The sequence below is a fragment of the Balaenoptera physalus genome (assembly GCF_965194825.1).
Source record: "Balaenoptera physalus genome assembly, chromosome: 19".
Taxonomy (NCBI): Eukaryota; Metazoa; Chordata; class Mammalia; order Artiodactyla; family Balaenopteridae; genus Balaenoptera; species Balaenoptera physalus.
Window position 1 is genome coordinate 39,219,484 of NC_138900.1, and position 1,005,813 is coordinate 40,225,296.

The 1,005,813-nt window shown below is 45.7% G+C and overlaps 13 protein-coding genes, 1 long non-coding RNA gene and 2 pseudogenes across 44 annotated transcripts; 13 read left to right on the plus strand and 3 right to left on the minus strand.

Annotated features, from left to right (window-relative positions):
- Window positions 1–4,405: 4,405 nt before the first annotated feature.
- OGFOD1 (2-oxoglutarate and iron dependent oxygenase domain containing 1) lies at window positions 4,406–24,970 on the minus strand. Its single transcript, XM_082437001.1, has 13 exons — window positions 24,758–24,970; window positions 23,080–23,225; window positions 18,289–18,335; window positions 15,213–15,313; window positions 11,529–11,645; window positions 10,851–10,942; window positions 10,517–10,645; window positions 10,105–10,218; window positions 8,024–8,103; window positions 7,437–7,744; window positions 5,796–5,918; window positions 5,297–5,355; window positions 4,406–4,806 (listed from the first exon to the last, which is right to left on the minus strand). The coding sequence occupies exons 1-13, from the start codon at window positions 24,909–24,911 to the stop codon at window positions 4,645–4,647; spliced, it is 1,632 nt and encodes a 543-aa protein (XP_082293127.1). The 5' UTR covers window positions 24,912–24,970; the 3' UTR covers window positions 4,406–4,644.
- Window positions 24,971–25,160: 190 nt separating this feature from the next.
- Window positions 25,161–43,262, plus strand: NUDT21 (nudix hydrolase 21). 3 transcript variants are annotated; one of them, XM_082437012.1, is made up of 7 exons: window positions 25,161–25,436; window positions 28,420–28,620; window positions 29,484–29,547; window positions 31,896–31,985; window positions 36,372–36,447; window positions 37,110–37,224; window positions 38,522–42,217. In XM_082437012.1, exons 1-7 carry the CDS (start codon window positions 25,321–25,323, stop codon window positions 38,541–38,543), a joined length of 684 nt encoding a protein of 227 aa, XP_082293138.1. In that variant the 5' UTR covers window positions 25,161–25,320; the 3' UTR covers window positions 38,544–42,217. The 3 variants fall into 3 exon arrangements, with proteins under 3 accessions (XP_082293138.1, XP_082293136.1, XP_082293137.1); XM_082437010.1 differs by lacking the exon at window positions 38,522–42,217 and adding an exon at window positions 38,104–38,491 and having other exon boundaries at window positions 25,182–25,436; XM_082437011.1 differs by lacking the exon at window positions 38,522–42,217 and adding an exon at window positions 43,009–43,262 and having other exon boundaries at window positions 25,183–25,436.
- Window positions 43,263–46,294: 3,032 nt separating this feature from the next.
- Window positions 46,295–86,594, plus strand: AMFR (autocrine motility factor receptor). Its single transcript, XM_082437002.1, has 14 exons — window positions 46,295–46,772; window positions 53,911–54,003; window positions 57,079–57,243; window positions 58,615–58,767; window positions 61,157–61,197; window positions 61,363–61,495; window positions 63,105–63,238; window positions 64,084–64,194; window positions 71,257–71,447; window positions 73,265–73,368; window positions 79,014–79,148; window positions 80,841–80,924; window positions 83,985–84,169; window positions 84,981–86,594. Exons 1-14 carry the CDS (start codon window positions 46,506–46,508, stop codon window positions 85,126–85,128), a joined length of 1,944 nt encoding a protein of 647 aa, XP_082293128.1. The 5' UTR covers window positions 46,295–46,505; the 3' UTR covers window positions 85,129–86,594.
- Window positions 86,595–88,990: 2,396 nt separating this feature from the next.
- GNAO1 (G protein subunit alpha o1) lies at window positions 88,991–258,492 on the minus strand. 3 transcript variants are annotated; one of them, XM_082437006.1, is made up of 9 exons: window positions 257,534–258,483; window positions 257,269–257,311; window positions 174,824–174,965; window positions 115,568–115,728; window positions 110,653–110,781; window positions 108,650–108,779; window positions 94,628–94,781; window positions 91,291–91,506; window positions 88,991–90,253 (listed from the first exon to the last, which is right to left on the minus strand). In XM_082437006.1, exons 1-8 carry the CDS (start codon window positions 257,649–257,651, stop codon window positions 91,319–91,321), a joined length of 1,065 nt encoding a protein of 354 aa, XP_082293132.1. In that variant the 5' UTR covers window positions 257,652–258,483; the 3' UTR covers window positions 88,991–90,253; window positions 91,291–91,318. The 3 variants fall into 3 exon arrangements, with proteins under 3 accessions (XP_082293132.1, XP_082293131.1, XP_082293133.1); XM_082437005.1 differs by having other exon boundaries at window positions 88,991–91,506; XM_082437007.1 differs by lacking the exons at window positions 88,991–90,253; window positions 91,291–91,506; window positions 94,628–94,781 and adding exons at window positions 97,866–102,387; window positions 104,622–104,775 and having other exon boundaries at window positions 257,534–258,492.
- A 23-nt stretch (window positions 258,493–258,515) lies between these two features.
- On the plus strand, window positions 258,516–549,952 carry CES5A (carboxylesterase 5A). Of its 2 annotated transcripts, XM_082437045.1 has the most exons (17): window positions 258,516–258,828; window positions 260,245–260,348; window positions 428,611–428,741; window positions 485,836–485,957; window positions 501,835–507,413; window positions 508,538–508,742; window positions 510,126–510,264; window positions 511,716–511,849; window positions 515,273–515,426; window positions 515,883–515,987; window positions 517,645–517,749; window positions 519,086–519,223; window positions 522,257–522,367; window positions 531,115–531,262; window positions 544,038–544,187; window positions 546,584–546,656; window positions 546,748–549,952. In XM_082437045.1, the coding sequence occupies exons 5-17, from the start codon at window positions 507,311–507,313 to the stop codon at window positions 546,977–546,979; spliced, it is 1,797 nt and encodes a 598-aa protein (XP_082293171.1). In that variant the 5' UTR covers window positions 258,516–258,828; window positions 260,245–260,348; window positions 428,611–428,741; window positions 485,836–485,957; window positions 501,835–507,310; the 3' UTR covers window positions 546,980–549,952. The 2 variants fall into 2 exon arrangements, 1 of the variants encoding a protein (XP_082293171.1); XR_014256664.1 differs by lacking the exons at window positions 428,611–428,741; window positions 485,836–485,957; window positions 501,835–507,413; ... (10 more) ...; window positions 546,584–546,656; window positions 546,748–549,952 and adding an exon at window positions 338,808–339,924.
- Window positions 274,581–284,272, plus strand: LOC309648432 (peroxisomal membrane protein 11A pseudogene; annotated as a pseudogene). Its single transcript has one exon. The product of its transcript is annotated as a peroxisomal membrane protein 11A pseudogene (transcript).
- A 3,195-nt stretch (window positions 549,953–553,147) lies between the features above and the next one.
- On the minus strand, window positions 553,148–553,676 carry LOC309648435 (large ribosomal subunit protein eL21 pseudogene; annotated as a pseudogene). The gene has a single exon. The product of its transcript is annotated as a large ribosomal subunit protein eL21 pseudogene (transcript).
- On the plus strand, window positions 553,507–588,128 carry LOC309648436 (liver carboxylesterase-like). The gene is made up of 8 exons (XM_082437024.1): window positions 553,507–553,715; window positions 570,361–570,465; window positions 573,321–573,359; window positions 577,787–577,927; window positions 579,524–579,604; window positions 579,876–580,023; window positions 587,394–587,466; window positions 587,745–588,128. The coding sequence occupies exons 2-8, from the start codon at window positions 570,463–570,465 to the stop codon at window positions 587,926–587,928; spliced, it is 669 nt and encodes a 222-aa protein (XP_082293150.1). The 5' UTR covers window positions 553,507–553,715; window positions 570,361–570,462; the 3' UTR covers window positions 587,929–588,128.
- Window positions 588,129–588,165: 37 nt separating this feature from the next.
- Window positions 588,166–603,598, plus strand: LOC309648456. The gene is made up of 5 exons (XR_014256666.1): window positions 588,166–591,873; window positions 592,745–592,839; window positions 593,166–598,941; window positions 600,348–602,411; window positions 603,284–603,598. It is a non-coding gene; the product is annotated as an uncharacterized lncRNA (long non-coding RNA).
- A 22,685-nt stretch (window positions 603,599–626,283) lies between these two features.
- NUP93 (nucleoporin 93) lies at window positions 626,284–731,043 on the plus strand. Of its 5 annotated transcripts, none has more exons than XR_014256662.1 (22): window positions 626,284–626,437; window positions 642,335–642,527; window positions 654,316–654,433; window positions 691,581–691,643; window positions 697,629–697,757; window positions 708,422–708,496; window positions 711,157–711,246; window positions 712,749–712,888; window positions 716,979–717,111; window positions 718,539–718,696; window positions 719,778–719,943; window positions 720,214–720,307; window positions 721,129–721,320; window positions 722,043–722,169; window positions 722,286–722,358; window positions 722,652–722,696; window positions 724,283–724,399; window positions 725,157–725,275; window positions 726,002–726,119; window positions 726,569–726,652; window positions 728,108–728,454; window positions 730,767–730,881. XR_014256662.1 is itself a non-coding variant. In XM_082436982.1 (22 exons), the coding sequence occupies exons 2-22, from the start codon at window positions 642,349–642,351 to the stop codon at window positions 730,875–730,877; spliced, it is 2,460 nt and encodes an 819-aa protein (XP_082293108.1). In that variant the 5' UTR covers window positions 626,284–626,437; window positions 642,335–642,348; the 3' UTR covers window positions 730,878–731,043. The 5 variants fall into 5 exon arrangements, 4 of the variants coding, with proteins under 4 accessions (XP_082293108.1, XP_082293109.1, XP_082293110.1 ...); XM_082436982.1 differs by having other exon boundaries at window positions 728,108–728,236; window positions 730,767–731,043; XM_082436983.1 differs by lacking the exon at window positions 728,108–728,454 and having other exon boundaries at window positions 730,767–731,043.
- A 16,250-nt stretch (window positions 731,044–747,293) lies between these two features.
- Window positions 747,294–790,985, plus strand: SLC12A3 (solute carrier family 12 member 3). 10 transcript variants are annotated; one of them, XM_082436981.1, is made up of 27 exons: window positions 747,294–747,617; window positions 748,054–748,200; window positions 749,683–749,758; window positions 750,813–750,908; window positions 751,226–751,365; window positions 751,754–751,864; window positions 752,856–752,967; window positions 753,786–753,916; window positions 758,456–758,540; window positions 759,483–759,637; window positions 759,920–760,027; window positions 760,502–760,625; window positions 762,258–762,359; window positions 763,276–763,431; window positions 764,104–764,203; window positions 765,409–765,520; window positions 765,861–766,001; window positions 767,045–767,151; window positions 768,615–768,697; window positions 769,830–769,907; window positions 770,595–770,696; window positions 771,609–771,720; window positions 774,094–774,180; window positions 776,969–777,104; window positions 778,591–778,658; window positions 779,355–779,444; window positions 781,425–781,592. In XM_082436981.1, the coding sequence occupies exons 1-27, from the start codon at window positions 747,336–747,338 to the stop codon at window positions 781,570–781,572; spliced, it is 3,189 nt and encodes a 1,062-aa protein (XP_082293107.1). In that variant the 5' UTR covers window positions 747,294–747,335; the 3' UTR covers window positions 781,573–781,592. The 10 variants fall into 10 exon arrangements, with proteins under 10 accessions (XP_082293107.1, XP_082293099.1, XP_082293098.1 ...); XM_082436972.1 differs by having other exon boundaries at window positions 747,300–747,617; window positions 748,057–748,200; XM_082436974.1 differs by having other exon boundaries at window positions 747,300–747,617; window positions 748,057–748,200; window positions 781,479–781,592.
- Window positions 790,986–801,308: 10,323 nt separating this feature from the next.
- HERPUD1 (homocysteine inducible ER protein with ubiquitin like domain 1) lies at window positions 801,309–812,928 on the plus strand. Of its 2 annotated transcripts, XM_082437003.1 has the most exons (8): window positions 801,314–801,571; window positions 804,593–804,670; window positions 804,758–804,832; window positions 806,444–806,574; window positions 808,686–808,808; window positions 809,340–809,690; window positions 811,033–811,138; window positions 812,164–812,928. In XM_082437003.1, the coding sequence occupies exons 1-8, from the start codon at window positions 801,437–801,439 to the stop codon at window positions 812,326–812,328; spliced, it is 1,164 nt and encodes a 387-aa protein (XP_082293129.1). In that variant the 5' UTR covers window positions 801,314–801,436; the 3' UTR covers window positions 812,329–812,928. The 2 variants fall into 2 exon arrangements, with proteins under 2 accessions (XP_082293130.1, XP_082293129.1); XM_082437004.1 differs by lacking the exon at window positions 811,033–811,138 and having other exon boundaries at window positions 801,309–801,571.
- Window positions 812,929–826,231: 13,303 nt separating this feature from the next.
- On the plus strand, window positions 826,232–834,223 carry CETP (cholesteryl ester transfer protein; the record flags this gene model as incomplete). The annotated part of the gene is given in 9 exon segments (XM_082437098.1): window positions 826,232–826,245; window positions 826,404–826,540; window positions 826,681–826,839; window positions 827,596–827,681; window positions 829,883–830,232; window positions 830,234–830,301; window positions 830,536–830,623; window positions 831,523–831,592; window positions 831,827–834,223. Coding segments are annotated over 9 exon segments (1,233 nt in total). The 3' UTR covers window positions 832,088–834,223.
- Window positions 834,224–847,108: 12,885 nt separating this feature from the next.
- On the plus strand, window positions 847,109–937,113 carry NLRC5 (NLR family CARD domain containing 5). Of its 4 annotated transcripts, XM_082436969.1 has the most exons (50): window positions 847,109–847,210; window positions 875,279–875,390; window positions 876,195–876,535; window positions 878,126–878,433; window positions 879,269–879,328; window positions 884,654–884,722; window positions 885,912–887,586; window positions 888,735–888,818; window positions 888,952–889,035; window positions 890,787–890,870; window positions 890,993–891,082; window positions 891,708–891,767; window positions 893,223–893,288; window positions 893,786–893,869; window positions 895,775–895,858; window positions 896,823–896,912; window positions 899,161–899,229; window positions 900,019–900,087; window positions 900,809–900,892; window positions 901,409–901,492; window positions 903,013–903,102; window positions 904,988–905,032; window positions 905,979–906,068; window positions 906,968–907,051; window positions 909,308–909,391; window positions 912,575–912,664; window positions 912,853–912,915; window positions 915,020–915,106; window positions 917,015–917,098; window positions 917,893–917,982; window positions 918,384–918,449; window positions 920,130–920,213; window positions 920,301–920,384; window positions 922,737–922,823; window positions 923,338–923,415; window positions 924,216–924,299; window positions 924,624–924,707; window positions 926,288–926,371; window positions 927,016–927,099; window positions 929,544–929,627; window positions 930,833–930,916; window positions 931,313–931,396; window positions 931,685–931,768; window positions 931,903–931,980; window positions 932,719–932,802; window positions 932,899–932,970; window positions 933,255–933,338; window positions 934,529–934,612; window positions 934,978–935,061; window positions 936,030–937,113. In XM_082436969.1, exons 4-50 carry the CDS (start codon window positions 878,139–878,141, stop codon window positions 936,139–936,141), a joined length of 5,607 nt encoding a protein of 1,868 aa, XP_082293095.1. In that variant the 5' UTR covers window positions 847,109–847,210; window positions 875,279–875,390; window positions 876,195–876,535; window positions 878,126–878,138; the 3' UTR covers window positions 936,142–937,113. The 4 variants fall into 4 exon arrangements, with proteins under 4 accessions (XP_082293095.1, XP_082293094.1, XP_082293097.1 ...); XM_082436968.1 differs by lacking the exon at window positions 876,195–876,535; XM_082436971.1 differs by lacking the exons at window positions 876,195–876,535; window positions 888,735–888,818.
- Window positions 937,114–937,218: 105 nt separating this feature from the next.
- On the plus strand, window positions 937,219–944,118 carry LOC309648437 (uncharacterized protein). Its single transcript, XM_082437025.1, has 5 exons — window positions 937,219–938,613; window positions 938,704–938,800; window positions 939,662–939,729; window positions 940,057–940,175; window positions 940,681–944,118. The coding sequence occupies exons 1-4, from the start codon at window positions 938,527–938,529 to the stop codon at window positions 940,144–940,146; spliced, it is 342 nt and encodes a 113-aa protein (XP_082293151.1). The 5' UTR covers window positions 937,219–938,526; the 3' UTR covers window positions 940,147–940,175; window positions 940,681–944,118.
- Window positions 944,119–944,287: 169 nt separating this feature from the next.
- CPNE2 (copine 2) lies at window positions 944,288–999,746 on the plus strand. Of its 7 annotated transcripts, none has more exons than XM_082436988.1 (17): window positions 944,289–944,488; window positions 968,409–968,623; window positions 970,762–970,941; window positions 972,778–972,852; window positions 974,738–974,809; window positions 975,925–976,008; window positions 976,302–976,391; window positions 977,384–977,482; window positions 978,011–978,097; window positions 979,920–979,979; window positions 981,820–981,953; window positions 984,095–984,149; window positions 988,939–988,990; window positions 990,435–990,568; window positions 997,727–997,963; window positions 999,050–999,105; window positions 999,314–999,746. In XM_082436988.1, exons 2-17 carry the CDS (start codon window positions 968,444–968,446, stop codon window positions 999,528–999,530), a joined length of 1,812 nt encoding a protein of 603 aa, XP_082293114.1. In that variant the 5' UTR covers window positions 944,289–944,488; window positions 968,409–968,443; the 3' UTR covers window positions 999,531–999,746. The 7 variants fall into 7 exon arrangements, with proteins under 7 accessions (XP_082293120.1, XP_082293114.1, XP_082293115.1 ...); XM_082436989.1 differs by having other exon boundaries at window positions 944,289–944,467; XM_082436992.1 differs by lacking the exon at window positions 977,384–977,482.
- Window positions 999,747–1,005,813: the final 6,067 nt, after the last annotated feature.

Sequence of the window (1,005,813 nt, forward strand, 5' to 3'; positions counted from 1 at the left end):
CTTGGTATTAGTATCTCTGAGCTCAGACAGGCAGAATGTTTTCTACAGGGTCCTACAGCTTGGTTAAGTCGCAGTGTACAAGTTGGAAACCAAGTAGTCATGGCCCTTTCTGCTATCTCAGACTGCTCCCAAGTGAGTGAAGACTAGATGAGATGAAAATGTTCATAGTATTCACCCTTTTTATCCTCTTAGGAGTCATGTTCAGCTTAGGGAAGAGAAAAACTGTTTGGTTATCAGCTACTTCTCTATTTTGTTGCCATATTTTTCTATCCTGATAGAATCTGAGTGCCTTCTACAAGCTACAGCTTAAGCTCTATTTTGTTGCTGAATTTTGTTGAAGCTTTAAGTGAACACTCTGCCTTCATTTAAAAGCTGATCTTGAGGATTCTGGTATCTGGGAGAAAGCTTTTTAGTCATTTTTAAAGCATCCCTTTTAAAGTCACCCCCCTTATCCCTAGATTCAGGTATTCAATATTTTAGAGAGGGTATGGTCTTTATTCTTTCCCACCATGTCTGCCTGTTCAACTACTACATCAAGGCTCAGTTCAAATGCTCTCAGGAGACCTTTCCTCTCCCATGTCTATTCTTTAACCCTTATTACATTCTGTGTTTATATAAATCTTAATCCCCGATTAAGTGAGAGCAGGGGCTGCATCTTCATCAGCTTAGTCCTCTGCATGGTGCTGAGCCAGTGCCTTGAGCACAGAAAAGCACCTGCTGCTCCCCATGGAAGTGTCTGTCCTCAGTAAGCCCGTCCGTGGCTTCAGAAATCAAAGAACTAGGAACTTTACAACTATTATGCAACCCTAGAAGTACTTTACAAGAATGATTTTCAACATTATTAATATTTCAAATTTTATAATTAGCAGTTACAAATCTGCCAGTGCAGAGTCCTGTGATCACAAAACTAAATTATCTCGTTTCACTTTGACACTAACGTACAGTAAGACACCCATTGCAGCCTGGTGTTTTGCATTTTTGCCTCTTCCCCATCTGGCCCCTGCCCACACTATATGCTCTAGCTCATGAGTCATCTTTTTATTTGTGTGGTACAGAAATGTGCTATTCCTGACATGAAGCCACATGGGCAATTTCCAAGTAGTTTTCAAAATTGTCTATGTGGACTGATTTTTTGTCAGTCAGAGGAATTATCTGTTTCTGTAGGAATGTCCAGTTCACGCAGGCTGGAGGGCCTGCCACTGATATCATTCTATCAGGGACTCATTTAACAGGGTTTGATTTTCTCATTCAGTTGTAGTAGTGGCCAGTATGTAATGGTACTGAAGAGGTACCGCAGCCGAAACTTACTTGCTGAGGAAATGCTGGTCTGGGAGAGGCAGCCCAAGCATTGATTTTTTTTCAGTATTCTATGGGAAAGAAACACCACATTCAGAGGAGTCTGAGGCAGTCAATGAGCTGTAGAAAAGCCAGGTTCAAAACGTAACAGCCTCTTTCTCTCCTAGGTTTCATTTTTCTACATCTTTAAGTGAGGGACTGAAATTAGATTTATAGGGTTCTTCCTTAAATATTTTATTTTTCCTTCGCTTAACAGAAAAACTAATATGCTTTCAAAGTAACTTTCTGAAAATGTTCTTACTTACATATGGTTAAAATGATAAGGGGAATGTGTCATGGGGACTTGACCTTACACAATTGTAGGAAGTGGCAAAGTGTAGTCTGTCAGTTTTCTAGTCTGATGCTGGAACTTGAAGCCCACAGGACAGGCAGTCAGAAAGGATGTAGAGTTGGGAAGAACAGGAACAAGCTGGAACCCAGAGGCATGAGCTGGAGCCCAGGAGGACACATTAAAGTCTCAGTTCTTGCCTCTGACCTTGATGGTGTGGGGAGACCCTTCATCAGAGAAGCTGAAGGAAGAGCCGGGGACAGTGGAGCAGTTGCAGGCGCAGACGTGGAATCACACTGAGAAGGTGAGCCAGCAGGTAAGCTGCAGTGTGTGCGCTACAAAATGGCTACTGCTTCATTCTGGCCCTCCATGTCTTGCACAGGAGTGTGTGGCTCATCCTAACTGGAAACAGAGGGAAGGGAGTCCTGGGAAATGTAGTTCAGTCTAGCCAAGTTGATATATCACATAGCACACAGTGGCTATCACAGTATGGTGGGATTCCAGGTGACCTTTACTTCATATTTTTACATGTTGTGTTCTTCATAATGAACATGTATTATATAGATAATCTAAAAAAATATATAAAGCTATTCTCTTTGGGAAAAAACTGTCTTCCTTTATTACAAGCAATTATAAGAATTAAGAGATGACATATTTTACAGGTGAATATCATAGCTTTTCTCTGCAAGAAGTATAAAAAAGATGCCCATGTTTTAATTCCTCTGTTGCTACTTAACAGTTGTCAACATCAGCTCTAGGCCCTAAAAGTCAAGATGAAGAATGAAATGCTGAGGAAAAGCAACTTCTTCATCACTGGATACCTTCAGTGGAGAAAACTGACCTGCGAGTTACACCATCCTTCACAGTCTAAGAGGTACTACTGTAAATGATGTAACTGACAGCAACATCACAGTCTGGCTCTCAGGGATTCTTTCCCCTTGGACACCAGAATCCTTTTTCGTAGTGTGTAGACGATTCTGCTGTGTTGACAGACCATAAACACACTGAGATTAAGGAGAATGTAATAAACACATTTTAATGCTTGTGTAGGATGCTACGACTTAGACTCCGTGCTCCAGAACTCTTAGATGTTACCTACAACCATGAGTCTCAAACTGTTTTCTAAGCTTGGCACACATGGTGGTTTCACCTGCTCAGCCCTATTCCCTGGGGCTTCCTGGGGTTATGCCACTAAGAAGGTGTTAACTAGAACTTCACCCCTCTTGCTGGCACTTACAAAAACACATCAGAAAGCAAGTGAGTGAAAGTAATATAGGGATGACTTTCAGTCTGCAGGAACTTAAAAGAAAAGGCAAGCTTTGAAATTTAAACCATTAGTAACAGAGTAGTACTTGTAATCCCACTTCAGTGTCACTACACTATGGTTAAAAAATTGTGCTCCCCAAAACAGTATGCATGTAAATGGTCCCCCCCATGTTGGTGGGGAAAGACAATATGAGAACTAGTGCTAGGTATTTCTTTTTAGCTCAATTTTTAAAAATTAGTGTTTGTTTTATAACAACTAATACTGAATATTAGTACATGTGTAGAATTTATAGATAAATATCCATATAATGAGCATACATGCTAAAACTTTTTTTTACTGATTGGGGTACAAGATCAAAATTTTGAAACCATCAACCTAAAAGAAAGTGCAACTCATTTTCTTCATTTAAATTCAAATTTTAGTACTCAAAGTTTTAGGAGATAAAAAAAGATAAAGCCAAATGCTTTTCCTATTAATGAGTAAAATCCAAAATAAAAGCTACTGCAATAGCTAGTAATACACGTAAAAAAAGAGGAAGTTAACAGGGAGATAGCACTGGAATGGAATGAGAATAGCATCTTTCAACTAAAGATGCAGTGACACCTTACACCCATCCATGCACGCCCATGCACATGGGTAGCAGTTATTATATAATCCCCTTGAACACTTCAGGGGAAAAAGAATGTAACAAAATGGACAGCTTCTTGGCATTCTGCCATGGTCTTTAGTATTTGGTCTCTTCAAGAAAGGCAACTAGTTTGATAGTTGACCCTACACTATTTAGGAAATGAAAGCCATATGTGAGATTAGAAAATCATTTAGTTATAGTGGAGGCACAACTCCAGGATGGAAGAGCAGTGGGCACCTGAAAACTACTGCACATCTTCTTTACCGACCACAAGTTTCTTGTGGCCACGTGGTTTCAGGCCAGGCTTTTCCCAAGGGAACAGACTACACGTCACCTAGTCTATACAGTCCACAGAGAGTCACAGTGGAACAAAGCCATAGGCAGTGGGAGGAAGTGCAATGGGCCCAGAATGAACAGGGTGTAAGGTTCTGTAATCTTCTAAACCAGTGAACTTAGGAAGGACAGAATCTGCAGTCATAAATTTATGAGTCTATATTTTAAAAAAAAAAGTCAATTACTGGAAACATGGATGAACCTTGAAGATTTTATGCGGAGTGAAATAAGCCAGTCACAAAAGGACAGACAGACATTCTATTATTTGTCTTATGAGGAATATGAGTTGTCAGATTCATAGAGACAGAAAGTAGAATGGTGGTTGCCAGAGGCTGTGGGGAAGGGAAAGTACAGAGTTACTATTTAATGGGGACAGAGGTACAGTTGGGAAAGATGGAAGAGTTCTGGAGATGGATGGTGGTGAAGGCTGCACAACAATGTGAATGTACTTAATGCCACTGAACTGTACGCTTGAAAAAGATACATTTTATGTCACGTATATTTTACCACATATTGTTTTTTAATCACTAAGAAGCCAATATGGAAAATGAACTGAATGTTAAAGAAAAAGACAAAACCCCTTTTTATTTTACATGAAGAGATAAGTACCTATCTCCAAGCTCAAGGTCTAGATTGAGGATAATCATTATGAGCCCTACTAAAGGACAACCACACACAGTTTTAAGAACGCTGTCACACAGGTCACCTTGTAGCTTTCCTTCACTCGATGCCTAACTCTTCCAGACGTCCCAGTACTGAGGAAGGGTCTCCTCTTTCCAGCTTTGCCCAACCTTATTCATAATAGACAAATGAAAAGTCCCAGAAACCTGTTCTGTTTGGGAACGTTTTCTTTTGTTCTAGGCTTCGGTGGTTAATATGCTTGACGAATTTCAGAGTCTCTCTATCTCTGTAGACCAATGCCAAAGAATTGTTTTCTGGATTCACTGTTAGCAGCTGAAATAGGCAAACACAGTGATACATCAGAACACAGAGATTCTTCTCACCGCTTTTCTCAAACAGATGGTTCCATATCAAATACTCAGGCTCTGGCGATAGAGGATCCTTTAAAGTATCCTTTACTAGGAGGAGCTACTGATCTTGCTGTCCAGACATTTTCCAGTAGGCCCCATTCCAGTACATACCCAGAAAAGTTCTACCTAATGCATTGATTTCTTACTACATTGAAAGATTCATGGGAATGCACCATCTGACTCTTAATTTATTTGGAATTTCTTTTACCTGGGTAGAATGCTTAGTGATTATCCTTTAGCCTCTTTATTCCATGCTGAGTACTTTCTACTAGAAATCAGAACCACTGCCAGACAGACCAATGTGGATTTATCAGCTAAAGACACTGGCAGAAGGTCATAAAAGTTGGGTCTCTGAAGAATGAAAGCATCTTTAAGAACTAAAGAAGGATGGTTTGCTGTCAGAAGCAACTTACCTCTTCATCTTCTCCTTTGGCAATGTAGGAGGTGAAGCCACCATACTCTGGCTCCCAGCCTTACGAAGGGAAAACAAAGAGCATTCAGCAAGCTCTCACTGCAAGAGTTACATCATCTGTTTGAATCACTGATCCCATGCTGCTTAAAACGGGGATCTGGGAGTTCAGTAGAACCAACTCTGACTTATAAGCCTGAATTTATCATTCAACCAACACTGAATAAGAACTGAAAACTAAGAACTAAATATAAAATACACCTAGAAGGACAATTACATAAAAGCTCTGGGGGGTTCCTTAGATGGAAATTATGATTTATTTCATCTCCTCTACCTTGGTCACAGATACAAATAGTACTCTGAGTTGGGAGATGACTGAAATTCATGACCCCTAAGATCCCTTCCAACATAGAGCTCCTGTGATCTGAGATCCTGGCCAAGGCAAATTACTTGTGAACTGGTTCAGTGAGAGAGGGTCACTCAGGAGAGACTGTCCCTCTTACCTTCACAGCCACAGTAGAGAAGTAAGTCCAGGGCAAATTCAGTCTTGCTGTTGTCATGGATTAAAGTGTAGTGACCAGTCTTCCAATGCCTCAGTTCCCCCTGGCATGTGGGAACACTTGATTCTAAGAAAAAAACAACAGAAGGCCAGAAAAAAATAACCTTGATACCACTGTAGATTGCAAAAGAATGATAATTAGGAATAGTTATAGCACTAAAGAGAAACCATTTCCATAAACCTTCAGCTGACCTATTGCTCCATTATATTATTAAATATATAAGCCTTATAGGGGCTTCCCTGGTGGTGCAGTGGTTGAGAATCTGCCTGCCAATGCAGGGGACACGGGTTCGAGCCCTGGTCTGGGAAGATCCCACATGCCGCGGAGCAACTAGGCCCGTGAGCCACAATTACTGAGCCTGCGCATCTGGAGCCTGTGCTCTGCAAGAAGAGAGGCCGCGATAGTGAGAGGCCCGCGCACCGCGATGAAGAGTGGCCCCCGCTCGCCGCAACTAGAGAAAGCCCTCGCACAGAAACGAAGACCCAACACAGCCAAACATAAATAAATAAATAAAAATTAAAAAAAAAAAGTTAACTGGAAAACACCTTTCTAAGTCATCCATAGCTTGCTATATCATATTCAGTTTAAAAAATATATATATATATATAAGCCTTATAATGAAAAAAAGTTGACTTTCTATTTCTCTTTACCATGATTTTCAGATGGAGTATATATTTAGCTGCCAGAAATTTTTTTTAAAATAACATGATTATTGTTAAACTTTATTTTTTAGAGCAGTTTACAGAAAAATTAAATTTCCCAGAAAGTACAGTTCCTCTACTCCTGCCACACACAACCCCTGCCCCTCCCCATCAGTTTCCTCTATTATTAACATCTTGCCTTAGTGTGATTTATTTTTTACTACTGACCAATATTGATGCATTATTAACTGAAGTCCACAGTTTACATTAGGGTTCGCTCTTGGTGTTGTACATTCTACTAGTTTAATGTCATGTGTCCATTCCATCTTGTTTGTAAACGATTAAACGTCCTCTGCTTTTAATAATTTCCTTCTACCTATTTGTCCAAATTCAAGCAAGTTTTTCTTAGGCTGATATTGGTTTTTAGCAGAAAGAAGCCACTCACCTTCCTCTTCTTTATGTTCTTGTGTTTTAGAGTAGGTTTAGGTAAAGCCAGTCATTTCTCTCCACCATTTGTACTACTGTTAGCCTAATAAAATGTACTAGCTGTTCTTCCTACCTGGAATGCTGTTCTAGCAGGTCCTTCTCGTCATTCAGATCTGAGCTTGGATGACAGCTCCTCAGACAGGCTGGTCCAGATTGCCCGTTCACCTAAGAGGCCACCCAGTCGTTCCTCAGCACGGAACCCTATTCAGATTTCCTGCAGCGCACCTATCCTTATTTGATGTTTTCTTGTTGTTCGTGTATCATTTCATCTCTGTCCTCTCCTACTATCAATAGACTATAAGCCAGGGAGAGCAGAGACCTTGTCTGTCTTCTTCTCCAGCTCCAGAAATAGGGCCTAGCATATAGCAGGTGCTTAAGAAATGTTTGTTGAGTGAATAAATGACTGAATCGTGAATACCTAATAGTAAAAGAAGGACAGAACGTAACAGCAGCTTACCTTTCTTTGCATCGTTTTCCTCTGGCTCTGGGTCCGTCTGTTCGTTGCTCTGCTGACTGCTGCTGCTGATGGCCGCCCGCCTGCTCTCTGGCTCAGAACTGCGGCTAGGCCCTTCTTCAGTGTCATCAGCAGCAGAGGCTGCTTCTCCCTCTTTTTTGTCCTCAAGCTCACCTTCTGAATGGGCCAAGAAGTGAAGTTTCAGGCCTGTGAAGTTGGAGAGCAGCAAGAACATTGCCTCGGAGCGAAATAATGCCATGCAGTCCTTCAAGATGTCGGGAAGTTTGCTCTCCTCAGCCTTCTCGTAAAACCTGGAAAGCAGCGATGCCAAGGTGTTCATCAAAGCCACAGATGTAGTATTACTCATGGGATGAAAGCTGATCATTAGCTTTGTATCTCTCTCCCTAAACCTTGCATAGCTTACTAATGTCCAAGTTGTTACAATAATGAGGTTTTGTTAGGGCCTGCTACTGGATGTCCCTGGGAACAAAACATCATCAGGGCAAATGCCCTATTATTGGAGGTGAGCCTTGCAGACAAACAGGCAGGTGTTGAATGCAGAAGCAAACGTCTTGGATGATGGGTTCTACCTTTTGTTAGGGGGACCTCTGCTGCTCCATTCCACATCTCCTTTCTCCAAAGCCTCACACACCTCTGCAAATTTCTCAGGCTGGAAAAGGAGCAAATGAAGCAGCAGTTAGCAGATCTCCCTATGATCCCACACTGGTCTTGCAGGTACAGCAGCTCTGCGGAATCATGCTGGCTGATTCCTAAAAGGGCCAGGTGATTCTCACCCCTTTCACACAACCTCCCCCAGTCCTGATACGCTGAAGCCAGAGCAAAGACTGGATAAATCGTCAGCATGCTTTAGCCAAGTCACCTGAGTGTCAATTTGGGCCATTTCCTTAAGTAGTTGTATGTCTTATGTCTAATTGCTAAACCTCTCAAATTCCTGCATTTATTATAATGAAAATGTCTATATAATAATACAGATTCATTAGGCCTCAGCTCATTCCCTTGATTTAATCAGCATTCTAAACTTAAAAAGTCCAGTGTAGTACAAGAAGCTGATTAATCTATTAAAATATTCTCCATAAGAGCCTTTATAAGTACTTGTTTAATGCAGTTTCCCAAGGAGTATTCTACAAACAGTTATCCTATTAGTTGTAAAACAGGAAAGAGGATCCCAAAGGATGGTTTAGGTGAGCTGAGTTAAATAGGGTTAAACGAGTTTATTTACTAGTAATACTTCTCGAATTCCTTAATATGCTATTGTCAGCTATATAATTCAGAGAGAGAGGCAGTATGTAGTGTCTCTCAACCTTTTTTTCAAGGAGGCACCAACTCTTGGGACTGTGATTCCATGGGACCCAGGGTCAACTGGGGAAAACCACACTCGCATACGTGATCTCATTTGGCCCTCACAACAACTCTTCAAGACGGGCAGGGCAAGTATTATCCCAGTTTAACTGACGATGAAATAAAAGTGAGACCTTAGTAATTTGCTCAGGTCAGTAAAACCATGGAGCCAAGACGTGAATATAAAGTCTTCTAGGGCTTCCCTGGTGGCGCAGTGGTTGGGAATCTGCCTGCCAATGCAGGGGACACGGGTTCGATCCCTGGTCTGGGAAGATCCCACATGCTGCAGAGCAACTGAGCCCGTGCACCACAGCTACTGAGCCTGCACTCTACAGCCCACAAGCCACAACTACTGAGCCCACATGCCACAACTACTGAGCCCGCGCGCCTAGAGCCCGTGCTCTGCAACAAGAGAGGCCACCGCGGTGAGAGGCCCGCGCACCACGGGGAAGAGTGGCCCTCGCTCTCTGCAACTAGAGAAAAGCCCATGCACAGCAACGAAGACCCAACACAGCCAAAAATAAAATAAATTTATTAAAAAAATAAATAAAAATAAAAATAAAGTCTTCTAACTTCTAACCGAGTTCTCTCTCCACTATAATGTGCTACCTCATCATTCTCAAACATTTGCTACTAATTTGTTAATCAGTAATCTTTCTATTATTTAAAAGTAATTGGTAAGTACCATAGTCATCAAATGACTAGGATGGGAACTACACACCACTCATCCCCAATATAGAAGTGTGTGTGGGGGGCTTCCCTGGTGGTGCAGTGGTTAAGAATCCGCCTGTCAATGCAGGGGACACAGGTTCAAGCCCTGGTCCGGGAAGATCCCACATGCTGCAGAGTAACTAAGCCCGTGCACCACAACTACTGAAGCCTGCGTGCCCCAACTACTGAGCCTGCGCTCTAGAGCCCGTGCTCCGCAACAAGAGAAGCCACCGCAATGAGAAGCCCGCGCACCGCAACGAAGAGTAGCCCCCGCTCACCGCAACTAGAGAAAGCCCGCATGCAGCAGTGAAGACCCAGTGCAGCCAAAAATAAATAAAATAAATTAAAAAAAAAAAAGCATGTGTGATTAAGATTCTAGACAACTGGGGAATACCCAAGGGACTCAACCCACTAACATACGACTGATACCAACGTTAGCTATTATCATCATTTCTATACTTTATTTGAAGAGGATGACGTAAACATGCTAACCAGGAACAAAACAAAAAGCAACAAAAACTCTTAGTGATGCCTCTTCACCCACCCAGGAAGCAAGGCTGCATGCCAAATGTGCTATATTGGACAGGATTTGCTGGCCTACCTTAAGGAACTCTTTTAGGAGAATTTCAGAGCTTTCTTCAAATTCTTCCTGAATTTGAACTTGGTACTCCATGTCGAGATAAGTAGGGTTGATCCAGTCATACAAAATTTCATGCTACAAAGCAGCAGATGCAAAGGGTGGGTTAATAATTCCTACTGCTTTTGTTCTGACATCATTTTACACTAGTAAAATGTATGCAAATCTTCATTTTATAATTTTCTCCTTGTTAAATAAAGTTCTGGAAAGCTCTGCCTTAGAAAGACACTATCAAAAGTGTATCTAAGAAGGGTGGAAAGGCAAGCTCAAAGCCTAGTTCTGTTATCAGGATGAGCCACTTTTAAAACCAGAAAAGCAAATGATATGCCACAGCTTTTCTAAGACAAGAATCCCAGCAACAGGAATTTATCCTTACATCTTGTGGGATGTGAGGGCTCCGAGGTATGAGAGGTTCAAAGTAGGTGGGAGGCCTGGTCAGTGAAGGACCGTGAAACCAGCCGCTGATGGACAAACGCGACTTTTCTTCAGACAGGACTTCGGAAACCTGAAAGGACAAGACCAGCAGCACATCAATGCAAAGACCAGAGGGGAAGATTACCACCCAAGGCTCACTAATTTCAGGATCCTTCACACTAGGTGTGAAAACAACCTGGCCGGACTGTCCAACCGGAGGCCGTCACATTCAGAAAACGGGCGACTGAAAAGCATGCTCTTTGGCCCTCTACGCATTTGTGGCTCACAGTCTTTACCTGGTGAAAGGATACTGGAGACACTTCGAAGAAAACCAGTGTGTTCCACGAAGGGATAAGAGACTTGACAATCTGCTTCGGCTGAAAGTGTTCTGCGTGGGGAGAGAACACATCCGTAAATGTGCTTCATCATCGTTAACCACTTCCAGGCTGCCTCGTTTCACCTTGACAATTCGCCAATTTCTAAGGGTAGCTAAATGTCCCCTCCAGATCCCCATATGCCACCCCCTTCCATCTGTTCCTCTTATATAGTTCTGCTAGGTGATATCTGTTCTTACTCCACCATCCTCTATTACTGATGAAGGCTGGAAAAGGTTCTGAACGTTTTCTGGAGTCGAGCTCTGGTGTCAGTCATTAAAAAATAAAAAAGACCCTGACCTCCCGTCAGAGGCACTGGTCCTGGCAGATTCATAGCCACGGGTGGCTGCACATGCTCTCTACCCTCCCACGGCCAGCATTCAGAAGGTCTGACTATTCCTCATCTTAACTCGGGTCTAACTTATCTCTGGAGTAATGATAATTTCAGGCACAACTCAGGAGAGGTGGCTGTCGGGGCTGGCAATTATCCCCCTGCGGTCGCCACTGTAATGAAGAGCTTCCATCTCCCGAGGAGCACAGACAGAGCACGTAAGGACCCAGAAGAGGCTGCTGGTGTTGAAGAGCATGCCTTTGTCTTACCGTCAACGTTGTACAGGTCCAGGGTGCCCCCCAAGCTCCTGTCCCAGGGAGGAACTAGGTAAAGAATGAAGGCAATCCGGCGTCCTTCCAGCTCGTCGTCATGGCAGAGCAGGGCATCTGCAATAGTTCAGCGCACACCGTAATGTCCCTGTGCGGCAATGAGCAGCGGACATCTGACTCTGCGCTCACTATCAGTCCACCTGCTATTCCTCCGTAACGTCAGCTCCTCCAGCTTTAAAATGACACTTATTTCTCCTCTTTTATAATTACAGAAATAAAACTGTCAATATAGAAAACTCTAAAAACACTGAAGAACACAAATATAGACTCAGAGACAATCACTACTAATATTTTTACATATATTCTTCCAGTATTTTTCAACATACATGTATTTGCTTTTTAAAAAATAGCATCCTACAGTGGTTGTTTTGTGACCTTTTTTTTTTCTTTTATTACATGGCAAATGTCTTTTCTGTCATCTCTTTTAATGGCTGCATAGTTATTCTAGGACTGAGCAAGACAGGCATCCGGGCAAGGTGGGAGAGGGGAGGGGATGCTATGGGTGAAGTGAGATCATTCCACACGGAGGGATTATTTTAATAAACAAACATATTGAAAATAACAGAAGGCAGATTTCTCAAGGTTGAAGAATGGAATTGCAAATATGGAAAAGGAGAAATCTAGAATGAACCCTGTGGTGTGGAAATGAAACCAGAGGAATCAATGTGACTTGTCTAGAGCACAGGAAATATAAGATAACCCTGGAAAAGCTTGTTTTGCTAGGAAGTAAGATATAATAAGAAGGATGAGTGAAAGTGAGTGAAACCCACGTAGGGGCCTTCTCGGCAAAAGACCTCTTGCTGTCCCCTGCTTATTGCTGATTGGAAAAAGAGGCTATGGAAATAAGCTGTGACCTCCTAGGCCCTCCATGTGAAGCAAAGAGCAGGCCCCAGCAGCTAATGACTGAGGAATAAAGAATGCAGAAACAAAGATAGGGCAGGCAGACGAGAGTAGCCATAACTTAACAGGTCAGTCACAAGGACTCCCAGTTCTGCTTCAATGGTAAAGGTAAGTCTGACACACATTCCTAAGCTGTTTTATAGAAACCAGACCCCCCGCACCAGATGAGAAAAGCTGACCACGAGCATGTAGCCCCCAGACCGGCTGGAACCTGAAGATTGAGGATGCTGACCCCTGTGACCTCACCTTGTTACCTCACCATGCACCAATCAGAGAACTGTGCACGAGCTGATCACGCACCCTGTGACCCTCTCCCTCACCTTGCCTTTAAAAACCCTTCCCTAAAACCCATTGGGGAGCTTGGGTCTTTTGGGCACGAGCGGCCCGTTCTCCTTGTCTGGTGCCCTGGAATAAACTGTACTTTCCCTCACCATGACCTGGTTTCAGGAGATTGGCTTTGCCTTGCATTGTGAGCAACCCGAGTTTGTTTCAGTAACATGAGGACATACTAAAAGGACACAGAAGTCAGCTTAAAGGGGCTCCTCTTGATCAAATCAGGGACAATATGAGCATCAACACAATGACAGTAACCATTACATAAATAGTAACCCTTAAATTCACACTGACATAAATAAACAAATGAGTAACTGGGGAGAGGGAAAGGTTTTCTTTACAGTAGAATGACAACTAATAAAGAAATGATTTTATTAGGAAAGAAATCACCATTTGACAACCTGCATAGTAATAACTGTAGTAAGAAATATCAGTGGATGCTAAAACAAGTGAATCAAAGTTTGATGAGAAATGGAATATTTACATAATCTTAAAGTGTCTCCCCACAAAATACTTATTAACTTAAAGAGAGGAAAAGAACAAGTTTACAGTGGAAAAAACTTGATGTCAGCCACCAGCTTAATTAAGTGATCAAAGTTAATATCACTGGTAATATGACACACCATCTACCTCTTGATAAGATGCAGTAAAAAGAACACATATCTAATCATGAGAAAGCAGCAGACAAACCCAAACTGAGGGGAGTTCTACAACATAACTCATCTGTAAATCTTCAGAAGCATCAAGATCATGAAGGTCAAAGAAAGACTGAGGAACTGTTCTAGACTGAAGACACATGACAACTAAATGCTATGCACAACCCTGGACCAGATCCCTTTGCTATAAAGGACCAAATCATAGAACCTGAATGGAGCCTGCAGATTAGATGGGAATAATGTATCAATCGTAGTTCCTGATTCTGATGGCTTCCTACTGTCACATAGCAGAAGTGTCCTTGTTGTAGGAGTTACTGAAGTACTCAGGGGTCACGGAGCATCCTAAGGGCAACCTACTCTCAGGTAAAATGGAAAAAACTTATTTGTACTATGCTTGCCACTTGTCTGTCAGTTTGAAATTACTTCAATTTTAAAAAAAAGTTAAAAAAAGGGCATATGACTCTTCATGTGTCTAAGTTATCCTCAAAATGCTGTTACCAATTTGTACTTCCCTAGGACAACGTGGGAGAGTAAACCCAAAGCAGAATTTTATTTAGTAAAACAAAACAACACAAAACACTTTTCCTTCCAGATGAAAACCAAACATGTTATCAAAAGGACATTTATATGCTCAGAAAGGTAACAAGAAGGAGGCACCCCGAACTGGTGACGGTGGACACATCTGAAGAGGAAGAGGGACAAGGAGAAGGTGAAGGGGACTGTTGTGGATTACACTGTATGCTATATTGTTTGACATTTTTTCCTTAAGAATATATTCACTCATTACCTTCAAAAGAAAAAAAAGACATTGAGGGAGTTATGTGTTTCCTGGGAAGTTTAAGAGTAACTTACACCATCATCTCTGAATTTCCTGATACTGTATGCAAAGTTGGTGTGTATGTGCATTATTGGCCTTTTTCTGAAATACTGAAACCAAGCAGGACCCTGCAAAGCCTTCCTGGGCACAAAAGCCCCTCTGTGTCCCTTGTTTCTTGTTTATAGAAAAAAAGGCTTCAGTCTCCTAGGCCCCCCCCAGGTTACAAAGAGCAGGCTCAAGCAGTTAATGATTAGGAGACGAGAGTCACAGGACTCCTAGTTCCTCCTGAAGGGATAGAGATAAGAATCTGATGCATATTTTTGAGTTGTTCTGCAGAAACTAAGAAACCCCCTCACCACCCAGGTGGAGGATGGCGATTATATGCTGACCACAAGCACACAGACCCCAGACTTCTGGTTGGAACCAGAAGGTCAGTGATTGAGATTCCTGAAACATCATTCTGTTCCCTCACCACCAACCAATCAGAAGAAAGTCCACGAGCTGATCACGCATCCAATAACCCTCTCCCCTGTCTTTAAAAACCCTTCCCTGAAAGCCACTGGGGAGTTCACATTTTTTGAGCGTGAGCTGCCCATTCTCCTTGTTTGGCGTCCTTATTTTGCTACAAACACCGCTGTCAAGAGTTTGGCTTTGTGTGCCTCGGGCACACAAGCCCTTGCTTGGTTACAATATGTTCATAGCTTTCATCATACTCCCAAAGAGAACCACTGCCTTATACCTTCCAATAAGATGGGCATTTCTATACATGAGCTGGGTCAGACTGTACTCATTAAGAAGATCCTTATGCTATGCAGGGACACGAAGTCTAGGATTTTGGAACACTGACAACTGTCTTCCCATGATCATTTAGTTAAAGCCTTTAAATCTTAGCGACAGCAAGGTTTTAATCTTTCTTACCTGAGAATTCATATTTAGCACAGGACACATCAATGGTTGATTCCAGGTCAATCTTCGAAATGTCTGAAAGCCAAGCCCGGAAATGTTCAAACAGAATTTTCCTAGAAATGTAAACAAAAGATAACTTGTTACACCATAATGTGGGCTCCATTTGGATCTATGCCCCAACTATTTTTTCCTGGAGGTTTTGGTTTATTTAAGATCCAATCTTGAGAATGTTCCTCACTTTAAACTTGCAAAGTTTAGGAGTAACAGTCCCAGAGAAATAAATGTAAATCTCTCTATTGCAATATATTTTTGCTCTACTGTTTTCTTTTCTTTTCTTTTTTTGGCTATGCCATGTGGCATGCGGGATCTTGGTTCCCCAACCAGGGATTGAACCAGTGCCCCCTGCAGCAGAAGCGCAGAGTCCTAACCGCTGGACTGCTAGGGAAGTCCCTCATCTTATTTTTCTTACTCTTAAATTTATAGTATTGCCCTATCACGACAGTGGTCTGGCCTTTGTCATAGGAACACCAATGTTCCAGTCGGAAGTCATTGATTTTTAGAGCTGTTTTTCAGCACTGTTGTTTAATGAACACTTGGGTGGGTGACACTGTTGTAGGTTAAAATAATGGTGACTATTATGCTAATTGCGTAATAATAAACTCTTTCACAGAAGTTCTGATATTAACAGGATACCAAAAAAACAAAGATGGTTGAACATTTCCATTTACCAGCTAAAGTGGCTCTGTATAGAACTCTAACACAAATTAAAACTTACTCAGTTGGCAGTCAACTTTGAAATTATGTTAACTTTGATGAATTAACATTTTTTATGTCAATTATATCTCAATAAAACTGGAAAAACATTTTAAAAAACATTTTTAATTTTAATTTAATTAAATTTTAATTTAATTTAATTTAATTTAATTAATAATTTAATTTCAAATTTTGCACATGAAGAGACAGTATTTTTTGGATCATTCTAGTCCAAATGTACATCACTGAAATCCCCATAAAATGCAATTGTGCTGTTAATAACTAGATACCAAATCTCCAGGTTGATGCCCTGAAATTTTATTACCAAATATCTTTTTACACTGTATGCTACCCAATCCAAAAAATTCCATAAAATATTGTGCTTGGTTAGTCCAAACAAAAGTGCCATGTAACTTTTATAGGCAGAGTTGCACATTAGACATAATAGGTCAGCATAGCAAACTGCTAAACCAGGCTTCAGGTAATGTAGGTGGTCAACATTTTTGCAAAATCTTGAATCTTGATGCTTTACGTAACTAGTATTATCAAAGCCTTCATTCCCTCTGTTACTGGTAACATCAGCTTCCACAAATTTATTCCATAGAAAGCTCTTTCTCTAGTTACCCTATGAAAGTGTCACGACAGGGTTATTTTCTCCCGTCATTCTCATTTGTTAATTGTATTCATGAGAGAAATCACAGAACCCAACTGGGAAATAAAAAGATCACCTTTCGGTAAAGACCAAGGAATTCCATCTCTCCTACCATCTGGCTGTTACGCGTTGGATACAGAATGTAACTCAGTCCCATAGGAAAGAAATGCTTACCAGAGGTGTGGTATGAACTAATGAGATAGTGCTTTAAAGCATGGTCTTGGGGGAAAAAAGGTCTAAAATAAATATGAAATATTATGAGTTACAGTTAACACGTGAGCAATACTTCAGGATTTAGAAGAAATAAACTGCAGACTGCTACCATTTATGGAAATATTGCAGAGAAAAAAAGAATGAGAAAATATAACTTGTATAGATGAAAAACAGACAGCTATTACAAAGTAACATGGGCTTACTGTAGCAAAACTAGGAAAAAACCCTATTATAAGTAAAAAGAAACTTTAAAAAACCTGTAGTCCTACTAGCCAGATTTAAACATTCCATCCTTCCAAGTCTTTTCCTTTGTACACACGTAGGTATCCAAATATATGTCTCTTTTTTCATATGGGATCCACCATGTATGCTATTTTAACTTCTTTTCTCTTGATAAGTTTATTTCATCTAGCCTAATATGCCTTTGCCTGCAAGAAGTATCATCATTTTATACATCACTTCAAAAAATAGGATACAACAATAATTGTGTGAGACACTGAGTCTCAGAGAGGTTAAAATACACACACACAAGAAGTATCTTAGAATGATGAAATAACTTTACCATACTCATGTGTTAAAAGTCACACACATTGGGACTTCCCTGGTGGCACAGTGGTTAAGAATCCACCTGCCAACACAGGAGACACAGGTTCGATCCCTGGTCCGGGAAGATCCCACATGCCGCTGAGCAACAAAGCCTGTGCGCCACAACTACTGAGCCTGCACTCTAGAGCCTGCAAGCCACAACTACTGAAGCCCGTGTGCCTAGAGCCCGTGCTCCGCAACAAGAGAAGCCACCGCAATGAGAAGCCTGTGCACTGCAACAAAGACCCAACGCAGCCAAATAAATAAATAAATAAAGTCACATCATATTCAACGATTGTATAGTTTTTCACTTTGTTTTGTACCATTAGCTATATAAATCTTGATGGGTGGGCATTTGTGATTTTTCACTGTTAGAAACACCATCACAATAAACAATCTTGTATAGAATTTTTGAGCACACCCTTAATTATTTCCTCAGGATAAATTCTTATAAGTGGAATTATACTACAAAAAGACAAGCATCATTTTAAGGGTTTTGATACACCTTTCAAAACCATCTTCAAGATAGCGGCACTGTATAAAGGTATCTACCCCTCTGTCAACACTGGAGTTTTTGTTTTAAATACTTGCAAACTAACATGTGAAAGATGGTATCTCCAGCGTTGTTTCCTTGATTACTAACGGTTGAACACTTTATCATTGAGAACTTGGGCCCTGGAATCAGACAGACTTAGGTTTATATCTTAGTTCCCTCAATTTTTAACTAGTTAACTTTGAAGAAGTTACTTAATTTCTCAGAGTCTGTTTCCTCCTCTACAAAAGGGGACAATAGCACCAACAAAGGTTGTATGACCTAACATTTAAAGCACTTACTCCTCTGTCTGGCACGTATTATGCACCCAACAAATATGAGCGCTTGTTTACCTTAAAGCACAGATGTGAGGCTCTCTTCTCTTCTTCAGATCATCAGACTTGATCATGAAAAAAAGAAAAAAAAGGATTTCCTTCATAAATCAGACACACAGAGGAGACTAGTTTAGGGAACACTCTGGCAGTAGAGCACTGTCATTAAGAGCCTGGACTCTGAAGCCAAACTGCCTGGGTTTGAGGTACGGCCCCTCCATTTGGCAGCTCTGTGACTCGGGCAAGTTACCTAGCCTCTCTGTGCCTTCTTCATTCAACAAGTACTTACATAGTTATTACAGTGGAGCTTATATTCTTGACGGAGAGGGACAACAAACATAAAAAGTCGAATATCAGTATAAAAAAAGGTGACAAATGTCGAGGGAAAATAAAGCAGCGTACGAGGGACCAGAAGTGCTGAGAGTGGGGAAGGGTTTGCAATTTTAAATTTGGTGGCCAGGTTAGACTTCACTGAGGTGAAGCAAAGGCTTGAAGGAGGTTGGGAGGTGTACCAAGGGAATATCTCAGCAAAGCAGATTCAAGGTCCTGAGTGTGAAGAATGCCTGGCCTGTTCAAGAAACTGCAGGAGACTGTGCAGCTGCAACAGCAATTTGGGGGAGAGCAGCAGGAGAAGGGGCCAAAGATGCAATGGGAGCCTTAGAACCACTTTGGCTTTTACTCAGAGAAATGAGAACCTTTGGAGATTTTGGGCAAAGGAATAATATGATCCCATTTAATTTTTAAAAACTGAAGATAAAATTCACATAACATAAAATTTACCATTTTAACCACCTGAAAGTGTGTATTCAGTGGATTTTTAGCATATTCACCTGTTGTGCAACTATCACCACTAATTCCAGAATATTTTCATCACACTAAAAAGAAACCCTGTACCTATCAGGCAGTCACTCCCCATCCCCCCTCTCCCCAGCTCCTGGCAACCACTAATCTACTCTCTGTCTCTACATATGTTTTGCTGGTCATTACATATAAATGGAATCACACTATATGTGGCCTTCTGTGTCTAGCTTCTTTCACTGAGTATGTTTTCAAGGTTCATCCATGTTGCAGCAGTACTTAGTACTTCATTCCTTTTTCTGGCTGAATAATATTCCATTGTATAGACACACCACATTTGGTCTATCCATTCATTAGTTGACAGACGTTGGGTGTTTCTACTTTTTGGCTAGTATAGATAATGCTGCTACAAACATCTATGTACAAGCTTTTATATGAACAAATGTTTTCAATTCTCTTGGGTCCATTAACTTTTTTTTTTTACTTTATTAATTTTTATTTTTGGCTGCATTGGGTCTTCATTGCTGCGCACGGGCTTTCTCTAGCTGTGGCGAGTGGGGGCTACTCTTCATTGTGGTGCGTGGGCTTCTCATTGCGGTGGCTTCTCTTGTTGCGGAGCACAGGCTCTAGGAGCATGGGCTTCAGTCGCGGCATGCTGCTCAGCAGTTGTGGCTTGTGGGCTCTAGAGCTCAGGCTCAGTATTCGTGGTGCATGGGCTTAGTTGCTCCACAGCATGTGAGATCTTCCTGGACCAGGGATTGAACCCGTGTCCTCTGCATTGACAGGTGGATTCTTAACCACTGTGCCACCAGGGAAGTCCCTCCATTAACATTTTAAAAGAACACAATGGCTGTAGGTGGGCAAGGGTGGAAGCAAGGAGACTGGTTAATACGCTAAGAGAATAATCCTGGTGAGAGAAAAAGATGGCTTGGATCAGGTGTTGGCAATGGAAGTGGAAACAAGTGGGCTTTTCTGAATATATTCTGAAGGTAGAGCCCACAGAATTTCCCAATGGACTGGAGATGAGGTGTGAGAGAGGAATCAAGGATAACCTCAAGGTTTTTGGCCTCAGCCGCTGGAAAGATTGTTGTGAACTGAGATGGGGAAAATCGCAGGTGGAGCAGATTTAGGGGGAGAAGATCAGGAGTTTAGTTTTGGAAAGTATGAGACACTTCATAGGTATCCTAGAGTAGAGGCAAAGCCATGAGACTCTCTGCAATCTGTTTGGAAGTGATCCAAAGGCTAAGCCCTAGAGTACTCTGTCATTAAGAAGCCAGGTACAAAAGGAAGACCTACTGAAGGGAACTAAGAAGGACTCACCGGTGAGGTAGAAGGAAAATGAAGAGAGGATGGTTTCCTGAAAGTAAGGGGGGGTCGGGGGAGAGTCTCCAGGAAGGAGGAGTAACAAAGTAGGTCAAATGTTGCCGAGAGTCAAGTAAAACCAGGCCTGAAGACTGATGACTGGATTTACTAATGCGCAAGTTGTGAGTGACCTTGACAAGTAGTTTCAGTGGTGTGTAACAGGTGAAAGCCTAATAAAGTGGGCTTAACAGAGAACAGAACAGGAATTTGAGACACTACAGATGACTCAGAAGGAATGCTACTGTCGAGGGGAGCAGAGGAATGGGGTGATAGCTGAAGGGGAAAGTTAGGTCAACAGCATTTTTTTCCTTAAGAGAAGAACTAACAGCTTTCTTTCTTTCTTTTTTTTTTGGTATGTTGAAGGGAATGATCCAGAAGAGAAGGAAAACCTGATGTAGTTTCTTTATCTGTGAAACAGGAACAGTAATGTATCATTATAAGGATTTAATGAATTAATAAATACAAAGCACTTAGCATGGCATAAAGCATGCACTCAGTAATGCTTGCTTTAAAATACAGAGTATCAGGCTACTCCTAATGACAAACTTGGTTAGGAGGACTAGAAGTTGTTATAGACCCAATTATCAAGTCAATTCACAGCACAAGCAAAGAAAAAGGGATATAAGTGAAGTTTTATGGGACAGGAGACTGAAAGCAGGTTTTATATTTACTGTCTTAGGATGAAGAAGTTCAGTCCCAAAGTGAGCATAGTAAAAATTATTCACAGCAGAGTTTCATCAAGCACCCATGGGGATCTAAAGTAATGGCTGCTTCTTTTTCCTCTCATTACCCAGGGCCCTTTCTATTATTTTGCCTCTCACTGACTTCACAATTAGAAGTATTTTCATCTACCAAATTGCATTAAGTAAAAACCACTTTCTCGGGCTTCCCTGGTGGCGCAGTGGTTGAGAGTTTGCCTGCCAACGCGGGGGACGCAGGTTTGAGCCCTGGTCTGGGAAGATCACACGTGCCGCAGAGCAACTCGGCCCGTGAGCCACAATTACTGAGCCTGCGCATCTGGAGCCTGGGCTCGGCAACGAGAGGCCGCGATAGTGAGAGGCCTGCGCACCGCGATGAAGAGTGGTCCCCGCTTGCCACAACTAGAGAAAGCCCTCGCACAGAAACGAAGACCCAACACAGCCATACATACATACATACATACATACATAAATATAAAGAATGTAAGCAGACAAGAATAGCATTAAAAAAAATAAAAAAATAAAAAAATAAAATAAAATAAAATAAAAAAATTAAAAAAAACCACTTTCTCAATTTCAGTGATCAGAGATGCATATAGCCCCAAATCAACCAAAGAGGCCTAGGGTTATCAAAGCTGATATAATTACAAAGGCAGACAACTATGGTTTTTAATTAACCTATACAACTTTACTATGGATAAAAGTTATTTTTCATTAGATTTTCTGAATTATTAAGAGTAACATCGGGCTTCCCTGGTGGCGCAGTGGTTGGGAGTCTGCCTGCCAATGCAGGGGACACGGGTTCGAGCCCTGGTCTGGGAAGATCCCACATGCCGCGGAGCAACTAAGCCCGTGAGCCACAACTACTGAGCTTGCGCGTCTGGAGCTTGTGCTCCGTAACAGGAGAGGCCGCGACAGTGAGAGGCCCGCGCACCGCGATGAAGAGAGGCCCCCGCTCTCCGCAACTGGAGAAAGCCCTCGCACAGAAACTAAGACCCAACACAGCCAAATATAAATAAATAAATAAATAAATAAATAAATAAATAAATAAATTTATTAAAAAAAAAAAAAAAAAGAGTAACATCATTTGTGTGTTTAACCTAACTTGGTTAATTCAATCATATGTGTAAGGCCCAAAGACAGACAGACTGGGGGACACAACCAGCTCTAGTGTAAAAGAATAAATGCAAGACAGAAAAATTTGTTACTCTTTTATCACTGATAAAAAGAAATCAGCGGGAAATGGAAAGAAAACAAAATAGTTCTTAATCTTCACTTTTATTTTTTGTGATTTTAAAGGCTGATGTCCTTGAGGTTCTATAACGATTTCTAAGAGTGATGTATGCCATGTACTAAAAGATATCCCCCCAAACTGGGGAAACCAATGACCTATATGTTTTTATACCTAGACTGGGCCTGTCTTCTAAGAGTAGGAAAACCAGCCTTGATTTTGAAACAGTCTTTTCTGCCAAATTCAACTGTCCACCGATTTAAAAAGAACAGATCTAACTCTCTGCAGGACATACTGCAATACAGCAAGCCACCTAAAACAAAGACATGACCTCAAAAATTTAAATGGTTATTACGTTCCAATGTACTACTCTCTTCATTATACCACTCCCCAAAATGTACTTATCCTTTTTGTTTATAATGTATTTACTTACCGGCTTACTGTATTTTCTGACTATCTTTCACCATCACTATCACCTCTATTATTTCAGATTTTAAAGGCTTTCAGGGCAGGAACTGGCAAAGACTTCCATATAATAATTAAAGCACCAAACACATAGTTAACACTCAGCTTATGTTAAATAAATTAATGCTTTTAACAACGTCAAGGCAAGGACCCTCAATGGCAAACCCAAACTAAAACCTCAAGTCTAAAGGTATTCAATGATTTTATAGAAAATGAATTTCTGAAGTGGAAAAGCTAATGTGAAAGGGCCATAAATACCTGCTGGAACTTATATAAATCATTATACTTTTCATGGAAGTCCAAGTTCAAAAGTTCCTTCTGAAGTCCTTCCAAGAAGTTTTCGCTTTCGATGAAGTTTGGGATCACACAGTGAAGAAAGGGGTCCATGTCCATGACAATGGCTTCTGTGGGGAGGAAAGCATTATCTATCACTTTTCCCTTTTGTATTTTTGACCTGTGAGCAGCACAGTAGAGAGAATACAAAAGGGATGGTCGTGAATTTTCAGAAATCTAGTACCTAAAATTTAAGATTTGGGGGAAGAATTATAAGCTCTTCCTTTTTTTTTTTCCCCCACTTACTACTACTTTTTAAAGGTACTGTGCTTAAAAATATTAGTCCTTAAGATGAGTATAAACGATGTCACTAAATTAAGATTTCTGCTCTTTTGGGGGTTTTTTAGTTCAACAATTACTTATTCAGCTGAATGTATTTTAGAGTCTTAATTCATTTCCTCCAAAACTTCAAATGAGAGTAGCAAATTAAAAACGAGAATAACAATACTGGCAGCCAATTTTTCTTCAACCCTTTTTCTTTGCCTAAGTTACTGCTAGAGGAAGTTATAAAATACATACTTCCTAAAAAAAAAAAAATCAGGTCAGGCATAACCTCCTCTAACTCTTTGAGTTTTACCTCAACGTTTTACCCACTGCCTCTGGTGGGACAGATTATGTACCCCTCTAATACAAACCACCACCACCTCCCACCAGCTGCCAGGCACAGTGGTGCTTTAACATGCATTATCTCATTTAATCTTCTCAACAATTCTAAGGTAGACGTCATCACTATCTCCATCCCACACATAAGGAAACCGAAAAGTCCCTGAGTGTCCAGAGCTTACACTCCAAACACGAAGCTACCACTTTCTATGTGCATCCGGGACACCAAGGACTCATCTCTTAAAGCACTCAACCACTGAAACAAAAATCATGGCAAACTTTAGAAGGGAAAGCATGATGCATTAAGCAGAGTTCTTATCCTATAAGGTGATATCTGAAGCTGAGGCTGGAATCATTTGATGAAGGTTCCTTCCTTTGGTCAAAACCATGTTTACCTTCATGGGTCACGTTGTTGAACTACAGGCCGGCAAAACTGAGTAAGCTCAGGTGCCTGCTATCTGGCAGCTCCCAGCAAATTCTCTGGCTACGCTATCATGGGACAAACGAGCGTCACCTTCGGAGGAAAACCGCAAAAGCCACTCGACTATGTGTCCAAATGTTTACTGGTCCTTACTCAGAAAAATATGTATTGATGCATACATACATTAGATTATTAATGACAGTCAACATCTTTCCGAGGGAAATACTATTAGTTATCCTACTTTATATAGTAAGGAGCTGAACCCATTGCCCAACGACGCACAATCAGTTAAGAAGATTCTACCTCACCTCTAATTCCAGAATTTCCATGAACTTGCATGCCCTTTACTTCCCGAAACTCCCTGGCCTTCATTTCTTCCTCTTCTAGGTTTCTAAATCCAAACTGAACTTGGAAAAGGGACAGCAGGCCAGGCAGGAGAGTCGGAGGTGGCAAAGTCACGCTCTCTCCAAGAGCCTCTTCCCCTGTGGCCTCGCTGCTCAGGAATCGGCTAGAGTGCCAGGACTTTTTCAGAGGCCCCCGACCCGGCGCTGCGCCTCCCCCTTCACAGCACCAGCTTACCGTGGCGGAACGGCGTCCTGCGACTCCAGGCCTCAGCCACCTGCTTTTTCAAGGTTTCCTCCGTGACAGCATCCGAAAACTTCGCCATCACCTCCTTCTTTCCCTTTTTCCCAGCCCGGCCCGGGACGGGCTCAGCAGGCCGCTTACCACTCATCTCCTCACAAGCTGCAAGACCCACGTCACACTAATCTAGCGGCTCTTTTCCTACGGAGACTGCAATTCCCAGAATGCCTCATTTCCCGTGTTTCTCCACCGCTATCTAATAGGAAGTACCAAAGTAAAGGGAGGCGGAACCCATACCCGACTTACCAATGGGAGCTCCAGATATTGTGGCCATCCCAGCAGCGATTGGGTCAATGTTGCTCGGTCGGGTAGGCCACCGCCTCTCTACTTCCTGCCGCCAGAGACTCCGGCTGCACTTCCGGCGTGCGTACGCCTCCTCGGGCGCTTTCTTGTTAATGGCGGGCGGCGGCTGCTGAGTGGGACGCAGATAACGGCTGCCCGCCCAGGGAACGTCTCCCTGCCTCCTTTTCCGCTCGCCGCTAGTGCTCGAGCTCGCCAGCATGTCCGTGGTGCCGCCCAATCGCTCGCAGACCGGCTGGCCCCGCGGGGTCAACCAGTTCGGCAACAAGTACATCCAGCAGACCAAGCCCCTCACCCTGGAGCGCACTATCAACCTGTAAGTGCGGCCTGGCCCTCGCGCGCTGTCCTGTCGGCATCCCCTTCGTCGTGAGCGCCCCTAAAGACTCCAGTCCTCTCCTTCTGGCGCGCCCTCGGGGGACTCCGCTTCTTCTACCTCCAGCACCACGGGGCTAGAGTCCTAGTTGAGAGGGTTTTCCCTTTTCTGGAAAGATGGCTTGTTCCCATGCCCCTACATTCAATCATTGTAGGAAAACCCCATTTGCTGTGAACTCATTCTTTCCTCACCTCTCCGGAGATAAGCGGCCGCAAACCGTGGTGTTTATCCTTCAACATTGCGTGTATGGCATCGTTTTGTGTGTTTTTATTTGGCATGAGTGGTATAACGTAGCATCGCTTTTGCAGTTTTTGCTTTGCTCTAATAGTAAGCTTTCTAGATCTAGCTATAACGCGCAGGTTTCGTTTTTTTTCTCTGTTGCTTTATTGCGTTTCAGCTCCTGAATACACATTTTATTCGTCTGCTCAGGGCTATCTGGCTTCCCCCTATGCATTCACGTGTCTTCCCTGCCGCAGCGACAGCATCCAAGCGCCCAGGAGGGCCCAGCTTGGGAGGGGGCCGGGGCTTTCATTGTGGTTGGGCTTTCAGACCGTGGCGAGGACCAAAATATAGCTCCAGAGATCCCATTAAGGGCTGCGTTTATTTTCAGCATCATTCTGTTTAAGCTTTTCAAGCCATTGCATTTCGAAGCCACTCTCAAAAGTAACCTCGCTGTGACAGGGAATTGACATTCGGGCTGTGTCTTGCTCAAGAAATTATCAGTGTGCTTTTTTTTCTTTTCTTTTTTTTTTTTTTTAATCACTTCTGATAGTTTGTGAGGCACTGTGGTGCTGACCCTAATGGAAGAAAACGGCCAGTTTATGCTGGTCAGTATTTAAAGGGTGCAAGGATTTACTGATATTGGTGTTTGGGTAGGACACTTTAGGTGTTTCTCTATTTTATATTCAAATAAATGAACTTTCTTTTCTCAAAAGTGATTTGAAATTGAAAAGCTGGTTATTGTAGTTTTATTTGACAAAACAGGTACTGGAAATTTAGGTAATAAAAATGTTGGGTTTATGAAATCTGGAACTAGTAGATAGTATACAAGTTAATACCTTTAGCTATTACACTAACATAATAGCATTTTAATTTCCTATGATGTCTTTAGAAAAATCCTGATAATATTCCCATGAAATGGGAAAGGCTAAATGTTCTTTTAAAAAATGTGAAAGCACAGCTTCTGGATTACTTTCACTGGTAATTAGAACTAGGACTCACAGTTTTCCCTTGATTTACCTTGATTATTGAATCAATTTGCATCAAGCCATTATATGGAACTAACAGTGAAAATGTTTTAATTTTTGCTCCATTAAAGTTATGGGTTAATGGATTTGCAGTACTTTTCCTCTCCTACATAAACACAGTATTCAGAAATGATTGTGTTGTGAACTCAGTTCACGTGGGTGAGTTATGGTCTGAATTGAAAACAAGTTCTCTCTCCTCCAATATATTTTATTAAGAAGTATTGTATGAGATATTGCGTGAATGCTTACTTTGTAGCTGGCACCGGGAATAATGCTGGATATACAGTGGTGAGGAAGTAAGGTGTAGTCCCTGCTTTACAAAGCTCACAGTATGATGGGAATACTACAGATGTGTCTGGGCTGGCACTCTAATTTCACAGCTGAAAATTCTTACATTTCATCTTGATGGCATCTCTTGATGGGAGAGCTGGCTTTTACAGTAGAGATGTGTTATAGCTGTCTTTAATTCTTTCTAACTCAGGTTGTGAGAACTAAATGTTAATACATATAAAGCATTTTCTTTTTAATTGCAGGGCACACAGTGCTGTGTGGGATTGCTGCTGCTAGTGATGAATATGTTAGATTTAGCATTGAGTCTACTGGGGAAATTCTTAAAATCTTTAAAGCATCTTGGAAATAGTTCATTTTAGTTATTTTAGAGCTGCTTCACTTATGCCTAGAATTTGGCCTCTGGGATTAACTAAAGTAATTTTTAAAGTTTTGGCAACCTTGATTTGTTCCCCTTTCAAGAATAACTAAGTGGATTAGTTATGTGGTTGTTGATTTCTAATGCAAGGTGTTTTGGTAGACTAAATGCACTGGGGACAGACAGGTGTGGCCAAAGCATTCTTACTCAAAGGCTTATAACCAAAGGCTTCTTATTTTAAGTCTTATGATCGAGGGGTTACAAGGTAGTACCTGTGATGAAATATAAATATGAGTTTTTAAACTATCTTTAAGGAAAAAATCTTACTAGGTAAGAAGAAAACTGTCTTCAATATAAGTCGTATTTTGAATTCTTGATAAAGGAGGAGAGAATATTCAGATTACATCTAGTGGGCGAAAGATTCAAATGAGGGGAAAGGAAGAATAAGGATACTGAATAGAATAAATGCAGAAGGCTAAAAGACTTAGAAGGGGAAGAAAAGTTCATCTGAAGAAGAAAGGTACAAGAAAAGTCTGAAGATAGTTGACTGGGAGAAATAGAAAATAACTGGGGAGATGATGGAAAGTGGTGGCTCAGCTTGTAGAAAAAAGAGAGATTAGCCATTAGCACCCATAATTAATAGAATTTATGATTAGATTAGTAGAGGAACCCAAGGGCGCATTAGCCAGGTTGGCAGTGTTAGTGTAGCATCCATGATCTAAAACCAGAGGATTACCAGTTACTCAGATAGCCACTCCTCTAAGCATTTAAGGGCTTTAAGGATACTGGCATCTGTGCTTGAAAGTTCAAGTATGAAGTAGCAGCTTGACCTAATGAAAACTCTGGCCTTAGAGTCCAAAGAGCTGTATTCTAGTCTCCGCTGTCTTATTAACTAGTTGTTTAGCTTTGGACATATCCTCTTGTCTCTGAGTGTAATATATAAACTTTTTACCATGGTTTCCTTATATGTGATTGGTATCTGTCCTGGTAAATTATGTTCTACAGTTCTCTGATGTTTGTCTTTGGATCACAGGTACCCTCTTACCAATTACACTTTTGGTACAAAAGAGCCCCTCTATGAGAAGGACAGCTCCGTTGCAGCCAGATTTCAGCGGATGAGGGAGGAATTTGATAAAATTGGCATGAGGAGGACTGTAGAAGGGGTTTTGATTGTCCATGAGCACCGGCTACCCCATGTGTTACTGCTACAGCTGGGAACAACTTTCTTTAAACTGTAAGTGTCATTGGAAATTAACAACTTTTAATAGGATTGCTGTTCTCTGCAGCTTTGGAATACAGTTTTAGCTTTTAGTCATTTATCTCAACAAACACTGCTGTTAACGGAGTCTTTAGAAAGAGAAACTCAAAAGCATTTTTTTCTCCAGTGCAGTGCTCATTTATTGCCTAAGTACAAATCTGCATGTTTCTGTGTATTGTTGATGTTAATGACTGAGCTTGATAGGAGCCCCATGAAACAAATGAGTCTAAGTTCAATTTCTAGGTGTCTTTGTAGCATTACTAAGAACAATTGATATTATTTCCTGCTTAGGTTGAATAGTGTTTCCTATTCTTAAAATGGGTTACATTTTTATAGATAATTGTTTAGTTTTCTCATTTAAGCTCATAAATCACTCAATACATGTTTAGTCCACAACTATTTGACCAGATTGTACCAAAAAGAGAGTTCTCAAATACTTAGTTTGGAAATCTTGAAAAATACCGCATTCTTCAGATCTAGAGAATGTGGGTCCATTGCTCTCTGGGCGTTTCTCGACTCCATTATCACCAGATAACTTCCAGAGAGTAAAGATTGGGATGGACTGGTTTCCAGCAATTATGTGATGTTTATGTTGTGGTACCTATTTTGTTTATTTGAAACTAGGGTTTGTGTACTGTTAGTCTGGCAACTTAACATTATGAAATCAGTTTTCTAGCACATTCTCCCCCTCCATTTGACATTTGTTTGCTTTGATTGCCTTATCGTGTGATACTGAAATGTGTTATGCAGTTACTTGATAGAAATAATTATTATTGTGTTCTTCCTGTTGTCCCAAAATTGTATTAAGTTGAAAGCTGAAATTCTTAACCTTTATACAGACCTGGTGGTGAGCTTAACCCAGGAGAAGATGAAGTTGAAGGACTAAAACGCTTAATGACAGAGGTATTTTTCTATTTAACCACTTTAACGGTTTCATTAATGCTCATTTAAATATCGTCAACTTAATGCATAATCAGGTTTTTTTATGTCTTGAAAAGGATGAATTTATTTTAACTATTTAGTTTCAATAAATAAAACTTAAACCTGAGAGTGTTAGTACAATGTTTATTTTCTGCAAGTTGAATTTATACTTACTTTATCTTAACATTATTTTACATTGATATTGTACATACAGCAATAATGGTTAATAAAACAACATTTACTGAGTACTGACTGCTAAGCACTTTAAGTGCTTTACATGTGATAATTCCTTTACTCATCATAACAGCACTAGGAAGTGGGTACTATTATTAATCCTGTTTTACCGATAAGGAAATTAGAGCACAGAGAGTTCAAGTAACTTGCTTGATGTTATACAACTAGTGTGTCGTGAAGCTGGAGATTTGAATGCAGGTAGTTTTATTCCAGAGTAGGTGTCAATAGAATTTTGACAAGGGAGTGATTCCTGTTACATACCTGTTTTCATTTTTGCCCATATCTTTTAGGCTTTGCCCAAGTTGTGCTACTTCTTAGAAGTTGTTCTAATGTCTGCCTCTAAAGACTTGGGGCCAAATGCGTATAGATGCTGGAGGTTTTTGAGATTGTAAGCTGTTTTCATTATTAAATATTTTTCTTTTTTAGCATGCAGTCCCCCCACCCCCTTAGTTACAAAACTAATACATATTCTGTACAACAGCCTTGGCAAATACAGAAAGTAGGAGAGACAAAACTAAAATCTGTAATTCTACCACTTTGACCTATTGGTTTGTCTTTTTCGTATTTTTTAAATGCATTACAACTCTTAAATATTGTGCTGCGTTTGGACTTTCATTTAGATATGGTAGATTGAACCTACCTGCTTACCTCAGCTTTTTCTCAGAACTCTACCGACAAGTAGTAAAGGGGTTTTAGAAAGATAAAAATCCAGTAGGATTGAGGGAGTGCAAAATGAGATAGCAGCAAGAAAAAACTGTTAGAAGCTAGAAGGCAGATGAGGAAATCATAACTGACTTAGCCAAAACCTCAGCCCAGCAGAAGGGCAAGCCCAGGACCCAGCACTGTAGAACACCAGGAAGGCCAAGGAATTGGGGGTGCCTAGTGCCAGTGAAAGAGGGGGCATGCATGGACTGAAAACTGAATTGACTGGCAGTCTGTATAGGATTATTTATATACCTAGATCATCTTCCCCACTCTGTACATTTAGGCAAAGACTGGCTGCTGATTAATTCTCTGTAGAGATTGAATCAGAAAACACTAAACAATGAAAAAGTTGAGGAGGTAGGGAGAATACATGAAAGTTTACATCCTGAATAGTGAGACTTATAGACTTCTACCAGTTTAATGGAGGGACATTCTACAAAATACCTAACTAGTACTCCTCACAACTGTCAAGGTTATAAAAAATAAGGAAAGTTTGAGAAACTGCCACAGTCTAGAGGAGCCTGAGGAGAAATGCAAATATAATGTGATATCCTAGATGGGATTCTGGAACTGAAAAAAGGACATTAGGTAAAAACTAAGGTCATCTGATTAAAATACAGACTTCAGTTAATAAGGAGGTATCAGTATTGGTTCATCAGTTGTGGCAAATGTGCTATCCTCATGTAAGATGTTAAAAGTAGGGAAAACTGGGTATGGGATATATGGGAAGTCTCTGTACCATCTTTTCAACTTTTCTGTAAATGTAAAACTGAGATAAACTGTATATTTAAAAACAAGAAGAATGCTTTTAAAAATAGAGGCAAATATTGGGGGAAAACAGCTAAGAGTTGAAAGTTATAGCCAGTGGGAATGGTGAAGTGGGACAGGGAACTGTTCTTTCTCATTACGAATTTTTGACCAATTAAAATATATAGAATATAGCTTTGATTAAAATAACCTTAATCTTATGTTATACATATTTATAGAAATGAAAATTGTGAATTTTGCACCCTTATTTCTATAGATTGGTTAGATGGGTGATTTACAAAAGCTACAGTTGATTCTAGAAAAAATTATTGTATGCCATTGGCTGGTGTAGGTAATTGATCACCTTTGGTTTTCCATGCATAGCAAGGGCATAGAACAGATGTGTTGGTCCTCCATGGTTATGTTGATGCTAGATTGCTAATTTTGAACAAATAGTGTGTCTTGGGCAGAGTGACACAGATAATAAATAATAAACAAATTATAGAAAGGAAATCCATGTGGGAGGCATATTAGCCATTAGTCTCCATTAGGAGTGCTGCCAAAGATATTTTCTTCACTGAAGAAGGATATTCATGGCTATGTATATTTAGTTGTTTACTGGCTCTATCATTTCTTTTTGACAGATATTGGGTCGTCAAGATGGAGTCCTGCAAGACTGGGTTATTGATGACTGCATTGGTAACTGGTGGAGACCAAATTTTGAACCTCCTCAGGTTAGTGTTCAGTTACATTTGCTGGGCATTTGGGGAAGTAGGAAGCTGATTTAATTCCAGCCATTTAAAAAGATCATAGTAGAATTTGACTTGAAATTTCCTTTCTTCCCTCCTTAATTTAAATTTAAAAAGCCAAGCATTTTTTCTTTTAGAGGAAAATTTCAAATATATACAAAAGTAGAATAGTAAAAGTAAACAAACCTCATTACCTATCATCCAGCCCAGCAGTTAGCAACTCATGGTCAGACTTCACCAACCCTGTCCCTCCCCTGACTGCTCCATTCCTGCTGCCCTCATCTTGGGTTATTTTGAAGCAAATCCTAGATATAATTTCAGTTGTAAATATTTTAATGTGCATCTCTAAAAAGTAAGGATCTTTTTAAAAACATAACCACAGTACTACCATTATCATACTAAAAATAAATAATTTCATAATATCATTAAATGTGTAGTCACTGTTCACATATCCCTGATAGTTTCAAATTTTATTTGTATAATTTGTTTGAATTAGGATAGTCTCTTTTTTTTTTTAATTTTATTTTTTATTTATTTATTTTTGGCTGCGTTGGGTCTTCATTGTGGTGCGTGGGCTTCTCATTGCGGTGGCTTCTCTTGTTGCGGAGCCTGGGCTCTAGGCGCGTGGGCTTCAGTAGTTGCAGCACACGGTAGTTGTGGCTCACGGGCTCTAGGGTGCACCTGCCTCAGTAGTTGTGGCACACAGGGTTAGTTGCTCTGCAGCATGTGGAATCTTCCTGGACCAGGGTTCGAACTCGTGTTCCCTGCATTGTCAGGTGGATTGTTAACCGCTGCACCACCAGGGAAGTCCCTAGGATAGTCTCTTAAGTCTCTTTTTCTTCTGTAGGTTGGCTCCCTGTCTTTCCTTTTTTCCTTGTAATTTATTTGTTAATGGAGACAGGCCATTTAAAGTCCTTAGTGTTTCCATTGCTGATTGCATTCCCCTGTTATTATTGAACACATAGCTTTCTCCTCCATGTCCTATATAAATTGGTTAGTTAGATCACGAGACTGGATTTGGGTTCAGTTTTTTTGCGAAGGGGGTACAAGGCTTGTCATAGGTGGTATATTATTTATCTATTGCTGCATATGTATTTTCCCAAAACTTAGCAGCCTAAAACAACAGACGTTTATTATCTTAGTTTCTCAGGGTAAGGCATCTGGGAGCTGCTTAGCTGGGTGGTTCTGTCACCCAGCTAAGTTATGGTCAAGTTCTTCGCCGGGATTGCATTATCTCAAGGCTGGACTGAGGCTGAATTATCTGATCCCAAGCTCACACATGTATTTGTCAGCATACCTCTCAGTTCCTCCTGGGCTGTTGGACTGAAGGCTTCAGTTCCTTGTTGGCTGCTGACCGAAGGCCTCCCTCAGTTGTTGTGAGAGCATCTCCATAGGGCAACTCCTAGTAAGACAGCTGGCGTCTCAGTCTGTTATAACCTAATCTTCGCAGTGACATATCATCACTTCTGCTGTATGCTATTGGTCACACAGACCAACATAGTACATTGTGGGAGGAGATACCATGAGACAGGGATCATTGAGGGTGATCTTGGAGCCTGGCTACCACGGGTGGTATTGTTTACTTCCATCAGGAATTTTCTAATGTCTGGTTGTCTCTTCATAATGTTAGTAGCTCATGGGTAATAGTGTCCTAGATCTATTAATTCATCAGGATTGTGTTCCTTATGTAAAGAAAAACTTACCAATTATTTGTTACCCTGAGGTATAGTTTGTGTAGGAAAAAATAGATGCTTCTTTTCCTCTACTTACCGGTGTTCAGAAGAATGAGTTAATTTCTTAGCATCCTCCAAAGTCATGACTTTATTCAAAAAAGAGAGTAAGACAAAGACTTGGGTGCAGGTAATTTGTTTGGGATGTGATCCCAGGAAGCAGCAGAGTGCAGGGAAAGGGAGACCAGAAGCAGCAGCAGTTTTTTTTTTTTTTTTTTTTTAAAAGGGTACATAATTGATCTTATTACAGCTATGGGAAACTGGATTGATCCTGCTAAGGACCATGGGGAACCACGTGGGATGCACCTCAGAATTGTCTGTTGGAAGGATGGAAGGCCAGGGACTTCCATCCCCCATTGGATGAGGGTTGTAATAACTCCCTTGCACTTTCATGTTGAGACCTATCACTCGTTGAGAGAATTTCCAGGGCTTTGGAAATGCTTTGAGGCTGAAAAGCAAGAGTGGGATGTTGGAGGCAAGCAAGGGAGCTTTTTGACACTTTAAAGCACAGCCTCCCTGAAATTTGAGGTGGGATGAGAAACTGATGAGAAGCACAAAAAGCATCTCTTTCGGTGACCTTTTAAAGTGTCGTTTGACCTAATGGGTTTCAATATATTTGATGTGTTTTAATCCATTGTAATGATTGATAATGTTACTAATGCTCAAATTTTCCTATCTTTGACTAATGGGAGCCTTTGTAAGTTGGATCCTGAATTCTTCTGACAAGGCTCTATGCCTTTGGTAACTTCTTTGCATGATAAGATGTTCCAGGTCAAGAATTGCACAAAATATTAGCCAAGCAGAAGACTGTTCTGTTTGTCGTCTTCTGACTCTGGTGTAGCTGCAGGAGAGGAAGAGAAGGTGCTGTGGAAGCTGGTGCTCACGCTCACTACCCGAGAATTGTCTTGGCGTTAGGAAAGTATAATTTCATCTGGAAATAGTGAAGTTCCTGGTCTAATGATAAATAGAACAATTATTATAAACCTTTTTTGGTTTCTTGAACATTCCTTGATCTAACTGGAAAATGCTCAGTAATAATACCAACATTTTCCAGGCTACTTTTCTGAATACCCTCATTCACCTCCCCTACCACGGTTTTAGGACAGTTCTCTTAATTCACTGAACCCTAAGCTTGACTCTGTTAGTATAAGATATGACATAAGGATTGTGTGTGTATTAGTAAATTTAGGGTATTGGTTAGATGTCAGTGGGAAGAGAGCATCACACCATGTCCCTGGTCTTTTTGTATAAAGTGCCGTTGGCTTAAACACCAAGATGAGGAATGGAAAAGAAAGGCTTAAACGAAAAGGAACATATAGCCTCAAGCAGAAGAAAACTGGGGTAATGCTGGTCACTGGTTTGGCCATGGTTTGGGAACTTTTGTTGTATGTGAACCACAGGTCTCACTGAGCTGTTCAGGCTCTTCTCACTTCTTTGTCTCTCTGTTGCTGCCAATGTGCCTGGTTTTCATGATAGTGTAGGGTACCTCCAAAGTCTAGGATAACTGTCTTGCTTCATTATACCCTAGGGATAGCTCTGGTACATAATTATTCTAGCCAGAGTACTGGTTGGGTGCCATTGGGACAGCATAGTGGGAAATAACATAGGCTTTTGTAGTTAGATGAGAGTTGGATAGATTCAATTGAATCCTGGCATTACTGCTTAGCTGTATCATCGTGGGAAAGATACTTAGCCTCTCTGCACAAGTTTCTTACATAAAATGGGGGTGATAATACCTCCTTTTGGCAGCCACTGTTTTTATCCTCCTTTCCCATTATGCTTATTTTCAGCACTTTTTAATTCCCCTGCCCTCAAATACTCCAAAAGAAAAGTAGATTTTTCTGAATGTATTATGGGGAGATGTAGGAGAGGTTTTCATTATATGCACACAGTAGAACAAAAAGAAGTCTCTATCTTAGACTTTTAAAATTCTGTGTTAAAATTCTTCTTTCTCAGGTAGCAGCCTTCTCTCTCTGATTCTTTTCATCCCTTTAAATTCTTCAAAATATTTTCTCATTTTTCACAAGCAATTTGACTTTGTCTGGCTGACAAAGATGGCTCATCTGGTGTTCCTGCAGCATGTGTCCCATGTGCGTGTGTGGTTGTTGTGGGGAGGAATGTCCTGTTAAATACCTCACGGGCTGTATTTAAACTTTTAATATAGTAAACATGTCCACATCAGGATTCTAGAAAATTTAACTTAGTAATGATATATTTTTAAAAGACAACTTTTATTAAAAACATCAATATCAGACTTCATTGTGTTTAAACTTCTCAAGCAATAAATCCTATGTGTACACATTTAATTGTCTTGAACAGTTGAATGGTTTACTACTTGATATTTTATATTTATTAAAGCATTTATTTATTAGTACATCTGTTAGGTACCAGATCCTAGTAAAGGGAAGACTAGAAAGGATTCTTCTTCTCCAAGCAGTTTACAGTGTATTGGGGAGTAGACATGTAAGAAATAAATGAAGCCATGGTATACATGTTAATATTGTGTTGGGGTTATGAGGAACTTGGTCTCAGAGGGCTGATATTTGAGCTTAATGTCTGAAACGGGAGAAGTTGGTCAGTGGAGGCATGGGAGGTATCAGGGATGTCTTGGCAACTACAAATTATTTTCTTGTTATTTTAGTATCCATATATTCCTGCACATATTACAAAACCTAAGGAACATAAGAAGTTGTTTTTGGTTCAGCTTCAAGAGAAGGGTAAGTTATTTTGTTTTTGAAGGCAGCCATCTAAAAACTTCTGCAGTGTAATTTCAAGGATACTTCCATTTGTGTTTTTCCCAAGTTCCTTGAATTTGGGGATTTATCGTTAAACTAAAAGCACATACCATTTTTATACAGAATTACCTAGTTTTTCTTGGATCTACCAGTCATGTTACAGGGAAAAGTAAGTAACTAGAGTCTATAATACCAGATTATAGTATTTTTAATAACTGTTTAGCTGCTTGTATTGATTTTCACATTGTGATAAACTGAAAATTTTAGGAGACAGTTGAATTGATTTTTTTAATATAGTCTTTAGCTCTGTTGTGCATATTAACAAATAATTACTCCATTTTTTGATACTTTTAAAATGGAATTCAAAATAAATTAGAAGCTGAGGGGTCTTCTCCCCCTTCTCCCAGGGCCAGCACTCATAAGGTGCTCTTGGTTGTTAACAGCATAGATCTCTTTAGAGACTCAGTTTCAAAGCTGTGACTATGAACTTTGCTTAAAAGACACAACCAAAGTGTGTTAATGAGAGTTATCTTTTTCCTCAAAAGTTTCTCAAATGTAAAATTGGTTATTACTTTACTAGTGAAGTAGAAGCAGTGATTATATAAGAAAATATAGAAAATGAATACTGTTTTATCTTATTTTAGCCTTGTTTGCAGTCCCTAAAAATTACAAGCTGGTAGCTGCACCACTGTTTGAACTGTATGACAATGCACCTGGATATGGACCCATCATTTCTAGTCTCCCCCAGCTTTTGAGCAGGTATGGAAAGTTGGATGTTTTGTGGTTGATGAGTCTAAACTGCCAGATTTAAAATAATCCAAGCCACTTGAGGAGGGACAGTTCATAAATTTTGGTCTTCAAGGAAACTAAGACAGTAGATGGATCCTTAGGTCTTGTGCAGATTAAGCCAAAGATTAAATATGACTGTGTCCTCAGACCCGAAGTTGCAGCATGACATTCTGGTATTTGTGCATCTATTCTTCCCCAAATCTGATATTCTCTACAGTTAAGTTTGAAGTCTTCATTCAAAGAAGAGATGGTAAAATAGTAGTCAGCAATGTATAATAAATATGAGGATAATAAATATGATGGGAGTTACATATATAAAAATGTGGAGAATTGAATCTCTAGGTGTAATACATATTCTCTTTCCATTTGGAAATCTATTCAGGCCCAAGTTGGGGCATGTGGGATTAAGTCCTGAATTTTTACATGGAATTCGATTTTTTTTTTTTTTTTTTTTTTTTAAGGCAGATGGAGTGATGAGAAGTGTGTGTTGTTTTGTTTTTTAAATTGACTTGTACTGGTTGAGGTTCTTGAGTCAATCAGAATAACATAGTGGTTAATAATATGGATTCTACAGTCAGGGTTTGGATTTGAATTCCATCTTCATTGCCTCCTGGCAATGTGACCTTTGACAAATTATTATACCTGTTTCTTTATCTGTAAATGGGGATGGTAGTCCCAGCTTCATAGAATTGTGAGGATTAATGAAATAACAAATATAAAGTGCTTAGAATAATGCCAGGCACCTGGTAAGTGCTTAATAAATGTTAGTTTAAAAACAATTTCAGTAGTGATTTTGGCCTTCTATGAAAGCTTGTTTAGTATGAAATTGGTCTTTCTATCTTGGCACAGAAATCAGACTTCATCTTTTGCTCCTCTGCTTTGGTCTGCTGATGGGTTACACGTTAAAGTATGGGATATGAAAAAAGAGTCATATTATTCATTTATTTAAACACTACCTATCAGGTAACAGGAATTGTGCTGAGTGGTCAGAATACAATGAGGTATAAAAACTTTTCCTTCCCTCAAGGAAAGTGGATAATTAATCAAATTTACACTCTTAAAAGTTTTTTAAATTGTAAGTATTCAGTGATACTGTTATTTAATGTGTAAGATGTGACAGGTGGAAGAAAAGGGTGTCTCTCTGTAGAAAATGCCCAAAATGTCAAGGGAGGGTTGAAATGTCCAAATAAATTTCTTTATCAACTAAGGTAGAAACTATGTTAATAATACTGTTTTTAATAAAGATATTGTTCTTTTTGAAATTCAGGTTCAATTTTATATACAACTGAATTCCTGCGCAGCAGAGAAGTAAGGGAAGCCGTCTCTGTGAGCACAGCTATACACAGTGTAGAATAAACATGCTAGAAAAGTTTTTTTGGTTTTATCTCTTCCCCAGTCCCTAAATTACCACCTACTTTCTGTTGTTTGAATAGTAAAGTTAATATGAAAAACTCGATTGTGGTGTAAACAAATGTGATAATGTTTAATTTACTTTTGGTTCTACTCATACTTTTTTTGTACAACATTAAAGAAAGTGGACTTCTTTCTATTTGTTTTTTGTTGTTGTTTTGTTTTTTAATTTCACATTAAACTTGTAAAATTCTTACAGGCAAGGACTGCTTTTCCCCCACTAAGCAGGTGAATGTTAAGAGACAATGGCAGGTTTAGGTCAATAAAGTTTGTGGGACCCTTGCTCCGATACCATTCTTGGGGGTATACTCCAAGACCGTGTTATAGATCTTTGTGATGAGGATCTTCTGTTACTTTTGGGAGCTAGATTTGCTTGAGTGAGTCCAAGGTGCAACTCCTGTACCAGTTTTACACTCTTAATGAGTTGTATTACAGCAGAACTCCCAGTGTATTACTGACTAGTACATTTTATACCGGTATCACCAGATCTTACTTCACAAATAACAGATCCTAATTAAACAGACGGGAAACTATTAAAATTGACTGGGCTGGGGAAAGTTTTGGGCATTGGTATAAAAAGAGAGAGATCCAGCGCTCATTAGAGCCCTCCCCCATAATGCACAAATTCCAACATTTGTGCTGTTGGAATTTATGTATCTTAGTTATTCTTACAACCGTGGTAAAATGGTGATCTGTGAACGTGAAAGAAGTTTTAAAAGTGGGTCTGTTACGTTTTGAACTCTTGGATTGTAAAGTTAGTTATTTCAATTGACGTGAAGTTACAGTGAAAGAGATGAAAATTTGGTTTTAACAAGTGACACAAAGCCTTTTCAAAAATATTTTGGAATGATCTGAATCAGAATTAGATTTTGTCAGCCTAAGAGAAAAATACCAAATTTAAAAATCTTTTAAAAACACTGCTAAATTAGGATCAAATTTGAGGGAATTAAAAAATAAATCTTAAGGCAAAAGAGTTTGCTGGTCGTGTTATTGCTTAATGGTATATTGTGTATGCCTTATTACAAATGATTGACTGTAGGTTTAATGTAGAGGAAATCTTATGAGATGCCCCTACTTAAAGAAAAGAGATTGACACAGTTAATGTTTTTAATAGATAGAAATGACCTTTTGGTTAGTTGTACGTCTTTATGGTACTGACCACAGGGCTGTTCTGAATATTGGGTGATGTGAAAGATACATCATACATTCTTCCCTATTTAGACTTGAGAAAATCAGACCAAGAGCAGTTGAGCAATTATATTTATAAACATTCAAGTTTATTTAGTTGAGGTCCTGTCAAATCTTCACACAATTACGTATCTAATAGTGACTATAGCTGTGCCCGTGCTTAGTAGTAGGTGAGCACCGGTCTCCAGGACCAAAAATGACCAGGGATCTCCTTTGAAAAAGCCCCTAGTTTTGTGGATAGTCGTCCTCCTTCAAGTGTAACAGTCCTGCCCTTCTGGTTTACAGTCACTTGTTTCTAACTTAACTGTAATTTTACTGGTGAGCTCACTGATGAATCCTACAAGATTGGGGAAGGCAGAGATGGAGATGGCTCGATCGAGCCCACCTTCCATGATTGTTGCTGGAATCCAAGTGAAAAGCTGCAGTGATGACTTGCAGGTGTGTTAGCTCCTGCCATTTGGGGAGAGTGAGGAGAGGCGGACTTTTTCTTGGTGTGATTTATAAAGTGCTGTCAGTAAGGAGTGTTTGAGTTGAAGAGTCATCTGATTCGAGGCCACTCGTGTCCTTTTGTAACTTAAGCTTTGACCTAGAAATTCTTTCTTGAGCATTACTTCCCAGTTGTATAAGTGCTTGAGTCAGTCATCCATACCCTGGGACTTAAGTGAGAAAAACAGTAAGTTGGCTGAGTTAGTAACTTTGGAATATAATAGATCTGGTTTTGAGTGTAAAATTCATAACACAAACACAAATTTTTAAAACTTGTATTTGAACTGGTTAGTTATAGTTGTATCCCAATGCTCTCTTGTTAAGTTACCTGATGAAAATAGTAGAACTAGGGAAGTTCAAATTTGATGTATTCCATTAGAAAGAGGGTACAAGGGTACTGTTTAACACTTTCGTTAGGTAAGTTCTTATCACACTTCTTCAAGAACCAACAGTCTTAAAATGTGCATTCCAATTCTCTACATAATAAATACTGACTAGTTTTTAAATGAGCTCTTGATTAACTTATATTTTTGAATGCCTTCTATGTTCCTTCCAGGTTTGTTTGTAAATGAGAGCCCACTTTTGCATTGTATAATTACAATATATGCCGTGTTCTTTTCCCTGAGTAATCTAAGTAGTGAATATTCTATATAAGACTACTGAATGGCATTGGAAAATATTCAGTAGGTTGAGGGAAAAACTAAAAGTTTTACGCAAATGTTTTAAATCATATTTAGGATTGACATCCCTTTGAAGAAAAGTGAAATCTATTTTTTTCTATGTGATGAAGACTTGTGATTTTTTAAAAGTAGATAATACTTAAAATAGCATTATGATAATTCTGTGTATGAATTTGTACTTTTAACAGTAGTTAAGACTTTTTACTTTTTATCATTGTCTTCCTTTGTAATTAGCATTGTATGGTTCAGTTATTTTTTATATTTAAGGGTTCTGTTAAGTTAGCATTTTATTTGGATAAAACATACCCAAACTAGCCAGTCTGTTTTCTTACATGGTTAATTAGAAGTGAGAGGTAGAGGTCCTCCAAATTCAGCAGGCCAGCAGGCAATCAGTTTAAAATTCCCTTTCTTAAATGGTGCGACTCTTACACTCTCAGGTTTTTAATGACTTCATTTTTTGAGATGAAATTCTTGGAGTACCTTTTCCATGTTGGAGTTCCTCAAACTTGATGTTTTCACTAGTTCATAGTGTTTGGAACAGTATGTGCCCATCACTAAGACTGCTTCAGAGAGTGCAAAATTTTGTATGTCCCATTGTCAGAGAAGGCTTAGTGGGTTTTGCTGTAATACAAATCAGCTTATATAAGCATGAGGTTTGATTTCCTATAATTATTCCACATGTTTTACATTACTCATTATTTGGGTTAAACTGGACTCATTTGAAGCAGTTTGCCTTTGCTAAATACGTAATGAGAAGCATAATACTGTAATTTGACTTGAGCCATAAAACACATTTTAATATTAGCTTATATTTATCTAGCTTGTTTTTGTGAAAAAACTGACTAAAACCTAAGTAAATCTAGATTAAGCCAGTTTAGATGTAATTTGTATTTTAGTGATGGATTGTATTGTAAGACTAGAGCTAAATTGAGAAAATGTATTATGTTCTGTTAAGGGAAAGAGCGGCGCATTTAAAAACTTAAACTGTGGTTGCTGTTTTCACATTATAATGTACAAGCATCATTTATAGTTTGGCTTTGAGAATTTCTCTGGCATTAAGTTTATAGAAAAATGTATAAAAGAAACTGAAGTTTTGGTTATATTTTTATATTTGTAAAGTAAAAGTTTGATTAAAATGGTCACTGTTCTTTTTTTATTTTATTGTCATTTCAATAAAAAAAATTAGAATGACTCTGTGATTTTGTGTGTGGCTACTAATCTTAGCGTGCCATTAGAAATCCTGCACGGTTCTTTTTCAGTGTCACTGGCCAGAGGCCATTACATTAGGTAAGAGACAACTTGCATAACAGCAAGGGCTTGAAGACCTGTGACATCCATGTTGCCCTCCCCTTGCATTCCTCCATTGTGTGTTGGCAGTTGTCTTAGGCAGATTCAGTTTCCTGCAATGTGAAAGGGTCATTGGATTTGGAACCTGAAGACTGGCATTTAGAAGTTGCCATGCAATTTTGTTAACTGTGTTATATCATTGGGGACTCAGTTTCCAAAGAGAGTATTGACTTTAGTTTTTTTTTTTTTTTAATCAAACTTGCTTGGAGGTCATGATGTGCTTTGACACCATGCTTGCTACTTTTGTAATATTGGGTTGGCCAAAAAGTTCACTTGGTTTTAAGTAAAAATAAAAAACATTTTTCATTTTCACCAAGAACTTTATTGAACGATGGATTCGTTAACCGAATGAACTTTTTGGCCAACCCAATATTTTGCAATTTAATTTCATTATTGTAATAGAAACGGTTTGTGAGAATATATGTGTAATAAAACCATAGCCTTGAGACTTTATATCTGAACAAAAGTTGAACAAAACTTGATACAGTTATTGCAGAGTTTTTCCGAAAATTTTACTACTTGTTTATAGCAGGCACCAAAGAGCTATGAAAAATTGTGAAAGAAACGCTAAAAACTGAAATGTTCCCATTAACTTACTTTTTTCCCTATGAACTTGAGTTTATTATTTTTTCCCCTCTGCTAGATTTAATAATGGAACACACTGGTCCAGCTAATGAAAACACAAGCAGAATTCCATGGGAGCACAATGAAGGCTACTGGATTAGATGATGAAGTTCAGTTCCTAGGCTGCTGAGAACCTTAAACAACACCCAGACTACTCAGCGTTTCTCACGGGATGGTGAAAATCAAATGAGGTCATGAATATAGAAGGCTTTTGGATATTTTTAAAAATGAAAAGAGCAATAATGTATCTAGATATGAATCTTCACAACTCTGGTTTGTCTGAAATGTTATATTTATTTCCTTTAAATCAAACCAAATCAGAGCCCCCATCTCACAAAATGGCAGGGAATTCAGTCTCAGTCATTATTGGGAATAGGGGACCTACCCAAAGTCATACGAATCCAGAAAGCATAAATGGTACTCTGAAATGGAAGGTGGGGGTGGGGAGACCTCTAGCTTCCATCATGGACTCCATGGATATTTGTCCAAGCTGAATTAGCTTCTTAAGTCTGGTTCCATTGCCTCCCTGCCACACTTGGGCCTTAGGATGCAAATGATGCAGGTGGCCCCTATGCCTATGGTCCAGCCTTCCTGGCCACACTAGTATTCATCCCCCTGAGTCTGGTCTCCTTTCCCACTCCTATCATGATGTAGGATGCAGTACAAAGAACCAGGAGCATTGGTTGACTTTAGAAGGTGGGTTCTGTCCTTGAAAAAAAAAAATCCTTGAGGGAAGGATGTGCAAAAGCCTGGCTACCTTCTTGGAATGGGTGAGGACAAAATGTTGGCAGAACAAATACTAATTATCCCAGTAAGATGTCCAGATGCAAACCTTTAAGATCTTTTAAAATGCAAATAAAAAATAACCTTATATAGTTAGGTTAATGTCACCTATTCTCATATTGAATCTTCAGAAATTACAAGCTTCTAAAAGTATAATATTTAGACTGTAGTTTTTATGTAGTCAGAATCAAATGTTAAAAGTTGCTATTAAACACAAAGTCATTCCAGGAAACAGGCTGCCTAAAGTTTGAACACTTAGAAAGTAGTGGTTCTCTCAAAATATAACTCAGAGTATAACACTTTGAATTCAAGATGGTGGAATATTGTACCTTAATAAGGACAGATTTATTAACAGTAGCCCCTTTCTTATGGTGACAGGACAAGTTTGGTATATGATATTTTATAACTATTGTGGCTTGGATTGAATTTGGATAGTTGGATAGTGTGGTTTAAAATTTATGGGGGGGCTTCCCTGGTGGCGCAGTGGTTGAGAATCTGCCTGCCAATGCAGGGGACACAGGTTCAAGCCCTGGTGTGGGACGATCCCACATGCCACGGAGCAGCTAGGCCCGTGAGCCACAACTACTGAGCCTGCGTGTCTGGAGCCTGTGTTCCGCAACAAGAGAGGCCGCGATAATGAGAGGCCCACGCACTGCGATGAAGAGCGGCCCCCACTTGCCGCAACTGGAAAGAGCCCTCGCACAGAAACGAAGACCCAACACAGCCATAAATAAATAAATAAATAAGATAAAATTAAAAAAAAAAAAAAAAGAATTTACCAAGTTTAAATTAAAAAAAAAAATTTATGGGGGCTCATAAAGTAGAACAGTTACTTCTGTGGAAAATCACTATCCTTTTTTCCATATAAAACTTTAGTTATCAATAAAGTTGAAAGTTTAGCATTTTAATCAAATGGCTGCAGGTAGAGAACCAAAGGGAACTGAAAGTTTAATCATATAGATCTCATAAAAAAGCGTGTGTGTGTGTGCACGCTCGTCCTCCCCAGTAAAAGCCAAACTGTTGTGTTCATCACAGGCCCTTTAATAGGATGTTTCTAAAAATTACAAATTGGATAGTAATAACGTTGAGCTGAGCGATCTTTTGTTTTCTAACTAATAAACTTTTAGAATTAGAATATTAGGTATGAAAGAGACCTTGAATATATTTTAGTCCTTTTCTTTTGAAAGTTTGTAAGATTCAACAAATATTTGCTGAATACCTACTCTGCATCAGGCACTAGTACAGGCCCTTGGGGATACAATGAGGAATAAGACCCCCAAGGTAGCACTTTTCTTTGGTAGTGCTTTTCTTTCTTTTTTTTTAAACAGCCTTATTGAGCTATACTTTACATATTTCACCATATAAATATACAATTAATTAAAGATTTTTAGTATATTCAGAGTTGTGCCACAGTCACCACAATTTTAGAACACTTTCGTCACCTCAAAAGGAAATCCATGTTTAGCTTTTATTATACTTCAGTTCCCTCATCTCCCTAAGGAACCATTAATCTACTTTCTCTGTCTACCTATGTTTTTGCTTGCGCTGGACATTTCGAATAAATGGAATCACAGTATGCGGCCATTTGTGTGGCTGCTGTCACTTAGCATGTTGTCAAGGTTTGTCCATGTTGCAGCATGTATCAGTACTTAATTCATTTTCATGGCTGAATACTATTCCATTGTAGGGGGTATCACTTAGGTATCCATTCATCGCTTGAGGGACATTAGGGTTGTTTCTACCTTTGGCTATTAAGCATAACGTTGCTATTGACATTTCTGTGCACATTTTGTGCGGTGGTGTGTTTTCATTTCTCTTGGTTATTTACCTAGGAGTGGAATTGCAAGGTCAAATGGTCACTCTTAGGTTTAAACTTTTTGAGGAGCTGACAGACCACTTTCCAAAATAGTTGCACCATTTTACATTCCTACCTGGTGTATGAGGGAACACATTTTTATTTCCTGCTAAATCAGATTCGTTTTAGACTCTGCTGGAGGTTACGAGTAAACAGCAGAAACTTTATTTGCGAGGAATTTAAGACCGTTGGTTAATTTTCCTTCTGTGGGGTCAGGGCCTCTATTATTCCCTAAGCACCATCTCCTCTTTCAGCCACCTAGGAAGCTCCTAGGCCCGCAGGGGGTGCTCCGGGGTAACCTGCTTAAGGGGGAGTTCAAGGAAACAAGGGAAGGGACAAGTGGCCGGACGCCCGGTGGTGGGGGTACCCACGTCCCGCGGATCGGCCACGCGGCCAGGGCTCGACCGCTCGTCAGCGCCGTCGGGCCTGAGTGACGCTTGGGCTCGGCCCCGGTCGGGTGCCCTGTGCGTCCGCGGGCCAGGCCGAGCTGGGGTGTCGGCGGAGGATAATGCTGGGTTCTGGGCCCCAGGGCCTGCGGCCTGGGCCTTCGCCAGCCAGGCGGCGGCGCGACCGATAGGGGCGGGGGACGGAGGCCGCGCCCCCGCGCCCGTCCCGCCCGCTCCCTGCTGGGGGCGGCGGTCCGCCCCTAGCCAGCCGAGGCTCTTCCGCGCCGGCAGGGGCAGCAGCGGGAGCGGCGCGGGGCGGAGCGGCGCGAGCGGCCAGGAGCGGCCCGGCCCGGCCAGGCGGCGGCGGCAGCGGCGACGGCGGCAGCAGCGACGGCAACGGCGACGCCAGAGCCCGTGGGCGCCGTTCGCGAGGCCGCCGCGGCCCGGCCGCAGCGCGGGGAGGCCTGGGGGCTGGAAGCCGCCGCTGCCGCCATGCCGCTGCTCTTCCTCGAGCGCTTCCCCTGGCCCAGCCTCCGCACCTACACGGGCCTCAGCGGCCTGGCTCTGCTCGGCACCATCGTCAGCGCCTACCGCGCTCTCAGCCAGCCCGAGGCCAGGCCCGGGCCTGGGCCCGCCGAGGCGGAGCCGGTAACGGCCCCGGTGCAGCCAGACCCGGCCGCGCTTGTCCGGCCGAGCACCGGAGGACCCCGGGCCCGCGACGTGGCCCAGTACCTGCTCTCGGACAGCCTATTCGTGTGGGTGAGCGAGGCTGCCGGGCCCGCCGAGGAGGAGCGGAGAGGAGCCGGGCGGGGGACTGTGGGGACCGCCATGTCATCCATTATCTGTGGGGGGCGTGGCTGGGGCCGGGGTCCCCTCCCCCCGGGACCCCCGAGAGCGAGGCCCGGGGGGCGGGGCCCCGCCCGCGTGCGCGCCACCGAAAGACCCGGTGAGGGGTTGGGGGGGTGGCTTTGGGGTCGTGAGGAGGGGCGGGTCCCGAGGGCAGGGTCGCCTTTGAGGGCCTGAGGAAGGGACTCTGGGACGCGGTTGGGGAGGCGCAGGGGGCGGGGCGCAAGGGGACGCGGCCGGCCGGGGAGGGTCAGGGCTGGGGGGGGAGGGGGGAGGTGCTGGGGTGGGTTGTGGGGAGAAGTAAACGATGGCGGAGCAGAGTTGGGGTTCTCAGGGACCACCGGGAAGGAAACAAGGAGCCCTCAAAGAGCGGGTTGACCTGGGAGGCTGGGACCGGCCAGTCAGTTACCCCGGCTATTTTATTAAACTGTGGAGGGAAGTTGGAAGGCTTTTCGGACTCTGTCAGATCCGGAAATGTTAACAGGTTTCCCATGAAGAGAGGGAAGAGACAATTCGGATGTTGAGCATAGGAGAGTTTTAGGCATCTGGGTGTGTTCGGACATTCCTGTTTGGAGAGAGGCCTTTTTTTTTTTTTTTTTCTGTTTATTATGTGATTGTCCTCTTTGGGTAGAACAAACACACAAACTGTGCTTCCTTTCCTGCTGCTTTTACCTGGTGATTCATGAAAGTTTCCTTTGATGTCTGAAGGCAGCCAAAACATTCGGAGTCAAGAGGTGTCTCTCCATTTGAACTCAGGATTTCTCCTTTTAGTGATCCATTTTAAAACACGGTTTCCAGTTTGTCTGCCAGTGTAAGATAAGCAGCATTTACAAGGCATAAATGCTGGTTTCACTTACTAGAACAGATAATTTCAGGCGGGTAGATCAACAGTATTTTGGCTTAAGAGCTTGGCTTCTACCTTGGCCTTTGAATGCCTCACGGAAACCCCACGGCGATCAGAAAAGTTGTTCCAGGACTGAAGTCTGTCCCTTGGATTTGCTGTTGTGTCTTGGGTCCAGAGTCTTGTCTCCTCCTGTAAATTCCCGTTTCGGGGTGAGAGCCGGCTGTAACTGACTGGGATTAATATTCCAAGTATACAGAATGATACACAACTCATTTGCTATAATTAACCCGGCTGTGCTTCATCAGGAAGCAGTGGGATTTATGAACTCTGTGGGTGTGGATCAAGTCTCTTGGTCCTTCTGATGAAGAGATGAGTAGAAGGCAGTGAAGTGTGAAGTTCCATTCCTCCACTGCTGTGTAAAGCTGAACCTTACAGTACAGAAGAAGGGAGAAGAGAAAGAATTCAGCCGCACGTCTCTTGTTTAATTTCTATTAAACATAGATTTAAAATATCTATTTTTGCATTTCAGTTGGCAGGTAAACTGTGATGTGAAGAGTGATTTTGCCAGATGTTGAGATTATAATGTAGTCTTTTATATATATATATAAGTATAAGGTACAAATAAGCCTTTGAAATGGAACTGCTATAGTATTTAACAACTACTAGTATTGTTTAATGATCTCCCTGCCCCCTCCCCAGAGTTTCTTTTTACAAAACTCATGTTCAAATTCCAAGGTTAACACCTCTTCATAAAACATTACATAAAGCCTGTTGATTTTCTGTGAAAATTATTACTTTTAAGAAAATTTCCTTTTCTTCCCAGCTTTTTCAACAGAGGTCTTGCCTCATGCGAGTTTGTAATTTCTTCCTATCTGCTGATGATTTTTTTCCTTTCTCAGTTGATCTTGCTGTTTTTCTTCCATCTTTCCTCTGTGGTTTTCACACTTATCTTGGTCTTCCTTGGTTCCTCAGACCCTCCATGTATGCATTGTCAGTTTTCCTCATCACTCATTACTTAAGTTTCTGCTTTAGTAGACGAGTGGGATTCAGAATCTCAAATGCCTTCCTCCGAGGCCTGACAGATCGCATTATTAGGTGAATATATGGCGGGGCCTTTGTCAGAATGGATCCTTTCTTGCCCTGCCCAAGGACACTCAGATTAAATTTTTTAAAAACCAAGCAAGGGACTTCCCTAGTGGCGCAGTGGATAAGACTCCACGCTCCCAGTGCAGGGGGTTCGATCCCTGGTCGGAGAACTAGATCCCACATGTGTGCCGCAACTAAGAGTTCACCTGCCACAACTAAGGAGCCCAACTAAGGAGCCCGCCTGCTGCAGCTAGGACCCGGTGCAACCAAATAAATAAATATTTTTAAAAAAAGGGCAAGACAAAACAATCAATTGATCTTTCTGCCAATTTGCAAATCCTGCTAGATATTATTTTGCATATTGGAATCTCTAAAACTTATCTTTGTAGGGCACAGTTTAGATGAATATAGATACTCATATAATGTCTTCATTTTGATTAATGTCCTAGGTGATTTTAGGCGTGTTAAATGGTTGAGAAACTGATGAGGGAGAGGATAGGGTATGGGGTGAAGGTCAGATGATGTAAACCTTGCATGCTCTGTTAAGGAGTGTGAACATTATTTCATGGGCCAGAGGGTTTAAGTGGAAGAGGAGGGGAGGAGGGGCTGTCATGATGAGATGATCTTTTCAGGGGCAGACCTATAGCCGCAGTGGGGAAGATGGATTTATGTAGACTGGGAAGAGGCCAGATGTAGTGACCTAGGACTCCAGTCCCCAAGGAAAGTTCTCCAGGTGGCCCTCTGGCACTGACATTGAGAACAGGTGTGAGGGGAGGTTCCCAGGGTTGTTGCACTAACAGATATCCAGGTTTGACATGATTATTTGTTTCTTCATGTCTTTCTAGAACTTTCATTCCAGATTAGGTTTTATTTTGTTACTCATATCTAGGGTAATTTTACATTGTTCAGATGTCACTTCCATTAAAGTACCTCCTGATCAGTTTCCATCGTTTTGAATTGTTCAGGTGTTTTTGGCTTTTCAACTTCATTAATCTTACTCATTAGTTTCATTACTTTCTCCTGGTTTTTTTTCAGTTCTGTTCTGGTTTTTTCTTTTTCTTTTTTATGTATTTGCTTTTAAAACTGTAAGAGGTGGACATGGTAAAATGGAGAAATAGACATGTGAAACAAGTTATGAGGTTCTGATGACTTAATTATATGCAAATGAAGTAGTTTAAATAGAAGTGTCAAGGGAAAAAGTCACCAAAAACGAAAATGGATAAAAGCGAACTGACCATTGAGAGCAGGGTTTGGCAAACCGTGTTGGCCTGTTTGGCCTATTAGCTAATAATGTTTTTTTACATTTTTAAAGTTTTTTTTTTTTTTCCGAAAGGAAGACTATGTGATTGAGAGCGTGTGGCCTACAGAGTCTAAAAATATTTACTGTCTGATAGCCCATTAGAGAAAAAGTTTCTGACTACTGCTTCAAAGAGCCCATCTTCACAAATTATACAACTTGAGAACTGAAAGTAATTTACTAGGTTTGAGTCTTTATGAGATGAATATTCCAAAGAAGATTAGAGAAAAATGTTAGCTCCAGAAATGTTGGGGCAGCTGAAGAAAAAGACTAAACTTGTAAATAATAGGATATAAGCCTAGATAAACAACTTAAAAATATAGGAAAAATCTTTATAGTTGGGGGGAAGGAGATTGCTATTTGATTGCTTGCTAGATGTATGCTGCATGCTTTGTATACGTAGTCTCATTTATTTCCCTAATGTTGTGCAAAGAGGAACACGAGCATCAGTATAATAAGGGGAGTTTGCATTACTGGCATTTTATACTTGTCACTGGGCGCCTACAGAAAAGTAACATTCCAGTTGTCCTTAAAGGAGGAGACTGATAAAAGGTGTGTTTTTTGTGGGGGGAGGAGGTAGTTAGTGCTGGTGTTAAGTAGAAGACTAAGAAATACCCAGATTGATCAAGTCGACGCAGTTCACATCTACATATTATACAAATATATATGGTATGTATACATATTCTTTCTTTTTCATACATAGAAGGTAGCGTAGTAATCACATTTCTACACTTTGCTTTTTTTTCAGTGAGCAAGTTATCTTGAAGGTTCTGTGTAATGCTAGTAAATGCAGAACTGCTGACTTAGTTTTCCTGGCTTCATTGTATTCTGTTGAATGGCTGTTTTACGGCTTATTGAACTAACCTCCCTGATGGACATTTAATTGGTTTTCATTTTTCTGCTATTATAAACAGTGCTCCAGTGAACCCATTGTACTTAGATTTACTTACATTTAAGTTTGGATTCTGCCCACAAAGAAAGATTAGTTAGCTGTGTATAGCAGAATGAGGTTAGTACTTTTACTGTGGTCTGCAAGGATAAAGTGAGGTGAGAAAGTTTGTCCCAATTCCGTTGGTTTAAATATGGGCTGAAGTGTTGTTTCTGTAAGGATATCACTGGTGACCTAGTGGGATCTGATTTGGAATTTTATATTATTTTAATTTTTATTTTATAATGGAGTATAATTGATTTACAGTGTTGTGTTAGTTTCACGTGTACGGCTAAGTGATTCAGTTATACAAATACATATAGCCATTCTTTTTCAGATTCTTTTCCCATATAGGTTATTACAGAATATTGAGTAGAGTTCCCTGTGTTATACAATAGGTCCTTGTTGATTATCTATTTTATATGTAGTAACATGTATATGGTAATCCTGGGATTTGCTTTTAAATGAGGAATGGTACAATTATGTTTCTGTATCTGCAATTTTTCAAGCCTTTGTCAATTTTAAAATTGAGAATTTATTATATCTTTATTGGAATGATGATATTTGTGAAATTAAGACATTTTTCTGTAAGTAGAATAGAATAAATAGTTAATAATTATTGAGGTGTTTTTAAAAACACTTCATTCATGATCTTAAAATAACTTAGTTGCTTCCAATCCTGTATAGCTTTCACTTTCATAAAGTTCACAAAAGATTATCTCTTTCCTTTTACATAAAATCCCTTTCTCATATCAGTTTACTTTGTCAAGCCCTTTTTCCCTTCTTAGCTGTGCTAATTTTTAAATCTTCCATTTATATTACAATAAGAAATGTTTATCTACTGGTGATGGAATTATGAGGGAATTCCACTTTTTTTTTTTTGGTAAATCAAAGATACAAAATTTTTATACCTCATTTTTGAACTTAGAAAAACTTAAGAAAAGTTTTACTTGAGAAGTAATACTTTATTTCTTACTTTGTAACCCAAGGTGTATGAGAATGCTGTTTAGGGTAGAGAAATGATTAAGCGACCCTAAATTTGATTTCTCCTCTGTTGTTCTCAAAGCAGCTGGCTTGGTCTGTTAGATGCTTACCAAGTTCTGTGTCTTGCAGATCCTAAAAGCTCTTTGAGCGCAGGGTTCAGATCACCCTCATTTCTCTTAATGTCCCACATGCCTTGAGCAAGTAGGTGCTAAATGTGTTGAATTTATTTCTTTACTTTGTAAGCCTACCTGCAAAAACAGGAAGAATTTTAAAAAATTGTTTTGTAATTAGGCTGGGGATGTTTGGCTGATTTTAAAAATCCTCTTCAGCTGGAGGATATGGCATGAAGGATTGGGGTTGTAGTTTTGTCTTATGACATTTTTTCTTAATTAACATGATTGGGGTTCCCATGAACTGGTTTAGAGCACAATGAAGATGAGCCTTTTAAACCTCTATTTCATCTCCTTAAAATTTAGTATTCTACACTATTTGTTGGGATGTTTTGAATAGGGCTGCTCCACAGGGAGTCATGTTAGGGAGGTGGGATGTTTTGGATAACTAATTTGGGTTTTTTCCTGGCTATTTGAAGGATTTAATTACCAGAAGAGTTTCATTTTTCAGCACTATTTTTGTTTCAGTTCTTTGAAAGTACATCACATACTTCCTTGCCCCATTAGACAGGCAGAATGTAACTAAACATAATTTAATCTTTTGTAATGAATCAGGGCTACCATTCATTGTATGTAATGCGTCAGGGCTACCAAAGGGCTGGATGGTGTGAAGCACTAAGGGGAACCTGAAGAGATCTTAGGGAGTTTGCTTTCTTATCTTACTGTCTTCCGTCACCTTCCTTTTATTTACTTATTCTTAAAATATCATTTGCTTCTTTTAAAAGTAGAGGGAAGAATGACCTGGAAAGAGGAATATGGCCACCTTCCTGTAAACTTAGTGAATCAATGATTGAAGCAGCCTTTACATTGTTGGTGTTTGTTTTCATTTGCTCTTAATAAAAGTCCTCTTTACCATCTTCATCAAGGTCTTTTTGGCTTTTTCAGGTTCTGTGGTTTTAGAAATCATTTGGGCATCAGTAATGTGATGTGGCACACTAACCTCTGTGTCAGGGGCAGCCCACGTTTTCATTTTGTAAGCATTACATTTGTTGTTTAGGTGTAAGGAGATCCCTCTCTTAATTACTAAGAAAGTTTTCCACTTGCTGGTGAAGAAGGCTTTGGATTGTCATTGGTGTCTCATGGTTGCCTTTCGGTTCTCAGCTCTTCCTGCTTTCTTGATTCCACTCCCCTCGAATGCCCCAGAACCTTTACTTTAAGGCCAACACCAACCACAGATATCTTTTGTCCCATTGCAATACATTTGAAAATGTGTATGTTTTTGATTCTCAGTTCTTCATGATCTTGTGACTTTTTTGTGACCATCCACACTCTTCTCCACATGTCCTGTTTTTCTGACAGGGCAGGGCAGGGTGTTTGGGTGCTGGACTTCACTGTTCATGAGAACTGCATTTTCTGGAAAAGTTTTCTTCTAGGCTGTCAAAATCTTAATGTAGGAAGTGATGTACCTAGGAGATACTTATGGTTTTTTAAGGTGCATCCAGTACAAAGTTTACACAAAATTCAGTTAAGACTGAAGGGGAAGGTGGCCTTCTGGAGGGTACATGTTGGGACAGGGCTCTGTGAATTAACTGCTGAGCTGGTGCCTCTCCTCCCCACTCCTCATCTGTACCCTGCCACCCATAAAAATGTGCCCCTTCAAATATTACTTATCTTGTACTGGTAGAAAACTGGAAAGGCTCAGTCATTAGAAATGTTGGCTGAATTCCTAATATAAAATTTTTAGAGCTGCTTTTATTTTTCAACAGAAGGAAATAAACTTCCTTTCTTTGGTTTGTGTACAGGTTCTAGTAAATACTGCTTGCTGTGTTTTGATGTTGGTGGCTAAGCTAATCCAGTGTATCGTGTTTGGCCCTCTTCGAGTGAGCGAAAGACAGGTAAGTCCAGATAGCAAGGATGCATTCTTGTGACCAGATTAAAGAAAAAATTTTTTGGTATAATTTCAAACTTACAGAAAAGTTGTACAAATAATATGAAGAACTGCTATATAGGCTTCATCCAGATTCAGAGTTATTAACATTTTTCCCCATTTGCTCTAACAGTTGCCTTTTATTTATATATACATATTTTTTGTGATCCTTTTGAGAGTAAACTGGGGACATCATACCCCTTTAACCTCAAGTACTTTAGTCTGTTTCCTAAGAGCAAGGACATTTTCTTATGTAACCATAGCACAGTGATCAAAATCAGGGAATTCAGCATTGATGAAATACTTCATGTAATCCACAATCCGTATTTAATGTATCCAAGTTGTCCCAATATTGTTCTTTGTAGCTATTTCCCCATGACTTTTATGAGGTAATTTTAAAAGAAGCTCAGACTTGTTTTAGTTTGAGTAATCGTATATATCATTCTTTAGAATATGGGTTCTTTTCCAAAGGAATTTACTGAGAGATTTTTGTTTTTCCCTTTGGAAAAGTGTATTAAGATTCATCATTCTACAAGCAGCGTTCAGGTGAGATAGTCTGACATTTGAACATTACTCTCAGAATGCATGTATGAGCAGGAGGTGCTTTCATTAAAGAATTAGTGCCACAAGCATACTGTACAGATTGGCAGTTCCCCAAGGATTTTAGTGGATGGAGTGTAGAATAGTGTGTTTTAAAGTAAGAATTTAGAACTGGCCTTTAAAACAATAACATACGAACAGAACTATATTGTACTTTATCTTCTCCCAGTGGTACAACACAGGAACCTACTACATTAAAAGTACAACAGTGGCCTCACCCCTTACGTGTCCTTTTCAACCCAAATCTCTTGTTATTAAATCAGCTGAGGTCCTAGTTTAGAGTTGAAATGCATTTACTGTGTGATTGAGCCCTTGGATGCTGTTAAGAGCAGGACTGTTTGTTTTCCCAGAAATTTTTCATTAGTGAGTATTCAGTACTTTCTCCAAAATTATCGACTCCAGAGGTCTCCCAGATGGGATCAGTAGAACATAGAGGGTTTTTTGGTAGGATACAGAAGCTTTTCTTTGATGCTTCTTTTGTTTTCAAGAAAAACTTTTGACTTGTGGGCCAGAAATTGGTCAGGCCAGGAAAGCAACCTAATTGCTGGTGGATTGATCTGGCACCAGTGGGCCTTACATACTGCTTTCTTTTCCCTAAAATGTTAAATATCAGTTCAAAATTTACAGAAAACATAACCTTGGAGTATTACAGAGATTTTTCAAATACCTGGAGGTAATCGTAATGGACACATTTGTCACTCAACTCTACTTTCAGTTTTTTCAGTATAGATCACGTCTTTCATGTTGTTCAGTGATGACAGTTTTTGACCAGTGTCATCCAGTAGCATTTATTAAGCGCCGTTTTGAGTTAGAATGCTACAGAATTGACATGGGTTTACTCTCTGGGTGCTTAAACTTCAAGAAATAGAGTAATGCTAGAGGCAAAGACATTGACTACCTAAAATTGGACAAATATTCAACCGTTAAGTGGCGGTGTAGAACAAGGAATTTTTTAAGTGCACTTAATGCCTACTATGGCACTTGTCTAAGCACCGTACATATATTAACTTACTGAGTTACCCCAACGATTTTATGAGATACATGCTGTTGTTATAAGACCCGTCTTATAGATGGGGAAACCAAAGCCTGGGGATTGTAAGTAACTTGCCCAAAGCCACACAGCAAATAGATGGTGGAGTGAAGGTTCAGAACCAGGACACAAAATGTTCTAGGTTCACTTCATGCTTTCCTGCCCCAGATCTGGAAACAGACATTCACCAAGGATTCCTAGTTTGTTTTATTCTATGAACAAAGAGTGTACAGTCAGAGTACAGTGTTTTAAAGTTCTCAAAATAACTCTTATCTTTAGATAGTCACATTATCAATTTGTTCCACACATAGGTTCAATTATTTCTGTTTTTATTTAGTTTTGCTTTTCTTTCTAAGTTTTTGAATTTGTGAAACATTTACATGGTTCAAAACTATACATAAAAGTATACTTAGGAGCCATATTTTCATCCTTATCCTCTGCACTCAGTTGCCACCACTCCCACAGGTGGCTTGAGGTATCTTTTAATATCTGTTGGCTAGACGCCCCTCATTGCCCTTTTTTTCAGGATAGTAAAGATTTTTAAAACTGGACATCCTCAGTGTAAGAAAGGGTACAGTGAAGCAGGTATACTTCTGTGGGACTGTACATTTATATAAACTTCTTTGGAAATCAGAGGGATGTTACTTATTAGAAACCATAACAATATCCGTAAGCTTTGATTCTATAATGCTGAAAAATAGAAACTTGTACAAAGATATTCGTTGCAACATTTTCTGAATGGTGAAAAAAACGTTTCGGTGTCCATGTGTAACCACTAAAGTGGTCTATTCAGACAGTATTCATTGGCATTGGTAAGGTTCTCACAATATAAGTGAAATAAAAGTATACAAAAATCAATGTTTTACATTTAGGAAGAAAAATGCATAAAAATGTTAAGGCATCATTTTTGTTTTACTTTTCTTTGTACTTTTTCATAAATTATTGATTATGGCTGGCAAATGAGCATATGTTATTTTTGAATCTGAAGGATGTTTAAAAAAAAAAGGAAGAAGAATGTCCAGTCTTTTTCTTTTGTTTGTTTTAAAAATCTAGAGAGTAGAAGTATTAAAAATGATACTTGTAGCTCTCACCATTCTTTTTGATTTTGTGTTAGAAGTATATGTATTATTAATACATAAGGTACTAAACTAATATCACTCCCCTTTTAATGGCTAAAATTTCATAACTAAGGAATTCAATCCAAAATCTACAGATTACTTTCTAGGTGTCTTCCCTTTATTCTTCAGAGGGCTCTTTTTTTCTTTGCCTTCTATTGATATTTTCTTGTGGACAAGTGTTAGAAAGCTGAGAATAGACTATTTTCTCCTTAGAAGCCAGCTTTTGTTATGTTACTTTCTCCTTGAATGGGTTAGGTATAATGGTAATCACCTTTATAAATATTTTTCTTTTTAGCACCTCAAAGACAAGTTTTGGAATTTCATTTTCTACAAGTTCATTTTCATTTTTGGTGTGCTGAATGTCCAGACAGTGGAAGAAGTGGTCATGTGGTGCCTCTGGTTTGCTGGACTGGTATTTCTGCATCTGATGGTTCAGCTCTGCAAGGACCGGTTTGAATATGTGAGTTTTTAGCCAAGCTCTTTTCCTGCTTAGGCACACATTTGCCAGGTCTGAATTGTGTAATATGAATGAGCCATGACACGCATGTGCAGGATAGCTCTCCCAGGGAAGGCTCCTGGATCAGGTACCTCCTACCTGTTTCTTGAGGAACTTTCTGCAGCAGCCAAGGAATGCAGGAGCAGTGTCCCCTAGGGAGGTTTCCTTCCCCTCCCCAGTAATGTTGCATTACAGCCCACGTGAGGTCAAATCACCTACACAAACTGTTTTTGATCACAGCGCAAGGAAACCTTAATATATAAACTGAAAAAAAGCTGGTCTCTTCCAGATGTTTTCTGTTCTAATCTCCTTCCATTTTCCCCCTTCTTACTCTGGTTCTTGGAGCCCTTCTTTCTGACTAGCTTACGTTGTTTCCACCCTGGGCCAGGACTGAATTAGCTGTCTTGGCTTCCCTGGTCCCTGGAGAAGTGAACCTTTTCTGTCTGGGTACAAGATCTGCCTCTTGGCTTCAGAGTTGTGTGGGTGAATCTTCATTTGTTAGTAGTCCCGAACTAATCTCGTGGATCCCCAGTAAATGGACGCCTACAATCCTGCCCCTCCGTTAAACCCACTCCACAGCCCTGCTTGCCCCTTTCTTTACCCAGTCCTCACGGACCATGGTGGTCCTTGCATGTCTGTGTGAGTTAATCTCAGTTCCAAAGCCTTTAGCTGTTTCATAATTCAACCCCCATCCCAGGACATGGACAGGCGCTTCTAACCTCCCCGACTGGTTTGGTATCTACACCTTCCTGCTCAGGAGTCACAGCTTCAGGCCTTCCTTTCCAAGCTGTATACTGTTACCATAGCATTATGATAGTAGTCAGTCTGCACCTGGATTACACTTCAGTTGTCCTAGCCGTGAACGGGCTAGGAATGTCCTCTCAAGTGAATTTGAGGGATTAGGGCTAGAACAAGATTGTGAAAGAACACAACAGAATGTGGTGCTGCCCTATTGAAGTTGAGTCCTGTTGAAGCTAGAAGAGAGAATTACATTCCTTTGGCAAATTGTTTCTAGAGGCTTATAATCCCACTGGTAGGAGGATCCTTGAGAATTTGAGATGCAAATATAATGTATATTGTTATATTCCGTAAATTAAATGATAAAGATCTCAAAATATCAGCTCATACTCATATTTAGGTTGGTTGGAGAATTTTGACCGTCTGGTAATGGGATACTTTTCTGTGCTTCCATTTGGCCGTGCGGCTACGCACAGACCTCCAAGCAAAGACACCAAGGTTAATCTTGAGTTTAATTAACACTGCCATGCTTAGTCAGGTTTAATTAACACTGCCATGCTGAAGAATGAGCTTCCTTCTCCTGTTTTGCATTTTTAGCTTTCCTTTTCTCCCACCACACCGATGAGTAGCCATGGTCGAGTTCTGTCTCTACTGATTGCTATGCTGCTTTCCTGCTGTGGATTAGCAGTTGTCTGTTGTGTCACAGGCTACACCCATGGGATGCACACATTGGCTTTCATGGCTGCAGAGGTAAGATGCAGAGACGGGCTTTTGCTCTGATTATGTTCCTATGTGTTTTCAAGGAAGCTAGAGGATTACTGACAGATTATTTTCACCCATGATGGATATCTGGTCTTCATTTTAACAAGCATTTTTTGAGTTCCTTTGTTTGAGGTTGGGTATTGGTACTGATTGCTTTTACATATGTTATTTCACGTAATCCTTGCTACAACATAATAAAAAGTACAGTTGACCCTTGAACAACGTGAGTTTGAACTGTGTGGGTCCACTTATACATGGATATTTTTCAGTAGTAAATTCTACAGTACTACATGGTCCCTGGTTGGTTGAATCCACAGATGCAAAGGAACTGGATACGGAGGCCCGACTATAAATTATATGGGGATGAACTCCCATATGGCCCAAGGGTCAACTGTAATTATTTTTGCCGACATTTATATAGTGCTTACTATATGCTGGGGATTGTTCTAAATACCTTACATATATTGACTAATTTTATTACTCCTGTATATTAATGGGGAAATGGACATGGAGGGTGAAGTGAATTGCTTAAAGTTCCAAAGTGGCAAAAGTAGCACAATCCAAGTTCTGTGACTTCCAAGTGGGAAGGGTTTTCTCCTTAAAATATTGTAAACAATGATTGGTAACAATTAGTAGGGAAATATCCTGTAATTGGTTATTTTAGATAGACCATAAATTAAGATTTTATAGAATAATACAATATATATGCAAACAGTTCATTGTTTTGAAAGAATAATCTGAGATATTCATGTATATTTTAAAATTTACTTTTAAACCCTTTCTGAAAATACTAATTTCTGTTCAATAGAAATCAAATTTTTTGTATGTTCTTTATATTCAGTGGCTATATTTGCTTTTTTCCTCAGGCCAAAGGCAAAATACTTTTATCTTGTTCATAATTGCTATTATTAATGGAAAAAATGAAATAATAGATATCTAATATCAATATCAGTAGATAGCTAATATCAAAACACTAAGTTTGAACTACTAATTGGGAATTGTTAGAATAGGGTTAAAATTTATTTTGCTTAATAGCATTCATTTCAGAGTATAATATAGTAGTGTAACAAAAATAAGGAAAGAACATTTAAGTACTTAATAAAAACATTTGCAATCCTAGTTGAATACTTTCTGTATGTGAAAGGTATACAAATGTAAAAAAAATGTTTAAAATTTTATTTACTCTGACATTAATTAGTTTGCTTTAGATATATTTTACTGTAAATCACCATTTGAATGATACTGGGTTTTCCTTTTTTGTTTCTCTAACTTTTAATTAGTATTAGGCCAAAGTTTGAAAAAAGGTATACCTAAAATTAAAGACATTTAAAATAGGTCTGTTGGGTCATAGGGCATATTTTTATTTTAGCTCATTAATTTTTTTAAGATAATTTATGTTACAGATTTGATATTTTTAACTAAATCATATTTTTATGTATATAGTGTTTCTCTTCTATGTAAAATATTTTCCGTTTGTAAACGGGAGTTTCCTGATCTCAAACGTAAAGAATGTTAACAGTTTTATTCTGCTAGATTAAGAAGAAATTTTTCTTAGTATCAGTTTCTTTAATACAGAATACTATGAGGGTCTTATTTTGTTATTGATTTCCTTCATCTGTTTTCTTCTGTGTGGGTGAAGGGGGAGCAGAAAGCATTATATAGAGAGCAGGGATTCATATCTAGGATAGTAGTACCTAAGCTGTACCTTGGGTATAGGGTCACCAAGTATTCAGACACCCTCTTAGGATAATCAATAATGGTGACTTAATGCAGTATAAAATATAAGTGATTGTCAAACTCAATGACCTCAAGATTGTAGAAGGCATGCCCAGGAGATGGACAGGTGTAATTGGTTGCCACCTATTACCAGGAAAAGGCTCAATAAAAGTTGTTTCTAGGTCGTGAAAATATTCCATGGAAATTTGAAGCACATGAAATAAAATGGTTGGTAACTTGCTTTTTTTTTCTTTCAGTTTTAATGAGATATAATTGACATACAGCACTGTATAAGTTTAAGGTGTACAGCATAATGACTTGACTTACATTTGTTGTGAAATGATTACCACGATAAGTATCATCGCATATTCATACCCCCAAACATGTTTTTTACCCTGTGATGGAAACTCTTAGGATTTACTCTCTTCACATTTGGAATATACCATACAGCACGGTTAACTCTAGTCATCATGTTGTACATTACATCCCCAGGACTTATTTATCTTATAACTGGTACCTTGTGACTACCCTCCTCCAAGTCCCCCACCTCCAACCTGATTTTTAATTGAACTGAGAACTTTTATCACTTTGTAAAAGTAAGTTTGGTCTGAGCAATCCTAAATTTTACTAAAAAGAAAAAAATCTCTCTTTTTTTAAATAGTCTCTTCTTGTGACAGTGAGGACTGCTCATGTGATTTTACGGTGAGTAGAAATTTGGGAGGGTGGTGATGGAGGTCTACTCATACAGTTGATTTTAAGATACAACATGTAAAAAATTTATAAAAATGTGACTGTAGTATATCATGTTTAAAACAAATTCAATTGTAACAGTAAATCATTAACATGATTCTTCTCTATTCACTGCAGATATGTAATTCACCTCTGGGACCTCAACCACGAAGGAACGTGGGAAGGAAAGGGAACGTATGTCTATTACACAGATTTTGTCATGGAGCTCACTCTGTTGTCCCTGGACCTCATGCATCACATTCACATGTTGGTAAGTTTCCCAGAAGGAGCTCTAACAGACAGCTAAGTTTTTTAGAATCAGGAACCCTGTTTAGTACAGGGTTTAACAGGTGAAACATTTGTGGCTGACCCACTTAAAGACTGTAAAAACGATGCAGCTGTTCCCCTCCCTTTTTTTTTTTTTTTTTTTTTTTGGCCAACGGGTATAAAGCAGTGTGGAATGAGTTTGGTGCCCAGCTCAGGAGGTGTTTGCTGTCTAGGAGACGTAGGTGACTCTGCTGACCAAGTCAGTAGATAATTGTTTTAGCATGAAATTAAGGGAATTCCTCTCCTCATAGTTTCTGTGGCTTCTAATATTTAACAGTTACTTTGTAGGTGGTAAAGGGAATTCCCACAGTGTTAGCTACTTCATGGATTCATAAATTTTCTATCTTTATAATTAAAAACAAAGTCTTTATTCTTAATTCCTCCTACTTCATTGTTTACATTTTACTTTGGTGTGCAAGAAATCACCATGCTGAAAACCTGCTTCATTGGTTTAGCACTTCAGTGATCTGTGAATGCCGAGAATCAACATATTTGGTGGGCAATTTATTTAAATTGTAAGTCTATCAGAGTAGCATTTAAAAATTTTTGGGTTAAACACAGCGCATTTCTGTAAGTCTACTTTTTAAAAGTAACTTTCAAAACATGCTTTAAAAAAAAAAGCCCCCCCCAAACAAATATCCAGAGATAACTGTTGACATTTTGCTGTGTTTACTGCTTGTTTATATATTCAGATCCATACATTCATCAATGGAGATTGTGTATTGGGCATATAGTTTAGGCTTTTTGTAGCTAGTATATTATGTACATCTTCCTATGCTAGCAACAATTCTTCTAAATCATTTTAATACCTTTAAGATAAAACTTCCACGACATAGAGGTGCGATGATTTAATTGAAATATACCATACAGCACTGTTAAAACTATAGTCATCATGTTGTACGTTCTGTCCCCACTACGTATTTATCTTATAACTGGAAGTTTGTACCTTTTGACCACCTTCCTCCTATTCCCCCACCCCCAGCCATTGAACAACCTGCTCCCATAATAGAATATTTAGATTGTATTCAGTTGTTTGCTACTTCACATCTTTGCGTACCTTTTTTTGGTCACATATTAGTTTTTTTAAAGTACTTTTATCCTTTTTTCACTTAAATATTATTTTTCCATGTAATTAATCTTCAAAATGTTATATATAAAATATAATAATAGGATGTAATTATATTTTATAATAAATATAATGAGTATATAATGTTACATTATATGAGTTTACAGTATAATTATTCCCCTACTGGGCATTGTGTCCATTTCCTGATTTTCTGTTTTATAATTGCATAGAGGGGCATCATTTTGCATAAAGCTTTAAAATTTCTGATTAGTTCCTCAGGAAAGATTGCTGGTGATGGAATGACTAGGCCAAAGAGCATGTACATTGTTCAGGGTAGTGAGAGAGATATGTGCATTTGCTTTCTGAATGACTGCTCCAATTCACCTTCGCCCACAATTCAGAGCTTCTGTTGCATACCTCACTCTCAGCAGTAGCAAGTTCACATTCACTTTTATTGTATATTTTATTCTCTTTCCCTCTTGTTAAGTTATTTGGCAACATCTGGTTATCCATGGCCAGCTTGGTCATCTTTATGCAGCTGCGTTACCTGTTTCATGAGGTACAACGTCGAATCCGCCGGCACAAGAACTATTTGCGAGTGGTTGGAAACATGGAAGCCAGGTAAGTAAGCACAAGTTGACGTTGCTCATGTTGACTCATTTGAGATCTTTAATAATAACAGATCCCAGATTACACGAGAACCTGCTTTTGTAAACTGTTAGCGGAATGGTGAAGAGTATAGTCTCTGGAGTCAGACTGCCTGGGTTTGAATCCCCCCTTAGTTGCCGTGTGATTTTGGGCAATTTACTTACCTCTGTGTGCCTCAGTTGCTTAAGTCTAGGGATGATAGCAGAACCTTCTTCCTGGAACTGTTGGGAGGATTCAATGGGATAATGAATGTAATATTACTTAGAACAGTACTGGGTACATAGTACGTGCTCAGTAAAGATTAGGTTCTTTTATTAGGTCATTATTTTTATCATCATTATTATTAAATGGATGTTTCCTTGGACTTCTGCCCTTTTTCTTCCTTACGCATGCGTGCTCACACACACATACTCTCTCTTATACTCTTAACCTCAGTGGAGGAGGTACTCACTTGCCATCCTGAGGCTAAACCAAGCCTGAAAGTGTGAGATCAATGGGTATCCTTTTTGTGTCCAAGGGAACAGTTTGGCTCTCTGAGGGGTCTTAACTCCTCTGATTTACCCAGAAATGTTCGCTTAAGTCATCACTAACAGGAGCCATTGTTAAGACAGAGTCAGTTTCTGTGTATAGATTTCTTGCTCTTTGGTGGGCTATGAAGAGAATGCAGGTGTAATGTTTCTCGTGGGTGGAGATTTTTTACTGAACACGATTCCTCTGTAACTGTGCTGTTAAAGGTGAAGTCTCTGAAGTAAGCGGTGCTCAGTATTTGTGTGTGGAATTGACGGAGATACCTGCCAGGTGCACTTTGTTTTTTACAGGTTTGCGGTTGCAACCCCAGAGGAGCTGGCTGTCAACAACGATGACTGTGCCATCTGCTGGGACTCCATGCAGGCCGCGAGGAAACTGCCCTGTGGACATCTTTTCCACAAGTAGGAGCTTTGCAAAGGGCCGCATGGGACTGGTGTTCTGTCCAGGGGCATGTGGGTGCTTTTTGTGCCGGGGCTTAAGACCAGCCTTAGCCAAGGAGTGGGGACGTTCCCTCAGACTGGCCGTGGTGCTGGTACTGAGTGGGATGGGGAGCCTGGGTGTGTCTTCCTTAGTCCTCAGCCTCTTCCCTACACGGCAGGACTGTTCCCCACTCACAGGTTGCCATCTTAGTTTCTGGGTGTGTTAGCTCTCTTCATATTCCTTGTCCATTTAAGTTCTGAGATATAGCAGATACACCTGTAAGACTTAAAGGGGTGGGGGGATCCTTGCTTTCTAACAGCTTATTCCCTATTCTTACCTTGGTGAGAATATATATCTTGGCATTTTGCACATGCCCTAAGGCAACATAAAAAAACAAGCCAGGGAAGTGTGCTGAGATGGGGATCAGACGAGAAGCACTAAGCAGTCCAGAACTGTGGCTGTGTTATCAGGAATTAGAAGATGGGATCTTCTGCAAACCTTCACGACTGGACTAGATCTGTGTGTGGTGCAGGCTGTTCCGTTCCCAGGGAGTCCTGTTGTCTCTGTGTTGCAGTCCTCACTGCCTTACATTATTCATTTTTAGAGATCTCACAGGAACTGTGTCTGTTTAACCTAAATCATTCTGTTTATAGATTGGATGTTTTTGGTATTGATGGACCTTGAGGTATCTTTTGGCCTTTTGTATCTGTGGTCAATTTTGCATATTGAGAAAGTTATAATCTTTACATCTTTAATCTTCCTTTCCTTATTTTATATTCCCAAATAGTTTTTCTTCTCCTTTTTAATATTACAAGGGCTTTGGAGCTGGAGTGTCAGTAACTCAACACATTTATTGATTTTTTTTTTTTTTTTTTAATGTGCTGGGTGCTGTGTTGGGTTCTGGGGAATAAAATTAAAATGACAGATGTGGTCTTTGCTTTCACGAAGCTTTCAGCCTAATGGAGGAGACCGACATGAATTAACCACGCGCGTTTATGAGCATGTAATGATGAATTGAGATAAGTGCTCTAAAGAAAAGGAACGCGGTCCTTGAGAGCTTGTAACAAAGGAACCTGACTCCCACCTGGAGAAAGTGACTCCTGTTGATGAGTAGGAGTTAAGTCAGCAGAAGATGGGATCAGGTGGAAGAGCATTTGAGACAGAGGGAACATTTCTGTAGCAGGAGGGAGTGTGGCGTATCCAAGGAATTAAAGAGAACCCCTGTGGCTGGAGCTCAGGATGTCAGAGGAGGAGTGGTGTTTGCTGAGGCAGGAGAAGCAGGCATGAGCGGCCCTGCAGGGGCTTGAGGGCCACTGACGGGGTTAAAGTGGGGGCTCGGGGTCAGGGATGCAGTTGGAAAAGATCGGGACTAGTTAGTAAGGGCTGCAGTGGTTCGGGTGTGTGCTGAGAGGAGTGTGGATTGGTGTGGTGGAAGTGGAGCTGGAGGAGGGTGGACAGACGTGAGAAGGGTGAGGAAGCATGTGGTGCTAGATTGGCTGTGGGAAAACGAGGAATATGAGGCGTTGGGGATTCTCCTAGTTTTGCAGGTGTGCTACTGGATCGATAGTGGTGCTGATTGATGAGGTTGGAAGACCAGAGAATTCACACACATTTCTGAAAAAACTTTCAGGTAGTTCCTAAGGAGCTTGGAGACAGTTTGGAAGACTAACTCAAAAGAGAGTGTATTTCACCCCAGAAGAAATGGTTTCAATCACATGATTAGATTAATTTTAGGATTTAATGTTTTTGGTTGAGGCAAAATTCACATGACATACAATTAACCATCTTAAAGTATACAATTCAGTGGCATTTAGTGCAGTCACAGTGTGGTGCAGGCCACTGCTCTTCTCTAGTTTTGAAACTTTTTCATCACTCCAGAGTAGTGCCTCATACTCATTAAAATAAATCACTACCCATTCCTCCCTCCCCATGTTACCTGGCAGTCACTAATCTGCTTTCTGTCTCTATGGATTTGCCTGTGCTGGACAGTTCATGTGAAGGAAACCATATAATATGTGACTTTTTTGTGACTGGCTTCTTTTACTGAGCATAAAGTTTTCAAAGTCATCCAAGTTGTAGCATGTATCAGTACGTCATTTCTTTTTGTGGCTGAATTTAAATTTTTTTAAATAATAAACAATTTGTTTATCCATTCTTCCATTGATGGACATTTGGGTTATTTCCACTTTTTAGCTATTGCAAATAATGCTGCTATAAACATTTGTGAACGGGTATCCATTTGAGTACCTGATTTTCTTTTAGGTATATACTTAGGAGTGGAATTGCTGAGTCACAGGGTAATTCTATGTTTAACTTCTTGAAGAACCACCAGACTTAGCCACAGCAGCTGCACCATTTTATATCCCATCAGCAACGTACGAGGGTTCCAATTTCTTCACATCCTCACCAATACTTATTACTTTCTGTTTTTCTTATTATAGCCATCCTAGTTGGTGGGAAGTGGTGTTTCATTATGGTGGGTTTTTTATTTTTATTTTTTTAAAATTATTTATTTTTGGCTGCATTGGGTCTTCATTGCTGCGCGTGGGCTTTCTCTAGTTGCGGCGAGTGGGGGCTTCTCTTCGTTGTGGTGCGTGGGCTTCTCATTGCGGTGGCTTCTCTTGTTGTGGAGCACGGGCTCTAGACGCGCAGGCTTCAGTAGTTGTGGCGCATGGGCTTTGTTGCGCCGCGGCATGTGGGATCTTCCCGGACCAGGGCTCGAACCCGTGTCCCTTGCACTGGCAGGTGGATTCTTAACCACTGTGCCACCAGGGAAGCCCTATGGTGGGTTTTTTAAAATGATAATTCTCAAATGTTATGCTTTTATTGTGGTAAAAAAATACATACATAACATAAAATTTAGCTTTTAACCATTTTTAAGTGTGCAGTTCAGTGGCATTAAGTACATTCACATTATTGTGCAACCTTCACCACCATCCATTTCCAGAACTTTTTCATCTTCTGAAACTGAAACTCTGTACCCATATAACACTAACTCCTCAATCTCCCCTTTTCCCCAGCCCTTGGCAGCTACATTCTATTTTCTGACTCTATGAATTTGACTGCTCTCACACAGTAGCACATCATACAATATTTGTCCTTTTATGTCTGGCTATTTCACTTAGTATAATGTCTTCAACGTCCAGCCATGTTGTAGCATGTGTCAGAATTTCATTCCTTTCTAAAGCTGAAAAATATTCCATTGTGTGTATATATCACGTTTTGTTTATCCATTCCTCTGTTGATGGACACTTGGGTGGTTTCTACCTTATGGCTATCGTGAATAATACTGCTGCGAACGTGGGTGTACAAATTTCTTTTCAAGACCCTGCTTTCAATTCTTTTGGGTATATACCCAGAGGTGGAATTGCTGGATCATATGGTAATTCTATGTTTAATTTTTTGAGGAACCATCATATGGTTTTCCATAGCGAGTACACCATTTTACATTTTACACTAGATAATAGCCATCCTGAGGTGTAAAATGGTTTCTCATTGTGGTTTTGATTTGCATTTCTTTAATGACCAGTAATGCTGATCATTTTTTCACATGCTTGTTGGCCATTTGTGTATCATCTTTGGAGAATATCTGTTCAAGCCAAATTATCCTATTTTAATTGGGTTGTCTTTCTGTTGATGAGTTGTAAGAGTTCTTTATGTATTCTGGATACTAAACCCTTATCAGATGTATGATTTGCAAATATTTTCTCCCATTCTGTAATGTCCTTTCACTTTTTTCTTGGTAATGTCTTCTGATGCACACATGTTTTAAATTTTTAATGAAATCCAGTTTACCTATTCTTTCTTTGGTAGCTCATACTTTCAGTGTCAAATCTAAATCCATTGCCAAATCTGGGGTCATGATAGTTTTTTTCTAATAGGTTTATGGTGTTAGCTCTTACATTTAGGTCATTGATCCATTTTGAGTTAAATTTTGTACATGAAGTGAGGGTAAGGGTCCAACTTCATTATTTTGCTTGTGGCTGTCCAGTTGTCCCAGCACCATCTGTTGAAGAATCTATTTTTTTCCCCATTGAATGGTCTTGGCATCCTTGGCAAAATCATTTGGCCATAGACGTTTGAGTTTATTTCTGGACTCTCAATTCTGTTCCATTGGTCTATATATCTATCTTTATTCCAGTACGATGCTGTTTTGATTACTGTAGCTTCATAGTAAGTTGAAATTGGGAAATGGTGCATCTTCCAACTTTTTCTTTTTTTATATTGTTTTGGTTATTTGGGGCTCTTTGCAATTCTATATGAATTTGAGGAGCCGCTTTTCCATTTCTGCAAAAAAGGCCATTGAAATTGAATAGGGATCACATTGAATCTGCAGATTACTTTGGGGGAAGATTGCTGTCTTAACAATATTGTTTTCCAGTTCATGAACATGGGATTCCTTTCCTTTTATGCAGGTCTTCTTTAATTTCTTTCAGCAATCTTTTATAGTTTTTAGTGTCAAATCTTTCATCTCCTTGGTTACATTTATTCCTAGGCATTTTATTCTTTTGGATACTATTGTACATGGAATTGTTTGCTTAATTTCTATTTTGGATTGTTCATTGCTGGTGTATAGAAACATAACTGATTTTTCATGTTGCTCTTTTACTGTGCTGCTTTACTGAATTTGTTTATTAGTTTTATGGTAGTTTTTTTTGTGTGTGTGTATTGTTTAGGGTTTGTGTTGCTTAGGAATTTGTCCATTTTATCTGTATTATCTAATTTGTTGGAGTACAATTATTTCTAGTATTCTGTTATAATCCTTTAAATTTCTGTAAGGTTGGTAGTATTAGTCACACTTTCATTTCTGATTTTAGTTATTTATATCTTCTCTCTTTTCTTAGTCTAGCTAAAATTTGTCAGTTTAGCTTTGATGTTTTCAAAGAACCAACTTTTGGTTTCATTGATTTGCTCTATTGTTTTTCTATTCTCTATTTCATTTATTGCTGCTTGAATCTTTATTATTTGCTTCCTCCTGCTGGCTTTGGGTTTCATTTGCTCTTTTTCTAGTTCCATAAGTTATAAAGTTAGGTTGTCGTTTTGAAATCTTTTTTCTTTTTAGGCGTTTTTGGCTATAAATTTGCCTCTGAGCATTGCTTTTGCTGTATCTCATTAAGTTTTGGTATGTTGTGCTTTTGCTTCTGTTTTCTTTTGTCTCAAAATATTTTCTAACTGCCCAAGTGATTTTCTCTTGACCTAGTGGTTGTTTAAGAGTTAGGATTTAATTTTTAAAACACCTGTCTGCCTGGGGTTGAATGAGCAAACAGTTGTTAGGATCTCTTCTTGATTTGCTTTACTTTATAGCTTTGGTTAATAGATTGGGGCAGGATTGTATGATGATAATCTATGACAGATTCATTTGCCGTAAAGCTAAATGTCTAGATTTCAACAGATTATAGCTAGATAATTTGTTGCTGTAGAAGATGTCTTTGCAAGATTTCAGAGTCCAGTAAATATTTACTTACATTGAAGTGTCATACTTAGACGGAGAAGAAAGAATCCTTCAATAGAACATTATTATAGTTATATAGAAATACAGCTGTTTTCTCTGAAGTTTGGTTTCTTTAGCTGTTGAAGTTTGACATTTTTTTTTTTTTTTCTTTCAAGGAAGGCAACTATATCTGACCAGTTGTACTTACTTGGAGTTTTTAGGCTATTGTACATAATGTGGGAAGTTTTTGCAGAATATGAAGTAAAATTAGATTTGCTTATGAAAAGTGTGTCACAGGTAGCATTATTGGAAGGCAAGGATTTTACACATTTTGGTAGTCTCCCACAAGGCTGATTTTACTAGAGGTGTGATTTAAGGGTGTTCATTAAGGAGAAATGAACTTTAAAAAATATAATCATTTATTTGGCTAATAGTTACATGATCACAAACAGGAATTATAGGTACTTTATTGTTTCAAAATGTGATAGAGTTGAATGTACACATTCATTATTTTGGAACATTACTGTCATACATTCTTCCAGCAGAGAGATAGTAAGAAGTAGCTTCATCTTGGCCTCTGGGAAAGTTTTGGTACTTAAGTACCATTTGGTTGCTAGAGACTCTGAGGATCATCACATTTTGGTGAGGTTCTCCTGTGTAACCTTATATGTGCACATGTTCCCGGATATTAAAAAAGAAAAGACACAGAGGAAGTGAGCATTTTTATTCAGTGCCTCGTTGAACTCTTAGAAGAAAGCTAATATATTATTATGGAACGGAAGGCCTCTTGAAATCTTAGGAGAAAGATAAGTATTATTATAAATTGGGAAGGTACCTTGGAGATCACTTCATCCAACCTTCTCATTTTTTTTTTTTTTTAGTATACTTACTTTAATGGGCAGCACAAGTATTTATTGAGAGACTACCTTAAATAGGGCATTATCATCACCTGAAAAAGGGCACAAGAAGCTTTTCAGCCTGGTTGGGAAAGCAGAATACAAATATAAGAGGGTTGAAGAAGTTGGGATTATGGATGTAAGGTTGTAGGTACTCTGGGTGAAGACAGAAGTAAGGCTCTGGGGGGATGTGATGCTTGGTGAAAAAGTGGATGGGAGGTCTTAGCAAATAAGAGGCGAGCTGGAAGGAGAGGAGCTTTAGTTGGAGAGTGAGATCTTTGAAGTCGTGATTTTGAAGAGAAGGCCAAGGTTAGTGGAGGCTAAAGTAGAGTGAGAGAACAGATCATTGGAATAGAGGATTCAAAGACATGAGAGGCAAGGGTGTTGGATGGTTCAGCCGCATGGATTTGAAGTTAATCAAATAGAGCTGGAGAGGAGGATGGTGAGCCAGGTGATGAAGTCTTGCTGAAGGGTCATGCCCAGGAGCTTGGTGGATGACCACGTATGTTAACAAATTAACGTTCAGAGCAGGATACACCAGAACTACATTAGAGTGAAGCAGGGCAAAGGGGTAATGTCAGCAAGTGTTTCTCAACGTTTAAATCTTGCTAATGGTAAATAGAAAGTAAAATTGCAACTCACTGATACATTCAGAGTACTTCTGGTGAATTCTCACAAAATGTGCTAAGGATATCTTATTTTGGACTTTTTGGTAGCTCCTGTCTTCGTTCCTGGCTAGAACAAGACACCTCCTGCCCAACATGCAGAATGTCTCTTAATATTGCCGACAATAATCGTGTCAGGGAAGAGCATCAAGGAGAGAACTTGGATGAGAATTTGGTTCCTGTAGCAGCAGCTGAAGGCAGACCTCGCTTAAACCAACACAATCACTTCTTCCACTTCGATGGTTAGTTGGTTTCAACCTCTAAAACCATCCGCCAAGGGTTTTCTCCCCTTAGGGGATGATGTTTTAATTATAACTTGCCCTGTATGGGCGAGTTTAATGTTATATTTCAGTTTTAATTGGAAATGTTCGGTAAGTATAGACAGCACCGAGGGGTTATTCTGTGCCAGGCATTTTGCTAGATTCTGTGTGAATTGGGGGGACGGGGGGTGCGAGGAGGTGAAAGTAGTTACAGTTGAATCAACCGTGACTGCAAGGAGCATGCTGAATCAGCTTCATAGTTAACCACTGCTAATAATTTATTGCATCGGTGTAATACTTAAGCATATAATGAAGGGTCATTGAGTAGCCTTTCCAGTGGGTACCAGAAGGAGAATCAGAACTAGAACCCTGTTTCTTTGCCCATAAAATATGAATATTCCATCTTCCAGAATATTGAAAGGAGTTGTAATAAAACCACACTTAAAATTCTAAGGTCATGGGCACCATGTCAGGGACTGGTTGATCATCCTTTAATTCACATTACATCAGGCTGTTGTTGATTTTCATCAATTCCAATACCATTAAATTCTGTGGGTTCATATTTCCTACTCTAAAGTAGGTATCCCTGGCCTATTTGTTTAGGAGGAGTGCTCTTCAGGTCTCTGATTTGAGTTTCTAAGGGTAGAGCACGGTGGGAGTGGCAACACATTGAAATCCCTGATAGGAAGGAGCGAAGGAGTAGAGTGGAGTCTCTGAGAGGAGGGGATGATGGCTGCTTGGCTGGCTGGGCAGGGTTGCTGGGCAGGTGTAGAGGGACTGCTTTGTGGCTGCTAATTATGGCCTCTACCACGTAAGACTTCTGAAATAGACTAGCAGATCTTGGACATGGGTCCTGGCTATGTAAGCTATTATTTTATGAATTATTACTGAAAACTTAGGCAAAATAGATAAAGGTAACTTTATTTCTCTCTAGTAAGTACATGAAATAAGTATCCAGCTTTTTATTGGGTACCATCTGTACAGGCAAGATCTTTGAGATGGCCATTGAACTTGTTTTACATTCCAGGCCTCAGTGCTTCTATGTGAAGGAAAGGGAAATCCTCCTTAAATGTGTGGCTTGATAATGGAGTTGTTTTACTGCTGACACCTGGTGGTGGTATATCTTAGGATCCCCTTTCCTTAGTGAAATGGCAGAAGCAACAGACTTCTTGGCACCATTAGTCCGCAAACCTGTGTTATAGAGCTCTTCGAAAAGAATTTCGAATCAGAAAACTAAAGTCTTTAAACCAGATTATTAAGTAAAAAATACTTCCTGAAAATGATGTCTCCGAACGAGTAGTATTTGTGTGTAGCGTGAAAGAGAGGGGCAAATTCTCATCTACTGTAGCAGCTTTAGAGCCCAGAAAACCTTCCTTATAGTGTAGCCTGAGAGAGGGATTGAGTTTGTGTGGATCCAGGGCCACTGGAAAGCAGGAACGCCCAGTGGTGAAGTGTTCTGGAACCTGACTGTCTGGCTTCAAGTCCTGGCCACCATAATTAAATGCTGTGGTCTTGGGCAAGTTACCTCAGTTCCGAGTGCCTTGGGGAACCAACAAGAGCACTAGAGTTAAATCTCTGAGAAGAGTAAAATGGGAATAATAATAATAATAATAATAAACCCATGTAGGGTTTTAGTGGGGATTGAATGAGCTAATCCACATGGGACACTTGGTCAAAAGGCCTGATGTAAAGTAAGCCCTCAGTGAGTACCAGCTGGTACCATAGAGTGGCCGACTGCAGAGTAACTGACAGGGGAAAGAGGTCTCTTAAGACTTGTGCTGGCTTCTTGTTTGTTTTAGGGTCCCGGATTGCGAGTTGGCTGCCAAGTTTTTCAGTCGAAGTGATGCACACCACCAACATTCTAGGCATTACACAGGCAAGCAACTCCCAGCTTAATGCAATGGTAAGGACCGCTCACTGCTTTTGAAAGGTGATTAATAATCGGGAGGGAAGGAAAAGCTGGAGAACGGTTGCAGTGTGCATGACTCAGTTGGTCTCACTCTGCTCTGGCAGAACGGCGGGATTAAAAAAAAAAAAGAACATCAGGATTTTCAGGAGCATCTTATTCACTGGGATGACTTCAATTCCTGCGCTTTAAAATTTGAAATTGATTTGGAAACCAGCTTTCATTATACTTGTGTGGCAGATAATCTAACCTTTTCTGAGCACTACTAAGTTCACTCTCATGATCTAGGCTAGTGTTGGGACACCTCTTGATTTTCACCAAAAATATTTGGGGAGTTATTGGCTGGAGTGAATGATGTGACTTTTATTAAAAATTGTCGTAGGCCTACTGAATGTGTTATTTTAACCCCCTCTCCTCCCTTCCCAAAGTAAATAAATGAGTATACCTTCACATACACACTTATACATACATACATGCCTGTGGATATACATATATAAATATAAATATATACACACACACGCCTTGAGATATTCAGGCATGCTGTTGGTTCAAGGATATTGTCCACATACTTCAAGATTCTTTGTATTTTTCTTAAAGCTTTGTCATATGGTGTATATTTTTATTCTGCAGTGTTGGAGAAACATGGTTCACCGTTTGTAAAATGTAGTGTTCATTGTGATGATAAATGCAGGAGTCTTAAAAATGCAACCTGTGTTAGTCCAACAAACGTGTACTGAAGCCTGTTCCCGAGACGGGCACTATGCAGTGTCAACAAATTGCGTAGCCCCTGTAGTGTCAACAAGGGGGACAGGAGCCCTACTCTCAAGAAGTGTGAGTTCTCCGTGGGGTGGGGGGAGGAAACTGATCATAAACACCAGCAGATAAGATCGTTGCCAATGGGGACGTGGACTGCAGGCAGCAGGGCAGGTGATATGGTGGAGCGGTGGGTAAAGGCTGTTCTAGAGGAGACATTCAGGGAAGTCTCAAGAGGTGATATTTAAGCTGAGACATGAAGGCTGAGAAGAGAAGGAGGCAGATCGGGGGAAAGAGGCAGTGGAAACAGTAGGTACATAGGCCATGAGGTGAGAATGTTCAGAAAACAGAGAGGTGATTGTGGTTGGAGCCTGCGAGTCGGAACCAAGATTGTGACATAAATTGAGGTTGCAGAGCCCGGTCAAGCAGGGATTTGTAGGCTACAATCCAGTTTAGATACTATAATGAAAGTATGAGAAGGCCATTCAGGGCTTTTTTTCCTCCCCCAGGGGACTGACAGGACAGTTAACAGAGAATAATTTACTTCTGAGAGAATGAATTTTAGAGGGGCAAAAATGGGACCAGTGAGACCAGTTAGGAGACTGTTGCAGTAGTTCAGGCAAAAAAAGATGGTGGCTTGGACCAGGGCATTGGAAATAAAGATGAAAAGAAGTGGCGGATTTCAGATGCTTTTCGAAGATGAACTGATGGACTTGACAGTGCTTTGATTTGGATGTGGGGTAGTGGGGTGAGGGGAGTGCTGGTTTTCGGTCAAGCAGCTGAGCAGCGGTGTCATGTGTGAGATGGGCAGGACGGGAGGAGGAACAGATGGAGGACAGGGACTCGGCCTTCTGTTTGGCTGGGAAGTTGGGGTGTCTGTGAGACATCCAAGTAGAGATGTCATGTAGACAGTTCTGGACCTCAGGAAGGAGATCCAGCTGGAGACAGACATTTGGGAGCTTCAGTCTGTAGGGGACTGGATCTCTTCGAGGGAAAGAAGGTAGCTCAGAAGGAGAAGAGGGCTCAGGACTGAGGTCTGGCTGAATGGGAGGAGCCATGGCAGCGACTGAGAAGGAAGGAAACCAGGAGAAGCGTCAAGTCAACCATGTGGGAATTCTTAGAAGATGAGGTCAGAGAAGTGCATGTTGGGTTTGGCAGAGTGGAGGTGGTTAATCAGCTGGAGAGGAGCAAGCAGCTTCCATGGCTCGAGGGCCTGAGTAGTAGGTTGTTGGATTGGAAAATGAGTGGGAGCTGAAGACACCCAGTAGCTGGCAGTGTGTTATAAGAGGGAGTGGAGAAGTAATGTGGTGGCTTGATAGGGGTGTGCCGTCAGAGGAGTTTTTGTTAATATTTTTTTTTTTAAGATTTTGGAGCAGGCCATTTATCCACAAATTTCAAAACCTATAGAGAGTATCCAGTGAAGTCTTTTCCTCCATCCGCCCAGACACCCTCTTCTCTTGCAATAACAACTTCAATTAGTTTCTTCTGTGTTGTGTTTTTCCAGAATGTTTACATACACATATAAGCAAATAAGTATGTATTCTTTTTCTTTTCCCCACGGGTCTTCTTTTTTTCTATTTTTAAAATTGTGATAAAATACACGTACCACAAAATTTATGATCTTAACCGTTTTTAAGTGTTGTACAGTTCAGTGGTATTAATAAGTATATTCATATTCTTGTGCAACTATCAGCCACAATCCATCTCCAGAACTCTTTTCATCTTGCAAAACTGAAGCTGTATACCCAGTAAACAATAACTCCCCATTCCCTCCTCCCTAGCCCCTGGCAGCCACCATTCTCCTTTCTTTCTCTGTGGATTTGACTACTTTAGGTACCTCATATAAGCAGAATCATACGGTATTTATCTTTTTGTGACTGGCTTATTTTACTGAGCTTAATGTCCTCAGGGTTCAACTATGTTGTAGCATGTGTCAGAATTTCCTTCCTTCTTAAGGCTGGATAATATCCCATTGTATGAATAAACCACATTTTGCTTATCCGTTTATCTGTCGGTGGACACTTGGGTTGCTTCCATGTTTTAGCTATCGTGAGTAATGGGACTATGAACATGGGTGTACAAATATCTCTTGGAGACCCTGCTTTCAGTTCTTTTGAGTACCCAAGAGTCTTCTTAAAAAGATTCTAAAACATGCTTGGTGTACGAATAGGAATGATCACTGAAGGGGGAGAGATTGATGGTACAGAACAAACAGAAAAGTTAACTGAAGGCAAAGACCTGAGGTGGAGGGTGGGTTTGGGAGCCGGAGCCAGGAGAGGGGCATTCTCACCTTTGTTGGGAGGCGGGATGGACGTAGCTACAGGCGTGTTGTTTTGAGATACGGTTTAAAAAGAAGGCATGGCTCATAATAACCATTTAGGTAGAAGCAACCTAAGTGTCCATCAGAGATGAATAGATTATGAAAATGCTCTGTCCACACAGTGGAATATTATTCAGCCTGAAAAAGAAGAACTTTGAGGATACTATGCTAAGTGAAATAAGGTAGTCACAAAAAGACAAATACTGCGTGATTCCACTTACATGAGCCATCTAAATTACTCAGACTCTTAGAAAGTAGAATGGTGGTCGCCAGGGGGAGGGGGAGTGGGGGTCGCTGTTCAGTGGGTGTAGAGTTTCGGTTTTGCAAGATGAAAGTGTTCTGGAGACCTGTTGCACAGCAGTGTGTGTATAGTTAACATTGCTGTATACTTAAAAATGGTTAAGATGGGCAATTTTATGGTATATGATTTTGACCATTAAAAAAAAAAAAAAAGAGTTGGCTTCCCGCGGTCTTCTGCTTTCTCAGTGAAGCGCCCAGCCAGGTCATCAGCAGAGAGTGAGAGCGGCGTTGCGAGGGCAGATGGACTGGGAGTGCGCAGCCCCGCGTGGCCGATGACTGGCTCGGGCCAGGCTCTGTGTGGGCACCTCAGGGTCGGGCAGCTGTTGAAGCTCTTCAGGTGGGTCACCTCACCTGCCCCCTTAAAAAAATCTGAATTCACGGACGTGTAACCCTCCCAGGAATGAGAATTACCTTCTTGGAGTTGGTGTGTTTAGAATGCTCAGGCAGGCCCTGGTGTTCTTCCTCCCGTTGCATGGTGGATTGGAATAGCCTATTTTTAGCACAACTAATTTACTGTCACAGTACATTTTTTATAAAAGTCTAATATATAACTTGCTGGATTTTCTGGAAGAGAAGCTTTGGCCCAGTGAACTGAATCTTGGACTTATTTTATTTGGGAAATGAGAGGGGACCTTTTTAAGAATAGAGGAGCATATTATCTGATTATTGAGGTTGTTTTGGACTCTTGCCCAGTTAGCTTTGACTTGACCTGGGTTGTGAAAAATGATCAACTACATTCATAGAAACAATGAGGGGATCCCAGGCCCGTGGAGCTCCGGGTCCTTCTGTCCTACACACTTGTCTTGCCCTCCCTGCCCCAACGATGACCCAAAGCAAAGCTTTGCACAGGTTTCACCCTGGTCTTTTCTCTCTAGGCCTGACACTGGGACATGTTCCTCTCTTTCTACATGACAACATGTTTCTTGGGAGCCACTATCCCAACAGTAGAATTTATTGTGCCCCCAAAGCAATTATATATTTCCTTGTCGTTTTTTCTTTTGCTCATTGGGACTTCTCTACAAATAAAACCTTGAATGTAAGCATTTGTAAAATAAATATACACATATGAGAAAAAAGTCTGGAGCTGCTTGGATGAAAGTACCGGTGGTGGTGCGCCGAGATCTCTGCCTGCTCCCCTCTGTATGCGCGCCCACCCTAGAGCCCTCATGGCCTCCGAGACGTTTCTAGAGTACAATTTGAAAACTGCAGCTCCAGAGCAACATTAGCAATTACATTTTTTTTTATTTTTTACTTTTATTTATTTATTTTATTTATTTGGCTGCGTTGGGTCTTAGTTGCAGCATGCAGGATCTTTGCTGTGGCGCATGGCCTTCTCTAGTTGTGGCGTGTGGGCTGCAGAGCACACCGGCTCAGTAGCTGCAGCGCGCAGGCTCTCTGGTTGTGGCACGTGCGCACAGAGGTTGCGGTGTGTGGGCTTAGTTGCCCTGCGGCATTTGGGATCTTAGTTCCCGGACTAGGGATCGAACCTGCGTCCCCTGCATTGGAAGGCGGATTCTTAACCACTGGATCACCAGGGAAGTCCCAGCAATTATATTTTTTATAGTCTTTTTTTTTTTTTTTTAAGTTGAAGTAAAATTTATATACAATAAATTCACCTTTTTTAGTATCCATCTCTGAGTTTTGTCAAACTCAGTCATGTGACCACCACAATAATCAAAATATAGAACAGTTCCTTTCCGCCTCCCCCCAGATTCCATTATGCCCCTTTGTAATCACTTCCTCTCCCACCCCCAGCCTGTAGCAACCACTTATCAGTTTTCTGTCTCTGTAATTTTGCTTATTCTAGAATGTCATATAAATGGAATCATAGGGTACATAGCCTTTTGAGTTGAGCTTCTTTCACTTAATGCATTTGAATTTCACCCATGTAGTGTGTATCAGAAGTTTGTTCCTTTTAGGAATTAAATCTTTAAGCAGAACATGTTTATATACCTGAATTTTACTGAGCTTTACAATGAATGCTTTTTAAAACTAGAATATTCTAGTTCAGCCTGTCTCGGGCTCCAGTTGGATTTCTGGGCTTTTTTATTTAAAGTTGATGTTGTCCCCAAGTTTTCTGTTTGGCATTCTGGAAAAATACTAAGAAATACTGCAGTTTGACGGTGATTTGTGGCATAGAGGTGGCCCCTTACTTGTGTTTTCAAGGCAGGTCACCAAGTTCAGTGCCCAGAGGCTGCCTTACCCATGAGCTCAGTGAGCAACTGTTGAGAGTGAACATTTCATGGCTTCTTTGTTTGTATTCCTATAGGCTCATCAGATTCAAGAGATGTTTCCCCAGGTTCCATACCACCTAGTACTGCAGGACCTCCAGCTGACACGCTCAGTCGAAATAACAACAGACAACATTTTAGAAGGACGGATTCAAGTACCTTTTCCCACACAGGTAAACTGAGGTTTCAGACATGACAAATGAATTCTTTCCTCACAAAGGTTTAATCTTCTAGATTAACTTTCTAGTTACTTAACAGCTGAATATCATTTATGATTTGATGAAGGGTTTCTGTGAATTCCCTAACTTCCCAGATTATGACTGAGAACAGACCCATCCAAGAGGCTTGGATTAAGACAAGGACAAAACTCTTTGGCTAATTTTTTGTGCAGATGTACACCCCAAACCAGCCTGCCCTTGCCAGTCCAGGAGGTCCTAGCATCGGTTCCTTTCGGACAAGGATTGGCAGTCTTTCCCTATAAAGGACAGATAGAAGTATTTCAGGCCTTGCAAGCCATGCATTATCTGTTGTAACTTCTCAATTCCTGCTGTAGCACTGAAGGAGCCATGGACAATATGTAAATGAATGTGCATGACTGTGTTCCAGTAAAACTTTGTTTACAAAAACTGTTGGAGTGCTTGGCCCACAGGCTATAGTTTGCTAACCCCAGCTATAGGAGGTATCGCCCTCTGTCCCTGGCTTTGCACATTGGTATGGCTTTCCACTGGGTATAATTCCTATCTGTGTGTGAGGCTTATTATATTTTTGACTTTTTTTTTTTTTTTAAAAGATCCTGTTTCCTGGCCCATCATGTAACCTCTTTGATAGGTACAAAAGTATTGACATTTTAAAGAAAGCTTTCTGGCAGGACCAAAGAATATATGTGATTAGGGAATCATATACCAAGAACTTACTCAATTTAGGTATGCAGAAACATGGAAATCTGTTAGTAAAATCTTCAAGCGTGAGAATCTTGGAAGAGGGAATGAGCCTCAACTTGGGAGTCAAAGGGGCTGAGGTATCAGAGGTGGCTCAATGGTCCTTACCTGTTTGACCTGGCTGTGACTTTGGGTTTCCCCAGGAACAGACCCTGAGACAGGGATTCAGTTGCCAGTAGTTAATTTGGGAGGTGTTCCAGGAAACATGGGAAGTATTCCAGGAAACACAGGCAGCAGGTGGGGCTGTGAAGTGGATAAAGGGTTTGTTATCCAGCAGTTACCATCGTGGGCAGCTAGAGCTTGAACCCACTGGAGGCCTCTGGGGTCCAGTGTAGAATGCATTGTTCCTCCTGAGGGGGGAGGAGCCGGGGTGCTTATACACCAGTTTCCATCAGTTGTTGGTTGAGGGCTGCCTCCAGCGGGGGCCAGGTTCCTTCACACAGCCAGAGTGTGTCCTCGGGCGATGAAATACAGAAACTGGGCAGCCGGCACGCAGCGGGCAGACCTTCAGGGACATGCGCAGGGCCCCGAGGTGTCTGCAGCGTGGGCTGGGATCTCGGCCTGGATGAAAGTGAGAACAGCAGTACCTAGTTCACAGGATGTTAAGGAGATGAATGCGATGATGGTGTCAGTGCTTTTCCAAAGTGTCCTGTCGGTGTTAACTGCTGTTGTCGTTTTGTTATTGTTGTGCAGTTACTGTTACTGAAAGGGAAATTAAACGTGGGCCCACTGATGACTCTCAGATTTAGGCCTCAGGCTCCTTTGCTGTGTCTTGAAGCTCAGTAGCGCTCTCATGTCTTCGATGCCGTGGGATTTGCTAAACTCAGACTGTTGGGGTTGTAGCTCCCCCATGCTCCAGGTCCCCCCGTACCCGCCCGCCGAACTCAGAACGGCTCTGCACTGTCGGTGCTGCTTTCTCTCTTTCAGCGGTCAGAGAGCATTAGGCCTGCATTGAACGGTCCTGCAGAGAGGCCAAACGGTGAGCAGGAGGACGGAGAAGCTTCCGCTCAGGTAAGGCCTGCGTACTAGAGAGAGCGCGTATGGGATGGGGAGCAGCGGGGTACCTGGCGGTGGTCTGCACCCCACCTCTGACGTTTGTACGGCTGAGGGCGAGAGTAGGGAGGAGGCTGTATGCCAGCGTCGTCTCAGTGTCCAAGGGTAACAGACCTTGCTGTGCCTGGCATGGCCTGCAGCCCCCTCCCTGGGGACTGGCCTCAGGACCGGAGGAGAAGAGTCATGCTCTGCCGGGCCGGCCCTGCTGCTGTGAACTTGAGTGGCGGCACTAGGCAGGGCGGCGTGAGGCTGAGCCCAGGACCCTGGGTGACTGAGCCGGGCTCCGCTCTCTAGGGCCGAAATCCTCAGCTAATTCTCCCCCCACACCTCGCTTGTCCAGCTCAGCATTTGCAGAGACTTCATGCATTTCACAAAAATGAGACCCCTGGGGTGGGGGGAAGTGTGGTTCTCCTGGGAACCAGGTTTGCCTAGATAGCCACGCTGGGTGACCCGGGGTAGCTGCGTGCACCCGGGAGGAGCTCCCGGGTCTGGCTTCCAGGGCAGAGGTGCCTCAGCCCCACCCCATGCTCTGCCCCACACAGCCTGGGGTTCCGGTTCGTGTCCCTTTTCTGGAATTCCCATTTGCGTATTCAATTACCGTGCTTTCCAGAAGTTTTCTTAAGAGACTGAAGAAGCCCCAGACAGCCCTATCTTTGTGTTTCCTTGTTGGTGTGATGTGTGGGGCTTCCCACACAGGGGCTGGGGCCTGAGGATGGCGCCGCCTTCTCTGCCAGCGTCGGTCAGGGCTCTGCTGGAAGCAGCTGCTTTCACTGACGAGTGACATGCAGGCTGCTTTCACCTCACGTGCCTTTCCCTGCAAATAGGAAACAGTAAAAACTCCTAAGAATTCTTCAGATCTGTTGCTGAGTTAAAATTTTCGTATCCAAATCTGTAATTGGGTCGTGCAGCATTTGTAAAATGGCGTCTGGCTTCTGAAGAAGGGGCTCATTGTGTTTCCAGTTTTCATAGCTGGCTTAGCTCAGATTTGGATACTAGGCTTGCTTGGGGGCCTTGTGGGTACAGCACGTTCGATTTCTGTCTTGATTCCCCATCTCTATTTTTAGAGTGAGCATGAAGGCTTTCTGAATTTTTTTTAACATAGTGGAAGGAAAGCACTTGTTTCACAAAGAAGCTTGCTATATAACACTTTTGGCCATTCTCAGGAAATAAAAAGTTCTTGGGTAACAGTTAATGAACACCTCAGTTTATCCCAGTCATCAGATCAGATCTGCCCGTTGCTTAAATTGGGGTCTCCCCTCTGCCCAAGCTCAGGCCTACGTGGATCAGGCTTAGAGGCCGGCAGGGACCTGAGGGTGGCCTTCCATTCCCTTCCTTCCACCTCCACCTCCACCTCCACTCACCAGCTCTTCTTTCTAACTTCCTCTAGGGTCGGACTCAGGAGGAGAGAGGGTTAAGATGGGCCATGTGACCCCAGTGTGTGTGTGTGTGTGTGTGTGTACGCATGTGCACATCTGTATATATATGTGTTACAGCTGTTATTGTAGAGCTCTCCCTGTCCTGTCCAGCACCAGAAACCTCGACTATACTTAGTGTGAACTTGGGCTGGCTATTTATGACCACCCCTTCCTTCATGGGGCTCCCTTCACCCCTCCCAGTGGTCCTCTTGGGCAAAGTCAGTTTCAACAGCCTCAGGCTGGTTCTCCCGCAGGACCCACGTCCCCTCCCCCAGGATAGACACAGCAGTGCCTTACAGTCAGTGGAAGTTGAACTGGCTCCCATCGAAGCATTTTTAAAATCTGCTACAAGCCAGTTTCTTCCTCTTAGATTTTTCAGGTGTGTGTTAGTCACCACCAGTCTCTGTGTCCCCCAAACTCTCTAGGGCACATGAGTCAGGCCACATGGTTCTCTTTTTTAAAATTATTATTATTTTTTTAAATTTTTTAATTTTTTATTTTTTGGCTATTGGGTCTTCGCTGCTGAGCGCGGGCTTTCTCTAGTTGCGGCGAGTGGGGGCTACTCTTCATTGCGGTGCGTGGGCTTCTCATTGCGGTGGCTTCTCTTGTTGCGGAGCACGGGCTCTAGGCACATGGGCTTCAGTAGTTGTGGCGTGTGGGCTTCCGTAGTTGCAGCTTGCGGGCTCTAGAGCGCAGGCTCAGTAGTTGTGGCGCACGGGCTTAGTTGCTCTGCAGCATGTGGGATCTTAGTTCCCAGACCAGGGCTTGAATCCGTGTCCCCTGCATTGGCAGGCGGATTCTTAACCACTGAGCCCCCAGGGAAGTCCTCACATGGTTCTCTTGAAGTCCCTCACTCGCTTGGCTGAGGGCAAGGAGAGGTGGCAAGGGTGGGTGAGAGAAAAGCATGCACTCCAGGAACTCTTAAAAATAGCCTCTCAGCCTCTTCCTCCTCAACTCTGCTGTCGCCTGGAGGTGGGTGCTGGCCTGACGCTGGCCAGCCTGGGTCTGGGCCTGAGTCTGGGAGCATGAGTAGTAGATGGCCGGGCAGCTGCCTGAGCCTTTTGGGGCTCCTGGGCATTGTGTTGGCCTTCACAGCTGCAGCCAGAACAGAGAGAGTCCCATTCTTATATCCTGTTACGTGAGGAACCACGTGATATTATATCAGTTTTAACAAAGATACTTAGAATTTACCATTTTTTATCTGCCTTACTGTTCTCAGAGTCAAGTGAGGGTATAAAATTTGTGCAGTATATGTGATAAGACTTTTTAAACTTTTAGAGCAATAAGTAGCATTGAACAGAAAATTCCCAGAATGCAAATAAGCAGTTAACTTTGTTGTCTTCTGAGAGTACAGTTTCGAGGTGCTCCTGTTTTCATACTGGTAATCATTCACTTATTCCATAACGTTGAACATGCCATGTGAGTCAGGTCCTGCCCTTCAGGAGCCCATGTCTGCCGTTACACATGTGCCCGCGGTTCCCTGCCGGGCAGCCCGCCTCCTTTTAGGTCCAGAAGAGCATTATTTGGGGCACCGGTCAGATGGGGAATCTGCCTGGCAGGGCAGCCCATGCTCACAGTGGTCCCTTGCTTCCTGCGTGTCCAGACCGAGCGGGTGCCGCTGGACCTCAGTCCTCGGCTGGAGGAGGCACTGGACTTCGGTGAGCTGGAAGCGGAGCCCAGTGAAGGGGAGGACTTTGAGGCCCGGGGGAGCCGCTTCTCCAAGTCTGCTGACGAGAGACAGCGCATGCTGGTGCAGCGCAAGGACGACCTCCTGCAGCAGGCGCGGAGGTGAGCGGGTTCCGCAGCCCCCGCCGGGCCTGAAGGCCCTTGTCATGGATGCCAACGCTGAAAACCTATCACCTGTCAGCTAAAACTTCAGGTTTCAAATCTCTGTTGAAAAACCTGAGGATCTGGTAATACTGGGCCCAGGTAGTAACCTCCGGCTGGTGCTGCTGGCGTCTCCTTGTGGACGCTCTCTGCCACACTTAAACGGTTAGCACTTCTGTGCCAGTGTGTTCTAGGCCCTTTATGTTAATTACTCTAATTCCCTTAACTCTAAGAGGGAGCATGGTAATTATACCTATTAGACAGACTTAAAGCTGAAGACACTGAGGCCTAGAGAGGCTAACACTGGCCTGGTGTCCAGCTCCTGAGTCCTCCGTCTTGGCCACTCTGCGTGCAGCCGGCCTCGAAGCGCCGACCCCCACCCCCCAGCCCCAGGCGGGAGCCGCCGGAGCGGGCATGTTCTGTCGCCTCGCAGGCGCTTGTTACTTAAATTCTCGGGGCCGGGGCCGGTGTTCTGTTCCTGTGGGTGGGTTCCGTGCCCAACGCAGGCCTTGTGAGTGGGGACTTCGCGCTGTGCGTGTAAGTGGGGAGGGGGTGGCCGGTGGAGAGCGAGGAGCTGAGCGGCCGCCTGATGCGGAGAACTTCTGCCCCTCTGTTCAGGGACAGGTGTCTTTTTCACGGGGTGGTGCTGAGTGACAGCTTCGTGACGGTGCTGGGAAAGTGGGGGAATTAAAGAAGCACATTGTATGTTTCTGTGTGTGTGCATGTTCCAGAGCTTCCCTGATCCCAAACTCAAGTCCTTTGTTTTTTGTAGGCGCTTCTTGAACAGAAGTTCTGAAGATGACTCAGCCTCGGACAGCTGCCTCCCCTCGGAAGGCACGACCTCTGACCCCATGACCCTGCGTCGAAGGATGCTGGCTGCTGCCGCGGAGCGGAGACTTCAGAAGCAGCAGAGCTCCTAGCGCCTCCTCCTGAGCTGAAGAGGCCTGTCCCCAGCTCTGCCTGCTGAGTGAAGGAGTGGGCTCAACTGCATTGCGCTGTGTAAAGCACGTGGTCTTAATAGTGTGGACAGCTGGCAGATTTAATCCTTTTTTGTAATACTTTCTATGTGACATTTCTCTTCCCTTTAGAAACACTGCACATTTTAACTCTAAGCATGATCTCTTCTGCGTTGACTGGACTTCGTAGGGGTGGGGGAGGATCAAGAGGAAGTGGGCAGCCAGAGACCCTGAAGGGGGCCGCTTCCATGACGGCTTTATGCAGAAGTCATAACAAATAAATGCTGGTGTCTTTAGCTCCAGATGTGGCAGGAAGTGGGCGTGGGGGGGCCGGGGGGGAATCGGGAGGTGCAGGGGGCGGGATCCATACAGAGCGGTGTGGGGGTGTAGAGCCTGAGCCCGACTCCACGCCACCGGGTAATTTATGTTGTCACACTGCTGTTCTTGGTGCGGAGGCGTTCAGAATGTCACAGAGGCCAGACCTACGGGCTCCTGGACCCCTGGGCCGGCAGGGCATCTTGGAAGAACACTGCTTGGTTTGATACCTGCAGCAGAGGAGAGGGAAGCCCAGGGGCGTAGTGTGAGGAGGTGACCCATCGTGTCCCAGTACATCCGGGACTAGCTTTCTGAGCCCCCTATCCAAAGCTGGCTTTATTTCCGTTAACGCTGGTGCTCCCGCATCTCATGAGTACACGCTGTGTGTCTGTCCTCTCTCTGCATTTCATCGTCCCCCCCTACCCCCCTGGACACGGGGAAAGGGTTAAGTGGCAAGCCTTGGTTCATGGTTTTAATTCCTTGTTAAAGTAAATTAGGCAATGCCAAAGGCTGTGGGTTTGGTCCTTGGAGAAAATGTGGGCCTTACAAGATGGGAGAGTAAATTTTGGAGGGCTTTATTGAAGAAATAAAAGACATCTTTTGTATCTTTCTTCCCCGGAGCCCTTCATTTTCATAACTGTGTTCCTGTTGGTTTAATTAAACGTAGAAAGGTAAGATGTTGAGTCCACCTGCCTTGGAGCAGACCCAGGTCTGAACTTTTTCACATCCTTGACACATTTAACTTAAAGGATTTGAAACACACAATGATAGGTCACCTAGTTCAGTTTTATGTCCTACTGGATTAAGTTTTTAATGTTTGAAAGCATAGTTTTATGGTAGTCCTTCTGGGAAGAATCCAGTATTATCTAAAATTATTGGCAAAGTTAAATGTATTTTACATAACAAAGTTTTTAGAATGTTGAGAAGTAACTGAAAATAGAGTGATGTTTAGGCTGAGATAATTTATTTCAATACATCTTTCAAAAGCCTTATCTTGAAATGCTGTTAGTAAATTTCTGTGATTTTTATTTTTCTTTTTAAATTGGTTTTGCTGAGAGCATAGCTATTTGTTTTTATTGTAAAACAATAATAATGATAATAAAAAGCAAACTCTCCTAGTGTGTTGTGTGTGGCTGGGAGCTAAGGCAGTTTTTTTCAGAGGTGGGGAAATTAGAACGCGTTTTGATTTTGTGTGTTCCGTTTTGGTTGGAGGGTTTTTTCATCCTTGTATATGTGTGCATGTTGTGCACATTTAAAGATGATACCAATTCCATGTGTTCTTATGTTTCAGATGTGTGAAAAGAGAAAATGTTTTGGAGTCAATTTTAGAGGGTCCTGAGACATTGGAATACAGCAATATGACAGTGATCAAAGTGGAGCCATGCCTTTAAAATGACCCCAAAAGAGAAGTCCTAAATTCACCCTTAGATTTTACACCTGGATAGTAAAGGGTTCTGGGCACTAATTGTATTGTCTCTTGGCTTTTGTCACTTCTTGAGGGCATCTGGGACAGATGCCAAGGGCAAGGGCAGGAGGCTAGACCAGTGTCCCGTTCCATCAGGTGGTCCCCATCCCATGGCCCCTTCACTGTGCTGGCTGTCTCCAGGAAGGGAGCCTGTCCTCGTGCTCCGCCACGTAGCCCAAAGCAGAGGCCAGGCTGCTGGTTCACGTTTGTAAACTGAGTGGGCGCTCTGTGAATGGTGGTGGAGGTGCCCTTGCCCTCTCTGGGCTCTTTTGGAAGTGCTCTCCCTTACTCCCTCCAGTTTCTTTTGGCTCTGCTGACATCTTGGGTTCTCGCTGTTTTGTTTTCTCCCCCTAATTTTGAGGCTTTTATGTACTGTAGAGATCGATGGTCCTTGTGGATGTTTTTCTTGTGTTGATATAAATCCTGGGTGCCCAGGTGGCCACTTGGACCTGGTTTCCCACTTGAGCTGTGCAGACAGTATGCTTTTTTATCTTTAGCCAGCAGACGTGGTCCTCTCTGGGCGTGACTTTCCCCACTACGGGGAGGAAGCGGAGAGCTCTGTGGAGCAGGGCCTCGCATGCAGGAGGAGCCATGGCCCTGCCGCCGAGCTGGTCAGGGAACAACGCCTGCCTGCCCTGAAGGCCCTCCATCATCTGAACGCCTCCATCTCTCGGCGCCCCTGACTGCACCTTAGAGTCGCTTGTGGAGTGTCTGGAGACCATTGATGCGTAGGCTCTGCCCCCACGTGTCTCATCTAATTGAATTGGTCTTTCCCTGCACCCTTTCCCAAGAAAATGCTTCTGGATCCCATTTTAAGGAAGATAAGGCAAAGAAACTTCTGTTGTTTTTATCTACAAAATTCATATGCAAGAACTGTTATCCTATGGCTCATTTTTTTTAGAGAAGTTCAGGTATGCCATATGTAGAAGTCACGGCGTCCTGCAGCCTTTCATCTGCATCCCCCCAGACCAGTGTCCTGAAGTCAAGCTGTGGCCAGGAGCGCAGCCTTCCCATCAACAGAGATGGCTGTGAGCCTCCCTCTACAGATAAGTTGGGGCGAGGGGAGCTGGTGGGAGCAGTGCTGGGGGAGGGATGGGCCTGGCTGGCTCACCAGCAGGCTTTTCCTGGCTGAGGAGCTCCCGGATCCGTTCTTTGTTAACAGGAGGGGACTAGCCTCTTGTTACGCCATGGTCTCTGCAGCAGTATCAACCCCCACTTTCCATCCTCACTAGATTCAAAAGGCCACTGGAATTGCCAAGGAGAGGCCTTCCTGGGCTGCAGGTGTGCGGAGGATTCCAATTAACTGCCCTTGCCCAGCCCCTGCCATCTCCTAGGTGGAGCACTTGACTGCTTGGCTAGTAAGTGATCCATGGACATGATGCAAGGATTTTGATGAGCTCTGTTACCTCCAGGTCTCAGTCTCAACTGATCTGCAACTAACTGCAGTAGAAACCTGGCAACCCAGTGGAGAGGTAGTGAGACCTGCCACTTGGAGGAACTGAGAACCAGATTCCGTACACCAGGCTGTGCTCAGCTGCTCCGTGTGTGTTCGGCCTGCCGGGGACTTCTGGCATTCAGGTGCAACAGGAGAGGCTTTTAAAGATGTCCAAGTGAGTGCATGTGACCCCTTGGGTACAGAGGGCTGGGGCAATTTGGCCTCATTCTTGGGACCACCCATCCTGCTGCAGTGGAGCGACTGGGTACAGGATCCCGTATTAGCAGGAGATTTGGGATTACCTGCCCTCCCCCCACCCCTTTCCAACGCTCCATTCCATCCTACCCTCGAAAACCAAACCAGCTGAACATGAGGAGATGCCAGAGCTGGGAGGGAGAGGGCACCTGCAGGCCCGAGTGACCCATTCCTCTGCCGGCCCTGTCCCCAGGTAGCTGCGCGCAGCTGGCTCCCCTTGATGGCGGGGGCAGGGGAGGGGGGGATCCTTATCCAGCACCTACAGCCCTACCCACCAGCCTCCCAGCGTCTGTGGCCCAGTCAAATCCCTCCTTCCCTTTCCTGTCAGAATGAAGCCCAAGGGTGAGACTCAGGAATACAGACAAACATTCTCTTTATTGAGCTACACATGAATTTTCCATTAGTCAGAGAAGTAGACTGGCAGTGTGTAAGATATCACAGAAACCTCACCGATTGGGAATAGAAAGGCTTAGAAAGACCCGTGGGCTTTTTTTTTTCCAAGTTTTTTTTTTTCTGCATTTTAAATTTTTTGTGTTTTGTCTTTTTGCCTCTTTATCTGAAATGGCTGTGACTGGTCTTCAGCAAATATTAAGTCTTAAAAGTGAAACCGTGAAGGAGTTTGGATACTAGTCAAAGTAGAAATGACATTGGACTGATCATGAGAACTGTGGCTTTCTTGTAAACATTGCATTCCATCTTTTCTTTTAAATTTTTTTTGTTTTTTTTCCATCTTGTGGTATTTAAAAATTTTTGTTTTTATCTGCAGCACAAACATCCCCACATGAGAAAGAGTGAACACAGGTCACTGAAACAAAGGAAAAGGTGGAGGGGCGCACACACACAAAGGGAGCGTCCATCTGAGAGACGGAGAAGCAAAATGTCAGCGGGAAAAACCACAACCCGGTTCCCAAAGACTATGAAAGCTGATCTGGTATGTAATACATAGTGCTCGTCAGGACAAAAATAAAAACAAAATCTAAAACTAAAAAAAAAAATGATAAAGGTACTCTGTAGAAAGGGAGCTGGGGGGAAATTGTTTCCTATAGGGCTCTATTTATATATATATGTTCCATATTCTTCTGGGGCAGCTACTGGCCCGTGAGAGCTGTGCTTTTTCTATGCAAACCTGGAGTGAGCGTGTGGGTGGAGTGGCTCGGGCCTGGGCGGCGGGGGGGGGCGGAGGGCTGTGGACGGTGAGGTCGCGTCTGGAAAGCGTGGCCTGAGCACACTCCCGGGAACCAGCGCCCAGGGTGTGGACAGGCGGCACCTCTGCAGGTGGGATGGGGTGGGCACGGGTGCAGCTGTGGATGTTCATTTCAAAAAGAAAAAAAGATGGATGAGATGCTGAGTTTTCCTTTATCCTTTTTTTTTCTTTTTCTTTTTTTTTTTTTTAAGCTACAAAGCACATGGGAAATGTTCTTCTTTTCCTTTCAAATTCTAGATGTAAAGACTCAACTAAAACCGGATTCTACAGCATTCTACAGAAATACACAGCCGTCAGTCACTCTGGGTTGTAGGTTAGACAGGGGCTTGATACAGAAAGGCTGTGTGTCTTACAAAGGCCAAAAGGTCATGCTACCAGGAGATCAACGTCAACAGCAAAGAGTCCGTGAAGCAGTCTGTAGAGAGAGAGATAAGGGGTCCAGTCTGACCATTTTCCTTGATTTAAAACACCAACCAACCAACCAACCAACCCTCCAACATGTTTAATAATGTTGAGGTGGGGCAAGATGGGGCAGCATCACAGGGGGATCAGGAATCCAGGGGAAGCCTAGCCCAGGCCTCCTGGGAGGCCTCACCCCTCGGAACCCTGACCCAGCCAGGTCTGCAGATCTGCCCTCCCCTCCGCCACTCCCACCCCTTCTCCACATCACTCCCCTTCTTTTTCCCGCCCTCTTGGAGGGGGAGCCCTTCTGGAGGGGAGGAGCAGCTTCAGCTCTGCACTGTGACCTTGTGCTTTGCACGGCCCCTCCCCTCAGCTGCTTGCAGAAAGCAGCTGGAGTCTCCCTTTTCTCTGACTCTTGCCTTGTTAACATGAATAAAGAAAACTCAGGAGACAGACAGTGGATTGGTCGGAGCAATGATTCTTCTAAATTCTTGAAATTAACCACCTCTACCACCCAAAAGAGAAGCATCCTTAATTTTTCTGTTGGGAGTATAGGGCAGGGAGACATTTGGGGTGTTGGCCATTTTTTAAAGGGTTTTGGAATTTGCACAAGAGCAGGACAGAACTGACAGCACACAGCCTCAGCGGGTGGAAGCAGAGGAAAAGGCTGCACTAAAGCTAGGCCTTTCCTTGCCCTCTCCCTGCTCACAGAAATGGGTCTCAGCGAGTGTAAAATCACGTGGCTGTTCTTAAAAGGATGGACTCCCAAATCAGGACTGCCACCGTGACGTGTGTGTGTGCGTGCATGCACATGAGTGCATGCTCAGGTGCTGTCCCAGGAAAACCTTGATGATCAATGGAATGTCGGTCAGTTCTGTCTGAAGCTCCTTCTAGTACAAACTAAAAAAACCTTTATATTTGTCTGTCTATATATAAGGTTTGTTATGCCTTTTTAAAGTTTATTTACCAACTTGCATTTGTTTGTTTGTTAGTGGGGTGTGTGTGTGTATGTGTGCAAGCTTTTCTGTGAATGCTGGAATCAATCATTACCAAATAGGTTGCTATACAGGACAAGAGGTCAGTACAAGCCGCAGCCCCGGAGGTTGTTGGCAATGATGATGTCAGTGACGGCGTCGAATACCACCTGGATATTATTCGTGTCTGTGGCACAAGTCATGTGACAATAAATTTCTTTGTTGGGTGAGCGGTTTTTGCTTTCAAATTGTGCTTGGATGTAGGCGGCGGCATCTTCATAGGTGTTGGGGCCTGTAACGAAACAGAGCAGAACGGGGGTGGGGTGGGGTGGGGAGGAGGCCCTGGTGAGAGGGGGGTGAGTGGGCTGAAGATGTGGGCCGTGAGCTTCTCCAGGAGGCTGCCTGGGGCCCTTCTCCAAGGTGGAGTCGCATCTTTCTTACACTGAAAACCACATGCGGCTGAGCACTGGCCTGGCTTCTGACTTTCCCAGGTCTTTCCTTCTGTGTTCACACAGGGTCCCCCCGGGAGCCCTGGGTGGACAGCGGCCACAGGCTGTCCCTTTTGCTTTCTAGATGAGCACAGTGACTGAGGCTGGCCAGTCCGCCATTCACAACAACACTCACCCCTGGTCTAAACCGGTCCTACTGCTTCTGATGCACGAGTTCCCGGCGGGGTGGTGGCCCTGGGCGTGCAGGGGGCGCTGTGCCTACACTCCTTCCTGGATGCTTCCTCTTAATGAGAAGGGCTGGGGCTGTCTCTAAGCCGTCCCTGTTCTTGGGTGAGTGGCCAGGACAGGGGGCACTGGGAACCGCCAGGAGGGCCGTTTAAGGGGCTGGCAGTGTTGTAATGCCAACTGAAGCCCCGCTGCCCACCGCAATTCCTTGAGTGTTCCCTCGATCCTGGCCGGGGTCTGGTGGGGGTATCTGTGCATGATGTAAGGACAGTTTGCCCACCAGCTGCAACCCAAACCCTGTGGCTCTATCCTGTAGTTTTCAATTATCATAAAACGTGGACCAACACAGAATTGCCTAAAAGCCCATCCAAGTTAGGCGCCCCATTTTCTGCAGTGCCCCTGGGATCTGGCCGGCATGGAAATGACACGGTCTTATGCTGAGGGTGTGGGCCATGCTCCCTCCCCCCCCGCCCCCACCCGCCTGCCTGCGCCATCCTCCAAAGGCTGGGTGTGAGCCACAGGGGGGCTGGGGCTTGGGTGCTGGAAGGCGTCTGCAGCCAGATAAGCAAGTGTGAGGGGTCAGGGCTACGGGGTGGGTGGGGACAGGGCGGAGAGCAGCTGTGACAGCCCACGGGGCAGAGCCTCCTCCATGCCACCGTTGGCTGGCCACCAACAGAGTGAAGCCATCAAGTTAGTGGCAGCTCGCAGACTAGACACAACCCCACAGTGGACTCCATCAAGGAGCTTCTTGCCCAGAGGATGCCACGACGGCACCCACGGAGGTGAAAAGTGCCCAGGAGTAACTCTGGGGACGTCCAGTTCCCGCCTTCTCAGTGTCTGCTCAGTCCGCGCCCTTACACAGCCTGGCGGTCCCGCAGAGCTCCCCGTGTACGTCCAGACAGCCACCTGCACGCCCCAGCCCCTCCAGCCTGTTTTGTCCCCACAGGCCTAGGTACCCCCAGGGGCCACCTCACTGGTGACCATTTGTCATCCATCGTGTTCTCTGAACTCAAACTGGATCCCTCTGGAGGCCCTGAAGAACTCAAATGTTTCCCAAATTCAGACTGACTTTCCCTGGGTGCATCCAGCGCGCCATACAACACGACAGTGAGACTGACCGCTCCTTGGGCCACGTCCCAAATCGGGCTCCAGTGGGGCCAGGTCCCTGGGGACAAGGAAGAGCCCTAGGCTCAGGCTGGCCCCCTGAGGTGGCACTGGCCTGAGAGGGCCTGCTGGAGCTTGCAGACTTCGCGCCCCATCCGGTCACCGCAACTTTATCTAAAGACCCGAATTGGTCCTGAAGGGCCTCTGCTGAGGCTGGGAGGGGTGGCTGCCAAGAGGGGCTACAGCCCGGCTCCACCCACAGGCAGGACCCTCCCCGGCCTGTCCCGTGCCCACCTGGACTTGCTCCGCCCCACCCTGCAGAGGGCGCCTCCTCCACGGCCAATCCCCCTTGCTTGGTTTCCATCCTCTGGATGGTACTAGGGCAGTGATGGCAGCTATGGTGCAGACCTGGCACCAGGCACAGTTCTCTCCGTTCATTCCCCCACCCCCAGCCCCGCAAGCGGTGGGCATCATTATCTGCTGCGGTGCCCGGATGACAAACAAGGCACAGGCGATTAACTTGTCCAAAGTTGCAGAGTCTGGGTCCAGAAGCTGCTTTAGCCTGCCTGCCTGCACCATGCTCCTGACGCCTGTCAGCCCCGAGAACCTGCCCTGTCTCCCTCTCTGCACCCTGGGGAGGACAGGAAGCTGGCAGGTTCACACCGTGGAGACAGGCTGCGCTCAGAACAAGCCAATGCGCCCTCCACACCCAAGTGTGAGGGCAGACTCCCCCCCCCACCACCCAGGAGTGGAGGAGGGCAGAGGGGCCAGCATCCATCTCTTCTGGAATCTGGCTGGGTTTGGGGACCCATGTCGCCCTGGGAGCTAAGCCTAAGCCCTGATCTTTCGCTGGGGCTGTCAGGGAGTGGGTTCCTGACTGAGCCCACCTGTGATACATTCTCTACTGCCATGCCCCAGGGGCCTCTAGAAGCTTCCCAGTCCCCAGAGCGACAAAGGCTGGGCTCCGGCCGCCCGTCAGCGCTGCCCTAGCCTTCAGCAGCAGCCCAGAGCCGGGCCACCCTACACAGCCAGCCTCCGTTAGCTGCCAGAGACAGCTTCCTCTGGGGGGGGGTGGGACACACTCCCCTGGAGCCAGAAGGAGAGGAAAAGCCCCGGAGAAGGCGGAAGAGAGGCAAGTGGAGATGGAGAAGGCCTGCAGGAAGTAGGGGTGGTTTGACTGGGGGAAAAGCGCAGGGGCAGAGAAGAGCGGGAAAGAGCAGGCGGGATGGGGGTGGAGGTGGGGAGAGCAGGCCCAACGGCGTGGGGCAGGGGAACTGCTCTGCTGGCAGGGGCAGGGCTACCGAAGCAGGAGCACGGAAAGCAGGCGGGGCTGAGGCGGCCCGGGCAGGGGTTGAAGGGGGAGAGACCGGGGAGGCAGGGGACCAGGACGGAAGGAGAGGGGGAAGCTGTGGGCCTGTCCTGCCTTCTGATCCTGCCACGTCTCTCCGGAGTCGCCTGCTCACAACACACACACGTCACGAGGGTCCATTTCCCACCACGCCCAGGGCAGCGCCCTGGGAGGGGCCAGACCTGGTCACCCCCTCGCCTCTTCCTCTACCCTCTGCCAGATGCCTGCAGGGCTGCCCGTGCCCACAGGGGAGACACAGGTCCCTGGCAGGTCCGCACGACACCTACCTGTGTACTCAGGAAAGCAGATGGTCAGAGGTGACTTCTTGATCTTCTCACCAAAGAGATCTTTCTTGTTGAGGAAGAGAATGATGGAGGTATCGATGAAGAACTTGTTGTTACAGATGGAGTCGAAGAGCATGAGAGACTCGTGCATGCGGTTCTGCAGCCCCAGGCGGGGAGGGAGAGAGCCAGACAGACAGCGAGAGGGACAGACACGGAGACAGGGAAAGAGAAGACGGAAGTTAGGCTTGAGAGGGAAGAACTGGGCTACTCGGCAGCTCAGGCAGGGCTCCTGGGCCCCCACGGCTCCTCAGCTCCTCGGAAGGCTGACAGAACGTTCTCGCACAGCATGGAGCTTCGCATTTCCAGTGTTCAGAGCAACCTACACCCCCGTCTCAGGGCCGGTAGCAGAGACTGGACTGGGAACCAACCCGTGCTCCCTGGGTGAGGCTGAGGACGGGGTGACTGAGCTCTCCCCTCTGCAGTCTCCAGCCACGGGAAGCTCTCCGTGTGCGTGCGTGCGCGCGCGTGCGTGTGCGTTGGGGGAGGTGGAGGTTGCTGGACGGGAGCCTGAGAGCCGGGCTTTGGCCCTTCCTGTCCAGACCTGTCCTGTTGGGCCTAACCTGTGGGTCAGGGTGTCCTCTGGGAGTGGTGAGGGCCTGTAGGCCCTTCCTGAGGGGAAGTCACGCCAGGCTCCTGCAGGCATCCTCAGGGGCTGCCACCTGGGGAGACGCTCCTGCCCAGGCTGCCTGCAGGAGTGCCTGGGGCTCTGGCCGTACCCCCTTGGGCTGGGTCAAACTCAACTACGTCTGGTCACGCGAGGAGCTTTAAGCACCGCAGACGTGGAGAACTGCTTTGCGCACAGGAGTTCATTTAGCAAATGAGTGACCACAATGGGCACTCCAAATCAAGCAGGATCCCAGGGGACAGCCCTCTGTCCGGGGCAAGGACGGACTTATCCTACTGTGGGATGCCAGGCACATGAACTTGGGCAGTCTGTTTCTTGGCAGTTTGTTCTCTGTGTACAAACCCATTTCTGCACAGGAAGGTGGCTCCCCCGTGATATAGCTCTCTGGGGGAAGGGAGAGCCGTTCATTTCCCCCAAGAACCCCGTCCTAGCCCTGGAAACTTGTCTGCCCCAAACCTAGCTCCATGGGTCTGCAGCTCAAGTTCAGGAGTAATTCCAGGCTACACCCTCCCTCTGAAGTAAGAAGACTGAAGCAAATCATAGGAGAGAACAGAGCACTGGTGTGGGCAGCACTGGGCGTTAATCACTGAGACGGACGAGCAAGCAGTGGCGCAGAGTAAACTGGTTTCCGACATCTCCCTCCAGCTGAGTGGGAGCGGGAAGAAGATGAAGTGACCATCACCCATCACCAAGCCCCACTCTGCCAGCTCTTCCCCTGCCTTGTCATTTAACCTTATTGATCCTTAGCGGACAATGAGAGGTGACATGGCTGGGATGGGGAAGAGCAGAGACCTGCACCCGGCTCTGGGCCAGACCAGAGCTTCTGCAATGCAATTGGTTTCTCCAGCCAGAGTGAGGAGCCTGTGGGCTTTAGAATAAATGATCAGAGAGTCATGGCCAGCTCCGCGCGCCTTCTGTCATCTCTTCCATGACTGTGTAGTCATACTGGTGACCTGGAAAGGGTATTGGTGCCAAACCCTTGTCCTTATGGTCAAGGCCAGTTGGTGGAGGGGGCAGTCTAGGTTCTCAGCTGCCCCTCAGGAGCCCCTAGACAACCGCACGGATTTACGACACCCTCTGGGATCTGTAGTAAATGGCATCGTCCTCTCACTCTGCCGCACATGTTCAGCAAACTCCTATGATCTTATTATCCTCCTAGCCTCAACCAGTCAATTTCATTCTCAGTCCCTGCAATTTCTGCCGGTCAGTCACTGCATAGTCACACTCAGGGAGGCATGAGACACTTCTGCCCGGTGCCGTCTCAATGGAGGCTGTTCAGAAAAAGGCAGGCGGAGGTTTCCTGGGAGGCCAGGTGGATCCACACGCAGGGGGGTGGGGGCTGGGAACGCCCAGGGTCCCCGAGCCACCAGGGAGCAGAGGAGAGCCAAGGATTCAATAGGAAAAGCCCCACCACCACACGACACCACCTCGTCCTATCGCTGCTCAACCAACAGCTGAAAGGCCTCAGCCAGAGGCAAGATCCCAACTCACTGCCCAACTATCTCGACTTGATCTAGACGTTGGGGGACACGGTGGGGACATATGCCCAGGGCACTCCCAGGAAAAGAAGGGGCCACCAGGGAGATCCGAGCTTAGAGTGCGGACTGTGCCCATTTGGCATGTTCGCTGAGCTGAAGGTCTGGAGGCCGCCAAGCTTAGGTCCGAAGGAAAAATCCAGGCCAGCTGCCTGGGCTCCAGAGTTCCACTCGGCTACGGCTCGGCCCCTCCGCGCCCCAGGGCTGCAGAGTGGGCACTCTTCCCACCAACACCAGCTGGATCTGTGTGCAAGGCCCTCCGTGGGGCAGCTACGGGGCTGTAGGAACGACCGGCACAGTCTCCTGCTCTCCGAGAGCTCACAGTCTAGTTGGGGAGAGAAAATGCACACACGTGAAAAAGTCCCGGTTCCGAGCAAGCGAGCGAGCGGCACAGAGCAGGGGAGGGGCCGGGGAGGCAGCGACGCTCCCCAGTCAGACCTGGTCCCATGGGGAGGGCATCGGAGTGAGCCTGGAAGGAGGGGCCGAGCCTGGAGATGCAGGGAGGGCAGTGGGGAGGGGAGCCACTGCAGGGAGGGGAGGCGCCGGCACCGAGAACCCCTCCACACCCCACAGGCCTCACTGCCATCCCTCCAAACACACTGGAACCCATCACCAAGGAGCCAAGAGCCCAGAGTGTCCTTCCAAGCTTCCCCGGAGAACACGCATGCGAGAACACATTCACAAGAGGAGATGTCAGCATGTGAGAAAAGAGAAGGGAGCCAGGGAACACAGCCAGGCGACAGCACCCACCCCTGGGGTCGTCACCTCCCTGTCTCTCCCAGTCTCCAGTAGAGCGTGGCCAGTGGCCTCGCTGCCGCCACCGGAGCAGGGGCATGGCCGGCACCAAGCACGCGGGACGGGACAGACCAGCCTCTGCCCTCACGACAATCCCGGTCACCTGGAATCCTGCCCCAGCACGCTGTGCCCCTCTGCCAGGCGGCCCGCGGTCTGGCCCCAGGACACGTCGTGCAGGGGGCGCCGGTGGAAGCAACTTGGGCACTGACGCAACACACCACACTCATGCTAGAAAAAGCTGGCACTTTTTATTAATGGTGGGTGACTAATAAATACATTACGGCAGCCAATAAATTACAATGACTAGAGATTTATTAAACCAACGAGTCACTCTTCTTACAAAATTACAGTTAATATGGGGTGGGTGGCGCTAGGGCTGGGAAGTGGGACCACGGCACCTAAAACGGGTTTGCTAAGGAAGGAGAGGGGCGCCCAAGCCCACCTCTGCCGGGGACGGGGAGGGGAGGAGGCACGGGCACAGAGGACGCAGGGACTAAGACAGAGAGGACCAGGAGGTGAAGGGCCCGGCTGCTTAGGGAGGCCGCAGGGATGTGGATGGGGCCGGGGGGGCGGGGGAGGAAAGGATGGGCCACAGGAGGGGTGGTGCCTCCGAGCGGCTGGCTCTGCCGGGGACGGGCTGTGGGTTCACGCTGGTGCTCTGGGCGCCCTGGGCCTGGATGGGCCTTCTTTCTGTTTCTGCCCTGAGCAGGCCCTCCCTTGATGGGGGCCTTCATCTGGTTGGGGGTGCAGCCTGTCTGGAGCCCGCAAAGGAAGGCCCCACTTGGCTCCTGGGAAAGAGGGCTGAGGACTCACCTCGCTGGGGGCGGGCGGTGGCGGGCAGCAGCTCACACCCGGGCCCTGATCCTGGTCTGGATGCTGTGTCCTGTCTCACTGCTCTGGGCCGCTGCACCCTCCGCTCTGTAGGCTTGTGGGTTGACAAGGGGGCGCTGTCTGGAGGGTGCTGGCTTTTGGCACCCAAGACTGAATCTCTGATGGCCACGGAGCTGGAGCCTCAAGCCTCAGTTCCTGAAAACTGCCAGGTTGTGCCCAAAGGCTTCCGGAAGGCTCAGGGAAGGACAGAGGCCGCCCAAAGAGGCCTTGTGTACCAGACTTCTCAAAAAGGGGGCTGGGCAGGACACTACCTGGTCTGGAGGGAAGAGGCTGAGGCCCGGACTGTGGTGGATTTACTCACCAAGAGGACTGAAGAGTGTACTAGGTCAAGCCAAGGTAAGAGGGGAAGGAGCCAGGAATGATGCAGGCCAGAGAGGAGAACCTGCAGAGTCAACCAGGGGGCAGAGACTGTCACAGGGTTAGGTGGAAGCAGTGGGATATTCTCTCCCCTTGCAGGACTCACCCTGGCAGAGGTGAGCTAGGTGAGCCGACTCCTGGGTGTTCTGTGTTGGGGGTTTAAGGACCCTGGTCATGGGGGCTCTGGGTAGGGAGGGCAGTTGTGGAGGGCAGGGGTGCCTCCAGCTCCCATCAGTGGGGCGGAGCTGGACTTGGGGGAGAGACTGGGAGGAGAGCTGCCTCCTGACACCAGATCGGGTGCTGGCCTTCTGCCTGGGCTGCGCCCACCGCCCCATGGTAGGAGCATGTGGCCATGGGTCCTCAGGTTCTGCTGGGACCAGAGAGGAGAGAAAGGGCCAGGGCACCAGGCATCTAGGGCTCCATGCAAGGGGGCCACAGAACCAGAATGTCAGAACTGTTGATGCGCTGTCTGCTCAGGGCTGGAGCAGACCCTGCACCCTCCTCAGGCCAGAGTCCACAGGCTCCACAGAGCCCTTCCTTGGGCCTCGGGCACTGCCCCCTCCAGGCAGGCCGGAGAGCCTTGGTGGCCTCTCTCAGTTCTTGGTGGGAAGGCCAAAACCTGGCTCTTGTGAGGGCAACTGGTGCAGGGCACAGAACCTGCCCACAGGAATCTAGATGGCAGGCATAAGTTTCACGGGTCTGGTAAAGGCGCCCCTCCTAGACATCAGTTTCCCTTTGCCCTGATAAACTAGAGGCATGCAGAGTTGAAGCATGGCCTCTTTGGGGCACACATGGGGCCACTGTGGATAAGAGAATCACCCACGTCCGGTCACTCATAACATCTCCCCCACACCCACACCCACACCCACGACGGAGCCAAAACTCATCTGTCCCCTCAGTCATTCCTCCCCATGGTGGAGCCACCTGTGACGAAGTGGATGGGAGACGCAGGGGACAGGGAAGGAATTTCACCCTGGATACCTGCTCCTTGGAGGCTTCGACTAGACAGCCAAGGACCCCCTGGGCAGGCCGGGGTCAGAGGGCAAGAGTAGCATAAGCAGCTGAGCAGGGCAGAGCATCTGAGAGAGAAAAGGCAGCCCGGGGCACGGAGGGGCAGGAAGGCCCCAAGCACCCTGCTCCCCAGCCTCCTAACACGGCAGACAGGATGGGCTACGGCCCGGGGCCCTCAGCCTGGCTGCTGCCCTGGGCCCGGAGAGCAGGTGACCCCCACCTCCAGGACAATGGCCTTAGAGGTGGGGCTTGGCCAGTATACCCTTCTGAGCAGCTGCTTTTGAGTCTGGGGTCACAGGGCAGAGTTAGGGGCACAGCTGCCCACACCCAGGGTGGTGCTGCCAGGAAATAACTGCTACGCCTTCAGTGTCGGGCAACATGGCCTGACTGGCCCTGGCTGCCCGTGCAGGACACTGAGGCTGTCGGCTCCAGGGGCCTGTCCTCTGCCACGACCCAGCACCCGGTACGAGGCGCAGCACACACGAGGCAAGCAAAACCGAAATGGAGCTGGGCTGCCGGGGTGGCTCCTACAGCCTGGCTGCCCGGTGATTTCCCATGAGGCCAGCGGCAACAGCAAGACAGCCAGGTGGGGATGGGGCTCACCCCAGCGGCACCCACCCCTGCAGGCATTTGGCACTAGGGAAGGTGCCCTGGGTCTCCCATGCACTACCCAGAGCTCTGGGTCTGTTGGAAACAAGAAGCCCAGAGCTCCTGGCTGCGGGGCAGTCAGGGGCTGCGCTGGGAGGGCAGGGGTCCTGCCTGGCCCGGGACTGAGCAGAGCCCAGAGCGGGTGCTGGAGGAGCAGAGGGCTTGAGGAGGGAGCCAGAGGCCCCTGAGGGGCGGCCCCTCTCCTCCTGTGGGCACATCTGGCTCCCCAGGCAAAGCTGCCATCCAAGCACACAGGGTCTGCCTGGGGTGTTGGCTGGTGGCATCCGCCAACGGGACGTGCCCAGGAGAGAAAGAGGTGTGTTCGTTGTCCAAGGTCAGCCAGGGCCTGGGTCACCAGGAGGAGTCACCCCACCCTTTTCTCCTCAGGGATCTCTACAGCAAAGCCCCTCCAAGGGGTCTCGGGACTCTCTGTCCGGGGAGGGGGCTGGGGGGTGTGTGTGTGTGAGCCAGGCTGCGCCCCTCACAGCACACACACTATGATGGGCCCGTCCGTCTGCCCTCCTCTGCCCCTGGGGGCTGGCGGGACCCCAAGGGCTGTGGACAAACTCTCCGATTTCTTCACCAAGACAGAAGGAAGCTGGGACACTGGCTACAGGGGCCGTGCCCACACCTCCCCTGGGTCTCCTCAACTACAGAACCTCCAATCCCCTGGCCCCCTGCTGCCCCAGCTGGTTTGCGTTGGATTCGCCATGAATTTGGGAAGAAAAAGCATGTCTGCTCACACTCCAGAGCGGCCGCCCAAGCCCCGGGTGATGGGAGAAGTAGATAAGCCACCCTGGGGCCTGCAAAGACCGGGTGGGAGGCCCCCATCCCAGTCAACGCAAGAGCCACTTCCCCTGGCCTCCCCTCCCCCACCGCCTCTTCCCCACCTCCGTCCAGGCACCACGGGACTCAACCCCGCCGACCATCTACCACGTGCCTTTGCAAGAAGTTGGTCTCAGAAGCATTTCCAGACCTGTGAGGAGTCGGGGTTGGGGTTCCCCAGGAGGGCACTGGGGAGCCTCAGAGGTGTGAAGGGAGGGAGGCCCAGAGAAGGAAGGACTGGCGTCCGGGGCTGAGGTCCAGGGGGCGGAGGAGGGAGACACCTGCCGAGGCCTGAGCCCCCGGACCCACACGCGGTTGGTGGCCTGGTCCCACCCTGGCCTTTGGAGACGGAGCTGCCCTCGACCAGAGAGACCCCAAGAAAAGCTGAGCAGCGGCTCCCACTGCCCCCACTCCGGCCAGCACGCCGCCCCACCACCTGCACAACTTCAGAAGACAGGAGGGGACCCTGGGACCTCAAGCGTGAACCACCGCGTGCAGAGCGCGCCCATTCTGGGCCGGACGGCGGCTTGGCCCCCGTACACCTCTCCCCCGGGGAGACACCCAGCGATGGCGCGGAGGCCAGCGAGCCGTCTGTCTCGGCAGGTGTGGGCACTCGGCACCCCCGCCAGCCCCGTTACCACGTGTTCTGGTGTCTGGGGTTGGGGAGGCCGTGGAGGGCGCCTCCTCTTCCCCGCTCAGTGCCAGCTGCTGGTGCTCCCTTGTCCAGGGCAGGGAGTGGTCCGGGAGGTGGCGGAGCTCTGGTTCCAGGGCAGGGGTGGGGTGGCAGGCTGGGCAGGGTGGTGGGCAGCTGGGTGGCAAGGCCAGGGCTCAGTAGAGGCCACAGCCCCGAAGGTTTTTGGCGATGATGACGTCCGTCACGGCGTCAAAGACAAACTGGATGTTGTTGGTGTCAGTGGCACAGGTGATGTGGGTGTAGATCTCCTTGTGGGCCGACTTGTTCTTGCTCTCATACTGCGCCTGGATATGAGCCACGGCTTCCGTGAAGGTGTTGGGGCCTGCGGGAGAGACCAGGTCAGGAGCTGGTGAGGCGAGGCCCCCACCTGGGTGCTGGTCAGGCCACGGGCTGGGGAGCGGACACCGAGGGCCTCTCAGTGACAACCCTGCAGGAGAAAGCTGACGACAGCTCAGCTCGATCAACAGTGGGTCATGAAACCAAGTCCGTGGTCCACATCCAGTTTAAAACCAATGAAGGAAACGAGAGAGCAAACCTCACCGGGCCTCACCTGTGCTAAGGGTGAACACTGTTTCATGGAACTCCTGTTTCTTTTTATAGATGCATGTACGGGCTCCTGATGCAAACATTCTCTCTTCCTGTGGGTCCTGCCCAAAGAAATCTGAACCAGCCCTCACACAGGTGCAGAAGTCTGTGCCAGCCCCTACAGGCTGTCCTCTCCTGGCTGTGACTCCTCGGAGTGGGCAGGGACGCCACCTCCCTTGGCTGTTGCTGGGCAAGGTGGGTGGAAACTGTGCTGCACCTGGGAGCCTCCTGGGCCTCCTTCCTCTCATCGCCCCACCCTCCTTCCTTCCCCCTTCCTCCTTCTCGTGTTCACCATCCAGGGATTCAGAACTGTCTGGCTTGCTGCCTTCCTTGCCGCCACATCACTCTGTCCCTGGTGAGCCCAGGGAGAGGCGTTTCCAGGAGAGCAGCTGCTGTTTAGGGAGGAACAGAACAGGACTCCTGGCTTTGCCCTGAAGCCTCCACAGGCTCTAGGAACCCCGGCCCAGGCCCAGGCAGGGCTGTCACAACCCACTGAGGGAGGGAGGGGGGCTGGACTTCAGAGCCACAGCGCCGCACTGGGGTGGCTGCTTTGCAGGCTGGAAGCCCAGGGGTGGCACGCCTGCGGGGGCAGGACGGACCCAGCCCCTCGGCACATGGGCACAGGCCACCAGGCCTGGCCTTGAGGGTCCACCTAAATCTGGGCCGGAGGTGAGGGAGAGGGTCCCTGGGACCTCGTCAGCACCAAACGGCCTTGGTGACTGACTCACCTTGCTTCTTTCTGCTGCACCATGGGCCACAGCCCAGGTCACCTAGGGCGGGATCCACAGACCCCCAATTTAGATACAGCTAAAAGGAGGCTGACTGGCGGGCGTGAGGGGTGCTGAGTCCGGCCCACCTCTGGCTGCCTGCTGCTGGGGCCTGACCCACGGGCTAGGCAGCCTGCTCTCGAGGAAGGGGAGACAGAGTGAGCCGTGCTGCTTGTCTGGCTCCAAGCCATGGCCCCCACGTCCACTCTCGGGGAACTGGGGTTCAGCCCGGAGGCTTACCTAGCAGGCCCACCTTGTTGGGACTCTGTCTACCCTTGTGCTCTCCAGGCTGGGGGGCTGATCAGGCTGGGGATGCCCACTTTTGCTTCCACTCGCCTCTCTGACCAGGCCCTGGCCATCCTGAAGAGCCAGTGAGCCCGTGGGCTATTCCAGGCACCCTGCTGCTCCATGGGGGCCCTGGCCAGGCTGCCCACCCACCCACAGTCAGGTAAACCCACGGCAACATTAACAGAGGTGGCCTCCGTCATCCTCAGCAACCTCCGCAGGGAGGCCCTGGTCTCTGCTGCTCGTGAAGCTCTCTCACGTTCAATAGGCCATTTGAATCGTATAACTACCCGTATGGGGGTGCTGTCACGATACTTTTTACAATCACAGTCATAAGAGCAATAGCAAATGTTTAGTGAGCAGTTACTATGCACCACCTGCCATGCTAAGCCCTCCATGCTTCTTAGCTCACTTTGTCCTCTGGCAACTCTGGGAGGGAGGGTGGATAATCACAGTGATTGTTCCCATCTCACAGACGTGGAAACGGAGGCTCCGAGAGGTTATGTAACCTGCTGTGAGTGGCAGAGTGGGGGCACGAACCTTGGGCTGTCTGACTCGAAGTCCCGATCTTCAACCCCATCATCATCTTGGTATTGCCATTTTACTGATAAGCTCTACTTACAGATGGCCAAGCTGAGGTCCAGAGGTTGCTGAGATCACACAGCTCTTAAGTGGCAGAGCCGGGATTCCAGCCCTGCTTCCCCTGACCAGGATGCCCCAGCTGGCTGCCCCACCCCCTCGCAACAGCACATTGTGGGGAAGGGAGGGGACCCGCCTTCGGTTTTGTGTTGGATTCTCCAGGGCAGAATCTGGTGTGTCCGCAGAGCATGGTGAAGGGGGACTGAGCTCCCTCAGGAGCTGGTGTGGCCCGAGCGGCTGCGTGGCCCCTGCGGTCCCCGTGGGGAGTGGCAGTCTCTACCTGTGTACTCAGGAAAGCAGATGGTTAGTGGGGACTTCTTGATCTTCTCTTCGAATATGTCCTTCTTGTTAAGAAACAGGATGATGGACGTGTCCGTGAACCACTTGTTGTTGCAGATGCTGTCGAAGAGCTTCAGCGATTCGTGCATGCGGTTCTGCAACAGAGTGGAGAGGCAAGTGAGGGCTGGCGGTGCCCGGGGCCCTGACCCACCGCGGCCAGTGACAAAGCGGGACAAGCTAAGGGAAGGTCCACCAACACGGCTGAAGGCACCATCAGGGACAGAGACAGGAGGATCCACAGGACAAGGACATGGTCCCTGCTGCATTCCACACGCAGGTGGGGGGTGGAGCAGGGCACAGGCTGGGGAACGCTGCCCGCCCACTGAAGAGGGCTGACCCGGGCCGGGGCAGCGAGGTCACCGGAGGGACTCTAGCCCGTGGAGAGGACATGCACCATGCACGCGGGGGCAGGGGCCGCACCACCATCCACACGTCCACACGGGACCTCGGGCATGCAGATTTCTCTACCGGGGTCTCATTTGGTTTCGCCAGCAGGGGTGGGAAGGTGCACGCATTCAGTTGGGAAACATTAACCGAGGACCAAGAGATCCTCGAATTAATCCAGAGTTGGAAGCAGACACCAGGGGGACAGCGTCGGGGGAGTGATCTTGCTGTGGCCTTGGTGTGGTTGGAGGCTGGGTGGGTTGGCTAGGCCGTGGGGCGGCTCTGGGTGAGCTGCTTATCAAGGCTGGTTTCCCGGCAGAGGGGCCAGAAGAACCCCAAGATGAAAGCCAGCAAAACAGATGAAAACAGAAAGGAAGATAAAAACCCAGCAAAAAACATGAGAGAAAGAAAGAGAAAAAAAAAAGCAAAAAACAAAATTGGTTCAACCGGTCTCGGGCCAGGAAGTCAAAGTCGGTCCCTCCGGAGGCCCCTGTGCAGGCTCCGGAGGCCACGGCCACCCTGGGGCTGTGGACTGCGTGGCTGGAGATGGAAGGCGAGGGTGGGGAGGACCAGCCTAAGCCGAGTGGTTGGTGAGGAGTGTGGAACGCGGGAGTGGGGGGCAGGCTTCACAGCAAAGTCACCCGGCGGTGCCCTGGGAACCTGCTGCTTTCAACTCTTAGCTGATGGTATCAACTGGAAGGAGGCGCTTCATACCTGCCCGACTTGGAGGGTCTCTCAGAATCTGCTCATGGTTTTGGCCTTGGTTTGGCAAGTTAAGGCCCTGCAGGTGGCGGTGACGGCACTGGCGCTGAGAGGTTGTGGCAGGTGAGGCCCGGGGCCGCTGGGGTCCGGGCCGCAGTGGGCAGGGTGGCCGGCCGGTGGGCGGGCAGCCACTAGCCCCAGGGGTCCTGGCTGAGCTCCAGGAGCCTCCAGACACCTTTCTCTCAGGCAGCCCCAATTTTCGCCCCAGGCTTGGGAGGGAGGGGCAGGGCTGACCGGAGAGGAAGGTGGAGGACCAGGGACTGGTCAGCAGGGTGGAGGTCTTGCCTCGCGGGGGCAGGGCGTCCTCGTCCCATAGCTTGTCCTTGAGCCGTGTGCCTGGACAGAGCCGTCCCACAGCTGCCGTCTGCTGAGCGGAGAGTCCTGAGGGCAGGCACTCTTGCAGCTCCGAGCCTGCTGGTCCTCACAGCCGCCCAGAGGCTGCTCTGCCCGGAGCTTCATTTTACAGAGGAGCAGGCGGAGCGGCTGCCACGCTCACCGGCGGCAGGGGGTGGGGCTAGACCCCGGGCCACATCCGCCTGGACCCCCAGCTGCCCAACGCTGCCGCCTGGCCCTGGACACACAGGCGTTTTGCTCAGCTCTGCGGCGCTGTTCTTGCTGTCACCGTGGCAATGAGCCGCCTTTGTGGGCTCTTGTTAAGTGGTAAAGCCAACTGCCGTGCCCTGGAGGGGCTGCTGCTCTTTCCTGGGTGGACGGAGCCCCAGGAACAGCCTGCTCCTGGCTGTGGCCCCATGTGCTGTTGCTTCCCCAAGGTCCTCTGCTCCAGCCCTTGTGAAGAAGGGCGGGGAAATGGGGGAGAAGGAGGGAGGTGGGAGAGAGACAGTAAAGGCAGGAAGGCGAGAAGGAAGGTGCCCCAGGACGGGCCCTGCTCTGGAGCGAGGGCTGCCTAGGCAAGCAGACCAGAGAGGCCATCCGAGCGTGAGGCTTGGCACCTGTCCGTGTTTACTGGAGACCCGAGGGCCGTGGAGCTTGGGACCCCGTGGCTGCCAGACCCGCCCAGACGTCCCTCTGCTCTGCCTTGTGCTCCAGAGGTGAGTGCGAGCCTCTGCCCAGGGCTGATGGGCCTGGGACTCGGGATTGAGCTGAGCGGGTCCCCGGAGAGAGGCCTGGGGCCCTTGACACCCCAGTGTTTCAGTTTATTTGAAACCCACAGCAGGATCAGCTTTTTGCTCACTGCACCAGCCCTGCTTCCCACTCCCAGGCGCTGCAGGAAGAAAAGATGAGCCACCTGGATCTCAGACCACGTGAGTGGCCAAGTGGACCGTGAACAGTGGGTCCAAAAGGAGAGTCAACAACGGACCAGTGAGAGACGTGCCGGGGCAGTCCCTGCATGCGGGTGCCTTGTGGGGGCAGCAGGAGCCAACCTTTGGGGCTTTGGGGTGGTCAGTGGGTCCAGGTCTGGTGATCTTAGACGCCACAGCCAGCTGAGGCCACTGAGAATGATTATGGCGTTACCAGAAAGAGCTGCACAGCTGGGGCCCCAGAGACTCGCCCTGGAAGAAGGCAGGGCTTGGGGGGCTGATGCCTAACTCAGGAGTGTACCTGGGACTGAAGGAGAAAGGGCAAGGGGGACAAGCCAGCACGTGGCGCGAGTCCAGATCACCCACCCGGCCAGCGGCCCTGGCCCCAATCTTCCCACAGCCTCATCGCTGCACAAGTCCCGCAGGACGGCGGCTCCTCCTCCCCACAGCACTGCACCCCAAAGCTCAGCAGATGTTCGCAGCAGTCCCGAGGGACCAGCAGGCAGGACTGACGAGGAGACAGGCCCAGAGAGAAGACAGGCCTTGCTCAAGGCCCACCGTGACGAGTCTAGCCCCAAACCCTCAGTGCCAGGGCTCTGTGCCTGCTTCACACAGCAGGAGCTAATGATCGCCAAAGGTGTGACCCCACAGCCCAGGAGCCCTACCGCAGCAGGTGTTTGTCTCCGGAGAACCCGTGGTGCGCCGGGCCACTGCTCTGAGGCTCTGCAGCAGGCCCACCTCTCCACGGGCAGCTCAGTGGGCCCCCAACTCAGCACAATCCCTGGTGACAATACAACCACCAGCTCGGCGCAGCTGTGCCAGAAACGGTTCCAAGTACTTCTCGCGGATTCTCACTCCATTGCCAAGGCCCCACCAGGCAGGTACTATGGTTACACCCCTTTGACAGCAGACAGTAACCGAGGCAAAGAGGGTGCTGCCTGGATTCAGCAGCAAACCAGGCCCGGGCGAGCCCAGGCCCAGAGAAAGGCCGCGCCCTCTCCAGGTGAGGGCCCCCCTCTGAAGCCAGCCTGGCAGTTCTCTGAGGCCCCAGACTGAAGACGCATTGACGGGAGGTGGGAACCTGGGCTGGCATCCTCCAGGGGAGGGGCCCGCGCCCTTGCTGTCACGCACCCACATGCCATGTCCCGTTGCCCTTCCGGCTGCCAGCCCCGTCCACTGCTCAGGGAGGGCTGTGAGGGCTAAGAACCGCTATTTCTGTCTTACGTACATTCTTGCTCGACTGCACCCTGATTTTGTTTAGGATTTGCTTAATTTGGTTCTGGCCTGACGGCCTCTGTGACTGCTGAATTTATTAAAGAGGCACGTACTGCCCGAGAACCAGAGTCTGCAGAGATGTTTATCACCAGTCTGCATGCAGCCTCTGAGCAGGGCGGCCTGTGGCTGCCTTTGCTGCATCGGCATCACGAGGCGTCTGCCCGGCAACGAAGTCAGAAGAGAGAGCCCGGGCACGGCCTGGCCGACAACGGAATCCCCGGCCACCGCAGCCAGCCCCACCCGAGAGCTGCCTTGGGCCACTGAGGCCAGGCGGCCCAGGGCCACTCACCGTGGTCTCGTCTTCGTGGAGCACCTGGTCATAGCCGCTGAGCGCGACGCAGAAGATGATGGCCGTGACGTCCTCGAAGCAGTGAATCCACTTCTTGCGTTCAGATCGTTGGCCCCCGACGTCGAACAGCCTGCAGGGGAGACAGGGAAGCTGCACGTGGTGGGCGGTGGGGCCCCGGCCGGTGTGCGGATGCTGGTCAAGCAGGTGGCATGGGGGAGGGGGCTGTACCCGCAACGAGCCTCCCAAGGAGCCTCGCTCCGGGCGCTGAGGGCCGACCGCCGCGTCCCCGGGGCAGGGTGTCTATCACTGCTTCTGCCCCACGACTGGGCTGTGCTCCCACACCGAGACTCGAAGACCTGCCCTTGCATCTCAGGACTTTTACTAACGCCTCTGCGAAGTCCTCCTCTCAGGGTAACACGCACATCCTGTCCCTGGCTTTCTGAGCGTGTCTGTTCACGTCTGTGGGCTGTGAAAACTCCAGAGCAGCCCAGGAGGGAGGGAGGGCGGGCAGGGGTCGTCACCTGCTACGTGGAGGGACAGTGAGGCCCCAAGGGGTTAAGTGCCCAGGGTCCTGGCAGGAGTTGGTGTGGTAGAGATGGGGTGGGACCCAGGTCTGTCTGCAGACAAAGCCTCTGCTCTGTGCCTCCCCTCCCTCTCCCCCTCTCAGACACCATCCCCCAGGGGGCAGGAGGGCCGTGGGGGGAGACTGTGGCGGGTGCGGCTTGGTTCCTGGAAGGAAGAGGTCAACCTCACACCTAACGCCCTGAATGAAGGTCCACTGCCTCCTAGGCCCGGGAGGTCTGCTGGCACACAGCTACCGGGGTGGGCTGGGCCCTGACCTCCTGACAGAGGAGAGTAACCGCAGGCAGAGCCCAGAGTGGGCCTGGAACAAGGAAACAGGCCTTGTACTCGTCCCATCACTGCCTCCCTTGGATCCTGCTTCCCCATCTGAAATGCTGGGCATAGGCTGATGGTCTCTGCGGCCCCTCCACAGCACTTATGCTCTGACTCTGCAGGCCGGGCAGCCCCGAGCCCAGCCCCGCACCCTCTGCCCCTGAGGGCTGAGGCGGGAGAGACTGGAGAGAGTAGGGGGCAAGAGGCACCTTGTGGGGCCTCAGTGCCCATCACTATGCTCCCCAGTTTCAGGGGAGGCCTTGAGGCCCGTGTGCCCAGTGAGGCTCTTGCGGCCCTGCGGAGATAGAGACAGAACTTCAGCGCCCTCTGTCTCAGTGGGAGTGGGCAGGGGCTGGGCCGTGGGCTGGCCAGGGGTCCTGGAGTCCAGCCCTCCCAGGGTGGGCAGGGGGCCAAGAAGAGGCCTTACACAGGCCACTCCTCCTGTTCCACCTGACACCTGGAAACCACGCATGGGAGGCAGGTAGGGGCAGGACAGCGGCTCCCAGGCCTCAGTGCATGGAGGCTGCCCCAGGTGGCGCCACAACCCTCCAGCAGGGCCTGTTCTGAGGCGCTCAGACCCCTGGACTTGAGCTGTGTTCTGTGCTTGGGGGACAGCCTTACTCCTCCCAGGCCTCGGTTTCCCCAAGTGTACCTGGAGAGAGTGGGTCAGCTGATCTCCAAACCCTCTCCAGCTCTGAGATGACATGGGTCCTGGGGTTGCACCCATGTCGCTTGGGTTCACCCACCTTACTCCCCACCCCTCTCACAAGGTGGCCTCCAAGGGGCCACCTAGGTGATCCCCCCTCCTCCTCCTCAGAAATCACCCAAGGACAGGACTCCCCTCCTTTGTCCGCTTAAATCTTCCCTGTTCCTCAGAGCCCCACTCCAGGACCCCTCTTCCAGGAAGCCTCCCCACTCCCCAGCCCCCGAACTTGGTGCAAGAGAGGCACACACATAGGCCCCTTCTCGTTTCTAACTGCCTGTCCCAACTTGAACGCTCCCTGAGGCAGGGCGACATCTGGGTGCTCCAGACGAGGGGAGGCCGAGAGGCAGGCTTTGCCCATCTCTTGGCACCCTCGCCAGGGCTCGGGAGCCTCCCTGGGCCTCACCTGAAGTGGAGGTTCTTGAATGTGAAGTGGGTTTCTACGATGCCAGTGGTTTTGACCCTGGTTCGGAGGATGTCCTGCTCGGTGGGCTGGTAGTCGGCAGCCCCGATCCGATCCAGGCTGTCCAGGTAGCTGGGGATGGCAACACACAGGGGACCATAGACCAGGTGCTGGGCACCGCCTTCCCCGAGAGCCAGTCCTGACCTGTGGAATGATGGCACCACCCCGTCCAGGGCCAGGTGTGGGGAAGCAGCTGAGGAAGAGAAGCTCACGTCCCGGCCGCATGCGCTCAGAGCCTCTGGCTCAGACCCAGGGCTACGCGCACGGTTCCAGGCACACTGACAAGGCTGAATATTTAAATGAGACTAACATGTTTATAATAGTGTTTGTCGTTTCTTCATCTTAAAATAATAATGGGCAACAGTTAGGTTCTAGTCTTTATATGCATCATCATGTTTCATCCTTAATTTCCTGAGTTAAATGTACTATTTCATAGATTAGAAAACTTAGGTTTTCTAATGAAGGTGAGTGCCTCGCCCAGCTGTGAGCCAGGGATTGGGATTCCACCTCTTAACAGTTCCCTATGGGGCTTCCCAGAGGCCCTCGGAACCTCCGCCTGCCTCTTGCATGCTCCTTAGGGTTTATCAAGGGGGCCATCACATCGCCCCATATGGTGCTCCTGGAAGGGAGGCTCAGAGGTCACACAGCCAGGCAGGGGCGGGGCCTTGCTGGGACCCAGGTCTTTGGCCTCAGAGCCCCTCCCACACCACCCCTTGCTCTGTAGACAGACCAGGCCTCTGCACTTCGCCCGCCTGGGCCACGCACTGGGAAGGGCTTTAGGGGTCGGTATGGGTTAGGTTTGAACCCTAAGCCAGCTTGGGATCCAGGAAACCAGGAAGGAGGGAGCTCGGTCAGGCTGGCAGGAAGATTCAATGACCCACAGAGCCAGCCGGGCTACCCATCCCTGTGCGGGGAGAGCCCCACACACAGCCCACAGGAAGCAGCCCTGAGGGCCTGAGTCATGGCACGATGTGGGGTCTCAGGCTGCGCGTGGAGGGGCTGTGCTTTATTGGCACCTGCCCTGGGACCCGCTGGGGGACTGGCTCCCCAGCTTGTGGACATCCACAGGGCTGGGAAGGGTAGATGCCTTCACCGAGGAGGGTGTCCCTTGGTAAACCAATAACCCAGGCTGCCTCAAATCCTTGTGAGAATTCTCCCTAAGGAAATAAAGCCGACGGTGTGTTCCCAGGCTCAGGGAAGGCAAGCTTGGAGCCACACTCTTAGAAAGAGGACACTGCTGGGACTCGAGCCCGGGTCTGCCTGACTCCAAAGCCCGTGCTCTTAAACTGGCCTCCAGGCCTCCTCTCCCCTGTGGAAGGAGAGAGGCTGAGGCAGCAGAGCAGACCTGAAAGCTCTGGCTGCTGCAGCCTCCTCTCCAGGCCCGTGGGCGTCTGGGCAGTCTCTGACTTCAGCCTGGAGGGCCCCTCCCAGCCCTTCCCAATCCTCCCAAACCCTCTGTGCATGCCCCTCCCCACGCTCCCACTGCCTCAGCTTAGAAGCTGTGTTGGTTTCAAATTGAGCCTCCTCCTGTCGTCTCCAGCTGGAGACCAGGGCTGGGAGCCTCTGGTCTTGGCCTCCATCCCAGCTGGGGAACCCTCCTTTAGACAGACAACCTGGCCCTCTGTCCCTCGGTGCTGGCTGAGCCTCACGCAGGGAGGTGGCCACGGGGGGGTAGGGTGAGCACAGTGGACTGTGCACCTGCTGTGTGTCCTGTCTGCCGACTGTCCTGGCTGCTGGGGGGGCATAGGCCCCACCTCCCCGGAGCCTGTGTTCCTGTGTGTGTGTGTGTCTGTGTATGAGGTAAATAACAGATGAGTAAGCTGTACAACATGTCAGGAGGTGATAAGTGTCAGGAGGAAAGAATCAGGCTATCAGTAAGTGGGGAGGCTGGCAGGGGGGCAGCTATTTGATATCAGGTGGCTGGGGAAGCCTTGTCGAGCAGGATGACATTCGAGTGGAGACTGAGGAGGTGAGGGGATGAGCCTCACGCCCCAGCAGCAGGACCAGGGGGCACAGAGGCTACGCCCTCAGTGGAGGAGGAGCCCAGGCTGCAGGTGCTGGATGGGAGGTGGTGCGGAGGGAGGTGGTGGGGAGGCTGAACACTGGGCAGGAGCAGGTAGCAGTGAGACTGGAGGGGGTGACGGAGGTGAGGGGGACACAGCACGTAGGCCCCTGAGGTCACTGTAAGGACTTGGAATTTCACTCTGGAAGGCTCTGACCAGAAGAGCGTTGGAATAATGGCTCTGCGGCTTAAGGAGAGCAGAGGGGGAGGGGGGGCAGGGAGACCCGAGAGGAGGGAAGGAGAGGACGCTTTGCCAGCCAGCGCTGACCTTTAGTGGGGACCTCGCTCTGGGAAAAAATAATCCTACCAAACCACAGAACTACCTTTTACAGCCCCTGCTGGGATGTGCTCAGGTTTCTGGGTTTCCAGGACCTGTCTCAGAGCCATCATTCAGAAGGGAAAGGGGAGGGCCAGCCGTGTTCACCCGCCCCCGGCGCATGACACAGAGAGACCTGGGTGCCCTTCTCCCCGAGAGCCCTGGAGCCTCGCCGGTAACATGAGAGGACGGGCCAGCTTGGGGCTGGAAGGGGACATGTGGTGACTGAGGCTCTGGGCCTTGGAGAGACACTCACACAGTCTAGGATGTGAGTGGTGCCCCCCGGAGCTGTGCCAGGCGACAGCCTTATTAGGCCTCTCCTTTCTGTCACAACAAATCTACGTTGAACTGTTTCACATTTCGGGCCTCAGCTCTTGTCAGAAGATGAGATTTAGCAGCTGAAACTACAACAGCAAAGCAACCCTGGACCAGAAAGTGTTTAAGGTCCTTCTGAACCTGACTGCCTGTGGGTCCCGCCCTTGCCCTCCTCGGAGCCCCGTCCCAGAGATGACAGAGAGAGGAGGGCGGGTCTCCTCAGCTCAGCTGGGGGGAGTTGACAAGTACTGACTCAAGTCGTTCATTTCAAGTTATAAAGGTAACCACCAGAAGAACTAAAAATAATCCTGTAAAACTAACAAAAAACTGGTGGTGGAAGTGGGGAAGAGCAAAGGAAGGAAGGAAGGTCTGACTCCCTCAGCTTTCACAGCTGGAGGTCGTTAAATACTATTTATAGCTGGAGGGTCAAGTTTTTCTGGACATCACTGGGACAAGTAAATGGAGATAGTTAACAGTGGGAGGGGAACAGGTCTGGGAGGAGGATTCACTATCAATTTTATACCTTTCTGTATTGTTTAAAAATTTTTTTGCCATGGGTTCATATTATAATCAGTTAAGTGGTAACAATTTAAGTGAGGGTCACAATTTGATGCCCTGAGGAGCCCCTGAGGGTGGCGGGGGGATGGGAAGGGCCTGGACTTGGGCCGAGCAGTGGGCAGGGAGGGGGAGAGGAAGGGGGGGACTCTCTCCAGGCCTGAATGGCTGTGTGTTAAGGGGGAGACCTGGGTTGAGGTCTGTGACTTGAGTGTACAGAGAGATGTGGACTTGAACCTTTGGGCTTGCACCCCTGGCCCACCAAGGTGTCCTGGGGGCTCATCAGTGGCTGGGGCCTGGGTCGCTACCACCTGGTACTCACGGGACCCAGGCACCTGCCCCGTGAACAATCTAGGTGTGCAGAGATGGGAAGACAAGTCCCTGGTTTGTTAGCTGTCGTCACAGCCAATGACAATGTCCCAGCATCCATTAGTGAGCACTGTTTTCTCGGCGTTAGCCTCTGCTACATCAGCACCGTGGAGACCAGCGTTTCTTAATCTTGGCGATACTGACATTTTGGGTCAGGTAATTCTTTGCTATGGAGGACTGTACAATGTGTCTGTAGGAAGTCAGCAGCATCCCTGGCCTCTACCCCACTAGACGTCTGTAGCACCACCCTAGTCAGGACCATCGAAAATGCCTCCAAACATTGCCAGTGTCTCCTGGGGGCAAAGTGGCCCCAGATGAGAAGCGCTGGTGAGGAAGCTGAGCAGATCAGTGTCGGAGCACACGCCTCCTAAGATAGTGGGGTTTAAGCCCAGAGGCTCCCACTGAAAACCTGGACACAAGACTGTAAGAGTGGGTGCGTTTCCTGAAAGCTGGAGTGCAATCCCAATGTCTTCAAAACAGAAGGCATGTCCCCGACCACCACAGACCATTCCCAGAGGCCTGGAGCCCCCGATCTAGGGGCCAAGGGCATGTAAACTTACAGATGCCTGGAGTGACAAGGCTGCAGTGGGCAGTCCTGTGATCCCCTGTCACTCCCTCTGCCTTCCCCTCTCCTACCCCTCCAGCCCTCTCTGGCTTTCAGCTGCTTCACCCCCTCTCCTCGCCTGCCCCACCGGGCCCCTCTCTCTCCCCTGTCCTTTTCTTCCCCTTATTAGTTACAACACAGTATTAAAGTGTATGTTTGATTATTTATTTTACTCAGCTGATGGGTTATATATTCCTTATTTTTAATTTTAAAGATAGAGGAATGGAAAGGGTATTATTTTCTCAAAAAGAAGACAAAAGGGCACCATGTAAGTTATTTTCTGTCTACGTTGCCCTTGATTTGTACTTATGGGGTCAAGGGTTCTCCAGGGGGCACAAACGCTGCTACACTGACAATCTTCCTTCTGGAGGGCCAGGCCCCCTCCAGAGCAAGCAGGCGACGGCCCCCGGGCCTCTGGGAGCCCTGTTGTCGGCTTGTGCCCCCCACCTCCCTGGCCTCCTTCTCATCCCGGGGGCAGGAGGAGAAGCCCCTTCTCCTTCCTTCCTGACACCGAGGCAGAACACCTCACAGCGGTTCCCACCTCAGCAAGGACACCTCCTTGCCCCACCGGCCCCAGCCCCTTCCACGCCCGCACTGCTGCCCTGCTCTCGGCCTCCCGCCTGCCTGGGACACTCACTATTTGGCAGAGTCGTTGAGCTGATACTCGCGGGACCTGTTGAAGCACTCCTGGATCCCTGAGTCGCCCCAGAGTCGCATCATGGCGGAGAGCAGCTCTGGAGAGAAGGGCTCCGTGTCTTCCATCCGACTCACCACGTCACACACCATCTTGGCATCGGCCTGTGAGGAGACATGGACGGCGGCTTTGAGGCCTCGGTGGGGACAGAAGCCCCGGCCGGGCACCTGCCAGGGCACCGGGACAAGGGCTCAGCCCTAGGCCTGGTCAGGGAGAGGGGAAGTGACAGAGGGTCCTTTACTCAAGGGCACGGTAATCGTTACTAGACGGTTGCTCCGCTCTCGAGCCCTTTCAACCCTGCCGCCCTCCAAGTGAGCCAGAGACCCAGGCTCCCCAGCCCGCGGCACGCGGCTCAGGAAGCGAGCGGAGGTGCTGGAAATCTGCAGGTGTCCTTCGCGGTGGGAGACACGAAGGAGACAAGGTCCACTCCTGGAAGACTTGTGGTCAATGCCTGGAAGACTTGTAGCCAACAAAACATTCTGCACCAAGGTACCTGGGGCCAAAGCCTTCTGTGGAGACTTCCGGAATCAAGCTGTCCAGCTAAGTAGCTACTTATGTCTCAGAGCCTGTCTACTGCAGAAGGTCAATGGGAAAATGCTGGCACTGTGTCCCCTTCTGCCTGCCTGCCCTGGGAAGGAAGCCACAACTGGCCTGGATGCCAGCAGGCCATGCCCATGATGCTGGCCCGGATCTAGCTCCCTAGGGACAGTGTCCCAAAGACCTCAGCCCTCGGATTCACCAAAGTCACCCTCAGCTGACAGGGAGGGCTGCCCACCAGGAGAGCGTGGGTCCCCGCCCAACTAGGAGATGAGTTTCTTCAGCACCAGAGCCTCCCCTGGGGGCAGCCACCTGCAAAGCTGGCCCTGGGACCCAGGCGTTGGGTGCCTTAGGCAGGCGGTGACTCAGGGATGCAGGAGTGGGTGAGCAGGGTTGGTGCCTCCATCTGGGGCTAAAAACAGGCCTGTGAGTCAGGGCCTATGTGCTGATGCTGCTCCTGTGTGCCTGCGTGACCTCGGGAAATCTCAGCCTGCTTTCCCACCTGTGGGGTGACTGTGATAAACCTGGCCAGTTTCCCAGACTTCCTCCTTTGGACCCCTCCTTCAAGGTTCCTGCCTGATCTGTGAGAAGGGAGTCGGGACCTGAGGGGTGGGTAGGGCAAGACTTCCTGCTGGGGGAGAGACACCCTCCCACCTAGAGCCGCACTATGCCTCAGCCAGGCCACTCAAGGGTGTGGTTTAGAAACCACGGGCCTCCACAAAGCCACTTCATACTCCTCTGTGTGTGGTCTGGAATCTTGGGAATCCCACTCCAGTGGGATGCAGTGCATGGTTTGGGGAAGGCTGGCCTGGCGCTGTCCTCCCAGCTCCATCTCATCACCGAGGTGTGGCGGAGGTGGGGGTGGGGCAAGGCCCTGTGCTGGCGACACCTCTCTGTCTGCCCTTCTGTTTCCCTCCCGTCTTCCCCAGCTCAGTGCACGCCACAACCATCGGCCCAACTGCTCAAAGACTAGGAGTCATCCTTGATTTTACCACCTTCCTCCCAATGTCCACTTCTCCCCATCTCCTCCTGCACAGCCCTGAGTCCGAGCCACCACCGTCTTTCCCTGGCTGCCCCTAGCCCCCTCCCAAGGGTTCCTTGCCTCCCTCTTGCTTCTCTTCAGTCTGTCTGCCACACAACAGCCAGCAGGAGACCGCAGAGAAAGAACCCACAATTTTTTAACTGGGCACACTGATATCCGACTTAAAGACTACATTTCCTGATTTTGCTTGTGGCAAAGATGTGACTATGTGACCCGTTCTACCCATGGAGAGGTAAGCCAAAGTGTAGTGAGGTCTTTGGAGAAGTCTTTGTAAAGGGAAGATGCACCCTTTTTCTCTCACTTCCTCCTTCCTGAAGCCTGTGATGGCTGGAACTCTAGCAGCCAACTTGGATCATGAAGACAAGGTCTACACCCTAGGGATAGTGGACGGGTGATCTAAAGACAGTCAGGTCCTTGACGACTTTTTTATTTTTTTACATTGAAATTCAACTTCTACCTCATTTAAATCACTATTTTCTAGGTCTCAGATTTTCACAGTCAAACCTAATCCTAATGGATACAGTAACTCTCCCTGTTTAAACTCTTTCAATAGTTTCCCATTATCCCTAAGTTCCAAACTCCTTACTTTGGCCTCCAAAGCCCCTGCCTACCTCTCGGTCCTAATCTCCTCCCACCTTTCCCCCTTCCTGGGCCTTTAAGCATGCAGCCTTTCCTTCTGTTCCCCAGGCAGCCAGGGTCACCTCACCTCAGGGTGCTCCACCCGTCCAGAGCATCCTTCCCCCGGCTCTTCCCCATCTCAGGTGTCACTGCCTCAGGGAAGCCCTCCTCCACGCCCCAGGCAGAGTCTGCCCCACGGTGCACCAACCACTCCACGTCACAGCTGGTGTTGTATGTGCCTGTTCCGCAGGGCAGGGATAATCTCCTGGCTTTTCACGGCACCCCCGTCTCACAACGCTCTGTACCTAGTTGTTGGTGCTCAGCAGCATTTGTGAGACAAATGGCATTTTACTGTCAGGCACGGCCTCGATTTCTCACTCCACCCTCTCTGTCTCCCAACTCCTCTCATCTTGTCCATTTCAACAACACTGTGTCTCGTTCAACCATGACAGCAGCTCTGCCCGGTAGCCATCCTGTTTAACAGATGGGGAGACTGAGGCTCAGAGGTGAGGTAACTTGCTCAAGGTCACACAGCTAGTAAGTGGGAGAGCCTGGACCCAACGTTAACCTCTACTGTGCTCCAGCCAACAGCCCTGGACTTGCATCTCAGACAATGGTGTCCAGCCCAGCCCCCTGAGCAAAGGTAGGGGAGATGGGTAAGGAGGAAGGTAGGAAGGGTCAGGCGTGGCGGGAGGGAGGGGCCTTGCCAATGCGCCCTGGAGGACAGTGGCAGCTGTCTGGCTGGGCCAGCCTTGTGGGGGTCAAGCTTAACAAGCAATTAATAGAGCCAGAGGGGGGGCCTTGTCCCTTTGTCTTCCTGCCTTTGGGGCTCCAGGGGATGGGGCTCACACTGGGCCTGACCTTCCTGTCCAGGTCCCCTCCTGGGCCAGTGGCGGGGTTGGGGGAGGCATTTTCCAGCACCTTTCCCTCTGCTACAGCCCCCATGGCGCTGCCACCTCTTGCTGGTCAGAGCATGCCCAGCTGTCCCGGCAGCATGAGGTGTGACAAAGCACACGCATGTACGGAGGCAGAGCCACTAGTGGAGGCTCAGTGGAGGATGCTGGGGCAGTGACCAGCTTCGAGGTGGCAGCGAAGGGCCCGTCCCCTCTGATCTGCTCCATCCTTTGCTGCTGGATGGCTGCCCCCTCCACCTATGTGGCTTCCACTCCCTCCTTTTGGGGCACCAGAACCTCTGCTCGCCTGAAGGAAAGCACTCTTTTCCCCAACTCCGTCCTATAGTTCCAGCGTGGACACAGGGTCTGGCCCTGGCCAGTCCATCCTGCTGGCCTTAGTGAACAGTTTGGGGTGGACAAAGAATCCAAATTTGTCAAATGAGACTAACCTACCAGCTCCAGGACACCTGTATAAACTATTAGGAGAGAGAGACCCTCAAAGGAAGGGCCCACCTGAATGTGCAGCCATCACTGAGGGAAAAGCAGAGCTGAGAGAGGGAGGCACGCCGGGTCCCCATAACATGTCAAAACACCTGGGTCCAGCTGTGCCTGCGGCCACAAATACCTCTGGCTTTCCAGCTACCTCAATCAATCCTCTGACTTTTTCTTAACCTAGTTAAAGACATATTTTTGTTTACTTGGTTTATTTTTGCACGTGCACCCCAAAGAGTCCTGACAATACACTGCCTGGTGTGCCGAGGCCAGTACCAGGCTTACCTCCTCCAGGCAGACCCATCCCATTACTGCGGCCCACACAGCTCCTCTGGCATCGGACTCCCCTCCCGTCTTCCTGTCATGCCCGGGCACATGTCCATGCCCTGGGCACACGTCCATGTCCATGTGCTGCACTATGTTTCCTGTGGGGGGGGCACTAAGATGCCTTGTGGGCACTGGCCACGTATTGGACACTAGAGGCCATCTGGTGGGCTTCTGGAGACAGTCCTGCAAGGAGCTGAGGGAGGCTGTTCACTGACACCGTGCCTGGCAGGGCCCTGCACGGTCGGGCTGAGTGGGTGCAGGACATTTGTCACTGTGTGCTGCTGTCACACACCAGCGTGCCTGGCCCCCAGCCACTAAGTGCCTGTTGTGCCCCAATTACTGCCACTGCCACAGACACCTCACAAATGTCTAACATGTCCCTGCGGGGCACTGTTTCCACTGAGGGTCAGTTAGGGAGACATCTGCCAGCCCAGGGCTAGGGAAGTGGGCCTCTCTCCCCCCGACTGCCCCCAGCGGCCGAGAGCAAGGGAGGGGCGCTCCCTGCATGAGAGAGAGAACGTGACCGCTGCCCCTCCTCAGACGCACGGGCCTCGGTGGCTTGGGTCTGGCACTTACCAAGTACCCAGTATGCCCACCACTCCCCGGCCACCATTCTCTACGGGCTGGGGCTGCCCGTGCTGTAACGTCCAGTTCCCATGCCACTCCCCCACAGGACTCACTCCTTTCTGACAGCACCCTTTGGTCACCCCTGCCTTGGGGCTCCAGTCCTGCTCCGTGCAGCTTTCTAGGGGCTCCGGCCACAGGCTCAAGGCACCACCCAGAACTGGGCTCCTGGCTTGAGCAGGGCCTTAACGTCTGTGGGCTCAGCATCCTACCCTGAAAAATGAGGTGACAGTATCATCATTCTCTTCACAGAGCTGCCGTGTGAGCAGACAGAGAGCACGAGCACAGGGAGGACCCGAGGGGCGGGCCGTGCTGCCGCCCCACCTCCCCAGCTCCCGGGACCAGAGAGGGATGAGGAGGCCAACCTGCCTGCCCTCGGGATGCCTCGGGGTGGGGGCATGGGAAGGGGTGAGACATTTAAGGACATGCTGGGACCCTGCATTTCTGAACCACAGGCAAGATGCCATTCTTTCTTTTTTTTTGGGGGGTTTTATTTATTTTTTATACAGCAGGTTCTTATTAGTTATCTATTTTATACATATTAGTGTATACATGTCAATCCCAATCTCCCAGTTCATCCCACCACCACCACGACTCGGCTTTCCCCCCGGGTGTCCATACGTTTGCCTCTATTTCTGTGTCTGTGTCTCTATTTCTGCCTTGCAAACCGGTTCATCTGTACCATTTTTCTAGGCTCCACACATATGCGTTAATATATGATATTTTTCTCTTTCTGACTTACTTCACTCTGTAAGACGTGGATGGACCTACAGCCTGTCATAAAAGATGCCATTCTTATGGGTTTTGGATCAGGAGGCTCCGGAGAGATTATGACTCTCAGGGACACCTGCAGGATTCTTCTCACCATATCAATGATTTAAAATCAGCATTAACATTTCTTTTCATCGGAGCCAGTGTAACCTTTCTGGTTAAATGACATCTTAACGTTGACATGTAGATGTCCTGAAGCTGCTCTAGGCAGAGGTGAGATACTTTTGGAAAGCCCCACAACACTAGAGAACCCCACAGAAACCCTAACCATGAGCATCTGGAGAAAGGGGCGGGCAGGGAGAGGAAGCGGCTCATGGAGATGGGGGCATCTCCAGCATTTGGTGGGGCGGGGAGCTCAGCACAGGGTGCCTCCCAGAAGTGGGCTGCCCTGGGCCAACGCTGGGGAGCAGGGTGGGTGCCCAGGGTGGTGATGGGGGCAGCTGCCCCTGTGAACTGACAGTACACAGGGGTCCCTCACTGTGACATGCAGCCCAGGGCCCCCTGCCACGGGGACGTGGACTACTGGGGACTGGCCATGAGTGTGCTCGGGAAGCAGCGCCCGCCATCCAGGGGCCTGTCAGTGGGGCTGCCTGCTGGTGTCCAGGGGTGAGGGGTTCTATTTCCAGAAAGCTATCTCTAGTCAGCCAGCTGGTCCTGAGAGCTGAAACCCGTACTATGAGGAGGGGTGTGGGCTCCCATGGCCCACAGGACCCTTCCCGCCTGCCCACTCTGGGCCACAGAGAGCGCCCCTGCACCAGCTTCTCTTGCCCAGTGTCTCCTGGTCACCCTTCTCAGAGACGCAGCAGGTGCCTGCCTGTGCTGTGCCACACCAGGGATGATGGTGGGATGAGTGGTGACCCAGGGAAGAAGCTGGCATTGGCCTGGCTGAGCCACTGGCAATGAACACCACACATCTCTGCTCATATGCCAGGCACTGCAGGGCCTTGCAAGTGCCCCGGTGTATTCATTATCTGGAACTGGGACTGCCAAGTGCATGTTAAACACTTGGGTCTGCAAAACTCCTCCCCTCTCTTCTGAGCAAAGGGGCTTGGAACTAAAACATGAGAGAGAGTCTTTTCCCTCTCAAGAGAGGAAACGCAAAGGATATGGTGGGGAAGCGAATAAGAATTTTCAGTCAGGTGACCCAGGTTCAAATCCTGGCTCTGCAGCTTTTTAGCTTTGTGACCTTGGACAGACCACTTAACCTCTCTGAGCCTCTGCTCTCTTATTAGTTCCCACCTCACAGGGTTGTTTGTGCAGATGAAAGAGGCTAAATCGACGTGACACAGCTTTGCAACATAAAGAGCCCCGCAAATGCTAGTTATTATAAGCAAAGGTGAGGTCTCTGAGACACAAATAACAAGCTGACATAAAATAAGCCTGCTTTGTACAAGATTTCTCAGGTAAGCATGATAATCTTGATAACAATAATCATAGTAATTATAATAATAACCTTTTCCGTTTGAAGAGCTGCTTTGGATCTTTCAGAGTTTTCCTCCTTCTCTCATCTTTTAGACCAAGTAAAGTGTGACTGTGTGCGTGTACACACACACACACACACACACACACACACACACACACACACACACACAAACCCGGTCCTCTAGCTGCAGGGAAGTCTCCATTCTGCCCAGCCCTGCCCTGTGCACTGCAGTAGCCCCAGCTCCACCAGGGGGCAGGAGTGCACAGGCCAACAGGAGAAGGAGGGCGAGCTGGACAAGCCCAGCCCAACAGACCAGGCAGGGCCAGGCCCAGTGGGCACAGCTGCCTTTCATGGGCTGCTGACTCTGTTCTTCAAGGGAAAGAGACAGAGAGACTCCCAACGCTGGAGGCCCAGCCTGAGTACTGCAAGGTCAGCAGATGGAGAATGGCTGCACGCACATTCTGGGCACTTTGTACATGCTACCCAGGCCCCTGCATCTGAGGAAATGCGGCAGTCACATTCTCTCTTGCACGTGCAGGGGAGTGCCCCTCCCTTCCTGTCTGCCGCTGGGGGCAGTGGGGGAGAGAGGGGTCCCCTCCCTCACCCCTGCTTCCCTGGCCCTGGGCTGGCAGATGCCTTCCTAACTGTGACTCTCAGTGGAAGTGGTGGCCCCCAGGGGTATTTTAGACATCTATGAGGTGTTTTTTGTTAGTGGCAAAACCTGAGGCACTAGAGGCACTTAGCAGTTCAGGGCTGGGCATGCTTGGGGCTCTTTCTTCACTTGGACTTAGGAGTACTTCGCAAGGCCTGTGCCTAGAGCACGCTGTCAGGCACAGGGTCTCTGGGGGGAGCGGGGGCACCTCCCAGGCCTACCACTTGCCTTAGCAAAGAGAACCTTCCTGGCTCCCCAGAAAGATCCTACAGCAGAACCAAGGGTTGGGTGCTGTTTCTAATCTTGCCTCCTTTCAGCTGTGCCATCCCTTCTCCAGCCATCCATCCACACGTCCCTCACCCCCTATCTAGGGTACCTACCCATCCAACATCAGGCGTCCACCCACCCATTACATCATCACCCATCAGCCACCCCTGTTCATCCATCAACCAACTCACTCCCACAACCACCCGCCCATCCCTTCACCTCCCTACTATCCTTCCACAGCGTCTGTCCATCCCTTCATTCTTCATTTGTGCACCCTCTTCATTCCTTTCACTCCTCTTTGATCTATGCAGCCACCCACCCATTCACTCACTTATCCATAGTACACCCACTACCGAGTGGGGTCCCCGCCTTAGGAGCTTTCACGTTTGCCAGAAAGAGAAATATTTAGGCATAAGGAAAGACTGTCTGCATCTCCCCAGCCCTGAACACATCAAGGGACAACTGCCCCCTTGACGTCCCCTCCCTCTGTCCCATGGTCCCATCTTTGTCAGGAGCCTGGGGTCTTGTAAAAGGAAGACTCTTCCAAGACCTCCAGCTGGGTTCAGAGGATTCCTCAGGGATTTATTTGTCCTAAGCCCTTCTGAAAACCTTCCCTGTTTTGAGCCCAGGCTGCCTCCTGAGGAGGGGGAAAAGACTTGGGTTTTCTAAAGAACCTCATTTTCTGAAGGATCACACCCTTTTCCGTCTCAAAACCATTGGATCTTCCAATTGTTTAGAAGCAGCTTTTCCTTCTGGCTTGCTATGTATCTTCAAGAACCAGGGGGTTGTGGGGATGACTTTGGCCCGGGTTCCAGCGCTCACTGGTTCTAGTGCTCGACACCTAAAAGTTTCCACTCAGAAACCATCTGCCAGCCCCTGTAATTGGTGTGGTTTCCCACCCCTGGCCCTGGCCCAAGTTAAGCAGAAGGAGCCAGTGCTAGACCAGTGAATGTTTGCTCACCACAGGCTGGCTGAGCCCAGGGCTGGGTGCCGGGGATACGGCAGCCAGCAGGATCTGGAAACTGCCCACCCAAGCCTGCTGTCCAGTGGGGGCGTCAGACACATCAACCAAGCTGTGGAGTCCGGGAAGGCTCCTCCAAGGAGGCAGCCACTAAGTAAGGGCCACAGCTCAAGGAGAAACTGTTGCGGATGGGGGATGCGAGAGGGTATGACTGGGAGCAGGCAGTCGTGGGTCAGCTGTGCCCACAAGGCAGGCACAGTCCAGAGACTGGGCTTCCCTCACGAGGGAATTAAAGGGGAAGCCGAGGGCCTTGCCAGGAAGCAGTGGACCCTGGAGGGCATCAGACACCCCTCCAGCCATCAGCAGGGCCTTTGGACAATGGTGGGCTCAGAGGTCCACGCAGCCCATGGACATTAAATGAAGAACAGCACCCAGCCCGCACAGATGGTCCAGGAGCTCTCATACAGAGTTCAGTGTGAACTGTGTACCCCTAACCTGGGGGAGAGGGCTGGGGGCAGCCTGGGCCCCACTGTGGGCAGCTCCGGGACGGAGCCTTACCGAGCAGATGCTAACGCTCCCTGAGTGTGGGTCTGGGGACATTCTCAGGCCCCCGGCCCTTCTCAGGAGGCATGGCTTTCGGCCTTCTCCCCAGCTGTGCTGTTCTTAGGTGAAGCCGCTGCGTGTGTCTCCTAAAACCACCCTGGCAGGGGTTTCAGGGCCAGAGGTGAGTAGGGAGACTGGCGGGTATGGGGTGGGAAACGCTGAGGCCAGTGTAGAAGGGGGCGAGCAGGGCCTGCAGAGGAGGCCAGTGCCCCAGCCAGTGATAGCCGGCCAGAGTGCAGAGGGGTGTCCTAGGTGGGTGACTGGCAGAGATGGGGGGTGCAGGACAGCGGCTGTCCTGGGCCCTCTGGGGCAGTGGTCTGTTTATGTCGCCATGGCTTCCGATTGCTCCAGATCCCAAGGATGGAGTGGGGAAGCATGCTTGCCTAAAACCCCAATCAGCAACCCCTCTGGAACAGCCTTGGGAGGTGCCACTTTCTCTTGTTGCCCTTCTCCCCTTGGTGGGTCCAGACCTACCAGTCTATACCTCCTGGGAGGCTCTCCTGACGGGGGCGGGGAGGACAGCTGAACCACCAGGCAGGCACTATTCAGTCCAAAATAAACTTTAAGGTGAAAGGGACAGAAATTTCCAAATCCTCATCCTCTGCCTCCTTTCTCCTGAGCTCAATGTCCTGAGATGGGAGAAAAGAACTAAAATTGGATAGGCTAAATTTCTAAGAAACGAACAAGGGCAGAATGAAATTACCCACACAGAGCTCAGTCAAAGGGAAAGAAAAGTGATAATGGACAACCTCCTCTCTTCAGAACACAAAGTGACGATGGTGAATAGTTTAATTGGAGCCGCCTCGGCTGGGAGATATTAGCGACACAATTATGGAAGAGAAAAGATGGAAGCTGAAGCAGCACGTACATGATGGGAGGCCGGCGGGTCCTGGAGACGACAGGTTTAGCTGATGGTGCCTCTCCTTGGGCTTATTCGCTGACACCCCTTCCCTCCTCGTCTCCTCACTGGAGACGTCAGTTCCCGCACCATCCATTAAAGTGATCGGATGATGTTTTTGTTTGAAAAGGAGCGAGTCACTTGTTTCTTGGACCTCAGGGACACAGCCTGGGGCAGTGCACCAGGTGTCCATGTTCTGCCTGACTGACCCTGCGACCCTGGGCAAGTCTCATCTGTTTTCGGAGTCTCTGTCCTCAAAGGCAAAAGGAAGAGGTTGGCTGGATCAGTGATTCTCAAAGGGTGGCCCACACACCCCTGGGGGTCTCTGAGGGGTCCACAAGATCAAAACTGTTTTCCTAACTCTATGACGACGTTATTGGCTTCTCTGCCTGCACTGATGGTACAAAAGCAACGGGAGACAAAACTGCAGCCCCTTCGCAGGAAGCAGTGGCACCGAACTGTACCAGCTGCCATTCTGTTCTTTGCCACCGTGCAGTCACAATAAAACCAATGCCAGTTCTACTTAAGAATGTCCTTGAGGAAGTGGCCAAAATTATGAATTAAAAGAATCTCTAGGGACCTCCCTGGTGGCGCAGTGGTTAAGAATCCGCCTGCCGATGCAGGGGACATGGGTTCAAGCCCTGGTCTGGGAAGATCCCACATGCTGCGGAGCAAGTAAGCCCGTGTGCCACAACTACTGACCTGCTCTCTAGAGGCCACGAGCCACAACTACTGAGCCCTCGTGCCACAACTACTGAAGCCCACGCGCCTACAGCCCACGCTCCGCAACGAGAAGACCTCACACTGCAACGAAGAGTAGCCCCCGCTCGCTGCAACTAGAGAAAGCCCACGCGCAGCAATGAAGACCCAACGCCAAAAATAAATTAAAAAATAAATTTATTAAAAAAAAAAAAAAAAAAGAATCTCTACCCTGCACGCACGTCTTTTTCATATTCTGTGTGATAAAACAGGAAGTGTGCTGCAAACTGCAGATGATGGTTGTCTGGAGGCAAGGCACTTGTAAGACTGCCCTGCCAGCCCAAATGGTCCCTTGTTTTCATACGACACCACTTTTACTTGAAAGAATGCCTGACAGACAAACAATGGTAATTCAGACTTGGTCTTTGGAAGACATTTTCTAAAAAACCAAGTGAGCCTATCACTTCAAGGAAAGCAACTAACAAATTTGTTACCAAAATGGAAACATTCCAACTTTCAAGCGAAAAATCAGAATTCTGGAAATTTGTATTTAACATCATAACTTGACAGCTTCCCAATACCTGAAGACTTTTCTGATAAGATAGATGCTGTTGTTAACAAATGAGTTCTTCACATTCTCCACTGAAATACGGCAACATTTGGAAGATGTGCATAACTCTGAACCAGTATTTTCCAAATGATCAAAATGATGTTAAAAATCATGCACGGTTGACCCATTCAAAGTGCAAAGTAGACCAACGGATTTTTAAAAAAAGACTTAACTGAGAGGAAGGTACAGGGGTTTCCCATAAAGCCCCTGACCCATGCATGCAGAGCCTCCCCCATTTATTGACATCACTCACCAGAATGGTACACTTTTTTTTTTTTTTAACCAAAGATGAACCTACATTGACACATTATAATCACCTAAAGTCTGTAGCTAACCTTTGGGTTCACTCTTGGTGTTGTACATTCCATGGGTTTAGACAAATGCATAATGACATGCATCCATAACTGTGGTATCATACAGAGGATTTTCACTGTCCTAAAAAATCCTCTGTGCTCTGCCTATTCATCCCTCCCCCCACCAGCCCCTGGCAACCACTGATCTTTTCACTGTCTCCATAGCTTTGCCTTTCCCAGAAGGTCATATAGTTGGAATCATACAGTATGTAGCCTTTTAAGATTGGGTTCTTTCACTTAGTGATATGCATTTAAGGTTCCTCCTTGTCTTTTCATGGCTTGATCACTCCTTTTTTTTAAATGCTGAATAATATTTCACTGTCTGGGTGTTGCCCAGTTTACTCATCCATTAGCCTACCGAAGGACCTTTTGGTTGCTTCTAAGTTTTGACAATTATGAATAAAGCCGCTATAAACATCTGTGTGCAGGTTTTTTGTGCATACGTAAGTTTTCACATCTTTCGGGTAAATATGAAGGAGCATGATTGCTGTATTGTATGGTAGGAGTATGTTTAGTTTTGTAAGAAACCACCAAACTCTTCCAAAGTGGCTGGACCATCTGGCACCCCCTCAGCAATGCCTGAGAGCTGCTGTTGCTCCACATCCTCACCAACATCTGGTGTTGTCAGTGTTCCAGGTTTTGGCCATTCTCAAAGGTGTGTAGTGGTGTCTCCTTGTTGTTTTAATTTGCATTTCCCTGATGACTTATGATGCGGAGCATCTTTTTTTTTTATTTTTAATTTATTTATTTAGGGCTGTGTTGGGTCTTTGTTTCTGTGCGAGGGCTTTCTCTAGTTGCGGCAAGCGGGGGCCGCCCTTCATCGCGGTGTGCGGGCCTCTCACTATCGCGGCCTCTCTTGTTGCAGAGCACAGGCTCCAGATGCGCAGGCTCAGTAATTGTGGCTCATGGGCCCAGATGCTCCGCGGCATGTGGGATCTTCCCAGACCAGGGCTCGAACCCGTGTCCCCTGCATTGGCAGGCAGACTCTCAACCACTGCACCACCAGGGAAGCCCCTGGAGCGTCTTTTAATATGCTTATTGGCTATCCATATATCTTCTTTGATGAGGTGTCTGTTAAGGTTTTCGGCCCATCTTAAAATCAGATTGTTTGCTTTTTTATTGTTGAATTTTAAGTGTTCTTTGTATATTTTGGATAACAGCTCTTTACTGAACATTTCTTTTGCAAATATTGTGTCTGAGTCCAAGGTTGGTCTTCTTATTCTCTTGAGAGTGTCTTTCACATAACAGTTTTTAATTTTTATGAAGCCCAGTTTATCAATTCTTTCTTTCATGGACTGTGCCTTTGGTGTTGTATCTAAAGAGTCATGGTCACAACCAAAGCCATCTAGACTGCCTCCTAAATTATCTTCTAGGAGTTTTATATGTTCACACTTCACATTAGGTCTATGATCCATTTTGAGTTAACTTTTGTGAAAAGTATAAGGTCTGTGTCCAGATTCACGTTTTTCCATGTGGATGTCCAGTTGTTCCCGTACTGTTTGTTGAAGAGACCAATGGATTTTAATGTAACAGAGTAGGAAATGGTCACTGATATAGTTTCAGATTCTACCCTTTAAGAAACTACTGCTTGGAACTTCCCTGGTGGCGAAGTGGTTAAGAATCCACCTGCCAATACAGGGGACATGGGTTTGAGCCCTGGTCCGGGAAGATCCCACATGCCGCAGAGCAACTAAGCCCGTGCGTCACAACTACTGAGCCCATGTACCACAACTACTGAAGCCCTAGAGCCCGTGCTCCACAACAAGAGAAGCCACTGCAATGAGAAGCCTGTGCACCGCAACGAAGAGTAGCCCCCGCTCGCCGCAACTAGAGAAAAGCCCGCGCGCAGCAACGAAGACCTAACGCAGCCAAAACTAAATAAATAAAATAAATAATAATAAAAAAAGAAATTACCGACTGTTCAGTTTTAGTGAATTTCAAAGAAGGACTATTTGAAAAGGCTGGTAAAATACTCCCTTCTTTTCTAACCATGTGTTTGTGTGGGGCCAAATGTCATTCAGATTCTTCGACCGAACGACACATCACAACGAACTAAACACAGATGCACGTATGAGAAACGCAGGTTCCATTAAGCCCGACATTAAAGAGATGTGTAAAAATGTGAGACAGCGATATTCTGCTTTCTGAAGTATTTTTAGACAATATATTGATAGTAATTTTCATAAAAATGTTATTTGTATTAATATATAATGGGTTTATTATAGTTATTTTTAAATGAATAAATACTAAAAATTTGTCTTTTCATTTTTTTTGTTTTTGTTTGTTTTTTTATACTGCAGGTTCTTATTAGTCATCAATTTTACACACATGAGTGTATACATGTCAATCCCAATCGCCCAATTCAGCACACCACCATCCCCACCCCACCGTGGTTTTCCCCCCTTGGTGTCCACACGTTTGTTCTCTACATCTGTGTCTCAACTTCTGCCCTGCAAACCGGCTCATCTGTACCATTTTTCTAGGTTCCACATACATGCGTTAATATACGATATTTGTTTTTCTCTTTCTGACTTACTTCACTCTGTATGACAGTCTCTAGATCCATCCACGTTGTTTTTAATTTCTAATGCAATAAAGACTGATAGCTACAACCTACATAAACGAAATGTTTACTGGGGTCCTCAATAATTTTTTAAAAATTATAAAGTGTAGTGTAAAGGTGTTCTCAAGCCAAAAAGTTTGAAAACCACTAGACCAGATCATTCTTTCCCAAACATTATCCCTTGAACACCTTCTGACTTCTGCCCAAGTTCTGTTCCACCTGATGCCCATCCCTTTTCTCAGACACATCTTTGTACTTACGAACTTCATATCCTTATGGTAAACGGAAACCCTGCATGAAGTGATTTAAATAGAAGACACCCAGCAGAATAACTACAAGGAAAGCCCAACACTAATGTGAAATTCTAGCAGGACCCTGCTCCCTATCTCCCTTTGTTAGCAAGGGGGACCATGCAGACAGAGGCCCCCAGCTGCACACGTTGAGGGCCAGCTGATGAGGTCTCCACCTGCTGAGGTGGAACTGACTCACACCAGACCTTCTCATGGGCTGAGAGGCGGGGCTTTGAGCTACAGACAAGACGTCTCAGGTAGAAAATCAGGAATTATGAGTTTTTGCCAAAGGCTAGTAGTGGTGGAAGACTGCCAGGGTTGGGGTTGAGGAGGGAACTCTAGGGTGAGGGGCCAGGGTAGGCCGAGCCAACCAGCCCAGAGGACCAGCAAGCCTAGGGCTGCGGCCTCCCTGGGGTCTCCTGTGAGCCTAGGAGCTGATGACTTAGTCACAAAGACACACAGAGACACACAGACACACAGACACACACACACACACAGACACACCTGCTCAGAACTCTGGTGGTCAAGGAGGAGCCCTAAGAGATAATAGCAGTAGCTTGTATTTAGTGAGAGCTTCCCAAGGGCTTTATTTCATTTAATGTTTACCAGTATTATCGTTTTCCCCCCTTCTATAATTGGAGAAACCACAGCTCAGACGGGTTACGAGACCAGCCCGAGCTCACTCAGCTGGCGGGGGGCAGACTGGGATGTGCGCCCCAGCTGCCTGCCTCCAGGGCGCACACTCTGTGAGCACCACGCAGCATGGCTTCCCCTGGTTGCTGGATGACCACCCCCGGGCAGCGCCGGGCCCGGAGCCCTGGTCTTTTGACGTCTCTGTGAGGGTAGGGTCTGGAAGAGCTGGCCCGTGCACACTCTCTTGCTGCCATCGCCTGCTCTGCTTGGTCCCGCTGCTAAGGGGCTGGAGCTCCCCAGGGGCCCGCTGGTGCCCATCCTGGGGACAAGTGTCAGCATGTTGATGCTGTAGTATTTACAGTGAGGCAGGTGGGATGGCGACAGGTGTAAAAAACAAGAGTGACGAATACGCGGGTTAACCAAAACACAGGTGAGGCAGAGTGGCACCCGCGGCTATGCACCAGCTGGGCCAGGCAGAGGTCCCAGCGGGCCGCCCTGGCAGGCAGGAGGGGGAAGGCACAGTGGGGCCAGGCTGGCTGCCAGCTCCCTGGACTCCCAGCACCTGGCCACAAGAGGAGTGCGGGGCTGGGGGAGGCTTGAGGCTGAGCGAAGCCTCCAGGGGCCTGTCTCTCATGGGATGTTGGCAGGGACGGGGCTGCAGCAGCCTGGGGGCTGCCACCTGAGCAGCTTTCTCTGAGGCCTGGCATCAGGGCGCATGGCCTCCCCCTCCACTTAGCCCCAGCCATTTTCACCTCCCCGACATTGACACTGGGTAATCTTGGGTACCATGGACACGGGGCGGAACAAGTCTGTACAGACCTGGGCGTGGGACGGTGGTCAACTGCCCCACCGGGCAGCGTCCCAGGCCTCAGCTCGGCCCTAGGCTGAGGAAGAGCTGCACAGGGCTCACTGAGCGAGGGGCAGCCCAGGTCACCTCCGCTCAGGGGCTGGCCTCACTCTCTGAAACAGCGGGGCTACGAAGCGGGCCACATGGTGCCACCTGGGCTCAGGTTCCTCTCTCTCTCTCTCCCCTCTCACCCCTTTCCATGCCCTGCTCCCCCAGCCCTGGCCAGGGTAGAGGCCAGTCCACACAGCACCTTCACTGGGGTTAGAAAAAGGGAGTTTTTCCTCGGGCCACATGGCTCGGTGAGGGGAAGGTGGGCTGCGTTTCAGCCCTCTCGTGGCCCCTGGGTTCGGGATTCTCCTGCAGGCTACAACCTGCCACGTAACTGAGCTGCAGTCCGTGGAGTGTGAATGTGCAGTGCGCTGCTCTTGGACCAAGGCTCTTCAGGTGTAAGTGTGCTCCCCGCCCCCTGAACGTAGAGGATGACAAAGTCTGTAAGATAGAAGATCCAGTGTCGTGAATCACCATGTGGAGGAGAGCCACCCACCCACCCAGAGCACCTGCCCAGACTATTAGCTGAGCAAGAAATAACCTGTTACATTTGAACCATGAAACCCTTGGGGTATATTTTTTGTAGCAGCTAGTGGTACCCTGATCGATACAACTTTTTAGTGTTCTTCCTCTTCTGGTTTTTGTGCCCTATGTGACATCTGGCCTCTGTTTAGCCCTGGGTTATGGATTATCTGGGACTGTTCCTCTTCTATTGCTTCAATGAGCAAGACACTGCTCTCTCCAGAAGACTGTAAGCTGGTGAAGTTTTCTGGAGTATCAAAGAATCTGGGTCCCCCCCTCTGCTCCCGTCTACTCTCCTGGAAAAAGGAGAAAGTTGTGCCCTGAAGCAGTGTTTCTCAAGCCTCAGTCACTTACACACCGACCACTGGCATAATTTTTGTTCCGCAGAACAACGCATGGCACATAATAGAAGCTTGATAAATGATGGTAAATTTTTGTTGTGTTTCTATACCATCTACTGTAATTTACTTAATATCTTTCTTTAGACTTTTATCCACTTAAACTTATTTTACAAGAAAGTAAATTTAGTATCACTAACAATAATATCTGCAAAAGGATATTTGATGCTAGTTTTAATTTTTTTCTAAAATGCATTAAAATGAGTTAGTAGCTACTGAGATAAACATCAACATGTTTGTCCATCATGCTAGCTCAAACCTGCCCACTCCCTCAACTGGGAAGCGCCGTCCCACGGTGAGCAGCATAAGACAGGTACGTCCTCGGGACGCGGAACACAAGGAGTACTCCCGGGAGTGGTGAGGCTGGTTCTGGGCCCTGGGCGCAGGGAGGCTGGAAACAACCTGCTTCACTTACAGTTCTGCATGGCCCTGACCCTCCTCTCACCATCAGGGCCTCTGCTGCAGTTTCTGTGCAGCCTGGAGGACCACCCTGATTTGCCGGGCATGTACACTGCTTGCTGGCGGGCAGCACAGGACAGGGGGCAGGCCATGGGCTCCAGCTTTCACCAGCTGCAGACCTCCTATTTCCTTCTCTGTCCTTGCCTCCCTCCTTGGTTCTCTGGTTTTGGCTTCCAGAGGGAATGAGCTCACTGTCGTGCTCCCAAGGAGCACGTGGCATTCTCATGGGAAAGGAGGGGCATCTGTGCCTTCCTTGCCTTGGGTAGGGGGATGGCAATGGTGAGTCTGCCCAACTAGCCCCATCTCTCCACCGTCAACAGCCAACTCGAGGGCTCACCTTTGTTAAGAGACAATTGCCACAAGTTGCCTGGATGCAGATGCAGGAGATCCAGGGACTCTGGCCTGTTAAGGAGATTTGTTGTCATGGCGACTTCTGGTCTCCTAGCTGCCAACGTCCTCTTGGAAGGGAGCGGGAAGGTAAGTGCCCAACCCCCAGCCCAGCAGGGAGGACAGAAGGAAGGAGGGAGGGACCCGCCCTGCCCACCTGTCCCCAGCAGCCCTGCAGCTGAGCGGCCACTTGCCCTCCAGTGAGGTAGGTGGTCCTCTCGACCTGCCTGTGGGGAGGCCAGAAAAACCTAGTCCTGGGGGCCACTGAATCCAAACCTAGGACTGCCCCCTCTCAGGCCTCTTGGACCAACTCCCCAGCCACCAGATGAACTTCAGCCAAACCCTGAAAGGAAAGTCACTGTGCCCTGCATCCCACGTCAGGCTTGACTTGCTGAAAAGGTGGGGATGGAGGTCTGGTCCCACTCCATTTCTGTTGACTCTTCATCCTCGCCCCGCCCGCACCCTCATCCACTCCTTCTCTCCTCACCTTCTGTCTGCACTCATGCTCTGGCCTCCCCAAACTAAGCCCCTCTTCTGTCCCTGTTCCCCCTCAAGCCGCTGTCCTCCTCTTCTTCCTTTCGTCCTGTTACCTCCGTCCCCACTCCTGCCAGGGGTCTCAGTGCCCTCTCCATCTCCGGCCTGCCCTCTGCTCACTTGTCTTCTCTCCGGGCTCTGGGCCCCGTGGATGCTGCTTCCTGGGCAGTGAGCTCCTCTGTCTCCCTTGTGGGCCCCATTCCTCCACCAGACATTTAAGTTCCTCAGTCCTCAAAACCCTTCTTGCTTTCTCAAGCCACCTTCTTGGTGGGTGGGATGTCACCAGACCCTCCTCTGTTCAGGCTCTCTGGGCAGTGACCCCGGGTTCCCTGGCTCTTCCACTCAACTCGGCACGTTCCCGGTCATTCCCACCCTCCCCCCGCCCCTGGTTTCCCATCCCACAGTCTCCGTCACTGCCTTCCTTCCCATCTAAGGCTCACAATTTCTGCCGTACCAGCAAACGACTGCTGCTATTTTCTTAATTTTTAAAAATGACATTAAATAAACTCAGTTTAAAAAATCAGCTTATCCAGGACTTCCCTGGTGGCGCAGTGGTTAAGAATCCGCCTGCTAATGCAGGGGGCATGGGTTCGAGCCCTGGTCCAGGTAGATCCCACATGCCGCAGAGCAACTAAGCTCATGCGCCACAACTACTGAGCCTGTGCTCTAGAGCCCACAAGCCTCAACTGCTGAGCCCGCATGCCCTAGGGCCCGCGCTCCCCAACAAGAGAAGCCACCGCAATGAGAAGCCCGTGCACCGCAATGAAGAGTATCCCCCGTTCACTGCAACTAGAGAAAGGCCGCATGCAGCAACAGAGAGCCAATGCACTCAAAAAAAAAAAAAATCAGCTTACCCTATAAAAGAGATGTAGTACATATATACAATGGAATATTACTCAGCCACAAAAAAGAACGAAATAATGCCATTTGCAGCAATGGATGGACCTAGAGATTATCATACTAAGTGAAGTAAGTCAGACAGAGAAAAACAAATACCATATGATATCATTTATATGTGGAATCTAAAATATGACACAAATGAACTTATTTACGAAACAGAAACAGACTCACAGACGTAGAAAACAAACTTATGGTTACCAAAGGGGGATGGTGGGGGAGGGAAAAATTAGGAGTTTGGGATGAAAATATCACACTACTATATGTAAAATAGATAACCAACAAGGACCTACTGTATAGTACATGGAACTATACTCAATATCTTGTTAATAACCTATAATGGAAGAGAATGTAAAAAAAGAATATATATATTTATATGTATATATACACACGTATAACTGAGTCACTTTGCTGTACACCTGAAACTAACACAACACTGTAAATCAACTATATGTCAATAAAATTAAAGGGGCTTCCCTGGTGGTGCAGTGGTTGAGAATCTGCCTGCCAATGCAGGGGACACGGGTTCGATCCCTGGTCCGGGAAGATCCCACATGCCGCGGAGCAACTATGCCCGTGTGCCACAACTACTGAGCCTGTGCTCTACAGCCCACGAGCCACAACTACTGAGCCCACGCGCCTAGAGCCCATGCTCCACAACGAGAGAAGCCACCACAATGAGAAGCCTGCGCACTGCAACAAGAGTAATCCCCGCTCGCCACAACTAGAGAAAGCCCATGCACGGCAACAAAGACCCAACACAGCCAAAAATAAATTTAAAAAAAAAAAATCATCTTATCCTAAACAATAATATCAGTGAAATCAGAGGTCGGTGTGCTAATTTTTCTAATATACACTAAAATACACAAAACTACTCAAACAGAAGATACTGGTCCATGTGAACTGCCAGGTCAACTTGTGTGACCCGAGGAGCGCCTGAAACACTCTGGGGACATGCTACCTTTCCAAAGGCAACTCTGTGTTTCCCATCACACAAACTAGAGACCCCAAGGCCAACTCCATTCTCTTCTTCTGTCCCTGCAGTCAACTGATTCCCGAGAACTGACATTTGCCCCCAGAAAGGTCTGACTCCCCTGCAAGGCCACCCCTGCCTCTCCTGCATGGATGACAGCAGGGGCCCCGCCAGTCTCCCCGCCTCCAGGCTCTTTCCCTTTAAGTAGGCTACTGCCGAGAGAGCATTTAATCACCCCCGCGAAACCCCACTGCGCTGGTCGTCACCTGCACGCTACCTACTAGAACTTCTTCCAGGCCCTCGCTAGTCAGCCACCCCGCCATGCAGCCTGCCTCCCTGAGAAGGCCCTGGAGAAAGACCTTCGCTGAGAGAGTGGGATGGAGGCCAGAGGGAGGGAGGGAGACAGAGACCTCGGTGGCTGATCAGGAGCCAGGTGGGTCGGGGAGAGTCCAGTGGAGCAAGAGACAGAGTCCACGTAAGATTTATGGAAAACGCAAGGATCTGGCTTCCAAAGATATGGGCATGTCATTTCAGCGGTTTGTGGCTTAGTTTCCTCAGCTCTAAGCGGTGGTGCTCTTCGTGCCATGTTCTCCTCCCAGGGTTTCTGTGAGAACCTGGGGTCTGGGGGAGTTCACAGCTCTCTGAACTGTGAAACGCTTCAATCATGGCGTGCATGCGTGTGCATGAGTGTGCCTGAGCGTGGGTGCATATGTGCAGATCAGTGTTAGTAGTCTGAGTTGTCCTAACAATAATAGTAAGTCTGCCTAGCTGAGCCATCCTTGTGAGATAACTTGGGGTGGACAAAAGCAGGGAGGATACGCAGGAGCCCCTGAGGGCAGCTGGCTCTGCACACACCTGAGGCCGCTTCGTCCAGAGAGCCAGAGAGCAGTATCCTGCGCCCTGGGGGGATGGGCCAGTACTCCAACTACCTCCAACTCAGAGACCCATCCACCCGCCTTCCAAGTTGAAAGGGACTGGGCCTGCCTCTCCCAGGATTCTGGGAGGGAGGCACCAGGCCTTCTCCACCTGGTGGGCCTTAGAGGCTGGCAGGAAGAAGTCCCCTGGAGGGAGTAGCCCCTCCCCAAGAGGGTGCTAGGGCTGTTGCTTGAGAACCAGGCCTGTTTCTATGGCACCAGGGAGAGACCCGGGTAGGGGGGCGGCCTGCAGCCAGCCCAGGCCAGAGCTCTGCCTGGTGAGTGCTCCCACAATGGCCCAGGCTGGACAAAAGCTCACTCTCCAAGGACAAGGCCACTGCCTCAATTAGCTCTCCTCCCAGGAGCGGCTCCACTGATCCCCTAAAAGGCACAGCAGGCTCTCGAGGGCTTCGTGCACCTCCCCGCCGCCCGCCCCCCCCAGGCCTGCCAGCCTTTGCAGAGTCCTGGCCACATTGTGCCCAGAGTCCCCCCGCTGCTCTTTTCACTCTCTTTCCCCAACCGGCGCTGCCTTTGAAGTCAGGTCCTCTGTTCCAATTGCAAACTTTGCTCAGAACCAAAATTAGAGGCTGCACAATCAGCTTGCAATTTAAAATGCCACCCAGGTGTCCCCCTACCCCCCTACCCCCTTTTAAAATGTCATCTTAATTAGACGAAGCCTGGCTTCATGTTTTCTGAAGTTCAAGGTAATTTCTCTAGGACATTTCCCTCCTTTTAGTTATTTTTATCTTTGGCATAAGGGCGGGGGGGAGCCACCCAAGGCTAATCTGTGGGTCTGCAGACACCTTGATCCTCCAGCAGCTGGGGGTCGGCTGCCCCCTGGCTCTGGAAGCTGAGAACACACTGACCTGAAGGGTTTGGGGAAGGCAGGTGCTGAGGTCGGACGGGGTTTCTTCCCTCCAGTTAATTCAGCACAAGGCTGTCTGGGCCGCTCTCTTGGGCAAGGGGCTATGCTAGGGGTTGGGAGAAAACATGAAGGAGCCTGGGTGGGCTTGGCCAGCCCCAGCCCCCCCCCTTCCTTACCCAGCTTGTCACCCACTTCCCTGCCTAGACTCTGCCCTCCCTGGCAATGTTGAAGGAGGGTGTCCCAAAGTGTAGGCCACTGGGGACCTGCAGTAAAAACCAATGAATCACTACGGGAGGTTTCCAACTCTCAAGGATTCTGATTAATCGTGAGTAAGAAAGTCTCAGTTTGGTGCCGTTAAGTCTTTGACACTCTTAAACATTTGTTAATTAGCTCTTTCAACAAAGAGGGAGCGGGGCTGCTTAGGACTGTCTCCCCTGGCCTCCCAGGGTATTTGAATATGCTGATCCAAAACCACAACCCTGTCCTCTAAGAGGATGCCAGGGAAGACCCTGGTTACGGGCTGCACTGTGTCCCCCTCAGATTCATACGCTGAAGTCCTAACCACCCAGTCCCTCAGAACGTGACTATATGTGGAGACAGGTCTCTAAAGAGGTGACTAAGTTAAAATGAGGCCATCAGAGTGGGCCCTAATCCATTATGACTGGTGTCCTTATAAGGAGACTGGGACACACAAACAGAGGGAAGACCATGTGAAGACACAGGGAGAAGACAGACTTCTACAAAGCCGAGGAGAGAGGCCACAGAAGAAACCAACTCTGCTGGTATCTTGATCTCAGACTTCCAGCCTACAGAGCAGTAAGAAAATTTCCTGTTGCTTAAGCCACCGAGTTTGCGGTACTTTGTTGTGACAGCCCTAGCAAACAAATACAGCCCAAGATGGGGCTCTCCTGGGGCTGGGAGTGGGGGTTCTCCCTCCACCTTCCCAGATTCTACCTACAAGGCCACGCAGGGTCTGGGTCCTGCTTCGCCTTGAACCTCATCCTGAGGGCTCCCTTGCCCTCATTTACCTGAATCTGCCGGCCACCCTACCCCCTCTCTAGGCTTGGCAACACACCTGCCAAGCTCATTTCCACCTCAGGGCCTTTGCACGTCTCCTCCTGCTACCTCAAGAATTTGAGAGATTGGCTCTTCTTAGCTTCCAGTCTCAGTTTAAATGTAACACCCCCCCTCCCCTCAAAGCTTTCCCTGATGCTCCCCCCCATCTAAAGCAGGTGCTTCCTGTTGTTCCTGCCAGCATTCTTTTCTTTAACAGAACTTATCACAGTGTGTAATTAGATACATTTGTTTCCTCACTGTTTATCTTCCTAGGGACACCATGAGCTCCACACCTGCAGGGCCTGCATCTGCTTTGTTGACTAATTTGTTCACTTATGGAATGAAGGAATGAAGGAATGAATGAAATCTGGGACATAAACTGAGCTGGGTACCAGGTGCCATCTCCTTGTCTTTGGAAGGCCTGGCAGCATCAGGGTGAGCCGAAGACAGGGTCAGGAAGCAGAGAAGGGAGTACCCAGTCCCAAGGTCTCTCCTCACCTCAACAGGAAATGCAGGAGAGCCAGGTTATGGGGCCGACGAGTCTTGAGAGGAGCTGAAATGTCACAGGTGTGAACACAAACCCCCCTGTCCTGGATGCCTCCAGAGCAACTGGAGGGGAGCGTGCTGGCTCTGCTCTAGGAGAGGTGGACCGTGTCCCTCCTGGGTGCCCACCTATGCCAGCCGAACACTGACACAACCACACATGTGTGGGACACACATGCAGGGATGGGCCAGCTCACTGACTCTTGGCCAGGCCGAGACAGGTGGCCAGTGGAATTCTGGAACTGAACTGTGCATGGGATAGGGCTGTTTTCAGGGGTGAAGCGATTTGTTTTATTGTCTAAATTTCAAATCCTCTAATATTCCTCCCAAGAAGTTGTCTGGTTGGAAGTACGGCAAATGAAAACCGAAGAAAGAACACGAACTGCAGAAAAGTGGAGAATGTTTGCCAACATTTAAAAAAGAGAGAAAAACAAAATGGAACTTGTAAACTGACTTTTGAGCCTAACTGTGTAATTACATCCACATGGGCCCCTTCTCCCCTCAGGCACTGTGAGGAACCAGTGTTCTCTTCTTACAGATGATGGACATGGAAGCCAGCTCCCCAAAGTTAAAACGCGAGGTTATGTTCGGTGTATCTAACATATCTCTGATTTTGAACAATACAGGAAAAATGCCCATTAATAGAAAACCAGGGTTTCCGTGGACCCACTGAATAAATGATAAAAGACACCCCAAAAATACTGGCTTGAAGAGGGACCCGGGATCTGCCTGCCTGGGATGCCATGGGTCTTAGTCAGCCCTGGAGACAAGACTGGAATTTGGGGCAAGGATCTCAGCAAGCAGTGGCAGAACACAGGCGTCCAGCATGGTGGGCAAAGCCCCTGAGTGGGGCAGAGACAAGGGGCCCACTGAAGCCTGGGGTTGCAGGGTCTTGTTCCCCCGATGAGGGTGGCACCGAGTGTGGCTCTCACCATGGTCTAGGGTATGTGTTTCCAGGCCTCCTCCCCTTGGACCCTGAGCTCCTAAGTCAGGCTCCCTCTTGCATTCAGGACCTACCACTGAGCGGGGCACACAGCAGGTGCTCAGTAAACACTGGATGAACAAATGAACTTGCTAGGGAAGGAACCAACGAGAGCTGCACCAGGGGGTTACCCATCTTGGGGTGCAAGGTGGGTGTTCTCCCATGTGGCCTTCCAGCTCATTCTCCCCTGCCGGCCTCTAAAAACAGGGAGCTGAACTGGGCAGACCAGAGGCAGGAAGCTGGCTTCAACTTGAAGGCCAACTCTGACCAACTCAGTGGCCGCCTGGGGCACAGCCACCATGACAGGACTCAGAGGCCAGGCTCAGTGCTGTGACTGATGGGCAGTGACTGCCGGGCATGAGGGCTGGGGGTCAATGGCAGCACACGAGCCGCCTCTGTGCGTCTCCTTGGATGTGATCATCTCTGAGGCGGCCGATACCATCACATTGTGTGACGCTGCACAAGCGTGCGAGTATTTAAGTAGGGGCTCTCCTCCCCCAGAAGGTGAAATCTCTACCCAAGGCCTTGCCACCTAAGATACCCACTCAAGCTTGGCCTCCTGTAGGCTGATGCCCCCAACCTTTCCCAAGTCAGGGCCCAGCAGAGAATGATGGCATCTGTACAGTACCTTCCGTACACGTAGGAGGGGATCCCTTGGGCACATCTGTAACCCACCCTGTGCTCCAGGACACACTGCAGGAGAGCCTCTGCTCTGGGAAGGCTCTGCACCAGCTCCCATGCCTACCTCTCCTCTGACTGCCTACACTTTGCTCTGAATCGCACCAGTTACTTGCCAAATGGGCTTCTGTGTGCCGGTCTTGAAAAACAAGACTTTGATCTCTCTGGGGGCAGTTTCAATGTCTGGAAGTGGCAGGATTAGCAGTTGAAGGCTGCTTACGATTCCTGTGCCCCTTCTCCACCAACCCCCCACCTTGCCTGACCCTGGAGGTCCTGTTTCAGGCCAGGGGGAGTTCCAGTGACATCTGGACATTCATGAGCTGAGGCTGGCAGCACGATGGCACTCATCTGGTATGTGCTGGGGGCTTGTCACAGCACTTCATCCTCCCAGAAAAATTTTAGGGGGAATTATTTATAGACAGGAAAAAATGTTCTTCCCATGATTCATTCAATTAACCATAAAGCAACTGTTTTTAATAATTTGGGACATGTAAGAAAAGGAAAATGTCAGGGCAAGCCATAAATATAAAACTGAGGACATGGGCTGGGTGAGAAATCAAGACACACAGTGCTGATACCAGTAATGTGGGTAACGGGGCCTAACAGCAGGCAGGCTGGCGTGCTGGCTGTGCTCGAGGCGCCTTCTGAGCGCAGCCGGTGTGTGAGCCCCCGGCCCCCATCGGGGCACTGCCGACCACGGAAAGGGGTTTGACTTTTATTCCAGGTGTGGTGGGAAACCACTGGAGGGCTTAATGGAGGGCTGAGAAATGCTATTCTGGTTCTGAAAGCTCACTCTGGCTGCTGTGGGCAGCCAGACTGGGTGTGGGAGGGCTGGGATGGTGGCCACAGAGAGAACATCAAGGAGGCCACTGCAGTCAGCAGACGAGGGATGGCGGAGGTTTGCAACGTCGGAGCTGGACGGGCCCTTAGAAATGATGCTGTCTACACTCCCTCATCATACAAGTTGGCAAACTGAGGCACAGAGAGGAGGGATTACAGGGTCCCTGAAGGTTCAGCTGGCGGCTCCCAGCAAGGAGATAGGACTAAGCTCAGGCCGGCTGGGAAGTGGGGCACGTTGGGGGGAAGGGGCGGATGCTGGTGGAAACCCTTTAGGGAGAGGCCACAGTTTGAACTGCCAAGTAGCTGGGGGCCGGGGAACTTCAGTCTGCTTGGGCTGGCACTGGGGTCCCTGAGAATTGAACGTTGCAGGTGGGAAAGAGCTGTCCGTGGGGCCAGAAGGGGCAGATTCTGAGCTGCATGTTGAAAAGACTGCTCACATCAAAGTGAGATGGGACACAGGTGCCACTGTCTGGATAAGACAGGGGAGGACCCTCGGGTCGGGGCACTCAGGGCCCCAGGCCTTTCGGCTACACCCACGTTTCCAGACAGCAACACGGCGAGAGTAACTGGACCCTGGAACCACGCCTACTTAGCCTCTCTGAGTCTCAGTATCCACCTCTGTAACATGGAGGTGATAACAGCATAGGATGCTGGGTGCTTTCAATGTTAGCGCAGTCAGGGGCTCAGCGTGACAGAGTAAAAACGTAATGTAACGGCCACTGTGGTCTATGAGTCACATAGGACTGCTGTGACTGAACCCCTCAATCAAGCAGAACGGTGGAGCTGTGTCCCACTTGGAAGAAATGCACAGTAAAATAAGTACAAGTCAGGGGGTTGGTTAAAAATAACTCACCAAAACAAAACAAAAAACCCACAAACAAATATATAAAAAACCCCGATCTCCCTGTGCACATAAGCACACACATAGCAATAACGAACAAAATTAGCTACTTCTGTGATAAGTGCTTAGAGGGTTAAGCGAAGAACAGCCCTACCTCCTACAGCCCTGGATAAATGAGAACAAGGCAGAAGAAAATGAAGTCAAGAGGCAAATGAATGATGCAAGGTCCCAGAGCTGGAAGCTAGAGCTGGGGTGTCTCGAGATCTTTCTCACCCCCAAAACCTGTGCTCTTGGCTCTACCACACCCCTTCTGTAAGAGCCTTGATCTTTAAAAGCACATCCAAGGCACCCCAAGGTACTTAATGAAGTGTGTTACCCCTTCCATTAATACTCTCAGAGGGGTGACATCAAAAACCCTCCATCAACGGTAAGGGCTAAAGTGGCCCAGGCTCTGTTTTCTAGACCACTGCAGCTATCTGATGCTGTCAGCCTAAGTTTAAGCATCAACCACTGTCAGCATCAGTCAGCCTGTGTTCACACTGGCCACACAGGCTAATGTCGGAGCTCCCAAAGGTCTGAGGAACGAGGCCTGGCACTGGCTGAGAGATGTGAGCCTGTGGCCACTTGGCAACCAGTAGATGGTGAGAACCACCACCTCAGGGACCAGTGGTCGCGAGTGTCAGGCTTCTGGAACTAAAGCTGTTGTTCCCTGGAATTCTGACAGGAGAGTGGGAGACAAGGCAAACTCTCTAGTTAGTAAAATGAGGTTTAGGTAAAATTCCTCACATTGGTGGTTCCCCTGAAGCTCTGAAGGGGTCTGAGAAAACTCGGAAACCTCCGTGGGACCACAGACACACCATCAGCTCCACCTGGGGCTGCTTCAGGCCTATTTGTATAAAAGTTTATATTTTAAAAACTATTCTCTTTGCTTCTCAGGGATAAGCTGCTGAGTACAGAAGCATCCCATTTTTACAGATGAGAAAAATGAGGTCTGGAGAGGGAAGCGTTTTATCCAGTGAGGCATTTGGACGTGGGCAACCCTAGATTTCGGTCTGGCTCTCTCACTAGCCGTCTGTGTGACCTCGCCAAGCCTTACCACCTGAATCTGTGAAACAGTCCCAACTTCTCAGGGTGTTGGGATGCTTAAAGGAAAGAATATAAGCCCTTTAGGACAGAGCCTGGCACATGGTGAGCTGTCAGCAGATGTCAGCTGTGGCTATGTCACACGGTCGGCCACAGCGTGAGCTGCGGCAGGAAGCTGGCTGGTTACCACCTTGACTTCAAGCAGCCACCCATTCGTGGAATCTGCTTATTTAAATCCTCTGCACTGCTTGACCACTATCTGGCTTTTCTTGTTTATTTGTTCTTTCTCACCTCTAAACTCTAAGCTCAGTGAGAATTACTCTCCTCAGAGGCCTCAGCTAGCAGCTTATATGCCTAGCACATAGCAGGTCTTTAGTGTAACCTTTTTAGGATTGTAGGAGGCCCCTTTGAGAGCTGACAAAAGCTACAGGCTCTTTCCTTAGAGAAGGCACATGGTCAAACACACACAAACTACACAGCCAAATACACAAGTGTGTACATGCGCGCACGCACCAACTGCCTTTTATTTCTGGGGTTGCAGCCCCAGAATCCGTGGTTAGGTATCCGGCCAACTATAAAACACAGGGACCCAAATGGTTTCTAAGCCACAAGATTTGCTCTGATTGTCCAACTGCTGCTCCCCCATGCCTAGGTAAACTGGGCTGATTTCTCCCAGTAGAGTAATAGGCCTGGAAAAGTTGCTTGTTTGACTATTTCTATCCTGCTGAAGATGCTGTTTCCTCACCGTCTATACTGTATGGAAGAGGTTACTCTGTCAGCTCCCCATGCAAATTTAATACTGCTCTGAAATCTTGGCCCCCCATAAATATAAATGTGTTTCCAACTCCGAGGTTTCAGGCCCCAGAAGGAGTCTTTCAGAAATCATTCAGGGAGTTACTTGATATACTGAGTTCACAGCTTATTGGAAAAAGTGATTCAGAGACAAGAAAGAAAGAAGAAAAGGAAGGGCTGGGAGAGGCCAGGGAAGAAAGGAAGGGAGACCAGGAGGGCCCTGGGGGTGGGTGGAGCTGGGCCGGGGCCTCCGCACAGAGAATCCTGGGCATCGAAGCTCTGCCAGGCGCTTTCTGAAAAGGCTTTTATTTGAGGGAATTAGACGCGGCTGATTAGAGAAAGCAAGCCCAGAGTCCCCCTCCCTAGAGTGGGATTCACCTCCATCAACCCTTCAGTGAGGAGCTGGAAAAGCCTTCTTTCCCCAGCGGACAGCCCCACGAAGGCTGGCCGGCAGGCCAGCATTGGGCGCTTCACCTGGAGCATGATGACGAGAATGTTCACCTGGGCTCTGGGCTCTGAGCCTTGCTGGGGCTGCTGATCTGCCTTTGGAGTCAGGCAGGCCTGGGTCTTGGTCCTGGCTCTACCAGCTATCAGCTGTGTGACTGTGGGCAAGTCACTCAACCTTTCTGAGCCTCAGTTTCCTGTCTGTAAAGTGAGCATAACCGTATTACTTACCTAGCTCATAAGGCTAAGGCAAGCTTTCCCAAACTTCAGTCCTTTCTGTCCTGCTTTCGTAATTTCTGCCCGTTCTGTGTAATACCCCTGGCCTTATGTGTATAATATGTTTCTTTTACTTGACTCACTTTTTTAAAAAGTTAAGCCCCTACACTGGCCTTACTCTAATATCTGGGCAATCATGAGCTAGATGGGCTACATACTTTTTGGATTCATATTAAAATAAACATGTCACTATTAAAATGAAGAATGAAAATGAAGAACATCATAAGCAACAGTGTCTGGCACAGGGCCTGCCTGAGTGTGCTCCTTACACGGGGTAGTTGTTACTGCCCTGTTGTCATCACGGTCACTCAGAAGTACAAGTGGAGTGGGGGTGATTGTGGGGCCTATCCAGGCACCTGTTCAAGAACCCTTCCCCCATCTGGGGTGCCAATCCCTTCCTGTCAAAGCCTAGACCCCAACCTGGGTTCCTCCCTCACCTGCTCCCCCTGCCCTTCCCATACTACCTCACGCCTGCACATATTAAAAAAAATCATGCTACACAAAGATAACTAATTTTGTTGTTGTTGTCTAGTTCCACATAAAGGAGGGAGTCCATCCTCTCTGGCCCAGCCCAGCTGCACAAAATTTTCCCATCTTCACAACTTCCTGAATTTCAAAGGAGGGGAAAGAGTACTCTATCCAGCACTGCCTGGTTATTTGTCAATTCTGCCTAGCTGACTAATCCAGAATTTCCTAATTACAACTCCACCAGGAAGCTGTAACAGTTTCATTTAAAAAAAAAAAAAAAAAGGAAGGAAGGACAGAGAGAGAGAAAGGGACCCAAATTCAAGCCTTACAAAAAATTCTCACCTTATAAAAACATACACACAAAACAAGCCAATCGAACAAAGCAGGTGCACTGTGTCCGTGGCCTCAGTGCAGTTGGAAGCTGTGTGTGCAGAGGAAACAGGCTTGGGTTGGACTCAGAAGTCCCAGGGCCAAGTCCAGAATCTGCATTCACCGGCAGTGTGGTGCTGGACCAGGCACTTGACCCCTCTGAGCCCCGGCTGCCTCGTCCGACTGGGAGTAGCGGTAGTTGGCCTGTGAGGCTGCTGTGTGGCCGAGGGTGGGGTGTGAGTGCTTTGTGAGGTGTGGAGCACCACGTAGACGTCAGAGGTGCAAGTATTTTCTAGCCTGAGGGGTCACTTTTGGGTCTAGCCTTGACTGAGCTGAGAGGCAGGTGGAGTTCATCTGACCTTACTCTGGGCACACGGAATCCCACATCCTACTCCCAGAGGGCCATTTTCTCAGTTAGCTGATGGTTAGTCCCCACTGGTAGACGCTTTTCCCTCCAGGGGTATTAGTACTTTACCAGGACTCCTAGAGACTTAAAGGCCTTTAAAATCCAGAAGGCTCCATCTCTAATTGGGGCACTTTAGGCACGGGGGAGATGCTTTTTAGTGGGGCCTCATCCCCACTTTTGGATAATATGCCTCCCGTAGGAAGAGTTCTGGGATGGCTACAGCTTCCAAACAACTGGAATCCTCTCATTTTATTCCTAGGGAAGGAACCTGGGTTCCGGAACCAACTCAGACTCTGACCTAGAGCCCCGGTCAGCTCCCGTCACAGGCTTTGTTCAGTTTCCCAGAAGTACCTGAGAAAGCAAGGCGCTCTGGCCAGAGACAAAGGTCTGCTCTCCAATCCCCTCCTGCCCGAGGCCCTGGCTGTCGGGGCCCAGCAGCTTGCCATTGCCGGCCAGCGCCGCAGGTTCTGGGGAGAGAGGACCACCTGGGCAGAAGCACCTCAGGCGCTCCAGTCTTTTGACCCCTTGACCCTTGGCCTCAGCATCTGTGTGTTCCCTGGGCTGGAAGCAGTCAGAGCCCAGCCACACTGCTGAAGCTACTCCAAAGTGACCAGTGAGAGAGCCCCTTCTGTGTCCCTGTTCATTCAGGTGACCCTGAACGCAGCCTTGTGGAGGGCCACTATAACCCGACTCTGCATGGGAAACAAATGCTTCAACCTTCAAAGCTGAAGGACGTTGTTTAGTTGAGCTCAATTCCAGAGCCTGTCACCCTGGCAACGGGTCTTTGGGGGGATTTACATCTCATGCATCACAACGGGGGAAAAGCCATTCAGCAAGTTGGAGGGGTGGTAAAAAACCCCACAACACAAAACCAGTGTGCCCCCTCTTCCCAAGAGTGCAGCCACAAAGCAAAACAGAATCAACAAGAAAACTTCCCACAAGCCCATTTGGCCTTGGCTGGCAATCAGCCAAACAGGAATTCAAACTTAATCAAACTTTCATGTCTTCCTTGTAAAGCTCAGGAAATCAGTAACTGGTTTTATAATTGAATTTTCTGATCACGTATCAAAGGAATGGGTCCTGCCAAAGGCCAAGGAATGGCCTGTCTCCAGTAAGGACAGCTAAGATCCTTGATGGAGGCTCTGCACGGTAGGGGGCGAGAACTAACTACCGGTGGCCTAAGAATAGAGCCTGTTATTTATAACCAGAGAAGAAGCTAGTGACAGCCGAGCCCTGCCCTTATGAAGTGGTCTCCGCCAAACATCCACCCCAGGGCTGCAGGGTTCTGATTCAGAAAGGAAGCCTTTGGCAACGCAGGATGGAAGATGGGGGAGGCCGAAGGCAGGCAGACTGTCTCGCTAAGGAGCTTTTCCAAAAGCACTGCAGAGGGAAGGAGGCCTGACCCGGGGCAGAGGCCTGGGCAGAGAGAGGAAGGGGCTGGTGCAAGAGCCATTCTGGAAAAGGAAGTGGGACACAGGAGGGGAGCGAGGAGCCCAAGGTTTTCGGCCTGAGTAACTGGGAGGAGGGTGGAGCTTTCAACATACAGAAGGAAGGTAGTGTATACATGTCCATGCCACTCTCTCACTTTGTCCCAGCTTACCCTTCCCCCTCCCCGTATCCTCCAGTCCATTCTCTAGTAGGTCTGCGTCTTTATTCCCGTCTTGCCCCTAGGTTCTTCATGACCATTTATTTATTTATTTAAGATTCCATATATATATATGTGTTAGCATACGGTATTTGTTTTTCTCTTTCTGACTTACTTCACTCTGTATGACAGACTCACCAAATGTAAAACCGATAGCTAGTGGGAAGCAACTGCATAGCACAGGGAGATCAGCTCGGTGCTTTGTGACCACCTAGAGGGGTGGAATAGTGAGGGTGGGAGGGAGGGAGACGCAAGAGGGAAGAGATATGGGGATATATGTATAGCTGATTCACTTTGTTATAAAGCAGAAACTAACACACCATTGTAAAGCAATTATACTTCAATAAAGATGTTAAAAAAAAAAAAAAAAAAAAAAGAAGGAAGGTAGAAGCATCCGGCTCTGTGCTCTGTGTGGCCTGGTCTGGCCTGGGCCGGGGTGCTGAGGGGCCATGGCAACGGGAGTGCTAACAGGTACAGCTCAGCTTTTCTGGGCCCTCGCTGGCTGCTTTACAATCATCCTCTCATTTAATCTTCACGACAGCCCAAGAAGATGATCATTTATTGTTCCCATTTTACAAACCAGGAAAGCAAGGCTCAGAGAGCAGAGGTGAAGATCTGCCTGCTCGTGAGTCCTGGAGCTGGGACTTGGACCCAGGACGGTCTGATCCCAGAGTCCACAGTTCAAGCCCTAATGCCACACCGCCTCTTTACCTGCAGATAAAGGTATCTCACAGCTGAAGAGAAAAAATTAGAAAAGGGTTCTGAACACTCAAAAGAGAGGTATGATCTAGAGATGGAAGCTTGAGAGTCAACAAAGCAACGTTCATTCATTAATCCACTTAAAAATGTTCATGGTAAAGGCAAGCCACAGACTGGAGAAAATATTCACAACACATATCCAGGATATATTTTTTTAAAACTCCTACAACTCATTAATAAGAAGAACTTGTATCCAGGACATATTTGAAAAAAACTCTTACAACTCATTAATAAGAAGACTAACAACCCACTAAAAGGGAAGAATAAAAAGGTGTTAACAGATACTTTACAAAAGAAGATACACAAATGACCAAAATGGTGCCAAATATCATTAGTCATCAGGGAAATGCAAATTAAAAAGCACAGTGAAACACTACTACATACGAACTAGAATAGCTAAAATATAAAGGACTGAAAATTCCAAGTGTCGCTGACAGTGCAGGACGACAGGAACTCTTTCATACACTGCTGGTGCAGTTTTAAATAGTACAACCACTTTGGAAAGCAGTTTGGAAGTTTCTTATAAAGTTAACATACCCTTACCATATGACCTAGCAGTTCCACTCCTAGGTATATACCCAGAGGAGTAAAATATATGTCTACACAAAAACCTGTACATCAGTGTTCTAGCAGTATTATATATATTAGCCCTAGAAGGGAAATAACAAATATCCATCAACAGATAATTAGGCAGACAAATGATGGTCTATACTTGGGTTAAGTTTGAAGTTAAGGTGGTCACAATAAAGCACCCAGGTGTTATGGAGAGAGACGGCAGCAAGAATCCACAGCCAGGCAAGGGGTTGGGGAGGGGCAAAGTTTGTAGGCATCTAGAACACATCCGGTCCAGTTCTGTTTTTATTTTTGTTTTAAGCAAAGGCGTCTGCTGTGGTTGAAGTGAGAATACCAGCCCCTACGCTCTGCAAACCTGGTCCTACACAAACCACTAAGCTGACCCCCTGCGCCATGCATGTAGGAGGCTCGGAGAAGGATGGGGCCTGCCTAACTTGGCCTCCTAAGTTAGTGCCAGAGCCAGGACTGCAACAGGACTCCCCCGGCAGAGCCCAGCCTGGAAGTCAGGCACACCAGGGGCCTGGCCCTGCTACTAGTTGGGCAGGTGACTTAACCTTTCTTTGCTCATCTGTAAAATGGCAGTAATAACACCTACCACAGAACTGTTGGCACAGTTAAATGACAGGATGCCGTGTTTCCTAATAACTAACATGTACCGAGCACATACCATGTGCCAGATACTGCTGTACATCATCTGACACCCTAACCACCCTACGCTCTATCTACATTATGGGAACAGGCTACTGAGGAGGAAAGTCGGTGCAGAGTGGTCACACAGCTGGCAAGCACTGGAACCACGGTTCCTTAAGGCAGTCTAGCATCTGAGCCTTTTCACCCGATGCCATGTTCCCAAGCTCAGTCATTCAGGTGTCACGTCTTCTTCCATATCAACAGAGCCCTGAAATTAGCCTCACCATAAATGGTAATTTAGGTGAAATTATGAGGTTGATGTATTAAGTGGTTTTTTTTCTAATATGCATTACAATAGACATTTAACAAAATTTTTTTTTTTTAAAAAAAGGTTTAGGGCTTCCCTGGTGGCACAGTGGTTAAGAATCCACCTGCCAATGGGTCCACGGTTTCAAGCCCTGGTCCAGGAGGATCCCACATGCCGCGGAGCAACTAAGCCCATGCGCCACAACTACTGAGCCTGCGCTCTAGAGCCCGCGAGCCACAACTACTGAAGCCTGCACACCTAGAGCCTGTGCTCCGCAACAAGAGAAGCCACCACGATGAGAAGCCCGCGCACTGCAACGAAGAGTAGCGCCCGTGAGCAGCAACTAGAGAAAGCCCGCGTGCAACGAAGACCCAACGCAGCCAAAAATAAATACATTAAAAAATAAATAAATAAATAAATAAATTTATAAAACAAAAACTACCAGATGGTTAGTTTGTTTTTTAAAAACAAAGGGTTTACATGTATCTCACATCCACCAAAGTATGTGCACCAGGCTAGAGAAACAATGACATAACACAGAAGCTCCTAGAACACAGCACCTGGAATCAAAGTTCCAGGGCCATCACTCAGGTCAGCAACAGAAGGCGGCCCAGCTTCACAGAGCTGGGACAGAGGAGATGGGGGGCGGGGAGGCTCTGCCACAGCTGCCACCAACAACTGACCCCAGGTTTGCTCCACCATGTCACAGAGCAGCGATGCTCTTTCACTGCTCAGCCCCCACAACTTCGCTGGGTCCCCATGAGGAGCAGGGGACAAACAGGCCCGGAGGAGCCATGAACATCGACCTCTCGCCGCACTCGAGGTGGGGCTTCAAGGAGCAGGAGGCGATTTGGCTAAAATTCCCATCTGTGCCCTGTGCCAGACACTGCCTTCCTGCGACGACAGCATTTTGACTGTTCTTCCTGAGGTCACAGCTAGACATTTTCCAGACCCCCTTGCAGTTGGGTGTGACCAAGTGACCAAGTTCTGGCCAATGGAATGTGGCCTGGCCCTCCCCAAACTTTCCTTACAACCTTCCATGCGTTTCCTTTCCCTGTCTGCTGGCCTGATGTCAGGAGTCCAGCAGAAGACCCTGAGGCTGAGGGGCTGGCAAAGCCACAGAGCACAGGGGAGCTGCCTCCTGGCTGCATGGGCCAGAGCACCCCTCACCTTTCACATCAGACTGTGATGTGAGCAAGAAACACTCCTTTACTGTGTTGAACCGCTGAGATCTGGGGGTTGTCTGTTACACCAGGTGAAGTCAGGCGTTTTCTGGAATGTCAAGGGAATTCCATTGCTACTATCCTGGAACTTAGTCTTAGGGAGGTACCAATACAGTCTCTAGAATTTTTGAGCAACCCTGGGCTCCTCCCAGAATAGACATTTACCAAATAAGATAGCAGAAGCAAACTTGTTGCCTGTGAGCCATATACATGCTGTGCAACTCCAACACCCCGGACAGCAAATCCTGGCTCCATTTTATACCCAGGAAAGACAAAATACTAGCATCTTTCGAGACTGTTCTGGGAATGTGATGGGAGAGCCTGTGCAGAGCGTCGAGGGCTGAGTGGATGCTCTGCGTACGGTGGTCACCTCTCCACTCTGCCATGCTCGTCCTGTGGGGCTGCGGGCACAGCTCGTCACACACACTCAGAGCCCCCAAACCAGGGCAACTGCAGTCTCGGTGCAGTTCAGGCTGCTGGCTGGGCAAGAACCTGCTGGGAACGTGTCCACGAAGCAAGAAAGAGCCAGTTCCTATAGCTCCAGGAGGGTGCAAGTCCCCAAGGGAGAGCTGGTAAGAAAGATGAGGAGGACCAGAAAAGAAGGAGGCCCAAGTAAGGCGGCAGGGGAAGAAGTGGGTGAGACTTCAAGGGACACTATCCAGGAAGGGGAAAGATAACCCACAGAAGGAGAGAAAAATATTTTCAAATCATATGTCTATACAGGACTGGTGTCCAGAATGTATAAAGAACTCTTAAGACTCAACAGTAAGACAAATAACCCAATTAAAAAGTGGGCAAAGGTTCTGAACAGACAATTCTCCAAAGAAGATATACAGATAGCTAATACCATATGAAAAGATGTTCAACATCCTTAGTGATTAGGGAAACACAAATTAAAACCACGCTGAGATACCACTTCACACCCACTAGGACGGCTATAATAAGAAAGCTGGACAATAACAAATGTAGGCGAGAATGTGGAGAAACTGGACGCTCCTGTGCTGCTCATGGTAATGTGAAACGGTACAGCCGCTTTGCAAAACAGGTGGATTCTTCCTCAGAAAGTTGAAACAGACTTAGAATATGACCCACGAGTTCCACTCCTAGGTATACACCCAAGAGAAACAAAAACATGAGTCCACACAAAAACCTATGCATGAACGTTCATGGCAGCATTATTACTAGGGTAGCCAAAAAGTGGGAACAACCCAAATGTCCATCAACTGATGAATGCATGAACAAAGTCTGGTGTTTACAAATTCCAATACAATGGAATACTATTCGGCTACAACCTGGATGAGACTTGCAAACATTATGCCGGATGAAAGAAGCCGGACACAAAAGAGTACATATTGTATGATTTCATTCATATTAAATGCCCAGAACAGGCAAATCCACAAGGACAGAAAGTAGATTGGGGTTGCCAGGGGCTGAGGGTGGGGGGGAATGGGGAGTGACTGCTAGTGCGTATGGGGTTTCTTTTTGGGGTGCCTGCCCTCTGTGTCCTGCCTGAAGAGGGGCCGTGTTCCAGGGGAAGATGCACAGAGCCAGCTTCCAGTAGGTATCACCTCTCGCATGTGTGACCCTGCTCCCCTTCCTACACAGTACTAGGGCAAGGGGTGGGGTTTCCATTCAGTAGCTGAGAAAACTCAGGCCTAGGAGATGGCCTATGAACAAGATGGCTCTACAATACAGGATCCAAACTCATTCTGGTTCTCCACAATCTGATTTTTGACTCTGATCTCACAGGGGGTCATACCAGTGGTAGAAAGGGCAATGGGCCAGGTTCTGAGATATCTGGGCCCAAGAACAGCCCTGCCACTGACTAGCTGCTCGACTGTGGGACAGTCATTTGAATTCTCTGAGCCTCAGTTTCCTCATGTGTAGACACCAGTTATGCCTGCCCCACAGGTGGGAGGTCCAGAGCTCAAAAAAAGATGGCAGAAGTAAAAGGGATTTACTTTTGTGCCAAACCCAGGGCTCAGAGCTGGAAAACAAAGGGTGCCTGCCCTCACAGGGGCTCATCACAGAGCTGTGTAATTGGTAGAGGCCTCATACATGCCAGGCAAGTTCACTACCAAGGGCCAAATCAGGGTAGTAGATCATAAAGGCTAAATCCTCTCAGTAAGAGTGTTCTAGAGGGAACGTACGTGTCAGCCAAAAATTCGCAGGTTGAAGCCCCAACCCCAGGGTGGCTGCATTTGAAGTAAGGAGGTAATTAAGGTTAAGTGAGATTATACGGGTGGGGCCCTGATCTGACAGCATTAGCATCCTTATTAGAGACCTCACAGGGCTCTCCCTCCCCCTCTCTGCAGGCACGTGCCTAGGGAAGGCCAGGTGGGGATGCAGTAAGAAGGTGGCCATCGGCAAGCCAGGAGGAGAGCTCTCACCAGAAACTATTTGAGCCAGAATCTCGAGAGTGGGCTTCCTGCCTCCAGAACTGTGAGAAAATAAATTTCTGTTGTTTAATCTATCCAGTCTATGTTTAGTTACGGCAGCCCAAGCCGACTAACACAAAGAGCTCACGCATACTCGTGTGTTAGGCACTGTTCAAGCCCTTTACATTGTCCCAAGCATGAGATAAGAACCGTTATTATCCCCATTTTACAGATTAAAAAAAAGAAGCACAGAGCAGATCCGTAACTTCCCCCAGGTCACACCTCTGACAGAAAGCAGCATCGGGCTCAGCTGGGGGCAGGCTGGCTGCAGAGGGTGAGCCTGAGCACCGCTCAGTGCAGGACCGGGAGACAAGTCTGTGAGCTCCTCACGCGCATGGGTTGTGAGGGCTTGTCCGCTGCCTGCCTGGCACTTACCAGGTGCCCCGTAAACGTTGGAGAGAACGTCCAGGCCCAGGACAACGATGGGCATGGAGTCTGAGGGCCACCAGGGCCTTCTGGCTCCCACAGAGGAAGCACAGTCTCCATCCTCTCACCTCATCTTCTGCGGGGTGGGGTGGGTGTTGAAATCCCAACTCAGGGCCTGTGAGTGCTGTAGGGAGTCCAGGTCAGTGGGCTGCGCTTCTCAAAGTTATTCTGGCTGGTTCTTTTGGTGACTCTCTCTGCTACACCCACGGGAAGCCATCTCCCTGCATATCTGAGGATGCTGTGGTCCCCTGGACCTCAGCATCTACACAGTCAGCTGGCCAAGAGATCCAGTACGAGCATGTATTCTGGGGTTTTCAAAGGATCACACAGCTAGCTACAAACAAAGCTGGGCCTGAAACCCAGAATTCATACTGTCACCAGATTGTTCTCAGGCCAAGGCCTGGGGAAAAGGAAAGAGCCTGGCGAGATGTCTGAGCCCCTGTCTCTGCCAGGCCCACAGGCCTCATGGTGCAGAGGCGTCCACAGCGCTGCTGGGCTCCATGGTGGCTGCTTCTCGAGGCTAGAGCACCAGAGAGGTAGCCAGACCTGTGGGCTGAGAGGCTAGGCAGGGCAGAGCCTGCCGGTGGCTGTTTCCTGAACAGCGACAGTAGCAGGAGGGAGCTCTCAGTTTTGGATGGTTGGGCCAGAGATATGTACATTCTGACCCCAGCAGACAACTCGGCACACTGTGGCCATGGAGCAGAGTTTAACTGAGCATCCCCTTCCCTCTGGGTCAGGCACTGTGCTGGGCGCTCAGCACTGATTCCAGTTGGAGTCAGACAGGCCCTGCCCCTTCCCCTTATGGTCTAGCAGGGGTACAGACATTGAGGGAATATTCATACACACATACAGTTACAAACATGACAAGGCCCTGAAGTAAGCTCCCAGGGATCTGAGAGTGACAGGACAAAAGGCCTGGCCTGGTCTGGGGGGCGGGAGAGGCTTCGCAGAGGAGGTGACAATAGAGCCCAGTTCTGTGGGGGGAACAGGGGTGGAGAATGCCTCCTGCAGAGGCCGTGGCTCACACAAAAGCCCTGAATCAGAAGCAGATGCTGTGGCAGGAGCAGAGACCTGCGGCGGGTAGGGCTCTACCTGAGGGCCAAGGGTACTGCTGAGGGGTCTAAGCAGGGGGTTAGACATGCACTTGTAAGAGCTCATGCGGGGTGCTGCGGGGAGCAGACTATGGGGGGACGGGCAGGAGAGGCGACCATTGCAACTGCCTGGGGCTTACCCACTCAGGAGCAGCAGTTCCCACTGCTCGGCACTCCAGGTGCCCTGACGCTGCTGTGGGATGCTGGTCCACATGCTCTGGGCTTAGGGCACGGGTCAGTCAATGAAAATGTGTGCACGACGTTTGTGATGATGCCCAAAGGCATCCCTGGCCTCATGCCCCCACCCTGAACCTGCTCCGTCTGCTCTGCCATCTCATTCGCGTCAAGTAAACGGCTCCTGAAATCCACCTTCCCCTGCCCTGCCACCCAGGGAGCCTTCCAGAGTGATCAGAGGGAAGCTGACAGCTTCACATGGCCATTCAGGTTCATCTCCCCCTGCAGCCCTGCGACACGGTTACCCTTGACACAGATGCAGTGACGGTAACACCAGACAGTGTCTCTCTGCCTTCGTGGCTTTATCCCCGTGGCTTGGCAGCCTGCACGTGCCAGTCCACACCAGAGCACCCCTAAGGCTGGGCTGGTGTCCCTATCTACAGCCCCAGGCTCCAACCCCAAGCTGCGTGCCCTGGCTGCCCATGAGGGACTGTGTCCCCTGCTGACAACGGTCTGCCGGCCACCTTACACCAACTCCCTCCCTGAGAGAAGTCATCTTTAACTTGCGCTGACTTTGAAACATGGGAGATTCTTTCTCTTTTGGATTCAAGGGAAGAGCCTTGTGCTTGGCAATCACCCGAGCTTAGCATTTAAGTTTTGCCAGGAGAATTTATAGAACTTTTTAGAAGTTACAGAACTGAGATAGGGGTGGGGTGGAAGGGAGATCTAGAGGCCAGCCGGTTCTTCTGTAGGACCCTGTAGGACAAGAGACTTGTCTGAGGTCGCAGAGTAAGCTGGGGCAGGGCCTGGAGCCCAGCTTTTCTGTGAAGAATCAGTGTTCTTCTGTGGTGAGCTGAGGCCTGGCACGCCTCCAGTTCAACATGGACCCTCATCTAACAAAGACCCCAGCCCCTCCCTGCTGAGTTCCTGGGGGCCCCAGGCACACTGGGCTCCCGCCCCTCCAGGTGCCAGAGAGTCACAGTGAGGGAAGACTGGTCCCCACGCTGGCTGTTCTCCCCATCTGGCTGGGTGGCTGGTAAGAGAAGGGCTGGGGGGGCTGCATCTTCCCACCTCCCCAAGTTCTCCCAGGAGGAAACTGCCTCCTCACAGAGGCTAGACCTGACTCTCCTCTCCCTGCCCAGCTTTGAAATGTCTAGGACTTGGAGCCCAAGGCTGTGCTCGGGGCTTGCTTCCTGGCACGCTCCGTATGGTGACACCTGGAGCAGTCTTTCCACTCCCTCACCCCTGTGGCTGGCAAGCCCCCAGGAGCCGGCCAAGGGGGCAGAATCAGCCTCGCCAGAGCAGACGAGGCCTTTATTGGCCTCATCTGCCAGCAGGCTAGCGATCCCGGCCTGGCCTAAGAGTCGAGGTACCTGGTTTCCTGGTACTCACCTACCCGGCACACAGCTCAGGGCCTGGTCCCAGGCTGTGGCTCCCAGTGATTTTCCAGGCGGGAAAGTCAAGGTGGAGGTCATGGGCCAGCACCCTCATTAGATTGGTTAAAAGTCTGGAGTCAGACTGCCTAGGTTTGCACCCAGTCCCAGTGGTGTGATCTTGGGCTTATTACTTCCTCTCTCTCTCTGAACTTCGGTTTTGTCATCTGTAGTATGAGGGCAATAAAGGAGTCTATGTATCAATCATGGTCCTGTCAAGAAACAGGGTGCCCTGAAAGGGACAAGAGAAGAGAGCAAACGAGCTAACGTGTGGACAGCGCTCAGAACAGTGCAGGGCACGGGGTGTGATCAGATCACATGGAAGCGCCCAGGGCTGCCCTTGTCTGCACTCCTGGAGGCGTACAGAGTGCAAGTCAGGGCGAAAGTCTCAGAGGGATAACCCAGAATCCACGCTAACTCATGTGTGGCAAAAAATAAAAAAAGAGGTCACTGACCCAATCTCTGTACTTTACCCTTAGTCCCAAGCTGATCCCCCCACCTGTAAAAGCAAGAGAAGCAGAAGGCAGTGGCCCTGCCTCCCGACTGCTCGGGGAGACCAGATGCTTAGGGGGGGCATGGGACAGGGACTGTGGAGCAGGGAAGGCACACCTCCAACGGTTACTGGAATGTGGGAGTGTGATTCTTGCCTCCTGAGGGGCCAGGAGAGAGGAAGCCAAGAGGAAAAAGTCCTCCATCTAGAAAACAGGAGACCTGGTTCTCGTGCCAGCTCTGCTGGGCCTGCGGCATGATCTTGTGCAAGCCTCTCCTTGCCCTGTGCCTCAGCATTCACTTCTGTAAAAGGAAGGACCTGGTCGAGAGCGGCAGGTCCCAGATAACGGTTATACAACTTAATAGGATTACTCCAAAAAAAAAAAAAAAAAAAGTTTGGGAAACTCTGGATGAGACACACGTCAACAAGCTTCCTTTCTGTAGGGCTCTGAGTGCGTTGGATACGGTAATGCACACTGTGGTTCCCCAAGAGGACATACAGTCTGTGTGCCCAGACGTACTCAACAAGAAAAAAGGGTGCTGCTCCATCCATCGAGGGACTAATGTCTGAGGAATCCCGGCCTAGAAGAGTGTCAACGATTCCTCTGGCACAAAATTGTACGTTCACAGCAAAGTGCTCACTAAGAAAGCTGTGATTAAACTCCAATAGGGCTGCTGCAGACTGCAAGGGATGTGGACGCACAAAGAAGGGAAGCGTCGTCGGAAGAGGAGGGGGCAGGGCCTGGGCCTCCAGGGACGAGGATAGCACTGGGCAAGGTGGGACTCTCATCCTGCAGGGAGGCTTGCCCCTGAGTGGCTGGTGGGAGGGGGTCTGAGATTCTGATGCCCTGGGCCAGGGGAGACCCACTGGGCCTTGGATAAGAAGTAAATCTGAAGCACACTGACATGACGCACCAAGTTCCAGGGAGGGGACCGCGACTCTCCTGCCCACCACGCAGTCTCTGTGGAGCTCTGCTGGTCAGGGGTTCTTCCCCCAACTTAGACATCCCCAGTCCAGGCCATGAGCATCTATACTTGACCTGACACTCAAGGCCTTCTACAAGCCAATCCCCTTCCCTTTCTCCCGTGCTGCTGGCTAGAAGGGGTAGCAAGGGCAGCATCCTGGGCCTGGAACGGAAGCAGAGACCCTGAGTGTGACAGAGCAACAGGACAGAAGGGGCTGACTGGTGTCATATCTGGGTTGCTCAGGCAGGAGAGAAATGCATATCTATCTTATTTATGCCACTATTATTTAGGGGGTCTTTGTTACAGCAGGGAAGCCTGCATCCTGACTGATATACACTGGTATTATTTCCATTTTACAGAGGAGGAAACCGAGCTTCAGGGTACTTAAGGAACCTGCCTGAGGTCATAAAGTTAAAAAAGGAGGATCCAGTTTTGACCTTGTACCTGCCTGACTCCTGAACATGTGCTCTTTGCCCCACCACACACAGAGCTTCACTTCAAGGATGTGCACTGTGGTTCCATATAGGAAGATACAAGAGGCTGAGACCTTATCATCATGCTCCTTGCTGCAGAGGGGAACTCTTGGACGTGATCCCGGGGACGGTGGTATCCTGGAATCAAGGTACTGCACCGCTCAGGTGCACAACTGCAGACCCTGAGAACAGCAGTGGAGCCCCCAGCCCAGCCCAGGCCCCCAGCAGGCAACCTGGCCTGCAAAAGCTTGGCCCACAGGGCTGCCCTGGGCCGGGAGAGCTGCCTTCCTCTCCTTGGCCAGTTGTCATCAGGGGAACCAGCTGGTCTTGGCACCAGGCAGGGAAGTGCGGCAGGAAGGAGAAAGGAAGGAAGACAGAGGGCTGGGCAAGAAGGGGGCGGGCGCCCACAGAGCTGGAAAAGCGGGACCTAATTTGGCAGTGAGCTATTTCAGGACTGTGCCCTTGGGACCTCAGACCAGAAATATTGGGGGAGGGGAGTCTGGCTGTGCAAATGCTCCTAATCCACGGCTCCTTGAGGGCAGTCAACTGCTCCTGGGCTCACTTGGGAGAGAGGAAGGAGAGAAGCCGACTGTCAGCACTTGTGCTGGGCGATGCGAGCTTGCTGTCTGAGCCATAAGGGGCTGTCTGTGCACGTCAGAGCTAGTAACACGTTCATGCTGCGTCCGGAGGAGCACGCTGCCTTGCAAGGACTCCCCGTCTGTGGCGTTTGTTGTCATAAGTATAGAATCATCCCTATTTTACAGATGAGGAGACTGAGGCCGGGGTGGGGGTTGAGGGAGAAGAGGTCAGAATATCCAGAAGGGGCTGAGGTCAGGGGCTGGAGGGGAGGTCGAGGAGGCTGGAGGAGGTTCCCGCTGAGGACTCCCAGAGCAGGGAGGCCAGGGCTGCTATGGTACTGAGGGCCTGGGGTACCCTGTCTGCGTCGGTTGAGTCGGGGGGGACCTCCGTGGGCCCACCCGCAGAACTCTGCAGGGTTTGGCAGGCCCTGTGCGGGCAGTACACCCAGAGGAGCTCGTGGTCCCGTGGGGGACGTGGCAGCTGCACCGGGTTCCACGTCAGGTGGGCGGTGGGCAGGCCCAGAAAGAGGCCCGCTCCCTCTCGGGGCAGACTACCTCTCCACCCCCGGGGCCTGCAGTAGCCTCTCAGCTCTTCTCTGGCCGCCCATCTATCCATTCACCACAAGGCAGCCACAGCAAGCCTCTCAGAGGCCAGCCGAGTCTTGGCCTTGCTTAAAACCTTCAATGCCTTACTGCTGAGCCAGGAACAAAGCCAAAATTCCTTCCATGGCCTGGAAGCTCTCCTCACCTGGCTGGCCCCTGCCTCCCTCTTCAGCCTCATCTCTTGCCACTCTCCCCACTTGACCTTTCAGCTCCGGTCACACTGGCCTTCTTTCAGACCCTGACTCCCCACTTCAGAGCCTTTGCACATGCTCTTCCACAGGCTGTTCCACCCACCTTCTGTCCCCCTCCCACCAGCCCCACCATGCCAGCTCCTCCTGCTCTCTGTCAGACACCTTGTCATCAGCATAGCCCAGGCCAGGCCTGCTGCGGGGATGCTCACAGCTCTCTGGAGCTACTGAGGGGTGCCCATCTTCCCCCAGACTGAGCTCTGTGGAGGCGGCACTGCTGCTCGTCTCTGCTCACCCCTGTGCGCCCAGTGCCTGGCACACCGCTAGTGCACAGAAGGCCACTACACGTTTCTCAAATGAACGAGTGAGTGAACAAATGAAAGAAAGAGAGATGCTGTAGGTGCCCAGGAGAGGGAAAAGACACTTTCAGCCACAGGGACTCGGGAGGGGTTTATAGCGGGAATGACATTGATGGAGCCAGGGACAGCCTTAACACAAAGGAACAAAGTAGCTGCCTTTTAAGGAACACTTGCTCTGTGCCAGGCACCCCACTGACACTGGGACATATGGTTGCCCTTCCTACTCATGAAGAAACCATCTCAAGTGTTACCGGGGGACTGTCACCCAGCACTGTCTGCCTCTCTCCTTTTCTCTGGGATCCTGCTTTCGCTCTCCTTAGCTCTACTTCTTTTGGCCTCTGTCTCAGGCCTTGCCAGACCCTGGTTCAGGAGTAGCCTTCCTCAGCTCCACTCCTGCAAAGCCAGGAAGAGGGACAGAGGCCGGGACACACACTCTGCTTCCCAGCCTGGAACCAGAACCAATAGGGGATTTTTGGGAGGGGCTGAGGCCACCTCTTTGACTTGTGGTAGTTCAGAGGCCTTGGCACTAGCTCTTCACCCTGTTTTGAAACAACTGTCACAGCCAGGCTTCTAGTCCTGGCACTCTCTCCACCAGACAGGCAGTGAAGTGTGGGTGAGAGGAAGATGCAAACAAGAGCTGTTTACTGAGCACTTACTAGGTGCCAGGCCCCATGCTTAGCCCTCAACACACATTAATTCTTCAACCATAACAACCCTGTGAGTAGGTCATATTATTATCATCTTCAGTTTTCAGATGAGGAATCTGAGGTTGAGTGAACCAAATGACCACCCTGAAGTCCAGTGCTGGTGACAGGCAGGGTGAGGATTCAAGGTTGTGTCTCGGACGCCAAAGCCTGGCTCTAACCCCTGTTGAGCTGCCTCTCTTGGGCACAGCCCTTTGCAGCTGCACTTGCCCAGCTCTAAAATGAAATCTTGACTGGCACATGGCTAAGGTCCCTGCTGGCTCAGGTAGGCTGGCAAAGACCCAAGTCTTCCCAGGAGACATCCCCAAACACGGGTCCGTATCCCCCGCCTAGCATCATCTCCAATTCTGCCATCACCCCTGCCAGAGCCCCAGTGGAAAGGCGAGATGGGAAAGGGGAGGGGTGGGCTGGGGGCTGTGTGTCCACGTGCCCTACACCTGGGATCCTGGGGGAGAGGCCACCATGGGAACAGCAGCTCTGGCTCCAGCCAAACTGGGTTATCTCATAATCCTGCTGTGCTAGCTTGAGCCTGGCTGGTCATCTGCTGATACAATATGAATCAGGCACAGTTGGCAGTGCTGAACTCAAGAAGAGATTTAGGATGGCTATGGTGGCCTCCCCAGCATTTGCTTCTTTTGCTTCCATTTCCTTTTTATGAGCTCCTGGTTTTCCTCTGGGGAATTCACTCTGGTCCCAGGAAACCCTCAGGCAATCAGAGTACTGCATCCCCTTGGTCACAGTGACTGTTTCAGGGATGGGCGTGTGATCTAATTGGGGCCAAGGAGAAAGAGGGATTCCCAGGACCTAAGTGGCTTCTCAGGGAAGGGACTGCAGGGGCACATCTTGTGTTCTGTACATCCCGGGATGCTCACAGGTCAGGTGGGGTGGGAGGATGTGGTGACGTAACTGCTGTAGCCATTTTCTTGCAAGGCGAGAAGCGATTTTGTGGAGTGTCAAGGGAAGGCTGCAAGGGGGACAGAGTGGAGAGATGAAGAGGAGCCAGGGCCATCATCAGAGCTGCTGAGTTGAGCCTCACCTGCAGCAGGACCTCTGGATTTTTTTTTTTTTTTTAAATTTTGGCCATGCCACGTGGCTTTGTGGGGTTTCAGTTCTCCAACCAGGGATTAAACCCAGGCCACGGCAGTGAGAGCGCAAGATCCTAACCACTAGACCACCAGGGAACTCCCCACTCTGGACTTCTTAATCCCTGGGTCAGGTGATTTTTTTTCTCACAAGCCAGTCTGATTGTATCTCTTATCTTTTGTAACCAAAAGTGTCCTAACATCCAGAGAGGGTCTTCAGCAGTGATGCGAGACCACTGTAGGTTGCAGCAGAGCAAATAAATAAGATGGGGAGAGGGAGCTGAGTAAAGCAGAAGATGGATGTTTGTGGCTATGGGAAGGGCAGATGGGCTCTGGTTTTCCTAGGGAAGCCATCCCCCAACCCACGTGTGTGGTACTATACCCCCCACCCCACAAGCATGCAGAGCAGGGCCTCCGAGCTAGGGAGGGGCCCAGATACCACACCTTGGCCACCATCCCAGCCTGTGACTCACGGTCTCACCCACACAGTGCCACTGCCTTGGCACACCTAACCCCTTTCCCAACCCTGACACCCCTCAATGGGCCAAAGTCCACCTCTTGGCCCCTAAGCTTCTCTGCAGTACACTGGGTCCCCGGGAAAGGATCTGACATTCACAAAGGGCTCAAGTGTGGGGTTCGGACCAAATAAGGTAATAGATACAGTCAGGGAGAGACCTCTGGGGTGAATGGTGACTGTGCTCACCAGAAAGCTTTAATCTGTGTCCCCCTACAGGACTGCACAGCCAACACGTGCTGTGTACTAACATTTTTATAAATCCGGTAACTATGTTCTGGGTAGCACAATTATATTGCATTGCATTCATGGTGGGTCCAAAGTATTAATTTGTTAAGCACACACATTTAAAATATACCACAATTTAGTGACCTTGTTTTAAGAATTCTTCATTTTTCAAATGCCAGGAGCCTCAAAAAATGGGTGTTGGGACTTCCCTGATGGTGCAGTGGTTAAGAATCCACCTGCCAATGCAGGCGACACAGGTTCGAGCCCTGGTCTGGGAAGATCCCCCATGCCGCAGAGCAGCTAAGCCCGTGCGCCACAACTACTGAGCCTGCACTCTAGAGCCTGCGAGCCACAGCTACTGAAGCCCTCGCACCTACAGCCTGTGCTCCGCAACAAGAGAAGCCACCGCAATGAGAAGCCCATGCACCTCAACGAAGAGTAGCCCCTGCTCACCGCAACTAGAGAAAGCCCACGCGCAGCAACGAAGACCCAACGTAGCAAAAAAAAAAAAAAAAGAATCTGCCAATGCAGGGGACAGGAGTTTGATCCCTGGTCCAGGAAGATCCCAGATGCGGTGGAGCAACTAAGCCCACGAGCCACAACTACTGAGCCCCCGTGCCACAAGTACTGAAGCCCATGTGCATAGAGCCCGTGCTCTGCAACAAGAGAAGCCCACGTACTGCAGTGAACAGTAGCCCCTGCTCGCCGCAACTAGAGAAAGCCCGTGAGCAGCAACGAAGACCCAATGCAGCCAAAAATATAAATAAATTAATTAATTTAAAAAACAAATGAGCGTTGGCCAGGCAGGCCTCTCTTAGCTGTTCTCTACATCTTCTAAGGCTGGGAGGTCTCCTTGGCGGCTCGTTTGCCACCTTAAAGAAACCTTTGAGCCCAAAGGATGTACCCACAATGTTCCCTCTCCAAAGGAGGCTGTGGGTTCCCCCTGTGGAGTAGCCAGGCAGAGATTCGGGGAGGCGGGGGTGGAGAATGAGGGCTGTAATGTGGGGCCCCCCATATACCCAAGGGAAAGGCAACTAGTGGGCCCCCCCCATCCTGATGCTCGGGAATACTTGCACAGTTGTAACATTTTCTCACCATTAGAGCTGGGCGATGGAGGGTTTACAGGGAGAGACAGAGATGACGGGTGTGTAAGCTACTGTGAAGGGGTAGCGGGGGAGAGAGGGAGGGAGAGAGGGAGAGAGAGCCGGAGGGGACACAAGTGCAAGGCATCATTGCCTGTGGTTTTCATTTACTGTTCGTTGGAGTCTTTAGGTTTCCTTTTCTTTCTTTTTAAATATTCCACACCTCTTTCTACAGGCAGTGAATGTGCAGAGGCTGGCAGAGGCCCAGGCTCGAACACCCACTCCACTCGGCTCGCAGGGGAAGGGCGGGCAGGAGGGGCTAGACGGAGGCCAGGTGCGGCAGTCACCAACGAACCCAGAGAAGCTGGGGTGCTGGAGCTGCTGCGGGTGCCAGGGCGGGCGGGTGGTGGTCTGCCTGTGCTCTCCTCGGGGAGCCCTGTCCCAGGCTCATCTGCACGGACGTTCTTCCCAGAGACTCTGCCATAGCTTTGTGCTGCCAGGAGACTTACCTGCCACCAACCATTTTCTTGTCTCCGGTGCCCCTCGGGACAACATTCTAGCTTCTGAGCCTACGTGGGTGCTGTAGACTGAACGTCTATGTCCTCTCAAACATCATATATAGAAACCTAATCCCCAACGTCATGATATTGGGATAGGGATTAGGGGATTAGTGCTTTTATAAGAGACTCCAGAGATCAACCCCATTCCTTCCGTCGTGAGAGGACACAGTGAGAAGACGGCTGTCCATGAACTAGGAAGTGGCCCTCACCAGACATCTAATCTGCTGGCACCTTGATCTTGGACTTCCCAGCGTCCAGAACTGTGAGAAATAAGTTTCTGTTGTTTAATCCACTCAGTCTATGGTATTTCTGTTGTATTGGCCAGAAAAGACTAAGACAGTGGGAAAACGAAGGCAAAAACCGGAGAAGAAACGAGGCCCCATCTCTGCCCCAGCCTGGAGGGGCACCCATCCACCAGAGTACCTCCCCCACTCCTGGCTGCGGGACTGGGCTTCCCATTGGCTCAGTACATCTGCTTTCACGTTCTTACTAATTCCCATGACAGTCCACAGGCAGGGTGGCAGGTGGTGACTGGTGCTGTCCCCCAGCCCCTTGTCTCTTGCCTCTGTGTCCTACTAGAGTGGCCAAAAACCCCACATTTTTGCTTGCCTCGGATCTCTTGCTGCTAGGCCGATGTGGGGTAAGAAGTCAGGCTGCCCTGCTTCTTCCTCCTGCCTCTGGAGTCCTTGTGAGAGGGTGTCACCTGCCATCCTGGAGCCATGAGCACCCAGAGAGCCACCGAGGTGCTGACCCAGGCCCTGATGCTGCACAGCTGCAGAGCAGCCCCCGGGCTGCCGACTCTCAGGAGTCCCTGTCCAGGAAACAAAGGCTATCCCTACTGTCGAGGACACTGTTGGTCATGTGGTTTTTACGTGCAGCCAAATATATCCTAACTTGCACAGGGAGACTCAGAGGAGCTTTGTGACTTGCCCAAGTGAAAGTGCTTACCATTTAAAGCTAAGGCTGTGACTACCCCAAACCCAACACAGGGAATACCTCCATAATCCTTCCGTAACTGTAATGGCAGCCCACACCCTGCTTCTCGAGGAACAAGGCCATGGAGCGTGTCCATGCTTGGCCTGGTGCCTGTGGATCAGAGGCCTCAAGGCAGGAAGGAACGTGGGCTTTCTCCTAGGTGAACTGTTTTTCCAACAATTTAGTCCCAAAGGTAACTTCTTCAGAATGTCCTGGGGAAGCATACTAGGCCCAGCCTCCTACTTGAACGTCCTTCATCTTTGGGCCTGGACCACAACCCCTGAAGTCCACGGAGAGGACCTTGAGGCCCAGTGTGACCCTCCGTCAACAAGGAAACACTCTCGTGCGTTCTCAACACTTGACTTACTAAGGCAGGGAATGGCTCAGCATTTTATCAAGATTCAGAAAAATGGTTTTCTATTTAGCCCTCAGTAAACTCCAAAACTCAGTGGAGGAGAACGCTCCATCTTCCCCTCATCAGCACCTCTTCATTAAATGCCAATCATGCAAGAAGTCCAAGCCTGCTGCGGCTTTCCGGATTCTCTAGGGTGGGCAGTTGACAGAAGGACGGAACCCAAGCAAAGGCAGGGCTCCTCCCACGAGCGCTCAGACCCCGGCACTCACCTTTACTCAGCTCAGGCTGCCCTCAGCCAGGGGGGCCTGCTTCCCTCCTACCAGTGTTCATCTGTAACGCCTAATCAACCTTTGAAAACTAGAGTAGTTGTCACTCTGCTTCAAGGCACATGATGCTAATAACGGCTAAGCTTTCCTGAGTACCTACTATGTGCCGGGCCCTGCTCTAAGAGCTTGTACCTATTAGTCATTTAATCCTCAAGACAACCCAGTGAGGTATGTCATTATCAATGCACTTTCACGAGAATAAAAAACACTGTCTACTGAAGCATCTGCCCTCCTTGCCTGCGCCCTGGGGGCAGGAACTGGGTCTTGCCCACCACTGCAGGAACACCAACGTGAACGAATGGACGGGTAAACGCTCAGGTGGACAAGACCGTCCTGGCCCTCCAGACTCACTGTCTAGCTGCAGAGGGGAGGCATCCTGAGGCAGAGGGCCGGGGAGAGCTGGGGCTGGAGCTCCAAAATGACAAGCGTTCAGAGGAGGGGGCAACCATTTGCAGCTGAGGAAACCCAAGAATACTCTAAGGAGGAGAGGAACTGGAGGGACATCTCAAAAACCTGAAATTTTGGGCTTCCCTGGTGGCGCAGTGGTTGAGAATCTGCCTGCCAATGCAGGGGACACGGGTTCGAGCCCTGGTCTGGGAAGATCCCACATGCCGCGGAGCAACTGGGCCCGTTGAGCCACAACTGCTGAGCCTGCGCGTCTGGAGCCTGAGCTCCGCAAGAAGAGAGGCCGCGACAGTGAGAGGCCCGCGCACCGCGATGAAGAGTGGCCCCCGCTTGCTGCAACTAGAGAAAGCCCTCGCACAGAAACGAAGACCCAACACAACCATAAATAAATAAAAATTAAAAAAAAAAAAAAAAACCCTGAAATTTTAATCCCTCCTCTTCCTTTCCCACCTTGAAACCTGCTGTTCCTTTGAGTTGGTTCTTCCTTTTGGAGTAAGGCCAGGAAGAGCCACTTGTGCCGCCAACCTGGGCCAAGGTACTAGCAGCCAGGTCTGGAACTCCTTATGGCCGGGCTTAAAATAAAGATACCTGCCCCAAACCCAGAGCCTGGGGCCCGATCCAGCCTTAGACCACAGGGAGCAAGCCGACCTGGCTGCACTGAGCCCTGCGGAGCTGGGGAGGCCTTGGAAATCAAAGGATGGGATCCCTCATCTTTTCATTTTTGCATGTAAACCCACCTCCCTGTGCACTGTCTGCCAGGGATGTGACTGCTCACGAAGTATCTACGGGATGAGTGACTAACCAACCAAACGAAAGAAAACGAGGCCCCAAGCTGGCTGAGTGATTTGGGGCAGACTGCTGAGATGGAAAGAGAAGTGAACAGTGATTCAGAAAACCTGAAGTTCTAGTCCTGGGCCTGCCACGTCATCCCTTGAGTAAGTCTCTTTCCTGTTGGGCCCAGGTGGGGTCTATTTTTTGCCACCATCTGCAAAGTGGAGCAGCAGACTTAGATGGCCTTGAATGGATGAGTTTCAAGCTCTATTAACCTGGGCGGGCAGGGGATCAGAGCCAGGCCAGGCCTGGTCCGATACAGCTGAGGAGTGGCGCGGTACCTAGCGTGCGGCAGTGTACGTGCTGCTGCCCAGAGGAAGCCTCTTCCTGGCCTCAGGTTTGGGCCTTCATCTGTCACCTCGCCAGCCCCCATCAGATCTGACAACCACCACTGAGGACTGCTGCGGTTTCTCCAGACCCCAGGAACTCAGGCAGACACAGAAGAGAGAGCATCCTTGCTTTTGTCTGTTTCAGAATTCGTGTAAACCACAGGGTGAACGGCACTGCGCCGTGGAGATGGCACCACCATGTTCCCCTGATTAAAAAGAAGTTAGTGTTCAGCGCTCCTCTGTGTGACTTAAATGTCAAGATTTCTTTTACCAGAGGAGATCCAGTGACATTCTGGAATCTAAGTATGAAATTTGATTCTGCCTCCCCAAATAGTGCCATTATCTCTAAGGAGGGGGTGTTCTAATGACACCTCTTGGTGGAACATTAGAGGCTGGGCAGCAATTCCAGCACCAGCACTGATCTTTAGTCCCGCTTGGGTCACTGACCCCGGGCCGCCCAGTAAGTGCTGTACGTGTCAGGCACTGTCCTAAGCACTTCACATGCATTACCTCATTTAATCTCACAACAGATGAAAGGGGACGGTATTAGAATTATGCCTGTTTTACATACAGAAACACTGAGGGTTAAGGAAGTTAAATAATTTATGCAGGGCCATATAGCTGGTGATTGATTGAGCTGGGATTTGAATGTAGTATCCAATACTTCTTGTGTCAGGCATTGTACTAGATGGATAAGATCTATATTCTGTCCTCAGGGAGTTTATAATTTAGTGGGAGAAATAGGCATATGCACAAACAATGAAAAAAATGAAAATGAGAGTATTTTCAACTGAATAAAGCCTCATACAAGTTCAAAGCATTATCTCTTCGCTATTGTCCCATTATAATGTACTTTACATATGCAAGTATACATGTACATGCACATAAATTTTATGTATATTTTTATATACACGTGGGTGTGATAAAATTTATAACATGGGATTGTTCACAGACTTTCCCAATCTCCCACCGTGGTCCAAGTGAACCTCCTAAGCCTGTAATTGTCCAGTTTCTCCCAGACTTCCTTCCAGTGTCTGAGTTTAGGTCAGTTCTGCCACACAAGTTTCTCTGCTTTTGTGATGCAGATGCAGGCCCTGGGCTGAGGACGGAGGACGGAGGACGGAGGAAGGAGGAGGGGGAGGGACTCCACTCAAAAAGTTAAGAGAATTTACATGATAATGAACTGGGGGTGAGTAGGGAGGGAAGGAAGGAGGGAGACGGAGATGGAGAGAGACAGGGAGAAGAAAGAGAGAAACTGAGGAACAGTTGGAGAAAGGGAAAGAGGGAGAGGAGGAGAGGGAACCCCTTCTAGGCACAGAGCAGGAGAGGGAGGAAGAAAACAGGAGGGAAAAGGCGGAATAGCAAGAAGGAGAAAGAGGACAGGAGGGAAAAAGCCTGGCAGGCTGGCGGTAGAGAGATGGTCTCTGGGGAACTTAGGGAGAAAGCAGCTAAAGAGAGTGGGGTTGGGACAGACATGAGGACGACAGAAAACGACTTGTGAGAAAAGCAGTGGGAGTTGCCCTTTGAGTCCCTTTTCATATTTTTGGAGAGACTCAGAAGAAAGAATGGGATTCTGAAGATTTGTTTTGCCTGGTTGTACTGTGCCTATTTAAATGGGACTCTGCTCTGGACCTGAGCCACATGAATTATAGCTTCCTTGGGGTTACAAATCCGTATTATATACGTATATATTTTGTGCTGAATGTCCTTGGGTAAGTCACTTTGCCTCTCTGTGCCTCATTTTTTTTTTTTTTACTTGTAAAATGGGGATAACAATAGCACCCACTGCACAGATAGCTGTTAGGATTAAAATTTTTAATTAATATAAATAGTTTAATGCGAGCCCTAGAACATAAAAATTGAAAGCAACTATTATCATCACCTTCAATTCTTGGAGCTGCAGTTCTCTGAGTCCATCTACTTGCTGATTCCACCTGGAGCCCATGAGGTTGAGACCATACTTGGCCCAGCCCAGCCTGTCTCCTGACCTTCTGCCAGAGGTGTCACCTTGTTCCCCAGTCATCCAGGCCGGTAACACTGGAGTCCCAGTTTCCCGATCCTTACACTTTTGCCCCAGTAGCCAAGTAACTACCAGGTCCCTTTCTTTCATCACCACACATCACTTTGCTGCCCTTACTTTCCAGCTCCCATCGAGACCCTTACTGTAGCTCCCAACTTGCCTCCCCACCTTCAGTCTCTCCCACCACTAGCCCACCATGCACATGCCATCATGATAATCTCCTAAAACTCGCTTTCATCCCATCCTTCCCCAGCTCAAACTTTATCAATGGCTGCCTACTGCCAACAGGATAAAACCCAAACCCCTTGGCATACTTTCCAAGGCCTATCCAATCTGGACCTAACTGTATCTTCTAACTTTCCCACACCTTCCCATACCCTAATCCTCTGTCCTGGCCACTGGCCTCCTCCATCAGTCAAATCTCCTCTGGTCACCACCAACCCATGGCCTTTATTCATGCTCTTCTCTGCTTAAAGTCCCTTTCCTCACCTACATCTGTGCCTGTGAAGCCGTACCTCTGCTTCAAGGACAGTTCCAGCCTCACTTCCTCTAAGGAGCTTTCCCTGACCACTTCACGGAATGAGCCTATGAGCCCTGTCCTCCCAAGAAGATGACCAGCCCCTTCAAGGCCCCATCCCACATTCCTCTGAATCTTTCTCCAGAGCTTAGCACAAACTAAATATATAGTAGGTACTCAGTCAACATCTGTTCAGTACTGATAACATTACAGGTTCTTTTCCTTTTTTCTCTGAGTACCGAGAAAGTTAGAAATGTCATTCTACTCAAGAGATTTTTTTGGGTGGGCCTACTATGTGCTGAGCACTGTGCTGGTTGTTGGGGTGGGGAGGTGACCCAAAGATGAATGACACAGGCCTCGAGCAGAAAGACCTTAGACATAATGAAGTTCTTATTCCAGGCGCCACTGGTGGCTTTATGAGTTCCAGAGCCCCCTGAAATCGTATGAAAAATTTCCTGGACATTTGAGTGAGTGCATGGTTCTGGAGAGAAGGCTCATGGCTTTCATTAGCTGCTCAAACGGGTTTTGATCACCCTAAAGCGCAAGGGTCACTGCTCTAAGGAAAGAGCGACACACTGCACGAGATACATGCTCAACAGAGAAAGCGCTGAGCTGAGGTGAGCTGAGCTGTCAGGGGAAGGAGAGGAAGCCTTCATGCAAAGACGGGAGCTCAGCTGGTCCTTGCTGAGCAGGAAGAGCTCCAGGGGGAAGAGAGGGGAGAAGGCACAAGAGGCAGAGGCTGTGGTCTGAGCCGAGGCCTGGAGGTGTGGGAGTGCGTGGTATCTTTGGGGAGCAATGTGTGGTCTGGGGGGGCTGAGGCATGGGGTGTGTAAGGAGATCCCTGCTGTTTACCCAACAAAGAGGCTCTTTCAGGCTTGGGCTCATGCACTGTCATATGGCCTCAGGTGAGTCCACACCCCAGAGAGGCTGCAGGAGAAACGAGTCAGTCCTCCCTCCACTGGGGGCCAGGGCAGGGGGCAAGCCAGCTGCCAGGAGAAGTCAAGGACGTTGTTCTAATGAGGTATGGCAAGGAAGCTCCTAGATGCTTCTCTGTATGGAGAGTATAAAGCTGGTTGGCCCAAGCAGGTGCTGGGTGTGGGGCTGTTTTCCTCCAGATACGCCATCATGGGTGGGGGGAGGATGGCGGACGTGTGGAAGTCAAGAGAGGGAAGGAGGTCTTTTCTTTACACACCAAAACACCAATCTGGGTCGGCTCTGCATGGGACGGTTCTCCCAGCATCCAAAGAGCAGATCCCCCAGGTGGGCAGCCCCTGGGAACCCGAGAGAGGAAAGAGTTTGGAGACCCAGCCTTGGGGTCGGGGCATCTGGGCACCAACAACCGGCCAGCTACAGGCAGACCTGACTAGAAGGCGTCCAACACCCCAGGGCCCACTTCTGCCCCCGGGCGCAGTTCAGGCTGAACAGAGCTTCTCGTTCCCACCTTGCCAGGCTCACTTCTCACTCAGGGCCTTGGCAGTATCTGCTTAGAGCCTCTGTCCCTCCTCCTTCTCCCATGGCTGGCGCCTTCTTACAGTCGAGTTTCATCACAAATATCCCTTCCAGGTTCAGGGGAACCTTCCCTGGCCACCCAGTCTGAAGTGGCTGCCCCCTTCCACCTCAACCCCCTGACAACTGATATACAGACAGGCGGGGGATCCTTGCACCCCGCTACCCAGACAGCAAATCCAGAGCAGCCCACTCCCAGGAAACACCTTCTCCAGCTTCCTGGCTCACTTTAGCCTAAGGTGAAATAACACAGGAGGAGGTGCCCCAGGGCCTGGAGGCCTTTGCCAGCCAGAAGCCTGACAAACCCGTGCTGCCCCGCAGACCGGTCAGGCGTCTGCCATGGTGCCACCTGCCGGAAGAGGACTGGGCTCCAGCTCCTCTCTGTGTCCAGTGGACTCTCCAGGGAGTCCCCACTCTGCTCTTGGTCTCCCTTCCCAGAGGAGCCTTTCCTGACCTCCTACTTGAGGGCTGTCTAGACCAGGAATCCCGCAGAAGAGAAACAGCCACAGAAGCCAAGGGGTCCCGCAGTATAGTCCTTAATATATCACCTTCCTAGCAATTCCCAAGCAATCATCTCTCTATTCAGGATAATAAAATGGAAAAAAAAAAATCCCCCCAGGAACAACAAACGTTTTCCAAAACTGAAGAAAAGCATTCTGAAGTCACACTGACTGTCTGGGTTATAATCAGGGCAGGAGGTTTTGGGGAAAGAAGACTGGTTGGGAGGTGGGCGTGGCGGTGAACACACATACTCCTGGAAGATCTCGCAGGCTGTGGTTGTGTGTGCCTGCGTGCGTGTGTGTTTGTGTAAGGTGTGTGCTGTGGACACATGAGCTTTTGCACTGGGCCTGTCGTCTGGTTAATTGAGATTCAGGCTCCATGCTCTCTCTTTGGCCAAAAGGCAGACAGAAAGACCAAAGGCCTGTGGCCTGCCCTATGTCTGAAGATCATACCAGGCATTTCCTGCTCCGGGCTTTAATGCCTGAGTTGACTAAAGTGAGTTAATACTTGTAAGGTGCTTAGCACAGTGCCTGGCAGCTAGTAGGTGTTCAATACAAGAGAGCTATTTGTATAACCACTGTGGCCATTATCATTACAAATGAATGAAGCCCTGTAACTTGTTTGGCTACTAGTAACCTGTCTTGGCTACTTCTGATGATCTGAGTTGCTCTCTGCTCACTGGTTTCTCCAGCTCCACTCCTACTGTGCTCGTTCCTGTATCCCCAGCAAGGCCTGGTATATTGTACTCTCAGTGAATACTTAGTGGAAACAAGATTGAAGAACTCAGTGCCCCTGGTTCCGCAGGCCCTGGCTCTATGACCAAAACCAAAGCTGGTCCCTGGGGAGAAGTACTTCCTCTGCAGAGCCAGCTTCCAGACTCAGCCTTGCAGACGGGCAGCGCCCGGCTTCCCCACCCCAGGCTGGTCTTGGACACACTCTCAGTCACCCAGTTCCCATCTTCCGGGAGGAGGCAATGCCTGAGTTGGGATGACTCTGTTGCATGGAATTAGGATTTTGTGCATAAAATATTGAATTTTACATTTAAAGCTGTCTGTCACAGATGATTTATCAGACCCAGAGAAGGTGAGGATAGTTTTCCTCTGTGAGGGAGGTGATTTTTTAGCCAAGACAGGATATATATGTGATGTATAACCAAACCACGCAGTAATCGGAGATTAATGCTCTCCGTCCAGAGGCTCCAAGGAGGGGCCCAGGCGCTCGGAGGCCTCCACCTGCTCCCCTCCTCATGCTCCAGGTCACAGGAAGAGGATCGCTGGGTTTCAGGGTCCCACCAGGAGATGAAGAGTCTCTTTTAGATAGACTTATCTGAGGCTGTTTTCCCTCCCTCCCTTCCTCCCTCCTCCCTGCTTTTATTTGGCTTTGCCAGTATAGCTGTGTAAGGTTAAGTCTTACAGTTAACGCAAATGTTTGCAAAGAGGCTTTTACAACTTATTCCATTCACCACTTATCAGATGCCTGGAAACTCAACTGAAAAACCGTCCCTGTTCTAGGATGTCGACCTCCTACAGGAAGGAGAGCCTCTTCGGTCCTCAGACTCACCTCGGAGGGGCAGAAAACACAACCCATGGGGCAAAGGAGGGAAGAGAGTGAATTCAAGTGGTTGCCCCACCCCCAACAAGGTAAGGAAAGCTCTCCTAAGGAGGGAAGACGGTGGCCAGGTGGGGCTTGTTTTGTATAAGAAATATTTTTTCTGTTCAAGTTAATTGCCCAAGGGCATGTACTTGGACAATGTTGTGAGAGTCCCAGTTTAGGGCAGTCACCAACCCTTTCTCATCTGCAAAATAAACCCTGGAATTCTGTGGCTGTTGTCTCCTTGGCAATTGTGCTGTGGCGGTTTGCTCGTCACCAGAGCCCCTGTTTGACTGTATTGGCCAGGTCGACTGGTACACTGGCCGGTGACACAGCACGGTCTCGTCCTGACCCTGCACGGCAGCCTGGCCTTATAAAGAGGACGCAGCGGGTACCGGAGACGGCCCTCTCCTCCCCGTGTGCATGCGCGCAGCAGCCTACCTTTCTCTCCTTGTCACCGTATTCGATGCCCAAAGTGTCCATGGCCCGGACGATGGCTGCCAGGGACTGGATGGTGTTGCTGTAGACAACGGGCTTGTACTGCTTCACGTCTTCTCCAGAGAAGCCATCTTCGTGGATGATCCTAGAGCAAAACCACACAGAGCAAGCCTGATGAGTGCGCTGTCCACACGTGGCACCGAGCGTGCCGGGCATGTGAAGCCCCACCCCAGCCAACCTCCAGGCTTAGCTGGCTGAGGGCTGGGCCCAGCTCGGATGCTGAATTACTGAGCTGCTGTGATAAAACCACAAAATCTGAAGGAAAAATCGACCTAAATTACTGAAAATTAATCTGAAAAACAGAACAGTGGAAAAAAGAAATGCAGTCTTTTTTACATTCCCTATGTACAGTGAAAGAAAGATCAGTCAAGGGGTTGATAATACTTGAAAGCACTTAGAACACACACTAAGCACTCGATAAATGTTCGCCATTAGTATTTTCAAGCAAAGCTCAGGGTTTTAACTTAAATATCCACTTAGGAGTATACTGCTGAAGACCCCTGCGGGAAGCCTGCAAACGAAGAATACATTTTTTCTTTCACAGAAAACTTACACTGCTTTTAATGAAGGTAAGAGCACTCACTTAAAACCTTCCTCTCTGACAAGAGAAAAGCCAACAGAAGGAGTTGCCTATTCCCCATCCTCAGCTGGGATGTGACCACTGTGTCACCCTTATTCTGATGGCTCTGAACATGACATGGAGGACACGAAGGCGACACTGCAGTTCTCAGAGGCCATGCGACACTCCCTGCCCTCCTGTTCTCAGGTTCCTCTGGGGTCAGGGCTGAGGCTGGACATGCCCTGAGGTCCCTGTTCCCTGCAGATGGCGGCCACTCAGTGAACGCCCGCTGCCGACAAGGGTCTGGGGAGGAGAGAGAACTAGAGAGGGGGGGAAGCCAAGACTCTGCAAGAATCCTCTCATGGTTGAGGTAATTAAGAGAGGACAAATGGGTTTCAAGACTAACATCCAACATTAGTCATCCCCCGTGCAAACTCTCCTGTGGTCATGTTTTTCAGTCCAAGACTGAACACGACCTGTAACACGTACATCCACCTGTATAGTAGCTCAGACCTCCATTTCCACCTCCACAGCCCCTCTCCAGCCCTTCACGTCCTTCAGTACAGGAAAAAACTGCTAACAAGTTTTCTTTCTTTGTATAAACAGTTTTACTGATATATAGTTCACAGACCATACAATCCACCCATGGAAAGCGTGTGATTCAGTACTTCTTAGTATACTCACAAGGTTGGGCAGTGACCAGCACAGGCTAATTTTAGACCATTTCTGTCCTCTCCAAAAGAAATCCTGTACCCATTAGCAGTCCCTCCCCATCCCCTGCCCCAGCAGTAAGCAACCACTCATCTGATCTGCCTTCTGTTTCTATAAATTTGCCTATTCTGGACATTTCACATAAATGCAATTACACAAGGTGTCATCTTTTGTGACTAGTTTCTTTCACTTGGCATGTTCATCCACGTTGTAGCATGCATCAGTACTCCCTTTCTTTTTATTGCCAAACTAGATTCCATGTACAGATATACCACGTTTTACTTATCCATTCGTCAGTTGATGGACACTAATGATTCCTGTTATAAAATGTGACTTGGTGCTGGGTTGTGAGTCTTTATCCTGAGTTTCTCTAAGAAGCAGATCAAAATGACCCTATTGTCTTTTCACTGACTTTTATTAGCCCTAAATCCGTTTTTGTACAAGTTTCTTGAGTGTACACCCAGTCTGAGGCATTGGTGCACAACCCCAGGGGGATCTCAAAGGGAATTGTTAGTGTCCACCGTAAACAGCCAGAAAACTGGACAAAATACATTAAACAAGTGGTTTCAGACACTGGAGAACAGGCAGCACAGGACTGTGATCCGGAACAGAAAGGAAGCAAAGCGTGGTGAGTCCTATGATTGCCTTGGGTTTCTGCCTGGAGGCGTCTACCAGACCTCAGTGCAGGGAGGGAGGACCCAAGCAGAGCACAGGGGTCTACTGAGCTGATGGGATAAAGATAAAAGTTCAGGAAAGCTGTGGGGACTGGGAATTGAGGGGCAGAGTACCAGAGAGAAAAGTGCAGAGAGAGAGAGAGCTCCAGATATCTGAACAGGGGTCTCCTTGAGTCTTTGGCTGAATAGAGTGAGACTCTACGAGCTCAAGAAACAAGTGTCAGGGAGCTTATAAGGTGAACACCTCCCAGAGCTGGCCCAAGGCTGGGAGATGCTCAAGTTCCGACTAACCAGAGTGGAGAGCTGACACCTAGGGCATTTGGCAGAAACCCCAGAAGGCTCACGCCATGGTAGTAGGGCTAAACTAGCCCTAGAGTAAAGGCTACATTAGACCTGCCCTGACAAAACTGAAAAATGGACCTCAAAAAACCAAACTGACCCACAAGTAACTTAACTGCCTGACAGAATAAAATCTAACACTCTTTAAATGAGGACAACAAAATCCAGACACTTAATAATATCCATAATATCCAGCATCCAATAAAAAATTTCTGGATATGCAAAGGAGGAGGAAAGCGTGACCCATAACCAGGAGAAAAATCAGTCAACAGAAGCAGACCCAGAAGTGACAGAGATGATGGGATTAACAAAGAAGACCTCAAAAACACCTATTCAAAATATTTTCAAGAAATTAAAGGAAAACATGAGTATAATGAGTAAAGAAATGGAAGATAAAAAAGAACAAAATGAAGTATCTAGAGAGGAAAATACAATATCCGAGATAAAAATTTCACTGTAGGGGATTAACAGCAGATTTAGACACACAGAAGATTAGTGAACTTGAAGACACAGATATAGAAACCATCCAAACTGAAGCAAAGAGAGGAAAAAGGCTGAAAATTTATTACATAGAAGTAAAATTTATATAATAGCACAAAGGATGGGAGGGGTAAAATGGAAATATACTGTTGAAAAATTCTTGTATTATACATGAAGTAGCATAATATTACTTGAAAGTAAAGCATGATAAGTTAAGATACATATTGTAAACTCTAGGACCATCACTAAAAAAGTCTCCAAGACCAGACTCCCCTCAGAGGGTGACCTCTGGGTGACCTGAGAGGTGCAGCCTGGATTTACTGGTCCCCATGACACACTCTCCCAAGAAGCCAGTGCAATGAGTTTCTCATGCTTCGCTCTGGACCAGCAGGGCCTTGCCACTCTCCTGGGAATACTCTCTAGACCCTCAGCTGCCTACAGGATTTCCTTCCACTAGGGGATGGGACTATCATTTTTCACACCTGTTAGTATTAATTCTTTACACCACCTAACAAGGTAGGGAGGGTAGGATGTTATTATACCCATCTGTAGAAAAGGAGATTGAGCGAGATTGAGTAACTGGCCTAATGGCTGTCAGCAGGCAGTGTGAGAGCCAGATGCAGGAGCAGCACCCGGGTCTCTGAGTACACAGTCCTTTCTGCCACCCCTCAGGCCTCAGACTGGACTAGGCAGAATACTGCCTGGAAGGTCTCACTGGTGCCTGGGGTGGCCCAAGATAGAGAAGCTTCATTTGGGGTTTACAAAAATGATGCAGTTTGGCCAAAAATTGCTCAAATCATGATTATTGGTTGCATAACTTGTTCAAACTGGCTTATATTGGCTTAAAATTGGGCTTCCCACTTCTGGGTAGAATTTTACATCTTCCCTTCCCTCTGACTACAAAGTAGTAAGTACTCAACCATAGAAAAGTTGCACCATACAGAACACCACCAAAAATAAATAAATATTCATAATTCTACCGTTCAGAGAAAAAGGCTGGATTTTTTTAGTGTAAGCCCTTCTGTATTTCTTTCATGCCCCATTCTTCTCTGCTCCCCACCCCCTCGCCCCAGCACTGATTTCAGTCATATATCCTTAAAAGTATCACTTACGGCCCCTTTATTTTCTATTTCCCATCTCATTCCAGAGAGTGGTCAGAGCTTAGGAGTCAGAAAGACGGGGTCGCCAGCTCCATCACTGGTGAGCTGTGTGTTCCTGGCAAAGGATTTAACCCCTCAGGCCTTGGTTTCCTCAGCCGCAAGGAACTGCTGTGAGGAATAAATGTAAAGTGCCTATTGTATAGTAAGTATATAATATATAGTAGCTGCTAGTGATAATATCTTCATTCTAAAGTCAAAATCCCCAAAAAGAATTTCCTTCGCTGGTGGTACAAAAGAAGCAGAATCATAACAGTCGCTAATGTTTGAGGGTTTAGTCTTTGTGTTAAGTGCTTTACATGCACCATCTCGTCTAATCTTCAAAACAAACCTAGGAGATAATTTTATCTTCTCTTGACAGATAGAGGAAACTGAGGCTCAAAGAGGTTAACCCAGTTACCCGAGGTCACGCAGCTGGTAAGTGTGACAGTGGCATTCAACGCCGTGCTTGTGCCCACCAGGGGGATGCTGACAGGCAGGACTGCTTCTTCTGCTGGGATCCCTATATCTAGGTTCCCAGAGAACCCAGAGATTTCCCACACAAAGTGAGCATCAAAACATCTCCTATAATATCAGCCCAAGGAGTATGGGGCAAGGAAAGGAGGTGTTTGGTTAGGGGTTGGAGAGGCAGCCCAGGGGAGTCTGGTTTCTGGTTTCTTGTGACAGCCCAGGTTTGAGCCCTGGAGGAAGCCAGGCCAGGATTTGGAAAGCAGGAGTGAGGCTGCATGTGGCACCTCTGACATCTCACACTGCAGCAGCCCCAGACAAACCAAGCTTCATCTACATAGCTGAGTGACAGAGTGCAGAATCAAGTCCCAGAGACATCATCTGAGCCACTGGATCCAGCTATTCCTGAAGCTAACCCTATCCCTACACTTCTGAGTGATGTGAGTCAAACAACTCCCTCTTATTTTTGCATAAGCTAATCTGATTTGGGTTTCTGTCACTTACAACCAATACAGTCATGACTAAAACATGTTTCGTACTTTGGGAGACCATTTCCTAGTGCACTTGTTTATTAACTTTCTGTCTTTACCACCAGCCTGTCAGTCCCTGGAGGTCAGGTACCACATCTCATCCATCTCAGTTCCTGCTCTCCATAACAACTGGCACAGGGCTAGGCTCTGAACAGTACTCAGGGGAAGTGGGACATAACTACATGAACCAGGATTACACTGATGCACAAGACCCACCCCTCCCCAAGGAGCTCACTAAAGGAGGCAGACGTACGTGTGTGTGTGTGTGTGTGTGTGTGTGTGTGTGTGTGTGTGTGTGTGTGTGTGTGTGTGTGTGTTGGGGTGGGAACTCACCAGATTTCCTATGTCTTCAGAGCCAGGGTAGCAAAGGAGGGTCAAGCTAGATGCTGTGTTGGTGCCCACCCCAAACTCAGGGACTCTGGAGGGGTGTGGGGTTTTCCAAGCTACCAAACCAGAAGAAACCTGGGGAGCAAGCAAGGGCTGATTCTGAAGCCTTGAGTGTTTGATTTTGGACAGGAGCCACCAGCTGGACTCTGGAAACCTGGCAACACAATTGAGGGAGAAGATCCCAAGTGGAAATGGGGAGAGAGAGGGAGGGTAGCAGCCAAGCCCGCCGGAGCAGGTCTGAGCTTTCTGGGAAGAGGCAATCAAGGAGGGACCCCACTCCCACCTCCCCCCCCACCTCCCCTATCCCAGCTCCTCTCTCTGCTGCCTTAGAGACCCTGCAGGGGGCCTGGGCTGGGGCTCCCTTTGCTCTCTGCTTCCCCCTTTCAGTGCAGGACTGCACTCAGCTGCAGTGAGACTCCCCAGGCACAGTGGCCTTATATGGTCACAGAACCACAGGCTTAGGAGCTGGAAGGGACCCTGGAGGATCATCTGGCCCCACAGCCATTCTCCCTCTCTGAATCACAGATGCTTCTGACACTGTGACAAACGCACCAACACACACACAGTTTTACCCCCCATTTCTGGAGGTTCACAAACGCACAGACTCTAAGCTGCTGGAACACATGATTTTTCACTCCATCTCCACAGTGGATTAAATGCCCCTCCTCTGCTTCCTTTTATCAGCACCCTTTCCCCGGCACCGGGACCATCTCTCCATCCTCCACAATAATCCCTTTAAGAGTTCAGATTAAGGGGGTGCTTTTGGAGCCAGACTTGAGACGTGTGACTGGGCAATTTCCTTAACTGCTTGGTGCTTCAGTTTCCTCAACTTTCCATGGAGATGGGCCTAGTAATTAACAGTGGCTACCCTCACTGGGCCACAGTATGTAAAGAAGAGGGCCTGGCACAGGAAGCACTCAATCAGCTCAGTTGTTATGATGACTGTTATTGATATTATTGCATTTGCTAAGTGGAGCCGGGGGAGAAAGTACAGGGTGCTGGGTGCCCGGTGTCTGTCCTCTTTAGGCCAGGAAGTGACCCGGGGTCATGGGGCAACAGGGAGGCCGGACACCATGGGAAGACCCCCTTCCCCCACAGGAGGAGGAGAAGCAGGGCTCACAGCCACAGGAAGGAAGATGGGGCAGGGAGAACGGGCACTGTCCAGAGTGGAGCAGAGAATCTGCTCATTTATCTAATGAACATCACAGGAGCAGCAGTGGGCCAAAAAGCTAAATTTCCTGATTTGGGGGCCGATTAATAAGGTTATAAAATGTGTTTCTCATCACATGTGGGCTGCCTGGGTTAGGGTCAGTGGTCAGGGCTTCACTCATGGGACCACTGACAACAGTTTCCAGTCGTCGGGGAGACCGGATCAGCAATGTGGCTCTGGCTCTAGAGCCACAGCCCTCCCCAGTGGGGGAAAAAGACCACCCTGGCTTCAGAGAACACAGTTTTAATCAAACAGGCAACAGTGAGATACCAGTGAGTTAATGAGCCACATACCAGCAATTAGGGGCTCCACAGAACCTACCGGAGCAACGGACCCGGACAGGATTGTAAAATGAAAACACCGGTTAGAGTACAACGTGTGCCCCATGCAGCCATTTGTATAAAACTAGATTTGTGTGTGATGGTGTTGGTAAGAGGTGGGGGTGTGGAGGGAGAAGGCGGGAGAGAGAAAAGATGACGTGGGAGGATGCTTAACAAAATATCATCAAGGTCACTTTTGGATGGTAGCATTCAGTGATTTTTTTTTACTCTCTTCTTATCATGTTTGTTTTGTTTCATTTAAAAAAACGTGCATCTGTTATTTGAAAGGACAACAAATCATGTTCAATGGGAGACAGACACGGGTGTTTATTAACGGGGACCATTTTGGCCGTGAGAGAAGAATCGAGTAACAAGGGGTAAAGTCGTCAATCAATAGGAATTTCCTGACATGTTTCACTTGGGTTCAGCCTGGTCCCTGCCTTCCCAGGGCTCTTGTTCCAGGTGAGAAAGCTAGTGCTGAGAATATGAGTTAACAGTATAAAGTGGCATCTGCCAAGGGCCAACTGAAGGGTATGTGCGTCAGACATGCTGGCTGCCACCCAACAGCCATTCCCTTCTCACCATGGTGCGTTCCCTTCCCTGTCTCCCTTGCAGCTAAGAGTGACCATGTGATCCAGCTCAAGCGAGTAAGACTGAAGGGGAGTTGGCTAGACATGCCTCTGAGAAAGACTTTCTCTTCTTGTTCCAGTGACAGACCTTTGAGAACAGCTTTCCGGTCCCCTCATTTCTCCACTGTCCCCGTGTCCCTGGCTGTCCCTCCGCCAGCCGTTCCCTGGCTTCTTGCCTTAACATGTGGTTGCATGATGAAGTAAATACTGGAGCCATGGCAGCCATATTGTGACCAAGAGTTTAAAGGCCACCACCCTAAGGATGGCAGGTCAAAAGGGTATAGGGCATTCCTAGTGACACTGTGCAACTGCCAAATCAGCCGTGATACTATCTGATGACAAAGGTCACGCTCCTACCATGATGCCCCCTGCCTGGGTAGGTAACTGTGACTCAGAGAGGACAGACTTGCCTACAGTCACATGGTTAGCTTGTGGCAGAGCAGGGACAAAATTTCCAGATGTCCTTCCACTGTGTCATAGGCCTCTCATCTACCTTAGTGCACCCCTGAGATGGGGGGGTGATGGGTGATACCAGCTAAGAAAAACATCTAACAATTGCAAAACAGAAAGATTTTTTTCCACTTCTGTCTTAAAAGCTCTAGTTCCCAATAACTTGGGGGCTTCTCTGAGGGTATTCTGTAAGCTTCTTCATTCAGCCCCTAATTCAGCCTTCATATATTTTTCAGGTACCGACCACGTACCAGTTAAGTGCTGGGGATATAAGAGTGAACCGACAGATACGAGCCCTGCCCTCATGGAGCTTGAATATGAAGATAGATATCAAAGAAGTACTTTCACAAATGGTTAAATTATAAGTGGAGTAGGTGCTACCCAAGAAGAAAAACCCAACCAGAAAGAGCTACAAGAGAAGGACCTACAGCAGGGGCGCAGGGTGGGTGCAGGGCCCACCTCTCAGGAAGCAGCATTCCAAGTGGAGTGGGAGCAGGCCAGAGAGACAGGGAGGGAGACGGGACTCCAGACTTGGGGGTGGGGCACAGCACAGGCAGAAGAGGCACTGTGGAGAGCCTGTGTGGTCTCTGCGTGTCTTCCAGAGCCCCCAGCTGGCACACGGGGTGCCGGGAAATGTGTGCTAAATGAACAGAAGGCACTTCATAGGCTGGCAGGTGGCAATGGAAGCCAGAGAGCCCAGTCAGGAAGGCTGCTCTGGATCTGGTGCTGGTGCAGGTCTGATGTTCCCTCCGGAGGGAGGATTCCACTGAGTCTCATGGAGAAGTACAAATAGCGAGTTAATTCAATGGGGGAAGCATCACAAACACCAGCCAGGCTACAGGCACTGGCAGGAACAGCAGACCAGCTGGAGGCAGGCACAGCAGAGGGGAGGCACCCGAGGATAATGTGTGCGTGGCGGTGGGGACTGGCCCTGCTGAAACCCCCCCTCCTCTCCCTCTTGGAGCCCCGCTGACTCTGTTCTTGTACATATTCTCACTTGATGAAGTTTTGTGCACAGTGGGGTTTGACCTGCAGGAGAGACCCTGGTCCCTGGTTTGCTGGATGCCACCAAGGGTGAAGACAAAGCAGGGCAGTCAACAGTGGTCCAGAGGGCACTGTGTGGGCAGGGACAGGGGGTTGGTGAGAGGTGGGCATTTCCAGGACCCGCAGAGCCCAAATCCCCTAGGGGACACTATTCATCCATTTAGTTCATTCTACAAACGGACACTGAGTACCTATTAGGAGCTGGATACACCCTGACTCTCCTACTCACTAAACGTGTGGACCACGGCCAAGTTAACCTTCCTGGGCCCAGGTCTCTCCTCTAGAAAACAGGGATAATGACTGTCCCTCACAGGGCTGTCTGCAGTATTAAAGAATGTGTGGGGAGGGCCTGGCACACAGTTGGGCCCAATAACTGTCAGTCCCTAGTATTAAAGTCACAGACTTATCACAGACTAATCAGTGCCAAAGCAGGGCTAGACCACTCGCCTTGTCTCACAGGCCACGGGTCCCCCATACACCCAGTGCAGCAGTGCCTTGACCTAAATGAGTGAGAGGCTGGGGGCCAGAGGGTACCTATGTTTTGAATGACTGGCTCAGAGACCACCAGCTGCAGGTGTCTTACTAAGTAATTATGCTGGGCCCTTGTTTCTGATTTCCCAGAGTCCCAAGGGAGCAGAGGGACTGAGACCTGGAGGCCCCTGCTGAGAGTCAGAAGCTTTGCTCTTTTCTAGGCATAAAGGCTGTTTCCCTGACTGGCAGAGCTGGAGCCATCCTCAAGATTACTGCCTCCAATCTCCCACCGATGGCTTCCTCCTCCTCTCACTCACAAAGCTGACCACTACATGCCAGGTGCCATTCATATAGCACCCAGGAGGCAGTGGGGAACAGAACAGACATAGCCCTGATTTCAAGGGATGCACAGTCTAGTAAACAAACAAGCAAATAATCATACAGTGATAAACACAAAAAGGGGGTGTAGAGTTAGGAGCCTGAAAAGGAGGTGACATGTGAAGCTGAGACCTGAACGATGAGATGGAGTGGATCTTGGATATATGTGAGGAAGAGCATTTTCAGGCACAAAGAACAGCTCGTGCAAAGGTCCTGGGGCACCTTGTGTGTGAGAAGGATGGTGAGGAGCCAGCTGGGCTGGAATGGAGTAAATAACCAGGAGAGTGGAGGTGATGAGGTCAGAGAGAGCAGTGGGGATTTGATCACACAGGACTAATGCACTACTTATTTTTTCTTAATACACATTATACAGTCACCTATTAAAATAAAAAAAATGTTCATCTGTGTACCACCCTGAACCATCTTGACTTCCAACAGTTCTGCTCTAAGCACGGATCACTTTAAAATAGCAGCTTTCCCTCCTCTTTCCCTGACTTCTCCAGCCCTGCCTGAAAGGGCTATTCTTGGAACACTCATAGATTCCAACTCACACAGCTAAGGAAAAAAGAAGAAGAAAAAGAGAAAAAAAAAAAATCAGCCATCATCCCGTCACCTGGAGGGAAGCACCATCCTCATGTTAGTGTAAATTTCAGTTCTTTCACCTGGGAGTCCATATTGTTTCCCCAGAGACGGAATCACACCGTGTGGCTCTCTGTGTCACCAGCTGTTTGGGGTCCCATCATCTGAATGGGCCCTGAGTCATGCAGCCAAACCCCTACCAGTGGACGTTCGGGTTGCTTGTGGATGGGAGCTCTTCCCAGCTTCAACTACGAGCCTACTCCTCCCAGTGAAGGCAGAAAGCTACGAAAACTGCACAGAACAAGCCAGAGGCTGGACGACTCCGGCCTCACAGGCTGGGCTAGAGTGAAGCACGTGGGCACAAATGGGATCTTTCGGCTATTTGAAAAGAAGACATGAAAGACTCGATTTGAAACCCAGCTGTTTAATTGTGGGGTGAAGTTGTATGGTACGAGAAAAGTTATTTAAGAAATAAGTAAGATCCCTTAGTGATTCATACCATATTTAGAACCTGATATTCTAATGTAGAATAATATAGAATAGGAGGGTATTTAAAAAGAATAGTGTCAGGCAGACCAATCCCCCAGGGGAATGACTGGTACAAAACAAGGGGTATGTCCTATTGACAGTGACTTGCAGAAATCTGTTATAAAGATGCCATTTTTAATGAGGGGAAACTCAGGCCAGAAGCAAAGATGTCAGCTGCCAATTGTCACCAGATGGAGCCAGGGGCAAGGCCAGGACTTGTTGTGATTCCAGTACACAGCCTCTGCTGCCATTATCTGGAAAACAATGTGGACCTTGCCCTTTCTCAAGACTCCCAGTGCTGGGGGGTGGGCGCACGCCGGCTCTCATTCCACGGGGGGCATGATGCTCTGAGCACTGCCTTCTCGGGCTCTGTTCCTTTTTCTCTTCTCAGTAGGGTGGGTGGTCTGATTCCTGGGACCCCAGCCTTGGATTAGAGACATCATGCCTTGGACTTCGAGGCAGAAGACCTAGGTTCTTATGCAGTTTGGCCACTGACAAGCATTGGAACCCCAAGTGAAGTGGGCAGGAAAAGGCCCCCGAGAGCCGGGGCCTCTGGCCAGCCCTTCTCAGGTCAGCAGCACTGGCCTTGGCCTGGGGCTCCACCTTGGGGTTAGAGGAAATCCTTCGAGGCAGCTCTGCCAGCCTCCTGTGAGGATACCCTCGGCCTCCTAATCCACCCTCAGATTTCAGCCACTGGCTCTTCCCATGCTAGTGTTTTGAGAAGAATACTGGCATTTCCTGTGGCAGCTTCTACCCCAGTTTTGTCACTCAGGAGACCTGGGGTCTGGTCTTGTCTCTGCCACCGAGCAGCTGGAGTGAGTCACTGGGACTTTGGATTCATTTCTTGTGTGTTTTGCCCCTGCCTCTCGGACAGGTCAGGTGCCACCTTCGGGCCTGGGTTGTGTCAGCTCCCTGTGGTCACCCTGCTTCACTCAGCGTAACCAAGCTCTGTGGTCATCTTTATGTCTTTTTGGGGTATAACAGATCACAAAACATGGGGGTAAGCAATCAAAGGGGCTCTTGGTGGACAAAGGGTTGAGGAGATCTGAAATAGAGGCCTCTATCCCTCACTGAATTCAAGGTCTGCTCAGATGTCACCTCCTCAGACCACTCTGGCTAAAAGAGGCCCTCCATCATCCCCTGTCCTTATCTTGCCTTACTTTCCTTCAAAACAGTTATCACCGCCTGACATAAATATATGTATTTACTTGTATACTGTTTCTCCTTCAAAACAGTTACCACCACCTGATATAAATATAGATTTACGTGTATCTTATCTGTTTTCCCACATACCAAAGAGCTCCATGAGGGCAGGGACCCTGTCTGTCTCACTGACCACAGCACCGGAAGTAGTGCCGGGCACACAGTGAAGGATCAATAAACGCTGGTTGAACAGCTGAACAAAACAGGTGATCGCTCAGGACCTCATCAGCTCTAAAATGGTGGTTCCTCACATGACTCGCTTCTGCAAAGGTAGGAAGCTTTTAAATTGTGAGCCTGGAAACATGGGTCCCTCCCTGGCCCAACACCACCTCATACCCCTGGCTGCTGATCCCATGTCCACCTAGGGCGCTGAACAGCCTTCTCCCTGAAGGCCCAGGATCTGAGGCCTTTTCCTTAGTGGTTTACCAGGATCTCCCCCACCTTACCAGCGCTGGTCCACCCGCAAACCCCCTCCCCCTTAACCCTAACATCCTGCTTCTCGTAGGTTTTCTAAGAGTGAGGACACGCAGACACCTTACATTGCCCACTCCACGTCGCTTCTGGGAAAATCCAAAGCTGTTTTTTGTAATCCAACTGTTAAATTCATTGGTTGTGTTGCAAAGACACGACAGAGAGCTTTATGGCTCCCGAGCCTGTTTTACGATGCCTTATGTAAAGACGTGAGCTTTCGTTAAACACAGTAAAAGCCTGTGAGTGAGGCAAATTGGCTCAATGTCGATTTTCCTGACTGAATCTAAGTAACATTTCTGGTTTCCCATCTGCCTGATTAGGGCAGCTGCTAGATTGCCCTTTCTTCCTCCACTGACATAATGAAATGAAGTATTCTTATTAGTGCATTATGTTTAATATATGGATAATATTATACACCAGGGGGCAGTTTGCACAGCTTTCTGATTATATTTTGTGGAGAAAGCATGAGTGAGCCCGCAGCGCTTTGCTCCTCTTGTTCAATGCTTGGGAAAACAACCCTTCCTGCCTCCAGTATGTTTGTTCATTATTTATGACCCCGTTCATTAGTCCCTGGATGTGTTCTCATGAACCCCAGGAAACAGAGCAAAGACCACTAGAGTCTGCTATTGCTGGCAGACAGCTCACAGAACAGAAAGTCACCAACTTGAGCCACCTAAAACATCTCCCTTTCTGACTCCAGACTGACAAGTTCAAAAGGCTCTGTCACCTGAGCAGACCAAGTGGGACTCTGACAGTCTGTGGGCGGGCTCTCTCTGGGTTCTTCCTGGCCCCCTCACCACTCGCTGCGGGATGCAGTGGTGACTCACTGCGGAATACGCCTATGAGGGATGATGAGCTTTGTAAACAGCAAATGAGGGCTGGAGTAGTATCTGCTGTTTTTGCTTGCCCAGTTCCTATTCTCCCTTCCTTTGGAGAACCATCCTTCCTCCCACTTTGGGGAATCTCCCTATCCCTAGCCTAAGTTCCAGAGGTGAGCCCCTGATCCACACCTGGCCAGTCAGTGTAGCGCACACCTGGATCCAGCTATGCCTGATGCTAGTATATTCCTAGGCTACTCAGTTACATGAGCCAACGTGTTTCCTTCTGTGCTTCAGTCACTCTGAGGCAGGTTTCTGTTCTCAGCAACCAGGAATTTTGATGACTACAGATACACTGCACAGCCCTTGGGATTTTGTTTGGAAGGATGGCAGCAGGACACTGGACTAGCCACAAAGACTTGCTGATGTGAAAGACGGTGCAGTTACTACACACAACTGGTTACTGCGTAACTCATGAGGGCTCTGAGGGCTACAGTACTTCAGGAAAGCCTCTGCTCCAACCCTACTTCACAGTGGCCAAGTCAAGCTGGAGATCACTTTCTCTTACACGCGTTCCAGGGACCAGCGACTCCCAAAGCACTCTCTGCTGCCCCTCAACGCCCCCCCCGCCCCCAAAATCGGGAACTTCATTCTCCTTGCTTCCCTTCTCAATTACAGATGCGGGCAGCCTGGAAAACACTTATCACAGGCTCTTGGTTTTTCTCTTCCTGTTCTTTTAAAATGAGGACTTGTTTTGCTTTCCCTTCTTACCACTGATTGAGCAGGAATGACACCAAAACACCACCAACAACCGGCAGAGACAAAGGGGCATGAAAAGAATCCCCTGTTCCCTGGTTTAGGCTGCTGGGCACGCACCCAGGGGGCAGCTTCGGGATTTCCCACAGAGCCTCCCAAGCACTGCCCCAGATGGTGGACCGTTCTAGGTGAACATTTGTTCTCAAACAGAGAGACAACAAAACGCTCTTCTCAGCTTCCTGCCGAGGAGAGTGCAAGGCAAAAGGTACAGGTCACTGAGACAGGGCAGCATTCCTTGGGGAAATCGCATTTCTCATGCCCTCCGGGGAAATGCTTGTGATGAAGTCTGCCAAAAGCAAGTCTGAATGCACATTCCTCTCCGGAGTAATGCACGTCTCCCCCAAACTTAATGGCAGTGGTCAGTTGCCACGCCAGCTTTGCCAGACAAAGGGGCCACGTCTGCACTCAGGCCCCTGAACCTCTCCGACGGTACCATGTAAGCCGCATTCTTCTGGTTCCCCGTGTCACCCGTTTGTTGAGTATTTGAACGAAAGTGAGGGAGAATTCCAGGTGAGGGCATGTCTTGCCAGACTGAGAGAAATACAGTCACAGAAACATGCAGCAGAGTCCAGCCCAGCCAGCCTTCCTTCCCCGGCAGTGCATGTGGCCCAGAAAAGATGCCAGTCTCCGTGTGGTGGATTTAAATAGCCCCGCCGTGGCCTCCCGGGTTTCCCATCCCAGACTTTCTCAGGCAGATGCAAGCTCCTCATTCGTAACCACTATAAGTATGATCACAACCCAAAACAGAGAGTCCACAAAAATCACTTTGTGGGCTTCCACATCCACTCTCCTCTCCAGGGATGTTGGAGTTGGGGCAGCGTGTTCTGCTCTTGAGGCCAAAAGCATCCACTAGGGCTGCAGGTGGTGCGGAGGTCTCTGACAGCCCAGCTGCGGCCTCTCGGCCTGTTTTTGTGGTGGCCGGGGCTGGCAGGTCATGGAATCGGGGCTCAGTTGGTGGTTCTGCTGCTCGTCTGTGAGGCCAGCAGGAGGCTAAGTAGAGTCTGGTCCCTCATCATGAACTCCGAGCCGCTGCTGAGGAGCAGACCTGCTCCTGGTCCAGTGGCTGGCAGCTGAGGGATTTCAAATATGAATCAAGTCTGAAATTGGCTCACATGGAAATCAAGCAATTCACGGAGGCGCCTCTCCAGCTGCCATCCTGAGAATCTGTCCACTTGGTCAGGCTCTCCTCATTGGGATTTCAGGTAAAGACAAAAGAAAAACACACAATGCCTATCATCCAAGTCTGCTCGAATGCATACCGCTCAGCTACACGGGGAGCAGGGAGAGCTGGGTCCTAGGGAAGAGTAAGGATGGCCGGCACCTGTTGACCCCACAGTTGCCAGCGCTGTGTCCAGGGCTGGACATTCATGCATTCAATCCTCCCAATGCCCCTGGGACCTCAGCTCCTGGCATCCAGCTCAGCACAGCTATATGAGTGTGAGTGCCAGCTCCATCTTAAAGATGAGGAAACTGGCTCACAAAGAGGTTAATGCACTTTCTCAAGGTCGGGCAGCAAATAAACACGGGTATTCCCAAGAGCCCAAGCTCCTAACTACTGTACGGACAGCCCGCAGACCACAATTTCCAAGGAATACTGATGATATCAAGCGCATTTGGAGGAAGGAGACCAGGCTGGTGAGGGGCAAGACTCTGACCAACTGGAAAGGAGGGGAAAGGCATTAGGAAGCGGTCCCTACAATCAGGAGGTTGCTATTACCACGCCGGCCCCTTAATCGGTAAGTCTTTAACACCTTTCCAGTGTCACAGCTTAATCCTCATCAAATGAATGCCCTGCTCTGCCCCTTCTGCTGACCCTTCACAGCACTGCCTCTGCTCCACTCACCGCTCTCTACCTGATATTTCTATTCCTTACGATGCGTCTCAGCCCTCTCGCTGGATGGAAAGCCCCTTGAAGGCAGAATCCAGCTCAGATTCCTCCTCCTGCCCCAGAGCCAAACCCATGGTTGCTGAAGGAGTGAACAGTGAATGAATGAATGGGGCCTGTCCTGGAAGACCCCTGACACTGTGTGTCCCCACCAAATTCACTTTTGCTTATTAGCACCCTTGCTAACTGCTGAGACAGCTGTTCTAAGACACTTCCGCATCAAATGCGCTTTAAGCTCCAACATGCAGGATGATCAGCATGGTCTGGGTGCAGGGATGGGTAGAGCCTGGGAAGGATGGTGGGAAGGGGAAGAGAACATACACGGTTTTCCAGCATCGAATGTGGACACAAACAGGGGCTCCCAAGAATGGACTTCAGTTCAATGAACACTTCGCCAACATCTACTCAGTGCAAGGCACAGCCTTTGCCTCTTTGAAGCAGATCACGCCCCGCTACAAGGACGCAGCATTCCCACCATGTGTGAGGCTGACGGCGTACCAGGTCCTATTTTGGTGCGATGGCTGCAGTGCCCGAGGGTGGTGCTGCCCGTGCCCTCGGAAGCCAGGCTGCTCCTCTCGCGCCGGCTCCAGCATCCCCAGCTCCAACACGGACTGGCCGGCTCACGCCGATCACAAAACGTCCCTGGGGCTCTTCGGCTGATCATGCAAGAATATGTAAGCAAATATCCTGCTTCCCAGTGCGGGGTCTGTTGTTTCAAGCCCATCACCGTGCTCTGAGGCTCAGATCATGGACCATCTGAAGCCAGGCATGTGTGCCTGGTGGCACTCTCCACAAAGAACAAAGTGCCCTGTGCAGGAGCGGCCTGGACTGCGATGTCCACACCCAAAGGAGAAGCGCCAACAGAGCTGTGGAGGCCGGGGCTGCACAGGGCCCCCCTGTGCAACTTCAGACTAAACCTTCACCACATCCTGCCCCAATCCCTCATTTCTCCCAAAAGAGATGACAGAAATTCTCCCTCTGTCTCCTCAGCACCCCCTGATCCTATGGCAGGAGGGGCCACTCAGAGGCTACGAGTGTGTCAGGGCCAGAGTGTGGAGGGCAGCGAGCCTCTGATACCAGTTCCAGGGAAGCCGTGGGGACGTGGAGCTGGGCCTTCCTAGACAGCAAGTCTCAGGACTTCAGGAATATTATCATTACCATCATGTCCCTGAGCAAAATAAAGGGGAGAGGGCTGGACGAGGCCGTTCTCAGGCCGGCTCTGCTGCCTCCCTCTGCTGTAGAGACACAGCAAGGGGCTTTCTGAGCCGGCTAGTGTGCCACTACCCAGAACAGTGACAAGTACCCAACACTCCCTTTTGGGTTTTCCAAGCATTTTCACAGATATTACTTGAACAACAATAACAGTTCCTACTGATTAAACACTAACTTTGTGCTAGGCATCTGTGTATATTATCTCATTTAATCCTCACAACAAGATATCAGGAATAAGGAACACAGTTATCCCCATTTTACAGATAAGGAAACTGAGGCTTAGGGAGGTTAACACACTGCTTGGCTAAAGTCTCAGAGCCGGTTAGCAGCAGAACTGCAGGTGGAAGCAGGGTCCCCTTCATAACCTCCATCCCAACAGCCCTGGTAGTGGCCCCGTTTCACAGTAATGGGGGAGGTATGAGAATCAAAGCGACTGTCTGGCCCACCGTCCCAGAGCGCAGGCCTCATACTAGCCATCTGCAGCCTGGAGTTGGGCCAGAGAGAGATGTGTTTTGTTTGGCCTGCAGTGGTTTCGTTTTTTGTTTAGTTTAGTTTTTTTCATTGGAGCAAACATTTATAAATTAGGAGAATTCTCACAAAGAGATACTAATTTCTGGCTTCTCCTGAAAATACTGGACATGCTGATCTGCCTTCTCAGGTGGCACCTGAGTTTGGCTGCCTGCTATGGGCAGGCCAGTGCTCTCCAGTGATCCACTGGCCCCACTGATCTGCAGCCCTCAGTCTACTGCCTGCTAGCCCTGTTGGCACTGTGACCCCTTCAAAGAGCCAGTTAGTGGCATCAGCCATATCCCGTGAGACTGAATGTTTCCAGCATGTTGGTAGGAAGGAAAAGTGCTAAACTAATGGCAGATTTTTGTTCTTGTTTGTTGTTATCCTAATAAATATGGGTGGGAATAATACTAATAAATATGGCCAGGAATTTGACAGGTCCAATGAAACTGGAGTATTTAGTGGGAACCATGTTCAAACTTGTGAAACAGATCCAGTTTGCTTCCATCTTTTAATGCAGCCTCATTGGAGGATGTGACACACCCCATGGATCTGACAAGAAGCACAGCCAACCAGAAGTCTCTGCACAGCTGGAAGTTTGGCCACAGGCCATGTCTGCACTTAAGTGCTGCTTAGTCAGACACAGGGAACACTAATGACAATCACGTGGCCTCGGCTGCCGAGAAGTGGCCCAGAAGTGATGGGAAGCAAGCCTCTTGAGCTAGCCAATGCAAAGGCACTTAGCCAACCAGCAGGAAAGGTACCTATGCATGGGTTGGCAAGGAGGAAGGAATCCAATCTCTAAACACTGGAGTACCCCAGGGCTCAGACCTTGGATTGCCTACTCAACATCTCCACTTAGATATGCTCTAGGCATTACAGACTAAATGGGTTGGTCACTGAACTACTGATTTTCCCACCAAACCTCCTCCTCTGTCAGCCTTCCTGTCCCGGCTAAAGGCAAATACTGTTGCCTACCAAAGACTCTGAGCATGATACCTGCTCTCTTTTTTGCTAAAAGGGAGATTCCTAAGTGTTAAAGAGGTGTCAAAGACATAGTAACACCAAACGCAAGAGGAACTGAAAGATAATTGAAAAAAGAACTTTCCCATCATGGGATTCAATGTTATAGAACTCCTGGTCCTTGTTACCATCACAAATCATCTTGGGGGTCATCAGCAGTGCCCAGCCCACACAGCAAGGGACCCTGGAGCACACGATTCTGGAATCCAGTCCAGTGTCTAATCTGATTCAAGCAGATGAAAGAGCGGAGGGGGCTTTAGGGCATGGGGTTATGTTAGGGTCCCGGGTGCCAGTCACGACAATAGCCTGCCCAGAGGAAGGGAAGGGTAGGGGGTTATCCAGTCTCAGCAGATCCACTGGAAACTGAGAGAGGATGACAGGAATTCTGGGAACACAGCAACCTGAAAGAGATTAGCATCTCTAATCCATCTGCCCATCCTGAATCAGAGAGTCGCTGAGGCCTTTGGGTAGACGGGGGTACATATGGGAGATAAAAGTGAAACACTGGTGTAAGGATTTCTCCCTTTTACTTGAAGAGCAGCTTCAGAGAGCTTTGGAGCAAGAATCAAAATCTGCGGATACCCGGAAGAGACTGGCCAAGAGAGACCTGTGGACCCCAGTGTGTGTGTGGGAATCTGGGGAGGAGGGATTGAAATTGGCTTTGCCTGGTTGGCCCAGGTCTCCCTGGACCTCAGGAGGCCACGAAGGAGCTGAACAAGTGGGCTGCATTTCCCCTGCCCCTGGGACTGAAGGAGAAAGGGGAAGCCAGGGAGAAAAAACTCCTCCTAGACATCCCAGGAGCAAACCAGTAGCTCACCTACCTTGACACCACTGGCCCAGAGGGCGAGGGCAGCTCCACTCCACAGTGGAGACCTGCCACTCTGGACTCCACAACCAGAAGCAATGAAAAACTCACAACATGCTTCAAGGTCCCAGCAGAAGAAGATCAGTCAGAATAAACAGTGTACATGTTCCAGGAGACAAATGACAAGTCAAACAGAAAATCACATGTGCCCTAAAGCAAGTCAGGAAAGACATAAAAGACTTTCTGCATATTAAAAAAAAGTCTTCCCAACTATAGTAGGTGAGTCCCTGTTGAAATGTGAATTAGTGGTCTGGAAGACCAAAAGGAAAAATCATCTTCAAGTATAGAGCAAAAGTATAGAGAGATAGAATTCATGAGGGAAAAGACAAAAGACCTGGAGAAAAGACCTAGGGGGATCTAACTTGAGAATATTGGTTGTTCTAGAAGAAGGAAAGGGAACTGATGGAGGAGAGCCAGTAATTAAGTAACAAATAGGATAATTCCAAGTAGCTAATAGAAGATAATTCCAAAAAAAGACCCAAGTCTGCAGATTGAAAGGGCTCACAAAGTTCCAGGAAGGGTGGCAAGAAGGACATACACACAGGTTATCCTGGTAAAATTCCTCAACTTTGAGGATGAACACAAAACCCTAAAAGCTTCTAAACAGAAAGAACATATTACCTATAAAGAAAAAAAAAAAAAAAAAAGACTGACACCGGACTTCTCATCTGAAATACTACAGGCTAAAAGAGAGTAGAATACCATCTACAGACCACTCATAAAAGAGAACCGAAATCCCTCAAATACTGATACTTTGTATTTTGCCCATTTTTTTTTTTGCCCTTCAGGGCAAAAGATATTTGCCCATATGCAAGGATCCACAGTTTTACCACCCACACATCCCATCTATGGAAAATACTTAAAGCAACAAATGACAAATGCACCAGAACAGAGACTTCAACATGGGCGGCGGGGGGGAGAGGGGGGTGGGCAGGGCACAGGGAACGAACAGGTCAGGAAAGCATGATAAATACGGATGTCTGCTTGCACACTTGCTCCCTCCCCTTTCTCCTAAATCTAAACAGAGAAAGGTAGACTCTCTGGGAACAGAACTGATAAATAAGGACTCTGAAAATAGAAGGGACATACTATCAGGGAAATTCCAACCACAGCCCAAAGCTAAAAATATTAAATTATCCTAACAAAATCAAGGAGTTGAAAAGGAAGGGAGTAAAAGTCTTCCAAGGTCTCATCTTAAATAGGGGACAGGGAAATAATTCTAAAGGTCTCATCCCACTGAAGGAAAGAAAAGTAGAGAGGAAACAGAGCAACTTGGAGGGAGAAACAGTTATTTTGTGTTATCTTGCTTTCAAATAATCAGAGAGCAATATGTATTTGATTATGAATTAAGGGGGAAAGAATGTAACCTTTAATAAGACGGAAAAGTAGAGAACTTCCAAATTGACAAGGGAAATGCAAAGCAACTACATCAAACCAGCACAAACAAGAGGAAAGAAAAACATGGAAATAGTGATGGAAGGAAATTAAAAACATACCAAAATATGGAAGGAATAAAGTCAAGTACATCAGTTAATGAAGAAGATGTCAGATTGGGATTAACAATTAGAACAAAAAACAAAACCCATGAATACAATGTTTTTTAGAATCTAACTAAAATAAAGGTATGTAGAAATGTTGAAAATAAATGCATAGACAAATAGATAACAGGCAAATGCAAACAGAAGGAAAGCATGAGTGCCAAAATTAATTAGATAAAGGGGAGTTTCAGTTGAAAAATACTGCAGAGGATGAAGATGTTTGTAAAGATAAGAGGAACACTTTATGAAAAAGTTACAACCATCAGAAACTTGTATGCATTAGACACCAGAGAAGCTAAATATACAAAGCAAGTATTAGAAATGGAATAAATAAAATATTGATGTGAAATTTCAAGGATGGTTATTTCAGAAATTGACAAATCTTATAGGCAAGTATTAATTAAGATAACAGAGAAAATGAATAATATAATTTGAATTTCTAGAAATATGCAGGACCTTACATTCCTTGAACACAAAATAAACTATTTTTAGGGACTGGATCATTTACAAAAACTGATTACATGTTGGGTTGCAGAGATAAAACCTTAACAAATTTTACAAAGGAGAGCTTTTATATACCACAATATCTAATCACAATCAATAAAATTAGAAATTAAAAAAAGTGAGAAGAAAAATATTGACTTAGAAATTAAGAAGCCCACTCCTAGATAAACCTAGGATTGAAGAGGAAATCAAAAGGGAAATGACAAACTAGCTAGAAAGCAGTTAAAGAGACTACTTCATACCAATTCCCATGGGGCAGAGCAAAAGTCACGCTCAGAGGAAATTCAAAGGCTCTATGATTAAAGGAATATGAAAAATAAAGAAACTTAGCCCTCTTCTTAAGAGATTACCAAAAGATTACAAAAAGAACAAACCAAAACGAAAGGAACATGACTGTAAATTGATAAAGTTAAAAGCTGGAATTAATAAGATTAAAAAATAGTAGAAAAGTGGAGAGTACAAATAAATACAAAAACTGAAAATAAGTAAAATAAGACTTTAATGAGACTAAGAGGAAAAGAGCAAATTTACAAAGATCAGAAATGAGAAAGAAGACCCAGCCACAGCTGCAGAAGAAAAAAGCAAAATCAAAAGAACACCACATGCAGCCCTATGGCCACAAACCTGAAAACCTGATAATTCCATAGACAAACATAAATTACTAAAATTGATCCAAGAGGTAGAGGAACATTTGAAAAAACAAATTACCATAGAAAAACTGGAAAGATGATCAAAGATCTACTATTGAAAATGGCGCTAGGTGTTTAGTGCCAATAGATTCAATGAATTTTATCCAACCTTTAAATGACAGATAATTCCAACATCATTTCAAGGATTCTAGATCATACTAAAAGATGGAGAGTTCCCCAATTAATGCTATGAAGCCACTATAACTTTAATTATTAAAACATGAAGAAGATAGCACAAGAAAACTATAAACCATTCTCATTTATTAAAATTGATGCAAAAATTATTTGCATAACTGAATCTAGCTAAGTATCAAAAGAAAAAAACATGTTACAACTAAACCTGTTCATCCTAGAAATGTGAAGTAGTTCAACATCATTATCCATAACAACTACAAAGATGGGAAAGTCATATGCTCACATTAACAGATGCCGGAAAGGTACCTGGTAAAATTTAGATCATTTCTCATTAAAAACCAGGAATAGAAGCTAATTGCTTACACCAAATAGAAACTATTTACCAAAACTCAATAGCAAATATAATTTTAAACAGGGACATTCTAAAATCATTTTAACTAAAATGTAGAACTAGATAAGGATGAGCATAGTAATCACCATTATTATTTATCATGACCTACTACTACTATCTAATGTAGTAAAGCAAGAAAACGGTATCAATGTTGTAAAATAAGAGCTAAAATAACCTTTTTGATGATATTTGGATATCCAGAAAACCTAAGAAACTACTTTAAAAAAGAAAAAAAGTCTACTATAATTAATAAGAGAATTGGTAAGGTGGCTGGATCTAAGATAAATATTCAAAAATTAATATTTTTTCTAGTAATAAACACCTAAAAGAGAAAATTAAAAAACAACCTATCCACAACAAAATTATAAATATCTAGGGATAAATTATATAAGAAACTTACAGAACCTATATGAAGAAAACTATAAAAATCTTACTGCCCACCAGTTCTATTCCTAGGTACATACCCAAGAGAAATGCGTGCATAAGTTCACCAAAAGCTATGAACACAACTGATCCTAGCAGCACTACTGGTGATAGCTCAAAGCCAGAAGTCACCCCCATCACTTGGAGAAGAAATGAATAGAAATGAATAGAACTGAGGTTAGTCACACAATGTAATACTATACGGCAGTGAGAAGAAACAACGACATCTATACCCAACGGTGTGGATAAACCTGAATGTCAGGTAAAAGACAAAAACAAGAGTACATACTAAATGATTCCATTTGTAGAAAATACAAAAATGGGCAAAAATGATCTATGCTGTTGGAAGTCAGAAGAGTAGGGGTGATGACAAAAAGAGATCAGTGCAGGCCATGTTGAGTATCCAGGTGTGTTCATGTTGTGAAAATCCATTGAGCTGTACATTAGGATTTGTGTATTTTTACTAGGTATGTTATACTTCAAAAAAAAAATTTTACTGAAGGATATAAAACCAGATTTGAAGAAAAGATACATGTTCTCGAATAAGAACACAGTATTATTTTTAAAATCTCCCCCTTTGTATAATGGAATTTAATACAAATTTTAGTTAGAATTTCAACAAGGTTGTTTTGTTTTGTGTTTTTAATTGGAAGCTCAATCCCAGGAAGACTTGACATCTCCCTCCCACCCCCAGGCTGGGGAGGAGGTAGAAGCTCAATGCTGGATCCCCCATCACACTCAGCCACGCATGCATGCCTCAGCTCTGCTGCCACAAGAGAACAGAAGCATGTAGCCCACGAAGTCAGAGCCAGGCCTCCGAGACCTTCCATGTCTGTGCAGACCTCCTGCTGGGGGTCGAACCTGAGCGGGACCCAACAATTGTAGTTTCAGCCTTGAAACTAGCAGGGTGGGCCAGTGAGAGTGCCTGCTTTCACTCCAAATAGATGAAAAGAGTGGCCAATATCTGCTCCACTGGGCTGGAAAGAATCTTTTCATTTCTCAAATTCACCTCTGACTGTCTTTAAAATCTTCTCAAACAGCTAAGCATTGCCTTATGGTTAGCTTAGGTGACATTCACGCATCCCCTATTAAGGAGAAAGGAGCTGTTCTCTTCTCCCCCTCTTCTTCCAGGCAACAAAGCAATTTTGGAAAGGAAATGTGACTTGCTCAAGGTTACCAGTGGGCAAGCGGCCAGTGCTGGGGCTCACCTTCGGCCTTCGGCCTCCACTTGCAGGCTTCCTCCCCGCTAATCTCTGTGATAAGATGAGTCACACACTGCTGCGGGTGAGATGGAGGGAGGGTGGGGGTGATGGGTCCTGGCACCAGACCCAGGGTCCTCGAGGGAGTCTTTTCGGGAGAGCGGGCCAAAATCTGGGCCACGCTAGAGGGGCCCCAAGGGGAGTGATGCTGTTCCCTGCTCCAACAGTTGGCTCCAGACCCAGCTGCTGCTGCTGCTATCTCGTCGGACACTCAGAGGTCAGGCAAGAGCAACTCCCCCGCTGAACTCCTGGAATGAGGCAAGCGAGGGAAGCAGGTGAGCCCATCACTAGAAGCCCCACTGCAGCCTCAGAACCCGGCTCTGGCACAGCACCTCTTCGGGGGCCACAGGGGCTCCACCCACCAGACGGGCCCTGTGAGCTGCGGGAGGGCAGCTCAGCAGAGCCGCGGGGTGGCTCCCCCCTGTGAACACAGGGCCTACCCAGCTGCCCCTGAGAAGGTACAGCACGATGGGGCCAGGAGAAAAGCAGGGAGGGCGTCTGGGAGTCCGCCTGAGTATCCCTGATGAGGGCACGGGCATGAGCTGCTCCCGGTCTGATGGCTCAGTGAGGCCACGGGTCCTCAGAATGGGCTGGTGCCGAGACACACTCCCGAGACCCAGGGCAGGACTCAGACCTCAGACATGGGTTGGAAGAGGTCAACGGCCTCACTACCTGAACACACTGAGGAATTACTCCGCGCCAACATCGTGCTCAGGGGTTTACACATACCATCTCATTTCATCCTCACAACAACTCTCTGAGGAAGGTACTATTATTATCTCCATGTCACAGAGGAGGAAGTAGAGGCTAAGAGGGATGAACTCGCTAGCTCAGGGTTACACAGGTAGTAGGTGGCAGGTGCGGGCTTCTGTTTAACTCCACAGCTTGTGCTCTTAGCAAGGCGCTCCGAGACCCAGCTCACCCTGACTCCCTCCTGGGCTGGCCCTGCTCTCCCTGTGCCTAGCGGCCTGCTGAGGCTGCCAGTACAGCCCAGGACTCACTGCTTCCCCTGAACCTCAATATGAGGGGGTCCTTCCAGCAGCCTGGTGTCTGGGGGCCAACCTGGGGGACGTGGAGTCAGAAGACCTGGGTTCACAGAGGCTGTACCCAACCAGCCCTGCTACTGCTCTGTCATCCAGAGACTAATAACCAATGGGGAGATGGCAGAGTGCCTATAATTACCTTGTACCTTCACTTATGTTCTCAATGAATCATAAACACATTTCTGGCCTGATCAGCTCATTTGAGGTGAGAATTCCCTCTATGCTTCTCAGCGTGGCCCTACTTTGCTGGTGGGAAGACGATTTCTTGCCCTCCCTGTAATTTATCTGCCCACTGCTCCTTCTGTAGGGAACAAGTCTAACTTGTCTGTACAACAGGGCCTCAGAGAATTGGAGACTGTAGCTGATGCCTTACGGCCTGAAGCCTTCTGGTTCCATCTAAGACCCCAGAAAAAGTACTTCCAAACACCCCGAGATCTAACAAGATGCTTCAGAATCCACCCTGGAGCCACCTGTTCATCAGAGAAAAAGGCAGCCTGGCTGCCAGACTGGAGTTGGAGCTCAGGGAGAGATGAGGGTGGGCAGATAATCCCACTAGGTACAGAAACGACTCCTGCAGGGGAAAGCTTGGTGTGCCAACCTTGGGGGCAGACCGAATTCTGCCACATGATCTGCAGGACCCTCAGCTGACAACGGTTTGCGTGTTGGTCAGGGGAGGGCGAGGCTGGGGAGGGTGAGGAGACTTATCCAAAGCAAGCTCTTCTGTACGAAAGAGGCTGTGAGGAAAATCCTACTGGTACTTGACCACCTAGGGATATTACAATCCTTCTTCCTAGGACCCATCTCAGCAGAAGGGGAAAATATTTGCTATTCTGTAAAAGTAAAAGTTAATTAACTATTATTAAAACATGCCCTGGAACTTAATGACAGTCTTTATCTTTTCATTTACATATCGCAAGCCTTCAACTGATGGTAACTCCTCGAGCTGACTCTTCAACTTGATTTCATTTGTGCAGTTTTAAGATCTTCTTTCGTCAAATACGCAGGCAGATTCACAGCGAGTCTTAAATGTAATAGGCAATTTTGCTGGCTGAGTAGGCTAGAACATTGGACTTGGGGTCAGAAGACCTGGTTTCAAAGGCCAGACCTGCTATCTACTACCTGGAGGATCCAGAATAAGTCATTTAATTTCTCTGACTCTCGTCTGTAAAGTGGAATAATCCCCACCCAGCCACCTCTACAGAGTTATTGTGAGGATTTAGTGAGATGTCTGTGATAGCCTGTTGTAGACTGTAAAACACATAAGGGGATGTTGAAACAAAAACAAAATATGTTGGATAGTTCTTGGACTTGGAGTTAGAATCTTGGGTTGGATATCTGTGGCTTGGGACTACCAACTGTTCTTTCACCTCTTTGCCAGCATCAGCAGTTTGGCGTGCCACCTCACCCCGACTCTTGTTCAGTGTCATTAAGGTGGGGTCTGGGCACACTGGACTCCCCAGAGCCACAATGATTGTTTCAGGGATGGGAATGCAAGCCGGTCAGAAGCAATGAGAAGCAGTAAGCCTTCTCCTGGGATATCCAGTAAGGAAACACACTTTCCACGGGGATTCGAAGCTGAGGCATGTATGGCCTGAGGCTGAGGCCACAACTCGTGGGCCTGACAAGCGAGCCCATCTGAGAGCAAAGTTAAGAGAGAGGAAGGCAGAGAAGAGAGATGCAAGTGCTGAGGATATCTTTGGAGCCTCTGGATCCACACTTTTCAGTGCCGGGTACTGCCAAGTTTCTTTTTTATTAAAGCTGATATGGGCAAGATTTCTATCATTTGCAGCTGAAAGGGTCTAATACACAACCTGAATGAAGGTGGGAATGACGAAGAATCAGTATCAGTTTCCGGTTTTGTTTCCCAAGGGAAGACACTGTCCTCTGTGCTCTGCTTTCTACCCAAGAGCCATCAGCTACACCTGGCCTCCGCACAGGGCTTATGCTGAGGGCGGTCCAACTTCTGCACAAGTGCAACTGCTCAGGGGAACATTAGCAGTGGCCTTTCCTATTCTAACTGCCCAGGCCTCTGAGTTCTTCAAGAATTCCTTCCTTGGGATGCCCTTGGATCTAGGTGTGTGAAGCCAGGATGCCTGGAGCTGCGACGGTGAGGAGCCAGCTAAGTGCTGAGGCAGGTGGAATAAAAAGACAGAAAGACCTGGGTCCCTGACAGCTGTACTGGGCAACCTCGGGACTGCTTAATCTCCTTGATATCTTCTTGATACGTGAGCTGCTAATTTCCTGTATGGTGTAAGCCATTTTGACTTGGGTTTTCTGGCACCTGCAATCAAGAGCCCCCTAACTGATAGGAAGCTCACTTCAAGCTTCTTTCCTCCTTGCAACTTTCCCAGATCATGCCACCTCCCCAGCACTGCCCTCCCCAGTACACACTCACTGGATTCTCTGTCAACAGCAGGAAAGTGAAAGTTTTCTTCCCAAGTGTGGGTTTCTGAAGCACAGTGTTGAGGAGATATTGAGGCCACACTTGGGTTGAGCAGGGAACACGTCATGGCGGTGTCTGCCACGAACTTAGGAGGAGGCTTATCCAGCTTCATGCGACCAAACAAAACTCCTGATTTTCCTGCCCAAACCTGTTCCTCCTGTGTTCTTCTAGGGCTCAGCAGCATCTCCAACTTATCAGTTACTCAGGCCAAAAACCTGGAATTCACCCTCAACTCCTCTTTCTCTCACACTCACATTCAGTGTGAAAGGAAATGCAGAAAAAGATGTTGTTTCTCCCAAAAAACTCTTTCCTCATTCCCAGACTTCTTTCAAACCTCTGCTTCAGAGTTACCTTGGAGGAGATGTCTCTGACCACCCACCTAGAGTAGCAGCTCCTTCTATCCCTCTTACTCGGCTTTATCTTTCTTCATAGCCCATCTGCCCTGACACATTTTTTAAAAAATCTCTTTAGGTGTCTGCTTTCCCATCCCTGAGAGCTGGGGCTCTGCCTTATTTGCTAATGCACCTCGAGACCCAGAGCAGCTCCAGGCACAGAACAGGCACCTAGTAAGCACCTGTTCAGTGGACAAACTCTTTTTTGCATCCTCTACCGCTCTCGGCACAGGATTTTGTACATACTAGGTGCTCACAAAGTTTGTCTATAATATGATCACGTCAGCACTTCAATTTCGTTTCTGGCAGAAATGAAAGTTTCCTTGCTACATATGGACAAGGACTGGAAAGTAGCACAGAAAAACAGGTAGCAGTTAAGGGTGGAACTTTTGTATGCTATATTCTCTAACCACTATAATTTCAAAGAATTGTACATGTTCTTCTTAGCAGTGTCGGTTAAAGCAAAGCAGTCTGTGTTTTGTTAAAGGCACTGAAAAGTGAGACATGCAGACAAAATCTCCCTCAGAACCCCTTATCCCCAGAGACATCTATAGAGAGACTTCAAACCTTTATGAACGGGAACCCTCCTACACTGTTGGTGGGAATGTAAGTTGGTGCAGCCACTAAGGAAAACGGTATGGAGGTTCCTCAGAAAACTAAAAATAGAATTACCATATGATCCAGCAATCCCATTCCTGGGCATATATCCAGACAAAACTATAATTCAAAAATGCACATGCACCCCTGTATTCATAGCAGTGCTATTCACAATAGCCAAGACATGGAAACAACCTAAATGTCCATCGACAGATGAATGGATAAAGAAGATGTGGTATATATATACAATGGAATACTACTCAGCCATAAAAATAGTGAAATAATGCCATATGCAGAAACATGGATGCAACTAGAGATTGTCATACTAAATGAAGTCAGAAAGAGAAAGACAAATACCATATGATATCACTTATATGTGGAACCTAAAATATGACACAAATGATCCTATCTATGAAACGGAAACACGGACATAGAGAACAGGCTGGTGGTTGCCAAGGGGGAAGGGCTTGAGGGAGGGATGGAGTGGGATGCTGGGGTTAGCAGATGTAAGCTTTTATACATAGACTGGATAAACAACAAGGTTCTACCGTACAGCACAGAGAACTATATTCAATATCTTATGATAAACCATAATGGAAAAAAATATTTTAAAAATGTATATATAACTGAATCACTTTTCTGTACAGCAGTAGTTAACACAACATTGTAAATCAACTATACTTCAATTAAAAAAAGAAAAAGAAAAAAAAAAACCTTTATGAATGACTTTCTGAGAGCCCCAATCTTCAAATGGTGTTTGTGAAAATGCACAGTCGATATCACAATTGCTTTGTCTTTACATGATATTTAATTTTCAATTTCAAATATCATTTCATGGGGGTTAATTATCAAGAAGCAATACAGGTTAAATAATTTTTGCCTTAGAAAGCATTGAGTCTAATCCTCTATCTTAGGCAGAATGCTTGCAAATATTCATACATCCAGCCAGTATTTTTCAAGAACTAACCACATTCCTGCTCAAGGAGCCCCTATTTCCCTAGGGAGACAAAGGGGTACCTATTTTTATAGGATTTCAGGGAAAAGGATGTGAGTTGTGCTTTGGAGGAGCACTGTTCAAGCCACTATTGTCCAGTTATGCACTGAGTACCTATTATGTGCAAGGTGTTCTACCAGGCCCTGCAAATTCAGACACGGGGCTGTCCACAAGAAGCTTATAATCCACTATGTGAGATAAGATCTGGAAGAAACTAACCTTAATAAAAAGCAGCAAAATGTCAGATGCCTGAAGAGAAAAGAAAAACCACCCATGTTCTAAAGGGGTTCAGAGGAGGAGGAAGCACAGCTGACTGGAGAAATCAGGTGCGGCTTCGGGAAAACCATGACACTCTGTGGCCTAGAAGGAGAGGTGGGCGTGATAGGCAGAGATGTGGGACGTGTGGGTGGGGGTTATTGCAGGTAAGGGAAACCATGCACCCAAGGCAGGGAGGCAGCAGGGTGCAGGGCGCAGGTGGTTCCGATCGGCTCAGGACGGCCAGTCCCAGCCTGTGTGCTCTGGGCAGCGCAGTCAGGGGTAGGTAGGTAGGTAGGTAGGTAGGTAGGTAGGGGTGTGTGTGTGTGTGTGTGTGTGTGAGAGAGAGAGAGAGGGAGGGAGGGAGGGAGGGAGAGGGAGGGAGAGATGGTGACTGCAGGGAGCTGAGCTGGGCAAAGATTGCTTCAGCAGGCACGTGGACATTGGATTAGACTGGGGAGAAAACAGGAAAAACGGCCAGTTAGAGGCTGTTACTCTAGGGGTGGGGCGCAAGGAGATTTAACTCAGCAAAATGGGCATTTTATTAATACCTCATATTGATGTCATATATTCTTTTTATGGACAGAATATTACATAATAAAAAGGCTTATTTGATTAATTCATTTAGTTAACAAACATAAATTACAGTTTTGCTCTTTAAAAAATCTTTTTGAAGAGGCTGATGTCCAGGGAAGAGAGATGAGAGGGCTGTAACTAGGTGAAAGGGCCGTGGGCCAGGAAAGGAGGGCAAGCAGGGGACAAAGGACAGCCTACTGGCCACAGAAGTACTGTCGTGTGGGGAGGGCACATGAGGGAGAACACGGAAGCACAGAGAACAAGGTCCGTGGCAGGATGCTGGGGGGCTGTGGTGCCGTGAGCTCTTTCCTGAGGACAATCCTGGCAGAGAAAAAGGACCTTTGGTTCATGAACACATCGGCTCCCTGTCCTTCTCGGCCCCTAGCTGGGAAGAGTCCTAAAGCTGCTATTGGCCAGAGACACTGAACTTGAACATCCAGCATCCTCTAGTGCAGGGCCCCGGGACGCCTGCAACAAGATCCTTGCTTCTGTGTACAGGGCTCCAATGTCACACTGTGACCTCGGCACGTTACCATGAACACAGACACTCTACGGAAGAGGTTTTCTCACTGATGCCCTTTGTGATTGCAGCTGGCAGATTTAAGCAGGGGTTTTCCATAACATGACCTTTGAGGAAAGCTTACCAACTGTTTTAGGAGGACCTGAGACTCGTGAGCCCCGAGAAGGTGGATGGAAAGGAGAGTTTGGGTGTTAGGGCTGACCCTGACCTCCCCTCAAAGAGGGCACTGCAGGAGTCAGCCGTGTTTTCCCATCAGCCGTGCAGACAGGCACATGCCCTGAGGTAGTAACCTGAGTGGAAGGTAGCCTGTGAGGAAAGAAGGCGGACCCAGGGGGTTGGGAGACCTAACTCCTGCCCCTGACTACCCAGGGGCCCTGCAGAGATCTCAGCTGGGAAGAGGCTGGGCAGTCCTTATGGAAAGGGCTCTGAACATGGTACGATCTGGGTTTGAATCCTGCTGCCCCTTACCAGAACATGCCAAATCTAAATTACATACCTCCCGTTGGTCTCTCTCCTAAGATGCCTGCATTTTCCGCAGTTTATAATAAGATTCACTACATGTGGGTTTAGTGTCCCTCTCCTCCATAAAACTTTATAAGCCCCACGAGGGCACAGGCTGTGTTTGCACTGCTCATCATTTTATGCCCAGGGCAGTATCTGGCACACAGACGTATCCACTATTTGCTAAGTGAATGGATGAACCTGGTGAGCAAGTGGCTTGACCTCTAAGCCTCACTGGGTGTTTCTGGTGCAAACAAAGCACTCAGCACAGTGCGTGGTCATGCTCAGCACCTAATGGATATAGCTGCACATTAGTACTTCTAAAAAACGACGAGCTTGGACTAGATTTTCAGAAGTCAGAGCAGAAAGCAGCTGATCATCTATCTTACCAACCCCACCATTTCGAGGATGGGAAGCCCAGCACGGAGAGGGGAAGTGATTACCCTGGTGATTTTCAAGGACCCCCCTCCTCCCCGCCACCGCCCAGCTCCAGCCTCCAGACTGGAGGATGTCTGAACTGCTGGGAATGTCTCAACTGCTTTGTTTTTTGTTCCCAGTGGGCCATGTTTTGACGGAGAAAGTACATCATATCAGTTCCCAAATCTTACTTATTCCTCAGGGGCAGCTCAAATGCTATCTCCTCCAGAAAACCTCCTGTGGGCCTCTACTATTCAAGTGCCCCAGCCCTCCAACTGGTCCAAATATTTTCTGCCCTGATTAGCACACAGATTTATCTTCCTCCGTACACCCGTCAGCTCCTTCTGGGTCAGGAACATATCCGCATCAAATGCTTTCATACTTCCCCAATTCCTGGGGCAATGCCTGCTATGTTCGTGAGTTAACGAATGAGTCAGTGAGCAAGATTTTCTGGCCGCTCTAGGGCAGGCCACCCTATAACTGGCCAGGGCCATGGACTCTTCTTCAAAAGACCTGAGCACTGCCCCAGCCAAGCTGAATCAAGTGGAACACTGAGGCTGTGATCCCAAGGCAAATCCACACAAACTGAATTTAGCATAGAACAGAAGCAGCCGTCACGGACTTCTGCGAATGGATAAACGATCCTGATGATCAGATCAGCAGCCACAGCTGACTGCAGACCACCTCTCTCTGGACCAACAGCGGTAGCCGAGACAGCTCCTTAGACAAACCAACAGGGTTTTCTCACCTATAAAATAAATGTTGTTTGACGGCTTCTTCCCGGCTCAGTTGTCCTAAGACTCTAGCACAGGCTGATCCTAGAGGCACTATTTTGCTCAATGGAAAACATTTTAGTAGAACGTGCTTTGAAAATTAGTGCCAGAGAATACTAGTGCTGGAGTAGACCCGAGGGGCCATTATTCCTAATCTGCCTTGTTTTCAGAGCTCTCCAGGCACAACTGAGGACGGTGCTGATGAGCGGGACCCAGGCCTTGCCTTCTGCCTACAGAAAGAGAAAAACTGATGGCTCAGAGCACAGAGGGCCCTACCCTTTTTCCTGACAGTACACAGTGCTTGCCCAGCCTGGCTGTGGTGGCCACCGTCCACCCACTGCCCGCCTGGGCTCCAGCCTTCGACAGGGAACCCCTGGGTAGTAAGAGAAAGCTTCCTTAGCTGGGATCTGATTGACCAGAAAGCCGGGGTTCCAGGGTAGGGTAAGTCCTGTGGGGGTCAAATGACCTCAGAGAATCACAGTCTGACAGAGGGGTGGAAGCCTCCAGACTTGCAGTTGGCCTTCCCTACCCAGTGGCCCAAAAACAGGCTATGAAGGTTTATACTACCACACAGCACTTCTCAAGCAATGAAGGATTCAATTTCTTATTCTTGCTAAGCAGAGTCAGATACGTAACTGCTAATCAGAGCTTCTCATCAGCCTGAGGTAACCAGGGTTACTGCCCTGGTTGGATGTAATTCCAGCCAAGAACAAAGACGCTCTGCGGTCTCGTTAGCCTGCAAGGCCTGATAACAGATAGGATCCTGCTAGAATTTTTTCTTTTTAATGCTAAAGGTCATCCACAGACCCACATTACTACCTTCAAGAACCCCAGAATGGGGCCCTCTTGCATCTAGCCTAAGACATGGTTGAAAGCATGAGGGAACGGAGGCCTAATGCTGTCCTTAACTAAAGTCCCAGAGTGAATTAGTGTGGATGGTCATTCAGACAGTGTTTCTGGGACTTCTTTCTCTCTTATGAACACGTGTTCAAGTAGATGGTAACTCCACCGGGACAGGGACCCCTCCTTTACCTCTAGTACAGCGCGGTGAGTGGCTGAGAGCAGGGGTCTGGTACCAGACTGCGATTCTGCCTCCATTGTGTACTCGCTGCATCACTGGAGATGCAGCACTTAAACTCTGTGCCCCGGCTTCCTCATGTGCTAAGGTGAGAAGAGTACCTTGGGCAACTCCGCCTCAGTTTCCTCAGTTGCAAAATGGGGGATAAATACATATAATAGGGCCTACCTCAATGGGTAACTGTGAAAATAAACTGAGTTAATATAGGTAAAAATGCTCAGAACTCTGCTTGGCACTTAGTAAGTACTTAATATTTTTAACAGCTGTATTGAGATGTAATTAACGTACCATACAATTCACCTATTTAAAGTGCAATTCAAGGATTCTTGATACGTTCACAGATATGTGCAACCATCACCACAGTCAATTTTGGAACATTTTTATTACTTCAAAAAGAAACCCTGGGGACTTCCCTGGTGGCACAGTGGTTAAGAATCCGCCTGCCAATGCAGGGGACATGGGTTCGAGCCCTGGTCCGGGCAGATCCCCCATGCCGCGGAGCAACTAAGCCCGTGCGCCACAACTACTGAGCCTGCGCTCTAGAGCCCGCGAGCCACAACTACTGAGCCCACGTGCCACCACTACTGAAGCCTGTGCACCTAGAGCCCGTGCTCCGCAACAAGAGAAGCCACCGCAATGAGAAGCCCACGCACCGCAACAGAGTAGCCCCTGCTCTCCGCAACTAGAGAAAGCCCACGCGCAGCAATGAAGACCCAAGCCCCCAAAATAAATAAATAAATAAATAAATAAAGAGAAACCCTGAAGCCTTTAGTTATCATCTCTCTTCCCCTCTCCCCCGCACCTGTTCCCACACCTAAGCAACCAGTAATCTACCTTCTATCTCTATCAATTTCTCTATTCTGGACTTTCATATGAATGGAATCATACAGTACATGGTCTTTTATGACTGGCTTTTTCACTTAGCATAATGCTTTCAAGGTTCATCCACATCATACCATGTTTAAGTACCTCATTCCTTTTTATAGTCGAATAATAGTCCATTGTATGGATATACCATATTTTGCTTATCCAGTTGTCTACTGGGTTGTTTTCCAACCATGAAGTCATAAAGTCAGACCACAGAGCCATGAGGTAACTCTATGTTGAATCGTTGCAGGCACTGCCAGATTGTTTTCCAAAGTAGCTGCATCACTTTACATTCCCACCAGTAGTGTAGGAGGGTTCCGATTTCTCCACAACCTTGACTAAAACTAGTTGTTATCTGACTTCTTGATTCTAGCCATTGTACTGCATGTTAAGGTTTCCATTTCCCTGATGGCTAATGATGTTAAGCATCTTTTCATGTGCTTATTGGCCACTTGTATATCACCTTTGGAGAAGTGTCTACTCAGATCCTTTGCCCATTTTTTAAAATTGGGGTATCTGTCTTTTCATGACTGACTGTTAAGAGTTCTTTATATATTCTGGATACAAATCCCTTATTGGATTCATGAGTTGCAAATATGCCCTCCCACTCTTTGGGTTGTCTTTGCACTTTCTTGTTGATGTCCTTTGAAGCACAAAAGTTTAAAATTTTATGAAGTCCAATCTATTTTTTTCTTTTATTGCTCGTGTTTTGGTGTCCTTTCTAAGAACCCTTTACCGAACTCATGAAGATTTATCCCTATGTTTTATAGTTTTTGCTTTTGCATTTAGGTCTTTGATTCATTTTGAGAAAATTTTTATATATGGTGTGAGATAAGGGTCCAACTTCATTCTTTTCCATGTGGCTATCAAGTTGTCCCAACACCATTTGCTGAAAAGACTATTCTTTCCTCATTGAATGGTTTTGGCACCCTTGTAAAAATCAGCTGACCACATATGCATTGTGTTTATTTCTGGACTCTCGATTCTATTCCATTGATCTATATGTCTGTCCTGTGCCAGTACCATGCTGTCTTGATTACTGCTGCTTTGCAGTAAGTTTTGAAATTGGGAGGTATAGGCCATACTCTATTTTTCTTTTTTCCAGATTGTTTTGGCTATCCTGGGTCCCTTGACATTCTACATGAATTTTAGAATCAGCTTGTCCATTTCTACAAAGAAGGCATCTGAGATTCTGAAAGGCCTGCACTCAATGTGCTGATCATTTTGGGAAGAGTTCTCAATAAATATTAGCCTTTTTTCCATCTTTTTCTTCCTCCTCCTCTTCTTATTACTACCACTATAACTATTACCTTTTAAGCATTATGAGAAGTAAATAAGATAACCCATGTGAAGTGCCAGCATGTAGTAAGAGTTCAATACACATTTGCTATTAGTGTTTTTGGCTGGGCTCCAGAGGCTGTCCTAGACTGGCAGAAGAGTGGGCTGAGTGACCTTCACAGTACCCCCTAACTCTGGTGGTGACCACACTGGAATGCAGGCTGTTGTCAGGTATGCTACAGGAACTCCCAAGTCAAGGACTTTTCTTTATCCCAAGCATGGTTTCCTACCGAGGGTCAAGGTCAAAGTCTCTGCCAGTGGACAGCACAACCTCTACTCATGTTCACTCCCACAGGCCTGTAATCAGGAGCTCCCGTGAGTGACATAAACCACACACACTCAAATCAAAACACCTTCTCAGCTGCCTTGGCAAGAAGGGACATTGGATGGCGTGGTAAGGAAAAGGGCAAGTCTGATTTAGCACTTCTCAAACCTTAGTCACTCAAGGACCACCCTCATAATTTTTGGCCATAATACGTACCATGCTTCTTGATTAGTTTAGTAGTTTAATTCCACATGCTAGGAACAAATGTATCTTATTATTTAAAAAAGAAATTTTATATTACTGCCTTAAATGAAAAACCCTTATCACATGCTTTAAGTAGGAGATAACTATGAAAGCAAATACAATAGAAACAAAACCATACAGTAAGACCATATAATAAAATGCTCTTTGTTAAAAAAGGAAGATTAGCAAGGCTTAGAGGGATTTAAAGACATCCTAGTGCCCAAGTGAAACTCTCTCCTTGACTTGATCAGAAGGACTGAAAGAGAACAGAAAAGGGACTCACTTCCCTCCACTTAGTGATGGAGAGGTGTGCTACGTATAGTTACCCTTGCACCCCAATGCTGCACACTAGGCTGAGGAAGGGGCTTGAGAAATGATGCTTCAACCCCCAGCTCTACTTCTCAACCACACTGGCATTCTCTGATGGTGGGAATCACATCACAGGCTCTGGGCAATGTCACCCACCCAAAGTGCTTTGAACTCACCATGAAAAATTCCATAGGAGCAGCATCAGAGCACTGTAGGGTCAGAGGAGAGTCCTGCACGGCTCGTCGGGATGTAGCCACGGGACTGCTTGGTGCTCAAGGTCTGCCCCTGCTCCACGAAGCCACCAAGCACACAGAGCACGAAGAGCATGGAACCCTAGAGAGAGCTGGATGACACCAATGCCACCTCCTGGAAGGAGCACTCAGGCCCTGGAGGCACCACGGCCTTGGCTGTCACCTACCTTCTTCCTCTGCACAAGGGTGACCTTCCTGAGCTGAGATGAATCAAACCAGAGACCACAGAGAACTTCTCCTATTACAGTTTCCAAATACCTCTCTTAACACCTGGGTTGTGAAGGATGACCCCACTTCAGTAGAACACCCTGGCTTGCTTCACAGCTCACAACTGTGTCAACCTTAGCACCTGGCCATGAGTAGCCCTGAGCCTGGAGAGAGAGGAAATCACAATCTAAGACCAACCAATTAAACCAAGATCAAGTCATGGAGCTCCATTTAGGACCCTGCATAGGGATTCCATGGAGGAAATGGGAATTCTACAGAAATGGGAAAAATTAGATTCTGATATGAGATTCTGATAAAAGTTCAGGACAACAGAAAAAATGCCACCAAACTGACATGCTCAAATGTATACACATATGGGACCCACCACCCAATAAATGCATTATACAGAGCCATGATAGATTGATGGGACATTTTAAGGAAGTGGTTGAAAACTGATACCGCCCGGGGAGTGAAGTTAACAGGTGTTCACATCTGTAGACACCTGGAGACGAGGCCACAGAGGGGGCTCCCAAAGACGATTTGCTAAACCGAATTTGGATATGGGGGGCAGCACAACGCCTTCCATAACTCGACGGACAAACAGGGTCCAAGGAATGGTGTCCACAAGAGGAAGCGTCTCCAACCTTGCCTCTTGCTACTCTTGAGGCCTGCAGAGACTGAGCTGAAACCAATGAGAGGACACTTCCCCAGGGGCTACTGAGGTGGCTTTCAGATGCACTTGAAGAAGAGTCCCCATCTCTTCCTCAGACATCAGGGGCTGGCCCAGCCCCTGCCCTGAATCCATGCTGTGTTATATGAAGCCTCCTGCTCCGCTTTCTAGAACCACCCACCTATTCACCTTCTGCGGTCCCAGGGGACAATGACAAGTTGTTCTTCTGATTTAAAAGCTTGAACTGTGAGCACCTTTGTGGAGACAGGACTCCTTTTTTGAATGGCTCAAGGACAGTTACTGAGACCCCCTCACCCCTCAACGGTATTACCATATCCTCTGCTGAGTCGTCTACCCTAAGATGCTGTATGCTGTTTCTATCCTTCAGTGAATAAATGGCAATCTTATTCATCCACTTTGGGAAAGAGAACCAGAGCTGAAGGCTCCAGTGATAATTAACAATGACATTTACAAGGGTCCCCCACCTGGATTATTTGTAGTTGTTCCCACATTAGCCAATCTGCTCTAAATACAGAAATTCTTAACTTTTTTTCCCCCAGAGTAACAAACCCTGAGCAATCATCTGTAGAACTCATCACTGAAACAATTCTTCATTAAAACCTGAAGGATGTGATGCCTCAGCACCTCTGGATTTAGGCTCCAAAAGGAGACAGATATTCTTATCTGGTGGTGCCTTACCAGTCCCTGTGGGCTCAGCAGCTAAGGATGGCCTGTCCAGTATGTCCCTAGGACCCACTCTGTCCATGGAAGGTGTTTTCAGCTGCAGGAAGCCTAAGCTGGGGAGGGGAATGCTGACTTGGCTCCTTTTTATAAGTATCTAATCACCAAAGAGAGTTCTATTAAAATTTAGTCCCAGACTTCCCTGGTGGCGCAGTGATTAAGAATCCGCCTGCCAATGCAGGGGACACGGGTTCGATCCCCGGTCGTGGGCTTTCTCTAGTTGCAGCGAGCGGGGGCTACTCTTCCTTGCAGTGCACGGGCTTCTCATTGCGGTGGCTTCTCTTGTTGCGGTGCACGGGCTCTAGGAGCGCAGGCTCAGTAGTTGTGGCACATGAGCTTAGTTGCTCCGTGGCATGTGGGATCTTCCCGGACCAGGGCTCGAACCCGTGTCCCCTGCATGGGCAGGCAGATTCTTAACCACTGCGCCACCGGGGAAGCCCTGACACTAATTTTTGTTTAAAAACATGTACCCGTACATTGAAAGAAGTCTGGAAATACATACACCAAAATGCCAACTGTGGCTTCCTTGAGTAGTGAGAATACAGGTTATATTTATTTTCTTCCATTTTAAAGTCTGTATACTTGGGACTTCCCTGGTGGTCCAGTGGTTAAGAATCTGCCTTTCAATGCAGGGGACATGGGTTCGATCCCTGGTTGCAGAACTAAGATCCCACATGACGCGGGGCGACTAAGCCCGCGTGCCGCAACTACTGAGCCCATGTGCTCTAGAGCCCGCAAACCACAACTAGAGAGCTTGCGCGCCACAACTAGTTAGAGAAGCCCACGCGCCACAGTGAAAGATCCCACATGCCACAACTAAGACCCGATGCAGCCAAATAAATAAATAAATAGTTAAAAATAAATAAAGTCTGTATACTTTATCTATGATAAACAAGTATTAATTGTGTAACAAAAATGTTATTAAGAATAAATGTGTGTGTGTTAGGGCATGCTATGCCAATGGGTCTGAGTCTACTGCTGTCTGTTTTGTACCCTCCAGGGTGGAAACAGACCAGGAATGGAAGCGGAATTGGCTTCCCTGAGCCTGTTTTCCAAAAGAAGTACCTTTTCAACAAATTTTTATAGCACGTAACATTACTAACTTAAAAAAGAATGTCAGTACAATGGGAGGCAAGATTCAGATACTGTGACACATCATGTTTTTGTCCCCACTCTCCATCTGGTCTCAGCTCTGAGATATTAGAACCCAGCTGTGCCTCTGAATGTATGCATGGGCAAAGGCATCCGGGTGTCTATGGCCAAAATGCATCTTTTTTTTAAGAAAGGATGCACCTTTCTCGATTAAGAGGGAAGAGAAGGAGCTGTCAGCCTGTATCTCAAATACCAGGCCCTGTTGGCACCTCATAGGCTATCACACATTGGGAAAGCCTGACCCTCATAATCCCACCTTTAGAAAACTTCATCTTGTGGCCAGGTATCAGGAGGCTCCAACAAGTGTGCTGGAAAAAAGTGGTCCCACCTAAGGGTGTATGTGCATATGGGTATCTGTGATGGGGATCCATGATGGAGATTGTCTGTCACATAAGCCTCAGCCCATGTATCTCCTTTTACCCTCACTTCCTTAGAACGTGGTAAAATGTATGAAATAATGCTTCTGGCTCAAAGCTTTGAGAAAGATGGAGAAAGGAAGTTATGGAGAGCCAGTTACAGATTACACAGATGAGACTGTTCAAAGGGTACCCCAGGTACCTAGACACTAAGCTGACCTTTTTATCCATTGCCAGCTCACTTTGCAATGTGCAGCTGTTAAATAAACAAACAAAAAAGAATTCACGTTTTAATTAGACGAATTTGTGCTCCATAACTTGTCCATTTTTTTTCTAGAGCCGGAGTGTTTGTTATTTCTTTGCAATTTCAGAAGTTATGAAATGATTCATGGTTTTGTTGGAGCTGAAGTCAACCAATACCATTCATAATTGTGAACAATCTCTGTTATTGTTAGAGGGAAATGCCAAGGCATCTGTGCTTCCCAAAAACACATGGGGGAGAATTCCACTTTGGAAATGGAACGGCTGTGTTTTTCCCCCTAGAGTTAAATTTACACAGATGGATTTCCAGGGAGATCTTGGCATTCTTCTGGTTGGAAGAGTGGGGTGGCCACCAGGATGTATGATTTCTCCTCTCTCCCTCCTCTGTCAGACAGAGGGCATCCATGTTGTAACACTCTGCACACTGGTAAGTAACCGTTAAATGCCTGTCTCCCCTCCAAGAGGATAGGATTCATGAAAGTAGGACCACATCTGTCTTATTCACCCCAATGCGCAGCTCTATGTCTTGCATACAGTAAGTGCTTAATAAATGTCTGTTGAAAGGCTGCACAAATCCCACTAGCCTAACGTCACTACTCTTTAGTTCTTTGATTCTTTATATTTATCTGCACTGGGTGATAATATCTATAGCTATAAGAGAGACCAATCTAAACACAAAAGAGAGAGAAGAATAAAATGATGATGATGATAGCAAATATTCTGTGAGTGCTTGTTATGTGCCAGCAATAAGCTAATAAGCACTTTATGTACAGCATGCCACTTAATCCTCACAACAGCTTTATAAATTAGGTCTTATTATTACTCCCATCTTTTAGATGAAGTAACTGAGGCCCAGATAAATTACATAAACTTACCCAAGATCACCCAGCAGTAAGTGGTGGAACTAGACACAGACACCCAAATGCACAAACCCACACACTTCACCAACACTGCCACTGGCTAAAGCACTTCTCACTGCCTTTTCCAGAATGTATTCAGAATCTGAAAATATTTAATGGTGGTAAAACTTGATTCTCTATTGATAATGCTGACTTTGTGAAATAAAAGTCATTCAAAGCCATAAGATGTGTGATGATCACAGAGGATCACTGAGTTTGGGAACAAAGCTGCTGGTGTGACTACAATGCCATGAGACCAGTTTGCTCTGGTGAATCACGGACCAGCTTGGAAAGGTCACTCCAGGAGAAAAGTAGCACACTATAGTGAAACACAGCCCTCGACTGGAAGTTAAGAGGTTTGTTTGCAGTATAACCAAAGACTGGTACTTCATTTCTCTGACCTTGGCCAATTAAAGTGACTGGGCTGGCCTGAACCAATGCAGTTCAGACTTATTTGGAAGTCATCACTGGGACTCTCTAAAGTCCCTGAGAGGGGCACCTCTACTTGCCCTTCCTTTCTTCCAATTTACCTCAGACAGTAAATTCCGAGTGTGTGTGTGTGTGTGTGTGTGTGTGTGTGTGTGTGTGTGTGTGTGTGTGTGTATGTATGTGTGTGTGTGTGTGGTGGGGGAACAGAAATGATACAATTTACCAAAGGCTCCCTTTTCTCCAACATGATCTATTTTGCAAGTCTTACCTAAGGTTAGATTCTTTGAATTAAACTACAGTTTGAGTATTGCCCATACCATTAATTTCTTCTCCTTAAAGTAGATCAATGTTGATTTGCCAGCAAAGGTCAACCAGTTCGGCAGCTTCAGGAAAGATCTAGGAAGCAATGATGGGAGAACACTGTTTTCGCTTTAACTAAGAAGTAGAATCAAGAATCATGCCTGAACTCAAAGGGAGACCTGGGCTGACAAAGTCTTTATCTTAAGACTGATGCTGGGACTTCCCTGGTGGTGCACTGGTTAAGAATCCGCCTGCCAATGCAGGGGACACGGGTTCGATCCCTGGTCCAGGAAGATCTTACGTGCCGCAGAGCAACTAAGCTCGTGTGCCACTACTACTGAAGCCCGCACACCCTAGAGCCTGCACACCGCAACTACTGAGCCCGCGTGCTGCAACTACTGGAGCCCGCGCACCTAGAGCCTGTGCTCTGAAACAAGAGAAGCCACTGCAATGAGAAGCCAGCACACCGCAACAAAGAGTAGCCTCCGCTCACCGCAACTAGAGGAAGCCTGCACGCAGCAACAAAGACCCAACACAGCCAAAAATAAGTAAAATTTTCTTAAAAAATTAAAAAAAAAAAACAAAACTGATGCTTAGCTTCCTTGTGTCAAAATGCACTGACTCAAAAGAGTCACCATCTCAGGTAAAAACAGGGCAGTCTTGATCCCCCTTTGTGATGATTTCCAATGACAGAGACTCACCCAAGTCATGTACATAAAGTGCCACTCCATTTCTCCTCCTATTTTACACATGGCCATGAGATCCACACAGGTCAAATGATGAAGGTAAATATCTTACCTCCCGCCAGAATCAATGTACATTCATCTTACTCCAACAGGCAAGTGGCTAGCTATAAGGTGGGGTTACTCTTTCTAAGCCCCAGCAGAGAGCTGGGTGATGGGGGCAGACGGTGAAGGACACAGAGACTGCAGTCTACACAGCAGGACAGTCAGGGAGGCCAGAGGAAGGCTGGGCATACTCCACAAATCCATCAAAATCCCATGGAAAATGGAAGGTTCTCTCTTAGCAAGCATTCCACCATAAGCACCACCTTTGGAAACAAGTTTTAGATTGGTGTGTGCTCTAAAGGAGCCAAGGGGAAACGGTGGACGGGCAGAGGCTGCGAGAGTGGAGGATGCTCACCTGGGCTGCCCTCCAGGTGCGCTAGCACTCTCTACGTCCTTGTGGTCTCTGCAGGCATCAGCTTCCTCATCTGTAAATGCGCCGGGCTGCATGCTCTTCTAAGCTCCCGTCTTCCCTAAGAGCCTAAATCTCTATCAAGTCGCCGGATGATCTGTATGGACTGAGCCTTTTATTAATATCCTAAAGCCCCCTGCAATGAGAGGGAAGTACTGAATTTCTTTGAGGGAGCCAAATGCTAGAAGAAATACTGCACCTCAGTCATCAACCCTCAAGAGAGCATGACTTTAACACCCTTTCCCCCACCTCCAACGGCACCCTGAGAGCTGTAAGCTGTGGCTAAGTATGTCTGCCTGGTCAGAGAACAGGTGTCATTTCTAGAACTCAAGCACTGGATCTACATTTAAACTCTCTGATGAGTCGGTGGGGAGAGAGACATGGATAACATTTTCCGGGCAAGCAGGTGGCTGAACATTAACTAGCCAGGTGCAGGGCAGCTGCACATGGCCGTGTGCTCGCCACTCCAAGGCAAACAGGTTTCTGACACAGACGGATGACCATGGGGAGAGAGGCAGACTGGTTTCCTCAATTCCTAGGGCTAGAATGTGCTCTCCTGGAGAATCTTTGAGTTGGAAAGGGCCCCCTGCACACCCACTGTGGTCATTAGACCAGGAGCATTGCGGGGAGGGTAGAGGGGAGTGCTGGTCCTATTTGGACCTCAAGAACTCCTATCGCCTCATGGAACAACCTCTGGGTATAGCAAACAAGCCCGGGAGTGGGGAAAATGGGAGCTGCAGAACTGAGAAGCTACTTCAGCTTTGAAACAGCTCACAGGCTCATCCAGGCTTTTGCCTTTGGTGAGATCTCCCCAAACTGGCTATCAGAACCCCATGGGAGAGCCTGAGGAACTTCAGGCCTGGCTGAATCACAGTAACCTCTCTTTCCAGCTATACTTCCTGAAAGACAGCATTCAGCTGCAGGCCACCCCCTCCCCAGAGATCTGCACCTCTCCCCGGCCATAAGTATCCCCAGCCTAAGGACATTCTGGGCCAGGGGGCCAAGGTCATGAACCTGGTTGGTCACACAAGTTTTGCTCAGGCCTTTGCTGCTCCCTAGACTGGTTGCTATTGAGTCCTCCAGCCAGAGAGGGTAGGACAGGGGTGTGACCGCTCACCTCCAGCCAGAGACCAGGTGGGCTGGGCCACTCACAGTCCTTAAAAGTCCCTAACTCTAGGTAAACCCGGACTCCTTCAAGAATAAAAACAATGCAGGTGTGGGTGTCTGGAGGGAATGCAGTGGAGTCAACCTCCCAGCTTGGGCGACAGGCAGACCTCAGGTTACTGAAGGCAAAGAGAGGCCAGGGGCAAATCAATATCAGGCTTCCCGGCAGAGCCGGGTTAGCACAGTGTCTGGGCTGCTTATTTTGGTCCAGTGCCTTGGTTTTGTTTTCTCAAGAGAGGGTAAGTCAACATCAGCAGGCCAAGGGTTCGCATGCCATTTTGTGGTGCCAACTCGCAGAGGAGGGAATGTGGAGCGTTTGCGGGGCAAGGGTGTCAAGGTGGCCAAGGGACTCTTGGTTGCCCTTGGACAGCCGGGGGCACTTCCCCTTCCAAAGCAGCTCCCCAGGCAGCAAATTTCCTGTGGCACTCCCAAGGTAAGCGGTTCTGCTGGCAACTCTCTGGCTGGGACAAACACAGACCTTGCGTAGTAACCAGGAATAGAAATCCACAAGGCTTGGAACCTCAAGGCCCGAAATGTTCAGATGACACTGTCACCTTCCAGGAAATCACCTCACGCTCTACTTCTGAGTTCCACGCCGAGACTTGCATCCTCTCGGGTGCTGGCTCCTCATTCATGTGCAGGGAGGACAAGGCAGAGGAAACAACAGCCTCGCCCTGCGGAAAGCCGCTCACTTTTACCCTGGCACGTACTCTGCTGGAATCTGACTCTCAGAAATGTGCTTTGCTCTCCATACAGGGAAGGCCATCCATTCATTTACTCAGTCATTCAACCAGTCTTTACTAAGCATCAACTATGCGCCAGCCCCTGTTCTAGACACCGGGGGTACAGGAGAGAACAAAACAAAGTTGCTGCCTACACACAGCTCTCACTGCGGTGATAGTGATATTAATACGTGAGCTCTCAGTAAGCACTGGCTTTGCACCGGACACCATCCTAAATGCTAAACACGGATCTTGTGTAATCCTCAAGACAACCTTAGGCTCACAGGCCCTACTATGAGCATCCCACTTAAGAGGGGAGGAAACAGAAAGAGGAAGTAACGTCTCGTGGTGATGGCAGGATTCAAACCCACTTAAACACTCTGATGCTCTGCCTCCCGAGCTATGTGACCGTCACTGATGCCATTTCCTGATGGGGAATTCTTTTTGGCCTGTCTTGAAAGCCATTTGTGTAGAGGACGTGTTTTACTCACAAAATGGAAAGTGCCTGTAGGCTTTCTTAGGACAATAAAAACAGAATCACGAGGATATAAAGAAGAGGAGATAATCTTTGTGAAGCTGTCTTTCTTCTGTCCTTCTAGTTAGAAGAAGCTGGTTGGAGGGCACTCCACCCTCACCCCTTTTGTAAAGTCCTTTATGACCTATTTTTTAAAATATATTTTATGATTAAAGTTTAAAAAAAACAGGAGTGTATCAAATAAAGAGTAAAAGTTGGGTATTACCTTGTGTGAGTGATCTAGTTGGTCTGTGGCTGGGGGAAGACCAGCTCTGTGAGAGGCCAACAGTTTTTCATGCGTTCTGAGGTCAGACAAGTGTGGGAAACTCTGAGTTATACAAAAAGAACTGCTGGGTTTGTTGTTGTTGTTGTTGTTTTTAACTACAGAACTTCTCAGAGCATTTAATACGCTAAAGACCATTGTGTCTCCCCAAGATGGGGATACAGGAGATAGCATTTTCTTATTTGACCGTACAACTATTTTAGGGGGAGGTGTAGAACAAATATTAAAAGCTCATGAAACCAGAAATCCAAGGAATATGAACCTGGGAAACGCTTGACTCACTGGAACCACTTTCTCTGCCAGAAGCACCGTATTTCTTACTGGGCACATTTTTGAAGATGCGTGAATTTCTCCAGCAACTACCTCAGAGTTATGAGGCTTCAGAGGGTCAATCATGTTAGAGTAGGCATCAGGAGGTCCTTGCGTCAGGGTTTCGGGGATTTTTTTTTTTTTGTAGGGGAGGCTGTAGGAAGGAGGACCATCAAAAGATATGCAATAGTAAAGTAAGAACTAAAAAAAAAAAAAAAAAGAAGGTTCTAGACTGGGTTCTGCCACTGTCTTGCTGTGTGCCCTTAGGTAGGTCCTCTACCCTCTCTGGGCATCAGTCCGGTCCACACTCACCCTTCTGCAATAGATGGGAATGGACCAAATGGTCTGGGGGCCCCTCCAGCTACCACATTGTATTTCTCACTCTGACCTGCCACCTAAACGGGGGAAGTGCTGGTGGGCAGCCCTGGGGACGACACTGTAACTGAGACACACCTATCTCCTGAGACCAGATGCCACCTTGCCAGGGGCCCTGCCCTGCAGAACGGGAAGGGTATCAAGCCTCAAAGGAGCAGAGGCCCCTGCGGAAATATAGGTTGGGCCACCAAGGAATCAAAAACACTTGACCTCAGATGCCAGTACCTAATATCAAGCCTGGTGACTTTGGAAAGAATCACAGATGAGCCCCTTGAAGCAGCTCTGAGCACAGTCTGTGTTCAGGTTTGTTTAGGCGGTTCAGAGGGTAGGGTGTGTCCACTCTCTTCCCTGATCCAGTCCCAATCCCCACTCCTGTCACTGCCTCTCCTTCCCAGCTCCTCCCCGCTCCCTACCAGCACATAAGCACCTCCAGGTGCTCCACGTCCTGCAAAGCCCCTAGGCCCATACACTTCCTTCTCGGCCATTCCACGTCTTCCCAGTATCCTCACATTGTACCCAGTTCTTCCTATTCCCCATGATCCCCCAGTCCTCCTTTTATTCAGTCAACAAATATTTATTAAGCACACAAAACATGTCAGGTGCTCTTCTATGTTCTGGGGATACGGCAGTGAACAAAACAGACCTGCACTGGGCTCTCAGGGGACGTATATTCTAGAAAAGGAAAACAGAAAATGAACAAAAAAGCACACGAGAGGTGGTCATAAGTGAAGAATTAAAGCAGAGTATGGGAACAGCGAGTGATGAGGAATGCTATTTTAAAAGGCAGGGAATTGTGGAAGGCCTCTTGGAGGAGGTGACACTTGCGCAGAGACCTGAACGAAGGGAGTCCCTTCCCTGGGTAAGAGTGAGTCTGCTCTGAGCCCACCTCCAAATGGCTCTCAAAGCCAGCCACCCTGGGTTTCAGAGTGTCAGGACCTGAACATGGAGCTGGGTCTGAACAGGAACCAGCCAAGCCCTTCACAGGGAGAGTAAGCCAAACTGCCCAGGCCACGGCAGCATCCTCTCTGTGGACCTGAACACCCTCATTCTTCTCACCTCTTGCTGTCTTTGGGACCTGGCTTTGCGATGTATCCGTGGGGTGGAGGTTAACAAGACAAGGAAAGTGAACAAAGCGTCAGCTGTTTCCCTAGAGAGACAGACATCCAGGGACCCAACTCCACAGCCCTGGACTGTGAGGGTGCAGACTGGCAGATTACGGTGGGGCTGGGCCTCCCTTTCTATCTCTGGGCCTCAGTTTCCCATCTGTGAAATGCGAGGGCTGGATGGTCTCTAAGAGCCCTTCCAGTTCTAAACCACTGCATGACTCTGGACTGGCACAAACTGGGTTTCCGGGAAGAGGCAAACAAAGACACAGAGAGTGAAGAAACCTTATGGTTTCTGAGGGAGTGAAGTGGAACACCTTCACTCCCACACTGGAGAGAATAACTGGAAACGCAGTCGTTGAAGCATTAGCCCAAAAAGAGGTCCTTCTGGGAGGCCCTTAGCTCTCTGACATCAAAGTCTTGTGGGCCAAGTCTCAGTGGTCCATTTCACACACCACACTGGACCTCTGGTTTATATAAAACAGACCATAAAGATTATTCCGACAGTTCCAGGGATATTTTATACTCTCCCCGCCCGCTCTCTGACTGGGGATGAAGGGCAGAGCTATAAAATCTGCTTGGGAGGCAACCCCTTATCAGGGGCCGGCAAGGAACTGTTTGCTGAAGGCCCCGTTTGCCCAGGTGCAGCCACCATCCAGGTCTGAAACAACAGATGGCCCGGGCTTGGAAGCGAACATCCCGTTTCCTCTGGACAAGCCATGTTTACACAGGGACAAGCAGCATGAGATCCTGCTGAGGGCCGTGGAAGAGACCAGGCCCCACACCAGGCTCCACTGGGGCCCCTGCACACTGGGCGGAACGACTCCTGGGTGTATAAAACTCACACCAGGAGCATACCACCCACGAGCTAAACGCAGAGCAGCAGTTTTAATTGGAGTGTTTGAAGAAATTATGTAAGTTGCTAAATAATAAAAAGCATCGTTTTTATAGTATAAAGAGGGGTTTGTTTTATAATATAAAGGAAATGCAAAAATTCGCATTTATTTTTAAAATAAAAAGCCAGATATCAAAGAATCTCTGAGCTTGAGGTGGGCTGCTTCAGGTGATGCCCTTTGACCTTCCTGGGCACACACTCACCAGCCTCTTCCACAAGGGCTACTTATTACAAAAGCTTGAGAAGCTTTAGGGGTATATATACTTGGGCTTTCTTTCATTCCACACACACTCCCTGGGTGTCTGACCTGTGCCAGCCATGGTTTTAGGCACTTTGGAGTTAGATGCACTTGAGTTTCTGGGCCTCAAGTTTGTTTTTTGTTTGTTTGTTTGTTTTGTTTAAATCTGTAAAATGGAGATAATGAATTTACCTCACTGGGTTATTGTGAAGATTAAATTCCTTCTTTTTATCTACCTACCTACCTACCTAGCTATCATCTCCTAGAACAGCGCCTGGTAGTCAGCAGAGATCCAATTACTTGTAGCTCCTGTCCCCCAACCATGGGTAAAGGCAACAGTGATGTCTTCCAACAAAGCAGACATCCCTTAAAACAATTCCACTTCTACCCTCTAAATCCTCCTTTCAACCACTAAAGTCATTTGTCATTTCTCCTCCAGCACAAAAGTTCACTGAGCAGCATTACCTTATACAGAGAAGGTTAATTCTAATTCGTTCAACCAATATTTATTGAGTTCCTACTCTGTGCCAGGCATACCACAGAGAACAAGAGAAAACCCCTGCTCCCCTGGAGCATACAGGGGGGAAGATAGACAACAAACAAACAAAAATATATAAACACACCAGGTAGCAGTAAGTACTTTTAGGAAACACAAAGCAGGGCAAGGGAGTGGGCTGGGATGCTAATTTACATAGGGTGGGGTGGTCTGAAAAGACCCAAGAAAGTGACATTTACACAGACCTGAAGGAAGCGAGGCGGTGAGACGAGGAGACAGCGTGCAGCAGATTAATAAGCAGACCTGGGACTCGGCACCCAGGTTTCTGAGCCCCTGGTGCTCTTCCCACTGCACTAGCTCTAGGCCAGCAGAAGGGAGGGAGGACACTGCCGTGACCCATGGGCGCATGGGAGAAAGTGTTATTTCCAGCTCTAATTTTTAGTTAACTTTTCTATTTTTCTTTTTCTCTTTCTGCATTTTAATATACATAATATAAAAATACATGTACTGGGGATACAGACTTAAACATCTTTTACTAAAGACGCGCAAAGTCCGAAATGCCTGCAAAGCCCTGCTGCTCCCTAGGTGAGTCTCTACCTACCGTATTCCAGCCTGGCAGGGGCCCTGACCAAGCCCGGGGGAACTCTCCTCGCCAGTTGCACTTGGAATGCAAGAACCTGCCCAGATGCAGGCAGGCTGGCCTCCCTCCCTGGCTCGGGAAAGTGCCATCAGCTCCAGAGCAGCGCTCAGGGCCGACTGGTCGTGCCAACTCTGGGTGACACCTTCCAGTCAATCCTGCTATGCTGCTTCGGGTAACACAGCCCAGCACGGCCCTCTCGGTCCAGGGGAGCCAGGCAGATGCAGCCACCACAGCGGGCTGTGCACTCCCCTCAGCCTCCCTGACCGCAGATTTCACTCAGCTCCAGCCACGCCTGGCGATGCTGAAGTATACCATTTCACTGATTATATCACCAGCGAGAAAGGTCAAAAGCCTGCTGATGGAGACAAACAATGCCCCCATGTCTCATTTTGTTAGCAAATTAATATTAATACAGCCAGGGAAAGAGGTGGGATAGGTTCAGTATTTACTGAGTCAGAACAATCACAGTTCTCGCCGCTCAAGTACAGGGGTGCCTCCGGTGGATGGTGCTGGTCAGGAAGGGAGCAGCTGAGGGTGCAGATCAAACACTCCTCAAGCCCCAGGCCAGCCTCAGGCCTGGGAGTCGGGACAGGAGCCTCACAGCTCACTCCCTGATGTGCGAGAACCAAGCCAAGAGCTAGCCTGCGGAGGCCACCACAGCTGCGTTCCTCCCGAGCAAGGGACACCTCAATGCTTCCTGGGTCGAGCAAGTCACACGCGTGTAAAGCAGGAAGGTGGTGAGACAGGAGGGAATGGAGGAGCCTGAGGGTGGCAGCCAGAGAACACACTCTCGTCTAAGGCGAGATTAATTACACGTCTGTCTTTCTTCTCCTTCTATTTTTTTTAACACTGTACAGGCCAATAAAACAAAATGATTCCAACAAGAAAAGGTCCCCCTCATCGAAAAAGCCCACCCCATACAACACAGCTGAGGGTGGGTGAGGTCTGTGGGTAACCATACCGTAATCTCTGGTCTGAAGACTGTTCCAAAACTTTCTAAAGACCCACTTTTAACATCCTAAGAAAAGTAGTGTGGCGCTGAGGATGGGGTGTTTTCTGGAGGGCAGTGTGTGCAGTGGTTAGACTCTTGGAGTGACATCAAACCAACTAAGTTCAAACTCAGCTCTGCCATTCACTGGCTGTACAACCTCAGTTCAATTTCTTGGCCCCTTTTATTGTTCTGTAAATGGAGAAACCACCAAACTCACAGATAGGTATCGGAGGGACTAGCATTAAAATGAGGTAAAGCATGCAATTGCCCAGAACTTACAAAACAGGCTGTTTAATATATGCATCTAAAATTTAACATGGCCAGAACAGAACTGTTTTCCCCAGCCCCAGCCTCTTTCTCTCGACCTCTGATCTTTCCCACCTCAGTGGACAGCATCACTACCACCCAGATGCGCAGACCAAAGACCCTGGGATCCCACAGCCGAACCGGGGAGTGCACTGGAGCTGGCTCAGTCGCGCTCACAAGAGCTAACTGCATCGTCCACTGTGAGGTTGGTAGCCTGGCATCAGCCATGGTGGGGATATTACACCACAGAAACTGGCACACTACACCCTGGCTAGCTTACCAGCATTCCACTGTCCTAATTATACGTAAGCCCTATTGACTCTACCTCCAAAATAGCCTGATTCCAGTAATTTCTCACAGTCCACTACCAGGTCCCAGTTGCCACTACCTGTCACCCACCTGGAAGATCACGATCGCCTTCTTCCTGTCACCCTGCTTCCTTTCTTGCCCCTCCACTGCCATCCTCCCCAGAGCAGCCAGAGTGAACTCTCCAAGTATAAATCAGAGCATAGCTGTCTTCTAATTAACTCCCGCCAACTGCTTCTCACCATGCTCAGAAAAACTTCCTGAGGGCCCTGCCGGCCCCTCCCAGAGCTCCCTTCCCTCTACCTTCTCCCTCACTCGCCTGGCTTCAGCCACCCTGGAAGCCTTCCCGTCTCCAGGTCATCACATGCTCACCACTATCCTGTTCCTTCTGTTTGGAAAGTTCTTTCCCCAGGTCTCTGCATGGCTGCCCCTTTCTCACCACTGGAGTCTAAGCTCAGATTTCATTCCTTAAGGAAGACCTCCCCTGACCACCTTAGCTACAGCCGTCCCCCAGCTAGCCTCCATCACACTTCCCTCTTTTACTCTCTGGATGGCCTTCAGTACCTGCAATTTATTATTTGTGTGTTTGTAGGTCTTCCTGAAACTAGAATGGCAGCTCCCTGAGGGCAAGGACTCTGACTCTTCCTTTCACAGCCACATTACCAGGGCTAGAACAGTACACACAGCAGACATGTCATTACTGATAAATGGGGCTATGATTATTAGGCCACTGATTAATTAACCCATTCCCTCTCTGCTAGAGTGGACTCCATCCTCCCATTAGAAGGCAGGGAAGATGCTCCGGCCCCACCAGAAAGCACATACCTCGGTGCTAACCTGACAACCAAGTAAAGCTCAGATTCAACTAGTTACAGGCCAAATAATTCCTGTTAGTACCCTCCGGGTGACCAGGGAGTCAGCACTTCCAAACCTTCATTTCCTCATCTGTAAAGCTAGCAAAATCATACCTGCCTCAAGGGATTACTGTAAATCAAAGTAAGTGCCGAGCCCAGCCCTGGCATACAGTAGGAACACATTAGTGTCCTTTTCATGGTACCACCCACCATACCTTCCATTCCTCCATGAGTTACCTGGTACCCCTGACATTGTAACACTTGACATTTCTTGCTCAGAAAAGAACAATTCTGACTTTGCTCAACTCTCCTCAAACAACCAGACACAACGACAAAGCCCTCATTCCAAAGAGACAGCATAAATGCCACATTCTGCTCTACAGTGATATAACGCTTTCCCTGTGGCTGCCTCGTGTCAGGGGCAGCCTGGCACAGCTGAGGGCCCAGAGATATGGGGCACCACCCCACCCCATCCCGCTTTAGCTGGCTCTCGTGAAGAGAGGGGACACTACCAGCTGCCCAGAAAGATCTCATTGGCTGCCGAGCTGCACTCAGCCTAAGCAGAGCCAGAGAGCCCTGGGGACGACAGTGCATCTCTGTCCCGGAGTGTGATGTGAATGTTTTCCAGCCATCTCTCTGAAAGGGTCTTGAAATGCAGGGTTCACTTGGGACCCTGGAGGTGTCCAGATGGGTTAGAGATGGGGCAACCGAGTCCCAAGGAGCCAAATGGTCCCTGGTTCCATCACACTGTAAGTGTAAGTGAGCAGACTACCCCCAGGTCCCCTGACTATGCCATGCAGCCTTATGTCAAAGCAGAGGGGCACTGATGTGGGCAAGAGTGAGTCAGGCATCTGCTTGCTGTCCTACCGGGTCGCTGCCGCCGGAAATCTACAGAAGCCTGAGGAACAAACTACAGAAAGGCCTTGCCAAAGGCCACCTCCAGGAAGAAAGAAAGGGAGCTCTCACTTGTCTGTTAGTTCCTCTCTCCAAGGCTGGGCCAGGGTCAGGTTCAACACCTCTATCCCATGGGACTGGCCTCCAGCTTAGCTGAGACCACAGGGTCTAGAAAGCCCGACAGAAGTGAATACAGCTTGGTGCAGAGGAAGACGTACTAGTCAGGGAGTCACAGGCTACATTTTGGGCTCTACCATTACCTGAGGCATCACCGGAGGCAGCGTCCTTCCCCACTGAGCCTCGGATTCTCAGCTGTGAAACGAGGGGCTCGGACTGGTGACCTCTCAGAGTCCCTCCATCTCTAATGGTGCTCATACAATTCATTCATTCTTTCTGGTCCTCGGTCATTCATCCAACATACATTCCCTGAGCATCTTTTCTGGGCCAGGCACTGTGTTAGGTACTACAGGGGATGAAAGAGATGGATAAAATGCAGTCCTTTCCCTCAAGGAGTTTTGAATCTTATCCCTTGTCAAGTTACTTAACATCTCCAAGTCTCAGTTTCCTCAAAATAAAACAGGTTTGGTAACAATTCCCACAGCTAACACCAAATAAGCATTTACCAATATGCCAGGACTGATCCTCATAACCCAAAGGCGGGTACCATCATCTTCCTCACTTAACAAAACCAAGAAGTCAAGCACTTTTCCCTAGGTCACTGCGATAAGCAGAATAATGACCTTCCCAAAGATGGCCACACCCTAATCCCTGGAACCTTGCAAAAGGGGCTTTGCAGATGTCATCAAGGTTATGGACACTGAGAAGAGGAGATTATCCTGGATTATCCAGATAGGCCCAATCTAATCACACGAGTCCTTAAAAGCAGAGGACCTCTCCCAATTGGGTCAGAGAGAGATGCAAAGCTAGAAGAGGGATCAGAGAGGCGTGATGAAGCAGGACTCACCACTTCTGGCACTGAAGACGGAGGAAAGGGGCCACAAGCCAAGGAATGTGGCGGCCTCTAGAAGTTGGGGACAGCCCTCGGTTTACAACCAAGAAGAAGAGGGGGACTCCTACAACTGCAAGGAACTGAATTCCACCAACAATCCAAAAGATTAAGAAACAAATTCCCCCTATGGACTCCAGAAAGGAGCACAGACTGCCAATACCTTGATTTTAGTCTGATGAGACCTGTACCAGACTTCTGACCTAAACCACGCTAAGAGAATAAATGTGTATTGTTTTAAGCCATGAAACTTGTGGTAATATGGAACAGCAGCAAGAGAAAACTAATATAGTTGCTACACACCCAGAAGGTGTTGGAGCTGGGTGCTGGGGCTCCAGGGCCCGCATTCTACGTAGGACCTTTGTGCATAACATGGACACTCAACCATGCTGTGACGCTCATCTCATGGAGAGTGCCTGAGATAACCCTCACCACGCCTGGTGCACAGCAAGTGCTCAAAATATGGTACTACTATTGTCACCCTCCTCATCAGCTGTAACAATCTAGCAGCAAAGCTATGTTGCACTGTTTCCCCGTGTATCAAATGAAGGGACTGGACTACACGCTCTCTTGCTCTCCCCGGACCTGGCTCTTCTGGGTTTATCCTCTGCTCACTCCATTTCTGCATTTCCACCTAAGATGGAAGCACAGGCTGCCAGGCTCCAGGGTGAGACTCAAGCCTTCAGTGGGGCTGACAGAATTCCCTGCACCTGGTGAGCACACATGAAGGGGATAAGATCTCACAGGGGCAATGGCTTTCATGCTCTTTTGGAGGCCACCAATCCAGGGAATTCCAGGGCTCCAGAGCTTGGCGGGGGGTGGCAGGGGGGTGCATTCTAATCTAGATTGTCACATCACCCTGGCTGTAGAGGGGCAAACCCCAGGCCCAATTAAGGGCTTATTTTATTTTATTATTTTTTAAGGGTTTATTTTAAGGATACCTTTAGACGGGCAGCCTACTACGTCCTGTGCTAACAACCCTAGTGTTCTACAATTTCTAGGGAGCAAGGGGGTCCTCTACCAACCCCATGGTCTGTTGCAGAAATAATGGAAAAGGACTGCAAAGCTTGTTGCAAATAGAGGAGGCTGCCTCACTTGCCCTCCAGAGCTGTGAACACGTTGCTGCTCCCTCCCACTGACATGCTCTGTTCTTAATAAGGCTCCCATAAAGATCTCTCCTTCGAGATAATCATAGACTCTCAGGGGCATGCCACTCTTAGCTGTCAGCATCACTTAGGAAGACCTTATAAAGGCTTTCTAAACCTCCTGTTCATCTCAAAGTTGAGCTCTTTTTAAAACCCTGTTAAATCCCACTGCAAAACTTCTGTGCTTGACTCCTGGCTTTTTTCCTAAGTTTCTCCCACACCCCACCTGGCCTCCTTCTCCCCACCCCCAGAAGCAGAGGCTTGGGTCCAATGGCTACATTCTCTCTGAGCACCATCGCTGGCTCTGGTGCTGGTCACCGTTCCCTCTGCCTTGGTTTCCTCTCACACCCTGGGTGGGATGAAAAATTAAAGACCACAGGATACTGGCGCATGTACAACTTTGTCAAAATAGTAACGATGACCACAAAGTCACACCCGTGCTTCCATCCTCTGTTCACTGTGACAAGCTGCCTTTGGAGAATTAACAACTGTTCTCAAACAACAAGGCTATAATCTCATTATCTGGTCCGGACCTTCTTAATCTGCCATCAAGGCCAGGTGCGGTGGATCCACAGACTGCCTTTGGGAGACTATTAACCCCCATATACAAATATTGTTTTTACAAATGCAAAAAAATGCAGGAGCATTTTTCTGAGGAGACTCTTCATAGCTTCCATCAGTTTCTCAAAGGAGTCTGTGACCCAAAAGACATTAAGAATGCCGGTTTTAGGAACTGAACTCCTCCAGGAGGCTCTGATGAACACTTACAGGAGAAAGTTCAAGTATCATTCTGTTCTGGTAGCCTGGAACTGTCATGGAACCTGGCCACAGTAGGCTCTTAGTAAATGATTTTTTTTTAATAAATTTATTTATTTATTTTTGGCTGCGTTGGGTCTTTGTTGCTGCACGCAAGCTTTCTCTAGTTGCGGCGAGCGGGGGCTACGCTTCGTTGCGGTGTGCAGGCTTCTCATTGCAGTGGCTTCTCTTGTTGCGGAGCATGGGCTCTAGGTGCGCAGGCTTCAGCAGTTGTGGCACGAGGGCTCAGTAGTTGTGGCGCACGGGCTTAGTTCCTCCGTGGCATGTGGGATCTTCCCGGACCAGGGACCAAACCTGTGTCCCCTGCATTGGCAGGCAGATTCTTAACCACTGCGCCACCAGGGAAGTCCCAGTAAATGATTTTTAAAAGAATGATTTTGAAAGCACTCTCCGAGGTGATTTCTTCATAGGGGGAGGAAAGGGTGCATGGGGGAGGTGGGGGTGAATTTTTGCAGGCAGGTGGATATGACGGCAGACCCCCAGGCTAGGAGGCCTAGAGTTCTGGTCCCAGGTCTGCCTCCAACTTCAGTTTACCGGCAAAAAGAGGCCAGAGCCATTTGTCCTGCATGGCTGTCCAAGGAGCTATGGGGAGCTTTGTCATCTTCTGCCTTTCCTGTTGTGTTTCTGTGGCTACCATTCCAGTCCTATTGTTTCTCAGCATCAGGATGACATAAACGTTTCCTCCATTCTATTGGATATTTGGACTGACCAGGGCCTCCTCTAGTTCCAGAAACTCAAATTCTCAGGCCTTGGAGGGCCCAAGGCACCAAGGCCTGCCCTACTGACGGGAGCCATGTGGTAGATTTTCCTGCTGCTCTGGGGCCTTTAGTACACACCTCCAGATGCTTCTCTCTCAGGGGCTATTTCACAGGTTGGGGGCTTCAGGATTCTTCCAGAGAACAGAGGAAGTCAGAGCCATGACAGAGCCACACAAAAAGCAGAACGTGGCAATGGACAAGGGCCTGCATCAATGGTCAAGAGATGTTGGTTCAAGTCTTAACTTGTGGTATGTTCCTTGACCTAGGAAAAGTTAAGTTTCCTCTGTATTAGTATCTTTATCTGGGGGATGGGGCATAGGGTGGGAGAAGGAAAGATCTCTTATTATCTGACACAAAAGAAAAGTCTTTAAAGACCTCTGGTTTTCTGGAAGGCAACTGCAGTCATGATGCTCTGACCAACTCAAGGGCCCCTCAGGGCGCCTTTTGCTGTGAGAAAGTGGAAGCAAGAACAGAGATGCGATGGGGCACCTTAGCTTTCCAAGACTGGCCGGCTTCTGAACCACACGAGAGCCTCCTCCCTAAGGTGGGGTCTTGCCAGAGAGGGCAAGGTTAGGTGAGAACTCACTGCCAGAAGGTCTCTGGAGCTCCAGGAAGGCAGGGGAATAGGAAGGGTAAATCATAGCAGATTTTAACCCAATGTGGTGGTTTCAACTCAAGATCCCGTGGGATGGCAACGCTGTGGTGATCGGGCACCAGTACTCTCCCCGAGTCCACCATATCTCCAACAGCAACTGAGGCCTTGACATTAGGTGGTCATGGCCCACAGTGACCTGAGGGTCGAGTGACTGCTCTCAGGAGTGGGTCAACTCAGAGGTGTGGCTGGGGGTGGAGGCAAGGAATGGCTCCAACTCTGCACATTCCCTCAAAGCGGTGTCTTTCACATTTTAAAAATGGTGTGGGTGCACACCAACCATGGAAAGATAACAGAAGGAGCAGTGGGTCGGTCTGTTCAATGTGCGATGGAAATGCCAGTGGCCTAGGGTTCAGAGAAGGCTTCTGTGAAGTGACATCTCTGCTGAGGCCTGGATGGTGAGTAGGATTTGGGCAGGCAAAGAGTGGGGTAAAAAGGGCTCCAGGAATAGGGCCCAGCATGGACAAAGGCCTGGAGATAAAAGAGAGCACACAGAGTCTGTTTCAGAAACTGAAGAAAGATCAGTGTGGTTCAAGCACAGAAGGAGGCAAGGCGACCAGCAAGGGAAGAGGCTGGAGGGGTACGCAGGGGCCAGATCATGCAGAACTTGGAGGCTGTCCTAGGGAATCAGGCCACAGGGAGTCGGCAAGTCGCTGCTGAGCTGTCTTGGGAGCAAAGCAAATGCCCTTCTTAAGCTGGCTCGTGGATCCAGTTATCATGGTGGATAGCATGGCTGGGCCCCTAGTTCACCATCAGGTCTCATCATCTCTCATTTTGTGCAGTTTTTTTTTTTTTTAATAAATTTATTTATTTATTTTTGGCTGTGTTGGGTCTTTGTTGCTGCTTGCGGGCTTTCTCTAGTTGCGGTGAGCGGGGGCTACTCTTTGTTGTGGTGTGCGGGCTTCTCACTGCAGTGGCTTCTCTTGTTGCAGAGCACGAGCTCTAGGCTTGTGGGCTTCAGTAGTTGTGGCACACGGGCTCAGTAGTTGTGGCTCACGAGCTAGAGTGCAGGCTCAGTAGTAGGGGCGCACGGGCTTAGTTGCTCCGCGGCATGTGGGATCTTCCCGGACCAGGGCTCGAACCCGTGTCCCCTGCATTGGCAGGCGGATTCTTAACCACTGTGCCACTAGGGAAGCCCCATTTTGTACAGTTTTATGCTGGGACCTTTCTTGCCAAACTTAACTGCCGTAGAACATTAATGCTCTGCTTTTGATTTCTCCACTGACGTTGGTACCTCATTTCCTACCCTTCCCTAACACTCACACCCCTGGAAGAACCCAAAGGGTGGGTGATGGTCCATCCCCACCAACCAGGAAAGACATTTGAGGCCCACAGACAAATCACCTCCTTGCTCAAGAAAGTGTGTGCCAGTAGGGCATCCAGTTTCAGGGGAGAGCGGCTCTACTCAGTACAGCGGGGCATCTTCCAACTCCGGCAAAGGGCAGGGAGGAAATGAAGGGGTGGAACATTTGAGAGGACTTCCTAGCCCACCTGGGGCCAGCCACAGCTTGATAATTGTTTTTGGCAATTCCGAAAATATCAGAAATACACACCTGAACAAAATGCAAAGCACAACAGAACTGATTTCAGATTACGAGTTGTTTGGCACCCACCCTGCCTCCACCTCACTAAGGGCCTCTTCCCTCCACGGAACATACAGAGCTCGTTCTCTGCTCCTTATCGAACTTCATCATGTGTTGTTAACTTCCTTGTATGTTGTATCTCTACTTGATTTTTAAGCTACTCAGGAATAAGATCCCAGGGTGTCATTCATACATAACACAATGGGAATGGCACCCCTAGAACAGTGCAACCAAGGGTCCTAGGAAAGCTCTTGAGATCACCTCCTGGCTACACCCCAAGACAGTGACCCTGGACAGCTGGACAGCTGACTTAACCTTGCTTTAGTTGTTTTATCTGTAAAAAGGGAGTCATAATGCCTAACTCCCAGTGTAATGTCTGATGACTAAATAATCTTAATGCATATAAAACACCTGGCACTTGGCAGACCTTCAATGAATCGGCCTTCTTACTCCTTCTCTGCATTTTCCTACAGTTTCCAGCCCGGGGCTTTACAGATACTCACTTAAAAACTGGGTGAAGGAAGAGTCAATGCTTGACTCTAACGACAGGGGTCTCTTGCCCCTTAGGCAACACAGAAGCCATTATGTCAGCTGTGTATGAGCTTTTAGAATTCGGGCTCACGACAGAAAGCCACAGAGCCTCAAGCCTGTATAGGCAGCATCCTGAACTGAATATTCATACTACCTTACTGCAAGTGTTTAGCTAAATCTGGTGTCCTGTTAAAAATGACTATGCAGCAATCACCTTGAACTGAACAAGAATATCCAGTCTGTCACTTTTTCGCTGAATCGTAAATCAGAGAGCTCACAATTGATGCTGCAGAAAAACTCCTAAAGGCAAGGTACATGTCACAGGGGACCTTTATGTATTAGGTAAACTCGAAAGATTAAAGGTTTCAGGATGGAAAACTTCCCAAATACAGCAAATAATCAATCTCAAGCCCCCAGTCATGGAATATACAGCTAGTTCATGAAGCAGTTATATTCAAATAAGACCTGTTCTGTTTTTGTTTTTTCCGGTTGCTGTCCAATAAAGATGTCCTCTCAAGGTTTAGCAGAGAGCCTTGCCCATGGTAACACAAGCTGCATAACTGAGCCCTGAGCCAAGTGCTTTTACCTGGACTTTCTCATCCAATCCCTAGTTCAAAGCTGTGGGGCAAGTGCTGTCATCATTCCCATTTCGCAACTGAGGAAACTGAGGCACCAGGAGGGTAAACAGCTTGCCAAGGTCATGCAGCTAGTAAGTGGCACGGCCAGGCAGGCCAGTCTGCCTCTAGCGCCTGCACACTGAACCACTGGGCTTTACTGCCCTCAAAACCCGGGGGAAGAAGCTGGGCTTGGGAGTCCACTTTGTTGATAGTTTACATGAGACTTTCACATCCATGATCTCATCTGCTACTCCTGGCAACCATATGAGACTGATAACACAGGTCTTATCACCATTTTACAGGGGATAACCCGCCATCCCCCGTGAGGCTCAGAGAAGGTTAGGACTTGCCGATTCCTCACCCGGCAAGTAGCAGAGACAGGACTTGAGCGCCTGCACTTCACAATGGCAGGCAGGTTTGTGCAGGAGAGTGGACTGTGGCCATGAACTCACATGCTGGCAGTTCAGGGCATCTAAAGTGGGTGCTGGGGCATCTCCTGCCAGTCCTGTACCCCCAGCTGCAAATGTGGGGGATGAGGGAGGTTCACAGATGGCTGATGCTAGCAGCTGAGTAGGGAAAACTAGGCTGTGTGGGGCATGCCTTTCTCTTCTGAGGACTCGAACATCTCCCCAAGGAGCACCGCTCCCTGCTCCCCACAGAATCAGACTCTCCTGAGGCTCACAGACTCAGAGGAGCGTTGCTTAATTTTCTGGACCTTCCTTTGCTTAACAAAACACACTATTATTACCTTTTAAGAAACTGAGACATAATTTACATATAGTAAGATATATAAATCTTAGGTGTACAGCTCAATAGATTTTTATAAATGTACAACCTGTGTAACCGCCGCTGCCTAGATCAAGGTGTTATTTCTCTCAGATTTTTTGCACCTAGTGTAGGAAGGAAGGGCTTAGCACTGCAGCCCTGCCGCGAACTCCTCTACTGCTTGGACCTGGCCCTAGCACCTGTGGGAAGGAACTGAAAATTCCAAGATCTGTAGGAAAAGGGAGCAGAGGGACAGGCCTAGGCTATGGAGAGAGGAGGTGGGGCAACCAGAGATGGAAGTCTCCTGCACAGGAGCACGGGCAGCAAAGCCCTTCCCTCTCAATAGCGCTCAATAAAAAGCTGTGGTTTCATACGCTCAGCCATTCTTAATCCACTGGGGACCCACATACACAAATAATACATATCAAATACGTATAGTGGAGTTTCACATAAGCCCTGCGAAAACTTCTTCCCCACCCAACAGTCAATTTATGAGAAAACCCACGACAGTGTAAATGGTTTGCTCTACTTATGTTGTAAGTTTGCCCCGCATAGCACTGTGCACCATGGACCTATTTGGCTTGTGGGGTAGAACAGAATAGGAATTGGGATTCCCGCCACAGGAGGGTTACAGCCTAGATGAGGAAACAAGTCCTACACATATCAAATGTTTGCCAACTAGTAAAGAATAACAACCATAATTATTATTATGTGCCTAGTGCTGGGCTAACTATTTTCTACTCTGCTTCATACATTCCTCAAACCTACTCGCTGGAAGGTGGCACAGCCAGGATTCCAACCAGGCAGGGCTGACACCAAGGCGGGCATGGCACCCTCCAGCCCAAGCTGCTTCTCTGTGAACAGCCCATGCGCAGCATGCTCTGCTAGGCTCACGGGAGCAGGACTTAGCGCCTTCATGCTTTCTGTTCCCTCTGCCTACAAGACTCGTTCCCCATTGTACACAGCTGGCTCCTTCACCTCCATCAAGTCTTTGCTCCAATTTCATCTTCTTGGTGTGGCCTTCCCTGACCACTCTGAAAAACTGTAGCATCCCCTCCGCATTCTTTAATCCCCCTTTCCTACACGGTAGGACCTCACTAAATACCTGAAGAGTGAAAAAATGAATGAACAATAATGTTGGTGGAAAGCTTTTTAACCAAAGGGTTTCAAACACTTCAGTGCAAAGACTATAAACATCTGAAAATAGCCAAATTCACATTCCCTCTTCCCTGGAAGAATTGCTAGTGCAGGTCTTGACCAAAAAGTAGCAAGTGCATCCAGCCTGGCTTAGCTGAGTGACCTTAAGTTCTCGTGCAGGTGAGCAGACATCCTTGGTGCCCACCATTGGGGAGGGCTCCCCAGGAACCCTCTCATGCAGCCTGACCATGTGTGACACCCATGCCATTTTACAGAAAGGGCCAAGCAGAACACTTTTGCTACAGAGATTCTTCATACCAGCCTCCTTGCTGCTAAAGTCAGGCCAACAACATTTGTAACAAATGACAGTACATCACTCTTATCTGGAAGCCACTTGTCCAGCAATTTCTGTGAATCGAAACCTTGCCAGGAGTCATGAAGGACAACGAAGAACTCTGAGCAGCAGATTGCACAAGAGCAACCTTGTCACCATCACTTACATTTGTAGAGCATTTCACGGTTGCCAATTCATTTTTACATACTTAATCCCATGTCATACGTAAGCAGAAACGCAGAAAGTCCAGGTACAGGCACCAAAGCACAAGCACTCTACTTTACAAGAGTTCCTCAGGTCCTCGCCTGTATCCTATTGATTCTTGCCCTACACACCATTGTGACAAAGCCAGTCATTTCGTTTTCCAGGCCACTGCAGATTCAGAGTAGAAGAAGAGAAGGGGAATAACGTATGAGGTAGGAACAGTGAAAGAGCAAGACGTGACAGATGACAGCAAGTGAAGAGACCGGAAAGTTACATAAAGCATATCAAAGCAGAATGAATTGCATTCCAGGACCACTGGGGGGCGGGGCGGGGGGCTAGGGCGGAAAAAGTCTGCACATCAATTGCCCTTTGGGGCACTGCTGATTTTTAGCATCAAAGCAATAACAAAAAATGATGACTTGGGGCCACCAGGACAAAGGTTAAATACTGTGTTCAGCACTCAATTACTTTTGGTAACACCATATGACTACTTTCTTTTGTAAACGTCCCTCCTAGTTTCTAAAAGTCTCCTTGAATTGATAAACAGAGTTTGAAAAGAACATTTACATTTTTTAAAAAGTAAAACCCACTTTCACAAGTAGCACTGTGACAGGACTTCCTGGCTTTTCTCAATTGCTAAAGACCTTCCTCCCATCAATCGCCAAGTAGCCCAAGTCCGCACACTCACATTTCAGATCCAGGCTAAAATCCAGCTTGTCCCTTCCTTTTCCCCCCTACTCCTCATTGTTTAGCTCTGGGGTTGCATAATTTACAGTCACCCTGCGAAGGGCCGTGTGTTCCAGAGTAGGAAGCTGTCACATTGAATAGAGCACTGCTGGGCTGCATTCACATACAGAGCGTTGCACAATTCCTCTGCACAGCCAGCAACAGCAAACCTCCTCCTTGAGTGCAGGCAGCTCCTGACAATCAGCGAGATCAGGGGAAAGGGGTGCCGGGAAGGCCTGCAACCATAAATTCGCTCTAATTCACTGTATAACAAAGCAGGGTGGTAAAACCGCAACCATATTTTCAAGTCAGGACTGAAACAAGAGGCCCAGGGCAACACCTAATTTGGTTCCTAGAACCCAACACGTTGTGAACTCATTTTTTCGGTTGAGAGGGAACTATGTAGGGGGGCAGGGGTGGAAACTGATCTTGGGACTTTGGGTGAACGTAACCCAAGAGCTGACAATAAGCAGGCCTTCCTGAGTCCAAAGATGCTAGGACAGCTTTATTAGAGGCAGCCCAGATCTGCAAGGGCTGGGGCCCTGGGGGACAGCATGGCGGGGACAGGAGTTCCCAGAGAGTTCAAAACCTGAGTGCAGAAGGTGTGCTGACTGGTATATGTATGACAGAGCAACAGGACTCCTCCAACTCTGGAATGTCCACTCAGCAATGAACCAAGGTGTGACCCTGAACAAGTCTTTCAGATAACCTGAGTCTCACTTTCTTCATCTCTAAAATGGGGATAACCAGTAACCTGCCACCAGTAAGAGTTAAGCTGATCATGTATATTAAACATCTTAAATAATATGTGTTCAATAAATGTTATTGCCTTTTCCCCAGCTGGCTTCCCCCAGCCCTTCCTGAACAGTCTCCCTTGAGAAGTCACGGGAGAAAAAGGAGCACATTCATTCTTGCTCTGGTACTAGCTAGCCATGGGAACCTGGACAGTTCACTCCCTTCTCTAGGCATCACAATCTACAATTAACCATTAGAATTTATATAAAAATTAAATAAGGTTGATGAATACAAAATCAATACACAAAATCAACTGTATTTCTGTATAGCAGCAACAGATAAAAAATGCAATTCAAATGCTTATACCATCACCTTAGGGAAGCCTTTCCAGTCAAAAGACCTGAATTGCTATAGTTGCTGCTAAAAGCATGTCAGTTGAGCTGTATTCCTGTCTGGAGTTGGGTAGAGTACGGGGAGTTTGGGATTCAGGAAAGGGGAGAGGATAAAGAGAATAGTTCTATGTCAAAGGAAGGGAGGGAGGGAGGAGGCAAACAAGCTAGATATTCTGTACACTGTACAGATTCTGGGTGCTGGCAATATTTAATGAGAACACTCTTCAGAGCGTTCTATGTTTTTAGCACAAGTCAATTTAGATGATAACCCTAAAATTGAGTATCTGTCTAAATTAGAAGAGTAATCTAATGTCAAGACCAAGAAATACCAACAACGTTGGAACAGTTAAATTAGTATCTAAAATGTTGTGACAAATACCATACAACCTCACTTACACATGGACTCTCTAAAAACAAAACCCCAACCTAGCTCACAGACACAGAAAACAGACTGGTGGCCACCAGGGGCAGGGGGTGTCAGGTGGGCAAAATGGGTGAAGAGGGTCAAAAGGTACAAACTTCCAATCATAAAATAAATAAGTCATGGGGACTTATTTATTTTATAGGGACATATAGTACAGAATGGTGGCTATAGTTAGTAATACTTCATTATTGCATATTTGAAAGTTACTGAGAGTAGATCTTAAAAGATCTCATCACAAGAAAAAAAATTTTTTGCAACTATGTATGGTGACGAATGTTAACTAGACTTATTGTGGTGATCATTTCACAATGTATACAAAGATCAAATTACTATGTTGTACACCTGAAACTAATATAATATTATAAGTCAACTGTCCCACAATTAAAAAAATAAACTATTAGTGTCAACAAAAAATAAAAATTTAAAAAATGCAATTCATAAAAAGAAGCAATTATAAGACCATTGTAAATATCAAGTATCCAGCTATAAATTTAACAAAAAGTATATAAGCCCTCTATGGGAAACATTATAAATATTTTTAGGAGAAATTATGATAACCTAAATAGGTGGTGAAACATAACATGCTCATAGATCAGGAGGACTCAAGATGTAAAGATATCAATTCTACCCAAACAGATTAGAAAGAAAGAAAGAAATACTACTCAAAATCCCAGTAGCAGTGGGTGTGTGTGTGTGTGTGTGTGTGTGTGTGTGTGTGTGTGTGTAAAACATAAACTGATTTTTACATTTACATGCAAACACAAAGGACTGAGAACAGCCAAAACACTCATGAATATGCCCAAGGTGGGGGGGATTTACTAAACCAAATATCCAGACCTGTTATAAAGCTACAATAATCAAGACAGCGTGGCAATGAGCTAGGAGTCGAGAGTCCGATGGAATGGAACACAGAGCCAAAAAACAGATCTCTGTGTATATAAACATTTGATTTATGACAGAAGTGGTTCTACAGAACAGTGACCGAAAAAAAATCTCTTTTTCAACAAGTGGTGCTGGGACAAATGGGTATCCATTTAGGGGAAAAAATGAAACTGGAACCCTATCTTACACCATATACAAGAATCAATTGCAGGTGAATCAAGCACCTAAATATGAAAGGGAAAAGCTTCAAAGCTTTTTGAAGAGGGAAAAAAAGGATAACTTTTGCCATCTCAAAGTAAAACACAGATCTCTTAAACAGGACACAAAAACACTAACCAAGAAGGGGAAGATTGAAAAATCTAACATAAAAATAAGAACTTTTTAAAATCACAGTGTATCATTAATAAAGTGAAAGGACAAAGGGCGGTAATATTTATAATGAATAAAACTGGAAAAGGACTCTTGTCCAGAACATATAAAGAACTGCTACAAATTAATGAGGAAAAAAACCCTAATTTTAAAAAAGTAACAAAAGAACAGGTGCCTCACAGAAAAGGAAATCCAAAATGTCCAATCAATATATGAAAAGCTGTTCAGCCTCATTAGCAGAGCATGTAAAGTAAAACCACAATGAGATACACTATCAATTTGGCAAAAATTTAAAAGTTTCACAACACCAAATATCGGCAAGGATTTAGAACAACCCAGGAATTCTCTCTGCTAGTGCAGAGAGTGTAATATGGAAAAACCACTGTGGAAAACAATGTGGCATTATCTAATATAATTGAAGATTCCCAGCAATTCTACTCCAAAGAACCATTTACAAACATATGTGCCTCAGGATATAAATCTACATGGGTACTCATAGCAGCATCCTTCATAATTGCCCCAAACTCAAAATAACCCAAAGGCACATCAACAGTAGAATGGATAAATAAATTGCAGGGTAGTCAGAGCTGGTATATAATGCTGTATAGCTATATAGCAGTGAACTGAATAATGTATGGCAAATTCATGAGCATACACAAATATTTGTGAATGCTCCATAGAAAAATTGTAAATATTCAGAAGAGAATGCTATAAAATACTATATAGCAATAAAAATGAATGAACTACAGCTATGTACAACAACCTGAATAAATATCACAAATTCAATGTTGAAGGAAAGATGCAACTTAATACATAACAGTATGATTCCAATTAGGTCAAAACCAGGTAAGAAAAAACTGTTCGATAAGAAGATGCATGTATAGGTGACAAACTCTAAAGAAAAGCAAGGAAACACCATGAAAATCAAGGTAGTGGGGAGTGAGGGAGACAGCTACGATCAAGAAGGGATATTTAGGGACCTTCTTTACATGAGTGCATGCTTTTTAAACACGTGTTAAACATGTAAGATTAATGCACATTTTGCATATGTACTGATCTATGTCACAAAAATACTTTTTTGCTACAAAAAAAAAAAAATTTCAATGTTACCTCCTCCAGAAGTCTTTCCATACCACAAACCTAGGTAGGTGCTCCCTCGGCATCCTCCACCTCTCAGCTGGCTGTAATGCCTATTAACTTAAGGGCATCTCTGCCCTCAAGGGCAACCATGGAGCCTGTCTTGGCTCACCATTGTATCCTGTGTCTATACAGTGTTGAGCACATGGTGAGTGCTCAACAAATATAAATTAATCGACGACTGCACTGAAGGATCTGAGTTGGTAAAAAAGTAATTAGCTCCAGACCAATCAACTGACAACCAGCAGAACGTACTGAGTGACGTTATGGAAGGAGAGGCCCACCTGGAGTCAGAAAAACTAGGCTCTGGTTCCATCATGTACTGGCCATATCGCCTTAAATACATCACTTTTTTCACTGATAGTAAAAATACTACTAATAGCTACCATTTAGGGAACTTCAACATTATGCTAAGTGCTTTTAGCTGTGTTACCGCATTTAATCCTCACAGTGTATCTGCAATGAGTTTAATTTTTTTTCAATCTCTTTTTAATGATTAGGAAACCGAGGTTCTGAGAGATGAAATGATTTTCCCCAAAGCACATGACAGCCAACAAATGGCAAAGCCAAGATCTCCAAAATTCATGCTTTCCTGATAGTGCTACACTGATTTTCACCTCAGTTTTTCATCTATAAAATGGGGATACAGGAATGTCTGTGTGGCCTGACAAGGCTGTTGTAAGTAAAGCTCCAAGGCAATTAACAAATGTAGAAGCAGCCTGTAAACTCTAGAGCGCCATTCAAAGGTAAGGAAAATAATATGTAATAAGCATCTACCATGGGCCCACACAAAACAAGCAGATGGTTTCTACCCACATTGAGCTTTCAAGCCAATTGTAAAGGAAAGCTATGTGAACAGGAAAACTAGGAACACACATCAATAAACTGATTTAAGGAAGCCTTTAGGAAGAGCATCCAATATAGGCTCAACTGTCAGACCAGCAGTGGGTGTACTGCTTGGGCTGTGCAAGGCTGGCTCTCTCGTCCACCAGCCACGCAGCAGCACAGCCAGAGGTATTCTGTTAAGGCATACTACAATTTTTTTTTCTTAATTAAAAAATGTACTTTTTTTTTTTTTGGCCGTGCTGCGTGGCATGCAGGATCTTAGTTCCCTGACCACAGATCGAACCCGTGCCTCTTGCAGTGGAAGTGCAGAGTCCTAACCACTTGACAACCAGGGAACTCCTAAAAAATGGACATTTTACAAGTCAGATTTACTGAAGTATAATTTACTTACAGTAAATTCACTCTTTTTGGGTATACAGCTTGATGAGTTTTGATAAACATATACAGTTGTGTAACCACCAATTAAGAGACAGAATATTTTCTATCACCTCCAAAAGTTCCCTTGTTACCCCCTTGTAGTCAATCTCTCTCTCCTACCATCCCTAGAAACCAGTGATGTGATTTCTGTCCCTATCGTTTTGCTTTTTCCAGAATGCAGAGGAATCTTTTTAATACGTAAGTCAGGTCAAGTCGTCATATGTTTTAAGCCCCCATGGCATTCAGAATGAAACCCAAATGCCTCTCCGTGGGTTGCACGGTGGCTCCTCTCTGCCTCTTTAATCCCATTTCGCATTACTTTTCCTTCCCTGTGGTCCAGCCTCCCTGGCTGCCTTTTTGCTCATTTCTGCCTTAGGGCCTTTGCATCTGCTCTTCCCTCTTCCTCAGCTCTTTCCTGACCAGCTTTCTTTCCCTCATCTCCTCTCACCACTCCCCACTGTTTGAGCCCAATTTCTTCCTTTAGAACAAACACATCACTACATGAAATGACCTTGCTCATTCATTTACTTGTTTACTGTCTATCCCCCTTCTCTAAAGCTGTAAGGTCCTTAAAGGCAGGGAGCTTGTAAGTCTTATTAAGAGCTCCGTTCCTAGAAACTTAGAAAACGCGAACCCATGGTTGGGCTTCCATTGGGATTCACAGAATGAACACACGTGTGCCAAAGAAGTAGGGACTAGTGAGGTCCACGTGGTTGAAACTCTAAGAAGATTCAAAGAAGAAACAGGCCTTATATTGCATGCACATGGGGGGAAAAAAAAAGGTAGGAGGACTGGTCACAACTCCGAACCAGGGTCTCCCTACTGCCATTCTACCATCCCTTCCCCAAAGTCCCCAATGATGGGGCCACAGAGTGCCTGCGGCAGAGAGCCGGGGCCTCTCCCATCCTGGCCCTCTGGAGCCGTCAGGCTTGTTTCTCTCCTGAGGCCTGGGTCCCTTCAACTCTTCTTTGCCCACCTGGCTGGAGCTCCCACACACAGCCAGCTCAGGCTCATGGGCCTTCTTTCTCCTATCCATGTGAATTCAGAGAGGTAGGGGGAGCCCAGGGGTTATTCTGTCTTGCACTCTTCCCCGGGGAAGAGCCACACAGGACCCTGGTCTTGTAAACCCTGAGAGATTATGAGACAAATTCCTGCCTCGCAGGGTCCCACGCGCTCAGCGAAGGGTACACGTGGACACGACATGCACTAGTGTCCACAGTTCCCTGAACTGATGTCCCAGTTTTCTCTCTCAATTAGCACTAGAGTTCTGAAAGCTTAATTTTGTTATAATTTATTATCTCAGTTGGGGGTGGCCAAGGGAGAAGGCGGGGAATTCCTTTGCCACGAGAACATCTGTTTTGCTGGATAGCAAAACTTAAATTATGACCTCAAGACTTGAGCAGAAGCTTATAGCTCGTTCGGTCTAGTCTCCTAATTTTATATGTAAAGATACTAAATCCTAGAGAAGTTAAGGAACTTGCCTGGGGCCAACAAGCTAAATAGGGACAGAGCTGGGGTAGAACTCAAATTTCCTTAATCCCAGTTCAGCCTTATCTCCACCTTACAATGTTCTTGAATTTGGCTTTTATACCTTCCCCTCCACTGAAACTGCTCTTTGAAGGCCACTAATAGCCTCAATCACCAAATGGCCTTTTCTTAGTCCTCATCTAACTGGACAATGCCACGGAACAGAACTGTGCTCACCACACAAAACTTCCTGAAGCACACGCAGCAGGGCCTCCTCTTGTGCCTCTGACCTCCAGCCCCTTTTCCCAGTTGGAGCTACCTCTGGGTCTATCGAAGGCAGGCTCCCCTGCCTCACTCACCTCCACAATGTGGGGGGTGGAATCCTTCCCTGAGACCCCTTCTCCTCTTCATCTGCATTCCCACCCCAGGGGCACTGCATCCACTTACTCTCATGGTCTTACCACACAGGGCAGCCAAGAGTCCCCTACTCTCCTTCCAGCCCCGACTTCTCTTCCCCAAGAAAACCACTGAACATTGCGAACATGGAAGTTATCCCGCAAGGACCAGAAATTCGTGCTTGCGGTCTGACTCGCCATCTTCCCTCTGCTACTTCCCTTCCTGCTCTTATGCTTCCAAACTTGACAGCATAACTAAACTCCAAAACCCAGGTTCAAAACTGGGAGGACTATTCTGATCTACTCCTTTCTCCCCATGTTCAACTAGACACCAGGTCTCACTTATTCTGCCTCCAAAATCTCTCCCCCATCCAATTCCTCATTGCCTTTCATAGCAATCCTCTAGTGCAGACTACAGAAATCTCTCTCTGCTGTTGAGCCTTTTCTCTGGTCTCCCTCTTCAAGCTCTCCTGACTTGGCACTCTACTACCCTACCATGTAGGGAGGAGGTTAGTGCACCCTACCATGTATTCACAGTGTGTACCCCGTAGCGAAATGCTCAGGGAAGCCTACAGTTCAGCTCCACTCTTCCTTTCCACACTTCTCATATTCTCACAAACCCCAACTCTTCAGTTACATAAGACTGTCCACTACCCCATGATGGTGCCCTGCATGTTTGAGTCTTGCTTTTGTGCTTCAGCTCATACTGTTTCATCTTCCTGGAAGGCCTTACCCATTTTTAAGATGACTTTGGTTGTAAAGGAGAGAATTCCAGCTCAAATTAGTTTATGTGAAAGGAGGGATTTATTGGTTCACATAACTATCCAGTGCATAGAGCCAGCTTCAGAGAATACAATAATTATCATCAAAGGTCTTTCTGGCAACCCCCCTCTCTCCTTCTCTCTTTCCCCCATTCCCCCATCCCCCGAAGTCTCTCCCACAATAGGTAAACTTCCTTCCTGCACAGAGTAATGGAGATGTGGAAACATGGCCACAGACAGCTCCGGGCTTTCATCAATCTAACCCAGTGAGGACCTTGCTGGGATCCCAGATGAAGAGCTCCTTTCTCATAGTAACTATAAAATCCCAGAGAAGGACTCTGCTTGACCTGGACTGAGTCACACCACATCCCCTGGAAAGATCACTATGGCCAGGGGAATGGGAATTTGTGAATGGCAAGGCCTGGGTCACATGCCCATTTCTATCTTCAAGCAGCAGGGGTAGTCATGGCAGCCCCACGGGGACAGCCTGGAATGAGGGAATCTGGGCAGAGTAGAACAACCCAGTTCCACTGAACTCTCATTTCTCCACCTACTGCCTCCAGGCTTAATCCTGAGCCCTAGTCCAAATCAAATTCCAGTTTTGCCTCTTCTGTGCACTGATTGTCTCCCCCAACTGATCCAACTCTCTGAGGGCAGGAACTGGATTCCTACGTGATCAGTATAAGGCTTCACGCAAAGGTGTGTCTCCAGAAAAATTTTCACAGTCTGCAATTACTATGTCCAATTATTTCTTTGTGAAGTCATTGCCTGATTCCCCTGGGACTGACTTCCCCACCACCGAATCTCCAAGCACCTAGAACAGTGCCTAACACATAACAGGTGCTAGATAAATATTGAGTAAATGAATAAATGAGTGGTTTGAATAGAATAAAGGTTACCAGCCTTTGGTGTTTGGTAAACGAGCACAGATGCTTTTTAATTCTTCCCACTTCACAGAGAAAAATAAATGATAAGGCAAGAACTCCAACTTCTTGTCCCCACCATCCCACCCCCAAATTTCTGTACACACACCCCATGCTTATGGCCTTCCTGTCAGTCTCAGGGGAGGAGATGCACATTCATGTCCAGATCAAGCTGCCCATCCACACTCTGCACCCCCTCCTCCCTGCCCATCCTCTTGGGGCTCTGCTCTTTCTACCACTTCCTCTTTCCTATACCTTCTACATCTCCCTCGGTCTGGACTCTTTCTTTACAGCTTCTCAGTGGATCCAAGTCCCCCCCATGGGAGCCAAATGAGGTCAAATAAACCCTCCCTGAGCCCTCCCCGCTTCTCCCCCCTTCCTTCTACAGTTCCGGTTTCTTTTCCAGGAGACTCCATTTGTGGCCTCAACCTCCTCAATCCCACATGCTTAACCCCACTGCAATTTGGCTTTTCTCCCGTCACTCTATTGAAACTGCTCTTGCCAAGGTCGCCAACAAGTTTCCAGACCCAATGGTCACCTGCCAGTCTTCATCTTATTTGACTCTTGCAGTTATCTGACTCAACTAACTACTTCCTTGCCTTCTTGAAATTCTTTCCTTCCTTGGCTCCCATGATGCTGCTCTGCCTTGGATTTTCTTTGCCGCCTCTTAGCTCACTCCTTCTTGGTTTCCATCACAGGCTCCTCTCCCTAGATGTTTCTCAGCTCCTGGAGCTGTGTGTGGGGGGAGATGCATCCTCTGCCTTCTCTCCCCTTCTAACTTAGCCTGGTGAGATTCCCAGCTTTCAAGGCTCTCACTGCCCATGAGCACCACAGAATTCCAAGTTGACCCTTCTCCCCAAGTGCATCCTATCTCCTCATCCACATATCCAACTGCCTGCCAGGGATCTCCACTTGGATGATCCACAAGAATCATGATCAAACATGACCAAAATAAGTCAGCATTCTTTTCCTCAAGCCTTCCCTCTTCCTCCTGCATTTCTCCATCTCAGGGAATGGCACTACCATCCCACCAGTGGCCCAAACCAGGAATCCTGGACTCATTTTTGTCTACATCCTTTAAAATGCAGTTCCTCCTCAATGCCATTCCAGTTGATCATCAAAAAAATTCAATTATTGCACCGTCCAAATAGCTCTTAAATCTATCTCCTTTTCCCACCTCCCACTACCACCACTTTAGTTTAGTTCTTAATCTTTTCCCACCTGGATCACAGAGATAACTTTCCATCTGGTCTCCCAACCTGAGGACCTGCCTCCTTCCAGTCCACGCAGGTGATCTGTCTCACGCACAAAGGGATCCTGCCGACCCATTTCCTTAAAATTCTCTGGTTCTTGAAAGTTCTCATCACAAGGTAAAAAATGTTAACTATGTATGGCGATGGATGCTAACTAGACTTCCTGTGCTGATCATTTTGCAATACATACAAACACCAAATCACCTCACTGCACACCTGAAAGTAATAGAACGTTATGTCAGTTATACTTGAATTTAAAAAAACCGTTCGGCGGCATCTCATTATACTCAGAATAAAATCCAAAGTCCTTGGCACAATAACAAGGCCCTTCATGACCGGATCTCTGTCTCATCTTTTATCCTCCATCTCTTGACACTCCTTTTATATATTGTGTTCTAATCAAACCAAATTATTTCACATTCCCAGCACGTTCCATGTGGTGACATATCTCAGTGCCTTCTTACATGTTGGTCCCTCTGCCTGGCATTCCTTTTCTCCACCTGCTAACTACCACTCATTTTTAAGACTCAGCCCATGTGTCATTTCTCTTGGCCAATGTTCCTGCCTAGAGAAGGTGCCCTCTGTTCTCCCACAGCCCCGTGGCACTTCCTGCTCTGAGGTGTAAGTGTCTTTTACACATATCTCCCATTAGGCTGAGTTCCTCAAGAGCAGGGACTAAGACCTTCCTCCCTACATCCATGGCATCATGTATATGTCTAGCTCACACTAGGTGCTCAGTAAATGCTTATGGGTGAGCAGATGGATTAATGGATGGATGGATGGATGGATGGATGGATGGATGGATGGATGGATGGATGGTTGGATATCCTACTATCCTGTCTTTCCCAAGTCTTCTCCGACCACTTCCTTCCACCAAAGCCTGAACCTTCAGTGGCAGCTCCTCTCTGTTGCCACCTACTAATGGCCCACACTTCTGAGGCAGGAATGGAAAATGATTCCAGGAGCTGTCCAGATGGTGATTAGGGACCACTCTGGCGTCAGAATCAATGTGATACACGATGGTGACTACCACCTCCACCTCCAGAAGGAACCCGGCCCCAACCAACCACTTGCTATTCTTGGTTGAGAAATCAAGTGAGCAGGGGGACAAATACAAGGCACCGACTATTGGCCTTGCAGGATTTTATTTTACTTTAATTTTTTGGTGCTATGAAAAGCACAATGTTTTTCCTCTTTTCTGTAAAGAAAATTAGAACTAAAGATGGCTCAGCAGATAAAAGCTGTGGGCGGTAAATACTCCCACTATTCCCCCCTGCATTTCAGGCTTCTAGGTTTCTCTTTGCATTTACTGAGCTAGAATCCTGAAAGAGGCCTGAGGAATACTAGCTCATATCCTAAGTAAGAGATGAAAAGACTGAGGCTCAGAGGGGCTAAACGACTTGCCCAAAGTCAAGTTAGAGAAGGAGCCAAAATTAAAACACAGCTCTCCTGATCCTCCCCTTTAAGTATTATGCAAATCTCCCAACTCCCTGGATCTTAGGCACCTGAACCTGGGCAAGTTCCTTCCTGTCTATGCAGCCCTCCCATCCAGGGTGGAAGTCAGGGCTGTCTCCATTTCTAAGCAACCTGGAAGCCACAGACAAACCACTTCTTCCATTAACATGTCACTGGGTCCCTCCTCCCAGAAACATCCTGTTTCTCAATCACAGGATACTTTCAGATCCTCCTCTTTGGCTTGAGAAGCACATCTGCATGAAAAGTTTGGTTAGAGGTGGTTTTCTCTAAATGCCTCTCAGGACTATGACTTTCCTGGCTGAGAAAGCTTTGTGGTTGAGGTTGCTATTCTGCAATTATCTTGGCCTTAAAAGAGCTTTCATGGGTACCCCCTACCCCCTCAGGAGGGAGCCAGAATTGATTCTTCTATGTTTAGAACCTCGCATCAAAGACCTCAAGAATCTGAACATGAAGGTAATTCCCAATTTCATAGCTCACTTAGAACAGGAAAGGAGCTTGGGGGTAGCCCTACTTCTCCAGTAGCCAACTACTCCAGGAAACAGAGCCCCCAGAGCGGCAGGGGCAGAGCCACCTATCTTGACTCCTGGTCCAGTGCTCTCTCCCACTCTCTGTAATATCACTCCAGCCTCCTGGGCTGAAGCAGCTGCGCCATCAAAAATGTCACATCACTTATGACAACACAATTAGTTATATAACTGATGCTGCAGAGCAGGCAAGGGGAAGAAGCCCTGAGCATGAACCACAGCGCCCCGCTTCTGGCTCTCAGGGAAGCTAAGGCCCACATACTTGAGAACTCCATATGGGAAGGGAACACGCACTAATCAATCAAAGGAATCAAAACTGTAGCTGACATATGTAAAATGACTTCTATAAAACTGTTAAAAGGGCATTTCATATATTACATCACTTAATGCTCACAACCCTGTTAGGTATTTTTATTATCAGCCCCATTTTACAGGCAAGGAAACTGGGGCACAAAAAAGTAACTTGTTTAAGGGCACACTTCTAGTTAGTGGTAGAGTCAAGATTTAAAGCCAAGCAGCCTGGTTACAGAGCCCAAGCTGCTAACTGCCTCTCAGTTTTAAAAGCACGCTGAACGGCTTCTCTCAATAGGAATCCACCTATCTCTTTGAACCAGTAACAGGTCACTGCTCCTTTCTCTACTTCCTCCGCTATGCTAATGACTGATTTCTCAGGAGGTTTCTTTCCTAACCAGTAATGTGCATAAATGAGAGACATAGAATAAAATAAGAATGTGATACCGGTTTGAACAAATTCTTAGAATGCAGTTTGAGCACCTTCAAGCTTTTTATGATGATGCAGTCAATAAAGTGAGGTGAAGTGCTCTTCTTACAGCATCTGCTAACCATTTTAAAATCCATGTAGTATGTATGTAAACACACACATACGTGCACATTTTTAAAAATTTTTTCAAAATCAAAAGTTGTTCTTTGCTAGTGTCATATTTTGCGGTAATTCTTTCCAAAATGTTTTATTCAGTTTGAAATCACCTCATCACCAGCTTGTCTACTATCTTTCAGATCAAAATGTGCTCTTGCGATAATGGTCTGTCTAGTTTTGTAAGAAATGAGAGACTTAGAACACCCCAGGAGAGAGGGAACCAAGTCCCTGCATCCAGATTGACTGAGCACATGTCAGAAAAATGTGACCTTATTCTACTCATATTAAATCTCCAGTGTTAACAGTGAGAAGCTGAAAAACATGTGATCCTGTCCTATCTTTAGCAGGTGTGGCTAAGATGCATGATATAATCTGGGGAGTTCCAAGTGCTAAAAAAACAAGACAGTCCTCTGACTCTGGGCACTATAAATCTAATCTAGCCCCACACAGAGACTAGAAATTCTGGATTCCTCTGGAGTCTTGTCAATCCTGAATGAAGCTTCATCCATTTAATCTCATCAGCAACAACCCTTGCAATAAGCACACGGGTTCGATTTCAGAATCCAACAGGTGACTGAGGTTCAAGAATTCCACAGCTGATTCCTGAGGAGATCAGGTGGACTGTTTGCTAATCTTCTGGCAGGAAGGTCTGCTGGTATTTACAGCTCAGTGAACAGTAAGGAGGGAGAGAGCACCATCCATCAGCAAAGGAGAACTCATCTGCTACTTGATCTGACATTCTGTTTGTGCTCACACTGTCTCCAGAGAGCAAGGTGCATCCATTTGAATAAACATGGAGACAGGAAGAAGGGGAGGAGGAGCAAAGCAGTCAAAGAGATGATTGCAGAAACAAGAAGTCCACAGATCGAGGAGCTCTTAGTGGAGCGCTGCCCCAACATGGGACCCTTTGGGGATGTGCAGGAAACGCCCTTTCAGACGACTGTACTTTTACTGAATAATGGCTACAAGTTGCTATTCCCCTCCTCTCATGCCTGCCACTTAGCAGGTACCAAACAGCGGTGTGCTGAATGAACACAGGCTTGCCCTGAACCCAAGCCAAAGACTAAACACCCTAATTACAAAGTCAGGGTCAGCTGGTAGGAGGAAACCACCAGCTTTTGGCAATCTTAAGATTGTCTTCCCTGTCTGGAAGGGTCTGTCCTCGGACTCCAATCCTACTGGAAGGGCTGGGATATTTGTATGAGCAATGGTGTCTTCACCAGGCAAATCCTTAAATTTTGTTTTACCAGTGGCACTGAGCAAGCACCTTGGAAAGAAACACACATCCAAAGTGCTCCACTTTACTGTGTTCACTTATATAAAGCCTACCAGCTAGCAACCATGCCTCAATTGCCACCTTCGGACTCTCTAGCTCCCTAAAAATTCACTTAATGCTCCAGAGACAACAGAGAGCCTGAATATGACATCACAGAAAACTCAACATCTCAAATGAGGACAGACTGTGGTGCACATAGCAACTCCACAGTTCATTCTACATTTTCATCAGGTAGATGGTCCAAGTAGTTGTCACTATTTGCTCAGAATGGGAAGTCACTTAAAGTGATTCTGTTGATTCCATACATAATGCCTTAAGAGATTTCTTTGATAGGGTTTTGGTGATTAAATAAAATTAATACTTGCTGTTAAAATTTTGATTAATTGGAATAAAAGAGTCCCCTGATTGACTGCAAAAATGATGAGGCTGTATCACAGGTGAGGTCAGGACCTCCTAACAAGCAAAATTATTTAAAATGTCACACATAAAAGTCACTGATTACTCATGGTATGTGTAAAATTATATTTTGCCGTCTCAATGATCATTGTTTATTTCTCAGTATGGAAATGTTCTGGATTGTCTGACACAGAGCTCCCAAACACTAGTTCACAATCACATACACAAAGAAAAAAAAACCTAGCAAGCTATTTTCAAATGAAAATTTTAATAAAGTATTAAGAATCAGGCTTTTCAAATGACAGTCTAACATGTGGCCTCTCTTAATGGATGCAAGTTTCCCACTGCAACATGTATCAAGCAAAAGAATGTCAAAGGTCAGTTTCCCTGCAATGTTCCTAGCCTGCTACGGGTGTTAACACTTTGTTCTAAGCAGCATCTGCCAGCCAGGCCTTTGTAATATAATTTCAGTTACTACAGGCATATATGGAAGCCCCATCCGTCTTCTAATCAGCACGCCATAACGTGGATAAGAATGTACACTGAATGGAGTGGCTCTTTGCTCTTCTGGAAATGCTGATTAAAAAGGATCTGGAGATGTCTCAATATCAATATTCTTCCTCTCAATGCAACAGGCTGAGCTGTTAAACCCCAGTCCCCATTAGGAAGTCATCAAGTTCTCACAGGGCATCACTCACAGAGAACGCTCTAATTTCATCTGCCTGGGTGAAATAAAAGAGCATCCTGATTAACTCATAAGTATGGTCTGATAGGTTGTTAACCAATCGTACTGGCCAGGCATGTCCAAAATTGCGTTCTGTAAATGCCACCTACATTTTCAGGGCCAGCCCCACCCATAGTACAGTTCTCCTGATTCAAGTGACTCTCACCCAAGTGGCAATCTGGAAAATCACCTCTGCAAGGGAAGGCTCAAAAGAATTTGTCACTAGGATACAGTGACACCAATCCCACATTTTGTGGTTAATAAAACAAGTCCTGCATCCAGTTTGGCACAAGGCCCTGATCTGATTTATTTCAAGCCAAGCTGGAGGGCTCACAGGAAAAGCTGCCATTCATGAATGCTTCAGGAGGACAGGACACTAGGGTCCCTGTGGCAAAATTTACATGGGCCAGAAATCTTTCTGACTCACCTTTTGAGCAAACTTAGCTCATTTCCTAAAGAGAACTGGTGTATTTTAAAAAATATACTAACAGTTTTACCAACAAAATCTCAACTTTGCCTGTTATTTTTCTCCAAAAAGGCGTCCTGTCGGGTGATAAAGGGGGGAGTGCAGGGAAAAGAGAGAAAGTGCCAGGACGTCTGATTTAACCATCTGAAATATCTAACGCTTGATTTTTTTTCCCCTCTGTGAAATTTCCTCTGTGTAACCAAATATGAGACGCAGAAGACTTTCCCGGAGAAGTCTAAATACAGCCTTCATTTAAGATTTTCTGCCCCAGTACATAATTAGGAAATTTCATTCTAAAATGACACGCCTATCTCCTTGGAGAGCGTGCCTCTGTTTGAATAAAAAAGGCGAGGTATCCTTCAGGGTACACAGTATATATTTTTAAACTTCTTATTAAATCAACCTAATTTATGGGGCTTATTCAGGAAAAGCCGGTAAGGAGTTGCTTCGGCAGATGCAAAGTTAATTTCCAGACTCCAGCATACACCCCGCTTCCATCCCCGCTTCCCTCAACCGAGCGTTTCCGAATGCCTTCGGCCTCCTTCGAAGAGGCTCGGCTCTCTCCGCCGAGGCCCCGGCTCGGCTCCGAACACTGCCGAGTCCCTCCGAGCCTCGCGCCCAGCCTGCGCCGAGCCGAGCCGAGCGCCACCAAGCCTGAGCCTCCTCGACTTCTCCAGCCTCGGCTGGGCGCTGTCCACCACTCGCAGCGCCTGAAACCTCACCCAGCTCCGGTGGCTGGGGCTTCTACTGGGCTGCAAGCCTGCCACTGCAGATTACACAGTTCTGAAGTTTTGAAACGTCCCCTTTAGGGAGAAAGGGGTGGTGCTGCTTGCATTTACCGACCTGCAAGGGCTCCAGGCAGATGCAACATGCACCTTGTTGCAACGAGCAATTCCCCAGGCCCCGCCTTCGCATCCATTTGGGTTGCACAAGCTTCAAAGAAGCCCCAGGCCAAATTACCCGTGGATAATTTGGGTGCGGCAAGCCGAGGGGCCTCTGCACAGCAAGCTCCAGGGAGCTCTCGAACAAAAATAAGACTACGTCAAGCAGACGGGAGAAATTGTCTCCGAGTCGCTACTCCCTACCATCATGGCGCCGCCTAGAACCCGCTTGTCATGCCTGTTACACATGCAAGATTTCTTGCATCTTGGTTCTGAAACCGCAAGCATGCTTCGTCTCCCATCCACCTTTCTGCGAAAGGGGTTTTTACTTTCCATTGTTTTCCTATGGGATGCAATTACTTCGGCTATTCTGTCAAGCTGAAAAATAATCATTTTTGTTTACTGCACAGCAACCCCTAATTAGGAGCTGTGTGTGCACGAAGGTGTCACAGCAAAGCGACGTGGAATCCTCGCTAAACTGTCTTAACGAACTCCTCCGTCCCGAACTGACAGGCCAACGGAAGCAGCGGGGCTAGGAGGCCCAAGGGCGCGCACCCCTTTCCTAAGGTCACCCCCTCCCCAAGCAAAGCTGCCTGTGGGCTCACCAGGAACTGCTAACCAGGAGTGGATGGGGCAAGAAGCAAGCCTGGGAGTAGGAAGGAGGGGCAAGGCTCCTTACTGAGAAAGTGTGGAAGGGAAGGAATATCCCATTTTGTTTTAATTTTCAACCATCACTCAAATCCACCCCCAGTTAATTAGGAAGGGAAACTGATATCTAAGGCAGAAGGGGGTGGTGCGGCAAGTGGGGCCTGAAATCCGCATTGTGGGTTGATTACATGGAACACAGCCTATGCAGAGTGTAAATAAATACATTGATAAAGGCCATAGAGTGAACGATAACTGCCAGTGTCAGGAGAGCAAAGGCTGGGAGGGTGGGGGAGAAAGGCGGGGGAGCAGCAAGGGGCGGGCATTCAGCCTCACAGCCAGCGTCCTCCTTCCACCTCTGCCTTGGATACACCTGTGCCAGCCCCATTCGTTTGGACACCCACCCCCTCCCCTACCACACGCCCCTTCCCCTAACCTCCGTCCTTTGGGGGTGGGGAGGAGGGGCAGAAACCACAGCCTCTAATTCAGCACCAAATCCATGAACAGCAGACACTTGATACTCCACCCCAGCCTAGGGCTGGGTCCCCTCCATGTTTTAGCCAAGTTCAAAAATCACTGCCCCAGGAGAAGAGTAGGGGGAAGTGGGATTATGGATGTGGAGAAGGGGGTGGAGGAAGGAGGAAAGAGAAATAGAGACAGAATGATACAGAGACACAGAGAAATGGAGGCAGCGATACACAGGAAACACCACACAATCAAGAGTAATGATCATAATCATGCCAATAGTGTGATGTTCTGATCAATATGGCGGACACTGTCATTCATACCACTACAGGCGCTCCCCTTCCCTCCACCCCACCCCCGGAGAAAAAAACACCCACCCTGGGAGTTGGGGTGGAAGACCCAGAACCAACGTAGGGCCTGGGGGAGGGGAGTCAAATTCAGGTGTGTGTATGCGTGTGCGTGTGCGTGTGTGTGCACGAATTAAAAACCGGGCCTGGAGAGTAATGTGAAGTGAGCAAGGTAATAAAAATTATTAAAAAATTATGCTTTATAAAAGTACAAATCCCAGTGCCACAGGGACTTACTTCATCTGCTTCACAATGGTGCTTTTTCCAGATTCTCCAGCCCCTGTTGGGACAGACAGGGGGGAAAATTTGGTGAGTGTCAGCTTAGGGGACCGGGGTGGGGGTTGGGGGGTGGGAGGTAAGGCATGCGAGGGAGTGGGCGATCCTGGGCACATGGTGGTGCCAACTCGGGGACCAGGTCTCCCCAGGAGCGAGTGGGGGGGGACTGGTGGGGGGTGCAGAGTGGCCGGGGTCGGGGGATGGGGGTGGCAGTCCCGGTCCTTACCCAGCAGGAGTAATTTCACGTCTTTGGCAGCGCTGATGCCATCCTCTTTGAGGTTTTTCTCAATCGCCTTGCTCCGCTCGAGGGCGGCTCGCTCCTCTGCGCTCAGAGTACATCCCATGGTGGCCCCTTCCCTGCCACAGCCCGCACGACTCGGCTGGCACGGCTCCCCGGCTCGGCGCGCCCCCCACCCCCCCAGAAAGCAGAGCCTGGGCTCAAAGGGGAAAAAATAACGATAGCCTCTCCTTGGCTGAAAACAAAAATGTCGGGAAACCAGAACCCCCCAAAAAGACAGCCTCTAACAAGATTCCAGCCACGGAGACTCGCGGCAGCTGGCGGGGCACTGGGGGTGTCGAGGCGAGGGTGGCCGGGGTCTGGGGTTCCGGAGCCGAGGGAGGAGGCGCCCGCGGTCCGAGGAGGCGCGGGCTGCAGGCACTGAGGCTTGTGCACGACCCAAAATAAATAAAATAATAGTCGAGGCAGGAGTCGCAGCCGGAGCCGGCGGAGGGTGGGGTGGGGGGCAGGGTGGGTCCTTCTGCCGCTGCTGCCGGAGGAGGAGGAGGCGCGGGGTGTGGAGGGAGTGAGTTAGGGGATGCTGCTAGTGTATTTGCATCGCTGTTCCTCAGCCGTCGGTGCGTCCGCGGCGCCTTCGCCGACCCCCGCGCGCTGGGCAGGGCTGGGCAAGGGGCCGGGCCGGGGGGCAGGTCTCTAGCGGGAGACGGCGTCGCTGTTTCCCAGAGCTCGCATCGCTCGGTGGAGCCTACCGAAGAGAAAGGGAGAGCGCGACGGAGCCGCGGGCAGCCGGGAGCTCGAGGGGGAGCGAGAGGAGAGAGGCTGCGAGGGAGGGGAGAAAAAAAAATGAAGGGAGAGCGAGCGAGCGAGCGCGCGCGCGCCACAGACCGGGCGGGGGAGGGGGCGAGCGCAGCGCGCGAGTGCGCCAGCTGCTCTGCGCACCCCGCACAGCCAGCCGCCCGCTGACGTAAGCAGGGCCGCGCGCCGGGCCCCCGGGACGGGGAGGGGCGGGGGGCGGAGGAGGCGCGCGCGCCGGGGTCCGCGTAACTAGCGGGGGCGCGCGCGCGGCGCGGCCTCCCCTCCCCCACCCTCTCCCCACTCCCCTCAGGGCCCGCGGCTCCCCGAGGTGGGCTTGTGCGAGGCCTAGCGGGGGCGGGGCCTGGGGCCGGGCTCGAGCCCGGGCGCCCCTCCCCGCCTCCGCCTCCGCCTCCGCCCTCGCCCAGTGCTCTGGCGGCTCGGGCCTGGTCAACGCGAGCTCGGGGCTGGGTCGCCCGCGCCGCCGTCAGGTGGGTCCACTGGGTCGTGGCCGGCGCCGCCTCCCTCGCTCTCCTGCCTCCTCTCCATCTTGGCTCCAGCAGCGCGCCTTCTTGGTTGCTCTCCGGCTGCTGGGGCCGTAGCAGCCGAGGTCAGGTGGCCTCGGTTAACTCGAGGAGACAGTGGTTCTGAGGGGAACCTGCGTTCCCAATCATTCGCCCTTGGGGCGTAGGGGCAGATTCGGATTTTTCGCTTCCTGCGTCCCACAGACATTTATTGAGCACCTAGTATGTGAGAGAGGAGGCTGTGAGAAGAGGAACACAGCAGGATGAGACAAAGCCAGGGCCTGTTCTCAAGGAGCCTCTAAGCCTCCCTTTGCCATCGCGGACCCTGCTCCAAGATTGCCGGCCAAAATGGCAGCGCAGGAGACAGTTCCCACACTGGGCAGCTTTTGGATGGGAGGGACAGGTTTTAATGTGTTACTTCCTCAACACAGAGCTTAAATGCTTTTGCTCATTTTGAAAGGTTTAGTTTGGTTGAGATTTTTGCACTGAGTCCTCTTGTCCTGCCTCTTCCCCAAACACAAATACGTTAAATGAATAGATTTTGAGAGAAGAGACCTTCTTCCTCTATATCTTTTAAAACACTCCCCCGCCCCATCTCTTTTTAAAGTAAAGACCCAGCAACCTGGGTCAGTTATTCAGCGTACAGCTCATCAAATACTGAGGAAACACATACACTTCTGCCAAAGATCGGGCATGTTCTAGGTGGTCTCTGAGATTTTGAAGAAATTAGTTCTCACTGCACAAAATGGTTTTACAATCAGTTCCATCAGACAGCCTCAGGGGCCCTCCTAGAAAAAGGGGCCAATAGGAAAGATTGCATGGGGATAGGAGAGGCAACTGGCCAGTGGAAAACGTTTTTTCTAATAGTTGAGCATTTTTGTGGCTCTGAAAGCAAACTTGTTTGTTTCATTTCAACAATAGAAAAAACACCCCTGTTTTTGGAAATGTTACCCAGCATAAAAATACATTTGCAATGGGGCGGTGGGGGGGAGGCAATTAAGGCCCACAAGGAAGAAAACATTTTTTCCCCCGAATTTTTCAATTTGTTGTTTCCCAGTTTGGGTTTGCCTCATTCCACAAATAGCTGTCTATGTCAAAAGTTGTATGTAATGTAATTTGAATATTTAAACTTAGATCACATTTAAATATTGTAGAAAACTGACAAAGGACTCTTATAAAGAATTGTTTTATAAAGTAAATAACTTCTTCCCTACTTACCCTTACACCCCTACCCAGTCTCCTTTTGTGTGTGTATTGAGGAGAGGAGCTTAGGGTATGAATCTGGTTTGCTTAAAATCTGGCTGTCACTAAAAATCAGCCTCCCAGATCCAAAACAGAGCTTAGGTAACCAATATTCTATAGAATTTGTTATTTCTTTTAAAGGTTGCTAGGATGATTATGCAGATCTCTCAGATATAGGGAAAAAATTCAGCCACCTCACCCAGATTCTGCAATCCCTACGAGGCTGCATCTGAAATACTGAAGAGGTAAGACCATAACCATTTCTTTGTAAATGGTGGGTCATATTTTACATTTTAATGCTCTTTCATATGAAGTAATTTTTAATTGAAGATCTTAGACTCTCGGGGCATTGTGGTTTACATGGTTGAATCAAACTATCTTTGATTTTGGGTATATTTATTCCTTCTTGGTATCATACCTAGTATGCTGGAGGCACAAACCTATGTTTTGTAGTTTTCTTTACTCAGTACTTACTAAGCACCTACCTGCCATGAACAGGGTAATGTTCTAGGCACTATAGGTGTTGTATTTCAGGTTTGTCTACCCTGTTTTCTTTTTCTGGGTCACTTTGCATCTTTATAGCTCAGCTTCATAAAAGACTAATAATAATCCGCTTCACCTGTAGAGTGCTTTACAGCTTACAGAGCACTTTTATGAAAATTATCTCTAGTGATCCACATAAACCTCAGTTAGGGATTGTGGTGTGGGAAGCATCATGGCTGAGTGAAAAGAGCCTGGGCCCATATCAACCTGGGTACCCATTTTACAGCTGAGAAAACTGAGCCTCTGAGGGGCTGAATAAATTGTTCAAGGTCATGCAGTCATTTAGTACTACTAATCCAGGGCTCCTTTTACAGGTTTGTGGACTATTTGAGAGATAACATGTTATACGTATTTATTATATATTTAAATATATATATATATATTTATGTCTGCATATATATATATATATATATATATATATATATATATATATATATATATATCATACTTCCTAGACTCACAGAAAGCTTACAATTCCAGAAACCAATCATATTCTGGTCCCCACCACCAAAAGAAGTAAGGATGACAACATCTCAGTTCTCTGTGAGTTATTAGTAATTAGATAATACCACAAGTGTTTAATTAGTTAATTACTGTTTAAATAGTTAATTCCTGTGGGAATGAGGAAATTATAGTCCTAACATCAGGAGTAATCAGGGACAGATTCAATTTGGTTTTATTTTATATGATCCTCAGAATTATATTTCTCTGATTGTTCCTGTTGACCAAAAGAATAATTCTCCTTTACCCCACGTTAGGTCAACTATAGCCCTTACCACACATGGTTCAGCATACTTTTAATTTTAAAAGTAGGTGATCAGAATATTTTATATACTCTCTAAAAGGAACAACAAAAGCCTACAATGAGTTGCTTTTGTACCACATGTGGCTCCTATTCTGGAGGACAGTAATTTACGATATAAGCAAGATCCTCCAGGTCTAACTTACAGAATGTGGGCTCTGATTTGATGAACTGAATTTCCGTATTTGTTCCTTTTTGAGGTTACTTTAATTAAATATGCATGTATTGACCATCTACTGTGTTTAATGTATTGACTTAGACTCAAAGGGAGGTTTAGACATGAGCTTGGCTTCCTGAAATCTTGAAATCCCTGGAATGTTTCAAAACAATTCACATCAGAATCAGCTGGGGTGCTTGTTAAAAATTCAGTTACCCATCTTCTACCAAGTCAGACTATTCTAAAATCTGCATTGGTATCCACTCCCTAGGTGATTTTTCTGTACAAAGTGCTAGGTCTTATAGAGAATCTGTGCCAATTAATTCTACTAGTAGCTTACATTCTTAAAGTCCAAATATCTCTCCTGTTTCTGAATTCAAATTTTCTTTATGTTTAGTAGTTTTTGTATTTCTGTCAAAGGAAAAACTTATGAGAATTACTATTCCTTATGGACATTACTCTCCTCGTGGGAAGAAAATAGGCTAAAATGTGTGGTTCATGAGTTAAATGAAATCAAACTAAATGTCAAATGTATTAGGCATTTTGGGGAGAATGGTAGATCACTAGAGATTTTTAAGTTTCTGCACTAAGGGTTTTTATTATAAAATTGATAGCTCACACTCTAACTTAGTGGTGAATATAATTTAGAAGAATGTCTGGGTAAGGCTAAGAAATGACTTAGAGTTTTCTGATAAATATCTGGCATTAATGAGGGAAGATGCTGATCCAATTTTTTTTATGTCCCTAGAGGGTATTATTATCCTTATCCTATTGTCCTTGTTAGCTGTTATTCAGTGCTTCTCTGACTGGTATTAATATTATTTTGTGCACATCTCTCATACCTACCAGAACAGTGGTTATCAAATGTTATTGTGCATAAGAATTACGTGGGATGCTTTTTAAAATGCAGATTCCTGGGTGAATATCTAGAATTTCTGAATCAGTGAGTCTGAGGTGGAGCCTGATACTGTTCATTTTTACAATCATACGTTCTCCCCCAAGTGATGTGCTCAGGAAACATATCACTGGACTATAAACTCCTTTGAGGTGAGGGAGTTACCACTTTGTATATATCCCAAAAGGTCAAGCATGGCCCATTGTCCACAGGTCATCAATTTTAATGCTATTAACCAAATTCACCTGTCTATAGACAAGGGCTAAATCAGATCATATATCAAAGTTCTTTGCAGTTCTGAGACTTTTTGATTTTTCTAATAGAAATTTTGTGACTTGATTCTGGAAAACCTTTTTTTTTTTTTAAACATGTTTAAAGATTTATTGATTGATTGATTGATTGCTATGTTGGGTCTTCGTTTCTGTGCTAGGGCTTTCTCTAGTTGCGGCAAGCGGGGGCCACTCTTCATCGCGGTGCGCGTGCCTCTCACTATCGTGGCCCCTCTTGTTGCAGAGCACAGGCTCCAGACGCGCAGGCTCAGTAGTTGTGGCTCACGGGCCTAGTTGCTCTGCGGCAGGTGGGATCTTCCCAGACCAGGGCTCGAACCCATGTCCCCTGCATTAGCAGGCAGATTCTCAACCACTGTGCCACCAGGGAAGCCCTGGAAAACTTTTAAGATTGGGTGAGTTCGAAGAGGTAATGACTTATTTTCAAGTAAGATTCTGAAAAATGAAATGATACTGATTTTAAACAAACAAATGGGAGATTTGTTGGTATTTAGGAACTTGTGAGAATAGCATATGCCAAATGTTTTTGAAGTTTCCATCAGAATATGCTTTGTTAAATTTCGTCTCTCATTTGTTATTTTGTGGACTTCATGAAAAAGATCAGTTTATCATTGTTAGGAATAAAAGATGACATGGGAAGAAATAAAGGTTTTGTGTACTTTTAAACGAAGGGACTTGCTTGAAGGCTTGTAGATAATTGAGTTGAGCTCTTAGGTTATTGAAGTCCATTATGTGGTCACTGTTGAGAACATTATTTGCTGAGTGTATTTTGATGGTTCAAGAACCCCAAAGAGAGTGTGCTTTGTGATTTTTCTCAATTTAGGATAGCAAGAGAATCCCACAGGGATGCATTTGGCTTGAACTGAGTGGAAAGTTGGAGGGGACTAGGACTGGTGCTTTCACATTGATAAGACTGACCAAGAGCTGAAATTGAAGTTGGAAGCTTGACTTAAAATGAAAGCATTTCCTAACAGCCGTGATTCCTGTTGGCATTTTCTTGGAAAATCTTTCATCGGAAACCAAGATTCTTATTTGTTATAATAGGAATAATAGGACTGTTAAACCTACCTGGGCTAGAGTTGACAGATGTGATTAGCTGGTACATGTTTGTAAGGTATTATTTAATACTCTTGTCCTCCAGAAGATGAGATTCCCTGACACAAAGATTTCTTGCATTATTTATCATATTCTCTATCTCCATAGAGGCTTTCACACATGCAGCTCAAACACATTTAGACATTATCTCATTAGTCTTCTGTAAGCTTCAAGGTCCAAAGTCTTATTACAGCATTGCTCCTTAAAGATAGAAATGTTGTTGTTTGTTCCTGTCAGTTGTATTTGTGAAGGCAAAAAGTCAGTGAATTTATCTGAATTCAGTTAAAACCAGTTTGGATTGTCTGTAACAAGTGTGACTGGGGGAGGGGGAGGCTATCAATTAATTCAAACTTATTAGAAGTAGGTTGGGGGTGTTTGGCCAGACTAGAATGATTTAATTTTGTGACCTGTCTGCATCCTCTAAAGTACATGTGGTTTGGGGTGTTCCCAAAGTCTGCCAAGTACCAAGAGCATAGTGTTCCAGTGGGGAAACATGGTTCTTCACTTGAGCTAACATTTGGGTGTACTATCTGTTCCCCAAAGGCCTGTAAAACCCTGACCTCTGTGGCAGAAAAAAAACATTTTTATAAAATTCCTGTGTGTGTGTGATGGAGCACATCTATAAAATTGAAGAAGGGTAATTCAGAGAGAGATGTATTTTCAACCAGACACCTATCCCATAGGACTTTAACTAGGATCATTCAGAGCTTGAAGTAGAAAGAAAAGAACTGAACTGATTTTCCTCTCAAGGAACACCTGCAGTTGGCTGTCTTTCCCCTTGGCCACTGTAACCTTTGGAGAGGGCTAAGAGAAGAGGAAAGAAAAAGGAGGAGGAAGGACTCTGAATTAGTTACATCCAATATAAATTTAAAACAGCACTGTTCCTAATGACCAAAGAGAGGACATATACAGATTTCAATAAAAACATTGAATGTAATGGCTTAAAATGACCAAAATTAAAGAGGTGGATGCCCAAAGGCAATCTTAAAAAAATTAATATTGGGATTAATTTTCATGGATTGAGAGGTAGGATGAATGGGGCAGGGAAAGAAAAAGGGTAAATTTTGGGATTGTTCAATTTGATCATCCTTTCTTTGATGCTACCACCTCTGCTTCTGTTTTAGGAAAGATGTGACACCAATCCTTCTTTCCTTCTTTTTTGCTTCTCCCACCTCTGTTCTACTCCGATACTTGGCTTTATCCTACCATAAACATTTCTTCAGGAAGAAAATAGTGATAAGAATGAAATTTTTCCTATCATTGCCTTCATTTATTTAATACATACTTATTGTGTTTACTGTGTTTACTATGTCAGACTCTGTTCTAGGAACACACTGGGAATACACTGTTGAATACAACACACTAGGTCCCCTGCCATCATGATGCATATAGTCTCTGATCTTTGAATTATAGCGCTCTCTCATACATTATTTAATTTGATCCTTTTAAGAACCCTTTGAAATAGCCCAGATTTCTATTTACATTTTATGCATAATAAAATTAAGCTTAGGGAAGTTCAACTGATTTACCTAAGATCATGCAGCTGGTAAATTGTGTAATCAGATGGTCACCCAAATTTTCTGAATTCCAGGACAGTGTTCTTTCTGCCACATTATGCCACTTTGCTAAGATCCAAGGTTCAAAGATTATATCTAAGTTGCTGTTTTTTTAAATTGAAGTATAGTTGATATACAGTGTTGTGTTAGGTTCTGGTGTACAGCAAAGTGTTTCAATTATACATATGTGGGTATATATATATATATATGCACATATATATATGCATATATACACATATATATATTCTTTTTCAGATTCTTTTTAAGTTTCTCTTTTAAACAGTACCTAGACCAATTATATTATTTATATTTTAGCGAGTTATTACTTTACTCAATACTCCTTCCCCCCTTTGTCAGATATTATTGATCATCATAAATGAACTTTATCTAAACAATTCATGATCCCATGATATTTATTCCAATAAATTATTCCTAGTTCTTAGTACAAAATATTATTATCTTTGTAGTGCATAATTATCAGAATATTCTGCATGTTTTGCAACACCCTTTCCCTCATAAAGGTAACAACCAGAAATGGGGAGTAGATGATATACAACTATTAAAGGAAAATATTGAAAAGCTTTAGTCCCAGTAGGTTGGGAAAGTAATTTTCAAAACTAAAAAAAAAGTAACATCAAGAAGGGCAACAGAGTGAAAAGAGCACTGGACTAGGAATCAAGAGACAAAACTTTTAGTCTTGGTTTGAGAAATTCTGTTCTCTTTCCAGACCTCAATTTCCTCAATTAAGGAATGGAATTTTAGGCATCTTCTGTATTCTACATCCATAATTCTAAATCTGAGTTAAGTGAACAGAGACCTTGGAGAGTGACATTTAGGAAACTATTGAAGGCAAAGCAATAGACCTCTCCACAGGGCAAAGCAAGAAAATGTTACATATCCATTCAGTTCTTGAATCCAAGTCCATTTGTTCCACTATTGAAACGGTTCCTGTTTCTTTTTTCCTCCCTTCAGATCGAGTAAACCTTTCATACTTCTTATGACATTTGCTTTAGAAATATAACACCTTTGTAAACAAAACAAGCCAATATTATGAAAGGACTGTAGCTTGACTGATTTTTCAACTTAGAAGTGACACCACTCCTAGATATACTGGAATTTTTTTTTAAAGCCTGTCTTGAAAGGTTTTCTCCAAATTGCCTTATATCCGTTTTAGCACAGCAGGCACATGATGGCTCATAATCACCACCCAATTGATTTTGAGAGTATTTCTTTGTGGGTGAATAGGATGAGTGGGGAACATCCCACAGGGCTGGGGAAGGAGTGTCAAGGGAGTCGCATAGATCCAGGAGTGAGACAGCCAGTGGTAAGTAACCAAAGGGGCAGATGAGCTTGACAAGGGGTTGGCCTTCTCTCAACAGCCTCTACTAGATCTATTCAGTCCTGCCCTTCTTGTGATTTTCTCTGGCATTTGTTCTGACAGTTATCTCAATTCTTCACTCACTTCCCACACCCCTAGAGTGTATCTGCCAGATTAGTAATCACTTGGTTAGTGATTACTAGTTGCTCCCTGCCTACTTGCTGAAAAGGTTTCATCGAGGGAGTGGAGGAATTCAGCATATGCTTCTACCACCTTACAGATATCAGTTTCTAAGCATGAAGGAACTTAAGCATGAAAGAAAGGATTTATGGGTTCATCCAATAGTGAGCTAAAAATTAGTTTTTCTTTCACTGAAAAAGTGATCTGTTATTTTAAAGAAAAGTAGAATTGAACACAGGACACCTGGGTTCTCAACCCTAGGCTGTGACATTTCAGAATTTCTTGGGGGTGAAGACAACCTGCTCTTGGCTCCAGAATCCAGTTGCCCCTTGCTCACCTCAGGGAGCTATTCTATTTAGGAATCAGCCTCTTTCACAGCTGGCTGCCATCATTATAACTACTGAGAAAAACCACTATTACCTCTGTGACAACATCCTGAGGCTATGTCTGAAAGAGAATTCAAGTAGGGGATGAGAAGTTGGATCAGATAGGTCTTTTCCAGTCCTTTCAGCAGGGCCACTTAGTTCCCTGGGGCAAGCTAACCCTTGTATCAGGTCCTGGACTGATACAGGCCATGAGCAAATAAATCCAAGAGCCCCTAGTTGTGCTGCTTGGTGGCTGAGCATCAAATTAGTCTCTGTGCTGGTCCTTCTTTGAGCTAACCTTGTCCCTAAGGAGTAGGCTCTCACCTTGGTCCTTGTGACTGGTTCCAGTAACAGGCATTTTTTAGGTTCTTGTATCTAACTCTGACCCTGCTTTGGGATTGGAGTTCTACTTTGATCTCCTCAACTTCATGGCAATTAGAAGCCAATCCTTAAACCCAAGTCTGCACAACTGGATCCTTACTACAAACTGCTACATCTCTGATGCCCATCATCAGTTTATTTGAAACTTTACCTATTGCCAATGCCTGACTCCTAACAAATCACTCCGCTTTTGGATTTCCATGTGTTGACATTGTAGAACCTTCCTTCCACTCCTATAATTGTCTACATGAACCCTCTACTTACTGTCAGATTCCCTTGATAGCATGTCTTGCCTGCATTTTGGATTTTTTCTTTTTGGTGCCTATTGAGTGGACCTGATGTCCTGCCTTGTTCCAATGGGATTACTTATAGTCATTCTCAAACTTTAATGTTCATGAAAATCACCAAGAGTACTTAGTAAAAGTGCAGGTTCTGGGGTTCCACCCTTAGAGATTGTGATTCAGTAATTCTGTGAAACAGGGCTTAGACATCTGCATTTAAACGTATACCCCTAAATAATTTTGAGGTAGATAGTACAAAAACCACAGTTTAAAACCCCTATTCTAGTCTCTGGGACTTGATCCTTCCTTAGGCTCATCCCATTACTAACCAAACTTGATTTTGACAGTCAGAAAGATTTTGACTTTTCCATAAGGAATTTCTGAATATCATAATCATTGTTACATTTTAGAATATTATTTTTGTTTCTGTTTTTCTGCTCATTAGAAACTTTACAGAGGTTCTAATACCTAGTTAGTAAGTCATTCAAGCATACCACAATTTAAAGAGTCCAGATTTTGCTCATGCTTTCGGCTCTAATCTCTTGTGGTAAAGATAACAGGGTGTTTTAGAAATGCATGAATCAGTGTCTCCGTCAGCACCCTGCATTTATTTTAGGGCAATAGAGGAAAGTGTCTTCTTCCTCTTGGGTTTGAATTCATGCTTAAATATTGCCTCATCAATGTGCCTATGTATGCCATTATAGGAGTAACATAAATTCATGTATAGATGGCATAAAGAGAATGGAGCTGGGCACAAGAATTCTGGAGACAGGAGGAATCCAGGTGCAGAAGAACTGCTCTCTATTGTAAGGTATTGGCTTGTATGAGGCCCACCCTGGCTCAGATGCAGTATTCGTCAGATTCAGATTAAACACTTTTGGAAAGAATACTTCATAGGGCATGTTGTGTACCTCCTATTCCATTGTATCAAGTGTGTGATAAGGCATATTCCCAGTGCCCAGAATTTGAAAAAATTCTGAGCAATTTTTTAACCCCTGGGTGTCATCAAGAAACTCAGGAAAAGATTTATGTTTCTGGCCAAGATGGAGTCACAGGTACTGCCTGTTTACCCTCTCACCTGAAACAACTGGAAAATAAAACGAAGCAAAATACACAAGATAATTTTTTTTAGACCTTGGACATCAGGCAGTAAAGGACATTGATTCTTGAGAGACAAGAAACAAATGAGGTAACCCTACGATTGCCAAAGCTTACTGCTTTGAGGGAGTTTCCAGGTTGTGGAGCAGGAAGGGGAAATCTAGGTGGAGCTCAGCAGAATCCCTGGGTTGAGGAGTTGGAGCTGAGAATCGAGGGGACCCAAGGAAGCTGGAGTTCTCATGACAGAGTATTGAAGAGGAGAGAGCTGCACAGAGAGAGAACTCCGGATATTTCCAGAGGTCCTCTTGAGTATTCAGATTACTGATTGGTACGTGCATGTGAGGAAACTGCCCAAGACTGGGGAAAAAGCCATCAGAGAGGATTAGAGGGAGCAGTGGCAGCACTCACAGAGGTCCAATAATAGTGCCTGTTCTTGTTAGCCAGACTAGAACATCTCATAATTCATAGAGTATTGGAGAGAGTACTTAGGATCTTGTTCAGTAGTGGGGAGTAATCAGTAGTCAGGGACTAATCATTGATCCTGCCTAACAAGCAAGATCTAAAATGATCGAATGGTTTCTGAGGAACTTAACTATGTCATGGAATAAAGCTCAAGAATATTTAAAGAAATACAAAAATACTCATCTCCCAGCAAGGGAACAGTCACAATGTCTAACATGCAAATGAATATTCCCATGCATTCAAATAAGCAAGGAAATCTTACCCATAATGTGGAGAGCAGTCCATCAATAAAAACCAAGTTAGAACTGACACAGATAATAGAATTAGTAAAGAAGGACATTAAAAATTATTGTAATTACATCCTATCTGTAGGTAGATACTTAGAATATGTTTTTTAAAAGGCACAAATTAAATGTCTAGAGGTGAAAATTATGTCTTAAATAAAAAATACACTAACAGCATATTAAATGTTAAGAAAAGATTCATGAACTTGACTGCACAAAATACAAACTATCAAAAATGAAACACAGAGAAAAAAGAATTTATAAAAATGAGGCAGACATAAATCTGCCTCAGACAGAAATGCAAATCAAAACTACAATGAGATATCATCTCACACCGGTCAGAATGGCCATCATCAAAAAATCTACAAACAATAAATGCTGGAGAGGGTGTGGAGAAAAGGGAACCCTCTTGCACTGTTGGTGGGAATGTAAATTGATACAGCCACTATGGAGAACAGTATGGAGGTTCCTTAAAAAACTAAAAATAGAACTACCATACGACCCAGCAATCCCACTACTGGGCATATACCCTGAGAAAACCATAATTCAAAAAGAGTCATGTACCAAAATGTTCATTGCAGCTCTATTTACAATAGCCAGGACATGGAAGCAACCTAAATGTCCATCATCGGATGAATGGATAAAGAAGATGTGGCACATATATACAATGGAATATTACTCAGCCATAAAAAGAAACGAAATGGAGTTATTTGTAGTGAGGTGGATGGAGTTAGAATCTGTCATACAGAGTGAAGTAAGTCAGAAAGAGAAAAACAAATACAGTATGCTAACACACATATATGGAATCTAAGGGAAAAAAAAAAAAAAGGTCATGAAGAACCTAGTGGCAAGACGGGAATAAAGACACAGACCTACTATAGAATGGACTTGAGGATATGGGGAGGGGGAAGGGTAAGATGTGACAAAGAGAGTGGCATGGACACATATACACTACCAAACGTAAAATAGATAGCTAGGGGGAAGCAACTGCATAGCGCAGGGAGATCAGCTCTGTGCTTTGTGACCACCTGGAGGGGTGGGCTAGGGAGGGTGGGAGGGAGGGAGATGCAAGAGGGAAGAGATATGGGAACATATGTATATGTATAACTGATTCACTTTGTTATAAAGCAGAAACTAACACACCATTGTAAAGCAATTATACTCCAATAAAGATGTTAAAAAAAAAAATCTGCCTCAGACATAAATACCTTACAGCAATTACATTAAATGTAAATGGATTAAATGCTCTGATTCAATTATATGCTGTTTACAAGAGACACACTTTAGATTCAAAGACACAAATACATTGAAAGTAAGAGGATGGATAAAAGATACACCATGAAAATAGTAACCAAAAAATAGACTTTAAGACAAAAGTGTTACTAGAGACAAAGAGGAATATTTTATGATGATAAAAGGAAGATATCAGGAAGATATAATATTTATAACATTTAGATATATAACAATTATAAACATATATGCACCTAACAACAGAGCCTCAAAATACATGAAACAAAACAGACAAACAAAACAGAATTGAATGGAGAAATAGATGATTCAGCAGTAACAACTGGAGACTTCAATATCCTGTTCTCAATAATGAATGAATAACTAGGCAGAAGATAAACAAGGAAATAGAAGACTTGAACAACATATGAATCAGTCAGGCCTAACAGGCATCTATAGAATACTCCACCCCAAAAACAGCAGAATACACGTTCTTCTCAAGCCGACATTGAATATTCTCCAGGCTAGACCAATGATAGGCCACAAAACAAGCCTCAATAAACTTAAAAGGGTTGAAATCAACAGAGAGCATTTCCAACCACAATGGAATTAAATTAGAAATTAATACCAGGAGGAAATTTGGGAAATTCACAAATGTGTGGAAAATAAATAACACATTCCTAAATAATGAATGGGCCAAAGAAGAAATGACAAGGGAAATTAGAAAATATTATGAAATAAATGAATGTGAAAGCACAGCATGCCAACACTTAAGGGTCAGCTAAAGTCGTGCTTAGAGGGAAAGTTATGGCTGTAAGTGCCTATATTAAAAAAGTGGAAAATCTAAAATCAATATTATCATTTTCCGTCATAAGAGAAGAGCAAACTAAACTCAAAGCCAGCAGAGGAACAGATAATAAGATAAAAGTGGAAATAAATGAAATAGAGAATAGAAAAACAATAGAGAAAAATCAGTGAAACCAAGATTTTGTTCTTTGAAAAGATCAATAAAATGCAAACCTTTAGTAGACTGATAAAGAAAAAAAGATAGAAGCCTCAAATTACTAAAATCAGAAATTAAAGAGGGAATATTACCATTAACCTTAGAGAAAAAAAAAGATTACAGAGGAGTACTATGAATAATTGTATGTCAGCTAATTAGATAACTTAAATGAAATGGACAAACTGAAAGTGACTCAGGAAGAAGTAAAAAATCTGAATAGACCTATAACAAGTAAAGAGATTGGATTAGTAATTTAAAATTTGCCACAGATCCCAGGCCCAAACAGCTTCACTGGTGAATTCTACCAAACATTTAAAGAATCAATTCCAATCTTTTACAAACGATTTCAAAAAATAGAAGAACTTAATCTGTAACACTAGTATTATTCTGATACCAAAACCAAAGATATCGTAAGAAAGTAAATTTTCAAATCAATATCTCCTGTGAATATAGACATAAAAATCCTTTTAAAATACTACCAAACTGAATCCAGTCATGGACTAAAGGGGTACACCACGAGAAAGCGGTGTTTATCCCGGGAATATATCCAAATTTGGTTTAATATCTGAAAATCAATGTAATACACCATCTTAATAGAATGAAGCACAAAAACACATGATCATCTCAGTTGATGCAGAAAAGGCATTTGACAAAATCCAGCACTCTTTCATGATAAAAGCTGTGAACAAAGTAGGAATAGGAGAGAACTTCCTCAGTCTGATAAGTAAAGGGCATCTATGAAAATCCCACAGATAAATAGTGCCATATTTAATGGTGAAAGACTGAATGCTTTCTTCCTAAGATCAAAAATCAGATAAGGATGTCAGCTGTCACTACTGCTATTTATCATTTTACTGGAGATACTGGCCAGGGAAATTAGGCAAGAAAAAGAAATAAAAGGCATCCAGATTGGAAAGAAAGAAAGAAAGAAAATTTTTTCTATTTGTAGTTGACAAGACCTAGCAAGGTTGCAGGATATAAATGAAATCCTGCAATTTTTTTTTTTTTTTTTTGGGCTGTGTTCGGTCTTCGTTGCTGTGCGTGGGCTTTCTCTAGTTGTGGTGAGCAGGCTTCTTATTGTCGTGGCTTCTCTTGTTGCGGCGCACAGGCTCTAGGCACGCAGGCTTCAGTAGTTGTGGCACACAGGCTCAGTAGTTGTGGCTTGTGGGCTCTAGAGCTCAGGCTCAGTAGTTGTGGTGCACGGGCTTAGTTTCTTCGCGGCATGTGGGATCTTCCCGGGCCAGGGCTCAAACCCGTGTCCCCTGCATTGGCAGGCAGATTCCTAACCACTGCAAGTGACAATATGCAAGTCAGTTGTACTTCAATGCACAAGCAATAAACAATCTGAAAATGAAATTAAGAAAACAGATTTACAGTAACATCAAAACAGTTAAGAATGAATTTTTTAAAAAGAAGTGCAAGACTTTTTCATTGAAAACTACAAAGTTTTGTTGAAAAAAATTGAAGATCCAAATAAATGAGAAGACATCCCATGTTCCTGGGTTGGAATACAATATTATTAAGATGGAAATACTTCCCAAATTGATCTACAAGTTCAATATAATGCCTATCAAAGTCTCAGTTGGCTTCTTTTGAAGAAATTGTCAGGCTGATCCTAAAATTCATATGGAAATGCAAGGGACCCAGAATAGCTAAAATAATTCTGAACAAGAAGAAGAAAGTTAGAGGACTACACATCTTGACTTTAAAACTTACTAGAAAGCTACAGTAATGAAGACAGTGTAATATTGGTACAAGGACAGACATATAGATTAATGGAATAGGATTAAGAGTCCAGAAGTAAACCCTTACATTTATGGTCAACTGATTTTTGAAAAGGATGCCAAGATAATCTAATAGAGAAAGAACACTCTAGATACTCACACTCGAAAGAATAAAATTGGATCTCTACCCCACACCCACACAGAAATTATCTCAAAATTGGTCATAGACCTAAATGTCAGAGCTAAAATGATAAAACTCTTAAAAGAAACCATAGGAGTAAATCTTTGTGATACTGAGGCAATGGTTTCTTAGATACAACACCAGAAGTACAAGCAACAAAAGGAAACTAGGTAAGTTGAATCTTTCATGCTTCAAAGGACACCATCAAGGAAGTGCAAGACAGAATTCTCTGGCTGTCCAGTGGTTAGGACTCCATGCTTTCACTGCCGAGGGCCTGGGTTCAGTCCCTCGTCGGGGAACTAAAATCCCGCAAGCCGTGTGGTGCGGCCTAAAAAAGTAAGGATGAGGGTGATAAGATAGTGGAGCAATATCCTTAAAGTACTAAAATAAAAATACTGCCAACATAGAATTTGCTACCCAGAAAAAAATCTCTTTAAAAAACAGAGGCAAAATACTAACTTTTTCAGAAATACAAAAGCTGGAAGTATTTATCACCAGTAAACCTACACTAGTAGAAAGAAAGGCTAAAGGAAGTCATTCAAGCAGAAGGAAAATGGCACCAAGTGGAAATATGGATCTACACAAAGAAGTAAAGAACACCAGAAATAGTAACTACATGGGTAAATATATAAGATTTATTTTTATTATGTAAATCTCTAAAAGAACTAACTGTGTAACAATGTGTTGTGGGGTTTATAGCATAGTTATAAGTAAAATACTTGACAAAAAAAGGTAGGAGCAAAGAAATGGAAGTGTACAATTTAAGGCTCTTTTATGTAAACTGATACAATATCACTGGAAAGTACACTGTAATTAAAGATGTATACTATAAATGCTAAAGCAACTACTACTAAAACAAGAGTTATAGCTAGTAAGCCAACAAAGGAGATAAAATGGAGTAATAAAAAATATTCAATACAAAAATAGGCTGAAAAATAGGAAAAGGGAAAAAAGAATAATTGGGACAAATAGAAAATAAATAGCATTCATTAATTACTGTGGTGGTTTTAATGTATGTCCAAAAATTTTTCAGTATTCCTTTCTCCAAAAAGTGGAGCTCAATTCTCCTCCCCTTAAGCATGAGCTAGACTTTGTGACTCACTTCTACCCAAGAGGGTATGAAAAGGGAAAAAAAATAGTAACTTTGCAGTGGAGAAACATGGCAGACACCACCTCAACCAAATGATCAAGGTTTACATCGCCAGCACTAAGTCATGATGACACAATGCACCCCTAACATGATGTGATGGGAAGAGTACTTCACTTTTGTGGTAGACTTCCTCAAGATACATAATCCCAATCTAATCATGAAAAACATCAACCAAACCCCAATTGAGGGACATTCTACAAAACACCTGACCAGTGATCTTCAAAAGTGTCAAAGCCATGGGAAATAAGGAAAGACTGTGAAACACAGAAAGACAGATTGGAGGAGACTAAGGGGTCATGACAACTAAATGCAAGGTGATAGTGGACTGGATCTTGGAAAAAAGGATATTCGTGGAAAAACTGGTGAAACCCAAATAAAGTCTGTTGTTTAACTTAAAAAAAAAAAAAAAAAGAAATAGCAAGATGATAGACTTAAACTTAACCACATCAGTAATTATATAAAATGTAAATAGTCTAAACACCCCAATTAAAAGGCAGTGATGGTCAGATCAGATTAAAAGACCATGACCAAAGTATATATGCTGTTTACAAGAAATACAAATGAAATATAAAAACACAAATAGGTTTAAAAGTAAAAGGATGGGCACCCGCCCCCACAGGGGCGGGGAGACTCGGCCCCTCAGGTGGGCAGAGACCAACCCTCCTGCGGGGACCCGTCGGCCGCCCCTGAGGACTTGCAACAGAGCACAGTGCAACTCTTGTCCTTGGGCTGGGTGCCATGGATGCCTTCATCAGCTTCACCAACCAGACCCAGGGCCGGGACCAACTCTTCAGAGCCACTAAGTACACAGGCATGTTGCTTAGATATTTGTTAGAGCCTAAAGCTGACAAAGAGGAGGTTGTTATGAAGCTCAAGAAACTGGAGTCCAGTGTGAGCACTGGCTGTAAATGGTTCAGACTAGGCAATGTGGTACATGCTGTACAGGCGACCCAGCAGAGCATTCATGTCACTGACCTGGTGCCCCGCGTGTACCTAACATTAGCCAGCCTGAACCTTGTGATTTATTTCATCTGTGACCCCATCATCTTCGTGAAGAGTTCAGGGCTTGCCTCTGGCATTAACAAAGAGAAATGGCGAATGTGGGCTGCACGCCATTACTACTATTCTCTTCTGCTGAGCCTGGTCAGGGATCTGTATGAAATCTCCCTGCAGATGGAACAGGTTGCACACGGCAGGGCAAAGAGGGAGAAATCACCATCCCAGGATCCTCTTGGGTATAGCGTAGCTAATGAGGAAACAGAATGGCTCCAGTTCTTTCTTCTTCTCTTATTCCGATCTCTGAAAAAACATCTTCCCTTGCTCCTGGACACAGTGAAGAACTTCTGTGATATCCTGAACCCTTTGGACCAGCTGGGGATCTATAAGTCCAATCCTGGCATCATAGGCCTTGGAGGTCTCATGTCCTCTATAGCAGGCATAATCACTGTGGCGTATCCTCAGATGAAACTGAAGACCCACTGAGGTGGTTTCGGGCTGAAGACTAGTACCTGCTTTCAAGACAACCTGTTAGTGAAATGGACATTTGCATTAAGCACAGCCATGTCATGCTGTGCTTACGGACTTATTCACATGAGCACTGAGTGACCTGTGAGGTGAACAGAGGTGGGGCCAAGAATGGTGGAGGGGAGAACGTGAAGTTTTATGTGTTTTCTAGAGCGCTGGAGTGACTTCTGAATTTCTGAGTATTTTTCCTTCATCTAACATTTATTGAGCATCTCTTTTGTGCATATTAGGAACTTAGTGGTTGCTGAACGAATAAAAATTGAAAGAGAAAAATTGAAAAAGATCCAAACTAACAAGTGGACTCTAATATAAGTGACTTTTGGGCCATGTGCCTCACTACTTTTGCCCAACTACAGTAGGACTGATACACGCCCTCTCTCAGATCTAGTAGAGGCCCCTTATTCTCTGATCAGTTACCCCACTTCCTCCATAGCTGCCAGTGCCAGCATAGAGGAGAGCTGGGCTTATAGCCTCTTAACTTGACTTTTACATCACTGCGCTCCTGTTCTTCCTCTGTCCAGTAGTAAAATCAGAAGTGCATCAGGCACCTTCATAGTATAAATTGTGTCTTTAGGTAACACAGTGAGGAAACAAAAAATCCGAAGCAGATAGAAAGGACTTGAGGTAAAAATAATGTGGTAAGTCACAATTGGTGCCTGCGGGTTTTCCTGTGACAGATGAGGAGACTGAGGTTAAAACTGAGGATAGAACTGACTCCCAATCCAGTGCTCTTTCCATATTTCACTGCCTTCCTGATTGAGTGGAAGTGCAAGACTCTCCAGAATCCTGTGAGAAAATCCTTTTTTAGAACCTTTCTTGGCCAGTGGTTTATATTCTATTCTACAAAAATTAAAACTATATCTAGATCCACCAGTAGGATTGTTTATTTAAAACCATATAACAGTTTGGGCACTTACGCATTAATTTTCATCAAAATTTGTACAGTTGAGAAATTTCATGAATACGATGAAATTCTACTATATTCTACAATAAATCAGAGTTCATATTTGTAGGGTGGTTGGGGGAGGTGGAGAAGAGCAGTAAGGGGCTAGGGAAGAGGGCAGTAGAACGATGAGTCAGTGCCACTTACTCGTGTTTCTACTTCTCATCTTGGATGTTGGGTTCTTATTTGTGATTACAGATCCTCTTAATATGAGGCAAGTGAGGTAGAGAAATAGGGTACCAGCAGGTAAGAGGTCAGTGTCAGTCCTGCCAGTAAAGCCATCACATTTATCCAAATGGAAATGAGAAAAGAAATGTGCACTAAGTAAATTTCCCATAAATGTGATTGAGATTCTTAAAAAGTAGACTCAGGTCCTTGGCTCTCTATTTTTAAAGTGACCAATCAAGATACGGGATTTGAGAAAGAACATTTTGGGAATTTTAAGATAAATAAAAGCTGCTAGATCAGGGCAAATAAAAAATTTAACTATTTTTACTTCATCCAGATCTTCTACTGTAATAAATTATGCCTAATAAATTTATAGACAAAAAAAGAGTAAAAGGATGGAAAAAGATATACTGTGCTAACAATAATCAAAAGTAAACTAGAGGGACTAACTAATATCAAAGTAGATTTCAGAGCAAAGAATATTACCAGGGAGAAAAAAATATCATTTCATAATGATGAAGGGATAATTCATCAAGAAAAAGAATTCAAAAATGTTATGCACATCATAATACAACCTTAAAAATATATGAAAAAAACTGACATAAATTAAAGGAGAAATCCAGAACTATAGTTGGAATTTTCAACACTGCTTTCTCAGTGACTCATAAGTAGGTAGAAAATCAATAAAAGTAAAAATGACTTGAAAACCACTGTCAACCAGCCTGACCTAAATGACATTTATAGAACACTTTACGCCCCAAGTGCAGAATGAAAATTCTTTTCAAGCACATATTCTAGGCCAAAAAACATTTTTTCATTCATTTAAAAAGATTCAGACCATGTAAAGTATGTTCTTTATCCACAGTGATATCAAATTAGAAATCAGTAATAGAAAGATGTCTAGAAAAATCCTCAAATATATGGAAGCTAAATAACACACTTCTAACTCACTATGGGTCAGAAGAAATCAGAAGGGAATTTAGGAAATATTTTGAACTGAATTAAAATGAAAATGTAACACATAGGATGCTGCTAGGGCAGTACTTACAGGGAAATTTATAGTGCTAAATACCTAAGTGAGAAAAGAAGGAAAGTTTCAAATCAGTAACCTAACCTTCCACCTTAAGAAACTAGAAGAGCAAATTAAACCCAAAGTATACAGAAGAAAGGAAATAGTAAAGATTAGAACAAAGATCAATGAAATATAGAGCAGAAAAATAGAGAAAAATAAATGAAACCAAAAGTTGGTTATTTGAGAAGATCAATAAAATTGATAAACCTCTAGCCAGACTGATAAGGAAAAAGAGATTTAGGACACAAATTACTAATACCAAGAATGAGAGAAGTGGCATCACTACAGATTATGCTGGTATTAATAAGGATAATGAGGGACTATTATGAACAACTTAGATACTAATAAATTCAACAACTTAGATGAAATAAGCAAATTCATTTTGAAAGACACAAACTATCAAAGCTTACTGAAGAAGAAATAGATAACCTGAATAATCCTATCTGTTAAAGAAATTAAATTTGTATTTAAAAATATTCCCATGAAAAAATGACAGGCCCAAATAGCTTCACTTGGGAATTCTGCTAAACTTTTAAGAAGAAAAAAATACCAATTCTCACAAACACTTCTAGAAAATTGAAGAGAAGGGAACACTTCCCAACTCATTCTATAAGGCCAGCATCACCCTGATACCAGAACCAGACAGACATTACAATAAAAGAAAATTACAGACCAGTATTCCTCATGAACATAGATGCAAACATTCTAAAGAAAAAAGAACTCATAATTTACGAAAAGCAAAACCCCAGTGCTTCTCTTAATTCAGTTGAGGTTTTTGGTAGAAAGCCACATGCATTTATATTTCTAATAAGTATATACTATAGATGTACACTTTGGCATTTGGTGTTCCTAAAATACTGATTCTAGTGAGGAAGCACTAGAACATGAAAAAGCCACAAACAGAAATGGCTTTGCCCTCTGGGGGACTTTATAGCTGCCTTCACTATATAAAGGTAGTAGATGGCCACCTCTGGTTATACATCATTTAATTTATTTGACACTCTGGATAGGATTTAACTTTAAGGTGAGCTTATTCTTTGTTTCCTTTGGCAATCACTTTAACATTTTAAAAAATCAGCAGCAATTACCACTTGTAATTTCAGGGTTTTAAAACTCCTTCTATGACTTCTTCTAGAATATTTAAACTTTGTAGTATTTAGATAATATTTCACCCACCGTTGTCTCATCTCTTCTGAAATTTGTCAAGATTTGAAGTAATGAATGTAAAAGAAATTTACTGTATCTATATTTTAAAAGTTCAGTTTTTCAATGCTTCATTTCCTTCAGTGCTTTATATTTATTATGTGTATTTTTTCATGATAATCTTAACAGATAATAATCTTTACTCATAAAATTATGAACCAAATATGTTTTACTCATATATTGTTTTACTAGAAATATTTTGGTTAACTTTTGCATTCATGTCTGTCTATCATAAATCCTCAATTAATTGGGTTACTTAAAGGGTGTATACAGTGCTGTACTTGGGCCACAGAGGGCTAACCAGCTTTGTTATTTTTTTAGTCTTTACGTTTGTTTTAACTCTTGTTCCTAACCACATAATGTGCTTTTTAACAAGTAAAGATTCTAGCAACATTAGTAAGTTCTTGCTGATATGTTTTATTATTATAATCACTACTTTTAATTTTGAAACTCTAAACAGTAAATTAACCCACAAGATCATATGGGTTCTATGAAAAATACATTGCAATTTATTGTAAATATAGCATTACTATAAATACTAACACTATTGTTGCATAATTATTTAGATTAAATTATGTTATGATAAAACTGTGTCACTTAAGAATGAATCAAAAACCTATTTGGTGAGACACTGAAAATTTTCTTGTGGTAATTGAGTGCCTGGATTATGCATGGATGATAAACAAATTAAAGATATAATCGAAGGAATTGCTACCTTGGCTTAATGACTCTCCAAAGGTTATATTCAAATAATTATCCTTCATTTCTAGGTTGATAAAATAATTAAGTTAAAAATGTGACCCTAAAACTGTTTTAGAAAACTACTGCTATAACGACAACAACAACAACCATCATGTTAACAAATAATAATAGCAATTATTACTACCACTAGTAGAGTACCCCCATTTGGTGAGCACTTGCTTTGAGCCATTCACTGGGTCAGTCAGGCAAAATATATTATTTAATCCTCACCACAATCCTCTAATGTAAGACTTACTATCCTCATTATACATACAAGGAACACTCCCTCAGTTTTCTTTTGTGGAACCACATCTCTTCCATTGTTAATTCATACAGTTTAGGTAGATTTGCTCCAGCCCCAGGTTCCAGAGGGGGCAACAAAGCTTAGGCCCGGCCAATTTGAGATTCTCATCCCAGTGGCCCCAGTGTTCGCTTTAAAGAGGCAAGTGATGCAAGCTGAGTCAGTGAAGACTTCCCCAAGACCATTTCTGGAGCTACTGTTTTCAGTAATAGTATGGCCTATCTCAGATAAGATTGCTGCAATACATGTGGACATTCAGGATGCAAAATTCAATTCACTTGTACTTCTTCCGGTGTCTCTAAAGTTATGATGGAAGATTGGAAACATTCATGGGCCCACCTGAGCCCTGCTCCTATAATTCATGGGGGCTCTTAACCTCATATTAAGCCCAAATATCAGTGAAATCATGGTTTTGATGTGCTATGTCTTTTCTGATATAAATTAAAGTAGACACATAATCATTAAGAAAATTTTATCTGTGTACTACCTAAAATGATTTCATGTCTTGCAGTGGTCTACATACCACATTTTGGGAAATTCTGTACTAGAAAAGAAGTCACACTGTCCTGTGTTGTTTAGAATGCTATTTTTGTTTATGCATTTGTATTTAAAGTTATAACACCTACCTTCCAAAAAAAAAAAAAAAAGCCACTATGAGCAATTATGGGGGAAAAAAACACACCTAAAAGAAGAAACATTTTGGATTGTATTTTAACTCATATTTTGTGCCAATATAGAAATGAAGCAGTTATGAGATGGTCGCTTTTTGCATATTTGATAAAGTTTTTCTCTTGTAATCCATGCCATTTCTCTGGAGCCTCACCTGTAGCTCTGGGCAAAAAGAGGCTAGAGTCTAATGGCTCCAAAGTTAGGATATCTTTCTCTCACTTTCGTGTTCAAATAAGACCTTTCACTTTAGTTTCCTTCTGTGAATAGTTATAGATTAAGCTCGTGAGGCTGGGCCATGTCTGTTTGGTTTACTACCATATCTGTAGCACCATGCCAGTGCTCAGCAAAGAGAAGGGGCTCAATGAATATCTGTTGAATGAATGAATGAATGAGCGGATGAGCATTTTCATACACAGGCTTGTCAAGTGAGCAAGTCCGGTATTATTATTATTGGTGGTGGAACTGAGGCTAGGAGAAGTTATGAGAGGTCTTTAATGGCATATAATCAGTGACAGAATTGGGATTTGTATCTTTTACCCTTTGTGTAGATCACTGAACTACGTTTGTTGAATAAATAAGTTAATGAAACAATAATATGTATTGTTTTCTTAAAACATATTCTTAACATATTTCTTAAAGTATATTCATACTTTATTGGTTATAAAAGGAACATTTTAAAGAGAGACAAACTACTTTTGTGGCTTAGTGTTGTTAGGAACCAAGGGAGGGTGGGGTAGGAATGAGGGGATAGAATGGGCAGATTTAAAATAACTTGAATATCTTAAAAGTAACTGAACATATTGTCTATTAATAAGAGTAATTTAATGATGAAATGACAGTGAATGCCTTAAAGTAGCTCATACCAGTTTTTGTCTTTGTCATAAAGATATGATTAATAAGAAAATTGTTTCATGCTGGAAAATGCTTTTTGTGAGATCTGTATTTTGGTACACAATGCACCAAAACATTTGTTTCTATTTACCTTGAAAAAAAAATCCCCTTCAAAGATAGCATGTGGAGAGCAGTCATCTGTTCAGGATTACACTTCTGAATTGCTGTTTCTCTGAACTCACTGGACTCTGTATATATTAATTTTAAAAATAAGGACCGTTTTCCCCCTTTATCAAGTTTGTTTATCAACACTATCATAAAGATGTACTTATATTCTAGTGTGTATTAGTAACTGTCAATTGACTACTGAATAACAAATTAAATTGGGAATCCTGGAGTCTCTGAATTCAGTTGCTGACTGTTTTTACTCTGCTATCAGACTTTGGAACAAGTCATTATATACGTCTTATCTTTCCCCCAAATAAATAGCTTTGAATGTTCATGAAATTAGGGGCAACTCAGATGCTTTTTAGCTGGTTAGCACTCTGGTAGAGATGAGCCGAGGTGCAGGAGAAGGTAAAAGGGAAGTATGCGTGGCAGTGATCTTAATTCTTACACCCACTACTACAATCTGACCCCTAAAACTCCGATAGTGCGCAAGTGACCCAACTATCACCAGGTAGCATCTCTTCTGGATGAAACTATATTGTCTTAACACTGATACAGACTTTTAAAAGGCTCTTTTCATGTGCATAATCTCATGTAAACCTCATTTCAACCATGGAGGGTAATAGGGCAGGTTTTATTACCCCGGTTTTACTGGTGACAAAATAGAGGTTCAGATTGGCTAGGTGATTTGATCAAAGGCACACAATTATTGGATGGTAGAGCCAGGACTTGAATTCATACTTTCAAATCTCTCTTTGCATTATGCAAAATCTTTGATTTTTCTGGGGAAAGACATTGTAAGGGGGAATATTCCATTTATAGTTGGCAGAGTGTTAACTGCTTTGACCCCTTGCAAGATTTTATTTGTCTTTCTGTAATATCTTTTTACTTAAGCAAAAACTACACCAAACAAAACAATCCTTACAATATATAACATACATATAAAGAGCAACAATCCCAGCTGAAAGAAAACATTTTGTGTTTCATTACAGAGCAGTGTTAACAGCACAAATAGAAGTGATTATGAACCGGCTAAAAGGTTTTTCCTGTTACCTTATTTGATGAAGTTTCTTTACTGAACCTCCAAGGTCACCCTCACATAAAGAAAGCAGACTAACATCTGGATTTCAAAGAAAATTAATCACTTCCTCTTAAAGCTGTCCAAATACTTTGTTAGAAGGTATCATTATTAAGAAATTAAAATGGAGGTACCAGTGCCTCCTTCCTAAGATTTGATTGGGTTCTAATCTGTAGTTTGGCTTTTGTGACCTTGGATACATCTTTTTAACCTTTATTAACTCATCTAAAACATGTCTCATAGAGGTTTGTTTTGGGTTTAGAAATGCTTTGACATTTTTGGATTAAGTGGTGAAGTGGATGGAAATGCTATTCCTAAAAAAGCTTGGAGGCGAATAAAATATTTTTATTGTTCTGTTCAACTTGCTCCTCGGAAGATCAAGGAGCATTTTATTCTTGGATCATTTACTTATTCACCAAACATTTATTGAGTGCCATGTACCAGACCATGACCAGCACTCTCCTCTTTTCTCCTGTTGTTGTGCCATCAGGTGATGCTTCTGAGAACACAGCAGAAGGCTTTTATTTCCCTTATAAAATGTGAGTGCATAGTGGCCACTTGCAAGGCCTTCCAGCCTGCTATATAAGCAAGAGTGGAATTTTCTGTCCCTCTATGTATGATGAGTACTTTACCATATATTGCCTCATTGCTATGAAATGTTTCACAAGCATTTGCTATTAAAAAGTAAGCTCCTTGAAGGAGGAAACCATGGCTTATTTCTCCTCTATGTCTCTACTCAGGACAAAACAGTAGTGAGGAATTCTTTGCCAGGGAGCCCATGGATGGATGGGCTTCACAGAACTTGTGAGCTCCCTGAAATTTTAAGAAAAATTATTTTTGCATGTGCAATTTTTGAAGCGGGTCCAACATTTTCATTAGATTCTCAAGGGGGTCAGTGGCTCAATGGCTAACCACTATAGGTTAACCACTCTAATGGGCTTTTGATGAATACTTGAATGGGAGAAACAACAGGAAGACAGATGTGACCTTGATGTACAAGAGAGTGTTGTCATGATCGGAAAGCATGTTTGGGGATGGCTCTCAGTTCCCCAACACTGGAGATGTTAATAGCTGGATGACCCATCAGTGATAATGTTGTTGGGATGTTGATCTATTCTTTCTGCCTTATGATTCTATGATAATATCAATCTTCACTAAAGAATACTTCTCATTCTTCACACCTTCCCCTGACACCCATACCATTTTTGTGTGACTCACTCTTTGGACTATTTATACACCTAAAGAATCTTTTTGACAGATAACCAGAGGCATACAAATCAAGCTTTGAGAACTATGACCCTAAGAGTGTGTGTGAAATACCAAATAACAGGTAGGGTACTTGGCATGAACTCTAGAAAATGAAGAGAAGGTAGAATGATTTTTGAGTTAAGGATAGAAGATGAGAAGATAGTAGTTGACAAGCAGGTCGACACAGTTGCTAATAGATTAAACAGAATAGGATGTAATTGAGTACTAAATTGGGCTAGTTACCTGTAAATTGAGGCCTCTGAGCAATTTTAGTTTGGGCTGCAATTTTGCTACTTTCATTCAAAGAAATTAGGACAATGCAACTCAAGATGAGTTTTAGAAGTGCAAAGTGGTAAAAACACATTCATTTTCAAGTACATACATATACAAATTGGTGCATGCATATATGCATGTATAAAACAACATGTTCATGCCTTGATACCCATGGAGATAAGAATTGATCCACATGAATATATTCATTCACACATATGCCAGATATAAGGAGGATTAAATATGGTATCTAATAGAAAATTTTCACATGCAGGGAAATAAGAGTATTTCCAAGCAAATATCCAATGGATGAGAAGAATATTTTAGGTAATATACTGATGCTTCTTTCAGGGTTAATGTCACAAAACTTCACAGGGTGTCTAAGGAACTGAGTACAGGCAGAACCCAAGCTGACAGTATCATACCAGGAGCTAGTCTAGGTGAGAGAAGTCCTAAAGATATCCATTATAGTCTACAGGAAACAGGCCACGTTACATGCTCCAGTTTTCTTTGGAGAAGTGTGTTTGTTAAATTGTGATCATAAACAGCTCCAGTCCCAGTTTGCTGGATTGGGCGGAGGGCCCTTTAATCAAATGTTTCCTCATCATGCTTTCTGATGATCTTCTGAGCTGGCTGTTTTAGTTACTCTTTAGCATTCTGCAAAGTCTCACTTAGCATCCTTTAGCTTGTGCATTTTTGATGAGTATGGTATTGCTATTTTTATATGTTTTGTAAACTCCTTTGAGGAATGCAGGGGTACATGGAGAGAAAGAGATGGTGGTGAGCTTCTTCCTTTATTTAATCCATCCATGCCCCGATCTCTCAGACACCAGTATAAAGCTGTACCCATTAAAGCTAGCTGATTTGCCAAGTGTTTTTGCTCAGAAGGGACATCACCTATTTTGGGCAACAAAGAAGTGTTAGGAAGGGGAGGAAGACATACCTCAGAAGGACAGATCTGAAATGAAGTCCAGAATACTGAAGAGAGTGGAGTGGAAAAGCAAAAGAGTGCCTAGTGAAAGGTCACTGAAGCAGTGAGTGCAGAGCTAATGTTCTGGATGGTTGTAGGAAAGCCTCAATTAAGAGTTCTGTTAATAGAGAAATTAGGAAATGTTATTAAAAAGTTCTCTAAGCCAATCTAATAAAGGAAATCAGGACATGGCAAACTAGGCTGGTTGTTTAATTTATTCAGTAATCTGTATCTTTTTAGATTGATGCAAATTATTAACACATTTATTGAGCAACTATATGTATACAAAGCATTCTGTTAGGAAATGTGTGTGAAGGGTGGAAGGATGGTATTTAAAAAATACAGGATGAGTACATGTTCTCCAAAAGTATATGGGAGGCTATGTGTTAAGAACTGCGCTGGGTGCTTTCTGTATATTATCCCATTTAATCTTTAAAACAACTATTAGGAATGAAAATTATCCCTATTTTACAGATGAACAGCCTGGAACTCAGAGAATTTAAGTTGTTTCCTCCCTCCCTCTCTCTCTTCCTTCCTCTTTCCTTCTCTCTTTCTTTCAACAAGCTTGAACTCAAAAGCCTTATAGAACATGGTGCCTTTTTCCAAGGTTTCACTTTTTCTGAGGGTAGCAGAATTATACTTATGTATTAAGTGCTATAGTAGAGGTATGAACCCAGTAATATGGGAGCTCAGAGGATGAAGCAGTCCATTTTGCTTGGTGATATCAGAGAAGGCTTCCTGGAAGAGGTACTATTTGAGGTGAGTCTTAAAAAATGAGAAGGAGTCCATCTAGTAGACAAGAAAGATAAGAAAACAATAATAGTGTGGCGGCCACTACTGGCTGCCCACTCAGCGCTCATTACCTTCTTTCTTTCTGGAAGTGCCGAGATTTTGCTCAGGTGTCCCCTCCTCTACTTGACCCAAGGGAGAGTGACCTTATTGCTGCCTTCAGGAGGAAGTGCTGATTGTTTTAAACCAATTATGGTAAGTCCACTCTTGCTGGATTATCCTAGGTCTGGGCATATGAACCAGTTCTGGCCAATGAGATATAAAAGGAAATCTGCTAGGAGGGCTTTAGGAAATGCTTCTTTCCCTTAAGAGGGAAACACTGGAAGAGATACGCTCCCATTTTTTTTCTCTAGATATTGCTGTGCTTGGAAGGGATACTTAGAACTACCACAACCATGTTGTGACTGTGAGGGGAGCCAATCTGAGGGCAAATCAAAATTTCTGAGGATGGCAAAGCAAAGAGATAATAAAAAGAACCAGCATCTGTAATGACATTGTTGAGTTCTGAACAATCGTCCCTCCTTTTCAACTTCTTGTTACATGATGTTATAATTGTTTTTGTTCTATCAGCCAGTTTGAAGAGTCTTCTGCAGTGGCATCCTCACTGATAACAGAGCAGATGCAAAGGCATAAGGCTCAGAAAGGTCACAGGCCACCTAGAAATTGCCAGTAGTTCTTCATGACTGAAGTGCAGGATACCGTGGAGTTGAGAGTGGGGTGATGGCTAGAGACAAGGTGAAATAGTAGCCAAGGGTCAGATCATGAAGGGCCTCATATGTTAGAATCAGATATTTGGACTTTATTTTGTAAATAGTGGGGAGGCATTGAAGAGTTTTAAGCAAGGTAATGGTATAATTAGATTTGCAGTTTAGAAGCATTCCTCTGACTACAGTGTGGAAGATTGAAGAGGGTAAGATAGCAGTTGGTGAGATACCAAGGTCATTCAGCTCAGGAGGACATAGAGTCACATGTAGGTTGGTCTCTCTCCATTAACATTCCATTTTAGCTTGGAAAGACAGAGGTTAAGAAAATATATGCAAAGTGGAAGATTAGAGGGGCAGACAGTAAGCACTTCAAGATTTTATCGAAGAAGAATATGTTGGGGATCATGGAGAGTTTCAAAGAGCAGATTAGATATGAGCTGAACACTGAAGGACTTGGAAAACTTGGGAGTTGAGTGGAGTATAAAATAACGTAAGGGAAGGACAAGTCAAGCTGAAATGGAGAGTTTTATGTGGGGACGATAAAGCTGGAATGGTCACTTGCAACCAAAATGGCAGAGAAAAGAAATGAAACTTTACCCTAATTCCATCACTTAGCAGTTGTGGAACACTGGGCTTGATAAAATTTTGTTTCCTAATCGGTTGAGTTGGGGTTACAAACATATACTTTATTAACATCACCAAGTGATGTCACATGGATACCATATACCCCGTGTTACGTGATGAGAAATACACTTGCCCTTGGTGGTATTCTTTCAAAAAACCCATAACCCTAGTCTCATCGTGAGAGAAACATCAGACACACCCAATTTGAGGAACACTCTACAAAATACCTGACCAGTACTTCTTAAAACTATCAAGGTCATGAAAAACAAACTGTCACAGACCAGAGGAGACACAACAACTGAATGCAATGTAGTATCCTAGACTAGATCCTAGAAAAGAAAAAGACATTAATGAAAGAACTGGTGAAATCTGAATAAAATTTAGAGTTTAGTTGATACTAATTTACAGTGTTGGTTTCTTAATTTTTACAAACTAACCACAGTAATATAAATAATAACAATAGGAGCCACTGAAACTGGGGGAGGTGAATACTATCACCGCTGTCTTTGCAACTTTTCCATAGATATAAAATTATTCCAAAATAAAAAGTTTATTTAAAAACAATATATCCTTCACTGAGTTGTTATGAGGACTGAATGAAAGAATATATGCAAAGCAGCTAGTATAGTGCCTGACATGTAATAGGGCCTCAAATGTTTTTCTGTAAACTAGTGATTCTTAAATTCAGGGTGTATAAAAATCACCTAGAGGTATTATGTCAGAAAAGTGAACAAATCCCAGGGCCTCAATCTCAGAGATTCTGATTTAGTAGCTCTAGAGTAGGGCCCAGGAATAAGAATTTGTGATAGGTACCCTGTGGAGAATTGCTGCTATAGACTGTGGCAACTATGGAGATAGAATGTCTGCCCCACTTACCACAAATGGGTTGAAGGGAGAGAAAGGGGGAAAAGTAGAAGCAAACACTTCAAAACCTGTAAGTTACAATTTAAATCATTACAGATTAATTTGGGATGAAAGAGAGGTCTGATTAGGTAGCCATTTAATAATAACAGCAGTGTGGTTGAAATCTTATTTTTATTCATTTGAGCCACCTAAAAATGTTCAGCTGTTTTTTCTGCTGAAGCACACAGACGACCCATAGGACAAAGGCACAGTTCAACCCCTTCAATTACAAATGAGCTAACTGAAGAGAGAGAAGAGATGTGACGGTTTAAGGTCACAGAGCTAGTTGCTGAGAAAATAGATTAGAACCCACTCTTTTTTCAGCTTTATTGGGGTATAATTGACAAATAGAAATGTATCAGGTGGAGAACATGATGTTTTGATATACAAATACATTATGAAATGATCACTACAATCAAGCTAATTAACATATCCATCACCCCACATAGTTACCATCTTTTTTGTGTATGATGAGAACACTTAAGGTTTACTTTTAGTAAATTTCAAGTATACAATACAGTACTGTTAACTGTAGTCACCATGCTGTACATTAGATCTCCAGAACTTATTATATTGCATAATTGAAACTTAGTACCCTTTGCCCAGTATCTCCCCATTTCTCCCTCTCCTCAGCCCCTGGCAACCCCCATTCTATTCTCTGCTTCTATGAGTACGACTATTTTAGGTTCCACATATAAGTGAGATCGTGTGGTATTTGTCTTTCTGTGTCTTGCTTATTTCACTTAGCATAATGCCCTCTAGGTTCATCCGTGTTGTCACAAATGCCAGGATTTCCTTCTTTTTTAAAAAAAGACTGAATAATATTCTATTATTATTATATATAGCTTTCACATTTTCTTTATCCATTCATCAGTTGATGAATACTTAAGTTGTTTTCACATCTTGGCTATTGTGAATAATGCTGCAATGAACACGGGAGTTCAGATATCTCTTTGAGATAGTGATTTCTTTTCCTTTGAATATATACCCAGAAATGGGATTGCTGGATCAGATGATAGTATTATTTTTAGTTTTTTTGCGGAACTTCCATATTGTTTTCCATCATGGCTATACCAGTTTACCTTCCCACCAATACAGTACATAAGGGTAGAAGCCACTCTTGCAAGCTCCAGTCTAGGTGTTCCTTCTGCTACCAGACAATCATTGCATGCCTCGCTCAGAGTCTCACATGGGCTTTCATACGGGCTCTGGAAAAAAACGATAGGGTGTCTGACTTACTGAGGGGAATGCCAAAAGTTTGTTTACTTAAGTCTCACTGACAAGTTTGTTCTTGGTCTACTGTATTCTCGAATAACTCAGTTTTCCCTTCAGCTAGATGGAGTAAAAAGGGATCATCTGAATAGGAAAATGGCCCTTTGTGAACAGTCTTCAGTCATGCTCAGCTTCCACATCCTCAGCCATGTCAGCAATGTGTCATCAACCTGAAAAATCTAACCAGGGTTTCAGATCGTTGACTGACAAAGCAGGCACCCCTCCCTGCCCTGGCTCAAACCTAACCACGCTACCATAAGATACATTGATTATAACTATACTATTCCAAGGTGGTATGGAACCCAAGCCTCCTTCTAGGAGGAATAGAAGCTAAGGCATATCACTCTCTATTTTCCCCATCACTCTAGCTTGGTATAAGTGAAATCAGATTTAAATTAAGGGCATCTTCTCAGTACATTTGGCCTCGCCCCTCTGCTCATATTGCAGCTTCCTAGGCTATGCTCTGCCCAACCGCATTTCCTAAGGCCTGAGAGTCTCCATCATCCCTTGGGGTTTTGATTCTAAGCTGCCAAGGCAGAAAGTAGGCTTTTTCTGAATCTCTACTTTCTTGCTTTTTTCCCCTTAGATACCTACCCCACCTCCACCCCCACCCCCAGCCCAGGAAGGCCTTTTCCTTCTACCCCATGTACCCCATGTACTGGGAAATGCCCTTACATCATAAATTATATCCTTCCTGCTCTGTGACTTAAAGATGCTTTATTCCAAATACTCCAAGCTTTTGACCTATAAATCCTTTTTTTTTTCCCTGCCACAAACCCTGGCTCTTACAAATGAAATAAAGGTTTAGCTTTAACAGTTGCTTTCTCTGAAATACTTTTTATTTAAGAACCTATTATGAAAGTCAGAAGTTAAAAACTGAGGAAGAGGGGCGGGGAGTGAAGTCCTAGACTGAAAACAGGGAGATTAGGTTAAAATGTACACAAGAATAGTGAGATCCCTCAGCTTCCTTCCTTATCTGTTTATCTTTTCTCAGGAAGCTGCAGGAAGATGTACTCCATCACAATGAGGGATTAAACCAAGAAAGAGAAGGTATGGGATTCAGGAAGCAGAAAGAATGTGTAGGGAATTCTCAGGGTGGTCCTGAAGGAAAATCCCAGGAAGACAGCTGTGCATTAGTCCTAGAGAGCAACCAGTCCAGACTGGCAGGGAGTATGGAGGACTCCAGGAGAAAATGATCATCTGCTTGCTTTCACCATATGGAAAGTTGAATTATTGCTGTTAAAGGGCATGGGAAGATCTAGCCACTAGAAAAATACAACAACAAAAAAGGTCAACAAATTCTAAGGAGCAACAATTACTGACTCCAGAAAAAAAAAATTGCCAGAAAAAGGAGAGGTAATCATAGTAAACTGCTTAACTCATCAGTGAACAGTATTTAAATGTCCAATTAATGTAAACTCTATTGCTTTGATTTAAAAAGAAAATGTGGGATATATCAATATTTATGATGGGAAAACAGGGAGAAGAATATGGATGGAAGTAAGCTACATTCTCACCAAAATAGTATGGTAAGTCAGTGTCCAAAACTGATGAATTAAGATGTAGCTGATTAAGCACATTATTTAGAAATATGAAGATAACCACAGAGAGAAACAGCTAAAATATTTTAAAATATTTGCTCCTGGGGAGTGGAATATAACCCCCAATTTTTTGGTGGTTCTTTTGAATAACACTCTCTCCAACACCAACAAAAACTAAACTCCACCTAACAAATCAATTTGTTTAGAAACAAATTGTATATTTAAAGGCTTAAACCAGAAAAAACAAAAACAAACAAACCGAGACATTTCAAACTGTACCTGCACCAACCAATATTCTCCTTGGTTTAAGGCCCCTCACATTTGCTTCCCCTCTAATCTTGGAAGAACCTCAGGGAGTTTTTTTTTTTTTTTTTTTTTTTTAATGTGCCACAGGCAACACCCTCAGTTAAGAGGGCATATCAATCTTTTTAGGGCCGAAAATCAACTACTGATAGATGTTGATTGTAAGCTTGTGATGATACCATCTTCTTTGTACTTTAAAATTTGGGGAAGTTTTTCTGTTTTGATCTTAAGTTTTCCTGTTTCAAACCTGTGATTCTTTGTGGAAGTTTACATTATGATTCTTGTTATTTCAAAAGATTCATGACATAAACTACTGAACATATGTAGTTCTGGAAGCTCTTAATTATAATTGATAAAATAGCAACACATTTTATTTATTCTTATTTACTTATATTGTCTGATAAACACAATTAACTATCTTAAATACAATACTTAATTGGTATAATTGTTACAGTGATTCCATCTCGATGCCCTCTTGTATATACGTTGTCCAAATTTTTTTTGCTTCTCATGTGTGCAACGAAAACAGCTCTCATGGCCGAGTAGATATTGCAGTGAAATATTCCATCATGACCACATTTAATGAATTTATTTGATGCACTTAACTTTCATCCTGGTATCATGAAATGCAGTCTGCAGAGTAGTACTTCTCATTTTTTATATTACCCTTGTACTTGTTTACAGCTAGTTAAAGATTTGAATCTGGAACTTCTCTTTAATGATTCCTACTACAGTGCTTCACTCTTGTCATTTTCAGAAGTTGCCTTTCTTCAACTTTCTGTGCCTTCTTTTTTTCCTAGCGCTTTGTTTCAATCTCCTAGCCTTTGTGAGTTCTTCTCTCATGTCTCATGAGCATTTTTCCTACCATTTTTCAGAGTTCTTCACACTTTAGCAGTTTTCTTCAAAGACTATAAATATTTGATTAGGTAGCTAAATGTCAACAATACATAAATATTTCATACAATAAGATTAGTTAAAAACAATTTTGTGTATTCTATTAAGTTCACATGGGTGATACATTTTAATGTTACCTAGTAGAAATTCTAAGCTGATTTTGTAAGATTAAGTAAATAAAACCCTAGAAACATATACAATTCTTATAAATAGTTACTCATTACCCATCAATGTAGTATTTATAAACTAACAGTCATGGATTTTTCATGAATACTAAATGCTGGCACAGTCTGGAATGAGTGTGTGATAGCCATGTCAGATGAGTACCTGAGCATATGATGGATGGATGGATGGATGGATGGATGGATGGATGGATGGGGGAAAAAACATAGATGGATAAGTAGATAGATAGATAGTAGATAGATAGATAGATAGATAGATAGATAGATAGATAGGTTAGTCTCATGCTTTGACTTTCTTCCCTCAAGGTGTTCTTGAATTACCCCTTCAGTGATATAGGAGTTTAACAATGCTAGAAAGCTGAGTTTTCTAGTTTATACGTTTTTATAGGTGTGTAATATTTCAGGAAAATAAAACATTTGAAAATGGGAACTTACAAATGGATTCAAGAATAATTATTTATTTTACAAAATGATTTACCCAGACTCCTTATTTAAGAAACATTAGATCTCATGTAATATGTAAGGCAAGCCAGTCCCATATATGTGTTACTCCTGTAGTTTTCATATGGGATTGGTATATTTGTCCTCCCTAAATTGTTGGCTGCCAGCAGTTCCAGCAATCAAGTTGAATACAAACTGAACTTAAAATACATGTTTACTGAGGTGCTTGTTATAACATTTTACTTTTGATTGTGGACTGAGCTTCTCTCTGACAATAGGTCCCTGGAAGTGAAACACAGCAGCATTACTGGATGTTTTATAAAACCATTTTATCAAGTGAAAGTTAACTTAAAAAATAAACAAACATGTATTTTAACTCTGATTTTTCTAAATATGAAGAAAAGTATAGGAAGCATAACAAAAATCAATGAACCCATCACCCAGTTTTAATAAATACTAAAATGCTGTCATATTTTCCTATAAAACATTAAAGGATGCCCTTAAACCATATTCTTCTTTTCCTCCTTAGAAGTAACCACTGTTCTGAAATTGGTGTGTGAGATTCACTTAATGGTTTTCTGTTTTTAAAATATTATGTAAATATCATAAAATATTCCATGGTTTTGTGTGTTTCAAAATTTTAAACAAATGACATCATGCCATATAAATCCTTTTGCAACTTGGTTTTTCCATTCAGCATTAGATTTTTGAGATTTATCCATAGTTCATTCATAAATAAAGCCAGTTATTTATCCCTTCTCTTACTGAAGATGCTAAGGTTGTTTCCACTTCTTTTAATATTACAAATAATGCTATAGTAAACATCCTATGTATTTCTCCTTGTGCAAATGGACAAGAATTCATTGAGAGCAGTGGCTCTCAAACTTGGGCATGTATCAGAATCACCTCGAATGCATATTAAAACGCCAATTGCTTGGCTCTGGAACTGTATACTCTCCACCATAATACAAAAGCTGCTAAATCCAGGCTTCCATAGCTAAGGGCTCTAGATCCATGTCATGATTTGTACTAGCCAAACAGATCTCTACATGTTGCTTTTTTGCCCATGTAATTGAGATAAATGTGCAATTTATCATCCAAATCAGAACTCTTTTGAGTGTGAAAGGAAGCATTATTAATAATTATAACATGACACCCTACTCATCACCCAGTTCTATACCTAACAGCAAAAGAGTCTGGGACATGTAGTTGGGGATTCTAGTTTAGAAAGATTTACTCTGTACGGAAATATCAAAATCAGCCCAAGGCCTTCAAAAAATTTTGGACAGGCCTACATAACAATGATTACTTTGTAATTATTTGAAGTTTTACTTTACTTATTTTTCCATCTTATTCCACTGGCTAGGACTACCAGAACAGTGTTGAATAATTCTGGTGACAACAATCATTGTTCTCTTCCTCCTTGTCTCAAAGGAAATGCTTCTAAAGTTTCATTATTAATTGTGATGTTTTCTGTAGAGTATTAAAATATGCTTTTGTCAGGTTTAGGAAATTTGCTTGTATTCCTGATTTTCTGAGGATTTTTCTTTTTATTATGATGATGTGCTAAACTTAATAATGCTTTTTTCTACATATAGTAAGATAATTAATGTTTTTTCTCCTTTAGTCTATAAATGTGTTAAAATACATTAAAAGATTTTCTAGTATTAAACCATCCTTGAATTCTTAGGATAAATTTTACTTGGTAATATTACATATATATATATATGTTTACGGTATAAATTATTGGCTTTTGTATGTTAATATCTTATTTAGGATTTTTGCAAATATGTTCAGAAATGAGCTGAGTTACAAATTTCCTTTCTAATGTCGTACTTTTTCAGTCTTGGTGTCAAGTTATGTCATCCTCATTAAAACGGGATAGGAAGTTTTCCATGTTTTTGTATTCTCTTGAAAAACATTAAGATAATGATCATTGGAGGTTTGTCTGTGTTTTCCTAAAAAACCATCTGGCTTGGTGTGATTTTTATTTTGTACCCGTAGACTACATTATTTCACAAACTGCTATCTTTGCTATTTCTTTTTTTTTTTTTAATTATTATTTATTAATTTATTTATTTTGTCTGTGTTGTGTCTTCGTTTCTGTGCGAGGGCTTCCTCTAGTTGCGGCAAGCGGGGGCCACTCTTCATCGCGATGCGCGGACCTCTCACTATCGCGGACTCTCTTGTTGCGGAGCACAGGCTCCAGACGTGCAGGCTCAGTAGCTGTGGCACACAGGCCCAGTTGCTCTGCGGCATGTGGGATCTTCCCAGACCAGGGCTCGAACCCGTGTCCCCTGCATTGGCAGGCAGATTCTCAACCACTGCGCCACCAGGGAAGCCCTTTGCTATTTCTATTTAAACATATCTGCATCCTCTAAGAACTCAGTGTCAAATCTCATGGACTTTGATGTGAATAAAAACTAAAAATTGGGGAGGGATCAAGATAGCAACATAGGACTTCTCTCCTCCCGTGGGTACACCTAATGAATAGCTACACATGGAGCAATTCCCTCTGAAAGAAACCTAGAAACTAGCTGAGTAACTTCTACACATCAGGCAACTGAGAAAATACCCACATCGAAATGAGTAAGAAAGGCGAAAACACACTCTCACTTTATGGCCAGGCCCCACCCTGGCACAGCACCATACAATTGGGAGGGAACCTGAAACTCCCAACTTCTCCATGAGGTGCAAAGGGTTTGGACTGCACATATAGGGCCCCAACTTTTTAACATTCCCATTCAAGAGATGGGCCCCTAAAACATCTATCTCTGAAAGCCAATAGGGCTTTTATCCACAAGACCCACAGGACTATGGGAAACAAAGAAGTAGTTTTTAATGGGTGATTGAGCACTCACTGTGGCTATCCTTCCAGGGCTCAGTGCATATGGAGCAGGCAAAGATGCCCATCTTCCAGTCTTTCCTTGGAAGTGGATGGACTGCATACTTTACAACCTGCTGCCTGAGGGTCTGGCTTCTATTTTGCATACATCCAGGGGCTAGCTGAAATCCTCCACAAAGCCTGGGAGAGCTGGTGGGTATTTCTATCACCTTCTTCTGGCTCAGTCCAATGATAAAACCAGGTTGCCAACATCTCTTTGGAAGGAGCTTGTGCCATGCCTGGCACCTCAGCTTTTGCAGCTGCAAACTGAGGGATGGGGCTCTGGATCACCTGGCTCTGATAGCCAGTGGGTCCCGTAGGACTGTAGCAAGCAAACGGTTTTTAAACAGGTGCGGGAACCCTCCTCTATGATTGTACAGTCAGGTTCAGTCCAGAGGGAGCAGGCAAAAATGCTCATCTCCCATATTCTCCCTGGAGGGGCCTAACTACATATTTTCCCAGCTGCTATCTGAGGGTCTAGCTTCTAATCAGCTGGCATCTATGTGATGACCACAATCCTCCCCTTTGGGACACTGACGAGTCTTGGCGTATCCTCTAATGGAGCCACATAAGAACAAAGACAGTGGTTTGGACAATGACAAAAATTTGAGAGACAATCAGAAGGTCACCAGGCTGATTGATGATGTTCATCTTATACATACAACCAATCTGTTCTGACTCAGAGAGATGGCTGTTTTATCTAATCTGCAGAAGACAACACAGAGAGTCAAGGAAAACGAAGAATCGGGAATATGTTAAACAAACAAACAAACAAAAACCAAGATAAATCTCCAGAAACCAATCTTAATGAAATGGAGATGAATGATTTACCTGATAGGAAGTTAAAATAACAATCATAAAGATGCTCACCAAGGTCAGGAGAGCAATGCATTTAAAAAGTGAGAATATCAACAAAGAGAAGATATTAAAAACTGCCAAACAGAAATCATATTGCTGAAGAGTACAATGACTAAACTGAAAAATTCAATAGAGGAGTTCAATAGCAGACAAACCAACTGGAAGGAAGGATCAATGTACTCAAAGGCAGTGCAGTCAAATTCATCCCTTAAGAGGAGCAAAAAGAAAAAAGAATGAAAAAGAGTGAAGACAGCTTAAGGGACTTATGGAACACCAATAAGTGGACCAATATACTCATTATAAGGGTCTGAGAAGGAGAAGAGAGAGAAAGGAGCAGAAAGCTTATTCAAAGAAATAATGGATGAAAACTTCCCTAACCTGGGGAAGGAAACAGACATCCAGATCTAGGAAGCCCAATGAATACCAAATAAGATGAAGCTAAAGAGATCCACATCAAGACATATTATAATTAAATTGCCAAAAGCTAAATACAAAGAATTTTAAAAGCAGCAAGAGAAAAGCAACTTGTTATGTACAAGGGAACCCGGTAAAACTATCAGTGGATTTTTCTTTTTTTTTAAATTAATTAATTTAAATTTATTTATTTTTCGCTGTGTTGGGTCTTCGTTGCTGTGCACAGGCTTTCTCTAGTTGTGGTGAGTGGGGACTACTCCGTTGCGGTGCGCGGGCTTCTCATTGTAGTGGCTTCTCTTGTTGTGGAGCATGGGCTCTAGGTGCACGGGCTTTGGTAGTTGTGCTGCATGGGCTCAGTAGTTGTGGCTCATGGGCTCTAGAGCTCAGGCTCAGTAGTTGTGGCGCACGGGCTTAGTTGCTCCACGGCATGTGGGATCTTTTCAGACCAGGGCTTGAACCCGTGTCCCCTGCATTGGCAGGCAGATTCTTAACCACTGCGCCACCAGGGAAGCCTTATCAGCGGATTTTTCAGCAGAGACTTTGCAGGCCAGAATGGAGTGGGATGATATATCCAAAGTACTGAAGGAAAAGAAACTGTCAAACAAGAATACCCTATCCAGCAAAACTGTCCTTCAGAATTGAAGGAGAGAAAGAATTTTCCAGACAAAGAAAAGCTGAAAGAGTTCAGTACCACTAGGCCAGCCTTACAAGAAATGTTAAAGGGAGTTCTTCAAGCTGAAATGAAAGGATGCTAATTAGTAACACAAAAGCATATGAAAGTATAAAACTCACTGGTAATGGTAAATATGCAGTTAAATTCAATATACTCTAATGTTGTAATGGTGATGGGTAAATCACTTATAACTCTATTATAAAGGTTAAAAGATGAAAGTATTAAAAAGTTATAACTACATTAATTTGATAATGGAGAGACAATATAAAAAGATGTAAATTGTGATATCAAAAACAAAATGTAGGGGGAGTATAAAAAGGTAGAGCTTTGGTATGCATTTGAAGTTAAGTTTTCATCAGCTTAAAATAGACTGTTAAAACTATAAGATATTTTATATAACCTCATGGTAACCACAAAGCAAAAGCCTATAGTAAATACAAAATATAAAGAGAAAAGACTCAAAACATACCAGTACAGAAAGTCATTAAATAACAATGGAAGAGAGCAAGAGAGGAAGAAAGGAACAAAGGAACTACAAAACAGCCAGAACATAATTAACTAAATGGCCAAACCTATCAATAATCACTTTAAATATAAGTAGACTAAATCCTCCAGTCAAAAAGCATAGAGTCGTTGAATGGATAAAAAAGAAAACCCAAGTATATGCCACCTACAAGAGACTCACTTCAGCTTTAAAGAAACACATAGACTGAAAGTGAAGGGATGAAAAAATATTCCATGCAAATGGAAACCAAAAGAAAGCAGGGGTAGCGATACATATATCAGAGAAGATAGACTTTACGCCAAAAACTATAGCAAAAGACAAAAATGGTCATTATATAATGGTAAAGGAATCATTTCAATAAGAGGATGTAACAGTTGTAAATATTTATGCACCCAACATCAGAACACCTAAATATATGAAGTAAACAGATCTGAAGGGAGAAATAGACAGCAATACCATAATAGTAGAGGACTTCAGTACTCCTTTCAACCATGAATAGATCATCCAGAAAGAAAACCAATAAGGAAACATTGGACTTAAACTATAAATTAAACCAGATGGATGTAACAGAAAAATATAGAACATTTCATCCAACAGAAGCATTCTTTTCAAGCATACATGGAACATTCTCCAGGAGAGATTATATATTAGGCCACAAAACAAGTCTTAATGAATTTAAGAAGATGGAAATCATATCAAGCATCTTTTCCGACCATAATGGTATGGAACTAGAAATCAATTACAAGAAGAAAATTGGAAAATATACAAATATCTGGAGATTAAACAACATGCTCCTAGACAATCAGTGGGTCAAAGAAGAAATCAAAGCAGAAATTCTAAAAACCTGAGACAAATTAAAATGGAAGCACAATATACCAAAGCTTATGGGATGCTGTAAAAGCAGTTCTAAGAGGGAGGTTTATAGCAATAAATGCCTACATTAATAAACAAGAAAGATTTCCAATAAACAACCTAACTGTACACCTTAATGAACTAGTTATAAGTCACTATAAGTTATACAGTGATTCAGTTATATATATAACTGTATATATACAAAATATTGGTTATTAGAAAATATTGAGTAGAGTTCCCTGTGCTATACAGTAGGTCCTTGTTGATTATCTATTTTATGTATAGAAGTGTGTATATGTTAATCCCAACCTCCTAATTTATCCTTCCCCCCACCCCCCTTTCCCCTTTGCTAACAATAACTTTGTTTTCTATGTCTGTGAGTCTCTTTCTGTTTGGTCAATAAGTTCATTTGTATCATTTTTTTAAAGATTCCACATATAAGCTATATCATATGATATTTGTCTTTGTCTGGCCTACTTCACTTAGTATGATAATCTCTAGGTCCATCCATGTTGCTGCAAATGGCATTATTTCATTCTTTTTTATGGCTGAGTAATATTCCATTGCATATATATATACCACATCTTTTTAATCCATTCACCTCTAGATGGACATGTAGATTGCTTCCATGTCTTGGCTATTGTGAATAGTGCCGCAGTGAACACTGAAGTGCATGTTTCTTTTTGAATTATGGTTTTCTCTGGATATATGCCAAGCAGAGGGATTGCAGAATTATATGGTAGCTCTATTTTTAGTTTTTTAAGGAATCTCCATAATGTTCTCTGTAGTGGCTGTACCAATTTACATTCCCACCAACAGTGTAGGAGGGTTCCTTTTTCTCCACACCCTCTCCAGAATTTATTATTTATAGACTTTTTGATGATGGCCATTCTGACTGGTGTGAGGTGATACCTCATTGTAGTTTTGATTTGCATTTCTCTAATAATTAGCGATGTTGAGCATCTTTTCATGGGCCCTTTGACCATCTCTATGTCTTCTTTGGAGAAGAGTATATTTAGATCTTTTGCCCATTTTTTGATTGGGTTGTTTGGTTTTTTGATATTGTGCTATAAGAGCTATTTGTATATTTTGGAGATTAATCTCTTGTTGGTTGCATCATTTCCAAATATTTTCTCCCATTCTGTAGGTTGTCTTTTGGTTTTGTTTATGGTTTCTTTTGCTCTGCAAAAGCTTTTAAGTTTAATTAGGTCCCATTTGTTTATTTTTGTTCTTATTTCCATTACTCTAGGAGACAGATCCAAAAAGATTGCTGCAATTTATGTCAAAGAGTGTCCTGCCTATGTTTCCTTCTAGGAGTTTTATAGTATCTGGTCTTATATTTAGGTCTTTAATCAATTTTGAGTTTGTTTTTGTGCATGGTGTTAGAGAATGTTCTAATTTCATTCTTTTATTTGTAGCTGTCCAGTTTTCCCAGCACCACTTATTGAAGAGACTGTCTTTCCTCCATTGTATATTCTTGCTTCCTTTGTCATCGGTTAATTGACCATAGGTGCATGGGAGAGACATTAGAACTTATAGCACAGAAATATTAAAGATCATAAGAAACCACTTTGAACAATTATATGCCAACAAATTAGATAACCTAGAAGAAAATGATAAATTTCTGGAAACATACAACTTACAAAGACTGAATCATGATGAAACAGAAAATCTGAACAGACCAATTAGTAGTAAGGAGACTTAATCAGTAATCAAAACTTCCCAACAAAGAAAAGTCCAGGACAAAATGGCTTCACTGGTGAATTCTACCAAATATTTAAAGAAGGATTAATACCAATCCTTTTCAATATTTCTCAAACTCTTCCAAAAAATAGATGGGAAGGGAACACTTTCAGACTCATTTCATGAGGCCAGCATTACCCTCGTACCAAAGTTGGATAAGGACACTATAAGAAAACTACAGACTAATATATCTGATGAGCATAAATGCAAAAATCCTCAACAAAATATTAGCCAACCAAATTCAACAGTACATTAAAAAGATCATACACCAAGATCAAGTGGTATTTATCCCAGGAATGCAAGGATGGTTCAACGTTTGTAACTCAATAGATTAGATACATCACATTAAAAAAATGAAGGATAAAAATCATGATTATTTCAATAGATGCAGAAAAAAACATTTGCCAAAATTCAACATCATTTTTATGATAAAAACTCACTCAATAAATTTAGTATAGAAGGAACACACTTTAACATAATCAAGGAGTTATATTACATGCTCACAGCTAACATCATACTCAATGTTGAAAAGCTGAAAGCTTTTCCTCTAAGATCAGGAACAAGACTAAGCATGCCCACTCTCACCACTTTTATTCAATATAGTACTGGAAATCCTAACCAGACCAATTAGGCAAGAAAAATAAATAAAAAGCATCCAAACTGGAAAGGAAGAAGTAAAATTGTCTTTGTTTGCTGATGGCATGGTAATACATTAGAAAATCCTAAAGACTCCACCAAAAAACTATTAGAACTAACAAATGAATTCAGTAAAGCTGTAGGGTATAAAATCAATATACAAAAATCAGTTGTGTTTCTAAATACTTAACAATGGATTACTGGAAAGAAAAATGAGTTAGACAATGACAAATACTGTGTGGTATCACTTATATGTGGAATATTAAAAAATGTCAAAGTCATAGGAACAGATGGTGGTTGCCAGGGCTGGGAGTTGGGGTAATTGCGGGAGACTCGTAAAAGGGTACAATCTTTCAGTTATAAGATGAATAGGGGGGCTTCCCTGGTGGTGCAGTGGTTAAGACTCTGCACTCCCATTGCAGGGGGCCTGGGTTTGATCCCTGGTCAGGGAACTAGATCCCACATGCATGCCACAACTAAGAGTTCACATGCCACAACTAAGGAGCCTACGTGCCTCAACTAAGGAACTGGCAAGCTGCAACTAAGGAGCCATCAAGCCACAACTAGGGAGCCCACCTGCCGCAACTGAGGAGCCCATGTGCTGCAACTAAGGAGCCAGCAAGCCGCAACTAAGGAGCCCACCTGCCACAACTAAGACCCAGTGCAATCAAATAAATAAATAAATATTTAAAAAGAAAAGATGAATAGGGTCTTAGGATCTAATGTATAGCATGCTGACTATATCTGATAACACTGTTAGTCTGTAAATGAAATTTACTAAGAGTAGAACTTGTGTTATCATCAAAAAAGAAAAAAAAGGTAAATACGTAAGGTGATGGATATGTTAACTCAATGGTGGAAACCTTTCACAATGTATACATATATCAAATAATCACATTGTACACTTTAAATATATTACAGTTTTACTTGTCAGTTATACTTCAGTAAAGCTGAAATCAAATCACGTCAGGAACTATTACCTGGAAAAAAAAGAAGGTGTGGGAGAAATAACACCCTCAGGAAAAATATGAACCAATGGGGACCGAGCCCTGTATTAATGCCCTTAGGAGGGACAATTCTCAGAGGACCCAGTGGAGTCGAGCCCTTTTGCCTAAAACAATGACTTCAGTAACATTTCCTTTCCTGGCTTTCTCCTCCTCTATCTCACTCTCCCTCCTCCTTCACTTCTACTCCCTGGGATCACCCCTCAGTAAACACCCTGCACCCAATCCTGGTCTAAGGCTTTGCTGAGGGGAACCGAATCGAAGGCACAGATCTCCTCCAATTTTATACTGTTTATAGGTAGGTATGGTTTTATCATTGATTTGTATGCTTGCACCCAGAGACAATGTATAGTGCTCTTTTGCATGTTTTTAAACTCTATTTAACCAGTATCATACTATTAAGAAAAACTCAAAAGGGAAATAATCATCCTCCTAAAAGGAAAATTTCTCTCTTCTTCTACTCTTTTCCTCCATTATTTCTCAAAACAAAACAAACTTTAAAAAACCAAAACAATAAAACAATCCTCTCATAATCAAAACAACCTATTTCCACAAAAATGTTTTAAACATATAATTCATGACATAGCATCACAAAATGGTGAAAATTGTAGTCTAGATGTAGAATAATACCTGGGCCAGCTTTCATCATAGCACTAATATGAAGCCTAGTTCAAGGATGATGAAAAAGGAAGTAGCATTAAAAATTTTTTTTAAATTAATTAATTAATTAATTTATGGCTGCGTTGGGTGTTCATTGCTGCGTGTGGGCTTTCATTGTAGTGGCTTCTCTTTTTGCGGGGCACGGGCTCTAGGCGCGCAGGCTTCAGTAGTTGTGGCTTGCGGGCTCTAGAGCGCAGGCTCAGTAGCTGTGGCGCACATGCTTAGTTGCTCTGCGGCATGTGGGATCTTCCCGGACCAGGGCTTGAACCCGTGTCATCTGCATTGGCAGGTGGCTTCCTAACCACTGCACCACCAGGGAAGCCCGGAAGTAGCATTTTAGTATATGAAAGTCTAGGTAAAATTACATGGGCTGAGTCATAGTATTTGTGTGTCTAAATTTAAGAGAAATTAAGTAACTCTGAAGCTGTGCACTGTCATCTCCAGGGGTTCATCACATGAAAGAGCGAAGCTGTTCAAAGGAAAACCTTCAGGCTCATGCCAGAAGATGTTTCCAGCTGCATAAATGCCTAACTCAGCTACTAGTCCTTACAAATTAAGGAGCTCATTGAAAATTCAAGCTCTAGCCAGAAGCTACATCTGGACTCAGATGTTGAAATCAGTATCTCCTGCTGATCACACTGTGACACAGTCAAAGTAATAGGCCTGGCTTCTCACTTAATCCTCAATGAGCCCTTCCTTTCCCTCTGCAGTGATGTGGCATTTAAAATCTAAGTCCTTCATATACACTGCAAACCATTCCTTCTCAGGGCAGATGGGAGTAAGAAATCTATCTATTTCAGTCTATACCATTATATTTAGAGCCTTAGGTAATGAGTGGCCTTGTAAAGTCAGCAGAGGACAACCAGATTACTTGGAATAATAATTGATAGGTAAGGGACAGGTAAGGAATGACAGACAGGTAGTGGATGTTGTGCAGTGATAAGTTGCACAACATTTTGGAGAGAAAGACTTTATTTTCAGATGCCTCTAGTAACACTGCTGATGATAGTAAAGCAGTAAGGAGTTGATATTAATAAATGGCTAAAAAATCATTTTAAAGTAGCACATTTGTCATTTAGAAGCAATGTTTGTATAACAATGGTTCAGTTCCATTCCCTAGAGAAGAAACTACTGTTAACAGTTAATTATGCATCTTTTCAGAAACTTTTAATGACTATGTAAACACATATATACCTTGTATTTTTTACACAAAGAAGTCATGCAACTTGCATTATAAACATCTTTCCATATCAGGTCATATGGATATTTTAAATTCTTTTTAACTATTGCAGAATATCGTGGGAAATACTTTATTCAACCAGTCTCCTAATGATGGACATTTAGGGTGTTTACAATCTTCAATCTTTCACTAAACCTGCTGAAACAAATAATATTATTCATGTGGCATTTTATTCAAGTATGAGTATATTTTTTTTTTCTAGGATAAATTCCTAATAAGTAGAATAGCTGGATTAAAAGTTATGTATATTTTAAACTTTGATAGATATTGCCAAATTTCTATCCAAAGAATAAATTCCTTGAAGTAGAATTGCTGGGTCAAATTGTATATACCTCTCAGCTTTCAGAAATGTTATACCAATTTATATTCCTGGACAATATGGCAAACTAGATAATCTGAAAACCTTCTCAAAAAGACACCTGGGATATTGATATATAACAAATATCTCATCTGTAGAGCTAGGCTTGCAAAAAAGTAAGGTAAATCTCCAGGGACCAAAAATGAAGAAGCTGAAAACCAAGGGAGGAAGCAGTCATTGAAGTCACAGATGTCCAGGGGCATTTGCTGTTCCAGGTAACCAGGATGCTGAGTGTTTAACAGCCACATGAAGATAAAACCTTGGTCATAGCAAAGTGGAGAACCAAGGTGAAACCAAGACCCTCACATGAAACTGGAATCCTCAAGCACTACATCTGCCATGAAAAGATGGACTAGAAAAAAATAACCTGCAAAAAGAAATAATAAAACAAATTCTCTGGCTTGGCCTGGTGATACAGTTGGAAAAAAAGTTTCTGCTGAGGATTTATAACCACAGGCCTTCCCTCAAGTGGATTAAGGGTTCTAATATATACTACTTTGGGCACCTTGGGTGCCTAACAGAAGCAAATGTAAATCCTCTCCAAAGATTTGTGTCTTCAACCCAGGCTTCATAAGATTCCTGTAGATAAAAGGTTTGATTGAATATAAACTCACAATCCAAAGTTGAATCATATAGGAAGAAACAAATTTTTATGCATGAATGTAAGCAGAGAAAATAGCAGTATTAGCAGGATTTTCAGATAACTGAGTAATCAGATCGTGAATATTAAATGAGTTTTATATTTTTAAAAGGTTTATGGAAATAATATCAGAAGTAAAATATAACTCAGAATACACACAAGACCTTGCAGATTTTTTTTTTTAATTTTTTAAAATTTTATTTATTTTATTTTTGGCTGCATTGGGTCTTCATTGCTGCGCGCGGGCTTCCTCTAGTTGCGGTGAGCGGGGGCTACTCTTCATTGCGGTGCGTGAGCTTCTCATTGTGGTGGCTTCTCTTGTTGTGGAGCACGGCCTTTAGGCACGTGGGCTTCAGTAGTTGTGGCACGCGGGCTCAGTATTTGTGGCTCGCGGGCTCTAGAACACAGGCTCAGTAGTTGTGGCGCACAGGCTTATTTGCTCTGCGGCATGTGGGATCTTCCCGGACCAGGGCTCGAACCCGTGTCCCCTGCATTGGCAGGTGGATTCTTAAACACTGTGCCACCAGGGAAGCCCGACCTGACAGATTTTAAAAAGAAACAAAGTAGAACTTCTAAAAAATATATGACAATTAAATTTTGGAATGCAATAGAAGGGCTAATTAAGAAGATTAGGCTCAGTTGTGAAAAGAATTAGCAAACTGGGGAGATCTGAGGGAAGTTTCCAAAGTGCAGAACAAAGTTGCAAGGATGGAAAATATGAAAGATGTTGAACATATGAGCATGAAAAGGACAAACATACATTGTATTGGTATTCTAGATGGAGAAGAGAATGGAGGGAAATAGGAAATGTTTGATGAGGTGAGAATTTTACGGAATAGATAAAAGACATGACTCATCAGATTCAGGAAGCACAATAAATTCTAAATTCTCCCATTGCATTTTAACATAAATAACATGTTTTTATGAAATGTAACTATATTTTCCCAAAATTAGATTGTTTTACATTTTGCAAATATCTTTTATGTTTGGCTCAAGAGGACAACTGGATTCTCATATCTGCTTCCACATTCAGTTTGTTCCCATATCACATATCATGTAGGCTCCGGAAAACTCCAAGTTTTGAGTGTATGAAAAGGAAAAAGACAAATCATGTCTTATTATTATTACAAATGTAGTTTTGACCTTGCGGAGCTTTTGAAAGTTTCTCCAGTTTCCTCAAAGGTCTCTAGAGCACACTTTAAGAACCCCTAATTTATAGTAAGTTTCCTATATGGGTCATGGTTGGTGGACTGGGTGTTACAAACAAATATTCTACACATACATACACACTTCATGTATGCTTTATGAGAACCGTGATTTTTCAGGAAATTAGAATACAGTAATGTACACTTGAATTTGTAAGAAAACTTAAGGGATTAATTTCATTTCTCTTCCTTGATTCAAAGGGTACTTCTGGGTCCTGCAGTGCCACTTTTGTGAACATCGAGTATGTTATGTTCGTATGTACAGAAGTCTTGGATTATACCAGATAGTTTTTGGTTAATAAGATGGTAGGTGAACTACTTGTTACTGTAGTATGATTGAGTGATATATGTCAAAGATAAATATGATTCTCTACTACACAATTTAAAAACTGCCCCAGAAGTGAAAGACACAAATCATCTACCAATACAGTGGAGAAAAGACAACCTCTTCAGTAAGTGGTGCTGGGAAAACTGGACAGCTACATGTAAAAGAATGAAATTAGAACACTCCCTAACACCATACACAAAAATAAACTCAAAATGGATTAAAGACCTAAATGTAAGGCCAGACACTATAAAACTCTTAGAGGAAAACATAGGAAGGACACTCTATGACATAAATCACAGCAAGATCCTTTTTGACCCACCTGCTAGAGAAATGGAAATAAAAACAAAAATAAACAAATGGGACCTAATGAAACTTAAAAGCTTTTGCACAGCAAAGGAAACCATAAACAAGACGAAAAGACAACCCTCAGAATGAGAGAAAGTATTTGCAAATGAAGCAACTGACAAAGGATTAATCTCCAAAATTTATAAGCAGCTCGTGCAGCTCAATATGAAAAAAACAAACAACCCAATCCAAAAATGGGCAGAAGACCTAAACAGACATTTCTCCAAAGAAGATATACAGATTGCCAACAAACACATGAAAGAATGCTCAACATTATTAATCATTAGAGAAATGCAAATCAAAACTACAATGAGATATCATCTCACACTGGTCAGAGTGGCCATCATCAAAAAATCTACAAACAGTAAATGCTGGAGAGGGTGTGGAGAAAAGGGAACCCTCTTGCACTGTTGGTGGGAATGGAAACTGATCCAGCCACTAGGGAGAACAGTATGGAGGTTCCTTAAAAATCTAAAAATAGAACTACCATATGACCTAGCAATCCCACTACTGGGCATATACCCTGAGAAAACCATAATTCCCAAAGAGTCATGTACCACAATGTTCATTGCAACTCTATTTACAATAGCCAGGACATGGAAACAACCTAAGTGTCCATCAACAGATGAATGGATAAAGAAGATGTGGCACATATACAATGGGATATTACTCAGCCATAAAAAGAAACGAAATTGAGTTACTTGTAGTGAGGTGGATGGACCTAGATTCTGTCATACAGAGTGAAGTAAGTCAGAAAGAGAAACACAAATGCCATATGCTAACACATAAATATGGAATCTAAAAAACAACAAAAAATGGTCATGAAGAACCTAGGGGCAAGACGGGAATAAAGACACAGACCTACTAGAGAATGGACTTGAGGATATGGAGAGGGGGGAAGGGTAAGCTGGGACAAAGTGAAAAAGTGGCGTGGACATATATACACTACCAAATGTAAAATGGATAGCTGGTAGGAGGTGGCCTCATGGTGCAGGGAGATCGGCTCGGTGTTTTGTGGCCACCTAGACGGGTGGGATATGGAGGGTGGGAGGGAGGGAGACGCAAGAGGGAGGAGATGTGGGGATGTATGTGTATGTATGGCTGATTCACTTTGTTGTAGAGCAGAGGCTAACACACCATTGTGGAGCAATTATACTCCAATAAAGATGTTAAAAAAAAAAAAGAAAAAGAATCCAATTTAAGGAAACAACCTAAATGTCAAAAAAAAAAAATCATCTACCAGGAGACCAACACATTGATATTTCAGAATCATGAGGAAACTAATACAAGAATTGATGCAGAAACACTGACTCTGGAGACCAGTGGAGGAGAATTAGATATTTTTTAATTGCTTGGGAAAAGACTCATTTACATAGCTTGAGTTAAATTTTGCTATCAAATTTTCTTAATTTGCATCTGATACTTCTCATTTCCTATTTTATATCATTAAAGAGATGGTCCTCATCTGAATCTGTTAAGGGATCAGATTCTTTTGCTCTGTTGATCTCATCCACATTGAACAAATATGATCCACATGTTTTTCCTGTCTTGTTTATTTCATTGTCTAAAATCTAAGATGCAAGACATTATTTCAATAGTGCCCAAGCGAAAGACAGTTATAATAACCCATTAGATCTCAGACATCTCATTTTCAATTAAAAAGACTAATATTCTCTCTAAATATTTAGGTGAGTCCATAAGGCTTAATCACAACTCATTTCTGTTGAAACGTAGAAGAAGATTAGCTACCCAGTTTTTTGTTTTTAATTTTATTTATTTATTTATTTATTTTTGGCTGTGTTGGGTCTTCGTTTCTGTGCGAGGGCTTTCTCTAGTTGCGGTGAGCGGGGGCCACTCTTCATTGCGGTGCGCGGGCCTCTCGCTATTGCGGCCTCTCCTGTTGCGGAGCACAGGCTCCAGACGTGCAGGCTCAGCAGTTGTGGCCCACGGGCCCAGTCACTCCGCAGCATGTGGGATCTTCCCAGACCAGGGCTCGAACCCGTGTTCCCCGCACTGGCAGGCAGATTCTCAACCACTGCGCCACCAGGGAAGCCCAGCTACCCAGTTTTTAACATGGTACAAAATGATGTGACTTGCAAAATGATAGAAAGGATTAAAAACTGTTTATTCTCCACCTCATTACAAAAAGGATATGAACTGAAAGAATGATTTGTTCCGGTAGCATTTTGTTTATTAATGCAAACATGTATTGAGTAACTGCTGGGTACTGGACACCTTGCTCGGCCCTGGGTTATAAAGATAAATCAGAAACAATTCTTGCCTTCATAGCTAAGTAGAGGAGATATGTCTATAAATAAAAATTGATTTATTTAGAGTGTGATAGGTTTATAATAAAGATAGGTAGGTATGAGATATATTTATGGCACAAAGGGAGTGATACATTCTGCTTATGGAATCAGAAAAGGCTTTATCTTTGAGCTGGTCTTGAGGAATAAGTTGGAGTTTTCAAGGATGTCAAGGAGGGTAAGAGTATGGTAGGCAGAAAGAACTATACGTGCAAAGCCCTTGCACGTCCAGGCATGGCTGGAGTAAAGGGTGAAGATGGAGAGCAGTTGGAAATGATGTTAGAGAGTGGGTAGAAATCAGTTTGTCCAGGGTCTGTAGCCAAGCTAGGAAGCTTGGGTCTCTGGTTTTCCAGGTATGCCCTAGCATGCCAGAGGATTCACAGAGGCACCCAGAGGTGTTGGTGGGAATGTGATCCGGCCTAACAGGTAGGGAGTTGCTCCTACTCCTGCTTCAGCAGGAACCACTCAGATTTCACATGTGTGCATGTTTTAAGTTGGACTTTATTTTACTCAACCAATGTTTATTGAGCACATACTGGGTGCAAGGCATTTTGCTAACATACACAATTCTTAGTCACCCAGTGCGTAAAATATTCCCTTAAAAAAGTTAGAAATCCACAGCTATAATTGATGGGGAACCTGATACTGTAGAGTGTCAGGGAAGAGAGTGATATGATCAGATTTGCTTCTTGGAAATCTCACTCTGGTTGCAGTTTGGACAGAAGGTGAGAGCAGAGAGGCTGGGCAGAAGATGAAGGTATGAAATCAGTAGGACTTGAGGTACATTGAATGTGGAGAAGAGGACGATGGCATAGTAGTGTAAGTCCCAGGCTTCTGGCTTAGATGAATATATCTACCATAAGGAATCTAGAAGAAAGAGAAGGGGACTGAAGTAGAACCCCAGGTCTCTCAACTTTTAGGGAGATGTTGGAAGAGGAAGAGCCAGTGAAATAGACTAAGGGAGAGAAAGAGAGAGAGAGAGAGAGAATGAGAGAGAGAAAACAGGATAAAGTGTTACCAGGGAAGCCTTGGTTACAGAATTTCAAGAAGGGAGAGATCAGTATTGTCCAGCGCTGTCAGGAAGACGTTGTAAGATAGACCAAGAAGTCTTCACTTGATTTGGCAAATGCAGAGGCTTGGGTGACTTTCGCAGAATCATTTTCAGTGGAAGCCAGATTGCAGTGGGCTGAGAAGTGAGGAAGTGGTGAGGAAGTGGAGACAGTAAGACTAGATATCTTCATGAGAATGGCTGTGAAGGCAGAAGGGGAGAGAGCATGATTGCTAGAGAAAATGCTGGAGTGGGAGGCATGAGTTTATCAATATGCACAGTAGAGAAATCCAGAAGGATGGAAAATTGAAGATAATGCTGTGTGTGTGTGTGTGTGTGTGTGTGTGTGTGTGTGTGTGTGTGTGTGTGTGTAACTGCTGAGGGAGGTCCCTGAGCAGGTGGGCAGGTGGGAGGAAACTAGTCTCCAGCACGGGTCTTTATTGAGAAGCCCTAAATATACGAGAATTTAATTGGAATGTATTCAGCACATATGTGTACATGTATCTGCGTATCCACATATTTAGGATATTTTAGGAGGCAAGTTTATTGAGGAATGTTTGAAAATAAATTTGTTTTTTCAGGGTACTGGAGGATTTGGGGTATCAAGGAATTGTGGAATTCAAATCATACCTTTTTAGTTATTAAATTTCTCTATTTAGGACATTCACATTTCTGAATGACAGAGCCACCTTTGTTTAAGCCTGACTGATAATCTGTTCTGGAGTGCTCAGGAACTGCATAGGTTTTTTTTAATCATTGGAGATTCCTTAAGAAACTCTTCTCTTTTTTACCTTTTTCATTCCTTTATTCTTGTTGGCTCTGAGTTTTCCATGAGTCACTCAAAGCTGTTTCCCCCTCCCTTTAAATGTACCTTACAGCATTCAACAGTGGTTTTTCATTTGCCACCTATGGATCATCCACTTCTTAGATGAAATATTATTTTCTATTCCACAGCTGGATTCTTTCAGAGATGCTGGTGATCCTCTGAGACAAACCAGGTGTGTGAAGTTATTAGCCTTTGGGGATGACTTTAAAATGAGAAATGGCATCATATTCTGTAAATAGTCGCTGTTTTGTGCTTTTAAAACGTCATAGATGTCACTTGCTATCCTCCTGCCTGTAGGGCTGATGGCGAGAGTAATGAATGGGAAGATCTGGTTGACACCTATCTCTTCATGGGGCTAAAAGCCTATATTTGTTCTTGAATTTGCTACTAATGTCCAGTGTGGCATGGGAGAAGTATGTTAAATCCCACTATGTGTCAGGTTCTCACTCTAGAGAAAGGAGAGTAATACAGCATCCACAGGTGGTTCATAGGGGAACACAACACCTGTTTAGCAATTAAGAGGAAGTTCAACCTAATATCATAAAATGTTCCTGACAGTTGGGCTTGTTAAAAATGTGCAGTGGCCCTCGGGGAGAGCTGCACTTGGCACAGGCTTCACCGGGCCACGGTATTTACTAGTGAGTATGAGAGTCAGGCTGGGTCTCCCAGACAGGGACAAGCCTGGTTCCTGTGGTGTTGTATAGGTTTTGACATTGACTTTGGGGAAAAGACATATAAATATCTGACTGTCATCATCTTTTCAGCTTAATTTACCAAGAGAGACATGTTCCTGGTTTATTCAGCACACCAACTCTCTCCACCCCTGGGAACAACTACTGAACATGTGCTATTACAATTTCTAGTCTGTATTCACTGATTTTATGGTGCCAGCAGTTGCTGATTTATCTTCCACTGCTAGGCCACCTTTATTGTCACCTGTCTTGATTTTTATTTTCCCCCAAACATATAGAATATATTTTCTCTAAACAGTACCCAAATGCTAGGTTGTCAAAAGGAAGTTGACAAAAGTATGCTGTGCTACACACTGTGAAAGGAGCTAATCAAAGCAGCTTTTTAATTGCTATAGTAATGATTTAGATGTGCAAAATATACTAAATTTAAATTTGCATGACTAATTAATTAAGCAAAGCTCACAGTTGACAGACGTAATTGGCACATCCAAAATTGAAACCACATCCTGGTCCTCTTAACTTGGAGCCAAAAAAGACAACGTGAAGCACTCAAAACCCCCTTCTTTCCACTATCTGCTGGTCTGGTTGCCAATTCGCATATTTAGGTTTGTTATGCATGGAGCATAGTTAATTGCAAAACATTCCTGAGGATCTTACTTTTTTTTTTTAACAGAGAAATCTCATGAGTTTTGGTATATTTGCTCAATCTTTTGGCAGCTACATTTTATCTAAGAGTGGAAATCTTCTCAAATAGAGGGAAAGGTACCTCTATATCTATTATCTCAATCTGTTTATCACTATCTTTCATCTATTTATTTGTCTTTCTGTAAATTGTTGTTTGATCAGCTTTTATGCTACATAAATATTTTATATGGGGAAGAGACACTGAAAACTATGTAATGTCAGGTCAAGTTACCATGAAGCTCTATCAGTAGAGATACATGCAGCTTTCTGTGGCAAATTCTTGAAGGACCAAAGTAGTTAAGAGTCTCCTGGAGTCCTTTCTGAGTCAATACCATGCTGGTTCTGAGAAGGTAGGGAAAATATCCTTTCTGCAACTCACTCATGCTCATCCAGTGGGTGACACACTTTGTCACTTGGCTACCAAAGGAGAATTGCTGTGTTCAGAGTAACACGGGGAAAAGTCACTTCCCCTATAGACTTCCCCTATAGTCACTTCCTCTTTCCAAAAAGCAATGACCTCAGTTGGACTAGAGACCAATATCTGGGTCAGGCACCATATTCTGTTCCCCATGGTGAACCCTCAAATGTACCTGCAAAAGCAAATTCTCATTCTTAAGCAATCACAGCACAACAGTGGCAAACCTCTCTTCATGCAAGTCGACTCTTGAAGGTCCCACCCACAAGCACAACACACTTCGTGCATTCACTGAACCTGTGCTAATGGAGCGTCTGTTATGTGCCAGACACAATTCTGGACACAGGCCATGGCATGTCTGATACCAGACTGGACTTCTGCCACTTACATGTGTGCGTCCGTATGCAGGTGTACATGCAGATCTTCATGTGTAGAATTTCATTTCCTTTAAGTTTCCTTTTAATAGCAGATGTCCTGATTCTACGTAGTTGGTACGAAATATTCATCCTTAATACACAGATGGCAAGGACTGTATGATTACTATTATGAAAACTTTCAAAAATACAGAAAAGTGCTGAGGACAATACTGTGAAATACCAATGTAGCCATCAAGCAGAATTTCCAAGTGACATTTGTTATGTTTGCTTCAGTTTTAATCGAAGAAGTAATGCTTTACTGATAAATCTTTGATATCTTCATTTTTCATACTCATTTCTCTCTCTCTGTTTCTTCCTAGAGGCACCACTATTATGATTCTGCTGGGTAACCATCCCTATATTGTTTATATTTTTACTAGGTATAGAATCTGCCTAAAATATACATAGTATTATTTTTATACATTTGGTAAATTCTACATAAATACTATCATGCTGTACACATTGTTCTATTATTGTTTTGGAGCTTGACCCATTTTAGTGCATATACATCTAGTTTGTTTTAACTGCTATATATTATTCCATTGTGTGAGCATACCTCAATTTGTCTCTTTTTCTACCTATGATTATTTAGAGCATTTCCATTTTTTTTTCCTATTAGAAATAATACTGAAGAGAACATCCTTGAAAAATATTCATTTACACACTTAGGGGAGAATTTTCCTAAAGTATGTATCTAGAAGTGGACTCACTGGGATGAGTATTATTCACATTTTCAAATATTAGATATTGTTCTCCAAATGGTAGAACATTTTACCAGCAATGTATGAGTCCTCCATATCCTTGCCAATACTTGTCATTGTCAGACCTTTAAATTTTGTCAATCTGGTGAGTTTCCCTGATTACATGTGTGGTTTAGCACCTTTTCCCTTGTGCCTATTGAGCATTTGAAATGTGGCTAGTCTGCGTTGCGCTGAAAGAGTAAAATACACACCAGATTTTGAAGATTTAATATGAGAAAAGAATGTAAAATGTCTCATTAATAATTATTATATTGATTACATGTTGAAATGATAATAATTTGGATGTACTAGGTTAAATAAAATATATTATTAAAGTTAATTTCTCCTGTTTCTTTTTACTTTTTGAAATGTGCCTACTAGAAAATTTTAAAATGCATATGTAGATTTCAGTACATTTCTATTGGACAGCAGAGGTCTAGAAACTCCGGTATAATATTAAATAATCATGGTGAAAGTAGACTTCTTTGTTTGATTTGTAACTTCAGTGGAAACCCTTCTTTCTGATGTTTGCTTTTGGTATTTGGTAGCTATCTATTGAATTAAGGAAATTCTCTTCTATTCCTACTTTGTTGAGAGTAATTATAATGAATGAAGATTAAATTCTATTGTTTTCACTGCATCTGTTAGGATAGGCATGTAGATTCTTCCTTTAATCTTTTAGTATGGTCAACTATATTGGTTAATCTCTTTTTTTTAATGTAAAGCCACCAGAGATAAACCTACCTGGCTATTTTGTACTCTTTTATACCCTGTTGGATTTAATTTGCTTAACTTTTGTTTTTACTTGGGAATTTTCCATGTAAAAATTTTTTTTCATAGGTGAGATTGCTCTATGATATTGATTTTTTTTTTTTTTTTTTGGTACTCTCCTTATTGGTACCAAGTTCACACTACAATTGCTGCTGGTAATAGTCAGCAATTTTTGAGCACTTACTAGTGCCAGAGGCTTTCCATGCATTCCTTATTGACTCTCCACAACAAATTTATAAGATATATTATAGTATTAGCCCCATTTAATAGAAGAGGAAGCTAAGACGCAGAGGGGGTTGGTAACTTTACTAATGGCACTCCATTTTGGGCAAAATGGTAGACTGGCTATCCCAAGAAGCCCTTCTAATACTACAAACATCTAAAATGCTGAATAAAACATTTTTGAAAATCTTAAGATGAATTGTGGAAAGAAAGTAAGAAAAACCTTAGATTTGTTTTTATCCTTTGTGCTTCCATTTTAATAGACCCTTAATGGGGATCAGGAGAGAAAGCTAAGGTTTCAAGCAAGATGAGGAGTTGGATTAAAGACCTCCAGAGTGAGTCCAGGACCTGAAAAGTGACCCATTCCATGATTAAATTGTAAAAAAATACACTCCTCTCACATTCTCAAGGTAGTCAGAAAGGAAATTTGCCTGTTTCAGCCTTGGATCTAGGTGAATGGGCTGGGGATGTAGAGGTGAGAAGGTTCAGGGCTGGTGTTGCTCGCCCATCCTATGAGTTTTGAAAGAGCACTTTCAGAGAGCAAGTATTTTCACTGTCATTCAGTGTAAGTCTTTTATAATTCCCATTGTAATTTCCTCCTTAACCTTTGATTATTTAAAAGTGCAATTTCATTTCTAAATATAGGGTGTTTCTTTTTTACTTTCTTTTCTGCTTGATCCTAATTTCATTGCATTGTGGTCAGAGTATGCAAAAATGTGCTATTGATTTTTTGAATTTTGTTGAAACTTTATTTGTGACTTAGTTATTTTTTTGGTAAATATGCCACATATACATCAAAAAATGTATAATCTCTATTTTGGGGGGTGTAGTTTTCTTTTAATGTAGCTGTCAAACATATCATTGTTTGTTAATGGTATTGTCTGATTCTTTGATTTATCTGTCAGTGTCTGAGAGAGTTGTGTTAAAATCTCTCCCACTGTAAATGTGGATTTATCCAATTTACTTTGTAATTCTATCAGTTTTTCATTTATGTATGCCTGAACTGTATTAGTAGATGCATACAAGTTCATGATAGTTATATTTTCTTGTAGACTTTAAAAAAACTCATTTTAAAGTGAAGATCTTTATCTCTGTTAATGCTTTTAGCCTTAATTTCCATTTTATCTGCTATCAGTATTGCTCACTAGAATTCTTTTGGTAAGTATTTGCCTTTTCTCATCTCTTTTTTTTTTTAACCTTTCTGGATTTGCTTTAGGTCTGTCTCTTGGAAGTAGCCAATTGCTAATTTTGCTTCTTTATCCCCAGCTATGGCGACTTTCTTGATTAGCTGAGTTTAATCTGTTTCCATTGATTGTGATTATGGCACAGTTGGACCTATTTCTACCATCTTATGTTATTTTCTATTTAATAAGCTTTTTACCTACTTCTTTTTTTATCCTTTCTTGTTCTATTTAAGATTTATACATTTTTATTATTCGTTCCTCCACCTCATCCCCAGCAGTTGGAAAATTTTAGATTCTGTGTTCTTAAAAATAATTTCTTCACATTTTTAACATACACATTAAGCTTTCTATCACTCTTTAGTTTCTCTGTTCTCCTTCTGAGCAAGACAAGGAATTTAGCAGACTTTAATTACCCACAGAATTCTTCCTTCAATCTGCCATTTTATTGTCACATAGAATTTTAGTTTTACCAGTATTTAAAGGTAAAAAATTAGTTGTTGTTGTCATTATGATTATTATCATTAGCAACCAATACCTAAATAGATTTAACAATTCATTTTGTTACTTTCTTTGCTAACTTTGCTCCTTATATCTCACTTCCCCCTTCTGGGTTCATTTTTCTTTTTGCTGAAGTATATCCTTTCGTGACCTACTTCAGTTGGAGCAGCACTGGTTTTGCTCCATATACAATTCTCATTATTTTCCCTCATCGTTTAGAAGCTATTTCCCCACCGTCTGCTGGCGTCAATTCACCGATGAGAAGCCTGCTTTCAGTTTAATGACTGCTTCTTTGTAGGTAATCTGTCTTCTCTCCTGGTAGCATTTAGGATTTTCTCTATCCCTGCTGTTCTGAATTTTCACTATGGTATGCTTAGATGTGGATTTATTTTTGTTTTTCTGTCTCAGCAGTTGATGTAAACATTCACTCTAGGGATTCACGTCTTTCTTTACTCTTCAGCCTGAAAAATTCCTAGCCATTCTCAGCTGTTAGTTTCTTCCAATCATGACTGTCTGCCACTTCCTTTATTCTCTGCTTGTGGAATTACATGAGATATACATTGGAACTTCTCCCACTCTTTCATGTTTTCCAGCCCTTTATCTCTTTATAATAGTTATTATCTTGAGAAGATCACAAATTTATATGTGCAAATTAAGTACAACTAACTTCCTTTTCACCAAACAAGTTGAAAATGTGTTGCTGACCTGATGTCCTGTTACTCCTGCGTACTTTAGTGTATATTTCCTACACATAAGGACTTTTTCCTGTATGAGTGTAATGCAACCATCAAAATCAGGAAATTAACACTGACGTATTAACCACCATCTAATTGTTAGACCTCATTCCGTTTTCTTTGAATGTCCCAATAATATCCTTTATAGGAAATGATTCCAGTTCAGAAACGTGTTGCGTTTAGTTGTCATGTCTCTTTAGGTCTCCATCATTCTCAGACTGTTCCTGTCTTTCCTTGACTTTAATGATCTTGATTCTTTGAATATTTAGAGACCAGTTATTTTGTAGAATGTCCCTCATTTGGGTTTGTCTGATGTTTCCTCCTGATTGGGTTTAGGGTATGCATTTTGGCAGGAATATCACAGAATCGTTGCTATGTTCCTCATGTCAATATGTCTTATTAGTGATGGTGTTAACTTTGATCACATAGCCAAGATGGTGTCTGCCAAGTTTCTACACTTTAAAGTTACTGTTTTTCCCTTTGTAATTAATAAGTATCTTTGGGGAAGATACTCTGACTATGCAGATATTCTGTTTCTCATCATGCGTTTGCCCAATAATTTTAACATTTATCCATAATTCTTGCTGCAGCAATTAGTATGCTAATGTTTGTCTGCTGGAGATTTTCTTATTTTCCCTTATTTCTTCTGCATTTATTAATTAGATTTCTACTGTAAGAAAGAGCTGGACTGGGACTTCCCTGGCAGTCCAGTGGTTAAGACTCCACACTCCCAATGCATGGGGCACTGGTTTGATCCCTGGTTGGGGAACTAAGAATCCCGCGTGCCACACAGCATGGCCTAAAAAAAAAAAAAGAGCTGGACCTTTCCCCCTGTTTATTATTTATTTTTATTTTTACTTTTTAAATGCATTTACAATTTTTTATTATGGTAAAATATATATTACACAAAATTTACCATTTTAACCATATTTAGGTGTACAATTCTGTGGCATAAAGTACATTCGCATTGTTGTGCAAGCATCACCACCATCCATCTTCAGAAATTTTTTTATCTTCCCCAACTGAAACTCTGTACCCATTGAACGCTAATTTCCCACTCCTGCCTCCACCATTCTACTTTCTGTCCCTATCAATTTGATTACTCCAGAAATGTCATATAAAAGGAATATTACAATGTTTGTCTTTCTGTGACCGGCTTATCCCCTGTTTAGTTTTGCTCAATTATTTATTTAGATTAATATTGAATCATGGATATTCTATGGATTATAATCTAATATTATTATTATTATTATTATTATTATTATTATTATTATTATTATTATCTTTTTGTTGCTCCCATTGTCCCAGCTTTGGCCATTGGGAGCTCCTTCAAGCTGGCTTCTGTGTCACTTTTTTGAGCACTTCTCTACTCCCTCTCACCACAAGGTGTTCCAGGCTTGTACTGTATTTTTCCCGTCCCAGCTCTGGGACCAGCCACTTCTCCAGGGAGCCCTGGTCCCTTCAAAATATTATTTAGAAACCTGGATCTGGGCGCTAGGTGTTCTTATTGCTACTGGGTATAATTTTTTTCCAGGCTCTCTCAAGTGGACAGAACTAGGAAATGTATGTATGTAGACAAACACACTTATACACACATATTTATTTATTTCTATATGTACCCATCTGTATATGTATTATAATCCACAAATTTATACCTCCAACTCCAATTTAACACCACAGGGTTTGTTCTAGCCTTTTTCTTTTCCTGAGTTGTAGCTTCTTTCTCTGACAGTAGGAAAGCTGGCTCTCATTATCCACACAATATATAGTACTGTGAAACTGTACCATGGTTTTAAGAGTCAGTTATACAAAAAGGTGTATTCAGAGAAATGTTGCTCCTTCCAGCCTTACTACCCTTTCCCTGCCCTCTTTTTTCCTCCCTATTCCCACCAACAACCAGAAAGTAACCACGCTCATTAGTTACTGGTTAATCTTTCCTGTATTATTCCTTTTGCACAAATGAGCAGATATGTTTTCTTTCATTCCCTTTTTTCTTACTTGAAGTGTAGCATATTATAGATACTCTTTTTGTACTTTGCTTTTTTTTTTTTTGTGCTTAACAATATATCCTGGAAATCCCTCCATATCAATTTGTAGATATTTTCCTTATTCTTGTTTGCAGCTACACATAATGCAGTACTCCACTGTGTGGATGTACTGTAGTTTTTTCAACTACTGTCCTATGTATGGGCAATTAGATTGTCTCCAATATTCTGCAATTACAATGTTGCAATGAATAATCTTGTGAATCTGTATTTTCATATTGTTGGAGATATATCATCAGGCTAGATTCCCAGAAATGGAATTGCTGGGTCAAAAGGTACATGCATATGTGGTTTTGTTAAATATGGCCAAATTCTTCTCAAGAAAGGTTATATCAGTTTGCCTTCCCATCAGCAATATATGAGAGTGCTTGTTTCCCCACAGCCTTGCCAAGAGAATATGTTGTCATACTTTAAAATTTTCACCAATCTAATAAATGAGAAACAGTATCTCAGTGTTTTAATCTGCATTTCTCTAATTATGAGTGAGTTTGATCATTTTTTATATGTTTAAGGGTCACGTTAGATCGTGTGCGTGTGTATGTGTTCAGTTTTAGAACATTATGTCTCAATTTTTAAGAATTCTTTATATATTAAAAATATTAGCCCATTGTATGTGGCATATGTTGCAAATACTTTCTCCTAGTTTGTCAAAGTCTTTTGACTTTGTTTATGGTGTTTTTCTTTTGCCATATAAAATTTTTTTATGTAGTCAGTTTTATTAATCTTTTCTCTTATCACCTCTGGGTCTTGGACCATGGTTAAAAGCCTTTAGCTAACCTAAATAGACTAAATAGGAGCTTGCAGTCTTTCTAGTATGTGTTAATGTCTGGTAGGGTTATTTCCCCCTGCCACCATGGCCTCATGGGTATTTTTTTTTTAAGACATTCTCTATTTATTTATTTAAAAAAAAATTTAATTTTATTTATTTATTTATTATACAGCAGGTTCTTATTAGTTATCTCTTTTATACATATTAGTGTATATATGTCAATCCCAATCTCCCAATTCATCCCACCACCACCACCACTGCCCCGCTTTCCCCCCTTTGTGTCCATACGTTTGTTCTCTACATCCGTGTCTCTATTTTATTTTACTTATTTTTATTTTTTTATTTTTTTGGCTGCGTTGGGTCTTAGTTGCAGCACGTGTGATCTTCGTTGAGGCATGCGGGGTCTTTCGTTGGGGCACACGGGCTCTTTGTTGTGGCACACGGGTTTCTCTCTAGTTGTGGGGCACGGGATTCTCTTTAGTTGTGGTGCACAGGCTTCTCTCTAGTTGTGGTGTGCAGGTTTTCTCTTCTCTGGTTGTGGCGCACAGGCTCCAGGGCACGTGGGCTCTGTAGTTGTGGTGCGCGGGCTCTCTAGTTGAGGCACATGAGCTCAGTAGTTGTGGCACACGGGCTTAGCTGCCCCACCAGGAATAGAGCTTGTGTCCCCTGCATTGGAAGGCAGATTCTTTACCACTGGACCACCAGGGAAGTCCCGGCCTCATGGTTTTTGTTTTACATTATTATTTTGGCTATTTTTGCATGCTTGTTTTTCCATATGAACTTTAGTTTCAGGTTGTCAAACTCCATAGAAAATCTTGGTATTTTTATTGGAATTGAGTTACATTTATAAATAAACTTAGGAAGAGACAACATATTTATGATGTTGCATCATCCTATGTGAGAATAGAAGAAATCTTTCCATGTGTTCAAGTCTACCTGATGTCTTTCAGAAATGTATATAATATTTTATTTTACTTATTTTGATTGCTGTATCAATTGCTGCTATATTTTATTACTCACTGGCATCTTGCTGTTGGTGTCAACTTTCTGGATGTTTTAAACCTTATTTCTATTTCTTTGTCATCTATGCTTCCATATGCCATTTACATTTCTGTAGTTAATACCATTTTATATTCTTGCGCCTTGCTCTTCATGGTAGACTTTGTAAAAAGACCACCTGGAAAAGAGTCTTATTAACGGGAACCCAGGTCTGGGTTGGAGAATCCTGGGAAGAGCTATAACTTATGTGGCGGAGCCTGGGTGGAGTTAGAGTGGTCTTAAGTGGTCTTAAGTGATCAGTTACACAGAAATGAGGGCTTATTTATAGACTGACTCCAATAAGATTTGGCTGGTGGCAGCTTGAGCTATGGAAAAATGGGAGAGTAAGACTAGATAAGTGGGCAAAAAGTCCAGGGTTGGGCTATGGAATAATAATGTAATAGAATGAGCATGGGCTTTGGAGTCAGATGATCTGGGTTTGAAGCCAGTTCTGTTATTTCCTGGTTAAGCTGAGCTTCAGTTTCTCATGTGTGATAGATATAATTTTTAAATTTTTTATTTATTTATTTTTGGCTGCATTGGGTCTTGTTGCTGCGTGTGGGCTTTCTCTAGTTGGGGCGAGCAGGGGCTACTTTTCGCTGCGGTGCGCGGACTTCTCATTGCGGTGGCTTCTCTTTGTTGTGGAGCATGGGCTCTAGGCGCGCAGGCTTCAGTAGTTGTGGCGCATGGGCTTAGCTGCTTCACAGCATGTGGGATCTTCCCGGACCAGGGATCGAACCAGGGATCAAACCTGTGTCCCCTGCATTGACAGGCAGATTCTTAACCATTGCGCCACCAGGGAAGTCCCTGTGATAGATATTAATAGTACCTATCTCAGAGTTGCTGTGATGATTAGAGATGATGCACATAAACCACTTAGTATCTGTTAGATATAGATATAGATATATAGCTATGTGAGTCATCACATCACATCACATAGACCAGACTAAACTATGATAAGAATATGAGCCTGTTACCTGTAACCTGAATTCTTCTGCTCTTCCCTCATTATCCTGGAACTATGATATACCTTTTAGGATTTAGAGGTGTGGAGAACGGTAAGTCATTACCCTTCAGGTTTTGGGCTGTGTTTAGCAGACTGTGGTTTCTAATGTTGGACATAAAATTACAGGCTTCATAAGAGTTTTGGTGCCCATATAGAGCTAATGGAAGATGAATCCGATGAGTTTGGGGGATCTTATTCATAGGCATATTCTTCTCTGGGGATCCATCATCCCTGTGGTATGAGCTTTTGATGAATCCTTGACAATTTGAGCCTCACGAAACTACTGTGGCTTTGGCTGGTGAACAGTCAATGGTGGGGAGGCAGGAATGAAAGAATTAATGCTTTGTTTTATGTTCAGTTGACTAAGGATTTTGCCATTTGCAGAGGTACATAGTGGGAATGGGGGTTAGGGGAGAGTTGGATAGTGGGTCATCTTAAATATCTATATGAATAGCTAAAGTGACAAGACTTCAGATAGGGGATTGAAAACATGATAAAACTTGCAGCTGAGGGAGGGGTTAAAGGGCTGCACCCCATTCTCTGCTAGGGGTAGCATATAAGCATAAAGAGTTGAGGGTCTAGCTTAGCAAAGCTAGTAGCGTTAAAAGTGTGTTGGGAAAGGCCTGGAAATCCTAGGGATTCCCCTTCAAAGTCAGAAGTAAGAGGACTGTCATTTAGTAAATGAATGTAACTCCTGCTGACAGTGAGAAAGGAAAGGGAGAAGGAAGGACAAGGGGAGGAAGAACTGGCATCTGAGGGACAAAATTAATCAATAAAGAGAAACAATAGGAAGGTCAAAGAGTCAAAATCAAGTGTCATTTTGCTTAATTCAAGATAACTGGTCAGTTTATCATTGGAGAAAGAGAACACTATGAATAAATCAAATACATGGAGAATTTTAATTGTCATGTTAACTGTCCCTCCTCTATCCCATCATTTTTAGTAGATCATGTGAAAAGTTAAAATTTGCTGATTTGAGTTTCACTTTCTTTTATTTCATCTGCCCATGTGAAGAGGCCAGTGAACCTTAAAATAACCAAATGGCAGAAAACCAAGGGAATAGGGACAAGCTTAAGTGCCTGACCTAGATAATTAGTCTGTGAATAATCAAGAATGGGGTGCATTATAATCTTAATACTGGCACGGTAATTAGACTTAGAAGCTTTGAACTATGATGTTATAATTTGTGTGTGTGAATGTGGAATTGGATAGTTTGGGGACACTTTAGTTTTTAATTTAGCAACAAAATAATTGATCCTGCATTTTCTAAACACATGAACATCTTGGTTCATATTTCTGGGAACTCTAGAAAGATAAAACAAAAACTTACAAACACCAATGCAGTGACCACAGGTGCTCTGTTGTTTTACTAAGGAGGTCCTTCTCCCATATTATTTTAAATGCATACAGTGTGTCATTCCCAGAGCAGCTTTCAGACTCACTGTGTTTTGAGACACAGCTGACTCCCAATTATAAAAGTAAAAGCAATTATCTGTATTCTCACCATGCATTTAAGATTATAGTTTTATGTTTATTTATAAAAAATAACACAAACCAGGCAAATGACTTAATTAAAATGCAGCATGTGCTAGAACTGATTTAGAGCAAAAACAACAGTCATATCCCTCACAATTCTCTAAAATGTTCCTTTTCCTCTGCAATTTGAATGCAAATGTTCAGCTTTGATTTTTGAGGTCTCATCTAAGTTTTGCACCTTTCTGGGCTCTTTGAATGTTAGAGATGAAGGGAGAGAGAGAGAGAACTAAGAATCCCAAACTATGACATTTTAAAACTCAAGTTTAAGAGTTATTTTGGTTAACAGTTAAGATTTCTGTTTTGTTTGAACTGAAGTTACAAGCTCAGTTGTTAACTAAATCACCCACAAAATGGAATTGCTACTTTTCCAAAACAGCATCCTTATCCTATTAAGCACTGAATGGGTTTGTGATTGTGTAGCTCCTACTACTTTAGAGAACCCAGAGAAGGTAATACTCCCTTCAAGAATCCTTAAAATAAAAGAAACCAGATGAAATATGATTTGAACATATGAGTATTCTCTAATTAATTGACACTGTTTAAAAATAATCATCTTTAGGGTTGGGATGGCAAAGAATATTTACAATAAAAAAAAAAGAATATTTACAATATTAAAAAATGTCATGCTGTATTTAGCATAAACCATAAAATTAAAAATACCAAAAACAGAGCTGAATACCAAAAACTGAAACTCTTGGCAAATGATTTACCCTGTCTCACAAAGTGAGTCTAACTGAAAAGTAGAAATTCCTAAAGCCTTGGTGATTTTCCACCAACTCCAAGCTCTTTTGAAATGAAGTTTAACATTTACACTCATTTTTTTCCATCCCTTAAACTTTCAGGACTTAGACGTCTTGGTACTTTTAAAATATTTAATTCTTATATTTAATTTGTATATATTTTTAAACTTGTCTTCCTAACTAGATTATGTTTCTTGAAAAAGAGGTCATATATTCAACTTTAAAAAAAATCTTATATGTCTTCTAGTAACATACCTTGATAGATTAGAAATCCAAGAGATAGATACTTCTTCACTGATTTCATTGCTGATATTTTTAATACTGTCATATGCTTGAAAATCTTCATTTTTTAAAATATGTGATCTTAAGAGGTTTGCTCCATTCTGAAATGTGATTTTATTACACATAGCAACTCGATTCCCAGTTAAATGCATTCTATTAATTGAGAGACATGTATAAATATGCCCCTCCCTCCACTAAACACCCAGAGAAAAAGTAAATGTAATGGTGGAAATGATGGAGAACAGAGTAAGTCTATCTATTTGCATTAATTAAAGAGGTTAATTAATTAAAGACATTGATAACTGCAAAGGTAGCCTGTTTCCTATGTCAGAGCACGGAGAGAGAGAGAAGTAAGAAGGCTTTGTATCTAAGTAGCAAACGAAAAATCCTTTTTCTATACCTGGTTTCCTTGGAGTATCTTACTTTGAGGGTATGGAAATTTCATATTCCCTAAGACATTGATCTGTCAAGCCCTATTACAGTATCAGTGCTTTCCCCCTTGAACTCTGGTTATGAGGGTTGGAGAGAGCTGGCAGCTCTGCAAGCAGAATTAATCTGCTAAATCCAGTGTGTACCTTTGGTGTGGGATAGGGCAACGGAGGACAGAGTTTTTGGTATTAATATAGTAAATGGCTTCTCTAAGCTGACTTAGTTTGAAACAGGATGTTAGCTACTTCATCCTGACAATGAGCCTGATTTTTATTCCCCTCCATTAAAGAGTATTTTAGAGCATGGCTCTTTTACTTTGTAGCAGTTGTTAAGAGAAACCAAGTGCCTTGAAGGCAAAGACAGCTGAAACAATGGCTGGTCTCACTCAAAAGCTCACTCTCCCTTCTACTTTCTGCCATCATAAAAAAAAAAATCCATCTTCTTAATATTCGCTATTGGTAATAGGTCCAGAGTTCAGCCCCATGCAGAAACTTCCCAGCTTCTTGTTGCCACTACAAACTGCTGATCAATATCAACCACTGGCTCTGGGCATGAATGGAATTGTTGGTTAGTAAAATCACAATGACCATCACTGTCCAGGTTAAGCCTTAAAATGAATGAGGTTAATAAAAATAGATCTTATTATATGATTTTTTGACATAATATCCTCTAAATATGTGTAGGGTATTTCTATAACACTTTATCTACTCCTTTATTGCGGTTTTTATTACTTTGTGTCCTGTGCTATAGATAATGTCCATATCTCATTTCACCTACCAGGCAGTAAGTCACTTGAGGTCAGTGTACATATCTCATCTTTGATATTGCTCCCAGTTGCTAGCATGGTGCCTTGCATTTAGCTGGTTTGCAGCAAATACTCACTAAATGAGTGAACAAAATGGTATTTGTTACTAGTATTTAAGTCTCATTACTGTGTGCAAAATACTATATGCGATTTCGCTGAGTCTGGTGGACAAACAGGAGATGTGTAAATATGCCAGCAGGTTCTGTTTTCTATTTCTTGGTGCATAGCCATAAAGCCACACAGCATTTCCAGAGCAGATGTGCCTCCATTTTGGTTGAGAGGGCTGAAGAATGGTGGTTTTCTTTCTCTTCTGCTTTCAGTCCTCTCCTTGATGATACCTCACATTTTCTGGCTTCAGTAGTCTAACAGGGGCCAGACCGTAATTCCAAGTGTCATTTTTGGGTTCTAACTGGTAGTTATCCTTTTACAAGGAGGATTTAGATATACACTTGCATCACATCTGCCACTCTCTTGCCCGCTCCCCCTACAAATGGTCCATTGCACCTTGGCATTAAACTACCCAGAAGCACTTAAGGTTGTCTGAATTAGAGATTTATTGCTTACTTCTTCTTCCAGATCATTTATCAGTATTGAGTGATGTCAGTCCTTACATCCATCCCTTTTGGACTTCAGTCTAATGCTTATTCATCCCGAGAAGCTGTGGTTTGTTCTTATTAGTTTTCCTTAGAGGTCAGGTTTAAAGCGATGGGAAGTGCAGGAGAAGTGTGTATCTTGCATCCCATGTTACACAAGGCTTTGCAGCTGTGGTCTACGCTTGCTTTTCCTCTGCTAGGAAAAAAGAGATCTGCATTTTACAAAACTCCAGCCAGAGCAGGGCTAGTTGTCTGGGATTTTCTGTAATCTAATAGAGCAAGTTTAATAACTCAAGAGAAGCCTGCTGTATTTGCAGCTCATGGCTCATGAGAAGATATACTATGGTAATTTTCTGAACTCGGTCTCTTAGGCTGAATTACATTATTTTGGTAATGCCTCTCCTGAATTAACTGCAGTTATTTGAGAATCCAGCATCTCCAACTTACCAAGGGAAGGGAATCCTTGGATGTTAGTGAGCTATTGAATTCCAACCGGACCTCATCCTCTGTAGAGGAAAATGGCTAGTGGATGCAGACTTTTCAATGCTTTGGGGTAAAATAAATATTTTTTATGTGGGCAGCACACTTCTCCTCTACTGATAAATGTGGGTAGTGAATATCATGAGCCTCTCTTCTTAGAACACTTCAGTGCTCCTCATTCCTCCAGGATGAACTCCAGGCTCCTTAACACAACCCACAGGGCCTTTTGCCCGCTGGTACCTGCTTTCCTCATCTCATTGCCTCCTCCCTCTCTTCTTTCCAGCTGGACTGGACTAATCTCGGGACACCACGTGGCCAAATTCTTTGTCCCCTCTGGGCCAATCTATGCACAGGCATTCTGCTGTCCCTTCCCTACATATGTCTCACTATTAATTATGACGGTAGTAGTAGTTAGGCTCTGTCTTAGTCGGGCTTACATGGATTCTCTCACTTAATCCTTACAACAACCCATGAGTGCTATTATTATTCTCATTTTGCAGATAAGGAAAATGAGGCTTAGTGTGTATGTCAGAGACCTACCCAGGCTCACACAGCTCGATGCATCGATGTAACCAGCACCCAGATCAAGAAATAGGACATTAACAATGGAAGATTTTTTACTATAAATAACATATGATTACTTGAATATTATCACCTACATATGTTCTATAAAATATATTACAGGCTTATCATAACAGGAGATTTTTATGGGAGGTGGGTAGAGAGGGGAAGGAACTTTAAGACAACTTATCCTCATGTGCAACTCTCACAATTCCGTAATGCAGTATTTAAAAAATATATCCCTTTGCTTTTGTAATGAAGATGCATTTACTTATTTGCCTATTCGTTTGCAGAATTAACGTGCGTTCGGGCTGATTGTAAAGTCATAAAGAGCAATCTGTGTGAATCCGACTCATATTCTATAGTGCTTAAATATCTACTTAGACCACTTTGGGGGGATCACTTGTTACATGGGATTTGTAAGCATTGGTGTGTGTGTGCTTCATTCTTTTTAAAAGAAGGTGAAATCTTGAATCTATCATTAGCAGTAAACACACGTACTCCGAGCCCTGATGGGTTTGCATGGAGCTCATTACATGTTTTTACTTATGCTTTTTGGCAAACTTGGATGTATTTCTGAGTGGTCTGACTGGCATTAGGGTGTCGGATTGAAGAGCTGACCTGTGGCCCAGTTCATTAGTATCAGGCTTTAAATATCCAATTCAATACTACCTGACAAAGAACTTTATTCCCCACGTAGGCATTGCCCAGAACTTTAGACAAATTATTTAACCTGAAATAGTCTCGTCACTCCAACTCTTGGAGTAACCAATTCTGTCACATAATTATAATAAACATTTTGGGGAATAAAACTTCTGCCTAATATTGGATCAGAATGTTACACTTATCTGCAAGGCCAGTATATTACATGAACGTTATCATTGTACAGTTCACTTAATAGAACAGTGACTGGGCAATTTCTGGAAAATCTTTCATGATCTAAAAGTTGCTTAGCCCAGTGGATTTTTAATAACATCTAACATCCTAAGAAAGTTTTTTTTTTTTTCTTTTCCCCATTCCCTATCTCCATGCAAGGATAAAATTCATCCAGTTATTCAGAGCAATGGCTCAACTAACCTTAGTCCAGAAAAAAAAAGGTCTTACCTGTTTTAAACTTACTTCCTGCTGTCTAGAATAGCCCCTTCAGCAAGCAACGTATTAATCTACTTAATTAACATGTATTGTGCCTTCTTCAAGGCCAAGCAGGGTCCAATTATGTGCTATAGCTAATTTTACCTTCTTCCTTTTGTATCTCATTCTGCTTCCCCTCAGCTACCCCCTTAGCCTTATCGGCTTACAACAAAAGCTCAACAGGAGCTAGCAGTAGCGTGATAAAATTAAATAGAATGTCACAAAAAGGCCTGGGAGTTTGAAAGATGCCTTTTAACTTTAGCAGGGAGACAGAATAACATGGCCCTTGTCCTTGGCTTGGAGAAGTTTATGTGGCAATTACATGACGGTTATTCTGTTTATTTGCCCTTTTTGGACACTGTTTTTCTTTACGTGAGAAAAATATGTCAGCGGAATTGCTACTGAGACTACACATCCCCTAGTAAAGGCAAGTGTTGTTATCCTGTTGACGCCACCAAAGCCTGTTAGGACTATTAATTTTGTTGTTCATTTAGGCATGCATGGTTGCCACAGCAACAACAATCTCATAGTTCCTTCAAGCCCTCTGTGCAGTGAGCATCTGTTGAGAGTCCTATGAAGGTTCCATAGTTTCTGTCCTTCTGGTCACAGATTGAACCCCTTGCTTGCTCTCCTTATGAGCTACATATTTATCAAGAATCCCTAGAGAGAGAAGAGTCTCTTTGCTGGAGCCAGTCAAAGGAGAAATCGAAATGAAAATGAAGGCTTTTGTTTCCCATGGGCTGTTGCAGAAGACCTCAGAATAGGTGGTTTGGAAGTCAGACAATTATTAAAAATCTTGGTCAGCTGAAATGTGAATAAGTCCTTGGCAAAATTCACAGCCAGTCTTTTATAGAGGGTCGGCAGGACACTTAGTGTCCTGCTTAAAGCCAAAATTGTAAATTCTAGCCTAAACTCCCAGTGGTATGCAGTAATAGGGTGCAATCTCTTGCCAACAATTTTTCATAGTCCAAGACATTCTCCTAAAGAACTATATAGTTTTCAGAAAATATGTGTCTTGAAAGGGCGCATTTCCTCTTTTAATTTCCTCCTAACCACGGGCTGGTAGCTTACATGTTTTCAAAAGCCATCTTCTAAGACAGCCATCTTCTAAGACACTATTTAACATGAGTCCTTATCTTTGATGCTGTCCTAATTCATCTCATCTGCAATTTATACAGTCATAACTGGAGGAGAGTAACAATTTATAGATAAATTACATGCTACCAAGTGAAAGGAGCTGAGACAGGGGCAGTCTGTCTTTTTACAGCTGTTAAGTCCTTGCAGAATCCTTAGTTGAAACTTACATGTAAATATTAGGGCACCTGACTGAGTAAGTTTATCAAAACATCTTTATAGGTTTCCTACTCCTTCTGTCATTACTCTGATCAAGATGATCAAGAACAGATTTCTGTATTCATTTCTGCAGAGAAGCTTACTCATCCCTCTTCAAAATTCTCTTACCTAATGATACCTATTGTTCAATCATAAGTAATATTTAGCAATAAAAATCTTTTACTTTGAGGAAATTATCTTTGATAAGAATTCAACTTGGAATTCTCTACTGATCAAGTAATTGTCATTTCCACCTTTCAGTTTAGAGAAGAAACTTCTAGGCTGAATACCATTCGTAGGTAAGAAGGTTGGGTCTGGGTTACTCTGGCTTCCACAAGACAGTGAGTGTGTTCTGAGGGCTTCTTTTTTGCAGACCTTTGTGGGGACCCCTGGGACCAATTTCTGTAGGACTCTACCATTCTAAGCACACTTTCTGGACCATTTTTACTTTTTATTCCCATTTTATCAGCAAAGAAGTCTTCTCTTCATTTTATATTTTACTTCTACAGGATCATAAGATCGTAGTATTTTTGAGCTGGAAAACAACCCCCCACCCCCGCCTCCACTGATCCTCTCTTATGCATTTCTGTCCTCAAAACTTACAAGGCCTAACTATGCTCATGTTGATCACTTTTAAAAACTTATATACATGGATTCATTGGCAGCTGAGCACAAACCAAACATTTTGTTATATACAATTTATTATACAAGTGTGGGTTTAAGGGAAATAGCCCTAAATTACAAATGAGATTTTTTTTCTAGTTCCAGCTCTGATTTTATTCATGGAATGACCCTGGACAAGTCTCTCAATTTTGCTAGGTGTCAGTTTCTTTATCTGTAAAATGAGAATAGCATTCTTTCATAACTTACTATAAAGATAAATGAGATAATATATTTAAAGACTCTGTGGAAAGTGTGAGGTACTATATATAAGTATCAGGTATGTGGATACCCATCCGTAATGCCTGTCTCTGGAGTCCACATCAGCCTAGTGACTTTAACTGTGCCCTTAGCCAAGGTCACAAAACCCGATTATAAAGCCACTTACAAAAATGTGGTTTACCTTGACCAAACAATTTCACCAATAGCAATCTGTATTGCAGAAATTTTCATTCCTGTGTGATTATTGGCAAATGACAACTTTTCTGTACTTCATTTTCTCACCTCTAAAATGAATTTGACAATTTACCAGACACAAATCATTTAAAATGTATAGAATAAATCTAGATGAACACATTTGATTACCCTGAGACACAGGATAGTGTCAAATGCTTTTGTGAAGTTAGAATATATTGCAGTCTAGTTGTTTTCCCACTTCAACTGTAATTCCCGACTGTGGGGTCTCTATTAATAGTTTCCCTTTAGCCCCTACAATGGCCAGCATAGAGCTAGGAACATGGCAGACACTGAAGATATGTGTTTTCAAAGAATAATGACATCTTGTGTATATTAAAAAACAGGGTTTTAACTTGAAATTTTCTATTAAGTTATTCATTCGTTTATTAATATATTATTCATTAATTCAAGAAGCAGTTGTTGAACATCCATTAGAGGCCAAGCATAATAGGTGTTGGTATACAGTGATGATGAAAGGCTTATGTAAATATCTAATTAGACTGAGTTCTCTCTACCAGTAGGTCTGAACTGTACAAGGTTTGGTACCTGATCTTGAATAAATTTTATGCTCTTGCTTGCAATCCTTCTACTTTAAGGCATACTCTTCAGTGACTCAGATGAAAACTCAGAGGAAGCTAGTAGAGCCTTGGAGAGCCTGATGGAGCATGAAGTGCTCTAGAGGATTCTGAAGGCCTACAGACCTTGAGCATCCTCTCCTTTGGTTGAGAGATCTGTAATGAATTCTCCAGTTATGAGCAGGGCTGAAGCTGACACAGCAAGCCTGGGGGTTGAGGGCATGGAGCCACTGCCTGAGTTTGAAGCTGAGCCCTACCACTTACCAAGTGGGTAGTCTTGGGCAAACCATATACCCTCCCTGCCTCAGTTTCCTCATCTGTTGAATGGAAGTAATAATATGACCTCCTTGGGTTGTTTTGTAGATGAAAAGAGATGATACACTTAAAGTACCTAGCATAGTGATTAATATATTTAAGCATCCAACAGATGATAGCTATTGTTATTATTTTAAAATTAATCTTATCAAGAAATAAAGCAGGGACTTCCCTGGTGGCACAGTGGTTAAGAGTCCGCCTGCCAGTGCAGGGACACGGGTTCGAGCCCTGGTCCGGGAAGATCCCACATGCCACGGAGCAGCTAAGCCCGTGCGCCACAACTACTGAGCCTGCACTCTAGAGCCCATGAGCCACAACTACTGAGCCCACACCCCACAACTACTGAAGCCCGCATGCCCTAGAGCCCACATGCCACAACTACTGAGCCCATGCACCACAACCACTGAAGCCTGTGCACTCTAGGGCCTGCGTGCCGCAACTACTGAGCCTGCGTGCTGCAACTCCCGAAGCCCATGTGCCTGGAGCCTGTGCTCCACAAACAAGAGAAGCCACCGCAATGAGAAGCCCACGCACTGTGACGAAGAGTAGCCCCTGCTCACCACAACTACAGAAAGACCGCGTGCAGCAACGGAGACCCAACGCAGCCAAAAAAAAAAAGAAAGAAAGAAAGAAAGAAAGCAGCCAGTCCATCGGTATTGCGGGGGGGGGTGCCCTGGGACCAGACGAATGTGGAGATGAGATGAGCACAAGAGATTAGGAGATGGTAAATAAATAATGAGAATCAGCGACAGGGTGAGAGTACAATTGATACAGGCCAAAGAATCAGAGAATCCTAGGATTTTAGAGTCAGAATTCATTTATTCATTCATTCATTCATCCACTCATCCATTCCGTAAATATATACTGAGCACCTACTATGTGCCAGAAGCTGTTCTAGTTGCTGGGTCTATGCATTGACTAAAATATTGTTGCCCTCATGGGCTTTATATGTTAGTGACAGAAACTGGACCATTTGGTCCCCTTCTTATCACGTGCAAAAACCCTGCTACAGTGCACCGAATGCTGATCCTCTATCCTCTGGGTTTTTAAAAAATAATATATGTATTTTAAAATATTTATTTCACTGCGTGGGGTCTTTAGTTGCGGCACGTGGGATCTTTTCACTGCGGCTCTAAGGCTCTTCGTTGCGGTGTGTGGGCTTCTCTCTAGTTATGGCACGTGGGCTCCAGAGCACACGGGCTTAGTTGCCCCATGGCATGTGAGACCTTAGTTCCCCGACCAGGGCTTGAACCCACATCCCTTGCATTACAAGGCAGATTCTTAAACTCTGGACCACCAGGGAAGTCCCTATCCTCTGTTTTTATATGTCTAGGAAAGTACATTAATGAACAGGAACAGCACCTTCCATTCTTGGCCAGCTGGAAGTGTGAGGTTCTTTTTAAAATGCCTAAGTATAACTCTATGCTTATTGTATTGTATTGAAAATAGTACTGAACCTAGGAATAAACCTAACCTGCTTCTATAGGACAGCATTTGAAAAATCCGAGAGGTTCTGAGGAATACAAATTTTGGTAAACACAATCCAGAATTGGAAGGGTAGGGGAAAATGGCCAGAAATCATTCAAGTGTGTGGCCATCAAGAATGCAGCAGAGGGTTTTTCTGGCAGAACTATGGGAAAACCTATAGTCTGATGAGGCAGATTCATGAAGCGTGGTGAGGGGGCTCCTGTTCCCACCCCAGAAAGGTTCACTGGTCTCATATCTGGCTTCCCTCTCAGCCATGTTCTACCCAGCTCATTACCTCAGGTACTCTGTATGTACTGCTGAAGTCTCCCTGAGAAGGAGGCAAAACCTTCCCTCCAGGGAGGTCACCTAGGATTGCAGTGCTTTGCTTCAGGCAAACATCCCTCCAGGGAAGGAGCCTTCACTCTCCCTGCTGTGTGCATAGATTGAGGAGCCCCTAAGGCTTGACAACAGGTCAGTGGCAAGCCAAGCTTCTAGACCCAGACAGAGGCGCAGATTTTTATCTGAACTTAATTCCTTTTTCAGAAGAGCGTTCATGGCCTTTCGTCTCTTATTTGAATTTAATCCCCATGGATCACAATTTTGTTCTGTGGATCCATCTAGCAAAACACGATTCAAGGGTTCTTGGTCCTTGGCTGGCTCACAGAACTACAGAACTCTGAAGAGATCAGCCCTCTTACTACAGGTGAGGAACCAGGGCTCAAGAAAGTCAAGTGAGCAGCCACGGTCAAGTGGCAAGTTGGTAAAAGCACTGGACTACAAGTAAGGTTACAAGTCTTCATCCAGGGTTCTTGCAATTTTTATTAGCAATAGGAAAATCTGCTCAAAAACAACTCATAAACCTCCTAGAATAGAGATCTTAGATGTCATAGGTAAAAGAGAGTATAGAGATTGTGTAGCATAGTCCTCTGAAAGAAATTTTGGAGTTTTTAAGTACCTTCTCCCTTTATTTTATTTAAAGCAATGTCTGGCTTGCCACAGCCAGGAGTTTGAGATGTGTTCTACTGCGTGTGCACCTGTGCACCTAGGGGTGATATCAGTGTGTCTCCCTGAAGATTTCAAGAGGATACCTCCTCTCAGGTTTTATTTTTTAGTAAAAATAATTTGTGGTGGTTTTGGTTTTCCTTGTCTTATGAGCTGGGGGTGACAGCCAGAAGGCCACTGTCTCCTAATTTTCTATGTGGTCATTATCCGTACTCCATTCAGACCACAGTGAAGACCACTGGATCATAAATGATACCCCAGGGACTGTTCATGTGGTCATCTGTGGGAAGGAAAAGGAGAGGTATGTAGGCAAGCAACGCTGACCAAAATATTTCTCCTGAAAGCTCTTGTACTTGCAGTGTGAATTCACCACTGGAAGACTGCCGTGTTTTCTATTTTAAGGTCCCATGTCCTCCATGTCGCTCTGCTGCTCCTTCTGGTTCTACCCTGTAGTGTGGAGCGTAGAGATGAAGATAATGGGTCCTGGAATTGGACTGCCTGACTTCAAATCTTGGCTTTGCACTGACTAATTCTGTGATTATAGGCAAATGTCTTAATCTTTCTGGGTTTGTTTCCTATCTGTAAAGTGATTTGACAACTTTGTCTAACTCAAATGATGGATGTGAGGACTAACTGGATAGAGTATTGACACACTGGCCTGCAGTGGCCACTTAGTGAATGCTGGCTGTTACCATTAACATCTCCTGCTTGTGCAGCCCAGCACTGTGGAGAGAACACTGGATCAATGGGACAGTAGACACAGGATTTGGTCCAGGCTCTCACTTTTACTTAGCTGTGTGAACTTGGGACAGTCACTTGATCCCAGGTCACAGAATGCAAGACATGGAAGCAAGCATTTGGTCCAACCTCCTCATCTAATGAATGAAACTGGGCCTCGCAAGAGGAAGAGGCTCACCCAGAGTCCACAGGGAGTTAATGCCGAGGCAAGGATCAGCCAGTACCTGCTCTCTTGACTTCTAGCCCAGAGCTCTTTCCATCATTACTTTGGGGACCAAAATCCTGCCAAGTGTTCCCAACTTTGCTGAAGACCTGAGGACTTTGGGGTTGGCAGGCAAATGGTTCCTAACACTCTGTCTTGGGGTTGTGGCCATCCCAGAAGCAGCAGCCAATGCATTCTAATATGTCATGGTTGGTATAAGTGTTGGAAGCATAGTGATGCCTTTAAGAAGCTACTGGTGAATGCCGCTGCACTTTTGGGGGGCCCAGAAAAACTCATTCCAGACCAACAGGACAAACTTGGGCAGGTTCTTATGGCCCAGTGGCTTAGTGATCAACCACATTTCTTCTTTCCCTTTCTTGGCTCCTGCCTGAGAAGCTCACAGTGACTGTGTCTCTATCTTAAGCTGTGGATGTCTCCTTCAGAGCTCTTACTAGAGGCTCTTGCCACCCATTTCCTTCTCTCCTTTCTCACTCAGATCCTAGGAGTATAGGTTTACCATATTATCCACTCTTGCATATATGGCTTGATCTGCAAGGTCCTCTTTCTGTTCTGCACCCTGCCCACAATGGACACTCAACAAAGCCAGTCCTCTGCTCGTTGTTCTAAATACATCCCAGGCTTCTGGCTCTGGTTCACTGCATATATTATGTCTCTCGATTGATTCTTGCTGAGTCCTCTCAGATTAACTATTACATTTCTATGAAGCCCACAATGGTCCCCCTACTCAGAAGTGGTCTCCTGTTCCTTAGAACTTTCAAAGGACATATTGACTGTAACTGATTGTTTCCACATGTCAGTAGAGGTCCTATCTCTCTTAAGAAGCTCCTTAAGAACCATGTACTGACATCTTTTTATCCTCCAAAGCATTTAGCAGAGTTCCTTGCCCATTGTAGGAGCTCATTTAGACCTGCTTGAACAAGTGTTGACTGGTTAGCAGGGTTGCTAACCACGGGCTCCAGCCTTAATAAAAAGATTATTCCTTCACAATGAAAAGTGCTTTCTCCTTGGGTGCCATTGTGAGTCTGTGATAAGTCAGTCATAGCCATTTAAAATTTCCTTGAAGCTTTGGCAATGCCCATTCGTGTTGAGAATTCTACTTTTTAGAAATCTGGAGTGACACATTTTTGAAATTAATGCCAATTAAAATAAATTTTGCTCTTCTTTTCCTGTTGGCAGAACCTGACCACCCAAGATGGACAAGCAAAACAAACATACTTTAAAAATGCAAATAGAAGTTTAAGGACATCAAAGGCGTGATGAGTGATGGAGTTCTGAAGCTTTCATTTACTCACCCACTCATTCACTCAATCAGCAAACAGATTCATGCAGTTTGATTTCCTGCATTTCAGAAGGAAACAATTGTGTTATTCTATTTATGCAGAGTTCTACGCAGAGTTCTGTATAGCCCTCTGCTAGAGCCCTGTGCTTCTGAAATTGTTTGCTAAAATAATGGTCAGAAGTAGTTTGTGTTCACAAAGTAGAACTCAGTGTTTCCCTAAGATCAAATACTCCACAACAAATTTTATCCCCAAATTCAGGAAAAAAATGAGAAGAATGCAAAGATTAATCCTTGAAAGCCCTTGAATAAGCCTCTCCTCCTTCAATTTGTTTGCTTTTTAAATATTGTATTCAGAGAATAATAGGTGAGTCCTTCCGTGGATAATTAAAACACATGTAAATTGAAATTCTCAGGCCAGTAATTAAATTGAGGAGTTCACTGGGTAATGTTTACTTTTTAGCTCCCAGATTGTGTGTTCAGTTCCTCTTTAAGCTGTACTTTTTCTTTCTTTCTTTTTTTGTTTTTTTCTTCAGTCACGGAGATCAAAGCAACCTGAATTTTACAATAGCATCTTGTGAAAGAAGAGGCAGAGGGAAAGCCACAGTAGTTTCAGTAAATAATGCGCTTTGATGTCTCCAACTTGAAATCCATATTTTGAGAGCTCTGATGTATCTAATAGTATTTGGAATAAAATTTTAAGTCCCAGCCCTGGGGCCTTTTGCAGAGAAACACGCGTGTGAAAAGTGGATGTTAACATTCATCTCACGTCTTACCCCTGCCTTACAACAAAATGCTTCCATTCGTCTCTGTGAAGCTTGCGTGGTGTCCATGTCACATGCGAGTAGTTTGTCCACTTCTTTTTGGCTGCTGTTCACAAAATTAAGAGCTGTTAACCTTGGCTTGAGGCTTTGGGCAATTCATTGGGGGGCGGGGGCGGGGAGGTAGTTAAGAAAAAGTAGAAGGAAAAAAACGCTTTCCAGGAATACATCGTTTTCTCTAAAACCAGAGAATCATTCCAAGAGCCCCTCTTTGACCGTGAGAAATACCTGTGAGACCTAACCATTGTTAGGGATTTATGTCTTTAGGCTAAAATCTGTTGGTCCCATTAGTTTGTTTTTGGGTGCAGGTGCTGTGGTGCCATTTTAAAATGTCATGGCCCTTTGACCATGTTCACAGGCTCCTGGGCAGCAGGAAGCTTTGAAGTCCAATAGATATCAAAATACAAGAATAGATTTCAAGAATGACTTTTCTGTTAAAATCTCAAGACAAAATTCCCTTTGCTCTTGCCTTGGAGTCCCTTAGATCATACAGGCCATATGCCTCCAGCAGGGTCTCAGTAGTTCTTGTTTCTCCTGCGGTCACATTGTGTCCATGATGTCATGAGTGGCTACCATAGAGGTAATTGTCATGGTGTGGGAGATGTGTGAATTCAGGTGTGGAGAAACTCAGCAGTGAGAGATGGGTCTCTGAGAAAAAGAGACAAATCCCCTTTCATTCCAGCTTCCTTAGTAACAAAAGGATGAAGCAGGAAGAAAAGGGGGAGATGTAAATATAATAACTGAAAATTATCATATTTTGCACAGCATGCTTTTTATGCTTTGCATGACATACTGAAAAATCTTCCATTTATTTATTTATTTATATTTTGCTCACATAGAGTATGGCGTTAAAAACAACTTTCATGTTCTTTCTTGGAGAAAAAACAAATATGGCTTGTGATGCCTAAGAGAATAACATACTATGAAGTCCAAGTTCAACAGAGAAATCTTTTGAAAGATACACTAGGAAGCTCAAAGGTGATATGTTTTTGCCCAGTTGGGGAAAAAAAAAGACTGCTGCAATCTGCAAAACATTATAGAATGAGAGAGAGCCAAGTTAACAATGCAGCCAGACTGGCTTGCTGCTGGCATTTGACAAGCTAGGAAAATGAGACTGCAAAAATCCACAGGGAATTATTTTCCCTTCATGTTAATGAAGTACCATACATTTCTTTCTTGGGATGAGGGGTGGTGGGGGTGAGGGCAGGGGTGCTGCTGAGCAGGTATTTTAAGGAAATGATCCAGAATCCCTGCCTCTGGCTTGGCATAATCAATGTCATTACTGCTTGTTTGGAAGCTTTGTCTTTTCTTGGAAGGGACCCAGGGCTGGCAGACTCAAGTAGTCAGTGTGGTGGCTGGTGAAGAGGGACCCTGCCGAGGCAAGTGCAGGAAGGCTGAGCGCCCTTGAGCTTTGGATTCTGAGTAAGAGACTTGAGTTCCAGTCCCAGCTTTGCCTCTGTGGATTTTCTCTGACCTTCGCCAAAGCCCTTAACTGCTCTGTTTTCTCATTCTATTAATTACATGAGGCTGTTGTGAAAATAAATATATTGGTATAAAATATATATATTGGTATAAAATATATATTTTCAGGCATTCTACAAATGCAAGGGATGAGACCTTATTATTTGGGGTTCCATGTCAGCACAAAGATATTTAGCTGTTTTCTTGTCCAGTGGCATCTTTCATAGACCTACAGATGCCAGTGGGTGCTTTGGTGAGTACTAATGCTGGAACCCTACTCTCCATGGCGTTCCTTTGGGGAAAAGAGGGTGTATTAGGATTCTCCACAGAAACAGAACCAATAGGATCTCTCTCTCTCTCTCTCTTTCTCTCTTCAATCTTTCTGTGTATTATCTATCTGTCTATTTTTCTTTCTGTCTAAAATGAGATTTATTATGAGGAATTGGCTCATGTGGTTATGGAGGCTGAGACGTCTCATGATCTGCTGTCTGCAAGCTGGAGACCCAGAAAAGCCAATGGTATAATTCAGTCTGATTCTGAAGGCCTGAGAACCAGGGAAGCTGATGATATAAGTCTCAGTCTGAAAGCAGGAGAAGATGAGATGAGATGTACTAGTTTAAGTAGTGAGGCAAGAAAAAAGGGGCAAATTCCTCCTTCCTCCACCTTTTGTTCTATTCATGTGCTCGATGGATTGGATGACGCCTACCTGCATTGGGGAGGGCAGCCTACTTTACTGAGTTCACTGATTCTAGTGCTAATTTCATCTGGAGACACCCTCACAGACACCCATAAATAATGTTTAATCTGGGTGCCCTGAGGACCACTCAAGTTGACATATAAACTTAACCATCACAGAAGGTGATGTCCCTAGGCAGTGCTCAGCTACTACAGGGTCAAGTATAAACTCCTTAGCCTGGTGTTTGGGTCCTTCCATAATCATTCCCCAACCAAACCTCCCAATTTCATTTCCTGACTCCTCGGGTGCACCCTTTGCTTTGGTCAAGCCTGATTTGTTACTGTAAATGCCTCTGGCCTTCTTTGCAGGTATTTCTTCTTTCCTTACCCAGCCAATTCTACCTATTCCCTGGCTTGCCCATCCTATATTGATCCCTCCCTGTGAACAGCACCTGTTAACTGGTGACACACATACATTGTGCAGGGTGAGCACTACACAAGGACATCTGGCCAGGGCATGGGGACATGGGCTTAAACCCAGCCAAGTCATACAACCCACTAAGGGGCTGTGTCTACTTGGAAGAAGGGTACCTTTTCCTAATTTGAAAAAAGGCACTGGAGAGCCACTGCAGGGTGGCTCTGTGTGTATTGATGAAGTTAACTTTTCATCTGTGTTAGTCATATCTACTTGAGATTATAAGCACCTTGAGGACTCAAGCTTTGATTTTCTTATAGATACTCACATGAAATAATGCAAAAGTTTTTTCTTTTTTTTTTGTTGCCATCCTAAATTTTATTTTTTTCTTCCAGTTTTATTGAGATATAATTGACATATAGCATTGTATAAGTTTAAGGTGTACGGCATAATGATTAGACTTACATACATCATGAAATAATTATCACAGTAAGTTTAGTGAATATCCATCATCTCATACAGATACAAAATTAAATAAATAGGAAAAAATTTTTTGTGATAACTCTTAGGATTTACTCTCTTTAATAATTTTGTTTTGAATTATAATCAGAGCACTAGGTTCTGAGTAAGGGATTGTGCTAAATGCTCTTTGAATACAGAGCTTACTCACTTCTTTACTTGTCAGTGTCTTCTATATAAGAAGAGAAAATACATCCCCAATAAATATCTGATTGCTTGCTTATCTATAGTAACAGTAGGAAAACATCAATACCGTTCTCTTTTAAAAATTCTTCAGTACCTATCTTGGTCTCTTGGAAGCAGAGGTAAGGAGTGGGACCATTTCTACTCTGAGGACTCTGAGACTGGTTTTTAGATGAAGCTCTTGGGTGTGGCCTGTGCTCCCTCCCACTTCCAGAGCGACACTGCACTGGGGCTTCGTGGTGGGCAAGAAAAGCGGGCCTGTGGCCTACTGCTCACTCAAGGGCCAGGATCTGCTCCATGTACTGAGGACAGCAGGAAGAGAGCCATGTGTCTCTGTCCCCAAGGTGTTGCTGGACCATTAGTGGTGAAGACATGTAAGGGAGTGGCCACAATGTGATACAAGGAACCCTATAGCAGCCAGGAGCAGGTACAGAGGCCTGAGGGGTCACTATGAACCAGCAGAGACCTGCTCTCCTTGCGTGGGGACAGGCACAGCTGGAGCGACTAGAGGGAGAAGATGACCATGAGTGGTTGACGTAAAGCAATCTCATTCATGTCCACATCTTCCATTACAATCTGGGTGCAGATGGCTCTGGAAATGTACGTCTGCATCCCAGACCCATCTGTCACTCATCTTTCCACTTGGAGGCCTCAAAGGCTCCCTAAACACATTATGTCCCAAACTGACCTCAGGATCTTTTTACCCAAATCTGGTCACCTTCCGATGTTCAGTTTTTCCAGATAGTACTGCCTATCCATATGGCTGGGTAAACTCGGGTTTGGTAAATTCATTTGCTCAGCTCACTCACCACTCCCAGCTCCCAGTCCAAGTTTACATCTGTATCTCTTGCTGGAGATGGACGCAATTCCTCCTCACTGGGCCCCCGCATCCACTCTGGGCCCCCATCCCCTCCTCCTCACAGCAGCTGGAGTGAGCATTTCAAAATGCAAATCTGATTATGCCCCATGCTCCCCTAGCTCCCCTCCTCCCCTCCTCCCCTCCTTAAAACCTCTTAACGCCTTCTCATTTCCCTTAGGACAAAGACCCATATCCTCAGCAGAGCCTCTAAGACTCTTCATAAACTGACCCCTGGCGACTTCCCCGGCCGCATCTTGGACCAGCGCCCCCGCCTCTGTCCTCAGCGTCACTGGTCTTCTTTCCGTTCCTCACAGACCCCAGGCCTGGGCAGCTCTCTCTGTCGGGAGTCCTCTCTTCTGTTGCTGCTGTCACTCCCACCCCGTTAGCCTAAGTCATCCCTTCTCACTTTTCAGATATCCACTCAAGTATCACTTCCTCAGGGAAACCTTCTCTGATCCCCCAGACTACTTCAGTCCTTCCACCTTGTACATCTATGAGCACATCTCCTTATCAAATATCATTTTGTAATCATACATGTATTTTTGTGGTTATTTGATTGATGTCTATTTTCCCTGGAAGGTTGTAAGCTCTGGGATGCCTGGCTGGGTTTGCCCTCTACTACATTGCTAGTACCCAGCACACTGCCCGATACACCTTACACTCTCCATTAATCGTGCATTGGACGAATGAACGCACCAAGGTTGTTCAGGAATGGAGGGCCACCCCTGGGACTGCAGTATAGGCTACGTGGGAGGAAGTAGCCAAAGGTGAGGTTGGGCCAGGATCTTGTCCCCTAGGCACAGGGGTGCTGAGCAGCCTGGGAAACAAGGATGTGACCAGCCAAGAGCTGTGTTTTAGAGTAGTAGCTCTGAGAGGGGTGTAGCATGGAGGGCAGAACATCTTAGAACCAGGGCGACATATTAGGAAGTATCTGATTAAGATGACCTGCATTGGAGCTGTGAAAGGAAAAATGGAGAGGTGGGAACAAATGTTTTTAGTATTTCCCATTTCCATTTTCCCCCCATAGGGAAGGGAGTAGTGGATTAAGGGGCTTTACATGGTTTAACATTTTTAACCTGCCTGACCCGAAGGTCACCAATGTATGGGGAAGAGTGGGGGGGTTTGGAATGGATGGGGTAGTGGGCAATGTAGTGGAGTCATAAATCTGTCTTTCTCCTTTCCCAGGCAATTGTGGCCCGTGGAAGGTTGAGAGGAGCGGGTCCTCTTAGACCTGCTGCCCTGAGCTGATGGTGAATTGGTGTGTGAGGAGGTGTGAAATCTAGGGAACCTCCTTTTGGGCTAGACATATCTGATCCCCACCTTCCTGTCCTGATCTGAGGAGTCTATCAATGGAGACCTGTCTTAACTGAGACCCCGAGTGTCTTACAATGAAGGGTATTTTGAGACAGGCATAGTGTGGAGGGCAGAGTGGTCTTGGGACCCCCAGACCTGGGCTTGGGGCCATACCTCTTATTTTGCTTATTCTTTCCTTTCTTTCTTTTTTTTTTTTTCTTTCTTTCTTTTTTTTTGGCCGTGCCGTGCAGCTTGCAGGATCTTAGTTCCCTGACCAGGAATCGAACCTGGGCCCCAGCATTGGAAGTGCGGAGTCCTAACCACAGAACCGCCAGGGAGTTCCCTGCTTATTCTTTTCTGTGGTTCCTGTAGGCCTGAATCACAGTGACAGCACTAGGATCATATCATGGGTTGCTCCACTGTTCCACCATTGTTGAATTGGATAGGATGCAAAGCTTGATGCCACTAAATTTTAACTTTATGTGAGTGTCTTTTATGGATCTAGCATCCCCTTCTAGAATGTGACCAATATAATAACACTGTTGTCTTAATAGTGTTCATGGCTAATGTATCATTTGTCATTTGATATTTTTTAACTACAAGCAGGGCTGCAATATTTGGTTGTGCCAGTTGTGCATTGCCCAGTTCTGGCTGGTGCCGCTCATGTAGACTCCCACGGGATGGCACGCCCTGGAGGTGTGCACGGTAGCAACGCTGACCATGAAGCGTGCAAGGCAGGCACTTGCCTTATTTTGCTGGCTCAGAATGGTGACATGCCTTGTTTAGTGTCACGTGACAAGTAAATGCTGGCACTGCAGCTAGGGCCCAGCTTCTGTATCTAAATCCACTCTTAATTTTGCTGTACCTTGTGGCCTCCTGACTGAGCAGTGCTTGAGTAAATGAGTGAATGGGGAAAGATAAAGACTCCACTCAGGAGCCAAATGGGCACACAAGGTCTGTGACTTGCTCTGAAGGTCCCTGAGACCTGCCATCAGTGGAACCAGCTGCCCTAACCTCAGTCCATCTGCCTGGACCTCATCCATTCTCGTGTGGACTTTGCCCACACAGTGGGCCCCAGATGACATGGCCTTGGGTATTTTTCTGACTCCTTTCCTGAACCCCTTGCATCTTCCAGGAACACAAGGCCACACCTCCCCTGCCCTTCCTATTTCCTCAGGGCCTCACTTCCAGCTTCTGCTAGGTTATCTTCTCCCGTAAGGCATTCATTAATAACATGGAAGATTATAATTTCAAGGGAGGTGTAAAAGATAAAACAGCCTTTAAAACACAAAGGAATTACTCTATAAGGGTGGAATTCCTGGCTGGTTGGGAGAGTCATGAATCTGGGGGTCTTTTGCGTGGCAGAAGCAGGAAAGGACAATCGAGTAATGCCGATGATGAAACTGAGAAATCACATAATGCAGTTGAGGAAACCGAGGACTCAAGAGTTAGGGGATTGGCTGAGGCTAGAACCCAGAGGTTTTTCCATTATACCATGTTTCCTCGAGCCATTTTAAGTTGGGGTCTTTCCTGATACCTTTTTCACCTTACGTGACTGAGGGCAGCCCCACTTTCGGACCATCTGTGCCCCTTCAGTGGTTGGGGGAGCAGGAGGGCAGAGCCAAGGGGATGTGGAGCTTGGTCAGCGGTGTCCTGGACCCTGGTGTGACCCCAGGATCTGTGCTTTTAAATGCCGTTATGAAATGCAGTCCGTCTAGAGCTCAGTGCCTCTTCCCATCAGACTAATGCAGCTGTGGTGGAGGGCGGGTGGCGACTGGCTGCCTGGCAATCTCACCCGGAGCCCGGGAGAGGGATTACCCTCGCTCAGGCAGCCTCATCACCGTAATAAAAATGGGAGTTATGTTTATCAACTCACCAGGACTGCCCATTTAGACGATTACCCCATTTCCAATCCCATTTCTAGAGAAAAGAGGATTGCTGGGCACTTCCTCCCACCCCCACCCCTAGCAGGGCCCTGTTTGTGGGTGGTTTCATGGGGGGATGTGTTGGAGGCAGGCACGCTGCAGGCTGAGAGCTTTGCCCTCTTTGTCTTTCCGAGCTGGCAAGCCACAGCGGGATGGCCATCCCCTGAGAGATAGGAGAGGAGGAGAAACAGCCCAGCAGGGGCCTGGAGACGCTGGCTGGCGTCAGTCATTTCCTGCAGGAGATTTTGCCGGCCGAGTGCATGCCACCCTTCTCTTCACCCTTTGTCTTCTCCCATGTGCTGCTAAAATACACTAAAGCAACCCTTGGGCTTTGCTCATCCAAATGAAGTTATTTAACTTCATCTCTGTGGAACCCAGGTATGAAGCAGGATCATCTATTTGGAACAGGAAGGGGAGGAGATGAGATAGAAAGATCCCTGAGCAGCTGGATTACACGTTAGAAAGTTTCTCTTCCCCCACAGAGGAGCCTTTTGGGCCCTTGCTCAGAGACCATTGACTCTTACTTAACACATAGCTCTAATTAGCTTGGTAAAGTGCTTTCTGACACCTGAGCAAGTTGGTAGTGGAAGTTAAAGTCACAGGCTGGAGCCAACTGTTAAGAGCTGGACAGAGGAGGTGGCGTCTGTGTGGACGACTGTGGCTGGGTTTCCTGCTCAAAGGGGGATGCTGGGCAAATGGCTCCGAAGGTCCCTTCCAACTTTCAGTTCGTGGCTCTGAATGTATCTGGCTTGACTATGACAGTGAGGGGCAGAGAGGAGGGGAAAGGGGACGTCAGTGGGGAGCTGGTATCCAGTAGGAAACGTGGCCTTGTGTTTTGGGGAGGTCCTGAGTTTTGGTGCATGAAATTAGTCGCCCGCTTTTGCTAGAGTCCTCCAGACACAATGTCTGCTCTTGATTGTCCTTTATTCTTTGCCAGCAACAGTGGATTCTCGCGGTTGTTTATAGATAGAGTTCTGTGGGGCGTCGGAGTGTAATGGATAGACTTGGGCTTGGGGTAAAACAGACCCGTGTTAAGATCCTGCTCTGTACAAAGCTAGCTGGGCGACTCTGCTAAAATCATCCAGCCTCAGTTGCCTCACCTGTGTATCTACTATATAAAGTATGGATCATGTGCCTTCCTGTCTATGGTCTTTCACTAGCTCCTGCTTTCCAGGCAGCCCAGTACAATTTGAGTTTCAGACAAACAACGAATTATCATTTAGTGTTAATTATGCTCCAAATCCTGAAAACAAAAACTGATTGTTTATCTGAAATTCAGATTTAACTGGGCATCCTGTATTTTCACATAAACTTTTTATTTTAGAATCATTTTAGATTTATAGAAAAATTATAAAGGCAGTACAGAGAGTTACCATATACATTAACATCTTACGTCAGTATGATAATTTGTCACAATTAATGAACACAATATCACAAATAATGTTAATATATTATAATTAACTAAAGTCCATACTTTTATTAGATTTCCTCAGTTACCGCCTAATGTCCTTTTCTGTTCCAGGATCCCATCCAGGATAGCACATCCCATTTAGTTGTCATGCTTCCTTAGGCTCCTCTTGTCTGTGACAGTCTGTCAGACATTCCTTGTTTTTGACAGGACAAAGATTCCTTTGATCTTGACAGTTTTGAGGAGTACTGGTCAGGTGTTTTATAGCATGTCCCTCAGTTTGGGTCTGTCTGATGTTTTTCTTATGATTAGACTGGGCTAATATGTTTTTGGAAGGAGGACCACAGAGGTCAAGTGCCATTCGTGTTCCATCATGTTAAGGGTACATACTATCCACATGACTTATCGCTGTTGATGTTGACCTTGATCGCCTGGCTGAGGTCATGTTCATCAGGTTTAGCATCCTGCATTTTTATTTGCTATACCTGGTAGCTCTATTCCAGGCATATGAGTTCTTCATTACTAGGCTGGTGGCTTACTGCTGCTGACTTTTTCTGCTTCAACCTTGGGAACTGCTGACAGTTCCCCTAATGAACGACTTCTCTCCGTCTCTCTCCCTGCCAGGCCTTAGAGCTTACCCTTTCCTCTGCCTGGAGTGTTCTACTCACACACATAGCCCCCTTCCCAGCTAGGACTAGGTTAGGTGCTGGCCCTCTGCTCTGGACCCACTCTCAGGTGGTTCTTGTCCCTCAGTGGTTATGATCTGTTTACTTATCTGTCTCCCTGATCCCAGAGCATCCCTAGCCTCCCGCACAGTGTCTGCTGGAAGTTAATAAATAATTATTGAATGAGTGAATGGTTATTCTAGAAAATCCAGATAAAGCCTCTTAGCACAGTGCTTGCCTTATAAACACTAGATATCAGTAAATGCCTGTCTCTGTCTCTTTCAACATAGAGAAAATAATCTTCCCTAGATCTGAGCAACTACATTAAGTTTGTGCTTGCCTGACATCCCCAACACATGCCTCTCCCTGGAGATGAGATTCTGGAGCAGTGGTCTCCTAGGATTCCCTGAGAGCCAGGTGCCTGCGTCAAAGCATCAAGGGGGCCACTTAATGACAGAGATGTTGGGCTAAGTAGGCTATTCTCGGTCAATTTGCAAATTAAAAAGTCATTCTTCTCCCAACAGAGGAACTTCAAATTATGAACCCCTTGGCCCAAATTTCCATAGTCAGACCCCCGGCCCTTTGTTAGTGGAAGGGACCTTGCTCTCTTTTTGTGGCCCCCACACAGCACATATGTGAATAATGTTTACACCTAGTGTTGTTTGTCCTTGGTGACTAGTATACTGGTATGTTTCTGTGTATGTTAATTTTTTTCTTTTCACTCATCCAGTGTAGTTGTGGCCCCACCCCTGAGACCTGCACGAAGGAGACACCTTGTGTGGTGGTCCCAGGAATCTCTGATCAACCAGAGGGCTCATCATAATGTCTATCATTTATTATCTCCTTTGCACCAGGTGCTCCACCTACCTTACCTCTAATCCTCTTAATAACCCCACAAGTTAAGAATTATTATTCCTATATTACACATAAGGGAACTTTGGGGTTTGGGGTGCTTTAAAAATTTCCCCAAGTTTGGCTGTAATAGAGCCAGTCTTGGAGCTAAGTGTGTGGGCTTCAGAGTCTGAGCTCCATCCGCTGAGGTTGGCTGCCCCTCCATGGTTTAGAAAGTTCTGTAAGACAGAGTCAGCACCTCCCAAAGGCTTGTGCTCATCAGGATGGTTCTCGGGTCTACTCCTCCCTTTGTTTCCTCAGGTCCACGCTCTAGAGCATGCCCCCATTGATCCATGTCTACACACCTGCAAGAGCCTCCTTCATGGATTCCCAGTCTCAGATATCCCACCCACAGCCAGATCACTCCCATCTGGCATTGTCCTGCTCGGAACTAACAAGAATGCCCATTTTCAGCCTTATGTATTTTTTGCCCTGCTTCCAAGACTTTATATGCTATTCCTTTCCCATATCTAACTTCATCTGAATTAGCTACAGTCTTCTGCATGACCACAATGGAGGCCATCCACATTTCCACTTCAGTGTGAGGAATCTATCCTTGTAGACCCCAAGCCTTCTCCCCGTGCCTCAGAGTCTCCCTTTCCTTTCAGATCCTCGGATACGTTCTCCCTGAAAGGTATACTGACTCACCACCTACCTCCCCTCAGATCTCCATAGCATCTGGGTATGCAAGGTATAAATTAGTACTGAATGCACTTCTGGCTTGTGAGGGATTGTAGGGGTTTCTCTGTATTTCTAATCCAGTTCCCCCATCTGAATTGCAGTCTTCTGAGGGACAAAAACCTCTTTATTAAAATTTACTGAAGTGTAATACATACATAATAAAATACACCTGCTTAAAATTTTCTCTTTATTAAGTTTTGACAAATGTACATACCCATGTAACCACCACCAAAACCAAGATATAGAACATTTCCATCACCCCAGAAGTCCTTCTGTGCCACTATGCGGTCAGTCTCTCCACCCCCCGACTCATTATTACAGATGGGTTTTGCGTGTTTTTGAACTCTGCATAAACGTAGTCACAAAGAGTGTACTCTTGTGTCTGGCTCCTTTTTGCTCAGCAAATGTTTTAGAGATTCTTCCATGTTGTGTGTGTCAATAGTTCATGATTTTTTGTTGCTGAGTAATATTCCATTGTATATCTGTACCACAGCTTGTTTATAATTTCACCTGTTGATGGATATTAGGGTTGTTTCCAATGTTTGGCTGTTGTGAATATAGTAGCTATAAGTGTTCATTCACAAGTCTTTGTGTGGACATGTTTTTATTCTCTTGGGTGTATACCTGGAAGTGAAATTTCTAGGTCATATAGTAAGTGCATGTTTAATTTTATTTTGAAACTGACAAATTGTTTCCCAAAGTGATTACTCTATTTTACACCCCCACCAGTAGTATGAAAGTTCCATTTGCTCCATGTCCTCACTAATACTTGGCATTGTCAGTCTTTTAAATTTTAGTGAGTATGTAGTCACATCTCATTATAGTTATAATTTGAATTTTCCTGATGATTTAAGATATTGAACACATTTTAATCTGCTTATTGATCATTCATATATTTTCTTTTGTGAAGTGTCTGTTGAAAATTTTACCTTTAAAAAATGTTTGATTGTCTTTTTAATTGTTAAGTTATAAGAGTTCTTTCTATATTTTTATGTAAGTCCTATCATATGTATTGTACAATATTTTGTACAATACAGTATATGTATTGTAAATATTTTCTCACAGACTGTGGCCTGCCTTTCCACTTTCTTAATGTTGTCTTTTAAAGACCAGAAGTTTTAAATTTTGATAAAATTAAAATTTATCAATTTAAATCATTTCCCTCTTATATGGTTAATGTGTTTTCTATCCTATGAAACCTTTATCTGCCACAGGGTTGTGAAGATTTTCTCCTACGTTTTCCTTTAGAAGTTTTATACTTCTGTTTTTTACATTTAGTCTAGCATCTGGTCTATCTTGTTGAATGTTCCAGGTGCATTTGAAAAGAATGTGTATTTTGTGCTTGGTGAGTGAATGTCATTTAGGTCAGGTTGGTTGATAGTGATGTTCAAGTCATCTATATTTTTTCTGTCTCCTTATCCTATGAATTATTGAAAGAATAGTTGAGAACTATAATTTAAATTTAAATTTGTCTGTTTCTCCCTTCATTTCTGTCAAATTTTTGTTTCATGTATGTTAAAGCTCTATTATTAGGTGACTGCCCATTCAGCTTGGTTATATCTTCTGGACTTATTGAATTGACCCCTTTATCATTATACAGTGTCTCTCCTTATCTCTGGTAATATTCCTTGCCCTGAAGTCTACTTTGCTGATATGAATGTAGCTTCGCCATCTATTGTGTTTGCATGGTATATCATTTTCCCATACTTTTAAATTGTGTGTGTTTTTATATATAGGGTGAATTTCTTGAAGAATATAGCTGAGTCTTACTTTTTGTCCAATCTGACAATTTCTGCATTATAATTGCTATGTTTAGTCTATTTACATTTAATGCAACTATTCAAATGGCTGGTTCAAGTCTACCATCTAGCTATTTGTCTTGTTTTTTGTTCTTTTTTTCCTGTCTTCTCTTGGATTAATTGAATATTTTTGTATCCCACTTTATTTTATTATTTCTTCACTTTGTCCATTGTATTTTGTTATTATTCCATTTTATTTCTTCTTTTTCTATGTGGGTGGATATTCCAAGAATTACAACATGAGTCTTTAACTACCAAAGTCTACCTTCAAAAAATATACTGCTTCACATACAACGTAGGACCCTTAAAACAGTAGACTTCCATTGCTCTTCCAATGCTCTATGCTATGATTGTCATATATTTCATTTCTACATATGTTATGAACCTACAATACATTGTTATTATTTTTGCTTTGGATAATTATCTTTTAGAGGAATATTTTAAATGAGAAAAACATTTATTTTTGCTGACATATTTGTCATTTTCTCTGTGCTTCATTGTTTTGCACAGACCTGAGTTTTCGTTTGGAATCATTTTCTTTCATCCAGGAAATATTCATTTAACATTTGTTAAATGTAGTGCTGGTTTGCTGGCAATGCATTTTCTCAGCATTTGATCTCAATTTTTGAAGAATATTTTCATTGGCCATTGAAACCTATGTTGTCACCTCCTTCCCCAACATTCAAAAAATATCATTCCATTATCTTATTACTTGCATTATCTATGATAAGAAGTCAGAGATATTTCTCATCTTTCCCCCTCTAAGTACTGTATCTTCTTTTCTCTGGCTGCTTTGAAGATTCTCCCTTTATGATTCGTTCTTAGCAGCACAGTTATGATGTGTATTGGTGTAGTCTTCTTGATATTTTTCCTGCTTGATGTTAATTGAGCTTCTAGGATCTGTGGGTATATAGTTTTCATCAAATTTGTAAAATTTGTATCCATTTTTTCTTCAAATATTTGTCTGCCTCCCCCTTATCTACTTCAAAGATGCCAATTATACATATGTTAGACTGGTATTCTCTCACAAATTACTTAGGCTCTCTTCATTTTTCCAGTCTTCCCTCCTCCACTCCCCACCCCCAGGTGTCAGCTTAAATATCAATAGTTTTCATTGTCCTGTCTTCAAGTTCACGATCATTTCTTCTGTAGTGTATAATCTGATCTTAATCCCATCCAGTTTTTTTTTTTTTTTTTTTTTTTTTTTTTGCAGATACTGTATTTTGAGCTCTAGAAATTATTTTTGGATTTTAAAAAATAGTTTCCATTTCTCTTCTCATTTGCTACATGTTTTCATCTAACTCCTTGAAAATATAGCTGTCTTAAATTGCTTGTCTACTAAGTCCATTTCTGGTCTGTTTCCATAGTCAGATTTTTCTCAGTTATGATTCACATTTTCCTGGTTCTTTTCATGTCTAATAATTTTTAGTGGACGCAGAACACTGTGAATTTTATTTATTTTTATTATTTTTATTTTTTATTGAAGTATAGTTGATTTACAATATTGTGTTAGTGTCAGATGTACAGCAACATTGTGAATTTTAAATTGTTGATTGAATTTTGTTGTGGTCTTCTAAAGAGTGTTGAGTTTTGCTCTGGCAGGCAGTTGATTTACTATCACTAGTTGAATACCCATTTAGTTTGTTAATAGTGCTAATTTAGCACTACTTCTAAGACTTGGCTTTTTTAGGGTCTCTGCTGAATTCCCTGGGTGTTCAACAAGTTTCCTTCATTCTGCTTGGTTGGAACTTGAATGCTTCCCAATCACATGTAAGTTCTGGTAGTTGTTCAGCTTAAAGCTCTCCAGTAGTTGTTCTTTCTCTGGTAGTTGTTCTCTGTGTGGCCTTAGAGTCATACCCTACATAAGCAATTTATTATTTAGACAAACAAGGGCACTCAATGAAAATGTCTGGAGCTCTTTCTTCTTGTAGCTCCTTCTTCTCTGGCACCCTGCCCCTCAAATTCCAACCACCTCAACCTCCCTTAACTTTAATCCCAGTCCCTAGGCTCAGGAAGGCTCCCATCCTCTGACTGGCTTCCTCCTCCCTGTCCAAGAGTTTGGTAAATGCGTTTAGGCAGAAAGCCAGGATGATCTAGGACTCATCTTAATTATTTCCTTTTTCTCAGGCATCACAGTCCTATGCCCTTGTTATTCAATATCTGAGGAGTTGTATTCATACATTTTGTTCAGTATTATAAAGGTGTATAGTGGCAGGGCTAGTTAGCAGCAGTTATTCCATCATGGCCAAAAGCAGAGTTCTAGGAGCCACTTTATAAGCTTCTTCTTTAGTTATCACAGAGTGACCTAAGTGCTGAGCACAGGACAGGATTAGAGAAATCCCATGGGTCTGCCCACCTGGGATGTTTTGCTGGTTTTCTGGGATAGAAAATGACATTGGGACAGGGGTTCCTTGAAGGATCAAAGCCCCTGGTGAGGTCCAAAGCCTTGGACTTCCTTCTTTGGGAATAGGATGTAATAACTATAAGGTGTTGGAGATCATTCTTCCTTTCCTCTGTGAGCTCCATGGCCACACAGACTCATTTGTCATGTCTAGGAACCATCATAAAGATTCACACAAGGCCAAGTTAGTGAGGAACCCAGTCACTGTCATGTGGCTGACTCTCTCCAGGAGTAAGCAGTGATTGTGCAGCCTCTGAATTTATTCTATCTACAGGTCACAAATGACTCAGCAGTCCAGCAGAAAGGTTGGCCAAGGGAGCTTTATAGCTGAGCCATTATAGTCACAGGAATAAATAAAATATTTTGGACTTGGAAAGATAAGGGAAAAGGAGGCCCAAGAGGTGGGAGATGACTGCCAAACCCAGGAAGACTTCACAGCTGAAGAGTCAAAGATAAGAAAAGGGGACAAGGCAGTACCATCATGATTTCCCTCATGTGCAGGAAAATGGGGAAATCTCTCAGGTTTAGACAACATAAGAGGGAGAAAGAAAGGGAGGATGAGCATATTGATCCATTAATTAAATACTGTAAGTGCCTATAGTGTATCAGATGTTGAAAATTTAGTGTCTTCACTGAAATATCTGTTGAGACACATACATTGTAATTAGCAAGGAACGAAACAATCCATACCTCCCTTCGTAGTTTCCATGGCTGCATCCTATTCTCTCTCTGCATCTGGGTGAGTTTCGTTTTCCTATCCCCATCCTGCTTTCACCTTCCTGTGGTCTGAATGATGTGAACATCTGGGATTTCCAGGTGCCTCTCGAGAAATAGTAAAAGTGTGTTTAGGATTAGGGTGGGAGAAGTTGGGTTGAATCAAGGAAGGAGTTACAGGAGCTAGGTTAAATTATTTCTTTTTAACTGGTAGAGAAAAATTATATATTCTTATACTGGTTGTTGCCTTTTGGGAGGGGATCTCTGGGGCCCAGTAACATTTTATGACATCACCAGGGAGGATTTTCTAGACCCAAGCAGGGATGAGTATGATATAGTGGAAAGCCCATGGGCTTATGTGATGGTTAATTTTATGTGTCAGCTTGACTGGGTCATGGGGTGCCAAGATACTTGGTTAACTGTTATTCTGGGTGTTTCTGTGAGGATGTTTTTGGATGAGTTTAACATTTAGATCAATAGTCTGAGTAAAGCAGATTGCCCTCCCTAATGTGGGTGGGCCTCATTCAGTCAATAGGAGGCTTGAATTGAGCAAAAAGGCTGACCTTCTCTTGAATAAGAGGGAATTCCTCCTGCCTTTCTTCAAGCTGGAACATCCTTTTTTTTCCCCGCCTTTGAACTAAAACATTGGTTGTTCCTGGATCCCAAATCTGTTCTTCTTTGGACTGGAGCTACTCTATGAGCTCTTCTGGGTCTCCAACTTGACCACTCACCCCGCAGATCTTAGGACTTGTCAGCCTCCAAAATTGTGTACACACACATACACACACCCTATTGGTTCTGTTTCTCCAGAGAATTCTGACTAAGGCAGCATAGGAACCACATAGACGTTCCTAATTTTGAATCCCACTCTGCTACTTATTAGCTGTATGACCTTGGACAAGGTACTTCATCTCTCCAGACCCCAGAGTCCTCGCCTGTAAAGTGAGGGTATTTCACTTGACTTACAGTTGTTAGGAAAGTCAAAAGTGGAATTTTAAAAGGCCCAATTGCTAGATATGTCGATATCTAGAGGCTTCTTCCTGCTGTGTTTTTGTTTCTCTAGCTCCTAACCCACACAAGAGAGAAGATTCTTGGGGGCGGGGGGGCGGGGTGGGTAGCTGTGATACCGTGCAGTCTCCACTTTCCCAGTGCTTCCCAGGTGAGGCAGATGAAATGGGGAAAGTGGCATTCACTAGAAACTTGAATTCACCTACTAGCAGACTTTTCAAGAAATTGTACCCAAGGATACTGTATTAGAGTTCTCCAGAACCAATAGGATAAATATAGATATACAGAAAGAGATTTATTATGAGGGATTGGCTCACACAATTATGAAGGCTGAGAAGTCCCATGATCTGCCATCTGCATCTTTACATAGGCCAGAACTACAGCCTAGCAGTCTTATGTTTCTCCCGCAGCTGTTTCTCCCAGCTGTTGCAAGCCTTCAGACTCTTCCAATCCCTCACCCTACCCACCATCTCTGCTGAGCCCCGCATCTACCTGTCCGCCTTGCATTGTCACTTGGTTGTCCCCAGGCACCTCAGACATGGCAAGTCCCCCACACCTACTCCACTTCCTGTGTTTCCTGTCTCCAGAAATGATATCATCATCCACCCAGTTGCCCTAAAATTCAAATTTTAACTTTGTTTTTTCCCACTCCTTTACCATACTTCCCTTATCCAAATAGTTACTAACAACGATATATTTACTGAGCACTGAGCATGTCATAGGCACTGCTCCAAGCACCTTGTATCCTACTATTTTATCTTATTTAATCCTTGGAACCCTGCATGGTAGAGTCTCACTGTCCCCATTTTACTGATGAGGAAACTAAAGCCAGGAGAGTGTAAATGAGCCACAGATACCCCGCCAGTAAATGGTAGAGCCAGGATTGAACCAAGCGGCCTGTCTCCAGAATCTGTTCTCTTAGTCATTACACCAAAGTGGTTCCCAGTCTAGAGGGAGAGACAGGCAGTAAACCAAGAATTCTACAAATAATTATTTCACTACCACGGCGATAAATGCTATAATGGAGAAGTGCAAGGAGCTTTGTTTAAGCTGGCTGGGAGACTCAGTTGGGGAAGGGAAGGAAAATGTTTCCCTGAAGAAGTGTCCTTTATGCTGAGCTCTGTGGGGGCCTGTTCATGACATCAGCAAGTTGGGGGGGGGCCTGGTGGGGGGGGACAAATGTCCTTCATAGACCCAGAGATATCAGACTGCTGCCATCCCCTCCACACCCCACAAATGGCCAGCCACCTGTTTCCCTTAATGCACAGTGTGATCTGGTCCCCTTTAGCTTGATATTTTTCCATAAGGTTGGCTGTCAAGAAATTGCTTTGATTGCTCTCCTATGGCTTTGGCTAAGGATTGTCCAGAGAGTCAATGTTTTAGGCTGTGAGGGCCAATCAGCCTCTGCAACTATTTAACTCTATGGCAGTGGCACAAAAGCAGCCTTAGATGATATGTATATGAATGAGTGGGGCTCTAAGCTAATTCCAATAAAACTTCTTTTACAGACACTGAAATTTGAACTTCATGTACGTTTTACATGTCATGAAATATTATTCTCGGGACTTCCCTGGCAGTCCAGTGGTTAAGACTCTGCGCTCCCAGTGCAGGGGGCACAGGTTCGATCCCTGGTTGGGGAACTAAGTCCTGCATGCTGCATGGCATGGCCAAAAAAAAGAAAAAGAAATATTATTCTCCTTTTGATTTTTCAACTGCTTAAAAATGTAAAAACCATTCTTGGCTCATGGGCTGGCCATATTAAAAACAAGTGAGGAACTAGATTTGGTGGCTGCAGTGTGCCAGCACTGACCCAAACTGTATTTCCAGCTACCCTACAGACATCGCTCTCCCCTGCCTGCTCCATAAGCCCCCCAAAATTAACATCTCCAAAACTCAAGCTCATCACCCCAGTGAAATCAACTCCTTCTCCTGATATTCCGATTTTTCTGTTAATAACCCGGAGTGTCTGTTCCTCTGGGGATGTTAGGACAGAAAAAAAGGTACAGGGACTACTGTTCGAGAGCCACGCTACGCTGTTGTAACTTCTCAGACCCACTGGGCACATTCCTGCGTTTTCTCAGCTTCCGCCCCGCCTTTTTCCTCCTCTTCACCACCAAACTTCTAAGACTTGTGTCTACTCCCTGTCGCTGTTTCATCACCTCCCACTCCTCACCCCCTCCAATCTGGCTTCCACCTCTTCGCTCCACAAAAACAGATCCCACAAAGGTCACCGATGACCTCAGTGCTGCTAAATCCAAAGGACATTCTTCAGTTCTCATCTTACTTGCAACTGACACCGTGGACCACTCTCTCCTTCTGGAAATACTCCTTCCGAGTCTGACTGCCCGTTCTCTTTCTCCTTTGTACACCTTCCCTCTGCTACCTAGCCCTGACCTGTTGGAATTTCTGAAGGCTGAATCCAGGGCCTGTTCATCTTCTCCCTTGAGCTACCCTCCTTGGACGATCATGAATCTATAGCTCCCATCCCCACCTCTCTCCTGAGCTGCAGACCAACCATCTAGCTTTCTACCCAACATCCCCTCTCAGATGTCTTAAAGCACCTCGAAAAATCATCCACTCATCCAACTACCCCCACTCAATTAATAAGAGACTACTGAGCACTTGATGTCTGTCAGACACCATACTGGTTGCCAAAGACACAATGTTGAGTAAAAAGAGACAGAGTCCTGCCCTTGGGGGGCTTACAGTCTACTGGGGGAGATACATATTGACTACACCTTCACACCTCAGGTTCCCCACAGCTAGTCTCTCTACCACACTGGCCCTTTCCCATTGCCCTTTCCTAGGATCAGCGCTTCCATCTGTCTAGTTTTGAAAGCCAGAGGTAACCTTGGCACCTCCCTCTCCCTTGCCAAAGCCCCACAGCCTACCTTCCAGTCTTGACTTACCCCTGCATATCTCCTGACATCATTTCTCCCCATCCCCGCTGCTGCTCTCCTAGTCCTGGCCACCACCGTACCTCTTGCTGAACCACTGGTTCATCCACTGTGGCCCTAATCCAGTCTCCACATTTCAGCCAAATGATCTGTCCAAAATAAAACTCAACCATGCCACCTCTTACCTCCCCTTCCTGTAATGGCGCCAATTAAAATATTTCTAAGCCTGTCTAGTTAAAGTATTCTAAGAATATTTCTTAGAGTAAAGGTTGAGAGCTGCTCACCAAGACCCCACATGCCCCTGCTCACCCCTCTGGCCTCATCTCCACACACGATTCATCCCACACCACACTCCAGCCTCCCTGGACTGTTTCAGCCCCTTGTTGTCATCATGCTTCTTTCCCACCTTGAAATGCACTCCCTCAGTTGGGAATGCTGCTATCCCCTCTCTCTGCCTGGGTGTCTCTGGCCCCCCACTCCCTTCAGATCTCAATTCCACCAATCGCTTCACAGCAAAGCCTTCCCTAATTTCTCTGCCTTGATCGAATGTTCCTGTTAGAGCCTCAGGCAGAACCTTGGACCACCCCTCATGGCATTGTCACACTGCAATTTACATCTGAAGGTTTAATACTTTCATTAATATTTGCCTCCCCAGGAGCTCCCAAGGGTAGGGATTCTGTCTCTTTTTACTCAAAATTCTGTTGTCAACAACTAGCACGGTGCCTGACAGAAAGTAAGTGTCCAGTAATTATTCGTTAATTGGATGCATAGTTGGATGGATGGATGGATGGACAGGTGGACGGCTGGTTGAATGAATGCCATTACACCGCCTGAAGCATTTTTCCTATCCACCCTTCAAGGTCAGGTCAAATGCCCCCTCCTGCAGGAAGCCTTCCCTGATATTCTTGGTGGAAATTCACCTCCCTCCTGTTTATATGTATGTGCTGTGTGTTAACTCTGCTACAGTATCGATTGCCTTTTACCTTGTGTTCCTGTGTTCACAGCTATTGTCCCTGTGGTCTGGGTGTTTCTGGAGATCCAGGACCAGGCTTGTTCATCTTTGCATCTCTCACTTGGCATGGTGCCTCGGACATGAGAGGCGCTCAATAAATACTCGGGGAATTGATTTCTTTATACAGTCCAGGTTATTCTAACTCTGACAGTGATCCATCCTTGAAACATGGTGTTGTAACCGCAGAGGGAGGCTGAGCAAGGGAAACTCCCTGCCACTTCCACCCTTGTCATTTCACGGCTCCTCTCTCCCTGGAAGTTACTAGCCACCCAAAAGGCTTCTCTTTCCCAAGCCACTTCAAGACTTAATGCAAAATTTCCGTCCTTGCTCACTATTACTTTTGTGAGTTGTTAGTGGTTCAGCAAGTTTATTAACAAGTTTCTTCACTGTCTAGGGATCCATTTTATTCTGCCTGCTGATTTATTACATCTAATTTTTCTAAGAATTCCCTTACCTGTGTTTTTTATCAACAGCTGTGTTTACATGGTCTTAATTACTTCCTAACTGTATATATCCATCTCTCCCTTAATTTTTCTTGCTAAAGTCTGACGACTAAAATAGAAAGACAGTAACTCAGTCAGCTTCCTTTCTTCCCTATTGTGATGAAAAGGGTTTTTAAAAGATGGAATAGCTCATATGTTATACCTATCCCTGAAGTTATAACTTCATTTAAAAAATTTAAAACATGATATTTAGCACCTTTGGTATTTTGTGATCCCAATTAAATTCACTTATTACCTATCCCTACTTGGTTTCTATTCCCTTCAGCACTTTCATATGTACCATGAGCTCCAATCTGTCTGGCATATTGGGAGAGTAGGGTGTTCTGTTTAATTGAATATTCTGGAGAGTTGAGCTACCATAATTGGTATGTATGGACCCCCAATTTTTATAAAGTTAAAAGCACGGTAAAATTCCCTTCACTGTATTGCTGGGGTAATTATTTGAAACACAAGTGATGCTTTCTACATGCCAGATACTGTCTCAAGGGCTTAACACTTGTTTCCTCATTTAATCCTCTGAACTGATTTGGATGAGGAAACCACTGCACAGAGATGCTGAGTAACCTGCCTAAGGCCACAAGGCTAGGAGTGATAGAATCAGGATTCCTGACTCTAAAGCTCTCAGCTATTATGATGGAGTTCTTGGTTTACTTTTCTCTGATGATCCAGAGGGCGCCTCTCTGAGGTCCTCCAGGCTGTCACGAGGACACCACTTATCACTGTGCCGTGGCCCAGATGGTGTAGGGGCTTTTACTAGATTGTCCTGTGTTCCTTCTTGCCCTCTGGTCCCCACAGGGGCTTTGAAACTCATGCGTCATAAATAGGTTCTAAGATCCTGGGCCCAAAGGACTGTGGGAATGGAGAGGTTGGTGCATTAAGACTTGGTTTTAAATCTTAGTTCAAATCCCTTTAAAAAAAATCTAAGAAACTCAGACTACACCTGATATGGGAGACCCAGATCAATCAGTCCATCAGCAAATCTTTATTAAATGCCAGGCCCCATGCTCAGTGCTGTGGGCAGCTATCCGAGCAGCTCTGGTTTTTACAGTAGAATTGTGATTTGCAGCTTCTGATGAAAAGAACTATTTATGGCATGCCAGAGCTTATAGGGCTTATGGCTGTTAAGTTTGTTTAAGCCTGCAACTGAGATTGAGGCTTTTTCTTGAGGAAAGACGAAAACAAAACCGAGGACCCATCCCTCTGTTTGGAAGTATGTAAGTTGAGCTCTCGTGTTATGAAACAGTGGGAACTGAACTGAAACTGGCTTCCCTGGGAAAAACAATAAACAGGAGGCTACTTGAGCTCACTGTTTCTTCAGGGAGAGTAAGGACAAGATTTTTTTTTTTAAGCCCAGCATTTTCATGGTATGCCTATTTTTCCTTTAAATGACTCTGAACTTATCTTGCCATTTGGAAATGTTAACTTTGGAAAGGACAATTAACATAGGGACATGTGGACTGATTGGGCATGTGAGGATTGTGGGGTGGGGAGGAGAAGGAGGTAATGGATTATCAAAACTCACAGGGCTGCCTGGAAACACGGTGTTGGATGTACAGACCACGTTTCAAAGATGAATAGGTGAGAGTGAAGTTCTGGGGGGCGTTGTACCCGCAGGGGGAACTGGGGCAGGCCAGAGGGACATTTCACTAGAGAGCCACTTGAAGGTTTGCAGAGCTGCTGGCCTGGCTAGCAGCAGAGTGGCACCACGGGGGAAGGACCCAGTGAGATGCAGGACTTCTTTTTCTTTGAGACACCACATCTCTAAAGAGGGATCTGTAGATAAACATGAGGAGCTGTGCATTGCTTTGCCTCCTGCTTAGCTGAGCAATGGCTGTTCATACAGGTTCCTGGTGTTGTTGGAGTTTAGCCTGTGTGCTGTGGAGCTAGACTGCTTAGGTCCAAATCCTTACCAGCCGTGTGACCTGGGCGAAATGACTCAATCTCTGGTGCTTCAGTTTCTTCATCTGTAAAATGGGGATATTTATGATATCTACTGCAGAGGGATTTCAGGAGGATTAAATGAGAAAGGAGGTGCAATCTGTTTAGAACAGTGCTTGGCACATATCAAGAGCTTAAACAAGTGAGCGGTTGTTGTTATTATTATTATTGTTACAAAGTACTCCACAGTGTGGCTGTGAGGGACAGATTTAGGGGGCGAGAGCTAGGCAGGTTTCAGGACTTTTACTTATCTGAGAGAAGTTATCAGACACTGGAGAGGACTGGCCAAAAATGTTGCAAAGGCTCACTGCAAAGGGATCATTGTAGATGATGATGATGATGATGATGATGATGATGATGATGATGATGATTTTCATTTTCACTTGTCTTTGGGGGAAGTATCACCATGATCTTTGATCATGAAAGACAACTATATCTAACACTGTATTTATACACAGAGAAATCAAGAAGAAAAACAAAGAGATTTCAACTTCCAACAGAGTGGTCTAAATGTAGGTAATTTCAACTACTCATTTCAAACTGCTTTTATCTTCATAAAAACAAAGATGGGGGAAAGAAAATGGAATACCACAGGTAACATTGCTGGAGAGTGATTATGAGCAAGAAGAATAGAGGTTGGAATCTGAAAGACTTTTATTCAAATACTTCAAACTCACATGTCTTGGTGCCCAAGGCTTGGATAAATAAAGTGATGTGCTGTCAATGTAAATATATATTTTAATGCTCATCATTGACCTCTACATGAAGTGTGCTGGGTTTGTGAGTGCTCAGTGTCCATAAAGCCCCTCAGTGCTTAAGGGAGAGGTTTGAGAAGCAGCTACATTGGTCTGTTATTGCATGGAGAATGGGGTGTACTTCTCTGAGGACTTGGCTGACAGGTCAGGATGAATACCAGGCAGGACAAGGTTAGTCTGTGTATTTAATTCTTGGAACCAGAAGTACTGGCTGACTTCAGCTGAGGGGTAGAGAAAAGATACAAGGAGACTCCAGGCTCTTCTTCCATGGTCCTTAGAGCCCAGGTGTGGTTGACTATACCCTTGCAGAGGCAGAGAGCCCTGGGAAGCCAGAGAGCTGTGTTGCACTCGGAAGAGAAATTTGTAGCCTCCTTGGGGGCTTAGAACATATGCTAGCCAGATCAGAAAGGAAGCATCCAGATTCTGACCAGGCTGTCCCCATAGAGGCTAGGGGGAGCTGCAGCCTCAGGAAGAAGTGGAGGCTAATATGGAAACAGGCCTGCCAGGAGATGACCCTGCAACATCCACAGCACCCACATCCCTACTTCTGGCACTAGAACCTGGTCTAGAATGATGGTTATTCGGAGACCCTGAGAGTGGAGCCTCAGATCGTAGTTAGTCCTGACAGTAATTGGTGCAATCTGTTTGTTCACTGTGTAACTTTTATGTGGTGCTTTGTGACCACGGCATCTGGAAATGGGAAGCATCTTTGATCATGCTTCACGTCTAGCCACTACCTATGATGTGAGGTTGCCCTGGAGTTGTTCAGTGCACAACCTGCACATCCTTCCATGGTGGTGGCCCAGGTCCTATATTTTGGGTGGAAGTTTAATAAATTAAACCTAAATATAGAAAAGAGAAATATAACACCCATTATTTTCTCTCCTTCTTCAGAAAGATTCTGAAATTTACCAAAAGCAACCAGTTCTGCTTTCTATTCACATCAATGAGTAAAAGCCCACTATTTGTGTAGTCTACGTTTAGAGTAAATTTCTTGGGTGGGGGAATTTTGTAATCATCTAGCCTGTAATCGATATCTCAAGGGAGATACTTTACCCCTGTGGAAATTTCCACCTCTGACTGCTGCTCTGTCCACAGTGCTCACTGACTCTTCCCACAGATTGGCAGGGTTCTGGGGGCCTCTCCATTTGGACCTGTCTACTGTGGGGGCACAGCAGCCTCAGAATGGCCCTGATGCGGCAGCTTGTGGTCAGGTAGTTCACTGTGGCCTTTCTCTATTGGCAGTGTTGCCAGTTCTACTTATTTTTACTCCACTAAAATGTGTAGTAAGCCTATGGCTCAGATGAAATTTGGCCAGCACTGGACTTTCTCATCAGTACAGTAGGAGGCTGTGGCCAGGACATTTTCTTTTTTTAATCTTAGACTTTAAGCTATTAGGCTATTATTTATAAAAATGTCCTCAAATCAAAAACTCACCTCTGATTTTTCATCAGATCCCGGAAAGTAGCCCCCATTACTACAATGCCTATTATAGAAAATCCATCCAATTAGAGTTCTGGAAAATTCAAAATACTCTGTTTTCTTCTGTCATAATGGGAACCACAGCTGGGCTCAGTCCCTCTCACCTTGTTTTACTTGGTCCATCTTTCATCTCTTAAACCCCAGCATCAGGTGGAGGCTGAGGAGGCTTGTGGCAGCACCCGTGGGGCCAGTGTTTCCAAGCTTCTCAGCAGTTCATGGGGGGGCCACAGGGCTTTGGAAGGAATCATCAGTCCCCTCCTAGCCCCAGCTTTTGAAGTGAACTCAGCTCCAGTCTGTCCAGGGATCTGCATTTTCATGTCTTTAAATAATAACATGGGCTTGCTGCACAGACACTGAAACATTCATATCTGGTGCCTTTGCTTTCTTTTGTATAATTTTAAAGAGCTTTGATGCCCTCTGAAGAAAAGTGCTATAGAAATCCAAGTCTTTCCTCTTACTTTCAGGAAATATGTACAAGATTCTAGACACAATATTTCAGATGCTTGCATTCTTCTTCTTCTTCTTCTTCTTCTTCTTCTTCTCCTTCTTCTCCTCCTCCCCCTCCCCCTCCTCCCCTCCCCCTCCTCCCCTCCCCTCCCCCTCCCCTCCTCCCCCTCCCCTCCCCCTCCCCTCCTCCCCCTCCCCCTCCTCCCCTCCCCCTCCTTCTCGTCCTTCTTCTTCTTCTTCTTTTTTTATAAACAAGGACAGCCGTCAGATATCTTTCCTGTCCTGCTCTCCTCATCAAAAAATTTTTATTTTGAAAATTAAAAAAAAAAAAAAGGCATTGAGGGCAAGATCACTTGGGAGCCTAGTGGGCAAGGCTGAGTTTATACTTACATCCTTATGCAGTGGGGAGCCAGCAAAGGTCTTTGAGCAAGGGCACAGATCGGGATCTCTCCAGGAAAAAAAGCATAATAGCTACAGAGGAGGGGAGTGAACAGGGCAAACAGGAGAGAAGTTTTGGGCAGCTGAGAAGGTGCTGGGGAAAGAGAACACATGAAGGACATGGGGTGCTGATGGTGGAACTACCAAGAGTGCTGACGAGCCAGGGCCACCAGGAGAGATAAGGACTTCAGCTTGGGTTGCTCTCTGTGAAGATGTCCTTCATGCAACTAGAAATAAAAAATTAATAAAAGTGGAAGCAGTAACAATCACTCACGTGTGTACAGACTACATAGTAAAGAAAACACTTTAACTAAAAAAAAAAATTATTACTTTAAATCTGGTGCCACAGGAGTTTGTGCTTGAATTGAGACAACTTGGGTAGCCATTCAGTAAACACACAAACTGCCCCAGGAGGATACGTTGTCAACAGAATAGCAACCATAGAACCAATGTATAAACAGAAAAGTGAAAACCTTGTTGTCATATTTAAGTACAGGGCAGTACTTTTGGGAAGCAATCATGAGGTGGATATTAGGTGGGCTGTCAGGTGTGTATAGTGTTTGTGGCAGAGAGGGGAATTTCTACCTCTGTTTCCTCAGCTTGGGCAGTCTGCCTGGAAGAGGTGGACATTCCCCACTCGATCTGAAGATTGCCATTTTGGACGTTGGGTTTCTCTCCTTCCTTTACAATTTTGTAGTTCAGTTCTTATAGTTTCAGGTTAATCATTGTTGAGTTGGGAGCTGGCATTCTGGTTACTGGGTGCCAGCCAAAGCTCAAGACAGCTGTTTCTTCACTGTCAGGTCCTGTTGCACCCACACCGAGTTGGATATCAGAGTCCCAACAAGTATCAATATAAGGCTGATGGTGTCTTTTTTTTTTTTTTTCTTTTGGGCTAAAGTGAGAAATGGGCAGGCCGAAGACATGTGGATAAATGTGGCAGATTATGCCCTATAATCTCTGCTCCCTCCCCAAGCCCCACTAAAATGAAGGCAAAGAAAAGGTATAAACCTACAAAGAAATAATGGAGAAAAAGTGACACCAGGCAAGAAATATCAATACATGAAGAGTGGGGGGATTGAGTGCTGTCTTGGCAGAGTGGATAATGCCCACAGAGGGGAAAGCTAAGAAGAAGCAGGCTAGCTTGCACCCAAAAATAGTTGGACGGCTCAGGAATTGGAGGCAGCAATCAACTCTCAAAGCTGGGAGCAGGTGGGAAGGAACATAGGAAAAGCTGAAGATTTATCTCAGGAGGTCTCTTTTCCCAGTCCAAACATCCAGACAGCTGTTCCTCTTCTGCTCCAGCAGGAAACAGGAGACTTAGTACCCGGGTAATTGAACCAGAGAGAATTCAGATTGAGGGAATAGCAGGAAACAGCAGAGAACAGCCCTGAGCTGGATGGAAAATGGGGGATAAGGTCTAAGTGTCCTTACTGGGTGGCTCCAAGGATATTGACCCATAAATTCCCACTCCCTCCAAGCATGGGATTATAGCATTCCTCTAGATATACAGACTTCCCCAAGAGGAAAGTCACAGATTCTGACATATGGGGAATCCCATGATGAAATGGTTGGTTCCTGCTTACAAACCCCACAGTGAAGCCACCATCCAATAAGCCCTTCACTTGGGTTCAGAAATCCCAATCACTTTGTAGTGCATTTTCCATATGTGAACGGACAGCTAAAGATCAGCAGGAATAAATTACACCCTAGAATTGATAGCCTAAGAGATGAGAAGATAGAACAGCTATGGAATAAGACCAGGATGTTATCAAGGGGAACGCAGCAGAAATAAAGCAGTCAGAGAATGGGATCAGAAGATAAAATTGGGGAAATTTTGCAGAAAATAGAACAAAAAGACAAAAATCCAGAAAACAGAGAAAATGCTGCAAAAATTAGAGGATTAAACCAGGCAGTCCAGCATCTGACAGTCAACTAAAACAGGGGTTCATAGCCTTTTTTTTCCACAGACCCCTCTGGCAATCTGGTGAAGCTTACAGACCCCTTCTCAGAATAATGTTTTGAAGTGCATAGAATACATAGAAGTAGAAAGGAAGCCAATTACATTGAAATACAGTTGTTAAATTGTTAGAAAGTGACATAGTGATATAGTAATATATGCTTTTTATGAACACACTAAAAACAAGACCTAGAGGCGGATGTATTGTAATTTTGAGTTAGTGATGAGCATAAAAGATACTTCGCAATACCTGTGTTGACATGATGTGAGTTACTGGGTTGAGATCATTTTAGACAGGGCATCCCTAGGAGACAAGAGTCCAGAAAGTTTTGGTGGGCCTCTGTTTTGCTTCCTGGTTATCCCTAGTCTTGATATCACCCTTGCCTGAAGTTGTTTACAAGTCCTCTCCTTCATCCCTTCCAAGAGCTCTTTACCAGCCCCTTGCTTTTGCTAGCAAAGCGAGCTGCCGATGATCTTGTTTCCCCTCTATGTGGTCCTGGTGCCGCCGTCAGTCATGCTGCCTGGACTCTCTCATCACACCACTGAGCCAAGAATGGTGTCACATCCCTGGACACAGAGACTCATCCAAAGGGTGGACACATAGAATCCAGGCTAATTGGGGACCTGCCATGGAATCTTCTGAGTGGAGGTGGAAGGCTAGTTTTCCTTAATTTTAATTCATTAAGGGTTTATGTCTAGTGTTGCTAAGAACAATTTTCTCTGATATGTGGAGAGAGATTCTCTGATATAAAAGAGAAAGGGATTATAATAGAGGCACAATGAGATTGAGATGGAGAGAGAGAAAGAGAAGGAAGAGAGAGAGTAAAAAGAAAGAGGTGTCAAGTGAGATGAACACATCTGAGATTCAGATATAGGGAGGAGAGGGAAGAGAGAAGAGAGGAAAAGAGAAAGGCATTTTCTAGGTCTTTAGTGGGTTTGCACTTTCTGTCCTAGAGTTTTGGTTCCTGGAACTCTTCTTTCCATTCTGTGAGTCACTCCAGTATCCTTCTCATCCATGAAAGCCAATAATTCCCTTCTTGCTTAAGTCAATTTGAGTTGACTTTCTGTGACTTGCAAACCAAAGGGTCCTGACTACGCATCAGGTGTCTGCAGGCATTGTCAGGTGTCAGGATTTGCTTTCAGAACCCCTCTTTCTCCCTGTTGAGGCCTCTGCTGCCCTAGAGCACACAGCGCCCTCCTCAGGCACAGCATCCTTCCTGGGGCCCTCCTCAGGCACACTCTCCACAGAGCTATGCCTGGACCATCTACTCTGATTCCAAATTGTCATTTGTTCATTTATTTAGCAAGTGTTTATTGAGCATAAACATTGGTGGAAACATGGCAACCAGTAGAGGGGAAATAAGACATATCTAAGAATCAATGTAAAAAGTAATTCATTTCTTAAAATAAATTAAAAGCTATGAGAGGTCAGAGGAAGGAGTGACCATTGGAAAGGCTCTGTGGGTTTGTGGATGGGCTGAGAGGTGGGATTGGGACAATGGAATTGAAGGAAAACGTGTGAGCTCAGTGGAGAGCGTGAAGCTCTGGGAGGAAGAGGCCCAAGCAATCACAGTGGAAGCTGGACTTGCACAGAGCTGTGGGGAGGCTCAAACAAGGTACTGAAGATGCCCATCCTCTCCAGTTAGGTCATCAGATAGTCCACTTTCAGCCTGAATGTTAATGCCTGGAGGAGAGCTTTACATATCAGTATCTTAACAGTATGAGGAGTCTTCAACCCTCTACCCTGGGGATTAGCTAAGGGAGTAGTTTCAGGCCTGGGAAGATGGGGGAGCTTATTGCTCTGGGAACCTGGGAACCTTGTCGCCACCCTGCACAGTGCTCCTTCCACACAGGGCTGGCATCACCTCTGCAGTGGTGCTTGGCCAGGTCTGGGTGAGGGCAGAGAGGCTGCTGAAGGAGGTGGTTGGCAGTGTGCCTGCCTTCCTGGGCAAAACCCTGCCTCTTGCCCCTCCCCTTCCTCCAACTGGAATTTTCCACGGGAAGGTGGAAGCATGGCTTTCCTCTCTTTTTTTTTTTTTTATAAATTTATTTATTTATTTATGGCTGTGTTGGGTCCTCGTTTCTGTGCGAGGGCTTTCTCTAGTTGCGGTGAGCGGGGGCCACTCTTCATCGCGGTGCGCGGGCCTGTCACTATGGTGGCCTCTCTTGTTGCGGAGCACAGGCTCCAGACGCACAGGCTCAGTCGTTGTGGCTCACGGGCCCAGTTGCTCCGCGGCATGTGGGATCTTCCCAGACCAGGGCTCGAACCCGTGTCCCCTGCAATGGCAGGCGGATTCTCAACCGCCACACCACCAGGGAAGCTCCGACTATCCCCTCTTTGATACCACTTCTTGGTACCAATAAAATGGGCTAAGATGCGTTGACGTCCCATGAGATAAGGAAGATAACTTTGTTTTTATCTGGTTCTGGGGAGGAAAGATTCAACCTATTTCTCTGTGTGTATATCTCCCCAGAAAGCTTTTCTCTGTAGGGTAACTTGATGCAAGTAGATCAGATCACTTTTCCAACTTCTCTTGAAACTAAATCATCCTGGAAAAAGAGTATTGAGGTTCTTTGTTGTTGTTGTTACTCTTTTTTTTAAACCTCTGTTACTCTTAGGGTTTCAACAACATAATTAAAGCAGTTTTAAAATAACTTGAATAATCAAACCCTCTTCCTTCCGTCCAGACTGAAACTGTAGCAAATATGAACCTGTCAAATATCCTTTGCCCCCATCTGGATTTTCAGGTTCTGGAAATTGGTTATTATATTTCTTTGCCTGAAAAGACTAAACGCTTGTAGGTGTTAAAAGTAAAAGGAGTGCCTTTAAGACCCAGCAGAAGGCCCTTCTCCTCCAGAAAGCTTCCTGACCATGCCAGTCTTTCTTCACACCTTCTTGAAAATCAAGTACAGTGGTGATGATGATGATGATGACAGTGACTGTAATAAATACAATCATTTGACAGCCTGTTATTGTCCAGGAGCTCTGTGTGTATTATCTCACTGAAATCCCCACAAGGGCCCCATGACGCTTTCCAAATACAAGGGTTCCTGCACACAGAGCATAAATTTAAAGGAAAACAGTAGAATGATTTATCAAAAAATCTTCTCCTCCATTACCAATCACTGAAAATTCTTATATTAGAAGGTTTCTTGGTTTTCAGAGTAAACTCTCTTAAAACATGAATGCCTTTGAGAGGGGTCTACCTGTGTTATTAAATGAAATAGTTTTCTCCAAGATTTTCCAAGATGTCTTTCAGCTAAATGGTCTTCTTCCCCTAGTTCAGAGACAAGATGAAGTTGACAGAAATTTTAGCTTTTCCCTGATAAATTTTTCTTACAAGTTTAGCAGTGGCAAATGCTCAAACATTAAGGGAGAAAATAGGAACTGGGAATTTCTACCTGTTTTCCCCCATTGCCTCACTGTGACCCTCTACCCAGCTGGAATCACAGTCCAGTTCTCTAGAAAATATGAGAAAGGTGAGATTTCTCCCCAGTCCCATCTTCCCCTACTCCTAGGTCTGTGCCACCAGTGAATAAATGACCCTTTTCATATTTTAATGACTAAAGGTATGAATGACTGACTGTATGTGGTCAGGCTGAAACATCTAGAATAAGCACACATCAAATAAATATCCAGAACCCCCTGAATGGGCAAATTTCAGATGGACAGACCACCACAACTTAAAGTTTTCATAATTGACTGGGTCTGCTGAGGTGAAGGGCATGTGAAACAGGAATGCCATGTGCATGAAGAAGCCCTTTTCCTCTCTACAGAGAGGAACTCATAAAGAGGTATCATAAAGTGGTTGAGAGCATGTACTCCTAACCAGATAATCAGTCATTTAACTGATTAGTGTTTGTCTTAAGAAAATTGCCTTTCTGTGACTCAGTTTTCTTATCCCTGTAATGGGTATAGTAAAACTGCTAGTTTGTTCTCAGATGCATCCCTGCACTTCCTCTGCTCTCTTCTGTATCATAGGAGAACTTGTTTCCCAGATCTTTTGCCCTCTGGCTTCTGTGAAGTTTCAGTCAATAGGAGGCCTTGAAAGAAGATTGCTTGAAATGGGGGCAGGAAGAAGAGAGAAGCCAGGGTGTTCTCCCTCTTTCCATCTCTGCTTCTTGTGGAGTGCTGGTAGTAAGTAGTTGTGTCTCCTCTGTAGTTCCATTGCCCACCAGTCAGCGCCTCCCTCCATGGTCTCAACTTCTACATGCAGTCATCATGATATTTCTCATTCCTGACAGTTGGTCCCAACTTTCAGGCACTGGAAACACTATGTTCTCCTATTGTCTCTCCAGCATCAGAATTGGTGCTGCTTCCTATTTTTGCTACTCTCTGAGCTGCCTCACAGCCCCCGGTTTGGCCTCTCAGCAATTCTGTCACATGCATAACTAACTCCTTGTATTCAATTCCTTCCATTTGAGATACTTAGAGTGGTTTGCATTTTCCTGGATGGACGAACAGTTAACAGATACCAAACCCACAAGGCTATTGGGAGGATTAAGTGAGTTAAGGTCTATAACTGTTTAGTGTATGCCCTGGAACATAGCAAGTGCTCAATAGTGGTAGCTATCAACATTGACCTTCTCAGCAGTGATTCTGAGAGTACAGTGTATGGATTATTATTATTATTATTTTACTCTTAGTAGTTACAGCAGGATGTCACTTAAAGCAGAGAACTCTGAAATGGACATGCCTGCCAGGGAAGACTATTGAGTGTCTCTGGCTCATGTGTAGTTTCCAGTTTCCATAGAAACCAAGCAAAGAAGATTTGCTAAAGGAAGCCTAGAAAATAAGTACATTCAGGTCTGTATGATTATGTCTCAAACCCTTTAACACACAAACTGACTCTTATTACTATTATCTTATTGTCTCTTGATAGCTTTTTTTTCTTATAAGATGCAATAGACAGATTCTTTCTCTATGTAGAGGATGGCACAAAGTATAGGGTTTCTTTGCCACAGCACAGTCTCTATCACATCCCCAATAGTAGTGCTTCCGAGGCCACTATTATTGTGTTTATCTGCCAAATTGCCAGCTAAACCCAGCTCTTGCCATTCTGTGACTATTTAGAGGTTGTTTGTTGTCTGCTGTCAAGATACAGGAGAAAAGAACCAAAAATACTAGTTTAAGCAAAATCCCAGAATGGAGAGAGACAAACTGAAATTCCAGTTAACATCCTGGCAATGAGACCTCAGGTAGAATGGAAGTATTAAATTAAATTCCCCTACACAGAGAGGAGATAGGGATTCTTGGGTCATTTGATTACAGCCCAAATCCTTGGAATCCCTCTTTAGCCATCAGAATCGGTGGCAGGAATGAGAGAGACAGCTCTGAGTCAGACCTGCCAGAATTTGAATCAATAACCAGGTAATCTTGCTTCAATTTCTAAGCAATTTAAAATCTTTTCTTTAAAATGCCTTTGAGGAGAGAGGAATTGAAGTGTTGGGAGGGAGATGCAAGCAACTAGAATATCAAAGTGAGCTTCACCACTTTTCTGTGCAAAAGCAGGCGCGCAGTTGTCCACCAGAGGACTCTTTGGCGTGCTGGGGAGACTGGGCTCAGTTACGGCTGCTCCTAGCATGCTGGCCTCCCTGGAGTGGCTCACCATTGGTAAGTGCATACTTAGCTCAGCTGGTTAGTGCACAGAGAAAATAAAAACAAGCACAGGGGGCTTCCCTGGTGGCACAGTGGTTGAGAATCCGCCTGCCAATGCAGGGGACACGGGTTCATGCCCCGTTCCGGGAGGATCCCACATGCCACGGAGCAACTAGGCCCGTGAGCCACAATTACTGAGCCTGTGCGTCTGGAGCCTGTGCTCCGCAACGGTAGAGGCCGCGACAGTGAGAGGCCAGCGCACCGCGATGAAGAGTGGCCCCCGCTCGTCGCAACTGGAGAAAGCCCTCGCACAGAAGTGAAGACCCAACACAAACAAAAATAAATAAATAAATAAATTTATTTAAAAAAAAAAAAAAAAAAAACAAGCACAGGGAACAACAAGTCCCTGTGAAATAATAAGAAATATATATATTGGTCTTTGTCCCCAGTTCTTGACACAGAGCCCCTAAAACCCTTCTAAATAGAGGTGCTAGGAGAATCTTTTGTTCTCACATTTAGTCTCTGACCCCAGTTCCTGACATAGAGCTCCTAAAACCCTTGTAATTTCCTGAGCGATAGGAGTGTCTAAAACTGAGCTCTTAAATCCCTTGGAATTTCCTGGTTGGTAAGAATGTCTTTCTTTTCTTTTTTTTTTTTTTTTCGGCTGCGTGTGGGCTTTCTCTAGTTGCGGTGAGCGCGGTCTACTCTTGGTTGTGGTGCATGGGCTTCTCATTGCGGTGGCTTCTCTTGTTGCGGAGCACGGGCTTTAGGCGTGCGGGTTCAGTAGTTGTGGCGCACGGGCTTAGTTGCTCCGTGGCATGTGGGATCTTCCCAGACCAGACCAGGAGTCGAACCAGTGTCCCCTGTATCGGCAGGCGAATTCTTTTTTTTTTTTTTTTTTAAATAGCTACTTTATTTATTTATGTATTTATGTATTTATTTATTTATTTATAGCTGTGTTGTGTCTTCATTTCGTGCGAGGGCTTTCTCTAGTTGCGGCAAGCGGGGGCCACTCTTCATCGTGGTGCGGGGGCCACTCTTCATCGCGGTGCGCGGGCCTCTCACTATCGCGGCCCCTCCCGTTGCAGGGCACAGGCTCCAGATGCGCAGACTCAGCAGTTGTGGCTCATGGGCCCAGTTGCTCCGCGGCATGTGGGATCTTCCCAGACCAGGGCTCGAACCCGTGTTCCCTGCATTAGCAGGCAGATTCACAACCACTGCGCCACCAGGGAAGTCCCAAGAATGTCTTTTGTTTTAAAGTGGTGACTCCTGGTGGGCTCCTGCAGGGGGCCTGGTCACCAGAAAGACCAAGCTATGATTAGAAGCTTGGAACTTTTAGCCCTACTCCTCCCACCTCCCCGTTCTCTTGAGAAGGGAAAAGGAGAGGGGATAGAAATGGAGTTAATAATTGATCGTGCTTATGTGATGAAGCCTATAGAAAAATTGCAACAGTATGGGGTTCATAGAGCTTCCGGATTGGTACACATCAGTGTTCTGGGAGGGTGATGCATCCCAACTGCAGAGGGACAGAAGCTCTTGCACTCAGGACCCTCCCAGACCATGCCCTATGTATCTCTTCAACTGGTTATTCACCTGTATCCTTTGTCACATCCTTTATTATATAATAAGCTGGTACACATAAGTAACTATTTCCCTGAGTTCTGTGAGCTGTTCTAGCAAGTAATCGAATCCTAGGAGGGGGGGTCATGGGAAACTCTGATTTGTAGCCAAGTCAAACAGAAGTTGTGGGTAACCTGGGGACCTACCTCTTGTAATTGTAATTGGTGTCTGAAGTAGGGACAGTCTTGTGGGTCTGCACTAACTCCAGTTAGTATCAGAACTGAATTGAATTGTAGGCTACCCCATTTAGTGTCACAGAGAATTGCTTGGTGTGGGGAAAAAAAACCCCACACATCTGGTGTCAGGAGTGTTGGGACCGTGGTCGTAGTGTGAGAGTGAAGAAGAAACCCAGGAGTGTGGTTTTTCCATTACAGCCCTCTGGGAGGCATGTGAATGGATTGCAGCCTGGCTATGGATGACTGGGCGGCAGAGTGGAAGGAGCTCTAGGCTTGGTGTTGGAAACTCTGGGGCCATCTTGGTTCAGCCATTTTTGAGCCATGTGACCCTGAGCTAATCACCTCATTCATTCATGTATTTTTCACAAGGGGCTTGGGACAGAGAGTATATGGCTCAGTGCAAAGCATTTGCCAAAATAGGAAGAACTTGCTTGTGAGGAAGCACATGATATATGTAAAAACACCAGAACATCCATCCATCAGCATTTATTGAACACCTACTCTGAAACCAGTAGAACTATAATGACATTGTAAAAACAACCCGGAGTAGCTTTTCCACACGGGCTAGCTATGGAAGTGGGTGAGAGAGAGCTAATGTTTGCCTGATGGCAGAAAAGAGGAACTCCACATCAAAACCACAAACTCAAAGCCTCCTATCAACCTCTCTGGAGCCCCCACTTGGCAGAGCCCCTCCCAGCCATCTCTGATGGCTCTTCTAAGGGTCACTCTTCCAGCCATGGCTTTTGTGACCACAGACAAGAGTGTTGTCTCTAGTTAGAGTTCTTAAAAGCATCCAGCATTCCCCCTATGCCTCTGCTTCTCACCAGGAGCCTAAAAGTCAAATGCTTTCTTGCTGCACTTCGTTTTTAAAGAAGGGCAAGTCCTCTCCTTATGGTTGAGGTAAGGAATATGGAATTGCAGGGGAATATAGGGATGAAAGTTTCCATCAGACAGGCCTTGGTTGCCATGGCATCCCACGACCACTTAAATCACTAAGGGGGAGTCATCCCAAAAGGGACAAGGAGACTCTCAAACGTACCATCATTTATGTTCCTTCATTGCAAAGTTCTTCCCAATTGCCAGTGAGCTAATCCTCCCAACAGGCCTGATGAGGCAGATCAATATTATTATCCCTTGTAGAGCTCAATATTATTATCCACTTTAGGGCTCATTATCTTATCAGCCCAATTACTCTATCTTTAAAGTCTCATCAGTGTCCTCTTAAAGCAATACCCCATTTTGTGATTGTGAGTCTGTGTTACCTGTGAAACACTGGATCTGCTCCTCCAAGAGAGGCCAGAGCCAGGGTAGGTGGTACAAAAGACACCATGGGGCTGCATGGCATCAGCATTTAGTGTTACTCAAATGTGAGGACTCTAAGTTGCTGGGCAACAACTCAGAGGCCAGGACCACCTGCCCACTCACTTGGTGACCTCAAGAAAGTCACTTCTTTCTGGGATTCTGTTTGTGCATCTCTTGAATGGGGATCAGGATAATTCCCATCTCTCTTTGACCTACCTTTTCTCTTTCACAGAGTTGTTAAGATAAAATGAGACCATAGGTGTGAATATCCTTTGGAAGGAAATGCTGTATAGAAATACAAGAAGTAATAATGATGGCACGTATCAAAGCAATGATATAATCAACTGTTTCTTGTAAATATTTGGGCTCCAGAGTACAAAGAAATGGGCCCAATAGCATGTCTAGCTGGCTGGTTTCAACAGGATGAGAAAGTCTGCCCATGTGGTACATGATGAAATTAGGACTTGCTTGAAGTCACCCAGTAGGGCAAATGACAAGGTCTAGAAGGCAGAATCTCATAAGGTAACCAACTTGTCCCAGTTGGGTTCACCCAAAAGTGGGGCAGAGACTTTTGGTCAATGTCTGGTGGATGATGCCTGAACATCAGAGTCCCTGGTGGTCACCGAGCCCATCTTCCCATCACCAAGACCATTCTGGGAGCTTTTCCTTTTCATACAGACCCTGAGGAAAATAATTTCATAGCCTCTGTGAGATGTCCCGAGGAATGAAGGGATCATGGAGTTCACCTTTATTAATGACCTGCTTTCCTCAGTTTGTCAGTCTCTGCCTTCAAATACCTGCTTCAGGGCCCTGGCCCCACCCAGCTGCCTTGTCACATCTACACTAGCTCTGAAAATCTACCTGGACCACACACACATAATTATATGATCATGTTCTCTCACTAGGAAAGTTCAGTTACCTTATCAGAAGAAAAATAAGTATTTAGTATCTTAACCACTTTGCCAATTTGAGCACAGTATGCAATTATTGATGTCCTCCATATTTCTTCTAGAGGTTTTCATATGTATACGGTTTAGTCCAAAGTCATGTGACCTTTTCAGGGTTGTATCTTGACATCTATAGTCTCAAGTGGGAATTTGAAGTCCAATACCTGCATCACAGATGGAGGGACTTTAGGGGCAGTAAAAGTAGCCCTCATATGAAGTCTCTGTGGCACTTCCTATGTAAAGTAAAACAAGCTCCCCATCTTTCTCAGGTGTGCAGGGAAAATGAATTTCCTCTTATGGGAAACAGCTTTGAGAAAGAGCCAAGGGGTCCTGTTGCTTTATCAGTCCCTGGGCCTTGGCATTGTCATCCATGCCTGACCTCCATCCTGGGAGAGAGCTTGTAGGGTTCCTAGTACAAAGTCCTTGGGCCTCAATGTTAAAGCCCTCTGGAAGCCAGCTTAGAAGTTCAAGATGTAGGGTCCTAAAGGAATGACAAAGACAGCTGGTACTGAGAATGGAATGACACATACAGTATAAAGTTTTGCTCTTAGAAGAAGCATAACCTGAAATCATTTTTTCCTTGCTGTAAAAAGAAAAAGAAATACAAGTAAGCTGAAGTGAGACTAGATTGGATTAGCTATATTGAGAAGACCTCTTTGATAAGAATTATTATGATTGGGATTTAAGAGGCAAAGAATTGAGATATGGGAAAAGACTAAGGTTTACTGGAAAACCTTTTATTAATGTGCTTGCGCATGATACATTCTTATTTATACAACATTTTCATCTCCTTGATCTTATTTGACCCTAACAACAACTGTGTAATGCAAAGGTTACTGGTATCTCCGTTTTACACACAAGACAATTTGGCTCAATGATATTAAGTGACTTCAATATCTCATTGCTGGTAAGTGATGTGGCGAGGATTTGAACCTATCTCCAAAAGTTCTTCTCTTTCTGTGATGCCAAATTTATCTCAGTACACTTAGAAAAGTATAACAACAGTTACAGGGAGTGTATCTATTAATTTCAGGTCTCTCCCCAGTCACCCAACTGAAGAGTAGTTAATGAATTAAACACCTGGGCTCAGAAGCACCAAGGCAGCCTGACATGGTGTTCCCGAGAGAATGACATCATCCTATTGTTGTTTCCCCAAGACACTGCACCCTGGCTACTGAATCTAATTCCTAACAGGTGCCCCATAGGCAGGAGAGATTAGTAAATAACATTTGACCTCATGATAGAGGCAGGGTAACTGAAACAAAAGACTATCAAGGCAAAATATCTTCATTGTACTTATACTATATATCCAACATAGAGACTCAGGTTCCTCCACAGTGAATGGTGAAGAAACAATACAGCAGAATATAATGTGTCATAAAGTGTGGCTGAGACTGTAGTTGCTATAGGGGCTGTGATACCTGTGTGCCCTAGCTATCAAGGAAGGAATAAAAGAATTGATTAGGTCTTTTGACCTCAGTAGTAATACTATGGTGGTTCTTGCTGTGTGGCAACCTGCAGACCCTCATTTATCTTTAGACTTTTGTTTTCTAGCAAAGAATCATCCTACCTGGATCAAAGACTGAAGATAAATAGCCATGTCTTGTGACCCAAGGAAGAAATGTTAGGAATTGATAGCCCAACATGGCTCAATCAATACCACCAAGCAATGTCCATTGATGGATTTTCATCTACTTATTTCTCAGAGTCAAAGCTCTCCCAGTAGAGAAGCAGTTAATACATCCTCAGTCTGTTCTCTCCTCCATTGCAACTTCTGCTGCTTTAGTTCATGCTCTTGTCATTTCGTGAATGAATTATAACCGTAATCTAAAACTAGTTTCATACCTTCTCTTTCTTCCTTCCATCCACTCTTTATATTGTTGACAGAGTTGTCTTTTTAAGACCCATCTTAGTGTGGAAGATTGCATTCATCTCCTCAACTTCTCACTCCTCCCTGCACCTGCACCCTTTACTTCAGACTTTGTATTTCCTCCCACAAAGTGTGAGGAGAATATTTCCCCCCACCCCTTGATTTGGGGTTTGACCATGTGGCTTGTTTCAGCCAATGGAATGGGGTGAAAGGGATGGAATGAGGTGAAAGGGATGATGTGCTAGTTCCCAGCCCAGGCTTTAAGAAGACTGGGGCATTTCCTCTTACTTATTTGTGCTTCTGCCATTACTATGAGAGGGACATTCCCACTGGGTCCAGGAAAAAGATGAGAGACACATGGAACAGAACTTCCCTAATTTACCTTAACTAAGCCTGGCCTGGAACAGATTTCCAGCCAAACTGCAGACACGTGAATGAACCCAGCCAAGATCAGATTGGCCAGTGTAGCCTAGGGCAGAGCCCTAGCTGATTTTCAGACTCAAGTATATTACATTTTTGCTTTAAGCTACTGAGATTTTGGGATGGTTTGTTATTCAGCAATAGCTAACTGATACATTTATCGTCTCATCACCTTCCTTAAAAAACATTCTAGGCCTCCTTATTGTATGCAGGATAAAGGTAAAAAACACTCAGCATGGCAAATTCCTCTCCATTCTTATCTGCCACAGCCTCTATCCCCTCTTATCATCCTATATTTGCCATTCACCAAATCTGCCAAGCATTTCCCCACCTTCAGTGCTCATCCTGGTTCCAAATCCCTGGATCATCCTCTTCTCTACCTGATAAAAGCCTGGTCATTTTTAAAGCCCAACTCTATTGTCATTTCTGCTGTAAAAAAAAATTCTGTCAACTATAATAGGTGCCCATTTCCACCCCCATATAATAATTAATCCTTCCTTTCTTTATGCTTCTACATCACTTGATTTCTATTCTTGGTATAGCCCCCAAATACTGTATTAGAGTTGGTTGTTTTGTCAGACTACCTAGTTGCCCATCTAAATCTGTATACCCCCAATCTTCTTTAATGCTACAAATCCTGATTTTGTTCAGGATGGCCATGTTCCCAACTAGCCCTGAATGTCTCTCCCTATTTTTCAGGGCTCTGTTGCATGAAGATGAATGCAATTGTGATGGATGCAGTTATTTTCATTTCTGCCTCATCCAAAAAGCATGGCCTCCATAAAGGGCAGGAACTAAATCTTAACCATTTCTGTTTCTTGAACACTAAGCAGAGTGGTGGGCACAGTAGATCCTGATAAATGCTTGTTGAATTGAGTTGAAATATTCACGACCTGAGAGCTAAAACTTTGAGGGTTCTAGGTCTGAGTTTCATCATGTTAGTGGATGGTAGCAACACCTACCCACTTGACTGCCCCCAACCTGACTCCCTTTTTTCTTCCTTTTCTCTGCCTCTGAGACCAGACCCTCATCGCACCCTAGAAAGAATTGAAAACATTGAACATTGCTAACAAATGAGCAAGAACCATTAAGAACAATATTTTACTATCTAGAAATACTGGAGTTGTGTTCTCAGCCACCTTCCTAGTCTGGAGGACAGGGTTCCAAACCAAAGATGTTTTTACAAGTTGCAGTTCATGAGCATCATCTGTTCTCCAGCTTTTCTAATGTTGCCCTTTCCTCTGATGTTTTTTTCCCTCTTTCATTTATGATCAGGTTTCTCTTCTCTTAAAACAAAACAACCCCCTACTTCTTTTTCTGACCTGTCACTCTTCCTGATGGTGATCCCTTTTTATTTTTTTTCCCTTCTCTTTTTCTATGCCTCCAATTCTTGCCCATCCATTACCTTCTCAGCTTGCTGAAACCTGGCTTCTGTCTCATTGCTCTGTAACTGTTCTGGGTAAGGTTTCCAGTGAGCTCCGTCCTATCAAGCCTGTTGGCCCTTTCTTACTCTTCATCCTCAGCCCCACCCACACCTGGCTGTTTGAAATAGTGGATGATGGCCCACTCATAGCTCACCTCTTCTAGTATGACTGCCCTGACTATAGCTCTTGCTGAGCTCTCCTTTCCCTGTGGAAAGCATTGGGCAGTATTCACCATCTTATGGACTTATGTTTCTTCTTCTAATTCATCATAAGCTTCTTCAGATAGAGACCAAGTGTTGGGGTCTCCCTACAGATGGAAGAACCTAACACAAATATGAGCTCATAAGTTACACTTAATACAAGACTGCTTGATTATTTTCACTCTTATTATTAATCAATTTATTACTCTTCCTTCTTTCTTGATCAGATTCCATCCAAGTTTAAATTTATCTTAGATAGTCTGTTTTCGTCAAGTCATTTCTCCTGGCCAAAGTTAATTTATCCACCTCCAGACCACTGATGCTATTGAGGACTGTGGTAACTTAAATAATGGTCCCCCTAAATATCTATGGCCTAATCCCTCAAACCTGTGAGTGTTACCTTACATGGCAAAAGAGACTGCAAATGTGATTAAGTTAAGGATCTTGAGATGGTGAGATTATTCTGGATAATTTGGGTGGGCTCTAAATGTTATCACAAATGTCCTTATAAGAGAGAGGTGGAGGGAGATTTGACTACAAAAGAGGAGAAGACAATGTGACCAGGGAAGCAGAAATTGGAGTCATGTGGCCACAAGCCGAGGAATGCTGGCAGACACTAGAAGCTGAAAGAGGCAAGGAATAGATTCTCTTATGAAGCCTACAGAAGAAACTAGCCCTGCCAACAACTTGACTTTAATCTAGTGAAACATATTTTAGATTTCTGGCATCTGAAACTGTAAGAGAATAAGTTTGTGTTTTAAGCCACCAGGCTTGTGGCAATTTGTTACAACAGCCCTAGAAAATGAATATAAGGACTCTTACATACCTTCTGGTGTTTGGCTTAAATACTGCCTTTTTTATTTATTTTCTGATTGACTCAAATACGAGAATTTTACTTCTCCAACCATACTGAAAACTCCAAGACAGCAGGGCTTTCTCTCATAATTTCTAGCCCAAATCTGGGCACAAAAGACTTGTTGGATTGAATTTAGTTGAATCTCTTTGATGGGTAAATCAAGTTGAAAAATGGTGCTTCAGTTGATCAGAACACAAAACCGATGGATCTGACTCAGTTATTTGTCAGGATAGTTGTGGAGAAGATTCAGATATCAGTAAGGTCTTCTACTAACTAGATGCTTTCTAAGTTCCTGTTGATTTCAAAATCCTTTGATTCCAAGAGGCTATGGTTTTTCTGAACACCAATGGGTCTTCCCCATGTTGCAGTGACGTGGCCTCCATAATATCACAGATATTCTCAGGCCTGAAAGTTAATGCCCTCCAGCCGGTGCTACCATTGTTTCAAGGTGGAGATTAGTTGCAACAGATCTTCTCATGTGAAAGGTATTTTATAGCTTTCAAAGTAAATATTTCCCATCCACCATCTCACTTGATTCGCAGAATAAGCCTCCGAGGAAGCATGGTGGGAACTATTTTCCTGCTGAGCAGTTGAGCTCAACCAAAGTCAAGCCAGCTGCCCAAGGGCTTGCAGGCACAGTTCTATAGCACCAATGGCACCAAATAGCAATGGCAATCTGAAAGCAATCCTGCCAAGGAATCAGGGAGCCACAGTGAAGACAGAACCTTTGCTCTGAGAGGCAAATTGAACACTTTGTCCCTGACTCAGGGAAGTGCAAAGAGAAAAATCCTGAAGTTCTAGGGCACTCACTTTGCCTCCTGGCAGACAAGCATCTAACAATCCAGGATAGAATATTGTCTCCTGTCTTCTGCTGTTCTTTGGGGTGAAACTTCTATAGCCGATTTAAATTTCTGTTTTCTCATATCACATTAAAAATAAAGAAATCCTTCAATATATCCAATTTCCATCATTCTTGGTTTTGGCTAGAGCAATATCCTTTTCTTGGGGCCTCTATCATAAAAGTATCTGATTTACATCTGTTTGAGATTGAAATTTGAGGTGAAAGGCGTTAGGCAATTATTTCCCACTTTTGTGAGAACATCTCTCTGCAGTGAGAAAAGGAAGAAAGAGGTAATAGAAAATTTCGCTTCCATTTTCTCTAAGGCTGTGCAAAAATGTAATCCACTCAGATATCCTGTAAGATTTATTATATTGCATTACAAGGTATATTTAAGTAGTGTATTCATTTTAAGACAGATTTATTGAGCTATGATTCATATACCATATAATTCACCCGTTTAAAGTGTATGGCTCCTTTTTTCAGTGTTTCACAGGGTTGTGCAACAATCACCACAATCTAACTTTAGCACAGTTTTGTCTCCTTTAAAAGAAACCCCGTACTCATTAGCAGTCACCCCACCCCTAAGCAACCACTAATCTATTTCTGCCTCTGTAGATTTCCCTCTTCTGGACATTTCATACAAATGGAATTGTACAATTTGTGGTCTTTTGTAACTGGCTTCTTTCTTTTAGCATAATGTTTTTGAGGTTTAGCCACGTTGTAGCATATAAGTATCATTCCTTTTTATGGCCAAATAATACACTATTGTATGGATTTACCACATTTTGTTTATTCATTCATCCATAGAACATTTGGGTTGTTTCCACTTTTTGGCTTTTGTGAATAATACTGCTGTGGACATTCATGTACAGGTATTTGTGTGGCCACGTGTTTTCAATTCTCTTGGGAAGACACCTAGGAGAAGAATTGCTGCTGGGTCATAGGGTAACACTATATTTACCTTTTTGAGGAACTTCCAAACTGTTTTCACTATATTCATTTTGAAGGAGTTCATGATAGCTTTATGAGAGACAGACAGAGAGATAGAGAAGAGAAGAGAAGAGGAAAGGAGAAGCAAGAGGAGAGGAAGAGGGGGATGTTGGATATTCATGGTGGTGGTGCCTCTGGGACCTGAGGATTATGCTCAGCCAAGAGCATCAAGTCCCAGGCTGATTGCCGTCATGGGAACTGACCCAAGTTAATCTACAGAAGTGCAGCACATCTCGAAGGGTGTTGGTTGTGCTTTGCCAAGCCAAAATAGTGGCCTAGAATTAGATCTTTCAATTGGAATAAAGATGGAACAGAAGGTTCATTTTTGACCTTGGAGCAGGATAGAGAGACCAACACATTTTGTTTGTTAGCTGAGGAGACTGCTGTAAACAAGGGACTCGTTGCCAAGGCTCTTCTCATACCAGCCCGCCCCACTCGATGGCAGGCCTGGCTGGGGTGATGTTTTCTGGCCACCTTTGTCCTTTCATCTGCTTAAGCTAGTTACACTGTCACTTTGAGCTCTGGCTCTGCTTTCTCTGGCTCTGATTCCTCTGGAAAGGCTGCTGTCCAGATGTTTAGGTATTTAGCAAATGCACTTTTCTGATGCCTTGGCAGGGTTACTTTCAGATGGGGATGAATATTTGATGCTGTTGGCTGTTGGGAACATGTACACTAAAATGACCAGCAAAGTTCTTGCCTTAAGCTCCCTGCATCTCTAATTCCTTTTATAGTGACAGTTGATACATCATTTAAAGGAAACTCACCAGAGAGCGGAGGGAAAGCCGCTCCTATTTTTTTCCCTTTGCCCTCTCTCATGGGTGCTTCATGAACCTCCCAGATTTTAAAGAAGGGTATTAGATGTGGGTTCCCTCAGATTATAAAGAAGGACAGAGTGCCTATTTACATCTTTTTCTGGGGTTGCATCCCCACTTTATACCACTCCTTCTCCATACATATAAAAAGTCCTGCCCACTGTGTTCTACTGCCTAGCCCACTACTTTATGTTTTTTTATCTTTATTGAGCTAAGAAGATCTTAGAGAATATTTAGACCACCCTCACATTTTACAGGTAGATAAACTGAGGCTAGAGAGAGGAAGAAACTTTCTCAAGGCCAACAGTGTATCAAGGACGGTTCTACCTCCCATAAGCCTTCCCACTGCCTCTCTGGCCTCAAACTTAACCCTTCACCATCCTGGGACTCCGTGGTGTTGTCCACCATTATATTCCCAACTGTCTAGCTCAGTGTCTGGCACATGTTTCAGGAGCCAGGCTTCCTGGGTTTGAATCCTAGCTCCACCACATGTGTTCTTATGGAACTGATTTAGCCGTCTGTGTTTCAGTTTCCTTCTCTGTGAAATGTAGCTAATGATGATACTTATCTTAAAGGATACTTGTGAAAGGTAAATTAATTAGTACATTTAAAGTGATTAGAACAGTGCCTTTTACAGAGTAGGGGCTCAATAAGTGTTGCCTCTTACCATTATTGTTGAATGAATGAATGAATGAGTCTATGCTCATCCCCTCAGGGGTCAGTTCAATATCCTCCATTATGTCATTCCTTTTTCTAAACAGCCGTCTCCTAACCCTGGGCTGGGAGGCTGGGCTAAGAAGGACAGATTTATGGGGCTCACGTTTTTGATTGGAGGCCTTTTGAGTGTAGCAACTCTTCTTGGATGTTGGTTCAACCCTGGGTACTCTCATGAGAATTTCACGGGGATTTGGAGGCAAAGGCACAGTCTTTGAGCTCTGGATACAATTCCTTGCTTTCATTTATCACTGGTCTGTTTTATAGTAAGTCTTGTCTCAACCACTTCATTCATGCAAAAGCCTTTTGGACCCTTAATATAATTTTGTGAAGGTTTCCAACTCTTTTGGGCTTTGCTTAGGAACATAGCAAACAAAGTTCTCAGCATCTCAAGGGGAGGCTTAAGCTGATAAAAATATGAACTGTAGACAACCAGAGCTTTGCTGAACCTTTCACTTCTGGGTATGCAGAACAAGTAGTCTAACATGCTGTCATTGGGAAGTTATCTTGACCCATCATGGCCAGTGGCCTGGTTGCATCATACATGGGATTTAAGGAGTCTGTGTAGTAGAGTATGTGGATAGTCTGCATCATAGCCACAACTCCTGAAAAGCAGTTCAAATATATGACACATCCAGGGCCAGGCAGGGCAAAGGAGTGGGCAGAGAAATCTTTTCTGGCACTTTCTCATCTCTTTCTGCATCACCTGCCCATTCCTCCTCCAATTCCACGAATTCAGAGATGTCTGGAATGAAAGGGATTGGATGAAGCCATTGACCTCCTGGACAGAGGCATTCCTAAGGCAGGTGCTATGGGCAATGAATGGATCCTAAGTGTTGACATTTCAAATGTTACCTTTATGTCAGATATATGCATAGAGGAGCAGTGAGCCTTCCAGAGACTCCTCAGCTTTTAACATGTAACAGGTACCTGTAATTAATATCAGTCTGGGGTCTGGCTACAATGGTCTTACTTGGAAAGCTTTTGAAAACAAAGATTCTTTGAGCTCCAGAGTTTCTTCTGATTTAGTAAATCCGGAGTAGAGGCTAGGAATCTGAATTTTTTATTTTATTTTATTTTTTAATTTAATTTAATTTAATTAATTTATTTTTTTAACATCTTTATTGGAGTATAATTGCTTTACAATGGTGTGTTAGTTTCTGCTTTATAACAAAGTGAATCAGTTATACATATACATATGTTCCCATATCTCTTCCCTCTTGCATCTCCCTCCCTCCCACCCTCCCTATCCCACCCCTCTAGGTGGTCACAAAGCACCGAGCTGATCTCCCTGTGCTATGCGGCTGCTTCCCACTAGCTATCTATTTTACGTTTGATAGAGTATATATGTCCATTCCACTCTCTCACTTTGTCACAGCTTACCCTTCCCCCTCCCCATATCCTCAAGTCCATTCTCTGGTAGGTCTGTGTCTTTATTCCCGTCTTGCCCCAGGTTCTTCATGACCTTTTTTTTTTTTTTCCCGTAGATTCCATATATATGTGTTAGCATATGGTATTTGTTTTTCTCTTTCTGACTTACTTCACTCTGTATGACAGACTCTAGGTCCATCCACCTCACTACAATCTGAATTTTTACGAACGTGCTCCCAAGTAATTCTATTGTACAGTCAGGTCTGCAAATGCCTCTGTCCGTGGTTCTCATTCCTGGCTTCACATCAGCGGTACTGCCTGGGGAGCTTTTAACAAAGTCTCCTTGCCTTGGCCTCACTCCCAGGGACTCTGATTTAATTGATTTGGGGGAGAGGGAGCCCTGGGGATTCAATGTTTTTTAAAGGCTGCTTTGTGAATCTAAGTGCAGCCACAGTTGAGGACCATAAAAAAATAGACAAACAACTACTCCTTTTCTTAGTAAGGGCAGTGCTGAGTTTACCACCAGCTGGTGTGGCAATCAGCCACAAGTGAGCTTAGAGACCATCCAATCTAGAGGTCTCTGTCCTCTCAATTTGGGGGTCCAGTACAGCTCAGAAGATATTTTGAGGACTGACAAAAAGTTGCAGTTTTTTTTTTCATTTTACTGACTTAAGACAGTAAAAACAAAACAAAGCAAAACAAAACTCAACTGTTGTTCATTTGTACCATAATCTAATTTTTTTAAATGAAGTTTTAACATTATATGTAGGAAAGACCCAGGGTCAAGATTGAGGACAGTCTTTTAGACTAAATACATCTAGCTTTAAGAGGAACTCACTGCATAGTCCTCATCTTGCCTCACTTCAGCAAAAACTTTGTTATGAACCAGGACTGGTTCAAGAGAAACCCGTTTCCAAGCTAAAGCCATAATTTTACAGATGAGGAAATTGAGACCTGGAGAAGGGAAGGTACCTGGCTCAGGTCTTTGCCAAGGTAGCAGCAGGACTGGGGCCAGAACCCACTCTCCTTGTTCCTCACTGCATCCCTTCTATGGGGTTCTGATGAAAAGCCTGGCATTTCAAGCACTTCCCACTTGCCATCCATGGAGCAGAGCTGCTGGGCATGACTGCCTAGTCCTCCCAGCCATACCCAGCATACTAAGAGCAATACCATGCTAATGCTCAAAGACATGAGCTCCGTTAGGAGGGCTCCATCCTCAAACCTCCAGAAATGATGGAGAATGATTATCCAGGTCTTCCAACTGACAGAAGGGAAACTTCAGTTGCCTAAGTTGCAAAAATGGGGGAGCATATTATTGCTCCATTACACTGATACTGTGCTTTGAAAGTTAAAAATCTGTGAATTAATTTTCTAATTGTCTCCTGCAGAGCCCAAGCCATCTCTTCCTCTATTATGCTGTTATTTTGCTGACACTTTCCCTAACTAAGGCCCTGACACTACTCCTAACTCAGGCCCTCACACAATTCCTAACAAAGGCTCTGATGCTAGTCCTAACTAAGGCCCTGACACTGGCACTAAGTAAGGCCTTGACACTACTCCTAACTCAGGCCTTGACACAGACCCTAACTAAGGCCTTGACGCTACTACTAACTCAACAAATTGGGTAATTCTCTTGGAAATGCTTTGATCTGAAGAAATGGACATTTTACACAATTCACATGGAGAAGGAAGAAAACAGGTCCAAATGCGTTATCAATAAGCAGGACATTTGGACCCTGTGATCGGAAATGGAGAAGACACAGTGAGCTCTTGGGTTCAGATGTTCAGTTCAATATGTGAAGGAGATGATGAACGGGCCCTGGCAGAACGCTCGCTCCTTCTAGATGACTGTAGGACTGTAGAAGGGCAGGCTTAGAGCCAAGTTGGATCTCAAGTCCACCTGAAGTGGCCAAGTTCACTGCCTATGATTGTCAGGGAACAGAGGTAGAAAGGAACATTCTCAAGTGTCACCCTTGGAGCTGCCCCTTGTGGAAAGAGCCATGTCCTATTTTTGTCTTCTAGCACAGGTCTGGCCCCTCGTAGATAGGAACACCTATTCGTTGAAATGAAGTGGCTTTTAGGGACCCAAAGGCATTTTCCTACATTGAAATCAGGTGACACCTAGAGAACTAGACTTAACCAGGGCAGTTTTGCGGGGATGGGAAGAGAGTGCCTGGGAGCAGTCAGGAGGGAGTTGTGTCTGTCACAAAGCCATTGGATGGCTGTCCCGAAAATGGGTCATGAAGGTGCATTCAGTGGGAGGGAGGAACACGGGACAGAAATGTCACCGACCTCATAATTTTGTTGAAATCTGGCCCTGCTTTCCTCAGCCCATCCTTCTAAAGCCTATTTCCTAGAGCAAAAACTGCAGGTTTAATACCCCAACTCCAAATCCCTCGATTAACTCAGGCTCCTATGGGATCCCACCTATCAGAGGTAAAAGACAGAATGAATTCAGTCTTCTTTAAAATCATCATCTGACTTCCTTTTGACCTGTTTCCTGATTTCTAATTTAGTCAAATAAACCCACATACCTTAAAACCATGCCCTGCATCCCACAGGTGCCTAAACTCATTTTAAGTACCTTTGGAAGGGGGAAAGGAGCTCCCCCGGCCGGGCTGGCTTCCTGCACATGAGCACCTTTTTTTCTTTGGACTGGAGAGGGGGCATCTCTCCTGTCTGCCATTAGGAAGATGAAGGAAGCAAGGGGAACATAGAGCCAAGGAAGTTGACCGACAGCCTCATTTCAGGTAGAGGCACCTGTAGCACAGGGAGAGAAGGGCCTCAGATCACATCAAACAGTGGCAATGTTGGGGTTAGACAGGGTTCTTTGACCCCTGGACAGCAGCACACTGGTTGCATCAGCTCCTGGCTGCCTGGTAGAATGGGCTTATATCTTTTCTTGGTTAAAGAAAAACTCCAGGTTTCCCAACCTTAAGCAGTAATCTTATTTTTTTTTTGGGAGGGGGGTTCAATATAGATGTTAAATGGTTTAAGTTACAGTAGTTTGTAGGGATTAATTTGGAAGATCCCCTCTGTGTGTGTGTTTGTGTGTATATGTATGTGTATGCATGTCTGTCTGCCTCTATGCCTGCGTGCATGTGTGCCTGTGTGTGTGTGTGTGTGTGTGTGTGTGTGTGTGTGTGTGTGTATTTTGGCCAGGGTTGGGAGGTCACTGGGGTTGGGGAGGAAGGAGGATCGGCAGGGCTAATCTCTAGTATCAGAGGGCCAGGCCCATCCTCCTGAGCAGCTGCCCTGCCCACACACCCAGGAGGACCCGCCCAGCCCCTCCAGACTGGCTGGGGTGTGGACTGCAGTGAGATCACCACTGCCCTCTGCTGTACTGAGAGGTGAATGCTGCTGACGTGCCCGCCTCACCTTGTCCCCGAGGGGGATAGGGACGTGGAGATAAAATAAAAGGCCCCACCACTCGTTGTGAGGCTCAGCTGATCCATCCATCTTGGGGTCATGCCACCTTTGCAGTTCTTAGCTGCAGGAGGTGAAGCAAAAGCACCTGGTGCTTGGATGTAGGTGCCTGATTGTGGGTCAGAGGTAGTCATTGTCCCAAGGCTTTCCCAGGCAGGGTCTGCAGATGCGGGGATTGTTCTAGCAAAGCTTGCACTGCATTTGTTATCATCCTGGCTCCACTGGGGTCAACATTCAGAATTCTTCCAGTGCTACTCAGGTTGGATACTCTTGGGTCAATCCTTTCACCTCTGCAAACACAGTGCCCTGGGGAAGAAGCTCAAGTACTGCTTCCAGATAAGAATACCCCACAGTTGCATAGCGCATTATAGTTTGTCAACTGTGTTCCCATTAGCTGTCTCAGTTGCTCTCCACAAACCTGAGAGTTAAATAGAGCAGCAATTATTATTCTTATTTAACAGATGGGGAAACTGAGGTACAGAAGGTTTGTCACTCTCTGACTGACTTGGAGGTGATTAGCTAAGACATAAGATGTATCTCCAGATGGAATGAAGTCTATCAGGCTTTAGATTAAAACAAATTGAGCTACAAGATAGTTAATGCCAAGTAAAACATGCAGTAATCAATCAGCTATTACAAGGGGAAAATTCATAGCAGTGCTGTCTAGCCACTTTCTAACAGCTCTGGAACCTCAGTTTACAGCTTAGCCCCTGAGTTCCGGAGCATATCCATTTTTAGCAGGATCACCACAGTCTCATGGGTTGGTAACTAACAGCTAACAGCTTTCCTTTCAATAATTAAACTGATTATAGCTTTTCGGTCTTAAGTTTTAAAAGTAAGTTCTCTACCTTGTTTTTTCCTCCTAATATGTTTGTAATGCAGGGGCAGTAGTTGCTATTGCTTGCATTTTGCTGATGCAGAAACTAAGGTCTGAAGAACTTTCATACCTTTATGCAATCAATGTTTGCTCAGGTGTTTACTCTGTGCCAGTCACTCTGCGTCAGTCACTCTATTAGTTCAGCGATTACAGTAAACAAAATGGCTATGGTCCTGGGTTTCATGAAACTCACAGCCAAGTTGAGGGGGAGACAAATAGATAAATATCTCCTGTAATAGATGATGCTGTACATGGGATGAGTGCCATGAAATTGAACCCGACACTCTGAGCACAAATGGCTGGGAACCTCACCTAGCTGAGGTTTAGGGGAAGCTTTCCTGAGGTCGGCTGGTTAAGTGGAGTTGGCCCAGCATGTGAGAGTGAAACCTGGGGCGCAGAGTGGTCCAGGCAGTGTGAAGAAGGAAGTTGCTTGGGACATCCATGGACCTGAGAGAAAGCCAACCTAGCTAGACCTCAGAGAGCAAAGGGTAGAATGGTCCAAGGTGAGGTTTGGTGAGGTCTGTAGAGCAGAGGTTAATCTCTGAGCCCAGTCCCACAGCTAGTTAGAGGCAAAGTGAGCACTAGAATTGTGTGTCCTTTCTGCCAAGGCTTTAATCTCTACCTTGCTTTTCTTCCCCGATTCTTCTCCCACTGTCTATGCAAACCTAATTGCCTTGATTTTCCAGGACCCCAGCTCCTCCTCCTCTGTGTCATTGCTCCTGCTGTGCTCTCCATCTGGTTTGCCTGTATCTGTATCTCCACATGTCAAAAATTCTACTGATCCTTTAAGCCAAGGATTATAAACACAAATTTGTCAGCAGGTGAGCTCTAATGGCCTAATATATTATCAAGTGGTGGGGAGTTGGCAAACCGGAGAAGGCATGCCCCCGTCATGTGTGAGCCCAGTGCTATACAGTAGAACTTTTTATAATGATGGAAATGTTCTATATCTGCACTGTCCAATATGGTAGCCATTAGTCATATGTGGATAGTGTGACTGAGCAATTTTTAATTTATTAAATTTTAGTTAATTTAAATTTAAACTTAAATAATAGCCACATGTGCCTAGTGGGCTATCATATTGGACAATGCACCTCTAGCCACTTGTTTCCATTCTGGAGTGAGGGCCCAATATTGCCAGATTATTCTAATTATTCCAGTTTTTTAAGAGAAGCCAGATCTCTGGATTGTTATTTGAAATCTTCTGGTTTTTAAATGTTGGCAATAAATTTAAATTTTAAAGATACTCTGTGGTGACTCCCACCTCGAGGAAGATGGAATAGAGAGACTCTTCACTATTGCTCCTGCAAAGTACAGCTAAAAACCTGGACACTATATATAACACAAGCATAAGAAGGTTCTGAACAGTGGAAGAAGACAGATTGGCTAGGGATGTTGGGACCCAAGGAGAGACACAGTGGTGAGGTTTTTGGTTTTCTTTATATGTCGTATGTCCCAGGTTTGAAACTGAAGAATTCAGCAACCCAGAAACACCAGTGAGCACAAACAAAGCCCCAACAAAAGCTTGCTCTCTGTGGCTAACATACAGGGAAAAAGACAGCCTAACAAAAAGAAATATTTTTAGACAATAACCAACCTACACTTCAGCCAAACACCATGGAAAAAACTATGGGCCCAACCCCAACACATGCCAACACAGGCCAAGTGAGGAGCCTTGACTATCACCCTCCTCAGGTGGTAATGAGGCACCCAGCGTCCCTGCTGGGGCGGTGTCAGAGAGAGCTGAGTAGAGGACTGAAATGTGCATCGCTGTGATCTGGTAACCAGCTGTTACCCCTCTTCCCTTCTGCAACCATGGTGTCAGTGGAGACCACTTAGGAAGTGTGGGAGCTTGGACTTCCAGTTATACCTGGCAGTAATGAGGCTTCCCTTCCCTCCCCGCTGGAGTGGTACCAGAGGAGTTTTAGTGGAGATTCAGGACTTCCACCATCACCCAACAGTAATGAGGCCATGCCACCTCATTGGTGACCTCATTGGTCCCCTCAGTGGGGACCATCTGGGGAGCCAGAGCTCTTGCCACTGCCCAGTTGTCACCATAGCTCCCTCATCACCAACATCACTTTGGCTGTCAACAAGGGCTGAGTGGGAAACCTGGCTTTTTACCTCTGTCTGGCAGTAACAAACAGGCACCATCCCTTTTCCTGCTGGGGTGGTGTCAGAGAAAGCCAGATAAAACATAAGGTTTTAATAAGATCCAGACTCTCATAACTTACTACAAAATTGTTCAGGTTTCAATACAAAATCACTTGTCACACCAAGAGCCAGGAAGATCTCAAACTGAGCGAAAATCTTGAAAGGAGCTAGAGAATGTTACCTTACTTAGGGGAAAACAAATGAAATGATGGCAGATTTCTCATTTAAACCATGGAGGCCAGAAGAAAGTGGCACAGTATTTTTTTTCCCCAAATACTGAAAGAAAAGAACTCTCAACCTAGAATCTGATACCCAGTGAAAATATCTTTCAGGACTGAAGGGGGAAAGCAAGACATTCTCAAATGAAGGAAATTTAAGAGAATTTGTTGCCAGTGAATTGAAGAGGAAATCACAAGTGGCATTAAGTGCTCTGGGAGGGTGTTCAGAGCAAAAATACCCAGGAATACTTTAAGCAGCCAAGACTGCTTCCCTTAGAAATGATACTTAAAAAGAAGTTGAGAAATAATTTCATCTGGGTGAGGAGCAAGGAAAATTCTAGAAAGCTGAAAACACAGCTTATGAGGAAACTCTGTAAAGTAAGGTTAGACATGTTAAATAGATGGCTGGGTGGGAGGAAGTATTTAATGGTCATCTTCAAGGATATCTGAGATATTTTATTTTATTTTACGATATATGATGTAATCATGAAAAAATTATCCCTGGTATAAGTGTGATTTTTTTTCTAGTCCAATTAAAAAGTAGTAATATTCTTCTGGTGAAATACCCAAAGTCTAAGAGAAGCATAGAATGATTAAATGATTTGCCTCAGGTACCACTGACAGCAGAAGAGTGAAGACTAGAATACATCTTTTCATCCTTAATCCACTGTGCTTTTCATTAGCAGTGGAGTCACCATGTTTCAGCTCCTTGGACAAGCTTAACATGCAGCAAGATGGGCTTAAATTAGATGAGAAGATTTTTTCCTATAAGTGACAGTTGTGAGAGAATGAATCTAGCTGGACAACTTCTCTAAATATTTAAGATTGGGGTTCTGGGCTTTCAGGATTGTATGTTATATTTTACTTGGAGGCAGGAAGAGGAGCTGGTCTTTAGAAGAATCTTTAACTTTGGATATGATTGCAAGACAGTTTTAGAGATAGAATGTTGGAGTAAATTGTACTGAAAATCTTCCCTTTACCTCTTCAGGTGCATTAGCCATCATTCTCTGACTCAGGAGAGTGATCTGCTTGGACTAACTCTCAGAGCTTCCTTGTCCCCTGGCCAATGGGGAACCTTGGTGGGAAATGTTGAAGGAGGGAGAAAAGCAAAGTCAGGGTATCTATTCCTGCATTTCTCTCTCTCTGGTTTCACCGTAGATTGGCTGCTACCTTCCACTGAAAACCACAGCTCCTGTCATGTGGTCCTTTCTGCACAGTGGTTCTCTGCTTCTCTGACCCATGACTGGACCCCCTTCCCACACCTGAAGGCCTGGGGGTGACAATTGCCCTGCTACTACTGGCTCTGGGGTACTGCACTATTTCTTACAGTTTCTCTACACCTTGGTTGCAACTGTGTAAATAGTTCCTTTATGAAACTATCTCCAACTTATCATGACATGTGTGGGTATGCCATCTATTTCCCTTCAGTACTCTGACTGATACACTTGTCGAAATAGGTGAAAGTGCCCAGTGACCGTACTGGAAAGGCTAGAACTTTTAGCGAGGGTATCACCAACTGCAAAGTAAGTTTAATGCTCTTCCCTTTGTGAAGCTGAGAACTTCTGGAGAAGACACTTCAAGAAGGCAGAGTATAATGTTCTAAAACAAAAATTGGCCAACTTTTGGGCAGAAAATTTCTCCATTAAAAAAAACTCTCAAAACAAATCTCAGCCATCTGAACTCCATTGTCAAGGTTTACCAATCAGACTATAAATCAACAACCAATAACTGTCCTTATCACTCCTAAACACTTAGCAATAGTCATCAGTAAGGAGAATGATAAGAACCTTCTCCATATTTGGGGGGAATTTGGAAGACTAGAACTACTCTAGAATCAGGATCCTGAGCTCTGCCTGGACATATGCGGTCCCAGCAAGTAGGCTTCTTAATTTCTCTGAACCTTCATTCACGCATTTGTGAAACATGGGGATTGGGCAAATGATTCTTAAACTCTCTTTTAGCTCTTACACTCTATGTGATTATGAGGAGGTGGAAGGTAGGATAGAGTGTGGTGTGTGGATGGGGAGGAAGGAGGAGTATAGTGTGTGGGCAGGGAGGACTGGAGAGTGTGGTGGATAAGGACTTTGTCTTTAGGTCCAGACACTGAGGTAAAGAATGGTGCTGAAAAGTCAGTGTTAAAAAGGATACATTTGGGATGCAACTTGGGATAGTCCTTGATGAGGCAGAGCCAAGAATTGATGACATCTCAAAGGGGAAAATGGTGCCACTTTCATTTCAACTAATACTGGGACCAGAACTAAGTAATAATTATTTACTAATCCATGTGGGAGATATAAGGAAGAGTTTAGTGACTCAAGGATTGGGGACCGGGCTCCTGCCAGTATAGTTATGTAAACTTGGCAAGTCTTTTTCCTCTTTAAGTTCTTGGGTTGGACTAAATAATACTAAATAACCTGTAAGGCCACTTTCAGTTCTAAAATCCTAAAAGCCCATAATACAAAGTATATGTTCCCAAGTAGTTTGTGACCTAACAGAGTGGTAAGACTCAGATTCATGTAACGCAAGAGGTGGCAAGAGGGATTGGGACCAAGGGAAGAATATGGGTAGTGGTACAACAGTCTCCATCATTCTATCCCTCAGCCTTATTTTTAGGGTCAGATGCTATCCTCCTCCAGTTCTCCATCACTTTGGGAGAACAGAGTTGCATACTTGAAAAACGCATTTTACTTTGGTCATCCTAGTTATTCACTGCAGCTATTCACAAATATTCCAGTACTCTTTCCTGTCCAGGGCAGATTCAGGTTTTGTGGGGCCTAAAGCTTATACAAGATACAAAAATATATCTTTACAAATTGTACAAAGCACATGACCATGTAAACATATTACTCTGGCCTCTCCTGGGGACTTGAGAGGGCCCTGTGCAAATGAGGGGACTGAAACTAAGCTTCACTAGTTTCATGAACAAAGGTACATCCATCTTTGATCCAGGCTCATGGAAGAACTGCACTTCTTCTATCTTTTGAAGTTAGGTGTGGCATATGACTTGATTAGAGAATGAAATGTGAGCAGAAGTGAAGTGTGTCACTTCCAAGTGGAAGATTTAAGAGCCTGTGCACGCTTCACCACATCCCTTTCCCACTGGCCCGGGGACTATGGAAGCAGCTGTCAGCACAGAGCCCCCCGTCACCTGGGTCTCTAGGACTATGAGGAGTGGAGCCCCACTGCCATGGAGAATGCCCTATAAATTAAATAGACTTTTTGGCATTAAACTGAGATTTTGGGGGATTGTTTGTTACTACAGCATACCTTAGTGAAGCTTGACAGAAACAATGCTTTATGAAGTGCTTTCACAGGCAAAGCCTCAATTCTTTCTGGGAGGAACATGGACACTTCTCGTCCCCATTTTTCAGGTGAAAGTCTGAGGCTCAGAAAGGTTAGGTACCTTCAAGGAAGGTCAGTAAGTAAGTAGGTGGCAGACCTGAACTGGAGCTCAGACATTTATTTTTTTAACATCTTTATTGGAGTATAGAACCCAGACATGTTGACTCTCAGGCTTTATTCTGTCCACGATGGGACATTGTCTCCGCAGTGGTTGATGCAGTTCATTTCTGTGGCATCTACATTCTTCATTTTCTCCATTCCTCCTCCTGTGAACCCTGCAGAAGCCAAGGCTTCCACTGGAGGCAAATGCCTCAGATCCTTCTTGTCCTGGTCTCTATAGGGCTCCATTCTCATCAAGGTCAGATGAAAATTCCTAGAGAAGGGTCACAAGAGAAGAGAACCCTTTCTAGAGTGCAGATAGATTAGAAATGTGAGCATTTTGAATATAGAAAAATCTTGATAGTCACAAAGACATTTCTCTTATCTATTTACAGAGTGTAACTTATACTTGCATATAGTACTGTATCAAGCCTTTCCTAAAACACACACACACACACACACATGCATGCACACACAGACTTACATGGGAAATTGGATTTAGGTAAACTGTAATAATTTAACTGGGTTTAAGGGAACACGCCTTGGTTTGAACTCTTAGTGGTCACTAAAACATCTGTTAAGTGAGTGAATGGGATGGTTTTGACTTGGGGAGAAGAGGTATGTCTTAGTCCATTCAGGCTGCTATAACAAGATACCACAGACTGGGAGGGTTATAAACAACAGAAAATTATTTATCACAGTTGTAGAGGCTGGATGTCCAAGATCAGGGTACCAGCATGGTTGTGTCCTAGTGAAGCCCCTTCCCCGGGTTGCAGATTGCCTGCTTCTGGCTGTGTCCTCACATGGTGGAAAGGACAAGGGAGCCTTCTTGGGCAGCTTTCATAAGGGCAAAAATCCCATTCATGGCCTCTCCCCTCATGACCTAATCATCTGCCAAAGGCCTTGTCTCATAATACCATGACCTTGGGAATTGGGTTTCAACATATCAGTTTTGGGGGGACACAAACATTCAGACCATTGCAACGTAATTTAGGACAAGAGTCACTTCCCTGGAAGTGTAATACAAGCCTTCAGGTGTACATCCTGTTCTAATGACAAGGTAGGGGGGAACCAGAGAGGGGAGAAGGAACAGGACCCCCATTTGTCTGAAGGGTGGTTAATACAGGGCACCGATCGAAACACCTCAGTAAACAGCACACATAGCTGCCCGGATCATTTGGGAGGAGATCAATAGGCTTGAGCTGAAATGAGGACCATGTGAAAAGCCAAGAAATATTGCCTGGAGAATTGCATTAGACAGCATTACACTCGATAAAGTTTAGTCTTGTCAGCTACTTGCCCTGCCTTTGCTTCAGGAAGATTCTTTCTTAGATTGGAATTGGTGTGGCTGGGGAAGGCTATTAGCTGTATGTAGACTTCTGCTTTGTGAACATTGGATGGAACCTTGTAAACTCTCAGGGGGGTCTTAGAAATCCCTTCGCTCACAGGTGGGAACTTGATGGTCCAGGACTTACTAGAAGAGGTATTACTGTTGGCTCAGTTTCCCTCTCTCTTCCCCTTCCTCTCTCTCTCCATTCTCTCTGTCCCTGTATCTGTCTGTCACACACATGTGTGCATGCGTGCATGCACACACACACACACACACACACAAACAATTTTTTTTCCTTTTTCCTGTTTTTCTCTTTTATCCCTGGAGCCCTATCATTAGGTGAGACTTGCCACACCCAGTCTTGTTAAAGCATTGTCCATGCCTACCTATGTAATATGAAACACAAAACTAGACCAAAAGTTAAAACTCAAGGAAAATTGAATTTTTCTCCCCACTACACTACCCTGCTCAAAAAACTCAACAACAAATCCAAATAACTTTTCAGTAATAGAATAACATCCCCATCATCCAGAATAATTAGAAAAAATATAATATCCTGTTAAAAGAGGACTGTCATATATACTGTACACAGATTGCCAATGTCCAGATAATTATACTACAGTGAAATCTGCTGTATAAAAATCCTAGGACTGCTTCTCATGATTCAGAAGGCCCGTCACATAGGGCCTTGTTACATTATTATGAGTAATTCTCATTATTTAGGACTCCAACTGGGCAAATACAGGGGGCTGAGCTGAACCTTTGCTGACACTGGGCTCCCGGGGAAAATTTATGTATAATCTGTCTGATGTAAGCTTGATTTCTTTGACATTTATCTCTTTCATGAAAGTAAAAGGCTGAGAAAAAATGTCTGTTTATTTTAGCTTTATTTTTGCTTGGGTTCTGAGAAGCAGGAGACTTATAATCCTTTGAGCTTCCTACCATCTTCCCAATGATTTTCTCATCCATGATTTCACTCTATTGTTCTAGTCTGTCTGTGTGCCTGGAAAGAGGCAATTAGCATCATCCCTACACTACGAATTGGAAAGCAGAGCTCCTGTCATAAGGGAAAAGTGTTTCCCAGGTCCCCCCTCCCCACTTCCCCCTCCCCCTTCCCTCCATGCTCTCCTTGGTCCTCTAAGCTGGGACTCCTCTGTATCCTCACCCATTGCTTTGCCATCAAGAGCACAGTGGTACAGAGACATCCTTCCTTCTTCCAGGTTCTGTATCATGTGTCCCAACCCTCTGCCACTTGGGCAAATGGTTTGCAACCTTGGGAGCTCTTTCTAAAGAGGAAACACAGTGTAAGCGGAAGAAGCACTAAGCCAGGAGTTGGGAAATCAAGACTCAAATCCTGGCTTCACCTGGAACTTCTCAGCCTTTACCAAGGACAATTTATCTAAATCCCCTGAGCTTTAGTTTCCTCATCTGTAAAATGGGCTTAGTAATCCTTCCCACTATTCTCACCAAGTTCGTTTTTTTTTTTTTTTTTTTTTCCTCACCAAGTTCTGATGCAGAATGAATGAGCTACTTGGCAGGGAAGCCTGTGCAGGGCCATCTGGATGAAAGACCTTGGTCTTCATCTGTCCCTGGGATCCCCTTTATGGAGTTTCAGTGAGTGTCAGGCCCTGGTGAAGAGGTGTTGAGAGCTTAGTCTAAAGTTGGGCATTTTGCAGGCACTCAGCTGCCTGAGTAATGAAGGGTTTGTGAAGAACTCCCTCTCAGTTGAGGTTCAAGTTCATCTCTCGTTGGGGGGCTGGTGAGGCATGGAGGTCAGTCAGTATCCCTGAGAAACTGACCTGAACCTCTTGCCACTCACTCCCGTCACTCACTCTGACTCTGCAAGTGTCCAGGCCTCGCTTATAGATGCAGCATCTGGAAACACAAGAGGTGTGATTTCAGAGCCTTCAAAGAGTGCTTCTGTTTATGTTTATCTCTCTGTCTTATCTGAATTCTATTATCAACCTCACCACTGTCCTAAAGAACTTTCTGAGATGCTGGAAATGTTCTCCAGTTGAGCTGTCCAATACAGCAACCACTAGCTGCATGTAGCTACCGAATACTTGAAATGTGGCTAGTATGACTGAAGAACTGAATTTTTAACTTTATTTAATTTTAATTAATTTAAATAGCCACATGTGGACATGCAGATTAAAGTGTTTCTCCTTTTCATTAAGGCACTGTGTCCAGAAGACCCCTGTTAAATTGCTTATGTATTATTATTATTTTTAAGTGAGGCCATATGGCCAAAGATGAGGTTCTGGCATGTGTATGGGGACAGAGGAAGGGAGAGGAGAGGAAACTTGCCAGGAAGGCCAGCTTGCTGGGCTCCCAAGAGGCCTCCAGAGGAACATCTGGCTCTCCGTCTTGCAGGCTCAGAAACTAGATTTTTCAGGGCACGGAGAATCAGACTGATCTTCAGAGGTGTGAGCCCTTTAATCAATCTCCCAAAACTGATGCAATCAATCAGAAAACAAGCATGTGGAAGTGCAAGGAAACCAGTACCCACCCATCCCTGGGGGCATTAAGAGGGGCTAGTAGTTTTCTACATGGAAACAGGAGTCTAAAGAGGAGGTGGTTTGGTGAGCATGAACCCAGAGCAGGTAGCATAAGGTGATTCAAATGGTTGATGGGCTATTTCCTCATTGCATGGTGGATCTTATCTGTCCGGGGAATGTTTCTGACTATAGTTCTCCCTTCCTGCATGGTGCTTGGTGATTATCGGCAGTTTTTGCTTCTGACTCTATTTTCTAAGCTTTTATGATTGACCAGCCCCACACCTATTTACACCTTCTTTCTTCAGTTGTGTCACACATACAGTCAGGTTCCTGTCCTGTATGGCACACCTGAGGGACATTTATCTCTTTCAGACAACTTAGCCTAACTCTGCTCTGCACAACTGTGGGCTGACTTCCGAGTTTAACTCTTAGAGGACAGTCTTATTTCCCTTATTTCCAAATTCTCAACTGACTGTATGTATTTCCTGTGAGGTGCAGCATACTGATTAGTTATTGATATCCATGTGTGTTCCTTTTGAAAAATAGCTTGATGTGGTCAGAGGCTGATAACAGAATTTGCTTATTGGGCCCAGACAGAAACTAAATGAGGGAAGCAGGCGTGATGGTGGGCTGATTGGTCTGGATGCCTTAGAAGTAGAGTGATGTAGCTTAGTTCAGGCTCTTTATAGCCATGCTAGAATGTGGGCCCAGAGTTGCTGGATCTTCTGATGTTTAAAGAGAGGTTGAATATCTGGATACTAATGTGAAATCGCCTGATTTTTCAAAGTTGGAAACTAATTCAGTTAAAACCCAACACTGGATATAAGCCTAACAAAATACATAATCAAATTGGATTTCACTCATGATCCCTATCTTGGAGTTTCTGGGTGTTGTGGGAAGTCCTGGCCTAGGAGTCCCCCCAGTTGGGTTCTAGTCTAAACCCTGCCTCTAAGTGACCATGAGGTTTTAGGGAAGGCACATCTTCTTGTTGCTCAGACTCCTCCTCTGTGATGTAAGAGTGTCAGGTGGGACGATATTTAAGGTTCCCTCTTGCTCTGTCTTAGTCGGCTAGAGCTGCCATAACAAAATACGACAGGCTAGGTGGCTTAAACAGCAGAAATTAATTTTCTTGCAGTTCTGGAGGCCAGAAGTCCAAGATCAAGGTGTTGGAAGGTTGGTTTCTCCTGAGACCTTTCTTCTTGGCTTGCATATGGCAGCCTTTACATGTGTTCTGTTCTCACATGGCCTTTCCTCTGTGCATGTTCATCACTGGTGTCTCTTCTTCTTCTTATGAGGTCACCAGTCCTATTGGTTTAAGGCCCCACCCTTATGACCTCATTTAGCCTTAATTACCTCTCTACAGGCTCTATTTCCAAATACAGTCACCCTGAGGGTTGAGGCTTCATCATATGAATTTAGCGGTAGGGAGGCACAATTCAATCCATAACATGCTCTGAGAGTCTGTACTTTGTTGACAAGGTCACTGAGGCTAGGCCATGACTCTGACTCACCTGTCTTTCTTTTGCCCCTCCAGATCCACCCTCCAGCCCTGTACCTGGGGAGGCTGACCTCTGTGGATGACATCAGTGGGCTTCCTTGCTCTCTGACTATGGTTAGGCTCAACCGATGGGGAGGTTAAGAAGTAGATTAGAGGGAGAGAGAAGAATGAAGTTGAGGTATTTCCCCCCCAGCAACCTTACACTGAGGTTGCCATGGGCTGGCTGTGTCCCTTGACTGAAGGTCACTGCTCTTATCAGCCAGCTTCTCTGTCTCCAGGATCCCCACTCCTTCCCTGGCCCTCAGACCTAAGGGTGGTAATACCCCTACTGTTACACACTCCAGGACATAACACCACCCCTATGGCTTCCCTACAGCTTACCATACTCTTGAGAATAGTCCCTTCTTCACACTTTTCTCAAATCACCCAATTTGTGGTTGCTGGGACTCTGATACAACCAGAGTATGAAAGAAGTTCATCAGTGGATCATCTGTCCACCCCCTCCTTTTGCATCCTTACTCTCCTTGCTTCAGTTTCTGGACAGCTCAGCCTCAGCCAGAGGCTTGGCTGGCTTCCCAGGCCACACATTTATTCTCTAAGGTGAACCACATCATGACCCTTGCTCTCTGAGTGGGTTTGCTATTATCCCATCACAGTCCTTTTGGACAAGGAAAGAAAGGAAGGGTGGAAAATGCAGCCCCCTGCAGCTGGGCTCTGGGCTCTGCCTGGCTGAAGTGACATTAGCTCCTTGACCACTTGCCCCAAGCAGGTAGGCATTTCTTCAAGGGTTGTAGAATGTGTTTAGGATGAAATTTACCCTGTTTCCTCTCATGATCACAGACCTCTGGGAATAGATTAGGTTCTCTCTTTCATCTAAAATGCCCACATTGACAACCTCCTCCCTGGTTTCAAAGTTCTTTCCACTAAAGTTTCAGGCATTGTGCTGGTTAGAGATATAGATGAATAGGACCAAGTTGGTAATACGTTCGCTATCCAGAGTGAAGGAAAGGAAGACAAATACACAGATGATAATTTAATACAAGATAGAGGTGGAGTACAGTAAGCAGTATAAGAATTAGTCAAGGGACTTCCCTGGTGTCACAGTGGTTAAGAACCTGCCTGCCAATGCAGGGGACACGGGTTCAAGCCCTGGTCCAGGAAGATCCCACATGCCACGGAGCAACTAAGCCCGTGCGCCACAGCTACTGAGCCTGCGAGCCTAGAGCCCGTGCTCTGCATCAAGAGAAGCCACTGCAATGAGAAGACCACGCACCGCATCGAAGAGTAGCCCCCTCTCACGGCAACTAGAGAAAGCCCATGCACAGCAATGAAGACCCAACACAGCCAAAAAATAAATAAATAAATTTATTTAAAAAAAAAAAAAAAGAATAAGTCAAGTGCTAGAGGTTGGGTGTACAAGGACAGGAGAGTCGTTTAAAGCTGAGGGCCCCAGACTCAGGCTACCTGGGTTCAAAGCCTGCTTCACTACTCAATAGTTCTAACACACTGAGCAAGAAGCCCAACTTCTTAAACTTTGGTTTCCTAATATGCAAAATATGGGTTGTAAGAGATTGATTTTGCTGGGAATAAATGATGTATAATGCCTATAATGTGCTCAGCCCAGTGCCTGGCATGTCCTAAGTGCTTGCTAAATGTTAGCTTTTACTGTTACTTAGCAAAGATTGTACAAAGGAATGGGGTATGTGGTGACCTTGAAGAATGGGAGAATTTTATAAGAAGGGGGAGATCTTTCCAGAAGGACAAGGAACATGGATAAAGTTACAAGGATATCCTTGTTTAGAAATTATTAATGAATCCAGATGGCATATGGCAGGGGTAATTGTTAGGAAAAAGAGCAGGAAAAGCTTGCTGAAGCCATATCAAGAAGAATAACAGGATGAGGAGTTTGTATGTAACTTTGTAGCCAGTGAAGAGCCATTAAAAACAAGTATTTTAAGCAGGGCTCTGTTATGCTTAGGTAAACTTTAAGAAAGTTAATCTGGCAGCTTTGTATAATCTGGGTTGGAAGTGGAGAAAAAAGGTGGAAAAGTAGGCACGAGGCTATTACTATTGTCCAGGGAAATAGTAATAATACATGTCTTAGGGAAAGTTGATAAATGATGGTCAAACTCCTAACAACTAACAGAACTAGTTTTGCAGGAGACAGAGTGGCTGGAATCTGAAGTGCCTAGAGACACTCACAGTCAGGGGACAACTGGAAATTAAAAGGAGGCACTGAACAATCTTAATGTCAATCAATGGTAAAGTGACACTCACTACAAAATTCTGATTTTAACACATATTTTTTTCAGGAGCAAAACTACAGAACCCACATGTATTGCCAACAAGTAGCACCGGCACTGAGGAGTCAAGAACTCTTAGAGAATGGGGTGAGGGAATGGGGAGTAGATGCACATGCTCTTGCGTGGGCAACCACATGGAGCAGCACGTGGCAGGAACCCAGGCAGCTGATGACTGTCAGCAAAGAGCACATCCACATGTTTGTTCAGTCCCCCCTCACAGCTCCTGCCCTGTTCTGACGAAGAAGCCTGCTAACATTTAGTCAGCGTTTTATTTAGAAAGATAGTGCCTTGGCTGGTATTTTCACTTGTAGGAGCTGACTGTCCTAATGTAGTAGGAAATTGCCCTTGAAACCCACACACCAGGCCAAGGAACGTATAGGGTAGGGCCAGACTGTTTTTCCTGAGAAATGGATGGTTAGTCAAGAAATACAGTCTTTAGAGTGGAGTCAGAACAAAGAGCCCTAAGCCCCCTGTACTCACGGAGGGAAGAAGGATCTATGAAGACTAATCAGCTGGGGACTTAACCATGTGACACCAAAAGGAAACCCAAGTCTCTAATCCAGCAAAACCTCTGAACACTTACATCCCTTTGATGAGCCTCCCGTCTGGTGGGGTGCACCTTCACGTAGAGTTGGAGAGGAGGATGATTTCCTTGTCATAGAAAGCCAGAGGTTGTCTAAGTGGCCAAGGTCCTTTTAAGAACTGTAGAGCCTTGCTCCATAGAGCAGGGCCACCTGGTGAGGCAGCTGTCAGCTAGGCTGGGAAGACCTTCTCCAAAATGGCCGACCACGGGAGCTGTCCATGGTGCTGTAGTTTCCCTTGCTAGAGCCCATTGGACAGTTTCTATTAGCTGCTGTATAATAGGGGTTGTGCCAGGTACTTTACAAACATTGTGTCCTTTAATCCTCCTGGCAACCCTACAGGGTTAGTATTGTAATCAGCAGCCTTGTTTCTATAGACGAGGAAACTAATGCTCTGAGCTTCACTTTCTGCCTTGTCTAATTTGAATGGCCCGAATAACCATTTCAGACATCAGATTTGAGGACTTCTAGCCTAACAAAGAGAGCATATCTCTTTAGCACCCTGTCTCTGGTCTGTGTCAAGATGGTGGTGGAGGAGCTCTACAACAAAGGCAACAGAGTTTATGTCACAGGGGATTCTTTAACGAGAAAGATTAAGAATCATAACCATATTTTAGACTATTGATTAGAAAAGAGTACAGGAACTTGAAAAGTGTTTGTCAAAAGAGAGGAAAAAACTAACCTACTAATCAGAGGAAAGCCAAACATGGGTTTTGTGAAGATTAGCAAGTCCTTGTTACTCTTCAACAATTTTCTGTTTTCTTTTCTTGGCTATAGGGTGAAAAAAAAAAAAAAATAGGTTCCAAGACAGACAAGTTAGAGGGAAAATAAAGGCACACCCTTTATTATTGAAAGAAATCTTTGCTAGGGCAATTGAAACCATAATAAGGAAAATGCACATGACCTTTTTATGCCAAACATCTCTAAATCTCAGGACCTGATACAGTATTTGGGTTAGAGAAGGGGTTTTGCTCAAACTCTTAGTGCCATAAAAACTCAAGGGGAGAGAAGCACAGCATTTGAGCTAGGACTAGGACTGAAAACCAAGTCAGAGGTTCTTGACCTGAGTCCATAGACCCTGGGAGTTGGGGGAAAGAGGAAGGTTTATAAATGGGCTCCAGGGAATCTATGCATACCTTCAAAATGTAGGCAAAATGTTGTAATGGATGCATTTTACACGGAGGGGTTGATAACTTCCAAGAGATTCTCAAAATGTCCAGGAATATCCATAAGGTAAAGAGCCACCAGTTTAGTCACTCCAGAAAGTTAAGCCTCAGTGAGCAAAGCATCTAATTATACCTACATATTTATGTATCTGGGTTTGAAATAAGCAGCACATTTAAGTATGGCATTTATGCTAATTCGAATTAATGCCTATGCTTGTATATTTTGGTAAAGACTTTTAGTTTTCTGGGAAACATGTCTAATTAAGTACAAATGGTGTGTCGTTCTTTTCAATTGGATTTATTCCTTAAGGGAGCCTATAAAGTGAGAGAAAATATCAGTCAGGATACATTTGACGAGAGCTTATGATGTGGGAAGGCTATCACTCACCTGCCTAAAATTCAATAAAGCTCCCTACACAAGACATTCACATTCTAGTACAATGCTGGAGGTCACTCTATGTCTCCATTTGTCACCAAGTGACCCATTAACGTTGCCGAGACAAGAAAGCAGGGCAAGCACCAAGTGTGGCTCGCTCTCCTTTTTTGCCCACTCAGCTAAGTTGCTTCTTAAACTCTGATTGCCATGTATTTTACTTAGCTTGAGTCAGGTAAGAATCAGGACTCAGCTGGATTTTTAAAGCCCACAGATTCAACCTGGAGGAAGAATGCTTGAGTGCATATAAAATTCTCCTCTTCCTGCACTCCAGTCCTCCATCTTTTCTTGACTCTTACTATATGGGGATTTAAAAAGCACAGTGTGTGTGTGTTATGTGTGAGGTGTGTGGCAACACCGTCCACGAAGAACATTTGATTTCTGTCAAGTGTCTTTGACAGCTCAGTGAGCTGACATAACCCAGAAAACATATGCAGTTATTTTGGGCAGGGCTGCAAAGCAAGTCTAGTTTAGTTATCTCAGAGTTTCTCCTGAAAAGAGCTAACCTTAGTGAAGACGAAAAGGATGTCATTAATGTCCTGTGGTCCATGGGGTCCCAGAAGATTTGGATACCTAGAAAGGTGACAGGTGTAAAGGACCCAAACGCTCCAGCAACATCATTTCATGTTAGGACAGAGGAAGGTATGAACTGGAGGCAGCTAGGACCTGAAATGAGCCCAGTCCTATGGGATGAAGCAGGCCTGAGGGCTGCAGATCAGGATTTTCAAAAGGCATGGGAGCCATGGTGGCCCACATCTCAATGGGCCCCAGGGTGTCAGAGTCTTAGCACTGGGAGGGACCATGGAGGCCGTCCAGGTCAGCCACCACAGGGATCATGTGTATAATCCAAGTCCGAACCGGCACTGGAACCAAATGTCTTGACTGTCTAGTCATTGCTTTTGTCAGTGCGCTGCACATATCAGGTCCTACTCCCAACTCTCCCACTTTTTACTCCCCTTCCTCAACCCAGGGCGATGAGGCCAGGAGCTGTTCATGACTTGTGTAGTTCCACAGTGGGAAGGACCTGGAAAGGTTATTCTTTTTGGCTGGCCACAGGCTACTAGGAGGCCAGCAGGTGTGAAACCAGCTCAATTTTATGGTTATCCTGGTGCCCACAGAAACTCCGACAGCAATAAAATAGCAAACATGGAGCATATGCCAGGAACTGCTCTAATGCTTCATATGTGTGATATCATTTAATCATCCCAACATCCCCATGTGGTGAGAACTGTTACTCTGCCTGTTTTACAGATGAGGAAACCTGTGAACAGAGAGGTTAAGTAATGTGCCTCTCGTTAAGTAATAGCAAGAGGCAGAGGGGGGATTTGAACCCAGACAGTCAGGCTTCAGTGTCTTGGCCATTATTTCTTGGCTCTCAGCCACTACTTCTTTCTTTTTTTTTTTTTTTTAACATCTTTATTGGAGTATAATTGCTTTACAATGGTGTGTTAGTTTCTGCTTTATAACAAAATGAATCAGCTATACATATACATATATCCCCATATCTTTTCCCTCTTGTGTCTCCCTCCCTCCCACCCTCCCTATCCCATCCCTCTAGGTGGTCACAAAGCACCGAGCTGATCCCCCTGTGCTATGCAGCTGCTTCCCACTAGCTATCGATTTTACATTTGGTAGTGTATATATGTCCATGCCACTCTCTCACCCTGTCCCAGCTTACCCTTCCCCCTCCCCGTGTCCTCAAGTCCATTCTCTAGTAGGTCTGCGACTTTGTTCCCATCCTGCCCCTAGGTTCTTCATGAACGTTTTTTTTTTTTTTAGATTCCATATATATGTGTTAGCATATGGTATTTGTTTTTCTCTTTCTGACTTACTTCACTCTGTATGACAGACTCTGGGTCCATCCACCTCACTACAAATAACTCAATTTCATTTCTTTTTATGGCTGAGTAATATTCCATTGTATATATGTGCCACATCTTCTTTATCCATTCATCTGTCGATGGACATGTAGGTTGCTTCCATTTCCTGGCTATTGTACATAGAGCTGCAATGAACATTGTGGTATATGACTCTTTTTGAATTATGGTTTCTCAGGGTATATGCCCAGTAGTGGGATTGCTGGGTTGTATGGTAGTTCTATTTTTAGTTTTTTTTTTTTTTTTTTTTAATTTATTTATTTTTGGCTGTGTTGGGTCTTCGTTTCTGTGCGAGGGCTTTCTCTAGTTGCGGCAAGCAGGGGCCACTCTTCATCGCGGTGCGCGGGCCTCACTATCGCGGCTTCTCTTGTTGCAGAGCACAGGCTCCAGACGCGCAGGCTCAGTAGTTGTGGCTCATGGGCCCAGTTGCTCCGCGGCATGTGGGATCTTCCCAGACCAGGGCTCGAACCCGTGTCCCCTGCATTGGCAAGCAGACCCTCAACCACTGCGCCACCAGGGAAGCCCTATTTTTAGTTTTTTAAGGAACCTCCATACTGTTCTCCATAGTGGCTGTATCAATTTACATTCCCACCAACAGTGCAAGAGGGTTGCATTTTCTCCACACCCTTTCCAGCATTTATTGTTTGTAGATTTTTTTGATGATGGCCATTCTGACTGGTGTGAGGTGATACCTCACTGTAGTTTTGATTTACATTTCTCTAATGATTAATGATGTTGAGCATTCTTTCATGTGTTTGTTGGCAATCTGTATATCTTCTTTGGAGAAGTGTCTATTTAGGTATTCTGCCCATTTTTTGATTGGGTTGTCTGTTTTTTTGACATTGAGCTGTATGAGCTGCTTGTAAATTTTGGAGATTAATCCTTTGTCAGTTGCTTCATTTGCAAATATTTTCTCCCATTCTGAGGGTTGTCTTTTCATCTTATTTATGGTTTCCTTTGCTGTGCAAAAGCTTTGAAGTTTCATTAGGTCCCATTTGTTTATTTTTGTTTTTATTTCCATTTCTCTAGCAGGTGGGTCAAAAAGGGTCTTGCTGTGATTTATGTCAAAGAGTGTTCTGCCTATGTTTTCCTCTAAGAGTTTTATAGTGTCTGACCTTACATTTAGATCTTTAATCCATTTTGAGTTTATTTTTGTGTATGGTGTCAGGGAGTGTTCTAATTTCATTCTTTTACATGTAGCTGTCCAGTTTTCCCAGCACCACTTATTGAAGAGGCTGTCTTTTCTCCATTGTATATTCTTGCCTCCTTTATCAAAGATAAGGTGACCATATGTGTGTGGGTTTATCTCTGAGCTTTCTATCCTGTTCCATTGATCTATATTTCTGTTTTTGTGCCTGTACCATACTGTCTTGATGACTGTAGCTTTGTAGTATAGTCTGAAGTCTGGGAGCCTGATTCCTCCAACTCCATTTTTCTTTCTCAAGATTGCTTTGGCTGTTCGGGGTCTTTTGTGTTTCCATGCAAATTGTGAAATTTTTTGTTCTAGTTCTGTGAAAAATGCCACTGGTAGTTTGATAGGGATTGCGTTGAATCTTTAGAGTGCTTTGGGTAGTATAGTCATTTGCAGAATGTTGATTCTTCCAATCCAAGAACATGGTATATCTCTCCATCTGTTTGTATCATCTTTAATTTCTTTCATCAGTGTCTTACAGTTTTCTGCATACAGGTCTTTTGTCTCCTTAGGTAGGTTTATTCCTAGCTATTTTATTCTTTTTGTTGCAGTGGTAAATGGGAGTGTTTCCTTAATTTCTCTTTCAGAGTTTTCATCATTAGTGTATAGGAATGCAAGAGATTTCTATGCATTAATTTTGTATCCTGCTACTTTACCAAATTCATTGATTAGCTCTAGTAGTTTTCTGGTAGCATCTTTAGGATTCTCTATGTATAGTATCATGTCATCTGCAAACAGTGACAGCTTTACTCCTTCTTTTTGATTTGGATTCCTTTTATTTCTTTTTCTTCTCTGATTGCTGTGGCTAAACCTTCCAAAACTTGTTGAATAACAGTGGTGAGAGTGGGCAACGTTGTCTTGTTCCTGATCTTAGTGGAAATGGTTTCAGTTTTTCACCATTGAGGATGATGTTGGCTGTGGGTTTGTCATATATGGCCTTTATTATGTTGAGGTAAGTTCCCTCTATGCCTACTTTCTGGAGGGATTTTATCATAAATGGGTGTTGAATTTTGTCGAAAGCTTTTTCTGCATCTATTGAGGTGATCATATGGTTTTTATTCTTCCAATCTGTTAATATTGTGTATCACATTGATTGATTTTCATATATTGAAGAATCCTTGCATTCCTGGGATAAACCCCACTTGATCATGATGTGTGATCCTTTTAATGTGCTGTTGGATTCTGTTTGCTAGTATTTTGTTGAGGATTTTTGCATCTGTGTTCATCAGTGATATTGGCCTGTAGTTTTCTTTCTTTGTGACATCTTTGCCTGGTTTTGGTATCAGGGTGATGGTGGCCTCGTAGAATGAGTTTGGGAGTGTTCCTCCCTCTGCAATATTTTGGAAGAGTTTGAGAAGGATAGGTGTTAGCTCTTCTCTAAATGTTTGATAGAATTCGCCTGTGAAGCCATGTGGTCCTGGGCTTTTGTTTGTTGGAAGATTTTTAATCACAGTTTAAATTTCAGTGCTTGTGATTGGTCTGTTTATATTTCCTATTTCTTCCTGGTTCAGTCTCGGAAGGTTGTGCTTTTCTAAGAATTTGTCCATTTCTTCCAGGTTGTCCATTTTATTGGCATAGAGTTGCTTGTAGTAGTCTCTCATGATCCTTTGTATTTCTGCAGTGTCAGTTGTTACTTCTCCTTTTTCATTTCTAACTCTACTGATTTGAGTCTTCTCCCTTTTTTTCTTGATGAGTCTGGCTAATGGTTTATCAATTTTGTTTATCTTCTCAAAGAACCAGCTTTTAGTTTTATTGATCTTTGCTATTGTTTCCTTCATTTCTTTTTCATTTATTTCTGATCTGATCTTTATGATTTCTTTCCTTCTGCTAACTTGGGGTTTTTTTTGTTCTTTCTCTAATTGCTTTAGGTGTAAGGTTAGGTTGTCTATTTGAGATGTTTCTTGTTCCTTAAGGTAGGATTGTATTGCTATAAACTTCCCTGTTAGAACTGCTTTTGCTGCATCCCATAGGTTTTGGGTCATCGTGTTTTCATTGTCATTTGTTTCTAGGTATTTTTTGATTTCCTCTTTGATTTCTTCAGTGATCTCTTACTTATAAAGTAATGTATTGTTTAGCCTCCATGTGTTTGTATTTTTTACAGATTTTTTCCTGTAATTTATATCTAGTCTCATAGCATTGTGATCAGAAAAGATACTTGATACGGTTTCAATTTTCTTAAATTTACCAAGGCTTGATTTGTGACCCAAGATATGATCTATCTTGGAGAATGTTCCATGAGCACTTGAGAAGAAAGTGTATTCTGTTGTTTTGGGGTGTAATGTCCTATAAATATCAATTAAGTCCATCTTGTTTAATGTATCATTTAAAGCTTGTGTTTCCTTATTTATTTTCTTTTTGGATGATCTGTCCATTGGTGAAAGTGGGGTGTTAAAGTCCCCTACTATTATTGTGTTACTGTCAATTTCCCCTGTTATAGCTGTTAGCATTTACCTTATGTATTGAGGTGCTCCTATGTTGGGTGCATAAATATTTACAATTGTTATATCTTCTTCTTGGGTTGATCCCTTGATCATTATGTAGTGTCCTTCTTTGTCTCCTGTAATAGTCTTTATTTTAAAGTCTATTTTGTCTGATATGAGAATTGCTACTCCAGCTTTCTTTTGATTTCCATTTGCATGGGATATCTTTTTCCATCCCCTCACTTTCAGTCTGTATGTGTCCCTACGTCTGAAGTGGGCCTCTTGTAGGCAGCATATACACGGGTCTTGTTTTTGTATCCATTCAGCCAGTCTGTGTCTTTTGGTTGGAGCATTTAATCCATTTACATTTAAGGTAATTATTGATATGTATGTTCCTATTACCATTTTCTTAATTGTTTTGGGTTTGTTATTGTAGGTCTTTTCCTTCTCTTGTGTCTCCTGCCTAGAGAAGTTCCTTTAGCATTTGTTGTAAAGCTGGTTTGGTGGTGCTGAATTCTCTTAGCTTTTGCTTGTCTGTAAAGCTTTTAATTTCTCCATCAAATCTGAATGAGATCCTTGCTGGGTAAAGTAATCTTGATTGTAGCTTTTTCCCTTTCATCACTTTAAATGTGTCCTGCCACTCCCTTCTGGCTTGCAGAGTTTCTGCTGAAAGATCAGCTGTTAACCTTATGGGGATTCCCTTGTATGTTATTTATTGTTTTTCCCTTGCTGCTTTTAATATTTTTTCTTTGTATTTAATTTTTGATAGTTTGATTAATATGTGTCTTGGCATATTTCTCCTTGGATTTATCCTGTATGGGACTCTCTGTGCTTCCTGGACTTGATTAACTATTTCCTTTCCCATATTAGGGAAGTTTTCAACTATAATCTCTTCAAATATTTTCTCAGTCCCTTTCTTTTTCTCTTCTTCTTCTGGAACCCCTATAATTCGAATGTTGGTACATTTAATGTTGTCCCAGAGGTCTCTGAGACTGTCCTCAATTCTTTTCATTCTTTTTTTCTTTATTCTGCTCTGCAGTAGTTATTTCCACTATTTTATCTTCCAGGTCACTTATCCATTCTTCTGCCTCAGTTGTTCTGCTATTGATTCCTTCTAGAGAATTTTTAATTTCATTTATTGTGTTCTTCATCACTGTTCATTTGCTTTTTATTTCTTCTAGGTCCTTGTTAAACGTTTCTTGTATTTTCTCCATTCTATTTCCAAGATTTTGGATCATCTTTACTATCGTTACTCTGAATTCTTTTTCAGGTAGACTGCCTATTTCCTCTTCATTTGTTTTGTCTGGTGAGTTTTTACCTTGCTCCTTCATCTGCTGTGTGTTTCCCTGTCTTATCATTTGGCTTAACTTACTGTGTTTGGGGTCTCCTTTTCACAGGCTGCAGGTTCGTAGTTCCCATTGTTTTTGGTGTCTGTCCCCAGTGGCTAAGGTTGGTTCAGTGGGTTGTGTAGGCTTCCTGGTAGAGGGGACTAGTGCCTGTGTTCTGGTGGATGAGGCTGGATCTTGTCTTTCTGGTGGGCAGGCCCATGTCCGGTGGTGTGTTTTGGGGTGTCTGTGACCTTATTATGATTTTAGGCAGCCTTTCTGGTAATGGGTGGGGTTGTGTTCCTGTCTTGCTAGCTGTTTGGCCTAGGATGTCCAGCACTGTAGCTTGCTGGTCGTTGAGTGGAGCTGGGTCTTGGCGTTGAGATGGAGATCTCTGGGAGACTTTTGTCATTTGGTATTATGTGGAGCTGGGAGGTCTCTGATGGACCAATGTCCTGAACTCGGCTCTCCCACCTCAGAGGCCCAGGCCTGACACCTGGCCAGAGCACCAAGACCCTGTCATCCACACGGCCAGGTATGTGGGGAGTTTCTTGCCTTTTGGGAGGTCTGAGGTCTTCTGCCAGCATTCAGTAGGTGTTCTGTAGGACTTGTTCCACATGTAGATGTATTTCTGATGTATTTGTGGGGAGGAAGGTCATCTCCATGTCTTAATCTTCCGCCATCTTGAAGGTTTCCCTTAGCCACTATTTCTTGATTCTTGGAACTCTCTCTTGATTTTTGGGACAAGGCATTAGGCTGTCCTTCTTCTACATAGTTGTCTTTCCTCCAAACAAAGCCCTACCCTTGCTTACCCAAGCTCTCACCCATTCAAAGGAGAAAGGAAGAGACGGCTTTTGGACATACATCAGGGAATACATCAAAGTGAGGAATCCAAAGTGAACTTTGCTTGGATGACCCATTTCACCACTATTTCCCAAATGTCAGAATTGGTGAGGAGTGGGGGTCCTAGTTACACCCTTCATTTTTTCCTCTGAATCCTACCCGGTTACTTGGAAAGAGAAGAAGGTGGTACGTGGTGCTAACTCGGCTGACACAGGTGAGGATGGCAACCCACAAAGACGGTGAAGGGAGCATCACTTCTGAAGCAGCATGGGCAGACCATATCCTACTGCTAACAAATGGTGCCCCTCTATCTTCACCTCAGCCCCTGAGGATTCCTTGTTGGTGTATAGGAAAGTGCATCTCAGTTTTGAAACCTGGGGATATTGGGACCTGTGTTGTCGTGAAGTTTCATGTGATCTTAAATAAAACTGCTACTGTTTCCTCAAATTAAAGAACTGAGAGTGCTCATTTTGTAAGTCAGTGAACTAGTAATTCATTTTATCAAGAACTTCATGACTTCTTGCTTATACAGATGTTACTGGACTTAATATGGGGTTACATCCTGATAAATCCATTGTAAGTTAAATATATCTTAAGTCAAAAATGCATTTATTACACCTCGGCTACCCTAAACGTGTTCAGAATGCTTACGTTAGCCTACAGTTGGGCAAAATCATCTAACACAAGCCTATTTCAAAATAAAGTGTTGACTAGCTCATGTAATTTATTGAACAGTGTACTGAAAGTGGAAAGCAGAATGGCTGTCTGGGTGCAGAATGGTTGTAAGCAGGTGGATCGTTTACCTTCATGATTGCGTGGCTGACTGGGAGCTGTGGTTTGCTGCCTCTGCCCAGCATTACAAGAAAGCATCCTACAGCATACCACTAGCCTGGGAAAAGATCAGAATTCGACATCTGGTTTCTACTGAATGTGTATTGCTTTTGCAACCATTGTAAAGTCAAAAAAATCACAGGTTGGACCATCATAAATTGGGGATTGTCTGTAGTAAAACATAAGCTCTTAGTGAGCCACTTAAATATTGACAAGAAGCTGCTTTTTCAACTCACTGAAGTAAATTTATGGTGCAGTGAAAAGAAGTTACATTACATTCCTGAGAAGGCAGAGAAGAAAATCTGATAAGAATGTCCCCTCTACTAGTGAATTATGACAGTGTTTTATTCATGAGGCTAAATCTAAATGCATTACATTTAAGCATGCAATAATGGAGCTTGACCTCCAGAATGAGATGTACAGGGAGAAGCTTGGGATCATGGTCTCCACATGCCCTGGGGAAAAGTCAACTGTCTGGGAATCTGAGGTTTAATCTTACTCTCAGCCAAGCACTAAGTCATGCACTGCACCAGCCAAACACTAAGTCATGCACTGCACCAGCCAAACACTGATGCCATTAGGACTTGGTCAGAATTCCATGGATGTGTTTAGAGTTGATGGCAGAAGTGTGAGTGTCAGATCCTACTTCACCCCTTTTCTCCTGTTCATGTAACATATCTCTCTCCCTTAGAATCAAGAAATATCATGATTAAAGCAACCTCAGAGATACTCTGCATTGTGCAGGTGGGGAAACTGAGGTTCAGTGAGGAATAGTGACTTACCTGAGATCGCATTGCAAGTTACCAGCAGAGTTAGGAATCCAGGTCAGCTAATACTTTGGGGGCAATGACTGTAATCCTTGTCTAGCTCCAACTTCAGCCCTTCCCTAGAGGCTGAAATGGGATTGATTCTTTCAGTCATTAACTCTGAGCTATTATCATGTTCTCCCACCTAATAGCATCTTCATGGGCCCATCATCAATATTAATGGATGGTGAATGTGTGGACTTTGCCACAGCTCATAAATGCAATGGGGGCCACACTTTATACATAGAAAGATGGGCAGTTTGAATTCTTTGGGGATTTGTTTAGACTTGATTCTTGCATTCTTAGGCTCTAGTCTCTCAGCAAAGCAATCAGTGACTGATCTGTGGCAGAGAACATAGATCACATTGACCTTGGCCTTCAGGAACATATTGATAGTGTGGCTCAGAGGGCAGCCACCCTGGGAGACCTGCTCAAGGTCCAGCTCCCAAACTTCCCAACCAGCCCTATTGACCACCATCCTCATTAGGGCTCCTTACCTTGTAATTAAACTGGAGGGCTTTCTTTTGCATCCCTTGCTTACTCCCTGCTGTCTTGATTCAGTGGCCTTGATCATATTATTCTCATTTTCTTCAATGCCCTTGCACCCAGATATGCAAATATTCAAATCTTACCCACCTGGCCCATCTAAATTCAAGTAACTGTACCACTTTTACATAACATGTCAATGCCTTTGATGAAATACAGTTTTTGCATGGCTGTTTCTGATGCCTTTGCTGTGCTCCTTGGCACCTGGCACAGTGCTGTATACAGACATGTTCTTCATTATGTGTAAGTTGGGTGAATGAATGAATGAATGATTAAAGAAATGATTGAGCAGAAAAGCAATCCTTCTGAGACTCTTTCACCAAATCGAGGACCACAGAAACTGAAGTTTTGTCATCCCACCAAAAAAAAAAACTATTTAAAAATGTGCTCCTTATCTATTGCTACATTAAAAAACCACCGTCAAAATTGGTGTCTTAAAGCATCAAGTTATTATCTCTATTGGTTATGTGGACTGAATGATCTCAGCTGGGTGTTTTTTACTTGAGGTCTCACACAGTTTTAGTCCTATGCAGGCTGAGGTTGCAGTCATCTGCAGTCATCTGAAGGCTTGACTGGGCTGGATGTCCAAAATGGTGCACTCATGGCTGGCAGGTAATGCTAGGTGTTAGACCATCTATACTTGTTGAGTAGACTGGACCATCTACACTTAGCCTCTCCATGTGGCTTGGACTTCTTACAACATGGCAGCTGATTGCCAGAAGACAGCATCCTAAGACTGAGTATTCCAAGAGAGCCAGGAGGAAGCTGCAAGGTTTCTTATGACCTGGTCTCAGAAACCCAGAATGTTATTTCCACTTCATTTTATTGGTCAAGCAAGTCAGTAAGGCCAGCCCAATTATAAGGAGTGGGAGTAGTGTATGTGTGCAGAGAGGGAAAGCATTGACAGTGTCTGTCTTTGGAGATTATCCAGCTATTAAGCAAATATATTATCCCAGAGAGCAACCTACCTCTATGAGCACTTTCCTTCATCAGGTTAACTACCGCACTGCTGAACTCTGGGGACAGCTTCAATACTAGGAAATATTTTGGAAAGGTAGGTGGCAGGAAGAATGAGAGGGAGAAGTCAGGGATTTGTGATAATGGTTAAGGAATCAGGCCTGGGAGAGATAATACAGGGTATAAAATGAGGATATTAGGGAGAGGGTATTGGGGGAGGGTGGGGTGAGTGCTGAAGAAAAATGTTACCTACTTCCTTTACTGGCTCCATGTATGCTGGGGGTGGGTTGGAGAGAAATGCAAGCACAGTTGATAAAAGTATTGTAAAATGTATTTATTTATTATTTAAATCACATGTAATTATAATGAAGATTATTTTAAAAGATTTATAAAAGCACCCGTAATCCCACCAACTGGACACAACGGTGTTCGTTTTTCTTTCCAGTCTTAATTCCTCCTTATGTATATTTTACATCTCTGTTGTCATCCTGCTTTGGGAATGGGTTCTATACTTTTCATCCAGAGTCATTGTATAAATGCTTCTCCACGTTAGCTGCTGTCTTTGCCTGCATTGTTTTTGGTTTTTTTTTTTTTTTTTAATTTTTATTGGAGTATAGTTGATTTACAATGTTGTGTTAGTTTCAGGTGTACAGCAAAGTGAATCAGTTACACATATACATATATCCACTTTTTTTTAGATTCTTTTACCATATAAGCTATTACAGAGTATTGAGTAGAGTTCCCTGTGCTATTGTTTTAGAGACTGCATCCCATTCCAGCTGAGGGAGATTTGTTATGGGCCAATGAACTGAACATGATTAGCAAGGGTGACTCAGGTCTCTTGTGGTCCTGTCACCCATTGGTGAATGGGTAAGGCTCCAGGGAAGCTGAACCTGGCCCCTCCAGGCTCTGGGGGGCTTTCTGTGACCTGGCTGCCCTACTTGGGATGAAGCCCTAGGGGTGCTTCATAAATGTTTGTAGCTGCCAGTAGGAAATACCCTTCCTTTAAGTGGGGACACAAGCCAAGTATTTTCCTCCTTCTCTCTTCAACCTTGCAAGGAGCTGCTGGTTTCTTAAATCAGTTAAGCTAGAGCACAAAGGTTTAGATTTCTCATCTCTTATAAAGGTTTCCATTTCTTCCAGAAAGGGGATTTAATTTTACTGCTGTAGCAATTTTTCGCCGCAAGAATCTGCTTACTTCTTTTCCTGATACTGAGATGCCAGGCTTGGCACATTCTGGGCAGGTAGAGGGCATCCCCCTCCAGCTACAATGCCCTCTGCTCTCCACCCATTTAAATCCCATTTCACATCATTTCATGTCCTCCTTGAAGCCATCCTTGGCCTTTCACACCCACACCCAGGTTTCTGACATCTTAAAACATTTACTATTTGCTCATAGTCATATTCTCCTAGAGGGCAGCATGATGTCGTAAACAGACCCTGGACTGGAAAGCAAGATACTTCAAATCTTGTCCCATTGCTAACCATCTGTGTGACCTCAGCTAAGTCTTTGCACCCCCCTGGGCTTTAGCTGCTCCAATTTTCAAATGAGGGGCTGATCCTCATTCTTCCTTCCAGCTATGATTCTAATCTGAGTCTTTTGACCTTTGAGGTCGCTCTTGTGTGGAAATTTGGTCAATTCATGCTCATTCTTCCCAATGACCCTGAGTCTTCCTGATCATCAGACATCATCTGAACAGTGCTGAAATGGGTATTGTTATTGATAATATGAGTCTCTTCCACAATTTGCCTCTTGCCCTTCCCCTTGCTTATCTCCTTTTCATCCAGTAAGTAGAATTCAGGCCCTGTTCTTTCTTTCGTTTGAAGCTATCAGTCTCTGATTATGATAAAGTACAACAAATGGAAACATACTTTTTGAAGGCCGTACTTGAAACACTAATGCAACATGCCACAGACCAATCCCAACAGAATGCCCACAAACCAATTCCATTCTCCTTTGATGAGGCAGAGATGCAAGGCAAGAACTACTTCTCTAAGAGGGAGAAGTGATTAGCTGGAGGGCAGCCAAGTCCCAGCTATCTCTGTCACCAGAGCATGAAGGCCCATTGCAAGGACAAGTGATCCATCCTGGAAGCCCATGTTTGCTTCGCCCAAAATTGCTGAAGATTTAGTTATGATAAAGACGGTTATACACAATGCTGAAGGAGATGGACATGATTTGGCTTAAAATCAGAAAAAGTCAGAGCTTTCTGAGGCTGTTTTTATGTCCTAAAATATGAAGTCCAGTGGAGAAACCACCATTCTGGTTAGCCAGAAGCCACCAAGTGATAGAACCTTCATAATATCCGGTCAAGACCACAACCTGCCTTTATGATTTACATCCACTGTATTCCCTCATCCTTCCACCCGAGGCACATACCCTACAGTCCTCTGCCTCTGGGCTCTCCCTCATATTCTTCTCTCTGCTTGGGATGCACTGGCCCATATCATCCTTATTAACATTCTATTCACTGTTTGGGGCAAAAAGGCGCTTAAACAGTGCCTCTGCTATGGGCTTTGGAGTCTGAATGACTTGGGTTTAAATCCCAGCTCTTCTACTTCTAGGGTAGGCTACTTCTCTTAGCCTCAATTTTCTCAGTTGTAAAATGTGGCTAATAATATACCAGCCTTGCAGGGCTATTGTGAAGATTTTTTGAGATGTCAGAAGGCTTGCAGCACTGAACATAGTTCCTGACATACAGCAGGGGCCCAATGAGTGGCATTAACTATTATTTCCCTTATGTATACCTTTTGGGGGGCAGTAATGTAGTACTATATTTATGTAGCTATATAACTCATCCCACTGCTCGATAGAAACTTCTTGAAGGTGGGAATTATTTGGCACTCCTGTCTATCACATTCTGTGCCAAGCCCAAAGCTTTGGACAGAGTAGATTCTTAATATGTTTTGTTCAGATGAATTAAATATGCCACTTTACCTGCCTTTTCCTCTTGGCAATACCCAACAAAGACAGTTGAAAGTCAAAATTTAAAAACAGGGCAAGAAATAATTCCTTTCTACATTTTTAGGCCACATCCTCTGAGGTTCAGCTTTGGGGTCTTGCCTCTTAAACTGTAAATTCCTGGGAGTGGGGAGGGGATTGAGACCATGACCTTTTATGTGTGCTTTTGGTATTTAGTGCTCTGCAGGGCACTTGCTGAATATTTAAGTGTTGCTATTCATGATAAAAGCTTGAAGAGTGACAGATTGAGGAGCAGAAAGACAACTTGGTAATGGATTTTATCTCAGATAAATGCAGGAGAAAGTCTGCTTAAAGGTTGTAATTGTCCTAACAATTCTAGCCACATTCTGAAATCCTGTTCTCTCACAAATGAAGCTCTGGGGTTTCTGGGTTTAATTTTTGTCATGAGCCCCTGGGCACCATTCCTGACAGTGGAGGGAGAGGCCTGGTGTTTGGGCAGCCCTTCTCCTGGAGTACCAATGTAAGATCCTTTGGGCAAGAATTATCTACATTTTTCTTAGGAATCATTCAGGCTGTAAGGAAGCTGTCACCCAGACTGACTTCGGGTTCCATGTTGGTGACCCTGGCAAGATAAATAAAGCTTTGGGCTCAGCAGAGGCAGTGTAACACAGTGGTTAAGAGCATGGACACTGCAGCCAGACTTTCTGGGTTTACATCCCCGCTCCTACCCTTGCTTGCTTGTGACCTTACACAAGTTATTCAATTTCATCAAGCCTCAGTGTCCCCATCTGTCAAATGGGTATGTGATAGTAAGAGTGTCTACCTCATAGGGTTGTTATGTGGATCAAAGGTGCTGGAGTACATAAATTACCTAGAACGGCACCTAAAATGTAGTAAGTGCTCTGTAAGTGTTGGCTATTATTATTTTTGAACCATAAGGGTTGTTCTCCCAAATCATATGAAAAGCTGTGTATCATATGCTTCTTTTGTACCTCAGCTTGGCTGATCCTCATCCCTGTGTTGTGAGGTGAGCCCAGGGGTGGGCAGGGGAAACTTCTGCTCTAGGCAGGAGACAAAGGGAGCTGTGGCAGCAAGGATGACATAAGGGGGACAGATATGGCGATATATAGGAGGAGTCATGGTGGTTACATGTGAAGCTAAGGGACAGGGAAGATCCAGGAGTGGCTCCCAGGTGACTGAGACACAGGATCTGTTGGTGGTGACACCATAGGAAGAGAGGTTCACATGGGGAGGCTGGGCTTGAGAAACCAGTAGAATATTGGGATAGCAGGTGGCGATGTCTAAAAAGTGTTGCAAATGTGACTGTGGGAGTTGGGAGAGAGGTCCAAATAGAGCTATAGATTTAGGAGTCACCAGTGTTTGCAGTGAATGCCACGAGAACCAGTAAGATCCTTCAGACAGCTTGCAGCCAACTGTCCAGTGTCTAGACCAGGGCTGGATAATAAATATTTTAGGCTTTGCAGGCTATATGATCTTTATTGCAAGTACTCAACTCTGGCATTTTGGCTTGAAAGCCACCATGGACGATACATAAGTGAATGGATGTGGCTGTGTTCCAACACAACTTTATTTACAAAAACACATGGGCCATAATTTGCCCCCCACCTGCTCCAGACCATCATCTTACACATAGTAAGTATAAACAAATATTTGTTGGCTTAATCTACCTGTTCCAGAAATTGTCTGAAGTCAAGATTTTTTAAAATAATTAAATTTCTAAGAATTTAAACTCTTGTTAGTAATACATCAAGACACTCACAAAATCAAGTAGAAGAGAGGATGTTTGGATTTCTGCTGCCATCCATAAAATAAGAAGCCCTGAATCAGAGATGTGCCATTGAATTTCAAAGTATACAGCCGGAAACCTGCTCTGAACCTAGGTCCTAGGCCCTCAGCCAAGTATGATAACTCAGACTGGTGAATTATAGGGCCAGGTGATGAGAGAACCATTGGATGTTAAACCCCTGAGGACCAGGGCTGGTGGGGAAGGTGAGAGGCCTGGCTTCCCGGAGAGCTCTCAGGTGTCCTGGGTGGCACGCTCATCAGGTCCGGGAAGTTGATTGCAAATGTGTTAAATAATTAAGAAACTGCCCACAAGTATTTGTAGCTAAATTACAAAGAAGCAGATGTAGGAGGAAATGGGAGGAAATCAAAAAGAAGATGAAGAATTGAAGCCATGTAAGGGAGTAGGCATTTTGCACTCAGGGAAATAGTCATAGAAAACTTGCGGAGGAGAGAGAGAGAGAGAGATTGAGACCCCAACCCTTCCCTCCAAACAATAGGGAGATATAGCAGATTATAAGTAGTAGTCAAAACACACAATGCAAGGGCTGAGGGGTTCAGCTACTAAATCATGGCTGAAGCATACAGAAGATGTTCCCCCTCCTTCGTGTCTTATACTTTTGGCTGTTGGATCAAACCCCCAAAGTCCGTCTCTTGCTTTTGAAGACTGAAGCTGTGCAACTCAATTCCCTGGCCACCTTCCTGGGGACGATTCTGAGGTCTTGGATATCAAGTAAAGGGAGAAAGCCTAGAGAAGAGGCTAGTATTTGACCACAGGTTGTGAATGACTCCTTTATCTGTCTCCAAAAAAGAGTGAGAGTGTGAAGAAACCCACAGCTCCTGGGCAGTCGGTGTGGCTCTGAGCTAGAGTGTGGTCTGTGGCTGCAGTGATGGAAGCAGCTGTGTGCCAATTTTGATGCATATGTGCATATATGCACACATGCATTTACAGACACACATTCACATGTGTACATGTATGTGTGTATATACACATGTATATATGTATATTGCGTGTGTGTGTATACATGGACAGGTATTTTTTAAATGCGTAAATTGGTTGCTAACACAAATGTCCTGCACTGTCTGAATCTATCCATCTCTGATTTCAGGCAATGAGAGTTCAAGTACAGTGAGTGCAGGGGAGCCAGAGATTCTGCATTTGGTTCCTGAGTGTGAATAGTTAGTGCTTGTATAGCAAGGGGTCAAAAGGAATACCAGATTTTAAAAATCAAGATATTTATTTTTTTAATTTAGAGATTAAAAACATCTGTATTTCTGAACCCACTCTCCCACATGGCAGCACCTGCTGGAGCCGAGCAGGGGTAGCTAGCTCCGCTTCAGCCTCAGCCTGCACTCCAGTCTCCATGGGCCTGTCTGGCCTGCTTCTCAGGGTGGCGGTATCTGCTTGCCCTGAAGGCTTTGTGATTAGTCCCTTGGCTTCCATGCTCAAGCCTATCTTCTCCACTTTGCCGTCAAACTGTTCTTTCTGGAACTCAATTTCAATCAGACCACATCTTGCCCAAGGCTCCCCAGTCCCTAAGGCAAAGCCAGAGCTCCTGCCTGGTATACAGAGCTCTCCTCTCCATCACCCACCACAGCCTCCTCCTTCCCTTTCATTTCTCACACTTCCGACCACCATCTCTACACTCCAACAACACACAGCCCTCAACTCTTCTAGAAAGTGCCCTGCTCTTTCATCAGACCATTGCACATGCTTTCCACCAACCCAAACTCCTGGTGGATTTCTGCTTAAGCTTCAAGATCCAGCTCATTTGCTACCTTCTGTGTGAAAGCTCACCTGATCTCTGCCCCCTCCCCCTTGCTCCCACAGTCCTCTGCTGATGCTTCTTTAGTATGCTACTTATTACGACATTGTAATTGTCTGGGCATGGATTTGGGGGTTATATCTAGATTTGAATCCTAGCTCTTCGGCTTTCTACTGTGTGGCTTTTAACAAGTTATATTAACTTCTTTGGGCCTCGGTCTTATGATCTGCAAAATATGGCTATTAAGACCTATCACAGGATTGTTGGGAGGTCTGTGTGTAATTTAAGTGTGTCAAAGGGCTTACTTAGCACAGTGCCTAGGACACAGTAAGTACTGAATAAATTTTAGCTTTTCTTTTTTTTCTTCTCCACTTGACCTTGAGCTCACAGGGATCAGGAACATGACTTGAATATCTTGGTAACCCAAGTGCCTAACTTGTGTTTATAGTGTTGTTCCAATATTTTATGTTGTTGATGAAAACACAACCCAGTGGATAGTAGGAGATCAGTGCCTGTTTGGTTGAATGGTGTGGTGGTTTGAATTATTGGTCCCAAATTTTTACACCCCTGTAGTCATGGCTTCATGATGGACAGAGTGAAATTCTCCATTTCTTGAGTCTGGGATTGTCCACCTAACTTTTTGGCCATTGGGAAGTTAGAGGATGTGATTCAAGAAGAGGCTTGAAATGTCTTGGGTGACTGGGTTTACCCTCCTTTGTGCTTCTTCCATTGCCATAAGGAAGACATGCCCCAGAGGCTGGTCGCAGAAGAGTGAGAACTATGTGAAACAGACCTGAATCTAATTCATGGCCTGGAGTCAAACCTAGTTGAACCTCGTCTAGAACAGCCGAACTCTAGCCAGTCTCTTACCTACTAAGTTATGTGGTGGTCTTTTACATAGGAAAAGCTGGAGTTACACATGCTCAGAAAGAGGAAAAGAACTGATTACTACCGTCTAGTTTTTGTGGTCTGGTTTTAAGGACTAGCCATACAAACATGAAACAATACATCATGGGGAAAATTTAGGGAGCAGCATTGCTGAAATATGGGAGTGAGGTTGATGATGAAAAAAATACGTTGAAACTCAAGTCATATGAAGGGTTATGGCTGAGCTCTTCTGCTTGAATTTTATATCCAGACCTGAATGAAGAAAAGTCCTCTAACAGCCGGAGTAAGGAGGGGCCCTCGTCTGATTGCCCATTTCATGGGCATGGACTCTTAGAATCCTCTCACTGGGAGAGATTTCCAGAGTTCATCTGGCCCAGCTTCTTGTTCCCTGCACAAATGTATTCTGTGACATCCTGATGGAAGCTGATCCAAATTTAGTCCCTTACGTGCTGTGTGATCTTAGATAACTACAAAAAAATGTTGGAGTCAGACAGACTTGGTTTTAAATCCCAGCATTGTGACCTTAAGAATTTACTCATCTTTGGATCTTTCATCTCCACTTGAAAATAGAAATAATGAGAATGCCTACCTCACAGAGCTACTGGGAGAGTTAACTAGACAAAAAATGGCACATTCATCACAGCACCTGGCATCAAATGCAATGGCTCCCTTCCTGCTTTGGACCAGAACAGAATACACCAACTCGCTGCTATACGAAAGCCTTCTGACATCTCTATAAAGAGGGGGAGGGGGAGAACCAAGCTGAGCTCCAACTGGGCCCTACCATGGTCCAATCCAGATGCTGAGCCTGCTGGCCTGAATCAGGTGTCTCCTTCCCAACTCACTTGATGGGGCATTTCAATTTTAAATTGTCAATTGTCAGCACATTTGAATGTCCTTGGGACTAGCAAAACATCAGAGCCAATTATTGACTGTTTCATTGACTTAATCAGATAGTTTTGCACAAATTGTAATCCATAAAATTCCGGGCTTCTTGTAGTCATCCATAAGCAGAGTTTCATTGTAACTTAAAATGGAAATTACCCATCATCCCTATAAGGTGGGATCTAGAAAAGCAGAGATGGATCAGTGTGAGCTACGATGCATGTAGAAAATGGGGGAGGGGATGGTTCAGAGACCAGAGAGCAAGTTCTAAATGAGCTGGACTGTGCATCTGAATGAGAAGAGAAGACAGAAAAGGAGGTTGGGGGCAGGTCAGGAACACCTTGACTAACATGAGGAGTTTGACCTTTGTAGGCATTAGGAAACCATTGAAAGTTTTTGAGCAAGAAAATGACATGGCAGAGCTTTGCTTCAGGGAGATAACTCTGGCAAGAAGGAGGGAATGGATTGGTTTGGTAGGGGGCGGTAAAACTAGAGACGGAAGAATATTTAGGAGTCTATTGCAAGAGTCAACTGGACAAGAGGTGATAAAAGTTGTGCTTGGGTCCTGGAAAATAGAGAACAAATATGGGACATATTGCAGTGAACAATCTACAGGGCTTATTGACTGACCAGGAAAGGCAAAGAGAGAGGGAAAGATGACTCAGGTTTTAAGCCCAGGGAAAGTGACTGAGTTATCTAATTTAACATGCAGGATGTGGAGCATACCTAGCGTCACCAGGTTTTTCTCATTTATGCTTAATGCGTATATATGTGTATATATAGCTCCATGTATATATAGAACAGTATAAAATAAATCAATAGCCCGTTACACACACACACACACACACACACACACACACACACACACACGCTCTCTATTCCAATTCAATATTCGTTTGCTTTAAGTGTATGTAATTATGGATATTGTGAAATGAGGGTATAAGGCTTTCTAACTTCATCTGAGAAATTACAGTTTTCATACTGACAGTGTAGGGATTATATTTTAGGATTTTGAAACTATTGTTAGTCCTACTGATAATAGTAGCTGCAGTTGACTGAGTACTTATGTGCCAATGCTTTTCACACATCACTTCACTTGTCCAGTCTTTGAAATGGACTCTGTTAAGGGTCTCCCCAAGCCACTCCCAACTCCATCTCTCCTTGCTTCCCACAGTAAAGGCTGGCCTCCTTTGCAATAGGCGTAGCCACATAACCCAGGTCTACACAAGGAAAACGTAAATGACATCTGCTTGGAATGTTCTAGGTAAGACAGTGACCTCCTGATAGCAGTATAAAAGGAGACTGAGCTGGCACTTCCTCTGTCCCCATATTACCAGCTTGAACATGGCATATATGCTTAAAACAGCCATTTGTGACCATAGGTGACACACATGTAGATGAAAAGCCAGTGGCTCAGGATATCAGAAGACAAACTGTGTGACCTCAGTGACACTGTTGAGCCACCGAACCAGCCTTGGAACCACTATATCTAGGCTTCTTGATAAGTGAGACAATAGATATCTGCAATGTTCAAGCCACCATTGGTTGTTTTTCTATTATTTACAGACATATGCACCCTGATGTTCAGAACTTGTCTGGGCCCAAGCCAGGAAATGGTGGAGCTGGAAATCAAACCCAGGTCTTTCTGACTCCAAAGCAATACTATTAGCTGTCACACATCCTCCCTTCCAATACCCATACGGAACAATGTGAAGGCTTATTTTGTTGTATGTGATGGATACATCTGCCGTCTTTTCCATGGTCTCCATTGCTTACTTCTTCCTCCACAGTTGTCGCTGTCTCTTAAGTGTCAGACGCTGAGTGAAACCATAGGAGTTAGTAAGATGATTATGATTGAATCCCTGTCCTCAAGTTCATGATACAGAGGAGGGGTTGGCAAGCTATGGCCCACAGGCCCAGTTTGGCCCACTCCCTGTTTTTGTACAACCTGCAAACTAAGAATGGTTTTTATATTGTCAAATGGTTGAAAGAAAATCAAAAGAAGAATATTTCATGACCTGTAAAAATTACATGAAACTCAAATTCAAGTTTAGTGTTCATAAATACAATTATATTAAAATACAGCCAGGCCCATTTGTTTAGGTATTACCTATGGCTTCAACTGCAGAGTTGAATAGTTGCAACAGAGATCATATGGGCTGCGAAACCTATAATATTTAGTACCTGGCCCTTTACAGAAAAAGTTTGCTGATCCTTGGTCTGGAGGAGTGGGGGCATCTAGAGAGGGATTAGGCAAATGAACAACTCATTCCAGGTAAGGGAAAGGGAAGAGATGTATACTTGAAGTACTTAGAAAAATATCCCAAAGTAACAGAAGAATCCAAAGCTCTGAGTCTTATTGCTAGACTTTTCCCATTTAAAGATAGATTCTAAAAGAGGTTGGAGGTGGGAGTGGACCAGGAGGTCTGTCAGGTTGACTTACCTTTGTCTAATGTCTTTTGTTACTTGTCATTCCTTAGACACAGGACCCTGTGCTCCAGCAGGTTTGAACTCCACCCAAATGGAGAGAACAATGATGAATTCTTTTAATACACACTATAAAATTACCTTGGAAAAAATTAATTGACCTTTTAATTAAGGCCCTCAGAGCCTCCACATATTGGCTTTTGCCTGAAACTCTTATGCTGGAGATTTTGGTGAGCACGTGAGCCATTCCTCTCGAATCCTAGTTCCTGTCAAGCAGGTCCTGCTATCCTCAGGGGCACCACGTACCTTGGACACATCCCTGTGTTGGTGGAAAAAGACCTTTCCATGAGCCTAACTCTAAAAATCAATAGAACTGTTTAATTTTCTTTCTTTTTTTTCCTCAAAGAAAGTGGCAGGGCGTCTCTTGCAATAATAATTGTGCTTGTTGTTGGCACATAATCACACAACTGATCACTTTTCTGTCCATATTGATTCTGACTCTTAAAATAGCCGTGACCCAAATAATTTGATCATAATGAAAACTGGTGAAACTATGTAAAAGTACACTTCTGATGTACTAACAAAAGAGACTTTTGAGCTCAATGAACTTATACCCTTTTTGTCTTTATCTTACAGATGAAGACACTGAACTTAGTGAGAAAGGCAGCTAATCAATGGCAGATCATGTATGTTTTCCAATTATCATGAAAATGAAGACCAAGGCTACCTGGCACCTTTGTCAATCACATGTGTGGTTTAGAGGCAGGGTGAGTCTATAATTTGTTATCAAAACTGAAATACTTTGGCTCAACAGGCATAAAGCAAAACTGTTCACCAAGACCAACAGTCACCCTATATGTAGGTAAGGCAGGTGCAGTAGGTCATGTAGACCTTTGGACTCATTCTTTTTTTTTTAATTTTTATTTTATATTGGAGTATAGTTGATTTACAATGTTGTGTTCATTGCAGGTGTATAGCAAAGTGATTCAATTATGTATATACATATATCCATTCTTTTTCAGATTCTTTTCCCGTATAGGTTATTACAGAATATTGAGTAGAGTTCCCTGTGCTATACAGTAGGTCCTTGTTGATTATCTGTTTTATGTATAGTAGTGTGTATGTGTTAATCCCAAACTCCTAATTTATCCCTCCCCTCACCTTTCCCCTTTGGTAACCATAAGTTTGTTTTCAAAGTCTGTAAGTCTGTTTTTGTTTTATAAATTAGTTCATTTGTATCATATTTTTTAGATTCTACATATAAGTGATATATTAGTCTTTCTCTCTCTTACTTAGTATGATAATCTTTAGGTCCATCCATGTTGCTGCAAATGGCATTATTTCATTCTTTTTTATGGCTGAGTGATATTCCATTGTATATATGTACCACATTTTCTTTATCCATTCCTCTGTTGATGGACATTTAGGTTGCTTCCATGTCTTGGCTATTGTAAATAGTGCTGCCATGAATGCTGGGGTGCATGTATCTTTTCAAATTATGGTTTTCTCCAGATATATGCCCAGGAGTAGGATTGCTGGATCGTATGGCAACTCTATTTTTAGTTTTTTTTTTTTTTTTCATATTAGATCTGTTTCTTTTACTTTTTTTTTTAAATTAATTAATTTATTTATTTATTTTTGACTGTGTTGGGTCTTCGTTTCTGTGCGTGGGCTTCCTCTAGTTGCGGCAAGCGGGGGCCACTCTTCATCGCGGTGCGCGGGCCTCCCACTATCACGACCTCTCTTGTTGCGGAGCACAGGCTCCAGACGCACAGGCTCAGTAGTTGTGGCTCACGGGCCCAGTTGCTCCGCGGCATGTGGGATCTTCCCAGACCAGGGCTCGAACCCGTGTCCCCTGCATTGGCAGGCGGACTCTCAACCACTGCGCCACCAGGGAGCCCTATTTTTAGTTTTTTAAGGAACCTCCATACTGTTCTCCATAGTGGCTGTATCAATTTACATTCCCACCAACAGTGCAAGAGGGTTCCCTTTTCTCCACTCCCTCTCCAGCATTTATTGTTTGTAGATTTTTTGATGATGCCCATTCTCACTGGTGTGAGGTGATATCTCATTGTAGTTTTGATTTGCATTTCTCTAATGATTAATGATGTTGAGCATCCTTTCATGTGTTTGTTGGCAATCTGTATATCTTCTTTGGAGAAATGTCTATTTAGGTCTTCGGCCCATTTTTGGATTGGGTTGTTTGTGTTTTTGATATTGAGCTGCTTGTAAATTTTGGAGATTAATCCTTTGTCAGTTGGCAGGCAGATTCTTCACCGCTGCACCACCAGGGAAGTACCTAGAGTAAATTTTTGAGATAAATGATTTTCAGAATGGATCACAAAGCGAACCCAACTCTATGTTATATGTAAGAGATACATCTAAAACAAAGACACAGAAAAACAAATATATACCAGGGAAATATAAACACAAAGAAAAGCACAGGTTGCTATCTTAATATCAGATAAGGTGGAGTTCAGGACAGATAAGGTGGCATTCAGGACAAAGATCATTAAATGAAAAAGAAGGGTATACTGTAATCTAAAGGGTATAATTCAGTAAAGACAATTTTTTTTTGCCAGCTTTACTGAGATATAATTGACAAATAACATTGTGTAAGTGTAAGGTATATGGCATGACGATTGATATGCATATATAATGTGAAATGATTATTGCAGTGAGGTTAATTAACACATCTATCACTTCACATAGTTACTTTTTTGTGCTGATAACATTTAATACCTACTCTCTTAGCAAATTTCAAGTATGCAATATAGTATTGTTAACTATAGTCACCATGCTGTTCATTAGAACTGCAGAACTTATCGTATTATACCAAAAAATTCCTACCTTTGATCTCCCCATTCCCCCCCCACCCAGCGCCTGGTAATCACCAGTCTACTCTGTTTTTATGAATTTGACTAAGACAACATTTGTAAATATTGATACACCAAATAATATGGTATCCACATTTATAAAGCAGAAGTTACAAGAGATGCAAGAAATAGGCAGTCATACATAAGTAGAAGCGGAATATAATTTACTTCTGTAAGAATAGACCAAGAGGACACAAATAAATAAAGATATAGAATACTTAAATAACTAACTAATGAGGTAGACCTGATTAAACCATGTAACGAAAGAATAAACTTTTTGTTTCCCCCAAAATCTGTGAGAATTTTCATAGAAACTGACCATATATTAACCCATAAATAAATCTTCAATAAATTCTAAAAGTTAGATGTAGTTTGGATAACACTTTGTAACTATTTTATTACATATTATATAATTCATTAAACACCGATAACAAAATAGAAAGTAGAAAAGCTCCTTCAGTGTGGAAATTTTTAAAGGCTCTCTTAAACTCTCAAAGAAGAAATAAAAACTGAAATGGAAGACTCTCTTAGGAAACAACAATAATGAAAGTACTGTTTATCAGAATTCGTGGGATATAGTTTGTGATGGGTTAAATCGTGTCCCACCCTCCAATCATATGTTGAAGTCCTAACTCCCAGTACCTCAGAATGTGACCTTATTTGGAGATGGGGTCTTTACAAAGGTAATCAAGTTAAAATGAGTTCATTAAGGTGGGCCCTAAATCAATATGACTAGTGTCCTTATAAAAAGGGGAACTTTGGTCACAAAGACATGCACAGGGAGGAAGTTATGTGAAAATAAAGGCAGAGATTGGGGTGATGCTCCCACAAGCCAAGGAACACCAAAGATTGCCAGCAAACTACCAGAAGCTAGGGCAGAAGCATAGAACTATTCTCTCTCACAGCTTCAGAAGGAACTAATCCTATCAACACCTTGATCTTCAACTTCTTGCCTGCAGAGCTGTGAGACAATATACTTCTGTTGTTTAAGCCACCCAGTTTATGGTATTCTGTTACGGCAGCCCTAGGAAACTAATACACAGCTAAATCAATGTACAGAGGAAAATCATAGCCTTAAATAACAAAAGAAAGAACAAAAAACAAGTGAGTTAAGCATCATGCTCAAAAAGTTATAAAAAGTATACCAAAATAAATTGAAGGATACCAGAAATAAGTCATGAGTAATGATAAAAGTAGAAATTAATGAATTAGAAAACAGATAAATAGTACTAATAAATTAATCCCAAATCTAGTTTTTTGAACCAATAAAATAGATAAATCATTAGATAACATAATCAGAAAAGAAGAATCAATATACAAACACAAAATAAGAACCTGAAAGGGATAGGAAAACTTACAAATAAAATGTCAATTCTCAAAAAAAAGTCAATTCTCCCTAATTTCATTTATACATTTAATATGATCATAATAAGATATACAGGGTTTTGTTGTTAATCAAATGAGCTTATTCCAAAGTTCACTTGAAAAAATAAACAAACTAGAATAGTAAGAAAAATATTCACAAATAAGAGAAATGACTAACCTTACCACTTATAAAAACATATAAAGCCTCAATAAGTAAAGCAAGGTAGTTGCAGTGAATGAAACGTGCCCATGAAATAAAACTGAAAATCTGGAAATAAATACAAATACTGTGGCAATTCAGAATATGATAAAGAAGATATCCCAAAGTATAGGGTGAAGGATGGACAATTCAGGAAATGATGTTGGAATAACTGGATAGCCATTTAGAAAAACTTCAAAGGTATCACAGGCTTTATGAAACTATAAAAGTACACAAAGAAAACATAGAAGAATTCCCTATAGCATGGGAGAGGGAGAGGCCTTTCAAACTCCAGCTCAAAATCTAGAAGCCATACAAGAAAAGATTGATAAATTAAATTTCATTAAAAACTCAAAAACTCTGAATGGGGGAAAGTAAGGAAACAAAAAACTGGGAAAAAGTACTTGCAACTCTTAACAAAGATATAGTGGTAATTTCTGTTATTTTAAAAATCCTTCCCTCTCTTACGACTCAATAATAAAAAGACAAAATATGGGCAAAGGACCTGAACAGATATTTCTCCAAGGAAGATATATGAATGGTCAATATGTACATGAAAAGCTGTTCAATGTCATTGGCCGTAAGGGAAATGCAAATGAAAACCACAATGAAATGCTACCTTATACTAACCAGGATGACTATAATAAAAAAGACAGCTAATAAGTGTTGGTGAGGATGTGGAGAAATTGGATCTCTCATACAGTGCTGATGGGAATGTAAAATGGTTTGGCCACTTTGGAAAACAGTCTGGTGGTTCCTCTAAAGATTAAACTTAGAGTTACTGTATGACCCAGCAAATCTATTCTAGGTATATATCCAAGAAAAATGAAAACATGTTCATGCAAAAACTTGTACACACATGTTCATAGCAGCATTATTCATAATAGCCAAAAAGTGACAACAACCCAAATGTCCATCAACTATAATGGATAGATAAAATGTGGACATCTATACAATACAATATTACTCAACAATAAAGGGAAATAAAGTACTGACACGTGGTACAACATGCATGAACCTTGAGAACATTATGCTAAGTGAAAGAAGTCAGTCACAAAAGACCACGTATGGTATGGTCCATTTATATTAAAATATCCTGAATAGGCAAATGCATATCCAAATGGCCAATAAACACATGACAAGGTGCTCACTTTCATTAGTCATCTGGAAAGGACAATTAAAAATACAATGAGATACTGTTTTACACCCTTCAACATGGCTGAAATAATAAGACTTATAACTACCATATGATCCAGCTATTCCACTTCTGGATATTTACCTGTAGAATATGAAAACACTAATTGGAAAAGATATATGCGCCCCCATATTCCTTGCAGCATTATTTATAATAGCCAAGATGTGGAAACAACCTAAGTGCTCATTGATTGATGAATGGATAAAGATGTGGTACACACACACACACACACACGCACACACACACACACACACACACACACACACACAATAGAATACTACCCAACCATAAAAAAGATGAAATCTTGCCATTTATGACAACGTGGATGGACCTCTCCCAGACAGAGAAAGAGAAATACCATATGATTTCACTATGTAGAATATTAAAAAAAAAAAACCTAAATAAATGGACAAACACAACAAAACAAAAGCAAACACATAGATACAGAGAACAGAGTAGGGGTTACCAGAGTGGAAGTGGGGGTGGGGAGAGGACAAAATGGGTAAAGGGGGTCAACTGTACAGCGATGGATGGAAACTAAACTTTTGGTGGTACGTAATAGTGTATACAGAAGTTGAAATATAATGTTACATAACGTTATAAACCAATGTTACCTCAATTTAAAAAAATCAAGTGCTGGTAAGGTTGCAGAGCAACTGAAACTCTCATATGCTTCTGGTCTGAGTACAGATTAGAACAATTACTTTAGAAAATGGTTGCCAATATATGATCAAGTTGAACACTCACTACTCTCTGACGCAGCATTCCTCTCCCAGTTATATCTACAACAAAAATCTATATACCTGTGAACCATCATTTCTATTAACCCCAAACTGAGAACAGTGCACATGTCCATCAACAGTAGAATGGATAAATAAAGGTCTTTTCACATAATGGAATACTATACAACAATGAAAATGAATAAGCTACTGCTGTGCAAAACAGTGTGATGAATTCCACCAACAAAATGTTGAAAGAAGCCAGATCCCAAGGTAAATAATATGTGATCAAAGTTCAAACACTGTCAAATTTAGTCCATAATATTAGAAGTCAGAGTAATGGCAACTTTGGGGGAAGAAGAGGCGGTAGTGAGTGAGAGGGAGTATAAGGGGGGCTTCTGAGGGGCTGATAATATTCTAATTGTTGATCTGGGTGCTGATGGTGAGTATGTTCACTTTGGAAAATTAATCAAGTACTTTCTATATGATATGTTATACTTCAATGAAACTTTATTAAAACAAAACAAAAAAATGGAGGTTTAAAGATTCCTTCCCTTCTATTGGATCTCACAGGATTAGTTACATCAGGGATGTGAAAAGGCAATATATTTTATTTTGAATTTCACACTTCTAACATGCATCCAAATTACTTAGGTACATAATTATTTTGAGTGTACACGATGCGTAATGCATAATTAATAATGTGTGGAACAGTTGCAATTTCCTATTCATTTCCTTATTTAATTCTCACACAAAAATCTGTAGTGTAGCAAGGAGGTCAGATATTGTCTCAGTTTTACAGATAAGAAAATTGAGGCCCAAAGAGGTTGAGGGACATACCCAAAGTTACCCAACTAGAATTTGTATGTAATTAAAAAAATATAAAGGCAACTAGCTGTAGGTGTGTAATGCACCATATGCATTTTTATCTTGCTTCACAATTCAGAAATCCCAGGCAGCAGGGATTTAAGAGCTGAAATCCTTGGGTGCAGCTCTTCCCCTTTCCTTACCCAGCCAGATTGCACAATCTTTCCGTGTTGCAGTTGATACCCACTAATAGACTGGCTGGAACATGACATTTATCTCCTCATTTGTACCACACAAATGAAGTTAAAGTAATGGCACTTTGTTGGCACAGAGGAAAGCCAGTTCCGAAGTGTCCCACTTTTTCTCTTCTATTGAGTGTTCAGAGTTGATGTGAAATAACAAATGTTCTGGCCCAGTTTGAGAACATAGCCTGGTTGTGTTGTAAAAATCAGGACTTACCATTCCAGCGAGTGCTTAGTCACGGGACCTCCGATCCTGCATGGACCCACCAAGTCCCAGCTCCTGTGAGACAGTCCTGGAGTGACCAACTATGAGGGTGAAGCAAAAGGGGGAGACTGAGTTGGTGACTGGGTGAAAGTTCTCACTGAGGACCCACGGGAGGCAGTGGGAAGGAGACTGGACCAGAAGTTGGAAGACCTAGTTGAAGTCTTCACTCCAATACCCACTAACTGTGGGAACCTGAGCAAACCACAGACCAAATCATCACATAGTTGTCATGTAAAGAGCACTGGACTTGGAGCCAGACAAATTTAGGTTTGAATTCCAGCTGGGCATCTTACTAGCTGTGTGACCTTGGTTCAATGTGTCACCGTTTCTGGATCATATTTTCCTCATCTGTAAACCAGAGAGGCTGTTTGGATGCTCTTAAGAAGCCATGTCCTGGTAGTTCATATTACGATCTCCAAGGATCCACATCTCCATCTGAAGTGGGGAGACTGATTCCTGCCAGTTTATTGGGTTGTTGAGAGAGGCAACAGGAGCAGGAACTAATAGGTGCCTGGGAGGTTTTCTTAGTGTTAAATTGGGAGCTGCTCCCTAGCAGCACAACCATTAACCATTAACCCCACTTTCATTTATGGTCCCTTTGATAGGCTGCATTTTCTTGAAACCATTATCTTACGTTAGCTGCCTTTTCAAGGTCTATTCATCCCTCAGTGAAAAGGCAATTCAGTCATCACACGGAACCAGCAGAACAGCATTCCACTGGCTACCAGGGGGAGGGAGAAGTCCTTTTGTGTTCCAATTCCACCCACTCTCTCCTCTTCCATTTCAGGCCTAAGCGGCAGGGGGGTAGCCCTGCTCCATGACACCCAGACACTGAGGTTTACTGGATTGTCCGTGGAGACAGGCAAGAACAAAACCATGCCCACCGTGGCGAGGGGCCAGGACTCCACAGTAGGAACGGCTAGAACACTCAGGAAGGTGGGAAGAAAGGATGTGGTCCTCAGTGGTCTCCCTCTCTTAGGTTCATATGACTTCAGGCGTTTTCATGCCCTTGTGATCACTCTGGGTGGTGGGAGTCTTATAGGATCTCCGCCCTGTGGCAATGGCCAGGAGCAAGGCAGACCCTCCCTATGAACTTGAGGGAACCATCTGTAACTCTGGGGGGGAGGAGGGGAGGATTAAAGTAGGCACAGCGCCCCCCAGAGGCCAGCATGTTAGTTGCAGAAGAGGTCAGAGAGAGCCGCAGGAGGGCAGACACTGCAGCGGAGAGGCTAGGCTATGAGGTCCATGCTCCATGCATGGACAGTGTCCCATTGGAGTCCTCAGAGGCTGTGTTGAGTCGATTAGTGTCCCCTCAAACTTCATGTCCCCCTGGATCCTCAGAATGCAACCTTATTTGGAAATGGGGTCTTTGCAAATATAATTTGTTAAGATAAGGTCATACTGGATTAGGGTGAGTCCTAATCCCATGACTGGTGTCCTTTTAACAAGAGGGAAATTTGGACAGAGAAACACAAGAGACACAGAGAAAAAGGCCACGTGAAGTCAGAGGCAGGGATTGGAGTGTTACAGCTGCAAGTAATGCCAAGGATTGTTGGCAACCACCAAAAGCTGGGAAGAGGCAAGAAGGATTCTTCCCTGGATCCTTCAGAGGGAGCATAGCCCTGCTAACACCTTGATTTTAGACTTTTAGCCTCTTATAAATGTGAGAGAACAAATTTCTGTTGTTTTAAGCCACCCAGTTGTGGTGCTTTGTTATGGCAGTCCTGGGAAACTAATATAGGGTCCAAGCTTTTATTCTTCTTGTGACCCTGCCTATAGCGTCTCCCACCCTATGCTGAATTCTGTGATTCATTTCACCAGCAGCTCAGACAGATGCAAATTTGTCTCCCAAAGTCCCTCTTCCAGAGGAGAAAGGCACCCAGCCAGATGTGAACCAGCCAACACCATAATCATGTCTCTTTGAACCTATATGAAAAGAGGGGCTGTCTTGTCTCCCATCTGCTGTCCATTTTGCACACATCCCTGCAGGTCTAGGTAGAATCTCAGGGTTCATATAGACCTTAAAGATCCCCGGTACCCACTGAATGCATGACTCCTCTGGGCAATATCCCCTGCTTGGGTCCTCCTGGAATCTTCTTAAAGTCTTATTGCTCCTTACTTCTTCCATTCCACAAATATCACTGATGACCTGTGTGCCCAGCTCTAGGCAGTGAGCAAACAGACTCAGTCCCTGCCCCCATGAAGCTCACATTCCAGTGGAGATTTGACCCTGGAAAACTCTTCCTTTGTTGGCCCCAGATCTGCCATCAAAGCAAGCCTGTTCTTGGTCTAGCTCCGTGCGGGTCGTGGTGGTGAACCCGCAACACTCCCTTTGAGACTGGGCGCATGCTGCTCTCACAGCTAGACTGATGCGGGCATCAGGAAAGGGAAATATTGTTGAAATGGCATCTTCTTCCCCTCTGGTTGGCCTGGATTGCTGTAATAGTCCCCAAATCCATTTTACAAGGCAATTGGTATTTAAAACACTGTAACCTCGAGAGATTGGCAAGTTCCATGCTTTATTTATCTCCAAATCAAATTAAGTCTCTGAGGTGTGTACTGAAGAGAATCATTGCCTCATTATGTGGGGCATGCATTATAATTTTGAGGTGTATTAGTACACTTGTATTTGACAAAATGCAGTATATATATATATATATATATATATATATATATATATATATATAGTAATTATACAATATGGTCTACTAATTAAAATGATGCTTCTAATATGCTGTATATTTTATTGTATAAGAAAATCTTTGGTAGGTTTATCAAATTAATTGAACAATCTGATGACATTTCATGGATGTTTAGAGCTGACAACCTTAATAATTAACTAACATTCTCATTTTTATAACAGAGGAAATTAAAGTAGAAAGAGCTACTTGTTACAGAAATAGAGATTGACTAAAGGCTCAAACTCAGATCTCTGGGCAACTTCCCAGCAGCCTGGTGAGACTGATTCCCATTTTGTAGATGAAGCTCTTAAGAAGTGAAGGCTTAGCTGGTTGGCCAAGTCACATGGCTGGTGTTTCTCTATGTGTGAAGTGGACTATTCTCATAGCATGAGAGGTACACCTTGACAGCTGGAGAGAGATAGAGACCATGTAACATGTGTTTCTTTTCTACTTTAAAATTCTGTGTTGGGAGTTGGTCTTCTGTTGATGAATAATGGCATAATAGACCTTAATGGAGAGAGGACCAAGGATGGCTCTGGGGGACCTTCTCCCCACTGCCTGGGTTGGTCAAGATGGGTCTTCATCTGCTCTCAATAAGATGGGCCTGGGACAATGCAAAGCCATGTATTTCTGTTCTCAGGGAAACTCTCGGGGTTAACAGGGTCCCTTAGCAAGAGACTGTAGGGGACCCACACCAAGTAGGACACTGGTTCAAGGAAGCCATCCCCATGAAGGAGGCCCCAGAGCATCATGAGGAATCCAGTCTGTTTCATGCTCCTGGACTAGATGCCAGTTTTCAGGGCTTTGTCCCAAGACCTCTGCTCCAGGAACACAAGATGGCGCCTCCTCCTGATCCCCGGTTTGGCACCGTCAAGCCTCTGTTCCAGGCTTGTGATCATACAGGGTTGTCAGAGCAGCCACTGAGAGGGTCTGAAATGGGGCCAGGCCATTGTTGATGGTGTCTTGGGGCTCAGCTCTTCTTGAAGGATGCATGAGCCCATGAACAGTTCTAGGAAAGTTTCGTACCTCCCATAGGTGAGGTGGTGAAGTGGGTTGTAGCTGGAGGAGAAAGAGCTAACCAGTTCATTCATTTATTTGATTCATCCGTTCAACAAATATTTACTGAACATTTGCCATGTACCATTCATGCTTCAGGGAGCTGCTAGATAAGGCAGTGAACAGACAAGTTCCCTGCTCTCGTGGAGCTTCTGTTCCAGGAGAGACAGACAGTAAGGAAGCAAACGTCTTTCATGTACAATATATTATCACAAAGTGATAGATGCAATGAAGAAAAGCAAAATACAGTGAAAATATAGAGAGTGATGAGATGTGGAATTTTAGGTGGGGTGTTCAGACACCTCCAAAGAGGGCCCAATCAGGCGGAGAACTGGATCAGGTGAGAAGGTGAACCATAGGTATATTGGGGGCATGGCATTCTAAGTAGAGGGAATTGAAAGTGCAAAGACCCTGAGAGAGAAGGATGCTTGCTGTGCTCAAGGAGAAGCACAGAGGTGGGTGAGGCTGGAGAGGAGAGAGAGGCAGTAGGAGGGGGGACAGAGAGAAAGCATATGGCTAGACCAGAGAGCCTTATTGTGAGCAAGTTGGGGGGCCATTGGAGGGTTTTGTGCAGACTCTCTGGCTATTGCATGGAGAAGAGACCTCTGGGGGCAAGACGGGAAATGGAGCATCAGCCTAGGAGGCTGCTTAAGGCATTCTGGGGGCTAGTGGCTATATGAGTAGAGGTAGTTGTAAGGTTTTTGGATGGTCTTGTTTTGTGTGAAGGTATAAAAACATTTCCCCTGTGCCATTCTGGCAGCTTCCTTCCAATAGCTTTTGACACCTACCTCTTCCCTGAGGTCTCCCTGGATTGGCCAGGAGAGAATCAATGGCTTCCCACTCTCAGTGCTTCCTTTGTTCTTCCTCAGAGGGGAGGGGAGGGAGTACTGGGCAAGGAGTTAGAAAATCTTAAGCCTGTTCCAGCTCTTTAATCCTTGGCCTTTGAACTTGGGCACATCACTCACCATTTCTGAGCCTTCATATCAGCACTTTTAAAGTAGGTCTTGTCTTCTCTGTGTTCTCACTTCACAGGATGGTTGATTGTGTCAAAGGAGCTAATGTGAGTATAAACATTTTGTAAACAGTCAAGAAGTAAGCACATGAACAGGACTATAGCTTTTTGTTTATTTTATCATTATCCTGGCTATTCAGAAGTAACACCACTTGCTAAGTGGGTGGTAAAAACACTTACAAGATATAATCTCTGGGGACTTCCCTGGTGGTCCAGTGGTAAAGAATCCGCCTTACAATGCAGGGGACCCAGGTTTGATCCCTGGTCAGGGAACTAAGATCCCACATGCCGTGGGGCAACTAAGCCTGCATGCCACAATTACTGAGCTCGCACGCCTAACTAGAGCCCACGTGCCACAAACTACAGAGCCCACGTGCCCCAGAGCCTGTGCGCCACAACTAGAGAAGAGAAAACCCGCATGCCACAACTAGAGAGAAGCCTGCGCACCACAACAAAGGGCCCGCGCGCTGCAACGAAAGATCCTGCGTGCCTCAATGAAAATCTTGCGTGCCGAAACCAAGACCTGACGCAGCCAAAAATAAATAAAATAAATAAATAATAAATAAATATGTTAAAAAAAGATATAATCTCGGTAAACTGGGAGCCAACTAACCAGAGTTCACCAGTTAAACAGAATCCTGCAAGAAGGTGGAGATAAGAGAAAATGTATTCATGTGGGCTTGATGGTTTTTCTTTAAGTTTTAGAGGACTCAGGTTCACCTTCCATAAACCTCCCTATCTCCAGGGGTAGATGGGACCAGTGGTACTCAGACAATGGTCCACACCACCCATGTCCTCCATCATCAAACCAAGATTCCTTCACAGTCCTCGAGGTCTAAGTGAGAAAGAAAATGGATCTTGACTTTCTCATAGTTTCAGCAAAGCTCAGGAAGTAAAGGCACTTCAGGTCACCCCCTGTGTTAGATTGTGTTATTTGTCCATAATTCTTCCTTCCCTTTATGCGCTGGCCATGGCTTCTCCATGGCTCTGATATACCTCCACGTCCCATTGATTCTGGGCTTGGTCATATGACTTGCTTTGACCAACGAGATGTGGGAGGAGGTATTGTGCAAGTTCCAAGCTGAGACTTAAAGAGGCTTAGTGAGTTTCTGCAGCCCTCTTGGAGCTTCTGTCCTGCATTATGAGAATAACATGCCCCAGCCCTGATGGAAGATGCAGAGAGTAGATCTGAAACATCCCAAAGCATGAGTCCAATCTAGTTTATTGGACCCCACTAAGCCTAGCTGAGAATGGCCAACTACAGTTGACCCATGATTAGGAAATGAATGCTTATTGTTGTAAGGCACTAAGATTTTGGGATTGTTTGTTACATGGCATTATTACAGTAAAACCTGACTCATACCTTCTGAGATGACAGAAAATTTTGTTAATCACATCAACCTCTTCTCTAGCTATTTTGATTCCCTGAGGTTATTCTAAGCCTGCTGGGGCTTCTGTTTGCTCCTTCTGTGGCTTTACTTTATTTGTTCACCTGAAAGAACCTTTCCTAGGTAGAATAGTTTTAAAGAGCAGACTCGGTGCCTGTGCCCAGGACAGAGCCTCAATCAGAAGCAGGACCATGTTTATACCAAAACGAGAGCTTTCAAGTTAAGATGGCTAGTAGGACCTTTTAAGATGCAAGGTCAGACTGCAGGTATATCAGGCCCTTATGACTTCAGATGAGAAATAGATCAATGTCGTTCCATAGAAAAAGGCCGCAGAAGATCATATATAACTGCAACATCACTTTTTGTTGGAAGAGTGACTCATAACAAAAGCTTTGAGACTTGGTGAATCAGAAATAACTTTTCTTGTCAGTAATTGCCGTCAGCTATTGGTTTAAAGAATAAAATTTGAATCTCCAGCCTCATGTGTATCTAGCTAAGCTTACTTGATGGATAGATGCATTCATCAGTGGGTTCTCTAGCTTATTGGCACCAGAAAAGCTTCCCACAGAACTGGTGGTGCAGAGAGAATGTAATGTGAGAGCCTGAAGGCATCAGAGACCCCCAGTCCAGAGTCACCTTGGAATTCTCTGGCCTTGAGGGCATCTCAGGGGTAGAAGGGGCTTAAAGATCATCTGCTAACTCCCTGTCCTAATGCTTGAAATCCCTAAAAATATCTCAGAAGTAAGTATCCATCGGAGTGAGAACAAATGTCCCTTTTCAAGGCCACATATATCCTCTTTGGATAACTCTGTGCAATAGACTGAATGTTTGTGTTCCCCCCAAATTTATATCGAAGCCCTAATCCCCAGTGTGATGGTATTTGGAAATGGGACCTTTGAGGGGTAACTAGGTTTACATGAGGTCCTGAGAGTGGGGCCTTCATGATGGGATTAGTGCCCCAATAAGAAGAGACAGGAGAGAGCTGGTTCTCCCTCTCTGCTCTCTGCCATGTGGGGATACAGCAGGAAGATGGCCATCTGCAAACCACACACCAGATCTGTCAACACCTTGATATTGGACTTTTCAGCCTCCAGAACTGTGAGAAATAAATGTTTTTGTTTAAACCACCCAGTCTATGGCAGTTAGTTATAGCTGCCCAAATGGACTAAGACACACTCAGGTGAGTAGTAGTTTTCTCTTCTACCAAGCTAATCTCTTTTTCTCTCTCCCTCCTTCTCTTTCTCTTTCTCTCACTCCCTCTCAGCTCTTTACATATTTTAAAGGTTTAGAACAGGAGCTAGCAAACATTTTCTGTAAAGGGCCTAATAATAAATATTTTAGGCTTTGTGGGCCATATGGTCTCTGTCACTACTACTCAACTCTTCCACTGGGACATGCAAAAGCAGCTATCAACAATACATAAATGAATGGATGTAGCTGTGTTCCAAGAACACTTTATTTATGGATACAGAAATTTGAATTTCATCTGATTTTTTACTTTGCACAAAATATTATTCTTTTGATTTTTCCCCAACTATTTAAAAGTGTAAAAATCATTTTTACCTTGTGGGCTGTGCAGAAACAGATGGGGACTGATTTGGCCTACAGTTTGTAGTTTGCCTGTCCCTGGCAAAGTGTCTACCTCTTCTTCAAGACACTCTTTCAATTATGAGTCATTTCTAGGCCATCCTGTATCCTGGTCTACAAGTCTTTGGCTTTTATGGATCTATATGACCTTCTGTTCTTCTAAAGGAGGAGATAAGGAGGTAGACAAAATAATCTTTTACTAAGAAAGGAGACCTGTTCATTCAAGAGTCACGAGTTTCTGTTCATTTGCAACCTAGTGTACTCAGAAATCACGCCAAAGCATTGCATTCCAACCCATCCATCCTCCTGGTGTTAGGCTTCTCTTGGTTGCTTTCTTGATCTGTGGAGTGCTGGGGCCACCTGAAGTGGTAGGAGAGACCTTATGGTGCCCACTTGGGAAATAGGTGGATTGGAACTCAGCACCACTGCTATGGTGGAGGAGCTACCACATTAAGATATTAAATTGCAGTTTAGTGGAAATTCAAGATTTCATATGACAGGAAATGACCAACAAAGTAAAATGGCAGCATTCATTCTGCCTCTTAAGCTCTAACCAGGTGCTCTGGGGCCTGGAGGCTCCCCGTTCAGGCAATCAGTCTGGGAAGAGTCAACCTTCCTAAGCCCTCCCCTGACTTTCCTTCCAGGAACCCTTCTCCACAGTTTACATACCCTGTTCTAAGAGCCCTGGAGAAAGTTCCTTGGTCCAGACATAGAGTTAGAGAATTTTGTCAGCAGAATCCTCTATCATGTGGGCTCCTTCCTTTCCCAAATTGCCCCTGTCCCAGACAGGGCTGGCCGTCCTGAGATGAGTGGGTCCCTGCCCTTTGTTAGCGGGATTCCTGTCCTTGTGTTCCCGAGAACCTCATGGCTCAACCCAACATCCCTAGGACTACTAAGTTCAACAGATTTTTCTAGCATGAATTCATTTATTCATCCATTCATTTACCTGGTGAACATTATTGAGAGCCTACCGTATCCCAGGATTCAAAAGGAACACACGTAAGAAAAAGGCCTGGCCTCTGGGGTTTTGGTCAGAGGATAAGACAATGATTGACTTGAATGTCATGAGCATCCTGCTAGAGGCATGGACAGGCTCCACGGGGTACCAGAGGAGGATGCCCCCCTGTTATGGGAAGGGCGCTGTGTCCCAGCTGCCCTGAGGACTTGGGCCACCTGCTAGGGTTGCTGTAAATCCAGCGGGCTTCTCTCTCGCTCACGGCCACACTTTGTAATCCTCACCCAGCCAAATGAGTGTGTGCCTCTTTCCTAAGGTGGAGAGTTCCATGTAAGGTCCTCCACCACTGGGGATAGGACTCCCAGCATTTGCTGTGCTGACTGTGAAGGAGGCTGGGGTCAGCAGTAATAATAATAGCTAATGCTTATTGAGTGCTTAGCATGTGCTAAGTGCTCTAAATGTACTTTCTAATTTAACCTTCACAACAATCCTTTGTGGCACTTGCTGTTATCATACAGAAGAGGAAGTCAAGGTCAGAAAGGTTAAGGTCTAAGAAGTGGTACAGACTGAATTGGAACCCAGGCTATCCAAGTTCAGCATCTCCCTTGATGTGCCATCTCTGTATAGAAATTGAGATAGTCAACTACATTTTATACATCCCTTCTGGGCTTGGCACTTTACTTCTGGTGTTTCACTGAATCTAAATGATGTCCTAGGAAGTGAGTATTAGCATTCAGATTTTACAGATGAGACTCCTGCGAGGAAGTGACTTGCCCAAGGCCACGTGGAGCCTTTTCTATCGGGCTGTCCTTAGCCCCAAACTAAGAAATACAGGAGAAGGGAGCCCAGAGCTGCCCTCAAAGCACTCACAGTCTGGGCAGGAAACAGATTTGTTGAATCTACCATTTACTTACGATGCTTAGGACCCCTCGCTAAGGTGCAGAAGACAGTGTGCTCATTTCCATGGCTTCATTCTGTGCAGAGACTGGCAAGAGCTAGGGGTTGATGTCTGATGGGTGAGTGCTGAGATTCAAAAGGAAGGAGGAGGCATTATAAAAGGGGTCTGGGCTTCCCTGGTGGCACAGTGGTTGAGAATCTGCCTGCCAATGCAGGGGACACGGGTTCGAGCCCTGGTCTGGGAAGATCCCACATGCCGCGGAGCAACTGGGCCCGTGAGCCACAATTACTGAGCCTGCGCGTCTGGAGCCTGTGCTCCACAGCAAGAGAGGCCACGATAGTGAGAGGCCCGTGCACCGCGATGAAGAGTGGCCCCCACTTGCCGCAACAAGAGAAAGCCCTCGCACAGAAACGAAGACCCAATGCAGCCATAAATAAATAAATAAATAAATTTTTTTTAAAAAAAGGGTCTGGACTCAAAAAGTGTGGTTTCCAGATCAGCAGCACTGGCACCATTTAGGTACATGATCTTCTGAAGGATCATCTCCTGCAGGGTGGCTGTCATTTCAGGGCATCGAGCTTTCCTGGGTGACACTGGCCATGTTCCTTACCCTCACATATCACAGGATGCACAGAGAGCTCACGATAGACTGGCAAACGCCTGGATTCTATACAGCTCTCTCTCTTACTTGCTGTGGGATGTGGGGCAAGTTTTAACCACTCTCTGGGCCATAGTATCTTTTCTGTAAGATGCCCAGATCAGTCGTTTTCAATCCTGATGGCCCATTATAATCACCTGGGGAGCTTTTCAATAATTCTGATATCCCGGGCCCATAGCCAGAAGTTCTGATTTAACTGGTATGGGGTGAGGCCCAGGAATTGGTACTTTTAAAACTTCCCAGGTCATTATATTGTATAGACAGTGTTGAGAACCAGTAAACCAGATCACCTCTGGTTGCATTAACATTACCTGGGCATTCCTTGAAGATTCAGATATCTCTCAAGGTGATGCCGACACACAGCAGAGCTTGAGAACTCCTGGAATCAATGACCTCTGAGGTCTCTTTCAGCTCTGACTCCAAGGTTCCCCAATCAATGATTGTCTTCTTTCTCCCCATGCTGGAGCCTCCCTTTGGTAATGAGCAGAGGTGCCATCAGCTTGTAAGCTAAGCTTCAATGCCCCCTGAGAATGCAGCCAGCTGGCAACGGTGGAGGAAAGTGGTAAACACATTTGACTTTTCTTTATCAGCTGTGCCGTGTGCACGATGTGCAGGAGGACTGGGGCTCTGTGTCAAGGCCAGCTGGGTGGCTGAGGCCTTGTATAAAGCCCAAGGGCAGTCCTGGCCACTGCTCTGTTTGCCTGCTCCCTTCCTTGGCCCCAGGGTGGGCACTAGCCACAGGCTCCTACTGCCTGGACCCCAGCCACAAACCTTCTGGAATGACAAAGATGAGCCTTAGAGCAGATGTGTGTACCCATCCTACTTTGTCTTTCTGGGTCAGCCTCCAGGTTCGCTAGATCAATACCTTGACTCCCAGGAGAATCCAGAGATGGAATAAGGAACCCAGAGGCAGGCTTGGAGCAGGCTCTGGGGCTGAGCTCCAACGCTGCCCTGGCTCGGCAAGGACATCCAAGTGTCTCCTTTCCTCCATGTGGTATGTGGCTATTTAATGGCAGTGAAATTTATTGTGGGTAATGGAGTGTCAGGCTCCTTATTACTAATGGATGAGTTCAAATGTGAAGGATTTATTAAATAAGTCAAGCATACGCCTCCGAGAGACGATTACTGTGAGTGAAAACAATTATATAGTTAAACAAGGAGGAAAGACATTTTAAATGCATCTTTGAAGTTCTCTAAATCAGTTTAAATGTGTAATTTCAAAAGGTTTGGGGTGGAGCAGAGATTAGTTTCAGCAAATTACTCATCAAGTTTTTTTTTTTTTCTTCCTTTATTTTGATTCAGCAAGAAACCAACTGCCCTATTTGGCTGTCATTTAAAGAGGTTACTGATGGGTATTTGGAGATGGAAAAAAATGCTAAAGCAACAGAACCTAGTTTGGTAGCTTCCTACAGTTCCCAGGTTCTGATTTCCTTGGTGTGTAAGTGGGCTCTCTGGAGCGGAAGGAAGGAGTCAGAGAGGCAGCAGGAGCTGTCATTCAGAGAGAAGGATCAGTGCTTCTTCCTGATACTAAGCGGTGGTCTAGAGCCATAGAGTTGGAAGGACTTTGGAGGACCTTTGGTCGATTCCATTTTGCAGTGGGGAAGCTGAGACCCAGAGAGGGAAAGGGCGTTTTCTAAGGTCACACAGCTTGAAAGCCTGGAAGCCAGGCTTCCCCATTGCTCTCCCTTTGAAATGGAAATAATACTGACCTCACAGGGGTGTCTGGAAGGAGACAAGGAAATAGAGGGAAAGTGCTTTGGGAAGTACGTATGTTTCTACCTGGAAAGGGCTACTGTGGGGGAAGGATTGGCTATGGACCTCCTTGGTGGGTTCATTTTGGTGAGGGGCCCACCCCTCAGCCGCTTCACAAGTTCTGCAGCCAGGACCACAGCGAGCTGAGGTCCCTGGGACCCTCTCCCCTACTGAGCTGAGGAGAGGCACAGGCAGCGACAAACCCCTGACATTTTCTTTGAGACAGTGACAGCTGGTGGAACTTTTGACTAGAGGAATAAAGAGCAAGCAGGCAAAAAAAGTGACTGTGTTAAAAAGTGGTTTAAAAATGTGCTGTGCCATCTGTTTGGCCACCACGGCTTTGTGGGGTATATGTGGGGACAGAGACCTCCCCCTCTCCCGCTCCTGGGTCTCACCTTGGTCAGGGCCCACAATGATGAACTTTATTAATTCTGCAAGTTTTATTTTCCATGTCCCCCAGTCTTTCTTTCTGCTCCCCTCTGTTCCCAGTGCACACCCTCATTTTGCTTCCTGAAAAGACATTTTCTTAATTTCCCCAATTGCTAACAAAGTCTTTAATCTACAAAGCCCTGCACGCTTGACTTAAAAGGCAAGTTTTTGGTTTTGGCCTTTGCTGTATGAGTCTGGTCCTAGTGTTAGAGAAATGGGGCTTTAAAAGACAGGTGTTTAAGCTTTACTCTACCTAGCAATATTGCAGGCTTCATATTTATTCAGGTTTTCCTTCATGTCCTAAAGCTTTATACCTTTCTTCTGCTGATATTTTTAATTAAGTTTGTCTGAGATATTTTTCAGGTTCTTTTTTTCCCTTTTGTGAATAGGGTTATAAAGTGCATATTCTAATTAGTTATTGCTATGGAATATGAAAGTTATTAATTTTTTGTGTTTATATCTGTCACCTTGATGAATTCATATTCGATTATAAACAGGCTTTTGGTTCTTGTGGATTTCCCAGGTAGATGGTTATATTGACTGAAAATACTAACCATTTTGTCTCTTTCTGTTCAGCAGTATATTTATTTCCTTTTCTTCTTGTCTTTCTCCACGAGCAAGCCCTCATTACAGTACTGAAAAGTAGCAGAGATTATGGGCATCCTTGCCTTGATCCTGACTGTAATGGGATTGTTTCTGGTAATTTATCATTAACTTTGATGTGTGCTGTGGGTCTATAGTAGAAAACATTATTAACTTAGGTTTTGGGGGTTTTTTTATTAATCAGAAATGGATTTTATTAAATTTTATTAAATTTCAGCATCAATTGAAATGATCTGTTGAGATGATTTCAGTCTAGTCAGAAACATGGATGATGTTCTAGTGTTTCATTCTTATATACCTGCTCACAATGCAATTCTGGTTTTGATATTCTAATATTTTGTTTAGGATTTTTGCATCTTCACTCATAAATGATATCGGCTTCTGGTTTTTCCCCTTCTGTATTTGTTTTCCCTGTCCAGTTTTGGAATTGGGTTATAGAATAGAATTGCATGGAATTCTGGATTTCTTGAATGTTTTGTAGGACATTCAAAACTGTAAACTTTCTCACTTTGGTGCACTTTAAAAGGGTAGAGTTATAATGACTATTTCGATTTCTTCTATGATTATTGGTCTTTCATGATTTTTTTTTCTTTTTGAGCCAATTTTTGTGATTTATTGTTTTCCAGAAAATTATCCTATTCATCTCGATTTTCAAATGCTTTGGTGTAAATTAGCATATACTTTCTCTTTAATTTAAAATATGCTTTGTCTAGTATGTTTCTTTTCTCACTCTTGATGTTGTACTTTTCTGTCATTCTTCCCTACCCTACCCACAAGTCTCAGTCTTGCCATAGATTATTCTAGTTCATTGGTCTTTTCAAAGAGCCAGCTTTTAGTTTTATTAATCTATACTGTTGATTTGTTTTCTAGTTTATTAATTTTTGCATTTTGTCTCTATTAATATCTTCCTCAGATGTCATTGCATTTATTTTGTTTTTCTTTTTCTAACTCCTTGATTTGAAAAGCTTAGTTATTTTGTTTTCCTTTTATTTTTCCTTTTTTTCTCTTTTCTGAGAACTTCATTTTAAGACTATAAATTTTCCAGAGTTAGGTATATACCTCAGGTTTTGATATATGGCCTCTCCTTGTCATTCATTTCTAAATAATAATATTAACTTTTCTTTGTTAACCTAAGAATTATTTAAAAGATATTTAACATTTTTCAGATACATAGAACTTTTTGGCCATTTCTTTGTTATTAATTTTTAATTTTATTGCATTTTAACTAGAAGGTAGCCTGTCTGACTTCCTTCTTGTAGGATTTGTTGAGATTTCCTTTGTGACCTAATACATGAATTCCTTTTCTTGAATGTTCCCTGCATAACTGATATAATGAGCAGTCTCTTTTTATTAACATCTTATCTGTTAAACCACACTTCAAATTATAATATATATGTTATTCAGATCCTCTCTATCTGTACTTGATCTACAGCTACTTGATCTGGTGATTTCTGAGAGGTGAGTAACAAAGCCTCTTACCATGATAGTTGATTATTACTTTTTCCTTGTATAACTTTTATTTTTGCTTTATGTATTGAAACTATGTTATTGGGTGCATAAAGTTCATGGCTGATATATCAATCTACAAATATATTTTTGTAGATATATCATATATTTTTTGATATATCTTTTCTGTAAATGTTATATTTTATCAATATGAATTATCTCTTCCCCCTAGTTCCTTTTCTTATTTTTTTCCCTTGAGCTCTATTTTGTTTGATATTATTACAACTCTGCCTACTTTGTTTTTATTGGTATTTGCATGCCATAGCTATTTTCATCCTTTAACTTTTAATCTCCCCCTGTCATTTTGCTTTAGGTGTATTTTACAAGCAGCATATAGGCTTTTATTTTTTAAATCTAATTTAACAGTCTCTGTCATCCAGTAGGCATTTAAACCACTCATACTTATTGATATTACTGATATATTTGGGCTTATTCCTGACTTTTTTTTGTGCTTTTTATTTATCATAAATTCTTGGTTTTTTTATCCCTATCTCTCCTGTGCTTTTTAAAAAAATTATTGAATACATTTTAATTTTATTTTTTCTTCTGTAATGTTTGGAAGTTATTCATCCCATTTGTATACTTTCAATCAGTTGTAATAGATTGGGTGCATTTTTGAGAGGCCTAATGACATCTGGAATTACTACGTACATCCTTTCAGTGAAAAATACTAAAACCTTTTACTACTTCCCTTCTCCTACTATTCTTTCTTTTCTCTTCCCCAACACTACCATGTTGATATAGTTTGGGATTTTAGTTACAAAATGTTAATCATTTTGTTTTAATATCATCATGTATTTCAATTAGTAAAATTTGTTAATTTCTTTGGGTTCCTTTTTTTAACATGACTTGAATCCCATATTTGGATGCAATATATGGTAATCCCTCTTTGATTCCTTTTTTTTATTTTATATGGTTCCATCTTGTCTAAGAATTCTTTTGGGCATGTTTGACAATATCTCTATTTTCCCCTTTTACTTCAAAGATAGTTCTCCTGGACATCAAATTCTAGGTTAAAAATAAATTCCTTTAGATCTCTGGGACTACTGTTCTATTGCCTGTTGCATTCAGTGGTGCCAGTAAGAATTTTGATGCCACTTGATTCTCATTCCTTTGCAAGGAATCAGTTTTGTCTGTATGGAGAATTTTTCTCGTCTTGTAAAAATGTCCATAGGATACCTAAATGTAGATCTTTTTCAAATTTAACTTGCTCAGCACTTGATGGCCCTGTCAATCTGGAGACTTCCTTTTTTTTTTTTTTTTTTTCAGGATTTCCCCCTCACTTCTTATTTGAATACGTATTCATTCTAACTATTCCCTCTTTCTAGAACTCTTATTAGATGGATTTTGTCACTATTGGATTCATTCTCCATTTCTCTACTTTTTTCTTACTTTCCATCTATGTTGCTTTCCATGCTTTGTTCTGGGAGAAGTCCTTGCTTCCATATCCTAGTTTAGTAATTTGCTCTTTACTTTTATCTATTCTGATATTCAGCCCATATGTTGAGTTTTTTATTTCAATACTCAAATTTGTTATTTCCAAGACTTCTAGTTGATTACTTTGTATATATGCAATATCCCCTCACATGAGAATACCAATTAGACTTTTCTAAAATCTTTTTTCGTTCATTTTATTGATTCCTTCCATGGGTTTTTAGTTCTTCAGTTTGTTGAATTTAGTTCTTCATGTTAAATTTAGCTCTTCAGATTGTTAAATTTAGTATTTTTCTTTTATGGTACTGATTTGCTTCTGTAACAGTCACCCCATTGATCATCCTTGGGTCCTCCTGCTGCCTCTGACTTTGGTGCCTCTAGGGCTGCTTCCCCCACTTCTTGCAGAAGATTTCTCCTTTGTACAACTGAGGTAGGGTTTCCTGTTTCAGTCCTCCCTATCTTACTTTGTCCTTTCAGGGATTCCTAACACTTTTGGGTCCATTGGAGGCACCCCTTCTTTTTTCAATACTGTTATGGATTTTTATTATATGTGAATATATTTTAAAACATGTATGTAGTCTATTTATATTGTATTTTATTTGTTTATATAATCATCAATGTTTATGATTCTTTTAATTTTTTTTTTCTAAGCGTTTAGGATAAGGACAATATGGAGATTGTGCTTGGTTCACAATTTTTACCTAACTTGCTGAGTTTTTCACATACTGAAAACTGATGTCTTAAATCAAGACTCCAAAAGATGTGACTAGATGTTACCAGGGGTCTGGGTTGACAGCTGCATGATAGCCCATGGCTCCATGGTGGCATCCTTCCACCAGGAATTCCCTCTGAGTTCATTTCCATTGTTAAGATACTCTTCTGTTTCACCACCAGTTGGAAAGTCTGTGAACTCAGATGCGTTTGCCACTTGCTCACCAGCCAGGAGTTAGTACCGAAGGACTGGACGTAAAGAAACTAGCTTACCTCCTTGTGTTTGACTTGAGGAAACATTTTGAGGCAACAGCCAGATCCTCCTTCCAGAATAAAGAATGTATTTCCCCAGCTGCTGGCAGTGTCTTGGGAATACAGATGTCAGCAACAGCCCTTTTAGGATTGCCTCGATGAAGAGAGTGACTTTTTCTCAGAGTGGGCTTCTCACCCCAGCTCTGGCACTTCTGAAGGATTTTCTCATTTTCAGAACTCCCCACACTTCCATTGACACTGCATCTCAGCTCAACATCTTTCTCCGCCCAATCTGCTTCCTTTCCTTCATTCCACAGGTATTGATCCCAAGAGTACTTTCTTAAAAAAACCTCTGCCTGCTAAACTTCATCTCAGAGTCTGCTTCCTGGAGATCCCAACCTGGGACCAAGAATTTACTGGAAATCACTACATCTATCAGAGGAAAGTGCCACCGTGGGTGTATTTGGCTACAGAAACCCTTTAAACTGCCCTGGGTGTGGGTAGCTGAGTTGTGTAAGGCCAAACACAGGCAATCAGAAAGCAAAGGAAGTAACTGCCTTTTCTACATGCATTCGGATTTGTCTACTCAAGTCTGCTTCTCCTGCAACTTTACCCAACTCAGAAAATGGTGACTACCATTTCCAGTTGCTCACGGAGTCTTTTCTGTCCTTGATCTCTAATACCACACTTCTGATCTATCAGGAAATCCTCTCAGCTTTACCACCACAATAATCCCAAATATGACCCTTTCTCATCGCCAAGAATGCCAACCCCTGGTCCCAGCCACTACTACCACTGCTGGCTTGGATTACTGAAATTGCCACCCAGTCAGACTCTTCGCCTCCACCCTTACAATCTGTTCTTGACACAGCAGCCAAAGTGATCTTTTTTTTTTTTTTTTTTTTAATTTATTTATTTATTTATTTTTGGCTGTGTTGGGTCTTCGTTTCTGTGCGAGGGCTTTCTCTAGTTGCAGCGAGTGGGGGCCACTCTTAATCGCGGTGCGCGGGCCTCTCACTGTCGCGGCCTCCCTTGTTGCGGAGCACAGGCTCCAGACACGCAGGCTCAGTCGTTGTGGCTCACGGGCCTAGTTGCTCCGCGACATGTGGGATCTTCCCAGACCAGGGCTCGAACCCGTGTCCCCTGCATTGGCAGGCAGATTCTCAACCACTGCGCCACCAGGGAAGCCCCAAAGTGATCTTTTAAAACCAAAGTCCAATCATGTGTCTCCTTGGCTCAAAACCCTCCAGTGCTTTCTATCCTGTTTAGAACAAAGTCTTCAGTCCTTTTATGGCTCCTGTCAGGGTTCTCCAGAGAACCAGAACCAATAGGATGCAAGTGGATATAGAGATAGAGATAGAGATAGAGATAGAGATAGAGATAGCTAGAGACAGAGATATGGATATAAAGAGGAGATTTATTATAGGAATTGGCTTATGTGATTATGGAGGCTGAGAAGTCCACAGTCTGATTTCTGCAAGCTAGAGAACCAGAAAAGCAGCAGTATGATTTAGTCCAAGGCTGAAGGTCACAGGGTTGGGGGGCCACTGGTGTAAGTCCCGAAGGCCTGAGAACAGGAGCACCGGCGTCTGAGGGTAAGAGAAGGTGGAGGTCTCAGTTCAAGAAAAGAGAGAGGGAATTCGCCTTTCTTTTGCCTTTTTATTCTATTTGGTCCCTTAAGAGATTGGCTGATGCTTGTCCCCATTGGTGACTGCGAATCTTCCTTACTTAGTCTACTGAATCAAATGCTAATTTTTTCCAGAAATACCCTCACAGATGCACCAGAAATAATGTTTTACCTGCTATCTGGGCATCCCGTAGTCCAGTCAAGTTGACACATAAATTAACCATCACAGCCCCCAAGGCCCTCTATGACCTGGTCCTACCCCCATGCTGTCTTGCTGACCTTTTTGACCACTACTTCCCCTTGCTCACCTCACTCCATGCCAAGCTCTTCCTGACTCTTTGCACTTGTGGATCCCTCTGCTGAAAAGGCCCAGATATTTTCTCAACTGCCTACTTGGTTCTTTCAACTCCCTGATTGTCTTAGTCTGTTCAGGCTGCTATAACAAAACACCACAGACTGGGTGTCTTATAAACAGCAAAAATTTATTTTTCACAGTTCTGGAGGCTGGAAGTCCAAGATCAGGGTGCTGGCATGGTCAGGTGAGGGCCCTCTTCCAGGTTGCAGACTTCTCATTGTATCCTCACATGGCAGAAGGGGTGAGGAAACTCTGTGGGGTCTCTTTTTAAGGGCACCAATCCCAATCTTGAGGGCTCCACCGCATGACCTAATCACCTCCAAAGGCCACACCTCTTAATACTATTACCTTAAAGATTAGGATTTCAGCATATAAATTTTGGGGGGACACATTCAGACCATAGCACTGATCAAATGTCATCTCACGTATGAGAACTTCCTTAACCACCAGTATAAGACACCAACCTCCTCTCACTACAACCCCAGTGTTGACACTTAAATCCCCTTACTCTGCTTATTTTTATCATCACACTTATCACCACACAGTGGATTTACTTTTTACCTATTTATTGTCTGTGCCCCCTCCCTCAGTAGAATGGAAGCCTCAGGAGAGGTGTTTTGTTCACTTCTTTATCCCTAACATCTAGAACAGTGCTTGGCACAGAGTAGGTGCTAAGTAAGTGTTCGTTGAATTCATGAAATCTTAATTACCTGGCTGTTTGGAGGTGTATCGAGTGGGAAAATTGCTCAAGCACAGGCAGTATTCCTCATTCTGCTTCTTACTTGCCTAATGACCTTCCACAGGGCCCTTTTCCTCTCTGGAAGCTGAGGGGGTGGGATAAGATGGTTATCCATAGTACCTTCCCAGTCTGATCTTTTATAAAGCTGTGATTTATCTAAAGCAAACAACCAATTGTGACAAAGAAGAGGCCAGGTACCTCTCATGTGGGTTTCTGCCCTGGGGGATGGGGAGAAAAGGCACTGAGAAAGTCGGAGTCCAGGCAGCGGTGTGTTGCATACTTGGAGAGTGTTGTTTTATTTTTTGGGGTTTTTTTGCTTTACATTTTCTCCTTCCTTACCACCCCTCTCCCCATGGAGACATTACTGCAGCCATGCCATTATTGCTTGAGTGAATTCCACATAAAGACTGGTTCCAGCTTCTCCAGGATCCCTCTCCTGTGTCATTTCACCTGCAGGGAGTAACCCCTGTGTACTCAACATTTTTCTTCCATTTTTACCTTCCGACACCCTGCCTGTGTTCTGACTCGCTGTGGCCTCATGTTGAGCAGACTGTATGTCCTTACCTTTTGCTCTACTCAATGGGATGTGAGCCAGTGTGATGCCAGCAGTGGCTTGAGATTAGCTTGAGCTGTGGACTTGCCTTCTTGGGCTTCTGCCATCACCATAAGAGAAACATGCCCCAGTTAGCCTTCTGGTCCTAGAAGAATTGAGGGATACCTGGAGCAGACCTGGACCAAACCCAAGGCCAGAGCCAAACTCCACTGAGCTGAGATCAACTGAATGAGATCAGCAGTGCTGTCCAGCCAACACACACATGTGTGAGTGAGAATAAGTGATTGTTTTAAACCACTGAGTGTTGGGGTGGCTTGTTACATGGCACTATCATGGCCACAGCTGACTGATACACCAGTCTTCTGAAACCCAGCCCAGGGTACTCACTCTCCCAGAGAACATTTCCTTAACTCAAAGACTTGGCCTAACAGTAAGAATTTCGGGTATGTTTTAAGTCAGTGGTATCAGTGTTTTGTGGAGACTGAGATAGGGACTGTAGCAGAAAGAAGGAAAAACGAGAAGCCAGTATTGCTCAACTGTACCATTTGAAGACTCTGCAAACAGGAAGAGCAAGGACTGAAGGGATTTACAGCAGAATCTGGTTTTATGAGGCTGGGGTTGGCTTTATGCATCTTTCTCAGTCTTTCCACAAGGCCTTCGACCAGGACATGGGGCTAGTAACCCTGTCCTTGGCCTAAAATGTTGTCTGGCCTAGGGTTCCCAGGTATATCAGACTGGGGCAGCAGGGTATTGCTGTTCTGGCAGTGGAAATGACACCTTCCAAGGGACATTGTGGACATTTAGAATCAAGTCTTGTCAAAATATCCTGATTTGCATGTTAGGGAAGTCAAGAGAGAAGCTATCTTTATTCCTTCTTACCCAATGAAAAGATTTTTGAGGAGACGTCACTGCAACTGTGTTTCTAGTGCTTAAGTGAATTCCAAATGCTACTGTAAATTCCATTTATTATTTATACAGCTTCAGCTCCCTTGAGAAGCTGAGTGCCTTACAGGAAGGAAGGAGTGATCAAATCCATGCAGGGTGAGATGCTCAGGGAACTGGATAGTAGCGCAAAGGGAGAGGGTCTGTGGTGTTCGTGGTGACAGATCAGGAGCCCAACTGAGTAGTAGTGAAGCAATATGGACAGAGCTGGGAGAACTTCTAAGATCATCTGGACCTAGGATTTTTTTTCTAACTTCCCTGGTCCTGAGAATCATGAGTCACTTGTTAAAAATACAGAAGTTCAGATCCCTCCCCTGGAGATTCTATTTCAGCATCTCTGAAGTGGGGTCCAAAAATCCATACTTTTAAGAAGGACCCCAGGTGATTTTGACAACTAGGCATGTGCAGAAAAGTGATCTATCAAACTTTCTTGTTTTATAGATGAAAAACTTTGCAGCCCAAAGAGGGGTCTTGCCCCAGTTCTCAAAGCCCCAGGGAGTGCTAGGGATGATCCAGACAAGATCTCTGAGACCTGAATGGCACAGTTCAGGATGGCTGATTTGCGGGTACCCTGGAACTGACAGTGTAGTTTGCTGATTCACTCATCTCTCCATTTCCTACGTTTGGCTGCTTGTTTTCTCCCTTTAAGAGCAGCAGAAGGCAGGGCTCCTGGAGTCAGATAGAACCTGGTTCAAATCCTGTCTTTACTTCTGAGTTGCTGTGCAACCTTAGGCAAATTGTTTAACTTCTCTGAGCCATTGATATGGGCATTAAATCAGATAATGTACCCAGTAGGTGCTCAATGAATCATTATTATTGCCTACAGCGTGCCAAATCCTATTCCAAGAGCTGTAAAAACCAGGATTAGTGATTTTAAAAAGACTATTATTAATCCCATTTTAAAATTAAGGAAAGCAAAGAACAGAATTAGAATGACTTGTTCAAAATCATGCATTTAGCAAGTGAGGGGCAGAGGTGGATTTGAACTCAAGCTGTCTGTAGCTCTCCTTTTTTCCTTTGAGGGCAGGGCCTGGGTCGCACTTACTCTGTGTGGCCCCGGCTATAAGTAGACATGAGTGCTCCAAGAACTAAATTGAGATTTAAAGGCAGGACAGAAATGCACTTCAAGCATGGGGCTGAGAGTGGGGCATGGGGCAGATGGAGAGGGGGACAAGAGACCTTGGAGGAGAAAGGCCTGTACCCAGGGAAGGTGGGGCAGAGACTTGGACCTATCCCTGGGAGATAAAGAGTGATTTCAGCCCAAATAATTAGCATTGAAATGCTCAGGAACCAGGAAGTTTCTCTGCACTGTTGCCTGCAATAAAGAAAGATCCAGACTGAACTGGCTGCTTCCATTAGAAGTGATGTAACGAGCCTGCTTTGGCCTAGTTTTCTTAAAGCAGGCGGTCCCCTGGCTCTCCCACACCCTTCCTTCTGAATCTGCAAGTGATAGCTACCGCCATCTAGTGGTCTGAGTGGCACTACACAGGCACGGGGGAAAAAAGGATTGGTTCTGGACTACATGGATTTAGAAGGTAAAATGGCTCTAGCTTTCCTCCCCCAAAGATAAGAGCCCCTTGTCTTGGTAGGGAGTTTTATTCTGCTCAAAGTATGCCTGTCTATTTTACTTCCTTAGGTCCTTTCAATTATCCAGGGAGGTAGGCTGGGGCCATAAACTCCATTTTATTGGTGAGGCAACAAGTCCATACAGGGGAGGGGTCTTGCTTAAGAGTTGCATTGTCAGCTATTAATGGAACTAGGACTGCGACCCAAGTGCTCATAATACCAATTTCTTGGCCCAGAAATGGCACATAGAAGGTGTCAGGTCCTTTGAAATTTCCTTGGACTAGGGAATGGGAGATGATTTATCCTGCATGTCCCATACTGCTGTACATGGAGGAGGGTCCCTCTCAGCTTAATGACTTGTGAGATTTTTCTCTGGAATGAAAATCCTCAGGTGGGGTGTCTGGGCTGATAGGGTTCATATGGGAGGTTTTGGAGTAAGATGAATACTACCCTTCCAGCTCTAGACCCTAGGATAGGATACTTACTTAGAACTTACCTAGTCCAGGTCTCTTGTATTAAAGATTGGGAAACCAAGACTTGGGAGTGGGTGACTGGGCTGACAGCACACAGTGGCAGAACCATGGTTAAAGACTTTCTTCTCCAGCTGGTCTTTCTGTTTTATACACTCTGATGTAATAGCTGGTGCCTGGAGGCTGCACTATTTCAGGCAGATATCACTGTTTTAGCCCAGAGTGAAAATCAGATTCTAGTGTCTTGCAAGTCATACCACAGAGGCTGCCAAAGAAGTGGGGAGCCCCTGGACATTTACGGTTGTTTTAGCATCTATAATATCAGCAATTCTCAAACTTTTCAGATGAAATCTAAAGCAAAAGAAGGGGTGAAAGTGGTGAGAGTTGTGGAGGCTGACAGTCACCTGCCCATGGTCATCTCTGCAATGCTTGAGAGCAAGGGAGAAGAGAGATTGAAAACCAAGGCATTGCATAAGGAGCACTGGACATGGAGTCCTAACACCTGAGCTCTGGTCTTTGCTCTGGCACATGCTATATGCTCCTGGGACACACTTCCTCACTCTGATCCTCTCCTAGTTTCCTCATCCATAAAATAAGCCAATCTTCCTACTTCCTAAGGTTGTTGGGAAGCTCAAATGGAGGGTGAAAGTGTTTCATAGACAGTTAAGTGCTATATTCGTAAAGGGTTTCTTTTCTTCTTACTAAATTGAGGTAATTTATATACAGTAGAAATGCACGACTTTTAAATGTTCGGTTCTATAAGTTTGGACAATTGTAATCAGCTGTGAAATCATGACCCCAAACAAAATATAAAGCATTTCCATCACTCCAGAAAGTTCCCTTGGGCCCATTTCTAGTCAACCTTCTCACCCCCCAGGCAACTGCTGTTCTGAATTCTATCATCTTAGTTTAGTTTTGCCTGTTCTAGAACTTTGCATGGATGAAATCACACAGTGTGTACTATTTTGTGCCAGGCTTCTTTGGCCTACCATAATGTTACTGAAATTCATCTAGGTTGTTCTTTCCTTTACTGCCAACTAGTATCCCATTGTATGAACATATCATTGTTTGTTTATCTGTTTTCCTGTTGAAAACATTTGAGTTATTTTTGGGTTTTGGTTATTATGATTAAGGTTTCAGTGAGTAATCTTGTACATATTTTAGGTGCACATATGTATGCATTTCTGTTGAATTGGAAGTGGCATGTTGGAGCACATGAAAGACGTATGTTTAACTTTATTAGAAATTGCCAAACAGATATCCAAAATGGTTGTACCGTTTTATATTCCCAACAGCAACGCATGAGAGTTCCAGGTGGTCCATAGACTCAACATTCTGTATTGTCCGTCTCTTTTGATTATAACCATTTGTGGGGCATCCATGCCTTGTTCCTGATCTGAGGGAAATGTACTTAGACCTTCACCATTAAATGTAATGTTAGCTGTAGGGTTTTTTGATTTTTTTTTTAATACATGTCATTTATCAGATTGAGAAAATTCCCTTCTATTTCAGTCTTACTGAGAGTTTTTATCATGAATTGGAGTTGAATTTTGTTAAATCCTTTTTTTGAATCAATTACATGATCGTGCGTTTTTTTTCCCTTTAAAGTTTTTATATGGTGATAACATTGATTGATTTTCTAATATTGAACCAGGTTTATATTTCTGCTCTAAATCTCACTTGGTTATGTGTTTTATTCTTTTTAATATATTGCTAGATTTGCTTGCTATTATTTTGTTGAGAAATTTTGCTTCTATATTCATGAAGGAGATTATCTGTAGTTTTCTTTTTGCCACCATCTTTGTATGCTTTTGATATCAGGGTGATGCTGGCCTCATAAAATGAATGGGGATATGTTCCCTTCAGTCCAATTTTCTGGAAGAGATTGTGTAGAACTAGTGTTATTTCTTCTTTAAATATTTTTTAGAATCTGCCAGTGAAACCACTGGGCCTGGAAATTTCTTTTTTGGAAGGTTTTTAACTACAGATTCAATTTCTTTAATATTTATAAGACTATTTAGGTTGTCTGTTTTATCTTGAGTGATTTTTGGTTGTTTGTGGTTTTCCAGGAATTGTTTAATTTCATCTAAATTGTTGAATTTACATGAATTGACGTGTTTATAGTATTTCCTTATTACTCTTTTAATGTACTGTAGTGATATCCCCTCTTTCATTCCTGATACTAATATTTGTGTCTCCTCTCTTTTTTCTTTGTGAATCTTCCTAGACACATTTCAATTTTATCAGTCATCTAAGAAAAGAGCAACTTTGGGCTTGATTCGTTTTTTTCTATTATTTTTCTCTTTTCAATTTTCTTCACTCTGCATTACCTTTATTGTTTTCTTTCTTCTGGTTGCTTTGGTTTTATTTTGCTCTTCCTTCTCTAGTTTCTTGTGGAAGTTTAGACTGCTGATTTGAGACTTTTCTTGTTTACTAATGTAAGCACTTAATATAAATTTCTCTCTAAGCCCTGCTTTACATGCATCCCACAGATTATGATATGTTGTATTTTCATTTTCATTCAGTTTAAATATTTTCTAATTTCTCTTGAGACTTCTTCTTTGACCCATGTATTATTTAAAAGTGTATTGTTTCATATGCTAGTGCTTGGAGATTTTCCTCTTATCTTTATCTTATTGTTTTCCAGTTTAATTCCATTATAGCTTGAGAACATACTTCGTATGATTTCAATTACTTTAAATTTGTTAAAGTTTGTTTTATGTCCAGGATATGGTCTGTCTTGGTAAATATTTAATGTTCCCTTGAAAAGAATGTGTATGCTGCTTCTGATTGGGAAAAACAAGGAATCGATAAATGTCAATAGGATGTAATTTGGTTTTGGTGGTGTTCAGTTCATCTGTATCTGAGAATTCGGAGTTTTCCTTTCTATTCCTTGAGCCAGAATTATAGAGTTCTCCTGGAGCTCTCTGTTCATGGTGCCCACTTGGGTTTCAGGCTGAACTGTGTTCAGGTGCAGGAATACCAGAGGGGAAAAAAGGTAATTCACAACTGGTTCAGTAGTACTGAGAATTCTGGTATTATTCTCCTATCCACCTGTTATTATTTATTTTACAGAGTCCTCTGAATGCTCCATGCATTCTGTCCAGGTCTTAAAGTTGTCTTTTCTTTGGGAAACTATACCTTTGTACTCAGTTTGTGAAATGTGAATGGGGTGGCTACAGTGACTGGTTGAGAAAAGGGCGTGTGATTCAAATTACGCAACGAGTCATTTCTGAGACTTGTGTTGGAACCAGTGGCAACCAGAATCTCTTTCCACTGAGGTTGTTTAACTGAAGTGCTAGGATAGAATCTTGTCAAGCTTGGAAAGAGTTTGCCTGAGAGTGAAAGGGTGCATTGAGGAAAGTAGGTTAGAGAGGGAGAGAGAGAAACTCCAAATGAGCTTGCTCAAGCACCTAGATCCAGTCATTCCCGAAGCTAGTAGGCACCCCCCCCCCCACACACACACATTCTGGACTGTTTAGGTACACGAGCAAAAAAAAAAAGTTACCTTTTCTGCCTTAGTCAGTATCAGCTGGTGTTTCTGTCACTTAATACTAAAAGAATCTTAGTACATACCTTAAGTTTCCTTTCAAATCTCTTAAGTTCCTTAGTCAAGATTTTAGGGACCCATTGCCCCCTTAAACCCTAGGGTAGCAACATTTCCTTGAGAGGGCAAATGGATGATTTCATAGTTGCCCAAACAGAAATGGCTGTCCTTAGAGAATCTCAGCATGAGAACTGGCCAGAGAAGCTGGGGCTCAGCACAGAGCCAGAGACTGTGTGTGCAAGTCTGCATCTGTTGGTAAGATTAATGTGCAAGGTAGGCTGTGGGCCAGAGCTTATTGTTAATAATCAGAAGCCAGTCTTACTTTTGAAATGTGCTGCAGTTTCCTGTGATGACAAGGAAGAGATAGTTCATCCCTCCTTTCCCTCACACCATGAAATCTAAATTTCTCTGAATTTGGAGATGACAAAACTTATTCACCCCTGGGACTCAGTCTTCAAGAAGGAAACAAAATAGGTGAGGGTCGGAAAAAAGACAACCTTTTTAAATATGGGAAAGAAATATCTGTTTTTCTGCAGTGTTTTGCTGCATTTGCTAAAATCCATCAGGCTCCCAAACTATGGGATAGATAATATTTTGGGCATGTCGATGAGGCATTTTCCTTGGTTGTCAGGATCATGTAACCTTATAACCATGGAGACCATGAACTTGTAGCCCAAGATTATACTGATGGAGAGGAAGAGGACCCTTGAGGGAAAGGGCTGTGCCCAAGGTCATACAGAGAATTAACAGCAGGATAGGAATATGCCCTTGTGTAGGCTCCTCCATCTGTGTCCAGAATCCTTCCCTTCATACCAACCTCATTTGCAACTTTCCCACATTTCCAGAAGTGCCCCTTTTGTGAAGGGGGTTCCCAAGGTGTGCATATGTTGACTTGGTTTGGCCACTCTCCACCTGTCTGTCACTGATCCATTTGGCAGTCCCTGTGGAGGTCTGTTTGGCATAGCTGAATTTGGCCAGGCAAGGTCTGAGGTGTGGAAAGTGCAGCTAGAAGCATGTAACTTGCTTTGGGCCATGGAATGTGAGTGGAAGTGACATGGGTCACTTCAGGATGGAGGCCTTTAAGTAAGCCTGACTCACTGCTGTATCATTCAACAGAATTTATTCTGTGCCATGCTTTGTGCTGGGGAGGCCCTGGGAGCGCAGTCTGCCCCTGCCCTCCAGGAGCTCACAGCCACGGAGTGGGGAAGATATGGAAGCAGTCGTCACGTGGGGTGATCAGGCTGGGCAATGCTGTGACCCAGGCAGGATGCATCAGCCAAGGGAGTGTTCCTCTCTTCTGGTGGTAGGGGTTAGAGAAGGCTTTACCAAAAAGTGCAGACTAGGGCTGAATCTTGAAGAATATGTCAAGTTCTCCAGGAAGGAAAGGCACAAGAGGGGATTCTAGCAAGGGAACTGCCCTCTCCGTTTTCCTCTCTTGTGGCGTTTATCTTACTCTGCCCTTCTTGATACCACTCGTGTCTGCTTGGACTCCTGCAGCCCATTTGCTGCCATACTTAACATCTCTGTGCCTCAGTTTCCTCATCTGTAAAGTGAGTGTAATAACACTGCTCCCTTAAATTGAGGATTAAATTGTTTAACAGGTATGCATATGTATGAAGCATATGGAGAGTACTCTGTGCATGGTAAGTACTCAGTAAAAGTTAAAGTACAATACTTTATATATAATACATGCTCAAAAATATTTTCTACATTAAAGTGCTGTTTAACTTCGAGTAACCCCTTATCTAAAATAAAAACTATATTCTAAGTGTTGGGAGCCTCTCATAGCCTCATGCCTTTTCTCAAAAGGCATCTCTTCCTTGAATTTGCTAATTCTCTGATCCATATTGGTGTCACTCTGTGATCAGCCAGGATTGAAGGAACACCTACCACTAAAAGTCAAACAGACACAAAAGAAGATCTCCCAGGCCTGCCTGGCTCTCTGACTTAGGGACCAGATGGAGAAACACAACATATGTTTGGATGCAACTGTAAAGAGACACCATGGGACAGCCCTGCTTTCCGGCTTGCAGGTGCTTTCACATAGCATCACTGCCAGGAAGGTGGGTGTGGGGGAGTTATCTGATTTGGCAGAGAGACCCCAGCAGATTCTCAAATGGATTCTCAGCAAGTACTGCAAACAAACCCACTAAGAAAGGGAAGACGTTGGCCTGCAGAGCTGCAAAGATGGCATTGTGAAAGCAAACGCCAGGTCTCTCCTTTCCTATTCTCTTCTATTGGTTCTTTGAGGCACAGGATGTAGATTTCCAAATATCGCGGGAAGTTAGGCATGCTACAGCGCCTGGTCCATAAGTAACAGCCCAGGTACCAGAGGTTCTGGAAGACTGGAGATGACAGAGGCCCCAAGGAGGCATGAGAGTTGAAGTGCCACATCAGAGAATGCCGACTGAAGTCAGGAGTAAAGAAGACCCGAGAACGTGGGCTCTTCTCATCGGCAACCATGAAGGACCCATCTACAGGCTGGAATTTTGGCAGCAAAGGCAGTTTCAGCATTTGTGTGTCATTTCTCTGACTCAGTGTTTTTATATGTTGCTTCCTGTTTATTAAGTTCTATTCCTGATAACTTTGTGGTGAGAGCATTGGCAGGCATGCCTGTCTCATATTTCACATGGTCACAGGAGGACTAGGTGGAGTGTGTGTGGAAGGGAGGATATACCAAGAAAAGGCATTAATCGTTGAAACAGATTACTACAGAGTACATGGGAAGATGCACTGACACAGCAGCTACACACAGACATCTACTCAGAGAGAACTTGAGGCTGCCTGATTTTTTAAAAAAATACCGGTGTAGAATTCAGAGCTGGGAGACAGTGAACTGGAAGACTTCTAGGAAGAGGTGATTCTTGACTGAGCCTTGAAGGATGGATGGATTTTCTTTGGATATATGGAAAGAGAAGGGATGGTATTCCCAGATGAAGCAAAATTGTAGTAAATGAATACTTATTGAGACTCTACTATGGCTCAAGCACAGTGCTGGTCAGTTTCTACTTGATCTCATTTAAGTGCTAAGCTTACACTCTGGGACACATTTCTAAGTCTGGCCTGTGGATCAATATTGTACCAATATTTAATTCACAAATATTTATTGAGCACCTACTATGGGGCGAGAGTTTTCTCCATACCATGTAATAGTGACACATTTTGCATATTCACTTATTTAATCAACAAATATTTACTTAGTGTCCACTAAATGCTTGGAACACATCAGAGAACAAAATAATGATTCACATCCTCTTGAAATTTACTTTTAGTAGGGGGTGAGGCAGAGCAATAAACAATAGATATAGCAAATAAGTGAATAATATAGTATATTAGAAAATGATAAATGCTATAAAATGTTGAATATTGAAAAAAGGATTAAACATACTGGGGTTGGTCTGCAATTTTACATAGGATAGTCAGTGACGCCTGGTGAAGGAGTGAGCCGTGCAGATATCTGAGGGATTACAAACCAGGCAGGAGGAGCAGCTAGTGCAAAGGCCCTGAGGTGAGAACATGTCTGGTACATGTGAAGAATGGTAAGGAGGCTGGCATGTCTGGCTACGAGTGAGTGAGGAGGAGGGTAGAGGTGGTGAGGCCAAGGGTAAAGAAGGAGAGGTCAGAGTGTGTAGGGCTTTGTAGCCATTGTAAAGAATGTAGCTTTACAAATCAAAAACTTACAATAGATTCACAAAACCCAAAAAGAAAGGCACTCAAGCATACTACAAAAGAAAATCATCAAACCACAAAAGGAAAAATCAAAAGAAGAAGATAGGAACAAAGAAGAGCTAGAAAAACAACTGGAAAATGAGGATTAAAATCGCAATAAGTACATACCTATAAGTAATTACTTTAACTGTCAATGGACTAAATGCTCTGATTAAAAGAATGTGGTTTGGGGCATCCCTGGTGCTCAGTGGTTAAGAATCCGCCTGCCAACGCGGAGGACACGAGTTCGAGCCCTGGTCTGGGAAGATCCCACAAGCCGCGGAGCAACTAAGCCAGTGCACCACAACTACTGAGCCTGCGCTCTAGAGCCCGTGAGCCACAACTACTGAAGCCCATGTGCCTAGAGCCCGTGCTCTGCAGCAAGAGAAGCCACCACAATGAGAAGCCCACGCACCGCAACGAAGAGTAGCCTCTGCTCGCCGCAGCTAGAGGAAGCGCGCACGCAGCAACGAAAACCCAATGCAGACAAAAATAAAGAAAGAAAGAATGTGGTTTTAATGAGGAGATAGGAGCCCTTGCAGGGCTTTGAGCAGAAGAATCACCTAATCTGCTTGACATTGTAACAGAATCCCTCTGGCCGCTGTGTTGCAGTGGTTCAGGTGAGAGATGGTGGTGGCTTGGACCAGGGTAGTAGCAGTGGAGGTGAAGGAAATGATCAGATTCTTGATATATATCTATATCCCATAAGTGTATAGGTAATATATGTATATAAACAGCTTTATTGAGATATCAATATAATTCATATACCATTTAATTTACCCATTTAAAGTGTACAGTTCAAGAAAGACAAGGTTTTTGAACTGGGCAACCGGAAACATGGAATTGGCACCTATTACAGTGGAGGGAGAGCAGGTTCATGAAGTGGGGAAGCAGTAGTTTAGTTTGGGATATGTTAAATCTACACCCAGTTGCCAATGCCAGAAACCCGAGAATTATCCCTGACTCTTCCCATTCCCTTACCACCCCCAAACCCTACATCTGATCCATCAACAAGTCGGATCACTTCACTCTCCAAAATATATCTTGAATAAGTCCATGGAAGTAACACACAGCATGAAGAGAGTCTGTTGTAGGGGGTCAGAAAGGTCTGGGACAGCTTCCCTGCAGAAGTGACACTTGGGGTGAGGCCTGAAGGATGTTTCAGAGAGAAATGGGCAAAGATGGGAGGTTAGCAGGTGCCAGGCAGAGGGAACACACGTGCAGAGAGACAAGGAGAAGACAGTATTTCTGGAGCCGAGCACAGGAGAGCTTGGCATAGGATGAGGCTGGAGAGGCGACTGTTGAAAACATTGCTTGGGCAGGATCTGGGGGTCCCCAGTTGGTCAGACATTGGTCCTTTGGTTGCTGGATTGTGGGGAATTCTGATACGGTCCTGGGGGAGGAGCCAGGATGGCAGGGGACGCTTGGGGTGCGGGTGCTGGTGCTCGGGATGAGGAAGTATTCCGATATGTAAACAACCTTTATGGCCATGCAGGTATGTTCCAGCTGACTACCAGGGTTAGGGTGGAGATGGGTGGGGGCCCAACCAGGAGGACTTAGAGGGCACACGGAGAGTTTTGCTTGCATCCTGACAATATTGGGGAGCCACTGCTGGGGCTGAGGAGGGTGAGGGACAGGACACAAGTGGGTTTTACCAGGACCTGGGTGAGGGTAGTGAGGCATTGCCATGGGCACAGAATTTAGGTGGAGGCCAAAAATCAGTAACTAAGATAACTAATAATGCAATATTTTAAAATTTAAAGGTAATACAAAATATCTACCGTACATGAAATACCAAAATTTGTACCAAAATTTTTAATAAAGACATCTAACCCTGTATTTATACAACGTGACTTCCTTCACCTCAGTCCAAACCTCGCCCTGTCAGAGACTGTCTTATGTAAATTTTTGATATTTTGCTCATTGTGGACTTTTTTTGCATTAATTTTGATTTTTAAAAATATCACACAAAAGTATTATTTATCTTGATCGCTGAGTAATTTTGATGCCGCCATAAATATTGTTCCTCACCCGCCTCACCCTAGTCCCAGCCCTGACTTTGAAGTGATAACTTGGGCTTGTGGGGAGTGGAGGCCTGTAGGGCTAGGGTGGGTGGGGGAGATGGGTTGAGGTGGGGTTCGCGTGAGAGATGCAGCCAGATTGTGTGAATGCGGGCAGAAGGAGACGTGAGGGCAGGCCTGCTGCTCGCTCCCCCTTCGGAGTATTCTGAGGAGGGGGCAAGAGGGGGGTGCCGTCAGCAGCCCACCTGTCCTACATTACATGCCTGCTTGAGGGCTAGGCACCCACTTCCCTCAGTGAGTCTGCTGGAAAACCATTTTCCCAGGAGGTGGGAAGTAACTTATGGTTGAACTAGGCCTTGCCTTGGGGCTGATCCAAGATGGTCTCCAGGAGTTGATGGACCCCTACCTGCTCCCTTCCGGTGCCCACTCTGAGCCACTCCCCTCCTCAATTACAGCCTCCGTGAGCCCCGGTCCCGGCTGTGATTTCTCTCGTGTGGTCTGTACAGAGACCACCAGCCACATGCCCTGAGACCGACCCCATGAGCATGTGGACCTGCCTGTGTCACTTATGTCTCAGATTGTGCCCAGACCTTGATCATAACCTACCTCTGTGCTCCTGCAGGCTGTGGCTGGGAAGTAGATCCTGGATATCCATTAAGGGCCTCGAGCTCTAAGGCCATTCCGTGATGTAAAGTTGTAGTCAAGTGGGACCTCTGAGTCTTGAGACATGATTGTCAAGACATTGTCAGGTCAGGACCATGTTGTCTCAGGCTCTGAATAAAGAAATAAGAGGGACAGAGGGGATGAGGGAAAGGCACTGGCTCAGAAGTCAGCAGACCTGGGTTCTAGTACTGGCTGCTGGGCTACCTACTTAGTGTGACCTTAAACTAATCCTTTTGTCTCTTTGAGCCTCAGCTTCCTGGTCTGACAGATTAGGAAATTAGACTAGAAGGGCCCCGGTGTTTCTGTTACCTGAGCATGTACTAGGTACTGTGGGGGAGCTCAAGAGGAATTTATGGTCCTGTTCTTGAGGGTAAATCATTAAGCTGGTATATCAGCTATCACCACAATGATGCTGTGTGACAAGTCCACCCCACGCTCAGCCTCAGTGCCTTAACACAACAGTTATTTATCCTCATGCTGTCAGTTCTGCAGGTCAGCTGCCACTCAGCTGGGCTAGCTGGACCCTGGACTCCAGGCTGCAGGTTGGGTACGGGTTCATTCCACATATCTCTCCTCCTCCATGGGCCAGCAGCTACTCCATGGTCACCATGACACAAGACAGTAAGCCAAACTGGGCAACAGGTGTCCAGCCTCTGCTCAATTCACATCTTCTAATGTCCATTGACCAAAGCAAGTCACGTGGCCAATCCCCAAATCAAGAGGTGGGGAAGTTTACTCACCCACCCAGCTATGGCAAAGGTGTGGATGTATAATACTACCACAGGAGAGTGAAGGATTGCGACCAATAATCCACCTGGCACAGTTGGGGAAGACAAGAGTAACCCAGGGAATATGAAAAGGTGCTACACATCAGGGTGTGGCCAGTCCACCTCTACCTGCTGCTTAGCTGTGAGTCTCAAATCTGCCCAGTGGCACTGGCATCACTAGCCAGCTCAGACTTCAAGGACACCCAGGTCAGGTGTGGGGTGATGGGGTACTTGGAGCTTCCCATATTGGCGACAGCACTAAGAGGGACTCAGCAGCTGCCTTTAACTGGCTCTTTTGTTTATTCCAGCCGGGATGTTAGCTCACCAGCCTGAGCTTCAGCTTGCCACTGTGCCAAGACCATGCCACTGTGCCTTCATTCCCCTGGCAGTCTTTGTATCACAATGTGGAGCTTGGGAATGAAGCCAACAGGAAGTACAAAACTGAGAAGCTTTAAGGGACCAGGTCCTGAAACATCATCAGAACCCCTAGATGCAGCCATACTCGAAGCCATGCCTTCTCAGTTACATGAATCAATAAATTCCTTTTTTGTTTTAAACCAGCATTCAAATTGGGTTTTCTGCCACTTGCAACAGCATGAGTGGGCTGGGCTTAATATAAGAGCTTGCCTACCCAAGAGGATCTCACGTGGGAGGGAGGGTGGCAGGTACTTCCCGGGCACAGTGTGATGTGGAGCCTTGCTGCTCAAAGTGTGGTCTTTGGATCAGCAGTATTAGCATCACTTAGAGGCTTATTAGAGATGCAGAATCTTGGCGCCCCCCCCTCCCAGATCTTCAGAATCAAACTATTCATTTTAATACATTTTAACTAGAGCTCTATTCATTTGTACATTAAAATTTGAGAAGCATTTGTGTTGGGGATCAGGACAAGCCTCTCCCACCCCCTTCCTTTGTGACTGGGTACAGTTTAGCAGTTGACTGGAGTTGGGACCAGGGTTCAAATTCTGGCTTCATTACTTACGAGTGGAAGGGCAATGACAGTTGTGTTTTTAAATATCTCTGAGCCTCAGTTTCTCTTCTGGAGAACGGGGGTAATAACAGTAACTACCTCCCACTGCTTTTGAAAGGAAATCAGTGTATTTAACTCATGGAAAGTGCTTGGCAAAGAGGAAGGGCTCAAAATGCGCCAGCTATGATTATTTCCGCAATTCTACAGTGGGGCTGCTTTATGTTAAACCCACCTAATAACTTCTGATAGACAGAATGAGACAACAGATGAGAAAACATTTTGGGAATGTTTAAATTAATGAAAAAGTAATGATTTTTCCAAATCTTAAATAAAACCATTCACAGGGGTTGTTTCAGCTGCATGTGGTTAGTAGTTGGTTGGTTTTGACCTGTACACCAGGTGAAGAGGCAAAGTGAGGTCACCAAGAGGGGGCAGTGCTCTGAGCTGAGAGTCAAAGGGTCAAAAGGACCTTGTCTTACAGGGAGAGGGAGGATCAGAGCAGTTGGGCAGGGAGTCCTGGCTGAAGACAGACCCCAGAGAGCCCCAGATAAAACCACTCTGAGCTTTGTCCATGATGAAACAAATCATAGTGACACTGGCTTCTCTGTAGCCCTTTGACCTGCTGGAGTACGAGACTGTTTCTCCAACTCTGTGGCTTCACTTGTTGAACAAACCTCAGAAGAACTCCAAGTGGACCTTGAAAGCCTGACACAGCCCAGCTCTTCTGCAGGGGAACACAGGGTGGAATTGCCTGGAAGCTGGCAAAGGCCATGAAGGAGGGGAGCCCTGCCACCTGGGAGTCACTCAGCCTCTGCAGATAAACACAGCCCAGCGAGACATTTGGTTCGAGGCCTGGGGACTTCTGTTATTGATTCTGTGTGTGGCTGAGAGTTGAGCTAGCAGCCCAACAGAGACCATTAGCTGAGGTAAGAGTTGGGTAGGAAGGGGCTCCGGCAGGGCACTGCCAAGGCTCCAGAATGAAGTCTTCCACCTTGTCTTGGAATCCTGGGCATCCTTGATTCTACTCTGGGGGAGAGACTGACCTTGGCTTTTGAGATCTGTAGCAGGGGAAGTGGGAAGGGATAAAAGTTTCCTAGATATCTTTCGTGCTCACAATCAGTCTCTGAAGTATGATCTGTGGATTATAAACGAAGATACTGAGATTGAGAGATGGAGAAACTCCCAACTCCGGCTTCAGTTAAGGAGAGGTGAAGGAGAGAACAGACTGAAAGTCAAGCAGAACTGGGTTCTGATTCCCCTCGTACTATGTTTTGTTAGTTCTGTATGAGATCATGGACAAATCACCTCTTTGTGCATTCATTTCCTTATCAAAAGGTAGGGATAAATACACCTTTTTTTGCAGGACTGATGTTAAAGTGATCCATGGTAGCACAATTAAAGTATTGATACATAGAGCAGTACATGGGACATAGGAAGGAAGTAAAGATTTGTTGATTATTAGTTCAATTAGAACCTAAAGGTCTAGGGGGATTAACATGGACAGGGTGGTGAATTCAGGAAGGTCCCCTCTGAGGAGCTGATACTTCAACTGAGATAAAAGGGAGGCAGCATTATGAGCATTAAGGGATAAGGGATTCATTACAGGAATTCATTGTAGTCTTATAGTGGGAGGAACCAGGGAAGTGAAGTCTGGAAGGGGAAGGGGAGTTGGAGGATCAGAGAAAGAGCCAGTAACAGTCCTGCAGGCCTGGTGTAGGTGGATAAGTTGAAGCACACCCAAGAAATCAAGCACATCCAACAAGCAAGGTGAGGCCATGAGGGGAGTTCATGGAGAGGGCTTTGAGGTACTGTTGTCTCTGTTCCTCTTCTGCCTCTCTGGGCTTGCAGCCACACATCTGGAGGTGGGCCTTGGGTAGCTGTTGGTCAGCAAGGCCAGCAGTTGGGAAGATAATCTGGACAGAGAGCAGAGTGAGGGCAACCTGGGATGCTCCAGCTACCTCTGTGTCTGCCCGTCAGCGTAGCTGACTGCCATGATCTTTTGAAAATAATGGCTGATGCTTCATTTCCTCCTTCCACGTCTGGTTCAACCTCCCAGTCTGGCCAACTCTTTCCCAGAACCATGCAATAGGGAGATTCTGGGAGATGTAGTTCCAGCTTATCCAGTTGATAATACATTCCATTCCAATGCTGCTGCACTCATTACAAAGATAGAGAAAACTTGGAGATGAGAAAGTTTGGGATGGGAAAAATCAGGAGTTCTCTCATGGACATGTTTAATTTGAGATGCCTGTTTAAAATGACCCCCGATATTCCTGTGTCCTGCTGTTCATGCCCTGAATAATTCTTTCCCCTTGAGTGTGGTCTGAATTCAGTGACTCACTTCCAGCAAACAGAATTGGGGAGAGGTGGTGGAAGGTCACTTCTGTGATTGATTACAAAAAGACCATGGCTTCTGTGTTGGGTACTCTTTCTTATTCTCCTGCTCACTTTCTGTGAAGCAAGGCAGCCGCCATGCTGTGGGCAGTCTACAGAGAGGCTCTCATGGCAAGGAACTGAGGGAGACACCTGGTCAACAGCCAGTGAGAGACAGGGACTCTCAGTCCAGTGACCTGCAAGGAACTGAATCCTGCCCACAGCCACAAGAGTGAGCTTGGAAGAAGATCCTCTCTTAGTCACACCTTCAGATGAGACCACAGCCCCAGCCGACAGCCTGACTACAACCTCATGAGAGAACCTGAGCCAGAGGCACCCAGATAAGTGGCACCCGGATTCCTCACTCACAAAAACTATGAGGCAATACATCTTTATTGTTTTATGCTGCTAAATTTGGGGGTAGGTTTGTTACTTGGCAATAGAGAACTAATACACTCAAGTGGATACTTGTGCTTAGAGCTTAAGGGAGAGGTCAAGGGTGGACATATATATTTAGGAACCATTAGCGTTTGATGGCATTTGAAGCCATGGAACTGAATAATATTATTTAAGTAGAAACAGTAGCCCGAGAAGAGCAAAGTTCTGAAGAGTGAACCTTGGGGCTTCCCAACATTCAGAGGTTGAGTAAATGAGAGAGATTCAGCAAAGCAAGTGGGCACGAAGTGGCTAAGGAGAAAAGAGGAAAGGCAGAAGTGTGTGGTGTTGAGAGTCAAGATAAGGTCATGTGTCAAGAGGGTGGTTGGGGTCAGGCTGCTGATAGGTCAGTCACCGTGAAGACAGGAGTGCCCTTTGGCTTTGACCACATGGAGTTGGTTGGTGACCTGGACAAGAGCAGTTTGAGCCAAGTGGAAGCCCACCTGGAGAGGGCTGAGGAAAGTGTGGAGGGGAGGTGATTTGTGCGCTTGACTGTGTAGCGTGAGGCATGCCCAGAGAAATACAGACTTTCCCTTTCAGTTCCAGTATAACAGTGTTTGCTTTTCTATGTGGTCCCTGTTCTTGGGAGATGGCTGGCAGGAGAAGGAGGCCGGACAGAATGAAGGGTGGCTTTGGAGAACAGGACACGGCTGGGGCAAGTTTGGTGGCAGAGCCAAGGAGCTCAAGTTAAGACAGTTTCTTTGTACGTCCTGAGCTAGAATCTACCTTTCAGTCATTCAACAAACACTCACTATGTGCCAGGACTCTGCCAGACGGGGGTGACCTGTCATCAGGTCAGATATCACCCCGAAGGGAGAGGATTCAAGGTCTAGGGGAGGCAGACTTTTAAGTAAACACCATAGGACCTTCCGATTAGTCAAGTGTAACAGAGGTGTGTCCTGTGCTATGGGCAACCAAGAGAAGGAGGGCCTGAGTCTTGCAAATGAAGACCTCCTGGAGGAGGTGGCCCTGAAGCAGAGCCTGAAAGACTGAGTGGCTAGTACTGTGCCAGGTCCCTTCTCTCTCCTCCCCTCCACCCCTACTTGCTCTCTTTCCTTTTCTAACTCCTCCCCCTTCCCCTCTTTCTCTCCTTCTCCCCCCTCCTTCTCTCCCTCCTCCTTCCCTGGCCCATGATGAAAGACCTTCCTGGCCTCCCAGCTGATGAATTATGCATGCCCTTCAGCAGTGTGCCTGGCATCCAGTTAGGACCTGGCCAGGTTGATAACAGAGACAGATTAAAATGTAATTCATTGAGGTTGACATTTAAGCCCCAGTGTGAATGGCAGGGAGGAAAAGCAGTGCTCTCCCAGAACCTTGGGGTAGGGGCTCTCAGCTACCTGCACTTGCTTAACTCAAGCCGGTTTAGCATGCGGGCTGGGCCTTCTGACGCACCACTGGTCTGGGGAAGAGCCCACAGCAGGCTTTAAGCTAAAGCAGTTTTTTTTTAACCTTTTATTTGGAAATAATTTGAGATTTACACAAGATTTGTGACGATAGTACAGAGAGTTCCCATATACCCTTCACTGAGATTTCCCTAATGTTAACATCTTATGTAACTATGGTATAATGATCAAAACTAAGAAATTAACATGGGTACAATACCATTAACTAAACTACTGATGTTTTTCGGATTTCAGCCAATTTCCTACTAATGTCCTTTTTCTGTTCTAGGATCCAATCAAGGATCCCAATCGCAAAACAGGCTGCTGTGGCCTTGCCTCTACAGGGACAGCATCTGTCCCCACACCCCAGACCAGTGGTTCTCAAACTTTAGAGTCCAGAGAGTTACCAGGGATTTTGCTTAAAAGGCACGTTCTTCCCTAGACATCTTGATTCAGTAAAACTTGGGTAGAACCCTGGCGTCTGTATTTTTAACAAGCACCCCAGAAAATGGAGAGTTGCTGGCCCTGACCAGCACTCCAAGCAAAGCCGGGTTGGTTCCTAGTTCTTTGGCAAGTCATTCTCCACCAGCAGATTTCCCTCATCCCAGCTCAGCCTTAGGACAAAGCAGGGTTACCCCTACCCATCACTTATTGCCAGATCCTGAGGGGGAGGAGAGCTGGGCTAATAAGCTGGCCAGGGCAAAACCCCAGGGAAGCCCTGCTTGGAGAGGAGCGGAAATGACTTTTATCTGTCAGTCACAGATGTATATATGTTTTCTCATTTAATCTGCAAAATAACCCCTATAAGTAGATACTGTTTTTCCCATTGTATAGATGAGAAAAGTTAACAATAGTGATATTCAGTGTAGGGTTGCCAGATATAGCACATAAAATTACAGGAGGCCCAGTTAAAGTTGAACCTCAGATAATACAATACTGGCGACACACTAATCTTAAAAAATAATTATTGTTCATCTGAAATTCATATTTAACTGGGTCCCCTGTATTTTATCTTGCAACCCTAGGTGATATGCTTTGGTTGCAGAGCTGGTAAGTAGGCCTCGACCCAAATCTGCCTCGGTGTCTGTAGCATGGCATACCCTGTGCTTACCTGCTCGGTGCCAGCCTCACCTGCTGGACCACAAGCAACAGGAGGTGGGGACCATGCGTATGGGTCCCCTGCTGTATCTACAGGGCTTGGCACCATATGGCAGGAGGTGCTTAATAAATATTTGTTGAATTAATGAATGCACAAATGGACTTACTACTCTCTTTGTACAAAAGAAAGCTGCAAATGATGATGATTAAATGGAAAGGCTAAGCTGGTGAGGGGTGGTGTGACAAACTTGCCAATAGGAATGCAAGAGGAGTTCGAGGGTCCGCGGTCTCATGCCCACACCTGGGAACCCCAGCCCTTGCACCCCGAACAAGGGCAAAGAGCCAACTATTCTCATTTCAATCTCTCAGGGCCTCTGCCTTCCCAACTGGGAAATGGGATTGGGTCCCTTGCAGCGCTAGGCTTCTGTGATTCTATGGTTTTTCTTCCTAACTCCACCCTCCTGAGTAGGGAAAGAATATGACCAAATTACAGGGTTTGCTCTCAACTATGGTATCTACTTCCCACACCACTATTTCCTAGTGCTCCTCTTCTTCCTCTCCCTCATCCTCCTCCATGACAATTTTCTAAGCACCCCAGTGGTGCCTGGCCTTGAGTTCCTTTCCTGGAATACTCCCTTCCACACCGTCAGACCAAATCAGAAGCCCAGAGAGACCCAGCACAGCACAGTTCTTTGCAGACAAGGGAAGATGTTGGGAGCACATTGTATCTTTTAAAATAGACCCGTTGTCGTCGGAATGTATTTTTAGCTGTGGGAGAGATTGGCATGCTCTCAGTGCCACCATCTGCCAAAGGCAGTTGCTAGGCAACTGACACTGACGACAGCAAGGGGATGACTTCATGGAGGATCTGGGGACCCTTATGGCCCAATCCCTCTCCACTGTCTAATTCCTGCATGCCGACAGCGAGGCCCAAGGGAACCAGCATCCCTCTCCTTCTGGGAGAGGGCAGGGAGCTGGTTTAAAGCCTGTGAGCTGAGCACAGAGGATGCTGTTCATGTAACAAGGGATACTGGGCCATCACTGCCACCTTGATTGGTAGATTTTCTATTTAGAAACTTTAGATGCTACTGTGGTTTAAGGCTGGGCTCTGGACTCAGTGAGTCCAAAGGATACACATCCCTCTCCACAGCAGCCCCATAGGCACTGGTCTGAATCAGAGCAGGAGCTGTTTGGAAGTTGCCAGCCCAGAGCAGGCTCTATGGATAAGGCAGCCAGCTGGTAGCCAGGACCCCTTGGTTCTGGCTCAATTCTGCTTTTTGCTCTCTAGGTGATTTGTGGTGAGTCTCTGCCTTTTTCTGGCCCCCAATTTTATCACCTTCAAAGTAAGGATATGGAACCAAATAAAATGCATTTATAGGGATAAAAAGCAGAATAACCACAGAGGAGAAAAAAGCCAGTCAGACCTGGGTTCAGCTCCTGACTTTGCCCCTTACTGCTCCTGTGTGACTTCAGGTAAGATACTGAACTCCTCAGTTTCTCAATCTGTAAATGACAGCAGTGACACTCATTGTATTGTGCAGATTCAACAAATCAGCACATGGAAGATAAGCAGAGCACCTTTATTTTGGAGTCCAGTAAATGGTTAGGTATTTTTTCATTTCTGTAGCAGAGACTATATGCAACTATATGCACCCACTGCAACCATTTCTCCTATCCAGATTAATATTTTAAGCTGGGCACATTTCCAGCCTCCCTTGCAGCTAAGTTGTCACTAAGGACACATGAAAGGAAGGGATGGGTACAACTTCTACCTCACTCACTTGTAGCAAATTGGTTGTCCTCTCTTTTCCTTCCTACAAGCCAGGGCGTGGATATGCCCGTGACACCTCTTTGACTATGCAGAGCAGGACAACATGCTGGGGTGGGGGAGGCGTGGCAGAACAACAAATTGGAAGGAACCTGGGTCCCTCTATTAAGAAAAGGACTGAGTGCATGTGGTTTGCTTGGGAGGGCTCAGAGCACTGCAGGTGAGTGGGGAGGTGACAAAGGGAAGAGAAGGCAGCCAATAAAGGCCAGCTACCACAGTGGATGACCAGGGCTTAATTCCATGGGGAAGTTCTGAAAAACAGTGTAAAACTCAGCCTTCAGAGCTAACCAAGCGTAAGGGAACTGGGCCATGTTTATCCCCACACCCATCAGTCCCAGGGTGGTGGAGAGGGGGGGATTAGTTCCCAGGCACTTCCCAGTCTTCTCTGTGTTGGTGGGTAGAGTGAATGTCAGCAGCCCGAAAGCAGCCCTCTGTCAAAGATGCAGGTGCTGGCATTGGAAGCCAAGCTGGTGGGCATGGGCCCGGTAAGGGGACCCGAGGGAATGTGAGCCCAGCACCAGCAGCATCAGCTATGGTTCTTCAGAAAGAGAAATAAACTCCTGTGTTCTTCAAGTCACTATATATTGAGGATTCTTTTGCAGCATAACTTTTACCCTAATTTAATTTCCGAATGTTATATATATGGGAAGTTTTGGTTTTATGTAATCTCTCCAAGCTCCTGGACTCCACGTGATACTCATGGAGGTTATGTCATGGTTGAGGAAAAAAGGTTCATGCTAAGGAGCAGACGTGTCTTGACAGAGCATACATCACTTGGTATTTTTGGGGCTCAGACACTGCATGGTGTCGGCCCTCCGAGAAGGGACAGATGATTGTGGACAGGCATAGTCAGAGAAGCTGAAACTTTACCTGCCAGAGACGACTTGGAGAGATGAGGTGGAGGGCCTCCTCACTGAGGCATGGGGTAGCTCCTCTGGCAGGTGTGGGGTAAGCAGGTACCTTGGCTCACGTGACTGTAGTGTGTGGTCTTGGGCTGGTAGATGTTGGATTTAGTTGCATTGTGCATTTAGAGGAGTGGGCTGCAGGGTGCCTTTTAGCTGAGAGTGACTTGGTAGAGGGGGCCCAGCTGCAGGGCACATGGCTTTTGCTCCCTGTATTCTGAGGTGGGGAAGCTGGTGGCAGGTGCCCCCCATCCCACGCCTGATGCCACTGCTGTCCAGCTGGCGTATCAGAGCTCACTGAGGCTGTGGCCTGCCCACAGTGAGGGAGCAGAGGTGAGGGTCCTGTAGTGCACTGGGTGACCAGCGGAGGCTGGGCACTCGTGTGGGCAGCGTGTCCCACCATCTCAGCACACAGCAAGCCCTCAAACTGTCTTGGAAGGCAGAGCTGGGGGCCCCTTAGAGATCATCTGTTCTAGCCTCTCATTTTGAGGATGATGGCGCTGAGCCCAGAGAAGGGAATGAACTTCCAAGGCCAGCAGAGGAACCTGAATCCAGATTTCTTGACTTCCCAGGATGGGGGAATGCAGCTGACATAAAGATAGGGGGTGCATGCCTCAAATCTGCTGCCAGCCACCTCTGAGCCATTTGCTCCACCTGTAAGACCCTTTTACTTATTCGTGAATCTCAGAACTAGAAGAGAACTCAAGAGATGATCAGATCAGATCCCTCAGTCTCCAGGCATGTGTGCCTCCTCAGCTGTGGCAGCTGGCTTGAGGTCACCTTTCTCTGCCCTTCAGACCAGAGCTCCTCTTTGCCACCTCTGTGTGTTCCACCACAATGGTCTACCAGTTCTCCTTGGTGTCTTACTGCAGTCATTACTGTTTCACATTTGGTTTGATTTATTTTAACCTCTAGATACAGGTTGACTTTGCTGCATTATGCATTATGACAGTGAGGAGTGGGTTGGAATCAGTGAATTCGCCCTCATTCTCTGTCCTATTTCTATGGGAAAGGGGGTGGAGGGAAGGCTCCAGCCCTCCACCCCCAGCCCCCATGGATTGAGGACAAGTACATGAGAATGAGGCTGTCCACCCAGGCTCCCCAAGTCCTAGTCAACCCCAAGGCTCTGGAGGGAAGAGTGAATGCAGTGTCCTTCAGAGGGCAGTGGGCTATACAGCCTTGACCCAAACCCAGGCAAATGAAAGTCGCCCTTTGCTGCTTTGTTACATCCCATCACCTCTCCTCCCTCCTCATATCTATAAATGTGGAACATTTTTTTCCCTGTTCTAGATTCTCTTTGCATTTTATCCTCTTTGGGAGAATATGAGCATCTTTCTTTGTTCTCTTTGAGCAGTTTGTGTCTGGAATGGAGAGAAAGAGAAGAACGGGTGTAGCCTTCGTCCCTCAAGGGAGAAGGGGAATCTCTCTGTAGCCAGTGCTAAGTGCCTGTGTCCCATGCGGTTGTGGAGGTGGAGAGGCCTCTGTGGGGCACCCTGTCTATTTGGGGAAATCAGACTACAAGTCAAGGTGCTTATGGCCAATACAAGGTATAAGATGAACTAAACTGTGTGTGTGTATGGTGGGGGGGGCATCCTGAATATACACATAGCAAGAAGGGAGAGATCAGTGTGGACTCTAGTAGTTAGAGAGGGCATTATTGGAACAAGAAGTCTCCAGTGGGAGGCTGACGGATAGGATTTGGGCAAGATGAGAAGAGAAGCAGGAACGGGAAGCGCCAGTGTTCAGGGGGAAAGGGGAAGAAAGCAGGGGCCCCGTACTTGAAGGAGTAGGAACAAGGCTGGAGAGTTAGGGTAATTTCAGGGGTAGATGGAAAAGGGCTGTGGGAGGGGGCAAACTGGCAAAGAACCAGGCAGGGCAGGGTGAAGGAGGGGCATTTAACCAAAGTCAAGTCCAGACAGGAGGCCAGCTAGTCAGCACCAGACCTCTGATGGCCTGGGAAGGTTTCATGGGACAGTGGAACATCCGTGTCCATTTTCCAAGAGCTGTTCGGGGATGGGGGTGGGGATGCTCAGTGAGTGGAGCAGAAAGAGGGCGGACGGGCAGTTTCCTGCGGAGTGTGATGTACCTCAAACCCCAGGAAGCCAGGAGATGTCCTCACAAATCCCGCAGACCTTCTACACAGCACATCCGTGAAGAACAGGGCTAGATGGCAGGGGCAGGGAGGGAGGCTTGTCGTGTCATCTCTCCGCCTGCCCCCACCCCAGGAATCCCTGGGATGAGCGAGCCGGCCTTGCCACACCCCGGGGGAGTGTCCTTGTCAAAGCGATGGCGGCCTCACCTGAAAGTAACAGTTGTGGAAGCACTTTGTGCAGAAATCTTCTGTCTCCTGCAGTTTCATTCTGAAACAGGAGAAATACCTGTTGCCCACAGGGTGAAATTCTCCATTCCTTCCCACAGCATTTGAAGCTCTCAATAACTTGGTCCTGACCTAATATCCTATTCTCATTTCTCATCATTGTTCTTTATCATCGTTGTCATCATCACATGAGTAATTAAAATTAACTAGCTTTTATTAAGCATCTATATGTGCCAGGAATTCTTCTATTAAAAATATAACAATGTAATAACATTTCATCTTTTCCACAACCGTCTGGGTAGAAACTATTATTCTGTCCATCTCATGGAAGAGGCAAATGAGGCACAAAGAAATGACTTGGCCTAAGGTCTGTCCACCAGCACATGGCTGGACAGTGGAGGCATCAGACACTGAACTTCTTGTGTTGCATGCTTGCCCATGCCCGGCAGCCTTTCCCCAGGCTGTCCCCCCGGCCTGGACTGCCTCCCCACCTCTCAGCTTCTCTCCACCTGATGGACAACCACACAAGACCTGCCTGCAAGACCTAGCTTAAAAGTCACCTCTGTGGAAACCCTTCTCCAGCTCCCTGGGGAGCAACTTTCTCTAGGCCTCCCCAGCACACCCTGATTATGATGTCAATCACATCATGCTTCTGGTTTTTGTTCATGTGCCTGTTATTTCCCTCAAAGGAAGAGACTACTCTTTTTAAAAATGTTTGCATTTTTAAGGAAGCATTTAATTGACATACAAAGGAACTAAAGGAACTACATTTTGTTCAACTTCGTGCCTTTCCTCTTCCCCCCCTCCCACCTCCCCAGGTCTGGTATGGAGCAGAGGTGCAATAAATATTCATTAAATGGAGATGTCTTTCTGGCCCCACTCAGCCTTTTTCCTGACCACCCCATTCCCGACTGTTTGCTGTGTGGGAGAATCCAGACATCTTGTACAGCTGCAGCTCAGTGTGTCCCATTTTGGCTGGAATTCAAGGAGCAATTACAGACAAATAAGTATTATTACAACCGCATCAATCAACATCTCTCTCCTTAAATGCTCTCACCAGGAAACAAGAATGATCTCAGTAAGACGCTGTCTTGTTTAAGCCCAAGTGTCTTTTTTGGTGCCTAGGGAGTGTGTGATCCTTGGAGGGACCCCACCATTGACCCTCTGTAACAGAGTCTGTATAGTCTGTGCACGCCCCTAGAGGCAGACAGTCCTGAATTCAAATCCAGGCTGTCACTTTTTCTCTCTGTGAACTTGGACAAGGGTCTTAACGTCACTGAATTTCAATGTTCTCATAGGTCACATGGAATCAATAATACTTCCCGGGGGTGTTGTTGCAATGATTAAATGAAATAGCACATTTAAAGTGTCAAAAGATTTCCCAGGCAATTAATAAATAAAAACTTCCCTTTCCTCTTACTTCTCAATTAATTATTGCATTCTCTCCTCTGTATTGAGGGTATGGTTTGTAATCACAAAGCTTTGTATCAGCAGCTAGATGGTAAATCCCAACCTTACCTACAGTTTGAAGCTTCTTGCAGAGCACAGAGGAACCAGTATAGAGAAGCTTTCCTGGAGAATCGAGGCGTGGTCTGGGCACAGGAGGAAGAATCGTGTTTAACATCAGATTTTCAGATCTTTTGTGGGGCACTAAGGTATCCTGGAGAAAAGGAAAACTGGGAATTAGAAGACCCCAACCACGAAACTCCCCTTGTTTTATGATACCACCTTGGGAACCATCCACGATTTGTCTGCAGGGGAAGTTGCCTGTGTGATGGAGGCCTGGATGCGGGGCTTGGGGACTGCCGTGTGTGGCCAGGGCAGAACTTTGCTGCTGTAGTAACAAGAACTTCTTGTCCAGGGCAACTGGCTCATTTGGCAAACTGTTTGGAAAGAAAGCTTATGAAACTTCAAACTCAGGTGCCTCCATTTGCGTGGAGCTTAGGTATGATAGAATTTGGCTTTTTTGGCCAGTCCATTCAATTCAGTTTAATAAAATATCCTGATACCCTCTTTAGGTCAGACATAGTGGTAGCAGTGGGGATCCAGGGAAGAACAAGATAAATTGCCACTCTTGCAGTGCTCACTGTTTCTAGAATGATGTATGGGGAGGTATGAACTAGAAACATGGGGTGCTGACTTCTGCTTAGGACCAAAGGGAGGCCTGACTTGAGACTTGAAGGATGAGGGATTTGTTGCTATTATGTTGTGTCAGGTGAGTATTTTCACTTTAACAGCCAAGAAAGTGTCATGTAATGGTTAAGGACAGTCAGACATACCTGGGTTCAATCCCAGCTCTGTCACTTATTAGCTGTGTTACTGTAGGAAAGTCACTGAATTTTTCTGAGCCTCAGTTTCCTTTTCTGTATAATAGGAATAGTGATAAAAACTTCTACTTGAAATTTTTTTTGTGAAGATTAAGAGAGACAATGCATATAGCACACTTACACAGTGCCTGTGTAATCATCTAGTAGCTGTTGGTGGTGATAGTGTAATTAATTTACTCTAAGAGGCCCGGGAATGGAGGAGTTATAATCTTAGAGTGAATATACACTTGGTGCTTTATGCTCCTCGTCTCTTGGCCTTCTCATATTTTCTACAAAGCTCATAAATTCTCTCCCCACTCTGCCATCAGGAAAGACTGGTTCTACCAGACTTCAGTTCTTCACTCATCCTGGTGCCCTTCCTCTTCCAGGACTGGTAGGAAATAGGCTAACAGAGAGAAAACACAAGCACAGCCACATTTCATTGCTAGCTTGGACTTTGGCTTCAAATTCCAATGAAACCACAGTGAGTTGGATTGGACCCTTCTCATGATCAAGTCAATCCTTCATCTCCATAGAGAAATTAAAGACCGAAACCTCCTATTCTTCAGGGTTTTTTTTGTTTTGTTTTGTTTTTTTAATTCTCCTCAGTCTCAGCCCTGAGAGGCCTCACTCTGGGGTGAGTGAGTCTGGGTTCCTTATTTAGCAGGTGCTGTGTTCAAATCATCTCACTATGAGTATAGATTTTTCAATTTCCCCATAGTTTTCTGTCAGAAAACTTGTTTCCCCCTGATTTTTCTGTCAGGTTGTACTTTATATATTTTGAAGCTATGTTATTGGGTGTGTACAAGTTCATGGTTACATTAACTTCTTGCTGGATTTTTTTAATCATAGAGTGTCCATCCTTATCCCTTTCATGTTTTTCAGCATAAATGCCATATTTCTCTACACTTTCATTTTCAATTCTTTTAAAATTTTGTTTCAGGTATGTCTTTTATAAATTACATGTAGCTAGATTTAAGTCCAATCTGATAACCCCCAACTTTTAATAAGTGAGTTTAAGCCATTTCCATTTATTAAGATTACTGTTAAATTGGTTTTATTTCTGCAGTCTTATTTTATATTTCCTACTTTACATGCTTTTCCTTTTTCCCCCTCTTTTACTGCCTTTGGTTTGATTGTCAGTGTTTTCTTTGTTCTCCCCTTCTTCCTTCTTCTGTTAATATGTATTCTCAGTTTTGTTGAGGTTGTTGGCTACCTTTCTGTGATGCTGTTTGTGTGTGTGTGAGTTTTTGGTTTTTTTCTCTCTGTGCTCATCACTCTCTAGTTGGTGTGTGTCTGTGTATGTGTGTATGTGTGTATGTGCTGCTCTTATTCAGCTCCCTGGGCCCCCAGTTCAGATCCAGACCTTATGTTTGTCTGTGTCTGTGTGAAGTCTCATTCTGTATGGATATTGCAAATTTAAGTGACTGAGTTAGCAGATCACAAGTCCTGGTTGCCAGAGTGTCCTGTGCCTGTCCAGACCCATCTCAGATAAGCAGTTTAGGATGGGCCACAGCCCCAGACAGGAGAATAGCTTTCCTTAGCTCAGATTCAGGTCTGGGAGCCTGACTTTGGTCTCCTACCTGCATGAGGAGTTCACTGCCCCTCCTAGGCTTCAGAAGTTGAACTTGGTTCTTGCTTCAGGTCTGAAAGTACAGTAGGTCTGCAACTTCTCTGTGTACCTTTAAAACAGGTCCTGGTCTAGGGCTCTGTGTCCTAAGGGGTCTTAGTTCAGACTGATGACTAGATAGATATAAAATGACCCTTCCCCAGGCTGACCCTGTCATAATTGTGAAAGAGGCAGAGTTAGTCTTTGTTGCCTTCTCTTCCTTATCTTTCTTTCATCGCTCCTCTCCCATCTTTCCCTCTCCTCCCACTACTTCCATCTTGACCTGGATTCTTCTGGTCTGAAAAACCTATCTCCTCATCTGAGGGTCTTGAGCTTTACCACCCCTTACCCTCTCTGGCACATTTGTGTTGTAAAGAAGGAATCACCAACGGTGGCATTTCAGGAACAGGTAAAGATGGAGTTTTGGATGATGCCCTCTATGTTTTCCTGTAAATCAGAGGGTGTGAGGTTGTATCTGGCAAGGACCACATTTTTTCTCCTGAGTCCCCTTCAAGCCCCACTGAGTCCAGGCCTCTGACATCTGTGGATGGTGCCTCTGATAACCCCACTCCATTGTGAATATCTTCTCAGGAAGGTTTAAATAAACAATGATTTCATAGGATGTTAGTCAGAACTAAGAAGTAAGACCAAAATGATCTCTTCTTTCATTTGCCTTCATGTGTCCTATGGAAAGGTCCTCAGAAGGTCAGTTCTGATGGCCAGTGAAGTTGTGCCATCACTTCCCACCTGAGGGTGGAAGACAGCCCTCCTGGGGACTTGGCCAAACTGGACAGAAGGCAACATGTAAGAAAATTTCTACTGCCCATTCCATGTCCCGTTGACCCTTGCCTCCCGAAGTGTCCAGTCACCATTATAGAGCTCACACTTCTCATTCCCTGCCACTGGTGCCCTGGCCTGCCAGGTGATGGAGCTTCTGTTTCATTCTAAATAGAGCAGAGGATGTTGAAAATCTTCCATGGCTTCTGGCAGGTGAAGGATCAAAGTGGTGCTTGGCAGCCACAGGCACAATCAAAAAGGTTAAGATCAAAGGGGATGGGCTCCGTTTGAAAGTGAACTCTCCTGTTCCTCATTACAGTCCTCACCAAGGCTTCTATCATCCTCTGCTGCAAGGAACAAGGATGAGGAATTTGGGCTGCGGCTGGCTGCTGAAGCCACGTGCTGACAGACAGACAATCCCGGAACAGCTGCAATGTCATTGTAAGCCTTGAAATTAAAATAAAATCCATTGATTTATAAGAGGAAAACAGGGTCAACACTAGTGGGGTCAGAAAAACCAATTCCAAGAGCCCTTGGGTTGGCCTAAATCCTACATATAAATTGGGTGATGGAAGTGTTTGCCATGGAAACCATCAGAGGGAAGCTGAGGGAATCCAGGTCTTGGCAGGTGATTGCAGCCGTTGTTGCTGGCACACAGCACACCAGGGGAAATAACTGAGGCCTCAATAAATAGGACATCTGGAGAGGCCAGAGCCTAGGCTCAATGTATTTTGTAAGGGGAAGGCTTCCTCACTGAGGATGGGGAATCTGCTTTGCAAACTGTATGGTCAGCAGCTTTGTGTATTTTGTGTCTGTAGGAGTTTATTTTAGCTCTGTGGTGAAGCTTTTTTTTTTTAACAAAACGTTGAATAGGGTGCCCACAAGGTATTTGCTTGCTGGCTTTATTTCCCTCCCTGCCTGGGTATGGAGAGGTGAGCAGCACTTCCCCTGACTCAAGCAAACCCCTTCCTCTCTTTGTGCCTCAATTTCCCCATCACACAATGAGGATACGAGATTAAATGAGCACTTCCCAGATGCACTTTTTAGAGAAGTGTTTGAACAAAACTTGGCTGAGGTATTGGGTGGATGGGACTTAAGTGTCCTAGTACTAAGATGAGTGTGTGCAGGTTAAATTCAAGTTGGCATGCAAACTGCCTCGGCTTTTGGCTGCAGAGTGAGGGCAAGCTTGACTCCTGCTCCTCACCCCAAATCTGGACAACTTGGCTTGCTTCTTCCCCCCTGGATGCTCTCCAAGGTTCTTCCCGGCTCTGACAAGGAGAGTGCTGCTGTAGGCTATGTGTCCTCAGCCCTCAGAGGTAGCTGTGGCATTGCAATTTCATTTTTCCTGGAGGACAAGTTCCCCTGGACTATTGCAGACCCCTGCACAGACTTTGTTATGGAATGGTACTGGGCTCCTTCTTTCAGAGTGAAAGCCTCCTTGTCCATCTGAGGCAAAGTTATTATTCCTTAGGAGCAAAGCCTTGTCCCTCCCAATGTGCTTCTTATCCGCCTTTTCTCTCTTGATCAACGTGAGTGAGTATTAATCTCTCTTAATTCCCTGCAGCTGGCCTTACTTTGCATGGCTGTTTGGGAATAAGGCTTTTTTTTTTTTTTCAATAGATCTTTATTGGAGTATAATTGCTTCACGATACTGTGTTTCTGTTGTACACCAAAGTGAATCAGCCATATGCATACACATGTCCCCATATCCCCTCCCTCTTGCGCCTCCCTCCCATCCTCCCTATCCCGCCCCTCTAGGTCATCACAAACCACCGAGCTGATCTCCCTGTGCTATGCTGCTGCTTCCCACTAGCTATTTTACATTCGGTAGTGTACGTATGTTGATGCTATTCTCACTTCGCCCCAGCTTCCCCCTCCCACCCTGTGTCCTCAAGTCCATTCTCTATGTCTACATCTTTATTCCTGCCCTGCAACTAGGTTCATCAGTACCATTTTTTTTTTTTTTTTAGATTCCATATATATGCGTTAGCATACGGTATTTGTTTTTCTCTTTCTGACTTACTTCACTCTGTATGACAGACTCTAGGTCCATCCACCTCACTACAAATAACTCAATATCGTTTCTTTTAATGGCCGAGTAGTATTCCATTGTATATATGTGCCACATCTTCTTTATCCATTCATCTGTCAATGGACATTTAGGTTGGTAATAAGGTTCTTTTTAGCCGCCTTTTCTTTCTTTTTAAGCAAACAGATTTTCTTTTGAGTTCTGGATGAATGTCATTCCAAGTTTTCGGTGGGAAGCAGCTCTCTCTAAAACATTCTCCTGAGGCAGGGCATTAGAGCAGTAAATAGGAAAGAAGCCATTTCCTGTGGTTGGAGAAATGAGTCTGGTTGGAGGCTTCTGTGTTGACAGGAAGGGTTATAGGGACGCAGGGGGTCTGTGTTTCAGGTCTGGATCCATGCTTACTTGCTGTGTGACCTTGGAAAATCCCGTTATCCTCTCTGGGCCACATTCTTGCCATCTGTGCAATCAGGAGTTTGGATTTGATTAATGATTTGCAAGACTTAAGAATACTTTGGAATCCTCTCTTAAATTTAAATCTATAGAAACCCAATATGAATCATGTGAAATCGCTATAGGCTATATCATGTGGTTTGGTTCAGGCTTTCTCAACCTCCACACTATTGACCTTGGGGGAGGATAATTGTGGGAGGCTGTCTTGCAGGATGGATAGCAGCATCCCTGGTCTCTACTCACCGGATGCCAGTAGCACTCCTCAAGTTGTGACAACCAAAAACGTCTTCAGATATTTCCACATGTCCCCTGGGGAGAGGGGCAGAATTGCCCCTGGTTGAGACCCACTGCTTTAATCTAATAAAACAATTAAAAGGTGAGAGTCTCCGTTGAAGGGGGATGGGAGGGAGTGTGACATAGATCCATTCTCTGTGGCCCCAGAGGCTCTTCTGACACACCAGTGTTTCAGGAGACACAGTTTAAAAACTTACAGACTCAGTCCTGATTGTCTCTTAGCTCAAAACTGCTATGTGAGTCCAGGGTCCCCTTTCCAAGTCAGATTTTTAATTGGAAAGGCAGAGGAGGGGGCTAGTCAGCAACTTTCTCAGTGCTCCCAGCTCCCATTTCATAAGGATGTGTAGCAGTGCAAGCTGCTTGTTCTAGGCATCCTCATTTGGACACCTTCTCCAGGAAACCTTCCATCATAATGCCAATGAAAGAACATACTCTCAACTCCTGTATCTATTCTGAAAAAGACCTGTCTATTCTGTTCCACCTAACTGAGCTGTCCTTTCCCTGCCACAGGCTCAGGCACTCAGGCTCTTTGAGATGCTGGCGTCTGGACCTAGGGCGGGTACTTGAGTATGAGGATCTTCAGAAAAGCAGGCCAAGCCTGTTCTGTGCTTGACCAGGCTTGGGGCTTGGCAGGAAACAAATCTGGTGTATTTAGATCCACACTGAGTCATATGAGGTGCCTCCAAGTCCCTCACCACAGAACCTCCGTCTCAGCCTCCATCTGGTTCTGTCACACCGGTTATGGGACCTTGGTCAAACCTCTACTTCCTCATTTACAAAATGCAGCCATTAAGATGTCCTTATAGGACGGCTGAGAAGAGGAAATTAGATTACCTACTTAAGTACCTACACAGTGCCAGGTACACAGTGTTCTCTTGGAACGTGGTTATGAGTGTGACGATTTCAGTGTTGGCACCCCGCCCCCAGTCTCCTTGCTCAGACTCTCTTCCCAGGAAGCCCCCAGCCTCTCCCATGGTAGTGGAGACCGGCTAGACTGGGGCAGGGGCTCCTGGACCCTGGGTACCCACCAAGGACATATCTCATTATGAGGGTAAAACCTTTCCTCCATAATTAGAGATGAGGCTTTAGAGAACTTCTCACTGAATTTTAATTTGCTAGTCTATTGAAACAACCTCCTGGGGTTATACATTCATTCCACTGATTTTTTTTTTTGAGCGTTTACCATGAGCCATTATACTTTACTTGGAGGCTTCTTCCTTTATTCTCAAGTGTTATTTGCCTTTATTTTGCTTCAGTTATGTCTTTCCCCAAATAAAAATAACCATTTTTTTCTGATTATAAAAATACTACCTGCTCATTACAAATAAAATTTCAAACAATACAGAAAAGTATGAATAAAAACGACTCCAATTCCTATTTTGAAGATCTACCCACTTTCAACATCTCGTGGCCCACCTTTCAGAGTTCCTGGATGCACCTACATGTGATTTTACATGCATGCACTCAGGAAATGTCCACTATTTGCTTTTACCTTTTTATTGAAGTATAACCTATAACATGTATGTGGAAAAGTGCACAAATCCTAAGTATACAAATCAAACTTTGACCAATTTTTGCTCATGCAACCACATCACACAGATCAAAATATAGAGCATCCCTAGCACCCCAGAAGCCTTGCAGTCATTACCCATCTCACCAAGGCAACCACTATTCTGACTTCTGCCACCATAGATTGATTAGCTTGACTGTATTTGAACTTCACATCATGGGACTAATGCAGTGTGTAATCTTTTGTGTCTGACTTTTTAAGTTTGACATTGGGAGAGATTTATTTCATGACATATAGTAGCAGTTCATTCTTTTTATTGCTGTATGGTATTCCATTGTATGGCTAGACCACATTTATTTATCCTACTAATACATTTATTTATTCTACTGATGTCAGAATTTTGAGTTGATTTCAGCTTTTTACTTTTACAAATAATGCTGCTATGCACAGTAAATTAACTTTCTAAAGCCTAATGGTAAAGACACATTATCATCTGAAATTACCTCTTAAACCAAAAGGAAACATGGAGATAGCTACCCCATGCTGGGTCTTGATTCCCCTGTTGTACATTGAGAGGCTCAGAGGAAATGCTCTCTTAGGATCCTTCCATCAGGGAAATGAGGGGATTCTGGGAGCGCATCGCTGCATCCAAGCACCTGCCTGGTCCCTCTTCAGTTTAAGGCAGATGTATTAGTCAGGTTTCTCCAAAAAAACAGAAACAATAGGATAGATATAAAGAGATATATAAGAGGAGAGTAATTGTAAGAATTGGTTCACATGGTTATGGAGGACAAAAAGTCCCACGATCTGCTGTCTGCTGGTGGTGTAATTCAGTCTGGGTCTGAAGGTCTGAGAACCAGGGGAGCTGATGGCATAAGTCCCAGTTCAAGTCCAAAGGCCAGAAGCTCAGATGTCTGAGGGCAAGAGAAAATGGATGTCTTAGCTCATACAAAAAGTAAATTTGACCTTTCTCCACTTCTAAGATGCCCCCCCACACTGGTGAGGGTGATCATCTTTACTTAGTCTACCGATTCATATGCTAGTCTCTTCCAGAAACACCCTCACAGACACACCCAGAAATAATGTCTTACCAGCTATCCAGGTATCCTTTAGCCCAGTCAAGCTGACACGTAAAATTAATCATCACAGCTGGCTTCCATAGGACACATCCCTTCAGTTTGAGTGTTGATGGATATCTCCTAAGAAAGACAAAGCAAACCTTCATCTTGGACCCCCTCTAAGACCCTGAGTCACTTAAAGGGTCCCAGGACCATTTCTTCCCCTTCCCTGAAAACTCCTGCCCCACCCCCAGCCTTGGAGGTGTCTTGGCCTTTGGTCAGAATAAAGAACAGATCACTTCCCCCGTGTCCCACTTCCTGCTGGTTCTCCCCTCCCCTGCTTCCAAGCAAAGTGCTTTGTTTCCCACAGAGGACAGCAGGGAGTAGTCTGTGGTAGTTAGATGCTCTCGGCATGGGCCTCAGGCAAGCAGAACACTTAGCAGTCCCCTGGAGACACAAGCTGGAGAAGAGCAGAATGGGAGCTCTTTGCACATGAGTGAGCAGGCCGGGCCTTACACAGGGATGTGGGAATGCTCCCGTGACCCCAGCCAACAGAAAATCCACCTCTGTGAATTCATCCCTTGGGATGAGTACCACCCACCCTGGGCAGGCAGATTAGGAATTGAAACACAAGCTTTCTAATAGAGATTTACTTTCAAACGCTGACTCTGCCATTCACCATCCAGGACCTTGGGCAAGATAATAACTTTTTTTTTTTTTTTAAATGGTGGTTAGGACTCTGCGCTTTTTTTTTTTAATTAATTAATTAATTAATTAATTTATGGCTGTGTTGGGTCTTCGTTTCTGTGCGAGGGCTTTCTCTAGTTGGGGCAAGCGGGGGCCACTCTTCATCGCGGTGCGTGGGCCTCTCACTATCGCGGCCTCTCTTGTTGCAGAGCACAGGCTCCAGAAGCGCAGGCTCAGTAATTGTGGCTCACGGGCCTAGTTGCTCCGTGGCATGTGGGATCTTCCCAGACCAGGGCTCGAACCCGTGTCCCCTGCGTTGGCAGGCAGACTCTCAACCACTGTGCCACCAGGGAAGCCCAAGATAATAACTTTTTGAAACCACAGTTTTGTCATATTTAAAATGAAGATAAGCCCTATCTCCCAGGGTTGTGAGGATTAAATGAGACAATGCATGCCACCCTTTTGGTCCACAGTGCTTGCATATTGTAAGGTTGGCACCCTGGATCTGCGTGGAGAAGAACAGTGGTCAGGAGTCAGAAACCTGGGTTCCGGTCTCAGCCTACCCCCTATAATCCTGGGTGGCCCCATTGCTCTGATGAGAAGGTTGGCTTTGGTCATCTCTAGATCCCTTCTAGTTGTAGTTCTCTTGGAATCTGTGCAGCCATAGTCATTGCCTCCAAAACCAAATTGCAACGTAGAATAGGGGGTGAAACTCAGGCTTAGAAGTCAGGGAACTAAATACTTAGCTCCCCTAAGCTCTTAATTCTCTCCTGTATAAAATGGAAGTAATAATACCCATTTCATATAATTGCAGGAAGATTAAATAAAGCAATGTATGTAAAGCACTTTACACAGTGGAAGCCATGATAATAACAAAACCAGTAAATATTACATAATGATTGTATAATATTAATAGGATCACTGATAAATAATTTAAATAATTAATTTCCTCCAGTGGCAAGAAGCTGAACTTCTAAAGCTTGACTTCCACAGCAGTCATTGAGAGTAAAAGAAAATGTTGCTATGTAACTACCCCAAACTTAGTACAAAAATATAATGTTCTTTATTGTTTATAATGCTAAGTTAGCATGCAGAGACCTCACTCTACACAAATGGTGAGAGAATTTAGCCTGAACTCTTTCTCGGTTCCCTAACTCCCTACCCAGTTCTGGAGATTGGGTGATAATCCCTGGAATTCAGTGCCAAGGAAAGGGTTGCGGTAAGAGGCTTGCAGGGCCATCTACTTCTCAATCATTGGTTCACATGGGGTTCAACATCCATCATCCAGTGGCCCTACAGGCCCAGAAGATCCATGCCCTCTGTGGGTTATATTTGGGGCAGGGGATTCGGTTTGTGGGGTCTTGTGCCTGGGTGCATATTACCATTCCACCTTGGGGCCCAGGTCGCTGCCCTCCAGCTGGGAAGCACGATGCAGACCCCCTCTGTTTAGGACTCATAGATTTCTCCTCTCCACTCTTCTCTGCTCCCTCTGGGGCCTGGCCTTCTGGAAACAATAGTCTGGAACTGAAATGCTTGGCAGGAATCGATTCTTTTTCTGCCTTGCCACACACTTTCTTTATCTTATCATAAGCAATAAGAGCATGCTAATGACACAACATTCTGTCTCATGAATTTTAGGTTTTGGTTATGGTAGCCTCCAACTTCTACATAACAACTTATGTCTTCAGTTATATATTGTGTGACAAACCATCCTGGAACATAGTGGCTTAAAAAAATAACCATTTTTTCAGCTCGTGTTTCTGTGGGTCAGCAATTTGGGCTGGGCTTACTGAGGCAGTTCTGCTGGTTTTAGCTAGACTTAACTCATGCATCTGTGGTCAACTGCCAGTCATCTAGGAGACTCTGACTGTGTGGGTTGGGTGGCTGTCAGTTGGAGCAATGGGGACTCTGGGCCTGTGACTTTTATTGTCCAGCAGGCTAGCCCGACTGTTTCACACATGGGGATGGCAGGGTCTCAAAGGGCAGCAAGAAAAGGAAAATCCCAATACATAAACACTTTTCAAATCTCTGCTTGTGTTATATTTGCCGTTGTTTCATTGCCCAAAGCAAATCACATGGCCAAGCTCCGAGCCACTGTAGAAGAAGAGTTACCCCTCCTTCTGATAGGGGCTGAAACACTTATTCTCCCTTGACATGGCCCTGCAACTTCCTGGGGTTAGATGTCATGGTTTGAAGCTCAAAGTGGGAGCATAGGATGGAAAGTACCCACACTCAAGGCTAGGGGAAAATCAGACTAGGGGCTGCGAGCTCCCTGCTCCCTTCCCTGTTGAAGCCATTTGTCCAACAACTATGAGTACAATCGTTTAACTTTATTAGAAACTGCCATGCAGTTTTACAAAGTGGTTTTTACCATTTTAACTCCTCCCAGCAATGTATACTTGGCATCCTTGCCAATACTTGGTATAGTTAGATTTTTTATTTTTAACCTTTTTGGTGGTAAGTAATGATACTGGGGTTTTCATCACATTACTCTGATGGCTAATGATATTGAGTGCCCTTTCATGTGCTTATTAACTATTTGGATAGATTCTTTCATGAAATGCCTGTTCAAGTCTTTGAATCTTTCATGAAAGAATTAATTAGGTGATCTGTCTTTTTATCATTGAGGTGTGGGAATTTTTATACATTCCAGATATTATTTCTTTGTCAGATATATATATTGTGAATGTTTTCTCCCAGTCTGTGGGTTGTCTTCTCACTTTCTTAATGGTATCTCTTGATGAGCAGAAGTTTTAAGTTTTGATGAAGTCCAATTTGTCCACTTTTTTCATTTCTGATTTGCACCTTTTTGTATCCTCTCTCAGGAACGTTTTGCCTATTCTAAGACCATGAGACTATTCTACATTTTCTTCTAGAAGCTTTATAGTTTAGTTTTCACATTTAGGTTTTGATCTGTCCTAAATTAATTTTTGTGTGTGATGAGGTAGGGACCAAGTTAACTTTATAGTAAGTCTTGATTTCTAGTAGTGTAAATCCGCCAACATTTTTAAAGGTCCTTTGGTTTTACATATAAGTTTTAGAATTAGCTTTTCAATTTACACCAAAAAAAAAAAAGACGGCTGGAGTTTTCACTTAGATTGAATTCACTCTATAGATCAGTTTGGGGAGAAATGACGTCTTAATAATATTGAATCCTTGAATTCATGAATATGATTTACCTCTCCATTTCTTTAGATCTTTAATTCCTCTTAGCAATGTTTTGTAGTTTTAAGTCAGATGTCTTTCAAATCTTCCATTAAATATATTCTTGAGTCTTTGATTTTTTTGATGCTATTATAATTAGCACTTAAAATTTTCATTTTCTGATTTTCATTGGTAGAAAAATATTGATTTCTCATATTGAAAATGAACATGTTCTAACAGACTAACAGACTGATTTTTGTGTAGCCATGGTAACAAGTCACCACCAGAACTGGTTTTAAACTTGTTCAATTGATCAATGACAACTTGCTTAGGGAATGTGCTTTTGCAAATCAACAAATTGTTGTTAGCTCCTAGCTTCTGAAAATCAGTCCATCAGGGGCAAACTCACTTCAATAAACACACTTCTGAGTGCCAACCAATCAACAACAGTCTCACCCAAGTAAGCATGCTCCTATAGATGATGTCAATACACTTATGTTATCTAAAATCCACCAACCCCTGAACTCCATTGTCTAATTGGTCCTTGTGATTTTTTCCTTTGACCCATGGGTAATTTGGAAGTGTATTCCTTGATTTCCAAGTGTTTGGGAATTTTCTAATTATATTTTTGTTATTGATTTCTGCATTATGGTCAGGGAATATATTCTGTATTATTTTAATACTTTGCAATTTATTAAGACTTGCTTTAGGGCCCAGCATGTGGTCTATGTTGGTAAATGTTCCATGTGCACCTGAAAATAATCTGTGGTTGTCCATCTCATATATGGCAATTAGGTCAAATTGCTTAATACTGTTGTTCAAATCTATATCTTTACTGATTTTTTCTGATTATTTTATTAATTATATAGATAGAGCTGTGTTAAAACTTCTAATTATGATTGTAACATTTTCCATTTCTTCCTTTAGTTCAATTTTTTCTTTATGTATCTTGAGCCTCTGTTGTTAGGTACATACACAATTAAGATTTTTATATCTTTCTGATCACTGTATTTTCTTTTCATCTACTGAAAAAAATGATATTCTTTATCTCTGGTGATATTTCTCATCTTGAAATCTACTGTACTGAATGTACTGAAAATCTGTCTTAAATTGCAGTGCTTAGTCTGTTTTCATTAAACGTGTTTACTAATATGGGTAGACTAAAGTCTATCATCTGACTATTGGTTTTGTATTTTTTTTTCCCATCAGTTCTTTTGCTGTTTTTGTGGTTTCCCCTTTCCTATTTTCTTTTAGATTAATTGAGTATTTTCTATGATTCTTTTTTTTTTTTTTTTTTAGTCTCTGCTATTGAGTTTTTTAACTACACTGTATAAGAAACTTAATATAACATAATTATCTTTACCTCTCCCATTTGTGCTATTTTGTCACACATTTTACTTCTGTGCATCTTAGAACTCCATAATACATTTGCATTATATTTGATTTATCATTTTCTTTCAGCCTGAATAATATCCTGTAAGGTTGGTAGTAATGTTTCCACTTTCATTACCAATTTTAGTATTTTGAGTCTTTTCTCTTTTTGTCTTGATTAATCTAAGAAAAGGTTTTTCTTGTTTTGTTTTGTTTATTTTTTTTCAATTTGCTTGGTCTTTTCAAACAACTAGCTTTTGGTTTCATTGATTCTCTTTATTGTTTTTCTGTTCTCTATTTTGTTTATCTCCACTCTAATATTTGTTACTTTCTTCCTTCTGCTTGCTTTAGATTTAGTTTGCTCTTCTTTTTCTAGTCCCTTAAAGTGGAATATTAAATGATCTATTTTGGATCTTTCTTCTTTTTCAATGTAGGCATTTATAGCTATAAATTTCCCTCTGAGAACTGCTTTCACTGCACCCCATAAGTTGTGGTATGTTGTACTTTGGTTTCATTCATCTCAAAGTATTTTTTAATTCCCTTGTGATTTCTTCTTTGACCTATTGGTTGTTTAAGAGTGTCTTGTTTAGATTTCACATATTTGTGAATTTTCTGAATTTCCTTTTGTTATTGATTTCTACGTTCATTCCGTTGTGGTAGGAGAAGATACTTTGTATGACTTCAGACCTTTTTATTTTATTCAGACTTGTTTTGTGACCTAACAAATGGTATACATTGGAGAATGTGCCATGTGCACTTGAGAAGAATGTGCATTCTGCTGTGTTACATAGAATGTGCTATATATGTTTTTTGTTGAGGGATGGGCCCTTGGAATTCCCTAGTCCGTTTTCTCTGATGTCACTCCATATCTCCTGAAGAACATCCTTTAGTCCTTCTTGCAGTGTGGGTCTGCCAGTAGCATATTCTCTCCTGAATATGTTCTTATTTCTTCTTCATTCTTGAAGGATATTTTCCCTATGTAAATAATTTTACAGTGACAATGCTATTTTTTTCATCATTTTGTTATCTTTTGCCTTCCATTCTTTCTAATGAAACTAGCCATCATTCTTATTGTTCTCCTCTGGAATCCAATATGTATTTTATTCTTTGGCTGCTGGCAAGATTTTTTTAAGCTTTGGTTTTTAGCAATTGATTGTGATGTGCTAAGGTGTAATTTTTGTGCATGTGTTTATCCTGTTTTGGATACGTTGGGATTCTTAGATATGTGGGTTGATGTTTTTCATCAGTTTTTCAACGAATATCACTTCAAATATTTCTTCTGGGTTTGGATTATTTCAGGACACATTTGAGTAAAACTCCCCTTTAACTATCAAATTGGATAGAAAAGCACATTCATAACTTTAAACTTAACATTTATTAAAGACTTGCTCTGTCAGGCTCTAAGCTGGTCATTGATGGTAAAAGGTAAATCTGATGTGTCCCTGCCCTCATGCAGTCCATACCCTGGTAGGAGAGGTAGATCTGAGGCAATATTAAGATCTGGAAGTCATTCATTGAATGAAAAGGTGACTGAGTCCCTAGGAAAAAGGGCTCTGCAAAATTATGGCAAGTATATACTGTGATAATTTCCTAGTTCTTCTCCAAAAGGACTTATGGCTATTTACTTGGGTGACTATGTCAGCAAACATTTCCAAGATTATTGGACACAGAGTTTGAACTGACATTAATATATGGAGACCCAAAGTGTCATCATGATGCCCTTATCAGAGTGGGGGCCTATAGAGGGACAGGTAATAAATGGAGTTCCAGCTAAATTCCAGCTCATAGTGGGCCCACTGGGTCAATGGACCCCACTCAGTAGTCATTTCTCCAAGTGCCCAAGTACATAAATTGGGATTTATATACTTGGCAATTGGAGTAATCCCCCATATTGGGTTCCTGGTTTATGGAGTTAGAGTTATCACAAAGGGAAGGAGGGAAGGCCAAATGGAAACCTCTGACCTGCAAGAATCCAGGAGGCCCCCACTCCATGGCCAAAATAGGAAATAAAAAACAATATTGTATCCTGCAGGAAGGATATGGCATAGATTAGTGCCACCATTAAGGGCCTAAAAGATACAGGGGTGGTAGTTCCTCTCATATATCCATTTAATTCAACTGTCTAGCATATGTAGAAACTGAATGGGACCTGGAGAATGACTGAAGACTACAGTAGAGTAAACCAAGCAGTAACCCTGATCATAGCTGCTGTGCTAAATGTGGTGTCCTTGCTTGAGCAGACTAATAAAGCCTCAGCTACAAGGTATGTAGCCATTGATTTAGAAAATGCAGTCTTTTCCATTCCAATTTAGAAAGAAGATCAGAAAAAGTTCACATTTTCATAGGATGACTAATATTCACTTATAAGGCTAAGTCTCCACTGTCTGTCATAATATAGTCCAAAGACATCTAGACTGCCAGGTATCCCACAGAACATCATACTCGCCCATTAAATTTACAACTTCATGCTGATTGGACAGGATAAGCAAGGGGTGGCTAGCATTCTGTAGGCCTTGTGCTCCAGAGGGTAGGAGATAAATCCTGTGGAAATTCAGGGAGTGGACACTTCACTGAAGGTTTTAGGAATCCAGTGATTAGGAGCATATGAGGGTCTTCTCTCAAAAGTAAAAGACAAATTTATTCAAATTGAAATTCCTAACAAAAAGAAGGAAGCTAGGCCTCCTTGGGTTCTGTAGGTATGACATTTTATACTGAGGCATGTGGCTTCACTGCAAATACCAGGCGACATGAAAAGCTGCCTGCTGTTTGAGTGATAGGATCTGCCAAGCCCTATGATGTTGGAGATGTCAGAGACAGGAAAAGATGCACTCTATAGAGTCTATGTCAAGCTCCGGTGGGAGAATCATGATACAGGTCCCTGGAATTCTGGAGTAAGGCCAGGCCAACTGCAGCAGAGAATTATATGCCCTTCGAGAAGCATCTCCTGGTATGTTACTGGTCCTGGTAGAGAAGAAATGCTAGCCCATGGGCACCGAGTGACCGAATCTAAAACTTCCCATTATGAGCTAGATCCTGGCTACAAATTTCTTTAGGGAAGGATTGGGGAATTGCTTATTGGTAGTAGCATTGCATAGTTCTTCCTTAAGAGGACCCACATCCTTTATTCAGTGGGCTCAATAGGTTTTGAAAAATGGTTTAGATCTGGAAAGATCTGGTAAGGTATTATGATTTTTCATTGTTATGGCTGACATAAAACGTCTGCTCACCAGCTCTTGACTTTTTCTGGTTTTACAAGTTAAATAATGTTCAAATTGGCTGCCCATCTATCTTACTTCTAGGAATACCATTGTCTGTTATCCACTGTCATAAATCTCTATGGGATAAGGCACCCTGGTTGCCGCTCTGTCTTTGCTGCCCATTAAAGTAATTATTTCTTCCTTATCTGTAGTGGTTAAGTAGCACTAGCTGGCCTCTGTTATTTCAGATTCATTCACACTGAATCTGGATAAAGCCTATTTTCATGGTAGAATTGATTACGGTCAACACTGACCTAACAAGGACTGTCACCATCAGGCTTCTCAAAGATGCTGGTGACCTTTACACTAGTGCATTCCTTGTTGCCCTTGTGAAGATAGCTCCTGGGTGCTCTTGGTAAACATCATCAGGTGGTGGGTTCCCTCATTTTAGGAAATAAAGGTATTCTAATTGACCCACAGTCCCTAGCTTTCTGATCTCTTCATCAGGACTCTGCCATGGCAAGTCTAGCATTCCCATCTCATTTACTATAGGCTGTCATCATGTCCAAGCTTCAAGGAGCCATTCCTGCAGCATGTTAGACCAGCCTGAGGCATTCTTTCCGGACAATACATCCTGAGTCATGAGAATGTGCTTTTGTATTAATCAATTCTCTCCCACACAGTCTTATGTTCTGCCCCATGCCTCAGGTCCACCACCCACAAGAGTCACTCCCACAAATGTTTTTTCAGTTCCTACCAGGACATATTAGCCATGTCATGCAGTTAATTCAGTGAGAAGGCCATTTCCTCCCAGAGAAGGAGCTATTTTCCTTGTTTAGGCTGAAACCTGCCCCTAGTTATTAGCTTGGGGAAATGCATGGAGCAGGGTGATCTTGACGAGGAAAAGCATTTTCATAGGAGACACATGTCATAGATCATGTATACCCTCTTCTAGTGAGAAGGAGAGAGCTGCTCCTGCTAGTCTGGAGAGTTTAAGAGAATCTGGATGGTCATTTCTGAAATGTATACATCCAAACATCTCCAACCCATGTCTCGGCATCTTAATCATTTCTTATCTGGGACCTGACTTTAACATAGTGGATCTTTCACGGCTGCACATTCAACCTCCTTTGTAGCTCTCTCACTCTTATGGTTGAATTTTGGGTCTAACTTTCAGAATGATCTAACTATGGTTCCAGGAGGTAAGGTATCTTTCAGAACTGACAGAAGGCCTTCCAATTTTCATGGCATACTCTGTGTTAATAGCTGAGTCTGTCATTTTCTTTTAGGTTTCCAAGGAACTTAAAAGCTAGCCCAAACCACAATCCTTATAATTACCATTGCCTCTATACCTTAGAGTTAATCCATACCTTAGTGCTGCCCCTCCAGCTGGAGAGAGTCTTAGTGACATGATGCCGTCTGACTGGTGATCGATCCAGTTACAGAATCCCACTGAGGGTCTCCTTCCTAGGTCTCCTCCTAGTACTAATTGACTTAGTTTGGTTCCCTGAGAGTAGAGCCTGAGGCAGAGAGGTGAGGAAACCACAAGATCAGTGTGTATTACTGAGACTGCTGCCGTGAGCAAGGAGAGACCAATTTCTCTAGGACTTCCTGCCACCTGAGCAGTGTACAGAATGTCTCCAGATGCTGGAGCACAGGGTTACTCCTGGGGGCTTTAACCGTCCTGTAATTCCAGTCTCACTTGAACAAAGACAAAGGGGAGAAAGTCCTGGAGCAGAGAATAGAAAGTCACGTGGCCCACCCATGCTTCAAGTGGCATGCTGTCCATGCAAGATGAGGCTGAGCCTGCACAGAACTGTCCACTGCAGCTATGACTTAAATCAGAAGTGGGCTGAGGTTATGTGACCAAGTGCGAGTAATGTCGTCGTCGTCGTCGTCGTCATCATCATCATTATTTGTGGCTAAACCAGCTATAGAACAAGGACAGAGTATTATAAATAATATAATAGAAACATCAACAAAATATATAGGAGGAAAGGGAAAAATGAATCTCACATTTGAGAATAAAGAGGTCTATATGGAGGAGATGGTATTTCCGTGAGATCTTAAAAGAGAAGTAGGATTTCATCAGGTGAAGTCAAGGCAAAACATCCAGGAGAGGAAAATGTAATTAACAAGACTGTATGCAGTCATGGTGTACAGTGATGGGGATGCAGTGATGGGTGTAGTTATGGGGTTATAAGGATGGGGTGTAATGAGGCATCTATCTGGAATGGCAGTGTTTGGGTTTAACGTGAATGTGAAGTGAGTTTGAAGGAAGATTATAAGAAGGAAACTCTAAAGGTCCAGCTCTGGGCCCATGTGGGATGAGAGGGGCATTGCCTGGTGACCTGATTCCATCCCCAGACGATCCTCCCTTTGTTTTGTCAAACTGTAGGCCAGTCTCCACTTTGAGGCCACAGGGTTGCTCTGATGCCTTCAGGGTTCCTTCAGCCTCCCCTTGTGAGAATCAGAAAGTGGGCTTTGATCTCCACTACCTATCAGCAGGGGTAGATTAGCGCATGTTTTAAGCCATGCCTCAGACTGAGGTCCTCTCTCGTTTTGGTCTCTCCCTCAGGGTTTCAACAGAGCAATCTGGAGGACAGAGAGAACCCATCAAAGGTCTATGTCTCTCTGGGGCCATCCAGGCCACTGGTCTGTGCTACTGATGGGGACATCACAGTCCTAGGAGGTGATGTCAAGTGGTTACTCAGCTTCCTAGATGATTAAGTGATTTTTCATAGTCCAAGAACTGCAGAAGTCAGCCAACCTTCCCGATCTTATTGTTGTTCCTCATTTCTTACTTCATCCTCTCTAAATGGCAAAGCCTGCAGCTTGGTGGCAGGAAATCTGGGCTCAAGTCCCAGCTGTGCTGCTTTTCAGCATTGTGATATTTGATAATTCATCCTACCTTGCAAAGCCTCAGTTTCCTCATCTGCAAAATGGGAATCATTGCATTAAATTAGGGAATGGCTGCAAAGCATTTAGCCCTGGGTCTGGCACCTACAAGGCATTCCATACATGAAAGCTAGTACCATTGTTTCCTGACACACATTAGTGTCTCCCAAAGTGGAGGTCCTGTACATTAGGGGACACCTGAGATAATCAAAGGTGACCTAGACAGAACAACAAATAGAAGATATGCAATTAGGAATCCATATTCTCCACAGTTCTCTTTCAATACTGATTTTGCAGAGAAGATAGACTCAGTTTGGTGGTAGCATATTTCATATATACATATATACATATATATTAGTAAGACATATGTATATATATCTTATATATACACATATATATGATACATACTTATATATCTTATATATTAATAAGATATATGTGTATAATTATCTTATCTTAATAAGGTATATATGTATATATATCTTGTTAATTTCCCTTTATAACAAAGAGAGAACACCTTTGTCTCGCCAGTTAATGGGAGAAAATTACATTGCGTTTCATCTAGTAAACTCAGTCCTATTCAATACTTTAAACAGTCTGTTTAAGTAACATAAGCTTTTTCAAATAAATGCATGGCCTCTCAGATTTGCTTCCCATCCTCCCTCCTCCTCTCCAAGATGCAGTCTGGCTGTATGAGTTAGGGGAAACATATATGACCATATGAGTAGAAGTGCAGAGGGAGCCTGGACCCACTTATGAAAGTCCTCTTGTTGTGGTGGTCTCCACAGCAACTTTCCTCTGCACCAGGTTCCTGGGAGGATGATGAATTCTAACATGGTGAGTTCGTGGTCTGTCCTCTTGTCTTGATCAAAGTCCATGGGTCCTCCCCTGCTAACTCAGTCCCCCACTTTGGCTCTGACCAGCACTCAGCACTGTGCTCCACCCAGGTCAAATTGTGGTTCCACTTTGTTTTCAAGCCTGGGAAGCACCTCTATAGGCCCCCTGCCCTCTTCCCCCTCCAGCTCCCAGCCAGGTTCTCAGTCACCTCTGAGTTCCCTTCAAGGCCGTATCTGGGGTCCTTCCAAGGAATAGCAGATTTGAGGGAAGTGGACGCATCACCTGAGATTTTTCTGTCTAACCTCTTTTATTTTGCTGTGGCTGCTGCAGGATGACTCACAGGTGTGGGCACACAGGTGGCAGCCTCCTCCTGGAGATCCAAGGTTGCTTTGAAACTCTCCCACCTTTCATACCTCCCACTTCGGGACTTAAGTCTAAGAGGGGGAATCAAGGCAACTTGTGTCATCCTCTGCTTTCCCTACCTCTGTTTCCTTCTCCTTCCCAAGGTCCACAATGCAGGAGGGGCAGACTATCCTCTTTGTCCTATTTTGAGACCCTCTGCACCACACCCTCCTGCTTCACCATAATGGTTGTCGGGGGAAATGGGAATGATTTTGCAGTATGACAATGCAAAACGTACTGGTTTACTCTTTTTAAAGTACTATCCCATTGCATTAGATATTAAAGATTTCTTTGATAATGAGAAGGTCAACAAAAACTAGAATAAGCCACAAGCAGTTATCCTTCAGAAGGGTAAACACACATGAAATCTGATTAGTTCTTTTTTGCACATGGAATAAATTATGAATGGCACTGTAATTAATTCCCATATAGCTCACATACCCATCCCTTTTAATATCCCTTTTAATATATGTAACATGCAAATTGCCAATGTTTTATGTAAAGGCAACCTTTCTGAATACTGATGCTGTTATTAGGAAAGGCTTTCCATGAATGCTGGCAAAAACTCCAGGCGTTTTGTTCCCCACACTGGGCTTCCTTATTCCAGGGCAATGTCAGAACCTGTTGTTCAGGGTTCAAGGCTGGCTTCTCCCAGTGCCAACCCTGGGATTGTGCACTTCCATGTTCACCACAGGTCAATTTAAATAAAATTTTAAAGGCCAAGGTCAATTTAAAGAAAGGTCAATTTTTTTAAGGTCAATTTAAAGAAAAATATCAAGTGAATTGATAGTCAAGTTAGTAGTGGGAATGATACAAATTGTAAAGTTAGGAGGTCAATGGCTGAGTTTGGGGAAACACCAGGGTACACGGAAAAAGCTGTGATGGATACATGAATGGAAAAGACCTTCTCAAGGAGAAAGGCAGTCATGTACACAACTCATTAGGAAACAGGAGGGGTGGAAAAAGCAAAGCATTGAGTTGTTCAGGAAAACCTAGGACAGCTTCTTGGAAGAGGTGGCAGTTGAACTGGGTTTTAAAGGATGAGAAGCTGGAGAAGAAAGACTTCCAAAATGTGTGGGGAGAGATGTGACAATAAGACAGTACATGTGAAGACACTTTCAAAACTGTTGAATGAGTAGTGGTATAAAGAATTAATATTATTTCTGATTGGATGCAGGGACAGAATTATAGAGCAGGGAGAATCCTTTTGGTGGCACTGAGGGAGGTCCAGAGTGGGGAGTTAGTCTAAGAAGGCTCAAGATTGTAGACAAGGTGGACATTGAAGATCCTGGTTGGCAGGGCCAGGGGAGATGCCACTCTGAGCTGGCAAAGTTTGTGCCTAAGAGCCAATCACTTATCCTGTCAGCAGCCTTCTTCCTCTCCTTGGAAACTTCTCTGCCTCTCCACCCTGCTCTGGGTTCTTCTGGAATCACAGGCAGGAATGGAAACCTCATTCATACTTGGGCCTCTAGAATTTATAATCCTAACACGTCTGCTCAGTTTTCATAAGATGGGAGACTGAGGCCCAGAGAAAAGAAAGGTTTAGATTCTGACTTAGCAAACACTACTGACCACCTGCTACTATACGGCCCAGACATGAGCTAAGTGCTTTGATGTCTAAACAGCTATAATTCTTTTGAACCTGTTACAACAAACATGTCTATAAATATTAAATGAATTAAAATATTTGTATGCTCAATTTTTTTAGTGGCAAATAGTTTTTTTTAGTAGTTCATTTTGCAATTTCAGGATGTTCTTTTTTAAAATTTATTTTTTCTTGAAGTAAAGTTGAATTAAAATGTTGTGTTAACTACTTCTGTATAGAAAAGTGACTCAGTTATACATATATACATTCTTTTTCATATTCTTTTCCATTATGGTTTATCACAGAATATTGAATATAGTTCCCTGTGCTATACAGTAGGACTTTGTTGTCTATCCATTCTATATATACCAGTTTGCATCTGCTAATCCCAAACTCCCACTCCTACCCTCTCGCCCCACCCTTGGAAACCACTGGTCTACTCTCTATGTCCCTGATTTTGTTTTTGTTTCATAGATAGGTTCATTTGTGTCATATTTTAGATTCTGTATATAAGTGAGATCATATGTTATTTGTCTTTCTCCCTTACTTCACCTAGTATGATAATCTCTAGTTGCATCCATGTTGCTGCAAATGGCATTATTTTGTTCTTTTTTATGGCTGAGTAGTATTTATTCCATTGTATATATGTACCACATCTTCTTTATACATTCATCTGTCGATGGACATTTAGGTTGTTTCCATGTCTTGGCTAGTGTGAATAGTGCTGCTATGAACATAAGGGTGCATGTATCTTTTTGAATTGTAGTCTTGTCTGGATATATGCCCAGGAGTGGGATTGCTGGATCTTGTATGCTTAATGTTAAACCAAAATGAGTAAACCCTGCAGACAAGCTGGAAACATTTTAGATATTCCCACCCCACCCCCCATTCACCTCCTGGGATTTACGGTCACCTCAAAGGTGGGCAGTTTGAACATCCAGACGTCTGAAATGGGCAGTTCCTTTCTTCCTTACCCCCCGTCTGTGGTTCTCATCATGCATAGGGACTGCTCTCCAGGTGTCCGCTGGATTTCAGAGGCAATTTGAGGGATTTTCAACGTTTATTTGAACCATATGTGATTTTTTTGCTGAATTAAGAATCAAACCCTCACATAAGACTCCACTGAAGTCCCCTTTCCATAATTCTTAGTGCTGTCAGTGGCATATCAGAAATGGAGTTGCAGTTGGGAAGAAAGGTGTTATTTACTGGAGGACTTCAAATCTGCAAAAGTTTATGGAGCACCTGACTTGAGCAAAATGCATGAGGCAGCCCCTTGCTCTGACCTTGAGGAAGGCCTTTCCTGCTTGTGCAGAGTTCTGTGCCCTGCTTGTCACTCCTCTGCCTCTTTTAGGAGGTGACTATTCTGGGAAACCTCCCATGCATTAGACTGATGCTTCCCAAATCCACTGTTGCTGTTGTTAAATTCCTTCCCCACATCTCCAAGGGGTGGGGCCAAAGAACGCACTTTTCAACAAGTGCCCCTGATAATTCTGACTCCATCTGCCCAGCCCCAAGTATTTGGGAAGCTCTATCCTGGGCCCTTAACCCTAAGTGAGGCATGGAGCCTGCGAGGGGCAGGATGGTAATGCTCCTGGGTCCTGAGGCGGATCTTCCATGACCCACCAGTACTGCAATGAGATCCTGGAATGCTGAGGACAGGCCCCAACAGAACTGCTTATATTAATAACTTTGCTCCCTAGGCTTGTCTCCTTATATTTACCGTGGGGGGCCTGGGTCTAGATCAGAATTGCAGAGTCTTCATCCGCGACACAACTCAAGCCAGTAGAAATTCTGTGTTGGGCTCACATGGTGATTTTTTGTTAATTGAGACCACATTTAAGAATTGAAAGATATCATAGACTTCTGGTTTGCCCCACCTACATTGTCACAAGGCAAATGTTTACTGGAGTTGAGAAGTCATTGCCCCTTTAAACAGAGCATGTGCTGTCTAGTTTTCCACAGTCCCCATGATTCCCTATTGTCTCTCCTGGCCAGCTTCATTCACTGCTTGTTTGCTGCCTTCCTGGCCTCTGTAGACATCTGAGTTGATGTCTCTGGCTTACCTGAACTCAAATGTACTTTCTGCTTCTACCATCCTGTGAGCCAAAAGCCTATCAAATTATCTTTCCCCCGCTCAAGAGTTAATCATCAGCTTCTTGTGTAAATCAGAACAGGAAAGTCTTGCTTGGCCAATTCCTCCAAAAATCTTAGTCTGATGCTATTATTGTTCACCGAGCCTGTGTCCTGTGTCTGCCTGCTCAACACTTGTCTCCTAACCGGAAGCCCTTTCTTGTCCCTGACCGAAGATCCCTGAGGCCAGCCGTGGCCGCGGATGTCCAGGGAGTTCAGGCGGGCCAACCAGATGAGTGGGGAGTGGGTGCACCCAGGCCAGACCCTGTTCTGGGCTGTTTGGGTCCTTGCAGCTGCCACTGAGGGTGAGACACCCAGTGGGAGAGGAGGGCTCCTCAGAAGATGGGATAGGGGATTTCCCTACCTTGGAGGATTTTCCCTGGTGGAAATGAATTTACTTCTCAGGAGTCTCTAGGGGCCCATGGAGGGCTGTGTAGTAACCTCAGGGCACCTGACCAATGTCCTGGTATTACTGAGAGCCCTAGGCCAGGGTCTTCTCAGGTGTGGGTAGAGCACAGAAGACCCTGTCTTGTCCTTGGGTTGTTCGCACCTTTGGGAGCTTGGAGAGCCCTCTGTCCTAGGCACTGGAGAGGGGCGTGGGATGGAGCCTGTGCTTCTGTAATGCCAACTGCCCAGGGAGGACTGTCACTATTGAAATGACATTAGAATAGATAATGCCAAGAAATCTGGGTCCTGCTAAGTAAATAGTTGAGCAGCTAACTTTTCAAGGCTCCATATTCGATGTAGAAACTGAGAAGCTTGCATTGCCATTCTCCGTAAGAATTATCCTCATACCCCTGGAGGTGGATGAGCTGATTTCAGGTGGCATCTGCAAGAGAATTTTTTATTTTCGTTGCTGTATATGTATTTTCATGTGTACTCAAAAGCATATACCTAAGTCATCAAAACCACAATTCCATAGACGTTACTGTTTAGAATTCCTCTAAGTAAACTTTTAAAAGTTTATTTCAATTTAATTTTAAGAAAAGATAAAAGCCAGTAGTCACATGGGTGATACACAGACATGCCAGCAATTGTGCTGGTGGGTATAAAAATGACTGAAATGTGGGAAACTTTGAGCCAGAAGATTTTTGTGGGGTCCTAGGATCTCTAAAGGCTGGTGTGTATCAGTTCCATAGTAAGGGAAAGTTTGTGTGCAGCAGAAGGGAGATGGATTCCTGAATTAAATTTTGGAAGATGGTGTGGCTTGGTGCTGTGCTCCTAGGAGAAATTAAGTGGGTACTCTGATGCAGATGACTTCTAAGGGAATGTCGAAGGAGCAGTAGACATGGGTTCATTGAGAAGGAATCCAGATACTTGCGCAGCCTCTGGGTTGAGAAAGAGCGTCCCACTATGGGGAGCTCTGAGTCTGGCTTATTCCCAGCCTCTTCCCTGCCAGCTCTTGATTCCTCCCTGTGTGTTTCCCTAGGGCCAGCTGCAGATGCACCAGTGAGGAACACCAGGCTGGAATGGTCCCGGGGGAAGCAAGCTACTGTGCTGGGAAACGACATGCCTGTGAACGTGTTCCTTGGAATCCCTTATGCTGCACCCCCTGTAGGACTCCTGCGATTTGCAAAACCAGAGCCTGCATTGCTCTGGAATGATTTCCAAAACGCTACGTCCTACCCTAAATTGTAAGAGCTGGCTCGGTCCTATGGGTGGCCTGTGACCTGGGCATAGGGGCAGAGCACATGATAAAGATCATGCAGCCCAGTGGGAGGATGTGGAGGGTCAGATGTGGGTGAGGCTTCTGTGATGGCATGGCTCCCCGTCTGGTTTAGAACAAGCAGATTCCCTGGGCTCCCTTCCAGACTTCCTGAATCTGAATCCCCAAAGCTGGGCCTGGATAACTGGATTGTAAAGAAACTCTCTAGGAAGTCTGAGGACCAGTCAGGTTTGGGAACCACTGTGACGGGCTTACTGAGTCTTTTGGTTAGAAGGGGTTGTTGAAGCGTTTCCATGTGACCTCTCCCCAGGCTTAGTCTCCACACTCAGACTAGGTAAGAGCTTTAGAGTGGAATGGATACATGAGTGTGTCTCCGTGCCCCAGGGTAGCTGGGAGAGCAGGAACTCCCAGACACTGCAAATTTTCAAGCTTAGATGGGCAAGAAGTTCACAGGTAAATTTTGGAGGTGTCTCGTGCATTGGATGGGAGGTGAGACTTGGAAATCACCAAGAATCTTTTGACTCTCAGATTCTGTGAAGCCCTCAGGTTGGGCCATGTTAGTTCTTGGCATTGGGGTCCCAGGCAGAGGGAGTACCCTGGTGCCAGAAAACTCACTAAGCCACAGAAGACCCCATGTGGTCCAGAGACCAAGGACAATAAGCTGAATCTCATCTGCTTGTTCATTCATTCATTCATTCATTCAACTGATATCCACTGAGAACCAACAATTAAAATATAGGGTCTAACTGGAGAAATTTCAGAAGGCTTCTTGGAGGAGGTAGCGTTTTGACAGAATCTGGAAGAAAGGGAAGAACATGAGCAAGAAGATCTGGGGAGAGAGCAGTCCAGGCAGAGGTACCAGCTTAAGTGAAGGCCTGAATGCAGGAATATCCCTGCTTGTCTATCTCAGTTGGTTCCTGGTAGAAGGCCTGGAAATGTCCTTTTGTTCCTGTAGGGGCAGATGGGGGAGCCGCCAGAGTAAAACCCTTGATACGCAACCCAGTGTCCTACCTTTTACAGCTTGGGGAATTGTTGAGCCACCTTGAGTCTTTATGTGTGTGTCTGGATTATGGTGATGGGGGTAGGCATGGGTGGGTGCTGGGGGTTAATGGTATAATTATTCTGCATAATGTGCTTTCTTACCCAGGAACCAGATCAAAGAGAATTATAGCTTGTTTGTTTGGGCCACCATAGGGGTTGGGGTATTATTAGACTTTGTACCAAGAGTGCTGTATGCCTCTTCTGCTCAGGCACTGGAGACCATTAGGCCTCCCTGCTGTCATAAGAACTGGTCCCTCCCAGGCAAGTTTGCTGACAGCAACTCTGAAGGTTTCTCCTTCCCTTTTTCAAGGTGCCTCCAGAACTCAGAGTGGCTGTTCTCAGATCAACACATTCTCAAGGTGCATTATCCCAAACTCAGCGTGTCGGAAGACTGCCTGTACCTTAACATCTATGCACCGCCCCATGCGGACACTGGCTCCAAGCTCCCCGTAAGGAGGCCTGCCTTGCTGAGGGCTCCAGTTGGCAGGTTCTGGGCCTGGGACCCAGGCGGAGTGGCAGGATGTCTGGAATCAGATCTAGGCCCCCACTGGGTAAAAGGGAAATGCAATCACTTGACATGTCAATAACTTTCTTAAAAAATCATTCTAATGACAGATTCACTTTATCTCCTTTTCTGATTGCTTCCTTATTGGCAGTGACTTGATCTTTGATTTTTATTTTGTTTTGTTTTTCCCCTCTGTTGGGTATTTAATGGTCTGTAAGCATTTAGAAAAGACTCTGCTTCAGAGGACTCTGATTTTTCAGTTTGGGAAATCCTGTTTTAAAGAGGAAAAATGCCTTTTTCAAATTTTCTGTTTTCAATGAAGACAGTCAGGTAATAATGTGAAATGTTTCACTTAAGAATGTGAAAGATCACTGTACAAGTGAGTGGAGAAGGTAATTCTACCATCTAATTTTGAACCACAACCTCTATCACCCTCTCTCCCCTTGCCACTGCAATGGAGACTCGCTCTGTTGTATCGTAACAGCAACACCTATTGAGGGCTGACTATGTGCCAGGCACAGTTCATTATCTCATCTAACCCCCACAATAACCCAGTGGGTGAGGATTATTGGACCTATTCTACAGCTGAAGAAGCTGAGGCACAGGGAGGGCATAAGTGACTTGGTTCATGTTATACACACAGTAAGTGGCAGATCCGGGTGTCAAAGCCAATGCTTTGTCCAGTTCTCCTTTTTCCTCTGTGGCTTTCTTCTCTTTTCTTGCCCCAAGAGTTGTAGTCACTAATATGACCTTAAAAAAGAGATGGGGAGGGATTTATTATTAAGTATATAAATTGTGGTAATACCATTTGAATGTTTGATGTTTCCTGGTCCCAGTTTTTCTAATCAGTATAGTAAAGCTTCCGTACTTCTCTTCCCTTTTTTCCCTCCTCTCTTCTCTTTTCTCTGTAAGTAGGGAAAAGTCTTAGAAAAGCAGCTTTTCCTCTCATATATGGCTTACAGTGATTTCCATCCTCCTGTGGGTCACAAGTTCAAAGACATTTAGTTAACATTTTCTGAGCACTTGAAATATACAACATTGTTCTATAGACTTCGGATGAAGAATTTTATTTAAACCTAATGATAACCTCATAAACGAGATACTTTCATTCTTCACATCTTACAGATGAGAAAAACAAACCTCAGAGAGGTTGTGGAAGCTGCTCAAAGTCACACAGCTAGTCAGTGGCAGAGCTGGGAATCAAACCCAGGCACTCATATGCCAGAAGCCACATGCTTAATCCTGGGCCTTCTTCAAAAGACAAAAACCTCTGATGCTGTTTGGAAAGGAAAGTGAGACATTCATATTTCCCTAAAGAAAGAATGTCCCAACATGCATGCGGAGGGGATATGGGTGCCTGGTGGGCTGACTGGAGAGTTCCTCTCCCCTCCTTAGGTCATGGTGTGGCTCCCTGGGGGTGACTTCGAGACTGGCTCAGCATCCATCTTCCATGGGTCTGCCCTGGCTTCCTATGAGGACGTGCTTGTTGTGACTATCCAGTACTGGCTAGGAATATTCGGCTTCTTCAAGTGAGTCTCCCCAAGTGATTGACACCCCTGATCCCTAAGGGGCAGCTGGACAGCAACCACAGGGGGTTCAGTGCCCAGCAACCTAAGGAGAAATGAGCCTTTAGTGACATTGAACAAATCTGGCCCCAATTAGTTAGGTAATTTTAGCGGCTATAACATGTAAACCCCCAAGTCTTAGTGGCTTAAAACAATAAAAATCTCCTTCTCATTCAACTAGAATCCAATCAAATGTTTCTGACTGACAGATGTTCTTCTGTGTGGTCAATCAGGGACCCAGGCTCCTTCCATATTGTGGCTCTGCCCTCCTCAAGGGCCCCAGATCCTCTTGGATCTGCTGTACTTGGACAGCAGATGAAGAAAGAGCATGAAGAAAGTGGTCTTTCTGGGTCAGCCTGGAGGTGGCGATTATCACTGTGTTCACATACAACTGGTAGAACTCAGTTACAATAACCACACCCAACTGCAAGGGGGATGTGTGCCCTAGAAAGTGAGGAAACAGGGTGTGTGAGCAGTTCGTAGTCTCTGCCATAGGGCCCACATCAAGGCTCCTCAGGCGCTCACCTGAAAATAATCACTCCATTGCATGGCTTCCCTTCCCCCAGTAACATCGAACATGTTTCAGATGCTCACTATGAGCCAGGCATGGTGTTGTGCACTTGCTATGCATCCATTATAGCTCATCCTCAGAATAATTCTATGAGAAACATACTGTTGTTATTCCCATTTTACAGTTGAAAAATAGAGGCACAGAGAGGTGAAGCAGCTTCCCAGAGGTCACAGAATAGAGCTGGGGCTCTTGGCCACTTCCATTATCCTACTTAGAACATGGCAGAACCTAAGCCCTGACCAGGATGCAGTGTGAGCCAAAGGAGTAGTGAGAGGCCACGGTCAGAAACTACGGGGAAGGTGGCAAGGAGTCCAGCGTGAATCCTACCCTCGAGAGGCTCTCAGTGTCATGGGGGAGATAACACAGGGACACAAATGCCCTACCAGGCAGGACATGAGTAATGGTCTGAGGGTGAGAGGCGACGGAGCTGTAGAAACAGTGGGAGCTGCCAGAAACCAGCGAGGCTTCCTGAGAGAGGTGGAATTTGATTTGCACCTTAAAGATGAGGTTGGGTTTGGGGAGGAGGGGTTGGGAGAAAGCACACTTGGCAAAAGGAGCTGTCTGAGCAAAGGCTGGGAAGTTGGAAAGAAATGTAGCAGCACCTGGGCCTGGAGCAATATTTGCAAACTGGGCTTTGAGCACATAGCACGGGGAGGTGGCTATGGGGCTGTGGTGGAGGCAAGAAGGCCTGAGAGGGGTGCCCTGATTACACTTTTAGCAGATCTGTACATTGGGATTCTGCCTAAGATTCCTTCGACAGAAAGGTCTCCAAAAATTGCTTATAACGTCTGGTTCTAGTAGACAGGTAGATGAGGATATAACAGGAGATGGATGTGAAAAGGTAGGGACAGGCCTGATTGGGAAAGACCTTGAATGCTAGGCTGTGCACGGTGACTGGTTTTTATTGGATAGAGAAGGAGGGACAAGAGACTTCCCTGGTGGCACAGTGGTTAAGAATCCGCCTGCCAGTGCAAGGGAGATGGGTCTGAGCCCTGGTCTGGGAAGATCCCACATGCCGCGGAGCAACTAAGCCCGTGCGCCACAACTGCTGAGCCCACATGCCACAACTACTGAAGCCTACATGCCTAGAGCCCGTGCTCTGCAACAAGAGAAGCCACCGAAATGAGAAGCCTGCGCACCACAACGAAGAGTAGCCCCCGCTTGCTGCAACTAGAGAAAGCCCACGCGCAGCAATGAAGACCCAATGCAGCCAAAAATAAAAAAATTAATTAATTAAAAAAAATTTTTTTTTAAAGAAGGAGGGACCCAGGAGTGCCCTGCACAGCAGTATAGTAGGGAGGTCACTCAAAGCAGAGTGCAGGCTGGGCTAGGGGCGCCTGGCCTTCAGATGGGGAGTCCGGTAGGGAGGCTACTGTACAACATAGGTGCAGGTCATGGGGTGAAACAGGCTGGAGGGATTGCTAACATGTACATGGCACTTGCTGTGTGCCTGCACCGTCAATCTTCACAACAACCATGTGAAGCAGGCACCGTTATTAACCCCATTCAGACATGAGAACATTGAGGCAAAGCAAGTTAAGTGACTTGCTCAAGGTCACCCAGATCATAAGTGACCAGATTATGAATCAGGATAAACAGAAATGGAGGAATGGGGACCAATGTGGGGCCTATGATGGAATGGAGGTAAAATTGGCAGGGCATACGTGGCTCCTGACCAGATGCGGAGGCTGTGGGAGAGAGAGGGCGGAGTTAGGGCCAGCCCAGGGGTCATGGACGGAGAAAGGGAACCAAGGGGAGGAGCGGTGTGGGGGACTGGGGGACAGGAGGAGTAGACTATGATCCCGGGGTTACTCTCATACATGGTGGGTACCACACGAATGTTTTGGTCTAGGCGTTTCTTTGATTCTGTGTTTCTCCCCTTGTTTCCCCGTTAATTGTCCACTCATCCTGGGAAACAGGCTATTCTGCAGGGGCAGCAGCATGGAACATGGTTAGGAGCATGGATCCAAATCTGCAACTTTCTAGCTCCTGGGCAAGGGATTTAACCTCTCTGTGCCTCCATTTACTGTCTGTGAGAAGGAAACGATGAATCCATCAGTATCCTTAGAACATGCTTGCGGATATCACTGATGGGCGTGGGGGTGATGTGAGCTGTGGCTGCAGAGAAATGCAGCCACTGCCTAAACCACTTCCCAGCAGAGGGTGGTGGGGCATGGGGTGGCAGAATAAACTTCCCAGTCCCTCAGTATCCCACCCTGAAGCCCCCAGCTGGTGTCTCCCACTGGCCACAGTTCATAAAGGTCAGTCTTTTGAGAACAAGGTGGAGAAGGGTGAAGAGGAGACCCAGAGGGATAAAGGAGAAAGACCAGCACCACCTACCTCACAGGGTGGGAGGATCATAGGAGCATCAGCTGTAAAGCCCTTGGGACAGCGTTGTGCACGATGCTGCAGCAGCTGCTATTATTATCATTATTATTCATTTAGTCATTCATTGGAACCCCTGTGCCCAGGGTGGTCTTGCTTCCTGGTGCAGACCAACTCTCAGGGGCAGGACTTTTCTGGAATCCATGGATGCAGGGGAGCCTATGATTACCCTGGATTGCACATATAAGATTGTCTGTGCATTTTTCTGGGGTGTGGAGCTATCATCAGATTCTCAAAGAAACCCAAATCCCAGCAGAGGGTGAGAATTAAGCCTGGTTTTCCCAGCTGCCCCAGGCCTCTGACTCTCAGCTCCTTTCCAGCTGAGGTGGCGATGCCCTGACACCAGCCCACGGCCTCTGCAACCCACTCCCTGGGCTGTGAGAAGCAGACAGCGGCCACCTGAGCATTCTCACCCTGCCTCTTGTCCACAGCACAAGGGACAAGCACGCACTGGGGAACTGGGCCTTCATGGACCAGGTGGCTGCCCTGACCTGGGTCCAGGAGAACATCGAGTTCTTTGATGGGGACCCACACTGCGTGACCATCTTTGGCGAGTCAGCAGGAGCTATAAGTGTTTCCAGCCTTGTGAGTTCTTCTCTTTGGGACTTGAAGGAACCTCGGTGTCACCTCATTTTTGAGGTGACAAAAATGAGGACAATGAGTCATTCACATCTAATTGCTGCTTTCATGTTGAACAAACACTTATAAACACATTGTCTCCCTCGAGCCTCACAAATACATCGTGAGTTAAGGGCTCAGTCTCATTTCAAGGACGGGGGGTGAAGGAGCTAGCACTCCCACGGCAGAATGCTTGACCTCCAAGTTCATGAGGAACCTGGGGCTCGGCGAGGTTAGAAAACTTGCCCAAACCTTCGCAGCTAGTCCTTGAAACCTCCAAACCAGGATTTTTTCCCCTCTGAGTTTAGAGCTCTTAAGAAGGCTTCCTGGGAAGTTTTCTTTAAAGAAGGGCTGGGTTTTGTGTGTGATAGGTGGGGAGCCCCCTGGATAACTTTTCCTGGGTCTCCTGTGTTCTCTCTCCAGATTCTGTCCCCCATGGCCAAAGGCTTATTCCACAGAGCCATCATGGAGAGTGGGGTGGCCATCATCCCTTACCTGAAGGCCCCTGATTACGAGAGGAATGATGATGTAGGTATATTGTTAACTCTTCTCCAGCTTCCTCTCCTTGGTCAGGAGAGAATGTGGTCAGGTGTCCATAGACCACGTACTTGGCTATCCTTGCTGACCATGACCAAAGGATCTGATGTTGGCCCAAGGTGACCCTTGTTGCTCCATGGAAGGGCTGGTTCAATAGCAAATCGGTCCAGGTACACAATGCACTACTGCTGGTGTGCATGAGTATGTGTGTGTGTGTGTGTGTGTGTGTGTGTGTGTATGTGTATAAGCATATGTATAATCGTTCTTACATCTTATCCATTACTCTTTGCTTGTGATATATAATTCAGTCCTCTGTATTATGTATGGCTTTTCTCCTGTACTAAATCTACTCCACCTAGAGTACTATGTTAAGAAAGATTCTGAGGTTGTTTCCAGCTCAGTGTGAAATAATGCTGTGACTGATAAATGCTGTCTGGCATGAGATTGTGAGGGGGAAGTGAGGCATATGCCCTAGGTATGTGTCATCTATCATCTTGTCTTAGCGCTCTACCAGATAAGAGGACCTAGAGGCCAAGGTCTCTATATCTTTCATGTCCCAGCATAATGTCTGGTGTATATTAGGTGATTATAAATGTTTGCTGAATGAATGAGTTAACGAATGAGCTGATTCATTCAATGAATACTAATTAAGCCCTGGACTGTGGAGCCACCTCCTGGGTATTATTCGCTTTAGTGGTGCATTTTCTTAAACACCTTGTAGAAAATAACAACTTACACCAAGAGTGGGAACATAGAGTTATAATATCGTAAAACAAAATACCCTCAATACACAGGGAATATTGATTTTGGTAACATGATATATCAAGCTTTTTTTAGTTTGTGCATTCACCACACACATATTGAGTGCTCATTGTTTTCCCTGCTCTGTTTTAAGACCCATGGGTTTATAAGTGGAGAAGACATATACTAACTTGAGAAGACTATAATCTTTTTATGGCAAGGATTTTTAACCTGGAATCCATGGAGAGTTTGATAGGTGGTCCTAGAACTCCTACAGTTGTATGGAGACTCTATGTTTGTGCATTTTCCAGAGAGAAGGTCTGTAGCTTCCATTGGATTCTCAGAGCATCTATGACTCCCAGAAGAGTAAGGACCACCACTCTCAAGGGACAAGTTCTACACATGTGGGAAGTCCAATGACAGGGCAAGAAGGTGTTTAGCAAAGAGCTAGGTAGAGGAGGTGAGGACACTTGGAGTAACAGGAGATTAGAAGAGGAAGGGGCTCATGGGGGCTGCAATGGTCTAAAAGAATATCCTGGAAAAGATGGGACTTGGGCCTCAAAGAATGAATGGAATTGGTGTAGAGATAGAAAAAGGATGCTCAGGGCATGTTCAGATGTTCCAGGCTGGGGTGGGGCTGGAGCAGAGCTGATAAGCTGAGATGGATCCAGCTCTGGTGATTGCTAAAGATGACAAAGAGGGTCAGGCAAGAGAGCAAGGATGATGCAGTGCCAACCTGTCCTTAATGTGTGCATTCCATTATGGGCACATGGGGGTGGAGAGAGGCAGCAGGCCGGACTTCATATATAAAGCACCAACCTGGGGCTGGACTGAGGACATTTTCCAACTTTCATTTTCCTGGAGGCTTTCAGTCCTGTGCGCTGACCTGTTCCTTCTCCGGAAATAGTCGCAGATGGTTGCAGATATTTGTGCCTGCAACGTGTCAGACTCCGTGGCCCTGCTACAGTTCCTGCGGGCAAAATCCTCCAAGGAGTTGCTGAGCATCAACCAGGTGAAGAGGGAGGGGAGAGTTTGGGGACAGTGTTGCCCTTTGAATGGAGTGGTAGACAAATCCTGCCACTCTCTTATTTATTTTGATTTGGGACTTGGACAGATGGCGGTTGGGGATTCATAATAACGGCTGTAAAAAAACAATGTGGCATATAGAACCCTTATAGGTAATTTAAGGACATTGACAAGCCAGGGTGCTGCTTAGCTTGGATAAGACCCAACAAAATACAAAGGTTGTCTCTACATCATTGAAGGCATCTCACTGGGAAGAGGGACCACATTTGCTCCACAGGCCACTAGAAACTAAAGTCAAGATCAAGAGCTGGAAGTTGGGAAGCCATTTTGGCTTAAGATGACCAAGAACTTTCTAAAAACTCAGCTGTCTGAAAAAGGACCGGCTCCTTTAGAAGGCAGTGAGATACCCACCTCTGTAGGTATGCAAGCAGGGTCTACATGACTGCTGACGAATTTCAATCACTGGATGATTCATTGGACTGGATGATCTTTTATGTCTAATCTTCCAATCTTGAGACCCTCTGGTAGTCCTTGAGAGAATTAGGTCCTTACCTGTTCGATTCTAACATTTGTTAAATAGTTATTTGGCATGGACTGAGAATCTGCTGTGAGTTTTACTAGGGTCCAGGAAATGGGTAATAAGTTCTTGACCCAGTGTAGTGTGAAAGCTCTTTTGTGTGCTCCCTTCTACCCCCACTCCCAGAACAGAGACCTAAAAAAAATCATGAATAGAGCCAGGTGTTACTTCCTAAGACCCAAGAAATATCCATCCAGATCCAAGGCCCAGTGTTGAGGAAGATGCCTCAGGAAGACGCTCATACGAAGCCACACTACCCTGGCCATCCCCTCCCCTCACCACTCTGCCCATTGCGTTTGGCCAGTGGTTCCACACTTGAGCATGCATCAGACTCACCTGGTGGGCTTTTTGCTGGGCTGCACCCCCCAGAGTTTTGTATTCAGCAGGTGTGGGATGGGGCATGAGAATTTGCATTTCTAACAAGTTCCCAGGCGTTGACGCTGCTGGTCCAGGAGCCATGCTCTGAGAACCGTTGTGCAGGGGTATTATATTTCTTAGGTTATTACTATTATTATCCCTATTTAGCAGATGAGGAAATTAAGGCCCAGAAAAGTTGAGCCCCTTTGCCTAAGTGAATGGCAGAGCTGGCCAGGCAGCACTGATGTGTTGGGATGGGCCAAGAGTGGCTTATTTTTCCCTTCCTAATGCCCTTTGCTATAGTGGGTTGGCTCAGCTAGGCTAGGGTTTGGGGACAGCAGATTTCGTGAAGAGAAACAGCTGCCGATTTTTCTCTTCCTTATTTCAGAAAACCAAGTCTTTCACTCGAGTGGTTGATGGCTTTTTCTCTCCTCATGACCCTTTAGACCTATTGGCTCAAAAATCATTTAAGCCAGTTCCTTCTGTCATCGGAGTCAATAACCACGAGTGTGGCTTCCCGCTGCCCGTGGTAAGAACTCCTGCTGTGCCTCCTTCTGCTCCCTCAGCAGCGAGGCAGCTGTTTGCTTCACACTGGGCACGCCCACAGATTTCACCCAGCGTTATGAGGGCTGGAGCCCGTCACCCAAGTACACAGCTTGGGTGTACTTCTCATCTTTCCTCTCTCTGAAGGAGGAGAACTGCGGATTGGGGGCAGCCGTAGCAAGTGTCCACCCTGCTCCTCGTATAGGTTTAAAGAAACAACTCTACAAAAAGTAAGAGAGGATTGGACCCATTTGAACTTTGTTCAAAACATTACAAACGATTGTTTCAAATAAGCACTGCTACTACCTCAAAGGTGAAATTCATACAGGTTTAGAAAACTTCAGTCCTTTACACTCTCATGTCCAGCCTTGGTTCTGGTATTTGATTTCCAAGAACGCTCTCTAAGGCAGTGCAAGTTGCAAAATTATTGAATTGTTTCATTCATTCAACAAGTATGAACCAAGCATTTACTATGTGCCCTGCACTCATAAAAAAACAGCATTCGGCAGTGAGCAAGTCACATGGTTCCTGCTTTTTGCCTGCTTACATTCTCAAGGGGAGAGACGGGTGACATGCAAGATTGAAAGGATGGTTTCAGAGAGTCTAAGTGCTATGAAGGACATCAACTGGGAAGAGGAGCCTTCTTTAGGGAGGGAAGCAGGAGTCAGGAAAGGCTTCTCTGAGGAGGGATCATTTGAGCTGAGGCCTGAATGCTGAGTAGGAGCCATGATTTCGTGACCCTGTAGTTTGAGAAGACCCTCCCCATTCAAAATAAGCTTTTCGTCTGTCCTCAGAAGAGCAGAGTGCTCAATTCTTTTTTTTTTTTTTTTTAATTTTTTTTAAATTTTATTTATTTTTATTTATTTATGGCTGTGTTGGGTCCTCGTTTCTCTGCGAGGGCTTTCTCCAGTCGCGGCAAGTGGGGGCCACTCTTCATCGCAGTGTGCGGGCCTCTCACCATCGCGGCCTCTCTTGTCTGGAGCACAGGCTCCAGACGCGCAGGCCCAGCAATCGTGGCCCACGGGCCCAGCCGCTCCGCGGCACGTGGAATCCTCCGGGACCAGGGCTCGAACCCGTGTCCCCTGCATTGGCAGGCGGATTCCCAACCACTGCGCCACCAGGGAAGCCCCTCAATTCTTAATATATCAAAGCTCACTTCTGCAGACCAACCTCTACCTTTCAAGCTGGGGGAAGTGAGGTTATGAAATACAGAAGTGTGTCAAGTTACAAGGCTAGTTGGTGACACTCTAGAATCAGAATCAGAACCCTGAGTTCACTGAGCTGTTAAAGGCATGTTCTGGTAATTATTAATTTGACACATAGACCAAAGTTTAGGGGTAAGTAGGGTTGGGGATTTTTTCCCTCGTTGTAAATGAGGCAACTGAGTCACAGGCTGTGGCTTAAGTTAGGTCTTCTAATGCTTTCTGGATCTGTGCTAGAAAAAGGAAGGCAGCTGCTACTGATAATAGCCACGCCACCATAACCACTGTGACTGAGTGCCTTCCATAAGCCAAGTGCATGCTGTCGGTACAACTTGCAAACAGGCATCATTATCCCCATTTTGCAGCTAAAGAAACTGAGACTCAAAGTGACTAATGTGACTTTCCTAAGTCTCCTAGCTAGAGAGGAGACAGCACTGTATAAATTTTGTGTATTTAGGCTCTGCCTGTAAATGCTGAGTTCTCTATTTACCTGCTGCGTGACCTTTAGGGAGCTCCGTAACCTCTCTGAACCTCTGTTCCCTCATCTATGAAATAGGGCTAATGTTATTACCCACCTCACAGGTACACATCAGGTAGCTTGGCATATAGTCTAAGTGCTCAGTAAATGTTAGATATTGGAATTATTCAAATGGGAGAACAGAACTTGGTGCCCAGGTCTGCATGCACAAGAGGCTGCATGGGTGCTGTCATTCTGTGTGACCATTGCTGGTTGTTTGAGACCATAGGAAATCTCCAGAAACCAATCCTAGCTCCTGAACGTACAGAGAGGGTTCTTGTAGTTAAAATGTACTTGTGGATTATTTCAGTGACTCTGGGAGAAGACAGATATGTTTAAATATCTGTCATGACTCGTTACCCCAAGATTTTCAGCAGAAAATGTACCAGAGAAATTCATTTGACAAGTGAATACTACTTCTACCCCCTCATGTTTTTAAGCTGTGATATTGGCTAGGGAAGGGTCATTTTAAAAATAATTGCTCGTAGCTCTTACTCTGTACCAAGCAGCCCCTGTGTTTTTAACCATCTTCTCTGCAACCTCACTAAGCTGCCTGCCCCTGCCAACTGCTGGCTTCTGAGACCCTAATGACAAAGGTCTTTAGAAAGAGAGCAGTAAATAAACCACTAGTTTTGAGATTTTCAACCTCTCTTTTAACTTGCTGTTGAAGCCAAGTGGTGGCCTGTGTTAGTTTCCTAGGGCTGCCATAACAAAATAACACAGACTAGTGGCTTAAACGACAAAAATTTATTTTCTCAATGTTCTAGAGGCTAGAAGTCCAAGATCAAGGTGCCAGCAGGTTTGGTTTCCTCTGAGGCCGCCCTCCGTGGCTTGTGGGTGGCCGCCTTCTTGCTGTGTCCTCACAAGGTCTTTCCTATGCGTGCGCACCCCTGGAGTCTCTGCACTTCCAAATTTCCTCTTCTTATAAGGACATCAATCAGACCAGATTAGGGCCTACCCTACCATCCTCATTTTAGCTTAAAGACCTCTTTAAAGACCCTCTCTCCATATACAGTCACATTCTGGGTGTTCAACATAGGAATTTGGTAGGGGACGCACTCAGTCCATAACATGGCCTTTCCACAGGGCAGCCACTCAGCTCCCACAAGACTGCAGGTATGACAGGGAATGGCTGCCTCTTATCAAATGTGAGGAGAAGAAACTTCGTTGCTCAACCAACCCACTGAGGCTGCTCCTTACACGTGGACCCCTGGGGGCTGAAAGGGTTCCTGCTCTTGCCAGCCTCCCCTCTGAAAGGCGGGTGCCTGGGCCCTCGGGGAGACCAGTTTCCCTTCAGATGACCTGCTGTGCTCACAGAGGGGGCACCTGCTTCTTTCCAAAGGAGTTTCCTGAGATCCTCGGGGGCTCCAACAAGTCCCTCGCCCTGCAGTTGATACACTCAACCCTGGTAAGTGAGCCTGACTCTCCAAGATCCATTCATTTCACAAACCTCCTTGGGTCACACACAGGGGTAGCACTGGGGGTACAGATCTTCCTCATTCATTCATTTAGTAGATCTTTACTAAGCAGAGTTCTGCAATCCCTTATCCACAATCTCAACATCCAAATCGCGCTGACAACCCAAAGGCTTCTTGTGACCTACATGGCAGCCAAAATTGACCTAGACTGATACGTAGCCATTGGTCTTTATTGTTGCTATACGTTCATTCACTTTATCCCACCATATGTTTCTCTGTGGGCATATTAATATGGGGGCTGGGGTGCTGCCCCGTCCCCCCACCCCTGAACATATCACATAATATGTAGCATATGTACTGAATTATCTGTCTACGAACGGAAAAGTTCTGAATTCTGAAAACCACTTGGGACTAGGGACCCATATTCACTACATACCTACATACCAGCCAGGCACTGTACTAGGTTCTAGCAATACCGAGGACCATTACTCACTCACTCCCTGCACTAGGGATTTAGAGATATAGTTATCCTAGACACTAGGATATAGAGATGGATTTCTTTCCTTCCTTCCTTTCTTCTTTCCATAAACATTTATTCAGTGTGTATTTTGTGGCAGATTCATTTCATTCATTTTTTATTGAACAAATGTTTCTTATGCGTCCACATGCCCCAGAACTTCCCGAGGCACTGGGTGCAGTGATAAGCAGGCACTCCCCCTGCACTTGAGGGACTTAGAGACTGTTGCGGTGGACGGACATGACCGGGCACTTTGGTACGGTGCTGTACACACCAGAGCAGAGATGTGTTCGAGGCCCTGTGGTGCCCACAGGAGGGAGCAGGTGGCTTCCTCGGGGAGGAAGGCTTTGGAGGATGAATTAAGTTTGTCTGGTTAATGGAGGAGCAGGACTGAGGGGAGCCGGAGGGGCTGAGAGGACCAGTTAGGAGCAGAGAAGCGTAAGGAGATCAGTGGAAGAGGTTGGCTGCAGCAGGGGAGGATGCTGGCAGCTGTTTCATGCTATGGAAGGAATATAAAGTTTATTCTGGGAGCTGGGAACAGAAAAAGAGAAGCATGCTTTGACTTCCACTTTAGAAATAGCCCTATGGCTGCAGAGTGGCCCAGACTGAAGGCAAGGGATCCATCAGGTCCTAAGGCTTAGAGGGGATGTTTGGTGAGTCTTGGTTGTCTGGTGATGAGAGTTGGGATGAAGGTTTCAGATATTTAAAATACGTTGGACAGAGGAATTTCTCAGGCTGGATTGGAGATGGCCTCATGGAGGAGGAGGCCATTGATCTGGGCCTTAGCGAAGCGGAACATTTGAGCAGGAGGGTATTTCAAGAGGAGAAGGTATCTTGAGCTAGGTCCCAGCGGGTGGGAAGTAGGTGTGTGGGAAGCTGCAGGAGGACCAGAAGGGCACGCAGTCTCTCTTCCTCCCAGTAGCAAGGCAGGAAGTACTTTCCAAATGGTAAGTAGTTTTCTCATGCAGAAGCCATAATTTTGCTCCAGAACCCTAGGGATCTGCACTGTGACTGCCCAGCTGGGGCTTGCCAGAGGCTCCACATGGCATATGTACCCCCCTTGGATACCTCAAGCACCGAGGTGTCTGCTGGTACTATGGGCCACGCAGGGGAACTTGCACCAGAACCTGGACCTGCTGCAGAGCCCTCACTTGCTCTGGGCCTGATTAAAGCAGTTGGCCTTCAGAGGACCCAGTGAATGTGTCCAAGCAGCATTCCCTGGCGTGGTATACGCTGCCTCCAAATCCCAAAGAAACCTATGAAGGGCTGTGCCTCTGTCTTAGTGTTAGGGGGTTGAGGTGCAGTAACTTCTCCCAGTGTTCCCCAGAGCACCAGACTCCCACGAACATCAACAATGTGGCAGACCTTGAACCTTTATGATGTTTCCTTTCCATCCTCTGGCATTTGTGCTGGGGCCACACTGAAGAACTGAAGACTGGGAGGCAGCCTGGTGTCAGGTCAAAAAAGCATGGGATGCTCTGTTAAAGGACTTGGCAATGGGTTTCAGAGGGAACTGACAGAACTGAAGGCCTGCTCTGTGCCAGGCAGCATGCTTTTCTTTTTGTATCTTGTGTGATCCTCTGAACAACAATTGTTGTTGAACAACAACAACAATAAATAAACAACAATTTTTTTTTTCCATACACACACACTGTATTTTATTTTTACAAGAGATAAATAGACTGACACCAAGCATTGTACATGGATGACCACAACAAAAGCAACAATGATTGCAATTACCAAACATGAAACACACTCATACTGTGTCATAATATTGACATTCAGTCCAGTAATCCTCCACTGTAACAGCTCCTTTACTTTGCAGTGAAAATTGATTTGTATATTCTTTGCCTCTGAGTCCTTGTGGGATTTTTTTTTTTTAATTCAGACAGAAAGTCACAAAAATTATACTCATCCTCATCAGTTCACTCAGTCCCATGTAATTAATTTTTTTTTCATCTTGATCTTTTGTTAGCACTTTTATGAGTTCATCAGTTTTTCATTAGAGTTCTGAAAATGCTTATTCATTCAGTTCAGCAGTACAGTCAGTTACCAGAAACCTGTACTTGTCAGAGTCTTTTCCATGAATTTCTTGAAGAGGAAAGCCTTTTATAGGAACATATTTGCAAAAGCATCAGAGTACACCGAGAACTGTCTGTAAATGACAAAAGACTTAAAAATGACCACTGTTAAAGATTTGATGAAAGTTCATAATAATGCAGTTGACAAGAAAATTAGTTATTTCTGAGATATACATTTTAAAGTAATAACTAGGATTATTACTTATAACATTATAGCAGAACATATAAGATTTTTAGAAATTTCATATAATGTCTGAAACATTTATATTAACATATTTCCATACAAATACAAATATAAGATTTTTAGAAATTTCATACAATGTCTGAAACATTTATATTAACATATTTCCATACAAATACAAATATAAGATTTTTAGAAATTTCATGTAATGTCTGAAACATTTATATTAACATATTTCCATACAAATAACCCAATGAAAGTTTAGTATTAGTTGTTTTGTTTGTTTGTTTTTTTATACTGCAGGTTCTTATTAGGCATCAATTTTATACACATCAGTGTATACATGTCAATCCCAATCACCCAATTCAGCACACCACCATCCCCACCCCACCGCAGTTTTCCCCCCTTGGTGTCCATATGTCCATTCTCTATATCTGTGTCTCAACTTCTGCCCTGCAAACCGGCTCATCTGTACCATTTTTCTAGGTTCCACATACATGCATTAATATACGATATTTGTTTTTCTCTTTCTGACTTACTTCACTCTGTATGACAGTCTCTAGATCCATCCACTTCTCCACAAATGACTCAATTTCGTTCCTTTTTATGGCTGAGTAATATTCCATTGTATATATGTACCACAACTTCTTTATCCATTCCTCTGTTGATGGGCATTTAGGTTGCTTCCATGACCTGGCTATTGTAAATAGTGCTGCAATGAACATTCGGGTGCATGTGTCTTTTTGAATTACGGTTTTCTCTGGGTATATGCCCAGTAGTGGGATTGCTGGGTCATATGGTAATTCTATTTTCAGTTTTTTAAGGAACCTCCATATTGTTCTCCATAGTGGCTGTATCAATTTACATTCCCACCAACAGTGCAAGAGGGTTCCCTTTTCTCCACACCCTCTCCAACATTTGTTGTTTGTAGATTTTCTGATGATGCCCATTCTAACAGGAGTGAGGTGATACCTCATTGTAGTTTTGATTTGCATTTCTCTAATAATTAGTGATGTTGAGCATCTTTTCATGTGCTTCGTGGCCGTCTGTATGTCTTCTTTGGAGAAATGTCTATTTATGTCTTCTGCCCATTTTTGGATTGGGGTGTTTGTTTCTTTAATATTGAGCTGAATGAGCTGTTTATATATTTTGGAGATTAATCCTTTGTCCGTTGATTCGTTTGCAAATATTTTCTCCCATTCTGAGGGTTGTCTTTTTGTCTTGTTTATGGTTTCCTTTGCTGTGCAAAAGCTTTGAAGTTTCATTAGGTCCCATTTGTTTATTTTTGTTTTTATTTCCATTACTCTAGGAGGTGGATCAAAAAAGATCTTGCTGTGATTTATGTCAACGAGTGTTCTTCCTATGTTTTCCTCTAAGAGTTTTATAGTGTCCAGTCTTACATTTAGGTCTCTAATCCATTTTGAGTTTATTTTTGTGTATGGTGTTAGGGAGTATTCTAATTTCATTCTTTTACATGTAGCTGTCCAGTTTTCCCAGCACCACTTATTGAAGAGACTGTCTTTTCTCCATTGTATATCTTTGCCTCCTTTGTCATAGATTAGCTGACCATAGGTGCGTGGGTTAATCTCTGGGCTTTCTATCTTGTTCCATTGATCTATGTTTCTGTTTTTGTGCCAGTACCATATTGTCTTGATTACTGTAGCTTTGTAGTATAGTCTGAAGTCAGGGAGTCTGATTCCTCCAGCTCCATTTTTTTGCCTCAAGACTGCTTTGGCTATTCGGGGTCTTTTGTGTCTCCATACAAATTTTAAGATGATTTGTTCTAGCTCCGTAAAAAATGCCATTGGTAATTTGATAGGGATTGCATTGAATCTGTAGATTGCTTTGGGTAGTATACTCATTTTCACAATGTTGATTCTTCCAATCCAAGAACATGGTATATCTCTCCATCTGTTGGTATCATCTTTAATTTCTTTCATCAGTGTCTTATAGTTTTCTGCATACAGGTCTTTTGTCTCCCCAGGTAGGTTTATTCCTAGGTATTTTATTCTTTTTGTTGCAATGGTAAATGGGAGTGTTTCCATAATTTCTCTTTCAGATTTTTCATCATTAGTGTATAGGAATGCAAGAGATTTCTGTGCATTAATTTTGTATCCTGCAACTTTACCATATTCATTAATTAGCTCTAGCAGTTTTCTGGTGGCAGTTTTAGGATTCTCTATGTATAGTATCATGTCATCCGCAAACAGTGACAGTTTTACTTCTTCTTTTCCAATTTGTATTCCTTTTATTTCTTTTTCTTCTCTGATTGCCGTGGCTAGGACTTCCAGAACTATGTTGAATAATAGTGGTGAGAGTGGACATCCTTGTCTCGTTCCTGATCTTAGAGGAAATGCTTTCAGTTTTTCACCATTGAGAATGATGTTTGCTGTGGGTTTGTCATATATGGCCTTTATTATGTTGAGGTAGGTTCCCTCTACGCCCACTTTCTGGAGAGTTTTTATCATAAATGGGTGTTGAATTTTGTCAAAAGCTTTTTCTGCATCTATTGAGATGATCATATGGTTTTTATTCTTCAATTTGTTAATATGGTGTATGACATTGATTGATTTGCGTATATTGAAGAATCCTTGCATCCCTGGGATAAATCCCACTTGATCGTGGTGTATGATCCTTTTAATGTGTTGTTGGATTCTGTTTGCTAGTATTTTGTTGAGGATTTTTGCATCTATATTCATCAGTGATATTGGTCTGTAATTTTCTTTTTTTGTAGTGTCTTTGTCTGGTTTTGGTATCAGGGTGATAGTGGCCTCATAGAATGAGTTTGGGAGTGTTCCTTCCTCTGCAATTTTTTGGAACAGTTTGAGAAGGATAGGTGTTAGCTCTTCTCTAAATGTTTGATAGAATTCACCTGTGAAGCCATCTGGTCCTGGACTTTTGTTTGTTGGAAGATTTTTAATCACAGTTTCAATTTCATGACTTGTGATTGGTCTGTTCATATTTTCTGTTTCTTCCTGGTTCAGTCTTGGAAGGTTATACCTTTCTAAGAATTTGTCCATTTCTTCCAGGTTGTCCATTTTATTGGCATAAAGTTGCTTGTAGTAGTCTCTTAGGATGCTTTGTATTTCTGCGGTGTCTGTTGTAACTTCTTCTTTTTCATTTCTCATTTTATTGATTTGAGTCCTCTCCCTCTTTTTCTTGATGAGTCTGGCTAATGGCTTATCAATTTTGTTTATCTTCTCAAAGAACCAACTTTTAGTTTTATTGATCTTTGCTATTGTTTTCTTTGTTTCTATTTCATTTATTTCTGCTCTGATCTTTATGATTTCTTTCCTTCTGCTAACTTTGGGTTTTGTTTGTTCTTCTTTCTCTAGTTTCTTTAGGTGTAAGGTTAGATTGTTTACTTGAGATTTTTCTTATTTCTTTAGGTAGGCTTGTATAGCTATAAACTTCCCTCTTAGAACTGCTTTCGTTGCATCCCATAGGTTTTGGGTTGTCGTGTTTTCATTGTCATTTGTCTCTAGGTATTTTTTTATTTCCTCTTTGATTTCTTCAGTGATCTCTTGGTTATTTAGTAACGTATTGTTAAGCCTCCATGTGTTTGTCTTTTTTACGTTTTTTGCCCTGTAATTCATTTCTAATCTCATAGCGTTGTGGTCAGAAAAGATGCTTGATATGATTTCAATTTTCTTAAATTTACTGAGGCTTGATTTGTGACCCAAGATGTGATCTATCCTGGAGAATGTTCTGTGCGCACTTGAGAAGAACGTGTAATCTGCTGTTTTTGGATGGAATGTCCTATATATATCAATTAAATCTATCTGGTCTATTGTGTCATTTAAAGCTTCTGTTTCCTTATTTATTTTCATTTTGGATGATCTGTCCATTGGTGTAAGTGAGGTGTTAAAGTCCCCCACTATGATTGTGTTACTGTCAATTTCCTCTTTTATAGCTGTTAGCAGTTGCCTTATGTATTGAGGTGCTCCTATGTTGGGTGCATATATATTTATAATTGTTATATCTTCTTCTTGGATTGATCCCTTGATCATTATGTAGTGTCCTTCCTTGTCTCTTGTAACATTCTTTATTTTAAAGTCTATTTTATCTGATATGAGTATAGCTACTCCAGCTTTCTTTTGATTTCCATTTGCATGGAATATCTTTTTCCATCCCCTCACTTTCAGTCTGTATGTGTCCCTAGGTGTAAAGTGGGTCTCTTGTAGACAGCATATATATGGGTCTTGTTTTTGTATCCATTCAGCCAGTCTATGTCTTTTGGTTGGGGCATTTAATCCATTCACGTTTAAGGTAATTATTGATATGTATGTTCCTATGACCATTTTCTTAATTGTTTTGGGTTTGTTTTTGTAGGTCCTTTTCTTCTCTTGTGTTTCCCACTTAGAGAAGTTCCTTTAGCATTTGTTGTAGAGCTGGTTTGGTGGTGCTGAATTCTCTTAGCTTTTGCTTGTCTGTAAAGCTTTTGATTTCTCCATCAAATCTAAATGAGATCCTTGCCGGGTAGAGTAATCTTGGTTGTAGGTTCTTCCCTTTCATCACTTTAAGTATATCATGCCACTCCCTTCTGGCTTGCAGAGTTTCTGCTGAGAAATCAGCTGTTAACCTTATGGGAGTTCCCTTGTATGTTATTTGTCGTTTTTCCCTTGCTGCTTTCAATAATTTTTCTTTGTCTTTAATTTTTGCCAGTTTGATTACTATGTGTCTCGGCGTGTTTCTCCTTGGGTTTATCCTGTATGGGACTCTCTGTGCTTCCTGGACTTGGGTGGCTATTTCCTTTCCCATGTTAGGGAAGTTTTCAACTATAATCTCTTCAAATATTTTCTCTGGTCCTTTCTCTCTCTCTTCACCTTCTGGGACCCCTATAATGCGAATGTTGTTGTGCTTAATGTTGTCCCAGAGGTCTCTTAGGCTGTCTTCATTTCTTTTCATTCTTTTTTCTTTATTCTGTTCCGCAGCAGTGAATTCCACCATTCTGTCTTCCAGGTCACTTATCCGTTCTTCTGCCTCAGTTATTCTGCTATTGATTCCTTCTAGTGTAGTTTTCATTTCAGTTATTGTATTGGTCATCTCTGTTTGTTTGTTCTTTAATTCTTCTAGGTCTTTGTTAATCATTTCTTGCATCTTCTCAATCTTTGCCTCCATTCTTATTCCGAGGTCCTGGATCATCTTCACTATCATTATTCTGAATTCTTTTTCTGGAAGGTTGCCTATCTCCACTTCATTTAGTTGTTTTTCTGGGGTTTTTTCTTGTTCCTTCATCTGGTACATAGCCCTCTGCCTTTTCATCTTGTCTATCTTTCTGTAACTGTGGTTTTTGGTCCACAGGCTGCAGGATTGTAGTTTTTCTTGCCTCTGCTGTCTGCCCTCTGGTGGTTGAGGCTATCTCCAATTTTTTTTTTTTTAATAGAAGAGGTAACTCCAAGAGACCAACTCGCTTAGATCAAAGAGCAAAGGTCTGGAGACAGTGCTGGTACCAGGAGCAAGGCCAGCCTCAGGAGTGTGCAACCTGTGTAGTTCAAAGGGCCTCATGCTTAGAAGAGTCCTATACTTGGTTGAATGTTCTGTTGTCACTATCTTAAAATTCTTAGAGTTTTTGAACGAGGACCTCACATTTTTCACTTTGCACTGGGCCGCACGAACAACGTAGCCAGATCTGCCCAGGGGTGGCTGTTTCTGAAATATTTCAGAGAGGCGTGCATACTGTGATTAGAGCATGGGATTTGGATGCAGATAGACTTGTGAAGGAATCATGGTTCCACCACTTTGGACAAACCATTTAACCTCTCTAAACCTCAGTTCCCTCACCTGTCAAATGGGGCTGATTTTGATACTTGCATCGTAGGGTCACTGCGTGGATTAAATGAGACAATGCATGTAAAGCACTCAGAATTTTGCCTGCACAGGCAATGTTTGACTGTTGTTGCTGTGTGTTGGCTATTGCTGTTGACCTAGATCTCTTGCAGCCATGATGTTTTACAGCACATCCCTGTCCAGTATTTATACCTTGTGGCTAATGAATATTTCTACAACAAGCACTCTCTGATTGATACACGAAATCGCTTCCTGGATTTGCTTGGAGATGTGTTCTTTGTGATCCCTGGGCTGGTCACAGCTCAATATCACAGAGGTGAGTCTCCTAGCACCGCTCCTCCTGCAAGGCTGGTGGCTGCAGGGATCCCTGTCGCCTGCTGACTGTCCACCTGCTCTGCCCTTCTTTTGTTTTGTTTATGGTTTGCTGAGAGGGGGTTCCCAAGGCTGTCTGGGATATAGCCCTGCATGCTGACCTTAGCAGTTCCCCTGCCTTTCAGAGTTCAGGAATGTTGATCAGTCCTTGTTGTTTATATTCCTTCCCCTTCTTCAGGACCATGTAGAAAAGTTCTACCCCTCCATATTTTCTGGGGCCTGGCCCCCACTTTCCTTCCTCTTCGGAAGTGTCTTCCCAAAGATCTTAACTAGAAGGAGTAGTGGAGCAATCAGAAAGAGAAGATTACTCGTGGGGAAGCAAACCTGCCCTTCTTTCTTTTTAAAAAATTTTTATTTTTATTTATTTTTTAAATTGAAGTATAGTTGATTTACAAAGTTGTGCGAATTTCTGCAGTACAGCAAAGTGATTCAGATATATATATATGTGTATATATATATTCTTTTTAATATTCTCTTCCATTATGGTTTATCACAGGATATTGAATATACTTCCCTGTGCTATACAGTAGGACCTTGTTGTTTATCCATTCTGTATATAATAGTTTGCATCTGCTAACCCCAAATTCCCACTCCATCCCTCCCCACCCACCTCCCGCTTGGCAACCACATGTCTATTCTCTATGTCTGAGTCTGTTTGTTTCATAGATAAGTTCATTTGTTGTCATATTTTAGACACCACATATAAGCGGAATCTCATACGGTATTTGTCTTTCTCTTTCTGACTTTCTTCACTTAGTATGATAATTTCTAGTTCCATTCATGTTGCTGCAAATGGCATTATTTCATTCTTTTTATGGCTGAGTAGTATTTATTTATATATATATATATATATATATATATAACACACACACACACACACACACACACACACACACACACACACACACACCCCACATCTTGTTTATCCATTCGTCTGTCAATGGACATTTAGCTTGTTTCTATGTTTTGGCTATTGTGAATAGTGCTGCTATGAACATAGGGGTGCATGTATCTTTTTGAATTATAGCTTTGTCCAGATATATGCCCAGGTGTGGGATTGCTGGATCATATGCCAACTTTATTTTTAGTTTTTTGAGGAAATTCCATACTGTTTTCCATAGTGGCTGCACCAATTTATATTCTCACCAGCAGTGTAGGAGGGTTCCCTTTTCTCCACACCCTTTCCAGCATTTGTTATTTGTAGACTTTTTAATGATGGCCATTCTGACCGATGTGAAATGGTATCCCATTGTAGTTTTGATTTGCATTTCTCTAATAATTAGTGATGCTGAGCATCTTTTCATGTGCTTGTTGGCCATGCGTATGTCTTCTTTGGAGAAATGTCTATTTAGGTCTTCTGCCCATTTTTTGGTTGGGTTGTTTGTTTTGTTGTTGTTGTTGTTGTTGAGTTATATGAACTGTTTGTTTATTTTGGAAATTAAGCCCTTGTCAGTTGCATCATTTGCAAACATTTTCTCCAAGTCCGTAGGTTGTCTTTTTGTTTTGTTTATGGTTTCCTTTGCTGTACAAAAGCTTGTAAGTTTGATTAGGTCCCATTCGTTTATTTTTGCTTTTATTTCCATTCCCTTGGGAGACTGACCTAAGAAAACATTGTTTCGATTTATGTCAGAGAATGTTTTGCCTATGTTGTCTTCTAGAAGTTTTATGGTGTCATGTCTTATATTTAAATCTTTAAGCCATTTTGAGTTTATTTTTGTGTATGGTGTGAGGGTGTGTTCTAACTTCTTTGATTTACGTGTGGCTGTCCAGCTTTCTCAATGCCACTTGCTGATGAGACTGTCTTCTTCATTGTATATTCTTCCCTCCTTTGTCAAAGAGTAATTGACCATAGGTGTGTGAGTGTATTTCTGAAACCTGCCCTTCTTTCCTTTCTCCCTTCCTTCCTTCCTTCCTCCCTCCCTTCCTCCCTCCCTCCCTCCCTTCCTTCCTTCTTTCCCTCCCTCCTTCCTTCTTGCTTTCTCTCTCTTTCCTTCTTTCTCTCTTTCCTTCTTTCTTTCTCCCTTTCTCTTTCTTTCTTCCTTCCTCCCTCCCTCCCTCCCTCCCTCCTTTCTTTCTTTCTTTCTTTCTTTCTTTCTTTCTTTCTTTCTTTCTTTCTTTCTTTCTTTCTTTCTTTCTTTCTTTCTTTCTTTCTTTCTTTCTTTCTTTCTCTCTCTCTCTTTCCTCTTCCCTTTATTCCATCCCCCTTTCCTTTCCTTTTCACAGATATTTTTTATCAAGGGCCTGCCATATGCCTGATACTATTCTAGGCCCTGGAGACATAGCAGTGAACAAAACAAAGACCCTGCAACCATGAAACTCACATTCTAATCAGGAAGACTGAAAACAAATAAACTAGTAAATATAGAGTACCTACTTGTAAGATGGCAATAAGTGCTATACAGTAAAATAAAGCAGGGTAGTGGATAGTAGTGACAGGGTGCTGTGGGAGGATACTGTATTATAAGGTCTATTAAACTGACATATAACAACCAACTCTTAAATTTGGCAGCTTGGAGGTCACTGGTAACCTTGAGAGGAAACATTTTGATGGAATGATGTAGGTAAAAGTCTGATTAAAATGGATTCAAGATAAAATGGGCAAACTGATCTCTATACTCAATACAATCCCAATCTCAATGAAAATCTCAGCAGTGGTTTTGGAAAAATGAACAAGCAGATTCTAAAACTTTATCTGGAAACGTAGGGGTAGAGAAAACAATCTTGAAAAAGAATTACAGAGTGGAGGACTTACAAGTAACCTGATTTCAAGACTTATCTTTGAGCTATAATAATTAAGAAGGCCTGCTATTGGCTGAAGGATAGACAAATAGAACAGAGTGGACAGTCCATAAGATGGACAGTTAATCAATTTTCAACAAGGCACTTAGATAATTCAGTGGGCAAAGGAAATTCTGTTCAACAAATGGAGCTGAAATAAATGGATATCTTAACATAAAAAGTGAACCTCAACTCCCTAACTCACATCATACACAAAAATTAGTTTGAGACAAATTGTAGATCCAAGTGTAAAAGGTTTCATTGTATTTTAGCAAAATTTTTGCTTATCAAAATACACTGTTAACAACATCAGCAGGAATGGTGGAGTAGGGAACTTGCAAAGGCTGTCCCACCACAAAAGCAGTGGATAAACTGGCAAGGACCATCAGAATCAACTTTATCAGAACTCTGGAAACAAATTGAGAATTTACAGCAAGCAAGGGAACATTTCATCAAGACATAACCTTGAGTTTCAGTTAAAGAACTTTGTGGCATTTTAACTTACTCTGCACCATCCCCTGCTACCCAGCTAGGTGGTGGTCTTGAAGACAACAGCCCACACTTATAGTATAGGTTCCTAGTACTAGAGGGAGAAGAATGGGCCTTATTCTCAATGAATTGTGGTTGCTTGTTTTGACCTGTGTGGTGGCTCCCTAAACAGCTAAGCTCAAAAGGCTTGGTTTTTGTTTTGCCAAACTCAGAACTCTCTCAGGGGCTGAAGCAGCTACCTGATGGGCATTTTTCATAAACATCTGCAGGTGCCACTAGGTTCCAGGGATAACAAGTCGGAACAAATAATAGACAAGAAGAAAGACTGGGCAATGAGATACTTTGGAGAATAAAGGCTTGAAAAGCCCCCTCATGTTCCTGAGAATCTAGAAAGCCATGTATATGTCCATAGTGGAGAGCATGCTCAGAAAAGGCCTGAGAAGGCCTTAAGCTCTCACATCTGGCTGACCCTCAGGCTCTGCTCAAAGAGAACATGAATGCTAAAGGAACCTAATAGAACTTCCGGCATTGAAAATACAATAACTAAAAATTCACTAGAGGGGAACAGTGGTAGATTTGAGCATAGAGAAGAAAGAATCAGAGAAGTTAAAGATAAATCGATTGGGATTACCCGGTGTGAGTATCAGAAAGAAAAAGGAATAAAACAATAATAATAGAGAACCTAACGACCTGTGGGATGCCACCAAGCATGCCAACATATGCATAATAGGAGTTCCAGAAGGAGAGGAGAGAGAAAACAGACAAAAATAATATTTGAAGAAATAATGATCAAAATGCCCCATATTTGATAAGAGACATGAATATACCCTGCCAAGAAGTTCAGTGAATCCTAAGTAGGAGAAACTCAAAGAGAACCCACACAGAGACATGTTATAATCAAACAATAAAAAGCCAGGATTTTTTTTTTTTTTTTAAATTTTTGGCTGCGTTGGTCTTTTTTGCTGCACACAGGCTTTCTCTAGTTGTGGCGAACGGGGGCTACTCTTCATTGCGGTGCACGGGCTTCTCATTGTGGTGGCTTCTCTCGTTGTGGAGCACAGGCTGTATGCATGTGGGCTTCAATAATTGTGGCATGCAGGCTCAATAGTTGTGGCTCACAGGCTCTACAGCTCAGGCTCAGTAGTTGTGGCACACAGGCTTAGTTGCTCCACTGAATGTGGGATCTTCCCAGACCAGGGCTCGAACCCGTGTCCCCTGCATTGGCAGGCAGATTCTTAACCACTGCACCACCAGGGAAGTCCCAAAGAGAAATTCTTGAAAGCAGTAAGAGAGAGGAGACTAATAATGTACAAAGTCTCTTCAATAAGACTAACAAGTGATTTCTCATCAGAAACCATGGAAGCCAGAAGGCATTAGAATGACATATTTAAGGTGCTTAAAGGAAAAAAACCCTGTCAAAAAAGAATTCTACATCCATCAAAACTATAATTCAAAAATGAAGGGGAAATCAAGATATTCCCAGAGAAACAAAAAATAAGGGAGTTTGCTACTAGTAAACCTGCCTAAGAAGAAATGCTAAAGGGTGTCCTTAAGGCTAAAACAAAAGGACACTAGACATTATCTCAAATCCACAATAAGAAAAAAGAACATCATTAAAGGTAACCACTTTACTTATGCTATGTTTACTTATAATATAAAAGAAAGTATTAATGTATTTATTATTTCTAACTTCTCTTTTTTCCCATATGATTTAAAAGACAACTGCATAAAACAGTAATTATAAATCTGTTACTGACCCACAATGTACAAAGATGAAATTTGTAAAAATAACAACATAAAGGGTGCAAAGCTATATAGGGGGAAGTTTTTGTATCCTACTGAAACTAAGTTAGCATTAATTTGAAATAGATTATTAATTGTTAACTGTAATACCCAGGATAACCACTTAAAATAACTTAAAAATATGTAGTAAAAAAAAACAGTAAGGAAATCAAAATGGTACACCAGAAAATATTTATCTAACATAAAAGAAGGCAGTAATAAAGGAATTGAAAAACAAAAAGTATATAAGACAAACAAAGATAGGAAACAATTAGCAAATGGCAGAAATAAGTCCTTCCTTATTTGTTATTACATCAAATGTAAATGGTTAAGATCTCAGAAGGCAGAGATTACAGAACGAATGGATTTAAAAAAGTAATCCAACTATATGCTTTCTACAAGACACTCACTTTTGAATCAAAGATACAAATAGGTTGGAAGTGAAAGGATGGCAAAAGATACATTCCATGCAAACAGTAAACAAAAGAGAGTTGTAGTGGCAATACTTAAATCAGACAAAATAGACTTTAAGACTAAATAGTTACAGAGAAATTGTTACAGGCTAAAAGAGACAGAGAAGCACATTATATAAGGATAAAATAGTGAATCCATCAAGAAGATATAGCAATTAAAAACCCAGATGTACCTTACAACAGAGCCCCAAAATATATGAAGCAAAAAATGACAGAATCAAAGGGAGAAACAGACACTTTTACATTAATAGTTGGAGACTTCAACCCCACTTTCAATACTAGAACAACTATACAAAAGATAGACAAGGAAATAGAAAACTTGAACAATACTATAAACCAACTACATCAAACAGAAACATAAAGAACACTTCACCTAACAACAGCAGATTGCATATTCTTCTCAAGTACACATGGAACATCCTCAACTATAGACCATATACTGGACCACAAAACAAGTCTCAGTAACTTTTAAAAAGATGTAAATCATACAGAGTATCTTTTCCAACCACAGTGGAATGAAGTTAGAAATCAATAATGAACGGAAATCCAGAAAATTCACAAATATTTATAAATTAAATGGCACTTTTTTATAGTTTAGAAAATTGTGGCAAAATATGCATAACAAAAATTTTACCATTTTAATAATTTTTAAGTGTACAGTTCAGTGGAATTAAAGTTCATTCACATTATTGTGCAACCATACCACTGTCCATCTCCAGAACATTTTCATCATCCCAAATTGAAACTCTGTACCCATTAAAAAATAACTCCCCACTCCTTCTGTCTCTATGAATTTGACTGTTCTAGGCACTTCATATAAGTTGAATCATATAATATTTGTCCTTCTGTATCTGGCTTAATCCACTTAGAGTAATGCCTTTAAAGTTCATCCATGTCATATCACGTATCAATTTCATTCTTTTCTAAGACTGAATAATATTCTGTTGTATGTATATAACACATTTTGTTTATCCATTCGGCCATCAATGGACATTTGGGTTGTTTCCACCTTTGGTTGTTGTGAATAATGCTTCCATGAACATTGGTATACAAATATCTGTTCAAGTTGCTGCTTTCAGTTCTTGGGGTGCATACCCAGAGGTGTAATTGCTGGATCATATGGTTATTCTATGTTTAATTTTTTGAGGAACTGTCCTATTGTTTTCCACAGTGGCTGCACCATTTTACATTGTGCATTTATAATGCACAGGGTTCCAAATTTTCCACATTTTTAGCAACACTTGTTATTATCATTTTTAAGTAATAGCCATTCTAATAGGTGTGAAATGGTATCTTATTGTGGTTATGATTTGCATTTCCCTAATAATTAGTGATGTTGTTGATATCGAATATCTTTTCATGTGCTTATTACCCATTTGTATATATTCTTTGGAGAAATGTTTATTAAGTTCTTTGCCTATTTTTGAATTTAGCTGGTTTTTGTTGTTGTTGCTGAGTTTTAGGAGTTCTTTACATATTCTAGATACATTAATCTTTTATCAGATAAATGATTTGCAAACATTTTCTCCCATTCTGTGGATTGCCTTATTATTTTGTTGATAGTGTGCTTTGCTACAAAATAGTTTTTAAACAACAAACTCTTAAATAATCAATAGGTCAAAGAAGAAATCACAGGGAAAATCAGAACATACTTTGAGATGAATGAAAACAAAACCACAAGATACTGAAACTTATGGGGCATGGTGAAAACAGTGCTTAGAGAGAAATTTATAGCTGTAAGTGCATACATTAAAAAGAAAAAAAGATCTCAAATCAATAACCCAACCTTCCACCTTAAGGAACTAGAAAAATAAGAGCAAAGTAAATCCAAAGCAACCAGAAGGAAGAATATAATAAAGATTAGAGCAGAGATAAATGAAATAGAGTATAAAATCAATAGAGAGAATGGATGAATATAAAATTTGGTTCTTTGAAAAACAACAGAGACTTCCCTGGTGGCGCAGTGTTTAAGAATCCGCCTGCCAATGCAGGGGACACAGGTTTGATCCCTGGTCCAGAAAGATCCCATGTGCCGTGGAGCAGCTAAGCCCGTGTGCCACAACTGCTGAGCCTGCTCTCTAGAGCCTGTGAGCCACAACTACTGAAGCCTGCACACCTAGAGCCCATGCTCTGCAATGAGAAGCCACTGCAATGAGAAGCCCACACACCTCAACGAAGACTAGCCCTCGCTCGCTGCCACAGCTAGAGAAAGCCTGAGCACAGCAACGAAGACCCAATGCAGCCAAAGATAAAAGTAAATTAATTAATTAAAAAAATAAAAATAAAAGAGTGTTTATTGAAAAAAAAATAAAAGAAAAACAACAAAATTGACAAACTTTTAATCAGACTGACCAAGAAAGAAAGAAGACTCAAATTAGAAATGAAAGTGGGTGCATTACTACAGACATTACAGAAATAAAAAGGATTATTATGAACAGGTGTATGGCAACAAATTAGGTAGATGAAATTGAGAAATTCCTAGAAACACAAAAACTACAAAAACCAATTCAAGAAGAAATAGAATATCTGAATATCCCTATGACAAAAGAAATTATTGAATCAGTAAGCAAAAACCTACCAACAAAGGAAATCCCAGGACCAGTTGTCTTCACTGGTGAATTCTAGCAAACATTTAAAGAAGAATTAAAACCAGTCCTTCTCAACCCTTTCAAAAAAGTGAAAGAGGAAGGACTACTTCGTAACTCGTCCTATGAGACCAGTAGTACCCTGATAGTAAAGCCAGACAAAGACATCACAAGAAGAGAAAACTATAGACCAATATCCCATATGAGCCTAGTTGCAAAAATCCTCAACAAAATCCTAGCAACTGAATCTAGCATATTAAAAGGATTGTATACCATAATCAATTGGGATTTATCCCAGGAATATAAGCATGGTTCAATATATGAAAACCAATCAATATAGTATACCTTATTAATAGAATACAGGAAAAAACACACAATTATCTTATTAGATGCAGAAAAAGCATTTGACAAAATTCAACACACATTCATGATGAAGACACGCAACAAACTAAGAATACACAGGACCTTGTTCAAACTGATAAAGGACTTATGTGAAAAACCCACAGCTGATATCTTACTTAATGGTGAAAGACTGAAATCTTTCCCTAAGATCAGGAACAAGATAAAGATGTTTCCTCCCACCATTTCTATTCAAGTTCTAGCGAGGACAAATTAAAAGGAATCTAAATTGGAAAGAAAGAAACAAAACTGTCTCTATTCACAGATGGCATGATATTATGTGTAGAAAATTCTAAAGAATCCACAAAAAACCATGAGAGTTAATAAATTCAACAAAGTTTCAGGATACAAGATCAGCATACAAAAGTCGGTTTTATTTCTACACACTAGCAGTGAACAATCAAAAAATGAAATTAAGAAAACAACTTCATTTAGAATAGCAACAAAAAGAATAAATTACTTAGAAATTAATATAACCAAGGAGGTACAAGATATGTGCACTGAAAACTATAAAACATTGCTGAAAGAAATGAAAGAATAAATGGTTTGGAAGATTCAGATTTAAGATGGCAATACTCCCAAATTTAATGCAACTCCTATCAAAATTCTGACTTCCTTTTTTGCAGAAATGAACAAGCTGATCCTAAAATTCATATGGAATTTCAGGGGACCCAGAATAGCCAAAATAATCTTGAAAAAGACCAAACCTGGAAGACTCATATTTACTGATTTTAAAACTCACTTACTACAAGCCAATGGTAATCAAGGTGGTGTGCTACTGGCATAAGAATAGACAAACAGATCAATGTCCAGAAATAAACCTATACATATCTATGGTCAATTGATTTACACAAGGCTGCCAAGACTATTCAATGGGGAAAAAATAGTCTTTTCAACAAATTGTGCTGGGACAACTGAATAACACATGCAAAAGAATGAAATTGAACCCTACCCTCACACCATAATCAAAAATTAACTCAAAATGGTTATTTGTAGTGAGGTGGATGGACCTAGAGACTGTCATACAGAGTGAAGTTAAGTCAGAAAGAGAAAAACAAATACCGTATGCTAACACATATATATGGAATCTAAAAAAAAATGGTCTGAAGAACCTAGGGGCAGGACAGGAGTAAGGACACAGACATAGAGAATGGACTTGAGGACATGGGGAGGGGGGAGGGTAAGCTGGGACGAAGTGAGAGTGTGGCATGGACTTATATATACTACCAAATGTAAAATAGATAGCTAGTGGGAAGCAGCCGCATAGCACAGGGAGATCAGCTCGGTGCTTTGTGACCACCTAGAGAGGTGGGATAGGGAAGTTGGGAGGGAGACGCAAGAGGAAGGAGATATGGGGATATATGTATATGTTAGCTGATTCACTTTGTTATAAAGCAGAAATTAACGCACCATTGTAAAGCAATTATACTCCAATAAAGATGTTAAAAAAAAAATTAACTCAAAATGGATCAGAGACCTAAATGTAAGAGCTGAAACTGTAAACTTCTTAGAAGAAAACAGGGTACATTTCCATAACCTCAGATTTGGCAATGGATTCTTAGATATAACACCAAAAATATAAACAAAAAAGAAAAAAATTGGACTTCATCAAAATTAAAAATTACTGTGCATTAAAGGACAATATAAAGAAAGTGAAAAGAAAACCCATAGAATGGGAGAAAATATTTGCAAATCATATATCTGATAAGGGTCTATTATTCAGAATATATAAAGAACTCTTACAAGTAAAAAAACAAACAAACAAACAAAAAGCCCAAACAACTCAAATAAAAATTGGGCAAAGGATTGAATGGACATTTTTCCAAAGAAGATATACAAATGGCTAATAAGCACATGAAAAGATGATCAACATCATTTGTTATTAAAGAAATGAAAATCATAACTACGAGATACCACTTCACATCCACTAGAGTAGCTACAATAAGCAAACAAACAAAAAACAACAACAAATCCAGAAAATAACGTGTTGTTGAGAATGTGGAGAAATTGGAACACTCATACTGCTGATGGGAATGTAAAATGGTGTACCCATTGTAGAAAACAGTTCAGCTGTTCCTCAAAAAATTAAACGTAGAAGTATCAACAACCCAGCAAATACACTCCTAAGCAGCTATACTCCAATAAAAACTTTTTAAAAATAGGTGGTCAAACAAAAATCTTACATGAGTGTTCATAGCAGCCTTATTTATGGTAGCCAAAAAGAAGTAACAACCCAAATGTCCATCAATTGGTGAATAGATAAACAAAAGGTGGTGTATATATATATATATATATACAATGAATTATAATTTAGCCATGAAATATTGATACATGCTACAATATGGATGAACCTTGGAAAAACTGCTAAGTGGAAGAAGCCCATAAAAGGCTATATGTTGTGTGATTCTATTTATGTGAAATGTCCAGAGTAGGCAAATCTATAGCACCAAAAAATTTCCAAGGGCTAAGGGGAGGGGTGAGTGAGGGAATGACTGCTTGAATGGGTCTGGGTTTCTGTCTGAGGTGATGAAAATGTTCTGGACCTAGATAGTGGTGATGGTTGCACAACATTCTGAACGTACTAAAAGCCACTGAATTACACACTTTGAAATTGTTAAAATGCTGACTTTTATGTTGGTGAATTTTTAAAAATTACTGTGAAGAAAATGCAAAAGCAAGCCACAGACTGGAAGAAAATATTCACAATACAAATCTGACAAAAAATTCATATCCAGAATAGAAGAACTCTTACAGTTCAGTAATGAAAAGACAAATAATCCAATTACAAATGGGTAAAAGGCTTGAAAAGACACTTCACTAAAGAGGATGAATGAAAGCAAAAAGCACATGAAAAGGTGCTCGACATTATTTGTCATCAGGGAAATGCAAAGTGAACCCAAAATGAGGCAACCATTTACACCTGCTAAAATGGCTAATATTAAAAACTCAAACCATATACCAAAAAGTATTGCCAAGGATGTGGAATGTTCAGAACTTCTGGTGGGAATATGAAATGGTTACAATCACCCTGGAAAACTGTAAGTTTCTTATAAGCATACACCTACCCTGTTACTCAACCACAGAAAAGACTTGTATATGGATATCCACAGCAGCTTTAATCATAATAGCCCAAGATTGGAAAGAACCCAAAATGTCTATCATCAGATGAATGGATAAGTAATTCATGGTATATTCATGCAGTAGCTTACTACTTGGTGATTAGGAGTCAATTATTGATACAGGCAAAACATGGATGAACCTCAAAAGCGTTATGCTGAGCAAAAGAAGCCAGATACAAAAGAGTACATATTGTGTTATTCCATACAGAGTTCAAGAACAAACAAAATTAATCAATTGTGATAGGAATAAAAACTTTGGTTTTCTCTTGGTAGAGTGACTAGAAGGAGATACAAGGGAACTTTTGGGACGATGGAAATGCTCTGTATCCTGCTTGGGGTGGTGTTTACATGAACGTGCATGCATTTGTAAAAACTCATCAAAATGTACACTTAAAATCTGTGCTTTTTATTGTCCATACTTGATACGTCTATTAAAAGAGAAAATGAGAGGAAAGGAAGCAGAGATAATAAGGCAACTGCACTGCAAGTCTTGCTAGAAGGGATTTAGAGAAATAAGCCAGTAACTGGAGGGGAAGTTGAGACCAAGAGTATGTATTGATATGTTTGTGTGTGCTTCTGTGTGTGTGTGCCCATATGTGTGTGCACACATGTGTGTGCTTTAATGAGAGACTTTGTAAGCATGTTTGCTACTGATGGTGATGATCCAATAGAGAAAAACTGATGATGCAGAGAAAGAGGGGAAATTACAGAGCAAAGACCTTTAGAAGAGAGGTGAAGAAACATAGGATGCAGCAGAGCATCTTGGTAGCAGGAAATAATTTTGTTCTGTTTTCCCCAGACAGTTGAACCAGGGTCAAACAAAGGAAGTCACAAGGAGGTAGATCTCGGATCAGTATAAAGGGGTTTTTTTTGAGAAGTAGTACTGTTGCCCTCTCAGGCCGCCCTGAGGGGTAATGAGTTCTGTCTCCAGGGGCATGAGGGCCACTGTAGCAGGAAACACTAGCCTCACATTGTCTCTGGGCTGTTCCACCCATGAGTCTGTGGATCCCAGACTAGATGGACGGAAATGCAGGGCCAGCCCCTATTGCCCCCTGCATGCATGCCTGCCACAAACCCTTCCTACCTTTCCGCAGATGCTGGTGCACCTGTCTACTTCTATGAGTTTCAGCATCGGCCCCAGTGCTTAAAGGATAAGAAGCCGCCTTTTGTCAAAGCTGATCACACTGATGAAATCTGCTTTGTCTTTGGAGGTGCCTTCCTGAAGGGCGACATTGTCATGTTTGGTAAGCAACTGGCTTCAGGGGCTCCTGCTCTTGCAGGAACACGAGCTTGGGATGAGTTGGGGAGAAGATGAGAATCTCCACTGTTAGCACGAAGCCTCACCAACCGCAACACTATGCAGGGGATGGGAGGACTGGCAGGGTGGTTTACAGACACAACCTTTCCCTGGAGAATGTCTCCACTCGTAGTTTCAGAAAAAGGGACCATGAAAAAGAGGGGCCAACATTTGCTTGATGAGTGTTTTTCTCTGGACTAAAGCCTATAGGGGTGGGCACTTGGGGGCACTCATGCAATCTGATTTTTGGGGGAAAAAAAAACAAAAACCACTTACTTCCTTCTCTTTGACACCTGGTCTCACCCTCCCTGCCCTTCCCAGAGCTCCCGTGAGGCTACCACCCAGGGCTTTCAAAGGCAAGAACCACATTTTTCATAATTGCAGCTGAAAGTGGTCTGGATCCAGGTGATCTAATGTAAATGCTTGTGAACTGTTTCTGGTGAGGTTAGCTCATTTATTCCTGAATTCATGACCTGTTCGGTGCCTAAAATAATAAGCCAATCAGATGAGGTTATCAAAATTTAAAAAACCATAGGAACTACATACAGGAGTTATGACTAAACTATTTAGTTAAAAAATTGCACAATATAGGCTCTTAACCAGTTCATGCTAGCCTCTCCGTGAAAAGGACAGAACCTCTCCTCTAGAGTGTGTCTGTGCAGTGTGGTTTGTTCATTGTTCTATTTATTCTTTCTTATCTTATAATGCCAATAATAACAGAACTACCTCCTAGGTTGTCATAAGGATTAAATGAAACAATTCTCATAAATCATATGGTGAGTGCTTAAGAAATATTACTATTATTATTACTCAGTAACCATCACTGAACCTGTACTATGTGACGGGCACATGGACTCTCAAAAATGGAAAAAATGAACAACATATGTATGTATCAAAGGGTTAAATTCCTTGATATCTAAAGAGCTCATAAAATCAATGAGAAAAACACAACCCAGTCAAAAACTGGGTAACAGATATAAATAGTTTATGGAAAGGGAAACATGTGGCTTTTAAACATAAAAATCCATTCAACCTCGCTCATAGCAAAGAGGATTAAAAACTAACCTTGACCAAGGACTCATTTTTCATAGATCAAGGTTGGGAAGAACATTTTACATAATGTATTTGAGCAGGTGGGGGAAAATTGACAACCTCATATGTCAATGGAAAACTCTATCAAAATTTAAAATGCATGGGGCTTCCCTGGTGGCGCAATAGTTGAGAATCTGCCTGCCAATGCAGGGGACACGGGTTCGAGCCCTGGTCTGGGAAGATCCCACATGCCGCGGAGCAACTGGGCCCACGAGCCACAATTACTGAGCCTGCGCGTCTGGAGCTTGTGCTCCGCAACAAGAGAGGCCGCGACAGTGAGAAGCCAGCCTACCACGATGAAGAGTGGCCCCCGCTTGCCACAACTGGAGAAAGCTCTTGCACAGAAACGAAGACCCAACACAGCCATAAATAAACAAATTAATTAATTAATTAAAAAAAAATTTAAATGCATGTAGTTTTTAGCCCAGCAATTCAACTTCTGGGATTTTTTGTGCAATTATACTTCCACATGTGCAAAAATACACACACACACACACACACACACACACACACTAAAACATTGCTTTTACGAGCAAAAGATTGAAAACAATGTCAAGACCCATCAATACAGCACTGGATACATGAATTATATATTTACATATATATATTTATGTATTATATATTTATAGAGCAACAAAGAACAGTAAATTGAAGGTTTATAGGCAGCAATGTGGAACTAATTCCTGGATACAATTTTAGTGAAAGAGAAAGATGTATAATGTGTGTCCACTATAGCACCAAGTGTGTTAAAAGTGTCTGCTTAAACCCTCATGCACGTCTAGACTCCTTCGGAAGTGCGCTCAAGAATGTGGTAACAATGGTTGCCTCTGAGGCTGGTAACTCGGTGACTAGAGGGAAGAGACAGGGAGAAACTTACTTTCATTAGATATACTTCCTGCATTTTGAATTTTGTGCTTTAAGCAGTGTTACATTTTCAAATAAAGAAGTACAATAATTGATTGATTGATCTAGAGAGAGAGGTGGTCTCTGTCCCCAAGGAACTTGCAGTCTCGTGGAAAGGGCAGGAAGAGCATTGGATGGTCAGGGAAGATGTGTGTTCAGCCTCCACCATTTGGAACCATGATTCCTCAGGCAAGTCAGTATCTGCAAATACATGATGAGTGCAGTGACTTGGTAGGCTGTTAAGGATGAAATGGGAGGAAAGGTGTGAAAGTGATTCATCCAACGTGAGGCCCCTTGGGCTTCTGGCGAATCATTGTGAGAGCGGGATTTTGTGCTTATCTCCTTCAGAAGGAGCTACAGAGGAAGAGAAATGGCTGAGCAGGAACATGATGAGATATTGGGCTAACTTTGCTCTGACTGAGTAAGTAAACCTCCCAGCTTCCTCCATAACCAGGTGTTTGAGGATGAAAAATCTCACCGGGTGTTTGAGGCTGAAAATCTCTCACTTCCAGGAATCCTAATGGGGAAGGCCTGCCCCTGTGGCCGGCCGACGGTCAGACTGAGGAATACTTACAGCTGGACTTGAACATGAGCGTGGGACAGAGACTGAAAGAGCTGGAGCTGGAGTTTTGGACAGACACCTTCCCCCTGATGATGTCCTCTTCCGGAACTCTCCTTGCTTCTCTTTCTTTCTTAACCTTCCTTTCTCTGCTCCTGCCTTTCATTTTCTCTTTTGCTCCTTGACAGGTTATCTTTGTGTGATTCTGGTTTTCCTTCTCCTTCTGCGGTTTCTCCCACAATCATTAACTTCATCTGTGTTTAGCTACTTTATGGAATCAACTGCTTTAGCTGATGTTTTGGGAACTTGGGAATGATCCTTAAAGAATTATTTTCAACATCAAAAAATGCAATTTGCCTTGGAAAGCTACCAGATTTGTTCAATAAATCGCAGGAGTGCTGGCCTATTAGTTGGCATCATAATGATCTTGTTACTCATATAAAATAAAATAAGAATGCAAAATATGTACAGGGAACAGAATTTAATTATGGGCTGAAAACTCTCCCCCTCTACCCCAGCATCCAAGATGAAGTGAACTTTCTAACGTGTCTTGGTGTGTGTTACCTGAATTATGAGTCCTCCAACCCCCATCTAGGTGGGTTTTAGCCACGAACCAAGCATGGATGTCCTGAACATCACTGCCTTAAACTGGCTCTCTTCTCTGGCTCAGGAGATATGTCAGGGAGAGGGACATACCAGAGACCCTGCTTAGAAATGGAAACCAGACGTCCTCCAAGTTCTGGAATGCAGAAGTCAAACACCAGGCAGCAAGTTCAGTCAGAGATACCAAGAAGAAAGGATGTTTTACTGATGGGGTGGAGACTAATCCATCATTCAATAAATCTACATTGGGTGCCTGATATGTACCAGCAATAGCCCCACTGGGGATACAATGGTTAACGAAGACATACTCTCCACCAAATGGTGAGCAAACAGACAGTAAGCAAACATTCACACAAGTGACTATCTTAAGATATAAAGTTGAAGAGTTCACTCAGTAAAGGAAGGTGTTTTAAGAAAGTGTAAGAGGGGAACCTAATTTAGGTGAGAGTCTTAGGAAGCTCTCTCTGGAGAAATAACATTTGTAATAAGAAAGGATGAATTAAAGTTAACCAGATGATAAGTAGGGAGAATGTTATACATACCCTCATTCAAAGGATGCACTTTTACTTTTTATATCCATATAATTCCTGTTACATCCATATAATTTACCCAGGTAATTAGTATTTATTTCTGATTCCTTCAAAATTACACGAGGTACATAGAATAGGAGGGTCTCTGAAATGTCAGTAACTTACAGTTCTTCTGGGTCAGAGATCTTCAACTTACAGCCTGAATCTGCCCCCCAGAAGAGTTTTGGTTAGCTCACACAATGTCAAATATGTTTTGGAATTAGTTTCCACCTAATTTTAAATTAGGGACGTTTCACATTAAAAGCCATATTTCCAGCTTCTCAAAAACAAGAACAACAGATCCAGCAACATTAGAACTGTATTCCCACATGGTAACTAGGGCTTCTGAAAGCCCATATAACACCTTCGTGCAAATTAGAAGGTATCCTTTCCTCAAAACCCTCTACAGAAAATATCTACATCTATGATGTGAATGACATGTCCTCTGAAATAGTGTCCTTGTGCAGTGCACAACCTTCATAACTGTTCTCAGCAACCCTGATAAAACAATCTGCAGGAGCTGAGGAGTGGCTATCCCTTTACAAAGGCATGAACTCTCAACTTTCCCCAGTCCTCACTATTCTCCATTGTCTTGGTCCTGGCCCATTTCACTCACTGATATTACCTGCCCCCTGAAGGTGTTTAAGTTTGGACCCCTTACCTCTCATTTTACAGTAATCTGCAAGGGTGAAGGGACTCACCCAAGATCACTTGTGAGTTAGCAGCAAGTCAACACCAGGCCTTGAGTCTCTTGTCTCTCCAGCGCAAGACTCTTCCTGCCATGCTGCCTGCCTCCCTCAGCAGATGGTCCAAAGCTGTTGGATTATCTCTAGTTTAGGTGATTTTGAGAGTTATGGATCAGTGATGTTCGGGACATTTTATGGCTCTTAAAAGAGGGACTGAGCTGCATACAAGCAAGCTGGAAATTCAGTTGCCTCTGCAGCTGCAGAAGGCTAATTTCTACATTGGTATTTGGCAAAACTAACAGAACAGCTAGAAAAATACCACTCAACTCATATTTTTAAATATTATTATATTAAATGAAATTACACATTATTTATATACTGCTTGCAGTCCTAGTGTCATCAAATATGGTTCTTATTTTGGTTGGTACCTTGCAGGAGGGAGCATATATCCACTTCATCCAGATACAGGGCCCTCTTCCCTCCTTGTTCCTGTCCACATGCAATCAAATGTTTTATCAAATTAAAGTTGAAATATAAATGACAGTTGGCATCCAGGTTTTTTTCATTTAATTCAGAATTTTATATGGGGTGTAAGTAGAAATACACTTGGAGGGTTTTTCCAAAATCCAATGCCCTTCCACACCCAGTCCAACTTAGGCATAATCTTCTTGGGTAGGACCTGGGAATCTATATTTTCAGTTTTTACATGTTCAGTGCACACCCTGAATAAGAACTGCTGAGCATTAAGCATGTGTCATATGTATTTTCCAAGTTGCCAGAGGGTCTTTAAAAAATCAGCTTTTATGGGGCATGGCCAAGATAGCAGAGTGGGAAGATCCCAATTTCACCTATTTACATGGGCACACCTAAATTACACCTATTTACAGACCAACTATCAATGAGAATGACCTGAAGACTACCAGAAAAGATATTGTATAATTAAAGATATTAACTTTAAAAGGAACTACAATGAATGGGTTGGAGGCACAGAGATGTTATATAGTCAAGATCCATACCCCTGCATAGGCAACCCACAAACAGGATTATAATTACAATTGCAGAGGTTCCCCTCAAGAGTGAGGGGTCAAAGCCCCACATTGGGCTCCCCAGTCCAGGGGTCCTGCACTGGGAAGATGAGCCCCCAGAACATTTGACTTGGAAGGCCAGTGGGTCTAACTTTCATGAGAGACAGAGGGCTGTAGAAAATAGAGACTCCATTCTTAAGGGCACACACAAAATTTCACATGCTTGGAGATCCAGGGCAGAAGCAGGAATTTGAAATGACCTGGGTCAGACTCATTACAGAAGGCGAACATCACCCTGATACTGAAACCAGGCAAAGATATCACAAAAAAGAAAATTGCAAGTCAATATCACTAATGAACATACATGCAAATTCCTTAACAAAATATTAGCAAATTGAATTCAACAATGCATTAAAAGGAACATATACCATGATCAAGCAGAATTTATGCCAGACATGCAAGGATAGTTGAATATCTGCAAATTGATCACTGTGAAACACCACATCAACAAATTGAAGAATAAAAATCATATGATAATCTCAATAGATATAGAAAAATCTTTTGACAAATTTCGACATCCATTTATGATAAAAACTCTCAAAAAAGTGGATGTAGAGGGAACAAATCTCAACATAATATAGGCCATATATGACAAACCCACAGGTAACATCATACTCAATAGTGAAAAGCTGAAAGCGTTTCCTCTAAGGTCAGGAACAAGACAAGGATGCCCACTTTCACCACTTTTATTCAACTTAGTACTGGAAGTCTTAGCCACAGAACTTTGAAAAGAAAAATAAATAAAAGGAATGCAGGTTGGAAAGAAAGAAGTAAAACTGTTACTGTTTGCAGATGACATGATACTATATATAGAAAATCCTAAAGACACCACTGGAAAAAAATTAGAACTCATCAATGAATTCAGTAAAGTTGCAGGATACAAAATTAATATACAGAAATCTGTTGTGTTTCTATACACTAACAATGAGCTACCAGAAAGAGAAATTTAGAAAACTATTCCATCCACAATCACATCAAAAAGAATAAAATACCTAGAAATAAATCTAACTAAGGTGATAAAAGACCTGTACTCAGAAAACTGTAAGACACTGATGAAAAAATTGAACATGACGGGCAAATGGAAAGATATACCATGCTCATGGATTGGAAAAATTGACATTGTTAAAATGGCCCTACTACCCAAGGCAATCTACAGATTCAACACAATTCCTATCAACATACCTATGGAATTTTTCACAGAACTAGAACTAGTATTTCCAAAATTTGTATGGAAATACAAAAGACCCAGAATAGCCAAATCAATATTGAGAAAGAAGAACAAAACTGGAGGTATCATGTTTCTTGATTTCAAACTCTGGTACAAAGCTACAGTAATCGAAACAGTATGATACTGGCACACACACACACACACACAAAAAGACACATAGATCAGTGGAACAGAAGAGAGAGTCCAGAAATGAACTCACACTTATATGGTCAATTAATGTAGGACAAAGTTAGCAAGAGTATACAGTGAGGTAAAGACAGCCTCTTCAATAAATGGTGCTGGGAAAACTGGGCAGCAACATGCAAAAGAATCAAACTAGACTACTTTCTCACACCATATACAAAAATACTTTCAAAATGGATTAAAGACTTGAATGTAGGACCCGAAACCATAAAATTTGTAGAAGAAAACATAGGCAGTACATTATTTGACATCAGTCTTAGTAATATTTTTTTTGGATCTGTCTCCCCAGGTAAGGGAAACAAAAGCCAAAACAAACACATGGGGCTACATCAAACTAAAAAGGTTTTACACAGCAAAGGAAGCTATCAACAAAAGAAAAAGGCCATCTATTGAATGGGCAAAGGTATTTGCAAATGATATATATGATAAGGGGTTAATATCCAAAATATACAAAGAACTCATAGAACTCAACATCGATAAAACAAACAACCTGATTTTAAAATGGTCAGAGGACCTGAACAGACATTTTTCCAAAGAAGATATACAAAGGCCAACAGGCACATGAAAAGATGTTCAGCATCACTAATCATCAGGGAAATGAAAATCAAAACCACAATGAGATATCACTCACACCTGTTAGAATGACTATCATCAAAAAGACAACAAATGGCAAGTGTTGGGGAGGATGTGGAGGAAAGGTAACCCTTGGCACTGTTGGTGGGAATGTAAATTTGGTGCAGCTACTCTGCAAAACAGTATGGAGAATTCTCAAAAAACTGAAAATAGAACTGCCATATGATCCAGCAGTTTTACTCCTAGGTATTTTTCCAAAGGAGACATAAACACTAATTTGAAAAGGTATATGTATCCCTATGTTCATTGCAGAATTATTTATAATAGGTAAGATATGGAAGCAATCTAAGTGCCCATCAATAGATGGACATAGAAGATGTGGTGTGTGTGTGTATATATATATATATATGGCTGAGTATATATATATACTCCGCCATAAAAAAAGAATGAAATCTTGCCATTTTTGACAATATGGATGGACCTGGAAGTTATTACGCTAAGCAAAATAAGTCATACAAAGAAAGACAAATATCATGATTTCACTTATATGTGGAATCTAAAACACAAAACAAATGAACAAACATAACGAAACAGAAACATAGTCGTAGATACAGAGAATAAACAGGTGGTTGTCAGAGGAGTGGGAGTTGGGGAGAAGAGAAGAACAGGGGAGGGAGATTAAGAAATACAAACTTCCAGCTGTAAAAAAATGAGTCATGGATGTGAAATATCCAGTGTGGGGAATATAGTCAATAATTATGTGTTATTGTATGGTGAGAGATGATAACTAGACTTATCATGGTGCTTTTTTTGAAATATGTAGAAATAACAGATCACTATGTTGTGTAACAGGAACTAACAGTGTTGTAGGGCAATTACACTTCAAAAACAAACAAACGAGCGAACAGAAACTAGCAAACTTATATAAGAAGAGATTGTATTTGTGGTTACTAGAGGCAGGGGTGAGGGAGGGGAAATTGTATGAATGTTGTCAAAAGGTACAAACTTCCAGTTATCAGATAAATAAGTACTAGGGATATAATGTACAGCATAATAAATATAATTAACACTGCCATATGTTATAAAGAAAGTTGTTAAGAGTGTAAATTCTAAGAGTTTTCATCACAAGGAGAAAAAGGTTTTCTGTTTCTTTAATTTTGTGTCTGTATGAGTTGATGACTGTTCACTAAACTTATTGTGGTCATCACTTCATGATACATATAAGTCAAATCATTATGCTGTACACCTTCAACTTACACAGTGCTATATGTCAATTGTATCTCAACAAAACTAGAAGAAAAAAATCAGCTTTCATATCTGCCTGATGTGGATATATCACAATCTCTTTAGCCAATAGTGTGCTCCTGGATATTTATGGGCATAATTTGATGAGTAACTTTGGGAATGAGTACTTTTACTTTTTTACTTTTTTTTTTTTTTACAGTCCAGGTCTTTTATTTTCTTTACACCCATCATGCCATGAATTCATGGGGAATGGGCTCCAACAGTTCAGGCTCCTTTCCGTTGGTTCTCATGAAGTGTGCTTCTCTGGGTGGAGCAGGCTGGTGCTTCAGTTGACCCCAAGCACCTTTCTCTTTGGCTTCCTTCTTTTTCTGACCATTTTCCTTCACCCGTTTCAGGAAGCTATGTCGGCTCTTAGAGCGCTTAATATGCTTGATATGCACACTAATTCTCTTGGCAAGAATCTTGCCCTTAACTTGTTTATTTATAATGATGCCAGCAGCATGCTGGGTAACATTGTAGGCTCTCCCAGTTTTACCATGGTAACATTTGTGGGGCATTCCTTTTTGAACAGTGCCCGTTCCCTTGATATCTACAGTATCACCTTTCTTGTAGATTCGCATGTGTGTGGCCAAAGGAAGAACTCCACGTTTTCTAAAAGGCCTAGAGCACATGTAGAGGGTGCCCCTCCTCTTTCCCTTTGTGTTGGTCATTTTGGAGAATTACTGGAAGATGGCAGTTCCGGCCAAAAGGTGAGTACTTTTACTTTTTAAAATTACTTCTGGCTTCTGGATTTGCAGAAGATCAACTCGATCAAAGGCCCTTTGATTTTATTTATTTTTTAAATTTTTTATAAATTTATTTATTTTATTTATTTATTTTGGGCTGCGTTGGGTCTTCGTTGCTGCGCCTGGGCTTTCTCTAGTTGAGGAGAGCGAGGGCTACTCTTCGTTGCGGTGGGTGGGCTTTTCACTGTGGTGGCTTCTCTTGTTGCAGAGCACGGACTCTAGGCACGTGGGCTTCAGTAGTTGTGGCTTACAGGCTCCAGAGCGCAGGCTGAGTAGTTGTGGCGCACGGGGTTTAGTTGCTCCATGGCATGTGGGATCTTCCCGGACCAGGTCTCGAACCTGTGTCCCCTGTGTCTTAACCACTGCACCACCAGGGATGCCCCAAAGGCCCTTTTAAAATTACTCTCCTTACGTTCTACAAATTCAATTCCGTAGGGTCACATCACTTCACACTCATCAACAGTACAGGTACATGTATTTCACAATCACTTCTGCTTTTTCATCATTGTAAAAACATAAAATATTTAACACTTCCTTGTTGTAAATTTTAAAAATTATTTATTTACAGAAAAATCCTTTATTTTTTTCAAACAATCTTGAATTTGAATTACTAAATCAAACCCAAACAAAACTTTAGAGACAAATCAGCCTTCTCCTGTGGATTGCCTCTCATCCAGCAGAGGTCAGCAAAGTAAAAGGGGAAAAAATATTCCCTTCCCTCAGGGATCCTGGGATGCAGGTGATATGATACCCTAGAACTTAGAAGGAAGAGAAAACCATACAAAATAGTTAAGTTACAAACCTATACCATTAATCATTGTCCCTTTTCCCTGTAATATTTGGAAAGGGGAAAAGTACAGTTCATTACCTCAAAAGACTGAAATGACTCACAGGCAGAACAGAGTTTGGGGCCAGCAGTTTTCTTCTTTCCTGTTTTTTATACTTTCCCATCAAGTCCCTAGGAGCCTGCCTCAGATGGGCAGAAAGTAGTTCCTTCCCCTGTGGGTCCCTGTTCTTTCTACTCTTGCCTCAGTGGCCCTTTGGGCTCTGGACCTTTCTGCGTGACCCCCAAAGCCTGATTCTCCTCCCTCTCAGCCTCTGGTCTTGGCTGAAAGTCACGGGTTTCCCCTCCTGGCAGAGGTGGAACAAGGTGCAAGGTGGGCTCAGGACCTGCACCTGGGAAGCTGCCCTGCCTGGCACTGCCCCAGGTAACAAATCTACAAGATGAACCCCCTTCCCACAGCTGAGACTGACCCAGCCCACCATAGCCCTTCTGCTCTGCTAAAAGTTTGTATGTGTGCACCTCATTTTATTCCCTGGGAAGGGAGGAGTGGGGAGAGAAAAACCTGTCACTTGATTATGTCCAAGTACAAGGGAATTCCTGGGCAAAGAGGTTGCTGTGCTCCATGGATGGGTTGGGTCTCAAATTGGGACCTAAAGAATGGATGGGGGGATAAAGGCCAGCAAAGGTGTGTGGAAGCTCGACCATAAATGTGCAGGGCGGGGAGAGGGCCAGCCCAGTGGGCAGCATGGCTGGTATTGTCACAGTTGCCAGAGCACAACTTTGAGGCTTAGGGAACAGCTTTTATACCTTGACCTGTAGGAAACAGATTTCTTTGTTTAGAGTGGGATGATTGATAAGAGGTGAATTTATCTACCCATCCATCCATTCATCCACTATCTATCATCTATATCTATCTATCTATCTATCTATCTATCTATCTATCTATCTATCTATCTATCTATCTATCTGGGCTCCTTTATAGGCATACCTCATTTTATTTCACTTGACTTTATTATGCTTTACAGATACTGCATTTTTTACAAATTAAAAGTTTGTGGCAACCCTGTGTGGAGCAAATCTATTGGTGCTATTTTTCCGAAAGAATTTGCTCACTTTGTGTCTCTATGTCACATTTTGGTAATTCTCACAATATTTCAAACATTCTTCATTACTATATGTGTTATGGTGATCTGTGATGAGTGATCTTTGATCTATTGTAATTGTTTTGCGGCGCCAGGAACCATGCTCATATAAGATGGCGAACTTTATAAATGTTTTGTGTGTTCTGACTACTCCGTCGATGGACCATTCCCCTCTGTCTCTCCCTCTCCTCAGGCCTCGCTATTCCCCAAGACAAAACTATATTGAAATTTGGCCAGTTAAAAAGCCTACAATGGCCTCTCAATATTCGAGAGAAAGAAAGAGTTGCACGTCCCTTATTTCAAATCAAAAGGTAGAAATGAGTAAGCTTACTAAGGAAGGCATGTTGAAAGCTGAGACAGACTGAAAGCTAGGCCTCTTGTGCCAAACTGTTAGCCTCATTGTGAATGCAAAGGGAAGGTTCTTGAAGGAAATTAAAAGTGCTGCTCCAATGAACACACTAATGATAAGAAAGCAAAACAGCCTTATTGCTGATATGGAGAAAGTTTTAGTGGTCAGATAGAAGATCAAACCAGTCACAACATTCTCTTAAGCCAAAATCTAATCTAGAGCAAGGCCCTGACTTCCTTTAATTCTGTGACAGCTGAGAGAGGTGAGGAAGCTGCAGAAGAAAAGTTTGAAGCTAGCTGAGCTTGGTTCATGAGGTTTAAGGAAAGAAGCTGTCACCATAACATAGAAGTACAAGGTGATACAGCAAGTGCCAAAGTAGAAACTGCAGCAAATCATCCATATTATCTAGCTAAAATCATTAGTGAAGGTGGCTACACTAAACAACAGATTTTCAATGTAGGTTAAACAGCCTTATACTGGAAGAAGATGCCATTCTAGTATTTTCATAGCTAGAGAGGAGAAGTAAATGTCTGGCTTCAAAGCTTCAAAGGACAGGCTGACTCTCTTGTTAGGGGCTAAAGCAGCTGGTGACTTTCAGCTGAAGTCAATGCTCATTTACCATTCTGAAAATCCTAGGGCCCTTAAGGGTTATTCTAAATCTCCTCTGTCTGTGCTCTATAAATGGAACAACAAAGCCTGGATGACAGCACATCTGTTTGCAACATGGTTTGCTGAATATTTTAAGCCCATTGTTCAGACCTATTGCTCAGGAAAAAAAGATTCCTTTCAAAACATTACTGCTCATTGACAGTGCACCTGGTCACCCAAGAGCTCTGATGGAGATGTACAAAATTGTTATTGTTTTCATGCTGCTAACACAACATCCATTCTGTAGCCCATGGATCAAGGACTAATTTCAACTTTCAGGTCTTGTTATTTAAGAAATACATTTCATAAGGCTATAGCCGCCACAGATAGTGATTCCTCTGATGGATCTGGACAAAGCACATTGAAGACCTTCTGGAAAGGATTCATCATTCTAGATGCCATTAAGAACAATCACGATTCATGGGAAGAGGTCAAAATATCAACACTAACAAGAGTTTAGAAGAAGTTGATTCCAACCCTCATGGATGACTTTGAAGGGCTCAAGACTTCCCTGGAGGAAGTAACTGCAGATGTGATGGAAATAGCAAGAGAGCTAGAATTAGAAGTGAAGACTCAAGATGTGACTGAATTGCTGCCATCTCGTGACAGAACTTTAACAGATGAGGAGTTGCTTCTTATGGATGAGCAAAAGAGTGACTTCTTGAGATGCACTCTACTCCTGGTAAAGATGTTGTGAAGATTGTTAAAATGACAACAAGGATTTATGATACTATTGTACATAAATTTAATTGGTAAAGCAGCAGCAGGGTCTGGGAGAATTGACTCCAATTTTGAAAGAAGTCATACTGTGGGTAAAATGCCATCAAACAGCATTGCATGCTACAGAGAAATCATTCATGCTACAGAAAAATCATTCAATCAATCAGTGCACAGACTGCATTGTTGTCTTATCTTTAAAAATTGCTGCAGTCAATCCAGTGTTCAGCAACCACCACCCTGATCAGTCAGCAGCCATCAACATCGAGGCAAGACGCTCCACCAGCAAAAAGATTATGACTTGCTGAAGGCTCAGATGATTGTTAGTGTTTTTTAGCAATAAAGCATTTTTAAATTAAGGTATGTACATTGGTTTTCTAGACATAATGCTATTGAAGACTTAATAGACTGTTGTAGGATGTAAATATAACTTTTATTTTTAACATCCTTATTGGAGTATAATTGCTTTACAGTGGTGTGTTAGTTTCTGCTTTATAACAAAGTGAATCAGTTATACATACACATATGTCCCCATATCTCTTCCCTCTTGCATCTCCCTCCCTCCCACTCTCCCTATCCCACCCCTCCAGGCGGTCACAAATCACTGAGCTGATCTCCATGTGCTGGGAAACCAAAAAATACAGAGATTGCCCATCTCCTCACTTTCAGTCTGTGTGCATCTTTAGATCTGAAGTGAGTCTCTTTTACTCTTCACCCCTATAATGTGAATGTTATTCTGCATGATGTTGTCCTATAGGTTCCTTAAGTTATCTTCACTTTTTAAAGTTCTTTTTTTCTCTTTGCTGCTCTGTTTTGTTGAGTTCCACTGCCCTGTCTTCCAGATCACTGATTCTTTTCAATGCTGCTTCTATTCTGCTGTTGAACCCCTCCAGTGTATTTTTCAGTTCAGTTTTTGTATTCTGCAGCTCTGTGATTTGTGTGGTACTTTCTCATATTTATTCTTTGTTGAAGTTCTGCTGTGTTCATCCATCCTCTCCCAAGTTTGGTGAGCATCTTCATGACCATTACTTTTACATTTTTATCAGGTAAATTACCCATCTCTGTTTCATTAAGGTTTTTTCTGGGGTTTTATCTTATTCTTTCATTTGGAAAATATTCTTCTGTCTCCTCATTTTGTTTGGCTCTCTGTGTTTGTTTCTATGTATTAGGCAAAACAGTCTTGAAGGAGCAGACTTGAGTAGGAGATCAAGACTTATCATTTAACCTTGACCTAGCTCTTGGTCATCTCTTAATCATTTGTGATTGTCTAAGCAGCCTGATTTTTTCTTGCTAGGTCCCAGTTTTTGAGGGTGTCAAGAACTTTCTGATTTTTTCGGATCCCTGGGACCCAGAAATATAATACCCCTTGCCACCAGAGTGAACCACTCGGTGGGTATCCCCGTTATGGGCTGCATGTGTCTGCTGGCTTTGGTGGGGCCACAGGAGTAATGCAGGGGCAGTGTATTTGCCCGGTCAGGTTTGGTGAGACTGTGGGAATAGCACAGGTGCAGGGCACTCACCCAACTGGCTTTGCTGGGGCTGCAGAAGTGGTAGGGCTGAGGTACTTGCTTGGCCAGCTTTGACTGGGGCCAAGGGAGAGTCTCAGATGCCAGACATGCCCCCTGTTGCTAACAGGTCAGAGGGAGAGTGCAAAAAAAGGTGTCTGCCAGGGCGATGCTAGCAAGGTAGAAGGAGAAGCAGAAAGGGTGCCCAACAGTGCCGGTGTCCCCAGAGAATGTCCTAATAGGTTCCTGCCCCTCCAGCAGATGCTTTAGGATTAACAAATAAATCTTCTTCACATATGGTCTAGGCATTTTTCAAACTGCGGCTTTTCTGCTTGGTCCCATGGCAAATGAGTCTGTGTACAAGCTCTTAAAGAAAGAAATCTCCATTCCCTATAGGCCTGTGGTTTTCCTGAACATAAGCCCTGTTGGTTTTCAAAACCAGGCATCCTGGGGGCTGTCTCTCCAGTGCAGGTCCCAAGGGTTAGCATGCCTGATGTGGGGCACAAACCCCTCACTCCTCAGGGATAAGCAGTGCATTTGTGAGATCCCTCCTGCTTGTGGGTCACCATACTGGGGATGGCGTTTGGGGAAGACTGCAACTCTGCCTCTCCTACCCATCTCGATCTGGCCCTTTGTTGTGGAGGAGCTGATCTACTACTGTGAGTATATATTTACCTTTACCAGTGAGATTTTTTCTTCTGTAATTTTCATATCTCTAGCTGTGGTCTTTTCATTTCTTCTTAGAGAAGTCCCTTTAGCATTTAGTGTAAAGCCAGTTTTCTGGTGCTGAACTCTTTTAGCTTTTGCTTATCTATAAAACTCTTTGTCTTGCCTTCAAACCTGAATGATAGCCTTACCATGTAGAGTATTCTTGACCGTAGGTTCTTCCTTTCATGATGTTAAATATATCATGCCACTCCCTTCTGGCATGCAGAGTTTCTGCTGAAAAGTCAGCTGATAGACTTATGGGAATTTCCTTGTACATAACTAGTTGCTTTATCCTTGGTGCTTTTAATAGTCTCTATCATTAACTTTTGCAGTTTTAATTACAGTGTGTCTTGGTGTGGACCTCTTTGGTTTGATCTTGTTTGGGACACTCTGTACTTCCTAGACCTGGATGTCTGTTTCCTTTCCCATGTTAGGAAAGTTTTCAGCTATCATTTCTTCAAATAAGTTTTCTGCCCCTTTCTCTCTCTCTTCTCCTTCTGGGACCCCTGTATTGCAAATGTTAGTATACTTGATGCTGCCCCAGAGGTCTTTTAAACTGTTGTAATTTTAAAAAAAAATTTTTTCCCGTTGCGCTTCAATGAGCCCCGCTACTCTGTCCTGCAGTTCACTGATTTGTTCCTCTGTATCACCTACTTTACTGCTGATTCCTTCTAGCGTATTTTTAATTTCAGTTATTATATTCTTCAGTTCTACTTTTCTTTATATTTTCTAACTCTTTGTTATACTTCTCACTGTGTTCATCCATTCCTCTCCTGAGTTTGTTGAGCATCTTTATATTCATTACCCTGAACTCTTTATTGAGTAGATTGCTTATCTCCACTTTGCTTAGTTCTTCTTCCAGGGTTTTATCTTGTTCCTTCATTGTGACATATTTTTCCATTGCCTCATTTTGCCTAACTCAGTTTTTATTTTTGTGTATTAGATAGGTCAGTTACATTTCCCAGTCTTGGAGAAGTGGCCTCATGTAGGGGTTGTCCTATGGGGCCCAGCATCAGACTCCCCTCTGGTCACCAAAATTGTAGGCTCTAGTGGTGCCACCTATGGGGGCTGCATGGGTCCTTCTATTTTGGCAGGGCCGACTACTGTGAGTCCACCGGTAGGTGGGGCTGGTCCCTGGCCCCGGTGGCTGCCAGTGGGTCCTGGGGGCAGAGCCGTCCCAGGGCTGGTCCCAGCCCATTGGTGGCAGGGCCATGTGCCAGTGTGGCTGGCTGCTGAGGCTGGGTGGTTTTATGGCTGGTGCTGTCCTGTTGGTGGCCGGGGCTGGGTCCTCGGCCTGTTGATGGGCAGGGCTATGTCCCAGAGTGGCTGGCTGCTCAGCCTAGGGGGTCCTGGGACTTGTGCCAACTAGCTAGGGGACAGTTAAGATTCAGTGCTAATAGACTAGAGGTAGGACTCCAAAATGGCACTTGCCAGCACCAGTGTCCTTGTGGTAGAACAAGCTCCCATAAATGGCTTACGCTGTAATCTTTTTCTCTAGGGGGAATCCCTGTTGCCTCCTGCCTCTTCAGGAGGCTCTCCAAGATTAGCTAGTGGGTCAGATCTAGGCTCCTTTCAAGTTACTGCCTCTGTGCTGGGTCTAGGAGTATGTGATATTTTATGTGCACCCTTTCCCACAGCCCTCCAGCTCTCCTATATGCTGGCCTTCAAAGCCAGAGATTCTGGGGGCTGGTCTTCCTCATGCAGATTCCCCAGGTTGGGGGGGCCTGATACAGGGTTCAGACTCCTCGCTCCTTGGGGAGAACCTCTTCAATTGTGATTATCCTCCCATTTGTGGGTCACCTACCCAGGGGGTGTGGGTCTTCTCTGTCCGTCCTCTCATATTGTGTTTCCTTCTCTGTATCTTAGCTGTGGAAGACCTTTTCTGCTAGTCTGCAGATCATTCTCATTGATAGTCGCTCTATTTGGTGTGCCTGTTGGAGGAGGTGAGCTCAGGGTCTTCCTACTCCGCCATCTTGGCCACTCTCTTACAAAATGGTTTTCCTGAAAATAAGTTACTCAGTGGGAAAAGCTGACCACTGATGGTCAGCTAGTAACATAAGGATGGGACAACCTTGTCCATCATCATGACCACTAGGTAGGTGACCAGGCGTTGTCTTCATCACTGTTACTACAGCTGCTTCCTTGAACTTCAGGAAACTTTTCCTTTTGACACTCAAATCTCTGGACAGAAATCACATTATGTTGATGCTGCCACAGTCCTTCTGGTGCTCTGTTGTGATCAGGTGATTGGATTCCCCAGATTCAATCCAATTCTGGGACTGGCAGAAGCAGAGTACATGTGGGGAACTTCAGGCGGGGTGGATCTTGGAGGGGAGAGCTGCACTCTTGATGTGCATAAGCTGGGGGTATCTGCATCCCCCACTTTCACAGCTACCTGGCACCTCTAATCCAGAGTGTTGTCTACTGTTTCCATTCTGCATCCATCTTTCGGGGCCTCCCTCCTCCCCATGCATTGACTTTCACTCTCTCTGCCCTAAAAGCAGTGGTCATTGTTCTGTCATCTTTCAGCTTCCAAAGTGCTGTTGCCATCGTCTCCTCTTCCACTTTGGACACATGGGCTTGTGCCTTTACAGACTTTATTTTACTGTCCTTTTAGAAAAACTGGGGGAGGGAGTGAAAATAAATTCAGGTTTTTATCCTCCTTCTTTAATAGCCAGTGCCACACTGCTTTTTTTTAATGAACACTTAAAAACAATATTATGTATGTTTCTACACTTTTGACTGCTACATAGCATCCCATAGTAGAAATACTTAGTAAATTATTTAACCATTTACTATCGTTGGTCATAGGTTATTTCATACTTTTTACTACTATCAGTATCATTGAGGTGAACAATCAGTCTGATACAGACATCTTAGGGCTCATTCAGAATTATTCCTCAATAGAAAATAGCTAGGGCAATGAAGATACCCTTTTTAAGTATTTGGATAGATTTTGCCAAATTGCCTCAAGAAAGGCTGTACTAATTTATCTCCCACGTCAGTGGTGAAAGTTCCTGTGTTTCTACACTCTTGTCAATACTGGGCACAACCATTAAAATAGTAGTGAGATGATTCCTTGCCAACTTGACAGGTACAGTTTGAGTATCTGGTTTTAAGTTGCACGTCTTGATGTTCATGCTTATTGTATATTGAAACGACATTTTTTATGGTGTAGCTTGAAGGGTACTTGAAACCTGGGTGATGGGTTGGGGGAACCGTGGACTGACTCAGCCTCCCACATACACACTTGTGCCCACCCCTCAATGTGCTCCCAACCTGCTTCTATAGAAGGACAAGTAGGCACAGAACAGACAATGATTCAGGGGATCTCAGTTGGTTACAACTTCCCTGTGGCTCCTGTGACCTTTCAGAGTGAGAACTGAGAGCTCACATCAGTAGGTCCTGGGATTTGGCAAAACTTTTTGCCATCTAGTGTTTTGGAAACGCTTATGTCATTATTCTTGCTGAGGCCTGTGGGAGCCCCAAAGGCCAAGCTTTCACCTTCAGAGAACTTATCTGTCTTTGAAAAAGAGAGCTCACCCTCCACCCTCCCAGTGAGTGTTTGGGAGGTTCCTTTTCAGAGTAACCCTCTTGGCCTCTCCAGTAGCTTACCTGCTTCTGCCAGATTCTACTTTTGGAAACACCCTTGTTATCTTGTCATTACCATTGCAATGGCTCCCCATTGTCTGTCCAGGGTGAAACCCAGTTCTCCTTAGCTTGGCACTCGTGCCCGCTGTCCTTTATTCACCTTTCAGCCCCTGCTGACCTCCCCAGGGAGCCTTCAAATCCACCTTGCACTGCTGCTAATGTCCTTTCTTCTCTGTCCTCCAAATTCTGTTCACCTCTTAATGCCCAGTATGATCAGAAGTCATGGAAAGTTTGGGGCATTTATATATATGTATATATTTTGACAATTCCAGGATAAAAAAAAACACACAAAACACTTCTGTAGTTGGAGGTCACTGTATTTGCCCAGATGTCTATAAAATATCTATAATAATAATTTGAACTTTTTCCAGAATATAATTCAATCTTAACTTTCCTAGGTCTAAATTTTTACATGTCTTTCTGATTCACCCTTTTTCCTTTTTGACTCTTAAAAGGATGAAGGAAAGCTTTATAGAGTAGTCCTAGCAAGTAGGGACTGGATTTACAACCAGGCTACTGTAATTTAAATCAAAGAAACAGAAAAACTCAGTGTTTACCAAAGTGTAGTACTTACTCCCAGAGTTATGCAAGGTCATTTTAGATGGTGTGCAAACAAACTTTAAAGGGTTTATATAATGGTTACATGTTTATTTTGCTATGAATTAGGAAAAAAATCTCTAATATCAAATCCATGATTTAATGGCTATTAATTGTGGCAGGAATTGTGGCTAACCGTCCATTAAAATCCATCCTACTTTGTTTGGTGCACAACCAGACCACGTTTCCCAGCCTTCCTTGCAATTAGACTGACCATGTGCCTAAGTTCTTTCCAGTAGAACCTGAGTGGAAGTGAGGACTGTCACGTCCAGGCCTGGCCCAATTTTCCCCAATATTCACTCCTTCCTGCTCCTCCCCACTCCAGCTGGACGAGATTTAACACCAACTACAACATTAGAAGCCATGAATTAAAGATGGCAAAGCCACCATTGTCTAGATCAGGGGTCAGCAAACTATGGCCCATGGGCCAAATCTGGTCCACCACCTGTTTTGTTTTTTTAACATCATTATTGGAGTATAACCGCTTTACAATGGTGTGTTAGTTTCTGCTTTATAACAAAGTGAATCAGCTATACATATACATATATCCCTATATCTCCTCCCTCTTGCGTCTCCTTCCCACTCTCCCTATCCCACTCCTCTAGGTGGTCACAAAGCACTGAGCTGATCTCCCTGTGCTATGCGGTTGCTTCCCACTAGCTATCTATTTTACATTTGGTAGTATATACAAGTCCATGCCACTCTCTCACTTCATCCCAGCTTACCCTTCCCCCCTCCCCTGTGTCCTCAAGTCCAATTCTCAATGTCTGCGTCTTTATTCCTGTCCTTCCCACCACCTGTTTTTAAAGTAAAGTTTTACTGAAACACAGTCACGCCCATTTGCCTAGGTATTGTCTATGCTGCTTTTGCTACAACAGTAGAGATGAGTAGTTCCATGGAGACCATATAACCTGCAAACCTAAAATATTTACTACCTGGTCCTTTATAGTAAATGTCTGCTGACCCCCTGGTTTGATCCCTGAATGGAGGACAGCCACCTTGTTGACCTGAACCACACCCAAGTTCTTTATATAACAAGAAATAAGCCACTAAATTCTGAGCCTATTTGTGACCATAATTTACTCCCCTCTCGCAATACATTCTCACTCAACAGGAGCTAAACTAGGCAGTCCCACATGATTGCCCGATGGAGACGGCATGACCACCAGTTGTTTGTACCATGTAGGGTGACCACTTGTGCCCATGGTGAGTGACTCTCTCCCCACTGGGAACCACCCCCACGCCAAAATTTCCACAGGTACTCTGCCTCAGTCAGTCCTAGGACTTGACTGACCCCAGGGTGTCTAGCAACACAATTACAACAGAGCATCAAAGCCCTTGAGAGGTGTGAACATAATGTGATTTCTGCCCAGTGATTTAAGTATCAAAAGGAAGAAGGTCCCTGAAGCTCAAGGAAATGGCTACAGTAATGATGACCCTTGATGAAGCCAATGCCTGGTCACCTAACAGGTGGTCATATGGTGGACAAGTTTGTCCCTGCCCTTATATTGCTAACTGACCATCAATGGTCCACTTTTCCCATTGAGTATTTATTTTCAGGTATACACTTTTGTAAATCAATTAGAGGTGTTATTACCTATATACTTATTCACTTTTTATTTTTACCATTATTTTAATTTTTTAAAATACAATGACACATTTTCCATGCTTACTATTGGTACATAGTAAGTTATACAGGTCTTCCCTTTATGGAAATGGTGTAAAAATTTTTTTGAATAAGTTTGTTAAAATAAAAAGAATTAATCTAAAGAAAACTGGTAATAGTAGTACAGATGGTATACTGATATGGCAAAAAAACATGATGTTATTATGAGAATAACTGAGGTTCCAGAAACACTGCATATGTCTAGGCTGCATTGGAAAATGCCATATAATTCTAGATTCACAGAATGTTGATCCAGGGTAGGTGGTGCATGAGAGATCACCTCACCCATAGCCACCCCTGCCTCTCACCACTCCCTTTCCAGAACAGATGCCCGTATGTCAGCCAGTGGGGTTCCCAGAGTTCTGGTCTCCCAGTGCAGTGTTCTCCATCATAGACAAAGCCCAGTAATGGGCCTAGTAGGACACAAGCTCATATTTGTTCAGTGCTTCTTTTAGTGTATGCTGTCCATATATCTTTTGAGTAAATTGATGGAGATGGAAAGGTTTGGGGGTAGCTAACTTAGAGGCCCCACAGGTGTCTTCTCTCCTAAGACCTGCCCAACTGCTTAGGAGTTAGGGTTAGTTCCTAGGATTTTACTTTCCAGATCATTTAGTTTCATATGGGAAACCTTAGGGAGTTCCCCAAAGGAAAAGTGATAATCCCAATCAACTGCCACTGAAACCTAAGAGCTGTATTACTTATAGCTAATGTGATGCCAAAAGATTATACACATTAAGTGAAACTGAGGTTTGGCTTCAGGTTTGGTAGACTTCAGCCTCACCCACTTCTGCAGAGTCCTTATGAGCCAGGAATGGGCATCCAGACTGCAGCCATTCACAGCAAGGTCTGGAAGGGGCTGCCTCTGTTTTTGAAATTATGGGTGTCACAATTGGGTATGTGATTGAACAGTGAGATTAGGAGAACAATTCATCCCTTCTCTTTATATTTTGCTAAGACAGCATCCTACAGTCTTCATAGGCTAAGAACTAGGGCTGTGTTCCTAGGTTAGAAAGGCCAGATGGCCAGGGCAAAAGGCTGGATGGTTATTCCTTGACAGGTGTGTGAATTTGTGTGTTTGAGTGTCTGTGCGGTGTGGTGAGTGATTAGAAACAGCCTTGTTTTCTGCTTAGGAGGACCACCTGGGCTGTCCCGTGTGGATAGAGATAGGGGTGCTCTTTATTGGGGTGCTCCTATGACCCATGATTCTGTCCCAGAAAAAGTAAGGGAAGGATCCCAGACAGAGTCAAATTTCATAGAGGCAATCTTGTCCAAGGGCTAACTCTAATGCTGTCACAAAGTCCCCATCCCTAACACAGGGCTTCCCCTTACTGGCCTGCCATAGTGGCTAGAATGAGTGAAAATGAGCATCCTTTATAGAATTTTGGTCTCCAGAAGCTTCATTTCAGCTATAACCTATGCCCTTAGCCAAGAACTCATGAGCTTTTCTGGGATTGTCTTGTGTTTTATAGATGCTGGTTGCTTAACTCTCTCTGATAACAGTATTGGTCTGGCCTGGACAAAAGCAGGCTTGCTAAATGAAACTGTGAAAGCAGTGTGAGCATAGAGAAGGTACAGCTGCCTCTTACTGTGCTGGCCTGACTTAAGTTTTAAAATGAAACTATAAAGTCTCTTTGCATCTGTCTCTATGTTTATGTGTGTAAATATGCTTGTTGTAGATGTATGTGTATTTTCTACCTCTAGATGGCATTTCCAAAATTAATTTGTAAAAAGAGCTCTCTCTATTTAATTGGTTTAAGAAAACTTAAGTGCTTACATAAGTCAAACTCTCAGAAATATAATAGAAACTAGCCCAAATGTTTCTCAAGTTCATATGATCTAAAATAGTCTTAAGTAAATAAAAGCTAGTTTAAATTTATTGGGGTTGTTAGTAAATATAACTTGTGCCACATTGAGAAATTTACTATGAAAATTTATGTTCCTAAAAAATGTATTAAATGTATTTTAAAATTTTTAAATAAGTTGAATGAGTTTTAATATCAAAAGTAAGCTGGTACAAAATTAAAATTTGGTTTTCTCACTGTTAAAAGGACAGTCTTATTGGACTATTGGTCTGTTCTTCATAAGAGATTGTGAAAGGTTTTTCCTTACCTTTTAAAATAATCTGCCTAGAAAACAAAGACCTTGAGACTTGTTAAAATAATCTACCTACGTTTCTATGTTGTCTTTGATTACTTAGGTAAAACTAGTCCTCTCAGTAGTAAAAGAGCTAAGTTTTGCTCAGAGTATATCACCTTCTATATTTGCCTGAGAAGTCTTTAATTGTCACTTTGGTTAAGTAGATAACTAAGTATTGTTTCACAGTGACCTGTGATCCTGTTTGACTTAGTGTTTTTAAACCTTTTGTTATTTTTGACAAACTTCCCCAAAATCAAATTCTAAATGAAATCTTTTTTTTTTTTTAAATTTATTTATTTATTTATTTATTTATGGCTGTGTTGGGTCTTCGTTTCTGTGCGAGGGCTTTCTCCAGTTGCGGCAAGCGGGGGCCACTCTTCATCGCGGTGCGCGGGCCTCTCACTATCACGGCCTCTCCTGTTGGGGAGCACAGGCTCCAGACGCGCAGGCTCAGTAGTTGTGGCTCACGGGCCCAGCTGCTCTGCGGCATGTGGGATCTTCCCAAACCAGGGCTCGAACCCGTGTCCCCTGCATTGGCAGGCAGATTCTCAACCACTGCGCCACCAGGGAAGCCCCTAAATGAAATCTTTTGACCTCAAACTAACTTTGGGATTTTTTGGAGGGTTCCTGGAACACCTTAAAAAATTTATTCTCTCTCCTTTAAAAAAAGAAAGATGTTAAACTAATTAGGTTTATTTACTGTATTAAGTTACATGGGACGCATTGTCAGAAAAGAAGTAATACTAAGCTTTTCAATGTTGCATTTATGTTGGTATGTATTGTAAGTGTTCCAGAAATTGCATGAAATTCCTAAAATCTGAGATGCCTAGTATGTTATCACTTGTAATTCCAGTTATTATCTTAAAATGTTGTGTGTGTCACAGAAATAACCAAATTTGCATATCAATTGCATTGTAATGAACTCTAATCAGATCTTTAACCATGGCTATTTTAAGTCTTTTGTTATTTACATATAGTTATTGTTTTACTCTGATGCTTTTGCAAAAGCGTTCCTACAAAAGTGTTTCACCTTCAGAGAAATTCATAGAAAGGATTCTGACAGGTACTCTAGAATACAGATTCCTGATAACTTTCAGATCATACCACAAAACTGGGTAAGAATTTTCAGAACTCTAAGGAAAAACTAGGTTCATAAAATTGCTAACAAAAGATCGAGATCAACAATAAGTAATTACATAGGACTAAATGAACTGATAAAGATCATTATAATTTTTGGTGATGACTTTTTGTTTGAAACGTTGCTGGTTCTCTTATATTTTGTTTTTCCAGATTTAAGGAAACCTGTTTTCCTTCTCTTGAAGCTATTGACAAGTTAAATCATTTATACCGTTGTGAACAAAGACGAAACCTTTACTTTTTCTCCCTACCCAATCCCTTCAAATTTCAGAAACTCTTGAGTATTCTTTTCATGCCAATATAGTTTGCTGTTTCAGTAAGTTCAATAAGAGTCTGTTCTCCTTGTAACAGAACACAATAACATTGGATATATTATCAAAGTTTTTTTATTAATTAATTTACTTATTTATTTTGACTGCATCCGGTCTTAGTTGCGGCATGCAGGCTTCTTAGTTGCAGCATGTGGACTCTTAGTTGAGGCATGCATGCAGGATCTAGTTCCCAATCAGGGATCGACAAGTGAGAGAGAGTGAGAAAGGCTGCTGTGGCCAGAGCAGAAAGAGCAGACGGAACCTGGAGTGAAGTGAGGATGGGGCCATCGGCAGGGCCATGCTGCATAGGACCTGGTGAGGACTTTGTCTTTATTTGGAGAGCGTTAGGAAGCCAAGGAAAGGTGAGCAACAGGGAGGCTCTGCTGAGGAGTGTGCGCTGGAGTCATTGATGTGGAGCGTTTTCGTCGGGCTGTGAGAGCTGGTTAGGTGGACGGGTGGGGGCAGCAGGCAGACGTAGAGGGACTGCCTGGTGAGCAGGAGGGGAGGAGATAAGACACCAAGAATTTAAACAATTGTTGAGACTGGTTTTCAGAATTCTTTGGCTATTAACAGCAGAAGCCCATTGATCAGGCTTAAGTCAAGAAGGGGGAGTTTATTTAAAGGAAACAAAGGTGGCAGAAATGGTGCTGGATTTTGCTATCAAACAGGACCAGAAATTGGCAGAATGAAGAATCCAAGACTCTTATTCTTGCTCTCTCTCTCTCTCTCTCTCTCTCTCTGTCTCTCCCCTCTACTTCTTCATGTGCCTTTTTATTTAATTTTTCACCAAATACATACTGAGCATTGATTGTATGTCAGACACTGGACCAGGCTCTGGGCAGCCCATGTGCACTCTCCATGGTCCCACCGTCATGGAGCCTGACTTCTCTCCTTCTGCATTTTCCCCTCTGGCTGCACTTTGCAAGTGTCTAGCCTGAGGCCAAAAGGCTATTAATTTGGGTGAGCCGAGATTTGAAATTAGACAGTGGATTCTGGATTCCATGCTCTTAAGCCCCACTCCATGCTGCCTGTCTTTAGATGTTCAGCTTTGAGATCATTATGTCCACTTGAACAGAGATAAGGCAGCAGAGGCTGAGGAGTATAATTGGCACGTCTGGGATCCAGGACATACTGGTCTAGAGTATCTTCTGCTACCATGTGTTGACTTTAGAAATTGAGGTTGGAACAGAACACCTCTTTATTGATGGAGGGAAGAGACATGGCTCTTGAATTCTGCTGTCACCTGTGATCTCTGCAGAAAATTGCTGTCTTTGCTGGGTGTAAAACCACCACCTCGGCTGTCCTCATTCACTGCCTGCGCCAGAAGACAGAAGACGAGGTCTTGGAGATAACGCTGAAGATGGTAAGTACATCCACTCTCGTGGCCACACAAGCTCCCCGTCCTGTAAACTTGGCCCCAGGCTTCATCATTTCAGCTGTCCCCTTGCCCTGGAAAAACTACCTGGGACAGTTTCTCACCTCTCAAGAGCAGTGTCAGAGCTCTGGATCTGAATGGGGAATTTCCTTCTTTCTTTTTTATTATGGAATACCTCAGATGTTAGCAAAGACAAAAAATAACGTAATGGGGCTTCCCTGGTGGCGCAGTGGTTAAGAATCCGCCTGCCAATGCAGGGGACATGGGTTCAAGCCCTGGTCCAGGAAGATCCCACATGCCACGGAGCAACTAAACCCATGCACCACAACTACTGAGCCTGCACTCTAGAGCTCGCGAGCCACAACTACTGAGCCCGTGTGCCACAACTACTGAAGCCCGCACGCCTAGAGCCCATGCTCTGCAGCAAGAGAAGCCACCGCAGTGAGAAGCCCGTGCACTGCAAGGAAGAGTAGCCCCTGCTCACAGCAACTAGAGAAAGCCCATGCTCAGCAACGAAGACCCAATGCAGCCAAAAATAAATAAATTTATTTAAAAAATAGTAATAACATAGTGAACAACTGTGTAATAACTCCTCATATCTATCAAAACTTACTTTTTCCAATATTGTTTTCTGATAGCTTTTTTATATATAACTATTTTCTTTATTGTAAATATATATATGTCACATACAATTTACCATTTTAATCATTTTAAGTGTACAATTCAATGGCATTAATTTCATTCATAGTACTGTGCAACCATCACCACTATTTCCAAAAATTTTCATCATCCCAAACAAAAAATCCCTACCTCTTTAAACAGTAACTCTACATTCTCCCATTCCCCCCAGTCTCTGGAAACCTCTAATGTACTTTCTGTCTATGAATTTGCCCATCCTAGATTCATTCGTATAAGTGGAATCTGATAGATTTTTAAGAAATTAAACATTACACATTCTCAGAGGTAATTACCATCCTGAATTTTGGGAATGGGGTTATTTAGAACAAAGATTTTCAGAAGGGTTGTCACAATTGTCTTGGTTAATTTAGAAACCACCTCAATTATAATCCAGTGGTGGCCCAATTTTCTAGATTTTCTGTATGTCTGCCTCAATAGTGATTCTCACATAAACATATATCTACCCATTCATCCATCCAACCATCCATCCATCTATTCATCCATCCATTCATTCATCATCTTATTATACATCTGTCCATCCACCAATGAATCCAATTCATCAATATCTTTTCATCAATCTAATATCAATTCATCTATAGCATTCATTCATCTGTTATCAATCATTCATATATCTGTATTTCATCATCCATCTCTCTAACATCAATGATCCATCCATCACCTAATCTGCTAGCTATTGTCCATCTATCCGCTTATCCCCCCAATTCACCCATACTCCAGGTATGTCACAGAGAAGGTGACATTTCAGGATTGGTGGATGGCTATGGTAGTGGGTCATCACAGGAAACTACAGCACAACAGATACCCAGAGAATAACACATTTAGAGCCAGTGGGAGCTATTGGAGTAGCCCGAGTGCCTGGCCTCTCTGTCTGGACCCTGGACCCCTGCGGATGCTCCTGGACCCCCAGCGGCCAGCCTCCAGCACTGGACTCTGCTCTGTTTCCATGGGTTAAGTCCAGTGTAGCCTTGGATCCTGGTTTCTCAGGCTCAAATAAGGTGACCAATGTGTTCAAAGACAAAAACACAACTGTTTCCTGATGCCTGGAAAGAGGTAAATTTATTTCAGCAATTCTCCATGTGGCACAAGAGACCCAGCTTATAAGGGGAGAGTCGGTGACTTTGGGAGAATCCAGAGAACCTAAGAGCCCATGTTATCCTTCTGAGATCTTCTGAGATCACATAGAGGTGTTTCCATGATTATCCTCTCTCCCCAATAACATACGCGGGCACGCGCGCACACACACACACACACCTGGATTGCAGGGCCACAACCCATAACGGAGGGACCCTTACTGGGACTTCCTGCATACTGGTCAGGCCTGTTAGCTACAGTGTCACAATAAAATCAGCACAATCTTGGTGAACTCACAACAAAGAGAAGCATGGGGGGGGGGTGAATTTCAGTGAGCTTGTATGAGTCAGGATTTTCTAATGCAGGAGGAGAAAACTCATCTCGAAGTGACTTGAGAAGAGAAGGGGATATGTTGTAACAGAATCTTCAGGTAACTAACTGAAAAGTCCAGGAGTTGATGGCTTCAGGCATGTCCGGATCCAGATGCACATATGATATTATTAAGACTCTGTCTCTATCCCTCAGTTTTTTACCTCTCTGTGTTGGCTTCACTCTCAGGCAGATTTGTCCCCTGGGGAGGTTAGACAACAACAGTATTCTAGACTTACATCCTATCTGCTTAGAAACCCTCTTTCCCAATAATTCCAGCAAAAGTTTTGGGTAAACTCTATTGAACTGACATGGGCACATGTCCATCCCTGAAGTAATCCCTGTCTTCAGGGAGATGGTACACCTCAGATCACATATAGATGCCTGGAATCGTGGAGTGAGACTGGGGAAGAGGGAGTCCCCCAAAGGAAAATTGGGGTGTTTTGCCTGGAGGAACAAGAAGGGGAGATGGATGGAGGGCAGGGCAGGCACAAGCAACATTCCTCTCCAGAGCTCCCCTCCCCCGTCCCATACCTATACCCTGTGCTCATGCCCAGGGGAGCTGGTGCCCTGCCCACTTCCTTTCAGCCCAGCCAGGGTGGCACCAGGAGGGAGGACTTGATACCTTTGATGCACAGCTCACAAAGATTAGCTTTTCTCTCAGGAAGCCTTCTCACCCACAACCTCTGCCTTTGTCTTCACAGAAATCTTTCCCTCTTGATTTACATGGAGACCCCAGAGAGGTAAGGAGCTTTGGTTTCTTGATTATAGGTTTTAAGTCTTTAAGCTCTAGTTGCATATGAATGAAAGAAATCTCTCTTGTGAAATCATAGTAACTCGTTGCATTTACCCTGCTGAGGCCAAGAGAGGGACAGAGTATTGCCTGGATAGCACAGGGAGGAGGACCAGTCATAGCACACAGAACCTGTTCCCCAGCTCCCAGTCCAGTGCTCTCTGTCATCAACTCTGTGTCCCCTGGACCCACCTACCCCCTCATCTTGTTTACATTCCTAAAAATGCCCTGTTGGGGGAAGGCTGGACTAGAAACTTCCACTGTGAGGAGTGGAGAGAACTGGACAAGGGGCTCTTCAGGAGCCGTCACGAGGAGCTCAGATCTTCTCCTGGGAGGCGGCAGGGGTGACTGGCTGTGCAAATTGCACTATTTGCAGGGCTGTGAGGAAAGGAGTCATGAATCTCAGTCCTGAGGACACTACCCTCCTCCCAGCCACGCAGGAAACTCAAACAGCAGCCTCCCATCTCCTTCCTCCCCTCCCACCTTCCAATGCTTTGCCAGGTTCCGATGGCATTACCTCTGCAACATCTTATGTCCTGGCCTCTCTGCTCTCTCCCTGGGGAGAGTAACACTTACCTTAAAAGGTGTAGAGAGGATTAAATGAGGTTCATTCAGTCATTCAACAAAGAGTTTTTTTTTTTTTGAAGTATAGTTGATTTACAATATTGTGTTGGTTTCTGGTGTACAGCAAAGTGATTCAGTTATACATACATATACATATTCTTTTTCATATTCTTTTCCATTATGGATATTGAATATAGCTCCCTCTGCTATACAGTAGGACCTTGTTGTTTATCTAGTTTATATATGGTAGTTTGTATCTGCTAATCCCAAACTCCTAATTTATCCCTCCCCCACCCCTTTTCCCCTTTGGTAACCATAAGTTTGTTTTCTATGTCTGTATTTCTGTTTTGTAAATAAGTTAATCTGTGTCATATTTTAGATTCCACATTTAAGTGATATCATATAGTATTTGTCTTTCTCTTTCTGACTTAACTTCACTTAGTATGATAATCTCTGGGTCCATCCATGTTGCTGCAAATGGCATTATTTCATTCTTTTTAATGGCTGAGTAATATTCCATTGTATACATATATATATATATACCACATCTTCTTTATCCATTCCTCTGTCAATGGATATTTAGGTTGCTTCCATGTCTTGGCTGTTGTAAATAGTGCTGCATGAACATTGAGGTGCATGTATCTTTTCGAATTAGAGTATTCTCTGGATATACGCCCAGGAGTGGGATTGCTGGATCATGTGGCAATGCTATTTCTAGTTTTTTAAGGAAATGTTCTCCATAGTAGCTGCATCAATTTACATCCCCACCAACAGTTTTTGTGCCAATACCACACTGTTTTGATTAGAGTAGCTTTGTAGTATTGTCTGAAGTCTGGGGTGGTTATACTCCAGCTTTTCCAACAAAGATTTGTTCTTTTTCCAACAAAGATTTAATTAGCACTTTACTACGTGCCAGGACCTGATTTATAAGCTGGGGATATAGCAGTGGAGGCCATGCAGACACAATCCCCTGCCCCCTTGGAGTGAGGGTGGCAGACAATAGACAAGCAAACAAAATATGTAGTATGTTTGATGATGGTGTATTTGGTGAAGGGAAATGGGGATAATTTGCCAGTGGTTTGAATTTGCAGAGCAGGGTCAGGGAATAGCTGGATGCAAAGGTGACATTTCAGCCAAGTTCTGGAGGAGGGGAGGAAGCCAGTTGTCAGGAAACTGGAGGAAGAGTGTTCCAGGCAGAGGGAACAGCAAAGAACATGAGACAAGAGGCCAGTGTGGCTGGTGTGAGGGGAGAGAACAGGCTTGAGGCTAAAAAAAGAGTGGAAGGTGGGGGTGGTCCTTTAAAGGACTTGGATTTTGATTCCAAGTGAGATGGGAAGTCTTGGGAGGGTTTTGAATAGAGGAGTGACAGGGTCTTAGATTTTGCGAAGGGCACTTTGCTGTGTTGAGGTTGATGTAGGGAAGGGGCAGGGCAGGCACAGGGAGACCAGCTGGGGAACCTCTGTGCTGGAATAATCCAGGCCTGGGATCATGGCAGCTTGGACTAAGGCTGTAGCAGAGGGGGTGGGGAGAAGAGGTTTGGGCCTGGAGATAGATAGATAGATAGATAGATAGATAGATAGATAGATAGATAGATAGATAGAGATACAGATATATAGAGATATATTTTATGGAAGTATAGTTGATTTACAATATTGTGTTAGTTTCAGGTGTACAGCAAAGTGATTCAGTGACATATATAAATATTCTTTTTCAGATTATTTTCCATTATAGGTAATTACAAGATATTGAATGTAGTTCTCTGTACTATACAGTAAATCCTTGTTGTATATCTATTTTATATGTAGTAATGTGTATCTGTTAATCCCAAACTCCTAATTTTCCCCCACCCTTTCCCCTTTGGTAACCATAAGTTTGTTTTCTATGTCTGTGAGTCTGTTTCTGTTTCGTAAATAAGTTCAGTTGTATCATTTTTTAGATTCCACATATAAGCAGTATCATATGGTATTTGTCTTTCTCTGTGTGACTTACTTCACTTAGTACGAGAACCTCCAGGTCCATGGATGTTGTTGAAGTAATAGCTGACGGGATGTGCTGATGCACAGTGTGTGGGGCCTGAGGAGAAGAGGAGTGAAGCAGGCCCGAGTTTTTTGTTTGTTGGTTTGGTTTGGTTTTGGTTTCAGCCGCGCTGCGCGTCTTGTGGGATCTTAGTTCCCCAACCAGGGATCGAACCCTTGCCCTTGGCAGTGAAAGCATGGAGTCCCAACCACTGGATCGCCAGGGAATTCCCTCCTCTGGGTTTTTTGACCTGAGCAAGGTGGTACATGAGGCCCACACAGAGCAGCCACTAGCACCCACTCTGGACAGCAGTGTTTGCTGTCCCTCTTACTGTTGCTGGTATCAGTCAGTCCCCACTGGACACTGCCCTGGACGCCACCTTGATCAACTTGGACCCTTATTGTCTCTCTACTGCCCCTCCCCATCCCATGTCCCACGGTCCTGCCAGATTTCCCCTTGTAAACACAGGCCAGAGCATGCCGACCCCGTCTTAAAAGACAGACCTTCCTTACAAGACAAATCCCCTCACTCATGGAGTTATTCATTCAAAATGCATCTGAGTCCCTACTGTGTGCAGGCATGTGCAGAACACGTGCTCCAACATGTGACCATGTCTCTAGTCCACACCCCCAACATTCCTCCAAGCCCAGGACCCTTGGGGTTTGAGGTTCCTGGGATGAGCACTAAAGGGACACCTTTGTCACTTTGCTTATGCTGTTCCCACTCTTTAGAAAACTGTTCATTCCCCAGAGCCCACTGCCAACGGTAGGCACCTCCTCTGTGTGGCCTTCCTGGGTCCTCCTTCCAGAACGAGTTGCTCCTCTTGCTGGCCTCCTGTAGCAGCCCTTCCTGAACTGTGCAGCCTTTGGAAGTGAGCAGCAGTGGCACCCCAGATCCTTCTCCCATATCGTCAGCCATAGTGGATTAGGATTCAGGGCCTTGTCCTGCTGCATCAGAATCATGCGACAGAACCTCTCTTGCTGGCAGCTAGAGCTGGCCTGTCATTCACTGGTCCTTGCAGAGCAGAAGCAGGTCCCGGGAGCCAAAGGGTCTCAGAGCCTAGGAATTGTCCACTTCTATCTGCCATCCAGGAGGGGAATGTGCACATGGGGCTGGTGTCCAGTGCGGGATCTGTAACAGCACTGCTAATGAATCATATCTAATGTTATTCAGCCCTTTCCAGGTTCCAGGTACTGTGCTCAGCATTTTGCATGTGTTCAGTAATTTAATCCCCACAACAACCCATCTTATAGCTGAGGAAACTGAGGCACACACAGGTGAAACTACTTTCCCAAGTTACCAGCTAGTAAATGATAAAGACAGATTTCAAATCCAGTCTGGCTCCAAAAACCCCTCTCTTAATGACCACTGTGACCAAATATGAAATATAACTATACCCGAAACCAGCTTCCCAGGTGGTGACATGTGAGTCAGTTGCTACTAATCTGTGGCCATGTCAGTACAGTAGTCCCTCATTATCCTCGAGGAATAAGTTCCAAGACCCCCAGTGGATGCCCAAAACCTCAGAGAGTACCAAACCCTATATATCCTATGTTTTGGTTCCTACACATACATACCTATGATAAAGTTTAATTCATAAATTAGGTACCCGAAAAGAATAGCCAAATGCTAGCATCACTACTCTTGGATTTTGGAGCCATTATTAAGTAAATAAGTCCTGAACACAAGCCCTGCAATACCATGAGAGTTGATCTGGTAACCGAGAGGGCTACTAAGTGACTAATGGGCAGGAGACCCTGGCAACCATAATGGACATGACGCTGCCCTCTTCCCCAGAGGTTTCCTTTCCTGCCCACCGTGCTTGACGGAGTGCTGCTGCCAAAGACACCCGAAGAGATTCTGGCTGAAAAGAATTTCCACCCCGTTCCCTACATCATGGGAATCAACAAACAGGAGTGTGGCTGGATTCTGCCAATGGTGAGAAAGTGCTGGCCTCTTAGACTCGCCTCCCCTGCCCGTCACATCACCCCTCCCATCTGTGGTCACAGGACCCCTCTTTCTACGCACCCCCCTCTGGGACCTTCTCCATGATGGCCCAGCTGTCACCTAGGTGGTGTGGCCCTGGGGACCCACATCCCCACACACTCTCTGCTTGTCCTCCCATCCAAGAATCCTGAAATGTCAGTGCCAGGAGGGCTGGTAGAGATAATCATTGGGCAGATGAGAAACCCAAGGCCTGGAAAGGGGAAGGGGCTTGGGAGTTAAGGAGAGTGAGGCCTAGGACCTGCAGCCTCTCCCCTGGGCTTGGTGCTTTCATAGTTTCTCCATAAATTCCACCCACCCACACCCCACACTCTCAGTCGTCTAACTGGAAAGATTCAAAGGAGCCTGCTTCCTCCTGAGTTAAAATTGACTTCTAAAAGTTAGGGAGAGCTTTCCCTTCTGCCAAAGATAAACAAAGCCAGACACTAGTTGAAGTGGTAACAGATTTGATTCAGATACACCCTTGCTGTAGGGAAAAGATCAATTGTGAACTGAACCCAAGGCCAGGGGCGCGGGGAGGATTATCCGTGTAACTGTGCCACCTGGATTTGTTAGCTGGCATTTATCTGGAGAAGAAACAAACTTCTTCTGTCTTTATGACAGGAGGCCGTGGTGTAAGTAGAAGCAAGGCTCCCACTGAAATTAGGCCTTTATCTTCCCACAGCGACTGGAAGAGAGAGCAAGAATTACCCCCTGAATGTTTGCTTTTCATAGAGATGGCTCTCAGGTCCTGAGGAAACAGTTTTGTGTGGTAGATTTACATCTCAAGGGGCAGAGAAAGGGTTTATAATAACAAGGTTTTAAAGTAACTGTTCAAAGAATGGGTTCAGGGACCTACCTGCCTATCACCAGGTTTTGGCTAGAGCAAACGGTAAATTTTCCTGGCAGCACAGAGCTTTTTAAGGGGGCCTGGGGTCATCCTGGGGACATGGCCTTAAGCTGCTTGTAGCTGTGCTAGAGTTTGGTCAAGTCACTTAGTGCAGAGTTTTGATGGAGTCGTTATGTGCAGAGTTCTGCAGTTCTTCAGAATGATTTCAAAGATTATACCAAAAGACCAAAACCATAATGGCAGGATTTGGGGCTTTCTCAGTTATCTGACACAGGCGGGGTATTTGTGAGGTCTGTGTCATCTGCCCCAGAGCCCTCCACGTCAACACTTGGCTGGCTGAAACCTTCCCTCTCTGTCTTGATGACCACTGTGGAGACTCTAGCCTAAATATATATATATATATATATGCACGCATACACACACACACACACACATATATATATATACATATATATACACACACACACACACAAAGACTGGGACAGCTTCCCTTAACAATTACTTTATCTTCTTTGCATTCCTTGATTTCTAGATATAAAAGTCCATTTGATTCATTGATTTTGCCCAACTCGTCAAAGACCCATGCCCATCAAGACATGACAAAGTGACCTTCAGCCTGCATTGGTTTGGTTTGTTGGTCACTTCGGTTTTTCTTGCCATTACCGGCAAGATTCACAATTGCTTAACCTTTGTTTTAACAGTTCATGGGCTACTCATTCTCTGAAGGCAAGCTGGACCAGAAGACGGCCACATCACTCATGTGGAAGTCCTACCCCATCCTTGTAAGAGTCTAGGAATCACAGGAACTGGCTGAGCCCTAAAGAGGGGAAGAGTCTTGTCCCCAGTTGCAGAGCAACTAATGGCAGAATGAAGACTGGGGCTGGAGGGTTCTACTCCCATTTTTATGCCTTTCCACCTCACCACCAGGAGTGGGCGGAAGTGGTTGCACAGAACTTGAGAGGTTCACCATTAATGCAAGCCTTCCTCTCTGGCTGGAGAAGCCATGCTGTTCACTAGGGCTTGGTGGTCACTTTCACCCTTGATCTATTTCAGAACATCCATGAGGAACTGACTCCAGTGGCTACTGACAAGTATTTAGGAGGGACAGACGACCCTGCCAAAAAGAAAAACCTGTTCCTGGACTTGATTGCAGATGGGATGTTTGGTGTCCCATCTGTGAATGTGGCCCATCGCCACAGAGGTGAGTCACAGAAAGTGGACAGGAGAAGGACACTGACCGCACCAGCTTCACACTGTTTTCTTTCCTAACGCTCAGCATAGAAAGATATGTGGAGGGACTTCCCTGGTGGCGCAGTGGTTAAGAATCCGCCTGCCAATGCAGGGGACATGGGTTCGAGCCCTGGTCTGGGAAGATCCCACATGCCGTGGAGCAACTAAGTCCATGTGCCACAACTACTGAGCCTGCGCTTTAGAGCCCGTGAGCCACAACTACTGAGCCCACGTGCCACGACTACTGAGGCCCGCGTGCGTAGAGCCCGTGCTCCGCAACAGGAGAGGCCACCGCAATGAGAGGCCTGCGCACCACAACACTCCTGCTCGCCGCAGCTAGAGAAAGCCCACGCGCAGCAGCGAAGACCCAACGCAGCCAAAAAATAATAAATAAATAAATAAATTTATTTTTAAAAAAAAAAGGTATGTGGAAACTCCAAGGTCCATTCTATATGGCTTGGGGACAGTGGGGGGCACTGTCCTATTTTGGTTTCCACCAGGAGTGACTCCAAGGAAAGGATCCAAATGCAAATATTTTATTTGGGGGGTGATCCCAGAAAACACCAGTAGAGGAGTGGAGAAGTGACATGAATGGAGAGGAAGCCAGTCCACCCTGCACTGTCAAGAAAGCATCCGCTGTGGACACCTGGACCTGGGGAGCTCTGGGAAACCAGCAGAACACATGTCTCAGGGTTATCCCAAGAGAGTGGCAAGAGAGCTGGGGTATTTATCCTCCAACTTTGTCAAGACATTGGTTGAAGGCTGTTCCCAAGGGCAGTTAATTCCCTGGTGCTTTGACCTGCTGCACACATGGGCAGAGTGGTCTCTGGCTGCCAGAGACCTCAGGCAAAGAGCTGTGGATGCAGGAGGTGGAACTCAGGCTGGCATGCCCGGAAGCAGGGGATATGGGGAGGCACCGACAGCATCTGCCACAGGGCTCCGCACCTGAATTGCGGTGATCTGTGGGGCTAGAGGGAAATTCTTGGAAGATAGGTCTTGGAAGGTTTCCAAGGTCAGAGCTAGTTGCAAACTAGTTTGTTAACCAGTGCAGCTGGGGGTAGAGTGAGGCCAAGAGTAAGACCAGGAGTGTTGTCTGGAACCAAGAAAGCTGAAAGGAGTGAGCAGGAGGAGGTGTAGGGCAGGTGGTCTGGAGAATGTTGATGTCTGCAGCTGGCCTTGTTCCATTCCAGTGTGTGCTGGGTCTATCACAGGACATTTCAACATATCCCAAGACTGGGTGGGGGGGGATGTGAGGTCAGGGATGGATGAGCTCACCCGAACAGGAGGTGTCCCTTTGGGGCACCTTGTTGAGGTCGTCACTGGACCCTTCCTTTTCTAGGAGCTATCCTTCACCTAGTCTGCAAGGCAGGAAATGGTTCTCTGATCCAGAACACTCTCTCTAACTGTGCTAGAAGGGCTTTAGAATTGGGGACTTTAAAAGCATAATAAAAAGTAGCTACAGCTCACCTACCATGCCCCCAAAATTCAGGACAGTCATGTACAGGTGCTGGTTACCACTCCCTCCTCCAGAGGGTCCTGATGAAACTCTTCAGCCAGGGGCTGCCTGGGGTCAAATCTGTTCTTTCACAAACTTGGCCTTGTCTCTAGATACATGTGGTTTCCTCTTCCTCACTGTCTGTTGACCCAGCCATCCTGGACTTGTATTTTATCTGAATCTCATGACTGCATTCAGGATCTTTTTTGCCTGGACTTCCCAGATTTTATCAACATTATTCTTTCCTTTTTAAATTTTTGTACTTGTCTTACTCTTTTTTTTATAGAAAAGAACTTTTCTGAATATAAAATTAACATCTTACAGTTGTAGAACATTTTGAAAATATGGAAACACATAAAGAAGAAACTAGATATCACTCATAATTCCTCCACCTAGAAGAATCTGCTATAAATTTTTGACATATTTTCTTCTATTAATCTTTCCATATCTTACATATAATTTAAATATTAATTTTATCTTATGTTTTTGTTTTTTTTTAAATAAATTTATTTATTTATTTATTTTTGGCTGCGTGGGGTCTTCGTTGCTGCGCGTGGGCTTTGTCTAGTTGTGGCAAGCGGAGGCTGCTCTTCGTTGCAGTGTGCAGGCTTCTCATTGCAGTGGCTTCTCTTGTTGCGGAGCATGGGCTCTAGGTGCACAGGCTTCAGCAGTTGTGGCTCACGGGCTCTAGAGCGCGGGCTCTAGAGTGCAGGCTCAGTAGTTGTGGCGCCTGGGCCTAGTTACTCTGCAGCATGTGGGATCTTCCCGGACCGGGGCTCAAACCCATATTCCCTGCATTAGCAGGCAGATTCTTAACCACTGTGCCACCAGGGAAGCCCTTATCTTATGTTTTTGTTCACAGAATCCTATATTGTAAGCATTTCCTCAATGTCAGCAAAAACTCATAAAAAACATCCATCATTTCACGGAATAATGCATTAAAATTTACTTTAGTCTTCCTGTCCTAGTGGATATTTAGGCAGGGTGCCCATACTTTGATGCTACAAAAACATTATGCTCAGCCTCATGTGCATAAATCTTTAACCAAATCTCTGCTGATTTTCTTAGGATTGGTTATTAGAGATTTAATTACTAGGCTGGGCTGTAGGAGCATTTTAAATTTCTTGATACATATTGTGAAATTGCTTTTCAGTGTATAAGAGTGTGGATTTCTTTTTTATTAATTTATTTATTTTATCTTTATTGGAGTATAATTGCTTTACAATGTTGTGTTAGTTTCTGCTGTATAACAAAGTGACTCAGCTATATGTATACATATATCCCCATATCCCCTCCCTCTTGAACCTCCCTCCCACCCTCCCTACCCCACCCCTCTGGGTCGTCACAAAGCACCGAGCTGATCTCCCTGTGCTATGCAGCAGCTTCCCACTAGCCATCCATTTTACATTTGGTAGTGTATATATGTCAATGCTACTCTCTCACTTCGTCCCAGCTTCCCCTTCCCACGCCCCCGCTGTGTCCTCAAGTCCGTTCTCTATGTCTGCGTCTTTATTTCTGCCCTGCCACTACGTTCATCAGTACTGTTTTTTCTTAGATTCCATATATGTGCATTAGCATACGGTATTTGTTTTTCTCTTTCTGACTTACTTCACTCTGTATGACAGACTCTAGGTCTGTCCACCTCATTACAAATAACTCAATTTCTTCCTTTTTATGGCTGAGTAATATTCCATTGTATATATGTGCCACATCTTCTTTATCCATTCATCTGTCGATGGACATTTAGATTGCTTCCATGTCCTGGCTATTGTAAATAGTGCTGCAATGAGCACTGTGGTACATGACTCTTTTTGAATTATGGTTTTCTCAGGGTATGTGCCCAGTAGTGGAATAGCTGGGTGATATGGTAGTTCTATTTTTAGTCTTTTTTTAAATTTATTTTTATACAGCAGGTTCTTATTAGTCATCAATTTTATACACATCAGTGTATACATGTCAATCCCAATCTCTCAATTCAGCACACCACCACCACCACCACCCCCACAGCTTTCCCCCCTTGGTGTCCATACGTTTGTTCTCTACATCTGTGTCTCAATTTCTGCCCTGCAAACCAGTTCATCTGTACCATTTTTCTAGGTTCCACATATATGCGTTAATATACGATATTTGTTTTTCTCTTTCTGACTTACTTCACTCTGTATGACAGTCTCTAGATGCATCCACATCTCAACAAATGACCCAATTTTGTTCCTTTTTATGGCTGAGTAATATTCCATTGTATATATGTACCACATCTTCTTTATCTATTTGTCTGTCGATGGGCATTTAGGTTGCTTCCATGACCTGGCTATTGTAAATAGTGCTGCAATGAACATTGGGGTGCATGTGTCTTTTTGAATTGTGGTTTTCTCTGGGTGTATGCCCAGTAGTGGGATTGCTGGATCATATGGTAATTCTATCTTTGGTTTTTTAAGGAACCTCCATACTGTTCTCCATAGTGGCTGTATCAGTTTACATTCCCAGCAACAGTGCAGGGGGGTTCCCTTTTCTAAGAGTGTGGATTTCTTAATTCTCTCAGTTAAGATACTCAGATTAAAAAATAAAAATAAGGACTTCCCCCGTGGCACAGTGGTTAAGAATCTGCCTGGTAATGCAGGGGACACGGGTTTGAGCCCTGGTCTGGGAAGATCCCACCTGCTGCGGAGCAACTAAGCCCATGCCCCACAACTACTGAGCCTGTGCTCTAGAACCTGCAAGCCACAACTCCTGAGCCCACATGCCACAACTACTGAGGCCCTTGCAACTAGAGCCCATGCTCCGCAACAGGAGAAGCCACCGCAATGAGAAGCCCGTGCACCGCAACGAAGAGTAGCCCCCACTCGCCACAACTAAAGAAAGCCCACACGTAGCAAGAAAGACACAATGCAACCAAAAATAAATTAGTTAATTAATTAATTAAAAAAATAAAAAATAAAAATAATGCTGCTAATTTCATAAGCCCCTCCTAACCAAAAAAAAAAAAAAGAACATCACACTTTTAATTTGCGTATTTTTGATTGGTAGCTTTCCTTCCCTCTGCTTTTCTTATTGTTCCTAAATGTTATTATTCAATTCTGTGCCTACTTTCTTTTGAAGACTTGTGTTGTAGTTGTAGGAATTTAATAAATCTCAGAGGTTTAAGGCAGAAAGTTTTTTTAAAATAAAAGAAACAAGGAGAATATATTTTGGGCAGCATGCTGCCATAAAGTTCTCTCATTCACAAAAGGTCTTTCCTCTCTGGCTGGGTTGTGAGTTCCATTCTAAAACTTCTGAGTGGCAGAGCCAAGAATAAAACCACTCCGTACAGCAATTTCTGCCTGACCTTGAAGCAACTGTTTAATAAGTGGATTATGGGACCACAAAAGGATTGCTTCTTCCAAAAAACACCTCTTGCTAAACCAAAGTGCAATGATGGGGGGTGAGGGAGGCAATTAAATAGATTATTCTACATCCTCCTGTGGGGATGGCATATATTGTTAAGCTACTTTGTGGGCAAATATTTAATGATATGAAGCAATTATTATAGTCATATGAAATAACATATACAATAATATCCTAATTTTATATACATAAGTCGGATAAGTGCTAAAATATTAACAGAGGTTTCTCTGAGCGGTGGGATTAGATGTGATCTTTTTGTTCTTATTCCTTTTTTCTGCATTTTCCAAATGTGATTCTGTCCCCAGGAAGGGAAAAAGTGTGATATTTCCCCACCAGTCTGACTTGGGGCCTGACCCTTCCCTGGTAGAGTCACTCGCTCTGGGCCTAATGATCAATGCAAAGCACAGAGCTCCCCAGGCGGGTGGCCCGTGAGTTGGCCCTGAAGGAGCAAGATGGGCAACTCTGATGAAACATCAGCAGGAAAACTGACATCTTCTTGGGGCTTAGAGAGGGGGTAGTGAGAGCAGGGGCAGGGGAGAGGAGGAGGGAGGAACTTTACCCTTCCTCGGCCCCTTCTTCCTTCTGCCACCACCTTAGCACTCCCTGGGCCAAGCAGGAAGCAAGACCTGTGAGATGACAGAGAAAAAGGAAACGCTGAATTGTGGTTTCCTGAGACACAAGGAATAGACTCTCCCCTTTCTGCCTAGGCTTGTATTTAAATATCTGCCCTTTCAGACCAGCAACTTGGATTTACTTCACTCTTTTTGGAATACGTGTGAAAAACACCAGAAACGCTCAAAAATGGGCATAATAGAAGACACCTGTCAGGCTGCAGGTATTCTCCAAGGGAATGAAGACTAACCTGTTAGCAATGAAATACAGTAGTGTAAAGTGTGTGCATATAGACGTCCTTGTGCATGAATGCATCAGAAGGGGCTTATGTGAGTTGACCTAGTGCCCCTATAGTTATTTTGAATGGCTCTACCCAAGGTTTCAACATTCATTCATTCAATCTTCACTTATTCATTCAATAAATACCTGGCTCAAATCCTATTCCACCTCCCCCAACTATGCACCCTTAATCAAGTCACGAAATTTTTCCAAAAATCTTTTTTTCTATTATGCTGATAACCAGGGGCTTCCTGCAGGAACACACAGGGTCTGGCACACAGTTGGTTCTCACAATAGGCAGCTGCTGTTAATATTGTTGTTGTTCACTCAGGACCAGGCATGCCCCCAATTTCCTGATTGCTCACAGCGCCCCTCCCACCCACCTCTGGAGCCCTTGATACCATCCAGGGGTGCGTCTGCTGAAGTGAACTATGCATAATCCATGTCTTCCAGATGCCGGAGGCCCCACTTACATGTATGAGTTTCAGTATCGCCCAAGCTTCTCATCAGCCATGAAACCCAAGACGGTGATAGGGGACCACGGGGATGAGCTCTTCTCGGTCTTCGGGGCTCCATTTTTGAAAGATGATGGCCCTTTGGTGGCTACAGACTTGGAGTTAGGGGATCTGTGTTCAGGTCTTGGTTTGGTGGCCTTGGGCAAGTTCCTCCTTCTCTCCAGGTCTTAGTTTCCTGAATTCACCATAACAGGGTTGAAAGACAAAGAGTCCCAACCTTTCTCTTGCTCTAATGTGCATGATGGATAATGTGTATCCTTGTGCCCTCATCCATGGTCACTCTAAGAATCCAGACCTGGGCATCAGTAAGACAGGAGGTGGGTCACCTGCAGGGCCCTGCTCAGGGCTAGAATGCCACCACTCACTTCGCACTCACAAGAGCATATCAGAATGTACGTGAGAGTAAGGTTAGAATTGCTCTTAACCTTGAATCAGGACTAATATGTGTCTGTCTCTCCAACCATCTATCTATCTATCTAAAACTCATATCTTTTAATATTTTAATACATTTAAGAGTATAATATTTTAAAGAAAAACTTTTCACAGATGTCTTCAATGTCTTAACCCTCAGCAGTTACAGACAACTTGTGTGTGACACAACCCAGGGCTGTTCATGGCAGTGCCTCTGGGCGTTTCCTGGTTGGGTGACTCTTTGGAGACCTTGCAGTTTGGTTATTTTTCAGATTCTGTGAAAATGTGTGTGGGTGAAGGAAATTGAAAAAAGACCCAAAGGAGAGCATCCTGGGAGGTGGGGTTACTGTAGCAGAAACCCTGGGGTGTGGCCCTGCGACCCTGAGGCTGCAGGGGCAGGAGGGTGGGCACAGAAGACCAAGGCAGCCAGTTCATGGATTAACTACAGCCCTTCACTGAGCCCGACCTAGGTCAGTAACTGTCAAGCTTAAAGTGCACTTGAATTACCCAAGATCTTCTTAAAATGCAGGTTTGACTCAGTAGGTCTGGAATAAGGGCTCCGTTTCTGAATTTCTAACAAGTTCTCAAGGGCTGCTGCTGCCCCTGAACCACACTTTGAGTAGCAATGGCTTTGTCTCCTCCCCACAGATGGTGCCTCAGAAGAGGAGACCGATCTCAGCAAGATGGTGATGAAATTTTGGGCCAACTTTGCTCGGAACGGGTGAGCTGGTGGCAAAGACGGAGCAGGGTTGGGAAGGGTCAGGGCGTGTCTGCTGGGTGGGAGGAGCTTCCAATGTGTGAAGGTCAAACTCCCTGCCCTGTGACCTCTGACGTGAGAGCTCCCTCAGTGGACAGGCTGCCCAGGAGATGGTCAGCCTCCTGTCTCTGGAGGCATATGAGCCTTTGGCAGAGATGAAGCCAGGGGGTCCCTGACGATCTCTGAGGGTTGTTGGGACCACACAGTAGCTTTGGGGAATTTCTATGTGATTCTGTTCCCAGGAATCCCAATGGGGAGGGGCTTCCCCATTGGCCAGTATATGACCAGAAAGAAGGGTACCTTCAGATTGGCGTCACCACCCAGGCAGCCGAGAAGCTGAAAGACAAGGAAGTGGCTTTCTGGAACGAGCTCCTGACCAAGGAGGCGACAAAGAAGCCACCCCAGTTGAAACATGCTGAGCTGTGAATGGGAGGCTCAGCTGGCCTTGGGGGCTTGTGGGACCCCAGACAGGGGTATTCTGTAGAAGGTGTTTGTGGGCCAAAGAGGCATCTTATTGTGGAGGCTGGGGAATTATCTGATGGGAATAGCAGAGGTCAGGGAGGGGGAATTTCTGTTTCTGTGGCCTCAATTTTGGAAATGTTCTTTTGGAGACCAAGTCAGTGTCTTTGTCTTGGGCTGGAATTAAGTCATCCTCATTAGCGAGAGAAGGATGAGAGAGGGCACCACTGGCAGGAAGGTGTCTCGGGCAGCTCTGGCTTGGCCTCTGGACAGGAAGAGTCCAGTAGGCTGGGCCCTGGGAGGGGCTGAGGGGAACACTGCATCTGCTCCGTGTCTCTGGCCGTCAACAGCTGCAGTAAGTGGATGTGAAGGAACCAGAGTGCAGTGTCCCTCTCCTCCATGTGCAGCCGCCTGTAGACGTGGAGGGGGCACAGACCGAGGATGTACCTGGAGTGGGAAAGAGGGGGACTTGCCATGGTGACACTGTGGCACTGTTGTGTGGCCCTTACTGACCCTCCCACAGGTCTACAATTCTTTCTTCAACTTACACAGTATCCTCCCAGGCCCCTCCCTGAGGCCATCTCTTCCAACAATTCCTCTGAACCCTTTCTGCAGCCTGGACCACATCAGGTCCAAGCAGTGACCACCTTGAAGTGAGTCCCTGAAGTGTCACCTGAAAACTGACTCTTTCAGAATCCCTGGGGTGACTTCTGGCTCCTGGGATATAGAAAGCTCGAAGGAATGCCACTCCCACCTTAACAGAAAGAAAAAAAAGGATTATCCTCAAAATCATGACTTTCTCTGACTCATTCAAAGAGGTTGCAAGGCAAACAATTACCCTGACATCTCGGGGAAGACGGGCACTTTGGAGGAGAGATGGGAAGTGAACACTGGCTTACCGTCTGGCGACAAGTGGAAGATGGAGTCACCATATGTGTGAGTACAATTACTCTAAAAATTTGAATCAAAGGCTAAAGGCCAAATACAGGTGAGTATGAGAGTATGAAATCGTCAGGAGCCACGGACCCACAGGAGAGTACAGGGCCTCATTACAGGCCCTTCTCCATGGACCTCTATCAGGGACCTGTGAGAAACATTGGGAACAGGTAGTAAGACCAGAGGATGCAGGCTTGAAGCCCTGCCCAGACACTTCTCCCCCTAAGAAACAAAATCCCTTAACCACTGGGAAAAGGCAGCAAACCCATTCCCCTTTGGGCCCTGGGGAAGACCTATTGAAGCTGAGGGAAAGGAAAATTTAAAAACCCTCTACTACTGGGAAAGGGACAGGAAACTATCCTGGGTCCCAATCATTAAAGGTCTTTTACTGCAGGGGAGGGGAGAATCACTGAGAAAACCCCGTGTCCATGACCAAGGGACAGGGGGCCTGCCTACGATTGCGGCTGGACGAGGACACAAGAACCCGCCCCTGGATTCCACCACCAAGTTATCAAGCAGCAAGTACTGAGCAGCAGAAATCCACCACTGGGGGAGGAAGAACGTGTGGAGAGAGACTCCCTGAGGGGCAAGTGCACAGGGCAGGCCCAAAACTGAGGGCAAAACAGCAACACTGAGTGAAACCTTTCAGCAAGCCCTCCCCCTCAGCACGACGTAGTACAAAAATAATTTGAAGCCGGTGGTGCACTTAAGAGAGCCATAGCAACAATAAAACCCAAGCTCTGCTCAACTCCTGACTAAATTGCCTCAAGTCCCCCAACACACAGTCACACGCACACACAAACACACACATACACACACACGCCCCAGTCTAGTAGAAGAGGCATGTCCATCCCCAGTCATAAACACTATTTACTTCAGTTTCTTCCCCCCTACACAGGGTGTCAAGCATTTCCTCTAAAATTATAAACACACACAAAAAAAGGAGAGAGGAAAAAACACACTAAAAGGGCAAAGCAGTCAGTAGTACCAGATTCAGAGATAACCCAGGCGTTAGAACTACAAAAGTAGGAATCTAAATAACTCTATGAAAAACTTACAAGAACAGATGGGTAATTTCTGGAGAGAGACAGAAGCTCTAAGAAAGAAGCAAATGGAAATATTAGAAATTAAAAAGAATAGTAAGATATGAAGAATACCTCCAACGGGAACAGATTTGTGGTTGCCAAGGGGGAGGGGCAGTGGGGGAGGGATGGATTGGGAGTTTGGGATTAACAGATGCAAACTATTATATATAGGATGGATAAACAACAAGGTCTTACTGTATAGCACAGGGAACTATATTCAATATCCTGTGACAAACCATAATGGAAAGGAATATGAAAAAGTATATATATGTATAACTGAGTCATTTTGCTGTACAGCAGAAATTAACACAACATTGTAAATCAACTATAATAAAATTTTTAAAAATAAATAAATAAAAATAGGACTGTCCAAAAAAAAAAAAAAGAATAACTCCAATGGGTTCCTCAGTAGATTTGAGGCAGTTGAGGGGAGAATGAGTGAACTTTAAGAGAGGGCCATATAAATTACCCAAGTTAAATAAGAAGAAAAAGTAATGGAGAAAAAAAAACAACAGTACAGAAGATCCAAGAGATGTGTGACAATATCTCATGCCCAATATATGTGTACCTGGAATCCCAGAAGGAGAAGAGAGAAAAAAATGGATAGAAAAGATATTTGAAAAGAAGATAGCTGAGAATTTTCCAAAACAATGAAAGACAAAGATCCAAGAAGATCAGACAGTCAGGCAGAGATGGGATCTATTTTCCGGTGTCCTCACGCAATTCAGTGCTGCAGCATCACTGAGTGATTCCTCCCTGGACAGGGGGCCAGGCTAGAGAAAAGTAGAGACCCAGGAGCCCAGTCTCACTTCATCAGAAGCAGGACTTTATTGTGTAATCCAAGGTGTCTCAAGCTCGGTACTGACATTTCGCGTCAGATAACTCTTCGTTGTGGGAGCCGTCCTGTGCATTGCAGGGTATTTAGCAGCGTCCCTGGCCGCCACCTACCCTATGCCAGTAGCACTCCCCTAGTGTGACAACCAAAAATATTTTCAGATATTGCCAAACATCTCCTGGGGCGCAAAATAATCCCCAGTTGAGAACTGGTTCATTTATCTAGTAAGTCCCCGGGGGAAGGGGTTGGGGGGCAGGGGATCATAGGTACGTTGAAAGCTGGATACGTTTTTTAAAAATCAGCCACATAATTTAGCTATGGTTACCCAGAATTCTAAGTACTCCCCCTCCCAATGCCATAGATCTCAGCTCTTTGGTTCCTATCTGCAAGTCTGAGGACTTTACAGTTTAAAAAGGGATTGACTTTTACTGGATGTCTGCTGCCACCTGGTGGTAATTTAGTTCATTGCACTCCGTGGGAAATCCCAATTTAGTCTTACTGGTCAACCAACCAGCGCATCAAAAAGTTAAGGCAATCAGACTTGCTTTGCTCAGATCCTAGAAAGTAGTTCTAAGTTCACAGATGACAGACAGGCCCTTGGGAAAACAATTCGGGGTTAGCATGAACTGCTATAAGCAGTGACCCCCCCCCCCTTTTTCTAAAGCTTTAGTTTGAATTTTTAGGACATTGACTTTGTCCCCAATTTGCCTACTACTAAAAGTCCTATTTGGAATGCATTTATAAGTTATAGTCAGGCACAGTTGAATTCATTTTGTGAAGATGTTTTTGAGAATTTCATAGTACAATTGGAGATAATTAGACATATTTACGATGCCATAAAATGGGAACATTTTGTATTAAAGCAGTATTTTCCAAATTTGTCTGACAGAAGAAACAAAGGGATACACTAGGCCCAAAGCAGGGCCCTCCAGCGACTGTTAGCAGCAAGGAGGGCTGTGGACCTCAGTGTCAGGAAGCGTCGGGGCTGTTGCTATGGTGACTTTGAATGCTGGCTGACCTTGAAGATGGTGAATAATCCCAAAACTCGGTTTCCAGGTTTGTGCCACCTCCCTGTCCCTCTGGGCCCAGATAAAATGGTTATTCAGAGCTCAGTCTTGGACAGTTCCACAAGTTCCAAGTTCCACAACTGTTATTAATATGAATAATACTTAATAGCAATAACAACAATGTTTCAAGAGGCTTCAAGAGAATTCAAGTGAGTGCAGCTAGAACTTTGGTCTGTTCCTAACACAGCGGCCAGACTCATCCTGGTAGAACATGTCACCTTCTGTTCCAAACCCTCCAATGGCTCACCACTTCTCTTGGAGTAGAAACCAAAGTACTTATGTTGGCTTACAAGGCCCTACATGACTCCCTCCCACCAGTTCCATTTGCCTAGTCCTGTACCTCAGGACTGTCAAAAATTCTGTTCTGCCTCAGGGCCTTTGCACCTCTGGTCCCCTGTGCCTGGGATACTTTGTCAGTGGCTCCCTCCCTCATCTCCTTCAAGTCTCATTCTCTCCCCCTCAGAAACCTACCCCATCCCCCTTCCCAGCTTTATTTTTTTCCTGAGCACCTGTCTTTTTCTAATTTTCCCTAACAGAATGCACATTCCATGGGGCCAGGGACTTTACTAACGGAAAAATCCTTGCTTTCTGCAGATGTTAATTGGCAGGGTGTGTACATTAAAAAGACAAGCAAACTTGTGAATTAAAGTTCTATCTCTTTGGAAACAGGGACATTATTTGAAGGAAACCATTCATAAGCCATTATATATTTATCATGAAAGATGTCTTATAATTATAGTTTAAAATGCATAATTTTTTTACTTAGCCCATGAAGTAATATAATAATCCCCATCTTGGCTTTATAGGTTCAGATGAGATCTGACCTATATTCCCTCATTTCTTCTGCTTGTTACCTTAAGGGTTTATTCGGTCAAGGAAGAACCAAGAACAGTGAAGGGCAGCTGTGAAGTAAATTGCTGTAGACTTTAGAATAACCACATTGGAGAAATTAACTGTGAGTGCTGCGGGGACTCTAACAAAACCATGAATTTAATCACTGATGGGTCTGGGGTCTGAGGATCTGGGGTCAGTATCAGATATGGCATCTGAAGGCTGGGGTCAATCCTTGTCTTTGCCATTTACTGGGCATGTCACTGTGGGCCAATCCCAGTGCCCAGAACAGTGTCTGGCACATAGTAGGTGCTCAGTGGACTTGGCAATGCACCCTTGGAGGCACGTGGGGGTGGGAGGGGTAGTCAGAAGACCCTTGGAACTCACAGGGGGTTCCAGGTGGGGAGGGAAAGGTGGACATGAAGGATCCTCTCTTCTTCTATTTTGAAGGACTCTGAACAATGTAAATTCCATCAACACTAATTGATGCCCATGGACCAGGGCTTGGAGTGAAGCCTGCAGGGAGGTCAGAGGCCAGCACGGAGGGCCCACCCTGGAGAAGTTCATGGCCAAGCCCACATATCCATCCAAAACGGGGCAATGTAGTCTGCACCATTGTGGGGCTCAGAGAGCAGTGAGTGGGGAGTAAGCTGTTCTGGGGGAAGGGGCTGGAGACCAGGACATCCTGGTGGGTCTGGGAGAATGAACTGGAGACAACCAGGGGAGAAGTTGGGGGCATCATCTTGGGGCAATAATGATACATTTGTTTCTTTTTGCTCCCTTCCTTCCTCCCCCGCCTTGATTGCTGAAGTCATATATTTTCTCTTGGTAGAAAATTTATAAATTATAGAAAAGAACTAAGAAAATCTCACCACCCAGAGATGGTCCTTGGTACCATTTTAGTATATATCCATGTAGACTATTTGGGGCATTATTAATTTTTAATTATGCATAATACACGAATATACTCTTCTTGTAAAAAGAATTAGAATGTTACAGATAGGTCTCAAGTCCCCTTAGACAGCCAGCCCCACTCCTGGAGCTGGCTCCAGCCCTTGCCTCCCAGATGACGACTCATCAGGGTAATAAATATCATTCCAGACAGTTCTCTGTGTATGCGGAGATGCAGAGACCTGGTTTTCTTTAAGTTAGTATATATTTTATATCACAAATTCAGCTTTGTGGTTGCATTTTTCTGCTTCACATTTGAGTACTTATTCTAATATCTGCTTACACATGTACTTCTAGAAAACACATTATTTTTGGGTTTTTTTAATTTGTTTGAACTGTATTTCTCATACTGTTGTGATTTATTGACTTAGGGCAGGGGGGTTGAGAGCACGGTCTCTGGAACCTGATTACATAGGTCTGAATCTTGTCTCTACTGCTTCTTAGCTGTGTGACCTTGGGCAGGTTACTTAAACTCTCAGTGCTTTGATTGTCTCCTTTGTAAAAGGAAGATTTTAGAAGTTAGTATCTCCCTTCCTAAAAGAGTTGTCATGAGGACAAAATGAGATAATACATGTCACCTATTAAAAACAGTGCCTGCCATGTGAAGGGCTGCAACTAATGTTAGGTCTGATAAATTTGTTGATATTTATAGGACCATCTCATCATCAAGTGGTGAAATAGCATAATGACTTAGAGCATGGGCTCTGCAGCCAGGATGACTGCTCCCTGGGTTCAAACCCCAGGATCACCATTGGCCCAATGAACTTTGGGCAAGTTTCTTAATTTTTCTATTCTTTATCTATAAAATGGCTTGACGATAATACCTTCTTTATAGGGTGAGAATTACGTTAATGTGCCTAAGTATTTAGAAGGGTACCTGCACTTAAGTGGTCTGATAATTTTCTTTTTGTCTGCTGCCAAATATTTCAAAGAATGATTATAGTACCTTTTTTTATTAATTAATTTTTATTGGAGTATAGTTCCTTTACAATGTTGTGTTAGCTTCTACTGCACAGCAAAATGAATCAGCCTTACATATACATATATTCCCTCCATTTAGGACACTACAGTGCATTAAGTAGAGTTCCCTGTGCTATACGGTATGTTCCCATCAGTTGTCTACTTTATACGTAGTATCAATAGTGTATGTATGTCAGTCCCAATCTCCCAATTCCTCCCACCCCACCCCTTTCCCCCTTGGTGTCCATACATTTGTTCTCTACATCTGTGTCTCTATTTCTGCTTGGCAGTTAAGGTCATCTATACCATTTTTCTAGATCCCACATATATGTGATAATATACAATATTTGTTTTTCTCTTTCTGACTTACTTCACTCTGTATGACAGTCTCTAGGTCCATCCACGTCTCTACAAATGACCTAATTTCATTCCTTTTTATGGTTGAGTAATATTCCATTGTATATATGTACCACATCTTCTTTATCCATTCCTCTGTTGATGGATATTTAGGTTGCTTCCATGAGCTGGCTATTGTAAATAGTGCTGCTGTGAACGTTGGGGTGCATGTATCTTTTTGAATTATGGTTTTTCTCTGGGTATATGCCCAGTAGTGGGATTGATGTGTCATATGGTAGTTTTATTTTTAGTTTTTTAAGGAACCTCCATACTGTTTTCCATAGTGGCTGTACCAATTTACATTCCCACCAACAGTGTAGGAGGGTTCCCTTTTCTCTGCACCCTCTCCAGCATTTGTTGCTTGCAGATTTTCTGATGATGCCCATTCTAACTGGTGTGAGGTGATACCTCATTGTAGTTCTGATTTGCATTTCTCTAATAATTAGTGATGTTGAGCATCTTTTCATGTTGGTTGGCCACCTGTATGTCTTCTTTGGAGAAATGTCTATTTAGGTCTTCTGCCCATTTTTTGATTGGGTTGTTTGCTTTTATGGTGTTGAACTGCATGAGCTGCTTGTATATTTTGGACATTAATCCTTTGTCAGTTGCTTCGTTTGCAAATATAGTACCATTTTAAAAGCCATTTTTCTATTAATAGACACTTAGGCTGTTTACCCATTTCCTTTCTCATGTGTGTTTCTCTACCCAGAAGTGGAATTGCTGGGTCATTGGGTATGTACATTTCAATTTCTTTTTTAAATATTATTCTCTTAATTATCAATTTCTTAATATTTAAAAATGTATGTATAGATTTATTGTTTTAAATAGTTGGATTAGCAGTTGTAGCCAGTTTTTTTTTCCACTTAACTACATGGTGAATAATTTGCAAGTACAACAGCATTTTCTTTATCCACCTTTTTATAAGCGTTTTATTATGGAAAATTTCAAACATATATAAAAGTAGAGAGTATAGTAAAATGAAATGTACCCATCCCCCAGCTTCAACAAATGTCAACATTTTGCCAGACTCTGTATGACACTGCTAACGATGGCGTAATATGCATTGTAAGTGTGTGCTGTAATTTATCAAGCCTAGTCTCTATTGTTGGACAATTAAGACTTTATTTTTTCACCATGATAATGGGATTTTAGTATCTTGAATTTAGTGATGGGAGTAGAGGGGTTTCTTGCCAGCCTGTTTTAGGCATTGCCCTGCTCCTTGCTCAGTCCAACACTGACCCTCTTCTGCCCACAGGCTTCTCTGATTAAGAGCTGGAGACAAGAATTCTGTGCACGTGACTTTTTGAAGGCAAGAGGGAAGCAGAACAGGGAAGGAGGGGGCCCAGCACTGATGTGTTGTCAGGGGCTCTCTGTCCTTGACCTCTCCCCCTGGGGTGCTCTGGGGCAAAGCTCATACCACTGAATTGTCCTGCTATGAGCAAGGAGATGGGCTTTTTTCCCTCACATCTGCCCAGGGGTGGGGTGCAACGTGCCAGGCATCTTAAGGGGAGGCAGAGGCCCCAGGGTCAGGTGGAGGACGGTGACAGCCTGTAGGGGGGTCTGGAACACCCACACACCCACATCCTGCATCGTGAGACCCCGGCTCACACCTACTGATGAGCAAGGTTTCATAAGAAGCATGTGTGAGTTTAAAGCAAATCTAACCCCCAATACCTCAGAAGGTGATTGTATTTGGAGATAGTCTTCAAAGAGATAATTCAGTTAACGTGAAGTCATGAAGGTGGGCCCTCATCCAATATGACTGATGTCCTTATAAAACAAGATTAGGACACAGACACGCACAGAGGAGAAGACAGCCATCTACAAACGAAGGAGAAAGGAGTCAGAAAAAAATCAACCCTGCTGACACCTTGATTTTGGACTTGTGGCCTCCAGAACCGTAAGAAAATAAATGTCTGTTGTTTACGCCAAAAAGAAAAAAATCTCCAGAGCTCTTGGATTAAACTGGAAGACTTGGGGTTGGAGAGGCAGGGGGCAGGAAATGTATGTGGAGATGCAGAGACCTGGTTTTCTTTAAGTTAGTATATAATCTAAACTGCTGCTAAACTCTCCTCTTTTCATATCTGGCTGCAAAGCCCACAGATGCCCAAGCTCAGGCTGCAGCTAGATATGGAACGAGATGAAAGACTGGGCCACGCGATGGCGCAAATGGAATTTAAGAAAGGAACAAAAAAAAGTATCAGCCAATAAATGGAGCAGGAGGCAGCGGGGGACATGGGGGGACAAAGTGGGAGGCAGATAATCCTAAGATTTGGCAGACGTGCGGGCCTTTGGAAAAGCTGGCAAGGGGCAAAGGAGCTACTGAGGAGGGGGTGGTTAGATTCTGGGATGGAGCTACTGACTGTCAGGAAGGAAGGGTGCACGCAGACAGGAGGGCAGTGTGGGACTCTCCTGGCTGCCTCAGAAAGTTCAGGTTCAGTATGCAGGGGAGGGTGGGCTTTTAGGGAGTTAAATATCCTCATCCTTAGAAGACCGAGGCCTGACCTTCTGAAGGTCACTGGCCCGCCGTCCATCCTGCTCCAGGAGACCCAGGAGGCAGGGGAGAGCAGATGCTGCAGTCCTCACCCCGGGGCTGCATCACACCCGCACACATTTCACTTGACTGGAATGTGAATGAGAAGGATCAAAATCTTTAAAACTCTGGGTCTCCAGGGACCAGTGTTCTTGCATGGCCCCGATGGGACCATCTCAGTAACGGCTGCCCCCTTTAAAGTGGTCGTGCCACCATCCCCACCACTCCCTAATGTGTCAACCTACCCATTTCACTCATTTGCAAGACCTGCCTGGCCCTGCAGCGGCTTGTGGCTTCCCACTCACCAAGGCTTTGAGGAGTCCAACCTCAGTTATCTTTTTCTTTTCCTCAGTCATTTTTTGAGGCTCCATATTTCTACCTCTGACTACGGCAATTTATCTGATGCCCAGGAAAGCAATGATACAGAGGTGGGGTGGGGGGGTCAGTGGAAGGGGGAGACCAGCACGGAGGGTCAGGATGTGAGCCCTCGAACCAGGCTGTCTGGGTTCAAATCCTGACTCCCCTGGTATCTCAGTTTTCTCATCTATAATATGGGGAAAACAAAATGAATATGCATATAAAGCTCTTAGCACTTGTAAAGCGCTCAGTATATCTTAACTATTACTGTGATTCCTAGTGAAACGGAGTCTCCCTAAAACTGAGTTCCTCTGCCGAGTTTATGATTAACCTCTCTATTATTTATTTATTTATTTATTTATTTAAAACTTTATTCCCCTTCTTGTTCCACACCTGTTCCTCCTCAGGATTGAGGAGTAATTTTTCCTCCTCAATTGAGGAAACTGTAACCAAGCAGGACTCTATGGGACCTTCCTGGGACAGAACCCCCATGTCCTCTACCTGCCTCCTGTTTGTAGAAAAACTTTAGCCTCCTTGGCCTCCCCCGAGCTCCAAAGAATAAATTTAATCAGAGAAGTGAGGAAATGCAGAAACAAAGAAAGCAAGACAAAATAATAGCTTAGCCATTAAAGTCAAGGACCTTCAATTCCTCTTCAAGGGCTATAGATAATCTTCTGAGCCAAATCCTTTGAGCTGTTTTGCAGATACTGAAACCCCCATCAGGTGGGAGAAGTTAACTGTATGCTGCCCACAAGCAGGTAGACCCCAGACTAGCTGGAACCAGAAGACTGATGATGTTGACTCCTGATTACCTCACCACCAACCAATCAGAAGAATGTCCATGAGCTGATCACACACTCCACAACTCCCTCTCCCTCACCCTGTCTTTAAACACCTTTCCCTGAAAGCCATGGGGAGTTTGGGCCTTTTGAGCATTAGCTGCCTGGACTCCTTGATTGGTCCTACAACAAACGCTGCACTTTCCTTCACCACAGCGTGGTGTCAGTAGATGGGCTTTACTGTGTGCAGGTGAGCAGACCCAAGTTTGGTTTGGTAACACTAGCCCTGGGTTGTGCTTCCACTGGCCATCAGCTACAAAGATATTCTCCCAGCTACCCTCACCCCTGACCACAGGCCTCTGTGATGGGGCTCTGCCTGCTCCCCCAGAGCCCCTGCAGTAGGCACCAATGTCCCGAGCATTCTTGCACCTCCCCACCCGAGCACCCCCCCACCAGGGCACTGTGTGCAGTGGACCCAGGCCCCTCTTCCCACCTCCACCCCACACCTTATGGTCCTCTGGAACTCAGGGAGCCAATCCCTTCCAAGCCACACGGCCTTCATGCCTCCCTCTCCAGTTCCAGAACTCACATCTGTCCTGTCCACCAGCATCAGGACACCCTGAGGAAGGGGGGTGATAAAAATGCCAATTCCTAAGCTGAAAAGTGTCAATTTCCTAGATCCCACAAATCAAAATCTCTGAGACTAGGGCTGGCAATTCATAAACACACTCAGTTTTTGAGATTAAATTACATTTACATTCAGTAAAATGAGCAAAACCTCAACTGCAGAGTTTGATGAGTTTTGACAGATGTACAACCCCATGTAACCCACACCCCAGTCAAGACACAGAACATGTACATCACCCTAGCAGTTCCCCGGCCCCCCCAAGTCAATACCTCTCACCCACCCACAACCACTGTTTGATTTCTATCCCATGTTGGTTTCATCTATTCATGAACTTCGTTTAAATGGAGTCCTATAGTATATATCAATACTTTGTTCTGGCTTCTTTTACTCAGCCCACTGTTTTTGAAATTCATTCGTATTGTTGTGTATATCAATAGTTTATTCCTTCACATCTCTGACTAGTATTCCATTGTATGCATGCCCCACAGTTGGGTTATCCATTCTTCTTTGATGGACATTCAGGTTGTTCCCAGTTTGGGGCTGCTGTGAAGAAAGCTGCTATGAGCATTCTTACCTAAGTCTTTTTGTGGACAATAAGCTTTCATTTCTCTTGGGTAGATACCTAGCAGTGGAATTTCTGGGTCTTTATTAGAATCTGCCAAACTTTTCTAAAATGGTTGTAGCCTTTAAGATTCCATCCAGCAGAATATGAGAGTTCAGTTGCTTCACATTTCTGCCAACACTTGGTATTATCAGGCTTTTAAACTGTAGTCATTCTAGTGGGTATGAAGAAGTGGATCATTGTGGTTTGAATTTAGATTTCCCTGATGACTAAGGATATTGACTATTTTTTCACGTTTATTGGTATTTTTATATGCTCTTTCATGAAGTGCCTATTGAAGTCTTTTGACCATTTAGAAACATTGGATTATCTTTTTAATTATTATTCATAATTATTAATTTTCAGAAGTTCTTTTATATATTCTAGTAGTGTAAGCCCTGACAATTTTTTCTTTTTTGTAACACAGTGCCTGACATCCTCGCTGAGGCATCCATTTCAAAGAGGCATTCTCGGCTTCCCTGGTGGTGCAGTGGTTAAGAAGCCGCCTGCCAATGCAGGGGACACAGGTTCAAGCCCTGGTCCGGGAAGATCCCACACGCCGCGGAGCAACTAAGCCCGTGCACCAGACTACTGAGCCTGCGCTCCTGAGCCCGCGAGCCACAACTACTGACCCATGTGCCACAACTACTGAAGCCCGCACGCCTAGAGCCCGTGCTCCGCAAACAAGAGAAGCCACCGCAATGAGAAGCCCGTGTACCACAACGAAGAGTAGCCCCTGCTCACCGCAACCAGAGAAAAGCCCGTGCACAGCAACGAAGACCCAACACAGCCAAAAATAAATAAATAAATAAATAAAATAAATTAAAAAAAAAAAAGAGGCATCCTCTTCAAAGGCAACTATTTAGAGTAAACACACTGCCAGCCCCACGGCAAGATAAATGGCCAGGCTGCCTCCCCCACCAAGGTGCCTTTATTTTTAGAGATCTTGGTTGATTTCAACAACTGACCTTTGGGTTACTTGTTTTTTTTCTCTTCTCATGCTTTAAAATTCCCACCTGCATATTTTAAATTCACCAATAAAGAGTGAATTCAAGAAAACCTAGACCCCCCAACCCCCAAGCCCAATAAAAGCGGAACCCCAAGCCCATGCATGCTCTCTCTCTCTCTAACCTTGATCTTAGATGTGCTATGTACTTTCTGTGTGGCCCCAGATGTGCTGTGTAATTTCTAGATCTTGTAAGTAAAAAAACCCTCTTTTTTTCAAAGTTTCCTGACGCTTATAGCTGAAGGGTGTCTTCAGTCATAATAAGAACCATAAGGGCTGGTCCATCCACAACACTGGTTATTGATAGTCTGAGACCAGTGCACAATTCTGGACATATGTCCTTTGTCCTAGATAACTATTCAGAAAATTTCCTTTCAGTCTATGGCTTGCCTTTTCATTTTCTTATGGTATCTTTTGATGATCAGAAATTTTAATTTTTGATGAAAACCAGTTTGTTTTGTCCTTTTTGATCAGTGCTAGTTTTCTGCCTGAGAATCTTTGCCTACTGACTATAGTTCTAGCAAGTTTCTCAGGTGATTCTGTTTTGCACTAAAATTTGAGGTCCACTGGTCTCAGATAATGGTACACTGTTGGGTGTTTTCCCCTGCTGGCACCCTTCCTCCTCATACATGCATGCACGTACACACACACACACACACACACACACACACACCTGACACATGGACAAGGAATCTGAAACTTAAGAACCCAAGATACGATGGGTCAGAGACAATGGGTTTGCCCCCAGTATCCACCTTCTTCCTCTTAGTAATAAGAACCCAGCAATTATCTGGGACATGGACATCCAGCTAAGACATTTCCCAGCCTACTTTGCAGCCAGTGATGGCCAGGTAACCAAATTTTGTCCAATGACTGTAAGTGGAAGTGAATATAAAACTGTAGGAATATCTCTTTAAAGGGAATGAGGAGCTGCTTCAGGTCCCTGACTTCCTTTCTGCTAGCTGGAACCTGGGCATAACAGCTGGATCTTAAGCAACCACCTTGAACAGTGAGGCAGGATGCTAAGGATGGTGGAGCAACAGTGTAGAAGGAGCCTGGGTCCTCGATGACTCAGGAGCCACTACCTTGTCTGGATGGGCTCCCTTCAGACTTCTCTTACGTGACAGAGAAATAATGTCTTAGCTTGTTCAGGCCACTAGGTGTTGGTGTTGTTATCATTATTGGCTTTTGTTTGTTTTATGCAGCTGAATTGAATACAAACTTCTACACTTCGCTGTTTTCCTTTGAGGGAGAAGGAACAAATCATCTTTTCATTCTTTGTTAGTGGATGCTGACAAATTAAAAAAAAAAAAGCAAAGCAAAACAAAAACAAAAAAAACGGACACGAATTAATTTCTCAGGAACTCACCGTATCACATCTTGTTTGGAAAGAAGTTGAGGAATCTGGAACATTCCTACAGCCTCTAACGTTTTCAAAGCACTTCCATGCACATCTTTCCATGGAGTCTCATCGCATCCTGCCAGGTGGGTTGGACTTAGACAAGCATTATTGATTTCCCCAACACATGATGGGGCTCAGATTCAGAAGGCAAGTGATTTGCCCACCCCCCTCCATGACCCAAACAGGCCACAGGCAGCACTGGGATCCCCTGACTTTTTGCCCAGGGCACTGTGGGAATGTCTGAGAACCATGATGGTACGAGGAGGCCAGGACATGAAGCATCTCAGAGGGCAAGGGTGAAATCCTGTTCCCCCAATGACAGTGGGGTATGCCAGGGCTAGGGCTCGGGTGAGGCAAGGGGGTGCCCACTTCAGGTGCCACAGGCACGACGCTCCATCCCTCTCTTGCCTCCTCTGAGTCCCTGCTGTGGGGTGTGCGGCTCAATTCTTTCTCTCTAAACAGCAACCCCTTGTTCCTCTACAAAGAGAATGGTACAGTGGCAAGACCCTGGGCTGTGGCATTAGACCAACCTGGGTTCAAATCCTTTTCTGGTTCCTTAGCTACATGACCTTGGACAATTTCCTCTGCTCAGCTTCCTGTCTGCTCTAAAACACAAGGATACTTTGAAAGAGTTGTTGGAAGGATTAAATTAAACAGCATAACTCAAGTGTCTGTCATATGAGTTTCTTTCCCCTAACCTTCCCTTTATGATAATAGGGTTCCCCGGCTTCATAGTCCCAGAGAATTGAGAAACTGTTAATTCATTATAATGATAATTGATATCATTATCAATTACACACCTTCTGGGTATAAAGTATGGTGCTAAGATTATTCACCAGGTAGAGATAAAGCAGCCCTGATCCAGCTATCAAGTAAGGAGTTTTCTGGTTGTCAAACGCCCATTCCTGGCTTGCTGAATGGAAGACAGAGAACAAAGGGCCCTCTTTGCCAACAGATCCTGATAGATCTTTGCGGGTAAAATGAAACAATGTGCTGAGTCCTGCCCAGTCAAATCCACAACACAGAAGTTATCCCGCTTCTTCTCAGGTCATTGTATTTCTTTCATTCACTTGACACATTTACTACGTACTTATTCTATACAAGGCCTTGCATTGAAATGAACATATTTTAATTTTACTTGCAGGAATTAATTTCAGAAAAAAACAAACAGAAACGTTGATTCTTGCCAGATAGATTTTTACAAAAACATCATAGAAATTGATGGATGATTTTAAAAACTGAGACCATATTGGGTAAAAACTCTGCCTTCAAATCTTCCAGTTTAAACTGAACTGTGAAACTGAAGAGCAGCCTTCTCATCATTTAAAATCAAATGTATTACAAAAAGTAAATGCTGTGAAGACACTTACAGATTAAAAAGGTAAACAAACATATTTTCCATTAAAATTACATTATCAGCCAGATGGATAAAGAAAGTTTTGTTCTTCCCTAAATGCCCTCTTCCCTGACTTTTTGAGGACTATTTTTTATTTTCTGCTCTAAAAAAAAATGAGACATCTAAGACAGACTTCAGTCAGGGGCTGTAGCCTGGTGAGTATGTGAAATGGTTTTCATAAGGGTAAACTCTAGCATTGCTTCACTGAAGTCTAAGTGTTCAGCACTCTTGTGTCTCAAGGCAAGATAAGGTCTGGCCACGTCATTGGTTCAGGAAATGCTTCCAGTGCCCAGGAATGTTACAGAACCACAGACCACCAAGATAGGGCCACAGGTAGGAGCTGGCTCTGCCTCACGATGCCACATACGCCACTGTTAGCCCTAGTTTGGACCAAATGCTGAGGGTGCCAATTCTATTTGAGAAATTCAGACTCTGTGAGTTCCAGCAGAGTTGATCTGTTGCGGGTGCTGGAGCCTCCATTCTGAGAGTCCGGGCTCTGGGGGTCAGGCTGGTCCTTTTTCAACTAACATTCACTGAGCGCCCCCTGGTGGGCATAAAGAGGAACATGCCATGCCGCTGCCCTCAGTGAAAGTTACGGACAGTTGCTATGTCCTGTGATGCATAACATGGGGTGGGATGGGGTGAGGGCAGAGGGTAGCTTTGTTCTGGTGAGTCGGAGAAACCTCTACTCAATTCTAGAGCATTGTGGCAACAGGCCCTGCCAGAAATAAAAACAGTTAACCTTTATTGAGCTCTTACTCTATGTAAGACTCTGCTCTAAGCCCTTAACATGTATTAACAAATTTAATCCTTAGAACAACCCTTCACGGTAGATTGTTATTATCCCTATGAGAATAGTCACAATGTGAAAAAGGTAATTCCCCCCAAAGTTAACCTGCATGTTCTTGGGTATAGTTACCAAAGAAAGGAGAAGGTGTGGTGGAAAGCCCCAATGCCACCCAATATCCACTATTGTCCACCATGCTCGTTTGCTGATGTTAATTTACTCCTGGGTTTTCAAAGAAGGATTAAGTCTTCTGATTTCTAGGAGTGGTAATAGCTAGAGGTCTGTTTCTGTTTTCTAGTTCATTCTTGGGGACAATTTTCTTTTGTCATTTAAGGCTTTTTTTCTCCTGAACCTCCATCTGCAAATGCATTTAATAATCAACCACAACAGAGCCCCTGACAGATGGGCCTCAAAGCAGATGGCTCCGTTGAAAGGCAGCAATTGAAAATGGAGGGTAATTTGAACCAATCAAGAAGATGGGGTCTCTAGGAGGCAAAGTTTCTACAGAAACTGTAACCATATCCCCCAAGTTCCTTTGGTGCATTTTTCACCCGCAGATGAGCTTTCCTGGGGGTGGATCCAACTTTTTTTTTTTTTTTTTTGACATCTGGAACGTTGAAAAGGAAGAGAGAGAAGCCCTGGGGCCTTGTCAATCAAATTCACTTTTCTTTTGGCAAATTCAGCATCAGTGACAAATTGCGCAGTTTGACATAAACAAAGTTGATAGATGTCGGCAAAGCTGTTTTGAAACAGCAGCAATGAAGAGATGTGTAGGTTTTTTTTTTTTTTTCACTCAACAGTCAGTTTGTTTAATAACAAATAAAACAACCAGGTGTTTAAAAAATGCTACCACCTTCACAATGTCATCGGAATGTTAGCTGCTGATTAATGAGAATGTGGGATTTATTCCCTTCCCAATTCAGAAACTTGGCAGGAAAGTCTATTTAATAGTCCAGTGGATAGCTCTTATAGTTCACGAAGTCTTCTAAGTTCACCTCTGAGTCTTTTGTGGACTAGAAAACACTGGCCTTGATATCAGAAGACTTGAGTGTAGACTCTGGTCTGCCACTACCTCCCTCTGTAACCTTGGATAAATCATTTAACCCTCCTGGAGTTTAGGTTCCCACAGGATGCACGATGATAATCAGCCCTGCCCTGCCCTGGGTTGTTGCAAGGTTCAAGGCCGATATTAGATGTGAATCACATTTTCTGTAATTTGAAAATTACTAATCTTTTCGTTGAGAGATCATTTCATCTGGTAAAGTGCACAAATCTTAAATGTACAGCTCAATAAATTTTTACATATGTGTACACCTGTATTGCCACTCAGATCAAGATAGGATATTTCTGGCACCCCGAAAAGTTCTCTGTGCCTTTGCCAGTCAATACTTCCAAGGAACAATTACTGTCACCGCTATCACCATAGATTAGCTTTACCTGTTCTTGAACTTAATACAAGTAGAATGGCATAGTATGTATTCTTTTATATCTGGCTTTTAGCAGGCAATGGTTTCTGAGATCCATTTATATCAATTCAGGAATCATAGTTTCTTCCCTTTTTTTGCTGAATAGTATCCCATTCTACAGCCATACTGCAGGTGTGTCATTCATTGATGGACACATGGGTGGTTTCCAGTTTTGGGTTATTATGAATAAAGCCACTATGAGCATTTTTGTAAAAGTGTTTTTGTATAAATGTTTCCATTTTTCTTGGGTAAATACCTAGGAGTAGCATGGCTGGGTCATAGGGTAGGTGTGTGTTTAACTTTTTTTAGAAATTGTTAGTTTTATAAAGTGGTTGTATAGTTTATATTCCCTCTAACAATGTATGAGAACTCTGGTTGCTTTACATCTTCCCCATGCTTGTCACCTTTAAACTATGGTGCCTTTTACAGGGACGGGGGTGTTATTACTATGAGAGAAGAGATAAGTGCAGGAATTAATATGGAATATAGAGTCTGGAGTCATGTTTGAATCATTGTTCTGTGCTGGGCTCACCATATGGCCTTGAGTAAGCCACTTAACTCTAGCCTCATTTTCTGCATCTTAAATGAGGCTGTCAATAGCATCTCTCTCAAAGGGTTGCTGCGAGGATTAACTGAGAAAAATCTTGCAGAGACCCTTAGCACAGTTATTGCATACAGCGCTCAGTTAATGATTGCTGTGGTCTAATTTTCTTTGTTTACTCTTTAACAGATCCCAGTTGTAGAGAATATCTTTCAATGTCCCGTGTCTGTCAGGAGCTCTGACAGAGCCCAAGGATTATGAGCCATCTTATAGGGTAAGAACTGTCTATCCTGTTTGATCAGCAACATCTTTACTGCCCCCAAGATGGAGTTCACACCGAGGATGACACAGCAGAGAGATTGAAAGTCCCTGGAGACTGTGAGCTGCTGAATCAACCAGTCAGTCTACTGCCAAACTTCCAATTAGATTAATAACACATTTCCTTATTGTTGAGGCCAAATTCAAGTGGTTATTTGGAGCGCAAACATCTTGACTGATACACCAAATGATCTCAGCGTTCCTCCACGGAGCCTGGACCTGCTCTCAGCATTCTTAGCACAGGATTTCTGGATAGACCCAACCAATTGTGAACACACAGGAGCTAGTGTTCTAGTCAAAGCCTGTTTGCCATGTCTGATAATGTCAAGTCACCTTTTGTGCAGCTGAAATTAAATTCATCTGAAGAGCAAAGTAAGAAGCTTCCCTTTTAAGCTTTTAATGACTTTTAAAGAATACTGCTAATCACTCAGCCACAGATCACAAAGCATTATGCATTTTGCTGCCACCCACTAAGAACCCATCTCTGGCAGCAGCAGCTCAAGATAGGGAGCAATTGTGGAGCTGAATTCTGTCATTTAAGAAATATTTCTAGCTTTCTTTCCATGAACCGCATGCTAGGGATTGTGGGGGAATACCAAAGAAGTAAAACAAGGTTCTAAACTGCAAATAGTTGAGGGAAGGGAAGTGATATGAATTCTGGGTAGCAAAAATATCGAATATTTTACAGTGGAGAGAATATTTTACTTTTTTTTTTACTTTTATTATAGTATAATGAATAATATATGTGCGGTAAAGTACACACATCTTAAATGTTCAGCTCAGTGAATTTTTAAAAGTGAATATATCCATCCACTCAGCATCCAGATTGAGAAACAGAATATTAACAGACCTCAGAAGACTGTCTCATTTCCCTTCCTAGTCAACAATCCTTCCTCCCTTCAAAATAACTACTGATCTGACAACGTGTCACCATAGATTAGTTTTGTCTCATTTGAACTTTATATAAATGGAGTCATACATTTGGGTCTGGCTTCTTTTGCTTACCATTATGTCTGTGAAATTCATTCATGTTGCTTTATGTGGATGTAGTTCATTCTTTTATTTACTGCAGTATTTTCTTATGTGACCACACCATAATTTATTTATCCATTATTCTTTTAATGGACATTTGGGTAGTTTCCACTTCTGGGCTAGTACAAATAATGGTACTATGAACATCGGTGTGCATGGCTTTGGTGAAAATATGTATACATTTATGCAAGAGATAGATAAAACGTACATACATACATATATACATACATAGAACTGTTGAATCACAGAGTATGTGTATATTTAGCTTTAATATATTTTGCCAGTTTTCCAAAGTGTGTGTTCCTATTTACAATTCCTCTGCAGTATATGATGGTCTCAGTTGCTCCACAACCTTAAAAACTTTTTTTTTTTAATTTGGGTAATATAGACATAACGTAAAATTAACCATCTTAATTTTCAAGTGTATAGTTCAGTGGTGCTAAATACTATCATAATGTGCAATCATCATTACCATCCATCTCCATAACTCTTTTCACCTTGTGAAACTGAAATTCTGTACCCATTAAAAAATAACTCCAGGGCTTCCCTGGTGGCGCAGTGGTTGAGAGTCTGCCTGCTAATGCGGGAGACACGGGTTTGAGCCCTGGTCTGGGAGGATCCCACATGCCGCGGAGCAACTAGGCCCGTGAGCCACAACTACTGAGCCTGCGCATCTGGAGCCTGTGCTCCGCAATAAGAGAGGCCACGACAGTGAAAGGTCTGCGCACCGCGATGAAGAGTGGCCCCCACTTGCCACAACTAGAGAAAGCCCTCGCACAGAAATGAAGACCCAACACAGCCATAAATAAATAAATTAAAAAAAAAAAAAAAACTCCATTCCCACCCCCACTCCCCAGCTCCTGGCAACTACCATTCTACTTTATGTCTCTATGATTTTGGCTACTCTAAGTGAAATCATACAGTATTTGTCTTTTTGTTACTGGCTTATTTCATTTAGTAAATGTCCTCAAGGTTCATCCATGTTGTAGTATGTGTCATAATTTCCTTCCTTTTTAAAATTTTTAAAAATTTTTTATTTTTTATTTATTTTTCTTATTAGTCATCCACTTTATACACATCAGTGTATACATGTCAATCCCAATCTCCCAATTCATCCCACCACCACCACCCCCCCACCCCGCTGCTTTCCCCCCTTGTTGTCCATACGTTTGTTCTCTACATCTGTGTCTCAATTTCTGCGCTGCAAACCGGTTCATCTCTACCATTTTCTAGGTTCCACATATATGCGTTAATATCCGATATTTGTTTTTCTCTTTCTGACTTACTTCACTCTGTATGACAGTCTCTAGATGCACCCACGTCTCTACAAATGACCCAGTTTCGTTCCTTTTTATGGCTGAGTAATATTCCATTGTATATATGTACCACAACTTCTTTATCCATTCATCTGTCGATGGGCATTTAGGTTGCTTCCATGACCTGACTATTGTAAATAGTGCTGCAATGAACATTGGGGTGCATGTGTCTTTTTGAATTATGGTTTTCTCTGGCTATATGCCCAGTAGTGGGATTGCTGGGTCATAGGGTAATTCTATTTTTAGTGCTTTAAGGAACTTCCATACTGTTCTCCATAGTAGCTGTATCACTTTACATTCCCACCAACAGTGCAAGAGGGTTCCCTTTTCTCCACACCCTCTCCAGCATTTGTTGTTTGTAGATTTTCTGATGATGCCCATTCTAACTGGTGTGAGGTGATACCTCATTCTAGTTTTGATTTGCATTTCTCTAATAATTAGTGATGTTGAGCAGCTTTTCATGTGCTTCTTGGCCATCTGTTATGTCTTCTTTGGAGAAATGTCTATTTACGTCTTCTGCTCATTTTTGGATTGGGTTGTTTGTTTTTATAATATTGAGCTGCCTGAGCTGTTTATATATTTTGAAGATTAATCCTTTGTCTGATGATTCATTTGCAAATATCTTCTCCCATTCTGAGGGTTGTCTTTTCGTCTTGTTTATGGTTTCCTTTGCTGTGCAAAAGTTTTACATTTCATTAGGTCCCATTTGTTTATTTTTGTTTTTATTTCCATTACTCTAGGAGGTGGATCAAAAAAGATCTTGCTGTGATTTATGTCAAAGAGTGTTCTTCCTATGTTTTCCTCTAAGAGTTTTATAGTGTCCAGTCTTACATTTAGGTCTCTAATCCATTTTGAGTTTATTTTTGTGTATGGTGTTAGGGAGTGTTCTAATTTCATTCTTTTACATGTAGCTGTCCAGTTTTCCCAGCACCACTTTTTGAAGAGAGTGTCTTTTCTCCATTGTATATCCTTGCCTCCTTTGTCATAGATTAGTTGACCATAGGTGCGTGGGTTTATCTCTGGGCTTTCTATCCTGTTCCATTGATCGATATTTCTGTTTTTGTGCCAGTACCATATTGTCTTGATTACTGGAGCTTTGTAGTATAGTCTGAAGTCAGGGAGTCTGATTCCTCGAGCTCCGTTTTTTTCCCTCAAGACTGCTTTGGCTATTCGGGGTCTTTTGTGTCTCCATACAAATGTTAAGAGTTGTTCTACTTCTGTAAAAAATGCCATTGGTAATTTGATAGGGATTGCATTGAATCTGTAGATTGCTTTGGGTAGTATAGTCATTTTCACAATATTGATTCTTCCAATCCAAGAACATGGTATATCTCTCCATCTGTTGGTATCATCTTTAATTTCTTTCATCAGTGTCTTATAGTTTTCTGCATACAGGTCTTTTGGGTCCCTAGGTAGGTTTATTCCTAGGTATTTTATTCTTTTGGTTGCAGTGGGAAATGGGAGTGTTTCCTTAATTTCTCTTTCAGGTTTTTCATCAGTAGTGTATAGGAATGCAAGAGATTTCTGTGCATTAATTTTGTATCCTGCAAGTTTACCAAATTCATTGATTAGCTCTAGTAGTTTTCTGGTGGCATCTTTAGGATTCTCTGTGTATAGTATCATGTCATCTGCAAACAGTGACAGTTTTACTTCTTCTTTTACCATCTGTATTCCTTTTATTTCTTTTTCTTCTCTGCTTACCGTGGCTAGGACTTCCAATACTATGTTGAATAATATTGGTGAGAGTGGACATCCTTGTCTCGTTCCTGATCTTAGAGGAAATGCTTTCAGTTTTTCACCATTGAGAATGATGTTTGCTGTGGGTTTGTTGTATATGGCCTTTATTATGTTGAAGTAGGTTCCCTCTACGCCCACTTTCTGGAGAGTTTTTATCATAAATGGGTGTTGAATTTTGTCAAAAGCTTTTTCTGCATCTATTGAGATGATCATATGGTTTTTATTCTTCAATTTGTTAATATGGTGTATCACATTGATTGATTTATGTATACTGAAGAATCCTTACATCTCTGGGATAAATCCCACTTGATCATGGTGTATGATCCTTTTAATGTGTTGTTGGATTCTGTTTGCTAGTATTTTGTTGAGGATTTTTGCATCTATATTCATCAGTGATATTGGTCTGTAATTTTCTTTTTTTGTAGTATCTTTGTCTGGTTTTGGTATCAGGGTGATGGTGGCCTCATAGAATGAGTTTGGGAGTGTTCCTTCCTCTACAATTTTTTGGAAGAGTTTGAGAAGGATGGGTGTTAGCTCGTCTCTAAATGTTTGATAGAATTCACCTGTGAAGCCATCTGGTCCTGGACTTTTGTTTGTTGGAAGATTTTTAATCACAGTTTCAATTTCATGACTTGTGATTGGTCTGTTCATATTTTCTGTTTCTTCCTGGTTCAGTCTTGGAAGGTTATACCTTTCTAAGAATTTGTCCATTTCTTCCAGGTTGTCCATTTTATTGGCATAGAGTTGCTTGTAGTAGTCTCTTAGGATACTTTGTATTTCTGCGGTGTCTGTTGTAACTTCTCCTTTTTCATTTCTAATTTTATTGATTTGAGTCCTCTCCCTCTTTTTCTTGATGAGTCTGGCTAATGGTTTATCAATTTTGTTTATCTTCTTAAAGAACCAGCTTTTAGTTTTGTTGATCTTTGCTATTGTTTTCTTTGTTTCTATTTCATTTATTTCTGCTCTGATCTTTATGATTTCTTTCCTTCTGCTAACTTTGGGTTTTGTTAGTTCTTCTTTCTCTAGTTCCTTTAGGTGTAACGTTAGATTGTTTATTTGAGATTTTTCTTGTTTCTTGAGGTAGGCTTGTATAGCTATAAACTTCCCTCTTAGAACTGCTTTTGCTGCATCCCATAGGTTTTGAATCATCGTGTTTTCATTGTCATTTGTCTTTAGGTATTTTTTTAAGTCCTCTTTGATTTCTTCAGTGATCTCTTGGTTATTTAGTAACGTATTGTTTAGCCTCCATGCGTTTGTGTTTTTTATGCTTTTTTCCCTGTAATTGATTTCTAATCTCATAGCGTTGTGGTCAGAAAAGATGGTTGATATGATTTCAATTTTCTTAAATTTACTGAGGCTTGATTTGTGACCCAAGATGTGATCTATCCTGGAGAATGTTCCATGCGCACTTGAGAAGAAAGTGTAATCTGCTGTTTTTGGATGGAATGTCCTATAAATATCAATTAAATCTATCTGATCTGTTGTGTCATTTAAAGCTTGTGTTTCCTTATTAATATTCTGTTTGGATGATCTGTCCATTGGTGTAAGTGAGGTGTTAAAGTCCCCCATTTTTAATGTGTTACTGTTAATTTCCTCTTTTAGAACTGTTAGCAGTTGCCTTATGTGTTGAGGTGCTCCTATGTTGGGTGCATATATATTTATAATTGTTATATCTTCTTCTTGGATTGATCCTTTGATCATTACATAGTGTCCTTCCTTGTCTCTTGTAACATTCTTTATTTAAAAGTCTATTTTATCTGATATGAGTATTGCTACTCCAGCTTTCTTTTGATTTCCATTTGCATGGAATATCTTTTTGCGTCCCCTCACTTTCAGTCTGTATGTGTCCCTAGGTCTGAAGTGGGTCTCTTGTAGACAGCATATATATGGGTCTTGTTTTTGTATCCATTCAGCAAGCCTGTGTCTTTTGGTTGGAGCATTTAATCCATTCACGTTTAAGGTAATTATCGATATGTATGTTCCTATGACCATTTGCTTAATTGTTTTGGGTTTGTTTTTGTAGGTCCTTTGCTTCTCTTGTGTTTCCCACTTACAGAAGTTCCTTTAGCATTTGTTGTAGAGCTGGTTTGGTGGTGCTGAATTCTCTTAGCTTTTGCTTGTCTCTAAAGCTTTTGATTTCTCCATCGAATCTGAATGAGATCCTTGCTGGGTAGAGTAATCTTGGTTGTCGGTTCTTCCCTTTCATCACTTTAAGTGTATCATGCCACTCCCTTCTGGCTTGCAGAGTTTCTGCTGAGAAATCAGCTGTTAACCTTATGGGAGTTCCCTTGTATGTTATTTGTCATTTTTCCCTTGCTGCTTTCAATAATTTTTCTTTGTCTTTAATTTTTGCCAGTTTGATTACTATGTGTCTCGGCATGTTTCTCCTTGGGTTTATCCTGTATGGGACTCTCTGCACTTCCTGGACTTGGGTGGCTATTTCCTTTCCCATGTTAGGGAAGTTTTTTACTATAATCTCTTCAGATATTTTCTCTGGTCATTTCTCTCTCTCTTCTCCTTCTGGGACCCCTATAATGCAAACGTTTTTGTGTTTAATGTTGTCCCAGAGGTCTCTTAAGCTGTCTTCATTTCTTTTCATTCTTTTTTCTTTATTCTGTTCCGCAGCAGTGAATTCCACCATTCTGTCTTCCAGGTCACTTATCCGTTCTTCTGCCTCAGTTATTCTGCTACTGATTCCTTCTAGTGTATTTTTCATTTCAGTTATTGTATTGTTCATCTCTGTTTGTTTGTTCTTTAATTCTTCTAGATCTTTGTTAAACATTCCTTGCATCTTCTCGATCTTTGCCTCCATTCTTTTTCCGAGGTCCTGGATCATCTTCACTATCATTATTCTGAATTCTTTTTCTGGAAGATTGCCTATCTCCATTTCATTTAGCTGTTTTTCTGGGGTTTTATCTTGTTCCTTCATCTGGTACATAGCCCTCTGCCTTTTCATCTTGTCTATCTTTCTGTGAATGTGGTTTTTGTTCCACGGGCTGCAGGATTGTCCTCTTATTCTTAACTTTTACCCTCTAACCACTCTTATTTCTCCTTGATAGGAGCTTGATGTATCTTCTTGTATCTGTAGCTGCTGATTGATTTTGTAAGCAGATAGGGTAGGGGTAGTCCTCAGAGAAAGAGAACCAGGCATGGCTTTCTTGACATCATAATTTCCTTCCTTTTTAAGGCTGAATAGTATTCCATTGTCTGTATATACCAGATTTGCTTATCCATTCATCTATCAATGGACACTTGGATTGCTTCCATGGTTTGGACATTGTAAATAATGCTATGTACATGGGTGTACAAATGTCACTTTGTGACACTGCTTTCAACTCTTTGGAGTGTGTACCTGGAAGTGGAATTGCTGGATCATACGGAAATTCTATTTTTAGTTTTTGAGGCTCCTCCATAAAGGATGGGTTTTTCTACTTCTGAAAAGATGTCATAAGGATTTTTATAGGGATTGCATTGAATCTGTAGATCTCTTTGAGTAATGTTGACATCTTAACAATATTGTCTTCTAATCCATTAACATGGGATGTGTTTCCTTTTATTTATGTCTTCTTATATTGTTTCAGCTATGTTTTGTAGTCTTCATTGTGCAAGTTTTTCACCTCCTTGGTTAAGTTAATTTCTAAATTATTTTTTCATGCTATTGTAAATGGAGTTGTTTTTGTATTTTCTTTTCAGATTTTTCATTTTTAGTGTATAGAAACGTGACTGATTTTTGTGTGTTGACTTTGTATCCTGCTACTTTGTTGAATACATTTGTTCATTCTAACAGGTTTTTTTGAGTGGAATCTTTAGGATTTTCTACATATAAGATCCTATCATCTGTGAACAGAGATAATTTACTTCTTTCTTTTTTATTTGAATGCCTTTTATTTCTCTTTCCTGACTAATTGCTCTTCCAGTACTATGTTGAAAAGAGGTAGCAAAAGCAGGCATCCCTGCCTTGTTCCTAATCTTAGAGGAAAAGCTTTCAGCTCTTTGCCATTGAGTATGATGTTTGCTGTGGGGTTTTCGTATATGGCTTGTATTATGTTGAAGTACTTTCCTTCTGTTCCTAGTTTGTAAAGTGTTTTTATAATGACAGGGTGTTGAATTTTGTCAAATGTATTTATGCATCAATTGAGATGACCATGTGATTTTTCTCCTTCATTCTGTTAATGTGATGTATTACCTTGATCAATTTTCATATGTTGAACCATCCTTGCATTCCAGAAATAAATCCATTTGGTCATGGTGTATAATCTTTTAAATATGCTGCTGCAGCTGGTTTGCTAGTATTTTGTTGAGAACTTTTACTTGTGGTATCTTTGGCTGGCTTTGGTATCAGGGTAATACTGGCCTCGTAGAATGACTTGGAAAGTATTCCGTCTCCTTCAATTTTTTGGACAAGTTTGAGAAGGATTGGTAGTAGTTCTTTAAATGTTCGGTGGAATTTACCAGTGAAGCCATTGGATCCAAAGCTTTTATTTGTTGAGAGGTTTTCTATTACTGATTCGATCTCATTAGTAATTACAGGTCTACTCAGATTTTCTACTTTTTCTTGATTTAGTCTTTGTAGGTTTCATATTTCTAAGAATTTGTCCATTTCATCCATCATTTTTGGGGGTATAATTGTTCATAGTACTCTTATCCTTATTTCTGTAGATCAGTAGTAGTGTCTCCACTTTCATATCTGACTTTAGTAATTTGATATTTCTCTCTTTTTTCTTAGCATATATAGCTAAAGTTTTGTCAATTTTGTTGATCTTTTCAATGAATCAGTTTCTGGTTTCATAGATTTTTCTCTATTTTTTTCTATTCTCTATTTTATTTACTCTCTGCTCTAATATTTACCATTTCTTTCCTTCTGCTAATTTTTGATTCTTCTTTTTCTAGTTCCTTAACATGTACAGTTAAGTTGTTGATTTGAGATATCACTTGGTTTTTTTAATATAGTATTTATAGGTATAAATTTCCCCTTTACTGCTTTCACTACATCCCATAAGTTTTGGTGTGTTGTGTTTTCATTTTCATTCATCTCTAGAAAATTCAAGTATTTCTAAATTTTCCTTGTAATTTCTTCTTTGATCCATTAGTTGTTCAATAGTGTGTTGTTTAATTTCCACAAACTAAAAAAATTTTTTAAATTTTTCTGTTGTTGATTTCTAATTTCATCCTACTGTGTTTAGAGAAGACACTTTGTATAATATCCATCCCTTAAAATCTTAATCTGTAGCCTAACATGTAGTCTATCCTAGGAAATGTCCCATGGACACTTGAGAAGAATTCTGTTGTTGTTCTGTACATGTCTGTTATATCTAGTTGATCTATTGTGTTAAGTCCTCTGTTTCCTTACTTATCTTCTGTCTTGTTGTACTATCCTTTACTGAGAGTGGGACATCGAAGTCTTCAACTATTATTGTAGAGCTATTTATTTCTCCCTTCATGCTGTCAGTTTTTGTTTCATATATTTTGCTGGTTTGTTATTATGTATGCAAATGTTTGTAATTGTTATATATTCTTGTTATATTGAAACTTTTATTAATATATTAGTGTCCTTCTTTGTCTCTTGTCATCTTTCTTGATTTGAAGTCAATTTTGTCTGATAATAGTATAGCCATTCCCACTCTTTTTTGGTTACTATTTACATGGAATTTTTTTTCCATCTTTTCACTTTCAATCTATTTCTGCTTTTGGATCTAAAGTGAATCTCTTTTAGACGGTATATACTTGGATCCATTCTGCAAATCTCTGTCTTTTGATTGGAGAATTTAATCCATTTCTGTTTAAAGTAATTGCTGGTAAGGAGAGACTTCTGTCATTTTACTATCTGTTTTCTGTATGCCTTACACTTTTTTTTTGTCCCTCATTTCTTACATTACTGTCTTCTTTTGTGTTTAGTTGAATTTCTGTAGTCAAATATTAAAATTCCTTTCTCATTTCCTTTTGTGTATATTCTATGGCAATCTTCTTTGTGGTTACCATGAGGATTGCATTTAACATCCTACAGTTATAATACTCTAATTTAAATTTACACCAGCTTAATTTCAATAGCATACAAAAACTCTGCTCCTTTAGAGCTCCATCCCCACCCATTTCTGTTGTTGATGTCACAGAATTACATCTTTATGTACTGTGGGCCCCAAAAACTAATAATTCTTTTAAATGCATTAGTCTCTTAAATTGTGTAGAAAACAACATGTGGAGTTATAAATCAAAGCTACCATAATGGTAAATTTTAGACTAATAATTTAAAAATATATATTAGTCTCTTAAATCATGTAGAAGACAAAAAGTGGAGTTACATTGTTACAATAATATTTGTTTTTATAAGTGCACATGTATTTACCTCTTGTGATCTTTATTTCTTTATACAACTTCAAGTTACTGTCTATTGTCCTTTTGTTTCACCCTGCAGGGCTCCCTTGAGCTTTTCTTGCAGGGCATGTCTAGTGGTAACAAATTTCCTCGGCTTTTAACCTGGAAATGTCTTAATTTCTCCCTCATTCTTGAAGGACAGTTTGCCAGACATAGTATTCTTGGTCGATGGTTTTTTTTTTTCCTTTTAGCATTTTGAATATATTGGCCTACTGCTTTCTGGCCTCCAAAGCTTCTAATGAGAAATCTGCTGATAATTTTATTGAGGATCCTTTGTATGTGACAAGTTGCTTGTCTCTTGCTGCTCTCAAGATTCTCTCTTTGTCTTTTGAAAGTTTGATTATAATGTACCTTGTTGTGTGTCTCTAACTTCATCTTACTTGGAGTTCATTTAACTTCTTGGATGTTTTTCATACCTTCATCAAATTTGAAAAGTTTTCAGTCCTTATTTCTTCAAATATTCTTTTACCCCTTTCTTTCTTTATCTTCTTCTCGAATTCCTACAATGCGTATGTTGTTTCACTTACTCATGTCCCAGAGGTACCTTAGGCTCTGCTCACTTTTCTTCAATCTTTTTTTTTTTTCTATTCTTCAGACTCCATAATTTCCATTGTCCTAGGTTCAACCTCACTGATTCTTTCTTCTGCCTCCTCAAATCTGCCTTTGAATCCCTCTAGTGAATTTTTCATTTCAGTTATTGTACTTTTCAGAATTTCTGGATTCAGAGCTTCAGAGAAAGCACCAGGATTTCCTTTTGGTTTCTTATAGGTTTTCTGTGTCTTTACCGATATTTCCATTTTGTTCATACATCATTTTTTTGACTTTTCCCACATCTTCCTTTAGTTCTTTGAGTATCTTTAAGACTTTTGTTTTAAAGTCTTTGTCTAGTAGATCTGCCATTAAGTTTTTTTCAGGGGCATTTTCTGTTGGCCTATTTGTTCCTTTGAATGGGCCCTACTTTTCTGTTCCTTTTGTTTGTATGCTTTATGATTTTTCTTATGAAAACTGGACACTTGAATCTAGTAAGGTAGTAACTCCGGAAATCAGATTCTCTCCCTTCCCAAAGGTTTGCTGGGTTTTTGTTATTTTTTTTTGTTTTTATGATTGTTGTAGACTATCTCTGTGCCAAGGGTCAGCCTGAGGTGTGAACTTAAGGTCTTCTCAGGTCTTTTCTGAGCCTATGCTTTTCCTTGGGTGCAGGTGGTCACTTTCTAATTTTACCCATGTATGTAGTTGTTTTTGAATAGTCTTTAACGTCTGAGGAAAAAGAGAAAAATGTAGGGGGGAAATAGGGCACTGGCCCTTCAAATAGGCTGGGAATGACCTCTGCTGGAGTGGAGGGGGAGGGACTTGCAACAATGGGAGAAGGTGTAACAACAATGACTGCCCTTCTCTTTGTCTGCACCTCTGAGATCAGAAGCAACAATCAGTGATCAGAGCACAGATCCCCAAGATTTGGAGGATCTTGGAGGACAGGGCCCTTTTTACCCATGCCGGCTCCTGCAACTGTGTGCAAGCTGCTCCAGGAATATGTGCACAGCTGTCTGTCACATGGCTGGGGGTGGGGGATGGGTATCTGAGCTTAAATAAACTGAAATTAACTTCAATTTACCACCCAAGCCTTCCCCTGGAAGTTGCAAGCTTCAATAGATCCATAGTTCCAAAATAGTTACATCAAACAGATTCTGCCAGTGCAATTGTTGTCCAGGTGTGGACAGATTCCTGATGCTTCCTAGAACCCTCACTTTTCAACCTTTTGAACACTTGGTTTTGTCAATTTTTTAATTTAGCCATTTTCTCAACATTATCAGTAGTCGGAGAAATAAAAATTGAAACTATAATCATATATTCTATACATCTATTAAAGGGGCTCAAATAAAGAAAAATATTTGATAATACCAAGTGTTAGTCAAGTTTGGAGCAACAGGAACTCTTATACATTGCTAGTGGGAATGTAATGTGGTACAACCATCTTGGAAATCATTTTGGCAGTTTCTTATAAAGTTAAACATATAAATACCATACAACCCAGAAATTCCATTTTTAGGTATTTACAGAAGAGAAATGAAAGCATATGTTCACACAAAAACATGTACAGGAATGTTCCTAGCCAAAAACTGGAAAAATATCCAAACATTTATCAGAATGAATGGATAAATAAAATGGAGTATATCTACGCAGTGAATACTTATCAATTAAAATGAATGAACTACTGATACAGGTATCAACATGGATGAATATAAAAAACATTATGCTGAGCTAAAGAAGCCAGACACAAAAGATATGGCATGATTCTATTTACACACAGTTCTAGAACAGGCAAAAATAAGTTATAGTGACAGAAAGCAGATCAGTGGTTTCCTGGGATGTGTGTTGGGGGGTAGAGAGGAGGTTGACTGTAAAGGGACAGAAAGAAACTTTTTAGAATGATGGAAATCTTCTATACCTTGATTGTAGTGGTGGTCATACATTTATTAAATACACCTAAGTATACTTTTAAAACAGGTTCATTTTTTGGAAGGAGACTGTACTTCATGAAAAATGTAATCATTCTGGCCTGGTGGTTGTTTAACGGTTATTCATTGCAGATTTAATTTGCATTACCCTATGACTAATTATGTTGAGTACCTTCCATATACTTACTGCTATTTTGATATTTTACTAGTCAGGTTTCTCCACAGAAGGCAAACTAGAGATCCAGGAGAGTCTGCAGTAGTTCCAGTCCAGTCCAACAGGCTCAAGGCCCAGGAAAAGTCAATGTTTCAGTTCATGTCTGAAGGCAAGAAAAAAACCGGTATCCCAGCTTGAAAGCAGTCATGCAGAAGGAATTCTCTCTTACTCAGCATTTTTGTACTATTTAAGCCTTCAACTGATTGGATGGGGCCCACCCACATTGGGGAGGGCAATCTTCTTTACTCAGTCTACTGATTCAAATGTTAGTCTCTCCAAAAACACCCTCGCAGACACACCCAGAATAATAGTTGACCAAATATCTGGGCATCCTGTGGCCCAGTCAAGTTGATACATAAAATTAACCATTATAAATATCCTCTTTTGTAAAATACTTATTCAAGTCTTTTGCCCATTTCTAATTGGGTTATCTGTCTTTTCCTTATTGATTTATAGGAGTTCTTTATATATTCTGGATATAAGTCGTAGTTAGAGAAATGTATTGCAAATTTCTTCCAGTTTCTTCACTCTCTCAGTGGTGTCAAATTTATCAGTCTTTTCCTTGTAGTTAATGATTGTTGTGTGTTATTTAAGAAATGCTTGCCAACCCCAGGTCATGAATTCTACTATCTTATCTTTTAGAAGATTTATTGTGCTTTCTTTTCACATTCAGGTCTATAATCCATGTGAAATTTATTTTGGGTATACGGTGTAATGTAGGGATACATTTTTTTTCCCCCATAGCTAATAGGCTCATACTACTAACTGAAAGCACCATCTTTCCCCCTCTGAGTCACTTTTGCCATAAATCAGGTAACCATATCAGGTCCACTTCTGGACTCTCTGTTTCATTGGTTTATTTATCTATTCTTGTGCCAATTCTTTTAAAATTATTATAGCTTTAAATAAGTCTTGATAATTGAAAGTATAAGTTCCCCTCCCACTTTGTTTATCTTCTTTAAGAATGTCTAGGGACTTCTCTGGTGGCACAGTGGTTAAGAATCCGCCTGCCAATGCAGGGGACACGGGTTTGATCCCTGGTCCAGGAAGATCCCACATGCCGAGGAGCAACTAAGCCTGTGCATCACAACTACTGAGCCTGCGCCCTAGAGCCTGTGAGCCACAACTACTGAGCCCACGTGCCACAACTACTGAAGCCCACGCACCTAGAGCCTGTGCTCTGCAACAAGAGAAGCCCCCACTCGCCACAACTAGGGAAAGCCTGTGTGCAAGCTCGAGGACCCAACACAGCCAAAAATAAATTAATTAATTAATTAAAAAAAAAAAAGAATGTCTAGAAGGAACATTCTTGGCCTTTTGCATTTTCAGATAAAATTTACAATCAGCTTGTTAATTGCCTTTAAAATTTTTTCTGGGATTATGACGAGGTATTTGAACCTAAATCACTTTGGGGAGAACTGAAATCTTTATAATATTGTCTTCAATCCGAAAACATGGTATATCCCTGTGTTTATTTAGGTCTTCTTTTGTTGCTCTCAGCAATGCCGCGTAGTTTTTAGTATCAAGATCTTGCACATTTTTTTTTGCAAAGTTTACTCCTCATTGTATTATTTTTATGCTAATGTAATTTATATCATTAAAATTTTTAATTTTCTATTTATTTTTGCTAATATATAGAAATACAATTAGTTTTTTATATATCAGCATGGTATTTTAAAACCTTGCTAAACCATTGACTAATTTTAATATTGTGATTAATTTTAATACTTTATCTGCATTTTATTTTGGATTTTTTGCTTACGTAATCATATCATCTGTCTGTGATGACAGTTTTATTTTTTCCTTTCCAATTTTTATAACTAGTATTTCTCTTTCCTGTCATACTGCACTGGTTAAGCCTTCCTGTACAATGTCGAATATAAATGGTAACAACTGACATCTTTTTCTCAGGGGAAATATTTATATTTCATCATTAAGTGTGATATTTGAGGAAAGCTTTTTAAATCCAAATTAAGTTCCCATCTATTCCTAGTTTGCTAAAAATTTTTTTATCATAAATGAGTGTTGTATAAAATGCTTTTTTATGTGTTTATTAAGATACACATTTATTTTTTTCTTATTTATGCTGTTAGTGTGGAGAATTACATTATTTTCTAATGCTAAATTAACCTTGCATTTTTGGCAAAAAAAAAATCCCTTTTAATTATGGTGTATTATCTTTTGTTGTATTGCTGTATTTGGTTTTCTAATATTTTATTTTGAATTTTTTGCCTTATGTTTACTCAGGCTGTTGTCCTATTTTTTTTTCTTGTAAGGTTTCTGCCAGGTTTTGAATTCAAGGTTATAAAGGTCTCATTTAACAGATTGGAAAGTGTTCTTATTTTTTTCTATTCTCTGGAAGAGTTTGTGTAAGATTAGTGTTAGTTCATCCTTAAATATTTGAAACAATTCACCAGTGAAGTCATCTGGACTTGGAATTTTTGTTTTGGGTGTGTTTGTTTTATTTCAGTGGAAGTAGAGGGTATGTCTTGAAATCCTATCTGTCCCAGAGACCATGACACTTGCTGGTCCTTCATGTCTCCACATGGCTGCTCCTTCAGTGATTCAGTTCTTTGCTCAAATGCCACCTCCTGGGCTTCCCTGGTGGCGCAGTGGTTGAGAATCTGCCTGCTAATGCAGGGGACACGGGTTCAAGCCCTGGTCCGGGAAGATACCACATGCCGCGGAGCAACTAGGCCCGTGAGCCACAACTACTGAGCCTGCGCGTCTGGAGCTTGTGCTCCGCAACAAGAGAGGCTGCGACAATGAGAGGCCCGCGCACCGCGATGAAGAGTGGCCCCCGCTTGCCGCAACTAGAGAAAGCTCTCGCACAGAAACGAAGACCCAACACAGCCAAAATTAAATAGATAAATTAACTAAAAAAAAAAAAAAAAAAAAAAAAAAAATTTAAATGCTACCTCCTCAGAGATGTTCTCCATAACTGCCCCAGCTAAAGTAGCACCCACTCCTTTCAGCTACCATTTCCATTTTTTTGTAGACTTGTGTTCCCTAAAATTAACCTTTCCAAAAAATTGTTTATTTACTGTTTTTCTCTCCTGCTAGATTTTGAGCTCTGTGGGGCAGGAACCTTGTCAATCTCGTTCCCCTCTGAATCTTTAGCACTCAGAACATAGCAGTTGCCCAACAAATATTTTTCAAGTGACTAAATGAATAAAAGGAAGCCAGATAGAGATCCTTTCCCCACAAAATCATCAGAAGACAAGAGCAAGGATGAAGATGTTCATCATCAAGTCTTACCTTTTTAACAATAAATATCGCCTAGGGTCTCCATCAGATTTAATACAGAAACAAAAATCTGCTATATAATTCTGTAGTCTCTGCCAACTTATGATGTCATATTGAAACAAAATGTAATGAACATAAAAATAAGACTTCTTCAGTTTCTTTCTTTGAAAATGGAACTGTTTAATGTTTTTTTTTTGTTTAATGTTATTTTTTAAATGTATAGAACAAAATGTAACATGATGGTGAAAACATTCTTCTTAGCATTGTTGAAAGCACCTCCTTATATAGCATGTCCTGAGGGACAACCACATTCATTTGGGAAAAGCTTACTGAATTCTGGCCTGCTGACCTTGTAACAAGCATGTTAGATGAGCTGCTGCAAGGGTTCAACTAATCTTGCATCCTTCAGGATTATTTTGATTGTAAGTGACAGAAAACCCAACTGAAAGTGAGCAAAAAGTGGATTTTTTTTTTTTCTCATGCAACAGAACATTCCAGGGATAGGGTTAGCTTTAGTTTGATCTAGAAGCTCCCATAATGTCACTGGATTCTGCCTCTCTCTCCATCACTACATTGTTCTCTTTTGTAATGGCTTCATTCCCAGGTAGGTTCTTCCCTCATAACTAAATAACTAAAGTTGTAAAAGCTTAATTTCAGGGAGTGAGGACTCCTATGAAAACTCCTTCACAGTTCCAATTCCAGTGGTAAAGAGAGCAACTGTGTGAGCAGAACATCTTGAGAATGAATTTTCTTGACCCTTTTGAGTCATCGGCCCATCCCTGAACCAGCCACTCTAGCCAGGGTAGAGCTCATACTATACTAATAGTCTTCTGCTACTTGTTTTTCACACGTAACATTATGTTTCCAAGATCCGTCCGTGTTGTGTTTGAGGCTATAACACACTCATTTTCACGGCTGAATAATATTCCACTGTTATAATACCTACAATGTATTTATTTATTTATTTTGTTAATGGACATTCGGCTTTTTTTTTTTTTTTCCTGTTATGAACTGTGCTGCTGTGAAGATTCTTGCAAATATCTCCTGGTGCACATGTGTAAGAGTTTTTCTTGGGCATGTATCAAGGAGTGGAATTGCTGGGTTTTACAATATGGAAGTATTCAGCTCCAAAAGGTAAATGTCCTGATTTTCCGTTTGGCAATGTTTCATGAGTATTTGTCTATGGTATTAAAAATTCTTCTTTACGTAATAGAAAAAAGCAAGGTAAAAGGATAAAACATTATTCAGGTGCAAGGTGCTGTTATATTTGTGGATATTGTCTGACCACAGCAGGATCTGGTTATATTTAATAGCTTTAAGACAAAGGCCACACCCATATATATTGTCAATCAGCATCAATCATTTATACAGAACCCACAATATGCTGGTGTGAACTGTTAAAGACAAACAAAGCTGGACACTAGTTAAAGTGGTAAGGACATATTTTAATCAGCAATATACTATTGCAGTAGGGAACAGAGTCCAGCATGAATGGAACTCAACTTTGATTTGTACAGAGGTGACTGTGCATTTCAAAGGGAGAATCAGAATAGGGAGGGGGTTGAGCTCTGCTGAGTTAGGGAAAAATTACCAAAAGTGGGAAGGAGGTGTCAGTCCATGTGAAACTCATCTGGATTTGCTAACTGGTGCTCACTGAAGTTAGGCTCCTGCCCTCCCACAGAGGCTGGGAGACAGGGACCCTATCTTCAGGTGTTGGCTGGAAAAAATGGTAAATTCTTTTGGCAGCCTTGAGTTTTCTCTGGCAGGTACTTTAAGAGGGGCTAGGGTCACCTAAGGATGTGGCCCTGAGCTGTTAGAAACTATGTTGGTGTTTTGCTCAAGTTGTTACAGGCTGAGGTTGAGGCCCTAGAAGAGAACAGGGCTCAGAGGAGCCTGGCTAGAGTTCTGCCAAGGAGAGAATCTGTCAGAAGTGAGAGGAAAGGTGTGGTGAGGGTGGGAATAGCACTATTTCTCTCCCCTCTACCTTTGCTTACACCATTCCCTAGGCCAGGAAAAACCTCCTCTCTCTCTGCCATTCTAAGCCCTATTCATCCTTACGGCTCAGTTAAGGTGTCACTTCCCCTGGGAAGGCCTCCTTGACTTTGAACCCACGAGACCGGGTTAAACACCCTTAGCATCCTTATATAGCTCTGTCATGCACTTAGCACATTACATTGAAATACTCTCTGCTTCCTCACCAGATCATAAGGACTGGGTCTCATTCATTTTGGGCATACTGTGAGCACTAATGTATGTTGCATGAGTGGGCACTGTGACAATCCAAGGTCCACTCTCCTTATGTCTTGGACACAGAAATAGCCTCCCAGCTCCTCTCTGCTTTCCTCTTCTCTACCCAGAGGGCTAGAGAGATCGTCTATAAAGGTAAGTCAGCTCATGTCACAGTTCGGCTTCAAATCCTCCGGTGGCTTCCATTTGCATGAGGAATAACTTCAACTTTCTTGCTGTGGCCTGAAGGACCTGCAAAGTCTGGCCCCAGCATCAACTGTGAGTCTTATCCCACCTGAGCTGGATCATCCTCTAGCAGTCATACTCCCCTTCTTTCTGTTCTTCAAACACCAGGCTTGTTTCCCTGTGGAGCCTTCAGATTTGTTCCCTCTACTTAGAATCTTCTGCAGCCAAGACTCTGCAAGGCTGACCCTTTCTCATCATTCATGTTTCAGCTCAGCCAGCACCTCCTCAGAGAGGCCCTCCCTGACCACATTCTCTCTCCCATCACACTGCTTTTTTCGTCATTGCCCTCCTTACAAACTGGAGGTGATTTATTATATTTTGTTTCCCCCACCAGCTTGAGAACTCCATTAGGGCAGGGATCTTGTCTGCCGTGGCTGCCACTGTGCCCCCCAGTACCTAGAATAGCGCCTGGCACTCGGAAGGTGTTCAATGAACGGTAAGAAATCCGCGCAGGCAATTGTGGGATCGCTTTCTCCGGCAGGAGCCGACTCTAACCACGTGGGAGGGGTGAGGGCGGCGGCTGGGTGCGTGTGGGGAGTGACAGCTCAGTCGAAGGCCCCGCCCAAACCCCGCCCATGTCCGTGTCCTCCTCCTCGGGTCTCCATAAAGTTCATTTGGCGGCGCGTCGCGCGGGGGCTTCTGGGAGGGCCGGTCTCGGCCAATCAGGAAGCGCGGGCGAGCGGCGCGAGACGCGACCGCAGCGTTCTCTCTCCCGGACCTGAGCGGCTGACGCGGCTGACGCGGCTGCAGCGCCAGGTAAGGGTGTTTGTGGCCCCGTCCTTCCGACACGGGGCAGGTCCTTGAACCCAAGGCCCAGAGGCTGGGCGGAGCCCGGTCCACGTGCTCGGAGCCGTGCTGCTCACACTTCCCGTTCGTCTCATGGCAGCCGGCACGCCTGACGCCAGCTACACACCGCCCTGTCGAACCGCCCCTCATTATAGCGTCGGCCTGCGCTCCGGGAGTGCTTTCTATCTGCCCTCCTTCTGAATGCGGAGCCTCGGCCCCCTGGCGACCCTCCTGTCCCACTACAGCGCTCTGCCGGCGCGCCACGCCACGCCCCCACGCCCACCCCTGCCCTGCGAGCCCACCCTTGGCTGGATCGGTGCCCCTCCCCGCCACCACACTCCGCTTGATATCTTCCTGACCGCGCCCTGTCAGCTCCCTCGCTTGCTCCTCGGGGATACTCTATCGGGAGGCGTTTCCCTCCCGGGAAAGGGACTACCCTGTGAGCCTTGGCCTATCTCCTCTGTCTGCATCCAGCGGAATGCTCCTTCCCGTGCAGGGAGATGCTAGTGATTAGAACCTGGAGGTGGCCCGCACTTTCTCTGGGCCCACAGCACCCCATCCTCTGCAAAGGCAATGCCTGCATTTACTGGGTCTCTTTTTTAAAAATTACGGGGCCGACCGCAGGGGTCTTTGTTCCAAGTTTGGACGACCCATTGACAGAGCTGCTGGTCCAGGTTTGCCCCTCTGTCGGGTGTGAGAAGAGGTTATGATTTGTTTGGACCAAAATGTCTTTCAGCAAGGGTCACCTTTCTGTTCTGTTTGGGGGCTGTGAGAGGGTGCCCTTGGGCATCGTATCTTTTTTTCTTTCTTTCGATTATTCTTCTTTGTGAATTTGTGTTTGGGACATTTTCATTTTTTACTCGTGGTGATCTCACTCGAGGCTCATCGTTCTTAATACCTGTTTATTAGGTTAACAGATCCTACGTGAATATCTCCAGCCTGGGCCTCTCCCTTGACCTATATCCAGCTGCCTACTTTAATATCTCCACTGTGATGATTTGTAGGGAGCTCAACCTGAACATTTCAAGATAGGGCTAGCAAGGTTCCCTCCACCTCTCTTCCCAGACTGCTTTTCTTGCTGTTTTTTTTTTTTTCTCAGTAATGTAAAAGGCTCTGACCGATAACCTTTAAGTCATCCTTAACTGCTCTCTTTCTTTCTTTCTTCACGTCCAATGCTTGGCATCCTGGGCCAGGTCACCATCACCTCTCTCCTGGATTATTGAAATAGTCTCCCATCTGGTCTCCTGGCTTCTGCCCTGGCACCTATTTTCAGTACAGCAGATAGAAGGACCCTGCAGTGGGTCCCCATCTCATTTAAAGATGAACTCCTTACAGTGAGTTATATGGCTTTACATAATCTGACCCACTGTTACTTTCCCACTTTCGTTTTCTGCTACCCTCTCCTTCCACATGGCAGACATGCTTCGACCTCAGGACCTTTGTGCTTGCGATTCAATATTCATATGGTTCGCTCCCTCACTTCTTTCAGGTTTTTATTCAAGGGTCACCTAGTGAGACATTCCCCACTTCCTATCTTCCTTTATTGCTTTAGTTGTTCTTATATTTTACTCATTTATCTGTGTATTGTTTGTTTTCCCCCTTTAGAACGTTATCTGTTTTGTTCCCTGATGTATCCCCAGCACCTAGACCTGGCACACAGTAGGTGCTCAACAAATAGAAAATAAATCCATGTTCCTGACACTGTTAGAGGCTTGGGGATCCAGCGGTGACTGAGATAGGCCTGCGCTCACTGAGCTGCTGTTTCTGTGGAGCACATCACCAGCAATAAGCCCGGAGGGATAGCATGTAGTGGCAGGGCTTTTTTAAAAAGAGGACAAGGATATCTGAACAGAGACCTGTTTGAAATCAGAGAGGGGAGTATCTCGGGCAAGAGCATTCCTGGAAGGGGAACAGCAAGTGCAAATACCCTGAGGTGGGAACACTGGAGATGTGGTGAACTTGAGTGTCTAAACCTGCTTCCTGATGGGCTGAAGTAGAAAATAAGGTAGAGAGAAAGGTAGATGTGCCAAGGAGAAGGAGGGGTCAGAGCAAAGACCTGGAGGTGAGGACCTGAGGTATGTTCAGGGAACAGGTCACTTTAATTCAGCAGACATTTATTCAGTAACTTTTTTGTACCAAACTTAGCAGCTGACGATTCAAAGCTGAGCAGTCTGTGGACCTCACCCTACAGGAATTCTCCATGTAGAGAGAGAAACAGACTTGGGAATAAAATCATCACAACTCTTCCACCTGGCCGGGGAAGAACAGTAATAGATGGTTGGGGATAGTGTGGGAGGGGTTTGAGGTAGGTAGGACTGTCCCAGCTGACTTTGCAAGGTACACAGGAGTTCCCATGTGCCAGGGTATGTTTGTGTTCTAGCAGAGGGTGCACCTGTATGTGCCAGGGTGTGAAGGGAGGAAACAGCATGAGGCATCCCAAGGAGTAGAGAATTGCTAGGGTATCTTTGCGGGGAGGCAGTAAGAGATGAGGATGGTAAGGATGGCAGTGCCCATTCTTTGGAGGGTGCCCCTATTGGCCGTGTCAAAGCATGAGCACTTCCTTCTATAGGAGATGGAAGGTGTTCCTGAGGGTATAAAGGCAGGGGAACGTTTCAGAAAGACCTCTCTAGCCAAGGGGAGTGTAGGTTAGAGGAACAAGAAGGCTTAGACTGTTGAGGTAATCAGGAGAAAAGCGTGAGGTTAGAGTGGGGGCAAAAGAGATGAGGGTTCGACTTTCCGAAAGGTTTGGGAGATAGACCTGGAGATTGGATGTTCGGAGAGGAAAGGGAGCCTGAGGTGGTTTCTGGCTGAATTGACTGGGTGCTATGTTCGTTTATGTTCGTTTTATCAAGAGAGACTGGAAATGCAGGAGGAGGAAGTGGTGCTGGTGGTGGTGGTGGTGGCAGGTAAGAGGGGAGAGAAGTGAAGCGTTTGGGATAATGTGTAGTTTGAGGCATCCACTGGTCAGCCAGCTGTAGATGTCAGATGAACAGTTGGAAATATTGGCCCTGGGAGAGAGCTGGGCTGGACATAAAGATACGGAAGTCACCTTTGTTTTGATAGGTCAATGTCCTTGCCTGGGCCCAGATGGACCTCCGAGGTCCATGGATGGACTTTCTGGGGAAGGGCAGCATTGAGCCTCCTGGCACTGCCTGCTCAAGAGTGTGTGTGTGGTTCTCTTGGATGCAGATGTGTATGTGAACGGATTCAGAGAGGTCTGTAGCCATCTGGGAGATTAATGGCCGTGGTAGGAATTGTAGTTGAAGTTCAAGTGGATGTTATCCAGAGAAATATATAGTGTGAGAAGAGGAGGTCCAAGGATAGAAGCTCGGCATTTGAGGGGTGGGTAGGTGAAGAAGGCACAGCAGAGGAGGCTGAGAGAGGGAGGAGGAGGAGGAGAACCAGGAGAAGGTGGAGTCTCCACGTCTTGGGAAGAGAGAGTTTCAGGAAGGAAGGAATGGTCAGGGTGTCAAAGGCTGTGAGAAAGGAAGGATTGAAGAGTCCATTGGATTTGGCAGTTGGGTCAGTGGTGACTGCCGGGGAATTCAGGAAATGGGAGGCAGGCAAGCAAAAGTTAGATGGCAGTGGTGATGAATGAATGACGCGTGACAAGGGATGGCCGTCTCTTTATGAAGGGAGTGGGAGCCAGAGGAGGACATGGGGTCGAGGAATTTTTTAAAAATAAACTTATTTTAGATTTGTTTTAGATTTATAGAACACATGCAGGGTAGTACGGAGTTCTCTGTACCCCTCACCCAGTTTCCCCTACTGATGAGGAATTGTTTTAGGGAAGGAGAGACCTAAATCCTAGGAGAAGGAACCAATGACAGTGGAAAAAAAGGACAACCATCACTTCCTGAGCTCTGGCTGTGCGCAGGTCTCTGCCATGGGCTTTACTTCTATAATCTAATGCCATCCTCACGGCAGCCCTGTGATGTCAGGCTTAATCCCTTCCCTGTCTCCCTCATTTCAGTAAATGGCACCTTCATGGTCTGAGTTACTCAGGCTTAAAGCCTTGGCATTGTCCTTGACTTCTTTTCTCCTCTCACACTCTACATCAGCAATTCATGTCTACACTAAATCTGTTCTTAAAATATAGTATCCATGAATCAGACCCACTTTTTGTCTCTTCCACCACTATCACCCTGGTCCACGCGGTTCTCAGGTATCACATCTGGGTGATAGAGTAGCCTCCTGACTGGTCTTCCTGTTCTTACTTTGTCCCCTCACGCCCCCTGTCTGTTCTCCACACAGCAGTGGGAATGAGCCTTAGAGAAGGCTCAACCCTTCACTGGCTCCCGTCATAAGTAGGCTGAAATCCAAAGTCCTTGGTGGTGGGAAGCCGACATGATCTGACCCTGTCCCAACCCCTTCTCCCACCACCCTTCCCCATGATTATGTGCTTCAGCCACGTGGCCTCCTGCTCTTCAGCTATGCAAACTACACTTCTGCCTTGCTTCCTTGGCAAGAACATTCTTCCCCCAAATATCTACATAGCTCACCCCCTTACTTCAATTAGGTCTCTGCTCAAAGGTTTCCTTTTAAAAGAAGCTTCTCAGAACACCCCAGCTAAAGCAGTCCCACCATCCACTCTGCCGCATTTCCCTGTTTTACCTCCCTCATAGCACTTATCAATACTTGGCATCATGTGTCTATATGTTTATGCATTTTTATTGTCTGTCTCCTAACAGACATAAGCTCCCTGAGGCTGGGACCTTTGTCTGGTTTTTCCATAGCTCCATCCCCATAGCTTTGAACAAACAGTACCTAGCATGTGGTAGATGCTCAATAAGTATTTGTTAAGTGAATGAAGGAAAGCTGCCATATAAATCACCATGGCCTGAGTGGCTTAAACAACAGAAATTTGTTTTTCTACAGTTCTGGAGGCTGGAAGTCCGAGACCATGGTGCCGCATGGCTGGGTTCTGGTGAGGACCCTCTCTCTTTTGGGCTTGTTGGTAGCCACCATCTCGAGTGTGCTCACATGGATGTGGGGCTCTAACTTTGGTGAACTTTACAAGGCAAACAGGAATTTAGAAAATGAGTCATTAGGCATTTTGGGAAAGGTTTGCTGAAGGTTATTCTGGCAGTTAGTGACTGTATTGAGGATCTAGCTACTGTTTAAGGGCACTGTTGGAGTTATACATTAAAAAAAAAAAGGTAACGCTACAAAATACTTTAAATTTTAAGCTGTTTGGGGGAAGAAGGAATCTAGGTATTAATAGACGATAACATAAGGCAAATGAGAAGAATGTCAGCAGGGTGGTGGACTAACAGGTCCTAACGCTTTGTCCCCCCATAAAAACAACAAAAACAGCAAATAAACAACTGTATATTGACAAAAATAGCTCTGTGAGAGCTCCAGAGTGAAATAAGGAGGCTGCAGAAACCCTGTGGAGGAACTTCCCCGGTGGCGCAGTGGTTAAGAATCCGCCGGCCAATGCTAGGGGACACGGGTTCGAGCCCTGGTCCAGGAAGATCCCACATGCCGCAAAGCGACTAAACCCATGCACCACAACTACTGAGCCTGCGCTCTAGAGCCCGTGAGCCACAACTACTGAAGCCCGCGCACCTGGAGCCCATGCTCTGCAGCAAGAGAAGCCACTGCAATGAGAAGCCCGTGCACTGCAACAAAGAGTAGCCCCCGCTCGCCACAACTAGAGAAAGCCTGTGCACAGCAATGAAGACCCAACGCAGCCAAAAATAAATAAATAAAAATATAAAAAAGAAAAAAGAAACCCTGTGGAGCACAAAAACAGATGGCTGGCCACATAGAAACGTGTAAGGCAAATAAATAAATGGAGTAGAGAGGAATCTAGATGCGGGGAGATTCCTGTGGGATGGGTATTGAGGAAAACCATTTTGGTAAGTAGGACTTGAATTCGTGGTAAAACGATAGCTGATGTTTGAGTGGTTACTGTGTGGCAGGCGAGGAAGGTACATCTATTTTTCCACTTCACAGGTGAGGCCCAGAGGGAGTAATTAACTTGCCCAAGGTCACCCAGCTAGAGGGTACAGTTCCTGGCTGGATCTCAGGGGTGTGGTGGAAGGTGAGTAGATGTTCCTGGCTGTGAAAAATGGCATGAGCACAGAGCAGGGTATGCACAAGGACGGTCAGGGATAGAGTGAATCACATTACTGGTACACAGGGTTTCTCCAAAAACAGTGCCTCCTCTGGATCCCGTGAGTGGAAAGTATTGAAGGCTTTTGTTCAGGAGCAACATAGGGAAAGTGATGGTGGAAAGAGGAACGTGGTCGCGGTGAGCAGAGTGATGTGCAGTGGGAGGCGCTGGAACTTGCATCTAGCAAGAACTTGGGCTTAAAGGGGGGGATGTCTGGCCTTGAGTGACGGTGATGAAGATGGAAGCAACAGTTAGACTAACCTTATTGTGGTAATCATTTCACAGTATTGATGTCTATCAAACCACGTTGTGTGCCTTAAAATTACACAATATTGTGTGTCAGTTATATCTCAATAAAGCTGGAAAAGGAAAAAAAGCAACAGAAGATGCTGCAAAAATAAAGTATCCCTTGCTCTCTAAATCTGTTTAGGTAATGAGAGATTTGGAGAGTGAGGGATGTCATGTTTTCTGAATCTGTAGTATTTGGTTTCCTGAGATTTTGTCAGGGAGAGCAATAGTTTGGATAATGAGGAATACCTACCTGCTTTCTCTCAAAAATGTGTCTGCATCTGTTTTGGTTTCTGAGTCTGGAGAGTGGAGAATAGCTATAAATAAACAGTCCGAGGTCATGCACAGATGCAAGGAGAAGGGTGAGTTAGAACCTAAGAGAGTGCAGCCCAGGTACAGGTGAAGGGGTTTGGGAGGGCGTCTGGTGGCGGCGGTGGTGGTGGGTGGATAACTGCATTTTGAGGTGCACTGGGTGTGGCAGTTGTGGGTTTGAGTGGAAACGCACAGGCAGTGCCTGGAACCTCCTGGTTTGGAGCGTGAGTTCAAGAAGCAGGATGGGAGTGTGGATTTGACATTCATTGCCATCGAGGAGTCAGGGGCAGTGGTGAGGCAAACACTCTGAGGCAGGGAGTTTAGAGCAGTTTTAAAATGAACAAGTTATTAAAAATTAGAAAAGGTCAATACACTTACGGAAAGGATTCAGGTTGACAGAGGGTTATACAACGAAAAGTAGAAATCTCCCAAATCTTAGCTTTGCTCTCTCTCTGGAGATAATGCTAAGTTTCTTGCTATGCTAATGTTATGTTTCTTGCTATTTCTTCTAAATTCTATCTGTGAACAAACCTTAATATATGTATTATGTGTATTAACATATACACTTAATATATGTTGAGTGTATAGCTTGATGAATTTTTATATATTTATTCAATCATATGACCATCACCCATATTGAGATATAGAATATTTCCAATACCCTGGTGTCTTACCTTAGGCTGCCATATAAACCACCATGGCCTGAGTGGCTTAAACAACAGAAGTTTGTTCTTCCACAGTTCTGGAGGAAGTCCGAGACCAGGGTGCCACATGGTTGGGTTCTGGTGAAGACCCTCTGTCTTTCTGGCTCGAAGGTGGCCACCATCTCGAGTGTGCTCACGTACTTTCCTGGGTGAATGTGTGTGTGGAGTTGGGGTGGGAGATAGAGGAAGCAGCTTTCTGGTGTCTCTTCTTAGGAGGGTACTGATCCCATCATGAGGGCCCCCTCTTCAGGACCTCATCTAAACCTCATTACCTCCCAAAGGTCCCTTCTCCAAATGCCTTCACAGTGGGGGTTAGGACTTCAACATACGAATTTTGGAGGGACACGTTTCAGCCTGTAGTACCAGAAAAGTTCTGTTGTGCTTCCTCCCAGTCATTCCCCATCCCCACCCTCACCAACCTCCCAGATAACCAGTGTTCTGGTTTCTAGCACCACAGATTAGTTTTTTCCCCTTAAAATCCATATAAATGGAATCATGCAGTGTCTTTTTTTGGTGTCTGGCTGCTTTAGTTCATTTTTGTGTCTGTGAAATTTATCCCTATTGTTCCATGTAGCTTTAGTTTGATCTTTTCCATTGCTGTGTGGTATACCGGGGATTGACTACCACCATTAAAAACTCAAATGGTATAATTCTGTATATACAGTGTTGTAAGATTATTTGGGGTCGGGGGGGCGGGCAGGGGACTCAGACTTTAGAATCTGATAACAGCTATAGTGTTTCTCTTATATTTTTTAAAAAATGTATGCATATATTTTCCAGGGTTCCTGGTGCCTGTGATGCTGGTGTCATGGCTCTCAGGACAAGAAGCCTTCCTTAGTTTACAGAAGGGTTTCTCAGCCTTGACACAATTGATGTTTTAGACTGAATAATTCTTTGCTGTGGAGGTTGTGCTGTGCATCATAGGATGTTTAACAGCATCCCTGGCCTCTGCCATCTAGATGTCAGTAGCACGTCGCCTCTCTCTCTCAGTTGTGACAACCAAAAATGCCTCTATATATTGCCAGTGCTCCCTGGGGAGCAAAGCTGCCCCCAACTGAGAACCATTGGTTTCGAGAGACGAGCCAGAGCCAAAGCCTTTTGGAGGTAGACTTGGTGATCTGCCACTGTTTATGCCAGCTGTAATATGGGGCCTGTATCATTCCTCAGGTTCTTTGTACAGATACTTTTCATCACCACTAAAATGGGGCTGCTCCTTCCAAGGACACATTCATTAAGTGAGTTTAAAGACTGAATTAAAATATTCCACATCTGTAGATTCTTCACGGCGGGCAGGACCTTAGAAATCACCTGAGCCAACCCCTTCCTCTCACCGGTGGTGAAACTGGGATCCAGAGATGAGGAAGGGCCGGTCCCAGGGTCAGAGAGCTAATGTGGGGCAAAGCCAGGATGGGGTCCACAGTTCTATCCCAGGCCTTCTACTCCAAGAATTTGTCAGAAGGTAGGCTGTGTGGGTACTTTATGTTTCTGTGTGATGCCAGATTGCTTCTCTTTGCTCATTGAAGATGAAATAATACAAGTGTTATTTTATGTATCAAGAAAGCTGATACTACACACTCCTTACTGCAAACACTGAGTCATCCAGGCCCATACTTGTACTGAATCACCCAGGTCTTTTAATTTCTCTTCTGTCTAGGGTAGTTTATTTTAGTTCTTTGTTTTTCTGTTTTTTTTTGGTTTTTTACATTTATTTTATTTTATTTATTTTTTTAAAATTTTTTTCCAACCAATAGCACTTATTTACAACATGTTTACAAACAAATATAGAGAACAGCTATTAAGAAAATTTTTTTTTCACACACACACTGTATTTTATTTTTACAAGAGATAAATAAACTGACACCAAGCATTGTAAATGGATGACCACAACAAAAGCAGCAATGATTGCATTTACCAAACACGAAACACACTCATACTATGTCATAATATTGACATTCAGTCCAGTAATCCTCCACTGTAACAGCTCCTTTACTTTGCAGTGAAAATTGATTTGTATATTTTTTGCCTCTGAGTCCTTGTGGGATATTTTTTTTTTATTCAAACAGAAAGTCATAAAAATTATAATCATCCTCATCAGTTCACTCAGTCCCATGTAATTAATTTTTTTTTCATCTTGATCTTTTGTTAGCACTTTTATGAATTCATCAGTTTTCCATTAGAATTCTGAAAATGCTTATTCATTCAGTTCAGCAGTACAGTCAGTTGCCAGAAACCTGTACTTGTCAGAGTCTTCCATGAATTCCTTGAAGATGAAACCTTTTTATAGGAACATATTTGCAAAAGTAGTTCTTTGTTTTCTCCAGAAGTCTACCTTCTGAATAATGATTAGGTCTAACTCTTTTACTTAGTTTCACAGGACTATAAAGAGTTATCCCACAGCACTTTTTTTTTTTTTTTTGGTTAATCATCGTTTTCCTCTTCTAGAGGCATCTGAAACAGTAGTATCTGTTAGGATGTAATTTTCTTTTGGTTGTTGTAATTGACAGCTGACAGATATAGTACAAAGTAGAATGATGCTGTCATTTAACCGTAGTTTATGTATTCAGAAGAAGAGAGGAGAACAGAACCAGTCTTCAGCTTTTGACACCTCCTGTGAGGCTTTCCTCATTAATCTTGGTGTTGGACATTGAACACTGTTCTTGTGTTTTAATCCTGTTACAGTCTAATTAATAATAAGTTTGAGGGCAAGATTTCCACTTGAAATTCAATGCTAAATTTCTTTTGAATCACACCTTCATTGTGGAAATTTGGATTTATAATTAAAACCATATTTGATGTGGGAAATGTAAAAATTGTACATTTAAAAATTGCAGGTGTCTCCCAGAAGTTCTTACTGAATGATACGAAGCTGTGATTAAATAAGTCAATTTAGTATCATATATTTGCTAGAAGATTTTTTTGAAGCAGAGACGTTTATAATTGACAGTATGTTGCCAAATTGGCAACTTTGGGAAAAAGCTAAAATAGCATTTTACAGTGACATAAATCAGGAGAGTTAATAAAATACTTTCTGTGTATCATCAACCCCTTGAAGGAGATAAGCATTATCATCTCCTCTTTAGAGATGAGGAAATTATGAGGGGAGATTTGGGTTTTATCCCAGGGGTAAATCAGCTGATTTATTATGAAGGATGAATGGCCAGGTAAAGAGGTACATAGGGCGGGGTCCGGAAGAGTCCTTAGCACAGGAGCTTCTGTCTTTGTGGAACCGGGGTGCACCATTCTCCCAGTGTGTGGATGCATTCACCAGCTCAGAAACTCAACAAATCTCATTGTTCAAGAGTTTTTATAGAGCTTAATCTGCAGCCCTTGCTTCCCCTTCCAAGAGGTTGGTGGGTGAGGCTGAAAGTTCCAACTGTCTAATCACTTGGTCTTTCTGGTGACCAGTCCCATCCTGAGGCCACCTAGCTTAGCCTCTCCAAGTTACCTCATTTGCATAAATTCAGGTGTGCTTAAAAGGGGTTCCTTGTGAGTTACAAAAGACTCAGAACTTCAGGACATTCCGAGGGTTTTAGAAGCTGTGTGCCAGGAACTTGGGGACAAAGACCAAATATATTTCTTATTATACTACACTACTCTTTTTTGACTTGATTAAATATTTAACATGGTTATATTGGGAATGTGGAAATGACCATATTTTTCATAATTAAGACACATGTTAATAGCAAGTGAACCGAAATTATTTGATGCATTTTTGCTCTGCCCTTTTTTTAAGTTCATTTCATCCTATATGCCATTTGGAGATTTTTTTTTTCTCTTTGTTAAGAATGTTTATGTGCCTGGAAGGGACATTTTTTTGGACACTGAATGACAGGTGAGTGCTGACTAATTTAAGGAAATGGAAGTCTGCCCAGTCCTTGGTTTTAGCTCTAGGTGGGAGCTGTCTCTCTAAAGCCGTGGGCTTTAATTTTTTCCCCTGGTTAATTTTCTCAGCATCCTCTAGGTGTGGTGAAGAGGTCTGGATCTTGGGAACTTCCCACTAAGAGCATTCACCATTTATATTTATTTATTATTTATTTTTAATTTAAAAAAATTTTTTGGCTATACCGCAGGGCATGTGGGATCTTAGTTCCCAGACCAGGGATCAAATCCGCACCCCCTGCATTGGAAGCACAGAGTCTTAACCACTGGACCGCCAGGGAGGTCCCGCCATTTCTAATATAGCAGGGTGTCTGCAACCTCTGAAAAATGAAGGTCATTGTCCTTCATTTTGATGGGGAACTTTTTATTGAAGTGCAATACACAATCAGAAAAGTACATAAATCACAAGTCTAGCTCAATGAATGTTCTCAAAATGAACACACTATTAAGCAGCACCCAGAATAAAAAAAGTTACCAGCCCCCCAGAAGCCTCCTTTCTGCCTCCTCCTGTCCCCCCCACCCCGCCACCAAAGGATAACCAGTCTTGCCTTCTAACAGCAGTGATAAGTTTGCCCTTCATTTTAAGGCTTACCCGGGTGTTTGAGGAGGTCTGTGGAGGCTCAGTAGGACTTCTGCCAAGAGGCACGGAGAGCAGTTTGTTGCTCAGGGCCCTGGTACCCTGCCATGCTCTCTGAAGCACCTTTCGGTGTTTCCAGAGGCCTCAACAATCAGGCTCAGAGTCATGCTGACAGAGAGGAGCCTTAGTGCTGTCTGTCCTTGCTGGCCTTTTCACATCCAGCCCCAGTTTTGCTGCATTGACTGTTCCACATCCCACTTCTGTGGGTTCTCAGTGTGGCTTCTTCCTGGCTCCCTCCTCCACAGCTCCCCAGGGGTGCAGCTGGCATCCAGTCTCTGTGTGTGTCTTGGCCAGATTTTTTTCCCAACACAGAGCTTGGACTTCACTCTCACACCTCCCCTCCCGCTAATCATTCTGGTTCTCACTATTGGACAAAGATAGTGAGGTTATTTTCATGATCAGTTTTCAGTATCGAGTCAAAATTGATATTCGGTTGGTTTAACCCCTATATTTTGTGGCTAAGTTGATATTTATTTTGCAGAAGGGTTAAAAATTGTCTTTAAATTTGTAAAATTAACCATACGTTTAAAAATTTTAATGAGATGATGACTACATCAAAGTATACATTTGGCAACTTTAAACTTTTTTGTAAATCAGTTTCCACTGGTTGAGTTATAATGCAGGACAGATCCAGTTTTTCCCAAATATGGTATCATATACATTTCTCTCTTCTCTCAGACAGACATGGAACAAGCTTATTTTCTACTCTAAACTTATATAGCACAGTTCTTCCTGCATGTATATTTGTTCTTTTAGTTTGGAATTTGTTCACCTGAAAACTGGGCTGTTTCTTCTAAAATATCACTGGGTTTTTGTCTGGGTATTTAGAGGGAAAGCACTAGTCTGGACCAAGTGTGATCTGAATTCATGCCATTTATACTGTCTCTGCCTTATGCTGTGCAGCCTCAGAAATGTTAAGTATCAGTTGGTAGTCGGAAGGGAATGTTTTTGCTTTGGTCTCTGCTTGCCAGTGGGTGCTGCTTTGGCAAGAGTGTGTAGGAAGCCTTCAAGAAGAACAGAGTCTCCACAAACGGAAGAATAAAACTCCCATTCATTCAACAGATGAGAACCTACTATGTACCAGGCACTGTTCTAAGAACCTGGGGTACCTCAGTGAACAAAACAGGCAAAAATCCCTATCCTTGTACAGTTTACATTCTAGCTGGGGGTGGGGGAGAGCGCTGAGGGTGGTTGCAGGTTGCGCTCTTAAATATTTTGTTCTAGGTTGGCATCAGAGGCAAGCTGACAGTTTAACTGAGAGAGATAGGGAATCAGCCATGAGCATATCTGGGAGAGGTGCGTTCCAGGTAGAGGAAATAAGGAGTACAAAGAAAGCCTCTAGGGCAGGAATGTGCTTGACCCACTGGGGAACCAGCAAGGAGGCCCCAGGGTGGCTGGAGCCCAGGAAAGGAAGGGGGACAGGACTGGAGATGAGTCTAGGAGGTAAGAAGAGATGGCTTGCTTCTGTAGGGCTTCACTCTGTACAAGAAGTTTAAACAGAGGATGGATGTGATCAGACTTTCAAAGGATCACTGGTTGCTGGATTGAGAAGACACTGTAGGAGACAAGGGCTGAAGCCGGGAAGCCAGGAAGAGGTGAGAATGACTTGGATGGGGGAACGTGGTGAGAAGAGGTGGATTCTGGGTGCATTTTGACGGTAGATTTGAAAAGCTTTGTTGGCTTATTTGGATGTGGGATGTGAGTCAGGGAGGCCCTTAAGGATTTTGGCCCAAGCGACTGACTGGAGCAGGCCAAGGAGCAGGTTTTGTAGATGAAAGGTTAAAGCTCAGTTTGGGGCATATTAAGTTTAGGATGTTTAGAGATTCAGCCTTTATTTTACTATGGTCAAAATAATTCTATTTAGTTAACTTTAAAAAATCATATTTATTGGATTAAAGTAAATCATGACTTTTATTTTCCATTCATTACTTACCCTCAAATCCATCACTTTAAATCTTTGTATGGGCAAGTCATTTGAGAAGTTGAGCATTTCCTCTGTCTGAATTTGTCTGGCGTGGAAATGTTACATGAAATGTTAGATATATTTTTTTCCTTTTTTTTTCTTTTTATAAACATTAAAAAGTTTTGTTTTATTCAGGGAGTTCCAGAATTTTCCTTATGAAAGAAAAAAAGTATTTCCTTCTCCTTGGCTCTGTTAGACAAATTATTTTTATCTTAGAGTTAAAAAAAAGTGTGGGGGTAAGAGGCAGCATATTTCTTTTTTTTCCTCTTTCTGGTGAGTGACCATGTTTCTGGTAGTTCATAGAACATCATTGGCCCTATAGGTTTCTGAGGAAAAACATTTCTCCATCAAGCAGGAGCCGTCGTTTAATTATACTCTCTGCTTCTTTGTTCTTCTGTCCCCGAGAATACCCTTCTCATTCTGTGATCCACATTTTCTCACAGGTAGAGGTGGCCAGTTACAGCTTGATTCTATTAGGTAAAAAAAAAAATGACAATGATTATCTAGAAACGTTAGGTAAAGAGTTATAGTGTATATGACTTTTTGTCTAAAGATTAAAGTCAGCTTGGCACTTCATAAAGAATACCAGAATGTCTTCATGTTTACTCCAGCTGAGCTATTTTTGTTTTAACCTTGTGCCCTTGCCTTTAAAGTTAATGTCCTTTAATGTTCATTTTTAAAAGTCCTTATTCTGCTGCTGTGGATTTATGGTGGAAACCATGCCCTTTTAACATTAACCTGAGCTTCATAGCTGAGATATAATTATATATTACATTAACATTTTAACTACAATTCTAGACCACAGGGATTTCTAAAGTACAATAGAAGCCATGGGTTTAAAACAAAGAGGAAATATATAATCAACAAGAGCTACTATTTAAAGAATATTGTTCTTTTTTTAATAAATAATAATTTTGTTAACCTTTTAGCAATGTAATTTTTTTAAATGATGTTGATGCTATTTATCTTCTGTTGATTTAAATAGTGGTAGGAGGTAAAAACTCCTCTGAGTTATGAACCTTATACAAGGATGGTACAGTATATAGAAGATTCATAAATGTGTAATATGCATTAAATATCAACATTGTTCACAGAACTTTTCTCAGTTGTTGGAGAAACAGGTGATCTTGCTAATAATATTCATGGTCTAGAAGCCAGCTGCTACTTAAATTAGTATAATTATTAGTTGCAACAGTATCTCTAAAAGTAGTAGGTATATTAACAAGTCATATTCTGAATGTCATATATAACAAGCAGACATGGATCTCTGCTCTCAGAGATAAAGCTGAAGAATGAGTGAATGGAGACTTGGACATGAATTTAAAAAGACTGTCTTTTATGTTAGCGAAGGAGACTAACGGGATTAGTCAGAAGACCTGTGTTCTTCTGGTTTCAGTTCAGCCTCATTGCAGCAGAGAGTATTCTAGGCACAGAACTGAGCTCTGTGGACTGGAGTTGCTTCTCTGTCTTCTCAGGATCCTCATGGAGTTGTTTGGGAATCATATGAGATGAGATGGCCTTATAAATTGCCAGCCGTTTGGGGGTGGAGGTGTTTTTCTGTCTAAGACAGGTGGAGGGAGAGGAAGTTTGAGTGAGGGTTCTTTACGCCTCCCAGAGGTTGCCATCATGGGTTCTGTTGCCTTGTTGGCTTTGAGTCTGAAGTGAGGCAGGAATTCTGATCTGTGCCTTAATATCTTTGCATTTGTTCTGGTGGCAGAAATCAATCTTGGGGCTGTCAGTATGGACAGAAATGATCTATTTCTTCCCAGTCTGACTCATTTTCTCTGTCGGGCCTGTTGTTCTTGGGCTATGTTCAGGAACAAATCCTGCTTGTTGATGAGCTCTCTCCTTGTCTGTTTACAAAAAGTCCCAGTGTTTCATTAAGCTTATGACAGGTTCAGGCAGTGTTTGAAGCCTATCTTTCCTCTTGATTTGGGTCTCTTCCTTTTTCTCCCCCACCTAGGATCTGCATCTCCAATGGATACTGAGGGGTTTGGTGAGCTACTTCAGCAAGCTGAACAGCTTGCCGCTGAGACCGAGGGCATCTCAGAGCTTCCCCATGTGGAACGGAACCTACAGGAGATCCAGCAGGCAGGCGAGCGCCTGCGTTCCCGTACCCTCACACGCACATCCCAGGAGACAGCAGATGTCAAGGCGTGAGTACTGGTGGGGAGGCAGCACTGGTGCTGGGTGGCTCGGGGGCAGGATCTGCTTCTTCTTTCCTGCCTTGAATTTGGATGTAGTCTGTAAAAGACAGAGACAAGCCAGAGTCTCAGGGATTCAAGAGAGGTTTTATAAACAGGTCAGCAGCCTTGCTTTGTCTCCCTGCCTCCTGGGTTTTCCAGCCTGTCTGCCTGACCAAGCTGCGAGCCCCTTCACAGGCAGAGATGATCAGGGTGAGAAAGGGCGAAGAGCTTTGTCATACAGAAACCGTCCCAGTCATTCCTGCTTGGGTTCACTGACTGTTGGTCATAAATGGCTCACGTAGTATATTGGTAAATGTGGGTCACACAGATAAGTGTTACCCTCCAAGCCAGAGAGGGCCCAGTGATGAGCAGAGTTTTTAAGAGTACTTGGAAGAAGCTGATGAGCAGTTAGTGATGAGAAGCCATCCAAGTGAGGAGTGATCCTGTCTGCTTACTGTCAGCGACCCCAGAGGCTGCTTCTAAAAGGCCTTGGCAATGGAGTGCCTGCCAGTTGATTGTAGAAGAGGAAAGTGGGTGAGCCCCAAGAGAGTGCAGCGGGAGAAGAGTGCAGGTTGACTGTCTGGCCAGTGGCTGCTGCTGCCACACAACATGCTTTGGGTTGTTGATTCCACAGACATGTGTTTGGGATCCCCACTGTGCCAGGCCTGGGCTGTCTCTGGGACTACAACCATGAATTAGACATGGTCCTTGCCCTCAAGAAGCTTATTATTTGGTGAGGCAGGAAAAAAATCTCGCCTCTTTCCATAAGAAACGTGATTTACTGATTACTTACTATGCATCAGTAAGATTTTGCTTAATTCTCACAACAAATGGTAGGACTGTGGTCCCTGTATTACAGATGAGCAGCTAAGGCTCAGAAAGGGCAAGTAACTCTCTCAGATCACACAGCTGGTGAGTAGTGAGTCAGGATTCAAACTCAGTGAGGTTTACTCCAGAGTGTATGCTCCTTTAGCCCTGATGGAAGGGTCATGGGAGGATGCAGAGGTGATGTTACTGGTGACCTTTCTGGGTCTGGAAAGTGGCTGAGATTCTCTGTGGGAAATACTGTATGGGAAATCATCAGTCATCTGCTCAGTCTTCATTCCTTAAACTTGATAAGCCCTAAGTGCTGGTGTTAAGGTGGGGACATTGTTTTGGATACATAGTAAATGTCACAGGGGTTGAGTATAAGGGCTACATTTTTTTTTTCTTCTAACTAATCTTGAAAGCTGAATGTTTTGGCTTCTCTGCTGAGTCAGTAAGGATGTTGTAGAAATTCTTATGTAGGCCTCCCCAGAATTTTATTTATTAAAATACTAGTTAGTTTTTGTTCTGTTGGTATTGGTAAAGGCAAATCAGGAGAACCCTGGCAGGGATTTTTCACTATCCAGCCTTGTAGCTAAATGCAGCCAACTGCTCCACTACACTTTTCCCGAGCACCCCATCCAGCCTTTAGACATTTCTGCTAACTTGCCCTCCCTGCAGGCTCCTACTGCTGCTGCTGCTGGTTGCCTGCAGTTACCCCGGGTCTTTAGCGTGCAGGCTTTTGCTTGTGTGGAAAGGATGCTGCTGGAGCGAAAGGACTGTGATGCCAGCTGAGTTGCTATAGTTATAATTTAATTGCATTAGCTTTACAGCCTATTAAGAGCAAAAAGGGAAAATGTTTTCTTGGGAACAATTATCAGTCATGCTCTCTTTCTTGTAAATTTCCATTCTTCCTCATCTCTTTCTACCTTAAATTCATCATTTTAGGGAGGAGGAAGTTGGAACATTGAAAGAATGGGTATAGGGTGGGGCAGGTGCTCAAAAAGAAACCAAAGGGCTAATGACTGTATTTTTCCATCTCCTTGATAGGCAGAGACATAAAGTGTGATGTGAATATTTCAGTACAGGATGAGGGCAGAGGAGAGAAGTGAATAGAGAAAATTTTCTTACACGAAATAAATTTTGAAAAAAATTTCTGTCTTCAAGATTTTAGTTAAGATTAGCTTGTAGACCTAAGAGTGAATTGTTCTGTGTTGAATTCATTTGTTTAAATAGACTTTGTTGGATTTTTCATTTTAGGGAACAGATTTGCTGGCTTTTTTGCATGTGTGTGATATTTTTAAATTGTAAAATATCTTCACACATAAAGAAGAATATGCATAACATATATAAAGGTATAAATCAGGGGTTGGCTGACTAAGACCCAGGAGCCAAATCCAACCTGCTACCTGTTAAAGTTTTATTGGAACACAGGCACACTTACTTGTTTATGTATTGTCTATGCTGCTTTTGTGCTACAGTAGCAGAGTTGAGTAGTGATGACAGAGACTGTATGGCCGGCAAAGCCTGAAGCACTTACTGTCTGCCTTTTACAGAATAAGTTTGCTGACTCCTGGTGTAAATAATAGGAAAATGAATGAATACTCCTGTGCACATGGCACAGTTAAGACATGGAATATTATCACTAGCTGTGAAGCCCTCCCTGGGTACACATCGTCAGTTGCATCCCCCCTTTTTCTCATTGGAGATGCCTCATTGGATTTTTCCATTCAGCTCAGAAGCCAAACAACCTAGAGGTGTACAAAGAAAAAGGCAGCAATCATTCTCTCTCCCTAACTTTATCCTCCAAGGTAATCAGTGTTATTAATTTGCTTATTTTTTCACACTTTTCTTCATGTTCAAGCAAAGCATGTATAAACATTTATTTGCCCAAAGTTAAACAGCAGATTATAACTTTACTATGCTCGTACTAACCTACCTTTTAAAGCACTTACTGTTTGTCAGACGTTGTGCCAAGTACTTTACATGCATTATATACTTTCCTCTTAAAATAACCCTGTGAAATAAGTGTTACTGTCTCTGTTTTATAATTGAGGAGAGTCAGATAGCAGGTGGTCACACCAGAACTCAAATCCAGCTTGGGCAGTGAGAATCCCTCACGTTTGTAAGGCACTTTCAGTTCCCCTAGGCTTATCATAGGTGCTGTCTTGACTGGCCATCACAAGCCTGGGAGGTGAGAGAGGCAGGGTTTTCCTTCATATGTTAGCAGGAGAAAAAGGAAGCTTGGAAAAGTGATGCACCCAGGATTTTCAGTCAGTAAGTGACTGGTGGGACTAACTCAAACCTCTTGACTTTTTTTCTGCTCCCCATGTGTACTGACTGAGAACAGCTTTTGTCCTCCTGTTCTCCTGGGACTGGACTCTTTGACTCCAGCCTCTCTGGCTCTGTGCTCAAGAGAAGCTGCCTGGCTTACAAAAATTGGGGCAGGTTGGGGGCAGGGAACCTTTGGATTTTTCCACCCTTAGAAGCTGAAAGTTTCTGGTACAGCCTTTATTTGTAAAACCATCCCTACCCTAGATTCCCTGCCTCCTTCATCATTCCTCCTTCCGCCTCCCCCATCAGGACTTCTGCATATGCGCTGCACAGGCCCACGTACTGCACAGTTCCTCCAGGCACCAGCCACTTGGATGACCTTTCTCTTCTCATAATTCTAATAGCTTATTTTTAAATGCCAAGGTTCCCAGCCCTGGTATGCCTTAAAATCACTGGGCACTGGATACGTTCTCATGTATCTCTGGTGGAGATAGAGTGCCTGAGGCACAGAATTTGGCAATAGCTAGTGCGTTTACTCTTGACCCAGCAATCCCACTTCCAGGGAATCTCTCCCAAAGATACACTGGCAAAAGTACGAAAAGATGTGTGCACAAGGTTATTCTTTGCAGCATTATTTGTAATAGCAAAAGTTGGAAACAACTCTGACATCCATCAATATGGGACTGGTTGAATATTGGTACATGAGCATAGCTTTTCAGTAGCACAAAGGAATGAGAATATACACTGCTGTGGATGGAGCGACTCCAGGTCATATCGTTAAGTAAAATAAACATGCAAGGTGGAGGAAAGGGTATAGTACTTTACCATTTATTTAAGAAAGCAGGTGAAAGAAAGTCCATATTCATGGATTGGAAGACTTTATATTATTAAGATGGTAACACTCCCCAAATTGATCTATAGATTACATGCAATTCGTATCAAAATCCCAGCTGGCTTTTTTGCAGCAATTTGTAAATTGATCCTAAAATTCATATGGAAATTCAAGGAACCTAGAATGACCGAAACAATTCTTTTTTTTTTTTTTAATTGAGTATAATTGACCTTCAACACTATGTTAGTTACAGGTGTACAGCATAGTGATTCGATATTTCTGTACATTACAAAATGATCACCACAGTAAGTCTAGTTACCATCTGTCACCGTACAAAGTTATTACAATATTATTGACTGTATTCCCCATGCTGTGCACTTCATTCCAGTGGCGCATTTATTTCGTAGTTAGAAGTTTGTACCTCTTAACCTCCCTCACCTATTTCACTCATTCCCCCCACCTCCCTCCCCTCTGGCAACCACCTGTTTGTTCTTTGAATCTATGAGTCTGTTTTGTTATGTTTGTTCATTTGATTTGGTTTTTAGATTCTACATATAAGTGAAATCATATGGTATTTGCCTTTAAAGCTTTAAAACTTTAAAACTCTTAAAAGAAACTATAGGTTTAAATCTTCCTGACCTTCTTGGATGTGAAACCAAAAGCATAAGTGACAGATTCAAAAATAGATAAACTGAACTTCATGAAAATTAAAAAACTTTTGTGCTTTAAAGGACACTATCAGGAGAGAAAACAACCCACAGAATGGGGAGAAAATATTTGCATATTACAATGTATGTCGAATAAGAGGCTTATATCCAGAACATATTAAAAACTCTTACAACTCAATAATAAAAAGACAACCCAATTTATTTTGAAGTATAGTTGATTTGCAATATTATATTAGTTTCAGGTGTACAGCATTGTGATTCAGTATTTTTACAGATTATAGTCCGTTAAAAGTTGTCACAAGATAATGGCTATAATAATTCCCTGTGCTATACAATATATCCTTGTTGCTTATCTATTTTATATATAGTAGTTTGTATCTCTTAATCCCATACCCCTAAATTGCCCCTCCCCCTTTCCCTCTCCCCTTTGGTAACCATTAGTTTGTTTTCTATATCTGTGAGTCTGTTTCTGTTTTGCGTATACGTTGGTTTGCATTATTTTTTAGATTCCACATGTAAGTGATATCATACAGTATTTGTTTTTCTCTGTCTGACTTATTTCATTAAGCGTAATGTTCTCTCAGCCCATCCACGTTGCTGCAAATGGCAGATTTTCATTCTTTTTTGTTTGTTTTTTGTTTTTGGCTGCATTGGGTCTTCGTTGCTGCATGGGCTTTCTGTACCTGTTGTGAGTGGGGGCTACTCTTCGTTGTGGTGCGTGGGCTTCTAATTTCGGTGGCTTCCCTTATTGCTGAGCACGGGCTCTAGGCACACGGGCTTCAGTAGTTGTGGCATGCGGGCTCTAGGGCATGCGGACTTCAGTAGTTGTGGCGTGTGGGCTCAGTAGTTGTGGCTCACGGGCTCTAGAGCGCAGGCTCAGTAGTTGCGGCACACGGGCTTAGTTGCTCCGTGGCATGTGGGATCTTCCTGGACCAGGGATCAAACCTGTGTCCCCTGCATTGGCAGGTGGATTCTTAACCACTGTACCACCAGGGAAGTCCCTCATTCTTTTTTATGGCTGAGTAATAGTCCACTGTATGTGTGTATCACATCTTCTTTATCATCTATGGATGGGCACTTGGGTTGTTTTCATATCTTGGCTATTGTAAATAGTGCTGCTGTGAACATTGGATGCATGTATCTTTTTGGATTAGTGTTTTCATTTTTGCCAAATACATACCCCGGAGTGGAATTGCTGGATCATACGGTAGTTCTATTTTTAGTTTTTTGAGAAACCTCCATATTGTTTTATTAGTGGCTGGACCAAAAGACAACCCAATTTTAAAATGAGCAAAAGATCTGAATAGGCATTTCTCCAAAGAGATATATTAATGTCCAATAAGCAAATGAAAAGATGCTCAACATCACTAACCATCAGGGAAATGCAAATCAAAACCACAGTAAGATAACACTTCACCCCAACTAGGATGGCTGTAATCAAAAAGACGGATAATAACAAATGTTGGTGAGAATGTGGAAAATATTGAAACCCTCGTAAACTGTCGGTAGGAATGTAAAGTGGTGCAGCCACTTTGGAAAACCGTCCAGCAGTTTCTTAAAAGGTTAAATATAGTGTTACCATATGACTGAGCAGTTCCACTCCCAGGTTTATACCCAGGAGGAATGAAAACGGTTGTCCACACAAAAACCTGTACATGAGCGTTCATAGCAGCATTACTCATAATTGCCAAAAAGTAGAAACATCGAAATGTCTAACAGCTGATGAATTGATAAATAAAAGTGGCATATCCATATAATGGAATACTATTTGGCAATAAAAAAGAATGAACTACTAATACATGCTCCAACATGGATGAACCTTGAAAACATTATGCTAAGTGAAAGAAGCCAGTCACAAAAGACTACATATTGTATAGTTCCATTTATAGAAAATGTCCAGAATAGGCAAATCTGTAGAAACAGAAAGTAGATTAGAGGTTGCCAAGGGAGTGGGTAGATTAGGGGACATAGGGAATGACTGCTGGTGGGTAGGGGGATTTCTTTTCTGGGTGATGAAAATATTCTAAAATCGATTGTAGTGGTGCTTGCACAAATCTGTGAATATACTAAAACCCACTGAATTATGCTTTTTTTTTTGAGATTCTTTTTTTCCCCTCTTATTACACTTATTTTTAACACTTTTATTATGGAAATATTAAAACATGCACAGTAGTAGAGAAAACAGTACAATAAACTCCCAGGTACCCATCACCTATCATATCAACATTCTGCCATTTTTTTAAATTCTTTTTAATTTTTATTTTATATTGGAGTATAGTTGATTAACAATGTTGTGTTAGTTTCAGGTGTACAACAAAGTGATTCATTTATACATGTATCTATGAATTATACGTTTTAAATGGGTGATTGTATAGTATGTGAATTATAGCTCAATAAAGCTGTTTTTAAAAAGTAGGTAACAAACTTATATGCCTAACTGCTAATAAAAAAAGAAGGAAGGTGTTTAAAAGTACCTGAGATTTACTATAATCAGGTATGGTAAGACATGCAAACATGGATATGACATGACTGTCATGAAGGAAGAAGTTTCTACTCACATTTCTTCTTTTTTTTTTTTTTTTTTTGGCTGCGTTGGGTCTTCATGGCTGTGTGCAGGCTTCCTCTAGCTGATGCAAGCGGGGGCTACTCTTCGTCGTGGTGCACATGCTTCTCATTGCGGTGGCTACTCTTGTTGCGGAGCTCGGGCTCTAGGCATGCTGGCTCTAGAGCGCAGGCTCAGTAGTTGTGGCGCATGGGCTTAGTTGCTCCGCAGCATGTGGGATCTTCCCAGACCAGGGATTGAACCCGTGTCTCCTGCATTGGCAGGCAGATTCTTAACCACTGTGCCACCAGGGAAGCCCTCTACTCACATTTCTCTGGAAACAGGAGGCAGGGCATGCCATGCAGGGCCACTGAGGGAGCACTGAGGTCAGTCAGGGGGCAGAGGAAGCAAGGGGAAAACGTGGGCAAGAGCCTTTACTGTGGTTTCTCTGGGAAGGCAGGGTGAGCAGGCTTAGGATTGGCTAGTTTGAATAGCCTCAGTGGGCTCTAGGGTAAAGGCGCTGTCTCTGGTTGTCCGGTACCTCACCCTGAGATGATTAGGGCAGGGGATAGTGAACCAATGAAGGAGGTGGTTGAGGTATGGGCTCTGGATTGATTAGTGTGCATATGTTATTATATGCTCTTACAGGCCTCTAGGAATTAGCTAACTCTGGGAGAGGCAATCGCTCTAGTGCCAGCAAGGCCCCAGATGTCAAAGCAACAAATACAGGAAATAAAAAGGTGTGATTAATATAAATGGTGTAAACAAACAAACAAAGGGTTACCTATAGAAAAAGGGAAAAAATAAGGTGAAGACGGACTTTTTTATAGATTTGACTTTGGAATTGTATAAATATTTTGCGTAATTATAAAACAAAATTAAATTTCAAGAAAGGAATTCCTAAAGAAGGAAAATAAATGCTCATTCAGTTGGTGACATAATCATTCAGAGAGGAACATTTCCAAGTAATATCTTAATCGGTCTTCAATAATGATATTGTTGGTAGAGGGATTGATACTGCTGTTTTGAGACTATTGTGTGTATAGTGTAGGATAAAGCAAATAAGTAGTTAAGGTGGTGATGCTGAGAACTAGGACTTTGGGTATGAGAGAAAGGAGATACAGATAGAAAATCTATGAGTTAACCCCAAACTTGATGTTTTTAATTTTGAATTGGAAGTGTCAGTATGAACTCCTGATGTAATTTATCTTAAGGAAACTGAAACAAAAGTAAAAACTCTATTTCTAGCTCTGTCTACTGAAAGGCTTAGAAACAGTGTAGCAATGAGCAATCCTAGTGCCCAGATAGTGGTCTCTAAAAATCCATTTCTTAATAAAAAGTAACTGGGGCTCTTTGGAGAGTTGACCGATTCCAGGTCTGGAGCAAGTCAGTTTAAGATGAACTTGTCTTGTCATACCAGATGGCAAGGAAGTTATGTAGGTCAACTTGAGTCATGTCGAAAGAACTCAGAAACCAACTTGAAAAGGCTTCTGCTGGCCAAAGATGAGATGATTTTGAGCATGATAAGGATAATAACTGCAGTGGATTGAAATACATCAAATATGTTTAAATTCATGAGTTCGTAATGATACTAAAGCAAAACTCATCAGTCACCTTTGGAGAATGCTAGAGAATCAACTCATTATTCAGAGTAACCACATAGTTGATGAAGAGTGGCTCTGAGGGGAAATATTCCAGCTAATAGAGACAGAATACCACCATTTTGCAACCTCTAAGGAATTAATGCATCTAAGCAATGATCATCAGTGTCTGGTAACATTCCAAAAAGAGGTAATCAGACATTACGTACCTCTTGATAAAAGTCTGAAGTAATTGAACCAAAAAAAAAAAATAATGCCACCTGAATCTGATCAAACCATTAGCACTTACTTTCAATTTACAGGAAATTGGATAGGAGAGGTGGGAGGAACATGTTAAATTACATCGTGGGGATGCAATCAGTAAAACCTGTTATGTGGGAAACTGCATCCTTGCTACTTTGAGTCTGGTCCATAGATCAACAGCGTAAGCATCAGCTGTGAGCTTTTTAGAAATGGAGACCCTCAGGCCCTATCCCAGACCTACTGAAACAGAATATGCATATTAACAAGCTTCCCAGGTGATTCACATGCACATTTCAAGTTGGAGTAGCACTGTTCTATGGAACAAATAATCTAGAGTCTCCAACAAAGAAATTGTAAGAAAAAAAAAATGAGATGGAGGGGCAACTCAAAGATTAAAAGACATTTGGAGGCATATCAATTATTTGCAGGTAGAGAACCTACTTGTATTCCATTCAAACAAACACATTTTAAAGTTATGAAATAATTAAGAGAATATTTTGGATTTACTTCGAAATAATCTGGGTGGTAGAGAGAGGAAAGTAGGTAGGGATGTAGATGAAAATAGAGTTTGCTACAACATGCTAGATTTTGAAGCTGGGTGATAGGTACAGGGTTTATTATTTTAATTTCATATTAAGATTTTTTCTATAATAGTTTAAAAAGGAGTTGGCTAAAATGGCTATAATCAAAAAGGTAGTAACAGGTATTGTCAAGAGTGTGGAAGAAATTAGAACCCTTGTACATTGCTCATGGGAATGTAAAATAGTGTAGCTGCTTTGGAAAATAGTCTGGCAGTTCTTCAGAAGGTTAAACAGGGAGTCAATATATAACCTAGCAGTTCCACTCCTAGGTATACACCCAAGAGAAATGAAAACATACGTTCACACAAAAACTTGCACATGAATGTTCATGGCAGCATTTTTTATAATAACCAAAAAGTGGAAACAACCCAAATGTCCTTCAAATGATGATATGTTCATTAATATAAAATATAGCATATCCATATGATGGAGTACTATTCAATAAGAAGAAGAAATGAAGTACTGATACATGCTACAACATGGATGAACCTTGAAAACGTTATGCTCAGTGAAAGAAACCAGTCATGAAAGACTACATATTGTTATGATTCCATTTATAGAAAATGTCCAGAATAGGCAAATTTATAGAGACAGAAAATAAATTAATGGTTAGGGGGAGATTTGTGGAGATATGAGCATTTTATTGATACATTCCCATGACTGCTGATGGAGTGGGGGAAATTTTGGCAGGGAGGGGTGATGAAAATGTTCTAAAATAGATTGTGGCGATGGTTGTACAACTCTGTGAATATACTAAAACCCATGGAATTCTACACTTTAAATGGGTGAATTGTATGATATGTGAATAATATCTCAGTAAAGCTGTTATAAAAAAGGGAAGGAGAGCCTAATACTGATACCCGTGCTCCAGGCTTCACCCAACACTAATCAGAATCATTGGGAGGAAAGTTGTCTAGATGATTCTAATGTGCAACCAGGACTGGGAACCACTGTATTAGAAAGTTAGCCATCAAGGATTGTTAGAAGAGAGGGGCAAGATTATCTATTTGAAATGATAGCCTGGAGGGGAAGCCTCAGGGATGGCATCATAGCTGACCAGTCTGCACGGAAGAGGCAAAAATCTACAGTGCGGAGCCCTCTGGGTGCACATTATCTATTCCTGTGGTACTAAGTAGAATGGAAATAAGTATGAGAAGTCTTTTCTTTTTTCTAATAAGTCTGTTAGTTCAGAATTGGTCACATCTTCAGTGTAACACCCATAGGTGTTAGGGTTATTTGTGCCGCCACGTGGTCTAGCTTCTTCTAAGTTACTCAGAATGAGCACAGACTTTGTTGATGGGATTTGGAGGTACTAAATCATAATCCAAAAGCAACAGTCTAAACAATTAATTTCCCTGAGTTTCTTTCTTCCAGAGAGTGTTCTAGATATTAGTGAGAATCTATAATTTTTTTTTTGCTCTCCCATTGTTACATTGCTCCAGATGAGTAGACATAAAGCCAGCTGTAGTGTTCCCATCTCTCTTCAAAAGCATTTATTAGTCAGGTGACAGCTTCCTCTACTGTTGGACTGGGCAGCAGAGAGGGAATTTGAAGATGTACTGCACATGGTGTTTGGCTTTTGAAGAGAAGCTTTGGAGAACTGGCCTTGGATTCTGGTTTCCCTGCCCTTTGCAAGTTATTGATTGCCCTGGACTTTCAGTTTCCTTAATGAATGAATGAAGTTTAGACTAGGTTCCCTTGGAGCGTCTAAAATTTTGTGGTTTACTACATCTATCTTTATAGAGGCTGTAAATATAGGATGGTGGTTAAGAGTTTGTGCTGTGGAGCTTGGTGACCTGGCTCTGTTTCCTGGCTCTGTGACTTTTGATAAGTTGGTTAACCTCTTTGCACATTGTTTCCCCCATCTGTAAAACGGGGATTGAGAATAATATGTACCTCACGATTTTCTTTACTATAAAATGTTTGGAGCAGTCTAGTCTATAATTTTATTGATATGCTAGCAATTTATCCTAGACAGGTCCCTCACTCTAATTTAGGCGTGATCAGAACTCTCTCTTACTACCAAATGCAACGTTGTGTCTGTTATCCCAGGTGGTAGATGTTTTTGGAAAGGTATAAAACAACCATACAAAAGTGTTCGGGCAGTATATAAGAAGTTTTAGTTTCATACTAAAAATATTCTCTAGTATTTTAGGAAGCATATTAGATGTTCTAATTCTACTTTTTTCTCCCTGCCCTATATCCACATATAGGTCAGTTCTCCTCGGGTCTCGGGGACTTGACATATCCCACATCTCCCAGCGATTGGAGAGTCTGAGTGCAGCCACCACCTTTGAGCCTCTTGAGCCTGTGAAGGACACAGACATTCAGGTAAGAGCTGCCAGGTACCAGGACTGGTGCAGGTGCAACCCTGAGCATGCAACCCAGGCTGAAGGCCCTGGCCTTTTGTTCACCAGCTGGTTTAGGAATACCACATTTCTTTGTTAATTCTCTTCTTCCTCAGATATTAAGAAAATGGGAGGCTCAGCTTTGGAGGAACATTGGATTATTTTCAGAGTGCTCTGTAAGACTGAATTTAGGAAAGCATTTCCGACCTGCACTTTTTAAATTATTATAATTATGAGCACAGATTTCTCTTCCTTCTTTGGGCTTAATCAAAGGCACGGAGACATTAGTTGTAAGTTTCTCTTGCTTTCTTTGCTAGATCTCAAATAATTTTACTATTCGTCTTCCACATTTCTTTTCTACATCTTGCTTGTGTGGCTTGGCAAAGAGCTGGGGAAAACAGAGTACTATTTACTGAAACCTACTCATCGATTTCTAGGAAGTATTTGGCTCCATTAGTGGCACCAGGAAATGGTCTAATAGAGCACTCCTGTCTCATTTAACCTAGCATGCCACTGGCACAATTGATTGCTATTTTAATTTAGTCAGAAACTGGTTTTTGTGTGTGTGTGTGTGTGTGTGTGTGTGTTCAAAATTGTTAAGGAAAAATCTTGTGATCCATTTAGTTGTTTGGTTTTTTTTTATATTTGTTTATTCATTTATTCATTCATTCATTCCTTCAGGCTGCGCCAGGTCTTAGTTATGGCATGCGGATTCTTTAGTTGTGGCACTCTTAGTTGCGGCATGCATGTGAGATCTAGTTCCCCAACCAGGGATTGAACCCAGTCCCCCTGCATTGGGAGCACAGAGTCTTACCCGCTGGACCACCAGGGAAGTCCCGTGATCCATTTAGTTTTGAGGAATTGGAACACTGACTTGTGTTAGAGTGAAGGGATAGTGGGATACCATTTTTATCATTGATTTACCTTTGAGATGAAAGGATGCAGGTCCTACAAAGGCAAATCCTAGTACAAATGGATCTGTTATTTATTATTTGGGCTCTATTTGAATTAATACTCTTTACCCCACTACCCTTCCGAGAACTGTTTTAATCCATCTACAGTAATGGCCATAATTCTACTGCGTTTATTCCACTTGAGAAACCTAAAACCCTCAACTTTGAGTTGAGAGTTCAGTAACTATAGATATTCATTATTTTCCCTGTTATTGATATGTTCCCAGAGTATGAAAATCCAGTTTTTTTCCAGTTTTACATACTAAATTATATTTGCCTATCACCTTATAGATGCCTTCTTATTTCCGTGTAATCTTTTTTTTTTTAATTAATATATTTATTTTTAGCTGCATTGGGTCTTCATTTCTGTGCGTGGGCTTTCTCTAGTTGCTGCGAGCGGGAGCTACTTGTCATTGTGGTGCGCGGGCTTCTCACTGTGGTGGGTTCGCTTGTTGCGGAGCACGGAATCTAGGCACACTGGCTTCAGTAGTTGCAGCACACAGGCTCAGTAGTTGTGGTTCATGGACTCTGGAGCGCAGGCTCAGTAGTTGTGGTGCATGGGCTTAGTTGCTCCGCGGCACGTGGGATCTTCCCAGACCAGGGCTCGAACCCGTGTCCCCTGCATTGGCAAGCGGATGATTTTTAACCACTGTGCCACCAGGGAAACCCTTTCCGTGTAATCTTAAAATGGCATGTATACTTGCCTCTTTTTTTTTTTTTTTTTAAGTTTTAGCTGTTGCTCTCCCCACCTTCTATTTCAACTGCTTGATGCCCTAGAAACAAATACTTACTCCCATAACAGGTGAGTGAATGAGATATAGCTCAAATAATTTGAATAATCACCATATATTTGGGGAAGTATTCCTAATAGTGTGGAAAGAAATGGCACTTGCTGAAAGGTTATTTGTTTGTTTGTTTGAGTTGTTTTTAATGTTTAAAATGCCAAATAAGTTGTTTATTTTAAAAACTGCTTTTTAGATTTTCTTTGGCATATTTGTAATACATATTTGGAATACCCAGCAACATTTAGCAATGCACTTCATGAATTCCAACTGATGTGGTACAGCATTTTTTGCTTTGAGATATTAATGACAGGTTTATAAATGTATTGAGTCATAATGATCATTTATTCTAACCTTCTACTTTATGCATGAACACTGTCCTTCAATAGCCCCATTAGGTGGCTTCCTAGCAATGCATGCTTGGTCACATCAAAGAGAGTTTCGTAATTTGGAATGAGCACGGCTAAGAGTTTTGGTCCTGCACCACTGGGAAGTCTTTGAACTTTGAGAGGAAGGATGCCTCCGTTTCAAAATTTTACCTCTCAGTTGAGCTTTTCTGGAATAGCTTATTCATAGTGAAATAGTGAAATGGTCACTCCAAGGTAAGTTTTGATTAATTGGGAATTGATAATCTAGACCTGAAGTAAAGATTTAAGACTAACTAGTTTCAAAATAAAATCCTCTATTGACTTCATCTTCTTGCCAGCAAAGGCTTAAAGGAGAAAATTTAACTTCTAAAGGGCTGAGTCTTTGGCCTAATCTGAGATAGCTCTAGTGATTGATAGAGATAGGAGTTTTAAGTTGTATTGTGTGGCTCAGCTGATCTATGCCTAAACTTCCTGTACACATAGTAGTATCATGTCCTTCCCTGACTTCCTGCGTAGTAGTCAAATATAGGAGCCAAGCCAGCTTTCACCCTTAGCATGGAGTGGTCCTCCTTTTAATTCTTCTCTTAATGTGTTGTTTGTCCAAGAAGAGTTAATTTGGACATTTTCAATTTTTTGTTTTTAAAAAGGCCAGATATACTTTTTGATGGACATTTTTTTCTCATTTATTTTTACCAGCTTTACTGAAATATAATTCACATACCATAAATCTGATCGATTTTTGTGTATGAGCTTTTGTTTTCCAACCAGTGCAGTTTTTGAGATGAGAACACACCCTAATCCCACGTACTGAGTATCAGTCAGAGTGAATTTATTATGTCAGCTTATAAATTCATAAAAGGAAATGCTGAAGGATTCTTTGACAGGTGCTGTCCAAGACTTTGTACCATCCATTGTTTGCATTACTTATAAGCTTGGAAAGGCATTTTCCCATGAATAGGTTGTCCTTTTCTGTTTGGTAAACATTGATTGTATTTCCTTCTTTTTCTAATGGAGCTTGAAATTAATACAGGTTTTTTGTTGTTTGTCATAAACAGTGATGTTGGCATGCATTGATAATGCATTTTTAAAAGACTGCTGTGGCCAGCAAAGGTAACATATTTAAATAAACCCACTTAAATATATGTATGGCTGATGCTAGTGGAATTTTTTTTTAATGTTTATTGATTTAATTTTTGGAAATGGTCATAAAGAAGGCCTACACATTTTTGTAATAGAGCTGAAGAGCCATAACTGTTAAGAGGACATGGTACTAAAACAACTGTACTGCTCTATTCTGAGTGACTTTGTGGTGCTTGCAAGTATGGTTCCTCTCACAGAGATCCACTTGCTCACTTCCGTCTTTGGAAAAAAATATAGAGGGCAGACTACACATTTTTACTGTGGTCTGAACAGACCTAATGTACCATGGATGATGTGTATTATATAGTAATAAAGTGCACAGTTACACAGTTCAGTTATATTCTGGGCTTTTTCACTAGATTACATGTATTTTTCAAAAAGGCTCTGCAGAAATAGCCTGGGTTGGCCATAAAAAATGGGAGCTGCAGTTTCTCGGCGTTAGGCTGTAATATTTCCAAATGGCATTAAACCAAAATATAATAATATTATTGCTGAACTTACTGTATTAGATTCCTATGGCTGCCACAGCAAATTACCACAAACTTAGTGGCCTAAAACATTAGAAATGCATTCTCTCACAGTCTGGAGCTCAGAACTTTGAAATCGGTGTTGGCAGCACCCTCCGAAGGCACGAGAGGAGACTCCGTCCTCTTTTAGCTTCTGGTGGCTCCTGACATTCCTTGATCTGTGGCAGCATAAGTCCAGTTTGCCTCCATCTTCATAGGTTTTTTGTCAGGTGTGTCAAATCCACTTCTCCCTTCTCTTATAAGGACACCAGCCATTGAATTTAGGGCCCACCCTAACTCCAAGGTGGTCTCATCTTGAGATGCTTACCTTAATTACATTTGCAGAGACCCCATTTCCAAATAAGATCACATTCACTGGTACCAGGAGTTAGGACTTAGACATATCTTTTTGGCAGTACCCACTTCAACCCACTATACTTACAGTGCCAGAACATTTAAAACTGTAAATTAACTGTAATAAATGAAACATCTTCAAATCTAACTCTGTTTCATGGAGGAGTTTCAGGATAAGACATCTATTTCTAGTTCCAGAGACTGCAAACCTCAACCAAGTATCTGATCTCATCCTCAGCACTCTCTTTCAGGCCTTTGGAAAGTGAGGCTGACAACCCTTGTCTGATTCCAGAGTTTAGTCATAGTCATTCTCTCCAAACAGGTTAATGTTCTAGAATGTGTTTAAGAGATTTCTCAAGAGACATTTTCCAACTAGAAACAGTCTGATTTTTTTTTAAAATAGTTTTTAGTACTCTAGTTTACAGGGTAAGTATAGGTAGGATTAAATTGGGGCGGGGGGGCGTGTGAGAAAGAGATTTCTACTTCAGCTAACCAGGTTACCAAACTCTTTCATTTTCCTTTTATACTTTAGGCCTTTGCTCACCCCCTTCCTTTAGCGTGGAGTAGCACCTCTGAAAATGTCTGAGCCATAATGTCAGTCTGACCCTCTTAAGGCTTTCCTAGATGCCACCTCTTTCATAGTCTCAGATCTCTCTTCTCATGGCCTCCAAATATAGCATGTCGGCTTTACTGCTTAGGAAAAAACAAAACTTTCTGAATGTTCCCGCACAAAGTAAACAACTTTAGATTATGTTGTTGGAATTGACTTAGCAACCAATTTAAATCTTGATAAATGAAAATGTAGCCCCTTCTACACACAAAAAAACCCTATATGGAACTAAACGTCTTCATAATATGCTAAATTTCCAGATGGAAATCTGTCCTGTATGAATAAAGAGAAAAAGAAGTCTTAAAAAGAGGATAAAATAACTATAAGAAAATGGTGCAATAATAATTGACTTGTTAAAAACTCGTTATACTTACCACACTATATCTATAATAAAATATTCATTATTTCCTTCCTTTTTCTGTCCTTGGAAATGTAGCGTATACTCAAACCACTCTTAGCTTATCTTTTAAATAATCAGAAGAAGCTAAATGGCTTTGGTAAGCATAAAATGAATCACTGGTGGTATAATCCCATATCACCTAAATTGTTATTTTCATGGTTTATCTTTTAATTTTATACCTTCAGAATTAAGGTACTGCTGATTAAATGCAGCTGTGTATTACAGCTAAGAGGAAAAAGTAGTTGTCTTGAGTGCTAATTGTGTGTTTGTAGTACTGGCAAGTTGTTGGTAAGGAATTGGTTCCAGAAATCCTGTGGCAGTTTGTTGAAAAGTTCAGACTTTCTTAGAATGATTAGTATGCTAATAGCAGTTCTTCAGGATTAGTACTAGCAAAGTATTAATATTGAGGGAAAGGTGCACTAAGCTTTCCCTAGCTCAAATTAGTTGAGGGAAGGTGCATTCTGAATGGGTGAACAATATCTTAATTCTGGAATTATTTTTAAAGAAATGTAGTTGTCATTTTCATCTATTCCTAGAAACTGAAACTGCTAAGTGTGTGTACCAAGGAGAGGTCTTACCAAAGCTGCTTTAGTAAATTAAGGAAGAGATGAGGTTCATTCATAAGAGTTGCATCTATTTGCATACTGATAATTTGTATAGCAATTCTGAGAAATGGTTTAAGTAGGCAAAACATACTTATCTTCCTTATTGTTTCTGCTCTTAATATGCTTGAGCAGTCTTTTTTGCAAATAATAGTGATCTAGCCCAAATTGGATGATTAGAAATTTTGAATTGATGGACTCTGAAGGAATAAAACTTTGCTCTTCAAATGTTTTCACATAATATAAAAATGTAAGAGACTGTTGCATGGAATCTAACAGTGTGAAGATTTTTAGTTAAGCATTTGATTTATTGACCTCCTTTGTTATATTCCTCTTGCTCCTAAGAGAGTCAGTGGGAAGTTCATGGTAACCTTTCTTATGAATTTTTAGAGGACTTTAATGGATATTTGAATCTTGCCCTTTCCCAGCTTATAACAGCTGCCTATCCGAGACTTGAAACAACCTATAGGTAATGCTCTTGGGTTCACTAGCAAATGAATCCGGTTCCCACTGGATCCAAAGCCCGTTAGTTAGAGAGGAACCCTTTCCTAGAACAAATACCAGGTACGTTTTAGGCCAGAATTCAGTTGTAGTGGCTGAGGTGCGTGTGGAAAAGACACACATCACACTGTGTCCTGTGTTCTTGTTCAGGGCAGTAGCTGTGCTAGGCTTCGTCTCTTGTGTAAACACTGCGGTGCCCACATCACCCCCACTTAATGAGTACATTTGCTGTTCCTTGTCATTAAACCCTGACCCAGAGTAAATCTGAGCTGGTAAAAACCAGTAAACATGTAAAAAGGAAAAAATAGTGTCTTCACAGAGGCAGGTTAATGTGCCATCCTATTTTGTGTTTATAATTAGGTAGTCTAATGCTGATTGCTGTGGTAAGTACTGAAATGATTTAATTTTTCGGCCTGTTTGTGATAAGGGGAAAGGTAGACATTACGGTCTGGTGGCAAAGTACGCAGTTGTATTAAAGTGTCCTCTGAATGGAATTAAAAATGGTAACTTTGGAATAAAAATGGTGGTTAAAGGCATCGTCTGTGGAAAATGTGAAAAACTGCTTTTATGTGAGCCAAGTATATAAGATTTCAGCTTTTTTACTTAACTATTCACACTTACTCCTGAATGCAGGGCTTTCAGAACAAGCAAGTAAATGGATGCTGAATGCATTCTGTGCAGGCAGGAAATGACAGGCTTTTTTGTCTTCTCAGAGGTTTCTTATATCCTGTAGTGAGCAGGGGAATATCAATTACCAACTTAAGAAAGAAGTTGGAATGGTTCTGTAAGAGTATTTTGGAAGAAGCCCACGGCTAAAATATTTATCTAACAATTTAATAGAGCACTTCAAGTATTGGCCAGGCCCTGGTGCCTTTGAACTGGAGTTCAGTCATCCCCTCCCTCTTTACCAGCTTCTCTTAACCTGCCGATATCTATTGATGCCTCGGTACTCCGGAGGTGCGGAACGTATATTGTTATCTTCAGTCTGGTATCTTTAAAATGCTTGGTTTCAGGAATCAGAAATGGGCTAAACTGTTTGATTTAAATGGGGGTTAAAACCTTGTCAAATATTGAATGCACTACTGTAGACCAGTCTGTCATTCTCAGATGGCAGCCCTTGACCCTGTGCGCCACTTTGATCTGCTTGCCACAGCGCCCTGTCATCTCTTATTTCTGTTTCGGAGTGTTCAGTCCAAGGCTTTCCGGGCCAGCAGCCTGATGCGGCTCCTTCCATTGGTGGTGGTTACAAAGTGTGGCCCCCTAGTTATAAAACTTTGGGGCCCAGGTTCTCCTTGTCTCCATTAAAAATCCACATTCTGTGAAGGAACTGAGAGAGGGGCTCAGACAGGAGAGACTCTTGGTTTTGCTTTTTTCTGTTTGTTGTTTGGCAGGGACCAGGAAAAGAAGCTGGGAGGTAGGATGGGCAACATTCTCTACTGACAAGACCAGTACTATAATTTCTTTTGCTGCAGAGCTCCCAGAACCAGTGTGTATTGCTTCCTTTTTGAGCATTTTCCTGTCTCGCAAATGGTTGGCTTCCATCTTGCACTTCAGATATGGAGAGGTTGAGTGAGTCCCACGCTCAGAGTGAAGGCAGCTCCTGGTCTGCAACACTAACAATGAGCAGCGGTGCACGCGCTGCTTCAGTTATCCTGGAGGGCGGAAGGGCTAGTCCCCACTTCTCACCATGGAGTGGCTGTGAGGCCGAGATGCCATCAGCAAAATCCCGCCTGTGCTTTTCAGTAAACCACAGCACTTGAAGCACTGCAGCAGAATCTGCTGAGCAGGGCTGGGCGTGACACAGCTTCCAAGAAACTGTACAAAAAGAACCTTTGTCTTATAAAACACATTTACAACTAGAGCCAGGCTATTCGTTTAGTTCATAACACAAACGGGAGGATTAGGTCAGCAGAACGTAAGTGGGAGTGTGGATTCACTGGCTGATTTTTATTACTACCTGATTTGATTTATTTCTTTGAATGACACGAGCACAAGGATATGGGGCAGAGTTTTCTCCATTCCTCCTTTATCTATTTAAAAAAAATTGTCTAATTAAAAAAAGCTGTTACTATCTTAGGGACAGGTAGACACAGCCATGGAAGGTTATAATATGCTTGATTTGCTCAAGGTACCAAAATATACTTGTATGATATTATCTGGGAGTGCTTTCTCATTTCTTACTCGGTTCTCTGTTATCCACAGTGCATATGAGTCTGTCTCAGCAGAAGCAGTCTCTAAATGAGCAGGGCCTGGTGAATCCTTGAAGGTTTAAGGCATTCACAGTAGCACTTGGCTCTGTGATGAGGCCCCACACTGCCCCACATGTCTTCATGTTGAAGGAATATGGTGATGGGTGTTGTATTCAGAAGGTGCTTACATAATCCGTGCTTCTCAAGTTTCTTTTTTCCCAATTTATCTCAGACTGAGAGATACTTTTATAAAATACAGCAAAAATGAATTACTAGAAAAAATGAAATAAAAGACATGCAGAATATAAGCCTTAGGTTTTGTTTGTTTTTTGTTTGTTTGTTTTTGGCCATGCCATGAGGCTTGTGGGATCTTAGTTCACCAACCAGGGATTGATCCTGGGCCCCAGCGGTGAAAGCATGGATCCTAACGACTGCCAGGGCCAGGGAATTCCTGCAAGCCTTAGTTTTTTAAATTAAATTCAGTGGACGTAAAATTACTCTGTCAGATTGCTATAAAAGTTTCTAAATGCTGATTCTCAGATTTTGTACTTACCTGCTGCAGACTGGGAACAAACTACTTGTGGACGGGTGCTTCTTCAGCTGTACTTTGGGTAGTACTAGTTTCAGTAGCTGTGTTTTCTTCCTTTCTCCTTTCCCCCCACTTCCTCCCTCCCCTCCTCCCCGCCACTTTCCCTCCTCATCTCTCTCCCCTTCCTTTCCTGTCTCCCTTCCTTTCTTTTGTTTAGTTTACTTGTTGGTACAGTGAAACATGGCACCAAAGACAATTTTGAATTCCGGTTTTCTGTTTTACCCCAGCTAAAATAGGGAAGGCAAAGCTAAGGTTTACTGAACATTTATTGTGTCCAGACACTGTACTGAGCACTTTCTGGGTTTCCTCATTCAGTCCTTCCAGTAACCCTCTGAGGCAGTTACTATTGTTAACTCCATTTCACCAAGGAGGAGCCTAAGGCCTAAAAGGCTATTATGCCAGACTTGAAGTCCCTTCTGTGGGTTTGAGTTCAGTACTGTGCCCTTATTCCCCTAGGTTTTAAATTTCATTGTAGACTAATTTTCAGGTTATATTTGAAGGAGAAAGATGGTAGAAATAGGAAATAGATGTATAGTTGATCACTCATTTAGAGCAAAATAAAGAGTATAAAGCCCACAGAGAATGGATGTGGTGGGCATCGCTCTTATTTATATAAGCTTAGTAGTAAAATAATGTTGATTGAGGGAGAAGCTGGAATGTGCTTTCTAAACCTTAATACAAACACTGCTGGTTTGGGGGGAAGATGAGTTTTGCAGGAAGGCCAAACCTGCTTCCTCCATTTATCTCCAGGTGCTGGTTTTTTTGCCATAGTTTTCTGCTTGCTGAGCTGTCAGTTTAATTTACTGTCTAAAGCCCAGCCTATTATTTCTCAGTTTTGCTGCCCTACAGGTACACTGTAAAGGATTTCTGTGAAATCCTGGAGCAGCTTTTAGTTTTGAAATGCCAAGGCTTTGTGCTTGTAAAAATAGGTTGGGTTCAGCTTCTTGCTTGATCATCTTTGTTTTGTTTTGCTTCTGAAGCTGAGCTGGAGTTAGAAGGATGATGCTAGAAGCAATTTAAAGGGCACATCAAATTTTTACTGTAATCCTGAACTATTGATTGTTGACTCATTTGTAGGTTTAATGCAGACCCATTTCCTTACTTAGCGTCTGACTGGCCATTAAGCTCTGGCAGTATGCCGGAATGTTGAAATCTTGCATCTTATAATATGATTTGGCTGCCTATGGGTATTATGTGTGTTTGGCTTTTAAAGACACAGGCAAAGCCCTCAACTTGGTGTGTGCTCCAGAATACAGGAAAGAATTTCTGCACAGCAAAATTACTCACTTCTAGGAGACAGCACAAAAGTGAGGAGTTGACATTCAGCAGAACATTAATACCTGAAGTCATGCAAATTGTTACTCTTTGGACTAACTGGCTCTTAGAAATAAATGCAAACTAACATAACAGAATCTTGAAGAGAAGACCAGCAGGGAACTAACTGGGCAGGGGTGGTGGTGTGCAAAGAGTAGGTCCCAGCTAAGCAAGCACTCCCATGTAAGTGGTCCTCAGCGTGTGCCTGGTGCCACTCTCACAGTGTGAAGTTGAAATTAGACTCTAGCTGAGGGGCAGGTACAGTGTCCTGCTTATGGAGGGAGCTGGGCTCAGAGTGATTGGAAGAGAAGCAGTCATTGCCTATGAAAGACTTTTACCCTCCTTTTCACAACCTGGACACCTCTTGACTGGAATTGAGGGTGAGTGAAGGCTGAGGGAGTTAGATGACAAGAAAACATTAAATTTGGGATTTTAAGGGTGTGAATGAGAACTGAATGGCGTTAGAAGGGAAAATTCACTTTTCCCTCTAATTACAAAAACAAGATGTCCTTAGTTCACAGAACTTGGAAAATGGCTCCATAGTGTACTTTCTTGACTGCCACCATTTTGGGAGTGTTGAATTGTTTGGACCAGGTACTTGAAGCTGTAGAACATCTTTGAAATGACAAGGAAAATTGATTTATTTTAACAGGGGAGTGAGGAATTAGTCCATGAAGCATGTGTTAGAGATAGACTATAAGAATGGCCCTCATAGTTCAGAATTGGTCAATTCCTATGAAGTAATATACAGTCTTTTCCTTTATTCTGTAATGGAAAAAACTTCCTAATGTGTGAAAAGGGATCTGAGATGTGCAGATTTCATGAGCAACCATTATGTCATTTCACTCTCCCCCTCAAACCGTTGGGAAAGGACTTCCCTGGTGGCGCAGTGGTTAAGAATTCGCCTGCCAATGCAGGGAACACCGGTTTGATCCCTGGTCCGGGAAGATGCCACATGCCACAGAGCAACTAAGCCCGTGTGCCACAACTACTGAGTCTGTGCTCTAGAGCCCATGAGCCACAACTGCTGAGCCCGCGCGCCTCAGCTACTGAAGCCGACGCGCCTAGAGCCCGTGCTCTGCAACAAGAAAAGCCACCGCAATGAGAAGCCCTCGCACCGCAATGAAAAGTAGTCCCTGCTCACCACAACTGGAGAAAGCATGCGCGCAGCAACAAAGACCCAACACAGTCAAAAAAAAAATAAATTAAATAAATAAAATTTTTAAAAATTATTAAAAAAAAAAACCTGTTGGGAAAAATAGTTATTGAGAAGTTCTATGACTTTGCCCTAATTTAGAAGTTTTAGGGGGGAAGTAACAGGTTAGTAATTTGAGGGACACACCATAATAATCTTTCCATTCGTATAATACTTTGCAGTGGGCTTTGTCCATCACCGTCTTGTTCCTTACTGCAGTGTTTGAGGTGAGGTGAATGGGTGTTAGCGTCATCTTTATCTTTATTTAGAAGCAGAAGAAACCGAGATCAAGATAGATTAGTTATTATCAAAGGTGGAACTTGAACCCAGATGCTTCTTAATACCTTGCCCTGTATCCTTATTATCATGCCTTGCTGAGGAAGGCATCAAGGGGTGGACTGGTTGGATAAATTCCTCCTCCTCCTCCTCCTCCTCCTCCTCCTCCTCATCATCATCATCATCACCATCACCATCGTCACCACCACCACAAAGATGCTAAGCTAGTTCTTTTGCCACTGGTCAAATTTCTTGATGTTTTGGTTCTTTCCCCTTAGACCTTTTCTTACTTGTTTTCTTTGAAGTGACATTTCCATTTATTCCTTTCCATGTGAAAGATTTGCTGGTTAACTAAATCAGTCATAGGTATGAAAATGCTACTTAGAAGGGTAATATTACAGACTGAGTGGGGACAAACCTCACTTTTTCCATCTGAGATATACTTTGGAACAAAAAGTGATACTGAACAAAAGTGTTGCTGCTGCTGATATATTTTACAGATGTACTTTATGTGAAGGGGCCCAGGGTTTCTTGAGATTTGTCACGCTAGAGTCTATCAGCCTTGTTTGTGCTGAGTAGGTCACTGGTGCCAAGCAAATGCAAAGTGGCAAACCAGAACAAATACCATATTTGAAACTTTAGGTGGACTAGACTGTCAGGGTTCAGAGCAGGTTAGGAGGGAGATTTTTTGTTTTTGTTTTTGCCAGTTTTTTGCTTTCTGTTTCACCCTCCCTGAGTCTTCCTTCCTTTGGACTGTCCTCCCTTCTTTCATTTTTTTGTCTGTTCTTTTTGTCTTTTCTCCTTTTTTCCATTCATTCTTGCTTTCCTTCTGTCTTTTGCATCCCTCTTTCTTTCCCCCCCGCTGGTCCCCCCCCAGCCTTTTAGACTGGCTGGCATCCGGAGCAGCCATTGCTAATGGGAGTATACCTCCTTTTTTGCAGTCAAGTGGCAGCTGTGAAATCATGGCTGTTAGAATGGCTTCTGCAGCCTGGCAGCGTGCAGCCAGGCAGCGTGCAGCCACCAGCGCTGTCTTGCTCTGTAGAGTGAGTCTAGGTGTGGGGTTGGGCTGGGCCTGGTGGAGAGGCTGGATCTACAGGAGCCTGGCCTTGTTGGCTGCCAGAGGTGGGCCTCTTCCTCACATGCTCTTGTTACTTGTGTTTTCTGCTTTTGCAAACCCCAAAGAGGTGGAATTTAGTTTATTCATCTGGCTAACCTGCTCATGCTTTGCTCTTTTAATGGGTACCCTGAAGTGCATTTCCTTATTTTTGGCCCTTGCCTAAAGCCTCTGCTAATATTCTACTTTTTTGGTGCCTGACTCAGCTTGATATTGAGGGTGTATAAGACTTTTCTGTTATAGTACATAGCTGTTTTGGGTGAGGCTGTTTCAACTTATTTGTTTTTTGAGGATTGATCATACATTAAAGCCAAATCCTAAGTAGAGAAGATGATGGGGAAGAAAATGACCAAGGAAAAGGGCACATTTGATTTTGTTTTTTATGTTTTAGGAATGAAGTTATAAATTAATCTAGCTCTCAACTTCATCTATGTTCTTCACCGTTTGTTAACTATTCATCCTACTAGCTCATATTTTGGGGAAAGGGGGAGTGTTATGGAATAGGGTTTGTTTTGGAGCAGCAAACATTGCAGAGCCCTTCAGGCCTCCAGGTTTTTCTTTGGGGATTAAGAGGGGAAAGGAGCTGCAAATCTCACCTTTGTCTTTGTATTAACTTTCTACTTCAGGTTGGTTTTAATTTCCTTCTCCATTCCTCTCATGAATGCATTTGACAACAGGAAAGAAGCTCTTTATCAGTGATTCTAAAGTGTGGTGCACAGATCAGCAGCATCAATATCACCTGGGAGCTTGTTAGAAATGCAAATTCTCAGGCCCCACCTCAAAGCTACAGAATCCAAATCTCTGGAGGTGGGGCCCAGAATGTTCGTTTGAACAAGCCCTCCAGCATGAGGTCCACTGGGTTAAGTTATTACAGAAGTCTAGTTAGTATAAGTAAACCCTTCTTTTCTAGCCATCTCTGCCAACTTTTATACTTAGTCCACCTGTGGACCAACCCTGAACTTTCAGCCTGCAAAGCAGTATATTTATCTTCTAAATGTTTGAGTCCATAAAGAATTTGTAACCACTCATGAAGGACACAGTGGTCAATAAAATATGTTAAAAACTTATATATATTAAAAACCTATGACTTATAATTGGTCATTGATTATTTTTTTTACCATGGAGGTATTGACTCTGATACCGAGGCTGTAGCTTAAAATACACTGCCTAAAAAGCAGTCAGAGCCCAGTGGGGAATGAAGAAGAGAGGGGGATGGAGGAAAGGGAAGTGGAGGGATTAATAATCCCATTTTAGTTAATCATCACTTTCCTCTCTGATCACTGTGAGCGGATGTGCTATTGCTTCTGCAAATGTTAATAATTCATGGATGGACTGTGCCAAAAGAAGGCCTTAAATCTGGTCTCTCAGCAGATTAAATACACCGTCTGCCATCATTAGGAGCCAGGAGAGATGAAAGATGGACTTGTTGTTTTTATTCATTAACCTGGTTTTCTCTGCCTTTCTCCTCAGCTCCTCTCATCCTCATTTTGTTTACCTTTTCATTTGCTTCTCTCTGTAACCCCCTCCTGCATTGAGTGAGCGCTAAAGATCTTGGGTCTACTGTCAATGACATTAGATTTTACTTTTCCTTACCTACTAGTAACAACAGATGCCATGAGAGAAAGCAGAGAGGCAGAATAAGTATTTCCTTGGAAATGTCTAAATCAGTCTGAATATTTTAAAAATGTATTAAAATGTGCAGCCTGTGGGTCTTAGAAATCATTTGAAATGGCTTCTCTTTGCTTTGAAGAGTAATTCTGTTGTATAGGCAGTTGAAGATATACATAGTGTTCTTCATATAGGTGTGGTAGCATTTTCCCATTTTACAGATGAGGAAACTGAGGCATGGTGTGAATAACTTGTGTAGGGTTACCTAGAACCCAGTTCTTTGACTCCCAACTTCAGCATGCTTTCCACTAGGTTTAATTACCTCTTGCCTTTAGAAATCATATGTAGGTAGCTTTACATGGTTTTTCACCGATAAGGCTTAAATAGAACTTAATTAGATTAAGTGTGACTAATATATAGGTAGCTTCACAGGAACACTTCAGGTTAAATTCTGAATGTGAGTTGCCCAGAAGCACCACAGTTGGAGAAGGCTGACGACAAGCTGCAGTTCTGTAGACATTTCTCGAGCATCTGAATAATAACCTTCAACAACTTACAGGTTAATCAATAAATATATTTGAGCACTTAACCCTGTGCATGATGCTTTGTTAAGCACCATAAGTGGATATAATATAGTCCCCATCTTTATTAGATCTTCAGTGTTTTAGGTCTACCGAAGGGGATTCAGCTACTTGAAATGTCCCAGTATCGACTTAAGGATGTGAGATGGCAAAATAGTAGAACTGAAAATGTTTTAATCACCTCAGTAGTTTGCTGGAGGACTTAGTATGTAAGAAGCATGTTAATAAAACTGGACCATTGTTTTTTTAAATGATTTTCACCTGTGTCACTGCTGGAAGGATGGTGGAGAGAATGGTGTGGGAAGAGCAGATTTTATTTTATTTTATTTTATTTATTTATTTAAAAATTATTTATTTATTTATTTATTTATTTATTTTTGGCTGTGTTGGGTCTTCGTTTCTGTGCAAGGGCTTTCTCCAGTTGCGGCAAGCGAGGGCCACTCTTCATCGCGGTGTGCGGGCCTCTCACTATCGTGGCCTCTCTTGTTGCTGAACACAGGCTCCAGACGCGCAGGCTCAGTAGTTGTGGCTCACGGGCCTAGTCACTCCGTGGCATGTGGGATCTTCCCAGACCAGGGCTCGAACCCATGTCCCCCTGCATCGGCAGGCAGATTCTCAACCACTGCGCCACCAGGGAAGCCCCAAGAGCAGATTTTAAAATCAGCCTAGTTTTCAAAAAACTGTTTTAGAATTGCAGATCCTCGTGTTCCTGTTGTAGAGATGTAGAGGGTGCAGTACCTCAGTGAATTTGAAATTCTGACCAGATAATGAAATATATACAGGTTTTCCCTTGTTTAAATTACATTGAGGATTGAGTAATTTTAGTAATCCTTTTCTACTGAGGAGTCTTTTTTTTTTCTTAATTTCTGGCCTCATCAGGGTTTTCTAGTTAATAACAGAAATAGTAAATAATATGCAGCAAAAAAATTGCATGAAAATTGAGGTTTTAGTGTCTTTTATCTAAAATAATAGTAATAATATGATAGACATTGCTTTAGGAAGCAAATCCAAACTCTGAATATCTGCATTTATTAAAGAAATCGTGGGGTGATATTTAGCTTTAGTATTCCTTCAAATAACAGCTTCCCTACTGAATTTAAAATAGAAGTTGTTTAAAAGAGTTCTATTTACAATCAACCTGGTAAGAAATACATCTGTTGTGTAAAGTACATTGGTAACAAAACTAGCAAGCCAGAAGCTGTTCTTTTCTATCCACCATCATCCTCCATGTAAGAACTTCAGATTCCATGAAATAGAGTCCATCAAGCACACACCCAGCCAGGTTTTGTTGGTACAGTGTCCCATAGTGCTATGCAGAGAACTCAGGCCCTGAACCCAGGACCTGGACCTGTGAGAATCTGAGTTTCTCTGTGCCTTATTTTCTTAATCTATGCCACAAGGGAAATGAGTCACCCCTGAAATTTTATGGCTACAACAAAAATGAGTCTGTATTTACTGTATTATTTCATTTATTATTATTGAGGTAGAAGTTCTTCATATAGTCGACAAGTTCTTGCCAAAATCTCTTGTTCCCTTTATCTAAATACTAAGGCTTGATTAGATGCTGTGAGTGTGTGTGTGTCTGTGTGTGTGTGTGTGTGTGTGTGTGTGTGTGTGTGTGTGTGTGTGAGAGAGAGACAGACAGACAGACAGACAGACCCAGACCCAGACCCAGACTGACAGAGAGCTCTCATTCTGAATTTCTGAAACTTTGGACTGCAGTGAATTGCCCTGGAGGAATATTTGAGGAGAGCTGCTTCCTCCTCCCATTTTAGCCCATTCCCATTAGTAACTGCACTTAACTGAGGAACTACTTCCCAAAAACATGTTTAAAGTGGAAATCTTACTTCTGAAATTACCTTCACCTACCTGCCTTAAAGTTTCTGGCCCACTTCTAAACCGTGTTCCCACCCCTTTTGGCTTATAGGCTTACCAAAGCAGAACCCTGCTCTGGGGCAGCAGGAACTCATCAGCTTCTCAGGCAGAGAGCTTTCTTCTCCCTGTTGTTTCTTGACCCCTGAGCAGACAAGTTTGCATATGAGCAACAGAGAGTGGACCTTAATTTGTTTTACTGCTAAAAAAGATGTGCAGACATCCTCTGACTCTTTAGTGACTGCGTAAGTCTAGTGGTCCTCACTTAATACTCAAGGCGAAATGTCATTGATAAAATTAGCAGGTTGCTTTTTCATTCTCAGCTGATTTGTCAGGACAGATCAGCTGTGAATACCACACCACTGACTTTGGCTAGGACCATCTCATTTTCCCGGAATCTCCTTGGCTCTAGATGCAACTGAGAAGGAAGCCGACTTTTCGAATTGAATACTGTTGGTAATATTGCTTAGTCACAAAGAAGAATTTGGTGCCTCTGCACATTGGCCAAGAACCACCTCAGCATCTGTCTTAATACCTAAGGCTGCAGTTATCTCAAGGAGCTGAAGAGATTTGAAAGAACAAACAACAAGCCAAAGTAATATTTAGCTCCCCTTTAAGTAGATGCTTCCATCTCCCTGGGTGGGGCCTGGTGAACACTAATGAAAATCAGTGAAGTGGTTTGTTGCATGCCCATTAAGGACAGCATGATGGTAGGCACTGATGACAATTAGAATAAACATAAATTCTGGATACTGCCCCCTAGAAGCTCCTTGTTTTCTACCTGGAGAGCCCAGACTAACATTCCTATAATAGGGTCAAACTGTCCAAGACAGTGTAAAGTGACTGGCAAAACTGAATGGGAATGACATGAGATTCTACATGCCATACGGAGTTCAGAGGAGAGGAAGGGGGTAATGACGAATGACTTCAAGGGTGATTGGGGATGATCCCCTGGGATAGTCAGGATCCCAATAGGCCTTGAAAGATTAAATGGGCTTAGCCTGCAGGAAGTGAAAGAAGATATGAGAGTAATAACCTGAACAAGGTCAGGGAGGTGAGAATAGAAGTTATGTGCTAAGAAATAAAGTCTGTCAGTGAGGGGGGGGATCAAATGTGAAAGGAGTGACTGCCAAGCAGTGGAGTGTAGGCAGTACACGCTGTTAAAAGTTTTGGAGTAGGTAAATGTCAACACGGAAGGAGGGAGGGTGTGGAAACACTTAAGGAAGTTAGCATGGCCAGTGGAAGGATACCTGCTGCGGTGTTGTTCAGAGGCAATTGCAGTAATCCAGGCACAGTGGTGATGGCCAGGACCAGGTTGGTGGCCAAGAAAGCTGAGAGGAAAAGATATGTGAGAGACATTTGGAATAAAACATCTGCCGCACTTGGTGCCTGTTGGGCTTAAGAAGGATGTTCAGAAATAACTCAAGGTTTGTGGCAAGAGAAGGATTGGTGCTGTTGGTGAAGCTGAGGAATTACCAAGGTTAACTAGATTGAGAGTTGAGATTTTGTTTCAGTTTTTGATGTTCTGGCAAGACATCACCATGGAAATGCCCCTGTAACACTTAAAGGTAGGATAAGAATCACTGCTCAGAAAATAGCTCCAGACAGAATTTTCCAGAGCCACTGGTCTAGAGGTAAGAGTTGTGGCAGTGCAAATGACTGTACAGGACGGGAAGCGTATAGCATGGGGCAAGGGACCAAGGTCTCAGTAAGGAGAGAGGAGCCAGGAGGAAGTTGGTGATGGAGGCTGGGAAGGGAACTGGGAGCCCGCTGTGCCTCAGAAGACTCGCAAGTAGGGGACAGTGACTGCCCGACCTCACGTGGCCTCTCATTTTTAACTCTTAAAAGCACTTACCCACCAGTGATATTACTTGATCTTCCCAGCAGCCCAGTGACCCTGGCAGAAGGCAGAACACAGCTAACCAGCATTCTGTAAAAGTTTGATTTCTGGGTAGAGCCCTGCATATTGTTAATGTACTTTAGAGCTTTACAGTTGTGCACTTGAACTTCACCTAGTGATTTTTTATTTATTTTATTTTATTTTAGTTAGTTAGTTAGTTTTGGCTGCACCGCGCAGCATGCGGGATCTTAAGTTTCCCGACCAGGGATTGACCCCATGCTCCCTGCAGTGGAAGCATGGATTCTTAACCATTGGACCGCCAGGGAAGTCCCCACCTAGTGATTATTATAATTCTACTTGAACCATAGAATTTCAGTGGCTTCCTTTTTCTGTTCTATAATCTTATTTGTTAATGGTAACAGGTTTTTGTTTTTTTTTAAAAGGAGTACTAATGCCACCCCTTAAAAAATGTCTCCTCATCCTTGGTGTGTTTCAAGCATGGGCCTAAGGAAATTGGAACTGTTTCCCCCCCTCCTTTTTTTTTTTCCCTTCTCAGATCTTTCAAACCAGTTAGCTACATGAGGGAGAAAGTCTGAGAGTCTTTGGAACCTGGATATCTTAAGTTGGAGGAAGTGTTCCTACTATTTTCGGAAAATTTTTTCTTTCTTTCTTGGTCCTACACCTGTACTTTGCTAAGAAGTTCTTTAATGGACTAATTGGGAGAATCTGTAGAGAGATGGAAATAAAAACAACAAACTTGAAACTTCTATTAAAGATTCTCATTACAGTGAATTCTAAGGAACTATCTAAAGGCATACTTTGTTAGAATTTTATATGGAATACTGTTTAGAAATTCAAGCCCTCACCTGAAATTTGGAGATCTTTCAAATACACAAAGACCTAATACACTTTGGTCATTGTGGTAGTAAGATCCATCTGTCTTTACACTTGGGTGTCTACATTTTTTACATAGAGTGTGTGTGTATCTGATGTACAAATTAGCTGCTGTTGTAGTTCAGAATGGTGCAGTGTGCAGAGGATTTTGAAAAGATCGTATCGATCCCCTTTGGTAGAAAGAATCAGACATCATCTTTGCATTTGTATAAGCAGGCGCATTTGTGTCCCTTATATTAATAAGTGCTGAGTCCACTACTTGTCTGTCCTTTTCTCTTTGTTTTAGTTTTTGCTTAGGGCTGTATAAAGCCAAAACACAGAATTAAACAGTGGACTACCAAATAGGCATTTAGGAATGGATTAATTCATCTAGTGATAAATCAATTGGAAAAGTACCTCCTTTGTAAGGTGGCTTCTGTCCAGCGTTTTAATGACCTCCACATACTTATTCGGGCTTGAAGTCTGAGGCAGGTTAGTTAACACTTCTCAGTAGTCTCTGCTCCGAGGTCCTTTGCAGTCAGAATATTCTGCAGCTCATCTGGTCTCCTTGGGATATTCATAGATTGGGGAAGACTGAGGCTGAGCTGGTTTATGGTTTATTCTAGCATAAAGATATATCCTCTGAATGTATTTCTTTGGCTATAGTGGCATGGAAAAATGTGGCTCCATGATGTGGGTTTTTTAAGTAATTGAAGGGGGTTTTCTCAGTCCCGTGTAGTGAACTTCAGATGTCTCCCTCAGGAATAGGTTTTAACTGTCAGTGAAGTGGTTTGACTGTAACCACACTGGGGTCTTTGAGTTCTTTTTTTTCTTGCCCCTTCCATCCCCAGGCAGAGACTCCTATTGCTGCATATCCACTGTGTTCCAATGCTGTATTTATTTGATCAGAAACAAAAGAGTTTGCTTCTTGCACTGGTTCAGAGAGAGGTCCCCCAGGATTGTCTTTTGTTCAGTAATTGGAGCATAAGCTGAGCCTGGTTAATTTCAAAGCTACCCCCAACACGATCCCTCTCTCCCTCCTTGTGCGGTTTTGAGCTGCTAGTTCTATCTTGTATTGGGTCTGGAACAAAAAAGCTTGAATTGTTGAGTGTTAGCTACAACTACTGTGACATCTGCTGTGGCACCAAATAGCACTGTTGGTGCAGTTAATTTTAAGTTAGGAGAAGAAACAAAACTAGAAAGCTCTTCAGCTTTACAGCTCTTGTTAACACATGCACCTCCAAATTATGCATTTGGTGCTATCACAATGAATAAAACAAAGGAAATCATGGGTTGATTTTTATGTTAGTAACATAAGTTCTTTCATTGTTATTCACTGTTCAGACACCAGTGTGTTCTTATGTTCATTCTTTTTCCCTTTAGTTTTATTTTTTTCAGGGCAGAAATGTCTGAAACATCTCAACTATGAACATTTAATTGGCAAAAGTTCTGATGTAAGGAATACAAGTTGATTATATTAGTTATTTATCTTTTAAAGCAGCAAAGTCTGTAACCTGGTTCTGCTTCTTTAAATACCAGAATGATTATTATAGATGAATAAGAACCTTAAGTAGCCAAATTCTAGATACTAAGTAGCCAAGTTAATATTTGTATAAAAATGTGTTTTGAAATTGGCAAATCATGTGTCCTTCAGGTTCCGCAGTATAGGTATTGGTTTTGCAGCCAACACATTGCATCGTAGGGTTTGTGGGTTTTGTTTTTGAAGATGGAAGGGTCTTTTTCTTGATTTTTCTTTTGCAATCTGCACCATAATGACTGTCCACTACCTTACTGGCCTGACTTTAATCATCTGGTGCCTGGTTCTCAGTGCGGTTTCATCTCTGCTTTTGCACAAGCTTTCCTGTAATTGCACAGTTGTTTGCTGCATTGAATTTCTTTTAGTGACAATAAAAAACACATGTTAGTATTTTGATGTAGTCTTTAATTTTCAGGTTATATATTAAAACTCGGAGGAAAAAAAATCCCTTTCTGAGGAACATTTTAAAAAACCATTACAGTAGTATGGGAATATTCATTATTTACACATCATATATTTTTCCCTAAATGTTATACAGAGAAGTGACAGTTGAGCTGAGCATATGTTAATAAAAGGTCTGCATTTTCCTGTGTCACTGACAGTTTCATTGGCTGTATATTCCTGAAATGCAAATAACCTCGGTTCTGTTCAAAGCTGTAATTAATCTGAATAGTTATTTAAACAGTATCGAAATATTTTAACTACTGAGAGGCCAAACATATAAGATGGTGAATTTACTGTTCTGTTTGAAGGACAGGGCACTTGATGAGGGTACAGTGATCTGAGATGCTTGTGGATGTTGGATCTACAAATTCTGTAGGCTAAAATGGCAGAATCTGCCTGCTGCTGTATAAAATCTTTTAACCACCATTTATTTTAGCATCATGGCATGTGCAAATTCCTGCTGCTCAGTTAAGGGACCAGCTTCACAACTGGTGTTACAATCTGTGGCCACAGCACTGCATCACAATGCAGCAAATGCATTTTCCACATTAACCAAACATGACAGCTGAAGCGATTATTAACCATGCAAGATGTCGGAAGTCATCAAAAATTCACATCAGAGTAATTGCAGTGGCTTGGGTCAAAAAAAAAAAAGTATCATAGCATTCCTTGCCTACATGTTGTCTCTCCCCCTCTTAAATTTTAACTTGGTACAGTCCGTTAACAATAAAATACCCTTCTGTAACCTATAAACTGTTACTCCCATCCGTTTGTGCTTTCAAACTGATGGCTGACTTCTCTGAATTTGTGTGGAGCAGCACAAATGATGATGCTGCGCCCAGGGGCTGTGTGCACCCTTTTTAAGGGGTCCCTGCAATCTCATTGTCTAATTAGACTCTTTAGTGCTTCAGTCATATCAGCATTTGCAGGGTGTTCTCTTTTCCTTTTTCTTCTTTCTCTCTCTTCTCTCTCTCTTTCCTCTCTCTCCTCTCCCCTCCTTCCCCCTCTCAATTCTGGCTGTTCGAAGTGGGAAAAACTTGAGCACTGGTTCCAGCAGAGCTCATCCCACACAGAAGGTATGGAAGAGCTGCGTGACCAACAGCGTCGACCGGTCTGTAACTCCTTAAATTTGAGAGCTGCAGGTAGGATTGCCTATGTTTCGTAAAGAAATTCAGATTATTGTGCCCTAGTAAATAACATTGATAGCATGTAGTTGCAGTACCTCTGAAAGACAAAGTCTCGGTTTGCTTAAAATTTTGAGATGAATTCAGAAGCATTTAACTCATTCAATAGAAAAAGTACTTGATTCTTCTGAGAATTATTCAGATTTGTGCCCTGTCATTCTACACTTTTCTTTAAAAAAAATCTTTTGGGTGGGGCAGAGAAACATTTGCTTAAAGATTTAAATAGTTGGTTATTTAGGATTTTTGCAGGCTTCATCTTTAAGTAGTAAGTAGTGTGGTCTTTCTTTAGGATTTTTTTGAAAAGATGCATACGAAGTACAGAATTCTTACAAGAGGTAAAATATTAAAATAGAATTTTTCTTTTCTAAAATCAGATCCTTCTTTGGGATTGTAGGTGAGTGTGTGTGTGTGCGTAGAATGCTTTACCAAGGAATTCAGTCATTTATGTTTTGTTATAGGGAAAAAGTACTATTTGATATATCTGGAATTACCTCACAAGAAATGCTTTAGCATAAGGCTTTAAAATGTGGATTCTTAAGTATTATCAAATGTAGGTGATTTGAATTAAGATAGTTACTTTTCCTATCCTAAATTCATCCTCAAAAGAGTGTGATATGAATGCTTTAAGTATACTTCCAATTTTTGGTGCAGAGAATGTGATTTGTGTAAGTGAAATGAAAAACTTCCCAAGTCACGTAAGCATTATCTGGAGGGTGGTAAAATTATAAATGTTGCCTATACCACGTTTAATACCTTGATTAATATCAGAGATAAAATACTTTTAATGCAGCATTTAAAAGCAGCTTGATTGTTGTCTTCCCTTAAAAACAAGCCCCCCCCCAAAAAAAAAGACAATGATGTATAGCTTTTACCCCAAGGAATGTATTTGTATCATGGGACCTGTAGGGTCTGGACTTCTTTCCGAAGCATGGACTTGGAAACTGCTCACCTAGTTGAGAGATTTAGCTCCCTTCAGAGGTGTGGGACTTTCTGTACTCTTAACAATAGGAAGACTTGAGGAGCTGTCAAGTGGGGAATAGAAGAGAGCTGCTCAGGGAAGGGAGAGGAACTGTGAGAATTTCACTTGTCTCGGCGTTGGAGGTCTGGATTTACCCATGACTAAGATTCCTTTAAAACTCTGACCCAGTGCAGCATTACAGAGAATTGATTTCTGGGATGAGACAATGAGCTGTGGTTTGCATTTTGTAAAGATGGAGGAAACCTCTAACACTGACCCTGTATGGGAGATGACTCAGTTATCCGTGCCTTGGTACAGTCGCAAATTATTTTCCTTTGTCTGAAGTGGGAGGATGCCAGTGCCTTCATCAGAGCTCCTTAATTTAATGTATGGAAAATGTCTCAGCCACCATTTTTAACAATTAGCTGTATCATGGTTGAGGTGAGCTGGGTTTTGAAGGCAGCTGCAGGGCCATTTCATTTACATTAGGTTCTGTGGCACGAGAGCTTTGTTACTGTAAAACTCAGAAAATGAAATTGCACACTGCATAAAAGAGTTCTGTAGGAGGGTGGAGTGCATTCCCAGAAAGAAAATGGAATCCTTTTGTCTACAGTAAGTATTTCTCATACTCATAAAGTGGTGGGAGGTTGAAAATTTGTCTTTGGTTGAATGGGAAAAATAGACTTTAAAATGAACACTGCAAATATTAAAGGTATAATACAGAGATTGTTAGATGTATTTTTTAATGTATGTGCTAGAAACCAGGTGTGATATATATTGGTGTGTATATATATATATGTATATATACTTGAAATATAGGTTTTGTGAGTGGTTTTAATACATGCTTTTAATTAAATATTCATTGGTAATTTAAGTTAATGAGAGGTATGAATTTATCAGTAGTCAAAGATGAAAATGACACTTGAGAGAAAAAAGAAATCTAAATATGGTATATTTAAGAGAGTCCAGGCTTCTTTTCACTCTTTTATAGTTTATTTTCCATTTATGAAGAAAATTGCTGGATTTTAGGGTTTTTATTGTTTTTGGGTTTTTTTTAAGAAAATGCTTCCATGTTAATGATCTATAATAGCTGATTAAAATATATAAGAAAAATGTTTTAACAAAAGAAGATTTTATCTTAAAAGATCAGTAGATTGAGGGCTTTCACTCTCATTAATGGGTATAATTTTTAGTGCCTTCTGTTTAATTAATAGTTGTGACTTCAAAGCTACTTGTGGAAAACTCTTGTTTGTGATTGTAAGCTTAGAAATCTTGATTCTTAAAATTAATTGGATTTGACTCAGCTTATTCCTTTGTTCCTTTATGCTGTTACTAAGAGGAAACAAGTGGATTTTAACTTTGATTTGTGTGTTTATCTTTTTAAAGGCACTTAACCCTGAGGAATTTATAGTAAGTGTATTTTACAGTAAACTGTACCATGAAGAATTTGCTCAAAATGCTTTAGTAGCTGTTTCAGGAGTTGAATCTTCACAGAACTAGATACCTTTTAACTTGATATCAAATTGATAAAGCCAGCTGTTCTTCCAAGTCTTGTTGCACTAGCTGTTGTTCATCCTGCTCACTGAATGCTGTTTTCTCTAATTAGGAGATGTCTTTGAAACTAGGGGAGAGGAGGATTTTCACATCAGTCTCTTCATTGAAATAAGAAGGCTCAATTTTCCTAAGCCCTGTTTAGAATCCCACAAAGATTCCGTAAATCTTGCATTAATCTTATGCTTGTAGCATAAGAGCCTAGATCTCTATATAATTTTGTTAATCCTGAGAAGGACATTTAATATATTAATTGTTTACTATATAATGGAATGCAAAGGGATTCTTTTCCTTTGGTTTTTACAAGGCTTGCACTTTGAAATAAGACTTTCAGGGCAGCAAATTAGAACTCCCATTTTAACTGCATCTTTGCTTGCATAAATGGTTGGATGACATAAAGGGTTATCACAGAGCCTTCCTTTGAAATTTTTAAAGTAAAACTTGGTTGAAGATTCTGGTCTTATTTTCTTTCTCTGGCTTTCTGTAAGCTGTGTACCAGGTACTCTGAGGACATAGCAGAGACCCAGTTGCTTCCCATATTCTTTGCCCCCATCATGATCTACTCAAGTTTGGCTACTCGGAAGAGGCTCTCCTTTCTGGTACTTGTAGGGGATTCCTAAACCTCTTCAATCTGGAAATTTTAGCCTGGCTGGTAGTAAAGAGTCAGGGGTTGGTTCTTTTTGCTGCAAAAAATATATTCATACCAAACCTTTGAATGCTCTGGCAGTGCCATAATGTAGATAAGCAAGCCTGTTGGCCAGCCCGCTATGAGACGTTCGTGGCACTAAGATGGCAGTGAGGAAGGAGTAAAATGGCGTCACCAGGAACGCTGTGATAAGAGGTGGACCGCGTGGGTCATTTTCCTTCCATCAAATTTGAAGATACCTCTAGCAGCACTGCCCTGCCAATTTACAATTACTTTTTATTCTGTTAGAAGATAGAAATTTTGAGATTTTCCTGAACTAAAGACTTAATTAGCACTTATATCTAGATAGCTTCTGATTGTTGCTTTCAAGAAATTGGTGAAAAATATGGATAAAATAAAATTTTAAATAGCTATTTTCTATTAATACTTCTGAATTTCCTTGCTTTGTGCTTTCTTCTTTTTTTAATTGTGAAAATGTACTCCTTTCAATATAGGATGAATTTTCAAAAAACAGGACAGTATGCTTCTCCTTTATGGCAAGATGAAACTAGCATTCCTATGAAAATACTTTGATTCTGATTTTTGTTCTGGCTCTCTGTGGGCTTTGGTTATTTTAAATATTAAATATATGTTGGCTGCCTTCAAAAACAAAGTTTATTGTATTTCTTGGGTGGTTTTAAGGTATGGATTATTTTAGAAGTGAACTATAGTCATGACAATGCTAATTTCTTACCTGTTCCCACCTCTCATGGAGTTGGAATTTCTGGAGCTGGCCTTAGAGTTGATGTAGTGCAGTCAGCTCATCTTACAGTCAAGTAAAGCAAGGTTTACTGTCATTAAACAGCTTCTCAAGGTCGTACATCTGGAAAGCAGTCAATTTTGCCTAAATCTACGCCATCAGACTCGTAATCTGTGCTGTGCCTCTGCTTGCATTTGACTCTTTCTCTTTGTGGGCTTACTAGTTGGTGATGGATCTAATGGATTGAGCTTACAGCAAAGTCTGTCTTTGCTTTAGCAGCCTACTCACAGAGATGTTCCTTCTCAGTCTTACCGGAAATGGCTTATTGAGCTGTGCTTGGAGTCCTCCTGGTCCTTTGTTGTAGATGATATGCATTTATAACCAAACAATTAAAACAAGATATATCCTGCAAGTCAAGCTTTTTAGGTTCACTGTGTTGCTCCACATGAAGGGCGAAGTGCTTGTCTTCCGGGATGGGCACAGGCATTCTGACATGTCCTCCCAGCACATCACTCCTTTATCTCTAGGTCCCACAGTGCAGGGTTGCCCCTTCTCCTCCTAGTGTGCATGAGCTGGGTGAAAGGTTTTAGCTCCCTGTAAGTTTGGGGCAATTTGTGTTTGAAAAGTGGTCTTGCCCTCTCCTTTCCTGTTGCTTGTATTTGCCATTTTAGCTAAGCAGTGTTTTATGTTTTCTGTGCCCGTGGTGACAGTGGTAGTGCATCCTGCAGTATTCCCTCAGCTCTGACAAGGCAAAGTCAAAATGCTTCCAAACTTAATTAAGAGAGTGTGAAATCCCAAGTACTGTTAGCAAAGGGGTACCATGACAGATTCCATTTAAGGCAACGGGAAGTTATAAAAGAGAAAGTCTGTTGTTTTAGTGGTCTCCGGACAAAAGAATTTTTGAAAAAGAATTTCTGAATAAGAAGAAACTGCAACAAAACCAAAGCTCCGTTTTCTGTGACAGCCATGATGATCAGTGCTCCAATCCCATCAGCATAAACAGTGCTGCAGAGCGGGAGGAGCTGTGATTTTCGACTGCAGTGTAAATGACTGACACCGTGTACCAGCAGGGAATTAACATGACACGTGGTTCCCAAACATTGTCTTGACTAACGGCGTTCCTTATGCTTGCTAAGTAGAACTCAGGCTTAATCCTGAGTGCTGTGGAAACCCGCCTGGCAAAAACCACTCAGCTCCCACCTGACTGCCTCAGAGACACACCCTCTGCTGTCTGTCTTTCTCATAGCCCCCAAATCTTGCTTTTGTCTCCTGTTGCCAAAGGGAAAAGACACTAGATCTGACAAAGCAGGAAACCTGTATTTTTTTAAAATACTACGGGGTTCTTTTAATAAGTTCTTTTAGAGTGGTTTTGGGGGGCAGTGGGAGGGGACTTTGGCCATGATAGAGGTCGTGATTGATGCATTCCCATTTTATATTGCAGTGCGGTTTTAGTACTCAAAGTTCTTTGAACGTGGACTAATCCATCTCCAAGATGGAAATCAGTTTCCCAAAGACATATTAAAACATTTTTATCATCCCTTAGTGTATCCTCCTTATCTTATATTTCCATCACCTAAGAGTGGCTGTGGGATTAATATTTTTTAGATCTGTTCATACCTTTGGGTAAGGAGAGGGTTCTTCAGCTGATTTTTGAAGCCACACATACTTTGGCACACTGTTTATTCCATTTGCAAAGCTAGATTGAAAAGTTTTCTCTTTAGAATCCTCCCTGTTCTTGTGTCCCCAAAGGGTGGCTCTAGCAAGTATGCTAGTTTGGGGCAGGGTGGGGCAGGGGTACGGGTTTTGGGGGCAGGGAGAGGAGATAAAATGCTCAGAGTTGCTGTCCTTGCTTTCTCCTGTGGGGCCACCTCAGCATTCTGAGAGCAGTTGGCTGGCTGCTTTCCCTCCCCCCTCCCTCCCTCTCTTGGTTTCTCATTTTCTTGCTCCTCTGCCCCCCTCCCCAGGAGTGGAGAGAGAGGATGGCCAGCAGAGGTCCAGCGACTGCAGCATGGCACATCCTGCTGCATCACTAGGGTGCAGGCTCTGGCTAGTTTTCTGGAAGTGGTGAGGTGTCAGTGCTGAGCAAGTCACATCCTCTCCCCAGACCTCTTGTGACCAGCAGGGGAAAGCTGCTTACACAACCCCAAAAGGTTATTGCAGGGCTCTGCTGGATCTGGGAGGAGGGGGCATTTCTGCTGAAAAGCATTTTCCCTCCCTAGTTGACTAAATGACCATCATTTTTTATTTTACTCATTTGTATTATGCCCTTACTACTTGCTCCCCTTCTCCATGGAATCTCCCAATAACTGAGCTGGACAGATGCTCAGATGCTTTCCTTTCCTCGATGGCCAGAGATAGATAGCAGGGATGCCCTGGGCCCTCTAAAAGGGACAGAACTGGCTTTGCAGCACAAGAGACTTAAATGGCCCTCACAGGATTGCAGACCTTAACCTTGGCCTTATTCTCCAAGTGCAGCAACCAGATGTGCTAAGCAGCCCCAGCTTGATGCCTTGGTGTAGAACTAGGAAGAGGCATCTAGTAGTTATATGCCTACATTGTGTTGGCAGGGGAGGTGTGCTACACATCCTTGCACCCCTCACCAGTGCCCTACAGGAATGACATGTCCCCATTTTCAAAGGTGACTTTCTCCTTCTGTATCATAGTGAGTCCTACTTCTTATATTCTTTCTTTACCCAGTGATGAAAATCTTGGAAGTTTGGGTGTTTGTTATATGATAGTTATTTCCTCCTCCCCTTCCCTCCCCCTCCTCCTCCTTCCTTTCCCCTTTCTTTCCTCCCCCACCTCCCCTTCTCTTCCTCCCCTTCCTCCTCTTCCTCCTCCTCCATCTTCCCTCCTCCCCCATCTCCCCCTCTCCCTCTCCTAAGATGGGAAGGCTAATTCTTGAAGCTGTAGGCCTGAGGTCCTTGCTCCTTTTCCTCTCCCAACTCCCCTTCCTCTTCTCTCTCCCTCTCCACTTCCCCCCACCCCCTTCTTTTTGTTCTTTTGTGGGATGGAGAGGATAATAGGGAGGGATCCACAAAGGCTATTAGATGGACTTACATGAGTGACTCTCTCGAAGGCTTGTGGCTTTTCCAGAAGGCACAGGGGAGATGGAATTTTGTCACAGTTGTGTTGGCATGGCTGCAAGAGATCAGGCAAGCCAGTACACTTGAGTCAGAATGCTGCCGGTAAGGCCCTAGGTGGGCCCAGGAGGAAGCACTGCTCAGAGCTCTGTATTCTTGGGTTTAGAATCTCTCTGCACACGTTGAGTTCTCTTTAGCCTGTGAGAATCTGTAGACCATCTTGTAAACCAATTTGGATTATATGGGAGCAAGTGATTTGCTTTGCCTTAATGGGCCCAAATCCATCATGTAATTGTGTGACCCTTTGTTTAGGCCAGTAGCAGAAACCATGTATGAAATGGGACCCTGCAGCCTAACAGTGACAGATGGCCTGGTGTTCACACAGCACCAAGGTCTGCCACCTGTGACTCCAGAGCTGCCTGTAGGCCGATGGGTCTGCTGAACTGGCAAATGGTGGGACAAACTCCTCAGCCACTCTTGCAGGGTCTGCTGCCACCTGCTGAATGAGGGTGGCTAGGCTTTTGCATAAATGCACAGTGAGAAATCATACAACAGCATTAAAAATGTATTACAAAAAAAAAAAGTATTACAATTGACAATGTCAAATCTGCCAGCTTAGCACTGCTTTCTGCAGGGGTATTTTTTGAAGATAGATATAGATATATAGATATAGATATAGATATAGATATCATTAAATTTTAAAGAGATATATATCTTTTAAATTTAATGCAGTCTGAAAAAATATTTTATTTAATGCAATCTGTGAACAAACAATTTAAAATATTAAAATTTTGGTAGAAAACAAGCAGTGGAACTTATTCTGAATATCTGAGTTGGAGAATAAAGCTTGTATTTGCTATTTAGTCTGTATTTCTTACAAAGGGAGATTCAGTCTCTCTTGGGCCTTTTAAGCTGACATTTTATATACTCTTGTTTTAATGCATTAAATATTGATCTAATAAAATAACCAGGCATGCTATAAAACCATATGAATGTTCCCCAAATTTTGAAAATGCCCCAAATTTTAAATTTCTCTGTTCATCTTTTGGGCTTTCAGTAAAGAATATCTCTTTGCACCTGAAAAATTCCTTGAGGGTTCTCTGTAGGCACCACAAAGGGAGCTAATGAAAAGCATGTCCACACCATCTGATAAGCCCAGCAGCTCGAGTGCTGGCAGGATTTCTGTTGTGCTCATCTGAAAACAGTATCTTGCTTTGTCCTTCCTCACTTTCTCCTTTAGTAGCAGTTTTACCTTTGTAAAAATTTTACCCAAGAGAAGACTTCAGAAGAGGTCATTCGTTCAGAAATTGGGAAGAAGGTTTGGGAGAGGTTAAGGGAGTGGTATTTTATTCAGAATGAGCTCGAGCAAAATAATGGGTACAGCTCATATTCCTGTCTTGACAGAAAGTGGACACTTCTCCATTTCACTATCTAAAGCTCTAAGAAATACTTGTAGTGCTTATTGGAATTCTTGTTTCATCTTGGAACAGACCCTCTTGATTATTCTGTTTTTTAAGTTTACTTTTTGCCCTGCTTATTTTTCTTTCCTTTTTCATTGCCCTCCTAGCTCTTGCTTGTGTCTTGGCAATGTTTTTTCCAACCACAGTGACCATTAACTACGGTCACTGCTTACTTGTGTTAATGTTACTTGGATTTGTAATGTTGGTTATTGACTTCCTATAAATTTGTATATATTTTATGTATTAAATGAGAGAAGAGACAAGATTTTTTATAGCACTCACCATGTGTTTTTGTCTCGTCAGATACCTTCTGATAGAAGGTCAGGCCTGCTATGGCTGCCTCACTTTAAATTTTGACAGGGTTGATCGCCAGTTGGTCTTTTGAAGGGGAAGAGACCTAGAATGGTCTTTTGTGTTTTGAGGGCCATGTAAAATATAGCTTTTGTTTTGTGGGGCCAACTTAGACTATTTTATCTTTGTTGTTTTATTTTTTAATGGTTAGGAAATCTGTGTGTGCTTCAATTCAAACCGTTTACATAACTGTTCAATAAATCACTTATTTGTTGTTAGTGGAAAGCAAAGAACTGTGAAAGAATCAATGCAGGCTCTTTTTTGCCATCGTACTTTCCTAGCTAAAGTGGATACTAAAATTTTTCTCACAGAGACCCTTCTTTCTTACAGCTTTCACTTTTGGAAAGCAAATAAGTGAAGAGAATTTGGCCATTTGACAAAAACAAACATCCTTTGCCCACTCACTTTTTCTACAGTCATTTATATTCTGAAACCCAGAGTCTTCGTGGTGATTAAAATAAGGCAGTTTTTGGGCTTCCCTGGTGGTGCAGTGGTTGAGAATCCGCCTGCCAAATGCAGGGGACACGGGTTCGGGCCCTGGTCTGGGAAGATCCCACATGCCACGGAGCAACTGGGCCCGTGAGCCACAACTACTGAGCCTGCACGTCTGGAGCCTGTGCTCCGCAACGGGAGAGGCCGCGATAGTGAGAGGCCCGTGCACCGCGATGAGGAGTGGCCCCCGCTCGCCACAACTAGAGAAAGCCCTCGCACAGAAACGAAGACCCAACACAACCAAAAATAAATAAATAAATAAATAAATTTATTTTTAAAAAAATAAGGCAGTTTTTCATACTTGTCTTTCTCAACCCGAGCCATTTAAAAGCCAGTTTGGCTGCCAGGTCCCTGAGATGTGACTACAGTTTTGATAGGAGACTTGGCTTACCTTGCAGTTACATTCTGGGTTGTTCTCAGATAGCATACATTGCAAGGCAGCCCACTTGCTCTGTTAAAGATGGAACATGTGGCTGGAGATATTGCTTGTGCAGGTGTACAGTGTTTATTGTTACACAGCAATAAATAATAATAATATTTTGGAACACTATAGAGTTGGCAGGCTAGAACAGTGATTTCTCCAGCTTTTTTGTCTGTGATCCATAGTAAGAAATACATTTAACACCATGACCCACTTCATACATACAAATAAGTATATATAATTGAAAGAAAGTTTCACAAAACAGTACTTACCCATACCACATATCTCTATTACATTTTATTTCATTTAAAAAATGCTGGTTGATTTCATAACCCAATTATGGGTTCTGGCGCATGTTTTGAAAAACACCATTCTAAAGAAATGCCCCAAACTTGTTTCATTCCTCACCTAACTATGTGAAGTAGGGGAGGAAAGGAATAAATATGCAAGCGTAAAATAGCTGTCTAGCTCATCTTGACTTGCATGGTAGAGTGGAAAAAGGTAGAAAAGGGGTCAGAAAATTTGGATTCTAAGTCTGAACTTGGCTACTTACGAACCAGGTGATCTTAATATGAAACCACAGTGTTTTAGAGTTGATAGAAGCTCTGGAAACCATCTCACACAGCCCTTTCAACTTTTAAACCTATACTAAGAACATACTTTAAAGGATCATCCAGTTAAGTACTATTGAGAGACAGTTTAGCATTGGGTTAAAAGTAAACCAGTGAACCAAATATGTGTAACACACTTAGCACAAAGTAATCACCATATCCATATAAGTGTTAGCTCTTACTAGTACTGATATAAGAATTAGTATTCTCTGAGCCTTCAACTTCATCATCTATAAAGGGGAACTAATAACTGATGAAGAAAACAAATTTAAGGATATTTTGCTCCCCTCCTGGACTCCCATCCTTTTAGAGATAAAAGGAAATTTATCTTTATTTTCTAAATTTAGAAGTTTACTATTCCCTAAGTATTTCAGAAACAGTTGGTCTTTTTTTTTTCTTCAGTTGGTCTTTTGAGAGTTAGAGCTGTGTTTGAATTCTGCCTCTGCCTCTTCCTGGTCGGAAACCCTTGTCATGTTAGTTGAATGCTGAAATCTGTTTCTTACCTGTAAAATGGGATTGGCGGGGGAGAGAGGAGGATGGAGTGATCATGTCTACTCTTTCATATTGTTAAAAGATTAGCAATAATGTCTTTGAATTGCTTGGAGCAATATCTGGCCCTTAATTGCTTCTTGAATGGGAGCTATTATATGTTACAGAAAGCTTGAAACCAAAACCCATTCAAGGAGTCAGTTAGAAGAGGGTCTGTTTCCAGGACTCTGGCAGAGAGGAGCAGTATACAGATGGTAAGTCAGGAGTAGTTATCTTACTTAGCAGGCCTGCAGATGTTTATGGAATGTTCTTTATTGAGTGGGCCAGCAGTAGAAGGGCTGGGTGGGAGACTGTGTTGGCAAAAAGAGGGGGTATTAGTAGAAGGGCTGGGTGGGAGCACTTGTTGGCAAAAAGAGGAGATATTAATGATGAGGGTCTCTGAGGGTCTGTTAGATGGCTGGCATCTCCAAGTAGGAAGTGAGCTGTTGGGCCTTCGCTTTGGCCAGGAGTCTTCAGTGTGGCAGGGAGCCCCACCCAATGAGTGAGGGCACCTCCTAGTACACTGTTCACACCCCAGCTCACCTCTATAGAAAACCCATTTTCTGATAAACTATAAAAATATATCTCTGAGATGAGGAGCCTGAGAGGTGCCTCACAGGAGGAGCTGGAAGGAAAGGAAACACACACATGTAAAGGGAAGTAGAAGAGATCCGTGGAAAACTTGGGCTGAGGCAGGTATTTTCTTGCCCAGCTTATTAGTTCTTTAATTTGTTATTCTTCCTTAAGGTATATATTCTTTACAAGAAACTAACTGCCACTAGATGGCACACGGATCCCAGCACTATTCTGACAATATTATTTAAGATTCTTTTCAAAAGATAGGTCACTAATACGTTGTTTTTAAAAATAAAATATGATAGGAGGGGACTCTTTTACATAGGTTACATAAGGAATAAATGATGAAAGAAGGAATAAAGGATGAAAAATTAAAATTCAAAATCTGTATATTTTGTGGGCTTGGTTTGTGCTATAGAGAAAGCCCAGTTGTAGAGGTGCATAGTGGCTCATGGTCTTTGTTCATATGTAGGTGATGTCTGTAATTTTATTCTCATGCACAAATGCTTCATTTAATTTATTAAGTGAGATTTTTGGAAGGTAGGTTTATAAAGAAGAGAGTAATCTGCCCCCAAAGCAATGCCTTTTTTTCTTCTTTTTCTTTCTTAACCACTACTTGAAATTTTATTTCTTAGAAATTTTGAAATTGTGTTTCTTACAGAATATTATGTTGCTTTTAAACAAATGTGTCTGATTATTGCTTTGCATTTGTGTTTGAATTGTGTGTATGTGTATATGGGTTATACGCAGACACGGATGCAGTTAAAAGAATGGGATGGGCTGGTCACTGGGACGAGCAGAGAAGCCCAGAGAGGGGGTGGGGCACTTGGCACACTCCCTGCCACCCCAGCCAAAAAGAAAAAAATGAGACCAGACCTTGTCAGGAAGTGGTTATCACCACCACTCTGACCATCAGCAGCAGCCATGAAAAGGTGCAACAAAGCACAATCTATGCCCTTTGTTCAGGAACAGCAGTCGAAGATAATAGTTCTATAGCTTTGTTTATAAACTGTGACACTAAAGCCTTTAGCTTTAGCCATTGAAGACCCGCTCAGAAAAAGGGAAATCATAATAAAGATTTGTTGACTTGATGTAATCATTTGCTGTGAAGGGTATGAACAAGGTCCATTAAAATCCTTCCCATCATTTTGTGTCTGGCTGCCTTGCAATGGCCAGAAACAGACACGTGATGAGAAGCTGCCCCCTTCTGAATGGATTATGTGGGGTCCTAGCTTTATGTGCTCTGGTTTATTGAGGGCATTATATTAGAAGCAAGTGGCCGATGCTTCCCTCCACCCCCGCCCCCCACCACCGAATATCAGTAGAGGTGTTGGGAGCAGCCTCTGTGTCGTGTCCTCAGAGCTGCCTGAGAGCTGCCTCAGGGACTGCCCTGGAGGAGCCGATGAGGGAACTGTTCCCCGAGCTGCTGGCCATTGTCTCTGTCCATTGCAGTGCACTGCCCAGGTTGGGATGTGACAACAGATATGGAGAATCCTGTGAAGATTAGTAATATTTTATTTAAATATATGTCCCCACTCTTATCCAGCCCCCTACCCCTGTTTTGTTTTGTTTTAAGAATCACAGCCTTATATCTGCAACTGTTTGAACAAAATATACTAAAATGTTACAATTGTTGAAATATAAATAAGTGATCAATAAATTAATCAATTAACCATGACAGTAAGTTTTCAAGAAAACTGTCAGATGTTTTAAAACTTAGCATGTCACTTTAAAAACTTGAGGTTAGTTCTACTTTGTATTATATTCCCCCAAAGAGTTCCTAAAACAAAAACATGATTCTGAAAAAACAGATGATTTGGGACATGTATAAATACACCCATAGTGTGCTTGACACGCAGGTACCTTGCATTCCGTAGTGTAGGTGGATCTAATCTATAGGGTGACTCAGAATCTTTGATATTACAACCAAGAGTTTGATCTCTACTTAGTAGTTAATGGATCATCTTCCTTGCTCCTGCTTGGCCCCCACATCCCAGGCTGTGGGGAAGAAGCTTCACCCCTGTGTGAAGGGCAAGGCATCGGCATGGAAGCCCACTCTGTCTGCATCTGTCCCTTGCCCTCCTCCCCAGGATCTCAGGTTGAGCAATGAGGACAATGAATAGCAACTAGGAAGTCACCCTGGGCATCTTTCTTTAATGTCGCCAACAGATCTAGATCTAATCAGTCCTAATGCTAGAGCTACATGTATTGAGCCTTGGGCCAAGCACTTGATTACATTGTCTCATTTAATATTCATTTTACATATGAATAAACTAAGGTTTAGAGAATCTGGGTGACTTGTCTAAAATCGTCACCCATGCAAGTAGTAAATAGGGGAACCATGATGTAAAACTAGGTCTGTTGTGTTATCATGAAGTTGCATTTTGCAGACATTTTTAACCCTGTGTGTATTAAGCCAGCCTTGTGGGCCAGTTCCTCTTCACCCCACCAGTATTAAATAAGCAGCAGGTGTCATCAGGCCTGAAATAAGGAGTGCATGTAGCACAACCCCAGAAGAAAAGCATAAATAAATGATTTTTCAGGTATCCCAGCCATTGACAAACAAGTGAAAAACACCCAAACAAAGGGATGGCTGATACCTTCCTCAATGTTAGGAAGAAATTGAAGAATTAACTGAAAACAACAGAGAAATATAGACCGAGGAACAGTTACAGGCACTGTGACTGGCTGCATAGCCAAAGCTGTATCTATAATATGGGCCATGTTCAAGTTGAGAGAGTTTTGTGAGGGTGAAGGTAGGCAGGGTAGCAGATATCCTTACGGGTGTTTTTCTTCTTTTTCCTACAGTGTGCTTTTGATTATTTGAAGGTTAATTTTGTTAATTTTAACCTAAATTGTGTCATTTCTCTCCTCCTTCCTAGGGCTTCCTAAAGAATGAAAAGGACAATGCCCTGCTGTCTGCCATCGAAGAGTCCCGGAAGAGGGTAAGAAATGAACCCAAATGTATATGTATACTGTTGTGAGGGCAGCAGTGTATACTGGGGCGTGGAGGTTCTAGAAGCTGGATTCTGTGTTCCAGGCCCAGCTCTCTTGATAGTTCACCAGAGGGAGTTCTACAGGAACTATTTTTGAGGAAAATACCATGGTCATAACTCTACGTGTATTTAGTGACTGCATCTGAAACACTGGGCTGGTCAGTTAATTATTAAGTTAATCTTAAAATGGAAGGGCCAGACAATTCTTCAGTTTCACTGTTACAGTATAAATGGTATTTTGGTTTCTACTGAATCAGCAGTTCAGAAAAGCAATTATGATATTGATAATTTTCCTCAATTTCTTTTCCTTTTATCACACAATTTGACTTTCTACACCACCTTTTTTTTTTTTTTTTTTAATAAATTTATTTATTTATTTTTGGCTGTGTTGGGTCTTTGTTTCTGTGCGAGGGCTTTCTCTAGTTGCAGAGAGCGGGGGCCACTCTTCATCGCGGTGCGCGGGCCTCTCACTATCGCGGCCTCTCTTGTTGCGGAGCACAGGCTCCAGACGCACAGGCTTAGTAGTTGTGGCTCACGGGCCCAGTTGCTCCGTGGCATGTGGGATTTTCCCAGACCAGGGCTCGAACCCGTGTCCCCTGCATTGGCAGGCGGATTCTCAACCACTGCGCCACCAGGGAAACCCCTCTACACCAGCTTTTAAATTAACAATTTCTCCAAGCTCTTTGAAACAAACAAACAAAAAACATGTCGATATTCGAGAGGATAGTAAATAAGTCAGCCAGAACAGCCATTATATGTGCAGCAATATTTCGCAACAAGCATTCCCTCAAGATAGTCAAAGATCATTTACTTTACTAACGTGAGTTATCTTCATCTGTTTGACAAGGATTAAAAGATCAAAACCTTTCCAAAACATTCCATTATGGAGTAAGATTTTCAGGCCCCCGGGGTCTTTTGGGAAGGGAGGAGGAAGGTTAGCGATCATGTGGAGTTGGTTCTAAAAATGCAGCTTTTCCCAGGAAGGAGGCTGGAGGGTTCCCATTAGTCTGGAAGCAGTAGCTGTCTCTGCAAGGGAGTAGGGGTGAAGGGAATCTCTGTTTTGCTGTTTACTTATGTAAGCCTTAGATCAAGTGAAATGTATTTGTGTATTATTTATGTGGTTCAAAAAATAAGAAAGTAAAAAAAAAAAAATGCTGCTTCTCAGTGTGCTTTATTAAAATATTCCATACAGGTGGAAGTGTCTAAGTAGTGCTGATATGAGTGAGATAGGGCAGCAGGGGGGCTTGCCAGCTCTAATTTATAAGAATATGTTTCAGAGACATTATTTAAATGACTGATATGTTTAATTATCAGAGTAAAATTCCCTAAAATTTAATTAATTATATTTTTGGCAATAGTACTTATTCCTAGAAATAGAGAAATTCACTTGATCCAGATTTGAAAATATTTTTTTTAAGGTTTTTTTTGGTTCACACTTGGAGTGAGTTACTCACCAACATTGATTCTCCTGCTGTAAAGGACCGATGAAATTAAATTAGGATTGTCGAATGCCACCGAGCCTTATTAATCCATTTACCCTGCGGAATGTGTTTCTGAAATTGGCAGTCTCTGAACGTTGTGCCATACTGAGACTAAATGTGCAGCCAGCCAAAACATTTAAGTGACATACCACAGTGCAAAATGTGTGCATATGTGTTTGTGAGGGAGATGTTCCGGTGTTGGGAGCTGGCCCTGGGGGGGGAAACCTTTCACCTGTCTGGACACCAGAGGCTGCTGCTGAACAAGAATCATTTTCAAACAAAAAGGTGAGCAGCTTTTTGGCATTATTGGTGGTAATTTCACGTTTGAATAACTTGCCAATATCCTGCTGAAATGCCAAGAAAACAAGCTACAAAACCACAAATGTGTCCTATCTTTTCCCATTTGGTGCATCCCAGCAAAAACAGAACAACATTATCAGAACATATGTAGAGTTTCTAAACGCCAGCAACAGCTCAATAATAAGTGGGTGTGAAGTCAAAGCAGGTTGCCCTCTTCCCTTTATGAAAATGGGGTTTGAGTGCTCCCCACCTGTTCTTAATTCAGTTGCCCAGTTCTTTCCCTGCCTTCCTTTCCTAACGATGTTCAAAGAGATATATTTCCCCACATAACTTGAAAGATTCGGATTTAATTTTTTTTTTTTTTAATATATCTGAGGTCTGCCTGTCTTGGCAATGACAGTCTTTTTTTTTTTTTTTTTGGTTGCACTGGGTCTTAGTTGTGGTATGCGAACTCTTAGTTGCAGCATGCCTGTGGGATCTAGTTCCCTGACCAGGGATCGAACCGGGGCCCCCTGAATTGGGAGCACAGAGTCTTAACCACTGCACCACCAGGGAAGTCCCCGGATTTAATTTATAATAGTTTCTCCACTGCTTTGTCATTTTCTGTGGTTTGTCTTTCCTTATCCCTGCTATTCCTGTCTCTCACCTTGTCTCAGACCCTCACTGTCCTCCTTTTCTCTTAGTTCTTAGCTCTTTTGAGTAGCTCTGTTGATTCTCTCTCATTAGCTCCTCTAGTTGACATTCTTCTTTGCACCTAATCTGGTGGTTCAGATGTAGGTCTAAAGGGAATAGGCTGGAAGAGGGCAGATGGGTGGCTGATCATCCCTGATTAGCCCACAAATTGGATGTTCCATTATCTCTAATGTAATTAAGATAAGCTGGGGGTGGCATGGTGAAGGGAAGAGAATTTTAATGTTGGGCCATTTATTTTTATTTGAAGCTCCTTATCACACTAATGATGAATGGAACGACAGTGCTGTTTGTTCAGGTTGTGGAGCTGTTTCTAAATGAGTAGCCTGGCATATTTCTCAGATACATCTGAGGATTTGAGCCCACAAAGCTGCCAGTTTTCAGAGTATTTCCTGTGTTCTTGAAGCAGGAGTTCTTGGCACACAGGTGGGCAGCTTGATTAACAGGGGATGGTTAATTCCCACTGTTGTCACCCTGACCCTTATGTGATGCTGGAAGTCTGCCCCTGCCATCCTCATCAACAGTGTCTCTGAGACAGATTGTGTTTTCTTCAATTGCCTTTAGTGCTCTGCCATTCTTTGTCAGCCAGAGGACTTACCCTTAAGAAAAATTCTTGTGACACTGTGGTGTCCTGGGCCAGTGGCAGCGCTTAGTCAGTGCCTCACTTCCTATTGCAAGTTTGGAAAGCTGTATGGTATGCCAGCCCTCCACCTCCTTATTTCAACCCGCCCTGGTCCACCTGCCCCATGGCCCTCTTATTTTCCCTTTCTGGGACAGGTTCAAGGTTAAGGAGGTGGATGCCCACTAAATGGAAGAGTTTTAGAAGAAATGTGGTTCAATATGTGCACTATTTCTGGATAGCTTCTAGGGAAACTACCTCTTCCCCGCCCCTCTACCCCACCTCTCTGTTCCAGCATACTTCTCCCTATTCAAAATGCATAGCTTTCGTGTTTAAGGTCACTAATGTAGCAAGAGAAAATGATTTTTCTCTGGGTATTTTTTTCAATCCAGGCTACTTGGAGTGGTCTGTTCTGCCTGACCTTCAGTGAGAAGAAAACCAGATGAAAGACTGTTTTTAAAGTTTTTGATAGTCATTTCTTTTTTTGTCTTCACAATACATATTAGAAAAGAGATCCATTGATAGATGGACCAAATCAAATTTGCAAGATGTGCCAACCCTCTTCCTAATCATTTTTGTGGGTGTCTGCTCTCTTTTTCACATTTTAATAAATATTGGTCCACACTCAAACATCCCATTTGTAGAAAGAGTATATGATTTTTCTGATAGTTTCCCAGAGCTCATATATATGAATATTATCAGTATAAATTATCTGCATTGCCAAAATAAAGCAGGCATTACTAATACTCATTCCCTTGGTGCTGCCTAATTAGATGCCAATCTGATTGTAAATGAAATGGCTTTTTGAGAAGTGGGCTTAAGCTGATGGGAAACCTGGTCTGCCAATTGAAGAATAATAGGCTAAGAATGGTTATGATTCAGTATGTCTCTATAAGTTGCTTTAATCTCCTCCTCAGAGGGGTTTTGGTTTTGCTTTTGTTTTTTGGTGTTTTTTTTTCTTTTCTTGTTTTTTGTGTTTTTTTGTGTGTGTGTGTGTTTTCTCCCTTCCTCCCTTCTTCCCTTCCTCTTTTCTTTTTTTTTTTTTTTAACCACTCTCCTAGATTTTTTTTTCTTTTTTAGGTTTAGTTTATTTATTTATTTTTGGCTGCATTGGGTCTTCATTGCTGCGTGTGGGCTTTCTCTAGTTGTGGTGAGTGGGGTTACTCTTAGTTGCGGTGCACGGGCTTCTCACTGCAGTGGCTTCTCTTGTTGTGGAGCACAGGCTCTAGGCACATGGACTTGAGTAGTTGTGGCATGCAGGCTCAGTAGTTGTGGCTCGCGGGCTCTAGAGTGCAGGCTCAGTAGTTGTGGTGCATAGGCTTAGTTGCTCCTAGGCATGGGAGATCGTCCCGGATCAGCACTTGAACCCATATCCCCTGCACTGGCAGGCAGATTCCTAACCACTGCGCCACCAGGGAAGCCCCCCTTCCTCTTTTCTTTGTTTTCCTTCTTTCTCTTTTTTCTTTTCCTTGTGAGTGCCTTTGTTTTGGCAAGCTGCAGTGTCACCAGCAGATAGAAATGAGGTTTGCCAGACATTTCAGTAGTGACTTTGGGAAGACTGATAGGAAACCTAATTGCAAAAGGCTCTGTTTTTTCTTTTACTGATTTGCTTCCTCCTATGAAAATATTACTGTTTCTTAAAAAAATAGACACTGGGAGAATCTTACTTTTTGTCTTATCTTAGAGGCTCGTTAAATCTTAAGATACCATTGACTTTATAATCCATCATTATTTTATGTACTACAAAGAAAAAGTACTTCAATTTAAGCTTTTGACATGCTATGAATTGTAATATGTAGCCTAATTTCAGAGGTTTTAAGATGATATTTATCTTAATAAGCACATGAAAAGATGTTCAACATCACTACTCATTAGAGAAATGCAAATCAAAACCATAAGTTATTACCTCACACCCATTAGCATGGCTACAATCAAAAAAACCCAGAAAATAGTGAGTATTGGAGAGGATGTAGAGAAATTGGAACCTTTGTGCACTGTTGATGAGAATGAAAAATGGTACAGCCTCTTTGGAAACATTATGCAATTGCTCAAAAAATTAAACATAGGATGACCATCTGATCCAGCAATTCCATTTCTGGGTATGTATCCCAAAGAATTGAAAGCAGGAATTTGAAGAGATATTTGTACACCCATGTTCACAGTAGCACGATTCACAATTACCAAAAATTGGAAGCAACTCAAGTGTCCATGGATAGATGAATGGATAAACAAAATGTGGTGTGTACATACAGTGGAGTATTATTCAGCCTTAAAAAGGAACGAGACTGCATATGCTATAACATGGATGAATCTTGAGGACATTTTGCTAAGTGAAATAAGCCAGACATAAGAAGACAAATACTGTATGATTGCACTTCCATGAGGTACCTAGAAGTGGTCAAAATCATAGAGACAGAAGTAGAATGGTGGATACCTGTGACTGGGGGAAGGTGGGAATGAAGTTATTGTTTAATGGGTGCAGAATTTCATTTTTGCATGATGAAAAGAGTTCTGGAGATGTATGGTGGTGACGTTTGCACAGCCGTGTGAATGAACTTAATACCACTGAACTGTACACTTAAAAAGGGTTAACATGGTAAGTTTTATTGTTAAGTGAATTTTGTCACAATTAAAAAAACATTTAACATGTTAGACTTGATGAAATAGGGCATGTTGCAAACAGTTGTCAGTAAATTCTTAAAGGATAATTTAAAATAGATTGCTTTTGCTCCACTCATGGAAAGATGGCAGATCTGGAGGGCTTTGAACTTCTGATGCGCTTCAAGGGAAACCGTGTTCTTTGTCTTCTCATTTGGGTTGTCTCTCTCTGCTCCTCTCCAACAGACCTTTGGCATGGCTGAGGAGTACCATCGAGAGTCAATGCTGGTTGAGTGGGAGCAAGTGAAACAGCGGATTCTCCACACCCTGCTGGCATCGGGAGAAGATGCCCTTGACTTTACTCAAGAAAGCGAGGTAGGTTGAGTCCAGAAGGTAAACCACGATGAAAACTCGGAGGTCAGAGAATACTTGTCTGCTTGACTACTGACAGTCCTGGCACGGTTGATCACTGTCTCCCCCTTGAAGCCCTCTCTTCATTGCCTTCCAGACGCCCACATTTGCCTGGATTTCCTCCAACGTGTCTGGCTGCTTCTGCTCAGCCTCTTTTGCTGAATTTTCCTCAAATTCCTTGACCCCTAGGTGTTTGTGTGTCCCAGGGCTCAGTCCTTGACCTGTTCTTGTTTCTTCCTCAGTCACTGCCCCGTTGATCTCATCTGGGCTTGTGGTATTAAATACCATCTATGTACTTGAAGACTTAAATTTACATCACAGCTCCAAACACCCCCAGACTCATTTTTCTAGTGGCCTTCTTGGCTGTACTCAGATATCTCAGAGCCATCAAGCGAAACATGTTTAGAATTGAGTCACGGTAGCAACTGCCCTCAACTCCCTCCTGGCATCAACCTTCTTTTCTCACAGAGTTTATCATCTTTATAAAGGGCAGTTGCAGTTTTTCACTTGCTCAGATCAAACACCTTAAATTCATTTTTGTCCTCCCCTTCTCTCACCTAGACTCTCTCACATGTTGGCAAATCCACTTAACCCTACTCTCAAAATATACCCAGAATCCAACCACTTTTTACCACCTCTGCTGTTAGCACTCTGGACCAAGTCACCATCATCTCTTGTTCACATTATTGGACTAACCTCCTAACTGGTTAGTTCCGTTATCTATTGCTATGTAACCAATCACTCCAAACCGTAGTGGCTGGAAACAATCATTTAGCTTAGCTGTGTTTACCAGAAATAGTTCAGGGTCTCTTGAGGCTGCGGTCAAGATGTTGGCTGAGGCAACACTCATTGCAGGGCTAAACTCGGGGAGGATCCACTCCCAGGCTCACTCACGTGCCTCTTGGCAAGCCTCAGGTCCTCTCTGGCTCTTGGCTAGGGACGTCAGTTCCTTGTCATGTGGGTCTCTCTTGTGTTGCTCACAGCATGGTAGTTTGCTTCCCCTGGAGCAAGAGTGAGGGATCCAAGGAAGAGCTAAAGGGCCCCCAAGACAGAAACCACGGTCTTTCCGTGACTTAATCTTGAAAGTAATATCCTGTCGCTTTACTTTGATCAAGGTAAGTCACTAAATTCAGCCTATGGTCAAGGAGAGAGGATTAAACGAGGGCTCGGATCCCAGGAAGTGGGGATTGTTGGGAGCCATCTTAGAGGTTGTCAGCCCCACTGGTCTCCCTGCTTTTGCCCTTGTACAGTCTTTTCAACACAACAGCCAGAGTGACGCTATTAAGACACAGGCTAGATCGTGTCACTCCTCTGTTCGGGATCCTCCAGTGACACCCATCTCGTTTGGAGTGAAAGCCAGAGTCTTTACCATGACCTATAAGTCCCTACCTGACCTGGTCTTGTTGCTTCTCCCAGCTCAAGTTATTCTGCTCTCCCTGTTGCTCTTGTTGCGCCAGCCAGACAAGCTCATTGCAGGTTCCTGGAACGAACCGGGTAGGCTTGCTCGTGCCTCAGGTCCTCTGGGCTTCCTGTTGCTTGTGCCTAAAAGGCTCTTCCCCCAAGTAACTGCATGGCTGTCTCCCTCACTTTCTTCAGATATTACCCAGTGCCATCGCAGTGAGGCCTTCCAGGGCTTTGATATCTGAAATCCAAACCAACCTTTCCCCATTCAGCACTTTCTATATCCCCTTTTCTTGCTATATTTTTCTTTTTAGCACTTCTTCACTTTAAACCATTGTATATGTATATGTCTTTATATTGCTTACTATCTGTTTCTCACAGTAGAATGTAAGCTCCATGAAGGTAAGGATTTTTGTTTGTTGTGTTTACTCATATCTCCAGTGTCTAGAAGAGTCCCTGGAACATATTAGATGCTCTAGAAATATTTGTTGAATAAATCATTTGGCCTTAGCTAACTTTGTGCTAACCGGAGTATTAGGGATATGTTGAAACAGTGTGATTTTAGAGTGGGTATGTTTAATAGGGTTTATTTTAATTGCCAGTGTTCATTGATTGGTGGTGGTGCTAAGTTGAGGGGTTTCTCCTCTTTAAAATCTAATTTTTTTAAAGGTAATATATTCATATGACTCAAGAACTAAAGTACCCTGTCCACAGAAGCTCATTCCCTCCCCGCTTTGCCTCTCCCTGGAAGTAATCACTATTATTACTTTCTTGTGTAATATTTCCAGAGTCTCTTTATATGAATACAAGGCAATATATTATCTTCCCTCCTTCTTAAACAAAAGTTATTTTACTATATGCTCTGTTCTATATCATGCTTTTTTCACTTATTTATCCTGGAGATCTTTCCTGAGAGGGATTTGAGGCTGCATCTTGGGATCAGCAGGAAAGAGTGTCTTGCTTGATTAGTGATGTCTGCCCTTGTGCCAGTGGGAGCTGTGACTTAACCACACATTTACCACGCTGGTGTTGGGGAGAGAACAGCCCTGGGGTTCAGATCCTAGCTTCAGCACTGACTAGTTCTGAGACCTCATCCAAGTTATTTAACCCTGCAGACATTTAATGTCTTCATTGGTGAAATGGGATTATTGGGAAGATTAGTGATAACATAAAGCACCTGACCCAAAATGGGCATCCCTTACTATTGTTTTAAAGTAAGTAGTTTCAGATAATTTGGAGGTGCAGGTTAAAAAGTATAATGTCACAAAAATTATAGCGTTAGACATTTCAAGTAATATTGCCAGTGCTTCCTGATAAATCTTTTCCCCAGAAGTTGTTTCTTAACTAGCTGGCATTCTTTTCTCATGGGAGATAGGACAACTGAGGCTCAGAGAGATGTGTAATATGCTGGTGAGATCCAGGACTGTTGGCTTCTAGACCATCGTTGTGTTGAAGTCTGGGTCAAAGGTGGGTAGCTTGGCAGTGTGTCATGCCTGCAGGATAACTTCAAACATCCTGTATCTACAAATTGGCTCCTGATTTAAAACCCAGTTTTTCTATTAAATTAGCCCCCAAAATAAATAGATGCTAAAGTCATTTATCTTAGGAAATTACTCATTAAAGACCCTGTTACACATTTCTTAGACTCAAAGATTTCAAAGAGGAGTAGAGTCTTTGGGAAAAAAGAGCTAATGTATAAAATCCTTGGCCAGCCTAATGTTTCTTAATTTCTTGTGAGTCTGGGCAGATAAGTAGAACAGCTCATGGTTTTATAAACTTCAGTTTTTAAAATTGTGTTAATAGGTTGTAGTCTGTATTGGGATTTGGAAGTAATTATAAGCTGCTAATGAGATATTCTTTCTTGATTGCTCTTGTCTTAAAAATAGACTAGTCTATTTAGTAGACTCTGCTTCCTTGACCTCGAGTCCTCCCTCTTGGAAGGGAGTTATTGATACTTTCGCTGTTCTCTGTTGTGACACCTAGCAGAGTGGATAGCTTTGCTGAAAAAGCTGGCAAATGATGCAGATGTTTCTTCAGATAATCCAGGGAATTGCCATTTCTGGAACCTTGTAGGTTTTGTTGTTTGTTGCTGTTTTGAACTTTTTCCCTGAAGTATAGCATATATACAGAAAAGTGTGCACTTTTTAAGTATACAGCTCAATGAATTACCAAAAGGGAACACACCCAGATGAAGAAACAACATTGTCGGCACCCCAGCATCCCCTGTTCTGTGCCTTTTCATTCACCACCCCTCACCACCACCACCAAGAGAAACACTGTCCTAATTTCTGATGTCATAGATTAATCTTGCCTGTTTTTAAACTCTGTGTAAATGGAGTCATATGGTATGTACTCTTGTTTCTGGCTTCTTTTGCTTAACATTCTGTATATTGTTACATGTAGTTGAAGGCTATTCATTCTCATGGCCGAATAGTATGACTGCAGTCTGTTTATCCATTCTGATGTTGATGGACATTTGGATAGTTACCAATTCTTAGCTTTTATAAAGAGTGCTATTGAGAGCATTCTTGTACCTGTCTTTTGGTGAACATACGTTTGCACATCCATTGGGCACATCTAAGCGGGCAATTGCTGGGGCAGAAGGTACACATATGTTCAGCACTGTTCCAAAACGGTGTCTTAGTGTACCCTCCCACCAGCACTATGAGAATTCTCTTTGTTCCATATCTTTGCCACACTTGGTATTTTTTATCTTTTTCAGTTCAACCATTCTGGTGGATATGTGGAAGAACCATGTGTTTTTACAGGTTTTTTCCATGTAATGTTCTTCAAAATGATGGAAAGGTGGTATTATCTCCATTTGGGCAGGCACCTTCTCTACCCTCTTTATAAGAAACCACAGAGTGTGAAGGCCTGAGACAGGTTTTGGAATTCGGCAGGCCTAAGTTCCCGGGCCTCTCCCGGGAGCCTCCTGTTCTCATCCTCATTGTAAAAGGCCTCTCTTGAAGAACCGTGGGAAGGAACGTAGAACGTGTGTAAGGCGCCTGGCCCAGAGCTGGTATAGAGTGCACGCTCAACACATCGCAGCACTGTTTATGGTGGTGGCTGGTATTTGGTAAGCTACACACTATTAAGTTCTTTTTTATCATTTTAATATGGATCTTTCCCTTTTTAAGTGTCCCTTGACTTATAAAGTCACTAGGAGTGAAAAAAAATCTCAGGACATAAGTAGAAGAAATAATTAAAGTATGACTTGCCATCTAAACCATTCTTTCCTGGGCACTTTATTGTCAAGAATAAGGTTGTTGGAATCCAGAGAGTCATTAGCTAGGAAAGAGGCTTCCAGTCATTTTGAGCTGACCTTATATTTGAAGGAAAATGTCCAAATTTAGCTAATTTAATATAAAGAGAGGCTTGAGGCTTTTATTTTTAAGCAAAAATGAACTAGGAGATGGTGGTTCCTGAAACATTTTTCCCCCAAGCCTTCCAATAACAGAAGAGCAACAACACATTAGTAATGTCTATTACTGGCAAGTTTTAATAAGGGAAATGATGCTTCAGTAGCATAAATTCAATTTGGGAAGTTAATTTCCTTAGGATATCATTGAAGAAAAAGGTATAATTTTTAAAGAAAGGTAGGAATTGAAAGATTGTTATTAACTTTCCAGGTTGTAGTCTGAATAAAAATGATGTGCTTTGGGCTTCCCTGGTGGTGCAGTGGTTGAGAATCTGCCTGCCAATGCAGGGGACACGGGTTCGAGCCCTGGTCTGGGAAGATCCCACATGCCGCGGAGCAACTGGGCCCGTGCGCCACAACTACTGAGCCTGCGCGTCTGGAGCCTGTGCTCCGCAACAAGAGAGGCCGCGATAGTGAGAGGCCCGCGCACCGCGATGAAGAGTGGCCCCTGCTTGCCACAACTAGAGAAAGCCCTTGCACAGAAATGAAGACCCAACACAGCTATAAATTAATTAATTAATTAATTTTAAAAAAAATGATGTGCTTTGAAGCAAGAAAGAGACCCCTGGCTTAGAACTCCCATGCCCTAGTCCTCACGTCTGGCCTGTGGGGAAGAACACCCCCAGTCTGCGCTCCTTGCATGACACTACGGGCTTTGAGCATCGTTGAGAATCCTTGATATATCTTAGGCAACATTTAAAAGTAAATTTTTATCTAGCCTCAGTGTGTTGTGGCTGTATTGATATTAGACATAGTCAGTGGATGGTGCTTTAATGTATTGTCTGGAAAATGGCTCAGCCTAGCAAGCAATAGGCTCAGTAGAGAAGTTAAGTTGTAGGTTAATCATTAAAGATAATTATGTGGTGTGTGAACAGTGTGTGTTGAATGTAGTCTCTAATTTTGATCACTGACTTAATACCATATTTCACCAATTCCCAGTTACACATCTTTTCTATATTTTAACATCTCTGAAATCAAGATACGCCTTAAATTCAGTGGTGTGTCATAGTTTGTCAGCATTTTTCTTTCCTAATGGTACATAAATAACATGATGCCTTACAGTTGATGGTGTATTAGATTTGATGGAATACAGTAAAAATATAGACTGACAGTATGAGTTTGAAAACCCCAGACTAGATGATTCCAAGCTGTATTTTATGGCTCCCTGGTAGTTTCCTAATTTGTTTCACGTGTTGGAATTTGAGTAGGATTTCAAATATAGAAAGTGCTCAGCTGCTCTTTCAAAAAGAAGTTTAAAGAACCCAACTCAACGGGCCCTTCATTTTGACATCAGGATATATCACATGAACACCTTCTTCTTGCACAGTGTTCTAATGGTAGAGATAGAGAGAGATTGTGAAAATTCAGCTGCTCTCCTCTACTCCCAACCCAAACATAACCTCTGACATTCTGTCCTTCCAATTCCGTCTCAGGTATTTATGTGCACATTTATACATATATGTCCATCTGATCAGTTTATTATCAATTTACTCCATAAATGGCACCATTTTATATAATAAATGCTACTACTTAGCATTATGTTTTGATTTTTTTTAACTTATTTTGGAGCTTTTTCTAGGTTAGTACATGTAGGTGTCTGTCATTTTTTAGTGTCTGTAATAGATTTCATTGTATAAATGACCCAAGTTTTCTTCCCGTTTTATCCATGGAGAATGATGCTCCAGAAAAGTTAGATGTCATTACCCAAGGTCACACAGTTGGGTTGCATTTAGAACCTGGGTCTTCTGGTGCCTCGGTGTTTTTTCTGGTAGTACTGGGCTTCTATGTACAGATACTGTAGCCAACTATTGTACATTAATTACTTTGGTTCTGTTTTGCTTACATAAAGCCAAAACATTCCACTTGAAAATTAAAAACTCTCTTCCTTCTGTAGTATCATCACATTTTCTTTTTACTCTGTACTTGTTTTGCTAGAAGTGAGTGCTACATTCCTTTTTCCCCACCTAGAATGTGCTCTCCTTGGGAAAAGAGATTTATTCATCCCTGGATATGTTATGTACAAAAGTAGTTGCTTAATAAAAGCTTGCAGTTCCCTCCTGCCACTCTCCACCCACATCCTGCCTGTTCAGGAATGTTCTCTTAAAAATGGCTGTTTGGGGGACACCAGGTACACTGAGAAGACCCTTCTCCTCTCTGTGCTCCCAGAGACTGCTGTTTCTCCACATTATCTCCAGACTCCTGGTGATAATGAGCCCCTTGTTGTTCTCTCTGGCCCTGCCCACCCATCTTCCCTGCCTTTCTGGTCTCTGATTCTGTGCTCCTGTTATCCCCACTGTGCTCCGATCAGGCCCCAGTACAGAGAAAACCTGAAGAGTTTGGAACGTTATTCCCACACAGCATACCGGCGTCTCCTTTCCCAGCCCTCTAGCAGCTCCTGGCTTTGAAATTCCATTGAATGTTTGCTGGTTCCTCTGCTCAGGAATGTGCATGTACACATCCCTGTTGATGGATAACTGACTTTGTGTGTGGTGAAATACAGGCTCAGCCAAGGGCAAATGAAGGAAAGTACGTTTGAAAACAAGGGCATTAGGCAAAATTAATTTAAATGGAAATTTGAAGGCCAAAAAACCAACTACTTTTTAAAATTAGGTTTTTAGTAGTACTGGAAAATATTTCTCAAGGCTGTTTATGTATATTTAGCTGAAACAACCGTGTCCTTGCAGAAGTGTTTAGTGCCATTCCCCCTCTCCTCCCCGTTTATCCCCCCCAGTTAGGTTACTGGAATTAACAGGCTTAGTGCTCTGTTCTTTCAAAAGACTCAGGGATCATCAACTTTCAGAGAGTTCTGTTCCAGAAAGATGGCCACATTATAGAACAGTCCTCAAATGCAGTGTTACTGGGAACACTCAGAATTAGTCCAGAAATAGAAAATGAGCTGGTGGGGGATTCTTTTCCTACAAGGAATGTGTTTTCATTGTAGAGGAGTGAGATGAGAATTTCCAGCCAGCACGAAGAAAATATCTTAGGTTATGTTTCTGTAGTGTTCATATCTATCCACTGTTCAACATCTGATTTAGTCCCGTGTTCATTATGGTTTATTTTTTATTTAAAAAGTGGTAACAGCTACCATTTACTGGTCAAATGTTGGACAGTGAGCTCTTTCTACTTATTCCTACTTACTCCTTGTGAAGTAAGTACTGTTTTCTTCCCATTTAAGATTATTTTGCAAATCTGTGAGGTAGATACCATTGCTGCCCCTGTGTTACAGCTAAAGAAACCCAGGCTCAAAAGAAGCAATATACTCAATCAAGGTCACGTAGCTAGTGAGTAGCGGAGCCAGGATTTCTAACTGCTACTCTCTCTTGTTCTTCAATGGCCATCCTTGGACAGTTGCCCCGGGCTGCCCCGGCTGGCAGTGTGGCCCCAGGCTGTGGGCACAAGCCACGGCTCCACTACTTCCTATTGGAGTGACCTCTGGCAAGGTGCTTTCTGTGCGCTTTTGTGTCTTCATCTGTAAAATTGTTATAATAAAAGTATGTATCTCATAGGGTTGTGGAGTTAAACACAGAAATTAAGACAGTGCTTGGCATATAGTAGTTGCTCAGTAAGTGTGGCTATTGTTACTATAACCTGATGGTTTTCAATCATTTCAAATAGGAATGCTTTCAGCTGTGAGTAACAGAAAACTTGAGTTTCTGTAGGTTGAATAGCGATTTATTTTTCTCACCTAACAAGTCTGCAGGTGTGGAGAGTGTGGGCCTTAATTCAGTAGCTCTGCAGTGCCATCAGAGACACCTCCTTGTCTCTGTATGCCACCATTTTTAGCACGGCCACTTACTTCGGGCTCACAAGCTGATTGCTGCAGCTCTAGACAGCCTGTTTGCATTCAGGGGAGAAAGCTGAAAGGCCATGCCAGGCTCTTTTTTCTCCCTTTATCAGGAAAAGCAGAAGCTGCACTAAGCCAGAATGTACTACCAGGCTTGTGCTTTCATCCGGTTGGCTAGAACCAGGGTGCATGGCCACTCCTAGCTGCAGTAGAGGCTGGGAAAGGGTAGTGTGTAGGGGTCAGCTCATGAGGACCTATTGTTAGAGTTTCAGGAAATTTGCCGTCTAGTTGATACTACTTGGAATAGCTTGATTTCTGCCATGGTGGGAATATTTACACCAGAAACCAGCAAACGCTACAAATCAAGTCCCCTTTCCCAAGCCAGTTGTTAAACATTTACCAGCACACCATTGGATATATTTAACTCCATATGCCAGAGTGGGAAGTGGCAGCGAGTAGAAGTGAGAGGTAGGGATGTGAAATGGTCATTGGGTCAGCCAAGCAGCAGCATCTTCCAAGCTTACCATTTGATGGAGAGAGTTAGATGCCAACATATGGAAAAGTTTATTAGTCCGTTTTTTAGAAAGACTAAAGTTAACCTTTAGCTAAGCTTATTCCCTATTATAAACAAGTATGAATCAAAATTAGGTGTATTCTACTAGGTATATTAGTTATATTCTTAAATTTCCAATACATTGGTTTTTACTGTACTGTAGTGAGATCAAATTCGATATTTTGAACAGTAAACTGTTTAAAGCTCTTTTAATACCAATGATTGCAGAAAATCAGAGCTGGGGAGGACCTCTCGAGATTGTCTAGGACAGCCCCTTCATCAGCCAAGGGGAACCTGAGGCTCCAAGGATATGTGCTTTGCCCAGACCCCAAAGCAAGGGAGTGGAGCAGTCCTCCTGGAACCCAGGTGTCCTGACAGTCCAGTGTTCATTCCAGAGCCTGAGAGTTTACAACCCACCTTTCTGCTTCCTGCTTCTTCCTATTCCCTGTCCTGCCCCAGTGCATGCTCATGCTGGTATCCCTTTTACCAGCTTTGGTGGTGCTAGGAAGTTTTGCTGCTGTCTGCCGTGTGTCTCCCAGGGAACCTACTTTAAACTGCTTTGTTTTAGATTTTAGAGAATAGAGCATTGATTTTTTTTTTTTTTTTTTTTTAATGAGAGAAGCTTGAAGAATTCGATCTTTGCTACAGTACAGTACAAACTAATATTGGAAATTTAAGAATATGCCTAATATACCTAATTGGAACATACCTGATTTTGATCCATATTTTTTTACAGTAGGGAATAAACTTAGCTAAAAATTAAACTTTAGTCTTTCTTAAAAAAGACTAATAATTTTTTCCGTATGTTGGTGTCTAACTCTCCCCATCAGATGGTAAGCTCTTTGGGAACAGCCTCTGTGGACTGTCTTGTCATCCCTGTGGGGATGGAACTGTACACACTGTGCATGTGGCAGGCAGGCACTTAGCAGATGTTTGCTGAATGAATGAATGCCCAACTTAGACTGGCTTCATATTTTCAGATGCATAAAGTTCATCAGTAGCTGTTGTCTTAGTGTGGACTCTAGATAGGAAATGTCTGAATCCTGGTGTTGCGACCCTATAAACTCCATTTCCTCAGCTGTCTGATATGAGTGATGGAAACAGGAGACCCACATACACCACAGCCTCACTGGTGTAAAGACATGGAGGGGGAAGATGAGGTGGACTGGGGAATTGAAACCGAATGTTACAAAGAGGTGCCTTTCCAGAAACCGTTACTGAGATATCCTTACAGCTTCTCCAACCTCCTGTTATTTTTGAGTTGAGTCCCATGCCTGCTCCCTTCTCATGTGATCATGGTAAGAGAGTTGCCTTCTATTGAAGCCCCTAAAATCATCGTTTTGAGGAAGTCTGAGTAGGAAACAGAAACAGCTTTGTTAAAGACAAACATATGTTTATGGTTTTTTTTTTTTTTCTTTACATGACTGAATGCTGTTCTGAACCAATTCTGAATGTGTATTTATCTACAGCCAAGTTACATCAGTGATGCGGGACCCCCTGGTCGAAGCTCTCTGGACAGCATCGAGATGGCCTATGCCCGGCAGGTGAGTGTGTTCCCAAGGAAGATCGAATCCAGGAAAATCCCTGTGAGCCCACTGGGAAGCAAAGGAGAACACAGACTTCATGTGAAAGTCCAACCCTGAAGACAGGTTGGGTTTTCGTTCAGAGGACATGTTAATATTTTACCATCTGGGTCCCTGGAGAAGTCTATCAAATTGGGTAATAGAATGACTCAGGTTTGATTTAGGGAAATTGAAATCTGCCTCACACACTGACCAAGGCATCTCATTTTGCATTTGGCAACAGCCCATGTACGGTAAAGCTTTGAGTAACTGCACTGCTGAGCAAATGGAGTTCTGTATTAACTGATCACCTGGTCGGCGAATGGTATTATCAGAAATGCTTCTTCACTCTGTTGTAGAGAGAAATTTTCTAAATGCTTTTCTGCCTTGGTAAGCATAGTGTACTCACCATTACCTGATATTACTGTCCTGGAGAAGCTTATGATATTTGGGGGGTTGTGATTCTTGTGGTATATCATGACCATGCAATAGTTTGAGTATGGATTGAGACACTTTGTGGTAAAGCTCAGGGACTCTGTTGACTGAAACTGCGCTTAGGACAGTACATACCTGGAATTGACTTTTTGAATAAAGCAGTGCTGGCCACCTGTGTATTTTATTCTAATTTGCCGCTTTGCTGCACAAAGTATCAAGAAGGGAAAACAGTCTTGTTTCTTGAATTGAGGGTGGTGGGCTTCCATCCCCTTTAAATTGTCCTGCACCAGCAGTGACCAAGGAACATCTGTTCTGTCGTGACCAACTCCCGCGATTCATTTTTTTCTTTATAAATTTATTTATTCATTTGTTTTTTATTTTTTTATTTTGGCTGTGTTGTGTCTTCATTGCTGCACATGGCTTTCTCTAGTTGAGGCAAGCAGGGGCTACTCTTCTTGCGGTGCACGGGCTTCTCATTGTTGTGGCTTCTGTTGTTGCAGAGCACAGGCTCTAGAGCGCAGGCTCAGTAGTTGTGGCGCATGGGCTTAGTTGCTCCACGGCATGTGGGATCTTCCCGGGCCAGGGATCAAACCCATGTCCCCTGCATTGGCAGGTGGATTCTTAACCACTGCACCACCAGGAAAGCCCTCCCACGATTGGTGCCACTGTGGCCCTCAGCATCACCCAATTCCTTTCTTCCGTCCAACCTGGGCTGGGGTGGGGTGGGGTGGGGTGGGGTAGGTGGAGACAAAAACACATGGTGGCTATAGAGGTGAACAGGGGGAGGGGAGAAACTGCTAGACCCTGTGCCTTTAACAGAGGGGTGCCTTAACTGAATTATTTGGTGAGCTGATGGTATTATCGGAGATCCTTCTTGTACCCCTTGTTGAGAAAAATGGTCTAAATGCTCTTTTTAAGCCTCGCTCCTTCAGTGTACCACTGCCAGTTCTAACTCTAGGCATCTCAAACCAGCCACATCAGCTTCCTTCACATAAGTCCCCCTCCTTCCAACTCCCTCACGTTTTACTACTGGGCCTTCATTTATTTTTTTCTCCAGTTTTTAGATCTCTCTCTTTCTCCCACACTTCATCTACATTTTTTAAAATTTCACTTTCATTATGTGACTGACTTCCATTGCCACAGGCACCATCAGAATTCAGGCCTAATGAAATTACAAGCTTTTGAGGAGAGAAACCATGTATCTTCTGTGTCTGCGAAGACTAAAACTTCATAAAACTAAAGTTTACTAGCACTCAGGACACTGGAGTGTCATGTATCTGTTTACATGGCTATCCCCTCCAGTGGAGAGCGAATCTTTATATCCCATGTTGAACACAGTACCCCAGGGAAGGCTCCTCATAAATGGCTCCCCATTTCATTTAATCTTTATAACACTCCTGGAGGCTGCATGATACTCTCCCCCATTTAGAGTAGAGGGAGGTAAGGTTTGACAGGGTCCTGACTTGTCTAACATCACTACCTTGTTCAGTCCTCGGTAGAGCAAGGACTTCAGATGCAAAGAGTAGAACTTACTAGTTTTTACCATCGTTATGTTGGGTTTTTTTAAATAAAATCCAAAGTAATATTGGCTTTTCCATTCGTTGAACGTCACATAGTTCCTTTTTCTTGAGAAAATTTTACTAAGGAGCTGGGATTCTTTCCCGGAGAAACGGGTACTGCAGATGGGCAGCAACTGCTCTTCTAAAACACGTGGAGGGCTGCGACCTGACAGTCCTTACTAAGTCCACAAGCCCTGGGCCTGGGGCCATTCAGGCCTTTTGCCAGAAAGATTACCAAATGTTTCCCTGGGTTCCTAGGAGCAGCAGCAGGAGACCTTCCACTGTCCCATCTTCCACTTTGGTCCTTGCTCTCTGGGACTGATGGTCTGCTGGGCAGAGCAACGCAGAACTGCCCGTGGGACTCCCCCCCAACCCCCAGGACCACCCTGCTCCCACTCCTCAGATGTTAGGAAGGCTGGGCTAGCGACTAGCTTTGGTGGGTGTTGATGCTGCTGTCTGAAGCTCAGGCACAGAACTGGGAAGCTGGCCGGGGGCCTTGCCCTCCAGGCAGTGTGGATAGCTCAGCCACTCTGAGGAAGGAAAGCTTCTGACCATTGGGCAGAAGCTGGTTTCAGAACTGCTTCAAGGGGTTCTAAAAAGAAAAGGTGAAAATAGAATTTGTGCTATTTACTTGGCTTTTCCTTTCAGATTTATATCTATAACGAGAAGATTGTCAACGGACACCTGCAGCCTAACCTTGTGGACCTCTGTGCTTCCGTCACAGAGCTGGATGATAAGGTAGCGCTCAGAGCTGACCTGAGGAGACATGTGGGGTCTGGTGTTCCAATGGGATTAGCAGCTTGCTGACTTGGCAGAAATGTGCTGAAGAGAAACTCTATGCCATGGAAGAAGATGTTAACTGTTCTTCAGAGTTTTACTTTAAATAATTTTGGGATGGTTTTTTGATGATGATCCTATATATATAAATATATGTATCTTTATGCATCTCCAAAAGGCCCAGCAAAGCTGTGTTTGCTTTGAAGTCCTGTCAGGCTCCAGCTCCTCCCTGCCAGTTTCCCTCCTTAGACAGACTAACAGGCTCTTTCATGAGATGTGAATTGTAAAGGTGATGCAGTTTTCACACCAGTGAGCCCCTTGAACTTGACTCAGGTGGGGTCTTTAAAAGCCACTGGTTCTGTTCCTCTCTGACTCCCCATCTTTATTCCTGTCCCTCAGTTCTCATCCTTGGCCAATTTTCTCCCGCTGGGGGAAAAAAATTAAAAAGGGGATGGATAGATTGGTAGGTGGCCAGGAGGAAGGGAGAAAGGAGGAAAGGCTATAACGGAAGCAAGCACTTGTACACACTTTTTTTTCCTTCAAAAATGCTTTATTTTTTTTTTAATGGTAAATATAAGGCAATACAAACCAATCTAAAGAAAATAAGAATTTATCTACCATCTGACCACCTAAGAAGGGTCACATTTAGGGTGGATTTTCTACAGTTTTTAATTTTTGAGAGAAACAGTAAAAACAGGATTTTCTCTTTTCCTTTGGAAAAGGTGTAAACCTGCTTTTTCTCTAATTGCTACTGTCTTCCAAGGATTCTTAACTTTATGTTTTGCAAAGGTTCAGGGAACACATTTTTAGGAGAGGTTTACAGCCAGGAGGATTCTGGGAAGAGGGAGTCCAGCTGTGTGGTGGTAACACACAGGAGAGATCACCGGTGCCTTTCCTAGGAGGCCACAGGAAGGTGTCTTTTGAAGGGAATGAATAGGCAGGAGAAAAGGAGGCTGTGCCACTCACACGGTGGGGTAAGAGCAGTGGCCCCTGGAGAGCCTCTGGGAGGACAAAACCTGTATTATTTAGGTTAAACTCTTATTTTAAGCCTTAAATTCCAATGACCTTGTAAGGACTGAAATGCAGCTACTTGAGTTTAAACTCCTAGAGCTTTGGATGATTATAAATGTATTCACTCTCTCTTAAGGGATAACCCACTGAGATTCAGTGTTCTTGTTCGTTTTATGTGGTCTTAATTATGTAGGTGGTTATGTCAGACCTGGAATAGTAATTGATCTGAAAACCAGCTCGGGACGGGGGCTGCTCGCAGGGAAGACGGGAGCCTGGCAGCTGGCCGGGAAGAGGTGCGTCTTCTGTACTGGGCTTGAGCCTGAGGGCCTCAGACAGGACGTTAACCTCTTCCCCCTCCATGTCCCGCCTGCCTTTGAGTCAGATTGCCGGCAAGAACCAGGCAGTTTCCCTGGCCCCACAGCATTGTCACATGCAGTCTCATTTATGTGCAGAACATCTCTGACATGTGGACCATGGTAAAACAAATGACAGACGTGTTGTTGACACCGGCGACTGATGCCCTGAAGAGCCGCAACAGCGTGGAAGTGCGCATGGAGTTCGTCAGGCAGGCCTTGGGATACCTCGAGCAGAGGTAAGGCAACGGCAGCACAGAGACTGGCTTTAAAATCCCCCGAAGGCAGCCATTCTTGGGTTTCAAGTAGTCCTCAAGCTAAGTGCTCTGTAGCTGGTATCATTTAAACAAGGTTGAGCAAGTCTGAGAGGTGTTACGCTGTTTTCCGAAACACTTCTCTACCAGCACTATTTATGCACCGATGTAAAATCATTTTGAGTGGGAGCACTGAGCACTGTTAGGCTTTTCTTTTTCTCTGTGTCCGCTCTCTGTCCCTCAGCCCAGAGTCATGGTTATTAGGGCACGATGCCTTGGGTCAGGATCCTTGTCCCTCCTGTGGTTCAGCCATTACTGCTTAGGTTTTTTGGTTTTCTCTAGGCATTTTAATTTTCCCACCCAGCGTTACCACCTTCAAACCTTAGGAAGACCCCTTGATCCTTTGTTTTCCTTCTGGCTCTACTTGGTTAATCCTTGTGAGTCCAGGTCCTTCCCGGCTGCTAATGCCTCTGATTTGTGCCTGGGTTTTTTTTGCCATCTCCTCACTAATTGGAGTTGGTCACCAAGGGGTTTGTGGCTGTGCCCTTGTGCCCTAACTGTTGTCCCCCTTGTTGGTAGGGCCCGTGCCATCCATCCACTCCCTGTGGACACTCCTTGTTCTGAATTGGCCAGCAGGGGTTGTCATGAGCGTGCAACAGACCCTCTTTATTTCAGAGACAGGGTGCTGGGCCTCTCTCTGTTGGCTCGAGAAGAGAAAGCCAAGCTGAATACACTTGCTCAATTGCAGTTCTTTGCTGCTGAGCCCATGTAGCTGCCAATGGCCTTGTAGTGTGGTCACCCTCTGTCAACAAAATAATACTTCATTAGGAAGTCAAGGTAATTCAGACCTGGTACAGCAGAGAGAGAACAGGTTTTTATACCAAATACTAAATTAATTATATAATAGCTACATGAGATGAACACCATCAGACATATTAAACTCACTAGCCTCCATTCTTTTGTTAAGAAAAATCTGGAACTCCAGATTTATTATTGGTTTTTTATTGCTTCTGGCACAGGGCACAAAGAGTTCATGAAGTATTATATCAGGCTTTCACTAAATTTTTGTAATGTAAGTTTCTAAGTCTTCAGCCATAAAGAACCTAATGTATATAGTGGTATTTATTTGCTACAAATCAGCAAAATATGAGTCAGAAGTTCTTACAGCATATAAAAAACATTAGGATTTTATTTTTTAATGTGTGTACGTATATGACTGCTCATGACTGCTTTTCTTCAATAAACCTCATCCTTAACGTTGGCGCTTGACTTCACCAGTGGTACCAGGCTGCAGTTTTTGGTTTTATATATGTAAGCTATCCCATTTCTTTTATTATTCTTTTCGTTTAGTTTTTTTGGAATTATGTTGTTCCATTAATTCCTTTAGCAGCACTTGGAGCTATTAGGGAGTTTCCTGTGCACAACTATTGTATGCTTATTTTCTTTTTCACTCTAGTAGCATCACTCTCTGATGGCATCCTTTTTTTTTTTTTTTTTTTTAAAGATTTACTTATTTTATTGATTGATTGATTGATTGCTATGTTGGGTCTTCGTTTCTGTGCTAGGGCTTTCTCTAGTTGCGGCAAGCGGGGGCCACTCTTCATCACGGTGCGCGGGCCTCTCACTATCGCGGCCTCTCTTGTTGTGGAGCACAGGCTCCAGACGCGCAGGCTCAGTAGTTGTGGCTCACGGGCCCAGCTGCTCCGTGGCATGTGGGATCTTCCCAGACCAGGGCTCGAACCCGTGTGCCCTGCATTGGCAGGCGGATTCTCAACCACTGCGCCACCAGGGAAGCCCTGATGGCATCCTTTTTAAGATTTGTTGTCCTTTTTGATAAAGGGAATATTTCAGATAATTGTACTCACTAAAAAAAATATTTTTTCTGTTGCTAATCCACTGACAGTGTAACGTACATACAGTATTTCAAGTGATGTAATACACCAGGTGGCAAAGTAGACCTGGTCCCAAATTATTTTTGGGGTATAAGGCTGAAAATGTTGAGAAAATATAGCGTTGGTCTGTTTCCTGCCACATTCCAAATTTGAAGCAAGGTACACATTTCTTAGCTCTCAAGGAATTTAGGCTCTGAGGCCCTTTCCAGCATGTGAGTTGTCTTCATTCAAGTTTGAAGAGACCATAGTGGGCATCTGTTTGTCCTGGTTGCTACAGGACTCTTCTGTAATCTCTTTTCCAACCTCTGCTTTTAAATACTTCCAGTGATGGCGAATTCATTACATTTGCTAAATTGAATTGTGTTCATTTTTCATTATGAAAATACTACATGACTGTTATAGAAATTTTGGAAGATGCCAAAAAGAGGACCTGAAAAAGGGAGCGGTCCCCTCTCCCCTCCCAGAGGCCCCTGGCACCTTGCTGTATTTCCTTACACCCACACCACCCCCGCCACCTTTTTGGACATGTGAATATTTTGTTTGATATGTATATTTTACACAGCTTATAATCCAAATGTGTACAATATATGGTTTTATATAGTTTGCTTTTAAAATTTTTTGTCAGTATCATTTTTTATGACTACATCAATTTCCATTGAGTCTGTTTTCTGTAATTGACAGTTAGGTGTTTTTCTCTGTGTGTGTCTCTCTCTTTCTCTCTCTCTCTCACTCTCACCCTGTCTCTCTCAGTTGGTTATTATACTTAATGTGGTATAATATTAATATTATTATGTGGTTGAACATATGGAGCACCTGACTTTTTGAGGCAGTCTGTTTTGTTTTGGACAAGAAACATATTTAGAAAGTTCTTCAATGTATTAACCCTATGTTTGGGTATCTATAACTTGAACCATTTAATCTTAATACAAAAGCAATTTTAAAACACTGTAAAGGATTTTAAGAAGCCTGCTAGCAAATAAATAAACAGGAAATGATAGAAAATCATTTGCAACCACCAATGTGACAATGGGTTCAGCAAGGACCACCAGTGGAAACTATTGGGTGAAAGATTATTGGTGAACAGATTATTCACATGACGTCCAAGTATTACCCCATAGAGTACTTATTAATTACAAAGGGGAAAGGAGGTGCTTTTACAGCGGTGAAATCTGGTGGACAACACCTTTAACCAAGTGATTAAATTAAATGTTACCAAGAAGGGCAAAATGGTATTATTACCTGCCTCATTGTGGCAATACCAGCATCAGCTGTGTAGGTAGGGTTCTTGGCAAAAAAGTTGAACCTGAATCAAGTCATGAGAAACTATTCAGCTTGTGGGACATTTTACCAGGTAGCTAGTAGCCTGGATTCTTTTTAAAAGGTCAGTGTCTTTATATAAAAGGTGTTAGAATTACCCTAGATTAAGGGAAATGGAAGTGGTATGACAGCTAAATTTCATGCATTCCCTTGACTGGATCCTGGATTTAAAAAAAAACAAACAAACTATAAAGAAATTTGAATATGTGTTATATTTTAGATAATAACAGTACATTAATGTTAAATTTCGTAGTGTCATGATAGTATTGAGGTTGGGTAGGAGAATGTCCTAACTAGGAGATACATGGTGAAGTATTTACAGATGAGGTAGCCCCTGATTTCTATATTTCTATAACATTTTCAAATGGTTCAGAAAAGAAGTATGTGTGTTTGTGTATGTGTGTATATCTACATATATAGAGAGAGAAAAAAACATGCATACAAATATTAACAATTGGTGAATCTAAGTAAAGGGTATATGAGCATTCTTTGGACTATTCATTTTTTGTAGGTTTAAAAATTTTCAAAATGAAAAATTTGAAAAGATCCCACTAGAGCATTAGGCTGTGAGCTGGAGCAATTATTTTTCTGCACGTTAGCCCTTAATGCATTTGAAGTCCACTATTATGTTGCTCCAGGGATTCTTTTGAGTATCCGCAGTGATGAGAAATCTTCACAGTGGTCCACTGCCCAATGAATAAATAATGTAGTTTGCTTCATTAAGCATGCACTGTTTACTCTTCTATGTCAGGTTGAAATCCAGGCCCTTCCCTGTGGAGTTCACAGTCTAATGTTGTGGGTATGGACATAGATACGCGTAATATGTGTTTTCAACCTCCCTTTTTTTGCCTTTAAATTTTTTCCAGTTATAAGAATTACACCCTTGTGACTGTCTTTGGCAACTTGCATCAGGCCCAGCTGGGCGGGGTGCCTGGGACTTACCAGTTGGTTCGAAGTTTCCTGAACATTAAACTTCCAGCTCCCTTGCCTGGACTTCAGGTATTGGCATCTTTCTGTATGTGGTCAGTTACTTTCCCAGAGCAGTCTCTCTCAGATAGGCGTTTTCAGTTTAAATGAGGTTATGTGTGGGAACTACTATATGGAGAAGAGACCAGAGGGGGCGGGGAGAGAAGCTAGGACACCTTGGGAGACTGGTGGTGCAGGAGTCCAGGTGATAATGGTGGTCGCTCAGCTTAGGGTGGAGGAGGGTGCAGGGGGATGATGTCATTGGGTTCTGGACATGTTTTGAAAGTAGACCCAATAGGACTGTGGAAGAACTTGGATGTGGCAGAGTCAGGGCTGACTTCTGAGATTGTTGGCTCAAACAGCTGGAAGAACAGAGTTAGATATGGGTCCTAGAACGTGCCTTTCTTCTCAGCTCACAGTCTAGTTACAGCCAGATACAGACTCTGTGCAAAGTGCTGAACCGAAACTGTGTACCAAGGGTGGTGGGATGCAGGCTCCTGGCTTCATACAGGAGGTGAGACCCACACTTGTGCTTGAAGAGCAGGGGCTTGCCAGCCAGGGGTCTGGGAAAAGGGTATTCCAGGAGGAGGGAGGAGCGTGAACAAATGCGTGGAGGCAAGAAAGAGTATCTGGCGTATCAGGTGTGTGGTAGGGCTGGACCAGCTTGGGGCCAGCTGGTGACGGCCTTGAGCACCAGGCTAAGCACTTAGGATGTAAATTGCTCAAAGGGGTTTAAGTGAGGAAGTGACACGATCAGATCTGGGCTTAAGAAAGAGTCCTGCCGAGGGAAGGGTGGAGGGGCCAAGAAAGGAAGTCTGAGGTCCACTTTTCTGGAGGAGTTGGGGAGAAGCAGAGAGAGGAGTAACCACAGGGCTGCTGCACAGGTGATGACAAAGCCACTTTTAGGAGAGAGAAGCTCTAGTGCTGGGAGAGTGGGAACAGAGCTGCTTGCTTAGATTCCCCAGTGCATAACGTAGCACGGTGTCCAAAACAAAGATACTAAGTGAATGAACAACTAACAGGTGAATGGAAGTGCCAGAATCCATTTAGCTAATCATTAATGGTTAACACTTTATAAACGCAAATATGATGATAGTCTCTTATTGGTCAGTGAACGTCCTTAGCCTGAGTGCACGTCTGTAAATGATCACAGAAGAACATGTCACCTGATTGCTGTGGGTACTGGGGTTCCACGGAGAACCCACTGGCTGTCTTTGAATCCTGTGCACACAGTGCTGTAGAGGAAAGGCTCTCGAGCCAGACTGCTGCTTACCAGCGTACCTTGGAAAAATTATTTAACATCCCCATGCCTCAGGTTCCTGGTTTGTAAAACAGAGAGGAGGAGGCCATTCATGGTCCCTGCCTAGTGGAGTTGTGAGATTAAGTGACTTAATACAAGAAGAGGGCTTAGCTGAGGGCCAGCACATCGAAAGTCGTCAGTTAAACCTTTCCTCTTTTAGGATGGAGAGGTGGAAGGCCATCCTGTGTGGGCGTTAATTTATTACTGCCTGCGCTGTGGAGACCTGCTTGCCGCTTCACAGGTGGTCAACCGAGCCCAGCACCAGCTGGGAGAGTTTAAAACTTGGTTCCAGGAGTACATGAACAGCAAGGACAGAAGGTATGGTGAATGAGATGGTGCATCCAGAAGAAGCTACGTGGAATCAGCAGGGTGGCCCCCACTGGCGTTGCTCCATTTTCCTTGTGCATGGCTCCAAATAAGTTTCTGCTTGGGAGAAGAATGAAGTTTAGAAAGCAAGTAGAACTGTGTAGAATAACAGTTGAAAACATTAAAAGAGCCCCATTCTGACACCATGTGTACACTTACAAAGTCCCAGGCACATCAAGGATGCTTTATTAAATGAAACTTTGTTGTATTACACTTCACTTGTTCACACTTAGTGCTTTTCTGGTTGACCCAAATGACAATATACACTTCATACTCAAAGGCCAGAGTTAGAAGTTAGCAAACTTGAGATATAATCATTTAATTAATTCAGTAAGTTTTTTGTTTTTTTTTTTTTTAGTTCTCTTGCATTAAGGAACTGCTAAGCATTAGTTTTTCTCTGGTTTTTGTTAATGTAATAGGATTTAAGTTCATATTCGAACCCAGTTTAAATATACATACATGTATGTAGAAGAAATAAGGGTGGTTACCCCAGTTATACATGTGGAAAACCAGGGTTACTTTTTTGGCAGTGTCAATAATGCCATGTCCAGAGATTGTCTTAAACCATAAGCCCTGTCTGGCTCATGTTAGTGTAAAGTAGGGACAGTGTTTTAGGGTTCCCCCAGATGCAGACCCTGAGGCAAGGGTTTGAGTGCACGGAGTTTATTTGGGAGGTGATCTCACAGGGATAAGGGAGTGGAGAAGCCAGAGCAGGGCTAAGGCACTTAAGGGACTGACTCACTCTTGCCCATCACTGCTTGAGGGCTGCTGGGGAGGTGGGTGGAGGATTAGTTCCCCAGACCTTCCCACGTGCCTCTGACAGCCACTGCTTGAGGAAGCCAGTGGGTGGAGACGCAGGTGCTGGTAGCTGCAAGTCTGGTTAAAGTGATGGTGCCCGTGGGTATGGGTGCGACAGTGTTACCCTCCGTGAAGGAAGGCTTCGTGACTCTGCTGTGTGGTTGGGACCTGGGTGCTTTCAGATGCCCGTGAGGATCTTTAGCATATGTGTCTGTGTGTTCCCTTGTGTCTCTAGATTGTCCCCAGCTACGGAGAACAAGCTCCGACTGCATTACCGCAGGGCCCTCAGGAACAACACAGACCCCTACAAACGGGCTGTGTACTGTATCATTGGCAGATGTGACGTCACCGACAACCAGAGCGAGGTGGCCGACAAAACTGAGGACTACCTGTGGCTGAAGGCAGGCGCTGCTTCCCTTGCCCAGTAGGGCATTCTCCCCTTCCCCCTGCTCACACACTGCACACAGATGTTACTGCTTAATGTATAATGCCAATAAGGTGACTGGACTAGTGGATTTCCTGTCTCCTGGCCCATTTTTTATTGTGTAATATTCGCAACCAGTAACACAGCCATTAGCATAGCCTCGAGCATGGCTGCTAACCGGCTACAAGTCCCCACCCGGCTCAGGAAGTAGCTTGTACCAATGCCTGTATTTCTCTTGGGGGTTTAGTTGAACCAGGTGTGTTTCGATGACGACGGCACCAGCTCCCCACAAGACAGGCTTACTCTCTCTCAGTTCCAGAAACAGTTGTTGGAAGACTACGGTAAGATACCCTGAACATAACTACCTTCCCTCTCTTGTCCACCTAAGGTCACTGCTTAGCTTTTTTCTGGGAAAATCCTTCATCTCTGAACTCTCTCTCCTTCAGAACCCTCTGGATCTTCAAAACACAACACAACAAAACAATGAGTTCAAATTTGGGTAGAGGCCACGCACGTGGCCGTAAACAGAGTATGTGACTTACATGGTCGTTGACAGTACACTCTTCCCACTAGTTCTTTGAACTGTTCTGGCAGACGCTGGCTCAGGGAGAGACATAAGAGGACTTGGCTGCTGCTTCCTCAGAGACCTCGCAGTGACTATATCTGAGCACAAACAAGGGAGAAATAGCTTTTCTTTTTTTCTTTCTCTCACTGTTTAAAAATTTGGGGAAGAAAAGGAGCTTCCAACTAGTGGTCCGCGGTGTTGAACGCAGATATCTGTGAATCTGAGTAAACCGAAGCTTTGAAATCATTCCTGTCCTTTATTGAGTGACTTTTATCAGGATAAAGGAGAGAAACAGCCCCTTTTGTATTCCGTTTTAAGGTCCTGAGCTCTGTTTCTCTCCCAACTAATGCAAGCAGTTTGGGTTTTACAACACAGCCCTCGCTCGCCAGTTGTTTTGTGAGGTCCAGAGGCCGTGGAAACAGGCCACGGCTGGAGTGGCGTCCACTGTGTCCAGAGCCCCCGCATCCATTCAGGCTCAGGCTGGTGCTTTTGTCCCGCCCAGCAAGTCCTTTGAGCACACAGGGCTTCTTCTGGGCTCGGGGCTGCCAGCAGAGGCCGGCTCCTTCTGAGTCAGCTTGACCTCCTCTCCCCGCGCAGGCGAGTCCCACTTCACGGTGAACCATCAGCCCTTCCTCTACTTCCAAGTGCTGTTCCTGACCGCGCAGTTCGAAGCTGCCATTGCCTTTCTCTTCCGCATGGAGCGGCTGCGCTGCCATGCTGTCCACGTGGCGCTGGTGCTCTTTGAGCTAAAGCTGCTTTTAAAATCCTCGGGACAGAGCGCTCAGCTCCGTGAGTATTTGTTGGCAGTGGCACATCCATAACACATCCCCCCATCGGGTGGCAGTGGACACATAGCTGCAGCCAGCGGGGATTTGGGCAAGTGGTACCAATCACTTTAGAGTGTTGTAGACAGTTGGGCTTCTGGGATGATTAGTATGAGGGTTCTTGCCTTTCCCCCCTCCATTAGTATTCCCTGAGGTGTTTAATAGATAAAATGCTGTGCTAAGTGCTAGTTTTGTGGCCAGTGAGTCAGGTCGCCTGGAGGGTGGTACAGGAGAAACAGTCCCTAGAGTCATGAGACTGGTTCCCATTAGGGCTCTAACTGGAGACATTGGAAGGCCCAGCCAGCCATCTTGTGTGCCTACCTGCATGGGGTGGGAGTCCGGGGAGGGAGAGAAGATACCTGTGCATGAATGGCTGCAGCTTCCTTAGTAGCACAGCAGACTCACTCCAGAGCCCATGCCGTAATGGTCAGTTGTCACCATCTTTTCATTCAGAGACCAGCATACTAGTGGTTTACTAAAAAAATGCCACTTTCTCCAATTTGTACTTGGGACGAAATTGAGGACAGGGTGGTGAAGGGGACTGGCCTAAGCCCACACTGGCGAACATCGGCTGGGCTGCAGGAGTAGGTGCCGCCACGGGGTCTTTGGACTCAGTTCCCATAGCTCTCAGTTGCGTGGGTCAGAAGGGCAGTGTGGTTGTGACCAGTTCTGTCCCCGTTGGTGCAGTCAGCCATGAGCCTGGCGACCCTCCCTGCATGCGGAGGCTGAACTTCGTGCGGCTACTCATTCTCTACACCCGGAAGTTTGAATCCACGGACCCGAGAGAGGCCCTCCAGTACTTCTACTTCCTCAGGTTAGACTGGCTTTTGACCATTTACTTCAGCTGGTTTTGATTTCTGCCACTGTGAGAATGACAATTAGAGACCTTGGGGCCACACCAGAAACCAGGTTGATTTTGTCCCCTTCTAGAGACGAGAAAGACAGTCAAGGAGAAAACATGTTTCTGCGTTGTGTGAGCGAGCTGGTGATAGAAAGTCGAGAGGTATGTCTGTTAACTTTTCTCCACGCCCCCATGATTTCCAGTGTACAAGTTCTCATGCTGATGTGATACTGGATGGTCACCTCAATATGAGTTTGGTGGATGTGGCTGGGGGCAGGGGAGTGTTAGAGTTTTCTTTGGTTTCTGACAATGAAAATGTTGATTCAGTCTCACTGTTCTCTAGTTTGTGCAAGACTTCTCCCACCTCCCCTATTCCTCTCTTGTCTTCAAAGAATTGTGGATTATGTGTATATCCTCGTCCAATAAACTGAGTAAACTTTTTTTTGTCTCTGCAGTTCGATATGATTCTTGGGAAACTAGAGAACGATGGAAGTAGAAAGGTGGGTTAAGTGCACCCCTAGAGGTGTGTTAGTTTGCAGTTGGGGATTTATAATTGTCCAAAGAATACAGTTAGATTTTAGGATTCAAGGTACTGAAGATGCAAATCTGAATGAAGTTGCTTAGTTTTAAAAACAAAGAATGAAAATTACAGGCCCCAAATGATGACCTTGATTTTACATACATTTACATTTCTCCTTAAAATATGTAAATTTGTGGTTAGATAGTTTTTTTATTATGTTCAGAATACTCTTCTGTTCACACCTGCCATATTTTCAGCTGAGAAGGCTACATTTCTGCCATTCTTGGCTCAGAAAATATGCAAGAAAGAAATTGGTTACCTACTGCACCTACTCTCCCCAGAGGGGAAAGTTACAAATGTACTTGACCTCTCTCAAAAGATAGTTTTTGAGGGCTCAGAACTCTACACTGACCCCAGAGATGCAGCTGCTCCTGTGAGCCTTAGCAGTTCCCTAAGACCCATCATGGCTCTTGGGCAATGTAGAAGGGGCAGAGGCCCTGGTGTCAGACCCCTCCTGACCCACTCGGGCACTCTCCACATGCCTCTCTTAGGGACTCACTTTCCTCATTTGTAAAAATGGGTGGTTTAGAGCCAGCAGTCTCAAGATGACCTCCCACTGCTCACACCATCCAGAAGAAGACCAGTGGCATTCTTCATTCAGAAGAAGACCAGTGGCAGTGCTGGTGACAGTGGCCATGCTTATGGAGCAGTGACAACTGCCAGGCCCCTGTGCTGAATGCTTGACATGTATTTTCTCACCTAATTATCACAAGAACCCAACACAGTGGGAACCGTCATCTGTTTTTCAAGGGACTTGGAAGTGGAGACAAGAGAGGTTATCTTCCTCAAGATCACACAGCTAGTAAGGAAGTGAGCTGGGATTTGAGCCCAGTCCTTCTTGACCCCAGAGCCCGTGCTCTTCACTGATCTCCTGTGCTGCCAGGGTGGTGGAGCAGGTCACCCGACTTGGTCCAGGGCTGATGGAGAATCAGATGGCCAGTCAGACGTCACACAGTCTGCCCTCTCTCTTCACGGTACCTCAAGCCTCTCTCATACTTTCTTGACCATTTGGTTGCTGTTGAGTGATGATGCAGTTTTTTGTTTTTTTTTTAGTATCCTGACACCACTTGCCATCTTTTTTTTCAGGACTGGATTTCTTTTGCCATCTGTCTTAGAAAACAAATTCAGAATCATTCAGATACTTTCTCTGAGCCTCCTGGTATTTTCCCCCTAGTGCCTACTCATCAGCAAAATTAAAACCATTGATGATTTCACCGATTCTCTGGGTCATTTTGGAAAATTAGAAAGCACAGTCTTACTGGTGACTCCTCTGTGCTGCCTTTGAGTCTGCCTCTTCATGGGTAGTTTCCTTGGTCCTTTTCATATGTTTAATAGGACCTTATATCTTCAAGAAAGCAAGAGTCTAGCTGATGAAATATGTGCATTGCCCAGGGCAAGTATTTTCAGTTAAAGTAGTTTTCGGATCTCAGTTGCTTCTCTGTGTTTAAAATAACAGCTCTGTCCCCCCATTTCTCTCTTCCTCCCCTCCATAATTTGTCTTGTCAGCCTGGAGTCATAGATAAGTTTACTAGTGACACAAAGCCTATTATCAACAAAGTTGCTTCCGTGGCAGAAAATAAAGGACTGTTTGAAGAAGCAGCAAAGCTTTATGACCTTGCCAAGGTAAAATGTGCTCTTTTCTTTGTTCTACACTTAATAGATCTATCGTCGGCCTTTTGGCATTAAATGCACAAACATTTCGATGGTGCCATTGTTGTACCCCTCTCCCTGCTGAGGCATTTTCTCCTAGTGCTTAGGCAGTTAATAGTCCAGTCAGGGTGAAATTACCATTTTACAGAATTATTTCTGCCCATAAGGTCTTTCTGGCCAAACAAGAGTGACATATTGAAAGGCTGTCCCGCGGGCACTGAGCAAAGTCTCCCTTGGCAGCAGAGGAAGCGCCCATCACGCTTGGGTGGTGAAGCTGCTGGTGAAGATGCCTGGTGCTCACCCTCTGGGCAGCCGCACACACGCTGTGACTGGTGTGTGTCAGGGAACAAAACCACAGCTGAGGGGTTCTGAGAGAACTGGAGGAAGTAGCTCTTTGTGAGAACATGCGGGGAATACCGATGACTGTTAGGGCCTGAAGAAGAGTACATTCTCTCCTTTTATCAACTGACCAACGTGGGCAAAAAGAGGGTTATAATTCATTTTTCTTTTCATTTAAAAGTGTTTTGATTGAGGTCTAATTAAAAAGTAGAAAAATGTACACATATTCAGTGAACAGCTTGATGGGTTTCCCACAGGTATGTATCTGTGTCATCACCACCCAGATCAAGATACAGAACAAAAGTTCCCTCTTTGGTTTCGGTTATTTAGTTTTTTTCCTCTTACTGATTATTTTTAATTGATTCCTTTCTTAATTTAAAAAACCGAACAGAACGCTGACAAGGTGCTGGAGCTGATGAACAAACTGCTGAGCCCCGTCGTCCCCCAGATCAGCGCCCCGCAGTCCAACAAGGAGAGGCTGAAGAACATGGCGCTCTCCGTCGCAGAGCGGTAAGGCGGGGCTGGCTCCGGGGGGTGCCGGGGCTCCCAGCGCCCGCCCAGATGCACCTTCAGCTTTACCGTAGCATCAGAGAGTTCCCCAGCATGGCTCTACTGACTCACCCTCCCACCAGCACTGACAGTTTGAGAGTTCCTGTTCCCCCACGTCATAACCAACTGTCACTTGGCACTGTCACTTGGTAAACATTCTTGCCAAAAGGAAGGGTATGAAAGGGTATCTCAACATTTTAATCCTGTACATGAGGTTTAATTCTAGGCATTATACTCATCTATATGTCATTAGCAGCCATCTCAAAGGCATTTTGGAACAAAGCTAGTGATGGATGGATGGGGAAATTCTTAGAGGTGTAGTGGCCAATGTTTCAGAAGCTACCTTCCTCCCCATGAGTTCGAGGAGTTATCATACTTTAACCAATGTAACTCCCAGGCTGGGGCAATAGTTGTCACTTTTTGTGCCCTCTGCAGATAAGCCTAATAAAGTGACCCAGAGAAAACTGGGTTGGAGATGCTTGCTGAGATGGGGCTGAGGCAAGAGAACTGTGCTTCACACAGAACATTTATAGGTGGATTTCTGTCAAACCTGCCATCAAATGCTTGGCCATTTCAAAAGAAACAGTATTTTCCACTCAGTTTTGACATTTTTTAGATGCTATCCTCAAGTCATAGATTGCACAGAAATTCCTAATATACCCCCCTTCCTTCTTTTTTGTCCTTCAGGTATAGGGCTCAGGGAATCAGTGCAAATAAATTTGTGGACTCCACGTTCTATCTTCTGTTGGACTTGATCACCTTTTTTGACGAATATCACAGTGGGCATATTGACAGAGCCTTTGATGTAAGTTTCACGAGGGGTGTTTGAAGTGCAGGTTAATGTATGCCCTTGAAAAATCAAAACACTTCGTGAGATTCATTTAAAAGAAAGGAAATGTCACCAGTATGCCTGTTAAGTGAAGAAGGACAAGTATGATCCTGTGAATCTAAAAGGGATTTCTATGTTGCTCTTTTTTTCCTTTTTCTTTTTTCTCTTCCTTTCTTCTTTAGTCTAAAAACAGAGAGGTTTCTCAGAGTAATTTGAAATCTCTGAATTGTAAAACTGCCTCAGAAAACGAGGACAGGAATTGAGTCAGTCAGCAAGTTAGAATCAAAGCCTTTGAATGAGGGGATTAGCATTTCCTATTAGGAAGCCCACTATGAACGTGTTAGATGCTGACTATGTGTTTGAGGAGATGAAATGACTGTGATGGTTGTATCATATGGGACCCCGATGGGTTTTGTTTTAAATAGATAATTGATCGCTTGAAGCTGGTGCCCCTGAATCAGGAAAGTGTGGAAGAGAGAGTGGCTGCCTTCAGAAATTTCAGTGATGAGGTGAGTCCTTTTCTTCCTGAATTATAAAATTCTTTGTTCCCCCACTTCTACTGAAAGCTTTTGTTTTAACGTGCCAATAACTTTAACAGTCCTGCTACAGTCACCATCCAGACTGAGTTTTCTAAGATGAGTCCAATTTCAGGTATCCTGGGCTGGTTTTTCTGTGAGTACACATAACCCCATCAGATTATTGTCTGAGTTCCTGACTCAGAAAATACGCTCGCTTTAGAGACCAGACATGTTCTTGGGAGAAATAGGTTTCTTGTTGATCCTGTGGGATCTGGTTTGATTCTTTATTATGCACTTGTTCTAGAGGGTGTGTCAGTGCTTAACTCTGATCTTGTCTAAGTAGTTCCATTGGGTGCATGAAATATGCATCATGATTCACGTCCTTCTTTCCCTTCTCTGAACCATTTTGTCTCAAGAAGCAGGTGCAGTGACCATGGACTCAGTTATCAGCCCAAGAGCCCCAGAGCTACTGTCTCTCTGCAGGGTTTCTAGCATGTTGCCACTGCTTGGCCCAAGGGTGCTCAGCTGGGCTGCGCACTGGAATTGCTAGGAGACCTTTAAAAAAGTCTTTGTGCCCAGGCCCAGAAATTCTGGTTTCCCTGATCTGAGCTGTAGCCCAGAACTTCCCTGGTTATTCCCATGTGCAGCTAGAGTAAGACTCTTCTCTAGAACCACAGGCACTGAGGGCCAGCTGCCTGGTTCCGGGATGTTCCTAACAGTGTTTCAATTTAAAACCATTCGTAAGCACATTCCTTTTATGAAAGCATGTTTCTGTTCTAGAGGAAGAAGGAAGGCCGGCTTCTGCACGTGTGGTGAGGCGGCTGCCTGCTGTGGTACACACAGTTCAGGAGGTCTTGCCTCTCGCCAGCCTTCCCTTCACACCTGCTGCAGTTCTACCCCTAGCCGCTCCTTCTTCTGTTGTTTCTTGCCCTCCCCTGGTTACATCATTCATTGTTTCATGGACTGAAGTGTTGTACCAGGGCCTGTCCTCATAGAGACTCCCAAGGACTCTGCTCGGGCTGTGCTGGTCCCATGGAGACAGTCTGGTGGGTCTGAGACAGTGGGGAGTGGTGGGGACTGGAGAACCAGCGTGTGTGTCCCTGCCTACTGACATTCAAATGCAGGCTTTCGCTAATCACTCTTGCTGGCCACACGTAGTCGGCATGCTTTTTGCTCACTGCCCCTGCCTAGGAGGACTGGCATAAAGAAGGGAGCAGAAGAGTGACCTGCCTGACCTTCTGAGTAGCATCGCCTGAGCTTTGCTTTCACGCTTGACATTGCAATGCCATCAGCTCCTTTTTGGTGGCTGTGTGGCGCTCCACCTGGCAGCTGTGGAGATGTGATGTGACCAGGCCTTCCTGGAGCACTGCTCCCCCCTCCCCCAACCTGTGTTCGGCCCCAGGGCTTGGTTCTTTCTCCTTACTTCGTGTGTGTCCCTCTGTGCAGGTCAGGCACAACCTCTCAGAAGTGCTTCTCGCCACCATGAACATCTTGTTCACACAGTTTAAGAGGCTCAAGGGGACAAGTCCATCGTCGGCATCCAGGCCCCAGCGAGTCATCGAGGACCGTGATTCTGTAAGATCCCAGCCAGATGGTTGGCCAGAACCATCGCTGAGAACCACCTTTCTGGTTTGCTGTTCATTGCACCTCATGAGACCACTGCTCATGACCCTAAATTGCTCGTTTCTTTACTACCTGGCAGCTGGGTAAAGTTTGTGTCGGGGGCTCCCGGAAGAAGTCGAACATTAATGGGGTTGCTACTCTTCTCAAGCTAAAAAACAAAGATGTGCCAAGTCAGTGAATATCACCTTTAAAAAAATCAAAATGCTAATTTATACTGATTCCACAAGAATTCCTGCCCATTTTTAAATAGAAGGTCATTTTATGAGTCTCAGTTCAGCACTTTCATGAAAACCATACTTACTTTTGGTCAACAATTTGGTGCAAACCCTTGTTTCTACTGTCATCTCACAGTGACTCCAGAGAGGTACCTAGGACAGTCGTTATCCCCACTTTACAGTTGAGGGATCTGAGGCCTGGGTCAGGAGGCGTCTTGCTTTTGTGGGCCCCTCAGGTGGTAGGTGAAGGGGCCACGTCTGGAAGCCGGGTCTGTCTGACACCAGGGCCAGTGCCCTTTCCACTGCCTGTGGGGCCTCCGGCATTGCTTGGGTCACGTAGAGTCCAGGTAGATAGAACCCTGGGATTCCAACAGCATATGGTGTACGGTTGATTTGACAAAAGGGGAAAGAAAGGTGTTTGACCCAATTAAACCATTAAAACAGGCAGTGTTTTAGAATTACCTTTCCCTTAACATTTCCACTTAATGTTTGGTGAGTCTCTCAGTATGGTGTACAACAGCCATACCTGATTTTGGCAGTCAAGAAACTAGAGCCGTGAAAATCTATCTCCCGCCTCCATGGCTATCTGAGGGCTCTCTCCGCTATGACCCCTACAGGCATTGTCACTGTCAGAACCTCTGCCTCGTGAGTGATGGTGGGAATTTTCACCTTTAGCAGCATACATAGCAGTGCTCGGAAGTGGTCCTCCGACGTGGTAGGCCCATCCATGTGTGCACGAGAGGCAGCTGCAGGTCTGCCATCTGCCCTTGGACAGGCAAGAGCCTACATAGGAGATGTGCCAGCAGTGGGCTCGCTGTGCTGGGGCCTTGGCAGCAGTGCTGTTGTGAATACAACTACTGAAGTGGTGGGCGTTTCTGATACTCTCTGTACTGCTTACAAGTCAGAGCAGGGCTTGCTCACAGAGAGCAGAGCTGGTGGCCTGGCAGGTCCATTTTCCACATCTGAAGGGAACTGATTGAAGACCAGCTGGACTCACACGCTGTGTGTTTTAGTCTCTCTTTTTTAGGCACTTAGTTTTTACATATGATGGATAAAGCCATTCTCCTGTCTTCCTCTTACCCACTGCTGTCCTTTGTAATGAAAGGAAGGGATGGGTGGAGTCGAGGAAAGACTTATGTGTAAAAGCTGCCTGCCCAAGAAGTGGCCTCATGGTTTAAGGTGCAGTGCTGCCAGGGAGTGGATGGGTCCCTTGGCCTGCATACCCCTAGAGCTTATGTAAAGTAGCTGCAAGTTAGGCAGGAGAGCCCATGCACATTTTTGCACTTTTAAAGAAAATCTGGTGGATACTCTCATCATAAAGTAAATTTCTTTTGGTTTGGACATTAATTAGGACCTTTACTTGCCAATTTACTTCACATATCAGGTAAAAGGCACTTACCTTTCAGTTTTCTTCTTGAATGGTCCTTAAGAAGCCTAGTAAGTGACCCTTGAATTTTTCTTAAAAATCTCATTACTGGTCCAAAAGATGTGTGTAGACCCTCCCTTTCTATTCCAGATATGGTTTCCTTTCCTGCTGGTATAAGCATCCAACACACCTCAATGTGGGGCAACCTGAAGCTGTTCTCTTACATTTCTTTATTCTTTATTCAATAATTTATCCATTGGAAATTGGAGTGAAGGTTCCTATTTTTGTTGTTGGAAACACCTGAGTTTAAATCTTTTTCCTTCCTGGAGCAGTCCAGGAATCTCATAAATATTGTTGCCTGAGAAAAGAGGGCCAAGCACTTTTGTCAGGAAGGAAGGAATGTAAGGAGTGAAAGGAAGGAAAGGGGAAGACGCAGGAGAGGAAAGAGCTGGAATGGGCCTCACTTAGGCACGACTGTTGCCTCTGGTAGTGCAGGTGCTTCATGAGAGTCCTAGAAAGAAACTCAGGACCCCATGGTAACAGTTGGACAGAAACCAGCCAGGAGAGAGAGAGAGTCTCAGAGAAGTAGAGCAGGCAGTCTGAAGCACAGGGCCGTGTCAGCAGCTGGTCAGACGTGTCAGGCGAGGCGGCTTGCCCGGCACACCCATCCATCTTTTGCTAAGCAGAAGGGCTTTGGAACTGAGGCCCCGGCAACCGAGCTTTGCTAACTCTGCACCATGCTGGAGGAACATGATGGTGGAGGGTGAGACTGTCATCCACCCACCAGGAATCTGCCCTGACCCCAAGGGGTAGAAAATGGAAGGCCGGGGTGGTGCTTCCCAGGACAGTGCCCTGACCCGGAAGTTAACTGGATTTCTTCTCTTCTTCCCCTTTCTCTCAGCAACTCCGCAGCCAAGCCCGAGCGCTGATTACCTTTGCTGGGATGATACCCTACCGGACATCTGGGGACACCAACGCGAGGCTGGTGCAGATGGAGGTCCTCATGAATTGAGTGCGATGCTCCAAGGGGCTCCTGGGGCTGCTCGCTGTCAGTACCTCAGGCGTGTGGGCCCGCCAGGGTGGGGGGAGTTTCTGGTTTTGTTTCTGTTGTGTTAGTTTTGTTTTGTTTTTTTGTATTATGTATTTTTGTCAACACCAATAAATTTCTTTGATTTGTATTTCTTTTCACATTCTTTTATTTTCATTGTTTTGTTTTTTTTTTCCTTTGAAATTTTGTTCAAATTTTTATTTGTGTGGGAGGAAATGTCTTCACTAGTGCTTGGGCCAGAAAATGATAGGCTTATATAGGCATCTGTGATTTGGTTAAAGTTGACCTTAAATGATTAAAAATTCACCCAAAATGAGCAAGGAAATGAAGCCTTTGGGAGTTGCTTTTATTAGATACAACATTCCCTGTAGCAGGGTCACAGTTTGTTTTTCACATTTTTATTTGAATGTGAAAGCCAGTCTCAGCCTTGGTAAGTTAAGATTTGTGTGTAAAATACCAAGCACTCCATGTCCTCTTCCCTCTTATCTCACCAAGGTGGGCCTTGGTGTCCGGGGGTCCAAGACCATCCTCCAAATTATTTGCTCTGATCCCAGGATTAATCGGTTTGCTGTTCTGTTGAAATCCCACTGGAGATGAAAACATAGGCCTAGGAAACAATAGCCTAGTAAACGAACCTTGTTGGGGTCTCAGCTGGAGCTCGAGGGAGGGCAAACGTGGTCCCTTCTCCCTCAGTAGCTGCAGCACTGCGAGGCGACTGCTTGGCCTTGTGTACTCTCCTCTTCAAGAGGACTTCTAAGCCCCCTTTTCCCTTCTCTGGTGTTTGGTTCTTCTGCTTGGCCAGCCTCCCCTCTCCTTCCCTTTCCCACTCATGAAGCCAGTTGGCCGGGCCAGCTCATGGGTCTCATTACATTGGGCATCAGCACCGTGGGGGTGTGGTCCCTGAGCAGGGACGTGAGGACGAGTGTTTGTTCCTGAACGGACCAGCTGGGGCTACGAGAAATTGGGTATGGTCGGCTCTACTGGTTTTATGGACTGCTCCTGAGGCGGACTCTCCCAGGAGGATGTTAAGATCCCCAGAGTCTCCAAAGGTACTTTTTGCTTCTAGGGAAGAAACTCTCTCTTGTCACAGGGCATGGTTACCCTCACAATCCTCTGGTTGTAAAAATACTAATTGTTGCCTTTCCTTGTAGTAAAGAGCTAATAGATAGATAATGGGGCCATCTGCTGTTCATCAGTTGGATCCCCTTATATCTATCAAGGATGTAGCCTAAGGGGCTGTCTCCCTCCTCTAGTCCCATCTATTCACCTTCAATTGGGCTTTACTAAGAAAGTCTCAGAAGGCAAGCACTGCAGGGGACTTGATTTAGCAAGTTGTGCCCAATTTATATGTGTTGATTATATTGTAAACAAAGCAAACAATTTGCTTTAACAGTGCCTTAAAAAGATTATTCTGAGGACTTTTCATAAAGTGTGACGTAGGGTTCTGTTTTTTTTTTTTTGATACTAGATCTTGTAGATAGAAATATAACAGTGCCATAAAGGAGAGAAGGCTCAAGGTGTTTAAATACGTATTTGCTCCCTGGCTCACCTCTTGTTCATCATTCTCACTGTGAGAATTAATTGTGAATTTGCCTTTCCTTGCGTCATGCAGTTCTGCCAGCTCCAAATAGGAGAGCTGCACGTGAGCCCTGCATAAGGGGATGAGGTCCTCTACCCTTGGACAGAAGGGAGAGGAAAGCTGCCCTGAAGGGGGAGCTGGGTGGAGTTGAAAGGAACGCAGTCCCTGGTTGGCATTTGAGAACTTGCGTAGCGAGAGACATTTATAGGAGAAATAAGGTAACTCGGTTCATACCAGAAGGGCTGGGGCAGGCTCATGGAGCAAACCCAGGGCTTGTCCTGTCGGCGGATTCTGTGGTAAAGCAAGGCCTGCTGGGTGCAGAGATGCAGGAGACATGAGGCCGAGTTTAGAAGGCCACAGCATCAACAGGTTCCCGTGTACTCATGGTTACAGCTTTTGCCCAGAAATCATGGTCCTGTGATAGCTTATTAGGTTAAAAGTCATCCTTAGCTCACTCAGTCAGGGAGCTAAATCCTTTCCCTTGATACTGGTCCATGATTTCACCATTTACCCAGAGAAACTGAGAGAAAGTGGCCCTGGGAGTCTTTCATCTTCCCAGGATGAGATTCCAATCTTTCTAACAAAATCAAGGGTACTTGGAGGCTGACAGGGTCAGTGCCTGCCTCTGAGTGGCTCATAATAAACTCACTGAGACACTCAGAGGGACGTACTGACTTGATCTGAGTCCCTTTCAGGGGCCTAGCGATTTGATTGCATGGACTCTGTTCCTTTGATTTTTTTTTTTTTTTTTAAACAACCGTGGCCGCCTAACTTCTAAGGGAAAACAAGTGGAACTAGTGAGCTCTAAGAGCGAATCCTTTGGTTTTATCACTCCTGAGCTGGACGCGTTCATCAAAGAGCAGGAGATGCCCATGCACACTGAAGCCAGAATGTAGGCCCTGCTCCTGCCCTCCAAGAACTTACAGTCTAATTAGGGACTTGTAATGGCAGTAGAGCAGCCACTATTGTTATTCTTTTGATGAATCATTTAAATTCTAGGGTTTAGGTTACTTGAAGAACAGTACTATAGACTTTCCCACAGAATCCCACACTTGCTGATATAGAGGAAAAAAAAATGGAGGAGCATTTACTCTTTGGATTCTCACCCCTGCCCGCTCTGTTTGAGTGAACTGTTTTGGCCAAAGCTTTAATACTCAATTTAACCATAACGTGCAGATGTGCCAACGTCCTACTGCTTTACACTGATCCCCACAATCATTGTTTCTCCATTAGGCATCTGAACCTTTGTCTAGCTCATTAGGTAGTTCACATCACTGCCACATTTCCATCATGCCACTCAGGAAGTGACTCGGGCATGCCGAATGCTGAATAAAACCCCAAGCTGGGGCATTGTCCCAGGCCCACCAGAGTGCTGGCAGGCCCCAGCCTGCCTGGATTCTCACTTAGCCTCAGTCAGTCATAGAGATTGACTGAGCCCTGTGTCCAGCAAATTGGGAGAAAATGTTATAAAATTCCTAATGGAGATGTGCACTTTATGGTATTGTTCAAGATGCTCATTTTATATCAGTAAAAAAAGGCTTTTGTGCCTGCATTTCAGGAATATCAGGAAGAAGTCAGCAACTCATTAAACGGAAATTGTGTAGCTCCCTGCAGGAAAATGAGGCTGTTTTGAGGTCCTGGATGGTCCCCCGTTCTTCATTCTTTGTAGGTTGAATTCAGAAGTCACCTATCTCTGGCCTATCTTCTGCCATCTTCATAGTATACTAGTATCCCTCACAGGACAGGGACACTAGGGAAATAAATGTCTTGCCACTTGTTTCTAACTAAGTAGGTTGGTGGAAAAAAGCTTAAAACCACTAACTAAAATGTTTCCAAAATTATTTTCAAATGATCTGTGCTTCTCCTTGCCTTGTTACACGTGTAACTGTTGTGACTGGCTGTAGCTCAGGGAGGGCCTGCCTAAACAGGCCTGGTGTGTTGATGTGTCAGCCTGAGTTCAGCAGCTACAGTCCTGCATGTGCTGGGCTGTGCTAGGTAGCTGGGGATAGCCAGGGTCACCAAGTCCCCATCCCAGAGTTGTTCAGAAGTCTAAGTGGGCTCTTTCTTTCCTTTTTTTGCCAGGATCATCTAAGTGGAAATACTGTTGGTTCTAAGTGGCTAACCCAGGAAGGGAGGAAAATTTTTTGTCCTAATCTTGATTTTTGAAATAGCTTCAGTGTGCCCTCTCCTAGGTATCTAGCCCACGATGGCTTGCTCAGCAAAGGTTTGAATGAGCAGATTCTTTGCTTCGGCCTCCTGTGCCAGGCCCCTCCCCACATCCTCTGTACCAGCTCCACATGCCTGGATTCAGACTTAGGGGCCTTTAACAGGCATTCAGTCTGAAAGAAGGTAGAGGGGAGTGTCTCCTGGGGTTAGATAAAACAGGACTGATCCTTCAAAGAAGGAAACTTGGAGAGCTGCACGGTCTGCAGGGAAACATTGAGAAGAAGGGGGTGGACATTTGATTTACTGTTAACAATGATAAAGGCCAGATCTTTAAAAAAAAATAAAAGGTTGAGGGGCTGGCAGAAACCCAGCATTGCATATTGGCATACTCTATATGCCCTGTTGCCTTTGCCCTTGGGGTCCTTGAGAATCTGTTTCTTAGGATGGGGAGGGCAAAAGAGTTTGCCTCAGACAGTGGCTTCTGTTTGAACAGGAAAGAGGGGAGCCCGTGATCCCAGAGGGGACTTCTAACAGAGAAGCAGACATACTGTAGCCTCTTGGCTGGCCGCAGCAGAGCGGGCCTAGGCAGGCTCTCAGGTGGCATCCAGGGCTGCACGGCCTGCAGCTCAGGCCCCTTCATCTGCCCCAGATTTAGCAAATAAAAATACAGGACACCTGGTTAAATTTGAATTTCAAATAAACAGTGAATAAGTTCTTAGTATAAGTTTGTCCCAGTTTTTTCTGGCTGCCTTATTCAGGCTGGCCTCTGCTGGCATCTGCTGCGTAGAGGCTTCCAGGCTTGACACAGGCTGCCAGGAGCTCTCCAGCTACATTGGATTACCCTGATTTGTTGCACTGTTTGTGCCTCTGTGGGCAGCGGAAATGACAGTGAGATATGAAGTCACTGGAGAGAGGGCAGTGAGGGGAATTCAGTTCTGAAGAGCCAGGCAGGCTGACTGAGTTGGATGAGTGTGGGCCCCCATTGTCCTCAGCTGCTAGCTTCTACTGGGTATTTTTCCGTCAGGAATTTCAAATGTGTATTTTATAAAGAGAGCAACGAAGCAAAGTGCAGGCTTTTCTCACTTGATCAGTAACTTTGATTAGAGATGTAGCAGGGGAGAATTCTTTGCTTTGTTTGGTTGACTGATTATTTTCCTTTCATCTTTGCTTTGCTGACGTTGTCGCTCTGTGTGCTGTTTGTGGGGAGAAGGGACAGGGTGGGAGAGAGTCGGTATATGTGTTCTCACCTTCCTTCCTGTACAGTAACTTCTGCATTTACTCTGTTTAGGATGGTTCCTTCACCACCACCCCTGTCTGTAGCCAGTAAATTTCCGGAATGTTCTCCCTAAGTGTCATGTGCCCCCATTGTTCAGTCTTTCAGTGGAGCAGAAACCTCTCTCAGGCCTCCTTTCCTGGGAACGTCCTTAGCTGAGGCACAGCCTGGGGCTCCTCGGAAGGCAGCAGAAGTGCCTCTTCCCAGCCTCTGGGGGTGACTGGGCCTGGCCCCTTCTCCACTCCCTGCAAGGAAGGCTAAGGCCTGCTGGGCCCCTGGGTCCTTGAAGTCCCCACAGGTTTCTGTAAGTACAGGTCTCCCATCCCAGCTCTGAAGTCTTGCTCTCCCCTCACCAGCCTCAGAGTTCAGTCCCCTGGCTAGGGATCTGAGGGAGGTCGGTCTGGCTGGAGGTGTGGTGGGACAATAGATCCAGAGCATTTTGATGGTGACCCAGCATGTGGCATGCATTCTGGGGCTAGGAGCTGTTGGAGCTCTGTGACCATTGACGCTGGGCTCTCAGTGGAAAGCATTTTAAATGGGGGTCAACAGCCAGTTATTGGCCTTGGGAAGGGGATGCAAGATCGTTTCGATGGTGGGAGAGACTTGGGCCTGGTCACAGGACAGATGTCCCCTGCTCTCCTGGGCAGTATCTGCCTGTGTTTCTGACCAGGAAGGGTTTTCAGGGTCTGGGGTTTTGGCTTCTGCCTGGGGATGTGCAAATGGCTGAGGAGGGAGGGGGGTCTTCATTTCTCTCCACCTGGGAGACCTGGCCCTAACGAGAAGCTCGGGAGAGACAGGCTCCAGCTGCCTGGTGGCAGGAGTACTCTCTCCTTGAAGGAGCCACATGGAAGAGCTTCAGCCCATTCGCTTTGCCTGGGGGCCCTCAGCTTGTTTTGGCCTCTGCGACCTGTGTGAGGCCACTTCCTGATGAATCACCTGGAAATCTGGGCCTCAGACAAGTGCCCATGTAGGGCCCACCCCATGTAGGGCTTAGTGGTCTCTTCCACGCCCTGCAGCACCTCCTGGAGCAGGGGCTGGCAAGAGCCGGTGGCTGGAGAGGGGAAGCTGTCGCGGGGCTGGGGGCAGGTGGAGAGCTGGCTGCTGCAGTAAAGTGTAGCCCCGTTTACCCAGATCTCAGAGCTAGAGGCTTTTCAGCGGAGTCCTAGTTAAAACCTTTAAAATGCCACCCACGAGGAAAGAGGACAAGGTTAGGGCCACTGGTCACCCCAAATGAGGGGTGCTTTAGCCATTCCCTTGGAACAGCCAGATTTCCATAGAAGCCCCGGGAAGCACACAGCCACAGAGAAGTATGAGGACTGATGGTGGGCAGTGAGGCCCCAGAGCCCAGGAGAGCTGCATGCTGGCGGTGCTGTTGCTGGGGTAAGACGTTTTCCTCGGGGAGGTCGGCTGGAGAGCCCCTCTGCCCAGTTGCTGCAAATGCCTCCCACCAAACAGTGCCGGCCCGGAGGCATCACCCTCACCACCCGGCTGACCCTCTTGCACTCAGAGTGGGTCCCTGGGTGAGCTTTCATACTGGTCAGCCACACACATCAGCTGGCTTGTATTTTTAGGAAAATTAAACCAAACCCAAAAGGGCATTTTGATTCCCTAAATATGAATGTTTGGGATGTGGCCCTCTGGTGGCCGGCAGCGATTATTAGCTTTAGAAAGCACAAAAGGCCTAAGAAAGATTTCGAGACTTCTTTGAAAACTAAATTCTGAAAGGAAAGAGCTCAGCAACAGTGGGGGTCGGGGGGAGGAAAAGGAAATGAATATTGGAGGAGCAGCTCAAGACTGAAGGCTCTCCAAGCACAGAGCCCTGAATGAAACAAGCCCACCAGGCCTCAGGGCCTGGCATTTTCAAGAGACACCACAAGCCTTGGAGCTGGCCTGAAAGTTGGGCTAAAATCCCCATTTCACCATCTGGTAGTCATGTGACTGAGGGCAAGTTGTTTGACTGCTTAGAACTAGATTGCTCAGGTATAAAGCAGGGATACCAATCATATTCCATCAGGCTAATGGGAATATGAAGTTAATTTATAGAGATCACCTACCTATTGCCTGACATACTGTGGGCCCTCAGTAAAGGTTAATTTTGGCCACCCTTACTCCCAGCGTTGTTTAGACAGGTCTCTAGGGCTATAGGTATGTCCTCTACCATTTGGCTTCTGCACTTCACAACAGGTTTTTCACATGGGTGCAGGGTGGACTCAGTTACCCCCACCCCAGGGATGGCAATCTTTTTGTTTTTTTGCAAGAGACAAATTTAGGTTAAAATCAGTAAGCCAAAAATTTGCTACAAGGGGACCAACCTTGGCATGTCAAGTTCAAGTTGTGATTCCTGTTGATTCAGTGACCGCTGAATGAAGAATGCAGTTCAACAAATGTTTGAGCATCTATCCTGTGCCAGGCATTGTTCTAGGACACAGTGGTGAAATGAATTGACATCCCTGCCTTCAAGAAGCTTACCTTTTACTGAGGTGAGACCAACAGCAAAGGGCCTCTTCCTAGGTGAGACTGAGTTGCAGTTCCTGCTTTCGTAAGCTCATGGTGTGGTGTGGTCGGCGGGGAGAAGAGATAAGCAGGTGTGTGCGTGTGTGCGTGCGCACAGACACTATAATAAAATAGGAAGCCTTAGGAAATGCCACAAGAAAGGGCTTGATAAAGAAGATCAGAGGCAGGATTTCCTGTGGCTGGGGGATGCAGGAGCCATCTGCTCTTGACCAGGATCCAGACCGCAGATGGGTGGGTGGGGTGGGGGGCCCCAGCCAGCCCAGAATGATACAGTGAGCTCCACTCCAGCTCCCCACTCGGCCCCAGCAGTCTCATGCAGCTGTTAATCTCTCCTATGACCTTGAAGCTGGGGAAACAGCAGGATTCAGGTGAGTTGAGGGGCCCTGGAGCCAGGTGGAGAACTGCCAGAGGTCACAGGCCTCATGTGCAGCCCTTCCTGGCTGAGCAGAAACCTGATTGTGGGGCATCCACCTTGTCCAAGAGGTGAGTATGTGGGGTTTGCACCTGGGGGGTGTGGTCCATCAGGCAGAGTGACGAGGGGTGGTCTCATCTGGGGACACACACTTGTCTTACAAATCAATAACTGTAAAGCTGTCTGTTGGCCTTAGGCAGTGAATTCAAGCAAAGGGCTGATGGCCTGCTTATGTATTCATGAGTCTACCCAGGATAAAAAAACTCTTTAAAATCCTTTTACAACATGAAAGATTATTTTTAAGAAACCCTAAATCAGCATTACCTTTATCAAGAAAAGCCAGATTTTGTGCTGTGCACAGCCTTAGTCACATCTTTCTCAAGCTTATAGCCCCAGCTCTGCCATTCTCAACCCTGGATACCGATTAGGATCACCTGGGGAGCTCTTAAAAATACTGGCTTCCAAGCCCCTGCCCCCTGAGTTTCTGACTTAATTGGTCTGGGGAGGAGCCTAGGCGCTGACTGGTTTTTTCAAGTTCCCCAGGTGATTTTCATGTCCTGGGTCAAGAACAGGGTCAAGACCATTGTTCTGACTGGAAGCAGGGAGTGAAGTAGGCCCCTCTAAACGTGGACTCCCCCCACCCTCCTCAACACGGGCTTTCAATAAATCATAGATTGTCAGAGATGCACTAAATAGGAAGATGAAAATTCTAACTAGTTAGGAAAAATATGTGCCATACCTAGTGCCCATTGGGTCGACTTGCCCTTTGTGTACCCACCAAGGTCAAAGCTAGTTGTCTAGGATGGTTTTTGATGTTGATGGTTAATCAGTTAAAATGGCACCAGTTGAAATGCATTACTGTGGGGGTGGTGAGGGGGTGGCAGGGACGGCAGTGTCCATTTCCCAGGAAGTCACAAGTGAATGACCATCTGACAACTCTGGCCGAATCCCTGGGCCCTCATCAGGGGTGTTCTTTCCTAGTGTCCACCTGCCCCCAGCCTTCCCGCGTCCACCTTTGGCAGGTACAGGCCTTGCTGGGCTTGTCCTGAGCCTCTCCAGCACTCAGTGCTGCTGCTACCGAAGCTCCCTGAGAGTGAGGACTCGATTCCCGCTCCACGCAAAGCCCCTCGGACTTCCTGCTGTAGGGCTCCATACCCGGGGAACCCGCACCCAGCCAGAGGGACCCCGTCTGGAGGGCAGACTCCCTTTGGATCCAGCCCCTTCCCCACTTTAGCACAAATGCATTCCGGATGGCAAGTGTCATCTTGCAGCTGAACCCTGGGTGACCACCGGCAGAAGATCCTTTGGGATATATATTAAGGAGGTCAGTAGCTTATTTCAAGTGTCTGGTAAAGGGGCAACAAGATGATGGGGGAGACCCTCTCTCTGGCCTTCTGGGATCCTCTGGACGTTTGCCCTATCGAAGCCCGAGTTGTGATGAATGCAAATGACCAAATCCAACTCTCTCTGGGTTTCCACCTTCTGATCCCGAGCAACCCTTCCCCGCAACTCCTCCTAATGCCCTAACTTTTTGGTTTGTTTGTTAATAAATTTTAGTGCCTGCCGTTACTAAAAAGTTTTGCCTTAAATAGTCAAGGATGAGTTGGTTTCTTCCCCCACCCCTACCTTTCTTTTCTGGTAGCTAAAGAGCTGGGGGAAGGGTGGGGGGCGGAATATATATATACACACACACATATATATTTGCAGAGCAATATTAATGTCCTCTGAAATGCTTCTTTCACAAGTTCCCTCTCTCGATCATCAAAACACTCATTGAGAAGAATTATCCATTTGGCAGATGATGAAACTAAGGCACACAGGCCTGAGGTCATGAGGTAGGTGGTGCAGAGCCAGGTCCAGGCCTCCTTTGACTCTTATCCTTCCCACTCCCTCCATGTGTCTAGGGCTGGACCCAATTTGGGGGATGGGGTGGGGGAAGCTGAGCTTTTAAAGCAGTTCCATGATTCTAGGACCCCTGGTCCCAGGTCGAGTATCAGGTCAGAGGCTCCTGAGCTCCAAAAGATGCCATTAAGGAGTATTCTGATTAGGAATGCACTGTGGAGTTCAAAATCAAGCAGAATGACCATGTTTCTCCTCTACTTTTTCAAGAAAGACAAGAAGGTTTACAGGAAAGTTAGAAAAACTGAAGGTGTATTTAAAAGTGAAAAGCTGGGGGTAGGAGAAACAATGGGTTTGGCTCCTTGGTCTCTTGGAGAGCACATAGGCTGAGTCATCAGGGTGAAGAGCACATGGTCATGCCTGTGACTACAGGACTGAATTTCTGTTAGAATCACTGCTTCAGTTTGTGTTGATGCAGCAGAAATGAGCTCAAGCCACCCTCGTTTTGGAATCTTTTCCAAGCTTGGATGGAGGGATCAAGGGTTGACGGAGATTTATTTTCTTTATGAGAAGAGGATGAGGGAGAAAAAAGTGAAATCTCACTCTTTTTATCAGATAGTGACTACTGATTATAATTCTACTTTTTGCCTTGGCTGCCAGGAAGCTCCAAGCTAACACATGGCACTCTCCTGCCTTAAATGTTTGTTTATCTCTTTTTGCCTTTATTCTAACTGTGCTACTTCATACATCCCACTCCATCATTACCCCAGCCAGAGGAAGTCATCCCTTCTCTGAACCCTTGTAGCATTTTATCCAGGGATTTCTGCCTTTGGGCCTTGGGTTGTGGCTGTTGTGGCCGTTACCTCCTCTGAGGACAGTGATCGTGCCCTGTCCTTCTGTGTATCCTCCAAAACAGCCAGGCTGTGTCTAATGCATTATTAATACCTACAGTTACTTGTGGAATGAATGTTGGCTAAAAAGACTTTTTTCAAAAAGCAAGTCTAACCGTGAAGTAAAAGGAACCAGGAGTTGTTCCTTTAACAATGAAAATATCTTAATCATCAAACATGTTTCCCTTTTGCTTTAGCTGCCAGTAGCTTCAGGGTACTTCAGTGTTCAACTCCTGTAACACTGTCGGGATGGAAGGACCAGGATTGCAATAGACACACTTATGTGGTTTGCAAGGCTCAAGAGAAATCTCAGTTTTCTTGGTCCTGGTCGCTTGCAGAGGTTGCAGTCAGCCTCTGGCTTCCCAGACCTTTCCAGTGCCAGACACCTCCATTGTTGCCCTTCTCCCTATACTGTATACAGGGTTTTGTGTCTGCTCCCCACTTCCTCGCTACCATCAAGTCTGTGCGCCCCCCTGTGGGCAGGGACCCAGCCTCCATCATTTGCAGCCCTGGGCCTCTGCATGGCGCTGGCCCAGGGCAGCCATCGGTCCGGGAGGATGTTTGCCCAGGCTTGCCATCACTGCCTCAGACCCTCGGAGCCACGTCCAGAGGAGGAAGCTCGCCGAGTTCTGGTATCGTTGCTGCAGCTGGTGTTGTGAATCAGGCCGACGAGCAGCGCATCCTCTTACCCGGCTATTTCACGACACCAGGGTTGCATCATACCCATCCTCTCCAGGCGAGCCTCGTGGGACCGGGGCGGATGTGGACGTGGGGATGGGGCGGGGGTTGGTGTGGGGGTGGGCAGTCTGCGTGTGAAAGATTGTTCTCTTTAGCCCACTGGGTCTCAGCCTGACTGCCCCTCAGTTCCACCTGGGGAGATTTCTAAGAATACTGATGCCGGCCCCTCACCCCCTTTTCGGCCCCAGGCCCATAGCATCCCCAGCGGGGGAGTCAGCATTTGTCAGAGGCTCCAGTGAGATGGTTGAGTGTTGTGTGCAGTCAGGGGTGAGCCCTAGGGCTCAGAGCTGTGCAGTTGTCTGTTCTGCCTGACTGTCACTGGAGCCCCTCCCGGCCCTCCCTGGCCCTGTGCTTTCTTCCTGGCACTGCTCACCACCCCACTATGCCCCCCACCAGCTTTCCAGAAACAGATGAGATCTGATTCCCCAGGACAAAGGCCAGTCTCCTACCCTGGCATTCAAGGCGCTCCTTGCCAGGTGTCCCTACTCAGAAATGACACCACATTTCCCCCATAGAGTCTTCCCTGTTCCCCTCTCTCTCCAACTCCTGCCCTACACAAATCCGTGTGCTGGTTCTATCAGCTCTGCCTTCAGAATATATCTCAACTCCCAACACTTCTCACGACCCTGCCATCCACATCTACTCCCCGGCCCGGCCACCACCTTCATGCACCCACAGTGGCCCCACTAGTCTTGCTTTGCCCTTGCCTCCCTCCATCCAATCTCCACACAATGACCAAAGTGAACTTTGAAAAATATAAATCTGACCATCACGTAATAGAACGTGGAACTTCTAACCCTGGCTTGTAAGGCCTGGTGTCCCCCCTTCCATGTCTCAAACCCATCTCCTCAGTCCCTCGGCTCCTGCCATCCTGGCCTCCTTGCCATCTTGAAGCCCCAACCACACTCCTACCCCAGAGCCTTTCACATGCTCTCTCCTCTTTCTGGAACCCCTGTGCTCACACCTGCTCACTTATGGGTGTCTCCTCCTTATTGTTGGATCTCAGCTCAAATTTCTCATTCTCAGAGAGGCCTAAATGCCCCTCCTTTAAAAAAAAAAAAAAAAGCTTTGTTTTCTTCATAGCACTTATCACTGAATGTACCATGATGATTGCTTGTTTACTGCTTGTCTGTCTCTTCCACTAGAATGTGAGCTCCAGGAGGGCAGGGCCTTTGTCTTGTTCTCCGTGGTGCCTTCCTTGCCTAGCATGGGGTATGGTATGCAGTAGGCACTCAATAAATGTGAGTGACTGAAGAAACAGTCGGACCCCTTTCAGCCTCTTCTCCCACCATTTCTTCCCTCCCCCGCCCACCACGGCACCGTGAGCTCCAGTCCCACCACCTGGTCCCTCCCACTGACCGCGCCTTCCCAAGCCCCATGCCTCAGACCCCCTCCATCCTTGTCTACGTCTCCCCTCGAGGCTCCCTCTCCTCCAGGGCAGCCTCCCTCCTCTGCTAGCCAGTTGCTGCGACCTCCTTGCTGGTTAGTCTGCCAGGCTAGGCTGTGAGTTCCAGTCCTGGTGCATAAGGGCTTAGGTGCCTCAGTGGCTGTGAAGACAGCAGGCCCTTCTGTCTTCACCATTTCAGCCCCCTGTGCCTGGGGTTTTCCGTTCCAGGGAGTTTCCTGAGTCTTTCTGTTCCTTTACCACCCCATTCTTCCTCCTCCGAGAACCGGGAGAGGCCAGGGACCCTAAGTCACCCAGCCAGGGGCCCTTGAGTGAGTGAGAGCCAGCGCTGGTGTAGGTGTCATTTCCATTTGGCTGCTAAGTGGGGGCTGAGGGGGCTGAGGGGACGACTTGCTCAGAGCCCTGGGGAAACTGACAACTGAGATGGGAGCCTGACAGCCCCTGAGGCCAAATCCCAGGGCTTCACTCAGGGTTCCTCCAACTTCCACTCCTGGTCTCAGACCTGACAGGCTCTGGGCAACCTGGCAGCTGAAGCCCTGGAAGGCAGGAGTCGTGTGTGACCCACATGGTGCCCCCATCAAGAAGAGTGCCTCTGTGAGCATTTCTCAAAGGGATGGACTTCCATCCAAGGGCAGGAAACCCCTTTCTTTGGCGTCTGTGCTTTGGGACAAGGAATTCCGACAGTCCCTTCAACTGTCCTATTGATAAGCCTTTTGAGGGGTCCTGCTTAAATCCCCCCACCCAGAGACATACAGGTATGGGGGGCGCAGGAAAAGCTTCTCGAAAAAGCAAATGCTCCCCTCCAGGGCTGGGAGGGACCTTGGAGCTGACCCAGGCCTGGGAATTGTGGAGGGCGAGGAAGTGGCTTGCTCAAGGTCATCCAGCAAAGCTGTGGGCCCTCACTCTGCCAGGGCCCCAGTGCTGCTGGAAACCAGCCTTGGTCCCTCTGGCCACTTTCTCTCCTAAGATCTTAATCACGAATTTTCCACAGCTGCTCCGGGGACAGGGTGTGTAGGGACGGAGTAAGGGGGTGTTGGGCAGCTGTGATTTTCACCAGTCAAGTGGCAGTTAAAGATGGAGAGGGCGATAAGGTCTGTAAGCTCTACCCTGAGGCCCCGTGGGAGGGAAGGAGTAATTGGCAGATGGGGGCGGGGCGCTGCAGGGAAGGTGGAAGACTGACCACGGCTGGGGTCCTGGCTGTGGAGTCCTCCCCTTGGAGCCTTCCCCCTTGCTGGCAGCTGGCTTGGGGGTTGGGGACACCCTCCTGCAGAAACCTCTCTGAGGAGGGGCCAGAGGTCCTGGAGAGGGAGTAGGCAAGTCTGGGGGTCTGGGGAGCCCCGAGAAGAGTCTTTTAAAGAAGTGAACACATAGTAAATATATCAACTTTGCAAAACGGTGCACAGTGATCATAGCCTTTTGGGTTTGTCCTCAAGGACCAGCCGTCAGCTCACCTCTGTGCCTGGTTGAGCTGGGAGGACACGAGGACCTACCCTTTGTCCCCACCCCCACCCCCGGGGTGGTTCTGTCAGCCAAGGGTTTCTATGGCAGCCTCTCTTTGGTTCTGGCTTCCCTTCGTTACTCATTCAACAAGCGTTTAATGAGGACCTGCTCTGTGCTGTTCTAACTGCTTGGGAATGTCAGTGAACAAGATGGGCCCAGATCCCTGCCTCCGTGGGCTGGTTTTCTAGCAAGTTGGATGAACTTTATGCCCCCCTTTCCAGAAAAATGCACTTAGGTATGAAAACTTGTCTACAGATTTGTGGGGCTCCTGGACCCCCGTTGAAGCACCCTCATTTTAGAGGGGTGATTCCCTAACGCAGCTTGCTACCCTAACACAGTCTGAGCATTTCCTCCTGTCCTGGGCCCCTCTGGACCAGGAGTGAGGGGGCAGCAGAAGCCAGCCAGGCCCCCCGCAAATTCTCAGTCCACTGGTGCTGACTTGCTGATGGACGTCATGGAGCCCTGGGGGGCTCTGAGCATCTCAGAGCTGGTCTCTGGGGACGTAGGTGAGCTTTGAGAGCCCAGCCCAGGTCTGAGAGGCAGGGCAGGGAGGTAGAGAAAGTGTGTCCCTCACGAGGAGGGCCAGAGCCTGGGCATAAGTCAAGCTTAGAAGCCTGTGGCTGGTGGTGGCCTTGAGGCCTCCATCCATCCCCTGCCTTCAGAAGAGCAGCTTGTCCTCCAAGATCCCGGTCAGGGGTCTGTCCTGTCCCTGGTTGTCCCCACCCTGACCCTCTTCCATGTGCATCTCTCCCATCGCCGCCCTCTTCACACAGCGCGGCTGGTCTCTTTCCAGGTCCGTTTCCCCCACTAACTCAGCAGCCCTGTGAACGTAGGCCTGTGCCCGCCGTCTGTGTTCCTGCCTCCTGTCTCCACCCATGACATGGTCGATGGTCAATAAGGTTTGTTAGTTGAATGGCTGAAAGATGCAAAACCCAGCAGGGATAACAAAGAAATGAGTGGTTTTCCTGTGAGCTTTAGGCCACCCACCCCCAGGAAGCAGATTCTGAGACAAAGGTGAGCCTGCAGGGCACTCACCAGTAGAGCTCTTGGGGTCAGTACCTCTGGGGAGAAGAGAAGGAAGCAGGACAGGACAGAGGGAGGAGTGGCCTGCTGTGTAGACAAAGCCTCAGCTGACCCTGGGGACTTCTGGACGTGGGGTGGCTCCTCAGATCTGGGGGCAGGGCATCAGGCCTTTGCATCCCACACCTATCATTGGATGAGAGCTCCATGGGGGAACTCGGCCATAGGCAAGGCAATTGCCATAGGAGCTGACACTGAGACCCCTCGCAGCAGCTGGGGGTTGTCCTTCTTTTCTGGCAGCACATCAGGTGGCCACCACACTAACTCTCTCATAGTCAGAGAGACTAACCTTTTATATATATATATATGTGTATCTTTTTTTTAAATTTTTTTTTTGATGTGGACCATTTTTTTTGTTTAAGTCTTTATTGAATTTGTTACAATATTGCTTCTGTTTTATGTTTTCATTTTTTGGCCATGAGGCATGTAGGATCTTAATTCCCTGACCAGGGTTCGAACCCGAACCTCCTGCATTGGAAGGTGAAGTCTTAACCACTGGACCACCAGGGAAGTCCCTGTGTGTATCTTTTTAAATGTCATACCATTTATCTATTTGAACATACTAAATAAACAAAATATAAAACTAAATACCATATACTGAAACAAGAGGTTTTTGAACCTGCGTTGAGTGGGTCCTCAGGTCATCAGTCTGTCTCTGGGGACCCTCGTAGAGTCCCTAAGGATCCTCTTGGTGAGTACTCCTTCCTAGGGTCCGGCTTCTGATGTCCACTGCCCCCAAACTCAGAAGAGCCTCTCTAGGGCCCAGGGGCTGGGCATGCCCCCCTTCTCTGCTGACCCAGTCCCGGCTCCCAGTCCAAGGCCATGTTGCTATCTCCGAGATCAGATGGTGGGCAGGACAGCATCAGGCACGTGCTCTGCCTCCCACCCTGTCCAGGGACCTTGCTCGCCAGCTGTGGGCGGTTTGGGCCAACCTCTCCGCCTCCTCCCTGCTGTGGCCCCAGCCTATAAAGCCACCCTGCATGTCCCCGCCGACCCTGGCCCCCTCCCCCGACACCCAGAGCCACAATGGCAGAGCTGCCGGTGTTGGAGACGCCCAGGGACCCTGCTCTGTGCAGTGGGCGCTTCACCATCAGCACGTTGCTGGGGGGCGATGAGCCCCCGCCACCGGCCGCCTATGACAGCAGCCACCCCAGCCACCTGACCCACGGCAGCACCTTCTACATGCGCACCTTTGGCTACAACACTGTCGATGTGGTGCCTGCCTACGAGCACTATGCCAACAGCACCCTGCCCGGCGAGCCCCGAAAAGTCCGGCCCACGCTGGCCGACCTGCACTCCTTCCTCAAGGTAAACACCGTCCCAGAAGAGTGGCCCTTCCTGCTGTGTGACCTTGACCAGTTACCTAACCTCTCTGAGCCTTGGCTCTGTCATCTGTGTCATGGGGACAAACAGGTGTCTTCCTCGTGGGTTGAGAGGCCCACATGGAATGCAGGTATGGGAGCTGTAAAGCTCTGGGCACATGTAATATTCATTGCCCAGTCATTGGCGACCCAATCAAGCAATCTAGGGTTGCCCAGAGAGGTAATGAGCTCCCAGTCAGTGGAAGTTTACAGAGTTTACACTCCCCTAAAGGAGATGGGGAGAGGAGGGTAAGAAAGCTCTGCAGCAGAGACTGGGCTTGCTGGTTTGCTACTTGGGAGGCTGGACGGTGGAGGGTGGGGAGGTGGGGGAGCTGGATTGTCATGACCCCTGCCTGCCTGACCCGCGGTCTCTGCGCTCCCAGCAGGAAGGCAGCCACCTGCATGCCCTGGCCTTTGACAGCCGGCCCAGCCGTGAGATGACCGATGGGCTGGTGGAGGATGAGACAGGTACCAACGGCGAGAAGAACCCTGAGGATCCTGTGCGCTTTGGCTGGGTCAAGGGGGTGATGGTGAGTGGGGTGTGGATGGGACGTCCAGGGATAGGGGTTGGGAGACAGAGCTCCATTCAGGCTCAGCTTGGACTCTCGGGCCTTAGTAGTCAAGGCAGACCCAAGACTCAGCCCGGGCCTCAGTTTCCCCATCTGCATAGTGACCTCAAATTTTCTCTGCTTTTGTACTTCCTGACCTCCATTTATCCCCCAGACTGAGACCTAGCCCTGGGGAAGATCTCTGTTTGTCTGCTCAGTCATCATGTGACTTTGGACAAGTTACTTAACCTGTCTATGCCTCACTTTCCTCGTCTATGAAATGATGAGCATTCAATGAATTAATAGATGTAAAGTGCTTGGATGAATGCCTACCTTGGAGTTATTGAGAGAAACTGTGTTTCCCCAAAGAGCCACCAGAGGGCAGCACTAAACACAAATCCACAACATTGTTTTCTCATTCTCCATGATGGGAAGGAGAAGGTTTGCTGTTTTAGGCCCCGAGATAGCAAACAATCTAATGTACTTGGCTTTGGAAGACATTATGGCACTTTACAGAGGGGATCGCATGAGATCTAGGAGAAAGCTTCCTGCTCTGGGAGGCAGGAAGCCTGGGTTCTGACCTTAACTCTGCCAACTGCCTGCTTGGCTGTGCCTCTTTCTCCATCTGAACGGTCAACCCCCCTCTAGCACCAGAGGCCCGTAATCCGGAGTCTGGGTCTCCCTCCTTCACTGTGTGGGCCCAGAGCCTCAGAGCATATGGAGGGCCTTAGAAATTTCCCAGGCCTCAAATTTCGAATCACTATGTTATACACCTGAAGCTAATATAATATTGTAAATCAACTATACCTCAATTTTTTAAAAAATAAATTAAATTCAAAAAAATTTTAAAGACTAAAAAAAAAAAGAAAAGATAGAAAGAAAAAAGAAATCCCCCTGGGCTTGTAAATGCCACATGTCCCCCACCACAAGACGTGGCTGGGGCCAAAGACCACACCAGCCCCTCCCACATGGGATTCCAGCCTCAGCTGTGGCGTCTGGCTTTGCTTTAAATTCGGAAGCTGAAGTCACAGACACCTGAGCCCTGATTTCTGCTTGTATGTAGGGCATTGGCTCAGCTGGCATTTGCTGAGTTCCCCCTGAATGCCAGGCTCTGGGCCAACAGCTGGCCACTGGGCCATGACTGGGGCTGGTAGACACAGGACCCTGGGCTTGGAGCAGGGTGAGGGGTGATAATGCTTGCAGCCCATCCTCAGGCCTCGATGGAAGGAGGGTAGGAGAGTGGTGGGAGGGACAGGTGGGTCTCTGGGTACCCCTCCCCTCCCTGCCCCACAGAACCAGAGAGGCACTGAAGTGGGCACTCACTAAAGTGGGTGAAGCAAAGAAAGAGCCCAGGTGTCCCCTAGGTGCCCGATGCCATGCCAAGACTGGGGACAGGGACTTATGTGCTTGACCTTGGGGTACTCAGCCCCACCCAGGTGGCCTCTGACCCCCCTCTCCTCCCAGATCCGTTGCATGCTCAATATCTGGGGTGTGATCCTCTATCTGCGGCTCCCCTGGATTACCGCCCAGGCAGGCATTGGTGAGTGCTGCCTCTGGGGGGCAGGGGGAAGGTGCGCCCGGGTCCTGGTCCTCCCAGGCTCCACGGGAGCAATCTTGAACTTGGGTTACAGAGCCCACGGGTTACAGAGGTCAGGGCAGTGTGGCCAAGGAGCACTGGACGTGGAGTCAGCAGGCCTGGGGGCTCTCCCTGGCTCAGTTTGCCCTCAGTAAGTCACTTAACCTCTTGGAGCCAAATTTCTTCTGCAGAGCATCTGGGTTAGGAACTCACACTGTGGACAGACCAGCTGCTAGCTCTGTACCATGCTGTGTGACCTTGGACAAGTTTTTTTTTGGTTTTTTTTTTTTAAAGTTGCTTTCTTAATTATTATTTATTTATTTATTTATTTTTGGCTGTGTTGGGTCTTCGTTTCTGTGCGAGGGCTTTCTCCAGTTGCGGCAAGCGGGAGCCACTCTTCATCGCGGTGCGCGGGCCTCTCACTATCGCGGCCTCTCTTGTTGCGGAGCACAGGCTCCAGACGCGCAGGCTCAGTAGTTGTGGCTCACGGGCCTAGTTGCTCCGCGGCATGTGGGATCTTCCCAGACCAGGGCTCGAACCCGTGTCCCCTGCATTGGCAGGCAGATTCTCAACCACTGCGCCACCAGGGAAGCCCTTGAACAAGTTTTTAACCTCTCCGAGCCTTGGTTTCCTCATCAGTTAATGAGGGCAATAACTGTCCCCACCTCACAGATCTATTGTGGGATTCCTCTGATGCACATAAAACAGCACAGAGTTTGGCACCCAGAGGTGCTCATCAAGTGGTAACTATTACTTTATTTTTTATTATTAAGAGAGGATACCTACCCTTCCATATGTAATGATCCTTTACATGTTGGCTTATCAGCTCCCTGGCTATTTAGAATATACCAGGAGGTAGACAGAGACCCATTTTTCAGATGAGAAAAGTGAGGCTCAGAGAAGGAAAGTGACTTAAGTCACATGGTGAATCAGTTGGCTGATTCAGGTTCCTCAAACGGCTCCTTCCGAGAAATGCCCTGACTTTTTGGGGCGCTCACCTCCCCGCCCACCCCCACAGTCCTGACCTGGATCATCATCCTGCTCTCGGTCACGGTGACCTCCATCACGGGCCTCTCCATCTCGGCCATCTCCACCAACGGCAAGGTCAAGTCAGGTGGGCCCCCACCCCAGCCCCATGGTCCTCCTCGTGTAGGTCTCCGAGTCTTCACCCCAGGAATGGGTCTCTGAACCACTCCCTACCCTCCACCCCCACCCAGACGGGGACACCCCAGGCTGCCCCTGTTGATTCCAGATGTAGGCTTTGGGCAGGCTCTCCACACCTATGGGATGGGATGGCCTTGGTTGTCTCCTGCACCATGAACCCCCTGGGCCCCATGCTCACCCCCTCCCAGCCTCAGCTCTGCCTGCCCCAAGTCCACCCCAGCCAGCTGACTCCTCTGGTTTCATGGCTCCTGGCTCTGTCCCCAATAGGTGGCACCTACTTCCTCATCTCCCGGAGTCTTGGCCCAGAGCTAGGGGGCTCCATCGGCCTCATCTTTGCTTTCGCCAGTGCTGTGGGTGTGGCCATGCACACTGTGGGCTTCGCAGAGACCGTGCAGGACTTGCTCCAGGTGAGGTAGGGGCTGGACCCCGGGCAGACAGAGCCCTGGCCGCCTGCTGCATTCTCCTCCACACCTTCTGGGCCGGGCCTTCCTGCCCCTCTACCCAATTTGGCCTTTAGGGACCAAAGCCACAGTCCGATCATTGTGGGTGACTCTGATGATCTCTTCAAATAAAGACCATCCCCAGAAGTCTCCTTCAGGGGTGCGTGTTGCCTTTAGGGCCAAATTGTCCAGACCCATGCAGTAGCTGCTTTGGAGGACTTGTGGGCAGGGGAGGGGTTTGAGTTTGTGTTTTCCTATGAGAGGGCAACCATAAATGAGGTAAATCAAGGTGGAGGAGCTTGGGGAGGTGGGCTGTTCAGAGGCAGCACACAGCCTGGCCTGTCACCTCCCCCAGGAGTACGGATCGCCCATCGTGGACCCCACCAATGACATCCGCATCATTGGCGTGGTCACCGTCACTGTGCTGCTGGCCATCTCCCTGGCTGGCATGGAGTGGGAGTCCAAGGTGAGGACAGGATGTTGGGGAGGGATGTGGGCACGGTCGAGTGTGGAAGCGGGAATCACGGGACCTGGTCCCGGTCTTGGTTCCGCCTCTTGTGTGTGTCAGATGAGCTTTAAGTTCTGCTGCTGTGACAGAGACCCTAAGGAAGGGGGCCTTAAGCCAGAATCGTTCATTTCTCTCTCATGGAACAGTCCAGGTGTGTGTGGCCCCTGGGGACCAGGTATTCAGGCACCTTCCATCCTGTGGCCTCTCCACCCCTGGGGTGTGGCCCTCATCCACCTGGCCCATGACGGCCCCCACCTCCATGTCCCCAGCCCAGTCAGCAGGAAGGGGAAAGAGGGTGGAAAGGAGAGAATCCCCCTCCCCTTTCCTTTTCTGCCCCAGCCTGGAAGTTGTACATATTCCTTCTGCTCACTTCCCGTTGGCCGGAACGTGGTCCATGGCCACACCTCACTGTAAGGGGGGCTGGGGAAACGTGGTCTTCATCTGAACCTATCCCAAGCCCCGAGTCAGAGGTTCAGCATGAAATAAGGGGAGAGATGTTGGGCCGCAGCCGGCAGCCTTGACCAGCACAGCCCCGGTCCCAGCCGCCCCTCCTCTCGCCCCCTGGCTCTGACCTCCAGCTCCACCACCTCCCCACTGTTCCTTGAATGCACCAAGCTTATGCCCCCATCATTCTGTTGCTCCATTATCCTCCTCCTTTAGGACCCTTGAAGACACCTTCTCAGGCCACCCTGCTAAAGTAGCCTCAACCCAGTCCCCGGGACACCCCCTGTTCTTACTCTAGATTCATCCTCCTTATTTATCAGCAAGACAGGAGCCTTGCTATGTCACCAGCTCCTAGGACAGAGCCTGTGGAGTAATGGGTGTTGAATGAATGAATGAATGAATGAATGAATGGGAGAGTAAGGGACCTGGGGCAAGCTCTTCCCTGCTGGGGCTCCCTGAACAGGTGGAGCCAGACTGTCTGACCTCCAGGCTCCCTTCCTCCCAGGCCCAGGTGCTCTTCTTCCTCGTCATCATGGTCTCTTTTGCCAACTACCTGGTGGGGACACTGATCCCCCCCTCTGAGGACAAGGCCTCCAAAGGCTTCTTCAGCTACCGGGGTACGTGCGGGTTGGGGCCACTGCCCGTGGCTCTGGGGACAGGGACAGTCTGCCCACCAATCTGGCCCATTATATGGGCACCGGTGTTACCGAACCAAACTTGGGTCCGCTTACCCATGCACAGTAAAGCCAATCTACTGACACTGGGTTGTGGTGAAGGAAAGCACAGCGTTTATTTCAGGGTCAAGCAAGGAGTCCAGGGCAGCGAGTGCTTAAAAGACCCAAACTCCCTGAAAGCTTTCAGGGAAAGGTTTATGAAGATAGAGTGAGGGAGGGGGGTGTGGGGTGTGTGATCAGCTGGTGGACATTCTTCTGATTGGCTGGTGGTGAGGTAATCGGGAGTCAACATCATCAGCCTTCTGGTTCCAGCTGGTCTGAGGTCTAAGTGCTTGTGGGCAGCACGCAGTTAACTTCTCCCACCTGATGGGGGTTTCAGTAGCTGCAAAACAGCTCAAAGGATTTGGCTCAGAATATTATCTATAGCCCTTGAGGAGGAACTAAAAGTCCTTGACTTTGTTTAATGGCTAAGCTACTATTATTTTGTCTTGCTTGACTGTTTTCTTCCTGCGTGTTCTCACTTCTCTGATTAAATGTATTCTTTAACTAAAGTTTACCTACAGACAAAAGGCAGGCAGAGGACATGGGTGGGGGTCAATTCTGGGAAGGCCCCATAGGGTCCTGCTCGGTTACATGGGGAGGCTGGCACCCCTGACTCCCACAGCCAGGAGCTGCCATGGGAGCCTCCTGCCTGCCCGGCTGGGCCCAGAGAGGGGACCCAGGCCTTCCAGGAGGCCCTGACTCAGGCCTTGTTTTTCCAGCGGACATTTTTGCCCAGAACTTGGTGCCTGACTGGCGGGGCATGGACGGCAGCTTCTTCAGGATGTTTTCCATCTTCTTCCCCTCAGCCACAGGCATCCTGGCGGGAGCCAACATCTCTGGGGACCTCAAGGTGAGCAAGATGCCCAGCCCTCCTGCTTCCTGGCCCTCTCCTACCAGGATGTCCCACTGGGCACTGAGCGGAGCCCTGAGACCTCAGGGCCAGAGCTTCTAAACTTCCGTCCAACTCAATCCAAGCCAACCCATGTCCATCCCATTCATCCCACTCCATTCTGAGGTTGTTGATTGGCACCACCGCACTCTAGGCCTTGAGAGCCGCCCCCAAATGGGCTAGTCTCCTCCCTCGATCCTGGGACTCCCAGCGTAAGGGGAAGACTGACCCAGCTTGACCTTCCACTCAGACGGGATCGGGCACATCCTCCCAGGGCTCTCCATCGTCTTGATGCGGGCAGGCTCCTTGGCTCGGCGTGTGAGGCCCCAGCCCCACGGGAACTGTTGCTGTTCCCATGACCCCTGACCCGGCCCTGAGGATCTACTGCTTTGCCCCTGTTGCCCTGTCCCTCCTCCACGCCTTTGCCTCTGCTGTGCTCTCTACCTGGGACTCGCTATCCTCATTTCTTTACCTTGCAAAGTTCTGTTCCTCCTGCAAATTAAAGCCTCCATCCTTACACCTCTCCCAGCCCTTTTGTCAGAGTCTTGGTTCCCCTAATTTAGTGATGTCAGGCCACTTATGTCTCTGCCCCGCCGCATCTGGAGAACTGGGGCCTACCTCTATGTCCCTATTCCCAGCTCAGGGTCTGACACGTCCTAGGTGCTTGGTGCCTGTGTGTTGAGTGAACAGTGGTGGGATGTGGCAAATGGGAAGTGTTAGAGCAGAAGTACAATGCGCACAAGCAGGGGAGAAGTGCAGACTGAGGTGGCAGGGGCTCCAGCAAAACTTCTGGCTGGAGGTGGGGCTGGAGCTGGGCTCTGAGAGATGAGAAAACCAGCGGAATCTTTGCCGGAGGGAGGTTATCAAAGGAGCTGGTACACAAGTGGGGATGAACAGTGAGGAGCCTGGCTCTGTGCTGGGGACCTTCACCCTCCATCTCCAGTCCCGCTCGAAAGGTGCTCCTTGATGCATTTTCTTAAATGAATTAAGAATTGTGCACTGGAGGCAATCTCGAATAGCAGCGTGGCTCTAGCAGGACCTGGAAATCAGAGGGAGGCCGTGTTTGCCCGGCTCCTCTCCCTTCTCTGGGGAGTGGCCCGCAGGGCCCTGGTCTGCCTGCCCCGAGTTCTCTGCAGAGCTCGGGCTTGTGCTCAGGTGGCCTGGTTCCCCTCCCAGCCCCGTTATAGATCATCATAGCCTGGGGATTTATCTAGATGCTTTATCAAGCTTCTTAGGTTACCAACCGGCCCAGCGTGCAGGCATCAGGGCCAGGCAGCTGTCTCGGAGCTGGGGGTGGGGGCAGACACCTTCTTCTGTCTTAAATGCCCTTAAGCCCTAAAGGGACACTTTTCTCCTAGATCTGGCCCCTTGCCCATCCAGTGGGACAGTAAGTCCTCAGCGAAGAGCAGCTCCCGTTCATGGGGACTTTATGCAAGTCCCTTAAAGCCTCTCTGGACCTCAGCTTCCCCAGCTGTAAACTGGGACTCACACAGCCCCGGCTTCCCAGGGCACAGAGCAAGGATTCAATGCGCTAATTTACATAAAGTGCTTAGAACAGTGCCCAGCCCAGAGGAAGTGCTAAAGGCTGGTTGTCAAGGTCAATGTGATTTTTACCATGTGGCCGGCACGGTGCCTCCTTCTTTAAAAATAATATCTGTGGGACAGCTGAAAGCTTCTGCCATCATCACCCCCATGTTACAGAGGAGCAAACCAAGCTCAGAGAGGGTCAGGGGCTTGCCCAGGGTCCCACACACAGGTGTCAGAGGATCTGGAATGCAAGTTTCTAAAACAAAGAGACCTCAACTTTATCACAACAACTCCATCATTCAACCAATATTTTTTGAGCACCTGCTTTGATGCCAGTGTCTTGTGGATGCAGCAGTAAACAAAAGAGACACAAATTCCTGCCCTCATGGAGCTGACATGCTAGTGAGAGAGACAATCAACAAATAAATAAGTAAAATCTGTAGTTTGCCTGACGGTGGTTGAACGATGGGGAGAAAAATCAAGCAGGGAAGCGGGGAGGCAATCCCTGGGTCAGGGGTGCAGAAGCACGGTGTGAATTTACACAAGGTGGCCAGAGACTCCTGAGAAGGTGACATGTGAGCCGAGACCTAAAGGGGTGATGACAAAGTTGTCATTGTCACTGTTAATCCTTTACGTCCCCCAACCCTTTAGTGCTTACAGAGCAGTCTCGTGACCATGATCTCATGTTGGTTTAATCTCCACAAACACCCTGTGCTAAGGCCAAGGAAAGCATTATTAACTCAATTCGCTGATGGGGGATGGGTGCTCAGAGACAAGGGACTTCCTAGTGACTGCCGTGGGATCTGTGCCAGGCTGGTGTTGTCCCAGGTTGTGTCGCAATACAGTCCCCACCCCTAACCGCTCACATTTACAGGCGCTTGCTACATGCCAGGCTACTTTCTTATTTCACAGATAGCGGGGGAGAGACGCTGAGGCTCAGAGAGGTTAAAGGGTTTGTTCCAAGGCGCACAGCCAGGAAGAGATAAGCAAGATGTGGACCCAGACATGCCTGATTTGTGAGCTGGGCTCTGAGATTTCACACCAAGACGTGAGGGTAGGATGGAAACCTGGTGTATTCATTTCCTGTGGCTGCTATAACACGTTACCACAAACTTGGTGGCTGAAGACAACGGAAATTTATTCTCACACAGTTCTAGAAACCAGAAGTCCAAAAAAAGGTGTCAGTAGAGCCATGCTCCCTTTGAAGTCTCTAGGGAAGACTACTTCCTTGCCTCTTCGAGCTTCTGGTAGCTTCCAAGAATCCTGAGCATTCCTTGGCTTGTAGCTTCATCCCTCCAATCTCTACCTCTGTCTTCATGTGGCCTTCTTTCCTCTATGTGTCTCTGTGTGTCCTCTCCTCTCCAAGGACACCAGTCATTGGATTTAGGGCCCACCTAATCCAGTATGACCTCATCTTAACTAATTACATTTGCAAAGATGCTATTCCCAAATAAGGTCATATTCTGAGGTTCTGGATAAATGTGAATTTTTGGAGACACTATTCAACCCACCATAGGTGAGCTGGGAGGTTGACCTGGTCTGTTGGCCTTGGGACCAGGGACTCAGGGCAGGGCTGGCTGGCCCATGGCTGCAGGGCCCCCAGAGCAGAGACCTCAGCAGCCCGGGGTGCTCCAGAGCCTCCAGCCTCCCTCCAGCTCTGCTCCCACTTCTCTCTGACCCGCCGCGCCCTTCCTCCCACCCCAGTGCCTTCAGAGCCATGTAAATCGTCCCCTCCACCCTGAGGCCTTCCGGGGTTCCTGGCAGTGTCTCCCCCACCTTGTTCCCCAGTGCACTGTGATCCTCTCTGTGTTGGCAGGATCCCACCTGTACCTCCTCCACTTGGGCCAGGGCTCCTTAAGGGCAGGGTCAGGGCCTGGTCATCACAGATTGACCATGGGCTCCAGCGCAGGCCTCCGAGTATCTGAGGCAGAGAGCTGGACCATGGCCAGCTTTGCTTCGACTTGCCAATGAATTTGAACAGTGTCATGGTCCCTCCAAGCTCTGTCACCTGTGATTCTTCCTGCCAGCTGAGCGGTGAGCAGAATGGCCCAGAAAATGCTGGCAGGTTTACGAATTTACTTCCTGTGGCTGACGTGACCTTCCCCTCCAAGCTAGGGTCTATGCCTGGATGGGAAACTTGCCATAAAAATCCCAGCCTGCGTTACTCCACCCAGGAGCAGCACCCCCAGGGGCGCCTGAGGCTGTGGACCTCGGCATAGTTAGGACTGAGTCGCTGGGGCTCAGTGAGCTGGGCCTTGCTCACAGCTCCCTGGCCTCAGTTTCGCCACCAGCCACTTCTCAGGAAGCTATGTTTGAGAAAGTGCCTGGAAGAGTGAAACACATGACGTGGGTGTGAAGGTCTGCTACTACTGCCAGAAAAGCACCAGCAGAGTTCTTTCTCGAAGAGGAAGGAGAGAGTTTGGGGCTTGTCTATATATTGATTGCTGTGGAACCAGACAAATCAACTGGTGCATAATAGTGACTGCATGCAGCGAGCCCAGCTGGTGAGCTGGGCCCTGGTCTAGGAGCTTGACAAGGATTAATTGGTTTCACCAGCATCCCTGGGAGGCTGGAGGGGCCGAAGCATGGGAGGACATGCACACTGCCCAGCGATCACCTGGATTTGACCCCAGGCAGGCTGACTCGGGAGCCCTCCACCTCACCCCACCCTTCACAGCCCCCAGAGCAAGCATCAGCCAGGTGTCCTCGGGGAACAGGCCTGGGGCTGCTTGGAGTTCCTCTCTCTGCCTTGGGCTCCCAGGGCCCTGAATGTGGTCTCAGCCGTCCCCTTGGTTCCGTCCTGTCCCGCTCTGTGGGTCCTCAATCTCGAGGTGCCTTCCTCTCAGCATCCTGGGGAAGGGGGTTCTGGGGGGCCAAGGTCAGTGTTTGCTGACCCACCCTCAGCCTGACAAGGACAGGGCCTGGGAGGAGGCCCAGGGGCTGCCTGATGCCCTCTCTCCCTCCCTCCTCCAGGACCCTGCTGTAGCCATCCCCAAGGGAACGCTCATGGCCATTTTCTGGACCACCATTTCCTACCTAGCCATCTCGGCCACCATTGGTAAGCTGCCGACCCAGACGGCTGGAGGGGTCACAGGGTGCCGTCTGGCCCTCTAACAAGGATGGCTGGGCCGGGAGGACATGGCAACCCCAGGAAGTGGAGCCTCGAACTTTATTTTGGGGGGCACCTTTGGGGGTAGTTTGTGGTGGAGATGGGGGATCACCCCAGGCTCCTCTGGTCCCTTCAAACCTCAGGTTACAGATTCTATGGTATGAAAATCCTGTAGGAAAAGTCATGTTCCAACTCCAGGAATAATGATCAAATCAATGATGAGGAGGAGGAGGAGGAAGACGATTCTAGCAACTGACTTACTACCACGTGCCCAGCCCTTTACATGCCTTATTACATTTAATCTGGGCACTATCATTTCTGCCTTTTGACAGAGGAGAAAACAAGGGCTTAGAGAGGTTAAGTGACCTGCCCAAGGTCACAGAGCCTGAGTGGTAGCGGTGGGCATTGGACCCAGGCCTGGGCGGTTGATACTTGCCTCTCACTGAGATCCTCACACATGCTCTCGCTCCCAGTAACCGCATCGTGAGATGAGCTGCTCACAGACGGCCAAGGGACACGGCCCAGGTCATAGCCACGTAGGGCCTGAGATCCAGTTCTCCACTTTAAGGAGGACACTGTGACCTTAGGTCACTTAAGCTCCCTGTGCCTCTGTAGAACGGCAATGACAATCAAAGTAATAGTAATACCTGTTTCCCCAGAGTGTTTAAAGTCCTTGACGCAGGGCCTGGCACATCGGAGGTGCTCCTGCATGGTAGCTAAAATCATCGTCGTCATCATCATCATCATTATTATTATTATCATCATAAAGTAAAGGAAGAGCTGGCCCATCAGCAGCGTGTCCCCCTCTGCACAAGTGTCTGGTGTTTTCGGGGTGGGAGGGGAGGAGAGAGGAGGGAAAGGAGGCCTCCCCACGCCCTCCTTCCTCCTCAGGCTCCTGTGTGGTTCGAGATGCCTCCGGGATCCTGAATGACACGGTGACCCCCGGCTCAGGCGCCTGCGAGGGGCTGGCCTGTGGCTACGGCTGGAACTTTACCGAGTGCGCCCAGCAGCACAGCTGCCGCTACGGCCTCATCAACCACTACCAGGTACGCGCGGCCCTGCCAGATGCAGGGAGGGCCGGGTGGAGGCTGGACTGGGCTGGGGTAGACAAGGTTTGGGGGGCTGGCCCCAGGCTTGGGAAAAGAGCTTCAGGTAGGGGCCTGGTCCCAGTTCCTGACCTGGTGGGCGCTGGGTCCCCAGTGAGGGTTGCAGACTCAGGTGGCAGCTCCCAGACTCAGCCCCTGCCTGCAGCAGGGACTGGGGTGCCCTGGGTGGGGGCTCTGGGCCCCACCCCTCACCATGGGGGCCCGAACCCCATGTCCTTGCAGACCATGAGCATGGTGTCGGGCTTCGCACCCCTGATCACGGCCGGCATCTTTGGGGCCACCCTCTCCTCAGCCCTGGCCTGTCTCGTCTCTGCCGCCAAAGTTTTCCAGGTGAGGCTGCAGAGGGGGCGGGAGTGTCTAGGAGGCCAGGTGCAGGGGGCCCCAGGTGACTGCCACAAAGGCCTGGAGGAGTCATGTGACCCGGTGTCTAGACTGAAGGAAAAGGAGCTAGTAAAGCAAACGCTTGCAGGAAGCAGCCCCTTCCTGTGCCGAGCTTTGAAGAGCAGCTGCCTTTCCCACCCCCCTCACTCCCTCCCAGTGGTGCAGCCTGGCACCCCGTTTGCAGCCCCCCTCCCAGTTTCCCTCTGATGTGATCAGCCCCTTTTTGCCCTTTCAGTCTTCGTGGTGAGGTGGGGAGGGCAGGAGATCAGTCCCCTTTCAAAAGACAGAAGCCGAGACCCAGTTCAGGAAGTGCCCTGCTGAGGTCACGGAGAGAGCAAGCAGGGCCTGGGGTCCAGGTGACCACAGGGGAGGGGATGGGGCAGGTCCCGGCCAGGGGGTGAGCCCGTCGTCCTGTGCCCACAGTGCCTGTGCATAGACCAGCTGTACCCACTGATCGGCTTCTTCGGCAAAGGCTATGGCAAGAACAATGAGCCACTGCGCAGCTACCTGCTGGCCTATGCCATTGCTGTGGCCTTCATCATCATCGGTGAGTGGCCGCAGGGTACGCAGGGCTGCCACCTCTCCCGGCCAGCCGTGAGGGCCATGGGGACAGGGCCCGACACGCTTTCCCTGGTTCTGCATTCCTGTGTCCTGGCAGCTGGGACCTCCCTCCCCAGGTCTGAACTAGCCCCCAGGAGCACGTTGGGAGCACAGGACAAGCTGACTGATTCCTCCTTGGGAGCTGGTACAAACAGCTGGATCACTATCTCTCTAGGTGTAGAACCTAGACCAACCTCATTTCTCAGATCTTGAGCTGCTGGATCCCTTGGGCTCCAAGGTAGGGGATGCCTTAGGAGAAAGATTCCAGTTAATCAGTTAATTAGATTGACTTTCTATCCTGGCTTTGCCATATGCCAATTGTGTGACCTTGGAAAAAATCACTTCACCTCCTAGAGCCTCGGTTTCCTCATCTGAAAAATGAGAGTAATAATGCATAGAGGGTGTGTCACGGATGGGCAGGAAGAGACCATGTGTGTATATCACACACACACACACACATACACATGCATTCATATACGCACACACACGTGTGCACACTCCCCAGTACTTCCTGATTTACTTAGCCAATGAGGCGGAACTTGCTAGGAGAGAGGTGGCCCTACTAAGCAAGGGCAATCACCGTGCCTTGGCATGATGACCCCTGGTCCCTGCTCCCTATACAGGAATGGGGTCAGGATCAGCTGTTGGTGAACCTCCCCAGGCTGGGGGGTACCTTCCTGCCACAGCTGAATCCCTGCTATAATACTTAGGCTGGCATCACCAAGCCATGAGACATAACCCAATGGTCTAGCCACTTCCACGCAAGGGAACCTTTCTGGACACTAGATACTGCTGGATCCTGCACCAGATGAAGAGACAGCAGGGCCACAAGCAGGGAATGGAAACACCTAGTCAGGCCTGGCATTCCCAGATGTTCCTGGATGTTTTCTGCTCACCCTGCCGTCCACCCCTGCCTCGGGTTTGATGTCGTTTTATCTGGGTGGTTCTGACTGTACCTCAGATGGAGGATCACGATCTCAAATGCTCTGGGGCAAGGCTCTTGTGTTAATTCAATGGACTCACGTACAGAAGGCCTGGCACATAAGAGTTGTTTGTCTTGTTTTGGGATCCACAGAAGCAGGCCCTGAGACAAGGATTCACATGCAAAAGTGTGTCTAGGGGTGCCAGGGGTTGCAGCAGGGCAGGGGCTTGTGAGACAGGGAAGGGAAGGAGCCGGTTCTTGAGTGGGTTTCCATTGTGGGTGGAACTGCGATACAGTCTCAAGGTTTCAGAGAATAGAGAACATGTGTCTTGGGTCACACTGTAAAATGTATTTCTTACTGTAATTTGTGGTCACACAAAGAAGTGTGATAGTCACTGTTCTTGGCCATCCCGTAGCCTGATGGGATCTACCCTCACACTGCTCTCCATCCTCTTTAGAGCCGGCAGTTTACAGTTTACAAAACACTGGACTTTGAGATTCACAAAATGATGGACCCATTTCACAGATGAGGAAGTTGAGACTCACTGAGCCTCGGTGGCCCATCTGGGGTCCCCTTATCCTGAGAGGGAGGGTACCAAGGACTCCTTGGTGGAGTTGCCCAGTAGACTGTTTCCTCTCTCCCTTGGGTCCCTGAAGCTGAGCTCAACACCATCGCCCCCATCATCTCCAACTTCTTCCTGTGCTCCTACGCCCTCATCAATTTCAGCTGTTTCCATGCCTCCATCACCAACTCACCCGGTAAGTAAGACCCTCCCCCTTCATGGGAGGAGGCACCTGGGGCTGGGGTATGGAGCGGGGAGTGGAAGGCATGGATGCAGGTGGGCAGACCAAGGTCACCTCTCAAATTGAAATCAATTAAAGGGACCGTTCATATAATAACAATAATAACAGCTATCCTTTATCAAGCACTTACAATGTACACTATACATGGATTCATGCACTGTTTAAAGTGTGCAGAGACTTTTCTAGTACCTTCCTCCACCAGTTTTAAGGGAGTCAGGAGTCTGACTCCCCAGAGAGGGAACAGAATCGTCAGTCACAGACAGGGTGGCTGCAGGTTGCACGTTGCCCAACTCTAGGGGGCGCCACTCATAGATGTTATAGATTTGTATGTTTATTACGAAAATTTTCTGGCAGATGGCAGTAAAGAGTCTCAAGGAAGACTTTTTCTAATTAGCCCCAAATCGCCGGTGGGCTGGTCCCGGGGCCACCTTTTCCCTAGACCATGGACCACAGTGCCCTGGAGTTGTGCCGTGGAGCGGCTGTCACTAGTGGCGACCCTGGCATGGCCTGCAGGTGTGAGGCTAGGCAGAGTCATGTCCTTCCCCTCCATCTCACACCCTCGGCTCTGTGCGAGCCCCGGAAACCAGCACTGCTGTGACGTTGGATGTCCTGTGGCCGTATTTGGCCGGAGCTGGACACCTCCCCCTTGGTGTAGCCTGTTCACACGGCAGGATGCCAGTCAAGGCAGGTGTGTGGCCCTACCAGAGCCTCCAAGCCCAGCCCCAGGAAGCAGGGTGGGTGGGCGGGCACAGACTGGGACCCCAGCCCTGGGCACTGCGGGCATTGCCACCCAGGCCCTGCCCAGCTATGCTGGCCCAGGAGGAGGCTCCGGAGTGCTGAGCGTACGTCCTGCCCTGTGCCCTCCGCCCAGGGTGGAGACCCTCATTCCGTTACTACAGCAAGTGGGCGGCGCTGTTTGGGGCGATCATCTCCGTGGTCATCATGTTCCTTCTCACCTGGTGGGCGGCCCTCATCGCCATCGGTGTGGTCCTCTTCCTCCTGCTCTATGTGATCTACAAGAAGCCAGGTGTGCGGTCGCAGGCTGCCCAGGGGGTCAGGCGTCCCTTCTTGCCCTGAGGCTGCCAAGCTGTCCTGCCTGTCAGCTCAGCCGGAGGGCCTGCCTCAGGCACTGTGCTCTCAAGGGGCCCCCTCTGGTCCTCCAGCCTCATCCCTTCCCAAGGGTTGAGGAGCCCCCGGAAGTGTGCCCACTCAGAGCCCACACCTCTACTACTAGACCACCTCCCCGGACACGCAGGACCTGACATTGCCTGCCCAGGTCCATCCTCCTGAGAGTGGCCGGCCCACTGGTGGGCACACCAGACCGAGGGCTGCCTGACTGAAGGGCAGCCAGTCAAAGCCTGGACGTGTGGGCAGGGATGTCTACACGCATGCAGGCAAGGATCCCAGGGTGACAGCAATGTGGGGGTGGGATGCAGAACGCCAGGAAAGCCTAGCACTCTAAAGTAGAACCTGGCCTTCCAGGTCATTGTGAAGATCTTTTCGTCAAGGGAGGAGAATATTTTGTAGAGTCAATAGCTTGATGTATAACTTTTAAATGCGTAGCCATATTGCATGTGCGAACGTTAGGAACAGATCTACAGGCTATCTACCTGCTCCCACGGTGCTCGGTTCCTGAAGAAGGTCAACATATGTATGTCTGGTTTCTCACATGACTTCTAACCTTGCACACACCCCTCAGAGGTGAACTGGGGCTCCTCGGTACAGGCTGGCTCCTACAACCTGGCCCTGAGCTACTCGGTGGGTCTCAGCGAGGTGGAGGACCACATCAAGAACTATCGGTGAGTGCAGCCTTGGGGTTGCCTGGGATGCAGGACTGGCCGTGACCCTGCTCCGGGAGCCTCCAGGCCAAGGCCTGTCACCTGACCGGTAGACTCATGGTGGGCACGGTCCCCTCGCAGAGAGGAAACAGGGTGGAGGAGCACTGCCCAGCAGTCAGGAGACCGGGGCTGACACTGCCCAATGGGGACCAAACAAGTCCAGTGACTTCTCTGTACCTAAGTTTCCACAGCGGACTATGCTCTGGGCAATACAAATACAAAGGGCAATACAGTCGTCCCTCGGTATCTGCGGGGAATTGGTTCCAGCCCCTCCCCCCACCCCCATCCCCCAGATACCAGTATCCTCAGATGCTGAAGTCCCTTATATAAAAAGCCTAGCATAGTTGGCCCTCGGTATCCGTGGTTCCACTCCACAGATTCGACCACCACCCTTGGTTGAATCTGTGGACGCGGATACACAGGGCCACCTGTGCTGGTGAGGGTGCTCTGGTGTTGGGATCGTGAGACCGACTGAGATGAGCCGCTCCCGAGGACTCTTCGAAGCTGATTCCCCTCTTTCGTGAGGAAAAGTGTGCACCCAGGACCCCCTTCCCAACAGATCACCATGTTAATAATCAGACGTATCTATGTTGCATTACCACTCAAAGTGCCTTACGTAGCCTCACCACAACCCTCTGAGGTATATGAAGTTACTAACCACATTCACAGATGAGAACACTGAGGCCCAGAGAGGTTAAATAACTGGTGCCAGGTCACACAGCTGGTGAATGGCCAATTTTGTCTGGCTCCAGCTGAGTCTGGTAGTGGCCCTTGACCATGGCCCTTGGCTGCCTCTTGACCCAGAGGCTGACTCACCCACCCAGTGACACAGTGATCTCATAAGTGATGGGCCTCCCCACTCCCAGTCTTTATTCTTTTCACACCCTGCTGGGCTGGGCAGGGCAGGAGCACCAGATGGAGCAGCAAGAGGGTGGTTTGCCCACATGCAGCATTTGGTGGCCTGAGCAGGAAGGAAGAGGGACACCCAGTGTGGTGGCCACCAAGAGAGCTGGAAAGGAATCATAGACGGGAAGACCACGGGGTGGTTCACCTGTCCTAGGAAGGGAGTCCTGGGAGGTGGTGGAACTCCGGGGGCACCTGTATTTGGCATCCAGACCCCCAGCTCTGTCCTGACGGCTCACACCCTTTTCCCTTCCCCTCCTCAGCCCCCAGTGCCTGGTGCTCACGGGGCCCCCCAACTTCCGGCCGGCCCTGGTGGACTTTGTGGGCACCTTCACCCGGAATCTCAGCTTGATGATCTGCGGCCACGTGCTCATTGTGAGTGCCCCCTGCAGGGGGGCGGGGCTGTACTCCTGGAGAAGCCCCTGGGCACCAGTTCCACCCCCGGGGGCAGCAGGAGGGACTGTGGTGCCCAGGGCACGTTCTCTCCCTCCCCCATCCCTCTCCCTGGCTTGCCCACACTGTCCTGCCTCTCACCTGCTCCCTCCATCTTCCTTCCACTCCTCCCTCTCCCTCCTCCTCTGCTTTTCCTCCCCTAATTCCATAAAGGAGAACCAGCAATGAGCTCAGGGGACAGCCTCCAGGGCAGGAGAGGGGCTGAGTCTCAGGCCAGAGGGTGAAGGCCATCCTTGACATCACCTGCCCCTGTCACCCACAGGGACCCCGCAAACAGAGGATGCCTGAGCTCCGGCTCATCGCCAGCGGGCACACCAAGTGGCTGAACAAGAGGAAGATCAAGGCCTTCTACTCCGATGTCATCGCTGAGGACCTCCGCAGTGGTGTCCAGATTCTCATGCAGGTGTGCAGGCCCGGGGCTTCCTCACAGGACTTACTAGTTGGTGTGACAACTAGTCACAAGGAAGGTGGGATGCCGTGAGGGGCTAGTTGAAGCCCCTTTTGCTGCAACAGGAGTCCCGCCTTTCTTGCCTTTCCAGATGTGCTGATTCAGGGCACTTTCTCAAAGTGCTCAGGGCCTGGGGAAACTGCCTTGGAGGCCTGTGGGATCTGATGACACATTTTGTGATTTTGGTTTTTTTGAGATATAATTAATACACAGCAAACTGAAATAGTGTATAGTTTGATAAATGTTTACATATGCAGACACTGCTCAGTGCTGTGAAACCACCAGTCAGATCAACTTCTAGAACATTCCACTGGGCAATTCATTTTACTGTTCAGTTTCCTCATTTGTAAAATGGGATGCATGAATAAAATAACAGTTGTTAATTCTGAGTCAACATAGGGGAATCCTTTTCAATATTTCTCAAAATTTAAAAAAAAAGAGCATACGAGGTCTCCTTTTGGGATTATAAAAATATTTGGAGAGTAGGTAGAAGTTATGATTGCATAATATTTTAAGTATACTAAGCACCACTGAATTATACACTTTTAAATGGTTGATTTTCTGTTATGTAAGTTTCACCTCAAAAAGTAAAAAAAAAATTTAACATGAAAAAAAGGAGAAATATAAAAGATGTAAGGATTAGATGACCCAGGAATACGCCAAGCTTGACATCCAAATTCAAGTCCCTTGTTATAAGAAATAATTTACTAGAGAAGCTGGAGCTGGGATAATCCAGAACTTATGGGACTGTCCAGCCGCCGGCTTGGAGAGGCCGCAGGGGAATAACTCTGGCTGTAGCTTCACCTTTCTCGTGGGTGTGTCCGGGCGGACAGGACCCTGAACTGGCGGATGTGTTTCCTAAGCCCCCATGACATGGCAGAGAGGGCAGCTGGGGCTGAGGCAGAGCCCCACCCTAGTCACAGAACAGAGCCCCGTGGGGCCTGCGGCCTGGTTCCTCACCTCATCCCCTTCCCCTCTCCCCCCTCCCCCACCGGCAGGCTGCAGGTCTCGGGAGGTTGAAGCCCAACATTCTGGTGGTCGGGTTCAAGAAGAACTGGCAGTCGGCTCACCCGGCCACAGTGGAAGACTACATCGGCATCCTGCAGTGAGTGAGGGCATGAGGGAGGCAGAGCCTGTGGTCTCTCAATTTGGGCCTTTGGAGTTTCCTGGGCCTTGGGAAGTAGAGCGGGAAGCAGTGGGTACTGTAAGAAGCTGAGTCCACTGGTTCGAAGCTGAGGAAGAAAAAGACAGTCTGAGGGTTCCCCACTCTGACCTGTGAGTCATAGACACCAAGATCAGCAGAAACAGGCAGGTAACACAGTGAAGTGGGCCCAGAGTGGGCATTAGGGAGCAGTGGGGATTGTGGCAAACTGGAGAGAACAGCTGCTACTTGGCTCCAGCTAATCGTGCCCAGGCAGAAATGTGGGCCCGGTGTTGCTAGATGTAGTTTTTCAGAGAAGATGAAAATGTGGGTTTTTAGGTGAAAATCTTGTGTCCACCTGGGGACTGCAGAAGACCTGCAGATGGCCAGCTCTCGAGCTGTGAGGTGGTACCTCTGAAACCAGGCCTCCGAGGAGGCGACAAGGTTGGGAGATGGGACCAGGGGGATAAATGCCCTAGGGATTTTAGGGTTAACTCCAAACTCTTTCTCCTTCAGCTCTTGCTGTGCAAGGTCCAGAAAATGCCTACCTGAGTTGTTTTCTGCATTGACGTGGTACAGAGAGGCAGTGTGCAGGAGCATTTAATGAACACGAGGCTGAGTGTTGGGGACCTGGGCCCTGCTTCCAGGTCTGCTGTGAACCAGCTGTATGACTCTGAGCAGTGCATCTCACTGCCTCTAACAAAATTACAACAGGAGGCAGTGTATACCTGCTTTTCAGGAACCCCCAGCTTCAACATGCCGAAACTCCAAATTGCTGGGTCCTGAAAGGCCCCTGTCCCAGAGATGTGTAATTAAAGGAGTCCAGAGAGGGCAGTGCTTAGCCTATTAGATTAGCCCTAGTGGTGGGCTCTTGGGCACTGTGTCAAACAGGCAGTAAATATACTTGTGGGGTGGGAGCCTTGTAGACATTTATATAGACAACCTATTGATGTCTTCATGAGCGAGGCTAGTCTTGTGTGCATACCTGTCCTCAGGGTTTCCAGCCTCAGCTATTTAATTCTAATCCCAGTTGGCCACTTCCTTAGTGTGTGTCATGGGCAAGTTACTCCCTAAAACTCAGGCTTTGCATCTGTCAAATGGAGAGAGTAATTCCCATCCCCACCTCTGTTGGCAGAGTTGTGAGGAGTAGCCGCATGTATCAGGAGGACAGGGCCTGGCCCTAAGACTGGCCTGACTCAGTTTTCCCCAAGTACAGGGTCTGTAGGATCCATAGTGCCACAGACGGTAGAGCTAGAGGGGTCCTGGGGGCCTTTCCAGTCCTGCCTGCACATTATACAGATGGGGAGACTGAGGCCCAGAGAGGAGGAAGGGTATGGGGGGAGGCAGGGTCAGTTCTAGACACCTGGCCTCCTGGGGGCTGGGGGCTGGGGCCAAGGGGAGGCTGACCCCACCTCCTCTCTTTCCAGCGACGCTTTTGATTTCAACTACAGTGTGTGTGTCATGAGGATGCGTGAGGGGCTCAACATCTCGAAGGTGATGCAGGCGCACAGTGAGTCCACACCCCACCTTCTTGACACCCCATCAAAAACAGAGCAGGATATCAGGAAGTTCTACAACCCATTTTTTTAAAGTGGTACAGGGAAGACAGGGGGAAATTAGTAAATAAAAGGTCACAGACTCCTAGAAAGTCAGCTTTTGATGGAGATCATCAGGTTTCTAAATGGAGAAAGCGAGGTCCAGAAAGGGGATGTGACGAGCTCAAGGTCTTGCTTCCAGCTGGGGCCAGAACCAGAACTGGACCTCAGAGGTCCCCGAATCATGATGAGAACTTTTGTAACCAGGTGGTATAAAGAGGATCTAATAGCCAGGAAAAAGGAAAAGAGAGGTGAGAGAGGGTCACGTAAAGACAACAGAGTATGAAAACACACCCAGAAAGGCCCTGAAAACTGGGTGTTTTGGTCTCCAGGACCAGGATTGGGGCACTGAGTAGGGATGTGTGTTACATTTAAAGTCACATGTAAACAGGCAGATCTGAATGAGTAATTTTTAGAGGTGTGAAAGAAAGAACGCATATGAAGACAAACGGGGAGGCGGTGCTGAGGGAACCGAGAGGTGTGAACGCCACAGGCTGGCCTGGGTCTTGTTCATCCGGGTCACCGAGGGCATGCCTGGCACCCAGCAGTAGTTCACTGAATATTTATGCAACCAGAATTTACAGAGCAGTGGCCACACTCCTGACCGGGGCTGCTCTAGGCGCTGGGCGTGCAGCAGGGAACAAAACAAAGTCTGCCCTTGAGGAGCTGACATTCAAGCGGGAAACGCACGGACCCAGGACTCACTTCAGGCAGCGACAGCGTCCTGAGGTGTCCTGAGGAGGCCAACACAGGGCATGCGGGCAGGAGGGCCTCTCTGAGGAGGGGGCTTGTGGCTAGAAGGGGAGGGCTGGGGAAAGAGAGCTCCCGGCCCAGGGGCCACTCACCGCGCCACCCACCACTGAGGCCTGGTGGGAAGGAGCGTAGCCTGTCTGAGCAGCAGAAGGAAGCCAGGTGGGGCCGAAGCGTGAAAGGAGGCAGAGGCCAGATCTGTGACCTGAGAGTCAGGACCTTCTTCCCAAGGTAAGGGGGAGCCTGGAAGAGCCCCAGGCAGGAGAGCCTGGGAACAGAGCTCCCCCTTTTTTGCAGTTAACCCCGTGTTTGACCCAGTGGAGGATGGCAAGGAAGCCGGAGCCAGTGGAGCCAGGCCGTCTGTCTCCGGCACGGGTCAGTCCCACCAACTCAGAGGCTCAGGGCACTGTCACCCTGGGAGCAGCTAGCGATGGGCCACCGGGGAACTTGGGCAAGGGCAGGAGGTTTTTGCTCGTGACAGTGGCACCTGAGACCCCTGGGATTAAGCAACAGGGAATCGGGGGTGGGGGAAGAGCAGGATAAAGACTGCCAGCCCTGCTGGAGAATTCAGTGTCCAGGCATCGTGGGACCCCCACCCAGTGGGCTCTGGGGCCCAAGTCCCAACCTCTCCGAGGCCCCCCTGGCCAGGCTCCAACCGGGAGGGGCAGCGATTCTCTGGCAGGCAGGGGAACCTGCAGTGCAGGAGCTGGGGGCATCCTGTGGGCATCTGTGAGGGGCACAGTGGAGTTTTTAAGAGAATGGCCCCAACCCCCCAGTGCCAACCAGAATCCCAGGAGAGAGAAGCTGGGAGCAGGGGAGGGACACATCCCAGCCCTGCCCATCCCGGGTCCCTGCTCCCGGAGTCTCGGCATCAGGAGGGCCCATTGACGGTGATCCGGGCCAGTTCCCCAGTGCATGCCTGCAGCAGGGGCTTCCGGCCACCGCGTGCACAGCCCCGGTGACGGCAAGCCCACCTCCCAGGGCAGCTCGCTCTGTTTCCAGACACACTCGGGTATTTGGATGGGCTGTGCTCCCATGTGACCTGCCCCTCTGCTCCTGCAGTGGACCCCGAGGACCTGGTGCAGGAGGAGCAGGCCAGCACCATCTTCCAGTCGGAGCAGGGAAAGAAGACCATCGACATCTACTGGCTATTCGACGATGGAGGTCAGCGCCCCCAGGACGCCGGCTCCCCGCCGGCCGTCTCCCCTCTATGACTTACTCTCTCAGCATGCCCTTCCTGGTCACTCTCAACAAGGCTTCTGGTGGGACCTTGGAGCCCAGCAAAGGGAAATAGGGGTCCCTGGGCCCACCACTGGGCTCACAGGAGCCTGGCTGGGCCCCTCTCTTGGCCCCATGCTTTTCAACTATAAAATGGGAGACTTAGGGGAGCAGCTGAGGTCAACATGAGGTGGAACCTTCAGACTGGACAGGCCCTTGGGGTCACAGGCACATGACATAAATGGGAGAGATGGCCTGGTGCACAGGAAAGCTATAGGGATATTCTTCACTTCCCAAAGAAAAACACTCTCTCCCATTTTTCTTAAAGCATATCATTCTCAGCTTTATTGTTCCCACTCTTGATTGAGTCCTAGATACAGAGAAAATGTTCTGTTCCAGTAAGATATATCCTATTATATATAGGATGTGATAGACAGTATTGAATGAGCACTTACTGTATGCTTGACGCTAAGTGCTTGCATGGGTTAACCTAATGCAATCCCCAGGTAGGAACGATTATTAACCCCCTTCACAAATAAGGAAACTGAGGCACAGAGTAGTGAGGTCATTTGTGGATTACACAGTGATAAGTGACAGCGATCTAGATTTACGTGTGAAATATCCCAATTATTAAATGCCAGCTCACTTATTTAAAAGCATCGTGCAGGCCAAATAAACCCCAGCCCACAGAGCCCGGTGTTTCACCCCTGGTTTAGTCTGGCACACTCATTACAGAGGTGGGTACACTGAGGTCCAGAGAGGGGAAGGGGTTTGCTAGTGGCAGAGCGGGGCGGGAACTGAGAGAGGGCTGGATACTGAGAGCATTTTCCTCTTGACTCATGAGACCCTCCTTGCCAGGCCTCACCCTCCTCATACCCTACCTCCTCGGCCGCAAGAAGAGATGGAATAAATGCAGGACCCGCGTGTTCGTGGGGGGCCAGATCAACAGGCTGGACCAGGAGAGAAAGGCGTAAGTGGGGGGCACTGTGTGGGTCGCGCGGGACCGGTAGGTGTCATCCCAGCACTACCCCAGCCTGCCCCCGCCTGCCCCCCTGCCCCGCCCTCCTCCACTGCCCCCGGGGGCTTGCCCCTCTCAGGTCACAGCCCTGGTGAGGAAGCTGTGGGCAGGAGCAGGTTTCTCCCCATTTCAGAGGTGGTTTTGCTGTCCTGTCCCCCTTTAATAAGATGCACATGCCCTAGTCCCGGCCATGACAGGGAGAGCTGTTAAATTTTAAACCCACAAACCTCAAGATTTGTGTGAAATGAAGGATGGAGAAGGCCCCTCCTCCTCAGGACTGAGGCGGAGCTTAGAATCTTTCAGGGTAATGTCCCCCCAAGCTTGGGTTGCTGCCCGTGGTGAGACCAGAGGTGACTTCAGTGGCCAGGATAAGGGGCAGCAAATCCTGAAGAATCTCTTGGTGAGAAGTGACTTAATTCTCCAATTCTGTGGCTGATTCTGTCTAAACAAGAGGAAGCAGGCCTGGCTGGAGTGCTTGGCAGGAAATGGCATCCACCAGAATTTAGTGACGTTGGTTTACTGGCTTTATTGGTCACGTCTTTCTGGCAAGAGATGCTGGTGTTCTGTTTAAATTGTGATGACAATTTCCTTTCAAGATGTATCTAAGTAAGGATGTGAGTTGACTTAAGCTGAGAAGGAAGTAAATAGTAGGCAGGTACACAGGTGTGGAGGTGGCAGGAATTGGGCAGGTGGCACATGTGTGCCTAGATTTGGGCACCTGCTTCTTTAGAGCAAGGTCAAGTGAGGTCTAAGGTCGTAGGATGGAGGACTGCTGGAGGGTGCAGCCGGGCTGGGAAGGATGGGGTGGGTGGCTTGCCTCAAATCATGCAGTTAATTAACCAGAGATAAAACCCTGCCCAGCCTTTAGTGCCCGCCATGACGCCCCAGGGTCAGGACCCCGTGGCTTGTGCCACTTTAGTCCTATGCCAGGACCACATCCCCACGACCCCTTCTGAATCACCCACTGCATGAGTTAAGGGCGACCAGCAATCCCATCTCGTCCTCACCCCCCACTGAGGACCTCTCTACCGGAGGGCCCTTCTCAGCAATGCAGAGGAGAGCATTGCCTGGGAGACGCAGCATCCGCTTCCCTGTGCTCTCCAAAAGGTAAACACACCTCGAAGGCTGCTTTGCCCTCTCGGCTTCCTGTTCCAGCTCCGACTGAAAGCTGGGTTCAGCAGGTTTAGTTTAGTTCAAGGCTGCAGCACTGTGGGGTCACAGGATGTCTTTCAAGCAAAGGGTGTGAAACCTCCTCTGCCTCCCAGCTGACTCTGGACCAGGCCACGTCCTCTGCCTTCCTCATGACTGCCTCCACCCAGGCCCTGCCCAGGCCTGCCAACCAGCACTGCACACCAAGATGTTTGCCCACAGCTCTGCTTTCCCGAGTTCACTCCCAAGTGCAGGGACCAGCAGTGGCTTGACAGCTGGGCCCCAGCCTGCTCCTTCGGGCTTGTCTCCTTTTTGTCCCCTAGCGTGCTCCACACCACCCCAGGCAGCCCGTCACTGCTCCCACTCCATCCCCTGCACCCCCATGTCTTTGGTCATTTGGACTCCCCCCCTGGGGTGCTCACTCCCCACCAACTAGTCCTGGGGCATCACCGACGCTGTGTCCTGCCCCGGGATTCTGATGCAATGGGCGGGCTAGGGCCGAGGCACGTGTACTGTTTAGAAGGCTCCTTGGGTGATTACAGTGTGGACACCCTCTTTGGCCTGTAACAGTCTTACCCACCATTCACCATCCAGCCAGATCACCAACTCCTCTGTGAAGCCTTCCCTGACTGCCGCAAACCACAGTTGGCGTCTCCTCCCTGTGGATGCAAAGTCAGGGCCCTCTGGCTTGCTGCTCCGGGTTCTGTACTTAGTTCATGTGTGTTATCTGTTTCCTCAGCCACCCTGAGGAGTTTCCTGCATTTGGCCTCCCGTCCCTTAGACCCTTCCTTCTCAAAGTGTGGCCAGTGAACCAGCAGCCTCACATATCCTGGGAGCTGGTTAGAGATGCAGAATCCCAGGTCCCAGCCCAGACCAGCTGGATCAGAATCTGCACTGTAACACAATCCCCCAGCAGGTGCTCAGACATTAAAATGTGAGGCGCCCTAGTCCGGAGGTGGCCACCAGATACTTAGGACAATTCCTTTCCCATGTCACTCATCATCACCTGACCTGCTTTATCAATATTCATTTATTGTCTGCCCTCCTCCCAGGTTAGAATGTAAACTCCCCGAGGGCAGGGTTTTTTTTTGCTTGCTGCTATATCCTCCACAGGAGCTCAATAAAAACTCATTGAATGAATGAATACATTAAAAAAAAAAAATCTCCGTCTCCCAGGATCATTTCTCTGCTGAGCAAGTTCCGGCTGGGATTCCACGAAGTTCACATCCTTCCCGACATCAACCAGAAGCCGCGGGCTGAGCAGTGAGTCTTCTGTGTTGGGGGTTCCAGGCAGAAGGGTCGGCCCTTTCTGGTGAGCCAAGGGCAAGGACATGGTCCTTCCTGCCCCCACCTAGACTGGGCTCATGGAAAGAAAGAGGAAGGGTCGAGTGTGCAGCCGTTAATTTCTGTTCGTGTTTCTTCCCCCTGCCTGCTGGTCCTTTGCATATCAGAGCTGTGGTCTTTGCCAGAAACACACCTGGGCGGGAGGCCGAAGAATGTTCACATTTATGCTTTTCACACACCAAGTGTTTTTGAAGCTCTTACTGGTGCAAATCATGGCTATTCTGCCCCTCAAGCAGAAGCCAGTGTTTCATCTGCCAGGGACCCCCACCTACCCCACAGACCTGGGGGCTGAGGGAGTCTCCAGCTTCACACTTCAGGAGCCCAGGCTGCTTGCTATTCACAAAAGGCTGATTTTACCTACACTGGTTTTCTTCAGTTTTCTCCAACGCCTGGATTGTTTTCATAAAGCAGTGGTGCTCAAACATCAGCATCACCTGGAGGGTTTGTGAAAACACAGCTTGGGGGTCCTACCCCCAAGATTCTGAGTTAGTAAGTCTGGGGTAAGGCCTGAGAATGTGCAATTATAACAAGCTCTCTGGTGCTGGTGCAGGCACCTCACTTTGAAAACCACTGTCTTAGACAATCCGTGTAACATGCTTAACTCGGCGCCCAGCCCAGAGTCGATGATCAATCAATGCTGGATTTGTGGCTTCTGCCTGCTTGTAGCTTCTGAGCTCTTTCTGCATCTCGACCTTTCCCTGCAGTCCCAGTCCGCTACAAGCTGCCTCCTTCCTTCTCTGGGCATTGCTTAATTTAAGTGCCTGAAAAAGCGACTGTGACTGGCCCAGCTCATCCCTTCCTGCCAAGCTAAGGTAAAGGCCACTGGAAGGCCTATTTCTTGGCTACCTTTGGTCCAGTTGGCAGTGGCCAGGAATGGCAGAATCATATGCCCCGAAATACACAGCTAGAGGGTAGCTCCTTCTGCAGGGGCCATGGCAGAGGCACATCCCCTCCACGGGGCTGAGGGGTGCTGGAGCAAACAGAACGGAAGGTGCAAAGGCCCTGAGGCAGAAACATGGCAGCTGTGGCCCCTGATGTTATATTAACCCACTGGCACTTGGAGGGGAGAAGATGTCGAATGGTCTGAGGGACCACTCCCACTGCCCGCCCATACAATGGCAAGTGGGAGGACTTTAAGCAAACTCCTGTGTGAATTTGTATCAGGGCTCAACTGTGGGGCCAGAAGGGATGATTTACTTTCCTAATGATTCAATCTTATATTCTTAAAAGAAGACATTTACAATAGGATTGCTTTATGTCAATCTGTCTACATGAGGTTTTCCAGGACTCTATCTTCTCCATAAAGTAAGGTCTGTCCTGACCTCTTTAGCCCTTGTTTACCTGGAGAGGGAAGGAAATCAAGAAGAGAAGAAAGGAACTATTTAATAGTGATGGATATCCTGACTCTCCCATTTTCTCAGGGCTGTGCTTGAGCTACAGGGGCAGAGATGAGTACATTGCAGCCCTGCCCTGCAGGGTTTACCCCGGCTTAGGTGTAGGGAGGACATCAAGAGCCATCAGAATGCTGCAGACAGGGACCAGAATGCACAGGAGGAAAGGTCGTCTCTGCTGGTGGAGGAGCAGAGCCTTGAGAAAAGCCATGAACAGAGATGGGGGAAGACGTTCCTCAGTGGAGAGGATAGCGCAAGCCAGCATGCAGACCCCATCCAGCACATATTATCTTTAAGCCCCCCTTTGTCCCTGCATCTGCCTCCACCTCCTGGACCATTTCTCTCCTCCCTTGCACAGCCAACCTTCTCCAAAGTGATGCTACACTCTTTGTGGCCGCTTCCTCCCCATCCCTCATTCTCCAGCTCACTCCAGTCTGGCTGCCCTCCCACTGCTCCACTGAAATCACTCTCTCCAGCCTCGGCCGTGACCTCCGCACCACCAGATCCGCAGAGCCCACTGCTGTCCTCATCTTTCTCTGCCTCTCAGCGGCATTTGGCACAGCGATCCTTCTTGAAACAGTCCTTCTTTTGGCTTCTAAGACGCCACCCTCTCCCGGTTCCCACCTACCTCTGTGGTCCTTCTTTCAGCATCCTTTGCTGGCTCTTTCTCCTTTACCTGACTTACACTTGTTGGCATCCCATTCTCCCCTGCACTTGCCTTGCTCCGGACACACGGGCTCCTTCGCTGCTCCTCAAACAGCCCAAGCATGCTTCTGCCTCAGGGCCTTTGCACCTTCAGTTCTGTTTGCTCCAGCAGCCCCTGCCCTGTGCATAGCTGGCTTTAGAAGGACGGGCATCCTTGGGTCCAGGGAGGTCTTCCTGCCCAATTAGTCCCCATCCCGGTACTCAGTTTGTGCCTTCATAATACTTCCAATCTGTATTTATTTGCTTATTTGTCGCCCAGCAGACCGTGAGCTCTGTGAAGATGGGGTATGTTGTCTGGTTTGTTCACTGTTGTGTAGCACAGAGCCTGGCACAGAATAGTGCTCAGTAAATACCTGGGGGACAGACAGGTGCGTGGAGGTGGATCACAGGTTGGTCTTCGTGGACGACTTGTGGAAGTTCTGTTGAAAGTCAGACCCACCCATCAGCGCTGAATTCAACACAGAGGCTGCTTTGATGTAAAAGGCAGCGTCAGAATGGGTTTCAGCCTGAAATGTATGTCCCTGTGACACCCACTTCCATCTGCCTCTGAGGACCTGGTTTCCCTGGAAACAGGCATCTCACCCGGTCTCACTTGCTCTCTCTGTCCCCAGCACCAAGCGGTTTGAGGACATGATTGCGCCCTTCCGCCTGAATGATGGTTTCAAAGACGAGGCCACGGTCACCGAGATGAGGCGGGACTGCCCCTGGAAGATCTCGGATGAGGAGATTAACAAGAATAGAATCAAGGTGCAGGAGAGAGAAGGGCCTTGCTGGGGTGGGGTGGGGGTCCAGGGGCTCCCAGGCATCAGCACCTGTGCCCCATCTGTCCTGGGCTTCCTTAACCCCCTCCCCGACCCTCGATTCTACTCTCCCCGCCCCAAGCCTCTGAGGTGTCCTCAAGCCATACATGCTCGGGCTGACGGGTGACCCTGTGGTTGATCTCGGAGCCTCCTTGGCGTGGGAACCTGGTCCCCCTGCCCATTTTGAGTCACCACCCCCCACCTCCCGGCCGTGGCAATGGACTGCCCGAAGTCCTTCTCCCTCCCCTCCCTTGTTCCTCCATGTGTGCAGGAAGGGATGCATAAGGCAGGTGGTGAAGGTCAAGGCAAAATTTGTCCTGTGGGCCAACAGAGCTGGCTGATCTTCTCCCCTTAGCTGCAGACCCCGCCCCGCTTCCCAGGCAGCATCTTCAGGACTCTGACAGGGCCTAAGGGAGAGTGGTGGCTGCCAAGGCCATTTTTAGGTGGGGTGAGCAGTTGGGGGCCTGGGGACCACAGTCCTGCTCCCCGTGTGCTCTGGGGCAGTGGTTCTGAGGGGCAGTGTGACATTTGGTGACTTCTGGAGACATTTTTGGCTGTCACCTCCGGGGGCGGGGGGCGGGATTGCTACTGTCATTTAGCAAGTAGAGGCCTGGGATGCTGCTAAACACCCCACCGGACAGGTCCACAGCGAAGAGTGATTCCACCCAAAATGCCGACCGTGTGACATTTAGGTGAACCCACTTCCCCTCGGTTTTCCATTCTCTCACATGGGGTGTCCGTCCACTATGAGACCCTGAGTGTCAGTCGTTTCTGAACAATTTGGAGACAGGCCTTGGGGTGGGAGGGAGCCCCACACAACCCAGCACCCCCCCAGCTTTGGGGAATTCCCTGACCCAGCAGCCCTGAGGCCCCAGACCCTCCCACAGCTGCCCAGCTCCTTGGAAAACGCTGAGTAAAGCGTCGTGTCCGCAGAAGGCTCTTGCCCACTCTGTGACGGGAGAGGTGGGGCCATCCACCCCTGCTCCAAGTCCGCCTTATCAAGTGCTTCCCCTCGGCCTGGAGCTTTTGCATAGATCATCTCCCTCAGGCCTCCCCACATTCCCCGGGAGAGGGCACTGCTGTACCCATTGCTCAGCTGTGGACAGTGGCGCTCAGGGAGGCGAGGTACCTGCTCAGGCTCTCTGCCAGGGACTCTCAGGGCTGAGATTTGAACCCAGCTTTCCCAGCCATGTGAGGTGCTCTTCCCTGCCATGATCCGCTGCTCATGGTAATAAAGTCAGGAAGGAAACACCCAGGGGCTTCTCCAGGAGGTGAGCTTGACATTCACTTACCTCCTCGGGGGTGGGAGAGTCTATAATAATTTAGGGGCCACAATTCACACCCCTGGTTTGAGATGGTCACAGAGGCCCCTGGGCTTGGCCGGGACCGCTCATCGGACATGGGAAGTGACCACGTGGCTTTTCCTCGCCCAGTCCCTTCGGCAGGTGAGGCTGAACGAGATTCTGCTGGATTACTCCCGGGATGCCGCTCTGGTCATCATGTAAGTAGCGCCCTGCGGAAGGAGAAGCCTGTCGCCGAGCCCAAAGGCGTCAGCTCTGCAGGGGTGGCCGCTGGCTGAGGACCCAAGCCTTCCCCTGTGAGGATGCAGGGCCCCAGGCTCCTGTAAACACAGCCCGGGTGTCTCCTCACCACGCGGCCAGGCCTGCATCTGCCCCATGCACCTCGCCTGAGCGCCAGCTGGCAGAGGTCTTGGGGCCCCAGTGTCCCAGGTCTCACCGACTCCCCTCATCACCGCTTTCCCCTTATCCACTGCTTTGTCCTGCCAAACTTGGCTTGACAAAGGGGACCCAGCTCATTCCAGAAGAAAATCGATTCCTAGTTGTTTGGGAACCACCCAGCCCTCCTTGGCCACTGGCCACCCCCAGTTGATGTTGGTGCCAGGTCTAGGCAGTGGAAGCAGAGCCTGGCCCCAGCCCTGGCTATTCCAGGCTCCGTGCCTGTCAGCCCCTCGGGCTTCCATTGCTGCTGCTTGTGTCTGGTTAGGAGCTGCCTCGCTAGGGCAGGTATTGGCTGAGGCTGAGTGGAAGATGAGGGGAAGGTGACAGTGGCACAGGGAGTCTCAGGGTGGCAGAACATGGCTGGGAAAGGCCCAGCTCAAGAGGCAATGTGGGCATTTGCCAAGCGGAGTACCTGACATTTCCTGGGGTGAGCCACCTGCGGATTCCGGATTCCGCAGGACAGCCGTGAAGCCTGCGGAACCTGTTTGTTCATACCCGGAAATCAAGATGGAGCACACGATTTCCAGGGCCCCGCGCACAATGAAAAGGTGGGGCCCCTTGTTCAAAAGTGATTAAGAATGTCAAGATAGTGACAGCAGAGCATGAAGCCCAGCCTGGGGCCTTTCTCAGTGGGGGGCTTTGTGAATGCACAGGTGGCTGCCCACGAAGATGGCTCTATGAAGCCACGCTTCCTGGAGCTTTTAGGAAGATCATTTTTTGTACAAAGAAAGTGCTTCATGTTGCCTTTGATGTGGGGACTGTGGTATAAGGAAAGTGGTTTTATCTCCAAGCCTCTGGCTAACATCTTGCAGAAAATGTTTCTAGGGCCGGGTTAGCCTGGCTGTAGACTGGGTCAGACGGCAAGACGGTGGCCATGGCTTCACCCTGGGATGGCTCCCCGACTTTCCCTGGGTGTGGCACCTGTTGTGTGCCAGCCAGGGGGTGTGGGCGTGCCAAACCACCTCTTCCTGAGTGCCACCTCCAAAACAGATTTACGTTTTGTCTCTGCCATTGGCCAGCCCACTGTGTGGCCTTGGGCAGGTAACCCTCCTTCTCTGAGACTCAGTTTCCCTGATTATAGAGAAGAGTTAAACTAAATTATTTCCAAGACTCTTTTTCACGCTAACATGCTATGATTCTAAGTTTATTTGCCATTAAAATGAGTCAGTCTCTCAAGCAGTAAGATGAGGAATTTCATCCAGGGAGGTGACTACCTGCTGGCACCTCTCCCTTCCCACTCCTGCACCCCCTGGATCTCACAGGGAAAACCAATCCCCCACCCACCAGTCTTTGTGGGATTGGCTGATATAAATAATCAGGAGTCCAGTCACCTTAGAGGAGAGGCCTGCACACAGCGTCCCACCCCATGGTGGCGGCCGCAGCTGTTGCCCAAAGGGGCCCTGGCTGCCAAGCCAGCTCCACTGGGAGGGCGCAGCAGCTGCGCTGCTCAGTCTCCAACCCAGAGACGTGCCCCTAAAAAGTTCACTCTGAGGGTCACCTTCATCAGAACCACCGGGAGACCGTGGAAAACGGCAAATTCCTCAATTCCTTCCAGATCAGGGCCTGGGGTGGGGCCCAGGAGCCTGCATTTCCCAGAAATTCAAAGGATGAAAAAACCCTCCCAAGCCTCCATGAAATGACAAAAATCACATTTTCCAGCACGTCAGAGAGCGCACTTGGACTCTTTTCTAGAGCAGCTTTGAGGCAGAACTGGCTCGTTTGCCGTCTGCTAATCAGCGGTTTATCTGATTAACGGCCCACAGTTGAGCTCAGCTTAACCTGCACTGCTGAAAAACCAGCCTTGCAACCAGCCCAGCAACCTTTGACCACACTAATAACCTACTTCTGGCATAACTTTTGGATCTAGACTCCTCTTTCTTCTATAAAGGCTCCCTCCTCAAAGCCAAATAGTAGTAGTCAAAATAATAGTAATCAACATTGCATTTTATCGATTGAGCCTCTATGACACTCAAGGCATTGGGCCTTATTAATTTTATTTTTTTATTTTTAAACAATTATTTTGAAGTATAGTTGATTTACAATGTTGTGTTAATTTCTGCTCTATAGCAAAGTGATTCCGTGTTTTATATATATATATATATATATATATATATATATACACATTTTTTAAAAATATTTATTTATTTTATTTATGGCTGTGTTGGGTCTTCGTTTCTGTGCGAGGGCTTTCTCCAGTTGCAGCAAACGGGGGCCACTCTTCATCGCGGCGCGCGGGCCTCTCACTGTCGCGGCCTCTCTTGTTGTGGAGCACAGGCTCCAGACGCGCAGGCTCAGCAATTGTGGCTCACGGGCCTAGTTGCTCCGCGGCATGTGGGATCCTCCCAGACCAGGGCTCGAACCCGTGTCCCCTGCATTGGCAGGCAGACTCTCAACCACTGCGCCACCAGGGAAGCCCCCACATTCTTTTTCATATTCTTTTCCATTATGGTTTATCATAGGCTATTTTTTTTAAGGTTTTTTTTTTTTGATGTGGACCACTTTTAAAGTCTTTATTGAATTTGTTACAGTATTGCTTCTGTTTTATGTTTTGCTTTTTGGCCACGGGACGTGTGGGATCTTAGCTCCCCGACCAGAGATCGAACCTACACCCCGTGCACTGGAAGGCGAAGCCTTAACCACTGGACCGCCAGGGAAGTTCCTATCACCGGATTTTGAATATAGTTCCCTGTGCTATATACAGTAGGACCTTGTTGTTTATCCATTCTACATATAACAGTTTGCATCTGCTAATCCCAAAATCCCAACCCCCTGGGCCTTATTAATTTTCAAAACTCTATGAGGTGGTTCTATTTTAGCCCCATCCCCTCCGCAGCACACACACTTAGGAGATGAGGAAACTGAGTCTCAGAGAAATTCAGCACCTGCCGGGATCTCACAGCTGTCAAGTGGCAACTGGGTTTTGAAGCCTGAGATGCTGATTCTGAAGCATGGTTATCTTTCCGCATCTAGGTTTGATCCAAGGCTGCCTTTCTTTGTGGCTAAGAGATGCAGTTCTAAACAAAAAGCTCCTTTGTTCTGGAGCAGCTTTATTTCTAAAGATTAGTAGCTTACAGCACACACATCCTGTGAACATAAATAGAGCGTGTCATTGGCTGGCACTGGGGGAGACTGCCGAGGGAATCAGTCGCATGGACAGGAGAACAGGGTCCGCCCGGGGAGGGAAAGGCCACAGCAGGAGCTATGGGAGTCCCCTGCCCTGGATAACGCAGCCACCACTCCCCTCGTGGTCTTTGAAGTTTCTGAATTCAGTCCCGGAAAATGATGTAGAAGTTCCCGGAAGGCATTTCCAGCCTTTAGCGTAACTGTTAAATCAGGAAAGTTTGCTTTCCATATTCCCACTTCCTTTTTCCCTGGAAAGGCACCACACAAACCCAAACACAGTCTACTAACTAAAGTGACACTGGCTTAATGGAATGTCCTTGTTCCCACCGGGTTCCCCAATCCTGGAGACCTTGCTTTTTAAGGGAGGATAGTGTTTGTGGCAAGTGAAGCTTTGAGGATGGAATTTTAAAGAAGGGACAGCTGTTTAGGGACCTCAATTCACCTTCTTAGTGGAGGCGGGAGTTGCAGTGAGCAGGGGCCGCTGGGATGGAAAGATCCCAGGACCTTGTGTCAAGTCCCAGCTCTGCCACTCACTGGTGGGTCATCTCGAGCTGGTAAATAGTAATACGTGGTGACAGTACTGCCAACACCGTGAAGTGCTTACTCTGTGCGAGCGTTTTTGTGCAGCACCCTTCCTGAGCAGGGTTTTCGTTAGAGCTTACAAGCGTCCATGAAGGAGGCATGTGTGTTCTCACTTCGGGGAAGAGAAAGCCGAGGCTCAGGGCCAGTGAGCCATTTGTCAAAGCCACGTGGCTGAGGAAGTGGCAAAGCCGGGACTCCTACAGCTTCTCTGACCCCAGAGCCAGGCTCTGAAGTCCACTGTCGCACAGCACCCTCCTTTCTGCCCAGTTCCCTCAGCTGTTCCCCAGGGTGGTTCTGAGGTTCAGATGAAATAGTACCTGTGGATGTACTTTGGGAAAACAAAGTGCAGTCCCATGTAAGGTGCTGGTGCCCCAGCTTCACGTAACGCCAGCTGGCAGCTGCGACGCTGCCACGTCCAAGAGCCAAGAGCAGGACGGCCGCGGGCGTCACCACACGTCTTTGGAATCTCAGTGTGGTGGAAAAGTCACTTCCCAACATAGCCGTGAAAATGTGGCTGAAGAGCATTCCCAGGGCATGTTGTTATTTGCACAGCGTTGCAGTTCGGACAAGGGGCCCTCCCCAGGCGACAACGGAGTCCTGCTCCCAGGGCCTTACCTACGGGGCAGGGGGCAGGACCAGGCCGCTCAGCTGAAACACGTGAACATATCACTTTGTTGTGGCCCCAGGCAGGTGTGTAGCTGGAGAGGTGAGGCTGGCATGACCTGAGTGGCCGGATGGGTGGCATACAGCCTCACTGTCAGACTGTGTTCTAGACACAGGCGGATAAGACAGACCCAGCCTGCTCGTGAGTGAACATACATTCTAGTGGGGGGAGACAGACAACACACAAATAAATAAAAATAGGATTTGAGAGTGTGAAGTGCTATGAAGATAATGAAACAGGGTGACATGATAAAGAGGGATGGGAAGATGGGATCGAAGAGGGTGATCAGAGAAGGAGGTGCCCTTGAGCCAAGACCTGAGGGAATCAAAGGAGCCAACCCGGTGAAGAGCTGGGGACACTGCCTTCTGGGTGGAAAGAACGTCACATGCCAAGGCCCTGGGGCAGGAGCAAGCTTGCCATTTTTTTCAGGAGTGGAAAGGAAGCTTCTGTGACTGTAGTGGTGTGAGCGAGGCTGCGGGTGGTGGGAGGTGAGGTTGTGGAGGCTGGTGGGGACCAGATCATGGGGACCTTACAGGCCATGGCTTTGTTTAGAAACACGTTGTGGGAGTTCCCTGGCGGTCCAGTGGTTAGGACTCAGCGCTTTCACTGCCAGGGCTCAGGTTCGATATCTGGTCATGGACTTAAGATCCTACAAGCTGCGGGGCGCGGCCAAAAAAAAAAGGAAAAGAAATGCTTTGCGGCTGAAGGTACATTTCAGGTCATGCTTTCAAGGAGAGCAGCAGGTCATTCTTAGGGTGGCTGGGAAGAAAGAGCTCTGAAGGGGCCAATAAACGGAGATGCTGTTCAGAAAGCAAACCAGGAACTGGGCCGTGTGGGGAAGGCCCCTTGGTAATTCCCCATCTGCTGCTTCTTCCTGCCCCACAGCACCTTGCCCATAGGGAGGAAGGGGAAGTGCCCGAGCTCGCTCTACATGGCCTGGCTGGAGACGCTGTCCCAGGACCTCAGACCTCCGGTCGTCCTGATCCGAGGAAACCAGGAAAACGTGCTCACCTTTTACTGCCAGTAACTCTGGGCTCGGCTGCGCCTGCCCAAAGCCAGGGTGCAGGGGGCGCCCACCTGTCCACGGGGACAGGACACATGGCCCATCGCACTTTAAGGGGTGGCATCTGATGATCTGATGGAAGAAGCTGGTACATTTCCAAATTTCAGCTAGACCCCACTCCCATCAGACAAGTCCTCTGGGCTTTGTTTTTCTGGGCTGGAGAAGTAGCAGGTGGAGCTGTCTGGAAAACTCTCTGGTGGATTCATATTCCTTTTAAGTTTTCTTTTGCTCTTGATTACAACAAATTAAGGTTTCAATCTTTGATTTGTATACAAATTTGAGTCAGAGTGCTGAGTGTGTGAATTTTGGCAGTTTCTACAGCCCTTTCCTGGGAGCACCCCGTCAACACGCCTCCCCCTCCAATGTCAGGAAAGTGGGCAGCACCCCACCTACAGCCCTTAACGGGGGAATGCGGGGCTCCTTGAGCCTCCATAACAATGCAAATTCATTTAACCACCTCTCACTTCCTTCGCTTTCAATAGCACGTCTTCAGTGTTGTGGTTGGTTCTTTGGTAGACCGGGACTTTCAAACTTTTTCAGACTGCAACCCACAGTAAGAAATCTATTTTACATTGAGGTTTGGAACAAACACAGTGAAACTGAAGTGTCACAAAGCAATCCTTATCCTTACTATGAGTGATGCACTTTGGTATTTTCTATTCTTTCTATTTCTTGTTCTCCTTTTAATGTTGGTTGCAATCCACTAAAATGAGTTTGGGGTCCACTAATGGGTGCTGACTCATGATTTGAAAAATAGAGCTTAGACTTTCCTCTGTGCCCTGTGTTTCTCTACACAACAGGGAGTTCATCTAGTTGGAGAAAGGCCATGGTGGGCATCCCTGCCATTTCCCCAGCTCATCCCACAGGGAAAGAAAGGGAACCAACAAAAACACCAGGAGGAGGGGTATGGATGGTGGGTGTGTCAGGAAAGAGCTTCAAAGGAGGGGCATGGTTTAGGGAGTCTCGTGGAGAAGTGTTAAATTTCAGGTTTGGTTGGGGGTGCAGGTTTGGTGGGTCAGGAATGGGGAAGCAGAGAGGTGGGTGTAAAGATGGCAACATTGGGCAAAGAATCAGAAAGGTCCAAACCCAGCCCAAGGGTGGGTGGAAGGACAGGGAGGAGGAACCACCAGTAAGAGATGGAAACAAAGTAGCAGAGGGGGCTGCAGTGCGGGGAATGTAAGATGGGGCTCAGAGAAGAGAGAGAACCTGGGGGAGACGAACCTTGCTCAGGTAAATGTGTTCAGGTTACTGTGAATGGAACCCCCCCGGAGTGTTTGCACCACCACCTGGGATGCAGGAGCAGAATGTACATTAAGGTATGTCCAATGCTGGGGTGTGAGGCTCTCTGAAAGGGCATTTCAGCTCAGACGTACCCAAGCAGCATAAGGGTGAGCTGTTGGGGGATTCCACTGGCTGAGCCTTCTTCCAATAGCAGTGGGGTGGCCAAGGAACCAGGCATCTTGGGGTCTGGTTGACCCCCTCCAAGTGCACTGAAGCACCCACTTAGTCATAAAGGCGAAAGTCTCTTTCTTGGGGTTGGGACTCAAAGGACTTTAGTGTTCGTCCCACTGCAGAGACCAAGGCCCTGGGTTCCCAGGCTGTGATAAGCCCCACTGTCCTGTTACTACATCAGGCCTTTGCTGAGGGAGCCGGAGCGCCTGGCTGAGCTCCTGAAGGACGGAGAGGGGGCTGCCTCTGAGCCGTTCAGTGGACCTGGACCAACTGCAACTCCAGATAAGGCAAAGGCTCCATCAGGGAATGCTTGCCTTTCTAGAGCCTCATGGAAAACCATTTCCTGGCAAACAGGTGCTCCCTCCTCTGACCTCAGGGAGACACTGATTCAAGAACAGAGAATGCTTTGCCTTTGGGAATTAAAAAAAAAAAAGTTCACCATGTTGGAAACCAAATGTTGAACAATGATAATAGCTTTGTTTAAAAAAAAAAAGGCTTTGGGGACTTCCCTGGTGGTGCAGTGGTTAAGAATCCGCCTGCCCATGCAGGGGACATGGGTTTGATGCCTGGTCCAGGAAGATCCCACATGCCGCAGAGCAACTAAGCCTGTGAGCTACAACTACTGAGCCTGCGTGCCACAACTACTGAAGCCTGTGAGCCTAGAGCCCTGCTCCGCAACAAGAGAAGCCACCGCAATGAGAAGCCCATGCACCACAGTGAAGAGTAGCCCCCCACTCTCCACAATTAGAGAAAAGCGCACACGCAGCAACGAAGACCCAATGCAGCCAAAAATAAATAAATTAATTAATTAATTTTTTAAAAAAAGCCTTGGACTTCCCTGGTGGCACAGTGGTTAAGAATCCACCTGCCAATGCAGGGGACATGGGTTCGAGCCCTGGTCTGGGAAGATCCCACATGTCGCAGAGCAGTTAAGCCTGTGTGCCCCAACTACCGAGCCTGTGCTCTAGAGCCCATGAGCCACAACTACTGAAGCCCGCGTGCCACAACTACTGAAGCCCGCACGCCTAAATCCCGTGCTCCACAACAAGAGAAGCCACTGCAATGAGAAGCCCATGCACCACAATGAAGAGTAGCCCCCTCTCGCCACAACTAGAGAAAGCCCGCGTGCAGCAACAAAGACCCAACGCAGCCAAAAATAAATTTAATTAATTAATTAATTTAAAACAATTTTTTAAAAGCCTTGAGTTAACAGTAAGGTGAAAAACAATGAAATGAATAAAAATACGTTTACTCAGTCAACAGAATTTATTTGTTTTGGAACACACTGTGTTTCAACTATGCTGAGTGTTATGAAAAAACTGTTGTTTTTTCAACCCTGGATTGAACTTTGTGCTGAGCTTCCACTGGTTCTGTAGGTCATATTGCCAGATTTCCACATGGACATTTACAGGAGCCACTTGTTTTCCCTTTGCTTCTCTAACATGTGTTTGCAGACACACAGGGAACTTGTTTTCTTCAGTCTTTTTTTTTTTTTCTGGTGGCCGTGCCATGCGGCATGCGGGATCTTAGTTCCCCAACCAGGGATTGAACCCATGACCCCTGCAGTGGGAGCACAGAGTCTTAATCACTGGACCACCAGGGAAGTCCCTTTAGTCTTTTTAAAAGTCTCCCAGAATTTTCAATCTTGTCTCAAACTGAGGGGTGGAGAGATTGAGTGGAAAGAGCCACAGCGTGGCCACCAAGGAACCTGGACTTGAGTTTCTGTCTCCCCCCAAAACTGGCTTGTGACCTCAGCTATGCCCCCTTAACCTCTCTGAGCTTCGGTCTGTGAAATGAGAGAATTGGACCAAAGCATGTGTCACCAGCCAGCTGGCCTGCTGCTGGCTGTGGTTTGGCCCACGCGTGGTTGATCAAAGTTGTGGAAGTGAGGGGAGGGGTCGGGGGGAGGACACATTCTTCAGCCCCCCCCCCACTTGGCCCACCACTTCCTGTTGCCCTACTGTGTGCTCAGAGGCTCTGAAGGCCCTCCAAGTCATTGTTGGGCATAGTGGGCCCTGAGAGGGTACGAGATTTTGGTCTACAGTGTGTGTGTGTCTTTCTCTGCTTTTGGACGAGTAGATACTCCACGTCAGTGAGTAGTCCACCCTTGCACTGTGCATGGAAAGCCACAGAGAGCTGGGTCATCAGAGCTGGGGCCCAGCCCCCCCCAGCAGCCACAACGGCCACTGCAGACGGGACTCCTCATTTACCTCCCCCAGGATCCACTGCTCAGATAGCTCCTGATTTTCCCCTTGGCATTTCAGCCTCCAGATTTCACATCCTCTTTCAGTTCCTGCCCAGACTTGTCATGGCTTTGACGTAAGTACAGCAGTGCCTGTTTTCCACCAGATAGGCTCTCTGAGCTCCGCCTCCCAGGCAGAGAGCCACGGGTCTCATTAGAGCATGGAGAGCCCCATTTGGACTGAATTCCCTTTTACACACCTGCCTGGCCTCTCGTGTGGCTAGGAGGGAGAGGTGGGTTTCACAGGGAAGAGAATAGCTGGAATGTTCCAGAAGAACCACCTGGCTGGGAGGCCCCCAAGCACATGCAAAACAGCCAGGTTTCACTTGTAGATGTGTATAGCTCAGGATATCAGAAAATACATACTGCCCACTTCAAAAGTGTTTACAGAAACGGGGCCCAGGAAAGCCCAGCCACCGGCTTCATTGTTAATTGCCCACTTGAAGTGAGGGTCAACCTTATGACTAAAAATACAAGCATGACATGAGCGCCCCTTCCTGAAAGGGAGCCACAACAAACTCAGTTTCTAAAAATATCACGTGGTAGAGCATTAAGAAGAACCACCTGGCTGGGAGGCCGAAGAGCAGAACGTCATACGGACGAAAGATGGTGGCAAGAAAGGACGAGTGGTTTTCATTTTCTCATAGGAGAGTTACAAAATAAAACACTCTTAAGGATGCAAAAGAGGGAGCAAGCACTAAGGTCAAGGGAATTAAGAAACTCTCTCTAGAGAAAATGATATTTAAAATAGGTTTGAACAGTCGGTAGGATTCTATAGACAGAAATGGGAGCTGGGATGGGAAAAGGTAACCCAAGTGGCAGGATGCCTTGAGCAAGGACCAGAGTAAGAACAGCTTACTAGGTATGTTTGGAGAACAAGAAATAAACCAGTCTTCCTGGTGTATGAGGGATGCGTACCCGGGGAAAATAAGATTGAGAAGGTTATAATGTGCAAGGCCCCCACTGAGAGGCTGAGGCGCTCAGAACTGACTCAGGGGCACTGGAGAGCCACTGAAGGTGAAGGGGCGGTGTGAGCCTGAGAAAGCTTGGCCAGACAGGAGATGGAGGAGGCTGGAGGAGAAAAGGCAGGGCACCCGGAGAGGAGGCTGTGCAGAATTGCAAAGGCAAGTCAGCAAGTCTCAACACTCTAAGAGTGGCGGAGAGCAGGGAAAAGAGGAGGAAGGATAGTATCTTCCAGAACTGGGAATTGCCTGGATGTATGTGTGGAAGGAACAGGGCCCCAGGAGTTGAGCCTGGGCAGCTGTAAGAATGAACAAACCATGTAATATGGAGGGCGAGGTAATAGGATTTCTGCTGGAGAAAATGAGCAAGTAGATGGGTTTGGTTTTGGACACTTTAAGTATGAAGACATCCCAGTGGTCAGAATTGTGGTCCCGGAGCTCAGGAAGAGCTCAGGGTGTCCACTGTTAGCCTGACACTGTAAGAACAGAGACCATCGTAGATTTGGGAGTCAACACTAAAAGACAGGAAATCGAAGTCATACCTTGGGTGAGATCACCAAGAAAGAAAGTAAAGAGAATGGAGAGGGCTGGAGGCTGGACCTTGGGAAGGGCTACATTTAGGGGTAGGAGGAAGAAGAGGCAGCCAGCAAAGCAGCCTAGAAAAGATCATTGGTGAGGCAGGAGGAAAACCCAGGTAACCAAGGGCCTTAGAAGGTACCAGAGAAGAGATCGAAAAAGCACAGTATCATCGACCCTCATGGCAGCCAGCTGCAGAAGTAAAGCCGCTGCTGAATTGCAGTTCTGGGAATCACTGGGAGCCTTACAGAGAATAATTTGGTAAGGTGGTGGTTCAGGTACCAGAGATTGAGGAATAATTGGTGGAGGGGAAAGGAAAGCAGCCGACATGCACATTGACCTGTGCTTCAGTAACCCAGCAATGGAGAGAAAAATAAGGAAAATAAGGGGAGAAAAAATTAGGTGGAAACTTGGAGGAGACTCCAAGGGAAAGGAGACTCCAGGGAAAGCATTTTGATTGTTGTTATATCAGGGGGTGTATCAGTCAGGATCATGGTAGGCTCTGCTGCAGTAATAAATTACCCACTAAATGTTAGTGGCTTACATGACAAAGACTGATTTCTCTCCTACAAATATTCCTATGCTGGGTAAGCCCTCTTCTCCACCTCAAGACTCAATGATCCAAACTATTCCCGTCTTGGGAGGCTATCACCTCAGTCAGTAGCTTCTAACTCACTGAGGAAGGGAAAAGAGAGTAGGAGGGTCATGCCCTGGCTTTCAAATGCTTCAGCTCAGAAGTTACCTGTTACTTCCACTCAAAGTCCATTAGCCAAGTAAGTCACATGGCACCACCTCCCTGCAAGAGTCTGGAAAACTGGGGGGAACATGTGAGTATTCATCGAGCAATCAATGTCTCTGTTACAGGTGGGAGTGATAAAGAGAGATCTGGGTGTATTTATAGGTCTGAGGGGAAAGATTTAAGAGCCAATGAAGAGAATAACTGATGAAGAGGTAGTAATGGTGAAACAATAAAATGTGGCGGAAACTTTGCCAAGCAGCAGGGAAGGCATAGCTTATCTCTGCTAGTCCAAGGGTGCAAAATTCTCAGGACACCTACCCTTGTGCCTTTCTCTGGCAGGTCTCCCGAGCACCAGGTCAGAAAGCAAGTGTGTAGAATGCCGGGGACACGTTCCCCAGTGATGGGGCTGGCCAAGCAAGAAGGATGGAAGGCCAAGGCACGAGGAATTCAAGGAGAATGACCAAAGTACATGAAAATGGCTGACCACGAGCTCCAAGATGGGTGGAGACGCTGGAAGTGAGCTGCAAGAGTTGAGAAGACTTGAGGGGCTGGTAGCAGGAGGACGAAAAGGCTGCTCAGTGGGAATGGGAGAGAGGGAGACAGAGAAGAATACAGGGTAGTTTGTGGTCAGTATGTGTGCATTTCAAAGTTTGAGATTCTGCAGGAGGTAAACTTTATTTTATTTTGGGCTGCATTGGGTCTTCGTTGCTGTGCACAGGCTTTCTCTAGCTGTGGCGAGCGGGGGCTATTCTTCGTTGCGGTGCACGGGCTTCTCATTGTGGTGGCTTCTCTTGTTGTGGAGCGTGGGCTGTAGGCGCGCAGGCTTCAGTAGTTGCCACGCGGGTTCAGTAGTTGTGACCCACAAGCTCTAGAGCACAGGCTCAGTAGTTGTGGCGCATGGGCTTAGCTGCTCCGTGGCATGTGGGATCTTCCCAGACCAGGGCTCCAACCTGTGTCCCCTGCATTGGCAGGCGGATTCTTAACCGCTGCGCCACCAGGGAAGTCCCAGGAGGTAAACATTTTTGAGAAAAATCTAGGGTGTCTATACTTTGACTGTGAGCTCTATGAAGGTGGCAGTTGGGATGAAACTTTGAGTTACTGGATGGTAGGAAGACCTGGAGGTCTCAGGGCTGAGGCAGCTGGAGGGTATTCACGGCATGTTTACCAGCTGGCATGGTGGTATTTCAATATCTTAACTGCTGAAATGGCTGAGTGAGTGCATATCAGCCCTGATTGTGACCACATCAACTCATCTTTGCACCCCAGCACCCATCACAGGGCTTAGCACAGAGCAGGCCCTCAATAAATGTTTGTCGAATGAATGAATGAATGGCAAAGGAATGGATTATGCCAATGAGCAGTGGGAGCAGAGCAGAGATAAATGTAAGTAGAATTGAATGAAAAGGAGTATGATCTGGAAGCTGGAATTATTAAGATGGGGAATGGACGGGAGGGAAGCTTGTGATCTTGGAAGAGAGCCCTAGAGGTCAAGAGATTATACTTGCAGTCAGGTAAGCCTTCCGGTGAGAAGTGGCTGCTGAGATGCACACCAGCCTAGAAGCAACAATGGGGAGGAGGAGGGGGAGACAGGGCTGCCTTCAACGGGAGATGTTCAAGGGTCCTGTCTTGGAGAAAGGTAGGGTTGGTTAACATAAGGAGGTTTGGGGAATAGGGCAAGGTGCAGGGGGAGGGGGCCAGAGCTTGTGTGCAGGGGGAGGGGGCCAGAGCTTGTTTACAAAGAACCAGACCCGAAGGTGAAATCTTGCTGACCTGAGTGATTGATGTAGGCCTGGGGCAGGGAAAGCTGAGGGAACCAGGGCAGAGATAAGAGGGGAATGAGTGGAGATGTTTGTTATGGGCTGGGAAAGGAAAAGTCCAGAGTTGAATGGGAGGGCTGAGCAAGGGAATTCATGGAGGAAAGTAACAAGTCCCACCATTTTAACAAGAATATTGCTATATTGCTATAGCTATCTCTGTAGTCTTATGCATCTTTGCCTAAGTGCTAGGTCTAGTCTGAAACCAGCTTGGGGAAGCTGAGGGTTTTGCTACAGAAAAAAGAAAGAAACTAACACACAGTCAAAATTTTACTTAGAGTACAGGAAAGATTCTGTATTTATGAAAAGGTACTATAAAACTTAAGATGAATAAATATGGGTTTTTTCTTTTCTTTTTAAAGTAAAATGCTGGGCTACAATCAGAATATTTAGAAGAGGGCTGGACTGGCATCCGTGATCGGGAAGTGCGGGCTTTTGAGGTTTCCTGGGCCTCAGAGTTCAGCCATGATCCTGCCCAGGATGCAGACCTGGAGGGCAGGGCCCACCTGAGTGGTGTTTGCCCTGGAACCAAACCCAAGCAGCCAGGAGAGTCATAAACCTGGAGCTGGCTGCACCTGCAGTCTAGAGAAGAGCCAAGCATGTGCTCTGTGAGAGAGATTATTGAATCAAGCAGACACCACCCATTCATCTACCCCGTCCTTTTTGCGGTAATCAGAAGGATTTTTGTTGTCTGGTGGCGGTTATTTTATTTGAGTTCCTCCCTCCATTGGAGGAAAGGCTGTGAAATAGCATTCAACAGGAAAGAGGGAACCAAGTAGGACTTCTGATTTTTTCAATTGTATAATATAAAATTCACCTCATAGTATCAATTGCACTGTTTACAATAGCCAAGGCATGGAAGCAACCTAAATGTTCGTCGACAGATGAATGGATAAAGAAGATGTGGCAAACATATACAATGGGGGAGTTCCCTGGTGGTCCAGTGGTTAGGACTCCGCTCTCACTGCTGAGGACCCGGGTTTAATCCCTGGTTGGGGAACTAAGATCCCACAAGCTGTGCGGTGTGGCTAAAAAAAAAGAAACATATACAATGGAATATTACTTAGCCATAAAAAAGAATGAAATAATGCCACTTGCAGTAACATAGATGGACCTAGAGATTATCATACTAAATGATAAAAAAGAATATATATACACACATATATATGTACATATATATAGTAGGTATAACTGAATCATTTTGCTATATACCTTGTAAATCAAGGTATATATACATTGTAAATCAACTATACTTCAATTAAAATGTAAAAGGAATTAATGTCTACTCCAAATATATGTGTGTATGTGTGTGTGTGTATATATATATATATATATATATATATATATATATATATATAAATTCACCATGTTAACTATTTTAAAGTGTGTAATTCAGTGACATTTAGCACATTCACAATGTTGTGCGACCATCACCACTATCTAGCTCCAAAATATTTCCATCATCCCATAAGGAAATCATGGACCCATTAAGCAATCACCCTCCATTAACCCCTGGCAACCACTAATCTGCTTTATGTCTCTATGGATTTGCTTATTCTAGATATTTCATATGAATAAAAACCATACAATATGTGGCCTTTTGGGTCTGCCTTCTTTCACTTAGTACAATGTTTTCAATGTTCATCCATGTTATAGCAAGTATCAGTACTTCATTCCTTTCCATGGCTGAATAATATTCCATTGCATGGATAGACCACATTTTGTTTATCCATTCATCAGTTCTTGGACATTTCAGTTATTTCTACCTTTTGGCTATTGTGAATGTTGCTACTGTGAATATTCATAGACAAGTTTTTGTTTAAATTCCTGATTTCAATTCCTTTAGATATAACCCTAGGAGTAGACTTGCTGGGTCATATGATAATTCTGTTTAGCTTATCAAGTAAATGAACCCCAGGTACATTTTTAAACCTTATAAGGGCTGAGTTTAGAAGTGCACCATGCATGGACTTCCCTGGTGGCGCAGTGGTTAAGAATTCACCTGCCAATGCAGGGGACATGGGTTTGATCCTTGGTCCAGGAAGATACCACATGCCGCAGAGCAACTAAGCCCGTGCGCCACAACTACTGAGCCTGCCCTCTAGAGCCCGTGAGCCACAACTACTGAAGCCCACGCGCCTAGAGCCCGTGCTCCACAACAAGAGAAGCCACCGCAATGAGAAGCACGTGCACCGCAACGAAGAGTAGCCCCCGCTTGCCGCAACAAGAGAGAGCCCGCGAGCAGCAACGAAGATCCAACGCAATCAAAAATAAATAAATAAAAATAAATAAATCTATTTTTAAAAATTATTTTAAAAAAAGAAGTGCACCGTGCAGTTAACTACCAGGCCCACTGTTGCCCCCAGTGGTCAGTCTTGACTGGCCAGACCCCTCAGTGTCTCCCATTCAAGAGATACTTGGGGTTCTCAAAGCCAAATCAGTTTTCATTCTCTTTGATTATACAAATGTATGTAACATGCACTTTTAAGAAACAGATATCAGAAAGTAACAGGGAAGTGGGTGTCACACTCGAAGTCTGGGCATCCCAGTCCGAGATACCTCCTTCCTTTATCGAACAAAAGCACTTCCCGATCACTGACTACATTGTTTGGGAGGACTTACTGTGGGCGCTGCTTCTGGTGAGGAAAGAAAGCTGCTTCCGGCTTAGCGTGGGCATGGGTCACCATGGGATGGATTTCATGAGTATAGAACAGGATGTCCATTTCCTGGCCTAAAGAAGATGGCTCGTGTGTGTGGCCAAATTAGGATTTCAGAAATGACCATAAAAGGCAAGGTTTCTGGTTGGAGCTTGAATTATTTGGGAGAATCTCTAGAAACCAAGTAAAAACAAGAATTCCAGGAACAAAGTACAGAAGTTCAGCAGGGCCTAAGACACCAGATTGTTTGAAATAAAGCACATGCACTGTCAGTGACCTTTTGCCTGCTCAGGTTCTGCAAAGGCTTCTAGACCCTCACAGCCTGAGTATAAAATAAAACAGGTCTCAGCTCCTTCCCTCTCCCCCCTCAGAATTTAAAGATGAATTAGGTCACAGCAGAGACATAGCACCACAGAGGTGCTTCTAACCATCAAGTTTTTAAATTTCCATAGTCTTTCATTTCCACATTTCCAGAAATCTCACTTAAGAATATGGATTTTCCGAGACTTCCCTGGCTGTCCAGGGATTAAGACTCTGCGCTTCCACTGCAGAGGGCATGGGTTCTATCCCGGTGGGGGAAATAAAGATCCTACATGTCACATGGCGTGGCCAAAAAAGGAAAAAAAAAAAAAGAGTTTGGATTTTCCTTGAACTCACTATCTTTCTTTCCCTGAGCCGCTTGACTTTCTATTCTTGAGAGGCACAAAGGAATGTATGTTGTATGATTTCACTTATATGAACTTCTAGAACAGGCCTGACCAAACTGGAGAGACAGAAAGCAGACCAGTAATGTCTGGGACCAGGATTGGTGGGGAGGCGAGCAGGTTGGCTGGGAAGGGGCACTAGGGAACTCTCTAGAATGATAGGAATGTATCTGGAATGATAGGAATTCACAGAGGTGAATACACCTACCCAAACTCTTTGAACTGTACATTTAAGATCCATGTATTTTACTATATGTAAATTATACCTCAGTACCAGTTAATTAAAAAATAAAAATTTCATAGAGTTACTAGCTCTGTAGCCGAGTTACTTAAACTCCCCGTGCCTCAGTTTCCCCAGCTGTGAGACGGCAATAATAAAAGCATCCTACTTCAAAGGTTGCTGTGAGGATTAAATGCAAGTTTCTTGAAGTTGTGTGTCTGGCACGTGGTAAGCACTCCCCCATGTTAGCCATTAGCTCTGTTCCTGAACCCATCTTTGTTCCCAGGCCTCTTTCCCTCCTGCTTTATTTCTGCGATGTCTTTTTCTTTTTCCAATTTTTTTTTCACATTTCCTTTTTTGCTCAATCCTAGCACTGATCTACATTTTCTCTTGAACGAACCACTCGGGTCTCGTGGCCCCAAGTCTCTCCTCCTCGAGCCCAGCCTTCGTAATGACGAAGATCCGTACTGATTCTGATCACGTCCTTCTACTACTCAAAAACCTTATTGCCCACAAAATAAAGCCAACTCTCGAGGGTGAGCACGCAAAGTCTTCCCTGAACTGGTCCCAAGAATTCTTTCCAGTCTTACCTCTCGCTGACATCATCATTATTATTTTTTTAAATTTTACTTTATTTTATTTATTTATTTATATATTTTTGGCTGCTCGGCATGGCATGCGGGATCTTAGTTCCCTGACCAGGGATTGAACCCACGTCCCCTGCACTGGGAGCTCGGAGTCCTAACCACTGGACTGCCAGAGAAGTCCAGACATCATCATTATTAGTATTTTAAAATAAACTCTGTCCTTACTGCCACACTTGACCAGTGGTTTCCAAAGCTGGCCCTTGAATCAGTACCGACTTAGATGCCTCAGGTCCCATTTGGTAGGCCTGACATGGGACCAGATACCCATCCTATTGTTTCTACGTGTTTAGTTGTGGGCATAATGTCCATGCAGTGAAATGCACATATCTTAATTATACAGCTAGATCCATTTTGAAAAATGTCTGTGCCTGCCTACCCCACACCCTACCAAGACAGAACTTTTCACCACCCTAGAAATTTCCTTAATACACAGTGGTGTATTAGTAGAGGTGAACAACTGCTTCCCCGGGGGAAAAAGGCTCTGCTTTATTGCGTTTCCTGATCTCTGTGGTGTGAATATTCCTACCATGGCCAATTTCAGGCTGTCAGTGTGATGACGCTGAAAGCAGAGTCAGGAAGACAAGCTCACATTCGGTTCTTGAAAACCAGCACCAGCCGACTTCAGCACAGCCCCTTCCAAGTCAATCTCTGCCACCCCATCCCCAGGCAACCATGCATCTGTTCTCTGTTACCACAGATTCATTTTGCTTGTTCTAGAGTTTCATATGAACGGAAGCATTTAATAGGTACTCCTTTTGTCTGGTTCTTTCACTCAGCACGGTTTTGAGATTCATCCATGTTGCTACATGTATGGTAGTTCATTTCTTTTTATTACTGAGTAGCATTCCATTGTATGGGTATACCGTAGTGTTTATCTGGTCTCCTGGTGATGGACACCTCGACTGTTCCCAGTGTTTGATGCTATGGATAAAGCTTCCATCAGCATTCTTGTGCAAGTCTTTAATTTCTTTTGGGTAAATCCCTGTGAGTGTAATAGCTGGCTTGTAAGTTAGGTGTATGTTTAACTTTATGAAAACTGCCAGACTGATTTCCACAGTGGTTGTACAATTTTATACTCCTACCAGCCAAGTATGAGAGTCCTCATTGCTCCATATCTTTGTCAATACTTGGTGTTGTAAGACTTCACTTTAAAAAAAAAAGAAAAAGGGTTCCTCAGGTGATTCTGTTTCACTGCCAGGCTTGGGAACCTGTGGACTGGACTCCTTGCAGTTTCCCAAATATTAATGGCTAATATTAATTGAGCACTTGCTAAGTGTCTGGCTCTTCCCCAAGACCTTTAACAATGCTATATCATTTAAATATCACAACAACCCCGTGAAATAGACACGATTATTCTTCCTATTTTACAGATGAGGACAATTAGGTACAGAGAGTTTGAGTAACTTGCCTAAGGTCACGCTCATAAGTGACACAAGTTGGCTTAGAAACAGGCACTCTGGCTCTGGGCCCATCAGTTGAACCACTGAACTATACTTGCCCGTACAAATTGTGTATACAGGTCCCCTGTTGGGCTTATCAATAATTGCTGCCATTATTATTTTCATTCAAATCCTACTCATCCTTCAAAGTTCAGCTCAAATTCCACCTCTTCCATCCAGTTTTCTCTGTCTCCCCCTCTCCTGCCTCTGTGTAATTCCTCAATGTAATCATAAGCCCTTCAGAAATGTATGAGACTTTTGGGTTGTCTTTTATTTCTGTTTTTGACTGTCTTATCATGCTCGCTGTATTTGTAAGATCACTGAGAACAGGGTCACTCCGTGTTTATCTCTATTCCTGGCATGCTGACCTGAATTTAATGTTTTTATAAATATGGTTGGCCCTCTATATCCATGGGTACCACATCCACGTATTCAACCAACCACAATGGAAAATATTCTGAAGAAAAAAATTCCAGAAAGTTCCAAAAAGCAAAACTTAAATTTGCCCCACTCTGGAAACTTTACATAGTGTTTACATTGTATTTACAATTATTTACATAACATTTACATTGTATTTAATATTATAAGTAATCTAGAGATGATTTAAAGTAGATGGGAGAATGGGACTTCCCTGGCCGTCCAGTGGTTAAGAAAGACTCCACGCTTCCACTGCAGGGGGCGCGGGTTCAATCCCTGGTCAGGGAACTAGGATCACACATGCTGTGCAGCGCGGCCAAAAAGTTAAAAAAAAAAAAGTATATGGGAGGATGTTGCATTGGTTATATGCAAATACTATGCCATTTTATAGAAGGGACTTGCGCATCCAAGGATTTTTCTATGGGGGAGGGGGTGGCGGGGGGAGTCCTGGACCCAATCCCCCATGCATACGAGGAACAATTCTGTACTATAGGCAGAATCACAAAAGTCCTTTACAAGGAGCTGTCTCGTTGAGAGATAACTCAAGAGGGAATCACAGAAATTGGATTGCCTTTTCCCTAGGGAAAAGCACACCCCTTTACCTTCTTACTACTGAGTGAAAATGGATGTGCTGTTTTAAGGGGACCTGACGCTTTGTCGCAGCAGGCTACAGGAAACCATGTTATGTGGCCTCCTTAATTACCCAGTGAAGCTGTTATCTCCTGCCTGGCTGCCTGCTCTAAGGCTTCTGCTTGTTTTATCTGGCCTGGCTCCACTGGTTAGCTTCTAGCTAGTTGGAAGACTACCAGATTGTAATCAGTCATTTCTTCCATCCTGATGTATGAAAAACAGGACCAGCTACATAATTTGTGAGACCTGGTGAAAAATGAAAATGCAGGACTTCTTGTTGAAAATTTATTAAGAATTTTCAGAAGAGCATTATACAAAGAGTAGAGCCCCAGAGGTGCCACACCCATGAAGCCAGCCCAGATGAAAAGGGACTGAGGCCTTCTCAGCCGACAAAAACCAATCACAGAAAGCTGAGCATGGGGACAATTATCTCCAAAGCGCTTCACCTCTAGTACAAAGACTGCTGAAAAGGAAACCATCCGTGTTCTGTGTTATATTAAGGCTGACTGTTATGGATTGAACTGTGTCCTCCAAAAAGATGAATTCTTAAACCCCCAGTACCTGTGTACGTGACAGTATTTGGAAATGGGGTCTTTGCAGATGATCAAGTTAAGATGAGGTCATTAGGGTAAAACCCTAATCCAATATGACTGGTGTCCTTATAAAAAAAGGGTGGGGGGGAATTGGGACACAAAGACAGGCATGCACAGAGAAAATGATGTGAAGGCACGCACACAGGGGGAACACACTGTGACCATGAAGGCAGAGATGGGGGTGATGCAGCTACACACCAAGGAATGCCAAAGATTGCCAACATGGAACAGATTCTCCCTCATAGCCCTCAGAAGGAACCAACCATGCCTTACACCTTGATCTTGAAACCAAGCGGGGCCCTGTGGGGCTCCCGGACACAGAGTCCTTTTTGTCCCCCATTTCTTGTAGGCAAGACTCCAGCCTCCATGGTCTTCCCTGAGTTCCAAAGGGCAGATTCGAATAGTTGCTAATCAAGGGGGGAGCAGCCACGAAGCCACCTGAGGCGAGATGAAAGGGACTAGAGAAGCTCCTCAAGATTAGGAGACCCTGCACACACCCTAATCTTGTCAGCACCCCCACCCTTCTGAAACTCTGCAGAAGAAAGAAGAATATAAGACTATTACCGCCTTGATCCTTATTGAATACCCCTGACCACAAGCCCCGAATATGAGACCTCTCCCTATTCCCCAGGGTGGGGGGCACAGTTCTTGAGGTGCTGGCCTGCTGTGTTCCCCCTTTGTCTGACAAAGAATAAAGCCACCCTTTCTTTCTCCTCCAAAACTCTGTCTCTGTATCTCATTTTGGCATCGGTGTACAGGGAGCCAATATTTTGGCACCAATCTCAGACTTCCAGCCTCTAGAGCTGTGAGACAATACATTTCTGTCCTTTAAGCCACCCAGTCTGTGGTACTACACCCACCAACCAGACCAGGGTCCTCCTGTTACCCTCCTTAAATTTGCCTCACTCTGGAAACTATTTACATAGTGTTTTACATTGTATGTACAACTGCCAAGGTCCTGACACACCTGGCAAAACAGATGTCCCAACAGGATTAGAACAAGGACGAGCCAGCACAATGTCAGTTTTGTTTTAAAAGACCTTTTTTCCTACAGAGGGAGGGAGTGTCTACATCAGCCAGGCCTCCGTGGTCACATTTTAGGAAAACCAAGAAACCTGCCTTCCGTGTCTCAGCCCCAATTTCAAGGAAGTATGTGTTAGTATCCTATAACATGAGGCCTTTTTCGAGCGTCTCCCAGCCTAAGCTGGACTGTGGCCTGCTTGCCACTCATTAGGATGACGTCCCACAGTTGGCGGTATAAAGTTCAAGTCTCAGGTCACAGATGAAGTGGCAACATTGGCTCGGATTCCTGCATCCTGAACCCCAGGAAGAATCTCCCTTCTTCCTGGCCCTTCTAAGGCGCATCGGGGGCGCCCTTCCATGTGGGTTCGCAAACGGGGCTCCCCCAGCAGTTCTTTGAGCTGAGGCCGGGGTGGGGGTGGGGAGACCTCCCCTGGAGGGCCTGACGTCCCGGGCCACCCGGGGAAGGAAAAGGGGAAATGGGGCTGGTGTCAAAAGGGCGGAGCTGCTGCTTTGTGAGGAAACAATTTGCAGAGGCTGCCAAACCGGAGAGTCGGCAGGGTCGGCCCTCCCTAAAGTGCCGTGAGCAACCCGAGCCAGGGAGCAAGCCAGTGTCTCAGGGCCGAGGGGCCCCGCGTGGGCCGCGCGAACCCCAGCACGGCCACCCAACCCAGGCACCCGGGCCGCAGCCGCGACTGACGGTGACGCCACGGCGGCGGGTTGCATCAGCCTGCGCCCACGTGCTCCGCCCGCCCTTCCGCCAACGGAGCCGGGCGCCGATTGGGCCACGTTGGGGCAGTGCTCTCCGCCCCAGCCAATGGGTGGCAGCCACAGAGGGTTCTGTCCGCAGAGTCCGGGCGCGGGGTGCCTATAAAAGGTGCCCGAGACGGGCGCGCGCGATCCAGAGAGGCGAAGCTTTTTTGTGGGGGTTGGGGGTGGCAGCGACACTTCCTGCCTGGCGTCTGGGAGCGCCGCCGAGCCCACAGCGCCGTCGACATGGAGCCCGAGCCCGTCACGCTCCTGGTGAAGAGCCCCAACCAGCGCCACCGCGACTTGGAGCTGAGCGGCGACCGCAGCTGGAGCGTGAGCCGCCTCAAGGCCCATCTGAGCCGCGTCTACCCCGAGCGCCCGGTGAGAGGAGCCCCCGGCTCCAGCTGCCAGCACTCCCCTAACCCCGGCTGTCATCCTCGCAGCCCTCCTCGCGTCCCCCCTTGGGATGCCACGTCCTCCTCCCCTTTCCCTGTAACTTCTCGCTTCGCCGGCCTTCCCCTGACGGCTGGTGCTCCGCAGGTCCCCTCTCCCAGGCCTGTGGTCTCCCTCTTTCTGCCCTGCCGCCGTAGGCGCCCTCTGACGTGGTCCAGTGGCTGTCACTTCCTCGTTCTAGGCCGCCATCGTCCCGCCTTCCTGATGGGCCGCCTTCCCCTGTCACCTCGCGTCCTAGGTCCCCAAACTCTAACGGCTGTCGCACTCCTGCCATACCTCTTCAGACCCCTTCCCAGCCCCCTAGATCTGGCTTCCAGCCTTAGCCAAGCCGCTGAAACAGCAGTTTGACCTTGAGTGAGTCATTTCACCCTCCAAGCCTCAATTTCCCCAAAACGGCGGAGTGACTAGGTGTTCCTCGTTAGGATTGCATCCGATGGGTAGGAATAAGGAAACAGAAGTGCTGCGAAACGAGTTTTCTGAATGTAGCCTCTCATTGCAGAGAGGTGAGGGCAGGGGCCAAGCCCGGCCAGTGGCTGGAGAAGCACAGTGAGCGCCCGGGCAGCGTGTGCTTAAGGCCCCACACCCGCGAACAGGACGTGGCGCTTCCCCTCCCAGTCCGCCTTCTGCCCTGGTCCCCTCCCTGTGAGCTGGATTCCACAGCCTGTGCTTAGTCCCAGGGAGGAGCCCGGTGCACTTTCCGGTAAAAAGTGATTTAGAAGGAAAATAGGTGGAAGGAATCTCCTGGAGTCTGGGTTTTAAGACTCTGGTCCCTCAATTGGCAGAGACTTCCTCGCTTTGTTTTGGTTGACACATCTGTCAGCATCACCCTTAGGGCCACCCTCCCTCCCCAGCACGTGACGGAGGCTATGAGCTGGACCTTCCTGTATTTACTTTCTACTCTAATATTATGTAAGTGTCAACAGTGTTCTTTACTGCCCACAACTGTAATTCTCCATCAAACAGGAGAGGGCATCAGGGCAGGACAAGATTGTGAAATTGTTCTTTCTTATCTGAAGTGTTGCAACGTGTCAGGGTGTAGCTTATGGGTCAGGTTGTTTTTGTTCCATATTGTCAAGAACGTGGAAGTGAGTTTCCCTCCTGAGTCGTTCTTTTGAAATGTGCTTATTTATTTAATAAGCTCCCATTCCTCTAGCATTCGCCTTGGCACTATTTGCAATTTCACCATAGCTGCTCCCAAGAAACAGGTGGCAGTGCTGCTGCGAGAATGGCTATTAGGTACACAAATTGGCGAAGCAGGTGTAGCCTCTAGTTGCGTCATTTGGTAAAAGGCGGTGTTTTGGAGGAGGGCTTTCCTTTAGGGCTTCCTTGGGTGAGGAACATCACTCCTATTAAGTCCGAGGACCCAAAGTTGTAAATAAAAGGTCTCTCAGGTCTGTATATTTGTGTTTAAAAATTTTGGCTGGAGCACATTCGTCATTTGCTTTCTAATGTGAGAAGCCTTACTTTATAATAGTTGTTTGCTTAATATATTTTTTTTTAAATCAGCCTTCTGGATAAAGACGCAGAGTGTCAGTTCAGGCCTTTAACAGGCCTCAAATCACGGGCACCCGTGGTTTTCAAACTTTTTCTAGTGTGAAACTCTTTAATATAATGCAGGACCTCACCTATACAGTAACATTTACAAGTCCAGGTTTATAGCATTTACATATGAAGTTCAATCAGTGAGAACAATGATGAACACAGCATCCAATATATTTCTGCAGTTTGTTATAGTTGCCCAGTGTCCAAAAAACAAAAATCCTGATTTATGCAGATAAATAGGTACGGTTATTTTTTTGTTTGTTTTAAACAGCTTGCTTTATAATCTTGGGCTACTTGGCAGGAGCAGCTTTATTCCAAATTTTGCATAATTGGTTATTTTGGCAAGAGTAGATTGAGAAGTTGCTGGTGAGCTCCAGTGTACTGACTTTGGTATATATCACTTGAAGCCATTATTTAAGTCCAGTTTTAAATTTTATTTATTTATGTTTGGCTGCGTTGGGTCTTTGTTGCTGTGCGCAGGCTTTCTCTAGTTGCGGCGAGCGGGGCCTACTCTTCATTGCGGTGCGCGGGCTTCTCATTGTGGTGGCTTCTCTTGTTGCGGAGCACAGGCTCTAGGCACACGGGCTTCAGTAGTTGTGGCGCACAGGCTTAGCTGCTCCGCGGCATGTGGGGTCTTCCCGGACCAGGGCTCGAACCCGTGTCCCCTGCATTGGCAGGCAGATTCTGAACCACTGTACCACCAGGGAAGTCCCTTAAGTCCAGTTTTTAAGGGAATTAAAAATGGATTTTAAAAGTGAGATTTGTATAAAAGTGTGTGGCACAACTGTGGTTTTAAAATCACTGGAATGGAGTAGAGTGTTTGGAATCTTGACTCTTTAGCAGCAGGTGACCTTGGACAAGTGAATTTTAGATTTTCCCCCTTACAATAGGCATACTAAATATCTCATAGGGTTGTGGTGTGGAATTTTACCACACACCGTCTCCTCTTTAGCTGCATTTGTATGTTGGGAAAAGTCTCTTTGAGGGCTTAAGTTTAGAATTGCTTCATGTTATCTTGGGACAGTGCTAGGTGGTTTTAGGGAAGGCTGACTTTGAGTTTTCTCTGAGACCAAACTTTGAGTTTTGAAGTTCGTTGCTGTAGGAGCCCCATATTTGTGCTTTTTGTGGCAGAAAGCAATTTCCCTGGGAGTTAAGAAGTCAGGTAGCTTGCCATAGGTTTTGTGGACTGGTAGTTTGCCATCCTAAATTTGTTTGCATGTTAGAGATCAGTTTAAAGTTAAGTACTTCCTAAGTAAAAGTTTTGTATATGGGGCCTTCGGAAAAATGTTTTCCTGTGATGCTGGGAAAAACACACACGTTTAAATTATTTGTATAAAACAGTTTCTTCTGTGTTTGGGAACTTGAGGGAGCTAAGTGCTGACCTGTGCTGCTCTTTCTTTCCATAAGCATCCAGAGGACCAGAGGTTAATTTATTCTGGGAAGCTGTTGTTGGATCACCAGTGTCTCAGGGACTTGCTTCCAAAGGTATCACTAAATATATTAACTTTTGAATGTTTTTGAGCACTAATAAGGTTGAATTCAGGTCCTAAAGTACCTCCTTATTACTTTCAGCAGGAAAACCGGCATGTTTTGCATCTGGTGTGCAGTGTGAAGAGTCCTTCCAAAATGCCAGAAGCCAGCACAAAGGTATGTCTGCTTTTTCATGATGATAACAATTCGTGTCATTCAGACTCTCAAGGTCGAAATAAAGGAAGTTGGATAAAACTCTTAAGTGTTTTTATCATATAATATTTTGTCTCTTCCCCAGTGAGAATCAGGAATAAGAAACTGTTATCAATACAAGTGAGAGTTTACTATAATAGTAGTAGACTTCCATTAGTGTTGTAGTGGAAAAGTGGAGTTCTGCAGTACACACTTCTCTGGGATTTGATTTGATCTATAGTGGCTGTGTATCCAGATCACCGAACTAGCAAGGCAGTCATGAATTTAGCACATAATGAATTTCTAAGGAACCATTGATTTTTTTTTTTAAATTATTTTATTTTATTTATTATTCATTATTTTTGGCTGCGTTAGGTCTTCATTGCTGCGTGCGGGCGCTCTCCAGCTGCAGTGAGCGGAGGCTACTCTTCGTTGTGGTGCGCAGGCCTCAGTAGTTGTGGCTCGCAGGCTCCAGAGCGCAGGCTCAGTAGTTGTGGCATGTGAGCCCAGCCGCTCCGCGGCATGCGGGATCCTCTCGGACCAGGGCTCGAACCCGTGTCCCCTGCATTGGCAGGCGGACTCCCAACCACTGCGCCACCAGGGAAGTCCCTGATGTTTATAAAGAGTAAAACATGACTATGTTTACTTTGGAAATTTTCATTGTGATTATTTGTTTGGATAGGAAAAGGCCTCAGTCTTTATCAAGTGATCTCTAAAGACTTGCTTATGTTAGATGGTCAAAAATCCCTCATTTTTCATTTCACAGTGTTAGTTCAAATATACGGTATTAAGGGACTTCCCTGGTGGCACAGTGGTTAAGAATCCACCTGCCAATGCAGGGGACACGGGTTCAATCCCTGGTCCGGGAAGATCCCACATACCGTGGAGCAACTAAGCCCCGTGCCACAACTACTGAGCCTGTGCTCTAGAACCCAAGAGCCACAACTACTGAAGCCCTCCCATCTAGAGCCGGTGCTCCGCAACAAGAGAAGCCCGCACACTGCAAAGAAGAGCAGCCCCTGCTTTCCTCAACTAGAGAAAGCCCAAACGCAGCAATAAAGACCCCATGCAGCCAAAATTAAAAATAAATAAATAAATAAATTTATTTTTTAAAAATATATACAGTATTAATATTCTAATGTGGTGATACACTCTAAATTTGCATTACAACTGTACATCCTGAAACATCTGAGTATAGTGTAAGAAATTCTTTAGGTTGCTGGCTGGGTTGTGTTTATAAATCTTATTGGTCAAATTTAATTTCTTAGTAAATTTAACACCATAAGATGTATAGAAAAAAAAAGATGTATAGAGCATTAACAGGAAGCTTTCTCACCAATGATAACTTCATTGGGAGATTTTAGTGAAACTACAGCATAGCTACTCTAGGAAAAAATACGGATTTTTTTTTTAGTATCTGTATTGATACTGTGTTGAACAAATTTTAGAATATTCTTTATGTAACATTGCATCTGTTCGATTTTGTCAAGTTCAGAGGTCAGGGTTGGGGACATAAGCCATTCACAGAGAAAGAATCCTTGAAGCTTGATTTCACACCGTTGCATCAGGCCTTTTGTTCATGTTACACTTATCTAGGTTGCTGAATCCATAGAGCAGCCCGCTGGTCTTAATCAGGGACAGTCTCCTGGGGATTCCTCAAGTGACGGTTTAAGGCAAAGGGAGGTTGTTCGGAACCCTTCTCCCTCTGGATGGGAGAATATCTCGAGGTGAGTGTTGTAATAAAGAAGCAGGTTGTACAACATGAACGTGCATCATTTGCATCAACTTAAGAATAAGCTGTGTTTATACTATATACTCATAGAATTTTTAAATGTACAAAATTTTGCTTTATAAGGGCTTCACTTTAAAGATCTCTTCTGTATTTAACTTTTCTTAATACATAGCCTTTTAGGAAGATCTAAAAAGTGGAGATGCATGTCCTGAAAATCTGGGCATTTCTCCTCCTACGTGGGTGCACTTCACATTGCGCTGACCTCATGATAGGGAATTAGTGCTGGTGCAGAAAAGCAGCTGTTGTAAGCACTGTGCAGCTGCTTTGCCGAGTGGCTTTGTGCTTTGTCTGTCATAACAGTGGGTGACAAAAGGTGAAGGGATTGTTTGAGAAATGCTCTGCCAAGTACCGTGTCGGTGGTGCTAGGAGAAAAGGAGCAATTAGAGCTTCTCTTTAACGCAAAAGCCAGAAGCGACTAAATGCTGTGACGTTCGGATTTCACAGCTCTTGGAACACCTTACTATGAAAGATCCTTTGGGAAAAAACAGTTTATTAACTACAAGTTGAAACTCTGTTACTCCCTGAGTCCCCTGCCCACCGTTTCCTAGTAGTTTTTAATATCTGATTGTTGATAAAGTCAGGTGTTTGAGGAATGAAGAGTTGTTTTTTTTCTTAATGGAGGTTTTCAAATATACACAGAAGTAGAGGGAACTGTATAATGAATCTCCATATAATGATCAATTTTTGCCATACTTGCTTTATCTATTCCTGCTTCCCATTTTTTCCTGAAGTATTTAAAAGTAATTCCCAGGCATTGTCAGTTCAGTTCTACATAGTTCAGGATATAACTCTAAAAACCTTTCAGTTATCTTGCGTGTCTGCAGTGTCATCATCTTCAGAGCTAACAAAAGCACTTTGTTATTTTCTCATTTCCATGTACTGTATCTTTTTTAAATGATCAAAAACAGTATCATACCAAGACCTATTTGTATTAGAATACAACTTTAGAAATACTCTGGGTATGGAATTTGGTTAAGTTCCATACCTAGCATATAAAGTGGATAATTGAATTCATTATTGGATAGAAACACTTAAAACTGCTTCCCTTTTTCTGACTATACGATTTGAGAATTGAGGCTCATATCTGACTATGAATTTTACCATAATAAAACTTGATTTCATCCAACAAATATTTATTGGACAGCCAGTGCATATAACTTTGTTTAAGGATATGAATTGACCAGCAGAGATGACCACATAACAACTCCTGATCTTTCTGCAGTTCTGTTAGTTTGAATTTTGTGAAGTGATGCCAAAGGAGTTCACTGTGTAGGGCTCACAAAACCAGAGATGACTCCCACACACACCCTGCCCCAGGCTGCGCTGGATGATAGAAGCATGAGTTTGGTGTCAAACAGGTCTCAAATCCAGCCCTACTACTTACAGGTTCAGTGACCTCGTGCAGATCCTTTGTCTTCCCTGAGCTGCACTCGGGCTCCCCTCTGTAAAATGGCAGGGTGGAGAGCTCCCTCCCCACAAGGTTGTTGGGGATCCCGTGAGATAACAGCCCGGCGGCCTTACAGGGCACAAGTGGTCAGTAAGCATGCATGGGTGGTGCCACACATAACTCTGCTCCCCGTATAGTTCAGATCTAGGGGTGAGGGAGAAATGGGTATTGGGAGGGAAGGAGTATTTCCTGCAGAAAAGACTTTGGGAGAGGTGTGACTTTTTAGAGCTGCTCCCTAAAGAATGAATAGTGGGGTTTAGACCTTCAGTGAGACTCAGCAAGTCTAAAATAAGGGTGGGGATCCACTTAGACTGAAAAGGTCCAGCTTGTTTGTACATCATGGTGATGACATCATGAGACCCCAGTGCTGGGCAGAGGGCTCTTGTTTTCCCATGGGATCCAGACCATGGGAGGGGGGCTTTGTCAGTACTTTCTGTGATTGTATTACACAGGTGCATCACCCAGAAATCTACATGTAACTGTCATAAAGCTCAATCTTCTGTCTCTTTGTTTTGAATTCCTGATTGTAATTTAAACTTAATTTTCACTTATTCATACTAAACCAACTCAAAAAAAGCATTTTTTGAAATCTTTCATAGGCCTGAAGCTGTCCAGCCGGCGTTCCAAGGCCTGGGGCCTGGTTTCTCAGGCTACACAACCTATGGGTGGCTGCAGCTCTCCTGGTTCCAGCAGATATACGCACGGCAGTACTACATGCAGTAGTGAGTCTTCACTCACGACACTGGGTGTGGCCAGGGCTCCCAGAAATGGAGGGAACGCCCATCCATGTTACCCACAAAGTTAGGGAGGGCGGGCTGAGTGTGTCAGAGTCCTGCTCTGTGGGTGGGATAGAGGATAAATGGTAACTACTAATCTGTGTATTGACGCGTAGTTGGCTGACTGATCCATAGTTTGATGACTTTATTTAGAATATGTTATTTCCTTTTTTTTTCTTTTCAATTTGTGATATCTTTAACATTTTATGAAAATTTTAATTTGCTACTGCACCATGTTTTCATGGTGGCCTTGATGTTTAATTCCAGATGAAATTTACCAAGTGGCTTCTGTTAGGAGTAGAAAAGGCATTTATAGATATGACTGTTAGTAAAGAAGTTCTTCACTAAGTTAAAGAAAAATCAAGTTTGTATATGCCTACTTAATAGTAAAAGATCCCTGCGTAAATGAGGTTATGAGAACCAGTCTTCATGGTGCCTTGCTCTCAACAGTATTTGCCTCTGTCATTTTTATTTTAGCTTAGCAGCCACTGCTGCGTCAAGGGCTTTTGTCCCCTCACCAAGTGCACAAGAGATACCTGTGGTCTCTGCGCCTGCTCCAGCCCCTATCCACAACCAGTTTCCAGCTGAAAACCAGCCCGCCAATCAGAATGCTGCTCCTCAAGTGGTGGTTAACCCTGGGGCCAATCAGAACTTGCGGATGAATGCACAGGGTGGCCCTATTGTGGAAGAAGATGATGAGATAAATCGAGATTGGTTGGATTGGACCTATTCAGCAGCTACGTTTTCCGTCTTTCTTAGTATCCTCTACTTCTACTCTTCCCTGAGCAGATTCCTCATGGTCATGGGGGCCACCGTTGTTATGTACCTGTAAGCAGATGATTTCGCTTTCCCTTTTTTCCCTTTACTACAGATTACACTATGTGGTGACCCAAACCAAGTACAGATTTTCCTCTTTTTTGAGCAGTCTCAGTCAATATTTAAGGAGGTGTATTTAAGTAGTACGTCATTCTAGGATTTTCGATGGAAAGAATTGATGGCTTGGTTGCGCATTGCCAAAAACACAATTAATTCTCTGTTAATACAGGAACAACATTCTCTTCTTTTCCTCTAGTTAAGTTACCTGCCAGGCTTATGAACCACAATAAAACAGCCATACTGAGGCATGGAAAGGAAAATTGTATTTGTGTTGAATAAGAACATATTTATCTTTTATCAGGCTACAGCTGCCTTCTAGGATAAAGGGCAGGCAATGGCTGTGGCATAGCCCTGAAGGGCCAGATCCATCACAGACCTGGCATTTGGCTTTATCCATGGCTTAGAGCAGTGGTTCTCAACCAGGATAGTTTTGCATCTGCCCTCTACCCCCGCCCCCAAGACGTTTGGCGGTGTTTGGAGACATTTTTGACTGTCACAGCGAGGGGGGTGGTCCTGCTGGCATCTGGTTGGTAGCTGTTAAACATCCTGTGGTGCCCAGGGCAGCCCCACGGTAAATATCCAGCCCAGTATGTCAGCAGTACCAAAGTTCAAAAACCCTGGCCTAGAGTGATATGTCCTTGTATGTGGCAAAAACTGACAGAAGAAATTTTTCCTCCATAGGAAAATGGATTTTTATTTTAGTTTTTAAAAATCTTAAAAAAGAAATATTTAGAATAATGCATTAAGTACTTATATCCAGTATTAATCGTTATATTTTGTCATATTTGCTTCAAGACTTGGGTTTAATTGGATTTTTCAGATGCAACTTTTAGTTAATTCTTTAAATTCTATAGTCTCTAGAATCATATATGTAGGTGACCAAATCTAGGTCTTATTAGTATGTTATTACGTATATTATAGTCACAGCTGTGTGTGTATTTCCCCTTCCCCCTCTGTTCAGGTTTTCATGTGTAAGGTTTAGGTCAGATGAAGAAGTATTTATTGAGCACATACTATGTGTCAGGTGCTGTTTATGTTGCTGGGCACATCATAATGAATAAAGCCTAGTTTCCATAGTGCCTGTCAAGAACCTGACAGGCCAGTGAGAAATTCTAGGAGCCGGTGTGGTGGAATGTCTCTGCAGATGGGCCTGGCTGCGAGCTTCTAATCAGGTTCTGCTCTGATGAGAGGAGGGGAGCAAGGGGGACCTCATCTCATTGAGAGGACCCTTAAATTCTTGAGTACATGTCACTCTGATGTTCACTAAGATGGACTTTATATGCTTCCTTTGAAGGCATCACGTCGGGTGGTTTCCATTCCGACAGAGGCCAGTTCAGAACTTCCCGAATGATGGTCCTCCTCAGGAAGCTGCAAATCAGGACCCCAACAATAACTTCCAGGTATGGAGTTTCTGCTGGAGCCCAGCGATCTTGGTGTGAAACACCGGGCTCTTGAGTCCTTAATCTTTAGATACCTTGTGGTGTACCATTTTATTAAGCTCAATATTTCAAGAGTTTTTTCAAATTTATTCTTATAGCATTAGCTATTTTTAAAACATTGTGTCATAAAATCCATCAGGTATTTTTGTCATCTGGCAATTTGCATTTTGGCATATATAAGTAATGTTTTTTTTAAACTCACTATTTTTAGTGTTCATTCTCAGTAACGATATGTTATACCATGGAAACTGCTAATGGAGAGTTATTCTAATTAAGGATTACGAACATAAGCCTGTCTCACAGAATAGATTTTCTGGAAAATAACAGAAATAGAATTTTTGGGGACTTCCCTGGTGGTCCAGTGGCTAAGACTCTGTGCTCCCAGTACAGGGGGCCCGGGTTCTGTCCCCCGTCAGGGAACTAGATCCCACGTGCCGCAACTAAAATATCCCGCATGCAGCAACGAAGATCGAAGATCCCTTGTGCTGCAACTAACACCCATCACTGCCAAATAAATAAATATTTTAAAAAAGAAATAGAATTTTTATAAGGCAGTTTAATGCATAATCCTAAAGGATAGTCTTTTTAATATAAAGTGTCACCCTCGAATCTGTTTTTAGAATCCTGTGTTTCCAGTTTTTTGGTTTTTTTTTAACTCGGGACACTGCCAAAATTAGAAAAATATCCACATTTAATGAAGTGGCTAACTTAATTACTAGTTTAATAATAGCTGAAGATCTAGTTACAGTACTTCATTTGATCTGATACTTGCTGCCAGGAATATTGAAAACTATGAGAATGTTCCAGCACAGTTGTGCTACGGAGGCTGGAGAAGGAGCTCCGTCCAGCCGGGGATGTCGTCCCCAGGGTCCTGCCTGCCTGGCTTGGCTTATGGGGCAAGGGGCCAGGGAGCCACTCTGCCCTTTCCTGACATTATTGGGTGCTTCTCACGGTCCTCTCTTCTCCTTGTATTTTATTACCTGTAGGAAGACCCTGATCCTGAAATTGCAGACCCCAACCGCCTCCCTCCAGACAGGGACGTAGTGGATGACGAGCAGACCAGCCCTTCATTTATGAGCACAGCCTGGCTCGTCTTCAAGACTTTCTTTGCCTCTCTTCTTCCGGAAGGCCCCCCAGCCATAGCAAACTGATGGTGTTTGCTGTCTGGCTGCTAGAGGCTTTGGCAGGCGTGGACTGGATCATCTGGTTCCGGCTAGATTTCCTTACCTGGACGTGGCGATGGCACAGAATTAGTAAAAGAATCAACAAAGAGGATGATACGCCTTTGTGATTCTGCAGAAGCAGAAAGTAAGACGTGAAGCCATGATACAAATTGATGAACAAAAAATGCCTAAGGCTTCTCATGTCTTTATTCTGAAGAGCTTTAATATATATTGTTGTAGTTTAATAGACATTGTAAGTAGAAGGCATTAGTGTCGCATGTTTATGCCTGAGGAACTTTTCCAGATGTGTGTGTCTGCATGTGTGTGTGTACATAGATGTCATAGATGCAGAAACGGTTCTGCTGGTACGATTTGATTCCTGTTGGAATGTTTAAATTACACTAAGTGTACTACTTTATATAATCAATGAAATTGCTAGACATGTTTTAGCAGGACTTTTCTAGGAAAGACTTATGTATAATTGCTTTTTAAAATGCAGTGCTTTACTTTAAACCAAGAGGAGCTTTGCAGAGGTGAAAACCTTTGCTGGGTTTTCTGTTCAATAAAGTTTTACTATGAATGACCCTGGCGGAGACTCCTGTCATCTTAGCAGTTTACTCCGTGTCCATCATCTCTGGATGGTCAACAGCTGAGTTGCTGATTTTTGAGTAACCTGAATATTTTGCTTCTTTTTATTAAAGGATTGTTTGTACTGATGAAGAAGATAAGGTAAGGCCACGAAAGTTTTAATTTACTAAGATTATGCTTGTGTTTGCCCCCCATTTCCTGATTTAAACAGTACTGGCTTATGTTGTAACCCATCAGAGTTAAATTCCCCCGATTTAAAGTTAGTGGCATTAAGTACCTTTCACCTGCTCACATGTCATGCTTAGCTTACTTTTGGACTTTAATCCTTCTTTTAAGTATTATTTTTGAGACTAATCTGAAAAGTAAAGTGCTGTGTACTTTTTAACATGAGTGATGCTGTAAGTAGAATGCTAAAGGCCTGGGAGTGTTGTTTTGGGCAAAGTATAATCAGCTTCTTGTGTCATGGTCGTGATCATTTAAATGAATTGTGACTGGACACATTGACATCAAATAAACATTCACTGAACAATTCATAGCCAGATGCTGGGTAGATACAAAGCTGTTTTATGTATGGTCGTGCTTTAAAAAGCCAACTAAGATAATTATGTAAGTAGTGAAATGGCATAGAGTTTCAAATAACACCAGACCTCCAGAACAGAGGAATAGTCGGTCAGGAGGCAGTGATTATTGATGAGTTATGAAGGCAATGTTTGCTTGAAGGAAGAAGTGACTTGAGACTGGAGGTTTTACAGTTTTACGAGTGAGGAAGTAGGTGACAGAGAAAGCCTGAGGAGCTGGAGAAGAAGGGTCACAGCAGAAGCAAGAGTGCAGAGATGAGACTTCCCTCCTGCCATGAAGCTGGATTGATGAAAGTGGTCATTAAGAGTTGATACGAAGGTCTTTTAAAACTGTTGGGTGGAAAATCCTATCGTTTTGCAGAGCAAGGGGCATCATCGTTTGGAAGAGGGGCCTGGAGCCCCAGGCAGCGGGCGGTGCCCAGCTCCTGTTTCTGAAGGAGTGGGGCCTCTCTCCCTGTGGTGTCGGGTTGCATCTATTAAACTCCAGATTCCACCAGCCCAAAATAGTTCCAGGATGGTGCTCCTGAGGGCAGCTGACAAGGGTTCAGATTGTCCAAAGCCCCACCAATACAAGAGAAGAACCTTCAGACAGGAGCCAAGGCTTAAGAGCGCTGTTGGGTGGGAGACGTGGCAGAAATAACAGTGCTTCCACAACAGTTACTAAATTATAGCATAGGGATGTACTACATACCACTGTTAATACTTAGGAAATTATTGGTTTGGTTCTTTGTTGTTAAGTAGCAATTAAAAAGCTAAAAGCACAAACCAAAAAATTTCCAAATGTTAGCTCAAGCCATAGTAGCTTTTAAAGTTTGCATTTTCCAAGGTGTGTTTTCTTGAATCCTAGTTCTATAGAAGAAACACTCCAGACAATGAGCTCATGGTCAAGTAAATTTGGAAACCAGGTTGATTCCAGTTGGTGGGTTTCTTCACTGCAGGATTCCTGGGGCCTTTAATATGCTGATGTACTTTTGAAGGAGGGTGTGTGGTCTGCGGCCCCTCTGTTCTGTGAACCTGCCCATGACTGAACGGAGTGCCACGGTTGGGGAAATGCAGTTGTTACTATTAACCAGCACCTTGTTTGGCATTCTAAGCAGCAAACAGATGCCTGGTGAGAAGTGATGGCATACATCCATAATGAACAATGGAGTTAAATATTCTTTATATGGCCAGGGAGGGGATCAGAAGCCATGCGGATCTAGAGTCTGACTGAGAGGGAGAGGTTACAGGTCATCTTTGTCACAAGGAGCTCTTTTACCCATTTCTAAGGAAGTTAACCCTTTGTCAGAAGGGTGGCCTCCCCGGGGTAGTTACCTTGAGAGATGCTGCTGATTCTTCTCAGGACCTATGCCCACCCCGCCTCTCTTTGCTTCTAGACCTATAACCAGACTCAAGTCCCAGCAGGCCTCAAGGAGTGAACAGCTTTTTGCTACACCCCGGAAGAGCTGCATGATTTTTCCAATTTATACAGACAGATCTGGGGAGGTACGTGGGAATGGATATTAATGGGTGTGGGTTAGTGGTGGAGGCAACATTGAGTTGGATCAGGCTGAGTTTATTAACATGGACGCAGTAAGCAGAGATTCTGCGTTTACTGTTTTAGTGTGAAGAGTGAGGAAGGACTCTAATAGTTTAGTTGGCTGAAACAGTCTAACAGGTGGCCTACACTCAATGAAGTTGAATTGCCAGGATTGCTTTAGGGAACTGTAGCGGAAAGTATTCAGAATCTTAGGGAGATTGGAATGTTAGAGTGGATTTTTTTTTTTTAATATTTATTTATTTATTTTGGCTGCGCCGGTTCTTAGTTGCGGCACGTGGGATCTTCATTGCAACACGCGGGATCTTTTAGTTGCAGCATGAGGACTTCTTACTTGCAGCATGCCTGCGGGATCTAGATCCCCCACCAGGGATCGAACCCAGGCCCCCTGCATTGGTAGCACAGCGTCTTACCCACTGGACCACTCGGGAAGTCCATTAGAGTGGATTTATCATGTGAGACCAGCTCACCCACCCTGGGAGGGTCCAGAGGACACACCTTTCACCACGACTGTGAGAAATAAATTTGTGAGGGGAGCCCAGCGTCATTGCAGAGCTCTGTGGTCACTCTTCTCTGTAAGTCAGAAATTATAGTGGGAACCACAGTTACTGAACTAGGATCCTTAAATACAGTAGGGATAATCGGATTCCAGGGTGGCAGGGGCCAAGTGGTAGAACTTAAATCACCAGAGATAAGGTGGCTGTGGATACCATTATGGTACCAGCAGAGTCTAAAAACAACTCAGAATCGTTGGACTTGCAGAGACCTAGGGTGTTGGCCAGTTGATCATAGTATCCCTTGGAAAGAAAGAAACGGGCAGGCTAACTGAATTCTTGATCTGTGTAAACAGAAGTGAACAGAAGTCTCAGTTGAATCACCCAAACAGAATTAGCTTCTCCATCAATTCCCGGACTTGAGACAGTTTCCAGACCCAGAAACCCTTGAATGAAGGGGGGGCAAGTCTCCTTGAGGAAGGACCCTGCAACACTGAAAAAATTTACAGTTTCGCCCAGCCTCCCCCTAAAGGAACCTGCAGCTTTTTATCAAGCTGACTGTGCATTGGGGAAAAGGAAATAATCAGACTTTGCGGGGGATGGCTGGACACAGCCTCTAAACTAAAACTAATTCAAGGAGACCCAAAACGTGACTGTGGTCCGCCAGTCAAGAGTAGAAACTTATGGGGCTTCCCTGGTGGCGCAGTGGTTAAGAATCCACCTGCCAATGTAGGGGACCGTGGGTTTGAGCCCTGGTCCAGGAGGATCCCACATGCCACAGAGCAACTAAGCCCGTGCGCCACAACTACTGAGCCTGCGCTCTAGAGCCCATGAGCCACAACTACTGAAGCCCTCCCACCTAGAACCCGTGCTCCGCAACAAGAGAAGCCACCGCAATGAGAAGCCCGCGCACCTCAACGAAGAGTAGCCCCCACTCGCCGCAACTAGAGAAGGCCTGCGCGCAGTAACAAAGACCTAAGGCGGCCAAAAATAAATAAAATAAAATTTTTTAAAAATGCTCAATTTAAGAAAAAAAAAAAAGAGTAGAAACTTATGGAGATCAGGTCCATCTCACAGTAGGTCCAGTGGGTCCCTGAACCCATCTTGTGGTTATGTCCCCAGTTCCAGAATGTATAGTTGAAATAGACATACAGGCACATCTTGTTTTACTGTGCTTCACTTTATTGTGCTTCGCAGATTACTGTTTTTTTTTTTTTTTTTTTGCAAATTGAAGGTTTGTGGTGACCGCTGCGCTGAGCAAATCTATCAGGACCATTCTTCCAGCAGCATTTGCTCACTTCGTGTCTCTGTGTCAGATGTTGGTGATTCTCTCAATATTTCAAATCCTCCACCAGCAAAAAGGTGATGCCTCGCTGAAGGCTCAGATGGCGATGAGCGTTCTTTAGCAACACAGTATTTTTAAATTAAGGTACGTACATTGTTTTATTAGACATAATGTTATTCCACACTTAATAGACTACGGTACAGTGTAAACATAACTTTTACAGGCACTGGGAAACCAAAAAAAGTTCACGTGACTCACTTTATTGCGATATTCGCTTTATTGCAGTGGCCTGGAACCGAACCCGCGGTATCTCCGAGGTGTGCCTGTACTTAGCAACGGGCAGAATCCCCACAGTGGTTCCCTCACGTGTGGAGTGAGGCCTGTTATGGTAGGAAAACCAAGTGGAAGTCTCGAGAACTGCCTCTACCTAGGAAAATGGTAAATGAAAAACAGTACTGCATCCCTGGAGGGACTGCAGAGATCAGTGCCACCATCAAGGACTTGAGAGATGCAGGGGTGGTGACTCCCACGTCTCCAGCCCCCATTCTGTGCAGAAGACAGATGGATGACAGTGGATGATCATAAACTGATGATTGGAGGTGGTGGCTCCAATCGCAGCTGCTCTTCCAGATGTGGTTTCATTACTTGAGCAACTTAACACATCCCCTGGTTCCTGGTTTGCAGCTACTGATCTGGCAAGTGCTCTTTTCTCAATAACTGTTAGTAAAGACCACGAAAAGCAGTTTGCTTTCAGCTGGCCAGACCAGCAGTACACCTTCACTGTCCTGCCTCGGGTAGATCAACTCTCCAGCCTGATGTCATTATAATTTGGTCTGCAGGTATCTTGATCACTTTTCCCTTCCACAAAATTTCCCACAGGTTTAACATCGATGATATATGCGGATTCCATCTAGAGAACAAGAAGTAGTAACTATAGATATACTGGTAAGACATTTGCATTGTCGATGGTGGGAAATAAATTTCACCAAAAGTCAGGGGCCTTCCACCTCAGTGAAATTTCTAGCGATGCCCTGGTTGGGTGCGTGTCAAGATATCTATTTTTTCAGTGAAGGATAAGTGATTACATCTGGCCCCTCCTACAGCCAAAAAACCAGGCACAACACCTAGTTGGCCTCTCTGAATACTGGACCTCTCTGGGTGTGTCACTCTGGCCCATTTACCAAGTGACCTGAAAAGCTGCTTGTTTTGAGTGGGGCCCAGAACAAGAGAAAGATTTGCACCAGGTCCAGGCTGCTGTGTGCGCTGCTCTGCCACTTGGGCCACAGGATCCAGCAGATCTCCTAGTGCTTGAAGAGACGGGGGCAGGCAGGGATGCTGTCTGGAGCTTGCGGCAGGTCCCTACAGGTGAATCACAGTGGAGGCCCTTAGGATTCGGGGGCAAAGTCCTGCCATCCTCTGCAGATAATCCCTTTCCTTCTGAGTAACTACTGAGCCATTGAATTTACATCTGCAAAGACTCTATTTCCAAATAAGGTCACATTCCAGGGTTCTGGATGGACATGAACCAGGCGGGACGCAATTCACCCCACAAGAGGGAGAAGTGCTTTCCGGAGACACAACATTGATGTCATTGAACTGGAAGTTCAGACAGCTACCAGGCACCTTGGGCTTCTCAAGCCTCCAAGTCATCAGGCAGAGAAGGGAGTTATCCTATTGGTTGGGGTGACTGACCCTGACTACCAAGAGAAAATCGAGCTGCTACTATACAATTAAGGAAGAAGATGTGCGGAATACAGGAGATCCCTAAGGCTACCCTGCCTTAATTAAAGTCGATGGAAAATGCAATTAAGGCAGGACTACTAACGGCCCTGACTCTTCAGGAATGAAGGTTTGGGTCACCCCAGCAACCATGACCAGCTGAGGTGCTTGCTGAGGGTGTGGAATGGGTAGTGGAAGAAAGTAGTTGTAAAGACCAGCTACATCTATGTGACCAGTTGCAGAAATGAGGCCTGTAATTATCATGAATTATCTTGTACTTTTCATGCAATTCATCATCTTGTTGTACTGTTTGTATCTTCGTACACAAACTTGTATAGATATATAGTAAGTATAAAATAAATCTTTTTGTCTTCTTCCCTTATCTCCTTATCATGTAACATAAGATGAATGAATAATAGTTAACTTTACATAACAGGATCTTTCTTCTTTGGCCATGCAGCCTGCGGGATCTTAGTTCCCCGACCAGAGATCGAACCCGTGCTGCCTGCAGTGGAAGCACAGAGTCTTAACCACTGGACCGCCAGGGAAGTCCCTACATCGCAGGATTTAAGTTACAGGATCTCATAGAGAAGAGTAACTGTCACCCAAGGACTTGGCATCCTCTCCTGGGGAAAGGATCTGTGTGTTTTGGGTTATAGGCAAGATAGTTGCATCACATTCGATGGAAGCAAGGCTTTGTTATTTTCTTTATCCGGAGATTAAGTGTGGTTTAAGGACGTGTGCTGGGTAGCAAGTTGATAAAAGGTGAACTGGGCTAGGCCTAGTCATTCAATCAAACACTAATCTAGGTGTTGCTGGGAGGTTATTTTGCAGATGTGATTAACATCTACAATCGGTAGACTTTAAGTAAAGGAGATTATCCTCTGCATCTGAGTTGGCCTCATCCAACTAGCTGAAAGATCTGAAGAGACAAATTGAGGTTTCCAGAGGACGAAGCCGTCAAGGCCGCGGGCGGCAGTATCAGCTTCTTCTCAAGAGTTTCCAGCCTGCCAGCCTATCCTGCAATGTCAGACTCACCTAGCCAGCCTCTACAATCATGTAAGCCCATTTTTTTGAAAAACAGAAACAAGCAAATAATCTCCTATGGGTTCTGTTTCTCTGCTAGAACCCTGACTGATAAAGGGTCCCAGCTCTGGAGGTTAGGAGTCCTGCCTGGTGCACCATACTGACCAGTGGGGTTGCTGCCAGGCAGGCTGTGTCCCTTGTTCAGAATCAGGTGCCCCCCGGCTCTGCTTGAGACCAAAGGCATATGGGGGCGGCTCCAGAGAAGGTATAAGGCTTTGCTCTGTGCCTCACAAAGAAGGTTTCCCATTCCAGAAGTGGGCTGGGCAGCCTTGGGGAAGTGGGAAGAGGCGGCCTCTGCTGGAAGCACGTCCTTAGGGTGGAAGGGGTGAGATATAACGGTGCAGGGAGCACGAAGTGAGGTGGGGCTAGCTGTCTCCGACGTGACACATCCAAGAGTGGCTTTGCCCGCAGTGGTACCCAGTGGCCCGGCAGCAGCCAACTCGGACGGTCTGATGCCTGTTGTACTCAGGCAAGCCTGAGTGTGCAGGAGCTTGCGTTCCCTGCCACACGGTTGGCTGAAGAGCACGCAGGCAGGCACGTGTCATGGGGTCAACACTCACAATTATGCACTCAGGACCTTCCCGGTACCAGGTGTTCCTGCCCTCATGGAGCTTACATCCTGGCAGGATGACAGAGACTAAAGAAGGAAACAAGTGGACATTAAATGACAAGTACTGGGGAAAAAACAGAGAAAGAAAAGAGAACAATGGGATGGGGGACATTCTAGATAGCCGTGGGTTTGGGGGAGGACACGTGGTTAGACAGTGGTCAGGGAAGGCCTCTGAGGAGGTGACACCTGAATGATGAGCTGGAGCAAACCAAGCAAAGATTTGGGGAAGAGTCTTCCAAGTAGAAAGAGAGGCGAGTGCAAAGGTCCTGAGGTAGGAACAAGGTCAGCATAGCCAATGCCTTAGAAGGTGGCAGGCGGCTGAAGTTGAGTGAAGGGATCCGAAAGTGGGGGGACAGATCATATAGGGCCTTCTAGGCCATCGTAAGGAATGTGGGTTCTAGTCAAAGTGAGATGGGATCCATTGGAGGAGTCATAAGGGAGGGAACAGTATGGTCTGATGGATTATAGTTCAAGGAGCTGGAGTTTTATAGGGGCAGAGAGGGAGGAGAAACGATTTACACACAAGGGGTATAGGAGGGAGGACTGCTCACTGAGAACCTGCGGGGAAGGCCTCAAATCCAGGGTCAGAGCAAGGAGCTGAGGGCATGGAGGAGAGTGCCAGTGACAACAGAAGGCAGGTGGGAGGATTTGGGGTCAGGGAGGACTAGGGGGTGGGTTGGCTGAGGACTGCAGGGAGCTGCAAAGGGTAAGAGTCCTGGTGTGGGCTGACTGGGAGACACGCATCTAGGTGGTGCTGGAGACAGACAGGGAGGCGTTGGCGGGATGAGGCCAGAGAGGTCATCCCTAGGGAAGGGCAGAGGGTGCAAGGGCAGGAGAGCTGGTTTGAGCCCTGGGGCCTCTCCAGGCTGAGCCCCTGCTCCCTCATCCAAAACATAGGCCCCTAGGACATACAAAACTGCTCTGTCCACCCCACAAGGGCCATGAGGCTCAAAATAACGCAGTGTTCTCCAAAGGCGGCAAACGTGCCCTGGGATGGGTGTGCAGAACCAAATCTAGAGGGTCTGTCCCTTATTTTAATAACCGTGTTACTTTTCAATGTATTAGATAAGCGTATTTTTCTACTTAAAGTGGAGATAAGAAGTTCCCTTTTAAAATACATTTAAGTAAAAAAAGTGAGTCAGTTTGAAAGGTTAAGTAAGTAACAGTCTAAAGCATGTGCAGAGAAGGCAGAAATCACGGCAGTAGTTTTTGAATGATGGAGGTCAGGAAACACTAAAAGCTTTGTGAACATATAGCCCATGAAAATGTTTAAAAAAAAAAAAAGACGAATCTCATCGCGATCGTTTGTGTTTGGGTGGCTCTCGTGGATGCATGTGCACATGTGTGGGCATGGGCGTCTCATAGGCAGGTGTAGCTGGGTTGGTGTGTATCAGCCTGTGTGTCGGGGGCCCGCGTGTGTACGTGAGATGTGCACATCTGTGCACATGTGCACGCAAGTTTATCTGCATGTGCACATGGATTGCTTTATCTGGGCAGGGGTGTGGGTACAGGTACACCAGGTATACGAGCATCTTGAGTTACAGCCGCCTCCCCCCTCCCCAGCCCTCAGCGCTACCCAGTGGCACTGGGCTGGGCCGGAAGCCTGGGGCCAGCTGGTCTCCAACCACCAGGGGGCAGTAGAGGCCGAGCAGGGCCTTCTTCAGGACGGGTCTCCTCTGAGTTTGGCATGCGAGGCCGTCTGAAGTCTCCCTCTGTCCTGTCCCCACTTCCCCTGATCGCCCCAGGCCTCTGCCAGATTAGCCAGTGGCCCCTGGCTGAGGCTTGCTGGAAGACCTAGGACTCAGAAAGTGGACCGTGGTCGTAAGTGGTTTGGGTCTCCTGGGGTCATGGGGGAAGGGACCCGGGTCCCCGAGGCACTGGCATCCGGAATTCCGGGGGGGTGTACAGCTGGCCGGCCACTTCTGGCTCTTCTGCAGGCTGGGCTGTGCGTCTCTTCTCAGGTGCTCTGTAGCTGTCTGTCTCGCCTACTCTCAGCCCCAAGCCTGTTCAGAATACAGCTGAACCCTTGGGCTCACCCCTGGCTTGTGGGGAGTAGGCCCCTCCGAGGCTCCCAGGTTGGCATCGCAGGGGCAACGGGATCCTAGAGCCCTTCGGCTCTGTCCCCGCATCCAGGGCCACCGCCCGTGCTAACAGGGAGGAACACCCCCAGGTCAGCCCAGTGGCGGCAGCGACTAACCAAATCCCGGAAGCTCCTCACCGTCTTTCCATCCACAAATACGTAATGAGGTCCTACTGTGTGCCGGGCACTGCTGCAGAAACTCACCTTCTAGTGATGGGCGACTTCTTCCCTGCCAGCCTTGAGGACCGAGGCCTCGCTAGAGCAGAGTATATTAACACCCAGCAGCTTTCCTCCCAGCCTGGAGAAGAGGATGAGCCTTGATGATAAGGCAGCCGACTGTGGGCCAGGCAAGCAATACCTCCTTTAATTCTCCCACCAACCCTAGGAGATGCGTAAAATGCGCCCATTTTATGCTTGAAGAAACTGAGGCTCTGAGAGGTTAAGTGGCTTACCCACGTCGCACAGCCGGTGAGCGGCCCACGCTGGGAGCCACATGTAGCCTGCTCACATTCAGAAGTTCTTTCTTTAGAGACCCCTGGGCACGGCGTAGACACAGCCGCCTACGCTTTGTTGTGACTGAATATGAAGGAGCAAGTCAGTCTCCCAGGGACTCAAGGGTGACTTTATCTCCCCCATCCTTGCCCTCACCCCCCACCCCAGGTGACCAAGTTAACAATCTAGTGTGCGTCCTTCCAAATAATCCGATATGGACCTACATATACATAATCAGGGTCTGGGGCTGTCATCATTATCTGCTTTAGAGACATTTTTCTCCCTCAGTGAAACTGTGGTAAACTGAACAATGACCCCCCCTCCCCCCTCCCCCCACTAAAAAGATATCCCCGCCCTAACCCCTAGCTGATTTTTTGCACTTTTACAATCATCATGATGTAGGATTCCATTTATACAAAAGGTCCAGAGCAGATTTGTGGTTGCCAGGGGCTGGGGGGTTGGGAGGAGTGACTGCTTATTGGGTATGGAGTTTCCCTTTAGGGTGAAGAAGATGTTCTGGAATTTGACGCTTGCACACAACATTGTGAATGTACTAAATGTCACTGAACTGTACCTTTTAAAATGGTAAATTTTAAGGTATGTGTATTTTACCATGATAAAAGTAAATAACAGAGGATTAAATGAGATAATGTAAACAGCATATAGCTCAAAAATATAGCTGATATGATGATGATTATTAAGTTTTAAGAATTTAAGATGCAGGGTTCTAAGTTTGAAGGGATAGATTTTTTTAATTGAAATATAGTTGATTTACAATGTTGTATTAGTTTCTGGTGTACAGCAAAGTGATTGTTTTATATATATATATATTCTTTTTCAGATTCTTTTCCCATACAGGTTATTTTAAAATATTGAGTATAGTTCCCTGTGCTATACAGTAGGTCCTTGTTGGTTATCTGTTTTATATATAGTAATGTGTATCTGTTAATCCCAACGTCTTAACTTATCCCTCCTGGCCAGGGATAGATTTTTTTTTTTGGTTTTGGTTTTTGGTTTTGGTTGGTTGCTTGGTTGGTTCTATCTGTTTCATTTTGCTTTTTAAACCTTTTTTTAAAAATACATTTATTTTATTTATTTATTTTTGGCTGCGTTGGTTCTTCGTTGCTGCGTGCGGGCTTTCTCTAGTTGCAGTGAGCGGGGGCTATGCTTCGTTGCAGTACGCGGGGCTCTCCTTGTCGTGGCTTCTCTTTGTTGCGGAGCACAGGCTCTAGGCATGCGGGCTTCAGTAGTTGTGGTGCGCAGGCTTCAGTAGTTGTGGCCCACGGGCTCAGTAGTTGTGGCTTGCGGGCTGTAGAGCGCAGGCTCAGTAGTTGTGGCGCATGGGCTTAGTTGCTCCGCAGCGTGTGGGATCTTCCCAGACCAGGGCTCGAACCCAGGTCCCCTGCATTGGCAGGTGGATTCTTAACCACTGTGCCACCAGCGAAGCCCTTATTTTGCTTTTTAACCCATTACCCCCTGGGCCTCTCACACTCCCATGCCAGGCCCCCCAGCAGCCAGCTGCACTAAAGGATGGGCATGCCTCCCTCTGCTGTGGGTACAGCCGCGACCGCCAGAACCCTGGCCGGGGCACCCTCAGTCACTGCCCTCCATGACCCCAGGAGTGGACATGAAAGCAGCCAGGAGGACAATAGCCTGCCAGGGAGTCTTCCAGTTCCTGGGAAATGGAGCCCATTAACGAGGCTCCCGAGCCCGCCCGTGGATGGGGGTGTTGGGGATTCCTGGGCGGAATCTCTGGCCTCCAGCCCCCACCCTGGTGAGGCCAGTGGGCACATGCCTGCTCATCATACATACCCTCGCGATGACTGTGGGTATGTACCCCAGAGAGGCTGGGTGCCCAGGGGAAATAGGCACCCCCTAGCTGGGCCTTGGGAATCAGTGAGGCTCACCCAGCTCTGTGAGTGGGTGTATCACATGGGGCTAGTGAGGGACCTGCCCGAGAGCGGGTTGGGCAAGCCCTCCCTTTGTGGATAGCATCCTGTCACATCCTTGCGGCCCTGGCGCCCTGCCTGAGGACTCTTGAGAAGGAGGAATCGGCTGTTTGGTCTCAGTTGCTAAGGGGAATTCTTGGCCCCAGCTGTGAGGAAAACACTGTATGTTACAGTTTTCGAAAAATAACACATTCATGTGACCCAAAATTCAAAAGGCATGGAATTCCCCCACCCCTTTCTCCCAGACACCCAGTTCCTCCCAGAGGCAGCCCATGTTTTCAGCATCTTGTGTACCCACCCAGAGATACTTTGTGCCAATCAAGCAAAAGCCTATATATAGGACTCATTTTTTTTATTGGAGTATAATTGCTTTACAATGTTGTGTTAGCTTCTGCTGTACAACGAAGTGAATCAGCTATATGTATACATATTGGGTCCACTGCCTTTATCTCCTTGGATGCAAAGGGCAACGGTCAACATTTTCCCATTTTACAGATGAGGCAACTGAGGTTGAGAGAGAGCCAGTGACCAATCCACGGTGACACAGTGAGTGAGTCAGGGGCCAACTAGACCCGATCCCTGACTCCCAGTGTGTGCTCCTACCCCACCCCCCACTCGGGGCTCGGGGACTTGTGAAAGCCCTCTGCACAGAATACAGACCTTATAGTTTAAGTCCTCCTTCTAATGTCCATCAGCTTCATCATCTAGAATATGTTAGTGCACCTCTCTGAGCTCAGATCTCTCGCCTCTAAAATGAAGATAATAATTGATAGCTCCTTATGAGTTTATCATAAGAGCCAAAAAAGATAAAGCATGTAAAGAGCTCAGCACAGCACCTGGCTTTTCTATGCCATTCAACAAGCTTTTATTGCGGGCCTACTATGTGCTGAGCACCTACTATGCGAGGATCCAGTGCAGCCACGATCCTGGCTCAGGGAGCTCACGGCCTAGCAGGCTCACAATAAGAGCTCAGTGAACGGTGGATGTTATTATTCAGCAAATAGTCATCTTGCTTCCTGGTTCTGGGAAGTGGAGGTGAGACCACGGTACCTGAGTCTCCACCCAAGTCTAGACTGTGGGACCGTGAGAGGAGGGGCCGGCATCTTGTTCCCCACCCTCTGTGTCCCTGACTAGGGTCACATTAGTTGAGTAGGTGCTCAGTAAATATTTGTAGAATGAATGTGCAGAGGCAGAAACCTTCGTGGAGGAAAGCCCCTCACCCCCCCGCCACACACACACGCACACACGCATGCACGCACGCACACACACACACACAGGTTGCTCCAGGACGGGAGGACTGACAAGTGACTTGATTTCCTTTTCTCTGTGACTTTTGACTATGCAGATACCAGTGTTATATTTTAAAACTCAATTGATTAATATTTAAAAATGGAATGGCACAAGAGCTCATCCATGGTGAACCATGCTGTGTGTCCAGTGACTGGTACTGAAGAGAATTCAGAATGGGAGGGGATGGCAAGGACGAGGTACGTACTCCAGGAAGGCGTCCTATAGAGGGTGGCCACAGAGACTGAGACCATGGCACTGGGAGCCATGATCATTGTCAGCCTGGCTCCTGTTACCATCTTAGGACGTGGGGTTAAGTTCAGTGTGGCAGAACGCCATTCTCGCGGTGTGCCCCCAGGCCTCCTGCCCTGCTGGGCCTAGGCTTCCCAGACCTCCGGATCTGCAACTGTGAGGTGCCAGGTGAGTGCCAACACCTCCGTCCGTGTGTTCGCCTGTCGGTAGAGCTCCCGGCGGTGCGGGATGGGGACACTGACGGTGAGTGCGCTGCTGGGCCTGCGTGTGGCAGGCGTTCACGCAGAGTTGTTCCCTTCCTGCCTCTCAATCCTCTGGAAGCCAAGGACATGGGAACCCAGCTGGCAGGAGTGGTCCCGACACCCCCAAAATTCTGATTCCAGGCTACTGTAATCGCAAAGAGAACTTGAAGCGTTCCAGCATGGGGCGGGGGGTGTACTCCAAGATAGCCCCTGGCCTCATTCTGCCCCAGAGACAGGCTGTCGGTGATGCAGGGGGTTTGGGAAGCTCCGAGGAGGGCAAAAGCTCTGGGGAAACAGCAGGTCAGTGGGGGCAAAGAAAGAGCCCAAGGTGGGTAGGCCCTCTCACTGACTGCTGTGTGGCCTCAAGCAGCTCGCTTCCTGTCTCTGGGCCTCAGCCTCTTGCACAGTTCAATAAGGGAGGCTAAGTGCAATGATCTCTAAACCAGAATACCGAAGTGTGAGGCACGTGCCCCTGGGGGCGTGCAAGATGATGCTGCGTGGCACACAGATGCGGCATTAAGTGCCCTGGTACCAAACTCCAGCGAGGGAGAACCCACAAGGCTGTCTCCCTTTTTGAACTGAGTTTTGATTTACATGCAGCAGCATGCCTCAAACTTAGGGTCACTGTCAAGCGAGAGTATCTGGCAACAATGAAATGTCTTCATTTTATTGTCATTATATGTTAGCCTCTTTCTATTTATGGCAAAAGAGATAACGTTTATTTTTACATACATTTGTTTAAGTAAAAAAAAAAAGAATAAATTTTGTTTTAAGTATTAAGCAATTATCCAGATACATAGGAGAGGGCAAACATGGTGCCAGGTGGTAGAGGGGAGACGAGCAGAAGGTGGGAATCCTGGCTGGATCCCTGGCTCTGAACCTGAGAGAAGGCCGGAGGGGCAGCGAATTAGGCAAGACCCTCTGCCCCGGAAGTGCCTCAGGTCCCGTGGGAGCTGTGCAGACATGAGTTCCGGGTGGGCCCGCCCCGCCCCGCCCCGCCCCGCCCCGCCCACGGCTGCCTGAGAACCACGCTCGCTGCCTCTCTCCTGCCCCCAGCCCTGCTGGGCAGTGACCACGCCTGCCCCAAAGGCATTTTGTACCAGGCGTTGTGTACCGACTTACCAAGCCTGCCCTCCTGGGGTGTAAGTACCACCACCACTGCTCTGTGCATGCATCTGTCTGTCCACCCATTTGTCTGTCGGTCCAGGGCTCCTTTGGGAGGCACCCACTGAGAAGGAGACTCCCTGGCCAGAAGCCAGCTCTGATGCAGGGGCTGCCACACTGTAGCCCAGAGAGAGGACAGCCCTGGGCTGAGTGGAGCAATCCTCACTCTCTCCTGTCCTCACCTTCAAGTCAAGCTCTTTGGTGAGAAGGTCCCTGAGGGGCTGCAAACAGGCTGATGTGGGAGTTTGTGGTTTTCCTGGGACCCAGGATCATTCTGGGGTTCGAGTTAAGTTTCAGAGCAGAGCCAGGTTGAGGGTCAGGTTAGAAGGTGAAGGTTAGGAGGTCCGTGTGTATTTGGTGTTGGGGATCCTTCCATGGCTGGAGTCAGGGGTTAGCAGGAGCCCAGGATGGGGAGGCTCTGTCACTCACTCACTGCTGTGTGACCTTGGTCAGCTCCCCTACCTTCTCTGGGCCCCAGCCTCTTAAAATAAGGGCATAGGGAGGCTAAACACAATGATCTCTAAAATGGAGGATCTCAAAGTTTGAGTCCCAGGACTACGCACTCAGTTTGTATTTGGGGGAGGGGGTGTCCCGGCACAGTCTCGGTGACGCTGGGCTTAGTGTGTGGCTGGGTTCAGAGGCTGCCATTTGACTAGGATCATGGGGTTCCTGTGTGTTGGGATCCAGAGGCTAGGGTATGACTGGGATCTCTGGCCATGGTCAGGGGTCAGAGCTCTCTCTATGTGCCCTGAGCGTAGCCATCTAACTTATGCCAGAGTGAGGCCAAGTCCAACCCCTCATCCCAAAGAGGCTGAGCCACAGCCGAGGCCAGGGGACAGGACACTGGTCCTGGGCCTGAGCCCCTCACCACTACCCTCCCTTCTCATGAGCCAGGAGACCACCAAGGTGATCCAGACAGCCTCCAGCGATATCAAGGGCAAAGGGCCATGGTGATCCTTGGCCAAGTGAAGTAAGGTCTGCACAAGTGAGTCAGACCTGGGGTGTGAACAGTTGGGGATTGGTGGGGAGTAGCCTGAAACTTGCCCCCAGCCCCCAGAGAGGAAGGGCAGCCAGGAGAACTCAGACCCCCCCACCTGACTTGGTACCAGGGGCAGAAGCCTGGTATTGCACAACCTGCCCCCACCATGCTTCTTCAACCCACTCACCCATCCCCCAGTGCCCCTGTGGGGATTTATTGGAATGTGTCAGTCTCTCCAACAGCCCCAGTAAGATTTGGGCCTTAGAACGGCCCTTTCTCTCCCCTAGTGATGGGGTCTTTTTTGGGTAGAGGGAGGCAGGGTAGTAAGATCTCTTGGCAAACTGAGTCTCCTGACTTTACCTGGGCTGAGGCTGTGCTATAGGCCAGGCACCTTTACAAACAATACCTCATTTTACCTTCAGCACATCCCTCTACTGGCCCTGCTTACTGAACAAGGAAACAGGAGCTCAGAGAGGCTAAGCAGCTTGGAGGTCACACAGCGAGGCTAGCAGCGGCAAGCTCAGGTTCCAACCCAGGTCTAAGCACTAGGCTTGGCCCCTGGAACACAACACATCCACCTTCTGGGCCCCTCAGGCTGCAAGGGAACAGGTTCCATGTCTGTATGTCTGTGTGAGGCCTCAGGGATGGGGAAGACACTGTTCAGGGACCTTATCTTTGTCCTAAAACTAACCTCATCTTCCCCAACCGCCCCCCCCGCCCCCCGCAAGGACAAGCTCAATAAAGGTAGACTCAGATTTGCACAGGTAACCAACCTGGTGCTGGAGTCAGTGTAAACACTTTACTACCACTAGGGGGCGCTGGCGATGCTGAATGCCACCGTTACCTCTCGGGAGGAAAGCACCTGCCACCAGCAGCTGGAGTGGGGGTGTCCCAGGTCTAGTGGGGCGTCCAACGGGGCTGCCCCAGCCCCGCACTCTCTGTGTAACATTAGGCTTCCGTTTCCCTTCTGTAAAATGAGGATAAAGCCATCTTAGACCTACATCACAAGAGGTCAGAGATGGCAAAGTTGCCTGGAGAAGTTAAAAGAGATATTACTCTGAACAAATCATCAACAATTCAATAAGACCAGACTTCCATAGAATAAATTTCATTGATACATAACTTATCGAAAATAAACATGGGTGGAGTAGAGATTAAATGTGATTGACCATGACTGATATTAGGTGAAGCTGGACTCAGCTCCAGGAGGATAGGACAGGACTTTGCCCACTGCATCCCTGGGCAGCGCAGGATGACAAGAAGTGGAGATGTGACAAAAACACCCCCTTGCCTCTTCCCAGGCCCCCGACGCCCTTCCTTATTTCCCTTTGTTCTCCCAGCGTCCAGATCAGCCACCTGTCCGTCGCCAGCAGCCAGGTAGAGTTGGTGGAAGACAAGTCCACCAATGTCTCCATTCAGAATGCATCTGTGATCTTCAAGGGGACCCTGGGGCGCCTGGAGATAAGCGTTCCCATTCAGCTGACATGCCTCTCCCTGGCCCTCTCTGGGCTGAGGGCGGAAAGAGGGTCTTGGGCCGTGGCCTCCTTGCAGGTTGAGGGTTGATCAGTCTGTCGACTTTGAAATCGACTCTACTGACCTTCAGATCAACACACATAGCTGAATATGTGTCCTCCCTCCGGGGAGGCAGGGAGGCTGGACTCCAGGAATCGGCCTCAGCGGAGAGGGAAGGCTAGGCAGACCGAGGATTCTGAGGCTGCCGAAGACGGTCGCGCCTGGGAAGTTTGCTGGCTGGGGGAGCCCAAAGCTAGCCTAGCTCCTGGCTGGCCTGGGCAGCACATGGGTTCTGCCTGGAGGCCGAGGCTGCCCTGATGTGGTGTCAGGGGACTCTGCAGCCTGTGATTCTGGCAGTGTGTGGACCAACGCCCCTGAATGCTACCCATCTTTCCACAGGCTGCTCCTGCATCTCCAAGGGGAGCGCAAGTAAGTATGCTGCCTCTGTGGCCCCCATTTCTACTTGTGCCCCATCCTGTTAGCATGAGCCCCAGGAGTATGGAAGGGTGGTGTGTCCACTGCCCCCCCGAGGGTCAACCCCAGACCATGCCTGTGGCAGCCAAACCTGGGGGATCAATCTTTTCAGTGGGGTCATTACTTACCTCTCCCCATCAACGCCCCCTTAAAGGCTGGAAAAAAATAATCACTAACAGTTACTTGCTATGAGCCAAGCACTTTTCCAAGCCATTTGCATGGATTAGTTAATTATATCCTCACAACCCAACCCTGGAAGGTAGATTGTGTTATTAACCCCATTCTTACATATGGGGAAACTGAGGCACAGAGAGCTTAGGAAGGAAAGAAAAACTCATATCTGCTGGCATCCCAGGCATCACAGAAGTTCGTAGCTACAATTCCTAGCCAAGCTAAGTAACTGGCTGAGGACACACAGCTCGCCACTAGGAGGTGGGGGCAGGATTTGAACCCAGCAGTCCCCCTGACTCTGGAACCTGAGATCCTGAGTACTCTACTCAGATCTTTGTCTTGGCCAACCCTCTGTCAAATTGCTGTGAGCAGCCCTGACTCAGGCCCCTCTCTGCCCGTGGAGCAGATGGACACATGTGTGAATCTGGATTCAGGCATATCCATGTGTGTGAGTGTAACAGGTATGAACATCACGGGCAGTGGGGCCTCCTGAGGGACTCTGGGCTGGTTAACACTCAGGTCTGAGGCTCCTTCTGAGGCTCAGTGTTCTTAGCTGTGAAATGGGGTTATAGCTGGGTTATAGGAGGATTCCAAGGCTGGCAGAGCCCTGAGCAGTGCCTGGCACACAGTAGGCGCTCAATGGATGCACAGGACTGGATCACCGCAGCACTTGCTCCCTTCAGGCCCAGGTGGACCAAGCAGCTGTTTGCAGACTTCATCTCCTTCACCCTGAAGCTGGTCCTAAAGGGACAGGTGAGTGGGGCTCGCCTACCCCGCTGGCCCAACCACTCGTTGTGGGGAGCAGTCCAGGGTTATGCCCCAAGGCTGGGTCCTCCTCCCCCCATTGCCCTTCCCTGAGAAACGGCCACCACTTCCCAGTGTAGTCAGTCCCCTGTGCCTGTTCCCAGCACTGCCACCCCCACGTGGCCCTGCCCCTCTTCTGGTCTCCTTTCCAGCCTGGTGAGCCGCCTGCCCTGTCTGCCCCAGATCTGCAAAGAGATCTGCATCATCTCCAACATCATAGCCAACTTAGTCCCGACAAGGGCTGGTGAGTGTGCTTTGGTCTGCATGCCTTTGAAGACAGTGGTGGGAACCAGGAGGTCACCTTTGGTCACTGTGCAACCTTGGGACAGTCATTGCCCCTATCTGGGTCTCACAGCCCCTGTGTGGCTCTACCGTTTGGTGATTAGTTATGGTCAGGCTATGGCAAGTCGCTTCCCCTCAGGGCTGCAGCCTGTCAGGCTGTGACCTTGGGCAAGTCACGTAACCTTCTGAACCTCAGTTTTCTCATCTGCAAGATGGGGGTGATAATAGCAACTACCCCATAAGGCAGCTGTGAGAATTGAGTGGAAAAAAATGTATATAAAATGCTTAAGATGGTACCCGGCCCAGTTGGTCCCTATTATTACTACTGCTATTACTAGCCTGGTACCCCCAGCATGAGCATACTGTCAAGTACTTCTCAAGCAGCAGTAAACAACGGGTGAAAGCTAAGAGGAAGAAAGTGGTTTGGAGATCTAAGACTCCCCTGCCCTTCCCTGAGTCTCTTCCCTCCCTTCCCATACAGCCTTGGGCTAAGGGGAAACTCCCACAAGGCTGTGCAGTGAAGAAAAAACTACTCAGGACTCAGTTTTCTCATCTGTCCAATGGGGACATCACTGGGCCATTGAGAGGGACCCAGGACAAGAGGAGAAGGTGATCTGAGAGGTAGGAAGCACTGTCCTGTCCCAGTCCTAACACGAATACAAGCCAATGTTTGCAGAACATGCTACCGACCAACTACTTGACTTAGATTAACTGTGGAATGCTCACAATCACCCAGCAAGGAAGGTAGTGCTAACATCCCATTTTATGGATGGAGAAACTGAAATTTAGGGAGTCGAGGGGACCACCCCCCCCAAGCTGGGAAGCAGAAGAGCAGAATTTGAGCCTGGGCCATCTAAAAATTCCGAGTCCCTGTTCTTACTACGTCATAACTGCTCCCACTGTGGTTGGCCAGCAGAGGGGGAGGTGGCCAGGCTGAGGGATGTGCCCGGCTCTTTGGACCCTGGCACGTAGTAGGTACTCAGTGAACAGAGGCAATAAAGGACAGTGAAACCCCACTGGGTAGACCCTCTGGGCTCCTGTGGGGGCCTTAGGAGGGGAGACCCCTGGTGGCACCAGGTCCGGGGCAGTGTGGGCTGGCAGTGTAGGGGTGGAGGAGGGGGTGGCGTGAGCGTAATTCTGTCTTCCTGAGTGCTAGATCCTCCCCCCGACCCCACTCCCATCACTGCCCAAACCTGGAACAGGAACCTTGCTCGTCTCTCTGGGAACACCACGCCAGGGGCTGTGCCATCAGAGTGCATGTAGCAAAGCTAATGCGAGGGTGAGGCCAGCCTCCCCGGACAGGCCCAAGCAGCTGCCAGAGCACAGACAGGGCCAGGGGGCCAGGGGGCCTCACCAAGGGCATGGCTCTTGATGCAGTACTACTACACTCCCCCGCCACCCTCCAGCCCTCGTGCTGGTTCTGCACCAGCAGTTGGAAACTACCTCCCGAGGGCCGAGTTCGTCCTGCTGTCTGCTTTTACAAATAAAGTTTTATTGGCTCATGGCCACGCCCACTCATGTAGATGCTCTTGCCCGTGACTGCTTTTGCCCTGCAGTAGCAAAGTGGAGTCGTTGCACAGAGACTGCGTGGCTCGCAAAGCCTAAGATATTTACTACGTGGCCCTTTACAGATAAAGTTTGCTGACTCCCGGTCTGGCCTGTTGAACTCCATGACACAGACCAGAGCTAGGGGTGGGGGTGATCTCCAGGTTTCTCTTGGGAGAAGATTAGGAGGAAAATTAGAGTAGCTCATGTTACTGGGCGCTCTCCCACTTTTACCAGATTGTTCCATTAAATACATAGCTCTGAGGTGGATGCTGTCATTGGAGACGAGGACACGGAGGATGCTGGGGGTGAGGCTCGGTCCCTGCCCACGGATCACCCAGCGGTAGAGGGATTACACCCCACGTCTCCGACTCAGAGTCCCACACTCTGAACCACTCTTCTAAAAGGGCTCCTGCAGGGCAGGGCCACCCAGACAGACAGAAGTTGAGAAGAGAGAGAATGGCAAAGTGCACCCTGTGCACCCCAGGACCCATTTTACAGATGGGAGCCCTGAGGCTGGAGGCACCTGTGAGTGTTGGGCAGGGGCAGGAGGAGCAGGTGAATCAGGGCAGGCCCCCCATCCTGAGGCTCCACCCTGATCTCTCCCTCCCCACAGCCGACATCCCCTCGGTTGGAGACATCGGGTGGACGTTTCCCTGACAGGATTGCCTGTCATCAAAACCACCCACCTAGGGTCCCATCACGAGGTGGGAGTGGTGGGAGGGCAGCTTCCATGCCCTCTCCAGCATCTGTTATTTGTAGACTTTTTAAAGATGGCCATTCTGACCGGTGTGAGGTGGTACCTCATTGTAGTTTTGATTTGCATTTCTCTAATAATTAGCGATGTTGAGCATATTTTCATGTGTCTATGGGCCATCTGTTTGTCTTCTTTGGAGAAATGCCTGTTTAGGTCTTTGCAGCTCAGAATCTTAAGCTTGCCCTTGACCTGCTCTTCTCATCATCCCCATTATTGAGTTCCTTTTATGTCCTCAGTATTTCTGGAGCCTGTCCACTTTTCTGTTTCCATCTCCACCTGGGACAGGCTACCATTATCACTTGTGGGGACCCGTCTACAGCCTCCTGCGTCCTGACATCTCCTGAATCTGTTCCCCACAGTAGCCTCCAGAAGCAAAGCTGATTGTTCACTTGTCTGCTTAAAACTCATCAAGAATAAAAGTCTTAGGATAAAAGCAAAATTCTCTGACATGGGCTCCAGGGTCATGTATTTTCTGGCCCCTGTTTACCTCTCAATCTAGTTGTTTTGGACTCAGCATAAGCATTCAGTTTAAGGGATGGTGTCTTTCGTCAGCTTTGGAAATTTCTCAGCCACTCTCTCTCCAATTATTGTCTCTCCTCTATTTTTTCTATTCTTAACGTCTTGAATTTCCACTAGATGTATGTTGGGCCTTCTCATTTCATTCTATGTCTCTTAGTTGCTCTGTCATAGTTTCCATCTCTTTCTATCTCTATGCTAAATTCTGAATCATTTCTTCAATTATCTCTTTCAATTCACTCATTCTTTTTATAGCTGTGTCTAATCCGTTTACTCATTCACTGAGTTTTTCATTTTAAAATTAATAATTTTCATTTCTAGAAATTCTATTAAGTTCATTTTTAAAAATTGAAGTATAATTGACCTTCAACACTATGTTAGTTCCAGGTGCACGACATAGCGATTCAGTATTTCTATAAATTACAGAATGATCACCATGATCAGTCTAAGTACCATCTATCACCTGAGTTATTACAATATTATTGACTATATTCCCCATGCTGTACATTTCATCCCTGTGACTCATTTATTTTATTTTATTTTTAAAATTTTATTTATTTATTTATTTTTGGCTGCGTTAGGTCTTCGTTGCTGAGCGCAGGCTTTCTCTGGTTGTGTTGAGCAGGGGTTACTCTTCATTGTGGTGCGTGGGCTTCTCATTGCAGTGGCTTCTCTTGTTTCAGACCACGGGCTCTAGGCACACGAGCTTCAGTAGTTGTAGCCCACGGGCTTAGTTGCTCCGCAGCATGTGGGATCCTCCCAGACCAGGGCTTGAACCCGTGTCCCCTGCATTGGCAGGCGGATTCTTAACCACTGCGCCACCAGGGAAGTCCCCATTTATTTTATAACTGGAAGTTTGTACCTCAGTCTCCCTCACCTATTTCATTCATCCCTCCAGCCCCCTGCCCTCTGGCGACCACCTGTTTGTTCTGGGTATCTATGAGTCTGTTTCTGTTTTGTTATGTTTGTTTTTTAGATTCCACGTGTAAGTGAAATCATACGGTATTCGCCTTTCTCTGTCTGACTTATTTCACTTAGCACAGTACCCTCTGGGTCCGTCTATGTTGTTGCACATGGCAAGATTTCACTATTTTTCATGGCTGAGTAATATTTGTTAACCACATCTTCTTTATCCATGCAACTATTGATGGACACTTAGGTTGTTTCCATATCTTGGCTTTTGCAAATAATGCTGCAGTGCACGTGGGGGTGCATGTCTTTTTGAATCAGTGTTTTTGTTTTCTTTGGAAAGATACCCAGAGGTGGGATTGCTGGATCATATGGTAGTTCTATTTTTAATTTTTGAGGAACCTCCCTACTGTCTTCCGTAGTGGCTGCATCAATACGCAGTCCCACCAACAGTGCACAAGGGTTTCCTTTTCTCCACATCTTCCTGAGTTTATTTTCAAGTGTTCCTTTTCAAATCTATCTTTCGTTTTTCCCCCCTGGAGTCCTGCGCTTTCATTATGGCTCTGTTTCTTTAATCATGGAAAAATTCGTTCCTTTGTCGTTTCTTCCATGTTCTGTTAGTCACGGCCTTGGGGGGCTCATCTTCTTGTTGGCTGTGTTTGCTAGCTCCCTCTCGTGGTTTCCTTGTGTGGCTTGTAATATTTATTTTCTTAGAAGCTCACCTTTAGCGGAATTTGGTTTTTCTGTGGACAGACTCTGCTCCCTGAATCACCCACATTTTCCTTAGAGAATGATTTTGCACTTATTCCTGCCAGGGACCCCAAAGGTTACATCATTCATTCCTTCCTGTTTTTGTAGGTCATTTCTCAGTTCAGGAAGTCCTGCACCATGCCGGAAGTATAACTACTTACATAATTCAGAGCTGCACATCTGAATTATGCTGAACCCGAGCTGCAGGCTCGGGTTCTCAAGTTATACCCTCCCAGACCCACCTTGACGTTTCTTGTGGCTTCCTTTGGTGGGTGAAGTCATTTGGTCTCACTGAGAGGAGGTATTTCCATCCCCCCTCCTCATCTCACTTCTCTCCCTCTGACAGTGTTAAAACCCCATGCTAGTGTGGTCTGAACCCACATCCAGAGCTTGTGTCTCTGGGCCACCTTACTTACGGTTTTAGCTCTCGTTTCCCTCTTTACCTTTAGTACCTGGGATTGTCCCTTTCTTTTGTTTGAGCTCAGCTGTGTATTAAATAAAACTTTTTGTTGCAAGGTACCTATTGGTTCAATTTTTTGATGGGGAGAGGTCTCCCTGAGCCCAGCCCAACAGTCTGCAAATCGGAGGTCCTGCCCACCTGCCCACCTGCCCAGGCCACCTCGAGCCATACTTCCCAGCCCTTGGCTGCCTGTGCATTCTGTGCATTGACCATGTTCCCCACCCACCACAGGGCTGTTGCACATGCTGTGCCCCCACTGCCCAGAGGTGTCCCCTCTTCCTTGCCCCATCTCATTCCTCCTTATCCTCAGGGAGGGCCTCCCCATTCCCTAACTAGGTGAGATTTGCTCTCCAGGGCTCTCAAACCACAGCCCGGTGCATCCGTCCTTTAAGACGCTCCTCAGGTGCCATTTTACATTTAGTTCTGGGATTATCTGATAAACGTTGAGCCTCCTGAAGGTAGAGACCAGGTCTATTGAGCTCTGCACTGTCCCCCATAGCCTCACCCAGGGCTGAAGTATAGTCAGCATTTCATGAATATTGTTACACAAAAGCAATGGCAGCTTCTTTTGGAGGGTGACCATGCGCAGGTCCTTCTGCAAGTTCTTTATGTTGATTCTCTCATTTAACCCTTGCAACAACCCTCGGAGGTAGGTACTATTATTAACCCCATTTTACAGATGAAGAAAGTGAGGCACAGAAGGCCTTTCCACACACTAAGAGGTGGGCAGGGCAAGGGATTACTTCACTATCACAAAGGTGAGAAAACCAAGGGCCAGAGAGGGCAAGAGTAATGCCTAGATCACTGGCAAATTAGTGATGGGGTGTCGTGGGCCCCAGCCACTGCCCTAGCTGCTTCCTTTTTTCCTCAGCCCTGGGAACCCCAAGTCAGCTTTGTCCCTTGTGTCTCCAGAGGCAGTGGCCACAGCTGTTCTGATGGGCCCCAGTCCTAGCCATGGGACCCCCTCTGTGTCTCCCACTGCTTTCCCATAGCTTCCCCGCCAACCAGGTCCAGGTAACTGTCTACAGCCTCAAGATGTCCAAGCTCTTGTGTCAGAACAAGGGTGTCATGGTTCTTCAATGATGGTGTAATTCCCCTCCCTACGCCCAGGCAGGCAACTTTTTGTGGCTTACACATTTTTTTTTTTTTTGGCCGCACCAGCAGCATGTGGGATCTTAGTTCCCCGACCCGGGATCGAACCCACGCCCCCTGCATTGGAAGCACGGATTCTTAAGCACTGGACCACCAGGGAAGTCCCTGCGGCTTACACTTGAAGAGGTGAAGTGGGTACAGACAGAGGAAGGCAGGGAGATGGGGAGGCCGGTAGTTGGCAACCCTGCCACAGATGGACCGTTGAAACCTCCAAGTTCTTCTCACTGCTTCTGCTGTGATTGGTTGTTTCTAAAACATGGCTGTCCTCCTGATCATCAAAATCACACGATACAAGTTATGAATGGGGCACACATGGGGGTTTTGACAGTTTTAGTAATATCTTATTTCTTAACCTGGGTGGTGGGACGTGGGTGCTTGTAACATAGGTCCCCAAACCACTGTCCATCTCCATTAGGGCCACATGACTTTCCAAATCCAGAATTTTGTGTATTTTAGAAGGTAGTACAGGTACATGCACACTGGATATATTGCAGGACACCCCCATGGGATGTGGGGTGGCACCCCACAATCAAGTCCATTGATATTTCTCTGCATATGAATTTTCACATAAAGCAAGGTAAGTACTATAAACAGCCTTCCATCCAAATGGCCAGGTTTGCTGACAAACTTAAGAAAAAAACTTGTAGTCTTCAGAGCTTGTTTGATTTTGTCATTGTAGGTAAGGAATTGATGATCAGTATTACTCCTAATGCCCCTCTGCATGTCTTCAGTATTTCTTCATACATGAAAACGACAGACGAAAGTAATGTAGGCACATAGTGGAAAACAGAGAAAAGTATAAAGAAAAAAAACCACCACGGTCATTCACAACCATGGCACATTTGTCATAACTTAAGAGGTTAATGCTGGTATATTGGTATTAACCAAACTCCAGACTTTGTTTGGATTTCACCAGTTTTTCCACTGATATACTTTTTCTGTCCCAGGATCCAATCCAGGTTAGCACATTGCATTTAGGTTGTTTTTTTTTAATCTTTTAAAATTTTGTATTATTTACTTTTTTTTAAATCTAGGAATCTGAAAAGTTTACAGTACTCTTAACACCCAGCTGTAAACTCCACCTCCCAGAATATCCCATTTCATTTCCCCTCCCCTGACTTTTCTCAGAGTGCCCTCTTGTTTCTGGCTCCTGAGGACTTCCCTTCTTGCTTCTGAGTCTGACTGTGGACATACGTGCTTTTTAGGAATCTGTTAACCAAGACTTCTATGTGCTGGAGTGCTTCCGGAAGGCAGTTTGAACTGGCTCTTAAGGGGCAGGGAGAGAGCCAAGCGCAGGTGTCCTGGCTGGGGAAGAGAAGTGACAGGACCAGAGGGAGGACGGAATCCCAGTGTGGCTGAGGGAAGGGTTGTTTGTGGGTAAAGGAGTTGCAGATCAGGCCAGGAGTTAGGTTGAGATCATGTCAAAGGGACTTAAAGGCCAGAAGGAAGCAGTAGAAGCTCCAGAAGGCTTTGGGGTGGGGTGTGGGAAGAGACGCCTTGGTTGGAGCTGATGCGGGATGGCTGGATTGGGGAGGCGTCAAACTGAGTCTCTGCTAAAATGGTAGAGAGCGGCGTGGCCCTCAAGGGTCAGCTGGACCCACCCCTTCGCTGTACAAAGGGAGTTCCAGAGGCTGAGAACTAGAAGGACGTTTGTTCAAGGTCGCATGTCACATTCATATCAGAGTCAACAGTTTCTGTGGCCCCAGCATTTTTATGTATGGATGGATGTATTTTCAACAGTATCTGTTGAGTTCTTACTCTGAGCCAGGCCCATATGGTTCATGACTTTGTGAAGCTTATAGTCTAGGGGACATAGGCAGAGATAGATAATAACTAGCCAAACAAAAGACTATATAACCACTAATTGTGCCCGGAGCTATGAAGAAAAAAGGGGTGGGTGGTTGGGTGCTTATACAACTCATAACCCCAAATCAAGAGGCTATTTGAAAGTTATCTAGTGCTATGGGTCTCAGACTTTGGCCTGTATCAGAATCACCTGCAGGGGTTGTTAAAACACAGATTCCTGGGCTCGTTCTCAGAGTTTCTGGTTTGGTGAGCCTGGGGTAGAGCCTGAGAGTCTGCATTTCTAACAAGCTCTCTCCCAGGTGGTAAAGCTAATGCACCTGGTTGAGGACCCATACTTGGTCTCTGGAGAGTAAAAATGCAGCTAAATCCAACTGCCAGCAGATGAAGTGTCACCTTGTTTTGCTGATGGTTTCATTTTAGAGGTGGAGGAAGTGAGCCATGAGGGAAAGTCCTGGTGCCGGTTCAAACCAGGAAGAAGCTGTTGGGAATGTGGATGAGTGAGAATCCAGGAGAGGACGTGCCACATAATCCCCAAGCGGCAGGTCCTGGGGAACTCCCTTTTGTTTGTAGAATATCAGTGCTAGGCTGACCCCAAGAGTCCCCAGGGTCCACCTCTCCCCACACCTCTCCCATCGCTCAGCATAGAGAGTTGAGGGTCCTGGGCTTGGGGGTTGCTCTCTGCTCTGAGGAGGGCCCCTGCTCACAGTGAACCTGGTTTCTCTCCCCAGGATACCACCTGTTGGGCTGCAGTCTGCAGGCCTGCGAGCCTTGTAGTTGCCCAGCCTCAAGACCATCGGGGATCTTGGACAGGGGATCTTAAGCAAAAGGTCCTGGAGCGACATCTCACCGGTTATGGCCGGACAGGGTAGGGGTGGGGCGGAGAGAAGGAGGCTACCATTCATAGGGTAATTGACATCAGGTGGGGTCATCAGTTACCAGGGAAACCAGCAGCTGGGGGTGTCCCTCACGGGCCCTCAGGTTAACCACCATCAGGAGGGCAGTTGTTTCCCTTTAATAAACTAGCAGGTGGAGCCACTCTGGCCTAAGGATTAAAACAAGCACTAGCCGGCCGTGGGGGGCAAACGCGTTAATGTGAGTGTGGTGGAGGTGAAGCGGGGACTGGTCGAGCACGGGATGTACAAAGAGAACTTCTCGAGTGGCCTGGCCACACACCATCACTACCATGCAGGCCTCCTACTCCAGGAAGGAGATCTTCTTAAGCCTCTTGGATTCCCAGTATGTCTGCAGAGAGGGGGTGAGTGGTTGACTCAGCAAATCCCTCCCTTGTCCCTCTGATGTCAGGCACAGGATACTGGTGGGGAAATATGGCTCCTTCCCTCCAGGACTTAGGACCTGACTTCTGGGGGGAGAAGACTCCTACCTAGAGTCTTAATTCAGAGGAAGAGGCACCATGAAGGATGGAGGGAGGGCATAGCCAGAGGAAGGGCCTGCCTGCGCAAAGGCCTGGTGGCTGGAATGGCAAATCTCATGAGAGAGCTCAAAAGGGCTCTCTATGGAGGGCCCTAAATATAGACTGAAGCACTTGGAATAATTCCTAGAGTTTCTTTTCTGGGGGATTGGGAGCACAATGGAGGGCCAAATTCTCATCTTTTTGACTTCAGGATTAAACTGACTTTTTCCACGTTGACCAAGGTAGGTGGTCTTGGGTGCACCTGGAGAAATAAGCGCCATAGAGGGACTTCCCAGGCGGGCCAGTGGTCAAGGCTCCGCACTTCCACTGTATGGGGCAAGGGTTCCCGGGGGAACTAAGCTCTCGCATTCCTTGAGGTGCGGCAAAAAAAAAAAACAACAAAAAACCCCATGTACCTCATGTGCTTAAAGAAAGTGGACACAGAGTCCTAAAGGAAATCAGGCAATGGGACCAGATGATCCCTCCCTTATCTTGTGACCCTTCTTGCTGTGTGTCTGTTGGGAAGACACTGAGATTGCAGAAATGGAACCCTGGTGGTGTGGATTAAGGGGGTGGGGAGGGCAGGAGAGCACTGGCCAGCTGGCCGCTCCCCGGGCCTTGGTTCCTTGGACGGGATGCAGTCACAGCCCTCCCCAGGGCCTAGGAGGGACCACGCGGGAGAGGTACCATTTTGGGGGTGGGGACAGGAGGAGAGGGTGGGTTGAGATGTAGTTTTTCATGGGCGTATGGATGAATGCCCTGCAGGCTGTGGGGCCGTCTGCCTCGTGGGTCACCTCTGTGCCCCAGGGAGTGCCCACAGTGGGCTTGTGATCTGAGGAGCAGTGTTGAGCCCACCCAGAACCTCCTGTGGACCAGGATCGCCACAGTGGGCACCCCTGAGGTCATGTCTCGAAAGTCTGGGCTGGAGGAGGCTTTGGGGACACATGCCTGACAGGGAGGCTCTCATTCATCTTCTAGGCCCTTCCCAGGCGGAGCTGCAAGTGCCCCTGATTCTCCAGTCATCGAAGCTTAGCAGTCCTGGGTCCCCTTCCCTCCAGGTGCCTCCTCCTGTGGGTGGCAGTGCACACCCCTGACTTGGCCAGAGCGTGGATCCCTGTTCCTGCTTCACTGGAGAATATTGTCTCTGCCACCCCACGGATAGCTCAACCCCCCTTAAGGGCACGGGTCTCCTAATGGCACCTGATGTGGCAGGAAGAGCCCTGGGCTGGGAGGCTCGTTCACGCCCGGCCCCGAGCCTCAGTTTCCCTTCCTATAAAATGAGAGAGTTAGACTTGATGATACCCAAATTCCCTTTCCATGCTGACCTGATAGGATATTTGCCCACATGAGATGACTCTAATGGTGGAATCTCGGGCTCCATTACTGGGGCGTGCAGGGGGTATTTGGAGAAGGCCCTGCCCAGAGCTTTCTGTTTCCCCACAGGATACGTTGAGCTGACCCTGCTGTCTTTTTGAATATCTGCCTGTGCGTGTGGCTTTGGTAGAGAGAAAGGGAGCAGGAGCTGTCTGGGTCTTTTTTTTTTTTTTTAAGGAGAGGTTATTCATTTATTCGTTTATTTGTTTATTCATTCATTCGTTCATTCATTCATTCATTTATTCATTTATTTATGGTTGTGCTGGGTCTTCGTTGCTGTGCGTGGGCTTTCTCTAGTTGCGGCGAACGGGGGCTACTCCTCGTTGCGGTGTGTGGGCTTCTCATCGCAGTGGCTTCTCTCGTTGTGGAGCACGGGCTCTAGGCACGCGGGCTTCAGTAGTTGTGGCGCACGGGCTTAGTTGCTCCACGGCATGTGGGATCTTCCCGGACCAGGGCTCGAACCTGTGTCCCCTGCATTGGCAGGTGGATTCTTAATCACTGTGCCACCAGGGAAGCCCTGGCTGGGTTTCTTAGCCTCCCCATCGGTCAGCAGAAAGCATCTCTCAGACCATCTCTCTTCCCTCCCCCACAGCACTGGGCCCTTTCACCCTCTTCCCCACCCACCCACCGAGGTCCCATCTCCTGTTCTGACCAGCTTTCTGCATGAGGTGTCACTCATTCTGTGTTCCACGTGGCTCCAGTGCTGGATAGGAAATATGGCACCAAAGGGGCTTCAGATCCGGAGGATGGCAGGGAGGGTAGGGGGCCCTCACAGAGGTCTGGTTTCTGGTAGAAGAGGAGGAGGATGGAGCCTCTAAAAAGCAAATCAGACTTTTAACATGGAAGAGAAACCTCTTATGAGCACCAGCCAGACCACCTTATGATGCTCAAAGCGTGTCTTCTTCCCACTCAGGCTAGAATACAAAAGGTTTCTTTCTGCCATCTCAGTCTTGGGAGGTACCAGGCTCCAGGGAGGGTGTGTGAAGAAAATCCCTTGCTGCCACACTGGCCAAATGGAAGGGGGAAAAGCATAGGAAGACACTGGCATGTGCAAAGTCCCTAGGAGGAACCATGAGAGAGTCAGGAAACTTAAAGGAGGCCGGAGTAGCACAGAGAGCAAAGAGGAGAGGGAGGGAGAGGAGGTCAGGGCCCACATCATGAAGGTGCAGAGGGGGCCTGGCCTTTATTTTGACGGGCAGGAGAGACGGCCAGGAAGCAAGATCTGGGGTGGAGCTTCGCAGAGGGACACCTCTTCAGGTTTGGGAAGACTTGAGGGGAAGGCACCATCTTCTGAGCCCGGTTCCTTCCTCCTTGGTCCCCTCTAAATGCTCTCTTGGGCCTGTTTCTCTTCCTCCCTCAGGGTCCAAAGCAAGGGTCTGACCCACTAAGCTGACCAGGCGTGCTCCTGGGGGCTGGAAGGCAGGGCCCCTGGCACAAAGAGTCAAAGTGGTTTCACCAGTCCCCAAGTCCTGAGTCCAACATGGAAATTCCAGGCCTTGGGATGTAAGCCTTCAGGATAGTGACACCAGTTGGGAGACTCACTCTACCCAAGAGATAACCCCCGAGGGGGTTGGGAAGCCCAGGCCCCCAACTTGATGCCCCAAGAACATATCAGGATGACCTGGCAGCCCTGGGCAGCTCCTTCCCCAAAATGAAAACTTTCACCATCACAAGGGGGACCGAGAGCTTGCTTGGAGTCTTGCTCCTTGTGGACCCCAGCCCAGCTGGGACCCTGGAAGGCCCTGGGGCTCATTTCTGCTCCAGAAAGGTGCAGCCCCTCAGCTTCCTTCACTGCCCCAGGCGCAGGAGAGCGTCTCAGCCAGGTCTGCGCAGGAGGACTTACAGACGTGGAACCCCAGAGCTTGCCAGGACAGGACCAACCTGCTGGACCCCTCCCAGTCCTGGCCCTTCCATCCAAGCCCAGAAACTCAGACCTAGACCTACGACAAAAGACCGGGAAGTCCCCCAGCATGGGTGGGGGCATTTGCTGCTTCCTCCAGGGAGGAAACAAGGGCTGCCCAAGGCCAGGTCCTGTGGAAGCACATCCTGCCACCTGGGCTGCTGACCCAGGACAGGATAGGCCCCTGGTATTCGGGACCAGCCCTGGGCAATGGGGAACGCAGAGGGAAGGCTTGGCCTTCAAACCTGGGTCCAAATCCCAGTATCCTGAAATACTAATTTTGGGTCCCTCTGTGCCTCAGTTTCCTCATCTGTTAAATGGGGTGATAATAGTACCTTCCACATAGGGTTCTGGTAAGGACTGGGTTGGCCTAGAGGGAGTATCACATGGTGACCAAGAGCAGGGGTTCTGGAGCTGCCCTGCCTGGGTCCAAATCCAGGCTCCTGCGCTACTAGCTGTGTAATCTCCGCATGTTACCCTCTCTGTCTCTGTTTCACCTGTAAAAATGGAGATAAAAGGGCTGCCGTGAGGATTAGAGGAGCCCATGTACCCGGAACACATGTCCTAAGTGCTCACAAGTGCCACCTATTGGTTACACTGCACGGAGATGGTACTTGGCACACAGAGGTGCCCAGCAAATGTGGGCTCCATCCTCTGGTCCCCCTGACTCTCACATCTTGTGTTTCCTACCCCCAAATCCAAACACCCAAGACTCCCTTGGATCTCCCACCAATAAAATCTTATTAGCTTGTTCACACTCAAGCGTAAATGATGGACGGCCATTTAATTTATACCAGGGGAGCATATGCACACCTTCAGCCAAAGGAGCAATGTGCTGATGGTGGACTCCAGGCCACAGGCCAGGCTGGGGGTAGGGGGCATTTGGGAAGGTAGCTCTCCCAGAGTCCTTCAATGATAACCTCCTCAGCAGGCCAGGTATCTCCAGGCTGGAAAGGGTATTGGGTTTAAGACCCAGCTCTGCTCCTGATTGCTGTATGACTTTCAGCAACTCACTTGACCTGTCTGAATCTCAGCTTCCTCATCTGCCTAATGGGATAACTTGTCTTCTGCCATCCTCAAGGGGCTGTCCAAAATTAAATGCATCTGAAAATGGTCTGCATTTGTCTCTCAGGATGTGGTTATTTGTCCACGTGTCCATCTGCTCTTCCCAGCCTGGATAGGGAGCAGGTGTTCAGGCCAATAACACAGCAGGTGTTCAGTGAACATGAGCTGAACTGCACATCCTGATCTTGGGGCATAATCCCTCCCGTGCACCCAGTCACAGCCACATTCGCATTCTCATCCGTTCCCCACCATGCCCCGCAGTGGCCTGGGGAAGCTTGGAATACCCCATTTAGCAGATGAGGAAACTGAGGCCTGGGGAAGTCAGGGCATTTGCCTGAAGTGGTGGAGCTGGGAATCACCCACAAGCACTTGACTGCAAAATCCATGCTGTCATGTGATTTCTGGATATCAGAGTTGGTGCCGGAAGGGGAGCAGTTTCCCTTCTCACAGGGATGTGGGACCGGCAGAAGGAGACAAAAATACAAGGACACCTACTGGCTTCAGGCACAGGCTACATTAGCCTGAACTTTAGGTCATCAGATTCTCGTGACCTCTCTGCGTGGAGGGGTTCTTATCCTACAGATGGCAAACTTCAGGCTCAGCGAAGTAAAGGCATTTGGCCAATAAGTTGAAGAGGAGGACTTAAAGCCAGGGGTGTCTGACACTGATGGTTGTGCCTGTGGCCATTACCATGCAGTGCCCTCACCCACACCCACACACACCCGGCTGGCTTGAGGGGCAGGGGGATAGAAGATCTGGGAGTGAACGCTGCTGCACCGTGGGGATGTCACGGGAAGGTGGGCGGATGATTTTCCTGGAGGGCAGACCTGTCCACTGGGATGGATGTATCCTCTGCAGGACAGGAGCTCCTGTCCCCGGAGGAATGCAAAAAGCCAGGGAGGTTGTAGTCAACTCTGAAAGGGTAGCGGACTAGTGGCCACTCAGGGCTGCCGCTGACCCCCGCCTGGGGGAGGCTTCTCACCCTCTTTCTGCTCCTCCTGTCCTCTTTGTCCCATCTCTTCCTCATCTCTGCCTGTGTCCCTTGTGTGACTTGGACAAGTTCCTTCACCTCTCTCCTAAATTCATAGCGTTTAACACCGTCCAGAGGGCCAAGGGCTCAGTAAGGGCAATTATGGTCGTTTTTCTTTTCTCCCCTCCCTTCATCCTGGCGAGCACTGATGAAAAGGAGGCTGGACCCCCTGGGTTCTAAGTCTCCTCCTGCACAGCGAGCATCTCCTTCCTATCCTGTCCCATTCCTTCTTAGTCTCCAGGGAGGCAGGGAGAGCCGAACTCAGCCCGGGGTCTACTGGCGCGACCCAGGTGTGCCAGCCCTCATCCCTTCGCCTCAGTATCGCATCCACGAAAGGGGCGAGCGCTCCCCGCGTCCCTTGGTGCCATCTCTGGGTGTCCTCCGCACAGGTGGCTGAGCTCCAAGAGGCGCGGGACGCGGGCCCTGCAGGAGCGCGTGTGCTGCCCCCGCCCATCCTGCGCTCGCGCCCGCGCCGGGGCACCAAGAACCCACGTGATTTCCCGGCAGAGGCAGCCGGCTCCCCGCACCCGCCGCCAGGCAGCTCTCCGCGCCTACTTTCAGTTTCGTGCGGAGCGCGGCGAAGCCGGGAGCGCAGCTGGGAGCGCAGCCGGTGAGTGCCCACCACTTCGCGGGGCAGTGGGACCCGGCTGGGGCGAGCGGCGCAGGGAGGTTCGGGGTGCAGACGCCGCGCGGAGCGGGGAGGAGGGGATGCCAGAGGACTCTGGAGCTGGACGTACCCATGGCCAGGTAGCTGACCTGATGGATGGTCGGGGCCACGGACGGCTGGACTGATGACCGGGTGGGCAGATGGGGCGCCGGTGGCGGGGCAGCGCTCAGCCTGCCACCCTGCAGAGTTTGGGGGATGAGTTTCGAGCCGCAGAGGAAAGCAAGTCTGGGTCACCCGGGCTGGGTTTCGGGACCCGGCTGCGTTCCCGCTCCCTCCCATTCCTCCCCACCTTCGCACCGCTCCTGTCACCTCCTGGAGCTTCAACTTCTAATTGCCTTTTAAAGAATTCAAGTCCCGCTGCTCACTGCGTGGGACTTTTTAGCCTAAAAGAGCTTTTTGTGATGGACAATTCCAAACAGGTGCAAAAGTAGAAGGAATAGGGGCTCCCCGGTGGCGCAGTGGTTAAGAATCCGCCTGCCAGTTCAGGGCACACGGGTTGGAGTCCTGGTCGGGGAGGATCCCACATGCGGCGGAGCAACTAAGCCCGTGCGCCACAGCTACTGAAGCCCACGCGCCTAGAGCCCATGCTCCGCAACAAGAGAAGCCACCGCAATGAGACGCCCGTACACCGCAACAAAGAGTAGCTACCGCTCGCTGCAACTAGAGAAAGCCCGCGCCCAGCAACAAACGCAGCCTAAATAAATAAATAAATAAAAATAATAAATAAAAGTAGAAGGAATAGAATTAGGTTGAGCTGTACAAATATGTCAGTTTTGATATAACCAAGCCCCACGTAACCGCCACTTAGGCTTCAACAGTCATCACCCCAGACCAGCCCAGTTTCGTCCCAACCACACTTCATTTTGAAACAAATGGCAAACAGACATAACAGCATCTCAACCGAACTTTCCCACAATGTACTAAAATAAGGAGTTTTTAAAAAGACATAACCACAGTACCATCAGCATAACTTTAAACATTTTAACAGTAATTCCTTAATGTCAAATCTCCACAGACTATTCCTGATGAACGTTTTAACCTCATAAGTAATAGGTGAATACATGGGTGCCCTTTTGTTTACATGGGTGTCGTTTTGCTACTTGCTTTTTGCGTTTCCAAGTTGTTTTCAGCCATTTTCTCACCCGGGGGGGGCGAGGACCTGGAGTTTGCTGGGACGGCCATTTGGGGAGGTTCAGGGAGGCCCCCCACCTTCAGCACCGTTTGCATCCATTTTATACATTGGGGTTCTTATGTTTCCTTTTTAAGAGGTAGGGGGTTCTGCAGGCTTCAAAAGCAGTTTGAAAAGCAGCACTTCCCAGCCTCCCAAACCTGGGGACGGCAGGAGGTAGGGTGTACCCGGGGCCAGTACATGGAGCCTCATTCCTCCAAATTGCTTTTCTTTCTAAGAAGCAGTAAGCTCAGAAAACACTAGGCTTGGTCTCTTACCAGAGAACAGAGGGGGGGGGGGGTAAATCTGATGATTTCATGGTGCATGCAGGCCCCCCATCCAGCATGCTTTCCTCAAAACTTACCGATAGCACCGACTGGTCATTGATTATGCCCACCTGCCTCCCCTCCAAAGCACAGCACCAGGACTTCCCTGGTGGCACAGTGGTTAAGAATCTGCCTGCCAATGCAGGGGACACGGGTTCGAGCCCTGGTCCAGGAAGATCCCACATGCCGCGGAGCAACTAAGCCCGTGCGCCACAACTACTGAGCCTGTGCTCTAGAGCCCGTGCTCCGCAACAAGAGAAGCCACCACAGTGAGAAGTCCACGCACCCCAATGAAGAGTAGCCCCCGCTCTCCGCAACTAGAGAAAGCCTGCACAGCAACGAAGACCCAACACAGCCAAAAACAGAAACAAAAACAAAAAAACAAAGCACAGCACCAGCTTGATTGGAGCCTGGCATGGGAGGCAGAAGGACCAGGGCTCTCAGCACCTTGAATTTGCTTGGTGACCATGGACTATTTTATCTCTCAGAACCTCGGTTTCTCATCTGTAAAATGGGGATGATAACATGTCCTTCAAAGTGTGTTTCATGGGTTGGATGAGATGAGGTATCCCTGTGCATGGGCAACCTCAAGGTACCGCACCAGCATGAGGAGTGATGGGTCCTTGATGAAAGCAGACAAGCAGAAGGGAAAGTTCTTTGGAAGAGTTTCCCAATATGCTTAGCCTTATTCCTCCACCAGATACAGAGGTGCCTGGATGTTTGTAGGGCCAAGTCAGTCTCCTTACACCCAACGCATATACCCACCTCCCCTCTGAGAAAAATTCAGCCAAATTACTTAGTATGTCTTCCCCTGTCTGTTATGGATTGAATTGTGTCCCTGAAAAAGATACGTTGAAGTCCTAACCCCTCTACCTCAGAATGTGGCTTTATTTCGAAAAAAGGTCGTAGCAGATGTAATTAATTAAGATGAGGTCATACTACAGTAAGTGGGTCCTTAATTCAGTATGAATGGTGTCCTTATAAGAGAGGAGGCCAGCATAGGAAAATAGAGACACACGGGGAGAAGACAGCCATGTGACACAGGCAGGGATTGGAATGAGGTATCTACAAACTAAGGAGGTCCAACGACTGCCCAGAAACCACCAGAAGCCAAAAGAGGCATGGCAGGGCCCACCCCTAGAGGCTTCAGAGGGAGCATGGCCCTGCCCACACCTTGGTTTCAGGCTTCTGGCCTCCAGAACTGTGAGAGTATAAATTTCTTATATTTTAATCCACCCAGTTTGTGGTTCTTTGTAGCAAAGCTAGGAAACTGATTTGCCATCCCAGAATCTCTCCTCTGCTTTCCACACGGAGTCCCACTAAGGATTAAGCAAATTAAATACAGGTGCAAATACTTTGTAAAAACTTTTTGGAGGCCTTCTAAGGATGTAAACTACGGGTTTTCTTTACCAGATCTATTTTTTGAGTGTTGCTGGTAGCCCAAAGTCTATCTTGGATGAAACTCAGTCTGCAAGGCAAACACCCAAATGATTTGAGAAGGAAACAAACAAACAAAAAGTCTGAAAAATCGATCAGTCTGACGGTTAGTGCAGGCTGTCTGGAGAAGGGAAGGCTTTTGGTCCCTCACACCACCCTGAAGATCATATCTCTGCCATCCACTGCCCTTAAAACCAGGAGGAAGTGGTGAGGCAGGCAAGCACTTGGTTATATGTGGGACTTGTTACCCATAAAATAAGCATGCTTATGTAACCTGTATGCCATCTGGGGTTTCCTAGATCCTTGAGAGCCGGGTGAAATTGTCATGAACCCCCATTATGCTCCTTTGGGAGGCCCTAAGTATTCTCAAGCTCTCTGTGGATCTGGAAGGTGGAGATGAATGTCAGTGTAGTTCTTCTGGCCACCTCTGACCCCAGACTCTTCTGCTCTGCAGTCATCCTCTCTCACTAGTAGAGCAGGGCATGAAGCCAGTAGGTTTCCTGGGGTGAAAAGATGGGAGACCTGGGGAAACCTGAGTTCACTCGTTTACCCTGCCTGTTTCAACCCTGATTCTCTGTGATGGGACTCCTGCTACATCCTGTGAGTCACTCCAAAGTCTTCTGATAAATTCCCAGACACAAGAGTCTTTCCCAGAAAGGTTCTTAGCAGCCCTTCCGGCTGGGATGCCTATGACATTTGGCAAAGGAGAACCTCAACGAACTTGAGGGAATGTTGAGTTCACACTCAGATGACCTCTATTCTCAGTTTGGTTTTCTTCCTTCCAGACTTTTTTCTATGTGTGTATATTCCTATCTTTTTTAATGGACTCATAACATAAAAACCAAAATGGAGTTACACTTTTTAAACTAAATAACGTGGAATTATGTATTAAAGGAAGATTAAATGCTATGATATCCTTTTTTTAATTGTTTAGTTTTTAGTAGCTAGTACATTCACATAGTACAATAATATAAAACGAATAAAAAGGTATGTGATGAAAAGTAAGTCTCCCTCCCTCCCCAGTCTCCTGGCTAGCTGATAACCCTTCCTGAAAACAACCAATGTTATCAGGTTCTTATGTCTCCTTCCAAAGACAGTCCAGGTGGGCACATGGAGATATATATATGTGTATATGTGTATATATATATATATATATATACACATACATATATATATGTGTATATACATATATATATACACACACACACATATATATATATATATATCCCCTTCTCACAAATGGTAGTATACTGTATATAGTGTTTTTTATCTTGTTTTTTTAAATTTAATGTAATTTGGAAATCTTTCCACATCAAAACAAAACAAATCTGCCTTTTTTCTTTTTCTTTTTAACGGCTACATAGTATTTCAGTGCATGGTTGTTCCATAACTGATATAACTGTTGTTGGGCATTTAGGTTGTTTCTCATCTCTTGTTATTTCAATCAGTGCTGTAACAAATATCCTTGTTCAAGCATCGTTTTTGCCTACGTGAGAATAAATCTTTAGGGAAAACATCCAAGAGTGTGTTTGCAAGGTCAAGGGGAAAATATGCAGTTTGAGCTTTGATAAATCTGGCAAATTACCCTCCTTAAGTGTTGTACTAATTTTCACTCCCACCAGCATGTATGAGGAGGCCAACTTCCCACCCCTTCCCCAACACGTGTTATCAAACTTCTCCATATTTGCAGATCTGGTAGACAAGTAATGATGTCCTATTTTTTTTTCATTTCTCTTATTATAAATGATTTTGGGCATCCTTTCAAATATTTAAGGCTCACTTATAGTTCCTTTTCCATAAACTGTTCATATCCTTTGCCTACTTTTCCACTGAGTTGTTGGTCTTTTTCCTATTGAGCTGTAAAAGCACTTTACAAATTAAGGAAATTAGCTCTTTGTAGTATGAGTATACTGTCATCTTAAGTGGCTGCATAGTTGTCCAAAGAATGGCTGAACCGTAATCTTTGTTAAACATTAAATTGGATCTTGTTTTCTCCTACTACATATGGACTGTTTCCTCTGTTTTATATAAAAAAAACAAGAGGTGACATTTTAATTCTTTCCATAGCCCTTCCCAGAATTCCTCTCAGGGAAGGAAGTATTTCTGGAAAAATACCTTGATAGGATTGGGGTGGGTGGGGCCTGTGTGCAAAGAGGTCAGCAGGGACCAGGACATGGGGGGGCGGGGCAGACTCGCGGCATGGAGCATGTATATGGGCTGGGAGTGCAATATTTGCTCCTGAAAAGAAGGAAGAAGGAGAGAGGAGAGAAGGGAGGATGAGGAGAAGGTGGAGAGAAGGTAGGCCACACAGGAAGAAGACCCCCAGAAACTTCTTGGGGGTAGGATAGCCAAAGGGCATTTTCGCTAGGGTGATGCCCCTACTTCCCACGAGGTGGGTAACTGACAGCACAGACTCCAGCATGGGCTCCGCTCTGCAGTCATTAACCCGCTCAGCACACATTTGCTGAGTTTCTACATGCCAGGCCCTGCACTAGGTACTGGGCTACAGCTAGGAGTACGACAGAGGCCCTGCCCCGGGGAGCTGATGTGCCAGCAGAAACAGACAGTACACAAGTACAAAAAGATGTGTGGTAGACCTCAGGTAGTGGCGACTATGGTGCAGGAAGACAAGGCAAGCAAAGGGGCAGGCATGCTGGGGGCAGAGGGAGGGTTGTGTTTGGAACAGAGAGGCCAGGCATGACCTTTTCATAAGGGGCTTTTGGGACAATTGAGGGGAGTGAGGCAGGGACTCATGAACCATGATGGTGCCTGGAGTGGAGAAGGGAGGGGAGGAGGGAAGGGAGGGGGAGGAGGAGGAAGGGAAGGAGGAGTTGATAAACTCACAGTTGTTAAAGCCTCTTATGAGTGAATTGTTTACCTGTAACTTAACAAAGGGCTAGACCTGGAGCAGGAGCCCTCTGTCAGAGGAGCTCTGCCGGTGGGGAGGCTGTAAGCTTCCCCAGGCCATGGTATTTCAGGTGGCTGTCTGAGCCAGGTCATCTGTAGGAGGAAAGATGGCACTGCCCAGGTTGACATCCAGCCTGGCGATGAACATCCTGGTGACCAGAGCTCTGCTCACAGTCTGGATGGCTTCCTTCAGCTGCGTTCCCAATGTGGACTTCTAAAGCGATATATGGACTCTATTTTTATTTTTAATTTTTTTATTGTGTTAAAATACACATAAAATTTCCTATCTTCACCATTTTTAAGTGTACTACAGTTCAGTGCTTTTAAAGACATTTACATTGTTGTGAATCCATCACCACCATCCATCCCCATGGCTCTTTTCATCTTGTAAAACTGAAATCCTATGCGCATTACCCAGTAACTCCCCATTCTTCCCTCCCCCCAGCCCCTAGCAACCAACATTCTACTATCTATCTCTATGGATTTGACTACTCTAAGTATCTCCTATAGGTGGAATCATACATTATTTGTCTTTTGGGGACTGGTTTATTTCACTTAGCTTACATGTCCTCAAGGTTCATCTATACTGCAGAATTTCCTTCCTTTGAAAGGCTGAATAATATTCCATTGTGTGTATAATCACATTTTGCTTATTCATTCACCCATCAATGGACACCAGGTTGCTTCCATGTTTTACCTATTATGATCAATGCTGCTATGAACATGGATGTACAAATATCTCTTCAAGACCCTGCTTTTAATTCTCTTGAATATATACCCAGGATCCAGGGTTGTAGGGTAATTCTATTTTGAATTTTTTGAAGCACCTCCATACTGTTTTCCACAGCAGCTACACCATTTTACATTCCTACGAAAAGTGCACAAGGGTTCCAGTTTCTCCACATCCTCACCAACACTTTTTGTTTTCTGTTTTTTAGATAGTTGCCATCCTAATGGATGTGAGGTGGTATCTCATAGTTTTGATTAGCATTTCCCTAATGATTAGTGATGTTGAGCATCTTTTCATGTGCTTATTGGCCATTTGTATATCTTTGGAGAAATGTCTGTTCAAGTCCTTTTCCCATTTTTGAATTAGATTGTTTTGCTGTTGTTGAGTTTTAGTTCTCTCTATATTCTGGATATTAATTCTTATCAGATATATGTTTTGCAAATATTTTCTCCCATTCTATGGGTTGCCTTTTTACTCTGTGGGTAGAATCTTTTGATGTATGATTTTTTAAATTTTCATGAAGTCCAATTTTTCTGTTTATTCTTTTGATGTCTGTGCCTTTGGTGTCATCTCCAAGAAATCACTGCCAAACCCAGTGTCACAGCTTTCATCCTATGTTTGCTTCTAATAGTTTTATTATTTTAAGTCTTAGGTTTAGGGCCTTGATCCATTTTTGGGTTTTTTTGTTTGTTTGTTTAAATTTTTTTTTTTTATTTATTTTTGGCGGCGTTGGGTCTTCATTGCTGCACGTGGGCTTTCTCTAGTTGCAGTGAGCAGGCTTCTCATTGTGGTGGCTTCTCTTGTTGTGGAGCCCGCCTTCTCTAGGTGCATGGGCTTCAGTAGTTGTGGCTCGTGGGCTCTAGAACACAGGCTCAGTAGTTGTGGCGTGTGGGCTTAGTTGCTCTGCAGCATGTGGGATCTTCCCAGACCAGGGATTGAACCCGTGTCCCCTGCATTGAAAGGCAGATTCTTAACCACTGTGCCACCAGGGAAGTCCCCCTTGATCCATTTTGATTTAGTTTTTATATATGGTGTTAGGTAAGGGTCCAACTTCATTCCTTTGCATGTGGATATCCAGTTTTCCCAGTACCATTTGTTGAAAAGACTGTCCTTTCCCCATTGAATGGTCTTGGCATTCTTGTCAAAAATCATTTGATTATATATGTGAGGGTTTATTTCTGGGCTCCCTATTCTGTTCCATTGGTCTGTATGTCTGCCTTTATGCCAATACCACACTGTTTTGATTACTGTAGCAAGTTTTGAAATCAGGAAATGTGAGTCCTCCAGTTTTGGTTGTTTTTTTTTTTTTTTTCAGGATTGTTTTGACTATTTGGGGTCCCTTGAGATTCCATATGAATTTTAGGATGTGTTCTTTAATCTCTGCAAAAAAGAAGTCATTGGGATTTTGATAGGGATTGCATTGAATCTGTAGATCACTTTGGGTAATATTGACTTTTTTTTTTAAGGAAAATACTTTTTTATTTTTAGTTTTAGTTTTTTAATATTTACTTATTTATTTGGTTGCTCCGGGTCTTAGTTGCAGCTCACCAGCTCCTTAGTTGTGGCACGTGGGCTCCTTAGTTGCTGCTCACCAGCTCCTTAGTTGCAGTACGCAGACTCCTTAGTCGTGGCATATGAACTCTCAGTTGTGGCATGCGTGTGGGATCTAGTTCCCTGACCAGGGATTGAACCTGGGCCCCCTGCATTGAGAGCATGGAGTCTTAACCACTGCGCCACCAGGGAAGTCCCAATATTGACATTTTAACAATAGTGAGTCTTCCAATCCATAAACATGGGATGTGTTTCCATTTATTTATGTCTTATTTAATTTCTTTCAGCAACATTTTGTAGTTACATTGTACAGATCTTTCACCTCCTTGGTTAAGTTAACTTCTAAGTATTTTATTCTTTTTGATGCTATTATAAATGGAATTGTTTTGGTAATTTCCTTTTCAGATTGTTATCTTTCATATTTAGAAACACAACTGATTTGTTTGTGTTGACTTTGTATCCTGCTGCCTTGCTGAATTCATTTATTAGTTAGGAAGTGTTCTTCGTCTTCAGTTTTTGGGAAAAGTTTGAGAAGGATTGGTATTAGTTCTTTTCTAACTTTCTGGTAGAATTCACCAGTGAAGCCATCAGCTCCAAGACTTTTCTTTGTTGGGAGATTTTTTTTATTGCTGATATATCTCCTTACTAGTTATAGGTCTATTCAGATTTTCTACTTCTTTGTGATTTAATGTTGGAAGGTTTTGTGTTCCTAGGAATTTGTCCATTTCATCTAGGTTATCCAGTTTGTTGGCGTACAACTGTTCATAGTATTCTCTTACAATTCTCTTTATTTCTTTAGAATTGGTAGTGATGTCCCCACTTTCTGATTTTGGTAATTTGAGTCTTCTTTTTTCCTTAGTCCAAAAGGCTTGTCAATTTAGTTGAAGTTTTTGAAGAACCAACTTTTGGTTTTATTGATTTTCTCTATTATTTTTCAGTTCTCCTGTTCCTTTATCTACACTCTAATTGTTATCATTTCCTTTCTTCTGCTAGCTTTGAGTTTAATTTGCTTTTCTTTTCTAGTTCCTTAGGTTGTAAAGTTAGGTTGTTGATTTGAGATCTCTCTTGTTTTTTAATGTAACATTTATAGCTATAGTATCTCCCCTTAGCACTGCTTTTGCTGTGTCCCATAAGGTTTGGTATGTTGTGTTTTTGTTTTCATTCATCTCTAAGCATTTTCTAATTTCCGTTGTGATTTCTTCTTTGATCCATTGGTTGTTTAAATGTGGGCTGTTTTGTTTCCACGATTTTGTGAATTTTCCAGTTTTCTTTATGTTACTGATTTCTAACACCATTGTGGTCAGAGACTATACTTTGTATGATATCTATTTTTAAAATCTATTGAGGTTTAATTTGTGCCCTACATATGGTCTATTCTGGGAAATATCCCATGTGCAATCAAGAATGTGTATTCTGTTGTCGTTGGGTGGAGTATTCTGTATATATCTGTCAGATCTTATTGATTTATTGTATTGTTTAAGTCCTCTATTTCCTCACTTATCTTCTGCTTGATTATTCTATCCATTATTGTGAGTGGGTATTAAAGTCTCCAACTATTTTTGTAAAACTGCCTATTTCTCCCTTCAGTTCTGTCAGTTTTTGCCTTGTATGTTTTGGTGGTCTGTCATTAGGTATGTAAATGTTTATAACTGGTATATCTTCTTGCTGAATTTAACTTTTTATTAACATATAAAGTCCTTCTTTGCCTCTTGTAACCTTTTTTTGATTTAAAGCCTACTTTATCTTATATTAGTACAACCACTCCTGCTCTCCTTTGGTTACTATTTTCATAGAATATCTTTTTCCATCCCCTTACTTTCAATCTGTTTTTGTCCTTGAATCTCAGCTAAGTCTCTTGTAGACAGCATATAGTTAGATCATGTGTTTTTATCCAGCCAATCTCTGTCTTTAGATTGGAGAGTTTAATCCATTTACATTTAGGTTATTACTGATAAGGAGGGACTTATTTCTGTCACTTTGCTGTTTGTTTTTTATATGCCCTATAGCTTTTTGGTGCCTTATTTTTTGCATTCCTCTCTTTTTGTGTGTTTAGTTAACTTTTTGTAGTGAAATGTTTAAATTCTTTCTTAATTTTCTTTCGTGTATATTCTATAGCTATTTTCTTTGTGGTTAACATGGGGATTACATTTAACATCCTAAAGTTATAACACTCTGCTTTGAATATAGTGGCTTAACTTCAATAACATACAAAAACTCTGCTACTTTACAGCTCCATCCCCACTGCTTTCTGTTGTTGATGTTACAAAATTACATCTTTATACATTATGTGCCCCAAATATAAAATAATAATTTTTAAAAAACACATTAGTCTCCCAGTTTATGAAGAAAACAAGATTTGGAATTACAAACCAAAGTTACAGTACTGTATACTAGCCTTTACACTAATAATTGTTTTTCTTTATATGTAATAGTCTCTTAAATCCTGTAAAAAACCAAAAGTACAGTTACAAACTATTGCTACAATAATACTAGCTTTTATAATTGTCCATGTACTTACCTTTATTGATATCTTTATTTTTCCTTATGACATTGAGGTACTGTCTAGTGTCCTTTCATTTCACCCTGCAGGACTCCCTTGAGCATTTCTTGCTGGGCACATCTAGTGGTCATGAATTCCCTCAGCTTTTGTTTATCTGGGAATGTCCTGATTTCTCCCTTACCTTTTTGGTTTTTTTTTTTGTTTTTTGGCTGCATCAGGTCTTAGTCGCGGCACGCGGGATCTTCGTTGAGGCATGCGGCATCTTTTGTTGTGGTGAGCAGGCTCTTCGTTGCAGCGTGTGGGCTTCTCTCTAGTTGTGGTGTGCAGGTTTGTTTTTTTTCTCCTCTCTGGTTGTGGCACACAGGCTCCAGGGCGTGTGGGCTCTGTAGTTGTGGCGCGCAGGTTCAAGAGTGGGTGGGTTCTGTAGTTTGCAGCACGCGGGCTCTAGTTGAGGCGCACGAGCTCAGTAGTTGTGGAATGCGGGCTTAGTTGCCCCACGGCATGTGGGATCTTAGTTCCCTGACCAAGGATCGAACCCATGTCCCCTGCATTGTAAGGTAGATTCTTTTCCACTGGACCACCAGGGAATTCCCTCTCCCTTACTTTTGAAGGACAGTTTTGCTGGATATAGCATTCTTGGTTGTCAGTTATTTTCTTTTTGCACTTTGAATGTATGGGCCTACTGTCCTCAGGCCTCCAAAGTTTCTGAGGAGAAATTTGCAGATAATCTTATTGAGGAGCGCTTGTATTTGATCATTCATTTCCCTCTTGCTGCTTTCAAAACTCACCCATTGTCTGTGGTTTTTGAAAGTCTGCTTATAATGTGTCTTGGTGTGGGTCTCTTTTAGTTAATTTTACTTGCAATTTATTGAGCTTCTTGAATGTTTATATTCAGCTTTTTCATCAAATTTGGGAAGTTTTCAGCCATTATTTCTTCAATTTTTCTCTCTGTCCTTTTCTCTCTCTTCTTCTGGGGCTCCCATAATGTGTATGGTGGTCCACTTAATCATGTCTCACACATCCCTTAAGCTCTGTTCACTTTTCTTCATTCCTTTTCTTTCTGTTTCTCAGCCTCGATAATTTCCTTTGTCCTATCCTGAAGTTCCCTGTTTCTTTCTTCTGCCTGCTTAAATCTGCCTTTGAATCCCTCTATGAATTTTTCATTTTAGATACTGCATTTTTCAGCTCCAGAATCTCTTTTTGGTTTCTTTTTAGGTTTTCTATCTCTTTATTGATATTTCCATTTTGTTAACACATCATTTTTTTGACTTTCTTAGTTCTTTAGGCATCTTTAAGGCAGTTGTTTCAAAGTCTTTGTCTAATATATCTGTCATTAAATTTTTTTCAGACAGTCTTTTGAATTGATTTTTTCCTTTCAGTGGGCCATTGTTTCTTTTGTACGCTTTGTGATTTTTCTGTTGTTGTTGCTGAACACTGGACATTTGAATCTAATAATGTGGTAACTCGGAAATCAGATTCTCCCCCTTGCCAGGGTTGCTGTTCTTTGTTTTTTGTTTTCTGTTTATCATTTTTGGTTTTTTGTATCATTGTGAACTGTCTCTGTGCCCAGGATCAACCTGAGGTGTTAATGCCTTCTTATGTCTTTTCATCTTCTTATGTCTTTGCTGAGCCTTTCCTTGGGCATGTGCAGTCACTTTGTAATGTTCCCCATATGTGCAGTTGTTTCTGAATGTCCTAGTCTTTAACGTCTGGCTTCCAAAAGGGGAAAAGCAAAATTGAAGGAGAGAACAAAAGGCACAGGCCTTTTAAATCTCCCGGAGGTCAGTTCAGCTGGAGGGGGAGGGGCTTGCCACCACGGAGCTGGTGGTGGAGTGACAACAATGGCTGCCTGCTTCTGTCTGCACCTCTGAGATCAGAAACAGCAGTCAACAATTATGGCACAAATCTCCAGTATCTGGAGGACAGGGTCCTTTTTACCCACCCTCGCTCCTGCAAACTGCGTGCAAGCTGCTTCAGGAACGTGTGCACAGCTGGCTGCCACAAGACCTAGGGGTGGGGGTTGGCTACCTACTACTGTACTAAGAGCTGAAATTGACCAAAATGAACCAAAAAAATTTTTTTTATTGGAGTAAAATTGCTTTACAATGTTGTGTTAGTTTCTGCTGTACAATGAAGTGAATCAGCTATATGTGTACCTATATCCCCTCCCTCTTGGACCTCCCTCCCTTCCCCATCCCACCCATCTAGGTCATCACAGAGCACCAAGCTGAGCTCCCTGTGCTATACACTAGCTGTCTGTTTTACACATGGTATTGTATTTATGTCAAACCTAATCTCCCAATTTAAAATGAACCAAAATTTAAGAGTCCAGATTAACCCTGGAAGCTGTAAGCTTTCAACAGACTCCAGAGTTCCAAAACAGTTATACCAGATTCTGCTCGTACAGTCTTTGTCTAAGTGAGGAGACAGATTCCTGGTGCTTCCCACTCTGCCATCTTCCCCGAATCCTCACTGGAACCATTATTTTCAAAATGTTTGAGACCGTGTTGGTGAATTTCTCTCCTAGAAGACTGTGTGGATATAGAGGTTGCAGGCAGCTGGAAAACTGCCTGATCCCTCAACATCCATCTCCTGGCGGGAGGGATGGAGCTTGTACCATCACGAAACCCCAAACCCCCATCAACCCCTTGCCTGGGCGCTTCCTTCTGCCCCTCATGCCAAGTGGAGGGAGAACTCAAATCATGGTGAGCTGGTACTCTGAGGTATTCAGATCTTGTCACTGCATCTTGTTTGAAGAGAGAAATAGCTTGCCGTTTTATTGGTCTCACAGTAGTCTTTTCCCTAAGTTCTTGAAGGTGTCCTGTGCATTTCTCAGCCTCAGAATTCTCTTCTTGAAATGGGCAGGTGAAGGTTTGCCTCGTTAGAGACTTACACGGTAGAGTCAGCAGGATGACGTTTAGGAGGTGCATGGACGAGGCGCTGCCTGAATCATAAAGTGAGAGCAACTGTCCTCTTTTCACTTCTCTTTAATCCTTCCTGTTTAGTCAAGGAGAAAGTCTCAGTTGGCTGCTAATGTCTGTAAGGCCTCTTACACTCCTGATCACCTTTTCCGCAATGCAAGGCCAGGCCTCAGGCCTCAGGCAGCAACACCCAGGTCCCGTTCAACGGGCATCATTTTGGTTTTGTTTCCCTTGGGTTTCTTTTAGGGGTTACCTTCCATGCAGGACAAACGATACTTTGGAAAATCAAGTTCAAGGTGAAATGATTTCTAGAAAAATTTTAAGGAAACGCTACTCTGATTCTCAGATAAGGCAAAAATGTCCTCCAACATGGGTAAAAAAGTCTTGGAAATTGTAATTCTATCCCTAAAGGGTAAGATTGTGGGAAAGTTCACGTTCTATATTTCCGCAATGTTTAGAACTTTTCATATGAGTGCAGATTATGTTTTATAGCAGAAAAATAATCAAGAGCTATGGGAATGATCATCTCGTTTGGAAAGAAGATCATTGGTTGAAGGCAGTATGGTGCTTCAGTTAGGAAAGCGCCTCTGGGTTCAGCAGAGGTTTTAAATCCACTCTTTGCTTCTTGACTTCCCAGAGTCCATTTCTTCACCTGTACAATGAAGGCAATATCTGCCTTGAAAGGTTGATTGAAGATCCACTGAGGAAATGCAGGTGGAATACTGTAGCATGATGCCCCACCCATGCTGAGAACCCAGTATATGAGATTAGCGTCAACCAGCATCAGCTGCAGACGGGCAGTCCCCTCATTGTGCTGAAATCTTTATGTGAATTACTGTCGCCCATCCTCAGAATGGCCCTGTGAAGTAGATGCAAAATCATCACCGCATTTGCCGGTGAGGAACATGTGGTACAGGGAGGTTAGGAAACTTGCCCTAGGTTGCGCAACACAACATGTTGAAATCAGGATTTGCACCCAAGCCTCCTGACCCCAAAGGCTCTTTTATCAGCTCCACAGATCCCTGTGAGATGGGCTGATATTAACCCTGCTTGACATACAAGCGAGCCATGGTCCAGAGAGGGCAGGGACTTGCCTGGTGTCACCTAACAAGTCAGTTTGGGGCAGTGGGGCTCAGAACTGAGGCTCCAACCAACCAATCCCCTAACCCCCAGTCCCAGCCCCAAGCCTTTCTTCTCCCCGTGTTTTGCGTGTCTGGGCACTGTCGGCTGGCATGGGAGAACGTCGGTCAGATAATCCATCCCGGAAGCAGAATTCCTCTTCTAACTTCAAAGAGTCCACCTTTCTGGTCACTGATCTTCGGTCTTCTTTCACTTTCAAAAAAATGTATTCTGTTTAAACCATACAGGTAATACATGACTAAATTCTCTTTTCAGAAAGCTAAACACCTTATACATCAGGCTGAAATCCCCATTACTCACTGCTTCCTGCCCCAGGTCTGTCCTCTCCCAGTTTGAGGTAACTAGTTGGGTGTGTTGCCTTCCAGAACTTTATCTAAGCCTTCGCATTAAAAAAAACAAGCAAGGGAATTCCCTGGCGGTCCAGTGGTTAGGACTCTGCGCTCTCACTGCCGTCGGGGAACTAAGATCCCACAAGCTGTGCTGCACGGCCAGAAAAAAACCCCAAAACAAAACAAAGAAACAACAACAAAAAAAACCCAAAACACTTAAATTGGGCTCACTCACCGCGAGGCCCTGTCTTAAGTGCTTTACGTGTATTAACTCATTCACAACCCTGTGAGGAAGGTACTGTTATTATCCTTGTTTGGTAGATGAGAACATTGCGGCTCAGAGAGGCTATACAACCTGCCTGAAGCCTCACAGCCTGAAAATGGTGAAAAGTTTAGTCCCAAACCTAGACAGCCTGGCTCCAAAATTCATGCTCTTACCCTCTAAGTTATAAACATGTTATTATAGAACTGGAATATTGGTGTTTTGCTTTATATGTATTCTTCAGACAAATGATGTCATATTATTCGTGTGTCTTGTCTACTCAGTAATACGTATGGAGGATCCAGCCGCATCAGTGGCCTTCATGCCCATAACCCAGAGGTGTGGTAAACCAAACTATATTAGGTTATGAGTTGTTCAAACGCAGCTGCAGGATTTTCTTATCTAGTGCACTCTGCCTTGTGGGCCGTGTGGCTCTCCCTGTAGCTTTCTGCCAAGCAGTTTGGTTGTAGAGTCAAAGGGCGGACACATTTTGTGTGTGTGTGTGTGTGGCTGCGTTGGGTCTTTGTTGCTGCGCACGGGCTTTCTCTAGTTGCGGTGAGCGGGGGCTACTCTTCGTTGCGGTGTGCGGGCTTCTCATTGGGTGGCTTCTCTTTTTGCGGAGCACGGGCTCGAGGCTTGTGGGCTTCAGTAGTTGTGGCACGCGGGCTTCAGTAGTTGTGGCACACGGGCTTAGTTGCTCCGCGGCATGTGGGATCTTCCCGGACCAGGGCTCGAACCCGTGTCCCCTGCATTGGCAGGCGGATTCTTAACCACTGCGCCACCAGGGAAGCCCAAAGGCTGGACACATTTTAAGTTTTAGAAATCATTGCCAATTTGCCTTTGAAAGCGGGCAGACCAATTTCCAGGCTGTGAATTCGAACCTCAGGATCTAACTTCTCTCCTTTACATCCCGAGCCTTCATCCCCTAAATTCCAAAACCAGCACAAGATTCCTCCGGCATCCTCACTGACCGCATGGCTGGAGATGAAGGGGGATCTCCAGACCTCGGCTCCATTTTCAATTTGGTGTGGGCACGAGAGGAGGTGGCAGAGCCACTGAGCTGGGGCCTGATGGGAAGTGCAGGAGGAGTGTTAGTTATGAGCAGAGACCCTTAGGGTCTCACCTAAATATGGCCACCTCGGTGACCTTCCCATCCCCAGCCTCTTAGAAGGCAAGAATCATTCGGCTCTGGTTTGCTGGGGAAGCAAGACACCGGGTACAAGGGAGCAAGGAGCCACTCTCCCCACTGGGAGCGGAGAGCTGGGTGACAGCGTGGCCTGGAACAGTAGTCCCCAAGCTCACCTGGGCTGCTTCCAAAAGTGCTGATGCCTGTGTTCTGCCCTCAGAGATTGTGCTGTGATTGACCAGGAGTGTGGCCCATTGGCAGTTTTAAAACCCCAGATGATTCCAACATGCAGACAAGTTTGGGACCCACTGCCCAGGACTGTGCTGGGCAGGACCCTTCTCACGGGGGCCTCACCGGCCACTTCCTGTGGGTTCTGGGCCCAAACTGCCAGGGCTGAGCGGGAGAGGCAAGGCCACTACCTGGCCACCTGCTGTCTGAGCCAGGCCAGGGCTGCCTGTGGACACCCCGGTTTCGGGAGGGGGGGCAGGGTACATCCAGAAACCCTAGGGGGTCTTTTGGTGGAGAGTCTGAGCCTTCCAAGCAGGAAGGTAGCTGGAGTAAAGGAGACGGTTTCAATTCCAGTGATGGGGGCTGGGACCCAGCTTCCTGGTTTCCAGTGACAAGGAGAGAGAAGCCTTGCTGGATTTGGAACAGGGACCGCCCAGGCCTGAGGCCCGGAGTGCAGGCTTGTGCCACCTTCACAAGGGCTTTGAGGCAAGAAGATGTTTGTTCAACTCCTAGCTCTGGGACTGTCTAGCTAGTGACCTAGGGAGGTCCCCTCACTGCTGGGAGCCTCGGTTTGGGCTTTGGTAAAGCGTGTGACTGCATTTTAAGTCCTGCAGGACCCTGTCATTGTGAGGGACAATAAAGATGATTGTTTTCAAAGGAACAGTACGTTCAGAACAATCTCCTACGTCATCATCCCCCCACGGAAATGTGCTGGGTCAAGGACCCCTCTTGCCCGCTATGCCAGCTTTTGTGGGTGAGGGAGGAGATGGCCGCTGATGTCCCCCTGAAGGTAACTCCCGTGGGGCCCCATGAGAAGAGGGTGATTCCTGGGGTGGGGCTGCATCGGTGCCCCAGAAAGAGCCCACTGGGTCAGTCTGGTCCCACTTCTGCTTCTTATTTGCTGTGAGTGTCAGCAAGGCCTTCCTTTCTCAGGACCTCTGTTTCCCAATCTGTAAAATGGGCCTGGCATGGACCCCACTGCCAGGAGTCTTCCAGCTCTCTTCCCCTTTGCATCTGGGCTCAGGCATCCTCTGAAGCCTCGGACTGTGATCAGCCACCCTGGGGGAAGCAGAGGCCCTGGGTTCCCTATCGGCAGCCCTGTAGGGCTTGGCGTGGAGGATTCCCAGAGGGCTTGAGGGCCTCTGTGGACTCTGGTCCACCCTGGGGTCCCCAGGCCTGACCTGTCCATTCAGTCCTGAGAAACCAGCTTCAGCAGCACTTTCTTTTCTCAATTTCGGTGATATTTTGGTCCAAATGTCTCGAGTGGCTGTCATGGCCGGGGGTACTGACCCCACCAACCACATCCTTCCTGATCCTGAGGTTAGCATTGGCAGCCTTCTTATTTCTGTCCCTCTCTTCCCGCTGCCTGGCCTCAGTCGCCCCCTTCTGTCCTCTTTTCTCCCACCCGGGCCCAGGAGCTGGGGCAGAACCCTGGGGTCTGCCAGTGCCCGGGGGGGACAGGGCTTCCAGCCTCCCACAGACCCTGATCCTCGGCCTGACCCTCCCAGACAGCCCCGGGAACAGGGGCAGCAGGTGGTGTCCCCCTTGTAGAGATGAGGAAACAGATCCCAGCAAGTGGGAGGGATGCTGCCAGCACCTGTTACTCCTGAGCCCCAGCCTCAAGCGGGCTTCCTCTCCATCCAAGCAGGAAGAGGGAAGAAGCAAAAGAACAACAGCCAGAAGCATGTGACTCAAACCATATCCTCTCCTCCCTGCCTTCCTTCCTTCTACCCTGTGCTAGGGGCTGGGGCTACCTAGGAAACAACAAGAACAGCAGCACTGGTAATAATAGCTAATGGGCCAGATGCCATGTCAGGGGTGTTGCCTGCTTCATCTCCCGGCGACCTGGCCAGGTAGCTCTTATTACCCCCAAGGCTGACCCGGCTGGTGCTCCCTCTCCCCAGTCTACTGGACGCCCTCCTAGGCCAGTCCCCCTCCCCCCATCCATTGTGGGTGTAGGCCCACTAACACCTGCGCCCTGCCCTGAAGGATTGCCCTTGGCTGATAGAATGCCCCTCCTCCACCCCATAGGCATGGCCCGTAGCCAATGAGTGACAGATGTGGCAGATATGGGCAAGGGAACAGCGCAGCCCCCTTGCCTCTTGGCAGGACAAACTCTGGAGTGTTGTTCACATCCCAGAGTTCCCTGTGGTCAGGCTAAAGCTGGACTGCTCCTGAAACCACATCTTTGCCTAACTTCTTCCCCCACCCCATCCTGCTTCCCTTCCCACCTTAATAAATAACTTTGACAGACACCCCTGTCTTGGGCTCTGCTTTTAGCAGCCTGACCTAGAACATCCCCATTTTACAGATGAGGACGCTGAGGTACCAAGCCATGGAGTAACCAGACCATAGCCACACAGCTGGTAACTGTGTAGTAGAGACTCAAATCCAGGGCCCTGGTGCCAAGGTATTTGCCCTTATCCAGAATCAGGCAGTGTCCCTGCCCTGGAGGTGTACCCAGCTGCTGAAGGAAGGGCGGGCCAAGAGGAAATGATGATGCAGAGTGACAAGCCCTGCTGTGGAGGAGAAAGGAGAGATTGCTAGGGAGGGAAGCCCAATATTGGGGGTGCCACTCGGTCTGGGAAGGCAGCTGGGAAGACTTCCCTGAGAAGGGAGCAAAAGTCGATTGGAGCTAGGTCCAGAAGGATAAGGAAGAGTTTGCAAGACGGAAAAAAAGGGCAGGGCATTCAAGGCAGAGCAGGGCATGTGTGCAAGGCAGGGAGTTGTGAAAGAGGATGGCGGGCTGGGCATGGGAAGATCACACCCATGGAAGCATGGTCACATGGCAGGGCAGCAGGGGTGGTGTGAGGGGGCCCGGAGATGGCCAGGACCCAGACGGTGAAGGACCATTTGTTTATTCATCCTTTGAGCCTTTCTTCGGCACCTGATGTGGACCTGCTTTGTGGAAGTCATGCTAACGTGGTGCCACTTCGTCTTGCAGGTGGTGGGAAACTATAAGAGGTTTAGACAGAAATGAGGCCAGACCAGAGCTGAGTTTTAGAGACAACTCTGGCCAGAGGCGTGTGTGCCGGCGTGCGTGCACGTGTACACGCATGTGGACTGGAGGTGGGGGGTGTCTCCAGGCGCAGGGAGCAGCGAGGGCAAAGGCCCTGGGACTGGGGCAAGGAACTGGCTGTGATTTCTCCACTCCACCCCCTAACCTCCACGGCAGTGGCGTTCCCAGGATGGCAGGAGATTCCCCAAGAGCACAGCGATGAGGGCAACGGAAGGGGCTGTCTGCTTAAAATTGAAGCCAGGATGGAGTGATCCTTCCATGCCCACCCCTCAGTGAGACTAGCACCCCAGCAAGGCCCTTTTCCCTCTTGCTGTCTGGACCTCGAGCGGCAGGAGCACCGGACTGCAAACCCACATGCCTGGGTTCCCTTGGCGTGCTGACTGTTTCTGATTGTGTGATGCTGGGCGTTTCACTGCCTCTCTCTGAGCCCCATGTTTGATCGCCCTATCCCAGGGATGCATTGGTGATTCTTAGAAGTAACACTGTTTTGGTTTTTTTTTTAATAAATTTATTTATTTTATTTTTTATTTATTTTATTTTTGGCTGCGTTGGGTCTTTGCTGCTGCACACAGGCTTTCTCCAGTTGCGGCGAGCGGGGGCCACTCTTTGTTGCGGTGCGCGGGCTTCTCGTTGTGGAGGCTTCTCTTGTTGCGGAGCACAGGCTCCAGGCGTGCGGGCTTCAGTAGTTGCAGCACACAGGCTCAGTAGTTGTGGCTCGCGGGCTCTAGAGGGCAGGCTCAGTAGTGTGGCACACGGGCCCAGCCGCTCCGTTGCATGTGGGATCCTCCCGGACCAAGGCTCAAACCCGTGTCCCCTGCATTGGCAGGCGGACTCGCAACCACTGCGCCACCAGGGAAGCCCGTAACACTGTTTTTTAGCCGGAGATCCCGGTGCTAAAATGCAAATATGAAGGCTTGAGAGTTTATAGAGGTTTATTTTCTTTGTTCTATTAGCAGCTCTCTGCTATCTTGCTTTCTGTAGAACAGTAATAAAATTTTATGCATTTGGGTAACATGAACCCATAAACTTAACATCATTTAAAATTTGTTATTTAAATTCATATTTAAATTTAAAAACTGCTAGCCATGCATGGAGAAACTGATAGAAGCACAATGACTAAGAATGTCTCTCTCATTCTTTGATGGCTACCCCAAACCACATAAATACCAACATAGGAGATTTGAATGACAACCAGTATAGGTGAGGTAATAGATATACTCGATTTTTTAAAAACTAATCTTGTTTAGGTAATACATGCATACAACATAAAATTCTAAAAGTTCCCCTCCCTGGGGACAATTACTATTATGTGTTTCTTCCAGAAATATTCATGTATTTAGAAACATACACATTTTTTTTTCTTTACACAAATGCGGCATAGGTACCCTATTCTGCCCTTGACCTTTTTTAAAATGTGGTGTATCTTGTTCCATATCATTCCACATAGTTCTGCCTCTTTCTTTTTAATGGCTGCGTAGGATTTCATTGCATGGCTGTGCCATAATCTTTTTTTTTTTGGCCGCTTGGCCTGCGGGATCTTAGTTCCCCAACCAGGGATTGAACCTGTGCCCTCAGCAGTGAAAACGTGGAGTCCTAACCACTGGACCCCCAAGGAATTCCCAGGACCTTGTTGTTTATCTATTCTTCTAGTACTTTCATGGTTTAACTTTTTACATTTAAATTTTGACTCCATCTAGACTTTATTTTGGTATAATTTGTGAGACAGAAATCCAACTTCATCGATAAAGAGTATCTTTTAAATGTTCAAGGAATATTTATAAACTTCTCATATACCAAGCCAAAAAGGGAACTCTCAACCTATTCCCGATAGCAGAAATTATGTAGGATTTATTCTTTGTACAGTATAGTAAAGCAAAAAATTAATGACAAAGATTTTTAAAAGAACTCACCCCTCTATTAAATGACTCAGTTCAAAATTATAATCTACTAGTAATCCAATATAAATTTGCTATAAACAATATAAATTTACGGAAATTGGCCAAAAGTTCTTTTAAAAGGAAAAAACTCAAAATGGCCTAAGGCGTAAAGTTCAGAAGTTTAAAGAATAACAGTCTCAGTAAATCAGGGGAAAGAAATAAGAAAATAAAAACAAAAATTATAAAACTAGAGAAGTGAAAATTCTACAGAATTGATAAAAGAAAACAAAAGTTTGTTTTTAAACATAAGAGGTACCAACTGCTGGCAAATTTAATAAGGAAAGAAAGACAAAGTAAGAGAAACTAAATTAAATACAAAAATGTGAAATTTAAAAGTACAAGAGGGAATTCCCTGTTGGTCCAGCGGTTAGGGCTCCGCGCTTTCGCTGCCGATGGCTGGGTTCAGTCCCTGGTCGGGGAACTGAGATCCTGCAAGCTGTGTGGTTCGACCAAAAAAAAAAGTACAAGAAAAATATTATACACAACTGTGTGCTGCATACTAAGTTTGAACATTCTTGACGAACTAAGCAAATTTCTCAGAAAAAAAACCATAAATTGCCAAAAGTTAATTTAAAAATAAGTGGAAAACAACCAACACAGTAAGGGGAATGTTAAAGTTATCACATTTGATTTTTCTTTTAACTGTTCAAACCACTTGATGGTGTTGAGAAGAACTTTGGCTTTTCCTCAGGGTGCGATAGGAAGGGGCAAATGTATGTGGCATGGGCCACGTTTTAACTTGACCATCTGGCTCCCTGTGGAGGATGTTGGTGGTAGGCCTCCTGGCGCAGGAATCCAGGTAAGAAATGATGGTGCCAGGTCTAGGTAGCAGTGGGGGAAGTAAGATTCTGTGATATGCTTGGAAAACTTAAGCCACCTTTGGCCTGAGCTTGAGGAAGCTTGAGGCGGCCCTTCACTGAAATGGGGAAGGGACAGTTTGGGAGTGGAGATCAGGAGCTCAGCTTTGGACCGGGAAATTTTTTTTTTTTGGCCACACCCCACAGCATGGCATGCAGGATCTTAGCTCCCCGACCAGGGATCGAACCTGTGCCCCCTGCAGATGAAGCATGGAGTCTTAACCACTGGACGGCCAGAGAAGTCCCCGGAAATTTTTAAATGCATAGGAGGCATCCAAGAGGAGTAGCTGTGAGAATTAAAATAGATACAGCCTAAAGGCACTTGCCTGGCATTTAGCAAATATTCATTACATTATCTGTTCAACTTTTTCAACACTTTCCCAGTGAAAATGTAGTTTTGTCCCTATAACACACACAGAAACATTAAACAAAAAGTAGAATAAAGTATTTCCTCGGTGTGTATGAATTACTTTTTAATTTGAATTTTCAGTCTCTGTCATACTTAATGCAGATATTTATCCTCACTTATTGCCTTCCTAATTCTGTTTTCGTTTTAGTGTTTCACATCACGTAGGGAACTTCCATTCATGTGAGAAGCGCTGATAGTTTCTTGTGCTTACTCAGCATTGTGAATTTCTCTTCCTTACACATTGAGGAAATGTCTATTCTAGTTTTTAATGTGAACGTTTTATGGCTTTGAAAAAAAAATTGAAATGCACCTGTTGAAAAGTTTTAATGGTACAAAGTGGTCCAGAAGGGAATGGTGGTCCTTCCGTATCCCTATCCTCGGTTGCTCAAGTCCCTTACGTAAAACGGCGTAGTACAGTTGGCCCTCCGTATCCGCGGGTTCCACATTTGAGGATTCAAATCCACAGATGCAGAACCCACAGACACAGAGAGCGAGCTGTACAGTGTAAAGGGCTCTCCTTTGCCTGCGTCCCCCAGGTTCCCTCCCTAGACACAATCCTGTCACCAGTTACTTGTGTAACCCTAGAGTTGGTCTCTAAGTACGCAAATGCACATAGCACATTTAAAACATCCATGTGCCATAGCTTTCAAAAGTTGAATTCACTTACTAGTATACTTTGGAGCTTTTTTCACTTAGCATGTTTTTGCTGTTCATCCATGTTGCAGTATGTATTGTTACTTTGTTCCTTTTTATTCCTAAATAATATTCTATTGTATAGATAGATATACCATATTTTGCTTATTCATTTGTGAGTTTTTGGACATTTGGACTGTTTTCACTTTTTAGCTATTAGGGATGACAAACATTTGTGTACATGTTTTCGTGTAGATGTATATTTTCATTTCTCTTGGGTATAAACCTAGGAGTAGAAAATTGCTGGGTTATAACTCTCTGTTTAACATTTTAAGGAATTGCCAAACTGTTTCAAAGTGGCTGCACCATTTTGCATTCCCACCAGCAGTATATAAGAGTTCCTGTTTCTCCACATCCTCATCAACACTTGTATTATCTTCTCTTTCATTACAGACATTCGATGGGGGTGTGAAATGGTATCTGGTTGTGGTTTTAATTTGCCCATACAGAAAAATTTAATTTAATTACGTAACTAAAAAATAATTCTTAAAAAAAAAAAGGAAATCCCCTGGCAGTCCAGTGGTTAGGAATCTGCACTCTCACTGCCGAGGACCCAGGTTCAATCCCTGGTCAGGGAACTAAGATCGCACAAGGGGTGCAGCACGGCCTATAACAATAATAATAATAATTCTTTCCATTTAAAACACTTGTATTGCTATGTATTTTTTATATAGTTGATTTACATACAATGTTGTGTTAGTTTCAGGTGTACAGCAACATGATTCAGTTACACATACTTATATATACATATATATATTCTTTTTTTTAATAATCTCTTCCATTATACCATTATAGGTTATATATGTGCTGTGTTTTGTTTGTTTGTTTGTTTTTGGCTACATTGGATCTTCGTTACTGTGTGCAGGCTTTCTCTATTTGTGGCGAGTGGGGCTACTCTTCGTTGTGGTGCGTGGACTTTTTATTGTGGTGGCTTCTCGTTGTGGAGCACAGGCTATAGGCACGCGGGCTTCAGTAGTTGCCACACGCGGGCTCAGTAGTTGTGGCATGCGGGCCCTAGAGTGCGCGGGCTTCAGTAGTTGCGGTGCGTGGGCTCAGTAGTTGCGGTGCGCGGGCTCTAGGGCACACGAGCTCAGTAGTTGTGGCACACAGGCTTAGTTGCTCTGCGGCATGTGGGATCTTCCCGGACCAGGGCTCGAACCCATGTCCCCTGCATTGACAGGTGGATTCTTAACCACCGCGCCACCAGGGAAGTGCCTGGTACCATAAAGTTTTAATGACAGTTACTTTATAAAATGCCTTTGTTTGGAAGCCTCTCCATTATTGCCTGCCTCTCCTAATGAATAGTCTTTGATATAATTGCCTTCGTTTTTTTTATTTTTATCTAATTCTAATTCAAAATGTTTATTATGAAATAGTTAATACATACAAACACTTGTCATTATCTGCCATTTTTTGTCTAAAAGACCATTATTATAATTTTACCAAGTTCTCAGAAGTATCCTACTGTAATATATTTAAGGCATTGCCTTAAATATGTCTATTAACTTAGAGGGTTTTTTCCTTTCACTTTCTGTAGTCACAGGCAGGCTTGTCTTAGTCTGTTTTAGCCGTCATAACAGAATACCACAGACTGGGTGGCTTACACAACACACATTTATTTCTCACAGTTCTGGAGGCTGGGAAGTCCAAGATCAAGGTGCCAGCAGATCCGGTGCCCAGTGAGGACCCTCTTCCTGATTTGCAGCTGGCTGCCTCCTCCCTTTATCCTCCTCACGTGGCAGTGAGCAGAGAGAGGAAGCACATCTCTCCTGCCTTTCCTTATAAGGGCACTAAACCCATCATGAGGGCTGCATCCTCATGACCTAATTACCTCCCAAAGGCTCCATCTCCAAATACCATCACACTGCAGATATAAGCTTCGTCATGTAAGTCTGGGGGGAACACAAACATTCAGTCCATAGCAAGGCTTTATTTCAATTTGCTCATGCTTCTCTCCATTTCTTCTGTTAGAATTTGACAGTTTTCTTTTTAAAAAAACCATTATTACCTCAGTAGCCCTTCAACAGGCCGTGTTTTTTTTTTCCTTGTTTCTAACTACAGTACTTATCTCTGTTATATTAGAATATGCTCTCCTTTTTAAAAATTTATTTTATGAAGTGTAGTTGATTTACAATGTTGTGTTAATTTCTGCTATATGGCAAAGTGATTCAGTTATACATATATATATATGGTCTTTTTCCTATACTTTTCCATTATGGTTTATTATAGGATATTGAATATAATTCCCTGTGCTACACAGTAGGACCTTGTTGTTTATCCACTCTATACGTAATAGTTTGCATCTGCTAACCCCAAACTCCCAGTCCATCCCTCCCCCCACCGCCCCTCCCCCTTGGCAACCACAAGTCTGTTCTCTGTGAGTCTGTTTTGTAGATAAGTTCATTTGAGTCATATTTTAGATTCCACATATAAGTGATATCATATGGTATTTGTCTTGCTCTTTCTGACCTACTTCACTTAGTATGATAATCTCTAGTTCCATTCATGTTGCTGCAAATGGCACCGTTTCATTCTCTTTTATGGTTGTGTAGTATTCCATTGTGTGTGTGTGTATATATACATATATATATACATATATATACATATATATATATATATATATATATATATATATACACACACACACACACACACACACCACATCTTCTTTATCCATTCATCTGTTGATGGACATTTAGGTTGCTTCCATGTCTTGGCTATTGTGAAAAGTGCTGCTATGAACATAGGGGTGCATGTATCTTTTCGAATTATAGTTTTGTCTGGGTATATGCCCAGGAGTGGGATTGCCGGATCATATGGCAACTCTATTTTTAGTTTTTTGAGGAACCTCCATATTGTTCTCCATAGTGGCTGCACCAGTTTACAACAGTGTAGGCGGGTTCCCTTTTCTCCACACCCTCTCCAGCATTTATAGACTTTTTAAGGCCGGCCATGCTGACCGATGTGAGGTGGTACCTCATTGTAGTTTTGATTTGCATTTCTCTAATAATTAACAATGTTGAGCATCTTTTCATGTGCCTATTGGCCATCTGTGTATCTTATTTGGAGAAATGTCTATTTAGGTCTTCTGCCCATTTTTTGATTGGGTTTTTTGGTTTTTTGTTATTGAGTTGTATGAGTTATTTGTATATTTTGGAAATTAAGCCCTTGTCCGTCACATTATTTGCAAATATTTTCTCCCAGTCCGTAGGTTGTGTTTTCGTTTTGTTTATGGTTTCCTTTGCAGTACAAAAGCTTGCAAGTTTGATTAGGTCCCATTTGTTTATTTTTTGCTCTTATTTCTATTGCCTTGGGAGACTGACCTAAGAACATTGGTACGATTTATGTCAGAGAATGTTTTGCCTATGTTTTCTTCTAAAGAGTTTTATAGTGTCATGTCTTATATTTAAGTCTTTAAGCCACTGAGTTTATTGTTGTGTATGGTGTGAGGGTGTGTTCTAACTTTATTGATTTACATGCAGCTGTCCAACTTTCCCAGCACCACTTGCTGAAGAGACTGTCTTTTCCCCATTGTATATTCTTGCCTCCTTTGTCAAAGATTAATTGACCACAGGTGTGTGGGTTTATTTCTGGGCTCTCTATAGACTGTGCCCTCTTGATGTGGATTGATCTAAAGTCTGGAACTTTGTTGTTACATTCGTCATACTTCGGAGATAATCAGCGCACACTAGTCTGATCTTTTGCCTTTCTTCCGTTCTTCCATGTACTTTTTAGCCATCTTTTTCCTTCTCTATTCCTTATTGTTAGACAAGATCTCTAAAGCTGTATTACGTAGGCATTTGTGCCAGAGCGTCATTTTATTTTATTTTTTATTGAGATATAGTTGATGTACAATATTATGTAAGTTACATGTGTACAACATAATGATTCACAGTTTTTAAAGGTTACACTCCATTTATAGTTACTATAAAATATCAGAGCATCATTTTATTGTCCTCTTGGTGAGATAGTGATCGATGCCTCTGGGTTTTCTCATTAAGAAGGATGTTTGCTCTTGATTATTTAAAGACTTCTTCATGATGTATTAAGAGAGAAGACTGCACATTCTAACCTCTTTGGAGTTTTATTAGGAAAGGAAACTGACATCTGTGGTAAGGATTATTCCATTTTCATCCAATAAATTAGCTGTAATAAGTCTGCTGAATTTGAGGGGCCTGCAGTGACGTCACAAATCACTGTAAGGGGAATGTGCAAGTTGGAAGAGGAAGAGGGGCATCCTCTGGGCCAGATACGGTGGGAGGTGACACCAGGGAGGGCTGGGCTGTGAACAGTCCAGGGACAAAAAGAATCTTGGTTGGGGAAGAACAAGATCTGTACCTGAAGACGAGGATACTGTTTCTGGGTCGATGTCCTCAGCGGTGTCAGGGGCAGGGGTCAGCGCCTTCTTCACAGAATTCCTCTTGGAACTTGGAATAATGATGGGGAGAGTGCACTGTCTCCTCTCTCTTAGGGGCCTGTCCTATGGAAAGAACCTGAAAATCCAGCTCAGGGACTTGGCCCAGGAACCCATGAGACCCTCTCTGTGGACATCCTAGAACATCTATGATGAACCAGGAAGCCAGGTAGGTGATCATTCCCCTTTGCCTCCTCTCCTTCCCTCCCATCCACTCCTTCATCCCCCACCCTCCTACTGCCAAGACTGCTCCCTACTGCTCCCTGGACTGCCCCCAATGTAGCAAAGTTACCCTTAGTCACCCTTCAGCGTGAGAGTGAGAATCATCAGACACAGAACATCAGCAAGGGCTTGCGTCAGCGTCTACCCTTTTCATGGATCGTGTGACCAAGGGCCTGACAGAGAAGAGATTTGCTCATATTAAGAGTGTATCAGTTAAGATAGGCTACTGTATGCTGCAGTAACAAACAACCTCCAAAGTCCCCGTGGCTTATGACAACAAAAGTTATATCCTGATCTCAGTTCTCGTCTAATATGAATCGACTGGGGCCCCTAGTCCGCATTATCCTCTTTCCCGGACCCAGGCTAAAGGAACAGCCAAGATCTGGAATACTGCTGGCCACTGTGTTAGAGGAAAAGAGAGAACAAGGTGAATCACACGTTGGCTCTTAAAACTTCTGCACAGACATGACGTGGGTCATTCTTTAGCATATTTCATTGCCAAAGCAAGTTTCGTGGCCATACCCAATTTCAAAGGGGCAGGGAGATGCAATCCAACCAAAGGCCTAGAAAGAGAGTATCTGTGAACAGCCCTGATTCTGTGAACAGAGAATTAGTTACAGAGCTGGGACAGGCACACCCGTCTCCTAACTCTGGGTCTGAGGCTCTTTCTACTTTAAACCTCTGTCTCCAAGGCTATTTCCCACAGACTTTCACAATGACCAGTAATAATGTAATGTGCTTTTTCTTCCAGGGATGGTTATTTTTAAAGAGCTTAAGGTCTTACCCGCAGGGGATAGAGCACTGATGGTGGAAACAACGGCATCATGTTAGACTGGCTGGAGGGGAAATTTGAATTTGAAGGACTTTCCCAGAAATTATACCATCCAGGCACTCCTCACTTCCACCTGGCACCTTGCTGCCCTGGATGATTTCTTTATGGGCCACATGATTTTGGACATTATAGCCCAGAAAAGAAGCTGTGCCCTAGGCCATGGTCACATCCTTGTGCCAAGATCACACAAAGGGCAGGGATTAGCCCTTGTCTGGTGCCACCTAGGGATCCCAAGCCTTGGACATTTACTGGCCTGAGAGGTAAGAAATCTCAGTTCTGAGCCTGGCTCTGCCATGGACTTGTATGATGACCTTGGGCATGTCCTTTACCCTTCCTTGGCTTAGTCTTTCCATCTCTTCAGTGGGGATGGTGATCCCAGCCCACGCCGTAGATGTGAGCATGTTTCATGAATTCTAAAGCCCTGTGTCTGAGCAAGGAGTTGTTGCTATTAGTTTAGTTGGGGAAGGGTGACCAGAGGGAGCTGGGGACATGTGCCCAGTAGGCCTCTGCCGAGGGTCAAGGGAGAAGCTGGGGTCTGAACCCCAGGACACATGGTCTTTGCCCCAGCCTCTGGGAGTTGGTAAGGCTGGCCCCTGGGCAGGCCTCCTACCATTTTCAGAGTTAGAAGTGGAGTATCTGGAGTTGTGATGATTAGATGAGACACATAAAGCACGTAAAACAGTGCCTAACACATAGTAAGTGCTTTCTGAGTGTTTGCCTCTATTATTAAGGAAATAGTACCAGAAAGTACATTTGGAAATGTTATAGTATATTCCACTATATTATGGATAACCAGTTAGTTAATCTCCCACTGTTGGATATTTAGGTTGCTTCCAATTTTTAACTATTAAAAATAATCTTGCAATGCACAGCTTTGTAACTAAAAATTCTGTGTACCTCCATGATTGTTTCCTAAGGCTAGAGTGTTAGGAATGGAATTGCTGAATCAAAGGGCCTACAGACTTTTTAGGCTTTCACTACATGTGTCCCTTGCCTCATATTAGTACTCCTACCAGCAAGTTGTTTGAGAGTTCCAGTTTAGAAGGGGAGAATTTGCTTAGAGAGAGAGAGGAGACGGTCTGTATTAGCTAGGATTATATTTCACTGTGAATAGCAGAAAGGCCCAAGCAACAGGGGTTTACACAGAATAGAAATGTATTTCCTTGTCATGTAATAGAAATTCAAAGTCAGAGAGTCCAGGGCAGGAAAGCTTTACCCTCCATCTTCCTCAGTACTGGCTTCTACCTCATAATCCAACATGGCTGCCCAAGTTTCAGCCATCACATCGGCATTCCAGCCAACAGGAAGAAGCAAAGAATGATATAGAACATTTCTGCCTACATCCCATTGGCCAAAATTTAATTACATGGATACATCTAACTGCAAGGGAGGCTGAGAAATATAGTCTATTCCAGATGACCAGGGAATATTCAGGGGTTCTAGTACTAAGGAAGAAAGGAAGAACAGATTTTGGGAGACAACTAGTTGTCTCTGCCATGAGCTTAGCTCAGACAGAGAGCAGCACAAATGGGTCCATGGAAACAAGAATGAGTAAAGCATCGTCAGGGCATTATCCACGGGGGATGAACTAGACCATTCCATAGCCAATACATAGGCACAGATTAATTTTGCAAAGGATGCAGAAGAAGGAGATTAATTTCTGGGACCGAGCTCTGGGCAATGGCATTGAGACTCCACGGAGAGGCCACTTCTTTGTCTTCTGTGTCTGTCTCTTCTCTTCCCCTCAGATGTAGGGGGTGGTTTTTGACTGCCCCTCTTGGCTTCCCCCCAGCTGAGTTGTCCCCCAGCTCACCTGCCTCCCAGCTCACCTGCCTACCTGGTCCCTGCAGGGCCGGGCTGCTCATGGACCCCATTAGCCTCCAGCTGGACACCGAGAACCTGTGCGGATGTCTCGTGAGGCTGCTCAGCAAAGACCCAGAATGGCTGAGCGCCAAGGTGAAGTTCTTCCTCCCCAACATGGACCTGGGCTCCGGGGACCAGTCCCCAGACCCCACACAGAGGGTCATCCAACAACTCAACAAACTGCACACCGAGGGTCAGACCACCTGGCAGGAGTTCATCCACTGCGTGTGCATGGAGCTGGACGTACCACTGGACCTGGAGGTGCCATTGCTGAGCACTTGGGGCCACGGAGACGGTAAGAGTGGCCGTGAGAAGTGCAACGCTGCCAGCTAGCCCCGGGGCATGGGGAGCCAGAGAGGCCCAGGCGAGTCCGGGACCTGTCTGGCTCAGAGACAGTATGGCCAAACCAGGAACAAAATTCCATGTTTCTGCGCACCTCCCGGAGCAAATGCCCTAACACCACCAAATCCGCTGGGGACCTGGAGGACTCCTCCTTCCACCTTGTACCACCCCAGTTGCCCAGAAAGGCAGGGTGCACAGAGAGAAAGGACCAGGTGACTTCTTCCTGCCAGGAAATTCCAAATAGCCTGTAACGCCCAAGAGGTTTCTTTTCTCAATGCAGTCAGAAACAGTCATAGGGAGAGCCCTCTGACTACTGCTTCTGCGCAGGCTGATTGAACTCTGTTCTGTCCAGCGAACGTTTCTTGGGCTCTTTCTATTTACACAGCACCATGAGGAAGCCCAGAACACTGAGGGGTGGCGGTGTCCTTGGAGAGAAAGTGAGAACTCACTCGAGAACTCTACAAGGCAGAGTGCAGGGCAGGCGGGGAGGCACAGTGTACACACGCGTGGATACACACGTACGTGCATGCGCACAAGCAGGCACAGACGTGTGTGCGTGCACACGCATACCTGTATGTGCACAAACCTTTAGATACGCACATGTGTCTGCCCCCAGCTGCCTTCAAGGCTCACCACCAGCTGTGCCCTCCACAGATCGCTGAGTGTAGATTTCTCCCTTGCTGGGAACCTACCCTGAGGGATGAGCCCCGAGCCAGACATGGGGCCAGAGCTGGTCCCAGGGCATCCTAGCACATGCCCATAGCATATTATCTCCTCCTCTCTTCCAGGCTTCCCCAGGCAGCCTGAAGTTGGCGAGGAAAGCCAACCAGACTCTCAGCTCCACCCTGGTAAGACCTGGGGTTGGGGAGTGGGAGTGGGGGTGAGCATGCTAAGTCCTCACCTCAAACCCAGAGCAGGCGGGTGGTGGCTGGTCACAGCCGTTTCCCATAAACCAGCCTCCTCATCCTTGGACCCATTTGCACGCTTCCCAGGTCCCTCACCACGACTCCCAGCCTCACCTGCACCCCCTCTCTGCCCCTCAAGGCTTTGGCTTGTCCTGATACATGTTCCCAGGGGTCTAACCTGGAGCCTCCTGGGAGAGTCTGAAGTTGTCAGCCCTTGACCACTGCCAGAATCACCTCTCTGGTTTCACTAGGGGAAGCCCGTTCTCACTTCCCTGTCCCCAAGCCTCAGGGCCTCGTGCTCCAGCCCCACAGACTCAGGCCCCTCACCATTCAGACACCCGCAGGCCTGACACTAACCCACAGACTGCCGTCCACACCCAGGGAGCCCCTGACTGATTTTCTGATGGAGCGCAGAGAGGTCAGCGATCAGATGGTCCACCTCACTGATTCAAAGGCCGCACTCTATTCAGAATCTTTCTTTCTTTTTTTTTTTTTCCTGTGGTAAATTACATGGCATCAAATTTACCATCGTAACTACTTTTTTTTTTTTTTTTTTTTTTTTAAATGTATTTATTTATTTATTTTTGGCTGTGTTGGGTCTTCGTTTCTGTGTGAGGGCTTTCTCTAGTTGTGGCAAGTGGGGGCCACTCTTCATTGCGGTGCGCGGGCCTCTCACTATCGTGGCCTCTCTTGTTGCGGGGCACAGGCTCCAGACGCGCAGGCTCAGCAATTGTGGCTCACGGGCCCAGTTGCTCCGCGGCGTGTGGGATCTTCCCAGACCAGGGCTCGAACCCGTGTCCCCTGCATTAGCAGGCAGATTCTCAACCACTGCGCCACCAGGGAAGCCCCGTAACTACTTTTGAGTGTACAGTTCAGTGTATTAAATACGCTCACATCGTCGTGCCACCACCACCATCCATCTCCATAATTCTTTTCATCTTGTAAAGCAAACTCTACCCATTAAACAGTAACTCCCCATTCATCCCTCCCCCAGCCCCTGGTAACCACCATTTACTTTCTCTCTCTATGACTTTAACTACTCTAAGTACGTTGTATAAGTGGAATCGTACAATATTTGTCCTTGTTGACGGGCTTATTTCACTTAGCATAATGTCCTCAAGGTTCATCCATGTTGTAGCAGGTGTCAGAATTTCCTTCCTGTTTAAGGCTAATATTCCACTGTATGTGTAAATCACATTTTGCTTATCCTTTGGTGGACTCTTGGGTTATTTCCATATTTTAGCTATTATGAATAATGCTGCTATGAATATGGGTAAACAAATATCTCTTCAAGACCCTGCTTCAATTCTTTTGAGTATATATCCAGGATCCAGGGTCATATGGCAACTCTATTTTTAATTTTTTGAGACACCTCCACAGTGTTTTCCACAGAAACTTCACCATTTTACATTCCTACCAACAGTGCACAAGGGTTCCAGTTTCTCCACATCCTCACCAACACTTTTTATTTTCTGTTTTTTTGATAGTTGCCATCCTAATGGGTGTGAGGTGGTATCTCATTGTAGTTTTGTGTGTGTGTGTGTGTGTGTGTGTGTATAATAGCATTAATTTTTTTTCTAAATATTTTCTCAAGCTATAGAGATTGTTTCTACTATAGTAATTGTTCTAAAGTTACATAAGGCAGGTTTCTGTACATAAAAGAACAGATATTAAAGCCAAGTCAAAACATTGAACAAACTTAATAGTATATGTATACATACATACCATATAAACACTTGGCAGAGATGCTCAAGTGCAGAGCCTTACATAAGGTAGACAGTTTGAATAAATTATATGGGCAGGCCCTGCTAATGCTGGACCTATAGGCTGTGTTGGGAATTTTCTTCCTTTCACCCCCAAATTTATTAATTCATTGAGAAAACATTTATTGCCATCCACTGGGCTAGACTCTGGACCCAGGTCCTCAAGGGAAAAAAAGCCAGGAATAAAGATTCCTCAGCCTCGTCCCTGAGCCAGAGGAAGTGAGGTAGTATGGAGATGTCAATTTTAGGGACTATGTTATACAGTCTACAAATAAGGAGTTGTATTTGAGGGGCTCAAAGGCAGAAGTACTTCAGGTACTACTTGCCTGAAAGTCGGTATGCTGTCTCACAGGAATCCATATTCTACCCCCTAACGAATGTCTCAAAGTACTTTCTCTACCCCTTCTAGTCACCCTGACGATGATCTCCTCCTTGAATAACTATTCTGAAAACAACAATAGTTTATTAGTTCAATTCAAGCTTTACTTAGTTTTCCTGCCATTTCACTAGAGAAGGGTATGGGAAGTAGATCATAGGCACAATTTGCACTTTCTTCTTATATGTGAACATTTTTCACAGGCATGATTATTATACAGTTATGATTAAAGCCAAATGTAGCAGTGATGACAAATTAAAGATTTGTGGTATCACTGCCTAACTATTTCTACCAGTTACCTTGGGATTCTGGAACAAAGCATGCTACGCCCCTTTTTCATTATCTGAAAAGTGCCTTTTAGACTTCTCTATAATCCCTTCACTTCTCATTGTAGTTTTGACTAGCATTTCCCTAATGATTAGTGATTTTTAAAATTTATTTATTTATTTATTTATTTATGTTGCACTGGGTCTTAGTTGCGGTATGCGGGATCTTTAGTTGCAGCGCGTGGGGTCTTTAGTTGTGGTGTGCAGACTCTTAGTCGTGGCATGCGAGACCTAGTTCCCCAACCAGGGATCGAACCCAGGCCCCCTGCATTGCGAGTACGGAGTCTTACCCACTGGCCCACCAGGGAAGTCCCAATGATTAGTGATGTTGAGTGCCTTTTCATGTGCTTATTGGCCTTTCATATATCTTTTTTGGAGAAATGTCTGTTCAAGTCCTTTGCCCATTTTGAATTGGCTTCTTTGTTTATTTGTTGTTGAGTTTTAGGAGTTCTGTCTATATTATGGATATTAATCCCTTATCAGATATATGTTTTGCAAATATTTTCTCCTATTCTGTGGGTTGCCTTTTTACTCTGTGGGTAGGGTCTTCTGATGTATGATTTTAAAAATTTTTATGAAGTCCAATTTTTCTATTTATTCTTTTGATGTCTGTGCCTTCGGTGTCATCTCCAAGAAATCATTGCCAGTCCCGGTGTCGTAAGCTTTCATCTTATGTTTGCTTCTAAGAGTTTTATTGTTTTAGGTCTTACATTTAGGCCCTTGATCCACTTGGAGTTAGGTTTTGTATTTGGTGTTAGGTAAGGGTCCAACTTTATTCCTTTGCATGTGGATATCCAGTTTTCCCAGCATCATTTGTTTAAAAGACTGTCCTTTCCCCCATTGAATGGTCTTGGCACCCTTGTCAAAAATCACTTGACCATATATGTGAGGGTTTATTTCTGGGCTGTCTATTCTATTCCATTGGTCTTTATGTCTGTCTTTATGCCAATACCACACTGTTTTTGATTACTGTAGCTTTGTAGTAAGTTTTGAAATCAGGAAGTGTGAATCCTCCAGTTTTGTTCTTTTTCAGGATTGTTTTGACCATTTGGGGTCCCTTGAGATTACACATGAATTTTAGAATGGACTTCTCTATTTCTGCAAAAAAAGGCATTGGGATTGTAATAGAGATTGCATTGAATCTATAGATCACTTTGGGTAATATTGAAATTTGCAACATTAGTAAGTCTTCCAATCCACGAACATGTGTTTCATTTATTTATGTCTTTAATTTCTTTCAGCAACATTCTGTAGTTTTCATTGTACAAATCTTTCACGTCCTTGGTTAAGTTAATTCCTAAGTATTTTGTTCTTTTTGATACTACTGTAGATGGAATTATTTTGTTCATTTTCTTTTCAGATTGTTCATTGTTCATGTATAGAAATGTAACTGACTTTTGTGTGTTGACTTTATATCCTGCTACTTTGCTGAATTCATTTATTAGTTCTAACAGCTTTTTTGTGGTTGTCTTTGGGGTTTTCTGCATACAAGATCTGATCATCTGCAAACAGAGATAAGTTTACTTCTTTTTTCCAATTTGGATGCCTTTTATTTCTTTTTCTGGCATAATTGCTCTGGCTAGAACTGCCAGTTCTATGTTGAGTAGAAGTGGTGAATGCAGGCATCCTTGCCTTGTTCCTGATCTTAGAGGAAAAGCTTTCAGTCTTTGACCATTAAGTATGATGTTTGCTGTGGTTTCAGAACTTTATTTCTATAGAAATATCGACTTTTACTTATAGCTGTGCACGGCTGTAACAGAAATCATCCATCCCGTAATCCTAGCTCCCCAATAAATCAAAACTGTTTGATACCTGGTCCCTCTGTCCCTTATCACTGAGCTGGAATACTTGTCACCTGGCTGTGACCAGGCCTGGTTGATATTTAGCTAGTGAGTCCGTTACTAGTAAAAGACTCATTAAAATATTGAAATACAAGGGAATTCCTTGGTGTTCCAGTGGTTAGGACTCAGTGCTGTCACTGCCGAGGGCCCAGGTCCAATCCCTGGTCGGGGAACTAAGATCCTGCAAGCCGCTCAGCGCAGCCGAATATATCTTACACTGATTCCAGCCCCTCTTCGGGACCCCTGGGTTTCCCTGCAGACCAGCATCTAAAAATTTAACACCTGGCAGGGCAAGGGGCCTGCTGCAGCGGCCATTCTGATTAATCACCAGTGCCTGGCTGTAGGAGTGTCCTGCTTTACTTCTTAAAATTCTTCCATAGTCCTCTTTCTTTCTTCCTCCCCTCCTTTCTGTCTCCCCTTCCTTCTTGTTCTCCTTCTTCCTTTCTTCCTTTCCCAACCTCTTCAGAAAGGTATTAAAGCGACTCTTGAAAATCCATGCAACCAGACAAGATCTCAGGAAACTAGTAAAGAAGTGAGGAAATTTGGAAGATGTGAAATAAGGGGGATAAAACACACTGGTACAGGAGGGAGGGCACAGGCCTGACCAAGCCTCGTGGAAGCTCCACTTTTCCAACCAGCAATGCCCTCGACAGAGCTGGGTGCTTTCCAAGCCATTAGTGCTTGAGGCTGTTGGCTGTGGGCCCTGCTTCCTGCATTCTGGGCTGGGAGATCCCCAGGCCCAGAGCCTCCAGCCCTCTCACTTGGGCCTGGGACCCCTCTGCAAACAGGAGCTGATGCTGATGCAGCCTTTGCCTGCTGCCTGCCTTCACTCAGTCCCTGAGTGTGGATATACTTGTCCGGCTGCTGCCTGTCTGTGGAATGGAGCTCCCTGAAGGTGCCCGCTACCCCCTCCGCCCAGGCCCCCAAACCTCACCCCTTACTCCTTCCTTCATTCTTTCCAGGCCTCAAGCGGCCTCACCAGAGCTGTGGGTCCTCACCTCGCCCAAAGCAGTGCAAGAAGCAGCAGCAAGGTGGGTACCAAGGTGGGGAGGGACCCGAACACTGGGTTGGATTGCCTTGGGGCAAGGACACAGATCCTGGACTCTGTCCCCTGATAACAGGCTTCCAGTCACGGGCCCCCTGACTCTTGTCTTTCAAGCTCCCAGGAGGGAAGAAGAGGAGGTCCTGGGTGGGCAGAGGAGAGAGCTAGCCCAGAGGAGGAAGCACCTTGCCCAGTGGGCCACAGCGGGGCTTCTCCAGAGATGGCTCAGCTGAAGGAGCTCAAAGCATCCCAGCAGGTCGCAGCTTCACCATCCAGGCTTTTCCGGGGATACTCCCACATCCTCAGGGTTGAGAGAGCTCCAGGGATGTGACCAGCATGACCTCAGAACTGGGCTCCCATTGGCCAGTTTAGGGCTGAGCTGGATAGCAAGGCAGAAAGAAGCCTTGAGGGCCCCTGGGAAGACATGGGGGCTGCTGAGGACCGGTCAGGCCGGGACAGAAACTTCTGTCATTCTCCACCAGTTGTCCCACCAGCTGGGAAACCCAGCCCCATGGGGCATAGCCAGAGGATTCACAGCTGGTCAGAGGATTCATATCTGTATAAAATAGGACAGACACTATGTCAGGCGCCCCCCCAGCAGGGGTATCCAGTGTCCCCCAACAGTGGCCCCGGGCCCTCCCCTGGGCCACCCAAGATCTCCCAAATGACCCAGCAATTAAAGTCAACAGCCGGCAATGTAGGTATTGACTGTTGACCAGCTTCCGCAGTTCTGATTGTTCGGTGTCTGGGCCCACAGGGTGTTCGTGCTCATTGTGGGCATCGCACAACTGAAATACTGTGGGCATGGGGGCCGCAGGCAGGTTACTTCGATCTCACAGTAAAAGCTTGTTCCAATTTGATATTGCAAAGGAAGTGCCCCCTTTCCCCTCCCCCATCTCACTGAAAACTTTACACCACTTACATTGTTGCAAAACAAATAGAGCCGTGGTCCACACTTCCCCATCCCTCCTTCCCTGTGTAAATGGCCGCCAGAGTCTGTGCTTCTGTAGAACCAATTAATTCTAGGAATTTGGGGGGCGCAAGAGCACCTATGTGCTCTTGCCTCCCCCCACCCCCATACGTACACAGCCAAGGCTACAGGCTCCCAACAACCCGATACTGTGGTGAGCGGCGCGGGGAGGCCCCCCGCTCTCATGCAATCTCCCTGTCCCCTGCAGAGCTGGCCAAGAGGTACCTGCAGCTGCTTAGGACTTCTGCCCAGCAGCGCTATGCCGACAGGACCCCCGGACCAGGGCAGCCGCTTGCCTTCCCCCAAGCCTACATCCCTCCAATCTTGCAATGGAGCCGGGCCTCAGCACCCTTCGACACTCAGGAGGGGGCCATTACAGGGGACCCCAAGGCAGAAGATGGCACCGACGTGAACATTCGGGACCTCTTCAATACCAAGGCCAACAGGGGCCCGAGAGTGATGGTGCTTCTGGGGAAGGCGGGCATGGGCAAGACCACGCTGGCCCACCGGCTCTGCCAGAAGTGGGCTGATGGTCAGCTGGACCGCTTCCAGGCCCTGTTCCTTTTCGAATTCCGCCAGCTCAACCTGATCACGGGTTTCTTGACGCTCCCCCAGCTCCTCTTTGATCTGTACCTGAGGCCTGAGGCTGGCCCCGAGGCTGTCTTCCAGTACCTGGAGGAGAATGCTAACGGAATCCTGCTCATCTTTGATGGGCTGGACGAGATCTTCCACCCCTGCTCCAGCAAGGAGACTGCAGGCCCTGAGGACCCAGCATCAGCCCTCACCCTCTTCTCCCGCCTCTGCCGTGGGACCCTCCTGCCTGGCTGTTGGGTAATGGCCACCTCCCGTCCAGGGAAGCTGCCCGCCTGCCTGCCCACCGAGGCGGCCACGGTCCACATGTGGGGCTTTGACGGACCGCGGGTGGAGGAGTACGTGAGCCGCTTCTTCAGCGACCAGCCATCCCAGGAGGCAGCCGTAGCAGAGTTGCGGACAAACAGACGTCTCTGGAGCATGTGTGCCGTGCCCGCTCTGTGCCGAGTCGCCTGCCTCTGCCTCTACCGTCTGCTCCCGGGCAGCTCTCCGGGCCAGTCTGCGGCCCTCCTGCCCACCATGACCCAGAACTACGTGCAGATGGTGCTAACCCTCAGCCCCCGAGGGTTCCTGCCTGCCGAGTCCCTGCTGGGCCTCGGGGAGGTGGCCCTGAGGGGCCTGGAGACAGGGAAGGTCATCTTCTCTGCAGGTGACATCCCTCCACCCGTGATGGCCTTCGGGGCTGCCCTCGGCCTGATGACCTCCTTCTGTGTGTGCACGGGACCCGGGCACCAGGAGACAGGCTATGCCTTCACCCACGTCAGCCTGCAGGAGTTTTTTGCTGCCCTGCACCTGATGGCCAGCCCCCAGGTGGACAAAGATACACTCTCCCAACATGTCACCCTCACTTCTCGCTGGGTGCAGCGAACCAAAGCTAGACTGGGCCTCTTAGACCACCTTCCCACCTTTCTGGCTGGCCTGGCATCCTGTGCCTGCCGCCCCTTCCTCAGCCTCCTGGCACAGCAGGACGAGGCCTGGGTGGGTACCAAGCAGGCAGCAGTGGTGCAGGCACTGAGGAAGTTGGCCACCCGCAGGCTCACGGGACCAAAGGTTGTAGAGCTGTGTCACTGTGTGGGTGAGACACAGGCGCCTGAGCTGGCTGGCTTCACAGCCCAGAGCCTCCCCCATCAAATGCCCTTCCACAACTTCCTGCTGACCTACGCCGACCTGGCCGCCCTGACCAACATCCTAGGGCACAGGGATGCCCCCATCCACCTGGATTTTGAGGGCTGCCCCCTGGAGCCCCGCTGCCCCGAAGCCCTGGCCGGCTGTGGGCAGGTAGAGAATCTCAGGTGAGAGTAAGGACAGGGGAGCTCTGGGGAGGACCTGGGAACATCCCTGGGAGAGAGCTGGACTTTCGGGAGAGCGGAGGCCAGCCAGTCTCGGCAGAACCCTGCTGAGGAAGACTGAGGAAGAATCTTGAATATCAGAACAGAAAGGTCCCTCCGTACTGCCCCTTAGCCTGTGACACAGTGAGGAAGCTCCTTGCCTCTCCAGGAACTCTGGGGTCCAGTTAGATCTCCTCTAGTCATGGTTTCTGGATTCAGTCTTTCCCTCTCTTTCTCTCAGTCATGGGCTGGAGCATCGGACCCAGGCTGTGCTATTAGAGCCTCTTTGCTTTGGACAGGGTATTTAACCTCTCAGCCTGAGTTTCTTTATCCCTAAAATGAATCAGTAATAATACCTACTTCACAGGGTTGTTGGGAGAATGAGATGAAATAATGCATGAAAAACACTTCGTGCCACAGTTCCTGGCACAGAGTAGAGGCGCGATACGTGTAGTAGCTAGAGAAAAGTTTAGGCTGCAATAACAAAGAATCCCTCCCCCACATAGACAGTGGATTCAATAATGTAGTTGTTTTTGTTGTGTTTTCCATAAGTCTTCTCTTATGGAAGACTCAGAGGTAAGTGGTCCACGTCAGTGGGATGGCTCAGCTCCACATGGCCATGAAGAGACCCAGGTCCCTTCCATGGTTGCAGCATCATCTCCTTGGGCATCTTGATCTGCATGGTCAAAGCTGGGTCACAGACACATCTGTGCTCTGGCTTGGGGGAAAGTAAAGAGAGAACACGGATTAGACATGCCCAATGTGTTAAAGCTCAGTCCTGGAAATAGAGCACATCCTTTCCACTCACATTCCAGGGGTGACAACACAGTCGGAGTCGTATGGTCACACTGAGCTGCAGGGGAGGCTGGGAAACACCACCTCTGGCTGGGAAACCATGTTCCCAGTTATAGCTACAGTGGAGAATGGGTTTTGGTAGACGATTAGCAGTGTCTGCCATGATATGTATTTGTTACTACTACAATAATTACAGCAACAACTACTACTATTGCCATTACTGGATTAAATTCCATCTCTCAGAGGAGGGAATGGATGATGAACTCTAAGCCCTGCCCACCATTGATCTTCTGCCACTTCACCTCTTCCTGTGGCAGCTTTAAGAGCAGGAAGTGTGGGGACGCCTTTGCCGAAGCCCTCTCCAGGAGCTTGCCGACAATGGGGAGCCTGAAGAAGCTGGGGTGAGTCAGGGCTGGATCCTCAGCAGGCGATGCTTGGAACTCTCCTCCCGCCCCTCAACCCTACACAGGGCAGATTCCTGGTCTATCCCCTTTCCCATCCCCATCCTTCCCACTATCTTTGCTTACCCTGTAGGTTAGCAGGAAGTAAGATCACTGCTCAAGGCATCAGCCACCTGGTGCAGGCTTTGCCCCTCTGTCCACAGCTGGAAGAGATCAGGTGAGTGATCTCCAGGAGGGCTCGCTGGCTGAGGGGAGGATTCACTGTCCAGGTCCCAGGGCCCCCCCTTGAGACTGGACTGGGTCCTGTATATTGCATTAGGGTCTGGCCACTACTTTTTCAGTGAGACCCAGAGAGGAGAGGCATCAGTCCAAGAACTGGGTGGGACTGGATCCAAACACAAGGCTCCCAGAGACCCCAGAGAAGTGCTAATATTTTGGGACATCTTGAAGGAGCTTGAGTTTTGAGGGTCCCTCCCTTTCTGTGACCCTGAGAGAAGGGATGGCGTTGTGTAGGCAGGTGCTGTGTGGGTACACATAAAGGCATGAAACACACACATACATCCACATTCATGCACATATGTGCACACACACTTGCACTTGCCTGCTCACTTAAGTATATGCCACACATACATGCACATGTGCAGCACGTACATGCCTGCACACTTAGATCCACATACACATCTAAGCACGTATGTGTGAATATACTCCTGCCCTATGTCTGTGATGAGTGGCCTGAGAAGGATGGGACCAGGGATCCTCCTCAGCAGCTCTCTGGCAGGACCACTGCTACCTAACATGGCACCTTTATGAGATTTAGAAAAGACACTCTTTCATCCAAGCAGATGCAGCCCAGCACTAGGGTGCACTGCTTGTTGAGTGGAGCATTAGCTGGTCCAGAGCTCTGCTCTGTCCCCTCTGCTGGGTGTCTTTGTTCAGGATCACTCTGGGTGATGGGGGAAAAGATTAAGGTCACTCATGGACTTCCCTGGTGGCGCAGTGGTTAAGAATCCGCCTGCCAATGCGGGGGACACGGGTTTGAGCCCTGGTCCGGGAAGATCCCACATGCCGCGGAGCAACTAAGCCCGTGCACCACAACTACTGAGCCTACATTCTAGATCCTGTGAGCCACAACTACGGAGCCTGCGTGCCACAACTACAGAAGCCTGTGCTCCTAGAGCCCATGCTCCGCAACAAGAGAAGCCACCGCAATGAGAAGCCCGGGCACCAAAATGAAGAGTAGCCCCCGCTCACCACAACTAGAGAAAGCTCGCGCACAGCAAGAAAGACCCAACACAGCCTAAATAAATAAATAAATAAATTTATAAAAAAAAAAACAGATTAAGGTCACTCTCAATAATTAAGAAAGAAAAGTAAATGTCAACAAGTTCACTATTTCTGATCGTTTGTCCTGACCAAGTGATTACACACAGAGGCACCCTTATACTCTTCAGCTGTTTTGTCCCTCTAGCTAGGAACCCAGGCAGGGCTGTTTGTGGACCCCATTTGACAGGTGGGGAATGTGAGGTCAGAAAGGAAAGTGCTTGGCCTAGGGCTTTGGGTGAATCAGGGCCAGAGATGAGGCTGGAAGCAGCTTCTCCTGCATCCCAGTCTGCTCATCACCTGGGAACCAAGAGGCCCTGCTGAACTCAGGCCTCAGGCACATCCCAGACAGAGCCTAGAGAGCAGGGCGCTGGGTCCCCTCATCCCACCTCATGAGGCCTTCACAGTCCATCATCTGGATCCCTTGGGCCACCAGGCAGAAACTCTCCCAGAGGGACTGAACTGGGATGGAAGTGAGGCCATCAGAGGGCCTTTCCTCCTAGCTGGGCCTGCTGGATACCACGGACTTCTCGTGGGCCCCTATCTTGTGTCTCCTGCATGAGGATGGCCACGCCTGTCACCTGCCACCTGGGGCTCCCAAGTCTCCCAACCCCAGGGCTGAGGGACTGGGCCTCGGTCTCCCTGCAGCTTTCGGGACAACCAACTCAAGGACTGGGAGGTGCTGAACGTCGTGGAGGTGCTCCCTTGCCTGCCGCGGCTCCGGAAACTTGAGTAAGCTGTCTTTCCACCACCCCCGCCTGAGTCACCTCCCCCTCCTCCCTTGGGGAGCAAAGAGAGTCTGGGGTGGATGGGATGGGGGATTCACTCCTGACACCTTTGCCACAATCATGCAGGCTGAGCCTCAGCAATGTCTCCGCGTCAACCCTACTCTCCTTGACGAATGTGGCGGTCACGTGCCCTACCGTCAGGATGCTGCAGGTCAGGTGAGCAGGAGTAGGGTCCTGGCCTTCAGGGTCTTGAGAAAAGGGGAGGAGAAAGTGGGGATGGGAAAAGGAGGAGGCCACTGGTCTGTAAGACCTACGTGTGCATGCATGAGTCTGTTTTACTCACATCAGTATCTCCAGAGCCTAGCTCAGGCCTGGCACCTCGTACTCAATAAACAGTGAATGAGTGGAAAGATAAATGGATAGACGGATGGATGGGTGGTTGAGGGAATGAATCAACAAATCTAGGAACAATAGGCAGAGTGGAAGGAATCCTGAGTCCCATGTCGCTCTCCGTGGTGCTGAACTAGCCAGTTCGGGTCATGGGGTAGATGACGTGTCATGCCTCTTAATCCCAACACTGTGGCTCCTATAAAAACTCTCAGCATTCCTAACTTCTATAATTTTTGTAGCAAAAATTGTTTTCCTGACTTTTTAAAACGCTCAGGATTCATCTAGCAACGACATAGTCACAATTTTACATGTCTGATATTGAGCACTTTTGCCAGTTCTGTTGTTTCTCTGTCGATTACCAAATCAGCTTTCTCTGGATGTTTGGGGCAACACAGGGTGCACAGGTAGGGGGTGATGTACTGGTTTCACGGCTCAGTGTCTGACCCTGCAGGAAGGCGGACCTCATCTTCCTTCTCTCCCCACCCACAGAGACGGCTACAGAGCTACAAGGGTAAGAAGCTAGGGATGGGGTGGGTTTGGGCTCATTCTGAGAAGCAGTCTGGGCTTAGGTAGTTGTGGGGAAAAGTGGCAAAAAGAGCTTAGGAAGAGCTGGAATGCGGGGATTTTTCTTTCCCCTGGGAAATGACTTCCTTCTCAGAGTTGGCCAAGGACTTAGCTTCCTCTAGTGTCTCTGGACCACATCCAGCTCCTGTGATAAGCGGGCATCATCAGAAGTCTCAGAGTGAATCAGACCCTTAGGGAGGACATGAAGATACGGTGAGACTGGCGATACTATGCAGGGAAAACTTCCAATTAAAAAAGGAGGAAGGCAATTATGGTACCAACATCTTAGACTTGTTCTGAGAATTAAATGAATTAACACATTTAAAGTGCCTAGAGCACTGCTGGCATCCAGTTCCCATTCAAGCGCCAGCTGTTCCAGCTGTGAATGGATTCCAGCTTGGCCAGTCCTTACTGGACAGAAATAGGGAAGTTGCCTTCCCGTGAAAGAACTTTCTGTGTTTCCCTCACACCCCTCCCTGTGAGACTCAGAGACACATGAAGTTGTACGTCCTCATGCAAGTCCTTTCCCTGCTCTGAGCCTCAATTTCCTCACCCATACAGGGATCTGGGAGGACCAATGTCTTTTTACCCTCTGACTGCATAGAACTATGATGCCCAATACGGTAGCTACTAGCCCATGTGGCTATTTAATTTTATATTAATTAAAATTAAATAAAATGAACATTTCAGTTCATCAGCCACTTTAGCCACATTTCAAGTGCTCAATGGCCACAGGTGGCTAGCGGCTCCCATAGTGGATGGAACAAATAGAAAACATTTCCATCATTGCAGAGAGTTCTTTTGGACAGCACTGATCTAGAAGTCTATGGAAATCCATGATGTTCCAGCATCCCTGCAGCCCCAGTCCTCCCCTGGCCCAGTTGGAGAGAACGCTTGGCGGTGCCTTGGCTTCCCACAGCCTGCACCCACATGCAGGCCATGCTCCTGGACTTCTGAATCACAGATGGTACATCTACAAATGGAGACTGTGGCATCTTAGACAATAGCAGCTTCTTTTCACTAAGCTTGCACTTTGCGCCTATGGTGGGCACTTGACCATACATCGTCTCATTCAATCCTTCCATCACTCTATGTGTTGGATGTTGTCATCCCACTTTAGAAAAGAGAAAACTGGGGCTCAGATGGGTGAAGTGACTTACCCAAGGCCATACAGCTATATATGGCAGAGCCAGAATTTGAATAAAGGTCCCAACTGACCTTAAACCTTTTTCCCTGCTGCTTCGCTGAAGCACCTTTAGTACCTTCAGGCAACCATCTTTGTTATTCATTCACTGTGGGTCATGCTATAGGGTCTTCAGTTCCTAGAAACCAAGGGAAGAGGTTTGGTCCATCAGGCCCTGGACTCCTGAGCCCAGGCCACTGTTGGATTTGTTCTTGCCAGAGACCCAGACCTACAGGGAAATGCCAACCAGAGGAAAGAGGCTCAGAGGAGAAGCCTGGCACTCAGGTACCTCAGTGGGATGGGATCCATTGCTTTGAGGGGAGGGATATGATATGGGGGGAGGGTCCCTACCCAGAGGAGGCATGGCAGGGGCAGGGAGGATCAAGGGAAAAGCAGATGTGGAGCGGGGAAAGGACATGAGTAACGCATCCCGGCCTGAACAAGGAGCACTTGTCATAACAACAATAATAGCTGTAATTTAATGGGCCCTTGCTTTGTGCTTGGCACTGTAGTATCTTATATCCATTACCTCATTGTGATTCTTTTGAAAACCCTACCAAGTACACATTATTAGTCCCATTTGACAGAGGAGAAAACTGAGTCTCAGATAGGTTAGGTGCCTTATCCCAGGTCACCCAGCTACTGAAAAACAAGGCCAAGATTAGACCCAGGCCTGCCGGCCTCCTGGCTCCTCCAGCTCCTTCCTGGTAGCTGCACTCAGAGCTACAGGAGGCATAGCGTAGCTTCTTACCTTGAGCCTCTCGTCCCTACCCCCGCCGCAGGCTCCAGAAGTGTCAGCTCGGGGTTCATGATGTGGAAGTACTCATAGCCCAGCTCCGGGAAGGTCCGCACCTGGATGAAGTGGAGTGAGTATCATGGGGAGCGCTGGGACAGGAGACAGAAAGGGAGGGCAGGGCAGCGTAGGCAAGGCCTCAGCTTTGGGTGGACGGTGTGGGGAAGGGCATGCTGCTTCATTAAGAATTTGGGGGAATCAGATCATCCTAACAGCTACCATTATTTAACACCCGTCCTGTCCCAGGTGCTTTTACATACATCCTCTCATTTAATCCTTCTATCTCTATGATGTAAGTACTGTTACTATGTGCATTTTATACTGGAGGAAATTAAGCCACGGAAAGGTAAATTTGCTCAAGGTCACAAGGCTAGGAAGAGTCTAGGCCAGGGTTCAGGCTCAGACAGTCTGGCTCCTGGCCTCATCCTCACTGAGATCTGCGAAGCAGAACCCTCATCACATGTAGGTCTTATCTTCCAGCCCACAGCCCTCAGGGTCCCCTCACCCTGTCTTCCTCCCAGAGTAGCATGAGATGACCTTCTCTTTTTGGACTGGAGAAATTCCCATGATGTCCAGCTCCTGAGCAGAGCCTTTGAGAGTGGGGTTTGGGGATTGGTGGAGGTCCTGTCATGTCACCGGGAAGGGACCGCTGCCACGATCATCCCAGGAAATCAAATGGGCATGAAGGTGGGGTGATGGAATGCCATCATGTATTTTGAGTGGCCCCACCCTAGGGCGAGATGGAAGGGGTGAGGGCTGCCTTGATGACCAAAGCTTGAGCCTCGACCTTGTCCCATGGGGAGAACCAAGACAGGATTAGAAGGTGGTGTTTACCCAACTCACATACTTCCACCCATCTCGCCACCACCAAGCCTGTCCCTCCCCCAGTTTTCTCACCTGCAGGTGTGCCCCGTCACCCAGCTGGTCACACAGACCAGATGCCTCTCAACTCCCTTGCCCTCCTCCTATAGCCAGTCATCCTGAGTCGACCTACCCCCTATATAGTTCTCAAAACCGTTCTCTTGGGGACTTCCCTGGCAGTCCAGTGGTTAAGACTCTGCACTTCCACTGGAGGGGGCATGGGTTTGATCCCTGGTCAGGGAACTAAGACCCCACATGGTCTGGGACTAAGATCCTACATGCTGTGCAGCGCTGCAAAAGGAAAAAAAAAAGTTCTCTTTTCTGCATCCTCTTCATCCACCTCCCTAGTCCAGACCACTCTCACCTTTCACTTGGATACCTCCGCACTAGGCTCCCTGCTTCCACCCTGGCCACCTCCACCTGGCAGTGAACTGCCTTTTACTGCCTGCCCCCTTCCCAGTGCTCAGGATAAACCCAAATCCTAAAATCCTGTGTGATCCAGAACCGTGCCCCCAACCCCACAAGCCCCATCTGACCCCACCCTCCCACTCCATCTTGAATGCAGACATACCAGCTCTTTTTCAAGTCCTCTAATATGCTATGCCATGGGATCTCTGACTGTACTGTTCCTACTGCCAGGAACACCCTTCCCCCATCTCTCTCCCACCCCTTACCTAATGAACTCCTAGTTTTTCTAGCAAGTAGCTCAAACATCAGGCAAGCCTTTCCTGGTCCCCAGACTAGATCAGATTTCCCTATAAGCGTGGAGCTCATCACAAGAAGTCATTATGTAGGTTGCAGCATAAAGAAACAATTGAGGATGGGGCCTTGAAGTCAGGCTGCCGGAGTTCAAATCCCAGGCCCAACTTTGAGCAAGTGTTTTAACCATCGGTTAACTCATCAGTAAAATGAGGATAATAATAGTGCCTACTTCATAGGGTTGTTATGAGGATTAAATATCCAATAATTGTAAAAGCATCCAGGACAGTGCCAGGCATGTGGTACGCAATCTTTCAATGTTCATTATAATTGAGTCTCATTTGTTGGAGGGATGCTTTGCCTGTGTGAACGCTGAGGGTTGAGGGGCAGCACAGGACATCAGACCCCTCTGTCTCAGCCTCTCAGGGAACCGGCTGGAAGATGAAGGCTGTCAACTGATGGTGGAGGCTGCACCCCAGCTGCACATCGCCGGGAAGCTGGAGTGAGTGGCCCACCCCACTGTCGGCTACCAGGGAGGGCCCAGGAGAGCCCCAGCTGGTCCCTGCCACCCCTGGTCCCCGTGCCCACAGTCACCAGAAACAGGGCTGCTCCACCGACCAGCTCTGCTTTTTCCCCCAACTCCAGCGTAGTTGGAGTGGTTCAACCATGCCTTGCCTGTGCCTCTGGCATGAGCCGCTTTGTTCCAGTTATTAAAATCCCTTGAACATGTAGAACGTGTTCACTGTACATCAGTAGCTTGTGTTCCAGTTTGTCCTGACAACAGCCCCGGGTGGGGCGGGGTGCAGAGTTGCACTGGGGCAGCGCTAGGGTATTGGGTGGATGGGTGCTGGGCTGTTGGAGTGGGAAGTGGTGCAGTGGGATATGGTTTTGGGGTGAAGGGGTGGGTCGTTGTGGTGGTGGAATGAGAAGAAAGGGTAGTAGGCTATTGGGCGTGCTGTGGTATAGCATGGTGTGGGCTAGGGGTGCTATTTGGGGGGGGGGTGGGATGTGTTGGGGTCTTAGCGGCAAGTGGGAGTGGGAGTGGGGGAGTGTTGAGGTTAGGGTATCAGTGGTTTGGAGTCTTGGCTTTGCATTTAGACCCTGGCTCTGTCACTCAGTAGCTTTGTGACCCTGGGAAGGTAGCTTCATATCTCTTGGCCTCAGGTTCCCCATTGGTAAAATGGCATTTAAATGGTGGTTATTTTTCAGAGCAGAAAACTGAGGATCAGAGAAGCAAAAACAGCGAGTCAGCTCCTACTGCTCCAGATGGAGAACTTTATTCTCTGTGTGGGGCAGGAGGTCATATGCCTCATGGCTCACCCTTTAAGACCCCCCTGGTTAAGGACCCAGGACATTCCACGAGTGACAGCCAGCCAGCTGCTGAGCCAGGAGGAGGCGGCTGGAGCTGTGTGGGGCTGGGGACTCCAGCCGCCCGCTAATGGCCGTCTCCCTCCTCCTCTCCGCAGCCTCAGCAGCAATGGGCTTTCTCTGGCCGGGGTGTGCCGTGTGCTGAGTGCGGTGAGCACGTGCCGGACGCTGGCAGAGTTCCACGTCAGGTAGGGACTCCCAGTGGACCACCATCACCCACTCTCACCTCTAGCGTGGAGCTCTTGGGCTCTCCTGTCATTCTCTCTAAGTCCTTGGGATTCTTTCTGGCCCCAGGCCTGTGAGACCTGTAGAAGATGCTGCTAGTGCCCCGCCCAGACCCCCTTTACAGCTGGGCGTCCGTTCCCAGCTGCTGTGGGTGTTGGCTGCGCACAGCTTATACCTCCTCCAGAGAAATGCCCTGGGCCGATAAGAGCCAGGGATGCCTGGGAGGTTACACACCCCCTTATCCTCCCAACCAGGAGTGGCCAATGGCAGAGGCAGAGGTACAACCCTCCGGCCCCCTTACCTCCGGTGGGACAAACTTTTAGTGCTATTGACGTTACCAAGTCCAAGCTCGCTCTGCTTGCCGCAGGACGGGCCAATGAATTGGAGACGAGGTGCTGAGGCAAGGAAGGCGACTTTTTTCGGAAAGCCGGCAGACCGAGAAGATGGCAGACTAGGGTCTCCAAGAAACCATCTTATCGGGGTTTGGATGCCAGTTTCTTTTATAGAACAGAGAGGGGGAGGAGATGAGGAAGTAAAAAGGCCATACGTTTTGCAAATATCCCCTGGAATGGCCAGCCTCGGGGAGGGGATGTGTTAATTTCTTCTTTCCTGCAGCCGGCCACAGGGGGACGGGGTCAGGATGCTTCCCTGAACAAAGGCACTTTGGTTTAACATTCAGGCAGAGGGGCAGGGTTCTCCAAGGCAGGCCATTATGTACCGACAGTATCCTTTTGGCGAACAAAAGCAACGGGGAGCAAAGGTTAAAGTAAAAGAAACAGATCCAACAGGTAGTCAGATTTGGCTCTTCTGTTACATTCATGCTCCCTGTGGGATCAGGCTGAGGACCTGCCCTGTTCTGCTTCCCTCGGTCCCTTACTGGTTTCTCCTGAGATCAGGCCCTCAGTACATCACGTACACAGTGACCAAGTGACTGTGCTTCTAAGGGAACCCGACCTCAGACAGGGCCCAACCTTATTTCTGTAAGTCTCCGCATTCAGTCTGGGCAGCTGAGGACAGATGCTAATTAATGTCAACACAGTCCCCACCCATAGGGGCTCTCCTGCTTTGAACACCCCTTAAAGGAGGAAATGGAGACCAGATTCACCCACGAGGGTGGTACTAGGGGCCTTGGTTCACTGTATATAATGATTCAGTAAAGGCCCCTAGGGCGTTCCAAATGACACTGCGTTCACTTCTAGGAATTTATAATGAAGGAATCACCGTGACTGTGCAAACACTTTGACCCGCAGGGATGTTCACCTCAGTATTGATTATAATAGGAAAAAAATGAAAATAACTTAAATCTTTAACAGTAAGATATTAGTGATACTAGTTAAGTAAACTAAGTTGCCTCCAGAGAGAAGAACTGATGGAACCATGATATAGCTGCAGCTTTAGTGTGGAGGGATGACTCTGGCATATTAAGTAAACATAAAAATTTTAATTCATCAGGGGGAATTCCCTGGTGGTCCAGTGGTTAGGACTCGGTGCTTTCACTGCCGTGGCCCAGGTTCAATCAGATCCCACAAGCCACGCGGTGTGGCTAAAAAAAACAAAAACAAAAACTTAAAAAAACTTTTTTTTTAATTCCTCATTTTTATTATAAAGCTTTTCAATCAAACCGAAAGCTAGAGAGAATGGTGTAATGAACTCCCCAGCTCCCACCAATAATTATCAACATCATGTAACCCTTGCTTCATCTGTCCTTTGACATATTAATTTTTAAAAGGGAATCTAAATTTAATCCCATCTTTGAAGAAAGAAAAGGAAAGAATATTAACTGCATTAAGAAGACAGAAGACTTGAAGGACCCACTCCACATGTTATCATGTGATATCAGTGATAATTGATATGTGGAAGAGATTGTGGGTGATTTTTCTTTATTTTCTTCTTATTTTACTATATTTTCTAAGTTCTCCAGAGGGAAGAAGAATAACTTTTGTCATGGGAAATGTATATATAACATTCACTTGGAAAGGCGAGGTTAGGGATGCTCTGGACTCTGTGTCTGTCCCGACCTGGCAGTGGCCTCACCGCACAGGGGTGAGTACCCTCAGGCGAGAGAAGACATCAGGGCAAAGTCAGAGGAAGCGCCGCAGCTAGAGGCAGGGGGATGGCACCTTAGAGGTCCCTGGAGGCCAGGCTAAAAATATGACGCAGCAGCAGCTGGGCCCCCCAGCAGCTGCCTCCTCTCTCCCCTCCTCTCTGCAGCCTGCTGCACAAAACTGTGGTCCTCAAGTTTGCCACAGAGCCGGAGGAGCAGGAGGTGACCCAGAAAAGGTAGGGCCAGGACCGTCCCCTCCTTGACCACCACAGCTGGACAGTGTAACTCAACAGCCGGGGGGCCTTGACAAATTCACGAAGGCACAAGAAGCCAGCAGGCTTGGCTGGGGATGAAGCCCTGAGGGGAGGCTCAGAGGACAAACTGCCTCCCCATTTCCCAAGTGGTACCTGAAGAGGGCCCTGGGATGCCAGGTGCAGACGGTAGACTGGGGCAGGGGTGGGGTAGCCAGAGAGCTACGCATGGGAGATGGAGGCCCTTCAGCCTAAACCCAGAGGATCGCCTGGCCTGTAGCTCTGATTCTGGTCAGAACTTCTGGCTCCCTTTGGCACAAGGACCCTTTAGAGGGTGTTTGCCTCCACCAGGGTTCCTTCCTGGATTGCCCCAGGCCAGCACCTGAGCAGAGACTCAGCTCTTTGCTACTCAGTGTGCACCTACAATCTCTTCTGTAGGGTCTGAGCTTTAGAAGGCTTGCTTGTAGCTGAGGCTGACATCTTTGAAGGCATTGCTGGTGATGAGATTAATGATCCTAAGAGCCAAGGTTAACTGAGCACTTACTATGCACCAAGCAGCAAACTCAGGCAATTCACCTATGTTCTCCCAGTACCAGGCTAAGTGATTTGTCCCAGGTCACACAGCCAGGAAGCCGAGAAGCCCAGCTGGAACCAAGGTCTGACTGTCCCCAGGTCTCATATAGGGATTGAATGGTGGGAAGTGAGGCTAAGGCTGGAGTGTGAGGCAGTGGATGAGTTGTCTGCTCAGCATGGCCTTGGTGTGTGTCCCTCCAGGGCTGCGTTTCCTGACAGCCTTACGTTCCAGATGCCCTCTGATCCGCCCCTGTGCCCCCCAAGGATCAGGTACCATGATGGCCTGCAGGCCCCGAGCATGGTTCCCGCCTCCCCACTTCCTGGGCACAGAGCCTGTCCCCGGGTCCCCAGTGCCAGGTGCTCCCCAGAGGACACAACCTGCTGTCATGTCCTGGTTTTCCTGCCTCCCGTCTTCCCCGCCCAGCCCACCCCAGAAGGGGCTCACACGGCAGGCCCCCAGTCACCTTCCCTGCCCACGGTTCCCACCCCCTTAGCTCCCCCGACCTCCAGTAGCTGAGGGCTTGTGGGAACTCTGGACAGAGAAAATGGGGAGCATGCGGCCCCTTCGTTCCCGATCCTGAGGCCTAGGCCTGGGGACTCAGCTCGGCCCCCCCCAGGGCTCCCATCACAACTCTTCCAGCCTCCTCTCTGATTCTGTGTCCATCTGAATCCCCCTCCCTGTCTGTCTGTCCTCCTCTGGCACTCAATTTCTCTCTCAGTCTCTTTCTGTGTCTGTCTCCTTCCCTCCCTCTCTTATCTCGGTGTCTCCATCTTGGTCTCTCTCTGTGTCTCTGACTCTCTCTGGCTCTTCTCTGCCCGTGTGACATCTCACGTGTGCTGTGTGTCGGTCCCTCTTTGCCTGTCCGGGTGCCCGATGCGTCCCAGTCCCCTTTCCACAAGCCTCTCTGCCTGTGTATCTGGGGGTGGGGGGCCCCGCTCGCCTCTGTTGAGCGGGGCAGGCACTGCAGGGCTGTGGTCCTACCCTCCCTAGGCTGACACACTGTGCCCTGCAAGCCCAGCACCTAGAGCACCTCTGCAAAGCACTGGGAGGAAGTTGCTGCCTCTGTCACCTCGAGTGAGTGGTTGCTGGAAGGCGGGTGGTGGGGCCCATTAGTGGGTAGGTGTTGGTGTGTTGCGTTTTGTTCTGTGTTTTAAGATTTAGGGTCATCTATTCTTTCCCCGCTGCAATCAGGAACCCCTTAGAGAACCTGGTGAAAGTTGTGACTCTTCCCCCTAAAATACAGGTTCCCCCATGTTTGACACTCTCTGAAGCCCAAGCCTAACCCCTCAGGGGTCACAAACCTGAGGATAGGAACCCGAGGGGAGGGACTTCCCTGGGGGTCCAGTGGTTAAGACTCCACGCTTCCAATGCAGGGGGCGCGGGTTGGATCCCTGATAGGGGTACTAAGATCCCACATCCACATGCTGGGAGACCCCAGCTGACCCCGTGCCATGTGCTGAGATCCGGCCTGGCAGCCCAGGACCGTATCCCAGTTTCAGGAGAAGCTGAGCGACTGGGGTGGAGGGCGAGCTCCTGCTGTCTCCACCCTCCGCCCTCCGCTGACCTGTCCTCCGCCCTTGCCCCTCCCAGCTTATCAGGCAATGCTCTCGGGGACAAAGGTGCGGCCCTGCTGGCTCAGCTGCTTCCGGGGCTGGGCGCTCTGCAGTCCTTGAAGTGAGTAGCCCTGTGGGCAAAGCCTCTGAGGTTTGATCTCATCGGGATGAGAGGAGGTGTGTGGGAAGGGGGGGATGGAGATGACGGGGTGGGGGGGTGTCCCATCTCACTCCCTCCCGGGGTTATCGTAAAGGTTACATCAGACGATGCACGTCAGCCACCCGGGCCAGTCCCTGACGCGTGGCAAGTGCCCAGGACAGGGTAGTTACTATTGCATTTCTCACTAAAATAGACACTGGTCTCTGTGACTCAACGATCCAGCTTCTGAGTTAGGCCTTCATTTCTCAAACCTGTCTCCCTGTCTCTGCGCAGGCTCTCTGGGAGGCCCAGGCAGGCAGGGCTGGGAAGTATTACCTGATTAATATAACAGCTGGCAGCCATTCTGGCCCTGGGGGGGCGGGGAGGGGGAGGGGGAGGGGGGAGGGGGGGGGCCCTGGCCAGGTAGGCAGGGAGGGTTTGGACTAGAGAAGACACCCAGGAAGGGTGTCCGGGGAGACTTGAGAGCCCTGAGCACCTGGCAGAGAGGGGGGAGATGTTCGCTACGGGAGGGAGGCCCTGGAAGGAGGCCGTGAACCCCCAGACTTTGCCTGCAGCCAACCAGAGTTTCTAGGCCCTTAAAGGTCCCTGAGTTCCTGGCTCACATGCCCCCTCCTCCTCCTCCCTGGCTCTTCTGGGCCCAAGGGAGAGGCTTCCTGGCCGCAGGAACCTGGTCACAGACCCTAGGTTCCTAGTGTCCCTGGACAAATTACATCACCTTCTCTGAGCCCCTGGTTCCCAGTCAGTTAACACAGAAACTCTGGAGGCGGTGGCTATGGTTTTCGCTGTAACCAGTGCTGTAGCCTGTGGGCACTGCCTGCTCAGGCCGCCTTTCGCTGGGAAGCTGGGACCAGAGGAGGTTGCCTCTGTTCCCGTTCAGGGCCTGCGGGGGGGTGGGGGTGGGGGAAGGCCTCGCTGCCATTGCAGGCAAATTTTATGCAAATTGGAGCTTTCGGGCAAATCCCCCGTGACCTTCTCAATACTGAGAATGCCTGGTGTGATCCCAGCCTGTGAGGTCTGCACTCGCCTGCCAGTCTCCCAGTGCCCGAGGAGTGCAGCGTTACGTGGCAAATATAAACCACCAGGACAGACTGACCACGAAAGAAAGGGAAAGCTCTGTCCCTGCTCCTTGAACAAGAGGCCCCACATTTTCACTTTGCACTGGGCACTGCCCCTCCTTGATCAGGTGGGGAAACTGAGGCACATGTCTGGCTCATAGGCGGAGGGAACCACTGAGTTCCAATCTCAGCTCTGTCACCAACATGTCTCATAATCTTGGGCAAGACCTTGCTGCTCTCTGGACCTCAGTTTCCCCATCTGTGCAATGGGGAGTTGGCAGAGGTGCTCTGACCATCCGGGGTTCAGTGTGTTCCATCATCTGGAACAGGGAGGGACAGCCCTCCCCTGCCCTGTGCTCTGACCACAAAGAGGGTGTTTTTGAGTCCTGAGTGACCTCTGTCAGCATCGTCCCTCTGATTCTCCAGCCTCAGTGAGAACGGTTTGTCCCTGGATGCTGTATTCAGTTTGACCCAGTGCTTCTCTACTCTGCCGTGGCTTTTGCACTTGGACTTCAGGTGAGAGTGTCCCTGGGACCCCACTCTGTCCCTCATCTGTCCCATTCACGATATAGCATCCTCAGAGCCCTGGTATGATACCAGGTCCAGTGAACATGCAATGCGTGTCTGTGAAATGAATGAATAGACGAATGAGTGAAATATAGCTCCAGGGACACTCAAATTTCTCCAAATTCACCACGGGGCACAATCCATCGACTCTCCCATACTTACTCTCTGGATTGTTCTGGGAGACTTTTAAGGAAACTGGGAGCTCCCTGGTGGGAGCTTGAGTTCTCAGGGACCCGCCTGAATTGTGGGGTCTCTGGAGCTGATGAGAGTGTAGAAGGGAAGGCACCTAGCCAAGCGGCCCCGGGGAAGGCAAAGCAGATCATCCATGGTTTCAGGTGAAGTCCATCTATTCCTCCCCTCCGCCTTCCAAGAATGGGTGTTACGGTAGCAGACAGACCAGGTTCAAATACAGGCTTACCACTTACCTGCTGTGCCGCTTTGAGCAGGTCACTGCATCTCTTGATACCTCAGTTTCCTCATCTGTGAAGCAGGGGTAAGAACACTTCCTTAAAACCATAAACAAGACGAAAAGACAACCCTCAGAATGGGAGAAAATATTTGCAAACGAAGCAACTGACAAAGGATTAACCTCCAAAATTTACAAGCAGCTCATGCAGCTCAATATCAAAAAAACAAACAACCCAATCCAAAAATGGGCAGAAGACCTAAATAGACATTTCTCCAAAGAAGATATACAGATTGCCAACAAACGTATGAAAGAATGCTCAACATCACTAATTATTAGATAAATGCAAATCAAAACTACAATGAGGTATCACCTCACACTGGTCAGAATGGCCATCATCAAAAAATCTACGAACAATAAGTGCTGGAGAGGGTGTGGAGAAAAGGGAACCCTCTTGCACTGTTGGTGGGAATGTAAATTGATACAGCCACTATGGAGAACAGTATGGAAGTTCCTTAAAAAACTAAAAATAGAACTACCATATGACCCAGCAATCCCACTACTGGGCATATACCCTGAGAAAACCATAATTCAAAAAGAGTCCTGTACCACAATGTTCATTGCAGCTCTATTTACAATAGCCAGGACATGGAAGCAACCTAAGTGTCCATCGACAGATGAATGGATAAAGAAGATGTGGCACATATATACAATGGAATAGTACTCAGCCATAAAAGAAATGAAATTGAGTTATTTGTAGTGAGGTGGATGGACCTAGAGTCTGTCATACAGAGTGAAGTAAGTCAGAAAGAGAAAAACAAATACCGTATGCTAACACATATATATGGAATCTTAAAAAAAAAAAAAGTTCTGAAGAACCTAGGGGCAGGACAGGAATAAAGACGCAGATGTAGAGAATGGACTTGAGGACACGGGGACGGGGAAGGGTAAGCTGGGACGAAGTGAGAGAGTGGCATGGACATATACACACTACCAAATGTAAAATCGATAGCTAGTGGGAAGCAGCCCCATAGCACAGGGAGATCAGCTCGGTGCTTTGTGACCACCTAGAGGGGTGGGAGAGGAGGGGCGGGAGGGAGACGCAAGAGGGAGGAGATATGGGGATGCATGTACACGTATAGCTGATTCACTTTGTTATACAGCGGGAACTAACACACCATTGTAAAGCAATTATACTCCAATAAGGATGTTAAAAAACAAAACACTTCCTTACCTCACAATTTTATTGTGAGAATCAAAGGAAATCATATCGGTGGTGTGCTTTGTATGTATATTTACTGTCCTATTTGCTGAGAAAACAGGCCACCATCCAGGTCTTCCTTGACCCAGCCTGTCTGGTCTCTTGCCGCTGCCTCGGAAGGGGGCCCTTGGCCCTTTCTCAGGCTGCCGCCTCCTCTCTGCCTGCAGCTCTGAGAGCCAACGCGTCATCCTGAGAGGTGATGGAAGAGACAGGTAAGGAGGGAAAGCTCTGAGGTTGGGGGGCCTCCCCTCTCTCTCTCTGGTCCCCATTTCCTATAGGTGCCCCCAACCCGCAGGCCCATGCTGACTGTTAGCCCAGGTCTGGCAGGCTGGAATTAATCACTTCTGTAACCCCCTCCCCCATATAAATATGCAGTAATCAGCTGCTTTCAATCTTTTCTAAGAAGGAGTGCACATGGGAGGGAGGGGCTGACTGGAGATGCTGCAGCAGAGCAGGTGTTAGGAGAGCGGATGTGTGGGAGGGTAGAGGGGAGCCGCTGTGTTTCTGCCACTGAGGACCTTTGCAGCACTTTGCAGCGTCCTGACTTCATACGAATCCCTGCCCTTTCACACTCTGAGTATCACATTAGAGAAGCCAAGAACCGTTGGTGCTCTGAAAAAGTTTCCACATCTTTGCAGTAAACAAGTTATTTCTCCGCAGGTGTTCCCGGCTGCCCCCTAGTGGAGCCCGGCACCCTGGTCTCACATGGGCAAAAGCACAGGGCTCCTAAAGCGGGGCCAGCTGGGCAGAGTGCATTTCCAGCTAATGTGTTAGAGAAAAACACTGCCGTAGCAGGTGGGCTGCCTGAAGCCGGGGTGGTATTGCTTGCCGAGCTAGGGTCTCCATTTCTGGGAACTCTCTGTGTTCTTGAAGCCAAAAGAATTGAGGCACAGAGAAGTGGATGATACCTACAGCAGTGGTCAGAAAGAGGAGGGCTCTGTCCTAGCTCCCCTCGACCTGCTCAGGTGCTGCCCACCCGGATGGGTATAAGCTGCTGGCGTCCTCACTCTGGCTTCCCTTCCCTGGGCCTTAGTTGCCCCATCCGTACAGGGAGGGGCTTGACTGTCCCGAGGGCCCCTTCCAGCCCCGACTAATGAGTCTAGTCTTCCAATGTGGATGCTTTGAACTTTCCTTTCAAAATGATTTCCCCACTCCTAGGGATCTGTTGGCTGCTGGATCTTTGCCAGAGTTCCAAGCTGGAGCCCAGTTCTTGGGGTTCGGTCAGCGCCGCATCTCCAGGAGCTTCTGGTACCATCTTACTCACTTCTCGTTTAGGGGTAACCACAATGGGGTAAGGGGTGAGGGAGTGGAGAGCCTGGGGGCTGGGAGAGAGGGGAAAGAGAGTTTGAGAGAAGAGGGAAGAAAGACGGGCAAGTGTGAGGGCTGGTGACGGGGCTGCTGGCTCCAGCGTTCCCTGTAGAGAAGATTCTGTATTGTTTTCTCCGAAGACTTCCCAGCTCTGCCATGAGGGGCTGCGAGACCCTGGCTGGGCTCCTCCCCTCTCTGGGGCTTGATTTTCTCACCTAAGAAGAGAGACACGTTAGCTGGGGCCTGAACAGGGTTCTCTGGGGACAGCGTGGGCGGGATCCCAGGCAGGCGGGACAGCTCGTGCAGAGGCCCAGGGGAGTGAAGGCTTGGCTCTGGGGAAGCATTTCTGTGTGGCTAGAGCTTATTATACGGGGAGAGTGGAGGCGAGTGAAGACATGGGAAAGGCGTTTTGCTTTTAGCCTAAGGATAATGGGGAGCCACAGAGGGTTTTCAGCACAGGAGAGGCTGGCCAGATTTGTATTTGTTAAAGATAAGACGCTGGCAGGGTGGAGGATTGCAGGGAAGCAAGAGGGGGAGCCCAGGGGGTGTTCAAGTGGCCCAGGCGAGTGACAACGATGGCCTGGATGTAGGCAGGGGCAGTGGGGAGGACTTGGGACTGGACTAGGGCAGCTGGGCGCTCAGGGGGCCTTGACTGTTTCTGTCGGAGCCGGGGGACTGGGGGCTGTGAGGGGTGGAGAGTGTGCGCTGTTGGCACTGCAGGGGCTGGCGGCCTGCAGGTTGGGGAGGGGAGTTGTTGGGAGAAGCGGAGAGCCCTTGGGGCTGGACACGGACCCTGAGCCCTCCCTGACCCCCTCGCCCTGCCCGCTGCCCCTTTTCAGCCTCAGGGAATGTCAGCTGGAGCCCCTGAGCCTCTCCCGCCTCTGTGAGACTCTGGAGAAGTGCCCGGGGCCTCTGGAAGTCAAGTAAGTACGGAAGACACAGCCCCAGGGGCACAACGTGGGCACCTGCCCGGTGACCTGGGGTGGGGTGTCCTGGTTAGAGACCAGGTGGGTCCCTCCTGGTCCCTTCCTGCCAGACCCCGTAGCCCTACCCCATGGGATTTCCCTAACCCATTGGTGGAAGGCTCCTTGCCTCCCAATGGCCCCAGCTTCAGGCACCTCGTCCCTCCCACTGAGAGAGGCCGTGCCGGGCCCGGGGCTTCATCTCCCCATCGGCTCAACTCAGGGCACCTGGGAGCCCCAGTCTGCCCCCCTCCACCTCTGGAGCCCCACCCTGGCATCCAGCTGGGCCTGTCTCTGTGGCTGGAGCCTGTCATTCTGAAGGCTCCTCCTCAGGGCATCCCCCAGCCCGGCTTACCAGCTCACCCCAGAACACCTGGGTCTGTGACCAGAGACTGGGCTTAGAATCAGGAGTCCTGGCTCAGCCTCCAACAAGCTGGGTAACTTTGGGCAAATGGCTTTAACCGCTCAGGCCTCAGCTTTGTCATCTGCAAAGTGGTCGGTCAGACTTTCCTTCCCTCATCATTGTTGTAATTTTATTACAATAATTACCTTAAAATAAAGAAACCCAAGACAAACCTCCCTCATCTAAATAACCCCGTCCCTCATCAACTCAGTGTTGTCATTTGTCCTGGTGACCTTCTCCATTTGCATATACAAGTTTTTTCCTGTTCGAAATCACAGGCCAGCTGCGTTCTGCGGTTTCACTTTACATCGCCCCATATGTGTTTTTCCATTTTGCTACAGGTTTTTTTTTTTTTTTCTTGCTTTCTGGCTCTGGTCTCAAATGCCCTCTGGCCCTTGCAACGAGCTCATTATCCATGTTGACACCTGGGGTGTGTCCTTCCATACCTCTCTCCATGTTCAAACACTTATGGATACCGAGGAAGGGGGTTTTGATGTTAACAGATACAGGATCTTAACAAGATTTGCAGTGAACTTTTGTCTCATAACAGAACATTGTGGCTTTCCTGGAATATCAAGATGTGTGGAACCAATGAATTTTCAAATAAACCATTTATTTTAGAATAGTTTAAGGCTTGCGTTACAGAAAAGTTGCAAAACTAGTGCAGAGAGTTCCCCCCATACTTGCCCCTGGTTGTTAGTATCACTCATCACCATGGTACGTGATGTGTACATTTTGGCATTCCAAATGCCCAAATAAAGGTAAAGGTTCTGTTGCTTAAAAAAACAAGCAAAAACAGTGTGTAAACCCCACATCGACCCCAAGCAGAGGCCGTAGCACTGTGTGTATTTGGGGTCCAGTGGAAAGCCACTGGTGTTTGTGGTCAGACCACCCCTCAGTGAACGCCTCTGCTCTGCCTGTGCTCAGAGCCCCAGGCCCAGTCCCAGGACAGAGCAGGTAGAGCTGAGCCTACAGCCTGGGCCCTGGCAGAGGCTCCTCGCTTCCAGTTCCAGAACCACAGGTGGCCCCTTCTACTGTTCCCCCCAAGGTGAAGCTGGGTCCCCCTTCAGCCAGACAGTAATGCGATGGAGATGGGCCAGGCTCCTGGCAGCCCCAGTGAGGGGAAACGGCAGCCTGCAGGAGACAAAGAAACAGGGACAGAGAGAAGGGGCAGCAAAAGGGGAGAAGGCAGAAGGAAAATACAGTCCAAATGCCTCTGGGGGTCAGGAAGTGGCTCCAGACTCCCAGGGAGGGCTGTATATAAACCCCAAGGTGCTTAGAAACTCTGGTTGACCCAGTCCTCCAGCCAGAGCAGAGACCAAAGGATGGGTATCAGGAGTTTCTCCTAAGTGGACTGGCTTCTGATGAATTCTCGGGTCAGGGACCCGAGCTACCCTGCATCTCTCCTTTGCTGACCTGTTATGTGCCTGAATTGCCACCATTATGTTCACTACTTTGGGTTAAGGCGGCATTCTCTTCTTAACAGGTGTGTTCTGCAGGGTACCAGTCTTCATGGCCCTCAAAATGATAATCGTACTAGTCCATGCCTTTTGGGGGAAAAGTGTCTACTCTAGCCCCTTAGAAATTCACAATGCACAAGGGCAGATTAAAGGCTCTGAGAAGTCCTGCAGCAAAGAAAACTAATGGGGCTTAACCCAGCATTTTCCAAGCATATATGACCTTCCTTTTCCTCCAGCCTCAATGATAACTCAAGGATCCAGTGTTCAGAGGGGGTGTTTTGGGCAATCCTGGCTTAGGACCCATCTAGCTTTTCCCAAGATTTCCCCACCTCATTCAGATGCTTTGTTTCACAGATTGTCCTGCAATGTCCTGAGTGACCAGAGCCTGGAGACCCTGCTGCACCACCTACCCCGGCTCCCTGAGCTAAGCCTGCTGCAGTAAGACTGGTTTCCCCATTTCACTGTGCAGGGCTGAGGCTCTTGCATTGCAAAGCCATCCCCTTCTACCCCCTCCCGGCTTCTCTTGGGCTGTTTCATCATTTTACCTGGCACAACTGGGAGCTCAAGTCTGCTTCCAGCTCTTCCCTAATACCTTATCAACCTCAGGGGGGAGTTATTTGACCCCTCTAAGCCTCAGTTGCCTCATCTGACAAATGGGACTAATATTCTTCAACCCTTCCCCCAGGACTGGGATTCAAACAAGATAGTTGCTCTAAAAGCACCTTGAAGAATGGAAGGCCTGTGACAAATGGGCCATCATTCTTCTCTCCACCCACAGAAAGGTCACCTACTCCTATAAAGAGACTTTATAGTTGTAGGTCATGTATATATCACACACCAGTTTTTTGTTTTGTTTTGTTTTGTTTTTAAATTAATTTATTATTTATTTTTGGCTGTGTTGGGTCTTCGTTTCTGTGCGAGGGCTTTCTGTAGTTGTGGCAAGCGGGAGCCACTCTTCATCGCGGAGCGCGGGCCTCTCACTATCGCGGCCTCTCTTGTTGCAGAGCACAGGCTCCAGACGCGCAGGCTCAGTAGTTGTGGCTCACGGGCCTAGTTGCTCTGCGGCATGTGGGATCTTCCCAGACCAGGGCTCGAACCCATGTCCCCTGCATTGGCAGTCAGATTCTCAACCACTGCGCCACCAGGGAAGCCCCACCAGTTTTTTTTTTTAATTTATGTATTTTTTTTTTAAATTTATTTTTGGCTGCATTGGGTCTTCGTTGCTGGGCTTTCTCTAGTTGCGGCGAGCGGGGACTGCTCTTCATTGGGGTGCACGGGCTTCTCATTGCGGTGGCTTCCGTCATTGCGGAGCATGGGCTCTAGGCGCGCGGGCTTCAGTAGTCGTGGCTCGCAGGCCCTAGAGCGCAGGCTCAGTAGTTGTGGAACACGGGATTAGTTGCTCCGCAGCATGTGGGACCTTCCCAGACCAGGGCTCGAACCCGTGTCCCCTGCATTGGCAGGCAGATTCTTAGCCACTGCGCCACCAGGGAAGTCCCCACACACCAGTTTTTAAAGGTCACCACCTAATTCTGTAAAAGGGGAATTTAAGCAGCATCCCCCAAAGTATTTAAAACTCTATTTTCTAATTTCAGCTCAGACTGGTTAGAATTTAAAAAGGATTTACTTTAAATATTTTTCCAACAGGGGGCAAGAGCAGCTACAGCTGATATGGAAAAATACAACAGAAAATTAAATCACACCATTAAAAACATCAGTATAAGTACTCCTGCTAAGGATCTCCGGGACACCTGAGACAGCTGACATCACATCCAGGATCTCACTTATCCCTGAGTCCTTTTGGGAGGGGAGGGAGGAGATGTGTGACTTCCCAGAGGTGGGCAAGTGTGGCAGAGCCCATGTCAAACTACAGCACCCACTGTGGTCCCAGCCTGACAGGAAAGGACGGATCAGGAAGGGTTCCTTTGGACACAGAAGCTGTGGGCTAACATGAATAGATAGGAAACTGCAGACCAGAGAGGGACTTCTCTATGCCCAAGTCACACAGCATCAGCCCCCAACTCCTCATCTGTCTTTGGAATGAGGTAGCCAGCCTGATCCTCACCAGTGCTTAAGCTTTGTATTGGGTTGGCCAAAAAATTCATTCGGGTTTTTCTGTAGTATCTTACTGAAAAACCCAAACAAACTTTTTGGCCAACCCAGTATTATTCAGTCCATACTGTTTGTGCACTGCTGTGGACCAGGCACTGCTTGGGGTGCTGGAGACACAGCTGAGAGAAAAAAAAAAAAAAAAAAGACGAGGTCCTTATCTTCTTGGAGCTTACCTTGTAGTAGAGGGAGCTGGTCAACAAGCAAAGTGAAAGCAAATAAGATGAATTCAGAGAGTGATAAAGTATTTTGCTAGAGAATGTGGTAAAGAGTGATTGTGGAGGTGATTTAGACAATGGCGGGGGTGGTCAGGGAACGCCTCCGAGGAGGGACGCTGGGGTGCTACCTGAAGGAAGAGAGGGAGCCAGCCTTTTGAAACGCAGGGAACAGCATTCCAAGGAGGTGGAACAGCATGCATGAGGCCCTGAAGCAGGACTGAACTCAATGGGCTCAAGGAACAGGCAGAAGGCCAGTGTGGCCAGAGCACGGTGTCCGGCGGAGTTGTAGGGGAGAAGGTAGAGAAATGAACCTGGGCCGGGTCACACAGGGCCTGGTAGCTGTGGGGAGGAGTTTGGGATTTTGCCCAAGGCAGAGGAAAGATTTGTGTTTTCAAAAGCTTAGTCTGGCTGCTGGGTAGAGAAGGGACCCAGGACAAGCGTGGAAGTAAGAGCAGGGAGGGGGCTGTACAGCCAGGGTAAGAGATGGTGGGGGCTGGGAATTGGTGAAGAGAGAGGGAAGTAGGTAGATTCAGGGTGGATCTTGGGGGTGTAACTAACAAGACAAACTGATGGAGGGTTTATGGAGCGAGGGAAATGGAGACACCAAGGATGCCTCCAAGGGCAAGATGGAAGCATCTCACTTTCTCAAAGGCAGTGGTTCACAGCTGGGGGGTGATTTTGCCCTTCAGGAGACATTTGGCAATGGAGACATTTTTGTTGTCATGATGGCAGAGGGGGTGGGAGGTCATGCTACTGCTGGCATCTAGTGAGTAGAGGTCTGGGATGCTGTTAAACTTCCTACAGGACAGCCCCCAAATCCAAAGAATTATCTCTGTAATGCTGAGCTTGAGAAACTCTAAGGACCTAAAGCTTCCCGCTCCTTGTCAGCAAGGACTCACTTATGAGTGCTTGGGATAAAAACAATATAATAATAACAACAAGCGTGGGTATCATGCTAGGCAGTGCACAAGCTTGATATGATTCAGTCCTCATGACACCCTAGAGGAAGGTGTGTAAGTAGTTCTGTTTTTCAGGCAAGGAAACTGAGGTTCAGAGAGGTTAAGTAACTTATCCAAGGACACACAGCCAGTAAGCAGAACTAGGACTCAAACCTCAGTCCACTTGACCTCAAGCTCCTATTTTTCCCTCCTGAGTTCCTGTCTCCTTCCTTAATGCCTGGCTGACCCACCAGCCCCCCCATCCTTTTCATTTGCCTCCAGCCTGTCCAGGTTTCTTGCCCACTGATCTTGCTTGGTTCCAACTTGCTCACATAGGGCCCCGCCCCTTTCCTTCTCAGGCTGACCCAGATGGAACTGTCCCCGAGGAGCCCCCTCCTGCTGGCTGACATCTTCAGCCTGTGCCCGCGGGTTCAGAAGGTGGATCTCAGGTGAGCGTTGCCCTGGGACAACCGGAACCTAGGAGGGTGGTGCCTGGAGTCTGCTGGATGTGAGGGGCTAGGATGGAGATAGTGGGACCCAAGTCAGAGACTCAGCTGCGGGAGGAGGGGGGCCTGCCCCCGGGGGGCATGTTGAGGCTGTGGTCAAGGGTGGCTGACGCAGGTGCTGTCTGCTCCAGGTCCCTGCATCACGCGACCCTGCACTTCAGGTCTAGCGAGGAGCAGGAAGGCGGGTGCTGTGGGTAAGTCCCCCGGAACCGTGCCCGAGCAGCCAGTGGGGATTGAGGACGAGCAGACTTGCCTCCTGGATGTCCAGAGCAGAGGACAGACTGAGAGGGCCGGGCTCCATCACGGGCAAACCAGGAGTCCACAGCAGACTGGATTAGAGCTCAGGGGCCTGGTCTGAGGAAAAGGACTCCACAACCTGCCCCCCGAGCTTTAAATCCCCACCCCGCAAGGGCCTGGCACCTTGAGCAAGTTCCTTAACCTCTCCGATCCGCAGCTTCCACAGCTGGAGAAGGGAGACGCTATATTGCAGGCCGCTGGCAAAGAGGAATTGAGGCAATGTGTAAAGCACGAGAGGCACTCACAGATATGAGTGTCCCCCTGCGCCACACCGCTGACTCTTGGACCAGTGCTCTGTGGTTGCCTTGGTGAGAGGGGAGCCAGCATTGCACAGGATAATGGGGCCAGAGAATAACCTCTAAGTACAGAGATGACATTTCTGGTAGCCATTTGATGCCACTGGCTCACCGAGTGACCTTGGACCAGACCCTTCTCTCTGTGTCTCAGCCTCCTCAGTTGCGAAATAACAATAGATAAAGAGCTGATGTTTGCTGAGCATCTGTAGGGCACCATTCTAAGAGCCTCATGCAGATTACGTCCTGTAAGCCGCACAGCTGTGGTCATGCAGTAGGAAGGGGTACAGCTGGGACTTGAATCCAGGGAGTCTTATAGCACTTCTGGCCCAGGGGCAGGCAAACATTTTCTGTAAAGGGTTAGGCTGTAAATATTTGGGGTTTTCCAGGCCACAGGGTCTCTATCACAGCTATTCAACCCTGCCGTTTTAGCCTGAAAGCAACACAGATAATATGTAAACAAAGGCGTGTGTCTGTGTGCCAGTAAAACTGGAGTTATGGACACTGAGACTTGAATTTCATGTAATGTTTATGTGTCATGAAATGTTACTCTCCTTTTGATTTTTTTTCTCAACTGTTTGAAAATGGAAAGACTATTCTTAGTGTGCAGGTCTTATAAAGCAGGCGGTCTTGGGCTGTAGACTTTCCAATTCCTGTCTTAACCCAACACTATCGTGACTTCTAGAATACCTTCATAGTTTCCAAGTCTGTGATTTCCAAAATGTAGGAAAAGACCAGGATGGGATGATTTTTAGGAGGTTGGGCCGATAGTAGAGTACTTCAGCTTCATTGAATTCCTCCCTTTTCAATTCTCTGATTAAGGCCAAGAAGAAGCCTCAGTTGGGTGCTAGCGTGTCTATAACACCTCTTAACGTTTGCTAAGCTCCCTTTTAAATAAAGAGAGAGCTCTCAGCAGGTGCCAATGTCTGGCTTGAATTTAATGATGATATTTTGCTCTCATTTCCTGTATCCTTATGCTTATGCAATGCCAGTTTTCCATTGGAGTGAGTGATACAGGGTTTCCTTTTCCAATAAATGCATTAAATAAAAAGAATGAGCTGATTTAAAAATAGGAAGTAAACAGTAGTGTAATAGGGAATTTAGGACTATGGAAAAAATCATGAAGGAGAGTAACAGTGATAAAAATTTGAGATACTGGTTTTAGGTACTTTCTCATTTTAAGATTTCTTTTTTTTTAAGTTGCTGGCTGGCTATAAGCTGTTCATTTACCTCATCGTGTAGTCTCGGTGTAGGCCTCTCAAAGACACTATTACTTTTGATTCCAGCATCAATAACCCTCTGCAGGAGCAGACATCACCCTTAGTCTCCTCCACTCCACCCTCATGTCTGTCCATTAAAGTGACCCCCAAGAGCTGTAGTTCACCTTGACTCAGAATCAGTCTGGAGAGCCTTGTTCCTAGAGCTTTTAATTCAGCGCGTTTGGGTTGCGTTCCCAGAATATGCCTCTCACCAAGTTCCCAAGGGATGCTGGTGGGGCTGGTCGGGGACCACACTTTGAGAACCACCTCCCCAGAGGGAGAATGTTGGTGGGATCTGCTGTGGGGGGAGGTGGGAGTGGTGGATGCTGGATGTTTCCAGAGAATCCAAGCTTGGGTGAGGCCCCGCTGAAACTCAGAGGCCACACCCAGGACTAGCCAGGGCAGAGGGTCTGAGTGGCCCCATCCCCGGTTTGCACCCCTTCCTGCAGCAGATTCACAGGCTGCGGCCTCAGCCAGGAGCACGTGGAGCCGCTCTGCTGGTTGCTGAGCAAGTGTGAAGACCTCAGCCAGCTGGAGTAAGTCGGGCAGGAGGAGGAGGGAGAGGAGCCCGGGAGCGTGTGCCTGGGTGGCACCGACGGAGTGTGTGTGCATGCGTGCGTGTGTGCACTCAGCACCTCTCAGGACCAGCTAACAGGGCATGGGATGCCGGGAAGCAGTCACGTCCACATGGTTTCTCTGTCCCCATTTTATCCCTACCATTCCCCACTGCCACCATGGTGGAGCTAATTCAGGGTATGCCCTTGATCTAATTTGGGGAGCCCTTCACAAAGGGCCACAGGAGCCCCTTGGCCTCATGTTGATCAGGGCACTGGAGCTCTGCTGGCTGGTGGGGTCTGAAAGAAGGGATCCGTTGGTTTGCCTGGCAGGTGGTTAAGAGCAACAAATGCCTCAGCCTGCAGAGGGCCCTGGAGGGTGGGGATTTGTGGGCTCTCGTATTGATGAGAAGTGGTATCTGTGTGGCCTGTCTTGGGTACCCAAATAGTGCAGCCCGCATGGGTAGGTGAAAAAAAGCTAATACCTATTGAGTAGTTTCTCCACTGTCCTAAGTGCTTTACATATTCTTTTTATCCTTCCAACAACCCTAAGTACTATTGTCCCCATTTTATAGATGAGAGAACTGAGATACAGAGAGTTTAAGAACCTGCCCTAAGTCACACAACTAGTACGATGCAGTCTTCGCTCAAAACTGTTAGGAGTCCAGCTTAGGACAAGCAGGATGTAAAGAGAGCTGTCTACCCGAAAAACCACAATTTAAGTTCCTGTTGTGATGTAGCCAAGGAGAGAAATGTGGCTGACGAAAATCATGTATTTTAAAGAAAGATGAATAAGCAAGATGTCTTTAAGTTTTTCTGTTTTTTCATCATAGAGGGAACTTTTGCTTATTTTAAAGATGACTTTAGTAAGTGGCTTCCTGAGACAAACTAGTTTTTCATTTTTAAAATTTCTCAGGAAAAGACAAAATAAACAAGGCTTAAAAGTGTCATAATCAGGGGCAAAATGAGTTCAAAGATGCAGGACAAAAATCAGATATTCCCGGGCACGCTGATTATATTGTTTCTGAAACTGTAGCTAAAACCATAGAATGCTACAATGAAGGGAAATAAGAAAGTCTTCCAGTGCAATTTCAGATATTGCATTCTCAAATTAAAAGAAGAAATCTGATGGGTAAATGCATCCTCCAAATATCTTTCTTTTTCCTGAATTTGCTCTTGTTCAAAAATTATGGCTCGCAACGGATGCAGGCCAAGTGCATAGTAAAAGCGAATTGGTTTTTCTCTAACCCCTGAAAGCCTGCTGGAGGCACATGAGTCCTGGGAGTGGTCACCAGATACTGAAGGGGAAGATGAGGCCTGGTTAACTGTGGTGCTGGTGAGGGGGGTGGTGGTGATAATTCTAGTGGTGATGGAGGTGGTGACGCCGAGTAGCAGCGACGGGATGGTGCTGGTGGTGATGACGGTACTATTGGAACAGAAGTAGTGCGCAGTGGTGGAGGGGATAACGGCAGTGCTGTTGGAACAGAAGTAGTGCGCAGTGGTGGAGGGGATAACGGCGGTGCTGTGGGAACAGAAGTAGTGCGCAGTGGTGGAGGGGATAACGGCGGTGCTGTGGGAACAGAAGTAGTTCGCAGTGGTGGAGGGGATAACGGCGGTGCTGTGGGAACAGAAGTAGTTCGCAGTGGTGGAGGGGATAACGGCGGTGCTGTGGGAACAGAAGTAGTGCGCAGTGGTGGAGGGGATAACGGCGGTGCTGTTGGAACAGAAGTAGTGCGCAGTGGTGGAGGGGATAACGGCGGTGCTGTTGGAACAGAAGTAGTGCGTAGTGGTGGAGGGGATAATGGCGGTGCTGGGTGGGTAGAGTAGCAGTGATGGTAACTGAAGAGAAGGCACGTCTGAGCACCAACAACCTCCTCGTACCTCTTGCAGCCTCTCAGCAAACCTGCTGGGTGATGCCGGGCTCAGGTGCCTCCTGGAATGTCTCCCTCAGGTGCCCATCTCCGGTTCACTTGAGTAAGTGATGAGCAGCCTCAAGGACAGCAAGGGGGAAGACTCCCCAGGGCCAAGACCATTAGTGGGCTTCTTTTGAGGCATCCCTAGAGAACTGCAGAGGACAAGGGCTGGGGAGGGGAAAGGGCTGATTCTTACCTTGACCCCTGCCTACCTTGGGTCCTTTCTTCCTTCCCTCATTGCCCACTATGGGCAGAGCTCCCACCAGACACCCAGGAGAGGCTGTGACTAAAGCTTGGTGACCCAAGTTGACTCCGGGTAGGAAGCAACAGTTCATCCCTAGCCAGCTTTAGGATCTCAGTTGTCCTGGCTTTTGGTCCATCCCATCCCTGAAGCTCCTCTGACCAAATCTATGGGACACGGATTTGGGGATGTCACCACAGCAGGGAGGGTCCCTAGGAAGTCATCCTCACTCACTCAGTCTCCCCAGTGACCTGGGAGACTGGCGGCCAGAGCCAGGATACAACCCGTTGCTAGGCAACTGGGCTTTGTGCTCTGGGCATCCCTGACCCCTGTGGGGCTGGCGTTGCCAGCCTGGCCTCATCATCACCCGGTCTCAGACCACAGGGGCAGCTCTCAAAGACTCATAGTCTGGTGCCTGACCTGCCCCGTGTGGGGTAACGCCCCTCTGGCCTCTCTCTGGACCTCAGTGTCTCCACCTGGAGAACGGACACTCAGACATTGCGGACGCTCCTCTGGGAGATGACAGCTGGAAGGGAAGAGACGAGGGGGGCTGGGCAGGGCTCCACTGAGGTGCTTCCCCCCACCCCCCATCCTGAACCTCTTTTCTCTTCTAGTCTAAGTCACAACGGTATCTCTCAGGAAAGTGTCCTGTGCCTGGTGGAGACTCTCCCCTTCTGCCCACGTGTCCGGGAGGCCTCAGTGAAGTAAGGCGACGTTGGTGCCACTTGCTGATGGTGGGGAGGCAAGACTCGCACACTCAGTGGCCCTCCATCTGTGTGACTTGGGCAACCTCCGCCCCTCTCTGAGTCTCAGGGTTCACTGAACGTGGGATCATAGTTTCCATCCTCTGAGGCCCGTGTGCCACAGGGCCTAGGGAGGCCACGGGTTAGGGAACACCAGGTTTGGGGTCCTTGTAGAAGGAGGTGGGAGTCTCCTCGGGTCGGCACGGGTCTCTCCTCTGGTCGGCAAGGGTCTCTCTCGTGGCTTCCACCCGCCCTTGCCCCTGCAGACCCAGCCCCCTTCCCTCCCGCACCCCCTGGTGCCTGGGTCCCAAGGATGCCGGCGAAGCTGGGCCCTCGGCTTCCATACACCCCTCTCTCTGCAGCCTGGGCTCCAAGCAGAGCTTCTGGATTCACTTCTCCCGACAGGAGGAGGCTAGGAAGACACTGAGGTAATTTCTGGTCTGGGGTGACGGGAAGGGGGGACGGGGGAGAGGAGGCTGACCCTGCGGTGGCCTCCGTGCCTCCTTCCTCTCTGGGTCCTCTTCCCCTTCACACACCCTGCTTCAAGCTACTGCCTGGGTTTGCCTCTCCCCCACGTCTGCCCCCACTCTCCCCATACCTCCAGCCCCTGGGCTGGGCCTTTGAGTGGTATTTGTGCCCCTTAGCCATGTCCTAACTATAAGTCTGGAGGCTTCTGAGTTAAGAGATCAGACTCTGGAGCCACTTGGGATAAATCTTAGTTCTACCACTTACCAGCTGTGTGACCTTGGACAAGTGACTTAACCTCTCTGTGTTTCAATTCCTCATCTGTAAAATGGGAATGATAGTGAGACCTACCCTTTAGGGTTATTGTGAGGATTAAATGAGTTAATATATATAAAGTGCTTGGAAAGGCCCTGGCTTATTTGAGTGTTGTATCAGTTGTTTATTATTACTGTTATTATTATTCCCCCTGGTAGCCTTGAGCTCTGTCTCTCTCTCTCAGCCTCGGGTTAGTTCCTCTACATGTCTTACTTCACCTTTGGTCGTGGCCTCTGAATCGGTCCACTGCCTCTGGCTAGGCCTCATCCAATCATCCCACAGCACCTGGAGGGATCTTCCCAACACACACATCTGACTGTGGTACTCCATTGCTGTAAGCCCTTCGGTGGCTCCCAGTGGCCCTCAGGATAAAGTCCAAATTCCTTAACCTGGCCTTCTCCCTCAGAGTCTGATCTGGCTGTCACCTCCCGCCGTGTTCTTCCTCACTCCCCCCGACTCCACACACACACCACCCTCACACCAAGTATATACACACCACATACCACCCCCCCCACACACACACAGCACATGTGCGCACAAATTCAGCCACGAGGGATCTTTGTTCACCAAACACGCACTGCCTGATGAAGCTTCCCTGCTTCTGGGTACTCAGCCTGACGTTCTCTTCCCTACCTTTTCTGAGATCAAATTCTCCTAATCCTTTAAGACCCAGCTCAAATGTCAGCCCCTCCTGGACACCTCTGGTGGCCCCTGTCCTATGAGAGGGAGCGGCCCCGTGGTGCTGTGCTGGGCCCTCTTCTCAGCCCGTCTGTCTGTGAGACAGTGTTCCGAGGCCTGTCTGCCGGCCACATGGGGCCGGGCAGCGGGAGGGCAGGGCCACAGCAAGAACCCCAGTCCCTCCTGCCCCCGAGGGAGCCTGGACTAGGGTGGTACTGGAGACGAGGGAAGCGGTCATGGGTTTGGGGTGTGGAGTCAGGCTGACTTGGATTGAAACCCGAATCTGTCCCTACTTCTTACCAGCTGTGTGTCCTTGGGTTGGTCACTTTCTCCGTCTGTAGGTGACGCTCTTGGGGTTCGGTGAGATACTGCACGTAATACAGGCACTCCTGCATGCTCACATGTGCACCCAGAGGCTGGCACAGGGCCTGCCTTAGAGTCAGGGCTCAGTAAATGACTGACTCCTCGCACTTTCTTGGGAGGTGGTCTCTCCAAAGAGAAGAGAAGGGCAGGGGTTGCGTCTTTGGCCTTTTCTCAGGCCTTCGGTCCAGGCCTTCGCCCTCAGTGGAGGCTTTCCCATGGGTCCTGGCAGCAGGACGGCAGTCCCAACAGGCCTCGCCCAAGCTCTGTCCCTTGCCCTCTGCCCTCAGGCTGAGCGAGTGCAGCTTCGAGCCAGAGCACGTGCCCAGACTGGCCACTGGCCTGAGCCAGGCCCTGTGGCTGACGGAGCTCACGTGAGTGACCAGGCCCAGCCCGCGGGGGCAGCTGAGGGGTGGAGAGTCCCTGCCAGAACCTCTCTGGTAACTGACCTCTGTCTGCAGGCTGACCCAGTGCTTCGTGGGCCCGGAGCAGCTAACCATCCTCCTGGGTCTGCTAAAGTGCCCGGAAGGACTGCTTACTCTCAGGTATCGCCTGCCCGTGACCCTGGGAGGGGGCCGTGGTGGGAATGGGGGGCAGAGGTTGCCTCTGAAGTATGGGTCCCCCGAGGTCATGGTCTTAGCCGTTTCCTGCATCCAGAGCCCTGCCACCTGGATGTAGACCCACCCTGCCCATTAGTCCCAGAAACCCCCTCAGGCTCAGAGAAGCCTCCCTCCCCAAGGTGGGGCCTATATTTGGGGACTTCAGAGAAAGAGGAAACTGAAAAGGACACCGAGCTGAGGTCAGAAATAACATGTAACAAATATCATGTTTGTATGTTCACTGCGATCATTTTAAAACTTACAGAAAAACAGAGAAGTTTCCAAAAAGTAGAAAAACAATTTTGAAAACTCATATTCTCATCACCTAGTTTTGACAGTTGTTCGTGTTTTTCCATATTTGCCTCGTATTTTTACTTTTTAGCTGAAGTGTCTTAAAGTAAGTTATAGATCTCATAAAATATCACTCCAAAATATTTCACCACAAGTCTTTAAAAAATAAGGACATTTTCTACATAATCACAGTTGAATTAGGACACCTACAAAAATCAGTAGCAATTCCTTAGTGTCAGGTATTACCCAGTCCAATCTAAAATTTCCCACTCTCCCCAGATGGGACGGCTGGCTCTTTGGATCCAGGATCCGGTTCAAGGTCCACATTTGCATGGAGTGGTGATGGCTCTTCGGACTCTTAATGGGTGTACCGTTGACAAAACCGGTCCCCTGTGCTGTAGACCGTCCCACTTTCTGGCTCTGTCTGGTGCTTCCTTGTGATGTCATTGAGTTTGTTCCTCTAACCCCTGACTTTCCTGGAACTGGAAAGGCTCCATGGGATTTGTGTCGAAAAATACCTACTTCATGGCCAAGGCTGTGCACTTCTCAACTCAGCCCGTGATGAGGCATATAGAGTCTGGTTGTTCCCCAACATGACATTTTTAAAAATTGTGTTAGAATACACATAACATAAGATTTACCATCTTAACCATTTTTAAGTGCACAGTTCAGTAGTGTTAAGTACATTCACATTGCTGTGTAACCGAAACTTTTCATGCAAAACTGAAACTCAGTACCCATTACCCCCCCCCCCAATTTCCCCTCCCCGCAGCCCCTGGCTTTCTACTCACCTTTCTACTCTGTTTCTGTGGATCTCAGTCCTCTAGGTGCATCATACAAATGGAATCATACAGTATTTGTCTTTTTGTGATGGGCTTATTTCACTCAGCATAATATTCTCAGGGTTCATCCTTGTTGTACCATATTATAGAATTTCCCTTCCTACTTAAGGCTGAATGATATGCCACTGTGTGTACACACCACATTTTCTTTAGCCATCCATCCATCAGTGGACATTTGGGTTGCTTCCACCTTTTGGCTATTGTGAATAATGCTGCTACGAACATAGGTGTACAAATATCTCTGTATCTCTGCTTTCAATTCTTTGGCGTAGAATTGCTAGATCACCCCAAATAGCATTTTAAAATAAAACTTGTCTTACTCTAAAAATAATGTGTACTCCTCGTAGAAATTTGTGGAAAACCCAGAAGAACGTAAGAAGAAAATAGTACTTTGAAAAAAAAATTCAACATAACTTTAGAAGCAGCAATGTTTTAAACAACTCTCTTTTTTCCTGCTTCTAAATTAATGCATACAGGGACTTCCCTGGCAGTCCAGTGGTTAAGACTTCGCCTTCCAATGCATGGGGTGTGGGTTCGATCCCTGGTCGGGGAGCTAAGATCCCACATGCCTTGTGGCCAAGAAACAAAACATAAACAGAAGCAATATTGTAACAAATTCAATAAAGACTTTAAAATAATGGTTCACATCAAAAAAAAAATCTTTAAATTAATGCATACACGTTGTAGAAAGTTCAGAAAATATTGAAAACTAAAGAAGAAATAAAATAAAAACCCTTCAGGAGAATTCTACAATTGAAACAATCACCATTAACATTTAATATATTTTTCTCATAGCTCTGTCTCCCTGTTCCTCACCATATGTGTTTTTCCCTTTCCGTATATATTTTTCTTTTTTTTAAATACAAAATTGGGATCATGTTTCATATAGAGTTTTATTTCCTTATCTTTGCAACGTGACGTTATGTAGACCTTTTCTTAAACCTAAAAATATTGTTTAAAAAATAACATTTTCCCTTTGGATGGTTGCATAACTGTTAGAACAAGGATGATGTTAATTTTCTGTTTTATGCTTATGCCTAATTTTAAATTTTATTGTTTTAAAAATCAGCAAAACCCAAAAAGCCTCTAGGCAGCCCCCTTGGCACTTTCCTCCCCACCCCCACTAACCCTAGGCGACCTCTGTCTGTGTCCACCTCTGTGACAGGGTGGAGGAGCCGTGGGTGGGCAAAGCCGGGGTGCTCACGCTGCTAGAAGTCTGTGCCCAAGCCTCAGGCAACGTCACTGAAATAAGGTAAGTCCAGGGAGGAGGCCCCTCAAGTTCTTCATCTTTTCATGACCATTGGGACCATCCGTCATCTAGACATTGGTCTCTTGTCCTGCGGGGTAATAGCTGAATCCCTAGTGAGTTCTCTGGGTCCCCAAGATGGCAGGAGCTCCTGGGGCATATGTGAGGGGCTACACATACTTGTTGGGACTTGTGCGGTAGGCAAGCTGCAGGGCCAGAGAGAGGAAGGCAGCCCCGGGTTCAAGACAAAGGGCTGTTAGATCCCAGACAGACACTGCTGGAAGTCCCTGCTGGTTGTCTGGAAGGGGCCCCTGGTGACAGTAACACACACCATGGCTCTGTGACCAGAGGTGCCAGAATCCCATGGACTAGCTAAGAGCAAAGGCGCTGGTGTCTCATTGCCCTTGTCCAGGTCCCCAGTGGGTCTGGGAGCTCAGTCGGCTGAGCAGCCCCAGTCCCAGCACAGCCTATACGGGAAAGCTGCTGTGGGCCTCACGCTGGCTTCCCCTTCCCTCCTCAGCATCTCCGAGACCCAGCAGCAGCTCTGTATCCAGCTGGAATTTCCCCATCAGGAGAACCCAGAAGCCGTGGCCCTCAGGTGGGACCCAGTACCTGGGGCCCCAAGAGAGAGGCTGGTGATGGAGGGAGGGGGAGAGAAGGGGGTACTGCTGCTTCTGACCAATAATTCTCATGCCCCTGCTCAGAGTCCTTTGATGCCCAAAGTCTCTACATGGCCTGTGAGATCTGGCCCAACCTACCTCTTCATGCTGTCTATCCCCACCCCAAACCCCAGTCTAGGCTCCAGCTAAGCTTCCAGTACCTTAAACACCACCTTGCTCTCTTTGACCTCAGGACCTTTGCACAGGCTGTTTCTTGCCCAGAATATTCTCTCCTCCCTTTCCTTCTTCATCCTTCTTCACCTGGCTAACTCGACCTCATCCTTCAGGTCTCAGCTTAAATGCCACCATCTCAGGGAGGCCCCTCCACCCCCCACCCCCCAAGACTTAGTCAAGTCCTTCCATCATCCATTCTTACAGAGGCCTGGGTTCACAGCTCCTCTAATCCATATAGCACGTTTTTGGAAATTAAAATGTCACCTCTTTGGGGGAATGCAGCCCTGCAAGTATACATTGTGAGGACTAGACCATACCTGGATCTCAGCCCCAACTCACTTCCTTGGCTGGGTCTCCTTGTGCAGTGAACAACCTGCACAGCCATACCAGGTGCCCCATCCTGACCTCTCCTTCATAGTGCTTCCCATGATGGATTAGTAAATTGGGGGACTTTATTCGATTAGCATTTATTTACCACCGTAAGAAACGCTCCTTGCAGGTAGGGACTGAGTCCCCAGTACTGAGCCAGGTGTTCAGAAGCTGCTGCCTCCCTCTCCACCTCCAGGCTGGCTCACTGTGACCTTGGGACCCACCACAGCCTTCTTGCCAGGCAGCTGATGGAGACCTGCGCCCGGCTGCGGCAGCTCAGGTCAGCACCCCGAAACCCTGTCTGGGGCCCTGAGTTCTCTGATTGACCCCAGTGCCCGCTCCAGGCCATAGGTGAGAGGCTGGCCAGTGCGGGATGGGGATGAGCAGAGCCTGGGACTGTGCTAGCATTCTTGCTTCCCTCTGCAGGAGAGAATCACACCTGGCCAGTGGGGGAGAGCCCCAGGGTGGCAGAGGGGAGCCCTGCCCCACTGGGAGCTCTTGGGTGGGCCTTGCCCCTCTCTTGGCCTCCCCATCTCTATGTGATGTTTGATCCCTGAGGTGTGTCCAGCCTGAAATCCTCTGGAATATGCTTGGGCCTTTTCAGCTTGTCCCAGGTGAACCTCTGCGAAGCCAGTGCTCTGCTGCTACAAAGCCTCCTGCTGTCCCTCTCTGAGCTCAAGAACTTCCGGTATGCAGACAAGACTTTCACTCAGGGCCTCCCCCGCCCGCCCCGCCCCTGCAGCTCAGCCCCGCCCCCTGCAGCTCAGCCCCGCCCCCACACTTCCTGTTCTCCCCAACCCTGAGCTCAAAGGAGCTCTGTGTCCCCATCCCATGGGCTGGGACCACACGTGACCCTGGAGAGGATGCCAGGGTTCATGGTCATCTACATGGCCACGTGGCACGAAGGTGATTCCCTTTTGAATGCTCTTTCTTTTTCTTTTCTTTATTGTTTGGAAATAATTGCAAACTAATAGAAAAGTTGCGAGAAGACTGAGAAGAACCTCCATATGCCATTTTCCCAGATTAACCCTTTGTCATTATTTTTTCACATTTGCTCTTTTCTTCCCTTCCTCCTTCCTCACCCCTCCCCTCTCTTCTCCACCCCCCCTTTCTTGTTCTGAACCATTTGAAAGTAAGTTGCATAATTATGCCCCTTCGCCCCTGAATATTCCAGTGAATTTCCTAAGAACAAGAACATTCTCTCCCCTAATCCAGTAAAAGTATGAAATTCAGGCAATTTAACATTGATATCCTACTATTATCTAAACTACAGTTGATATTCCAATTTTGCCAATTGTCCCAATAATGTTTATTGCTTTTTTTTTTCAGGCCTGGATTCCATCCAGGATCACACACTGTGTTTAGTTGTCATCTCTCTTTAGTCTCCTTCAATTTGGAATGTGTCCTCAGCCCTTCTTTGTGTTTCATACTGTCATGACATTTACATGCCAGTTACTTTGTAGAATGTCCTTCTGCTTGGGTTTCTCTGCTGTTTCCTCATGCTTAGATTTAGGTTCTGCATTTGGGGCAGGAATATCACAGAGGTGCTGCTGTGTTCTTCTCAGTGTGTCACATCAGGAGGCACATGATGCCTATTTGTCCCCTTATTGGTGATGTTAACTGTTATCACCTGGTTAAGGTGGTGTCTGCCAGGTTTCTTCACTTGCAAAGCTACTGTTTTTCCCTTTGTAATTAACCAGTTATCTGGTAGGAAGATACTTTAAGATGATGTAAATATCCTGGTCTTCCTCAAACTTTCACCCACGAATTTTAGCATCCATTGATAATGCTTGCCTGAATCAAATATCAAGGATGATGGTTGCAAAGTGGAGCTTTTGTAACTCTCAGTTCTCTTTTAATTCAACCGATCGCATCGGGGAGAAGGTCTCCTTTTGGTACCAATATATCTTTAACACCCTCTCCAATACTTGCTACATTTTTTGTTTAAATAAAGATGCAGAGCTCATGGTAAACGACAGTAACTAGCTAGACTTTACAGTGATGCCTGATTATGGCAGACATTGTGAAGTTGCTACCTGAATGATTGTGGTTTAAAGAAGTATTCAACTAGTCCATGTGCCTGCCTCCAAGCTGTATCTTGACTTAAAGATTCCCTGATGGGAGAGATTTATGAAGGGAAGGAAGGTCCCCTCCCACTGCCCGCCAGGAACCATTCCCCACCCCACCTCCTTGCCCTCTGCCACCAGCATCCAGAGCTCACAAGACCCAGAGCGCCTACCTGACCTGCCTCCCTTTGACCCCCACCAGGCTGACCTCCAGCTGTGTGAGCTCCAATGGGCTAGCCCACCTGACATCTGGTCTAAGCCACTGTCACCACCTGGAGGAGCTGGAGTGAGTTGTGGGGTGGAAGGGTCCGGGAAGGGATGGCCCAGCTAAAGGCAAGGGGTGGGGAGGACAGCTGTGCCTTTGGTTAAAGTGGGTGGTGGGACTTCAGCCTGTCGCTCTTCTCCCTGATGAAGCCCGGCAACTCTGGGTGTGGCGGGGAAGGCTGAGCACTGGATTCTTGGTCCCGACTTTATCACTCACTCAGAGTGACCTTGGGCGAATGACTGTGCCTCTCTAGACTTGGACAGCCTCATCTGTAAAATGGGGCTCATCATCCTTCTCTGCCTAGAGCGGCTCTGGGTGTTGGGTAGAGAGAGAGCTAAGGGGCAGAAGGGATCATTGCACGTGTGTGTGTGTGTGGTGTGTGTCACTTGTCCCTGGCTTCCTCTGGTGCAGCCCTCATCCAGGGCATCCTTTCTCAGCTGGGTCAGCTGTGACTGCAGTGCCCACCTCCTCGGGGACCCCAGAGCCTGACCCTTGGGGCCAGGAATGTCCCTGTGGAGCCCGGATAGGAAGGGTGGTCTGGGATCTGTGGACCCAGAGCCAGCTTCCTGGGGGGACTGAGGTGGTAAGGGGGGCTGATTTGACAGCTCAGCTCCAGGGGCTGGGCAGGCTTGTCTAACCCTCACCTCATGCTTGGTCCCCTTCAGCTTGTCTAACAATCAACTTGGCGAGGAGGGCACCAAGGTGCTGACGGGGTCCCTTGAGGACAAGTGCTGGCTGAAGAGGCTTGAGTAAGTGGTGGTGGTTAATGGGGGTGAGAGCGGGGGAGTTGGGAGCATGTCTAAGAACCTTTGCATCTCTAGTGAACATCACTGTCAATCTCCTGGATGGACCCAGGTGAGCTGAATGCCCTCCCTTTTCCTTCCTTACCTGGCTCTGGGTGTTATCAAAATGCTTCATCATAAGAAACAGAATACTCAGTCAAAGCAACCCGACCCAGAAATGTGTTAACTCATGTCACAGAAAATAACAAGGCAACTGATTTCAGGCTTGGTTGGATCCAGGTTCTCTATTTGTTCCCCCTCCTCCCTCCCTCCCTCCCTCTCCCTCCCCACCCCCCATCTCTTGACTTCATCCTCAGGCAGGCTGTCCCTGCAGCTGCAGGTTCACTTCCTACCGGCCAAGTGGAAAGGGAGCACCTTTTTCCCTGTACCTACAACACAAGTCCCTAGAATGAGTCTCACTGGACTAGCCCAGGTCACATGCCCACCCCTAAACCAATCACTGTGGCTCTAAGCACACGATAATCTGATTGGCCAGATCTGGGTCACATGCCCATCCAATTATCTGGACTGAGTCAGGGGTGGTATTTCAGGGGACTATTAACACAAGACAGGGAAACAAACTCTGGGCAGAAAAAAAACCCATAGATGACCACTGCCATTTGCCTACAATCGTTTCCTTAGTAACTGGCAACTTTTACTCTCACCTATAATTTGGAGTCACCAAATTCTTAGAAACGCTGGAAACAGCCTCAGTCTAAAGGACAGGTCCCCATCCTGCACAGACATGACAGTATCAAGACAGAACACTTGACAAGGCATCTTCTGCTTTTAATCTCTAAGTTTATCCGTTGACCAAAAATACACATGAATTATAAAAAGTTCCATCATCATAGAAATATGTAACAATGAACATGAAATCCCTGCCAATGACACCCCCTGGGAAAACTTCTGTAAATGAGCAGTTTGTGAGTTTTTCTCCAGATTTTTTTGGACACATTTTTGAATACAGTTTAAAAGCAGCTCTCTGACTTTTTGCCCCTTAACAATGAATGAAATTCTTCCACTTTGTCCCTCTTTGCATATCCTGGCAGAGGTCAGGGGGTGGTATTAGGGAGACCTTTGACCAGAGGGTCCAACTGTCTTCCCACTGAGATGTTTCTTTGGCTTCCCCCCATGTGCCTGCACCTCTGCTCAGCCTCCCATTCTTCTGGAAGCTTTTATTTGGGGTGGAGTTGGAGGCCCAATGAGGTCATTCATTGGCTCATTCATGCGTTTAACGTATATGTGTGTTCACCTGGGCACCCGGGCCAGAGCCAGGAGCTGGAAGTGCTTCAGAGAACAGGACATGCAGGATCTTAGTTCCCTGACCAGGGATCGAACCGATGCCCACTGCATTGGGAGCGCGGAGTCTTAACCACTGGACCGCCAGGGAAGTCCCAATGAGTCCTTTCTGTCTGAAGGAAGGGGATGGATCTTCACTCCCCAGAGACCTCTTCCAGTTTCAGATCTGTCATTTCTGAGTGTCTCCTCTCCAACAAGCAGCTCCCCTCAGATCCAGCCAACTTTTCCCACCTGTCCATCGGGGTGAAATGGTTAGGGGTGTAGGTGCTAGTTAACAGCCACACCACCTGGGTTCAACTCCTGGCACACTGACCAACTGTCCCAGTTTAGCCGGGACTGAAAGTCCCGCATCCTGGAAAACTCCTCAGTTCTGGGCAAACCAGGACGGTTGTCACCTCTCGGTTCCACCTCTTCGTGTGTGAGCTTAGGCAAGGTACTTAACCTCTCTCTGTTTTCTTCCTCATCTTAACTCTGGGGATAATAGCTGGACCTACCCCCTCAGTGATTGTGAGGATTAAATGAGATCACACCCATGAAGCACTTAGAGCCTGGCACAGAATTCACACTCTACAAGTATTGGCTGCTATTATTATTATCATTATTATTATTACTGTTATTATTATTATTCCTCTCTCCTGCCCAAGGTGGGGGCCGTAAGGAGCATGATCTATGGGTAACACATGGTTGGGCCCAGGAATGGGAATCCTACAGCCTTGGGTTCTGTTCCTGATGCTGCCACTTTCTGTGTGTGACTGCTGGGCCTCAGTGTGCCTCATCTGTAAAATGGGGATAACTGTATATCACATCATCTCTAAATGGCCCTTAGTATGCGCTTGGTATGTGGTCGCTATGATTACTGATCAGTAGTCTGGGTCTAGTGTGATTCAGAATATAGAACTGCTGCCTGGATGACTGTAATAATTCTTACAGAGAAAACAGCATTTGGATTTCCCAGTGCAGTTTTGTCTGTACAGTTTTGGGGTTTTTTTTACACTGTGTGGATGTAAGTGGCTGTCTTGGAGATCACTGGGCATTGCTGAGCACTCAAGGTCTGCGTCAGGGACCCAAGCCCAGCATGCCAAGTCCTCCTGTGGCCTCCTCTCCTCCAGCCTCAGCCACCTCCCACTGGGCGGCTCTACCCTGGCTGCACTCACTCAAGGACTAAGCCACATGACCCTCCTGCAGAGCCTCCGGTGAGTGACCAAGTGACCCCATGGGAGTGAGTAGGAGGAGGTACTTCCAAGTTCTGCTGGGACCACCCATCTAGGGAAACACTGGGGCCCCTCCCTGAGAACCCTCTGTGGCTCCTGTCCTCGGCACATTCCTATAACCCTCCCAGGTCGGTGTCACAGCTCTTGCCTTTTACTGCCACCAGCTTCCTCTGCGCTACAAAAGTGACCTGAAGGGGCTGAGCCCAAGTCCTAGGACAACCCTTCATGTGCACGAATTCATCCTCTGTTCTTGTTCATGTTTCTGATTCACGGATGTGGGTTGCCTAGATTCTGCATTTCAAGCTCCCAGGTGATGCCAGTTCTGGGGGCCACAGACCACACTTGAGTAGCGATGCTCTAGCCTCAGAGCTGATGACCTTGATATTCTGCCCTTGTGCCCCTGGCCACTTTGAGAAACAAATAGCACATGATCTTTTCGTGTGATTTTTCAAAATATGAAATATTGTGACTCTAAACAAACCCAAGCAATGACACAAAGCACTGTTTTGTTTTTATCCAAGTCCCCGCCCCCGACTCTGGCAGGGTAGAGCGTGTAGGAGATGAGCTCAGAGAGTTAGGGGGACCAGGTCATTTCACCCCAAATTAATTTACCGAAAGGCTAAAAATTAATTTGCAAAACAAAAGACAACAAAACAAACAACCCTCAGACTAATACCTCTGCATCAGCTGTTTTGTTTCGTTTGTTTTTTCCCCCTATTCACAGAGGCAGGGTGTGGTCAAGTGCAGAAAAGACCATAAATAGACTGGGTTTAAGGAAAAGCCCACTATTTTTATAGATTAGAACAGGATGAGTTGTGAGAGACACGTGAAACTGACATTCAGCCGGGCTGGCCTGAAGATCCCTGACATAGGGGCTGAGGCAAAGCCTGGCCAAACCAAAAAAATGTGGCCACTGCTCCAGGCCAATGGCTCTGGCCTTTCATTTCCACCTTGCCTGTGAGACCCTGGGAGTCTCTGGCCCATCACGGCTCCTCCCTGGGCCTCCGAATTCTCCTCTGGATATTGGGTACAGTCTGCCCACCTTGCCCATCCCCCTCCCTCGGAAGTTTTGTGACTGACATATGAGTTCCTGGATGTGTAAAGGCTTTGCAAACTGTAGAGTTCTTAGCACTGCACTTGCAAATGCCTTTACTCCTGACTAAGGCTTCTTGGCCCTGCTTCTCCAGTCTGAGCAGGAGTGATATTGGTGACGTCGGCTGCTGCCACCTTTCGAAGGCTCTCAGGGCTGCCACCAGCTTGGAGGAGCTAGGGTGAGTTGCCTGTCCCTCCCCTAGACCCAAGACAACTTTGGCAGGGGAAGATGACAGAAGCAAGGGGCCCCTTGAGGACACTCTTCACTTCTGAGTCTCGTCACCTTCACCCACTTATATACTGCATCACCCCAGACCCAGAACCTCGGGAAACCCAAAGATAGGATATGAGAGTGTTGATTGCAGCAAGAGGGATTTAGGTCAGACACCAGGGAGAACATCCTAAACAGAAGACAAGAGTTTGGAGTCCTCACCCAACATAGGGTGAGGGGACTTTATCACTGTGGCTGAGGCCTTTCTCTAGACGTCGGCCTCCTCTTCTGGGATGAGGACACGGACAGGATGAGATGGGTGGCAGGCTGATGGTTGCAATTCCCCTGCTGTTCTCTCCCCAAGCTTGAGCCACAACCAGATTGGAGACACCGGTGCCCAGAACCTAGCTGCTGTCCTGCCGGGACTGCCTGAGCTCAGGAAGATAGAGTGAGTGGCCAGCCCTCCTGACACGGGTCCTCAGCAGCTACACCACCGTCCGGGGAGACTCTGGCTTCCCCTGCTAACATCAGTGTCCAGGCCCTGGGGCTGGTTACCTCCTGGAACTGTTGATCTGGGGACCTTGAGCCAGCCCAGCCTCTGCTCCTCCCTGGGCCTCTCTGTCCCATCAGGCTGGGACATTGTGTGGCGAGAGTGCTGTCTCTTAGGGCCCTAGCAGATGTGGTGGGGTTGGCGGGGGACGGGGGAGTCAAGGGTCTGACGTCTGCCCCTCCTCAGCCTCTCGGCGAATGGCATCGGCCCGGCAGGGGGAGCGCGGCTGGCGGAGTGTCTCCCGCTTTGTAGGCGCCTAGAGGAGCTGATGTGAGTGTCTGCCCGGGTGGGCTGCCCTCTGTGTCCCCGCAGGCCACCTGGCCCTTGGGTCCCCCAGTGGGCACAGGGCAGGGGTCTGGGGCAGGCCAGCCTGGTGCTCAGTTTCATCCCCTCTGCTCTTCCAGGCTCGGCTGCAACGCCCTGGGAGACCCCACAGCCCTGGGGCTGGCCAGGGGGCTGCCCCGGCACCTGAGGGTCCTGCAGTGAGTGGCCCCCTGCCCGCGGTGTGTGCAGGGTTAGCGGGAGGGGATCCCCCAGGAGCACTAGGGGATCAAGGCCCCCATCGGCTGAGCTGCCCTGCCTTAGGGGAAACTGTGGCGTGTGCTGGGGCTGGCTGCCCCTCCCCCGCCTGCTTCTCCCCTGCCTGCCCCTCCCCCGCCTACTTCTCCCCTGCCTCTGGAGTCTGGGACAGGGAAATCAGGAGACCCAGCCTCGTCCTGGCTCTGCCACCAGCCCCCTGTGGGCCCTTGGCCGAGCCCCTGCCCCTTCTGAGTCTCAGTTTCCTCATAGCTCAGCGTACCCTGTGAGCCAGTCTCTGAGGGTGAGTGAGGAAGGGTCAGCAAAGGGCTATGCAGGAGAAAAGCGCCCTGCCACTCTACAGTTTCTGTCCATGGTCTCATTAGAGCCCTGTGAGGCCGGGATTTCTACTTGCTCCATTTTCCAGGCAAGGGAACTAAAGCCCGGAGAGGTGTGGAAAGCTTACCCTATTAATACATGAAGGAGCCAGGCCTTGAACTTGGGATCTCAGACCCCCAAAGCCAGGGCCGTTGATACCCACCCAGGTCCTGTGTGGGTGGGGAGAGGGGTTAGGGTGGCAGTTACCCAGAGACTGTCTAAGGTCTGGCAGTGCAGCCGGAGACAAGGCTCAGGCTGGGGGGATCTAGCCCCCCAGTTCCCATACCTGGTCCCCCAGGCTCCCCTCACCCCTTCCCTTTCCTCAGCCTTCCATCCAGCCATCTTGGCCCAGAGGGGGCGCTGAGCCTGGGCCAGGCCCTGGATGGATGTCCACACGTGGAAGAGATCAGGTGAGTAGGGGCCGCGGAGCCTGGGCGGGGGGCCGGGGTGGGGGCGGGGGGCGCGGTCCGGGGCTTCCTCTCATGGGTGTCTCCCCTGCCCTGCAGATTGGCAGAGAACAACCTGGCCGGAGGGGTCCCACATTTCCGTCTGGGGCTCCCACTGCTCCGGCAGATCGAGTAAGTAGCCTCCTCTGACTACCGGGGAGCTGGGGTGCAGTAGGGGCAGTTCTTCTCTGGCTGAGCCTGACACCTGGGAAGGCTTTTGAAGTGACAGAGGCCTCAGGTATGGGGGGAGCCTGGAACTTAAAAAAAAGGGGGGCACTTTCCTAAGACTCCCAGCCTGCCCCAGATGCTGGCCACTCTGCTCCCTCCTGCTGTGATTGCAGGGTGGGGAGAGGGGCACTAGGCTGAGGGTGCCCCTGACTCAGATACCTCCATCCCATCCCCTTCTCCGTCTCCAGCCTGGTGTCGTGTGAGATTGACAACCAGACTGCCAAGCCCCTCACTGCCAGCTTCGTGCTCTGCCCGGCCCTGGAGGAAATCATGTGAGTGCTTGGGATAGCCCTGAGCTGGGCAAGGCGGGCACCTGGGGGCCTGGTTCCTTCCTCCCTGGAGGTCTTCCCATCTTGTACAGGGAAGGTCATTCTTGCTCAAAGCTCCTCTCGAGGAAGTTTTAACACTTGAGCTGCGAGTGTTGTTTGTCTAAGCTGTTCAGCCTTTCCTGCCTGTTTCCCCACCTGTGGAGGGTGAGGGGCAGTGGACCAGATGGAAATGGTTAGGACCATTTCCCGATTGTCCCTTTGGGAAGCATCTGGATAGACTACCTCACCGGGTTTATGGAGCCTTGATTTACGAACCACCTGTTGGTAGTGAGGAGTGGCTGAAACCAGCAGGCCCCCCGACCTGCCCACTGGCCATGCCCACCTCCCCCTTGGCCGTCAGAGGTGCTCGGACCTTGGGGCCTGGGAGTACTGCTTCAGGGATAAACTAGATTGCCAGGACTAGCCTGGGACCCTGAGCATGGTGGAAGAAAATGGGATTTCCTTAAGTACAGGACACAAGGGATTACAAGATTTTAGGTTTGCATCCTAAAGATTTTAATTCTTCCCATTACTTTACACCAAAGAGAAAGTCTCAGATCAGGGCTAACTCACCAAACACTGGTGATTATCCCTTTTTAGCCAGCAGGGGGCAGACCACAGGGTTAGCACCTTAGGAAGGACGCAGGTTCCTGCTAGAAGTTAATACCATTGTTTGCACTGTATTTATCCTTGTAACTACCTTCTACTTAGGGTCCTTAACACAAGTCTTTCATTGATAGTAGTGATAAATATTTCCTATGATCAGTTTCTTAAAGTGAAAAAAAAAAGAGGGGACGGAGGACTGATTTAAAGAAAAATATGAAACAAATAATATAGGCGGTACACGGATGTAGCAAAGTCAGGATGGAGGCACATGCACGGTGGAAGTTTGGATCATGATGTTTCCACAGACCTCGTGTTCTGAACTCTCAGGACAGCCAGCTCCTAAGCTGTCTGGGTTCCGAGGGATGACCAGCTCGGGAATGGGGTTGGGAGGTCGGAAGGAGCCTCCTGTGCCTTGTAAAGTCTTCAGGGAGGGCACGCAGGACCCCGTGGCACTCCCCCATCCCTGTGGCCCCCAGCCCTCCCCACCTGCCCCCTGTCTCTACCCTCACTGCTCTCCTGCCACTGACATTGGCACCCCTACCCTGCAGGCTGTCCTGGAATCTGCTCGGGGATGAGGCAGCTGCTGAGCTGGCCCGGGTCCTGCCGCGGATGGGCCGGCTGAAGAGAGTGGAGTATGAGGGGCACATCCGGGGAAGCCAGAAGGGGGTGGGGAGGGCCAAAGGGGGACCTGTGTCCTGGGGAAAGCCAAGAGGCCACTGGCTCAGGCCCCCGACTCCCAGGAAGCCCTCCTGGACTTGCTCACTCCTGTCCACTCCAAGCCCCTGTCAAGCTTAGCTCTCCCTGGGTCCCGGCCTTCAGCCTTCCCGCTGCACTGTTGAATGTTGAGTTCTCTAAGCACATGCATGGGGAGCCTTTGTCCCCACCCCCGACCTTGGCACAGGGAAGGGACACAGGGAATCACCCCTCCGGCCACCTTCTCCCCATCTCACCATCTCACGTCAGTCTCTTTCCCCTTCCTCCGCCGTCCATCGGGAAGCCTGGAGAAGAATCGGATCACAGCTCATGGAGCCCGGCTCCTGGCTGAAGGGCTGGCGCAGGGGTCTGGCATCCAAGTCATTCGGTAACAGGACTTGCAGGGGCAGGGATGGCTGGGGCTGGGGTGAGCACACCAACCTCTACAATGTAAAGGCACCTCCTGTAGGAGAAGGCAGGACCTGGGTCGGGAATTATCAAAGGAGACTTGGATCACACCATCAGGGATTTGGCAGCAAGCAGACCTGGATCAAATCCCGGCCCTGCCTGTTGCCGAATGCGTAACTTTGCATCAGTAACTCGACCTCTCTGAACCTCAGTTTCCTCCTTTGTAAAATGGAGGTAGTGATAGTATCTACCTCAGAGAGGTGCTCGGCAGAGTAAGTGATTATATGAAGCACTGAGCGCAATGCCGGGCACGTAGTAAGCACTTAAAATGGTAGCTATCATCAGGGCCACCACATACAGTTGTATAGGTGGTGCACTGAACTTCAGGGTATTGCATCTAAGGGACACCACTTACATAGTAGACGTCTAGTACACTACTAGAGTAGTAGTGAAGTGCCTCGCTCTATAAAACTCAATATATTATGACAATTTCAGACGATGGACGTAAAGTGTCTTACAGAAGGGGAGCTTTTTCCTTATTTGTCCAATGTGTCATATGAGCATGGCCTGGGGAAGAAGCTAGCTCCCGGGGAAGAAGATTGAGTGAAGGGGACTTCCCTGGCGATCCAGTGGTTAAGACTCCACGTTTCCTCTGCAGGGGGCATGGGTTCGATCCCTGGTCAGGGAACTAAGGTCCCGCATGCCGTGCGTCGCAGCCAAAAAAAAAAAAAAAGATTGAGTGGAAGAAGTCCGGGTGGGCATGGGGGATACCATCTCCCTAAGGTAGCCATGCTGGCCCAATACCTGCTCCTGCCTGCCAGGTAACTCTGGAAACAGCTCTTCCTCTTTGGGGCCTTGGTTTCCCCATCTGTAGGTAGGACAGAGGGCAGAGACAAGACAGTAGGTGAGCAGCTCCCAGTGCTGAGTGTCTGTCTCTGTGCCCCACAGCCTCTGGAATAACCCCATCCCCCCGGACATGGCCCAGCGTCTGCAGAGCCAGGAGCCCAGGCTGGACTTTGCTTTCTTCGACAACCAGCCACAGGTCCCTCAGGGCACTTGATGGCTCCCTCGAGACCTTTCGAATCCAGCCGAGTGATGCCAGCTTCCACCCGCCAGGATAGAAGACTCAGGAAAAGAGCCTCAGCTGGCTGTCCCTGTACCCTGCCCCACGAGGGAGAGACACGTTTTTCCTGCAACAGTCTTCGGGGAGGACTTTTTTGGCAACAAAGAGCCTAGTATAGCCAATAGACTACCCTACATCCCATGGGACATGCATGACCAGTCAGAAACATGTAACACAATGAGCATGTCATGGTGTGATGCGTGACACAGGTCACACGTGACAGCATTCCATGTGACATTGCATGAAACCTGCAGTGTGGCCTGTGGGTTAATGTCATGGGTCTTAGCACTACATGTGATTGGTGGTCCATATATAAGACATGACAGATGTCCATGTCATGTGCCATGTGGCTGGCCAGATGCCCTCAGGCTGGTCCAAGATCTAATTTATTACTTTTTTAAACCAAGTATGTATTTATAAATTGCATTTCCAGAGCAGCTAAGCCAGAAAATGTCTTCCGCCCAGAATGGGATGGGGAGAGCATCCAAGCACTGACCAGCCCAGTGGCCCGAGGGCCAAGGCCCTGGGCCAAGCCAGGGATTTAGCCATGAGGCTTCCAGATGAGTATCCTCCTGCCTCAAGCCTCAGTTTTCCCATCTGTGAACTGGATCACCCACTCTCCCTTAGTTTCCAAGGACTTTAGGCCCAGGTCCAGGTAGAGCCAGCCTGACCTTGGACAGGCCCAGTCCGTGCTGTGTAAGGGACGAAGCTAGGCCTAAGGGTGCAGGGGGTGGGGACTGCCAAAATATTCAGGTAAGGCCACTGGATCAAGCCACTACCTCAGCAGAATCTGAGTGAGCTCCCAGGGGCTGCATGTGTTACACAGTGTTCTCATTACTTCCAAGAGGGCCAAAGGGTGGCCCTGCTACACTGTAAGCCAAGTTTGACCAATAAATGTGGGTGATCTTCAGCCTCTAGCCTGAGTCTGATGTGTCCCACCACCTCACCAAAGTCAGAAGTGGTTCACCCCCTGCCCTGGGGACTGGAGAGCAGGGCAGACTACAGAGAGAGATGCTGAGAGGAACACTGGCCTGGGAGTCAGGAGGCATGGAGTCAAGTCCAGACTCTGTCTCTATATGTGGTCATGTGATCGTAGGCAAGTGACCTCCTCTCTCCAGAGCTCACCTGCACCATGAGGGTATTGTAGAAGCTCATAGTGTTAGAAACAGTCTTTGTTTGGCTTACATTATATTTACACTCTTTTCTGATTTAACTGTCAGTATTTTAAATTGAGAACTTTGACCCAAAATTCAGATTTTCAGCTTCTCGTAGGTGCTAGTCCAGCATTCCCACTCAAGAGTAATCTGCTGGGGATGTATGACTGTGTCCTTTAGATGTGGCACACATCCCTCAGTTCGCTGCAGTCCCCACCACTCCCCAGTGTATCCCCCCTCACTATTGCTGCTTGCCTGGTCCTTGTGAGAGCCTGGGAACTCCTGGCTAAAGGATTTCCACAGGCAGGTGGTACATCAAGAACATGGCTTTGGAAGTCAGACGGGCACAGAATGGAATGTGACTTGACCCCTTGCTGCCTGTCTTCAGGGCCAGGAACTGTTTCTGTACATGTTCGTAACACCCCCTGGCCCCCAGGACTTTCAGAGGGGTCAGGGAAGCAAAGTGTGCAAAGTCCCTAGTATGAAGAAGTAGGTACTGGTTACATGCTCGTTCTCTTCCCTTTTAGGGCTGAATGTTGTATGAAGTGAAGAGGTGTTTGAAATGGCAGGAGAACAGCACCGCCTCTCCATCACCTACCTGTGGGTTGAACAAGTCCATATCTGGGGAGCCTTCCTCCAGAGCTGCACTCCACTGTGAAAAGTGGAGCAGGGAGGGTGCAGTTACTACTGAGCACCACCGGAGGGCAGGCTGGCCCACTGGCGAGTCCTGAGATAACTTCACCACTGTACCCAGAATGAAGTTAGGAAGTGATGCTAGAGGCTGTTCCCACCTGGCTTGGGAACCTGGGATGTCCCAGCTGGCTTGTGGTTCACCTAGATGGCTTGGCCCTGACCATTGCCACCCTCCATGTTGTCCTCGGTCCCCCGCCAAGCATGAGGAGAAAGTCCTCCAGCCAAGTGCCAAGTCCCCACACCCCACACAGGGACACTCTTATCGGGCCAGGATCAGGGCACACCTGGCATCAAGTGGGGCCATCAGCCTGGTCCTGGGGGAGGGGATGGGCAGGTAGAGGATCCAAGAAGTTTACCTGGAAACCTTGAGCCCCAATTCAGTCTTTCCCTTCCGGGAAATGATGCCGAGGCCATCAGGGTGCACCTTCACGCCAAGGGGGTTGTACTGCTTCCTCCCCTTGCCTAAGACTGGAGTATGAATTCCACAAAGCCTGAGGAGCCTTTGACCGGGGAGGTCACAGACGAGGAAGGAACAGAGCACCGACCGGAAGCTCCAGCCCAGGTGAACCGCACACCAAACAGAGCCCAGAGCTCAGAGACACTTCATTTGCTGCTTATTTGTTTTCCTTTTCCCTTCTTCTTTCCTCTTTAGCTCTGCCCAAGTTCTAAACTCCAAGAAACTTGCAGCAGCTGCCCTGAAATAAACCACAGTACTGTCGGCACTGCAGAGCCGCCTGGGCCCAAGTCAGGTGCGGTCACCATGCTCATTTCATTAAGAAACTTCCTCTCCTGCCACCTACTTGTTTGGAGGCCTGGACTATTTTTCTACCCCATGCTGATGAGGTCTCCCTGCCCCTTTCCTCCCCAAAGTAAGCTCAGTTTAAACAGATCTATGAAAACAGATAAAATTCAAAGAAAAGTAAGGCTCTGGACCAGTAAGCAGTGCAATCAAAATGGTGCTCCCCGTTTCTGCGTGTGACTCTTCCCACTAAGAAGGTAATCGGGCTGGTAAGTTCCCATGTCTAACTGCCAGGCTGGGATCAGCTCATTTTGCTGCTTTGTCACTTGGCTTCCATCCTATGGTTTTACAGATTGAATATCCCACCTTTGTGATGGGAGTCACAGAATCTTCCTTCCCACTCCCTCCGGTCTCAAATCCTGCCAAATTGCCCCCTCTGTCCTTCCCCTAAACATACACGTGTCTGAAATCCACTGTCCAGGCCAGTACCTCTCGAACTGAAAAATCATAGTTACAGACACTGCAGTGTGCATTGAATCATCTGTGGATCTCGTTAATTTGCAAATTCTGATTCAGCGGGTCTGGGGTGGGGCCTGGGATTCTGCATTTCTAAGAAGCCCCCAAGTAATGCTGCTGGCCCACACTTAGTGAAACTGCAGACCGGTGAGTAGATCTCAATCCTGACTGCACATTAGAATCACCTGGGGAGCTTTTTAAGCTGCCTGTCTAAGACTAGAGTGGTATTTAGAAAGCTCTGCAGGTGGTTCTGATGTGCAGCCAGCGTTGGAGGCCCACTGGTCTGGAGTATGCTCCCCCTCAGAGAGGCGAGGTAAGCCTTTGCACCTACCTTCCTTAGTTTTTGTCCTGGTAGATCCTGGTGACCCTCCTTTCCCAGATGAGGACACCGAGACCCAGAGATTTTTCCTAACTTGCCCAAAGGTAAGCTAGTAAGTATAGTAAGTGAAAGCTAGTAAGTGGTAGCACCAGGAATTGAACCTGGGTCTTCACAACCTTTTTTTTAAACTTTTTTTTCTTTCCAGTTTTATTGAGATATAATTGACATACAGCACTGTATAAGTTTAAGATGTGTGATATAATGACTTGATTTACATATATTGTGAAATGATTACCATGATAAGTTTATTAACATCCATCATCTCCTATAAGATACAAATAAAAGAAAAAAAATGTTTTTTCCTTGAGATGAGAACTCTTAGGATCTACTCTCTTAACAGCTTTCAAATTTTGTGACTCTTAATCCCACAGGTGCTGCCCCAGTTTCCTCATCTGTATGGTGAGGGCACAAGCAAAATGAGTCAGAGCACAAGGACCTACTTTCTCCAGCTGCAAAGATGACCTTATGCTTCATCTCTACACTCCCTCAGGTGGGATCTGAATCCTCTGTCGCCTGCCTCACCTGGTTACGGTTCTGTAGGGCTTCACTCTCTGGGACCTCCTCTAGACCCATAGCCACAACCTCAATAACAATGTCCTCCATTTTACAAATAAGGCCCAGAGAGGAACAAGATTTGCCCAAGATCCCACAGCAAGCATTCAGTGGAGCTCAGATTCCAACTCTGGAACACTAAGGGAGGGAGGGCGTTGGGGTGACCCTGGCTGGGGACTTAACTGGTCTGTGGGTCTGTATGTTCAAAGAGAAGGGTCCCCAGGAAGGCGAGAGGGCCATATGACCTTCCTGACCTTGCCTCTGCCCCCCAGCCCCTCCCTTGCCTGGCCAAGGCCAGGCCTGAGGGCGGTGGCCCCAGCCAGAGCTGTGTATGCCCTCTGGACACATCCGGAGCGTCCTAGAAAAGACCTTGCAGTGGCTGGTTTGGTACAGATCCGCCCAGGACTGGGCCCAGGGACAGCTGGTCTTCCTCCCACCCCCAGCCACGCCAGTACAGCACCCCACCACCCCAGTGTGTCTCGAAGCCCCCCAGAGCTGGAGTCCTCCCTCCCCTTCAGCCCTTGGAAGCCACACCTTATTGCTCATCCCACACAAGCCCCGGCCCTGCCCTGGCTGCCCAGAAATCAACATTTGCCCTGAGGAGGAGGTGACAGAAGAGGAACTTTCGCAAGAGAACAGAGGCCAACTGGGGTCCCCAGGTTGAGTCCCCTAAGCCAGAAATCTGTCTCCCAGGCTGTGCCCATAGGCCCCGCCCCTGCACACACATGCATAGTATAGTGCAAGACTGGGGCTGATGGAAATGTCTGGGGCTGACTGGAGGGCCTGGGGAGGTGGAGGGAGGCATGGACATCCTGACCCTGGAAGGGGATATCCCTGCATTAGAGTGACCACAGCCCTGGATCTTAAAAGTAGCAATAACAACATGCTAGCCCTGGGGTCTAGGCATGCGTGGTACCAGGCTAGACACCAGATACCAAATCGATCCTTACATTTTACACAGGAGGAAACTGAGGCCCAGAGCATTGAGTGATGTCACCCAGGCAGTAACTGGACAGGCTGAGATTCAAACCCGGGGCCATGACTCTACGCCTGAGATGTAGGAGTGCAGTGAGCCACACCCACCTCTCTCCGTGAGATCCCTGAGGGGATGTCTCCATCGCTGATGTGTCTCCACATCAACCCCCTTTGTGGGCAGATGGTATTTTCCAAAGATGGCCACTATAATCTCTCCCCGCCCACATGCTCTTCCTACAAATGACAATGACACTCCTCTCACCTAGGGGCGGGGTCTATGGAGAGAGCCAGTGACTACAGCAGAAGTGACATTATATGAATTCCAAAGCCGAGTCCAATAAAAGATAATAAGGCTTCTACCTGGTTCCCTTGGGATACTCACTCTTGGAACCCAGCCACCATGCTACCAGGAAGCCCAGGCCACATGGAACTGGAACGGTCACAGTAGGTGTTCCAACTGAGGTCCCAGCTGACAGCCAGCGTCAATTGCCAGGCAAATGTGTGCGAAAGCCTTCTAGGTAACTCCAGGCCCTGTCATGGTCTGACTGCAACTGTTTGAGAAATCCTGAACAAGAACTGCCCTAGCTGAGCCCAGAGGCCCCCCAGAGCCATGAGAGATGATAATGCTTGGGGTGATTTGAGATGTAGCATAGATAACTGGGACACCCTCCATCCTCTCCCCGCTCACATACACCTGAGTCCAGCCAGGGCCTGCTACGCAGGTGGTGCTATTTCAAGTCACTTTAATTCACAAGCCATACGCGCATGCGTGCACATACCCTAATATCAGCCTGTTTAGGGAAATTGAGGTCTCCCAATTGTGCACAGAGAAGTCTCTACCAGGGAAAGGAAAGACTTCAACATTTTGTAGTAACAGCCTTGTATTGTGTGTGGATTAAAGACAGACTGCAGAATCAACCCATGATGGACACTTGGCCTTAAACAACTGACCTCTGGGCTCTCCTGATCCCTGACATTTTTATAAAAAGCTTTATTGAGATATAATTCACATACTACAGCACTCACCTCTTTAAAGCATACAATCAATGGTTTTATCTACAGTTGTGTAACTATCACTATAATTTTAAAACATTTAAAATCATTGCCTTCTTTCTCTATGGCTCTGTCTAGTCTGGACATGTCATATAAATGGAACCATACAATATGTGGTCTTTTGTGACTGGAGTCTTTCACTTAACACAGTGTTCTCAAAGTTCATCCATATTGTATATACGGCATACCTTTCTGTGGCTGAATAATATTCTGTTGTATGGATAGACCACATTTTGTTTATCATTCATCAGTTGATGGACCTTTGGGTTGTTTCCACTTTTTGGCTATTCTGAATCATGTTGCAATGAACATTCATGTACAAGTTTCTGTATGGATGTATGTTTTCATTTCCCTTTCCTAGGAGTGGAATTGCTGTGACCTGTGGCCTTTGTACTCCATCCCCTTGGCCAGGGATCAGGTATCTTTTTCCCCCTCAGCAGGCCCAACGACCTCATCCTTCAGGTCTCCGAGAGGAAGCCTCGCTGACTCCTCTGGCTGAGTTGGGTCTTCTGAACAATCCTGCCTCAAACCTTTGCGCTTTTCATACAGTAATATGATTGCTTGGGCCATGGTCTTGCCCCTGAGAGGTGAGCAGCTTGAGGGGAGGCACTCTCTGCTTGGGTTCACCACTATCCATCCCAGTGCCTGGCTCTCCTGCTCTGGAGCCAGGAGAGGAGAGGGATTCTGGGGGCCAGATCAATCAGAAAAGGCTTCCTGGAGGAAGAGGGGCTGCAGCTGGGTCTAAGAACACCTCGATTGGTTTGCCCCACAGCTGGGCTGAGGGCTTTGAGGACTTTAGTTGGAAGAAAGATGAGAGTTTGGAGAAAAGAAGGATGGATGGAGGTCGGGGTTGGGGTGGCGGGGGGAGGCAGGCAGAGAACAAAGCCCAGAGCCCTGGGGCTGTTTAGCAGCCGCCCTCTAAGGCTACAAAGTGCCTGTGACTCAGCCGTGGAGGGAGGTTCGCAGGCTGCAGCGTGAGTCTCCCAGTTAACCCTCACCTGCCTAGAATGGAAAACCCACAACCCAGGTGCTCTGCGTTAACTCCCAGATGCCCAGTCCGTGAGCCCCGGGGCCAAGGGCTTTCTTTGGACGTGGTCTTGAGATCCCTGAGCCAGCTCTGTCCCCCACAATCCGGTTAAATGAGGCTCCTCTGTCTGAGGCACTGGATGGGGAAGAGGGGCGGGGGGAGCGAGCACATAAATACTGCCGAGTGTCCTGCAGCACGAGCGCCCAGCGACAGACGAATTTCTTAAGAATTGGTGCCTCTTCTAGGGAAAAGAAGGCCACCGCCGAAGGGCGGACTCGGCGCTAGGGTCTCAAGGACCCGCTAGACGCCCTCCCGCTGACTAGCCCCAGGCACTGTTGGAACTGTGTTTATCTTATCGTCTCCGTCAGAGAAATAACGCTTGTGTCATCTTCCCAGTCCCTGGCGGTAACAAGAAAACGCCGAGCTCTTTTACTATCGAAAGAAAAAAAAGGAAGAAAACACAGCGATCGTAGTGCTGCCCAATACAGCCCAGAACCAAACCCCGTGGTGTATCCCCCGAGGGTGCAGCGTTGAGCCGAACAGCCCTTGGGGTCGAGGCTGCAGGCGGCGCCCTAGGGCCTGGCAGGCCCGGGCCGACCCCACCCCTCGGATCCCGCGTCGGCAGCCCTGAGCGCACAGTGCGGACAACTCGGAGGTGCCAGCGGCTCGGGCGAGGCCGGCCTGGGGCGAGTGCGAACCAGCGGCGTTCCGATCCGCGGAGTCCTAGCCTGGAACGTTCAGACCCTCGGATCCCGGCCTCGAACGTTCGGACCCTCGGATCCCGGCCTCGAACATTCGGGGCCCCGAGGCACTGACAAGCCGGAGTGCCTGGACGCGCCAGCCGCGGGCGGGCGGGCGGGATATCATCCCCGCTCCGCCCGTGGGAGCGCTCGCCCCTCCAGGAAGCTCCCGCCTCGCCTCCCACTTCCCGCCCCACGCCCGCCCCCGCCCTCGGCCGAGGGAGGAGCCCGAGCAGCCGCCGCCGCCGCCGCCGCAGCCACCGCCCGCCCGGCCGGGGAGGAGGACCGGACCTCGAGCAGCTGCGAGCGCACGCGAGCTGGCCATGGCCGCGGGGGCAGCGCCCTGAGCCTGTCCCGCGCCCGCGGGCCCAGCCGAGCAGGGGAGCTCCCGGGGATGCCCCGGTGGCCCGGAGTGCGGGGAGCGGCAGCCGCGCGGTGAGGGTAGCGGGACCCGGGGTGAGTGGGGCCCCGGCGGGGAAAGGGGCGGGCGGGGCGCCCTGGCGCGAGGGCTCAAGTTCGGCCTTGGGGCTCGGCTTCTGGTGCCAGTGGCGGCTTGGAAGGAAGCTGGGTTCCGCTTCGGGGGACTGCGGAACCCCAAGCCCCCTCCACCCGCGCTCACCCAGACTCCGGCGTTTGGGTGACTGAGCTCCGACCCGGCCACGCGGGGGCGCTCCGGCTTCGCCCCGACCGCGGGGGAACAGAGGGCAGGGTGCCGGGAGGACGGTGGCGCCGCCCGGGGTCCGAGCCCAGCGGTTTAGGGACCCTCCTACCTCCCCGGAGGCGCCTGGGGGCGTCAGGAAGGTGGCGTCCCGCCACCATCGCAGCTGCGGAAGTGCTGAGTTCGGGCTGGCTCCGGGCAGGCGCGGGGCCCGCTCCTCGCCCTCGTGCCTTACTCCCACCCCCCCAACCCCCCTCCGTCCCCGGCCCCAGAGAACTGCTAGAGAGTCAGCTCCCTGCGGGGGAAGGGGGAGCAAAGAGAGGGAGTGGAAATGGGCAGCTTCCCAGAAGTCAGAGTGTGTTTGCAAACTAGTTTTTTCTCAAAAAGCTGTCTGGCACCTGTGTGTTTGGGGAGGGGGCGGGGAGGGGGGAGCATGGAGAAAGAGAGAGCAAGGCCCTTTCTTCCTTTCCGTTCCTCGTTCCCCCGCAGCGCTGCTTCTCTGAAAAATAGAGGGTTCTTACTTTCCTCTTCCCATTTCATCCCCCAGCCTTGTTGGACAAGCCCCTTTGGGGAAGGGGCTGTGATTTGCCCAAGCTGACAGGTGGTGCTGGAACCCAGGGCTCTGTTAGCCAGTTGGAAGTTCTTCTTACTGTCTGGGACTCCCCCAGCCCTGTTATGTACTGGGTGAAGTGACAAGGGCAAAGGATCTGGGAGAATTAGCTGAGTGACCCTTTGTTTGTCTGCCCTTAGTTTTTGCTCCCCTAGGGGTGTGGGCTGTCACTGAGGGATGGGGGGCTTTTTCTGTTTCTTGGAGCACCCACAGCTTCAGTAATTGAGGAGAGGAGCCAAGCTGTAACCTTCGGCAGCTGCACAGCCCTAATGGAGAGCTGGGGAGACCTGGGTCTGAACGCCTACCCAGCAGTGGGCCCCTGGCCTAGACCTTCCTCCCCTCCGAGCCTCCAGGTCCTCATCTGTAAAATGGGCTAATCGTCCAGGGCCTGTGCATATGGAGGCTGGGTGCAAACATAAAAAGTGGTTTTATTGCAGTTCCTCTGGTATGGAGCACAGTGAGTGCTGGGACTGTCCCAGGCATGTGACATAGCTGGCCAGAGTGGGAGGGGTCACCCAGGCAGTTTTCTCCATGGAAAGAACTATGGGCTAAGAACGTGGCACTTGAGTTCTCCTGGCCCTCTGCCGTGTCCTGTTTGGGTGCCGTGTCACTCCTAGGGCTTAAGGGCGTTTCCATTGGCGAAATGAAGCAAAATATGACACAATCCGGTTTACAGGGCTGCTGGGAGACTAGAACCTGGGCCAGGGGGCACGTGTTCTGCAAAGTTGGGTGCACTGGTGGTCATGGGACCTCCCTCCCAGAGGCCACGAGAATTAAAACTCCAGGGACGTAAGAAGAGGGTCGGAGCTAGAGCCTCAGTTTCTGTACCTGTAAAGTAGTGAGAGCAGTACTCTGTACATCTTTATAATCTTTTAGGGTAGTTGTGTAGTTCTTTAAAGGTAGTTGTGAGGATTAAATTAGACAACAAAGGGCTTGTGCACCAGCTCTGTGACTGGTGCCCGATAAGCGCTCAGTTAATGTTAACCATCATTATCATTATTCATGGGAATATTAGTAAGCCTGATGTGGGTTACTGATTTAGGATTCCTTCTGGGATCTCCTCAGGCCACCTCGCTCCTCTCTCTCCCACTTCCTTCCTGGAGAGAGGAGCCTCAGAATCCAAATGTTGGACGTCTGGGCTGTTCCAGGGCCAGGGTCCTGAACAGGAAGGTGCCACTAGGCTGAAGAGAACACCATGGGGGATGGTAGATCCAGTGGGGTGGTCCCGTTTCCCCCACCTTGGGCTGGCCTCACAGAGCTCTAAGGGGTGATGGAAAACAGAAGAGCATTCTCTAGGAATTCCCTCAGGAGCAAGGTTGTCAGGCAAGGTTCCCTACTGTGAAGCCCTCAGCCAGGGCCGGAGTCCCATCTGCCTGATGCTCTCCTCTCCTCTAACCCTTGCAGGGGCTGCTGAGTCAAGGCAGTCACTTCAGGACTCCATCTCCCTCCAGCTGGGAGAATATGGCCTCAGAGAGGGGGCAGGATTCCTCCCCTCCTTCCTGGTCTCCTGCAGGACACAGGGTGGGCTCCTTGGAAGCCAGGAGGCCAGGTCACCCTAGGGTCTTGGCAGGCAGCAACTGGAAAAAACGATCATGTCCCACCCGTGCTGTCCAGAAAGAGGGTATGGAGTCCCAAGGGGATTCATGGCTTCCTGAGGTCCTACAGGGCCTGAGGGATGAGCAGGGGTCCGAGGCACCTCCTGGGTCCCAGCCAGGTGTCCTCTCCCTTCCTTGGGCCACCCGGCCTCTGCTCTGTGGTGGCGTCAAGAGGGCTGTGCTGGCCCATGTCCTGGAGTGTTTCTCCACTAGCCCCGTCCACACGTGCCTCCAGAGCCTGAGATGAAACTAGACTAGATGCTGATCCCTCGCTCGCTATCACATCACCTTGCTTAATTTTTCTCGAGGCATTAGCCGCTCTCTCCCGTCATCTGATTCATTCAAGTGTGTGTCAGTTTGTTCTCTGCCCTCCTCCCCAGGGGGTCAGCTCCAGGAATGGCAAGGGCATCCTGTGTCCATCTTGTTCAGGGCTCTTTCCCTGCACTTACTGGCTTAATGGCTGAGTCCGCCCCTCCTTGTAGCCTCCTGTTGAATGGGTCTGTGATGTTGGGTGATGGAGCCTAGAAGCATCATGAGCTCACCCTTTGGGGTTTCTGGAGGAATCTCTGTCTCACCATACTGAGTGCTGGGGCACTGTCAGAGGGCAGTGGTCTCAACGATGGAGGAGGGGCAAGTGCTGGCCTGGGGGAAGGGAAAGTCGTGAGTCTGGGCAAAGGTGGGATTCTTCCGGCACTGAAGGTCTGGGGGAGGTGGGCATGGCGGCTGCTGACCTGGGTGGGGTGTCACCTGCTGCCGTTGCCTGCAGAACCAGAGGTCTGGGGTGTGCTGGGGAGAGTTACCCATCCCCCAGGTGACCTCAGCCAAGTCTCTTAACCTCTCGGACCTTGGTTTCTTCATCTAGAAAATGGGGAGCTTTAGACCAGGAGCTAGCTGTTCCCTTGCTTCATGTGGTTCTTTTTCTTTTTTTTTTTTTTAATTTATTTTTATTTATTTATTTTTGGCTGAGTTGGGTCTTCGTTGCTGCTCGCGGGCTTTCTCTAGTTGCGGTGCGGGGGCTTCTCATTGCCATGGCTTCTCTTGTTGCGGAGCACGGGCTCTAGGCACGCGGGCTTCAGTAGTTGTGACACATGGACTCAGTAGTTGTGGCTCACGGGCTCTAGAGCGCAGGCTCAGTAGTTGTGGCGCACGGGCTTAGTTGCTCCGCGGCATGTGGCATGTTCCCGGACCAGGGCTCAAACCCGTGTCCCCTGCAGGCGGATTCTTAACCACTGCGCCACCAGGGAAGCCCCTTTCATGTGGTTCTTAAGGCAGCTGTGAAAGGGCTTGTAAACCAAAGAGGGCTTTGCCCAGTTGGCGTGATTCCTCTTCAACCTGTGGCTTCAGGTCCCTGCCTTCCAGAAAGGCTTCCCTCACCATGCAGCCATCTATTCGTCACTCAACAAATGTGTTGTGTTTTGTTTTGTTTTAATAGCATAATATATCAAGGGTTTATTTACTGTTTTAGGTAGAGCCACAGATTTGTTTATTCATAGACTTTAAAATTTTTTATTTTATATTAGAGTATAGTTGATTTACAGTTTGTGTTAGTTTCAGGTGTATAGCAAAATGATTCAGTTATACATATACAAATATCCATTCTATTTTTTAACATATACAAATATCCATTCTATTTTTTAAAATAAATTTATTTATCTTATTTATTTATTTTTGGCTGTGTTGGGTCTTTGTTGCTGCGTGCGGGCTTTCTCTAGTTGCGGCGAGCGGGGGCTGCTCTGTTGCAGTGCGCATGCTTCTCATTGCGGTGGCTTCTCTTGTTGTGGAGCACGGGCTCTAGGCGTGCGGGCTTCAGTAGTTGTGGCACGTGGGCTCAGTAGTTGTGGCTCACAGGCTCTAGAGCGCAGGCTCAGTAGTTGTGGCGCAGGGGCTTAGTTGCTCCGCGGCATGTGGGATCTTCCTGGACCAGGGCTCGAACCTGTGTCCCCTGCATTGGCAGGCGGATTCTCAACCACTGCGCCACCAGGGAAGTCCCATGTATCCATTCTTTCTCAGATTCTTTTCTCATATAGATTATTACAGAATATTGAGTTCCCTGTGCTATACAGTAGGTCCTTGTTGATTATCTGTTTTATATATAGTAGTGTATATATAACCATAAGTTTGGTAACCATAAGTTTGATTTCAAAGTCTGTTTCTGTTTTGTAAATAAGTGAGTCTGTTTCTGTTTTGTAAATAAGTTCATTTGTATCATTTTTTTATATTCCACATATAAGTGGTATCATATAGTACTTGTCTTTCTCTGTTTGACTTACTTCGTTTAGTATGATAACCTCTAGGTCCATCCATGTTGCTGCAAATGGCATTATTTCATTCTTTTTTATGGCTCAGTAATATTCCATTGTATATATGTACCACATCTTCTTAATCCATTCCTCTGTTGATGGACATTTAGGTTGCTTCCATGTCTTGGCTGTTGTAAATAGTGCTGCAATTAACACTGGGGTGCATGTATCTTTTCAAAGTATGGTTTTCTCTGGTTATATGCCCAGGAGTGGGATTGCTGGATCATATGGGCTCTAGAGCACAAGCTCAGTAGTTGTGGCACATGGGCGGCTTAGTTGCTTCGTGGCATGTGGGATCTCCCTGGACCAGGGCTTGAACCCCTGTCCCCTGCATTGGCAGGAGGATTCTAAACCACTGCGCCACCAGGGAAGCCCAGCACCACTTATTGAAGAGACTGTCTTTTCCCCATTATGTATTCTTGCCTCCTTTGTTGTAGATTAATTGACCATAGCTGCATGGGTTTATTTCTGGGCTTTCCATCCTGTTCCATTGATCTATAAGTCTGTCTTTGTGCCAGTAACATACTGTTTTGTTTTTTTTTTTAATATTTATTTATTTGGCTGCGCCGGGTCTTAGTTGTGTCACGTGGGATCTTTTAGTTGTGGCATGCGGGATCTTTAGTTGCAGCATGCGGGATCTTTTTAGATGCGGCATGAGGGATCTTTTAGTTGTGGCATGTGAACTCTTAGTTGCAGCATGTGGGATCTAGTTCCCTGACCAGGGATCGAACCCAGGCCCCCTGCACTGGGAGCATGGAGTCTTAGCCACTGGACCACCGGGGAAGTCCCAGTAATATACTGTTTTGCTTACTGTAGCTTTATGGTATAGTCTGAAGTCAGGGAGCCTGGTTGCTCCAGCGCCATTTTTCTTAAGATTGCTTTGGCTATTCAGGGTCTTTCGTGTTTCCATAGAGAATTTAAGATTTTTTGTTTTAGATCTGCAAAAAATGCCATTGGTAATTTGATAGGGATTATATTGAATCTGTAGATTACCTTGGGCAGTATAGTCATTTTGATAATATTGATTCTTCCAATCCAAGAACATGGTATATCTTTCCATCTGTTTGTGTCGTCTTTGATTTTTTTCATCAGCATCTTATGGTTTTTGGAGTACAGGTCTTTTGCCTCCTTAGGTAGGTTTATTCCTAGGGATTTTATTCTTTGATGCCATGGTAAATGGGATTGTTTCCTTAATTTCTCTTTCTGATCTTTCATTGTTAGCGTATAGAAATGCAGCAGATTTCTGTGTATTAATTTTGTATCCTGCAACTTTACTGAATTCATTGATGAGCTCTAGTAGTTTTCTGGTAGGTTCTTTAGGATTTTCTATGTATAGTATCATGTCATCTGCAAACAGTGACAGTTTTACTTCTTCTTTTCCAATTTGGATTCCTTTTCTTTCTTTTTCTTCTCTGATTACCATGGCTAGGACTTCCAAAACTATGTTCAGTAAAAGTGGCGAGAGTGGAATCCTTGTCCTGTTCCTAATCTTAGAGGAAATGCTTTCAGCTTTTCATCATTGAGTATGATGTTAGCTGTGAGTTTGTCATATATGGCCTTTATTATGTTGAAGTATGTTCTCTCTATGCCCACTTTCTGGAGAGTTTTTATTTTTTATCATAAATGGGTGTTGAATTTTGTCAAAAGCTTTTTCTGCATCTATTGAGATGATCATATGATTTTTATTCTTCAGTTTGTTAATGTGGTGTATCACACTGATCAATCTGCAGATATTGAAAAATCCTTGCATCCCTGAGATAAATCCCACTTGATCATGGTGTATGGTCCTTTTAATGTATTGTTGGATTTGGTTTGCTAGTATTTTGTTGAGGATTTTTGTGTCTATCTTCATCAGTGATATTGGCCTGTAATTTTCTTTTTTTGTGGTATCTTTGTCTGATTTTGGTATTAGGGTTGTAGCGGCCTCATAGAATGAGTTTGGGAGTGTTCCTTCCTCTGCAATTTTTTGAAATAGTTTCAGAAGGATAGGTGTTAACTCTTCACTAAATGTTTGATAGAATTTGCCTGTGAAGCCATCTGGCCCTGGACATGTTTGTTGGGAGTTTTTAAATCATAGTTTCAATTTAAGTACCTGTGATTGGTCTGTTCATATTTTCTATTTCTTCCTGGTTCAGTTTTGGGAAATTGTACCTTTCTAAGAATTTGTCCATTTCTTCTAGGCTGTCCATTTTATTGGCATATAGTTGCTTGTAGTAGTCTCTTACGATCCTTTGTATTTCTTTGGCATCGGTTGTAACTTCTCCTTTTTCATTTCGAATTTTATTGATTTGAGCCCTCTCCCTTTTTCTTCTTAATGAGTCTGGCTAGAGATTTTTCAATTTTGTTTATCTTTTCAAAGAACCAGCTTTTAGTTTCACTGATCTTTTCTATTGTTTTCTTCATCTCTATTTCATTTATTTCTGCTGTGATCTTTGTGATTTCTTTCCTTCTGCTAACTTTGGGTTTTGCTTGTTCTTCTTTCTCTAGTTGCTTTAGGTATAAGTTTAGGTTGGTTATTTGGGATTTTTCTTGTTTCCTGAGGTAAGATTGTATTGCTATAAAATTCCCTCTTAGAACTGCTTTTGCTGAGTCCCACAGGTTTTGTATCATTGTGTTTTTGTTTTCATTTGTCTCTAGCTATTTTTTTATTTCCTCTTTGATTTCTTCAGTGATCCATTGGTTGTTTAGTAGCATATTGTTTAGCCTCCACGTGTCTGTGTTTTTTACAGATTTTTTCTTATAATTGATTTTTTAAAAAAATAAATTTATTTATTTATTTATTTAATTTTTGGCTGCGTTGGGTCTTCGTTGCTGAGCGGGGGCTACTCTTTGTTGTCATGCACGGGCTTCTCACTGCGGTGGCTTCTCTTGTTGCGGAGCATGGGCTCTAGGTGTGCGGGCTTCAGTGGTTGTGGCATGCGAGCTCAGTAGTTGTGGCTCATGGGCTCTAGAGTGCAGGCTCAGTAGTTGTGGCGCACGGGCTTAGTTGCTCCATGGCATGTGGGATCTTCCCGGACCAGGGCTCGAACCCGTGTCCCCTGCATTGGCAGGCGGATTCTTAACCACTGAGCCACCAGGGAAGCCCCTGGGATTGTTTTTGTAGGTCTTTTTTCTTCCCTTCCTCTTTTGTTCTCTTGTGATTTGATGACTATCTTTAGTGTTGTGTTTGGATTTCTTTTTCTTTTTTGTATGTATATCTACTGTAGATTTTTGGTTTGTGGTTACCATGAGGTGTTTGTTTTTTTTTGTTTTTTTTTTTACCATGAGGTTTTGATATAGCTGTCTGTATATATACAAGATTATTTTAAGTTGCTGGTCTCTTAATTTAAAATGCATTTCCAGTATCCTGCATTTGTATTCTCCTCTTCTCATGATTGCTGGTTTTGATATCATATTTGTGTGTGGATGATTTCCTACCTTTACTGTATGTTTACCTTTACCAGTGAGCTTTCCCATTCATAATTTTCTTGTTGCTAGTTGTGGGCTTTTCTTTTCTGCCTAGAATTGTTGTAAAGCTGGTTTGGTGGTGCTGAATTCTCTTAGCTTTTGCTTGTCTATAAAGCTTTTGATTTCTCTATCAAATCTGAATGAGAGACTTGTTGGGTAGAGCCTTGCTTGGTTGTAGGTTTTTCCCTTTCGTCACTTTAAATATATCATGCCACTCTGTTCTGGCCTGCAGAGAAAAATCAGCCGATAACCTTATGGGTATTCCCTTGTATGTTATTTGTTGCTTTTCCCTTGTTGCTTTTAATATTTTCTCTTTGTCTTTCATTTTTGTCAGTTTGATTAATGTGTGTCTCAGCATGTTCCTCCTTGGGTTTCTCCTGTATGGTACTCTCTTGGGTGTACCCAAGTCTTGGGTACAGACTTGGGTGACTGTTTCCTTTCCCATGTGAGGGACGTTTTCAGCTATTACCTCTTCAAATATTTTCTCAAGCTGTTTCTCTCTCTCTTCTCCTTCTGGGACCCCTATAATGCGAATGTTGGTGCTTTTAATGTTGTCTCAGAGGTCTCTTAAACTGTCCTCATTTCTTTTCATTCTTTTTTCTTTATTCTGTTCCACAGAAGTGATTTCCACCATTCTGTCTTCCAGCTCACTTATCCATTCTTCTGCCTTATTTATTCTGCTATTGATTCCTGCTAGTGTTGTTGTTGTTTTTTAATCTATTTATTTATTTTTGGCTGCGTTGGGTCTTCATTGCTGCATGCGGGCTTTCTCTAGTTGCAGTGAGTGGGGGCTACTCTTTGTTGTGGTGCGTGGGCTTCTCATTGCGGTGGCTTCTCTTGTTGCGGAGCATGGGCTCTAGGACGCAGGCTCAGTAGCTGTGGCACACAGGCTTAGTTGCTCCGTGGCATGTGGGATCTTCCCGGACCAGGGCTCGAACCCGTGTCCCCTGCATTGGCAGGCGGATTCTTAACCACTGTGCCACCAGGGAAGCCCCCTGCTAGTGTATTTTTAATTTCAGTTATTGTATTGTTCATCTCTGTTTGTTTGTTCTTTAAATTTTCTAGCTCTTTGTTAAACATTTCTTATATCTTCTTGGTCTGTGCCTCCATTCTTTTTCCACGATCTTGGATAGCTTCACTGTCATTACTCTGAATTCTTTTTCAGGTAGATTGCCTATCTCCACTTCACAGAGTTGTTCTTCTGGGCTTCTATCTTGTTCCTTCATCTGGAACATATTCCTCTGCCATCTCATTTTGTCTAACTTTCTGTGTTTGCAGTCCCACAGGCTGCAGGATTATAGTTCCTCTTGCTTCTGGTGTCTGCCCCCATCTCATTGTGGCTTCTTCTTTGTCTTTGGAAGTAGAATATCTTTTGGTAGGTTCCGGTCCCGTTTTGTCAGTGGTTGTTCAGCAGCTGGTTGTGATTTTGGTGTTTTCATGAGAGGAGATGAGCTCAGGTCCTTATGCTCCACCATCTTGCCGGGCAGGCTCCTCAGCACATGTTTTTTGAACAGCTTTTCTATGGACTGTGCCAAAGCTGGGGTACAACTGCAGAGCTCTGAATGGAGTTGGGGGGATAGAGTGAGGCAAGCAAATGACAAAGAGACAGGAAAACTTAAGATAGTGGAAAATGCCATAAAAAGAATGAAGCAGGGTGAAGTGATTGAGATTGGCGGGGTTGGGTGGGGGACATCAGGGAGACTTCTGGAGGAGGAAGTGTGACATTTAAGCTGAGATGTTACTCTATGGCATGACATTCATGGCTGTATCCCAGCTTACCTAGTTCCCAGCAGGAACTAGGATACTTCCTGGATATGCTCCATGGATATTTTTGAATGAATGAAGGAGGGAGGAGTGCCCTAAGCAGAGGAAGGAACACATACAAAGGCCCTGAGGTGGGAACATGCTCAGTGTATTCCAAGAGCCCTTTCTCTCCACCACGCAGCTCTCTGTCTCCTTTGGTGGCTCTTGTGTCTTGTCAGGAGCTAGGGGCATCTGGCCTGCCTTCTGTGCTCTGGCTGTACCTGCCCCATGACGCAGGAGAGTGCATGCTCAGCTCCCAGCAGATGATGCTATCCAACCTCTCCCTCCTTTGGGCCCCCAACAATCTTTCCAAGTCTAAGTCACATCCCTGTGTCTCCCCTGAGGGCTGTGCTGGGCAAGAGAACAGTGGACCCCATCTCATTTCAAACTCTGCTTTGCCACTGACTAGCTAAGTGACCTTGGGCAGTGTGTTAGTTTCCAAGGGCTGCTGTGAAGCCACCACGAACTGGGTGGCTTCAAACTACAGAAATGTATTCTCTCACAGTTCTGGAGGCTAGAAGTCCACATTCAAGGTGTTGGCAGGGCCATGCTCCCTCTAAAGCTTCTAGGGAAGGGTGCCTTGTTGCCTCATCCAGCTCCTGGTAGCTGCAGGTATCCCTTGCCTTGTGGTGACGTCACTCCAGTCTCTGCCTTCTTCCCATGGCTGCCTTCCCTCTGTGTCTTAACATTGTCCTCCCTTAAGGACCTCAGTCATGTGGGAATAAGGGCCCACCGTACTCCAGCATGTCCTCATCTTAACTCTTTACATCTGCAGCTACCCTCTTTCCAAATAAGATCACATGCTGATCTTAGGGGTTAGGATTTCAACACCTCTTCTGGGGGGACACAGTTCAACCTCTAATAGGCAGGTTACGTAACCTCTTTGTGCCTCAGTTCTCTGTTCTATGAAATGGGGTGGTAATAATAGGGCTCATCTGCTGGGGTTGCAGGATGGCCTACACAGAATGGTGGGAACCTCCGGACAGGGCCAGGCACACAGGAAGCACTCAGTCAATGCTGTTATTTCCATCTTCTCAGTGAAGGTTTCCTGGGAGCTGGGACCAGGGCTGAGGAGCAGATGGCAATGTCCTTGGCCGGGAGGACTTGCTGAGGAGGGCCTGGGGCTGGGCTGTGGGCCTCTTGCCTGGGATGCGGAGGCTCAGAGAGGCCCCTCCCCACTGTCTGGAGGAGAAGGGGCAGACGGGCGCCTCTTCAGTGTGGCGGGGTGAAAGCCATTAACAGAAGGTGGGGAGCTTAGTCTGCCGAGGGATGTGAACAGAGGGTGCCCAGCCACTGTAGGCGCCCACAAGGGGATTTGGGTACTGAGTAAGCCCAGGTGACCTTTCAGGCCCAATCAGCCTGGAGTTCCTGGGCAGGAGCTTGGGGCTAGAATCCCAGAGCAGCCCAGCAAAGACTGAGGGACATATGTAGACTCCCCACAGCCGGAAGGGGCCTGAACCCTGACAGGCAGGGAAACTGAGGCAGAGAGAGGCAGGGACTTGTGGGGAGTTCACAGAGAGAGTTGGGAGCCCCTGTCTCCTAGTCTCCCCATGGTAGGCCCCTGGGTGGGTGTGGATGCCATGGGGTAGGGCCCCAGGGCTGGGTCCCAGTCCCTGAGGCTGCCCCACAGTCCCCTTCACACGAAGCTACTTTGGAATGACTTCGGCTGGTGGTCATTGTCACCATGCCCTCCTCCCTCCGTTAGCTCGGTCCCCCCTCTCTGAGCCTGGCCAGATTCACCCCGAGGTCCCCGAAGTACTTCCTGCATCCCAGAGTCCATCCACGCCCGTCCCCTGTAGCACTTGCTGGGAGGCAAGAGGGCAGGGCGTCGCCAGCCCCACTTTGCAGATGAAGGAGCTGAGACCTAGAGGGAAGGGGTAGCAGAAGCGGGCAGAACCCAGTGCCTGGACTCCTTGGGCGGTATTGTGGAGGCTGGACCAGCCCCTGGGGCAACAGGCTGGAGATACCCCGGGATCAAGCCCTTCAGAACAAGGCTCAGCTGAACCAGGGTCCTGGGGATCCGGAGGAGGCCCCCTTCCCCGGAGTCCAGAGCTTAGTGATTTGGTGCTGGCTACAGAGAATAGCCTCCCTCTGGGTGTGGTCTGGCCACAGCTGGGGCCTCAGGGGAGCTGGGGGGGCGTCAGGGCTGACCCCTGCAGCAGCCTCCTCCCCATGCTGTCTGTATCTATATTTATCCCCATGTCGGCCTGGCTGCCTGTTGGGAGTGCAGCGTCTTCAGAGCTCAGCAGCTTTAGCTAAGGTAGGGAAGTGATTTGTGTCAAGATGCTGCCTGCCCCCCACCTTGACGGGAGAACCGGTCTGCTCTCTGAGGGGCTGTGCACCACCCGGCAGGAGCCAGTGCAGCAGTGGGTGTGCAGGGAGGGCCCCAGGGAGTATGAGCCCCTTGGGGATGGACCCCCCCCCCACTTCAGAGAACCAGGGCTGTGGGACATTGGGGCGGTAGGGCTGAGGCTAGAAGGTGGTACCAGATAAACTGTAAAGCCTTTCAGCTCAGAGGTTCAGAGAACTCCTGATTTCCGAAATCCTAGAATTCCCAAACCTTGGGATTCTGTGAATCTGTGAATCTGTAGGCTTCTGCAATTCCAAGATGCCACAGATCCTCTTTCCTTCACCTTCACTCTTCCTTCAACTTTCAGCAAATGTTTGTCGAGCTCCCGTTCTATGCCTCTCTGCGCTGGAAACAGCAGAGATGAAAATAAGATCTGGTCCCATCTTTAAGCTCAAGTGAGGGTGACATTTTCTAAGCCAGTGGTTGCAATATGGTAACAATGTAAGTGCTTCCCTCTCCAGGGCCAGGGGCTCAGGGGGCACTTTGTAGAGCAGTCCCCAAGTTGTGTGTTTTTTTTTTAAACGTTTTCTTGAAGTATAATATACAAAATAGAGCAGACTTCCTACTCAATGACTGTTCACAAACCAAAAACATCCGTGTTAGCAGCCCCTAGACTGAGAAACAAACGTGACCCTCACTGAAGCCCCCTGGTAGCCCCGTCCGGTTACTCACACCCTCCCCCACTATCTTGCAATGCCCCCTCCAGCAGCCTAGACTTGTTTTGCCTGGGTTTAACTTCATGTAATGAGATTATACGGGATGACATGCTCCCTTGCGTCTGGCTTCCTGCATTCAATATGTTCATAAGACCTATTCATATTGTTGCTGTCCTTGTGCTTCCTTCATGCTCGTGGCAGTGTAGTCCGCTGTGTGCACGTTCACCATTTATTTATCCCTTTTCCAGATGATAGGTATTTAGGGGACTCCCGGCCTGGGGCTGTTACAAATAGTGCTGCTCTGAAAGTTCTCCGATGTGTCTTTTGGTGAACATATTGCATGTTTCTGCTGGGCGTTGCTGGGTCATCATAAGGGATGCATTGAGTTAGCTTTGTAGTCACTGCCAAACATTTCTCCAAACCGGTTGTACCAGTCCACACTCCTGTTGGTGACATGTGAGAGTTCCAGTTGCTCCACATCCTTGTCAACACTTGGTATCGCCAGCTTTTAAAATTTTATCCTGGGGGTGGGGGCAGGAGGGCATAGTGGCATTGATTTCATTTGGTTTTGCTGAGCTGAGTTTGAAGAATGACAGAGCTAAGTGAAGAAGAGGGAAGGGCATTCCAGGAAGATGGAACAGCATGTACAAAATTACGGAGGCATGAAAAAGTACTGTTGGAACTCTGTAGTAAACAGCATAGCTAGAGCCAGAAATGTGTTGAGGCAGTGGGGGAGCGGGCGGGGAGCGGAGGCTATCAGGGTGTTTGGACATTGTCCTGAGAACAGTAGGGAGTCCCGGAGAGGATTTTCTCATTTGAGCGAGTACCTACAGTGTGTCAGGGATTTTGTAATTTACATTTGATGGATAAGAAGACTAAACTGAGATTCAGAAAGACCACATGACTTGTCCTGAGTCATATTAGCAGAGGCTCTGGAATGCAGATCCTTCCAAGCCTCAGTTTGCTCTTCGGGAGAATGGGAGCGGTGATAACACCTCACTCAAGGATGTTGTGAAGCTATAGAAGTTAAAGTCCATAACACACTGGGCACAGGGCCTGGGGCAGGCGTTATTATTACTCTCATTTTATATCATGTCTCCATCACCACAGCCATACCACCCCCTCTCTTCCCTGCCAGCTGACAGGGTGGGAGTGGGCTCTCCTAGCTCCCACGGTTAGGAAGTGCTGGCAGAGAACTCTAGCCTCAGCACCCTATTTTCCTGCCCCACGGCAGGTCTTCTAGGACCTGAAGGTTGCTACGATGGTTAATCTTTTTTTTTAAAAACTGTAGTACTTGTAGGCGTGTGAAACCAGGAATGGGGAAACTGGAAACCATGGCTTTTTTTTTTTTTTTTTTAATTTATTTATTTTTGGCTGTGTTGGGTCTTCGTTTCTGTGCAAGGGCTTTCTCTAGTTGGCGGCAAGCGGGGGCTCTCTTCATCGCGGTGCGCGGGCCTCTCACTATCGCGGCCTCTCTTGTTGGGAGCACAGGCTCCAGACGCGCAGGCTCAGTAGTTGTGGCTCACGGGCCTAGTTGCTCCGTGGCATGTGGGATCTTCCCAGACCAGGGCTCGAACCCGCGTGCCCTGCATTGGCAGGCAGATTCTCAACCACTGCGCCACCAGGGAAGCCCTGATGGTTAATCTTATGTATCACCTTGGCTAGGCTATCACGACCAGTTGTTCAGTTAAACACTAGTCTGATGTTGCTGTGTAGGTATTTTTTTAGATGTGATTAACATTTAAATCAGTGGACTTTTATTAAAGCAGATTATCCTCCATTACATGGGTGGGCCACATCTAATCAATCAAATGCCTTAAAAGCAAAGACTAAGGTTTCTCCCAGAAGAAGGAATTCAGCCCCAAGACTGCAACATAGAAACCTTGCCTAGTTTCCAACCTGCTTGTCTTGCCCTGTGGATTTCGGACTGAAGACTGCAATATCAACTCTAACCTGAATTTCCAGCCTTCAGTTTCGCCCCACAGATTTCAGACTTGTCTGCCCCAACAAGCTCATGAGTCAGTTCCTTAAAAGAAATCTCTCTCTATATATGTAGATATCCTATTGGTTCTGTTTTCTCTGGAGAACCCTAATACAGTTGCCATTTGTCTTCCTGGATCTTTCTCATCTGGGAGATGGGGTGAAGGAGGCAACTTAGATCTGGATGTGTTCAAGGCACGTTCTGACCCTGTAAGTTCAGTAAATGCAGCCATCAGGGCCAGTGGGGACCAGGCATCTGGTTAGCCAAAGGTTCCAGTTACCAGAGTGTCACCATCTAGACCAGAGGCTGCAAACTCAGACATCTGCCGAGACCTCGCGGGAACTCAGCGTGTGAAGTTGGCAGGGCTTGTATGGGGACCAAGTATGACATCTGCCTAATTAGGCCAAGAGCGGGCTAAACCAGAGCCATCCCTGGGATATGGTCAGCCACTGGTGGGCCGTGTAGCAGCCTCCTGCCTAGGAGCTTGGTGTTCAAAGTGTGGTCTCAGATGGGCCGCCTCAGCAACGCCTGGAAGCTTGTTAGAATTGCAGACTCTCAGGTCCTTCCCCAGACCTGCTGCATCAGAATCTGCCCCACCTACCCACCCCTCTGGGATTTGTGTGTTACGAGGAGGGCTTGTTAAAACACAAAGGCCATTCTGGGGACTCTGAGCAGGTCTGTTTGGGGCCCCGGAACCTGCCTTTCTAACAAGCTCCCAGGAGATGCTGAGGAGGCCCATCCGGGAACCACCCTTGGAGCGGAGAGAGCCTGAGGCCACCCCAGGATCCTCTGTTGTCACCTATTAGGCCCCACTGAGCAGGATTTGCTGCATGATGAAGACCCAGGAGCCCTCAGCCCGGGAGAGTAGCACCTTGAAGGGCGTGTGGGTGTGGGGTCTGAGTCTGTTATTCCCTCCCTGGCCCCCTATCTACCACCTTGGTGTCCCTTGGCATCTCTGAGCTGTGTCTTCCAGCTGAGAAAGGGAGCCTAGAACCATATCCTCAACGAGTTTTCACTCCTGGTCCCCTGTACGTACACCATAAACTTCACACACCTCTCCCCCTGCCCCCAGCCATCAAGAATCGCTGATAATAGCACAAGCTGCATAGTGTCATTCTAAATGCTTTACCTCATTTAATCCTCGACATCAATACCTGATGAAAGCACTTTTATTGTTCCTGTTTTTATAGAAGGGGAACAAAGACCAGAGAGGTTAAGTAACTTGCCTGAGATCACACAGCAGGTAAATGACAACCAGGGATTCAAACCCAGCAGTCTGAGTCCAGAGTCAGTGCTCTTACCCTCAGCACAGTACCGACCAGAGGACCGCACCCCTGTCCTCGTAACTGCTGCCAACAAGACTGTGGAGCGTTACTTGTTGCAGTTGGCACTGAAAACAGAATTTCATTTCTCAGATATCAGGTTGAGCATGCTTTTTCAGAGGGCACATGATGCCCCCCAGTTCTGACAGGCCATCCCGCTGTTGCACTTGCCCCTGCAGTGAGGGGCACCTCGGCCCTGCCCTGCCCCTCCCATCCCCCTCTTCCCCATCTGGGTCTCCAGGTCTCCACCTCAGCTGCTGCCTCCCCCGCCCCCTACCGGCTCTCTCCCTGCACCTGCCTCTCTTGGTGTCTCCCGTCACTGCCCGTCTCTGAACTGGGGCCCCTGCAGGCCACCTCGGTGTCTCTTCCCCACAGTGGGTGGGGTGCACAGCCCGGCTCCTGGGTCCTGAGCTGCTGGGGCCAGTGATGGGCGGGGAAGTTGGAGTAGGGCAGCCCTAGCTCTTAGCCTCAGCACCATTCTTCCCTGGCTTAGAAGCACCACTGCCCCCTTCTTGGGCCTTGGTTTCCACCTCTGTGAAATGGGACGTGAACCCCTCTAGTGCTGGCCTCTTGGAGCAGTTATGATGGTCCCAGAACTGAGAAGGGGCTTTGTGATCTCTCAAGTGCTGTGTGCAGCGGGGAGGTGGTTGTGATTGCTCTGGGGCTGCAGATTAAAGAGCCTGCCTGAGGGGCTCCCTTCCTCATTCATTTGCCACCGTGTAGGTGCTGCTCTAGATGTTGGGGAAACGGTGATCCCTCCCTTGTGGAACTTACATTCCAGACAGTGCACAAGGCAAATAGACAAATTAGTAAAAATGGTTGTAGATTGCATTGATCTGTGAAGGAACCAGTGTGGGGCTGAGATTGCATTAGCTTGGGTGACCAAGGAAGGCTTCTGAGGAGGTGACATGAAGCTGACAACTAAGACCTGTCATGTGATGGGACTTCCCTGGTGGTTCAGTGGTTGAGAATCCGCCTTCCAGTGCAGGGGACATGGGTTCAATCCCTGGTCAGGGAGCTAAGATCCCACATGACGTGGGGAAACTAAGCCCGCGTGCCGCAACTTGAGAGAAGCCCACGTGCTGTGACGAAAGATCCTGCATGCTGCAACTAAGACCCGACGCAGCCAAATAAATCAATTAAAAAAAAAAAAAAAAAGACCTGCCCTGTGAAGAAAAGCATTTCTGGCAGGGGAAAGAGCAAGTGCAAAGGCCCTGAGGCAGGAGAGAGGTTAGCATATTTGCAGAGCAGAAGGAGGCCAGTGCAGCTGGGGCACAGGGAGCAAGGGAGAGTGTGGCATAAGGTGGGGTCAGGTCAGGCCCTGTTGGCCTGGGGAGGATCTGGATTGTGTGACAAGGAAGGGCAGCCACTGGGAGATTTTCAGGAAGAGCTGTGGTAGCATCTGATTTGCATGTTTAAAGACTCCCTCTGGCTCGGGCAGGCGTGGAAAAGAGAGAGTCTGGGGGCTGGGGTTGCTCAGGGAGACCTGACATGGGCCAGGGAAGTGGAAGCGGGGAGATGGGGACGATGCTGGACGCATCTTGGCGGTGGAACCGACAGCAGTAGCGGGATATGGGGGGTGAAGGAAAGAGGTCAAGGAGGATGGGTTCCTAGGCTTCTGGCTAAAACTGGAATGTTCTAGACCTGTGACTCAGCACTAGAATCTCCAAATCCTGTTCTTCGGCCTAAAGGGTAAGATGTCCACCTGCCCATCCAAAGGGGGCAGCCAATGTTGCCACGTGGGAATAAGGGCCCGAGATGGCCAAGTCTTCTAATTTTTCATTAGAAACTTGAAATCTAGGCATTTCAGTAAAACCTCCCAATATGCAGGCAAATGATTAAAAAAATTTTAAACACTTGCAAGTCAATGCTAGAAAGCCAAACAAAACCTGTCTGGAGGCTAGATTTGTTCCACAGACTGTTGTTTTGTGATCTCTGACACCACACCATGTAATGCATTATATAGCAATGCATTAATAATTGGCTGACATTCTTAACAGCTGAATCACACGGCCAGGACAACTAAGGTTGTGCCTATCCGAAATGCCCAGATCCTTTATATGCAAACAGCTGTCAAGCCAGGCACGCCCCACACTGAACTCAGAACTGAACACAGGCTTACAGTTATCTCTATCAAATTGCATCTTGTCATTTGTCAGAAACATTTGTCCCTGGATTGGCTCCACTCTTCCTCCAAATTCTACTGAATTTGCACTCCCTTCCAGCTTTGTATCACACACAGTTTTAATAAGCCCATCCAAAGCCGTCTACAAAGCTAATGTCAACCTGTGTGTATAGTTCAGTAGAGTTCAATGGATTTCAATGGGTAGGTTAGGCTTGTCTCCTGCTAGACGTCTATAGCTGTTCAGCTATAACTTCAACCTACCTTCTGGGTTCATCCACCTCATATTTACCCGTCTTTCTCCTTGAAGCCACCATACATCGCATATAGGCCTAATCCACTAGTTTTGTGGTGACAGGAATGCCACCTCCTTACACCTGTATATGGAGTACTTTATGGTTTTTATAGCATGTTCCCATAATTTCCTGACTTGATCTTTATCACCCATCACAACCTTTAAAAATCCTATCAACCTCACATTAAGACATTGATCTAAAAATCTGCCAGTGGTCTATTTGTTTGTTTATAATCCACTAATAATCTATCTGGTGATTTCCAGATTAAACAGAGCAAGGGAAACTATTGATAATTTAGCTTCTTACCTTCCCACTTCACCATCTCACCAAAAAAGAGTTCCCCAAACCACCACCATTCCAGCAATAACCTATGGGGACAGAAACAATATTTAAGAGGAAGAATGTTCTAACCGTGAGAGTTGACAGAAAGTGGAATGCATCACCTTGTGAAGAAATGACATTTTGATGCTAGAACTTTTCAAATAGGAGCTAGGGTTTTGCAGAAGGGATTCCAACATGGATAGGGAGTTGGGCAGAGTGATCTTTCATTCATGTATTTCTGTCCATGTGAGGAAACTGCTCCGTGCTCAGCTCTTGGCTGAGCTCTTGGAAGTGTCTTACCAGTTCTTGCAGTGATAACCTCTGAAGGTTAAAAACATACGCTTGGCAAGTGTGACAGTTTTTATGCTTTGTACATTTAAAAATTTCCTTTAAAAAGCAGTTTTCAGCAAATGTTTTTAAAATGCCAACCTTTTCTCCATTATTCAAAATTGGGAAGAATCCATACAATGGAATATTATTCAGCCATAAAAAAAGAAATGAAGCACCGATACAAGGTAGGATGTGGATGAATCTTGAAAACATTAGGGTAACTAAAAGGAGCCAGTCACAAAAGACCACATATTATATGATTCCATTCATATGAAGGTCCAGAATAGGTAAATGTAGAGACAGAAAGTAGATTAGTGGTTATTTAGGGGTGGGGTGGGGTGATAGCTAAAGGATACAGTATTTCCTATTGAGTTGATGAAAATGTTCTAAAATTGACTGTGGTGATGGTTGCACATATCTGTGAATGTACTAAAATCCGTTGAATTGTACATTTTAAATGGGTGAATTGTAGGGTATATGAATTATATCTTGATAAACCTGTTTTTAAAAAAAAAAAAAGGGTAAGATGTCTTAGGAGCCCGGGCCAGCGGACCCTGTGGGAGCTGAAGCCTCAGTCTTGTTCATTGTTGAAGCCCGAGAGTGCTCAAGGAATGTTTGCTGAATGAATGAATGGGAATTCCCAAGCCCTGCCCGCTCTTGGCCTCAGTTAACCCATCTGTAAAAGGGACTGCTAGGGTTTTTTTTGTTGTTTTTTTTTTAATCTTTTTTTAATTATTATTTATTTATTTATTTATTTTTGGCTGTGTTGGGTCTTCGTTTCTGTGCGAGGGCTTTCTCTAGTTTGCGGCAAGCAGGGGCCACTCTTCATCGCGGTGTGCGGGCCTCTCACTATCGCGGCCTCTCTTGTTGTGGAGCACAGGCTCCAGACGCGCAGGCTCAGTAGTTGTGGCTCACGGGCCTAGTTGCTCCGCGGCATGTGGGATCTTCCCAGACCAGGGCTCGAACCCGTGTCCCCTGCATTGGCAGGCAGATTCTCAACCACTGCGCCACCAGGGAAGCCCGGGACTGCTAGTTTTGTATCCCCGCCTTCCAATTCCTTCCCCGGGGCTCTGGTCACCCCAGAAGGCCTGTGTCCATCTGGGCCAGGAGTCAGGACCATCCACAAGCAGGCCCCAGCTCCCCAGGCCCCCTCTTCAGCCTGAAACCTCAAATTACCTGTGCGGCGGTGCTGCACCAGGGAGCGTTTCCATCTTGCTCAGATGCACATGGCAGGCCCAACCCTCCCTTAATGACACCTTGCCTGCCTGCCCTCCTGCTGGAGTAGGAGGGGAGGGGGCCCGGCCCAGCCTAAGCCATGGTTTCTTTTTCCATTGCGTCAGGCCTCAGGGTCTGGCCTGCCTGCCCGCTGCCGGCTGGCACAGAGGGGCCCACTCTGACCCCCGCCTGCCCCAACTCCAGACATCATGTGCTCCCCGTTTCGGGGATCTAGAAGCTTCCAAGCAGAGGGTGAGTTGGGGATGGGGGACCTGCCCCTAGCTGGGGGAGGAGTGCCCCTTCCCTGCCCACTCATCACTCACTCTCTCTGGGGCCTGCAGGCTGATCCAGGTGGGGCCGCAGTGGGCTCTGAGGAGCCCCGCCAGCCCGACCGTCCCCTGGACCTGGCCCTCCTGGCCACACCCTCAGCCAGGCTGGAGCCAGTGAGGGGTAGGAGAACAGTGCAGTAACCTAGGCGACGGATGATGGTAGCTCAGACCAGGGGGAGGGCGGGGGAGAAGTGGCCCCAGAGTGTTCATACAAGCGCTTGCCTTTGCATCTGTTAGTCTGCGGGCGTGTGCGTGCGTGTGTATCAGTGTGACGTGCACAAGGAAATGTGTGAACCTGGGTGTGTGTACCTGATACCCCTCAGGTACAGGATGAAAACAGAGGTCTCTGACTTGGCAGCAGGGGGGATGTTGGCCCACATGGCATCTAGCATGTCATGAAGGGGGCCTGTGAGGTGGAGAGGAGGTGGGTGAGCTGGAATCCACCCCATTAGTGATGATGGGAGAGACAGGGGTGCAGACAGGGTAACCCCAGAGGAACTGGTGACCTTGGGGGCTCCGGGGTCTTCTTAGCCTCAGGCTTCCTGTGGCCTGGCTGACTCCCGAGATGCCCCCACCTGGTTCTAGGTCCCCACCATGCCCAGCAGTCCCCTGGCCCTGGCCCTGGCCAGAAGGCCGTACGTTGGCCTGGGAGTCTGGAAAATTGGTTCACAGCCTGCCTCTGTTTCCTGACTGTGTGACATTGTACAGGTGACTTCTGCTCTGAGCCTCAGTTTCCTTATCTGCAAAATGGGGGTGACTTGTGCCCCCCCCACCCCAGGTAGTTGTAAGCATAAACAGGTGTTCTCTCAGCCTCTGTGTGGACGAGTCCAGCCCCCAAACACTTACCCACTAGGGCCAGGTTCCAACTCCTTGACTAATATCTTATCCCCTGACTGTCGAGTGGGTAACTGGCCCTGCAGTGCCCCAGAGGAGGGAGGTGAGAGGAGGCCATTCCTTCTGAGAGCACGAACCCACCTGACCACGCTGACCAGCACTGACTACAAGCTGAGCACGTCACCCGCGAGATGTCTCTAATCCTTATTCACCCTGGTGGGGCAGGTCCTAAAATCGCCTCACCCTCCAGACGGGGACACTGAGGCTCGTTCATTCACTCTAGAGTGTTTGCTGAGTGTCTGCCAAGTCGCGAGAACTGTGCCAGAGCTGGGATCCTGCGGTAAGAAGACTACCCAGCTCCAGCCCTCTAGGACCTCATGTTCCAGTCTGGCTGAGAGCGTGCGGAGGGCAGCCAGGTCCTGCGGCTGCAGGCTCCCGGAGGGAGCTGGGGCTTTATTCGGAGAGTGATGGAAGTCTTGGAGGGTTTTAAGCAGAGAGGTGACATGGTCCAATTTGTGTTTTTAAAAGCTCACTCCAGCCCCTGTGGGGACAAGGGGAGGTTAGACTAAGGAGAGGCAGCAGGGAGGCTGGCGAGGAGGTGGCTCTCATCCATGCGGGAAGGACCGAGCCACGGTGGCAGCGCTGGGCCCGCTTCCTGAGCGCCAGCCTCTCGCTGGGCACGCGAAGCGCCGGTCTGCAGGAGGCCTGCGCGAGCGTGGTCCCCGCTTCCGCTCCAGACACAGCGCCCTGGGCATACCTGGCAGGGAGAGGATCTGGACAGTGACAAAGCCCGTGCTCAGCCTGCTCCCTCCCACCGTCTGTCCCTAGAACAGAACCTCATCACAGTCACACGAGCCCAGAGCATCAGCACAGCACTGCAGTTTGCCTGCAGTGTTTATTCTTGTCGTGTGAAAACTAGTTTCCATCGGAGGGGCTGGAGAGCTGCGTGTGTGCCGCAGGGTGGCCATGCCAAGTCAGGGAGGGATGAGCGAATCCGTGACCCGGCGAGGGGAACGGGGAATAGGGATGTCCAAAATGGACATCTTGCCGGGTGGCTGATGCTGGAAGGCGGGCCTGGGTGAACTTCAGATGTGCCAGTGGAAATAAGATCTGACCACACCTTGTAGGACTGTATCATGATGTGTCGTGAGCACATGAGGAAACTGAGGCACAGAGAGCTGAGGATAAGGACCAACTCAGGCAAGATCTGAGCGATATGGAGCGTTTGTCCATTCGTTGATTTATACACTTACCTTTTTTTTTATCCAACAAATATAAACTGAGTGCCTCCTATGGACCGGTCACTGTGCTTAGGCTGGTGATACAGAATGAACAAGACAGATAATGAACAAAGTCAAGTTTTGGATAAGTGACCAGAAAGTAGCTTCCTAGTGGCCAAAGCAGTGAGGGAAACCTGAGCAATTACAAGCTCCATTGTAGCCGCAAGATGCTGATATGTCAATTGCTCAGGAGAAGCCCAGGTTTTCCTGGCAAAATGAATGGGATGCCTGTGTCCACTGTGATTTGTTGCTGATCCGACAGGGGCAGCTTGGACCTGTGTGTATCTCACAGGTAAAGATGGACCAAAGCAGAGAATGACTTCAAAGACAAACTAAACACACCTACAAGAGACTCCTTTTTCACACATTTCCTGCATTCTTTTTTTTTTTTTTAATTTTATTTTATTTTATTTGTTTATTATTTTTGGCTGCGTTGGGTCTTCGTTGCTATACGCAGGCTTTCTCTACTTGCGGTGAGCAGGGGCTACTCTTCTTTGGGGTGTGTGGGCTTCTCATTGCGGTGGCTTCTCTTGTTGTGGAGCACGGGCTCTAGACAGGCGGGCTTCAGTAGTTGCGGTGCGTGGGCTCAGTAGTTGTGGCTTACGGGCTCTAGAGCACAGGCTCAGCAGTTGTGGCACACAGGCTTAGTTGCTCCGTGGCATGTGGGATCTTCGCGGACCAGGGCTTGAACCTGTGTTCCCTGCATTGGCAGGCAGATTCTTAACCACTGCGCCACCAGTGAAGTCCCTTCCTGCATTCTTTCTCCAAGCTTTTGCCCATGTCATCCCCACTGCCACCCCACCCCACACACACTCCTTTTCTTCCATCTTTACCCACATCTTGAGGGTCAGGTGGTGACGCCTCCCCAGGGTGGAGTGGCGTAGCAGATGGCTGTCCCCTCTCTGACCCCCAATGCTGTCCCCTCAGACTGCGAGGAGCTGCTGCCGCCGTTGCCAACCCCCATGGCCTACATGCCGGGTGGAGGTGCCCCAGCACCGGGGGTGGCCCCCGTGGGCTCCCAGTACTGCGTGTGCAAGGTGGAGCTGTCAGTGAGTGGCCAGAACCTGCTGGACCGGGACGTCACCTCTAAGTCCGACCCCTTCTGTGTCCTCTTCACAGAGAATGATGGCAGGTGGAGCGAGGTGAGGCCCCTCTGTGTGCAGCTGCAATGGGTGGAGGGAGGGTGGCTCGGTCACTGGGGAGGGGCTCTCACTGGATCCCAGGGACCTGGGGTCAGGCCCTTGGAAGTACTTGCAGTGTGGGCCGAGGGTTACTTAGAAGATTGTTATTCTGAAAATCAAATTTTATTTAAAATGTTTATAACAGTACTTAAAATAATTATATTTGTGTTTATTATAATTCATAGATTTATATTTATATAATTTTAAATTTAGTGTTTTGCAGTATTTTAAGTTACTATAATATATAGTTAAAACCTTAGAGTTTTGCAAAATGCTTGCTTTCATTTTTAAAATAACTTTGCCCTCTTATTCCTAAATGAGCACAGTCAGTGAGGAGCAAAGAGAGAAATAGGGAACTTAGGCTTTGGTCCCAGAGCTGGCCCAAGACCCAGCTCTGTCACTCCCTGCTGTGTGGCCTTGGGCAGGTGGCTATCCCTCTCTGAGCCTGTCTCCTCATCTGTGAAATGAGGATATTTTTCCCTCCTACCTTGGAGAGTCCCAGAGCTGGGGATGTTGATGGTGCTACAGCCAAGGACTTCTGAGCTGGAAGACTTTGGCCTGAGGGCTGGGGAAAGATGCAGCTTAAGGAAGGATATTGAGAAATCCAAACTGTTAAGACTTTCAACGTTTAAAAATGGCTTTGTTTCCTATTCCGAAAGGGGTCTATATTCATTGCAGTAAATTTAGAAAATCCAGGTAGACCTAGAGAAGAAAATCAAAATGGTTGGGAACCCGCCTGTCAGGGAGAACCAACTGTTAATGGTTTGGTATCCAGCCTTCCAGATAGTTTTACATGCATATAAATTTTCCAAAATATGTTTCTATTTTTCATAGTTATTTAATGAGGCCTCGGTGGGCGTCCCACAGAACATACTGTGGTTTACAAAGAGTTTCCACAGATGTTGGCTCCTTCTTATGATGCCAAGGAAATGGGCTGGGATTGTTGACCCATTTTACAGAGGAGAACTGGGGCCCAGAGCGGGGAGGGACTTACCTGTCTCACCCAGCACGTTGGTGGTACAGCCAGAAGTGGGAGGTGGGGCATGAGGTCAGCCGAGGATTGCTGGGGGAAGCCCCAGGCCTGAGGCCAGCATGTCCAGAGTCCCCTCTGACAGGTCTCCGGAACTCCCCCTGCCCCCGCCCCGCCCCTCGGGGAGTGATGTCCTACCCCACTGCACCCACCCCCACTCATGGCATGCCCCCCACCCTCCGTGACAATCTCCCTCCCACCCAGGCCAGACACCCTGTCTAAAAATAGCCCAGGGCCAAGACCTCTTCCGTCCCTGCTGCTCTCTGGCCCTTGGAAATGGGATGGGTGGGAGGAAAAATCAACACAGCCCAGGCTCCAAAATAGACTGTCACCCAGACTCCGCGGTTTGGGGCCTCAGTGCAGAGAGGCCGGGAGGCGGGGTTCCTGTCCCAGCCCCACCAGAGATACACAGTGCAAGGCCCTGTCCTTCCCCAGGCCTCGGTCTCCACAGTAGGTGGGGGGTGGGGGCCGCTCGGTTCCTGGTTTTGACATTCCAGGGTTTGAGGAAGGTACAAACACCTGCCTCCGGGAAGATGGGGAGCCCCTGACCTCACCTCCCCCTAAGTACCCCTCCTTCTCTCTGTTTCTTCTCTCAGCTTCCATGTAAAATGTGGTTTGAAAAAAGAGTTCTCCCCAAATAAAAAGGATGAATGCCACAGATGTCAAATCCTTTCATTTTACAGAAGGGAAAACTGAGGTCCAGATGGGAAAAGGGACTCCCTCTGTCACTTAACCTAGGCAGGGACAGGGTCCGACCTCTTACCTTGGAACCTGGGTATGGAGTCAGGACCAGTGTGTTAAAAGTGTGAATGGTAGAGTCAGGACTGGGTTCAAATCTTGGCCCTGCCCTCTAGCTGTTCAACCTTGGGTGAGTCACTTAACCTCTCTGTGCTTCAGTGTCCTTATCTGTGAGCTGGGAGTAATGATTGTTTCAGCCACCCGGGTAACTGGCCATGAGTGCCTGGCACAGAATTGGGTGTTCAGCAAGTAAGCACCATGATTCCCTGTAGCCCAAGAAGGGTTGAACCAGCTACCTGACTCTGACACCTGTTTCCCTGCCCCCTGCCAGTATGACAGGACAGAAACTGCAGTCAACAACCTCAACCCCGCCTTCTCCAAGAAGTTCGTCCTTGACTACCACTTTGAGGAGGTGCAGAAGCTCAAGTTTGCCCTGTTCGACCAGGACAAGTCCAGCACGCAGCTCGAGGAGCACGATTTCCTGGGCCAGTTCTCCTGCAGCTTGGGCACGGTGAGCCGGGCTCCTCCAGGAGGGTGGGGTCAGTGCAGTGCCACCATAAGTCACCTGGCTCCCAAGGATGGGGCAGCCCCCTGGAGAGTCTGCTGCTGCCTGCTTTCCCTGGTCCCATTTTCCCGCCTGGCTCCCAAGGTGGCATCACAAATGCAGACAGCCTTGGGGGCCAGCAGGCACAGAAAGGGGGAAGTAGGCAGGTGGGGTTGGGGCCAGGCTGAAGTGTTCCCCTCGGAAGACACTGAACACAGTGCCATACAGGAGTGGGGCGCCCTGTGGCCAGAGCTTCTCAGTGGTAGAAGTAAGCAAGTGTGGTCTTGACTTCCTGGGATGGGAGCATCTGACCAGCCACCAAGACACCCATGATAGTCCCACTTGATGGCTGGCTCACTGTGTGACCTTGGGCATCTTCCTTTCCCTCTCTGGGCCACATTTCCCCCTCCAGCTCACTCCTTGCTGAGCTTATGGAGGTTGCAGGGCTAAGAGCTCCTGATACAAGTTCCGATCACTGTTAATGGCTGTGTGCCCTAGGGCAAGCCCCACACCCTTCTGAGCCTCACTTGCTCCATATTTTACTTGGGGATAGCGATGACCTCTCTGCCCAGTCTATAGGGATGGTGGGTGAATAAGATGGAAAATGCTTCGAGAGGTTCTAGAGGAGACTGAAATGCCCTGGGCCTTCCAGGAGATGATGTTCAATGAAAAAAGCAAGGGCCCAGCAGTTACGTAAGAAGTGGGGTGTGTCTCTCAGGGTCCCCGCCATGTGTCTACACCCTCAAAGGGTAACGGAGGAGAGAGCTTTAGGACCAGTGGGCAGGGGCAGGAACTGACAAGGGGTGAGGAAACCTTTACAGGGCTGACACCTGCCAGAAGCCCGGCCACCCCTAGCCTGGAGGGAGGGGCGGGGCAGGAAGTGGTGTTGCCAGGTCCTGGGGAGAGCTGTGGCCACCACGGGGAGGCCTCTGGACTGGAGCCAGGCCGATGATGAGCAGCAAAGCTTCCGCCAAGGCTCAGCCCAGCCCTTCTCCCCTCCTGCTCTCCTGGCTCCTGCTGGCACCCCCGTTGGCTGAACCCCGAGAAGCTGTAAGACAGGGGAGCCAGGTGATGCAGTCCACAGTGGCATAGAGAAGGTGGAGAAGGGCAGAGAGTGGACCTAGGGAGAAAAACTAGCACAGGGAGACTAGGAACATGCTCACATTGGCACAAAGAAACACTGGCCTTTTCCCCAAGAAACAGAACCGTGGTGGCACATGGAGGGTGTGGGAATGGGGTGTACAGAGACGGGTGGGAGGGAGATTTACAATGTGTTCCACTTGTCCTTTCTATATTGTATTGATCCTTGAACACTGTGTGAATGTATTCACTATTCAAAGCAATGAAAATACATAGGAGGAGTCAGGGTTTGATCCTCTCCATCAGGGATCACACCCTGAGGGAGGGTGGGGGTCTCTGGAAGACTCTGGGGGAGGCAGTTATGCGGGGAGGCAGTTAGCCGCAGTTACGCGGCTAACCTCTCTTCGGTAGTCTCCAGAATGTGAGCCTTACAAGAGCCTTTTCCTGGGGACATCCTGTCAGCAGAATCCGACTGCTGGGATTCTATCCCAGCTGTGGGACTTCAGGCAAGTGTCTTAACCTCTCTGGGCCTCAGTCTCCTCAGCTGCCCGGTGGGGTTAGCAGTGGTTGCTGTCTGCCTCCCACGGCGGGGATCACGCAGGGGGAGGTTTAGCCAGCGCCTGGCATGGAGCATCGTGCTGTGAGCAGTTCCTGTTGAGGATTTTTCCTCCCTGGGTCTCCTCCCCAGCCCTCAGAGTGAGCGCCTCTCCTCTCTCCCTCCAGATCGTCTCCAGCAAGAAGATCACTCAGCCTCTGCTGCTGATGAATGACAAGCCTGCGGGGAAGGGCTTGATTACGGTACCAGCCCCCCTCCCCGCTCTCTGCAGGCCCCCCACACACTGCCCACTGCCCTCCCCCATCAATGGGCCACTTCACTGGCAGATAATCACCAGCTTTGTTTGGAGTAAAAAGGCCCAACTTACAACTTAGCAACAGGTCTCTTAGCAACGGGCTCCTGGCTCCACATATGATGCGTTGGGGCTGCCAAACTGGGGAGTGGGGGGCACTGCCAGGGGTCCCCACGGTGGCTCCCCAGGCAGGGGCGCTACTACTCCTCCCTGGAGGCTTCCAGAGCCCTCCCTGCATCCACTCCCGGCACTGGCCCCTTGGGCATCTTTCAGGCGTTTCAGGAGCGCCTTGCCCATCGGAACTCTGCTTGTGGCTGCAATGCGCAATGATTCCTCTGATGCGCAGTGATCCCTGCGAAGCACAGTGATTCTTGCGATGCGCAGGCCCTTTGAGCGGCTGAGCTCTTCAGTCATTAGACCCCCAGAAGGCAGGGAAACCTGGTTTTACAGATGAGGGAACTGAAACCCAGAGAGGAAGTGCCCTTGGGCGGTTCAGCTAGTGAGGTTCGCTCCGGGATTGTCCCTCTTCAGAGCCTGTGTGACGCCAGGGGTTCTGCAGGGAGGCGGGCTGTACCTGTGTGTGTTCACACGGCATTACTCCCCTGCCCTGGAGCCTTCCTGGCTCCCCGCTGCCTGTGGAGCCATGCATTCCAGGCTGGGAGGGACCCAGCAGTCTCAGCTATTTTTTACCCCGTTCATGTCCATGGCCTGGGTTCAAGGCAAACTGAATTCTTAGCATACCCTGCACTTACCCCAGGCCCTCATCCACTGTTCCTGCCACCTGGAATGTCCCCTCCCAGCCTCCCCCACCTCTTGGGGTTCAAAACCTCCCCATCTAAATGCCTCCACAAGCCAGCTGCCCTCCACATGGAAGCCAGCCCAGAAGGACCCCACCCAGCGGGTATGCCATCCTCCAGCATTTCCAGCAGTTTGCCTCCAGACCTGGGTTCCGTCCTCTTGTGAAATGGGGGCAGTAATAGGGCCTACCCTATGGGGTTGTTGAGCAAGTCTCAGCTGGAGGGGAGGAAGGGGAGAAGAGGCCTCTAGCCTGGCCTCCGTCTGTGGTTCTCAGGGTCAAATAGCTCGTTAGGTGTCCCAGAGGTGTGGGAGCAGAGGAAGTCCTAGCCGAGGGAGGACCCAGCCCACTTGGGTTGCTGTTGGCCAGAGGGCCTTCCCTGCCACTCTGGGGAGGGGGAGGGGGAGAGGCCAGAGAGGGCAGATGGCAGCCTCGAGGTCATCCAGGTGGTGCATCACTGGCCGGCCTGGGGCAGAGGGCCATGGCTGATGGGGAGGGCATGGAGGATAGATGAGTGGTGTGAGCTGACGAGACAGCAGAGGGAGCTCGGGTGGTCCCTTCCCTGCCCTGGGCCTCAGTTTCCCTGGCTGCACAGTGAAGTTGTTAGAATTTCCGACGCCTTGGTATTTTGAGGTGGTTGTGTGTGCTCCCTGGATCTGCAGTGGGGACATGAGAGGGTCTGTCAGGCTGCTCGCTGGCCCAGAACGTCTCCCTAGGGCTCAAGACCACCCTCCATGTTTGGTCCCTGCTTCATCTCCCCCCCACCATCTCATGGCCCATCTCTTGAGCCACATTGGGGTCACTTTCTGATTCCTCATATCCAGAAGAGTTATTACCCCCATCTTCCAGAAGATGGAAACTGAGGTTTGAGGAAGACGAGAGACTTGTCCCAGGTCACCTGGCACTACTCTTCCCCACCACTCCCCTCCCAGCCCTGGAGAATTGACTCCTGGGGCAACCTATGTCCACCCTGCCTGAACGGAGGCCAGAGGGAGTCTCAGGACAGACCCCAACCCCCGACGTTCCTCTGGCCTTACAGATTGCTGCCCAGGAGCTTTCAGACAACCGGGTCATCACGCTGAGCCTGGTGGGCAGGAAGCTGGATAAGAAGGTGAGGCAGGCAGGGGAGGGGGCTCTCCATCAAGGAGCAGCAGCCCTCCCCCAGCCCTGGGGTTGTGTGGCCTGGGACTTCTGGCCACCACCTTCACTGCCCCTCCAGGGACAAGTCCACAGCACACGGCCCTACTGCCACCCCAAATTAGAACTGCTTCACCACTGAGGTAGTGAGTTTCCTATCACTTAGAGATATTCAAGACATGGCTGGAAACCCACTCGTTGGGGCTCCCCATCCCACGTAGTGTAAATGCTAGGGTCCTTACAGTAACCTACAGGACCCCACCTGATGTGTCCTCAGCTCCCCCCCCCCGCCGACTCCCTGACCTCACCCCTTCCACATTCCCTGCTTTCATTCTGTTTTAGCCAAATCAGCCTCTTCATTGTCCTAGGATTAAACCAGGCACCGTCCTGCCTCAGGACCTTTGCACTTGCTGTCTTTTCTGCCTGGGATGTTCTTTACCCTGAATAGTCTCATGACAGGCCCCTCCCTCACCTCCATGTCACCTCCTAGTGAGGCCTTCCCTGAGATTGCAGTGGTCCCTGATTTCCCGCCCCCTCCTCCTTTATTTGTCTCCTTAACACTAATTGCTGCCTCATGTATATTACTTACTCATTTATTTTATGTCTCCCCCTCTTGAATATAGCCTCTTTAGAGTCCATGTTTTCTTAAATAAATGGAGTTTTAAAGGACTTTTCTGCTAGGATAGTTTCAGTTTTTCAGAATCCCACTAAAATAAATTAAAATCCCATCCTGCTGGGTGCCTCCCTCTGCCCTGGGAACAGTCTCCCTCTTGACGTCCTGCCCCACTGAAGATGCTGGAATTGTAACTTCTACAGGCTCCAGGTCTTAGGGTCTCTGAGCCCAAGCTCTGGTAACCCCAGGATGGGGCGGTTTCTCCTGGGGCTGCTGCTTGGTCCCACGGGGCTGCAACTGCCCTGGGCGTCTGCTGAGCCCTGCAGAGGCTGAGGGGAGAGGGGCCAGGCTGGCTCTGCCCACAGCCCTCACTCCTGACGCCAGGTGTGGGAGGCAGCGGGGCCACACCCCCACCCCATCTGAATCCGGTGGAGTTATGCCTTCCTTCCTCACCCACATCCTCCCGCTTCCTCCAGGACCTCTTTGGGAAGTCAGACCCATTTCTCGAGTTTTATAAACCAGGAGGTGATGGCAAGTGGATGCTGGTCCACAGGACTGAGGTGGGTGTGTGGGGCTCCAGGGGTCTCTGAGCCAGTGGGTCTGTAGTCCGTCCGGCCACACCCGACAGCTCAGGACGGGGCTAGGCAGTCACAGTTCTGCGGTACACAGGAAAACCCAAGCTGGCCCCTAAAGGACTTGTTCCCTCCCCATCACAGGGATGCTCGCTTCCATCCCCAGAGGCATGGCTGTGGGTCTCTCCACCTTGCCACTCCCTGTCCCATTGGGCTGGCCCAACCCCAGAGCTGTACTGGCCCTGGGCCTGAGTTCACCCTTGCCCCTCACTGTCCTGCAGGTGATCAAGTACACGCTGGACCCCGTGTGGAAGCCATTCACTGTGCCATTGGTGTCCCTGTGTGATGGGGACATGGAAAAGCCCATTCAGGTGAGGGGGCTATGAGAACCCTGCTGCCCACCCTACCAGCTCTGGCCTCCTGGTTATCTGAGGCTTCCTGGGGGTGCCTTGGCAAAGCTCTTTCTTATTAAGATGGAAAAAGAACCCTTGTGGGGGGAGGGGCAGGAGACCTGAGTCCTTGTCCCAGGTCTGCCTGACCCTCTGAGTGATCTGGGCAGGGCCCTCGTCTCTGTGATTCCCTTGTCTAAAATGGGAACAGAGTGACTGCTCTTTTTTTCCCGGAGGGCTGTGTGCTGCTAGCTAGGATAATGAATGCAGAATCACCTTGGAAACAACCAAGTGTTGTTGCTGTGATGAAGGTGATGATTACTAGTCTCTGAAAGCCCTAAGTCCTCAGGGGCCGTGTCTGAGAGCAGACGAGGTGGGGTGAGGCCCCGAGACCATGTAGGGATCCCCAGATAGGGCACCAGGAAACTTGGGTTCTAGTTCTGGGTCTGCTACTGCCACTGTGAGACTTTGGGCAAGTGCTTCCCACTCAGGGCCTCAGTTTACCCATCAGTACAATGGGTACAACAATTCCTGCCTTCCTTCTAGGAGTGTCATGGCTGCTAAATTAGAGAGCATAACAAGCTGGGACTTCTGTGCCCATCTCAGGAAAAAAATACCAGTCTAGGGAGGACTCCAGACCATGGCCCATGAGGCCAGGTGGGCCACAACCCAGGATAGATTATCAGCCCAGTGTCACGTGTGGGAGGTGTGCAGCTTCCTGCTCAGAGGGAATGGGCTCCATTACTAGAGTGGGCACCCTTTCTCCTTTTCCCAGCACTCATGGAAGGCTTCCTGCAGGAGGCAGTTCAGTTCAGGAGCTACCGGCATCATCCCAAGCCAGCTAGTCAGATCTGGTGGGGAGAGGGAGCCCCCACCCCCCAAAAAAGACATGGGATTTGCTCAGGGAGCTGAGAGGAGCTGGCGAGTGCCTCCTGTGGGGCAGCTCTGGGGTGACCTCGCTGGACCCACTCCAGGTTATGTGCTATGATTATGACAACGATGGGGGCCATGACTTCATCGGTGAGTTCCAGACCTCGGTGTCACAGATGTGCGAGGCTCATGACGGCATCCCGGTAAGATGTGCACATGTGCGTGACCACAGGACCTCAGCAGGGGATGGGGAAGGGGCACAGGTTTTTGAATCAGGCAGGCTGGGGCTCGGATCCCACCTCTCTGCCTTATGACCTTGAGCAAGACATTTAATCTCTCTGAGCCTCAGTTTCCCCATCTGTCAAGTGGAGGCAGAAGAATAGAGTGGGAATTAAATGAGATTAAACAGGTAAAGTACCTAGTGCATAGTGAGTACTCGGGAGCTGTCTATTTAACTCTGAGAAGCCAGGCTCTGGGTGACAGTTCTGGGTGCATGAGTGGACATGACATGGATGAGTTGTCTGGGGATGGAGGGCAGATGCACATCTTCTGACCTTGGGCAGATATAGCTTGGCATGAGCCCAAGGTGGCAGGAACCATTTCTGGGGGGGCTTCCTGGAGGAGGCATGCTGCCCCTTGGTCAATGCTGTGGAGTAGATTCTGGGGCCCAGGGGAGGGTCAGTCCCCACAGAAACCCCAAGCTGAGCTCCTCTTTCTCCTGTGTTGCCCAGCGGGAGTTTGAGTGTATCAACCCCAAGAAGCAGAAGAAGAAGAAGAACTATAAAAACTCGGGCATCATTATCCTGCGTTCCTGCAAGGTGAGCCAGCGTGGGTGGCATGGGGCACAGTCCCGGTTTGGGGTCACACAGAGATATATTGCTGCAGAAGAGACAGAGCATTGGGTTTGGAGCCAGCAAGGCCTGGGTTCAAATCCTGGTTCTGCCATGTCCTGGCTCTGTGACCTGAGCTTAACCTCTCTGGGCCTCAGTCTCCTCATCTACAGAATGGGAAGGTTAACAAGGTAAAGCATGTAAAGTGTTAGTCTCATATCACATTCCTGTGTGGAAGTCAGGGAGGGCATGAGATGACCTTCCAGGGTCTCCTTGTTGGAGGGTAACTACAGGGAGTTACTGCTTCCCAAGCTTGCCCACTGCATGTTCAGCGTCAGAGGGGGAGAGGATATCACGCCAGGGTGCCCTTTCCTCTGGCAGTGACATTAGTGAGGGCTGAGGTTACTGGCCCGTGGTGTAACTGGGGCCACTGAAGTCCACAAAGACAGTGAAGTTTGCACTGGCAGTGGCCAGGCTGAGGTCAGGGGCCAGGCCCCCCTGGATATCTGGTGGCCACGTATCTGCTGGAATCGGGTAGGACGTTAAGGAAGGCAGCCCAGGCCAGAGCAACAAGAACCCTGGGCCTGAAGGTTCCAAGTCCTGGCACTCTCTACCAGCTGACTGACCCCAGGCCTCAGTTCCCTTGTCTGGAGACTAGGATTTACGTGAGCATTCAGTGAGGTCACAACGTAGCAGTGCCCTGTAGAAGTTAAGCTGGCAGGTTGCAGCATCATGATTTCGGGTCCTTGTTTCTGAAACTTGGGTCATTCACATCCCCCTTCATGATTTCTTCCACCTGCCTTATTATGTTTTGTATTCAGCCCCTCCTCCCCCCATTTTGGTGTCTTTTTTACTTAAATACATTTACTTATTTATTTATTTAGATATTTGGTATTAGAATTTATTTATTTATTTATTTATTTATTTATTTATTTATTTATTTATTTATTTATTTATTTATTTATTTTTGGCTGTGTTGGGTCTTCGTTTCTGTGCGAGGGCTTTCTCTAGTTGCGGCGAGCGGGGGCCACTCTTCATCGCGGTGCGCGGGCCTTTCACTGTCCCGGCCTGTCTTGTTGCGGGGCACAAGCTCCAGTACGTACAGGCTCAGCAGTTGTGGCTCACGGGCCCAGTTGCTCCGCGGCATGTGGGATCTTCCCAGACCAGGGCTCGAACCCGTGTCCCCTGCATTGGCAGACAGATTCTCAACCACTGCGCCACCAGGGAAACCCTTAAATACATTTATTTTGAAAGTAACCTTTCTAACGCCACCAAAATTGGAAGGCCAGTATCCTTTGCCAAAAGGAGGCAAAGACCATCCAAACAAACAATGTTTTAGCAGTTTTATTAATTATTAATTTACAGTAGAAGGCCTTGAGCCAGAGGCCTGGCCTCTCTCTGTTCAAAGTCAAGGTTGGTAAGGGCTAGAGAGGCTTAAGGACCAAATGGCAACAAATTGAGACTTTCTCTGTCATGTAATTGGTAGGTATGATTGACACTGGGCCCTGGGACACTGCCTGGACTTATCATGCGTGTGTGTGTGTGTGTGTGTGTGTGTGTGTGTGTGTGTGTGTGTGTGTGTGTGTGTGTGTGTCCCACCTATTGGTAACCGTTGCTCTGAGTGCTTCGTTATAGAGGGATTTGGGTTTTGTTGTAATCAGATCAGGTCCATCTGCCTTTTTCCGCCTCCTTGACCCCTGTCAGGGCACAGAGCAGCAACTCCCCAAAGGTCGTCTGTGGAGTGTGGCCAAGTGAAGGCGAGCCCTCAGGTACAGAGCACGGGCCCACTCACCCCTCTGATTCCTTCCAGATAAACCGGGACTACTCCTTCCTGGACTACATCCTGGGAGGCTGCCAGCTCATGTTCACTGTAAGGCTCTCCCCCACCCCACCCCACCCCAGTGAGGATCCTCCCTGAGGGCTTGGGCCGTGATTGCAGCAGGAGGGACTTGGGATAAACTTCAGGAAGGATCCTCCCCAGGGCAAGGGGTGTGTCTGGCCCAGAGGAGAGGGTGTAGGTGGATGGGCCTGAGTCAGAGCTTAGCTGCAGGTCAGGGCCTGGCTGCCCAGCCCTCAGAGTGTCACTGCTTACACTTCCTCAGAAGGAAAAAAAGCCAAATTCCTCCCCACTTCCCTTCCTGCCTCATCTGCTGTGCCCTCATCCTTGCTCACTCGGCTCCATCCACACTGATCCTCCCCCAACACGCTAAGCTCTGCTCTGTCTCAGGGCTTTGCATTTGCTGTTCCCACTGCCTGGAATGCTCTTCCCCAGAACCTTCTCTTGGCTGCTGCCCTGCCATCCTGCAGGCTGTGACACAGAGGTCACCTCCCCCGATGCCTCCTGTTCCTCTTGTCACTTCTCCTGTTTTATTATCTTCAGGGCACTTGCCACTCTGAATTTTCTTAAGTATTTTTCACTTGTCCCTGTCCCACTAGCGACTAGTGACTGTGGGTATCCTGAGTGCGGGGCCACTGTTTTGTTTTTTTTCCCCTCCACCCTCGGTGAATCACTCAGTGCCTGGCACATAGCACCTGCTCAGTATATGCTCATTGGAAGAATGAATTGTCACTCTGCTGGTGGCCTGGAGTGTATGCCCCATAGATTTCTCCCGTTCCTCACCTGAAGGGAGGCCTCAAGCCCAGGGGAGAACCTGCCAGGGTCCCATACTCTGCCCACCTCCCACCTAGCCTCCCTGCTCTCTGTCACTGCTTCTGATCCCATGCGGGCTGGAAGTCATCTGCAGGACTATAAGGAGGCGCAGGGGATTGGCCTTGTTGACCTGTAACCCCACTGGTCACCACAGCCCCCCTCCCCTGCAGAGAGGCCAGGCCCTATTATTCCTCCTGCGTGCATGTGTTCACTCAGCAAATGATACCAAGCACCTCCTGTGTGCCAGACTCCAGGCCGTGCACCTGCAGGAGTCCCTGACTGATCCTGAGTTCTCAGGTGGCCATCTCATGCCCTGGGTCCCTCTCCTAGTCCTCCCCAGCTGGGCAGTCTTGCCCGCCCCTCTGTGCTGGAATTCCCTCGGGGCTGAGAGAGCAGGTGGAGCCCAGTACCCTGCCCACCCGCCAGCTCTAGCTCCCTGTGGGGCACCCACCTGGTGCTCTGTGCCCAGCCCTGGGCCTGACTCCAGGGCCATGTGTCTTACCTGCAGTGATCATCCAGTCTGACTGGGAAGGTGGGCACTGCCCTACCAGGCAGCTCCAGGTCCTGGTGCCCCTTGGTGGTCTGAGGGGTGATGGGGAGATGGCTTGGTGCGGGGGCAAGGTGTCTGGGAAGGCTTCAGTGGGGCAGTGGCATCTGAATTGGGCCTGCAAATTGGAGGAGAATTAGATAGGGAGACGAGGTGGCCTGGCTCTTCAGCTAGAGGGAGACTCATGAAAAAAGGCCTGGAAATGGGAGCAGATGAGTGTGTGGGTTTGGGACAGTGAGGGGGAAAAGGAATTTGGGGCTGTAAGTTGGCTTTGTATCACATCTAGGCAATAGACTTTATGCTTGGGCAATAGGGAGCCACAGACGGCATTAGAGCCAGAGGGGTAATACAGTCAGACGGTTTCCAGGTTTTGGACCATCTTTTGGAAGGGTGGGTCAGGGCTGGGAGATGAAGTGGGCTTCCTGTGTCCTATCAGCCTGTCTGTTCCCTGGAGGTGAGATAGGGAGCTGGAGTCTCTGGCTACACTGGGTGGCCTTTTCCCCCGTTCTGCAGGTTGGGATAGACTTCACAGCCTCCAATGGAAATCCCCTCGACCCTTCCTCTTTGCACTATATCAACCCCATGGGCACCAATGAATATTTGTCAGCCATCTGGGCTGTTGGGCAGATCATTCAGGACTATGACAGGTAAGCTTGGGGAGGGACTCTGACTAGTCAGCTTGGGCTCCATCCATCCTGGGAAGCTCAGCTTTTCAAAGCTAGAAGGGACCCAGAGATCAACAAACCTAGGAATGAGTAGCATAGGACATGGATGCAGTTACTGTCCCTTCCTATACCTGTGGCAGACATTGCTAATCAACTGCTGATCTCTGACTTACTGAGCCCAGATCCATAATGAGATCCTTCTCCACACAGTACACCGAGTAAGAAAATGAGTCAGGATAGAAAATGAAATATGTCTGCTATTGCTGCAACCTCCACTGTTAGAGCTGAGGGAAAACAGGCCTAGGATGTAGATAGAGAATTTATCCAAAGTCACCCAGATCAAGGAACTGGAACCCAGACATTTTGATTCCTGTACCCGCCACCTAATGGCCTAACAGTCTCACTCCTGTTGGGAACTTCAGAGGAGCAGCCAGCATGTGTGGGTCCTCTTCCCATGACCACGCTTCCTGGAGATCTTTGGGTTGGGGGGGGGACAGTGGAGAGTCGGGGAAAGCTGTGTAGAGGGTGTGGCCACCAACAGGATGGGCCAGATGCAAAGTCAAGAGGGCCTTGGAGGATCTAGAAGTCACCTGAGGGTTGTGGTGTCATTGTCACAGGTGGTGCTTGTTCGGACCTCCAGGTCAGAGTGTGGGATGACCAGGAGGACACATGGGGAGCAGGGGAGAAAGGAGCAGGTGCCACAGATTTGGTAGGAACAAGAGCAGGCTCAGGAATCCTGTGTGCACTTCAGCCTCCTTGAGAGAGGCAGCCTAAGGTCCAGCTTCTGACTCCCAGGGGGCTCAGGGCCTAAGGGGTGGCTGTGACCCCAGGCCACATTAAGAGAGGTACGGCATGCAGAGCAGGGGAGGTGGAAGTCCCCACCTGCATGGTCGGTGGAGGAGCCTGCTGTTGCTGCTCCAGAGACCCTTGTATCCAGCTGCCCACTCAGCCCCTTTGCTGAGCCTTCTCATGGGCATTCAGGCGTTGCTAGACACTTGCCCCACCCCTACCCCTCTTACCCTCTTCCCCATCTCAGGGAGAGGCACTACCACTCACTGAAAACCCTTCACTTCCTTTCTTTCCCTCATCTCCCCCATCATTTCTTCAGGAAATCCTTTCAAAATATGCTTGAATCCAGCCTCTTCTCCCACCCCCACTGCTACCAGCCTGTTTGAGCCACCATCACCTCCTGCCCAGAGCGATTCAGTAACCTCCTCACTGGTCTTCCTGCTTCTGCCCTAGTCCCTGACAGTTTGTCCTCCACACAGCAGCCAGAGGATTCTTCAATAAATACATGTTGAATGAATGAACAAATGAGATACGGTCCCTGCCCTCAGGGAGTTCCCATTCGAGGAGGAAGATAGGGAAGAAATCACTGGGGTTCCAAGAGACCAGTTTACATGTGAGACAGGAGCTATGGAAGCACCAAAGAGAGAGACATCCTGGCGTCTCAGGGAAACCCACAGAGAATGGGCCATTTGAATTGGGCCTTAGAGGATGAGTAGGAGTTTGCCACAGGGAACAGACTGGGGAGAGGTAGTTCAAGAAGGGGTGCAATAGGATTGAAGTTGGAGCATGAAGATGCCCTGTGTGTTTGGGAAACAGTGAGTAGCCAGTGGCCAGGGCTGGGGGAGTGGGGAATGAGGGAGGGCAGGTAGAAAATGAGACTAGGCTCTTGGGCTAGATGATGAAGGGTCTTGAACGCCAAGCCAGTGTTCTCATTTTAGAATTTTTCCCAGCCATAAAAGGGACGTCAAGAAACAGCCAATACATTTCACTTGCGTCATGACTGTGGTTTAGTGATTGCCAAGGTCCCTGTTTGAGAAGGATCGAGCTGTACCCAGGTCCATGGTTAGGAGTGCTGTGGTTGATTAGCAATGTCTGCCATAGGTGTAGATGGGGGTCAAGCCTCTTATTCACCAGATACCCAGAAGTGGGTTTGGGCTCAATAGATCATTCAAACAGAGCTTTTTCTAGAGGTGGTGAGCTTTTTCTTTTTGTCCATGGAGGTGTGCAAGGCAGAGTGGGCCCAGCCCTGGGTAGGGGGTTGGGAGGGTGAGCGTGGGTAGATGAGGCCCCTGTCTGGTTGTCTCACAGTAATTTTTTCTCCTTTCTCTGATTAGTGATAAGATGTTTCCAGCTCTGGGCTTTGGGGCGCAGTTACCCCCAGACTGGAAGGTAAGTGAAGCCAGACTGTTTTCTTTTGGCTGAGATGGGATTTGTGTGTATGGCCTCTCTGGGATCTGCTTTGGAAAGGTTGGGCTATGGCCCAGCCACCCTGCCTTCTCTGCGTTTACCACAAACGCACACGCATTTCTTAGCCTGAATGTCACGCAGGCAGTGGGGCTAGAACAAGGAATAAGTTATGATATCTGTCCCCTGGTACCCCAGTCAGGTGGGGAAGACGCTAGATTTAGCAAATAAAAATATAGGATACCCAGTTAAGTTTGAATTTCATATAAACAGTTTGTTTAAGTATGTCCTAAATATTGTCTGGGACATACTTATACTAAAAAATTATCTATTATTTATCTGAAATTCAAATTTAACTGGGCATCCTGTATTCTGTCTGGCAGCCCTAAAGACAGGCAGTGTCATCAGTGCTGAACGGGGCAGCGGTCCCTAGAGGAGGGCCCCAACCTGGCCTGGGGGTATCAGGAAGGCTTCCTGGAGGAGGTCAGGTCTAAGCCAAGAGGGGAGAGGAGAGTAGGAGTTTGCAGAGTGACTTGAGGTGGTGACGTGGCAGGTAGAGTGTTCAGGGCAGAGAGACTAGCCTGTGCAAAGTCTGGGAGGCAGAGGGAGCAGGGTGGTTGGAGGAACTGAAAGAAGGTGGGCGTGATGAACTCTCCATGAAAGATGGGCAGGATGGAGAGAGATGTGGCTGGAGAGGTGGGGAGCCAGCCGTGCAGCAAGCAATGGGTGGGGCTACATGGGGTGTTATTGGCATTTTTGAAGGGTCATTCTGGCTGCTGAGTGGGGACTGGCTGGGGTGATGGTGGGCAAGATGGAGGGTTGGAGAGAAGGGGCAATGTCCATTACAGGTGAAAAAACAGAGGCTCAATGACTTGTCCAAGGTTATGTTCAAAACAGGGAGCCTGAATTCCAACTGGGCAGGTGGACTCTCATGTCTGTTCTCAGAATGTGCTACCCTTCTGATGAGAAGCCTGGGGCTGTGGGCATAGAGGACTCCTAAATCTACATGTCTTAGCCAGTGCCCCTCTTGTCTGCCCTGCTGTACCACATGCTGTTTCCAGAGTGAGCGTTCCCCTCCCATCCTATCCGGGGAGAGCAGTTTTCACCTAGAATTTCAGGGAGTGGCTCTGTGGCCTGCTGGCCATTGTATGGTAGGGGGCAGGACCCTGTGGACCACAGCTGGGCCTCTGGGCAGACATGGTGATGCCACTGGGGGCAGGGCGGGCTGGTGCAGCCAGGCCCAGCACGATCTCGTTGCTAGGACACCAGCCAGCTTTCAAAGAACTCTGGCTGAATGAGATGTTTTCCTGCGCAAAAGCCTCCTTGGAAATGTCACAGGGCAATTCTGGGGAGGCTGGGGCTTGGCCAGGCTGGAGTGCCCGGTGGTGCCAGGAGGGATGCTGGAACGAGGCTTGGAAAGGGCAGATGCTCTATCCCACCTCCCCCTGCTGCTGGAGCTGGCCAGGCCTGGCCCCTCCCGGCCCCTTACCTTCCCTCTCATTCTAACTCACCTTGCCATGCCACATGAACCTTCTTCTGTTCGTTCCTACCTCAGGGTCTTTACATGTGGTCTTCCACTGGCCTTTTGCCCCCTTTCACTGACTTCCCATTGCTGCTTCTTAGCCGAGAGATCATTTCCTCTAGAAGGACTACCTTGAGCGTGCGCACGTGGGGCCCCTCCTCCCTGCCCCGGAACTTTGTGGTCACTCTGTATGTGTTGATTTGCTCATTGTCTCAGGGAGGGCACGTTGTCTCCTTCTTGCTGTGTCTGGCTCCAGGCATGCAGTACGTGATTGTTGACAGTAAATTTGGGGCCCAGTGGCCTGAGCAGACAGAGGTGTTGGTTCTCTGAGTGTGGGAAGTTGGAAGGAGCTAGCAGGAGCGTGCCACTCGGCTGCCCGCCCTCAGGACCTCAGTCCCTCCCTGGGCCTGGTCCAGGTGAGCCCCAAGAGGACCCCTGACCTGGGTAGTGGCTGAGGGACTCAGGAAACATTGGCCTTTCAAAATGAGCCAGAGTTAGTCAGATGAAGAGAGGGATCAGGCTGAAGGACAGGCCTGCACAAAGGTCTGGGGTGGAGAGGAGCACAGTTTATGACTCTCCCCACTTTATAGATGGGAAAACTGAGGCTCAGAGGGGATGGTCACTCTGAGATCCCTTCGACTCCCTCCATGTCACCATCCACTGCCCTGCCAAGACCAGAGGGAACAGCCTTTTAAGTAACTCAAGACCATGGGCTGGGCCTGGCCAGGTGGAGTGAACAGGACCATTGATCGTCAGAAAGCAGCAGGGAGTCCCAGGGCAAAGACCTGTGGCTGGCCAGTCCCCAGGGGCCCCTAATCGGCTTGGGGTGGCCTCCAGGAAGCTTGTCATGTTTGCTGGCATTTCTCGGGCAAACTAGGGCAGCAAGTGTGGGATGAGGCTGGGCTGCTACAGACGTGAACTCTTGTCCCCCGGATCTGGTCCCGTCTCTGCTGTGGCTCACTCGTGTGACCTGGGCATTCCTTGGCCCCCTCTGAACCTCAGTTTTTCCACCTGTGAAATGGAGCTGCTGGGTGGAGTAGATGACCTGGGAGGCCACCAGGGTAGATGGGTAACCACCCATAGCCCCACCCACTTGACCACCAGACCCCACTCTCCCCTTAATAGAGGAAAAAAATGGAGAATGAGGAATTTGGGTGGCCGAGAAAACAGAATATTAATCCGTCCCTATCAGGAGGGGGCTTTTCCCCCTTGGTCTCTAAAATCTCCTAAAATCTGATTTTGCAGGAAGTCGTTGGCCCAAGGTTGCCTGTTTCCCTGGCAACCATTTTCCTCTCTCAGCCCCCTCTGTACAAGCCCCCCCCTCTTAGTCACTATAGAGGCTCATGAAGTTTCCATGGCAACAAGGACCTCCAGCCCCCACACCTGGAGCCCGGGCTGGGGACAGGGTGAAGAGGGTCCCTGGGCAGGAACAGGGCCCAAGAGGGGCATCAGGGGTATGGCTCCATGTCAAGCACTTAGGGCTGAGGGAGCAAAGAACAGAAAAGCCCATTCCCCTGAACAGGTAGGGGTCTTCTCCTCAGGCTGCTAGGCACAGGGCAGTGCTGGGGTGAATTCCTCTGCTGAGTCCTTCCCGTCTTGGCCCAGGAGGGCTCCCCAAGGTCAGCAGCCCAACCCCTTTACCAGGCTTGAGGGGCCTGGGCCTCAGGTCTGTTCTTCTGTGTGGCCTCGGCACCTGGCTTCCCCTCTCTGGGCCTCAGTCAGCTTACTTGTAAAATGCGGATGCTGGGCTTGGTAGGGCCTCCCAGCACCCCGCTGCAGTGTCTTGGAGCTAAAGCGTCTGCCTGGGATCGTTTGCGCCTGGACTGGAGCGCTCCTCCAGCCTCTGAGGGTGGGGTCCCTTCCCCCTGGGCATCTCTTCACCCTCCCATTTAAACTCCTCAGGAGAGGAACACCTTCTCGGGTTAGTGGGTTTATGGATTGTGAGCTCAGGAGGCAGCCTGATTTCAGTTCTAGTCCCCACTCTCCCCTTCAGTAAATGTGGGAACATTCTGGTCCATTCTCTGTCTCAGTTTTACATCAGAAAAAGGGAGTAATACCAGGCCTTCCTCCGTTGGATTGTTGCGAGGAAGGAGTGAGGGGATGCTAGCAAAGCCCTGAACGTGGACTGTGGCACACAGTTCACAGGGAAGGGGCCGAGTGGGGATTTTGACGGAGGCAGCAGGGGAGGGAGGGAGGGTGGTCCTCCCATCTGAGCTCTGGCCTCTCCTGAGGCCCTAGGTTCTGCAGCCACCAAAGTCTGACCCACAGTCCTGAATGGGGGTCTAGTTATCAGTCCCTCTGTGGGCCAGCGGCATCCGGGAGTATGCAGGATCAGCCTCTGATGATGCCCCCGGGCTAGGGGCTGGGTCTGCAGGAACTGGGACAGGGCTCTCTATTCCCTGCCCTTCTGGCCCCATTATGCTTCCTGATCCCCCAGTCCAGCTCTAAGTGGGTTGTCAGCTAAGCCCCAGTTTGGCTCGCTGGCATAAGGTGGGCTCCCTTCCAAGCACTCGTGCTTATTAGTAGGATGGGGAAAAGCACTCAAGGCCCGAAGAAGTGGAACTCTAGTTGTAGCCCCACCACAGTGAAAGCAGGTGACGAAGGAGCACTCCAACTGCTCCTTGAGCCCGCCACCCTCAGATGCATCTCCGCCCTACTCAGGGACTCTTCCACCCCCCCCCCACCCCCCGCTTTGGGTCTTCCTTGCTGCCTGCGGGCTTTCTCTAGTTGCGGTGAGCGGGGACTACTCTTTGTTGCAGTGCGTGTGCTTCCAATTGCAGTGGCTTCTCTTGTTGAGTTCTAGGCGCGCGGGCTTCAGTAGTGGTGGCTCTCGGGCTCTAGAGCGCAGGCTCAGTAGTTGTGGCTCAGGGGCTTAGTTGCTCCGCGGCACGTGGGATCTTCCCGGACCAGGGCTCGAACCCATGTCCCCTGCATTGGCAGGCAGATTCTCAACCACTGCGCCACCAGGGAAGTCCCTAGGGACTCTTATAGTGGGGCGAGGAGGCATAGACAGCCCTGACCCCCTGGAAGAGATTGGGGTGGTGTGGAAGGTTCTGTTTCTTCTGTTATGAAGTGAGGGTGGTTGGGCCTCTCTGTGGGTCAGACCCAGCAGTGGAGGTGAAAGCAGATGTAGGGGTATCAGTAGCCTTGACCTGGGGTCAGGGTGGCAAAGAGCCAGGTTCCCTCAGAGGGAGCCTTGCCTGGCAGCAGGTGGGCCTGGGCTTTCAGCTCATCATTTTCTCTGCATTTCAGGTCTCCCATGAGTTTGCCATCAACTTTAACCCCACCAACCCCTTCTGCTCAGGTGAGTGTCAAGCCCACCTGCCTCTGCCCTGGGTTTACGCCAGGCCTGGCCATCTCCCTGGGCAGACGCGGGGGAGGAGTACGGGTTTCTGTTCTTTTCTCTCCCCTCCCCTCCCCTCGCACTTGCTCAGGGTGGCAGATGGGGAGAAGCTGGAATTTGGAGTCAGGTGGCCCTGGATTCAAGGCCAGCTGCTGCCCTTTCCTGGCTGTGTGACCTCGGAGAGATCACTGCACCCCACTGGGCCTCTGCCTCCTCACCTGCCTCAAGGAGGTGTGATACCAGGGTAGCTCACCTCACTGGGTGGTCAGGTGAGAATTAAGGGAAGCACTGACAGAAAGCCCTGTGTAGACCAGGAGGAGGTGAGAGCAGCAAATTACACACCTGCCTCTCACCTCCCTTCTGCCCTCACTGGGAGGGCCCAGCCTTGTCCTGCCCCACCCTGTTCTCCCCACCTTCCACAGGGAGCCTTGGCACCTAAGGATTGAGCATGGCCTGGGCGGGGGTGCTGGGCAAGAGGGAGGGGCAGGCAGCGGAAGTGGTGTCTGTGCTCTCCCTGCCCCAGGCCTAAGAGGATTTCTGAGCCTCCCAGAGTCAGTTAAGAAACAGTGAAAGAGAAGGGGCTCCCAGGTGGGTATGGAAGAGGGTGGTTCCTGACACCATGAGAGCTTTCAGCCTAGGACTTGCCTTGGGTGTAGCATCTACCTTCCCTGGGAATCCCTGAAGCTGGGTCAGGTTTGTACTTGGAAGGGAAATGCATCAAGTCACCACGATGGGGATGATGCTGTGACTCAGAAGCCATGGGCCTCTGTTGGCTGAAAGCGTGGCCCTGTCCTCCTGCTGGGGCCTGTCTGGCTTGGAGCAGGTCTGCAGAGATGTTTTATCCAAGTTCAGATTGGTCAACCTCATCTCTGGCCAGAGGCCATCTGGACAGGACAGCAAGGCAGGGGGGGGTATTCTTAGCCTTGTAACAGTGGCTATTTACAGAGCACCTACTGTCTGCAGAGCTGTGCAAGCATCTCAGTTCCCCCAGCAACCCTGAGAAGCCATAGCGTGTCCCGAATGGACCTCCAGGTGGCTCCGTGTGACCCCCAAAGTGTCACTGCAGGTTCTGCCCGCCCCTTCTCTGGGAGGAGCCTGCTGGACACCCTCCTGCCAGCTTCCCAAGGGTGTAGATTACTAGTCTCCTTGACAGACAAGGAAACAGGCTTAAATAACTTCCCCCAGGTCCCACAGCTAAGAAGTGGTAAAGGCAGGAATTGGAACTCAGGTCAGACTCCACGTTCAGGGCTCTTTACACCACTCTGGCCCTGCCCTCTGGAGCTTCCAGTACTACAGGGCACAGACTGGGCACGGCCGGGGCATTTGGGGTGGGCAGCAATTGGGATGAGAGTGGGTGCAGGGTCAGGGAGGACCTGGCTGATCCAGAGCCTTCTCCCCGAGGCAGGCGTGGACGGCATCGCCCAGGCATATTCGGCTTGCCTGCCCCACATCCGCTTCTATGGTCCCACCAATTTCTCGCCTATCGTCAACCACGTGGCCCGGTTTGCGGCCCAAGCCACGCAGCAGCAGACAGCCATGGTGAGTAGGTGATCACTGGCGTGGACGTGCAGGATAGGGCTGGCACAGGCTGGGCCTTCCCTGCCAGATGGAGGTCTGTCCTTCCTACCCTACCCACCCATGGGGCTGGCTGGCGAGCTGGATGTTCTGCCTCCCCTTGTTCTAAAATCCTAGGTGAGCCCCGGCCTCTCCACCTTAGTTTACCAGCAGGGATGGGAAGGGGGTTGGAAGAAGCTCAACTTGACTGGTTCTGGATTCCTGGAGCACAGACTCCAGGACAGACAGCAATTCCGTTCGTTTGGTGCTTAGTAGGAAATAGGGGCTGTGATTAATGGTGCATGCCTCCAGGCAGAGGGAAACCCGGAGACTGTAGTCCCTACAGCCCTCAGGCTGACCCTCTGGGCCACCTAGTTCCCATTAGAGCAGCTGCCACCTCACGCTGAAGGGTTTGGAACCGTCTGGCCCGGGTCCGGCGCTCAGTGACAAGGCTCAAGCCTGAGACTGCCAGGGCTGCTGTGTGGCATCTGGAATATATGGCAAATGGCCATCCTGGGCAGCTGCATCCCAGGTCCTCTCCCTGCACCCAGCTCCAGGCCCAGTGCCAGTGCTGGAGTCACCAAGGGTCACCTTGCCCACCTCGCCCGCCATCCACCAGCCCCTGCCCCAGGGCTACTGCCGCGAGGAGCTGAGCCAAGTCTGGGAACCCGGCACCCGGCCCTAGGGTGGTGGAGCCCGGGCTGGGACGTGGGTCCGACTCCCACCTGACCAGGCCCCCGAGCCACAGCCTCTGCCCCTGTCCGGGCTTCCTCTTCCCCTGGAAGGAAAGGGTTGCTGCACAAGTGCTGAAGTCCTTTGCTGACTGTCCTTTTCACCCTGCCTCCAAAATACTATCCTCAACTCGCCCGCTTCCCCATTGCCACGGCCACTGTCATCTCTCACTGGACACCACGGCCGCCCCTCACCCCTCTTGCCCCTCCTATCCATGCTCCTGCTAGAGGGTCCTTTAACTGCGCACATCAGATCCTACCCCCTCCTGGCCTCTCCTCCCCGCAACCCCACACCCCTTCCTTTACTTGTGACCATTCCACCACTGACCTTGTTCCTATCCCTCAAAGACACCAAGCTTGTCTCCCAACAGATCCTTTGTTCTGCCGTCTCTTCTGCTTGGAGGTTCTTCTCCTCTCTCCCTGGCTTGCTCTGTCCCATCCCTCAGTGTTCCTCAAACGCCACCTCCCTGCAGCCTTCCTTGCCCACCCACCTGAAGCCTATCTCCTGCCTTCTCTGTTTATTCCCGTCTGGACTCTGATGACGGTGGCAACATCTCCTTCACATACTCCGTGTTTCTGTCTACTGGGTGTCTCCCTGGTTGGCCTCTCGGCCCCACAGGGCCAGGCTGTGTCTGTGTGTGGTCCGTCATCTACTTGGTGGCCTGTGCTGTGGCAGACGCTCGTGTTCTGGGAACGGATGGATTCAAGTTGGCCCCTGTCGTGTGCTGTGCACTGTGCGAGTAGCTGGGAGGAGGTGATTCAGCCAGGGCCTCTCTCAGAAGGAAAGGGACCTGGTCCCATTGGGACTGCCCAGAGGAGGGAGGCACCTGCTCGGTCACTGAGGAGGTAGAGGTTGCCTTCCCGAAGATGGAGACAAAGATAAAAGAAGGGGAGGTTATGGGAAAGAGAAGAGGACACCAGGGCCAGCCTGGGGAGGGCAGGACAGCAGTATGTGGTCTGATTGTCTGGGAGGCAGCAGAGGGTCTGTGGGAAAGGGGGTCCTGGGGTCAGCCTGCCAGGGTTTGAATCCAGCCCCTGCCCATCCCTCACTGGGTGACCTGGGTAAAACTTACCCTCTCTGAGCCTCGTTTGTACCATAGGAATAGTAATAGGACCTACCTTAAGGAGGTGGTGTTAGGATTAAATGTGATAACACAACAGCTGGTACCCAAAGAGACCTGAGGATGAGGAAGAGAGTGGCAGAGAGTTCTGGGAAGAGCCCCCCAGGCAGAGGGAATGGCAGATGCCAGTGATGGACAGGAGGGAGGTCAGTGCACGATGTTGGATTGAAGGAAGATGGTCCTGGTCACTTCTGCTTCAGGGAGCGTGACTTGCTGTAGTCCTGGCCTTGGTGGTGGCAGCTGAGGGCCTGAGACAAGTCCCTTCCTGCTCTGAGCCTATTTCCTTTATGAAATGGGACAAGTAAGCCCATCTGAATGGGACAGTAACTGGGGAGGACCTGGGAGTGGCTTTGTTAAATTCCTGGGGTGCTGGGCTAGAATTGGATGGAGAGGGCAGAGTGAGGGGCAGCCCCTCAGCTTGCACACCGTTTGGATGCCTGCTGCCAGCCAGGCCATTGTCCCGCCCAGACTTTTATCTGCCTGAACCAGCTTTCAGAGGGATGGAAGAAAGGCCTGCATTCTCGTTTAAGGGAAAAAAATGGGGCGGAGCAGGAATGAAGCCCAGTGTTCCTCTCGGGCTCTTTCACCTGCCATGCAGGGGCAGGACTGGGCAGGAGATGAGGTCCTGGGGAGAAGGGGCCTGTGTCTGCTGGATCCTAAGTCTGGAGGGGCTTGGGGACCACCAGGAAGGTGTCTTTTCATTCTGGGGAACAACTGCTGAGGGCCCTCCAGAGGGAAGAACTGGGCCCTTTCTGTGAACAAGTCCTAATCCTCACCAGTCCTAACCCTCACAATACCCCAGCCGCTTTCGTCGTGACCAGGTCCTCCCAACCTGAGGAGGCAGCCTTCCCCGGCTCCCTTAGCCTGGGGAAGCGCTGTCACCCACCCCAGCTGTGTGACTTTGGGCCAGCATCTCTGGGCTGCAGGAGGCGAGCCAGGGGTCTCTACTGGCCTCTCCTACTCTGATGTCCAAGAAGATACAGATAATTCTCTACCTCCTGCCTTTACTCCGTCCATCTCACCGTGCACTGAAGGTGGGGATGCCTCAAGGTTTGGAGGCCCATTGACCTGGTTCAAACCCCAGCTCCCACACTTCCTGACTGTGACCCAGAGCAGGTTGCTTATTAAGCTCTCTGAACTTCAGTTTTCTCACCTGTACAATGAGGATGATGGAATAGTACCTGCCTAATAGAAGCATTGCAAGGATTCAACCAGCTCGGCATCCAAATTGCTCAGCACAGCGCCTGGCACACAATAGCACCTAATAAACGTGAGCCGATGAATCTTCTTAGGACACCTCTTGGGCTGGCATTTGGTGATGCTGAGCCCATGTAGGCCTAACGCAAAAGGAAATAATTTGTGCGTTACCTGATGCTTTCATACAGCTGCTTTTTGGGAAACACTTGGTGTGGCTTCATCCTCCCTGTCCCCAACACACGAACGTGCATGCACACCCACGCACAGGAAATCAAGAGCAGATGGTGGAAGCATCTCTCTAGGCAGGCCTGTGTTCTGCCATTCATTCACGCAGCTCATCTCTACCACGTGTGTTTCTCTGCAGCACTAGGGAGACCATGATGCACAAGCCATGGCCTCTGCCCTTCCAGGGCCTGTGGTCTTGTGGGGAGCCAGGCCAGGAACAGCAGCTGTGATGCCAGCCAATTAAAACTGTGATGACGGAATTATAGGATTATAAAGGTGGCATCTAACCCAGACAGAGGGCTCAGGGCAGGCTTCCTGGAAAAGTGATGTCCAAGCTGAGACTTGGAGGATGCTTAAGAGTTAGTCTCATAAAGGGTGTATGTGTGTGCATGTGCATGTGTGGAGTGTCCCTGGCAGAACAAACAGCATAGGCAAAGGCTTGGAGGCATGGTGTGTGGCGTAACTAAGGGAAGGAGTGTGATGTAAGAGGGGGGGGTGAGGTTGAGAAGGTAGGCCAGCTCCCACAGATGTCTTTGAAGGCAGTAAGGAATCTGGATTTTCACTTAAGGGCAGTGAGGAGTCACTGAAAGGTATTAAGAGGTTTGGGTGGTACCAGGGGACTCCTACTGTGGGGCCTCATCCTTCCCTCTGCTCTGACCCATGTGACTTGGGCCTTCCCATCCATGGCCCATTGCTGGTTGGCTACCTAGGCAACTGGTGCCATAGTGGAGGGGAAACTGGGAAGCAGCCAGCACCCTGGAAGTTTTCCTCCACTCCCCAGGGCCCTCAGCAGCCAACTTCTCAGAAATAAGCTAGGGATGAGTGCAGCTTCCCCGGACTCTGCCTGGAACTGTCGTGGTCAAGTCAGTTTCTTATAAATCAAATCACATGTTAAATGCATTAGGGGAAGTGGCTATTTACAGCCCTAGAAGCCTGAAGAACCTCTTGGGTAAATGCTAGAGATACTCTGTCCTTGAAATGTGTTGGAAATTTGGGGTTTGGGTTCGACCTGGCAGCAGTTGGCTGTGTTTATGGAGCCCGCACAGGGTGCCAGGCCCATGAGATGCAGAGGTGTGAGGGGAGGGGCTGCCCTGAGGAGCTCTTAGGGTGTGGGGGGAGAGGAGTATCCAGAGAAGCCCGCCCCAAGAGGTAATCGCTGGCAGCGAAAGCAGAGCTCAGGGCTTGGGGGAGCCTTCGCATTCACTGGGGATGGAGGAGTAGACGCCCAGAGAGGTCTTGGAGCTGTGGCTGGGGAGGGTACGCCAGGCAGAAGGAAGTAATCCAGGAAAGGCATGGAGGTGGGAAAGCTTGGGGTAGGGTAGACCAGGACTATCCATGGGGACAGCAGAGGCCCTTCCCACCTCCTCCTGCCTGATTCCACCCTTCTTTCTCCCCTTCCACAGCGCCCCCAACCCCGCCACCTCCCCTCTGATCTGTCTTGGGGATGGGATCATGGACCCCTGGGGTGGCAGTAGACCTTAGAGGCTCCTGGACAATCTCATTTTTGCCTGGGATGGGCATGAAGCCTAGGACTTGTCAGCGGCACTTTGCTTCTCCCTGCCAGGCCCCACTATTGGAGAGACAGCTACTGGCCACTGATGCCATTGTGGAAAGAGCCCTAACTTTGGAGTTAAGGCTTGGGCTTGAATCTCAACTGTGCCGTTCCTGGCTGTGAGTCCTTGAGCAAGTCACTGAACCTCTCTCAGCCTGTCTCCCCAACCTCCAAAAGGAGAATCCCAGCGTGAGGATGACACGGAGCATGTGTGGTCACCATCACCGTGACTCACCTTTTCAGTTGGTGCCTACTGTTCTGCAGGAACCCAGGCCATGGGGAAGAAGGCTACAAGGCTGTGAGGGAGGCCTTGGCCTGCATGCTCCAAGTCTCCTAATGTAGACACGTGGCTGGTGGAAAGGGAGAGCCAAGAGGGCCATGTGGGGAGGAGGGTGGGAGATAGCCATCTGAGCTGGAGGGGGCTTGGAGACCAGTCCCACCCCGAGTGGTGAGGCCTGTCACCCAAGGCCAAGTATTCTTTTCTGTCCTCATTGCTAGGCCTCTCAATGCCTTCCCTCCTGCCAGCCTAGGTGCCCCAGAAATACTGCCATGGACTATTTTTGGTGGGATGGAAGTGGGGTTAGAGGGCCACTTAGGGAAGGGGTGCTGGCCAGGATGATGGTGGGCTATGAGGGGACAAGGGTCTGGATGAGCTTATGAGGTGCCCCTCAACCCCAGGAATGGGGACTGACAGCAGCAGCCCTCCACTACAGGAATTCAGGCTGCCATCTCCATAGCAACAGGTATCCATCTCCAGCCAAGCTTTCGGCCTCTTAAAGGCACAGTTCAGGAGGAGTTGGACTACTGCTGTCGAGGGTTGGGGGTTAGGATGGTGGCATTCGTACCTCCTCACGGTTCATTCCTTTCAGGTTGTGCTTGGGGGACAGGCAGGAGAGCAAGGCATCCTAGATGGCTGAACTTGTGGTCTCTGTATGTTTCCCAGGGAGCAGACGGCTTTGCTGGGTGAGAAGGTGGCCAGATGCTATCTTGGGGGCTGGCTTGGTTCTTCTCTTTTTAGCTCCATGACCTTGACTAGTCTGGGTCCCCATTTCCTCTCCTGAGAATCAGAAGGGTCAGAAGAGAAGGCAGAAGCCCCAGACAGAGAACATTAGGACCACAAGGGCTTTTCTGTTCATCTTATGTATGGGGAAAACTGAGTTCCCCAAAAGGGGCCAGAGGGTGCTAAGCACAGAGCCAAGTTGAAAATGAGGTCTTAGGCAGCTAGGAATGCTGGGGCTTCTGCCCACAGATCATCCAGTGAGATTTCCTGAACTTCATTCACTCACTCCCCACCTCCACAGTCTATGCTATGGCCACCTGTCACCTACACTAATTATTATTTTTTTCATGTAAATAATTTTATAGAGAAACTATAACCCACTGTAAGGGAAAAGTTACTTATCACTTGCCATAGAGAGTAACAATAAAAATAAATACACCAGGCTGCACAGTGGTATCAAAGTCTACCTAGAGACTGCTGTCCCTGGAGCTCTGAGCTTCCTGCCTTTTCTCTCTTTTTTAATAAGGAAGGTTAGCAAGTGGGACACACGAGCACCAAACTGCGACTTCCTCCTGGCTGCAGTTTGTAGAATTCAAAGACCACTGCAAAACCAATACCCTTCCCACTGTGACGGATGCTGTGTCTGGGGTGTGCCCCCAGGTCTGCTTGTTGCCAGCAGAGTCCCACAATCCCAGAAGCACTGACCTAGATGATCTGCTTAGCTCCTGCAAGGGGTCTCTGAGGCCGGCTGTGCTAATGGGGAACGAGCAGCGTCACAGGTGTTCACGTGAAGGTGGAGCAGAGAAGGGGAGGCTGCTCCCAGAGTCCACAAGCCAGAATGCATATTCCTTAACAGCCGTGGGCCTCACTCTGCCACAGATGCAGCTGTCGATTACCGAGCTGCTGCCACACGCCCGGCGTGGTCTCTTTGAGAGGTGCAGGAACTTCCACTTTGCAGATGAAGAAACTGAGGCACGGCGAATTGAGTCAGTTCCCCAGAGTCCCACGGTGTAGCCACTGTCAGAGCCAGGCCTGGAGTCCGGGGCTCTCAAACTCCCAAGCCGGGGAGTCTGATGTTGCACAGGGCAGGAGGAAGAGAGCAGTTTGTGCTTCCAGCTGTGACGGAGGAGAGGCCTACAGGGCCCAAGCACTGAGAGGTGGCTGCCTAGGGAGGTGGCTGGGGTTCGGCAACAGCTCGGGGAGACGAGCCATCTTCCTCCCAGGGGTCAGAGGGTTTGGGGAGATTGGGAAAGGACGGAGGGGAAGGGTGGCCAGAGGCCGAGGGCTGTGCTGAGTGCCTGTTGACCCCCCCCGCAGCAATACTTCATCCTCCTTATCATCACGGACGGTGTCATCAGCGACATGGAGGAGACGCGGCACGCCGTGGTGCAGGCCTCCAAGCTGCCCATGTCCATCATCATCGTGGGCGTGGGTAACGCCGACTTCGCTGCCATGGAGTTCCTGGACGGGGACAGCCGCACGCTGCGCTCCCACACAGGGGAGGAGGCAGCCCGCGATATCGTGCAGTTCGTGCCCTTTCGAGAATTCCGCAACGTGAGTGTGGGCCCGGGCTGGGGAGGAGGCGCTTACAGGACCCCAACAACCATAGTTAATAATCCAGAATGAAGGCGCTGGGATTGTCTGCCCAATCCTAGGCTCCTCTACCCTCAGCTCTGTTGACTACTCACCTCCTGAGAGCCTACTACCCTCCCGGCGCCATGCGAGGCCCTGCCCCCAGGTGAGGCCATATGACAGTTGCGTGAGCACTTGCTTCAGCAAGCTGACGGAACTCAAGGGAGTAGTGCCCAGTCCAGACTGGGGCTCCAGGACAGGGGTTCCCAGAGGACCTACCCTCTAAGCCTGAATCAGAAGTCGGCGTCATCCATGCGGGGGAAAGCATTCCAGGAGAAAGAGATGGGAGCAAGGCCCAGAGGTGTGAGGGGCTTTCCTGGAAATCACACCTCGCCAACCGTCTCGCTTCAGGTGGAAAACAAGGCCCATCTTAGGATGGCCTCCTCTCCCAGAGGGCCGCTCTAGGAGGAACTGGTGGCCTCCCTTGCTCCTGGAGGTGGCTCTGGTCCTATCTGCAGGTGACCCAGGTCTGCTTACAAGGAGGCTGGCAATAGCTTCCTGGTTGCTGCCCTTGCAGCTGGGCCCGCAGGCAGCCCCAGAGGGAGCAGTCTGTCAGATGCCAGCCTGGGGCCTAGCTTTCATTTGACCAGAGGCACACTGTATAGCCTTGGGCAAGTCCCTGACCTTTCCTCCTGGCCTCAGCTGCCGCAGCTGTAAGCCTCTGGGTGCTGTGGCTCAGGTCCTGGGAGCCAGTCCCAGCAAGAACTGGCCACTCCGATTTGTAACCACTGGTGCTCACATCTCTGCCCAGTACCCTCTGGGTTTGCCTGAGCTGGTTCAGTTCCTTCCTCTGGAGCGTGAGCTTCCTGAGGACAAATGCTGGGTGTTGGCCACCCAGGCACTGCATGGACACTGAACGAGCTCCTGGTGTGCCCAGCCTGTGACTGGGTGCCGAGCAGTGAATCAGACAGTCACAACCTCTTAATACCAGCCAAGAAGGTGCTCAGGAAATGTTTGCCAGATGAGTAGGCTGTGCAGCTCACCTCCACCATCTCTTTCCCCCAAAAGCCTCCCATAGACAAATTCATCCTGAAACGTTACTCCCAGGCACCTCGAGTGCTCAGGTAAGAGTTATACTTAATGTGAAGGAAAGCACTGCTAAGGGTGGGATTTCAGGCCTGGGCTGGGCTGAGGAACGCTAGTTTTAGACAGCTCTGGCCCTCTGCTCTGGTTTTGTCCTCCAGGGACACCTCCTGTACCAGCTCCCTGGGCATGGTGCCCCTCACCACTTCATCCAGTGATCCTTTCTCCTCTCTCCACCCTACCCTGCAGGCGGCAAAAGAGACCTTGGCGAAAGCTGTGCTGGCAGAGCTGCCCCAACAAGTTGTTCAGTATTTCAAGCATAAAAACCTGCCCCCCACCAACTCGGAGCCCGCCTGAGTGCCAGCCCTCACCCAGCAGCAGCATGCCGGCTGGGCCTCCCAACTTCCCCAGGAACATGCACGCTCACCCTGCTTCCTTGTGGGTGGCCTTTTTTTTTTTCTTTTAAACTGATCCACATTTTTATTTTCTACAACCGGCCCTCCACCCCCAACTTCCTCCAGCCCAGCTGGGCTTCCTTTATTGGAGTCGACTGATGATACTTCCAGGCCAAAGTGGCTTCCTCTCCTCCTCTCCCCACCCTTGCCACTCTTAAGTATTGAATGTACTTTGTATAATTTTAGTGGAATTGTTATTAAAGAGAATAAAATTTTTACAATCATAACTGGCTTTTTCCAAGTAACTAGCTGCAGACTCAAAGGAATGTGTCCCCGGTGCATACTGTGTGGTAGCCTGCACCCAATTCCTGCTCTGTTTTTTAATACTGTGACCGTGTTCTACTTGTTATACTCAGGGTAATAAAGGAGTTTCAGATGTCCCTGTGTCAGCTCCTTCCTCAGCTGGGACCTGATGGGCTCACTGATCTGGGAAAGGAAACATGAAAACCCCTTCCCCCTAGCAAGCCTGTGAAATTGGTATAATCACTTCTACTTGGGGACATGCATCCCACACAAACAGTAATGCAGCTGTTAAACTGGCACAGAACTTGGCACATTGTACATGCTCAATAAATATCTGTGGGGCAATGAAATGCACGGGCCCTCACCAGCCTTCTGGGCCCCAGCAGAGCCCATGCTGGCCCAGCCAACAGCACACGGTGCCCCACCCTTCTTCCTCGTGGTCCACGCTGTCTTATGTACCCTACCCCACCACAGCAGTGGCAGTCGCTGCCACCCATTTGCTCCTCCTGCAGGTCTCCCAGGCACTGGAGTACACCCTGTGGTCTGCAGCATGTGAAAGCCTCTCTGGCTTCAGGATGCTAAACAGGGCTGCTTCTGTCCCTGCAGCAGCCGTTGGTTTCTATCGCACACCCCACCCCGGGCTTGGGCCCAACCTCACGAAACCAGCTAGGCGACGCATCTCTGAAACCCCAGCCGTCTGGCCTGTTCCCTTCTCTCCTCCAAAGAACACATCTTTCTCTTTTGTCTACCTCCTCCTTAGAGCTCCAGTCAGCCCCTTTGCCACAGGCTCATGTGCAACCAACAACTAACATTCATATTAAGCACTAGGTTTCCAGCTCCCTATTAAGCACATTACAGGCATAATCTTGAACCTTTCCACCAGCCCCTGCCTGTGACCATTTCAGAGATGAGGAAACAAGCAGAGAGGCTAATCGAATCTATTAGAGGCAGAGCCAGAACTTAGCTCCAGGTCTGGCCAATTCCACAGAGCCCACACTTGTTCCACTGCACTGAATGTCTTCCCGTGACTCTACGAGGAAGTCTTCTCAACCTGCTGCTGAATTTGTCCTTCCCCTCCAATGAAACTGGGCAGTCGGACATCTCGACCTACTCTCCCAGGTCAGCAATTCTTACCAGTGGCCTGCTAGACCTGGCTGGTACGCCAGGCAGGTTCCTAGCTCCAGGTGCCTGGTAAGCTCAGGAGCCGGTGTTTATCTGGTGGGAGCAAGCGAGGGACATCTGTATCCTAGGCTTCCAATGCCTCTTCTGATTCCGTGGCCACTAAAAGCCAGCTGAAATATCCTCGAGGGACACCTTCACTTCTCCTGAGAGGGCTGCAGGACTGCAGGGAGCTGTGATTTCCTCAGGGACCTCTGGGAAATCACAGCACAGCAGCCCAGAGGCCAGCTCGGCACTATGGGTAGAAACCCAGGACCAGCGCATCTGCCTCCTCTGGTTCACACCCAGCCCTCGCTCAGGACAGCTGCAAGACTGCATGATGGTTGAAATAACACCATGTGACTGCTTCCTTTACCCTCCTGTTTGGTAGCTGAAGTGTCTAGCTGGATGTCAGATCCAGGGAAGTTCGTATCCAACTCAGCCTGGGAGAATCTGTCAAGTTCTGATCGACCAGAGGCCTCTATAGTGGAACAGCCTTCTCCTCCCAGCCCCACATCCCCTCCTTAGCCCTCAGGGGATGGGTGTACTGGGGCGACACCTGATGCAGACCTCTCCCTTACACCTCCCCATGGGAATAATCTACCAGATTGGTGAAGCTATGGAGACTGACATCTACTGGGCCGGGTTAAGGTAGACTCCCTGCCTTGCATCAGGGCCCATCATAAATGCTCGAACCCCTATGGACCACCTACCTCAGTGTGGTGCCGGCGGCCCCCACTTCGCAGGTGCACGAGGGAGCAGACCCAGCCATCTTTCTTCCCCCTTCTCTGCCTGAGATTGGGTGGATCAGTCAAACAAGCCTTCTACTCCCAGCTGGTTTGAGTTCACCAGGGAAAGGAATGTCCTCAACTCCTGACCAGGCAAATCACCACTTAAAAAACAAACCAAGATAAGTAAGTCCTGGGGATGTAATGTGCAGCATGGTGACTATAGTTAATAATAGGAGATTGTATATTTGAAAGTTGCTGAGAGAGTAGATCTCAAAAACTTTCATCACAAGAAAAATATGTTTTGGTAACTATGTGTGGTGATGGATCATTTCACAATATATACAATTATTGAATAATTACGTTGTACACCTGAAACTAATGTTATATGTCAACTGTATTTCAGTAAAAACAAACCAAGCCTTGGTGCTGCTATTTGGTTCTTGTACATGGATAGTATGATGAAAAGTGAACTTGGAAATCTGACTAAAAGGCTCCTTTACCCTTGAATCACCTCCACTGAGGCCTTGGCACTGGCATTTGTTTTAAAGTTTCATTGAAACCACAGAAAACCAGGCTTAGAATTAAAGGCTCAAATTAAAATTCTGGTTCTGATACTTACCTGTGTGACCTTGGGCAAGTCATTGAATCACTGTGAATTTCGGTTTCCTCTATAAAATGTAGAGAAGGGCTGTTTCACAGGACTTTTTTTCAGGATGAAAGACACTACAGTCTGCAAACATCTCAAACAGTGCCTGGCTCGTCCATAGCGGGCCCTCAGTAAATGCTCACCGATAAACAAACCGACATAAGGGATAATGATGTGCATGACCATGTCTGAAACAGTGAGGGAGATGCCCGGCCGATGGCTAAAACTCACAGTGGAGGTTGTCTCTGGGTTGTGCTGCCCATGGCTCTGTGAAACTCTGATGCTGGGCCGCCTTCTGCCTATTAGTGCTATGAGGCTCCCTCTTTCCCTAAACCATTGCTCCAGCAGGTAAGGGAGCAAAATACTAGCCCTTGCCAGCATCACTAAGGCATAAATGTGCGACTGGCTTCTTGTGTTCAACACTATGAAAGTGTTGCCAAGATCTAGCCTCCCACCAAGCAGAACTTGCATTCCATACTGTTACGTGTAAGTGGGCTGGGCACGCCAAGAAATCAAGAAAGATCCAAGTCCAAGTGATGGTGTACTGCCGCTGAGCTCTCGCTCCTTTTTGTTTTTCTGGAGGGGCTTAAGACGACAGCTGAGCCACATACCCACGGTTAGGACACCCGAGCCAAGGAACTGGGTGTGCCTGAGCAATTAACATTTAGCTAAGAGGGAAGCACACAGCAGAAGCGGGTGGTTGGAGCTCTGATGACCAGATCTGACCCGTCATCATGTCAGTGTTCTACCTGCCAACTGAGGAATGCCAGTAGGATGGATAAACCTGCCATAAACCACCACTAACAGAAGCTCTAGACGATCTACCCAGAAATGGGGGAGGCCGAGGGTAACAGTACTAATGAGGATGGCTACCATTTTCTGAGCACCACATACCACACCAAGTATCTCTTATAGATCCTCTTTCACCCTCACTAGGAAGTTGGTGTCCTGATTCCTATCTACTGAGGAGGAAACAGAGGCCTGGAGAGGTTAAGGACTTTGCCCAAGTGATCCAGCTAGTAAATGTCTGGCTTCAAGCTCATAGCCACTGTGGTGTACCCACAGGAGGAGGAACCGAGTTGAGATTCCTGAGAGGTAGCCAGAAGGGAAGAACCCACGAGGTGGAAAGGGAAAGAAATGAGGACGCAAGAGACTAGCCTAAGCCACTCCTAGTCAGGGAATTTTCAGTCTAGAATGCTCCTGAAAAAGTCTAGAATGCCCTCCCAACTCTGTGTTTGAGAAGCCAGCTTTCTCTCCTCCTGGGTCTGGGCCCAGGGAAGGCAGACATAAACAGGTCACCAGCCAGCTCTGTGGGTCCAGTCACATTGCCCTCCCTGCTTTTAACAGATGGAAAAATGGATGCTTTGGATTTCATGCTCCCTTCCTCCCCACCCAGGTGGGTGACAGGGCCAAAGGTAGATGCTAGCAGGAAGTGCTTGAGAGAGAGGCCGTGGTATGACACAAGCTAGATAATCCAGATAGAGCTGGCAATAGGATTCCTCAGAGACAAGCTTTCTCCCTCACATGGTTCAAAGTTGTAAGAAGACTACCACTCAGGACAACGCAAGCAAGTTTTAAGAAACCACCCCAAACCTTGTTTTTATCCCTTATCACCTAGTTATTAAATCCCAATTATCTATTAAGGCAGGAGAGCTGCATCTTGTGATTTAAAGCAGTGTTTCCTTCCATCCCAGGTTTTCCTATTCTTCTTTGGGTTTGAAACACACAGTCTACACTAGACGTTTTCCAAGGTGACTTCCTCCACTGGGAGACCAGACCCTGCTTTGCTGTTCATGGTTTCTACAGAACCCATGCCTCAGCTCCAGGGCTCTCTGCTAACAGGTACGGCAAAAGATGAAATGATCACCAGTGATTCTCAACTTCTCCTGAGATACCAAGAGCAGAAATCTCAATCTGATGAGTCTCAACCTCCTTGACACAATCTAGCTGTTACAGTAGATGGGGACAGAGGTGGGAGCACAAGATCCAGTACAGGAAAAGCAAGATGTTATTCTCCGACAGGTTTATTAGCTTTCAAATTAATGTAGGTTTTTAATCCCTGCAACCCTTTGTCAACTTCTCCCAACATCGACAGAGGCAATGAGGTATAGTAATGGCCTCTTAAAAGTCAAACCAGGGACTTCCCTGGTGGCGCAGTGGTTAAGACTCTGTGCTCCCACTGCAGGGGGCATGAGTTCAATCCCTGGTCAGGGAACTAAGATCCCACATGCTGTGTGGTGCGGCCAAAAAAAAAACCATAAGTCAAACCACATAAAGATGGTGACTTTGGTTCCTCGGTCTGCCTCCTGAAATGATCTGACGTTGCTCTGGGTACGGGCTGTAATAGCAACAGCACAATTGCAGAACAACGAAGCGGAGGAGCAGAAGGTGCCTACACAGTTTTACCTCAACGTCTTGTTTGTAAGGATGGAGCTGATGTGCCTGTACTGACAGTCAGGAACAATTAGCACGGAGTAGCTCTGAAAAGGAAAAAGAATTCACAAGGCATCAGTTATGGGTGAAGGGAAGTCACCATCTGCCAGTGGGCACCAGAGTGTCACTGCTTTGGGAGGGAAAAGGAGTGGGTTTGGAGGAGATCCAGGGGCCTCTCTGCCCACGTTAAAACTGAGTAGCTTCTCTGCCTGCCAGCATCACAGTGTCAACACATTCTGTGTGTGTCTCTCTCCGTCTCACACCCAAGGAAGTAGAAACAATTGACGTAGGAACCCAGCGGAAGAAAGAACCGCACAGGATCACTCTTCTGAAGCAGGGGAGCCTACAGCTTTTTGTTGTTGTTGTTAAAAGCTCATGGCCTACCTCTGTCCTCAGGGCCTCCATACCTTGTCTCCCCCTGCCCTTCCCTCCCTCCCAAAGGGAGAGCTCCTGCCTCCCTTTAGGGGATGGAGATGAAGCAGCACCTCTGGGTCTTGGCTGCTCTGTATGGGAAGGGAAGAGCAGGAAGGGCAGCAGGTCAAAGCAGAGGAAAGGACAAGCGTAGCACCCTTAGGCTAGAAACAGCTTCCACAGTTAGAAGCCACAACTAGAAATGTAGCCAACAGAGAGGGGCCTCAACAGGTTGTAGCTAGAATATGCAGGGTGGGTCGCACTGGCTTGCAATATTAGAATTCCAGGAGCTGCCAGAAATAAGTCACCTCGTCCACACACCTACCAGCACTTCTGATTTCTGGCTACAACAAAATAAGGCCTATGTTTGTTTCTCTAAGGTTTAGTGTCTTAAATGGGATTAGGTGGAGGGAGAAGGAATAGCCATGGGTAAGGGAAAACTTCACAATGAACGATGAGTGTTAAGTGACACCCCCTGCAGATGTAGTTTAGAACCTTTACTTAGTCACACAACATCAAGAATAGGTTAGTTCCAGGGCAGTGCGCCATTCCATCACCTGGGACCTTCTCTCCCCCCTGCACACTCCACAACACAGTATAGTCAAACGGCGCCTTCGTCTAGAATAGAATGTTTAAATGATACCTGTTCAATAACTGTCCTTGCTTCTTTGT

Coding starts and splice junctions, on each gene's coding strand:
- OGFOD1 (XM_082437001.1), bottom strand. CDS start 24,911: ATGAGTGGTAAGCGGCCTGCTGAGCCCGTCCCGGGCCGGGCTGGGAAA. Junction 8,104..10,104: donor TCCTAAAAGAGTTCCTTAAG/GTAGGCCAGCAA, acceptor CTCCTTTTCCAG/CCTGAGAAATTTGCAGAGGT. Junction 4,807..5,296: donor CCAAAGGAGAAGATGAAGAG/GTAAGTTGCTTC, acceptor TGCCTATTTCAG/CTGCTAACAGTGAATCCAGA.
- NUDT21 (XM_082437010.1), top strand. CDS start 25,321: ATGTCCGTGGTGCCGCCCAATCGCTCGCAGACCGGCTGGCCCCGCGGG. Junction 28,621..29,483: donor GGAACAACTTTCTTTAAACT/GTAAGTGTCATT, acceptor ACCTTTATACAG/ACCTGGTGGTGAGCTTAACC. Junction 29,548..31,895: donor TAAAACGCTTAATGACAGAG/GTATTTTTCTAT, acceptor TCTTTTTGACAG/ATATTGGGTCGTCAAGATGG.
- AMFR (XM_082437002.1), top strand. CDS start 46,506: ATGCCGCTGCTCTTCCTCGAGCGCTTCCCCTGGCCCAGCCTCCGCACC. Junction 46,773..53,910: donor CGGACAGCCTATTCGTGTGG/GTGAGCGAGGCT, acceptor GTTTGTGTACAG/GTTCTAGTAAATACTGCTTG. Junction 73,369..79,013: donor ACTCCCAGCTTAATGCAATG/GTAAGGACCGCT, acceptor GTATTCCTATAG/GCTCATCAGATTCAAGAGAT.
- GNAO1 (XM_082437006.1), bottom strand. CDS start 257,651: ATGGGATGTACTCTGAGCGCAGAGGAGCGAGCCGCCCTCGAGCGGAGC. Junction 108,780..110,652: donor TTCAAGAACCTCCACTTCAG/GTGAGGCCCAGG, acceptor TCTCCCCTGCAG/GCTGTTCGACGTCGGGGGCC. Junction 91,507..94,627: donor CTGCTTTCCTGAGTACACAG/GTAGGTGTCGTG, acceptor GTTTCGTTACAG/GCCCCAACACCTATGAAGAT.
- CES5A (XM_082437045.1), top strand. CDS start 507,311: ATGTCCAGGGAGTTCAGGCGGGCCAACCAGATGAGTGGGGAGTGGGTG. Junction 517,750..519,085: donor AGTTGCTGAGCATCAACCAG/GTGAAGAGGGAG, acceptor TCCTTATTTCAG/AAAACCAAGTCTTTCACTCG. Junction 546,657..546,747: donor GCTAACTTTGCTCTGACTGA/GTAAGTAAACCT, acceptor TCTCACTTCCAG/GAATCCTAATGGGGAAGGCC.
- LOC309648436 (XM_082437024.1), top strand. Junction 573,360..577,786: donor TACATGGAGACCCCAGAGAG/GTAAGGAGCTTT, acceptor CCTCTTCCCCAG/AGGTTTCCTTTCCTGCCCAC. Junction 579,605..579,875: donor GGAAGTCCTACCCCATCCTT/GTAAGAGTCTAG, acceptor GATCTATTTCAG/AACATCCATGAGGAACTGAC.
- NUP93 (XM_082436982.1), top strand. CDS start 642,349: ATGGATACTGAGGGGTTTGGTGAGCTACTTCAGCAAGCTGAACAGCTT. Junction 711,247..712,748: donor TCACAGAGCTGGATGATAAG/GTAGCGCTCAGA, acceptor ATTTATGTGCAG/AACATCTCTGACATGTGGAC. Junction 724,400..725,156: donor AGCTTTATGACCTTGCCAAG/GTAAAATGTGCT, acceptor AAAACCGAACAG/AACGCTGACAAGGTGCTGGA.
- SLC12A3 (XM_082436981.1), top strand. CDS start 747,336: ATGGCAGAGCTGCCGGTGTTGGAGACGCCCAGGGACCCTGCTCTGTGC. Junction 747,618..748,053: donor ACCTGCACTCCTTCCTCAAG/GTAAACACCGTC, acceptor CTGCGCTCCCAG/CAGGAAGGCAGCCACCTGCA. Junction 760,626..762,257: donor TGTGGCCTTCATCATCATCG/GTGAGTGGCCGC, acceptor GGGTCCCTGAAG/CTGAGCTCAACACCATCGCC.
- HERPUD1 (XM_082437003.1), top strand. CDS start 801,437: ATGGAGCCCGAGCCCGTCACGCTCCTGGTGAAGAGCCCCAACCAGCGC. Junction 806,575..808,685: donor GGATGGGAGAATATCTCGAG/GTGAGTGTTGTA, acceptor AATCTTTCATAG/GCCTGAAGCTGTCCAGCCGG. Junction 808,809..809,339: donor CGGCAGTACTACATGCAGTA/GTGAGTCTTCAC, acceptor TTTTTATTTTAG/CTTAGCAGCCACTGCTGCGT.
- NLRC5 (XM_082436968.1), top strand. CDS start 875,371: ATGATGAACCAGGAAGCCAG. Junction 875,391..878,125: donor ATGATGAACCAGGAAGCCAG/GTAGGTGATCAT, acceptor TGGTCCCTGCAG/GGCCGGGCTGCTCATGGACC. Junction 888,819..888,951: donor GGGAGCCTGAAGAAGCTGGG/GTGAGTCAGGGC, acceptor CTTACCCTGTAG/GTTAGCAGGAAGTAAGATCA.
- LOC309648437 (XM_082437025.1), top strand. CDS start 938,527: ATGAATTCCACAAAGCCTGAGGAGCCTTTGACCGGGGAGGTCACAGAC. Junction 938,614..938,703: donor GACCGGAAGCTCCAGCCCAG/GTGAACCGCACA, acceptor TTTCCTCTTTAG/CTCTGCCCAAGTTCTAAACT. Junction 938,801..939,661: donor GCCGCCTGGGCCCAAGTCAG/GTGCGGTCACCA, acceptor TTGTCCTGGTAG/ATCCTGGTGACCCTCCTTTC.
- CPNE2 (XM_082436988.1), top strand. CDS start 968,444: ATGGCCTACATGCCGGGTGGAGGTGCCCCAGCACCGGGGGTGGCCCCC. Junction 968,624..970,761: donor ATGATGGCAGGTGGAGCGAG/GTGAGGCCCCTC, acceptor GCCCCCTGCCAG/TATGACAGGACAGAAACTGC. Junction 999,106..999,313: donor CAGGCACCTCGAGTGCTCAG/GTAAGAGTTATA, acceptor CCTACCCTGCAG/GCGGCAAAAGAGACCTTGGC.